We start from the raw sequence: 1,153,433 nt of genomic DNA, 5'->3' as shown, positions 1-1,153,433 counted from the left end.
ATGAACTGCTGATTTCTCTATCTCTGATGGGCCTTGTCCTGCTGAGTAGTGCTGCTCAGAGCTCACCAGCGCTTTAAATAGCCGACCAATAGCTGCTCAGCCACTCCTCTCCGATCTGCTGCTCGAAATGTTAGCGCTATAAAAAGTATGTGAGGCCTTTTATTTAGTTCGATGTATTGCTATCTACCTGAAGCCAGTATCCTGAGCAGAACATTGCTCACCTGTTTATAGACCTAACCCTTATTTGCTAGTACTGGTTCCCTGCACCCCTCTGCCTCTCCTCCTCCCTCTCTCTATCTTTCATCATCATGGGCAGTCCCTCGGAATTGAGGAAGACTTGGTTTCACTCTTAAAATGAATCCTTAGGTGGCTGAACAGTCCAATACGAGAGCCACAGTCCCTGCCACAGGTGGGATAGATAGTCGTTGAGGATAAGGGAGGGTGGGACAGATTTGCCGCACGCTCCTTCCACTGCCTGCGCTTGATTTCTGCACTCTCTCGGCGATGAGACTTGAGGTGCTCAGCGCCCTCCTGGATGCACTTCCTCCATTTAGGGCGGTCTTTGGCCAGGGACTCCCAGATGTCGGTGGGATGTTGCTCTTTATCAGGGAGTCTTTGAGGGTGTCCCTGTAACGTTTCTTTTGTCCACCTTTGGCTCGTTTGCCGTGAAGCAGTTCCGAGTGCTTGCTTTGGGAGTCTCGTGTCTGCCTTGCGGACAATGTGGCCCGCCCAGCGGAGCTGATCAAGTGTGGTCAGTGCTTCGATGCTGGGGATGTTGAACTGGTTGAGGACGCTAATGTTGGTGTGTCTGTCCTCCCAGGGGATTTGTAGGATCCTGCGGAGACATCGTTCGTGGTATTTCTTCAGTGACTTGAGCTGTCTGTTGTATATGGTCCATGTTTCTGATCCATTGTTAATTCCAGAGATGAGGGGGTTGACTTATGAGGAAAGGTTGAGTAGGTTGGGTCTCTACTCATTGGAGTTCAGAAGAATGAGAGGTGATCTTATCGAAACGTATAAGATTATGAGGGGGCCTGACAAGGTGGATGCAGAGAGGATGTTTCCACTGATGGGGGAGACTAGAACTATCTTAGAATAAGGGGCCACCCATTTAAAACAGAGATGAGGAGAAATTTCTTCTCTCGGAGGGTTGTAAATCTGGGAATTCGCTGCCTCAGAGAGCTGTGGAAGCTGGGACATTGAATAAATTTAAGACGGAAAAAGACAGTTTCTTAAATGATAAGGGAATAAGAGGTTATGGGCAGGAAAGTGGACCTGAGTCCATGATCAGATCAGCCATGATCCTATTAAAGGGCGGAGCAGGCTCGAGGGGCCGTATGGCCTACTGCTCCTATTTCTTATGTTATTAACAATTGAAGGGACTGTCCTTTCGCGACCAAACTGCACTGATCACTATAAATGATTGGAAGAACATATCAGATGGGACACAGTTTAGAAAAACATTCTAACTCCGTAGAACATGTACTGCAACAGATTTGACTTGAATAGAAATTAACATCAGGCAAGGTGCGAAGCAAGCGGCTTTCCCATCGGGCAAGTTGAGTTTAAAATTGCCCCCACAGTGTTTCATGCTTCAGCATCAGGCTGTCATGTTGTTGTTGGCCATTTGGGGGCGGTGGGGAGTAACTAGAAGGCAGTTCTGAGGAACTACTCTACCTTGCCCAGAACAGATTAGTTCCTGAAGGAAGTTTATACTTGAAGGGCCAGGATAAGAAGGGCCAAGTTAAAAAAGTTTGATTTGCAAAAAAAAACTTGCATTTAAATCCCAAAGCGCTTTAAAGCCAATGAAGTTTTTTTTGGAAATGTAGTCACTGTTGTAATGTAGTTGCTGAAGAGTTACCTGGTGCTATTTAAGTATATTTAAGGATTTTGCATGCCAAAATCCAAGGAGAATTAAATAAAAATGTCCTCCAGGAAGAATTGGGATGTCAGTCAGCTTTCCACTGGATGATGCCCCATAAAGAAGGAATGATCTTTGTTCTCCGGATGTCCCAAAGTGCTTCACAGCCAATTAAGTACTTTTGAATCGTTAGCCTAGCTGTAACATTGGCAAACGCAGCAGCTAATTTGCGCAAAGCAAGGTCCCGTAAACCGCAAAGAGATAAATGACCAGATAACCTGTTTTTTGTTGAGGTGAGGGATAAATATTGACCAGGAAACCAGGAGAACAACTCTTCTTCGGAATAATGCCTGGGGATCCTTTACGTCCACCTCAGACAGGGCCTCGGTCTAACGTCTCAACCAAAAGACGGCACCTTCAACAGTTCTGTTATCCTGCGGACTTTGTTGCCATTCTATAGTTTCTGAACTTTTCTGAGCCACACTAGGCTTGTTATGTCCTTTTCAGAATAAGCACTGTGTTTGCATTCGGGGCAAGAGCACAAAGGACACGGGGCATTAATCGAGCCATCTGATTACAATAAAAGTAACAATAACAAAGCAAAACCTAATAACTGGAATCTTTTTGATATTATTGGTGCAAAAAATAATGGAAACCACAAAGTGGTTTATAAAACTTTAATGAATGAGGATGCATGCATGACATCATAAGGGGATCTGTGTAGTTCTACAGTAGTATATTGGGTTGCAAGTAATTCTACAGGAATTCCGCTGGACAGTAACTGGACAGAGTGCACTCTGTGTAAGTATGATCAGTTATTGCTTCCAATTCACCTATATATTTGGGAGAAGTATTAAATGTGAAATACCTCAGCAGGCGGTTAAGAAAGCAAATGGCATGTTGGCCTTCATAGCGAGGGGATTTGAGTACAGGGGCAGGGAGGTGTTACTACAGTTGTACAGGGCCTTGGTGAGGCCACACCTGGAGTATTGTGTACAGTTTTGGTCTCCTAACCTGAGGAAGGACATTCTTGCTATTGAGGGAGTGCAGCGAAGGTTCACCAGACTGATTCCCGGGATAGCAGGACTGACATATCAAGAAAGACTGGATCAACTGGGCTTGTATTCACTGGAGTTCAGAAGAATGAGAGGGGATCTCATAAAAACGCTTAAAATTCTGACGGGTTTTGACAGGTTAGATGCAGGAAGAATGTTCCCAATGTTGGGGAAGTCCAGAACCAGGGGTCACAGTCTAAGGATAATGGTTAAGCCATTTAGGACCGAGATGAGGAGAAACTTCTTCACCCAGAGAGTGGTGAACCTGTGGAATTCTCTACCACAGAAAGTTGTTGAGGCCAATTCACTAAATATATCCAAAAAGGAGTTAGATGTAGTCCTTACTACTAGGGGGATCAAGGGGTATGGTGAGAAAGCAGGAATGGGATACTGAAGTTGCATGTTCAGCCATGAACTCATTGAATGGGGCGAATGGCCTACTCCTGTACCTATTTCCTATGTTTCCTATGTCACCTCCTCCTCCCCTCCCCCCTCCCCTAACATTATCGATTGCTTGCTGTTCTGACACTGCACCCTTCGAAGTGGAAGAGTCACCTGTTGCGACGCAGAGACATGTGTTTGGTATTCTACGATGCACGAACTGAAGAACTGCACCCAAAATCTTAAATATGAGCTGTTGACAATGCCGAACTCGTACAGTTGGCTCGAGAATCTGTTTTGAAGGACTTGGCCCGTGTTATTGCAGTGCCTATTGAATGCTCAGAGCTGAGACTGAAACAAATCATGTGTTTGATGTTTTGTTGTACTCATGAGAATGCTGGGGTGAGAGGTTACATGCTACAAAACAGAATATTACAGCCAATTAGCCTTTATGAAGTTCAAAGTGGATTTATTTATGGTGGAATGGAATTGAGATCTGTTAAAGAAAATCAAATAATTTATATAGTGCCTTTCATGACCTCAAAGTGCTATTACAGTGAATGAGGTACTTTTGAAGTTTAGTCACTGTTGTAATGTGGGAAATGTGGCAGCTAATTTGCGCAAAGCAAGCTCCCACAAACAGCAATGTGATAATGACCAGATAATCTGTTGATTTTGGTTGAGGAATAAATATTGGCCAGGACACCGGGGATAACTCCCCTGCTCTTCTTCCAAATAGTGCGGTGGGATCTTTTACATCCACCAGAGAGAGCAGGCAGAACCTCGGTTTAACGTCTCATCCGAAAGACGGCACCTCCGACAGTGCAGCACTCCCTCAGCACTGCACTGGAGTGTCAGCCTAGATTTATGTGCTCAAGTCCTCAGTGTGGGATTTGGACTCACAACACCTGACTCCGAGGCGAGGGTGCTAGCCACTGAGCCACAGCTGAATGGAGTTTTACTGAGGTATGGTTTTTACTTTCATAATACCCTATCGTTTTGGTCTATGATTTGTGCCATTCTATAAACATAAAACAAACTATAGTACCAAGGAAGGCAAGTTAAAATCAGTGAGGTCCAAGGGCTGGTCGAAACTGTTGGTTGGAGTGTTATTTAATTGCATTGCGAGAGGACAGGACAGGTAAAGCTGGTAAAGCTCACAATCTCATGGATTTGTTTGGTACAATCACCATATTAACTCAACCACGGTGCTCCCATGGTCATCCTGTGTGGTTACCTTTATCAGGGCCTCACTGTCAGTGAGAACTTATCCAGGAGCAATGCTTGGTGTAATGCATAAGAACTTGATCTGGTTCCACAGAATCATAGAATGACACAGCACAGAAGGAGGCCATTTGGCCCATCATGCCTGTGCCAGCTCTTTGGTAGACCTATCCAATGTCCCACTCATCCTGCTCTCCCCCCACCTCCCAAAGCCCTGTAATTTTTATTCCTTCAAGTATTTATCTATTTCCCTTTTGAAAGTTACTATTGAATCTTCTTCCTCCCCTCTTTCAGGCAGTGCATTCCAGTTAACATCTACAACTTGATTTATATAGCGCCTTTAACGTAGTGAATCATTCCAAGGTGCTTCACAGGAGCGTTATCAAACAAAATTTGACACTCGACCACATGAGATTTTAGGACAGGTGACCAAAAGCTTAGTCAAAGATGTAGGTTTAAAGGAGTGTTTTAAAGGAGGAGAGAGCGAGGCGGGGAGGTATAGGGAGGGAGTTCCAGAGCTTGGGGCCTAGGGGCAGCTGAAGGCACGGCCACCAATGGTGGGGCAGTTAAAATCAGCGATGCGCAATAGGCCAGAATTGGAGCATTGCAGAGGTCTCCAGGGGGGGTGGTGGGGGGGGGGGGGGGTTGTGGTGCTGGAAGAGATTACAGAGATAGGGGGCCCCTAAAACGGCGCCTAAAAAAAACCTTGCGATTCTGGAGCGTTCTGCAGCTCCTTGTCTGTTTGGCGCGGCGCCCAGGGGGGCGGAGCCTACACTCGCGCCGATTTTCTAAGTGGGAGGGGGCGGGTACTATTTAAATTAGTTTTTTTCCTGCCGGCAACGCTGCGCGTGCGCATTAGAGCGTTCGCACATGCTCAGTGTGAAAAAAACATTGGCACTCGGCCATTTTAGTAGTTCTTTGTAGCTGTTTAATTTTGAAATTTTTTTTAATAAAAGCACATTGCCATCAGCACATCAGCACTTGCAGCCTTCTCACTGTCTCCTTCCCCCCCCCCCCTGCGGGAAGAACAGGCGCCTCCTCTCCCCTCCCCCCCCCCCCCCCCGCGGGAAGAACGGGCGCCACACCCCCACCCCCCCCCAGGAAAGAACGGGCGCCTCCTCTCCCCTCCCCGCCCCCCCCCCCAAGGGAAAGAACGGGCGCTTTCTCCCCCCCGCCCCCGCGGGAAGAACAGGCGCCTCCCCCCCCCCCCCCGCCCCCGCGGGAAGAACGGGCGCCTCAGGCTGACTGCAGCATTCTCCCTGCCTGAAGCACTTTCACACAGGTAGGAAGATGGTTTATTTAATCTTTTCTTTGCTTATAAATGTTTATTCAGGTTGGATTTATTTGTATAATATTTGTAGAAGTATAAATAAGGATTTATTGTAGAATTTAATGAGTTCCCATCCCCCCCCCCCTCCCCCCCCACCTCTTTCTGGACGCCTAATTTGTAACCTGCGCCTGATTTTTTAATGTGTAGAACAGGTTTTTTCAGTTCTACAAAAATCTTCACTTGCTCCATTCTAACTTAGTTTGGAGTACGTTTTCACTGTGGAAACTTTTAAATCAGGCGTCAGTGGCCGGACACGCCCCCTTTTGAAGAAAAAATTCTGTTCCAAAGTAGAACTGTTCTACCTGACTAGAACTGCAGAAAAAAAAATGTGGAGAATTGCGATTTCTAAGATAGTCCGTTCTCCACCAGTTGCTCCTAAAAATCAGGCGCAAATCATGTGGAAACTTGGGCCCAGGGAGAGGTGAGGCCATGGAGGGATTTGAAAACAAGGATAAACAAGGATAAAAGCGACGCGTTACCAGACTAGGAACCGATTGTAGGTCAGGGTGCACAGGGGTGATGGGTGAACAGGACTAGGTGCAAGTTGGGATAAGGACAGCAGAGTTTTGGATGAGCTCAAGTTAATGGAAGGTGGAAGTTGGGAGGCTGGTCAGGAGTGCAACAGCAACAGATGAGCTGAGGCAGTGGTAGAGTTGGCGATGATAAGGAGATGAAACTGGGCACTCTTGGTGATGGTGTGGAAATGGGGACCAAGGCTCATCTCGGGGTCAAATATGACACCAAGGTTGCGAACGGCCTCAGTCAGAACGGTCGCTGTGCAAAATTAAATAGATAGGTAGATAAAGAATGGTTCCTCCTGTTGTCTCTGGTCCTTTTGACAGTCGGCTTTAAATCTGTGTTCTCTGGTTATTGACTGTATTGGGCACTTGTGCTAATCTTTAGAATTCTGGGCCTTTATTGGCTGAAAAACTAGCCTATGTAACTGGCTTTCAGCCAGTTCGAAGTAAATTCAAACAAAACGAAAACGATGCAAGAAGAAAAGGGAGAAAAAGCAACTTTTTATTTAAAAAAAAATATATTTAATCATGTATAGAGTTAATATTACAGCTATTGAACTATTTCTGTTAATATTAATTGCTGTAACATTAGTATTTGTTTTAGCATCCATATGAGCTAAAAAAATTTAAATGCCCACACTGGAGATTCTTGGTTTAACCATGAGAAAATATACATGCCTTTCAATTCACAAATTTTACAAAATAAATCTGAATGTTGCAAGTAAATGAAAACGATTTGGAAGATTCTGAGAAGGAACATTTCCTTTCGGAAGAATTACATAAGAAATAGGAGCAAATGTAGGCCATATGGCCCTTGAGCCTGCTCTGCCATTCAATAAAATCATGGCTGATCTCCTACTGCAACTCCACTTTCCCGCCTGATCCCCGCAGCTCTTGATTCATTTAGTGTTTAAAAATTTAATGCTCTCTCTCTGTCTTGACTCTCCTCAATAACTGAGCCTCCCACTGCCCTCTGGGGTAGAGAGTTCCAAAGATTCACCACCCTCTGAGTGAAGAAATTTGTCCTCATCTCAATCCTAAATGGCCGACCCCTTATTCTGAGACTGTGGCCCCTGGTTCTCGACTCTCCAGCCAGGGCAAACGGCCTCTCCGCATCTAACCTGTCGAGCCCTCTAAGGATTTTAGATGTTTCAGTGAGATCGCCTCTCATTCTTCTAAGAATACAGGCCCATTCTACTTACTCTCTCCTTACAAGACAGCCCTCTCATTCCAGACTAGTGTGATGTGAATGTTACTGTTGCAGCCAGCTCCATTACATAAACAGCTGAACAGGTCAAGGACTAACTCGGGCCTTGCTGGAGATGAGAGACATTTTGGAGGAAATATTCATCACCTTTGATGCCTTGGTGTCCAAGATGTGGAGCGTTCAGTCTAATGCTGGCTTTTTTAATCGTATGCCACACTTTAATCACAGGCTGAACTTTGACAGCACAGCTAAGCTCTGAAAACGCATTTGTAGTTTGCCAAAGAATTGAATGCGCTGATCAAAGTTGTGCTGACACCAGGATTTCTGTAGCCTGAATGAAAGAAGTCCAATTCACAATATCTGTACCTCATCCAATGTAATCATAGTTTTGGCACTGGAATCCAAATTAGTACAATGTATTTCGGCACTGTGTGTACCATTTAATGAGATAAATATATCTGTGGAGAGGACAAAGAACTAATCAGAATCTTACAAAAAAAAAGTACAGTTCTGGACTGTTTGTATTGCAAGAGTGTCATGTTCATGCTGGCTAAAGTATGTTAGATAAAACGTTCACACATCAGCCTTAGCAGTCAGAGGTGGAGGGTGTACAGGTACAACGGCCATCTTGGGACTGAGACCGTGTCGGTTTTTGGATTTTCCAGATTTCGGACAAGGAAAACAATATGTCTGAAATCCGGAAACCTCGAGACCAAGATCGTGCTGGTTTTCGGATTTTTCCGGAATTCGGACCTCGCTGTTGGCGCTCCTCGCCGATTCCCGCCGCCCCCAGCCCTCCGGCGCTGTGTTTTTAATTGTTTTTTTTACCGGTTTCCTCATCTTTCGCCGCCCGACGTCACCATCTTGGCCACCTCAAAAGTGTCTGATCTTCGGACAATTCCGGACATTTTACCTGTGGTAGATAATTATATGTTTCAGAGGAAGTTACCCATCTATATTTTTATGTGTATCCATCTCCCATTTCCCACAAGTGAGTCACTCTCCATTACGTGTTTTCTCTCTCTCTCTCTCTCTTTCTCATTCTCTTTTTCTCTCTCTCTCTCTCTCTCTCTTTCTCCCTCTCTCTCTCTTCCCCCCCCCCCCCCCATTTCATTCAAGGATAAGAACATAAGAAATAGGAGCAGGAGTCAGCCATTTGAGTTTGCTCCATCATTCAATAAGATCATGGCTGATCTGATCTTGGCCTCAACTCCCCATAACCCTTGACTCCCTTATCGCTCAAAAATCTGTCTATCTCCGCCTTAAATATATTCAATGACCCAGCCTTCACAGCTCTCTGGGGCAGAGAATTCCACAGATTTACAACCCTCTGAGAGAAGCAATTCCTCTGGATGCACCACTTACTTTAGGTTAAGGTAGACAGTGGGTGTAGGATCATGAGGCAGAATCAGTAACCTTAATGATGTCATGGAGGCCCGAAAATCAATCAGAACTTTGGTCAATGCTGGCAAAGCTGAGCCCAGGTAGAGCTCAGTGCGGGTCATTGCACTGAAACTCTGCATTGTCAAGCTGAGGAGCCAAAAATCAGCCAAGAGACCTGTTCTTGATCGTAGTCAACTGACCCCTGCTGCGTGCATGTTGGAGAGATTGCACTTGTCTGTGAAGCTTACTGTGGTGGGATAGCCTTCCAGTATTCCCTGCCTCAGACAGTTACGTGAGAGTGGTACTGGAAGGCTGCTGGTGCCTGTAGAACCATTTTCTTCGGGAGAGGAACTTTGCGTGTGAGTTATGGGGTGGCTCTTCTATAGACCGACAAAGCCCACAGTGCATGATGGTGCTGTTTTGTCACCCCATGAAGCGCAGAGGACATCCTCTGTAAACAAATAAAAGGATATGGGGATAGGACGGGAAAGTGGAGTTGAGTCCTCCACCTTTAATTTATCCCGGAGGGCTGTGGATGGGAATTCATTGAGTATATTCAAGACGGAGATCGATAGATTTTTGGGCACTAAGGGAATCAAGGGATGTGGGGATCAGGTGGGAAAGTGGAGTTGAGGTCAAAGATCAGCCATGATCTTATAGAATGGCGGAGTAGCTTCGAGGGGCCAAACGGACAACTCATGCTCCTATTTCTTATGCTCTCTTGTTCTTATGATCAATGTGTCACTAAATATTTATCTGTGCAAAGTTGGAGGCAAAAAGGCTGGTTATGAAATTTAGGCATGGATAGATGGATGGAATGTATTGGTCTTAAACCTTGTGGTTTATATCATTATGTAGAATGGGCCTACAGTATCTGAAGGTTAGAAGATTGAGAGGTGATCTAATTGAAGCATATAGTATTCTGAGGGGGATTGACAGAGTAAATTCTGAGAGGTTGGTTCCCTGGGCTGAAGATTCTAGAACTCGGGGGTCACAGTCTCAGGATAATGGGTCGGCTATTTAGGACTGAGATGAGGAGGAATTTCTTCACTCAGAGGGTTGTGACTCTTTGGAATACTCTATCCCAAAGGGCTGTATATGCTGAATCGTTGAGTATATTCAAGTTTGAAAAAGCTAGATTTTTGGACTCGAAAGGAAAGTGGAGTTGAGGTTGATGATCATCCATTATCTTATTGAATGGCAGAGCAGGCTCGAGAGGCCGTATGGCCTAATCCTAATTCTTATGTTCTTATGCTGGAGATAGCCAAGTTCTTGGACATTTATTGGGGTCTTTATCGTCATTTACTCATTGGCTTTGGGCAATCTAAATTTGAAACTTTAGAAACTCAAGGAACACTGGTGTCCACTCTAGTGGTGTATGTCTCCTTTGTTCGGATAATGTAGTTTTTATGCCTACACTGGGGTTCGCTCGTCTTATTGCAACACAATTTATTTTATTATTAAAATATTCTTAACCAGGCATACACTTGAGATGGGATTCAGATCAGGAAACATCAGTTGTGCACACAACAGTGTGGAGTGTCAACATGGGATCGAATGCAGATCTAGCATAATCTCAATTTACCATTATCTACTTGATACTCTAATCGACTTCACATTTAATTAATTGGATATAAGTTGGCAGTCTTATTCGGTGAGGCTGTGTGGCTGGATATGTCAGAAGTGAAAGTGTCACACATGTGGTGAGCATTTGAGTTTGTGGCTAAATCATATGGCTGGGCCTCGACTAAACACTTCAACTTGGCACTGTCATTGGGTACATAAAGGGATAAAAGAAATGCTCTATTCATTAGCACTGACATAATGGACCTGGATAAACACAGAGCTAACCAAATATATATCACTCTAATCTTTAAAATGCTCTTTTAAATCTCAGTTTGAATTACAGCCTCCCTATATCATGCACTCAACTGAGAGTAGGTGAAATATCTGCTTCTTGCCACAAGGCTAAATCAATCAAATAATCTTGTGCTACTTTTATTGCACTCTGAATACTGAAAGGTTGGGGGTAACACTTAGTTCCCACACTAAGTCAGCTGTATTTGATCTGTCATTCAGTGGGTAGGGTAACGAATTAATGTATAGCGCCATCTAGTTAGGAGGTATAGGGAATTGTATTGAGAAAGAGGGTCTGTGAAGGAACGTCATTTTAAAGCTCCACATGGCTGTCTGAGATCTCCCAAATAAATAGAGTTAAGTTGAACTAAGAGTGTTCAAGAGACTATAAAATACAGTTAGCACTCTCGCCTCTGAGTCAGAAGGTTGTGGGGTCAAAGTCCCACTCCAGAGACTTGAGTACATGCTCTAGGCTGACTCTCCAGTGCAATGCTGAGGGAGTGCTGCATTGTCGGAGGTGTCGTCTTTTCCAATGAAACGTTAAACCGAGGCCCCGTCTGCTCTCTCAGGTGGGCGTAAAAGATCCCATGGCATTATTTTGAAGAAGAGCAGGGGAGTTCTCCCCGGTGTCCTGGCCAAGATTTATCCCTCGACCAACATCATAAAAGACCTGGTCATGATGAAAGGCGCTATACAAATGCAAGTCTTTCTTTAGTGTGATTTTGTTTAACTTCAATTCCCCCTCCTTTTAAACCGAGTGGCGCTTAGTCCCCGTACTTATTGTCAAGATGTGTTGAGTGACATCTTTTGTTTCCATTCCTCATTCTTCATTCTACACCAAACAGGAGCCGCCACATTAGAAAATAATCTTTTCACATGGTTCTCATCTCTCAGACACTGCTTCTCGTGGTCATAACTTGCTTATTTTACACATTTAAACGTTTTTTTTACCATCTGAGAACACCTCTTAATATTTATAACACGTTTAGTACTGGTGTCACAAAATCGCAAGTACCCTAAATAGCTCCATGTGCCTGCTATTTAGACAACTGGCGATGTTGTGATGAAAATGTAATATATTGTTGGACACACGAGTGACCAGAACAATGGCCAAAGGGCAACAGCTGAAAAATGGAATAACTTTCAATAGATTTGGCCCTTGGCTAACCAGTCAGCACTTCTTAGGATGGTGATAAATGAGGCCATTATCAGGCAGTTGTAAAATTGGTGGCCATTTTGACTGCCTTCTGGAAAAATTGACTGTGATCATGTTATCATTCTACCCGCCCTACAGGTTATTATAGGATTGGTGGGGGGCAGGGGGTGAGGGGGGCAAAGGCAGGGCAATCTCCACACTCAGATTTGCCCTCCAGAAGATCAGCCATGATCTTACCGAATGGCAGAGTAGGCTCATATAAAATAAGACTTGGATTTATATAGCGCCTTTCACAACCACCGGACGTCTCAAAGCGCTTTACAGCCAATGAAGTACTTTTTGGAGTGTCGTCACTGCTGTAGTGTGGGAAACGCGGCAGCCAATTTGTGCACGAGCAAGCTCCCACAAATCGCAAGGTGATAATGATCAGATAACCTGTTTTTTGTCATGTTGATTGAGAGATAAATATTGGCCCAGGATACTGGGGAGAACTCCCCTGCTCTTCTTCAAAATAGTGCCACTGGGATCTTTTACGTCCACTTGAGATGGGGCCTCGATTTAACCTCTCATCCGAAAGACGACACCTCCGACAGTGCAGCACTCCCTCAGCACTGGAGTGTCAGTCTGGATTTTTTGTGCTCACAACCTTCTGACTCAGAGGTGAGTGTGTTACCCATTGGGCTGCAGCTGACTCCTATAATTCTTATGTTCTTGTGGTCGCCCCTTTGTCACTGACAGTATGAGGGCTGACCACATTCCCCTTCCACATATTAAAGAGAAAATCCTCCCAGAACCATTCCAGTTTTGCAGTGACAACCACGCTTTTATTTTCCCCAAACAAAATGATTGTGAATCATTTAGGGTGAGGCAAATTCAGAGAGTGATGCCTTAGATGACGAGGATATAGAATATTCTTCTCTCTGTCATCAATCTCCTTTCTTTCCATCATACCTCATATTTCAATAGCCCTCTCGTGCAATGATCCTCTTTGTCATCTTGGGACGGTTCCATAAATCTAATTCAAGCAGCTGCCAGCTTTCGGGAACTTTCTTTTTGAGCTGAGGGAAAAAAAAAATTTTAACGGCGAAATGATTGCAGTAAATTTAAAAATGAATGTGGGAGATAATGTAGGACATTTGAAGTACCATAACAATATTCGAGACCAGGGACCATGATCCCAATCTCACAAGTTCTGAAATGTGAAGGTGTGCCTTGTATTTATCTGAATGGCTCTTTTATGTGTTTAATATTCAAGTGTTTTGTCTTAAGTGGAAGATGTAATGACTGCTACATTGGAGATACTGTTTCTTCAAGTGGCTTGATGGTTTATTAATCAATCTATGTGTGTAGATCACTGCTGATCCGGAACAACCTCCTGCTCCGTCACTACAAAGTATTTTAATTAGTAATATAATGGTCAAATACCATATTTACATCCACACCGTTTTGACGTGTCGGCTTGCCGGATATCACGGTGGCTCAGTACCGGTGCAAGGATGGGCTCTGGTGCGAAAAGTACTCTTTCTGTGATTTGAAACGGTAGTAAATCATGGAATCATAGAAATTTACAGCATGGAAGGAGGCCATTTCGGCCCATCGTGTCCACGCTGTCCGCCCAAGAGTTATCCATTCTAATCCCACCTTCCAGCTCTTGGTCCGTAACTCTGTATGTTACGGCATTTCAAGTGCATATCCAAGTACTTTTTAAATGTGGGGAGGGTTTCTGCCTCTACCACCTTTTCAGGCAGTGAGTTCCAGACCCCCACCACCCTCTGGGTGAAAAAGTTTCCCCTCAAATCCCCTCTAAACCTCCTCCCAATTATTTTAAATCTACGCCCCCTGGTTGTTGACCCCTCTGCTATGGGAAATAGGTCCTTCCTATCCACTCTATCCAGGCCCCTCGTAGTTTTATGCACCTCAATAAAATCTCCCCTCAGCCCCCTCTCCCATTGAAAACAAACCCAACCTATGCAACCTTTCCTCATAGCTAAAATTCTCCAGTCCCAGCCACAGACGGGGTGACTGATTTTCTTGTGGTGGGTAGTGGGGGAGGGTTGGTTTAGGGGTGGGGGAGTGTAGAGTGTCTACCGAGGAGTATTTAGGATTCGAATATTGCAGCCGTGTTTCCACCATTCTTTCTCTCCCCTCTCCTTTTGAAATGTGCAACAAGGGAAGGAACATTATTTAAAAGATCTGAATCAAATCTCTTTGCATTGCACAATTTTCTAGAGCTAAAAAGCCTATTCTGATAACTAAGGCCCTTTAAAGGTGGTATCAATCTACTGGTCCTCCCTTGAACCATTTCCAGAGACTCTATCATCCAACATGTGAGAGGACCAAAATTGGACACAATATTATAGAATTATGGAATCTTGCAACACCGATGAAGGCCATTCAATCCAGTGTGCCTGTGCCAGTTCTTTGAAAGAGCAATCCAATTTAGTCCCACACCCCAACTTTTTCCACCGGTATTCTAAATGATGGCTAACCAAGGTCTTTTACAAGACAGAGTAGTATTTTTGATTTGTTTATTTAATTGCTCTGGCTGTACATCCTAGCACTCGATTTGCTTTTGCCATAGCCTCGCGAATGGAGGCGGTCCAATTTAAATGGGCAGTGCTTCATATGGAATGGATGTGAGGAGGCTGATCGGCGGAGTGGAGCCTGGAGGTGACTAAAGCATGAGTGAGGGTTTAAACAGCAGTGGAGGTGAGACAGTTAGGCCCAATTCACAACTCTGGGGAACCGAGGAAAATCCTGGGGCAACGCAGTGGGGTTGGGACCTGATGGAATGCGTCTCTGCCCCTTTTTTCTGGCCATTGTGTTTGGGAACTAACTATTCCCCAGGTGCAGCAAAGAACAATGATGAGTTCATTGGCATCTCCGTTCTATCGCCTTAATAGAGGGTCTCTTAACCGTTTCTATAGACAGTTTCTTAACCGATAAGGGGTTCTGGGGAGCGGGCAGGGAAGTGGATCCGAGTCCATGATTGGATCAGCCATGATCGTATTAAATGGCGGAGCAGGCTCCAGGGGCCAAATGGCCTGCTCCTGCTCCTATTTCTAATGTTCTTATAGAGTCAATCGAGTCACAACATACAACTCTCTGAATTCACCATTGTCACTCTACGCACATTCCCAGAGGGCAAAATTCCCAGGATTTATTTTAAAGATGCCTCCCTCCTGAAACTAAGAAACTCCATCAGGTTCTGGATTGAGTGGTGGGGGTTCACCAGTTTGCTTTATGATTGCCTGGCCATTCACAGAGTGTGTTGCGACTTGCTGTTTGGAAACCTTGCACCCCTGCCCTTTGCCCTCTCTGCCTGGCAATGGAAAAGGTTTGCCTTCAGCTGCCTGGACCCTAAGCTCTGAAACTCCCTCCCTAAACCTCGCCGCCCCTCTACCTCTCTTTCCTCCTTTCAGACGCTCCTTAAAACCTACCTTTTTGACCAAGCTTTTGGTCATCTGCCGAAATTACTTCTTATGTGGCTCGGTATCAAATTTTTGTCTTATAACACTCCTGTGAAGCGCCTTAGGACATTTTACTACATTAAAGGCGCTATATAAATACAAGTTGTTGTTGCTGTTTGCAATCGGGGAAACTATTATTGGGACCAGTGCATGCAAGAAGTCAACTGAATCTTTTTCCACTTGTATAAAAGGTTGCACTTCTGAATTTCATCGGAGTTGACTTTGACAGGAAAAACATTGTAACTAAATATATACGGGGGCTAAAAAGGCAGGACAAGACATCTGAAACAAACTTTGAAAATGTTCCAAATGCAGAGCAGATCAGTCAGCATCTGTGAGCATCAGCACCCAAAATGCCAACCGATCTATTCTCTGAGAGGTTGCTACTGCTGATCAAGTGCTTCATACAGGCAGTTAGCTATTCGATGTGTCAGTCCAACGCAATGTGCAGTATCATCAGACTGTGGGCAGCGCAAGTATGACTGAGCTGCTGCTGCAAAGCCGACTGATTGAAATCGAGTCTCGACATTGGCCCAGCAATTGCTGGAAAAGTAACGGTGGGTTCACGATGCCCGCCATTTAGTGCGTTTGAAAAGGAAAAGAATCCCAGCAATTTGTGGTGAGGTCTCTTGGCCCTGACTTGCGCCCTCCGGAAAAACCGAAAATAATTACCATCCGGCCTTGAGCCTCCCCATTGTGTGTCAAGAAATTGCTGCATTTACATTGTTTACACAAATTAATCTGGGCGCTGCTTGTGGGGCTGGTAATTCATGCCGTAAGGACTGTGTTGATGACATGATTTGTGGTCTTGACATGCCACTCAACCTTGGAGGCTCTGGAAGAGAACGAATGAAGCTGTGGGGTCTCACTCCTGCAAGTAGTGAATTGTTGTTTTTTTTTAATATTTTAAATTTAAAAAAAATCTCTCTTGCTTTCTATCTCTTTATTTTCTCTCTTAATCCACTCACTTTCTTGATTTCTTTTGCTGTCTCTAATTTGATTTTAATTCACCTCATTTCCTTTTCCGTCGCTTGCTCTACTACTTTCTCGACCACTAAATGTCATTGATTTAAGGAGAGACCCTTGGGTCCACTGTTCAGGAGGTCCTAGATGCCCCGTTACAGTAATGTATGCACTCAGGAGTGTGCTCTCAGGTTTGTAGAGCTGTTGTTGAAGGGGCATTTGATTTACAGTTGACACTAAAATAGTTGTAGAGCTGTTGAGTTGGGAGTGGCTGAGCCAGTCACGTGATGTTCACCAGACTCAATAAAACCCCAGCCAGTTGGGTTCAGGGGATCCATGATAAGGCAGGTAGTTGTGAGCCTAGTGGATGAACTGGTAATGTTTAGTGTGAGTGTTAAACCTTTGCTAATAAACCAACTAGTTCTTAATAGCAATGTGTCGCTATGAATTCTTAGGCAAAGAACCCATGAAGCAAATACATTACACATACAATCACTCCCCCATTGCATCACACAACAGTTGATCGTCCCTCTCGTGTACACACCATAGCCCTTGATTAATAAAACGTTCCCTCAGAATGAAAGTCAGGACATCCAAACTATCACGCTGGGATTGATGTCTTGGGTGTTTTCTTTGGGACCCTGTTTTCCCTCCTTTTTGCAATCTGTCCCAGCACCTCCCAAACCCGTGACCTCTACCACCTAGAAGGACAAGGGCAGCAGACACATGGGAACACCACCACCTCCACGTTTCCCTCCAAGTCACACACCGTCCTACCATGGAAATATATCGGCCGTTCCTTCATTATCGCTGGGTCAATATCCTGGAACTCCCTCCCTAACCTTCACCACACGAACTGCAGCGGTTCAAGAAGCCGGCTCACCACCACCTTCTCGAAGACAATTAAGGATGGGCAATAAATGCTGATGTTGCCGGGGACGCCCACATCCCAGGAACAAATTTTTCTTCATTGTAATATTGAGCTCCCCCTGAGTGGACTATTGCTCCACCTAGTGGAGTACTGTGGTAATACAACTACTGATGTAAATACAATAAAGGGTCATGTGACAACGTTTTCTGTAGCGCCATCTTATGTGTAGTGTGCTTAGTGATGTAAAGAAGATATCACATTCATAACCTCCTTTTCTGCCATTCTAGCTGGTGGAAAGCACTTGAGGTGGAACCTGTGCCCGTTTTATTTTTCCTCCATCCATTGGCTACGTATCAACATACATCGGCAGAAAATAAGCAGCGACTCCACATATTTATCAGCAAGCAATAAAAATGCTGGTTTCCCAACTAACCATGTGGTAATTTATTGCTGATGGAAAGTTAATTGAAATTATGTAAATCTAAAGCTCTTAACTGTTAATAGGCCACTTGACCTTTATAAATGAGTGTAGTTGATAACACACAGGTGGTAAACTGCAGAAAATAGTATTTAAACTCAGTTATAGAAATCAATAATGTGTTTCACAGAGAACTTTACTTGTTCGTTGAATCATTTATATTTATTAAAAAATAGACTCCAACCAAGGAAAACATTTTGCAGGGTTTCGGGATAAGGGTGGGGGCTGGCTGAAGTGCTCTTGCAGAGAGCCGGCATGGGCTCGATGGGCCGAATGGCCTCCTTCTGTGTTGTAACCATTCTCTGATTCAACCATCTCTAATTTCTCTCTCTCTGAGCACTCTGGATTTGGCCGGTGAGTAACTGAGATGTTCAGACTGAGAAGGTCTCTGGTTCCATTTCTGGCCTGGCCTGAGTCTGCAGGTTTCAGCCAAGGTGGGGGAAGTCAGGTGGTGCAAAATGGTAGCGGTGCCCCTGGGCTGGGAAAGGGAAAATTGGCCGTGATTCCTGGTCCTTGCTCACTTTTGCTGGAAATACAGGGGGATCTGAGATCTGGTGAGTCTCAGCCTGGGAGCCAAAGGACTACCTCTCACTAAGAAGCCTTTGGGGGAGTTTGGATGTGGAAGGGAAATTTAATTTAGAACAATCTGTAAGAATCGTAGCTGTCCACCCTACTCCAACAAAACTTTTCAAAGAAGAGCAGGGGATTTCTCCTCACTAAAAATAGCCGGTCGGAAGTTCTGGGTCAGGGTCTATTATCTATTCAAGGTGTGGGCTCCTGGTTTGATCTTCTACACCATTAGGTCCTCTCCCTCCATCCAGTGATCTAAGGGGCTTCCCGCTGTTAACTCAGGGACTATTATCACCCTTCTTCTGGTGATCTATGAGGTCAGTGCAGAACACGGTGGCAACAAGGGAAATTGAGCAAGGCCCAGGCACCGCCTCCCAGGCCCCGCCTCCCCACCAGCACTGACATGTGATTGGGCGATGAAGGTGCTGCTGGCGGGGTGAGCGGTGGAGGTAGAAATGCTGGGGCGATGAGGAAGCAATCACGCATTGTCTAATTTTCCTCTGGTTTCTACCGCTATCCAGCCGTGGCTCAGTGGGCAGCATACTTGCCTCTGAGTCAGAAGGTTTTGGGTTCACATCCCACTTCAGGGACTTGAACACAAAAAAATCTAGGCTGTTGCTCCAGTGCAGTGCTGAGGGAGTGCTGTACTGTCAGAGGTGCCATCTTTTGGATGAGCTGTTAAATTGAGGCCCCGTCTGCTCTCTTCGGTGGACGTAAAAGATCTCCTGGCTGTATTTCAAAGAAGAGCAGGGGGAGTTATCCCCAGGGTCCTGGCCAATATTTATTCCTCAATCAACATAACAAAAAACAGATTATCTGGTCATTATCACATCGCTGTTTGTGGGAGCTTGCTGTGGGTAAATTGGCTGCCGCGTTTCCCACATTATTACAACAGTGACTACATTTCAAAAGTACTTCATTGGCTGTAAAGCGCTTTGGGATGTCTGGTGTTTGTGAAAGGTGCTATATCAATGCAAGTTTTTTTTCCTTTTATCCTTCTCGATTTGGGACGGGAGAGATGAGGAGAAAGCTAGGCCAATATAAACCCACAACCTAAGGTTGTCTTTTTTCAGCTTTAAACAAAGTAAAGATTCACACGGAACAAAGGAAACCATTTTTTCAAGAGGAAGAACAGGTATTACCGTAAGCTGCAAAAGGATTAAACTGACCCCCTCCTCCTTTAGTATATGCACCATAATTGCATTAAGGTGGTATGGACCAGGAGTGGGATGTACCCATGTTACGCCTGAAGTTGTCTTATCTTCGCAAAGCACCAATAGAGTCTTCTGTTTCAGCACCTAATTGGTTGACAGTTTTATAATCTCTGAAGCAGGGGGTGATATATATAATTGAACATCTCTACCTCTGAAAGACTGCTACACCAGAACAAAGTCAATGAGAGAAAGGGAGGAGGCGAGTGATTCATTGATGTCCAGTGAACGTTGAGACGAGAGAAGTGGATTAAGTCCCAAAGGAGCTGAGTTAGTGGGATCGATACCAATAAGCACCTTCTTTTAAGTCATCTAAGCCTCCCTAGCAAGTCATGTAATATCAAAGGTAACTTTTTGGTTTCCATTTATTCTGAAGGATTTCAGTTACTGTGATGTAAAATTCATAGATAATAGGACCACGGGCTGTTTCAGTTGCTTCCAGTCTTGTAGTTACGTTAATTGCTCCAACGTTTCTACTGATTCTAAGGTAATGATGGTTAAAATGGTGGTGGACGTGCGTGAAACTGTGTTCTTTGTCTCAGGGTAAGTCTGAAAGGCCGAGCTCTGTCAAGCCCGTGTGGTGGCTGATGTGCAACGGTCACCACACGTTAAAAAAATCCACGCACAGGCATCTTCCCACCCCCCCCTTTCAACTGGAGTTCAGGACTGGAACATCGGCTCCTTCATTGAAACATCTTGAACTCATGTGGAAGCAAGTCATCCTCGTTCGAGGGACCGCTTATGATGATGATCTGGCTACAGTACATCTAATTGCAGATTGCCAAGTATGGTACATCTGATAATAGGTTGCAGTCCATGTATATCTGGTATTGGTTTTCCGTTCAGTTGTGACAGCTTCATATGCCACCCAGTGTCAGCTGTGGCCCAGTGGGTAGCACACTCGCCTCTGAGTCAGAAGGCTGTGGGTTCAAGTCCCGCTCCAGGGACTTGAACTCATAAATCTAGGCTGACACTCCCAGTGCAGTGCTGAGGGAGTGCTGCACTGTCGGAGGTGCCGTATTTGGGATGAGATTTTAAACTGAGGCCCTGTCTGCCCTCTCGGGTAGATGTAAAAGATCCCATGAAGAAGAGCAGGGGGGTTATCCCCAATGCCCTGGCCAATATTTATCCTTCAATCAACATAACAAAAAAAAAAAGTTTACCTGGTCATTATCACATCGCTGTTTGTGGGAGCTTGCTGTGTGCAATTGGCTGCCATGTTTTCCACATTACAACAGTGACTACACTCCAAAATACTTCCTTGGCTGTAAAGCGCTTTGAGATATCCAGTGGTCGAGATCGGCACTATATAAATGTAAGTCAGTCTTTCTTTCCATGGTATATCCGGTATGAAAACAGAAAATGTTGCAAACACTCAGCAGGTCAGGCAGCATGTGCGGAGAGAGAAACCGAGTTAACTTTCAGGTTATCATAACCAGATCATTGACCTGAAACATCAATGAAAAAAAGCAGCTTACGAACCAACCAAACCGTGTCTCCCTAGTGTTGACCATTGGAGGGGTTAAGGGAGTACACGTGCATCAGACACAGATCTGGTCCATATCATAAGGGAGTTTGATATGCTACCCACAGACCTGCTTTGTAAGGTGTGCCCAGTATAAGAACATAAGCCATGCGGCCCCTCAAGCCTGCTCCGCCATTCAATAAAGATCATGGCTGATCTGATCATGGACTCAGGTCCACTTCCCCGCCCGCTCCCCGTTACCCCTTCATCCCTTATCGTTTAAGAAACTCTCTATTTCTGCCTTAAATTTATTCAATGTCCCAGCTGAGGCAGCGAATTCCACAGATTTACAACCCTCTGAGAAGAAATTTCTCCTCAATTCACTTTTAAATGGGCGGCCCATTATGCTAAGATCATGCCCTCTAGTTCTAGTCTTCCCCATCAGTGGAAACATCCTCTCTGCATCACCTTGTCAAGCCCCCTCATAATCTTATACGTTTCGATAAGATCACCTCTCATTCTTCTGAATTCCAAGAGTAGAGGTCCAATCTACTCAACCTTTCCTCATAAGTCAACCCCCTCATCCCCGAAATCGACCGAGTGAACCTTCTCTGAACTGCCTTGATCTTGCACATCGATCTTGCACCGTGCTCGCAGATACAGGGCAGTGGGAGTTAACTTCCACAAAAAGGTGGAAACTCGAGATACGGCACCATCTCTTCGATGAGGCACTTTACAGCCTTCCGAACTCAACATCGAACTCAACATCGAGTTCAACAATTTCAGACCATAACTTCTGCTCCCATTGTTTTGGACAGCAGGTTACCCGTGTGGTGGCTGATGTGCAACGGTCACCACACGTTAAAAAAATTCCACGCACAGGCATCTTCCACCCCTTCAATTGGAGTTCAGGACTGGAACATCGGGTCCTTCATTGAAACATCTGTGAACTCATGTGGAAGCAAGTCATCCTCGTTCGAGGGACAGCAAGTCATCCTCGTTCGAGGGACAGCAGGTGCTGTTAATGATTCTGTTGCCATTTACAGCTCCACGAGACCCACCTTTTGTTTCTTAACTTGTCCTATTATCACCTCCTTTTGCCGTGCACCATCATCCCTTTTGTCAGTTAGGGGGCAAAATTGCCCTTTCTTTATAGCCCCATTAGCGCCTCTGGGGGGGCACTAATGGGGGACAGCGAGGTTATCGCCCGGAGGAACCTGTTGATAGCGCCTCTGGGGAAATTGGGGCCCGTTGCGTTGTTAGCGCCACACCCAGTGATTTGTGCAAGCAATGGTCCCACTAAGGTGCACGCGCGGCCGCGCAGTAGTTGCCACACAGGCCGCTCACCGACTTTCACATAGGGAACACTGATGCGCGGTGTTTAGTCATTTGTTTCTGGTGCCGAATGGCCCTTTCGAAGTACTGTGCCAGCTGCCCAGGATCCCTGGAGTGCTGCACAGCTTGCAGGGAACGTTGTCGCGCATGCGCAGAAATTTAAAGGGACCGCGCATTAAAAGAAACAGGCCACAATTTTTTTTTTTAGATTATGGAGAACATAGAGTACAAGATCAATATATATATAGTGTATACATCTTACAAAGCAGGGGGGTAGGGTGGGGAGGGGGGGGGTGTCTGTGGATGTGGTAACACACCATACAACAAGTTGCCCAGTTTACTTTATTGTCCGAGTGAATTAACGTCCTCCCGCCTTGTGCTTTTCTTCAGTTCCTGGAAGACATTTCCTTCAGTGAATGCCCCATCTCACTCACTGCATTGGGGAAAAAAACAGTCCCCGAATGCCTCCTTGCCAATATCTGAAATGCTGCTGTTCGCTGCAGTGCTGAAATGGTAACATAATTGGGTTTGAGATCCACGTGTGAAAACCCGATGTGCAACTGTTTATGGCTGTTTTTGGTCATTCTGCACTGCCTAGGTTTAATAAGGTCATTATCTTCATGCTATTTCATGCATAAGGTTTGCAGCAAGCAGACGATTCATATTCTGTTTCTGCGCATCTTAATCATTTATTGAGATTTGCCACTGAGTACTCTTTAAATAAATGAAGGGTCTTGCTGTTGTGTATGCGTGCCTGTTTACTGTGTGATGTCTGTAACACTGTTATGCAACACTGAATGTACCCTTACACTGTATATACCTTGCCTGTACACCAGAGGGTGCTGCTGCTGGAGACTTAAGGGTTGCCTGCACATGGCAGGCAACCCAGTATAAAAGGGAACTTACAGCTTCTTGTCGTCACTCAGGAGCTGCAAATAAAGGACTACAGGTCTACACAGTTTAAGTACCATACCCTGCCTCGTGGAGTCATTACTAAAGGTGCCTACATACACCATAACTGGCGACGGGAATACGAGGTCACGAACTACACGCTCAACATGTCTAACCTCAGCAACTTTCAGCAATTTACAGAGGGGGAAGATTGGGATGCTTTTGTGGAAAGATTGGAACACTACTTTATAGCCAACGACCTGGACGGGAACACACTGGCCACACTACCGAACAAACGCAGGGCCATCCTGCTTAGCAGTTGTGGGCCCACCATCTACAGTCTCGTCAGGGACTTACGAGCCTCGGAGAAGACAACCACCAAGAGCTATGAGCAACTTGTAACAATCATACAGGAACAACTAAAACCGAAAAAAAGCATCCTCACAGCCAGGCACCGGTTCTACACTTACCGGCGACCTGAGGGCCAAGAAATTGCCAAGAATGCTGCACACTTAAGGAGACGAGCTGCACCGTGTGATTTTGGCGACCACCTTAATGAAGCACTAAGGGAAATATTTGTCATTGGAATCGGCCACGAGGGCATCCTCCACAAATTGTTCTCGGCTGACATCACAGTCACCCTGCAGAAAGCAATTCAAGTGAGCCAGGCCTACATGGTTTCGGCCAGCGACTCCAGGCAAATACTGACCCAGGACTCTAAACTGGCGAGCACAGTGCACCACATGGACACTTCTAAAGGCAGAAATGCTGCCCTGAGTCCCGCAACCCTGAGTCTGCCAAATGGGGCAAACCGGATGGCCCCGTGCTGGCGCTGTGAAGGAAACCACAAGGCCCACCAGTGTTGCTACAAAGACTATGCATGCAAAGGCTGCAAAGAGAAAGGGCACCTTCAGAGAATGTGCAGAAAAGGCTGTACTTACTGTGTCTCTGAAGAGTTGGCTGATCACCGGGGCTCCGACACAAATGAAGATGAAGCTGTTCTAACCCTGGGAGAAGAGTATGGAATCTTTATTTGCTCCACCGGAAGTTCTCCGTGGATGATGGAAGTGGACATCAATGGGGTCCCAGTCTCCATGGAGATCGACACAGGGGCGAGCCAGTCTGTGATGAGCCAAATGACCTTTGAAAAAATTTGGATGAATCCTGCCACTCAACCAAAACTGTCTCCTGTCCAGGCAAAGCTGCTCACCTATACCAAAGGTAAAATCCAAATCGTTGGCAGTGTAGACGTCCAGGTCTCCCAGGGCGGCGTGTTGAACAAACTCCCCCTGTGGATTGTAGCCGGTGACGGTCCCACGCTGCTGGGCAGGAATTGGATGAACCGGGACAACATCAGGCGAAGTGGCCCTGTGGAAGAAAAGACCACGACAGCCCTCCTGCAGGAAAGCCAGGAAATGGCTGCAGCATCAGCAGCACAAGGAGAAACACTTGTAATCAAAATGGCTGCCATCATGCCACCAGTGAGCATGGAGGAGCATCACATGACACCGAGTGGCCAATCGGATTTGACGGCTCTCTTAAAGGAGATCGGTAACCAAAGAAATTTAAAGGGGAAGTTTCAACTATTTGAGTTCACGGACTTTAAAGCTAAAGATGCGATTAAAGGGTGCAAGTATGAAAATGTATGCAATGTAACAATGAATTGTGATGCTGGTTTAACTAATGTGACTAATGATATGAATGCAGGTGTCAGTAAGGTTAAGAACAAGTTTATTATGCTTAACAGTAATGGTAGAGATTGTGAAATGCCTAATGTAACCATGTCTGTTGAAACCAGGACACCCAAAAGTGATGCAAGTGCTAGAATGTATAATGCAGGCTCGACTATGTGTGATCAGAGCCAAGGTGACCGGTAGGACACTGCCAAAGGATATTGGGTCCGACAGGGACCATGCTGATGCCAATGGAATCCCCCTGTGGGAGACCCCCAGGTCCAGCAGGCTACCTGACCATGTAGCCTGGACCTTTGGAACGAATGTGATGCCCCTTGCAGGATACACACACAGGCAGTGGGAGCAGACCCACTACAGGAACAGTGGTCAATGGCAACCTGCACCAGACCAGCCCTACAGCCCCTGGCCACCAGGGCCAACACCAAGAGCATGAGGCCAATACCCTCCAGCTTCCCTGGCAAACCCTGGGATGACCTGACCCTCATCCCAATTGGTGGACAAGGAGCCCACCCAGTCTTCTGGCCCTGCCCGCCACCCCACAACTACCCACATCACAGTGTATACACACCACCCACTGCTGCTGTGGCTACCTCCCCGAGGGATCCCACAACAGTAACACCCACTTGGTCTGTGTGTGAGGGAGGGGAAACGTACGAGGCCAGCCTCAAGCACAGGGGTCACACCTGGCAACCACACACCCCTCACCACAACCTCCCATAGCCCACCACTGATCACCTCCCCTGGTCATGACAACTAGGATATGAAAAATGTTCAGGGGGGGCAGTATTGTTATGTATGCATGCCTGTTTACTGTGTGATGTCTGTAACACTGTTATGCAACACTGAATGTACCCTTACACTGCACACACCTTGCCTGTACACCAGAGGGTGCTGCTGCTGGAGACCTAAGGGTTACCTGCACACGGCAGGCAACCCAGTATAAAAGGGAACTCACAGCTTGTTGTCGTCACTCAGGAGCTGCAAATAAAGGACTACAGGCCTACACAGTTTAAGTATCATACCCTGTCTCGTGGAGTCATTACTAAAGATGCCTACATACACCTTACTTGCATTCCTTCTTTCCCCGTGGTATTTAAATGAGTCTGAATTTCTCTCTGAATATTTCAGCAACAATCTTATGCAGAGGTTCTTGTTCCCACTTCCCTCCCCCTTTTTCTGCTGGCTGCTGCTAAACATTCACAAAACGTAAAAGCCCCGAGTGAGATTATGGTCCACTGCTTCAGAGTTGCTGTGAGGCTCCCCACTGAATTGCTGCCTTTTACATTTGCAGAGATCGCCCCAGATTGCTGTTGAAACATCCTCTTGCTACACATCGTTATTCTGAATTTAAAACTAGTCTCATCCATCCGCTTCAGGGAGAGGCTGTTCTCTCGATGTAGACGATTACTCCTGCTTCCCCGTGACACGCCGCGTACACACCAGCTCACCGCACATCAATTTCACGGGGTTTTGGCTCGGGCTGCCTTTTGCCGGTAAAGTTCTGATTGAAAGTGACCCTTGGATTGAAATGCCAACAGCCAGTCAGTCACAACATTGTGCTGGAACACTGCTCGTGATGGGCGTGTTGGTATTTTTTTTTCCCTTTCTCCTATCTTGTGTTGTACAAGCATTATTCTTTTGTTCTATCTCTCTTTTATGCTCAACGTTTGACAGCCTCCATGCTCTGTCTCTCCACCATCTCTGCCACAAGCCCCCAAATACCTGTGCAAATATCACTGCCAACTGCCCATCCAACTGGGCCGGATTCAGGGCCTGATGGGCCCGGGGCAAACTGATCCCGATGGGCCGATAGTTATGTTTGTTCATGTTCATTACATTACATTTATGATTCTGATTCTGAGTATGGAAACATAGGCCGGTATATTCAACAATGAAATCATATATTCTGTATCAAGTAGGTATATATTCTGGTTCTGGTAACATTACAATACTAGATTCCTATACATATATGCAAATCTCTCTCAATAACATGTGAAATATAACAGGCTAGTACATATTCTGTTCTGTATATCGGTACTTCTGTATATAGGTACATTAGTGTATATAGGTACTTCTGTATATAGGTACTTCTGTATATCAGTACATTAGTGTATCTGGATACTTCTGTATATCAGTACATTAGTGTATAAAGGTACTTCTGTATACAGGTACATTAGTGTATATAGGTACTTCTGTATATAGGTACTTCTGTATATCAGTACATTAGTGTATATAGGTACATTAGTGTATATAGGTACTTCTGTATATCAGTACATTAGTGTATATATGTACTTCTGTATATAGGTACATTAGTATATATAGGTACTTCTGTATATCAGTACATTAGTGTATCTGGATACTTCTGTATATAGGTACATTAGTGTATATAGGTACATTAGTGTATATAGGTACTTCCGTATATAGGTAAAAACAAGTGAATCTATTTTCCTCGGTCTTGTTTTTCCTCTCTCATTGTCTATCCTATTCAGCCTATTTGGGAGGCCTTATACTTTTTTCCCTACATTTATTTGGTGAGCCTATGTCCTTTGGTGGGCTTGGAGCTGCAGCCCCATCCACCCGTGGTTAATCCGCCTCTGCCCGCCAATTTAAAACAAGCAAGATCTGATAACTGATTATATAATAGTTGCAATTTTCAGTCTCATTATTTACACCTTTGTTCATGTGATGTGGGCGACAGTTATTGCCCATCCCTAGTTGCCTTGAGGAGGTAGTGGTGGGCTTTCTCTTGAATGTCTGCGGTCTTTGGGGTGATGCTGCTCACAGGTGCATACATTGCAGTAGGGAATCCCAAGATATCGGTACAGTAATGGTGATGATCGAGGAGCAATGGAAATCCCATGATATTGCTGCTCCTACCCCTCTTGGTGTTAGAGTTCACACGGTTGGGAGATGCTGTTGCTGGAGTTAGACCTTTCACAATGTGTTCATTTCTTTTCCCTTTAATTGCTATCACTGGCCAACCGCTCTCATTATACATGGACCCTGTGAAGCCATATTTGGACATCACTGGGTGAGAAAGTGTCAATGATTTGACTGTAGATAGATCAAGCAATGAGGCCTGGTTTGTTTTTTGTTGTCTGTTTGATTGGACACCTTAATGAGAGAGTTTCTCCTCTCTTCCCTGCCCTGAAGTAGACATGAATGAATTTCCTCTTTTGACGAGAACACGAGAGTGGCTTTTACTTTCTCTGCAATTAACAAATAGAATTGGATTTTTAGAAATCTCACGTTCCAGAGCCACAAGTGCCCACAATTCTGTTAGCAGATCTTTAACACCTGGCCACTCTTCCTTTTTCCTTGAAGAATTATTGGGTCTAGATCTTTAGCTTTGGTTGCTTGGCTAATCTACTTGCCATTTAAGGTATCAGTTGGTTTTGATGATAAGGGGTAAGCTATTTAGGACCGAGATGAGGAGAAACTTCTTCACTCAGAGAGTTGTTAACCTGTGGAATTCCCTACCCCAGAGAGTTGTTGATGCCAGTTCATTGGATATATTCAAGAGGGAGTTAGATGTGGCCCTTATGGCTAAAGGGATCAAAGGGGTATGGAGAGAAGGCCGGAGTGGGGTACTGAAGTGCATGATCAACTATGATCATATTGAATGGTGATGCAGGCTCGAAGGGCCGAATGGCCTACTCCTGCACATATTTTCTATGTTTCTATGAATACTGATGTTTGGAATGTTTCCCAAACCATCCAAATCTGCTAATATTAGCGCTGAATTTGCAGCCCCGAAGGGCGTGTATGAGGTGCGCATATGCCTAAACCCAGAACTTGCAATCTGTCAAAAATCCTCTAGATAGATCGCATGCATTTGGAAGTAAAGTGCCTCTGCGGGTGCAAATAGCCCAACTGCTGCCCAGCGAATGTCCGTGAAATTCTTACAACTGATTAAAGCAGGCGCAAGGCGTAAGGTCTGCTTTTATCAGCGTAAGACTTTTAAAGAGCAGAAAAATAAAAATTTTTCAATAATTTAAACATTTAAATCCTGTTAAATAAGGTAAGGTTATATTTAGACACTTTAAAATATGTAAAATTATTTTTCAAATCATAACATTTTTGTTTTGAATAATTCATTAAATTCTATTTTGATTGATTTTAAATGTGATGTTTTTGAGAAAAAAAAATGTGAAGTGTTTTTGGGGGTTCATACTTCTGGTGATTCCATACATACGGAACTCACCACAAGTATGAAAGGGGATCCCCTGCTCTGATTGGTTGGGCTGGCCCACGTGATTCCAGGGATGTGTGCAAAGCACCTGCACTCCTGGGATTCATGGGCCTGTACACAGGCCTTCGTGCAGAGGCCCAGGACCAGAGGTTTCCGAACCTCCCGGGCCACCAGGTAAATTTGTAGAAATCTTTCAGGTCGGTGGCATCTGCCGTGGGAAGCCTCCGACCTCAATTTCTGGGCCACTGTCTTCTAATATGAAGTGCAAGCAAAGAGTCTGTTAGTCCTTCTCGTGTTCTTAACTTCAGTAAAGTCACTTTGGATTCTTGGACACTGTATTGTTCTTTGTTCTAGGGTATGCTACTTATTACCTTGGACCATATACAGTAGATACCTCAAATCGCTGGAGAAATACCACCAACGATGTCTCTGCAAGATCCTGCAAATCCCCTGGTAGGACAGGCGCACCAACATCAGTGTCCTTGATCAGGCTAACAGCCCCAGCATCGAAGCACTGACCACACTCGACCAGCTCTGTTGCCGGGCCACATTGTTCGCATGCCCGTCACAAGACTCCCAAAGTAAGCGCTCTACTCGGGAACTCCTACATGGCCAGCGAGCCCCAGGTGGGCAGAGGAAACGTTTCAAGGACACCCTCCAAGCCTCCTTGATAAAATGCAACATCCCCACCGATACCTGGGAGTCCCTGGCCAAAGACCGCCCTAAGTGAAGGAAGTGCATCCGGGAGGGCGCTGAGCACCTCGAGTCTCGTCGCCAAGAGCATGCAGAAACCAAGCGCAGGCAGCGGAAGGAGCGTGCAGCAAACCAGACTCCCCACCCACCCTTTCCTTCAACCACTGTCTGTCCCAACTGTGACAGAGACTGTAATTCCCGTATTGGACTGTTCAGTCACCTGAGAACTCACTTTTAGAGTGGAAGCAAGTCTTCCTCGATTCGAGGGACTGTCTATGATGATGGGGAGTGTGAAAACATGGTAATGGGCCTTTGCAATTTTCAACTGCCCATCCTCTCGGCTACGTTCCAATTATACGTCAGATTGCGCGTGGCCTGTAGCCACATCAAGGCCAGTTTTGCTCCGTCAGGCACTATGAGGTGTGTGAAAATTGCCTGTTGGGGATGTCCGCATTCGAGTCGAGATCAGCACTACAACTCTCTTTCCCCTGGCCATCGGCATTTGATCGCACAGGATTATTTTGTGAGTGTTTTGGTTGTTTCAGTTACTCCGAAAATAAAAGATCCATTGTGGCCAATCACCTACCGATCGCTCACATTATACAGGTTCCTGACTTGAGCATAAAATACCCTCGATTTTTACCTTTTTAATAGTGAAATAAATATACTCGCATCTCGCCAGCAGTTAGCGGCATATTTTAAGTAGCGAGTCAACTTTGCATACAATGTACTTTGTTTTATTTGGTTGAGTATTTTCTCTTGTTTCTGTTCGGGTCAAGTGGATTAAGTGGGATGTCTTATGTTCTTCGAAACCGATGATTCTTCGTTTGCAGATGTACTGTTCCAAAGGATCACTTAATGCTTCTTTGCAAACCAGATACATGTGTGCCCGGGTGCATCAGTAGCAGTGAGGTGGGACTAAGCTTCTAAACACTGTTGGGACGGGTTAATGTGATGCGGCTTGTCCTTGAGCCCCTTTCAGTGATACTGGCTACTGAGTGACCTGCAGTTAATGGTGGTGGTGCAGCACAAAAGTGTTTTTCTCCCCCGGTTATTGGTAAAAGCTGCGCTTCCAATCGCTGTATGAAGGCTTTGACTTTATTGGAATGAGGCTTCACACAATTCCCTATCTGGATGACAATATTTTCAAAAGAAAGTCTTGCTTTTTGTATAGTGCCTTTCACAACCTCAGGACGTCCCAAAGGGCTTTACTACAACAACAACAACTTGTATTTATATAGCGCCTTTAACGTAGTAAAATGTCCCAACGCGCTTCACAGGAGTATTATAAGGCGAAAAAAATCAATTTGACACCGAGTTAGATGAGAAGAAATTACGGCAGATGACCAAAAGCTTGGTCAAAGAGGTAGCTTTTAAGGAGCATTGTGAAGGAGGAGGAGAGGTTGAGGCAGGGAGTTTCAGAGCTTGGGAAGTGGAGATATCTCGGGGGAAGGAGTGGGGGTAGCAGGGGGTTGTGAGGTTGAAGGAGATTACAAAAATAAGGAGGGGCAAGGCCATGGAGGGATTTGTAAGCCAGGATGAGAAATTTTGCTTCATTGGGAGCCAATGCAGGTCAGTGAGCACAGAGGCGATGGGTGAACGGGACTTGGTGCAAGTTAGGGCACGGGCTGCCAAGTTTTGGATGACCTCTGTCATGTATGTAACCATCATGTAATGGTAATCTTCATGTAACTGTAACCTGCATGCTACTCCTGTACACTGTATTATACCCTAGAAATGCACACCCTGACCACAGGGGGTGAACTTGTGGGAGACACTCCTCACCTAGGTTTCTAGGTATAAAAGGGGAGGTCCCACCCAGGGTCAGCACTCCTTGATCCTGGGAATAAAGGTTAAGGTCACATAGTGACTGTGTCTGCAGTACATGCTTCGTGTGAATTTGTAGTAAGGTGCAGGGACACCACATTTGGCGACGAGAAACGGGAATCACCGAACCACGAGGATGGCCACTGGTAGCACAGAGGAACGTTACTGTGTGGGTGAGGACTGGGACGACTTCATGGAGAGACCCCAGCAGAGCTTTGTCATGAAGGACTGGCTGGGAGCGACAGCGGCTGACAAGCGGAGGGCGCATCTACTGACCAGTTGCGGACCACAGATGTATGCGCCGATGAAAGACCTGCTCGCACCCCAAAAGCCAGCGGCCAAGTCCTTTGAAGAGCTCAGCCAGCTGATTAGTGAGCATCTCAAGCCGGCGAGTAGCGTACACATGGCCCGGCACCGGTTCTACACACACCGGCGTCGGGAGGGACAAAACATCTCGGGCTTCGTTGCGGACCTGCGGCATTTGGCCAGTCTCTGTAAGTTCACAGACGCCTGCAGGGGGGCGATGTTAAGGAATTTCTTCATTGAGGGCATTAATCATGCTGGGATTTTCAGGAAGCTCATAGAGGCCAAGGACTTGATTTAGAAGGGGCAGCAGTGATAGCCCAGTGATGGCAGGGAAAGAGGAGACCAAGCTAATTTACACGCGCAGCCCTTGGTCCAACGTGTCGATGGACCAGGGAGTTAACATAGTGAACGCAGCTCGGGACCCCGCAGGCAGGCAAGGGCATTTCGAAACCGCCCAGGCAGCAACAGACTCGAGGTGAGCCCGCAACAGGGACAATGGAAAGGGGATCGGCAATTCATGCCATCACGAGGAACAATGCGTCCCGCGATGGGACCATTAACACCCACCATCAGAGTGCCTAGAAACAACCAAATGGGTAATCAGAGAGGAATGCCTGGTAACAGTCCTTTTGTTAACAACAATCTCAGCTCATGCTGGAGGTGCGGGGGTAGACATACTGCGAAAAGCTGACGGATTCAGCAATATACCAGTAGGATTTGTAACGTTAGTGGACACTTGGCCAGGATGTGCAAAAAGGCTGTAGCGAGACTAAACTGAGACAGAGGAACCAGACGAGGAGTCTGCAATGCAGGATGATGCCTGGGGAAAAGTTCAGCGGGTTCATGTGGCTGACGTCCACAGCTCATACACTAAAACGCCTCCCATGATGATGAAAGTTTTATTGAATGGCATCCCGATGCACATGGAGCTGGATACGGGAGCTAGCCAGTCCCTTATGAGCGCCCAACAATTTGAGAGACTATGGCCACACAGAGCTAGCAGCCCAAACTGGAACGCATTGACACGCAATTACGGACGTACACCAAAGAGATCACCCCAGTGCTGGGCAGTGCAAACTTGGTGGTAACACATAATGGATCACAGAACTGGCTGTCACTCTGGATCGTCCCGGGAAATAGCCTCGCACTTTTGGGGAGGAGTTGGCCAGCTGAGATGAATTGGAAATGGGGGGATGTGCACGCCATCTCATCTGTGGAGCGAAGTACATGCTCACAGGTCCTACAAAAATTCAGGTCACTGTTCCAACCCGGTGTCGGAACGTTCAAGGGCACCAAAGTAGTGATACGCATCACTCCGGACGCCAGACCAGTGCAACACAAAGCCAGAGCGGTGCCATATGTGATGCGTGAGAAAATTGAAAGTGAATTGGACAGGCTGCTCAGAGAGGGCATAATTTCGGCCGTTGAATTCAGCGACTGGGCAAGTCCCATCATTCCTGTCCTTAAAGCGGATGGCTCGGTCAGGATTTGTGGCGACTACAAAGCCACCATCAACCGCTGCAAGACCAATACCCGCTCCCGAGAGCGGAGAACCTTTTTGCCACGCTGGCAGGTGGCAAGTTGTTCACGAAGTTGGACCTCACTTCGGCCTACATGACTCAGGAACTGGCTGAAGAATCCAAGCTTCTGATCACCATCACGACGCACAAGGGATTATTTATCTACAGCAGGTGTCCGTTTGGCATTCATTCGGCAGCAGCTATCTTTCAGAGAAACATGGAAAGCTTGCTCAAACCCATTCCTGGAACGATCGTATTCCAAGACGACATCCTTATAAAGGGTCGAGACACCGAGCAACACCTCCACAACCTGGAGGAGATGCTACGCCGACTGGACCGGGTAGGCTTGCAGCTGAAAAAGGCCAAGTGTGTGTTTTTGGGCCCAGAGGTCGAGTTTTTGGGCAGGAGGGTTGCCACAGACGGGATTCGGCCCACTGAAGCTAAAACGGAGGTGCTCCGCCGGGCGCCCAGGCCCGGCAACACGTCGGAGTTGCGATCATTCCTGGGACTTTTGAACTATTTCGGGAAATTTCTGCCGAACTTGAGCACAATTTTGGAGCCGTTACACATACTCCTGCGTAAAGGTTGTGAATGGTTTTGGGGGGGCTATCAAGAACGGGCTTTCAATAAGGCGAGGAACCTGCTGTGTTCTAACAAACTGTTGACTTTGTATGACCCCTGTAAAAGAACTGGTTTTAACATGCGATGCATCATCCTACGGGGCTGGGTGTGTGTTGCAGCAGGGTAATGAGGACAGCCGACTCCAACCGGTGGCTTATGCCTCCAGGTCACTCTCCCAGGCAGAGCGTGGATATGACATGGTCGAAAAGGAAACATTCGCTTGTGTTTACGGTGTGAAAAAGATGCACCAGTAACTTTTCGGTAGACGGTTCGAGCTAGAAACGGACCACAAGCCGTTAACATCCCTGTTGTCCAACAGCAAGGCTGTCAACGCCAATGCGTCAGCTCGCATACAGCGATGGGCTCTCACGCTGGCTGCGTATGACTACACCATACGGCACCAGCCAGTCAACGAAAATTGCGCTGACACGCTCAGCAGGCTCCCACTGGCCACCACTGAGGGGGCGTCGGAGCAGAGCGATGTGATGGTCATGGCCATTGAGGTTTTTGACACCGCAGGCTCCCCCATCACAGCCCGCCAGATCAAACTCTGGACCCCCTCCTATCCATGATAAAGAAATGTGTTCTGACTGGGGATTAGGCGCCCGCACACGGGGCATGCCCCGAGGAGGTCAGACCATTTCACAGACGGATGGATGAGCTCTCCATCCAAGCCGACTGCCTGCTATGGGGCAGCCGGGTAGTCATGCCCCAGAAAGGAAGGGAAGCGTTCATCGGGGAACTCCACAGAGAGCACCCTGGCATTGTGTTAATGGAGGCCATTGCCCAGTCACACGTTTGGTGGCCGGGGATTGAATCAGACCTGGAACACTGGGTTAGCAGGTGCACGATGTGTGCCCAGCTGGGCAATGCCCCCAGGGAGGCCCCACTCAGCCCGTGGCCCTGGTCCACCAGGCCATGGTCACATTCACGTAGACTATGCGGGCCCGTTCATGGGGAAAATGTTCCTGATCGTTGTCGATGCATACTCGAAATGGATCGAGTGCATCATATTAAACTCGTGCACGACATCCATCACCGTGGAGAGTCTGCGTACGGTTTTCGCGACCCACGGCTTGCCAGACATCCTGGTCAGCGACAATGGCCCGTGTTTCACCAGCCATGAATTCCAGGAGTTTATGTCGGGCAATGGTATCAAACACGTACGGACAGCGCCGTTCAAGCCGGCTTCCAATGGCTAGGCGGAACGTGCGGTCCAAGTCATAGAACAGGGCAAGCTCCGTATCCAAGGACCCTCCCTTCAGTATCGCCTATCGCGCCTCCTGCTGGCCTATAGGTCCCGCCCGCACTCGCTCACGGGAGTCCCGCCAGCAGAACTCCTCATGAAACGCAGGCTTAAAATGCGACTGTCCCTCATTCACCCAGCCCTGGCAGACATTGTTGAGGGCAAGCGCCAGTTCCAAACCGAGTTCCATGATCGAAACTCAAGGGGGTGGTGTATAGAAATTGATGACTCGGTATTTGTTCTTAACCATGCTTTGGGACCCAAGTGGCTTGAGGGCACAGTAATTGGCAAAGAAGGGAATAGGGTCATAGTGGTCAGACTCAACAATGGGCAGATATGCCGCAAACACTTGGACCAAGTAAAGAAAAGGTTCAGCAGAGATACGGAGGAACCTGAAGAAGAGCATGAGATGTCACCCACACCACTGCCAGTGGATGAGCAACAAGGACAGTCCACAGCATGCACAGTCCCTGCGGCCAGCCCGGACAGGCCGGAATCACCTCAATGACAGAGACGCGTGCCAAGGCTCAGCCACCAGAGCCACAACTGCGGCGCTCCACGAGAGAGCGTCGACTACCTGAAAGACTTAATCTTTGAGACAAAAAGACGTAAGGGGGAGGTGATGTCATGTAACCATCATGCAACGGTAATCTTCATGTAACTGTAACCTCCATGCTACTCCTGTACACTGTACTTATACCCGAGAAATGCACACCCTGACCACGGGGGGTGAACTTGTGGGAGACACTCCTCACCTGGGTTTCCAGGTATAAAAGGGGAGGTCCCACCCAGGGTCAGCACTCCTTGGTCCTGGGAATAAAGGTTAAGGTTACGTAGTGACTGTCTGCAGTACATGCCTTGTGTGAATTTGTAGTGAGGTGTAGGGACACCACAACCTCAAGTTTACATAGGGTAGAATGTGCAAGGCCAGCCAAGAGTGCATTGGAATAGTCAGGTCTAAAGGTAACAAAGGCATGGATGAGGGTTTCAGCAGCAGATGAGCTGAGACAGGAGCAGAGACGGGCGATGTTACGGAGATGGAAATAGGCGGTTATAGTTATGCTGTGGATATGTGGCCAGATGCTCATTTCAGGGTCAAATATGACATCTAGGTTGCGAACGATCTGGTTCAGCCTCAGATAGATGCTAGGGAGAGGGATAGAAACATCGAAAATAGGTGTAGGAGTAGGCCATTCGGCCCTTCGAGCCTGCACCGCCATTCATTGAGTTCATGGCTGAACAATGGAGTTGGTGGCTAGGGAACACAGTTTGTGGCAGGGACCAAAGACAATGACTTCGGTCTTTCCAATATTTAACTGGAGAAAATTTCTGCTCCTCCAGAACAGGATGTCGGAGAAGCAGTCTGACAATTTAGAGACCGTGGAGGGGTTGAGAGAGGTGGTGGTGAGGTTGAGCTGGGTGTCAGCAACGTACATGTGGAAACTGACGCCGTGTTTTCGGATGATGTCGCTGAGGGGCAACAGGTAGATGAGAAATACGAGGGGTTCAAAGTATAGATCTTTGGCGGACACCAGAGGTAACGATGCAGGGGCGGAAAAAGAAGCCAATGCAGGAGATTTTCTGGCTACGCTTAGAGAGATAAGAATGGACCCAATGAAGTACCTTTTGGAGTGTAGCCATTGTTGTAATGTAGGCAACGCAACAGCTAATTTGCGCACAGCAAGCTCCCACAAACAGCAATGTGATAATGGCCAGATAATCTGTTTTAGTGCTGTTGGTTGAGTAATAAATGATGGCCAGGATACAAGGGATAACTCCCTTGCTTTTCTTCAAAATAGTGCCATGGGATCTTTTACATCCACCTCCGACATTTTTTTTAAAATTTCAAAATATACTTTATTCATATAAAAATTTGTACAGCACATTCAAAAGCAGTTCAGTACGTTTAGCTGCGGTCAGCAATCCCATACACTACATTTAGGTGCTGACGGCAGTTCCGTTCGATACATTTCCTTGCTTTTCAGTTCAAGTACAATTCGGTCCAATACGGGATACATTTTAGTACATTCAACAAATTACATTACATGTGTCACTATACAGTACACGGAATGGGTGACGGTACATTTACATTTTTCCTTTCCAATGTGCATTACGAAACAGACCTTGCATTGTACATGGCACTACATAGGTGTTTACAGATCATGGTGCTCCATGTATACAAAAAAGAAGTTACAAGTACGGCCCGAGAGGGTTTTGTACCGATTCCTGCCCCCGGGTTTACCATGGCAGAAGGGCTTTAAACTGTGGCCCTTCCCCACCGTGCCTTTGCAGCGACGGCACCAATTTTAAGTGCATCCCTCCGCACATAATCCTGGATCTTGGATTGCGCCAGTCTGCAACACGCAGACATGGACATCTCCTTGCTCTGGAAGACCAGCAAGTTTCGGCAAGACCAAAGAGCGTCTCTGACCGAGTTGATGGCCCTCCAGCAGCAGGTGATGTCTGTCTCGGTGTGTGTCCCTGGGAACAGCCCGTAGAGCACAGAGTCCTGTGTTACGGAGCTGCTCGGGATGAACCTCGACAGCAACCACTGCATCTCTTTCCAGACCTGCCTTGCGAAGGCGCAATCCTGAAGGAGATGGGTGACAGTCTCATCCGCCCCGCAGCCGACTCGGGGGCACCGTGCCGTGCTGCTGAGATGTCGGCTGTGCATGAACGCTCTGACGGGTAGGGCCCTCCTCACCGCCAACCAAGCTACATCTTGGTGCTTGTGTGAAAGCTCTGGCGATGAGACGTTCTGCCAAACAAGTTCGACAGTCTGCTCAGGGAACCACCCGACAGGGTCCACCCTCTCCTTCTTTCGTAGGGCGTCCAGGACGTTACGTGCTGACCACTGTTTTATGGCCTTGTGGTCAAATGGGCTTTTTGTGAAAAACTTTTCCACGAAGGACAGGTGGACAGGCCTAGTCCAGCTGGTGGGGCCGTTTCGTGGCAGCATGGCCAGGCCCATCCTTCGCAACAATGGGGACAGGTAGAACCTCAGCACGTAGTGACACTTGGTGTTTGCGTACCGGGGGGTCTGTGCACAGCTTGATGCAGCCGCACACAAAGCCTGAGCATCCTTTCCTCCACTATCCAGAGATTTGTGCATTGTGTCTCTGCGGACACGTTCCATTTTGGACCTCCAGACAAAGTGGAAGACGGCCCGGGTAACTGCCGCGGCACAGGAGCGAGAGATGGGCCAGACCTGTGCCACGTGTAGCAGCCCCGAGAGCACCTCACTCCTGATGACCAGGTTTTTTCCTGCCATGGAGAGGGAGCGCAGCTTCCACCATCCCAGTTTTTGCTTCACTTTGGCGATACGCTCTTCCCAGTTTTTGGCGCACGCCCCGTCTGCTCCGAACCATATTCCCAACACCTTCAGGTAATCCGGTTTAACGGTGAAGGGATCGGTCGCTCCAGTTGCCAAAAAGTATGGCCTCGCTTTTGCTGCGATTGACCTTTGCTCCCGAGGCCAGTTCAAACTGGTCGCAGATTGCTCGCAGATTGGACCGGCTGCGGATCCGAGCAAAAGACGGCGACGTCGTCCATGTACAGGGAGGTCTTGACCTGAGCGCCTCCGCTGCCTGGGATTGTCACCCATCCACCTCCGACATTGCAGCATTCCCTAAGCACTGCATTGCAGTGTCAGCCTGGATTGTGTGCACAAGTCTCTGGAGTGGGACTTAAACCCACAAGCTTCTGACTCAGAGTGTTATCACTGAGCCAAAGCTCTTTAACATTGTGTACAATACACCCTCTTGAGGTTTAAAGTACATCCTTTGTGTCATCATTTTGGCGTGACTGATGAACACTTGTGACTAACTTTGCTGTGACCAACTTTTCTTTTGTATGGAGTTAAGCAGAACAAGAAAGCCTGCACGTTGAGTAGTGATTGTGTAGACAATGTTGGCCAATGTTGGTTTCTTCTCAGGCCGTCCCCGGGTATCGAGGATGACTTGCTACCACACTAAAATGAATTCTAAGGTGACCGATGCCGGGTCCCGAACTTCATTTTAAAGGGTGGAAGAATTGGGTATCCCATGCCTGTATCGCTTAACATTCAGTACAGAGGATCGTTCCAAGGAGCTGATACCTCAGCTGTTAACGTGCATTTATTCTAAATTTGTCCTTTTGAAACCCAGTCAGTTTGATAGAATCATAGGATCGTTACAGCACAGGAGGACATTCAGCCCGTCGAGCTTGTGCCAGCGCTCTCCACTTCAGCTAGTCTCACTCCCCCGCCCTTTCCCCGTAGCCCTCTCCCTTTTGAAAGCCACGATTGAGTCTGCCTCCAGCACCCTTTCAGGCAGTGTATTCCAGATCCTAACCACTCGCTGTGTAAAAATAAGTTTTTCTTCTGCTAATCACCTTAAATCTGTGTCCCCTGGTTCTCGACCCTTCTGTCAACGGGAACAGTTTCTCTCTCTCTCTGCTCTGTCCCAGACCCCTCATGATTTTGAACACCTCTATCAAATCGCCTCTCAACTTTCTCTGCTCTAAGAAGAGAACAACCCCAGCTTCTCCAGTCTATCCACGTAACCGAAGTCCCTCCTCCCTGGAACCATTCTTGTCAATCTTTTCAGCACCCTCTCTAAAGCCTTCACATCCTTTCTATAGTGTGGTGCCCAGAATTGGACACAATACTCCAGTACCAGTTTATAAAAATTCATCATAGCTTCCTTGCTTTTGTGCTCTTTGCCTCTATTTATAAAGCTCATGATCCCGTGTGCTTTTTTAAAAAATCGCTTTCTCAAAGTGTCGTGCCACTTTCAACGATGTTCTGAAGGAGAAAAGTCATTTTAAATGAATGAAAACTAACTTAGTCATTAATGACCACACTCTATATATGGAGGTTGTTGGGCTGCTTTCTAGGATCAATATTTCCGATCTTGCAGTGTCACTGGTCCCTTTCAGTCCTCCTTGCATATGCTGGTGCTCCAAGTGATGCCCTTAACCTGACAGGAAGAACTTAAGAATAAGGAGCAGGAGTGGGCCCTATGGCCCCTCCAGCCTGCTCCGCCAGTCAATAAGATCATTGGCTGATCTTCTAGCTCAGCTTCACTTCCCTGCCCGCTCCCCATAACCCTTGACTCTCCCAACTGCCTACCTCAGCCTTGAATATCTGTGTCCTCTGGTTCTCGACCCTTCTGGGATAGAGAATTCCAAAGATTCGCAACTCTCTGAGAGAAGAAATTCCTCCTCATCTCCGTCTTAAAAGGGCGACCCCTTATTCTGAAACTATGCCCCCTTGTTCTTGATTCCCCCATGAGGGGAGACATCCTCTCAGCATTTACCCTGTCAAGTCCCCTCAGACTCATATATGTTTCAATACGATCATCTCTCATTCTTTTCAACTCCAATGAGTATAGGCCCAACCTGCTCAAATTTTCCTCATGAGACAACCCCTTCATCACTGGAATCAACCTAGTGAACCTTCTCTGAACTGCCTCCATTGCAAGTGTATCCCTCCTTAAATAAAGAGATCAAAACTGTACGCAGTATTCTAGGCGTGGTCTCACCAACACCCTGTACAGTTGTAGCAAGGCTTTCCTACTTTTATACTTCATCCCCCTTGCAATAAAGGCCAACATTCCATTTGCCTTCCTAATTACTTGCTGTACCTGCATTCTAACTTTTTGTGTTTCATGTACCAGGACACCCAGATCTCTCTGTACCGCAGCATTTTGTAATATCTCTCCATTTAAATAATATTTTGCTTTGCTATTTGGTACATTCATAATAAAGGATGAAACTGAGTAATGTGTACAATGAGCAAGTGTGACCTTAGCTCCTTCAATAAGACGCTAGAGTGCAGGTACCTCGTGGTTGGCCTGCTTATATACCGTGCCCCCAAAGGATGCTGAGATCCCTTGGGACTCCCAACGGGTCGGCCCTCTGGTGGTAGTGTAATACAAGTTACAAGGGGTTAAATACATAACATTATTCTTCCTACCAAAGTGGATAACCTCACATTTTCCCACATTATACTCCATCTGCCAAATTTTTGCCCACTCACAACTGTCTATATCCCTTTGCAGACTCTTGTATCCTCCTCACAATTTGCTTTCCCACCTATCTTTGAATTGTCAGCAAATGTGGCTACAATACACTCGGTCCCTTCATCCAAGTCATTAATATAGATTGTAAATAGTTGAGGCCACAACACTGATCCCTGTGGCGCCCCACTAGTTACAGTCTGCCAACCAGAAAATGACCCATTTATCCCGACTCTCTCTTTTCTCTTAGTTAGCCAATCCTCTCGGTCCATGCTAATATATTTATGCATAATATATATGCTAATATAGTACATTTCCATATATGTCAACATAGAGCTAATAACTGAACCCATAAAGAGGGTAACCAGTGCAATTTACAAAGGCCCATTCCTGAATTCTGAAGCTAATTTTTTTGTTGCGTGTGTAAATATGTGTTTCCTCACATTTACATTGTTTCAGTCATTGGCTGTACTTTTCTGTGGAAAACTGAGTGCTGATGGGTTCAATTTAAGGCTGAATATAAAGTTGTTTGTACATCCTGTATTATTAGCCTACATGCTATTGCAGTTCATTCTTTGAACCATTTCGAGCCCAATGTATTGCATCTGCCTGTAAATTGTATCTATTGAGCTAAGAAAATAGGTTCATATATCAGGCAATTGAGTAATTCTTTTAGAAATAGGACTAATTATTATCAGTGATAGATGTTCCCCATCCCACCCACCATTTCTCATTTAGTTCCCTGATCTCCTCTTAACCCCTTTGGGACGTGGCAAGGTTTCAGATATTAAGCCGTTGACCTTTCAGGCAAAGGATACCAACACTTTCTTCAGTTTTCTTGTATCGGAGTTTGCAAAATCTTGGTTCTGTATGCCTGCCCCTGATAGGTCACTTCTCATTCAGTGAAATTTCAAACTTAACTGGAATAAGAAGCTGAATTTACACCTCTCTGAGGTCTTTAAAATGATGAAAAGTTTTGAGAGTGTAGATACAGAGAGAGTGTTTCCACTTGTGGGGAAGAGCAAAACTAGAGGCCATCAATATAAGATAGTCACCAAGAAATCCAATCGGGAATTGAGAAGAAACTTCTTTACCCGGAGAGTGGTGAGAATGTGGAACTCGCTACCACAGGGAGTGGTTGAAGTGAATAGTATTGATACATTTAAGGAGAGGCTAGACAAGCATATGAGGGAGAAGGAAATAGAGGGTTATGCTGATAGAGTTAGATGAGGAAAGACAGGAGGAGGCTCGAGTGGAGCATATACGCTGGCATGGACTGGTTGGGCCGAATGGCCTGTTTCTGTGTCGTATATCCTGTGTAAACTCTACTCTCCTCCAATGCTGTTCTCTTCTGTATTCCCCATGTCCTTCGGTCCACTATTGCCGGCCGTGCATTCAGCTGTCGAGACCGGTTTCTGTGCTGTAAATTCTACGCAATGAGTTGGGGTGCCACTCAGAAATCAGACCGAGAAACAAGATTGTAAAGCTTGCTGGGGTTTGCTGCTTTCCATGTTGAGGATTGTTGCTGAGTGAGGACTTGTGTTGCTTTGTATCTGTAATTCTCCGAGCGCCTCGTGCAATTTGTTGAAGTGACGGCTGGGCGGGAGTTTCCCTTCAGGCTGGCACCCAGCTTTATTTTGGACGGTGCTCTTCCATTGGTAGCAAGAAAGCAAGTGCACGAATCTTTGTGTGTGTGTGTGTATGTGTGACCTTCACCCAATTGGATCATTCTTCTAAACCTAATGAGAAGGGTGGAGTCATCTAGCATTCTGTATTCTGGTTGCTAGCAACGAGATATTCTTGTGGAACAGCGCTGGATTTGGAAGTAGTGGGAAAAGATTGAGCATCTGATTTTAGATCTGAGCAGCTCTGACTTTTGTTATTAGCCTTCCAATCGATACGGTTACACCAGCTACTTTTGCAACTGAATGCTGAGAATGTTTCCAGCACTGAATGTGCCTCTTTGCTAAGATGCATGGCAGCTCCCAGGAGATATTGTATCGTCCTGGCCATGACACCAATTTCCTCGTGGCTGTGTTTGTATAGACACCTGCTACATATGTGAAGTGTGTGATGATGATAGACTCCTATCATCACAAATATAATTAGACCAACCGTACAAAGTCCCAGTGGGTTTGACTTAATGGGATCTCCGCGAGCGCAAGGCGTTCCATTACACTGCTGGGTTCTCTCTGGAGAGGTCTACCTTGTATTAACTCCCGTAGGTAACACGCTTGTTTGTTATAACATAAACCTTTTACATATGAATGTCACGTGTGACTTGCCAGGAGCAACATGAAGAATGATACATCAATGCAAAACATGCTACCTAAGCTATGAGAACCAACTTAAAATGTTTCGATCTTCCTGAATATTTGACTAGGTTTTTGTTTAAATAATGTGAAAATAATGGTGGACTGCTGTATTTTTAAATAGGCTGGTTTCTAAGGAGCTGTAGCTGTGATATTACTGTAGGTGGCATTTGAAGCTGTGCTGCATTGCATGGACATTTGTGATGTGCAAGTCAGTCTGAAGTACTTGATAAGTTGTCTTATTTCCCACTTGGGTTGTAATTGCCTTTGCAATGGAACATTTGTGAGAAAATGCAGTAAAGATATATCACTACACAGTGTAACATTAGACATGTATGCAGGAATCCCGGTGTGGGTAAATGTCTCTCAGACCTTTTTGCACGTGTGGGGCAGGGGTGGAAAGCTGATGACTTGTATTTCAGGCACCTACTATCAGGAGGATTGAGCATTGTCAGATCCACACACAACACAATTAAATGCAGGTTGAAGTTTCTCTCGAGCCCTAATTCAAAACCACTGAAGAATCTTCCAATTGAGGAGTGCAGCACTGAAAATAATTCATCTTCAGCGAATTAAATAAAGGCACGGACTCCATTTTTGACATGGTCATGGTGTTCTTTCTGAAGTGGAATTCTCCTTAGACTTCGGCTTTGAAACTTGAGGCGGGTGAAGAGTGCGCTGTGTTTCATTTACTGTTGGAATATATCTTGCCACAAATTACAACAGTGGAATTTCCGAGGCTTATTAACACACAACCTCAAATGTGCAAGTCTTGTGTGGCTTTCCGCTGCTCAAAGTAATTGTTTCCTTTGGTTTTAACTGGCCTGCCAGGCTGAATCTTGGTTCCCAAAAATGGGGTGGGTCGGGGGGGAGTGGGGAGGTCGTGTTAGAGGTTAAAATGGAAACAATCTGGAACAGGAACTGAACCCGCCTTTAAACTGCCCCCTTCTGGTTTTAAAGGAAGCGGGACGAGGGGCGGGTGACCAACCAATCAGCTCGCAGGAAGCGGGTTGGTCATTTAAATATTATAATGTGGCTGCCTGCCTTCACTTTAACAGTGATTCTAGTTTTAACCAGAGGCAGCTGAGTTTCTTGGGCTTTGGGAAATGTGGCAGCTGAAAGCAGGCCAGAAAGGCTGAATCCATTAGGTTAGTGCCTTTACAGTGCTGCTTGTGGGCCAGGAGGACAAGGAGTGTTTCCCCCCAGACAAAACAAGCTACCCAGTAAACTCCCCTCACCCCCACCCCCCTCCCCAACTGGTAACAGGGACCCCCCACCATTGGACCACACCCCATGATCTCTCTCACTCCCCCCAATGCACCTAACTGCTCTAGTAGGCTTCGGCCTTATGAAGCTGGCTTCCCACCGGAAAGGCCTCCAGCCTGTCCGAGTCATTAATATATATCAATAAAAGCAGTGGTCCTCGAACCGTCCCCTGGGGAATATCAGTGTATACTATTAATTTGTTACTAAAGCTGGATGTTATATCTGAAATTGAAAAAAGCGCTCTCCCTATTTCTAATGGAGTTGTTGGCTGTTCTGCTATTAAACCCTATGAACAGAAGCCATTGGTCTTGGAGCTAAATGGTCTATCATTTATGTACCATAACAAAACTTCTAACTGTGTTTATACTTTTAAAGAAGATTGCTATGTATGGGAGCTAAAGTCCATAGTACCCGAATATCTCGCTCTTTGCACGATCTGTGAGATAGCACATTCTGAGTTAAATTTCAAGTGGTAGGATGTGTTAGAGCCAATCAGCCATATTTGAATGTGCCGATTTAGTCACCTGTGTGCTACAGTAATACAATGCATGGCAAGAGTGGATTGTGACAATAAACCAATTTCAGGAGGTTGAGTGGCTGGTTGTTTAGTTTTGCCTTGCCATTCTATTAGCATTTGTATGTACCTTGGATGACCCATGATTTATTGATACATGGAATATAGCAATCAAAGGCAAAAAATTTGTACAAGAAATGTGAAGGGAACACTGTTTTAGCAGCATACACTGGAATTGTAACATGTGTGCCTCAAGAGCAGGTAGCATACACTGGTTTTGCGTCTCAGTAACTCATACTGGTTTTATTAGTATCAAGTTTCAATAAAGACCTGATCCTGCCATTACTACAACTGAGTGTGTGTGTGACCTGACGTTTAAAGCAACAAAATGAAAAGCAGTCCAACACTATGGAGAGAGGAAGTAGGGCGAATTCCTGGAGGAGCCAGATATGTGGCAAAGTGTTCTCCCTTTATTCAATTTGTAAAACTAACTCTGATGCAATAGGTGTTGTGGCCTGAGATTTGCTAAATCTGCTGGAATACAGTGTCTTCCCATTTGCTTTTAACAAAATATGTATCCTCGGCACAAATCATTGTTGCTATGATAGTGCACACCGGAGATTCCTTCATGAATACCATGTCTTGCAAGACGTTTCTTGTATATAAGCTGCCTCCTACAATGATGACTATACTTCAAAAGTACTTCACTGGCTATAAAGTGCATTGGGACATCCTGAGATCGTGATAGCCTCTTTCCTTCCTTCTTTTTAAAGACATGGAGCCTATTTATGGATTTCCTCAAATGCCTTGCAGGTGCTCCCAGTTGCTTGCGATTTCACCAGTGTGTTCTGCACAGAGAAAAAAGGAACATGTAAATGTGTATTTCAGTCAGGGAGCAATGTCCTGCCACTGCCTCAACAAGTGTTGTTCAAGAGAAGAATGCTAACCGAACACAAGCGCTTGGTGAATATTCCTGAAACTTACTTAGTACCTGTTGTCATATAAAATGACTGGCATACTTGAACATCAGAGTCCAATATTTAAAGAAAGACCTGCATTTATTTTCCTCCTTTCATAACCACCAGACATCTCAAAGCACTTTGCAGTCAATGAAGTACTTTGAGTGTAATCACTGTTGCAATCATTAGCGATAAAGTACTGGACAAACTAATGGGACTAAAGGTGGACCCCCTGGAACTGATGGCATGTATCCTAGGGTCTTGAAAGAAGTGGCTGCAGAGATAGTGGATGCATTGGTTGTAATCTACCAAAATTCCCTGAATTCTGGAGAGGTCCCAGCGGACTGGAAAACTGCAAATGTAACACCTCTAATTAAGAAAGGAGGGAGACAGAAAGCAGGAAACTATAGACCAATTAGCCTAACATCTGTCATTGGGAAAATGCTGGAGTCCATCATTAAGGAAGTAGTAGCAGGACATTTGGAAAATCATAATGCACTCAAGCAGAGTCAGCATGGTTTTATGAAAGGGAAATCATGTTTGACAAATCTGCTGGAGGTTTTTGAGGATGTAACAAGCAGAGTGGATAAAGGAGAACCCGTTGATGTCATATATTTGGATTTCCAGAAAACATTCAATAAGGTGCCACACAAAAAGTTACTGCGCAGGATAAGAGCTCATGGGATTGGGGGCAATATATTAGCCAGGATAGAGTATTGGCTAACTAACAAAAAAGAGAGAGATGGGATAAATGGGTCATTTTTAGGTTAGCAGACTGTAACTAGTGGGGTGCCACAGGGATCAGTGCTGGAGCCTCAACTATTTATAATGACTTGGATGAAGGGACCGAGTTTAATGTAGCCAAATTTGCTGATGATACAAAGATAAGTGGGAAAGCAAGTTGTGAGGGAGATGTAAAGAATCTACAAAGGGATATAGATAGGTTCAGTGAGTGGGCAAAAATTTGGCATATGGAGCATAATGTGGGAAAATGTGAGGTTATCCACTTTGGTAGGAAAAGTTAAAAAGCAAATTATTATTTAAATGGGGAGAGATTACAAAATGCTGTAGAACAGACGGATATGGGGTTTCTTGTGCATGAAACACAAAAAGTTAGCATACAGGTACAGCAAGTAATCAGGAAGGCAAATGGAATACTGGCCTTTATTGCAAAGGGGATGGAGTATAAAAACAGGGAAGTCCTGCTCCAACTGTACAGGGCGTTGGTAAGGCCACACCTGGAGTACTGCATACAGTTTTGGTCTCCTTATTTAAGGAACGATATACTTGCATTGGAGGCAGTTCAGAGAAGGTTTACGAAGTTTGATTCCTGGGATGAAGGGGCTGTAATGTGAAGAAAGGTTGAGCAGGGTGGGTCAGTACTCTTTGGCATTTAGAAGAATGTGAGGTTATCTTATTGAAACGTATAAGATCCTGAGGGGACTTGACAGGATAGATGCTGAGAGGATGCTCGTGGGGAATCTAGAACTAGGGGGCATAGTTTCAGAATAAGGGGTCGCCCATTTAAAACAGAAATACGGAGGACTTTCTTCCCTCAGAGGGTCGTGAATCTTTGGAATTCATTACCCCGGAGAGCTGTGGAGGCTGGGTTATTGAATATATTTAAGGTGGAGCTAGACAGATTTTTGAATGATAAGGGAGTCAAGGCTAATGGGGCGCGGGCAGAGAAGTGGAGTTGAGGTCAAGATCAGATCAGCCATGATCTTATTGAATGGCGGAGCAGGCTCGAGGGGCCAGATGGCCTACTCCTGCTCCTATTTCTTATGCTTTTGTGTTCGCATGTCCTCTTGATAGTGTCTCCCACATCCCAACAACAAATGGGTTTGGGGGTGGGGTAGGGGGCGCGGTGTCGAGTTGCCTCCGGCACACTAATTGGCATCCGGTGTGTGCCACTGTTCTGCCAGAAATTGTGATTAGATTTAGCCCCAGGTATGCAAAGGATGCTGCAGAAAAAGAGTTTGAATATATTGTTAATTCCATGAATGAGTTTTATAGGTCAGCTCCATGACTGGAATACAAAATCTGTTCAACTCTCTCGTGTAATGTTTCTTCTCCCTGTGTGGTGCGACTGCCTTTGCTTTTACTTGAGAAGTCTTGTCAAGATATGTTTGCCGAAGGTCCAAACTGCTGTTGCTGTTGAGCTGGAGCTGCTGGTTTTGGAGGATGTCGCGTGATGGGATGGGGCAGGTCGTTCTACTCTGCTATTTGGAGGGTGTAATGTATTTGCTTCATAGGTTCTTTGCTTAACAATTCATAGCAACACATTGCTATTAAGAACTGGTTGGGTTAACATTACCAGTTTATCCACTAGGCTCACAACTGCATACCTCATCGTGGATGACCTAGACTCAATTGACTGGGGTTTTATTGAGTCTTGTGAACATCACGTGACTGGCTAAGCCACTCACAATGCAACAGCTCTCCAACTATTTTGTTGTGAACAAAATAAAACATTAAATCAAGTGCCCCCTGATTAAAGTGGTGGGGGGGCACTCCAAACACTTTCAAACAAGTGCCCCCTTGTTTTATTTTTGGAGGGCACTAAAAACACAAATTATACAAGTGCCCCCTGGCTAAAAGGGGGGGGGGCACTAAAACGGCACAATAAACAAATTAAACTTTAGACATTTAAAATCAAACCTGTGAGCATACTCGCAGGTGCATACATTACGGAGGGGTTCCCTAGCCAATACACCAGTAACTTAAACAGTAACAGAAGTCTAGCCATGGCCATCTTGTATGTTAGCTCCATGTTGTACTGTGCTGCAGAATTTAGACGTTGTATATGAGGATATCGCGAAGAGGATTTTCCTGAAATGCTGCTCGGGTATTTCATATATGATGTATATATTACATAGGTCACTTTAACTCATGACTTTGTCCTGCTCAGTATCCTGTCTGAAAAGTGTGGAGCAACAAAAAGACTTATCTCCAAGTTCGAGAGGCCATACTTAGATTTACAGTAAAGTCTTTTGATTCAAGGGTTGCTATTGGTCATTTTGGTCACAAAGATAGGGCAAGTTTAGATAAAGGAAGCCATTTGGCTCACCAGGTTATCGTTCCGTAGAAATGTACACCTCCTCCAGCATCTCTGCATCTAACTGCTTCTTGGATGATCTCGAGAGTTTTAGTTTGTGCTGCTCTACCAGGTATTAATTGTTCTTTATGTGAAGAAGTGCTTCCTGATATTATCGGATATACGGCACAGAAACAAAACATTCGGCCCAACCAGTCCATTCCGGAGTTTATGCTCCACTCGAGTCTTCTCTCGTCTTTCCTCAATCTAAATCTAGCAGCATAACCCTCTATTCCCTTCTCCCTCATATGCTTGTCTAGCCTACCCTTAAATGTGTGTATACCATTCGCCTCAACCACTCCCTGTGGCAGCGAGTTCCACATTCTCACCACTCTCTGGGTAAAGAAGTTCCTTCTGAATTCCCTATTGGATTTCTTGGTGACTATCTTATAAAGACGGCCTCTAGTTTTGCTCTTCACTACAAGTGGAAACACTCTCACTGTATCCACTCTATCAAAACCCTTTCATAATTTTAAATATCTCTATTAGGTCACCCTTCAGCCTTCTCTTTTCAAGAGAAAAGAGATGCAGCCTGTTCATCCTTTCCTGATAGCGGGGAGTCGGAGGAGAAGGAGCGGCAGTGTCGGGAGGCCTGCAAAAGGCCCAACAGGCATCGGAGCGGCCAGCTGATGCAGCTGCAGGGAGAGAAAGCAAAAAAGTAGTAGAAAAAAATCGAAGGGTGACGTCACAGCCAAGGGGGTAAGTGATTGGCTGGTGATTGATGAGTAGTTTTTCTTTTTCTTTTCCTTTATCAGTAAGTAACCTTTATCATTGCTGTTGCCAAATTAAGTTAATCATGGCAGGAGAGCTCGGACACATGTCATGCTCATCCTGTGCTATGTGGGAAGTCAGGGACGCTCCCAGTGTTCCTGACAATTACATGTGCAGGAAGTGTATCCGGCTGCAGCTCCTGACAGACCGCATTGCGGCACTGAAGCTGCGGGTGGATTCACTCTGGAGCATCCACGATGCTGAGGATGTCGTGAATAGCACGTTTAATGAGTTGGCCACACTGCAGGTAAAGGTTACACAGCCAGATAGGGAATGGATGACCAACAGGAATAGCAGTGGAAGGAAGGTAGTGCAGGGTTCCCCTGCAAAATACTGGGTACTGTTGGGGGGGATGACTCATCAGGGGAGGGCAGCAGCAGTCAAGTTCATGGCACCGTGGCTGGCTCTGCTGCGCAGGAGGGCAGGAAAAAGAGTGAGAGAGCGATAGTGATAGGGGATTCTGTTGTAAGGGGAATAGATAGATGTTTTTGCGGCCGCAACCGAGACTCCAGGATGGTATGTTGCCACCCTGGTGCAAGGGTCAAGGATGTCTGAGTGGCTGCAGGACATTTTGAAGGGAGAGGGTGAACAGCCAGTTGTCGTGGTGCATATAGGTACCAACGATATAGGTAAAAAAATGGGATGATGTCCTTCAAGACAAATTTAGGGAGCTAGGAACTAAATTAAAAAGTAGGACCTCAAAGGTAGTAATCTCAGGATTGCTACCAGTGCCATGTGCTAGTCAGAGTAGGAATAGCAGGATAGCTCAGATGAATACGTGGCTTGAGCAGTGGTGCAGAAGGGAGGGATTTAAATTCCTGGGGCATTGGAACCAGTTCTGGGGGAGGTGGGACCAGTACAAACTGGACAGTCTGCACCTGGGCAGGGAGATGTCCTAGGCGGAGTGTTTGCTAATGCTGTTGGGGAGGGGTTAATCTAATATGACAGGGGGATTGTGTTCAGTTTTGGTCTCCTAATCTGAGGAAGGACGATCTTGCTTATTGAAGGGAGTGCAGCGAAAGTTCACCAGACTGATTCCAGGGATGGCTGGACTGACATATGAGGAGAGACGGCATCAACTTGGCCTTTATACACTGGAGTTGAGAAGGATGAGAGGGGATCTCATAGAAATGTATAAGATTCTGACGGGACTGAACAGGTTAGATGCGGGAAGAATGTTCCCGGTGTTGGGGAAGTCCAGAACCAGGGAACACAGTCTTAGGATAAGGGGTAGGCCATTTAGGACTGAGATGAGGAGAAACTTCTTCACGCAGAGAGTTGTTAACCTGTGGAATTTCCTGCCACAGAGAATTGCTGATGCCAGTTCATTGGATATATTCAAGAGGGAGTTAGATATGGCCCTTATGGCTAAAGCGATCAAGTTGTATGGAGAGAAAGCAGGAAAGGGGTATTGAGGGAATGATCAGCCATGATCTTATTTAATGGTGGTGCAGGCTCGAAGGGCCGAATGGCCTACTCCTGCACCTATTTTCTATGTTTCTATGTAAAGAGTTGATGGTGGATAGGCAATGTCAAACATTTAAAGATCACATGGATGAACTTCAACAATTGTACATCCCTGTCTGGAGTAAAAATAAAATGGGGAAGGTGGCTCAACCATGGCTAACAAGGGAAATTAAGGATAATCTTCAATCCAAGGAAGAGGCATATAAATTGGCCAGCAAAAGCAGCAAACCTGAGGACTGGGAGAATTTTAGAATTCAGTAGAGGAGGACAAAGTGTTTAATTAAGAGGGGGAGTATAGAGTATGAGAGGAAGTTTACTGGGAACATATAAAATGACTGCAAAAGCTTCTATAGATATGTGAAGAGAAAAAGATTCGTGAGGTCCCTTGCAATCAGCTTCAGGTGAATTTATAATGGGAACAAAGAAATGGCAGACCAGTTGAACATGAAGGAAGACACAAATAACCTTCTGGAAATATGGGGAACCGAGGATCTAATGAGAAGGAGGAGCTGAAGGAAATCCTTATTCGGCGGGGAATTGTGTTGGGGAAATTAATGGGATTGAAGGCCGATAAATCCCCGGGGCCTGATTATCTGTATCCCATAGTACTTAAGGAAGTGGCCCTAGAAATAGTGGATGCATTGGTGACCATTTTCCAACAGTCTATCGACTCTGGATCAGTTCCTATGGACTGGAGAGTAGCTAATGTAAAAAAGAAGGGAAAGAGAAAATGGGTAATTATAAACCGGTTAACCTGACATCAGTAGTGGGGAAAATGTTGGAAACATTTATTAAAGATGAAATAGCAGCACATTTGGAAAGCAGTGACAGGATCGGTCCAAGTCAACATAGATTTATTAAAGGGAAATTATGCTTGACAAAACTTCTAGAATTTTTTGAGGATGTAACTGGTAGAAGGGACACAGGAGAACCAGTGGATGTGGTGTATTTGGACTTTCAAAAGGCTTTTGGCAAGGTCCCACACAAGAGATTGGTGTGCAAAATTAAAACACATGGTATTGGGAGTAATGTACTGACGTGGATAAAGAACTGGTTGGCAGACAGGAAACAGAGAGTCGGGATAAACGGGTCCTTTTCAGAATGGCAGGCAGTGACTAGTAGGGTGCCGCAGGGCTTAGTGCTGGGACCCCAGCTCTTTACAATATACATTAACGATTTAGATGAAGGAATTGAGTGTAATATATTCAAGTTTGCAGATGACACTAAGCTGGGTGGCATGTGAGCTGTGAGGGGGAAGCTAAGAGGGTGACTTGGACAGGTTAGGTGAGTGGGCAAACGCATGGCAGGTGCAGTATAATGTGGATAAATGTGAGGTTATCCACTTTGGTGGCAAAAACATGAAGGCAGAATATTATCTGAATGGCGGCAGATTAGGAAAAGGGGAGGTGCAACGAGACCTGGGTGTCATGGTACATCAGTCATTGAAGGTTGACATGCAGGTACAGCAGGCGGTGAAGAAGGCAAATGCTATGTTGGCCTTCATAGCTAGGGAATTTGAGTATAGGAGCAGGGAGATCCTACTGCAGTTGTACAGGGCCTTGGTGAGGCCTCACCTGGAATATTATGCTCAGTTTTGGTCTCCTAATCTGAGGAAGGACGTTCTTGCTATTGAGGGAGTGCAGCGAATGTTCACCAGACTGATTCGTGGGATGGCAGGACTGACATATGAGGAGAGACTGGATCGACTGGGCCTGTATTCACTGGAGTTGAGAAGGATGTGAGGGGATCTCATAGAAACATATAAGATTCTGACGGGACTGGACAGGTTAGATGCAGGAAGAATGTTCCCGATGTTGGGGAAGTCCAGAACCAGGGGACATAGACTAAGGATAAGGGGTAAGCCAGTTAGGACTGAGATGAGGAGAAACTTCTTCACTCAGAGAGTTGTTAACCTATGGAATTCCCTACCGCAGGGAGTTGTTGATGCCACTCCGTTGGATATATTCAAGAGAGAGTTAGATATGGCCCTTACGGCTAAAGGGATCAAGGGGTATGGAGAGAGAGCAGGAAAGGGGTACTGAGGGAATGATCAGCCATGATCTAATTGAATGGTGGTGCAGGTTCAAAGGGCCGAATGGCCTACTCCTGCACCTGTTTTCTATGTTTCTATGTTTCTATGATATGTACACCCTTGCATTTCTGGTATCATCCTTGTGAATCTTCTCCGCACCCTCTCAAGTGCCTCCTACATCAGTCCTGAATTTTCCTTTTATCAGCTTGCATACATATCACCTTGCACTGCAGTCATAGCTTAACTTGGCGGTCTTAACATTAATCTTTTTTTTAATTCCATTTGGTGTCTTATATGCCATTATAGGGTATCCTCCAGTTCACTTTCTTTCAGAGCTGACTACTGACCAGATTAACACATCACATGTAAAATTCAGAAGTAATTATTCATGCTTGAGAACTAAGCCTTGATGGATAGAGCAGCCAGCAGTACAAGGTGTGTCAGAACACATTCAGACTTACTTATTACAGTTTGAAGAAACTTTCACAAGACTGCCGAGCACTGCACTTGTTGGTCGTTTCATGCAAGTAACAGCCCAGTCCACATTTTGTAAGTTCAGCCCTTCACCCATTTTTGGTCCGCCCGGATGAATGAGTGTGGTCATAAAACGCGTTGTGGACCATTTTTCCTGCTCAGTTACAACCTTGAACAGAAATCGAAGGGCGTGCAGCCGCGCTGGTTGGCCGTGAAAGCCGTTCAGCCACCACCCGTGGTCTGGCCAAACCCAGCCATGCGTCTTGTGAGTAATTTATAATTTGTCGAACTGTATTAAAAACAGTATTAAAAACTTAAGTATGTAAGTGATCTAATGTCCTGTAATTATAATGCAAAATGCAATATAATTGTAATGTGCTTATGATGTACTGATGATATAATGTCGTTTCATGCATGCATAAGAAGCAGGGCATATTAAGCAGGGATTGCAGCAGTTACAGCTTTCTGGGATAGTGAAAAGTATTGATATGTAACGTCTCTAGGTCATGTACAACGTTATGTTATAATAAGCTCTGTAAAAATGTCACCATTTGTGTTTTTAAGGTAAACCTGATACACTGGTACAGGTGCGGTCATCACCAGCACCTTCAACATCTCCATCGGTGAAGCAGGAGGAACTTGAGGAGTTGGGGCTCCTGCACGAGGCGACTGTTGATGTGGGGTGGGGGGGGGTGAACCTGCGGTCATCTCAATTGAGAACGATGAGGCACCGGGACAAGCGGTGTGCAGCTGGCAACGCTAATGCGCAACATATTCCACGCGCCGACCCCGCAGAGGTCGGGTCAGCGAGGTGAGCAATGGCCTACCTCGGAAGGGCAGACGGAGCGCTTGATCTCCATGTGCAGGGAGACGGTCGCGATAGGTCGCGAGCTTATCCAACGGTTCCCCGCGAACTGGAGCCCGTTCTCCACGCACTTCTCCAACTGGTCTGTCACGCAAACTGGGATCGCACGACAGACCTTGGAGTGGATCAGAGAGCAGACTGCCGCAACCAATGCACTTCGGCACGCGTTGCTGGCTGGACACGGCGCTGCACCCCAAGGTGTCGTGTTGGGCCCAGGTGCGACCCCAAGCACACAGGCGAGTACAGAGGATACAGTTCCTCCTGACTCGGAAGGTGAACAGCCAGCCTCGCCTTTCACTCCCACACCACCACCACGGCAGGAAGTCTTGTCGTTGCCCGCTGCACGCCAGCTTCGTCTCGGTCTGCGGAGTCCAAAACGGGCGGGTGGTGTTAAAACACGGAGGGAAACGTGGCCGCAGGTAGGGAGGGGGTTGGTTTTTCATATTAATTGTTCATTTTTTTTACAGCAGGCGGTGAAGAAGGCAAATGGCATATTGGCCTTCATAGCGAAAGGATTTGAGTATAGGAGCAGGGAGGTCTTACTACAATTGTACAGGGCCTTGGTGAGGCCACACCTAGAATATTGTGTACAGTTTTGGTCTCCTAATCTGAGGAAGGAAGTTCTTGCTATTGAGGGATTGCAGCGAAGGTTCACCAGACTGATTCCTGGGATGACAGGACTGAGATATGAGGAAAACTGGATCGACTAGACTTATATTCTGTGGAATTTGGAAGAATGAGAGGGGATCTTATAAAAACATCTAAAATTCTGACAGGATTGGACAGGTTAGATGCAGGAAGAATGTTCCCGATGTTGGGGAAGTCCAGAACCAGGGGTCACAGTCTAAGGATAAGGGGTAAGCCATTTAGGAACGAGATGAGGAGAAACTTCTTCATTCAGAGAATTGTGAACCTGTGGAATTCTCTATCACAGAAAGTTTTTGATATATTCAAAAGGGAGTTAGATGTGGCCCTTACGGCTAAAGGGATCAAGGGCTAACACTAGTTTTCACTTGGTATAAATACACTTTTCATTAAAAAATGCCTAATCCACTAGGCTACTATTATTAAGATTAAATATAATTAATTATCTGAGTATATCTGTCTATACAGCTCCCTTAAATAACTCTCAACTATCTAAGCACGATTTTTTAGCTGCCTCCACCCTTCCTCCGATTTTCAAAATGGCGTCCGTAGTGCCCATTTCTTTCTGTAAAGCCTAGGAAATGCAACTATTACCCAGCCTTGTTCTTGCCGAGCGATCAACCCGGCCTTGTGTGGGCGATCAGTTCGGCGAAGTGAGCTGAAACTTGGGGGCTTATTTTTCTGGCGATCTTTCTGGCCTAGTTGAGGCACTTTTTCCTCAAAATGGGTGATAGAGGTTTTGGGCGATGTGAAGTGGAAAGTCTAGCCAATATGTTTTTGTTATGTTAATTGAGGGATAAAATATTGGCCCGGGACAACTCTCCTTCGAAATAGTGCCATGGGACCTTTTACGTCCACCTGAGAGGGCAGACAGGGCCCTCGGTTTAACGTCTCATCCGAAAGGAGGCACCTCCGACAGTGCAGCACTCCAAGTGTCAGCTTAGATTTATGTGCTCAAGTCCCTGGAGTGGGACTTGAACCCACAATCTTCTGACTCAGAGGCAAGAGTGCTGCCCACTGAGCCACAGCTGACACTAACTTTTTGCAAGTTGTTGTTTCTAAAATGTTTTGGCTGCCACTAGAAAAATATTTATTATAACATGAACTCAAAAGTGCTTTTACTTTGCAAGTATCTTAATGTTGGCAGTGGCATGAAATCCTCTTTCTTTCTTTACATGATATATGAACTTGTATAAATTTAGTTACAGCTCCCTGTACCTGGTAAAAAAAAAGCACTGTTTTCTGCAGATACCTGAAGGAATCCCACTATAAAACAATCCAGGTACCAGACAGAATGACAGCACAGCAAGGCACCCGGGCAATGAAATGAATGCTTTTGCACAGGGTTGGATCCCAAATACTTATTGCCATAATTCCTGCCCGTCTCTGCGATTTACATAAAATGGTGCAGAAATAGAATATTCGGGAATAACAGCATAGTGGTTATCTTACTGGACTATTACCCAGAGACGTAACTTCAAATCTCACCACAGCAGCTGCAGAATTTTAATTCAATTAAATAAATCTGGAATAAAAAGCTAGTATCATTAATGATGACCATGAAACTATCGGATTGTCATAAATCTGGTTCACTAATGTCCTTTAGGGAAGGAAATCTGCCACCCTTACCCGGTCTGGGCCTATATGTGACTCCAGACCCACAGCAATGTGGTTGACTCTTAACTGCCTGTCTGAAATGGCCCAGCGCGCCACTCAATTGCAACAAACCGCTGCACGAAACACTATACGGACTGCAGCGGTTCAAGAAGGCAGCTCACCACCACTTTCTCGAGGGTAATTTGGGATGGGCCATAAATGCTGGCCTTTGCCAGCGATGCCCACATCCCGTGACTGAATTTAAAAAAAAAAACATTGGGTCTATAAAGCAGACTGTTTGCAGTAGTTGGGGACTATAGAATGAGGGACCATGGTTACAGAGTAAGTGCAAGAGATTTAGAACAGAGAGTAGGAGAAATTTCTCTAAATGGAGAGTTGTGAGGCTGTGGAATTCACTTCCAGGGTCAGGGGTTGAGGCAGAAATGATGTCAACATTTAAGATTAGATTGGTTAGGCAGATAAAGGAAAAGGGGGTGGAGGAATGGGGGAGCACGGTCAGTAAATGTGATTAGAATTATTTTCTCATGTGAAGATTTGACTATTCCAACACACCCCTGGCTGGCCTCCCACATTCTACTTTAAGAAAACTTGGTGACCCAAAATTCGGCTGCCCATGGCCTAACTCGCACCAAGTCCCACTCACCCATCATCCCCCTGTGCTCGCTGACCTACATTGGCTCCCGGTTAAGCAACGCCTCGATTTCAAAATTCTCATCCTTATTTTCAAATCCCTCAATGGCCTCGCCCCTCCCTATCTCTGTAATCTCCTCCAGCCCCACAACCCCCCGAGATGTCTGCGCTCCTCTAATTCTGCCCTCTTGAGCATCCCTGATTATAATTACTCAACCATCGGTGGCCGTGCCTTCTGTTGCCAGGGCCCCAAGCTCTGGAACTCCCTCCCTAAACCTCTCCGCCTCTCTAATTCTCTTTCCTCCTTCAAGACGCTCCTTAAAACCGACCTCTTTGACCAAGCTTTTGGTCCCCTGCGCTAATTTCTACTTACGCGGCTCGGTGTCAAATTTTTAGCTCATAACACTGCTGTGAAGCACCTTGGGACGTTTCACTATGTTGAAGGCTCTATATAAATACAAGTTGTTGTTGTTTAAGGGTAACTGCCGACACGGACTGGTTGGGCCAAATAGCATGTTTCTGTGTAGCAATTCCTACATACTTCTGTGCAGGGGAGGAGTGAAATTGTAGCAGTATAGTTTATCCTTAGGCTTACAAGATGGGACCAGGTTTGAAATTTGTTAAATAACTCTTGGTAGAATACTCTGCTTTCACTTCTGGGCCTTGTGCTTAAATCCAGGCCACGCGGACGGGATGAAAGTATCTCTTGGCAGTTATGAAGGATCCTAAATGAAATGTGTTTGGTCAGCGTCATCTGATGGAGTGTGATTGGTATGTCCCTGAGATTGCCACAGGCATAACTGATGTGGGTCTGTCACTGTGGTGCAACAATGAAGTTAAGGCACATCAGGAGGGTGAGGGGGGACAGTGTGGTGCAGTGGGAATTTGGCATTACATCGAAACGATGCCTTGCCTGACCTCGGAGTGCTCGATGCAAACATTGGATAAGTGTGTTTAAAAAAACTTCCAGTTCCCTTCAACTTACTCTTGATATAAGCATATGATACTGAAAAGGGCAATTTAAAGAAAGAAAGACTTACATTTATATAGCACCTTTCATGACCACCGGACGTCTCAAAGCACTTTACAGCCAATGAAGTACTTTTTGGAGCATAGTCACTGTTGTAATGTGGGAAACGCGGCAGCCAATTTGCGCACAGCAAGCTCCCACAAACAGCAATGTGATACTTACCAGATAATCTCTTTTTTTTGTTACGTTGATTGAGGAAAAATATTGGCCAGGACACCGGGGATAACTCCCCTGCTCTTCTTCAAAATAGTGCCGTGGGATCTTTTACATTCACCTGAGGGAGCAGACGGGGCCTCGGTTTAATGCCTCATCTGAAAGATGGCAGTGCAGCACTCTCTCGGCACTGTACTGGAGTGTCAGCCTAGATTTTTGTGCTCAAGTCTCTGGAGTGGGACTTGAACCCACAACCTTCTGAGACTCAGAGGCGAGGGTGCTGCCCACTGAGCCACAGCTGATACTAAGACAAATTTGTCGTGGTATATATGTGTTGGGGTTTTGACTCCCAATTGTTTTGATTTTAGATTAATGTTTCTCTGCGCTCCTTCTTCATATTTGTCGTGTGACTTCAATTGCTTGAGTACCCTTATCTGCCCATGGATTAGTATCTCTTTATCTGGGTAACCTCCTCCAGAACTGCAACCTCCCCCCCCCTCACCCCCGAGCTCTCCATTCCTCTAACTCCAGCCTTTTGTGCATCCCTCTCTCCCTTGGCCCCACCATTGGAAGCTGTGCTTTCAGCCGCGTCCGCCTCTTGCTCTGGAATCTTGTCCATTCTGCCTCTCCACCTCCATCCCTTTTTTTAAAAACGCTGCTTAAAACTCACCACTTCGCCCAAGTTTTTGTGTCGAACCTCCTCACATCATCTTTGCCTCAGCGTCCAATTTTATTTCCTTGCGAAAATTCTTGGGATGTTTTCCGAAGTTGAAGGAGCTATATAAATGAAATAAAAAAAAACACTCAGCAGGTCAGGCAGCATCTGTGGAGAGAGAAACCGAATTAACGTTTCAGGTCAGTGATCCTTCGTGAGAACTGGGAGAAGGTTAGAGATGGAACAGGTTTTAAGCAAGTGGAGAGGCAGGGAAAGGCTGGGAGGGGAGGAAAGAACAAAAGAGAAGGTCCGTGATAGGTTGGAAGGCAGGAGAGATTAAATGACAAAAGGGATGATGGGACAAATTATAAGGGGATGGTAATGAGACAAGTAAAGAAACAGAAGATGAGTGTTGATCATCATCATAGAGAAGTGGAAGATGCCTGTGCGTGATTTCTTTTAATGTGGGGTGATCGTTGCATGCCGGCTGCCACACGGGCTTAGCTGAGCGAGGTCTTGGTTGAGTCTAGATAAGGTGTAAATGGCAACAGCTCCTGTGCCTGAAATAATGGGAGCAGTAGTTATGATCTGAAATTGTTGAACTCGATGTCGAATCCGGAGCTGTTAACGGCCTCAAAATGACGTCCGTAGCCTCGGCAGAAACAAAAATTCGAATGCAAATCTTTTAGAGACTTTTGCTTGCCGCAGTATCGGAATCAATAATATAAATACTTTTACTATCAACTTGTGGGCTTGTTTCCTGCATCAGATGTATGTATGAGAGCCAGATTGATTCGAAAAGGATCATGATTGTGTTACCAATTGACTGGGGGTGGGGGGTGGGGGAAGAATCTGCTTCATTATATGTAAATCTGGCTGTTAAACTGCGTATGATAATAAACTGGCTCCCACTCCGCTGTATTTACCTCCTAAGCACATTTTTAGACCAGATGTTCGATGGTAAAATAATAGCTGTGCTGCTCGCCACAGCTGCCACCGTGCTGTGTGGGAGCAGATTGGTCTGAAACGGAAAGATTGAATCCAAGGACTAAATGTGCACTCCCTGAACAACTAAAAGTCTGTTACTGAGTGTTCCCGCATCAAAAGGAATGTCTGAGATCACTTGCCACAGTAAAGAGCCTCGTGGCAGAGCATAATAATTTAGTAACAATGTATTCCAGTGAGCGTTTTGAGCTGAACCGCACACTTTGCAAGAAGGACATCATTTTGTAACATTCAGGGCTAGATGAGTTTCCTTGTATGTGTCAGCCGCGTCAGTGGGGAGCACTCCCGCCTGAGTCAGAAGGTTGTGGGTTCAAATCCCACTCCAGATACTAAAGCACACAAATCTAAGCTGACACTCCCAGTGCAGTGCCAAGGGAGTGCTGCACTGTCGGAGGTGCCGTCATCTTTCAGATGCGACGTTAAACCAAGGCCCCGTCTGCCCTCTCTCAGCTGGAGGTTGTAATGTATGTGCCTCATGGGTTCTTTGCTTAAGAATTCATAGCAAGACATTGCTGTTAAGGAATGAGCTGGTTTATTGACAAAAGGTTTAACAATCGCACTACACATTATAGTTCATCCCCTCAGGCTCACAACCACCTGCATCGTCGTGGATCCCCTGAATCCAACTGGCTGGGGTTTTATTGAGTCTTGTGAACATCACGTGACTAGCTAAGCCACTCCCAACTTAACAGCTTTACAACAATTTTGGTAGAATGTAAAATCAAGTGCCCCCTTTTGGCAAAGGCACTAGAACCCACAAATAAAACTTTAACATCAACTTTAAATGGTCAAATTAAAATTTGGTTGCCGGGGGTGATGATGCACTCCAAACCCTCCGGCGCCCACCTCTCGCGGAAGGCCGCGATCGTACCGGTGGACACCGCATGCTCCATCTCCAGGGACACCCTGGCTCGGATGTAACCGCGGAAGAGAGGCAGGCAGTCGGCCTGAATGACCCCCTCGACCGCTCACTGCCTGGACCGGTTAATGGGCACCTTGGCCATGCCCAGGAGCAGGCCCACGAGGAGGCCCTGCCCGCTCCCCTCTGCACCGCGTGCCCAAAGATCAGGAGTGTGGGACTGAAGTGAACCAGAAATTGAGGAGCAGCCCCTTTAAATATTGAAAGAGGGCTGCAACCTCACACATTGAACATAGACATGGAACACGGACTCCTCCAGACCGCAGAAATTGCAAGCGGCCTAGGAGTCCATGAACTGACTTAAAAACCTATTGCAGGGGACTGCTCTGTGCAACACCCTCCAGGTAAAGTCCCCAATAAATGAAGGGAGGACTCCCACGTAGAGAGCAATCCATTGGGGACCCACGCCTCCTCCAGTCAACAGCTCTACAAACCTGTGAGCATACTCGCAGGTGCATACAGTACAGATGTAAAAGATCCCATGGCACTATTTGGAAGAAGAGCAGTGGAGTTATCCCTGGTGTCCTGGTCAATATTTATCCCTCAATGCAAATCTTTCTTTCTTTCATCCTTATAGCCAGCCTTCAGATCCACTTTGAGCCCTCTATCCCCCGATGTAATTGTATCTCTTAATGTTGCTGTCATGTATCCAGACATGTTTACTGCTTGTACTATTACATATGATGTGCCACCAGAGGGCACCACTATGGGAAACTTGTACACCAGCTGTATGGTCACTCAGGTGTGCCACCAGAGGGCATTGTAGTGGGAGACTTGTAGGTTACCTGTACAGGTGTGCAAGGCCTAGTATAAAAGGCAAGCCACCATGTGTGATCATCACTCTAGAGTTATATTAAATGGACTAAGGTCACTACAGTTCAAGTGCAATACATTGCCTCGTGGAGTCATTATCAGAGCATCCAAAGACATAACAGTTGCACAGTACATTGTCATCGCTGAATTGAACTTTGAGACGCAGGTTTGTAGTGAGCAGTCAAGATCATTCTTCTACTTTCGTATGGTAGTAGCAAAGCGAATCAAATGTCAATATCAAAGTTGGATATCCAGGCCAAAGCTTTCGGTGTAACAGCGTGAATATCTTGTAGGCTGGCTGTGAATTTCCTCTGAGGGCAGTGCTCAATGATATGCTCCAGGGTCGAGATCACTAAGAAAAAAAGACTTGCATTTATATAGCACCTTTCACGACCACCGGACGTCTCCAAGCGCTTTACAGCCAATGAAGTACTTTTGGAGTGTAGTCACTGTTGTAATGTGGGAAACGCAGCAGCCAATTTGTGCACAGCAAGCTCCCACAAACAGCAATGTGCTAATGACCAGATAATCAGTTTTCTGTTATGTTGATTGAGGGATAAATATTGGCCAGGACACCAGGGATAACTCCCCTGCTCTTCTTTGAAATAGTGCCACGGGATCTTTTACATCCACCTGAGAGGAGAAAGCAGACGGGGCCTCGGTTTAACGTCTCAATCGAAAGAAGGCACCTCCGACAGTGCAGCACCCCCTCAGTACTGCACTGGAGTGTCAGCCTAGATTTGTGTGCTCAAGTCTCTGGAATGGGACTTGAACCCACAACCTTCTGAGGCGAGTGTGCTGCCCACTGAGCCACAGCTGACACACAATAGAGGAAACAACACAAAAAAATCTGTATATAAACTCTATTACCATTTTTTGAACGTAAAGATTTATTACTAAACCTGGACTTGTGTGTGCATGTGTTTTCACACCACAGACACTACAGCGTGAACCTAGTCACAAATTTAATTGTTTAATTTTTAATCTTAAAATAGTTTATTTTAATAACAGAGTCAAAATCTTATTTTATAAAGTCAAGACAACTCATCTGAGGTTTTAATGGGCAGATAAAATATCAGTACAACTCCTGCAATCCTGTGTAATAAGAACAGAATTTGATTCACTAGGTTATAGAATACCTGTGGTCCTCATTAGAGTTTTGCATGCATAAAACAAAGTGAAAATGTCAGCTTTTAAAATGTGAAAGTATAATTATTATAAATACCAGAACATCACCCAGGGCAGTATTCATGGGCTAGAATGCTGCTGTGCTATTTAGCTGCGAATTGGAGTTGTGTTTAATCTGCCCTGGCTCTTTTGGGTCACTGTTCAAATATTTTGTGTGCGGCAGTGAATCCAAATCGTTAGTTAGTTCAAAATCATGAGGGGTCGAGACAGAATAGATAGAAACTGTTCCCATTGGTGGAAAGGTCGAGAAGCAGAGGACGCAGATTTAAGGTGATTGGCAGAAGAACCAAAGGCGACATGAGGAAAAACCTTTTTTACGCAGAAAGGGTGGTGGAGGCAGTTCAATCCTGGCTTTCAAAAGGGAGTTGGATAAGTCCCTGAAGGAAAACTAATTTCAGGGCTATGGGGAAAGGGTGGGGACGTGGGACTGGCTGAGGTGCTCTTGCAGGCAGCTGGCACGGGCTCAACGGGCCAAATGGCCTCCTTGTGCACTGTAAGCACTCTCTGATTGGTTAGACCCTCCTGTGCCAGGTGACACATGAAGTAACCTGTTTCTTCCACTGCTGTCTGTCCTGCGCAGGGCATTTGATTCCATCAGAGTATCATTTTGCCTCACGTCCAGCACAGTTCTGCACAGTCGATATTTATATTTGCTAGCCTGCAACAGATTATTCCTGTCTCTGGGCTATTTCCGTAACACAAGGCAACTTTACGTGGACAAGCCATCAGCCTGACTCCAATCCTCTACCAGGAGAAGCAATAACACTGCCTTTAGTCTGGCTCCTCGCTTTCAAACTGTCTTCTTGGTCATCCCTGCCAGGAGCACAAGCTCTCATGGTCATAGTTGTAATACTTTATAGAAAAATAAATCTGTTTCTTCTTTTCCACCTCCTTAAAAATAGTTTCATCCTCAGTAATTGTCTATCACTGGACCAGAGGCGAGAGATGAAGCTTACAAGTAACAACTTGCATTTATATAGCGCCTTTAATGCAGTAAATCATCCCAAGGCGCTTCACAGGAGTGTTATCAAACAAAATTTGGCACCGAGCCGCATAACGAAATATTAGGACAGGTGATCAAGAGCTTGGCCAAAGAGGTAGGTTTTAAGGAGCGTCTTAAAGTGGGATAGAGAGGCGGAGAGGTTTAGGGAGGGAATTCCGAGCCAGTCTTGCTGTCCATCATAAAAACAATTCTGGGAGCTACGGGCACTGTTGAATACTAAGAAGAGCTGTAGCCTGGCACTTTGCTGAATCTATCCTGCTGATCATGAAGTTGTGGGAAGCCTTTAAACTCAAGCCCGAGGCTTCTCCGAGACGCACAGCCTTTGGCAGAAACCAGATGAATTTTAAACACCAGCCGCTGCAGTATATGTAAGTTTAATGATTTTTCTTGTGATTGTTGTATTTTTTTAATGCCTTTACAAATCTTCTTGCCTCAATTGAGAATCCAAGATGGCGGCCAAAAGACGACTCGAAGCAACCTCATTGGCTCACCCCCATTTTGTGATTGGTAACTTTTCCTGACGACTCACTACGATGGGGTAAGCACATCTTTTTCGTAGTTTTTTTTTATTGCATGTTTATGCACTTGTCCTGATTTTGATTGGTTTGTTCTCTATTTGGTCAGTGGTCATTGGTTGGTGTTTTATGAATATGAAATTTTAGCCAATCATGCAAACATGATCTAAAAACGTGCATGTATGTGGCACTCGCATTATGATGCGCTACATATGACAGACAAAATATATTCCAGATATAAGATATATCTTATAAAATAATAGAGACTTGTTTTGTGTAATGATATTTTCTGATGGAACTAAAATGTTGTATGTATTCTGCTGCTGATGAAAGATATATGGTAGTTTGGATTTGTGATTTACGCACTATAGAATTATGGAACTGAACAAGCAAAACATGATCGATTTTGCAGTGGTTGTTTTCTGGCTCTGCTTGACTGCACGGATTTCTGCAGAATTTTCGAGGCATACAAAAAAACAAGCCCAACTTGTGCAGCATATGTGTGGTCAGCAAGAAACTAGGGCTGCCTTTCCCTCCTGGTAATTTTTGATTTAACCAGAAATTTCTGCTTGGCTGTTGAGCGATGCGATGAATAATTAATCTCCAGTCAAGATACCTGCAGGGTTGTCGGTTAGGAGGATGACTATTTGTGGCTGGACTAAATGAAGCGTGCATTGTTCGCTTCCAAGAGGCCTTTCTTATCACCAGCCGTTAACTCTTGAAAGCCGCGAGGTCGCAATCTGACAGAATTCAAGCTCTCTTTCAAGTCTGCTTCCATTGAAGTACTGAGGTAGTTATCCCAGGAGATTTGTTTTGATAGAAATAGATTTGGACAGTTTTTTTTTTGAGTCAAAGGTGGCCAACCAGAGATGTAAAGGATACTGGACCACTGAGGTGGACCAGATAGAATCATGCCTTGGCTTCGGTTGGAACCTCTATCGAGACCAAGGGCTTAAACCATGGCTGCTTAATCATTTCTAGGCCTGTAATGTGAGGTCATTCACTTTGGTAGGAAGAATAGAAAAACAGAATATTTTTTAAATGGTGAGAAAATTTTGAATGTTGGTATTCAGAGAGATCCTTGTGCAAGAAACACGGAAAGCTAACATGCAGGTATTGCAAGCAATAAGGAAGGCAAATGGCATGTTGGCCTTTATTACAAGGGGTTTGGAGTATAAGAGTAAGCAAGTCTTGCAACAATTGTACAGGCGTTGGTGAGACCACACCTGGAGCACTGCGCACAGTTTTGGTCTCCTTATCTAAGGAAGGATATACTTGCCTTGGAGGCGGTACAACAAAGGTTCACTAGATTGATTCCTGGGATGAGAGGGCTGTTTTAAGATGAGAGATTGTGTAGAATGGGCCCATACGCTCTGGAGTTTAGAAGAATGAGAGGTGATCGCATTGAAACATACAAGATTCTGAGGGGGATTGACAGGGTAGATGCTGAGAGGTTGTTTCCCTGGGCTGGAGTGTCTAGAACTGGGGGCACAGTCTCAGGATAAGGGGTCGGCCATGTAAGACTGAGATGAGGAGGAATTTCTTCACTCAGAGGGTGGTGAATCTTTGGAATTCTATGCCCCAGAGGGCTGTGAATGCTGAGTCTCTGAGTATATTCAAGGCTGAGATAGATTTTTGGAGTCTAGGGAAATCAGGGGACATGGAGATCAGGAGGGAAAGTGTTGAGGTCGACGATCAGCTATGATCTTATTGAATGGAGGAGCAGGCTCGAGGGGCCGTATAGCCGACTCCTGCTCCCAATTCTTAGATTAATAAAAAGCGTGCATCTCCTTTGCTCCAGTGAGGGGTTCACTGTGAAATTAAGGATAGAAAATAACTGGAAAAAAACACAGCTTATCCAAAGCAATAGCTGATTTCTATCTGTGTGATATTACTGCCATACCAACCTGATTGGGAACATTGGAGCAGGAGGAGGCCATTTAGCCCTCAAGCCTGTTCCGCCATTAAATTAGATCACGGCTGATCTCTGACCTAACTCCATGCAGCTGTCTTTGGCCCATATCCCTTAATACCTTTGGTTAACAACAATCTATCAATCTCAGATTTAAAATTAACAATTGACCCAGCATCAATTGCCATTTGCGGAAAAGAGTTCCAAACTTCTACCACCTTTTGTGTTTAGAAATGTTTCTTAACTTCGCTCCTAAAAGGCCTGGCTCTAAGTTTTAGACTCTGTTCCCTCATCCTAGACTCCCCAACCAGCAGAAATAGCTTTTCTCCATCTACCCTATCAATTCCCCTGTCAGTTGATCTCAGCCAGATCGGAGGTAAGAGTGCTATGATGCTCCTGGGTAAGGGAGGGAAGAATCAGCCAGGGTTCCCGCTCCTGAGCACTATACTGTGACCACCTCAGTCCCTATGTCTCTCGCTCCACCATGGGAATTCTCATCCATGTCACTGATGCCTCCAAGCACAGCCTCTCCAACACTCTCTCCTCGCCAGCCTCCTTATCTCCACCCTACACAAACTCCAACCTGTGCGGAACTGCGACGCTTCCTGTTCAACGACACGCCCACCTATCCATCATCATAATCATAGGCAGTACCTCGAAATCGAGGAAAACTTGCTTCCACTCTAAAAGTGAGTTCTCAGGTGACTGAACAGTCCAATATGGGAATTACAGTCACTGTCACAGGTGGAGATAGACAGTGGTTGGAGGAAAGGATGGGTGGTACTGGTTTGCCGCACGCTCTTTCCGCTGCCTGCGCTTGTTTTCTGCATGCTCTCGACGACAAGACTCGAGGTGCTCACCGCCCTCCGGATACTCTTCCTTCACTTGGGGCGGTCTTTGGCCAGGGACTCCCAGGTGTCGGTGGGGATGTTGCACTTTATCAGGGAGGCTTTGAGGGTATCCTTGAAACGTTTCCTCTGCCCATCTGGGGCTCGCTTGCCGCGTAGGAGTTCTGAGTAGAACGCTTGCTTTGGGAATCTTGCATCGGGCATGTGGACAATGTGACCCACACTTGACAGAGCTGGTCAAATTTGTTCAGTGCTTCGATGCTGGGGATGTTGGCCTGAGCGAAGACACTGATGTTGGTGCGTCTGTCCTCCCAGGGGATTATCCCCTCTGTCGTGACTGACTTCCACTGACTTGCCCAATGTATTGATTTAAAAATCCTTCCCCTCAAAATTCTTCCCCTCACAATCCTTCCCCTCACAATCCTTCCCCTCACAATCCTTCCCCTCACAATCCTTCCCCTCACAATCCTTCCCCTCACAATCCTTCCCCTCACAATCCTTCCCCTCACAATCCTTGCCCTCAAAATCCTTGCACTCAAAATCCTTCCACTGCAGTGCCCACAGCAGTGCCACACTGCACACCCAGCGTGTGGCTGGTTCACCATCTTCACACCTCGCTGAGCCAGCCCTTGCCCTGTTCCTTGCCCTCACCCTCAGCTTAAACCTCATTCTCTCCCAACCTGACATCAGCCTAGATTTTGTGCCCAAGCCTCCGGAGTGGGACTTGAGCCCGTGGCCGTCTGACTCCGAGGCGAGGGCGCTGCCCACTGAGCCGCAGCTCGGTGAAAAGGTGATGCCCCATTAACCGCGATGTCTGGTTGGCAGCGTACAACCATCTGCATTGACACCTTTCTGGGGATCAACTTACGTGAAATGGATGCATTATCAACTGGGAACATTATCAACATGTAGCGTACTGATCTGTAATTAACCGACACAGCAGCTGGACACAGTGTCATACTGAAGGTTACTGCCAACTCACAACAGTTTGGTCAACAAGCTAAAAAGCATTCAACCCAAATGAAATATCTTACAACATTTTGACGTAATTTAATATCCTATAGCACTCACCACGAGCTTGTGTCAAAAATAAATAATAGGATTACTTTCTTTTGCTACCTTAACACTGCCTGTTTATACATTTATTTTTGTTATGCCCTGACTAGCTCGTGGGCTTATGTGCCCTCGATAATGAAGTAAGCATAGATTTATAATGAGTTGATCCTAGGACAGGTTGCCTATTATTCTAATATTGCAGAAAGTCACTCTGCTCTTCTTAGCAAACACATTTATTTCTCAAACAATCTGCTAGTCTGCCAACCGATTTAGATTTATGCTTTATTAATTTGGTGCAAAAGCCAACTGCTGTCAAATTTTTGGATTTTTCTCTCACTGTTTGTTTTACCCATTCCTAAGTGTGCAGCTCCTGAGTGAAGCTTGAATTTGTACCATCTCTTAGATCTCATAGAAACATATAAAATTCTGACGGGATCGGCCAGGTTAGATGCAGGAAGAATGTTCCCAATGTTGGGGAAGTCCAGAACAAGGGGTAAGCCATTTAGGACCGAGGTGAGGAGAAACTTCTTCACTCAGAGAATTGTGAACCTGTGACATTCTCTACCACAGAAAGTTGTTGAGGCCAGTTCGTTAGAGATATTCAAAAAGGAGTTAGATGTGGCCCTTATGGCTAAAGGGATCAAGAGGTATGGAGAGAAAGCAGGAAATGGGGTACTGAAGTTGCATGATCAGTCATGATCATATTGAATGATGGTGCAGGCTCGAAGGGTCGAATGGCCTGCTCCTGCAACCATTTTCTATGACTGGGTCGTCCAGCTCCTTGGCACATTCCAAAGTGCTTCGCAGCCAATAAATTATGGTTGAAATATGGTCGCTGTTGTAATTGTAGGGGAGACACAGCAGCCGATTTGCACACCGCAAGGTCCCAACAGGCAGCGATGAGATCAATGACCAGATCATCTGTTTCAGGGATGCTGGTTGAACGATGAATGTTGGCTGGGAGAACTCCCCTGCTTCCATTCGAATAGAGCCACAGGAGCATTTCTGTCCACCTGAACAATCGGATGGGGCTTCGATTTGATGTCTCACTGGATAGACAACGGCTCCAATGCTGCAGCACTCCCTCAGTCCTGCACTGAAGGGTCATCCCAGGTCACGTGCTCAAGTCCCCGGAATGGGGCTTGAACCCACAACCCGCTGACTCAGGCAGGAGTGAAAGGAAGACTTGCCTTTACATGGCGCCTATCACGACCACTGTAGGTCTCAAAGTGCTTTATAGCCAATGAAATACTGTTTGAAGTGTAGTCACTGTTGTAATGTAGGAAACGTGGCAGCCAATTTGCGCACAGAAGCTCCCACAAACAGCGATGTAATAATGACCAGACTGTTTTTGTTATGTTGATTGAGGGATGAATATTGGCCAGGACACCGGAGATAGCTCCCCTGCTCTTCTTCGAAATAGTGCCTTGGGATCTTTTACCTCCACCTGAGGGTGCAGAGGGGGCCTCGGTTTAATGGCTCCTCTGATAGACGACATCTGCGACAGTGCAGTGCTCCTTCAGCACTGTACTGGAATGTCAGCCTAGATTTTTTTTTTGTGCTCAAGTCCCTGGAGTGGGACTTGAACCCGCAACCTTCTGACTCAGAGGCGAGGGTGCTGCCCACTGAGCCACAGCTGTCACTAAAATATGAGGACCATGACACTTCAAGGTCTGAGGGAATTTGAAGATACGAGGCCCTTGCCTGAATGTCAGATTTCTACGGACGCACATTAAAGAAACTCTCTGAATTATTACAATTATTGATTCATATTTTCAGGCTTTTCAGCAGATTTCCACTGCTTCATGAGGCAATGTCTTGCTACTGGCTATAACTCTGACAAATTTTCTTCCCTCTACAAGCCAAACGATTCAGTATCAGAACGAAATTAATGACTGGCATTGGCCAAATGTAGAGTGAAAGATTTCATATGGCAATGCTGAAGCACCGGGTGACAAAGTCCAACAGCACAATCTTCTCTGGGTTTGCAGTCTGACTAGTCCGACTGAATAAAATCACCAGCATTGTGCTGCTCTGTGGACCACATAGAGATCATAGAATGGTTACAGCATAGAAGGAGGCCATTCAGCCCGTCGAGCCCTCTGCAAGAGCAGCTCAGCCAGTCCCACTCCCCCGCCCTTTCCCTGTAAACCTGCAGATTTTTTTCCTTTAGGTATTTATCAAATTTCCTTTTGAAAGCCACGATTGAGTCTGCCTCCACAATCCTTTCAGGCAGTGCATTCCAGATCCTAACCACTCGCTGCGTAAAAAGGTTTTTCCTCATGTCGCCTTTGGTTCTTCTGCCAATCACCTTAAATCTGTGTCCTCTGGTTCTCGACCTTTCTGCCGATAGGAACAGTTTCTCTCTCTCTCTATTCTGTCTAGACCCCGATTTCTTAACAACAACTTGCATTTATATAGCGCCTTTAACGTCGTAAAATGTCCCAAATCACCTCAGAGGAGCGTTATCAGACCAAAATTGACACCAAGCCAGAGAAGGAGATGTTCGAACAGGTGAGGAGATAGGTTTTAAGAAGCATCTTAAGTTAGGAGAGAGAGCTGGAGGTATGCTCTACTTCTTTACGACCCTGCTACATGGACACAGGGGTTAAAACACTGCCCTTACAATCCTTGTGACTTGAATTTGAATCCAGTATAATAGGATGGTCAATTGCTTTCCTTCTGGGCTCTAAGGGTCCTAAAGAAATGAATTGTGATTGTCTCAGCTTATCCCGCAGTCTATCGCACAGGAAATACCAATCTCTCTCCGAGTGTCCACAGCGATGTCTGTGGGAAATGGAAAAGCCACACTCCTGCTACAGGCATGTTGAGTTGAGGTTGAGTTAGGAAGTTGGACCTCCTCTGGAGTTGTATGTTAGACATCTTGGAGAGTTAGGGGCTAGTGGTCAAAAGTCTTTGTATCTTGAAGGAACAGACATTCCAAGATTAACAGGATGGCTTTGAAGTCTCATGAAAGGAAAGCATGGCTTGTCTTCTGCTTTTAGTGTACTTTGAAAATTGCTTGTGGCTAGTGTAATAAGACGACTGGAGAACCGTGTGGTGGCTGGTGTGCAACGGCCACCACATGTTTAAAAAATCCACGCACAGGCATCTTCCACCCTTCAGGATGTAGTTCGGGACCTGGAATATTAGGTCCTTCATTGAAACACCTGTGAACTCATCACTTTTTGGCGTGGAAGCAAGTCATCCGCGATACGAGGGAGCGCCTATGAACTGAATAATGAAGTGTAATAAACATAGGTCATCATCATAGGCAGTCCCTCGGAATCGAGGAAGACTTGCTGCCACTCTAAGAATGAGTCCTTAGATGGCGGAACAGTCCAATACGAGAACCACAGTCCCTGTCACAGGTGGGACAGATAGTCGTTGAGAGAAGGTGGGTGGGACTGGTTTGCCGCACGCTCTTTCCGCTGCCTGCGCTTGATTTCTGCACGCTCTCGGCGATGAGACTCGAGGTGCTCAGCGTCCTCCTGGATGCACTTCCTCCACTTAGGGCAGTCTTTGGCCAGGGACTCCCAGGTGCCAGTGGGAATGTTGTACTTTATCAGGGAGGCTTTATAAACATAGGTATAGCACCGATAGACAGCGGCACAACCCATTGATGGGATGCAGGGGCTACAGGAGGCCTGTTGCTTGTATCTGCAGCTCAACCAAAAACCCGTGGAGCAGTGCAAAGGGTTTCCTTTGTCAGTGGCTGTGGGCTCATTGCCGTTGGAGGCAGGACCTGCTTTCATGATGTGGTTGTACAGACCTGATGATGTCTTGAGCGCTAAGACTTGGGCATTGCTGTACCACTGCACACAAACTATTGATGGACATCCCTTGATGAGTCCCAGCGATCTGACCTGCCCCAATGGACATCTCAGACTGCAATCCTTCTCCATGGTGATGTAAACTGTATGATGCTGCATCTTTGAATTTAGTCACCAAAGTCTTCATAGAAGTAGTGGAAGCACCAAATGGGCTTGAGCACATAAATCCAGGCTGACATTCCAGTGCAGTGCTGAGGGAACGCTGAAATGTTGGAGGTGCCGTCTTTCGGATGGGACGTAAAAGATCCCATGGCACTATTTTGAGGGAGTGCAGTGAAGGTTCACCAGACTGATTCCAGGGATGGCTGGACTGACATATGAGGAGAGATTGGATCAACTGGGCCTTTATACACTGGAGTTTAGAAGGATGAGAGAGGATCTCACAGGAACGCATAAGATTCTGACGGGACGGGACAGGTTAGATGCGGGAAGAATGTTCCCGATGTTGGGGAACCAGGGGACACAGTCTTAGGATAAGGGGTAGGCCATTTAGGACTGAGATGAGGAGGAACTTCTTCACTCGGAGAGTTGTTAACCTGTGGAATTTCCTGCCGCAGAGAGCCATTGATGTCAGTTCATTGGATATATTCAACAGGGAGTTAGATATGGCCCTTACGGCTAAAGGGATCAATGGGTATGGAGAGAAAGCGGGAAAGGTGAATGATCAGCCATGATCATATTGAATGGTGGTGCAGGCTTGAAGTGCCGAATGGCCTACTCCTGCACCTATTTTCTATGTTTCTATGTTTCTATGTTTCTATGTTTCTAATAACAGGGGAGTTATCCCTGGTGTCCTGGCCAATATTTATCCCTCAATCAACAAAAAAAAACAGATTATCTGGGTCATTATCACATTGCTGTTTGTGGGAGCTTGCTGTGCACAAATTGGCTGTTATGTTTCCCACATTACTACGCTCCAAAAGTACTTCATTGGCTGTAAAGCACTTTGAGACATCCGGTGGTCATGAAAGGCGCTATATAAATGCAAGTCTCTCTGTTTTTTTCTCTCTTTCAGTCGGGCATTGATCTATTGTGGATAAAAGCTGCACACTCTGCAGCTGGCCAGACAAACCTTCGGACAATTTATATCTATTAAGAGGCTTTTTTAAAAAAAAAATTCCTTAAGGATTATTAAAGGATCGTTATTGCAGGTACATGGTGATTAGCTGTTTGGTGTTTTGTTCCCATAAGTGGGATTGCCTATCTCCAAACCATCCCCTCCTGTGACATCATCAATGGGTTAAAGCGTTAATGAAAGGTCAACCGAGAACAATATAGCCCCGAACAAAAGGTCATGATCCTGAAACATTAACTCTGTTTCTCTCTCCACATAGGCTGCCTGCCCTGCTGAGTATTTCCAGCATTTTCTATTTATAAAATAGCCTCGTGATACGTACACCCTGTCTGGATCATTTACTGTGATTTTATTTTTATAATTGCAGTAGTTCTGCAAGAAAAATCATTTTGATTTACTAGCTCCCTATTGTTGTCACATCTGTCACTTTACAATTAGACTCTGTTCCCACCCTACAGTTGGCATGCCACTGTGCAAGCCATATTTAGATTCTAAAAGAAAACGATGAGATTCGTTTGTGGACTGAATGAGTAAATCCGCTGTGTAATCTGGTATTTGCGTTACAACAACAACTTGTATTTATATAGCGCCTTTAACGTAGTAAAACATCCCAAGGCGCCTCACAGGAATGTTGTTAGACAAAAAAACATTTGACACCAAGCTAGATAAGAAATACAAATTATGGCAGGTGACCAAAAGCTTGGTCAAAGAGGTAGGTTTTAAGGAGAGCCTTGAAGGAGGAAGGAGAGGTTTAGGGAGGGAGTTCCAGAATTTGGGGCCTAGGCAGCTGAAGGCACGGCCACCGATGGTTGAGCGATTATAATCAGGGATGCTCAAGTTACCACCATTCCAGTGTGACTAATCCATGGTCTGTCCTGAGAAGCTGCTATCCACCTTCTCTAAGGGAACTATACTGGTCTGGGCAGCACCGGGCTATAGAGGCAAAGAACTGGTCAGGTTCATGATGCTGCTTACTATCCAGCGTTCGCTGCTGGAGCTATGTCTACATGTATATGTGAGCTGAGAACACATATAGCATCGGCTACAATTCCTTTCACAACTGGATCCTTTTGCAAACGCTCGCTGTCCAAACTTACACAGGAATAATATCCGCCGTGGAATTCTAGCCCAGCTTGGGTCATTGCCATTAGAAAAGGATGGTTAGAGCAAGGAACATTGGAGGGTGAGGAGCACTTGAGGGAGATTATGTAATTTTTCTTCAAAGTGAATTCCACCTTGGGGAAACGCAACAGTTTAGTGATCTAAAGAAAAGAAAGACTTGCGTTTATATAGCACCTTTTACAACCACTGGATATCCCAAAGTGCTTTACAGTCAATTAAGTACTTTTTGTAGTGGTCACTGTTGTAATGTGCGAAACGCAGCAGCCAATTTGAGCACAGCAAGCTCCCATAAACAGCAATGTGCTGATGATCCAGATAATCTGTCTTAGTGATGTTGATTGAGGGATAAATATTGGCCAGGACACCGGGGAGAACGCCCCTTCAAAATAGTGTTGTGGTATCTTTTACATCCACCTGAGAGAGCAGACAGGGCCTCGGTTTAACGTCTCATCCGAAAGATCGATTGCTTTAAACCTGTAAATTTTCTTAAATCCATTATGTAATGTGTGCAAGTATGCTCACAGGTTTGTAGAGTTGTTGAGTTGTGAGTGGCTTAGCCAGTCACGTGATGTTCACAAGACTCAATAAAACCCCAGCCAGTTGGGTTCGGGAAATCCACGATGAGGCAGGTGGTTGTGAGCCTGGTGGATGAACTGGTAATGTGTAGTGTGATTGTTAAACCTTTTGCTAATAAACCAACTAGTTCTTAATAGCAAGGTGTTGCTATAAATTCTCAAGCGAAGAACCCATGAAGCAAATACATTACATATTACTTGTTTGATTAAATATATATATATATTTTTTAAATTCAGGTTTGTAATTTATTTAACTGGTAATAAACTGTTAATTTGCTCAAATAAACTATGCTGGAATGCTGTTTGGTACACCAAGCTGTGATGGACATGACAATGGCATTGATATAGCCTTTTGACGTAGAGAAACAATCCAAGGTGCTTCACAGAGCCATTGGGGAAAAAACATGGCTAAAGAAGGAAAGATTGGGAGGGTTCCCCACAAGCCTGGTCAATGAAATGGATTTGAAGGAGGATCTTCAGGGAGGGGAGGGCTGTGGAAAAGCAGAGGGAGCTTAAGGAAGGTGAGGGTGGGACCTAGACAACTGAAGGCACATCTTCCACATCTGGGGGCAAGGGGGCAAAGAAGATTGTTTAAACCTGAACTTGTTCCAAAGGCAGATTGGTTGTATCAGTGAATTGCACAAGTTGGCAGTAAACCGAAACAAAATATCTTTGATGGTGGAAATTCACCAGGGAGTTGTAGAATTGTTTACGTGTGACTTTGGATGAATGAATAATTTGCATTTTGTACGGTGTTGTTTAACGGGCGCAAAGCCATCCAACCATGCATGGAAACACAGATATCGATTGCACTGAGGTAGCTGTAATAAAGTGCTTCACTTGCTTTAATCTTTTCCTGGCCATCTTTAATTGATCCCGCGATCAATAAGTATTGTGATGTGTTTTATATTATGAGGTACAATCCACTCAGAACGCTCTCGCTCGTTGCACTATTTCTTTTGGCTTTTTGAAAATAAATTGGCAGCTGGATGCCAATCTGAAGTTTGCATTGTGCTGTGGAATTAATTAACAGTTAAATTACCTTGTCTGTGCTGGCAGCTTGTCTCCTTCAATACATCTCCGATTGTGTCTCGTCTGCAAAGAATTGCTCCACAGAAGCCACAGTCGTTGGATTAGTTCAGATTTTTCGGAAACTTACTGCAGAATCCTGTATCCTTCAATTTAATACTGTAACCACATTTAGATAGCAGAAAAGGGAAAATAAATTGGGTCAGATAAGTGTGCTTCTCTCCCAGCCTTCCGATGTTCAAAGGTTAATTGGATTCAGGAAAAATGAATCATCACAACCACTGCGTTTTGTTTGCGATTCTGCAGCTGCATTTGAGCCCCACACATCACTGACACAACTGCAGCGGCTTACTTTTGCAATCGTGGTACAAAAATCCAAGAACGAATTGATAAGACATTTACATACCTTCATACCTCTTCGTACAGTTGTTTTTTTTTTACTACTCTCGCTTTCTCAAAAAACTCAAGCGAATTCTAACTGTACAAAAAAGCAGTAAATACTGGAAATCTCAACAGGCCAGGCAGCATCTGTGGAGAGGAAGCAGAGTTAACATTTCGGGTCGATGACCCTTTGTCAGAACTGATGAAAGGTTATCGACCCGAAACATTAACTCTGCTTCCTCTCTCCAGAGATACTGCCCATGTTGAGATTTCCTGCATTTTCTGTTTTTATTCCAGATTCCAGCACCTGCAGTATTTTGCTTTTGTATAGAAGATGCTGTTCAGATTTACGTGATACTGCACATTATTTAAAAGATGCAGGTTCTAGTAAGGAGTACTACAGGCCACACACGTAGGCTTGAACTCTATCTTTTTGTGCTGCTCAGTTGTGCAACACTCGTGACTCTGCACCAAAGGGGCAGCAGTTTATTGTAGGTTATAATGACCTCCTTGTGACACATTAATAAAAGATGATGCTTACCTTGTCACTTCATGTATAATTAAATGTACTTTTTAAATTTATACTCATTATGTATCTGATATTTAATACAGGTCTAAACCTGGAATGCACTGTGGAGAGCAGTGGGAGACGGAGTTGATGGCAACTGTCTGGTTCTTCCGTCTCTTGCACACTGTATCCTTCTGGTCCTGCTGTGAGCGATCACTAAATTGGCGCTAATTAGTGCTCTACCTGATGCCTGTTTACTGCTCCATGTTCTTGTGCTTTGAGGCCACACAAACTCCTTTGCCAGAGAGAGAAAGAGAGAGAGAGAGAGTGTGAAGCATTTTCATCCCATTGTGTGGTCTCAATTCAAGCCCGAGAAATGAAAGCAATGATGAGTCCGTCTGCTTGCTTACTGCTTTTCCAAATCATAGTCAGAATAACACAAAAGCAAAATTCTGTGGATGCTGGAATCGGGAAGAAAAACAGACAATGCTGGAAATCTCAGCGGGTCAGGCAGTATCTGTGGAGAGAGAAACAGAGTTAACGTTTTGGGGCGATGTGCCCTGTAAAAAGTGTTCATATTAATTAAGAGCCTCTGCTTTAATCAACCATCGACCCGAAACGTTAACTCTGTTTTCTCTCCACAGATGCTGCCTGACCTGCTGAGATTCCCAGAATTTTCTGTTTTTATATATAGTCAGAATAAGGTGCAGCATTTTGTAAAGAGAATGAACTTTGCTTTTTTAATAAAATCATTCTGCTAATTAATGTTACTTGTTTTTGGCTGGCATGGCATTCACCACATAATGTGCAACTTGGAGTAACGTGTAGGTCACATGCAGGGGTGGCAGATGGCCCTCCTGCCAACAGGGTATCAGTGAACCAGTTGCTCATTTCCTGGTGCTGTTGCACAAGTTTGACTTCTTTTTAAAGTTCAATTTCACAACTTGCAGTGGCAGGATTTGAACTTGTTACCGCTGGGCGCTAGTTCAGTGCCACAACCACTAACCTATCTTGGCACACGCTGGAAAGGGTGCTGTAATTTGAATCCTTTTCCTAATTCGGTCATGGGAGATTCACAGAAAGAAAGATTCTGAGAAACATGCAGCACGGAAGGAGGCCATTCGGCCCGTCGGGCCTGTGCTGGTTCTTTGTAAATGCAGCCGTGCTCAGTCCCACATCCCCGCTTTATTGGCGTAACCCTGTAAGTTGCTCATCTTCAAATGCCCGTCCAACTCCCGCATAAAATCATTGATGGAATCAGCTTCCTCCATCTTTTTGAGGTCGAGCGATGCAGATCCCAACATCTCGCTAATGAAAAAATTCTCATCGCCCCTCTAGATCTTTTTCCAAAGATTTTGAACCTGTGACATCAACTATTGACCCCCTCGCCAGAGGGAATATTTTTTCACTGTTTACTCTATCAAAACCTCTCATCATCTTGAAAAAATTATGATGATTAATAAAGATATTCACATATGGAACCTGATCATCTCAGTTCGTTTCTCAATACCTCGAGCCTAATTTGGTTTTAAGATAAAAGTTAAACTTTGGTTTTGGTTTTGTTCTGAGTAAGCATATTATGAGCCTTGGTGCACCTAGCTCTATAATGTTGCCAGTAATGGATTAAGATTCAAATCTAATTGCGACTGGGGATTTCACAGTTGCATCTTCCAGTGGCAGGCTAGATCTGTTAATTTTGCCAAATTCATAGTCGTTTTGTGCTGTGGGCCGTTATTTACCAGGAACTGTATTGAGAATTTTATTTATTAGTTATTGGGACGTGGGCATCGCTGGCAAGGCTGGCATTTATTGCCCATCCCCTAATTGCCCTTGAGAAGATGGTGGTGAGACACCTTCTTTTTAATTCGCTGCAGTCCGTGTGGTGAAGGTGCTCCAACAGTGCTGTTAGGGAGGGAGTTCCAGGATTTTGACCCAGCCACAATGAAGAAATGGCAAAATATTTCTAAGTCAGGATGGTGTGAGACTGGGAGGGGAACGTGGAGGTGGTGGTGTTCCCATGCGCCTGCTGCCCTTGTCCTTCTAGGTGGTGGAGGTCGCGGGTTTGGGAGGTGCCGCCGAAGAAGCCTTGGCGAGTTGCTGCAGTACATCCTGTAGATGGTACACACTGCAGCCACAGTGCGCCGGTGGTGGAGGGAGTGAATGTTGAAGGTGGTGGATGGGGTGCCAGTCAAGTGGGCTGCTTTGTCCTGGATGGTGTTGAGCTTCTTGAATGTTGTTGGAGCTGCGCTTGTCCAGGCAAGTGGAGAGTAAATAATAATAATAATAATGATAACATTTATTTATGTAGCGCCTTTAACGTAGTAAAACATCCCAAGGTGCTTCACAACAGTGTTGCAAAACAAAACAGATAAATTTGACACCGAACCACAAAAGAAGAAATTAAGGCAGATGACCAAAAACTTGTCTTAAAGGAGGAAAGAAACGTAAGAGGTGGAGAGGTTTAGGGAGGGAGCTCCAGAGCTTAGGGCCCAGGCAGCTGAAGGCACGGCCACCGATGGTTAAGCAGTTATAACAAGGGATGTTCAAGAGGCCAGAATTTGAGGAACGCAGACATCTTGTGGGGTTGTGAGGCTTGAAATGTATTCCATCACACTTCTAACTTGTGCCTTGTAGATGGTGGAAAGACTTTGGGGTGTCAGGACGTGAGACACTTGCCACAGAATACCCAGCCTCTGACCCGCTCTTGTAGCCACAGTATTTATGTGGCTGGTCCAGTTAGGTGTCTGGTGAATGGTAACCGCTCGATGTTGATGGTGGGGGATTCGGCAATGGTAATACTATTGAATGTCATGAGGGGGTGGTTAGATGCTCTCTTGTTGGAGATAGTCATTGCCTGGCACTTGTGTGGCACGGATGTTACTTACCACTTATTAACCCAAGCCTGAATGTTGTCCAGGTCTTGCTGCATGCGGACATAGACAGCTCCATTACCTGAGGAGTTGGGAATGAAACTGAACACTGTGCAATCAGTGAACATCCCCACTTCTGACCTTATGATGGAGGGAAGGTCATTGATGAAGCTGCTGAAGGTGGTTGGGCCTAGGACACTGCCCTGAGGTACCCCTGCAGCGATGTTCTGGTGCTGAGATGATTGGCCTCCAACAACCATCTTCCTTTGTGCTGGGTATGACGCCAGCCAGTGGAGAGTTTTCCCCCTGATTCCCATTGACTTCAATTTTATTAGGGCTCCTTGATGCCACACTCGGTCAAATGCTGCCTTGATGTCAAGGGCAGTCACTCTCACCTCACCTCTGGAATTCAGCTCTTTTGTCCGTGTTTGGACCAAGGCTGTATTGAGGACTGGAGCCGAGTGATCCTGGCGGAACCCAAACTGGGCATCGGTGAGCAGGTTATTGGTGAGTAAGTGCCGCTTGATAGCACTTTCGACGCCACCTTCCATCACTTTGCTGGTGATTGAGAGTAGACTGATGGGGTGGTAATTGGACGGATTGGATTGGCCCTGCTTTTTCTGGAGATTGATCAAAGTCATTTCAAGTCGGTCCCTCAGCACCAGCAGAGAAACTTCCATTCTGTCAGGATGATCCAGGTCGTGTAGCAGTAGAATACACCACTAAATTAGCCTGTTATATTTTTTCAATCAAATTAATTGTGAAGCGTTTTTTCTAACTTGGAAGCTTTAGGGTTTTCAAGTGCTTTGTCTGGCTGTGATTTGAGGGTTAAAAGATCTCCTACTACTTTTACTTTATCAATATCTTTCGGTATAGGGTGAGTGCGGAAAGCTAGGCTGGAGCGGAGGAAGATGGTGGTTGGAAAACAGAGATAGCTAAAGAAATGCTGCATCCGTAAATGTAATTAGAGACAGTATCTGAGAGATGCACATGCTTCAGACACAATGAGGTGCAGGTCTCTGGGGTTAATGTACACGAGACGTTTTCAGTAAGCTGACAGTTTCAATTTCCCAACAGTTAAGACACCAGACAGCCCCTTGTGAGAGCAGAGACTCTATCTGTGGAGCAGAATCGTTGATTGGAAGTTTGTGGAGAGAAAGAAAGAGAGAGAAAATGAGCTCAGTTAGCACTAAGACGCTTAAGTGGACGAGAGGAATTGCAGCCAAGTTAAGGGAAATGGAGTCCCCAGATAGTGTAACTTAAAGCACAAGTGAATGACCCTTGAAGGTGATAATTTTTCCCACAATGTTATAGCCCAGATTAAGAGCTGGGTTTGTCTTTTTCTCCAGAGTGTGATGCATGCTGTGTTCTTGTGTATGGGACTACACACACATGCATATCATATCCATTCACTCTTGGTATGAGGCGTGCTTTGTCACTTTGTGTAGAATGGTAGTAGTAACCTTTAAGTAGGTTTAAAAAAACATCTCCCCAGGTAGTTTAATGAATTAATGTACTTCCTAGTTTTGTACTGAGCCATGCAGCCCAGGGTCCAATGTGATGGCTGTGATGTTCCCTGCAGTCAAATAGTCGCCTGCCACTTTTGGCTAGATTTTGCATGACCAATATTCATTTGGTTAAGATTCCTAAGGGAATCCATGCCCATGAAATAAGTCAGTGCGTTTGGGCGATTTTGAACATTTGTGAACTATAGACTAGTTTACCTTTCTTCACCTGAATACAGACATCGTGGCGGAGGTGCGGTGAATGTTTGTGGCGGAGGAGTGGCAAGAGATCGTGGCGGAGGTGCGGCGAATGAGGGTTCGGAGCCCAGAAGAGGCGAGGGCCCAGGGGCAGCATGGAGCCAGCCCACACTGCGATATGTGTGCGCACTAGGTCCATGCAGCAGAGCAGGTCTCCAGTCATTTTGATTAATCCTTGCCACTGGACCAAGACCTAGCTCTGTCAAGCCCGTGTGGTGGCTTTTGTGTAACGGTCACCACACGTTAAAAAAAGTCCACACACCGGCATCTTCCACCCCCTCAATTGGAGTTCAGGACTGGAACATCGGGTCCTTCATTGAAACATCTGTGAACTCTTGTGGAAGCAAGTCATCCTCGTTCGAGGGACCGCCTATGATGATGATAATGATGGAATGGCCTGCATAATGCTGTGCTCTGCTATTCTGGTGTGCTATGTTGGGCACCTATTGGATGCTAGTTTCAGAAATTTATTTGGGGTGGGGAGGTTGGGGAGTAGTTTTACAGAGCGAATATTCACACCACTTTGTCAGCCCATGATTGGGTAGGCTGGGATTGTTTTCTTTGGAACAGAGGAGGCTGAGGGGAGATTTAATTGAGGTGTACAAAATTATGAGAGGCCTAAATAAAGTGGAGAGGAAGGACCTATTTCCCCCAGAAGAGGTCAGTAACCAGGGGCATACATTTAAAGTAATTGGTAGAAGGATTAGAGGGGAGTTGAGAACTTTCTTCACCCAGAGGGCGGTGGGGGTCTGGAACTCACTGCCTGAAAGGGTGGTAGAGGCAGAAATGCTCATTGCATTTAAAAAATACTTGGTTGTGCACTTGAAGTGCTGTGGCCTGCAGGGCTACGGACCAAGATTAGGCTGGGTAGCTTTTCTTCGGCCGGCACGGACACAATGGACTGAATCGTCTCCTTCTGTGTCATAAAATTCTATGATTCTATAACCTTTAGAACTTCTCTAAAGATAGAATGAAGGTACATTCAAATGCTGGTGATACTAGAGGAGAGTGAAAATACACAACAGTTGAAAACACAAGTGCACACAACTGGATATATTTAGTAGCCTTATTAAAATTAACAGATTAACTTCAAACAAGTGTTAATGACCCACTCCCCCCACATCCCGCCCCCCCCCCCCGCCCCCTACTCCCTGCCCCCTCGGTGCTAGTTGCGAACAAGGCAGCAAAAAATGTTTTGAGGCCAAAATTGCCCCGTGCTGGATTTGCAACGCATAATCCAAACAAATATTTGGTTTAGTGCCAGCGTGGGAAACTCCGGAGCTGGCTTGGATCTGCTCTCATTTTGAAAAAGAAATGGCGGGGGGCGATAACCGTGTGTTCTCCCGCGCTCCCGGGGCACTCGCATGGCGCTGATGACATCAGTCCATCGCTAACGTGCCCTGCCGTGTCGCGACGTCCCTCTCTTTCTCTTAACAGAAAGGGTCGTTACGATCTGAGCAGCACCTTTAGCGCTGCCCACTGGGCCACTAAGGGAGGCTGGGCCAGCGGCCCGGCAACCAAGAGGAGGTGCTGAACTGCCTGTTGGCTGGACTGGCCCAACCGGCGGTCGCCATCGTCGGACCGACTGGGAAGTCGGCTGACACAATAAAGATGGTGGTGGCGGGCACCTCCCCTTTAAGAGCGGGCAGGGCACCTCAGCCACCGCGGCTTCTCGCACCGAGAAACTGTCGGTGGCATCGCCACGCCCAGACTTCATCGCCGTGGGGCAATTTCCCCCACGGGGCGCAAAGGGGTCGGCGCGCATGGCGATGACGTCGTCGCCGTGGTGCAGCGCAAACCCCTTTTCACCCGGCGACCCCCCGGGGGCAATTCAGGGGGGTGAGTGCTTTGTGCGCAGTGCTTGGGCAAAAACCCTTTAGCACCCCCATATCGCCTGCCGCCGGCGATAACTGACCCTGCGCAAAGGGGCAATTTCATCCCCTTTGTGTTTTGACATCACGAATAATAGAAATTGATTTTGTAGAATCAGTTGAAGTTAAAAGGATACAACGGGGATGTTAACATTGTGACATCGTTGCAAGTGAAATTCATGCTCAAAAAGGGACAGGTTGCAAACCAATTTAACAATATTGGGAGAACTTTTTTTGTAGATGGGGTTATGAATTTGTTATCCATGGCACACAGAGAAACCATCTCCCATCGAGGTGGTTTATATTTCAACATGAAATATGCTGAAATCAGAGGGTTTCTGAGCCAAAATAAATGTTTTGACAAGTCTGGGATGTGTACAGTTGAGTACAGCTATTACCTAATTACCCCGTCCAATTTGGGAAGCAGAATTTTATGACATTCAAGAGGCTTACAATTGAAAATGAGTGGAAGCAAAAGGGAAACTTAAACACTTAGGAACTAAGATACTGGAGAGGCTGACACAATGTAAAGTGGTATATTCGAAGCGGGAGAGCTAGATACAGAACACAATGAGTAAACCTAGCATTCATCCTCTGCTTGCTTAGGAAAACTGCCCCGATTAATCCAAATTCTGAGCAGCAGGCAGGATGCACGTGTCGTCTTTCAGATGAGTTGTCAAACTGAGGTCCCTTCTACCCCCTCAGGTGGACGTAAAAGACCCCGAGGTATTATTTTGAAGAAGCAAAAGGGGAGTTATCCCCGGTGTCCTGGCCAATATTTATAGTTCAACCAACATCACCAAAACAGATCTTCAGGTCATTATCTCATTGCTGTTTGTGGAACCTTGCTATTCGCAAATTGCCTGCCGCATTTCTTACATTGCAACAGTGTCCACACTTTGAAAGTAACATGCTTTGGGACGTCCTGAGGTTGTGAAATGCGCTATCTAAATGCAAGTTTGTTCTTTCCTTCCATCCATCCTTAAGTTTTTTTTTATTCATTCAGGAGATGTGGGCATCACTGGCAAGACCAGCATTTATTGCCCATCCCTAATTGCCCTTGAGAAGGTCGTCTTCTTGAACCGCTGCAGTCCGTGTGGTGAAGGTGCTCCCACAGTGCTGTTAGGGAGGGTGTTCCAGGATTTTGACCCAGCGATGATGAAGGAACGGCCGACATATTTCCAAGTCAGGATGGTGTGTGACTTGGAGGGGAACGTGGAGGTGATGGTGTTCCCATGTGCCTGCTGCCCTCGTCCTTCTGGGTGGTGGAGGTCACGGATTTGGCAGGTGTTGCCCAAGAGTTGCTGAGCTGTATCCAATTAAAGGTACATGGTTTTATATTAGAGAAAAGGTGTGTCTAGGCCCTCGCATGGCTTTGTGCACCTCTTGTTGGGGCACTGGGCCACAGACACCTGGAAGAGCTAATTCAATCCCTGGTCTGTGCTTGCTTTGTTGATCTCAAACTAGGGTATCGCTCAGGCCGGCACAATTGATCTTGGTGCATTGGATTAGGAAGGAGGTATCGAATTGGCCAGCGTGCCCATTCCTGACAGCCGTCCAGTGGCCCTTCCTGGAACGTGTACGTGTGTGGACACCGGATTGAAGTCGCGATCAAGTGCGGGTGTGATGACCACCATGTAGTTTGTTGCAGCTCATGGTCCTGGCTTGCATGTGGAGATGATCACTTGGATGAGCGTTTCTGACAGCTGTGGAACCATCGCCCAGGAAAAGTCATGGCCTTCAGGAGGAGAGAAAATTAGGGGCAGGGGCGGGGGCGGGCGGGACACGGAAGGTACTAGATTCCCCTTCTAGACCCTTAAAAAGAGATACTAAGGAGGAGAAATTCACTATTGTCCCATTTGGGGCACTAATTGTTAAAAATGTGAAAAGTTGGTGGCATGTGCTAATGATTTGAAACTTATAAAAGAATTCACGGTCGCGTTCCAAGAAGGAAGTGGAGCACAAAATCAAGCACCGGCAGGGCGGAGATTACAGCAGTGCTGCACACTGGGGAAGGGGCACCGCTGCAGGCTCTGCAATATAAAAGACACCTACTTGGACCACCAAGCTAGCGGCGACACGGCCCGACACGCGAGCAGAGCCGCGCTGAATGATCGCAGGCGGGAACCCGCGACAAAAACTACAGCAAGAAAGGTACGTTTTGTTTTACTTGCCTCCGCCGCCTCACCTTTCACTGTCGCCAGGTAGCGGCCAGCCGCCCAATCCATGCCTCCCGCAGCTGCCGGTGCTATCGCCTGCCGCCCGGCGCTGCTGCAGGAGGCGCGAGTCAATTTCAGGACCGGGGCGACGCGCACGCCGATGGCGTCACGATCTCCGGGCGCAGGAAATCGAAGCGCAGCGCCGCCGAACATGGCGGGAGTTGATGTCGGCGCCGCGAACGGTCGCAGTTGCCATTTGCGTCCGGTTCGGGGCTAAGGCACCCAATTTCTCCCCCCGAAATATCCAATGTTTCCGTTGTCTCGGATGAATTACAAGCACGTCAGTCTTGCAAGATTTTAAGAGGAGCGTGTGTTGGTGAAGCCAAAGCATAGACAGCACTCCAGGTAGCACTGAGTTGTTGATCAGATTGCCGGAGAGTGCCAGAGTTCACTGAATCAGATGAAAATCTAATGAGATTCCTCTTCATGGCTATTCAAGAGGAGAGGCACTCCAGGGGCGATAACCTTGTAGTATTAAATGGGCCCTATAATCAGGAACAGTTACACAGAAGTAAATAGAAAATGCAGTGTTGCTCAGGAATGCCATGGTATTGATTAGATGTAATTGACAAATGTGCATCCCTGTCTTGTCCTGAGCTAGTTTTTTTTTGCATGCCCTAAAACAAATCTAGTTTGTATGTTTAATTTTTATAGTCTCAATTAATCCATTTCCAGTGCCGTTGAAATCTGTTGTGACTCGATTGTTGTTTTTATTTTCTGTCTCTTTTTTTCTCCTTTGTGAGTGTTCACCCACACACAGCCTCCGTCATTTGGGAATACAGACAAATATGCCCAAGGCAAGATCCTGAAAAGCATCTGTGATCATTTTTTCCCCTCCTGCATGACAATTACTTCTCCCATTCACACCGATGATCACTTGCGTTGCGACCTTATTCTGAAAACTGTTGGTAATAATACAATGCTTCTCTTGTCAGTTAAGTGGTTTGAAGACCATTGGTAGTGAAGTATGGTTGGGCTTCTGAAACATACCCTGAGCAATTGTTTTATGAAAAATAAAATCAAAAAAAATCTCAAATGGGTGGTCGGACAAGTTGGGAAAAATACATATAAACCAATAGCACGAATTTTATCAGTTGCTTCCCGGAGGCTCTTTAAACTAACTACTCAATCATCATCATCATAGGCGGTCCCTCGTGTCGAGGATAACTTGCCATAAAAGGATGAGTTCACAGGTGTTTCAATGAAGGACCTAATATTCCAGGTCCAGAACTACATCCTGAAGGGTGGAAGATGCCTGTGCGTGGATTTTTTTATCGTGTGGTGGCCGTTGCACACCAGCCACCACACGGGCTTGACAGAGCCGGCATTGGTCCAGTGCAATGGTTATCCAAGATGATTGGAGACCAGCTCTGCTGCACGGACCTAGTACGCACACATATCGCAGTGTGGACTGCCCCTGGGCCCCTGGCCCCGAACTCACGCCTCTTCTGGGCCCCAATCACGTCCCTCTACAGTCTCTCGCCACTCCTGCTGTATCTGCTCACGCTCCAATCACCGACCTAGACCCTGATGATGTCCCTCTTCACTGCTGTCGCAATAGTTGCTCAATGTTGCCCTGTCGCAATATCTCCCACCCTGCGTTGGGTGTTGCATCCACTTGATGACAGCTACACATATGAGTCTAGTTATTCTGGGACCTAAGGCTTCGACTGCCCATGATCAAAATTCAATGCCAACTCTCCCACCCTCGACAAACGTTCACATCGCCCGACGACTTGGGCGGCATGGTCTGGGAATATCCACCACCGTCTCACCGCCACGATCAACTGCCCGGTTCAGCTCCGGCAGAGGGGATGCAGTTGTGTTCTTGCCGACGGCCGTTGAGAGTCTGGAGGACAAAAGCAAAATACCGCAGGTGCTGGAATCTGAAATAAAAATAGGAAATGCTGGAAATGCTCAGCTGGCCGGGCAGCATCTGTGGAGAGAGAAACGAGAGTTAATGTTACAGGTCGATGACCCTTCGTCAGAACAGGCGAATGTTCGAAATGAACAGATTCTGAATGGCATTGAAAGGGGGAGGGGAAGAAAGAACAAAAGGGAAGGTTTGTGATAGGAGAGATTAGAGAGACAAAAGGGAAGATGGGCCGACTTGCAATGGTAATGGCAGAAGTTAGATAGGGCCATTCACACCCTATCTAGACTAACCTTTTTCTAACTTCTTTATCCCCATCTTATTGTTTTGCATCCGGCTATCCAAAATAGCACCCATTTATCGTGTACATCTTTGGGGGTGAACTTTTGTCTGAGGCTGAACCAAACTGTTCGTAAACTTGGTGTCATACTTGATCCTGAAATGAGCTTTCGACAACATATCCGCAGCATAACGAAGACCGCCTATTTCCACCTCCATTACATTGCCCGTCTCCACCCCTGCCTCAGCTCATCCACTGACTATTAACGTACTCCTGGCTGGCCTCCCACATTCTACCCAACGTAAACTGGAGGTGATCCAAAACTCGGCAGCCCGTGTTCTAACTCGCACCAAGTCCCGCCCACCCATCACACCTGTGCTCGCTGACTTACATTGGCTTCCGGCAACGCCTCGATTTCAAAATTCTCATCCTTGTTTACAAATCCCTCCCTGGCTTCACCCCTCCCTATCTCTCTAATCTTCTCCAGCCCGCCCTCTAAATCTGCCCTCTTGAGCATGCCTGATTATAACCGCTCAACCATTGGCGACAGTGCCTTCTGTTTCCTTCTCTGCTCTTTAAAAGCTTGGTCAAAGAGGTAGGTTTTAGTCATCTCCGCTAATTTCTACTTGTGTGGCTCGGTGTCTCATAATACTCCTGCGATGCGCCTTGGGATGTTTCAGTAAGTTAAAGGCGCTATATAAATACAAGTTGCTGTTCAGCAGGATGGTAACCTGATGGTGCAGATTGCCCAGCCTTTGATTTCAATGGGATGAGAATTGGACGGGTTCTGGTACGGGCGGACTGCTCTGGCGATGAAGGTTGAAGATTTATTTCCATCCCTGTGTGGCCCCCATCGCCGTTCCGACAACAACAACAACTTGTGTTTATACAGCGCCTTTAATGTAGTAAAGCGTCCCAGGGAGCTTCACAGGAGCGTTATAAGACAACATTTGACATCGTGTCACGCAAGGAGAAATTAGGGCAGAGGACCAAACACTTGGTCAAAGAGGTAGGTCTTAAAGGAGGATAGTGAGGCGGAGAGGTTTAGGGAGGGAATTCCAGAGCTTGGGGCCTCGGCAGCTGAAGGCATGGCCACCTATTGTTGAGCGATTAAAATCGGGGATGCTCAAGAGGGCAGAATTAAAGTGCAAGTCCCGGAGGTACAGACTTGAGCTTATCTGACACACAACATGCTGAGTTTTCCATCACCAGATCTGACAGCACCAAATCAGGTTCTATCGGGCCTTGCTCTCTTCTGCCAAAACCACCACTACTCTAGCCTCATCCAGGAGAGCAAACATACCTCATAGATTCTTTTATCCACGGCCAGCTGTCTCCTTAATCCCCTCTCTAACAACAAATGCAAGAAGCTCATGGGTTTCTACATCAGCCAGATAGAGGTCACTTGTTCAGCTGTCACTGCTGTTTCCACCTTTCCCTTTGCCCGCCAAGCCAGGCCTGGTGCAGGGACGAATGATTATCAACCGTGGCTCAGTGGGTAGCACCCTCGCCTCTGAGTGAGAAGGTTGTGGGTTCAAGCCCCACTCCAGAGACTTGAGCGCGTAAACCTAGGCTGACACTCCAGTGCAGTGCTGAGGGACTGCTGCACTGTCGGAGGTGCCGTCTTTCAGGTGTGATGTTAAACCGAGGCCCCGTCTGCTCTGTCAGGTGGCCGTCAAAGATCCCACAGCACTATTTCAAAAAAGATCAGGGAGTTCTTCCCAGTGTCCTGCTCAATACTTATCCCTCAACCAACATCACTAAAACAGATTATCTGGTCATTATCACCGTTGCTGTTTGTGGGAGCTTGCTGTGCGCAAATTGGTTGCCGCGTTTGTCACATTACAACAGTGACTGCACTTCAAAAGTACTTCATTGGCTGTAAAGCGCTTTGGGATGTCGAGTGGTCGTGAAAGGTGCTATATAAATGCAAGTCTTTCTGGTGCCGGCTTCGAGCACAGATCTGCTGGGCTGTCCAATGGCTGTAGAAGGACAAAACTGGGGTGAGAGGTCACCCCCATTCAACAGTCCCCAGATGCAACCGCGATGAAATCCACCCAATAAATCTGTGCTTTAATCAATCATTCTGTTTATCTCACCCAGACTTGGTGATGCAATAATAGGTTTCTGTAAAGAGACAAGAGTCCTGTGTTTTATTTTTTTTAATAGCTTGTTGCTGGACCTTGCAATAATTGCATGATATGTTCATATCTTTTTCTTGAAAATTATATTTGCAAAAACCTTAATACAAATGCAAAATACTGCAGATGATGGAATCTGAAATAAAAGCAGAAAATAGAGCAGCTTCTGTTTTTATTTGCAAATCCTTTCCGGTAAATTTTGCGAATTGACCCAAAATAAACCTTTGCAGAACAGCAAACTCCTACTTAAATTCTGTGGGAGTGCAGAGCACAAAGCCTTGTCAAGCTGGGCTTACCTAGGCAAAGGGATTTATTCGGCCTCTGGATCGTTATCTGAACAATGACGGATGGTTCTGGTGTTAATGCAGCACAGAGAATATTTTCTGTACCAGACACATCCAGCACATTGCAGAGGTGGCTGTGTGGGCAAAGAAGGCTGTGTGTGCATTAGAGCCTGATTAGATCAGGCCAATTTGACCAGCGGAAAAAAAGCTGATGATATAAGGGACACAACTAAATAGAAACAAATTTATTGGGACATCAGTTTTAAAAAGAAAACGAAAGTTGACCTTAACTCAACCATTCAATTCATGGCTGAACAAAACGGTTACTTATCAAATAGCGGACAGGCAGAATGGAATACCGAGTCAGGAGTGCAATGGAAGTGGTTTAGGCGATGTCACCAATGGGAGTACAGGGTGAATTTGAAGTTGAGGCTGTAAGAATGCCGATACAAACTGCTTCAGAAGGCCAGTAACCTGCCCGACCAATCTCCTTGACTTTTTAGAGGAAACAACATCCCTTGAGGACTCTGAAAAGTTATTTCCAGACTTCCAAAAAAAAGCATTTGACAAAGTTGCACTGCTACTTAAGTTAAAGGTCACAGGAATTCAAGGCAAAATCTCGGAAGGTATAACTGCTCGAAGGGCAGGAAGCAACAGGTACTCGTCAGTGAATTGATGTTGGATTTGGTGGGGGAGATGTGCAGACTGGAGTTATCTGGTTTGATGTTGGAACCGTTACATTCGATACCTGGATTCGGAAACTCGATGGCAAGTGGTTAAACTTAAACACTCTACCAAACTGAAGGAGATGGAGATTCCAACTCAAAGTGGCAGCCAATGACCTGCCGAATGAGTTGGGTAAGACGTACAATGGGGAGATCAGTGACAGATATGTTCCGTTCCATTCGCAGTTTCTCGGATAGTGAAGCAGTCCGTGGACGACTTTCAGGCTTGGGCTGATCAGTGCCCAGTAACATTTTCACCACACAAATGCCAGGCAATGACTATCTCCAACAAGCTGCAACACCGCCCCTTGACATTCAACGGCTTTAACATTGCCGAATCCCCCAACATCAACATCCTGGGGGTCACCATTGACCAGAAACTTAACTGGACCAGCCACATAAATACTGTGGCAACAAGAGCAGCTCAGTGTCTCCCTCCTGACTCCCCAAAGCCTTTCCAGCATCTACAAGGCACAAGTCAGGAGTGTGATGGAATACTCTCTACTTGCCTGGATGAGTTCAGCTTCAACAACACTCAAGAAGCTCGACACCATCCAGGACAAAGCAGCCCGCTTGATTGGCAACCCATCCACCACCTTCAACATTCACTCCCTCCCCCACCGGCGCACCGTGGCTGCAGTGTGCACCATCTACAGGATGCACTGCAGCAACTCGCCAAGGCTTCTTCGGCAGCACCTCCCAAACCCGCGACCTCTACCACCGAGAAGGACAAGGGCAGCAGGCGCATGGGAACATCATCACCTCCTCCACGTTCCCCACCAAGTCACACACCATCCTGACTCGGAAATATATTGTCCGTTCCTTCATCGTCGCTGGGTCACAATCCTGGAACTCCCTCCCTAACGGCACTGTGGGAGCACCTTCACCACACGGACTGCAGCGGTTCAAGAAGGTGGCTCACCGCCACCTTCTCGAGGGGCAATTAGGGATGGGCAATAAATACCGGCCTTCGGCGACGCCCACATCCCAGGAACAAATTTTTAAAAATGGAACTCAAAGCAAACAAGTGTAATGTATTGCAAATAATAGGAAGAAAATAGCGAACAGCATAAAGAACCATAGAAATGTACAGCACAGAAGGAGGCCATTCGGCCCATCATCTCCGCGCCGGTATTGTGCAACATCTGGTCCAACAATTGAAGAGGTTGATTGAAGAAAAACACAGCATGTCTGACATGTTTGACTAGGATTGTCTAATGAATGCACTTACAATCTGTCCTGTAAACTGATTTAACACCTAAGGAACTGAATTTGGTACAGTCTAAGTGCCAAAGCTTTAAATTATGCACTTGAACATCAATAGAAAGAGCTAGCCAGCCTAATCCCACTTTCCAGCTCTTGATCCGTAGCCTTGTGGGTTAGGGCACTTTAAATGCAGATCCAAGTACTCTTTAAATGCTTGGAGGACTTCTGCCTCTCCCACCCTTTCAGGCAGTGAGTCTGGAGCTCCACCACCCTCTGGGTGAAAATAACATTTCATCAAGTACCCTCTAAACCTCCTACCAACTGCTTTAAATCTATGCCCCCGGTTATTGACCCCCTCTGCTAAGGGAAATAGGTCTGTACATGTACTGTCATGAATGGTGCTGAAATAGCTAGGGTTGAAATTGACCTGGTGTTGGTAGCATCTGTGCTGAACATACCAAGTCTTTGGTGAGCAGTACGCAGCAAATCAGTAGAGCCAGAGGAAGTCACACTAAGGTTACATTACTTTGGGTCAGACCATACCTTCAGTATTGTGTCTAGTTTTGGTCGTTGTAGCATTTTTAATTTTGGACTCTTCTAAAACAATGTACATTATAATATTGGCAGAATATGAGATTCAGCTTGTGACCGGTTAACTCCATATATCATGCCATAAAAACCACTAACAAAGGGATTGAATTTTGTCTCATACACCACTTTTCAACAAGAACGGGGCAGTAGCGAGACCAGAATCACTGTCCCGTGGGATGCCTTGTAGAGATGGCAGGTTCAAGAATAACCGCTACAGTGATGCTCATTACTCATGTGAATGTAAATATAAAGTAATAGTTAGTTATATTGTAGTGCGGCAGCTTGAAGCACCAAGTCAATGTATCTGAGTGGTGGGATGCAGGTTCACTGAGCAAAGCAGTCCTGCACTTATTGGTCTGCACACTTCCTTAGCCAGTGGCAAGGTACAGAATCAGAATTGCAAGCCATGACTTTAAAAAAAAACATCTGCACAACTTTTCTGATGGTAAGTGCACTGCACAGGTTGGAGTGAAGCTATGGAACCCAGGTAGATCACATGATGAGTTTGTGCCAAGTCAGCTGATATCTGTGGGGGTGATTGTAGAGATACTTTCGTTGGCTTTCGTGCTCAGGAGAGGGAAAGTATGTTAGGGTTCCTGATTTCAAACACTATTTAGTGACTTCAATCGAGTATCAGCCGTGGCTCAGTGGGTAGCACCCTTGCCTCTGAGTCAGAAAGTCATGAGTTCAAGTCCCACTCCAGAGACTGGAGCACAAAAATCTAGTGATTGAAAAATTAAGTGATTGAACGTTCCAATACGAGAACCACAGTTCCTGTCACAGGTGGGACAGATAGTTGTTGAGGGAAAGGGTGGGTGGGACTGGTTTGCCGTGTGCTCTTTGTGCTGCCTGTGCTTGGTTTCTGCATGCTCTCGGCGATGAGAGTTGAGGTGTTTAGCGCCCTCCCGGAAGCACTACCTCCACTTAGGGCGGTCTTTGGCCAGGGACTCCCAGGTGTCGGTGGGGATGTTGCATTTTATCAAGGAGGCTTTGAGGGTGTCCTTGAAACGTTTCCTCTGCCCACATTTGGCTCGTTTGCTGTGAAGGAGTTCCAAGTAGAGCGCTGTCTTTGGGAGTCTCGTGTCAGGCATGCGAACAATGTGGCCTGTTCAGCGGAGCTGATCGAGTGTGGTCAGTGTTTCAATGCTGGGGATGTTGGTCTGGTCAAGGACGCTAACGTTGGTGCGCCTGTCCTCCCAGGGGATTTGCAGGATCTTGCGGAGGCATCGTTGGTGGTATTACTCCAGCGACTTGAGGTGTCTACTGTACCTGGTCCATGTCTCTGAGCCATACAGGAGGGCGGGTATTATTACAGCCCTGTAGATCATGAGCTTGGTGGCAGATTTGAGGGCCTGGTCTTCGAACACACTTTTCTTCAGGCGGCCGAAGGCTGCACTGGCGCACTGCAGGCGGTGTTGAATCTTGTCGTTACTCCACCGCAATACTGAGGGAGTGCTGCGCTGTCGGAGGTGCTGTCTTTCGAATGAGCTGTTAAACAGAGATTCCATCTGCTCTCTCAGATGGATGTAAAAGATCTCATGGCACTATGTCGAAGAAGAGCAGGGGAGTTCTCCCCGGTATCCTGGCCAATATTTATCCCTCAATCAGCATCTCTTTAAAAAGAAAAAAGATTATCTGGTCATTATTACAGTTCTGTTTGTGGGAGCTTGCTGTGTGCAAATTGGCTGCTGTGTATCCTACATTACAAAAGTGACTACACTTCAAAAAGTACTTAATTGGCTGTAAATCGCTGTGAGATGTCCCATGGTCGTGAAAGATGCTATATAAATGTAAGTCATTCTCTTTTTCTCTCTCAAGACGCTCCTTGGCCAATTCACTAAATATATTCAAAAAGGAGTTAGATGAAGTCCTTACTACTAGGGGGATCAAGGGGTATGGCGAGAAAGCAGGAATGGGGTACTGAAGTTGCATGTTCAGCCATGAACTCATTGATAGGCGGTGCAGGCTCGAAGGGCCGAATGGCCTACTCCTGCACCTATTTTCTATGTTTCTATGTTAAAAGCTACCTCTTTGACCAAGCTTTTGGTCATCTGCGCTAATTTCTTCTTATGTGGCTCGGTGTCAAATTTTCTATCTCATAATACTCCTGTGAAGCACCTTGGGACGTTACAGGCGCGATATAAATACGATTTGTTCTTTCTCTCTTTCTTTCTCTTTCTCCCTTTCTTTCTCTTTCTCCCTCCCTTTCTCTCTTTTTCTCTTTCTTTCTCTCTTTCTCTCTCTCCCTTTCTTTCTCCCTTTCTCTCTTTCTCTCTCTCCCTTTCTTTCTCCCTTTCTCCCTTTTTCCTTTTCTTTCTTTTTATCTCTCTTTTTCTCTCACTCTCTCCCTCTCTTCCTCTCTTCTTCTTTCTAGAAGTAACTTTTAGGTAAGTGCTAGATTCAGATCAGCTGTGATGCCTTCGCCACACCATGGAGAACCAGCTTGCTAATTGATGACGAATGGTCTCTTGGACAATATACCTGCCAGGTTGTCTTCAGAGGAGGAGGGGAGTATGTTGGGTGGAATTTTATTAATGCCAATGTAAATTTTAACATTGCATCAGCGGGTGAAAGGACTTCAATAAGAACCTGTTTTGCTCTAGTAACCAATGGTCCAGTGCAGCTAAAATATGTTGTCTTTTTCTTCCTTCAACTGCTGTGGACCAAAGTGATACCTTTTAAGCGCACTGAGGGGGGAGAGATTCGGTTCATCTGCGCTTCCTATTGGGGGTGCTAAAGGGGCGCAAATGACTTTGTGACCGGGCACGGCGCTGCTAACTACTCCCGCTAAATTCGGTGGGAGCTTAGTGGTGGCAGTAACACAGAGCTGACGTCATCACCATGCGCAGCGCCCCCATTAATGAACTGGACCCTAAATTGGGTATTGCCCCTGTAGCTGCGCCAGGCGATGACAGCTTCAGGGGATGCGTACCCACCCAGCTGGACACTGGTGGGGCGAACGTTAAAGGGGAGGTGGGCGGCTGTTTGTAAAAATAAAAATGGCGGGTTTCCTTGTGCATCCCATGCCACTTTGGACGCGGCGTCTATGCTTGAGTGCCGGGCTGTCGACGCGACTCCCCGGTGGTCCAGGTAGAATTAAGGGTAGAGCCCATCCTACATGGCCCAGTACGTAGCGCTGCGCCCTGCCCCGCCCACTTGATTTAGCGCTCCACTTCCTTTCACGGGCGGTAACCCCAATTTCTCGCGGGAGGCGAGATTTCTACGCCTGGTGGAAAGTCTCGCGCCTGAATTGTTGGCCCTAAATGTCTTCAGAACAGGCCAGCTGAACCTAAGATGTTCTTCCTTTTCCAGGATCCAAGAAGGCAAAAAACATACATGAAGAACTGCTAGCTTGGTTAACCTCAGGCAGATGTCAAAACCTTAGCAAATAGTCTGCTTTCAAAATAAATCTTCGTCACCTTTCACAATACTTCAAGAAAATATAGTCTTATTATTTTACAGGGTGAAATATTGAAAATAAAACACTTGACTCAGTAGGGGTGGTTTGTTTAGCAGTTCATAGTTGAATTTGATTAATTGAGGAGCATCAAAAGATCTGGATTTGGCTCAGTTTGCATTCCACGCATTCCTGGAATTCGATCCCCACTCTGTGCACATAGCTTGTGCTATTCGACATTTCTGTGCATCTTTCCACTTCTACGTTTCCACTTCTTTTTAAATAAAATAGTTTGAATCACTTACGGTGCTACTTGAAGCTGAATCTTCATTCAGCCGATTTCCTCACAAGGTCCCTTCTGCCCTGTCAGTTGCGCGTCAAAGACGACAAGAACATAAGAATTAGGAGCAGGAGTAGGCCATGAGTCAGCTGTGACTCAGTGAGTAGCGCACTTGCCTCTGAGTCAGAAGGTTGTGGGTTCAAGTCCCACTCCAGGGACTTCAATGTAGAAAATCAAAGCGCTGACAGTTCAGTGCAGTGCTGAGGGAGTGCTGCACTGTCAGAGATGCCGTCTTTCAAATGAGATGTTAAACCGAGGCCCTGTTTGCTCTCTCAGGTGGATGTAAAAGATCCCGTGGCACTATTTCGAAGAAGAGCAGGGGAGATCCCCCTGGTGTCCTGGCCAATATTTATACCTCAATCAACATAACAAAAAAAAAGATTATCACACTGCTGTTTGTGGGAGCTTGCTGTGCACAAGTTGGCTGCCACGTTTCCCACATTACAACAGTGACTACACTTCAAAAGTACTTCATTGGCTGTAAAGTGCTTTGAGATGTCCGGTGGTCGTGAATGGTGCTATATAAATGCAAGTCTTTCTTTTTTCTTTCCTAAAATCTTACGCTTTTTGTAATGACTGCTGCTGCAGGTGTGTCGGGGCTTTCGTATCTGGGAAAGATCTAGAACAACCTGAACCTGCTACATGCAGCAGGCAAGTGATGGTGGAAAGTGTAAATCAGAAGAGGCAATAAATGTTCATTTTGTCCCTTCAGATTGTCTTTCCACCTAAATCGACTGTCAAATTACCGTAAGTGCGATGTGACAAATCAGATTTTGCAGCGATCAGTTCTTTCACAAATTGCCCTCAAATTATCTTACTGTGACAATAGCTGGTTGTCTAGAGTGTGCATGAGAATAGCATGCAAACATTGACTTACTTGCCAATTGATGCTATTTACACGATTCATGTGCAATGCATTAGGGATTTTGTGGCTTTTAGCTTGCTGGCAAAATATGATTGTGAGTTGATTCCAGCCCATGCTTGTAGTGAATTCCGTCGGGTAAAGTATGTTCAGTTTGCCGGGGAGAGAATAGTTTATTGCAAAATAGATTGCAGTTTCATTGTGATTTTTTGTTATTAAAGTCCCCAGGTGTTAATGTTGTAAAGTTATGCCAAAGGAACACACCGCTTCAAGGTACAGCGAGTGCTGGAGGACAACAGCTATGAAGAGGGTGACTAGTTTGGATCTCACCAAGGTCCAGGTCGGTGATTGGAGCGTGGACAGGTACAACAGGAGCAGCGAGTGATCGTGGAGGGATGTGATTGGGGCCCAGGAGAGGCGTGAGTTCGGGGCCCAGTTGAGGCGAAGGCCCAGCGACAGCACAGGCTAGCCCACACTGCGATATTTGTGCGCACTAGGTCTGTGCAGCAGAGCTGGTCTCCAGCCGTCTTGGTTAATCCATGCTACTGGACCAAGACCTAGCTCCGTCAATCCCGTGTGGTGGCTGGTGTGCAACGGCCACCCCACGTTATAAAAATCCACGCACGGGCACCTTCCACCCTTCAGGATATAGTTCAGGATCTGGAATATTAGGTCCTTCATTGAAACACCTGTGAACTCATCCCTTTTTGGAGTGGAAGCAAGTCATCCTTGCTTCGAGGGACCGCCTATGATGATGATAAGTCAAGAATGAGAATAGGCAATTTGGCCCGTCAACTCTCTCAACGCATGCGCCAAGGAGTTAGTGGATGTGGGTTCCTGAACTGCTGAGTAACCATTCACAGGTGCAGCCCTACACAAAGCACCAACCAGAACGCCTATGCTTTCCTGTGGAATGCGTTCTATAAGCTGGTGGGAAGCAACTTTTAGCAGCAAGTTTCAGACACAAGCTTGGGGGCAGATTGGTTACCCACCTACGCCCTCCTCCAAGGATTGTATATGGTGCAGGGGAATGCAAGAGAAGAGACGGAGGGGATTCTCCACTCTCGTGATAGCTGATCGGAGAAAAGAACCTGTTACGTATGCAATAAAGGTACAAACTGAGTACTGTTTAACTGAACAAGGTACATCCTTGGCTCTGCTTTATTACGGCCCAAAGTGCCTGACTCACAAAATGGCTGGCCTTTTATACCAGAGCAGCACCATGTGCGTGCTGCTCAGTGGCCTCCAATAATGACACCATCTGGTGGCTACAAACAGCATGTACATACATGACACTCTCGGCGATGAGACTCGAGGTGCACGGTAAACAGCATAGATGGCAGCAGAAAGTTGCAGAGGAACGTAAGTAGATTAAGTGTGTGGGTAAAAATTGGTTCAACGTGGGAAAGTGTGAGACCATCCACTCTGAACCTAAGAAAGATAGATCCAAAGTATTTTCTTCATGGTGAGAAGCTAGGAACTGTTGAGGAGCAGGGATTTAGCGGTCCATGCGCATAAATCACTGAAAACTAGTGGACAGGTACAAAAAGTAATTAATACGGCTAACGGAATGTTAGCCTTCATCTCAAATGGATACGAAGCAGTGGAAGTTCTGCTCCGGTTGTATAAAGCTCTGGTTAGACCACATCTGGAGCACTGCATTCAGTTCTAGGCACCGCACCGCAGGAATGATGTATTAGAAACATAGAAAATAGGTGCAGGGATACGCATTTGTCCCTTCGAGCCTGGACCACCATTCAATATGATCATGGCTGATCATGCACTTCAGTACCCCATTCCTGCTTTCTCTCCATACCCCTTGATCCCTTTAGCCTTAAGGGCCATATCTAACTCTCTTTTGAATATATACAACGAACTGGCCTCAACAACTTTCTGTGGTAGAGAATTCCACAGGTTCACAATTCTCTGGGTGAAAAAGTTTCTTCTCATCTCAATCCTATATGGCTTACCCCTTATCCTTACACTGTGACCCCTGGTTCTGGACTTCCCCAACATTGGGAACATTCTTCCTGCATCTAACACGTTCAATCCCGTCAGAATTTTATATGCTTCTATGAGATCCCCTCTCATTCTTCTAAATTCCAGTGAATATAAGCCTAGTCGATCCAGGCTTTCTTCATATGTCAGTCCTGCCATCCCGGGAATCAGTCTGGTGAACCTTCGCTGCACTCCCTCAATAGCAAGAATGTCCTTCCTCAGATTAGGAGACCAAAACTGCACACAATTGACCTTGGAGGGGATGCAGTGCAGATGCACCAGAATGATACCAGAGTTAAATTATAAGGACAGCTTGCATAGACTGGGCTTGTCTTCCCTCGAGTATAGAAGATTAAGAGGTGATCAGAGGTGTTATCGATGATTTAAATAATTTGATAGCGTAGGTAGAGAGAGAAACTATTTCCTTTGGTCGGGCAGCCAAGAACAAGGCGGCATAACTTTAAACTTCGAGGTCGGCTATTCAGGGGTGATGTCAGGAAGCAGTTCTTCACGCAAAGAGTGGTGGCTATCTGGAACTCTCTTCTCCCAAAAAGCTGTTGCGGCTGGGAGACAATTAGAAACTAAGATTAATAGATTTTTGTTGGGTAAGAGTATTAAGGGTTGCAAAACCAAAGCGGGGGGTGGGGGCCGTTCATGGAGTTAAGATACAGATCAGCCAGGATCTAATTGAATGGCGGAATTGGCTCGCGGGGCTGAATGGCCTCTTCCCGTTCCCCACATTCCTAAGTCACTATTTCCTACTTAATAAACTCTCCTGTTTGATATGAGCAGTGTTGGCAAGCACTGCTCCACACAAGGGGTAGCGTTGATCACTGATTCGGGCAATAAGGAGCCGCTCATTTAAAACTGAGATGAGGAGAAATTTATTCTATGAGGGTTGTAAATCTGTGGAATTCTCTGCCTCAGCGAGCTGTGGAGGCTGGGTCATTGAATATCATCATCATAGGCAGTCCCTCGGAATCGAGGAAGACTTACTTCCACTCCTGAAGTGAGTTGTTTTGGTGGCTGAACAGTCCAATACGAGAGCCACAGACTCTGTCACAGGTGGGACAGATAGTTGTTGAGGGAAGGGGTGGGTGGGACTGGTTTGCCGCACGCTCTTTCCGCTGTTTGCGCTTGATTTCTGCATGCTCTCGGCGTTGAGACTCGAGGTGCTCAGCGCCCTCTCGGATGCACTTCCTCCACTTAGGGCGGTCTTGGGCCAGGGACTCCCAGGTGTCAGTGGAGATGTTGCACTTTATCAGGGAGGCTTTGAGGGTGTCCTTGTAGCGTTCCGCTGCCCACCTTTGGCTTGTTTGCCGTGAAGGAACTTGGAGTAAAGCACTTGCTTTGGGAGTCTCGTGTCTGCATTTAAGGCGGAGATAGACAGATTTTTGAGCAAGAAGGGAGTAAAGGCTTATGGGGAGTGGGCGGGGAAGTGGAGTTGAGTCGATGATCAGATCAGCATGATCTTATTGAATGGCGGAGCAGGCTCGAGGGGCCATATGGACTTATCCTGCTCCTATTTCTTATGTTGTTATGTTGTTATGCTGCTTTGTGCCAGGAATGCACATGGAAAGAAGGAATCTGCATAAACATGGCATGCATTTCCTTTTATAATCACAAAGTGGGTCAGTTTAATTATGTACTGTCAAAGTGAAACCTTTCATGCAAATAAGACGGTTAGTCAATTAATGAATAATGCAGATTAACATCTGCACTGTCTTCACGCAATGCCAAGTTACCACGATAATTGGAAAAAAGTAAGAGTTTCTCAATTTGCAAAGGCTTTTGGAGGGTTGGTGAGACAGTGAAGAGTCTTGTGCTTAACTTGAATTTATAGCCCTTTATAATATCCTTTGTTCCAATCTTCTCATTACACACATACACTTGTATGCAGCACTGTAAGAAACCAAATTTGTTTCCTTGCTCTCCTCTGACTTTTTTCTATCTCCTTGGGTTCTTTCCTCCAGAAAGTGTTGAGCCTTGGGATCTGGCACCATGCCAACGTGGGCACTGTTCAGGTAGGAGCCTGTTCAGGGTGTTAACACGGCATTCACTCATGTGGGTCTTAAGCGTCAAGTACAAACATGGTTCTGGAAAAGCCCAATGGACAACCATCAGCTGCAGGAACACTGACCATCTTTTTTTTTAACCCCTCAATTCTTCAACCGGAGATACTGATTCCAGTTGGTGACATCTCACTGCTACACTGATTGAGGTCAATCAACCCAGCACAGACCAGGGATGCACATTTTGCGTATGCTCACAGGTTTGTAGAGCTGTTGGCTCCTGATCTTTGGGCACCCTTGCGGAGGGGAGCGAGGGCCTCCTCGTCAGACTGCTCCTGGGCCTGGCCAAGGAGGCCATCAACAGGTCCAGGCAGTGGGTGGTCGAAGGGGTCATTCAGCCTGACTGCCTGCCTCTCTTCCGCGGCTACATTCGCGCCAGGGTGTCCCTGGGGATGGAGCACTCGGTGTCCACCGGTACGCTCTCAGCCTTCCGCGAGAGATGGGCACCGGAGGAACTGGAGTGCATCATTTATTATCAACTATTTACAATCTATATTAACGACTTGGAAGATGTAACTGAGTGTAATGTAGCCAAGTTTGCTGACGATACAAAGATGGGAGGAAAAGCAATGTGTGAGAAGAAAACAAAAAATCTGCAAAAGGACATAGACAGGCTAAGTGAACAGGCAAAAATTTGGCAGATGGAGTATAATGTTAGAAAGTGTGAGGTCATGCACTTTGGCAGAAAAAAAATCAAAGAGCAAGTTATTATTGAAATGGAGAAAGATTGCAAAGTGCCGCAGTACAGGGGCACCTGGGGGGACTTGTGCATGAAACACTAAAGGATAGTATGCAGGTACAGCAAGTGATGAGGAAGGCCAATGGTATCTTGGCCTTTATTGCAAAGGGAATGGAGTATGTAAGCAGGGAAGTCTTGCTACAGCTATTGGTGAGGCCACACCTAGAATACTGCGTGCAGTTTTGGTTTCCATATTTACGAAAACTGCTTTGGAGGCAGTTCAGAGAAGGTTCACTCGGTTGATTCTGGGGATGAGTGGGTTGACTTATGAGGAAAGGTTGAGTAGGTTGGGCCTCTACTCATTGGAATTCAGAGGAATAAGAGGTGATCTTATCGAAACGTATAAGATTATGAGGGGGCTTGACAAGGTGAGGATGCAGAGAGGATGTTTCCACTGATGGGGGAGACTAGAACTAGAGGGCATGATCTTCGAATAAGGGGCCGCCCATTTAAAACAGAGATGAGGAGAAATTTCTTCTCTCAGAGGGTTGTAAATCTATGGAATTTGCTGCCTCAGAGAGCTGTGGAAGCTGGGACATTGAATAAATTTAAGACAGAAATAGACAGTTTCTTAAATGATAGGGGGTTATGGGGAGCGGGCAGGGAAGTGGAGCTGAGTCCATGATCAGATCAGCCATGATCTTATTGAATAGCGGAGCAGGTTCGAGGGGCCGTATGGCCTACTCCTGTTCCTATTTCTTATGTTCTTATTTAAATAGGGAACAGAATTTTACTTTGATTTGACAAGGTTTGCTTTAATGTTTATTTGATAATTTGTGGGTGTTCGTGCACTGACTAAATGGGACTTGATTTAAAGTTATACTAAAATAGTTATAAGAACATAAGAACATAAGAAATAGGAACAGGAGTAGACCATATGGCCCCTCGAGCCTGCTCCGCCATTCAATAAGATCATGGCTGATCTGATCATGGACTCAGCTCCACTTCCCTGCCCGCTCCCCATAACCCCTTATCCCCTTAACGTTTAAGAAACTGTCTATTTTTGTCTTAAATTTATTCAATGTCCCAGCTTCCACAGCTGTCTGAGGCAGCGAATTCCACAGATTTACAACCCTCTGAGAGATTAAATTTCTCCTCATCTCAGTTTTAAATGGAGGCCCCTTATTCTAAGATCATGCCCCCTAGTTCTAGTCTCCCTCATCAGTGAAAACATCCTCTCTGCATCCATCTTGTCGAGCCCCCTCATAATCTTATGCGTTTCGATAAGATCACCCCTCATTCTTCTGAATTCCAATGAGTAGAGGCCCAACCTACTCAACCTTTCCTTATAAGTCAAACCCCTCATCTCCAGAATCATCCTAGTGAACCTTCTCTGAACTGCCTCCAAAGCAAGTATATCCTTTCGTAAATATGGAAACCAAATATAGAGCTGTTGAGTTGGGAGTGGCTTAGCCAGTCACGTGATGTTCACAAGACTCAATAAAACCCCAGCCAGTTGGGTTCGGGGGATCCATGATAAGGCAGTTGGTTGTGCACCTGGTGGATGAACCGGTAATGTGTAGTGTGATTGTTAAACCTTTGCTAATAAACCAACTAGTTCTTAATAGCAAAGAACCCATGAAGCAAATACATTACACCAGAGAGCAATCTTGTTTTACCATTTGACTCAGTGCTATGACAGGTGGTGCATTTACCCCATAGTTATGGAGAGAAGTTTGGAGACCAATTGTTCTTCACATTTTGTTTCCAATATTTGATGCAGAGAAGCAAGTTTCATCCATTTTCCCCTTGAAATTGAGGCTCATCCATTAAAATGCCAATAGCTAACAAATGAAATGTAAAAGTTGCCAAAGCTATATTTACCAGTTATCTTTAATAGGTACTGAATGCTGCTTGTCTTTCTAGATAACTGCCACCTTTTCCCCAACCCAGGATAATTTGGAGTGTGTGCCCCCGATCAGAAGACTTCATTGCCATTCTCTGGCCCAATCACAACCACTGCAGTCATGGTGTAATCCTGCACATTACTGTAACACAGAAGCAAAATACTGCGTATGCTGGAATCTGAAAAAGGATTCCGGGATTGGGGGCGGTGGGGTGTTTAAAAAAAAAATTGTAGGAAAGGGAGCAAAATACGGGCAGAGGTTATGTTCTGAAATTGTTGAACTCGATATTGAGCCCAGTAGCATTACTGCTTTGTCCTGCACAGTACTGCTTTGAAGAGAAGTTCAGACACACTCTTTACGTCTCTTTTGCCTGCGTGCCAGGAGGATAAACGCTCTCAAGCTTGCAATGCTTTTTGTTGTGTTAGTGAACTCACCAACAAAGCAGCCATAAATCCAGCTGCTGTGGAGGTGATGGGACCGATGTCTAACTGTCTTGCTGATACAGTTGCTAGCTGTCGCAGCAACAACCGAGTGTGGGGGCAATCAGATGATGGGCAGATACTTCCAGGTAGCAATTTCCATAAGAATGTCAGTCTTTGGTCATATCTTCTGATAGTCGCACTTGTTCGTTGTTACAGTTGGTCAGTATTGTATACCAGTGGAAGGATCCTGCCCCATGTGCTATCTTATGCTTTATCTGAAGGCTCCATACTTTTATTATACCAGCGCGCTACACATTTACCCCTCTCACTTGATTCGTTGAGCCTGTCTATTAAAATCTCCTCTGTGGATTGGTTGGTGTAGAGGGTGAACATGCTGCTTTTTTCATCTCTGGTTCTTGCCAACTAGGAGGGCCCTTTATGCAATGAGTTTGGCCAATCTCAACAACAACTTGTATTTATATAGCACCTTTCACATAGTGAAATGTCCCAAGGTGCTTCACGGGACTATTGAGATTTAGAAAATTTGACACCGTGCCACATAAATAGAAATTAGCGCAGGTGACCCAAAAGCTTGGTCAAGGAGCTAGGTTTTAAGGAGCATCTTGAAGGAGGAAAGAGAGGTGGAGAGGTTTAGGCAGGGAGTTCCAGAGCTTGGGGCCCAGGCAGCTGAAGGCACAATCTCAATCTAGTAACCTGGACTACAGCCAAACACACTCTCTCAGGGTATAACCTGATATGGAGTAGGCGGGCAAATGGAGTTGAACCATGATTTAATAGAATGGCAGAACAGACTTCAGGGAGCCTACTCCGGTTCCTAGGTTCCTAATTTGGCACCAAATTGACAACCTCACTTGGAAAAGCCGCAAAGAAGATGGTTGTGGGAAATATAAATGTCGCACTGTTGGGAGGTTATAATCCCGATATTTACTGGGGCGGCATTTCCAAGTGGGGTAGGGGTGGGAGGGGGAGGGAGTTTTGGTTTCCCTGGACGCCGTGGAGTTTTAACAGCACAGATTGCGTTTTATTTAACCAGGTTCCCTATCCGGAAGCCAGCCTGATTGACAGGCTTGGCACCTTGTCGGGGGTGGGAGGGATGGGGGGAGAACGTTGCAGAAGAGGCCACAGCCCATGAGCAGGTTTCCTGCTGCTCTGGGTAATGATCGCGAGACGGGAAGGGTTGGGTACAGTGTGGTTTGTAGGGTCGGGGAGAGATTGGTGGCAGAGATGGGGCATCGGGAGGTGGGGTTTGGTTAATGATCGTGGGGGGGGGGGGGGGCGGGGAGAGATGGTGGCGATTGTTGGGCGGGGTCCATGAGCGCAAAATGTGGGGGTGGTGGGGGGGGGCAAGTTCAATCGCATTGAGCGGGAAAGAGGTCAGCTTGGGTGGGGAGCCAGGAGGAAGCACTCCTCGCCCTATGTGGGAGAGCAATTGCCTCTTCCACACAGCCGCCCTCGTCTCTCTTTAGCTGCCAAGGCCTGGGAAACCCTGTCAGCCAGTGTTGAACAACAAGAATAACTTGGGGTCGAAATTCAGTACTGCCGTTTTTTGAGGCAGTGTCACCCACCGCCTAAGTGTTTTTACACCCAAAGATGCCAAAAAGTGGCGTTGCACCATTATCCTCGGGCAGAAGCTCAGGAGGCCGACTGAATTCCCATCAGGAGGCTACCGCCATGCTGGGGAAAAGCGGCAAGAAAAGGGAAGAAAATAAATAACTAAAACTGCTCTGATCCACACACTCTTCCCCACTCTTAAAACTAATGAAAACATGCAGAAATAAAGAGAGAAAAACTTTCCTTCCTTTCTGGGTGATTCTGCCCGAGATCCGCTCTTTAACCAACACTTTTCTCAGGCTGTACAAACACCTGTCGGTACGGCATCCGTACAAAGCAAATGTTGCGACAGAGGCGTCAAAGAGGCTTTATACGCTGGATGGCATCGCCATGCGGGTGGTGTTAGCCGACGCAGTGTTGCCTTTTAGCGCCTCTGCCAAAGAGCTGACTGAGTTTGAGCCGAGGCGTTGACGCCGCCTACCGATGACGGAAGGCCTTTGCTGCCTGTTAGCCGTTGTTCTATCCTGGTTCGCTGCTTGAATACCATTGCTGTCTGATTTCATGAGATGGCCCATTATATCACTAATATGGACTTTCTCCTTCCCTTCTCCATCTCGATTGGAGGATGCACATTTGCTGCCCATATTTTGCGTGTGCCACAATTCAGAACTGCAGCATTTGTACAACCATTCGGGTTGGGTTTTAGGCGCTTTTGTTTTCGGGGCCAAAACGGAGCCGGGGGCGGGAAAGTTAGCGGCTGGGAATAGTCTGCGCTTTGGTAAGGAAGTTTGGGAATCTGAGCCTTGCGTCAGAGGGGCGCAGCACGAAGAGAGGCGTTGTACACCTTTCGTGGCGCAAGGATGGGAAACTGGCGAACTAAAGTCCAGAACCAGGGGTCACAGTCTCAGGGGTAAGCCATTTAGGACCGAGATGAGGAGAAACTTTTTCACTCAGAGAGTTGTGAACCTGTGGAATTCTCTACCACAGAAAGTTGTTGAGTCCAGTTCGTTAGATATATTCAAAAGGGAGTTAGATGCGGCCCTTACGGCTAAAGGGATCAAGGGGTATGGCGAGAAAGCAGGAGTGGGGTACTGAAGTTACATGATGAGCCATGATCACATTGAATGGCGGTGCAGGCTCGGAGGGCCGAATGGCCTACTCCTGCACCTATTTTCTATGTTTCTAAAGTGTCGGACTGTGTGCGCTCCGAGGGAGGGAGGGGGAGGGACGGAGGGGAACCTTGAAAACAAGTCACAAAAACATTCCCAAAATATTGCCCCCGCCACCACAACACAAATCGCTAAAGAAATTAAAAGAACAAACACTCGCACTTACCGTCGGAGTACTTTACCATCCTCCAAGCCACCGGCTATGCCGGACAGCACTGATTTCCCAGGCAGTCATTGCGGGGCGCATTTCCGGGCGGATGGATCGGGGTAAGGTCCAAAACTCACGCCGGTGTCGCAACCAGGGGCGTTGCACACACCGGCGCAGCTCTTCCCGGCGGTGCTGCTCCGTGCCACCGCAAAACCTGACCAGAGGATCTCGGTGGGGCGCTGGAGACCTGAACGCCGCCTTTCACAGCGCTCCGGGGCGAAACCCGCAGCGCAAAGGACCGAAAAATCCAGCCCAAGGTGTGTATAAACATGAACGGAAATGCACAGCGGGTGCAAACTTGGCTCACTTCCTGTTTGCGTGCCTATTCTGAAACATTCCCTCGGTCATTAAAGGGTTGAAAGCACATCCCGAGGTTAATATGGATTAAATTAACCTGGCATCTCTTCCACAGGGACTTCCTTTCACAAACCCAGCAGATCACATATTTCAAAGCGCAGATGACATTTATGTCTAAACCAGTCAGAACTTTTCAGTTCTAAGAACCTTTTCGGCAAATGTTTTACGTTCACTCATTTTACCCATTCGCGTTGCCAAGATTTGCCATTCGAATCGTGGCTAGGTAATGGTGCTCATTCCAGCACATCATTCCGAAGTGAGTAATGATCTTGCTGTCATAGTGAGCGGGCTTCGCAGAGGAATAAAGCGTTGTCAGTCCGATCGTTTACCCATAATCTCAAACATCATGTAAGCTGATACGTTTTCTGAATGGGACAAGATCAATTAGCTGAGGAAGGAGTCACAGTATTCAAACAAAGAGGAAAAAGGTTCAGTGCCACAAATAACTTTTTCTTCAGTCAGATTTAGTTCAAACGATTCAAATTAGGCTCTATCCACTTACCCCAGGGCACAAAGCCGCAGAAACGATTCTAGTGAGGTAAAGGCGCAATGCCCCCCCCCCTCCATTTTAATGGGGCTGTGAATACCAATCCCATTTACGTTCAGCCAAATACTTCCCAGTGCTACGAGTGTACAGCTTTGAGCATCCCCCTTATGTCGTCAACAACAACAACTTGTATTTATAAAGCGTCTTTAAAGTAGCAAAATGTCCCAAGGTGCTTCACAGGGTTATCATGAGATAAAAAATTTGACACCAAGCCACATAAGTAGAAATTAGCACAGGTGACCAAAAGCTTGGTCAAAGAGATAGGTTTTAAGGAGCGCCTTAATGGTTGAAAGAGAGATAGAGAGGCGGAGAGGTTTAGGAAGGGAGTCCCAGAGCTTGGGGCCTAGGCAACAGAAGGCACGGCCACCAATGGTTGAGTGATTATAATCAAGGATGCTCAAGAGGTCAAAAGAGATCAGTTGCGAGTAAGATCACAGTAGGGGCGATGTTGATGAGTGAAGCCTCTTTTGCCAAGCTAAATCAAGACAAGAAGAAAGATTAGTAAATCAAGCTCCATCGTCATCATAGGCAGTCCCTCGGAATCGAGGAAGACTTGCTTCCAATCTTAAAATGAGTTCTTAGGTGGCTGAACAGTCCAATAAGAGAACCATGTGGCTGAACTCCAGGACATAGGCGATGTATTTATTGAGGTGTATGAAAGCATGGACTTTACGCGCAACATCCGTAAGACAAAGGTCCTCCACCAGCCTGTCCTTACCGCACAGCACTGCCCCCCAGTCATCAAGATCCATGGTGCAGCCCTGGACAACATGGACCATTTCCCTTACCTCAGGGCCTCTTTTCAACAAGAGCAGGCATCGACGACAAGATCCGCCTCCAGTGCGCCAGTGCAGCCTTCGGCCGCCTAAGGAAAAGAGTGCTGGAAGACCAGACCCTCAAAACTGCCACCAAGCTCATGGTCTACAGGGCTGTAGTAATACCCGCCCTCCTGTATGGCTCAGAGACATGGACCATGTACAGTAAACTCAACATTGCTGATAGGATAGGAGTCCAGGAACCACATATTTATTACAATGGGCCTGAATTTGCGGTCAGAGGTCTCCCGTGGGGAAATGCCTCCGATCCACAAATATAACCCGCGCCCACCTTCGGGCTTGTGATCCATGCAGACGCGCATTCCTGGGCCTCTGTGCGCAGACACGAGTAGAGACCCACGCATCCCGGGCACAGGCGGTTCACAAGTGGCCCTGGAATCATGTGAGCCGGCCCAACCAATGAAAGAAGGGGAATCCCCATTCATGCTTATGGGGATTCCATTTGTACGGAATCCCTGGAAGCATGAATGGAGATCACATAAAAAGCACATTTACAGACCAAATAAATAAAAAAATATTACATATTTAAAATTAATTAAAATACAATTTAATTGAACATTTAAAACTAAAATTAAATTTTTTGTAAAATAACTTTAAATGTTTTAAAGGGGCAAAAAATAACCTTAACTTATTTTACAGGATTTTTAATGTTTAAATCATTGAAAAAAACATTATTTTTATATTCATTTAAACTCTTACGGTTTACCAGCGTAAGAATTTTACGGGCAATTGCTGGGCAAATAGTCCAACTCTCCACTCACGAAGGTCCATTTCCCGGTAATGGCTATGATCTGTTAAGAAGATTCTTGACAGATTGCAAGTTCTGGGTTTTCGCGCATACGCTTCGCACACGAAAACGCTGAACTTGCGAGGCCCTCACGAGCATGTACGCACCTCGTACGCACCAGAAGAAAATAGGGGCCAATGTCCACCCCAGACCACCTCTGGAGTACTGCGTTCAGTTCGGGGCACCGCACCTCAGGGAGAATATATTGGCCTCGGAGTGGGTACAGCACAGATTCACCAGAATAACACCTAAAAGAGTTTAATTATGAGGGGAGGTTGCATGGACTTGGCCTGAATTCTCTTCAGTATAGAAGATTAAAGGGTGATCTAACTGAGGTGTTTAATGATCAAAGAATTTGAGAGAGAAGATAGATAGAAACTTTTTCCTCTGGTGAGGAAAGTCTGGAACAAAGGGGGCTTAACCTTAAAATTAGAGCTAGGCCGTTCAAGGTTGATGTCAGGAAGTGCTTCTTTACAGAAAAGGTAGTGGAAATCTGGAATTCTCCCCCATAAAATCTGCTAAGGCTGGAGGTCAAATGAAAATTTGAAACCGATTGATCGATTTTTATTAGGCAAGAGTATTAAGGGTTATGGAACCCCCAGGCAGGTAGATGGAGTTAAGATGCAGATAAGCCATGATGTAATTGACTGGTGGAACAGGCTTGAGGGGCTGAATGGCCTCCTCTTCCTATGTTCCTCAATATGCATTCCTCAATGGTGCAGTGGTACCCGACTCCTGATAAAACGTCTAAAGCATGAACTTGTCATCACCAACGCCTTGTTCCGCCAGAGGGACAAATAGAAACATAGAAACATAGAAAATAGGTGCAGGAGTAGGCCATTCGGCCCTTCGAGCCTGCACCACCATTCAATGAGTTCATGGCTGAACATGCAACTTCAGTACCCCATTCCTGCTTTCTCACCATACCCCTTGACCCCACTACATCTAACTCCTTTTTGAATATATTTAGTGAATTGGCCTCAACTACTTTCTGTGGTAGAGAATTCCACAGGTTCACCACTCTCTGGGTCTTAAATGGCTTACCCTTTATCCTTAGACTGTGACCCCTGGTTCTGGACTTCCCCAACATTGGGAACATTCTTCCTGCATCTAACCTGTCTAAACCCGTCAGAATTTTAAACATTTCTATGAGATCCCCTCTCATTCTTCTGAACTCCAGTGAATACAAGCCCAATTGATCCAGTCTTTCTTGATATTTCAGTCCCGCCATCCCGGGAATCAGTCTGGTGAACCTTCGCTGCACTCCCTCAATAGCAAGAATGTCCTTCCTCAAGTTAGGAGACCAAAACTGTACACAATACAAGTAATCGTGGCAACACCCTTGTTCCAAACACTGGCACCTGCTCGACTATGTCATCGTCCAAGCCAGGGATTGGATGTGCGCATAACCCGCGCCATGACAGGAGCCGATGACTGCTGGACGGACCACCGCCTAATCTGATCCATCATCGACATCAACATAGCCCCAAAGTGGATGAGGCAGCAGAAGCAGTGCCACAAAAAAGTCAATGCCGGAGCACTTAAGGACCCAGCTAAGAGAGCCCTATACAGCCAGCTAACCTGGCATGCCTTAATGACCCCAAGACGCAGAATGCTCACAGCGCTTGGTCTGCTCTCCAGGCCTCCATAACCAGTGCCTGCAAAGAGACGCTCGGTTACTCAACCAGGAAACACCTGGACTGATTTGATGAAAATGATCAGGAGAACCAAGAGTTAATAGATCGCAAGCACAGGGCATTTCTGAGCCTTAAACAACAATCCAATTCAGCAGCAGCAAAGCAGCATCACAGGCGACTCAAGGCTGAGGTCTAACAAAAAACTCGGGACCTATAGAACAGGTAGTGGATGGAGAAAGCACAGGAGATACAGCAGCTGACCGACAACCATGATATGCGAGGATTCTTTATCGCAGTCAAGGCCACCTACGGGCCAAACACCAAAGGCCCCACCCCACTGCTGGCCAAGAACGGGGTAACACTCATCAAGGACACCATGCAGTCAGGACCCGCTGGAAGGAGCACTTCGAAGATCTCCTCAATCGAGACTCTGCCTTTGACTCGAGTGTTCTCGACTCCATCCCACAGCATGCTACCCGCCACCATCTCAGTGAGACCCCAACACTGCACGGGGTAGAAAAAGCCATAAGACAGCTTAAAAACATCAAGGCTACGGGTGCGGACGGAATCCATGTTGAGGCATTGAAGTATGGAGGGAGGAGAGCATGCCGGTAATCAGAGATGCAGTAATCGTGACCATCTTTAAAAAGGGGACATGTCCTGTTATGTATCTGTAAAGCATGCACTCCCATGTTCCGCCACCAGGGAATGTATCCCCTGAAGTCCCAAGGGATCCCAGCATCCTTTGGGAGCACTGTTTTCAGCCGGCCCCTAAGGCCTGTTACTCACTCTGGAGTGTCTTTATAAAGACTGAGGTCACTGTTACTTTAACCTCCCTGTGTGCAGTCTCATCTGTGTCAGGAACACAACAACTGGCGATGAGTATACGAATCCAACGCAAAGATGCAGCAAATTGTAGGCATTTTCTCGGAGGGTGAGGACTGGGAAGCCTATGTCGAACGGCTAGACCAGTACTTTGTAGCCAACAAGCTGGATGGAGAAGGAAGCACTGCAAAAAGGAGAGTGGTCCTCCTCACGGTTTGCGGGGCACCGACCTACAGCCTCATGAAGAATCTTCTGGCTCCGGTGAAACCCACAGATAAGTCGTATGAGGAGCTGTGTACACTGGTTCGGGAGCATCTTAACCTGAGGGAGAGCGTGCTGATGGCAAGGTATCGGTTCTACACGTGCCAGCGATCTGAAGGTCAGGAAGTGGCGAGCAACGTCGCCGAGCTAAGGCGACTTGCAGGACAATGTGAGTTTGATGGCTACCTGGAGCAAATGCTCAGAGACATTCTTGTACTGGGCTTTGGCCATGAGACCATCCTACGAAAACCTTTGAGTGTAGAGAAACTCACCCTCAGTAAGGCCATTGCGGTAGCACAGGCGTTTATGTCCACCAGTGATAACACCAAACAAATCTCTCAGCACACAAGTGCTAGCAATGTTCATAAATTAACTGGAACTGTGTTTGCGAGCAGACATGCACAGGGCAGAAACCACGAGTCTGCAACTGCCAGCAGGCCTCAGGTGACCCAGATGACTCAGAGTCCGCAACAAAGGATGAATGCAAGGCAATTCACACCTTGGTGGCGTTGGGGAGACTTCCATTCAGCCTATTCATGCCGCTTCAAAGGTTATGTTTGCAAGAGCTGTGGAACAATGGGGCACCTCCAACGAGCTTGCAGACGTGCTGCAAGACGAGCTGCAAGCTCTGCAAAACCTGCTTAACCACCACGTATCAAAGGAAGATTGGTCCATGTGGATCAAAGCAATTTCGAGCCTCAGAGAGAGGAGGAAGACGCTGAAGTACATGGGGTGCACACATTTTCAACGAAATGTCCACCTATAATGCTAAATGTAAAATTGAATGGCTTACCCGTAGCCATGGAACTGGACACTGGCGCTAGCCAATACATCATGAGTAAAAAGATGTTTGCGAGACTGTGGTGCAACAAAGCACTCAGACCAGCCCTAAGCCCCATCCACACGAAACTGAGAACATACACCAAAGAACTTATCACTGTCCTGGGCAGCGCCATGGTCAAGGTCACCTATGAGGGCACGGTGCACGAACTGCCACTCTGGATTGTCCCGCGCGATGGCTCCACACAGCTTGGAAGGAGCTGGCTAGGCAAAATCCACTGGAACTGGGATGACATCTGAGCGCTATCACATGTCGATGAGGCCTCGTGTACACAGGTTCTTAACAAACTTCCTTCCCTTTTTGAGCCAGGCATTGGAAACTTTCCGGGGTGAAGGTGCGGATCCACTTGGTCCCAGAGGCACGACCCATTCATCACAAGGCGTGAGCGGTACCTCACATGATGAGGGAGAGAGTGGAAATCGAGCTGGACAGGCTGCAACGCGAGGGCATCATCTCCCCAGTGGAATTCAGTGAGTGAGCCAGCCCGATTGTTCCAGTGCTCAAAAGTGATGGTACGGTCAGGATTTGCGGCGATTAGAAAGTAACTATTAATCGTTTCTCGCTACAGGACCAATATCTGCTACCTAAGGCAGACGGCCTATTTGCGACGCTGGCAGGAGGCAAGACATTCACCAAGCTCGACCTGACTTTGACCTACATGACGCAGGAACTGGAGGAGTCTTCAAAGGGCCTCACCTGCATCAACACGCACAAGGGACTGTTCATCTACAACAGATGTCCGTTTGGAATTTGGTCAGCTGCAGCGATCTTCCAGAGAAACATGGAGAGCCTACTCAAGTCGGTACCACACATGGTGGTTTTTCAGGATGACATATTGGTCACGGGTCGGGACACCGTTGAGCACCTACAAAACCTGGAGGAGGTCCTCCAGTGACTGGATTGCGCAGAGCTGCGACTGAAGAGGTCGAAATGCGTCTTCATGGCAACAGAAGTGGAGTTTTTGGGGAGAAAGAACGTGGCCGACGGCATTCGGCCCACAGACGCCAAGACAGAGGCTATCAGGAACGCGCCCAGGCCACAGAACATCACGGAGCTGCGGTCGTTCCTGGGACTCCTCAACTATTTTGGTAACTTCTTCCCGGGGTTAAGCACCCTCTTATAGCCCCTACATGTGTTATTGCTTAAAGGTGAGAACTGGGTATGGGGGGAAAAAAAGTAATTTTTTAAGAAAGCCAGAAACATTTATGCTCCAACAAGCTGTTTGTATTGTATAACACGTGTAAAAGACTTGTGCTAGCATGTGATGCGAGGTCGTACGGAGTCGGGTGTGTATTACAACAAGCTAATGTTGCGGGGAAGTTGCAACCTGTCGCCTATGCCTCCAGAGGCTTGCCTAAAGCCGAGAGGGCCTACAGCGTGATTGAGAAAGAGACATTAGCGTGTGTGTTCAGGGTAAAGAAAATGCATCAGTACCTGCTTGGCCTCAAATTTGAGCTGGAAACCGATCACAAGCCCCTCATATCCCTGTTCGCTGAAAACAAGGGGATAAATACTAATGCCTCAGCCCGCACACAAAGGTGGGCACTCGCGCTATCAGCGTATAACTATACCATCCACCACAGGCCAGGCACCGAGAACTTTGCGGATGCTCTCAGTCGGCTATCATTGCTCACCACGGGGGTGGAAATGGCGCAGCCTGAAAACTTGTTGATGGTGGCGCAGCCCGCAGACTTGTTGATGGTCATGGAAGCATTTGAAAATGATAAATCACCTGTCTCGGCCCGCCAGAATAGGACTTGGACCAGTCAAGATCCTCTGCTGTCCCGTGTAAAAAACTGTGTACTGCATGGGAACTGGACCAGCATCCCCGTTGAAATGCAAGAGCTAATCAATCCATTCCAGCGGCGAAAGGACGAGCTATCCATTCAGGCAGACTGCCTGTTGTGGGGTAACCGCGTAGTGCTACCCAAAAAGGGCAGGGAGACGTTCATCTCGGATCTCCACAGCACACACCCGGGTATAGTAATGATGAAAGCGATAGCCAGATCCCATGTGTGATGGCCCGGTATCGACTCTGACTTAGAGTCCTGTGTACGGCAATGCAGTGTATGTGCTCAGTTGAGCAACGCGCCCAAAGAGGCACCACTATGTTTGTGGTCCTGGCCCTCCAGACCATAGTGAAGGATTCATGTTGACTATGTGGGCCCGTTTCTCGGTAAAATGTTCCTGGTGTTCCCAGCGAGGGCATAGCCAACACACCAGAACAGACATTTGTACCGAGGCGGTCCACCAGGGAAAGAAAGGCTCCCGATCGCCTCACCTTGGAAATAGTTTTCACTTTGACTTTTGGGGGGAGTGATGTTGTGTATCTGTAAAGCATGCACTCCCATGTTCCGCCACCAGGGAGTGCATCCCCTGAAGTCCCAAGGGATCCCAGCATCCCTTGGGAGCACTGGATATAAGCCGGCCCCTAAGGTCTGTTACTCACTCTGGAGTGTCTTAATAAAGACTGAGGTCACTGTTACTTTAACCTCCCTGTATGCAGTCTCATCTGTGTCAGGAACACAAGTCCGACTGCGGCAACTACAGAGGAATCTCCCTGCTTTCAGCCACTGGGAAAGTTGTCGCTAGCGTCCTCCTCAACCGTTATCTTCCCGTGACCGAGGAGCTCCTCCCAGAGTCACAGTGCGGATTTCATCCCCTGCATGATTTTTGCAGTGTAACAGCTGCAGGAAAACTGCAGGGAGCAGTGTCAGCCCTTATACATGGCCGCCTTTGACCTTACAAAGGCCTTTGACACTGTCAACCGCGAGGGTCTATGGAGCGTTCTCCTCCATTTCGGATGTCCCCAAAAGTTCATCACCATCCTCCGCCTGCTCCACAACGACATGCAGGCCGTGATCCTTACCAACGGATCCATCACAGACCCAATCCACGTCCGGACTGGGGTCAAACAGGGCTGCGTCATCGCCCCAACCCTCTTCTCAATCTTTCTCGCCGCCATGTTCCACCTCACAGTCAACAAGCTCCCCGCTGGAGTGGAACTAAACTACAGAACCAGTGGGAAGCTGTTCAACCTTCGCCGTCTCCAGGCCAGATCCAAGACCACCCCAACCTCTGTCGTCGAGCTACAGTACGCGGACGACGCCTGCGTCTGCGCACATACAGAGGCTGAACTCCAGGACATAGTCGACGTATTTACTGAGGCATGCGAAAGCATGGGCCTTACGCTAAACATCTGTAAGACAAAGGCCCTCCACCAGCCTGTACTCGCCATACAGCACTGACCCCCAGACATCAAGATCCATGGCGTGGCCCTGGACAACGTGGACCATTTCCCTTATCTCTGGAGCCTCCTATCAACAAGGGCAGGCATCGACAAGATCAACACCACCTCCAGTGCGCCAGTGCAGCCTTCGGCCACCTGAGGAAAAGAGTGTTTGAAGACCAGTCCCTAAAAACTGCCACCAAGCTCATGGTCTACAGGACTGTAGTAATACCCGCCCTCCTGTTTGGCTCAGAGACATGGACCATGTACAGTAGACACACAAAGTTGCTAGAGAAATATCACCAATGATGTCTTCCGCAAGATTCTACAAATCCCCTGGGAGGACAGGTGCACCAACAACAGAGTCCTTGACCAGGCCAACATTGAAGCACTGACCACACTTGATCAACTCCGCTGGGCAGGCCACATAGTCTGCATGCCAGACACGAGACTCCCAAAGCAAGTGCTCTACTCGGAGCTTCCTCACGGCAAACAAGCCAAAGGTGGGCAGCGGAAATGCTACAGGGACACCCGCAAAGCCTCCCTGATAAAGTGCGACACCCCACTGACACCTGGGAGTCCCTGGCCCAAGACCGCTCTAAGTGGAGGAAGTGCATCCGAGAGGGCGCTGAGCATCATCATAGGCGGTCCCTCGAAATGCGGATGACCTGCTTCCACGCCAAAAAGGGATGCGTTCACAGGTGTTTCAATGAAGGACCTAATATTCCAGATCCCGAACTACATCTTGGAGGGTGGAAGATGCCTGTGCGTGGATTTTTTAATGTGGGGTGTCCTCTCCCACCAGCCACCACACGGGCTTGACAGAGCTAGGTCTTGGTCCAGTGGCAAGGGTTAACCAAGACGACTGGAGACCAGCTCTGCTGCACGGACCTAGTGTGTGCACATATCACAGTGCTGTCCCTGGGCCATTGCCTCTTCTGGGCCCCAGATTCACGCCTCTCTTGGGCCCCGGTCACTTCCTTCTACAAACCCTTGCCGCTCCTTCGCCCTTCCCGCTGTGCCTGCCCGCACTGCAATCAGCGACCTGGATTCGCAGCCGTCGCCCTCCTGCAGCAGCACCCGCTGCTCCCTGCAGTGGTTTGCCACCGCAAGCTGCTCCCTCGGATGGCCCCGGCCTGCTGATGGTCTCGCAGGCCGGGACCGCGCCAATTTCCTGGCTGGGCTGCCGCACACTGCTCCCTCTAATGCAGCCTTTCAATCACTGGCGCTGAGCACCTCGAGTCCCAACGCCGAGAGCATGCAGAAATCAAGCGCAGACAGCGGAAAGAGTGTGCGGCAAATGAGTCCCACCCACCCCTTCCCTCAACGACTATCTCTCCCACCTGTGACAGGGACTGTGGCTCTTGTATTGGACTGTTCAGCCACCAAAGAACTCACTTCAGGAGTGGAAGCAAGTCTTCCTCGATTCTGAGGGACTACCTGTGATGACGATGAGTCAGAAGCACATGCAAAGTGCACAGTGAAACGACTGACTCATTTTAATGCTTAATTGCAATTTTAGCACTCTACAGATGCAGGATAAGTGACTAATGTTTCACTCAGTGCTCCAAGAAAGGAAGGTATATTTTATTTTTATCTGGACATGCTTCATGGATATAAATAACTCTTACGTCCCTAAATTTTGCTTCTATGTTTTTTTTCCTTTGATTTGCTGCGATCTGTTCAAAACCACATTGGTATGTGGGCAAAAGTTTTAAGATTTCTGACTCATTGTTTAATATTTCTCACTGACGTTGTGGATCCACTTGTTGAAAAAGGTCTGTGTTGTTTTCGAGTTCCATATCTGAAGTAATTTGTGACAAATGTTCCAGTTTCTCAAGGTATGTATTTGGGATAATTATAAGGAATGTTTGGAGAAGTCGACCCTACATTACCAGGGCGGGGGGGGGGGGGTGGGGGGGGGGAGGTGCTCCCATTCTTCTGCCCTAACCTCAGCAAGAGAGTTGGGTGAATCACCAGGAAAATGGCAGCTTCGAGCCATTTGAAAGAAAGAAAGCAAGTTCCACATTCTCACCGTTCTCTGGGTAAAAGAAAGAAAGACTTGGATTTATATAGTGCCTTTCATGACCACCAGACGCCTCAAAGCGCCTTACAGCCAATGAAGTACTTTTGGAGTGTAGTCACTGTTGTAATGTGGGAAATGTGGCAACCAACTTGCGCACAGCAAGCTCCCACAAACAGCAATGTGAAAAATGACCCGGTTAATCTGCTTTTTGTTACGTTGATTAAGGGATAAATATTGGCCAGGACACCGGGGAGAACTCCCCTGCTCTTCTTCAAAATAGTGCCGCGGGATCATTTATGTCCACTTGAGAGGGCAGACAGGGTCTCGGTTTAACGTTTAATCCGAAAGACTGCAGTTTAAATGGAGACCGTCAAAAAGATTTGCAAATTGTTGAACAGCAACACACTGCCTCTTTCCTGGAAAGGTTGAGAGAATAAATGGAAATGGAACAAGCAAGACATTCCTGCAGGATATGTCATCAAACAAATAGGCGTATAGGGCTGATTCAAGTCAGGATTTCAATTGAATGGGCGGCCGACTTTAATTCCAGCGATAGAGCTTTGGATTGAAATACAAGCTCAAATACTTGAGGGTCATTTTTTTTAAATAAAAAGAGTAAACAATCAAAGGATAAATTCCATCTCCCTGTCCAGCAACCAATTTATTTTTCCTTAAAATGAATGCTAAAAATGGTTTATCCTGTGCCATTATTATTGGCTGTAAATACTCCAGTAGAATTTAACGATAGATGCAGAGATGATTGAAGAAATTGGCCCCTGTTTTAATTAGCTCTTTGTCCAGCTGATCCAGCATAAAATCTGCTACATCTTTCATTGTCGCCTTATTAACGAACATGTTATGAATTTCCATTTGCTCCTTAAGTAAGACCTGTGATCAGACACAGATACTTGCAACTTCAAGACCATAATAGACATTTTCTGGTTGATTATAATCGCTTTAGTAACAAAATGTGCTTTAATTACTTGAATAAATCAAACGAGCAAACAGAATTTTTCATAGAGAGCTGCTGAGTTCTCAGAAAATACCTCGTAACACAAGCAGATCTGCTCGACTAATACTTTCCTTCAAAGGTAATACGGCTAAATCAATCCATATGCTTTTCCCTGCTAGCTCAGCCATAAAAAGCTATGATTGAACAGGATAGCTATGCACAGGCTAACACCAAAGTGGAGGAGGCATAACAAGAAACTTATATAACGCTGCGCAAGAAGGAAAGCAACAAAAAGCATGTATGGAACGTGCGTGGCATGGCTGAGGTGACTTCAGGCTGTGTCTGCAGGGATGGTACATTGATGGTCATTCCACAATGCAATATCTGTCTCGTTCCCCCCCTGCCCCCACTCCCCCCCCAAACTGTTTAATGGAAAAAAAGAAAGACTTACATTCATAAAGCGCCTTTCACGAGCACTGGATGTCCCAAGGCACTTTACAGCCAATGAAGCACTTTTGGAGTGTAGTCACTGTTGTAATGTGGGAAATGCGTTAGCCAATTTGCACACAGCAAGCTCCCACAAACAGCAATGTGATAATGACCAGATAATCTGTTTTAGTGATGTTGATTGAAGGATAAATATTGGCCCAGGACACTGGGGATAGCTCCCCTGCTCTTCTACAAAATAGTGCCTTAGGGAATCTTTTACGTCCACCTGAGAGGGCAGACGGGGCCTCGGGTTAACGTCTCATCTGAAAGACGGCACCTCCGACAGTGCAGCACTCCCTCAGCACTGCACTGGAGTGTCAGCCTAGATTTATGTGCTCAAGTCTGACTCAGAGGTGAGTGTGCTACCCACTGAGCCATTGGCTGACACAAGCTCAATGATGACTTATGTCTGGCAAGTGAAAAGCAAATCCTGCTAACTTTCATTTGTTTTTGTGTGCTGTTATTGTCCTTTGGCTTCTCAATGATCCTTGCAGAATCTCAGTGGCCACCTCGAAATGATGATTTGTATTGTTCCTGCTTGCGCTGCCTGGGAAGCCTGTAGGTGAAGCAGAGAAAGGGTCACACATGAAGGGGGAGAGAGAGGCAGCAAAGTAATGGAGAAAAGATCCAGAGAGAGCAAGCAGAACAATGGAGTTAGGGCAGAGAGAGAAAGTTGGTTTGTGGGCAGGATGAGGAATTTGGCTGTAGCAACACGGGTCGGGATGACGATGACATCAGGGTCTTCCCCCTCATTGAATGCCAAGATTACCGAGACCCCCATTTGTTTCTGGTGGGAGCTCTGGCCGCCCAAATCAAGGTCTGCCCAAAAAATAGGAACAGGCGAGCAACCAGCGGCAAGTCAGCAGGTAAATCCTCTCCGCGGTTCTGGTCCTGCTTCCAACCAGCTTTTCAAGATAAACAGTGCTGTATTGAGATGGAACCCCATTATGTCCAATGATAAAAGCCGATGATACAGAAGCATTTTTTGCAGCTGTGGGATTGGGCCAGGTATATCTATACACTACTTGGGCATATTCTTCCTTACTGTAGGCTGGTTAACTGCACATACCACAGTTGCATAATAGATATGGTACAAGTTGGCTGGAAGGGTAATAAAGATGATTTAGCCTGTAGGTGCGTGACGTCCTATGATGTGCAGTGAGATATTGCTACGCTTTCTCAGCACCATTATTATTTACGCTGCTCAGTATATTTCTTACCATCCATGTCCACATGAATAATGCATCATTGCGCACGTTATTTTCTTATGTGAACTATTTGCCAGGAATCTGTAGATAACGTTCATTAACCTTTATCTCACCTCCCTCCTCACTGCCTTACGCTTTCTCCCTTTTCACAGGAGCTGCTGTTTGACTTTTTCATTCCCATGCTCCACTTTTATTCTGCTCTCAACCTTGGCGGATTGATTGCCGCGCCCGTATGAGTAAAACAACGGGAGAGATTCACGTTGTTTACACATCATGAGGGCGGGTTTAGACATCTCAGTTGTTGACTAGCTGGCATGATTACCGACCGGTTGACTAAGCGGTACGACAGGTCTCGTCGCCGAGAGCACGCAGAAAACAAGCACAGGTAGCGGAAGGAACGTGCGGCAAACCAGGCCCTGTCCCACCTGTGACAGAGACTGTAATTCCCGTATTGGACTGTTCAGTCACCTAAGAACCCATTTTTAGAGTGGAAGTAAATCTTCCTCGATTTCAAGGGACTGCCTATGATGATGATGATGATGATTATCTAAAGCAGACAGGATAGAAAACGTTCCCCTTTTAACAGGTGCAATGTCCACCACCTCTTTTGCCACAACTGAAGTTCCCCATTGCCATGTTGGTGAACTGTGTTTCACATGATTGACTCTAGTAGGCAGTGCTGTACTCAATGGCAGATGCTCAGTGCTCAATCAAATGATCATACTCTGTGTCGGTTTAATTGTGTGTTGACAAAGTCGAATCCTTCGTCTAATTACAAGAGTTAGTTTGCATTCTTTATTAATTGATTAACGTTTGCAGTACCCTTTGGCACAATAACCAGTAACAGTACATTCCTTGCTCTGATGGGCAACTCGTGTATGTGGTCCGGGAAGTGTGGAAATAAAAATGTTGGGTTCACACCCGTGATGTCAACACCCTGTTGTGTATATATAATATTAATATACTCCTTGTACACTCAATGTACAGTTACATAAGACCACTGAATGTACCTTCACACTGTATACACTATGCTTGTACCACCAGAGGGTGCAACTGGTGGAGACCTAGGGGTCACCTGTACACGACAGGTAACCAGGTATAAAAGGGAGCACACCATGCTGTACCTTCACTCAGGAGCTGTAATAAATGGACTAAGGTCAGCACAGTTCAAGTACAATACCTGGCCTCATTACTAGATTGCTTACAGACATAATACACCCCTTCTGGGTCAGGATCTGTAACACAGACAAGATTTGATTAGAAGATTTTTGTAAGTGAACAAAGGCCACTTGCCTTTACTATATCATAAAATTAAGGAACAATTCTTTAATGCCTTTAAACAATTTTTTAAAAAAATTGTTCATGGGATGTGGGTGTCGCTGGCATGTCCAGCATTTATCGCCCACCCCTAATTACCCTCGAGAAGGTGGTGGTGAGCCACCATTTCAGAGGGCAGTTACAAGTCAACCACATTGCTGTGGGTCTGGAGTCACATATAGGCCAGACCGGGTAAGAGGAGCAGATTTCCATCCCGAAAGGACATTAGTGAACCGGATGGGTTTTTATGGCAATCTGATAGTTTCACAGTCACCATTACTGCCACTAGCTTTTTATTCCAGAATTATTTAATTCACTGAATTTAAATTCACCAGCTGCCGTGGTGGGATTTGAACATCCGACGCTGGATTATTGGTCCAGACCAAATGGCTGTGCAACCATAGGCAGAGAGGCCATGCTAGTGTGGCCACAGTACTGGCTGAGCATCATGAAGTCATTTGGATGAATGACCAAGCGATACATTTTATTGTCAATGTGGACCGGCTCCTGAGATTGCCGGAAGGCATCTCATCCTCGGATCATAACCTGAGCTTCAGTGAGCAACATCAGCTGACACGGAAGATAATCAGCACTGATTGAACTGTGGCAGTCAGTAAATAACCGAGAAGTAAATTGTCCCAGTGAGATGTGCAGTTGACAGATTGTCGTTTACTAGTGTGAGAATGCCTGTTAAGGAATGCATGCCGTATAGAGACTGAGAATCATAAGAACATAAGAATTAGGAGCAGGAATGGGCCACACGGCCCCTCGAGCCTACTTCCCCATTCATTGAGATCATGGCTGATCTTTGACCTCAGCTCTATTTTCCCGCCCAATCCCCATATCCCTTATTTCCCTAGTGTGCAAAATTCTAACGATCTCAGCCTTGAATATACTCAACGGCTGAGCATCCACAGCCCTTTGGGGTAGAGAATTCCAAAGATTCACCACCCTCTGAGAGAAAAAAATTTCTCCTCGTCTCAGTCTTGATTGCAGTGGGGTAGGTGGCTTAAAAACCTCTTTGAATGCAGTTAACTGTCTTTGTAGCAATACAGAGCTCACCATTTAACTCCAGAATCGTATCCTGATCTTATTCAAAAGTACAATGGTATTGGACCCTCCTCCCAGGGTAGCCACCTTACGCTATTTGGGCTTGACACTATGTAGAGGATAGTTGAAGCATAGAATCATAGAATGGTACAGCACATTTTTTTTTCGTTCCTGGGATGTGGGTGTCTCTGGCAAGGCCGGTATTTATTGCCCATTCCTAATTGCCCCTTGAGAAGATGGTGGTGAGCCTGTCAAGCCTGTGCCGGCTCTCTGCAAGAGCACTTCAGCTAGTCCCACTCCCCTGCCCTTTCCCCATAGCCCGGCAAATTTGTTCATGGTTAACAGTGCTTGGCTGGAGCCTCCTGAGCACTTTATTAGGTTAAGCCATCTTTTTATGTTTTGAGAGTGTGCACAGACCTGCTTCTTCTCTCAAAACACGGGAACTGAGCTCAGTGCAGGTATGTAGGCTGTCTGGCTGTGACAGTAGGAATCCAGGCAAGGGATATAAATCAGGGGTCACCCGCCGTGAATCAATTCCACAGCCAACAGCCTCAGCCCATGACACAGTACAAGTACAGCTTTAGTTAAAAGCAGTTTTTGTTCAATTTATTGAAACATTTTGCGATTGCCCTATGAGCCGAGATTGAGTAGACTAGGCCTATATTCCCTAGAGTTTACAAGAATGAGAGGTGATCTCATTGAAACATACAAAATTCTTACAGGGCTTTAACAGAGTAGATGCAGGGAGGATGTTTTCTCTGGCTGGGGAGTCTAGAACCAGGAGTCACAGTCTCAGGATAAGGGGTCGGCCATTTAGGACGTAGATGAGGAGAGATTTCTTCACTCAGAGGGTGGCGAATGTTTGGAATTCTCTACCCCAGAGGACTGTCGAGGCTCAGTTGTTGAGTATATTCAAGATGATGGTTTGGAGTTCGACCTCCGAGTAGAAACAAGTCATCCTCAACTCCGGGATCTGCCGAAGAAGAACAAGAATATTCAAGACAGAGATTGATAGATTTTTGGATGTTAAGGGAATCAAGGGATACAGGGATAGTGCAGTTGAGGTAGAAGATCAGTCATGATCTTATTGAATGGTGGAACAGGCTCGAGGGGCCAAATGGCCTACTCCTGCTCCTAATTCTTCTGTTTCAATTTTTTTTAAGCATTGGGGGGGGATTTCAGACATGACACCCTCGTGAAAGTTCTGAACATTATATTACCACGCAGAAGTGGGGCTTAAAATCTTGGACTGTTTATGCCGTGTACTGGGTGAAGGAATGCATTAATTTGACAGGCTTGTGATATATAAGTGGACGATTAAAATTCTGTACATTAGCTATAAAACACTAAGTTATTGCACTGAAATTTAAAAAAATGTTTCCACAGCCACTGGGCTCTTCGAAGTTCTCTGCAAGGTTCTGCAGTACAATTCAGAGCACTGGTTAGCCGCAGTCATGTTGACCTTTCCCAAAGTGAGGAGCCATCGCAACCCTCTGGTGGTAAAAAAGGCAATGCTTATAGTGGGATTTTTTGCAAAGTGGTGCTCCCAGCGAGGGGCCCTACTTGACAGGAACACAGATCAACGAATCGGCTTAGAGGTCAGCGCACTAATATGTTGCACTCCCAATTTTCTGATGGGCTGGTCACAAGAAAAGCAATGAATTGAATGTAAAAAGAAAGACTTGCATTTATATAGCGCCTTTCTCGATCACCAGACATCTCAAAGCACTTTACAGCCAATTAAGTACTTTTGGAGTGTAGTCACTGTTGTAATGTGGGAAACGTGGCAGCCAATTTATGCACAGCAAGCTCCCACAAACAGCAATGTGATCATGACCAGATAATCTGTTTTTTTGATTGAGGGATAAATATTGGCTAGGACACCGGGGAGAACTCCCCTGCTCTTCTTCGAAAGAGTGCCGTGGGATCTTTTATGTCCACTTGAGAGAGCAGACGAGGCCTCAGTTTAACGTCTCAATGGAAAGTCGGAACCTCCGACAGTGTCAGCCTAGCTTGATGTGGGACTTGAACCCACAACCTTCTGACTCCGAGGCGAGTGCACTGCCCACTGAGCCACGGCTGACAGCCCTCTGTACTGCCCTCTGTGCCTGATACTCCATACAGAACTTACCTGGAGCTTAAATTATTGGATTTGTCGGCTGCTTTTTGTTCTACAAATGCCTTGTATTCTCAATTTTCCATATCGACCACAGAAATATCCTCCCTTCTTAATTTTGGCTGCAGAATGCGGGTTAACGCCACTGCGTGTTTAGCTTGGAGTTGCATTAACACAACAGAATCTCTTGTTACAATTGACAGCAATCCTGGCCATTCATTTAGCGTGCCAAGAGTTGCCTCATGCAAGTCCCACTCTCAGTGCCCTGCTTCTGTGGTGGAAAAAACATTGGGAGCCTGTGAAGTAATAGAGTTTATTTTGTCTTAAAACGTCAAAATAATGTAAGTGGTAAACTGTTCTAGAGAGAGGAAATGTGTGTAGATGAGAAAGGATGTTTCACTCTCCTCAGTCTCTCGGGTGTACTGCTTTAGTTTAATTTTTATTCCTGCTTTAATAATCTTCTTGAAATCCATCTCTTTAACCTCCTCCTCCTTCCTATGTGCTCTAAGCAAAGTTAGAGCACATGGGATTGGGGGTAGTGTGCTGACTTGGATTGAGAACTGGTTGTCAGACAGGAAGCAAAGAGTAGGAGTAAATGGGTACTTTTCAGAATGGCAGGCAGTGACTAGTGGGGTACCGCAAGGTTCTGTGCTGGGGCCCCAGCTGTTTACACTGTACATTAATGATTTAGACGAGGGGATTAAATGTAGTATCTCCAAATTTGCGGATGACACTAAGTTGGGTGGCAGTGTGAGCTGCGAGGAGGATGCTGTGAGGCTGCAGAGCGACTTGGATAGGTTAGGTGAGTGGGCAAATGCATGGCAGATGAAGTATAATGTGGATAAATGTGAGGTTATCCACTTTGGTGGTAAAAACAGAGAGACAGACTATTATCTGAATGGAGACAGATTAGGAAAAGGGGAGATGCAAAGAGACCTGGGTGTCGTGGTACATCAGTCATTGAAGGTTGGCATGCAGGTGCAGCAGGCGGTTAAGAAAGCAAATGGCATGTTGGCCTTCATAGCAAGGGGATTTGAGTACAGGGGCAGGGAGGTGTTGCTACAGTTGTACAGGGCATTGGTGAGGCCACACCTGGAGTATTGTGTACAGTTTTGGTCTCCTAACCTGAGGAAGGACATTCTTGCTATTGAGGGAGTGCAGCGAAGGTTCACCAGACTGATTCCCAGGATGGCGGGACTGACCTATCAAGAAAGACTGGATCAACTGGGCTTGTATTCACTGGAGTTCAGAAGAATGAGAGGGGACCTCATAGAAACATTTAAAATTCTGACGGGGTTAGACAGGTTAGATGCAGGAAGAATGTTCCCAATGTTGGGGAAGTCCAGAACCAGAGGTCACAGTCTAAGGATAAGGGGTAAGCCATTTAGGACCGAGATGCGGAGGAACTTCTTCACCCAGAGAGTGGTGAACCTGTGGAATTCTCTACCACAGAAAGTTGTTGAGGCCAATTCACTAAATATATTCAAAAAGGAGTTAGATGAGGTCCTTACTACTAGGGGGATCAAGGGGTATGGCGAGAAAGCAGGAATGGGGTACTGAAGTTGAATGTTCAGCCATGAACTCATTGAATGGCGGTGCAGGCTAGAAGGGCCGAATGGCCTACTCCTGCACCTATTTTCTATGTTTCTATGTTTCTATGTTTCCCTGCTTTCCCAGCTCAGCATCAATGTTCTATAATCTGTGAGGAACATTTGAATGTTATTTACTTTAAAGGTGCGATACAAATACAATTTGGTTTTCTTCCTCTTTCCTCCTCCTCCTTCTCCTCCTCCTCCTCCTCCTCTTCTCTCCTGCTCCTCTCTCCTCCTCTTCTTCCATATTTCAGCGGATCCCAGAGCCTGACCCTCTCTCTAGGGCACTCCTGGTTTTCCCAAACTGCCAAACTCATGAATTCCTTCAGGCTTCCCGTTGAGTGCTGCCAGCCAGTGACCCTTCCCACAGTAGTCACAAGCATTCCCACTCACCCCACAAGTGTTGGCATAGCCCAGCCACCCCTAACGTTTCGCAACTTTTATCTCCAGAGTTCTATAGTTCTATAAATCCTAGGGTTTGAGTTCATGGGGGTTCAGAGATATCGCTTGTTATGGTGAGGCAATGTAATCGATGCCAACGCCCAAGGTGTATTGATGAATGCAACGCCCAAATTTTTACAGTCAGTTTACAGAAATGCTAGGACTTGTTGTTTGCCTGGCCAACCTCTTATTCCCTAACCCCTGCACAACTGCAATGGAGAAGCAGTAGCAGCCAGGGGAAACTGTGTTTAGAAGAGGCAAAACTAATTCGAGTTCATATATTTTGTACAAAAACTTCAACACAAGATAAAACATTAATGTATCAACTTGTTCTAAGGTAACTGGAAAAAATGTAAATGACTATATTTTATGAATCAGACACTCTCTCGATAGTTTTTTTTCTATGCTCAGTATGAAGGATTATTTTGACAGGCAAGGAATGCTTTCTATGAACAAGAGCTGACATTATGCATGAAGTAACCTGAGTGAATAATAAATCTTTTACTGATAAACTCACTATGAATACCAAATCCAACTAATCTATCTGACACATGGACAAACACATCATGTATTTCAGGCTATAAATTATGAATCAAGTTTATTAAAACATATAAAATGAGCAGAAGGAATAATCAACTAACAATCCAAAGATTTAAAATAGAACGGTTGATGTAACTCACAAAATAGCTTAAGACTTCAGCTGTTTCTCACAACTTCTGACATTCTTTCCACATAAATACCATGGCAACAAGAGCAGGTCAGAGGCTGGGTATTCTGAGGCCAGTGTCTCACCTCCTGACTCCCCAAAGCCTTTCCACCATCTACAAGACACAAGTCAGGAGTATGATCGAATACTCTCCACTTGCCTGGATGAGTGCAGCTCCAACAACACCCAACAAGCTCGACACCATCCAGGATAAAGCAACCCGCTTGATCGGCACCCCATCCACCACCTTCAACATTCACTCCCTCCACCACTGGCGCACCGTGGCTGCAGTGTGTACCATCTACAAGATGCACTGCTGCAACTCACCAAGGCTTCTTCGGCAGCATCTCCCAAACCCGTGACCTCTACCACCTAGAAGGACAAGGTCAGCAGGCACATGGGAACACCTCCACCTCCACGTTCCCCTCCAAGTCACAAACCACCCTGACTTGGAAATATAAACCGGCCGTTCCTTCACCGTCGCTGGGTCAAAATCCTGGAACTCTCATCCTAACAGCACTGTGGGAGCACCTTCACCACACGGACTGCAGCGGTTCAAGAAGGCGGCTCACCACCACCTTCTCGAGGGCAATTAGCCCACATCCCAGGAACAAATATAAAAAAAACTTGGAACACATATCAGTGAGGAAAAGCTTATATGTGAAGTCCGACATTCATGAAATGTTTGCACAGCCTGCGATCGTTTAACTGTAAGATAAGTGAAGATTCACTCCTGCGCCCAGAATTAGGGCAACTGTTATGCCCACTCCCCTGCTCTGTAACCTGAAATGAGACAAAGGAATATCAAAAGGATGTTTTGCAGCAGTGAATACATCCGCCACTAATCGGATCAATCAAAAACGTCTGGGTGGATTTCCAGTAAGTAATTCCCAGCCACCAACCTGTTTCTCGATGAGGCCAAGCTGCAAGTACCTTGCAGGCTCGAGGGGCCGTATGGCCTACTCCTGCTCCTCATTCTTGCGTTCCTGATTCTTAGTCAGAACCCCTGATGGGACAAACTGATTAACTCTTTTTTTTTTGTTGCAGCCAACTAAACAATAAATAGTTTTGTTATCACCCTTGTTGATTTGGCAATCGGGATGCATCCTTTTGAAGTTATATTGGGATCTTCAGCAGAGTACAAGAACATAAGAAATAGGAGCAGGAGTAGGCCATACGGCCATTCGAGCCTGCTCCTCCATTCAATAATATCATGGCTGATCATCGACCTCAACTCCACTTTCCCGCCCAATCTCCTTGATTCCCTTAGAGTCCAAAAATCTATCCATTTCAGCCTTGAATATATGCAGAGGCTCCGCATCCACAGCCCTATGGGGCAGGGAATTCCAAAGATTCACCACCCTCTGAGTGAAGGCATTGCTCCTCATCTCAGTCCCCTTATCCTGAGACTGCCCCCTAGTTCTAGACACTCCAGCCCGGGGAAGACTGGAATATGCTTTAGGACTTCACCCGGTCAGTCTGCTGCTCACTGCGCTAAACAAATTAAGGTGGGGGTCTGGAACTCACTGCCTGAAAGGGTGGGAGAGGCAGAACCCCTTATCGCATTTAAAAAGTACTTGGATGTGCACTTAAAGTGCTGTGACCTACAGGGTTACGGACCAAGAGCTGGAAAGTGGGATTAGGCTGGATAGCTCTATAAACAGGAAATTCAGGAAATACGCAGAAGGTCCAGCAGCATCTGTGGAGAGAGAAACAGAGTTAACATTTCAATCATCGAATCACAGAAATTTATGGCACAGAAGGAGGCCATTCGGCCCATCGTGTCCACGCCAGCCAACAAAGAGCTATCCAGCCTAATCCCACTTTCCAGCTCTTGGTCCGTAACCCTGTAGGTCACAGCACTTTAAGTGCACATCCAAGTACTTTTTAAATGCGATAAGGGGTTCTGCCTCTCCCACCCTTTCAGGCAGTGAGTTCCAGACCCCCACACACCCAGTGGGTGAAAATGTCCTCCTCAACTCCCCTTACAGGTCGATGATATTTCGTCAGAACTGGAAAATGTTGAAGAACGAGCATTTCTTAAGCAAGTGAAGAGGCTGAGAATGGGGGAGGGAGGGAGGTTGATGGGAGGACAGAACAAAAGGAAAGGTCTGTGATGGGATGGAAGGAACGAGAGATTAAATGACAAAAGGGATGATGGTGCAAGGCAAAAGGGATGGTAATGGGACAAGTGAAGAAACAAAGGATTGGTCTAGAGGAGGTGTAAATGTCCACAGCAGCTGCTGTCTGAAAAATGGGGGCAGTGATTATAATCTGAAATGTTTGATTTTTCATTTTGTAATGCTGAAAATTCACCGACTTGAAACGTTAACTCTGTTTCTCCCTGCACAGATGCTGCCTGACCCGCTGAGTATTTCCAGCATCCGCAGCATTTTGCCTTGGTATTAAAGTGGTCGCTATCTGGGTAGTTGTCAAAATTCCAAAAAGAAATAAAATAAAACTGTAGCATCTTTTATGATTGTAGAGCAGTCAAATCCGTTATTTGTCTCGCTATATTCAAGGAGTTGTTTATTTAGCAAACGCATCTTGCATCTGCGTCAAACAGGGCTTTGCCCATTAAAATGTTGCCAAAGGGTTTTATTTGTTTCTTCGGTTACAGTGGCTGCAATTCTTTTATCCATGTGCATCTGAGAGAGAACTCAAAACAACTGGCAGAAACAGAACCGTTGCAGAGATATTTGGTGAAGAAGATGAGATGTAAATTAGTTGAATCTTTTCTTCATATATACATTTCCTTGGCCTCCACTGTAAAAGTTAAACACATGGGGCTCTTTGCCCCATTTGATGCCCTCCTATTAACTAAATATCGAAGCACTCTTTTTGTAAATATACAACAAACACAGAATTCACCGAAACACTGCATGTCACTGTGAGCTTCACATCGCTGCTCCCGGTTACAGTGGCAAACCTTTGAACTGATTGTAAGGTTTGCTGATACTTGAAGGCACTGCAGTAGATTTGGTGAAATGGTTCTAATTCCTGGCTGAAGTTAAGAGAGGCCTGATCAAGTATAGTGACACTGTGGAATGATAGCATTGGGGGGCCATGGGTCGCCTGAAGCCTTTTATTTGATCAGCAAAGACCAGGAATGTTGAACTATGAGTTCCGATTTCTCCCGAGTCCTCTGCTCCATTTGCTTAGAAGTGTTCTGAAGGCCAAGTTCTGCTTGTTCTTGAATATGCGAAATATCGTAGTTCACGATATTCTTCAGATGGTTGAGTGTTGAGCAGCCCTGGGACGGTGATTAAGAAAAAAGAAAGATGTCCAATGACCAGGGAACAGTAGCAAAGTGTGGTAATGAGGAGCCAGGCGACTGATTATACACTTTTCTCTGTACCTCAATTTCTGTCGTTCCTCTGTTTATAACAAAATATTTATTGTGCCAGAAAATTACTCATTCTGTGCTGTCCTTGAGGGACCTGCTAACTTCTCGCAGATGTTACATTCATCGTTACTGTTGTGTCTGTAATACTCTTATAAATGACTCCACGAGGTCTGGTATTGTACTTCAGCTGTTGTGACCTTAGTCCCATTTATTGTAACTCCAGAGTGAGGCCCAAGCATATACAGGTGACCCTCAGGTCTCCCACCGCAGTGCCCTCTGGTGGCACACCTTATGTGACTATACGGTTAGTACACGTGGTCTACATACATGACAGTTACCAAACTTATTGCAGTGGCTTTGAATCTTTCATTGGCCAGATCGCGAGGTTTGGCCACCTGCAATGGTCTTGTAAAGCCCGTGAGAACCAAATGTCAGGCAGTGCTTAGAGAAAGGTTCTGCGACAGATTAACCAGTCCGTTGCCCTCCGTTTTTCACCCCAGAGCGGCGGCAATGGCAGTGGTGAGGTTTTCTGGGCGGGCGGTCCGCCTCCAGCGCCCCACGGTAGTTTTCGGGGTCGGCGGAAGAGCTACGCCGTTGTGCAATGCCCCAGGTTGCGACACCGGAACGTGCTCTGACAACCGCCTGACCCGTCCGCCCCACAGCGTACACACAAGTTTGTGACCGCCGGGGAAATCGGGCGGCCCAAAAAGAGAGAGGGAAAGGCAGAGAGAGAGAGAGGAAGAGAGTGACAGAGAGAAAGAGAGAGACTGGCTGTAGTCCTCTAAGGTAAGTGTGATTGTTTTTCCTTATCATTTTGTTTGCGATTTATGTTGTGGTGGCGTGGGCTATGTATTGGGAATGTTATTTCTCCCCAGGCTTCTCTCGGAGCGCTCCCAGCCTGGCTCTTTAGCTTGGGATTTTCCCACGCTAACGCCCTAAGAGACGTGTGCAACGCCTCCCTTAGCGCTCCACCCCACACTCAGGGCCCAGCTGCCCAATTTTGCTGACTGGGGCGCAAACTGTTCCCGGACGCAAACTTGACCACCCCGCCGCCATTACCGCCCCAAAATCATCAAAGTTGAAAATCCAGTCCAATATTGGATCTAAAATTCCGATCAGGCCAGGGACTGATTGCCCGGCCAAGTAGCGGAAAATGGTCCTGAATTACCCATGGGTTTTCCGATGAAAGAGGCATGGGCAGATATCTGCCACCAATCTGTGTCAAGCGTGGAGGAGGGGTGTGTCAGGGGGTTCTTGGGCTACCCTGGGAATCCCACCGCTACATCCTTAAGAGGCTTAAGTGGAACTCTCACCAATGGAGAGCTGGTGTGAGTCAGCCTTGGAAAGACAGTAACCCTTGCCTGATATGCTTGTCTAGCCTCCCCTTAAATGCATCGATACTATTCCATTCAACCACTCCCTGTGGTAGCGAGTTCCACATTCTCACCACTCTCTAGGTAAAGAAGTTTATTCTGAATTCTTTATTTGATTTCCCTATCTTATATTGATGGCCTCTAGTTATGCTCTTCCCCACAAGTGGAAACATTCTCTCTGTGTCCACTCTATCAAATCGTTTCATCATTTTAAAGACCTCTATTAGGTCACCCCTCAGCCTTCTCTTTTCAAGCAAAAAGAGACCCAGCCTGTTCATCCTTCCCTGATATGTATACCTCATTTCTGGTATCATCCTTGTAAAAAAAAAATGTTGCACCCTCTCCAGTGCCTCTATATCCTTTTTAAAATATGGCGACCAGAACTGTACGCAGTATTCCAAGTGTGGTCTAACCAAGGTTCAATACAGGTTTACTATAACTTTGCTACTTTTCAATTCAATCCCTCTGGAAATAAACCCTAATGCTTGGTTTGCTTTTTTATTGCCTTATTGACCTGTGTCACTACTTTCAGTGATTTATGCATTTATATTCCAACATTCCTTTGTTCTTTCACTCCACTTGAACAGGTAAAATGTACAGGATTATGGGGAAAGAGCAGAGGAGTGGGACCAATTGGATAGCTGTTTCAAAGAGCCGGTACATCCACGATGGGCCGAATGGCCTCCTTCTGTGCTTCTATGAAATCGGGCAGATATAGCGAAGAGAGAAAGGATGAAACACTTGCATTTATATAGCGCCTTTCACGACCACCAGACGTCTCAAAGCGCTTTACAGCCAATGAAATACTTTTGGAGTGTAGTCACTGTTGTACTGTGGGAAACACGGCAGCCAACCCACGCACAGCAAGCTCCCACAAACAGCAATGTGATAATGACCCGTTAATCCGTTTTTGTTATGTTGATTGAGGGATAAATATTGGCCAGGACACCGGGGAGAACTCCCCTGCTCTTCTTCCAAATAGTGCCACGGGATCTTTTACGTCCACCTGAGAGAGCAGACGGGGCCTCGGTTTAACGTCTCATCCGAAAGACGGATAATAATTGAAAAATAATAGTGCTTCATTTTAAACCGAATGGAATGTGATGCCAAGGCAAGTGAAGGTATGTAGAAGCTTGAGGTGATTTATTTTTATTGATTATTGTATCTGAATTCTTTTGTTTATTGATTACAAAAGGACAAATGGTTCAAATATTTCATTCGGGAGGGATGGGGAAAGCAAGGGTCAGGAAAGGCATATGAAACAGCTGTGTTCTTGAAATGGTTTTAACATATACAGGGTAGTAGACAACCTTTACACTGATCAAAACTGACCACCATGCTTAGCAGCTCCATACCGAGAAGGCATTTCTCGTTGATCAACACACCGACCAAATGTACGTAAATTTAGTTAGCAAATGAAATAAACAGACAGAGAAAGCTCCCGAGCTCTCAGAAATTGAAGATATCTCGTAACGCAAACAGATTTGCCTGACTAATACTTTCCTGCAAAGGTAATGAGACTAAATCAATCCAGATGACTTTCACTGCTAACTCAACCGCAGAAAGCTATGATTGAACAGGATAGCTATGCACAGGCTGACAACAAAGTAGGGATCATTGCGAAAATACAGAAAATATAATGTAACCGCCTGCAACAAGAGAACGGGGGGAAAAAAGCAATGTTAAAGGGTGTGCGACGCGGTGATTGTGAGAGCAGATTATTTTGCAGCACCGATGGTATTTGTGAACCGAAAATTTAGCAGCGACACACCAGCTCTAGTTCATAACGGGCGTGATTACATTCAGACTCATAATAGAAGAAAGAAAGGCTTGTATTTCTATAGCGCCTTTCACGACCACCGGGCGTCTCAAAGCGCTTCACAGCCAATGAAGTACTTTTGGAGTGCAGTCACTGTTGTAATGTAGGAAGGTTGTACAGGTCGGGACCTCTCTCTGGTCCGGCACCCTCGGGACCTGACCGGTGCCAAAAGGGAGAGCTTCCCGAACCACGGGAGGTCACGCCGAGCCCAGGCTTACCGTTACCTGATAGCGTCCGGGTTCCTGAACGCCTCCGCCATATTCCGGCTCGGGATGCGAAACTTGCGCCTCGCTCTCTCTCTCTCTCCCTGCTGATTTGGCGTTCGTTTTTTTTTTAAACCCTCCTCTCTCTCAGGCACAGCTTCGGCCAGCTCAGTCAGCAGCCTGCCCTTCCCTTTCCTTGCCCGGCCCGCTTACCTCACTGAAGACTGAGAGCCAGGAAGCATGGGAAGCCGGGACACCACCCACACCGGGACTGATGCCGGACCACGGATGTTTCCGGATTAGAGAGTCCCGGACCGGAGAGGTACAACCCTGTAGTAATGTTCCGAACACAACTCTGACTCCGAAATGTGTTGACGGGGAGGATTTCTGTTAGCTTGATCCGTGCACACTAGAATTCTGAAGCCCTGGCACGAAACCACCAGAAAACTGAGCCAACAGCCGCCACTTAAGTGCCAGGGAATCAGATATGCGTCCACCACGCACGAAAGCTCACTGCGAGACCACCAAAGAAGTGGATGCATTTAACTTGCCAGCAGTCAGACGCATAATCAGTCGGCTGCCAATGACATGTATAACCAATCTCACCATGCAAAATTGAATCTGTAGCCACTAAACCACTATAGCGATGGAGAGCAGCCAAGAATACATTGGAAAATAGATGGAGCCATCTTTACAGCTGCTCACACCTCTTCCCCCTTTGCGATCAATAAAGGCAATGCAAGTCTGCAAAATGGTGCCTGGTATGTGCAAGGGACATAAAATATCAATCTCAGGGCTAGATTCACGGCTTTGCATATTTCGGGGCGGTAAAGTTTGTGCCCGGGTACAGTTTGCGCCTCAGTCAGCAGAATTGGGCAACTGGGCCCTGAGTGTGCGGCAGAGTGCTAAGGGAGGCATTTTACATCTCTCTTAGGTTGCTAGGCCGGCCGAGCATGCGAGGATCTCGAGCTAAACAGCCGGCCCGGGAGCGCTCCGAGAGAGGCCTGTGGAGAAAAAAAATACTGAAAAAAACCCTCCATCAAAAACATTTCCAATACATAGCCCACGTAACCACAGCAAAAATCGCAAAAAAAAATAAACATTTACACTTACGTGAGGTGGACATTACTTGCCTCACTGCAGCCGACCCAGCAGGGGGCGCTGTTGGGCGGATGGGTTGGGCAGGAGTCCAAAAGCAAGCCAGTGTTGCAACCAGGGACGTTCCACACCGGCTCAACTCTTCCGGGCCGTAGTGCTCCGCACCCCCGCAAACCCGGCCCCCAAACCCCTCCGGGGCGCTGGAAGCTGGCTGCCCATCCAGAAGAACTCACCAGCGCCATTGCCGCCTCTCCAGGGTGAAAATAGAGGCAGACAACACCGGAGAATCCAGTCCAAAATCTCTTGCAACAAGAGATCGAGGTAAAGCAGTGCTAAAGCACGCGTGACGTAGTCTGGCTCTGCATGTTAAATGCCATTTTATTTTTAAATGGACAAGCTACTGAAATGGTTTTCATCCCCACTCCGCTCCCACGCCATCGATTCCATCCTTCTCCCTAGCCACCGTCTCAGGCTGCTCGCAAACTCACCGTCCTATTGGACCACGAGCGTGCGTTTCCGACCCGCATTCTCTCTATCGCAAAGACCGCCTACTTCCGCCTACGTAACATCGCCAGCCTCGGCCTCTGCCTCACTTCATCCTCATAGGCAGTCCCTCGAAATCGAGGAAGACTTGCTTCCACTCTAAAAGTGAGTTCTCAGGTGACTGAACAGTCCAATACGGAAATTACAGTCTCTGTCACAGGTGGGACAGACAGACGTTGAAGGAAAGGGTGGGTGGGGAGTCTGGTTTGCCGCACGCTCCTTCCGCTGGCTGCGCTTGTTTTATGCATGCTCTCGGCGACGAGACAAGAGGTGCTCAGTGCCTTCCCGGATGCTCTTCCTTGACCTGGGGCGGTCTTTGGCCAGGGACTCCCAGGTGCCGGTGGGCGTGTTGAATTTTATCAAGGAGGCTTTGAGGGTGTCCTTGAAGCATTTCCTCTGCCCACCTGGGACTCGCTTGCTGTGTAGGAGTTCTGAGTAGAGCGCTTGCTTTGGGAGTCTCGTGTCTGGCATGCGGACAAAGTGGCCTGCCCAACGGAGCTGGTCAAGTGTGGTCAGTACTTCGATGCTGGGGATGTTGGCCTGGTCGAGGAAACTAATGTTGGTACGTCTTGAGGGCCTGGTCTTACAGCGCTGTAGTAATACCCACCCTCCTGCATGGATCAGAGACATGGACGATGTACAGAAGACACCTCAAATCGCTGAAGATGTATCACCAACGATGTCTCTACTAGATCCTGCTAATCCCCTGGGAGGACTGGCACACCAACATCAGTGTCCTCGACCAGGCTAACGTCCCCAGTATTGAAGCACTGACCACACTCGATCAGCTTCACGGCAAACGAGCCAAAGGTGGGCAGTGGAAACGTTACAAGGACACCCTCAAAGCCTCCCTGGTAAAGTGCGACATCCCCACTGACACCTGGGAGTGCCCGGCCGAAGACCGCCCTAGGTGGAGAAAGTGCATCCGAGAGGGGCGCTGAGCTCTTCGAATCCCAACGCCGAGAACGTGAAGAGGTCAAGCGCAGGCAGCAGAAGGAGTGTGCGGCAAACCAGCCCCACCCACCCCTTCCCTCGACGAATGTCTGTCACACCTGTGACAGAGTGTGTGGCTCTCGTATTGGACTGTTCAGCCACCAAAGAACTCACTTCAGGAGTGGAAGCAAGTCTTCCTCGATTCTGAGGGACTGCCTATGATGATGATGGTGCGTCTGCCCTCCCAGGGGAAAGCATGCCTCAGCTTAGCTGCTGCTGAAACCCTTGCGCTTGTTTTTTTTAGCACCAGAAAGCGACTATTCCAATGCTCCCCTGGCCGGCCTCCCATCTTCTACCCTCCATAAACATGAGCTCGTCCAGAACTCTGTACCAAGTCCTGTTCACCCATCACCCCTGAGCTCGCTGATCAAAATTGGCCTGCGATCTGACAACGCCTTGATTTTAAAATTCTTATTCTTGTTTTCAAATCCCTCTGTGGCCTCGCTCCCTCCCCATCTCTATAACCTTCTACAGCCAATGCTCCCCATAATTTTTTTTTTGGGGTGCTGGCTGGTTTTTTGCCATTAGAACGGCATGGGGCTGGCTGTGTGAGATCCACATATCACTGTTGCACAAGGGTCTCCGCACCTCCCAGCTAAACAAAAACCTGCAACCCTTCAAAATTTCTGCGCTCCTCCAACTCTTGAACATCCCCCACTTCCTTCTTCCCATTATTGGCGGCTGTGCCTTCAGTCATCTGGACTCTAAATTCTGGAATTCCCTCCCTAACCCTCTCCGCCTCTCTTTCCTCTTTTAATAAGCAGCGGATCGAACACAGCCAGGGTGATCTCCTGGACTAGTTTCAATCACGTGGCTGGGTTGGAGAGGAATTTTTCCAGCTTTTTTTCCCCCCAATTGGCCTGGGTTGGTTTTTAATCTGGTTTTTGCCTCTCCCAGGAGATCACATGGCTCCGGTTGGGGTGGAGTGTAGAATGTTTCCGTGTAAGGGGTGTCGCAGTTGTGTGGGGCGGACTGGTTGGGCCGGGTGCTCTTTACCTGTCCGCCATTGTTCATTGTTCATAGGTTTATAGGTCACCTTCAGGGCTGCTGACCCAGGGCCGTGCGGCTCTTTGTCGGCTGGTGCAGACACGATGGGCCGAAATGGCCTCCTTCTGCGAAGTAGATTTCTATGTTTCTAATACACGCCTTAAAACTTACTTCTTCGACCAAACTTTTACTCATCCATCCTAATATCTCCATCTTCGGTGGCTTGGTGTCCATTTTTTTCCGATAACGCTCCTGTGAAGCGGCTTGGGACGTTTTGCTTCGCTATATACAGGCAAGTTATTGTTGTTATTGAAAACGGGCACAAATATACTGCAATAGGTTTGGTTCGATGGTGTGTCACTTACGTGGGAGATGCAGTAATTGTTATGATGGATATTGGTTTTGGTGTTGAGTTACATTGGTGGAACGTGCCAATTAATTGTGGCCCTGAATTAGAATCTTTGCAGTCCCAACATGTTCATGTGACACTCGTGTTTGCCCTTGTGATTGAGTACTCGAAAGACCTTATTACAGACAATCTAAAACGGAGTGTAGTCAGTCTAGACAGAAGCAAGGAGAGTTGCTGGAAGTCTTGAGGCTAAAATCATTGTAGACCCAAACCGACAGTTAGACAATGAAGTGACTGTTCATTTTTTTTCATTTTACGCCCAACAGTGCAGATTTGATTCATTCTCTGCAGACCTTTTAAATTGAACTCTCAATATTTATTACACAAAGTGATGCAGTTTTGCACCAATCATTGCAACATTCAGTATGTTTCACTTTGAAAAAGAAAGACTTGCATTTCTTTGGCGCCTTTCACGACCACCGGACGTCTCAAAGTGCTTTGCAGCCAACGGAGTAATTTTGGAGTGTAGTCACAGTTGTAATGTGGGAATCACACAGTACTGTTTAATCACACAGTAAATAGAGATAACATTAATTTAGAATGCAAAGTTTCCTTTTCTGGGTGTTGACATGTTCACGACCCGTCACAAATTCCTTACTTTAAAGGAACCGATTGCATTGTATTGTGTTGTACCTGTCCCGTCTCTCCTTTAGTCTATATCGTGGAGCCAGGCCATTTAGGAGTGAAATCAGGAAGGTGGGTAATGGAAACTGGAATTCTCTCCCCCAAAACTCTGGATGCTGGGAGTCAATTGAAGCTTTTAGCACTGAGATTGATTGATTTTTCTTAGGTAAGGATATCAAGGGATATGGAGCAAGGACGGGTAAATGGGGTTAAGGTACAGATCGTCTGTCATCTAATTGCATGAAGGAACAGGCTCGAGGGCTGAATAGCCTCCTCCTGTTCCTACTTTTGCGTCGCTTCCTCGGACATGCGACCTGAAAGATACCTTTGGAAGATAAGCGGTGACCACAAGCATGCCCCAAATGCTAAGAAATTTTAGGGCAGGTTGAAGAGAACTTTGTTCCATGCAACACCTTCCTGGACTGTACCTGGGAGAGCTTGGTGGCTGCAAGACCTGGAGTGAGATCCAGCACCTTAGTACTGCCATCCCTCACCTTGATGAACACAAACTTCTATGCCGAAGTGTAGAGGTAAATTTTTTTTAAATCGAATTTTGTGAAAATATCTCATCAATATATTTTTTAAAAATGTCCAGACGCATGAATGAACACAAAGTATTTACAGCACAAGAACAGGCCCTTCGGCCCAACTGGTCTATGCCTGTGTTTATGCTCCACTCGAGCCGCCTCCCACTCTTCTTCATCTAACCCTATCACCATATCCTTCTAATCCTTTTGCCCTCATATGCTTATCTATGCTATTCGCCTCAATCACTCCCTGTGGTAGCAAGTTCCATATTCTCACCACTCTCTGGGTGAAGAAGTTTCTCCTGAATTCCTGATTGGATTTATTAGTGACTGTCTTATATTTATGCCGCGAGTTCTGGTCTCAAACACAAGTGCAAACATCTTCCCTGTGTCTACCCTATCAAACCCGTTCATAGTTCTTGAGGACCTCTATCGGGTCACCCCTTTGGTCTGCTCTTTTCTGGAGAAAAGGGCCCCAGCTGAACAATTGTGCCTCTCGAGAACAGCATTATCATCAGTCTCTTGTTTTCCACATCCCGACATCTCTCTTCAAATTCTGTGCAGTCAGCCGCAGCTTAAAATGAGCTGACAGGAATGGATTCTCTCACTGATACATTTGTGCTGTGAGGGAATGACGATTCCTGCTTCTGAAAATTGAGAACAAAGAAGCAGCTGTATGTCAAACAAAAAAAAAATGGTATCTTTTTCTGAAAAGAAAACTAACATCGCAGCAATCTGTTCCGATAATCTCGGTGCCAACAGCTACATCTCTGTAAGAGTCAGTCATTCTGAGCAGCTGTTTGTATTCTACAGTGTTAACAAGAATCAGCCCATGAAGCCACATACAGACAGGCAGAAATCAACTCCGTTTTATTCATGAGCCTTTATTGCAGGAACGGCAGGGAACACAAGGCACCGAGGTGGTCTCGGTGATTTACCAGAGGTGTCAAAGTCCCATTAAAACAGCTGCTTCTGCTGCATGAAGTGACAGCAGTGTGACAGTCGAGTCCCTGGCCTAAGTGGAGGGAAGTGCATCCGGGAGGGCGCTGAGCACCTCGACTCTCATCGCCGATAGCATGCAGAAATCAAGCGCAGGCAACGGAAGGAACGTGCGGCAAACCTGTCCCACCCACCCTTACCCTCAATGACTATCTGTCCCACCCGTGACAGGGACTGTGGTTCTCGTATTGGACTGTTCAGCCACCTAAGGACTGAATGGAAGCAAGTCTTCTTCCATTCCGAGGGACTGCCTATGATGATGATGAGTTGAGTCCACATGCGCAGAAAGCTGGTGCGAACAAGTCCAGTGGGGACCGACACAACAGGCAGCAATATCGGACCAATGGGCCTCCATAAAGGGAATCGGAACTGCTGTTACAAAAATGGCAAGAGGCAAAAGGCGATGACAATCCGCTGACAGAAGAAGACTGTACAAACTTTAAAAGGACTTCATAAATCAGAGGCCCGATTTTAACCCCTGCCCAATGGGTGGAAACTAAGCGGGCGGGGAGCTAAAATCGGGGCAAGTGGCTTACCGCCAAGATCCCGCTGCCTTCCCGCGAGATGTAATTATAACCTGCTGCTCAAAGCACACAGGAGGCCTGCCGCAAGGCAGTGAGGTCCTGCTCGAAGTATGTAGATCAGCTTTGGTAATGTCATGGAGGGCCGACGACAATTTTAGCCTGGGAGCGGTAGGACCGTGGTAATGTTACTGGACCAGTAATCCAGAGGCCTGGACTAATGATCTGGAGACACGAGTTCAAATCCCACCACGGCAGCTGGGGAATTTAAATTCCGTTCATTAAATAAACTGGAATTAAAAGTAAAGCTGGTATCATGTATAGCAGTCGGATGTGATCATGGTGTGGAGCTGAGAATGATTTATTTCAATGGTACGCCGGTGAGGTCTAACTTTACAGTATTGTGGACTATAAATAAAGCTTTCCGCCTCTCCTGTATCCTGTTGAGTGCCTGTAAACGATATCATAGGAACGCACGTAGCTCATCGAGGTAACCTTTCAACTTGGTTAAGCTTTTACCGTGTTATATTATCCCAGCTGCACTAGTTAGTAGATTTACTATGAAGCTAGTGGATTGTTGTACAGACCCATCTGATTCACTAATGTCCTTTAGGGAAGGAAATCTGCCGTCCTTACCTGATCTGGCCGCTATGTGACTCTAGACCCTCAGCAATGTGGTATACTCTTAGCTTCCCTCTTAAATAGCCTATCCAGCCACTCAGGATAGGGTCACCACCACCTTCTCGAGGGCAACTAGGGATGGGCAATAAATGCTGCCCTTGCCAGTGATGCCCACATCCAATGAATAAAGAATTTTTATAAAATGGTGTGGGGAAGCTCCTTTCTTTCTTTCCCCGGGCTTTCCTCACCTTCCCCCAACCAGGATGCCCTCCTGATTCCCGCCCCACCACCCTCCCCGCCCCCTCACCCCTGCCCGGCCCCCTCTCAACCACTTTCCTGGCTGTCGAGGACCGTCCTTGGTAGCGGCCGTTGAGGAAGACAGGGACAGGAGTAGGCCATTAGAGTAGTACCACCAGCGTTGCCCCCCGCAAGATCCTGTAAATCCATTGGCAGGACGGACGCACCGGTGTTCTTGCTCAGGCCTGCATCGAAGCACTGACCACACTCGACCAGCTCCATTGGGCGGGCCACATCGTCCGCATGCCCGACACGTGACTCCCAAAGCAAGCGCTCTATGCGGAGCTTCGACACGGCAAGCGAGCCCCAGGTGGGCAGAGGAAATGCTTAAGGACACCCTCAAAGCCTACTTGATAAAGTGCAACATCCCCACCGACACCTGGGAATCCCTGGCCAAAGAGCTCTCTAAGTGGAGGAAGAGCATCCGGGAGGGCGCTGAGCACCTCGGGTCTCGTCGCCGAGAGCATGCAGAAAACAAGCGCAGGCAGCGGAAGGAGCGGGCGGCAAACCAGACTCCCCACCCACCCTTTCCTTCAACTACTGTCTGCCCCATCTGTGACAGAGACTCCTCCGTCAGCTGAGAACTCATTTTTAGAGTGGAAGCAAGTCATCCTCGACTCCGAGGGACTGCCTATGATGATGATGATGAATAACCCCTCGAACCTGCTCCAGCTAGATCACGGCTGATCTTCCAAAATCCCACTCCCGCTAGCCAGCCCGGGCTGCCCACTGGGTTTGGCCGGGACTCTGACAGCCAGCTTGCAAATACGGCCCAGGACTTAAAATCTCAGTCTGCGGGGGTTTGGAGCGATTTGCCATACCTCCTCCCTGCACCACTCCCGCTGAGTGCTCAAATTTAGCTTCAAGTCTTTAAGCAGTATGGCAGTCGGGTGTGATCATGGTGTGGAGGTGAGAATGATTTATTTCAATGATACGTCGGTGAGGTCTAACTTTACAGTATTGTGGGCTCTCAATAAAGCCGTCAGCCTCTCCTGTATCCAATTTGAAATCCAGTTCTGTTGAGTGCATGTAAACGATATCATAAGACCGCACATAACTCATCGAGGTAACCCTTTAACTTGGTTAAGCTTTTAACCATGTTATATTATCCCAGCCACACTAGTTAGTAGATTTACTGCTGTTCAAATGTAATCGAGCCAAGTCTAAACAAGGTAGCACCTGAAGTCACGTTTAAATTGAATTTATCTGAGCAACTGAAATGGTGACGAGGTTAAGGAAGGCCAGGTCATAAACTGCACAGTGTCACCTTTTGGAGCCATGAGTAATTCTGAGATTGTAATGGGAGCTGGCTTGCCGAGAATTACTCTACGTTCATCGGGAAATGAGGCCAGCAATCAAGTTTGGATTTCTGTAGATGCCACGTGAAGGATTAATTTGCGATTTGTTACGTTTGTGCCACTGCCAAAGTAATTATTTATAGAACTGGATGGAATGTTTTTTTTTTGTTGAAAAAAGGACATCCTTCGTGGCCAGTTTTGAGACACTCGCTGGTGCCTGGTCACAGCAGTAGCTGGAGCAATGGTCCACCCCCACACTTGAGAAATGCAAGAATTGGTGGGGGGAGTAACATAACAGGAAGTGAAAAGGAATGAAGAACATTTAAAAACTTAAACATCTCAGCCGTTTACAAAAGGATAATCTGTTCGAACAATCTAACGTGTTGCTATCTGAATATCATTCAGCAATGGTCGGACAATAATGATGTGCGTCAAATGTATAAATCAGCAGAGACAGAATGTGTGGGTAGATCAGAATGATGCACGTTGCTGTTCCTGGTTGGAGGAGTGGATAAGGATATGATTGGTGTGCTGGAATCCTATGTTTTTGTAAGATCTAATCGCCTCGCTTGGCGGTTGAGAACAGTTCTGGTCAGCACACTTTAGGATCAATGTGAAGGTCATTAAGAGGGTGCAGAGATTTACCAGAATTGTTTCCGGGATGAGGGATTTTTAGCTCCAAGGTTAGGTTGGACAAGATGGGGTTATTCTCCTTGGAGCAAAGGAGATTGCGGAGAGATTTAACAGAGGTGTACAAGATTATGACAGCTTTGGATAAGGTAGACAGAGAAAGGCTGTTCCCATTAGCTGATGGTACAAGGACTAGGGACACAGATTTAAGGTTTTGGGCAAGAGATACAGGGGGGAGTGGTAATGACCTGGAACTCGCTGCTGACCAAGGTGGTGGAAGCGGAAATGATCAATGATTTCAAAAGGAAATTGGATGGGCACTTGAGGGAAATAAACTTGCAGGGCTACCGGGATAGAGCGAGGGAATGGGGCTGGCTGGATTGCTCTCCAGGACTCGATGGGTCGAATGGCCACCTCATGTGTGGTATGACTTACATGTGACTGAGCACTTTTATAAAAGGGGAACCACCTCGCTGAAATAATCTTGGACAAACCGCCGTTCCCTTTGTTTGTGACCACGGCGATGATTCAACTAATGTTAAATGGATTTATCTCTGTACTTGTATGTGGTGCCGTTGTGATGGAAATGGTGTTCAGCTCTGTCCTCTGGCTCTTCGACACAACAAATGTGCCGATTCTCTCATGAAAATACTGCTCTTCAACAACTATCTTAGTGGAGTGGGGCGGGGATGGGTGGTGATTTTCAGATATGTGGTTTTATTAGTGCTCAGACCGCACTGGCCCTCTCCACTGCACAGTTTTGCTGTGTGTCTTCACACTCACAGTGACTGCTTACTGCTAGTGCTTAGTGTACTGTGTCAACTCCAGATCCATGGTGATGTGGTTGACTCCTAACTGCCCTCTGAGGTTCAAGAAGGTGGCTCACCACCACCTCCTCGTGGGCAATTAGGGATGGGCAATAAATGCTGACCTTGCCAGCGACGCCCATATCCCGTGAATTAATTTTTTTTAAACTGGGGCAAGTAGACCCTGATTGCCAACCATTTCAATTTTCCAGTGTTAGAACAGTATGGTGATTATGTAACAGTTCTCTTCTCTTTACTGAGGTATAGATTTATATCTTTACAATGTCCTTCTGTTATCAATTAGTTGCTATAAATCTGTTTAATTCTACATTCTTCAAAGCTTCTCTGTTTCCAAGAGTACCCCTGTTTAATCATCTTCTGTTCTCTTCCCTTTTTAGTCCCGACCCTCCTATTCATCTCTTGCTGTATTCCCATTTTTTTTTTGGTTAACTTTATTGACTTTATTTCCAGCTAACCTCTCTTAAATTCTCGATTATTCAGAGGACTGGGTGTCGTGATGGGTTAGCACATTCCCCTTTCACCTCTTGGACCTGGGGTCTGAGTCCAAGCCAGACCGATAGGATGAAAGTTGCCTCACTGCTGACGGTTAACAGGCTGTCTCAACTGATGGATTGGATAAAACAAATCGCATGCAATGCACCTGAGATCTGTACCTGCCGATGGAGAAGATTCCTCACTGCTGGAAAATACTTGGGACATTGACCCCTGAGGGCTTGAAATGTGAATTATTCCCATTGTCTAGAGTAAACGTTCCTTGTCTTGATGAGATCGAAGATGCACTTGATTTTTTTAACTCTTCCTCTTCCTTCCTGGGCAACTTTGCCCCCTTCATTCAGAGGTCCCTGTTGTTTTGCATCTCAACATTTGAACATGGAGATTCTTTTACTTTCAGACTGTTCTTGTCACCAACTCTGCTGCTTGGCTCACCCAATCGGCTTGCCCATTTCTTCAACGGGAATGGTGGCATAGTGGTTCTGTAACTGGGCTAGTTATCCGGAGGCCTGGTCTAATGATCGGGAGACAAGAGTTCAAATCCCACCAGGTGGGATTAATTCAGTTCATTAATTAAATCTGGAATAAAAAGCTAGTATCAGTAATGGTGACCATGAAACTACCAGATTGTCATAAATATCCATTTGGTCACTTCATTAGGGAAATCTGCCGTCCTTACCCAGACTGGCCGATATGTGACTCCAAACCCACAGCAATGTCATCATCATCATAGGTGGTCCCTCGAACGAGGATGACTTGCTTCTACAAGAGTTCACAGATGTTTCAATGAAGAACCCGATGTTCCAGTCCTGAACTCCAATTGAGGTGCCTGTGTGTGGATTTTTTGAACGTGGTGACTGTTACACATCAGCCACCACACGGGCTGGACAGAGCTCGGCCTTTACCCAGTGGCAAGGGTTGAACCAGGACGACTGAAGACCTGCTCTGCTGCACGGACCTAGTGCGCACACACATCGCAGTGTGGGCTGGCCCGTGTTGCCCCTGGGCCCTCGGCTCTTCTGGACCCCGTACTCTCATTCGCCACACTTTCGCCCACAATGTTCCAGGGCCTGGCGCTCCAGCTCTATTTATAGCCCCGACCTGCGGTGGTGTTCTCACACAGCAATGTGGTTGACTCTTAACTGCCCTCTGAAATGGCCTAGCCACTGTGGGAGCACCGACTGCAGTGGTTCAACAAGGCGGCTCACCACCACCTTTTCAAGGGCAATTAGGGATGGGCAATAAATGCCGGCCTTGTCAGCAACGCCCACATCCCGTGAATGAATTAAAAAAGTATATTGGCCTTTGCCCTGGTGGCTTTATGTTGGTGTCATGATTCTCATTCCAATGTTGACCAGATATTCTCACCAATATTAGGCCCAGATGTTTATATGGAACCAGCTGTATGCCTGCACTGAAAACAGAAATGGATCCTGGGTTCTGTGCTCACTGAGACCTTTCCTATTTTCTGTAGATTACAAATTAATTCAAATAATTGCTGGCACAATAGTTTGACCAATGGTAACACTTGAAAAGCAAGTGTTAGGAATAGAAACAGCTATTTGGTCAGATTTGCTTAAAATATTTGGATATGCTTCAGTGTGTCAAACTTGTGAGCTATCTTACTGAGCCATTTGTCAAAGGGAAATAATATGGTATTGAATAGAGAGATGGAGTGTAATAGTCATCAGAAATGTTCAATTGTGTCTAAAGTAGTTGTTACAAAAGATACCATCACTCCTAGTGTGGTGCTAGAAACCCATCAGCAGACAAATAGTTATTTAGATACATCATTGAGTACTCAAGGCAAAAAGTATTAATGTACATCATTGTACATGTAATGTGTTATTTATAGTGGTGCTCCTGGCACTTGGTGTTCCTGTAGAAGTGAACAGTATAATTACAGAGATTGCAATCTATTTATAGCGCTATTCAATGTAATTTCATGTCTTCAAGCCACCTGTCTATTCAACATATGTAGCATTTGTATGCCATGAGTACAAAAATGTGCTTCTCATTGCTGTACACCTGCCTCCACTCAAAGAAAGTTTGAAAATGGAAGTTAGTGATCTGACTGTAATTAATGTGGCAAAGGTGGTTATAAATTCAGGCTTTATGGAGCTACTTTCCATTTCAACTGTTTCAGTTCAGTGCTCCTATGATTTGGAGGTGGACCTTTATTGATCATCTGCTCTTCAGTGTTGCATGACCCTAAGGATTAACTGTTAACCTCTTGCAATTATATTCTTATTGGATTAAGTAAAACCTTATACTTCCAGTCTTGCCCCGTGGTAGCACATATTGCGACTTGGGTAAATGATGCCTGTAATGTATGCATGTGTGAGTAGGCTCACAGGTTTGTAGAGCTGTTGAGGACTGCTCCAGGGGCCTGGCCAAGGTGGCTATTAATCGGTTCAGGCAGCGGGCGGTCGAGGGGGTCGTTCAGCCCGACTGCCTGCCTCTCTTCCGCGGTTACTTTTACCGTCAGGGTGTCCCTGGAGATGGAGCACGTGGTGTCCACCGGTACGCTGTCGGCCTTCCGCGAGAGGTGGGATTGGAGTGCATCATTTCAACAGGGAGCAATGTTTTCATTCAATTTGATTTGTCAAGGTTCCCTTTAATGTTAATTTAGTTAATTTGTGGGGGGTTTGTGCCCTTACAAAAGGGGGTACTTGAATTAACGTTCTACCAAAATAGTTGTAGAGCTGTTGAGTTGGGAGTGGCTTAGCCAGTCACGTGATGGTCACAAGACTCAAAAAAAACCCAGCCAGTTGGGTTCAGGGGATCCACGATGAGGCAGGTGGTTGTGAGCCTGGTGGATGAACTGGTAATGTGTCGTGTGATTGTTAAACGTTTTGCTAATAAAACAACCAGTTCTTAATAGCAACAGGTTGCTTTGAATTCTTAAGCAAAGAAGCCATGAAGCAAATACATTACAGATGCCCACTCTGTCACACTTGCATCAACAATTGCACTGGTGTGGAAAATCCCAATTTTCGACTACATGCAGTGGACAGGAATGTTCCTGAAACCCATGTACGATCATCAAGAAGCACACAAAAGATTGCTTCCTCCAAAGGTCTTGCCGGTTGTCAGATGTAAAAGATGCCCGTTTATTAGTTAGACCCTCGCCCTAACCTGCTCAGCTGCGAGCGAGTTGCTTTTCCTTGTACATTATAAGATGCGCAGGCCAATGTTACAGCCCCATTCCCTCAGTTTACTTGCTCAGTCAGTGCTATGGTTGTTGTGGTTAGTCAAAACCAGTAGCAACCCCACCCCCGGGGCAGCCAATTGATCTGAGGCAATTGAGGTGGAGTGTAATTGATGCCTTGGTTAGCATACGTTCTGATGGTTCAGTCGGCCAGGTATGGATTATCTGTAGCTAGTTTCTCCCCATCCATTCCCTCCTTACTCACTCATAAACCTATCCCTTCTCCAAAATGATTAATTAACTTTGGTGTCCCAACAAATCCCCCTGTGGTCAATAGTGGGAATGTTGCTGTTCTGCACCGTTCACTGTGACACCATGACATCTGTATGGTCATCAATGGTTGTCATACCTCAAGCACAAGCTTCTGAAAGTAGCAGACTAAAGACTGTGGGCTAGAAATTCGGTACCGCCCACTTTGAGGCGGTGACGCCTCCAGAGTACTACCTTTAGCGCCGGGCGCTTTCGACCGCCTCAAAGTGGGATATTCAGTTGTATCGCCCCCCAAGAGGAGAGTGCAGGACTAAGGGAAACGTTGCACAATCTTCTTGGGGCATGTGATATCTTCACAGAGCACAGCACACACAGCTTCCTAATATGGCAGGCAGCTCTCTCGGAAGTCTCCGGAATTGCCTGCTTCTGTTTAATGATTAACTCTGCAATTGCAGTACACAATACGTCCACATCCATAGTGTGGAGCTACAAACATTCCAAGCTTACAGACATTACAGGGCACTAAAGGCCCATCACGGGGCGGGAGCGCGGGAGCGCGAGGGTACCGACATCCTAGCGCCTAAAGTGCAGGTGAGGTCGACCATGTGAAATCGGCAAAAAAATTGAATGGGAGGCTACCAACTGCCATCCACAGGGAAGAGATGTAAGTACAAATGTGACTCTCAACACTTGCCTCTTCATTCCCAGTGATATCGCCCTGGGATTCTGTGCACCATCTGCTTCCTCCGTTGGGAGCAGCGGCAGACACTATGGCAGGTGAAAGTGGGCAATTGAGACAGTTAAACCGAGGCTCCGTCTGCCCTCTCGGGTAAAAGATCCCATGGCACTATTTTGAAGAAGATCAGGGAAGATATCCCCGGTGTCCTGGGCCAATGTTTATCCTTCAATCAACGTAACAAAAGCAGATTATCTGGTCATTATCACATTGCTGTTTTGTGGGAGCTTGCTGTGCGCAAATTGGCTGCCGCTTCCCACATTACAACAGTGACTACGCTTCAAAATAGTACTTCAATGGCAGAAAAGCGCTTTGGGTCGTCCTGAGATTGTGATAGACACTATATAAATGCAAGTCTGTCTTTCTCTTTCATAAATGAAGAGCAGCAACTTTGATTTAGATGCTGGAAGTAAAATAAAATAAAATTGCTGAGGCCTTGCCACAAGGTGGCCCTGCATTGTGGACTTGGACTTTTTTGAAGTGTTTTGGTCATTTTGTACTTCTATCCTCTGGTCTGGTTGCATTAAAATATGCTATAATAGATGGCAGGTTTGCTTGTGCTAGGGAAATAATAACTGCATGGGGTACAGTTTACATTTGATATTTTTTCCTGTCCTTTTAAATAAACTGCATATGTTGCTTACAGATCCTGTGTGATCGCATCACGGTTAGTTGTAAGTGTTGTATCACTTTCATATCCACATATTTAACAGATTTGTGACTACTTGTTCATGATGTAGCCAGAAGGTATTAAACTTCACTTCAAATGTGCCTTGTAGACTAGGCCTATATTCTCTAGAGTTTAGAAGAATGAGAGGTGATCTCTTTGAAACATACAAAATTCTTACTGGGATTGACAGGGTAAATGCAGGGAGGATGTTTCCTGTGGCTGGGGAGTCTAGAACCAGGGTGTCACAGTCTCAGGATAAGGGGTCGGCCATTTAGGTCTAAAATGAGGAGCGATTTCTTGACTCAGAGGGTGGTGAATCTTTGGAATTCTCTACCCCAGAGAGCTGTGGGCTCAGTCTTTGAGTATATTCAAGACAGAGATCAATAGATTTTTGGATATTAAGGTACTCGAGGGATATGGGGACACTGCAGGAAAGTGGAGTTGAGGTAGAAGATCAGCCATGATCTCACTGAATGGTGGAGCAGGCTCGAGGGGCCAAATGGCCGGCTCCTGCTCCTAATTCTTATGCTCTTTTGTTCTTCTGTAATGTTATCGGCACAATAAAAAAAAACACACAGAATCACTAGTTAGCTTATTCCAGTCAGATGCAATTTATTTTGTGCACACGGACTTCAGAAAAGCCTTTGATAAGGTGGCATAAGAGCTAGAGAAGATTATAAGAACATACCTCACAAGAGGTATGGAATATAAAAGCCAAGAGGTCATGATAAGCCTATATTAAACCTTAATAAGACCTAATTTAGAATACTTTGTGCAGGACCGGGCTCCACATTATAGGAAATATATTGAGGGTGCTGCCTAGTTCAAGGAAGTACAAATATGAAGAAAGCCTTAAAAAATGTACCTTTTTTGTTACAACACAGAGTATGGTGTGATATAATAGGAGTGTTTCAAATTATGAAAGGATGGGACAAGGGTAGATAGAAGAAGACTGTATCCAGCAGCTGATGGGTCAAGATTGAAGAGCCTCAGAAACGAGATTACATGCAAGAGATTTAAAACAGAGAGGGCAAGAGAAATCTCTTCACATAGAGTTGTGAGGAGTGGAATTCACTTCCAGACTTAATGGTTGAGCCAGAAGCTATGTCAATATTCAAGATTACATTGAAAGAAAGAACAGAAAGACATGTATTTATATAGCGCCTTTCACGGCCTCCGGACATCTTAAAGTGCTTTACAGCCAATTATGTATTTTTGGAGTGTAGTCACTGTTGTAATGTGGGAAACGCAGCAGTCAATTTGTGCACAGCAAGCTCCTACAAACAGCAAAGTGATAATGACCAGATAATCCGTTTTTGTTATGTCGATTGAGGGATAAATATTGGCCAGGACACCGCTCTTCTTCGAAATAGTGCCATGGGATCTTTTACATCCAGCTGAGAGAGCAGAAGGGGCCTTAGTTTAACGTCTCATCTGAAAGACGGCACCTCCGACAGTGCGGCACTCCCTCAGCACTGCACTGGGAGTGTCAGCCTAGAATTTATGTGCTCAATTCCCTGGAGTGGGACTTGAACCCACAATCGCGAGTATGCTACCCGCTGACACTCTTATATTGGATTGGATAGATGGATGTAGGAAAATGAGTTGATGGGATATGGGATCAGTGTGGGTAAATGTGATTCAAACTGCTTGCTCATGGATTAATGTTGAACTGGTTGGGCCAAGTGGCCTGTTTCCATGTATTTCTGTATATTATAATTGTTTTTCCCATCCAATTGTTTGCACTTGGCTCCTGTTGGCAATAATTTGCCCTCTAGTACCTCACCCAGCTGTCTATTCTTCACGTGATGCCAGTTGGTGACTGTCAGCGAGCTGATCTACACAGGGACCACCATATCTGAGCGTAATCCTCTCCTGCCAGACATGAGTCTCCCAAAGCAAGCGCTCTGCTTGGAACTCCTTCACGATAAACGAGCCAAAGGTGGGCAACGGAAACGTTACAAGGACATCCTCAAAGCCTCCCTGATAAAGGGCAACATCCCCACTGATACCTGGGAGTCCCTGGCCAAAGACCGCCCTAAGTGGAGGAAGTGCATCCGGGAGGGCGCTGAGCTGCTCGAGTCTCGTCGCCGAGAGCATGCAGAAATCAAGCGCAGGCAGCCTTTCTCTCAACGACTATCTGTCCCACCTGTGACAGAGACTGTGGTTCTCGTATTGGGCTTACAGCCACCTAAGAACTCATGTTAAGAGTGGAAGCAAGTCTTCCTCGATTCCGAGGGACTGCCTATGATGATGATGATGATGCTGCTCATATGTGCTAACCGTCCAACAGAGGTCACTTGTTAGTCCAATTCCCCAACCACCAGCCCAAATCCTCCGAGGCCATGTGTAGTTACCAACGTACGAACAATGATAGACAGGTAAAGACCCTCTTGTCCATCGAGCCTGTCCCACACAATTCCGATACCTTGTGTATCACAACATATACACTCCACCCCACCCGAAACCATGTGATGCCGTGGGAGAGGCAAAAAAAAAACAGATGAAAAAAACCCAGGCCTATTTGGGAAAACGAAATCTGGGAAATTCCTCTCCGATCTATCTAGGCAATCAAAACTAATCCAGGAGATCACTCCGGCCATTAAATTCCCTTCAGTACCTACCTTCTGTAAGAGTTGATCTCCACTTCAGCCAGAACCAAATCCAGTTTTCGCTTGAAGGAATTCAGCGAGTCTGCATCCACCACATGAAACAGCAGCTTGTTTCAGAGGTCTACTATTCTCTGGGAAAGGAACCATCCCCTGACGTCTAACCTCGATCTAGCCCTATGCAACTTCAATGTGTGATCCCCTGGTCCTGCCTAGCCTATTTAATTGAAATAAACTGTCAGCCGGAACACCGTTCCCTCACTGCCTTCCTGGGTAAGGTCAACTCACTCAGTCAGGTCATGGGTCAAATTTGAGACCATTCAGAGCAGTCTGCGCTGTCACCACAGTGCAAAGTTCATTGACCAACTGGGCCATTGGACGCATCGTATTTGATTTTATTCTTGATTTCCAACTTGGCAAATATGCATCAATCTGTGATTAATTAAATGCACAAAAATGTGCACTTATGGGGTCCAAGTTTCGGGCCGCGCCTAGAACGGCGCAGCCCCGACCTGGACGCCCGTTTTTCGCGCCACAAAGTGCGCCTAAAAAAAAACTTCCAAATTCTCCGGCTCCCTGCAGGTCCTCTGGCCCTCGGCGCAGTACGAGCTGTAGGGGGCGGAGCTAGGTCCCTGCGCTGAAAACAGTGCCGGGACCTCTGCACATGCGCGCTACAGTGGGCGCGCATGTGCAATAGCTCCAGGCACCCAAAACTGTGTGGGAGGGGCCCGAAGCACGCAGCCCCTAGCCCTGGCCCAATGGCCTCACTGGGGCTGCGAGAATAAGGCTGCCTCCCACGGCCAGCTCCTGCTTCTTCTGGACCGGACCGGACCCGACTTGACTCCCGCTCCCACCCCCCCACCGGACCGCCACCCCCCCCACCCCGTCCCCAACCTCCGCTTCCTCCGCTCCCGACCTTCCCCCCCCTCCCCGACCAACCTCCGCTCCCGACCGATCTCCGCCCCCCCCCCCCCCGACTGATCTCCGCCCCCGATCCGCGCTCCTGACCTCCCCGTACCGTACCCCGGACCCGACGCCACCTACCTGTCAATCCAGTAAATCTAAGCTCGAAGTCTTGGGCCCGGCTGGACCCGGCCCGTTCAGCCTCCCTCTCCTTTCTTTCTCTCTCTCTCTCTGCCTTCTCTCTCTCTCTCTCTCTCTCTCTCTCCCCCCTTCCCCTCCCTCCCTTCTCTTCCCCCTCCCCTCCCTCGCTCCCTTCTCTCACCCCCCCTCCCCTCCCTCCCTTCTCTCCCCCCTCCCCTCCCTCCTCCTACCTCTCCACCCCCGCTCCCCTCCCTCCTTTCTCACCCCCCCTCCCCTCCCTTCTCTCCCCCCCTCCCTTCTCTCCCTTCCCCTCCCTCCCTTCTCTCCCCCTTCCCCTCCATCCTCCTACCTCTCCTCCCCCCCTCCCCTCCCTCCTTTCTCATCCCCCCTCCCCTCCCTTCTCACCCCCCTCCCTTCTCACCCCCCCTCCCTCCCTTCTCACCCCCCTCCCCTCTCTCCCTTGTCACCCCCTCGCCCCCTGCCCCTCTCCCCCACTACACCACCCTCCTCCTCCACCCCCCCTCCCCATCCTCCCCCTCCCCTCCACCCCTCGCTGTCAGAAACACAGACACTGACAGACAGAGAGTGAGAGACACACACAGACAGACAGACAGAGAGATAGAGACACTGACAGAGACACACTGGGGGGCACCCCAGCACGCTGTTGGAGGGCTCCCGGTGCTGCAGTCGGTAAGTAGAAAATGTTTTATTTATTGATTTAAAAAAAAAATTATTTCTTATTAATTTTTTTTGATTTTATTGGTTGATTTATTGATGTTTTTATCATTTATTATTGATGACGGCTCTTTATTTGTAAAACTGAAGTGTTTAATGTTTGTAAACTTCCCTTTAAACCCCCCTCCCCCCATTCCCTACGCCTGATTTTCTAAAGTGTAGACAAGGTTTTTTCGAGCGTACAAAAATCTTCACTTACTCCATTCTGAGTTAGTTTGGAGTAAGTTTTCACTGACGAAACTTTGAAAACAGCCGTAAGTGGCTGGACACGCCCCCTTTTGAAAAAAAAATTCTGTTCCAAAGTGAAATTGTTCTAACTGACTAGAACTGGAGCAAACTAAATGCTGAGAATTTGAATTTCTAAGATACTCCGTTCTACACCAGTTGCTCCAAAAAATCAGGAGCAAATCATGTGGAAACTTGGGCTCATGGTAATTATGCCTAAGTAAGGTTAACACCAAAATAACCATTTTTCTGTAATCGCTGAATGGGCCCTCATGGCAGGGAAATTTCATTTTGTAATTTTAATAAACCATTTATCACTTGACAAAAATAACAATTTTGCTATTAAGAAATTGGATTGGGAATTCGCTTTAACAAAAACTCATTAATATTGATTAAAATGCATGGGGATCAAATGGGGGATTGTGTATATTTAAGACGGAGATCAATAGATTTTTGAATATTAAGGGAATCAAGGGATATGGGAATAATGCAGGAAAGTGGAGTTGAGGTCGCAGGTCAGCCGTGATCTTATTGAATGGCGGAGCAGGCTGGAATACTGTGTACAGTTCTGGTCTCCTTACCCAAGGAAAGACATACTTGCCTTAGAGGGAGTGCAATAAAAGTTATTTATGCTGGCTCCTGGGATGGGGGTATTATCCCATGAGGAGAGATTGAGTAGACTGGGCCTATATTCTCCAGAGCTTTGAAGAATGAGAGGTGATCTCACTGAAACATTAAATTCTTAAGGGGCTTGACAGGGTTAATGCTTGGAAAATGTTTCCCCGGCTGGGAATCTAGAACTCGGGGTCACAGTCTCAGAATAAGGGGTCGGCCATTTAAGACTGAGATGAGGAGAGATTTCTTCACTCAGAGGGTTGTGAGTCTTTAGAATTGTCTACCCCAGAGAGCTGCGGATATTCAGTCTTTTAGAGTATATTCAAGATATTGGGAATCAAGGAATGTGGGATCGGGCAGGAAGGTGGAGTTGAGGTAGAAGATCAGCCACAATCTTATTGAATGGCAGAGCAGGCTCGAGGGGCCAAATGGCCGACTCCAGCTCCTAATTCTTATGTTATGTTTGGAGAGCAGAATTTTAATGGTGACGGTTTATAGAAAGGTCAAACCAACTATTGGCTGCCAGCTCCTTACCGCAGGAAATCTCGAGAACAATATAGAGAAATAAAGCAGGAGCTGAGTGCCTGCATCTGTAGAATAACATGTTTCATGAAGCTGTTATAATGGGAGATTGGGTATTTAATATATTGGAAAATTGGATTGAATGCTAATAAGTCAGCGAATAAAAATCTGAATAAAATCATTGCTCATTTTGATGCATAGTCACTTTATCAGCAAGTCAAGTGTATTCATTGGTATCCTAGCTCGTAGAACTAGCCAGCCAACACTGCGAAATGTGTGCGCACTAGGTCCGTGCAGCAGAGCAGGTCTCCGGTCGTCCTGGTTAATCCTTGCCACTGGATAAAGGCCTAGCTCTGTCAAGCCCGTGTGGTGGCTGGTGTGCAACGGTCACCACACGTTAAAAAAATCTACGCACGGGCATCTTCCACCCCCTCAATTGGAGTTCAGGACTGGAACATCGGGTCCTTCAGTGAAACATCTGTGAAGTCATGTGAAAGCAAGTCATCCTCGTTCGAGGGACCGCCTATGATGATGAGCTCATAGAACATGATTCTGCCTACCTGTGAGAAGATAGTTCACTTCTGACCGGAATTTCATCCCAACAGGCGTTCAGTCTCAGCTTGGCTCAGTTGATGGAATTCCTGTTTGCAGGTTGTGGAATCGAAACCCTATCCCAGGACTTGACTAAATTAACGAGGTGAGCACGCCAGTGCAGTATTTGGATGTTAAGGGAATCGAGGAATATGGGAACAGTGCAGGAAAGTGGAGTTGAGGTAGAAGATCAGCCATGATCTCATTGAATGGCGGAGCAGGCTCGAGGGGCCGAATGGCCTGCTCCTGCTCCGAATTCGTATGTTTTTATGTTTTCGGGAAATGTTGCATTGTCAGAGTTGCTGTCCTTCAGATGAGGTGTTGAATTGAGTGCCCAGCTGCCTGTTCCTGGGAGTGAGATGTTCAACGAAGGCCCATCCAATGGTTCAAATGGCCTTTAAGGATCCCACGGCAGTGTCTGGAGGACAGCAAGGAGTTCGACTGGTGACCTAAGCCAAGAGAAATGAAAACCGATCATTATCTTTGTAAAGTCCTTACTCTACAGCATGAAACTACACAAGGCACATTCCAGGGACAAGGCCACTCCGTGACCTTAGCTCTTTAGTACAGGACTCCAGAAGTGATGACCCTGCATGGGACCTCCCTTTATATACCTGTGAGATCAGGTAAAGAGTGTCTCTCACAAGTTCACCCCCTGTGGTCAAGGTGTGCATCTAAGTTGAGTGTATACAGTAATACAGTGGTGTTACATTGTAGTTACAAACATGACATCACCTTCCCCCCCCCCAAAGTCTTACTGGGATCATAGGTTTAGTCTTTCAGGTGGTCTACGCTCCCTCGTGGAGCGCCGCAGTTGGGGCTCTGGTTGTTGGACGCTGATGTGAGTGTCTATCACCTGTGGTGATTCCAGCCTGTCCGGGCTGACCTCAGGACTGTGCATACTTCCGATTGCTCTTGTTTCACGTTTGCTGGTGTTAGTGTGAGCTCCATCTCATGGTCTTCTTCAGGTTCCTCCATGTCCATGCTGAACCTTTTTTTACTTGGTCCAGATGCTTACGGCATGTCTGCCCATTGTTGAGTTTTACCACGATGATCCTATTCCCCTCTTTGCAAATTACAGTACCCTCAAGCCATTTGGGCCCCATGGCGTGATTGAGGATGAATACATGATCATTTATTTCTATACATCTCCCCCATGAATTACGGTCATGGTACTCATTTTGTGACTTGCGCTTGCCCTCAACTATGTCGGTCAGGACTGGGTGGATGAGGGACAACCGAGTTTTGAGTGAGCGTTTCATGAGTAGCTCTGCAGGCGGGACCCCCGTGAGCGAATGCAGGCGGGATCTATAGGCCAGCAGGAGGCGCGATAGGCGGCATTGTAGGGAGGGTCCTTGGATCCTGAGCATACCTTGCTTAATGATTTGGACCGTACGTTCCGCCTGGCCATTGGAGGCCGGCTTGAACGGCGCAGGCCTGACGTGGTTGATGCCATTGCCCAACATGAACTCCCGGAATTCATAGCTTCTGAAACATGGGCCATTATCCTAAGCAGGATCTCCGGCAAGCCATGGGTTGCAAAGATCGCACGTAGGCTTTCCACGGTGGTGGATGACGTGCATGAATTCAGGATGATGCACTCGATCCATTTCGAGTACGCATCTACTACAGTGAGGAACATCTTCCCCATGAACGGGCCCGCGTAGTCTACATGAATGCGTGACCATGGCTTGGTGGGCCAGGGCCACGGGCTGAGCAGGGCCTCCCTGGGGCATTACCCAGTTGGGCACAGGTTGTGCACCTGCGAACACAGTGTTCCAGGTCTGAATCAATTCCAGGCCACTAAACGTGTGACCGGGCAATGGCCTTTATCATCACAATGCCTGAGTGCTCGCTGTGGAGTTCCCTGATGAATGCCTCCCTGCCCTTCTGGGGCATGACTATCCGTCTGCCCCATAGTAGGCAGTCGGCTTGGATGGAGAGCTCATCCATCCGCCTGTGGAACGGTCTGACCTCCTCAGGGCATGCTCCGTGTGCGGCGCCCAATCCCCAGTCAGGACACATTTATTAATCAAGGATAGGAGGGGATCTCTGTTTGTCCAGATTTTGATCTGGCGGGCTGTGATGGGGGAGCCTACACTGTCAAAGGCATCGACAGCCATGACCATCTCAGTGCTTTGCTCAGCTGCCCCCTCGGTGGTGGCCAGTGGGAGCCTGCTGAGTGCGTCAGTGCAGTTTTCAGTGCCGGGCCGGTGCCGGATGGAGTAGTCATAAGCAGCTAGCGTGAGGGCCCACCGATGTATGCGAGCTGATGCGTTGGCATTGACAACCTTGCTGTCTGACAACAAGGATGTGAGTGGCTTGTGGTCCGTATCTAATTCAAACTTCCTACCGAAGAGGTACTGATGCATTTTTTTTACACTAGACACATGCAAGCGCTTCCTTCTCGACCATGCCATATCCCCGTTCTGCTTGAGAGACCAACCTGGAGGCATAAGCCACAGGTTGCAGCTGACCCTCAGCATTACCCTGCTGCAACACGCACCCAACCCCATGCATCACAAGTCAGAACTAAACGTTTACAGGGGTCATACAGGGTCAACAACTTGTTTGAACAAAGTAGGTTTCACGCCTGATCAAAAGCCCGTTCCTGACAGTCCCCCCAAAACCAATCGCAACCCTTACGCAGGAGCACGTGTAGCAGCTCCAACAATGTGCTCAAATTCAGCAGAAAGTTCCCGAAATAGTTCAACAGTCCCAGGAATGAACGCAGCTCCGATGTGTTGCAGAGCCTGGGTGCTCGTCGAATCGCCTCTGTTTTGGATTCGGTGGGCCGAATCCCATCTGCAGCAACCCTCCTGCCCAGAAACTCAATCTCAGGAGCTAAGAACACACATTTAGATTTCTTGAGTCGCAGGCCTACCCGGTCCAGTCGGCGTAGCACCTCCTCCAGGTTGTGGAGGTGTTCCTCTGTATCATGACCCGTGATGAGGATACCGTCCGGGAATATGATTGTTCCCGGAATGGATTTAAGTAGGCTTTCCATGTTACGTTGAAAAATCGCAGCCGCTGATCGAATGCCAAATGGGCACCTGTTATAGCAAACAGTCCCTTGTGCGTGGTGATGGCGGTCAGTAGTTTGGATCCGTCGGCCAGTTCCTGGGTCATGTAGGCTGAGGTGAGGTCCAACTTGGTGAACAGCTTGCCGCCTGCCAGCGTGGTGAACAGGTCCTCCGCTCTCGGGAGCGGGTATTGATCTTGTAGGGACACCCGATTGATGGTGGCCTTGTAGTCGCCACAGATCCTGACAGAGCCATCCGCATTTAGAACGGGAACGATGGGGCTCTCCCAGTCGCTGAATTCAACAGGCGAGATGATGCCCTCTCTCAACAGCCGGTCCAATTCGCTCTCGATCTTTTTCCGCATCACATACAGCTTTGTGGTGCACTGGCCTGGCGTCCGGGGTGATGTGCATCACTACTTTAGTGCCTTTGAAAGTCCCAATGCCCGGTTGAAATAGTGACTCGAATTGTTGTAGGACTTGTGAGCACGAACTTCGCTCAACCGAGGACATTGCATGAACATCCCCCCATTTCCAGTTCATCTCGGCTAACCAGCTCCTCCCCAACAGTGCGGGACCATTGCCCGGGACAATCCAGAGTGGCAGCTGGTTCACTAACCCATTGTGTGACAGCCATCATTGCACTGCCTAGCACCGGAATGATTTCCTTGGTGTAAGTCCGTAATAGTGTCTAAATACATTCTAATTTGGGTCTACTGGCTTTGAGTGGCCATAGCTTCTCGAATTGCTGGACACCCATAAGTGACTGGCTGGCCCCAGTGTCCAGCTCCATGCGTACTGGGATACCGTTCAACAAAACCCTCATCATCATCGGTGACGTTTTGATGTATGAACTGTGAATAGTCACTGCATGGACCCGTTGAACCTCGGCATCCATCGATTTGCCCCAAAAGTCATCCTGCCTCACAGAACCCTCTTCAGTTCCATCTGTCTCATATATCAGTCTGGTTACAGGTTTTCTACACATTCGAGCTAAATGGCCACTGAGATTGCAGTTTCTGCAGACAAAATGTTGGAATCTGCAAGATCTGGCTGAGTGTTTTCTCCCACACCTCCAACATGAGTTAAAGTTTCCATTGTTGGGGACAAAGGGACTATGGCCAGGAATTCCGCGCTGACTGTCCCTTTGACTGCTCTTAAGTACCCTATTAGTGGGTGTCAATGGCCCCATCCCGGGCCGCATTGTCCACTGTGATGGCGTGAACGTCTGTTCAGCCTGCCATTGTCTCTGTTGAGATCCTGCTCTGAGATCTATTGCTGCCTGGTAAATGTCGGACTGCCCCAGCCTGCCTGCGGGGCTCTGAGTAGCATTTATGATGTTGACTCCCTGATCCACCGCCGTGTTAGAGGCAGAATTGCGCGCGTAAATCATTTTCGTCTCTTCCTCCCCCGCCATGAAAGTTTGAGCTAACAACGCCGCCGCTTCCAAGGTCAAGTCCTTGGTCTCAATTAACTTGCGAAAAATTCCCACATGACCGATATCCTCGATGAAGAAGTCCCTTAGCATCTCCCCCGTGCAGGCGTCTGTGAACTTACAGGGGCTGGCCAAACGCTGGTGGTCCACTACAAAGTCCGGTATGCTCTGCCCTTCACGATGTTGGTGGGTGTAGAATCTGTGTCGAGCCATGTGTATGCTGCTCGCCGGTTTGAGGTGCTCCCCGATTAATTTGCTGAGCCAGTAGGTCCTTCATGAGCGCATAAGTCTTTGGCCCGCAGCTGGTCAGGAGATGAGCCCGTCGCTTGTCGGCCGCTGCATCCCCCAGCCAGTCTTTAGTAACGAAGCTTTGCTGAAGCCTCTCGACAAAATCGTCCCAGTCTTCCCCAACACAGTGCCGTTCCTCTGTGCTACCGGTGGCCATTCTCGTGGGTCGTGAATTCCCGTTTCTCGTCGCCAATGTAAAGTCCTTACTCTACAGCATGAAACCACACGAGGCACATTCCAGGGACAAGGCCACTTCGTGACTTTAGCTCTTCATTACAGGACTCCAGAAGTGATGACCCTGTGTGGGACCTCTCTTTATATACCTGTGAGATCAGGTAAGGAGTGTCTCCCACATGTTCACCCCCTGTGGTCAAGGTGTGCATCTAAGTTGAGTGTATACAGTAATACAGTGGTGTTACATTGCAGTTACAAACATGACAGTCTATTTCTCTCATCGCTTGTGGAAGCTTGCTTGTGCAAAATAGCTGCTGCATTTGTCTACATCATAGCCACTTTACTTCAGAGTAATTCATTGTGTGCGGAGTACAGTACCATGAGATGTTCCTTAAGAGACGTGATGAAGTTTCATATAAAGGCTGCCCTTTCCTTTCTCGTTTGCTCTGGGTTTAACGATTAATGTGTAATAATGTTATGAGTCACCATTGCTGGAGAAAGTGCTGGCATTGGCCCATATTCCTCGCATTGATCCCTGGAGTAAACCAATCTAATTAATGTTCAAGCACACTCCCACCATTGGCAACGTTCGTGCTTATTTAAAAACAGTTGGCGTGTTTCTGCTTAGTGTGCTTTTCCATGGAAAAGATGTTGGCTGTTGTCCTGAGCTGGCAATACAGCAGCGGAAAACTCGGAAGCGAAAGAGGAACAATTCCTCCTGGGGTTACCCAGGTTTCTCCACATCGCTCCAATTGGTGGAGCAGGAAGGTCAGACGAGGCACTGCTCTGTCTGCTCCCTGTGCCTCAGTGCCACTTCTGGAATATTCAGCTGGAAGCAATGGACAATGGATACGTGCGATAGTGTAAAGCGGGTGATAGCGCATGGACAGCATGTTACACAGCTCTCTCGATTGTTTCCATTGTAAATAAAAATCGCAGACTGGCTGCTAATTCGCTATCGCCCGTTTTGACACTGTCGCGGAAAGTAAAAATTACTCCCACCCACCCTTAATATCGGCGGAAGTATTCAAATGACGCAATAATGACAGGAAAATATCATATGACGTATTTCCTGTCATTAACACTATTGTGATATTGAATGTTACCAATGCCAGTGCAGTTTGATGGAAAGAAAGACTTGCATTTATATAGCGCCTTTCATGACCACCAGACGTCTCAAAGCGCTTTAAAGCCAATGAAGTACTTTTGGAGTGTAGCCACTGTTGTAATGTGGGAAACGCGGCAGCCAACTTGCGCACAGCAAGCTCCCACAATGTGATAATGACCAGATAATCTGTATTTCTTATGTTATTGAGGGATGAATATTGGCCCCAGGACACCGGGGAGAGCTCCCCTACTCTTCTTGAAAATAGTGTCATGGGATCTTTTACGTCCACCTGAGAGAGCAGACGGGGCCTCGGTGTAACATCTCATTGGAAAGACGGCACCTCCAACAGTGCAGTGCTCACTGCATTGGAGAGTCAGCCTAGATTTTTTTTTTGTGTTCAAGTCCCTGGAGTGAGACTTGAATCCACAACCTTCTGACTCAGAGGCGAGGGTGCTACCTGTAGTGTCCTTAAACCTTACTATAGAATCACACGAGGCATGTACTGCAGACAAGGTCACTACGTGACCTGAACCTTTATTCCCAGGACCAAGGAATGCTGACCCTGCGTGGGACCTCCCTTTATATACCTGGATGACCAGGTGAGGAGTGTCTCCCACAAGTTCACCCCCTGTGGTCACGGTGTGCATTTCTCAGGTGTATCCAGTGTACAGTGTTGGTACATAAAGGTTACAGTTATGTGAAGGTTACAAACATGACACTACCCACTGAGCCATAGTACAGCGTTGCTGCAGCAAGCAGACGTGAAGCTCCCTCTGCTCGTGAAATGTTACAATTGAAGACAAAAAAAAAAATCTTTCGCCAGCCCCGTGCTCAAGACCTGTGGCAGGGATTTTTCCCCTCCCCGAAGCAGACCCGAATCCATCGCACAGTCCGGCAAAATTATCCAAAAGAGTCTTGATTCTAGAAAATTCATCGAGATTGGCAGAGGGCAAGCGGAGCACCCCGTCAACTTTATGGTCGATTTCTACCGAAGCAGAAACTCCCACCTAGCATCACCCGAAATGGGCAAATCCGGAATGTGGGATGGTGGGGAAAGGCGATTGCAGAGTGCTACGGGCTGTCCTGTTGGAAAAGTGATCTACATGCCGAAAACACCGACAGCATCTGTTATATATGTAATAACTCGATAAACTGAATACTGTAAACTAAACATAGAAACATAGAAAATAGATGCAGGAGTAGGCCATTCGGCCCTTCTAGCCTGCACCGCCATTCAATGAGTTCATGGCTGAACATGCAATTTCAGTACCCCATTCCTGCTTTCTCACCATACCCCTTGATCCCCCGAATAGTAAGGACTACATCTAACTCCTTTTTGAATATATTTAGCGAATTGGCCTCAACAACTTTCTGTGGCAGAGAATTCCACAGGTTCACCACTCTCTGGGTGAAGAAGTTTCTCCTCATCTCGGTCCCAAATGGCTTACCCCTTATCCTTAGACTGTGACCCCTGGTTCTGGACTTCCCTAACATTGGGAACATTCTTCCTGCATCTAACCTGTCTAAACCCGTCAGAATTTTAAACGTTTCTATGAGATCCCCTCTCATTCTTCTGAACTCCAGTGAATACAAGTCCAGTTTAGCCAGTCTTTCTTGATAGGTCAGTCCCGCCATCCCGGGAATCAGTCTGGTGAACCTTCGCTGCACTCCCTCAATAGCAAGAATGTCCTTTCTCAAGTTAAGAGACCAAAACTGTACACAATACTCCAGGTGTGGCCTCACCAAGGCCCTGTACAACTGTAGTAACACCTCTCTGCCCCTGTACTCAAATCCCCTTGCTATGAAGACAAACATGCCATTTGCTTTCTTAACTGCCTGCTGTACCTGCATGCCAACCTTCAATGACTGATGTATCATGACACCCAGGTCTCGTTGCACCTCCACTTTTCCTAATCTGTCACCATTCAGATAATAGTCTGTCTCTCTATTTTTAACCATCAAAGTGGATAACCTCACATTTATCCACATTATACTTCATCTGCCATGCATTTGCCCACTCATCTAACCTATCCAAGTCGCTCTGCAGCCTCATAGCATCCTCCTCGCAGCTCACACTGCCACCCAACTTAGTGTCATCCGCAAATTTGGAGATACTACATTTAATCCCCTCATCTAAATCATTAATGTACAGTGTAAACAGCTGGGGCCCCAGCACAGAACCTTGCGGTACCCCACTAGTCACTGCCTGCCATTCTGAAAAGTAACACAGGTACAAACCTGGCTCTGCTTTATTAGGGCCCAAAGTGATTACATTACATGATGACTTGCCTTTTATACCTGGGCCGCACACACGTGCGTACAGCCCAATGACCTCCGACAGTGGCACCACCTGGTGGCTAGTAACCCCAAGCATACATACATGACAGAGGCCATGGCCATCAGTCCCTCGCTGTGACACACTGGGTCCAAAATTCAGTACCGCTAGAAAGCTGGTGCTCCCCCCACCTTTTTGTGGACATTAGCGTCGCAATTTTTCATGGCTGGGCCACCCCATATTCAGCTCCAAAAGTGAACAAATGGGTTCAAGCGCTAATGAATCCTTCCAAAGTGGAGTTCTCAGCGATGTGGCTGTCTTAATTTGAGCGTTATCACCACTGAGAAATTTAACATGCAGGTAAGAGTTTCTGGCCTTTTTAAAGACCAGGGTTTGAGGTAAGGCCCTGAGGTGGGAAGGAGATTGGAAGGATGGCTGGTGTAAGAGGTGCAAGGAGAGCCAACATGTTCACTGATGTGGAGCTGGAGACACTGATGGACGGTGTGGAGGACAGAAGAAGAATACTGTTTCCTGACGTGGGAAAACCTGGCAGACAGACAGTACATAATGCATGTAGGGAGATTGCAGGGGAGGTGTCGGGCACCTCCATATATGTGAGGATGCACCCTCCTAGGAGGGTGCTGGCCAGTCTGCACCCGGCCCTTCCAGGGTGGCGATGGGTTGACGCCGCCTAGCTCTGGGGCGATGGGGATCCTCATCCTCCTCCTGAGCCTCCTCCTCCTCAGGTGGTACTGACACCTCGACCTCCAGTGGCTGTCCCCTCATCTTGGCCAGGTTGTGCAGCATGCAGCAGACCACGACAATTATGGAGACCCATTGAGAAGACTGCAAGGTGCCACCAAAGCAGACCAGGCACTGGAATCTCTGCTTAAGGATGCCTATGCACTGCTCGATGATGCATCTGGTGGCACAATGAGCGTCATTGTATGCATGATCTGGCACTGTCCTGGGGTTCTGCAGTGGAGTGAGCAACCAAGTGGACAGAGGATATCCCTTGTCCCCAAGCAGCCAACCGCAATCCTGATTCGGGCCAGTGAAGACGGCGGGCACGCTGGTCTGGCGCAGAATGAACGAATCGTGGCTGCTGCCTCCCTTGCCCGCTGCCCCTCTGCACGGTGCTGATGGCGACACCTTCTCCTGCTTGCCACCCTACTTCTGACCAGGTGTACCCAGTGTCGCCCTCCCAACACTCCTCCCATCCTCAGGGTGAACCCTGCCAAGCAGGTCTCTGCAGCCCACAGGCCTCCACTAAAGAGTCAGACCTGAAAGTTGTACAAAAATACAGCGGCATGTGCAAACCTCTGTGCAGCACTCAGCAGGTTTAATGGAGCCAAAACAATTAATAAAATTATATGAAAAGCTAAATACTCCGGACCATGGAAATTGAAATAAAAACACTAATAAGTAATAAAACTTTTTACCTACTAAAGAGCCCCAGTGGTGTCGCGTTTGAGCACCACATCGAACACCTCGCGGAGGCAATGCCAGGAAACGTCTTACCTTTCCCTCGGTGAATGTCGCTGTGGTAGTCCCTTTCCAATGGCCCGCACGCTGCAGAGCTCACCGCTGGAAACCTTCCTTTACAGCCGGCTTCACCGTGCCGTCTGCGGGCTCAAATCCCCCCACCCCCCCCCCCACCCCCGAGCTGAATATGGCTCGGAGAGGGAAAAGTACCCGACCGCGGTGGCCCATCGGTTTTTTCGATCGACCGCCCAAACTCCGCGGTAGCCATGGTGAATTTTTGGCCCACTATATCTGCGCTAAAGAAGGGCCTTTCAGTAGTGCCATTCACGACTTCAGGACATCCCAGATCGCTTTACAGCCAATTAAGTACTTTTGGAATGCAGTCACTGTTGTAATGTACGAAGCACAAACAGCAATGTGATATGACTAGACTTGAGGTGATTCAAAACTCGGCTGCCCGTATCCTACCTCCCACACCAAATCCCGCTCACCCATCACCTCTGTGCTCGCTGACCTACATTGGGCAATGCCTCAATTTTAAAATTCTCATCCTTATTTTCATGGACATTCCCTTCATGGCCTCGCCCCTCCCTATCTCTGTAATCTCCTCCCGCCCTACAACCCTCTGCGATCTCTGCGCTTCTCCAATTCTGGCTTCTTGCTCACCCCTGATTTGAATCGCCCCACCAGTGGCGGACATGCTTTTAACTCCCTGGGACCCGATCACATCCCTCCACAGTCTCTCTCAGTTCTTTCGTCCCGATTTCGCCGCTCCTGCTGCATCTGCCCACTCGCCAATCACCGACCTGGACCTTGCTGACGGCACTCTTCGCTGCCGTTGCCCTTCTGCACCAGCTCGCGCTGTAACTTGGAGTGGCATGCTTCCAAGCTGCCCATGGCCGCCGCTCGCTGCTCCTTTTATGGCCCCGACCTGCCGCTGATGGTTTATCGCAGGTCGGGGCCGTCACTCTGTCCAGGGGCTCCGACATCCCCTTGCTCAGTACCTGTACCATCCAATTTAACGTGACCACCCCTCGTCCGGGAAAATCCCTTATCCAGAACAGGCCAGGTCCCGAGGGTTCCGCATAAGGGAGATTCAACCTGTACAACGTTTAGAAACCAGACCGACTATCTCGTGGCAAAGACTTGTCTTATTTGCATGCACCTCAGAAGCTGCAGTGTTATACTATACTGAAATTCATTGCAAGAATCATTATGTAATGACCTTTTAGCTCAACAATTTAATGGCATAATTTAAATGAAATGAAATGTATTTTCTACTTGATGGTTCCATATTGATAGTTAAGTCATAGAGTGAATAACTATATGGAGCTTTGCACAGTTAATTACAATATGCTTTGTGTTACCTGCTCATGAGATTCTAGGTGTCTTTATTGGCAAGTTTTGTTTTTAATACAGAGACTAGATACCTGACTTTCTGTATGTACCTCTTCTCAAAGTGCTCTGCTTGGTAACAAACCTGGAGTCAACCATCCAGAAATCTCTCGCCGCTCTGACTGAGGTTTTTAAGTAGTGATCAAAGTAGTGATCAAAGTCAGAAAATTAATCATCAATTGTGCTTCATTTTTTTTTTGCGAGGATGATGAGAAAATTAGTTGGGGACTTTATCATTTAAAGGACACTGCCGTCTCCTTAAACTGAGCTGTGCCTTGACGGTGTGAAAGATTGAAGTTTACTTGGAGTCTGCTGCAAAGCAGAGCTATTTCTGTGTGGTGTGTATAGGGCTTATGAAGAGCTTCGAGAGCAGATTATTGCTGTCACAGGAATCTCGCCTGCCAGAAAATACTCCAAGGCAGCCACAAAGGTCCTTTCATGAGGCTCAGTGCTTTACTGAGAGCGATGTGCGATATTGGCACCCGTATAATGGCACAACTTTGCCCAGATCCATAAGCCAACAGAGGTTGCCGGAGAACAATCAGGAGCAGTGACCTTGGTTGATGATTCCCTACTATGCCGAAGAATATAGCGACTCATTTGGTGCAGCCATTTTTCTTAAATTCCAGATTTATGTAATTAAGGGGCATTTACATGCAGTTCATTAAATAAATCTGGAATTTCATCATCATCATAGGCAGTCCCTCGAAATCGAGGAAGACTTGCTTCCACTCTAAAAGTGAGTTCTCAGGTGACTGTGAACAGTCCAATATGGAAATTACAGTCTCTGTCACAGGTGGGACAGACAGTCGTTGAAGGAAAGGGTGGGTGGGGAGTCTGGTTTGCCACACGCTCCTTCCGCCTACCTGCGCTTGGTTTCTGCATGGTCTCGGCGACGAGACCCGAGGTGCTCAGCGCCCTCCTGGATGCTCTTCCTCTACTTAGGGCGGTCTTTGGCCAGGGACTCCCAGGTGTCGGTGGGGATGTTGCATTTTATCAGGGAGGCTTTGAGGGTATCCTTGTAACACTTCCTCTGCCCACCTGGGGCTTGCTTGCCGTGTAGGAGTTCCGAGTAGAGCGCTTGCTTTGGGAGTCTCGTGTCGGGCATGCGGACAATGTGGCCCACCCAAAGGAGCTGGTCGAGTGTGGTCAGTGCTTCGATGCTGGTGATGTTGGCCTGATCGAAGACACTGACGTTGGTGCGTCTGTCCCAGGAGATTTGTAGGATCTTGTGGAGACATCGTTGATGGTATTTCTCCAGCGATTTGAGGTGTCTACTGAATATGGAATTTTTTGAAAAGCTCGTATCAGTAATGGTGCATGTGAAACTACCAGATTGTTGTAAAAACCCATCTGGTTCACTCCTGTCCTTTAGAGACAGAAATCTGCCGCCCTTACGTGGTCTGACCTATATGTGACTCCTGACCCATAGCAACGTGGTTGACTCTTAACTGCCCTCTGAAATGGCGGCTCACCACCACCTTCTCGAGGGCAATTAGGGATGGGCAATAAATGCCGGCCTTGCCAGCGACGCCCACATCCTGTGAATGAATTTTTAAAGCCCTTGCTTGCTTTGGCTGAGTTCAGCAAACTGAGCACAAACTAAAGAAACTTTCTGGAACCTTCCTAATCTAAGTGATTCAGTATCTCAGCACATGGTGCATTTACCCATTTTGGTATCATTTGCTGGGAACCTTTTTAAAACAGTCCAACCATTAGTTGTAATAATTCTAAGTGGCGATTGTCTTGAGCTATTTTACCGATTGGAGAATGGGCGTTGTGTGTTTGAGCCACACCTCTTATTGTGGCAAGATGAATTTGGATTCGGATTTACAGACAATTAATAGGCTGGCCTGAATTACAGGGTTTAGATTTAATAACTGAAAGCAGTTTCCTTTGTATAAGGAATTAATCATCATCATCATCATCATAGGCAGTCCCTCGAAATCGAGAAAGACTTGCTTCCCTTCTAAACGTGAGTTCTCAGGTGGCTGTACAGTCCAATATGGGAATTACAGTCTCTGTCACAGGTGGGTCAGGCAGCGGTTGAAGGAAAGGGTGGGTAGGGAGTCTGGTTTGCCGCACGCTCCTTCCGCTGCCTGCGCTTGTTTTCTGCATGCTCTCGGCGACGAGACTCGAGGTGCTCAGCACCCTCCCGGATGCACTTCCTCCACTTAGGGCGGTCTTTGGCTAGAGACTCCCAGGTGTCGATGAGGATGTTGCACTTTATCAAGGGGAGGGTCAGGTCTATTCTTAATGATGTGCTGTTTGTGCCAGAGAATGTAATGATAATGCCCACCTTCTATGCTACCAGCACCTCTAAGACACCATTGGGCATCCACGGACATTATTAATTCAGTCATTCCAGTCCATATTCTTCGCTTAAATCACTTTCTTTCCTGAGGAAGACTTAATGCTACAGTAGCTTGCCACACCCTGCAGCAGCCATAAGGTGCTGAAGAGACAAAAATTGTGGCACTACCCATATTTTGGGTGCAGTCGATTCATCTGTCTGTGCCCCTGCGGAGAACGTCCATGTCCATCTTCAGAAAGAGAATCTTGTCCCCAGATGGGGAGAGGGAATGTGATGTTGGAAACATCACCACAGATGTGTGCGTGTTAGTTCCCTTGGCATCCCTGACAAGTCTTGAATGTTTACCAGCTCCAGACAAGCCAGCAGTTTATGGAAGTTATGGTAATCTTTAGATGTCTGCGGTTTGTGTTGGAAGAAAATAATGCAAACACAAAGAAAATATCATTCAGTTTGTCTAACTTACCCCATTATTTATGTCCTGTTGAGACCAGTTGCATCTTCCTCCTGCCTTGACATCAAGGTCGTATCATGTTGTTTCCTGCCGTCTGTGGAGTCAGTCCATTTCTTTGTGAAGTGATTCAACCAAAACCATATCCATTGCGTTAGTTGTTAAATAATTACTCCTTAAGTGACACTTGGTTCATATTAGTGTTCATATATAATTGTATCACTGACTGTCTCCAAGCAGAAGCTGTATGCAAGGGGCTGGATCACATCTGGAGTAACTGTGTCACAGACAGAGCCACAAATGGCAGTAATGAAGGCTTTATTATCCTAGGCAATTTGAGCAAGTTAGCTGAATTCATAATCTAAATTTTGGAATATCAATGAAATTATTTGTGTAATTGAGCTATTCCAACTGCCACCACAGTGTGGGCTGGATTTTTCGGTCTTCTGCATTCTGTTTTTCGCTCCGGAGCGGCGGCAATGGTGGCGGTGAAGTCTTCTGGGCAGGCGGTCATCCTCCAGCCCCCCGCAACGAATCTCGGGTCGGGTTTTGCGGCGGTGCGGAGCAGCACCGGGTGTGCGACGCCCCTGGTTGCGACACCAGCGCGAGTTTGAGCTCCTGCCCAACCCGTCCGCCCGGAAGCGCGCCGCGCACTGACCGCCGGGAAAATCAGGGCGGTCCAACCATCCCGGTGGTGAAGAGGTGAGCAATGGCCTCTGAAGGTAAGTGCGATCGTTTCTTATTTTTAATTTTTTTTTCCGTGATTTGCGTTGAGGTGGCGTGGGCAAAGTTTTGGGAATGTTTTTGTTCTTTTCTCCCGCCCCCCACCCCCTCCTGACATCTCTGGGAGCGCTCCCAGCCCGGCTCTTTAGCTCGGGAGTTTCCCATCCTAACACCTCCCTTAGCACTGCGTCCCCTGACGCAAGGCCCAGATGCCCAAACTTACCTACTGAGGCCACTAACTTTCCTGCCCCACCGCCATTATTGCCCCAAAAACATAAAGCCTAAAATCCAGCCCTGTAAATCCAGTCGATGAGCCTAGACTTTGCCGGTAGTTTAAAGAGGAGCTGTGGTACAGTACAGGCATCCCAATAGTCTTCTCCACAGTACTGCAAGTTACACACATCTGGCTTTTACCTTCAATGGGGTTCTCATCCTTGGAAAATGACCCACTTACACCCCAACATTCCCATTGTCCGTCCGACCGTTAGTGCACTGACACACACTGCGTTCGGAGGAAATTTCTTTATCTGTTGTTTTTTCTGCTAACTTATTTAAGGGTCCATCTGCAATCCAGCTGTGTGAAGCAGGAACTGTAGGATTAATGCCTTTGCTGACTGGCAGCCAGAGAAATCTCATACAGCTGTGCTCGCATGCTAATGTCTTAAAGTGCGATTTCACCCCAATCGTGTTTTGCTCATGTAATCGGACATATTCTTGCGCAGGTAAACCAAAGGCACTTTGTGCAGCACGAATACCGCTGGACTCCCCAAGTGCAGGTCTCCTGCAGCTGGCTGCAGGCCAAATGTAAAACTGTGGGGACTCACTGAGACCTGCATTCCAGAAGACGCCATAAAAATGAATCGTCTAAGCAGTCCTGGAAGGTTGACTTTTGGCTCGCAGCCAGCTGTGTAAGATCTGTGCTGAAAAAAACCGAGCAGCTCCAGCACGGGTCTTAGTGCACATACCCATCGCAACTGTGGGCTGGAGTCACTGGCTCTTCAGATGCCTCGAGGGATAGAAACATAGAAACATAGCAAATAGGTGCAGGAGTAGGCTGAACATGCAACTTCAGTACCCCATTCCTGTTTTCTCGCCATACCCCTTGAACCCCCCTGATAGCATGCATGTTTCTCAATTTGACGCTGAGATTTAGATGGTCACAATACCTTCCAGTGAAGGTTTGCAAATGCTTGGTCTCCTACTGCATCCTGTATAGTGTGGCATGGCTGATTGATATTACTGTCTACTCACTGAGCTGCAATGGCAGACAATGAAGGCGGGTGATCAAGGATTTGTGCTGGAATAAGTTCATGAGGGTTATCAGGGATGCCATCATTCATAAGCACTGGCACGATTGGTTAGGATTACTTTGTAAGGATAGAGGGATCAGTCTGTACACAGGTGTAATGTATGCACCTGTGAGTATGCTCGCAGGTTTGTAGAGCTGTTGCAGAAACATAGAAACATAGAAAATAGGTGCAGGAGTAGGCCATTCAGCCCTTCTAGCCTGCACCGCCATTCAATGAGTTCATGGCTGAACATGAAACTTCAGTACCCCCTTCCTGCTTTCTCGCCATACCCCTTGATCCCCCGAGTAGTAAGGACTTCATCTAACTCCCTTTTGAATATATTTAGTGAATTGGCCTCAACTACTTTCTGTGGGAGAGAATTCCACAGGTTCACCACTCTCTGGGTGAAGAAGTTTCTCCTCATCTCGGTCCTAAATGGCTTACCCCTTATCCTCAGACTGTGACCCCTGGTTCTGGACTTCCCCAACATTGGGAACATTCTTCCTGCATCTAACCTGTCTAAACCCGTCAGAATTTTAAACGTTTCTATGAGGTCCCCTCTCATTCTTCTGAACTCCAGTGAATACAAGCCCAGTTGATCCAGTCTTTTTTGATAGGTCAGTCCCGCCATCCCGGGAATCAGTCTGGTGAATCTTCGCTGCACTCCCTCAATAGCAAGAATGTCCTTCCTCAAGTTAGGAGACCAAAACTGTACACAATACTCCAGGTGTGGCCTCACCAAGGCCCTGTACAACTGTAGCAACACCTCCCTGCCCCTGTATTCAAATCCCCTCGCTATGAAGGCCAACATGCCATTTGCTTTCTTAACCGCCTGCTGTACCTGCATGTCAACCTTCAATGACTGATGTACCATGACACCCAGGTCTCGTTGCACCTTCCCTTTTCCTAATCTGTCACCATTCAGATAATAGTCTGTCTCTCTGTTTTTACCACCAAAGTGGATAACCTCACATTTATCCACATTATATTTCATCTGCCATGCATTTGCCCACTCACCTAACCTATCCAAGTCACTCTGCAGCCTAATAGCATCCTCCTCGAAGCTCACACTGCCACCCAACTTAGTGTCATCCGCAAATTTGGAGATACTGCATTTAATCCCTTCGTCTAAATCATTAATGTACAATGTAAACAGCTGGGGCCCCAGCACAGAACCTTGCGGCACCCCACTAGTCACTGCCTGCCATTCTGAAAAGTACCCGTTTACTCCTACTCTTTGCTTCCTGTCTGACAACCAGTTCTCAATCCACGTCAGCACACTACCCCCAATCCCATGTGCTTTAACTTTGCACATTAATCTCTTGTGTGGGACCTTGTCGAAAGCCTTCTGAAAGTCCAAATATACCACATCAACTGGTTCTCCTTTGTCCACTTTACTGGAAACATCCTCAAAAAATTCCAGAAGATTTGTCAAGCATGATTTCCCTTTCACAAATCCATGCTGACTTGGACCTATCATGTCACCATTTTCCAGATGCACTGCTATGACATCCTTAATAATTGATTCCATCATTTTACCCACTACTGAGGTCAGGCTGACCGGTCTATAATTCCCTGTTTTCTCTCTCCCTCCTTTTTTAAAAAGTGGGGTTACATTGGCTACCCTCCACTCCATAGGAACTGATCCAGAGTCAATGGAATGTTGGAAAATGACTGTCAATGCATCCGCTATTTCCAAGGCCACCTCCTTAAGTACTCTGGGATGCAGTCCATCAGGCCCTGGGGATTTATCGGCCTTCAATCCCATCAATTTCCCCAACACAATTTCCCGACTAATAAAGATTTCCCTCAGTTCCCCCTCCTTACTAGACCCTCTGACCCCTTTTATATCCGGAAGGTTGTTTGTATCCTCCTTAGTGAATACCGAACCAAAGTACTTGTTCAATTGGTCTGCCATTTCTTTGTTCCCCGTTATGACTTCCCCTGATTCTGAGTCCATGTTCCATGCTTTTACTGAATAGAAACATAGAAACATAGAAACATAGAAAATAGGTGCAGGAGCAGGCCATTCAGCCCTTCTAGCCTGCACCGCCATTCAACGAGTTCATGGCTGAACATGAAACTTCAGTACCCACTTCCTGCTTTCACGCCATACCCTTTGATCCCCCGAGTAGTAAGGACTTCATCTAACTCCCTTTTGAATATATTTAGTGAATTGGCCTCAACTACTTCCTGTGGTAGAGAATTCCACAGGTTCACCACTCTCTGGGTGAAGAAGTTTCTCCTTATCTCGGTCCTAAATGGCTTACCCCTTATCCTTAGACTGTGACCCCTGGTTCTGGACTTCCCCAACATTGGGAACATTCTTCCTGCATCCAACCTGTCCAAACCCGTCAGAATTTTAAACGTTTCTATGAGGTCCCCTCTCACTCTTCTGAACTCCAGTGAATACAAGCCCAGTTGATTCAGTCTTTCTTGATAGGTCAGTCCCACCATCCCGGGAATCAGTCTGGTGAATCTTCGCTGCACTCCCTCAACAGCAAGTATGTCCTTCCTCAAGTTAGGAGACCAAAACTGTACACAATACTCCAGGTGTGGCCTCACCAAGGCCCTGTACAACTGTAGCAACACCTCCCTGCCCCTGTATTCAAATCCCCTCGCTATGAAGGCCAACATGCCATTTGCTTTCTTAACCGCCTGCTGTACCTGCATGCCAACCTTCAATGACTGATGTACCATGACACCCAGGTCTCGTTGCACCTTCCCTTTTCCTAATCTGTCACCATTCAGATAATAGTCTGTCTCTCTGTTTTTACCACCAAAGTGGATAACCTCACATTTATCCACATTATACTTCATCTGCCACGCATTTGCCCACTCACCTAACCTATCCAAGTCACTCTGTAGCCTCATAGCATCCTCCTCGCAGCTCACACTGCCACCCAACTTAGTGTCATCCGCAAATTTGGAGATACTACATTTAATCCCCTCGTCTAAATCATTAATGTACAATGTAAACAGCTGGGGCCCCAGCACAGAACCCTGCGGTACCCCACTAGTCACTGCCTGCCATTCCGAAAAGTACCCATTTACTCCTACTCTTTGCTTCCTGTCTGACAACCAGTTCTCAATCCACGTCAGCACACTACCCCCAATCCCATGTGCTTTAACTTTGCACATTAATCTCCTGTGTGGGACCTTGTCGAAAGCTTTCTGAAAGTCCAAATATACCACATCAACTGGTACTCCTTTGTCCACTTTATTGGAAACATCCTCAAAAAATGTGCGAGGTTGCAGCCCCTCTTCCAATATTTAAAGGGGCTGCTCCTCAAATTCTGGCTGCACTTCAGTCCCACGCTCCTGATCTTTGGGCACCATGTGCGGAGGGGAGCGGGTAGGTCCGAAGGCCTCCTCGTAGGACTGCTCCTGGGCACGGCCCAAGGGTGCCATCAGCCAGTCCAGGCAGCGGGCGGTCGAGGGGGTCATTCAGCCCGACTGCCTGCCTCTCTTCTGCGGTTACATCCGAGCCAGGGTGTCCCTGGAGATGGAGCACGCAGTGTCCACCGGTACGCTCGCGGCCTTCCGCGAGAGGTGGGCGCCGGAGGGACTGGAGTGCATCATCACCCCCGGCAACCAAATTTTAATTTGATTTTACACGTTTTAAAGTTTAATTTGATTTATTGCCGGTTTTAGTGTCTCCGAGTCAGGGGGCACTTGTATAATTTGCCTATCGGTGCCCTAAAAAAACCCACAAAAAATCCACAAAAAAAAAAGGGCATTGAAAAGTGTTTGGCGTGTCCCCTTCCTTTAATCAGGGGGCACTTGAGTTAATGTTTATTTTTGTTCTCAACAAAAAGAGTTGTAGAGCTGTTGCGGAGTCCGTGTTCCATGTTTTTATTGAATGTACGAGGTTGCAGCCCCTCTTCCATTATTTGAAGGGGCTGCTCCTCAAATTCTGGTTGCACTTCAGTCCCACACTCCTGATCTTTGGGCACCCTGTGCCGAGGGGAGCGGGCAGGTTGGAAGGCCTCCTCGTAGGACTGCTCCTGGGCACGGCCAAGGGGGCCATCAACCGGTCCAGGCAGCGGGCGATCGAGGGGGTCGTTCAGCCTGACTGTCTGCCTCTCTTCCGCGGTTACAACCGAGCCAGTGTGTCCCTGGAGATGGAGCACGCGGTGTCCACCGGTACGCTCGCAGCCTTCCGCGAGAGGTGTGCACCGGAGGGACTGGAGTGCATCATCATCCCCGGCAATCAAATTTAAATTGATTTGTTTTACGTCCAAAGTTTAATTTGTTTAAATTGACGTTTTTAGTGCCCCTTTAATATTTTGATTTGCATTTGTTTTACAGATGCAACAAAATAGTTGTAGAGCTGTTGCATTGTGAGTGGTTTAGTCAGTCACATGATATTCACAAGACTCAATAAAACCCCAGTCAGTTGGGTCTAGGTCACCCATGATGAAGTATGCAGTTGTGAGTCTAGTGGATGAACTGGTAATGTGTAGTGTGATTGTTAAACCTTTGTTAATAAACCAACTAGTTCTTAATAGCAATGTGTTGCTATGAATTCTTAAGCAAAGAACCCATGAAGCAAATACATTACAACAGGTGAACAATCTCATTCATATTCCCAACTTGAGGAGATAAATCCTATCCATGGCATGATGGCTCTTTGGAAAAAGTGAGAGTGGGCTTAGATGGGTCGGAATCCAGAATTTAAGATCAGGATTTTAATGAAAATACCACACAGAATAATCTGATGATCTCAAAGAAATGACAACAAAATCTTTTTTTGTATGAACTAAGAAACTTTCTTTTTGTCTGCCTGTACTAGAAATAACATTTAAATAACATTGTTGGTACACAATCTAAGCTGTTACAAACTGAATATTTAGTTCATTGGATGAACGGACTGGTGACAATGACCTGCCTGTCTGTTAACCTCGGTTGCTTGTTCAGGAATACACAGCCAGCAGGATCATCTCTTAAAGCAGGTGTGACCTGTGACTGGAGGTTGAAGAGCGAGTGTGATTGCTGGTGTATTGCAGGAGTTTGTATCCTTATGCTGACATCTGCCTTGCCCTTTGTTTTCTACAAATTATTTACTGCTCCTTCTCATAGCCTCCAATATCCCAATTTTAACATTCTCACCAACCTCCATCTGACACCTTCAACCAACACTACTTTCTCCTCTGCTGTACTGCCCTGACCTCCCTTGTACTGTTCCCATTAGAATATCCTCATGCATACCGCAATACTGTACTTTCTCTCACCTATATGCTCTTTTCATCCATTTCTGTTTGTTTCATCTCTTGCAAGGTGTGATGTATGTAGCACTCAAATCACTGACTCCACACAGTATGGTGTTGTAGTAACTGCTGTGACCTTAGTCCTTTACTGTGTAACTCCAGAGTGCCTCTCGGGTGTGGTGGGCAGCCTTTTGTACTCTGTCTTGCAGGTACTTTCGGGTCTCCCACCACAGCGCCCTCTGTGGCGCACCATTGTAACTATACATTTAATGTACCTGGACAATACATAACATCTCACTCCCCCCGCAGTTCCAAAAGCACATTGCTGGTAACCTCGGCCTTGTTCGTCCTGATTGATTTGTGAGTGTGAGTCCATGACCATCCAGGGAAGTGGATGGTCATAGACACTCACACTCACTCACTCTCCGGAACCGACCTCTGCCAGCAGCCCATCGAAGCCCTTCTCTCTTCTCCAGCTCGGTCGGCGCTGCTGCTTGTGAACACGGGGGACAGTGGTCTGTGGAGGAATGAAGTCTTCCCAGCTCCCACGGACCTTTCCCATCCATCTCCTGCTGAGTAGCGTCGACCCATCGCCTGCAATGATCCACAAAGGTAAACCGTGCGTCTCGCCACCGTGAGATACCTGCACATCCGCTCTGTCAAAAACAGGTATCAGTTCCTTGGTGTAGGTGCGCAACTTCGCCGTGACCGGGACCAGCTTGAGTTGTGCAGCTGGGTTGATCCACAGTTTATCAAAAGTTTTCTGACTCATCAGTGACTGATCCGACCCCGTGTCCACTTCCATACTCACTGGGACTCTGTTAATCTTGACTTCCATAATCACTGGGGCCAAATCGTCAGTACAAGTATACAGTCCCAACGCATCATCTTCTTCTACCTGCTCCTCGCTGGATAGTAGATCATCTACCATCTCCTCAGCCACAGGGTGAGTCGTCTTTCTTTTGCACATACGCTGAAGGTGGCCTTTTGTGTGGCAGGTATTGCACGTATACTCCACTATCCTGCACTGGTGAGCCCCATGGCTTCCTCCGCAGCGCCAGCATGGTGCTATTCGATTAGCCCCCCTCGGCGGACCCTGAGTTCCAGGACCCTGAGGTCCGTGCTCTCTGCCCTGGGCAGAGCCACGTTCTGCAGTTTTGTCTGTGACGGGCACTATCCTGTGGATAGTACCTGCCGGGTTCGAGATCGTGTGGATCATCTGTTTGGTGCTGCAAGTCGAGGTCACAAATTCCCAGTTGATGCTGAGGGCTTGCTGTAGGTTCAGTAGATAGCAGCTTGTGACGGAGAACCTCATGGCCAATCCCCATAACAAAGACGTCTCGCAACGCCTCGTCAAGGTGTGTGCCAAAATCGCACGGCGCCGCAAGTCTCCTGATATCCGCAGCATATTTGGTGACATCCTGGCCCTCAGGTCTGCTGTGGTGTTAGAATTTGTGCCTGGCCGTGAGGATGCTCTCCTTCGGTTTCAGTTTGTCATGAATGAGTTCAATCAACTGCTCATATGACTTGTCCTTGGCGCTCGCGGGTGCCAGCAAATCCCTGACGAGACGGTAAACCTCATCGCCACAACTGGACAGCAATATCACCTTACGCTTCTCTCTCAGTGCGTTCGTGTTCCCTGTCAGGTCGTTTGCTCTAAAGTAGTATTCGAGCCTTTCCGTAAAGGCATCCCAGTCGTTACCCACTGTAAAATCATTTAGCGAGCCCAAAGTAGCTATGGTTGTGTGAAACTCGTCCGTGTCCTTGTCACCAATTTGTGATGTATGTCGCACTCAAATCACTGACTCCACACAGTATGGTGTTGTAGTAACTGCTGTGACCTCAGTCCTTTATTGTGAAACTCCAGAGTGCCTCTCGGGTGTGGTGAGCAGCCTTTTATACTCTGTCTTGCAGGTACTTTCGGGTCTCCCACCGCAGCGCCCTCTGTGGCGCACCATTGTAACTATACACTTAATGTACCTGGACAATACATAACACAAGATACCTCAGCTGCCTCCCCATATACCCCCGTCATCCATTTATCTTTGACATATCTTATTCTTGCAGGTTTCTGTCGAGGGATTACGGAGAAACAATATTATCCAAAGAACTGTCATCAAAGAGATAATTACAGATTTGTTGGGCTCCTCCCCTTATAACCATGAATTGGGGCTTGTTTTCTTGGCTTGCCACTAGTTGGCTGGACTTGTGATTCCGTGACTGCAAACAGGAGAGTTGATAAACTTTAAACTTTACCAAGTGAATGTTTGTTATCTCTGCTGGGAGAAAGGCCATAAGAAAGTAAGCGACATGTGGATACCTGCATGCATGCTTTCTTACATTGAAACCTGAACAAGTTGATTGCAGTGGTTGGAATATCAGGTACAGGTGTTAGCATGCTTTATGCTTTTGGAGTGTGTCCATGTTCAGCAGCGCAAACTAAAGTAAAGTATCTAATATGTGCCATCGGGGCTATACCTCTGCAGATTCAAATTAAAAATGTAATGTATTTGCTTCACGTTGCTATTAAGAACTAGTTGGTTTATTAACAAAGCTTTAACAATCACACTACATATTACCAGTTCATTCACTAGGCTCACAACTGCATACCGCATCGTGGATCCCCGAACCCAACGGACTGGGGTTTTATTGAGTCTTGTGAACATCATAAGCCACTCACAATGTAACAGCTCTACAAATCTGTAGAGTGCCTCCCAGTGTAAGACTTCAATATGCAAAGTGATGGAAGGTGTCGTCAACAGTGCTATCAAGCGGCACTTACTCACCAATAACCTGCTCACCGATGCCCAGTTTGGGTTCTGCCAGGACCACTCAGCTCCAGACCTCATTACAGCCTTGGTCCGAACATGGACAAAAGAGCTGAATTCCAGAGGTGAGGTGAGAGTGACTGCCCTCGACATCAAGGCAGCATTTGACCGAGTGTGGCATCAAGGAACCTGAGAAAAACTGAAGTCAATGGGAATCGGGGGGGGAAACTCTCCACTGGCTGGAGTCATACCTAACTCAAAGGAAAATGGTTGTTGTAGCTGGAGGTCAATCATCACAGGCCCAGGACGTCGATGCAGGGGTACCTCAGTGTCCTAGGCCTAACCACCTTTAGCTGCTTCATCAATGGCCGTCCCTGCATCATAAGGTCAGGAGTGGGGATGTTCGTTGATGACTGCACAGTGTTCAGTTCCATACGCAACTCCTCAAATAATGGAGCAGTCCATGCCCACATACAGCAAGACCTGGACGACATTCAGGCTTGGACTAATAAGTGGCAAGTAACATTTGCACCACACAAGTGCCAGGCAATGACTAGCTCCAACAAGTGAGAGTCTAACCACCGCCCCTTACCATTCAATGGCATTACCATCGCAGAATCTTCTACCATCAACATCCTGGGGGTCACCATTGACCAGAAACTTAACTGGACTAGCCACATAAATACTGTAGCAACAAGAGCAGGTAATAGGCTGGGTATTCTGCGGCGAGTGTCTCACCTCCTGACTCCCCAAAGCCTTTCCACCATCTACAAGGCACAAGTCAGGAGTGTGATGGAATACTCTCCACTTGCCTGGATGAGTGCAGCTCCAACAACACTCAAGAAGCTCGACACCATCCAGGACAAAACAGCCCACTTGATTGTCACCCCATCCACCACCTTCAACATTCACTCCCTCCACCACCGGCGCACCGTGGCTGCACTGCAGCAACTCACCAAAACTGAGACCTCTACCACCTAGAAGGACAAGGGCAGCAGGCGCATGACTACATCACCACCTCCACGTTCCCCTCCAAGTCACACACCATCCTGACTTGGAAGGATATCACCGTTCCTTCATTGTCGCTGGGTCAAAATCCTGGAACTCCCTCCATAACAGCCCTGTGGGAGTACCTTCACCACGCGGACTGCAGCAGTTCGATAAGGCGGCTCACCACCATCTTCACAAGGTCATGTAGAGATGGGCAATAAATGTTGGCCTTGCCAGCAATGCCCACATCCCATGAAAGAATTTTAAAAAATGTTATAAATGTACAATAACACTCTGATATTAGGGGAAACTTTCAGACCAATTACGTTCTTGAAAATATTTCTCGTAGTTGTTGATCTACCCCATGGTAGTGTAAATGGTACACTCCTTTTGGCAGGTCTGGGCTCAAAGTGTCACATGGCTTTGTATCTCTTGAGCTAATATGTCGATGGTGGGACAATTCATTCCTCCACAGTGCAAGAGTCCTGTTCATTTTGTGCTGCCGCTAAGTTTTAATCAGAGTGATTCTGGATTTTCAGTAGGCATTTGATAAACAGACCTATTAATAAAATAGAAGTACATGGTATCAAAGGGACAGTGGTAACTCGGGTACGTAATTGGCTATGGGATAAGGGGCAGAGAGTAGTGGGGAACAGATGTGTTTCTGACAGAGATCGGTATTAGGGCCATTGCTTTTCCTGTTATACATAAATGACCTGGACTTGGGTACCGTGAGTACAATTTCAAAGTTTGCAGATGATACACAACTTGGCAACATAGTAAATAATGAGCAGGATAGTAGCAGACCTTGGGAGGACAGAGACAGACTTGTGAAATGGGCAGGCACATGACAGGTGCAGTTTAACATAGGTAAGTGTGAAGTGATGTATTTGGGAGGAACAACATGGAGAGGCAGGATAATCTAAATGGTACTATTTTGGGGGGGGGTACAAGAGCTGGAGGTGCAGATTCACAAATCCTGAAAGGTGCCAGGGCAAATTGATAAGGCGGTTAAGAAAGTGTATGGGTGCTTTGCTTTGTACATTGGGGCATTTAATACAAAAACTGAGAATTGATACTAAACCTGTACAAAACACTGGTGAGGCCTCGACTGGAGTACTGTTTACAACTCTGGACACCACACTCTCGGAAGCATTGGAACCGGATCTGGGGGAGGTGGGACCAGTACAAACTGGACGGTCTGCACCTGGGCAGGACCGGAACCAATGTCCTAGGGGGAGTGTTTGCTAGTGCTGTTGGGGAGGAGTTAAACTAATATGGCAGGGGGATGGGAACCTATGCAGGGACATAGAGGGAAGTAGAATGGGGGCAGAAGCAAAAGATAGAAAGAAGAAAAGTAAAAGTGGAGGGCAGGGAAACCTAAAGCAAAAAGGGCCACATTACACCAAAGTTCTAAAAGAGCAACGTGTGTTAGAAAGACAAGCTTGAAGGCTCTGTACCTCACTGCGAGGAGTATTCGGAATAAGGTGGACGAATTAACTGCGCAGATAGCAGTTAACGGGTATGATGTAATTGGCATCACGGAGACATGGCTCCAGGGTGACCAAGGCTGGGAACTCAACATCCAGAGGTATTCAACATTTAGGAAGGATAGACAGAAAGGAAAAGGAGGTGGGGTGGCATTGCTGGTTAAAGAGGAGATTAATGCAATAGTAAGAAAGGACATTAGCTTGGATGATGTGGAATCGGTATGGGTGGAGATACGGAATACCAAGGGGCAGAAAACGCTAGTGGGAGTTGTGTACAGACCACCAAAAAGTAGTAGTAAGGTTGGGGACAGCAGCAAACAAGAAATTAGGGATGTGTGCAATAAAGGTACAGCAGTTATCATGGGTGACTTTAATCTACATATTGATTGGGCTAACCAATCTGGTAGCAATGCGGTGGAGGAGGATTTCCTGGAGTGTATTAGGGATGGTTTTCCAGACCAATATGTCGAGGAACCAACGAGGGAGCTGGCCATCCTAGACTGGGTGATGTGTAATGAGAAAGGATTAATTAGTAATCTTGTTGTGCGAGGCCCCTCGGGGAAGAGTGACCATAACATGGTAGAATTCTTTATTAAGATGGAGAGTGACACAGTTAATTCAGAAACTAGGGTCCTGAACTTAAGGAAAGGTAACTTCGATGGTTTGAGGCGTGAATTGGCTAGAATAGACTGGCAAATGATACTTAAAGAGTTGACGGTGGATAGGCAATGGTAAACATTCAAAGGTCACATGGATGAACTTCAGAAATTGTATGTCCCTGTCTGGAGTAAAAATAAAACGGAAAAGATAGCTCAACTGTGGCTAACAAGGGAAATTAAGGATAGTGTTAAATTCAAGGAAGAGGCATATAAATTGGCCAGAAAAAGCAACAAACCTGAGCTCGAGGAGAAATTTAGAATTCAGCAGAGGAGGACAAATTAAGAGGGGGAAAATAGAGTACGAGAAGAAGCTTGCCGGGATCATAAAAACTGACTGCAAAAGCTTCTATAGATACGTGAAGAGAAAAAGATTAGTGAAGACAAACATAGGCCCCTTGCAGTCGGATTCAGGTGAATTTATAATGGGGAACAAAGAAATGGCAGACCAATTGAACAAATACTTTGGTTCTGTCTTCAATAACCTTCTGGATGTACTAGGGGACCAAGTGTCTAGTGAGAAGGAGGAATTGAAGGATGTCCTTATTAGGCGGGAAATTGTGTTCGGGAAATTGATGGGATTGAAGGCCGATAAATCCCCGGGGCCTAATAGTCTGCATCCCAGAGTACTTAAGGAAGTGGCCCTAGAAATAGTGGATGCATTGGTGATCATTTTCCAACAGTCTATCGACTCTGGATCAGTTCCTATGGACTGGAAGGTAGCTAATGTAACACCACTTTTTAAAACGGGAGGGAGAGAGAAAGCGGGTAATTATAGACTGGTTAGCCTGACATCAGTAGTGGGGGAAATGTTGGAATCAATTATTAAGGATGAAATAGCAGCACATTTGAAAAGCAGTGACAGGATTGGTACAAGTCAGCATGGATTTATGAAAGGGAAATCATACTTGACAAATCTTCTGGAATTTTTTGAGGATGTAACTAGTAGAGTGGACAAGGGAGAACCAGTGGATGTGGTGTATATGGACTTTCAAAAGGCTTTTGACAAGGTCCCACACAAGAGATTGGTGTGCAAAATCAAAGCACATGGTATTGGGGGTAATATACTAATGTGGATAGAGAACTGTTTGGCAGACAGGAAGCAGAGAGTCGGGATAAACCCGTTCTTTTCAGAATGGCAGGCAGTGACTAGTGGAGTGCCGCAGGGCTCAGTGCTGAGACTCCAGCTCTTTACAATATACATCAATGATTTGGACGAAGGAATTGAGTGTAATATCTCCAAGTTTGCAGATGACTCTAAACTGGGTGGTGGTGTGAGCTGTAAGGAGGACGCTAGGAGGCTGCAGGGTGATTTGGACAGGTTAGGTGAGTGGGCAAATGCATGGCAGATGCAGTATAATGTGGATAAATGTGAGGTTATCCACTTTGGGGGCAAAAACGCAAAGACAGAATATTAGCTGAATGGCGGCAGATTAGGAAAAGGAGAGGTGCAACAAAACCTGGGTGTCATGGTTCATCAGTCATTGAAAGTTGGCATACAGGTACAGCAGGCGGTGAAGAAGGCAAATGATATGTTGGCCTTCATAGCTAGGGGATTTGAGTATAGGAGTAGGCAGGTCTTACTGCAGTTGTACAAGGCCTTGGTGAGGCCTCACCTGGAATATTGTGTTCCGTTTTGGTCTCCTAATCTGAGAAAGGACGTTCTTGCTATTGAGGGAGTGCAGCGAAGGTTCACCAGACTGATTCCCGGGATGGCAGGATTGACATATGAGGAGAGACTGGATCAACTGGGCCTTGATACATTGGAGTTTCGAAGGATGAGAGGCGATCTCATAGAAACATATAAGATTCTGACGGGACGGGACAGGTTAGATCCGGGTAGAATGTTCCCGATGTTGGGGAAGTCCAGAACCAAGGGACACAGTCTTAGGATAAGGGGTAGGCCATTTAGGACTGAGATGAGGAGAAACTTCTTCACTCAGAGAGTGTTAACCTGTGGAATTCCCAGCCGCAGAGAGTTGTTGATGCCAGTTCATTGGATGTATTCAAAAGGGAGTTAGATATGGCCCTTATGGCTAAGGGGATCAAGGGGTATGGAGAGAAAGCAGTAAAGAGGTACTGAGGGAATGATCAGCCATGATCTTATTGAATGATGGTGCAGGCTCGAAGGCCGAATGGCCTACTCCTGCACCTATTTTCTGTGTTTCTGTGTTAAGGCTCTGGAGAGGATGCAGGGGTGGTTTGCCAGGATGATACCAGCGATGACGGAATTCACTTATGTGGAGAGACTGGAGAAGCTGGAATTGCTCTCAAAGCAGAAAAGTTTAAGAGGTATTCAACATTTACAAGGGGTTTTGATAGAGCAATTAGGGAGAAACTGTTCCCTCTGGCAAATGGGTTGGTAACCGAATGTCACATGTTTAAAATAATTGGCAAAAGAACGAGAGGGGAAATAAGGAGGAATTATTTCACACTGAGGCTTATTATGATGTGGAACATGCACCTGAAAGGATGGTGAAAACAGATTCCAAAGGAACTTTCAAAAGGCAATTGGACATGTATTTGAAAGGGACGAATTTGCAGGGTTGTGGGGAGAAAGCTGGGGTGTGAGACTAAATTGGAAAGCTCGTTCATAGAGCCAGCATTGCCACAATGGGCTGAATGGCCCCCTTCTGCGCTATAAGATTCTGTGAGGCTGGGGAAGGGGCATGTCGAGTATGAAGAACACATTTGTGACCCAGAGTGCCCTCACAGGAATTTGTGTCTTTTGGTCCCTGTTTTTTATGAGGAGTTTAATCATGGAACAAATGGACTGAACATACTGCAGTGCAAGCAGTAAAAAGTGCGAGCATTTCCTCATTGATGACAGAAGTACAAAACTATGAGAAGTAAATTTAATGGTGGCTCTCCAGATCTCAGGAGTCACTAAATGGAACGCCATATTTTTGCCCTGACACAACCGATTACATTCCGTGTCAGTGCCAGTAACAACAATAGAATACTGGCTCCTGGATATGACCTTGCCAGTGATGCAGATAGTGTATAAAACGCATTCTCTGAAGAGGACACCTCATGATATACTTGCACTGGAGGCTGTTCAGAGAAGGTTCACGAGGCTGATTCCGGAGATGGGGGAGTTGACTTATGAAGATTGGTTGAGTAGGTTGGGCCTATACTCATTGGAGTTCAGAAGAATGAGAGGTGATCTTATTGAAACATATAAGATAATGAGGGGGCTTGACAAGGTGGTTGCAGAGAGGATATTTCCACTCATAGGGGAAACTAAAACCAGGGGACATAGTCTCAGAATAAGGGGCCGCCCATTTAAAACTGAGATGAGGAGGAATTTCTTCTCTCAGAGGGTTGTAAGGAATTCTCTGCCCCAGAGAGCTGTGGAGGCTGGGTCATTGAATATATTTAAGGTGGAGATAGCAGATTTTTGAGTGATAAGGGAGTGAAGGGTTATGGAGAGCGGGCAGGGAAGTGGAGCTGAGTCCATGATCAGATCTTATTGAATGACGGAGCAGGCTCGAGGGGCCAAATGACCGCCTCCTGCTCCTATTTCTTATGCCCTTATGATAGAGGCCAGCTGTATTGCATCCCAACAGCACAGGGCATGGTTTGCATCTGCAACCTTCCACGGCCCAATTTCTCAGTCTCGGTGCGTCACTGGGTGGCGGAGTCGGCAAGCGGAGGCAATATATTTCCCGACAGGAAGGAGGAGATTAGAGGGGGTATCATCACCTCAGGCCACTTCCCACCCAGGGTGTTTCAGAGTGCCATCGAGAGATTTGTGCCAACAACTCAACTGGCTGCCGCCCTGAATGAGACGGGTGCACGACATGTGAGACCAAAGAAAATTAGCCTTCCCCTATGTAGTTTTCATACTCGTCGCCAAGAGTATGCAGAAAACAAGCAGTGGAAGGAGGGTGCGGCAAACCTGTCCCACCCACCCTTTCCCTCAACCACTGTCTGTCCCACCTGTGACAGAGACTGTAATTCCCGTAATGGGCTGTACAGTCACCTGAGAACTCACTTTTAGAGTGGAAGCAAATCTTCCTCGATTTCGAGGGACTGCCTATGATGATGATGATGATTTTCATACTTGTTGCAAAGACAACGAGGGGCAGAATGTACTGAAATATATAAGAACATAAGAATTAGGAGCAGGAGTAGGCCATTCGGCCCCTCGAGCCTACTCCGACATTCTATAAGTTCATGGCTGATCTTCTACCTCAACTCCACTTTCCTGCACCATCCCCATATCCCTTGATTCCCTTAATATTCAAAAATCTATCGAAATGTTCCCTCTTGCCAGAAAAATAATTTGGATGAAATTATTATGAGCCTGAACTTGCGTTCGGAGGCTTCCCGCGGGCGGATGCCTCCGAACCGGAATAAAACTTCGCACTTGCCTGCTGGTCCTGGATCCACGAAGACTCTGCTCCTGGGCCTCTCCGCGTATGCCTGCGTAGAGGCCCACGTATCCCCAGGGGTGCAGGCGGTTCGCAAGTGCCCCTGGGATCACATGGGCTGGCCCAACCAATCAGAAAGGGGGATTCCATTTCCGTCCAAACTTCCCATAAGCATCAAAGGAATCACCCAAAAATCAAATTTTTACACCGCTGAAATAAAAAAAAAATTGCATGTTTATAAAATAAATTAAAATACAATTTAATTAAACATTTAAAACAAAAATGTAATTTTTGAAAAATTAGTGTTGCCATTTTTCAGGGGGCCTAAAATAACACACATTTATTTTATAGGTTTTTGAATATAAAAATGATTTGTAAAAGTTTACCTTTTACCCTTACGTTGGTAAAAGAAGGCCCCACACCAGCTTTTACCGGGTGTAAGAGTTTCACGGGCATTCGCTGGGCAGTATTGGGCAAATGTCCATTTTCCGGGGATGCCGACAGACCGCGAGTTCCAGGTTTTCACGTATTCACAGCGCACGCGGAAGCGCGGAACTTGTAGGGCGCTGACGGCTTTGTGCACACCTCAGAGAGATTAAAGAGGAGATTGTTACTTATTTTGACGATTTCCGTCAAAGTCTATGAATGACCTAATAGAAGGGATCAATAGGTAAATCCAGATGAGGGAGGCGTTAATACCCACAATAGCTCAATCCTTTTAAGGGACGCTCAAATTACATGCTGTCATTGAACTGAACCTTAAATAAATCAAAGGTGTGTCAGCTGTGGCTCAGTGGGCAGCACTCTCGCCTCAGAGTCAGAAGGTTGTGGGTTCAAGTCCCACTCCAGAGGCTTGAACACATATATCTAGGCTGACACTCCCACTGCAGTGCTGAGGGAGTGCTGCACTGTGGGAGGTACCGTCTTTTGAATGAGACGTTAAACCGAGGCCCCGTCTGCTCTCTCAGCTGGACGTAAAAACATCCCATGGCACTTTTCGAAGAAGAACAGGGAAGTTATCCCCGGTATCCTGGCCAATATTTATCCCTCAATCAACATAACAAAAAAACAGATTATCTGGTCATTATCACGTTGCTGTTTGTGGGATCTTGCTGTGCGCAAAATTGGCTGCTGCGTTTCCCACATTACAACAGTGACCGCACTCCAAAAGGATCTCCTTGGCTGTAAAGAACTTTGGAATGTCCAGTGGTCGTGAAAGGCGCTATATAAATGCAAGTCTTTTAACTCCACTGTCCCACCTGGTCGAGCATCTCGCGCGCGCACAATCTCACCCGCACTCACATAGAAATATAGAAAATAGGTGCAGGAGTAGGCCATTCGGCCCTTCTAGCCTGCACCGCCATTCAATGAGTTCATGGCTGAACATGCAACTTCAGTACCCCCTTCCTGCTTTCTCGCCATACCCCTTGATTCCCCTAGTAGTAAGGACTTCATCTAACTCCTTTTTGAATATATTTAGTGAATTGGCCTCAACAACTTTCTGTGGTAGAGAATTCCACAGGTTTACCACTCTCTGGGTGAAGAAATTCCTCCTCATCTCGGTCCTAAATGGCTTCCCCCTTATCCTTAGACTGTGTCCCCTGGTTCTGGACTTCCCCAACATTGGGAACATTCTTCCTGCATCTAACCTGTCTAACCCCGTCAGAATTTTAAACGTTTCTATGAGGTCCCCTCTCATTCTTCTGAACTCCAGTGAATATAAGCCCAGTTGATCCAGTCTTTCTTGATAGGTCAGTCCCGCCATCCCGGGAATCAGTCTGGTGAACCTTCGCTGCACTCCCTCAATAGCAAGAATGTCCTTCCTCAGGTTAGGAGACCAAAACTGTACACAATACTCCAGGTGTGGCCTCACCAAGGCCCTGTACAATTGTAGCAACACCTCCCTGCCCCTGTACTCAAATCCCCTCGCTATGAAGACCAACATGCCATTTGCTTTCTTACCCGCCTGCTGTACCTGCATGCCAACCTTCAATGACTGATGTACCATGACACCCAGGTCTCTTTGCACCTCCCCTTTTCCTAATCTGTCACCATTCAGATAATAGTCTGTCTCTCTGTTTTTACCACCAAAGTGGATAACCTCACATTTATCCACATTATACTTCATCTGCCATGCATTTGCCCACTCACCTAACCTATCCAAGTCGCTCTGCAGCCTCACAGCATCCTCCTCGCAGCTCACACTGCCACCCAACTTAGTGTCATCCGCAAATTTGGAGATACTGCATTTAATCCCCTCGTCTAAATCATTAATGTACAGTGTAAACAGCTGGGGCCCCAGCACAGAACCTTGCGGTACCCCACTAGTCACTGCCTGCCATTCTGAAAAGTCCCCATTTACTCCTACTCTTTGCTTCCTGTCTGACAACCAGTTCTCAATCCATGTCAGCACACTACCCCCAATCCCATGTGCTTTAACTTTGCACATTAATCTCTTGTGTGGGACCTTGTCGAAAGCCTTCTGAAAGTCCAAATATACCACATCAACTGGTTCTCCCTTGTCCACTCTACTGGAAACATCCTCAAAAAATTCCAGAAGATTTGTCAAGCATGATTTCCCTTTCATAAATCCATGCTGACTTGGACCTATCATATTACCTCTTTCCAAATGCACTGCTATGACATCCTTAACAATTGATTCCATCATTTTACCCACAACCGATGTCAGGCTGACCGGTCTATAATTCCCTGTTTTCTCTCTCCCTCCTTTTTTAAAAAGTGGGGTTACATTGGCTACCCTCCACTCCATCGGAACTGATCCAGAGTCAATGGAATGTTGGAAAATGACTGTCAATGCATCCACTATTTCCAAGGTCATCCTTCTCCTTTGTCTCCTAATTCGGGTAAAAGCCTCAGTTACCCCAGTCTCTCCGGATAGCAAAATTCTCTGATACTAAAGATTAGCCTCAGTGTCCTTCTCTGTGCTGCCTCAGTGACTGGATAGAATGCTTTTAAATAATTGAGCACAATAAATGGAAAAGATTCATGTTTGCATGAGCACATTCGATTGTCTGGTGAGAGTTGTCGCGACTCACCGGTCAAACCGCTTGGTGTTGCTCACTGATGGATTGGGACCGGCCTGTCCTTGGAGCGGGCAGCTGCAGTACCAGGGCAAACGAAATAGGATTGAAAACTTCAAACTCGTAAATCAGCTGCAGGTCTCTGGATAATTCTTAGAGTTAAAGGAGGACGCGTTTCAATTAGACAGGCTTACCCAAGCAGATCAGTTATGAAAACCCATAACAAAACTGAGCACCACGTTGAATTTGCACATATGCTCGTGCACGCACACACCATCTCACGCACACACAATTTCACACGCAGCACAATCTCACACACGCACAATCTTGCACGCACACAATCGCACGCACACTCTCACGGACACACACACATTCATGCACACACACACACACTCACTCACACACAATCACACAATCTTCCCTACACACAATCTCACTCACACACAATCACACCCACACACAATGTCACGTGCACACACAATGTCACACAATCCCACACGAAATGTCGTTTTCTTGAAGGAGATTGTGTGACATCTAACAGTTATATACATCGGACAATGAACCAAAATCTCCTCCTGTGTTGTTGTATCCTTGCAGCATTCTAAAGAGGTGACCTGATTTCTCTGCATAAGATGCACTTTGCTGGGTCTGGAAAACATGGAACATTGCATTGTCTGCAGACCATTCTTGGAGTATTTAATCTATTACTTGACTTTCTCTTGCACTGCTGTGCTTTTATTAGTGACACACAGGCGCATATCTAAGTACGACGGCTGGAGTGTCTAAATACTTCAATACACAATAAAATAAATCAGCGAGCCTCCATAGATTACGCGAGGAGTCTTTTATGATAGAGATTTATGTCCCTAGAAAATACAGAAGTGATTTTGAAAAACTATTGTAAATGTGACGACTGATTAATATATTAAAATTTTCATGTTGCTAATTCTGTTGCACTTCCCAGGATCAGTGAAATCAATGGGTAATATTATAATGGTAAAGACTGTTGTTTGTTATTTGTTCCAAAGGAGATGCTTTAAAAAAAAAAGCTGCATTTAGAAGGTCTGGTATACTTGCTTGTTCTGAGGTGGTGCTCCATCATCTTTTACAACAAACACGACTGAAAGATACCATTTCCTCCAACGAACTGAGAGCAATGCCACGGGGGATTCATTAGTGCCGTCAAAGCCTTTTTCAATAGAGTGAAAAGTGCCGTGGGATCTTTTACGCCCACCTGAGAGGACAGACAGGGCCTGGGTTTAGTGCGTTAACCATTTGTTAGCTGAGGCACAGCAAGAGAAAATGTACTGTCCAGCTTATCATAGAATCACAGAACAGCACAGAAGGAGGCCATTTGACCCATCAAGTCTGCATCCGGCCCTTCAGCAGAGCAATCCAGTCCGTCCCACTCCCCCGCTGTTTCCCCATGGCTTGTCAGTGTTGATCCGAGTAGGCCCGGTTTTCCACTATTCCAGCGGGATATCAGCCTCTCACCCCACTTGATAGCCAGTCCATGTGTGGGACTTGCATCTGCCTGAGTTAAACATCTCTCCCGACAGATCCGAATGAAGGCTGTACTGCTACCCCACGAAAGACAAATAACATTCAGGCCCGTGCCAAATCATTCCTGGTTTCTTGGCAGCTTCAGTATGAAAATTGTTTAGTATGCAGGATTTTTCATCAAGATGAGCCTGAATAAAGCCCCTTGCTTTCTGACAGAGCTGCTTATTTACTGTCACATTTCATACTAGGTGATAGGGAATCATATCACAACAGGAAATTGTATCATTTATATTACAGCAGAAACTAATTGTGAAATTATTCTTAGCGTGTCAAAGCAGCGGGTACTGTAACACATTAGATTTCAGTGCAGTCTCACAGTGTGGTTACATTACTGCATTCATTGTGATGGTAGCAAGAATTATTTTTCATGTAAAACCTGGGAAATTCAAAGCTCAAGCTGAATTTGGACGAAAGAGCATATTAAGGAAGACTTGCAGTTACATAGCGCCTTTCACCACCACCAAACGTCCCAAAGTGCTTTACAACCAATGAAGTACTTTTTGGAGTGTAGTCACTGCTCTAAAACAGGAAACGCGGCAGCCAATTTGTGCACAGCAAGCTCCCACAAACAGCAGTATGATAATGACCAGATAATCTGTTTTTAGTGATGTTGATTGAGGGATAAATATTAGCCAGGACACCGGGGAGAACTCCCCTGCTCTTCTTCAAAATAGTGCCATGGGATCTTATATGTCCACCTGGGAGGGCAGATGGGGCCTTGGTTTAACGTCTCATCCAAAAGATGGCACCTCCGACAGTGCAGCATTCCCTCAGCACTGCACTGGGAGTGTCAGCCTAGATTTTTGTGCTTAAGTCCCTAGAGTGGGACTTGAACCCACAACCTTCTGACTCAGAGGCGAGGGTGCTACCCACTGAACCATTGGCTGACCCAATTAAGAATTAAAATAATGTTCAACTAAACTACCCCCGTGGTTTGGGTGTCAAATTGGCTGCACACATTAATGGAGTTCGAGGAGATTGTTGCAACTTGTGTTTACTTAGAAGTGGAATTCTGAAAGGGAGTTTTCTTGTGTTCGTTTATTTGTTGAATAGAATCTGTACATCTGGAGCCTCTCTCTCTGTCCCTGTTTATCAATACCTGTTAATTTGATAGTCAATGCTATTCGCGTGTGTATAACTATATATGTTTAACTATATATACATATATATAGCATATCCTCTCTCGCTCTATATATATCAGGAGAGAGAGAGCGAGGATATGCTTTTTTATAACAATATTAGTTTTATCAACAAAGTGTTACTGTAAAGTCTTACAGGAAATAAAGCAGACACTTGCAGGAAGTGCATTCTGCACTCAAGATGTTTAATATATTCCAGATATATTTCTTTGTCCCTATTGATCTTATAAAACCATCCATCTGCCATTACAACATAGTGTTTGTGAATTATTACTGCAATTTCATGATCTTTAAGTAAATGCTGTATAAAGAAAAAAGTTTTAAAAAAACAATCGCTAAACTTTCGAGAAGTTCAGGTTTAAAGAACAAACAAGGAAGGCCCTCATTATGCACTTGTGAGGTAGTCACTTGTGAGTTATGACGTTTTCCCCGGGAAATCATTAAGCGGTGTATCGCACAGCTCACCATTCTTTCTCTCCTCGTTGTCGTGTCAGTGAAGTGACGCCCTGGTGTTTGTGCTGAGTTTGAGTTTCAGTCAGTTGCATCGTGGTTATGTTACTGGCCGAGTAATCCAGAGGTCTGGACTAATGATCCGAAGACATGAGTTCAGATCCCACCATGGCAACTGGGGAATTAAATTCAATTAAATAAATCTGGAATAAAAAGCTAGTGGCAGTAATGGTGACCATGAAACTACCGGATTGTCATAAAAACCCATCTGGTTCGCTAATGACCTTTAGGGAAGGAAATCTGCCGCCCTTACCCGGTCTGGGCCTATATGTGACTCCAGATCCACAGCAATGTGGTTACTCTTAACTGTCCTCTGAAATGACCAAGCAAGCCACTCTGTTGTATTCAACAAGGCAGCTCACCACCACCTTCTCACGCACAATTAGGGATGGGCAATAAATTCTGGCCTTGCCAGCGACACCCACATCCCGTGAATGAATAAAAAAAAATGTTGGCCTTCTGTCAGCAACCTTTAACAGTCTGTGGCTCCCCATCCTTCCGCATCGTGTATTAAAGTCTTGGAACAGTATGAATGTACTTTAACATTTTAATAATCTGTAGTCAATTGCAGAGAAATTCTATGTCCAATAAATATAAAATAATAACGGGTGTACAATCGCTAGGTCCACGGGACATGCATTAAACAACCAGCTTTCGCATTCTTGATTATATCTCAATCCTGCCCCTTAATTTGCGTTCTTAGCTTATAATGCCTGTTCAAGTTTAAATTACTCCATTATTTCAAGTTCTATGTTTGAGAGAAAAAGGGAACAAAATGCTGATGCTGGAAATCTGAAGGATAAACAGAAAATCCTTTCCTAGGTTCTTTCTTTCAGGTGTCAGCTAGTGGCTCAATAGGTAGCACTCTCGCCCCCTGAGTCAGCGGGTTGTGGTCGCTTCAATTTTGTTTGATTTCAACAAGTTTTCGATCAATCTCAGAATAAAGCACTATTAACATGAAATGCTGGAAGCTTTTGAAAAAGTTATTACAAACAGAGATTGCATCTTCCTGGAGATGATCTTAAACTGTCTTCATGAAAAAGTGCTTGGCGAATCCTATATTGTTTGGCCAGCAGATCCATGCATCATTGTGACTATGACAACCCACGCAAGAGATGCAAAAAATGAGTTTCAACAACATTTACGTAATGCAAGAGAAACCAAAGTGTTCAATTCTAAAGGGGTGCATGAACAGAGAGACCTGGGGTTACATGTGCACACATCATTGATGGTGGCAGGGCAGGTTGAGAAAACAATTACAAAAGCATACAGGATCCTGGGCTTTATAAGTAGAGGCAGAGAATACAAAAGCAAGGAAATTAAGATGAACCTTTATAAAACACTGGTTGGGCCTCAACTGGAGTATTGTGTCCAATTCTGGGCACTGCACTTTAGGAAGGATGTGAAGAATGGGGGTTCAGGAAAGATTTACAAGAATGGTTCCAGGGATGAGGGACTTCAGTTACGTGGATAGACTGGAGAAGCTGGGGTTGTTCTCCTTCGAGCAGGGAAGATTGAGAGTAGATTTGATCGAGGTGTTCAAAATCATGAGGGGTCTGGACAGAGTAGAGAGAGAGAGAAACTGTTCCCATTGGCGGAAGGGTCGAGAACCAGAGGACACAGATTTAAGGTGATTGGCAGAAGAACCAAAGGCGACACGAGGACAAACATTTTGACGCAGCGAGTGGTTGGGATCTGGAATGCGCTGCCTGAGAGGGTGGTGGAGGCAGACTCAATCGCGGCTTTCAAAAGGGAATTGGATAAGTACCTGAAGGAAAAAAAATTGCAGGGCTACGGGGAAAGGGCGGGGGAGTGGGACAAGCTGAAGTGCCCATGCAGAGAGCCGGCATGGGCTCAATGCTGCAACCGTTCTGTGATTCTATGCATTTATGGTTGCAAACAAAAAAAAGGCTAGACAATCCACTTTCATCATGGCAGTGTCCCTTGTCTTTCCAATGTGATCATTTGACTCACTTCCATCCAACAAAAATGGACCACAATCACAATCAGGGCTCCATTTTCCATCAATACGAGTGGGAAGCCGAGCTTGTGAATTCCAGGATGTTGACCAAAAGATGACACCAACACAGATAGGCTGTGGGACCAACGATGCTGAAAACCCCCGGTGATCTCAAATTAGAGAATTAGAGTGATCTAAACAAGACCATTTTACAGAGACTCGAGGGGGACGGGGGGACGGGGGGGGGGTTGCCGGGGGGTAATTTTCACCTGAAGCAGGCTGAAAGTTGCAATGTCCGCTGTGAGTTTGGAGCAAGGCCGAGAAGCAGGCCTCCTGCAGAAACTGGGCCGGAGCTTACAAAAGGATGCAAATTGGCCAGTGGCCAACCAGTGGACTGTAGAGGGACCACTGGAGGTCGCTCTGGAAAACACTGCAGGTCAGTTTACCCAATACTAATCCTGGCCTCACAGAAACTTTCCCTCCCGTGAGTACCTCCATGCCACCCCACCTCCTTATTTAAGGAGGGATATACTTGCATTGGAGGCAGTTCAGAGAAGGTTCACGAGATTGATTTCTGAGATGAAGGGGTTGTCTAATGAAGAAAGGTTGAGCAGTTTGGACCTATACTCATTGGAGTTTAGAAGAATGAGAGGTGATCTTATTGAAACGTATAAGATTCTGAGGGGGCTTGACAGGGTAGATGCAGAGAGGATGTTTCCCCTCGTGGGGGAATCTAGAACTAGGGGGGCATAGTTTCAGAATAAGGGGTCGCCCATTTAAAACGGAGATGAGGAGGAATTTCTTCTCTCAGATGGTCATAAATCTTTGGACTTCTCTGCACCAGAGAGCTGTGGCGGTTGGGTCACTGAATATATTTAAGGTGGAGATAGAGAGGTTTTTGAACCACAGGGGAGTCAAGGGTTATGGGGAGCGGGCGGGGAAGTGGAGCTGAGGCCAGGATCAGATCAGCCATGATCTTATTGAATGGCGGAGCAGGCTCGAGGGGCCGAATGGCCGACTCCTTCTTACGTTCTTATTTCTAGGCCTGGCTGGATTTTCTGCCCCTCCCCCCCCCCCCCCGCCCCCCACTCCGATCCGCGAGCTGCTTGCTGACACCACGTTCAGCACTGGCTGCTCGCCGAATGTACCTGAACGAGGCCCAACCATTACAATGGCTCAGACCTCTCATTCTGCTCACCACTCGCCCTGACCCGCTGCCAAAAACTGCCATCGAACCACGTGGCTCTGATTGCCCCGTGCAAAACACAGCGTGGCATTGTTGCTGCTTCACCTGTGAATGATTCTTGAAAAACCCGACTGACATTCCTGCTGCTTTTAAGCAGCCACCGTGGCTCATGTTCTGCCTTTGATTGGCAAGAAGCTATTAAAAGCACACTACACACGGTTACCCAGTATCCTACATTGTATTCTGGCTAACAAGGTGCAGCTCACCCAATGCGGCAGACTCTGCAAAACATTTCTGGCACTAGGGTCTGTTTAAGAGCCACATTTCTGTGAGATTAATAAAGTATTACGGATGATCACTGGAATGATTAAAACTGGACAGCTATATTCCAGATTTAATCGCACTTCATTTAGTTGTTACATCCGATTGTTAAAATCCGTGACAGTGTCAGCTGTGGCTCAGTGGGTAGCACACTCACCTCCGAGTCAGAAGGTTGTGGGTTCCAGTCCCACTCCAGGGACTTCAGCACTAAAATCTGGGCTGCCACTCCAGTGCAGTACCGAGGGAGTGCTGCACTGTCAGAGGTGCCATCTTTCGGATGAGATGTTGAGGCCCTGTCTGCCCTCTCAGGTGGGCATAAAAGATCCCGTGGCACTATTTCGAAGAGGAGCAGGGGGGTTATCTCCGGTGTCCTGGGGCCAATATTTATCCCTCAATCAACATAAGCAAAAACAGATTATCTGGGTCATTATCACATTGCTGTTTGTGGGAGCTTGCTGTGCGCAAGTTGGCTGCCGTGTTTCTCACATTTATAACAGTGATGACACTCCAAAAAGTACTTCATTGGCTTTAAACCGTTTTGTGACATCTGGTGGTCGTGAAAGGCGCTATATGAATGTAAGTCTTTCTTTGAAGGCACTTTTGATACCGGACTATCTCACAATGGTGTTGTGGTTTTGATGCAAGTCCAAGCACAGATACTATGGACTCGCTTCGTAAACAGTACAGTCCCAGCTTTATACAAATACCAAATAAAATGAGGTGTGCCAGAACAGCAGTAATGGTGCTTGAGGATTTAAAGAGCAGGGGAAGTAATTGAGAAGCAATCAATAAATATTTCTTCTACTGGCAGTAGTTATAAAACCTACTTCTTTGCAGCGGGAAATATAGGAAGTGTTATGTATTTAACCCCTTGTAACCTTGTAACCTGCATCACACCTGACCACCAGAGGGCCTACCTGTTGGAGTCCCAAGGGATCCCAGCATCCCTTGGGAGCAGGGTATATAAGCAGGCCACCCACGAGGTACCTGCACTCTGGAACTACAATAAAGGAGCTAAGGTCACACTTGCTCATTAACACAGTACTCGGTCTGACCATTTATTGTGAGTACAACAGGAACGGTGCCTGTAAATATGTCGTAATGCTTATTTCTGTTGATGCATGGCGATCAGAGACGATCTTGAAATTCACAATGTAACCTGCACCTCGCCCAGAAACTAACCCAGAAAGATCACTTTGGCTCCCCCTCGCGTATTGGGAGCGTGCACAGGACTGGAATTCCAGCGAAAGCAGTTCATTCAAGTCAGTTGACACGTTACAAGAAGATCGGGTCAATGTTTGATTGGGAATATTCTTTGAGGATATAACGAGCATGGTGGATAGAGGTGTACCGATGGATGTGGTGTATTTAGATTTTCAAAAGGCATTCGATAAGGTGCCACACAAAAGGTTACTGCAGAAGATAAAGGTGCGCAGAGTCAGAGGAAATGTATTAGCATGGATAGAGAATTGGCTGGCTAACAGAAAGCAGAGAGTCGGGATAAATGGGTCCTTTTCGGGTTGGAAATCGGTGGTTAGTGGTGTGCCACAGGGATCGGTGCTGGGACCACAACTGTTTACAATATACATAGATGACCTGGAAGAGGGGACAGAGTGTAGTGTAACCAAATTTGCAGATGACACAAAGATTAGTGGGAAAGCGGGTTGTGTAGAGGACACAGAAAGGCTGCAAAGAGATTTAGATAGGTTAAGCGAATGGCTAAGGTTTGGCAGATGGAATACAATGTCAGAAAGTGTGAGGTCATCCACCTTGGGAAACAAAACAGTAAAAGGGAATATTATTTGAATGGGGAGGAATTACAACATGCTATGGTGCAGAGGGACCTGGGGGTCCTTGTGCATGAATCCCAAAAAGTTAGTTTGCAGGTGCAGCAGGTAATCAGGAAGGCGAATGGAATGTTGGCCTTCATTGCGAGAGGGATGGAGTACAAAAGCAGGGAGGTCCTTCTGCAACTGTATAGGGTATTGGTGAGGCCGCACCTGGAGTACTGCGTGCAGTTTTGGTCACCTTACTTAAGGAAGGATATACTAGCTTTAGAGGGGGTACAGAGACGATTCACTAGACTAATTCCGGAGATAAGGGGGTTACCTTATGATGATAGATTGAGTAGACTGGGTCTTTACTCGTTGGAGTTCAGAAGGATGAGGGATGATCTTATAGAAACATTTAAAATAATGAAAGCGATAGACAAGATAGAGGCAGAGAGGTTGTTTCCACTGGTCAGGGAGACTAGAACTAGAGGGCACAGCCTCAAAATACGGGGGAGCCAATTTAAAACCGAGTTAAGAAGGAATTTCTTCTCCCAGAGGGTTGTGAATCTGTGGAATTCTCTGCCCAAGGAAGCATTTGAGGCTAGCTCATTGAATGTATTCAAATCACAGATAGATAGATTTTTAACCAATAAGGGAATTAAGGGTTACGGGGAGCGGGCGGGTAAGTGGAGCTGAGTCCACGGCCAGATCAGCCATGATCTTGTTGAATGGCGGAGCAGACTCGAGGGGCTAGATGGCCTACTCCTGTTCCTAATTCTTATGTTCTTATGAATGTGGTTGAAGATTTGAAGGATAAGTCAGGATAGCGAGAGAGAGAGAATCCAACACTCTGTGGCCACTTTTATATTTGGTCTAGTGGGATGCCGGCTGTCATGAACCTCAACTGGAGCATTGTGTCCAATTCTGGGCACCACACCTTGGGAAGGATGTGAAGGCCTCAGAGAGAGTACAGAAAAGATTTCCGGGAATGGTTCCAGCGATGAGGAACTTCAGTTACGTGGATACACTGGGGAAGCTGGGGTTGTTCTCCTTAGAGCAGAGAAGGTTGAGAGCAGATTTGATCGAGGTGTTCAAAATCATGAGGGGTCTGGACAGAGTAGGGAGAGAGAGAAACTGTTCCCATTGATGGAAGGGTCGAGAGCAGAGGACACAGATTTAAGGTGATTGGCAGAGGAACCAAAGGTGACATGAGGAATTATCTTTTTACGCAGCGAGTGGTTAGGATCTGGAATGCACTGCCTGAGAGGGTAGTGGAGGCAGATTCAATCGTGGCTTTTGAAAGAGAATTGGGTAAGTACGTGAAGGAAAAAAAATGTGCAGGGCTATGGGGAAAGGGCCGGGGAGTGGGACTAGCTGAGGTACTCTTGCAGAGAGCCGGCACGGGCTCGACGGGCCGAATGGCCTCCTTCTGTTCTATAACCGTTCTAAATGTGTTCACGTTTCTATGGACTGGAGGCAAGCCTGACGAGGGAGATTTTCTTGTTCTGTCACTTGGTCGTATTGAATTGCTTTGGTAGAGAGCATAGAGAAAGATCGGGCAAGCAGGATCACACACCTGGAAGGCATTCTGTCCGATTTTCTGTCCATTGATGGCTACACCAATCCTTCCCACCCAATTCTTCTCTCTGCACTGTGCCCAGGTGGTCCCGTACACATGCAAATTGGAAAATCTGCTCTATAGACCCAGATAATACTGGGACTGCAAGTCTGCTGGCACTCATGGAAACCAGGTTTATCTGTATAAACACTGGAACTTAGGCCGCAGAATTCAACTTAGAAAAGAACAATATACAAGTTCCTAAAGGAACACGCTGGCTCTCAAACTGCTGGAATCATTGAGATGTCATGTCAAAGAAGGCTACTTACTAAGGATGAATGACATTGGAGATGATGTTCGGCAGATATTCTGGAGCATTGCTTGATTTGATTTTAGGGAAAATAATCAGCTTTGTACAACATTTCCTCAGGAGATTAAATCAGTTGTGCAGAGTTCGATAACCATGCTTTGAACATTTAAACCTGTGCTGTTGTGTGGATAGTCTCTCATTGAAGCCATATGGCATATACTTGCCATAGAGGGAGTGCAACGAAGGTTCACCAGACTGATTCCTGGGATGAGGGGGATTGCCCTGAGGAGAGATTGAGTAGAACAGGCCTATATTCCCTAGAGTTTAGAAGAATGAGAGGTGATCTCATTGAAACATACAACATTCTTGAAGGGCTTGACAGGGTAGATGCAGTGAGGATGTTTCCCCTGGTGGGGGAGTCTAGAACCAGGGGTCACAGTCTCAGAATAAGGGGTCGGCCATTTAGGACTGAGATGAGGAGAAATTTCTCCACTCAGAGGGTGATGAATCTTTGGAATTCTTGACCCCAGAGGGCTGTGGAGGCTCAGTCTTTGAGGATATTCAAGACAGAGATCGATAGATTTTTGAATATTAAGGGAATCAAGGGATATGGGGACAGTGCAGGAAAGTGGAGTTGAGGTAGAAGATCAGCCATGATCTCATTGAATGGTGGAGCAGGCTCTTATGTTCTTATAATCTGGGCCAAATCTGATCCAAATCCAAATCAAGTTCCAGCCTTAAGACCGTTCTTTCACCTTGATGCTCAAAAGTAAATTGACAAGTTGATGGACTTGTAAATGATGTGAAAAGTTAAAGCTGAAGTTTTACCAGACTGAACCCAACAAAGCTCCCCCTTGGCTCCTTTCTGACTCACCACTCCAGTTTGGATAAGCCTGGATTTTGGAAGATGAGTTTTCACTTGGCTATCAGGTAAGTCATCCAATTGATCCCATTGTTGTTGTTGCAACACTAAGAGACCTCCAGATGAAGTCAGAGAAACCCACTACTTTCCTTTAAGCTTTACTTCCACCCCCGCCGTGTTATCCTGACGGCACTGACTGCACCACTGCGTCTCTCCCCCCCATACCCCCCCAGGTGGTCGTTCTTTCTGTGGGATCCCAAATCCCGATTGCCTGGCAGGCTGTTTGAACATGGAAGATTTAATGGCCACATCCGATTCTGTCCTCAACCAACACGTGCACACACACACACATTCTGCCAGAAGTCACAGAACAGCAGTCAGGATCAGGATCCCTGGCTGGTGCGTTGTTCTTGGTCAATTGTACCATTCCCAGTACTGTCAGTGCCTTCATTTTCAATAGGTCAGCACAAAGCTCAACTGTGATAGGTTTCTTTTAGCAGGGGAGGCAAGACCAGTTACTCTAGTTATATATTAATATCCGTACAAATTTTCTGTGTAGGGGTAACTAGCACATAGTGTGTTAGGGTAGCACACTAGGGGTATGGTAACATAGTGGTTATGTTGCTGGATAACCTCATCTCTCTCATCTGGAGGGAGGAGAGCATGCCGGGAGATCTGAGAGATGCAGTGATTGTGACCATTTTTAAAAAGGGGGACAAGTCCGACTGCGGCAACTACAGGGGCATCTCCCTGCTTTCAGCCACTGGGAAAGTTGTCGGCTCGAGTTCTCCCCAATCGTTTTCTCCCTGTGGCCGAGTAGCTCCTCCCGGAATCACAATGCGGATTTCATCCGCAGTATACTCACTGAGGCATATGAAAGCATGGGCCTTACGCTTAACATCCGTAAGACAAAGGTCCTCCACCAGCCTGTCACAGCCACACAGCACTGCCCTCCAATCATCAAGATCCACGGCGCGGCCCTGGACAACGTGGACCATTTCCCATATCTCGGGAGCCTCTTATCAACAAAGGCAGACATTGATGCGGAGGTGCAGCACTGCCTCCAGTGCCAGCGCAGCCTTCGGCCGTCTAAGGAAAAGAGTGTTTGAAGACCAGGCCCTCAAATCTACCATCAAACTCATGGTCTACAGTGTTGTAGCAATACCTGCCCTCCTGTATGGATCTGAGGCGTGGACGATGTATCGAAGGCATCTCAAGTCGCTGGAGATATATCACCAACGATGTCTCCGCAAGATCCTGCCAATCCCCTGGGAGGACAGGCGCACCAACATCAGTGTCCTCGACCAGGCCAACATCCCCAGTATTGAAGCACTGACCACACTCGATCAACTTCGCTGGGCAGGCCACATAGTACTCATGCCAGATACGAGACTCCCTAAGCAAATGTTTTATGCAGAGCTCCTTCGTGGTAAACGAGCCAAAGGAGGACAGTGGAAACGTTAAGGACACCCTCAAAGCCTCCCTCGTAAAGTGCGACATCACCACTGACACCTGGGAGACCCTGGCCGCAGATCGCCCGAAGTGGAGAAAGTCCATCCGGGAGGACGTTGAGCTCTTCGAGTCTCAACGCAAAGAGCATGAAGAGGCCAAGCGCAGACAGCGGAAGGAGCGCGCGGCAATCCAGCCCCACCCACCCCTTCCCTCGACGAATGTCTGTCCCACCTGTAACAGGGTCTGTGGCTCTCGTATCGGACTGTTCAGCCACCAAAGAACTCACTTTGGGAGTGGAAGCAAGTCCTCCTCGATTCCGAGGGACTGCCTATGATGATGGTTACTGGATTAATAATCCAGAGACATGAGTTCAAATCCGACCATAGCAGCTGCGGAAATTGAATTCAGCTAATTAAATAATTATCAGTATCGGTGACCATGAAACTACCAGATTGTCAGAAAAACCCAACTGTTTCACTAATATCCCTTTAGGGAAGGAAATCTGCCGTCCTTACCCGGTCTGGCCTATATGTGACTCCAGACCCACAGCAATGTGATTGACTCACAACTGCTCCCTGAAATGGCCTGGTAAGCCACTCAGTTGTAACAAACTTACGACAAAGTCAGCACTGTGGGAGCACCTTCACCACACGGACTGCGGCGGTTCAAGAATGCGGCTCACCGCCACCTTCTCCAGGGGCAATTAGGGATGGGCAATAAATGCCGGCCTTGCCAGCGACGCCCACATCCCAGGAACGAATAAGTAAAAAATGACTCTACAATTTACAAGACATTGCAAGACGATGTTCTATCTAACATTGATTATGTAAGGAGAATATCGATACATGTTGAAATGTAAGAATTTAAACACCCCGTGAGTGCAAAGGGGTAAATTGTGATTTGTGATATATGCTAATGCTCCCCTGAAATACAATTCAACACGTTTGATTTCCATGCTGGCCGCGGATATCGTGACACTGTAGTGAATTTATATTCACTGCGTACTTTACACCCATCTCTTAACCCATTCTCAAAAGGCGCTCCTGCAAAAACGAAAACCTTGTTTAGACAAATCCGTCACTGTGGAACACTGTACAGACACCAGCACTCATTTTCCAACCAGTTATGGTTCTCTTGCAACCTGCTGAGTTTGTGCATGAATTAAAGCAAGTGAGAATGAGAAATGCCGATTTTCCAAATGTGGGAAAATCGCAGTTAAGCAAATCTGCTTTGCCAATCAATAAGATGATGGCACGGTCAATATTTCTCTGCACTGAACTGCCATAAATGGCGAATTCCTTGAAACATGATGCCGAGGCCATTTAGGCTTGGAAACACTAACTAAAAAAGAAAAGCTATCAAAATGCATAAAGTCCTTTTTTTTTTAAAAACATGGATTGTGCTTGTTTCAGGAAAGGGGCCAGCTCACGAAAGATTGATTCAGTCTGGAACGGTGATATTTCTGCATTTCTGACCATCACTGATTGGTGGCGATTGGACTGTTGCCATTCTCTTACGAGGCTTCTCTGCAGTATTTTCCGGTCAGCTGGACTGAAGTGACATTGTTTGCCAATGGTGCCGAGTTTTCAAACTGTTCCAGAAGCCACGCTGCCCAAAATCTCCCCAAGTGCCCTTCGGAAGTGTCGTTCCTTTTGATTTCTTTCTACTGATGGGTCGAGGCCCATAGTGCATAACAGGACCAGTTACTCAGCAGAAGGCCAAGCTGTCTTTAGGTTATGCCAAGCTTGGCCTGTAGACTGTAGCATACTGAAGTTCTGGTGCCACCAGGTTCTCGATGCGTTGGTCTTGCATGGTCAACAACAAAGTTGGCCCAGTTACAGGCCCCGGCTAATCTGGCAAGTTTAAAGCAAATGTAAAGCAGGCCAATTTAGCGGGGGTATAGAATAGAATGGTTACAGTACAGAAGGAGACCAATTGGCCTGTCAAGCCTGTGCCAGCTCTCCGCAAGGGCACTTTAGCTAGTCCCACTCCCCTGAAAATTTTTTTCCTTCAGGTACTTATCCAATTCCCTTTTGAAAGCCACGATTGAGTCTGCCTCCACCCCGCTCTCAGGCAGCGCATTCCAGATCCTAACCACTCGCTCGCTGTGTTCAATGAGTACTGATGAAAGGTCGTCAACCTGAAACGTTAACTGTTGCCCTCTCCACAGATGCTTCCTGACCCGCTGAGTGTTTCCAGCATTCTCTGTTTTTATTCCATGTTCAAAATAGGTTGTTAAAGAACATTGTAACAAAACATTGTTTGAACCCCAACCCTTAAATATTATTCAATGCAGAAACCAACTGTTCCTACACGATGATTATTGCAAAGTTCATTTACAAGGGAACAGCTCAATATCTTCAAAACACGAATTCTGTATCACCTCAACAGGCATGTTATAATTATACTCTAGATGAGCAAAAGTTCAGATACAATCATGGAAGATTGATAGTCACTGTCCAATTAGTATCGTGTACACCTGCAGTACATATGGCCTGCGCCCAATCTGAATGGGCATTGGTCCCTCTGCTAAATTTGTCGGGCCTATTTTTTAGGCATCCCAGGTGGTCGCCTAAAACAGGCATTGAGTCTGCATTGAATATGTAAATAGAAATTTATTTTCAATGAGGGGGCAGGCTCCCCCACTGAGGAATCTTCAATGGCCTCTGGGCCCCACAAAAATAGTTCCAAGCTTACCTTGGCTCAGCTTTTTCGACTCCATCGCCTGTGGCTCGCAGTCCAACCAGCTCTGTGCCAAAATGCCAATCGGGGTCCCAGCACCCGTTAATGGGAAATAAAAATTCACTCTCCCCCTGTATACAATGCCTTTGGACACCAACTGGTATTAAATAAGAATTCACTATTTGGTAAATGTCCTCAGCAATAGTGAATATCTATGAGTGAATTTAGGTATTGATTCACCGATGGGAAACCACTTAACTACCACTCTCACAGTTCATAGTGTTGTGTATCTGTAAAGCATGCACTCCCATGTTCCACCACCAGGGAGTGCATCCCCTGAAGTCCCAAGGGATCCCAGCATCCCTTGGGAGCACTGTATATAAGTCGGCCCCTAAGGGCTGTTCCTCACTCTGGAGTGTCTTAATAAAGACTGAGGTCACTGTTACTTTAACCTCCCTGTGTGCAGTCTCATCTGTGTTAGGAACACAATAACTGGCTACGAGTATACGAATCCAACGCAAAGATGCAGCAAACTGTGGGCATCCTGGAGAAGTTCTCGGAGGTGAGGGCTGGGAAGCCTATGTCGAACGGCTAGACCAGTACTTTGTAGCCAACGAGCTGGACGGAGAAGGAAGCGCTGCAAAAAAGAGAGCGGTCCTCCTCACGGTCTGCGGGGCACCGACCTACAGCCTCATGAAGAATCTTCTGGCTCCGGTGAAATCCACAGATAAGTCACATGAGGAGCTGTGTACACTGGTTCGGGAGCATGCTGATGGCGAGGTATCGGTTCTACACATGCCAGTGATCTGAAGGTTAGGAAGTAGCGAGCTACGTCGCCGAGCTAAGGCGACTTTAAGGACAATGTGAGTTTGATGTCTACCTGGAGCAAATGCTCAGAGACTTTTTTGTACTGGGAATTGGCCACGAGACCATCCTACGAAAACTTTTGACTGTAGAGACACCGACCCTCAGTAAGGCCATTGCGATAGCACAGGCGTTTATGTCCACCAGTGATAACACCAAACAAATCTCTCAGCACACAAGTGCTAACAATGTTCATAAATTAACTGGAACTGTGTTTGCGAGCAGAAATGTACAGGGCAGAAACCACGAGTCTGCAACTGCCAGCAAGCCTCAGGTGACCCAGATGACTCGGAGTCCGCAACAAAGGATGAATGCAAGGCAATTCACACCTTGTTAGCGTTGTGGAGACTTCCTTTCAGCCTATTCATACCGCTTCAAAGGGTATGTTTGCAAGAGCTGTGGAACAATGGGGCGCCTCCAACGAGCTTGCAGATGAGCTGCAAGTTCTGCAAAACCTGCTAACCACTATGTGGCAGAGGAAGATCGGTCCATGGTGGATCAAAGCAATTTCGAGCCTCAGAGAGAGGAGACAGATGCTGAAGTACACGGGGTACACACATTTTCGAAGAAATGTCCACCTATAATGCTAAATGTAAAACTGAATGGCTTACTCGTAGCCATGGAACTGGACACTGGCGCTAGCCAATCCATCATGAGTAAAAAGATGTTTGAGAGGCTGTGATGCATCAAGGCACTCAGACCAGCTCTGAGCCCCATCCACACGAAACTGAGAACGTACACCAAAGAGCTTATCACTGTCCTGGGCAACGTCATGGTCACCTATGAGGGCACGGTGCATGAACTGCCACTCTGGATTGTCCCGGGCGATGGCCCCACACTGCTTGGAAGGAGCTGGCTGGGCAAAATGCGCTGGAACTGGGATGGCATCCGAGCGCTATCACATGTCGATGAGGCCTCATGTACTCAGGTTCTCAACAAATTTCCTTCCCTTTTTGAGCCAGCATTGGAAACTTTTCCAGGGCGAAGGTGCAGATCCACTTGGTCCCAGAGGCACAACCCATTCATCACAAGGCGCGAGCGGTACCTCACATGATGAGGGAGAGAGTGGAAATCGAGCTGGACAGGCTGCAACACGAGAGCATCATCTCCCCAGTGGAATTCAGCGAGTGGGCCAGCTCGATTGTTCCAGTACTCAAAAGTGATGGCACGGCCAGGATTTGCGGCGATTATAAAGTAACTATTAATCGTTTCTCGCTACAGGACCAATACCCGCTACCTAAGGCAGACGACCTATTTGCGCCGCTGGCAGGAGGCAAGACATTCACCAAGCTCGACCTGACTTCGGCCTACATGACGCAGGAGCTGGAGGAGTCTTTGAAGGGCCTCACCTGCATCAACACGCACAAAGGACTGTTCATCTACAACAGATGCCCGTTTGGAATTCGGTCAGCTGCAGCGATCTTCCAGAGAAACATGGAGCGCCTACTCAAGTCGGTATCATGCACGGTGGTTTTTCAGGACGACATATTGGTCACGGTTTTTCAGGATGACATATTGGTCACCGTTGAGCACCTACAAAACCTGGAGGAAGTTCTCCAGCGACTGAATCGCGTAGGGCTGCGGCTGAAGAGGTCGGAATGCGTCTTTATGGCAACAGAAGTGGAGTTTTTGGGGAGAAAGATCGCGGTGGATGGCATTCGGCCCACAGATGCCAAGACAGAGGCTATCAGGAACGCGCCCAGGCCACAGAACGTCACGGAGCTGCGGTCATTCCTGGGACTCCTCAACTATTTTGGTAACTTCTTCCCGGGGTTAAGCACCCTCTTAGAGCCCCTACATGTGTTATTGCGTAAAGGTGAGAACTGGGTATTGGGGAAAAAAACAAGTAATTGCTTTTGAGAAAACCAGAAACATTTTATGCTCCAACAAGCTGCTTGAATTGTCTTACCCGTGTAAAAGACTTGTGCTAGCATGTGATGCGTCGTCGTACGGAGTCAGGTGTGTATTACAACAAGCTAACGTTGCGGGGAAGTTGCAATCTGTCGCCTATGCCTGCAGGAGCTTGTCTAAGGCTGAGAGGGCCTACAGCATGATTGAGAAAGAGGCATCAGCGTGTGTGTTCGGGGTAAAGAAAATGCATCATTACCTGTTTGGCCTCAAATTTGAGCTGGAAACCGATCACAAGCCCCTCACATCCCTGTTCACTGAAAACAAGGGGTTAAATACTAATGCCTCAGCCCGCATACAAAGGTGGGTATTCGCGCTATCAGCGTATAACTATACCATCCACCACAGGCCAGGCACTGAGAACTGTGCGGATGCTCTCAGTCAGCTACCATTGCCCACCACGGGGGTGGAAATGGCACAGCCTGCAAACTTGTTGATGGTGGCGCAGCCCGCAGACTTGTTGATGGCCATGGAAGCGTTTGAAAATTATAAATCACCTGTCACGCCAAATTAGGACTTGGACCAGCCAAGATCCTCTGCTGTCCCTAGTAAAAAAACTGTGTACTGCATGGGAGCTGGACCAGCATCCCCGTTGAATGCAAGAGCTAATCTATCCATTCCAGCGGCAAAAGGACGAGCTGTCCATTCAGGCAGAGTACCTGTGGTGGGGTAACCGTGTAGTGCTACCCAAAAATGGCAGGGAGACATTCATCTCGGATCTCCACAGCACACACCCGGGTATAGTAATGATGAAAGCGATAGCCAGATCCCACGCGTGGTGGCCCAGTATCGACTCTGACTTAGAGTCCTGTGTACGGCAATGCAGCGTGTGTGCTCAGTTGAGCAACGCCCAGAGAGGTACCACTAAGTTTGTGGTCCTGGCTCTCCAGACCATGGTCGAGGATCCATGTCGACTATGCGGACCCGTTTCTTGGTAAAATGTTCCTGGTGGTGGTAGATGCTTTTTCAAAATGGATTGAATGTGAAATAATGTCGGGAAGCACCGCCACCGCCACCATTGAAAGCCTGAGGGCCATGTTTGCCACCCACGGCCTGCCTGACATACTGGTCAGTGACAACGGGCCATGTTTCACCAGTGCCGAATTTAAAGAATTCCTGACCCGCAATGGGATCAAACATGTCACCTTGGCCCCGTGTAAACCAGCCTCCAATGGGCAGGCAGAGCGGGCAGTACAAACAATTAAACAGAGCCTCAAACGAGTCACAGAAGGCTCACTCCAAACCCGCCTGTCCCGAGTACTGCTCAGCTACCGCACGAGACCCCAGTCGCTCACAGGGGTGCCCCCGGTTGAGCTACTCATGAAAAGGACACTTAAAACAGACTCTCGCTGGTTCACCCTAACCTGCATGGTCAGGTAGAGAGCAGGCGGCAGCAACAAAATGTAAACGATGGTCGCGCCACTGTGTCACGGGAAATTGATCTGAATGACCCTGTGTATGTGCTAAACTATGGACATGGTCCCAAGTGGATCGCGGGCATGATGATAGCTAAAGAAGGGAGTAGGGTGTTTGTAGTCAAACTAGACAATGGACAAATTTGCAGAAAGCACCTGGGCCAAGCGAGGCTGCGGTTCACAGACTGCCCTGAACAACCCACAGCAGACACGACCTTTTTCGAGCCCACAACACACACCCAAAGGATCAACGACACCACCCCGGACCAGGAAATCGAACCCATCACGCCCAACAGCCCAGCAAGGCCAGGCTAACCCAGCAGCCCTGCAGGGCCAACAACACGCCAGCCCAGCGAGGGCACAGCCAATACACCAGAACAGACATTTGTACCGAGGCGGTCCACCAGGGAAAGAAAGGCTCCTGACCGCCTCACCTTGTAAATAGTTTTCACTTTGACTTTGCGGGGAGTGATGTTGTGTATCTGTAAAGCATGCTCTCCCATGTTCTGCCACCAGGGAGCTCATCCCCCGAAGTCCCAAGGATCCCAGCATCCCTTGGGAGCACTGTATATAAGCCGGCCCCTAAGGTCTGTTCCTTACTCTGGAGTGTCTTAATAAAGACTGAGGTCACTGTTACTTTAACCTCCCTGTGTGCAGTCTCATCTGTGTTAGGAACACAATACATAGCATCATCTGACCACTTACTGTTGGATTCTTGCTTATGATTTGTTCATTAGTATCCTATAGTGTCCCTTCATTTTCACATGCAGAGCATTCTCACTCTGAGACATCTTGCCACACAAACTTTGGAACAGTCTACGCCTATTTGATTATGTACAATTGTAGATAAAGACATTGGGAGGTTAAGTATTATATCTATTCAACATAACAAAAAAACAGATTATCTGGTCATTATCGCATTGCTGTTTGTGGGAGCTTGCTTGTGCGCAAATTGGCTGCTGCGTTTCCTACATTATAATTGTAACTGCACTCCAAAAGTACTTCATTGGCTGTAAACCGCTTTTGAGACGTCCGGTGGTTGTGAAAGGCACTATATAAATCCAAATCTTTCTTTCTAATTTCATTCGAATAGTCAATAACTTAACGCAAATGTTGCTTTAAAAGGAAAGAGAGCAGCCAAAGCATGCACTCAATGAGCTAACTTTAGGTGGAACACTTAGCTGATCCATATAATGAGCACAGACAGAACTGCAATGTGAATTCAGGGAGAAATTCCAAATTTCTTGCTGTGAAGTCTCCAGAGATGTCAAAACAAAGACTGAGCCAAAATCTCACAAACAAGGATGCTGTCCTTTGATGGGGCTTGGACGAGACTCAGAGAGTCATGTATCAATGTCAATCACATATCCAAAACAGTGCTTATATGCACTATTCAAGTGTGAAGCTGCAATGATTCATCTTGCAGCTTTCTACTGCAAAGACCTCTGGTTAGGTCTAGCTAAATAGGTCACTTAACCAATTGGTTTCGATGATCAAATGCAAAATATTTAATTCCTCACCCTGTTCATGCTAATTTACCCACCACTCCTTGTCTACACCACAAACCGACAATAACAACAACATTCACAGCTCCTCTAACATCGCAAAATATTCCAGTGCATTTCACAAGGGTGGAGGAGCTTTGGATACTGAGCAGGAATTGGGAGAACAGTTTGAGGAAGTCATGAAAGGAGAGGTCCACGGGATAGACTTTGAGAAGTTTTTGAAAGTGAAGAGAGGTTGGGTGGGCTGAGGGATTTTAGGAAGAGAAGTCCAGAGAGCAGGGCCATGATAGCTAAAGGTTCTGCGACTGATGGTGGAGTGGGAAGGAAAAAAAAGAACGAAAGACTTGCATTTATATAGCGCCTTTCATGATCACTGGATGTCTCAAAGCGCTTTACAGCCAATGAAGAACTTTAGTAATCAAAATTCTAACTTTAGCCAATGAAAGTACAGCAGTCCAGAAAGAGCAACAGGAAGAGATGGGATGGAAGTGTTGGAGACGTAAGATTGGACCAAGATCATGGAAGGAATTGTAAAAGACCCAGTGTAGGGTGGAGGTGATAAATGTCTGGGATTTAGTCCTGGGTAGAATGAGGGCAGCAGAGTTCTTCATAAGTTGCAGATTCAGTAAAATGGAGCTCAGAATGTCAGTGAGGAGGGAACTGGAGAAGTGAAGACTGAATGTGACAAAGGATGAGTGAAGGTTTCACTGGCAGTGGGGGTGAGGTAGGGAAAGTGGCAAGCGACGGACAGAGCTGGAAATTTGTGCTCTTGGTGATAGACTGGATGAAAGGCTAAAACTCGGCGCAAGATTAAACAGCATACTGAGATCGCATGCTTTTGAATTTAGAAAAATACGTGCATTTATATCGTGCCTTTCATGACCACCGGATGTCTCAAAGCGCTTTACAGCCAATGAAGTACTTTTGGAGTGTAGTCACTGTTGTAACGTAGGAAACACGACAGCCAATTTGCGCACAGCAAGCTCCCACAAATAGCAATGTGATATGACTAGATAATCTGTCTTTTTTGTTATGTTGATTGAGGGATAAACATTGGCCAGAACACTGGGGATAACTCCCTTGCTCTTCTTCAAAATAATGCCATGGGATCTTTTACTTCCACCTGAGAGAGCAGACGGGGCCTCGGTTTAATGCCTCCTCCAAAAGAGGGCACTTCTGACAGTGCAGCACTCCCTCAGCGCTGCAATGGGAGTCGGACCGCGCTGGTTCCTGGCTCCTTTTATCCCCGACCCTCGCAGGTCGGGCGCAGGAGTGATGTGTTCGGGGTCTGGAAGAGGCGAGGGCCCAGGGGCAGCACGGGCCAGCCCACACTGCAATATGCGTGCGCACTAGGTCCGTGCAGCAGAGCTGGTCTCCATTCATCTTGATTAACCCTTGCCACTGGACCAAGACCTAGCTCTGTCAAGCCCGTGTGGTGGCTGGTGTGCAACGGTTATTAAAATAATCCATGCACAGGCATCTTCCACCCCTCAATAGGTAGTTCGGGACCCAGAATATTAAGTCCATTGTTGAACCACCTGTGAACTTATCCCTTTTTGGTGTGGAAGTGTGTCATCCTCAACACGAGGGACCGCCTAATACTATAATACTATTCTTAGAGTGTCAGCCTAGATATTTTTGGGCTCAAGTCCCTGGAGTGGGACATGAACCCACAACCTTCTGACTCAGAGGTGAGAGTGCTACCCACTGAGCCACGGCTGACACTGGGGATGGAATCAGAGGCAAGGATTTCTCATAATTTGTCAAAGTACCAAATGCAGAGAAGCCAAATTTCATTTTATGCAATCGAAGTCGTCAAGCTGAAGAGTGAGCTTTGAGCACAACAACCCTTTCATAAATCGAAACAATTCTCTTTTTTTAATAAATTTGCTTGCTTTTTGATTTTTTTCATTGTTATTGAGAAAGTGAGCGCTGATGTCATCTTTGGGGTGGAATCAACTTGGTCGACTTGTGAACTGAAAGCTGATGACAGTCGGTTGCAATGGCAAGATTGCTGAAATTAGCCTGAGTTAGTGACAGTCACCATTCATCGTAAACCCCCTCACACAGTTGGGTCACGAACTGCCCACTGCAGTTCTCATGGATGACACCACCAGCAATCACAAGATCAGAAGATAAATCTGGATGAGGAGAGCCAGATTTAGAAAAGCTAATTGGGTGAAGTCCACTGCCCATCTTCATTTATTCATCCAGAATGGCATTGCAATCTCCCCATTGCAGCATCCAGTTGCTCCAATTCCGGGGAATTTGCCTCCGCTATTTGACTCAGTTATCCACTCTCATGTGTTGTTCAGACACGAGACTCCCAAAGCAGGCGCTCTACTCGGAACTCCTACACGGCAAGCGAGCCCCAGGTGGGCAGAGGACAACCTCAAAGCCTACTTGATAAAGTGCAACATCCCCACCGACACCTGGGAGTCCCTGGCCCAAGACCACCCAAAGTGGAGAAAGAGTATCCGGGAGGGCGCTGAGCACCTCGAGTCTCGTCGCCGAGAGCATGCAGAAAATAAGCGCAGGCAGCGGAAGGAGCGTGCGGCAAACCAGACTCCCCTCCCACCCTTTCCTTCAACCACTGTCTGTTCCACCTGTGACAGAGACTGTAATTCCCGTATTGGACTGTACAGTCACCTGAGAACTCACTTTTAGAGTGGAAGCAAGTCTTCCTCGATTCCGAGGGATTGCCTATGATGATGAAGCATTTCCTGACATCAATGCTAAATTTGCCTTTTACTAATTCTGAAAATATGTTCCTTTGTCCTGCTGTTACAATTCATTATGTCATTTTCCAGATCTAATTTTCCCATACTATTTTCAATTTCATGTGCCAAAGTACAATTAAGAACATAAGAACATAAGATATAGGAGCAGGAGTAGGCCATACGGTTCCTTGAGCCTGCTTCAGTATTTAATACGATCATGGCTGATCTGATCATGGACTCGGGTCCACTTCCCCGCCCGCTCCCCATAACCCCTTATTCCCTTATCGTTTCGGAAACTGTCTATTTCTGTCTTAAATTTATTCAATGTCCCAATTTCCACAGCTCTCTGAGGCAGCGAATTCCACAGATTTACAACCCTCTGAGAGAAGAAATTCCTCCTCATCTCTGTTTTAAATGGACGGCCCCTTATTCTAAGATTATGCCCCCTAGTTCGAGTCTCTCCCATCAGTGGAAACATCCTCTCTGCATCCACCTTGTCAAGGGGAAGATGGATAAGTACAGGAGGGAGAAATGTTTAAAAGGATATGGTGACCGGGTGAGATGAAGTAAGGTGGGAGGAGGCTCGTGTGGAGCACGAACCTATTGGGCCGCATAGCCTGTTTCTGGGCTTTTGTTACAATTCTATAAACAAGTGTCTCTTTTTCAGGCGTTACATATCAGACCTCTGATACTAGCGATCATCAATGTGGCTCGTCTCTGAACTGCCTCCTGTACTTGAATGCCTTCCTTGTATCTCAGTGTTCAGAAATGGACGCAATGCTCAAGCTGTGGTCTAACCTAAGCGTTATGCATTCTGAGCATTATTACATCTGCCTTGTCCTCCAGGGTTTGGGTTAAATAATGCCGCATGCTATTTATTTTGTTGATTGCCATTCTGCAATGGTTGGGAATGTTGAGCGCCCAGTCTACCAGGATCACTGGACGTCTTTCAACTTTATCCTGAGTTATTTAGACACAATTGTTTCCATGTGCATTATAGTATTACATTTCATCTGCCATTCTTCTAACCACTTATCGATTTTGCTCAACTTTTTTGTTGTAGTTCACAAGCTGCATCTTCAGAAATAACTGCCCATTCCAGTTTGGTATTGATTTGCTGAATCCAAGTCATTGATGTAAATTAGCAACTGTAGTGGAATCTGAGAAGGGTTACAACGCAGAAGGAGGCCATTCTGTCCGTCGAGCCTGTGCCGGCTCTCTGCAAGAGAACTTTAGCTAGTCCCACTCCGCCGCTCTTTCCCCGTAGCCCTGCAATTTTTTTTCCTTTATCCAACTCCCTTTTGAAAGCCACGATTGAGTCTGCCTCCACCACCCTCTCGGGCAGCGCATTCCAGATCCTAACCACTCGCTGCGTAAAAAAGTTTTCCCTCATGTCGCCTTTGGTTCTTCTGCCAATCACCTTAAATCTGTGTCCTCTGGTTCTTGACCCTTCCGCCAATGGGAACAGTTTCTCTCTCTCTACTCTGTCCAGACCCCTCATGACTTTGAACACCTCGATCAAATCTCCTCTCAATCTTCTCTGCTCTAAGGAGAACAACCCCAGCTTCTCCAGTCTATCCGCGTAACTGAAGTCCCTTATTCCTGGAACCATTCTCGTAAATCTTTTCCGCACTGTCTCGAAGGCCTTCACATCCTTCCCAAAGTGCGGTGCCCAGAATTGGACACAATACTCCAATCTGAGGCCGAACCAGTGTTTTATACAAGTTCATCTTAACTTCCTTGCTTTTGTACTCTATTCCTCTATTTATGAAGCCCAGGATCTCGTATGGCCCCAATAATTATCCCTAGGGCCCCAATAGTAATCTCTGGGGCATTCCAGTCAGCACTTGCCCAACCCAGACACACCTCCTCTAACCAGTACCTCCTGTTTTCTACCTTTATCCCATTCTCAAGGTTCATCATTAATCTTCGCTGCTTGGAATTTAGTTAGTCGGCCTTTAGTGCAGAACTTTGTCAAATGCTCCTTTGTAAATCTAAGTACACATTGTTACAGGAGCAGTCTACTTAAAGATGGGTAGATTTTCATCTTCATCCTGAATACAGTGCATAGAGGAAGATTGGTTGGAGAGGATTACACACCTTAACAGAGCTCGTCTTAATTTTCTTATATTCCTTTAAATGGAAGCAAAAGTGAGTGGGCTCCATTTTCAGCTTGCAATGGCTGGCACCCAATTGTCCTCTCTGCAGTCTGCCCAGGAGGCAGATTGGAAAACTGCAAATGTAGCTCCGCTATTTAGAAAAGGAGGCAGACAAAAAGCAGGAAACTATTGACCCGTTAGCCTAACATCTATGGTTAGGAAGATGTTGGAGTCCATTATTAAAGAAGCAGTAGCAGGACATTTGGAAAAGCAAAATTCAGTCAGGCAGGGTCAGCATGGATTTATGAAAGGGAAATCATGTTTGACAAATTTGCTGGAGTTCTTTGAGGATGTAATGAACAGGGTGGATAAAGGGGGGCCAATGGATGTGGTGTATTTGGACTGGTGCCACATAAAAGATTACTGCACAAAATAAAAGTTCATGGGGTTGGGTGTAATATATTAGCATGGATAGAGGATTGGCTAATGAACAGGAATAAATGGTTTATTCTCGGGTTGGCAATCAGTAACTAGTGGGGTGCCGCAGGGATCTGTGCTGGGACCCAACTATTTACAATCTATATTAACAACTTGGAAGAAGGGACTGAGTATAACGTAGCCAAGTTTTCTGACGATACAAAGATGGGAGGAAAAGCAATGTGTGAGGAGGGCACAAAAAATCTGCAAAAGGACATAGACAGGCTAAGTGAGTGGGCAAAAATTTGGCAGATGGAGTATAATGTTGGAAAGTGTAAGGTCATACACTTTGGCAGGAAAAATCAAAGAGCAAGTTATTATTGAAATGGAGAAAGATTGCAAAGTGCTGCAGTACAGCGGGACCTGGGGATACTTGTGCATGAAAGACAAAAGGTTAGTATGCAGGTACAGCAAGTGATCAGGAAGGCAATTGAATCTTGGCCTTTATTGCAAAGGGGATGGAGTATAAAAGCAGGGAATTCTTGCTACAGTTGTACAGGGTATTGGTGAGGCCACACCTGGAATACTGCGTGCAGTTTTGGTTTCCATATTTACGAAAGGATATACTTGCTTTGGAGGCAGTTCAGAGAAGGTTCACAAGGTTGATTCCGGGGATGAGGGGGTTGACTTATGAGGAAAGGTTGAGTAGATTGGGCCTCTACTCTTGGAATTCAGAAGAATGAGAGGTGATCTTATCGAAACGTATAAGATTATGAGGGAGCTTGACAAGGTGGATGCAGAGAGGATGTTTCCACTGATAGAGGAGACGAGAACTAGGGGGCATAATCTTAGAATTAGGAGCCGCCCATTTAAAACAGAGATGAGGAGAAATGTTTTCTTCTCGGAGGATTGTGAATCTGTGGAATTCACTGCCTTGGAGAGCTGTGGAAGCTGGGACATTGAATAAATTTAAGACAGAAATAGACAGTTTCTTAAACAGTAGGAGAATAAGGGGTTATGGAGAGCGAGCAGGGAAATGAACCTGAGTCCATGATTGGATCAGCCACGATCTTATTGAATGGCGGAGCAGGCTCAAGGGGCCATATGGCCTACTCCTGCTCCTATTTCTTATGTTCTTATGTTATGTGTCATTGTAATAAATACACCTATGAACATGCTCACAGGCTTGTGGAGCCGTTGCACTGTGAGTGGCTTAGCCAGTCGCGTGATGTTCACATGACTCAATAAAACCCCAGTTACTTGAGTTCAGGTTCTCCACGATGAGGCGTGCAGTTGTGAGCCTGGTGGATGAACTGGTAGGGTTCAGTTTGATTGTTAAATCTTTGCTCACAAACCAGCTAGTTCTTTACAGCAAATGTGTAGCTGTGAATTCTTAAGCAAAGAACCCATGAAGCAAGTACACTACAGTCATGCCCAGGGCCATGAAGACAACCATCTACCTCAGAATGTCACTTACTCAAAAACAAAATTCAACAACGCTGATCAGGCAGGAATTCTCCTTTCTGAATCCATGTTATTTGTTATTACCAAATTATTACAGTGTAGAAAATCCTCAAGTTCACTTTTTATAATTGATGCCATTATTTCTCACCAATGCGAAGTAAGACAAATGGGTCTATGGTTGCCTCCAACTGCTTGGCCTCCCTTTTTGAAAATGGCCATCAATTTGAATGTTTCAAATCTACTGGTTCCTCTGCAGTGTTCCTCAGTTCCTTCATAGAGACCGTCACTGCTTCACAAACCTCTCCCTTGTCCCAGGAACTTGAACTCATAAATCCAGGCTGACACTCCAGTGCAGTGCTGAGGGAGTGCTGCACTGTCGGAGTGCCGTCTTTTGGATGAGACGTTAAACCGAGGCCCCGTCTGCTCTCTCAGGTGGACATAAAAGATCCCAGGGCACTATTTCGAAGAAGAGCAGGGGAGTTATCCCAGTGTCCTGGGCTAATATTTATCACTCAATGGCCGTATATCCAAAGTAATCTCCATCTTGAAAGCAGCAATTGTCTTCGCATCCAATCGGTTTTCTCAATTTATTTAAATATGTTTTGAAAGGTAGAAAGTGTTGCAGTGTGAAATTACAGAAAGGTGCAGAAACGCAAATCATTCATTAGTTCGCAATTTTCTTTGAAGAAACTAAACAACATTAGAATTGTGTTACAATCAGGGTTTGGACCCAAGAACACAAAAGGATAGTATGCATACAGCAAGTGATCAGGAAGACTAATGGTATCTTGGCCTTTACTGCAAAGAGGATGGAGTATAAAAGCAGGGACGTCTTGCTACAGCTATATAAGGTATTAGTGAGGCCACACCTGGAATACTGCATGCAGTTTTGGTTTCCATATTTACAAGAGGATATACTTGCTTTGGAGGCAGTTCAGAGAAGGTTCACTAGGTTGATTCCGGGGATGAGGGAGTTGACTTATGAGGAAAGGTTGAGTAGGTTGGGCCTCTACTCATTGGAATTCAGAAGAATATCGAGATGTATGAGATTATGAGGGGGCTTGACAAGGTGGATGCAGAGAAGATGTTTCCACTGATGGGGGAAGACTAGAACTAGGGGGCATAATCTTAGAATAAAGGGCCACCCATTTAAAACAGAGACGAGGAGAAATTTCTTCTCTCAGAGGGTTGTATATCTGTGGAATTTGCTGCTTCAGAGAGCTGTGGAAGCTGGGACAGTGAATAAATTTAAGACAGAAATAGACAGTTTCTTAAAATAAGGGAATAAGGGGTTATGGAGAGCGAGCAGGGGAGTGAACCTGAGTCCATGATCAGATCAGCCATGATCTTATTGAATGGCGGAGAAGGCCCAAGGGGCCGTATGGCCTACTCCTGCTCCTATTTCTTATGTTCTTATGTGACTGCAGTCACCAAAGAGTTAAGCGGAGGCACAGCTGCAACGATCAAGAACTTTGTGACTGAAGTGTTAGAATTCCTAAATGGTACAGAGCCAATGATGTGTTGCAGGCTCAATGCCAGGAGGTTCTTTGATGTGATATGCAGCCTCCTCCCCTCAGCTTTTTAAAAATAAATACTGTTTTGATTTTGTTTCCAAGGCGATAAAAAAAAATACTGACTAAACAAGAGAAAGTTACATTATCTGCACAAGTGCCATACTGTCGCATCTTTCACAACCTCAGGATGTCCCAAAGTGCTTTACAGCCGATGAAGTACTTTAGAAGTGTAGTCACTGTTGTAATGTAGGCAACGCGGCAGCCAAGTTGTTGATGTTGGTTGTGGGATAGATGTTGGCCAGGACACCGGTGAGAACACCCCTGTTCTTCCTCGAATAGCACCGTGGGATCGTTTACATCCGGCTGAGAGGACAGATGGGGCTCATCTGAAATGTTAAAAAATCTTATACTTCTTGTCGACTTTTCCAATTATAAATCCCTATGTACACATTTAAAATGGGAACCTCCCAGGACCACTTGTCATGCTGCAATTGCACCTCCCTCCCAGTGGAGGTGCTGTGGCACCACCAGTGTCAATGGGAATAATTGTAGCACAACCAGTTTTCATTGTAAATGTGGGCATAGCAATTTATTACAGAAATATATAAATAAAAACAAAATGAATGACTTTGAAACGGGGACTGAATGACATCTGTGCCTGCTGGTTCATTTATTCCCCTGGCCTCTAATCATAGAATCATAGAAGTTTACAGCACGGAAGGAGGCCATTTCGGCCCAGCGAGTCCACGTCGGCCAACAAAGAGCTATCCAGCCTAATCCCACTTTCCAGCTCTTGGTCCATAGCCCTGTCGGTTACGGCACTTCAAGTGCACTTCCAGGTACTTTTTAAATGTGGTGAGGGTTTCTGCCTCTACCACTGTTTCAGGCAGTGAGTTCCAGACCCCCACCACCCTCTGGGTGAAGCAATTTCCCCTCAAATCCCCTCTAAACCTCCAACCAATTACTTTAAAGCTATGCTCCCTGGTTGTTGACCCCTCTGCTAAGAGAAATAGGACCTTCCTATCCACTCTATCTTTATACACCTCAATAAGTTCTCGCCTCAGCCTCCTCTGTTCCAAAGAAAACAACCCCAGCCTACCCAATCTTTCCTCACAGCTAAAATTCTCCTGTCCAAGCAACATCCTCGTAAATCTCCTCTGTAACCTCTCTCGTGCCATCATATCTTTGATTTGTTTGATTCGCTGTCTACAACATCAAAGGAGACCAACATTGTTAATGTTAGAAATGTTCTTCTGCTTCTCAGCACTGAACATGTTTAAAAGTGAATTACTGGCGGTCGCCTTTACTGAGAAACTTGGAAACGCTAAAATCTAAGCCAGTCTTCTCACTCCCCCACCCCCCACATTCACCAGTCTGGCAAAATGCAGTTTTCTGCAAATGTTTTTCAGGTATGCATTATTCATAACATGATAACGATTGCACCCATATTGGAATCTTTGCTGACTAAAAGCTTTAACAGAACCAAGTGGAGGTGTTTCCATTCTGAGTGATAAAGTAAACCTGGCTGATCTGCTAAATTCCACACCGTGGAGAATTGAATTACTGGAGCTTCAAGCTCCCATTAATTGCCCAAAGCACTCTAAATGCCGCATTGCATTGCTATTAATTACACTTCGTCCAACATGATTCTCCCTTCCTAAATGCCCACACAGCAAGGTGGGAAACTGCACTCCTACAGAATGGAGTGTCCCATCCCAGTGTTCATTATGCATTGACCAGATGAACACTGGAGTGGTCACTGTGCCATGCGTTCAGGAGGGACCTTGAATCTGATCAGAGGTCACGACCTGCAACTCTGCTTTCCCGCAAGGTCTCACAACAGCATTAACCTTTGCTTCAGGCTCCCTGATTTTATATACAGCCATGAAATCACATCATTCACTCATCCAGCAAACGTTGTATCTTTCATATGTAGAGAGATTGGATGTGGTCTTGCTATTTATGACTGAGTGTTGCTGGAAGGTAGCCTTGCTTATGTTGCCACATGAAAGAAAGATAGACTTACATTTATATAGCGTCTTTCGCGACCACCAGACGTCTTAAAGCGCTTTACAGCCAATGAAGTATTTTTGGAGTGTAGTCACTGTGGTAATGTGGGAAACGTGGCAGCCAATTTGCGCACAGCAAGCTCCCACAAAACAGCAATGTGATGATGACCAGATAATCTATTTTAGTGATATTGATTGAGGGATAAATATTGGCCAGGATACCGGGGAGAACTCCCCTGCTCTTCTTCAAAATAATGCCATGGGATCATTTTAACATCTCATCCGAAAGACAGCAGTGCAGCACTCCACTGGAGTGTCAGCCTAGATTTATGCACTCAAGTCCCTGGAGTGGGACTTGAACCCACAACCTTCTGACTTAGAGGCAAGACTGCTACCCACTGAGCCACAGTTGACACAGCAGTCTTACATGTAGTGGTGTGGAGCAAGAGATAGCCAGCTATTCATTTATTTTGAAAATTCTACAATTGTGCTTTTTAAGCAAAAAAAATTGTAAATACTCTTACACTTTGTGATATCTTGGCAAACCTTTGAATAGCTCCAGCATTGGATTATCTGGGACTGGTTCGCATCCAAACAGAACCCAAGAGGTTTTTGACGACCATTCTTGATGGGATCTACCACTCTGTAAAATAATATTGGCATCGATATCAAGATAGTCAACGACACACATGGTGCTGGGGTGTGCAATAAATGGTATAGCATTATATAGAACTTAAGCACAGAAACAGGCCATTTGGCCCAACTGGTCTATGCTGATGTTTATGTTCCTTATGAGCTTCCTCCCTCCTCACCTCATCTCACCCCATCACCATATCCTTCTCTTCCTTTCTCCCTCATGTGTTTATCCAGCTTCCCCTTGAATGCATCTGTGCTAATCACCTCAACTACTCCTTGTGGTAGCGAGTTCCACATTCTCGCCACTCTCTGAGTTGATGACATGACATGGAACTTTGATGTCAAATTCTTTATCTCATAACACTCCTGTGCAGTGCCTTGGGAAGTCTCACTATATTAAAGGCGCTACATAAATATAAGTTGTTGTTGTAGAAACAACTTAACCAGAACCTGAGCACTAGAGTGGCTGTGGTCTTCACATCACGATGTGATAACATGGTTGCATTCTCCTTTCTACAGCAGTCAATGTTTGACTTCCAAGTTGCACACTGTAACCTTTTGCGCCTTTTCAGGGCCTCCTGTTGTCGGTCATTAAATTGGACCAACCTTCTCTGGTAATTGAGTCAACGCCTCTTTGATGTATGACAAGGATTTTTGGGTTACCTACTGCACGCAGCTTCAATGGTCAGAAGTTGAGGTTGTTTTATCGGGCGCGGAGTCTTTTATACATTTATTGATATCGCATTGAATCGTATCATATCCAAACATCGTGCACCTTCTCTACAATAAATTGTGGAATTAATACATGCTGTTCTTTCTCCATAAAACACAGTATCACTATAGCTTCAGGGGGTGAATGCTATTTTCCGCACTTTACTGCCTGTTAGCTATATGTTACACTCATTAACAAAGGTCAAGTGGTTCATTAAGGTTGTTAAGGTGATAAATTAGCATAATTCAATTTTACTTGCCTTTGGATGATTTAATGTGCACTTGCTACATGAAGTGTTTAACAAACCTTTTTATTTCGAGGAGTGAAAAGAGTATTGTTTTTGACGCTGGATTATCGCATACCAGATGCTGCTGTGATTTGTGTTGTCTGGACATGTGTTTGGAAACAAATGCACTTGGACCAGGAGCTCGGGCCTGCAGATCTCAGTCCCATCATTCCAACATCAATGTGTTTCTGCACATTCTTCAGATAAAGCTTTCTGGAAAATGATTGGACAGTATTTAGCAAACGAAGTTGCTAAAAACCATTAACTGACGTTGAGTTAAGCGTTTGAGAAACATAGAAACATGGAAAATAGGAACAGTAGTTGGTCATAATAGGCCCTTCGAGTCTGCACCGCCATTCAATATGATCATGGCTGATCCTCTATCTCAACACCATATTCCCGCTTTCTCCCCATACCCCTTGATGTCTTTTGTGTCTAGAAATCTATCTGTCTCCCTCTTAAATATATTCAGTAACTTGGCCTCCACAGCCTTCTGTGGTAGAGAATTCCACAGGTTCACCACCCTCTGAGTGAAAAAATTTCTCCCCATCTCGGTCCTAAATTTCCTACCCCGTATCTTGAGACTGTGACCCTTTGTTCTAGACAAAGTGCCACATAATAAGCTTGCCAGCAAAGTTGAAGCCCATGGAATAAACCAGACAGTGGATGCATGGATATGAAATTGGCTAAGTGACAGGAAGCAGAGAGTAGATGAGAACTGTTGTTTCTTGCCCTGGAGGAGGGTACACAGTGGTGTTCCCCGGGGGGTCGGTACTCGGACCACTGCTTTTCTTGATGTATACTAAAGATTTAGGTGTACAGGGCACAATTTCAAAATTTGAAAATGACACATCACTTGGACGTATAGTAAACAGTGAGGAAGATAGTGATAGATTTCAAGGAAGACATACACAGGCGGGTGAAATGGGCGGACACGTGGCAGATGAAATTTAACACCGAAAAGTGCGAAGTGATACATTTTGACAGGAAGAACAAGGAAAGGCCTGGGAGGGCGGTGGGGTGTATATGTGGACAAATCGTTGGCAGGGCAGGTTGAGAAAGCAGTTAACAAAGCATACGGGATAATGGGCTTCATAAATAGAGACATGGGGGAGAAATTCGGGTCCGCTAGCGGGGCGCAAACGAATTTTCACCTGGGCGCGGCACTGTGCGAAATTCCGCGGGAGTTTAGCGGCGGCGCTAACCGGTAGCGCCCCACTCCTGCCGGTAGCACCCCGGGCTGCTACACCGGCGGTGACGATGGCATCACTGTGCACAGCGACCTGTTTTCGTCCTGCAGCGAAAGTTCGGGAACGCCCCGTGAGGCTGCCGCTGAACATTTTTTTAAATTGCTGACTTGCCAGTCGCAGTCTTCTCATCTTCATAGCGGGGGGTCCGTTGCAGCGATGTTGCAGCCTGGCACTCCACTTCCGTGCCGGGCTGCTGCCACTCTGCCCGTGATCCACATCCCCCTCGGGGACGGTAAGCCCAATTTAGCTGGTGGGGCGGGACTTCTGTGCTTGGCACAGGAAGCCTCACCTCGCAGCAGTGACCGCCCCCAACCGGGGCGGTAAGCAATTTCACGCTCAGAGTACAAGAGCAAGGAAGTTATGATGAACCTGTATAAAACACTGGTCCGGCCTCAAATGGAGTACTGTGTTCAATTCTGGGCACCGCACTTTAGGAAGGATGTGAAGGCCTTAGAGAGGGTGCAGAAAAGATTTACGAGAATGGTACCACGGATGAGGGACTTCATTTACGTGGATAGACTGGAGAAGCTGGGGTTGTTCTCCTTCGAGTAGAGAAGGTTGAGAGGAGATTTGACAGAGGGGTTCAAAATCATGAGAGGTCTGGACAGAGTAGAGAGAGAGAAACTGTTCCCATTGGTGGAAGGGTCGAGAACCAGAGGACACAGATTTAAGGTGTTTGGCTGAAGAACCAAAGGCGACATGAGGAAAAACGTTTTTTACGCAGCGAGTGGTTAGGATCTGGAATGCGCTGCCTGAAAGGGTGGTGGAGGCAGACTCAATCGTGGCCTTCAAAAGGGAGTTGGATAAGTAAACATAGAGACATAGAAACATAGAAAATAGGTGCAGGAGTAGGCCATTCGGCCCTTCGAGCCTGCACCGCCATTCAACAAGATCATGGCTGATCACCCACCCAAGCAATCCCCCCCCCCCACGCTTCCTCCACACCCCCCGACCTCCCCCAGCCGCAAGGACCACATCCAACTCCCTCCTGAACACATCCAATGAACTGGCATCAAAGACTCTCCGCGGCAGGGAACCCCACAGGCCAACAACTCCCCGAGTGAAGTCGTCTCTCCCCATCCCAGCCCCAAACAGCCCACCACCCATCCCAAGACCATGCCCCCACCCCCCCCCCCCCCCCCCCCGGCTCTGGACCCACCCAACACCGGGAACACTCCCCCCGCACCCAACCCGCCCCATCCTGTCAGAATCCTTCCCAAATGCCGAACACCCCCGGATGTCGAGCCCCCAGCCCCGGCCACCCCGGAGCCACGCCCCCGCGACACCAACCACACCACATCCACCAACCGGCATCTGCGCAGTCAACCCGTCCACCCCACTCTGAACACTCCCCGCACCGAGGCACAGAGCCCCCAGGCCCGCCCCTCCAACACACTTCGCCCCCCCCACCCCAGACCTCCGCTGCAATGTGGCCCCTCCCATCCCCCGCCCTGGGTTTCTCCACTCCCCACCTCTACCACTCTCCCCTCCATCCCCCGCCCCCGTCTCCCCTCCACTTCCCTCTGCCTCCCCGCACAGGCTCCCATCTTGGGGGCGGTAACCTTCTGGGGCAGGGAATTTTAGCCCCCAGCGTGGAAGTCCTGCTCCTGCTGCAGAATTGGCCTTACCACCCCTCAATGGAAGCGGAGTGCAATTTCCCACACTCCACTTCCTTTGGGGGCAGTTACCGGGGCATGACTGGATGCTCCTGTGACAGTTTGAACTGGTGCTCTCCACTCTCCCGTCCCGCGACAGTTTGAACTGGTGCTCTCCACTCTCCCGTCCCGCGACAGTTTGAACTGGTGCTCTCCACTCTCCCGTCCCGCGACAGTTTGAACTGGTGCTCTCCACTCTCCCGTCCTGTGACAGTGGGAACTGGTGCTCTCCACTCTCTGTCCTGTGACAGTGGGAACTGGTGCTCTCCACTCTCTCTCCTGTGACAGTGGGAACTGGTGCTATCCACTCTCCCGTCCTGTGACAGTGGGAACTGGTGCTCTCCACTCTCCCGTCCTGTGACAGTGGGAACTGGTGCTCTCCACTCTCTGTCCTGTGACAGTGGGAACTGGTGCTATCCACTCTCCCGTCCTGTGACAGTGGGAACTGGTGCTCTCCACTCTCCCGTCCTGTGACAGTGGGAACTGGTGCTCTCCACTCTCTGTCCTGTGACAGTGGGAACTGGTGCTATCCACTCTCCCGTCCTGTGACAGTGGGAACTGGTGCTCTCCACTCTCTGTCCTGTGACAGTGGGAACTGGTGCTCTCCACTCTCTCTCCTGTGACAGTGGGAACTGGTGCTCTCCACTCTCCCGTCCTGTGACAGTGGGAACTGGTGCTCTCCACTCTCTGTCCTGTGACAGTGGGAACTGGTGCTATCCACTCTCCCGTCCTGTGACAGTGGGAACTGGTGCTCTCCACTCTCTGTCCTGTGACAGTTTGAACTGGTGCTCTCCACTCTCCCGTCCTGTGACAGTTTGAACTGGTGCTCTCCACTCTCCTGTCCCGCGACAGTTTGAACTGGTGCTCTCCACTCTCCCGTCCCGCGACAGTTTGAACTGGTGCTCTCCACTCTCCTGTCCCGCGACAGTTTGAACTGGTGCTCTCCTCTCTCCCGTCCTGTGACAGTGGGAACTGGTGCTCTCCACTCTCCCGTCCCGCGACAGTTTGAACTGGTGCTCTCCACTCTCCCGTCCTGTGACAGTGGGAACTGGTGCTCTCCACTCTCCCGTCCTGTGACAGTGGGAACTGGTGCTCTCCACTCTCTGTCCTGTGACAGTGGGAACTGGTGCTATCCACTCTCCCGTCCTGTGACAGTGGGAACTGGTGCTCTCCACTCTCTGTCCTGTGACAGTTTGAACTGGTGCTCTCCACTCTCCCGTCCTGTGACAGTTTGAACCGATGCTCACCACTCTCTGTCCTGTGACAGTTTGAACTAGTGCTCTCCACTCTCCCATCCTGTGACAGTTTGAACTGGTGCTCTCCACTCTCTGTCCTGTGACAGTGCGAACTGGTGCTCTCCACTCTCGTCCTGTGACAGTGGGAACTGGTGCTCTCCACTCTCTGTCCTGTGACAGTGGGAACTGGTGCTCTCCACTCTCTCTCCTGTGACAGTTTGAACTGGTGCTCTCCACTCTCTCTCCTGTGACAGTGGGAACAGGTGCTCTCCACTCTCTGTCCTGTGACAGTGGGAACTGGTGCTCTCCACTCTCTCTCCTGTGACAGTTTGAACTGGTGCTCTCCACTCTCTGTCCTGTGACAGTGGGAACTGGTGCTCTCCACTCTCTCTCCTGTGACAGTTTGAACTGGTGCTCTCCACTCTCTCTCCTGTGACAGTGGGAACAGGTGCTCTCCACTCTCTGTCCTGTGACAGTGGGAACTGGTGCTCTCCACTCTCTGGCCTGTGACAGTGGGAACTGGTGCTCTCCACTCCCTCTCCTGTGACAGTTTGAACTGGTGCTCTCCACTCTCTGTCCTGTGACAGTGAGAACTAGTGCTTTCCACTCTCTCTCCTGTGACAGTTTGAACTGGTGCTCCCCACTCTCTGTCCTGTGACAGTGGGAACTGGTGCTCCCCACTCTCCCGTCCTGTGATAGTTGGAACTCTAATGTACCTGAAGGAAAACATATTGCAAGGCTACGGGGAAAGGGCGGGGGAGTGGGACTGGGTGAGGTGCTCTTGCAGAGAGTCGGTACGGGCTCGACGGGCCGAATGGCGTCCTTCTGTGCTGTAACCATCCTGTGATTCTAAGCCTTAAGCTCTCTTACAGTTTTTAAACTGATTAGAAACAGCTCTTCTACACAAGTAAAGTGAAGGGAACAAAATCTTGCATTCACATAGCGCCTTTCACGACCTCAGGATGTCCCAAAGCACTTTACAGCCAATGAAGTACTTTTGAAGCGTAGTCACTGTTGTAATGTAGGAAACGCGGCAGCCAATTTGTGCACAGCAAGCTCCCACAAACAGCAATGAAATAAATGAATAGATAATCTGTTTTAGATGTGGGATGAATATTGGCCAGGATATCGGGACAACGTTCGTTTTTGAATCTTTTACGTTTACTTGAGAGGGCAGAGAGGGTTTTGGTTTAACTTCTCATCTGAAGTGTTAAAAATCTTATGCCTGCATGCACTTCTTATCAACCTTTCCAAATATAAATTTCTCAGTCCACTTTTAAAATGTCAACTTGCTATGCTTGCCAACCTACATTGGCTTCTCATTAAGCAATGCCTCAATTTCAAAATTCTCACCCTTGTTTTCAAATCCCTCCAAGGCCTCACCCCTCCCAATCTCTGTAATATCCTCCAGCCCCAAAATCCCCCCCCCCACCCCCGAAAAGTCTGCACTCCTCAAATTCTGCCCACCTGAACATCCCTGATTACAATCGCTCAACCATTGGTGGCCGTGCCTTCTGTTGCCTAGGCCCCAAGCCCAGGAACTCCCTGTCTAAACCTTTCCACCTCTCTACCTCTCTTTCCTCCTTCAAGACGCTCCTGAAAACCTACCTCTTTGACCAAGCTTTTGGTCACCTGCCCTAATTTCTCCTTATGTGGCTCGATGTCAAATCTTTGTCTTGTAACACTCCTGTGAAGCGCCTTGAGGAGTTTTATTAGGTGAAAGGCGCTATATAAATATAGGTTGTTGTTGTTGAAACTGCACCTTCCCCCCAGTGGAGGCAGTGCAGCACCACCAGTGTCAGTGGGAATCATAGCACAATCCGTTTACTTCCACAGTCAGTTTCCATGATAAATGTGGGCATAGGAATTTATTACAGGGATATAAACTTAACAACATTTATATATTTAACTGCTCAGTATTGGTGCACTTTCCGAAGTGTGCAGCCCTGAAGTTACATTGTGGTTTATTAACACATGATCATTGCAGGATATTAACACTTGGGCATGTAACGTCTGGAAATTTCTCTCTCCCCTATATAGGTTGGATGCAGAGAGGATGTTTCCCCTCGTGGGGAATCCAGAACTAGGGGGACATAGTTTCAGAATAAGGGGTTGCCCATTTAAAATGAAAATGAAGAAAGAATTTCTTCTCTCAGAGGGTCGTGAATCTTTGGCATTCTCTACCCCAGAGAGCTGTGGAGGCTGGGTCATTGAATATATTTAAGGTGGAGATAGGTAGACTTTTGAAGGAGGAGGGAGTCGAGGGTTTTGGGGAGAGGGCAGGGAAGTGTTGAGGCCAAGATCAGATCAGCCGTGATCTTATTGCATGGCGGAGCAGGCTCGAGGGGCCAGATGGCTGACTCCTGCTCCTATTTCTTATGTTCTTATTTTAGCACAGTGTCAAAGTCTTCATTTTAAAGGGGTGAATGCTTCCAATAAAATAGTGGGGAAATTATTTGTAGTACAAAGTCATTCAGCATTTGTACGCAGTGCGGGCAGGCACAGCGGGAGGGGCGAAGGAGCGGCAAAAGTCCGTAGAGGGAAGTGACCGTGGCCCAGGAGAGGCTGAATCTGGGGCCCAAAAGAGACGAGGGCCCAGGGGCAACACGGGCCAGCCCACACTGCGATATGTGTGCGCGCTCGGTCTGTGCAGCAGAGCTGGTCTCCAGTTAGCCTTGGGTAATCCTCGCCACTGGCCCAAGACCTAGCTCTGTCAAACCCATGTGGTGGCTGGTGTGCAACGGCCACCCCACGTTAAACAAAATCCAAGAACAGGCATCTTCCACCCTGCACGATGCATTTCGGGATCTGGAATATTAGGTCCTTCATTGAAACACCTGTGAACTCATCCCTTTTTGGCATGGAAGCAAGTCATCCTCGCTTCAAGGGACCGCCTATGATGGTGATTGATATCCCAGGAGCTGAACATTTAGTCCCACTTCCACCCGGTTTCCACCTGATCATGCCCTTTCTAGTTTGCTGATTTTTTAAACTCTGTTAGATATACTAAGGCAATGCACTGTTAGACAGAAGTGCTTTTCTTTCGAATGGGGCCCACTGCCACAAAAAGCCTACTATTTGTGTACTGCGAGTAGGGTGGAGAGTTGGGAGGAGGTAGGTATTAGTTTGTCGCTGTAATGTATTTGCTTCATGGGTTCTTTGCTTAAGTTTTCTTAGCAACACATTGCTATTAAGAACTGGTTGGTTATTTGGCAAAGGTTTAACAATCACACTACACGTTACCAGTTCAGCCACCAGGCTCACAACCACCAGCCTCATCGTGGATCCCCCGAACCCAACTGGCTGGGGTTTTATTGAGTCTTGTGAACATTATGTGACTAGCTAAGCCACTCCGAACTCAACAGCTCTACAACTATTTTGGTAAAACAATAAATCAATCACCCGCTTATTAAAGGGGCACTAAAACCATCAAATTAACTTTTTATAATAATGGTTCAAATTAAAATTTGGATGCCGGGGATGATGCTGCATTCCAGTCCCTCCGGCGCCCACCTCTCACGGAAGGTGGGCACTGTGTGCTCCGTCTCCAGGGACACCCTGGCGCGAGCGTTAGCCACAGAAGAGAGGCAGGCAGTTGGGCTGAACGACCCCCTCGATCGCCAGGCCCAGGAGCCGTCCTACGAGGAGGCCTTCCGACCTGCCTGCTCCCCTCCGCACAGGATGCCCAACGATCGTGGGACTGAAGTGCAACCAGAATTTGAGGAGCAGCCCCTTCAACTATTGGAACAGGGGCTGCAACCTCGCACACTCAACATACACATGGAACACGGACTCTTCCAGACTGCAGAAATTACACTCTAATCTCCTTCAGCCTCTGAGATAGCTGTGCTCTTCAAATTCCGCCATCTTTAGCACCCCTGATTATAATTGGTGGCCATGCCTTCAGCTGCCAAGGCCCTAAACTGTGGAACTCCCTCCCGAAACCTCTCACCTCTCTACCTCTCTCTTCTCCTTTAAGACGCTCCTTAAAATCTACCTCTTTGACCAAGTTTTTGGTTATCTGCCGTAATTTCTTCTTATGTGGCTCGGTGTCAAATTTATTTGTTTTGTCTCATAACATTGCGCCTTGGGATGTTTCACTACGTTAAAGGCGCTATATAAATACACGTTGCTGTAACATAAGAGCCTATGGGAATGAACTGCCGTGAAAGGTTTCCGTACAGATTCATCGCAATGAGTTGAATTCACATGGCGGTGTCAAAGGTTCTGTGGGGAGCTTAAAGGACACATGAAAATCCCATGTGACACACACACACACACACACACACACCCTGAAGTTTTTAACAGCTCTGCCAACCCCTGCACCTTTCCTTCCCAAAGTGTTTCCAAACAAGTCGACAATACATCTGCCATAGCGAGCCCTTTTGCTCTTGGAAGTGCTACCTGCATTTGCATACCCTGATTGAATGCGCCTGCAAGACATTATTATTCATAATCTTTGCAAGATGCCGCGGTCAACAACATGGCATAACCTGATCTGCAGCGTTGCTGGTGTAAGATTGATTAACGCTGTATCTAATTGACCTCCTTTAGACTTGCCCTTATTCAGTTTCAATTATATCCCAAGGATTCAATGCAGTTGTTCATGTCTGCAGTGTCGAAAGCATCGTCCCGTTGATTGGGACAGTGTGGGCTACACGAGTGGCATGAAACCATTCCATTCCAGACATAAAGTTTCAAGTTATTTCTAAAGTCAAAATTGATATTAGACCAACAACTAGTTGGGATGCCCTTGCCTCTGGTTCACTAGTTTAACAAATGCTGAGTTCCTAGCTTAGAAAATGCTGGGTGTTTCTTGCCTGACTTCTGACATTTTAAGGTAACTGTAGTAAATGCAAGCACTCTGAAGTAATGACTCCACGAGGTAAAGGTGTAGTACTTGAACTGTATTGACCTTAGTCCTTTATTGCAGCTCCTAGAGTGAGGACACCAAGAGGTGAGCTCCCTTTTATACTGGGTTACCTGCAGTGTACAGGTGACCATTCGGTCTCCAGCAGCAGCACCCCCTGGTGTACAGGTATGGTGTATACAGGGTGAAGGTACATTCAGTGGACTAGTGTTACAGTACATACATTAACATGCATACATAACAGTAATAATAAACCATTGTCATGACAATTAACCAGAGCATAATTTACAACAACAACAACATGTATTTATATAGCGCCTTTAACATAGGTAAACGTTCCAAGGTGCTTCACAGGAGTATTACGCAATAAAAATTTGAAGGGTAAACTGTGCAGGGTTTAAGTCATCATTTTTCTTTGCCACCTTGACTAGAAATGAAAGCAGCATTATTTGTTCTTTTATAGTGAACTCTAGTTTTGTGCCACTTGTGTCAGCTGGGGCTCAGTGGGTAGCGCCCTCACCTCTGAATCAGAAGGTCATTGGTTCAAGTCCCACTCCATGGACTGGAGCACATGAATCTAAACTGACACTCCCAGTGCGGTGCTGAGGGAGTGTTGCACTGTCGGAGGTGCCGTCTTTCGGATGAGACGTTAAACCACCCTCTCAGGTGGACGTAAAAGATCCCATGGCACTATTTCATAAGAAATAGGAGCAGGAGTAGGCCATCTGGCCCCTCGAGCCCGCTCCGCCATTTAATAAGATCATGGCTGATCCGATCATGGATTCAGCTCCACTTCCCTGCCCGCTCCCCATAACCCTTTACTCCCTTATCGCTCAAAAATCTGTCTATCTCCGACTTAAATATATTCAATGACCCAGTCTCCACAGCTCTCTGGAGCAGAGAATTCCATAGAGTTACAACCCTCTGAGAGGAGAAATTCCTCCACATCTCAGTTTTAAATGAGCAGCCCCTTATTCTGAGACTATGTCCACTAGTTTTAGTTTCCCCTCTAAGTGGAAATATCCTCTCTTCATCCACCTTGTCGAGCCCCCTCATTATTTTATCCGTTTCGATAAGATCACCTCTCATTCTTCTGAATTCCAATGAGTAGAGACCCAACCTACTCAACCTATCTTCATAAGTCAACCCCCTCATCTCTGAAATCAACCTAGTGAACCTGCTCTGAACAGCCTCCAATGCAAGTATACCCTTTCTTAAATACGGAGACCAAAATTGCACGCAGTACTCCAGGTGTTGCCTCACCAATACCCTGTACAGTTATAACAGGACTCCTCTGCTTTTATACTCTATCCCCCTTGCAATAAAGGCCAACTTTCCATTTGCCTCCCTGATTACTTGCTGTACCTGCATACTCACTTTTTGTGCTTCATTCACAAGGACCCCTAGGTCCCTCTGTACTGCAACACTTTGCAATTTTTCTCCATTTAAATTATAATTTGCTCATCGTTTTTTTCTGCCAAAGTGGATAATCTCAAATTTTCCCACATTATACTCCATCTACCAAATTTTTGCCCACTCACTTAGCCTGTCTATATCCCTTTGCAGGTTTTTGTGTCCTCCTCACAATTTGCTTTCCCACCCATCTTTGTATCAATAGCAAACTTGGCTACATTACACTTGGTCCCTTCATCCAAGTCATTAATATAGATTGTAAATAGTTGAGGCTCTAGCATAGATCCCTGCGGCACCTCCCCCAGTTACTGTTTGCCAACCGGAAAATGACCTATTTATCCCGACTCTCTGTTTTCTGTTAGTTAGCCAATCCTCTATTCATGCTAATATATTACCCCCAACCCCGTGAACTTTTATCTTGTGCAGTAATCTTTTATGTGGCACCTTATCGAATGCCTTCTGGAAATCCAAGTACACCACATCCACTGGTTCCCCCTTATCCACCCTGCTCGTTACGTCTTCAAAGAACTCCAGCAAGTTTGTCCAACGTGATTTCCCTTTCATAAAACCATGCTGACTCTGCTTGATTGAATTATGCTTTTCCAAATGTCCCGCTATTGGTTCCTTAATAATAAATAACATCCAGCAGATGTTAGGCTAACTGGTCTATAGTTTCCTGCTTTTTGTCTGCCTCCTTTTTTAAATAGGGGCATTACATTTGCAGTTTTCCAATGCGCTAGGACCGCCCCAGAATCCAGGGAATTTTGGTAGATTACAACCAATGCATCCACTATCTCTACAGCCACTTCTTTTTAAGACCCTAGGATGGAAGCCATCAGGTCCAGGGGTCTTGTCTGCCTTTAGTCCTATTATTTTACCAAGTACTACTTCTTTAGTGATAGTGATTTTATTTAGTTCCTCCCACCTATAGCCCCTTGATCAGCCACTATTGGGATGCTTTTAGTGTCTTCTGCTGTGAAGACCGATGCAAAATATTTGTTCAACGTCTCTGCCATTTCCCTGTTCTCCATTATTAAATTCCCAGTCTCATTCTCGAGGGACCAACATTTACTTTAGCCACTCTTTTCCTTTTTATCTACCATAGAAACTTTTACCATCTGTTTTTATTTTCCGTGCTAGTTTACTTTTATAATCTATCTTCCCTCTCTTTATCATTTTTTTGTCGTTCTTTGCTGGTTTTTAAAAGTTTCCCAATCCTCTGGCCTCCCACTAGTCTTGGCCACATTGTATGCCCTTGTTTACAATTTGATATCATCCCTTATTTCCTTAGTTAGCCACGGATGGTTATCCCTTCTCTTACAATCTTTCCTTCTCATTGGGATAACTTTTTGTTGCGAGTTATGAAATACGCAATAAAGGTACAGCAGTTATCATGGGCGACTTTAATCTACATATTAACTGGGCTAACCAAACTGGTAGCAATGCAGTGGAGGAGGATTTCCTGGAGTGTATTAGGGATGGTTTTCTGGACCAATATGTCGAGGAACCAACCATCCTGGACTGGGTGATGTGTAATGAGAAAGGACTAATTAGCAATCTTGTTTTGCGAGGCCCCTTGGGGAAGAGTGTCCATAATATGGTAGAATTCTTTATTAAGATGGAGAGTGACACAGTTAATTCAGAGACTAGGGTCCTGAACTTAAGGAAAGGTAACTTCGATGGTATGAGACGTGAATTGGCTAGAATAGACTGGCAAATGATACTTAAAGGGTTGGTGGTCACATGGATGAACTACAACAATTGTACATCCCTGTCTGGAGTAAAAATAAAACGGTGAAGGTGGCTCAACCGTGGCTAAGTGGCTAACAAGGGAAATTAAGGATAGTGTTAAATCCAAGGAAGAGGCATATAAACTGGCCAGAAAAAGCAGCAAACCTGAGGACTGGGAGAATTTTGTAATACAGCAGATGAGGACAAAGGGTTTAATTAGGAGGGGGGAAATAGAGTATGAGAGGAAGCTTGCTGGGAACATAAAAACTGACTGCAAAAGCTTCTATAGCTATGTGAAGAGAAAAAGATTAGTGAAAACAAACATAGGTCTCTTGCAGTCAGATTCAGGTGAATTTATAATGGGGAACAAAGAAATGGCAGACCAGTTAAACAAATACTTTGGTTCTGTCTTCCCGAAGAAAGACACAAATAACCTTCCGGAAATACTAGGGAACCGAGGGTCTAGTGAGAAGGAGGAACTGAAGAAAATCCTTATTAGGCGGGAAATTATGTTAGGGAAATTGATGGAATTGAAGACCGATAAATCCGCGGGACCTGATAGTCTGCATCCCAGAGTACTTAAGGAAGTGGCCCTAGAAATAGTGGATGCATTGGTGATCATTTTCCAACAGTCTATCGACTCTGGATCGGTTCCTATGGACTGGAGGGTAGCTAATGCAACACCACTTTTTAAGAAGGGAGGGAGAGAGTAAACAGGTAATTATAGACCGGTTAGCCTGACATCAGTAGTGGGGAAAATGTTGGAATCAATTATTAAAGATGAAAAAGCAGCACATTTGGAAAGCAGTGACGGGATCGATCCAAGTCAGCACAGATTTATGAAAGGGAAATCATGCTTAACAAAACTTCCAGAATTTTTTGAGGATGTAACTAGTAGAGTGGACAAGGGAGAATCAGTGGATGTGGTGTATTTGGACTTTGAAAAGGCTTTTGACAAGGTCCCACATAAGAGATTAGTGTGCAAAATTAAAGCACATGGTATTGGGGATAATGTACTGACGTGTATAGAGAACTGGTTGGCAGACAAGAAACTGAGAGTCAGGATAAACGGGTCCTTTTCAGAATGGCAGGCAGTGACTATTGGGCTCAGTACTGGGACCCCAGCTATTTACAATATACAAGATAAATGTAAGGTTATCCACTTTCAGGGCAAAAACACGAAGGCCGAATATTGTCTGAATGGCAGCAGATTAGGAAAAGGGGAGGTGCAGCGAGACCTGGGTGTCATATTACATCAGTCATTGAAAGTTGGTATGCAGGTTCAGGTGAAGAAGGCAAATGGTATGTTGGCCTTCATAGCTAGGGGATTTGAGTATAGGAGCAGGGAGGTCTTACTGCAGTTGTACAGGGCCTTAGTTAGGCCTCACCTGGAATATTATGTTCAGTTTTGGTCTCCTAATCTGAGGAAGGATGTTCTTGCTATTGAGGGAGTGAAGGTTCACCAGACTGATTCCCGGATGGCAGGACTGACATATGAGGAGAGACTGGATCGACTGGGCCTGTATTCACTAGAGTTTAGAAGGTTGAGAGGGGATCTCATAGAAACATATAAAATTCTGACGGGACTGGACAGGTTAGATGCAGGAAGAATGTTCCCGATGTTGGGGAAGTTCAGAACCAGGGGACATAGTCTAAAGATAAGGGGTAAGCCATTTAGGACTGAGATGAGGAGAAACTTCTTCACACAGAGAGTTGTTAACCTGTGGAATTCTCTGCTGCAGAGAGTTGTTGATGCCAGTTGACTGGATATGTTCAAGAGGGAGGTAGATATGGCTCTTACGGTTAAGGGAATCAAGGGATATGGAGAGAAAGCAGGAAAGGAGTACTGAAGGAATGATCAGCCATGATCTTATTGAATGGCGGTGCAGGCTCGAAGGGCCGAATGACCTACTCCTGCACCTATTTTTCTATGTTTCTAAACTTCTTCACTCAGAGAGCTGTTAACCTGTGGAATTCCCTACCGCAGAGAGTTGTAGGTGCCAGTTCATTGGATATATTTAAGAGGGAGTTAGATATGGCCCTTACAGCTAAAGGGATCAAGGGATATGGAGAGAAAGCAGGAAAGAGGTACTGAGGTGAATGATCAGCCATGATCTTATTGAATGGTGGTGCAGGCTCAAAAGACCGAATGGCCTACTCCTGCACCTATTTTCTATGTTTCTATATTTCTATGTTACTAAATGTCTGCCACTGCTCATCAACTGTCCAATACTTTATCTATTTTCCCAGTCCACGTTAGCCAACTCTGCCTTCATACCTTTGTAGTCTCTTTTATTTAAACTTGGGACACTGTTTTGAGATCCAACTTTCTCACTCTCCAACTGAATTTGAAATTCTGAATTTCGAAGAAAAGCAGGGTAGTTAACCCCGGTGCTCGGGCTAATATTTATCCCTCAATCAACATAATATAAGAAACGAGGCAGACAAAATGCAGGAAACTATAGACCAGTTAGCCTAACATCTGTGGTTGGGAAGATGTTGGAGTCCATTATTAAAGAAGCAGAAGCAGGACATTTGGAAAAGCAAAATTCGGTCAGGCAGAGTCAGCCTGGATTTATGAAGGGGAAGTTATGTTTCACAAATTTGCTAGAATTCTTTGAGGATGTAACGAACAGGATGGATAAAGGGGAACCAGTGGATGTGATGTATTTGGACTTCCGGAAGGCATTTAACAAGGTGCCACATAAAAGGTTACTGCACAAGATAAAGGTTCATGGGATTGGGGTTAATATATTAGCATGGATACAGGATTGGCTAACGAACAGATAACAGAGAGTAGGGATAAATGGTTCATTCTCGGGTTGGCAATCAGTAACCAGTGGAGTGCCGCAGGGATCAGTGCTGGGACCCCAACTATTTACAATCTATATTAATAACTTGGAGGAAGGGATCGAGTGTAATGTAGCCAAGTTTGCTGATGATACAAAGATGAGAGGAAAAAGCAATGTATGAGGAGGACACAAACAATCTATCACTAGGGAGGTAGTGCTGGACAGACTAATGGAACTGAAGGTAGACAAGTCCCCTGGTCCTGATGAAATGCATCCCAGGGTATTAAAAGAGATGGCAGAAGTTATAGCAGATGCATTTGTTATAATCTACCAAAATTCTCTGGACTCTGGGGAGGTACCAGCGGATTGGAGAGCAGCTAATGTAACGCCTCTGTTTAAAAAAGGGGGCAGGCAAAAGGCAGATAACTATAGGCCGGTTAGTTTAACATCTGTAGTGGGGAAAATGCTTGAAACTATCATTAAGGAAGAAATAGCGGGACATCTGGATAGGAATAGTGCAATCAAGCAGACGCAGCATGGATTCATGAAAGGGAAATCATGTTTAACTAACTAACTGGAATTCTTTGAGGATATAACGAGCATGGTGGATAGAGGTGTACCGATGGATGTGGTGTATTTAGATTTCCAAAAGGCATTCGATAAGGTGCGACACAAAAGGTTACTGCAGAAGATAAAGGTACGCGGAGTCAGAGGAAATGTATTAGCATGGATAGAGAATTGGCTGGCGAACAGAAAGCAGAGAGTCGGGATAAATGGGTCCTTTTCCGGTTGGAAATCAGTGGTTAGTGGTGTGCCACAGGGATCAGTACTGGGACCACAACTGTTTACAATATACATAGATGACCTAGAAGAGGGGACAGAGTGTAGTGCAACAAAATTTGCAGATGACACTAAGATTAGTGGGAAAGCGGGTTGTGTAGAGGACTCAGAAAGGCTGCAAGGAGATTTGGATAGGTTAAGCGAATGGGCTAAGGTTTGGCAGATGGAATACAATGTCGGAAAGTGTGAGGTCATCCACCTTGGGGAAAAAAACAGTAAAAGGGAATATTATTTGAATGGGGAGAAAGTACAACATGCTGTGGTGCAGAGGGACCTGGGGGTCCTTGTGCATGAATCCCAAAAGGTTAGTTTGCAGGTGCAGCAGGTAATCAGGAAGGCGAATGGAATGTTGGCCTTCATTGCGAGAGGGATGGAGTACAAAAGCAGGGAGGTCCTGCTGCAACTGTATAGGGTATTGGTGAGGCTGCACCTGGAGTACTGTGTGCAGTTTTGGTCATCTTACTTAAGGAAGGATATACTAGCTTTGGAAGGGGTACAGAGACGATTCACTAGGCTGTTTCGAGAAATGAGGGGGTTAACTTATAATGATAGATTGAGTAGACTGGGTCTTTACTCCTTGGAGTTCAGAAGGATGAGGGGTGATCTTATAGAAACATTTAAAATCATGAAAGGGATAGACAAGATAGAGGCAGAGAGGTTGTTTCCATTGGTGGGGGAGACTAGAACTAGGGGGCACAGCCTCAAAATACGGAGGAGCCAATTTAAAACCGAGTTGAGAAAGAATTTCTTCTCCCAGAGGGTTGTGAATCTGTGGAATTCTCTGCCCAAGGAAGCAGTTGAGGCTGGCTCATTGAATGTTTTCAAGTCAAAGATAGATAGATTTTTAACCAATAAGGGAATTAAGGGTTACGGGGAGAGGGCGGGTAAGTGGAGCTGAGTCCACGACCAGATCAGCCATGATCTTATTGAATGGTGGAGCAGGCTCGAGGGGCTAGATGGCCTACTCCTGTTCCTAATTCTTATGTTCTTATGTTCTTAATCTACAAAAGGACATAGACAGATTAAGTGAGTGGGCAAAAATTTGGCAGATGGTGTATAATGTTGGAAACCGTGAGGTCATGCACTTTGGCAGAAAAAAATCAAAGAGCAAGTTATTATTTAAATGGAGAAAGATTGCAAAGTGCTGCAGTACAGCGGGACCTGGGGGTACTTGTGCATGAAACACAAAAGGTTAGTATGCAGGTACAGCAAGTGATCAGGAAGGCCAATGGAATCTTGGTCTTTATTGCAAAGAGGATGGAGTATAAAAGCAGGGAAGTCTTGCTGCAGTTGTACAGGGTATTGGTGAGGTCACACCTGGAATACTGCGTGCAGCTTTGGTTTCCATATTCACGAAAGGATATACTTGCTTTGGAGGCAGGTCAAAGAAGGTTGATTCCGGAGATGAGGGGGTTGACTTATGAGGAAAGGTTGAGTAGGTTGGGCCTTTACTGATCAGAATTCAGAAGAATGAGAGGTGATCTTATCAAAACGTATAAGATTATGAGGGGACTTGATAGGGTGGATGCAGAGAGGATGTTTCCACTGATAGGGGAGACTAGAACTAGGGGGCATAATCTTAGAATAAGGGACCGCCCATTTAAAACTGAGATGAGAGGAAAGAGGGTTGTGGATCTGTGAAATTCGCTGCCTCAGAGAGCTGTGGAAGCTGGGATATTGAATAAATTTAAGACGGAAATAGACAGGGAATAAGGGATTATGAAGAGCGGGCGGGAAAGTGGACCTGAGTCCATGATCGGATCAGCCATGATCGTATTAAATGGCGGAGCAGGCTCGAGGGGCCGTATGGCCTACTCCTGCTCCTATTTCTTATGTTCTTATGTGAAAACAAATTATCTGGTCATTATCACATTGCTATTTGTGGGGGCTTGCTGTGCGTAAATTTGCTGCTGTGTTTTTTTGCATTACAATCGTGACTACACTCCAAAAAGTACTTCATTGGCTGTAAAGCGCTTTGAGACGTCCAGTGCTCGTGAAAGGCGCTATATAAATCCAAGTCTGTCTTTCTTTCTTTTACTTGTTCAAATCCCACCTTTGACTGATACGTTTTGGATTTCGTAACAGAAGGAAGGGGAAGGGATTGGTTCTGGATTTGCAGATTGTCCTTTCTCTTGGAGTCTTGGGTCCAAACCCGGCCAAGACTGACTGGATCACATTTCCCCGTCACTCCTGGCTTTAAGAGTGATAATTGTAGCATAAACATGGAATGCATGCACGCACTCACAATTCATGGACCCGATGTGCAAAACGATCCCTCATTTGGCCCTCTCAAGTGGACAGGCCGTAGAGATGGATCGTGTGGATAGTGAGATGCCGGTCCAGGTCGCGGGTGCTCTACTGAGGCTGGAGCAGAGCCACGGGATCTTCAGCTTGGAGCTGGCTTTGCGATACCTCGCCTGCGACGTCCCTGATCCTGCATTGGGAAAGTGTCCCATTCTCCGCTGCTGGGGCTTCTCACTTTGATAAACACTCGGGTTTCCACAGTCTGTTTGTTTTTTTTGTTGCTATTGTATTCAAAACGCAGACCGGACAGCAAACGTCTGGCTTTCGTCCAGCTTTCCACATCACCCGGTGTTTCAGCACTTACGTTATGTGGGAGCGTTGCATCTCGCCGGAGTCACAAAGAGAAATGTACCTGCTGTGGCGAGCCAGGGGCCCACTAAGGTCCAGTTAGCTCCGTGAGACAACCAACGGCCTTGCCGGTGGATAAAAAGAAAGACCTGCATTTATATAGCGCTCTTCACGACCACTGGACATCTCAAAGCGCTCTGCAGCCAATGAAGTACATTTCGGAGCGTAGTCACTGTTGTAATGTGGGAAACGCGGCAGCCAATTTGCGCACAGCAAGCTCCCACAAAACAGCAATGTGATAAATGACCAGGTAGTCTGTTTTAGTGATGTTGATTGAGGGATACATATTAGCTGCCGATAGTGGACACCACAAGTCCCGGCCAGAATGGAGACGATTGGGTAATTCCCCCATCAATCACTGCTGTAAGTGGCTGGGATTGAGTTTAGGCACATCCTTTATGTTGTGTAACTATCCTGCACTCACTGTATTGTGCTGTTATCGGGAGACTTTGCTGTAGTTCCGGTCATGAGTTCTGTTTGCTGTCGTTCGTAGAGACTCTGTTTAAATAGACACTGTTTGCTGTAACATAGACTGTTGTAAGTCCCGCCCTGCCTTTAACCTATTACCTGGCACAGTGGTGTCAATACTTACTTCATTTTAACATTACAGATTATTTAAAAATGATCATTGTGGTATCACAGAGGATACATAGTTGAAACCTTAAACAGGCTGAGGGAAATCTTGAGATATCTATTCGCACCCAGTACAATTTTGTCAAAGATTTAGATAATGTACGTTGATATTGGTTTTAGATATTTTTCCGAGCTCATTTGTTGCCTTTGACAGAAAAGCCGACAGCTCCCATGATGCATGCACACACAGTGACCCCAAACTCTGCAGTCTTAATGCCTGCACGCATGCATAGCTTATTCCTGGGCCAAACATGCCTAGGCTCTTACTGATTTGGTTATAAAATTGAACTGTCCCATTATCACAATGAGCTTCTCTTGTTATAAAGAAAGACTCGCATTTATGTAGCGCCTTTCATGACCACCCAACGTCCCAAAGCGCTTTACAACCAATGAAGTACTTTTGGAGTGTAGTCACTGTTGTAATGTAAAGAAACATGGCAGCCAATTTGCGCACAGCAAGCTCCCACAAACTGTAGTGTGATAATGACCAGTTAATCTGTTTTTTTGTGATATTGATTGAGGGATAAATATTGGCCAGGACACTGGAGATAACTGGCCTGTTCTTCAAAGTAGTGCCATGGGATCTTTTACAGCCACCTGAGAGGGCAGACGGGGCCTCGGTTTAACATCTCATCCGAAACGTCACGGTTTTGAACTGATAACTGGAGACATGACAAATGAGGCCAAGCCTTTATGCGAGGCTAGGTCTTTTCTCCGTGCATTTAAATGTCTGCTGACGAGGTTCTGATTAATGGGGAAAACCTACAAAACAGGAAGTGTGTTATTTCTAACCAACTCCTATTCCTTGTACTGTTGCTGTCGATCATCTCAGGTCCCGTTCCTGTCCGAAGTTGCACCACCCCCGATCTGCATTTTATCTGTTGGTGGAAACCCTAACGTACATGAGAAGTAGCCAGAAATAAGTAAACTGTGTGGTGCATGTTTAACTACACAGAGGGTGAAAGATTGCTGGGTGCCTTGCCAAATATGGTGACAAATCAGAATTAGCCACGAGACAGGGACCTGTCCTGGGGAGGGGGCTGTGCTTTTGTTATTTGCTCACGGGATGTGGGCGTCGCTGGCAAGTCCAGCGTTTATTGCCCAATCCTAATCGCCCCTCGAGAAGGTGGTGGTGAGTCGCCATCTTGAACCGCTGCAGTCCGTGTGGTGCAGGTGCTCCCACAGTGCTGTTAGGGAGGGAGTGCCAGGATCTTGACCCAGTGACGACGAAGGAACGGCCGATATATTTCCAAGTCAGGATGGTGCTGTACAATCCCCTCAAGCTTCTGCTGCTCTATGGTGCGTATCAATGTCTCCCCCATATCAGCAACTTGTTAAAATCCAAATATTGCAAACTGCAGACATCGCTGTAACCTTCATTCTGTTGCTTATTTTTTTTCTTTTGCAACTGCTTTGTGATTTTAGTCATTATTTCGCCACTCCCTCATCCCTCCCCGTTTTCTCCAGCCAATGGATCCGTCCTGTTGGTTGTGATGTTAAATTGCTATCTTGAAGCACCACGAGACGGTCAAGTAGAAATTTAACAGAACTTTATCTTCATCTCCCACAAGAGATTAAATACGTTGGGTGGAGTAAATTGTATGTAGTCAGTGGAAGCAATAAGCTTAAAATGTCCTTTTCCTCTTTACATATTTTATTACCGCCTACTTGGTACTTAATAGGCCCGATATTAACTTTCAACGACAGAAGCGAACTGACGGTAATGGGTCAGCTGCCTGTTCTCCCCCCACCCTGGCACTGTTTTTTCTTAAACAAAGGCTTGCATTTATATAGCGCCTTTCATGACCACTGGACGTCTCAAAGCACTTTACAGCCAATGTAATGTGGGAAATGCTGCAGCCAATTTGCGCAAAGCAAGCTCCCACAAACAGCAATGTGATAATGACCAGATAATCTGTTTTAGTCATGTTGCTGGAGGGATAACTATTGGCCCAGGACACCAGGGAGAACTCCCCTGCTCTTCTTTGAAATGGTGCCATGGAATCTTTTATGACCACCTGAGAGGGCAGACGTGCTTCGGGTTAACGTCTCATCTGAAAGACAGCACCTCTGACAGTGCAACACTCCCTCAGCACTGCACTGGGAGTGTCAGCCTAGATTTTTTTGTGCTGTAGTGTCAGGAGTGGGACTTGAACCCACAGCCTTTTGACTCAGCGGCGAGAGTGCTGCCCACTGAGCCACTAGCTGGCACTCAGTGCCCATGTTCAATGTCGACGGTTGATTTGTCTGTGAGGCACTAGGGCCTCCACCTTCGGCTTCTCACCCAGCACCTTTATTTTCTTGTATTTTTATCTTGGAGGAGACTGTGCAAACCTGCCCAATCTAATTGTGGCGAGATGAAATTAAAACAAGGAGCCATCTGGAGTGTGTTTTGTCTTTGTCGCTGCATTCAGTACTAACCACAACATCTAGTCCTTTAGGGGAAAACAAGGCAAAAAATAGCAGCAGCAAATTCATCTCTGTCAGCTCCAATCATGACAGTTCGGTCAAACCTTCTGCAGTAGCAAAGGCAATATTCACAGCATTTAAGCAACGTATTATTTGATCTGCAATTTATCCAAATGTTTATTGACATAGGAAAATTGATGGAAATTTATATCAGCTTTTATATAATTTATATAACTGACATTTTCCACATTCGCACTGTTTATACAATGCTTTGACTTGGGTTCAGATATTAGCCACGTAGAGTATATTTGACACTGGAGATAAAAGGAAGACTGCAAATGCTGGAAAGCTGAAACAAAAATAGAAAATGCTGTTTATATTAAGAAAGAATGAACAAACTTGCTGCGATATACTTGCTTTCATGTCCTCGGGAAGCCCCCCAAGCACTTCCCAGTGAATTAGTGTTGTCAAGTGCTGTTATTGGTGTTTTGCCGGCAAATGAAGGGATGGTCCCATGTGGGATCCTGTTCAGCAGCCAAACTGGAGCGGTGAGCAGCGCACGGCAACTCTCTCAGTGTCCACAGGGGAAATGGAGAAGGTCAGTGGCTGGGTCTCTCACTCCCGATTATCAGGGAATCATAGAAATTTACAGCACGGAAGGAGGCCATTTCGGTCCATCGAGTCCGTGCCGGCCGACAAAGAGCTACCCAGCCTAATCCCACTCTCCAGCTCTCAGTCCGTAGTCCTGCAGGTTACGGCACTTCACGTGCACATCCAAGCAATCTTTAAATGTGGCGAGGTTTTCTGTCTCTACCGCCCTTTCAGGCAGTGAGTTCCAGATCTCCACCACCCTCTGGGTGAAGACATTTCCCTTCAAATCCCCTCTAAACCTCCTACCAATTGCTTTAAATCTATGCCCCCTGGTTGTTGACCCCTCTGCCAAAGGAAATAAGTCCTTCCCATCCACTCTCTCTCGGCTCCTCATCATAAGGTCTCCCCTCAGCTGCCTCTGTTCCAAAGAAAACAAACCCAGCCTATCCAATCTTTCTTCATAGCTAAAATTCTCCAGTCCAGGCAACATCCTCGTAAATCTCCTCTGTACCCTCTCTAGTGCAATCACATCTTTCCTGTAATGTGGTGACCAGAACTGCATGCAGCTGTGGCCTAACTAGCGTTTTATGCAGTTCAAGCATAACCTTTCTGCTCTTGTATTCCATGCCTCGGCTAATAAAGGCAAGTATGCCTTCTTAACCACCTTATCTACCTGTCTTGCTACCTTCAGGGATCTGTGGACATGCACTCCAAGATCTACACTTCTCAGTGTCCTACCATTTAATGTGTATCCCCTTGCCTTGTTAGTCCTTCCCAAATGCATTACCTCACACATAAGAAATAGAAGCAGGAGTAGGCCACTTGACCCCTCGAGCCTGCTCTGCCATTTAATAAGATAATGGCTGATCTGATTGTGGACTCAGCTCCACTTCCCTGCCCGCTCCCCATAATCATTTACTCTCTTATCGCTCAAAAATCTGTCTGTCTCCTCCTTAAATATATTCAATGACACAGCCTCTGGGGCAGAGAATTCCATGGATTTACAACTCTCTGAGAGAAGAAATTCCTCCTCATTTCAGTTTTAAATGGGTGGCCCCTTATTCTGAGTCTATGTCTCCTGGTTTTAGTTTCCTCTATGAGTAGAAATATCCTCTCTGCATCCACCTTGTCGAGCCCCCTCATTATCTTATATGTTTCAATAAGATCACCTCTTATTCTTCTGAACTCCAATGTGTATAGACCCAACCTACTCAACCTATCCTCATAAGTCAACCCCCTCATCTCCGGAATCAACCTAGTGAACCTTCTCTGAACAGCCTCCAATGCAAGTATCTCCTTCCTTAAATACGGAGACCAAAACCGTACACAGTACTCCAGGTGTGGCCTCACCAATACCCTGTATAGCTGTAGCAAGACTTCCCTGTGTTTATGCTCTATCCCCTTTGTAATAAATATCAAGATTCATTGGCCATCCTGATCACTTACTGTACCTGCATGCTATCCTTTTGTGTTTCATGCACAAGTACCCCCAGGTCCCACTGTACTGCAGCACTTTGCAATCTCGCTCCATTTAAATAATAACTTGCTCTTTGATTTTTTTCAGCCGAAGTGCATGACCTCACACTTTCCAACATTCCATTTGCCTTCCTGATCACTTGCTGTACCTTCTCCAGTTTGAATTCCATTTGCCACTGTTCAGCAGCCAGACTTTGCTGATCTCAGACTGGAGCAGTGAGTATGGCACCCGCAACTCCTTCAGTGTCCAAGGGGAAAATGGAACGGGTAAGTGGCTGGGCCTCTCACTCCTCCGATTGCTGTCGGTGCACCTGGGCAGATGGCAGGTGACCACCAGACCAGGCCCAGCTGAGACCCTCCACAGTTGGAACGCTCAGCAAACCTCCGTCTCCGCTCATGTGTGAAGAGCAGACACTTGGAGCCAGGCCGCCGGGACCTCCTTCAGGGGAGGTAGTGCACGGGATGAAGATGAAAGCACACCCCTGGGTAACCAGAGAAATCTGAACTTGAAAGCCCTTGCTGAATCTTCAAGCTCCACTGGTATGTTCCGAGCTGCACTTGTGAAGTATTTGTGGAGGAAATTACAGTGAGCTATTCATTAACACCTCTGATCACAGAGGATAGCGAGCATGTAAGCCTGTTGGAAGGTGTAAGTCGTTTCCCCGAGTGAAGAAAATGTGGACTTTATAAATTCTGGGGATGGGTAAACCTGCACTTTAACTCGAGCGCTAGTTTTCAATGGACGATGATGACACCTGATTTTAATTTTCATAAGAGAGTTATGTTCGGTCCCATAAGTGGGAATAAAAATTATTTTTCACGGCCCTCCAAAGTGTATTATTTATCAGAGCACTCTTGGGGGTTTTATCATTAAATCATCTTGGAATAAAATGTTATTTATGTTTTATGTTGTTCTAATGAGGGCAATTACAAACTCGGAAAGCACTGCAGTACTTCCTATTGTGACTTGCTCACCTCACCCATCCTTAAAAAGAAAGAGAGACTTGCATATATAAAGCGCCTTTCACAACCACCGGACATCCCAAAGTGCTTTACAGTCAATGCAGTACTTTTGAAGTGTAGTCACTGTGTTGTTATATATGCAGACTATATATATATATACTCTCTGTCTAGTCACTCTATAGTTGCATAAGATGGAGACTTGTTTACCTGATGGACTATCAATGAGGTATACACTGTGTATATACTATGCTGGCACCACTAGAGGGTGCAACTGGTGGAGACCGGGGGTTTCCTGCCCTGGTGGCAGGGGCTGTAAAAAGGGAAGCCACCATGATTGTGCCTCACTCTGGAGTTACGAATAAATGACCAAGGTCATGACAGTTTGAGTACAACACATTGCCTCGTGGAGTCATTCATAAGTATATTACAGACATAACAGTTGTAATGTGGGAAATGCAGCAGTCAATTTGCGCACAGCAAGCTCCCATAAAAGCAATGTGATAATGACCAGGTAATCTGTTTTTTGTCATGTTGATTGAGCAATAAATATTGGCTCAGGACACTGAGGATAACTCACCTGCTCTTCTTTGAAATAATGCCATGGGATCTTTTATGTCCTCCTGGGAGGGCAGACGGGGCCTCGGTTTACACCTCATCTGAAAGACGACACCTCTGACAATGCAGCACTCCCTGAGCACTGCACAGCCTCGGGGAGCAATGCTTGTGGGTCGGAAGGAGCAGGAGCGCTTCCCCACCATCAGCCTGGCCCTCCTCGGGATTGGGGATCCAACCCCTCCCGGGAATCAGAACCCCCAGTCCCTCCCTCCGCCAGGCCTGGAACATCCCCTCCATCCCCCCACCCTTCCCCATCACGGATCAGAGCCTGCTGACCCCACCCCCATCCTGGGCCAGCTCCTACCTTGTTCTCCAGCCTCCATCTCCGAGTTCCCCCGCACGACTGGAAGCCAGCCTGTCAATCAGTCAGACCCTCCGGGCGAGGAACCCGGCCCTGGATATCACACGCACGCTGTGCAGTTAAAATTCCACTTCATGCCGGGACATCCGACCAAGTTAAATATGTAAAATATTTCTCTCCTCTTCCCTAATTATTTGATCTATCTTTTCATAACACACAGATAACAAAACGAGGATTGGAAATCAGACACTGGAAGATATTACAATTTGTCGGTCTCATTCTGGCCAATAATTATTCCTCAAGCAACATAACAAAAGCAGATTATCTGGTCATTACCAGGTTGCTGTCTGTGGGAGCTTGCTGTGCGCAGGTTGGCTGCTGAGTGTCGTACATTACAACAGTGACTACACTCCGAAAGTACTTCATTGGCTGTAAAGCGCTTTGAGATGTCCGGTGGTTTGGGAAAGGCGCTATATAAATGCAAGTCTGTCTTCTTTCTGTCTTCCATTCCTGCTTTTCCAAACTGGAGTCGGTGGGCCCTCGGGGATTCTGAGGCGGTCTGTGTAGGGCCTGAATACTGCGGGACGGAGTTTGAGGAATTCTATATTCTATATTTCCTTCTGACTACTTCTGTATCGCTTCTTAGCATGTTATTTCTGTCACTGTGCACTAATAGAACATGTGCGTGATGGTAACACTCCTTTCCTTTGGGCAGCTCATACATTCCTTCGCAAATTAGGGTCCCAGGTGTGTGTTTGTATTCGCAGGAGGGGTTCCCCACACAGAAGCATTTGAAAGCCACACCTCTGGTTCAGCAGTACCAATGCTGGTATATTAGGCTGATCCTCATTCAGCATTGCTTCCTTCAAATGATCTAACACTTCAAATTTACTTTGCTCTTAGTTCCTACTTTGCTGTGTTATTTACACTGTTTAATTCAAGTTATTGGATGACTCATGGAAAAAGCAACCTTAAGTTATCAGGAGCAAAAGCAGAAATTGCTGGAAACGCTCAGCAGGTCAGGCAGCATCTGTGGAGAGAGAATTAATCGGCTATAAAAGGCAAGCAATCTGTTGGCCTTCTTAAACACCTTATCTACCTGGCCTGCTACCTTCAGGGATCTGTGGACATGCACTCCAAGGTCCCTTTGTTCCTCTACACCTCTCAGCGTCCTACCTTTGAATGTGTATTCCTTTGCCTTGTTAGCCCTTCCCAAATTACCTCACACATAAGAACATAAGGCAGAGGAGCAGCAGCAGATCGCTCAGCCCCTTGAGCTTGCTCCGCCATTCAATAAGACCACAGCTGATCTTCAAACACAACTCCACCGTCCCACACTATCCTCACCCCTTGTGTTCCCTTAGTATCCAAGAATCTATTGTTCTCAGACTTGAATATACTCAACCAATGAGTCTCCACAGTCCACCGGGGTAGAGAATTCCAAAGTTTCAACAGAGTTAACGCTTCAGGTCGATGACATTTCATCGGGTCATCGCTGACATCATCCAGCTCTGACGAAGGGCCATCGACCTGAAATGTTAACTCTGTTTCTCTCTCCACAGATGCTGCCTGACCGTTGAGTGTCTCCAGCATCTTCTGTGTTTAATTTCAGATTTCCAGCGCCCGCATATTTTGCTGGCGTTTAGATTATCAGCAGTAGTTTGTCGGTGTCAAAAGGGGAGCAGAAAAAACTGAGAATCAATGAGCCACAGATTAAATAAATTCAAATAAATGATCGGTAGAGCTGTTGAGGGGCAGACTAAGTGCACAGAGCTTTCTCCACTTGTTTTGTATGACGGGCAAAGACTTACAATGGGATGTCTACAAAAGAACATAAGAAATAGGAGCAGGACTAGGCCATACCGCCCCTCAAGTCTGCTCCGCCATTCAATGAGATCATGGCTGATCTGATCTTGGCCTCAACTCCACTTCCCCGCCCGCTCCCCATAACACTCGACACCCCTATAGGTCAAGAAAATATTTCCCATTCTTGATGTCTCTCTGTTCCATTACCAACCCTTCAGTGACGGGTAAATAATCTCAGCGCAAGTCGTTCAGTTCGCCAATCGGATCAGAAAGAAACTCAACTCAAAACAGCCGAAACCCGGGATTGAACCAGGGACCTTGAAATCTTCAGTCTAGCCTTCTCCTAACTGAGCTATTTCAGCTTCACTCTAGTCTGGCTCTCCATACGATGGCCTCCTGAGAGGTCGAGTGGTGGCAGTTCAGAGAAGGTTCACTAGGTTGATTCCGGGGATGAGGGGGTTGACTTATGAGGAAAAGTTGAGTAGGTTGGGCCTCTACACATTGGAATTCAGAAGAATGAGAGGTGATCTTATCAAAAGGTATAAAATTATGAGGGGGCTTGACAAGGTGGATGCAGAGAGGATGTTTTCACTGATGGGGGAGACTAGAACGAGAGGGCATGATCTTAGGATAAGGGGCCGCCCATTTAAAACTGAGAAGAGGAGAAATGTCTTCTCTTAGAGAGTTGTAAATCTGTGGAATTCGCTGCCTCGGAGAGCTGTGGAAGCTGGGACATTGAATAAATTAAAGACAGAAATAGACAGTTTCTTAAACGATAAGGGAATAAGGGGTTATGGGGAGCGGGCATGGAAGTGGAGCTGAGTCCATGATCAGATCAGGTCATGATCGTATTAAATGGCGGAGCAGGCTCGAGGGTCCGTGTGGCCTACTCCTGCTCCTATTTCTTATGTTCTTATGATGAAATAAGGTGCTTCCCGCTGCAGATCTCAGTGGGCAGCTTGATGTGACGTGTTCCAGGATCTGAGACCCATGGCCACAGTCGCATCTCGGGCCGTCTCTCACCTTCCACATGTGGAGCAGGTGGCCGCATGCAGATTGGGTCGAGCGCTGCCCACCGTCTTCGAGTGAGGTCGAAGCCAGGGGCCTCTGCTGTTGGGTCAATGATGAGGTGTTGGTTCTTGCAATTCAGCGCTGATGGTAATTCTCCAGCGTTTAGGTGCCTGCTGTACATAGTCCATGTCTCTGAATCATATAGGAGGGTGGGTGTCGCTACTGCACTGTAGTCCATGAGCTCGGTGCCGGGTTTGAGGTCTGTAAGTCCTGCCAATCCATTGGCAGAATAGACGCACCAACGTCGGTGTTCTCGCTCAGGCCAACATAAGAACATAAGAATTAGGAACAGGAGTAGGCCATCTAGCCCCTCGAGCCTGCTCCGCCATTCAATAAGATCATGGCTAATCTGGCCGTGGACTCAGCTCCACTTACCCGCCCACTCCCCGTAACCCTTAATTCCCTTATTGGTTAAAAATCTATCTATCTGTGACTTGAATACATTCAATGAGCCAGCCTCAACTGCTTCCTTGGGCAGAGAATTCCACAGATTCACAACCCTCTGGGAGAAGAAATTCCTTCTCAACTTGGTTTTAAATTGGCTCCCCTGTATTTTGAGGCTGTGCCCCCTAGTTCTAGTCTCCCCGACCAGTGGAAACAACCTCTCCGCCTCTATCTTGTCTATTCCTTTCATTATTTTAAATGTTTCTATAAGATCACCCCTCATCCTTCTGAACTCCAACGAGTAAAGACCCAGTCTACTCAATCTATCATCATAAGGTAACCCCCTCATCTCCGGAATCAGCCTAGTGAATCGTCTCTTTACCCTCTCCAAAGCCAGTATATCCTTCCTTAAGTAAGGTGACCAAAACTGCACGCAGTACTCCAGGTGCGGCCTTACCAATACCCTATACAGTTGCAGCAGGACCTCCCTGCTTTTGTACTCCATCCCTCTCGCAATGAAGGCCAACATTCCATTCGCCTTCCTGATTACCTGCTGCACCTGCAAACTAACTTTTTGGGATTCATGCACAAGGACCCCCAGGTCCCTCTGCACCTCAGCATGTTGTAATTTCTCCCCATTCAAATAATATTCCCTTTTACTGTTTTTTTTTCCCAAGGTGGATGACATCACACTTTCCGACATTGTATTCCATCTGCCAAACCTTAGCCCATTCGCTTAACCTATCCAAATCTCCTTGCAGCCTCTCTGTGTCCTCTACACAACCCGCTTTCCCACTAATCTTTGTGTCATCTGCAAATTTTGTTACACTACACTCTGTCCCCTCTTCCAGATCATCTATGTATATTGTAAACAGTTGTGGTCCCAGCACCGATCCCTGTGGCACACCACTAACCACCGATTTCCAACCCGAAAAGGACCCATTTATCCCGACTCTCTGCTTTCTGTTCGCCAGCCAATTCTCTATCCATGCTAATACATTTCCTCTGACTCCGCGTACCTCTATCTTCTGCAGTAACCTTTTGTGTGGCACCTTATCGAATGCCTTTTGGAAATCTAAATACACCACATCCATCGGTACACCTTTATCCACCATGCTCGTTATATCCTCAAAGAATTCCAGTAAATTAGTTAAACATGATTTCCCCTTCATGAATCCATGCTGCGTCTGCTTGATTGCACTATTCCTGTCTAGATGTCCCGCTATTTCTTCCTTAATGATAGTTTCAAGCATTTTCCCCACTACAGATGTTAAACTAACTAGCCTATAGTTACCTGCCTTTTGTCTGCCCCCTTTTTAAACAGAGGCGTTACATTAGCTGCTTTCCAATCCGCTGGTACCTCCCCAGAATCCAGAGAATTTTGGTAGATTATAACGAATGCATCTACTATAACTTCCGCCATCTCTTTTAATACCCTGGCATGCATTTCATCAGGACCAGGGACTTGTCTACCTTGAGTCCCATTAGCCTGTCCAGCACTACCCCCCTAGTGATAGTGATTGTCTCAAGGTCCTCCCTTCCCACATTCCTGTGACCAGCAATTTTTGGCATGGTTTTTGTGTCTTCCACTGTGAAGACGGAAGCAAAATAATTGTTTAAGGTCTCAGCCATTTCCACATTTCCCATTATTAAATCCCCCTTCTCATCTTCTAAGGGACCAACATTTACTTTAGTCACTCTTTTCCATTTTATATATCTGTAAAAGCTTTTACTATTTGTTTTTATGTTTTGCGCAAGTTTACCTTCGTAATCTATCTTTCCTTTCTTTATTGCTTTTTTTAGTCATTCTTTGCTGTTGTTTAAAATTTTCCCAATCTTCTCGTTTCCCACTAACCTTGGCCACCTTATACGCATTGGTCTTTGATTTGATACTCTCCTTTATTTCCTTGGTTATCCATGGCTGGTTATCCCTTCTCTTACCACCCTTCTTTTTCACTGGAATATATTTTTGCTGCGCACTATGAAAGAGCTCCTTAAAAGTCCTCCACTGTTCCTCAATTGTGCCACCGTTTAGTCTGTGTTTCCAGTCTACTTTAGCCAACTCTGCCCTCATCCCACTGTAGTCCCCTTTGTTTAAGCATAGTACGCTAGTTTCTGACACAACTTCCTCACTCTCAATCTGTATAACAAATTCAACCATACTGTGATCACTCATTCCGAGAGGATCTTTTACTCAGAGCATCCCCAGCATCGAAGCACTGACCACGCTCGATCAGCTCCGTTGGGCGGGCCACATCGTCCACATGCCCAACACGAGACTCCCAAAGCAAGCGCTCTACTCGGAGCTTCGACACAGCAAGCGAGTCCCAGGTGGGCAGAGAAAATGCTTCAAGGACATCCTCAAGGCCTCCTTGGAAAAGTGCAACATCCTCACCGACACCTGGAAATCCCTGGCCCAAGACCGCTCCAAAGTGGAGGAAAAGCATCAAGGAAGACGCCAAACATCTCGAATCTCATCGCCGAGAATACGCTGAAGCCAAGCGTAGACAGCGGAAGGAGCGTGCGACAACCCAGGGTCCCCAGTCACCTGTTCTTTCAACCACTGTCTGCCCCACCTGTGACAGAGACTGTAGGTCCCGCATCGGACTCTTCAGTCACCTGAGAACACATTTTTAGTGAGGAAGCAAGTCATCCTCGACTGCGTAAGAAGAAGAGAAGCTGGTTCTGTATGTTACACGCATCCTACGATTCTGTCCATCTGGATAGTTGGTCGATACCAGCTCCAGGATGGCCAGCGCCAGAATGGCCAGCGCCATTTTAAGCGCTTTCATGTTGGGTCAATCATTGATGGCTGTGCCTTCAGCTGCCTGGGCCCCAAGCTCTGGAACTTCCTGCCTAAACCTCTCCACCTCTCTATCTCTCTTTCCTCCTTCAAGACACTCCTTAAAATATACCTCTTTGACCAAGCTTTTGGTCACTTGTGATAATTTCTACTAATGTGGCTCGGAGTCAAATTTTTATTGTGTAATACTCCTGTGAAGCGCCTTGGGATGTTTCATTTCATTAAAGGTGCTATATAAATATAAGTTGTTGTTGTTGTTTTTCAAGTCTTCGTGAATGGGAAGATCAGTGTTGCTCATGATTGTTTTCCATCTCACGGAGGACGGTGAATTGTTAAACGGTGACACAGCGCACTGTTGTATCCTCAGTCCTCTCAGGGAGTGGATTCCTGATTGAGCTACGCAGTTAGGAGAGATGTCGAGCAGACTGTCGGCACCTCACGGCACAGAGAATTGGCCCCACCGTAAGTAGCTTCTGTTGCTCACCTCTCACCAACTGGAAACAAAATGGCGTTGGTGGAGGGTGGAGAGTGGGTCATCTGCCTGTCCTCTCAGGAGAGCTGTGTGGCCTGGCAGTTAAGGCCATCTGCCTTAAATGAGAAAAATAATGACTTGGAAAGAAAGACTTACATTTATATAGCGCCTTTCACAACTACTAGATGTCTCAAAGCACTTTACAGCCAATGAAATACTTTTGGCGTGTAGTCACTGTTGTAATATGGGAAACGAGGCAGCCAATTTGCGCACAGCAAGCTCCCACAAACAGCAATAATGACCAGATAATCTGTTTTTGTGATGTTGATTGAGGGATAAATATTGGCCAGGACACAGGGGAGAACTCCCCTGCTCTTCTTCAAAATAGTGCCATGGGATCTTTTACGTCCACCTGAGAGAGCAGACGGGGCCTCGGTTTAACGTCTCATCATAAAGACGGCACCTCCGACAGTGCGCTGCTCCATCGACACGGCACTGGATTGTCAGCCGAGAATTATGTGCTCAAGTCTCTGGAGTGGGACTTAAAGCCACAACCTTCTGACTCCGAGACAAGTGTGCGGCCCACTGAGCCACAGCTGGCACAGGACATGGGAAAGGGGGAAAAAGATGGAACAATAAAGAATGTTGAGGATGTTTTGTCCGAAGAAAGACCCTTTGATGTGATAATAACTAGCTGCATTTATTTCCAGACCCTCCAGAATATCTCCGTCAAAGAATAACAAGAGAGGCCTTTGGAGTGTCGCTACTACAATGTGCTTACTCCCAGCAGGGCAGCATCTAGTATTCAATCGACAATATGCAAGTACCAAGCACGTCAAAAACTGCTTGAACAAGCTTGGCTCTCCCACAAATCGGCCGCAGTCTAAAACCACAGGGAGCCATCTTTCCAGGCTCTGGGTTAGTAAAGATACAGAGCAGTGTCATCTGCTACAATAACACCTGAGGTTAATATGCTGGAATAGCCAGTGAAAATTAAAGTCAGCTGCAGTACTGTGTACAGTTTAGGTCTCCTTATCTAAGGAAGGATATACCTGTCTCAGAGACGGAGCAATGAAGGTTCACTACATTGATTCCTGGGATGAGAGGGTTGTCCTATGAGGAGAGGTTGAGTAGATTGGGCCTATACTCTCTGGAGTTTAGACGTATGAGAGATGATCTCATTGAAACATATAAGCTTCTGAGGGGGATTGACAAGGTACATGCTGAGAGGCTGTTTACCCCTGGCTGGAGAGTCTAGAACTCGGGGTCACAGTTTCAGGAGAAGGGGTCGCCATTTAAAGCTGAGATGAGGAGGAATTTCTTCACTCAGAGGGTCGTGAATCTTTGGAATACTCTGCTCCAGAGGGTTGTGGATGATGAATCGTTGCGTATATTCAACAACAACAACAACTTTCATTTATATAGCACCTTTAACGTAGTGAACCATCCCAAGGTACTTTACAGGAGTATTATGAGATAAAAATTTGACACCAAGCCGCATAAGTAGAAATTAGCGCAAATGAACAAAAACTTGGTTAAAGAGATAGATTTTAGGGAGCGTCTTGAAGGAGGTAGAGAGGCCGAGAGGTTTAGGGAAGGAGTTCCAGAGCTTGGGGCCGAGGTAACAGAAGGCACGGCCACCAATGGTGGTGCGATTATAATCAGGCATGCTCAAGAGGGCAGAATTAGAGGAGAGCAGATATTCCGGGGGGGGTGGGGGGTCGGGGGGTGGGGTGAGGCTGAAGGAGATTATAAAGATAGGGAGGGGTGAGGCCGTGGAGGGATTTGAAAATAAGGAGGAGAATTTTGAAATCAAGAATTCAAGGCTGAGATCGATAGATTTTTGGACTCATGGGGAACAGGCGGGAAAGTGGAGTTGAGGTCAAAGATCAGCCACGATCTTCTTGAATGGTGCAGCAGGCTCGAGGGGCCGTATAGCCTACTCCTGCTCCTATTTCTTATGTTCTTATGTCAGAAATGCTGCAGAGTTGACCTGGGGGGGCTGGAGTGCAAACAGAGTCATCCTCCTCGCAACAACGCATTCATCACCACCTCCTCTCCAGCAACAAGTCCAGCCCTTCCAAAGGTTGCAAGAAATGTTGTCCCCCTCCCTGCATTTTGCCACTTACTTTTATTTGTCTGCATCCCTTTACTTTCACCCACATGCAATTTTACTCACACACCACTAGTATGCTCCCTGCTTGTGGTCAAATCCACACTTGGAGCTGTGATCAGAATGCAGATAGGTAGTCCATGTTGTTTGAATGCTCATAGGATATCTACTGAAAAGCGCACAGGTTCTTAAACCATTTAGCAATAACTAATATTAGCACGCAAACATGTTATGGTTTCTACTGCATTCTCAGCTGAGGTATTCACTTGGTCAGCCGTGGCTCAGTGGGTAGCCTCTGAGATAGAAGGTTGTGGGTTCAGGTCCCACTCCAGAGACTTGAGCAGAACAATCCAGGCTGACACTCCAGTGCAGTGCTGAGGGAGTGCTGCACTGTCGGAGGTGCCGTCTTTTGGATGAGACGTTGAACCGAGGCTTCTTCTGCTCTCTCAGGTGGACGCAAAAGATCCCGTGGCACTATTTCGAAGAAGAGCAGGGGAGTTCTCCCCAGTGTCCTGGACAATATTTATCCCTCAGTCAACATTACCAAAATGGATTATCTGGTCATTATCACATTGCTGTTTGTGGGAGCTTACAGTGGACCAAATGACGCGTTACAACAGTGACTGCACTTCCAAAGGTACTTAATTGGCTGTAAAGCGCTTTGGGATGTCCTGAGGACGTGAAAGTCGCTATATAAATGCGCTCTTTGGAGGGCCGTAAAATCTGCAATCAGATCTTTGAATATCATTGTTAAAGAAGCACTGATGTTTTGACTGAAGCTGATGGATCATACTTTAGACCAAGGGCAGATGGTGGGGAATTTGGGAGACTTGAGAAAAGTAATTCACTGCCACAGGTCAACTCCTGAAGCCTTTGAGCTACTGCACTAAAATATTCATGAGGAGGAGACACTGCATTTTCTGGATTATTGATGTTTTCCAGCCACACTGAAATAGACGCAAACATTCACAATGCCTCTTCACCTACTTCAGTTCTCACTGGGATTCCGGCGGTGGAACCTGTGAAGACAGCGTGGTAACCGGCAATAATTAGTACGCTTTCTATGCTGTTCTTCACCGGTGTCATCGTCACTGAGCCCCGCAGGTAAGATGGAAGGAGATAAACTAATGCGGTCGCATTCTGCGGGGGGGAAAAAACGGCTATTTACAACCCCTGGGAATCATGAGAGTTGTAGGAGAGACTGCTGAGTGCAGTAATTGATCACGTGCTCAGTCCCATGAGTTGAAACCAGCCCTGTTGTTTATGGTTATGCTTCGACTAGATCCTCCTGGAAATATAAAATATTTGCCATTTTAGCTTGGTGACGGCACTTAAGTTTTTGATGTTTATGTTCAATCATTCAAACTCCTGGGTGGACTATGAGGGAGGTCGAAATTCTAGATCTTTTTTCTTCATTTGACTCAAGAACCACATGATTCTCAAGTGGCTTCAAATGTGATCTCATCTCACCACTCCCCGCCCCTCCGCCCCACACACACACCTCCTTAGTTTGACAGTCTTCCTCCCTTGTTTTTTTGTTATTCGCTCCTGGGATGTGGGCGTTGTTGGCAAGGCCGGCATTTATTGCCCATCCCTAACCGCCCTTGAGAAGGTGGTGGTGAGCCACCTTCTTGAACCGCGGCAGTCCGCGTGGTGAAGGTGCTCCCACAGTGCTGTTAGGGAGGGAGTTCCAGGATTTTGACCCAGCGACGATGAAGGAACGACCGATATATTTCCAAGTCAGGATGGTGTGTGACTGGGAGGGGAACGTGGAGGTGGTGGTGTTCCCATGCACCTGCTGCCCTCGTCCTTCTAGGTGGTAGAGGTCGGGGGTTCGGAGAAGCCTTGGCGTGTTGCTGCAGTGCATCCTGTAGATGGTACACACTGCAGCCACGGTGCACCAGTGTTGGAAGGTTTGAATGTTTAAGATGGTGGATGGGGTGTTGATCAAACGGGCTGCTTTGTCCTTGAATGGTGTCGAGCTTCTTGAGTGTTGTTGGAGCTGCACTCATTCAGGCAACTGGAGAGTATTCCATCACACTCCTGACTTGTGCCTTGTAGATGGTGGAAAGGCTTTGGGTGAGTCAGGCATTGAGACACTCGCCACAGAATACCCAGCCTCTGACCCGCTCTTGTAGCCACACTATTTATGTGGCTGGTCCAGTTAGGTTTGTGGTCAATAGTGACCCCTGGGATGTTGATGGTGAGGGATTATTGAAATTCCTTTCACCAACTAGAGAAATCAAGCAATTAAAAAGATACAGTGGCAAATAGAAATTCAATAGTAGCCTCCAAAAGCAATTTGCATAAATCATAGAATCATGGAAATGTACAGCACAGAAGGAGGCCTTTCGGCCCATCATATCTGTGCTGGCCGAATAAGTACGCATGAGCCTAATCCCAGTTTGCAGCTCTTGGTCCGTAGCCTTGTAGGTCACGGCACTTCAAGTGCATGTCCAAGTAAATGCGAAGGAGAAAGCATTGCAGGGATATGGGGAGGGAGTGGGACTAACTGGCTTACTCTTCGAAAGCACGGGCGCAGACTCGATGGGCCGTGTGGCCTCATTCTGTACTGAACCATTTATAGCATTGGGTTTTTTTCCCTCCACCATTTTACCTCACAGTTTTCTTCTATTCTTTGTCTGCCCCCGAAGATTGACATTCACACTGCAGTAGCGTAACTGCGATGTGACTGGTTTCTCACTGGCCACTCGTACGTTTGTTTGAGCAGCGATTGTGAGCAGGGCATTTGACTGCAGGGAGAATTAAAGATGAAGCTGACAGTAATAATAAGGTTCACGAGATTGATTCCTGAGATGAAGGGGTTGTCATATGAAGACAGGTTGAGCAGGTTGGGTCTGTACTCATTGGAGTTTAGAAGAATGAGAGGTGATCTTATCGAAATGTATATGATTCTGAGGGGACTTGACAGGGTAGATGCAGAGAGGATGTTTCCCCTTGTGGGGGAATCTAGAACTAGGGGGCAGAATAAGTTTTAGAATAAGGGGTCGTCCATTTAATGGCGGAGCAGGCTCGAGGGGCCGAATGGCTTACTCCCGCTCCTATTTCTTATGTTCTTATCCACATCTTCTACGAGGAGTCTCTGGATAATGATCAGTGGGAGGCCCTAGACTTGAAATACTGAGGTTTATTGTAGCCTCCACACTGCCTCCCAAGGTGAGATCAGTTCGCTCACTGCACAACAGTGGTTGGATCAAGGATCCAATGTCTGGCTGCATGGCTCAACCCACAGGAAGTCTTAGGGAAAGGAAAAGATTATTAGGTCTCAGCAGATCAAGGTTTAATTGTCCTTTTTGCCATGGGGCTTCATTGAATTTTCTCATTGCAGTTTTGTACATGCACCCAGCTCCCTCTCACTGTCAGGCTCATTGGCTCCTCCCGGTCAGTTTTGTGGTGATATCACCAACTTTAAACAAATACTCACCAGAAATAGATAGTCGCGGAAAGAAAGAAAGATTTACATTTATATAGCGCCTTTCACAACCACCGGATGTCACAAAGTGCTTTACAGCCAATTAAGTACTTTTGGAGTGTAGTCACTGTTGTAATGTGGGAAACATGGCAGCCAATTTGCGCACAGCAAGCTCCCACAAATAGCAATGTGAAAATGACCAGATAATCTTTTTTTATTATATTGATTGAGGAATAAACATGCCCAGGACACCAGGGAGAACTGCTGTTCTTCGAAATAGTGCCACGTTTTTCTTTACGTCCACCTGAGTGAGCAGACTTAACGTCTCATCCAAAAGACGGCACCTCTGACAGTGCAGCACTCCCTCAGCACTGCACTGGGAGTGTCAGCTGAGATTTTTGTGCTCACGTCCCCGGAAACCTACAACTTTCTGACCCAGAGGTGGATGTGCTACTCACTGAGCCACGGCTGATACTGGGAGCGGTGGAGGGTGGGAGGTCTTGGGGTATTATCTTTGATCGACTTGCTTTGTAGCCATATATTGTAACCATTGGTTTGTGTAAATAATTTTTTTCAAAACCACCTTCTCAAGAGCAATTAGGGATGGGCAATAAATGGTGGCCTTGCTGGCCACGCCCATCTCCCCGGAACAAACAACAAAAAGCAGGAAACTGTCCCATTGAGGTCGGAAAGCAAGGCAATCATGATGTTGTGTAAAATAAGGCGTGCTATTAATGGGATGTGAGGGTTTCAGAATCCAGTCGCAGATTCTGACCAATCTCACAAACAAGTTGAAGCAATTTGACAAAGTTCCAGGTGAAAGATTTCTAATTAAACTAAAAACAACACGAGTTCGGGGTAGAACGTGGGTCTGGATGTGCTGGTGAGATAATAGGAAACACCGAGTACTTGTGAACCGTGTCATATCCATCTGGGGAATGGTGTTGAGTGCTGCAGCACAGAGGTCAGTACATGAACGCCTATTGCTTCTAATCTACATACAAGGCCTGGATATCAAAAAAAAACAACTGCAACCTTGTCAAAATTGCTGACGAACTTAAGATAGGGGGAGCAGTAGAGACACAGGATATAGCAGACGATTTGCAGAAGAATTTAGGTCAGTTACACAATTGACAGACATTGATCAATGTAAATTATTCCACATCGGTTGCAACCATGTGCATACGTTTTAATCCATCACTTTCAAAGTCCAGACATTAGAGGAAAACATTTAAAAAAGCAAAGCGAATGAGAAGGCTGAGTATTCAAATGGTAAAACACAAGTCCACTGTCGTGCTACGGCTTTGGGATGAGATGTTAAACCGAGGCGCCGTCTGCTCTCGTAGGTGGACTATTTCGAAGAAGAGCAGGGCAGTTAGCCCCGGTGTCCTGGCCAATCATTATCCCTCAATCAATATCTAAAACTGATTATCTGATCGTTATCACATTGCTGTTTGTGGGAGCTTGCTGTGTGCAAATCGGCTGCCATGTTTCCTACATTACAACAGCGACTTCAAAAAGTACTTCATTGGCTGAAAAGCACTTTGGGACATCCGCTGGTTGTGAAAGGTGCTATATAAATGCAAGTCTTTCTTTTCCTTATGGCACTCGGCAAACAGCCTCTTGTCATATTTGATTGAAATTGTTTAAAAACAGAACCATAGATGAAATCTAGACTTGCGGTAGGATACGATTGTGAACGGCGCTATATAAATGCAAGTCTTTTTCAATGCGTAACCGTTTTCGGTGCTTATAGGCGATAGCATAACTCTGAAATCAGGTTCTGATCTGACTCCAGTGTGCACTGGAATCAAATAGGGTGAGTTCCCCTCAGGAAGGCCATTTCTCAGCACAGTGTCAAGTTGGGCTAAAGTTGGTTCAGGCAGTGTGTTGGCCACTGTTCTGAGCACTTTATAAACTGCAAAGTCTCTCTTGATATCACGAGGGTGAAACTACCCTGAAGTGCTCTCCGCTGTGTTCGTGTAAATAACTGACAAACTGAGCCAGGTGAAAAGTAACTTAACTTAACTGTGCTTTTATACAACCCAAAATGGTGTCTCCAAACCGGCATGAACCAGTATGAGTACAGCAACTGTGAATAGCTCCCGCAGGGTCCTAATGCCCGCCCTGTGAGCTGTAACAAACAAATAGAGTATGCATACAACACTCTCGAAGCATTAAAAATGTATTGGCTGAGGAGCAGGCTTCCATGTACGTATATAAGCTGCCTGAGGAAAAGAGTGTTTGAAGACCAGGCCCTCAAATCTGCCACCAAGCTCATGGTCTACAAGGCTGTAGTAATACCCGCCCTCCTGTATGGCTCAGAGACATGGACCGTGTACAATAGACACCTCAAGTCGCTGGAGAAATATCACCAACAATGTCTCCGCAAAATCCTACAAATCCCCTGGGAGGACAGACGCACCAATATTAGCGTCCACAACCAGACCAACATCCCCAGCATTGAAGCACTGACCACACTTGATCAGCTCCACTGGGCAGGCCACATTGTTCATATGCCAGACACGAGACTCCCAAAGCAAGAGCTCTACTCGGAACTCCTTCACGGCAAACGAGCCAGAGGTGGGCAGAGGAAACGTTGCAAGAACATCCCCACTGACACCTGGGAGTCCCTGGCCAAAGACCGCCCTAAGTGGAGGAAGTGCATCCGGGAGATCGCTGAGCACCTCGAGTCTCAACGCCGAGAGCATGCAGAAATCAAGCGCAGGCAGCGGAAAGAGTGTGCGGCAAACCTGACCCACCCACCCCTTCCCTCAACGACTATCTGTCCCACCTGTGACAGGGACTGTGGTTCTCGTATTGGACTGTTCAGCCACCTAAGGACTCATTTTTAGAATAGAAGCAAGTCTTCCTCGATTCCGAGGGACTGCCTATGATGATAAACCCCATACTGGCAAACAGTGCAGTTTGCATCCCACAGTATAACTTGGGTTTCACCGCACTGTACAAGTCAGACTCAGACTAGTAGCTTACTGTGACTGCATCCCCTGAATATTTTGCTGAACTTTTATCACCAAGGCGCAAAAAGTACAGGCCATTGGCACGGGTACAAAGAGCTACTGTTCCCAGGTGTAAAGAGGACGATGTGTGAGGAACAATTCACCAAGCCTTGCAGTCTAGAAAGAGGCCAGTTAAGGGGAAACCTCATCAAAGTAAAGGTAAATTCAGGAATTCAATTCACACCGAGAGTACTAATTACAGAAAGGACTGAAAGGTCCCGATATTAATCTGAAGGGAGCTTTCATATGAGGGGTGGGGAATGATTGAAATAAGCCAGGAATGTCAGTCTGGAGGAAATTAAGAACATAAGAAATAGGAACAGGAGTCGGCCATTTGGCCCCTCGAGCCTGCTCCGCCATTCAATAAGATCATGGCTGATCTGATCATGGACTCAGCTCCACTTCCCTGCCCGTTCCCCATAACCCTTGACTCCCTTATCGTTCAAATTAGGTGAATTAAGAACAGATATCTGGAAGAACTTTACATGGGCAGTGTTAAATGTTTGGAATAATCTGCCAAACTAGATAACTGAGGAAAAAATATTGAAGATGGTCATAATGTAGTTGGATGTTAAAGTGGGAGAGTTAGTGAGGGGTGGTAAGGCCAATTCTGCGGCGGGAGCAGGATTTCCACGCTGGGGGCTAAAATTCCCTGCCCCAGAAGGTTACCGCCCCCAAGATGGGAGCCTGTGGGGGGGAGACAGAGAGAAGATGAGGGGATACGGGGGCGGGGGATGGAGGGGAGAGTGGTGGAGGGGCGGGCCTGGGGGCTCTGTGCCTCGGTGCGGGGAGTTTCAGAGTGGGGTGGACGGGTTGACTGCGCAGATGGCGGTTGGTGGATGTGGTGTGGTTGGCATCGCACGGACGTGGCTCCGGGGTGGCCGGGGCTGGGGGCCCGACATCCGGAGGTGTTCGTCATTTGGGAAGGATTCTGACGGGACGGGGCGGGTTGGGTGCGGGGGGAGTGTTCCCGGTGTTGGGTGGGTCCGCAGCCGGGGGGTGGCACGCTCTTGGGATGGGGGGGTGGGCTGTTTGGGGCTGGGATTGGGAGAGACGACTTCACTCGGGGAGTTGTTGGCCTGTGGGGTTCCCTGCCACGGAGAGTTGTTGATGCCAGTTCATTGGATGTGTTCGGGAGGAAGTTGGATGTGGTCCTTGAGGCTGGGGGGGTTGGGGGCTGGGGGGGTGTGGAGGAGGCGTGGGGGGGAGATGCTGGGGTGGGTGATCAGCCATGATCTTGTTGAATGGCGATGCAGGCTCGAAGGCTGGGGGGTTGGGGGTGGGGGGGTGTGGAGGAGGCGTGGGGGGGAGATGCTGGGGTGGGTGATCAGCCATGATCTTGTTGAATGGCGGTGCAGGCTCGAAGGGCTGAATGGCCTACTCCTGCACCTATTTTCTATGTTTCTATGTTATGAGGTGAGCTTTGCTAAATCAAACATTATTTTTGTGTCCCTGACTCTTCTTATAGTCTCAGGCCAGTGGAACCTTCCGGAATTTGGCCTTTACGGAGAGGGTATGAGCACAGTTAGCCGGCATAATGATTGGAATGCTGAAGATGTCCATCATGCTCCCTCAAGACCAATCAGCAATTGCAGTATTACAGTCCGTGCGTGCTTATTGGTGACCTTTTAAATACAGACCATGCATTATGCAGAATGAGCACTGCAGCCTTCCCGTGTACCCATATACACACTTGTAATGAAATGTCACAATGATAATGCAACCGTGTCAGATTAAGCTGTGCTGCTGTGCATTGTTTATTCCCTCGCAAGCTTAATGTGCATCTCCCCATTTTGTTTCGGAGAAAAAAAGAAGACACCACCATTAAAAGGTCTAGATCTCCGTCCCTCATTCCAACCTCAAACTGGGGGCTTTTCAGATTTTCCAGTCAATTATGTTCCATCCTTGTAAGAAGCCTTGTGTTTATTGGGTTAGGTTTTTAAAGTTAAAAATATGTGTGGATTTGCATAGTCCAATTAAGGGCACATGCCTTAAATTGTTGCTGAAGAATCGTGTGACACAGATCATTAGAATATGGTGCTTCAACCTTTGGGAATCAACCCAGGTCAGACAGACAGCAGACTTATATTCTATATTTAATTGAAATATATAAATATATATAATATATATATATTAAAAATATATATATTTGGGAAGTCCAACACATAAATATGTATATGTGTAGGTGTGTGTAACTGTACCTCCATTTTTCATCATTGCTCACATCGATAGTACTCGGTACAGAAAGGACTGAAAGGCCCCGATATTAATCTGAAGGGTGCTTGCTGGGATGAACGGATTGTCCTATGAGGAGAGATTGAGTAGACTAGGCCTATATTCTCTAGAGTTTAGAAGAATGAGAGATTTTTCATTGAAACATACAAAATTCTTACAGAGCTTGACAGGGTAGATGCAAGGAGGATGTTTCCCTGGCTGGGGAGTCTAGAACCAGGGGTCACAGTCTCAGAATAAGGGGGCAGCCATTTAGGACTGAGATGAGAAGAAACTTCTTCACTCGAAGGGTGGTGAATCTTTGGAATTCTCTGCCCCGGAGGGCAGGGGAGGCTCAGTCTTTGAATATATTCAAGACAGAGATCGATAGATTTTTGGAGATTAAGGGAGTGAAGGGATAGGGGGACAGTGCTTGAAAGTGGAGTTGAGGTTGAAGATCAGCTATGGTCTTATTGAATGGTGGAGCAGGCTTGAGGGGCAGAATGGCCCACTCCTGCTCCTAATTCTTATGCTCTTATGTTCCATGCGAGGCTTGGGGAGGTGTTGGAATTGTGTGGGGGGGAACCCGGAAGTCAACAGAGCGTGGAAAGTCCACATCAGGGGGCGCAATCATCTCCAAGCTCTGCTCCACTGGACAGAGATGCTAAACCCTGGGAAGGAGAATGTTGGAGGAGCATCAGCAACTTAGCCAGACACTGAGAGGCATGTCTTGCACACTCCCCGCAGTGGCGGACAAGATGGAGGAGTCCAGCTTGAATCTTTTTTATTATTCGTTCCTGGAATGTGGACGTCGCTGGCAAGGCCAGCATTTATTGCCCGTCCCTAATTGCCCCTTGAGAAGGTGGTGGTGAACCGCCTACTTGAACCGCTGCAGTCCGTGTGGGGAAGGTGCTCCCGCAGTGCTGTTAGGGAGGGAGTTCCAGGATTTTGACCCAGCGACGATGAAGGAACACCCGAGATATTTCCGAGTCAGGATGGTGTGTGACTTGGAGGGGAACGTGGAGGTGGTGGTGTTCCTATGCGCCTGCTGCCCTTGTCCTTCTCGGCGGTAGAAGTCGCGGGTTTGGGAGGTGCTGCCGAAGAAGCCTTGGCGAGTTGCTGGTTCAGGGAATTCCGAGAATGTCTGCCGTGGAGAGAGAGTCCACCTCCATGGTCATTCAAGCAAGGCTCTCAAACGAGTCGAAGAAAGGCAATCCAAGTCCATCTGAGGCGCCTCCCATCCCGATCGTGTCCATTTGTCTCAAGGGTTGGAAAAAGCTGTATCCACACAAGCACTCTTTGCCAGATGGAACAGAGCGGATTTGGGAGATGCTGCCGAAGAAGCCTCGGCAAGTTGCTGGTGATAGCAATAGGTGAGCTTTTATTCAGATGGGACAATGACAAGTTTAAATACGTTAAACCGAGGCCCCGTCTGCTCTCAGGTGGGCGTAAAAAATCCCATGGCACTATTTCGAAGAAGAGCAGGGGAGTTACCCCGGTGTCCTGGCCCAATATTTATTCCTCAATCAACATCACAAAAAAACAGATGATCTGGTCATTATCACATGGCTGTTTGTGAAAGTTTTCTGTGTGCAAGTAGGCTGCCGCGTTTCATACATTGCAACAGTGACTACTCTCCAAAACTACTTCATTGGCTGTAAAGCGCTTTGGGATGTCGGGTGGCTATATAAATGCAAATCTTTTTTCTTTCATTCTCCTGCTGAGTTAATGGGTTAGGAAAATATCAGCCCCTCCCCCCCCCCTCCCACCCCCGCTCCATTGAATCTAAACAAGTAACGTTAGGCTATACAATAACCAATATTGCTTAATTTGTTATAAGCGTGTGCATTCGGGCGTCAGCTTTGGCTGAAGATGTGCTGGACCCACCTTGACTTCGCTTGCCGTCCAGGCCAACAGTCCTCTATTTCTAGCCTTGCCTCTTTACCCTGCAGTAACTCCTTTCCACCAGTGTGTCAGCTTTTCATCGCAGCTGTGCAAGTTATCATCAACAATAGCAACAACTTGTATTTATATAGCGCCTCTAACGTAGTGAAACTTCCCAAGGCGCTTCACAGGGGTGTTACGAGATTTAAAAATTTGACACCGAGCCGCACAAGTAGAAATTAGCGCAGGTGGCCAAAAGCTTGGTCAAAAAGGTAGGTTTTAAGGAGCGTCTTGAAGGAAGAAAGAGAGGTAGAGAGAGGCGGAGAGGTTTAGGGAGTTCCGGAGCTTTGGGCCCAGGCAACAGAAGGCATGGCTTCCAATGGTTGAGCAATTATAATCTTATGAAGATAGGTTGAGTAGGTTGGGCCGATACTCATTAGAGTTCAGAAGAATGAGAGGTGATCTTATTAAAATGTATAAGATAATGAGGGGGCTCGACATGGTGGATGCAGGGAGGATATTTCCACTCATAGGGGAAACTAAAACTAGGGGACATAGTCTCAGAATAAGGGCCCGCCCATTTCAAACGGAGATGAGGAGAAATTTCTGTGGAATTCTCTGCCTCAGAGAGCTGTGGAGGCTGGGTCATTGAATATATTTAAGGCAGAGTTAGACAGATTTTTGAGGGATGAGGAAGTAAAGGGTTATGGGGAGCAGGCAAGGAAGTGGAGCTGAGCCCATGATCAGATCAGCCATGATCTTATTGAATGACGGAGCAGGCCCGAGGGGCCAGGTGGCCTACTTCTGCTCCTATTTCTTATGTTCTTATGTTCTTAATCAGGGATGCTCAAGAGGGCAGAATTAGAGGAGCGCAGATATCTCGGGGGTTGTTGGGGCTGGAGGAGATTACAGAGATAGGGAGGGGCGAGGCAGTGCATGGACAGAGAAGCAATTTAAAATGGTGCTTCTATCTTATGAGCTCGTGACTCGAGCTGAATGCAGTGAGAGTTCTCCACACAAAGGGAGCTGGAGTCATGCCCTGGGCAGGGAAGGGTAGAGACAGATTGATCTATGTATTTCTCCCTATGGTGGAGTGACAGTGCGTGAGTGATGTTGACAGCTAGTCATTTTTTTCTTTCAGAAGGAGAATTCTTCAGTGAATACTGCAGGTGTAGCATCTTTTCCCAGACTTCCGATTACAGAACTTGAGAAAGGAGAAGCTAAAATTATGAGGCATGACTGGAGTCGAACACAAAGAAATGCCCTTGGGTGCCGTGGGCACCCATTGAATACAACAAATAAGGTCAAAAACATTCATCAATAAGCATTCCAGTTGACTGCCTTTGAACTCCTTTGATCTGCTTCACCCAGTACGGTGTGTTGAGCCTACCATAGCACATCAAAACCTTCAAATAGGTGAGGTACAAAATTGAACAAAACTTCAAATGAATCGCACATTTCTGAGGGGCGGTAGTGGAGATTCAGTAGAGCTTTGTGCAGTATATCTCACTGCAGCTGGAGGTTACAGATCATCATGATAGGCAGTTCCTCGAAACGAGGATGACTTGCTTCCACGCCGAAAAGGGATGAGTTCACAGGTGTTTCAATGAAGGGCCTAATATTCCAGGTCCTGAACTACATGTTGAAGGGTGGACGATGCCTGTGCGTGGATTTTTTTAACGTGGGGTGGCCGTTGCACACCAGCCACCACACGGGCTTGACAGAGCGAGGTCTTGGTCCAGTGGCAAGTGTTGACCAGGACGAGTGGAGACCAGCTCTGCTGCACGGACCTAGTGCGCGCACACATATCGCACAGTGTGGGCTGGGCCCGTGCTGCCCCTGGGCCCTCGCCTCTTCTGGGCCCCGAACTCTCGCCTCTCCTGGGCCCCGATCACATCCCTCTACGAACTCTCGCCGCTCCTTCGCCCCGACCTCGCCGCTCCTGCTGTACCTGCCCGCGCTGCAGTCAGCCGCTGCCCTCCTGTAGCAGCACGCGCTGCTCCCTGCAGTGTTATACCGCCGCACACTGCTCCCTCTAATGGCCCCGGCCTGCTGATGCAGATAACTTGGCGTTGGGAATCTTTTGTCAATTTTGCGGACGATAACAGCCAAGGCCCGCTGAACAGGTTGGTTTTTACGAGGCAAGTAAATCCAGAGACCAACCAACACTGCCGCAACTTTTAATTTTATGGAAAGAAAACACAGCACTCGCAAAGCAATACTTAAAAATATAACCTGTGAGCTTACTTTACCTCGGGGAAGACGACCCATAGATCTAGTGGTCTCAATATTTGCATTCGGCACAGACACGATGAGTCGAATGGCCGTAGAATTCTATAATTCCCATCAGCTGCCAGCTCCAGTGACATCATATTTATGACGGTTGATATCTTCGCTTTGATGGTTTTATTTTCTATTTTCACTGTGGCAAACATCAGTGAAGAGATTTATTCCAACATTGATCAAATACATTTCTGTTGTTGTAGGAGGATAAAGCGCTTGCATTTATATATCCCCTTTCACATCCCCAGGATGTCCCAAAGCGCTTCGCAACCAACGAATTACCTTCTGCAGTGACGTCACTTGCGTAAACAAACGCAACGGCCAATTTCCACACGGCAAAGTCCCAGCAATAGCAAATGAGACAAATGAGCAGCGTATCTGTGTTGGTGGTGTTGGTTGGGGATGAATATTGACTAAGCCACCACAAGAACTCCCTGCTCTTCTTCAACATCCACCAGAACAAGCAGACTCGACCACTGTTTAAGACTCATCCTAAAGCCGACACCTCCAACAATGCAGCACTCCTTTAATACTGCAGTGAATTGCTAGTCTAAACTATGTACTCAGATCCTGGAGTGGATAATTCTTTATAACAGTGGCCATTGAAATCAATGAGAATATTTCTTCCCCACCTCATACCCCCCCACCATGAACCTATAATATTTTTCTGTTCAGCCACCAAAGAACTCACTTTAGGAGTGGAAGCAAGTCTTCCTCGATTCCGAGGGACTGCCTATGATGATGCGGCAGTGAGATATATAAGAAAGAAAGAAGACTTGCATTTATATAGTGCCTTTCACAACCACCAGACGTCTCAAAGCGCTTTACAGCCAATGAAGTACTTTTGGAGTGTAGTCACTGTTGTAATGTGAGAAACGCGGCAGCCAATTTGCGCACAGCAAGCTCCCACAAACAGCAATGTGATAATGACCCAGATAATCTGTATTTTGTATTGTTGAATGAGCAATAAATATTGGCCAGGACACTGGGGGGAACTCCTCTGCTCTTCTGCAAAATAATGCCATGGGTTCTTTAATGTCCACCTGAGAGGGCAGACGGGGCCTCGGTTTTAACGTCTCATCTGAAAGACGGCCTCCCCGACAGTGCAGCGCTCCCTCAGCACTGCACTGGGAGTGTCAGCCTAGATTTCTTTTAGTGCTCAAGTCCTTGGAGTGGCCCACATTTCCATCTCTGAGTTAGCCAGAAGGACAACAGTAGCCAAACCTCAATTAGTCACAGTGTCACAATTGCTCACACTGAGCAGCTCACGTCTCGCCACCGAGAGCATGCAAAAAACAAGCGCAGGCAGCGGAAGGAGCGTGCGGCAAACCAGACTCCCCACCCACTCTTTCCTCCAACCACTATATGTCCCACCTGTGACAGAGACTGTAATTCCCATATTGGACTGTACAGTCACCTGAGAACTCACTTTTAGAGTGGAAGCAAGTCTTCCTCGATTTCGAGGGACTGCCTATGATCAGTCACAGTGTGTTTTGAGCTCACGAGAGAAACATTTAGCCAAGGTTTATTTTCCTGGTTGCTATCTGGTGACTCCTGATGGAGATGTTTAGTGAAAGCAAAACTGAGCTCCACTTTAACGGCCTCGATAGCAGGATGGACCACTAACACTCACCATCCAAACTGGTTTATGAGGATGAGTTTTCAAATACCTGCTCCTGGTGCAAAGCATTGTCCGCCGTGTGCTCCGTGTGACGATATATATAATTTGAACTCCATCCTATTGAGACCTGTGCCAGACGATGCTCCACGGGAAAGATTTTTGGGCCTCCCTCCACTGACCTCTGACCCTGCGCATGTGGTCCGAGCTGATATTCCTTGCCGCCAAAGCTGAGAAATAATCCGCTCCAGGAGGACCTGGGCATGTAATCCAGGCTGACACTCAAGTGCAGTACTGAGGGAGTGCTCCACTGTCGGGGGGGTGCTATCCTGCAGATGAGGCGTTAAACCGAGGTCCCATCTGTTCTCTCAGATGAACGTTAAAGATCCCAGGGCACTATTCGAACAAGAGGAGGAGTGTCCTCGCAGTGCGTAGGTTTGTAGCTGGCACTAAATGACATGGGCCTGACAAATTACAAACTTGCCTCATCAACGTCAATTAATTTCGAGTTGACGAGAGATGCTTACAACAATGATACTTTGAGGTCTTAAAGGTACTGGCCGGATTAAAGACAGCTCAGGGTAGAAATTCTGCAACAAAACTGAATATCAGGCACTGTGTATAATGGACGGGTGATCTGACACCGCCCGTTCTGAGCCAGCCCCCAACCGCCCCCCCACCCACCGAGACGAATTTCTAGGCCCTCTTGAGCAGCAGAGTACTACACTGTATTTCATGGTACAGTGTCCCTGTTGTTATAAATCCATGGGCATTTAGCAGAAGAGTGGTGATTTAAATAAAGAAAGACTTGCATTTATATAGCGCCTTTCACGACCACTGGACGTCCCAAAGCGCTTTGCAGCCAATGAAATACTTTTGAGGTGCAGTCACTGTTGTAATGTGGGAAACGTGGCAGCCAATTTTTGCACAGCAAGCTCCCACAAACAGCAATGTGATAATGACCAAATAATCTGTTTTTAGTGATGTTGATTGAGGGATAAATATTGGCCAGAACACAGGGGATAACTCCCCTGCTCTTCTTTGAAATAGTAGCCACGGGATCTTTTACCAAAGAGAGTAGACGGGGCCCTCGTTTTAACGTCTCATCCAAAAGACAGCACCTCCGACAGTGCAGCACTCCCTCAGCACTGCACTGGGAGTGTCAGCTTAGATTTATGTGCTCAGGTCCCTGGAGTAGGACTTGAACCCACAACCTTCTGACTCAGAAGCGAGAGAGTGCTATCCACTGAGCCACAGCTCTCAAAATCAAGCTGTGAAACAAATACTTTCAAGGTTTCTGGAGTGACCTTGCAATAACCTGAACAGCAAAGTGGTTAACACAATGAATCATCTCCAAAATATCACACCTTGCACATCAGTGTCACAATAAAAACAAATTCAATCACTTACTTATTTGGAAATACGCTGTGTTTGAAATTGATTTTCCACATTAATGCACAGTGTCTGATTTTATTTTTTAACAGAAAAAGAATGGCCTTCGATTGTGGGAATGAACTGGACATTGAGAGAGTTGGTGTCGGTGGTGGGATCATTGAAACAAGCACATATGGTCAAGTGGGCACAATCTATGACTCCTGGGAGCTTGGGATATTGTGCCACTCTGTAAAATGACAGTGCTCTGCCCTGTGGCTCTCAGTTGCCCTCAAGAGGAATCGGATGAACTGGCTTGCTTGAGCAAGCAGTGTAGTTGTGCACGGTCCATTGGCCCGTGTTTCTGATGTCCCCAGTGGCAGACTGAAATTACCCTGAGGCACAAAAGGTTGTGGCCTTTCCAAGCCGTTGGCAATGCAGTGCCTGTGGTGGAGGTCGGCTGTGGTTCAGGTTGAGCCATGTGGCTTCCTTTGCCAAGTGCACCTCCGCAAACACCGCTCCTGTGGTTGTTTTCCCTGTGTAATGTATTCACCTGTGCGTATGCTCACAGGTTTGTAGAGCTGTTGAATTCCTGCAGTACAGAGGAGACTGTGTTCCATGTGTATGTTGTATCTTTTCCACTATTTGAAGGGGCTGCTCCTCAAATTCTGGTTACACTTCAGTCCCACACTTTGGGAACCCTGTGCGGAGGGGGGCGGGCAGGGTTGGAAGGCGTCCTCATAGGACTGCTCCTGGGCCTGGCCAAGGTGGCTATCATCCGGTCCAGGCTGCAGGTGGTTGAGTGGGTCGAACAGCCCGGCTGCCTGCCTCTCTTTCGCGGGTACATTCCAGCCAGGGTGTCCCTGGAGATGGAGCAAGCGGTGTCCAGCGGTACGCTCGCGGCCTTCTGTGAGAGGTGTGCGCCGGAGGGACTGGAGTGCATCATCACCCCCGGCAACCAGATTTTAATTTGATGTAAGTTGATGGTCAGCGTTAATTTGTTTATTTGTCGGTTTTAGTGCCCCTTTAATAAGGGGGCATTTGTTTTACAGATCAATTAAAAATAGTTGTGGAGCTGTTGAGTTGGGAGTGGCTTAGCCAGTCACGTGATGTTCACAAGACCCAATAAAACCCCGGCCAGTTGGGTTCAGGGGATCCACGATGAGGCAGGTGGTTGTGGGCCTGGTGGATGAACCGGTAATGTGTAGTGTGATTGTAAAACCTTTTGCTAATAAACCAACTAGTTCTTAATAGCAATGTGTTGGTATGAATTCTTAAGCAAAGAACCCATGAAGCAAATACATTTATCCTGTGCTGTCTGACCAGCATCCCTCCTTTGCTACTCTGCTTCTTACTCCAAACCACAGGGGCATTCCCAATGAGAAACAAACCTATTGCGTTTTTTATAACAGGGGGAGTGGGGAAATCGGAGCCCTACAGCAGTATGTACATAGGTAGATGATAAAAATCAGGAGCCAGCAGTGAAAATTAATGATACAATACAGAAGGAGGACATTTGGCCCATCTTGCCTGTGCTGACTCCTTGGTAAAGCTATCCAATCACTCCGCTGCTCATTCCCCATAGAACAAAGAAACGAGAAATAAACTTTTAATAACTCTTCTAAAATTACCCTTAAATCAATTTTCGGTCAGGGCCTAACAATGCGTTTTACACGAGCACATTTCCATTTAGCGGGAAAGAGCCAGAAATCATGGAAGATGGAATGTACAGTGTCACCTCATCGATATTACCTCATTGAAGTGTGCCTGGCCAAGTTACATAACATAAGAATTAGGAACAGGAGTAGGCCATTCGGCCCCTCCGCTGGCAGATGTTTGGGGGGGGAGGTTGGTGTGAAGCAAGTGGATCAAAGCCTTCAGTTAACAGCAAATTTGAAAATTTTTCTTTGTCAACCACAGCGATATCATAGAATCGTAGAATGGTTACAGCATTGAAGAAGGCCATTCGGCCCATCGAGCCTGTGCCGACTCTCAGCTTGTCCCACTCCCCCGCCCTTTCCCCCTAACCCTGCAATTTTTTTCCTTCAGATACTTATCCAACTCCCCTTTGAAAGATAAAATTGAGTCTGCCTCCACCACTCTTTCAGGCCGTGCATTCCAGATCTTAACCACTCGCTGCGTAAAAAACTTTTTTCTTACATTGCCTTTAGTTCTTCTGCAATCAGCTTAAATCCATCTCCTCTGGTTCTCGATCCTTCTGCCGATGGGAACAGTCTCTCCCTATCTGCTCTGTCCAGACCCGCTCATGATCTTGAACACCTCTATCAAATCTCCTCTCAAACTTCTCTGTTCCAAGGAGAACAACTCCAGCTTCTCCATTGTATCAACGTAACTGAAGTCCCTCATTGCTGGAATCATTCTCGGAATTCTTTTCTGCACCCTCTCCAAGGCCTTCACATCCTTCCTAAAGTGCGGTGTCCAGAATTGGACACAATACTCCAGTTGGGGCTGAAGCAGTGTTTTATACATGTTCATCGTCATTTCTACACTCTTGTACTCTATATGCTACAGGGCTCTGGCCATTTCAGGTGCAAGAGTCCATTATCAACTTAATGACTTAATTTTGGGAACTACAGTAACAGCCGACTTCGCTGCTTGATGTTCTCGGTACCTTGGAATGACTTGGAGATGATCACCACCACAGAAACTGGCAGCAACACCTCTGTGTACCACACGATTAACCCTGGCTCCTTGTTTTAAAAAAAATGTATTCAAAGGATATGGGTGTCGCTGGCAAGGCCGGCATTTATTACCTGTCCCTAATTGCCCTCGAGAAGATGGCGGTGAGCCGCCTTCTTGAACCGCTGCAGTCCGTGTGAAGGTGCTCCCACAATGCTGACCTTTGTTGCAAGCGGTTTGATACGACTGAGCAGCTCGCTGGGCCATTTCAGAGGGCAGGTAAGAGTCAACCACATTGCTGTGGGTCTGGAGTCACATATAGGCCAGACCGGGTAAGGGCGGCAGATTTCCTTCCCTAAAGGACATTAGTGAACCAGATGGGTTTTTACGACAATCTGGTAGTATCATGGTCACCATTATTGGCACTAGCTTATTTTTAAAATTCCAGATTTATTTAATTAGCTGAATTTAAATTCCCCGGCTGACGTGATGGGATTTGAACTCACATCTCTGGATTAGTAGTCCAGGCCTCTCGATTACTAGTCCAAATACCTTTGCCTCAGCGGGTGGTCTGAATAGTTGGATTGTGCCAGGACAAAGGCCATAGGTGGTTGTGCTTGCCGCTGATTGCATGTAGGCAATAAACTGGAACAATTTGGAAGGTCAGAATTCAGTCTGAAGAGCTAGTGGGCCTCAAGTTTGTGGTTCCGGCAAATCAGAAAGCTCCCTTCCCTCAGGCGGGCAAAGTCATTTTCGAGCCTGGCCTTTAAGAGGCTTCTCTTTTACGTAAGGTGTCATGGTCACTGAAAGACCAAAGTGCCATGGTTCTAAATTAAAGTGACCCCGGGGGAGTGAAGACCATGGGGCATAACGTCAAAATTAGAAAGAAAGACTTGGATTTATGTAGCGCCTTTCACGACCCCCGGATGTCTCAAAGCGCTTTACAGCCAATGAAGTACTTTTGGAGTGTGGTCACTGTTGTAATGTAGTAGATTAGAGCTAGATTATTGAGGGGTGATGACGGACACAAAGGGCAGTGGAAATCTGGAACTCTCTTCCCCCAAAAGCTGTTGAGGCTGGGGGCCAATTGAAAGTTTCAAAACTGAGATTGATAAATTTTTCTTGGGCAAGGGTATTAAGGGTTAAGGGACCAAGGCGGGTAGATGTTCAGATACAGATCAGTCATGATCTAATTGAATGGCGGAACAGGTTTAAGGGGCTAAATGGCCTGCTCCTATGTTCCTTCTGAAATCATCTTTCCAAAAATAATGCCTGTTAAGGAATTTTTCATTCTATTATCTGAGTCAGAAGGTTGTGGGTTCAAGTCACATTCCAGGGACTTTAGGACAAAAAATTCTAGGCTGACACTCCCAGTGCAGTGCTGAGGGAGTGCTGCACTGTCGGAGGTGCCGTCTTTCGGATGAGACGTTAAACCGAGGCCCCGTCTGCCCTCTCAGGTGGACGTAAAAGATCCCATGGCACTATTTCAAAAAAGAGCAGGGGAGTTCTCCCCAGTGTCCTGGGGCCAATATTTATCCCTCAATCAACACAACACAAGTAAACAGGTTATCTGGTCATTATCGCATTGCTGTTTGTGAGAGCTTGCTGTGTGTAAATTGGCTGCTGTGTTTCCCACATTACAACAGTGACTACACTTCAAAATTACGTCATTGACTGTAAAGCACTTTGAGACGTTCAGTGGTTGTGAAAGGCGCTATATAAATCCAAGTCTTTCTTTTCTTTCAAGGCACGTAGATAGAGTTAAGGTACAGATCAGCCATGGTGTAATTGAGTGGCGGAACAGGTTTCAGGGGTTAAATGGCCTACTCCTATTCTTATGTTCCTACTTTCACCATCTTTCCAAAAATAATGCTTGTTAAGGAATTTTTTATTCCAATATCGAATCTTTGCGCAATTCTGGGCTGCAGAGATGACATGTGGCCGGGGAGTGCTATTAGGGCTGGTTAGACAACAGATATTTCAAATATTCAATGAATAATTCAGCAGATCATGAAGATGATGACACACCCAGCAAGGAAGTGGTTTTGTCTTTTGGCTGCCTGTGTCTGGCAGCTGAACAAAACTTCCCCAAATAATTCCGCAGGTTCTCCTGCTCCATGATACATGTGTGCAACATCTGCTTTTGGAATGAGAGCCCTTTTGGCTAACTCTCCTCCAGTGGCCAATCAGAACTTTGGATTGGCCCTGCGAACCATGATCCTCCCTAAAGCTGAACTCTCTCGATGAAAAACCGACAGGTCATTAATACTCTTGAAGTATTCTGTGGGAGGGGCCTGGGGATTTATTTACAACAAAACCTGCAAAAAGGAAGTAATTGTAACTGCCAGCTCATCATTTTGTTTTTCAATCACTAAAAATGGTTGTCACTTAATCACGTAATCTCAGGGGAAGAGGCAGAAAACCCGGGGCCAACAAGAGGAGGTAAAATAGAAACGAAAAGTGCTGTAAATGCTCAGCAGGTCAGGCGGAGTAAGGGCAGGGATTAATCTTTTCTGCCTTCCACCCTATCACAAATCTGGTCAGTTCAGTTTTGGTCTCCTAATCTGAGGAAGCTATTGAGAGAGTGCAGCGAAGGTTCACCAGACTGATTCCTGGGATGGCAGGACTGACATATGAGGAGAGACTGGATCGACTGGACCTGTATTCACTGGAGTTTAGAAGGATGAGAGGGGATCTCATAGAAATATATAAAATTCTGACGGGATTGGACAGGTTAAATGCAGGAAGAATGTTCCCGATGTTGTGGAAGTCCAGAATCAGGGGACATAAGGATAAGGGGTAAGCCATTTAGGACTGAGATGAGGAGAAACTTCTTCACCCAGAGAATTGTTAACCTGTGGAATTCCCTACCGCAGAGAGTTGTAGATACCAGTTCATTGGATATATTCAAGAGGGAGTTAGATATGGCCCTTACGGCTAAAGGGATCAAGGGGTATGGAGAGAAAGCAGGAATGAGGTACTGAGGTGAATGATCAGCCATGATCTTATTGAATGGTGGTGCAGGCTCGAAGGGCCGAATAGCCTACTCCTGCACCTATTTTCTATGTTTCTATGTCTATGTTTCTAACACATTGCTGTTTGTGGGAATTTGCTGTGCGCAAATTGGCTGCCACGTTTCCCACATTATAACAGTGACTACGCTCCAAAAGTACTTCATTGGCTGTAAAGCGCTTTTGAGGCATCCGGTGGTCAGGAAAGGCCCTATATAAATGCACGTCTTTCTTTCTCCCCATGTGGCTGGGGCTTGTGATTTGTGAAGCAAGTAATGTGCTGTCATTCACAGACAGACATGCCCCAGAAACATCTTCGGTGCTAAATGAAAAGTTTTGAGAAGCTGAATTGTAGCAGCTCATTAATTATCCGTAACTTCTTTGAGATGAGGGTGGGTGGGGGAGATGCTAAATAGGCGCGCCTGTAAATGTGACTCTCAAAAACCATCAGCTTGTTTTCGAATGTTTTCTGCCTCAAGTTCATGTGCTGACACCAGTGAGAGAACGTAACGTTTGATTGATTGTTTCCGATATCCTTTAGTCTCGCCCTCCAACTGACCTGATTGGTACTGACAGTCTCTCCGCCCTGCTTTCCAAATGATCTAATTGGCTGCGTTGATTCGCAGTGAAAAAGCCGATTTCTCTTGTGAAACACTGACAAGCTGATACTTGACTTAAAAAGACTGGCTAAACGCTTAAAAAGTTTTTAGCTGACTTGTATGAAATCTTTTTTTTTCAATTCGTTCACAGGATGTCATTTATTGCCCTTTGAGAAGCTGGTGTTGAGCAGCCTTCTTGAAGTCAAGTGAGTGGCAGAGGGGCATTTCAGAGTCATTCACATTGCTGTGGGTCTGGAGTCACATGGAGGCCAGATGGCAGATTTCCTCCCCTAAAAGACAGTAGTGAACCAGATGGGTTTTTACGACAATCCAATAGTTTCATGGAGATCATTACTAGCGCTTTATTCCAGATTTATTTAATTAACTGAATTTAAATTCCCCAACTGCCACGGTGGGATTTGAACTCAAGTCTGCAGACCATTAGTCCAGGCCTCTGGATTACTAGTCCAGTGGCATAAGCATTAAGCGACCGGCCCAGTACTACATGCGGCAAGCGTACAAACGCCTTGGATTTTGTGCTGTGCTAAAACAGTTGCCATTTTCTATAATATTTCCCACATTACAAAAGTGACTACATTCCAAAAGTACTTAATTTACTGCAAAGCGCTTTGGGACATCCGGTGGTCATGAAAGGCGCTATATAAATGTAAGTTTTTTTTCTTTCTGTAGCTCAGCAGATAATTGCATTGTGTAGTGCATTGCAGAGCCATTTATTCCTTGGCCTGTGCTGAGTTTTGTTGATTCATTCACAGGACTGGGCGCTGCTGGCAAAAAAAAATCAAAATTTTCCATTCTGTGTATTAAATCAATCTTCCTGGTTCTTGGCATCGAAATGCCTGCGCTCCTCCAATTCTGGCCTCTCGAGCATTCCCCGATTTTAATTGCTCCACCATTGGCGGCCGTGCCATCCTAATTGTCCTTGAGTGGGCATTTCAGAGGGGCAATTAAGAGTCAGCCACACTGCTGTGGGTCTGGAGTCACACATAGGCCAGACCGGGTAAGGACAGCAGATTTCCTTCCCCGAAGGACATGACTGAACCAGATGGGGTTTTATGACATTCCAGTAACATAGAAACATAGAAAATAGGAGCAGTAGTAGGCCATTCGGCCCTTCGAATCTGCACCGCCATTCAATATGATCATGGCTGATCCTCTATCTCAACACCATATTCCCGTTTTTTCCCCATACCCCTTGATGCCTTTTGTTTCTAGAAATCTATCTATCTCCCTCTTAAATATATTCAGTGACTTGGCCTCTACAACCTTCTGTGGTCGAGAATTCCACACGTTCACCACCCTCCGAGTGAAAACATTTCTCCTCATCTCGGTCCTAAATTTCCTACCCCGTATCCTGAGACTGTGACCCCTTGTTCTAGACTTCCCAGCCAGGGGAAACATCCTCCCCGCATCCAGTCTATCCAACCCAGTCAGAATTTTATACCTTTCAATGAGATCCCCTCTCATTCCTCTAAACTCTAGTGGATACAGGCCTAAGTCGACCCAATCTCTCCTCATACAACAGTCCTGCCATCCCAGGAATCAGTCTGGTGAACCTTCGCTGCACTCCCTCTATGACATGTAGTTACATGGTCACCATTACTGACACTTTCTTTAATTCCAGATTTTATTTCACAGAATTTAAATTCCCCAGCTGCCACAGTGCGGTTTGAACTCTTGTCTCTGGAATATTAGCCCAGGCCTCTGGTTTAACTCGCAAACTTAAACAGTCCAAATCAAAATGAATGTATTGAAATCCTTTAGTTCTGTCGATGTTGATCAATTGTCACAATATTTTGTATCAATTCTAATTGCTTGTGTTATTTTTCTGGGCTCGAGTGGCGAATGTCACCTGAGACTGCTGGTGGGGGGCACTGTGAATGCTGATTCACCTTGGGTGTGAGGACTGTTCCCAATAGTGTTAACGCAGCTCTCTCACATTCGGACACTGTAACTCGTCTGAGTCACACTCTTGATGCTGTCGTGCACACTCACTGCCTAAACAAAAGCAAATCAAACATTGAAAGGGAAAAGGACAGAGCAAAGCAAAGTAAGTAATCAGTGGTTATCGTATGTTACGTCGCTAATTTTTTTTACAACAACCACAGCAACGTTTCTTTATATAGCGCCTTTAACCTAATAAAACGGCCCAAGTCGCTACGCAGGGGCTTCAGCAAACAAACATTTGGCACCGAGCCACAGAAGGAGATATTAAGACAGGTTACCAAAAGAGGCTTTGGTCAAAGAGGTAGGTTTTAAGGCATGTCTTAAAGGGGGAGGGGGAGGTTTAGGGAGATAAATGCAGAGCTTGGGAGTTAGGCAGCTGAAGCCACAGCCACCAGTGGTGGAGCGATGAAAATCAAGGATGCTCAAGAGGCCAGAATTGGGGGAATGCAGAAGCCTCAGGGTGTGTGGCGGGGGGGAGGGAGGGTGCGGGATTGAGGTGTATAAAATGATGAGGGACCTAGATAGAATGGATAGGAAGGACCTGTTTCCCTTAGCAGAGGGGTCAGTAACCAGGGGGCATAGATTTGAAGTAATTGGTAGGAGGTTTAGAGGGGATTTGAGGAGGATTTTCTCCACCCAGAGGGTGGTGGGGGTCTGGAACTCACTGCCTGAAAGGGTGATCAAGGCAGAAACCCTCACCTCATGTAAAAACTACCTGGATGAGCACTTGAAGCGCCGTGACCTACAGGGCTACGGACCAAGAGCTGAAAAGTGGGATTAGCCTGGATAGCTCTTTGAAGACCAGCGCGGACACGAGGGGCTGAAATGGCCTCCTTCCGTGCTGTTAATTTCTATGGTTTCGATGGCTGAAATACGTTTTAAAAAAGACTTGCATTTATATAGCGGCTTTACGAGACATCTCAAAGCACTTTACAACCTGTTATATATGTATACTTGTATTTACTCTGTACAGGCACCAGAAGGCTCATCCCCTGGGAGTCCCAAAATCCCTTGGGAACACAGGTATTTAAGGAGGCTTCACAGGTTGGAGAGGCACTCTGGAGACCTGCAATAAAAGACCAAGGACACACGTTACTTTGAGCTCACAGTGCTCAGTCTGTCTCTTTCTCCATACACAACACAACCAATGAAGTATTTTTAGAGTGTACTCACTGTTGTAATGTGGGAAACGCGGCAGCCAATTTGCACATGACAAGCTCCCACAAACAGCTATGTGATAATGACCAGATAATCTGTTTTTGTGATGTTGATTGAGGGATAAATATTTGCCAGGACACTGGGGATAACTCACCTGCTCTTCTTCGAAATAGTATCGTGGGATCTTTTACGTCCACCTGAGAGGGCAGACAGGGCCTCGGTTTAACGTCTCATTCGAAAGACGGAACCTCCGACAGCACAGTGCTCTCTCAGCACTGCACTGGGAGCGTCGGCCTAGATGTTTGTGCTTAAGTCCCTGGAGTGGGACTTGAACCCACAACTTTCTGACTCAGAGGCAAGGGTGCTGCCCACTGAGCCACAGCTGACACTAAAATAGTTACAGAGATAGAGAGGAATTTAAAATCAAGGCGTTACTTACTTTACTCAATTCAAAATTCCTTAACTCCAATCATCCATGAATTTGAATTAAAATCAAGAACAAAAATTCCTGTGCTGTTGAATTAGAATTAATGAATTCAGACCATCTTATAATTTGCTACTTTTCAAGCAACAAAATGACTTTGATTTTCCAGGAGGTGACTGTGTGACAAAAATATAAATAAACTTCCGACCCATGGCCGCACTGGTAACGTGGATGAACTCTACTCTTCAGTCACCATGTGACGGAAGGCTCCTCGCTCTTACTGGCACTTAGTGCGAAGGCTGTGATTTCAACACTTATTTATAGTGCCGAATTTTCACACCCTGAATCACAAAGCTGAAAGTTTAACCGAGATTCATGACAAATTAATGCCACGGCAGCCACATCAGGCACTCATTTCTACATTTCATCTCCTCTTTCACAATGTTGAAGAAAGGATTCTGTTGGAAACTGCTTCACCCCAGGCAAAGGTTAGAATTAACGTGCAGTGCTTAGAACTGCCCCTATTGGAATAGTATGCAACAGTTGCATTGGTCTAATTCATACTCGTAGGATAAACCTAACATTTTCTTCAGCAGGAAAGATGATGCCTGATCTTTCAGGAGATAATATGATGGGGCGGGGGGAGGTGAAGATGAGAACATAAGAACATAATTGGAGCAGGAGTCGGCCATCTGGCCCCTCGAGCCTGCTCCACCATTCAATAAGATAATGGCTGATCTGATCTTGGCCTCAACTCCACTTCCCTGCCCGCTCCCCATAACTCCCTTATCTCCCTTATCTCTCAAAAATCCATCTATCTCCATCTTAAATATATTCAAAGACCCAGCCTCCACAGCTCCCTGAGGTAGAGAATTCCAAAGGTTCACGACTCTCTGAGAGAAGAAATTCCTCCTCATTTCAGTTTTAAATGAGCAATGATCCCAGCCCAATTTAGCCTTCCAAGTTTTTGCACCCATTCAGCCACTTGCTCATCGGTTGTTAAAAAATCTGCAGCCACAGATCCAGACTAGGATACGGAATTACAGAAAGCAAATAACAGAAAGACTTGCATTTATATAGCACCTTTCACGTCCTCAGGACATCCCAAGGCCCTTTACAGCCAATGAAGTACTTTTGAAGTGCAGTCACTGGTGTAATGTGGGAAACGCAGCAGCAATATGCGCACAGCAAGCTCCCACAAACTGCAACGTGATTGCTGCAAAGGGTGGAACGATGGGGAAAGATCAACCAGCAAAGTGAAGTTTATTGCTTCAGGATTCGGTTTATCTGGGATGTAAAGCTGTCTATCATTGACGCCAGCTTCCTGACACGGTTCATGCAGAGTCAGCATCGATTTATGAAAGGGAAGTCATGTTTGACAAATTTGCTGGAATTCTTTGAGGATGTAATGAACAGGGTGGATAAAGGGGAACCAGTGGATGTGGTGTATTTGGACTTCCAGAAGGCATTTGACAAGGTGCCACATAAAAGATCACTGCACAGGATAAAAGTTCACGGGGTTGGGGGTAATATATTAGCATGGATCGAGGATTGGCTAACTAACAGAGAACAGAGAGTCGGGATAAATGGTTCATTCTCCGGTTGGCAATCAGTAACTAGTGGGGTGCCGCAGGGATCAGTGCTGAGACCCCAACTATTTACAATCTATATTAACGACTTGGAAGAAGGGACCGAGTGCAATATAGCCAAGTTTGCTGACGATACAAAGATGGGAGGAAAAGCAATGTTTGAGGAGGACACAAAAAATCTGCAAAAGGACATTGACAGGCTAAGTGAGTGGGCAAAAATTTGGCAGATGGGGCATAATGTTGGAAAGTGTGAGGTCATGCACTTCAGCAGAAAAAAATCAAAAAGCAAGTTATTATTTAAATGGAGAAAGATTGCAAAGTGCTGCAGTACAGCAGGGCCTGGGGGTACTTGTGTATGAAACACAAAAGGTACAGCAAGTGATCAGGAAGGCCAATGGAATCCTGGCCTCTATTGCAAAGAGGATGGAGTATAAAAGCAGGGATGTCTTGCTACAGTTATACAGGGTATTGGTGAGGTCAGACCTGGAATACTGCGTGCAGTTTTGGTTTCCATATTCACGAAAGGATGCACTTGCTTTGGAGGCAGTTCAGAGAAGGTTCACTCGGTTGATTCCGGGGATGAGGGGGTTGACTTATGAGAAAAGGTTGAGTAGGTTGGGCCTCTACTCATTGGAATTCAGAAGAATGAGAGGTGATCTTATTGAAACGAAGATTATGAGGGGGCTTGACAAGGTGGATGCAGAGAGGATGTTTCCACTGATGGGGGAGACTAGAACTAGATGGCATGATCTTAGAATAAGGGGCCGCCCATTTAAAACTGAGATGAGGAGAAATTTCTTCTCTGAGGGTTGTAAATCTGTGGAATTCGCTGCCTCAGAGAGCTGTGGAAGCTGGGACATTAAATAAGTTTAAGACAGAAATAGACAGTTTCTTAAACGATAAAGGAATAAGAGGTTATGGGGAGCGGGCGGGGAAGTGGACCTGAGCCCATGATCAGATCAGCCATTATCTTATTAAATGGCGGAGCAGGCTCGAGGGGCCGCATGGCCTACTCCTGCTCCTATTTCTTATGTTCTTATGTTCTTATGCTTCTGAACTCTCCCCCATCACGGTACATATCTTCCTCCTTCAACCTTGGATTTCGTCTGATCAGAAGTTTAGATAAGAGGAGATAGAAAATAAATTGGATCAACCACAACAACTTGTATTTATATAGCGCCCTTAACGTAGTAAAATTACCCAAGGCGCTTCACAGGAGCATTATGAAACAAAATTTGTCACCTCGCCACATATGGAGATATTCGGCCAGGTGACCAAAAGCTTGCTCAAAGAGGTAGGTTTTAAGGAGCATCTTAAAGGAGGAGAGAGAGGTAGAGATGCTTAAGGAGCGAATTCCAGAGCCTAGGGTCCAGGCAGCTGAAGGCTCGGCTGCCATTGGTGGAATGGGAATGGGCAAGAGGCCAGAATTGGAGGAGCACAGAGATCTCGCAGGGTTGTAGGGCTGGAGAAGGTTACAGAGATAGGGAGGGGTGAGACCATCAGTGTCCGGATCCCTGTTGTACTCGGTGTGTAAATGGGCCATGTTTTGTTTTATTCATTCATGGGATGTGGGCGTCACTGGCAAGGCCGGCATTTATTGCCCATCCCTAATTGCCCGTGAGAAGGTGGTGGTGAGCCGCCTTCTTGAACCGCTGCAGTACGTGTGGTGAAGGTGCCCTTGTCCTTCTAGGTGGTAGAGGCCGCGGGTTTGGGAGGTGCTGCCGAAGAAGCTTTGGCTACTGACCAATGCGGAAGGTCCCAGGTCTGTGCTTGCGTTAGCTGGTTTAAGTAGGGGTGGAGATAGATATACTGCAGTAAGTTTCAACAGCCCTGAGCTAACTGCCCGCCCTGAGAGAAAAACCTACAGGGTGATTTCCCGTGAGTCTGGCTACAAAGTGGATGTGTGAGGACAGAGTGCTGATTGAATGTCGAACCCACCCACACTGCCCGCCTCCAGAGTGACTGGCTTGCCTGCTTAAAATCACCACCGAGGATCACACACGAAGAATAGGCACTTGGGGAAAAGAACTAGATTGGTTGCTGGAACTATTCCAACAGGAGTCACTGCTTTCAGGAACGATGAAACAAAGATAGGAAAATGTTTTCTCTCTGCTAGTCTGTGTGGTCCTAAGGGACGAGAAAAAAGAAGTACAAAATAAATTGGATCCATTGAGGACGGCACTGCCTCAGTGGTGGAATGGAATGTGGTGGTCATCCATTCCGAGGTCCCAGATGTATGTCCTAGTCTATGATGAGGTAGTCCACCTCGGCTGGAGTGGGGGTGGGGGGGGGCGTTGGGAGGCAGGGAGGGGGGTGTGTGCACCACTGAGCATTTCACCACCACTGGGTCAAAACTTCCTCTGCATTATCTCAAATGGGAATTATTTGCCGCTTAAATTTTTTAATTCTCATCCTTGTTTTCAAATCCCTCTATGGCCTCGCCCCTCCTTATCTCCTCCAGCCCTATAATCCCGTTAGACTTCTGTGCTCCGCCTTCTCTGGCCTTTTGAACATCCCCCGATTTTAATCGCTCCACCATTGGTGGCCGTGCCTTCAGCTGCCTGGGCCCCAAGCTCTGGAACTCCCTCCCTAAACCTCTCCGCCTCTCTACCTCTCTTTCCTCCTTTAAGTCGCTTCATTGGTAAGTATTGGTGAGGCCACACCTGGAATACTGCGTGCAGTTTTGGTTTCCATATTTACGAAAGGATATACTTGCTTTGGAGGCAGATCAGAGAAGGTTCACTAGGTTGATTCAGGGGATAAGGGCTTGACTTATGAAGAAAGGTTGAGTCCGTTGGGCCTCTACTCATTGGAATTCAGAAGAATGAGAGGTGATCTTATCGAAACGTATAAGATTATGAGGGGGCTTGACAAGGTGGATGCAAAGAGGATGTTTCCACTGATGGGGGATACTAGAACTAGAGGGCACGATCTTAGAATAAGGGGCCGCCCATTTAAAACAGAGATGAGGAGAAATTTCTTCTCTCTGAGGGTTGTAAATCTGTGGAATTCGCTGCCTCGGAGAGCTGTGGAAGCTGGGACACTGAATAAATTAAAGACGGAAATAGACAGTTTCTTAAATGATAAGGGGATAAGGGGTTATGAGGAGCGAGCGGGGAAGTGGACCTGAGTCCATGATCAGATCAGCTATGATCTTATTAAATGGCGGAGTAGGTTTGAGGGGCCGTATGGCCTACTCCTGTTCCTATTTCATATGTTCTTATAAAACCTACCTCTTCGACCAAGCTTTTGGTCACCTGTCCTAACATCTCCTTATATATGGCTTGGTGTCTTTTTAAAAATATAACGCTCCTGTGAACCGCCTGCGGACGTTTTATTACGTTAAAGGTGCTATATAAATATAAGTTGTTGTTGTTGAAATGACTATCTGTGCCTTGCATCGAATGTTGTTCTCCCCCTCTGATCTTGATATATTAATTCCAGAGAAGTGGTATTTATTTTTCTGCTGCTGGGGAACAAAGCGTGTCTTTGACTTGTTGTATGGAGAGGGTCGGGTGAGAGTGTAAAAAGGACCCATTTTATCACTGTTATATATAAGACATAAATAGTCTGCGCAGGTCTGATAAGGAGAAGACATCTGATTGATCATGGCCCTTTTGAAATTAGCCAGTGACACATCCAGCAGTTGCCTTCAGTGTTCAGCAAGATAATGGGCCTTCAGTTCTTTATATCCATATGGGAACCTTCTAATAGAACAAAATAATTAGCTTTTCCTTATTTGGATGGGCAGCGTCTAGTTCATGGCAAAGTTTATCTAAAAACGATTGTTAAAAATTAAAGAAATGCAGCCAAACATCCTTATTAAAGCTTTTTGCAAAAAGTAAGGCCATCGGGGAATTTCTGATTTACACCGACCTTGCCCCTTTAAGCTAAAGGCAAATATTTTACTGTTATTTTTTTCCTGGGCTGTCACCAGAATTGTAATTAAATCTTGTAATATGAATGTATCAGTATCTCCGCATAAGTAGGTGTATAAATATCTTTTCTTGTTTGGACAGCGCCAATGTGATGGAAAATGCACTTCAGCGTTGCCATGGGTTCGGGAGTACTTTCAGAGAGCATGTTTGCTACGAGCTGACCCGGGCCTGTCTTATTCTCAGACATTTGCTACTGAGATTGCTGGAAAATCTAGACATGTTGCTGTTGCATCATCAAGGTGCAATCATGTAACATTGAAAAGATTTTTGCAATAATCTTCTAGAGACCAAGAATTATATATTACTGTTTTCTCTTGTTGTCATTCCCTGTTCATTAATACTGTTTCCTACCGACCCTTTTAGGTTCAAGGACTTCCATTCATATTTACATAGTTACATCCGATGACCAGCTCAGAAACAGGCCATTCAACCCAATCCATTCCGGTCCGTGCCAGTGTTTATGCTCCACACGAGCCTCCTCCAACCCCCTCTTCCTCTCACCCTATCAGCATATCCCTCTATTCCTTTCTCCCTCATGTGCTCAGCCAGCTTCCCCTTAAGTGCATCTATTCTACTCCCTCAACCACTCCCTGTGGCAGCGAGTTCCACATTCTCACCATTCTTTGAGTAAAGAAGCTTTCTTGAAGTCCCAGTTGGATTTATTAGTGACTACCTTATATTTATGGCCCCTAGATTTGGACTTCCCCACAAGTGGAAAGATCTTCTCTGCATTTACCCTATCAAACACCATCATAATTTTAACGGCCTCTATTAGGCCACCCGCAAGGCTGGCGTATGCGGATGTCGATGTTGGACATCCGCTCTCAGGGCGATGATTAAAGGGGAGGTGCCCTAGCGTGGTCTGGGCCGCCATCGTGCAGCCCGGCACTCTGTCTTGGGTGCCAGGCTGCTGGCTCGGTCGCACGCTTTCCCGGTGACCTAGTGCAGGCCATCGGAGTGCGCAACAGCCCTCCCCTTTAACTGAAAGTGAGGGATGTTGAAGTTTGTCAGCGCTATGTGGAGCATCTGCATAGCGCTGCAGTCCTTGGCCCAGTAGCGCCCCGGGATCCGTCCCGAAAAGGAAATGGAGCGCGGGAGATTGCAATTCTGCATCGAGGCATGAACTTCCGCGCCAGACGCTAGAAGTCCTGGTTCTGGACGATTACCGACCCCAATCAGCGCGCGGGGCAATTTTGCCCCCTCGGTGTGTTACTGAATACCATTGTCCATGTGTGCAGACCAAAGAAGGCCTCCACACATCGGGGTCTATTTTGAATTTTTGGTCAGCCACCAAGTCGGGAAGCAAAGTGGCCCCTGTGACACTCGCCAAGCAGGCCTCCTGACGCAGTTCGCAAAGGAAAGCGGGCTGGAGCTGCCGCCAGGAAGTGGGCTGAGATTTTTTTCTTGTGGGCTCCAACAGAGTACTCCTGCTCCTCGGGCCCAGAAAAATAATTGAAGACTTATCGTTGCCGGGTCTCTTCTTCATCGCCCGTGGAACTGGTCGCAGCCTGCACTGCGCAGGTTCCAATCAGGTTATATTGCAACAACAACTTTTATTTATATAGCACCTTTAAAGTAGTAAAATCAAATAGGATTACATCGGATATACGGCACAGAAACAGGCCATTCGGCCTAGCCAGTCCGTGCCGGCGTTTATGCTCCACTCGAGCCTCCTCTAAATCTATCAGCATAACCCTCTATTCCCTTCTCCCTCATATGCTTGTCTAGCCTCCCCTTAAATGCATCGATACTATTCACTTCAACCACTCCCTGTGGCAGCGAGTTCCACATTCTCACCACTCTCTGGGTAAAGAAGTTTCTCCTGAATTCCCGATTGGATTTCTTGGTGACTATCTTATATTGATGGCCTCTAGTTATGCTCTTCCCCACAAGTGGAAACATTCTCTCTGTATCCACTCTATCAAAACCTTTCATCATTTTAAAGATCTTTATTAGGTCACTCCTCAGCCTTTTTTTAAGTGAAAAGTGACCCAGCATGCTCATCCTTTGCTGATAGGCATACCCTCGCATTTCTGGTATCATCCTTGTAAATCTTCTCGGCACCCTCTCCAAGTGCCTCGAAATCCTTTTTATAATATGGTGACCAGAACTGTACGCAGTACTCTAAGCATGGTCTAACCAAGGTTTGAAACAGGTTTAGCATAACTTTCATACTTTTAAATTCTATACCTCTAGAAATAAACCCGAGAGCTTGGTTTGCTTTTTTTATGGCCTTGCTAACGTTTAGTGATTTATGTATTTGTACTCTGAGATCCCTTTGTTCCTCTACTCCACCCAGACTTGCACACTCCAGGTAATAAGTAACCTCCCTATTCTTCTGACCAAAATATAATACCTCACATTTATCTGTGTTGAGCTTCATTTGCCAATTATATACCCATTCTGCAAGTTTATTAAATTCCTCCTGTAATTTGTTGCAGTCCTCAGTATTGACCCCACCCCCAATTTGGTGTCATCTGCATATTTGGAAATTGTGTTTTTGATTCCAAAGTTTAAATCGTTAATATAAATTGTGAACGACACGGGTCCCAGCATTGATCCTTGTGGAACACCAGTACGCACCTTCTGCCACGGTGAATAGCTACCCTTTTACCCCTACTCTCTGCTTTCTGTCTTGAAGCCAGCTAGCTATCCATTCTGCTACTTGTCCCCTGACTCTGCATTCTCTGACCTTGTTCATCAGTCTATTATGGGGTACGTTATCAAAGGCCTTTTGAAAATCTGGAAAAATTACATCTACAGCATTACCATTGAAGGTAATGTTACTGTGCAGGAACCAAACTAAGGGGTTCATTTTGACTTCCTTCACTTGGCGTTAACAGGGCGGTGAAGGCCTCAAAATGGGGTCGGTATCCTTGCCGCCCCGTTACCACCGGCGATGTGGCCACCGCCATTTTAAAAGGACTCCACCTCTGGGTGTCTGAAGCACCTGCCTGATTCAGGCCAATGGCCCCTTTTATTACGGAACTCGGGGTTCTATGATGCAAATAGGATTCCAATTGCCATTTTAGGCCAGAGTAGGATTCCAATTGCCATTTTAGGCTAGTTATCAGAGGCCTCCTTTGATTGTTTTTTGGTCAGCCATGGCTCAGTAGGTAGCACCCTCGCCTCTGGGTCAGAAAGTTGTGGGTTCAAGCCCCACTCATTACCTTCATTTTTACTCAGTAGAATTTTGTCATGATTATGTCCAGTAAAAATAGCAGCATAACCGAGTGTGCATGCTCATGGTTGTGTGATGCGGGCTCCCACATTTGAAGTGGTAGCCGAACCAGAGCGAGTCTTGCAGGGCAAAATCATTGTTACACCCGCAGTAATGGAGTGTCAGATTGGGTCAGTTGATAGCAATGTTTGTGAATCAGAAATTTGAGAGTTCAAGACTCATTCCAGGACTTAAGTATAGAGTCTAGGCTGACACTTTAAGGGCGTGCATTAAAAAAGAAGACTCTCATTTCTATAGAGCCTTTCATGGCCTCAGGACATCCCAAAGCGCTTTACAGCCAATGAAGTACTTTTGAAGTGTAGTCACTGTTGTAATGTAGGAAATGCAGCAGCCAATTTGCGCACAGCAAGCTCCTACAAACAGCAATGTGATAATGACCCGATAATGCTGGTTGAAGGATAAATATTGGCCAGGACATTGGGGAGAAATCCCCTGCTCTTTTGAAAAGTGCCATGGGATCTTTTACGTTTAACGTCTCTTAAGTTTAACATCTCATCCGAAAGGCGGCACCTCCAACAGTGCAGCACTCCCTCAGTACTGCACTGAAGTGTCTGCCTAGATCTATGTGCTCAAGTCTCTGGAGTGAGGCTTGAATCCACAACTTTCTGACTCAGAGGCGAGAGTGCTGCCCACTGAGCCTCGGCTGACAAAAAAAAAAGCAGAGGGGGCCTCTGATAACTTGACCAATATTTATCCCTCAACCAATGCAACTGGAAGACATCCCATTGCTGTTTGTGGAATCTTGTTTTTCACAAAATGATTCTATGTTTCTCAAATAAGAGCTGTCATAAATAGGTGATGTTTCAGAGAGATACGATAAAGTGCTATATAAATCAAAGTCTTTATATCGAGGGATTGTTCTAGTTTATTGATTGTCTTCAGGCCAGTTAGGCTTGTAAGAACCTCTAATTACTAATAGTGGCCTATTTAAAACAATATATACTGGACGTAGAATTTCCTGGCACCGCAGTAATGATGATAATGATCATTAATCTTCGCATGCATCCAAACTATGGAGCACTGTGACAGTTAACGTCCAAACTGACCACTAACAGAATAAACCCCTGATCAAATGTAAACAACTTCAATCTCCGGGATCAGTCAATGCTTATTAACTGCTGAAGTGTTGCTGTTATGGCCTTTAAAGTTATCTTCATGTGATGACAGCCTTGTAAACACTCCCAGGTATCCATTACTCGGTGCACAACAAATCCCAGTGTGCGTGCTATCTTTGTATTTCCTCTCGAGTTCGAATTGGGGCAGCGTATCGAACAAAGCACCTTTAACGTAGTAAAGCGTCCCAGGGCTTGCCTCTGTATCCTGAGCTCTTTTGCAGCTGAACTAGACCGGTGGAGATGTTGACGGAACAAAGAAACCAAATCTTCACAGATCTGAAGTAACGGTCTTGATAAAAAGTATCTACCTTACTTCATTGCGTGTGCTTCATTGTGAGTGTTTCTGAGACGACGGATGTCATAGGAGAGTCAAGCTCTGTTATCACTTCATGATTCAAAATAACAACAACAACTTATATTTATATAGCGCCTGTAACGTAGTGAAACGTCCTAAGGCACTTCACAGGAGTGTTATGAGATAAAAAATTTGACACTGAGCCACATTAGTAGAAATTAGCGGAGGTGACCAAAAGCTTGGTCAAAGAGGTAGGTTTTAACGAGCATCTTGAAGGAGGGTAGAGAGGTAGAGAGGCGGAGAGGTTTTAGGCAGGGAGTTCCAGAGCTTAGGGCCCAGGCAACAGAAGGCACGGCCACCGATGGTTGAGCGATTATAATCAGGGATGCTCAAGAGGGCAGAATTAGAGGAGTGCAGACATCTCGGGGGGTTGTGGGGCTGGAGGAGATTACAGAGATAGGGAGGGGTGAGGCCATGGAGGGATTTGAAAATAAGGATGAGAAACCGAGGTGTTGCTTAACTAGAAGCTAATGTAGGTCAGCGAGCACAGGGGTGATGGGTGAGCGGTATTTGATGCGAGTTAGGACACGGGCAGCCGAGCTTTGGATCACCTCTAGTTTACATATGGGGAGGCCAAGCAGGAGTGCGTTTAAATAGTCAAGTCTAGGGTTAACAAAGGTTTGGATGAGGGCTTCAACAGCGGATGAGCATATGCAAGGCCGGAGACGGGCGATGTTACGGATGTGGAAATAGGCGGTCTGAGTTATGCTGCGGATATCTGGTCAATAGCTCATTTCAGGGTCAAGTATGACACCAAGATTGCGAACAATCTGGTTTGCCAGGCAAAAGTTCAAAAAGCCAAAAGGTACAGGACATAAAGGCCTCTACTGTGTCTGGTTTCTGCAATTCCTTGGGGATTGAGAGATTACTCACTGTTGTCCCCTGCTGTCATGTTTCTTGCCCATTAGGAGCTCCCACTTAGTCTCCTATAACTGCCATTTGATCACTGTTCACTCTGGTCTATAATCAGCCAATTATAAGAACATAAGAAATAGGAGCAGGAGCCATACTGCCCCTCGCGCCGGCTCCACCATTCACTAAGATCACGGCTAATCTTCGACCTCAACACAACTTTCCCACCCAATCTCCATATCCTTTGATTCCCCGAGAGTCAAATAAATCTATCGATCTCAGCCTTGAACACACTCAACGACTGAACATCCGCAACCCTCTGGGGTAGAGAATTCCAAAGATTCACGACCCTCTGCGTGAAGACATTGGTGCACTTGCGTCGGTGTCAAAATCTTGGCTGTTAATGCTCCTGTGAAGCGCCCTGGAAGGATTTACTATGTTAAAGGTGCTATATATAAATGCAAGTTGTTGTTGTAACCCGTCCGTCAGTACCCGTCCGTCCCCCGGAACACCCCATTATTGGAACACTTCACCTCGGAGCCCAGATAAAGGCTTTGCTCCGGCTAGCTAACGCAATGGGCTGCCCCAGGACTCAATCCATCTGGCTGAGACACTGCTGCTCCATGAGTCACAATAGCTTTCCGACCAAAACAACACCCTTTCATAAAAGACCTGCATCTGAGCCAAGGAGGCTGCCATTATTTCTCAGCACTATGAGTTCAGCCATGGAGCTGGCAAAACCTGGCTTCTTTATGAAAGACTCAAATTGGACTTTAGAAACCAAAGTCGCAATCTGATTTATGGTAATTGCACAGTTGGCGTTTTATTTCTTATTAATGATAAACTTGTGTTTGGTGTATTCATTCATAGGATGTCGCTGGCAAGGCCGGCATTTATTGCCCGTCCCTAATTGCCCCTCGAGAAGGAGGTGGTGAGCCGCCTTCTTGAACCGCTGCAGTCCGTGTGGTGAAGGTGCGCCCACAACGTTGACATTGTCGTAGCGGTTTGGTACAACTGAGTGGCTCGCTGGGCCATTTCAGAGTCAACCATGTTGCAGTGGGTCTGGAGTTACATAGAGGTCAGAGCCGGTAAGGGCGGCATGTTTCTTTCCCGAAAGGACATTCGTGAACCAGATGGGTTTTTCCTGACAGTTTCATGGTTTCCATTACCGATGCTAGCTTTTTATTCCAGATTTATTTAATTAACTGAATTTAAATCCCCCCAGCTGCCGTTCTGGGAGTTGAACTCATGTTGCTGGATTATTAGTCCAGTAACATAACCACTATGCTACCGTACCCATTACAGCAGTGACTACACTCCAAAAGTACTTCACTGGCTGTAAACGCTTTGAGATGTCCAATGGTCGTGAAAGGCGCTATATAAATCCAAATCTTTCTTTACATAAAATCATTTTTGCGTATGACGACTTCTTTTTCCGCATTATGACAGCTTTCAATGACAATCGTCCTTGATACATGCATCCACTCAATTTTGTTTTAAAAGAGTAATTGAGGAGAAAATGGATGTTGAATTGATTTTCTAAAAAGAGGGAAAAAGTACATTACAGATAGTTGGGATGTAAAAGGGAATTTGGCTACAGCCTCGTGTAAGTTGTCGACCATCTAAAGTGCACAGAATACTATAAAGAGTTTCACAGAGAGAATTCCAAACACATGCTGTTTTAACCACTTCCTCTTGTCGTGAAAATCGTTTCCTTGGGGTGGGGGCGGGGGGCGTTAGGGATAGCTTTTTTTTTGTTTCGTCCAAAGAAACAGCTAAAGTGAAGAGCGAGCATTAATGAGACACAGTCCTCAGCAGTTCAGGCCCCCTCTATCAACAGGAAGCCGCTCTTTGTTTACATGAGGCTAATTGGTAACATCAAAGATGGTGGTGGATAGGAATGAAAGACACAGCCGGCTTCCGAGATTCAGATCACGTTGACTTTCCGCAGGCACCGGGATCAAAGTCCAGACGGAGAACTTCAGAGATTTAAAAGGGCACTGCCTTCAAGGCGGGATGGAGAGAAAGAGAAGCCTTTCGCATACATTTTGGATTTGGGAAAACGAGGAGGAGATGAGTGTCATCTGCTAATTATAATGACTCGAGTGCCCCGATGGTTTGTTTGGACATGATTCATGCCGTGCTGTGTGTTTTAATTAACAAACAGGAAGAGATTTGCCCAGCACTTTTTCATCACGTCACTGCTCCTTTAAGTCTAATAAGAAAGAATGAAAGAAAAATTTGGGTTTATACAGCGCCTTTCATGATCACCGGACGTCTCAAAGCGCTTTACAGCCAATGAAGTACTTTTTGGAGTGTAGTTACTGTTGTAACGTGGGAAACACGGCAGCCAATTTGCGCACAGCAAGCTCCCACAAATGGCAATGTTACAATAACCAGATAATCTGTTTTTTTTGTTTTGATATGCCTTCAGCTGCCTGGGCCCCAAGCTCTGGAACTCCCTCTCTAAATCTCTCCACCTCTCTACCTCTCTTTCCTCCTTCAAAATGCTCCTTAAAACCTACTTCTTTGACCAAGCTTTTAGTCATGTGCCATAATTTCTTCTTATGTGGCTCGGCATCAATTTTATTTTGCCTTATAAGACTGCGCCTTGGGTCATTTTACTACATTAAAGGTGCTATATAAACCCAAGTTGTTGTTGTTGTCAGTAAGCTAGGAATGCCACCTTCTGGTGCATTGATTGGATTGATTATTTCGTTCAGTTCCAAACTTTTACAAAATATTTTCTCTCCCCTCCAAAGGTGCTATCTCCTTAATGGGGCACAGTTTGCCAGTCAGCAGTTGTGCTCCAGGGTTGATCTGTCATTATTTGTGCCTGAACCCTGATAGTGAGTGCCAGCAGCCTATCCAACGAGGCAGGGTCAAGCCCTGCCCTATCCTCACCTGTCCTCCATACACACATACCTCAGTAGGAGTCACTGATCAGGAGTGAGAACCTGGGCAATTTTCCCTTTCCCAACTTAGGAATGCCTGAGATTAGGTAACTTGGCACAGCCCTGAACAGGAACTGTGCCTTCCCCGGTCTGTATGGTTCTGTCGGTAGTGACTTTACCTTGCGCTAATTAGAGAGGAGTAGCTTGGAGCACTCTACTCCAATCTCCGTCACGGCAGGCGAGCCCCAGGAGGGCAGAAAAAATGCTTTAAGGATGTCCTCAAAGCTTCCTTGAAAAAATGTAACCTCCCCACCGACTCTTGGGAATCCCTGGCCCAAGACCGCTCAAAGTGGAGGAGAATTTTCCGGGAAGGTGCCGAACACGTCGAGTCTCTTCACCGGGAGCACGGGGAAGCCAAGCTCAAACAGCGGAAGGAGCGCACGACAAACCAAGCACCCCACCCACTCGTCCCCCCAACCACCGTCTGCCCCACCTGTGACAGAGACTGTCGGTCCCGCATTGGTTTCATCAGTCACCTGAGAACTCATTTTAGTGTGGAAACCATGTCATAGGCAGTCCCTCGAAATCGAGGAAGACTTGCTTCCACTCTAAAAGTGAGTTCTCAGGTGACTGAACAGTGCAACACGGGAATTACAGTCTCTGTCACAGGTGGGACAGACAGTGGTTGAAGGAAGGGGTGGGTGGGACTGGTTTGCCGCACGCTCCTTCCGCTGCCTGCGCTTGTTTTCGGCATGCTCTCGGCGACGAGACTCGCGGTGCTCAACGCCCTCCCGGATGCTCTTCCTCCACTTAGGGCAGTCTTGGGCCAGAGATTCCCAGGTGCCGGTAGGGATGTTGCATTTTATCAAGGAGGCTTTGAGGGTGTCCTTGAAATGTTTCCTCTGCCCATCTGGGGCTCGCTTGCCATGCAGGAGCTCCGAGTAGAGCGCTTGCTTTGGGAGTCTCGTGTCAGGAATGCGAACAATGTGGCCCACCCAGTGGAGCTGGTCGATTGTGGGCGCTGAAGTTTTCTTGTACGACCTGCAGCGCATGTGTCAATGGATTGTGTCACATAGTAGTAACATCACATGGTTTCTTCGTCGCTATACTGTGTGTAGTGCTGCAGCGTAGACATAACCACGCGCAGGGCTGTAATTTGCATTAAAAGCACAAGCCTCACATTTGCTGTCTCCTTTGAGGTGGTGCGGGTAAGATTATCTAAATGAAGTCCTTCCGCTTGGGGAAAACTTTTCTCAAAGCTCTGGGAAAGAGCGAGTCTTGTTAAAATGGAGGAAGTGATCCAGGCAATACAATTGAGATGGTTTTCGTAAAGGAATGCCAGGAAAATGGATTAAATCCGTGTCAGCTTTACATGCCGACATGCAGTGGAGTCAGGAAATGACAGCTCTCACAGTTAATGAAGTCCAGAAGCTGAAAGATTAGGTATTTCTTTCATCCCAACTTAGTTTTTAAACAACTGAGGGGCAATTCCCGCTAGTTTGTTTGCTAGTAAAATGTGCCTGCTCCAGGTTCAGAGTGAGTTCAAGGATTCCTTTGTAGCCGACGAGAGGCTGATCTGCCCCCCTTAGTTCCACGCCAGTGACGGGTTTGTCTTTGTTGTTGGAGGTCAAACAGAGACTGAACCAACACGTTGATGTGCCTGCAAACCTGACTGGGGGTAGGCAGAACAGACCACCAGACTCCCATTGATGCAACAATGAGCACTGTGTGCCGATGCCCCTCATTTGCAACACAGCTTTCTCGAGGGACATTCCAGGCAAGCACTGCCGCACAATGCTCTTTTTGTTCTGGAGAATGGCACTCCCTTACTTCTGCTATCATTAGCCAACATTCCACTTGTGTTACCTACACGTCTCAGTCAAACACCGATGCAATAGGTGGAAACAGCATCAAATAGTCAACTCCGAGACACTCCCGCACAGTGGTTGCAGGGATGCAGACTTGCAAGTTGAACACAGCCTGATATTCTTTTGCTGCACGAACCATGAACTACTCTCGGTGTCGATATCGTCTTGTCTTTTTCTCGTTGAGACAAGTTTCCTTCAAAGTCAGAGCCTGACTGCTACTGCAATACGAAAGGGGTGGGGTTGATTCATTGAAAGCGAGGGAAAGTGCTCACAATTAAATGTGGCAAAGCAAAAAGAACAGGAGCAAAATAGAGATGGGGAAATAATGAGATGGTGCTCGAAGATTCCCTCCCTGTGCAGGGAGTAGCAAAATAGTAAACCAGTTCTTTATAAACAGGTTTGTGATAGTTCACTTGGCACGCAGATGAAATCTTACCCAAGGAGGGAACAGTAAGATATGTAGGGTGTAACAGAGACTTGGTTACTTTGATATTGACTGGGAGATTAACATGCCAAGGTATAGAACCTACAGAGGGAACAGGTACAACAAGGTAAGTGATATTCAGGCACCATCACCTCCACGTTCCTCTCCAAGTCACACACCTTCCTGACTTGGAAATATATCGGCCGTTCCTTCATCGTCACTGGGTCAAAATCCTGGAACTCCCTCCCTAACAGCACTGTGGGGAGCACCTTCACCACACAGACTGCAGCGGTTCAAGGCGGCGGCTCACCACCACCTTCTCCAGGGGCAATTAGGGACGGGCAATAAATGCTGGCCTTGCCAGCGACGCCCACATCCCAGGACCGAGTAAAGAAAATGAAAAGGGGGGCGATTAGAAAGAAAGGATGTGAGTCAGTGCATTGGCTGCAGCAGCCAAGATACATAGAATTACATATTGCATCGAGTCTACGGCACAGAACCAGGCCATTCGGCCCATCTGGTCTCTGCTGCCGTTTATGCTCGACATGTTGCTGAGTGTCGGGAGACAATCTTACCCCATCAATGGGAACACATGCTCTTTAGCTTTCTCTCTGCTGTAGTCATGTGCCATAGCTGGGTAATTTCCACTGACACCAAAAATGATGCACTTTTACACACCTTCCTGATCTGCAGAACAGCTCCCTGTCTATCCAGTCCAGGAGATCTAGAGGAGCAACCCATAATTTTCTTCCGTGCACTGCCCTCGAGCTCAAGGCATACTATGAGGTGCGTCTGCTGTTGCAGTGCAGTGCAATCTCCCACCCCTCTTCATCTCACCCCATCAGCATAGCCCTCTATTCCTTTCTCCCTCATGTGTTTATCTAGCCTCCCCGTAAATGCACCTCTCCTATTTGCCTCAACTACTCCCCGGGGCAGCCCGTTCCACATTCTCATCCACTCTTTGGGTAAAGAAGTTTCTTCTGAATTCCCTATTGCATTCATTAGTTTATCTTATATTTATGACCCACCCCCCCCTCTCCTAGTTTTGGTCTCCCGCCACAAGTGGAAACAGCTTCTCTGATTCTACAACCTGATTGGCCAAGGGTAACTCGACAGTACTACTTCACCCCCACGAACATTTACAAAGACCCCAAGGCCTCGAACACTATGTAGATTTGCACCCACATCGTCATTTATTTTTATTAAGAAAGAAAGACTTACATTTCTACAGCGCTTTTCACGACCACCAGATGTCTCAAAGGACTTTACAGCCAATGAAGTACTTTTGAAGTGTAATCACTGTTGTAACGTGGGAAACGCGGCAGCCAGTTTGCGCACAGCAAGCTCCCACAAACAGCAATGTGATAATGACTAGATAGACTGTTTTTGGTATGTTGATTGAGCGATAAATATTGGCCAGAACACTGGGGATAACTCCCCTGCTCTTCGTCGAAATAGTGCAGATGCATCTTTTACGTCCAACTGAGAAGGCAGACAAAAGACGGCATCTCCGACAGTGCAGCACTCCCTTTGGCGTGTCAGCCTAGATTTATGTGCTCAAGTCCCTGGAGTGGGACTTGAACCCACAACCTTCTGACTCAGAGGCATTTTTAAAACAAAAACAATTGCACTGGGCACCCAACTACCTCATAGTAGGCCTTGAGGTCATGGACAGAAGACGAAAGAAGGTTATTAGTTGCTCTCCTAGATCTGCTGGTCTGAATCAGATCAGGAACGTGTGTAAAAGGGACAGTGTGTAAAAGGGTCAATGCAAATTACCCAGAAGAGAAAGAGTTAAAGAGCATGTGTTTCCAGAGATCAGGCTATTGATGAGTCAAGGTGTTCAGCACCGATTCTGGATCTAATCTTCAGTAATGCCCGAAGTCGTTGTCTTCTTCTTCGGCAGTCCCTCAGAGTCGAGGATGACTTGCTTCCACACTAAAACGAGTTCTCGGTGACTGAAGAGTCCAATGCAGGACCTACAGTCTCCGTCACAGGTGGGGGAAGCAGTGGTTGGAGGGACGGGTGGGTGGGGTGCTTGGTTTGCGTGCGCTCCTTCCGATGTTTGTACTTGGCTTCCGCGTGCTCCCGACGAAGAGACTCCAGCTGTCTGGCGACTTCCCGGATATTCTTCCTCCACTTTGGGTCAGGGACTCCTAGGTGTCGGTGGGGATGTTGCACTTTTTCAAGGAGGCTTTGAGGGTGTCCTTGAAGTGTTTCCTCTGCCCACCTGGGCCTCGCTTGCCATGTCGGAACTCCGAGCAGAGCGCTTGTTTTGGGAGTCTCGTATCGGTAATGACCAAAATATGGAACATAAGATAGAAGTAGGTGATTCACTGAACATTGCATCGCTAGAACTCAAAGTTTATAAGCACGCAAAGAAAAGATATTGGACTTTAACAGAGCAGATCTTGAGAGAATGTAAAATGAGTGTTGAAGGATTTTGTACTTGTTTTAAAGAGGACTAAAATAATGAAACCCTTGCTTCCTTGGTAACGAAAACAGCTGTCAGCTTGACCAAAGTCAAGAAGCATTTTGTCCAGGATGCTGAGAGAGAGAAACATATGTGTTAGCCAGACGAAATGGAGCCTTCCTAAGGTTATATCTGAATTAAGTCATCAGAAGAAACAATGCGGACAGTTGCAGGAAACAAGTTCTTTGATGTCTGATAGTTAAACAGCAGAATTTGGAAAAGAAACCATATAAGAAACTAACTCATACTACCAGTGTCTTGAGAAGAACCACAGACAACATCAGAACAAGATGCCATCGTTTTCTCTCCAATGCAAAGAATCTGATCAATTCTTTGTCCTGAGTTGTACTTGCTAGAGAGACAAAGATTGTATGAAAACTTCCTACTTCTTTCTGGTACACACTGTCGCGTTGGTTGTCAAAATAAATTGCTCAAAGTTAGAAACCAATTACAGTGCCTTGCTTGATGTCTTAGCCTTTTGTACTCTGAACGAGAAAAGTAATCAAACAATTTAAAAAAGATTAATTGGTATACAATAAAGATAGGCGATTTACAATGGAAAAAAATCGGAAATATTTAAGAAAGTTTTGAAAAGGCTTGTATTTACATAATACTTTTCATGACCACTGGACGTCTCAAAGCACTTTACAGCCAATGAAGTACTTTTGGAGTGTAGTCACTGTTGTAATGTGGGAAACGCGGCACAGCAAGCTCCCACAAACAGCAATGTGATAATGACCAGATAAACTGTTTTGTTATGTTGATTGAGAGAAAATATTGGCCGGGACACCGGGGATAACTCCCCTGGTCTTCTTCGAAATAGTGCCATGGGAACTTTTATGCCCACCTGAGAGAACAGACGGGGCCTCGGTTTAACGTCTCATCCGAAAGACGGCACCTCCGACAGTGCAGCACTCCCTCAGCACTGCACTGGGAGTGTCGGCCTAGATTTTTGTGCTCAAGTCCCCGGAGTGGGATTTGAACCACAACTTTCTGACTTAGAGCCAGAGCTGAAAAGGCTACAATTAAAAGTTCATTCTGGGCAAATCAACACGAATTACAGAGTCGCAGAGGCCAATCTGATTAAATAGTAATGCAATGAGCGGTATTAAGGATGAAGAGCAGCTGGGTTTCAAAACATACAAGGAATCTGGTAGACAGGAGGATTGGAACGATTATAATGACAAGTAAAAGCAAGTTAAAAGAAAAGTAACAAGCAGAACCAAACATAACCCAACAAACTCTCTTGTAGACTGATTGATAGTGATTGATTGCAATGATTAGTGAGATACTCCATTATCATGGTATCGTGCGACTGGGTATCATGAGAGGGAGCAACGTGCGGTGGCTCGGCCTGGAAATCGGCGCGGTCCCGGCCTGCGAGACCATCAGCAGGCCGAGGCCATCAGAGGGAGCAGCGTGCGGTGGCATACCACTGCAGGGAGCAGCGCGTGCTGCTGCAGGAGGGCGACGGCTGCGAGGTCAGGTCGCTGATCGCAGTGCGGGCGGGCACAGCAGGAGGGGCGAAGGAGCGGCAAGAGTCCGTAGAGGGAAGTGACCGGGGCCCAGGAGAGGCGAGAATTCAGGGCCCAGAAGAGGCGAGGACCCAGAGGCAGCACGTGCCCAGCCCACACTGCAATATGTGTGCGCTAGGTCCGTGCAGCAGTTGTCTTGGTTAATCCTTGCCACTGGACCAAGACCTAGCTCTGTCAAGCCCGTGTGGTGGCTGGTGTGCAACGGCCACCCCACGTTAAAAATATCCACGCACAGGCATCTTCCACCCTTCAGGATGTAGTTCGGGATCTGGAATATTAGGTCCTTCATTGAAACACCTGTGAACTCATCCCTTTTTGGCGTGTAAGCAAGTCATCCTCGTTTCAAGGGACTGCCTATGATGATGATGATGTGACTATCAGGATGGTAGAAGACGAACTAGCTAGATCTCGGTCTTTTTTTCCTCTATGTTCCTATAAGATTGCTGAGAAGATCTAAGCTGCTGGCACAAACACGATGGGTCGAATGGTCTACTGTGCCGTAATATTCTATGGAGCCGAAATTGCTTCATGTCCCGATAACCCTCCGGGCCGGAACTTTTATCGCCTGGCACGGAGTTCCCGCCCCTTCCGATGCGGAATTGGGACGTGCGCCCCTCCAAGGAAGCAGAGCACTGTCTTCGACGCTCTGCTTCCATGGACGGGCGCTGTCGGGGCGCTACCGGGGCTATAAAAAGGGGCAATTTCGGCCCCTATCATTCTAACAATCGAGGATTTTTAAACTATGTGCACAACAAACAAAGGCTAAATGAAAATGGTGCTGCACTTCTACATGACAGTTGGGATCTGAAGCTGAAGAAGTTGAGAGTTTAGTAATTGCTTCACGATGTCTTTACCCAGGAAGAGGAGGAGAAGTTGTCCAAGTTAAACATCATGCTTACGGGGACATCTAAAGAAGAACTAAACAGTTTATAAACATCAAAAGATACAATTATAAAGAGGTTAGACAAAATACGTGATCCCGACTACTGGTACTCAACCGCCTTAAAGAAGATATGTACTGAAAATGGTGAAACTTAAACTGACATTTATGTAAGTTCACTAAACTTAGGAGAAAGTTTTGAAGATTGGAAACCCTAACTCCATTATTTAAACTCAGGGTCAAGGGACATACTTGGAAATGATAGACTACTAACTTCAACATCTGGTGTACAAAAGGGCTTGAAATAATCTTCAGAGATCAGATAGATGATCACTTGGAAAGGCATAACCTGTTAAGGATGCATGGTTAGCATGGAACCAGGAAAGCAAGGTCATATTTAACTAACCTTCTAGATTTATTTATACAGACATGCCGCAAATGCAGACATTTTTTTATCAGTTCCGGGATGTAGGCATTGCTGACAAGGCCGGCATTTATTGCCCATCCCTGATTGCCCTCGAGAAGGTGGTGGTGAGTTGCCTTCTTGAACTGCTGCAGTCCGTGTGGTGAAGGTGCTCCCACAGTGCTGTTAGGGAGGGAGTTCCAGGATTTTTACTCAGCGACGATGAAGTGACGGCCAATATGTTTCTAAGTCAGGAAGGTATGTGACTTGGAGGGGAACTTGCAGGGCATGGTGTTCCCGTGCGCCTGCTGCCCTTGTTCTTCTAGGTGGTCGAGGTCGCGGGTTTGGGAGATGCTGCCGAAGAAGCCTTGTCGAGTTGCTGCAGTGCATCTTGTAGATGGTACACACTGCAGCCACGGTGCGCCGGTGGTGGAGGGAGTGAATGTTGAAGGTGGTGGATGGGGTGCTCTCCACTTTCAATGTGATTTTGGCAAGGTTCCATGGTAGCAATTAATGGTTCAGATAAAAAGTCATTGGGCTGTGGTCTCCTGCATGGTACCAACCAGATCTGGGCAGCACCAAGGCAGGCGGGAACCAGTAATTGGCTGAGAAACCATTTGGCTGGGTATCCATTGTTCACCACCACTTAGGGGATTTTCTGTTGCAAATGATGGCGATTGTTGAATGAGTTGTCTAAATATGGGCTGGTGTATTCAAATTTCACATTAATGGAGTGTAATGTTATACATTGCATTTTTCATCATTATTGCCATGGCAACACTGGATATTGGGAATGCTAGTGCATTCCTGGTGTCCCACGTTGCTGTGGGGATGGCAAACCTGTCCCACCCACCTCTTCCCTCAATGACTATCTGTCCCACCTGTGACAGAGACTGTGGTTCTCATATTGGACTGTTCAGTCACCTAAGGACTCATTTTTAGAGTGGAAGTAAGTCTTCCTCGATTCCGAGGGATTGCCTATGATGATGGGGATGGGAGAAGAGAATGGAGGCTAAATGTTTAATGGTCCGGATATTAAGTGCAATCAATTACAGTGTGATCGATTGGACTCGTCCAGTGGGCCAATTTTAGCATTTTTACACCTTGCGCATCACTTTTCCAGCTGTCCCAGAAGTAATTGTCATGCTCCGCTACTGAACGCCCCTGAGATCTACAGCAGGTTATCCTTCATGTCCCCCCCCCCCCCATGACTCCCCCACCCCAAGCCGCCACCTTGCTGCCAGTGGAAGTTCTGCCAGGGGCTTGTCAAAAACCGGAGTGTCTATTGACATCACTGTGTTCGCCATTGAGTTGGAGGTTGGATGGTACTTATATAAGAACATAAGAAATAGGAGCAGGAGTAGGCCATACGGCCCCTCGATTCTGCTCCACCATTTAATACAATTGTGGCTGATCCGATCATGGACTCAGGTCCACCTCCCTGCCCGTTCCCCATAACCCCTTATTCCCTTATTGTTTAAGAAACTGCCTATTTCTGTCTTAAATTTATTCAATGACCCAGCTTCCACAGCTCTCTGAGGCAGCAAATTCAACAGATTTACAACCCTCTGAGAGAAGAAATTTCTCCACATCTCTGTTTTAAACCTTATTCTAAGATTATGCCCCCTAGTTCTAGTCTCCCCCATCAGTGGAAACATCCTCTCTGCATCCACCTTGTCAAGCCCCCTCATAATCTTATACGGTTCGATAAGATCACCTCTCATTCTTCTAAATTCCAATGAGTACTTATGGCACACAGTCTATTTACTCAGTAAACAGAGTCTAGTTAAACAGCGCGCTACAGCAAACCGTCTACAGAGTCTATTTAAAACGAGTTTCTGTGAACTACAGAAAAGATAACTCCTAACCGAACCTGCCGCTAAGTCTCCCGATAAAAGCAGGGTGATTCCTCCAGCACAGTACAGCGGGTGGAGGCTTGTTACACAATACAAATGCAGTGCGTAAAATCAATCCCAGCCACTTACAGCAGTGCCGTCTGCAAGCGTGATTGACGGGGGAATTACCCAATCGTCTCTGTCCTGGCCGGGTTTAGTGATGTCACCTACGGACAGCCATCAAAAAACATGCAAATGGGCCTCACCTCCACAGTTCCAGCCTGCCCTATCACAGTTCAGGTAGGGGAGAGGAAACTCTACGCAATGGAATGAATGGCATTGGATGGAAAACTGGCTTAAAAAGCAATAAAACGAAGACGTAAATGGAAACTTAGCAAGTTGGAAAGAGATTACCGGCCAGGGATCCAAAGGTCACCATTTCACTCTTCTTATTTTCACTGTACGTTAATGGCTTGGGCAAGGATCGCATAAGCAAAACCTCCCAGTTTGTGGGTGGCACCAAAGTAGGAGGCTATAATCAAGAAAAGTGCAACCAGATTCAGAAGGACATAACCTCAGGCAAATAGGTGGCAGATGTAATTCAATCTGCTCAGTGCAAAGTAATTAGTATGGAAACAAGAAGCCAAAAGAGGGAATATGTGTTAACTGAAACTACGGTACAGTATGCTGATCACAAAGAAGATCTCAGGGATAAAGCGGATAGTTCCATGAAAACTCTCAACACACTGTTCAGCTGCAGTTTAACAAAAAAAGGAGTGGGTTGCATTAGCAGAAAGACCGAGAACAGATCTAGAGTTAGTATTAAAACAGAAAATTCTGGAAATCTCCGTGGGATCTGTGGAGAGAAAAACAGAGTTAACGTTTTGGGCCAATGACCCTTTGTCAGAACTGGAGAGTGTTCGGAAAGAACACATCAAGGAGCACTGAAAGGGGGAGGGGAAGAAAGAACAAAAGGGAAGGTTGGTGATAGGGTGGAAGGCAGGAGAGATTAGAGAGACAAAAGGGATGATGGGCCAAATTGAAATGATGATGCCAGGAGTTAGAAAAACATTAGTCAAGACAAGGTGTGAATGGCATGATAATGACCAGCTGCCATTGGAGACAAGGAGAAAAAAAGAAACAGACCTCACCCCTTCCCCTCCCTTTCAGAACCATGACAGGGTTCCCCTTGTCCTCACCTTTCACCCCACCAGTCTCCACGTTCAATGGATCATCCTCCACCATTTCCGCCACCTCCGGCATGATCCCACCACCAATCACATCTTCCCCTCTCAGCATTCCGAGTGGACCGCTCCCTCCGTGACACCCTGGTCCATTCCGCAGATCCCCCAGCACTCCCTCCCCTTCCCACAGCACCTTCCCGTGCAAGCGCAGGAGATGCAACACCTGCCCTTTTACCTCCTCCCTTCCCACTGTCCAGGGCCCCAAACACTCCTTCCAGGTGAAACAGCGATTTACTTGTACTTCGTTCAATTTAGTATACTGTATTCGCTGTTCACAGAGGGGTCTCCTCTACACTGGGGAGACCAAGCGTAGATTGGGCGACCGCTTTGCTGAACACCTCCATTCAGTCCGTAAATGTGACCCCGAGCTTCCGGTCGCCTGTCACTTTAATTCTCTGCTCCACTCCCACTCTGATATCTCTGTCCTCGGACTCCTACACTGTTCCAATGAAGCTCAATGCAAGCTCGAGGAACAGCACCTCGTCTTTTGTTTAGGCACTTTACAGCCTCCTGGACTCAACATCGAGTTCAACAATTTCAGAGATTAACCGCTGCCCATATTTGGCTCCCTTCGCCCCCCCGCACCCCCCCCCCCGAATCTGTTTCTTTTTTCCTCCTTGTCTCTAGTGGCAGATGGTCATTATCATGCCATTCACACCCTATCTTGTTTTTCTAACTCCTGGCATCACCATTTCAATTTGTCCCATCATCCCTTTTCTCTCTAATCTCTCCTGTCTTCCACTCTCTCACAGACCTTTCCTTTTGTTCTTTCTTCCCCTCCCCCTTTCAGTGCTCCTTGATGTGTTCTTTCCGAACACTCTCCAGTTCTGACCAAGGGTCATTGACCCGAAACGTTAACTCTGCTTCCTCTCCACAGATGCTGCCTGACCCGCTGAGATTTCCAGCATTTTCTGTTTTTATTCCAGATTCCAGCATCCGCAGTATTTTACTGTTGTATTAGAGCTAGCATTGTTGCTTAATATGCTGCTCATCAGATGCCATGTAGAGTACCTCATGCACTTCTGCTTGTCTACTCCTCGAAAGGGTGATTGTGATCAGTGGTGGTCGATCTTAATTTTGTAATCGCGTAATTGTTATAATTTTGGGGGAGTCCAGAACTAGGGGGCCATAAATATAAGAGAGTCACTAATTAATTCAATACGGAATTTAGGAGCAACTTCTTTGCCCAGAGAGTGGTAAGGATGTAGAACTCGCTACCAAGGGGAGTAGGTGAGGCGAATAGTTGAGATGCATTTAAGGGGAAGCTGGATAAACACACGAGGGAGAAAGGAATAGAAGGATATGCTGATGGGATGAGATGAAGAGGGGTGGGAGGAGACTCGTGTGGAGCATAAACACCGGCATAGACCAGTTGGCCCAAATGACCTGTTCCTGTGCTGTCGACCTTATGGCGTTCTATGTTGCATGCACTGTTCATAACTTGTTGTAAAGCACCTTTGATCTTAAGAATGGACAGGGATATTGTGCCCTTGTGATTGCCATACTGTGCCTGTAATTTCCTGATGACACACTGACAATCATTGGAGCTGTTTAATGTACCGATATTTGTCCTTCAGTTTTACGGAGGTAATTAGACAGGAGTATGTAATACATGATGTAGACAAGCATCTGTCAAAGGGGTATGTGTATGTGATGTGCCGCGTTTCATACTGGTGAGACAGATTCAGTATTATTGCCACTAAACTCTTTTAACAATGACACCAAATCATCTTCCTCGGGCTTGCATAATTTGTCCTCATCCGTAACCAGGTTACAGATCCACCCTTTGATGATGTCACAGGGGAATAACCCTATGGGTAGATCGGTAATCTACTGTACAGCAGAGTCAGAAATGCTTGGATTCGACATGATACAGAGGCGCACCATGCCAATCAACAAAACAGAATCACTGCTCGGCATCTCTACAAGACCAACTCGCATCTAAATAGCTCCTTTAACGTGGTAAAATGTTCCAAGGTGCTTCACAGGAGCATTATCAGACAATTTGACACCGAACCACAGTAGGAGTTATTAGGACAGGTGACCTAAAGCTTGGTCAAAGAGGTAGCTATTAAGAAGCATCTTGAAGAAGGAGTGAGAGGTAGAGAGGCTTAGGGAGGGAATGACAGCGCTTAGGGCTCAGAGAGCTGGAGGCCCATCCGCCAATGGTGGGACGAGGGAAATCGGGACGCGCAAGATGCCGGAATTGGAGGAATGCAGAGTTCCCTGAAGGTTGTAGGGATGGAGGAGTTTACAGAGAGGGGAGGAGCCGTGGAGAGATTTAAACACAAGGATGAGAATTTTACGTTTGAGGAATTACTGGACTGAAAGCCAATGTAGGTCAGCGAGCACAGAGCTGATGGGCGAACAGGACTTGGTGCAAGTTATGCTCCAGGGAGCAGAGTTTTGGATGAGCTCAAGTTTACGAAGTTTGGAAGATGAGAGGCCGACCAACAGAGCTTTAGAATAGTCGAGAGATCTTGTGCACGCGTGTACTAGATGATACTTAGTTGGCACTTGTAGTGTTACAAAGGAGTACGGTAACCTAATGGTTATGTGACTGGACTAGTAATGCTGAGGCCTGGACTAATGGTCTGGCACTATGAGTTCAAATCCCACCGCGGCAGCTGGGGAATTTAAATTCAGTTAATTAAATAAATCTGGAATAAAAAGCAAGTATCAGTGATGGTGACCATGAAACTGCCGGATTGTCATAAAACCCATCTGGTTCACTAATGAACTTTAGGGAAGGAAATCTGCTGCCCTTAACCGGTCTGGCCTATATGTGACCCCAGACCCACAGCAATGTGATTGACTCTTAATCTTAACTGCCCTCTGAAATGGCCTAGCGGGACACTCAGTTGTTACCAAACAGCCTGCCTTCTTCAAGAACCATCTTCACACGCCCACATCCCAGAAAAAAAAAGATGATCAATCATATCCCCGGTCTTGCAAATTTAGTCCTAGTATCTGGTTATCATTAGCAAATAATCCAGGCGTCTGAGAGCAAATAAGCATGCAGTCATCTGGAACATCGCGTTCTGGCCATGGCCAGACCATCTCATGTTGAGGGAATGGAAACCTTGCAGTGATGTGTGCCAGCAGGAGGATTGATTTTTTGATGTCGATTCAGTCCATCATCGGCAGTATTCTTGAGGGCATGATAATCGACTAAAAATGTTTGCCAATGGGTTGCTTCTCTGCACTTGACAAAATATAAATGTAGGTACCACCCCCACCCGCCCCACCGCTCACCCCCCCCCCCAGTTCTTCGAACAGTCCCTCTGTCACCTTGTAAAGTCAGACGCGCTCAGATTTGGTACCTTGAGCAATGCAACCGTGGTCTCCAGGTACCTGGTATTACCCTATACCAAAACATCACAAAGATGTTTACAGCGACTGACAGAAAGCAATAGAAACATAGAAACATAGAAAATAGGTGCAGGAATAGGCCATTCGGCCCTTCTAGCCTGCACCGCCATTCAATGAGTTCATGGCTGAACATGCAACTTCAGTACCCCATTCCTGCTTTCTCGCCATACCCCTTGATCCCCCGAGTAGTAAGGACCTCATCTAACTCCTTTTTGAATATATTTAGTGAATTGGCCTCAACAACTTTCTGTGGTAGAGAATTCCACAGGTTCACCACTCTCTGGGTGAAGAAGTTTCTCCTCATCTCAGTCCTAAATGGCTTACCCCTTATCCTTAGACTGTGTCCCCTGGTTCTGGACTTCCCCAACATTGGGAACATTCTTCCTGCATCTAACCTGTCTAACCCCGTCAGAATTTTAAACGTTTCTATGAGGTCCCCTCTCATTCTTCTGAACTCCAGTGAATACAAGCCCAGTTGATCCAGTCTTTCTTGATAGGTCAGTCCCACCACCCTCTAAATCTGGAATGAATATGCGACAAAACTCAACAGCTACGTCCCTGCTGAATACGGCGTTAGAGTTTGGGCTTGTTCCGCGCACCTCTATTGAATCTTCTCTTAGTGTAGAAAGAAAGAAAGGCTGTCATTTATATAGCACCTTTCGCAACCTCAGGAAGTCCCATAGCGCTTTACAGCCAATGAAATACTTTTGGAGTGTAGTCACTGTTGTAATGTCGGAAATGCAGCGCAATATGCGCACAGCAAGCTCCCACAAATAGCAATGTAATAAAGACCAGATAATCTGTTTCAGTGATGTTGGTTGAGGAATGAATATTGGCCCAGGACACCGGGGAGAACTCCCCTGCTCTTTTTCGAAATAGTGCCATGGATCTTTTTTCCACCTGAGAGAGCAGGCAGGGCGTCGGTTGAACGTCTCATTCAAAGGACAGATTTTACTCCTTCGGCACTGCACTGCAGTGTCAGCCTAGATTTTTGTGCTCAAGTCTCTGGAGTGGGACTTGAACCCACAACCCTCGGACTCAGAGGCGAGGTGAGGTGAGCTGACACTGTGATGTAATCATGGTTTTTCACAATTACAAAGAGTTTTGATAGAGTGAGTAGGGAATAAGTTCTTGCTGTGTTGGAGAGACAGTAACAAACAAGGAAGGCTTTCAAATTTTAATTAAAACAGATTAGGAGAAATGTCTTCACTTAAAGGGTTGTTGGAACAAGGATTGCTTTGACACAAGGAGTGATTGAGGCAGAGATCATATAATCGTTGATAGGAGAAATTGGAGAAATATTTGGCCCTGAGGGAGATACAGGACAGTGGTAGGCATGGTGGTAGTGGCAATGGGCTGGTAGGTCATTGCCCATCATTTTCGGGGCACAACCATCACTTTTTCTGCCAGTTGAGAGGACTGAATATTCATCGTGTGGAGTTTTAAATAGATTGGGTATCAATTGATGGTGAGAAGAAATATCAGCCATAAAGAAATGTTCAATTAGCTGACATCGACTGCAACGTATTTGGCAGTCAAGGCCTTGAAGTTCTTTTTGATCATCTAAGCTAGGTTTGTTGGTAAAATGAACTCTGTTGTTTCATTGATATAGCAATGGCTGGCAATATTTTATCAAAAGTTTTGTTTGCACACATAAATACAAATCACCTTGACGACATAACGTAATATTCCCAACACAAATCTCATTAAATGCTACGAGTGACTTTCCTCTCGGTCGATTTCATTCATGCCTTTAAATATTATAGACCATGAGACACTCAGAGTGATGGTGCCTGAAATTACCTTCTCCTGAGGTGCTAACCTGCTTAAAATAAACAGGTGATGCTGTCGCTAGAAAGCTAAGCGTTTCATATCAACTCATCAAGTGTTCGTTGACTGGTACCCATTGTGTAATTTCAAAATCTGTACTTTTTTTTGAGGGGGTCTGTATAATCACTTTGTGCTCACTAGAATTCGGGATGTCAGTGGGCATGAAAGAAATAAATTGCATTTATACAGCACCTTCTATGACCACCGGATGTCTCAAAGCAATTTACAGCCAATGAAGTACTTTTGGGGTGTAGTCACTGTTGTAATGTGGGAAACGCGGCAGCCAATTTGCGCACAGCAAGCTCCCACAAACAGTAATGTGGTAATGACCAGATAATCTGTTTTTTGATATGTTGATTGAGGGATAAATATTGGCCAGGACACCGGGGATAATTCCCCCTGCTCTTCTTCGAAATAGTGCCATGGGATCTTTTACATCCATTTGAGAGAGCAGATGGGGCCTCGGTTTAACATCTCATCCAAAAGACGGCACCTCTGACAGTGCAGCACTCCCTCAGCACTGCACTGGGAGTGTCAGCCTAGTTATTTTTGTGCTCAAGTCCTTGGAGTGGGACTTGAACCTGTTTTGTCTGTAATGTACTTATGAATAACTCCACGACGCCATGTGTTGTACTCAAACTGTAATGACCTTGGTCCTTTATTCGTAACTCCAGAGTGAGGCACAAGCATGGTGAGCAGCCTTTTATACTGGGCCCTGCACACCTATGCAGGTGACCCTCAGGTCACTGCCGTGCCCTCTGGTGGACAGCCTCTGCCACAGGGGCAGGAAATCCCAGTCTCCACCAGTTGCACCCTCTAGTGGTGCCAGCATAGTATATACACAGTGTAAACTTTATTGATAGTACATCAGGTAACAAATCTCCATCTTATGCACTATACAGTGACTACACAGAGAGTATATCTATAGTCTGCATATATAACAGAACCCACAACCTTCTGATTCAGAGGTGAGTATGCTGCCCACTGAGCCACAGCTGGCACTGGAATGGAATAGTTTGTTGTCAACATCAAGCACTCCAGTGTAAGGTGTCGTGTAGGTCAGGCACAGAGTGAAGCTTCCTCTACTCTGCTGCAACAATGCACCTTAACTCCAAGCTCTGAAGTGCATCCCAATTGGGCCAGGATAACATTTCCACCTCCTACAGGAGCAATCCTGAGATCTGGCCAAATCAGACTGCCGACTTGGTGCCAATTAGTGCAAAATATAAACAATTTGATGCTGTGGCCTCACATACATTAAGAAAGAAAGACTTGCATTTCTATAGCGCCTTTCATGACCTCAGGATATCCCATAGCACTTTACAGCCAATGACGCACTTTTGAAGTGTAGTCACTGTTGTGATGTAGAAAACACAGCAACCGATTTGATAATGACCAAATAAGCTGGTTTTGTGATGTTGATTGAGGGATAAATATTGGCCAGGACACCGGGACTGAACTCCCTGCTCTTCTTCGCAATAGTGCCGTGGGATCTTTTATGCCCACTGAGAAATGGCTGCGGAAAGCACCATTTTGTTTCATTTTAGATCTTTACAGCTGCCACATTGTGGACTGGACTGAAACCCAGGCCTGGAGAGAGTGAATAATCTCCTTTTCAACTGTACCACCAACTATGGCTTGCAAAAACTGTATGTCGAAAGGTGACTAATCTGGTTACATTTCAATATAAACTCACTGAGGTTATAGGAACCATAGGAAGGTCTGTCACCTTGTGGTGCTAAAGATGTGAGAGTGGAGTTTCATCCAGTAAATTACCTGCCAGCATATTCGAATGTTTTTGTGAGTTATTCAGGTGCAATTTCACGTCAGTTATGCCCCACAAATAGGCACAATTATAGCAGTTTTATTTTGCCACAGCCAATTTATTTCTGCTCTAGTCCTTAAGATGCGCAAGGGTACAGCTTCAGCATCTCATCCAAGCGGTACAGGGCTTGTAGTTCTTCGTGTGATCCACGGGGCTTCAGACTGTTCAGTGTTGAGGGGAGGAGCGTATTGCAGCCAACGTTCCCTCGAATGTTTTGTGTTTTTGTGCGCGGTCCCATTAACTTTGCCGCGTCCCCGCGCATGTGCGGCATCATCCAGCGGCAACAGCGTGTGAGCGACCTGCGCGGTGCCTCCCGATTGATGCACCCACGCACCCTCGGGGCAACGTCGATCATGACTCCAAATTCCGCCCCACCCAGTGTCGAAATGCGCCCAATTTTCAGGAAAAGTCACTGCTTAGCGATCAGGAGTGGGGACGTGGGCTGACCTTTTTCCTCAGTCGGCCAATTGCGTCACTTAACTCCGGGGTAACCCTCTCTACCTCTCTCTCCTCCTTTAAGACGCTCCTTAAAACCTTCCTCTTTGACCAAGCTTTTGGTCACCTGCCCTAATTTCTCCACATGCGGTTCGGTGTCAAATTTTTTGACTTATAACACTCCTGTGAAGCGCCTTGGGATGTTTCACTATGTTAGAGGCGCTATATAAATACAAGTTGTTGTTGTTGTCAAACATTGTACCTTCCTCGTCTTTCTACTGCCTCATATTTAACAGTCACTGATGCTCCTCTTGTGTATTTTCTTTTAAATAAAAGGAGCGGAAATACGGCGGCCCGCGAGCAGCGTGGTGGTGTACCACTTCAGGGAGCAGCGCGAGCTGGTGCAGGAGGGCGACGGCAGCGAAGAGTGATGTCATCAAGGTCCAGGTCGGTGATTGGAGCGCGGGGAGATACAGCAGGAGCGGCGAGCTCGGGGCGAAGGAGCAGCGAGAGACTGTAGAGGGACGTGAAGGGGGCCCTGGAGAGGCGTGAGTTCGGGGCCCAGGAGAGGCGAGGGCCCAGGGGCAGCACGGGACCAGCCCACACTGTGCGATGTGTGTGCGCACTAGGTCCATGCAGCAGAGCTGGTCTCCAGTCGTCTTGGTTAACCCTTGCCACTGGACCAAGACCTCGCTCTGTCAAGCCCGTGCAGTGGCTGGTGTGCAACGGCCACCCCACGTTAAAAAAATCCACGCCCAGGCATCTTCCACCCTTCAGGATGTAGTTCGGGGCCTGGAATATTAGATCCTTCATTGAAACACCTGTGAACTCTTCCTTTTTTGGTGTGGAAACAAGTCATCCTCGATTTGAGGGACTGCCTATGATGATAATGATGATGATGTGAGTTACTTCTCGTGGACAAGGGCTGTTTCGGTTTGATGAAAGAATTGCCCAGGGAGAGGTGATTTATTTTTTTGAAGGCTTTCAGCACACCATTTCAGACAAACGCACTGAGTGAGGGCAAGCTGAACGCTATCACAAAACCCCACATATGATTTTCCTGACGCGCAAGATGCTGAAGTTGATTGCTCTGCCTCTTGGGTCACACATCTTCCTGGAAGCAATCGGTCAGATCGCCTCGAACACGAGGCAAATCGTACTTCAACATAAGAGGGAGAGGGTCAGGGAGTACTGATGGCCACATAAAAGGGATGGAGTGAGAAGGTAAAAAGTGTCATCATCTACCGATATCAGTGAGGAGAAAATAAAGAGGGATCAGTCAAGCAGGCAGCTTAACTTGACTGGGCTTTCCATCTTGCCTGCTGATCCTACCTTTGATGGAAGACAATTTCATAGAATCCTAGAAGTTTACAGCATGGAAGGAGGCCATTTCAGCCATTCGTGTCCACGCCAGCCCACAAAGAGCTGTCCAGCCTAATCCCAGTCTCCAGCTCTTGGTCCGTAGCCCTGTCGGTTACGGCACTTCAAGTGCACACCCAAGCACTTTTTAAATGTGGTGAGGGTTTCTGCCTCTACCACCCTTTCAGGCAGCAGTGAGTTCCAAACCCCCACCACCCTCTGGGTGAAGACATTTCCCCTCAACTTCCCTCTAAACCTACGACCAATTACTTTAAATCTATACCTGCTGGTTGTTGACCCCTCTGCTAAGGGAAACAGGTCCTTCCTATCCACCCTATCTGGGCCCCTCATCATTTTATACACCTCAATAAGGTCCCCTCTGTTCCAAAGAAAATAAAGCGAGCCTATCCAATCATTCCTCATAGCCAAAAAACTCCAGCCCAGGCAAGATCATCGTAAATCTCCTTTGTACCCTCTCTAGTGCAATCACATCTTTCCTGTAATGTGGTGACCAGAACTGCATGCAGTAATGTAGCTGTGATTTTTTTTTTATGTACTGCAGCTCCAAAGCCTTTCATTTACACACACTTTCAATGAAGCGGTTTGATTCTTCGGAGACTGGTCCGATAGCTCTTAGAAGGCAAGGCATGAACACCCTGTATGTATGTGAACGGGTGATAAGCCTATAATGAGCCAGGCTCTATTCCAGCCAGGCACTGAATTCTGAAAAAAGGTGTGTATTTGTATTGATTTATTGTACGTATAATTTACTTTTGTATATAAGAAATCAGTTTATTTTATCTCCCAACTCTATGGCACAAGCCATGTCCCTCCTTTGGGATTTCAATGAGCTCCCTATGAAATGGAAAAGCATTTCATAGCCACCTTTATTCTGCTGCCGCTCTACTCGGCTTTTCAACAAATGGAATTTCAGATTACTTGTTCCAGGTTGATAAAGATGAGCTTTTTTTAACCAATTTATAAGGCTGTAATAAGTTTCTCGCTCGGTTGTGCCTGAATCTGGAGGATCTAGCCCCTGTTGGGAGCCAATCTTCACGCTACCCTCTTCCCAACACACTGAAGGACTCCTGATCGACTCTTGCTGTCGGTGGCAGATTTGGCCTGAATTGAAATGGTGTTGGATCAATCTGGCGTAAGCTGTGAGACGAGAAGTTGGGATTTTAGGATCGTAGCAAGTGCAGCTATTAGCACTATTAAAGGCGCTCTGTTGTCAGGATTTCTTTCATGTAGAACAGAATCTCTGATCACACAAACAAAAAGAGGCAGCAGTCACAATAGTGGTGAACCTTAAATCACTGTGATCTTTTCAACAGCTTTGATGAGCTTAAATAGAAGCCGCGATACCAAGCTTTGGTACAAGCTCTTCAAAGCTACTAATCACTTGGGCCCCTTTTTATTCAATAAGCACTTCCTGTTCTAATTAACAACAGCAGTCTGTTTTATCCAAGGCTTTTCATGCTAGTTTAAGCCTAAGGAGTAAATTTGGTGTGGAAAAAAACCCAAAGGGAGGCCGGGAAATCAGAGGTGAGTTATCACTGGGATGCCTTTGCGTGCTTCCTCGCGGCAGGCCAGGTTCAAGAGCGGTATTGCTTCTGCCTGGGGTCAGATCTTCTGCCCGTCCAGTCAGTCACAAGGTCAGGGCGGTCAGAGGTCATTTTTGCCCCAGCATCGAAGCACTGACCACACTCGACCATCTCTGTTGGGCGGGCCATATTGTTCGCATGTCTGACGCAAGACTCCTAAAGCAAGCGCTCTACTCGGAACTTCTACACGGCAAGCGAGCCGCAGGTGGGCAGAGGAAACATTTCAAGGACACCCTCAAAGCCTCCCTGATAAAATGCAACATCCCCAACAACACCTGGGAGTCCCTGGCCAAAGACCACCCGAAGTGAAAGAAGAGCATCCAGGAGGGCGCTGAGCACCTTGAGTCTCGTCGCCAAGAGCATGCAGAAAACAAGCACAGGCAGCGGAAGGAGCGTGCGGCAAGCCAGACTCCCCACCCACCCTTTCCTTCAACGACTGTCTGTCTGTCCCACCTGTGGCAAAGACTGTAATTCCCATATTGGACTGTTCAGTCACCTAAGAATTCACTTTCTGAGTGGAAGCACGTCTTCCTCGATTTCGAGGGACTGCCTATGATGATGATGAAGAGGAAAGGTTGGATGGGCTGGGATTGTTTTCTTTGGTACAGCGGAGACTGAGGGGAGACTTAATTGTGGTGTATAAAATTATGAGGGACCTAGATAGAGTGGATAGAATGGATAGGAAGGACCCATTTCCCTTAGCAGGGAGGTCAATAACCAGGGGGTGTAGATATAAAAGTAATTGGTTGAAGGATTAGAGGGGTGTTGAGGAGAACCTTTGTCACCCACAGGGTGGTGGGAGCCTGGAACTCAGTTTCTGAAATGATGGTAAAGACAGAAACCCTCATCACATTTAAAAATTACTTGGATGTGCACTAAGTGCCGTAACCTACAGGGCTATGGACCAAGAGCTGGAAAGTGGCATTAGGCTGGGTGGCTCTTTGTGAGCCAGTGCGGACACGATGGGCCGAAATGACCTCCTTCCATTCTGTACTTCTACTGAAGGTGTGGATTGCTCTAACTGGCACACAGCAGGTTGCAGGATGGCTCAGGGACCGAAGGAGGGGGCTGCCACAGCTTGTCGGACGCAGCACTGGAGGTCCTGTTGGAGCAGATCCAGAGGAGGAGGGACGTCCTGTGCCCACAAGGGGGATGGACACCACGTTGCTCTCCTTGCCCTCCGGTCGCTCGCTCCTGCAGCAGCCGGTGCTGCTTTGCCTGGCCTCGTGTCCTCCTCCCATTCCTCGTGCAGACCGAGGAGGACCCCTTGCGAGATGCCCATGACCGAGGCCTCTCTTTCTGCTGGTGACCCCTATAAGGTATCCGACAAGGTGGAGCAGCACAGCACTCACTCTTTTTAGGTGATGTCCTCAGAGAATTTCCAGTATAAATGTCGCTCGAGTGTTGGTGAAGTCTTGACCGGAAAGTCCCACAAGGTCGTCTTCACAGCTCCAGCGGCAAGTGAACATGAAGTGGTGAGTGCAAAAGCAAAATACTGCGGATGCTGGAATCTGAAATAAAAACAGAAAATGCTGGAAATACTCAGTGGGTCAGGCAGCATCTGTGGAGAGAGAAACAGAGTTAACGTTTCGGGTCTGTCACCCTTCGTCGGAACTGGAAAAAGTTAGAGATGTAACAGGTTTTTAAGCACGTCATCATCACCACCATCATCATCATAGGCAGTCCCTCGAAATCAAGGAAGACTTGCTTAGGTGGCTGAACAGTCCAATACGAGAGCCACAGTCCCTGTCACAGGTGGGACAGATAAGGAAAGGGAGGGTGGGACAGGTTTGCCGCACACTCTTTCCGCTGCCTGTGCTTGGTTCCTGCATGCTCTCGGCGATGAGACTCGAGGTGCTCAGCGCTCTCCACCCAGGGCGGTCTTTGGCCAGGGACTCCCAGGTGTCAGTGGGGCTGTTGCACTTTTTCAGGGAGGCTTTGAGGGTGTCCTTGTAATGTTTCCTCTGCCCATCTCTGGCTCGTTTGGGGCAGGGAAAGGGTGGGGGGGGGGGCGGGGCGGGCGGGGGGGGGGGGGTGAGGAGGAAAGAACAAAAGGGAAGATCTGTGATAAGATGGAAGGCAGAAAAGATTCAGAGACAGAAGGGATGATGGTGCAAGATGAAAGGAGATGGTAATCATCTTACCAGCTTTCTAGGTTGAGATGTTTGCAGGAGAAATAACAGTGGATTGTAAACATGCTAAATACCTAATTTTTGGATTTTTTTTTTCAGCAGAGACAACATGTCAATATACTGGCCAACATCAGGCTCAGACTGGATGTGTTTCCTTTCATCATAGGCGGTCCCTCGAACGAGGGTGACTTGCTTCCACATGAGTTCACAGATGTTCCAATGAAGGACCCGATGTTCCAGTCCTGAACTCCAATTGAAGGGGTGGAAGATGCCTGTGCGTGGATTTTTTTAACATGTGGTGACCGTTGCACATCAGCCACCACACGGGCTTGAGAGAGCTCGGCCTTTATCCAGTGGCAAGGGTTGAACCAGGATAACTGGAGACCTGCTCTGCTGCACGGACCTTGTGCGTACACATATCGCAGTGTGTTTCCTTTATTGAAACAGTGACTACACTTCAAAAAGTACTTCATTGGCTCGAAAGCACTTTGGGACGTCCGGTGATTGTGACAGGCGCTGTATAAATGCAAGTTTTCCTTTTTTGTTTCTTTCCTGGTATTTAACATTCACCGCATGAGTTGACAATCAATAAATGCCCAGGGATGATAAACTAAAGCCAGGGTACCGAGAGAGACAACTACGGAGATTTGTGAGGCGTTGATGTTCAAATTGAGAGAGTAATTGAACACTGATAGACTGGAAAAAGGCAATTGTAGTTCCCATATTGAAGATGGTGTTCAACACCTGGGACGGATTGACAGGAAGGATGGTTGAGGCCAGGTTCTGGGTTCATTCTAAAAACAGCTGGATGATGTAATAGGAAATCAGTGGAGCTGGTACTCTGCAAGGATGAGATTAAGTAGACGGAAGGTTCCTTTTAATTCAAACCTATCTTATGGTAGGGTTACAGAAAGTATATACACACAGAACTTCAGATTCTGTGTTATCTGAGCAATTTACATGTTAAAAGGTTGCTGTTTGAGATCTTGCTTGCTTCCACATCTTTTGTGGAATTCAGATAAAGGCAAAGAACTTAAGAAGTTTTTTAAAAATATCGCACACAGTGTGTTATCGGTGTGGTGTTTTTATATTGCATCCCTCCCTATCTCTGTAACCTCCTCCAGCTCCACATCCCCCCCCCCCCGCTCTCTTCTCCCTCCTCCCCGAGATATCCGTGCTCCTCTAATTCTACCCTCTTGAGCAACTTGTATTTATATAGCGTCTTTAACGTAGTGAAACGTTCTAAGGCGCTTCACAGGAGTATTATGTGATAACAATTTGACACCAAGCTGCATAAGTAAAATTTAGCGCAGCTGACCAAAAGGTTGATCAAAGAGATAAGTTTTAAGGAGCGTCTTGAAGGAGGAAAGAGAAGCGGAGAGGTTTAGGCAGGGAGTTCCAGAGCTTAGGGCCTAGGCAACAGAAGGCACGACCACCGATGGTTGAGCGATTATACTCAGGGATGCTCAGGAGGGCAGAATTAGAGGAGCGCAGACGTCTCGGTGGGGCGAGGGGGAGGTTGTGGGGCTGGAGGAGATTGTAGAGATAGGGAGGGGCGAGGCCATAGAGGGATTTGAAAATAAGGATGAGACACCAAGTGTAGGCTCTTCATGGCTGCCCCACTTTCTGAGGTCAGCTGACCCAGCAAGGTCTGCGAAGTAAAGCTGGCGTCTTCTGGTTTGCGCTGTACCACGTACCACATCTGTCGATGACCCCATCGGGCATCCAGGTAATGAATTCGTCAGCGTCTCTACCAAACCCGCAACCTCTACCCTCTCCAACTTCTCCTCCAAGTCACACACCATCCCGACTCGGAAATATATCGTCCGTTCCTTCATTGTCGCCGGGTCACAATCCTGGAACTCCCTCTAACAGCACTGTGGGAGCACCTTCAAAACACGGACTGCAGCGGTTCAAGAAGGTGGCTCACCACCTTCTCAAGCGCCGTTAGGGACGTGCAATAAATGCTGGCCTTGCCGGCGAAGCCCACATCCCCATGAATGAGTAAAAAAAAACTGTTGCACTTTTATTTCTGACAGTAGTTGATTTTATTTTGTGAGGCAGAATCCCGTATGAAGTTCTGTAGTGCGACAGACCTTAGGTTTATCGCTGTGACATCTTCTTACCTCGAATAGACTGAGTGAATCTGAAGTAATATAGTCCACTATCTAGGTAGTGAAAATGCAATGTCATAGCTCACAGGACACCCATTACATCTCTGTGCAGCTCTACCGATATAAGTTAATAATGAAGTGGACGGTTTGGATTGGAGCACTGTTTGTGTTCGCGCTTTTGACCACAATACCTGGTTTTGTGCTTCAGTCGCAGTGCTGAGGTTTTCATTTAACGGTGTCCTTGAGTTGGTGATCCCAAAACCAAGCGCTGTGTAATAACCTATTACTATACCCTCCACGCTGCCGGTGATGTATTTCTTCTGTAGCATTCAAATGCATTTTCAGATTCTCGGCAGTCTAAAGATTGAACAAAGAGCACTGACACTGCTGAAGGTAATGCATTTAAAATAGTGGAATTATTTACTGAAGGATGGAATTGATTTGCAAATAATCTGCACCACACCAAGCTTCCTCTATCTCGACAAATATGCTGTGACCGTCGCAGTCCATGGATCACTGATCTCACATTCTGAAGTGATAGAAGCGCTCCTCTGAAATGTTATCCAAGTTGTCACTGAAGGACGCAAGACAAAGTGCTTGAATCTTTATAAGACCATATCCAGTGGAACAAAACTCATTTGTTTTCATTTTGTGTCAAAGGGGGGGAACCTCTACCTTATTTTAAATAGAAAAAAATAAATTGAAACAACTCTCTCGCAAACAAAATAGTCGTTGCCGGCTCAGACAAAAATAATAATAGGTAATTGATTTTATTTATGAGGCAAGAGGCAGAATTCTGTGGTAAGTTACGGAACATTGCTCCAGACCACACGTTCATCGCAATGAGGTCATCTTACCCAGAACATACTGCAGCGCGATGAAGTGACTGCATTTCCCTCTCCTTGAGGCGAGAAGTATAAAGACAATGTCACAAATTACGTTTCTCCACAACACGCAGCTACACATCGGCCAAGTGCTTGCGAGAAAAGCATTTCACATAGCTTGTGTGAAATCAAAGTTGCATTCCCGTTTAATTTAAGAACATACGAAATAGAAGCAGGAGTCAGTCATTTGGCCCCTCGAGCCTGCTCCGCCATTCAATAAGATAGTGGCTGATCTGATCATGGCCTCAACTCCACTGGCCTGCCCATAACTCTTCACTCCTTGAGCTCAAAAATCTAGGCTGACACTCTAGTGCAGTGCTGAGGGAGAGCTGCACTGTCAGAGGTGCTGTCTTTTGGATGAGATGTTAAACCGAGGCCCCGTCTGCCCTCTCAGGTGGATGTAAACAATCCCATGGCACTATTTCGAAGAAGAGCAGGGGAGTTATCCCCGGTGCCCTGGCAAATATTTATCCTTCAATCAACATGATAAAAACAGTTTATCTGGTCATTACAACATTGCTGTTTGTGGGAGCTTGCTGTGCACAAATTGGCTGCAATGTTTCCTACATTACAACAGTGACTACACTTCAAAAAGTACTTCATTGGCTGTAAAGCACTTTTGGATGTCTGGTATTTGTGAAAGGCGCTACATAAATGCAAGTCTTTCTTTCTTATCGTTCAAAAATCAGTCTATCTCCACTTGAAATATATTTAATGACCCAGACTCCACAGCTCTGTGGGGTAGAGAATTCCAAAGATATGCTTCTCCATCTACACTCACAATTGGTTTATACTTACACTTCCCTGCACATTGCTCTCTGTAGTGAAGTAAGCGTAAAGATTCGTTCCATATTTTTACTTTAGAGTTGTCCATGGCATGAATCCATAACTTGAGCGGGAATAACAAGTGACACACGTTCTCAAAGGTTTAGTATTCATTTGCCTGCTCATATGCAGCTGAGAACATGGCCCTGACATTTTTCATTGGCAGATATCCAGAATTACAATATAAAAAATATTGTTGTTAATGGCTCCACTGATATATTTTATGAGCTAACATAAGCCAGTTTATTTGTAAAGGTTAACTTGTGTCTTCCAGTGTCCATCAGTACCAAGGTGATTGGGGAGGTAATAGATCACAAGGAAACTCTTCAATAAATGCCTGAATGAATTGAGATTCCCATGGAACCCAAGGCCAAAGCAGGCCTAATTCAAATGACTAAACACTGTTGTTCCTCTCTGTTGCTTCAAGTTTCCACTTCAGTAGTGAATAATTGTATCTGAGTCTGAGCTCCCCATGTCCAAACTCGCACCAAGTCCCGCTCACCCATCACCCCCTGCGCTCGCTGACCTACATTGGCTTCCGGTTAAGCGACGCCTCGATTTCAAAATTCTCATCCTTATTTTCAAATCCCCCTCCATGGCCTCGTCCCTCCCTATCTCTGTAATCTCCTCCAGCCCCACAACCCCTCGAGATGTCTGCACTCCTCTAATTCTGCCCTCTTGAGCATCCCTGATTGTAATCGCTCAACCATTGGTGGCCGTGCCTTCTGTTGCCCAGGTCCAAGCTCTGGAACTCCCTACCCAAACCTCTCCACCACTCTACCGCTCTTTCCTCCATCAGGGCGCGCCTCAAAACCTACCTCATTGACCAAGCTTTTGGTCACCTGCCCTAATTTCTCCTATGCGGCTCGGTGTCAAATGTTTTGTGTCCTAATTCTCCCGAGAAGCGCCTTGGGACGTTTCTGAACATCAAAGGCGCTACATAAATACAAGTTGTTGTTGTTTTCTGCACTTGGTCCTATTCTAAGGCCATTGTAAGTGGGCTTATAGGTGTTCCAGGTGATGAGCAATGCAGGTAAGTAAACGTAAAGGTGACATAACAAAGTGTTTTGCTGTTGAGAGGCCATTTCTGCTCCGTTTCTTGTTTTTGTATTTTTTTTTCCTCACGGCACATCGATTTTCATGAGTTTCCTTGCCAAGTGTTTTTGCCTGTTTATTATTCCCCACAGCACCATTCCAACCAACAATGGGTTTCCTGAGGAGAGCCACTGATGGGAGATGCTGGGACGACCAGGAAGATGGTCGATGGCAAGGCAAGCAGAGCCATGATGTGCGACAGCTGCTCTGTGCCTGCACTCTGCTACCTTCAACCCACATCCGCAGAGAGAGAGACAAGCAGACCTCTCTTTGGCAGATGATGTAGTTGGAGACTCCAATTCTCATGGCATGCTGTGCCTGCAGACCCTGTGACACAGATATGTTATGTATTGATGTGTGTATCGTCCTGGTACCTTAAATGTAATGTAAGCACAATGCTACACCACAGAGGGCGCTGTGGTGGGAAACCTGGAAGTACCTGCAAAAGGCACTATAAAAGGCTGACCACCACACCTGAGAGGCACTCTGGAGCTGAACAATAAAGGACGAAGGTCTCAGCAGTTAGATTTACACCAGACCGTGTGGAGTCAGTGATTTGTGTGCTACATACACCACAGATATGTGTGAAGGCATAACTGCTATTGTAGTTAGCCGTGGCTCAGTGAGTAGCACACTTGCCTCTGAGCCAGAAGGTTGTGGGTTCACAATCCTACTCCAGAGACTTGAGCACGCAAATCTAGGCTAACACTCCCAGTGCCGTGCTGAGGGAGTGCTGCACTGTAGGAGGTGCCATCTTTTGAATGAGATGTTAAACTGAGGCCCTGTCTGCCTTCTTGGGTGGACATAAGAGATCCCATGGCACTATTTCGAAGAAGAGCAGGAGAATTATCCCCGGTGTCCTGGCTAATATTTGTTCCTCAATCAACGTAACAAAAACAGATTATCTGGTCATTATCATATTGCTGTTTGTGGGAGCTTGCTGTGGGCAAATTGGCTGCCACGTTACCCACATTGCAACAGTGACTGCATTCCAAAATAACTTCATTGGCTGTAAAGCGCTTTGAGACATCTGGTGGTTGTGAAAGGCGCTATATAAATGCAAGTGTTTCTTTCTAATCTGGATAGTTGTTCAGCAGCATTCCGACGTGGTACTGCACGGAACAAGGTGTGCCGAAGTGACCATCGGCCCCTGAGGCTCGATGGGCAACATCCATCAAAATGCCCCCAACCATATTTGCAAGCGTTGCCGCGCCCAACTGGAACTAGCTGTTGGAAAGGGTCCTCACCGGGCGAGGGTCAGCACAGAGCTGTGCCATCTGGCTGGCAGGGCATATGCTGCTGGTATGCACCGTAGTGTTGGCACAACCTTCGAATCATACAGCAAGCGGGAGAACTGGTCAGCTGTGGTCACAAGCCTTTGTTTGCCTTGCTTTATGTCGTTCACTATTTAGTCACTTCCCCCTTCAGTCTTGGCAAAGGCTGTTAATGAGTTGAGATGCCTTTTAAAAGCTTTCAACATTTATGTCCCACTACTTTTCTAGTTCTCTCCATCCCTTTCAATGCTGCCTCTACACTCCTACTGCTGTACTACTCGGTGTTTAGTTATTTATTGCTGCTATTTATTTCATCAGAATCATTCTTCATTTTGACCATCTCCATCAGGTCCATCCTTCAACTTCTCTCGCCGGAGTGAAAATAAAACTCCTCGAGTCTCTCCACAACTGTAAACCCCCCCCCCCGCCCCCGTGCCCTGGTAACATCCTCGGGAATTAAAACCGCTCCTTTCCAATTGCTTTTCTAACCTTTTGATAATGAGATGTTGAAAGCTTTACACAATGGTCCAACTGCAGCAGTGCTAAGGTCTTGTCCAAGTTCAACATCGCCTCCCTGCCTTTGTATTCTATGCCTCTCGCTACAAACAAAAATTCCATTTGTGCTGCCACCTTTAATGACTTGTATATTTGCACACCAGGAACACTCTGCTCCTCTACGCCATTTACATTTGTATCATTTAAGGTTTCTTTCCCTTTTCTTATTTCCAAAATGTATTCATTCTCATTTTTCCACATTGAACTGCTGTCTTTGAACATATGAAACTTCCACCCCCTGCACTTTATTGTCATGAGAAAAGTTGGGCGTACTTTTCTCCTTTCTCAACTGCAGATTGTTGATATGATAGTAAGAGCAGGCCCTGCATGGACTCATGTGGAATTTACTTTGCCTTTCCAAGAAACATCCGTCTCATGGATTTATGCTCCTCCGTCCATCTCTTTATCCATCATGGCTACATTCTCCATAATTTCAGGTGCCATCATCTGTGCATGTGTCTTTTATGTGGTACCTCATCAAATGCTTTTTGAAAATCTATATAAACCACATCACTGCATTTCCTTTATTTATCCTCCCTGTTATTCTTGGAGGGCTTGACAGGATAGATGCTGAGAGGTTGTTTCTCCCTGTCTGGAAAGTCTAGAACCAGGGTTCACAGTCTCAGGATAAGGGGTCAGCCATTTAAGACCGAGAAGAGGAGAAATTTCTTCACTCAGTAGGTTGTGCATCTTTGGAATTCTCTACCCCAGAAGGCTGTGGCTGCTCAGTCATTCAGTATATTCAATCAGCGATCGCTAGATTTTTGGACATTAAGAGAATCAAGGCGGTGTTGGGCAGGAAAGTGGAGTTGAGGTTGAAGATCAGCCATGACCTCATTGAATGGCGGAGCAGGCTCGAGGGGCCAGGTGGCCTACTCCTGCTCCTATTTTATATGTTCTTATGTTATCTCTACAACAATTCTATTTGGTTTGTCAAGGACCCACTGCCTACCCTTTAGCAATCCAAGCTGACAGAACCTGATTACCTCATGGTTCTCCAAGTTCATAGTCTCTAGGGCCTCAAAATTCTGTAGGGCAGCAGACCTCAGCATAAGTGTCAAGGTGCACCCACCCAGGACCTCCATCACTGATCCAGCCAAAATAAGGCCCCACAAATAACTTATCCTCAATAGACAGGCCAAGGAATATGACCAAAGAGTCCCAGGCTTGGCAGTTGATCCCCAGAAGTAAAATCGAGGTGCCCCCGCTACCCCCCTTACAAAAGGGGCCTCTTTACAACTTTTAAAAATAGGTGGGCATATATTTAGGACTCTAGGCCCCAATTGCAGCCTGGACCCCCAGCCGAGCCGCTACAACCATGATTAGATCGGGTGGTTATATATTGGCTAACCGTCTGTCACATCCCAAAGACGGCCTGGAGTATGGTGTAATGTCTGCACCTGTGAGTATGCTCACAGGTTTGTAGTTGGAAGTGTATATGTTTTAAAGTTTAATTTGTTTTAATTGCTAGTTTTAGTGTCCCCTTCCCCTTTTATAGGGGGCACTTGTAAAATATATGATTTTAATGCCCAGAAAAATCACAAAAAGAAACACACCAAAAAAAAACAAAAAAACAAAAAAATAAAAAAAAGGGCAGTTGAAAAGTGTCTGGAGTGTCCCCCCAGATCGGGGGGCACTTGATCTAACTGTTTATTTTGTCCCTCCAAAAGCTGGGAGTGTATATGTTTTAAAGTTTAATTTGTTTTATTGCTGGGTTTTAGTGTCCCCCTCCCCTTATATAGGGGGCACGTGTATAATTTATGGTTTTAGTGCCCAAAAAACCCCCCAAAAAAACATTTTAAAAAGCCCCCAAGAAAACAAAAAAGGGCCTTGATGAGTGTTGGTGGAGTGTCCCCCAGATCAGGGGGCACTTGATTTAATTGTTCAATTTTGTTTTTTACAAAAAGAGTTGTAGAGCTGTTGGAAAAAAGGGCACCTGAAAAGTGTTTGGAGTTTAATCCAAATGCCCCACCCCCCCCTTTAATAAGGGGGCATTTGGATTACCGTTTTTGTTTTGCAACAAAAGAGTTGTAGCTGGGAGTGACCCTGGAGATGGAGCATGAGGTGTTCAATGGTACGCTCGCGGCCTTCCACAAGAGGTGGGCACCGGAGGAACTGGAGTGCATCATCACCCCCGGGACCAGAATTTTCATTTAATTTGGTAAAAGTTCTCATTTAATTTGGAAATTTGTGAGTTCTAGTGCCCTTACTAAAAGGGAGGACTTGCTTTAAAAGTTCTATCCAAAATAGTTGTAGAGCTGGGAGTGGCTTAGCCAGTCACATGATGTTCGCAAGACTCAATAAAACCCCAGCCAGTTGAGTTCGAGGATCCATGATGAGGTATGCAGTTGAGAGCCTGGTGGATGAAGTGGTAATGTGTAGTGTGATTGTTAAACCTTTGCTAATAAACCAACTAATTCTTAATAGCAATGTGTTGCTATGAATTCTTAAGCCAAGAACCCATGAAGCAAATACATTAAACATGGGAACTCCAACATTCACTGACCCTTCCCTTCACATCAATGGTCTCATAAGGACCAGGTAAAGAATCCATCCGCACTAGACCATCTTGGACACTTTCGTGTTAGGCTGAGACCAAACATAACAGGGCGGCAACTTTATTACCGTTGGAACCGTGGTGGATTTTCGAGACCAAGTTGTTTACCAAAAGTGAAATGATGCTAACTGACCTATCATTTCTTGGCTTATTACAGTCTCCATCTTTGAAGATGGATGGCCCATTTGTCACCGCTCAGTCTTCTGGCACATAATTTTGCAAAATTATAAAACCACCACTATTTCTTCCCCAACTTCCTTCAGGAACCTCAAATGTGAAATATCGGATCCTGGAGATTTTTCTACTTTAAGTTTCAGTAACTTCTTTACTAATATCTCTTAATATTGACCTCCAGTAATTGTTTCACACCCACCTCCGGTGATTCCACCATTCCAATACCCACCTCCTTTGTCAAAAAGGGAGACAAAGTTCTTTCTTTCTGTCCATTCCACATTCTCCCCCAAAAATCTTGCATTTATTTAGCGCCTTTCACGACCTCAGGATGTCCCAAAGCACTTTACGTCCAATGAAATGCTTTGAAGTGTAGTCACTGCTGTAATGTAGAAAATGCGGCAGCAGCCAATTTGCGCACAGCAAGCTCCCACAAACAACGTTGACCAGATTTAGTGACGTTGATTGAGGGATAAATATTGGCCAGGACACTGGAGACAACTCCCCTGCTCTTCTTCGAAATAGTGCCACGGGATCTTTTACATCCATCTGAGAGGGCAGACGGGACCTCGGTTTAACGCCTCAACTGAAAGACGGTACTTCCGACAGTGCGGCACTCCCTCAGCACTGCACTGGGAGTGTCAGTCTGGATTTTGTGCTTGAGTCTCTGTAGTGGGACTTGGGCCCACAACTTTCTGACTCAGAGACAAGAGTGCTGCCCACTGAGCCACGGCTGACACCGCAGACTTGTCTCCTGAAGTTTACTTGCCAGCTTTTCCAACCCCAATTCACAATTTTCTTACTGGTAATGCCACTGAGAAACATGGGAAAATCGATCCTTTACATTGTCTTGGGTATTGTGGTTCTATGCCCAGCCACCAAATATTGTTCTTCCATCACCACACATTGCACCCTACAGTGGGTAGCATCAGCGTGAGTGAGGGATAACAGCGGAGGTATACTGTATCCAATTATAGCTCTTACTCCACTCCGATAAGAAAACAAATTCAGATGCTTCACATCAGAGTGGGATTCCATTTTAAATCTGCTTCTCTTCTGAGCGAAATGGTCCTAATTGGGATTGGTATGGATGGTGTGAGGAACCACATTGGACTGAACCAAATAAGCTGTTGGGCATCATGCCACCACCTACCAAATTGTTGCTCTCAAAGCTGGCTCAGAAAGGTCCACTGATATCTCGCAAATGTTGGCAAATTGATCTAATACAGTACACAGGATAGATATGTCAAATCAATTTTGAGTTATCCTGCAACGGTTCCTGTAATTTTCCTTTCGTGCCTTTAAATGTGCTCCGCGATATCTCTTTCGGTGGCATCAGCTGGTGAGCAACCGGCGCGGGCCCTTGCGATTGGCACCTTAGCGGGTACATAGCCCACAACCCACCAACATATCTGCGCTCCTCTAATTCTGGACTCTGGAGCATCCCTGATCTTCATCGCTCCACCATTGGCAGCCGTGCCTTCTGTTGCCTCGGCCCGAAGCTCTGGAACACCCTCCCTAAACCCCTGCTCCTCTCCTCTTTAAAACCTGCCTCTTTGACCAAGCTTTTTGGCCACCTGTTCCAATATCCATTGGCCATATGTAGTTGAAATGAAATTGTCCAACGTTCCATTATGCAACGCCAAACTTCTGCATTTATTTTCTCCCCTATAAATCAAAATTATCTGATGATTTTAAGAAATGAATCCATTATCCTTTATGCAGCTACGGTATGAAAATCTTTATTGGCCACATATTGCATGGATGGTGTCGACAGTGGCCTCATACCTTTCAGTTGCAGTACATGATGCCATTCATCTTCTGAATCCATACCTCATCAATAACACAATTGTATTTTAATTGAGCGAGTTCATTTTGGACGACTTGCAGCAGCACGGATTATGAGCTTGCAACACTGAGTTGCGGTTATACCAAACTTAGATCAGTGAATGGTAGCGAGATGATTAGTACACTCGGAGCTTCGACATGGCAAGCAAGCCCCAGGTGGGCAGAGGAAATGCTTCAAGGACACCCTCAAAGCCTCCTTGATAAAGTGCAACACCCCCACTGACACCAGGGAATCCCTGGCCCACGACCGCCCAAAGTGGAGGAAGTGCATCCAAGAAGGCGCTGAACACCTTGAGTCTCATCACCGAGAGTAAGCTGAAGCCAATCGTTGACAGCGGAAGGAGCCGCCCACCCACCCATTCCTTCAACCACCGTCTGCCCCACCTGTGACAGAGTCTGCAGAGCCCGCATTGGACTCTTCAGTCACCTGAGAACTCATTTTTCGAGTGGAAGCAAGTCATCCTCGACCCCGAGGGAAGGCCTCTGATGATGATGGTGACAGAGGGCACAAGAGTGTCAGTTTGGTGCACCTTTGGCATTTTAAAAGTTGGACTACTCACGGCTGACACACCGAGATCTTTTTGACTCTCGCAGTTGACACTGAAGAACTCAAATTTTAACATCGTAATGTCCAAAAGGCTCCAAATATTTCAGACTTGTTTTCGTTTTTTTAAAACAAAAAGCATAGCAACATGCAAGACATGGCCAGCAGCTCCTGGTCGAAGAATATTTTATTTCCGCTCAAGCGTGCAAGTATTCAAGCAGAGGGGAGACGGAATATTTGACCTTCTCCAGCATTAAAAAAATATGTTGCTCTCTCGGATAGCCCAAGGACTGCCCATATGCTTGGCAGATGGTATTTTTAAATGTATTCAAAAGGTTTCTGTGCTATTCATGAGCATAAATTCCTGACACAATACTGAAGGGTAAAGCTCTCTCTGAGTAGTTAATGTGCCATATGGTGAGAGGTTGAGCCACACCGGCTAGGTTTGAAGCAGGAGCAGGAGTAGGAGTAGGCCGTACTCCAGATCCAATCCCAGATCCATGTTGAGTTAATTGATCCTGGCTGGACAAGCAGTACGGGTGCTCAATTTTGCCTCATCCTTCCTGAGGTGGGACGAGGTCTAAAAAAATCAGTCAGAGTTCCTTCTGCTGATAACTATGCAGTAAACCCGGACTGTAGAGTGTGTGTGGGTGTGTGTGTGTGTCTGGCCTCCTGAGCAGCCCGATTTCCTTCACTCCACCTTCGGTGGCCGTGCCTTCAGCAACCAAAGCTCCAAGCTCTGGAACTCCCTCTCTAAACCTCTTTGCCTCTCTACTCCTTTAAGAGGCTCCTTAAAACCTACCTCTTTGATCAAGCTTTTGGTCTCCTGCACTAATCGCTCCTTATTTGTCTCGGTGTCAAATTTTGTCTGATAATTCTCATCCTTATTATCAAATCTCTCCATATCCTCGCCCCTCCCTATCTCAGTAATCTCCTCCAGCTCCACAACGCCCCGAGATGTCTGCGCTCCTCTAATTCTGCCCTCTTGAGCATCCTTGATTATAATCGCGCAGCCATTGGTGGCCATGCCTTTTGTTGCCTAGACCCCAAGTTCTGGAACTCCCTCCCTAAATATTTACTGTTAAATAAACAATAAGACCATGTCTTCAGCTTCCAGGGTCCTAAGCTCTGGAACTCCCTCCCTCCCTGAACCTCTCCGCCTCTCTACCTCTTTCCTCCTTCAAGATGCTCCTTAAAACCTACCTCTTTGACCAAGCTTTTGGTCACCTATGCTAGTTTCTACTTATGGGGCTCGGTGTCAAATTTTTATCGCATAATACTCCTGTGAAGCGCCTTGGGACCTTTTTCTACGTTAAAGGAGCTATATAAATACAAGTTGTTCGATATTGTGTCGGTTGACGAGAATAGACTGAGCTCCACAGTTGCCATAACAACTTGCATTTATAAGAACATAAGAACATAAGAAATAGGAACAGGAGTAGGCCATACAGCCCCTCGAGCCTGCTCCGCCATTCAATTAGATCATGGCTGATCTGATCATGGACTCAGGTCCACTTCGCTGCCCGCTCCCCATAACCTCTTATCCCCTTATCGTTTAAGAAACTGTTTATTTCTGTCTTAAATTTATTCACTGTCCTAGCTTCCACAGCTCTCTGAGGCAGCGAATTCCACAGATTTACAACCCTCTGAAAGAAGAAATTTCTTCTCATCTCAGTTTTAAATGGACGGCCCCTTATTCTAAGATCATGCCCTCTAGTTCTAGTCTCCCCCATCAGTGGAAATATCCTCTGCATCCACCTTGTCAAGCCCCCTCATAATCCTATATATTTCGATAAGACCTCCTCTCATTCTTCTGAATTCCAATGAGTAGAGGCCCAACCTACTCAACCTTTCCTCATAAGTCAACTCCCTCATCCCTGGAATCAACCTAGTAAACCTTCTTTGAACTGCCTCCAAAGTAAGTATATCCTTTCGTAAATATGGAAACCAAAACTGCACGCAGTATTCTAGGTGTGGCCTCACCAATACCTTATATAGCTGTCGCAAGACTTCTCTGCTTTTATACTCCATCCCCTTTGCAATAAAGGCCCAGATACCATTGGCCTTCCTGATCACTTGCTGTAGCTGCATACTAACCTTTTGTGTTTCATGCACAGGTACCCCCAGGTCCCACTGTACTGTGGCACTTTGCAATCTTTCTCCATTTAATTAATAACTTGCTCTTTGATTTTTGATTTTTGATGTAGAAAAACGTTCCAAGGCATTTCACGGAGACCTAATCTAAAAATTGGAGTGACCAATCATATTAAGAGTTTATAGAAAGGTCTTAAAGGAGGAGAGGAAGAGGAAGCTGGGGTTAGGAATGGAACTCCAGGGTGTGTGGCCTTGTGAGCAAAAGTCACATTACTGGTGGGGCCAAGGGAGAGGGGATGTGGGTGGCAGGTAATTGCACAAGTGGCCAGAGTTATAGGAACAGAAACTTCGGAGAAAAGCGTGTTGGACCGTTGGATGTTAGGAATTGAAAATTTTAGGCTTTGAAAGGGCTGGGATCTCAGAATCCACAGAATCTCAGTCTAGGGCGAGTGTAGGATGGGAGGCCAGCCAGAAAAGCATTGGAATAGTCAAGTCTGGTGAGGATCAAGGCACGGATGAGGATTTCAGTGACTGAGATAGGGGCAGAGGTGGGCAGTGTTATGGAGGTGGATGTAGACAGTTTTTGTGATGGTGAGGATATGGGGTTGGAAACCCAGCTCGGGAGTCAACTAGGGTATCGAGGTTGTGTACAGACGGGTCCAGCCTCGAACATTGTGGTCTCAAACAGCTCCCATCCCTTGTGAAGTGGAGCTTTCTTACATTCAATCTTGGCAGCAGCCAAATTCAAGCATGTTATGCACCAGCAAAACATTGAAGCAAAATTATTTTTTCCCTCGTTTTCTTTGTTTCATGGAGGATATTCCTCAGATATGCGTCGAATGCAATTTTTTTCTCAGGAGTGTTAAATTTGAATGGTATATTTTCCAATTACCGAAGCAATTTGAGCTTTTGTGCCTGAACTTCATTAATTGGAAAATATACCTTAGTCCAACCCTGTGAATGAGAAGCATGGGCTATTGGCAGATTAAAGGTGCGAATACACTGAAATTTACGCGATACCCTAAAATGATCATTTCAAATGTCTCCCAACATTATCTTTTCTTACCACAACTGGACCCTCGCCTTAGTGTTATATACCTTATGGGGGCATAAAATTGCAGCTAGGCTGTTCAGGGGTAATGTCAGAAAACCCTTCTTCACACAAAGGGCAGAGGGAATCTGAAACTCTGGCCCCCAAAATGTTGTTGAGGTTGGAGATCAATTGAAAATGTCAAAACTGAGGTTGATAGATTTTTGTTAAGGGTTACGGAACCAAGGCGGGTGTATGGAGTTGACTCGATTTGAATGGCAGAACAGGCTCATGGGGCTGAATGGCCTCCTCCTGTTCCTATGTTCCGATCTCAAAACAGGCTCCCACACAAACTACAAGAATTTCATTGAATCGCATCTCTTTTCAGTTCAAATTTTAGAAATACTCATTATCCTGCCAGATTCAGTGCATAAATTTTATCAGTTTCTCTCTCCGCCACTTTAATAAAGGTCAAGTCTCATACATTTTAAGCAGGTGGAAAAGCCCATTAAAATAGCCAAGATAGGAATTCGATGCAAGCACAGTAAGCATTGTATGATAACATTGCCAAGGTTCTCCCAGCCCCCGCGCTTAATTTATATTGCGATGGACGGTGCTGAAGGCACAAGGTTCTGTGTAATGTCTTTTGTCTTCAGATTCCACTTCACTGCCGGTTTATGCTGCCATCTGGATCATCTCACTTCTTTTGTCTTGTAGGTTGCTCATAAGTCAGAAATAAGCTTTCGGGGGGACGATAAACCCTTCAAAGACTGTGTATCTTGCCAACATCCCCAGCATCGAAGCACTGACCACACTCCACCAGCTCCGTTGGGCAGGCCACATCGCCCACATGCCCGACACAAGTCTCCAAGCAACTACTTTCCTTCAGAGAGGAGAAGGGCTGAAGCAGGTGCCGTCTTGAAATAAACCATATTTTGTGCAATGCAATCACATGCCTCGGCACAATTTTTGTTTGCATTGTCACATTGCATACTGTCAGCCGTGGTTCAGTGGATAGCACACTTGCCTCTGAGCCAAGAGGTTTGTGGGTTCAAGTCCCACCCCAGACACTTGAGCGCATAAATCTAGGTTGACACTCCAGTGCAGTGCTGAGGGAGTGCTGCCCTGTCGGAGGTGCCGTCTTTCCGATGAAACGTAAAACCAAGGCTCCGTCTGCTCTCTCAGGTGGACGTAAAAGATCCCATGGCACTATTTCGAAGACGAGCAGGGGAGTTATCCCCGGTGTCCTGGTCAATATTTATCCCTCAATCAACATAACAAAGACAGATTATCTGGTCATTATCACATTGCTGTTTATGGGAGCTTGCTGTGCGAAAATTGGCTGCCCCGTTTCCCATATTACAACAGTGACTACACTCCAAAACTACTTCATTGGCTGTAAAGCACTTTGAGACGTCCGGTGGTCATGAAAGGCGCTATATAAATACAAGTCTTTCTTTCATTGCTAAAATGTGCTTTTTTAAATGGCTTTGAAACCAATGTTTTTTTTAATTCTAGGAACAGTCTTGCAAAGGAACTTTCATTTCAACAGGACAGCACCTTAAACTGAATTTGTTTAAGAGATAAGTGCTGTTGCTGGAGGTTAAGGTGAACAGCAACATTTTGAGATTGACAGTTTTAGGGTCTCGGAAATTGTTAATTTAAGCTCGTAAACACTCAGTTTTGAATTTCAACCCATAACATTACAAATTATTGAAGTTACAAAATGTTTCCATGCAGTACATTCACACAGCCTGTGAGGACATTAATATTGATTTCAACATCACCAGACTTGGGAGGATATTTCTTCATGAGAAGCGCTTATTATGGGTAATTGACCCACCACAGACTTCTCCTGTTGCATGAATATTTGTGGTATATGGTCGGTATTCATTGCGTGCTGAGCTTCATGCTGCTACTTAATTTGTAAGAGAAATATTCGCTGTAATGGTTCATCCGAGTGTCACACCCACCATTTCTGCACCGAGAGTGATAGTGTTTTAAAAAAATCTCATAACACTACTGTGAAGCGCCCTGGGACATTTCACTACTTTAAAGGCATTATATAAATAAAAGTTGTTGTTGTTGTGTAGCAAAAGACTATGTTCAATCCTGTCGGATGATTACTGCAAGCGTGGTAACTATTAATCGATTCACACAATTCTGCAATTGCTGAAAAGGTATAACTTCCAGCTGCTGGGGCCAAAGTTCACTTGCAAGAAATTGTTTGATAGAGAACTGGTTCCAGCAAATCGCAGAATTGTAACAACCTCTCTCACATGGTTGGACAGTTTTCCAGTAAAGATTTTATCAAGTGATGAGCATTGCTTCTCTTACCTCTTGCCTGCATCCTTCCTTTCCATCACAATCTTTACCTTGGCCTGGATTTTAAGTCCGGGCAGGAGTTGCGTGGGCAGGAGGCCTATTCTGGCCCAGAATTGTGCTTTCCGGCAGGTTTTATCGGAAGGCCATCATTGTGCGTGACTACTGCGATCGGCAGTTAAAATGGTATTGAGGTCCTAATTGCATCAGTCCGCCCTGGCATTTAAATATCGACGAGGGCCCCCGCTTGCCTGTGATGGGAGGCCTCGCTGCTGCCGAAAACCTGACAGTTAAAATGGTGGTGTGGCAGGAATGCATCGGGTACTGTAATGTATGTATGCCCCTGGGAGTATGCTCACAGGTTTGTAGAGCTGTTGCATTGTGAGTGGCCAAGCCAGACAGTGATGATCACAAGACTCAATAAAACCCCAGCCAGTTGGGCTTAGGTCATCCAAAATGAGGTATGCCGTTATGAGCCTCGTGAATGAACTGCAGTGCCTGGTCTCCAGTCATCTTGGACCCCCTTGCCACTGGACCAAGACCTTGCTCAGCTAAGCCCATGTGGTAGTCAGTGTGTAATGGCAACATGATCCTTACCAACGGATCCATTACAGACCCAATCCATGTCCGGACCAGGGTCAAACAGGGTTGCGTCATCGCCCCAACCCTCTTCTCAATCTTCCTCGCTGCCATGCTCCACCTCACAGTCAACAAGTTCCCCGCTGGAGTGGAACTAAACTACAGAACCAGTGGGAACCTGTTTAACCTTCGCCGTCTCCAGGCCAGGTCCAAGACCACCCCAACCTCTGTCGTCGAGCTACAGTATGTGGACAATGCCTGCATCTGCACACATTGAGGGACATAGTTGACGTATTTACAGAGGGGTACGAAAGCATAGGCCTTAAGCTAAATATCCGTAAGACAAAGGTCCTCCACCAGCCTGTCCTCGCCGCACAGCACTGCCCCCCAGTCATCAAGATCCACGGCGCAGCCCTGGACAAAATGGGCCATTTCCCATATCTCGGGAGCCTCTTATCAACAAAAGCAGACATTGATGCAGAGATTCAACACCGCCTCCAGTGCGCCAGTGCAGCCTTCGGCTGCCTGAGGAAAAGAGTGTTCAAAGACCAGGCCCTCAAATCTGCCACCAAGCTCATGGTCTATAGTGCTGTAGTAATACCCGCCCTCCTGTATGGCTCAGACATATGGACCATATACAGTAGACACCTCAAGTCGCTGGAGAAATACCACCAACGATGTCTCCGCAAGATCCTGCAAATCCCCTGGGAGGACAGACGCACCAACATTAGTGTCCTCATCCAGACCAACATCCCCAGCATTGACGCACTGACCACACTTGATCAGCTCCGCTGGGCAGGCCATATCGTCTGCATGCCAGACTCGAGACTCCCAAAGTAAGAGCTCTACTTGGAACTTCTTCATGGCAAACGAGCCAAAGGTGGACAGAGGAAACATTACAAGGACACCTTCAAAGCCTCACTGATAAAGTGCAACATCCCCACTGACACCTGGGAGTCCCTGGCCAAAGATCGCCCTAAGTGGAGGAAGTGCATCCGGGAGGGCGCTGAGCACCTCGAGTCTCATCACCGAGAGCATGCAGAAACCAAGTGCGGGCAGCGGCAAGAAGGTGTGGCAAACCAGTCCTACCATCCCTTAACCCCAACGACTATCTGTCCCATCTGTGGTAGGGACTGTGGCTCTCGTATTGGACTGTTCAGCCACATAAGGACTCATTCTAAGAGTGGAAGTAAGTCTTCCTCGATTCCGAGGGACTGCCTATGATGATGAGTAGATGACCTTTGGTTAACAAACCAACTAGTTCTTAATAGCCATGTGTTGCTCTGAATTCTGAAGCAAAGAACCCATGAAGCAAATACATTACAGGTGCAGAGAGCACAGCGAGGGGCAGCCATTTTAACCAGCTGCCCCCCCTGTTCCCATTGGGAAGGCAGGGTTAAAGCCAACCTTTGTATCCCTACATTTCATTGATACTACGGACTAGCTGTCATCTCTACTTTCAAAAGGACTTCATTGGCTGTGAAGCACTTTGTGGCATACTGAGGTTGTGAAAGACGCACAAGAAATACATGTTCTTTCATTTCTAGGTCTAACCAATACGTACATGAAGGAGAAAGGAATAGAAGGTTATTCTGATAGGGTGAGATGTAGCAGGATGGGAGGAGGCTCACGAGGAGCTTAATAACAACAACCTTGCATTTATATATAATTGCCTTTAGCAGTAAAACGTCTCAAGGTGCTTCTTAGGAGCATTATCCATCAATGTTTGACACTGAGCTATGTAGGAGGTATTAGGAAGAGAAGGTAGGTTTTAAGGAGCGTTTTTAAGAAGGAAAGAGAGGCGGGGAGGTTTGGGGAGGGAATTCGAGAGCTCAGGTCCTTGGCAGCAGAAGGCATGGCCACCAATAGTGGAGCGTTTAAAATCATAGATTCTCCAGAGGTCAGATTTGGAGGAGCCAGGTTTTTTTTTAAATTTGTTCCTGGGATGTGGGCGTCGCTGGCAAGGCCAGCATTTATAGCCCATCCCTAATTGCCCTTGAGAAGGGTGCCTTGAACCGCTGCAGTCCGTGTGGTGAAGGTACCCTCATGGTGCACTGGTGGTGGAGGGAGTGAATGTTTAAGGTGGTGGAAGGGGTGCCAATGAAGTGAGCTGCTTTGTCCTGAATGGTTGTCAAGCTTCTTGAGTGTTGTTGGAGCCGCACTCATCCAGTCAAGTGGACAGTATTCCATCACACTCCTGACTTGTGCCTTGTAGATGGCGGAAGGGCTTTGGGGAGTCAGGAGGAGGTATTTTGGAGGATTGTATGGCTGGAGGAGATTACAGGGATGGGCGAGGCCATGGAAGGATTTGAAAACAAGGATATGTTTTTTTGTTAAATGAGGCATTGCTTAAGCGAAAGCCAATGATTCCCAATATTTAGTTGGAGGAAATTTCTGCTCATTCATTATTGTCATAAACACCAGCCAAATGGCCTGTTGCTCTGATGGAAATTCGATGTCTATGTCTGCCACTTCTCCTCAGCTACAAATATATCAGCCGACATCATTTTCCCCCTCCCTAATTTCTTGCTCTATCGAAACCACGAGTCACCACACTGTCTCCTTCTCTAACACATTTTTTACTAGCTCAATAGTGAGCAAGTCCTCACCTGCCTCATTCTTTCCATCCTTGTACAATTGCACATTTTCAGAAGACTGAGGAAGAACTTGCATTTATATAGCATCTTACGCAACTTCAGGACATCCCAAAGTGTTCACGGGCAATTAAGTACAGAAGTGTAGTCATTGTTGCAGTAGTGTATGAAATTGCAGAAGCCTATTTGCGAATAGCAGGTTCCCACAACAGTAATGAGATAAAATGACCAGGTAATCTGCTTTGGTGGTGTTGGCTGAGGTATAAATGTTGGCCAGGACAACTTTCTACTTTGTAAAGTAATCTCCTCTATTGTGCGATATCAATAGATTTTCTAAAGTCATGGGGGGAAAAATTCGGCATGTTAGCGCCCCTAGTTAGCACCTGGCGGGGGCGCTAATGGGGCGCTCAGGCAGTAGTGCCACGGCGGGGCAAATCCCACGCCACACGGAATATTTGCCGGCCCCATAGCGTCAGCAAAAACAGGTAGCGCCTCAGCATCTTTCGCCATGCAGATCATGACGTCAGTGAATGTGCAACGCTCGCTGGACGCCCGATCTACAAACTTCAGTAGCGCCCCCCACCGCATTACCGCCTCATGCCAACAGTGCCAGAGAGTGGAGGCGTGAACCAGCTGGATGGCGGGCCGCTGCTTAAAGGGATGAGCCCCAGCTGTCAAGGGACTTCCGTTCCAAAGGTAAGTTACGAGTGCCAGAGAGCGCAGGATGTATCTGCAGCCAAATAAAGGCAGCTTAGTTCCTGGAGTGTTGCGGGCCGTCAAGCAACTTTGCATTTCATCCCACAGCTTATCACTGTTCTGCACTCCCTGAACCATTGGGGGCAGGTGTGCAGACTCCAGTGACCCTCCCCTTTAATGGCTGGGAGGTGCCTTCGCCAATGCCCACTCCCGATTACACAACACCTCATATTTATTACCGCTTGGAGCCTAAACCACTCACCCAAGTCATTAGCGCCTGATTTAGTGCTCTCCTGCATTCTTTGGGCGCTGAGATTGAATTTAGCTGGCAACGAGATTAATTAGCGTCTGGTGCTAAACTTCCAACTTCTCAAAAGCTAATGCCCCAGCCGCACGTTTAATAAATCTACTGAATTCCCATTGTCAACTAGTAATGTTGTATCCTCAAAGAACTCGAGCAGATTTTTCAAGCATGATCTACCACCTGTGGTTGACTGCTTCTTATACTCAGTTTCTGCTGATCCCTCATTACTGTCTTTCAAGATGCTTCCTATTATTTTACCTCTACAATGTCTGTAGTTCACTAGATTATCCTTCCTTCCTTTTTATACATTAGAACCACGTGCACCTCAGACTTTGCACATCAACCCCATCGACGATTTAGAAAAAAAATTGGTTCATATCGTCTATGCATTTCTTTTTAATGAGAACAGATTTGTGTTATGATCTCTCTTAAGTCCCATTTGTGTTGGTGTTTGGAGAATACATTGAACCCAAAATTGGTTCTAATCCAACTTCCAGTAGGTGATATGAATAAGGGGGTTCCATTTGCTGCTGCTCATAAGGCGATCTGTCTCGTGGGTGGGTTTTATGCCAGTTCCCATTCAGACACTTGTCAATGTAATCTGCAGGCAGACTCATCGATGAATCATCCCATTCTCTCAGCCGGCATTTTTCCCAGCCAACTTCAGCAGATAAATGCACATTCAGCAGAAACAAAAACCATCAAAACTCAGCAGCTTGGAAAAATCTAACATTGTAGATTCAAGATTTAAACCCAGAGTATGTCACTGAATCTCACTGTAAAAACAGTATGTACCTCACCATAGCTCATTGGTTTAATGTTTAGAATACAGTGCATGTGATTTAATGTTTTCGAATACAGAGCATGTCCCTGAAAGGGAGAGAGTAGAACAGTATTTTACTAGAACGGGGGAGGTCACTGGAGATCTTTATGTTTGCTCATTATCCTGCCAATCACACTCTATTTGATTGTTTTTCTAACTCCTGCCATTACCACCCCTTTTGTCTCTCTAATCTCTCCTGTCTTCCATCCTATCGCAGACCTTCCCTTTTGTTCTTTCTTCCCCTCCCCCTTTCAGTTCTTGTTAAGAATCCGTTCTTAACACTCTCCAGTTCTGACGAAGGGTCATTGACCTGAAACGTTAACTCTGCTTCCTCTCCACAGATGCTGCCTGACCCGCTGAGATTTCCAGCATTTTCTGTTTTTATTCCAGATTCCCGCATCCGTAGTATTTTGCTTTTGTATCTTTATGTTCTTAACTTCTAGTGACAACCTCAACCAAATACTCTACTTATCAGTTCAAAGCACTGTTGTACAATTTAATTCCTACCCCAGATAAAATGTAATAGAATTGTATAGCACAGAAGGAAGCCATTCGGCCCATCATGCCTGTGCCTCCACTTTGGTAGAGCTATCCAATTAGTCCCACTCCCCTGCTCTTTCCCCAAAACCCATGCAGTTTGTTCCCGTTCCAGTAGTTTTCCAATTCGCTTTTGAAAGTTACAATTGAATCTGCTTCCACCGCCCTTTCGGGCAGTGCGTTCCAGATCACCACAACTCGCTGTGTAATAAAAATTCTCCTTGTCTCTCCTCTAGATCGTTTGCCAATTATGTTTAATCTGTGACCTCTGCTTACCGACCCACCTGCAACTGGAAACAGTTTACATCATTTTCAATGGTGAGGTGGGAGAGGTGGGGGGGTTGAATTCCTGACCGCTGGGGTGCTCGTTCAGGAAAATATTCTACTCTAGCATGCCCTATATCTATTACACAATGGCTCAGAGACATGGACCATGTACAGTAGACACCTCAAGTCGCTGGAGAAATACCAGCAACGATGTCTCCGCAAGATCCTGCAAATCCCCTGAGAGGACATTCGCACCAACATTAGCGTCCTCGACCAGGTCAACATCCCCAGCATTGAAGCACTGACCACACTTGATCAGCTCCGCTGGGCAAGCCACATCGTTCAGACACGAGACTCCCAAAGCAAGCGCTCTACTCGGAACTCCTGCACGGCAAACGAGCCAAAGGTGGGCAGTGGAAACGCTACAGGGATATCCTCAAAGCCTCCCTGATAAAGTGCAACATCCCCACTGATACCTGGGAGTCCATGGCCAAAGATCACCCTAAGTGGAGGAAGTTCATCCGGGAGGGCGCTGAGCTCCTCGAGTCTCGTCCCCGAGAGCATGCAGAAATCAAGCGCAGGCAGCGGAAAGAACGTGCGGCAAACCAGTCCTACCCCCCCCCCCCCCCTTCCCTCAACGACTATTTGTCCCACCTGTGACAGAGACTGTGTTTCTTGTATTGGACTGTTCATCCACCTAAGAACTCATGTTAAGAGTGGAAGCAAGTCTTCCTTGACTCCGAGGGACTGCCTATGATGATGACACTCCCACCCATCTTCCCTCTAAATTGTCTTTGTTGTGTGCAGCCTGTTTATTTCAATGTGCGGTCCCTTTAAATCTCTGCAGCAGCCGGCAACGGAGCTTGAAGATTACTGCTCAGCTGTATCAGCTGTGGCTCAGTGGGTAGCAAACTCGCGTCTGAGTCAGAAGGTTGTGGGTTCAAGTCCCACTTCAGGAACTTGAGCACATTTTTTTTTTAAATCTAGGCAGACATTCCAGTGCAGTGCTGAGGGAGTGCCGCGTTGTCGGAGGTGCCGTCGTTTGGATGAGACGTTAAACCGAGGCCCCGTCTGCCCTCTCAGGTGGATGCAAAAGATCCCCTGCCACTATTTCAAAGAAGAGCAGGGGAGTTATCCCCGGTGTCCTGGCCAATATTTATCCCTCAATCAAAATGACTAAAACAGACTATCTGGTCATTATCACATTGCTGTGTGTGGGAGCTTGCTGTGTGCAAGTTGGCTGCTGCATTTCCGACATTACAACAGTGACTGCACTCCAAAAGTACTTCATTGGCTGTAAAGCGCTTTGGGACATCCGGTGGTCGTGAAAGGCGCTATATAAATCCAAGTCTTTCTTACATTGAGCTTTACAAAAACGTGTTTATGACATTGCAACCAGAGCAGTTCTCCACCCTTGCGATCTTCACCTTTGTGAGTACCTAATTAATATTCCTGTTCATAAGAAGTGTTAGCAGGCCACATGACAGCAGAGTTAAAGCCCTATTCTGTCCACGCATCTCCCACATTCCAGCCACACGCAATTCAAGCAGGGGCCACTGCATGGTAATCAGGAGCTGGAACCATGGCCAGTTTATCTCTCCCTACCTCGGGTGCTGAGGCCAACTGCAGTATCCCCATTGTGCCATACCTCGGACACTGAAGCTAATTTGAACATCCTGGGCGAATATCAACTAACTGAGCACAAGCTGGGGATTGAACCAAGGATTTCCTGTTATTTATGGCTCTGCTGCTGACTGGGAAACACTTGCTGAGCCATCAGGGGAGCTCGTCAAGAGACAGTTTGTGCAAAAGCAGAAAAGTACTGAGGGACATGATTAGAAGCCCTTGAAACCTTTGGCTAAATTTCAGCTTCGGCGGTAATTACTTCAAACGTTGCTGTTGACTTATAGATTAAATGTTGTGAATATATACTCTAGCACCCGTTCGTTAACGAGTTGAACTGATTCCTAACTGCTCACCACCAAGGGAAGAGGGAGTACAAAATGACCACTACTAGTTGCGAAAAGCTGCATTAAAATTGGCACACTTTTCATTTGGATTGACTTGCGTATCCCATTGGCAGACTGGTAGGCTTAGTATTTGTGAGTCTACAAAGCCTGCCAACAGGATAAAGCAGTGTAAAAACTGGAAGATGGATTTGGCAGTGAACCTGCCTTTATATACAACCTATCACAAACTTAGGATGTCCCAAAGTGCTTTACAGCCAAGGAAGTACTTTTGAAATATAGTCGCTGTTGTAATGTAGGAAACACAGAAGCCAATTTGCGCACAGCAAGCTCCCACACACAGCAATGAGATAATAACCAGATAATCATGGCCTACTTCTGCTCCTATTTCTTATGTTCTAATCAGCTTTTTTGTGAATGTTGGTTGAGGGATAAACATTGGCCACGGCACCAAAGAGAACTCCCCTGACATTCTTCGAACGATGCCATGGGATCTTTTACATGCACTTAGGAGGGCAAACAGGACTTTGGTTTAACGGCCCATCCGACAGTTCAGCACTCCCGCAAAGCCTCCCTGATAAAGTGCAACATCCCCACTGACACCTGGGACTCCCTGACTAAAGACCGCCCTAAGTGGAGGAAGTGCATCCAGGAGGGCGCTGAGCACCTCAAGTCTCGTCGCCGAGAGCATGTAGAAATCAAGTGCAGGCAGCAGAAGGAGCGTGCGGCAAACCTGTCACACCCACCCCTTCTCTCAACGACTGTCTGTCCTACCCGTGACAGGGACTGTGGTTCCCCTATTGGACTCTTCAGCCACCTAAGGACTCATTTTTAAAGCGGAAGCAAGTCTGCCTCGATCCCGAGGGACTGCCTATGATGATAATGAGTACAGCGCTCCCTCGGTACTGCACTGGAAGTGTTCGCCTTGATGATGTACTCAAGTCTCTGGAGTAAGACTTGAACCTATAACCTTCTGACTGAGCCAACCCGAACCCTAACCCTAATCCTAAATGCCCTTTCTCCCATATTACCAAACTGAAACATCACCAGTATGAAAGCAACTAATGAGTGCATCACTGTGATGAACTAAACAGTTGTTCCCTTTCCTCATCATCTATACTTAATTATACATGTTAAAGAAATGGTTCAATTGAATTGGAGTAGCTTCTCTGGGCAACACGCTTTGTTGTGCCAAAATATGAATGTTCTCCGACATTTTATGTGAAAAGACAAGGGTGATAGTTGGTCAAAGCCTCAGGCACATTCAATTGCTTTTATGCTTAAACTCCTCTATTCCAGCATAAAACATACTGGAACATTAATTCGCATTAGCTGATATGATTAAAGTGTGTTGTAACTATTAGGTAACCCAATTTGATTCCCTTTGTATTTCAGCCTTGTATCTTAGTTCCAATATCCAGGTATTTGCAAAATGGAATTTAAACTTGATAGCCAAACACAAACCCTGCAGAATGGAACAAAAATTCAGAACGTAATAACCAATGATCCTGCTAATATTTTTTTCGGGGTGCGTGGCCCCATTCAATTACACAAGAACATAAAAACATAAGAACATAAGAATTAGGAACAGGAGTAGGCCATCTAGCCCCTCGAGCCTGCTCCGCCATTCAACAAGATCATGGCTGATCTGGCCGTGGACTCAGCTCCACTTACCCGCCCGCTCCCCGTAACCCTTAATTCCCTTATTGGTTAAAAATCTATCTATCTGTGCGCACGGGCGGTTTTGGCAATTGTGGAGCCGTTGAGCGGCCTGCAGGGGACCTCCAGAACGCTGCATGGCCGCACGACTTAATGGGAATATTGATAGTAGCATAGGAAGAGGAGTAGGCCATTCAGTCCCTCGATCCTGTCCCACCATTCAATGACATCATGGCTGATCTGATCTTAACTCCATCTACCTGCCTTGGTTCCATATCCCTTAATATCCTTACCTAACGAAAATCTATCAAGCTCAGGTTTGAAAGTTTCAATTGACTCCCCCCCAGATCAACAGCTTTTCAAAGGAGAGAGTTCCAGATTTCCACGACCCTTTGTGTGAAGAAGTGTTCCCTGACATCACCCATGAACGGCCCAGCTCTAAAGTTTAAGGTTACACCCCCTTGTTCTGGGCTCCCCCGGCAGAGGAAGTCGTTTCTCTCTATCCACCCTATCTGTGATTTATTTGCAGCCATGCTCTGTAACATGCAGTGTACCACGTAATTACATGTAACAGCCAAAAGATGGGGAAAGCCCGGGAGGCACACATTACTGCACCTCGTGCTGCCTCCCTATATAAAGCAGGCTCCTCCTGCAGATCTCACTTTTGGAGTTTACATTAAGCCAAAATGGCCACAAGGTGATCAGCTCCAGCAATGGGCCACGTGTAAATTATTATAGTGATCAGCATATGTATCGCTATCAAATCCTTTAATCATCTAAAACACCTCAGTTAGATTACCCTTGAATCTTCCATATGCAAGGGAATACAAGCCTAGGCCCCGGTTTCCGTGAGTTGCAAGGTCCACCCATTTGCTGCCCAAAGGCCCGCCGATGGCCACCAAGAGACCGGGCGGTACTTTGCCTGAAAGATTCCTCTAAAAGGGGTGGTAGTACCGCCTGGCGGCAAATTAACGGCTTACGCCGTCAATCTGGGCGGCAGCGGGCGGGAGCTCCCAATCTCAGCGGCAAATGAGCTTCCCGCCCAAGTGCCGCCGAGGATGGAGTCGGGCCCAGGGAGGGGGGAACCCCGAAAAGTAAAAAAACATTACCAAAAAAAAAACACCGGAACACCTTCAGGGGACCCCATCCAGGTAAGTCACTGTCGTACATTTTTTTTAAAGATGTTCGCTAACATTTTATTGCAGATCTTCCATCGGGGCTAGACTAGCCTCCATGCAGTGGTCCTCCCCCCTGCCTTGCTCGATGGGTGTGTGGGTCGGAGAATCCGTGTGCCTGTGTTGTAGCCCTATCTCCAATTGGCTCTCCCGTCAAGTGACTGGGAACGCAAGATTGCTGCATTGACCATTCATTGATGCCAGTTTCTTCATCCAGTCAGGTTATTCCTTTACAGTCTCTCCAATAATGTGGGGATTTTTTGAAAAACCATTGTACAAAAATATACTTAAAACCATAGCGTTAAATAATTAAAGTTTGCGACATTTTTAGAAACACTGACTGTCCCTATAAAACGCTTTTATCTGCTCTTATCTCTGGGAGCATAATTACATGGACAAATTACTTTATGGCCCTGTCATAAAATGTTAATTTATGTAGCTTTTAGTAGCTGCAGCTACAAAATGTAGGGCCTAGGCTTAGGCTAAGCGGCTGCTACTTTTTACTGTGAAACCAAGCTTAGGGCCCAAGAACCATGCTCCAAGTGGTCACCAGTGTACGGAGAGAATCCCAAATGAATCAACAAGTAGTAATTATGTTCAGAGAAGAGAAGGCTGAGGGGTGACCTGACAGAGGTCTTCAAGATTATGAAAGTGCTTGATACAATAGGCATGGAGAAGATGTTTCCACTTCTGGGGGAGCTCTGGGCCATCAATATAATATAAGATAGTCACTATTAAATCCAATAGGGAATTCAGGAGAAACTTCTTTACCCAGAGAGTGGTGCGAATGTGGAACCTGCTACCACAAGGACTGGTTGGGATGAATAGTATAGATGCATTTCATCATCATAGGTAGTCCTTCGGAATCGAGGAAGACATGCTCCCACTCTAAAAGTGAGTTCTCAGGTGACTGTACAGTCCAATACAGGAATTACAGTCTCTGTCACAGGCGGGACAGACAGTGGTTGAAGGAAAGGGTGGGTGGGGAGTCTGGTTTGCAGCATGCTCCTTCCGCTGCCTGCACTTGATTTCTGCATGCTCTCGGCGACAAGACTTGAGGTGCTCAGCGCCCTCCACTTAGGACAGTTTATGGCCAGGGATTCCCAGGTGTCGGTGGGGATGTTGCACTTTATCAAGGAGGCTTTGAGGGTGTCCTTGTAATGTTTCCTCTGCCCACCTGGGGATCGCCTGCCGTGTAGGAGTTCCGAGTAGAGCGCTTGCTTTGGGAGTCTTGTGTCGGGCATGCGGACAATGTGGCCCGCCCAGCAGAGCTGGTCAAGTGTAGTCAGTGCTTCGATGCTGGGGATGTTGGCCTGATCGAGAACACTGACGTTGGTGTGTCTATCCGCCCAGGGGAAGCTAGATAAGCAAATGAGGGAGAAAGAAATCGTAGGTTATGCTGTAGATGAAGTAGAGTGGATTGAGGCTCGTGTAGTTCTATGTATGTGGCACCAAGTCTGGTATTTTAAAAGGCTTAAGATTGTAGAAGGAATGGTAGACTAAGGAAGATAAAGACCTCCACCATTTGAGATCCTACGACAGTATAGTGGGAAACTTTCAGTTTTGATTTCAAAACAGTGAGGATAGAGAGAGGAGGAAGATGATCATGTACAACAGCGTACTTGGAGCTTTGGCATGACAACAACAACTTGCATTTGTAGCGCCCCTTTAATGCTTCACAGGAGCGATCATCAGAAGCAAAATTTGACACCGAGCCACATAAGCAGATATTAAGATAGGTGACCAAAAGCGTGGTGAAAGAGGTAGGTTTTAAGGAGTGTCTTAAAGGGGAGAAACGGAGAGGACAAGAGAGTTCTGTGAAAATGAATGTGGGAGTGAGGTTTTGCAAATAGATATTTAGAATACAAAAGTATTGAGGTAATGTTACACCTGTACCAATCATTGTTTAGGCTGTCTTTAAACTATTGCGTATTTGGATACCTTACTTTGGGTAAGATGTCAACACCATGGAGAGAGTGCAGAAGAGATTCACCAAATGGTATCAGAGTTGAGAGGCTTTTGAGGTAAAGCTAGAGAAATGGGGCATGTCGTCAGAACAATGATGATTAAGTGAGGATCTAATAAAGGTATTCAACATTTTGAGAGGGTTTAGTGAAGAAAGTTGAGGAATATTATTTTCACTGGTTGGTGAGTCAGTAACTGGAGGGCATCAATTTAAAGATAATTGCAACAGAACACACAGAGAGATTAAGAGAATGTTTTTATGCAGAAGGACTCCCGAAATAGTAGTGGAGCAGAATTCAGAATAGCTTTTAAAAGGAAGTGGATAAATATTTGAAAAAAAAACAAAAAATTAAAAGGGAATGGGGAATGGGAATAAATGGATAGCTGTTTCAGAGATAGATGTGTTGGGCTGAATGGCCTCTTTCTTTGCTATAAAAGTCTATGGTCCCAAATTTCCTGGAGCCAGAGAGACTGCTTGGAGGCTGTCAAGTTTGAGGCTGAACATAATTACACTTGGATTCCACCCCTTTTGGATTCTGGTAGAAGGGCCCATGAACAGGCCCCCCAAGTCAAAGGGGCATGTCAGGGGGAGTTCCATGCCATTTGCAGGAAATTCTGTTCTTTAAGTCCGTGAAAGGCTTCATTTGGCCCTTTAAGGCCTTCTGAGAGGCCCCAAACTTTTACTAGACCAGTTATTCCCATAGAAGATTGACTACCTTGTGTGGAAGGTAGATAGCTCCCTTTTAAGGTGAGAACTGAAGAAAATTCATTGTTTCCTTCAGTCACGTTGTACTTTGGGAGGGGAATGGGGAGCAACTGAGGTGTGCAGAACGCACAGGGCTGGCACAGTCGGCAACGACCCACCCTGGCCGTGCGCGTGACCACGGCCTCGGGGTTTTAGATGGGTTCTCCAGCCTGGGGCTAGAGTGGACAGGGGTTTCCCTCTGCCGCTCTCCCCCACAATCCTCAGGGACTATGATTCCAGGAGCAATGGCCATGGTAGTGCAGGTTGAGCATCCAAAATACAGAGTTCCAAAATTCGGAACGTTCCGGAATCCGGACTCCCCCCGCCTCGGTGGCCCGACTTCGCCCGTCCCGACTTCGCCCCAGCCCTTGGCGACCCTACCTCGCCCCGGCCCTCGGCAGCCCGACCTCTCCCTGGCCCTCGGCTGCCCAGCCCTCAGTGTCCCGACCTCTGCCCCGACTTCGCCCCAGCCCTGGCTCCCCCCCCCCCCCCCCCCTACCTCTTACCTCAGTTGCCAGACCCCTCCTACCTCGGCCCAGGCAAAGACGTTCCAAAATCCGGAAATACCCAGAATCCGGAAATACGTGGAATCCAGAACGGCCTCGGTCCCGAGGTTTCCGGATTTCGGACGCTCAACCTGTATTTGATAATGTGGAGGAAAAAAAGTTCAAGGAATGTGACTGAGAGAAAGTTGGAAATGATTTCCAGTTTTCTCCAGGAGCTTGGTGGGTTTACCTGGAGAGGTCCCGGTTTCAATCCCTGGTTTTCTGCTGAGCTGAGCGGGGTAGATTGTAGCTGCACTGCGAATGGCCAAAATACCTTCTTGATTAAAGAGAAGCGAATCAGCTAAGGGTCCCTTTGCCTGCTCACTATTGATTGGACCACACCCCCGTCCTGTGCATGTGTGAACCTTTGGCGAACATAAAAATTAGGAACAGCTGGAGGCCATTCGGCCCCTCGAGCCTGCTCCGCCATTCAATAAGGTCATGGCTGATCATCGACCTCAACTCCACCTTCCCGCCCGATCCCCATATCCCTTGATTCCCTTAACACCCAAAAATTTATTGATCTCTGTCTTGAATATACTCAACAACTGAGCTTCCACAGTCCTCTGGGGTAGAGAGTTCCAGAGATTCACCACCCTATGAATGAAGAAATTTCTCCTCATCTCAATCCTAAATGGCCAACCTCTTATTTTGAGACTGTGCCCCTCGTTCTAGATACTCCAGCCAGGGGAAACATCCTCCCTGCATCTACCCTGTCAAGCCCTGAAAGAATTTTGTATGTTTCAATGAGATCACCTCTCATTCTTCTAAGCTCTAGGGAATATAGGCCTAGTCTACTCAATCTCTCTTCATCCCAGGAACCTGTCTGGTGAGCACAGGATCGCAGTCGCCAGTGTAACCCCTCATGGTCGAGTAGCCCACCAACAATTACCCTCAAAGCCACCTGGACACAGTACTGGAGGATGACCAGTTCCTGTGGAACCATACCCTGGCAAGGAGTGTGCAGCTTGGAGGGAGGAGGGGAAGGGAGGCAGGGGGTTTCAATGCTTGGCACGCTGTTGCATATTTCTTCAGCTAAAAATTAAGCTGCCAATCAGACAACGATAAAGGTACAGCTGTGGCTCAGTGGGCAGCATCCTCGCCTCTGAGTCAGAAGGTTGTGGGTTCAAATCCCACTCCAGGGACTTGAGCTGACACTCCAGTGCAGTGCTGAGGAAGCGCTGCGCTGTCAGAGATGCCTTCTTTCGGATGAGACGTTACATCAACGTCTGCTCTCTCAGGTGGACGTAAAAGATCCCATGGCACTATTTCGAAGAAGAGCAGGGAGGGTTATCCCCGGTGTCCTGGCCAATAGTTATCCCTCAATCAACATAACAAAAAGCAGATTATCAAATCATTATCACATTGCTGTTTGTGGGAGCTTGCTGTGCGCAAATTGTCTGCTGCGTTTCCCACATTACAACAGTGTCTACACTCCAAAAGTACTTTATTGGCTGTAAAGCGCTTTGAGACGTCCAGTGGTCGTGAAAGGTGCTATATAAATGCAAGTCTTCTTTCTTTTACAGATCATGTCCACTTGAATGGATCTTCAACCTCCCTTTGGTATGACGCCAGACTTCTCCAGTCTGCATACAGGGCACCTAGCGATGCCAGAAATATTGTACCACTGAATTATCTCTGTTGTTGGTTGTTACGATCTCACAGAGAGCTCCGACTTTCAGGGGTAGAAGAAAACAAGGTAACAATCTCTCAGGAGTACTCCAGCAGCCAACACTCATTTGGATCTTATTATTTTTCCCTGAATCACACTGCGAATGGTAATTTTACTGCATACTGTGATCCACTGACAGTAATGTAATACTTCTGGTAATTACTGCACATCCACATTTTCCGCACTCCCAACTTTAATTAATTAGTGCACATTGACTAAAACATCAATTAAACCAATTATTAGGGAGTGGACAGGACGAAAATCAGCCAGATGGTATTTTTCTGTTCTTCAAGAACGCATTAGACTTGTGTGAGCCTGGAAATTCCATCACATTGCTCCTGTTTTACGGGCGGCTAAGAGCCCACTGTGGTGGGCACTGCTCATTTTGCACTGTCAGTGTGCCACCATAGGTGTTCAGAGCAGGCACCAGAATCATTTTTTTAAAAACTCATTTTCATATTTAATAAGTGTTCTACGATTGTAGGACGCCCTTTGTGAAATTAATCTACCCCAACGCCGAACTCGTAACGTGAATAAAACCCGCTCAGCAACTCGTGGCGCTAACAAGCAGCAAGGACCCTTCAGCACCGCTACCTAACAGGGCGCAACCACTATATAGAGTTTAGTTGCTGGTTTGTTCTTTAGGCTGCTGGTTAACATCTGCATGTTTTTTGGACTATTTTTGTTTATTGATTCATTCATGGGATGTGAGCGTAGCTGGCAAGGCCGACATTTATTATCCATCCCTAATTGCCCTTGAGAAGGTGGTGGTGAGTGTTATGTCTGCAATTACCATCAAATAACCTCACGGGGCCTTGTTCTGTGAGTAAGAGCTGTGTGACTTCAATCTATTTAATACAACTGTAAAGTGAGGGGCAGCATGGCTCAACGCCTTTTATATGCCCCTGCACACCTGGGCAGGTAACCCCTGGGGCCTCCAACAGCAGCGCCCTCAGGTGGTACATCGTACATAGTTACATAGTGAATACAAAGAGTTTGCAGACATGACAATGAGCCGCCTTCTTGAACCGCTGCAGTCCGTGTAGTGAAGGTGCTCCCACAGAGGGAGTTCCAGGATTTTGACCCAGCGGCGATGAAGGAACGGACGATATATTTCCCAGCCAGGAGAGTGTGTGACTTGCATGCTACAACTGATTTGTGAATTCTGCTGAGAAGTTACTGCTGGTGCTAGACTGACTTTGTCTGTTGTCTGAACAGTTTCACCGCAGTCATGCGTGGTCTGGTCGGCCTGCCTGTGGGGGTGTGGTACAAGGGGGAGCCGCCAAGACGACAGGAGAGAGCAGGAGACGAGCGAAGAGCAGTGCACTGCGCAGGAGACCATACCCACAGAGGCTCTTCGGGGAGCACATCAACTTCAGTGAGGAGAAATGCGTGAGGCATCTTCACTGCACCAGGTTATCACCAAAACATGTCACCCACTACATCATCATCATCATCATCATCATAGGCAGTCCCTCAGAATCGAGGAAGACTTGCTTCCATGCTTAAAATGAGTCCTTAGGTGGCTGAACAGGCCAATGCGAGAACCACAGTCCCTGTCACAGATGGGGCAGGGAAAGGGTGGGGGGGACTGGTTTGCCGCACGCTCTTTCCGCTGCCTGCGCTTGGTTTCTGCACGGTCTCGACGATGAGACTCCAGGTGCTCAGCGCCCTCCCGGATGCACTTCCTCCACTTAGGGCGGTCTTTGGCCGGGGACTCCCAGGTGTCAGTGGGGATGTTGCACTTTATCAGGAAGGCTTTGAGGGTGCCCAAGTAACGCTTCCTCTGTCCACCTTTGGCTCGTTTGCCTTCTTTGGTAGCTGTGTGCCCTCGAAGTCTGCAGCCTCTGAGTCCTCTGCAGCAGAGCTGGTATATGATCTTGCACACACCTCCCAGCCCCCTCCACCCCACTGAACGCACGATTTGTGGGCGTGAGTGACTTTCTCGGCCGTGATAGCCACGCTTCAGTTGAAGTTGGATTCTGAGAGCTCGCTCTCTGTTGTTGATACCATTTCACAAACATCCCATTCTCCTGCTGTTAATAATTGTGAATCAGACAGCCATTGAGATGCATCATCCTCCGCTGTGATGCTCTTACGCACCGGGGTTGTTCTCCTTAGAGCAGAGAAGGTTGAGAGGAGATTTGATCGAGGTGTTCAAAACCATGAGGGGTCTGGACAGAGTAGAGAGAGAGAAACTGTTCCCATTGGCAGAGGGGTCGAGGGCCAGAGGACACAGATTTAAGGTGATCGGCAGAAGAATCAAATGAGGGAAAACTTTTTTGCGCAGCGAGTGGTTAGGATCTGGAATGCGTTGCCTGAAAGGGTGATGGAGACAGACTCAATCACGGCTTTCAAAGGGGGAATTGGATAAGTATCTGAAAGAAAAAGCTTTTCCGAGCTTGGGGGATTGGGTGAGGGAGTGGCACTTGCAGAGAGCTGGCACAGCTCGACGGGCCGAATGGGCTGCTTCTGTGCTGTAACCGTTCTGTGATTTGATGATGTAGTCCAAAAATAACCTGCCATTTTGAAAACCAGTAATTCCCCAACGATCTTATTTTCTGTGTAGCTTAGAGCGGCACCGTCAGACTTGACATCAATTGAAACTATACACTCCACAACATTTTAAAAATTTCACAAATAAAAGGCACAGGGAAAGCCAAGATACATATATTAAGAAATCCGGGCCTGGAGGATGAGTGTAACATGTGACTAAAAACTCCCGGAAGTGGTAACAGTAACTGGCCCACCATTGTCACGGTTTCTTACACTCTTCTCCTTGAACAGTAGTATCAGTAGTGGAAGGATCCACAGGTTGATAAACAGTCTGGCATTTAGCAACATTGAAGCTCCTTCCGTTGCCGCAACCATCTTTATACCAGCCGATAAGGTGATTACTCCTGCAGGATGGGAAAGAAAGACTTACATTTATATAGCGCCTTTCCAGAACACCGGACGTCTCAAAGCGCTTTACAGCCAATGAAGAACTTTTGGAGTGTTGTCACTGTTGAAACGCAGCAGCCAAATTGCGCACAGCAAGCTCCCACAAACAGCAATGTAATAATGACCAGATAAACTGATTTATTTTTGTTATGCTGATTGAGGAATAAATATTGACCAGTGCATCCGAGATAACTCCCCTGTTCTTCTTCGAATAGTGCCACGGGATCTTTTACGTCCACCTGAGAGAGCAGACGGGACCTCCGTTTAACGTCTCATCCGAAAGGCGGCACCTCCGACAGTGCAGCACTCCCTCAGCACTGCACTGGGAGTGTCAGCCGAGATTTATAAGAAAATAAGAACTTAAGAAATAACAACAGGAGTTCCCACTCCCCATAACTCCTTATCCACTTATTGTTTAAGAAACTGTCTATTTCTGTCTTCAATTTTTTCAATGACCCAGCTTCCACAACTCTCTGAGGCAGCGAATTCCAGAGAAGAAATTTCTCCTCATCTCTGTTTTAAATGGGCGGCCCCTTATTCTAAGATCATGCCCCCTAGTTCTAGTCTCCCCCATCAGTGGAAACATCCCCTCTGCATCCACCTTGTCAAGCCCCCTCATAATCTTATATGTTTCGATAAGATCACCTCTCATTCTTCTGAATTCCAATGAGTAGAGGCCCAACCTCCTCAACCTTTCCTCATAAGTCAACCCCCTCATCCCCGGATTCAACCTAGTGAACCTTCTCTGAACTGCCTCCAAAGCAAGTATATCCTTTTGTAAATATCGAAACCAAAACTGCACGCAGTATTCCAGGTGTGGCCTTGTATAGCTGTAGCAAGACTTCCTCCACTTTTATACTCGATCCCCTTTGCAATAAAGGCCAAGATATCATTGGCCTTCCTGATCACTTGCTGTACCTGCATACATATTGTGTTCCATGCACAAGTACCCCCAGGTCACGCTGTACTGCAGCAATTTGCAATCTTTCTCCATTTAATTAATAACTTGCTCTTTGATTTTTTCTGCCAAGGTGCATGACCTCACACTTTCCAACATTATACTCCATCTGCCAAATTTTTGCCCACTCACTTAGCCTGTCTATGTCTTTTTGCAGATTTTTTGTGTCCTCCTCACGCATTGCTTTTCCTCCCATCTTTGTATCATCAGCAAACTTGACTATGTTATACTCAGTCCCTTCTTCCAAGTCGTTAATATAGATTGTAAATAGTTGGGGTCCCAGCACCGATCCCTGCGGCACCCCACTAGTTACTGGTTGCCAATCAGAGAATGAACCATTTATCCCGACTCTCTGTTCTCTGTTAGTTAGCCAGTGCTCAAGTCTCTGGAGTGAGACTTGAACTCTCAATCTTCTGGGGCTTTTATGGGCTCTCGATACCAAAATGATGAGAGGAGGACCATCCATACCCACTGGACACGAGTATCATGGCTGACTCCAAACCAATGTCATCAGCAGACTTATTGACGAGTTACCCAACTTGTTATGTTACAGTTGCTTTGAAGCATATTCCATAATGCCCAGAGTATAATCTCTGCCATGTTTCCTGCTGGGTCTGGGTATGGCGGCATTGCCAGCAATAACTTGTATTTATATAGCAACTTTAACGTAGCAAAATGTCCCAAGGCGCTTCCCAGGAGTATAATGAGACAAAGAAATTTGACACCGAGCGCATAAAGAGAAATTAGGGCAGGCGACCGAAAGCTTGGTCAAAGAGGTAGGTTTTAAGGAGCCTCTTACAGGAGGAAAGGGAGGTAGAGAGGCAGAGAGGTTTACGCAGGGAATTCCAGAGCTTGGGGCCCAGGCAACAGAAGGCACGACCACCAATGGTTGAGTGATTATAATCAGGGTGCTGAAGAGGGAAGAATTAGAGGAGCTCAGACATCTCGGGGGGTTGTGGGGCTGGAGTAGATTACGGAGATAGGGAGGGGGCGAGGCCATGGAGGGATTTGAAAACAAGGATGAGAATTTTGAAATCGAGGCATTGCTTAACCGGGAGCCGATGTAGGTCAGCGAGCACCGGGGTTGGTAAGTCCCTTTATTTAATATCAGTGCCTCCTTCCATGCCTTTCAGGCTTTTGCATAATGGTTCTTGTGTTAGATCCTGGAATGGAGATGCCATGCTCTCTGCATTTCCTCCTAAGTATATTTGTGCTCCTCAGATCTCAAACATTGGAATCGGAGAGCCTGATCTCAAATTTGTGACTTATCCAAAAAGCCACAATGGGTTAAAATGGAACTGATGGAACTATGAAGCAATGCACTGTGTCCCAGGTCAGAACATCAAGTCCTAGCCCGATAGTCATCGCCTGGCAAGTTTGCAATTGTGGGCAGGTTGTAAGCCAAAGCATGATTTGAAAGCCGACAGTTCTTGATCAGGAATGATTGATTGGAACAGCGGAAGATGGAGTCAAATCAGAAAAACTTCAAAGATATTCATTGAAAAAAAATAATTTGCCTTACACGCAATGTATAATAAAAATTGCACACTTCCTGTAAATGTAACACTTACTTCCTGTCACACTTGAGCTGTCACACTTGAGCTGTGAGCAATGTCACGGGAGCGCTGCTTGTTTTTGTGCTGTTGAATGTTGAACGAAAGTGCTCTGTAATGAAGTGGTGCGTAGGTTTGCGAAAATAACTTTTCTAAAAGTTTCAAAGTGAACACTGCGGATTGGAAAATAATCATCGGCCTTCTGATAATTACTGGATAGCTGCAACGTTTAATATCACCACGGATAAAACTATTTTGTTTTAATTGCTATGTTGCTTCCTTTTCATATTTTGCATTTCAATCAATTAAGCAGAAAAAATAATCTTGTCCTACAAATTAAAACCTTCTTAACAATGCTTACCTCAGCTTAATAGAATTAATCCATGGTGTTTCTGTACTAGTGTGCAGCAGTGTAACATCAGCAAATTACATTATGCATAGTAAAAAAAAACATACACTGTTCTCACAAATTATTAGCTGCTACTGATAATTAAAAGGATGATTCATAGCCCACACAATCTGGCAGGCACAGGCCTGTTATTTAATACCTTAACTATTTTGAAATGTTCTTTTAAATGAAACATGGTTTGATATCGCTCCTGTGAAGCGCCTTGGGGCATTTTACTACATTAAAGGCGCTATATAAATACAAGTTGTTGTTGGAAAGGGGTTCTATTTTCAAAGAGCAGTTAGTGGCAGCGTGTTGACTAACACACTTCATAGCCCACTAGCAGACCTTCCTTGGCCTTGCTCATAGTAGGTTAGACAATATGCAGTATTGCATTGAGTATTATTCTACTATTAATCAAACTTGTCTCCTTTGAGACCAATTGATGTTCCAGATGTCAGTTCCAGGCGAGTTGCTGTTCGTGACAATGTTCATAGAAAAATGGTGGAAAAAAAGCAACAACATTTTTTTGATGTCCCGATGATGTCTGCGTGCTGCTTGAAGCTGTGCCCTGGAAAGAAAGAAATACCTGAATTTATATAGCGCCTTTCACGGCCACTGGACATCTCAAAGCGCTTTACAGCCAATTAAGTACTTTTTGGAGTGTAGTCACTGTTGTAATGTGGGAAACGTGACAGCCAACTTGCGCACAGCAAGCTCCCACAAATAGCAATGTGATAATAACCAGGTAATCTGTTTTTGTTATGAATTTTTGAGATGAATCTTCATCTCCAGGACAATCCTGGGAGGTTGGGAAACCCAACACATGGAGTTCCGCCCACGCATGATGCGTTACTGGATCAACTAGGACAAGATCGACTAGGTTTATATTCACTGGAATTTAGAAGGATGAGAGGGGATCTCATAGAAACATATAAAATTCTGACGGGATGGGACAGGTTAGATGCAGGAAGAATGTTCCCGATGTTGGGGAAGTCCAGAACCAGGGGTCACAGTCTAAGGATAAGGGGTAAGCCATTTAGGACCGACATGAGGAGAAACTTCTTCACTCAGAGAATTGCGAACCTGTGGAATTCTCTGCCACAGAAAGTTGTTGAGGCCAGTGCATTAGATATATTCAAAAGGGAGTTAGATGTGGCCCTTACAGTTAAAGGGATCAAGGGATATGGAGAGAAAGCAGGAATGGGGTACTGAAGTGCATGATCAGCCATGATCATAATGAATGGGTGGGGCAGGCTCGAAGGGACAAATAGCCTACTGCTGCACCTATTTTCTATGTTTCTATGTTACTGATCTCGGCCTATACCATCGGCTGCGGGGGGGGGGGGAGGTGTCAGGGCCTTCTGCACAGGATGGGGGGTGGGTGAGGAAGCAATGGTCCCCCGAAGGGGCGTGGGTGCTCGGCCGCGCATCAATCGGGAGGAAAGTAGCACGGGCGAAGGTAAACCGCTGGAAGCGTGCATGGAAAAATAAATTATAGGGAAGGGAGAAAGAGATAAAGAATCAAAGTGGGAGAGACCTATGACCTCTTTACAGACCTTTTAATGCCGGGTCAAAGATTGTCGGTGTGCATTCCGTTTAATGGAAAGAAAGACCTGCATTTATATAGCGCTTTTCACGACCACCGGACGTCTCAAAGTGCCTTACAGCCAATTAAGTATCTTTTGGAGTGATGTCACTGTTGTAATATTGGAAACCTCCAGAGAGCCACCAATCATTGTTTTGTTATCATTTTATTGATTTTGCACTTGGCCAAGATAGAAGGGCGAGAGAGCGCGAGAGAGATGTTTTGTGAGGGTGGTGGTGGGTAGGGTGTTGGGTTTCATTTTCATTGCGGACATTAGAACAATAGCATAAACCCAATGAATCATTCATGGCGCTGGGAGTGTTGCTTACACTGCTTTCCACTCACAGAAGCTTTGCTCCGTGAACCATTATAACAAATCCTGCCCCAGTTTTATGTGCAGAACACTAAATACCCGCTAAGATTGAGCGATCTCACTTAGAAGTATTTACTTTTTGGCTGCAAGGTACCTCACTGATCTCCTTGCACCTTTTCCTCCTGTAGCTCAAGTCATTAATTATTCAACTCAATTTAATTGGATTGTTATTTGAATAATTGATCAGATTGGCTTCTACCTACGCTCGCTCGACTGGATCATTTAATTGATTCCTGCCCTTCAAAGTCCGCTTTGAGTTATATCCTGGTGTCCTTTGGGTCAGTTGGTGCTTTTGAGATTTGCAAGTTGCTTATGCACTGCTCACTTGTGGAATTTATTCTCATCTGGTCTTTTTGCCTGGACTTAGTGTATTTTTATTCAGCTCATTAACTGACATCTCCCAACTCGCTCACATATTTATTCATGTGCTTTATTTAAATGGACCGGTGATCTTATGCTCATTATCCAGGCGCCTTATCTTGCTATCCGCTGCGGATATGCAGATGAGAAAGAACCTTCAGCGCCCCCACTCCAGTCTCCTGCTGTACTTACAGTCGGAAATGGGAGGTGAGAGGAGGCGAAGACACCCTTTTATAACAGCTATACCTCACATCGTCCGTATGCCCGATACTAGACTCCCAAAGCAAGCGCTCTACTTGGAGCTCCAACATGGCAAGCGGGCACCCTCAAAGCCTCCTTGGAAAAAGTGCAACACCTAGGAATCCCTGGCCCCAAGACCACCCTAAATGGAGGAGAAGCACGCGGAAGCCAAGCGCAAACAGCGGAAGGAGCGTACGACAACCCAAGCACCCCACCCACCCGTCCCTCCGACCACCATCTGCCCCACCTGTGACAGAGACTAGGTCCCGCATTGGACTCATCGGTCATCTGAGAAGTTGTATTAGTGTGGAAGCAAGTCATCCTCAACTCTGAGGGACTGCCTAAGAAGAAGAAGAAGAACACTTCGGAATTCCAACTCTCCAGGATTGTCCCGGAGTTTCCAGGAATTAAAGATTAATCTCCTGGACACTGCAGTGAGAAACCCGGGAGTGCAATCATTCAAAAAACAAATGTCCATTTTTCTCATTTTCTTTGCACACTTCTTCATTAGTTATAAAATTGTTGGAGATGGGGTTAAAATGGCTGATTGAGAAGGTGGGGCATTTGGAGTTGGGAGGTCCATGTGCTGAAACCTCCAGGAATATGTCCAAACCCAATTAGTAATCTCGTATAAACCCCGTAAATGTCGCTCATTTTTAGAGTAAAAATTAATTTGGTGTTTAACACTTTGACCTCATTCTATATTATTTGAGTGCTGGAGTGTTCCATAATTTGGTTCTCTTGGTCACTGTGTTATGGTGATCACTTGAAATCGTAGCATTTTACAGCATTGAAGGAGGCTATTCAGCTCCGATTGGGGGGATGTAGAATGTTTCAGTGTAAGGGGTGTCGCAGTTGTGTGGGGCGGACTGGTTGGGCTGGGTGCTCTTTACCTTTCCGCCATTGTTCATTGTTCATAGGTTTATATGTAACCTTCAGGGCTGCTGACCGAGGGCCGTGCGGCTCTTTGTCGGCCGGCACGGACACGATGGGCCGAAATGGCCTCCTCCTGCGCTGTAAATTTCTATGTTTCTATCACGGCCATGTCAACTCTTTGAAAGAGCTATCCACTTTATAGAATCATAGAAGGGCTACAGCACAGAATGAGGCCATTCGGCCCGTCGAGCCCGAGCCGGCTCTCTGCAAGAGCACCTCAGCCAGTCCCACACCCCGCCCCTTCACTTCCCTGCAATTTTTTTTTTCATTCAGGTACTTATCCAACTCCTTTTTGAAAGCCGTGACTGAATCTGCCCTTCCCCCACCCTTTCCGGCAGCGCATTCCAGATCACTCGCTGCGTAAAAAAGTTTTTCTCATGTCGCCTTTGGTTCTTTTGCCAATCACCTTCACTCTGTGCCCTCTGGTTCTCGGCCCTTCTGCCAATGGGAACAGTTTCTCTCTATCTACTCTGTCCAGACCCCTCATAATTTTGAACACCTCTATCAAATCTCCTCACCTAGTCCAATTCCCCTGCACTTTCCCTACATGGAGTGAAAAATCAAATGTAGGGAAGGTTTACCCGACCCACTCCTGAAGGTTCTGATTTGTGCCTGGGTGCAGTTGCACAAGTTGTGGCACCAACGTTCCCTCGCAACAGTGGGAAAGGTTCCATGCTGGCTGCTCCCTGGCTTTTGCATTGTCGATATTGCACGTGCACAGAAATTTAAAGGGCCCGCGCATTAAAAGAGACAGGCAGCGCAGAACAAAGTGTAGCTTAGTGGGAACATTGCCTGGCACCCCTCCTCCAAATACCTACTCTTCACAATGGGAGAAGGATGGCGAGTGTTGGTGGCCGTCTACCCATTTTAAGAACATAAGAAATAGGAGCAGGAGTAGGCCATACGGCCCCTCGAGCCTGCTCCGCATTTAATACGATCATGGCTGATCCGATCATGGACTCGGGTCCACTTCCCCGCCCGCTCCCCATAACCCCTTATTCCCTTATCGGTTAAGAAACTGTCTATCTCTGTCTTAAATTTATTCAATGACCCAGCTTCCACAGCTCTGTGAGGCAGCGAATTACACAGATTTACAAACCTCTGAGAGAAGAAATTCCTCCTCATCTCAATTTTAAATGGGCAGCCCCTTATTCTAAGATTATGCCCCCTAGTTCTAGTCTCCCCCATCAGTGGAAACATCCTCTCTGCATCCACCTTGTCAAGCCCCCTCATAATCTTATACGTTTCTATAAGATCACCTCTCATTCTTCTGAACTCCAATGAGTAGAGGCCCAACCTCCTCAACCTTTCCTCATAAGTCAACCCCCTCATCTCCGGCATCAACCTAGTGAACCTTCTCTGAACTGCCTCCAAAGCAAGTAAATAACAAGAACTTGCATTCAAAAAAATTTGCACAGCTATTCGTCGACAGGAAAAGGGATGCTGCATCATCGATTAGCAGGGGTGACCAAAGGTCTAGATGAATAGGTGAGTTTTGAGGATGTTTTGCAGGTCAAAGGTGGCTGAAGGCTCAGACACCGACGATGGGGTGAAAGGAAGGGTGGCAAAGAAAACAAGGCCTGAGTTAGAAGATGTAAGGGTACAGAGGGAAGGACTGTAAAGCTGGAGGAGGTTACAGAGGTAGGGTGGGACAGGGACACGCCCATGGCGGGATTTGAAGACAGGTGCGGGAGGCGTAACATGTTCTAATACAGATCAGCAAGGGGCAGGCTGTAGGTGGCTGTGGTTTAGACAAGGTGACATTTGTGGAAGGTGAAAGATGGTGCTGGGGGGAGGGGGGGCGGCACTGGAATAATCGAGTCAAAAACAAGGATAAGTTTACCACAGCAGAGGGGCTGAGGCTGGAGCCAGGCAAGCCATGTTGTGTAAGGGGGAAAACACGTTCTTGGTGCTGAATGATGTGTGGGATTTAAAGCTTAGCTTGGGGTCGAACAGAAGCTCACACACAGTCTGGTTCTGTCTCAGCAAATGGCTGAGGGATGAAATCGAAGGCGTGGGAACCGAGTCGATGGTTAGGACCAATAACAATGGCTTGAGTCTTCCTAGTGCGAAAAAGGGCCATGGTGCGGCTCATCTGTGGTTTGATGTGGCCAGGAGATCTGTCAGATCTGAACTCTGCCTCCATTTGTTGTTGCCAAGTGACCACTTGCAGATGAGAAAGAGTTTGGGGCAAGAAGAGAGCCTTGGGGGACCCTGGAAAGATGTGCCTTTCACAACCACCGAATGTCTCAAAGCGTATTACAGCCAATGAAGTACTTTTGGAGTGTAGTCACTGTTGTAATGTAGGAAACGCGGCAGCCAATTTGCGCACAGCAAGCTCCCACAAACATCATCATCATCATAGGCAGTCCCTTGGAATCGAGGAAGACTTGCTTCCACTCCTGAAGTGAGTTCTTTGGTGGCTGAACAGTCCAATACGAGAGCCACAGACGAGACAGATAGTCGTTGAGGGAAGGGGTGGATGGGACAGGTTTGCTGCACGCTCTTTCCGCTGCCTGCGCTGGATTTCTGCGTGCTCTCGGCGACGAGACTCGAGGTGCTCAGCGCCTTCTCGGATGCACTTCCTCTACTTAGGGCGGTCTTGGGCCAGGGACTCCCAGGTATCAGTGGGGATGTTGCACTTTACAGCAATGTGGTAATGACCAAATAATATTGTTTTCATTATATTGATTGAGGGATAAATATTGGCCAGAACACCGGGGATAACTCCCCTACTCTTTAAAATAGTGCCATGGGATCATTTATATCCACATGAGAGAGCAAACAGGGCCTCGGTTTAATGCCCCATCTGAAAAACAGCACCTCCCTCAGCACTGCACTGGAGTGTCAGCCTAGATTTTTGTGCTCACCCCTGGAGTGGGACTTGAACCCACAACATTTTGACTCAGAGGTGAGAGTGCTACCCACTGAGCCACAGCTGACACTGGAGATACAATTCAGGACAAGAAGGAAGCAGTTTGACGAAAAGATACTTTGGCCAGCTTGGTGCTGTAAGCAGGGTGAAAACATGACTGAAGGGATATTAACAGAGAGTTTAAATTTGTAATTTTCTAATATAGCCACTTTAAAAAAAAACTTGTATTTATCAGAATGACTATTTGCACCGTCATTTTTTCTGTGCCTGCGTCCTCTGGACTCCGCCTCCGATGCCTCTCGCACATGCGCAGACTCCCTGGACCCAGAACCGGAAGTGGGCCCCGACCTTCCGACGAGTCCGCTTGGAGTGTGCTGCTGAAACATTTGCTGCCGCTGAAATTGAAACATTTTTGCAGTCTTCTGTGGGAGAGAAAACAGCAGAGGTGGGAGAGAGAGAGAGGTGGTGGGCGGGTGGGGAGCGGCAGGGGGCGAGAGAGAGACACGGAGGGGGTAGAGAGGTGTCACGACACTGTCACTATTCACTTCATCCCCAATAAACCTGTTAACAATCCGTGACCCACACATAATGCCATGGTCGGGGGGGGGGGGCGTGCGGGCGGGGGACGCACGGTAAAGTCAGGAACTTGGGCTGGGGAGGGGTAAGGAACTTGGGAGGCTTTTGCTCGGTTGGTGGAGCTCCAACCTCTCTGGGGTCTGAAGTCAGAATGGCTCGAATTACACTTTGCAAAGTCACCCAGAACTTGGGCTGGGCAGTTCCAATTACACATTCCAGAGAAACTTCTGGGTGTGGCTTATCCTCCAAGGGAACCAGTCAGCAATCAGGTCATATGATAATGGAGAGCCAATCAGACCATTTTCACGGTGCAAATAACTACACCCTGCATTTATATAGCTGTCGCACCTGTAATGTAGTGGAACGTCCAAAGGCATTTCATCGGAGTATTATGAGACAATGAGCCACATAAGTAGAAATGAGTGCAGGTGACTAAAAGCTTGGTCAAAGAGGTAGGTTTTAAGGAGCGTCTTGAAGGAGGAAAGCGAGGAATAGAGGTGGAGAGAGTTAGGCAGGGAATTCCAAAACTTGGGGCCTAGGCAACAGAAGGCACGGCCACCAATGGTTGAGTGATTATAATCAGGGATGCTCAGGAGGGCAGAATTAGAGGAGCGCAGACATCTCGGGGTGAGGGTGGGTTGTGGGGCTGAAGGAGATTACAGAGATAGGGTGGTGAGGCCATGGAGGGATTTGAAAATAAGGATGAGAATTTTGAAATCGAGGCGTTACTGAACCGGAAGCCAATGTAGGTCAGTGAGCACAGGGGTGATGGGTGAGCGGGACGTAGTGCGAGTTAGGACACGGGCAGCCGAGATTTGGATGATCTCAAGTATACGTAGGGTAGAATGTGGGAGGCCAGCCAGGAGTGCGTTGGAATTGCCAAGTCTAGAGGTAACAGGCGTGGATGAGGGCTTCATCAGCGGATGAGCTGAGGCAGGGGCGGAGGTGGGCGACGTTAATGATTAGGATTAAGAATTGGGTGCAGCACTGGAAGATAGAGTCTTTCTGGATGCAGCAAGTTTTACGGGCCGAATGGCACTTTGTCATATGGAAGGATCTTGGAATGAGATATAGCCACTCCCAGTCAGAGCTTCAAGCAGCTGCCAGCCAATAAGGAAATGAAGACAATTAGGAAAATGAGCTTGCTGTAATATGGGAGAGAGAAGTGTGGCAGGAAGCTTACTTTAAAGTGCTATTGTAAAGTATTCAGGATTAAAGTTGGTTGAGGTTATCCCTGGCTTGATCCGAATCTATCCTAAAATGCTCAGCTAGCCTTTGTATCGTAAGCTGCCCGTCTGACTTCACGGGAACTGTCCTGGGAAATCTGCTGAGAAACTGCTTATTGTATTCTTCCATAGTAGGCAGTTCTAATTGCAAAGTAATTAAACCAATCTAGTGAAACAAAAATCTTTAGTTAATTGCATCCATTAAAAGACGCTGTTAACAGTTTTTGAACAGATGAAACTTATTGTAAAATGACGGCCCCTAATCATCGGTTGCTGTTGGGCAGCAGTTTCGCTGATACACATTTCGTTGTTTCTCTTTTCTCCCCGTTTTGTGAAAGTGTTGAATCTTAGAATCAGAAATTTACAGCACGGAAGAAAGCCATTTCTGCCCATCATGTCCGCGCCAACCGACAAACAATCCCAGACTAATCCCACTTTCCAGCTCTTGTGATCCAGCGAGTAATCCAGAGACCTGGACTGATAATCCGGGGACGTGAGTTCAAATCCCACCACGGCCGCTGGGGAATTTTAATTCAATTAATTAAATAAATCTGGAATTTGAAAAAAAGCTAGTATCTGCAATGGGTTTGTCGTTAAAAACCCATTTGGTTCACTGATGTCCTTCAGGAATGGAAATCTGCCGCCCTTACCCGGTCTGGCCTATATGTGACTCCAGACCCACAGCAATGTGGTTGACTCTTAACTGCCCTCTGAAATGGCCACTCGATTGTACCAAACCGTTGGGACAAAGTCAGCACTGTGGGAGTACCTTCACCACACGAGCTGCTTCGGTTCAAGAAGGCAGCTCACCACCACCTTCCCGAGGGCAATTAGGGATGGGTACAAAATGTCGGCCTTGCCGGCGACGTCCACATCCCGTGAATGAATAAATTTAGAAAAAATTTCTCTTTCTAACCGCTCGATCAATCAAACAGAATTGTCTGAGTAACCTGCTGAGGAAGGGTACATATTAGACCCATCCGGCCACCGGGGTATCAGTAACCTCCTGCACCCCGTTAAATTGGATGGACATATTTGCCTATAAAGTTGATTGGACAATGGGTACTCATTAAACTGTGAGGGGAACAAGGCGACAAAAAACGGGCACGCCTACCTGGCAAGGCAGGCCCTTGCAGATATGACAACAGACACAAGCAGGCTTCGGCACATTATCAATAGCCTTGCGCATGCATTCTGTGAAAGAAACGTACCAAATGACCCCACTGCACACGTAAAGTAAGTTTTAGTATCAGCTGTGGCTTAGTGGGTAGCATTCTCGCCTCTGAGTCAGAAAGTTGTGGGTTCAAGTCCCACTTCAGGGACTTGAGCACTAAAATCTAGGCTGACACTCCAGTGGTGCTGGGGGAGTGCCGCATTGTCGGAGGTGCCGTCTTTCGGATGAGGCCCCATCTGCTCTCTCAGGTGGATGTAAGAGATCCATCCCATGGCACTATTTAGAAAAAGAGCAGGGGAGTTCTCCCCGGTGTCCTGTGCCAATATTTATCCCTCAATCAATACAACTGTTGTGTATTGGAGAAAGAGTCAGACTGAAACTGTGAGCTCAAAGTAAAGTGTGACCTTAGTCTTTTATTGCAGGTCTCCAGAGTGTCTCTCCAACCTGTGAAGCCTCCTTAAATACCTGTGTTCCCAAGGGATTATGGGATCCCTTGGGACTCCAGGGGATGAGCCACTGGTGGCTGTACAGAGTAAATACAAGTATACGTATATAACAGCACTCCCCCCCCCCCCAAAGTCAATAGTGTAACTATTTACAATGTGTGTCGATCTGGGGCCCTTCTTGCCCTGGTTGATCGTCTCGGTGTGAAAGCTGGTGTTGTTGAATCATTTGTTGGGCCCTCGCTGGGCTGCTATGCAGCTGGCCTTGCTGGGCTGCCTGGTGTGTTGGGCCCTGCTGGGCTGCTGTGGATGATGGGTTCTGCTTCGTGGTCAACCGTGGTGCCGGTTGCCACTGGTGTGTATGTTGGGGGATCAAAAAAGGTAGGGTCCAAAGTGGGTTGCTCAGGATAGACCGTGAATCTGAGTTTGATTTGGTCCAAGTGTTTCCGGTGAATGAGTCCATTTGAAATTTTGACCAGAAATAACCTGCTCCCCTCTTTGGCCACAACAGTTTTGGGAAGCCACTTGGGACCTTGTCCATAATTCAATACAAATACAGGATCATTGATATCAATCTCGCGTGACACATTTGTCATCGTATGCACTTTGTAGAAGCCGCCTGCTCACTATCTGTTTATGTAGATCAGGGTGAACTAACGAGAGCCTTGTCTTAAGTGCTCTTTTCATGAGCAGTTCAGCAGATGGGATTCCAGTGAATGAGTGTGGTCTCATGTGGTAGCTAAACAGGACTCGGGGTAGGCGAGTCTGCAGTGAGCCTTCAGTTACCCTCTTCAAGCCTTGCTTGATGGTTTGCACTGCTCTCTCTGCCTGACCATTGGATGCTGGTTTAAATGGGGCAGATGTGACATGTTTGATCCCGTTACAGGTCATGAATTCTGTGAACTCAGCACTGGTAAAACATGGCCCGTTGTCGCTCAGCAGAACATTGGGTAGGCCTTGTGTGGCAAACATGGCCCGCAGGCTTTCAATAGTGGCAGCGAACATGCTAGCCGACATTATCTCACATTCAATCCATTTGGAGTACACGTCTACAACCACAAGGAACATTTTACCCAAGAGCAGGCCTGCATAGTCGACTTGTACCCTAGACCACGGTTTGGAGGGCCAAGACCATAAACTTAGCGGCGCCTCCCTGGATATATTGCTTTACTGCGAGCATATATTACATCTGTGAACGCAGGACTCTAAGTCCGCATCGATACCGGGCCATCACACGTGGGATCTGGCTATCGCTTTCATCATTACGATGCCTGGGTGGGTACTGTGGAGGTCATTGATGAAGGTATCTCTGCCCTTCTTGGGGAGCACTACTTGATTGCCCCACAGAAGGCAGTCTGCCCGTATAGATATTTCATCTTTGTGCCGCTGGAATGGCTTTATCACTTCCTGCATTTCCACTGGGACACTGGACCAACTCCCGTGAAGCACACAGCTTTTGACTAAAGATAATAAGGGGTCCTGGCTTGTCCAGGTTTTGATCTGCCGGGCAGTGACGGTGATTGCTCACTCTCAAATGCTTCCATAATCATGGCTAGATCTGCGGGTTGCGCCATTTCCACCCCCGTGGTGGGCAATGGCAGCCTACTGAGAGCATCGGCGTAGTTTTCTGTTTGCGGACAACGGATGCGGGCCGATGCATTGGTATTTATCCCTTTACTCTCGGAAAACAGGGATATGAGTGGCTTATGGTCAGTTTCCAATTCAAATTTAGCCCAAACAGGTATTGATCCATTTTCTTTACCCCATAGACTCACACTAACATTTCTTTCTCAATCATGCTGTAGGCTCTCTCAGACTTAGGAAGACACCTGGATGCATAAGCAACCGGTTGCAGTTTCCCGAAATCATTAGCTTGTTGCAATACACATCCAATGCCATATGACGACGCATCACATGCTAGTACCAAATGCTTACATGGATCATACAACACAAGCAATTTGTTTGAGCATAACAATTTTCTCTCTTTTACAAAGGCATTTTCTTGGCTTTTGCCCCACACTCATTCGTCTCCTTTTCATAGTAAAACATGCAGTGGTTCTAACAGTGTGCTGAGACCCGGTAAGAAGTTACCAAAGTAGTTCAGGAGTCCCAGAAACGATCGTAGCTCCGTCACGTTCTGTGGCCTCGGTGCGTTCTCGATTGCCTCCGTCTTTGCATTGGTGGGCCTGATGCTGTCCGCCGCAATCCTCCTTCCCAGGAACTCCACTTCAGGCGCCAGAAAATCGCACTTCGAGCGTTTTAACCTGAGCCCCACGCGGTTGAGTCGACTAAGAACCTCCTCCAGGTTCTGCAGATGCTCGACTGTGTTCCGACCTGTGACTAAGATGTCGTCCTGGAAGACCACGGTGTGCGGGACCGACTTCAGTAAGCTTTCCATGTTTCTCTGGAATATCGCCACCGCCGATCAAATTCCAAACGGGCATCTGTTATAAACAAAAAGATCTTTGTTTGTGTTGATGCAGGTGAGGGCCTTCGATGATTCCTCCAGTTCCTGCATCATGTAGGCTGAAGTCTGATCCAACTTCGTCTTTCCTCCTGCCAGTGTTGCAAAGAGGTCGTCTGCCTTTGGTAGTGGGTATTGGTCCTGCAGGGAGAAACGATTGATAGTTACTTTGTAATTGCCACAGATTCTGACGGTGTCGTCTCCCTTGAGGACTGGGACGATAGGACTGGCCCATTCATTGATCTCGATCGGGGAAATGATGCCCTCTCTTTGCAGCCATCTAGCTCGATCTCTACCCTTTCTCTCATCATGTACGGTACCTCTCTCGCCTTGTGATGGATGGGTCACGCCCTGGAATTAGGTGGATCTGCACTTTTGCTCCTTGGAATTTCCCGATGCCTGACTTGAACAGCGAAGGAAATTTTTTTCAGACCTGGGCACATGAAGTGTCGTCAGCGGGCGATAGTGCTCGGACGTCGTCCCAGTTCCAGCGTACCTTTCCCAGCCAGCTCCTGCCGAGCAGCGTGGGACCATCGCCCGGTACCACCCAGAGTGGTAGCTTGTGCACCGCTCCACCGTAGGAGAGTTTTACGGGAGCACTGCCGATTACAGGAATCAGTTCTTTCGTGTAAGTTCTTAGTTTTGTGCGAACTGGAGTTAAGACTGGCCTTGAGGCCTTGTTGCACCACAACCTTTCGAAAGTCTTTTTGCCCATGATGGACTGGCTCATGCCCATGTCCAGCTCCATTGACACCGGGAGTCCATTTAGTTCAACATTCAGCATTATCGGGGGGACAATTCATGGTGAATGCGTGCACCCCATGTACCTCTGCCTCCTCAATCTGAGGCTCTGGTTCATCGTGATCCTCCTTCAATCTGTCCTCCTCTGCAACATAGTGGTTTGCAGGTTTAACAGGCTTTGCAGCTCGCCTGCACACTCATTGGAGGCATTCCATTGTTTCACGGCCCTTGCAAACGTACTCTTTGAATCGGCATGAATGGAAACGATGATCACCCCCGCAGCGCCAACAAGGTGTTAATGGCCTTGCATTCATCACCCTTGATGGTGGACTCTGAGACATCTGCAGACGTGTAGCTGCAGGTATGTGTGACCTGCCCTGTACGTTACGATTCGAAAATAACATCACTTTGTTCACAGTACTTGTAGCAGCACTTGTATGCTGAGAGATTTGCTTCATATTGTCACTGGTGGCAATGAACGCCTGGGCTATTGCTATGGCCTTACTCAAGGTTGGGGTCGCTACAGTCAAAGGTTTGCGAAATATGGTTTTGTGGCCAATGTCAAGTACAAAATAGTCTTTGAGCATGTGCTCCAAATGTCCTTCAAATTCGCAATGTCCTGCAAGGCATCTTAACCCGGCGACATAACTCACCACTTCCTGGCCTTCAGATCTTTTGTAGGTGTAGAACCAGTACCTCACCATCAGAACATTTTCCTTTGGGTTCAAATGCTCTTGGACCAGTGTGCACAAATCATGGTACGATTTCTCCGTGGGTTTCGCTGGAGTGAGCAGATTCTTCATGAGGCCATACGTTGGTGCCCCACAGATGGTGAGGAGGATCGCCCTTCGTTTATCAGCGCTCTCTTCCGCATCTGGCTCGTTGGCCACGAATTATTGGTCGAGTCGCTCCACAAAACTTTCCCAATCATCTCCCTCCGAGAACTTCTCCAGGATGCCCACTGTTCTCTGCATCTTTAGGTTCGCTATCTGTATCTCGTCGACAGTTGTTGTGTATGGAGAAAGAGTCAGACTGAACGCTGTGAGCTCAAAGTAAAGTGTGACCTTAGTCTTTTATTGCAGGCCTCCAGAGTGCCTCTCCAACCTGTGATGCCTTCTTAAATACCTGTGCTCCCATGGGATTATGGGACCCCTTGGGACTCCAAGGGATGAGCCCTCTGGTGGCTGGACAAAGTAAATACAAGTATACATATATAACAATAACAAAAACAGATTATCTGGTCATTATCACATTGCTGTTTGTGGGAGCTTGCTGTGTGCAAATTGGTTGCCCCGTTTCCTACATTAGAACAGTGACTACCTTTCAAAATTACTTCATTGGCTGTAAAGCGCTTTGAGATGTTTGGTGGTCGTGAAAGGCGCTATATAAATCCAAGTCTTTTAAAGGGGGGGTAGGGGGGGGAGTGGGGTGGTACATCAGAAGGCAATGGATTTAACTAGAATTTAGATACTTCAAAATATTCGAACATTAATTGAAACAAATGCAGTTTGGATGGACTCTACATACAGCCCCAGCCCTACATTCACAAATCCATTTCAAAGTTACATGGAACTGAGCTCTTCTGGATCATGTTGAAGATATGGAGAATAAATTGCAGGATTTCCTGATTTATACTCGCATCTAAATTTTTTTCATCAAGGTTAGCAAACAAAGGAAAATGAGGACCAGGATCTCATGACAACCTTGTACCGATCTCCAAAGGCTGTTGCTTGCACCAGCTGATCTACATTTATAATCATGCTGCGCCTATACTGGCGAGCTTTTCATTCGTGAGCCTGAAAGGCGAGAAGTTCACAACCATCAATGCTTTTGTAATATATATAGCTCCACCCAGTGGACTACTGTGGCATTGCAGCCATTGCTGTGTACAACAATAAAGAGGGAACAAGTCACGTGACTGGCTTCCTGAAGTTATCAGCCATCTTAGAGCCGGTGTGTTTGTAAGGTCGTACCGAAAACATAACATTGGCGACAAGGATGGGATCAGCGGATAACCTAGCTGAAATTTTTGTTGGTGGACCGCAAACATAATAGCTTTCCTTTCGCACTATAGAATTAAAAACTGATTACACCCATCATGCCTACTTTATCAATATTTTGTTTTGTTTTACAGCTCAGAGTTCGCTTAAAAATTGCCTGTTTATTTATTATAACGTGCCTCTGTGATTCTGCCAATCCAGGGATACTCTGTTAGTGGCTCCTAGAATATGATGCTTGATACCACCAGATAAGTGGCACCTACCTCCAGTGATGATACAAAATAATAGCTACTCGTAGGTAGTTAGCACATTATAAACCAACCACCTATGTAATTAATAATTAGCACACTCTTCTCCCTTCGGTAGAACCTGCACAATAAAAATGTTGCATTTACAATGGATGTCTCCTATTGACATTCCATGCAACTTCCAACACTCAAATTAAGGCCGGCATCACCCCTTGGTGATTAATTTTTCTTTCCTGTCAAACATCTGACGTTGCACGATGGCTTGAACTTTCGATCATGTTCAGCTGACATTACTAATACGTTTAAAACAATTTGGGCTCCATTGATGAAATGAAATCATCCAACGCGCAACAGGTTCACAGATAACGACATCACGGTACTATCACAATTACCCTGAGCTAGGTATTCATTCCCCACTAGAGCACAATCAATTAATTGAAGAGTACACTGAATAATTACTACCAACGAGAAGAAGCAAGAATTATAAATAGAACACACTACAGGAGGCAAATAAATAAAGGACTTGTATTAGCATAGCACTTTCCACATCTCAGGATATCTCAAAGCACTTTACAGCTAATGAATGATTACTTTTGAAGAGTAGTCACTGTTGTTTGGTCGGCTAATACAACGGCTAATGTGTACACAGCAAGGTGCCACAAACAGCAATGAGATAACTGACACTTAATTTGTTTTAGTGGTATTAGTTGTGGGATAATATGCTGGCCAAGACACTGGGAGAATGCCAGTGCTGCGGGATTCCAATATCCCTCTGAACAGGCAGGCAGCGCCTCGGTTTAAAGTCTCATTCTAAAGATGGCACCTCTGACAAAGCAGCATTCCCTCAGTGCCAGCTGTGGCTCATTGGGTAGCACACTTGCCTCCAAGTCAAAAGGCTGTGAGTTCAAGTCCCACTTCAGGGACTTGAACAAGCAAAATCTAGGCTGACATGACACTGCAGTGCTGAGGGAGTGCTGCACTGTTTTTCGGTTGAGATGTTAAACTGAGAAAATAAGAATTAGGAACAGGAGCAGGCCATCTAGCCCCTCTAGCCTGCTCCACCATTCAACAAGATCATGGCTGATCTGGCTGTGGACTCAGCTCCACTTACCTGCCCGCTCCCCGTAACTTTTAATTCCCTTATTGGTTAAAAATCTATCTATCTGTGACTTGAATACATGCCTCAACTGCTTCCTTGGGCAGAGAATTCTACAGATTCACAACCCTCTGGGAGAAGAAATTCCTTTTCAACTCGGTTTTAAATTGGCTCCCCCGTATTTTGAGGCTGTGCCCCCTAGTTCTAGTCTCCCGGACCAGTGGAAACAACCTCTCTGCCTCTATCTTGTCTATCCCTTTCATTATTTTAAATGTTTCCATAAGATCACCCCTCATCCTTCTGAACTCCAACGAGTAAAGACCCAGTCTACTCAATCTATCATCATAAGGTAACCCCCTCATCTCCGGAATCAGCCTAGTGAATCGTCTCTGTACCCCCTCCAAAGCTAGTATATCCTTCCTTAAGTAAGGTGATCAAAACTGCACGCAGTACTCCAGGTGCGGCCTCACCAATACCCTATACAGTTGCAGCAGGACCTCCCTGCTTTTGTACTCCATCCCTCTCGCAATGAAGGCCAACATTCCATTCACCTTCCTGATTACCTGCTGCACCTAACTTTTTGTGATTCATGCACAAGGACCCCCAGGTCCCGCTGCACCGCAGCATGTTGTAATTTCTCCCCATTCAAATAATATTCCCTTTTACTGCTTTTTTTCCCCAAGGTGGATGACCTCACACTTTCCGACATTGTATTCCATCTGTCAAACCTATCTAAATCTCTTTGCAGCCTCTCTGTGTCCTCTACACAACCCGCTTTCCCACTAATCTTTGTGTCATCTGCAAATCTTCCAGGTCATCTATGTATATTGCAAACAGTTGTGGTCCCAGCATTGATCCCTGTGGCACACCACTAACCACCGATTTCCAACCCGAAAAGGACCCATTTATCCCGACTCTCTGCTTTCTGTTCGCCAGCCAATTCTCTATCCATGCTAATGCATTTCCTCTGACTCCGCATACCTTTATCTTCTGCAGTAACCTTTTGTGTGGCACCTTATCGAATGCCTTTTGGAAATCTAAATGCACCACATCCATCGGTACACCTCCATCCACCATGCTCGTTATATCCTCAAAGAATTTCAGTAATTAATTAAACATGATTTCCCCTTCATGAATCCATGTTGCGTCTGTTTGATTGCACTATTCCTATCTAGATATCCTGCTATTTCTTCCTTAATGATAGTTTCAAGCATTTTCCCCACTACAGATGTTAAACTAACCGGCCTACAGTTACCTGCCTTTTGTCTGCTCTCTCAATTGGATGTAAACGATCCCATGGCACTATTTCGAAGAAGAGCAGGGGAGATAACCCTGGTGTCCTGGCCAATATTTATCCCTCAATCAAGATAACAAGAACAGATTATCCGGTCATTATCACATTGCTGTTTGTGCCATGATTGGCTGCCACGTTTCCTACATTACAACAGTGACTACACTTCAAAAAGTACTTCATTGGCTGTAAAATGCTTTGAGACGTCCAGTGGTGGTGAAAGGTGCTATATAAATGCAGGTGTTAAGAAGTCAGTGCGGAGCAGTGAGGGGTCACCGTGAAGGCCGATGGTGTCATTGCCGATTGCGTGGTGGCCTGGGATGTTAACCACGGTCTGTGGTGCAACCTCCCGGGCAATTTCCCTGGAGACAGTAGCGCCCCCCCCCCCCCGCCTCTCCTGGGTGAAACCTGCCCCCCCCCCGCCCCCCGGCCCCTCATGTCTGGGCAGTGTTTGTCACAGAGCACACAAATATACATGTACTGCTAGGAATGTAATTTGGTGCCAAAATTGTTAAGATGCATTTTCAAAACTTTTAAAGGCACAGAAACTGTTTATTTTTGGACTCACAGTGACTTTCAAAATGAATCAGAAGATTGTTCATTTTGATATGTCTTTATTTTCTAATTCCCACAGATTATGTGTGAGATTAATTTAATCAAATCAATTTCTCATGGAGGAATTTGTTTTGTTTTTAGTTTGCAATCTTCTTGTGACATTTTTGCAAACTCTACAGTTGCTACTTAAAGCTGTTGGTGCACCGGAGCAGTAAGACTGAAGCTGTGGCTCCTGCCAGGGAATCTGCATTCTAGCCTCTGATCTTCACTCCTCAGTCAGACTGAACCCTGCAGTACAACAGTGACTACATCTCAAAAGTACTTCAGTGCCTGTAAAGTGCTTCGGGATGTCTGGAGATAGTGAAAGGCCCTATATAAATGCCCAAAGTGTTTCAAAGCCCATACCCTATCCATCTCAAACTCATCCCTGATTATAATCGCTCAGCCATCGGTGGCTGTGCCTTCTGTTGCCTGGGCCCTAAGCTCTGGAACTCCCTCCTTAAACCTCTCCGCCTCTCTACCTCCCTTTCCTCCTTTAAGACGCTCCTTAAAACCAACCACTTTGACCAAGCTTTAGTTCACATGCCCTAATTTCTCCTTATGTGGCTCGGAGGCAAATTTTTTTATCTCATAACACTCCTGTGAAGCCCCTTGGGGCGTTTCACTACGTTAAAGGTGCTATATAAATACAAGTTGTTGTTGTTGTTTAACTCTCTGTTCCTATGACTCCAACCTCATGTCCATCCCCCATCCCTTCATCCCTCTAATGGCACCATGCCTTCAGCTATCTAGGCCCACATTCTGGAATTCCCTCCCTAAATCCCTCGGCCTCTGCAGCTCCCTCTCCGCCAATATGACCCTCTGTAAAACCTACCCATTCAAACAAGATTTTTGTCACTCCACCCCCTCCAAATATCCAGGCTGACACTCCAGTGCAGTGCTGAGGGAGCGCTGCACTGTCGGAGCTGCCATCTTTCGGATGAGACTTTAAACCGAGGCCCCGTCTGCTCTCTCAGGTGGACGTAAAAGATCCCACTGCACTATTTCGAGGAAGAGCAGGGGAGTTATCCCCGGTGTCCTGGCCAATATTTATCCCTCAATCAACATAACAAGAGCAGATTATCTGGTCATTATCGCATTGCTTTTTGTGGGAGCTTGCTGTGCGCAAATTGGCTGCCATGTTTCCCACATTACTACAGTGACTACACTCCAAAAGTACTTAATTGGCTGTAAAGCGCTTTGAGGCGTTCAGTGGTCGTGAAAGACGCTATATAAATGCAGGTCTTTCTTTCCTTTTGCGATCCATCACTTTTTTGCTTTATGCCTCGATGAAGTGCCTTAGCACATTTGTCTATATTAAAGGTGCTATATAAATGCACATTCTAATTGTAGCTGTCCATCCCTCTTCCCCTCCCTTTTAGTTGAGTGGTTGAATCAAGGGAATAGGCCGAGGAATGGGAGCACTAAGAGCCAATAAGTCATTATTAGAACTGTGAAGGTAGCTATTTTTTTTAATAGAAGGAAAAGCTTTAATTTCTCAATTTTAACTCTGGTAACGTTGACAGGAAAAAAACAGTCTAAGTAATTGTATTTAAGGAGTTGGTTATTTGTGCGATGACAGCACCTCACACGCACAGACTGATTGATATAATTATATAACTGCAGAAGGTTAGGGGAATAAATGAGTTTGCTTACCTGCTGGCATTGGACAAGGCAAGCACTATTTCTTCATTTCCCAGCGACTATTGAAAGCACTGTCTCTCAGCAGATCTCTCACAATTTGTTTGCAAATTCTTTCAGTGCATACCTTCCCCAGCCTCACACCCCATCATTGAAACAGCAACATTCTCAACTCACTGTGAGTAATGCTGTGAAGAGGTCTCGGAATACATATTATCAGTAATATTGTGTACCTCGCCGTGAATTTAAGAATGCAATTTATTGCCATGATTTTGATCATGGTTATGCTTACCACTTCCTTTGCTCATTGCTCAGTGGGTAGCACTCTTGCCTCTGAGTCAGAAGGCTGTGGGTTCAAAGTCCCACTCCAGTGACTTGAAGTCTCGGCTGACACTCCCAGTGCAGTGCTGAGGGAGTCCTACACTGTCAGAGATACCGTTTTTAGAATGAGATGTTAAACCGAGGCCCCGTCTGCTCTCTCAGGTGGACGTAAAAGTTATCCTGACATTGTTTATGCAAATATTGGCCCAGATTAAAATGATTAAAATTAAAATTTTAATGGCCCTGAAATTCCGATGTTCCAGGTCCGTACGAAGTTTCTACGGACCCGGGAAGGCATCGGAAAAGCTGGGTTTCAGCGCGCAATAAGCATGCACTGAAAACTGGCTTTTCCGATCTGACAAATTTCTGGCTTAACAGATCCCGCACATATCGGGAGAGAGGACACTTGGGGGGCAAGATTTGTGATATTTACGAATATCTTGCCCAGCAAATGTCCTTTAAAATCTTGTGCTTGAAAAAGCAGGCGTATAGTCTACTTTTACAGGTGCAAGTGTTTAAAAATACATAAAAACATTAAAATTAAATTAAACAAACATGTATGAAAACATAGTTTATTGTTAAAAACCTCCCCACTACAGTAAGTTAATTTTAAGGCATCTTTAAAAAAAGTTGGGAAAATATTATTTTTTATAAGAACTTTAATTTAAATGATTCTTAAATATGTCGTGTATTTTTCTATTTTTTTATTGATTTTTTTGTGTGTTTGGCGGGGGGGTTTCATTCATAATAATGGGAACTCCAACTTACAGAGTTCCCATTAATTATGAATGAGAAAATATTGTACCTTGATTGGCAGCCCAGAGCCATGTGACTGCAGCTCCAACCCGGGCACATCCTGACGTGCACGTGCTCCGATGCGTAGGAGTAAAGGTCTCAGGCTCGGAAGTTCGAGTGGGCACAGCAGCAACAGGTAAGAGCGCAGTTTTTTACTTTTTTTCTTTAGTTTACCCGCGGGAAGACCTCTATCGGAATTTCAAGCCCATTGTATTTGGTGTATTTAAGGGACTATTAATTAAATTTGAAAACCAGAACATTAACATTTATTGATTTGTCTAAATTGTTTAATTTGGGGGGGATTCCGTTCGGAAATGACTGCAATGGAATTCTCCTTTCTCATTGGAGGACCTGGCTTACATGATCCCAGGGACACTTCTGAACGGCCTGTGTCCCTGGGATCCGTGGGCCTTTACACAGGCATACGCCTGGAGGCCCAGGGCCTGAACTCTTCATAGCTGTGGAGCCAGGAGGTAATTTGCAGATGTTTCACGTGTCGGAGGCGTACTCCGGAGATAAGCCCCGACCGCAAATTCATAGAATCATTGAATGGTTACAGCACAGAAGGAGGCCATTTGGCCCGTCGAGCCTGTGCCGGCTCTCTGCAAGAGCACCTCAGCTAGTCTCACTCCCACGCCCTTTCCCCGTAGCCCAGCAAAAACATTTTCTTTCAGGTACTTATCCAACTTCCTTTTGAAAGCCGTGATTGAGTCTGCCTCCACCATCCTTCCAAGCAACGCATTCCAGATCCTAACCAGTCGCTGTGTAAAAAAGTTTTTTCTTATGTTGCCTTTGGTTCTATTATGTCTGTAATGTACTTGTGAGTGACTCCACAAGGCAATGTGTTGCACTCAAACTGTAGTGACCTTGGTCCTTTATACGTAACTCCAGAGTGAGGCAGCCGCATGGTGGCTCCCCTTTTATCCAGCCCCTGTCACCAGGGCAGGAAACCCCAGTCTCCACCAGTTGCACCCTCTAGTGGTGCCAGCATAGTATATACACAATGTAAACCTTATTGACAGTACATCAGATAAACAAGTCTCCATCTTATACAACCATACAGTGACTACACAGAGAGTATATCTATAGTCTGCATATATAACAGGTTCTTTTGCCAATGACCTTAAACCTGTGTCCTCTGGTTCTCGACCCTTCCACCAATAGGAACAGTTTCTCTCTAGGGCCATTGTCTGTCCATTTTCACATTGCCGTTTGTAGGCGTTTGCTGTATGAAAATTGGCTCGCGCGTTTCCTGCCTTACAACGCTTCAAAAATACTTCATTGTCCGTAAAGCGCTTTGGGAAAATATAAATGCAAGTCTTTCTTTTCATTCTTTTTGATTATTTATTTAACAAACAACCATTATCTTTAGTCAAAATGTTGCAGTCCAGCCTCCAACCAAATAAGCTGTCCAGCACAATCACGTGTTAATGTGACCATACTTGAGCCCACACTGCCAACTGCACTTTCCCGAAAGCAATGGACGTGCTTCCTCCTGCCACAACTGACAGGCTGTATTATTTGCAATGAGCTAATAAGTCCAGTTACAACGAACAAACAGATCATTTATCACAGAGCCAACAGGAAAAAGGTTTCCTCCACTATGACTTTTAACACTTGTACTCTGCCTATTTAATAATGGTCTACAGGGCTGTAGTGATACCCGCCCTCCTGTTTGGCTCAGAGATGTGGACCATATACAGTAGACACCGCAAATCGCTGGAGAAATACCACCAACGATGTCTCCGCAAGATCCTGCAAATCCACTGGGAGGACAGACGCACCAACGTTAGCGTCCTTGATCAGGCCAACATTCCCAGCAGCGAAGCACTGACCACACTCAACCAGCTCCGTTGGGCGGGCCACATTGTTCGCATGCCTGACACAAGACTCCCAAAGCAAGCGCTCTGCTCGGAACTCCTACAGAGCAAGCGAGCCCCAGGTGGGCAGAGGAAACGTTTCAAGAACACCCTCAAAGTCTCCCTGATAAAATGCAACATTCTCACCGACACCTGGGAGTCCCTGGCCAAAGACCGCCCTAGGTGGAGGAGGTGCATCCGGGAGGGCACTGAGCACCTCGAGTCTCGCCGCCGAAGAGCATGCTGAAATCAAGCGCAGGCAGCGGAAGGAGCGTGCGGAAAACCAGACTCCCCACCCATCCTTTCCTTCAACGACTATCTGTCCCACCTGTGACAGAGACTGTGGTTCTCGTATTGGACTGTTCAGCCACGGAAGGACTCACTTTTAGAGTGGACTGCCGATGATTTAATAAAAAATTACTGAAAACAGAAGCAACTCCCTTGCTGCATTGCCACAATACGATCCTTGCCTTTTGGTTGGTGGAAAGAAATGTGCACCCATGGATTTCTCAACCTGCAAAAGGCAGTTTCTTGCATTACAACAATGACTACACTCCAAAAGTACTTCATTGGGTGTAAAGCGCTTTGAGACGTCCAGTAGTGTCAAAGGCGCTATATAAATCCAAGTCTTTCTTTTTTCTTTCTTTAAATATGCATTCAAGTATTTTTTTTACATGTCGATTTGAAAGCTTGAACCTCTTAAACGTAAAATGTAATGGCTATAATTTAAATTGGAGACAATCCCCAAATCATTTCCTCAGTAAATGCGTTCACTAAATCAGTTGCAGAAAACTGGCATTGTCATATTTTGAAATCATGATGAAATACCGCTGGGGATTTAAAGGATTGAATCTGTATGACTCTGAATGTGACGTGCCTCCAATATCTCTTTGTATTCTCCTTGAACAAAGCGTGGTGTGTAGGTAATCTCGCCGGGATTGAATACATTGATCTCAGCTGTTATGAAGCTGCAAAGGATATAGTCAGCAACATAACTCTGCTGTAAAGATTCAAAACCAATCTTTGAGAAATACAAGTAATGGGACATAGGGGCAGTGTGATTTGAAATATATATGAACGGGATGGTGCCGTAATGATTTATCCGCCCATTGATTAATTGATCTGTGAGGCTGCGGCAAGGGAAAAAATGGATAACCTTAGACGCAGACTGGGTTTAACATGAGATCTAATCAAATAGTTCAACAGAGGCTACATTAGTGAGGTATTCACCCATCGTTCCCCAAACATGAACCTTGTACTGACAGAAACATGTTGAGAGTTGAATTGACAAGGGCTCTGAGGGCGATAGGAGGAAGAAGCGTGCACGCCCACCTCCTGCAAAATACAATTTATTGGGAGCTTGACAGGTCTACAATAAAGTAAACAGCCATTAACAGTGCCAATCTGGGCTATAAATGGATACCTGACACACGAGCAAACCCGTGCAGCATCCTTTCCCGTTGCAATGAATGGTGGCAATGGATAGGACAGACTTCCTTTAAACATCCCCTCTTATTTAAACAGCCTGACACCCTCCTTTGGAATACAAGTGGCACTTTGGTGTCCCTGTCAATGTCTTAGTTGAGTAGAATATAAGGCCCTTGCAGTTTAGCAGCGGTTAGCGTCCAACGCCACAGCTCACATCTGACCCAACAAGGTCAGCAGAAAATGCTACCGAGTGGGAGAATCAGTGAGCTTGGTAGAAACGATTCGTTCTGGGGAATGAAGTGTTCGGTGAAGCTGAGATTAACCGTCACTTTCTTCAACAAGCATTCTTCCGCCATTCCCATCGAACCTTGACAACAGACTCCCTCGCAAAATAAATGCGGCCATGATCTTGGGCAAGCCCAGGCTCGCCGCAAGAAAGAGCAAGTGTTCCAGTTGGCTGGCAATGCCCTACCTGAACACGCCAGCAGCCTGTGGGTCTGCGGTCACCTCCGCAACATCGCGTTTGTGTCAGCAACAACAACAACTTGCATTTCTATAGCGCCTTTGGCTCAGTGGGCAGCACATTCGCCTCTGAGTTGGAAAGTTGTGGGTTCGAGTCCCATGCCAGGAACGTGAGCACACAAAATCTAGGCTGACACTCCCAGTGCAGTGCTTTGGGAGTGCTGCACTGTCGGAGGTGCTGTCTTTCGGATGAGACGTTAAACCGAGGCCCCGTCTGCTCTCTCAGGTGGACGTAAAAGATCCCACGGGCACTATTTCGAAAAAGAGCAGTGGAGTTATCCCCGGTGACCAATATTTATCCCTCAATCAACATAACAGAAAGAGATTATCTGGTCATTATCACATTGCTGTTTGTGGGAGCTTGCTGTGTGCCAATTGGCTGCTGTGTTTCCCACATTACAACAGTGACCACACTCCAAAAGTACTTCATTGAAGCGCTTTGAGACGTCCAGTGGACGTGAAAGGTGCTATATAAATGCAAGTCTTTCTTTTATAGTAAAAAGTCCCAAGGCGCTTCAATATCTGTTTCATCAGCAAAGCTTATGGTAAGGCCCACTCTCTGTTGTGTGTTGTGATAGTGTTCAACGTAACTGAATAGGATGGGTTATGAGACTCTTAGGAACTAGGATGGACTGTAAATGGTTCAGGCGAACTTTCAGAAACAAGGTCACGAGAAAGTATATGCACTGCCATTTTCCTTCATGTTTTATATTGTTCAACAACAACCTGTATTTATATAGCACCTTTAATGCAGTTAGATGTCCCAAGGCGTTTCACAGGAGCGTTATAAAGCAAAATTTGACACCGAACCACATAAGGAGAAATTAAGACAGGTGACCAAAACCATGGTCAAAGAGGTAGGTTTTAAGCAGCGAATTAAAGAAAGAAAAAAGTATTTATATAGCACCTTTCATGACCACCGGACGTCTCAAAGCACTTTACAGCCAATGAAGTACTTTTGAAGTGTAGTCACTGTTGTAATGTAGGAAATGTGGCAGCCAATTTGCGCACAGCAAGCTCCCACAAACATCAAAGTGATAATGGTTGATTCCGGGCATGAGGGGGTTGTCTTATGAGGAAAGGTTGAGGAAGTTGGGCCTCTACTCATTGGAATTCAGAAGAATAAGAGGTGATCTTATCGAAACGTATAAGATTATGAGGGGGCTTGACAAGGTGGATGCAGAGAGGATGTTTCCACTGATGGGGGAGACTAGAACTAGAGGGCATGATCTTAGAATAAGGGGCGGCCCATTTAAAACAGAGATGAGGAAAAAATGTTTCTCTCAGAGGGTTGTAAATCTGTGGAATTCGCTGCCCCAGAGAGCTGTGGAAGCTGGGACATTGAATACATTTAAGATAGAAATAGACAGTTTCTTAAACGATAAGGGGATAAGGGGTTATGGGGAGTGGGAGGGGAAGTGGAGCTGAGTCCATGATCAGATCAGCCATGATCTTATTGAATGGCGGAGCAGGCTCGAGGGGCCGTATGGCCTACTCCTGTTCCTATTTCTTATGTTCTTATGTTCTTATGACCAGATAATCTGTTTTTGTTTTGTTGATTGAGGGATAAATTTTGGCCAGAACATAAGAGAGGTAAAGAGGCGGAGAGGTTTAGAGGGGGAATTCAAGGGGCCTCGGCAGCTGAAGGCACGGCCGCCAGTGGTTGAGTGATTAAAATCGGGGATGCTCGAGAGGGCAGAATTAGAGGAGCGCAGAGATCTCGGAGGATTGTGGGGCTGGAGGAGGTTGCAGAGGTAGGGAGGGACGAGGCCATGGAGGGATTTGAAAACAAGGATGAGACTATTGAAATCAGGTGAGATCCTGCAGAATGGTTCTCAACAGTGGGATTCCTGATAATGTTCATTCCCAAGTGGATCGGGCCCAAGGATCCAGTCATTTGTGTCCCACTGACTATGAATAAGGGGAAATTCTCAAACTAACACCTGAAATATAGAATAACAGAAGTTAGATCACGGAACGATTTGGTCCCTGGCACCTGTGGCAGTGGTCGCTCTGTGACTGGCGGTAGCTACAATAACAAATTGTATTTACATAGCGCCTTCAACATAGTCAAATGTCCCAAGGCACTTCACAGAAGTGTTATGAGATAGAAATTTGACACTGAGCCGCATAAGTAGAAATTATGACCAAAGGCTTGGCCAAAGAGGTGTGTTTTAAGGAGCGTCTTGAAGGAGGAAAGAGAGGTAGAGAGGTGGAGAGGTTTAGGCCGGGAGTTCCAGAGCTCAGGGCCCAGGTAACAGAAGGCACGGCCACCGATGGTTGAGCGATTATAATCAAGGATACTCAAGAGGGCAGAATCATATCATTTCATATCATTTCCTTGCCCTTTCAAATATTTATCCGGTGCCCTTTTATAATGATGTTATAATCGCTCCCTTAGTAGAGCATTCAGTCTGTGAAAATGTGCGAAAACATTCCTTCCGCTTCTAATTATTCGAATACGGAATGACTTATCCCAACCAGATTAAAGCTGAATCAACCGGGATATTCAAGAGGGAATTAAATTAATACGTGACTAAGAAAAATATTAAGTGGTACGGAGAAATAAGATTAAAGTAGGCTGTTTCAATTTGGAGTTAGGCTTGATCACGGGCATGATCTGTGCTGTACTTTCTCTGAATTTGAAGAACCAATATACGACTACGGGAAAGGCAGACTACTCTCGCTAAAATATTCTACACAATATTCAATTCATGAAATCCTGTAGGGTATATAGGAATTTTGCAGATTTTGAAACTAATCAAATGAGCTTTGATAGTGAAGATGGTAGATGATTATTTTTTCTAACCTAAGGTTATTACATTATACCTCGAGCTCCCTGCGCGAGCAGAAGGTTAACATACCAGGGGATGGTGTGGAACACGAGGGAACATTGCCGATGGATGTTTCCTTGCTAATCTTTTTATCATTCCGTCACATCTATTTTTTTCTCTCTCTCTCTCTCTCTCTCGTTTGCTGAATCTCTTGTGGGCGGGGGGGGGGCAAAATCAGTACTTGAACGTCAGTCACACCTCATTGTGCTCAACCCAGTCCTGCATGTCGGTATTCTGCACACACTGCCACTCACCTTCAACACAGCCAAGCTGTGATCAGTCCCTTTTCAATAGGGAAGCTGAATAATGCAGACTGAGGTGGTTTCTGAGCAAACACGAGTGTTAAAATATTGCACAATATTGATTTAAATTTAATAGCGGTGATAAGTTCTAAATATAGCTGGGTTTTCTCTCAGAATCCCGTGTCAGAACATTACAGTGAGAGGAATGCAGCTTATAATTAAACTGTCAGTCCCTCTTGGAGAATCATTTGATTTGTATTTAGTGATAAAGTCATCGATGTCTGCCTCAAACAGAGAAGTATTTCATTAAGACCACACATGTTTCAATATTCTACTTTATTCTGTGGACAAGACTGATTCGTTTTAGCATAACAATGATCATAAGCAGAGACCGTTGCTCCATAGAATCATAGAACGGTAACAGCACAGAAGGAGGCCATTCGGCCCCTCGAGCCTGTGCCGGCTCTCTGCAAGAGTACCTCACAGCCAGTCCCACTCCCCTGCCCTTTCCCCATAACCCTGCAATATGTTTTCCTTCAGGTACTTATCCAATTCCCTTTTGAAAGCCACGATTGAGTCTGCCTCCACCACCCTTTCAGGCAGCGCATTCCAGATCCTAACCACTCGCTGCGTAAAAAAGATTTTCCTCAAGTTGCCTTTGGTTCTTTTGCCAATCACCTTAACTCTGTGTCCTCTGGTTCTCAACCCTTCTGCCAATGGGAACAGTTTCTCTCTCTCTACTCTGTCCAGACCCCTCATGATTTTGAACACCCCTATCAAATCTCCTCTCAACCTTCTCTGCTCTAAGGAGAACAACCCCAGCTTCTCCAGTCTATCCACGTAACTGAAGTCCCTCATCGCTGGAACCATTCTTGTAAATCCATAATTGAGTTTACAAACATCCTTCAGCAACCGGAACACCAGCAGCAATGAAACAACTGGGCTCTGTGTCCTGGACATAGGCAGGAATAAAATCATTAGGAGTTCTTGCGCCTGATTGCTATCCAGTGACCCCTGACTCCGGCTACACAATACATATTGGTGTTCTGGCTTGTCCAATCTCAATGTCAAGAAGGTAGATGGAGTGCACAGCAACAGTATTACTGATTATATCAACAGCAATTTGAGATTAGAGAATGGAGTTCCTTCAACACAAAATGCATAAGAACGAGAAAGTATACACTCATATCTCAGGCCATTGGGGATATTTCTTTTTAAAAAATGTGTTCATGGGATGTGGGCTTCGCTGACGAGGCCAGCATTTAATGCCCATCCCTAATTGCCATCGAGAAGGTGGTGGTGAGCAGCTTGCTAGGACATGTCAGATGGCAGTTAAGAGTCAACCGCATTACTGTGGGTCTGGAGTCACATATAGGCCAGACCGGGTAAGGACGGCAGATTTCCTTCCCTAAAAGACATTAGTGAACCGGGTGGGTTTTTACACCAATCTGGTAGTTCCATGGTCACCATTACTAATACTAGCTTTTTATTCAAGATTTATTTAAGTAACTAAATTTAAAGTCACCGGCTGTCGTGGAGGGATTTGCATTCCTGTCACCGGACCATTAATTCAGACATCTGACTTTCATGTTTCATTCTGAAACTTATAGCAACATCCCAAAGCGCTTTACAGCCAATGAAGTACGTTTGAAGTGTTGTCACTGTAGGAAATGCGACAGCCAATTTGCGCACAGCAAGCTCCCACAAATATCGATGTGATAATGACCAGATAATCGTCATTTTTTAAATATTGATGTTGATTGAGGGATAAACACTGGCTAGGACAGCGAGGATAACTCCGCTGTTCTTCTTCGAAACAGTGACATGGGATTTTTACATCCAACTGAGCCTCGCATTTAACGTCTCATCCGAAAGACGGCACCTCCGACAGTGCAGCACTCCCTCAGTACTGTACTGGAGTGTCAGCCTAGATTTTTGTGCTCAAGTCTCTCGTGTGACCTTCTGATTCAGAGGCAAGTGTGCTGCCCACTGACCATTGCTCTTCAACTTTTGTTTCTGTTCTTTGAGGCAATTTTTACCTTGTGTTGCCGAGAGCATGCAGAAACCATGCGCAGGCAGTGGAAGGATCTTTTACGTCCACCTGAGAGAGCAGACGGGGCCTCGGTTTAACGTTTCATCCCAAAGACAGCAATTCCAGTAATTCCAACAGTGAAGCACTCCCTCAGCACTGCACTAGAGTGTCAGCCTAGATTTTTGTGCTCAAGTCCCTTGGAGTGGGACTTGAACCCACAACCTTTTGACTCAGATGCAAGAGTGCTACCCACTGAGCCACAGCTGACAACATTCCTTGGCTCCACAGGCGTTGAATGCCCACTGATTTCATTTTTTTATTCAGTTAACAAAAAGAGAATCTAGGAGTAGCATAGACAGTCCAGCAGATATCGTGGCTTTGTGTGTTTAAGATTAATACATATTTCACCTCAGAGTTATCCAGGAAAGAGATAGACTTCTTTCACAGGTCTTTACGAACATGTTTGATGCACAGCAGTATTGCTGCTGGCAATGCATGTTTGGGACGATGACCTCTGTATGTCAGTTTTGAATCATAGGGGGCTGAAATTCAGCTCCACAATAAGGCCCGTTACCGCCTGTTTGCGGCGGCCATGCGCTAAATTCAGCTCAAGGGGTTTTCTGGCGGTCCCCAATTCCGCCCCACCACTGCCAACCGGCCGTGCGTGCATCATCAGTGCGCGGGACCCCCCCACCTCCTGCGACATTTAGCGAGCAAAATCTTATTGCCGCCGAGCTCTGCCTCTGCCCTGGCGGTTCGGTGGACATTAAAGGCGAGGGCCCAATGCCATGGCCGCCCATTTTTTTTTTTGGTCGGCCGGACTATTGTGCCCCCCCCCCCCCGGGTTCGGCTGGGCCGCCAACAGGCACCCCCTTCTTGGGTGCCAGGCCACTGGCCCGGTAGAAACCCTCCCTAGTGGCCCAGTGTCCGGTCGCGACCGATGGCCGCTTCTCTCACCTTTAACGGAGGAGAGATACGTGGTGATGCAGGCGCGCAATGACATCACCATCGCTCCGCCCCCACTTCCGCCCCTCACCAGCACTTACCGCTGCACTTCCGGTCCAATTATGACCGACTTCATTGCCGATTAAAAAAAAAGGCAGAGCTGAATTTCGCGAAAGAGGGAACTCTTGGTACAAAGCCTTGTAGTTCACGGCACTTCAAGTGCACATCCAAGTATTGTTTGGTCCTGCCAATGGTGTGTAAGGAAAGACGTGACAACTGTGCAATGTGCAAGCCCGTGTCAAATGTTGAAAAAAATAACATTTAAATGAGATGATGGAAGTGTAACAAATAACGAATCTGCCGAGATATGACCCCTTCTCAGGCTGTGCACAGGCTGCCTTGGCTCATGTGTGTAACTAACCCTGAGCCATCCCAAGATGAGACGTTAAACCGAGGCCCCGTCTGCCCTCTCAGGTGGACGTAAAAGATCCCATGGCACTATTTCGAAGAAGAGCAGGGGAATTCTCCCGATGTCCTGAGCCAATATTGATCACCCAAGCCAACATCACTAAAACAGATTATCAGGCCATTATCACATTGCTGTTCGAGGGAGCTTTCTGTGTGCAAATTGGCTGCTGCGTTTACTACAATTACAACAGTGACTAAGAACATAACACTACACTTCAAAAAAGTACTTAATTGGCTGTAAAGCGCTTTGGGCCATCCTGAGGTCATGAAAGGCGCTATGTGAATGCGAAGAAGAAACTTAAGAAGAAACTTAAGTGACAGATGTATTTTTCTATTGTGAAGTTAACTGTGTTTTGTACAATGTACAATTCATTAATAGTATCTTTGCATAAGACTGGCAAATCACATGTGAGATTCTTTATTATCCCAGTGCTATCGGGCGTTACCCACATGGAATATGATATGAAACAAAATGATTCATCGGAGTACCTGAATCAGGCCGTGATCAGTTAACAAACAACAAGATTGAACAGTTGGTGATTACTGAGAAAGGTATCTGATGTTTTTGCACCACCTGAAAGGCCAATGTAATTCTACCCTTTGAAGAATTGCCAATCATTTATTAGGCACAACAGCCCTCAACAAATGTTGCTGACATCATGTTGTCAGGGAAACATTAAATAATTGATCAACATTTTTTTTATATTCGTTCCTGGGATGTGGGCGTCGCTGGCAAGGCCGGCATTTATTGCCCATCCCTAATTGCCCCTTGAGAAGGTGGTGGTGAGCCGCCTTCTTGAACTGCTGCAGTCCGTGTGGTGAAGATGCTCCCACAGTGCTGTTAGGGAGGGAGTTCCAAGATTTTGACCGAGCGACGATGAAGGAACGGCCGATATATTTCCAAGTCAGGATGATGTGTGACTTGGAGGGGTGTTCCCATGTACCTGCTGCCCTTGTCCTTCTAGGTAGTAGAGGTCGTGGGTTTGGGAGGTGCTACCAAAGAAGCCTTGGCGAGTTGCTGCAGTGCATCTTGTAGATGGTGCACACTGCAGCCACGGTGCGCCGGTGGTGGAGGGAGTGAATGTTGAAGGTGGTGGATGGGGTGCCGATCAAGCGGGCTGCTTTGCCCTGGATGGTGTCGAGCTTGTTGAGTGTTGTGGGAGCTGCGCTCATCCAGGCAAGTGGAGAGCATTCCATCACACTCCTGACTTGTGCCTTGGAGATGGTGGAAAGACTTTGGGAGTCAGGAGGTGAGACACTCGCCGCAGAATACCCAGCCTCTGACCCGCTCTTGTCGCCATGGTATTTATGTGGCTGGTCCAGTTAAGTTTCTGTACAAAGCTTAACTGGACATATTTTGCATCGTGACATCATAGAGTTTGCCATGCAGCCATTTTTAATTGCCGGGCAGATTTTTGGGGGAGGGTTGTCTGTTTTCTTATGTATTTAAACCAGTCAGTATAACTCTGATTTTGTCCCAGTTTTCAAATGATCTTTTGGGCCACACTCAAACTGTCTGATGCACCTTACCTTGAGTTTGAAGACTTTCTTGAAGCAACTCGAGTTTTGCCAACTTGAAATTGTGTAGATGCATCTTTTTGGGATTTGGAGAAAGGTGAAAACTCTACTTGTGTCAGCTGTGGCTCAGCGGGTAGCACCCTTGTCTCTGAGTCAGGTGGTTGTGGGTTCAAGTCCAACTCCTGAAACTTGAGCACAAAAATCTAGGCTGATACTCCAGGGTAGTGCTGAGGGAGTGCCGCACTGTCGGAGGTGCCGTCTTTCGGATGAGACATTAAAACAAGGCCCCGTCTGCTCTCTCAAGTGGATGTAAAAGATCTCGTGTCACTATTTTGAAGAAGAGCAGCGGAGTTCTCCCTGGTATCCTGGCCAAATATTTATCCCACAACCGAGATCATTAAACATAGAAACATAGAAAATAGGTGCAGGAGTAGGCCATTCGGCCCTTCTAGCCTGCACCGCCATTCAATGAGTTCATGGCTGAACATGCAACTTCAGTACCCCATTCCTGCTTTTTCGCCATACCCCTTGATCCCCCTAGTAGTAAGGACTTCATCTAACTCCTTTTTGAATATCTTTAGTGAATTAGCCTCAATAACTTTCTGTGGTAGAGAATTCCACAGGTTCACCACTCTCTGGGTGAAGAAGTTTCTCCTCATCTCGGTCCTAAATGGCTTACCCCTTATCCTTAGACTGTGACCCCTGGTTCTGGACTTCCCCAACATTGGGAACATTCTTCCTGCATCTAACCTGTCTAAACCCATCAGAATTTTAAACGATTCTATGAGGTCCCCTCTCATTCTTCTGAACTCCAGTGAATATAAGCCCAGTTGATCCAGTCTTTCTTGATAGGTCAGTCCCGCCATCCCAGGAATCAGTCTGGTGAACCTTCGCTGTACTCCCTCAATAGCAAAAATGTCCTTCCTCAAGTTAGGAGACCAAAACTGTACACAATACTCCAGGTGTGGCCTCACCAAGGCCCTGTACAACTATAGCAACACCTCCCTGCCCCTGTACTCAAATCCCCTTGCTATGAAGGCAAACATGCCATTTGCTTTCTTAACCGCCTGCTGTACCTGCATGTCAACCTTCAATGACTAATGTACCATGACACCCAGGTCTCGTTGCACCTCCCCTTTTCCTAATCTGTCACCATTCAGATAATAGTCTGTCTCTCTGTTTTTACCATCAAAGTGGATAACCTCACATTTATCCACATTATACTTCATCTGCCATGCATTTGCCCACTCACCTAACCTATCCAAGTCACTCTGCAGCCTCATAGCATCCTCCTCGCAGCTCACACTGCCACACAACTTAGTGTCATCCGCAAATTTGGAAATACTACATTTAATCCCCTCATCTAAATCATTAATGTACAGTGTAAACAGCTGGGGCCCCAGCACAGAACCTTGCGGTACCCCACTAGTCACTGCCTCCCATTTACTCCTACTCTTTGCTTCCTGTCTGACAACCAGTTCTCAATCCACGTCAGCACACTACCCCCAATCCCATGTGCTTTAACTTTGCACATTAATCTCTTGTGTGGGACCTTGTCGAAAGCCTTCTGAAAGTCCAAATATACCACATCAACTGGTTCTCCTTTGTCCACTCTACTGGAAACATCCTCAAAAAATTCCAGAAAATTTGTCAAGCATGATTTCCCTTTCACAAATCCATGCTGACTTGGACCTATCATGTCACCTCTTTCCAAATGCGCTGCTATGACATCCTTAATAATTGATTCCATCATTTTACCCACTACCGATGTCAGGCTGACCGGTCGATAATTCCCTGTTTTCTCTCTCCCTCCTTTTTTAAAAAGTGGGGTAACATTGGCTACCCTCCACTCGATAGGAACTGATCCAGAGTCAATGGAATGTTGGAAAATGACTGTCAATGCATCCGCTATTTCCAAGGCTACCTCCTTAAGTACTCTGGGATGCAGTCCATCAAGCCCTGGGGATTTATCGGCCTTCAATCCCATCAATTTCCCCAACACAATTTCCCGACTAATAAGGATTTCCTTCAGTTCCTCCTCCTTACTAGACCCTCTGACCCCTTTTATATCCGGAAGGTTGTTTGCGTCCTCCTTAGTGAATACCGAACCAAAGTACTTGTTCAATTGGTCTGCCATTTCTTTGTTCCCAGTTATGACTTCCCCTGATTCTGACTGCAGGGGACCTACATTTGTCTTTACTAACATTTATCTCTTTACATATCTATAGAAACTTTTGCAATCCGTCTTAATGTTCCCTGCAAGCTTCTTCTCGTACTCCATTTTCCCTGCCCTAATCAAACCCTTTGTCCTCCTCTGCTGAGTTCTAAATTTCTCCCAGTCCCTGGGTTCTCTGCTATTTACATAGAAACATAGAAAATAGGTGCAGGAGCAGGCCATTCAGCCCTTCTAGCCTGCACCGCCATTCAATGAGTTCATGGCTGAACATGAAACTTCAGTACCCCCTTCCTGCTTTCTCGCCATAACCCTTGATCCCCCGAGTAGTAAGGACTTCATCTAACTCCCTTTTGAATATATTTAGTGAATTGGCCTCAACTACTTTCTGTGGTAGAGAATTCCACAGGTTCACCACTCTCTGGGTGAAGAAGTTTCTCCTCATCTCGGTCCTAAATGGCTTACCCCTTATCCTCAGACTGTGACCCCTGGTTCTGGACTTCCCCAACATTGGGAACATTCTTTCTGCATCTAACCTGTCTAAACCCGTCAGAATTTTAAACGTTTCTATGAGGTCCCCTCTCATTCTTCTGAACTCCAATGAATACAAGCCCAGTTGATCCAATCTTTCTTGATAGGTCAGTCCCGCCATCCCGGGAATCAGTCTGGTGAACCTTCGCTGCACTCCCTCAATAGCAAGAATGTCCTTCCTCAAATTTCTGGCCAATTTGTATGCCACTTCCTTAGCTTTAATACTATCCTTGAGTTCCCTTGATAGCCACGGTTGAGCCACCTTCCCTTTTTTATTTTTATGCCAGACAGGAATGTACAATTGTTGTAGTTCATCCATGCGGTCTCTAAATGTCTGCCATTGCCCATCCACAGTCAACCCCTTAAGTATCATTCGCAAATCTATCCTAGCCAATTCACGCCTCATACCTTCAAAGTTACCCTCCTTTAAGTTCTGGACCATGGTCTCTGAATTTTCTGTTTCATTCTCCATCCTAATGCAGAATTCCACTATATTATGGTCACTCTTCCCCAAGGGGCCTCGCACAACGAGATTGCTAATTAATCCTCTCTCATTACACAACACCCAGTCGAAGATGGCCTCCCCCCTAGTTGGTTCCTCGACATATTGGTCAAGAAAACCATCCCTTATGCACTCCAGGAAGTCCTCCTCCGCCGTATTGCTTCCAGTTTGGTTAGCCCAATCTATGTGCATATTAAAGTCACTCATTATAACTGCTGCACCTTGATTGCATGCACCCCTGATTTCCTGTTTGATGCCCTCCCCAACATCACTACTACTGTTTGGAGGTCTGTACACCACTCCCACTAACGTTTTTTGCCCTTTGGTGTTCTGCAGCTCTACCCATATAGATTCCACATCATCCAAGCTAATGTCCTTCCGAACTATTGCATTAATCTCCTCTTTAACCCGCAATGCTACCCCACCTCCTTTTCCTTTTATTCTATCCTTCCTGAATGTTGAATACCCCTGGATGTTGAGTTCCCAGCCCTGATCATCCTGGAGCCACGTCTCTGTAATCCCAATCACTTCATATTTGTTAACATCTATTTGCACAGTTAATTCATCCACCTTATTACGGATACTCCTTGCATTAAGACACAAAGCCTTCAGGCTTGTTTTTTTAATACCCTTTTTTAACATCTGTTTTCTTAAAACAGATTATTTGGTCATTATCACATTGCTGCTTCCCACATTACACCACAAAAGAACTTTGTTGGCTGTAAAGCACTTTGGGACGTCTGGATAGTTGTAAAAGGTGCTATATAAATGCAGGTTCCTTCTTTCTTATGTCGGCAGGAATAATTAATAACTCTTGCGTTATAATATAATAATTATGTTTACTTCACTGAGAAAAAATTCATGTAAACAGTCAAGAGCAGGGATAAACCACAAACTCAGGGATTGTGTCTGAATAATCCCCAACAAGCATCTTTATTTGTTTAAGTAACATCGAACTTGCGGGTAACTTGCCGTTACCAAATCCTGTGTGGCACCAAGCTGAAAATCAATAACAGTTGTTACTTGGAAGAGCACCATTGTTTAGAAGTTTGACATTTTCCCATTAAACTGTGTTCCAGCAACCATCGTGTCAGAAATTCATGTTGCTTGTGGTTTCCCTCCGTTTTAATAAAACCACACATATCACTCTCACTGACACAATAAAGAGAATTCGAGCAAGCACGTTTCTGAAAGGTGTAGATATTTATTTACTCTCTCGCTTGCGTGCTTGGGTCTTCAGTGGACCAATTGGATAAGAGGTGCCACTGCACTGCTGCATAGATGAAATAATTGCTTCAAAGTTAGTGATGATTATGTACTGTGTTGTGGTAAGGTCTCTTTATCAGTAAACAGATAAAGTATCCATGTAACACAAAAGCAAAATGTTGCGGATGCTGGAATCTGGAACAAAACAGAAAATGCTGGAAATCTCAGCGGGTCAGGCAGCATCTGTGAAAACAGAGTTAACGTCATCAGAACTGAAAGAACGGATTCTTAACGAGAACTGAAAGGGGGAGCGGAAGAAAGAACAAACGGGAAGGTCTGAGATAGGTTGGAAGACAGGAGAGATTAGAGAGACAAAAAGGGATAATGGCCCACATTCAAATGGCAATGACAGGAGTTAGAAAAACATTAGTCAAGATAAGGTGTGAATGGTGGGATAATGACCAGCTGCCATTAGAGACAAAGAGAAAAAAAGAAAGAAAGAAACAGGCTCTGGGGGGAACGATGCCAAATATGGGCAGCGGTTAATCTCTGAAATTGTTGAACTCGACGTTGAGTCCAGGAGGCTGTAAAGTGCCTAAACAAAAGAGGAGGCGCTGTTCCTCGAGCTTGCGTTGAGCTTCATTGGAATAGTGGAGGAGCCGGAGGATGGAGATATCAGAGTGGGAGTGGAGTGGAGAATTAAAGTGACAGGCGACCGGAAGCTCGGGGTCACATTTACGGACTGAATGGAGGTGTTCAGCAAAGCGGTCACCCAATCTACACTTGATCTCCCCAATGTAGAGGAGACCACATCATGAGCAGCGAATACAGTATACTAAATTGAAAGAAGTACAAGTAAATCGCTGTTTCACCTGGAAGGAGTATTTGGGGCCCTACATAGTGGGAAGGGAGGAGGTAAAAGGGCAGGTGTTGCATCTCCTGCGCTTGGACGGGAAGGTGCGATGGGAAGGGAAGGGGGTGCTGGGGGTTACTGCAAAATGGATCAGGGTGTCGCGGAGGGAGCGGTCCCTTCGGGAGGGGAGGGGAGGGGAAGATGTGTTTGGTGGTGGGATCACGCTGGAGGTGGCGGAAATGGCGGAGGACGATCCGTTGAACGTGGAGGCTGGTGGGGTGAAAGGTGAGGACAGGGGGAACCCTGCCATGGTTCTGAGAGGGAGGGGAAGGGGTGAGAGCAGAGGTGTGGGAAATAGAACGGACACGGTCGAGGGCCATGTTAACCACGGCGGAGGGGAATCTTCGGTTGAGGAAAAAGGAAGACATGTCAGAGGCACTAGTGTGAAAGGTGGTGTCGTCAGAGCAGATGCGGCGGAGACGGAGAAACTGGGAGAATGGAATGGAGTCCTTGCAGGATGCGGGGTGGGAGGAAGTATAGTCCAGGTAGCTGTGGGAGTCCGTGGGCTTATAGTGGATACTGGTTGAAAGCCTATCCCCGGAAATGGAGACGGAGAAGTCGAGGAAGGGAAAGGAAGAGTCGGAGATGGACCATGTGAAGGTGAGGGAAGGGTGGACATTGGATGCAAAGTGAATGAAATTTTCAAGTTTAGGGCGAGAGCAGGAAATGGCACCGATAGTCATCAATGTACCGGAAAAAGAGGTGAGGGAGGGGACCCGAGTAGGACTGGAACAAAGAATGTTTCACATATCCCACGAAAAGGCAGGCATAGCTAGACCCCATGTGGATTCCCATAGCAATGCCTTTAATTTGGAGGAAGTGAGTGGAGTTAAAGGAGAAGTTGTTCAATGTGAGGAAATATCTATGTGGTCATTCTTATCTTGATTGACACGAGATGCCTGCTCTTGAGGGAGTTATCTTCCCATTCTCTTCATTGTGTTTGATGCAGTTTGTCTGCAGGATATAGGTATCTGGCAACCTGAATGGCCATTGTTAATCAGCTGTTACCCTCTCTTGCTCCAGATGCACAGACTGCATCTACCAGTTGTGGAAATCTTTCTGACCTATTGGAGAGGGAGGGAGGTGGGTCTTCCTGCACAGTTGATGGAGCGGACACAGCCGGGAGACAAGGCACTGTGGTACAACGAGGACCATTGACATGGACAGGAAGGTTTACAAACACCGTTGGCAATGTTGGCACAGTGCAGTTGGCAAAATGTGCCCTGCTATATAGCAGAGTGGGCACAGTCAGTGATAAGGCACAATGGATAGCATCGCTGCTACAGCTGGAACGTAAGAATCAGGAGCAGGAGTCGGCCAATGTGTGAGGAGGACACAAAAAATCTGCAAAAGGATATAGACAGGCTAAGTGAGTGGGCAAAAATTTGGCAGATAGAGTATAATGTTGGAAAGTGTGAGTTATGCACTTTGGCAGAAAAAATCAAAGAGCAAGTTATTATTTAAACGGACTCTTTATTTCTACTCTCTATTTTCTGTCCGTTAACCAATCCTCAACCCATGTTAGTATATTACCCCCATCCCTAATTTATTTTAATAGCCTCTTGTGTAGCTTCTTATCGAATGCCTTGTGAAAATCCAAACACACCACATCTCCAACCATCTGCAAATCAAACGTCTGATATAAATTTTGATTTCTCCTGATATAGAAAGATATACCAAGCGTAGCTGACTGAGACTGTGCTGCAAGGCTGTGAGGCACTTCATGAGCCATGACCTTACGGCATGTCAAACTCAGCTGAACTATTAGCTTGTGGTCGGAGTTGTACAGTCCGAGGCATCTGTTATTTTAGAACATTGTAGAAACAGTCCCGTCACATCATCCACAGACATGGGGTCAGCTTCCACACGTACACTAACAACTCCCATTGCCTGCCACTGCCTCTGTGTTTTCAGATAGCCTGTCCGAAATCCAATCTTGAATGAGCTACAATTTTTTTTAGTTAAACTTTGGAAAATTTAAGATACCATCTTTGGCACCCACAACAAAATCCATACCCTTGCTATTGACTCCATCTCATAAGAACATAAGAAATAACAGCAGGAGTTGGCCATTGGCCCCTCGAGCCAGCTCCACCATTTAATAAGATCATGGCTGATCTGATCTTGGGCTCAATACTTCCCTGCCTGCTCTCCTTATCGTTCAAAAATCTATCTACCGCCACCTTAAATATATTCAATGACTCAGCGTCCACAGCTCTCCGCGGCAAAGAATTCCAAAGATTCACGACCCTCTGAGAGAAGAAATTTCTCTTTATCTCAGTTCTAAATGGGCGATCACTTATTCTGAAACTATGCCCCCTAGTTCTCGATTCCCCCACATCCTCTCTGCGTCTACCATCAAGCCCCTGGTCACTTTTTCAGGCTCAACCAGATTGTTTGACATCATATTCAACCCTAAGCTAAGCTTTTGACCCTCTGTCCTCTTCATTGCAAGGACCACCTACCTCTACATCCAAATATTGCCCACCTCCTGCCCTACCTCAGCCCATCTGCTGCTGAAATCCTCAACCATACCTTTGTCACCTCCAGACTCAACTATTCCATTGCTTTCTTGGACGGCCTCCCATCCTCTACCCTCCATAAACTTCAGCTCATCCAGCGTTCTGGCCAAATCCTATCCCATCCCAAGGCCCCCTCACCCATCATCCCTATCCTTGCTGGCTGACATTGACTCCAAGTCCCCCCAATGCCTCATCCAAGCCTTGCCCGTTCCTATCTCTGTGATCTCCACCAGTCCTGCAGCCCTGTCACCAACTCTCCGTTCCTCTGATTCTGGCCTCTTGTGCCTCCACGCCCCCTTCACCCCACCATTGGTGGCCATGTAGGTCCCTGGAAATCTCGCAGGATTCAGGCTTCTCATCCCTGTCGAGCAACCACTTCTGGAAATGGAAAGGTGCGGATGTCAGGTGAGGACATAAGCAAACTCAGCCATGATGCTTCCACAGTCCAGAATCCAAACTGCACTCCACTTCCAACCTCTCACGTGAAGAATGGTTGCTTGGGTGAGGAACTGTGGGTTGTCATTATTCCCAGAATCACAGGCCAACATCAGTTGCTGCCTTCAGGGATGGAGGGGCAACAAATTAGAATTGAAGAGAAAAGCAACATTTGTGGAAAAGTTGTAGTCCATAGAATCATAGAAATTTACAGCACGGAAGGAGGCCATTCGGCCCATCATGTCCTCGCTGGCCGACAAAGAGCTATCCAGCCTAATCCCACTTTCCAGCTCTTGGTCCGTCGCCCTGTAGGTTGCGGCGCTTCAAGTGCACATCCAAGTACTTTTTAAATGTGGTGAGGGTTCCTGCCTCTACCACCCTTTCAGGCCGTGAGTTCCTCCCCAGACCCCCACCACCCTCTGGGTGAAAACGTTTCCAAGCAAATGTAGCACCCCCTGCACTACAAACTTTTCCAAATGGTCAGTATGGCAATGATGAAAGTCTTCTCAGCAAGGACTGACCCCATACCCAAATCTGTCTGTGGAGGTTATATATATATTTTAAACCTACAGGTGGGTCACAGGTAAACTCAGTAAATATAGCGTCAGTGCATGGCACGAACTGAGGTCAGGCTAAATTTCAACCGAATGGTTTCTCTTTGACCTCATCAGCCAACAGTACTAGATACTGCTCTATTTCCATGACACATTAAAAATGGGTGAAAATGCATTCAACAGTATTTCCATGCACAAGAATGCAGGAATACGATTTAACACCTTTCCAGTGCAGTGCTGAGGGAGTGTTGCACTGTCGGAGGTGCCGTCTTTCACATGAGGCGTTAAACCGAGGCCCCTTCCGCGCTCTCAGGTGGACGTAAAAGATTACATGGCACTATTTTGAAGAAGAGCAGGGGAGTTATCCTCGGTGTCCTGGCCATTATTTATCCCTCAATCAATATCACTAAAAAACAGATTATCTGGTCATAATCACATTGCTGTTTGTGGAAGCTTGCTGTGAACAAATTGGTTGTCGCGTTTCCCACATTACAACAGTGACTACACTTCAAAAAGTACTTCATTGTCTGTAAAGTGCTTTGGGATGTCTAATGGTTGTGAAAGGCACTATATAAATGCAAGTCTTTATAACTTATCTCGCTCAGTCCCTCATCCAGGTGTGGCTTCAAGGTCCTTTCTTCTTTAGTCAAGAGACCGATGTCCCTGCACTCTCTGCTGACTTGGGAGATCAGTCCAACACTGCATAAAGTGGCGATCAGTGCTGTAAGGCAAAGACTTATGAGGAAAGGTTGAGTAGGTTGGGCCTCTACTCATTGGAGTTCAGAAGAATGAGAGGTGATCTTATCAAAACGTATAAAATTATGAGGGGGCTTGACAAGGTGGATGCAGAGAGGATGTTTCCACTGATGGGGGAGACTAGAACTAGAGGGCACGATCTTAGAATAAGGGGCCGCCCATTTAAAACAGATGAGGATGAATTTCTTCTCTCAGAGGGTTGTAAATCTGTGGAATTTGCTGCTTCAGAGAGCTGTGGAAGCTGGGTCATTGAATAAATTTAAGACGTGGATAGACAGTTTCTTAACCGATAAGGGAATAAGGGGGTTATGGGGAGCGGGCGGGGAAGTGGAGCTGAGCCCATGATCGGATCAGCCATGGTCGTATTAAATGGCGGAGCAGGCTCGAGGCGCCGTATGATCTATCCTGCTCCTATTTCTTATGTTCTTATGACTATCAGTATGAGGTTATTTTTTATGTTGAGCTCAATTTTTCCCTGATGCCACAATTCCGATGCCTGTTTGATGCTGTTGGCAGCTCCCCCACTGGGGGCAAACTGCCAATGCCAATGAAGTGGTGGTGGTGCCACTGCCATGTATGCCAACCAGAAGAGCTTCTGTCAGCCAGTGCCCTTGGCAGCAGCACTGCCTCTATTGGCAAGATGAACAAAGATGGGATTTGTGATGGGGGCAGCCTTCTTTTTGTTGTTTGCCTGTGGGCTGAAGGGCAGCAAAGTGGTTTTGTAATCTAATGGAATGGAGAAGATACTGCCTCCAGCTTAAATTGAAATGAATAGCAATACAATCAAGGCAATTTCGACAATACCACGACCTGCAGCCAGTATTGTACAACCACTCCTGGATCTGGGCTGTGCAACACAAATGTACTGTTAGATTAGAATTGAGTCCCTTTCATTCTATTCTGCTTTTCCATCTTCCGCCGCTCTCTATCCACATTATTGAACCCCTTCATCATGTGCGAAACTCGGGTCACACCCTTCTCTTTATCTTCTTGTGCTAAGTGGAATATGCTGTGGTCGTTGAATGTCAAAAACGTTAGAATGCGGACCCATCCACCATAACGCTTGCAACATGGTTGTGCATAATTTCAATCAAATCATTTGTTGACGATCTTCAAAGAAAGAAAGTCTTGTATTTATATAGCTCCTTTCGCGACCACCGGATGTCCCAAAGCGCTTTACAGCCAATGAAGTACTTTTGGAGTGTAGACACTGTTGTAATGTAGGAAACGCGGCAGCCGATTTGCGCACAGCAAGCCCCCACAAACAGCCATGTGATAATGACCGGATATTATGTGATGTTGAAAGAGGGAAAAATAATAGCCAGGACCCCGGGGATAACTCCCCTGCTCTTCTTTGAAATAGTGCCGTAGGATCTTTCACGTCCACCTGAGAGGGCAGACGGGGCCTCGGTTTAACATCTCATTCTAAAGACGACACCTCCGACAGTGCAGCACTCCCTCAGCACTGCACTGGAGTGTCAGCCTAGATTTGTGTGCTCAAGTCTCTGGTGTGGGACTATGAACCCACAGCCTTCTGATGCAGAGGCGAGGGTGCTGCCTACTCAGTCACAGCTGACACAATACTGTAACTATACTCAAAGGCCCAGCAACTTCTGTTTCACGCATGGTTCCCCTTTGACCTCTGGGATTTCTTTCCTTCTGGCACACAGGAGAAGTTGTGGAAAACAATTGGGAGGGGGGAAAGAAATAGTGATTTCTGAAAGGGCTCTCGGTTTAATTTGAAATCTCTCACACTTAACAGGCAACCATTTTTTTTGCTTTTGTATGTGTTTTAACAAAATATGGATTGAATTTTCAGCCACAGCAGGAGAATGGGCTGAATCAATAGCTCTCTGCATTGGGATTGAATTTTCAGCTTCAGTGGAAGAATGGGCAGGATCAATACTGTAACTATATAGACAGGAATAATATGTGGTGGTTGTGCAGGTGTCACTTTGTGGTTTATCTGATTATGATGTTTATCTTAAATGGTGAAATGAGTTTCAGTTCAACAAAGCCTGTGTAGTTTTTGGATCCAACTTGTCTTCTGTTTATAAGGGATTGCCCTGAACAAATAAAAGAAGATGCTATGCAGTTGTTCCCAATCCAATTTTCGCTTCTGATTAAATAAGGCCTCGAAAAATCCCATGGGGGATTTAGGCGGTTGAGCGAGTCAGAGGCTGGCCTTTCACCTCTGGGATCTGGGTTCAAAGCCATCCCACACTTTTGGAAGTTATTATCGAATCTGCTTCCCTTTTAACTTATATTTGAAGTTGCTCACCCTTTGCAAAAATAGTTTTGTGGCTATGAACCAACTAGTTGTATTCTCAATGAATTGTGTCTGTAAATAATCCCAGTCTTTGGCTAAATGCCTGTCCCGTGGATATATCACCTTACTGACAAATGAGAGAAACAGGCCAAAAGGCACTCCAAAGGGCATTGTTCTAAAGGCTTGATATCGGCTCATTATTTAACAGGCAACAAAGGGATTCTGTGTGTGTCAAATGCCAATGCAATTCTCTCCTTGATACGCTGCACTGTCGTCAGGTGTAAAATAAATATTTACTGTAAAATAAACAATGAGGCCGTGCCTTCAGCTGCCTGGGCCCTAGGCTCTGGAACTCCCTGCCTAAACCTCTGCGCCTTTCTATCTCTTTTCCTCCTTTAAGATGCTCCTTAAAACCTACCTCTTTGACCAAGCTTTTGGTAACCTGCGCTAATTTCTTCTTATGTGGCTCAGTGTCGAATTTTTGTCTTATAACAGCTCCTGTGAAGCGCCTTGGGACCTTTTACTACGTTAAAGGGGAGTTATCCCTGGTGTCCTGGCCAAAATTTACTCCTTAATCAACTGAACAAAAAAAGAGATTATCTGGTGATTATCACATTGCTGTTTGTGGGAGCTTGCTGTGCACAAATTGGCTGCTGCGTTTCCCACATTATAACAGTGTCTACACTCCAAAAGTACATCATTGGCTGCAAAACGCTTTGAGACGTCCGGTGGTCATGAAAGACGCTATATAAATCCAAGTCTTTCTACCTTTTTTCTAAAGGCGCTATATAAATGCAAGTTGTTGATGTGGTTAGCTCTGGTAGATGCTGCAGTGTGGCTTGGAATCTTTTTCCCCCAAGTGTGATTTATTGGACGCACAGGTCAGCTCACGTGAGGGACGCAGTGAGGCGGCACTGGCTTCTCCCACCGTCCTCCTCCACCTCGTCCGTGTGCACAGAATGAAGGCCGGGGGCCTTGTGTGTGCACATTCCTCGGGGTGGGGGATGGTGGGGGGGATACATGCACTAAATTAGGCTGCTCAGTAGGTGCCAACATGCCTTTTGTTCTCGATAAAGAGCAGTGTGTCGGGCTGCCCTTGCCCGGGAGCAGGGCTAGGGCAGACTGGAACCAGCCCTTTTTCAGTCTTGGTCAAATTTTTGTCACCTCATAACACTCTTGTGGAGCGCCTTGGGACATTTCGCTACGTTAAAGGCACTATACAAATGCAAGTTCATTTTCGGCAGACTGGCTGCTGTGCGGGGGTTCTGCAAAGACACGGTTGCCGACGTTAATAAATGTGTTCCGCTGTTCAAATGTCGCCTTGTTTAGCAGCCGAGCTGTTCGCCTGCCTTGTGTGCTCGCAGCCACCTTAACGCTCCTGTGAAGTGCCTTGGGGACGTTACAGGCGCTATTTAAATACAAGTTGTTGCTGTTTAATCGGAGCGGAGCTGGTGGCTTTATTTTTTTTTTTGTAATTTATCCCAGAGATTTACCATTAGGTCAGCGCAGGTAGAGCGAGAGAAAAAAAAACGACTTGATCAATTGGAGCTTGAGATAAAAGGAGAGGAGGAGAAGGGAAGGTGGAGAGCTGCTGCTGCATTCTGAGCACGCTCAGCTTCTGTTCTGCTCTTTGTGTCGGAGCACATGCCTCTCTGTGCTGGCTGTGCCTCTTGTCTCTAGGGGTGTTCCCAGAATCAGATAATGAATGGCATATCAGCCCGAAAAAAAGATGCATTATTCCTTCACTTTCAAAACAAAACAAAATCATTGAACTGTCAGGGTTGTTAAGGACCTGCGGGTTGCCGTGGAGATGACCTTTGGGGGTGGTGGGAGGAGAGTGGGGGGGGGGAGTTTATAACTGTTAATGCATGAGTGACTGTATATATTATGCGAGTGGAAGAGGTCAGGCTTTCGGAGAAGCTGGACTGGCTGTACTGGCTTGACGAGCATTTTGCTAAAAGAACAGGCCGTTTTTTTCACAAAAAAAAAGAAGTCAAGAGCTACTCTGCAAATATTTTCTACTAATATTTAATTAATTGCACGGCATCAATAAAATAAATATGCGTGTGCTGCTAATATTTAATTAACTGCACAGTAATCACCTTGTGTGAGTTAAACAGGACTATCAATGGTGCCAACATACAGACACCTCTTATTCTGCCACACAGAGATTTCAGAAATAGCAACCTGATCTTCATGGAATGAATCCCAATCACTGTGCGTTCCCTAAAAATGAGCCGCTTTTCAGTAATCCTTATTCCTCCCCGCGCCCCCCCACCCCCCCCCCCCCCGCCCCGTATATAATCAGTTTGCATTTTCACTGGAATGACCTACAGTGGGTAAAATGTATATTGCAGCCCAGGTATTTACAGCCCATATTATTCAGCGAACAATCAGTTGCTGCCTTTTGATACACTGAGTTCTGTGTGACTGCGGTGCTGAAGATAGATGGGAGGAAGATGTTGGTGGGTATAGATTATTTCATATTACCAATGCTCACACCCAGGCAATCATGAGACTGGTTTAAAATCTATAATGCCCACAGCACTGGACAGTAAACCCATCGGAAAGGACACAAATAACCTGAAGATTGCTATCGATTTTTTGATTTAAAAACAACAAAATAATACGGTATAATATAATGGTGCAATAATAGCATGGCTGTTCTTTAACAAGTATTATGGGAACAGTAGCATAGTGGTTATGTTGCTGGACTAGTTATCCAGGGGCCTGGACTAATGATCCAGAGTCGTGAGTTCAAATCGCACGACGGCAGCTGGGGGGGATTTCAATTCAGTTAATTAAATAAACCTGGAATAAAAAGCTTGTGTCGGTAATGGTGACTATGAAACTACCGGATTGTTGTAAAAACCCAGATGGTTCACTGATGCTTTTTCGGGAAGGTCTGGCCTATATGTGACTTCTGACCCTCAACAATGTGGTTGACTCTTAATTGCGGTCTGAAATGGCCCAGCAAGCCACTCGGTTAGCAAGAAGCTGGCTCTCCATCACCTTCTCAAGGCCAATATTTATCCCTCAATCAACATAATAAAAAAACAGATTATCTGGTCATTATCACATTGCTGTGTGTGGGAGCTTGCTGTGCGCAAATTGGCAGCCACGTTTCCCGCATTACAACTGTGGCGACACTGCAAAAGTACTTCATTGGCTGCAAAGCGCTTTGAGACCCGGTGGTCGTGAAAGGCGCTATGTAAAGCCAAGTCTCTCTTTTTTTCCTTTATGGGCAATAAGTGCTGGCTTTCCCAGTGACACCCATATCCCGTGATCAAATTTTTTAAAAATGATAAATATCGAAAAATTGGGAGGGTGCAGATTACAACAGGAGATAGTGTTGCTTCTGTTTGACACACACATTAGGAAGGCATCCTCTCATTGGGAACTTTCCCATTGAGGGAGTGCCGCTGCCAACAGTTGGACTGGGTCCTCTGCTAACGCCAACACTCTTTAATATAGAACAACAACAACTTTCATTCATATCGCGCCTTTAACACAGGAAAACGTCCCAAGGCACCTCACAGGTGCGTAATCAGACAAGAACTGCACTGAGCCAAAGAAGGAGATATTAGGACAAGTTGGTCCAAGAGGGCGGTTTTAAGGAGCATCCTAAAGGAGAGAGAGAGATAGAGAGGCTTAGGGAGGGAATTATAGCACTTAGGACCGAGAAAACTGAAGGCACTGCCACCAATGGTGGACGACAGATGTCAGTTGTGCACAAGAGGCCAGTGTTGGAGAAACACAGAGTTCTTGAAGGGTTGTAGGGATGGAGGAGGTGACAGAGATAAGGAGGAGCGAGGCCATGGAGGGATTTGAACACATGGATGAGAATTTTACATTTGAATTATTGATAGACCCCCATCTCCTGACTCCTATTTCTCCTGCCTAGGCTAAGTTCGTATTCCCAGTCCAACATGCCTGCCTTTTCACCAGCCTTGTTCTCTCATCCGTCCTTGGGAAGTCCATCAGAGGCTCCAGGAATATCCTTACCAACTGGATCACCTCCTCTGCACTCTCCGAAAATAACTCCCCGCACATCACCTGTCCTCAAAGGAGGAGCCATACTCCAAATCCAGCACGTGTCACGGTATTCCTGGTGAGTGCTGGGCTGATGGGTACAGTAGTGTAGTAGTTATGTTACTGCACTAGTAATCCAGAGAAGGTGAGTTCAAAACCCTCCATGGCCTCGCCCCTCCCCATCTCTGTAACCTCCTCCAACCCTACAACCTTTCAAGAACTCTGTGTCCCTCCAATTCTGGCCTCTCACGCATTTTGAGAATTTGAATTCAGTTTAAATTAAATAAAAACTCTACCAGTAAAAATTATCATGAAGCTGTAGGATTGCCATAAAAACCCCAACTAATCCACTAATGTCCTTCACCCGTGTAATGTATGCACCCAATGTATGCACCCGTGAGCATGCTCACAGGTTTGTTGAGCTGTTGAGTTGTGAGTGGCTTAGCCAGTCACGTGATGTTCACAAGACTCAATAAAACCCCAGCCAGTGGGGTTCGGGGGATGAGGCAGGTGGTTGTGAGTCTGGTGGATGAACTGGTAATGTGTGGTGTGATTATTAAATATTTGCTAATAAACCAACTAGTTCTTAATGGTAATGTGTTGCTATGCATTCTTAAGCAAAGAACTCTTGAAGCAAATACTTTACAACCCGGTCTGGCATTTATGTGATTCGAGATTCACACTGTCATCATCGTCATAGGCAGTCCCTCGGAATCGGGGAAGACTTGCTTCCACTCTTAGAATGAGTCCTTAGGTGGCTGAACCGTCGAAGGCGAGTGCCACAGTCCCTGCCACAGGTGGGACAGACAGTCGTTGAGGGTAAGAGAGGGAGGGACAGGTTTGCCGCACGTTCCTTCCGCTGCCTGCGCTTGTCTTCTGCATGCACTCATCGACGAGTCTCGAGGCGCTTATCACCCTCCCGGATCCACCTCCTCCACCCAGGGCGACCTTCAGCCAGGGACTCCCAGGTGTCAGTGGGGATGTTGCACTCTATCAGGGAGGTTTTGAGGGTGTCCTGTAACATTTCCTCTGTCCACCTTTGGCTCGTTTGCCATGAAGGAGTTCCGAGTAGAGCGCTTGTTTCAGGAGTCTCGTGTCTGGCATGCGAACGACGTGGCCACCTAGCAGAGCTGATCAAGTGTAGTCAGTGCTTCAATGCTGGGGATGTTGGCATGGTCGAGGACGCTAATGTTAGTACGTCTGTTCTGCCAGGGAATTTGTAGGATCTTTCAGAGGCATCTTTGCTGGTATTTCTCCTATACATGTGTCTACTATACATGGTCCATGTCTCTGAGCCATACAGGAGGGCAGGTATTACTACCACCCTGTAGACCATGAGCTTGGTGGTAAATTTGAGGGCCTTGTCATCGAATACTCTTTTCCTCAGGCAGCCGAAGGCTGAACTGGCGCACAGGAGGCAGTGTTGAATCTCGTTATCAATGTCTGCTTTTGTTGATAAGAGGCTCCCGAGATATGGGAAATGGTCCACGTTGTCCAGGGCCGCGCCGTGGATCTTGACGACTGGGGGGCAGTGCTGCGCGGTGAGGACAGGCTGGTGAAGGACCTTTGTCTTACGGATGTTTAGGTTAAGGCCAGTGCTTTCATATGCTTCAGTAAATACGTCGACTATACCCTGGAGTTCAGCCTCTGAATGTGCGCAGACTCAGGTGTTGTCCGCGTACTGTAGCTCGACGACAGAGGTTGGGGTGGTCTTGGACCTGGCCTGGAGGCGCCGAGCTTCCCACTGGTTCTGTAGTTTAGTTCCATTCCAGCGAGGAGCTTGTTGACTGTGAGGTGGAGCATGGCAGTGAGGAAGATTGAGAAGAGGATTGGAGCGATGACACAGCCCCGATAGACCCCGGTCCGGATGTGAATTGGGTCTGTAATGGATCCGATGGTAAGGATCACGGCCTGCATGTCATCGTGGAGCAGACGTAGGATGTTCATGAACTTTTGGGGGAATCCGAAACGGAGGAAGACGCTCCATAGACCCTCGCGGTTGACAGTGTCAAAGGCCTTTGTAAGGTCGAAGAAGGCCATGTATAAGGGCTGGCGCTGCTCCCTGCATTTTTCCTGCAGCTGTCGCGCTGCAAAAACCATGTCCGTTGTGCCCCGTATGGGGACGGAATCCGCACTGTGACTCCGGGAGGAGCTCCTCGGCCACAGGGAGAAGGCGGTTGAGGAGGACTCTAGCGACAACTTTCCCAGTGGCTGATAGCAGGGAGATTCCCCTGTAGTTGCCGCAGTCGGACTTGTCCCCTTTTTTGAAGATGGTCACAATCACTGCTTCGCTGAGATCTCCCGGCATGCTCTCCTCCCTCCAGATGAGCGAGATGAGGTCATGTATCTGCGCCAACAGCGCCTCTCCGCCATATTTTAGTGCCTCAGCAGGGATTCCATCCGCTCCCGTAGCCTTGTTGTTTTTGAGTTGTCGTATGTCTTTTCCCACCTCGTGCAACGTTGGGGTTTCACTGAGATGGTGGCGGGTTGCATGCTGTGGGATGGAGTTGAGAACACTTGTTGACTTTTAACAGCCCTCAGTTGTATTGTCACCTTCTTAGGGCAATTAGGAATGGGCAATAAATGGGCGAGACACTCAGTTGTATCAAACTGCTCCTGCAGTAGTTAAAGAAGATGGCCTACAACCAGCTTCTCAGGGCAACTAAGGAAGTGCAACACATGTTGGCCTTGCCAGCGATGCTCGCATCCTGCAAATGAATAAGCTCGCCAAGCACAGAAATCCAGGACGGAATGGTGGTACTGAACATCAGCACACGCAATTGTTTGGATCAGTGTGGTGTTTTTAACCAGGAACAGAGAACCGTGTCAAAGTTCATTCAGTTGTGTAACAGAAAGCAAAGTGTTGCTTGACATCTGTGACAGAAACCTGGCACTCAAACAGTTGACAATTGGCTGATTGATGATGAACACAAATCGGTTTGGTGCTTTTCTATGCTTAGATTCAAGAAGCAGTTCTGCTCAAAATGTCAGTTTGGTCCAGTAAAGAAGACCTGCTCAAACCAGTTTGTTTACTGAATTGATGACACGTTGAATGCAAGGGTCCAAATAAATGAACCTTGAGAAATAAGGACAAGATCGTGATCTGAGCACCTTGGCAGATGCAATGCATGTACCTGTGAGTGCGCGCACAGATTTGTGGAGTGTTGAGTGGGAGTGGCTTAGCCAGTCACGTGATGTTCACACGACTCAATAAAACCCCAGCCAGTTGGGTTCGGGGAATCCATGATGAAGCAGGTGGTTGTGAGCCTGGTGGATGAACTGGTAAAGTGTAGTGTGATTGTTAAACCTTTGCTGATAAACCAAATAGTTTTTCATAGCCATGTGTTGCTATGAATTCTGAAGCAAAGGACCTCTGAAGAAAATACTTTACAGCAGACTTTATACAAAACATTTCTTTCCCCCTCCCATTCCGTCTCCCTTATCTTTGGTCTCTGCACTGGTGCCAGCCAATCGAGGGGAGAACAGGATCCCCCAAAAAGCTGCCGACTGGAAGATGTGTCCAAGCTGACCCAGGTTGGCTCTCCCTCCAATTTTCCCACATTTTCTGCGGGCAAAGGATTGGTCTCTCCACTGAGATCAGTAAATCACCAGGCAGCGAATTCTCAGTGCAAATGAGCATCCAACCATGCCTTGGCATGGTATGTTGGAACTCCAAGATGGTGTCATAGATTTGCCTCTCACACTATGGCTTCTTCATATCGTAACTTTTTCCAAAATAGAAGTTGCCGTGTTCCAGGCACGAGACCTGACCAATATCGTTGAACAAATTGCAGCTCGAAGCTTTGAGCCAGAAGCTCATCTTTTGAGATGGTACAAAACTTGAGTTTTACATTGTCAAAATGATGGATGGGGACCATGTCAGAGAGGACCTTACTGGAGGACACCTTTCAAAATTCTGTTTGAAGCTGTGACAATATAATAAGTATCACTCTACTAGGTGGGGGGGGGGGGGGGGGAGCAGTGGTGAGTGACTGTCTTCTGCTTCAGCCACATCAGGTTTGGTTGAGCAACTATGTGAAGCTTCATCCTACCCCTTCATCGGTCTTTACTGTCGGTTCGCTGTTACTTATGTAATTGTGTCACGTGACAAGATAGAATAGAGACCCATGGTGAGGGCTGAGATATGGCTGCTTGCAGTGCTGAGGGTGTGCCACACTGTCAGAGGTGCCGTCTTTCAGATGAGATGTTACACCAAGACTCCGTCTGCTCTCTCAGCTGATCGTAAAAGATCCCATGGCACTATTTTGAAGAAGAGCAGGGGAGTTATCCCCGGTGTCCTGGCTAATATTTAGAAACATAGAAACATAGAAAATAGGTGCAGGAGTCGGTCCTTCGAGCCTGCACCGCCATTCAATAAGATCATGGCTGATCATTCCCTCAGTACCCCTTTCCTGCTTTCTCTCCATACCCTTTGATCTCCTTCGCCGCAAGGGCCATATCTAACTCCCTCTTGAATATATCCTTCAATCAACATCGCGAAAAAAAGACAGATTATCTGGTCATTATCACCTTTTTGTTTGTGGGAATTTGCTGTGCACATATTGGCTGGTGCATTTCCGACATTGCAACAGTGACTACACTTCGAAAGTGCTTCATTGGCTGTAAAGCGCTTTGGGACGTCCTGAGGTCACGAAAGGCGTTATATAAATGCAAAACTTTCTTTATGGAGTTGAGGAAGCTTTGCTTTTCCTGTACTGTGGCCCAGCATGAGTCACTGGCTTCAGGAGAGGAGAGAAAATTGGAAGAAACGATTATTAGCATTGGCTTCATTTGTGGCCACAAATTTGAGCCAAGGTTCACTCAGTCCTGAGACATGTTTTTTAAACATCATGGAGCCTTGCTACCCGATGACACTCTCGTCTGTTGGGTATTTTACAGTTATTTGCTCTCTATGTGTGTTTTCCTCTCAATTATCCAGCACTAATCCCTTGTGTTAATTAAACCAAATTTCATCTACTCTTAATTCAGCCAGGCTTTACAAAAGCAGATAATTGAACAGTCACAATTAACTCCAGAGAACGGTTGAAGAGGGCTTGCAGTTCCGAATGCCAGCTGCTTGGATTGAAAAATTAGACTTCAAAAATTACTTTGACATGATTCTTTATTCAGTGCATAGTTTATTTTTTTAAGTGTTTGCAACCAAAGTTATCTAGAACCAACACCCAGATTTCAACAAAAAATAATCACAACCTTTCTTGTTATTTTCTGTTTCAGCAATGTTCCCCTGCCTTTTGGCTTTCTTCTCTTGTTCCGACCAGGCTTCATGCCTGGTGACGTGTATCTTACATTATTATATATAACTGTATCCTAACATGCTATACATGACTGTAAAAAGATATGACCTGTAACCACCAGCATACCTTACCACCAGGGGTGCACTTGCAAGAGACAGGTATATAAGGACATGTCTCAGGCAAGTGCAGCATTCCAGAGCTGTGAAATAAAGGTGCAGGTCCAGAGTGACCTTGACTTCACTACATGCCTCGTGTGAATCTGTACTGAGGGGACAGGACTTTACAGTGGCGACGAGTTACGAGGTTACAGAATCCACAGAATGGCGAACAACGGATCAGATGAAAAGTACAATGCGGGAGACAATTGGGAGGACTTTATAGAAAGGCTCCAGCAAAGCTTTGTAACCAAAGACTGGTTAGGCGATGATAAGGCAGACAAGAGAAGAGCCCATTTCTTGACCAGCTGTGGCTTGAAAACATACGTTTTAATGAAGGATCTGTTGGCACCCGAGAAACCAGCAAGCAAGTCGTTTGAAGAATTGAGCACACTGGTAAGAGACCACCTGAAGCCAGTGAGCAGCCTATACATGGCCAGACACAGGTTCTACAACTACAGACGCTGTGTGGGTCAGAGCATACCCGACTTCGTGGCGGAACTTCGGAGGTTGGCTAGCTTATGTGAGTTCTCCGATGAACTGAGGAGAGAAATGCTGAGAGACTTTTTCATTGAAGGAACAGGCCACGCAGGCATATTCCGAAAGCTCATAGAGACCAAGAACCTGACCTTAGAGGCAGCAGCACTGGTTGCACAGACATTCTTGGTAGGGGAAGAAGAAACGAGGTTGATTTACAATTCAGGTACGACAACTAACAAAATATCGGAACAAGAAGTTCACAGCACTAAACAAGCTGCTACCCCCACACATAGACAAAACCGGGAGAACAGGCTCTCGACAGCAGGCAGAAGCCATCAAGGGCCACAGGAACGGCCAATCACACCTCATCAACGCACAACGTGAGCAATCAACTACAAACTAAGAGAAGCTCAAGAGAGATCAGCCAGACGCAGCTCATCCTTTGGGAACACTTTGAACAATGGAACAGGTCTGTGCTGGAGGTGTGGGGGTGGGCACGCGTCAAGAGGATGTCGATTTCAGCAGGCTGTTTGCAGAAATTGTGAAAATACAGGGCATTTAGCCCGCATGTGCAAAAAAACGGCAGCTCGGCTGGTATATGAATGGGATGGGTCGGAAAGTGGACCAGAAGATGGTAGGGACAGTACCCGGGACACCGATGTACAGCGGGTCAACACGATCAATGGCCGCTGCTCCTACAACAGGACGCCTCCTATAATGATGAGGGTCCTACTCAACGGGATATCTGTCAACATGGAGTGGATACGGGAGCGAGTCAATCTCTCATGGGCGCTCAACAATTTGAACAACTGTGGCCGCATAAAAGAAACAGACCAAAACTCACAAGGGTCGACACCAAACGAAGGACCTATACCAAAGAAATCGCACCAGTCCGCGGCAGCGCCATGCTCTCTGTCACACACAAAGGGACCGTGAACCGATTTCCCCTGTGGATTGTCCCCGGAGACCCCCCAGCACTGCTGGGGAGAAGCTGGCTGGCAAATGTAAACTGGAAATGGGATGATGTCCATGCCATGTCATTAGAGGAACGGACCTCCTGCTCAACAGTTATGAAGCGATTTGAACATCTCTTTCAGCCAGGTGTGGGCACTTTCAAAGGGGCCAAAGTCAAAATCTCTACATCACACAGGATGCTAGACCAGTCCATCACAAGGCCAGAGCTGTATCCTATGTGATGAGGGAAAAGAGTGAACACGAACTAGACAGGCTTCTGCGGGAAGGCATTATATCACATGTGGAATTTAGCAACTGGGCAAGTCCCATCGTCCCAGTCATGAAGCCTGATGGATCCGTACGAATCTGTGGGGACTACAAATCTACCATAAACAGAGTCTCCCTACAAGACCAGTACCCGCTGCCCAGAGCGGAGGACTTATTTGCCACATTGGCTGGAGGCAAACTTTTCTCAAAATTAGACCTCACATCTGCGTATATGACGCAAGAATTGACCGAGGAATCCAAGCAACTCACCACCATCAACACACATCGAGGCCTTTTCATGTACAATCGATGCCCATTTGGCATCAGGTCGGCAGCTGCCATATTCCAGCGCAACATGGAGAGTCTGCTCAAGTCCATCCCGGGGACGGTTGTATTTCAAGACGACATACTTATCACGGGCAGGGACACCGACTCCCATCTCCGTAATTTGGAGGAAGTACTAAAGCGGTTGGATCAGGTAGGCCTACAAGTCAAGAAATCCAAGTGCCTGTTTCTTGCACCCGAGGTTGAATATTTGGGCAGAAGGATTGCCGCAAATGGAATCCGCCCAACAGAGTCCAAAACAAGCAATTCGCCTGGCACCCAGGCCCCGGAATGTCTCAGAACTGCGCGCCTTTCTCGGGCTACTCAATTACTTTGGGAACTTTATGCAGAACTTAAGCACGCTGCTGGAGCCTCTCCACGTACTACTCAGGAAGGGGTGCGATTGGTTTTGGGGGGACGCCCAGGAACGCGCCTTCAATAAGGCACGAAACCTTCTGTGTTCCAACAGTGTTTTGACTTTCTTTGATCCAGGTAAAAAGCTAGTTCTCACATGCGATGCGTCAGTGTATGGGGTCGGGTGCGTTTTGCAACATGTCAATAGTGCAGACAAATTACAACCCATAGCTTATGCCTCCAGGTCACTTTCGCGGGCGGAGCGCGGGTACGGAATGGTAGAGAAGGAGGCGCTCGCGTGCGTGTACGGTGTCAAAAAGATGCACCAATACCTTTTCGGGGCCAAGTTCGCATTAGAAACCGACCACAAGCCCCTCCACGTCCCTCCTATCTGAGAGCAAGGCAATAAACGCCAACGCCTCGGCGCAAATGCAACGATGGGCACTCATGCTGGCGTCCTACGACTATACCATAAGGCACAGACCAGGCACAGACAACTGTGCCGACGCGCTCAGAAGGCTACCCCTGGCGACCACGGAAGGGTCTGACAAACAGGACTGTGAAATAGTTATGGCAATCAATGCCTTTGAGTACACAGGTTCACCCATGACGGCTCGCCAAATCAGAGCCTGGACGGCCAGCGACCCCACGTTATCCTTAGTAAACAGATGTGTCCTAATCGGTGACTGGGCAGAGGCTTGTAATGCCTGCCCCGAGGAATTAAAACCCTTTCACAGGCGCATGCATGAGCTATCACTACAAAACAGACTGCCTGATATGGGGCAACCGAGTAGTCATGCCTCTGCGAGGCAGAGAGGCATTTGTCCGGGAGCTCCACCGCGAGCACCCGGGGATTGTTCTCATGAAGGCCATAGCCAGATCCCACATCTGGTGGCCTGGTATTGGCGCAGACTTGGAGCTCTGCGTCTGAAGGTGCACCATTTGTGCCCAACTCAGCAATGCCCCTAGGGATGCTCAACTGAGCCCCTGGCCCTGGCCTACCAAACCGTGGTCGCGGGTGCACGTAGACTATGCGGGCCCATTCATGGGCAAAATGTTCCTCGTAGTTGTACATGCATTTTCAAAGTGTATCGAATGCACCATTTTAAACTCGAGCACAACCTCCACCATTGTGGAGAGCCTCGCAACCATGTTTGCAACGCACGGAATTCCTGACATATTGGTCAGTGACAATGGTCCGTGCTTCACCAGCACAGAATTCCAAGACTTTATAATTGACCACGGCATAAATCACGTCAAGACGTCACCGTTCAAGCCGGCCTCCAACGGCCAGGCAGAGAGAGCAGTGCAAGTCATTAAACAAGGCATGCTTAAAATCCAAGGTCCCACGCTGCAGGGTCACCTGTCGCGACTCCTGCTGGCATACAGATCTCGTCCGCATTCACTAACTGGGATTCCACCCCCCGCGCAACTGTTGATGAAAAGGACTTTAAAAACAAGGCTCTCATTAATCCTCTCAGACATGCATGAAATCGTTGAGACAAAGCTGACTGAGTACCATGACAGAAATTCGAGGGGGAGATGGAATGAGATAGGGGACAAAGTGTTTGTACTGAACTATGGCAGGGGTCCCAAATGGCTTGCAGGGACAGTAACGGGCAAGGAAGGAAACAGGCTACTGGTAGTACAAATGGACAATGGCAAAACCTGCCGGAAGCATTTAGACCAAGTCAAAAGCAGATTTACCAACAACACTGCGGAACCAGAGGCAGACTACAATGTGGAACTCGCACCTCACCTGGTGGACAGACAGAGGGAACAACCTGAGGAAAGGGCAATCCCAACAGATGTTCCCAGGCGAGTCAACAACAATCACACCAATTGAAACAGACAGCCCAGGCGAGATACCAGCAACCACACCCAAAGAAAAACAGACACCAAGGCAAACAACTGAACCACAACTCAGACGCTCCACGTGAGAGCGTAGACCACCCGAGAGACTGAACCTATAAAGACAATAAGACCTTGGGGGAGGTTGATGTCATGTATTTTACATTATTATATATAACTGTATCCTAACATGCTATACATGACTGTAATAAGATATGACTTGTAACCACCAGCATACCTTACCACCAGGGGTGCACTTGCAAGAGACAGGTATATAAGGACAGGTCTCAGGCAAGTGCAGCATTCCAGAGCTGTGAAATAAAGGTGCAGGTCCAGAGTGACCTTGACTTCACTACATGCCTTGTGTGAGTATGCTCACAGGTTTGTAGAGCTGTTGAGCGCATGGCCATATGAGCCTGAAAAAGCCCAATCTCTTTTGATCTCACATACTAAGTCAGAGTCATCCTGGTTAGTATTTTGATGGCAGACCGCCTGGGAGTGCCAGGTGCTGTAAGCTAGTTGCACTTCAGTCCCACGCTCCTGATCTTTGGGCGCCCTGTGCAGAGGGGAGCGGGTAGGTCCGAGGGCCTCCTCGTAGGACTGCTCTTGGGCACGGCCAAGGGTGCCATCAGCCAGTCCAGGCAGCGGGCGGTTGAGGGGGTCGTTCAGCCTGACTGCCTGCCTCTCTTCCGCGCGTGCATCCGAGCCAGGGTGTCCTTGGAGATGGAGCACGTGGTGTCCACCGGTACGCTCGCGGCCTTCTGCGAGAAGTGGGCGCCGGAGGGACTGGAGTGCATCATCACCCCCGGCAACCAAATTTTAATTTGAACCACAAATGTAAAAGTTAATTTGTTTAATTTGTTGGTTTTAGTGCCCTCTAGTAGGGGGCACTTGATTTATAGTTTTACACAAAATAGTTCTGGAGCTGTTGATGACGCTCTATCTTGCCATCCGGAGGAGGCGGGGGTCCCCAGTGGAGGCTCTCTACGCAGGAGTCCTCTCTTTATTTATTGGGGACTTGGCCTGGAGGGTGTTACATGGAGCAGTCCCGTGCAATAGGTTTTTAAGTCGGTCCACGGACTCCCAGGCCGTCTGTAATTTCTGCCGTCTGGAGGATTCCGTGTTCCATGTCTATGTTTTATGTGCGAGGTTGCAGCCACTCTTCCATTATTTGAAGGGGCTACTCCTAAGATTCTGATTGCACTTCAGTCCCACGCTCCTGATCTTTGGGCATCTTGTGCGGAGGCCAGCAGGCAGGTCGGAAAGCCTCCTCATGGGCCTGCTCCTGGGCATGGCCACGGGGGCCATCAACAGGTCCAGGCAGCGGGCGGTCGAGGGGGTCTTCCAGCCTGACTGCCTGCCTTTCTTCCGTGGTTACATCCGAGCCAGGGTGTCCCTGGAGATGGAGCACGCGTTGTCCACCGGTACGCTCACGACCTTCCGCGAGAGGTTGGCGCCGGAGGCACTGGAGTGCATCATCACCCCCGGCAACCAAATTTTTAATTTGATTTAAGTTTTATTAAAGTTTAAATTGGGAATTTGTGGGTTATAGTGCTCTTGCCAAAAGAGGGTACTTGATTTTACGTTCTCACCAAAATATTTGTCGAGCTGTAAGATGGGAGTGTCTTAGCCAGTCACGTGATGTTCACAAGACTCAATAAAACCCCAGCCAGTTGGGTTCGGGGGATCCACGATGAGGCAGGTGGTTGTGAGCCTAGTGGATGAACTGGTAATGTGTAGTGTGATTGTTAAACCCTTTGCTAATAAACCAACTAGTTCTTAATAGCAATGTGTTGCTATGAATTCTTAAGCAAAGAACCCATGAAGCACATACATTACACTGCCCAAAATGCTCTTCCTCCTCAAAATACCAACTTGCTGAATTCCCACCTTCTATTCATTTCAGTAGGAAGGAGATCTTCGTAAAAGGTGAGCCGACGCCATTCCTTGTTTAACTATCGGGGAAGCAGAGTTGTGAAAGTTTCAGTGGGCTTGTGGCACGAAGTTGTCCACAGTTTGCAAAATGCATACTGATACGCCGGGTGCCCACAATCAGTGAACTCCAAACCAGATTACTTCCTGCAAATGTTGAACATTGCGGGGTAAGAGGGAAGCGTTATCAATGCAGCCAAGTTTTATATAAGTAATTTTCTCGAGAGCCTTTGTAAATAAGCACAAGATACACTTGTGGGCCAGATGTTGCTGGTAAAATAATGGTGAATTAAGTGCATTCGTCATTATAAGTTCGTTAAAACTTCCCAGCAGTTTGCAGTGCAGAAGAGATGATCTTGGAGTTCTGATATTCCACAAATCGCTCAATGCCGCAACTATAAAATTCTCATCCTTGTTTTCAAATTCCTACATGGCCCTCTCCCCTCCCTATCTCTGCAATCTCCTCTAGCCCCACAACCCCCCGAGATATCTGTGCTCCTCTAGTTCTGCCCTCTTGCGCAACTCTGAATTTAATCGCTCCACCATTGGTGACCGTGCCTTCTGTTGCCTAGGCCCTAAGTGCTTCCAAAGATTCCAAAGATTCACAACCCTTTGAATGTAGAAATTTCTCCTCATCTCAGTCCTAAATGGCCAACTCCTTATTCTGAGACTGTGACCACGTGTTGTAGATTCCCCAGCCAGGGGAAACATTTTCTCAGCATTAACCCTGTCAAGCCCCTTGAGAATTTTATATGTTTCAATTAGATCATCTCTTGTTCTTCTAAACTCTAGGGATTATAGGCCTAGTCTACTCAATGTCTCCTCATAGGGCAATCCCCTCAACCCAGGAACCAGTCTAGTGAACCTTTGTTGCACTCCCTCTAAGACAAGGATATCCTTCCTTGGGTAAGGAGACCCAAACTGCACACAGTACTCCAGGTGTGGCCTCACCAATGCCCTATATAATTATAGTAAGACTTCTTTCCTTCTTCTTCTTTGGCAGTCCCCCGGAGTCGAGGATGACTTGCTTCCACACTAAAATTAGTTTTCAGGTGACTGATGAGACCAATGCAGGATCTACAGTCTCCGTCACAGGTGGGGCAGATGGTGGTTGGAGGGACGGGTGGGTGGGGTGCTTGGGTTGTCGTACACTGCTTCTGCTGTTTGCACTTGGCTTCCGCGTGCTCCCGGCGAAGAGACTCGAGACTTTGGCGCCTTCTTGGATGCTTCTCCTCCACTTTGAGCGGTCTTGGGCCAGGGATTCCCAAGAGTCAGTGAGGATGTTCCATTTTTTACAGGGAGGCTTTGAGCGTGTCCTTAAAGTGTTTTCTCTGCCTTCCTGGGGCTCGCCTGCCGTGACCTAGCTTGGAATAGAGCGCTTGTTTTGGGAGTCTAGTATCGGGCATGTGGACAATGTGGCCAGTCCATCGGACTTGATGGAACGTGGTCAATGCCTCGATGCTGTGGATATTGGCCTGAGAGAGTAAGCTGTCTTTTTTATTATACTCTAATCCCTTTGTAACAAAAGCAAGGAACCTTACCAGCTGTATATATTGGGAATCACTGGCATTGCATGTTCTGTCCATTTTCATGAACGTTTTGCCTCCCATCCATGTCCAAATTCACCCGCTATGTATCGAGAAACATACAACAAAGTGTGGTCCTGATTCAGTGCTGTGGCCTGTGCTAGTTGCAGCTGAGCTCTATCTTTGTTCCTTCTATTGCCAGCAAGGAAACGTTCAACTGATTAGAGAATCGGTTTGAATTTGCAGCGTGGCCAAGCTTTCTGCCATTAATTGAGCATTTTAATTGGCCAACTTAGTTCCAGTTTGGTCCAGACTGTGTGGTTCACCATAAGACCAAACTGGAGTTTGGATCTCTGCCTGACTCACACAATACCACAATTATTTCAATCCTTTATCTGTCCGTCCAGATCAATTCCTTGCAATATTTCTGGACTGTTTCTACAATTAACTTTTACAGAGCATTACTCTGTGACTTTCTTGGACTGCCATTGATTGTCGAAAAGATGCCATTCCCCACAAACCAGACGGACTTTGGATGGGTGGTAAGTGGGATTTGCAGGCTCGTGAAATAAAAGGAACAGAAGTCCACTTTTAATTTATCTATTTGTGCGATGCTCTGGCGTGTATTGTACTTTGCTAGTTTGATGTATTGTCAGTGCTTCTATCATCGACAGAGTCTCCAAAACTCTGCCAACTATATTCTCTTCTGCACTAAATCCCACTCACCCTTCATCACCTTCCCCACTGATCAACACTGGCTCCCTGTCTTCCCTCCGTCCGCCCCCCTGCCCTCACCCCACACACCCAGTGCATCCGATTTATAATTCTCATCCCCATCTACAAATCTCTTCCCACCCTATCCCTCACACCCAATCTCCATCAGCGGTATACCTTCTTTCCAAAGCTCCCTTTCTCTGCTCCCTTGCCTTTGTACACAGTCGCTGCCAGAGCCCTTCGGCAGCCTCAGCCCTGCTCTCTGAAACTCCCTCCCCACAACCTTCCCTCTCCCCTGGACCTTCAAAAACCTTCCAAAACCGTCAACCTTCCTAATTGCCCCCCTCGTCTCGGCATCCATTTGTTTATTTGTGAAAGCACCTCGGGACGTTTCGTTAGGCTAAAAGCAACAATTTAAATGTTTTTTGTTATTTAGTCGTTCACGGGTTGTGGCCGTCGCCGGCAAGGTCAGCATTTATTGCCTATTCCTAATTGCCCTCGAAAAGGAGGGGGTGAGCCGCCATTTCAGAGGACAGTTAAGAGTCAACCACATTGCTGTGGATCTGGAGTCACATATAGGCCAGACCGGGTAAGGGCAGCAGATTTCCTTCCCTGAAGGACATTAGTGAACAAGATGGATTTTTAACGACAATCCGGTAGTTTCATGGTCCCCATTACTGATAGAAGCTTTTTATTTCAGATTTATTTATTAAAGAAAGACTTGCATTTCTATAACACCTTTCTCGACCACCAGATGTCTCAAAGCACTTTACAGCCAATTTTGGAGTGTAGTCACTGTTGTGAATGTGGGAAACGCAGCAGCCAATTTGCACACAGCAAATTCCCACAAACAGTAATGTGATAATGACCAGATAATCTGTTTTTGTTATGTTGATTGAGGGATCAATATTGGCCAGGACACCAGGCATAACTCCTGTTCTTCTTTGAAATAGTGCCATGGGATCTTTTACATCCACTTGAGAGAGCAGACTGGGCCTCAGTTTAATGTCTCATCTGAAAGACAGCACCTCCGCCAGTGTGACACTCCCTTAGCACTGCACTGGAGTGTCAGCCTAGATTTTGTGCCTGAAGTGGGAGTTGAACCCATAACCTCCTGACTCAGAGGCGAGTGTGCTGCCCACTGAGCCACAGCTGACGCAATAAGCTATGAAGGACGTTCCCCATTTTGTGTTTTGAACCTTAAAGCTTCAACCACAGGAAAGACTTGTTGATGCCTTAATGGAATTCTCTTTTGGCAATCAAAGCAAGGTTTAATCCTTGACTTGTGTCATTAGTAATTACCAATTGCCCAAACCCTTCCTTCCAAACTTCCTCTTGATTCCAAACAGCGCTAATGATGCTCTGTTGCAGAACAGCCCTGCAAGCTGCAACTTGTACCAAATACTCAAGGGTTTAAGGACTGGAGCACATAAAGCTGTTAGGAATTCTCAGTCCTCGGAGATTTCAGAATGAAAGGAAATACCATTAAAAAAGTTAAGCATGCATTTCTGATGCATTGGGTGCAGAATCAAGATGTCTCAAGTGAATTAAAAAGATGAATACAAAAACACAATACTGTGGATGCTGGAAATCTGAAATGAAAACAGAAGGTGCTGGAGACACTCAGCGGGCCAGGCAGCATCTGTGCAGAGAGAAACAGTTAACGTTTCAGGTCGATGACTTTTCAAGCTAACTCGGGGGCCCTGATCTGTGCTATTTGACTCCATATAAGTTTACCTCTAGACACCGTCCCAAACAGTATTGCAGTCCATGTGATGAAGGTGCTCCCACAGTGCTGTTAGGGAGGGAGGTCCAGTATTTTGACCCAGCAATGATGAAGGAACGGATGATATATTTCCAAGTCAGGATGGTGTGTGACTTGGAGGGGAACGTGGAGGTGGTGGTGTTCCCATGCGCCTGCTGCCCTCGTCTTTCTAGGTGGTAGAGTTCACGGGTTTGGGAAGTGCTGCCGTAGACGCCTTGGCGAGTTGCTGCAGTGCATCCTGTAGATGGTACACACTGCAGCCACAGTGCGCCGGTGGTGGAGGGAGTGAATGTTGAAGGTGGTGGATGGGGTGACAATCAAGTGATCTGCTTTGTCCTGGATGGTGTCAAGCCTTTTGAGTGTTGTTGGAGCTGCACTCATCCAGGCAAGTGGAGAATATTCCATCACACTCCTGACTTGTGCCTTGTAGATGATGGAAAGGCTTTGGGGAGTCAGGAGGTGAGACACTCGCCTAGGATGTTGATGGTGAGGGATTTGGCAATGGTAATGCCATTGAATGTCAAGGGTTTGTTAGTGATTATTAAACCTTTGTTAATAAACTAACCAGTTCTTAACTGCAATGTGTTGCTATGATTTCTTAAGCAAAGAACCCATGAAGTAAATACATTAGACCTGGGATTTTCTTGGTGTGTGTGTCTCAGTTCCACTCTGGGCAGTAAGTTTAATACACCAGTCATTTGGAGCTTTCTGCATTTTAAACAGTTAATACTCGAGTATTAGTGGGATTTGTCATGTGTGTAGGAGGGATTTTATCCGTTATTGCAAATAGAGGAATGTTGCTTCAGCCCCAAAAGGTGGCCTTCCTCAATGGATTTTTCACATATTTCTGAGTGTTTCACAAATTGCCTCCACCTTCTCTGGAGGCACTGGCTCACGATGGGGAATTTGCCCATGAGCATCAGCACAGTCTGTAACTCACCTTTCTTCACACCTGAGCTGGGGTTGTGAAGGTCGGCAGGTCATTTAACCGTGAGGCAGGGGTCATCACACCCCACAGGCACACACACACATGGGGCTGCATTTTCGGCTTGTTGACGCCTCTGTTTGCGCTCCGGAGCGGCGGTAATGGCGGCGGTTAGCATTTCCAGGCGGGAGGCCAGCTTCCAGCGATCCACCAGGACATTCGATGCCGGTTTTGAGGGGGCGCGGAGCAGTACCGCCTGGGAGAGACGAGCCAGTGTGCAACGCCCCTGGTTGAGACACCGTCTCGATATTTGGTTTGCGCCCGATCTGTAGCGCCCCCTGGTGGGACTGCCGGAGAAAGCAGTGAGGGAAGTAAGGTAGACCTGAGCTAAGTGTGGTTGTTTATTATGTTTTATTTTTGCGATTACTGTTGATGTGGCGTCAGTAATGTATTGGGAATGATTTTTGTTGGGTTTATTTTCAGATTTTTCTTCCCCAGGGAAGCCTCAGGATTTTCAGTCACTCAGCCAGCCTAGCGCCCTAGGTGTCGAACGCCTCCCTTCGTGCTCCACCCCACACTCAGGGCCCAGCTGCTGAATTTTGCGGCTGGAGACGCAAACCATCTCCCGGTGCAAAATTTACTGCCCCGCCCGGGTTAACGCCGCAATAGAGGCGCGACCAAATTTCCCCCAAACACTTTGCAGCCAAGGTCATTGGACTGCCTTCCTGACTTTTGCCCGTCTTATCATCAATTTTCCCAGCCTTGATGTCGGCCCAGCCGGGGACAGCTAAAGGGAGCACAGCTCGGGAATCTAGCCAGGGACTTTCCCAGTTCCACACTGGGCTGTACGATTAGCACACAGGCCATCAGGGCTTCCTGCATTTTAAACAATGTTTCATTTGTGTTATAAAAGATTTATACGGAATGATAGTCATCATCATCATCATCATCATCATAGGCAGTCCCTCGGAATCGAGGAAGACTTGCTTCCAGTCCTGAAGTGAGTATTTTGGTGGTTGAACAGTCCAATATGAGAACCACAGACTCTGTCACAGGTGGGACAGACATTCGTCGAGGGAAGGGGTGGGTGGGACTGGTTTTCCGCACACTCCTTCCGCTGCCTGCTCTTGACCTCTTCACGGTCCCGGCTTTGAGATAATATAAACATTATTTAAACTTACTGTTTATATAATGTTGGTTGGACTTTTAGCACAATGCACATGAGCATAAAGAAATGTATCTGTTTCAATGCAGGTAATTGTGTACAGTAACTGTACCTATTATTTTAAATATTTGTTCATGGGATATGAGTGTTGCAGGCAAGGCTGGCATTTATTGCCCTTCCCCAATTGTCCTTGAGAAGGTGGCGATGAGCCGCCTTCTTGTACCCCTGCAGTCCGTGTGGTGAAGGTGCTCCCACAGTGCTGTTAGGAAGGGATTTTGACCCAGTGACGATGAAGGAATGGCCGATATATTTCCAAGTCAGGATGGTGGGTGACTTGGAGGGGAACTTGGAGTTGGTGATGTTCCCATGTGCCTGCTGCCTGCTGCGTGGTAGAGGTCACGGGTTTGGAAGGAATTTATCTGAATTGTGAATATTTATCTGAATTGTGTCCACATTTATCAGCAAAATACATGCAGAATCCATGTCCTAGTTATTGATCTTCTGTGTTGGATAATAACTTATCACACTCCACAAAGTTAGGTTCTAAGTATTACCTGTGGCAAGAACTTAAAAAGAAATATATAATTTCTGTTCCCAGTGTACAGTAAAAGTCTCATAATTGGAACGCCCACATTGCAAACAAAAGAATCTATTTTATTCAATCGTTTCCGTTATGCAAACACTGTCGAATACAAAAGGAATGGATTAATGTCTGGAAAAATTTTCTGATTAACCAGTGACACACTGGAGTTGGTTTCAATCAAATCAGTAAAGAATCATAGAACGGTTACAGGACAGAAGGAGGCCATTCGGCCCGTCGAACCCATGCTGGGTCTCTGCAACAGCAGCTTGGCTAGTCTCGCTACCCCGCCCTTTCCCCGTAGGAAAGATTTGCATTTATATTGCCCTGGATGACATCTTTCAGGAACATCTCAAAGTGCTTCACATACAATGGACTGTTGTTATGTACACAGATGCAGCAGCCAATTTGCACACAGCAAGATGCCAGGAATGTCACTGAGGTCATTGACCTGTTGGCACTGTAACATTTTTGCTTCATGGGTTCTTTGCTTAAGAATTCATAGCAACACATTGCTATTAAGAACTAGTTGGTTTATCAGCAAAAAGTTTAACAATCACACCACACATTACCAGTTCATCCACCAGGCTCACAACCACCTGCCTCATTGTGGATCCCCTGAACCCAACTGGCTGGGTTTTTTTTGACTCTTGTGAACATCATGTGACAGACTAAGCCACTCCCAACTCAACAGCTCTACAACTATTTTAGTTGCACCTGTAAATCAAGTGCCCCCTGACTAAAGGGGTGGGGCACTAAAACCAACACATTAATCAAATTAAACTTTTGCCAGTAACTTAAATCAAATTCGAATTTGGTTGCCGGGGGTGATGATGCACTCCAGTCCCTCCGGCACCCACCTCTCACAGAAGGCCGCGAGCGTACCGGTGGACACCGCGTGCTCCATCTCCAGGGACACCCTGGCTCGGACGTAACCGCGGAAGATAGGCAGGCAGTCGGGCTGAACGACCCCCTCGACCGCCCGCTGCCTGGACCGGCTGATGGTCACCTTGGCCATGCCCAGGAGCAGTCCTACGAGGAGGGCTTCTGACCTGCCCGCTCCCCTCTGCACAGGGTGCCCAAAGATCAGGAGTGTGGGACTGAAGTGCAACCAGAATTTGAGGAGCAGCCCCTTCAAATATTGGAACAGGGACTGCAACCTCGTACATTCAACGTAAATGTGGAACACGGACACCTCCAGACCACAGAAATTACAGGTGGCCTGGGAGCCCGTGAACCGACTTAATAACTTATTGCACGGGACTGCTCCGTGCACCACCCTCCAGGCCAAGTCCCCGATAAATAGAGGGAGGACTCCCACGCAGAGAGCACTCCATTGAGGACCCCCGCCTCCTCCGTAAGGCAAGATGGTGCGCCATGGCGTGTTCGGCAGGCAGACAAGGATGACAAGGTGGAGAGTGTGCAGGAGCAGCCATACAGGAAACCCCTCCACGCAGAACTAAAAGGCACGGAGGGGATTTTCAACAGCTCCACAACTATTTTGTTGTAAGATGATTAGATCTTTAAAACAAGTGCCCCCTGATTAAAGTTGGGAGACACTCCAAACACTTTCAAACAAGTGCCCCCTAGTTTTTTGTTTTTTGGGGGGTTTTTTTGAGGGCACTAAAAGCACAAATTATACAAGTGCCCCCTGGCTAAAAGGAGGGCACTAAAACCGGCACAATAAACAAATTAAACTTTAGACAAAAAAACATCAAATTAAAATTTGGTTGCCGGGGTGATGATGCACTCCAGTCTCTCCGGCGCCCACCTCTCACAGAAGGCCGCGAGCGTACCGGTGGACACCGCGTGCTTCATCTCCAGGGACACCCTGGCTCCAATGTAACCGCGGAAGAGAGGCAGGCATTCGGGTTGAACGACCCCCTCGACTGCCGGCTGCCTGGACCGGCTGATGGCCCCCCCTTGGCCATGCCCAGGAGCAGTCCTTCGAGGAGGCCTTCCGACCTACCCGCTCCCCTCCGCACAGAGTGCCCAAAGGTCAAGAGTGTGGGACTGAAGTGTAACCAGAATTTCTCACCTCCTGACTCCCCAAAGCCTTTCCACCATCTACAAGGCACAAGTCAGGAGTGTGCTGGAATACTCTCCACTTGCCTGGATGAGTGCAGCTCCAACAACACTCAAGCAGCTCAACACCATCCAGGACAAAGCAGCCCACTTGATTGTCACCCTATCCACCACCTTCAACATTCACTCCCTCCACCACCGGCGCACCGTGGCTGCAGTGTGTACCATCTACAGGATGCACTGCAGCAACTCGCCAAGGCTTCTTCAGCAGCACCTCCCAAACCCGCGACCTCTACCACCTAGAAGGACAAGGGCAGCAGGCGCATGGGAACACCACCTCCTCCACGTTCCCCTCCAAGTCACACCCCATCCTGACTTGGAAATATATCGGCCGTTCCTTCATCGTCGCTGGGTCAAAATCCTGGAACTCCCTACTTAACAGCACTGTGGGAGCACCTTCACCACACGGACTGCAGCGGTTCAAGAAGGCGGCTCACCACCACCTTCTCAAGGGGCAATTAGGGATGGGAAATAGATTGCCACAACTAAAAAAAATAATTTTACTCTTCACATTTCAGTACTTGCTGCGAGGCACGCAAAGAGTAAAATCCGTTACGTCTGAACTCGGAGGCACTGGAAGTCTGATATGTAAGTAAACAATTACAAGAGTGTGCCATGGATTTAGATGGTTGCTTTGAGCGCTATCCCTGCAGTTCAGTCTATTCCGTTGAGGAGCTGTGGCAGATGCTGCATTCCCCCACTGATGACCTTCAGGGTTATCGCAGGAAATGAGCTGTGAAATTCTGAGCTTAGTCTGCACTCGATTCGCGTCATCGGTTCAAATAACGCTATCGAGGTTAAAAGACCATTTTTGAGCTTTCAAAATGGAGTCCAAGCTTTCTTATTTTCAAGGAGCCCCAACAGCATTACTTGTCTGTAAGCTTTCAACGAGGAACTCCATAAAGTGCAGAACCACAGACTGACAGCACGTTTGCACGCAAACAATAAAGAGGAATCTTGTTAAATTTAGTGACAATATTGGACCGAAGATTGCAGCCTCTCTGGGTCTGTACGATGTGCGCGCGCGCCCGAAAAGTCCTCGCAAATGCTGGTTCTCCGCGCGATGTGCATGCGCCCAGAATCGGCTTTACGCATCCCCGGGAGAAGGGCCTTCGCGGGCAGAGATTTGAGCTATTTTCCCAACTCATGCCTAGTGAATGTCCTTCAAACTCTTACGCCCGGTAAAAGCACGTGTATGGCCTACTTTTACCAGCGAAAGAGTTTTAAAACATAGAAAAATTAAATGTTATTACTTATTTTTATATTAAAAACCCTGTCTATGAAGATAAGTTTATTTTTAACACTATTAAAACATTTTTTTTTTAATTTCAAAAAAATTTTTTTTCTCAAACATTTCATTTAATGCAATTTCTATTAATTTATAAAAAGTGAAGTGTTTTTTTACATTTATGGTGGTGTTTTATTTAATATTAGGGGTACTCTCATTGATAGTAATCTGAGCGCGGAGCTCCCATTGCTATGAATGAGAATACTACACTGTGATTGGTGGTTCAGGTCCACGTGATCCCAGGATATGCATACGATTCTGGAAGACATGTTACCCTACGCTGAACTGCGAATCTAGGCTTCAGAGTGCAATCTTACCTTCCTCCGGGACTACCAGGTATTTCCGTTAAAAAAAAATTCAGTTGGAGGCGTTCGCCCGCGGGAAGCCTCCGACCGCCATTTCCCCCCAACGTTTCTTGTTTTTAGTCGAATTTTTTGGCAAACTCCTCAGCTTCCTGCAACTCCCTCGCAAACCCCTCGACCTTGCTGCCTTTAAAAACCTCCTCGCGATCTAAAATACAAACAGAAAATGCAGGGAACACTCAGCAGGTCAGGCGACATCTGCGGAGAGAGAAACAGAGTTAACGTTTCAGGTCGATGACCCTTCGTCAGAACTGGAAAATGTTAGAGATGTAATAGGTTTTTAAACAAGTGTCGGACAGGGAAAGTGGGGGAAGGGGAGGACCGAACAAAGGGGAAGGTCCGTGATAGGGTGGAAGACAGGAGAGATTAAATGACAAGAGGGACGATGATGCGAGGCAGAAAGAGATGGTAATGGGCTTGAAATGTATCCTTTCAACCATGCTATCAATCATCTCCCCGAACTCTCCCACACTGCTCAGTGTCCATTTCCCCTCCGAGAGGTGCCACAGGATGTTTGCGACATTCAAAGCACTATAGAAATGCATATTGTTGTTGTGTGTCGCTGGCATCACCTGTCACATGATTTACCTGAGGCATTTCAGCCAAACTGTTGCTACATACTTCCCCAGCGTCAGAACAACCAACACACCCTTCACAAGAAAAAGAAAGGCTTGCATTCGCCATCAAAAACGAGCTGGTCGACCGCCTCAAAGACTCCCGCTGCAGGGTTAACCAAAGCCTCATGACTCTTCGACTCACCCTATCCCGGAACCAATGTGTCATGTATCTCACATTACCGTACATAACTGTATCTTACCATGCCACACATGACTGTAACTGGATATGACCTGTAACAATAAGCATACCTTACCACCAGGGGTGCACTTGCAGGAGACACTCCATACCTGTCCCACTGAGGTATAGAAAGGGAGGTCTCAGGCAAGTGCAGCACTGGAGAGCTGGAATTAAAGGTGCAGGTCCTGAGTGACCTTGACTTCAGCATCTGTCTCGTGTGAGTCAGTACATTAGAGTCAGGTCTTAACACAATGCGCCACAGTCATCAGTGTGTACGCCACAACACTCGATGCAACAGATGAGACCAAAGAGGGTTTTTACTCCAGCCTCGAAAAATCCCTGTACCGCGTCCCCGCGGACGACAAGCTGATCCTCCTCGGTGACTTCGATGCCAGGGTCAGCAAGACACAGCCCTCTGGGGAGGCGTGATTGGCAGAGAGGGGGTAGGGAAAGCATCTCCAGCAGTACCCTACTCCTGACAAAATGTCGAGATCATGAACTCCTCATCACCAACACCTTGTTCCGCCAGAGGGACAAATGCAAGGCATCGTGGCAACACCCTCGCTCCAGCTCAACTATGTCATCGTTCTAGCCAGGGATCGCAAGGATGTGTGCATCACCCGCGCCATGACAGGAACCGATGACTGCTGGACGGACCACCGCCTAATCCGATCCATCATTGACATTACTTATTTAGCGCCTTTCACAACCACTGGATCTCTCAAAGCACTTTACAGCCAATGAAGTACTTTTGAAGTGTAGTCACTGTTGTAATGTGGGAAACACGGCGGCCAATTTGCACACAGCAAGCTCCATCAAACAGCGATGTGATAATGACCAGATAATCTGGGGGGGGGGGGGGGTTTCTTTTGTTGATTGAGGTATAAATATTGGCCCAGGGACACCACCACTGCTCTTCTTTGAAATAGTGCCATGGGATCTTTTAAGTCCACTTGAGAGAGCAGACAGAGCCTCAGTTTAATGTCTCATCCGAAAGACGGCACCTCTGCCAGTGCAGCACTCCCTCAGCACTGCACTGGGAGTGTCAGCCTGGATTCTTGTGCTCAAGTACCTGGAGTGGGTCTTGAACCCACAACCTTCTGACTGAGAGGCGAGAGTGCTGCCCACTGAGCCACGGCTGACACACAATGGCTCTTTTCCAGAACATGGTGGGGTCCACGTCCACCGTTGACTTTCCAATGCTGCATGCACTTGCAGATAACAAAATTAACCGACCGACTACATTCGTAACTGCTGTCGATCTGAAACTGTTCACCAGCTAGCTGCTGGCACAGTTGATGATATCATGTTTGTCCTTGCTGAGTTACACCCTCCATCCCAACGGTTCCTCTCAATCGAATTTCAGTGCAGACATATTTCTGCAACTCTCGGAATTCCTTCTGAAATGTTAGACGTGAGGCCGGAGGTTGAATATATGGAAAGAAAAGGCTTGCATTTATATAGCGCCCATCACGTCCTCGGGACGTCCCAAAGCGCTTTACAGCCAATGAAGTACTTTTTGAAGTGTGGTCGTTGCTATAATGTGGGAAACGCAGCAGCTAATTGTGCACCAAGTGTCTTCTGTTGCCTGGGCCCCAAGCTCTGCAACTCCCTCCCTGAACCTCTCTGTCTCTTGACCTCTTTTTCCTCGTTCAAGACGCTTCTCAAAGCCAACTCATTGACCAAGCTTTTGGCCACCTGCCCTAATTTCCCCTTCTCGGTGGCTCGGTGTCAAATTTTTTGTCTCATAATACTCCTGCGAAGCGCCTTGGGAGGTTTCACTACGTTAAAGGCGCTATATAAATACAAGTTATTTGTTGTTGTTGAAAGTCCCATCGTAGGCAGTCCCTCGAAACGAGGATGACTTGCTTCCACGCCAAAAAAAAAAGGCTGAGTTCACAGGTGTTTCGAATGAAGAACCTGAACTACATGTTGAAGGGTGGAAGATGCCTGTGCGTGGATTTCTTTTAACGTGGGGTGGCCGTTGCACACCAGCCACCACACGGGGCTTGACAGAGCGAGGTCTTGGTCCAATGGCAAGGATTACCCAAGACAACTGGAGACCTGCTCTGCTGCACGGACCCAGTGCGCACATGTACCGCAGTGTGGGCTGGCCCCGTGCTGCCCCGGGCCCCTGGCCCCAAACTCACGCCTCCCCTGGGCCTCGATCACATCCCTCCACAATCTAAGCGTTCAGTCTACGCTTGAATGGCACGATTCATAACATTCCTTTCTCGTGTGACTAAACAATGACAGGAACCTTGCAGAAATAAGAGGAATCATGCTCGGTCAGCATCTAGGAGCTAAAACTGCAGTGTGAAGCCCTTCCATAGAGTTCTTGCGTTTGTCTGGTCCACGACGAGGCAGAGCTCCTTAATATGGCAATCCTTACTGATCTAACTCACTGATACTTCAAAAGCATTGAAGGGGACACAATGTGACTGGACTAGTTTCGATCGCCTGGATGGGTCGGAGAGGACTTTTCCCAGATTTTTTCTCCCTAAGTTGGCCTGGGTTTTTATCTGTTTTTTCGCCTCTCCCAGGAGATCACATGGCTCCGGTTGGGGTGGAGTGTAGATGAGGCTGGATAGCTCTTTTTTGGCTGACACAGACACGCTGGGCCGCAAATGTCTATGATTACTCGTTTTCTCACTGGGAATCGAGTGCTTGAGTTCACAAACCAGGCTCTGCCCTAGCCTGTGTTTCCTGGCACTGGATACGCTTCTGTGACTGACGGAGTTTGTGTCGGGGTTGTGTTGCTGTTTGATTTCTGATCTACGGCCGGAATAAAAATGAGCGAAAGCTCGACTGCTTCTTCTGCCCCTGCGTGTTCATATCCCGCGAACAAAATTGTTTCTTATTTTCATAGTGTCCCGACAATCTAATGAAATTGTTAACAAGCGTTTGAAACAATACAATAGGCTCACAATTGTTAGCAATTTTTTTTAAATCCTGGCAAGGCCGGCAATTTATTCTTTTCTTCAGCTTACTTGATTTGCAGTAATTACAATACAGAGATAAGCAGATGAATTCTTTAATGAAATTCTCTCATCTGTAACTTTTAGTGGGAAAGGAACACAGAAGATGCTGTTGATCGCGAAGTTGATAAATATTTGTAAAGAATGTTAATAGATTCTTTAAAAAGACACTTGAATCAATAGATTTCAACAATTAGCCTTTGATGCACACACTTCATTCTCTAACAGGCAGAGTGGGTGCAACAAGGCATCGCTGGTTAACCCTTTGCTGATCACTGCTCTGTACAGGATAGTGAGACTGTGTATACCATAGTGAGATACTGTGTACATCATAGTGAGACTGTACAAGATAATGAGACTGTGTACCCCATAGTGAGACTGTGTACACCATAGTGAGATACTATGTACACCATAGTGAGATACTGTGTACACCATAGTGAGACTGTGTGCACCATAGTGAGATACTGTGTACACCATAATGAGACTGTGTACACCATAGTGAGACTGTGTGCACCATAGTGAGATTGTGTACACCATAATGAGACTGTGTACACCATAGTGAGACTGTGTACACCATAGTGAGATACTGTGTACACCATAGTGAGACTGTGTACACCATAATGAAATACTGTGCACACCATAGTGAGACTGTGTACATGATAGTGAGACATTGTGTAAAAGATAGTGAGACACTGTGTACAGGATAGTGAGACAATGGAGAATGATTTCCCCTGTGGGCTGTGTGTAACAAAATCATTAACTAGCTCTTTATAACCGTATCATTTTTTTACACATAGCACACTGATGATTTACCCCCACAGTCCAGTTGGCAAATGATCGCTGAGAAGGCATGCGAATGTCGTAGGTTTCAGTGTATCAGACATGCAGCTGAAGGTGAAATGGAAGCACTTGGTGCTACAGAACCCACAATAAATGCCCATCGGTGAGTTTGTCAACACCATAAGGCCGCAGCCTCCGTATTGAAAGAGAAAGAAAGACTTGCATTTCTATAGCACCTTTCAGGACCACCAGATGTCTCAAAGCGCTTCACAGTCAATGAAGTACTTTTGGAGTGCAGTCACTGTTGTAATGTGGGAAACGGAGCAGCCAATTTGTGCACAGCAAGCTCCCACAAACAGCAATGTGATAATGACCAGATAATCTATTTTCTTGTTATGTCGATTGAGGGATAAACATTGGCCCCAGGACACCGGGGATAACTCCCCTGTTCTTCATCGAAAAAGATAGCAGACATTTAGCATCTCATCTGAAAGACAGTGCAGCACTCCCTCAGCCGAGATCTATGTGCTCCAGTCCCTGGGGTGGGACTTGAACCCACAACCTTCTGACCCAGAGGCGAGAGTGCTGCCCACAGAGCCACAGCTGACACTTTTGATCGACTAATTGATTGAAACCATCAGTTCTGGAAAGAAGGGTTGTTGAGTTTTCCGCTGGCTGGGTCCATTCTGTGAGGTAGCACTGAGGCACGCGGGTCAGGAGGCGTTGGACCCCTGGACTGTGCTGAGTTGTGGCTGGGCTGCTGGCTGGATGTGGTGTGTTTTCCTGCTGTGGTTCTGGAGGTGATGGCCAAGCGCTCAGACATTTTGCTCACCGCGGCATGTCTGGGTTTCTACATACTTCCTGACCACTTGGCAAGGTTCAAGTCCATGCCCATCGGTGACTGTCCACTTTAACATCACTAAAACTGGTTATCTGGTCATTATCACATTGCTGTTTGTGGGAGCTTGCTGTGCACAAATTGGTTACCGTGTTTCCCACATTACAACAGTGACTACACTCCAAAAGTACTTCACTGGCTGTAAAGTGCTTTGAGACATCTGGTGGTCGTGTAAGGGACTGTATAAATGCAACTCTTTCTTTAACTGAGAGGGCAGATATATCATCTGAAAGAGTGCTCAGGTGTGTCAGACTAGATGTTATGCTCAAGTCTCTGGAAGCAGATTTGAACCCACAACCTTCTGACTTGGAGGTGTGAGTGCTGCCCACTGAGCCACGGCTGACACCAGCTCCAGATAACTCTGCAAACCAACCAAGTTATGAGTAGGATAGTCCTGCACTTCAGTGTTCTGGACTTGGGTAAACAGGGGTTGTCCCAATGGGGGGAGAATGTGCACTCCAAATCAGGCAATTTCTCAGAAGCTTGCTTTGGAGACTCTGAAGTGTAGTGTTGGCCGCTCAAAGTGGCATCCGGGAAGGCGCCGAACACCTCCAATCTCTTCGCCGGGAGCACGCGGAGGCCAAGCGCAAACAGCGGAAGGAGCGCACGACAACCCAAGCACCCCACCCACCCATCCCTTCCACCAACATCCCTTCGACCACTGTCTGCCCCACCTCTACAGAGACTGTAGGTCCCGCATTGGACGCATCAGTCACCTGAGAACTCACTTTTAGTGTGGAAGCAAGTCATCTTTGACTCCGAGGGACTGCCGAAGAAGAGAAGATGGTCTTGTGCAATGTGTCAGGCACCCAGAATACAGCCCCTTCCCCCCACCCCTCTCTCCCCCGCCCCACAGAAAAAACATGGCATCCTTGGGATAGAAAAGCGAAAAGTAGGCCAGCGTTCCTGTTCCTATTCAGTATCCAGTGAACCTTGCTGGAAGTGCTGTTGGCATGACAGAATGGGCTGGGGATTCCCCTCATGGTTGATGTGCCTCCTAACACCCCCTAACTGGGCTTGTACGTGAAACCCAGGCTCTTAGGAAAGGTCCCAGAGGGCTGAGACCTACGGAATGATAACCCGACAAGGGTCACCACCTGCGGGAGCAGAGGAAGTATAATCCAAGAGGGAATTCAGGAGAAACCCTCAGCTCGAACGTGCTGAGAATGTGGCACACTCTAGCACAACAACAACTTGTATTTATAGAGCGCCTTTAATGTAGTGAAACGTCCCAAGGCGCTTCACAGGAGTGTTATGGGATTAAAAATTTGACACCGAGCCGCATAAGGAGGTATCAGCGCAGGTGACCAAAAGCTTGGTCAAAGAGGTAGGTTTTAAGGAGCGTCTTGAAGGAAGAAAGAGAGGGAGAGAGGCGGAGAGGTTTAGGCAGGGAATTCCAGAGCTTGGGGCCTAGGCAACAGAAGGCACGGCCACCAATGGTTGAGCGATTATAATCAGGAATGCTGAAGAGGGCAGAATTAGAGGAGCGCAGACATCTCGGGGGGTTGTGGGGCTGGAGGAGATTACAGAGATAGGGGGTGATTGAGGCGAATAACACAGATGCAGTCAAAGGAAGCTGGATAAACACACAAGGGAGAAAGGAATAAAGGATAGGTTGATGGGGAGAGATGAAGAAGGGTGGGAGAGGGCTCGGGTGGAGCATAAATACCAGCACAGACCTGATGGGCCGAATGGCCTGTTTCTGTGCTATAAATATTATGTAATCCATGTAACTGATAGCCACCATGTTACAGCATTTACAACAGAGAGAGCTGGGTAGTGGGATGGAGTTTCTGTCCTGAATTTTGAGATTGAAAATGCCTAGGTAGGAAATGCAATATGCCAAGAATCGCAGCTGTTTGCACAGATGTCTCACAATCACAAGCTATTGCTCTGGGGTGGCTGATGATTTTTTTTAATGCAGATGTTGCGTGCACGGTGAGAAGAGAAAGTGACCCAGGATGGCTGGTGAATGTCGGGGCGGCGGGGAGAGGGTTTGAACGTGTCCGAGATCGTCACATTCCGACAGATTAGGAACAGTCTGCTTTTCCACTTTTAATTTATTTTCTGTTGCTCCCTGCGCTTCACGGCGAAGCCTCCGACACAGAACCAAGCGACGTTCTGAGTCTCGGCAAAAGATGTGCATCTGTCACCCACTCTGTCAGCAGTTATCAGCCAATTGGAGGCTTCTTTAGCACCTGCCCGTAATCTAACGTGTCAATTTTATGTAGTGTCTCTCGGATAGATTAGAAGCTAACGTCTGCGTGAAATCTGCTCCCTTTGGTTTATTGATTAAGGACGTGTTTTCAGAGAAGTGGGAGGTGGTTGTAAGAAACTGGGATGAACACAGGTCCCAACCCAGATCAGGCACAGGACTGGGATGGAATTTCCTGCAGTTCGTTGCCTGTTGGTTTGAGACGCTGCCAAAGATGAAGCTGAAACATTGAAACCAGTTTTATTTGTGTTGCTGCGAATTGAGCATTGCGCATAAAAAATTAACATGTGACTCTGTGTGTGTGAGGGTGCAAGACCATCAGTAGGCCGAGGCCATCCGAGGGAGCAGCGTGCGGTGGCATACCACTGCAGGGAGCAGCGCGTGCTGCTGCAGGAGGACGACGGCTGCGAGGCCAGGTCGCTGATCGTAGTGCGGGGCAGGCACAGCGGGAGGGGCGAAGGAGCGGCAAGAGTCCGTAGAGGGAAGTGACCGGGGCCCAGGAGAGGCAAGGGCCCAGGGGCAGTACGGGCCCAGCCCACACTGTGCGATGTGTGCGCGCACTAGGTCCGTGCAGCAGAGCTGGTCGGCAGTCGTCTTGGTTAACACTTGCCACTGGACCGAGACCTAGCTCTGTCAAGCCCGTGTGGTGGCTGGTGTGCAACGGCCACCCCATGTTAAAAAGATCCACGTACAGGCATCTTCCACCCTTCAACATGTAGTTCGGGATCTGGAATATTATGTCCTTCAATGAAACACCTGTGAACTCATTCCTTTTTTGGCTTGGAAGCAAGTCATCCTCGATACGAAGGACTGTCTATGATGATGTGTGAAGGTGTGTGCGCCTTTGTGTGTGTGTGTCAGTGTGTATGTGTGTGTGTGTGGGTGTGTGTGTGAGGGTGTGTGTTTCTGTGTGTTTGCATCTGTGTGTGTGCGTCTGTGTGTTTCTGTGTGTGTGTGTGGGGGGGTGCGGTGTGGGGGTGTGTGTGTGTGTGTGAGGTTGTGTGTGTGTGTCGTATTTACTGAGGCTTACGAAAGAATGGGCCTTACGCTAAACATCCGTAAGTCAAAGGTCCCCCACCAGGCTGTCCTCACCGCACAGCACTGTCCCCCAGTCATCAAGATCCACGGCGCGGTCCTGGACACCGTGGACCACTTCCCATATCTGGGGAGCCTCCTATCAACAAGAGCAGGCATCGACGACGAGATCCAACACCGCCTCCAGTGTGCCAGTGCAGCCTTCGGTCCACTGAGGAAAAGAGTGTTTGAAGACCAGGCCCTCCAAAACTGCCACCAAGCTCATGGTCTACAGGGCTGTAGTAATACCAGCCCTCCTGTATGGCTCAGAGATATGGACCATGTACAGCAGACACCTCAAGTTGCTGGAGAAGTATCACCAACGATGTCTCCGCAAGATCCTACAAATCCCCTGGGAGGACAGGCACACGAACATCAGCGTCCTCATTCAGGCTAACATCCCCAGCATTGAAGCACTGACCACACTCGATCAGCTCTGCTGGGCAGGCCACATAGTTCGCATGCCAGATACAAGACTCCCAAAGCAAGTGCTCTACTCGCAACTCCTTCATGGCAAACGAGCCGAAGGTGGGCAGCGACAGTACACCCTCAAAGCCTCCCTGATAAAGTACGACATCCCCACTGACACTTGGGAGTCCCTGGCCAAAGACCGCCCTAAGTGGAGGAAGTGCATCCAAGAGGGTGCTGAGCACCTCAAGTCTCATCGCCGAGAGCACGCAGAAACCAAGCGCAGGCAGCGGAAGGAGCGTGCGGCAAACCTGTCCCACCCTCCCCTTCCCTCAATGACTATCTGTCCCACCTGTGACAGAGTCTGTGCTATTGGACTGTTCAGCCACCAAAGAACTCACTTCAGTAGTGGAAGCAAGTCTTCCTTGATTCCAAGGGACTGCCTATGATGATGATGGTGTTTGTATATGTGTGTGTGTGTGTGTGTGTGTATGTGTGAGGGGATGTGTGTGAGGGTGTGTGTGCCTGTCTGTGTGTGTTCGTATATGTGTGTCTGTGTGTGTGAGGGTGTATGTGTCTGTGTATGTTTGTGTGTGTGAGGGTGTGAGGGTGTGTGTGAGGGCGTGTGTGTGAGCCTGTGTGTGTGAGGGTGTGAGGGTGTGTGTGAGGGCGTGTGTGTGAGCCTGTGTGTGTGAGGGTGTGTGAGGGCGTGTGTGTGAGTCTGTGAGTGTGAGTTTGTGTGAGTTTGTGTGAGTGTAAGTGTTTGCACATATAAATGGTATCTGTGTAACCTATGTAAATTAACAGAACGACTTTTAATTATGTGCTGTTATATCACAGCTCTCAAAAATCTCAAAGCACTTAATATCCAATTATTTTGAAGTGACTGCTATAATGTTGGCAGATGCCTTCAAAGGGGAATTGAATAAATACTTGAAGGAGATACTATTGCCGGGATATGGGGAGCTCCAGCAGAGTGCCGGGCTAAGCGATCGCAGCCCCGACCCAGCGAAGAAACCGTATCCGGAGCGGCAACGAAAAGGTGAGGTTTTTTTTCAGCAGCCGGTCACCTCCCCTTTAATGTTCGCCGCGGTATCGGCCAGCCGCCCGGTACGCGTCTCCCGAAGCTAGCGCTGTTATCGCCCGGCGTGGCTGCAGGGGGGGGGGGAGAAACGCAACTTCGGGTCCGGGGCGATGCGCACGGCGATGGCATCACGAGCCCCGGGCGCAGGGGATCGGGGTGAAATGCCACAGCGCCAGCACTAAACGCACGCCCAATTCGGCGGGAGTCGTTAACAGCGCCGCGCACGGTCGCAGACACAACTGCGCCCCGTTAACGTGAGGTGCAAAGTAGCCCAATTTCTCCCCCTAAGTAGCACACCAGGGGGCCCCTCCAATCTGAAATTCGGGCTGGTTTTCATATGGAGCAGAAAGACCGGTGGATCACAGTTCCATCCCAAATTGCGGGCGCCCCACAGGCGATACGACCGACTCCTGTCGCGTAAAATCAGGGCCTTTTGTTTTTTTTAGCACCCCCCCCCCCACTCCCCCCATCACTCCCGTGTATTTGAATACAGAAACGAGGTTGATAATTCCAGTCAGCAATGGGAAGTGCATTCAATGCATTATCGGAAGCTGTGTCCTACAAGTAAGACATTAAACCAATGCCCCGTCTGATTGTTCAAGTGGATTATGCAAAGGACAGAGAATTCCCCTGATGTGTTCCAGCATAATAGTTTTCCATCAACCAATACCTCCAACAGCAGTCGTCAATGGAAGAGGTAGGTCAGTAAATTGCTGTTTGTGGCACCGTGCTGTGTACAAAATAGCCGCTGTATTAGCCGACCGAACAACTCCCCTGGCAGCTTCGGGTGACACTTAGCCATGCAAGCTTCACCATCCTATAATTTTTATACTGTTGTGCACCTCGAAAGACTTGCATTTCTATAGCACCTTTCACGACCACCGGACATTTGAAAGCGCTTTACAGCCAATGAAGTGCTTTTGGAGTGTGGTCACTGTTGTAATGTGGGAAACCGGAAGCCAATTTGCTCACAGCAAGCTCCCACAAACAGCAATGTGATAATAAACAGATAATCTGTTTTTGTTATGTTGATTGAGGGATAAATATTGGCCCCAGGACACCGGGGAGAACTCCCCTGCTCTTCTTCGAAATAGTGCCTTAGGGATCTTTTACGCCCACCTGAGAGAGCAGACGGGGCCTCGGTTTAACGTCTCATCCGAAGGACAGGGTGTAAAACGGGACGCCCAGTCGCTTTCACCTGTTTTACACAATCGCACAAAGTCAAGCTCTTCCCTCTTGTCTCTGCAAGGCAGCAGGATAACTCCACGACAGACTTTGTCAGGGTCTTTAACTGTGAACCAAATGTACCAAACAATGAAAGAATAAGTTAGCAGCAACACAACAGATGTGACAGTCTCTGCTAAACTTTGCTCGCTCCTCATGCAGTCAAAGATAATAAGGACTGCTCTGCCAAACTGGGATATAAATAATATTTTGACATTTGCTGAAGGGATCTGGCCTGACTCTGTCCTTTGCAAGTTCGCTGATTTGAATAGGTTTTGTAAACATGCCTTGAAAGCTGCTAACCTGGACTTTCCAAACCGATTCCGAAGTGAAATCTCGCCTGACACTCCCAGTGCAGTGCTGAGGGAGTGCTGCACTGTCGGAGGTGCCGTCTTTCAGATGAGATGTTAAACTGAGGTCCCGTCTGCTCTCTCAGGTGGACACAAAAGATCCCACGGCACTATTTCGAAGAAGAGCAGCGGAGTTCAGCCCGGTGTCCTGGGGCCAATATTTATCCCTCAATCAACATAACAAAAAAACAGACTATCTGGTCATTATCACTTTTGCTGTTTGTGGGAGCTTGCTGTGCGCAAATTGGCTGCCATGTTTCCCACATTACATCAGTGACTACACTCTAAAAATGTACTTCATTGGCTGTAAAGCGCTTTGAGACGTCCAGTGGCCGTTATATAAATGCAAGTCTTTCTCTACTTTTCTTCATGGATTCTTTTGCAGTGAAAGCTCATAAGCAGTTGTCCAGGAAAATGACATCATCACAGCACTCTATAAGGTGGCACAGCGTGCGGCGGTATAACACTGCAGGGAGCAGTGCTTGCTCCTGCATCAGGGCGATGGCTGACTGCAGCGTGGGCAGGTACATCAGGAGCGGCGAGGTCGGGGCGAAGGAGCGGCGAGAGTTTGCAGAGCGATGTGATCGGGGCCCAGGAGAGGTGAGACTTCGGGACACACAAGAGGCGTGAACCCAGGGGCAGCACGGGCCCAGCCCACACGGTGCGATATGTGTGTGCGCACTAGGTCCGTGCAGCAGAGCTGGCCTCCAGTCGTCTTGGTGAACCCTTGCCACTGGACCAAGACCTCGCTCCGTCAAGCCCGTGTGGTGGCTGGTGTGCAACGGCCACCCCAGGTTGAAAAAATCCACGCACAGGCATCTCCCACCCTTCAGGATGTAGTTTGAGATCCAGAACATTAGGTCCTTCACCTGTGAACTCATCCCTTTTCGGCGTGGAAGCAAGTCATCCTCGTTTCGAGGGACCGCCTATGATGACTATAAGGTTAGCGCTCTGCTGACCCAAGACCCCGCGAGCGCGAAGGGAGTCAGGGCTCGCGGAATGTTACAAGCTGTGCCTCCATCTTCAAAAGGAAAGTGGTGGGCGAGGTACCGAATAGAAGGAGCATGTCTTACAGCCGACAGCGCAGGCTCTGTGGGCTTGGAAAGCCTCTGGGAAAGATTACATGATTGAGGCAGAGCTCGAGTGTTGCTCACAATTCCCGTGTGACGAACCTACACCGCCAACACATGAGCTGCTGTAACTGCACTTCTCCACACTTGCTTTGATCTTACCCCGTCACATTGAACGCTGAAAAACTGACATGTTGTCTTACTCGAGAATGGTTCAATATATCAAAGAGAAGGGAGTAACTTTAAAAATTTCATCGATGAATGTTTAATGAGGGAGGTTGTAAGCTGTCATGTATAATTTTGTCGTCAGTCCAACTTCCTTTCCGATGTTTCTTCTCTTCGATATTCTCGCCTCCTCTTCTCAAGGCAGCAGCTCCTGCTGAGGTACAGTTGCACAGGCACCTGCAGACCTTTGCTACCTCGTCCCAGTGACCGTTCTTCGTGTGTGAGCTTCAGCAGTGAACACAAGAAGGATAGGCAGTAAGATGCAGGAGCCAGAAGGAAGCAGAAAGAACAAGAACAACTTGCATTTATATAGCGCCTTTAACGTAGTAAAACGTCCCATGGTGCTTCACAGGAGTGTTATAAGACAACAAATTTGGCACCGAGCCACATAAGGAGAAATTAGGACAGGTGACCAAAAGCTTGGTCGGTTTTAAGGAGCATCATAAAGAAGGGAAGAGAGGTAGAGAGGCGGAGAGGTTTAGCGAGGGAGTTCCAGAGCTTGGGGCCTAGGCAACAGAAGGCACGGCCACCAATGGTTGAGTGATTAGACTCAGAAATGCTCAAGAGGGCAGAATTAGAGGAGCACAGATGTCTCGAGGGGTTGGGGGGCTGGAGGAGCTTACAGAGATAGAGAGGGGATTTGAAAATAAGGATTAGAATTTTGAAATTGAGGCGTTGCTTAACCAGGAGCCAATGTAGTTCAGGGGGAGTTGTAACATTGGTGGAGGCTTCAGAGATAGGTTGGAGCCAAGGAGAGATTTAAACATGAGGATGAAAATGATCATTTTGAGGTGTTGGGGAACCAGGAACCAATGGGGTTTGAAAACAGGGGTGAAAATTTTGAAATCGAGGTGTTGCTTAACCAGGAACTCATGTAGGTCAGCGAGCACAGGGGTGATGGGTGAGTGGGACTTGGTGCGAATTAGGACACGGGCTGCCAAATTTGGATCACCTCTAGTTTACGTAGAGTAGAAGGTGCGAGGCCAGCCAGGAGCGCGTTGTATAAAGAGTTCTAGAGTCACGAGGAGGAAGGAACAAGTTGTATAAAGGGTTCGAGAGCCACGAGAAAGTGGCGTAGAGTCCATTCACTGCAAACAGAAGTCAGGGAAGCAGGACTGTATCTCCAAGCAGCATTCTGCTTCACGTCTCATCAGAAAAGCGGCAGTTCTGGCAGTGCAGCACTCCCACAGCACTGTCGTGGGATTTGATTGAATTGTGCATGCTCTCATATCCTTATAGAAGGACCACAGCTGCCACCAGCTGAGTAAAGTTGGCAGGTTTGGGCTGCAATGGGGAGCAGGCACACATTACAGAGACGGAAGGATACAAGGGTTCCTCCATATCCTGGATAGTCACCTCATAGCTACAACAACAATTCCAAATGATTCTTTGTCTCAGGAGTGCATCTGCCCAGAGAACAAATCCAGCCGGATAGGTGGCCGCCCGTATATATGAAGAGGCAACCACTGTTGTTGCTACACGAGGTTCGCTGTCACTGCCTCGCAAGCTGACTCTTGGCACCGCTGCAGACTATGGTGTCGCCTCATTCCACGTAATAGGTGTCAGCCGTGGCTCAGGGGACAGCATTCTCCCCCTCTGAGTCAGAAGGTCATGGGTTCAAGTCCCACTCCAGAGACTTGAGCACATAAATCTAGCCTGGCACGCCAGTGTAGTGCTGAGGGAGTGCCGCACTGTTAGAGGTGTCACCTTTTGAGTTAGACGTTAAACCGAGGCCCCGTCTGCCCTCTCACTATTTGGTCAGAAAGGCCACAAGACTGACCAGTGCGGGAAATGGAAAAGTTGCATTGCTGCTATTCTGAGGTTGACTCAAGTCATGCTGTTGGTTTGGAATTGGTAGTGCTCTCACCTCTGAGTCAGAAGTTTGTGGGTTCAAGTCCCACTCCAGGCTGACACTCCAGTGCGGTGCTGAGGGAGCGCTGCACTGTCGGAGGTGCTGTCTTTTGGATGAGACGTTATGTGAAGGAATTCTACCTTATAACTTCTTTAATAACAAGACACTAGTTACAACTTCTTCAAACATTCTACATTGTAACTTCTTTAAAAATAGGGCAGATTGAACTTGACAATCATAGCCATAGAAGCATTCCAACCTTCAAGGAGTAGCCTTGAATAAGATAATGTATTAAACCTTTTAAGAGAGGATAACTGTTGGCATAAGTGGTCAGCTTGAATGGCCCGACAGATGACAACCCGAACATGGTTTGCTCAGTTAGTTCAGCAAGTACCTGACACAAACAAGACTAAGGTCCCAGGACCATAAAGACATTATGTGGATAACCTCGTGAGAATAACACAACATGAGCAAAACATCTCAAGTGCCCAGCGCACAAGCAAATGACATGCGCTCTTTAAACATAATGGGGGGGGGGAAATTCCGGTCGGAGGCTTTCTTCGGATGAACGCCTCTGCCCGAAAAAATGTTGCGGAAGTACCTAGTGGTCGCGGAGGCGCCTTCGATTGCAGTCGGAGGCCTTCAGTCGATGAGCCTCCGGGACTTCAGTCGCAAGGACTTCCTTGTATGTCATCATCATCATCATCATAGGCAGTCCCTCAGAATCGAGGAAGACTTGCTTGGAAGAACTAAAATTGAGTTCTCAGGTGACTGAGCAGTCCAACACAAGAACCACAGTCCCTGACACAGGTGGGACAGATAGCCATTGAGGGAAGGGGTGGGTGGGACAGGTTTGCCGCATGCTCTTTGTGCAGAAATACTGGAGTCACGTGGGCCTGGACCACCAATCACGCTGCAGTATTCTCATTGATAATAATGGAAACTCCACTTGAAACATAGAAACATAGAAACATAGAAAATAGGTGCAGGAGTAGGCCATTCGGCCCTTCGAGCCTGCACCGCCATTCAATAAGATCATGGCTGATCATTCCCTCAGTACCCCTTTCCTGCTTTCTCTCCATACCCCTTGATCCCCTTAGCCGTAAGGGCCATATCTTTGTCCGAGTTCCCATGACTATCAATGAGAAGAACCCCTTAAAACACAGAAACACAACATAATAAATTAAAAAAACACCTCACATATTTAAAATTAATTGAAATGAAAGTTAAATGTTTTAGAAAAAATATATATTTTTGGGATTTTTTTTTCATGTGTTTTAATAAGGTTTAAAATAAACTTACCTTAATGGACAGGGTTTGTAACATAAAAATGTATGATTAACTTTAATTTATGTTTGTTTTAAAACTCTCACGCTGGCAAAAATAAGCTATGTGCCTACTTTTACCAGGCGTCAAAGTTTGAAGGACATCCTTGGGCATGAGTTGGGCAAATAGCCCAATCTTTCCGGGAGGATCTATACGGAGAAATCTTGACAGATCGGAAAAGCCAATTTTCGGCGCATGCGCATTGCGCCCCAAAACCCGTTTTGTGAGGCCTTGCTGGATCCGTGCGCACTTTGTACGCACCCGGCGACGACGGAATTTTCGGCACCTTAAGTAAACTCACGATAGCCACGTATTGACAAGAAAGTCAGGCAGCAAGAAGATAACAAATAATAATTAACTTAAAGATCTTATGAAACAGGGCAGAAAATGGAATAAATATTGAAGACTCGGGTCAGAAGTTAGACACTCTTCAACGGGCTAAAGCGTGTCTCGGCTACAGAGCAAAGCAGGAGGCAAAGTGTTTTTTACTCTGTGGTCTCCGACTCTTGGGGACTGAAGGTAACTGCTACCTTGATAATTGATGGATATCCAGCTTAAACAATTTTAAGAACTGCAATTAAGTTTAGATTTATAAGTAAGATTCTCTATTAGAAATAAGATTGTATTTTTCATCCCTTTCTTGGAATTGTTAATCTTGCGATTGACTGACTCACCAACGGTAAATTGCATGTCGGTTCTTTGAATAAATCTCTTTATATTTTTGAATAGTCTCTCATAACCTTCTGTATCAATAACTCGCGATGCACGTCTCAAGTACACTCTTTTGATGAAGAGGTGTATTACTGAGGGCAGACCTCTCCGGACCCTTATAATATCCGGGACATTACAATCTGGCTAAAACTTGCTACAAAGTGCTATCTGGAATACGGTAACATTCTCAAGTTGTTCCTTTCCTTTAGGGAGAGATAGTCCAGACCTTTCGCCCTTTAGGATTCGGCTACCTCAACCTTAAGTTGAGAGTGGATTCTTGAGGAGTAAGCCTGATCTGGGATAGCCCCAAAGGGGCGAGAATATGTAACATTTCCTTTTGGTTAAACCGAGGCCCTCTCAGGTGGACGTAAAAGATCCTGTGGCACTATTTCGAAGAAGAGCAGGGGAGTTTTCCCCGGCATCCTGGCCAATATTTTTCCCTCAATCAACCTCACTAAAACAGATTATCCGGTCATTATCACATCGCTGTTTGTGGGAGCTTGCTGTGCGCAAATTGGCTGCCGCGTTTCCTACATTACAACAGTGACTACACTTCAAAAAGTACTTCATTAGCTGTAAAGTGCTGTGGGACGTCCGGTGGTCGTGAAAGGTGCTATTTAAATGCAAGTCTTTCTTTTCTCAATAACAGGAGCAGTGCTGCAGCATAAATAACCCAATGGCAGCTCTGCAGCACGGTCAAATTCTCCCCGTACTGCATAGTGGCTTCAGGAAGAGGCAGCTCTGAAGTACTGGTGCTCTGTAACTTAATAACAGTTCAAGCTGTACATTGAGTGGAAAAATAATGAGAAAATATGGCACAAAATTAGCCAGAAACCAAAGAAAAAAAGAAATACTTGCATTTATATAGCGCCTTTGACAACCACCAGACATCCCAAAGTACTTTTGGAGTGTAGTCACTGTTGTAATGTGGGAAACATGGCAACCAATTTGCGCACAGCAAGCTCCCACAAACAGCACTGGGATAGCTATCAGATAATCTGCTTCTGTTTTGTTGATTGAAAGATAAATATTGGCCAGGACACCGGGGATAACTCGCCTGCTCTTCTTTGAAATAGTGCCATGGGATCTTTTACGTCCAACTGAGAGGGCAGACCGGGCCTCGGTTTAACCTCTCGTCCGACAGTGCAGCGCTCCCTCAGCACTGCACTGGGAGTGTCAGCCTAGGTTTTTGTGCTCAACTCCCTGGAGTGGGACTCGAACCCACAACCTTCTGACGGTGAGAGTGCTACCCACTGAGTCACAGCTGAGACAAAGCCTGATTTGCCTGCTGTGATATCTTCACAGAGCACAGCACACACAGCTTCCTAACATGGCAGGCAGCTTTCCCGGAAGTCTCCGGAAATCTGCCTAGCTCTGTTTATTATGAACCCTGCACTAGCAGTACACAATACGTCCACATCCACAGTGTGGAGCTACAAACATTACAAGCTTACAGACATTACGCTTCTCCCTCCTTAATGAAGAAGCCATCATAACCAACATCATACATAACTTTCATGTTTATACATAACACAGGATATAAACGTAATTTTTTTTTCCATATTTACAAATTTAACTTTACCACTTGTTTTCTGTTTCGAAGAGGATACCTTCGCTCTCGAACAGAACCTTCCAAACATGGTGTCGAATCAAAACTCATTCGAGGCTCATCCTGAGGAACGTTTTCCTCCACGGAATTTCCTTGATTTTCATTTGAATTCACTCTAACTTCACCTTTGACATCACTGGGTCATGTTTGGTGGCTCTACCAATCTCTTCAGCTGTGACTGGCAGTTCATCAATGTATGAAAAATAAAATACTTCTTCCCTATTGGGTGTAACTTGTGATGGGGAAGGCAATCTAGACATTGCATCAGCATTACTGTGATCAGCTGATCGTCTGTATTCAATATCATATGTATATGCTGACAAAATCAAAGCCCATCTCTGCATTCGGGCTGCAGCTAATGTTGGAACTGGGGACTTTGGATGGAGGATTGCTGTTAGGGGCTTATGGTCCATAATGATGATAAACTTACAACCATACAAGTATTTGTGAAACTTCTTGACCCCAAAAATTAATGCCAGAGCTTCCCTTTCAATTTGCGCATAATTACGCTCACTGGCACTGAGAATGCGTGAAGCAAAAGCAATTGGTCTCTCCTCCCCACTACTTAATACATGAGAGATTACTGCCCCAGCTCCATATGGAGAGGCATCACATGCTAGCTTAATCTCCTTAGATATGTCATAGTGAACTAACATGGTGCTCTCTTACCAATTTGAATTTACACTCCTTGAATGCTATATCGCATTCTTTTGACCACTTCCAATGGACCTGTTTTTTCAAAAGTTCATCCAGTGGATGTAATACTGTAGCCAAATTTGGTAGGAACTTCCCATAATAGTTCAAAAGACCCAAGAATGAACGAAGTTCAGTGACATTCCTGGGAGTGGGTGCATTTCTAATTGCATCCAATTTTTCCATGGTTGGATGTAAACCATCTTTGTCTACTCTGTACCCTAAGTACTCCACTGAGTTTTTAAATAACTCACACTTACGAGCAGACACTCATACTCTGTGCTTCTCTAGCCGTTTGAGGACTTCATTCAATATGTTGTTATGAATTTGCCTATTTGGTGCTGAAATTAGTATGTCATCCAAATAACATACTACCCCTTCAATACCTTGCAAAATCTGGTTCATCACCCCTTGGAATATGGCATGGGCAGAAGACACTCCAAACGGTAGCCTATTAAATTGATATAGGCCTAGATGAGTATTTATAGTCAAACATGACTTGGACTCCTCATCTAGTTCAAGCTGTAAGTAGGCATTCGTAAGATGCAGTTTTGAGAAGATCTGACCACCTGTCAGTGTTGTGAAGAAATCTTCTATATTCGGCAATGTACTGGGGATATTACCCTCCAGAACCTGGTTTACGGTTACTTTATAATCACCACACAATCTTACCTTACCATCAGACTTAGGTACAACAACAATGGTTGTAGCCCAATTACATCGATCTATCTTACAAATAATGTTCTCAGTCTCTAGTCTTTTGAGTTCTTGCTCAACTTTCTCCTTGAGTGAATATGGTACGGAACGTGGCTTGTAGTAAACCGATTTAGTGTCCTTCTGTACCCTGACACTCGCCTTGAAGCCTTGGATCGGACTGCCCGTTGCACAGAACATCTTCGGATACTTCTTGATAACCTCATCCGTTGATGAAAATCTCGCTTCCACACAGAAAATCTTACTCGAATCCAGCTTCAGTGAGCTCAACCAATTTCTCACTAGTAAGGCAGACTTGTCTCCTTTCACTACTATTAGAGGAAAGTTCTGAAATTGATCTTTATATTTCACCAGTACGGTAATACGACCTACCACAGGAATTTTCTCTCCCAAGTAGCCTCGCAGCTCTATCTTGGATTTCCCCAGTTGGAAATCACGCAATTTGTCGAGGTACAGCGACTCCAGTACTACACTCACGGATTCACCAGTGTCAATTTCCACAACATCTATGTGGATTTTGATGCTTTCCGAATCACTGTCCATTAACCTCGTGCTCCTGATGACGTGTAACTCTAACATCTCCTCATCCTGTTGTTGTTCTTCCAAGCTATGCAGTCTCTTTGGATTTCTACTCATAGCTTTGAATGCTGGACTCATAGCTTTGAAAGCTGATTTACCCTTCAGTCGACATGCCTTCGCAAGATACCCAGTCTTCCTGCAGAAGAAACACTCTGCCTTCATATATGGACAACTTTGAGCAAAGTGTTGTCCCAGGCACCTATAGCATGACTTCGATGCTCTGGTAGAATTTCCAGTTTCTGAGACTTTCGGCCATGGCCGTCTTTTGCTTTGAACCTGCAGGTGATTTACCTCGGTTGACTGACGACAGTAATCATTATTTAATTCTCGGGAATATTGTTCAGCCATGCCCATCGACCTCGCTGCCTGACAAGCAATCTCAAAAGTCAAGTCATCTGTCATCAATAACTTCCTTCTGATCGCATCATTTTTCACCCCACAAACAAAATGATCCCGTAATGCTCGGTTTTGAAAGTTTCCAAAATTACAGTGCATCGATAGCTTTTTTAATGCTACGATGTAATCACTAATACTTTAATCAGTCTTTTGATTCCGAATCCCGAAATGATAGCTTTCAGCAATTTCTAACGGTTTGGGGTTATAGTGCTGCTCCAGCTTCGTTAAAATCTCGTTAAGCGTTGTGTCCTTTGGCTCATCAGGCACAAGCAGATTTACAAGGGTTTCATATAATGCTGGACCCGCCTCCGATAAGAAGATCGCTTTCTTACGTTCCAACACAGCCCGGTTCTGGACTGCATTGTCTGGAACTTCGATTATGTTACTTGCAATGAAATACATTTCTAGCCGATCCACATACGCTTTAAAACGTTCCCGGTCGTGTCTATATTCCCCCAAATGTCCGATTACAACTGCCATTTTAATCTCTAGCGGTTCACACCGTGTGCTGTATTGTGCCTCGGATTTTGTAGCTTTTTTCCAAAGACAGAAACTTCCAAAGTCTCTCTATCGGCTGGCTGAATCCTTCACCAACAAAATTTTAGCTTTAAATCATCCAAAAAATCCCATCTTCCGTCGCCAAATGTGATATCTTCACAGAGCACAGCACACACAGCTTCCTAACATGGCAGGCAGCTCTCCCGAAAGTCTCCGGAAATCTGCCTAGTTCTGTTTATTATTAACCCTGCACTTGCAGTACACAATACGTCCACATCCACAGTGTGGCGCTACAAACATTACAAGCTTCCAGACATTACACCTGCATTACCTACATTACCAACATCCGTTCAGTTCAAATCAAGGTGAGGTTAAAATCAAAATAATCTCAACCGAAATGCAAAAGCAAAATACTGCGGACATGAGAGATCAGAAATAAAAACAGATAATGCTGGAAATGCTCAGCGGGTCAGGCAGCATCTGTGGAGAGAGAAACAGTTAACGTTTCAGGTCAACGACCTGTCGTCAGCGGGTTTTTAATCTGAACTGAAAATACTCTTGCAGTATTTACACTGTCCTCTTCCACAGCTCAACCGCTGCACTGGGCAGCATTTTACGTCCCGAATCCGGACTTCCGGAGACCGGAATTGTCGGCGGGCGGCGAGGAGAGCCAACAGCGCGGTCCGAAACCCGGCAAAATCTGAAAACCAGCATGGCCTTGGTCCCGAGATTTCAGACATGGAACCGGTCGAAGGATATGCTGATAGTGGGAGGTGGGAGGAGGCTCACTTGAAGCATAAATACCCCATGGACCCTTTGGGCCAACTGGCCTGTTTCTGTGCTGTAAATTCGATGCATTCACTAAATGTAATGCATCCTCATTTTATTCTCAATGGTTCTTTGCAAGGTACAAGTTTTTTTTTTGGGGGGGGGGTTAATCCCTTCTGCGCTTACTGTTGATTTATTCCTATTTTTTTCCTACTTTTGTTTTATAACTTTCTCGTTTCTTTGGCCTAAGTGTCTGCAGTCTGTTGTGTTTTCCTGTCCTGTTTAACCTACTTCCATTTTGTCTAATCTGTCAGTGTTGTGGACAAGCGAGGCAAGTCAGTCAGTGAGGCCAGCAGAAGCTGGGCCTTAGGCCGAAGGTAAAATGAACAGTGCAAGTGGGAGTGCAACCGTTCTGTTTCCGGGGCCTCTTTGCTTTCAAGACACTTCCATCAATAAATAAAAACTGTTGGCACCGCAGAAACTTCAGACTCTCGGATAATTCGGAAGTAAACATCCAACTTCTCCGGGAGATAGCCCAGCTGCACAATCACTGTAGCACTCGCTTCCTGAGCAGAGGGTTGCCATAGTGACGTGCCTCATGCGGGCGAGGTTAAGGCTGTTCTTGTTCTGCCCGTACAATGGGGTGACATGAAACAGCCATTCTGAGCGGTGAAGCTAAAAAGCACTTCAGCACACCCAAATGAACTTGATCCCCGGTGAGCTGACCACGGAACGAGAATAACTTTGTGTTTTGTAGGGACTTTATAGACACGCTAGAAACAAATGGGAAACAATAGGGGCCTCGATATTCGTCTCGGGCGGTGGTGCAAACCATTCATTGTACGCAGCACCCGATAACAGTCCCATTGCAGTGAATATCAGGCACTGCGTACAATGGGTGTCCGTTCTGTGCCACCACCCGGGACAGGTATCTTCATCATGAAATTTCCCTCCATTGGCAGCACACTCACCTCTGAGTCAGAAGGTTGTGGGTTCAAGTCCCACTCCAGGGACTAGAGCACAAAAATCTAGGCTGACATTCCAGTGCATTGCTCAGGAAGCACTGCACTGTCAGAGATGCCGTCTTTCGTATGAGACGTTAAACCGAGGACACTGTCTGCCCTCTCAGGTGGACGTAAGAGATCCCACGGCACTATTTCGAAGAGGAGCAGGGGAGTTATCCCCGGTGTCCTGGCCAATATTTATCCCTCAATCAACATAATAAAAACAGATTATCTAGTGATTATCACTTTGCTGTTTGTGGGAGTTTGCTGTGCGCAAATTGGCTGCTGCGTTTCCCACATTACAACAGTGACTACACTTCAAAAGTACTTCAACGGCTGTAAAACGTTTTGAGACGTCCATTGCTCATGAAAGGCGCTATATAAATGCAAGTCTTTCATTCTTGATGTCACTCGTAGAAAAAGTCTATTTCCTGGACTAATCCCATTGCAGGAGTTGTTGGCGAATGACCTGCAAGAAGAGAAAGTGGAAAAAGAATGGTTAAACTTTGAAATCCCCCGCCCCCTCTCCCACTCCCCCGCTGCTGAAGGAAATGAGAATGGATTAGCCCATACTGCCCTAAAATGTGGGCCATATCCATTCAAGGAAAGGGGAACCTAGGCACCGACACCATGTTGAGATGCTAATCTTTGGGGGGGTTTTGCTGTGCTGTTCGACAGAGCAAAGCTTCTAAAAAAAAATCTTCTCACAAAACTGGCACAGACCAGTTGGGCCGAATGGCGCTGTCAGTCCTATGTAACGTAGTTCTATGCAACTCCAGTGATGCAAATGCACATGGAGTCCCTCCACATGACTGAGTTTGTTGAACATTGTGATCAGCACTGGAGCCAGGCATTTGTGAGCCTGGGGTTGCGTTGGCCAGAGAGATCAATAACTCCGCGAGAGTCGATCCTCGAGTACGAAAATTAACTGCGCGGTCACTTTGTGACCCCAATCAGATTTGGATTCCAAGCACTTTCTGGGTGGTAGGTTGCCCTTGGAGTGATTAGAGCTGGGAAAGGAACTTCTCGCGATAATCGCAAGCTCTCCTCACTTCTTGGTCTGACTGACACAAAAGATGAGACTGGGATCAGGGGAAACCGACCAAAGCGGACTGAACAATGCCAGCTCGGAATGGACCAAGGGCACCACAGGTCAAGTTCACTGACTTAAAGGCCGGTGAGTAATACTCACTATTGGGGGGATAATCCCACACTGACTCCTAGTGGTGGGGGGGGGGGGGGTAATTTTCACCCCCAAATACTGTTGGGTTTGGTTCAGGTGAGATGTGAAACTTTGAAAAAGAACTTCAAACACAACCTTAACCCAAGTCCAACTCGCCCACTTCTGATTTCACTGGAGGCGGGACGAGAGGGCGGGGAAGGGCGACCAATCTGCTCTCAGGATCAGTTGGTAAAAGCATTTAAGGAGATTGTGTGCCTCCATTTTTATTTTTATCCCCTTTTGTTCGGGTGCCCCAGGCCTCAGGAAACCCGGTAGGTAAAAGGAAATGAGAAGGGCTGGATCAGTGAGGTAAGTGCCTTCACAGCACTGCTTGTGGGAAACATACAGGAAACGTTTCAAAGACGTCCAGCAGTTCATTTGGGAAACCCATACCTCTGGGTTTCCCGTCCAGAACTCCTTCCCCTCCCCCTCCATAAATATCAGGAAGCTTTGTTCTGGAAATATAGAAAGAACTTACATTTATATAGCACCATAACATCTCAAAGTGCTTCACATTAGAGTCACTGTTGCAATTTCACGCAGCAAGATCCCACAAACAGCAAATAAGGCGATGGACCGGTTAATCTGGATTTTTATTTGGTGGGTTAGGTAGACGACGAATTGTTTGTGACGACATTAGGAAAACACCCTCTCATCTTTGTCCAGTGCCACAAGATATTGGACGTTCATTTGGGCAGGCAGAGAGGGTCCCCATTTAATGTCAGGAAGGGATGGAGTAAACGAATTAAGTTTAACATAGAGTCAGGTAAGCTGAACACCATCGCAAGGAAAGCCTGGAACCCAAGCGGAGAAGAGGAACCGCAGAATAAAATGCAATAAAAGAGAGGGGAGGGGACTGGGCAACGATGGTAGGTCAGCCAAGATCTCATTGAATGATCCCACCCACGACTATCTTCCCTCAACGACTATCTGTCCCACCTGTGACAGGGACTGTGGTTCTCGTATCGGACTGTTCAGCCACCTAAGAACTCATGTTAAGAGTGGAAGCCAATCTTCCTCGATTCCGAGGGACTGCCTATGATGGTGATGAATGATGGAGCAGGCTCAAGGGGCTGAATGGCCTCCCCCTGTTCCTAGAGAACTATGTTGTTGACTCTCAATCAACAGGAAAGCTCACCTGACCCAGTCTGGTCATTGTTAGCAGTTCTCCGTGGGCTTGTGAGCTGAAGCCCTCAACTGACGTGCACCTGGAGAGGCGTGAGGGGTGAGGGTACTAAAACTGGTAAAACCAGTTTGGGCTGCACATCAATTAATCACACTGCTGGTATTGACTTGACCATGGAGAAGGCTGTGCTCTTTCCATCCCCCTTCCCAAGTGAAGGAGTAAAATGGAATCACAGCAGGCAGCTGTGAAGGATATCCTGATGTGAAAAAAATATGAGAGTGGAGGATTCTGTGGTACCTCGCTTGAACTCAGGTCACCAGGGGTCACAAGTACCAGCACCATTTTAATTATATTGATCATTGCTGCTTTTGTGCCAGATCCAGTGGGGAGCGAAAGGCCTGGTGGTTGGGAAGTCGATCTGGGAGGTAAGTCCAATGCTCAGTGATGGAGGTGAGCAGGCATGGTTGGGGGATGGACAGTGGGCCCAGGTAGCTGCCCTTGCAGCAGGGATGCCCGACACAAGACTCCCAGAGCAAGCGCTCTGCTCGGAACTCCTACACAGCAAGCGATCCCCAGGGTGGGCAGAGGAGACATTTCAAGGACACCCTCAAAGCCTCCCTGATAAAATGCAACATCCCCACCGGCACCTGGGAATCCCTGGTCCAAGTCCGCCCTAAGTGGAGGGAGAACATCCGGGAGGGCGCTGAGCACCTCGAGTCTCGTCGCCAAGAGCATGCAGAAATCAAGCGCAGGCAGCGGAAGGAGCGTGCGGCAAACCAGTCCCACCCACCCCTTTCCTCCAACCACTGTCTGTCCCACCTGTGGCAGAGTCTGTAATTCCTATATTGGACTGGTCGGTCACCTGAGAACTCACTTTTGGAGTAGATGCAAGTCTTCCTCGATTTCGAGAGACTGCCTATGATGATGAAAGAAAATCTCTTGTCATTTATATTCTTTTTCTCATGACTGGTCGGGGAGCTGTCTGACGTGATGACCCAGAGCTATTCCTCTTTCACCTCGGGTCAAATGTAGGCATGCTGGATGAAGGGAAGGTTGACTCTCTGATGTATTCGAAAGTTTCTACATTAAAATAAGCTCAATAGGCGCAGATCCAGTTCCAATCACCTCAGAGACATTGGCTGCTAACTGATACAAACGCAGCAACCCCAGCCCAAGAGGTTCGGAAATGGAAATGTCCCACTGTGAGAATTGAAGCTCATGGCCCCTCATTATACTGAGCAACTTCCAAGTCAAACCATTTATGCTGTGCAACAGATTCAGCAACCAAGTGGACAATCTGGATGTGACTTTAAAACCTACTGTACATTTGCTGTTTTCTTAGAAAGAAAGAAAGACTTGCATTTATATAGCACCTCTCACGACCACCGGACACCCCAAAGCGCTTTACAGCCAATGAAGTACTTTTGAAATGTGGCCACTGTTGTAATGTAAGAAACGGGGCAGCCAATTTGCGCACAGCAAGCTCCCACAAACAGCAATGTGATAATGACCAGATAATCTGCTTTTTTTGTTATGTTGATTGAGGGATAGATATTGGCCCCAGGACACTGGGGATAACTCCCTTGTTCTTCTTCTAAGTGGTGGAAGTGCATCCGGGAGGGCGCTGAGCACCTCGAGTCTCGTTGCCAAGAGCATGCAGAAAACAAGCGCAGGCAGCGGAAGGAGTGTGCAGCAAACCTGTCCCATCCACCCTTTCCTTCAAAGACTGTCTGTCCCACCTGTGACAGAGACTGTAATTCCTGTATTGGACTGTTCAGTCACCTGAGAACTCACTTTTAGAGTGGAAGCAAGTCTTCCTCGGTTTCGAGGGACTGCCTATGATGATGATCTTCTTCGAGATAGTGCCGTGGAATCTTTTATGTCCACCTGAGAGAGCAGACGCGGCCCGGTTTAATGTCTCATCCGAAAGACGGCACCTCCTTAATGGATGAGCAGTGTACAGTTGGATCACAGACCTTTCATGGTGTTTGGGGAAGGCTTGTACAAGCCAGCAATGGTCAAATGCTTTGGTAATTTGACCTGACTGCCAGTAGTCAGGTCATCCACAGCTCGGGCTGGCAGCTCTGGTTGAAAGTATTCCTGGAGTTTTAGTGCGATGGCCCCCCAGCTCCAACCGCCCTGGCCAAACAGACTTTTTCCCCCCATTTCCAATATTTTCATAACTAATAAACAAAAGCGAGCCAAGAAAATGAAAAAGCACACTATTTGTTTTTCTAATTCTCCTATGATTTCTGTCCTGGGTTTGCTCACAGCAGGGTCCAGGAGGTTAATTCCTGGAGACTCCTGGACAACCCGACCTGCAGCCAGACCTAAACTGCCAAGCTCATGGGGGCTGCTTAACTTTAACACCAGCAGCATTTCGATTCAGAGATAGAGGGTAAAAGTCTTCCTGTGGGAGGGTGACTTGCACTGCAGTGTTCTTTACAACCATCAGAGCTACCCTATAATATGAAAGAAAGACTTGCATTTCTATAGCGCCTTTCACAACCACCAGACATCCCAAGGCGCTTTACAGCCAGTGAAGTACTTTTTTGAGTGTCGTCACTGTTGTAATGTAGGAAACATGGCAGCCAATTTGCGCTCAGCAAGCTTCCACAAACAGCAATGTGATAATGACCAGTTTTTGTTATGTTGATTGAAGGATAAATATTAGCCAGGACACCAGGGAGAACTCCCCTGCTCTTCTTCAAAATAGCACTGCAGGATCTTTTACATCCACCTGAGAGAGCAGACGAGGGCCCGGTTTAACGTCTTATCCGAAAGACAGTGCAGCGCTCCCTCAGCACCGCACTGGCATGTCAGCCTGGATTTATGTGCTCAAATCCCTGGAGTGGGACTTGAACCCACAACCTTCTGACTTAAAGGCGGGTGTGCTGCCCACTGAGCCACAGCTGACAGGGGGGGGGGGCACAAAGAGGAGGGAGGTGAGCTGATAAGATCGGGCGAGTGATTGCCCAGGGTGCAGATTTGAGAAGTAATTCACATTGGAGCAGGGAAAGCTAAGCGGAGATTTGATGGAGGTGTTTAAAATCAGGAAGGGTTTAGATAGGGTAACTAAAGAGAACTGCTTACGATGGCTGAAGGGTCGATAACCAGAGGGCACAGATTTAAGATGATTGTCAAAAGAACCAGAGGCAACATGAGGAAAATCTTTTTACGCAACGAGTGGTTAGGATTTGGAATGCACTGCCTGATAGAGTGCTGGATACAGATTCAATAGTATCCATCAAAGGGAATTAGATAAATACTTGAAGGCTAAAAATTGCAGGGATATGGGGAAAGAGCAGAGGAGTGTGATCAATGTTCAATGTTCCCCCTAATGTGAGCTGGGGAACGTGACCAATGCTCCCCCTAAATTTTTGGGGGGTACGTGGTCCCTTTAATGGGCTGCTCAGCCCATTCGAATTTCACGCAGCGGTTGCAAAGCTGGTAAGCTGCTGCATTTCTCACTTTACAACAGTGACTTCTTCTCAGGCGATCCCTCGTGTCAAGAATGGCGCTATATAAATGTAAGTGTGGTCAGTGCTTCAGTGCTGGAGATGTTGGCCTGGTCGAAGACATTGGTGCGTCTGTCCTCCCAGGGGATTTGCAGGATCTTGCGGAGACATCGTTGTTGGTATTTCTCCAGCGACTTGAGGTGTGTTCTGTACATGGTCCATGTCTCTGAGCCATACAGGAGGGCGGGTATTACTACAGCCCTGTACACCATAAGCTTGGTGGCAGATTTGAGGGCCTGGTCTTCTTCGAACACTCTTTTCCTCAGGTGGCCGAAGGCTGCACTGGCGCACTGGAGGCGGTGTTGAATCTCATCATCAACATTGTTCACATGCCAGACACGAGACTCCCAAAGCAAGCGCTCTACTCGGAACTCCTTCACGGCAAACGAGCCAAAGGCAGGCAGCGGAAACATTACAAGCCTCAAAGCCTCCCTGATAAAGTGCAACATTCCCACTGACACCTGGGAGTCCCTGGCCAAAGACCGCCCTAAGTGGAGGAAGAGCTTCCGGGAGGGCGTTGAGCACCTTGAGTCTCATCGCCGAGAGCATGCAGAAATTAAGCGCAGGCAGCGGAAGGAGCCTGCGGCAAACCTGTCCCACCCACCCCGCCCCTCAACGACTATCTGTCTCACCTATGACAGGGACTGTGGCTCTCGTATTGGACTGTTCAGTCACCTAAGGACTCATTTTTAGTCTTCCTCGATTCCAAGGGACTGCCTATGATGATGATATAAATGCAAGTCTTTCTGCCTTTCTATCAAACCAACACCACCTTTAAATGTATAAGCAGCAGATTAGTTGCATTGTCAGTCGCGGCCTGGGCAGGACCTCCAGGCAACCACACGGCCACGCAGCATAGCGGGAACTTTGAGTGGGAGTAACTGGATTGCTCTTCGAAGGAACTGGCACAGATCCGATGGGCCGAATGGCCTCCTTCTGTGCTGTACTCGCCTATCATTCTATACTTACTGAATTTTTGCAATTAGCAAAAATGTTGCAAAAATATAGTAGACTTGTATATCTGCCACTCTGTATGAAACCATAAATTGAGAAAATTGTGCTGTGCGCAAATTGGCTGCTGCATTTCCTGCATTACAACAGTGATTGCACTTTTTTAAAAAGTACTTCATTGGCTGTAAAGTGCTTTGGGACGTCTCGTGATCATGAAAGGCGCTATATAAATGCAAGTCTTTCTTTCTCTTCCTGCCCAAGAAGCAGCAGTGACGTCCATTATCAAAATTAAAGGGGAAAAAAGCCCAAACAATTAAAATTTGCACTTTATAAATAGGCTACTTAACGTTCATCATTATAAATTCATCTTATGTTATTCTATTCCCCAGTTCAATCCTGTAGATGCTGCCTGAACTGTAGACAGCCGCGGTAAAATATTGATTGGTGCCTACAAATATTCAATCCCTGTGTTAATTCATACAATGGCCCAAAACATTAGAATTAGCTCAAGTATTCCCTGAGTTCGCCCTGTAACCAGAAGCTTCAGTGGAGGTCTGTGTGTTGTCAGTTGCATTGTGTGAACATTGAGAGAGGATATCCCTCAAGATTTTAGTCATCTGGGAAATCATTGGTTATTTACAACTCCAGAATACCACCAAGGGTGGGTCTGCAACCATCGGGCTGAGAAACAGGAGTGCTGTTAAAAGGCTGACACTTGAGGGTTAGCAATTAAAACATTCCTTTCTCCCCCACCACCCCCTCCCCCTCCACTGGCACTTCACAGGAATCCTCAGGAGGACAATATACAGTATTGTCTGCTGAAAATGAATGGTGCCGTTTAATTTATGTGATAGGTCTAAATATGCACAGAGCCGGTGAGTTTAGTCTGCATTGGGCAATCCAGGGCCTCGAAACCAATTGTCAGCTCCAACTGACACCCACTGGGTCTGGCCTCAAATGAAAGGATTGATGAATGGCTCCCGAGTCGCAAAACCATAATCCCTCAAGCCCAAATTCCCTTTTAGACACACACACACACTCACAAAACTTGCCTCAATCCATCTGGTATCTCTTCCCTCCTCTGAGAATCAAAGGGGCAGCCATGCGACTTAAATTGCAAATAATCCGCTCTTATACCTTCCAAATAGCAGATAGAGGGGTGGTGTTGTTTTGAAAGAAAGAAAGACTTGCATTTATATAGCGCCTTTCACAATCACCGGATGTCTCGAAGCGCTTCACAGCCAATGAAGTACCTGTGGAGTGTCGTCACTGTTGTAATGTGGGAAATGCGGCAGCCAATTTGCGCACAGCAAGCTCCCACAAACAGCAATGTGATAATTACAGGATAATCTGTTTTTGCTATGTTGATTAAGAGATAAATATTGGCCAGGACACCGGGCATAACTCACCTGCTCTTCTTCGAAATCGTGCCATGGGATCTTTTACGTCCACCTGAGAGGGCAGACCGGGCCTCAGTTTAATGTCTCATCCGTTAAAGACATTACTCCGACTGTGCAGCGCTCCCTCAGCACTGCACTGGGAGTGTCAGCCTAGATTTTTGTGCTCAAGTCCCTGGAGTGGGACTTGAACCCACAACCTTCTGACTCGGAGGCGAGTGTGCTTTGCAGAATTGTGTCAACACATTACACGACAAATCAGAGGCACCAAACAGTGTGGAAATCGTGGAGTTTGTGATTGCAGAAGAGAATGAATCGTCGAATCATAGAATCTTACAGCACAGAAGGAGGCCGTTCGGCCCATCGTGCCTGTGCTGGCTCTTTGAACAAGCGAGCCAATTAGTCCCACACCCCCCGCTCTTTCCCCATCGCCCTGCAAATTTGTTGCCTCTTTTCAATAAAGTAGCTTAAGTAAAACAACAAACTCCTGGTGATAACATTCGGAATATCTCACAGTACTCAAAAGAACTGTGGATCGTGTTATGGATTGTGTATACTTGAGATGGTCACGGTGAAAAATATAATCTTCCCATATTTTTTCTCTAAGAATATTTTTCTAATATTTCTGATCATTTTGTCTGTTTTCCTCTAATTCTGCCCTCTTGGGCATCACTAATTATAATCGCTCAACCATCGGTGGCCGTGCCTTCTGTTGCCTGGGCCCCAAACTCTGAGTCTCCCTGCCTAAACCTCTCCATCTCTCTTTCCTCCATCAAGACCCTCCTTAAAACTTACATCTTTGACAAAGCTTTTGGTCACCAGCACTAATTTCTATTTATGCGGCTCGGGTGTCAAACTTATGACCTCATAATACTCCTGTGAAGCACCTTGGGAAGTTTCACTACGTTAAAGGCACTATATAAAGGGAGTCAAGGGTTATGGGGAGCGGGCAGGGAAGTGGAGTTGAGGCCAAGATCAGATCAGCCATGATCTTATTGAATGGTGGAGCAGGCTCGAGGAGCCAGATGGCCAACTCCTGCTCCTATTCCTTATATTCTTATGTATAGAAATACAAGTTGTTGTTGTAACAACACCTTTCCGGCTCTTTCTTGTCTGAAGGCACTGATCTTTTTTGGGATATCGTTTCACAGATATTGGCAGCCCTCCCGTGTCTCATTCCCAATCATTAATTCTACTACCATGTGTCGGGGCCATCACAGGCAGCTTTGATCCTGTTACTCCCACCACATCCTCACTCCCACCCATTGCATTGGCTGCGTGCATGGTTTTCCGCAGGGGTCACTGGATACGAAACAGAAAGAGGGAAAACCTGACTGACGTTTCAGGGCTGATTTTCCTCTGCGCTCCTCCCAAACAGCAATTGAGAAATGGCAGCAACGCAGAGGGAAAATAGGAGCGAGATCTTTTCTCCCAACCTGCCCCTGACTGTCACTGCATCTGAACTTCCCCTATGGCTTCTCTGGTGCCTTCTCCTGACTGCAGCATTACGAGGGTGCAGCAAGGTAAATGGCATACAATTGAACATCGGAAGGCTTTATGCTGAGATTTCCTTTCAATGCCCCCATGGAAATGATGGAGACTTTTTCTTGACACAGCGAGTTGTTATGATCTGGAATGCACTGCCTGAAAGGGTGGTGAGAGCAGATTCAATAGTGACTTCCAAAATGAGATACATACTTGAAACGGACATTCTCCATCCCTTGGTCCCACCGTGATGAGTGAGCTTCAGCTAAATTGTTTGCATTTGGCCTAAAGTTTGCGTGTGGGCTGTGGCTCAGTGGGCAGCACCCTCACCTCTGAACCATTAGGTTGTGAGTTTGAGTCCCACTCCAGAGACTTGAGCACAAAAATCTAGGCTGACACTCCAGTGCAGTGCTGAGGGAGTGCCGCACTGTCGGAGGTGCCGTTTTTTGGATGAGATGTTAAACCGAGGCCCCGTCTGCCCTCTCAGGTGGACGTAAAAGATCCCATGGCACTATTTCGAAGAAGAGCAGGGGAGTTATCCCCGGTGTCCTGGCCAATGTTTATCCCTCAATCAACAGAACAAAAACAGATTATCTGGTCATTATCTCATTGCTGTGTGTGGGAGCTTGCTGTGCGCAAATCAGCTGCCGGGTTTCCTACATTACAACAGTGACGTTACTTCACAAGTACTTCATTGGCTGTAAAGCGCTTTGGGACTGCCTGAGGTCGTAAGAGGCGCTATATGAATGCAAGTCTTTAAAGCTAAGCCTGGGTGGACTTGCGTTGCCATTTGCACCTGTCTGCATTGTAACCATAGGTTTGATCCCAGCCATGCTTGCTGCTTAAGTCCGCCAGTCAGTCATGACATGAGTTTGGTTTCAACTGAAGAGGCCAGTTTGCTCCTTGGTGAATTCACCTCTCACCCGATAATCACACAGTGGATGTTACGGAACCAACAATGGCATAAATATTGCTGCTAACCCAGGAGAGGGAGGCTGCAAGAGCTGCTCATAACTCATTGGGGAATGAGCCAGACATTTGGTGGTGAGTACCTACGTGAACCCAATCTCCTTGACTCTGGAGGCTGAAGCCCATCAGCTGGAGATTTTGCACGGTTTCAAACAAAACTTCTCTTTATGGCCATTTGTAAGGTCTTAGAGTGACCACAGCCTGGTTCCTAATTGGGACTGGCTGGGATTGGTCCTCTCCTGGTCTCATGCACAATTCTACATGTCCTTGAGGTTAATACAAATTCTGGGCACTCGGTGATAATACACGGAGGTGTCCACACTTCAGCCCTGGGCCACATGCAGTCGCCACCCACGACGCTCCGAATATAATACAGATTCATCGTCCTGGATCCGGAATTCCACAATCCGGACATTTTTGAGGCAGCCAAGATGGCGACATCGGGCAGCGAGGGACGAGGAAACCGATAAAAATTGCCGCGCCGGGGGGCTGCAGGTGGCGAGGAGCGGAGGATTGGCGGGAATCGGTGAGCAGAGGAGCGACAGGAATGGGGTGCTATAGGGATCAGTGCTGGGGCCGCACCTATTTACAATCTATGTTAATGACTTGGATGAAAGGAACGAGTGTTATGTTGCCAAATTTGCTGATGATACAAAGATAGGTGGGAAAGCAAATTGTGAGGAGGATGCAAAGGGATATAGACAGGCTAATGAGTGGGCAAAGATTTGGCAGATGGAGTATAATGTGAGAAAATGTGAGCTTATCCACTTTGTTAGGAAGAATAAAAAAGCAAATTATTATTTAAATGTAGAGACACTACAAAATGCTGCAGTACAGAGGGATCTGGGGGTCCTTGTACATGAAACACAAAAAGTTAGCATGCAGGTACAGCAAGTAATTAGGAAGGCAAATGGAATGTTGGCCTTTATTGCAAGGGGGATGAATGATCAACGTAAGGAGGTTTTGCTACAACTGCACAGGGTATTGTTGAGGCTACACCTGGAGTATTGTATACAGTGTTGGTCTCCTTATTTAAGGGGGGATATAGTTGCTTTGGAGGCAGTTCAGAGAAAGCTCACTAGGTTGATTCCTGAGATGAAGGGGTAGTCTTATGAAGAAAGGTTGAGCAAGTTGGGCCTATACTCATTGGAGTCTTAAAGAATGAGAGGTGATCTTATTGAAACATATAAGATTCTGAGGGGGCTGGACAGGTTAGATGCAGAGAGGATGTTTCACCTCATGGGGGAATCTAGAACTAGGGGGCATAGTTTCAGAATAAGGGGTTGCCCATTTACAAGAGTTGAGGAGGAATTTCTTCTCTTCGAGGGTCGTGAATCTTTGGGATTCTCTACCTCAGAGAGCTGTGGAAGCTGGGTCATTGAATATATTTTAAGGTAGAGATAGACAGATTTTTGAATGATAAGGGAATCAAATTTTTTGGGGAGCGGGCGGTAAAGTGGAGTTGAGGCCAAAATCAGATCAGCCATGATCTCATTGAATTGCGGAGCAGGCTCGAGGGGCCAAATGGCCTACTCCTGCTCCTACTTCTTATGTTCTTATGTTTCCAATGTTATTTTTGCGTATGCGCCAAACTGTGAATGGGCTGCACAGTCCCTTAAAGGTGCCATGCATCCCAAAAAATAGGGGGATCATTGAACAGGAGGAACCCATTCAGGCCCTTGAGACTGTTCTGCCATTCAATGAGATTGTGGCTGATCAGTAACTTAACTTCAGTGACCCGCCTTGGTTCCCTAACATTTAATAGCCTTGCCTAACAAAAATCTGTCAATCTGAGTTTCGTAATTTTCAATTGGCCCCCAGCCACAGCAGCATTTTGGAGGAGTGAGTTCCAGATTTCCACGACCATTTGTGTGAAAAAATGCTTCCTGACATTGTTGTGTATCTGTAAAGCATGCACTTCCATGTTCCGCCACCAGGGAGCTCATCCCCTGAAGTCCCAAGGGATCCCAGCATCCATTGGGAGCACTGTATATAAGCCGGCCCCTGAGGCCTGTTCCTCACTCGGGAGTGTCTTATTAAAGACTGAGGTCACTGTTACTTTAACCTCTCTGTGTGCAGCCTCATCTGTGTTAAGAACACAATAACTGCCGACGAGTATACGAATCCAACGCAAAGATGCAGCAAACTGTGGGCATCCTGGAGAAGTTCTCGGAGGGTGAGGACTGGGAAGCCTATGCCGAACGGCTAGACCAATACTTTGCAGCCAACAAGCTGGACAGAAAAGGAAGCGCTGCAAAAAGGAGAGCGGTCCTCCTCACGGTTTGCAGGGCACCGACCTACAGCCTCATAAAGAATCTTCTGGCTCCGGTGAAACCCACAGATAAGTCATACGAGGAGCTGTGCACACTGGTTCGGGAGCATCTTAATCCAAGGGAGAGCGTGCTGATGGCGAGGTATCGGTTCTACACGTGCCAGCGATCTGAAGGTCAGAAAGTGGCGAGCTATGTCGCCGAGCTAAGGCAACTTGCAGGACAATGTGAGTTTGATGGCTACCTGGAGAAAATGCTCAGAGACTTTTTTCCATTGGGCATTCGCCACGAGACCATCCTACGAAAACTTTTGACTTTAGAGACAGCAACCCTCAGTAAAGCCATTGCAATAGCACAGGCGTTTATGTCCACCAGTGATAACACCAAACAAGTGCTAACAATGTTCATAAATTAACTGGAAATGTGTTTGCGAGCAGAAATGTACAGGGCAGAACCCATGTGTCTGCAACTGCCAGCAGGCTTCAGGTGACCTAGAAGACTCAGAGTCCCCAACAAAAGATGAATGCAAGGCAATTCTTACCTTGTTGGCGTTGTAGAGGCTTCCATTCAGCCTATTCGTGCCGCTTCAAAGGGTATGTTTGCAAGAGCTGTGGAACAATAGGGCACCTCCAACGAGCTTGCAAACAAAGCTGCAAGCTCTGCAAAACCTGCTAACCATCATGTGGCAGAGGAAGATCGGTCCATGGTGGATCAAAGCAATTTCGAGCCTCAGAGAGAGGAGACAGATGCTGAAGTACACGGGGTGCACACGTTTTCGATGAAATGTCCACCTATAATGCTAAACTTAAAATTGAATGGCTTACCCGTAGCCATGGAACTGAACACTGGTGCTAGCCAATACATCATAAGTAAAAAGATGTTTGAGAAACTGTGGGGCAACATGGCATTCAGACCAGCCCTGAGCCCCATCCACACGAAACTGAGAACGAATACCAAAGAGCTTATTACTGTCCTGGGCAGTGCCATGGTCAAGGTCACCTACGAGGACACGGTGCACAAACTGCCACTCTGGATTGTCCCGGGCGATGGCCCCACACTGCTTGGAAGGAGCTGGCTGGGCAAAATCCGCTGGAACTGGGATGACATCTGAGCGCTGTCACATGTCGATGAGGCCTCATGTACCCAGGTTCTTAACAAATTTTCTTCCCTTTTGAGCCAGGCATTGAAAACTTTTCCGGGGCAAAGGTGCGGATCCACTTGGTCCCAGAGGCACGACCCATTCACCACAAGGCGCGAGCGGTACCTCATATGATGAGGGAGAGAGTGGAAATCGAGCTGGACAGGCTGTAACGTGAGGGCATCTTCTCTCCAGCGGAATTCAGCGAGTGGACCAGCCCGATTGTTCCAGTACTTAAAAGTGATGGCACGGTCAGGATTTGCGCCGATTATAAAGTAACTATTAATCGTTTCTCGCTACAGGACCAATACCCGCTACCTAAGGCAGACGACCTATTTGCGACACTGGCAGGAGGCAAGACGTTCACCAAGCTCGGCCTGACTTCGGCCTACATGACGCAGGAGCTGGAGGAGTCTTCGAAGGGCCTCACCTGCATCAACACGCACAAGGGACTGTTCATCTACAACAGATGCCCGTTTGGAATTCGGTCGGCTGCAGCGATCTTCCAGAGAAAATGGTGAGCCTACTCAAGTCGGTACCACACACGGTGGTTTTTCAGGACGACATATTGGTCACGGGTCGGGACACTGCCGAGCATCTACAAAACCTGGAGGAGGACTGGATCGCGTAGGGCTGCGGCTGAAGAGGTCGAATTGCATCTTCATGGCAACAGAAGTGGAGTTTTTGGAGAGAAAGATCGCGGCGGACGGCATTCGGCCCACAGACGCCAGACAGAGGCTATCGGGAACGCGCCCAGGCCACAGAACGTCATGGAGCTGCGGTCGTTCCTGGGACTCCTCAACTATTTTGGTAACTTCCTACCGGGGTTAAGCATCCTTTTAGAGCCCCTACATGTGTTATTGCGCAAAGCTGAGAACTGGGTATGGGGAAAAAACCAAGTAATATCTTTTGAGAAAGCAAGAAACATTTTATGCTCCAACAAGCTGCTTGTATTGTATAACCCGTCTAAAAAACTTGTCGTACGGAGTCCAGTGTGTATTACATCAAGCTAACGTTGCGGGGAAGTTGCAACCTGTTGCCTATGCTTCCAGGAGCTTGTCTAAGGCCAAGAGGGCCTACAGCATGATTGAGAAAGAGGCATTAGCATGTGTTTTTGGTGTAAAGAAAATGCATCAGTACCTGTTTGGCCTCAAATTTGAGCTGGAAACCGATCACAAGCCCCTCACATCCCTGTTCGCTGAAAACAAGGGGATAAATACTAATGCCTCAGCCCGCATACAAAGGTGGGCACTCGCGCTATCAGCGTATAACTATACCATCCGCCACAGGCCAGGCACAGAGAACTGTGCGGATGCTCTCAGTCGGCTACCATTGCCCACCACAGGGGTGGAAATGGCGCAGCCTGCAAACTTGTTGATGGTGGCGCAGCTCGCAGACTTGTTGATGGTCACGGAAGCGTTTGAAAATGATAAATCACCTGTCACGACCCGCCAGATTAGGACTTGGACCAGCCAAAATCCTCTGCTGTCCCTGGTAAAAAACTGTGTACTACATGGGAGCTGGACCAGCATCCCTGTTGAAATGCAAGAGCCAATCAAGCCGTTCCAGCGGCAAAAGGACGAGCTGTCCATTCAGGCAGACTGCCTGTTGTGGGGTAACTGCGTAGTGCTACCTAAAAAGGGCAAGGAGACGTTCATCTCGGATCTCCACAGCACACACCCGGGTATAGTAATGATGAAAGCAATAGCCAGATCCCACGTGTGGTGGCCTGGTATCGACTCTGACTTAGAGTCCTGTGTACGGCAATGCAGCACATGTGCTCGGTTGAGCAACGCGCCCAGAGAGGCACCACTAAGTTTGTGGTCCTGACCCTCCAGACTGTGGTCGAGGATACATGTCGACTATGCGGGCCCGTTTCTCGGTAAAATATTCCTGGTGGTGGTGGATGCTTTTTCAAAATGGATTGAATGTGAAATAATTATTGGGAAACACCACCACCGCCACCATTGAAAGCCTGACATACTGGTCAGTGACAACGGGCCAAGTTTCACCAGTGTCGAATTTAAATAATTCATGACCCGCAATGGGATCAAACATGTCACCTCGGCCCCGTTTAAACCAGCCTCCAATGGGCAGGCAGAGCGGGCAGTATCAAACTATCAAACAGAGCCTTAAACAAGTCACAGAAGGCTCACTCCAAACCCACCTGTCCCGAGTACTGCTCAGCTACCGCACAAGACCCAACTCGCTCACAGGGGTGCCCCCGGTTGAGCTACTCATGACACTTAAAACCAGATTCTCGCTGGTTCACCCCAACCGGCATGATTAGGTAGAGAGCAGGCGGCAGCAACAAAATGTCAACGATGGTCGCGCCACTGTTTCATGAGAAATTGATCTGAATGACCCTGTGTATGTGTTAAACTATGGACATGGTCCCAAGTGGATCGCAGCCACGGTGATAGCTAAAGAAGGGAATAGGGTGTTTGTAGTCCAACTAGACAATGGACAAATTTGTAGAAAGCACCTGGACCAAACAAGGCTGCGGTTCACTAACTGCCCTGAACAACCCACAACCTCCTTTTTCGAGCCCACAACACACACCCAAAGGATCAACGACACCACGCCGGACCAGGAAATCGAACCCATCACGCCCAACAGCTCAGCAAGGCCAGGCTCACCCAGCAGCCCTGCAGGGCCAATAACACGCCAGCCCAGCCCAGCCCAGCCCACACGAGGGCACAGCCAATACACCAGAACAGACATTTGTACCGAAGCAGTACACCAGGGAAAGAAAGGCTCCCAACAGCCTCACCTTGTAAATAGTTTTAACTTTGACTTTGGGGGGGTGAGTGATGTTGTGTATCTGTAAAGCATGCACTCCCATATTATGCCACCAGGGAGCTCATCCCCTGAAGTCCCAAGGGAATCCCAGTATCCCTTGCGAGCACTGTATATAAGCCGGCCCCTAAGGCCTGTTCCTCACTCTGGAGTGTCTTGTTAAAGACTGAGGTCACTGTTGCTTTAACCTCCCTGTGTGCAGTCTCATCTGTGTTAGGAACACAATAGACATCATCCCAGTAGTGTTTTTATACTTCTGTTTATTTTTTCCTCCAAATAATTCAGCGATGGGAGATGCGGTTTATCCTAACCTGAACGTAGATGAAACGATTTATTTGAAGTGTGCGTGTGTGTGTGTGTTGGTGAGCGTGTGAGCTTTCTGCCTTGCACTCAATTAAAAAAAACACAGCTTGCCCACATGTTTTTCGTGCATTCTTCAAGGTTGTCTATCGCTCAGCTCTCCCCTGCTTTACACCGGGGGTGATCTGCACCTCACGAAGGAATACCGAGGATTTTTTAACAGGTTTCGACAAACTGCAGCTGACCTTAGTCTTGGCAATTTCAGAACATTAGATCATTCTGATCCCCATGAGTAACTGCATCCTATGTCCAAACAGCATCTAGCTGTGCAATCTATTCCTGTCAAGGGGAATCAAATTCATATGACACACTGTCCAAAATGTTGGAAAGATAGCTGTGTACTTGATAATGTGATTGTTATTCTTCATTTTAATTTTTTATGTTTTAGATGTCCTGGTTAGATACTCTGGTAATAGAAAGAATCAGAGAATGGTTACAGCACAGAAGGAGGCCATTTGGCCCGTCGAGCCCATGCCGGCTCTCTGCAAGAGCCCTTCAGCCAGTCCCACTCCCCCGCCCTTTCCCCATAGCCCTACAATATTTTTCATTCAGGTACTTATCCAACTCCCTTTTGAAAGCCACAGTTGAACCTGCCTCCACCACCCTTTCAGGCAGCGCATTCCAGATCCTAACCACTCGCTGCGTAAAAAGGTTTTTTCTCGTGTCGCCTTCGGTTCTTGTGACAATCACCTTAAATCTGTGACCTCTGGTTCTCGACCCTTCCGCCAATGGGAACAGTTTCTCTCTATCGACTCTGTCCAGACCCCTCATGATTTTGAACACCTCGATCAAATCTCCTCTCCACCTTCTCATGCCCAGCTTCTCCAGTCTATCCAATTAGCTGAAGTCCTTTATCCCAAGAACCATTCTTGTAAATCTTTTCTGCACCCTCTCTAAGGCCTTCACATCCTAATGCAAGAAAGACTTGCACTTATATAGCACCTTTCACAACCTCAGGATGTTCCAAAGCACTTTAGAGCCAATGAAGTACTTTTGGAGTGTAGTCACTGTTATAATAGGAAACACATATATAGGAAGAGTGACGTCAGCAAGGTCCAGGTTGGTGATTGGAGCGTGGGCAGATACAGAAGGAGCGGCCAGATCGGGGCGAAGGAGCTGTGAGAGACAGTGGAGGGACGTGATCGGGGCCCATGGGAAGCGCGAGTTCGGGGCCAGGGGCCCAGGGGCAGCACGGGCCAGCCCACACTGCGATACATGTGCGATACTCGATCTGTGCAGCAGAGCAGGTCTCCAGTCGTCTTGGGTAATCCTTGCCACTGGACCAAGACCGAGTTCTGTTAAGCCCGTGTGGTGACTGGTGTGCAACGACCACCACACGTTAAAAAAATCCACGCACAGGCATCTTCCACCCTTTAGGGTGTAGTTCGGGTTCTTCATTTGAAACACATGTGAACTCAATCTTTTTTTTGGTGTGTAAGCAAGTCATCCTCATTTCGAGGGACTGCCTATGATGATGATGATGACAGGAAACTCAGCAGCCAAATTTGTGCACAGCAAGCTCCCACAAACAGCAATGTGATAATGACCAGCTAATCGGTTTTAGTAATGTTGGTTTAGAGATAAATATTGGCCAGCACACCAGGGATAACGCCCCTGTTCTTCTTCTAAATTGTGAATAGGATCTTTTGCGTCCACCTGAGAGAGCAGATGGGGCTTCGGTTTAAAGTTTCATCCAAAAGACAGCACCTCCGACAGTGCAGCACTCCCTCAACACGCTTCCCTCTCCACACTAATGAGTTCTCAGGTGACTGATGAGACCAATGCGGGACCTACAGTCTCTGTCACAGGTGGGGCAGATGTTGATTGGAGGGTTGGGGTGCTTGATTTGTCGTGCGCTCCTTCCGCTGTTTGCGCTTGGCTTCCACGTGCTCCCGGTGAAGAGACTCAAAGTGTTCGGCGCCTTCTCGGATGCTTCTCCTCCACTTTGAGTGGTCTTGGGCCAGGGATTCCCAAGAGTCGGTGGGGGATGTTACATTTTTTCAAGGAGGGTTTGAGTACGTCCTTGAAGCGTTTTCTCTGGCCTCCTGGGGCTCACTAGCCATGTCGGAGCTCGGAGTAGAGTGCTTTTTTCAGGAGTCTAATGTCAGGCATGTGGACAATGTGGCCCGACCATCGGAGCTGGTCGAACGCAGCCAATTAATTATTTCTGAAGTGTAGTCACTGTTGTCATGTGGGGAAATGTGGCAGCCAGTTTGTGCACAGCAAGCTCCTACAAACCACCATGAGATAAATGAGCTGAGACTTGGCCAGGACACCTGGAAGAATTTCCCCTCCCTTCCTACATTAGTAGCATGGGATCTTTCACCGGAGAGAGCAGACACGGCCTCGGTTTAATGTCTCGTCCAAAAATCGGCACAGCAGTGCTCCCTCAGTACTGCACTGAAGTCTCTGGAATGGGACTTGAACCTATTACCTTCCGGCACTAGCATGGCCTCATCCCTAGCTACCCTGAGAAGGTGGTGGTGAACACCTTCTGAAACCACTGCAGCTTTGGTGACGTTGATGCTCCCGAGATGGTGTCAAGTTGTAGATTCCAGTATCTTGACCCAGGGTGGATGATGGAAGGCAAGATGCTGTCTGATTTAGAGGGCAAGTTGAAGGTGATGGTGTTCTTGTGACATTCCTGCTCTTGTTCTTCTTGCCGGTTGTGATGAATGCACCGGTGAGGATGCTCACAGCTTTGTAGAGCTGTTGAGGTGGGAGTGGCTTAGCCAGTCACGTGATGTTCACAAGACTCAATAAAACCCCAGCCAGTTGGGTTCGGGGGATCCACGATGAGGCAGGTGGTTGTGAGCCTGGTGGATGAACTGGTAATGTGTCGTGTGATTGTTAAACCTTTGCTAATAAACCAACTAGTTCTTATCAGCAATGTGTTGCTATTAATTCTTAAGCAAAGAACCCATGAAGCAAATACATTACAACAGTATGGTTTGCAGGGCTGGGAGGCACTGTTGAAGCTGTGCGTTGCTGGAGTGGATTCCGTCGATTGTACAAGCTATTTTCACAACCTTAGAGAGTGAAACCTTCCTGATAACGGTGCCGGCAACATTCGACATAACAGATCGCACACTGACTGCAGCTAATGTTTTGAATAGTTTCCAGAATACTAGTACATAATCTGCCTTATTGAGTGGGAGGTTCAGTTATATGAGGAGTAGGGTAGGTGAAAGTATTATAGCCGTCTGGCTTTATAACCCAGGTTCTGTCATCGTGGCTGTGTTATCAGCTGTGCATAGCTCGAAAAACGGCAAGGGCACAGTTGGAGCTTATCTCCTATTTGCAATACCAGGATCTATTTGCACTGGGCAACAACGGAATGAATCAAGGGTAGACTCAGTCTGGGCAGTAGTTGAACCCATTTGCTCAAAGATGATACCAGAAATGCAAGGGTATACCTATCAGGGAAGGATGAACAGGCTGGGTCTCTTTTCGCTTGAAAAGAAAAGGCTGAGGGGTGACCTAACAGAGGTCTTTAAAATGATGAAAGTTTTTGATGGAGAGGATACAGAGAAAATGTTTCCACTTATGGGGAAGAGCAAAACTAGAGGCCATCAATATAAGTTAGTCAGCAACAAATCAAATAAGGAATTCAGAAGAAACTTCTTTACCCAGAGAGTGGTGAGAATGTAGAACTCGCTGCCACAGGGAGTGGTTGAAGCAAATAGCATCGATGCATTTAAGGGGAGTCGAGATAAGCATATGAGATCGAGGGTTATGCTGATAGATTTAGATGAGGAAAGACAGGGTCGGCTCAAGTGGAGCATAAATGCCGGCATGAACTGGTTGGGCCGAATGGCCTGTTTCTGTGCCGTATGGCCTGTTTCTGTGCCGTATATCCGATGTAATCCTAAAGAAAGAAAGACTTGCATTTCTACAGCGCCTTTCATGACCACCAGATGTGGTACTTTTGGAGAGTAGTCACGTTGTAATGTAGGAAACGCGGCAGCCAATTTGCGCACAGCAAACTCCCACAAACAGCAATGTGATAATGACCAGATAATCTGTTTTTTTGGTGATCTTGGTTGAGCAATAAATATTAGCCAGGACACCGGGATAACTCCCCTGCTCTTCTTCAAAATAGTGCCATGGGATCTTTTATGTCCATGTGAGAGAGCAGACGGGGCCTCGGTTTTACATCTCATCTGAAAGGCGGCACCTCCGACAGTGCAGCACTCCACTGGGAGTGTCAGCCTGGATTTACGTGCTCAAGTTCCTGGAGTGGGACTTGAACCCACAACCTTCTGACTCAGAGGCGAGAATGTTACCCACTGATCTACGGCTGACACCCGTTATAGGACAATATTACAGCAGCAAGCATTTCAGCTGACAACAGGCCCTGGTTTACTGCACAGCATGTCATCATAGAATCATAGAAGTTTACAGCACGGAATGAGGCCATTTCGGCCCATCGTGTCCATGCCGGCCGACAAAGAGCTATCCAGCCTAATCCCACTTTCCAGCTCTAGGTCCGTAACCCTGCAGGTTACGGCACTTCAAGTGCACATCCAAGTACTTTTTAAATGTGGTGAGGGTTTCTGCCTCTACCACCCTTTCAGGCAGCGAGTTCCAGACCCCCCACAGCCCTCTGCATGAAGAAATTTAATGTCAGATAGTTTTAGGGAATTTGTAAAATGCTTATACAGTAAGCTTGCTGCACTGCTTAGCATTGAGCATGCACGGATTTCATATATTTCTGATTGATTTAACTCACTAAATACTAGTGGGCTCCCCACGATGTTGCCCATGCAAAGTCAGGACAATGTGCACAGTTAAGGTCACCATACGATAAAAAGGACTTGGAATCCCTGGAGAAGGTGTAAAAAAAATTTGCAAGGATGGTACCAGAACTGAGAGATTACAGCGATCGGGAAAGTTTGAACAGTTTGGGGCTTTCTTCTTTGAAAGGGTGAGGACTTCGAGGTGAGCTGATGGAGATCTTTAACATTGTGAATGGGTGGGACAGGGTCGATGTGGAGAGAATGATTCCACTTGTGAGAGAATCCAAAGCGAGAGGCCATGAATACAAGACAGTTACCAACAGGGAAATAAGGAGAAATGGCTTTACTCAGAGAGTGGTTAGAATGTGGAACTCACGACCACAGGAAGTGGTTGATGCGAATAGCTTAGTTGTTTTCGAGAGGTGACGAGATGAGTACATGAGAAAAAAAATGAAAGACTTGTATTTATATAGCGCCTTTCACGACCACCAGATATCTCAAAACGCTTTACAGCCAATTACGTACTTCTTTTTTGAAGTGCAGTCACTGTTGTAATGTAGGAAACGCGGCCGCCAATTTGCGCACAGCAAGCTCCCACAAACAGCAATGTGATAATGACCAGATAATGTATATTTTTTTTGGTGATGTTGATTGAGGAATAAATATTGGCCAGCACACCGGGGAGAACTCTCCTGCTCTTCGTCAAAATAGTGCCATGGGATCATTTACGTCCACCTGAGAGAGCAGATGGGGCCTCGGTTTAACATCTCATCTGAAAGACGGCACCTCCCACAGTGCGGCACTCCCTCAGCACTGCACTGGGAGTGTCAGCCTAGATAAGGCCCTGGAGTGGGACTTGAGCACAAAAGGTATGCTGAAAGGCTGAGATGGGGTAGATAGAATGGGTGGAGACTTGTGTGAGGTATAAACTCCAGTATAGTCTAGTTGGGCCGAATGGCCAGTTTCTGTGCTGTATATTCTATGTAATGTTGCAGGAAAAGGTCTGGGAACCTGCAGCTTCAGGACCTTGCAACGCTCCATCTAGTGGTGGAAGTGTGCCCCTGCAGGCGTGACTGCGTGACGAGTAGCAGAAGAACCCTGGCAAGACTCAGAGACACAAAGGAATGGCGATGCCCAAATAAGGGATGCGTGACGGGCACAGCACTTTAATATATTGTAGGTACATTGAACAAGGTTCAGCGCTCTAGTGCTAGCTTTTCAAGTATTGCTGCATTAGGCATAGTGTATTCCTGTTTTCTGCAGCAAGGTACGGTTATTTCCAAGTCGTGCAACACAGATCTCGGAGCATGGACATTCTCTTCCACCACAGTGCTGCACTTTCCACTAGTGCAGACATTAAGGTGTCTTTGTTCTCAATTTTCTCACACAGGCATCTTCCACCTTTCAATTGGTGTGGAAGCGGTTCATCCTCGACATGAGGGACTGCCTAATACTATTCTATACTATACTATACAATCTGCCATTTAATAAACCCTGGCTCCCAATCCAGTAACGCCTCTCATCCTTGTTTTCAAATCCCTCCATGGCCTCATCCCTCCCTATCTCTGTAACCTCCTCCAGCCCTACAACCCTTCAAGATCCCTGCACTCCTCCAATTCTGGCCTCTTGAGCAGCCCTGATTATAATCGCTCCACAATTGGTGGCCGTGCCTTCTGTTGCCTAGGCCCCAAGCTCTGGAATTCCCTGCCTAAACCTCTCTGCCTCTCTACCTCTCATTTCTCCTTTAAGACGCTCCTTAAAAACCTACCTCTTTGACCGAGCTTTTGATTATCTGTCCTAATATCTCCTTGTGTGGTTCGGTATCCAACTGTGTTTGATGATATTCAAGACAGAGGTCGATCAATCTTTGGGAAGGAAGGGAATTAAGGAATATGGGGATAGTGCGGGAAGGTGGAGTTGAGCTAGGGGTTCATCCATAATCATGCTGAATGGTGGAGCAGGCTCGAGGGACCAAATGGCCTACTCCAGTTCCTATTTCTCACGTTCTTATAATTGCACCTGTAACCTGCCTTGGGATCTCTTACGACGTTACAGGCGCTGGATAAATGCAAGTTGTTGTTGTCTGTCAGGATTTGCTGGGGATGGATAGAGGAGGATTGGCAGATAACTAGGGTCATGCCCTGTCCCATTCTGGGCAGAGATACAAACATCACAAATCAGTATGTTACGGATAAATGCATTTTTGTAATGAAGTGCTTTGTACTGATCGGAATGTGAATTTCGGAGCCAAAATGGAGCAGTCCCTTCCGCAACTTTAATACAATTGATCTTTTCAACGATCTGGAGCGTTTTCCTTAAAACTGCTTCCTGACTGAACCTTGCCCTGCCCAACAGTCACTGAGCATACATCTCTCGTCGCTGGGTCCTGCTCTGCTCATTTGCATACATGGCTCCATCAGCCTTGCTCTGGAATCAGGCAGTAAAAGACATGGAACCCAAACCAAGAATTCAAATGGAAGAGGAAAAAAAAACAAAGCAACGTTAACAATATGGGACTCAGAGTTAACCCTTTGTCAGTTAATAGTATCAGCTGTGGTTCAGTGAGCAGCACACTCGCCTCTGAGTCAGAGGATCATGAGCTGAAGTCCCACTGCAGAGACTAGAGCACAAAAATCCAGGCTGACACTCCAGTGCAGTGCTGAGGGAGTCATCATCATAGGCAGTCCCTCGGAATCGAGGAAGACTTACCTCCACTCTTAGAATGAGTCCTGAGGGAGTGCTGCAGTCGGAGGTGTCGTCTTTCAGATGAGATGTTAAACCGAGGCCCACTCTGTTCTCGCAGGTCGATGTATCCCACAACACTATTTTGAAGAAGAGCAAGGGAGTTATCCCCGGTGTCCTGGCCAATATTTATCCCTCAATCAACATCACTAAAACAGATTATCAGGTCATTATCACATTGCTGTTTATGGGAGTATGCTATGGACCAATTGGCTGCCACGTTTCCTACATTACAACAGTGACTACACTTCAAATAAAGTCGTTAATTGGTTGCAAAGTGTTTTTGGGATGTCCGATGGTCGTGAAAAGCACTATAGAAATGCAAGTCTTTCTTGCTTTGAGCACTGAAGTGATTGAATGCTCATGAAAAACTTGCATTGGAGGGTGTTCAGAGAAGGTTGACGAGGTTGATTCCGGTGATGAGGGGGTTGACTTATGAAGATAGGTTGAGTAGGTTGGGCCTATTATCATTGGAGTTCAGAAGAATGAGAGGTGATCTTATTAAAACTTATAAGATAATGAGGGAGCTTGGCTAGGTGGATGCAGAGCGGATATTTCCACTCATAGGGGAAACTAAAACTAGGGGACGTAGTCTCAGAATAAGGGGCCGCCCATTTAAAACTGAGATGAGGAGCAATTTCTTCTCTCTGAGGGTTGTAAATCTATGGAATTCTCTGCAACCGAGAGCTGTGGGGGCTGGGTCATTGAATATATTTAAGGCAGATTTTTGAGGATAAGAGAATAAAGGGTTATGGGGAGTGGGCAGGGAAGTGGAGCTGAGTCCATGATCAGATCAGCCATGATCTTATTGAATGGCGGAGCAGGCTCAAGGGGCCGTATGGCCTACTCCTGCTCCTATTTCATATGTTGTTATGTTCTTATGATAACGAGAACACTGGGGTAGAATTTCACCTTGCAATTGAAACGTTAGGATGCCTCAGCTGCTGAAAGCTTCATCCATGCCTTTGTTACCTCTAGACTCGACTATGTAGAGTGTGTGTTTTTCACTCTACTCTGATTCTTAGGCCTTGGAACTTATAGTGGGAACGGATAACACGTGGCACAAAATTTAGGCTTAACCCAGTGTCAGTTTTATTACGCAACGAAAACCAACTAAAACTACAGGACTAGACTGTTGAGAGAAATTTGACTTTAGACACCAGAGATTCATGGTCGTTGATTCCGTGACCTGTTGGTTCGTATTCTGGCCGTTCTCTGCAACTTCTGTTCCTTTCCTTCCGTGTCTGCTTTCTGTTTCTTCCTGTGTAACCTGCGTGTGTGTCTGTGTCCGTATATTTATATCCAGGTTTTGAATCAGTTTCCTGCTGGGACGAAATTCGATTATCGATTTGATGCTCTGTTTAACTGGCTGTGGTGATGAGTATGAATGGCTACTAATTTGCACACGGAGCCGACAATGCAAAAGATATTTCCTTATGCTGAATGCTGTTATCCAAAAATTTGCATTCCGTGGGGGGTCCTTTGTTGTCCGGTCTTATTACAGACTCGATGTCTCCAGTGGCTGTTTTCCCCACCCTGGTCAATCAAGTTCAAAGCTACACGCAACAACTCCATTGTTGTTAGGCATGAAGTCGGTTTTATGTCCTTGACAGAATGTTCTGAATTATCCAGCTTAATTCAAAGAGCTTGGCTCAATCAATTTTTAATTCATGGTATGTGTTTTTCTGAAGATTACACCTATTCCCATGATCTTCTGGGCTGACCTCCCACCATGCACCCTCCGAAAACTTGAGCTCATCTCAAACCCTGCACTCGCCAACCTACATTGGTTCCTGCTCCTTAAATCCTAACTTTTTGACCAAGCCTTTGGTTTCCTATCCTAATATCTCTTCTGCGGCTCCAGTGTCAATTTTGTTTGGTGGAGCTCAGGTAAAATAATTCACGTTTGTTAAAGGTGCTACACCAACAACATTGTCTGCAAAGCAGGGGAGTTCTCCTGATCAATATTCATCCCTCCGTCCACATCACCAAAACTGATTATCTGGCCATTATCACAATGATGTTTTGTGAGACCTGGCTGTGGGCAAAATTGGCTGTTTGCAACAGCGACTACGCTCAGCGGCAGGTCGGCGCCATAAAAGGAGCAGCGAGCGGTGACCACTGGAATAGCATGGCGGAGTACCACTTCAAGGTCCAGCGCGAGCTGGTGCAGGAGGGCGAGGGCTGCAAAGAGGGACGTCATCAAGGTCCAGGTCGGTGCTTGGAGCGTGGGCAGGTGCAGCAGGAGCGGCGAGGTCAGGGCGAAGGAGCGGCGAGAGATTGTAGAGGGACGTGATCGGGGCCCCGGGAGAGGCGCGAGTTCAGGGCCAGAGGGGGCGAGGGCCCAGTGGCAGCATGGGCCAGCCCACACTGTGTGCGCACTAGGCCCGTGCGGCAGAGCAGTTGTCTTGGTTAACCCTTGCCACTGGACCAAGACCTCGCTCTGTCAAGCCCGTGTGGTGGCTGGTGTGCAACGGCCACCCCACATTAAAAAAATCCACCCACAGGCATCTTCCACCCTTCAGGATGTAGTTCGGGATCTGGAATATTAGGTCCTTCATTGAAACATCATCCCTTTTTGGCATGGAAGCAAGTCATCCTCGTTTCGAGGGACTGCCTATGATAATGATGACACTTCCAAAGTATTTCATTGGCTGCAAATCGCTTTAGGGTGCATCCTGACGTCCCGAAAGGCACTATATAAATACAAGTTCTTTGTTTCTTTAGCAGCGTGAGCTTGGCAGTCTGAATCAACTCCTATGACAGAAGGCTTCCTGCTGACAAGAGCTTAGCTGCAGCACAGCATGAGCACTGGAGGAAGCCAAAGGGTTGCTTGATCTCAGCGTGTCCCTTGACTGGTGGGCAATTGCTGATTCCTGCGGTTTAAAGGCAACGCCTACCTTGTAAATATATAACGAGGCTGGGTTTAAACGGGAGAGTGCTCCATCTGTGGTTGAATTCTGCGCTGAAGGCTCGTCTATTGAATTGTCTTGCTGGGTTGCCATTATCGTTTTGCAGGAATTAAATTTACTCACATTTTCTAACATGCACACAGGAGATTCAGAAGTTAGCACATTATTCTCCTACCTCTGGGGCTTGACTTTCAATCCAACCCAGATTACTGGGGTGCTCTTTGTATGGTCCCTTAGTGAAATGAATTTGAAGCAGAATTACCTCGGTTCCTTGTGATCAGACGACCATAAAGAAAAGAAGGAAAGACTTGCATTTATATAGCGCCTTTCACGACCACCAGACGTCTCAAAGCGCTTTACTTTTGGAGTGTGGTCACTGTTGGAATGTGGGAAACGTGGCAGCCAATTTGCACACAGCAAGCTCCCACAAACAGCAATGTGATAATGACCCAGATGATCATTTTTAATGATGTTGATTGAAGGATAAATATTGGCCAAGAAAACCAGGGAGAACTCCCCTGCTCTTCTTCGCAATAGTGCCTTGGGATCTTTTACGTCCACCTGAGAGAGCAGACAGGGCCTCGGTTTAACATCCGAAAGACGGCACCCCCTCAGCACTGCCCTGGAGAGTCAGCCTAAATTTATGTGCTCAAGTCTCTGGAGTGGGACTTGTGTTTTTAATTTCAAAATATATACTTTATTCATATAAAAATTTGCACGATACATTGGAAGGCAGTTCAGTACATTTGGATGTGGTCAGCAATTCCATACAATACATTTGTATGCTGACGGCAGTTCCGTTCAATACATTTGCTTTACATTTCAGAGTACAATTCAGGATAAATTGTAATACAGTCATCAAATTACATTACATGTGGCACTATACAGTACACGGAACAGGTGCGGGTTCTTTACAACATACATTACTAAACAGTTGCTGAACTTGCATCATACATGGCACTTCATAGGTGTTTCAGACTTGAACCCACAACCTTTTGACTTGGAGGCGCGTGTGCTGCCCACTGAGCCACAGCTGACACACTGTCAGCGCAAAACCGTCCAACGTTTGGGCGAGTCTCCTTCAGGTCATGCCAATGATTGTTGTGGAACAGTGCAGAGGGAGGTATTTATCCGAGGTTGGGGGCGTGGTGGGGCGGGGAGGGGAAGGGGGTTCAATACACATTGTTTGAGACAGGACAGAAGGAGCTTCAACAAATACAAAATACCGATGATGCTGCAAACCTGAAGGAAGACTCAGAAAACGCTGTGAAAGCAATCAGTAGCTCAGGCGAGACGTTTCAGGTCGATGACCTAGCATCGGGGGCTTGAGTCTGTCTCCAGCCCTTGGTTTAGCCGGCCTGCGAGTTCTTGGTGCTCGCACTGGATGCGTGATAGTGGATTAATGCCCCAGTCTCCCGCTCATCAAATCCCTCACTTTAAAGAGCATAAAAATTCACTCCCAAGAAAATTGCAGCGATAAACAAGCACATGTCAAGGCTCTGTGTGTGTGCTGGCTGTCTTGGCAGTCCTATCGGTGTTACAAAAAGGCTGGTTGGGAGGTACAGCGTGTCCCGGGCCATTCTTCAAGAATTTGAGCAGACAAAGCAGAGTCTCAGTATCACATTACAGAGAAAATAACAGCCCAAATGCAATATTAACCGGAGGAGTGTGCTGAGGAGATTTATGTAAATTGTCAGAGCTGCGAGGTTTCAGTGGATAACTCACTCCAGGCTCTGTATTCTTTTCTGTAGCATGTATAAGTAGCTACACAATATAATTTTTTCCCTCCCTCCTTGTTGAGGCTGGGGGGATCAATTGAAAATTTCAAGACTGAGATTGGTAGATTTGTGTTAGGTAAGGGTCTCAAGGGATATGGAACTAAGATGGGTAAATGGAGTTGAGATACAGATCAGCCATGATCTAATTGAATGGCGGAACAGGCTGAATGGCCTACTCCTGTTCCTATGAGTCAACAATGAAATGGCAAATGTCTGTGGTAACCAAAGCAAACGTACCGGAGTAGGTTCCGTTCAGTTATTTTTTAAATTCCTTCAAAGAATAGATTAATAACTTGCGCGGGGCATGATACATTTCAGTAGTTATTGATGAGTCACTTCGAAGTGTCGGCCCCGACCTGCGAGAGACCATCAGCGGCGAGCTGGTGCAGGAGGGCAACGGCAGCGAAGAGGGACGTCATCAAGGTCCGGGTCGGTGATTGGAGCGTGGGCAGGTACAGCAGGAGCGGCGAGGTCGGGGCGAAGGAGCGGCGAGATATTGTAGAGGGATGTGATCGGGGCCCAGGAGAGGTGCGAGTTTGGGGCCGGGGCCCAGGGGCAGCACGGGCCCAGCCCATACTGCGATATATGTGCGCACTAGGTCCGTGCAGCAGAGCAGGTCTCCAGTCGTCCTGGTTAACCCTTGCCACTGGACCAAGACCTAGCTCTGTCAAGCCCATGTGGTGGCTGGTGTACAACGGCCACCACACGTTAAAAAAATCCATGCACAGGCATCTTCCACCCTTCAACATTGTTAGATCTCTTAATTTCCAATGAAATACGAACTCCGATTGTAGTTTTAACTTTTTAATCTTGGCAGAGAGCAATAACAAGTTCTTGGCTTTAAGCCAGGTCTTTGTTCTTCTGGCACCACATGGTCAAAATGGCTGTACTTATACCTGAATCAATTTACAGAAAAGAACTCGCCTTCTTTGACCTTATTGGCTCAATTAATAGTCTTTTAATCTTTTAATTGGCTCGCTACCCAAGGGTCCTAAAATGTCAAGTTAATTGATGCCTTAATGCAACATGCTACCACTCACGTAGCATCTCTGACTTGTTGTCTGTGAATTTTCACAGCCTGTCTAAATGCAGCCTGTTTGAATTCTCTATCAATCCCCCCTTTGATTCTTTCACAAACTGAATCATAAAACATCAGGTATCACTGGTTAAACATTCTACAAAATAATTTCATACATGTTAATAGAGTTTCCTTCTAAAATTTGTTGATGTGTTTTGCCACATGTCCGGACTAGCAGCTTCCACACAAATTTACACCAACCCGAGTTCCATCGTGGCCACAATGGAAGTCTGGTTTTAGTAGGTTAATTAACCTTATTCCAATTTAATCTAAATCAATATCTTAATTCAACCAGTAAACAACCTTTCCTTAAGCATAACATACCCCTGTGCCACGTACAGACGGTCTGCTGGGACCTGCAAGGTGTCTCACCTGCGGGACAGCAGCTACAGCCGCCTGGTCGCAACAACATTTAATCAACATAAACAAACAATATAAAAGTAAAACAATTACAACAAATAGAATTAAAACCTTCCACCAATGAAGTTCCTATTGAACCTAGCCATTCAGTGGCTCCACTCCACAAAGTGAATGATGGGGGTTGCTTAAGTTTTTCTACCTCCTTTTGGATATGCTCCGCTAAGTGGGTAATTTCTTCAGAGCTATCTGGGATATATGTGCAACACTCAGTTCCGAGTAGGGTGCAAGTACCTCCCTTTTCAGCCAGGATGTAATCAAGGGCCAGTCTATTCTGTAGGGCTACTGTGCGGATTGCTACCATTTCTGCATTGATTTTAACTAGGGCCTCTGAGGTATCATTGGCTACTCGTTCCACAACGGATGCCATTAATGGATTCCCTTGCCAGTTTGGCAGTCCCATACCCAGGGATCAGAATGGCAAAGAACCTCTCTGTTTCTGTGATAGCTCTCTTAGGACGGTGTAAATGTTCCAACAGTGACTGTATATGATACACATAAGGCACAATGTAGGCTAAATAGCAGGATCCCATCCAATTCTGGGGCAGCCAAGGGTAGGCCTTGTGGCCACACACCCAATAGGTGCCATTATAGGCAATGAAGGTTAGCTGTTTCTTTGTCAGCAACACTCCGGGGCCTGTCCAGGCTTTTCCATCTGTTTTATTCAGAATCCCCATTACGTTAAAAATTCCCACATCGGCCCAGTTTGGACGGTTCTGTGGCTTGATTATATTATAATTCCGGGAGCAGTTACCATACCCCAAATTTTGGCCTCCTTTGATGTTTCTAATCAGACAGACCGATTCCCCGGTCTTCCTATTCCCGTTGTATCAGTGATAACAAAAGATGGGGGCCGTTTGGAATTATTGTAGCACGGTTGGTATCCCCCTTCAAAGGTAGTCAGATTGTAACCTGCTGACTTCCATTTACGTGCCCAGTTTTCCGTTTCCTGAAACGCATTGCCTGTTTTGTTTTGATTAATTATCCACTCAGCCATTTCCGAGATATTCAAGGGAACTGGCCTCAAGGGAATCCCTCCCTTTGAGTGAATAGGAATATGCGCACACACCCAACAACTAGAAATGTTACCTTGTTTGGCATAAATGTATGACATATATAAAAAGGTATTTACATGTAATTCCCTTGCTACCCTACTATTTCCCTTTGGTGCAGAAGGTCGGCTAGTAAGAAGTAGGCCTATGCCTAGGATACCTACAATCAATAATACAGTAAATTTATACATTTTCGCAAAAAGTAATTGTCCTTATTAGATTCCAGCTTCAGTTACGGGTGCTCGTTTAACGTGTGAAGCGTGGATCCAGGCTTTCTTTCCTTGGACTTTAACAGCTGCCTGGGTGGTCAATAACACTTGATAAGGTCCCTCCCATTTGGCACCCAAAGGTTCTTTATGCAACTTTTTCACATACACCCAGACTCCCGGGATGATGTCGTGTCCTCCTTCGGGTGGATTAACCCAAGTTGCAGATACCTGTCGGGAAACAGAACTAATAGCATTGGTTAAGTTCTGACAGTATGATAACAAAGTGTCACTCATTAAGTGAACATCAGCTTTCCGTAAATCGATAGTTCCTGGCAGCGACATGGGTCTTCCTGTTATAATTTCAAATGGGCTTAGACCTGTAGTTCTGTTTGGGGTTGCCCTAATGCTACATAGCACTATTGGTAGTGCCTGGGGCCATGGTGTTCCTTCTTGGTGATATTTGGCAAGCTGTTGTTTCAGAGTTCGATTCATTCGCTCTACTTGTCCTGATGATTATGGATGATAAGGACAGTGTAAATCCCACGTAATGTTCAGTAACCTACAGACTTCTTGGCAGACAGCACCTGTGAAGTGTGTTCCCTGATCTGAGTCAATGCTACTCGGGACTCCCCATCGGGGAATGTAATCCTTACACAAGACCTTTGCAGTGTGATTGGCTATGGCTCTTTTAGTTGGGACAGCTTCTGTCGACCATGACAAGAATGTTAGTGTATCCTTGGCATGAAGGAAGAGATATATAATCAACCTGCAGATGCTGGAATGGTCCGACAGGGGCAGGGGGCCTCAGTTGGGGCATTACCGTGATGGGTCTAGAATTATTTTTCTGGCAGACCACACAGCGGTCTGTTACCAGCTGGGCATGTTTTTTAAATCCCCGACCCCACCAGCTTTTCTGGAACCATGCCGTCATCTGTTGTGAGGCCAAGTGTCCCCACGAGTGGATCTGTTGGGCTAAAAAAGGCATAAGCGCTTGTGGCGCAACTGGCTTGTCGGTAACTCTTTGTCTCCAGACACCATCTTCACATAGCTTAATTCCTGCCTCAATCCTTGTCCATTTTTCCTCTCGGGAGCACTCGCCTTGCATTGTTTGAAGGTCTCGTGTCAGAGTCCTGAGTGCTTTCAATCTGCACATCTGTGTTGGTTCTTCTGGAGGAACACCCTGTGAGGCGGCATCTTTAGCTGCCTGGTCGGCTAGGGCATTTCCCTGAGCTTCTGTGGTATTTTCCTTGGTATGGGCCTTACACTTCAGGATGGACACTTCCTGAGGTAATTGTATGGCCTCCAGTAAGTCTCTGACTTCTTTTCCATTTCGGATAGGTGTACCAGCAGCAGTGAGGAATCCTCTTTTCCGCCATAACAGACCAAAGTCGTGAGCGACTCCAAAAGCATAACGCGAATCTGTGTAGACATTAGCTGTCTGTCCTTCTGCTATTCGACATGCTTCTGACAGGGCCCGTAACTCGGCCTGTTGTGCTGACGTTCCTGAGGGTAAACATCCTTCTGCCACTACCTCATTGTCAACAAAGGAGGAACCATCTGTAAACAGGATGAGGTCTGGGTTGTGCAGAGGCTCCTCTGCTGTTAAGGCTGCTTCTTCTGTTTCTTTTAAAATCTCCACGCAGTCATGCTCTTCACATTCTCCCCCCTCTTGATCCCTCGATTCTGACATCGAGAGCATAGTTGCGGGATTAACCGGGCTGGCCCGGACGATATGGAGATTAAGAGCTTTCAAAACTGCTGTCCAGCGGGTCCATCTTGCTGCCGTCACCTGAGACATTCTATTCATAGATAGCAAAGCGTGTACGGTGTGGGGACACTTGACAATCAGCTTTTGGTCGAGGACTAGACCCGCAGTGATCATTACCGCTCGACATGTAGCTTCCATGGCCCTTAGGCAACTTCCCCATCCGAGGGCTACCGCATCCAGTTTTGCCGAATAATAGCCAATAGGTCTTTGCCGATCCCCATGTTCTTGTGTCAGTATAGCTGTCATATATCCTTCTTTCTCATGGACAAACAGGATAAATGGCTTACCACTGTCAGGGATTCCCAGAGCCGGTACCGAACACAAAGCCTTTTTCAAACTCAGGAAGGCCTCTTGCTGTTCCTTAGTGAGGGTGATGGCTTCTTTAGAGGCACGTTTCCCCTTTAAAATGGCTGAGCAAGCTGTGTGAAGGAGTCAATCCAATTTCTGTTAAAGTTACACAATCCCAAAAAATACCTTCGTTCCTGAATAGTGGTGGGTTTTTTAGCAGCCCGAATGGCTGCAGTTCTATCCTGGGTAAGTTCTCTCTTTCCTTGTGAAATCTTTTGTCCCAGGTATACAACCTCTTCTTGGGATATTTGTGCTTTGTCGATGCTGGCTTTATGTCCTTTCAGCCGAAGGTGGTCCAGCAAAGCTCGTAAATCTTGTTCATGCTGTTCTTCCGTGTTTGAAGCTAGCAGGATATCGTCTACATATTGGATGACTGTGGATGACAGGGGAGGTAATTCTCGCAAATGGCTTTGTAAAGCCATGTGGAATACCGTAGGGCTGTTGTGGAAACCCTGCGGTAACCGGGTCCAAGTATACTGTTGTCCTTGGACAGTGAAAGCAAACCACTGTCGAACCTCCGGTGCCAGAGGCACCGACCAAAATCCGTTGGCCATATCTATAACCGAGAAATATTTATGTTCCGGTTTGAGGGCATTAAAAATGGTGGAGGGATCTGCGACCAAAGGAGCTTTTTGATCAATACACTGGTTAGCTTTCCTATAATCGACAGTCAAACGCCAAGTCTCATTAGATTTCTGTACCGGCCACACGGGGCTATTGGAGGAGCTATGCGTTTTAATAAGCACCCCTTGTTTCTCCAATTGCTGAATAACCGGTAAGATTCCCGCAATGGCAGTTGGACTGATGGGATACTGTTTAGTGCATGGAGGCTTGGTCCCTGTAAATGACGCAGGCTCCATCTGGAGTAGGCCACAATCGTTCTTATCTTTAGCCCATATCGGGTGTTCCTTCAATTCTTCTTTCTTCAAAGTTCTAATTGACCATGTCATAGAAACATAGAAAATAGGTGCAGGAGTAGGCCATTCGGCCCTTCTAGCCTGCACCGCCATTCAATGAGTTCATGGCTGAACATGCAACTTCAGTACCCCATTCCTGCTTTCTCACCATACCCCTTGATTTACCCTAGTAGTAAGGACTTCATCTAACTCCTTTTTGAATATATTTAGTGAATTGGCCTCAACAACTTTCTGTGGTAGAGAATTCCACAGGTTCACCACTCTCTGGGTGAAGAAATTCCTCCTCATCTCGGTCCTAAATGGCTTCCCCCTTATCCTTAGACTGTGTCCACTGGTTCTGGACTTCCCCAACATTGGGAACATTCTTCCTGCATCTAACCTGTCTAACCCCGTCAGAATTTTAAACGTTTCTATGAGGTCCCCTCTCATTCTTCTGAACTCCAGTGAATACAAGCCCAGTTGATCCAGTCTTTCTTGATAGGTCAGTCCCGCCATCCCGGGAATCAGTCTGGTGAACCTTCGCTGCACTCCCTCAATAGCAAGAATGTCCTTCCTCAGGTTAGGAGACCAAAACTGTACACAATACTCCAGGTGTGGCCTCACCAAGGCCCTGTACAATTGTAGCAACACCTCCCTGCCCCTGTACTCAAATCCCCTCGCTATGAAGGCCAACATGCCATTTGTTTTCTTAACCGCCTGCTGTATCTGCATGCCAACCTTCAATGACTGATGTACCATGACACCCAGGTCTCTTTGCACCTCCCCTTTTCCTAATCTGTCACCATTCAGATAATAGTCTGTCTCTCTGTTTTTACCACCAAAGTGGATAACCTCACATTTATCCACATTATACCCGACCATCCTCGAAATGCAGCGATGAATCTACTTGGATTAGAACGTCCATTCCCAAAAGGGGTTGATCTACTGGGCCTATCCAGACCGGCGTAGTTAGTTCATGTGGACCCAGCCCTATAAGTACCAGTGTTGTCCTTTTAATTTCCATTTTATGGCCCCCAACTCCATAGGCTGTACGTGCCCTACCATCCAACGGCAAAAAGTCTCCATATTGTAGGGGTAAGCATGTTAATTCCACCCCTGTGTCTAAAAGACAGTCCACATCCTTATCGCCCACCCTCACAGTTATATATAGCCCATCTCCCCTTTGTTGTATTAGTGCGAGGAGGGGGGCCAGGGTGGGCTCTAATCGTTATTTGCTATCCCAAGTAACTCCTTCTGTTGTTGTATTGTCAGTCGCTTAAATGCTTCTATGAGGTCGTTATCTTGTGACAAGCCTGGCTTGTTGGCTGAATTGTATCCCTGGCTGCGTCCTCTTCCCCAGCCACGACCTTTCTGTTTTGCCCTGCACGTCTTGGCCCAGTGACCTTCTTTCCCACAATAATGAAATTTTCCGGGTAATTTTCCTAATAACTGTTTATCGGAATCCTGGGATTTCCATCCCATAGCCTGTACAGCTCGGACTTTAGCTCCCATATCCCGATCTAATTGGTTACATCGATCCACCAATGTTGTAAAGGTAGTTCCTCTACCTTCCCAGTCCGGTAACACTACCTTAAGCATTTTGGACAGTTCTGGCTTTAGACCTGCCACGAAAGCTGCTTTGAGGGGTCCAAACACTTGTTCATCCATTTCCTCATCCGTATTATTCATACCCGAATGTTCTAGCCACGTGCATCTAAACTGCTCGTCATACTCCAGGACCTCCTCTGTTCCATTCTGTTGGCAGGCTGCAATTTTTCCCCAGTCTGTCTTAACTGGACTGAAGGCTTGCAGCCAGTGTTTAATCGCCTCCCATCCTGCGTCTAATTCTTGCTCATTCTGCCCCAAAGCTTCTTCTACCTTGTCGTGCAATTTTCTTCCCTGTGTTTTTGGCACCATTATGGTCAAAATTTGCACTCCGACCCAGGGATGAAGTTGATATATATTTCTTAAGCGGTCCAATTGGTCCCACGTTTTTACTCCCCCTTTCTTTGGATTGGGCAATTCCTTGGACCATTTATCAATTTTCTCTGGGTCTGCCGGATCATGAATTAAGTATTTTTCATACGCCCTTTTCTTCGTTTTTTTGGTTCCGCCCTCATCCGCAGTCTCTTCTGATTTGATTACAATTTGTTTTTTTAAACAGGGCAAAGCGCACCCCTAATTCTTCATCATCCTCCGACACTGTATTGTCGGAGTATTCAGAATCCGTATCTATTCCTCGGTCGTGTCTTCGGGTTTGCGCTTTTAATTTATCGAAACATGGGTACCCTGGGAATTGACCAATACATTTTCCTTTTCCTATTACTGTCTCTTGACCTAATGATTTTTTCCATTCTTTAATTTCACCTTTAAGATCTTTAACTTCCGCTTCCAGCTTTCCAAGTTCAAGCTTTTTCTGTCGCAGCTGTGCACAAACAGCTTGCAATTGATCCTTTGTACTGGTCAGTTCTCGATCATGTTGGGAACGCATTATAATTTCATTCCGCTTTCGAATCTGGCCCATAACCACTAGGGACCATCAAGTTCGCTCTTTATTTTTCATACGGGTCGTTTTTCCCCAGACCCTTTTAATCTCGTCCAGGGACCATTGTCCTTTGGAGGTTCCGTACTTTTGTTCGATCTTAATACAGGTTTTAGATAAGTTGAATTGTTGCTCTATGTATTCTTTCAACTGTTCGAGAATTAAATCTAGCGAAACTTCAGGTGGTGCCTGCCCACCTTTAACAGTTGTAGGCAATTCTTTGCTCTTATCTCCTGCTGCCATAATTTCTTTACTGGGGTCTCGAGTCGTAGGCTTTCTAGCCGATCAATAGGTCGGTGATTAATTAACTAACACACCGCCGAAGTTTAGACGTCTATGGGATCTCGAGCCGACTACCAACCGGAGGGTTTGCAAACCGGAGGCTTTCGGAATCGCGTAGAAGGAGAGGCGAATTTAGACTTTTGACCGAGGACTTTTAAAAAGAAGTGTCCTTACCTCAATATGTAGGTCCGATGTCCAAAATTCAGTTTCTTTCCTCAGCGATCCTGTTCGTGATGCCAAAATTGTTAGATCTCTTAATTTCCAATGAAATACGAACTCCGATTGCAGTTTTAACTTTTTAATCTTGGCAGAGAGCAATAACAAGTTCTTGGCTTTAAGCCAGGTCTTTGTTCTTCTGGCACCACATGGTCAAAATGGCTGTACTTATACCTGGATCAATTTACAGAAAAGAACTCGCCTTCTTTGACCTTATTGGCTCAATTAATAGTCTTTTAACCTTTTAATTGGCTCGCTACCCAAGGGTCCTAAAATGTCAAGATGATTGATACCTTAATGCAACATGCTACCACTCACGTAGCATCTGTGACTTGTTGTCTGTGAATTTTCACAGCCTGTCTAAATGCAGCCTGTTTGAATTCTCTATCAAACATGTAGTTCAGGATCTGGAATATTAGGTCCTTCATTGAAACACCTTTGAACTCATCCTTTTTTGGCATGGAAGCAAGTCATCCTCGTTTTGAGGGACTGCCTATGATGATGATTTCGAAGTGTAGTCACTGTTGTAGCACGGCAGCCAATTTGCACACAGCAAGCTCCCACAAATAGCAATGTGATAATGACCAGATAATCTGTTTTATTGATGTTGGTTGGGGGATAAAAATTGGCCAGGACACCGGGGATAACTCCCCTGCTCTTCTTCAAAATAGTACCATGGGATCCTCTCACGCCCACCTGAGAGAGCAGACGGAGCCTCGGTTTAACGTCTCATCCAAAAGACGGCACCTCCGACAGTGCAGCGCTCCCTCAGCACTGCACTGGAGTGTGTGCTGAAGTCTCCAGTCCACCGGGAAGTGTTTGAGCGGTATATTGAGAAAGGATACAGTTTACTAGTGTATCATTTTGGTGCAAAGCAAGGACGATGGGATTCTTGCCAACGCTAAACTAAACAATACTTTCTACCTGGGATAGTTTTTGCAGCAATTTCCAACCAATAGTTCGTGGCAACGTTGCAATGGAACTGCTCTGCACTGATTAGAAAACATAATTAAACATGACACAGTAATACCCAGAAATCTCTGAGTATTCTTGGAGTTAATCTTTTCATTAAAAAGAATCAATTGATTGACTTGGTGCTGTGGGAGAGGACCACTTCTTGCATTCAGTTATATGGTGGAGTCCTCTCTTGTTTAGCTTTGCAATTTGCAAACTGAATTAACGGAGACTTAAGCATCGCACCAGTGGGGATATTTGTATTTGGATAATGTGAAATCCGATAAAATATCAGGACAGGAGTTCCTCCAGTGTCTCAGCGAGTTTACCCAGTGAGTACTCAAAATCTTGAGAATGGGAAGGTCCCATACTTGATCCTGGTTACTGTTGAGTGACGGTGTCTGGACTGGGGCTGGGTGCTCCTCAAATTGGCCTCAGTGCCTTTGGGTTTGAGCAGGAAGAACTGGTCACAGTTGGCACCTCTCACCCCGCCACCGCTGCTGGAGGAGCGCCTGTGAAGCCTTTTGGATAAGGGTGATTCACCCTGCAGTTCAATAGCCCTGACTCTCACCATCAACGCCCACGCATGAATACGGCCATTTGGTGAGATACTGGAGGGAGAGCAACACCCATAAAATTCTATCGCGGTTAGGAGTCAGTATCATGAAGAGGAGGCAGCAAAAATATTATCTGAGGGATCGATAACTGGCTTTCCAAACTAGGAGAAATTATGTTGAATTTTGAGTCCGCCTATTGTCATCGAGAGGAGCAAAGCTGGACACGTTTCATAAATTTGGATGTGGGTTGAAAAACCAATGTGGTTGAAGATCCATCTTTGACTCATTCAAGAATGTACCCTGATAAGTCAACTTAGGATTGGATTGGGGCAGACAGACGATATACAGTAGACACCTCAAAGTGCTGGAGAAGTACCACCAGCACTGCCTCCGTAAGATCCTGCAAATCCCCTGGGAGGATAGACGCACCAACGTCTGTGTTCTCGCTCAGGCCAACATCCCCAGCAGTGACCAGCTCTGTTGGGCGGGCCACATCGTCTGCATGCCTAACACAAGACTTCCTAAGCAAGCGCTCTACTCGGAATTCCTACAGGCCACCAATAAAGATTCTGCCTCCATTCCAGCAAAAGAAAGTCTGAGATGCAGCTATCGTGATTGTTTAAGCCTCCCTTGATAAAATGCAACATCCCCACCGACACTGGGAGTCCATGGCCAAAGACCGCCCAAAGTGGAGGAAGAGCATCCAGGAGGGCGCTGAGCACCTCGAGTCTCGTCACCGCGAGCATGCAGAAAACAAGCGCAGGCAGCGGAAGGAGCGTGTGGCAAACCAGTCCCACCCACCCTTTCCTCCAACCACCTGTGACAGAGACTGTAATTCCCATATTAGACTGTACAGCCATCTGAGAACTCACTTTTAGAGTGGAAGCAAGTCTTCCTCGATTTTGAGGGACTGCCTATGATGATGAGGATGGCTCGGGGCTGTGATGTAGACCTCTGTGCGTGTGAGGTGATTGAGGAGACCAGAATCAATAATCGGAAGGGCAAACTTGGAGGGAGGGTAGACAGACCCATGAACTCCGAATTAGATATTTGATTGTCTCCAAAATGTAATTGCATTTGTACATCTAAAGTTCATGGTTCCAATTTCAATGAGATGACTGGCACTCCTGGCTGGCCTCCCACATTCTACCCCACATAAACTAGAGGTGATCCAAAACTCGGCTACCCATGTCCCAACTCGCACCAAGTCCCGCTCACCCATCACCCCTGTGCTCGCTGACCTACATTGGCTTCCGGTTAAGCAATGCCTCGATTTCAAAATTCTCATCCTTGTTTTCAAATCCCTCCACAGCCTCGCCCCTCCCTATCCCTGTAATCTCCTCCGGCCCCACAAGCTCACAAGATGTCTGCATTCCTCTAATTCTGCCTTCCTGAGCATCTCTGATTGTAATCGCTCAACCATTGGTGACCATACCTTCTGTTGCCTAGGCCCCTAGCTCTGCCTAAACCTCTCCGCCTCTCTATCTCTCTCTCCTTCTTCAGCCATGATCATATTGAATGGCGGTGCAGGCTCGAATGGCCTGCTCCTGCACCTATTTTCTATGTTTCTATGTTTCTAAGACGCTCCTTAAAACCTACCTCTTTGACCAAGCTTTTGATCACCTGTGCTAATTTCGACTTATGCGGAATTGGTGTCAAATTTCTTTTTGCCCTTGTGATGTTTCACTACGTTAAAGGCGCTATATAAATGCAAGTTTTTGTTGGTGGTGGTGCCTCCCGGTTGACCTGAGGCAGGGGGCTGTACTCATTGGTTGGAATGCAGGGACAGTGTAACGCACTCCAGGGATGGCGACTGCTCTTTTTCACACATCTGTACAATCGTTGTTATTCTCGCTCTGGTGCGAGAGCGATCACGTTCCCAGGGGTCACGTCGGTGTGATGGCTAATGGTATTTGACAAGCCAGGAGCAGTCTGCTTTCAAACCGACAATGGACTTACAAGCAAACATTGTATAACTTCATGCTGCCTGAGTGGGGTCTTCCTGGAAAACCATGCACCCGAATCTCGGCTATGTATCTCTCTGATCACAAGGCTCCTCGCCCCCTCCCCACCTACTTCTCCAAACCCCCTTCCCACCCCCTTCTCGCCCCAGCTCCCCGTCCTCCTTTCCACCCACCCAGTTCTCATCCCTCCTCCCACCTCCCCAACCCCCTTCTCACCCTCACCCCCACCCCACCCTCCTTCGCACCCCCTTCCCACCCTAGCTTCCCCACCCCTTTCTCACCCTCTTTCCCACCCACCCCCACCCCGTCCCACCCATTCCCCTCACGGGAACGGTAGCATAGTGGTCATGTTGCTGGACTAATAATCCAGCGATCCTGGACTAATAAGCCAGAGCCGTGAGTTCAAATCCCACCAAGGCAGCTGGGAAATTTAAATTCAGTTAATGAAATAAATCTAGAATATAAAGCTAGTGTCAGTAATGGTAGCCATTAAACCATTGGATTGTTGTAAGAACCCATCTGGTTCACTAATTAATATCCTTTAGGGAAGGAAATCTGCTGTCCTTACCCGGTCTGGCCTATATGTGACTCCAGACCCACAGCAATGTGGATGACTCTTAACTGCCCACCAAAAATAGCCTAGCGAGCCACTCGGTTATACCAAACGGGTACAAAGAATAGCGGCTCACCACCACCTTCTCGAGGGCAATTAGGGATGGGCAATAAATGCTGCAGTGATGCCCACATCCCATGAATTAATACATGTTTTAAAACCCGCTCCCCTACGCCCCCGACCCCCGCCAAATCTGGAACAGCCTATTCTGAGTCCCTTTCCCTGTACCCTTAAATATCTTCTTCAACTATTTTTTTCTTCTTCAGTGTTGTCATTGCCTTATTTTCAATAGTTACTCGTAGTACAGTTTTCCATTAGAGGAAAAAAAAATCTCCTTAGTCTCCCTCTTTGTGCCTTGAATATCAATCCTGAGTCTTTGCCTTCTAGTTACCAATTCACTGACCAGGTATCTGTGGCATTGTACAGCACGGAGGCAGACCATTCAGCCCATCACCTCTGCACCGATTCTCTGAAAGAACCATCCACTGAGTCACATTACATTGCCCTTGCCCCATAACCGTACAAAAAATGTTTTGCTTTCAATAGTCATCCACTTCTGTTTTTAAAACCGATGGTGGGCTCACCATAGGTTTTAGAAACGGAAGTGGATGACTGGGCGTGACATGACCTGACAACTCACGACCTAGAGAGCGAGGAGAATGGTGAAGAGAAAACCCTCTCGGCAGCAAGTTGGTGGAGAATGGAACGTCTTGCCGTAGGGAGCAGTCGAGTCGTCTTCTATTGATCAGTGCTTGAAGCCGAGGAAGATACAGGGTTAGATACATAGAAACATAGAAATATAGAAAATAGGTGCAGCAGTAGGCCATTCGGCCCTTCGAGCCTGCACCGCCATTCAATGAGTTCATGGCTGAACATGCAACTTCAGTACCCCCTTCCTGCTTTCTCACCATACCCGTTGATCCCCCTAGTAGTAATAAAATATCAGGCAGCGAGCTAATTGACCGCGGCAGGACTTAGGGTTGTGGGCTTAGAGCACGCCAGTGAGATAAAATAGCAGAGCAGGTCTCCAGTCGTCCTGGTTAACCCTTGCCACGGGACCCAGACCGAGCTCTGCCAAGCCCGTGTGGTGGCTGGTGTGCAACGGCCACCCCACGTTAAAAAAATCCCACGCACAGGCATCTTCCACCCTTCAGGATGTAGTTCGGGATCTGGAATATTAGGCCCTTCATTGAAACACCTGTGAACTCATCCCTTTTTGACGTGGAAGCAAGTCATCCGCGACACGAGGGACCGCCTATGATGATGATGAGATAAAGAAAATGGAATTGTGTTCTAAAGCGCTGTCCGATTGCGTTGGCTCATGGCAGATTTCACGTTCGGCGATCGGCAAATGAATTTGAGTGGAAACTCAAAGCAGCCAGGACTTTGGGCACAGTTTGTGCCCGCATCACTGAAGCGGGAAAAGGAGATAGGTTGCTGCTGCTCTTAAATGTTGGCAATTGTCAATTAACAGTCAAACATGTGCCCCAAAGACAATAAATTATCAACTGAAAATTAAAAACAACATTTTGAAGCAACCGTAACAAATTAAATTAAAATACTGCTCCCCGCTGTGATGACGCACTCCAGTCCCTGCATTGCCCGCCGCTCGCGGAAGGCCTTGAGCGTGCCGGTGGAGTGAGTTTAAATTCCCCAGCTGCCGTGGTGTGAGTTGAACTCTTGTCTCTGGATCATTACTCCAGGCCTCGGGATTACTCATCCAGTAACAGAAGCAGTAACAGTAACAGAGGTCAGGGCCATAAAAGGAGCGGCGGCCCCTGGACAGTGTGGCGGCGTACCACGGCATGGTACAGCGCGAGCTGGTGCAGGAGGGCGATGGCAGCGGAGAGTGACGTCATCAAGGTCCAGGTCGGTGATTGGAGCGTGGGCAGGTACAGCAGGAGCGGCGAGGTCGGGGGGAAGGAGCTGCGAGAGATTGTAGAGGGACGTGATCGGGGCCCGGGAGAGGCGCGAGTTCGGGGCCCAGAAGAGGCGAGGGCCCTGGGGCAGCACGGGCCCAGCCCACACTACGATATGTGCGCGCACTAGGTCCGTGCAGCAGAGCTGGTCTCCAGTCGTCTTGGTTAACCCTTGCCACTGGACCAAGACCTCGCTCTGTCAAGCCCGTGTGGTGGCTGGTGTGCAACGGCCACCCCACGTTAAAAAAATCCACGCACAGGCATCTCCCACCCTTCAGGATGTAGTTCGGGACCTGGAATATTAGATTCTTCATTGAAACACCCGTAAACTCATCCCTTTTTGGCGTGGAAACGGGTCATCCTCGTTTCGCGGGACCGCCTATGATGAACAGATGCACTATACCCCGCATTCCAGACTGCTGCTCAGCATCTCCAAGAGTGAGAATAACGAGCCGGCTATTCACCCCATTCAGGAGAAACAAAGAAAATGGCAGACGCCATCTCTTGTACTCCGAGGGGTTAATTGCACAAAAAGTGAGGACCAGCCAAAGTCACTTGGCATCATTTCCCCTGAAACAGTACCATGCAGCACTTTAACTTATGGTGTCGATCCATCACAGAGTTATAGCCACAGAAATGTACCATTGAGAAGGAGGTTGTTCTGGCCGTTGTGTCTGTGCCAACTGTTTGTTCAGGCAATCACAAAATTAATCTCACTTGCGGTCTCTAACCCCATAACAATAACAACAGCTTGTATTTATATAGCGCCTTAAACGTCCCAAGGCGCTTCACAGGAGTATTATGAGACAAAAAAATTGACACCGAGCCACATAAGGAGATCTTCGGGCAGATGACCAAAAGTTTGGTCAAAGAGGTCTGTATTAAGGAGCTTCTCAAAGATGGAAAGAGAGGCGGAGAGGTTTAGGGAGGGAGTTCCAGAGCTTGGGGCCCAGGCAGCTGAAGGCACGGCCACCAAATTGTTGAGCGATTATAATCAGGGATGCTCAAGAGGCCAGAATTAGAGGAGCGCAGAGATCTCGGGAGGGTGTGAGGCTGGAGGAGATTACAGAGATAGGGAGGGGGCGAGGGCCATGGAGGGTTTTGAAAACAAGGATGAGAATTTTAAAATCCGATTTTAAATAACTGAAAATAACTTTAATAAATGAGTTATATTGTTGTACAGTGGTCAGTTTCTCAGTAAATTAAAATTGAAAATCTCTTAAAACGTACATATTAGTGTCCTTGAGACCCCCAAAAGGTTTAATTTTAATTGCCTCCTGGAAGTCCCGTAAATGGATGCAACTAGCTGCCACTCCCAATGGTGAGTCATTGGATCTGGGGGCGGGGCCTGTTTTGTGGGCGGGGCCGGCTTCCAGCACGATGGCGTTTTTAAACACGTGCAAAAAAGATCGCGGAAACTCGGTTTGCGCTGGACGTACTTTGCGCTTGAAATTCCGCGATCTTTTGCGCAGGTTTGGTCGATACCAGGAAAAATTTGTTGAAAAAAACCAGCTCAACCTATCGGAAACTCCAGGCCCTTGGCTTGGCCTCCTCCTCGTGCTCGGCCATGATCAGGCAATCGCTACATGGAAAACAGCAGGCATGAGGCCCACAGGCCTAGTGACACAATTGGCCCCGATTTTAACTCCAGCTGGATTCCCATCTCAGGCCAGAGTTAAAATTACAGTCGGGGCTCAATGATGTCATACGTGCATATGTAAAGAAGGACCCTGTTGGCTCCGGGCGGGTGTCCTTGCTGCCTGCTCGGGAGGAGCAAGTTAAAATTGCAGATGTCACGATCATGGCGGCTTTCGGCCAGGTAAGAGCCAGGGGCGATTTTAACTGCCCACCCGCCAGATTTCTGCTGAGCGAATAGGGTTAAAATCGTCCTCAATGAGTTGGTGTACCTATGCTCTCTGCCACCAGTCTGCCCGTCACTTTATTATCTCATTATCATCATATCATCATTATCATAGGTAGTCGCTCGAGATCGAGGAAGACTTGCTTCCACTCTAAAAGTGAGTTCTCAGGTGGCTGTACAGTCCAATACAGGAATCACAGGTGGGACACACAATGGTTGAAGGAAAGGGAGGGTGGGACTGGTTTGCCGCACGATCCTTCCGCTGCCTGCGCTTGATTTCTGCATGCTCTCGGCGACGAGACTCGAGGTGCTCAGCACCCTCCCGGATGCACTTCCTCCACTTAGGGCGGCCTTTGGCCAGAGACTCCCAGGTGCCGGTGGGGTTGTTACACTTTATCAGGGAGGCTTTGAGGGTGCCCTTGAAACGTTTCCTCTTCCCACCTGGGGCCCTATTGCGGTGTGGGAGTTCCGAGTAGAGCGCTTACTTTGGGAGTCTTGTCTCGGTCATGCGGACAATGTGGCCCGCCCAGCGGAGCTGGTCGAGTGTGGTCAGTGCTTCGATGCTGGGGATGTTGGCCTAGTCGAGAACACTGTGTGAGTGGAAGGCGTGAAAAATGTGGAAATATGTAAACACGTACGATCAGGTTTTCTGTGGAAAGAATTTCCTTTTACTGATATTGACTCTGCCAGCAATGCCTGGAGAACATTCTGCTAAAGATCAGTTAAAATGGATCCTTTAACGTCTGGTAAGAGGGCTAAGATACTTCATGTCGTTCCTGGATTCACTGAGTGTTTTTTGGAGCTGTGTCTGGTTTACCTGAACACAGACTGGATCGTAGCAGCTACAAACACCATTGCTACTTCCTTTGTTAGCGGTTCGCAACTTTCTCTGGCGAGCCTTCTGGTTCTCTCGTTTCAACAACTGTCAGTCTTCACCCCAGCGAGGGGGTGCGAGGGTGGGCAGGCAGCAGGCCGCACACTTACTTACGGCAACACTCAGCCTTGGAACAGTCTATCGCTGTTCTGGTGTCCAGCCCAGCCCAATCATGGGCGGAGGCAATATGCAAGCTCATCTCGACCTTTGCCGCTCAAGTGTTTCAAGATATGATCTTAATTTTAAAACTGTTAGGAGGTCACACTTTGACAAGACTTCAAGAGCTTTGTCTTTCTGAAGAACGTGTCCATGTTCCAAACTGATTCCAAACCGCAGTTTTGTTTTAGTTTTATCTCCGCTGCTTCTCTCACCCTCTCCCGATGAGGACCCACGGGCCCTGCTAGCCTCACGTCTCGCCCCCAACTGAATGTGGCAGCCTTTCCACCACCAGGAGCATCTCAACCAAGTGCACATACATTCACACACTCATTCACACACACACACACATTCACACACACTCGCACACACACACTCATTCACACACACACTCGCATTCACACACGCACACACACATACTCGCACACACACACTCATTCACACACACACTCGCATTCACACACGCACACACACACACACACATACTCGCACACACACACACTCGCACACACACTCACACACTCATTCACACACACATACTCACACACGTACTCACACACACACTCGCATTCACACACACATTCGCGCACACTTGCATTCACACACACACACACACTCACATACACACTCTCACACACACACTCGCACACACACTCACACGCTCATTCACACACACACACACTCGCACACATACACATGTATTCACACACACTCGCATTCACACACACACTCGCATTCACACACACATACTCGCACACACACACACTCGCACACACACTCACACACTCATTCACACACACATTCGCACACACGTACTCACACACACACTCGCATTCACACACACATTCGCGCACACTTGCATTCACACACACACACACACTCACATACACACTCTCACACACACACTCGCACACACACTCACACGCTCATTCACACACACACATACACATGTATTCACACACACTCGCATTCACACACACACTCGCATTCACATACACACTCGCAGCCTTTATGTTTCTATCTATTGATGAGGCTCATAATTACACACACTCGCACAAACACTCACACGCTCATTCACACACATACACTCGCACACATACACATGTATTCACACACACTCGCATTCACACATACACTCGCATACACACACACTCGCACACACACACTCACAAATACACACACTTGCACACACTCACACACACACTCACAGACACACACACACTCTCACACACACACTCACAAACAGACACACATGCATTCACACACACTCGCATACACACACACACATTCACACACACTCGTACACACACACACTCACATTCACATACATTCGCACACACACACACATTCACACACACTCGCGCATACACACTCGCACACACACACACTCGCACACACTCACACACACACTCACACACACTCACACACGCATTCTCACACACACACTCACAAACACATACACTTGCCCTCACACATGTGCTCATACACACACGCACTCACACGCAGACGTGCTCACACATAGACACATGCTCACACATGCACACACACACACATGCTCACACCCACACACACGCACATGTGCTCACACATATGCATATGTTCACACACACATACACACTCGCTCACACACACGCACATACATACACACGCTCATACACATACACACATACTCACACAGACACATGTGCTCACACATATGCACATGTTCACAAACACACATGTGCTCACACATATGCACATTTTCACACACACATACACACTCGCTCACACACACACACGCACACACACACACACACACATGTTCACACACGCACACACACATGTGCTCACACATATGCACATGTTCACACACACACTCGTGCTCACACACATGCTCACATACACACACACACTCGTGCTCACACATATGCAGATGTTCACACACATGCACAAGCACACTTGCTCACACATACACACATGCTCATACACACACACACGTGCTCACACATATGCACATGTTCACACACACAAAAACATGTGCTCACACATATGCACATGTTCACACACACACACACACATACACACTTGCTCACACTCGCTCACACACAAATGCTCACAAACACACAAGGGTGTTAGCACCGTCCCTTTAAGCGAAGTTGTGATATGAATTATATTTCTCAGAAACATCTTCACCCAATTAAAATATGGGAACTAGAAGTGTCATTGTTGAGTAGAGCGTGCTGTTGTGGAGTTGGAGCTGTAACTAATATGTACCCCCACCCTGCCTAACAAGGAAGAAATGCAGCTGTCATCTTCCGTGTGGTCATCCGGACCTTGAGTACAAACGTTAAACAAAATTGGCGGTGGAGAGGGAGCTAATAGATGGTGGGCCTGTTCTTTGATATCTGTAACAGCACGTGATATCCTTGGCTCAGCCATATGGAGATATCGGCTGCAGATTTGCAGAAGCGGTGTCAAGACGCATGTTATTGGCAAAGTCGCCAATGGGTTTTCGAACAAAGAATGCCTTTTTCACAGCTGAGGGAGGCGGCGTACCACAATGCACGGGAGGCTTGGCGTGAGCGCGGTTTGAGTGTGTCACAAGCCCCACGCTGTGGCAGGGGATGTCCTCCCCAGCGAGCGGGCGATGGGTTGTGCGATACGCAGGACTTCTGCTGCAAAATGGATGCTCGTGGTGCTGGCGACAGGCCCCTGCAAATTCTCCTGAATGTCAACAGACCCTCGGCGTGAACAGGCTGACAGCGATGCGAGGGACCAAATCCTTTTGACAAGCATTTGGGAGCGTCGGTCTTTAATTTGCAAGCGTTTCATTTCCAAGCTTTTAAGCAGCAGAAGTTGCTCTGACAATCTCTCAGTTCCTCTGCATGTTGTGCAGCCTAATTAGTTGCTGCAGGGTGAGACTTGTGATTCTATTGCTGATGTAATGCCGCCCGCCATGCAGTATAAATAGACCAATGGATACCTGGGAGGGAGTTACAAGGCTCGGTGCTAAGAGTGAAAGAACTTGCCTTTATATAGCGCCTTTCGTGACTTCTGAAGTATTTTAGCAGTGTCATCGCTGTTGTACTGGAGGGAAACGCGGCAGTCAATGTTGCACAGCAAGATCCAACAAACAAGATAAATGACCAGATAATCTGTTTTTAGTGATTTTAGCAGTAAAAGAAAAAGAAAGAAAGACCTGCATTTATATAGCGACTCTCACAACCACTGGACATCTCAAAGCGCGTTACAGACAATTAAGTTTTTTGGAGTGCAGTCACTATTGTAATGTGGGAAACGCGGCAGCCAATTTGCACACAACAAGCTCCCACAAACAGTAATGTGATAATGACCAGATCATCTGTTTCTGTGATGTTGATTGAGGGATAAATATCAGCCCGAACACTGGGTATAACTCCCCTGCTCTTCTTCAAAATATTGCCATGAGATCTTTTACATTCACTTGAGAGAGCAGACGGGTCCTCGGTTTAACGGCTCATCTGAAAAACAGCACCTCCGACAGTGCAGCACTCCCTCAGCACTGCACTGGGAGTGTCAGCCTAGATTTTTGTGCTCAAGTCCCTGGAGTGGGACTTGAACCTGCAACCTTCTGATTCAGAGGTGAATGTGCTGCCCACTGAGCCACACTACTTCATTATTCAAAAATACTTCATTGGCTGTAAAGTGCTTTGGGACATTGTGAAAGGTGCTATATAAATGCAATTCTTTCAACATTGACCAGGATGCCGAGCGAACGTCCCTACTGGTTACATAGTGCCATGGGATAATTTATGACAACTGGACAGGTTTAACGTCTCATCTGAAAGATAGCGCAACAGTCCCTCAGCACTGCACTGAGGTGGCAGCCTGAATTACGTGCTCAAGTCTCTGGAGCGGGTTTGGTCCCACGACCGTCTGACTCCGAGGTGAGGGTGCTACTGCTGGGCCATTGGCTAATCAGAGCGGGTCTCCGTGTGAACACTGAGGTTACAGCCTTAAACTTCCTTACGGGTATCTGCTTGCTCAGAATAGGCACGGCGTGTAATGATTAGCAAAGTGAAATTATTAAAACAGCTTGTACTGGTGCTAGTTCACTGTGTTCACAATCTGCTGGTGTGGTTACCGAACCATGTCCCAGATTGGATAGTATGACCGCCCATTGTGGCACAACACTGAAGGATTGCGTCACTGAGTCACAGATTGTTAAACTTAGATTTGTCAATTGGCGTTATGCTAATGCCAGCAGTAACCCATTTATTTAAAAGTAAATCCAGGCTTTGTTTCCGAACAGATGCGACAGTCATTTCCGCCTTTATTTCTTGGTTCAGCTCCCAGTTTTCTCCCCTTCTCTCCTAAGGGTGCTGTGGAACAGTTCCACGAGCACCGGCTGCCCTCCAGTGCCCTGCACAACATAGAAACATAGAAATTTACAGCGCAGAAGGAGGCCATTTCGGCCCATCGTGTCCGCGCCGGCCGACAAAGAGCCGCACGGCCCTCGGTCAGAAGGTTACATATAAACCCATGAACAATGAACAATGGCGGAAAGGCAAAGAGCACCTGGTCTAACCAGTCCGCCCCACACAACTGCGACACCCCTTACACTGAAACATTCTCCACTCCACCCCAACCGGAGCCATGTGATCGCTTGGGAGAGGCGAAAACCTGATAAAAACCCAGGCCAAGTTAGGGAGAAAAAATTCTGGGACAAGGGGATCATTCTTCATCCATGCATTCAGGCAAAGGCTATTCAACTGCAGGATGCACCATAACCAAGCTCAATCCTGCCCCGACCTGATGACTACCGAGAGCAGGGATTCATTGCACTGGATTGGGGAGAGGAAGCCTCTTCCTGTTAGCCCAGGAGCACTGACACCAGATGCAACGTTCCTGCTAGGCCCCATGTTAGAGACCAGCCAACTCCGCTCATACCAGAGATATTCCTGGTTTATGTGGCAGCATTCACTGGGCAGGGCAGTGAAGCTACCAACTGGCCAGAAATGCGAAGGTACACGTATCAGGAAAGGATGGACAGGCTTGAAAAAAGGCTGAGGGGTGACCTAATAGAGGTCTTTAAAATGATGAACGGTTTTGATAGAGTGGATACAGAGAGAATGTTTCCACTTGTGGGGAAGAGCATAACTAGAGGCCATCAATATAAGATAGTCACCAAGAAATCCAAGAGGAAATTCAAAAGAAACTTCTTTACCCAGAGAGTGGTGAGAATGTGGAACTCGCTGCCACAGGGAGGGGTTGAAGTGAATAGTATCGATGCATTTAAGGGGAGGCTAGACAAGCGTATGGGGGAGAAGGGAATAGAGGGTTATGCTGATAGATTTAGATGAGGAAAGACGGCAGGAGGTTCGAGCGGAGCATAAACCCCGGCATGGACTGGTTGGGCCGAATGGCCTGTTTCTGTGCTGCATATCCGGTGTATTCCTACTGACACATGAGGGGCTAACACAGTTCAAATTCCAGAACACAATGTACTGAGATTGCCTCTCGGGACCACTAGGGAAGCACTGATCCATTTCTGTAACCAACGCGCCCACCACTCATCTCCCCAAAACTGGACGAGAGGGGAACTTGGACGTACCATATTGGTACTGCTGCATTGGCCAGTGGACTCCTCCCCCTTCCCCCACCTGTGTCACCCCCTGACATAGAATTCAGCCAGCGCACTGGGGCAAAAATAAACAGTTATCTTTAAGGTGATGGTGGTGCTAACACCCACTAATTATAAATACTTTTGGCACAGATCCACTGTCGGTTGAAGCCCAACAAACAGACAGAGATGTAGCCGACAACAAAGGCATCCTCCACATACGCCACAGACACTCTGATTCCCCTGTGGCGGGCAGGCCTTACAGCCAGGTTACTGCACCGTCAGTGCGTTTGCTGGAGTTTACCATCGGCTAGAAGCAGCAGCCCTCTCTTGGCTATCGGTTCAGCGACAGATTTGGAAACCATCTTCACTGGCACTGAGTTAGTGACTCCCTCAGTATAGAATTAAGGGAGATGTTGTGCAGTTGTTAAGAGAGCCACTGAACAGATTTTGAATCAAGAGCACGTGAAGAGTGATCTGGAAGGAAAAAAAGACTTACTTAGAATTATGTAGGGCCCTGGTCGCCGGAGGGACTGGAGCGCATCATCACCCCCGGCAACCAAATTTTAATTTGATCCACGTAATGTCTAAAGTTTAACTTGTTTGTCGGTTTTAGTACCCACCCTTTAATCAGTGGGCACTTGATTTCATGATTTATTGTTTACAGATACAACAATATCGTTGTCGGGCCCTGGTGTTTCTTGCGCTGGCGATCTCGGCACACTTCGCCCCATTTCGGCACAAACGAGCGCGGAATTCTTAGTGCAAATTGCGTTCAGCGCGACTCGCGTTTTTGCCGATCTTTTGAGCTAGTTTTAAAAAAGCAGGCCCCGCCCACATAACTGGTCACCCCCCGGGTGAATTCATCACCATTGGGAGTTTCCACTAATTACATTCGGTTGCGGGACTTCGAGGAAGCTTTAAAAATAAAGCTGGTTCTTCGGGGCGCAAGGACACTAATAGGTGTGTTTTGAATTATTTCTTAAAATTTACTAAGAAACTGACGACTGTACCCCAATCTAACCAGAAAATAGTTTTGTATATTTTTTTTAATTCATTTTCAGTCATTTAAAATGGGTATGGTATCATGGTGGTTATTTACTGGACTAGTAATCCAGAGGCCTGCACTACAAATCCAGAGTCATGAGTTCAAATCCCACCACGGCAGCTGGGGAATTTAATTTCAATTAAATAAACCTGGAATAAAAAGCTAGCATTAGTAATGGTGACCATGAAACTACCGGACTGTCTTAAAACCCCATCTGGTTCACTAATGTCCTTTAGGGAAGGAAATCTGCCGTCCTTACCCGGTCTGGGCCTATATGTGACTCCAGACCCACAGCAGTGTGGTTGACTCTTAGCTGCCCTCCGAAATGTACCAAACCGTTACAGCGAAGTACACTCACTGTGGGAGCATCTTCACCACACGGACTGCAGCGGTTCATGAAGACAGCTCACCAGCACCTTCTCGAGGGCAATTAGGGATGGGCAATAAATGCCAGCCACATCCCGTGAATGAATTTATTTTAATCGGATTACTCGCAGGTGGGGCACTGGGATTTAAAATGCTTAATTTTTGTGACAAACCCATTTTCAGTTGTATTAATCAAACAACTCTTAAATATAGCAAGGAATTTTTTTTTAAGTTACATTACTTTTAAATTACCTTTTAAAACACTCCCCATTTATCATGTAAATGCAATACCCTTGTGGAGTAATAAATGCAGCATTAGATGAATTATGCATTCCCTTTGGGCCAGCCACAGATTAAATCGCAATATTAAATTGAGGAATTGTTGTAAAATTCCAACTGGCTCACTAATGTCCTTTCGGGAAGGAAGCCCTGTCAGGCCCCGTCTGGCCTATATGTGACTCCATTTCCACACCAATGTGGTTGACTGTGAACTGCCCCTCTGCAGTGGCCTGGCAAGCCACTCAGTTGTATCAGACCACGAGGCAGCAGTTCAAAAAGAGGCCACAGAGCTGGGGCATCGAGGGAAGGGTAATCGATATCAGCCTTGTCTAGCAACACCCACATCCCGAGAATCGATTAAAAATAATTTTAAAGAAAGAGAAACTTGCATTTATATTGCGCCTTTCATGACCTCTGGACATCCCAAAGCCCTTTACAGCCAATGATGTACTTTTGAGGTGCAGTCACTGTCGGAAACCATTTTGAAATGTTCCCAATCAAAGAGTTCAAATCCCACCACGTCAGCTGGGGAATTTAATTTCAATGAATTAAATAAATCTGCAATAAAAAGCTCGTGTCAGTAATGGTGACCGTGAGACCATCGGATTGTCGTTAAAAACCCATCCGGTTCACTAATGTCCTTCAGGGAAGGAAACCTGCCGCCCTTACCCGGTCTGGCCTACATGTGACTCCAGACCCTCACCATCATCATAGGCAGTCCCTCGGAGTCGAGGAAGACTTGCTTCCACTCTTAAAATGAGGCCTTAGGTGGCTGAACAGTCCAATACGAGAGCCACAGTCCCCGCCGTAGGTGGGACAGACAGTTGTTGTGGGAAAGGGAGGGTGGGACAGGTTTGCCGCATGCTCTTTCCGCTGCCAACGCTTGGTTTCTGCATGCTCTCGCCGATGAGACGCGAGGCGCTCAGCCCAACAATGTGGTTGACTCTTAACTGCTGCTCTGAAATGGCCTAACAAGCCACTCAGTTATGTTCAAGAAAGCGGCTCACCACCTTCTCCAGGGCAATTAGGGACGGGCAATAAATGCTGGCCTTGCCCACATCCCAGCTTTGGCTGGTCAGAATTGACCCACTGGGGAGTTATTGCTCCTGTGTTTTGACACTTCCATGGCCACACGGAGAGTCTTTTAGCAGCTTTGAAACAGGGAGTTATAGCATAGCTGGCTAAAACTCCCCATTGCTTTTTGTATATTTCCAGAATAGTATTTACTGTGTAATTACAATATCATGCTTGTATTTTTATTTAAATAAACTTGGAGTCAAAGCGACGGTTCGGAGTTGAGATCGGGATTCAGTATCTCAACAGCGTATCCTGCACAGTGACAATGTGCCAGCGTTTGTAATGCAAATGCAGCGTATCCCGATTGGAGTCAATCTTTGTGTGTGCGAGTGGGTGACAAATGAAAGTGAGGAAAGTTAATTTGGAACTAATTGATGGAAGTATACTCCAACTGTCTGCAGTAAATGGGAACTCGCGTCCGAGTGTTTACATGCGACACTTCCACAAACAATGCTGCTCGTGAACAGTTGTGCACTTCCTTCATGCTTATCACTCTCGGATAAGACGTTAAACCGAGGCCCCGTCTGCCCGCTCAGGTGGACGTAAAAGACCCCACGGCCACTATTTCGAGAACGAGCAGGGGGAGTTACCATCAGCGGGGGTGCTGCCTCAATCCGTGCAAAATTCAGCTATGCCGCTCAAAGATGAGCGAGCAGAGCTAAAAGTGGCGTCACACACTCACCCCCGGGCACCCACGGAGCGGGAGCTCAGGAGGCCCACCGAATTTCCCCACGGTCGGCTGCCGGCATGCGAGTTCAAAAAAAAAAATGAAAAACAAAAGTTCCCGACTCTTTCCCTCACCCACTGATCCCATTAATATCTAAATGCTAAAAAAGAAAGCACAAACACTAACCTTGCTCCCTGGACGTTCCCGCCCGGGAACCCCAATGTCCCGCCATCTTTCCCGGGCTGTACGGGCACCTGCCGGGAAGGTCACCATACTCACTGAATATCGCAGCCGCGGCGGCAAAGGGGGCGTTGCACGCGCGATGATGTCACCACGTGGGTGGCGGCCGAGCGCGCAGCGGTACATCTTGCCGCTGCCCCCACCAGCCAACAAAATTTGCCGAAAGACCAGGAACCCGGTCGCCGCTGACGGTAAGTACTTAGCCGCCCCTGCCCGGCAGTAACAGGCAGCGCAAGAAACCGGACTTCGACCCCGAAATGTTCTGAAGCTCAAAGTTCTCCTGTTTGAGGATGGTTTCTAAACGATGCCAGCCTTCCTCATTTTCTATCCCGTTCCTCTCTTGAAGTCTGAAATCGGCAACACTTCTAGTGGCCAGCGGTTCAGCAAAGCAACCATTGCGTCCTCCTGGGATCCCATTATATACCTGTGCGCTGTCAGAACTGGTTCTCCTAATGCCGAGAATCAGTTATTGGAGATGTATAGCCTGAAGGGCCTTTAGGCAAAGTCTGCAGATCTCACCAAAAGCAGTGACCAGACAAACGCTCCTAAAACAATTCCCCTTCGCACCATCACCCCTCCATGCTGGCCTGCACCTTGAAACTCCTCACTTGTCTTGATGTGCAACAGTGCTGCTTCATCATTTTAAACTGAAGGCAGGCATTACAAGTGGTCTATCACATCCTGGAGGCCCAGGAGCTGGCTGGCGGCCCCGACCTGCTAGAGACTATCAGTGGCAGGTCGGGGCCATAAAAGGAACGGTGAGCGGTGGCCACGGGCAGCGTTGAGGCATACCACGGCAAGATACAGCGCGAGCTGGTGCAAGAGGGAAACGGCAGCGGAGAGTGATGTCAGCAAGGTCCAGGTCAGTGATTGGAACGTGGGCAGCTACAGCAGGAGTGGCCAGATCGGGGCAAAGGAGCTGTGAGAGACAGTGGAGTGAGGTGATCGGGGCCCAGGGGAGGCGCGAGTTCGGGGCCAGGGGTTCAGGGCCCAGAGGCAGCACGGACCAGCCCACACTGCGATATGTGTGTGCGCACTAGGTCCGTGCAGCAGAGCAGGTCTCCAGTTGTCTTGGTTAACCCTTGCCACTGGACCAAGACCTCGCTCTGTCAAGTCCGTGTGGTGGCTGGTGTGCAACGGCCACCACACGTTAAAAAAATCCACGCACAGGCATCTTCCACCCTTCAGGATGTAGTTTGGGTTCTTCATTCGAAACACCTGTGTACTCATCCATTTTTTTGGCGTGGAAGCAAGTCATCCTCGTTTCGAGGGACCACCTATGATGATGACATCCTTCATCAAATGTGTCATCACCTTTTCCCACATTACAACAGTCATATGTAATTAATTGGCTGTAAAGCGCTTTGGGACGGCCTGAGGTTGTGAAAGGTACTATATAAATGCAAATCTGTTTTTATTTTCTTTCTTTCCTTCCTTCCTTCCTTCCTTTCCTTCCTTCCTTTCTTCTCCACTCTCAGTTCCTTGTCTCACTCCCGTACCACATCTGAGATGCCCTGTGCCTGCTTTGTCAAGTATTTTTGCCACCTTGATCGAAAATATTGCCCTTTGCATTAGATTAATGTAATGTCTCAGTGAACAGTTTCCCCTCTTATTGTTACACACCACTCCTCTAATCTGAAAGGAAGTCGCTTGGTTCACCGAAGCCTCATGTGTACTTCTGAAAAAGACCAGAAAGCAGAAAACCTAGACTGCAATACAGATCTGCAATTTCATTAAAACTATTCCATCTCAACCAGGTTTCCATTTTCTCCAGACAGATCTTTTCTCTCCAGTCTTAGCAAGATTACTATTCTGTAACTGCAGTCAGGCACAATGCACGTTTATTTACTTCAGAATTTCACAGAAGTGCTGTGAAAATTAGGCTTCCCAATATAATGAACACTAAGAAGGTTACAATTGCAGGTGTCACTTCCTCAAAGTCCTTCTCAATGCTTCATCTCTCTTGTGTGATTAAGATCAGTTTCTTTAATTTGCTCTCAGCGGGGTTGAGTACTGGATTCTAGGACTGGGCAGGAAAACCTATTTGCTGGTATTATTGGGTCAGTTGGTAAACTTAGCCTTAGCCACATCGATCAAGAAGGACCCAGGCGAGGCAATTTAAACTGCGGAGATGTTTTATTTTCTCTTTGTTCTGTTCCTGTCAGTTCTTTCTCTTGCCACATCTTCTCCTGAAGACTCGTTGCAGTGTTACAGACTTCTCCTGTAGACCCCTTGTGACACCTGGGGGTCCTTGTGCATGAAACACAAAAAGTGAGTATGCAGGTATACAGCAAGTGACCAGGAAGGCAAATGGAATGTTGTCCTTTATTGCAAGGGGGATGGAGTATAAAAGCAGAGAAATCCTGCTACAACTGTACAGTGTATTGTTGAGGCCACACCTGGAGTACTGCGTACAATTATGGTCTCCTTATTTAAGGAAGGATATACTTGCATTGGAGGCTGTTCAGAGAAGGTTCACAAGGTTGATTCCGGAGATGAGAGGGTTGAATAATGAGGAAAGGTTGAGTAGGTTGGGCATTTACTCATTGGAGTTTAGAAGAATGAGAGATTATCTTATCGAAATGTATAAGATAATGAGGGGGCTCGACAAGATGGATGCAGAGAGGATATTTCCACTCATAGGGGAAACTAAAACTAGGGGACATAGTCTTAGAATAAGGGGCTGCCGGAGAAATTTCTTCTCTCAGAGGGTTGTAAAACTATGGAATTCTCTGCCCCAGAGAGCAGTGGAGGTTGGGTCATTGAATATATTTAAGGCGGATATAGACAGATTTTTGAGTGATAAGGGAGTAAAGGGTTATGGGGAGCAGGCAGGGAAGTGGAGCTGAGCCCAAGATCAGATCAGCCATGATCTTATTGAATGGCGGAGCAGGCTCGAGGGGCCACATGGCCTACTCCTGCTCCTATTTCTTATGTTCTTATGTTCTTAACACCTTATAATGTTACAGTCCACAGTTGCCATAGTCCATTGGTACCTTCACTAAATGACTATTCTTCATACAAGGGACAAAACAATAAGTGTTGGAAGGATCATCAACCTGAAGCATTAACTCTGTTTCTCTCTCCACAGATGCTGCCTGACCTGCTGAGATTTCCAGCATTTTCTGCTTTTATTCCAGATTCCAGCATCCGCAGTATTTTGCTTTTGTGTTAGTGTTGGAAGGATATTTGGCAACCCTGGAAAACACGACTTGTCACATCACACCGATCAGAGTGTGTCATCTTTATCCTGTTTCCCCTGGCTGGAGAGTCTAGAATCAGGGGTCGCAGGCTCAGAGTAAGGGGTCAGCCATTTAGGACAGAGATGAGGAGAAATTTCTTTACTCAGAGAGTGGTGAATCTTTGGAATTCTCTATCCCAGAGGGCTGTGGACTCTTTGAGGATATTCAAGACAGAGATCGACAGATTTTTGGATTTTAAGGGAATCAAGAGATATGGGGACAGTGCAGGAAAGTGGAGTTGAGGTAGATCAGCTGTGATCTTATTAAATGGCAGAGCAGGTTCAAGGGGCCGAATGGCTTTCTCCTGCTATTTCTTATCCCTACTCCCTCTCTCCTACATCCCAACCAATTTCCAACCCATGTGGCTAGGATGCCTCTAATTCTATGCACTTTCATTTTTGCTCATGATCTCTTGTGCAGAACTTTATCAAATGTCTTCTGGAAGTCCACATAGATAACATCCATTGACATTCCCTTACCCACCATGTTAGTGATTGCCTCCAAAAATTCAACCAGATTCATCTCCCTTCATTCACCTTTCTAACCGTCTCAGAAAGGCTGACGACCCATTTCTTTCTTCCCTTGTGAAGTGCATTGAGAAGGGTTTCCCACATTAATGGCAGCATGTAAATGGAAGTTGTCCTTTATATCTCAGCAACTAGTTGCCTTAGCCGAATGAGCGATTGGGTTGGGAGGAAGTGGGGAGTTATAGAACCCTTAACACTTTGGTTTGAAGAAGCTCTGATTGAAGAATTCATCATCAAACTTAATGAAGTACTTACTGAGGCTTATATTATAAAAAGTTGTTAAAACATTACTACAGATTGCTGTTGAATTTCATGTTAATTGAATATATCCTCTTGCATCTACCCTAATTCCTCATGGAGAGTACTTTTAAAATATTTTAAGGATTATTTTACTTTGCAATCATCGCCTAATCCAGTCCAATCTCCCTCCAGGAGAGCTGGATTGACAGAACTGACCGATGCTGGGGTCAAGTTCACATTTAAAATGTTGATCCTGCTGAGGAAGTTCAAATTCACTCACTTTCATTTCGTTAATTCAAGTGTTTTGATTATTGGTTGGTAATCGGAATAGAAGAAGGGCTTGCATTTATATAGCGCCTTTCATGACCGCTGGTCATCTCAAAGCACTTTGCAGCCAATTAAGTGCTTTTTGAAGTGTAATAGCTGTTGTAGTGTTGGAAACACAGCAGCCAATTTGCGCTCAGCAAGCTCCCACAAACAGCAACGTGATAATGACCAGATAATCGTTTTTGTTACGTTGACTGAAGGATAAATATTGGCAAGGATACCAGAGACAACTCTCCTGCTCTTCTTCGAAATAGTGCCATGGGATCTTTTCCGTCCATCTGAGAGGGCAGACGGGACCTCAGTTTAACATCTTATCTGAAAGACGGCCCCTCCGACAGTGCGGCACTCTCTCAGCACTGCACTGGAGTGTCAGCCGAGATTTTTGTGCTCAATTCCCTGGCTTGTGTCTTGAACCCACAACCTTCTGACCCAGAGACGAGAGTGCTACCCACTGAGCTACAGCTGAATATTAGTCTTAATGTCGATTACGACTTATATCTCATTAAAATGATTTCTGATCAATATCATGGTTGATCTTAAGTGCAGATTTTTTTAGAGTTCATCTTAGCCACGGTATTTTGCATTAGTGTGTGGAAAAGGTTTCTATGTGGACAGGTTTTAAATAAGGGTGATGTGAGATCTTAGAAACATTTCTATTAACTAATCACCATTGTACTGTACAGCCTCTGATATAATGCACTGTCTATGGTGACCGAACTAATAGAGAAACTGCATAAAACACTACTTCTATAACATGGCTGACTCTATAATGCATCCCTTGTCCGGCCGTCGAAGGCACCATAACAGAGCGGGTCTACTATATTCCACAATGCTTTTCCTTTATTGAATCAAAATCAATGCAATTTTGTTTCCCCCTCACCCACTGCAATGCTTACTACACTGATTAAAAAAATAAATGCCCCATGGCTGGCAAGCTGGCAACTGAGAACATGGAAGGCGGTGCCAAGTATAAGTCTATATTGCTGACATTTGGTCGACTGCAGCATTCCAAAGGCACCCAAAACAAAGCTGCCATCTTCAGTGTTCAGTCCCAGATGTCTGGACAGCTTGCAAGGGGAACTGATACAGCGAGCCACTGGATCTGCTGGGCAGGGGGGGAGGGAATGAAGAGCAGCTCAAGGCAGCCGAGCTGAATGGGGGATGTTGTTCCAAGTGAGCTTTCTGTATGAGAGTGTGTGTGTGTGTGTGTGTGTGTGTGTTTTAGGTTGCAGAACACGTGGCGCTGCCGGTTACAGTGTGAGTGCGTGTTTTATTTCTCCTGTCGCGATGTGTAGCTCCGAGGGGAGAGGTATTGAGACATTGCTGACTCCCCATCACTGCGGTGATCCTGGCGTTTAGCTTTCGCTGCTAATGAGGAGACAACAAGAATGTGACTAATAAAACTACAATTACTGGAGCGGTGAAGCGTGCATTTGTGATTAGACATGTTAATTTGCAAGGCTGGGCATTTCACATTAGGTTTGCAAACAGTTTAAGGATTGTTACTGTCTTTATCCTGCTAATCTAATTTTAATGACTGCAGTCCGGACAAAAGAGGAAATATATTTATTGTCATCTTCTTCATTTTTTTGGTTGTTAACACAGCCATTATCAAAGGAAAGCTATAATTTTGCAATATTAGGAACATAAATCTGGTGTTGTGTGCAATAATGGGCCAACATTTCGTTCAGCCTCAGCTTCATTTGTTTATCAATAGCTCGCTGGTCTTGTAAATCAGTTCCATAAATATACAATCTGTCAACCATCAATCTCGGCGTGCTTGGGCTGATTTAGCAGCGAGGCAGCCGCTAACTTGATTGATTAGGGCGCAGTCTCTTTGCGAGAAAGAAAGACATCAGGATGAGCTGAAGACGCACAGTTCAACAAGGGAACAATGGCCTGTGTATTGCAATCACTGCAGCAACACAATCAATATGGTGGCAGTAAGGACCAATATGGCCATCTCTCTCCCTCCGCCAAAATAAGCACTATTTCAAATGCGCTCTCGTTCAAGGCCAAGTGTCAGCTGTGGCTCAGTGGGTAGCACACTCGCCTCTGAGTCAGATGGTTGTCCCACTCCAGGAACTTGAGCACATAAATCTAGGCTGACACTCCCAGTGCAGTGCTGAGGGAGTGCTGCACTGTTGAAGGTGCCGTCTTTCGGATGAGACGTTAAACCGAGGCCTCAGCTGCTCTCTCAGGTGGACGTAAAACATCCGAAGGCACTATTTCGAAGAAGAGCAGGGGAGTTATCCCCGGTGTCCTGGCCAATATTTATCCCTCAATCAACATAACAAAAACAGATTATCTGGTCATTATCACTTTGCTTTTGTAGGAGCTTGCTGAGCGCATGTTGGCTGCTGCATTTCCTACATTACAACAGTGACGAGACTCCAAAAGTACTTCATTATCTGTAAAGCGCTTTGAGACATCCGGTGCTTGTGAAAGGCGCTATAGAAATGCAAGTCTCTCTAGGTGCACAATGGTATAAACACTATAGGATGGTGAAGCTTGCATGGCTGAATGTCACCCGAAGCGGCCTTTTTGGCTTTTCCCTGGAATGGAGTGGTCACGTACTGCTGGGTTGGGCGCTCTGAACAATTCTCCCACCACAGAGTCATGGGTTTCATTGTTTCTTTCCCCAAGCAACCCCCCCGCCGCCTCCCCGATAATCTTATTTTTAAAATGACATCATAATATTTTTCGGACTCTGAAATCATTTTCTCTTTTTCTTTTAAAGCACACAGAAACTGAGGTGATGCATCATATTTTCTACGAATCCCTAACCCAAAGGTTTCGATAGATATTGGCATTCTTCACAATAACAATGCTCGCAAATAATATAGTGTCTTTAAGATCGAAGAATGTCCCAATGTGCCTCCTCGGCAAGAACAATTGCTGAGCCAAAGACGGTGAAATTAGGAGTGGCGGCTAAAAGCTTAGCCAAAAAGATGTGTTTTAAGGAGGGTCTTAAACAACAAAAACAACTTGTATTTATATAGCACCTTTAATGTAGTGAAACGTTCCAAGGCGCTTCACAGGGGCATTGTGAGACAAAAGAATTGACACCAAGCTACATAAGGAGAAATTAGGGCAGGTGACCAAAAGCTTGGTCAAAGAGGTAGGTTTTAAGGAGCGTCTTGAAGGAGGAAAGAGAGGCGGAGAGGTTTAGGCAGGGAGTTCTAGAGCTTAGGGCCTAGGCAACAGAAGGCACGGCCACCAATGGTTGAGCGATTATAATCAGGGATGCTCACGAGGGCAGAATTAGAGGAGCACAGACATCTCGGGGCAGGTGGGGGGCTGGAGGGGATTACAGAGATAGGGAGGGGCGAGGCCATGGAGGGATTTGAAAACAAGGACGAGAATTTTGAAAGGAATAGAGGGAGAGACAAAGGGGATTAGGGATGAAATCGCAGGGTGATTTGTAGATTACAGAATTCCACCTGTCAAATCACAAGATTGATAGATGAAGAAGGTTATTTAGCCCATCACAGCTCATCTGTCCAGGAAGAACCAGTGCTCCCTCCATCACAGCATCCAGCTGTTTCTTAACTGGCTATGGGCTTTCTTTTGTTTCCATTAGCCTGGCTACAAGTTTTTTCTCTGTGTGTTGATAACTCCTTCATAAAGGAGACCTTACTGACAATTTGTCATTTGTCAGTTTGAACCTGTCTGTCTCTCACTTGAAGCCTGGGTTTACCTTTTCAGTGCTGTTTACTATCTCCGATACCTCCTGATCGCTAGATCAGTCAGTGGTGTAAAAGGCTCATCAGCTCATTAACTCGTACACCTCCAACCTACCAGCCTCACTGTCCTTCCGTTACAGCATCTCATCACTCTCCCTGGCAACCTTTTCCCAATGCTAATCATCCATGTTTGAAGAAATACTTCTTAATGTCTCTCTAAATTTTCCCCTCACAACCGTGAACCTGTGCTCTCATATTCTCTTGCCCTCATCATACCTTAAGTATTGTTCCTGAGTTGCTTTCTCTTATCCATTAAGTGTCCTCTTATACGAGTGCTCTGACAGGTCTCTTTTCAATGCTGCAGAGTTTCATCACACTATTTGACAATGTCTCTGACTACCACAACAACAACAACTAGTATTGATATAGCGCCTTTAACGTAGTGCAGCATCCCAAGGTACTTCATAGGATTAAAATGAGATAAAGATTTGACACTGAGCCGCATAAGTTGAAATTAGGGCAGAAGAGGCAGGTTTTAAGGAGTGTCTTGAAGGAGGAAAGAGAGGTAGAGAGGCGGAGAGGTTTAGGCAGGGAGTTCAAGAGTTTGGGGCTCAGGCAACAGAAGGCAAGGCCACCAATGGGTGAGCGATTAAAATCAGGGATGCTCAAGAGGGCAGAATTAAAGGAGCGCAGATATCTCGGGGGGGATTGTGGGGCTGGAGGAGATTAGGGAGGGGCAAAGCCATGGAGGGATTTGAAAGCAAGGGTGAGAATTTTCAAATCGAGATGTTGCTTAACCAGGAGCCAATGTTCGTCGGCGAGCACAGGGGTGATGGGTGGGCGGGACTTGGTGCGAGTTAGGATACGGGCAGCCAGTTTTGGATCACCTCTAGGTTACGTAGGGTGGAATGTGGGAGGCCAGCCAGGATAATCAATTCGAATGGTAACAAAGGCATGGATGAGGGCTTCAGCAGCGGATGAGCTGAGGCAAGGGCGGAGACAGGCGATGTTACGGAGGTAAAAATAGGCGGTCTTAGTTATGCTGCGGATATGTGGTCAGAAGCTGATTTTAGGGTCAAATATGACACCAAGGTTGCGAACCCTGGTTCAGCCTCAGTCAGGAGTTGAGTTCCCATCTTAGCTTTTCAAAGCCAACAAGCCCAATCTTTTCCAGATTTTCCTCCTAACTCCGGCCCCTGGTTACTAGAAATCAGCCTCACGGTCTTTCTCTGCAACATCATTAAGGTTTGGATGTCTCTCTTATTTTGCAGTGGCCAAACTGGCCATGGTCTACAAGGTATGGCTGACCAGAGCAGAATTTTAAGGTGGCATCTTTGGCAGATCTCAGCAGTGAGAAAGGACACTCCCAGTGCAGTGCTGAGGGAGTGCTGCACTGTCGGAGGTGCCGCCTTTCGGATGAGACGTTAAACCGAGGCCCCGTCTGCTCTCTCAAGTGGACGTAAAAGATCCCATGGCACAATTCAAAGAAGAGCAGGGGGAGTTACCCCCGGTGTCCTGACCAATCATCATCATCATAGGCGGTCCCTCGAATCGAGGATGACTTGCTTCCACGTCAAAAAGTTCACAGGTGTTTCAATGAGGACCTAAAATTCCAGGTCCCACACTAAATCTTGAAGGGTGGACGATGCCTGTGCGTGGATTTTTTTAATGTGTGGTGACCGTTGCACACCAGCCACCACACGGCCAATATTTATCCCTCAATCAACATAAGAAAAAAACAGATTATCTGGTCATTATCACATTGCTGTGTGTGTGGGAGCTTGCTGTGCGCAAGTTGGCTGCCGCGTTTCCCACATTACAACAGTGACTAGACTCATAAAGTACTTCACTGGCTGTAAAGCGCTTTGAGGCGTCCAGTGGTTGTGAAAGGCGCTATATAAATGCACTGTCGGAGGTGCCGCCTTTCGGATGAGACGTTAAACCGAGGCCCCGTCTGCTCTCTCAAGTGGACGTAAAAGATCCCATGGCACAATTCTTCTATTCTAAATTCATGATGCATATTTCTAAAAATAGTAATTTAGGTAAAAGAACTCAAATGGGTCGATTTTAACTATTGAGCGTTCCACCTGCGAATAACAAGAAGGACAACTTGCATTTATATAGCGCCTTTAACACAGATAAACATCCCAAGGCACCTCACAGGTGCAAAGTCCGCCGGAGGCCCCAGTGAAAGCGGCAGTGAGACGATCATTGGCGTTTACCAGGCGGTATGTCCCAAGCCCGTTCCCACCCCATCACCATCGACTTCGGCAAGTTAAAAGCAGCCCCCAAACATGTGTTCATCATCATCATGTTACAGCCAGAACAAAGAGACCATTTGAGAGAAATAAATAAAACAAAACATCTCAATTATTTTTAATGATTTCTTATTAAAAATCAAACACAGTCCAGATGGGGTAACCACTCCCGTGCTCCGTGTCTCTGGGTTTTCGATCTGAAGCATGAATGAAGCGTTTATTATTGTTTAAATCTGAAATGTCGCCTGAAAAAAAAAGGACTTTTCAGATTGATTTGTCAGCTTGTTTTCAAATCAGTCGGAAAAACAAAGAAACTCAGAAGTCTTGACACAGCAGAAAAAAAATCCCCACTTGAACTTGGACTGCGGGAGTGATCTTGCACCAGTTTAAAATGAGTTGCGCTGGGAGTTTCAGGCAAAAACAAATGTAGCTGGCAATTAGTTGGTTGAGGGACTTCAGTTACGTGGATAGACTGGGGAAGCTGGGGTTGTTCTCTCCTTAGAGCATAGAAGATTGAAAACATGAACCATTTTCCATATGTCGGGATCGGACTATCAACAAGGCAGACATCGATGACAAAGTCCAACACCACCTTCAGTGCGCCAGTGCGGCCTTCGGTCGCCTGAGGAAGAGTGTGTTTGAAGACCAGAACCTCAACCCGGCACCAAATACCCGCCCTCCGATATGCTTCAGAGACATGGACTATGTACAGCAGGCTCCTCAAAACACTGGAGAAATACCACCAACGCTGTCTCCGCAAGATCCTGCAAATTCATTGGCAGAATAGACGCACCAACGTCAGTGTTCTCGCTCAGGCCCAAATCCCCAGCATCAAAGCATTGACCACGCTCAATCATCTCTGATGGATGGGCCACCTCGTCTGCATGCTCGATACGAGTTATGTTAATTGAGAGATAAATATTGGCCCCAGGACACCAGGGATAACTCCCCTGCACTTCTTTGGAATAGTGCCATGGGATCTTTTACGTCCACCTGAGAGAGCAGACAGGGCCTCGGTGTAACGTCTCATCCGAAAATCAGCACCTCCGACAGTGTAGCACTCCCTCAGCACTGCACTGGGAGTGTCAGCCTAGATTTATGTGCTCAAGTCTCTGGAGTGGGACTTGAACCCACAACCTTCTGACTTTGCGGCGAATGTGCTACCCACTGAGCCACAGCTGACACTTAGTCAAGCTCCCCTCGCCACCCCCCATTGCTTTCCAGTGATTGTTTTCCTGATTAAGCCTCGATTTTAAAACTCTCACCTTCGTTTTCAAATCCTTCCATGACCTCACCCTTCCCTATCTCTGTAACCTGCTCCAGCATCACAACCCCCTCCCCCCCTCCCCCCCCTTTCCCCCGAGATGTCTGTGCTCCTCTAATTCTGGCCTCTTGAGCGTCCCTGATTATAATCGCTCAACCATTGGCGGCCGTGCCTTCTGTTGCCTGGGCCCCAAGCTCTGGAATTCCCTCCCTAAACCTCTCCGCCTCTCTACCTCTCTTTCCTTCTTTAAGACTCTCCTTAAAACCTACCTCTTTGACCGAGCTTTTGATCACCTGGCCCCAATATCTCCTTATGTAGCTCAGTGTCAAATTTTGTTTTGATAATACTCCTGTGAAGCGCCTTGGGACGTTCTGCTATGTTGCAGGCGCTATATAAAGGCAAGTTGTTGTTGTTGTTGTTGTGATTCCAGCTGTAAACCCTGCATGCATGGATATTGGGCAAGAACAGCATTGGGCTTGATTGTAACGTTGCTCCATTGACAAATGGCCTGCACACGCTCAATCTTTCATTCATCCATGAACCTTGGGTAGATGGTGCCATGAAACCTCATCCCAACCGGAGTCAGCGACTTCACGAGAGGAGGTGGGGGCAAGGGCAGTCTTCCTGCCAACTTAAACTGGGACATTCAAGTATTTGCTCACTTGTTCAAAACGTACAACCACCACATGAACTGGTACACTCAGGAAAAAATGTTAAACATCTGTTCAAGGGATGAGGCATCACTGGCAAGACCAGCATTTATTGCCCATCCCTAATTGCCCTCAAGAAGATGGTCGTGAGCCGCCTTCTTGAACCGCTGCAGTCCATGTGCTGAAGGTACTCCTACAGCGCTGTTAGGGAGGGAGTTCCAGGATTTTGACCCAGCGACGATGAAGGAGCAGCCGATATATTTCTCAGTCAGGGTGGTGTATGACTAATAGGGGAAACGTGTCTGCTGCCCTTGTCCTTTTCGGTGATAGAGGTTGCGGGTTTGGGAGGTGCTGTCGAAGAAGCCGTGGCAAGTTGCTGCAATGCATCTTGTAGATGGTACACACTGCAGCCACGGTGCGCCGGTGGTGGAGGGAGTGAATGTTGAAGGTGGTGGATGGGGTCCCAATCAAGTGGGCTACTTTGTCCTGGAATGTGTTGAGCTTCTTGAGTGTTTACCTGGACTAACAGAATTCAGGTAAATAAATCATTGGAGCATTCCAATATTCCGAACTATAGAACACTGCACCTTATAACACATACTAAAACCAGCCCTGAAACACTGCGGTGCTGGCAATCTGAAATAAACACTCAGTGGGTCAGGCAGCATCGCGGGAAAGAGAAAGTGAGTTAACATTTCAGGTCCGTGACCCTTAGTCCGAACTGGGAATATCGAAAGTGTTTGGTTGTAATTATTGCTTCCAGAAATATTTACTTCTGCAGCTAGCTATTTCACAGTTCTGACCAGAGGTCATGGACCTGAAACATTAACTCTGTTTCACTCTCCACAGAAGCTGCCCGCAGTACTCCAGGTGTGGTCTTATCAACGCCCTGTACAGTTGTAGCAGGGCTTCCTTACTTTTGTACTCCATCCCCCTTGCAATAAAGGCCAGCATTCCATTTGCCTTCCTGATTACTTGCTGTACCTGCATAAGGAGCATCTTGCAGCCCAGGGAGCAGCGTGGAGGCATGCCACGACAAGATACAGCGCGAGCTGGTGCACGGGGACAACGGCAGTGAAGAGTGATGTCAGCAAGGTCCAAGTCGGTGATTGGAGCGTGGGCAGATGCAGCAGGAGCGGCAAGAGACTGTGGAGGGATGTGATAGAAACATAGAACATAGAAACATAGAAACATAAACATAGAAACATAGAAAATAGGTACAGGAGTAGGCCATTCGGACCTTCTAGCCTACACCGCCATTCAATGAGTTCATGGCTGAACATGCAACTTCAGTACCCCATTCCTGCTTTCTCGCCATACCCCTTGATCCCCCTAGTAGTAAGGACCTCATCTAACTCCTTTTTGAATATATTTAGTGAATTGGCCTCAACAACTTTGTGTGGTAGAGAATTCCACAGGTTCACCACTCTCTGGGTGAAGAAGTTTCTCCTCATCTCAGTCCTAAATGGCTTACCCTTTATCCTTAGACTGTGACCCCTGGTTCTGGACTTCCCCAACATTGGGAACATTCTTCCTGCATCCAACCTGTCTAAACCCATCAGAATTTTAAACGCTTCTATGAGGTCCCCTCTCATTCTTCTGAACTCCAGTGAATACAAGCCCAGTTGATCCAGTCTTTCTTGATAGGTCAGTCCCACCATCCCGGGAATCAGTCTGGTGAACCTTCGCTGCACTCCCTCAATAGCAAGAATGTCCTTCCTCAGGTTAGGAGACCAAAACTGTACACAATACTCCAGGTGTAGCCTCACCAAGGCCCTGTACAACTGTAGCAACAACTCCCTGCCCCTGTACTCAAATCCCCTCGCTATGAAGGCCAACATGCCATTTGCTTTCTTAACCGCCTGCTGTACCTGCATGCCAACCTTCAATGACTGATGTACCATGACACCCAGGTCTCGTTGCACCTCCCCTTTTCCTAATCTGTCACCATTCAGATAATAGTCTGTCTCTCTGTTTTTACCACCAAAGTGGATAACCTCACATTTATCCACATTATACTTCATCTGCCATGCATTTGCCCACTCACCTAACCTATCCAAGTCGCTCTGCAGCCTCATAGCATCCTCCTCGCAGCTCACACTGCCACCCAACTTAGTGTCATCCGCAAATTTGGAGATACTACATTTAATCCCCTCGTCTAAATCATTAATGTACAGTGTAAACAGCTGGGGCCCCAGCACAGAACCTTGCGGTACCCCATAATCTCTTAGGGGAGGCGTGAGTTCGGGGCCAGGGGCCCAGGGCAGCATGGGCCAGCCCACACTGCGATATGTGTGCGCGCACTAGGTCCGTGCAGCAGAGCTGGTCTCCAGTTGTCTTGGTTAATCCGTGCCAGTGGACCAAGACCTCGCTCTGTCAAGGCCGTGTGGTGGCTGGTGTGCAACAGCCACCACACATTAAAAAAAATCCACGCACAGGCACCTTCCGCCCCTTGAGGATGTAGTTCGGGTTCTTCATTCGAAACACCTGCGAACTCATCCTTTTTTTTTGGCGTGGAAGCAAGTCATCCTCGTTTCGAGGGACTGCCTGTGATGATGCTGCCCGACCTGCTGAGTACTTCCAGCATTTGCTGCCTTTATTTCTGATAATACCCAGGTTTGCTGCAGAACTGTGCTATGTGAGAAATGGCTTCTGCTATTTCCTTTGATTCTATTTTTACAAATCGCCTTGAAAGGGAAGAGCGCGTTCCTTTAGAATTTTACATGGGCCGCCCCTGCAATCAAATTTTAAAAAAAACATCTATTCAAAGAACAAAACTGTTGGGAACTGAAGAGAAATGCGTTGCTTATAGATCACTCTCAGGATTCTGCAGTTTGTAAAATCATGCACATCGCCACACAGGGTCAATGAATACTGCATATTCCTCTCAGTTCAATAACCATTAGGTACAAAAATGTGCTGAGAAGCTTGAGTACTGGATAAGTGCTAAGGCAGTCGAGTGTGTACATTCTCTAAACAGCGACATTATCGCAATTTCACTGTAACGTGGCAGTTAAGAGGGCAACTTTTAAGATTTTTAAGTTCCCCGAGTTTTGCACTTTCTAAATATTGACACATGAAAGCATAATATGAATATTGACACAGAGAAAGTCGATCCTGTGGTTGTGATTGTAATGCTTATTGTCTACCCTGCAATGCAGACTTAATTGCGGCTTCTTGCTCAATATTGACTCCCACGTTCTGAGCCACAATAGTTGAAACGGAGGTTTGATTGCCCCGCGTTGCTGAATGGTGACTTCTCTGGCACACTGCTTTGGGGAAGAGGCTAAGCAGAGACCAGATGTCTCGGCACAGCTGGAAGCAAGTCACGTTTGGATCCCGTGTCACTTACTTCCGACTGGCCGGTTGAAAGGGGCTTTGAAGGAGTCCCGAGAGAAGAAAGATGTGATTTAGTTAAGGATGAAAGAGGGTGGTGGTGGGGGGGAAAGAAAGACTTGCATTTCTATAGCGCCTTTCACGGACATCCCAAAGTACTTCGCAGCCAATGAGGCACTTTTGAAGTGCAGTCACTGTTGGAATGAGAAAGTTGCTGGAAGTGGGCTGGTGTCTTGGATCAACGAGAGAAAAATAGACGGAGAATAGCAACTTCATGAGAATGTTGAAAAAAATAAAGAGTTGATTATTTCCTTGAGTAATGGCGTTTTTACAGCTTATCCCTTCCCCCTCGGAAGGTAGCGCTGCCGCACACATCTGCAGCTGGCAGCAGCTCGCCAATATCTCACCTAATTTTGCCACTCTTCACAACTAAGCTTTGACAGTGTGTGACAGTCGGCTATTCAGCTGCATGAGGAGCGTCACAGCCAAGCCTGAGCCTGCCCTCAGCCAACATTCACAGCTTCCAGCCTTCCAGCAAGATTCACTGCATAATCATCACGGGTGGGAACCCTGTCGATGTTGTTTACCCTTCACTGCCCTAGTAATATTGAGGCTAACAGGATGACTCTCCTCCCTGCATCCAGGCTGAAGTCACCTAACAAAGTACCGACCAGACATCAAGTCTGGGAGCTTCCTGGATTGTATTGCTGAGTATCATCATCATAGGCATACCCTGAAATCGAGGAAGACTTGCTTCCACTCTAAAAGTGAGTGCTCAGGTGAATGTACAGTGGAAATTACAGTCTCAAGGGCTCAATCTTCCCCAGTGATTTGCACCATTTATTTTGGAGCAGGCTGCTTTTTCTGGCCCAACTTAAAAATCCCGTTTCCCCAATCAATTTGCACCAGCGTAACTCATTTAGTTACGTATATTTTAAGATACGTTTTTTTTTTCACCCAAAGGGGGCATAACCAGCCACCTACGCCAATTCTGGCCATTTAGTGAGCTTTGGCCAGCTGATAGTTACTCCATTTCTGCTTAGGCCAGCGTCTGTGGCATCCCCAGAAAACCCTTGCAGAGAGTTAAAGAAATCGGCACAGGTGAGTAAATCGGAGGCCCTTCGGCCTGGGCTAGGGGCGGGGAGCGGAGCGGACTGGGAAGGCACTCGGGGCCAAGAGAAGGTCAGCGGGGGAGGGAGCGGACTGACCGGCATGCCCTTCGGCCAGAGTGCCAGAGAGGTTTAAGGCTTGCCACACCGTTAAAAGGATACTTAAGACTCTAATGGACAAACCCTAACATTTTGCAGTGAGTTTAGTCCGCATCTACAACGTTAATACAGGAACTTCACGCCGTTCAATACGATTCAATAGGTGAGATGCCATTTTTAGGATGCCTCACTTGGCCCCGACTGCCTCCCCGGTCTGCTCCACTTCCTACCCTTAGCCCAGGCCGAAGGGCTTGCCAGTCAGTCTGCTCCCTCCCCCGCCGACCCTCTCCGGGCCCCGAGTGCCTTCCCGGTCCGCTCCGCTTCCTACCCTTAGCCCAGGCCGAAGGGCTTGCCAGTCAGTCTGCTCCCTCCCCCGCCGACCCTCTCCGGGCCCCGAGTGCCTTCCCGGTCCGCTCCGCTTCCTACCCTTAGCCCAGGCCGAATGGCCTCCGATTTACTTACCTGGGCTAGGGGCAGGGAGCGGAGTGGACCGGAAAGGCACACGGGGCCAGGGTCCGCGGGGGAGGGAGTGCTTCTCTGTAAACCCTGTAGAATAGAAATTTAAAAATGCGCACTTACCTTAAGCTGCTGCGCCCACTTGAGATCCGGGTCCTGGTCTGGAGGCCGATCGATTGCCAACTCGGAGCTGCACTGCACATGCGCATCCATTGCAGCGATGTCAAAAACCTTACGTTTTTTTCCCTGCGCATGCGCAAAAGGCCCGGCTGCGATTTTCGGCGCAGAGAGCAGGCGCCACCCCCCCCAAGGCGACTGGCCACGCTGCGCAGCTCCGGATTGCAGTATAAAGATCGGGGAAAGTTTGAACATGTTTTTCTGGCGCATTTCTGGACCTAAAAACCCGGCGTAACTCTGGCAATACGCCAGAAAACGGGCTCGGGCAAAATTGAGCCCTCTGTCACAGGTGGGACAGACTGTCATTGAAGGAAAGGGTGGGTGGGGAGTCTGGTTTGCCGCACGCTCCTTCCACTGTCCGCGCCTGATTTCTGCACGCTCTCGGTGATGAGACTCGAGGTGTTCAGCGCCCTCCCGGATGCTCTTCCTCCACTTCGGGAAGTCTTTGGCCAGTCAACAACTGAGCTGTCACAGGATGTCCGCTGTCCGTTTACTTCTAAATCTTGTTGTAATCTTCCCTCGTCCTTCTGGATGGCCAGAATTTCTCCACTATTCTTCTTATTGAGTTTTCAAGAGTTTACAAGAACTTGCATTTTATATAGCACTTTTAATGTAGTAAAATGTCCCAAGGCATTACCAGACGCAATTTGACTGAGCCACAGAAACAGAGATATTGGGATGGATGACCAAAAGCTTGGTCAAAGAGGTCGGTTTTAAGGAGAATCTTAAAGGAAGAGAGAGGTAGCGAGATTTAGGGAGGGAAAACCAGAGCTTGGGGCCTAGGCAGCTGAAGGCATGACCGACAATGTTAGAGCGAGTAAGGTCGAGGATGGTCAAGAGGGCAGAATTGCAGCAACGCGGAGATCTCGGAGGGTTGTAGTTTTAAAATCAGGGTGCGTTGCTGGATTGCAAGAATTGTTCCATTATTCATTTCATTGTGTTTTCGAGAGTTTACATTTAAAAAATAGATACTGAGGCCACATTTTGATTGCACGGTGCTCCTGGGAGGAAAACATTCCCACACACAGGTTTCTTCAAGTGACAGCCAAGTTGACCCTGCCCTCATCCAGATGTTCCAGTGATTAGAACTTCAAGCTCCTTTCTCTTGAAAAGAGAGAAGGCTGAGGGGTGACCCTAATAGAGGTCTTTGAAATTATGAAAGGTTTTGATAAGGGCGGATACAGAAAAAAAATTTCCACTTGTGGGGAAGAGCGTAACTAGAGGCCATCAATGTAAGATAGTCACCAAGAAATCCAATCGGGAATTCAGAAGAAACTTCTTTATCCAGGGAGAGGCGAGAATGTGGAACTCGCTACCACAGGGAGTGGTTAAGGCAAATAGTATCGATGCATTTAAGGGGAGGCTAGACAAGTATTTGAAGGAGAAGGGAACAGAGGGTTATGCCGATAGATTTAGATGAGGAAAGACGGGAGGAGGCTCGAGTGGAGCATAAACGCCGGCACGGACTGGCTGGACCAAATGGCCTGTTTCTGTGCCGTATACCCGATGTAATCCTGTGTATAACTGTAACCTCATCATATCTGCCATTCATCCACAGGCTGCCTGTGAAATAAGGTCCAAATAAGTGAATACTTGCAGGCCTCTCCAGTCACCTACATTTTTTTATTGATAGCCTTGCTGTGCCAATAGGATATGTTTGAAGTCAATCTCAAAGGTACTTTTTGTATTTTTAATAACCAAGTTGTCAATAGTTCAATCGTTGATATTAGTGATTCAGTTGAGAATGTGAACGAGAGTTTGCATTTGCAACAATGGGAACAGTAGCATGGTTGTTATGTCACTGGTCTCATAATCCAGAGGCCTGGACTAATGAGCCAGAGACACAAGTTCAAATCCCACCACGGCAGCTGGGGAATTTAAATTCAGTTAATTAAATAAATCTGGGATAAAAAGCTAGTATCAGTAATGGTGACCATGAAACTACTGGATTGCAGTAAAAACCCATCTGTGTGCTAATGTTCTTTAGGGAAGGAAATCTGCCGTCCTTACCCGGTCTGGGCCTACATGGGATGCCAGGCCCACAGCAAGGTGGTTGACTCTTAACTACCTTCTAAAATGGCCGCGTTGTAACAAATCACCGCGACAAAGTCACTGTGGGAGTACCTTCACCACACGGACTGCAGCGGTTCAAGAAGGCAATTAGGGGTGGGCAATAAATGTTGGCCTTGTCAGCGATGCCCACATCTCGAGAATGAATTAAAAAAAAAGGAGAAAGTTCTACTGGTGGCTAACCAGATACATACTCTACATGCTCTTGGTTCTATCTTATGCAGACCAGAAGATCTAGGTTAGACATCTAGACTGCATTGTGTTAACTGTGGCTCAGTGGCAAAGGTTCTGGGTTCAAGACCCACTCCAGAGATTTTGAGCATAAAAATCTAGGCTGACACTCCAGTAGTGCAGTGCTGAGGGAGCGCTGCACTGTCGGAAGGTGCCGTCTTTCGGATGAGACGTAAACCGAGGCCCCGTCTGCTTTCTCAAGTGGACGTAAAAGATCCTATGGCATTGGATTTTTGTGGGGTACTGAAGTTGCATGTTCAGCCATGAACTCATTGAATGGCGGTGCAGGCTCGAAGGGCCGAATGGCCTACTCCTGCACCTATTTTCTATGTTTCTATATTTCTATTATTTCGAAGAAGAGCAAGGGAGTTATCCCTGGTGTCCTGGCCAATAATAATTGCTCAATAAACATCCCGAAAACAGATTATCTGGTCATTATCACATTGCTGTTTGTGGGAGCTTGCTATGCACAAATTGGCGGCCACGTTTCCTACATTACAACAGTGACTACTCTTCAATCAGTACTTCGTTGGCTGTAAAGCACTTTGGGATGTCCATTGGCCATGAACGGTGCGATATAAATGCAAGTCTTTCTTTCATTAGGATTGCTACAATTAGGTTCCCTGCCCTTGGGTCAAGGTTAGGGTTTCCAGTTCTGATTGGACATATTCCTGGAGGTTTCGTCACATGACCTCCTGACCCCCAACCACTTCGCCACCACACTCCTGCCATTGGTCACCCAAACTTGCAGTGCCCCTTCTTCCCACATCAATCGAAAAGCAAACAGACTCTTCATTACCCGATTAGATAACGCTTGACTGGTTTTTTATTTGTTTCTGGGATGTGGGCGTCACTGGCAAGGCCGGCATTTATTGCCCGTCCTAATTGCCCTTGAGAAGGTGGTGGTGAGCCGCCATCTTGAACCGCTGCAGTCTGTGTGGTGAAGGTGCTCCCACAGTGCTGTTAGGGAGGGAGTTCCAGAATACTGACCCAACGCCGATATATTTCCAAGTCAGGATGGTGTGTGACTTGGAGGGGAACGTGGAGGTGGTGGTGTTCCCATGCATCTGCTGCCCTTGTCATTCAAGGTGGTAAAGGTTGTGGGTTTGGGAGATGCTGTTGAAAAAACCTTGGTGAGTTGATGCAGAGCATCTTGTAGATGGTACACACTGTCAGTCAAACAGGCTTTTTCCTACATGTCTGTTATTTTTATAACTAATAAAAGAAAGAAAGACTTGCATTTATATAGCGCCTTTCACGACCACCAGACGTCTCAAAGCGCTTTACAGCCAATGAAGTACTTTTGAGTGTAGTCACTGTTGTAATGTGGGAAACACAGCAGCCAATTTGCGCACAGCAAGCTCCCACAAACAGCAATGTGATAATGAGCGGATAATCTGGGTTTTTTTGTTGATTGAGAGATAAATATTAGCCAGGACACCGGGGAGAATTCCCCCTACTCTTCTTTGAAATAGTGCCATGGGATCTTTTACATGCACCCGAGAGAGCAGACGGGGCCTCGGTTTAACATCTCATCCGAAAGATGGCACCTCCGACAGTGCAGCTCTCCCTCAGCACTGCACTGGGAGTGTCAGCCTAGATTTATGTGCTCAAGTATCTGGAGTGGGGCTTAAATCCACAACCTTCTGACTCAGAGGCGAGGGCACTACCCACTGAGCCACAGCTAACTGTAAACAAAAGTGTTCAAAGAATAAGGCTTACAAGCCACCATTTTTTTCATGTTCCTGTTTTTTCTCTCCCAGATTGCTCATAGCGGTGTCCAGGAGATTAGCCTTCAATTCCCGGAGACTCCAGGGCTATCCTCAAGAGTTGGAAACCTTCTCCAAGGACAAGAACAACCGTCCAGGAATCCTGTTCCTCGTTGCTATCCAGTGACCCCTGCTGGACGGTGCCGGGGTATGGATATCAGGTAACATGCACGCTTGGCTCTGAAGCTGACCAAAGATAGTCACAGCTTCGAAATAAATGTGTGTGTGACACCGTGTTCATACATGGAAGCTCCTACCACGCTGCAGAAACCATTCTTCAATATACACAGCACCGCACCCCACGGTCAGTACTGGAGATGCTTTATTAGCTGTCATCATCACAGCCAGTCCCTCGAAATCGAGGAAGACTTGCTTCCACTCTAAAAGCGAGTTCTCAGGTGACTGAACAGTTCAATACGGGAATTACAGTCTCTGTCACAGGTGGGACAGACAGTGGTTGGAGGAAAGGGAGGGTAGGGAGTCTGGTTTGCCGCACGCTCCTTCCGCTGCCTGCGCTTGATTTCTGCATGCTCTCGGCGACGATACTCGAGGTGCTCAGCGCCCTCCCGGATGCACTTCCTCCACTTAGGGCGGTCTTTGGCTCCACTAGGGCATCAATCTCACACTCCCAGCAGGGAGCCTTGGCAAGGGGATTTGCAGGCCAGAGACAGAGCTACAACATTAATGCTCCAACCTGCACTCCCATCGAGAGCAGCTGCCCACTGGGACCTTGAAATCGATGACTTTACACCGATGCATGGTATATTCAAGAGCGCTACAATGATGGCAACATTATATTGAGTACACTACTATAGTGAGTACACTTTTATAGAGAATACACTTCCCCACATGTGTTTCCACTTGTGGGGAAGAGCATAACTAGAGGCCATCAATATTAGATAGCCACCAAGAGATCAAGTAGGGAATTCAGAAGAAACTTCTTTACCCAGAGAGTGGTGAGAATGTGGAACTCGCTGCCACAGGGAATGGTTGAGACAAATAGTGCAATGGGACATTGAATAAATCTGAGACAGAAATAGGCAGTTTCTTAAACGTTAAGGGGATAAGGGGATATGGGGAACGGGCGGGGAAGTGGAGCTGAGTCCATGATCAGATCAGCCATGATCGTATTGAATGGCGGAGCAGGCTCCAGGGGCCGTATCGGCCTACTCCTGCTCCTAAATCTTATGTTCTTATGTTCTTATGTATAAATGCATTTAATTGGCGATTAGATACACAAATAAGGGAGAAGGGAATAAAGGGTTATGCTGATAGAGTTAGATGAGGAAAGATGGAAGGAGGCTCTGGTTGGGCCAAATGGCCTGTTTCTGTGCTGTATCAAGGATTATGGGGAGCGGGCAGGGAAGTGGAGTTGAGACCAGGATCAGACTAGCCATGATCTTATTGAATGGTGGATCAGGCTTGAGGTGCCAATTGGCCGACTCCTGCTCATATTTCTTATGCTCTTATGTTCTTATATCCTATGTAATCCTAAGTACACTATCGTAGTGAATATCACAATTTTGTAAACAGAACATTATAGTGAATATAATACTATGGTGACTATAACACTATAGTCAGGACATCTTCTGGATGAAATGTTAAACTGAGGCCACATCAATCTCTTCAGGTGGAGGTAAAAGATCCCATGGACTATTCAAAGAAGAGCAGTGGCGTTTTCCTGGTGTTCTGGCCATCATTTATCCCTCAACCAACTGATCAACTGATCATTCACCTTATTTGCTGTTTGTGGGACCTTGCTGTGTGCCCATTGACTGCTGTGTTTTCCTACGAAACTACAGTGACTGCACATCAAAAGTGACCTGTTGGTTTTAGAGTGCTTTGAGATGCATGACGAGTTGCGATATAAATGCAAGTCTTGCTCCAGGTGGCATTAGCACCAACACTGCCCCAAGTTAGCCTGATTTAAGACAATCGGGTGGTCCACGTGAGAACCTTCTTGAACACTCACGTGGCCCTTGACTTCAATCTTTTGGAGATTAGGGTCAGCAGGTCCAAATTTCATATTCATTCATGTCTCTCGTTTCTGAGAGATCGATCCCGCCAACATGGGAAATTCCCTGTCATTCCCAAAATGGAGGATAACCACAAGGAAAACAGTGGTGTTTGAAATCTCATAACCGTAGCAGGAAATAAAACACAATCAGAATTTCTGGTGTCCTTGTAATATCTATGAAATGGCCAAATCTTAATGCTCGTTAATGAATATCATCTCTTGTTCAAATTCAACAGCTTAACTATTTATAGATAATATTAATCAGCCTTTCCACATACTAATGTAATCTTCCACACATGATTTATTTTGCTCCCAGTAATATAGTTCTCCGTTACAAAACAAATCTATGCAGCACTTAATGTCGATAGTGAAAACGCACTGTACTTGATTGTGCTGGTCCTCTATAAACTAAAAAAGTACCACTTCCTATTCCCAGCAGAACCAAATTGTAATGTATTTGCTACAAGGCTTCTTTGCTCAACAATTCATAGCAACACATTGCTATTAAGAACTAGTTGGTTTATTAGCAAAGGTTTAACAATCACACGGCACATTACCGGTTCATCCACCAGGCTCACAACCACCTGCCTCATCGTGGATCCCCTGAACCCAACTGGCTGGGGTTTTATTGAGTCTTGTGAACATCACGTGACTGGCTGAGCCACTCACAACTCTACCAGCCTGTGAGCATACTCTCAGGTGCATACATTACACAAACCTGCCGGTATCAGATTATAGGAGCTGCTCTTAGATTTTCCGGTGCTAAGTTGAAGCCGTTTAGTCTCTTTTCCTCAGAGTTTTGCTCGAAGATTGAGCTGCAGCACCTCCTGAAGTGACGATACTGTTGCAGTTTGCTGTCTTTATCTCATAAATCATACATTTAACCAAAAATGATTGCTCTCTCTTTTAATCTTTTCTTGGTTATGCTCAAAACATGAAATAACGCAAAGGAACTTTCCTGGGAAGAACTCTGGTGACCTGTAACTTTAGAGGGCGGGTCAACCAGGGTCATTCTCACTTCACTCACAGGTCCACCGATGTGTCCCATCAGGTCCCGGTACTTTGTCCTCCTTCGGCTTAACTCATTTCCCCAATACTTACCCTGTCTCCGCAAGATTCGACAAGTCCCCTGGGAGGACAGACGCACCAACGTTAGCGCCCTCGACCAGGCCAACATCTCCAGCATTGAAGCACTGACCACACTTGATCAGCTCCGCTGGGGCAGGTCACATCGTTCGCATGCCAGACACGAGACTCCCAAAGCAAGCGCTCTACTTGGAACTCCTTCACGGCAAAGGTGGGCAGAGGAAATGTTACAAGGACACCCTCTAAGCCTCCCTGATAGAGTGCGACATCCCCACTAACACCTGGGAGCCCCTGGCCAAAGAACGCCCTAAGTGGAGGAAGTGCATCTGGGAGGGCGCTGAGCACCTCGAGTCTCGTCATTGAGAGCATGCAGAAATCAAGCACAGGCAGCGGAAAGAGCGTGCGGCAAACCTGTCCCACCCTCCCTTTCCCTCAACGACTATCTGTCCCACCTGTGACAGGGACTGTGGTTCGCATATTGGACTGTACAGCCACCTAAGGACTCACTTTTAGAGTGGAAGCAAGTCTTCCTCGATTCCGAGGGACTGCCTATGATGATGATGATGATGATGATGATGATGAATAGCTCTCATCTCACTTTCACCAATTCAGAATTTCAATCTCCTTCCCGCTATCCTTCTCTTTTGTAAACACTGAAGTGAAGTGCTTGTTAGGTGTCTTAGGAGATGAGGAGATGAGAGGGTTGACTTATGAGGAAAGGTTGAGTAGGTTGGGCCTCTATTCATTGGAGTTCAGAAGAATGAGAGGTGATCTTATCGAAACTTATAAGATAATGAGGGGGCTCGACAAGGTGGATGCAGAGAGGATGTTTCCACTCATAGGGGAAACTAAAACTAGGGGACATAGTCTCAGAATAAGGGGCCACCCATTTAAAACTGAGATGAGGAGCAATTTCTTCTCTCAGAGGGTCATTGGATATTGAATCTTTGGAATTCTCTGCCCCAGAGAGTTGTGGAGGCTGGGTCATTGAATATATTTAAGGTAGAGATAGACAGATTTTTGAGTGATAAGAGAGTGAAGGGTTATGGTGAGCGGGGAGGGAAGTGGAGCTGAGCCCATGATCAGATCAGCCATAATCTTACTGAATGGCGGAGCAGGCTCGAGGGGCCAAATGACCTACTCCTGCTCCTATTTCTTATGTTCTTATCTCTACCGATTTCTGCTGATCCTCCACACGTATTGTACCATCGGCATAGTCCTAATGCCAACACATACGCCAACATGGTGGGCGGCACGCTTCCAGCTTGTAGTGAGTGTGCGCTTCCTGCCAGCCATATTGGAAGGTTAGGAGACCTTTCAGTGCCTAAAAAATGGGCATTATGCGACCGAATTTCTAGGCAAATCCACGCGGCAGGTTTAGATCATAAGAACATAAGAATTAGGAGCAGGAGTCGACCTTTTGGCCCCTCGAGCCTGCTCCAACATTCAATAAGATTATGGCTGATCTTCTACATCAACTCCACTTTCCTGCACTATCCCCATAATCCCTTGATTCCCTTAATATCTAAAAATCTATCAATCTCCGTCTGGAATATACTCAACGACCTCTGGGGTAGAGAGTTGTAAAGATCCCCCATCCTCTGAGTGAAGACATTTCTCCTCATCTCAGTCCTAAATGGCTGACCCCTTATTCTGAGACCGTGACTCCTGGTTCGAGGTTCCAATCCAATTAATGTTATTTTTGTTACATCTCTCCGCTTTCTTTCTTACATAACCTTAGCTTTAGGAGCACCCGCTGTTACGATGTTGGTTTTATGGTGCAGATTCTTGTACAGTTTTGAAGGACTGTTCGGACACAAAAACCTTGGGTTTGCTGGAGAGAAATGTTCTGAGCAGAGGTTACATGGGAAGTTACAGAGCAGCGTGGGAATAGGTCACCCAGCCTGCTCCAGCAATTGTGGACTGCTACGCACGAAGGCCTAAAGTGCGCTCACAAGGAAAATATTGCTGTGCCCTCCGGTGCAGTAATTTGCCCCGCACTGTTGGGGGTGTGCTCTGCATTGCACTACCCCAAGGTGCCGTCACCCTCACTGGTGTTCAGCGCTGAAAACCAGTTTGAGAGTGCCACACTCCCGGAAGAAATGGGAGCAGGAGTAGGCCATACGGCCCCTCGAGCCTGCTCCGCCATTTAATACGATCATGGCTGATCCGATAATGCACTCAGGTCCACTTCCCTGCCAGCTCCCCATAACCCCTTATTCCCTTATCGGTTAAGAAACTGTCTATTTCTGTCTTAAATTTATTCCATGTCCCGGCTGCCACAGCTCTCTGAGGCAGCGAATTCCACAGATTTACAACCCTCAGAGAGAAGAAATTCCTCCTCATCTGTTTTAAATGAGCCGCCCTTTATTCTAAGATTATGCCCCCTAGTTCTAGCCTCCACTATCACTGCATCCACCTTGTCAAGCCCCCTCATAATCTTATACGTTTCAATAAGATCACTTCTCTGCCTTGTGCCGCCTGTCTCGTCCTACCTTGTTGGATGGCCACCCACTTACTATTCTCCTGAACCCTCTGTGGCTACGGGGTCACCACCTCCTGGAACGTGTGTTCCAGGAAATTCTCAGCCTCCCGTCTGCCCTGCAATTACTCCAGTCGCTCCACAAGCTCAGTAATTACATAAATAAGCAGCGTAATTAATTCGGTCCAAAGCAATTATTTTTAAGCAAGATGTTGGGACAGAGAGAGATCCGTTGCCGGCAATTCCTGTGCTGTGTGGGAACTGCAGGACGCTTCACGTGTCCTGGATAACCACGGATGCAGGAAGTGCCTCCAGTCACTCCAACTCGAGCGATCACAATGAAAAACGATGCTCTCCACAGGCATATCTTTGCAGTGGTGGCTAGACTTGACTATTCCAATGCACTCCCAGTTGGCCTCCCACATTCCACCCTACGTAAAGTTGAGGCCATCCAAAACTCGGCTGCCCGTGTCCTAACTCGCACCAAGTCCCGCTCACCCATCACCCCCTGTGCTCGCTGACCAACATTGGTTCCCGGTTGAGCAATGCCTCGATTTCAAAGTTCCCATCCTTGTTTTCAAATCCCTCCTTGTCCCTCGCTCCTCCCTAGCTCTGCAATCTCCTCCAGCCCCACAACCCCACCGAGATATCTGCGCTCCTCTAATTCTGCCCTCTTGAGCATCCCTGATTATAATCGCTTAACCATTGGTGGCCGTGTCTTCTATTGCCCGGGCCTCAAGCTCTGGAATTCCCGGCCTAAACCTCTCCGCCTCTCTACCTCTCTTTCCTCCTTCAAGACGCTCCTTAAAACCTACCTCTGACCAAGCTTCTTGTCACCTGCGCTAATTTCTCCGTATGCAGCTCGGTGTCAAATCTTTTGTCTTATTTCGCTCCTGTGAAGCGCCTCGGGATGTTTAGCTACGTTGAAAGTTCTATAGTTGTTGTTGTTGGTGTAGTCGGTATATGATACAGCGTCCCATCAGCTAGGGGAATTCAGACTAAGTCGCGGGCGGGGGAGGGGAAAACTGAAGGAACTGAATCAAACGTTGCACCGAGGGCGACCCAAACATTTCCGCCGGAAACATCGAGGTGGAGTTTTGTCAATAGTTGTGCCAGAAACTGAAAAGGAGCCCCAGGTGAGGTCAGAGTGTCAGCTGTGGCTCAGTGGGCAGCACTCTCACCTCTAAGTCAGAAGGTCGTGGGTTCAAGTCCCACTCCAGGGACTTGAGCACAGAAATCGAGGCTGACATTCCAGTGCAGTGCTGAGGGAGTGCTGCACTGTCGGAGGTGCCATCTTTCGGATAAGACGTTAAACCGAGGCCCTGTCTGCTCGCTCAGGTGGACGTAAAGGATCCCGCGGCACTATTTCGAAGAAGGTCAGGACAATTATCCCTGGTATCCTGGTCAATATTTATCCCTCAATCAACATAACAAAAAAAACAGATTATCTGGTCATTATCACATTGCTGTTTGTGGGAGCTTGCTGTGTGCAAATTGGCTGCCGCGTTTCCTACGTTACAACAGTGACTACACTTCAAAAGGTACTTCATTGACTGCAAAGCGCTTTGAGGCGTCCGGTGGTCGTGAAAGGCGCTATACAAATGCAAGTCTTTCTTTTCCCAAACCTGCCAATGCAGCTGTTCCATTTTTATTTTCATTAAATGAAGACTTGGTTTCTGCTTTATATAATTATAACACTTCATTGCTGCAATAATTACTGGAAGGAACGAGATCAAGCTTCATCCTTCAAATTGCAATATCATCTTATTAAAAAGAATAGAGTGGTCATTCACGATTTCTCACGGAGCATAACTCTATTCTTCGAGAACAATGTGATAAATAGCTTGTTTATATAGATTTTTCATTATCCACCTTGTATTTTTTAATTACGTGCTTGCAGATTACATTCAGTGCCATGTCAGTGGGGCCAGGTTTACACAATCACCACAGGCTAAATGCAAAGCAGCACAAACAGCAGATAACAAAGTGTCAACAGCAAGATTTAATTAAAACTCAGGAAACATTTGGCATTGGGTGGAAGAGGAGGAGTCCGTGCACAGAGGCAGGGAGCCCTCACTATCAGCTACTGCTGCTGCATCATATTCTATCGGTTGCAATTTAACGGATGAGGGGGTTGTGGATTTATGACTGCCTTTTATTCAAAGCTTCATGCAGAGCCTGTGATTCAGAGCACAAATGTACAGAGAACTATATTTTTTTTCTGAACAGCACCTGTTTCTTCTGTTAGTCAAATTTGGGTGTAATTGCCAACTTAATAACGATATTGTTACGGTAAGATTTAATCTGTGGCCCTTGGCAGAAAGCAAAAAGTAACTGAGTTAATGTGCACAGCATTTCAGTAGAGATGAATTCCCCAGCGAGGGCAATTGTCGAAGAGGTACTCAGGTGAAACCTGCTGATTGCCTTCCTATAATTTGCCAAATATAATTACGCAATCAGGGGTTTTTCAGGAGCCGGGCTGCGTTCCGATATTGAGCAGGTGTGCTCCAAAATGCAACAGTTTCTTCACCGCACGCGTTACTGAGCTGCCAGGAGCAGCCGCTCTCGTTGAACACACCGCCAGTGTGCAACAAGTGACAGCCAAGCTGCCGCATTGTGTGGGAAGCACGTCACTCGACCTCCTGTGGCGCTGCTCATTGTCAAGGCGGTCAGCCAGAGTTTAATTGCTGTCTGGTTCGGGAGGTTTGCAACTGGAGAGGGGCTTTTTAGATTTCCAGCATCCAAAAAGAGCGCGCTGTGACTGCCCTTTGTACAACAGGTACGACGCCTGAAATCCGGAATCTTCGGGACGGAGTCCATGCTGGGGTTTGGGTTTTTTCCGGACTTCAGACAAGAAAATCAATAGTCTGAACTCTGGAACCCTCAGGACCAAATCGGGTTTTGCTAGATTTCGGACTTTGCCGCGGCCCGAATCCGTGCTGGGTTTCGGGTTTTGCCGGATTTCGGAACTCGCCGCCCGCCGATCCTCCGCTCTTCGCCAAAATGTCCGGGTTTTGGACCATGCTGGTTTTCGGAGTTCCGGATTCAGAACGTTGCACCTGTAGTAACACTTCATACCATCACTCCTGTGCTCGTTGATCTACATTGGCTCCTGGTTTCGCCACACCTCGATTGTAAGGTTCTCATCCTTGTGATCAAGTCCCTTTATAACCTCGCCCCTCCCCATCTCTATAACCCCCTCCAGCCCTACAACCCCCCGAGATGTCTGTGCTCCTCAAATTCTGACCTCGGTGGCCGTGCCTTCAGCTGCCTAGACCCCAAGATCTGGAATTCCTTCCCTAAACCTCTCCGCCTTTCTACCTCTCTCATCCTTTAAAGCGCTCCTTAACAATAACAATTTGTATTTAGATAGTGCCTTTAACATAGTGAAAGATCCCAAGATGCTTCAGAGGAGTATTATGAGATTTTTTTAAATTTGACACCAAGTCGCATAAGTAGAGATTGCACAGGTGACCAAAAGCTTGGTCAAAGAGGTAGGTTTTAAGGAGCGGCTTGCTGTGGTGTACCAACAAGGCAACTTACATGGACATGAATCAGATGCATTATTTCATTGGCTGATTTGGCTATGAGGAGGGAGGTAAAGACACTCAGCCAGTGAAAGCCATGTCTGATGTAACCCTGTGTTTTTGATGTTGGCCTTGGCTGAGTGGGTCGCTCTCTCACCTCCGAGTCAGAAGTTCAAGGTTTCAAGTCTCACTCCAAGGCTTGAGCACATACATTACGCTGACACTCCCAGTGCAGTGCTGAGGGAGCGCCGCACTGTCGGAGGTGCCGCCCTTCCGATGAGACGTTAAACCTCCCAGGTCTCGCAGTTGTGTGAGGCGGACTGATTGGGCTGGGCGCTTTTTGCCTTTCCGTCATTGTTCATAGCTTTATATGTAACCTTTTGGGCTGCTGACCAAGGGCCATGTGGCACTTTGTTGGCCGGCGCGGACACAAAGGGCCGGAATGGCCTCCTTCTGCGCTGTAAATTTCTATGTTGCTATGTTTCTGAAAGATCCCACGGCACTATTTGAAGAAGAGCAGGGGGGGTTATCCCCGTTTTCCTAGCCAATCCCTCATCACTAAAAATACAGACTATCTCGTCATTATCTCATTACTGTTTGTGGGAGCTTGCTGCGTGCAAATTGGTTGTCCCGTTCCCGACATTACAACAGTGACTACACTCCAAAAGGTCTTCATTGGCTGTAAAGCGCTTTGGGACATCCTTAGGGTGGGAAAGGCGCTATAGAAATGCAAGTTCTTTCTTTACATTTAGTGAAATGCAATTGCTGGACTGAACCTAAGTCGCCGTGCAGTCTTCCAACCTTACAGTAAGAACACAGAACATTGCAAATGGATCCTTCCACTCGAGCTGGTATAGTTCACTTCCAAAAAGGGTCCGTGTGTTTCTGAATGATCCTTGCAAACAGCCACACACAATGGAAGTGTGGCTTGACAGCACTTCCCACGTTAGGGGATTCACTTGATAATACGCATCTTGTACAGCAATGTAGGAGTGCTGATAGCATAGACAGTTATCGTCAACCATGCAACAATACCACTGGGAGTTTCACTGCTCGCTTCACTCACCCACAGCACAACCAGACAAAAAAAACTCACTTTCCATTTACAGAGGCAGAACCAGTTGCCACTAATCAACTCCCAGGACCGAGATTTTCAGCCTCAGCCTCGAGGCATGACGGTTTCGCCTGTGGGGAGCTTGTTTGGATGGAAAATCGTGGGCAGTCAGTGCCTGGTTTTTCCTCCACGCACATCCTGTGGATGCAGCTTCTCTGCCTGGACTCAACAACAGCAAAAGCTTGCATTTATACAGCACCTTTAGCGTAGTCAAATATTCCAAGGCGCTTCACAGTAGTGGTATCAAGCAAAATTTGATACCGGAGTCACATATGAAGTTATTAGGACAGGTGGCCAAATGCTTAGAAGTTATTAAGGAGCGTCTTGAAGCAGATAGAACATAAGAAATAGGAGCAGGAGTCGGCCATTTGGCCCTTCGAGCATGCAGGTAGATCTGCCTCCAATTCTGGTCACTTGAGCATCCCTGATTATAATCGCTCCACCATTGGTGGCTGTGCCTTCAGCTGCCTGGGCCCCAAGCTCTGGAACTCCCTCCCTAAACCTCTCCACCTCTCTTTCCTCCTTCCTTTAAGATGCTCCTTAAAACCTACCTCCTTGACCAATCTTTTGGTCACCTGCCCTAATTTCTCTTTTTGTGGCTCGGTGTCAAATTTTGTTTTATGACACTCCTGAAAAGCGCCTTGGAACGTTTTACTACGTTAAAGGCGCTATATAAGTACAAGTTGTTGTTGCTGTAGAGAAGCGGAGAGGTTTAGGGAGGGAATTCCAGAGCTTGGGGCCTCGGCAGCTGAAGGCACGGCCGCCAATGGTGGGACGATTAAAATTGGAGGAGTGCAGAGATCTCAGGGTGTTGTGGGGCTGGAGGAGGTTACAGAGATAGGGAGGGGCGAGGCCATGGAGGGATTTGAAAACAAGGATAAGAATTTCTAAATGACAATGAATATCCTGAGTCTTTCGGATGAGACGTTAAACCGAGGCCCCGTCTGCTCTCTCAGGTGGACGTAAAAGATCCCATGGCAGTATTTCAAAGAAGAGTTCTCCCTGGTGTCCTGGCCAATATTTATTCCTCAATCAACATAACAAAAAAAAACCCAGATGATCTGGTCATTATCACATTGCTGTTTGTGGGAGCTTGCTGTGTGCAAATTAGCGTTTCCCACATTACAATAGTAACTACACTTCAAAAGTACTTCATTGGCCGTAAAGTGCTTTGAGATGTCCGGTAGCCGTGAAAGGCGCTATATAAATCCAAGTCTTTCTCTTTTGCCTTTTTTAACGTTGCCGGAGTTTTAACGCTCGTTCCCATCTGTTGTCACTAAGTTGCACGATATATTCCAGGCAAAGATGCGCCTCACCCTCATTTTCTTGTCACACCAGTGTTTGTATCGTGACTCCCCACAAAATTGCAACCACGCTCACTGCCAAATGGGAGTCTCATTCTTGGGTCTGTGTTGGAAAGTGGGTCAGTTTTGTCTGAGATACGCCACAGCTCACTGCAGCAAAAGTGTGTTGTCAATTCATGGTTTCAATTGATCGCGTGATTGAATGCAGCTCAGTGCCCTGTCCTCACATTCCACTCGCAGTGCTTTCATACAACCACTGAAAGGTTTCGCCTGCAAAATTTTATCCTGTTTACTTGTTTTTTACGCTTAATATTTATAGATTTTGTGGAGGGGGGAGAGTTTATAGAAATCATCCCCGGCAGCTGAGCTTGTCATGTTTAGTATTCCTGTGCTGTTCACTAAACATTGCTGAACAGCAAATAGCCTCTTTGAAGAGAACTAAAGGCAATGCCGTTACTCAGGAACGGTTGAAGTGCCTTGATCCACTGTTGTCGATGTACTTACTAAAAATGTAGTTCTCCCAATACTGCGGGAAGGACGGGAGGATTGAAGGATTGATTGATTGATATAGCACCTCAGGGCATCCCAAAGTGCTTTACAGCCAATGAACTTCTTTTGAAGTGTAGTCACTGTTGTAATGTGGGAAACGCAGCAGCCAATTTGCGCACAGCAAGTTCCCACAAACAGCAATGCGATAATGACCAGATAATCTGTTTTTGGTGATGTTGGTTGAGGGATAAATATTGGTCAGGACACCGGGATTAACTCTCCTGCGTTTCTTCGAAATGGTGCCTCGAAATCTTTTACGTTCACCTGAGAGAGCAGACGGGGCCTTGGTTTAAAATCATATCCGAAAAACGTCATTTCCAACAATGCAGCACTCCCTCAGCACTGCACTGGAGTGTCAGTTGGGATTGTGGGCTGGAATAGGAGTTCAACCCACACAACGGTATCCAATTTCGCCCTAGGTTTTTTCAACGAAACGACCCTTTAGTGACCACACAACAGTAAGCTCAGGGTGGGGGCATCAGCTATGCCTCTGCCCTCCCCACACCTCATTCCCTCCAAGATTGTTCTACACCAAATGGAGACCTAGTCATAGAAACATAGAAACATAGAAAATAGGTGCAGGAGTAGGCCATTCGGCCCTTCGAGCCTGCACCGCCATTCAATGAGTTCATGGCTGAACATGCAACTTCAGTATCCCATTCCTGCTTTCTCGCCATACCCCTTGATCCCCCTAGTAGTAAGGACTACATCTAACTCCTTTTTGAATATATTTAGTGAATTGGCCTCAACAATTTTCTGTGGTAGAGAATTCCACAGGTTCACCACTCTCTGGGTGAATAAGTTTCTTCTCATCTCGGTCCTAAATGGCTTACCCCTTATCCTTAGACTGTGACCCCTGGTTCTGGACTTCCCCAACATTGGGAACATTCTTCCTGCATCTAACCTGCCTAAACCCGTCAGAATTTTTAACGTTTCTATGAGGTCCCCTCTCATTCTTCTGAACTCCAGTGAATACAAGCCCAGTTGATCCAGTCTTTCTTGATATGTCAGTCCCGCCATCCCAGGAATCAGTCATAAAGAGACATTAGTTGTACAATCACGAACATGTGAAAAAGAACGGAAAAAGAGCTAGTATGCCTTCAAACCTGTCTCATCCAAACAGGGTATAGTCTACACGCACCATTAACAGCATCACACAATCGCCTGTGAAATGCCAAATAAACCTTGGGCCAATTCATCAAAAAGCTCTGGGAAATTCCCCTCCAACCACTCCCCCCTGCCCCCAAAGCAAACTCTCGGACACTGCAGTAGCAGCTATCTGCCACCCACCTTCTATAACGTGGCATGTCCTTGACCCTCAGGAACTCACCCAGCTACCTCCTGTCGGGCCGCAGTGAATCCATCCTGACCACTGACTCTGGTAATCGACTCCAGAGGTCAATGGCTTTCTGTGAAAAGGAATGCTTCCTGATAGCTGACCTAACGCTATGTTTTCATAACTTGTACCGGTGGCCCCAGGCTCACCCATCCCTATCCATCTCAGGTAACCTATCCACTCAAACACAATCCACTCCATTTATCATTTTTAAAACTTCGGTCACGTCACCTTAAAGTCCATACCTCTCCGATGAAACAGATCCCCATTGTGAGGAGATCAAGGTGATCTTGATTGCACATCTGCATAAGTCGGTGAAAGTCGGTGAAATATGTTCTCCTAATTTTTTTGTACTCATTTTGAGGAATACCAATGCTCTCGAGTGGTTCAGTTTTTGCCTTGTTGGACCTCTGAAGTCAGCTTCACACACCCCCCGAACTGCCGACCCTAGCAATATCTCATCGCCGAGAGCGTGCAGAAACCAAGCGTAGGCAGCGGAAAGAGCGTGCGGAAAACCAGTCCCAGTCACCCTTTCCCTCAACGACTATCTGTCCCACCTGTGACAGGGACTGTGGTTCTCGTATTGGACTGTTCAGCCACCTAAGGACTCATTTTTAGAGTGGAAGCAAGTCTTCCTCAATTCCGAGGGACTGCCTATGATGATGATGATAATACTTTAGCCACAATTACTGAAAAGTGCTTCGAATTTCACTGACATTAGATTTTGATTTCCTTCATAGAATCATAGAATACTACAGCACAGAGGAAGGCCATTCGGCCCATTGAGTCTGTGCTGGTTCTTTCAAAGAGCAATCAAGAAAGTCTCACTCCCCCGCATTTTCCCATAACCCCGTAATTTTTTCTCCTTCGAGTATTTATCCAATTCCATTTTGAAGATGACTATTGAATCTGTATCCACCTCCCTATCAAGCAGTGCATTCCAGATCCTAACTACTTGCTGCGCAAAACATTTTTCCTCATGTCGCCTCTGGTTCTTTTGTCAATCACCTTAAACCTGTGCCCTCTGATTATCGACCCTTCAGCCATTGGAAACTGTTTATCTTTATTTACTCTGTCTAAACCCTTCATGATTTTAAACACCACCATCAAAACTCCGCTTAGCCTTCTCTGCTTCAAGGAGAGGTGCCATGGGATCTTTTATATCCACTTGAGAGGGCAGATGGGGGCTCAGGTTAATGTCCTATCCGAACAACGGCACCTCCAAAACTGCAGCACTCCCTCAGCGCTGCACTGGCGTGTCGGCCTAGATTTTTGTGCTCAAATCTCTGGAGTGGGACTTGAATCCACAACCTTCTGTCTCGGAGGTGAGATTACTACCCATTCATAGACGGTCCCTCGAAACGAGGATGACTTGCTTCCACGCCAGAAAGAGATGAGTTCACAGGTGTTTCAATGAAGGACCTAATATTCCAGGTCCCGAACTACATCGTGAAGGGTGGAAGATGCCTGTGCGTGGATTTTGTTAACGTGGGGTGGCCGTTGCACACCAGCCACCACACGGGCTTGACAGAGCTGGGTCTTGGTCCAGTGGCAAGGATTAACCAAGACGACTGGAGACCAGCTCTGCTGCACGGACCTAGTGCGCACACACATATCGCGGTGTGGGCTGGTCCGTGCTGCCCCTGGGCCCTCGCTTCTTCTGGCCCCAAGCTCACGCCTCTCCTAGGCCCCGATCACATCCCTCTACAATTCCTCGCTGCTCCTTCGCCCCGACCCCGCCGCTCCTGTTGTACCTGCCCACGCTCCAATCACCAACCTGGACCTTGATGACATCCAATCCAGTCACACATTTCGCTGCCGTCACCCTCCCACACCAACTCGCGCTGAACCTTGCAGTGGTAAGCCGCCACACTGCTCCTGGCTGCCGCTTACCGCTCCTACCCAGTATCATCATCATCATAGGCAGTCCCTCGGAATCGAGGAAGACTTGCTTCCACTCTTAAAATGAGTCCTTACGTGGCTGAACAGTCCAATACGAGAACCACAGTCTCTGTCATGGGTAGGACAGATAGTCTTTGAGGGAAAGGGTGGGTGGGAATGGTTTGCCGCACGCTCCTTCCGCTGCCTGCGCTTGGTTTCTGCATGCTCTCGGCGATGAGACTCAAGGTGCTCAGCACCCTCCCAGATGTATTTCCTCCATTTAGGGCAGGGACTCCCAGGTGTCAGTGGGGATGTTGCACTTTTTCCGGGAGGCTTTGAGGGTGTCCTTGTAACGTTTCCTCTGCCCACCTTTGGCTCGTTTGCCGTGAAGGAGTTTTAAGTAGAGCGTTGGCTTTGGGAGTCTCGTGTCTGGCATGCGGACAATGTGGCCTGCCCAGTGGAGCTGATCGATTGTGGTCAGTGCTTCAATGCTGGGCCACTGGCTGACAGACTAATCTGGAACCACTTTTCAAATTTACGCTTCAATCATCCATTACTGGACGGGTTCTAAATGTTTCTTTGGTTTAAACTTTCAGCTACACTGAAGAGAACTTGCGCTCATCCAGAAACGCTCCATTCATCCTTATACAGCTGAGAAGAAAGGGGGGTTTGTCCTTTTCCCATGAGGCTCCAGTCCCAAGCGAACTGCGGCTCCAGCTATAAAGAGGGCATGTTTTTTCCTGGTGAGGGAAGGGTTAAACATCTTTACAGCCTTGGCTCCTAATGAAATATTTAGCAATCTGCAGGCTGTTGAGGACATAGAATGGAAGCTAAAAATGGCCGCTCATTAGCGCAGAGTGACCTAAGCTCATTAAAAGCGATTTGTTAAAGAGATTATTAACATGTTTAAGATATCTGGTGGGGAATAAACAAGGAAGGTAGTGCTCTCTGTTACTAGCTTTCAATTAGATTCTACCACAAATATCTGATTCTTTTCCCCCCCCCCCACTCCTTTCTGCCGCCGTGGACTGTCTTTGATATCTTTTTGCTTTTCAAATCCCCAGTGCATTAATTCTAAACTGTTACTTGATATTCCAGTCTGCATAAAGCACTTGGTCCCACCTTCCCATTGCAAGGATGACAGAAAATCCATATCGTTTCCAAGAATAGGAATGCCATTATGTAATAAATTTGAAATCCATTTTGATTTGAGAGTCCGTTGTGTTCCATTTTGCTTTAAGGAATGTTTTTTTTTTCAAATCAATTAAGAAGCTTTTTCTGTACCGCTTACAATAGCACTGAGCAAGGTGGCAGATTAAAGCACCGCTGATGGATAATCTGACAGTGCCAACACTTGGTGTCATTATTGATATGGTGGTGGATGTTAAATATGTGTCAAGTATTGAGGATGTCAGCGTGCAGAAAGAAAATATCAATATTGCTGGAGGTTCTCCTCTTTGTGTATGTTCACTGGTAAAGGTGGAATGGAATAGGCTGGTTGTGTTTAAGTATTTCTGTCAGATTGATCGCTCTGAGGCACATTCAGTCGCACTTTGTACAAGAGTTCTCGTGGTCTCGGGCAGTTCCCCTGTGTACGCTGGTCGGCAGTGCAAAAAAAAAATGGTTGGAAATTGGAAGCTGGAATTAGAAAACCGCGTCCCAAGACCTGTTCACAGGAATGCGGTTCATTCACTTGTGAGCGGCAGGAGCTGTCAGTGATCCAGCCATTTGACCTGTGGAGGTTGGGAAGGAGGGAGGGCGAAGGAGAGGGAAGCGACCGGTTTCGACATGTTTGTTTTTTACCGTCAGTTGAAATTCTTTTGATTGAGGCTTCTGTTTCTCAAGCTGTGTAGTGGGTTGTCCTTGAGAAAAAAGGTTATTAAAATGATCACTGTTTTACAGTGATCATTGTCTGTGTGTCACAGTGCTCAGGGAAGTAGGCCCATTTACTGTCAGCATGGTCCAACCTTGTGAACAAATGCTACAGATCGGAATGATCGCACACTTGATTTGTGGACATTTTACTGCATTTCGACTCGGGTATGAACCCAGGCTGGTAGCAGGCTTGTAAAATTCACCAAATTGTCCATTTACTTCATGTTTCACATGTCAGCCGAGGCTCAGTGACTCGCACTCTCACCTCTGAGTCAGAAGGTCATGGGTTCAAGTCCCACTCCAGAGACTTGAGCACAGAAATGTAGGCTGACACTCCCAGTGCAGTGCTGAGGGAGCGCTGCACTATTGAAGGTGCCGTCTTTCGGATGAGACGTTAAATCGAGGCTCCCGTCTGCCGTCTTGAGTGGACGTAAAAGATGCCATGGCACAATTTCGAAGAAGAGCAGGGGAGTTATCCCCAGTGTCCTGGCCACTATTTATCCCTCAACCAACATCACTAAAAAAACAGATTATCTGGTCATGATCTCATTGCTGTTTGTGGGAGCTTGCTGTGCGCAGATCGGCGGCCGAGTTTTTTTTTTACATTACAACAGGTGACTACACTCCAAAAGTACTTCATTGGCTGTAAAGCGCTTTGGGACATACTGAGGTTGTGAAAGGTGCTATATAAATGCAAGTCGTTACATGTAAGTCTGGAACTGTTGAGTGCGAGCTGGATATTCAAGCACGGGGGTATTACAATGGAGCCAAGCACAGCTACCAGCAGGGGGCACTGAGTAGCACCCACTACAGAAACGGCAGCTGATCTCCCTTCACCACACCCCCTCTTTCCTCGCTTGAGGGCACTGAGCTTAATTGTAATCGCCAATTAGAATTCCTTCAGGGCAAGCCCGGGCAGAGCTCATCTGCAACAACAACAACTTACAGCGCACCCAACATAAATAAACATCTCGGAACAAGCAGGAGAGATGGAGACCAGGCAAGAGGCAAAGGAATCGAAGGGAGAGGGATCAAAGGTTAAAAAGATGGGTTTGTAGCAGATTTTGAAGGCATAGAATGGCAAGGTGGTTTGGGGGGTGAATTCCACTGACCAGTGCACAATGGCTGGAAGACCAGACACCAGTAGTGGAGTAGACGGAGCAGTGTATGGTTGGAGAGGAATTGCCACGTACATTGGGGCAAGGCTGTGGAGGGGTTTAGGAATCAGGACCGTGATTTTGAAATCATGTTCACTGGGTGACAGCAGGCCGATCGAGTTGGCCGAGGAAGTGGTGTGCAGGGCTTTGTGCAGGAGAGGATCTGGGATTTGGGCATTGTGTTCGCAGCGGAGACCAGGGATTGAACCGTGAGCCTTCCTAGTTTGTCACAGACAGTACCACTCTTTCTAGTGCACTTACACACTATGAGATCATCCTTAACATAGAAACATAGAAAATAGGTGCAGGAGTAGGCCATTCGGCCCTTCGAGCCTGCACCACCATTCAATAAGATCCTGGCTGATCATTCCTTCAGTACCCCTTTCCTGCTTTCTCTCCATACCCCTTGATCCCCTTAGCCGTAAGGGCATATCTAACTCCCTCTTGAATATATCCAATAAACTGGCCTCAACAACTCTCTGCGGCAGGGAATTCCACAGGTCAACAACTCTCTGAGTGAAGAAGTTTCTCCTCATCTCAATCCTAAATGGCCTATCTGCTTATCCTAAGACTATGTCCCCTGGTTCTGGACTTCCCCAACATCGAGAACATTCTTCCCGCATCTAACCTGTCCAGTCCAGTCAGAATCTTATATGTTTCTATGAGATCCCCTCTCATCCTTCTAAACGCCAGTGAATAAAGGTCCAGTTTATCCAGTCTCTCCTAATATGACAGCCTAGCCATCCCTGGAATCAGTTTGGTGAACCTTTGCTGTACTCTCTCAATAGCAAGAACGTCTTTCCTCAGACTAGGAGACCAAAACTGAACACAATATTCTAGGTGAGGCCTCACCAAGGCCCTGTACAACTGCAGTAAGACCTCCCTGCTCCTATATTCAAATCCCCTAGCTATGAAGGCCAACATACCATTTGCCTTCTTTACCGCCTGCTGTACCTGCGTGCCCACTTTCAGTGACTGATGAACCATGACACCCAGGTCTCGTTGTACCTCCCCTTTTTCTAGTCTGCCGCCATTCAGATAATATTCTGCCTTCGTGTTTTTGCCACCAAAATGGATAACCTCACATTTATCCACATTATACTGCATCTGCCATGTATTTGCCCACTCACCTAATCTGTCCAAGTCACCCTGCAGCCTCCTAGCGTCCTCCTCACAGCTCACACTGTCACCCAGTTTAGTGTCATCTGCAAACTTGGAGATATTACACTCTATTCCTTCATCCAAATCGTTAATATATAATGTAAAGAGCTGGGGTCCCAGCACTGAGCCCTGCGGCACCCCACTAGTAACTGCCTGCCATTCTCTAAAGGACCCGTTTATCCCGACTCTCTGCTTCCTGTCTGCCAACCAGTTCTCTATTAACATCAGTACATTACCCCCAATACCATGTGCTTTGATTTTGTACAACAATCTCTTGTGCGGGACCTTGTCAAAAGCCTTTTGAAAGTCCAAATACACCACATCCACTGGTTCTCCCTTGTCCATTCTACTAGTTACATCCTCAAAAAATTCCAGAAGATTCGTCAAGCGTGATTTCCCTTTCATAAATCCATGCTGACTCAGTCCGATCCTGTCACTGTTTTCCAAATGGGCTGCTATTTCATCCTTAATGATTGATTCCAACATTTTCCCCACTACTGATGTCAGGCTAACCGGTCTATAATTACCTGCTTTCTCTCTCCCTCCTTTTTTAAAAAGTGCCGTTGCATTACCTACCCTCCAGTCCATAGGAACTGATCCAGAGTCGATAGATTGTTGGAAAATGATCACCAATGCATCCACTAAGTACTCTGGGATGCAGACTATCAGGACCCGGGGATTTATCGGCCTTTAATCCCATCAATTTCCCTAACACAATTTCCCGCCTAATAAGGATATCTTTCAGTTCCTCATTCTCATTAGACCCACTGTCTCCTAGTACATTCGGAAGGTTATTTGTATCTTCCTTTATGAAGACAGAACCGAAGTATTGGTTCAATTGGTCTGCCATTTCTTTGTTCCCCATTATAAATTCACCTGAATCCGACTGCAAGAGACCTACGTTTGTCTTCACTAATATTTTTCTCTTCACATATTTATAGAAGCTTTTGCAGTCAGTTTTTATGTTCCCTGCAAGCTTCCTCTCGTATTCTATTTTCCCCTCATAATTAAACCCTTAGTCCACCTCTGTTGAATTCTAAATTTCTCCCAGTCCTCAGGTTTGTTGCTTTTTCTAGCCAATTTATATGCCTCTTCCTTGATTTTAACACTATCCTTAATTTCCCTTGTTAGCCACGGTTGAGCCACCTTCCCCGTTTTATTTTTACTCCAGACAGGGATGTACAATTGCTGAAGTTCATCCATGTGATCTTTAAATGTTTGCCATTGCCTATCCACCGTCTACTCTTTAAGTATCATTTGCCAGTCTATTCTAGCCAATTCATGCCTCAAACCATCGAAGTTACTTTTCCTTAAGTTCAGGACCCTAGTTTCTGAATTAACTGTGTCACTCTCCATCTTAATAAAGAATTCGACCATGTTATGGTTACTCTTCCCCAAGGGGCCTCGCACAACAAGATTTCTAATTAGTCCTTTCTCATTACACATCACCCAGTCTAGGATGGCCAGCTCCCTAGTTGGTTCCTCGACATATTGGTCTAGAAAACCATCCCTAATACACCCCAGGAAATCCTCCTCCACCGCATTGCTACCAGTTTGGTTAGCCCAATCAATATGTAGATTAAAGTCACCCATGATAACTGCTGTACCTTTATTGCATGCATCCCTAATTTCTTGTTTGATGCTGTCCCCAACCTTACTACTACTATTTGGTGGTCTATACACAACTCCCACTAGCGTTTTCTGCCCTTTGGAATTCCGCAGCTCCACCCATACCGATTCCACATCATCCAGGCTAATGTCCTTCCTTACAATTGCATTGATTTCCTCTTTAACCAGCAATGCCACCCCGCCTCCTTTTCCTTTCTGGCTTTCCTTCCTAAATGCTGAATACCCTTGGATGTTGAGTTCCAAGCCTTGGTCACCCTGGAGCCATGTCTCCATGATGCCAATCACATCGTATCCGTTAACTGCTATCTGCGCAGTTAATTCATCCACCTTAATCCGAATACTCCTCGCATTGAGGCACAAAGCCTTCAGGCTTGTCTTTTTAACACACTTTGCCCCTTTTGAATCTTGTTGTAATGTGGCCCTTTTTGCTTTTTGCCTTGGGTTTCTCTGCACTAGCAAACACTCTCCCCAGGACATTGGTTCCGATCCTGCCCAGGTGCAGACCGTCCGGTTTATACTGGTCCCACCTCCCCCAGAACCAGTTCCTATGTCCCAGAAATTTGAATCCCTCCCTTCTGCACCATTTCTCAAGCCACGTATTCATCTGAGCTATCCTGCGATTCCTACTCTGACTAGCACGTGGCACTGGTAGCAATCCTGAGATTGCTACTTTTGAGGTCCTACTTTTTAATTTAACTCCTAACTCCCTAAATTCATCTCGTAAGACCTCATCCCGTTTTTTACCTATATCGTTGGTACCTATATGCATCACGAGAACTGGCTGTTCACCCTCCCCGCTCAGAATGTCCTGCACCTGCTCCGAGACATCCTTGATCCTTGCACCAGGGATGCAACATACCATCCTGGAGTCTCGGTTGCGGCCGCAGAAACGCCTATCTATTCCCCTTACAATTGAATCCCCTATCACTATCGCTCGCCCACTCTTTTTCCTGCCCTCCTGTGCAGCAGAGCCAGCCACAGTGCCATGAACTTGGCTGCTGCTGTTCTCCCCTGATGAGTCATCCCCCTCAACAGTACCCAAAGCAGTGTATCTGTTTTGCAGGGGCATGACCACAGGAGACCCCTGCACAACCTCCTTGCACTGCTCTTCCTGTTGCTCACCCATCCCCTATCTGGCTGTGGACCCTTTACCTGTGGTAAGACCAACTCACTAAAAGTGCTATTCACGTCATTCTCAGCATCGTGCATGCACCAAAGTGAATCCACCCGCAGCTCCAGCTCCGCAACGCAGTCCGTCAGGAGCTGGAGGCGGACATACTTCCCGCACACGTAGTCGTCCGGGACACCGGAAGTGTTCCTGACTTCCCACATAGTACAGGAGGTGCATAACACGTGTCCGAGCTCTCCTGCCATGATTTAACCGTTAGATGCACTTAAATTGGCAACAACAATGCTAAAAGTTAATTACAGACATATATATAGGGAGAGTGGAGAGCACCAGTTCCAACTGTCACAGGAGAACCCAGCCAATGCTCTTTCTTCTGAGTCTTCGATCCAAGGTGACCAATGGCGACTGTGTTTTCCAAACCCCATATACAGTGGACACATCAAAGCGCTGGAGAAATACCACCAGCGCTGCCTCCGCAAGATCCTGCAAATCCCCTGGGAGGACAGATGCACCAACTCAGCGATCTCGCACAGGCCAACATCCCCAGCACTGAAGCACTGACCACATTGGATCAGCTCCGCTGGGCAGGCCACATTGTCCGCATGCCCGACACGAGACTCCCAAGGCAAGCGCTCTACTCAGAACCCCTTCACGGCAAGCGAGCTCAAGGTGGGCAGAGGAAACATTACAAGGGCACCCTCACAAAGCCTCCCTGATAAAGTGCAACATCCCCACCAGCACCTGGGAGACCCTGGACAAAGACCGCCCTAAGTGGAGGAAGAGCATCCGAGAGGGCGCTGAGCTCCTCGAGTCTCATCGTCGAGAGCATGCAGAAACCAAGCGCAGGCAGCAGAAAGAGCATGCAGCAAACCAGTCCCACCCACCCTTTCCTTCAACCACTGTCTGTCCCACCTGTGACAGAGACTGTAATTCCCGTATTGGACTGTACAATCACCTGAGAACTCACTTTTAGAGTGGAAGCAAGTCTTCCTCGATTCCGAGGGACTGCCTATGATGATGATGATGGTTAAATTTGTTTTGCGTGGATCTGGAACTGTCAATCAACCCATGATGGAAGCCACGCCTGGGCCTGAGTGGACTGAACACTGTGGCCTCTTTTCCTTGTGACTCTGTCACCACCGTCCTCCAGTGACACGGGGTTGGACTTCGGGAGAGGCCGCAAGGCCGAAGAAAGCTACTTTGGGGGAAGAACGATCACGACAGGATTTAATTGGCATTAATTCTAAATTGGAGTTTTGAAACTTTTGCCAAGTCTTTGGACTGAATTTTTTTCTCTCCCTCTCTGTCTCAAAAACATTTTCAAAAAGTATTTGTATTTAATTGGTTCTCCTGCTCCTCCTTTCATTTGTTTTATTGCGAGCTGGTTGGTAGGATTAGTACCTGCTTCCTACTTTTTCTGGTCAATCCCCTACGGGGAGCGGGCGGGTAAGTGGAGCTGAGTCCATGGCCAGATCAGCCATGATCTTGTTGAATGGCGGAGCAGGCTCGAGGGGCTAGATGGCCTACTCCTGTTCCTAATTCTTATGTTCTTATGTTTTACCTGGTCAGTAATAGCTTCACTCAGAAAGAAAGAAAGACTTGTATTTGCATAGCGCCTTTTACGACCTCAGAATGTCCCAAAGCGCTTCACAGCCAATGAATTACTTTTGAGGTGTAGTCACTGTTGTAATGTAGTCCCACTCACCTATCACCCCCGGTGCTCGCTGACCTACATTGGCTCCGGTTAAGCAATGCCTTGATTTCAAAATTCTCATCCTTCTTTTCAAATCCCTCCATGGCCTCGCCCCTCCCTATCTCTGTAATCTCCTCCACCCCACAACCCCCCCAAGATGTCTGCGCTCCTCTAATTCTGCCCTCTTGAGCATCCCTGATTATAATCGCTCAACCATTGGTGGCCGTGCCTTCTGTTGCCTCGGCTCCAAGCTCTGGAACTCCCTCCCTAAACCTCTCCGCCTCTCTACCTCTCTTTCCTCCTTCAAGACGCTCCTGAAAACCTGCATCTTTGACCAAGCTTTTGGTCACCTGCCCTAATTTTTCCTTGTATGGCTTGAGGTTAAATTCTTTGTCTTATATCTCTTCTGTGAAGTGTTTTACTACGTTAAAGGTGCTATAGAAATACAAGTTGTTGTTGTTGTTGTTTAAATTTGCGCACAGCAAGCTCCCACAAACAGCAGTGTGATGATGACCAGATAATCTGTTTTTCTGATGTTGGTTGACGAATAAATGTTGGTCCGATATAATATGTAGATATTCAGAACTCCAGGAATTACCATAAATAAAGGAAATTCAGCTGATCTAAATCTGTTTTAACTGTTTACTCTTTCAGGGGGATATTTTTGGTAAAGCTCTTGTCATAATGAAAAGTTTAGGGTTAGGCACATCTGTGCGTGATTACTAAGTGGACTTCATTTCATGATGTTTTAATGAGGTTGGGGGAGGATGACATAAGGGAACAAATGAAAAATTTGATAAAATACCACAGAGCACTTCTATGTATGCAGGAATCAACAGGAAGAGGCAGAAACAAGCCGGCAGTTAATGTTACTTAAGGAGAATGTGTGGCCAACCATTTTGAGTGCGTGTGTGTGCGTATCTTCAAAACCCTGCTCCAGACACAATCTCCTGTGTGAACTTCGAATTGATCACCAACCTTATACCAACAACTTTATTTAGCTGTCCATGATTATATTGTGATGCTGAGGACGAAATCGTAGGTTCAGTAGCTCCTTTGCTGGCTTCAATCTTAAGGCCTAGTACACTTTTCCATAAGATCATAAGAACATAAGAAATAGGAGCAGGAGTAGGCCATATGGCCCCTCGAGCCTGCTCCGCCATTTAATACGATCATGGCTGATTTGATCATGGACTCAGCTCCACTTCCCTGCCCGCTCCCCATAACCCCTTATCCGTTTATTGTTTAAGAAACTGTCTATCTAGGTCTTAAATTTATTCAATGTCCCAGCTTCCACAGCTCTCTGAGGCAGCGAATTCCACAAATTTACAACCTTCTGAGAGAAGAAATTCCTCCTCATCTCAGTTTTAAATGGGCAGCCCCTTATTCTAAGAGTATGCCCCCTAGTTCTAGTCTCCCCTTCATTTTGACTTGCAGCGACCAGCTGAATGAACTGATTTCAGCCAGTGGAGCTGCAATGGGTCAACGTGCCATTTGAGTACAAAGAGAAGAATCAGCCACCACTGACAGTTCTCTACGGTATATGGGGTAAAGGCAGGATCAGACCAACCACAGTTGAGTAATCCATGGACATTCACTGACGAGGTTCACGCATGAAGGACACGTGCCACTGGAGCGAGACACTTGGGGTGGTTGGGCGACACCCATCGAGACAGAGCCCAGCAAAAGTTACTGCCTTCGGCAGAGCATTGTTGATGGGGTGGGAGGGGAGGGGAGGGCAGGGACAAATACATGTGAACCACCTCTCTGTTCATCCACGTTCTTGCTGTCAAAAGAAATCAGACACCTGAGAGTGAGTTACAACCAATGTTCCAATCGGTATAAGGGGAAGGAAGTCTTGCTACAATTGTACAGGGCCTTGGTGAGACCACACCTGGAGCACTGCGCACAGTTTGGGTCTCCTTATCTGAGGAAGGATATATTTGCCTTGGAGGCGGTACAACGGAGGTTCACCAGATTGATTCCTGGGATGAGAGGGCTGTCTTATGATGAGAGATTGTGTAGAATGGGCCTATACTCTCTGGAGTTTAGAAGAATGAGAGGTGATCTCATTGAAACATATGATTCTGAAGGGGATTGACAGGGTAGATGCTGAGAGGTTGTTTCCCCTGGCTGGGGAGTCTAGAACGGGGACACTGTCTCAGGATAAGGGATCGGCCATTTAAGACTGAGATGAGGTGGAATTTCTTCACTCAGAGGGTGGTGAATCTCTGGAATTCTCTGCCCCAGAGGGCTGTGGATGCTGAGTCTCTGAATATATTTAAGACTGAGATGGACAGATTTTTGACGTCAAGGGGAATCAAGGGATATGGGGAGCGGGCGGGAAAGTGGAGTTGAGGTCGATGATCAGCCGTGATCATATTGAATGGCGGAGCAGGCTCGAGGGGACATATGGTCTCCTCCTGCTCCTATTTCTTATGTTCTTATGTTCCCTTTAATTTTTGGTGGGGTGCATAGCCCCTTTAACGGGCTGCGTGGCTCATTCATATTTCTGCGCATGTGCATTTTTTTCCATTCTATTCAAAAGCCGCTTAAAGAGAACAGTGGTTACAATGCACTAAATTAATTGAGCAGTGCAAATAAAATCGCAAAATACACTTTTTAACACGATATTCCGGAGATGGTACGATCACATTGTGTGTGTTGCAGCGTCTCACCACGGGTGCACCACTCTCCGGAGGGCCTGAGCTCAGCCACATTGCGCTGAGAACTACAGAGTGAGGGCCAGGCACCTCCTGCAAGCGGAAGTGAATATCTGATGGGCAGCCTCCACTCTTGCGTGCCTTCAGGAAGCCAGCCAAAAATAGCATGCGTCTCGAAGCAGGCTACCAGGAGAGTTCGAAGGTCAATCTGCACTGTGTGTGATATTTGTGGCTCAGTGGGCAGCACGCTTGCCTCTGACATCAGAAGGTCATGGGTTCAAGTCCCACTCCAGAGACTTAGCACAAAAATATCAGCTGACAATCCCAGTGCAGTGCCGAGGGTGCCCCGCACTGTTGGAGGTGCTGTTTTTCGGACAAGACGCCGAACCCTGACCTCGTCTGCTCTCTCAGATGGGTGTAAAAGATCACGCGGCACTATTTCAAAGAATAGCAGTGGACTTCTCCCCGGTGTCCTGACCAATATTTATCCCTCAATCAACATCACATAAAAAACAGATGATCTGGTCAGTATCACATTGCTGTTTGTGGGAGCTTGCTGTGCGCAAATTGGCTGCCGCGTTTCCCACATTACAACTGTGACTACACACCAAAAAGTATTTCTTTGGCTGTAAAGCACGTTGGGGCGTCCGGTAGTCATGAAGGGTGCTATATAAATGCAAGTCTTTCTTTCTTATAGCATGGTTACAGCACGGTAGAAGTATTTTTTGAGTTGTGGTCACTGTTGTAATGTAGGAAACGTGTAGGAAATGTGTAGGAAAAGGCAGGTTGTGCTGTTTTGAGTGTGTACCCTTCAGTTCTGATTTACTAAAATTCGGGGTCAATTGAATAAACCTGGGCTGTGTTAGCCCAGACATAGCAGAGAGTTAAGGTGCTCGTCTCAGCTCATAAGACAGTTGTTTCAAGAAACTGCAGAAAAAGGCCAGACTGAAAATCTAACAACACTGCATTATTACCAACGTTCATTCAACATCTGTTCAATGGGATTTACTGCCTTCAAGTTTACGTTTCCATATAATTAAGTTTTTTTGATATGGCCGCAATAGGCAGCATGCATTGGAGGATCTCCTGCATTTCTGGGTCTTCATCCGAAAATAGACTCTCGATATTTATTCCAATGTTCAGCTATTTTTAGACTTGATTTAAGTGTTTGCAGATCTAAGCCTATGTTTTGTCATGGCGATGTCTTGCAGCTGCCTCAGTGACGCTCCCAGTCATGTCCTTGAGTGTGTGTGCGTTGCAAACCGCACTGATGATCCACCGCTTCCCTCCTGCAACGTTTCGAGATCAGGGAACGAGATAAATCACGTATTTCCTCGTATAAAGCAAACCCCGTGCTCGAGCCCTGCCATAAATTGGAGGAGAGTGTAGCTTGCGACGTCGGAATTCTGGAGCGGGATCAAGCTTTCTTTTGGCATCGCGTCTTTGCTCATCTGTACACACTGCGCGTTGTCACCTTGGCATCAATTTCGCTGCTGGCAAGTCGGAAAATAAGCAGCGTACGTTGCTGGAGGTGCTCACTTGACTGGAGGGCTGCTCTTGACATTCATGTAGGCCCAGCCAGTCAGGTATTCAGCGCAATCGCAGCAGAAAGTATAGTGACACCCCCACCCTCATTTAAGGAGGGTTATACTTGCATTGGAGGCTGTTCAAAGAAGGTTCACTCGGTTGATTCCGGAGATGAGGGGGGTTGACTTATGAGGAAAGGTTGAGTAGGTTGGGTCTCTACTCATTGGAATTCAGAAGAATGAGAGGTGATTTTATTGAAACGTATAAGATTATGAGGGGGCTTGACAAGGTGATGCAGAGAGATGTTTCCACTGATGGGGGAGACTAGAACTAGAGGGCATTATCTTAGATTAAGGGGCCGCCTATTTAAAACTGAGGAGGAATTTCTTTTCTCAGAGGGTTGTAAATCTGTAGAATTCGCTGCCTCAGAGAGCTGTGGAAGCTGGATCATTGAATATATTTAAGACAGAGATAGACAGTTTCTTAACCGATAAGGGAATAAGGGGTTATGGGGAGCGGGCGGGGAAGTGGACCTGAGTCCATGATCAGCTCAGCCATGATCGTATGAAATGGCAGAGCAGGCTCGAGGGGCCGTATGGCCTACTCCTGTTCCTATTTCTTATGTTCTTATGAATCTGTGGAATTCTCTGCCCCAGAGAGCTGCAGAGGCTCGCTCATTGAATATATTTAAGGTGGAGATAGATTTTTGAATGATAAGGGAGTCGAGGATTATGGGGAGCGGGCAGGGAAGTGGAGCTGAGGCCAAGATCAGATCAGCCATGATCTTATTGAATGAGAGGTGATCTTATTGCCGAGGGGCCAAATAGCTTGACGAAGGGTCATCGACCCGAAACGTTAACTCTGTTTCTCTCTCCACAGAAGCTGCCTGACCCGCTGAAATTTCCAGCATTTTCTGTTTTTATTTCAGATTCCAGCATCCGCAGTATTTTGCTTTTGTGTTGGCCTACTCCTGCTCCTATTTCTTATGTTCATATGTTCACTCAAAATGAATGAAGGAGCAACATATTGGAGGTGTGGGGTGGGGGGGGTGGGGAGGGAAGCGGGGGGGATGATTCCGCACTATAAATCCAATTTAAAATTGTCCTGTATTGGGTGAGTTTGAACTTGACCAAGCTTGATTTCCAGCCAGCTTCGCCGCTCCTGTGATTTGCATGTCTCCGTCGCATTTCAAGCAAATTCTGCAGGCATTTACATGCATTAACCCTTGGCCCTCACCGTCCTAATTACCGCTTCAAACATCAGTCTTCTCCGAGGTGTGAACTAAGGCTTTCACCCTTCAGTGTCCTTCGCAGCCCTCACAACACCAACAATGTTTTCCACCCTGCTGTGTGCCAAAGTGTTTCTCTCCCACTGATAGTATAAAACCCCCGAGACAGAGTTGTGTGGAAAGAGAGCCTTGTGGTGCAGGGCACTCCATGATTTAGTTTGAAGTGGAGCAACTTATGGAGGCGAGTGTACCTGCGACTTTGTGCAGGGCACGATCCCACAAACAGCAACAACAACTTGTAGAGCGCCTGCAACATAAAACGTTCCAAGGCACTTCGCGGAAGCGTTATCAAACAAAATTTGACACACATAAGGAGATATTAGGACAGGTGACCAAAAGCTTGCTCAAAGAGGTACGTTTAAAGGAGTGCCTTAAGGAGGCAGCGAGGCGGAGAGGTTTAGGGAGATAATTCCAGAGCATAGGGCCCAAGCAACTGAAAGCACAGCCACTGATGGTGGAGCGATTAAAGAAAGAAAGAAAAGAAAGACTTGCATTTATATCGCGCCGTTCACAGCCATCGGACGTCTCAAAGCGCTTTACAGCCAATGAAGTGCTTTTGGAGTGTAGTCACTGTTGTAATGTAGGAAATACGGCAGCCAATTTGCGCACAGTTCCCACAAACGGCAATGTGATAATGACCTGATCATCTGTTTTGTTTTTATTATGTTGATTGGGGAATAAATATTGGCCAGGACACCGGGTATAAACTCCCCTGCTCTTCTTTGAAATAGTGCCATGGGATCTTTTACGTCCACCTGAGAGAGCAGATGGGGCCTCGGTTTAACATCTCATCCGAAAGACGGCACCTCCGACAGTGCAGCACTCCCTCAGCACTGCGCTGGGTTGTCAGCTTAGATTTTTTGTGCACAAGAGGCCAGAATTGGAGGAGCTCAGAGATCTCGGAGGGTTGTGGGGCTGGAGGAAGTTGGAGAGATCGGGAGGGGGCAAGGCCATGCAGGAATTTGGAAACGAGAATTTTAAAATTGAGGCAACGAGATGGATGATCAGTTCATCTATTTTTGGCGCAATATGTCGAAGGAGGAATGTTGACCGAGAGCATCCTGTTCTTCCGTTGGTATCCCGGGATCTTTAACATTGAGCGGAGCAATGAGCACATGCAGGCGTGACCTCCAGCTAAAATCTCTGAACGACAGAGCCTCTGACAATGTGGCACTCCAGGCTCCGGGCTGTACTGGAGCACCAATCCAGCGACTGAATCTTCCCTTTATTCCAATCTCCTGATGCAACGGGCAACAAACATGGGGTGTCGAAATTCAGGGACACCAGAAAGCTGGTGCACCTGTGAGTTTTTGCCCGGTTTTACCGCTGGGATCCCTGATCGATTTTCAGGACTTTGACATTTTTTTCAAAGTCCCCCCGGGAGTCGGTCGTAGTGGGGCCGGGAAATGGACAGGAAAGCAGGAGGAGGAGGGGCTGAATTTGGGTCGGGTCGGCCAGTTGACCCCAAAGCGGTGGGCACGGGACCCTGAAATTCGGCCCCATGGAGTTATCAATAAAGTGTAATAGCTAACAGTTTGGCGTTTTTTGAATTTTGAAGGCTTGGGATAGACAACCGCAAGGAAATAAATATGTTCACATGAGTGTCCTGTAATGCCTGGGTTTACCTGCCACCAGGGGGAGCGACCGTCGGAGGTCATTAGGCCAAAGACACACACGTGCAGCCCTTGTATATAACGAAAGCCTCCATGTTTAATCCTGACTTTGAGAGCTAATGAAGTAGAGTCAGGTTGCACCTGATTGATTTCACGGTACTAAGCCTATTGAGTTATTGCACACGCAACATTTGGCAATGAGACACAACACGAACTTTCACGCACAAAAAATAAAATGAACACCGTTGGAATCCTGGAACGATTCGTGGAGGGTGAAGACTGGGAGGATTCTACAGATCGCCTCGACCAGTACTTTGTGGCCAACAAGATGGATGAAGACGTTGACGCAGTTCGACGCAGTTCGGCGCAGGGCGGTTTTCTTCACGGTTTGTGGTCCAAAAATCTATGGCCTCATAAAGAATCTGTTCTCACCTGCACGTCCAATGGAAAAGACCTATGAGGAATTGTGCGTTCTGATTCGGAACTATCTCAAACCTAAAGAAGGCATCATTATCTCGAGATATTGCTTTTACAAGTATGTTCGTTCTGAGAGCCGGGACGTGGTGGAATTTGTTGCCGACTTGAGACGTCTCGCTGGGCCGTGTAAGTTTGGAACCGCGTTGGAAGACATGCTGCATGACGTCTTTGTAATAGGCATAAACCACGAGGTGATCCTGCAGAAGCTGCTGGCTGCTGGATCTGAACAGGGCCATCACGATCGCCCAGGCTTGCCTGACCACGGTCGATAGTACAAAGCAGATATCCTTGCAGAGTTGGAACTCCACGATAAGTACTGTGCACCAGATTGTGTCGTCGGTTGGCAGAGCTGCACCTGGCAGGGCCTACCTGACCGTGTTTGCGAAACCTGTAGCTGCTCGAAGTCCGCCATTGGGCACAAATCCGATTTCACCCCGTTGGTGTTGTGGGGGCAATCATCGGCCTCATCAGTGCCGTATTGCTCAGCTACCGCACGAGAACCCACTCGCTCACAGGGGTGGCCCCCGGCTGAGCTACTCATGAAAAGGACACTTAAAACCAGACTCTCGCTGGTTCACCCCAACCTGCATGATCAGGTAGAGAGCAGACGCAGCAACAAAATGTAAACGATGGTCGCGCCACTGTGTCACGGGAAATTGATCTGAATGACCCTGTGTATGTGCTAAACTATGGACATGGTCCCAAGTAGATCGCGGGCACGATGATAGCTAAAGAAGGGAGTAGGGTGTTTGTCGTCAAACTAGACAATGGACAAATTTGCAGAAAGTAACTGGACCAAACGAGGCTGAGGTTCACAGACTGCCCTGAACAACCCACAGCAGACACCACCTTTCGAGCCCACAACACACACCCAAAGGATCAACGACACCACCCCGGACCAGGAAATCGAACCCATCACGCCCAGCAGCCCAGCAAGGCCAGGCTCACCCAGCAGTCCTGCAGAGCCAACAACACGCCAGCCCAGCGAGGGCACAGCCAACACATGAGAACAGACATTTGTACCGAGGCGGTCCACCAGGGAAAGAAAGGCTCCCAACCGCCTCACCTTGTAAATAGTTTTCACTTTGACTTTGATGTTGTGTATCTGTAAAGCATGCACTCCCATGTTCCTCCACCAGGGAGCACATCCCCTGAAGTCCCAAGGGATCCCAGCATCCCTTGGGAGCACTGTATATAAGCCGGCCCCTAAGGCCTGTTCCTCACTCTGGAGTGTCTTAATAAAGACTGAGGTCACTGTTACTTTAACCTTTCCCTGTGTGCAGCCTCATCTGTGTTAGGAACACAATAGATAGAATGTGTAATCATGTCATCCAGCACATCCACAGCCACCATTGAGAGCCTTCGTGCCATGTTCGCCACTCATAGTCTGCCCAACATCATTGTGAGCGACAACGGATCGTGCTTCACGAGTTTGGAGTTTCAAGAGTTTATGAGACAATGGTATCAAATACGTAAGGTCAGCACCATTCAAACCCGCGTCCAATGGTCAAGCAGAGTGGGCCGTCCAAACCATCTAGAAGAGCCTGAAACGCGTAACTCACGGTTCTTTGCAGACTCGCTTGTCACACATACTGCTTAGTTACAGGACGAGACCCCACACACTTACCGGGGTCCCTCCTGCTGAACTGTTGATGAAGAGAGGTCTCAAGACCAGGCTCTCGCTTGTCCACCCTGATCTTAACGATCACGTCGAAAACAGACATCAACATCAGCAGTGGTATCATGATCGCACTGCCATGTCACACGACATCTCTATTAATGATCCTGTGTATGTGCTAAATTATGATCAAGGCCCCAAGTGAGCCACTGGCACTGTTGCGGCAAAGGAGGATAACAGGGTGCTTACTGTCAGGCTCACTAATGGGCAAACATGCAGGAGGCACATTGATCAGACAAAATTGTGGCACACAGACGAACCGGAACAGCTTGAAGAAGACACCATCAATGACCAACCGATTCATATTCAGCCATCAGACGATTTTGTTGTTGTCAATGAACCTTCAATCTCCGACATGGACACTGCCACTCCCATTAGATCGACTACCCAGCCTCAAGTCATGAATGACTCGGAGAGCTCACCCAGATCTAGAATTGAACTGAGACGATCAACTAGGGAGCGGAAAGCCCCGCACTGTCTCAATTTGTAAATGGGACTGATACCAAGATCTTGGGGGGGAATGATGTCATGTATGTTTGGTGGGTTTACCTGCCACCAGGGGGAGTGACCGTCGGAGTCATTGGGCCACAGACGCACACGTGCAGCCCTTGTATATAACGAAAGCCTCCATGTTAAATCCTCACTTTGAGAGCTAATAAAGTAGAGTCAGGTCAGTACTAAGCCTATTGAGTTATTGCATACGCAACATGTCCCTTCTTAACAAATTCCAGTGAGAAGAACAGATAGGATTTGACTCAAGACACGTGTGCAGTGCTGAAGAAAAACATACATTCCACCGTTCAAATCCTGAGTACTCAGAGGATGTTGTCGAGGTTTCCCAGGAAGAGCTCATTGGAAAGTGTGCGAGACCCACCGGCATTGCACTCAGCAACAGAAAGTGCACAAATGTAAATCCTGTGTCAGAATGACTTGCAAATGGATTGTGACAAGCATACAAAGTTAAGCGTTTCTCATTCCGTGGTTATCTCTGCTGGCTGCTTTTCACAGTTATCACCTTCTCTTTTGTTCAAAACCAGACGAAGGGCAGGATATGGGTGTGGGATGCGAGACTGGATTCTGAGCCTTGCAACGCCGCGAATGAAAATGAATTGATAACCTTGGCAACAGATGCCTCTACATCCTTATACACAAATACGTTGGGGGGGAAATAAACTTAACTTAAAAAAACATTAAACTTTTGGTGCCCTGTTTACTAAGTTTAATCAATTTCGCAGATAGCCCCGGTCAAAACTGATCTAAAATCTAGCCCTAATTTTTCTGGATTTTATAATTAAAAAAAAGAAATGAAAGGCACTTAAATCCCAAAGTGCCAATGAAGTACCTTTTTGAAGTACAGTCGCTGTTGTAATGTGGGAAACGCGGCAGCCAATTTGTGCACAGCAAGCTCCCACAAACAGCAATGTGATAATGACCAGATACTCTGTTTTAGTGATGTTGATTGAGGGATAAATATTGGCCCAGGACACCGGGGAGAACTCCCCTGCTCTTCTTCAAAATAGTGCCATGGGATTTTTTATGTCCACCTGAGAGGGCAGACGGGGCCTCGGTTTAACGTCTCATCCAAAAGACGGCCCCTCCGACAGTGCAGCACTCCCTCAGCACTGCACTGGGAGTGTCAGCCCAGATTCTTTGTACTTGAGTCCCTAGAATGGGACTTGAACCCACGACCTTCTGACTCGGAGGCGAGGGTGCTGCCCACTGAGCCACTGGTTGAGGGAACTAAGCACAATTATAGAAGCACAGCCACCTCCAACAGCTAACTCAGCGCCAACCAGGAGTCAAGAACCTTGGGATCGCCCGTGCTTACTTTCACAGTAGACAGTGTATTTGCCTGCCAATCAGTAGGAAAGCTCTTATTAAGAGGAAGGTGCTTTAAATCGTTTTTTGCAAAGGAGACTTCAACAGCTGTGCACCTCAGTGGCCTGAAGTTGCCTTACACCCATTTGTTCTGCGTCCTTCACCACGAATCACCCATTCGCAGCTCGCAGCCTGTAATAAAAGCCGCCAAAGATGTCAATCGTCCATTCACACCGCTGAGCATCAGCCGGCCGAGGGTTTTACTTCAATAGAACAGATTATTAATAATTTTCCAAATGGGGTTTCTGACTGTCAAATGAGAATCCTTCAGAATCGTCGGCGCTGCCAATTACAGGTCCATCCCACTGAAGCACGAGCAACGTCCCGGCAATCTCCCAACCTGTACCTGCATCCGTCCGGGAACAGTCAGCTCTTCCTCAGAGCACTTTGGATGAAGAGCATTTCTTGTATTTTTTTCGGTTATGGGGAAGCTCGGCCTTGAGGAAAAACCAGGGGGGAAAAAATGAATCACAAAGGAAAGACGTTCAGTCAAGTCTGGAATTAATAGCTGAGGCTTTTAAAAAAAGAAAAACTGCTTTACCCCAGTGTACTTGGTCTGAATTAAGGGTCAACGCTGCTCTGATAATTACGGGGCGCACTTTAAGACAGTTATTAGTCATTTTTTTATCCCGCCATTTTTCTTCCCTTATTTTACGACGGTCTTAATTCGTATTCGGTGCTGTTCAACGAGTGCCAGCAACTTCTCTCAATGGCCCTGGAGGGTGAGTACTGGCAGCAATGTTCCCCGTCATTCTTTTTGGGGGGGCAGGGGGGCAGTGGGAGCATGGCCCCTTTAAGGGGCTGCTCGGCCCATTCACAGTTAAATAGCCGGTCCCACGCAGCTTCGAGGGAATGTCGACTGGCGGGCTACTCGACCACGGGGGGCCACACTGCTGAGCCCAATTGGGTCGTCTCCAGGTGTCCGCCCATGTGCACTTTGTAACAGGGGGGGTCATTGAATATCAGTAAAAGCAGTACCTAGAAGTTTATTTTCTTTCCCGAGCACAGGGGAAGGTTAGACTGAGAGAGATGTATGCCAGGCGGGCGAATCAATAGCACCATTTTAACTCTAACGCCCAAAGTCAAAATGATCTCCCACCCCCCCACCACTCCCTTCCCACCTCCATGTATTTAGTGGAGGTGTCGGATCAATTAGCAAATCACTAGACCCAGGAAAATCTCAGTCTGCACTGCTGTCAGTAAACGCAGATAGGGCCATTTCCACTGGTGGCTACAGCCAATGGGGAAAGAGCAGCGTGTTTGTTTTCATGTGCTTCTTTGCTAAAATATTTAAACTCAGGGCGTGTCATTGCTCTGTTACACACTGACTCCTCCCACTGAACCATTAGCGATGGACTCTTTTCCCCAGCATGGCGGCTTCCTCCTGCGGCACATCGCATCGGTCAAGTCATTGCCAGGGCCGTACTCAGCCATTGCCAGGTCTGTACACAGCCATTGCCAGGTCTGTACACAGCCATTGCCAGGTCCGTACACAGCCATTGCCAGGTCTGTATACAGCCATTGCCAGGGCCATACACAGCCATTGCCAGGTTCGTACACAGCCATTGCCAGGTCCGTACACAGCCATTGCCAGGTCCGTATACAGCCATTGCCAGATCCGTACACAGCCATTGCCAGGCCTGTACACAGCCATTGCCAGGCCTGTACACAGCCATTGCCAGGTCCGTACACAGTCATTGCCAGGTCCGTACACAGCCATTGCCAGGCCTGTACACAGCCATTGCCAGGCCTGTACACAGCCATTGCCAGGGCCGTACACAGCCCTTGCCAGGTCCGTACACAGCCATTGCCAGGCCCGTACACAGCCATTGCCAGATCCGTATACAGCCATTGCCAGATCCGTACACAGCCATTGCCAGGCCTGTACACAGTCATTGCCAGGTCTGTACACAGCCATTGCCAGGTCTGTACACAGCCTGTGTGCCATGCTGTGTAGACTCAGGTCCTGGTCTCCACACTTCAGGCTGAGATAGTATAAGCTTTGACACGGGCTGACATCGCTGTTGACACCCCGTCATCCTGCGCAGCCTCGTTGATCAGGGCCATGTTTGCCTTTAGCAGCATCCCAACACCCCAGCCCCCACCCCGTCCGTCCGTCCAGCCCTATCGCATCCATCCACCCCCACCCAGTCCGGCCACCCCCTCCCCCGTCCGGCCACCCCCTCCCCCGTCTGTCCACCCCCTCCCCCTTACGTCCGCCCCCATCCCCTCCGTCCATCCCATCCCTGGCCGTTCACCCCCAGCCCCGCCCCAGCTAGCACCTCCCAAATATTCCCGACACGCACGGTTTAAGCCGAGAACCGCCCTGCTGAAACCTTATGCCAACTCGGGTTGTGAGCAGTCCTACTCCAGCTGAACATATTCTGCTGAAGCTTCGCTGAGCCCTGTTTCCTTTTTAAAAAGTGTGGCAAGAAGCTCATTTACAGTGCTAGCCGTGGCTCAGTGGGCAGCACCCTCGCCTCTGAGTCAGAAGGTTGTGGGTTCAAGTCCCACTCAAGAGACTTGAGCACAAAAATCCAGGCTGACACTCCCAGTGCAGTGCTGAGGGAGCGCTGCACTGTCGGAGGTGCCGTCTCTCGGATGAGACGTTAAACCGAGGCCCTGCCTGCTCTCTCAGGTGGACATAAAAGATCCCATGGCACTATTTTGAAGAAGAGCAGGGGAGTTCTCCCTGGTGTCCTGGGCCAATAGTTATCCCTCAATCAACATAACAAAAACAGATGATCTGGTCATTATCACATTGCTGTTCGTGGGAGCTTGCTGTGCGCAAATTGGCTGCTGCGTTTCCCACATTACAACAGTGACTACACTCCAAAAGTACTTCATTGGCTGTAAAGCACCTTGAGACATCCGGTGGTCATAAAATGCATGATATAAATAAATGCAAGTCTTTTCTTTCTTTAAAGGAGCAGGGTCATCGGGGATTGGTGCCGCACCGGGTCTCGGAATTCCTGAAACCTGTTGCCCTTTGAGGGAGTTGGCTGCTGCAATAGAAAATCACTTTGAATGCAGAAGAGGAGGTTTTGTGGATCGGGCAGACTCATTTAAGTGCTGATACTTTGGATTGCTATTTATAAACATGGTTGAAATATATATCCGTTCTGTGCTCCAGGCATTCAGTCTCTGCTGCATCCAGCGCTGCTGATAAGAAATGTCACCCACGAGACCAGCCCACATTTGCTTCAGCACAAGGCTGTGAAGGAGAAGAATGGAAGGAAAAAGGGCCACGCAGTTAACGATGCCCTTTTTAATGAGATCAAACGCGCGGAGGAGACGATCGGGAGCCTCTTTCGCAAAGCAATTTTGTGGTGGTGGGGTGCGGGGGTGGGGGGGGGGGAGGGGGAAGGAGGGGAAGGAGGCGTACTAAGAACCTGCTATCTGTGCGTCAGCTAACAGCTCCCTATGCGGCACGTGGCAGGCTGCCTTGACACCTGCCACTGTCAGCAGCAAGGGAGCCGAGGGGGCGAGGAACATATATAGAGCTTCAGCGTGAAGCATTTACTTTGCTAAGCTCACTCAGATGGATGATGTGTCAGTACTCTCTCGCTGACACCCACCCAGGAGAAGTCGGCAGTGTCATCCCAAGTCTTGATCAAACAATATGTGTGGGGGAGCGGGGGGGGGCGGGGGTGGGGGGGAAGAGAAAAGTTGCAGAAGCCCAAACCAAAGGAGTTTTTCTTTTTGTGTCAGCCCTGGCTCAGTGGGCAGAGCACACTTGCCGACTTTGGACAAGGGGCAGATGATTCTCAGTGGGAGTCGGGCTAGCGAAGCCAGCTCATCCGCAACAACAACAACTTGTATTCATATAGCGCCTTTAACGTATGTTTATCCCCCCAATCAACATTACAAAAACAAAAACAGATTATCGGGTCATTAGCACGTTGCTGTTTGTGGGAGCTTGCTGTGCGCAAATTGGCTGCCGCGTTTCCCACATTACCACCGTGACTACACTTCAAAAGTACTTCATTGGCTGTAAAGCGCCTTGAGACGTCCGGAGGTTGTGAAATGCTATAGAAATGCTATAGAAATGCAAGTCGTTCTTTCTTTGAACGAGCAGTGTCATCAGGGACTTGCTGCCATACCGGACGCGGGAATTTCTTAAACCTATTGCCCTTTTAAGGAGGCGGCCACCGCAATATAAAATCACTTTGAAAGCAGAAGAGTAGTAAAACTTGGTAAAATGTAGTCCCAAGGCCCTTCACAGGAGTGTTATAATACAAAACAAATAAATTTGACACCGAGCCACATAAGAAGAAAAAGCTTGGTCAACAAGGTCGGTTTTAAGGAGCATCTTGAAGGAGGAAAAGAGAGGCGGAGAGGTTTAGGCAGCGAGTTACAGAGTTTGGGGCCCAGGCAACAGAAGGCACGGCCACCAATGGTGGAGCGATTATAATCAGGGATGCTCAAGAGGGCAGAATTAGCGGGGCGCAGACATCTCGGGGGCTATGTGAGGCTGGAGGAGATTACAGAGATAGGGAGGGGTGAGGCCATGGAGGGATTTGTAAACAAGAGTGAGAATTTTGAAATCGAGGCGTTGCTTAACCGGGAGCCAATGTAGGTCAGCGAGCACAGGGGGTGATGGGTGAGCGGGACTTGGTGCACGTTAGGACACGGGGCAGCCGAGTTTTGGATCACCTCTAGTTTACGTAGGGTAGAATGTCAGAGGCTTGGGCCTGTCGATCGACACCAGTTTGTGTGTGTGTGTGTGTGTGTGTGCATGAGTCAAGCTTTTAACTTTTAATGTGCAGAAGTTTCCTGTTTGCAACTGCCAGGTGCACTGTTTGTTCAAGCTGTTGCCTGGTTACGAGTCCAAACTGTGGCACAGTGAAGAGGGCAGTGAAGGTGTGGTGTTAGAAAACAGAGACTGCTGCTGCCCTCCCTGGGGCTATTTACGCTGTTACAGTGCTTTCGACATTAGACAGGTTTCGTGACATTGTATCTGACTGAATATGTAACCTGGACAGACACGACATCCCACCTCAGGCAGCTGTCTCCTGCAAGCAACAATCCCAAGTCTTGATCAAACAATATGTGTGGGGGGGCGGGGAAAGAGAAAAGTTGCAGAAGCCCAAACCAAAGGAGTTTTTCTTTTTGTGTCAGCCCTGGCTCAGTGGGCAGAGCACACTTGCCTCTAGAGTCAGAAGGTTGTGGGTTCAAGTCCCACTCCAGAGCCTTGAGCACAAAAATCTCGGCTGACATTCCATTGGAGTGCTGCACTGTCGGAGATGCCGTCTTTCGGATGAGACGTTAAACCATGGACCCGTCTGCTCTCTCAGGTGGACGTAAAAAGATCCCGTGGCACTATTTCGAAGAAGAGCAGGAGACTTATCCCCGATGCCCTGGTTAATATTTCACCCTCAATCAACATCACTAAAACAGATTATCTGGTCATTATCACATTGCTGTTTGTGGGAGCTTGCTGTGTGCAAATTGGCTGCCGCGTTTCCTACATTACAACAGGTGACTACACTCCAAAAATACTTTGTTCGCTGTAAAGTGCTGTGAGACGTCCGGTGCCCGTGAAAGGCGCTATATAAATACAAGTCTTTCTTTCTATGATTCGATGAACTCCAGCCCTCCGATGGGACGTCCGGTGGTTGTGATAGGCATAGCGGTCCACCAGAGAAATTCGTGGGCGCCAACCAGTCGGTGACACATTAGCGCCGTCCTGGAAGCACTAACGGGAGGCGCAAAGGAGGCCAATTTCTCCCCCATTATCTTTGCGGCCAAACACAGCGTAATTGCAAACATCAAATTGGATTTGCGATTGCACCACAAATCTCTGATGCGCAGACCCATTTTATTCACAAGGTGGATTTTATTTTGGCTTATAAGCAGGAAATCTCTGCACACAAAGGCCTGTGAGCGGTTGACTGAAGAGGAGAATAAGAAATTGTAAACTGGCGGCCTGTCACTGAGGTGATGCTTAGCAGAGGCGAGGAGCGTTTCCAGCAGGTGAGGGCCATTGGACTGCAGAAGGGCATCATCCCTGCAACCAGCGGGACTGAGAAATGTAAAGCCGAGGAACTCTGGAGACCCGACTGGCTTTTGACAAGGTTCTGCATCAAAGCTTTCCAATTAAGCTGAAGGCTATGGGAATCCAGCTTAGAGTACAGGACTGGAAATGAAGTTTGCTAAAGGATGGGAAACAAGAGTGGGGTGTACTGAAGGGCTGGGGGGAAGGTGTTGCCTAGAGTTCTGCAGGGGTCAGTGCTTGGACCCCGGACATTTCTCAATCAATCAATCATAGACAGTCCCTCGAAATCGAGGAAGACTTTCTTCCACTCTAAAAGTGAGTTCTCAGGTGGCTGTACAGTCCAATACAGGAATTACAGACTCTGTCACAGATGGGGCAGGCAGTCGTCGAGGGAAAGGGTGGGTGGGGAGTCTGGTTTGCCGCACGCTCCTTCCGCTGCCTGTGCTTGGTTTTTGCGAGCTCTCTGCGACGAGACTCAAGGTGCTCAGGACCCTCCTGGATGCACTTCCTCCACTTTGGGCGGTCTTTAGCGAGGGACTCCCAGGTGCCGGTGGGGATGTTGCACTTTATCAAGGAGGCTTTGAGGGTGTCCTTGTAATGTTTCCTCTGCCCACCTTGGGGCTCGCTTGTCGTGTAGGAGTTCCGAGTAGAGCGCTTGCTTTGGGAGTCTCGTGTCGGGCATGCGGACAATGTGGACCACCCAATGGAGTTGATTGAGCGTGGTCACTGCTTTGATGCTGGATGCATTTCTATATGCTCTGAATATCAAAACGAAAGGCAAGATTGATGTATTTCCAGGGAAAGCAATAGAGACCGAGGGGGCAGCTAAGGATTTAGAGAAGGATTTATGCAAATAGGCAGGCAGAAGGCAGATAAAATTAAATAAGGACAAATGCAAAATATTACACATAAATAAACATATAAACAGAAGATGCTTGGAACACTGTAGTCCATGTGGTGAAGATTCTTCCACGGGGCTGTTAGGGAGGGAGTTCCAGGATTGTGATCCAGTGACGATGAAGGAACGGCCGATATATTTGTGACTTGGTGTGTGACTTGGAGGGGAACGTGGAGGTGGTGGTGTTCCCATGCACCTGCTGCCCTTGTCCTTCTAGGTGGTAGAGGTCGCGGGTTTGGGAGGTGCTGCCGAAGAAGCCTTGACATGTTGCTGCAGTGCATCCTGTAGATGGTACACACTGCAGCCACGGTGCGCCGGTGGTGGAGGGAGTGAATGTTGAAGGTGGTGGATGGGGTGCCAATCAAGCGGGCTGCTTTGTCCTGGATGGTGTCGAGCTTCTTGTTTGTGGTCTATGGACTATGTTGTGTTTGCAGCTGGAGTAATAGAGTTGGTCTCCCAGCCCCTGGGCCAGAAATGAGGCAAAAAGAAACAGCTAGAATGTCCACCCTGCTCACTGAACAATGATTCCTAGTGTAAAGTGTGTGTGTGTGTGTATGCTTGTGTGTGGACATGGAGGAATGCTTGGATAGGCTGGGTTTATTTTCTTTGGAACAGAGGAGACTAAGGGGAGATTTAATTGAGGTGTATAAAATTATGAGGGGCCTAGATAGAGTGGATAGAAAGGACCAATTTCCCTTAGCAGAGGGGTCAACAACCACGAGGCAGAGATTTAAAGTAATTGGTAGGAGATTTAGAGGGGATTTGAGGGGAAATGTCTTCACCCAGAGGGTGGTGGGGCAAAACCCTTCACCACATTTAAAAAGTACTTTGATGCATACTTGAAGTCCCGTAACCTACAGGGCTACGGACCAAGAGCTGGAAAGTGGGATTAGACTGGACAGCTCTTTGTTGGCCCGCGCAGACACGATGGGCCGAAATCTCTGTAAATTTTTGTGATTCTACAATTGATTGAGGGCAGGACCAGGCCCCTAAATGGGGTTATTCTGCCAACACTTAGGAATGAAGGATGGGCATTTAGCTGAGGTACCTGCGCCTTTTGGAACTCACCTCAGGGAATCCAAAGGAAAGTTACAACCTTTCGCTCTGACTTTGAAAACCAACAGAGGTGAACATTTTTTAGCTTGGCCAGAATCTGAAAAGGCATCACTGCGAGCCTTGAAGAGTTGGTTATATTTATGTAAACGCTCCATTAAATGTCAGAACATGTTATGCAAAGCCCCGTTATCATGAGTAGACATCTGTGTTTCTGCTGATTCTCTTCGGGGGGGAAAAGAAAATGAAGAAAAAAAAATTTGTTTCCATTCATTTTTCCTGTGTAATGACTGTAGTGACACGTGTACACATGGGCTGAGGTGGCACAGGTTAACTCCCAGATGTTTCTCGTGTGCGGTTGAATTCCTCCCTCCCCCCCGACAAAATATTCATGGCATCAATGAATCCAAATCTATTTTACACCAGAATATAGTCATAACTTTCATTATATGACCAGACTTTTGCCTGTTCTTTTTAAAGGATACTCTTCAAATCACTCCATCAATCAATGCCCAAAAATGTGAGGTGAGGCTATGATATTAAGCAGTGATAAAGAGGTTTTGTTTAAAGCAACAATAGGCCCATTCAGTGACAGCTAACTATATAGCTTGGAGTAGGCGCATGGAACATTCACAGAGGTGTTGGTGACAAAAACTTTCTGTATTCAGTGAACCGGATCCATTGTAGGAGTATTTTTACATAAGAACATAAGAATTAGGAGCAGGAGTGGGCCATTCGGCCCCTCGAGCCTACTCCGCCATTCAATAAGATCATGGCTGATCTTCTACCTCAACTCCACTTTCCTGCACTATCCCCATATCCCTTGATTCCCTTAATATCCAAAAATCTCTGTCTTAAATATAATCAACGACTGAGCCTCTGCAGCCCTCTAGGTTAGAGACTGCCAAAGATTCACCACCCTCTGAGTGAAGAAATTCGCCTCATCTCAGTCCTAAATGGCCGACCCCTTATTCTGAGACTGTGACCCCTGGTTCTAGACCCTCCAGCCAGAGGAAACATCCTCCCTGCATCTACCCTGTCAAAGTCAGAATTTTTTATGTTTCAATGAGATCACCTCTCATTCTTCTAAACTCGAGGGAATATCAGCCTAGTCTACTCAATCTCTCCTCAATGAGTACTTCATTGGTTATAAAGCGCTTTGAGGTGATCATGAAAGGCGCTATAGAAATTGAAGTCTTTCTTTCTTTCATAGTTGATCCCTCCCCCATCCCAGGTATCAGTCGAGAGAACCTTCATTTTAGTTTTCCCCGATTTTCGCTCATCTCTTCAAGATGGTGATTCTTGTCAAGGTGCCTGTAGTACTTTACCCAGATCACCATTGTGTGTGTGAGCGAGCCTCGACAGTGTCATGTAGGGCATGATAGCTGATCCCAGTCCTGGTCCCTCCCACTTCCCACACACGTAGATTTTCCAGCATTAGGTCCCCTGAATTGCGATCAGGAACGGCTTCATTCTTTTTAATTATTCGTTCATAGAAACATAGAAACATAGAAAATAAGTGCAGGAGCAGCAGGTCATTCAACCCTTTGAGCCTGCACCACCATTCAATATGATCATGGCTGATCATGCAACTTCAGTACCCCATTCCTGCTTTCTCTCCATACCCCCTGATTCCTTTAGCTGTAAGGGCCACATCTAACTCCATTTTGAATATATCCAACAAACTGCCCTCAACAACTTTTTGTGGTAGAGAATTCCACAGGTTCACAATTTTTGGGTGAAAAAGTTTCTCCTCATCTCGGTCCTAGATGGCTTACCCCTTATCCTTATTGGGCATAGCTAGCAAGGCCGGCAATTATTGCCCATCCTTAACTGCCCTCGAGAAGGTAGTGGTGAGCCGCCTTCGTGATCCACTACAATCCGTGACACTTCTTTGTAGCAGTTTGGTACAACTGAGTGGCTAGGCCATTTCAGAGGGGCATTTAAGAATCAAACATATTGCTGTGGGTCTGGAGTCACGTATAGGCCACACCACATAACAATAGCAGATTTCCTTCTCTAAAGGGCATTAGTGAATCAGATGGGTTTTTACAGCAATCCGGCAGTTTCATGGTCACCATTATCGATACTAGCTTTTTATTCCAGGTGTATTTTATTCATTGAATTTAAATTCCCCAGCTGCAGTTGTGGGATTTGAACACGTGTCTCTGGATCATTAGTCCAGGCCTCTGCATAACAAGCCCAGTAACATAACTGTAATATATGTGTTTCATGGGTTCTGAAGAATTCATAGCAACACATTGCTATTAGGAACTAGTTGGTTTATTAGAAAAAGGTTTAACAATCACACTACACATTACCAGTTCTTCCACTTGGCTCATAACCACCTGCCTCATCATGGATCCCCCGAACCCAACTGGCTGGAGTTTTATTGAGTCTTGTGAACATCACATGACAGGCTAAGCCACTCCCAACTCAACAGCTCTACAAACCTCACAGGTGCATACATTACAATAACCATCATCATCATAGGCAGTCCCTTGAAATCGAGGAAGACTTGCTTCCACTCTAAAGTGAGTTCTCAGGTGACTGAACAGTCCAATACAGGAATTACATTCTCTGTCACAGGTGGGACAGACAGTAATTGGGGGAAAGGGTGGGTGAGGAGTCTGATTTGCCGCACGCTCCTTCTGCTGCCTGCACTTGATTTCTGCATGCTCTCGGCAATGAGACTCGAGGTGCTCAGCATCCTCCCGGATGCACTTCCTCCGCTTAGGGTGGTCTTGGTCCAGGGACTCCCAGGTGTCAGTGGAGATGTTGCATTTTATCCAGGAGGCATTGAGGGTGTCCTTGAAATGTTTCCGCTGCCCATATTGCTGTGTAGGACTTCCGAGTAGAGCGCTTGCTTTGGGAGTCTTGTGTCAGGCATGCGAACAATGTGGCCCGCCCAACAGAGCTGGTCGAGTGTGGTCAGTGCTTCGATGCTGGGGATGTTGGCCTGGTCGAGGACGCTAACGTTGGTGCATCTGTCCTTCCAGGAGCACTAAGGTCAATCATACTGTCCAACTACTGCTCCAGATAACTAAACACAGACCATGGGTCAAACCTGAGAATTCCTGCTCTATACTTGGACAGGTTAGGTGAGTGGGAAATGCATGGCAGATGCAGTATAATGTAGATAAATGTGAGGTTATCCACTTTGGTGGCAAATGCAGGAAGGCAGAATATTATCTGACTGGTGACAGATTAGGAAAAGGGGAGGTGCAACGAGACCTGGGTGTCATGGTGCATCAGTCTTTGAAGGCATGCAGATACAGCAGGCGGTGAGGAAGGCAAATGGCATGTTGGCCTTCATAGCGAGAGGATTTAAGTATAGGAGCAGGGAGGTCTTACTGCTGTTGTACAGGGCCTTGGTGAGGCCACACCTTGAATATTGTGTACAGTTTGGTCTCCTAATCTGAGGAAGGATGTTCTTGCTATTGAGGGAGTGCAGCAAAGGTTCACCAGACTGATTCCCGGGATGGCAGGACTGACATATGAAGAAAGACTGGATTGACTAGGCTTATATTCACTGGAATTTAGAAGAATGAGAGGGGATCTCATACAAACATATAAAATTCTGACTGGATTGGACAGGTCAGAGGCAGGAAGAATGTTCCCGATGTTGGGGAAGTCCAGAACCAGGGGTCACAGTCTAAGGATAAGGGGTAAGCCATTTAGGACTGTGATGAGGAGAAACTGTTTCACTCGGAGAATTGTGAACCTGTGGAATTCTCTACCATCGAAAGTTGTTGAGACCAGTTCATCAGATATATTCAAAAGGGAGTTAGTTGTGACCCTTACGGTTAAAGGGATCAAGGGGTATGGAGAGAAAGCAGGAATGGGGTACTGAAGTTGCATGATCAGCCATGATCATATTGAATGGTGGTACAGGCTCGAAGGGCCGAATGGCTACTCCTGCACCTATTTTCTATGTTGCTATGTTTCTATGTACCTTTACCCACTGGAGCTTGGGAGAACTGAACCCATTATACAAAAGTTATTGGCCTGTTTTAGCTATTCTTTTCCCCCACATCTCTCCTGAAGGCACTGATTCCTCTTGGCCTACTTTTCCATGGGTGTCTGCCCCTCTACATCGCCCAGACCCCCAATGGCCATTCATAATGTGTGAGCCTAGACAAAGTGTGCCGGCAAGCTATTCAGCCATGGCCATGCCACCGAGGAAAGCCTTTTCCTCCACCCGGCTATACGGTCCAGCCGAAAACACTGTAGAGCAGCAAGGAGCAGGAAACCTGAAAGAGAAGAAAACAACTTACATTTGAATAGCGTCTTGCAAGACCTCAGGACGTCCCAAAGCACTTTGCAGCCAATGAAGCACTCTTGAAGTGTAGTTACTGGTGCAATGTAGGAAACGTGCCAGCCAATTTGCGTACAGCAAGGTGCCACAAACAGCAATAGGCTCGTGAGGAACATAAACACTGGCATGGACCAGTTGGACCGATTGTTTCTGTGCTGTACGCTCTATGTATTGACCAGATAATCTGTTTTAGTGATGTTAGTATGTTAGTTGAAAGCTAAATATTAGCCGAGTACTTTTGAAGTGCAGACACTGTTGTAATGTGGGAAACGCACAACCAATTTGTGCACAGCAAGCTCCCACAAATAGCAATGAGATAATGACCAGATAATCTGTTTTCTTTTTTTAGTGATGAGGGATAACTATTGGCCAGGACTGGGGATAACTCCTTTGCTCTTCTTCGAAATAGTACCATGGGATCTTTTACGTCCACCTGAGACTGCACTGCATTGCAGCATCAGCCTTTGGGCCAGACTTTCCATAAAGGCCCTCAACGCCTGATTGCACACCGAGAAGGATCGCTAACATTCGGCAAAAAAAGCTGGCGAGAATTTCCATTTTGAAGGTAAAAGTAAGTAGAACTGATCGCCTGGTGAGAAAATGGGCCTTGCACACTCATTCTCGGCAGTTTTCTCAGCAGGTAAGTGCAAAGTTAGACAAATGGGCTGTCATTACTGGACCGGAATAGACGGTAAGTAGTGAAATTTAGTCCGAGGCTGCGGTTGGGCCTAGGGAGGGGGGAAATCTTTTTTTTAAATTTCATTAAAAAAAATAAACACTTACAAAGCATCGTTCCCAAGACAGTTTTTACCCGAATCGCCATGATAAAATTAACAAAAAATAATGAAGTAGCCTTTAACTTACCTTTCTTTGCAGGGTCACCCCTTACTGCCCTGTTTAAGCAGCTTTTACAGGGCGGGTCTCTCACCAATCTGGACGCCAGTGGTTGAGGCCAAACTTACGCCCCCTGGCGGTTGTTCTCGGCGTTGCACGTGGCCGGTTTGGTCCCGGCGGGCAACTTCAGATGTGGGCAATGACGTTCAAAAACTTACGTGGAGACTCTCGCCGGATGGGACACCAGCTGTGCCACCGAGAGAATCGGCGACAATGAAGCCAAAAGTCTCGCCCCAAGTCTCCGGAGTGGGATTTTTTTTTCCCCCAGTCTCAGGATCACTAAAGAAATTGCAGGTCCCTTACCATGCCGCTCTCTCTGGTGTGTGTGGCTCAGTTGACGCGTGTGGAGAATATACGTGCCAACTAAGCAATTGGAAAGGTTTTAGCATGATGTAAGCGCACTGTGCCCGAGTCAGGTTGGGGGAACGATGAACGAGTGGGATTGGCACCTCCTGTTTTGATCAATCGAGCAGTGGAATTTTCGCTGACCTGTCGGAAACCAGGAGCAATCCAAGCTATGTCAACATCTTGGCTTGATGAGGATCCACGCCCTCCGTTGCAGCATGTTGGGGCTGCACCTGTAGCCACATGGTCAGTTTTTGATCCTCACCCAAGAGTACCGCCAAGTGCGGGTGAATCACTTGCCACGGGGCAGAGAAGGGTATGCAAATTAAGGTCAAGTGGTGCCCAAATCATCTGACCCACTTCTGGTGGTCAGTTAGAAGAGCATTGGCAGAGGCTTGGCAGATGATCCTCCAATCCCAAAAAATTGCAGGGCTACAGGAGCAGGGGGGTGGGGGTGCAGTGGGACTAGCTGAATGGCTCTTGCAGAGAGGTGGCACGGGCTCAACGGGCTGAATGGCCTCCTACTCTGCTGTCACAATTCTATGAATTCTATGAACTCAGTGGGCAGCACACTTGCCTCGGAGTCAGAAGGTTGTGGGTTCGAGTCCCACTCCAGGGACTTGAGCACATAAATCTCGGCTGACACTCCAGTGCAGTGCTGAGGGAGTGCTGCACTGTCGGAGGTGCCGTCTTTCGGATGAGACGTTAAACCGAGGCCCCGTCTGCTCTCTCAGGTGGATGTAAAAGATCCCATGGCACTATTTCGAAGAAGAGCAAGGGAGTTCTCCCCCCGGTAGTCCTGGGGCCAATATTTGTCCCTCAGTCAACATAACAAAAACAGATTATCTGCTCATGATCACATTGCTGTTTGTGGGAGCTTGCTGTGCGCAAATTGGCTGCCGCGTTTCCCACATTACAACAGTGACTACACTCCAAAAGTACTTCATTGGCTGTAAAGCGCTTTGAGACGTCCGGTGGTCATGAAAGGCGCTATATAAATGCAAATCTTTCTATGATTCTATGAACCCCAGCTCTCTCAAACATGGATGAGCAAAACTAACAAAGGATTTATGCTTCCCTGGTGTCTCAGCTGACAAATGCATGCCAAATGTGGTACTGAACAGAACAGGTCAGAAGCCCAGTCCTCGCCTGACTTCGATTAAATCCATTCGATTTGTCTTCATTTAGGGAGGCTTCGCTAATTTCAGTTTTAACACATTTTATATTTAAGTCTTGATCACTGCTTAATGTCAGAGCCACACCAGACTGCTGCCTTTAGGGGGTCAATGCTGCATCTATGCTCACAAATCCAGGTACCTTTATCTTCAATAGTGTTACCGCTAAGCAGGAGCTCACCATTGAGAATTAGCAGCACCAATGTGACTTAAAAGCACTTGTAACCTCTCAGTCGTGATCCTCGTTGCTGTTTTTACATCGAGTGTGTGAGGAGGTGATAAGACCCTGAAGCTCAAGGCAGCTGCTGCTATCCATGGTTTGACGTTGGACTCAGCCAACTGCGTCTGCCCTCACGCTGAGGACGGATTCCGATCTGGTGACGCTCCACCTGATAGTCGCCCGACAGTGCGGTTGTATCACCAACTCTTTTTGCCGTCAATGCGATAAGGGGCCGCTGGACTGAGGTGCCACAGGGCTGGTCCCGCTTGGCGGAGCGCTTTCAGTCCAGCTCACCTCGGAATGTGGAAAGCGAAAGACAGCCAGCCAAAGATGGACACGTTTCCAGCACACATTCCACAGCAGTGCGAACATACTAGTGCAGAACCTGCACGGAACTTCAAGTCTGGCACGATTTCACCACACTGAGCATGTTGCACAACAGGCCTGACAGGAAAGCTTGGTGATTTACCCTGCATTTAGACCGGGTCACAAAGCTAACACTACATTTTGTACACAGGCTGCTCCTGGATGACCATCAATATTGGCTTTTCAGCACCGTAGAGCAGACATGAGCTGATCTTACAAACGCTCGCAGCCATTGTGGAGCCTTGCCCATCGACTGAGCATGTCGGGCTACCCCGGGCATCTTGCCCATGACTTTCCATCTAATAGTTCTGGTGGACCGTGTAATGTATGTACATAAAGTCTGCCCACCACCAGGGGGCACTACCATCGGAGGTCCTAGGGTCACAGGTACATTCGTGCTGGGCCCTCACAGTATGGAATTCATTGCATCATTTCATACACTACAGTCCGGACATGCTTGGCAGCCTATCGGTGATTTCCATATATGTGCGACCAGGTCCTAGGTTTGATCTTCCATTTCTCGCGGCACAGATGCTGAATATTCCCGGCATTTTGTGTTTTCATTTTAGAAAGACCCGTAAAGTGCTGAGATGGAAAGCAGGAGATGGTTAAGTAAGAACATAAAGGAGTAGGCCATACGGCCCCTCGAGCCTGCTCCACCATTCAATAAGATTATGGCTGATCTTCTACTTCAACTCCACTTTCCTGCACTGTCCCCATATCTCTTGATACCCTTAACAACAAAAAACCTATTGATTTCTGTCTTGAATATTCTCAAAGACTGAGCCTCCACAGCTCTCTGGGGTAGAGAATTCCAAAGATTTTCTGAGTGATGAAGTTTCTCCTCATCTCAGTCCTAAATGGCCAACCCCTTATTCTGAGTCTGTGACCCCTGGTTCTAGACTTCCCAGACAGGGGAAACATCCTCCCTGCATCTACCCTGTCAAGCCCTGTCAGAATTTTGTATGTTTCAATGAGATCACCGCTCATTCTTCTAAACTCTAGAGAATATAGGCCTAGTCTACTCAATCTCTCCTCATAGGACAATCTCCCCATCCCAGGAATCAGTCTGGTGAACCTTTGTTGCCAAGTATATCCTTCCTTAGGTAAGGAGACCAAAACTGAACACAAAACTCCAGGTGTGATCTCCCCAGGGCCCTATATAATTGCAGTAAGATGTCTTTACTCTTATACCCAAATCCAAAGGCCAACAAAGCATTTGCTTTCTTAATTGCTTGATGTACCTGCAGTGATTCGTGTACAAGGACACCCAGGTCCCTCTGAACACCAACATTTCACAGTCCCTCATCATTTAAAAAATACTCTGCTTTTCCATTTTTCCGACCAAAGTGGATAACCTCACATTTCTCCTCATTATATTCCAGAATATAAATGGCGGAGGTAATACAAGCATAAGACAACAGGAGGCGTAATGAGAGAAATCAGAAAAATAAAAGGCTTATCTGATAAATTGAGAATGTGTGACTCGCTGAAGGGTGGGGACAGGCATGTGGAAAGGAGGCTACTGTTTTGTAACAGTGTTACTGCTGGAATTTTTACAGGCTATTTTCGGAGAAGATTTTCCAATGGCAGCCACCCAATAAACTTGTTAATAAAATAATACCAGAAAGGAATCCCAATCAGTAATCAGCACTGTCAGAGGTAGAGGAAAGTCTTCAAAGAGGACTTTCAGAATAAGGGGTCGTCCATTTAAAATGGAGATGAAGAGGAATTTCTTCTCTCAGAGAGTCGTGAATCTTTGGAATTCTCTACCCCAGAGAGTTGTCGAGGTCGACCAGCTCCGTTGGGTGGGCCACATTGTTCGCATGACAGACACAAGACTCCCAAATCAAGCGCTCTACTCGGAACTCCTTCACGGCAAACGAGCCAAAGGTGGGCAGAGGAAACGTTACAAGAACACCCTCAAAGCCTCCCTGATAAAGTGCAACATCCCCACCGACACCTGGGAGTCCCTGGCCAAAGACCGCCCTAAGTGGAGGAAGAGCATCCAGGAGGGCGCTGAGCACCTCGAGTCTCGTCGCCGAGAGCATGCAGAAATCAAGTGCAGGCAGCGGAAGGAGCGTGCGGCAAACCAGATTCCCCACCCACCCCTTCCTTCAACCACTGTGACAGAGACTGTAATTCCCGTATTGGACTGTTCAGTCACCTGAAAACTCACTTTTGGAGTGGAAGTAAGTCTTCTTCGATTTCGAGGGACTGCCTATGACGATTTAAGGTGGAGATAGACAGATTTTTGAACGATAGGGGAGTAAGGGTTGTGGGGAGCGGGCGGGGAAATGGAGCTGAGGCCAAATCAGATCAGCCATGATCTCATTGAATGGCGGAGCAGGCTCGAAAGGCCAAATGGCCGATTCCTGTTCCTATTTCTTATGTTCTTATGTGAGGAAGTTCACTGATTTACAAATTCCATCTTTGTGACTAACAGAAGTCAAATCCCATTTTGAATATTAGGAATTCCGGGATTTTTACTAACGTTTTGTGGGTCGAATTTAATGATTCCATCCATTTTGCTGTCAAACATTGTCCCTGCTCAGAAGTACCGACTCCTCGCTGCAGTCCACCCAATGGATTGTCTCTACTTGAGGTAAAGGATTGTCCTCGGTTCAACCCCTGGTCCGTGCTGAATAAATAGATCTGAACCTGTGGATCAATAGAGCATTCTAATTGGCCTCAGCAATCCTGTGCTTAGACGGGAGAAAAGTCATTTAGCCAGGGTTTCCAATCTTAATGGCCATCCTTCCTGGAAAGTGAACTCGTGAGAATTGAGTATGCCAGGAATGGGCCCAATGGTTAGATGACACTCACTGTTCTGAAACTGGGTGGGATAATGGGGATCACACCCTTGTATGTCATCATCTGCTGGAGACAGTGCTCATTATGCAGCATCCCGGCTATCGGAGTAATGCTTGACTGAGTTCATTTGCTTTAGCTTTCTGCACCAGTATTGAGGCAACTATTTCATGGCACATTTTTTCTTTTCCAGTCTTTTCTCTTCCATCTTTTCCCCTTCCCCCATTTCGAGAAGAGCAGGGGAGTTATCCCCGGTCTCCTGACCAATATTTATCCCTCAATCCAACGTTCACTAAAAACAGATCAGCTAGGTCATTATCACATTGCTGTTTGTGGGAGCTTGCTGTGCACAAATTGGTTGCCGCGTTTCCTGCATTACAACAGCGACTGCACCTCCAAAAGTACTTTGTTGGCTGAACAGCACTTGGGGATGTCCCGAGGTTGTGAAAGGCACTACATAAACGCAAGTCTGACTTTCTTTCTTTCTTTTCTCTGAGCATCTGAGAAAACTGACGGCAGTGTACATGGTACAGGGGCCTGAGACATGACGTTAGGCCCACAATTAGCACATGCAACAGGCCTAGTGGCGGTTTCAGGCGCATGCCCCGGACGCCTACTGAGTGGCTCTAACACCGGGCCGGGATGAGTGTACCACCCACCTTATTGGACCCTGAGGTGTCCATTTTACTGCCTGTAAACTAAGTGCAGCGCAATTCCATTCCTAGGCCTACATGTTTTGCCACTAACCAATAGCAACAGCTTGAGAGGACAACACAATAAGGAAATCTTGAAGCAGCTCTTCAGTTGCTTGGAGAGATCAGGGAGCTCATTACAGTAGCATATCCTCCCCCACCCCACACAGGGCTCCAAGGTCATTGCCGTCTGCTGCACACTCTGTAACTTAGCTCTGCAAAGAAGCCTAATCACAGAGTAAGAAGAACAGAATGTAGAAGACGAGACAGCACAGGAGGGAGAAGCAGGAAGTAGCTCCAGGCAGTAATATAAAATATATTCAGCTCTGTGCCTGGGTTTCCCCTTTCATCATCATAGGCAGTCCCTCGGAATCGAGGAAGACTTACTTCCACTCCAAAAGTGAGTTCACAGGTGGCTGTATAGTCCAATACGGGAATTACAGTCTCTGTCACAGGTGGGGCAGACAGTGGTTGAGGGAAAGGGGTGGGTGGGGAGTCTGGTTTGCCGCACGCTCCTTCCGCTGCCTGTGTTTAGTTTCTGCACGCTCCCGGCGACGAGACTCGAGGTGCTCAGCACCCTCCCGGATGCACTTCCTCCATTTAGGGCGGTCTTTGGCCAGGGACTCCCAGGTGTCGGTGGGGATGTTGCATTTTATCAGGGAGGCTTTGAGGGTGTCCTTGTAACGTTTCCTCTGCCCACCTTTGGCTCGTTTGCCGGGTAGGAGTTCCGAGTAGAGCGCTTGCTTTTGGAGTCTTGTGTCGGGCATGCGGACAATGTGGCCCGCCCAACGGAACTGGTCGAGTGTGGTCAGTGCTTCGATGCTGGGGATGTTGGCCTGATCGAGAACACTAACGGTGCATCTGTCCTCCCAGGGGATTTGCAGGATATTGCGGAGACATCGTTGGTGGTATTCCCCTTTAAGGAACTCTGCACATACTAAAGAAATTGGCCCAAAACAGCTTTTTAAAAATATTCGTTATGGGATGTGGGTGTCGCTGGCAAGGCCGGTATTTATTGCTCATCCCTAATTGTCCTCGAGAAGGTGGTGGTGAGCCGCCTTCTTAAACCGCTGCAGTCCGTGTGGTGAAGGTGCTCCCACAGTGCTGTTAGGGAGGGAGTTCCAGGATTTTGATCCAGCGACGATGAAGGAACAGCCGATACATTTCCAAGTCGGGATGGTGTGCGTGACTTGGAGGGGAACGTGAAGGTGGTGGTGTTCCCATGCGCCTGCTGCCCTTGACCTTCTAGGTGGTAGAGGTCGCGACCTTCAGTAACACTACCCTCAGATCTTCCTCTATCGCCAGTGCCCATCTATTGATGTGGTGCTGCGTCATTCTGTACAATCAGTGAGAGGCTCTCAGGAGAACATACAGATTTACTGCATAAAATGTACAAATAAATTGAGTGACGTATGAATTAATTCCGTACTGCCCCTGGTGTGTGTGCTTTCTTTCAGATGTGTGACATCTTGCTGACCACTCTTTCCTTTGTGGAAGAAAGGCAGACAGACTTGCATTTATATAGCGCCTTTCACCACCACCGGACGTCTCAAAGCGCTTCACGGCAAATGAAGTACTTTTTGGAGTGCAGTCACTGTTGTAATGTGGGAAACGCAGCAGCCAATTTGCGCACAGCAAGCTCCCACAAATAGCAATGTGATAATGACCCGATCATCTGGTTTTGTTCTGTTTTGATTGAGGGATAAATATTGGCCAGGACGTTGGAAGACAGAAGGCTGATGGCTGGCTGCAGGACTTCATTAACTGCCAGCGGGGATTCCATTGTCCCTGGACCTACATGTAAGCTGCACAAGGGCCCTACATGTAAGGTGGCCATATATCTGGGATTGTAGTGGCCCACTGGTTTACGCTATTTGCTCCCTTGTCCAGTGCACCAAAGGTATCTGAGGGTAATCATCAGTCTCTTAAATCATTGCGTTCTCTCCCTCTGTCCTTGCAAAAGGGTTTGTGGCGACATAACATGTCAGACTGGTTTTCACTCAGCGATGCCCAATTTGTTGTGTAATTAGTTTGCGCTTTCAAGATGTTCAACCAGTTCCTAATTGCAGTTAACAGATGATTTTCAGGGTTGGTGCTGATCTCTTTTCATTGTAAGGAAAAAAATAGACAAGAGTTTGCATTTATATCGCACCTTTCATGACCTCAGGATGTTCCAAAGCGCTTTACAGCCAATGAAGTACTTTTGGAGTGGAGTCACTGTTCTAGGAAATTTGCGCACAGCAAGCTCCCACAAACAGCAATGTAATAATGAGCAGATAATCTGTTTTTTTGTGATGTAGATTGAGGGATAAATATGAGGACGCTAATGTTGGTGTGTCTGTCCTCCCAGGGGATTTGTAGGATCTTGTGGAGACATCGTTGGTGATATTTCTCCAGCGACTTGAGGTGTCCACTGTACATGGCACACCCCCACCGACACCTGGGTTCCCTGGCCAAAGACCGCCCAAAGTGGAGGAAGTGCATCCGAGAGGGCGCTGAACTCCTCGAGTCTCATCGCCGAGAGCATGCAGAAACCAAGTGCAGGCAGCGGAAAGAGCGAGAGGCAAACCAGTCCCACCCACCCTCTCCCTCAATGACTATCTGTCCCACCTGTGACAGAGACTGTGGTTCTCATATTGGACTGTTCAGACACCTAAGGACTCATTTTAAGAGTGGAAGCAAGTCTTCCTCAATTCCGAGGGACTGCCTATGATGATGATTGGCCCAGGAAACCAGGCAGAACTCTCCTGCTCTTCTTCAAAATAGTGTCATGTGATCTTTTACGTCCACCTGAGAGAGCAGGCGGGGCCTCGGTTTTAACGTCTCATCCAAAAGATGGCACCTCTAGCAGTGCAACACTCCCTCAGCACTGCGCTGGAGTCTCAGCCTAGATTTTGTGCTCATGTCCCCGGGGTGGGACTTGAACCCACAACCTTCTGACTCAGAGGTGAGAGTGCTGCCCACTGAGCCACGGCTGACTGTGGAGCAGGGAAATCCCACAGACTGAAAGCGGCAAAGACATGGTTAAACCAACAGCACGCAAACTCTCCTGAAGACTTTTAGTGACTAAGAGATAGCTCATGGTTCATCATAGGCGGTCCTTCGAACGAGGATGGCTTGCTTCCACATGAGTTCACAGATGTTTCAATGAAGGATCCGATATTCCAGTCCTGAACTCCAATTGAGGGGGTGGAAGATGACTGTGCGTGGATTTTTTTAATGTAGGGTGGCCGTTGCACATCAGCCACCACACAGGCTTGACAGAGCTAGGCCTTTATCCAGTGGCAAGGGTTAACCAGGACGACTGGAGACCTGCTCTGCTGCATGCACCTAGTGCACACACATAATCGTAGTGTGGGCAGGCCCGTGGTGTCCCTGGGCCCTCAGCTCTCCTGGGACCTGAACCCTCTATCGCCTCACCTCCGCCACGACTGTCCAACACTGTCCAACACATGCACACGTGGCTCAGTCAAGATTCAGGTCTTCCTCTCCCTCTCATTCTGCTGGAAATAGTTTCCCCATCTCTTCGGGCGGCTCTATTTACAACAGACATCCACCCATGATTAGCAGCACGTTAACAGCAGTGCCCAGGTTGTTATCTGTTGAAGGCAACTCTGCTCACAAGACAATGTCAAACGGGAACTACAAACAATTCTTTGAGTAGCCACAACAGTCACACCTTGGTACGACATTCCTGTGTCTGCTATTTTCATTGAACCATTTAAAGGAGACAGGTTAACATCTGCATTAAAATAGCAAAGGAATGTTATCTAAATGATCTAAGCATCTGTCCGCTGATATCACCCGCAGTCACTTCTAGACTCATTGGTAAAGGTGACATTCTGAAAGTCATGGGTTGTTGTCAATGTCAATTATCATTCTCGGTCGCTCACTGTCTGCGTTCATTTTTTTAATATTTAGAGAGTCCTAGAAATGCCATTTGCTGCCTGACCTTCTCACTGAGTCTGTAACTGAGGCTCAAAGCACTGCAACACATCAGCGGGGTGACGGAAATGCGACAGATTGATGAATGAACGACTGAACATAAATACACCAGAGTTCTGAAGTAAAAACAAAAAATGTTGTAAAACACGCGGAACCAGTGGAGAGAGAAACAGAGTTAACGTTTCAGTCCGCTGACATTTCATCAGAGTTCTGAAGTTGGGAACAGATGAAGAATGGCTATATGGGTGGAGTTCCTGGTCCATGGATTGAGACCCAGCTTGAGTTGGCCCTTATGGTGCTAAAAGTGTATACAACTTTGGTAGGAAGAATAGGGAGGTTATTTATTACTTGGACGGTGCAAGTTTAGGTGGGGTAGAGGAACACAGGGATCTTAGAGTACAACTATATAAATCTCTGAAAGTTGCGACACAGGTGAGTAAGATCATTTAAAAAAAAGCAAACCAAGCACTAGGGTTTATTTCTAGAGCTATAGAATTGAAATGCTAAACCTATATCGAACCTTGGTTAGACCATACTTACAGAGCACTGCGTACAGTTCTGCTCGCCACATTATAAAAAGGATATAGAGGCATTGGAGAGGGTGCAGAGAAGATTTACAAGGATGATATCAGAAATACGAGGGTGTACCTAGCAGGAAAGGATGAACAGGCTGGGTCACTTTTTGCTTGAAACGAGAAGGCTGAGGGGTGCCCTAACAGAGGTCTGTAAAATTATGAAAGGTTTTGATAGAGCGGATACAGAGAGAATGTTCCCACTTGTGGGGAAGAGCATAAACAGAGGTCGTCAATATAAGATAGTCGCCAAGAAATCCAATAGAAACTTCTTTACCCAGAGCGTGGCGAGAATGTGGAACTCGCTGCCACAGGCAGTGGTTGAAGAGAATAGTGTAAGTAGTTTCCCTTAAGTGCTTTCGACGCACCCCCACATTACAATAGTTCTAGACCTGGGAGTGATTACTGTACTGAACAGATGAATGAGTCACGGACAAATACCTCGGTCTCAACCGTCAATGCTTTATTAAAGCTATCTCAACACAGCAAAACTACAAGTAAACACAATGACGATGTAGTACAGTGCAATACCCTGGTGTGTCTAAACTGCCCCTATCGCGAAGTACCCACCGTGTAAAGCCTCTGCTCGGATCCACAGTGTACCCCCAAATCTGTACCGACCGGCTAGGCGTACCCCTATGGTCCTTCTAGCAAAACCTCCCCGCTAAAACCCTTCTAAGGCTTGGTTCGGAGAATGCACGACACCTCCTCACACAGTGACTGTGATCTTAAGGATGCGTGGGTAGGGATAATGCTCACCCATTCGTTGGTTTACTCGCTGCTTCTCCTAGTGAAAACGTGTCTCTTCTGGTTCCGTACTGTCTATGGTTTCTTCCCTCCGTCTCAGATGGAGTGCTCGGTCCTTGTAGAGGTGAAGCAAGCGAGAGCAAAGAGAGAGAGAGATGGACACACGGCCATCTTTTATATCCAAAGTCTGATTGCTTCTTCTGGCCCATTCGAGTTTTCCTTGTTTCGAGGCTTCTGTCTGAGTGGCCCATGTGTATTCCAGTGATGGCTGGGGACGGGTTTTCGCTTCCAACTGGTCTGGGCTTAATGGCTTTCCTTTGTTCTGGTTTCCTGCCTCTCAGGGTTATCTCAGCCAGGTAATGGCTCTCTGACAAATTCACATTGCTTAACAATGGACCCTCCATCTTTGCCTGTTACCTGTGATGAGTTGCCTTCTCCTGGCCGTGGCCACGTGTCCCAGACCACCTCCGCCCATCAGATGTGGATTTTTCATGTACAACATGGAAAAATACCCAGGCCTCTCCCACAACAGGGGCTACCAGCTCTATTCTGCAGTGAGAAATACTAAAATGTAATGTCCAGATATCCAACAATCCTTGGGGAGCCGATGCTTACAATAGTATAGATGCATTTAAGGGGAGGCTAGACAAGTAAATGAAGGAGAAGGGAATAGAGGGTTATGCTGATTGATTTAGATGAGGAAATATGGGAGGAGGCTCGAGTGGAGCATAAACGCCGGCATGGACTGGTTGGGTCGAATAGCCTGTTTCTGTGCCGTATATTCCATGTGATCCGATGTGACATGAAGGGTCCTATCATTAAATAAGATGCAGCAAGAGAGAGATTTGAATGTAAAAATAGAAAAGGCTGGAAATTTCAGCATCTGTGGAGATAAAAACAGAGTTAACGTTTCAGGTCGATGACCCTTCATCAGATTTTAATGTCATAGGCGGTCCCTCGGAATCGAGGAGGACTTGCTTCCACTCCTGTAGTGAGTTCTTTGGTGGCTGAACAGTCCAATACGGGAGCCACAGACTCTGTCACAGGTGGGACAGATAGTCGTTGAGGGAAGGGGTGGGTGGGACTGGTTTGCCGCACGCTCTTTCCGCTGCCTGCGCTTGTTTTCTGCATGCTCTCGGCGTTGAGACTCGAGGTGCTCAGCGCCCTCTCGGATGCACTTCCTCCATTTAGGGCGGTCTTGGGCCAGGGACTCCCAGGTGTCGGTGGGGATGTCGCACTTTATCAGGGAGGCTTTGAGGGAGTCCTTGTGGCGTTTCCGCTGCCCACCTTTGGCTCGTTTGCCGTGAAGGAGTTGCGAGTAGAGCACTTGCTTTGGGAGTCTCGTGTCTGGCATGCGAACAATGTGGCCTGCCCAGTGGAGCTGATCGAGTGTGGTCAGTGCTTCAATGCTGGGGATGTTAGCCTGAGTGAGGACGCTGATGTTGGTGCGCCTGTCCTCCCAGGGGATTTGTAGGATCTTGTGGAGACATCGTTGGTGATATTTCTCCAGCAACTTGAGGTGTCTGCTGTACATGTTCCATGTCTCTGTCCATGTATTGGTTGATCAAACAATGAAATTCAGCATATTGTATGGTCACTCCCAAAGAAAATCCCATATTGGAGCAGATGGAAAAATCCTGCATTTACATCTCTCAAATACCCCAAAATTATGCAAGCAGAACAAAGTACTTTGTGAGGTGAAGTGACTGTTATTATGTAGACAAACATTTTGTGCATAGCGAGGCAGTCAAAGGATGAATGAACTGTAAATCTATTTTTAATGGTGTTGGTTGAGGGAAAACTGTTGGCTCGGACATCAGGAAAGTTCTCTGCTCTTATGCAAATAGTGCCACGGGATCGTTTAATGCCTGCATCAACTGGCTTTACTGGCACCTCTGTTTAAAATGCACTAAAGTGCCAAGCTACATCACACGCTTAAATTCTGGAGTGGGATTGAACTTCCAACCTCAGAAGCAACGCGCCACCAACTGAACCAAGCTGGGCACAAGCCCCAGCCAATGCTACTGATGCTAAGAAGCAACAAAAAACAAATGAACTGGTCATTCATCTCATTGTTGGTGGTGGGACAGAGTTCTATTGTTGAATTGGCTGGCCGCGTTTGCCTAAAGACAAAGAAAAGAAAGACTTGCATTTATATAGCGCCTTTCACAACCACCGGATGTCCCCAAATGCTTTACAGTCAATTAAGTGCTTCTTTTTTTGGAATGTAGTCACTGTTGTAATGTGGGAAACGCGGCAGCCATTTTGCACACAGCAAGCTCCCACAAACAGCAATGTGATAATGATCAGATAATCTGTTTTTTTTGTTATGTGGATTGAGGGATAAATATTGGCCCCAGGACACCAGGGATAACTCCCCCTGCTCTTCTTCAAAATAGTGCCGCGGGATATTTTACATTCCACCTGAGAGAGCAGACGGGGCCTCGGTTTAACGTCTCATCTGAAAGACGGCACCTCTGACAGTGCAGCACTCCCTCAGCACTGCACTGGGAGGGTCAGCCTAGATTTATGTGCTCAAGTCTCCGGAGTGGGACTTGAACCCACAACCTTCCGAAAGACGAAATAACTGTGATTACAGTTCAAAAGTAATTCATTGGCTCTGAAATGCTTTTGGATGTCCTGAGGATGTGAAAGGTTCTATATAAACACAAGTTATGTATTTCCTTCTATGAAGCATTAGTAAGACGCACTTCAACCGCAGTATTATGTCTAGTTTTGATTACCATAGCCACTAAAAGAGGTATTGGAAAGAGTTCAAAGGAGGGAAAGAGGACTGATACAGGATTTTAAATCAATGACCTGTGAAGATTGGCTGAGACGGCTCGGTCTACTCTCATTCAATGACAGAATAATGGGATGAAATGAGATCCAAGTGGCTGTAATCGGGAACAGAATCAGTGAGGTTAATGGCGAGAATTTTATTTCGACTGAAGTAAATGAAGAGAACTCACTAAGAACTAGATTATAAGCTTACACTTCAGATCACACTTCAGCTCAAGAAGTGAACGCTTAACAGTCAGTTATTAAAATGAGGAATTAACTGCTGTTTGGCAAAACGAAGGCCGGCTTGGGGAAGGCATTCATCCATAAAAGGGAATGGGATATGCTTTGGAATTAATGAGAAGCAGTGGATTGATCCCAAGGGAGGAAGGGGGAGGAATATTTTTATATTTGTTCTTGGAATGTGGCCGACATTTGTGTTCGGTCCCCACAGAAGGTTACACTGGAACCGTTAACTTGCCTTTCCTCTCTACAGAGGCTGACTGACCTGCTGTGTAGTTCCCCCACTTTCTGTTTTTACATCAGATTTCCAGTTTTTATGTTTTTTTTATTGTCTGTGGCTCAGTGGGCAGCACACTCACCTCTGGGTCAGAAGGTTGTGGGTTCAAATCCCACTCCAGGGACTGCAGCACATAAATCGAGGCTGATACTCCAGTGCAGTGCTGAGGGAGTGCCGCACTATCGGAGGTGCAGTCTTTTGGATGAGACATTAAACCGAGGTCCCGTCAGCCCCCTCAGTTGGACGTAAAAGATCCCATGGCACGATTTCAAAGAAGAGCAGGAGTTATCCCTGGTGTAATGGGGCCAATATTTATCCCTCAATCAACATAACATTATTTGGTCATTACCATGTTGCTGTTTGTGGGAGCTTGCTTTGCGCATATTGTCTGCCATGTTTCTCACATTACAACAGTGACTACACTTCAAAAGTACTCCATTGGCTGTAAAGCACATTGGGACGTCCGGTGGTCATGAAAGGCGCTATATAAATCCAAGTCTTTCTTTCTTTTATGTACAGATGTGGTTAGCGGGATGCGCTGTAATTCTATGATTCTATGAAGTCTTTCTTTTATAACCTTCAAATTAGAGCCTGGCCGTTCAGGGGTGAAGTCAGGAAGCACTTCTTCACACAAAGGGTAGTGAGAATCTGGAATTTTCTTCCCCAAAGAGCTGTTGAGGCTGGGAGTCAATTGAAAATGTCAAAACTGAATTGGTTAGAGTTTTTTTAACAAGAGTATTAAAGAGTTACGGAACCAAGGTGGGTAGATGGAGTTAAGATACAGATCAGCCATGGTCTAATTGAATGGCAGGACAGGCTCGAGGAGCTGAATGTCCAACTCCTGTTCCTATGCTATTTAACCCAGACCATGTAAATAAGAATTTCGTGCTCTATCACAGGACCGACCAAATTGTCAGTTAGAATGGATTGGAAAAGTCTGCAGCAAAGTTCTTTTTTATTCGTTCACAGGATTTGGGCATCACTGGCAAGGTTGGCATTTAGTGCTCATTCCTAATTGCCCTCGAGCGCCTTGAATGTCAGAGGGGCAGTTTTAAGAGTCAACCACGCTGCTGTGGGTCTGGAGTCACATATAGGCCAGACTGCGTAAGGACTGCAGATTTCCTTCCCTAAAGGACATTAGTCAACCAGATGGGCTTTTAACGATAACCATAGTCACCATTACTGTCACTAGCTTTTTATTCCAGATTTATTTAATTAACAGAATTTAAATTCCCCAGCTGCCGTAGTGGGATTTGAACTCACATCTCCGCATCATTACTCCAGGCCTCTGGAATACTAATCCATTAATATAACCACTGTGCTACTGTTCTCTCAAGTGAGGTGATGTTCCACAACAGCTTATGAACTAATTCAGACGATGGACTGAAGTGAGGTGCATGAGTACACAATCAAACTGATGCCGTTTTGTATTTGCAATAAAGCAACTCTGTAGGATCACATAAATATGTCCAAAATATGACACCGGGGTAAACTCTCGTACCTAATGAATAATGAGGGTGTTCAAACATCCATTTAGAGGAACAATGAACAGTTTAGCATTTGCAAAGGTGAACACGGAGAGAAATTAATCATCTGCTTAGGTGCGCACTGTGTGCAAGGATTGCAAAGCTGTATGCTTAAATAAAATTACTATTATTATTGTATATTCAACATTTCAACTCCCCAGAGGAAAGAATGGCTGCAGCAAAGGGGAGTTAAAGATTCCGATGAGTTTGAAAGTCCTCACTTTAATTCTTTTGAAACAAACTTATTAAAACCATAAATCCAGGCTGACACTCCAGAGCAGTGCTGAGGGAGTGCTGCAATGTCGGAGGTGCCGTCTTTCGGATGAGACGTTAAACCGAGGCTCCGTCTGCTCCCTCAGGTGGACGTAAAAGATCCCATGGCACTATTTCAAAGAAGAGCAGGGGAGTTATCCCTCAATCAACACCACTAAAACAGATTATCTGGTCATTGTCACATTGCTGTTTGTGGGAGCTTGCTGTGCGCAAATTGCATGCCGCGTTTCCCACGTTACAACAGTGACTACATTCCAAAAGTATCCCATTGGCTGTAAAGCACTTTGAGATGTCCGGTGGTCGTGAAAGGCGCTATATAAATCCAAGTCTTGGATCGTTTAACTACGATAAAGACGCTATATAAATATAAGTTATTGTTGAAGTCGATCAATGATTATTTCCATTACTGTGTCACCAAACAGCTACGTTAGAAACATAGAAACGTAGAAAATAGGTGCAGGAGTAGGCCATTCGGCCCTTCGAGCCTGCACCACCATTCAATAAGATATTGGCTGATCATTCAACCTCAGTACCCCTTTCCTGCTTTCTCTCCATACCCCTTGATCCCTTTGGCCATAAGGGCCACATCTAACTCCCTTTTGAATATATCTAATGAACTGGCCTCAACAACTTTCTGTGGTAGAGAATTCCACAGGTTAACCACTCTCTGAGTGAAGAAGTTTTTCCTCATCTGGGACCTAAATGGCTTACCCCTTATTCTTAGACTGTGACCCCTAGTTCTGGAACTCCGCAGCAACGGGAACATTCTTCCTGCCTCTAACCTGTCCAATCCCGTCAAAATTTTACATGTTTCTATGAGATTCCCTCTCATTCTTCTAAGCTCCAGTGGATACAAGCCCATTGATCCAGTCTCTTCTCATATGTCAGTCCTGCCATCCCAGGAATCAATCTGGTGAATCTTCGCTGTACTCCCTCAATAGCAACAACGCCCTTCCTCAGATTAGGAGACCAAAAACTGAACACAATATTCCAGGTGTGGCCTCATCAAGGCTCTGTACAACTGCAGTAAGACCTCCCTGCTCCTATACTCAAATCCTCTAGCTATGAAGGCCAACATGCCATTTGCCTTCTTCACCGCCTGCTGTACCTGCATACCAAACTTCAATGACTGATGTACCATGAGACCCAGGTCTCGTTGCACCTCCCCTTTTCCTAATCTGTCGCCATTCAGATAATATTCTGTCTTCCTGTTTTTGCCACCAAAGTGGATAACCTCACATTTATCCACATTATACTGCATCTGCCATGCATTTGCCCACTCACCTAACCTATCCAAGTCACCCTGCAGCCTCTTAGAATCCTCCTCACAGCTCACACCACCACCCAGCTTAGTGTCATCTGCAAACTTGGAGATATTACATTCAATTCCTTCATCTAAATCATTGATGTATATTGTAAATAGCTGGGGTCCCAGCACTGAACCCTGCGGCACCCCACTGGTCACTGCCTGCCATTCTGAAAAGGACCCGTTTATTCCAACTCTCTGCTTCCTGTCTGCCAACCAATTCTCTATCGACGTCAATACATTACCCCCAATAACATGTGCTTTAATTTTGCACACCAATCTCTTGTGTGGGGCCTTGTCAAAAGCCTTTTGAAAGTCCAAATACACCACATCCACTAGTTCTCCCTTGTCTACTCTACTAGTTACATCCTCAAAAAATTCTAGAAGATTTGTCAAGCATGATTTCCTTTTCAGAAATCCATGCTGACTTGGACCGATCCTGTCACTGCTTTCCAAATGCGCTGCTATTTCATCTTTAATAATTGATTCCAACATTTTACCCACCACCGATGTCAGGCTAACTGGTCTATAATTCACTGTTTTCTCTCTCCCTCCTTTTTTAAAAAGTGGTGTTACATTAGCTACCCTGCAGTCCATAGGAACTGATCCAGAGTCAATAGAATGTTGGAAAATGTTCACCATTGCATCCACTATTTCGAGGGTCACTTCCTTAAGTACTCTGGGATGCAGCCTATCAGGCCCTGGGGATTTATCGGCCTTCAATCCCATCAATTTCCCTAACGCAATTTCCTGACTAATAAGGATTTCCTTTAGTTCCTCCTTTTCGCTAGACCCTCGAACCCCTAGTATTTCCGGAAGGTTATTTGTGTCCTTCTTAGTGAAGACAGATCCAAAGTATTTGTTCAATTGGTCCCCCATTTCTTTGTTCCCCATTATAAATTCACCTGATTCTGACTGCAAATGACCTACGTTGGTCTTCACTAATCTTTTTCTCTTCACTTATCTATAGAAGCTTTTGCAGTCAGTTTTTATGTTCCCTGCAAGCTCCCTCTCATACTCTATTTTCCCCCTCCTAATTAGACCCTTTGTTCTCCTCTGCTGAATTCTAAATTTCTCCCAGTCCTCAGGTTTGCTGCTTTTTCTCGCCAATTTATATGCCTCTTCCTTGGATTTAACACTATCCCGAATTTCCCTTGTTAGCCACGGTTGAGCTACCTTCCCCTTTTTATTTTTACTCCAGTCAGGGATGTACAGTTGTTGAAGTTCATCCACGTAATCTATAAATGTCTGCCATTGCCTATCCACCATCAACCCTTTAAGTATCATTTGCATGTGCCTCGATCTCTTCTGGATTACTCCAGAGTCAGTTATTACTGGTCACAAACATCATCATAGGCAGTCCCTCGAAATCGAGGAAGACTTGCTTCCACTCTAAAAGTGAGTTCTCGGGTGGCTGTACAGTCCAATATGAGAATTACAGTCTCTGTCACAAGTGGGACAGACAGCCGTTGAAGGAAAGGGTGGATGGGGAGTCTGGTTTGCCGCACGTTCCTTCCGCTGTCTGCGCTTGTTTTCTGCAGGCTCTCGGCAACGAGACTCGAGGTGCTCAGCGCCCTCCCGAACGCTGTTCATCCATTTTGGGCGGACTTGGGCCAGGTGCTGGTGGGGTCGTTGCACTTTATCAGGGAGGCTTCGAGGATGTCCTTGAAATGTTTCCTCTGCCCACCTGGGGCTCGCTTGCCGTGTCGGAGTTCCGAGTCGAGCGCTAGCTTTGGGAGTCTTGTGTCACAAACATCAGAATGGTGGCAGCAAAATAAAAGCCCCATTAGAATCTAAATCGGGAACTGAATCGATGTAGAATTATGAATCCCACCCTCTCCTAAATATATCCAAACAGGCTGTGTTCAAATTGATTTCAATCTAAGATTTAATTTGGAGCTTATCTCTTCACTCCTGCAGCAGTTCAAAAAGGTGGTTCACCACCTACATTACAACAGTGACTACACCCCAGAAGTACTTCATTGGCTGTAAAGCGCTTTGAGAAGTCCAGAGGTCGTGAAAGGCGCTATATAAATCCAAATCTTTTTTTCTTTCTCAACGGCAATGAGGGATGGGCGATAAATGCCGGCCTTGCCAGCGATGCCCACATGCCAGGAACACATTTTTTTTTTTAAATTCTATCTCACTCTACCATCTGGTTACAACAGTGACTACACTTCAAAAAGTACTTCATTGGCAGCAAAGCACGTTGGGACATCCGGTGGTCGTGAAAAGCGCCAAATAAATGCAAGGCTTTGCAGGGGCCGAAATTGCCCCTTCCCTTCAGGCTCGTTGGCCGCCGATTTTTCGTGGCATTACCGCCATTTTGAAAATTCCGCTCCTGCGGTATCCCGGCAGTGATCCGCGCTCCCTCCCCCCCACCCCCCCCCCCCACTACCGCTCCGCTGCTGCCGACCCGCCCTAAGTGCGTCGTCAGAGAGCTCACTGGCGATTTCCCCCCCCCCCCCCCCCCCCAACCCCCGAACGCGAAATTCCCCACTGAGAATGTTGCTGCTGCCGCTCGGTGCCACCAACAGCATTTTGTGCCGGTGCGACTGTGCTTGGAGTGCTTGTAAAATGGCAGTGCGGCTGCCGTTAAAGGAAAGGGCGCACTGCCGCGGCCGCCATCTTACTTTTTTTTTGTGTCAGCCGAATGCCATGCCCCCGTGTGCGGCCGGGCTGCCAACAGGCAGCCTGGCACCGCCTCTTGGGTCCTTGGCCTCCCTGGTGGCCCAGTGGACCTAACTTTAAGTGAAGGGGAGCGACGTGGTGATGCGCCAACGTGATGATGTCACCAGTGCTACACTGATGAGTGACAGCGGCGGACACTCTGCCTGCCCACCTCCCCCCCCACCCCGCCCCCCTCCCCGCCCCTCTCGTGTGGAAACCTTCGCTCACTGCTGCACCTTCCGCTGCCAATGTGACCGACTTCCGGGCCGCTCAAAAAAAAAAGCCAAAGAGCGGAATTTCATGCAAGAAGCCTCCACATCTACTGTTGCAGTAAAACAGTCAAAACACGGTAGATGCGCCGCATTTACGGCGGGGGGGGGGGGAGAGCAAGCGGGGGTGGGGGGGGCAATTTCGGCCCCACGTATAAATGTTACTTACTCTTGAACAAGATGATGGCGGAAGTTCCAGTGAACACTGAGCTGGGGATTGCTCTAAGCTCACTGAGAGTGCCTCACATGAGGGTTAAACATTCCTCGGCCCCTTTTTTTTCTTTGCTGCTTTGGCGGGAACTGGCACTCTGCGCGCTTTGGGCCGACTTTCTGAGTTTGTGCCACAGGCCCGGAGCATCGGGGTCCGTCTGCAGATATCGGGGATTGTTGGGCTGGGGAGGGGAGGAGGTGGGGGGGAGGGGGGAGGGGGAGGAGAGGTGGGGAGGCGGGTTGGGGGAGCGGTGGGAGGGGTGGTGGGGAGAGGTGGGGAGGGGGTTGGGGGTAGGGGAGGGGGGGAGGGGTGGGGGGGGAGAGATGGGGAGGGGAGGGTGGGGAGGGTGGTTTGTTGGGCTAGGGATGGGGGGGAGGGTGGGGGGGGGGGGTGGGAGGGAAGGGGGAGGGAGAGGGATGGGGAGGGGGAAGGGGGGAGAGGTGGGGAGGGGGATTATGGGGGGGGAGGAGGAGTGGGGAGGGGGAGTGGGAGATGGAAGGAGCGATTGTTGGGCTGGTGAGGGGGGAGGGGAGGGGTGGGGGGGGAGAGGTGGGGAGGGGGGTTGGGGGTAGGGGAGGGGTGGGGGGGAAGGATGGGGTGGGGAGGGTGGTTTGTTGGGCTGGGGATGGGGGGAGGGCTGGGGGGAGTGGGAGGGAAGGGGGAGGGATGGGGAGGGGGAAGGGGGGAGAGCTTGGGAGGGGGATTGGGGGAGGGGATGAGGAGTGGGGAGGGGGAATGGGAGATGGGAGGAGCGGTTGTTGGGCTGGGGAGGGGGGAGGGGAGGGGTAGGGGAGGGGAGGGATGGGGGGGAGAGCTGGGGAGAGGGGGGTTGGGGGAGGGGAGAGGGGAGGTGGGGGGCGGCAGGGGAAGAGAGGGGGAGGGGGGTTGCCACACACCCGCGATTCCCCAATGGATGTGGCCGGCCAAGGCAGTGATCCCTGCTGGGGTGGGAGCGCTCTCTGTCAAATGCCCCCCACTGTGCTTTCTGTGAGCTGGGATGAATTACGGCTTGCTCTCGACTGAAGAGCTTGTTGGAAACGCACCTGCAGCGATGCGATTGAGCCCATTTGTTAAGCTGTTAACCATCCACTTAATGAGCTGGAAAGCACCACTCATACTGCTCCACTGTGCACTTGTCTCCAGTGCTTTTTTTTTTTCTGTCCAATTCCGCAGAGAGTGTGGGAAACCATATATAGCCAGTGGGTTCTCTGTTCGCTGGACGACCCCTCTTGCTTTCTTGCAAATGGAGAGAAAAAAAATCGCAGCCAGTGTTCAGGTTATTGTTAGCAGGAGTGGGTCCTTGCCGTGTGTTTGTGGACCGTTCTGATTGACACAGCCACCGAGGCCTGGAACAGGTTAGCGCTTGTTTAGAACGGTTTGGGAGCAAGCCCTGGTCCCATCGTGTGTTCACAGGGGAAGTTCTCACACTGCCATTTCGGGAAAATGTCGTTCAGTCGCGAGCGGCAGTATTGTGCTTATGTTACCGGACCGGTAATCCGGAGGCCTCGACTAATAATCCAGAGACATGAGTTCAAATCCCACCACGGCAGCTGGGGAATTTAAATTCAATTAAAATAAATCTAGAATCATCATCATCATAGGCAGTCCCTCGAAGTCGAGAAAGACTTGCTTCCACTCTTAAAATGAGTCCTTAGGTGGCTGAACAGTCCAATACGAGAACCACAGTCCCTGTCACAGGTGGACAGATAGTCGTTGAGGGAAAGGGTTGGTGGGACAGGTTTGCTGTACACTCTTTCCGCTGCCTGCGCTTGGTATCTGCATGCTCTTCGGTGATAAAAGCTAGTGTCAGTAATGCTGACCGTAAAACTAGTAGATTGTTGTAAAAATCCAGCCGGTTCACTGATGTCCTTTCGGGAAGGAAATCTGCCGCCCTTACCCGGACTGGCCTGTATGTGACACCCGACCCACAACAATGTGGTTGACTCTGAACTGCCCTCCGAAATGTACCAAACCGCGACAAAGAAGTCTATTCACTGTGGGAGCACCTTCACCACACGGACTGCAGCGGTTCAAGATGGCGGCTCATCACCACCTTCTTCAATAAATGCTGGCCTTGCCGGCGACGCCCACATCCTGAGAGCGAATGGACAAAAAAAGTTGCGCCTCTGAGATTGGGACTGTTTTCACAAACTCGGTAGCATTTTCACCGATCGGTTAACAGCGTTCGTTACTTCGCACTATTCAGAACTAAAAGTGACAGAGCAGGCAAGTGAAACGGTATTGTTGGATTTTCCACGGCATCTCTGCCGGTTTCTCGGCATAATCGGTCGGTTTAGGCAGGAAAACCACGAGGCGAAAATTTCGGAACGCAGTTCCACCGGCAGTTTTGAAATATCACTGGGGAGCAGACCGCCGGAGCGCACCGTCCAAAAAACCGGCAACGCCCAACTTTTGTCCCAGCGGTGACCTGTAGGTAAGTAAAAATAAACCACCCACGAGAAACCAATACGGAGCTGGGCGGTAGGTATGAAGCCCTGCCAAGAAAAGGTAAGTTGAAGTTCTCTTTTACTTTCTATTTCTGCAATTATATGTAAAAGGGCCCTGAGAATGTATTGTTATTATTTATTTTTTGTACTTTGAAACAATTAATCCCCCCCATCCTAGGCCCAACCCGCAGCCTCAGTCTAAATTTAGGAGGTCCCGCCCAATTAGATTAAGTTCCGCCCAATCGGCCCAGGATCGAGTTCTCTGCCCAGAATCGGGAATGTAAGGTCCATTTATTCCTTTTTTGTGGAATTTTTTGCTCGCGGTGATTTTAAAATCGTAGTGGTATTTTGGACGGTAATCCGGCACTGACGTGGAATTTTTGGAAATTCTCGCCCACGGTCCTTGATGGAGCACGCAATGTAAAATTAATAATCGTACTTTTGCTTTCCCTTTTGCCAAAATTTTGTGCCATCGCATGGATTCAACGTGTGGGTATAGAATTGAAAAGTAGGGAAGTTATGCCAAACCTGTATCGAACCTTGGTTAGACCAGACTTGGAGCACCGTGTACACTTCTGGTCGCCATATTGTAAAAAGGATATAGAGGCACTGGAGAGGGTGCAGAGAAGATTTACGGGATGATACCAGAAATGCGAGGGTATACATATCAGGAAAGGATGAAAAGGCTGGGTCTCTTTTCACTTGAAAAAAGAAGCCTGAGGGAAGACCAAATAGAGACCTTTAAAATTATGAAAGGTTTTGATAGAGCGGATACAGAGAGAATGCTTCCACTTGTGGAGAAGAGCAAAACTAGAGGCCATCAATACAAGATAGTCACCAAGAAATCCAATAGGGAATTCAAAAGAAACTTCTTTATCCAGAGAGTGGTGAGAATGTGGACCTCGCTACCACAGGGAGTGGTTGAGGTGAATAGTATCGATGTATTTAAGGGGAGGCTAGACAAGCATATGAGGGAGAAGGGAATAGAGGGTTATGCTGATAGATTTAGATGAGGAAAGACGGGAGGAGGCTCGAGTGGAGCATAAACGCCGGCATGGACTGGTTGGGCCGAATGCCTGTTTTTGTGCCGTATATCCGATGTAATCCTGTGTATAACAGGATAGGAAAGAGAAGAATAACTAAATAAACTTGTAACTAGACATTGTAAATTGTGGATCATTATGCTGCATGACATTTCACCAATTAGTGCCTCAGTATCAGCGCACAGCTACCTTACAATGCAGAGGTTTGTATTATTGAAGTCTTCAGACTTAATTGCGCACACATCTCATAATAATGATACCAATGAAGGTTAAAAAAAGCTGCCATTTCTACAGGACATTGTTAATGCTGCTCAACGCTTTACTGCTCTATTTGCTGGTGCAAGGCCTGTTATTGTAGCAGCATCCAATTCCTGAGTAATTTTGACTTTTTACAATCTCTAATACATCGGACGCCTGGGAATCCTTTTGCCGGCTCCAACACAATCTAGAGTATTGTCACCATATGAAGATAGGAAGAGGCAGAAGTAGCTTTGTATGTAAACATAATTTTTTTAAATTTGTTCCTAGGATGTGAGCGTTGCTGGCAAGGACATCACTAATTGTCCTTGAGAAGGTGATGGTGAGCCGCCTTCTTGAACTGCTACAGTCCGTGAGGTGAAGGTGCTCCCACAGTGCTGTTAGGGAGGGAGTTCCAGGATTTTGACCCAGCGACGATGAAGGAACGGCCGATATATTTCCAAGTCAGGATGGTGTGTGACTGGGAGGGGAACGTGGAGGTGGTGATGTTCCCATGTGCCGGCTGCCCTTGTCCTTCTAGGTGGTAGAGGTCGCGGGTTTAGGAGGTGCTGCCGAAGAAGCCTTGGCGAGTTGCTGCAGTGCATCTTGTAGATGGTACACACTACAGCCACGGTGCGCCGGTGGTGGAGGGAGTGAATGTTGAAGGTGGTGGACAGGGTGCCAATCAAGCGGGCTGCTTTGTCCTGGACGGTGTCAAGCTTCTTGAGTGTTGTTGGAGCTGCACTCATCCAGGCAAGTGGAGAGTATTCCATCACACTCCTGACTTGTGCCTTGTAGATGGTGGGAAGGCTTTGGGGAGTCAGGAGGTGACACACTCGCTGCAGAATATCCAGCCTCTGACCCGCTCTTGTAGCCACAGTATTTATAAGTACATAAGAACATAAGAATTAGGAACAGGAGTAGGCCATCTAGCCCCTCGAGCCTGCTCCGCCATTCAACAAGATCATGGCTGATCTAGCCGTGGACTCAGCTCCACTTACCCGCCCGCTCCCCGTAACCCTGAATTCCCTTATTGGTTAAAAATCTATCTATCTGTGACTTAAATACATTCAATGAGCTAGCCTCAACTGCTTCCTTGGGCAGAGAATTCCACAGATTCACAACCCTCTGGGAGAAGAAATTCCTTCTCAACTCGGTTTTAAATTGGCTCCCCCATATTTTGAGGCTGTGCCCCCTAGTTCTAGTCTCCTCGACCAGTGGAAACAACCTCTCTGCCTCTATCTTGTCTATCCCTTTCATTATTTTAAATGTTTCTATAAAATCACCCCTCATCCTTCTGAACTCCAACGAGTAAAGACCCAGTCTACTCAATCTATCATCATAAGGTAACCCCCTCATCTCCGGAATCAGCCTAGTGAATCGTCTCTGTACCCCCTCCAAAGCCAGTATATCTTTCCTTAAGTAAGGTGACCAAAACTGCACGCAGTACTCCAGGTGCGGCCTTACCAATACCCTATACAGTTGCAGCAGGACCTCCCTGCTTTTGTACTCCATCCCTCTCACAATGAAGGCCAACATTCCATTCGCCTTCCTGATTACCTGCTGCACCTGCAAACTAACTTTTTGGGATTCATGCACAAGGACCCCCAGGTCCCTCTGCACCTCAGCATGTTGTAATTTCTCCCCATTCAAATAATATTCCCTTTTACTGTTTTTTTTCCCAAGGTGGATGACCTCACACTTTCCGACATTGTATTCCATCTGCCAAACCTTAGCCCATTCGCTTAACCTATCTAAATCCCTTTGCAGCCTCTCTGTGTCCTCTACACAACCCGCTTTCCCACTAATCTTTATGTCATCTGCAAATTTTGTTACACTACACTCTGTCCCCTCTTCCAGGTCATCTATGTATATTGTAAACAGTTGTGGTCCCAGCACCGATCCCTGTGGCACACCACTAACCACCGATTTCCAACCCGAAAAGGACCCATTTATCCCGACTCTCTGCTTTCTGTTCGCCAGCCAATTCTCTATCCATGCTAATACATTTCCTCTGACTGCGCGTACCTCTATCTTCTGCAGTAACCTTTTGTGTGGCACCTTATCGAATGCCTTTTGGAAATCTAAATACTCCACATCCATCAGTACACCTCTATCCACCATGCTCGTTATATGCTCAAAGAATTCAGTAAATTAGTTAAACAGGATTTCCCCTTCATGAATCCATGCTGCGTCTGCTTGATTGCACTATTCCTATCCAGATGTCCCGCCGCTATTTCTTCCTTAATGATAGTTTCAAGCATTTTCAGATGTTAAACTAACCGGCCTATAGTTACCTGCCTTTTGTCTGCCCCCCTTTTTAAACAGAGGCGTTACATTAGCTGCTTTCCAATCCGCTGGTACCTCCCCAGAATCCAAAGAATTTTGGTAGATTATAACGAATGCATCTACTATAACTTCCGCCATCTCTTTTAATACCCTGGGATGCATTTCATCAGGACCAGGGGACTTGTCTACCTTGAGTCCCATTAGCCTGTCCAGCACTACCCCCCTAGTGATAGTGATTGTCTCAAGGTCCTCCCTTCCCACATTCCTGTGACCAGCAATTTTTGGCATGGTTTTAGTGTCTTCCACTGTGAAGACCGAAGCAAAATAATTGTTTAAGGTCTCAGCCATTTCCACATTTCCCATTATTAAATCCCGCTTCTTTTCTTCTAAGGGACCAACATTTACTTTAGTCACTCTTTTCCGTTTTATATATCTGTAAAAGCTTTTACTATCTGTTTTTATGTTTTGCGCAAGTTTACCTTCGTAATCTATCTTTCCTTTTTTTATTGCTTTTTTTAGTCATTCTTTGCTGTTGTTTAAAATTTTCCCAATCTTCTAGTTTCCCACTAACCTTGGCCACCTTTTATGCATTGGTCTTTAATTTGATACTCTCCTTTATTTCCTTGGTTATCCACGGCTGGTTATCCCTTCTCTTACCGCCCTTCTTTTTCACTGGAATATATTTTTGTTGCGCACTATGAAAGAGCTCCTTAAAAGTCCTCCACTGTTCCTCAATTGTGCCACCGTTTAGTCTGTGTTTCCAGTCTACTTTAGCCAACTCTGCCCTCATCCCACTGTAGTCCCCTTTGTTCAAGCATAATACGCTCTTTTCTGACACAACTTCCTCACCCTCAATCTGTATTACAAATTCAACCATACTGTGATCACTCATTCTGAGAGGATCTTTTACTAGGAGATCGTTTATTTTTCCTGTCTCATTACACAAGACCAGATCTAAGATAGCTTGCTCCCTTGTAGGTTCTGTAACATACTGTTCTAAGAAACAATCCCATATGCATTCTATGAATTCCTCCTCCCGGCTACCCCGTGCGATTTGATTTGACCAATCGATATGTAGGTTAAAATATGTGGGTGGTCCAGTTAAGTTTCTGGTCAATGGGGGGATTTGGCGATGGTAATGCTATTGAATGTCATGGGGCGGTGGTTAGACTCTCACTTGTTGGAGATAGTCATTGCCTGGTACTTGTGTGGCGCAAATGTCGCTTGCCACTTATCAGCCCAAGCCTGAATGCCGTCCAAGTCATGCGTGCATGGGCTGCTTCATTGTCTGAGGAGAAAATGAATATAGTGTGCCCTGTTTAAGGCTGGGTAAGATCAAATATGGCTGCTCGGTGTGTCTCATTTCCAGGTCATCCTTGTTTTGAAATCCCTCCAAGACCTCGCCCCCTCCCTGTTTCCGTAACCTCCTCCAGCCCTACAATCCTCCGAGATCTCTGCGTTCCTCCAATTCTGGCCTCTTGCGCATCCTCGATTTTCTCTGTCCCACCATTGGCGGCCTTGCCTGAGCTCTGGAATTCCTTCCCTAATCGCCTTCGCATCGCCACCTCTCTCTCTCCTCTTTTGATGCTATAAAACCTACCTCTTTGGCCAAGCTTTTGGTCACCTGCCCTCATATCTCCTTGTGAGGCTCAGTGTCAAATTGTGTTTGTTGAAGTGTCTTGTGACGTTAAAGGCACTATATAAATACAAGTTGTTAAAGTAGCTTAGTCTTCGACTTCTACACAATGTCCATATGTTAATTAACCCAGAAAGATATTGTTTGGCTGCTATAGACAGCAACCCCTGTAAATAAATAACTTCAGAATAGGCAGGATTTGTTTTCAAATGACCAAGACAATGGGGAAGCTTAATACCGCTGTTGAACTATCATTGTTTCCCATTCCCGTACTATGGGTTGGATTTCCCACTGATTGATAGCTGAGGGGAGAAAACCTATATCCTTTAACACAATGAAATCCTTTATTGCACTCTTTGGTGCTTTATGGTGCTCTTTAGTTTGCTCACTGACAGAGCCGCTGTATAAAGGTTTATTCATGAGGCAAATCCTCCCTTATTGCAGTTTCTTCGTGGCTCCAAATGGAAATATTGTGGAGGCTGAGGTGCCACTGTATTTTTTTAACTTGTTTGCTATGGTTCTGCCTTTGGTCGAGTGTAGTGTGTGACACCCTCAAGGTATTTTAAAGCACTCTACTCGGAACTCCTACACGGCAAGCGAGCCCCAGGTGGGCAGAGGAAACGTTTCAAGGACACCCTCAAAGCTTCCCTGATAAAGTGCAACATCCCCACCGACACCTGGGAATCCCTGGCCCAAGACCGCCCTAAGTGGAGGAAGAGCATCCGGGAGGGCACTGAGCACCTCGAGTCTCATCGCCGAGAGCGTGCGGAAAGCAAGTGCAGGCAGCGGAAGGAGCGTGCGGCAAACCAGTCCCACCCACCCCTTCCTCTCAACCACTGTCTGTCCCACCTGTGACAGAGACTGTAATTCCCGTATTGGACTGTTCAGCCATCTGAGAACTCACTTTTGGAGTAGAAGCAAGTCTTCCTCGATTTCGAGAGACTGCCTATGATGATGAAAGAAAATCTCTTGTCATTTATATTCTTTTTCTCATGACTGGTCGGGGAGCTGTCTGACGTGATGACCCAGAGCTATTCCTCTTTCACCTCGGGTCAAATGTAGGCATGATGGATGAAGGGAAGGTTGACTCTCTGATGTATTCGAAGGTTTCTACATTAAAATAAGCTCAATAGGCGCAGATCCAGTTCCAATCACCTCAGAGACATTGGCTGCTAATTGATACAAACGCAGCAACCCCAGCCCAAGAGGTTCGGAAATGGAAATGTCCCACTGTGAGAATTGAAGCTCATTGCCCCTCATTATACTGAGCAACTTCCAAGTCAAACCATTTATGCTGTGCAACAGATTCAGCAACCAAGTGGACAATCTGGATGTGACTTTAAAACCTACTGTACATTTGCAGTTCTCTTAGAAAGAAAGAAAGACTTGCATTTATATAGCACCTCTCACGACCACCAGACACCCCAAAGCGCTTTACAGCCAATGAAGTACTTTTGAAGTGTAGTCACTGTTGTAATGTGGGAAACACGGCAGCCAATTTGCGCACAGCAAGCTCCCACAAACAGCAATGTGATAATGACCAGATCATCTGTTTTTTTGTTATGTTGATTGAGGGATAAATATTGGCCCCAGAAATTGCGGTCGGAGGCTTCCCGCGGGCGGATGCCTCCGACCTGAAAAATTTCTATGAATTTACCTGGTGGTCCGAGAAGTTCGGAGACTTGTGTCCTGGGGCTCAATGCGAAGGCCTGGGTAGGGGCCCATGTACCCCAGGAGTGCAGGTGCTTCGCAAGCGTCCCTGGGATCACATGGGCCAGCCCAACCAATCAGTGCAGGGGTATTCCGTGGTGAGTTCCGTATGTAACGAATCACCAGAAGTATGAATGAGAATACCCCCAAAAAGACACAAACACTTAAAATAAATTTATTTAAAAAATCACATATTTAAAATTAATCAAAATCGAATTTAATTAATTAATTATTTAAAACAAAAACAAAATTAAAAAAAAATAAATGTACTTATTTTAAAGGATCTAAAAATAAACTTACCTTATTTAACAGGATTCTAAATGTTTCAATTATTGTAAAAAATTTATTTTTCTTTTTCTGCTTTTATCAGTCGTAGGAATTTCAAGGGCTTTCGCTGGACAGCAGTTGGGCAAATAGATCAACCTTCCGCCCGCGGAGTTCCTTTACTTCTGGATGCGGTGTATCGGTCAAGAGAATTCTTGGCAGATCACAAGTTCCAGGTTTAGGTGTGTGCGCTTCGCGTACTGAAACGCGGAACTTGCGGGGGCCCTATGGGCGCATGTTCACCTCGAACACGATCTTCGGGCCATTATGATTGGGGACTGGGTGTGTAGTGGATTAGCACACTGACCTTTCACCTCGAGGATCTGGGTTCAAGTCTAGCCTGGTGAGAGGGTTTGAAAATTACACAGGATTACACAGGATATACGGCTCAGAAACAGGCCATTCAGCCCAATCAGTCCAGCCCAGCATTTATGTTTCACTCCAGCCTCCTCCCGTCTTTCCTCGTCTAAATCTATCAGTATAACCCTATATTCTTTTCTCCCTGATATGCTTGTCTAGACTCCCCTTAAAATCTCCTTTCCCTTCAAGCTGTACAGCTTCAGTGTGGATGAGTTTGGGTATTCCCAATCCCAACCCTTATTGGCAAGCTCTCCACAAATTGGCAGTCTCACCCAGTGTTCCCACAGAGGTGGTTTGTGTATGGAATGATACTGGAGAAGGGCCAACTACAAGATGCATTGCAGCAACTCGCTAAGGCTTCTTCGGCAGCACTTTCCAAACCCGCGACCTCTAGCCACCTCGAAGGACAAGGGCAGCAGGCACATAGGAGCACCACCACCTCCACGTTCCCCTCCAAGTCACACACCATCCTGCCTTGGAAATATATCGGCCGTTTCTTCATCGTCGCTGGGTCAAAATCCTGGAACTCCCGACCAATATTGGCAGCCCCTTTAACAGGGCGATACAAATTCCTGTGCATGCGCGTTTGTTTCAATATAAAAGCCAGTGCGTGGCTGTGCAGCTTAACAGGAACATTGCTCCCTCCCTAACAGCACTGTGAGAGCACCTTCACCACACGGACTGCAGCGGTTCAAGATGGCGGCTCACTACCTCCTTCTTGAGGGCAGTTAGGGATGGGCAATAAATGCCGGCCTTGCCAGTGATGCTCACATCCCGTGATTGAATCAATAAGAAAAAAAATGTAGGTGTAGGTTTAAATAAAGACACATGGAGTGGAAGGAACATTACTCTGCCGCTGCACTTGGTCTGGATGTTGTTGATGTAGACATTGGTTGCTCGAAATGCGAAGGTATTTCACTCCCAGAGACATTACATTTGATAAGCATTAAAATTCCCATCAAAAACAAAATGAACACCCGTTCTGAAACCGGATAACTCTGCAGCACAGTGTGGTGGGATGCAGGATTGTATCTTGGATTCCCCACGCTGTATATCTCACTTAAGGAATAAGGAGCAGATCTGGGGGTGTCCCTCATAACGTGTTCAAAGGGGTGGAATGTATTATATAGGTAATCCTGTAAATACCTTGTTTAACCACCAGAGAGCTCATCCCCTGGAGTCCCAAGGGATCCCACAATCCCTTGGGAGCACCTGTACTTAAAGAGGCCTCACAGGCTGGAGAAGCACTCTGGAGACCTGTAATAAAAGACAAAGGTCACACTTTACTTTAAGCTCACAGTATCTGATCAGACTCTTTATTCATACATAACAACTGGCAACGAGATACAGATGACGAACCCCACCGTAACGATGCAGAGAACAGTGGGCATCCTGGAGAAATTTTCGGAGGGGGATGATTGGGAAACCTTCGTGGAGCGACTCAACCAATACTTCATGGCCAATGAGCTGGAAGGAGAAGCGAACGCTGCCAAATGAACGGCAATTCTCCTCACCGTTTGCAGGGCACCAACGTATGGCCTCATGAAAAATCTGCTTGCTCCAGCGAAACCCACAGAGAAATTGTATGATGATTTATGCACACTGGTCCGGGAGCATCTTAACCCAAAGGAAAGCGTTCTGATAGCAAGGTACCGGTTCTATACGTACAAAAGGTCTGAAGGCCAGGAAGTGGCGAGCTATGTAGCCAAGCTAAGACGCCTTGCAGGACATTGCGAATTTGAAGGACATTTGGAGCACATGCTCAGGGATTTCTTTGTACTTGGCACTGGCCATGAAATGATACTTTGCAAACTTTTGACTGTAGAGACCCCAACCTTGAGTAATGCCATAGCGATAGCCCAGGCGCTCATTGCCACGAGTGACAATACCAAGCAAATCTCTCAGCACACGAGTGCTGCTACAAGTACTGTGAACAAAGTCATGTTGTTTTCGAATCGCAACGTACAGGGCAGGCCTCACATGCCTGCAGCTGCACGTCCGCCAATGTCTCAGAGTCCATCATCAAGGGAGTACTAGGCCATTGTTGGCGCTGCGGGGGTGATCATCGTTTCCATTCATGCTGCTTCAAAGGATATGTTTGCAAGGGCTGTGGAACAATGGGACACTTCCAACATATGTGCAGGCGAGCTGCAAACCCTGTTAATCTTGAAAGCCACTATGTTGCAGAGGAGGACAGATCCATGGTGGATCAAGGTGAACCAGAGCCTCAGACCGAGGAGGCAGAGGTATATGGGGTGCACACATTCACCACAAAGTGTCCCCCAATAATGCTGAAGGTTGAATTAAATGGAATGCCTGTGTCAATGGAGCTGGACACAGGCGCGAGCCAGTCCATTATGAGCAAAAATTCTTTTGATAAATTGTGGTGCAGCAAGGCTTCAAGGCCAGTCCTGACTCCCAGTCGCACTAAACTGCGAACGTACACAAAGGAACTGATTCCCGTAATCGGCAATGCTACCATAAAGGTCTCCTACAATGGAGCGGTGCACAAACTACCACTCTGGGTGGTACCGGGCGATGGCCCCATGCTGCTCGGCAGGAGCTGGCTGGGGAAGATACGCTGGAACTGGGACGACGTCCGAGCACTTTCGTCCATCGACGACACCTCGTGTGCCCAGGCCTTAAACAAGTTCCCCTCGCTGTTCGAACCAGGCATCGGGAAGTTCCAAGGAGCAAAAGTGCAGATCCACCTAATTCCGGGGGCATGACCCATCCATCACAAAGCGAGAGCAGTACCGTACATGATGAGAGAGAGGATGGAGATCGAGCTGGACTAGCTGCAACGAGAGGGCATCATTTCGCTGATTGAATTCAACGAGTGGGCCAGTCCGATTGTTCCAGTCCTCAAAGGAGATGGCACCGTCAAAATCTGTGATGATTACAAAGTAACTATCAATCGTTTCTCCCTGCAGGATCAATACCCATACCAAAAGCAGACGACCTTTTTGCGACTCTGGCGGGAGGAAAGATGTTCACGAAGCTGGACTTAACCTCGGCCTACATGAAGCAGGAGCTGGAGGAATCATCGAAGGGCCTCACCCGCATCAACACGCACAAAGGTCTCTTCATTTACCACAGATGCCCGTTTGGGATTCGATCAGTTGCGGCGATATTCCAGAGAAACATGGAAAGCTTACTGAAGTCAGTCCCACACACCGTGGTCTTCTAGGACGACATCTTGGTTACAGGTCGGGACAGAGTCAAGCATCTGCAGAACCCGGAGGAGGTACTTAGTCGGCTCAACCGTGTGAGGCTCAGGTTAAAACACTCGAAGTGCATTTTCCTGGCGCCTGAAGTGGAGTTCCTGGGGAGAAGAATCGCAGCGGACAGCATCATGTCCATCAATTCGAAGATGGAGGCAATCGAGAAAGCACCGAGGCCACAGAACGTGACGGAGCTGTGGTCGTTTCTAGGACTCCTGAAAGACTTTGGTAACTTCTTACCGAGTCTCAGTACACTGTTAGAACCACTGCATGCTTCACTGCATAAAGGAGACGAATGGGTATGGGGTAAAAGCCAAGAAAATGCCTTTGTAAAAGCTAGAAAACTGTTATGCTCAAACAAATTGCTTGTATTGTATGATCCATGTAAGCGTTTGGTACTAGCATGTGATGCATTGTCATACAGTGTCGGGTGTGTATTTCAACAAGCTAAGTGTAAAGTCCTGTCCCCTCAGTACAGATTCACACGAGGCAGATAGTGAAGTCAAGGTCACTCTGGACCTGCACCTTTATTTCATAGCTCTCAAATGCTGCACTTGCCTAGACCTGTCCTTATATACCTGTCTCTTGCAAGTGCACCCCTGGTGGTAAGGTATGCTGGTGGTTACAAGTCATATCTTATTACAGTCATGTATAGCATGTTAGGATACAGTTATATATAATAATGTAAGATACATGACATCACCCTCCCCCAAGGTCTTATTGTCATTATAGGTTCAGTCTCTTAGGTGATCTCTGCTCTCGCGTGGAGCATCTGAGTTGTGGTTCAGTTGTTTGCCTTGGTGTCTGTTTTTCTTTGGGTGTGGTTGCTGGTATCTCACCTGGGCTGTCTGTTTCGATTGGTGTGATTGTTGTTGACTCGCCTGGGCTGTCTGTTGGGATTGCCCTTTCCTCAGGTTGTTCCCTCTGTCTGTCCACCAGGTGTGGTGCGAGTTCCACATTGTAGTCTGCCTCTGGTTCCGCAATGTTGTTGGTAAATCTGCTTTTGACTTGGTCTACATGCCTCCGGCAGGTTTTGCCATTGTCCATTTGTACTACCAGTAGCCTGTTTCCTTCCTTGCCCGTTACTGTCCCTGCAAGCCATTTGGGACCCCTGCCATAGTTTAGTACAAACACTTTGTCCCCTATCTCATTCCATCTCCCCCTCGAATTTGGTACTCAGTCAGCTTACGGCGCTTTGCCTCAACGATTTCATGCATGTCTGGGAGGATTAATGAGAGCCTTGTTTTTAAAGTCCTTTTCATCAACAGTTGCGCGGGGGGGATCCCAGTCAGTGAGTGCGGACGAGATCTGTATGCCAGCAGCAGTCGTGACAGGCGACCCTGCAGCGTGGGACTTTGGATTTTAAGTAAGCCTTGTTTAATGATTTGCACTGCTCTCTCCGCCTGGCCATTGGAGGTCGGCTTGAACGGTGCCGTCTTGACGTGATTTATGCCGTGGTCAATTATAAAGTCTTGGAATTCTGCGCTGGTGAAGCATTGACCATTGTCACTGACCAATATGTCAAGGATTCCGTGCGTTGCAAACATGGTTGCGAGGCTCTCCACAGTGGTGGAGGTTGTGCTCGAGTTTAAAATGGTGCATTCGATCCACTTTGAAAATGCATCTACAACTACGAGGAACATTTTGCCTATGAATGGGCCCGCATAGTCTACGTGCACCCGCGACCACGGTTTGGTAGGCCAGGGCCAGGGGCTCAGTGGAGCCTCCCTGGGGGCATTGCTGAGTTGGGCACAAATGGTGCACCTTCAGACGCAGAGCTCCAAGTCCGCGTCAATACCAGGCCACCAGATGTGGGATCTGGCTATGGCCTTCATGAGAACGATCCCCGGGTGCTCGCGGTGGAGCTCCCGGGCGAATGCCTCTCTGCCTCGCAGAGGCATGACTACTCGGCTGCCCCACATCAGGCAGTCTGCTTGTAGTAATAGCTCATGCATGCGCCTGTGAAAGGGTTTTAATTCCTCGGGGCAGGCATCGCGAGCCTCTGCCCAGTCATCGGTTAGGACACATCTTTTTACTAAGGATAACGTGGGGTCGCTGGCCGTCCAGGCTCTGATTTGGCGAGCCGTCATGGGCGAACCTGTGGACTCAAATGCATTGATTGCCATGACTATCTCACAGTCCTGTTCGTCAGACCCTTCCGTGGTCGCCAGGGGTAGCCTGCTGAGCGCGTCGGCACAGTTATCTGTGCCTGGTCTGTGCTTTATGGTATAGGACGCCAGCATGAGTGCCCACCGTTGAATTTGCGCCGCGGCATTGGCGTTTATTGCCTTGCTCTCGGATAGGAGGGACGTGAGAGGCCTGTGGTCAGTTTCTAACGCGAACTTGGCCCCGAAAAGGTATTGGTGCATCTTTTTGACACCGTACACGCACGCGAGCGCCTCCTTCTCTACCATTCCGTACCCGCGCTCCGCCCGCGAAAGTGACCTGGAGGCATAAGCTATGGGTTGTAATTTGCCCGCACTATTGACATGTTGCAAAACGCACCCGACCCCATATACTGACGCATCGCATGTGAGAACTAGCTTTTTACCTGGATCAAAGAAAGTCAAAACACTGTTGGAACACAGAAGGTTGCGTGCCTTATTGAAGGCGCGTTCCTGGGCGTCCCCCCAAAACCAATCGCACCCCTTCCTGAGTAGCACGTGGAGAGGCTCCAGCAGCGTGCTTAAGTTCGGCATAAAGTTCCCAAAGTAATTGTGTAGCCCGAGAAAGGCGCGCAGTTCTGAGACATTCCGGGGCCTGGGTGCCAGGCGGATTGCTTCTGTTTTGGACTCTGTTGGGCGGATTCCATCAGCGGCAATCCTTCTGCCCAAAAATTCAACCTCAGGTGCAAGAAACAGACACTTGGATTTCTTGACTTGTAGGCCTACCCGATCCAACCGCTTTAGTACTTCCTCCAAATTACGGAGATGGGAGTCGGTGTCCCTGTCGTGTCGTCTTGAAATACAACCATTCCTGGGATGGACTTGAGCAGACTCTCCATGTTGCGCTGGAATATGGCAGCTGCCAACCTGATGCCGAATGGCATTGATTGTACATGAAAAGGCCTCGATGTGTGTTGATGGTGGTGAGTAGCTTGGATTCCTCGGTCAATTCTTGCGTCATATACGCAGATGTGAGGTCTAATTTTGAGAAAAGTTTGCCTCCAGCCAATGTGGCAAATAAGTCCTCCGCTCTGGGCAGTGGGTACTGGTCCTGTAGGGAGACTCTGTTTATGGTAGATTTGTAGTCCCCACAGATTTGTATAGATCCATCAGGCTTCATGACTGGGACGATGGGACTTGCCCAGTCGCTAAATTCCACAGGTGATATAATGCTTTCCCGCAGAAGCCTGTCTAGTTCGTGTTCAATCTTTACCATCATCACATACGGTACAGCTCTGGCCTTGTGATGGACCAGTCTAGCATCCTGTGTGATGTAGATTTTGACTTTGGCCCCTTTGAAAGTGCCCACACCTGGCTGAAAGAGATGTTCAAACCGCTTTATAACTGTTGAGCAGGAGGTCTGTTCCTCTAATGACATGGCATGGACATCATCCCATTTCCAGTTTAGTTTTTCCAGCCAGCTTCTCCCCAGCAGTGCTGGGGGGGTCTCTGAGGACAATCCACAGGGGAAGTCGGTTCACTGTCCCTTTGTGTGTGACAGAGAGCATGGCGCTGCTGAGGACTGGTACGATTTCTTTGGTATAGGTCCTTAGTTTGGTGTCGACCCTTATGAGTTTTGGTCTGTCTCTTTTATGCGGCCACAGTTGTTCAAATTGTTGAGCGCCCATGAGAGATTGACTCGCTCCCGTATCCAGCTCCATGTTGACAGATATCCCGTTGAGTAGGACTCTCATCATTATAGGAGAGGTCCTGTTGTAGGAGCAGCGGCCATTGATCGTGTTGACCCGCTGTACATTGGTGTCCCGGGTACTGTCCCCACTATCTTCTGGTCCGCTTTCTGACCCATCCGATTCGTATACCAGCCGAGCTGCCGTTTTTTTGCACATGCGGGCCAAATGCCCTGTATATTCACAATTTCTGCAAACAGCCTGCTGAAATCGACAACCCCTTGACGAGTGCCCACCCCCACACCTCCAGCACAGTCCTGTTCCATTGGTCAAAGTGTTTCCAAAGAATGAGCTGCGTCTGGCTGATCTCTCTTGAGCTTCTCTCAATTTGTAGTTGATTGCTCGCATTGTGGGTTGATGAGGTGTGAACGGCCATTCCTGTGGCCTTTGATGGCTTCTGTCTGCCGTCGAGAGCCTGTTCTCCCGGTTTTGTCTGTGTGTGGGAGTAGCAGCTTGTTTAGTGCTGTGAACTTCTTGTTCCGATATTTCGTTAGTTGTTGTACCTGCATTGTAAATCAACCTTGTTTCTTCTTCCCCTACCAAGAATGTCTGTGCAACCAGTGCTGCTGCCTCTAAGGTCAGGTTCTTGGTCTCTATGAGCTTTCAGAATATGCCTACGTGGCCTATTCCTTCAATGAAAAAGTCTCTCAGCATTTCTCTCCTCAGTTCATCGGAGAACTCACATAAACTAGCCAACCTCCAAAGTTCCGCCACGAAGTCGGGTAAGCTCTGGCCCACACAGCGTCTGTAGTTGTAGAACCTGTGTCTGGCCGTGTGTAGGCTGCTCGCTGGCTTCAGGTGGTCTCTTACCAGTGTGCTCAATTTTTCAAACGACTTGCTTGCTGGTTTCTCAGGTGCCAACAGATCCTTCATTAAAGCTTATGTTTTTGAGCCACAGCGGGTCAAGAGATGGGCTCTTCTCTTGTCTGCCTTATCGTTGCCTAACCAGTCTTTGGTTACAAAGCTTTTCTGGAGCCTTTCTATAAAGTCCTCCCAATTGTCTCCCACATTGTACTTTTCATCTGATCCGTTGTTTGCCATTCTGTGGATTCTGTAATCCCGTAACTCGTCGCCACTGTAAAGTCCTGTCCCCTCAGTACAGATTCACACGAGGCATGTAGTGAAGTCAAGGTCACTCTGGACCTGCACCTTTATTTCACAGCTCTGGAATGCTGCACTTGCCTGAGACCTGTCCTTATATACCTGTCTCTTGCAAGTGCACCCCTGGTGGTAAGGTATGTTGGTAGTTACAGGTCATATCTTATTACAGTCATGTATAGCATACATTAGGATACAGTTATATATAATAATGTAAGATACATGACACTAATGAATCTGGGAAATTGTAACCGGTTGCTTATGCATCCAGAAGTCTGTCTAAGGCTGAGAGGGCCTAAAGTATGATTGAAAAAGAAGCGTTAGCGTGTGTTTATGGGGTAAAGAAAATATCTGTTTGGGCTCAAATTTGAATTGGAAACTGACCATAAGCCACTGATATCCCTCTTTTCTGAAAGTTAAGGGATAAATACGAATGCATCGGCCTTCATCCAGAGATGGGTGCTCACGTTGTCCGCATACAATTACGCCATCCGCCATAGGCCAGGCACAGAAAACTGTGCCGATTCTCTCAGTAGGCTGCCATTGCCCACCACGGGTGTGGAAATGGTGCAGCCCGCAGATTTAGTCATGGTAATGGAAGCATTCAAGAGTGGTTCTGCAGATGCTCGACTGTGTCCCGACCTGTTACCGCCCGATAGATTAGAACTTGGACGAGCCAGGACCTCTTACTGTCCTTAGTAAAAAAACTGTGTGCTTCACGGGAGCTGGTCCAGTGTCCTATTAGAAATGCAGGAAGGGCTAAAGCCGTACCAGCGGCACAAAGATGAATTGTCTATACTGACAGACTGCCTCCAATCGGGTAGTGGTACCCAAAAAGGGCAGGGCCACTTTCATTAGTGATCTCCACAGTACCCACCCAGGCATTGTAATGATGAAAGCGATAGCCAGATCCCACATGTGTCCCGGTATCGATGCGGACTTAGAGACCTGCATGCACAAATGTAACACATGTTCACAGTTAAGCAATGCACCCAGGGAGGCGCCACTAAGTTTATGGTCTTGGCCCTCCAAACTGTGGCCTAGGGTCCATGTCGACTATGCAGGCCCGTTCTTGGGGTAAAATGTTCCTAGTGGTTGTCGATGCATACTCCAAATGGATTGAATGTGAGATAATGTCGGCAAGCACCTCCGCTGCCACCACTGAAAGCCTGCGGGCCATGTTTGCCAGGCACGGCCTGCCTGATGTCCTTGTGAGCGACAACGGGCCACGTTTCACCAGTGCCGAGTTCATGACCCGTAACGGATCAAACATGTTACATCTGCCCCGTTCAAACCAGCATCCAATGGTCAGGCAGAGAGAGCAGTGCAAACAATCAAGCAGAGCTTGAAGAGGGTAACTGAAGGCTCACTGCAGATCGCTTATCCCAAGGCCTGCTTAGTTACCGCACAAGACCCCACTCGCTCACTGGGATTCCACCCGCTGAACTGTTCATGAAAAGGGCATTTTAGACAAGGCTCTCGTTAGTCCACCCTGATCTACACGAACAGGTAGAGAGCAGGCGACTTCAACAAAGTTCATATCATGATAGCACAAATGTGTCACATGAAATTGAAATTAATGATCCTGTATTTGTGTTGAACTATGGACAAGGTCCAAAGTGGCTTCCCGGCCAAAGAGGGGAGTAGGTTGTTTCGGGTTAAACTTTCAAATGGACTCATCTACAGGAAACACTTGGACCAAACCAAACTCAGATTCACAGACTATCCAGAACAACCCACAATAGACCCTACCTTTTTTGACCCCCCAACATACACACCAGTGGCAACCGACACAGTGGTTGACCACGAAGCAGAACCCATCACCCGCAGCAGCCCAGCAGGACTCACCACACCAGGCAGCCCAGCAAGGCCAGCTGCACAGCAGCCCAGCGAGGGCCCAACAAACGATTCACCAAAACCAGCATTTGCACTGAGACGATCAACCAGGGAACGAAAGGCCCCAGATCGACTCACCTTGAAAATAGTTACACTATTGACTTTGGTGGGGGAGTGTTGTTATATATGTAAACCTGTAAATGCCTTGTTTAACCACCAGAGGGCTCATCCCCAGGAGTCCCTTGGGAGCACATGTACTTAAGGAGGCCTCACAGGCTGGAAAGGCACTCTGGAGACTTGTAGTAAAAGACTACGGTCACACTTTACTTTGAGCTCACAGTATCTGGTCAGACTCTTTATTCATACATAACAGAATGCAGATGAGGACTTGGGCAGGAGTCAGATTTTTCATCCAAGTGGCAAATGAGTTGATCTGATCGACTTGCAAACTGCTGCTCTTTTTCTCAGTGTGGCTATTCAACATCTGGGTAAAAACCAGGCAGTTGAGACTGATGATGGGGGAGTGGGGCATTTGATTTAGGGCAGCAAGCTTGGGCTTTTCAGGAAAATACCTGACCAAAGATAAAGTAACAATTCAAAAACTCCTTTCAATTAGGTTTCAGTATTCAAATCAAATGTGCTCAAACGCAGTGATGAGATATTCTTCTCATACTGGCTAAATCTCAACTGATTGAACAGGCTGGAGTTCTTTTCTCTAGGGCGGAGTGGTGTGACCTGATAAAGGTCTTTAAAATTATGAAGCGGTTTAATAGGGTAGATAGAATCATCGAAATTTACAGCCCTGAAGAAGGCCATTTCAGCCCATCGTGTCCATGCCAGCCGACAAAGAGCTATCCCACTTTCCAACTCTTGGTCCGTAGCCCTGTAGTTTACGGAACTTCAAGTGCACATCCAAGTACTTTTTAAATGTGGTAAGGGTTTCTGCCTCTACTACCCTTTCAGGCAGTGAGTTCCAGACCCCCACTGCCCTCTGGGTGAAACAATTCCCCTCAAATCCCCTCAAAACTTCCTACCAATTACTTTAAATCTATGCCCTCTCTCCTAAAGGAAATAGGTCCTTCCTATCCACTCTATCCAGGCCCCTCATTATTTTATACACCTCAATAAGGTCTCCCCTCAGCCTCCTCTGCTCCAAAGAAAACAGCCCCAGCCTATCCAATCTTTTCTCATTGCTAAAATTCTCCAGTCCAGGCAACTACCTCGTAAATCTCCTCTGTACCCTCTCTAGTGCAGTCACATCTTTCCTGTAATGTGATGACCAGAATTGCAAACAGTATTCTAGCCGAACTCGTGCTTTATACAGTTCAAGCATAATGTTGTGTACTCAAATAAACAGACTAACTGAAACAGGAGTAAGGTAACTTAACTGTGCCCTTTATAGCAACTCCCCAAAATGGTGCGCCAAAACCAGCATGAACCAGTATGTTTACATCAACTATGAATAGCTCCCTCAGGGTCCTAATGCCTGTGTCCTGTAACAAACAAATAGAGTATGAACACAACACAAAACCTCCCTGCTCTTGTATTCTATGCCTCGGCTAACAAAGGCAAGTATTCCGTAGGCCTTCTTAACCAGCTTATCTACCTGGCCTGCTACCTTCAGGGATCTGTGGACATGCCCTCCAAGGTCCCTTTGTTCCTCTACACTTCTCAGTATTCTACCATTTATTGTAGGGGTGTCCAAAACTAGAGGCCTTCAATTTAAGATAGGCACTAATAAATACAATAAGGAATTCAAGAGAAACTTCTTTACCCAGAGAGTGGTTAAAATGTGGAACTCGCTACCATATAAAATAGTTGCGATGAATAGATTACATGCATTTAAGGGGAAGACAGATAAGTACATGAGGGAGAAAGGAGCAGAAGGTTATGCTGATAGGGTGAGGGTGGGAGGAAGCTCATGTGGAGCATAATCACCAGGCCGGATCAGTTGGGCCGAATGACCTGTTTCTGTGCTGTACATTCTCATCATCATCATAGGCAGTCCCTCGGATTCGAGGAAGACTTACTTCCACTCTTAACATGAGTTCTTAGGTGGCTGTACAGTCCAATACGAGAACTACAGTCTCTGTCACAGGTGGGACAGACAGTCATTGAGGGTAAGGGGTGGGTGGGATAGATTTGCTGCACGCTCTTTCCGCTGCCTGCGCTTGATTTCTGTATGCTCTCAGCGACGAGACTCGAGGTGCTCAGCGCCCTCCCGGATGCACTTCCTCCACTTAGGGCGGTCTTTGTCCAGGGACTCCCAGGTGTCGGTGGGGATGTTGCACTTTATCAAGGAGGCTTTGAGGGTGTCCTTGTAATGTTTCCGCTGCCCACCTAGGGCTCGATTGCCGTGAAGGAGTTCCGAGTAGAGCGCTTGCTTTGTGAATCTCGTGTCTGGCATGCGAACAATGTGGCCGGCCCAGCGGAGCTGATCAAGTGTGATCAGTGCTTCAGTGCTGGGGATGTTGGCCTGGTCGAGGACGCTAACGCTGGTGCGTCTGTCCTCCCAGGGGATTTGCAGGATCTTGCGGAGACACCGTTGGTCAATTCTATGTAATGGGCAACGTGTTTTCGGAGTTTCCTCAGGTTAATAGCTGGCCTCACAGCAGCAAATAGCCACAGCTCGTGAGACACTGAGTGCAGGTAAACAAACCTGCGTGCCACATCTTTGATGATTAATTTAGATGCTGCACTGTGCAGATTGTCAAAGGCGTCTCAGCAGATCCTCCTTGCCAATGAATGCAGCCGTTCACCAAGCGGCTGTGAGTGGGTGCATATATTGGTTAATTAAGTTGCTGCAAAGAGATCGTTAAAAATGCAACACGGGTGCTCGACTGAATTGGGCGTAGGAGAGCGAGGGGTGTGGAGCAGGTTGTACTCAAGGACAAATCAGTGTAAGCAGAGCTCACTGGAACATCTCATCGTATATCAAAAACCACCGAGATAATTTTTTACCGTCATTATCCCCCCGCTTTGAAAAGGTAGCTTGGCAGAAATGTAATTTAGTTGATAATTATCAGCCTCCTGAATGCTGCAGCACTCTTGTAAGCTGCTGTTTTATTTGTTGGGTAACATAATCCTGATTTGTTATCAGATGCTATTTAGTGGCCTGATTTACTTACTGTATCACACTGAGAATGAGTTGAATTTATATGACTCATGTGGAGCCTAAACTGTGCAAATAGAAATTGTATTCCCAATGCAGCACCATTAATCTTGCAATTAAAACCATAGTGCCATGATTCCTGTTGAGGGCGGCATCAACAGAGGATGCAATCCCAGAAATCTTTGCATGGAGCTACTTGGCATGTTCTCTGCAGCTCCCTCATTGGCTGCATGAGTAAAGGTGCGATGCTGAGTCTGAGTTTCAATCCCGCACCTCCCCTCCCCCCCTCCAAGTCTGAGTTCCCCGTCAGCCACGGTTCAATGGGCGACACTCTTGCCTCTGAGTCCAGGTAACTGGGCAATCCCGATGCAAAGTCTAACCCCATGCCTTTGTTACCTCCAGACTTGACTATTCCAACACACTCCAGGCTGGCCTCCCACATTCTACCCGACGTAAACTAGAGGTGATCCAAAACTCAGCTGCTCATGTCCTAACTCGCACCAAGTCCCGCTCACCCATCACCCCTGTGCTCGCTGACCTACATTGGCTTCCAGTTAAGCAACACCTCGATTTCAAAATTCTCCTCATTTCCAAATCCCTCCATGGCCTTGCCCCTCCCTATCTTTATAATCTTCTTCAACCCACAATACCCCCGGGATGTCTGCGCTCCGCTAATTCTGCTCTCCAGAGCATCCCTGATTATAATCACTCAACCATTGGTGGCTGTGCCTTCTGTTGCCTGGGCCCCAAGTTCGGGAACTCCCTCCCTAAACCTCTCTACCTCTCTTTCCTCTTTCAAGACGTTCCTTAAAACTGACCTCTTTGACCAAGCTTTTGGTCACCTGCGCTAATTTCTACTTATGCAGCTCGGTGTTAAATTGTTATCGCAAAGTACTCCTGTGAAGCGCCTTGGGACATTTCACCATGTTATAGGCGCTATATAAATACACGTTGTTGTTGTTATTGAGTCAGAAAATTCAAATCCCACTACAGAGACTCGAGCACAAAATCTAGGCTGGCACTCCATTGCAGTGCTGAGGGAGTGCTGCGGTGTCGGAGGTGCCGTCTTTTTGATGAGACGTTAACCTGGCCTCTCAGGTAGATATAAAAAATATCTCAAGGCACTATTTCGAAGTGTCCTGGCCAATATTTATCCCTCAACTAACATCGCTAAAACTCTGGTCATTATCACAGTGCTGTTTGTGGGAGCTTGCTGTGCGCAAATTGGCTGCTGTGTTTCTTACATTACAACAGTGACTACACTTCAAAAGTATTTCATTGGCTGTAAAGCGCTTTGGGACATCCTGAGGCCGTGAAAGGCACTATATAAATGCAAGTTCTTTTTTTAGCGGCTCTCAATGTGTGTGATTGGTCTTAGTGGACCTGGATCGTAGGGAGGAGTAAATGAAATCAGAGAGGGTTTCCATTGCCGATCACTGCCCAGTGACCCCAGCAGAGACATGTGAATAAGGACACGATGATGGTTGGTTGTGATGGACCCCTGGCCTAATAACCCACCAACACTCGCAGTCGAGGTTTATGTGTGAAGAATGTGATCAATGCAATCCAGCTGAGAATGACTGCACCCTGAATGTGCCAGCACTCCTGCAAGCTGCTTTTTATTTGTTCGGTAACACAATCCTGATTGGGCCAGGTATCAAGGATTGGCCAACACCCGTGTAACCCTACCCCAGCGTAACACACACTCCGTGAACGATGTTGAAATAGCTAAGGACATGGGGACACAGGTTCAAACTAGTAGCAGGCGAATATCGGGAAGTCTTTCGCAGCAATATATAGTTCTGTATTCCCAAGGCTGTTCAAATAGCTCGTGCAAGCCTCATTGTACATAATCATTTAACATAAAATGTACCTCACTGGTTCTTGCAACTTTCTCACCAGTGTAGATATCCTGCCTTGTAAGAGCAGGCTTCTTAAAGAGGAGTAACACTTTTTAATAATAGATATTTTTGCTTATTATGTTGTTTTATCTACATTTTTATTGATGTATTGCAGTGTCAGTTGTGGCTCAGGAATTTGTAGGTTCACGTCCCACTCAGGGACTTGAGCAGGACACCGGGGTTAACTCCCCTGCTCTTCTTCAAAATAGTGCCATGGGATCTTTTACATCCCATGAGAGCAGACAGGGCCTCAGTTTAACATCTCATCCGAAAAGACAGCACCTCCGACAGTGCAGCGCTCCCTCAGCACTGCATTGAGAGTGTCGCCCTAGATTTTTTTGTGCTGCACTAAGAGTGTCACCCTAGATTCTTTTGTGCTAAAGTCTCTGGAGTGGGACTTGAACTCACAATCTTCTGACTCGGAGGCGAGGGTGCTGCCCACTGAGCCACAACTGGCACTCTCAAATGTCAGAGTGTATAAAGGCGAATTGTTCATCACTTGTGGAATGGACACATCCACCTAGCGGGACGCAGAACATTCCCCAGGTGCTAGGCTTCTCAGCGAGCAGAGCACTGTGGATGGCATCAATCTACTGTACACACTATTGAGCCTGGTAGCCACACCCTTACAGGCAAAATACACCGCTGTCTTCTGGGGATATTGTCCTGATGTGGGTGGGCTGGAGTGCCAAACAGGGCAACCCATACCCCCCAACCCCCCTCACACCGCACCGCGTGCAGCAGCACAGCCACTTTGCCAGCCCACATACAGGGCCAGGCATTGCACTGTTCCATCACTCTCCTGGAGTTCCATCACTCTCCTACTGTAATGTATGCATTCTCACAGGTTTGTAGAGCTGTTGCATTGTGAGTGGCTTAGCCAGTCATGTGATGTTCACAAGACTCAATAAAACCCCAGTCAGTTGCGTCTAGGTCAACCACGATGCAGTATGTGAGGTATGCAGTTGTGAGCCTAGTGGATTAACTGGTAATGTGTCGTGTGATTGTTAAACCTTTATTAATAAACCAATTAGTTCTTAATAGCAATGTGTTGCTATGAATTCTTAAAGAAAGAACCCATGAAGCAAATACATTACACCTACCAACTGCAATTCATTGGTTCCCCATTGGGTATCTTTTCACATCATTTTTGACTGGCCCTTTGGCGATGCAAATCGGGAGCCTTACACCTGGAAGAAGCCCCCTTTGTAAAATCAGGCTGCCCCGAGTGCAGCCAGTGCTGGGCCGCCTGTATTCAGGAAAATGTGTTCCACCTGCGGCCTATCCAACAGTCCATAAAGGGACCACTGGAAGGCACTAATAAAAAGTTACAGTTTGCAAAAAATACTTCCCTGAATACCTATTTCGGACTCACACATCAAATATAGTTAGGGCTCACTGTACTTTATTTCTCTGCAAGCCACTCTGGAAAACAGTATTATTGACATGCTACACTTGAACTGGGCTCAGAAGCTTAATTAACTAATTGGATTTATTTATAGTAATTAAACAAGTAGGACAGATACTGCACAGCACAAGCTTACGTATAGTGAACACAGTGAAAGGTCTGGGGGGGGTGGGGAAATTCGCATTGTTTGCGCCTCCCGTTAGCACTAACGGGGTGCAAATGATTTCTCACCAGGGGTGGGGGGAGGTACTATGGCATCCCACAAGAGTTAATGGAGGCGCAAACCGGCAGCGCCCAACACCCGCTGCGAGCAATGATGATACACCACAACCCGTTTTCACCTCAGAGCTCAAGTAGGCCAGCGCCCTGTGATACCGTCGTGGGCGATGTCAGCACCAGCCTTGTGGCTCGCAAACCGTGCCACACTCCGCTCGCGGGGCGACAATTAAAGGGGTGGGGGAGGGCGGTGCGTGCCGGCATTTTGATCAAAATGGCCGACTTACCAGTCGCGGCCTTGCCTTTTCCAATTCGCGGGGTCCGTGCCGCGATGTTGCGGCCCGACACTCCGCTGCTGTGCCGGGCTGTTGCCACGGCACCCCGCTCCCCTGGTGGTGAGGTGGTGGCCCCTTTCTTCCCCCATGTAGTGTCCACAGCATGCCTGCCCCTTTAACAGAAGGGGAGGGCCCTGTGCTCCCGCCAGCGCTGGAAAATTCCCGCGGTCAGCGCCCCGGACCCGTCCCCGGGAAAAAGTGGAGCGTGCGACATTGCGCTCCACTTCCTCTCGGGGCGGTAACCCCAATTTCGAGGCCGGGGGGGGGGGGGGGGGGAGGACGTCCCCCGCCGGGCCTGGGCGGTCCCGCTCACAGTGATTACCGCTCCCAAACTGAGCGCGCCGAATTTCGCCCCCACCCCGTGATCTTTTCAAACTACACTCTGTTCTTAACAGCAATGGCTGTGGTGAGTCTTTTTGCTGACAGTTTATAGCACCCTCAGAGCCTCCTTGATAAAGTGCAACATCCCCACCGACACCTGGGAATCCCTGGCCAAAGACCGCCCTAAGTGGAGGAAGTGCGCTGGAGGGCGCTGAGCATCTCGAGTCTCATCGCCGAGAGCATGCAGAAATCAAGCGCAGGCAGTGGAAGGAGCGAGCGGCAAACCAGTCCCACCCTCCCTTTCCCTCAAAGACTATCTGTCCCACCTGTGACAGGGACTGTGGTTCTCGTATTGGACTGTTCAGCCACCTAAGGACTCATTTTTAGAGTGGAAGCAAGTCTTCCTCGATTCTGAGGGACTGCCTATGATGATGATAGCACACTCCAGGACCATGCCTTGTTCCCATGGTTACATGGTTAGACTTTCTCTCAGTCCCAAATGGTTCTTTGAACTGCCGGGAATGGAGATTTTAGCTTAAAACTTCCTCTGACCGTTCCATTTCCAGGTTGAACAATCCACAGGTGGATATCATTGACATCATTCAAATGAAGTCCTCTTAACCTAATTAATGCATTAATGTTGTGTGGAAATCGAAGACATAAACCATCTTCTGGAAACCAGACAAGGCGGAGTGAGCCGTTATCTGAAGCCTTCCCGAGCCACCTTAGACCAACCCAACTTTGATTACCCAACAGTTATACAGAGAGCACAAGGTATAACTTTATATTTGTGGACAATGCCAGTTCTGCCTCCATCCACCGAAACCAATTGATAATATCTTACAGTTTGTCACAAATTAAAGAATGCAAATGGATTGAAAGTACCTGGACCACAAATAGGGAAGTAGCAATCCCCTTCACTGCGAGAGATGTAAACTAGTGTATTGAGGTGTTAAGTGTATAATAGCAGTTTGTCAATGGCCATCATGGCCGCACTTTAGTGAAGCCTACTCCTATTTGCCTTTATGAATCACAATGTCAGTCAAAGCCCATCATGCATATTTGAATGATCTAAGCCACCCTATACGCTATAGAGAATATCATCATCATTGACTCTATATAGGAGCACCCTCTTCAGTTGGTGCTAGACTACTCATGGTAAAAAAATACATGTAAACCCCCATAGAAATATTTTTAAAACAAACTAGAAATTCACCTAATTAAATTGAGAACAATACTGTTTAATACTGATTTTCTGTGAAACCTGGTCGATGTGTTCTTTTGAGATGCAGATCAGCGTCAGAGTATTATTGAATGTAAAAAAACTTATTATGGGCAGTATTAAAGTAACCCATCCATACTGGGCTCGGGGAAAGGGAAAATATTTTACAACTAAAATACTGACCTCGCAAAATATTTTGTTTTACAGATGGATTTTCGAACAGTCACTTCCACTTCTCTCCCCATTCTTTCGTGACAGCCGTGGCTCAGTGGGCAGCACCCTTGCCTCTGGGTCCGAAGGTTTGTAGGTTCAAGTCCCACTCCAGGGTCTTGAGCACCAAAATCCAGGCTGATCCTCCAATGCAGTGCTGAGGAGGTGCTGCACTGTCGGAGGTGCCGTCTTTTGGATGAGATGTTAAACTGAGGTCCTGTCTACTCTCTCAGGTGGATGTAAAAGATCCCGTGGTACTATTTCAAAAATGAGCAGGGGAGTTCTACCCAGGTGTCCTGGTCAACATCACAAAAACAGACTATCTGGTCATTATCACATTGCTGTTTGTGGGAGCTTGCTGTGCACAAATTGGCTGCTGCGTTCAGCAGTAACTGTACTTCATTGGCTGTAAACTGCTTTGGGATGTCCTGAGGTCATGAAAGGTGCTATATAAACGCAAGTCTTTTTCTCTTTTCGCTTTTCTAGTTGCTTATAGAATTGAATCGGAAGACTGAAACTCTTCCATGACCTACTCCTTGAGTTACACTTTGAGGAATGCGAGCAGCAAAAGGCAAAAGCCAATATTCGAAGCAAGCAATCTCTACAGTTATAGACCACAGTGTATGGAATACTATTAGAACTAATTTTATATTTCCTCCCTTTTTTTCACTCATCCACTCTTACCCCCTTGGTTGGGAAGGCACATGGTCCAGTCCTCCATTGGAGACATATCCTTGGTAAGTGTTAGTACCTACAAGTGTCTCAAAATATTTTGATGGTTCCTGCAAGAAAGTTAGAACAAGGTTGTAGAGTTGTCTGCAAGGATCGTTGTTGACTTTGATCAGGTGGCTGGAAGTTGCTTGCTACGCAGGCTAAGTTTGGGATCTTTCTGCTGTCTAACACCTTTAGCATTCCGGCAAAGATGGCCCTAGTACACAAATTGGTAGGAAATAGGTTTGAGTTTGATCTTGAGATGATCCTGGTTCAACACGGTTAGGGTGAAGTGTCAAGCTATCAAGGAAGTAAATCAGAGGGAAAGTAAGGCAAAAGATGCTTCAGAACATCATTTTACATAGGATTCCACAGGATATATGGCACAAAAACAGGCTAATTGGCCTAGCCAGTCCATGCCGGCGTTTATGCTCCACTCGAGCCTCCTCATGTCTTTCCTCATCTAAATCTATCAGCATAACTCTCTATTCCCTTCTCCCTCATATTCTTGTCTAGCCTCCCCTTAAATGCATCGATACTATTCGCTTCAACCATTCCCTGTGGTAGCGAGTTCCACATTCTCACCACTCTCTGAGTAAAGTAAGTTTTTTCTGAATTCCTTATTGGATTTCTTGGTGACCATCTTGTACTGAGGGCCTCTAGTTATGCTCTTCCCCACAAGTGGAAACATTCTCTCTGCATCCACTCTAACAAAACCAGATCCAACCTATTCATCCTTTCCTGATAGGTATACCCTCGCATTTCTGGTATCATCCTTGTAAATCTTCTCTGCACCCTCTCCAGAGTGTCTCTCTATCCTTTTTATAATATGGCGACCAGAACTGTACGCAGTACTCCAAATGTGATCTAACCAAGGCTCGATACAGGTTTAGCATAACTTCCTTACTTTTAAATTCCATACCTCTAAAAATAAACCCTAGCTCTTGGTTTGCTTTTTTTATGGACAGCTTGAATGGGGATGTCTGACGCCAGCTAGCAGGATCCCCATGGACAAAAAATTAGCAATTCTGCGCAAGATTTAGTGTAACATTGAATTCTTTCATTCTGTCGCTGTACATAAGGGATTAAAAACCAACTGTGCCTAGAAATTGTGCCCCAGCTTAACTTCATATTATTACAGAATTAAATATGCTGCGATTGGTGTCCAGGGGATGAGCCAAACCACTCAATTCAAATACAAACATCTTGTCAGATGTGTTAAAATAATTGTTTAATTGGCCGCTTTTGTTTGAACTCACTGGACAGTCTGTTTTGCCCTGGATATTTATTATCAGCCTGTCTTGTTCAAATCACAAAGCCTGCCTGATGCCTTCGAACAGAGATAAGTCAGGGCAGATAGCTTAAAAAGATAGCGAGGAAAAGAACTAAGTACAGAACCACGACATAAGAATATAAATTATGTCATTTTGGCACAGCAGTCGTGAACTATTCATTACTCAAGGAGATAGTTAAACTTAATAAGTACTGTAAATATCTATACTGTGTTGCTGCTGCCATTTGCTTCTTCTTTTGCTGTTTAATAAATTTGTTTGGCAGTTGAAGTCTAAGTCAAGGTAATTATTCAGTTGCCTTGTAAAGATAAGAAGGATCTTTGTGAGATGACATGATAAAGCCAGTAGCTGAAATAAACTGAAAAATGTTCACTGTTGTCTCGACATGTTCTGAATTTACATGGATATCAAGGTAAGCGAGAGCACTCCCTCTGGTACATGGGGAACCGGGACTCACCTTTGAGTGTTCCGAAACACGGACGGCAAAAATATCTCGAGTAAAAAAAGAAGTTACGAAACTCCCAAAAACCTAATCCTTGCGTGGAAATGTCAAATGATGCGTTTCGGTGGAAACAACAACAACTTGTATTTATATAGCACCTTTCACGTAGTGAAACATCCCAAGGTGCTTCACAGGAGTATCATAAGACACAACTCATTTGACAACAAGCCACATAAGAAGACATTAGGGCAGGTGACCAAAAGCTTGGTCAAGGAGGTAGGTTTTAAGGAGGAAAGAAGTGGAGAGGTTTAGGCAGGGAGTTCCAGAGCTTGGCAACAGAAGGCACGGCCACCAATGCTTGAGTGATTATAATCAGAGATGCTCAGGAGGGCAGAATTAGAGGAGCGCAGACATCTCGGAGGGCGGGGGGTGGTGGGGCTGGTGGCGATTACAGAGGTAGGGAGGGACAGAAGAGTAAAGAATAATTTAAACCAGAAACAGAAGAGTAAAGAATAATTTAAAGTTAGATTTATAGAAGAATTAAAGCACTAAATTAAAAAATGTAAGTACTGTAATTGTCTTCCATCTCAAGCTGCAACTTACCCGCAATTCCATGGCATTTATTTTCTCCCACACAAAGTCCTGCACCTCCAACACACCCATCCACACCAATCTTCACTGGCTTCCTGTACTCCAACTGATTACAAGAAACTTGTCCTCTTGTTCCAATCTTTCTATGCCTTGAGCCAAGGCAGCTAAGTTATCTCCGCAAACCATACCTCCCTGAACATACTCTTTGCTCATCCTTCCTGTTCTCTGCTCTACCATGTTTCAGCCACGATACCCCCTCCCACAATCACTTTGCCTCACCATCCTTCTGACTTTCTAAAATTTCTTGAAAACACCTCTTTCAACTCTCCTTTCAGTCTTTCTTCCAAACCCTGTTTCCTTTTCCCCTTTTTACTGACAGTCGTGGCTCTGTGGGCAGCACACTCGCCTCTGAGTCAGAAGGTTGTGGGTTCAAGTCCCACTCCAGAGATTCTGAGCACATAAATCTAGGCTGACACTCCCAGTGCAGTGCTGAGGGAGTGCTGCACTGTCGGAGGTACCGTCTTTCGGATGAGACGTTAAACTGAGGCCCCGTCTGCTCTCTCAGGTGGACGTAGAAGATCCCATGGCACTTTTCGAAGACGAGCAGGCGAGTTATCTCCGGTGTCCGGGCCAATATTTATCCCTCAATCAATTTAACAAAAACAAATTATCTGGTCATTATCACATTTGCTGTTTGTGGGAGCTTGCTGTGTGCAAGTTGGCTGCCACGTTTCTCACACTACAACAGAGACTACACTCCAAAAATACTTCATTGGCTGTAAAGCACTTTGAGACGTCCGCTGGTTGTGAAAGGCGAGTTTTTCTTCCTGCATGGTGTCCACCTTTGCTGCAAAGCACTGTGAGATGTGGTTCTCTAAGTCCGGAGTGCTGCTTAAATCTTAGCTGTTGTTGTCCAATCACTTTAAATGTAAAAGCAATATTTTTACATCTCTGGTTTTAGTTTTCAAAAGAGACTCCTCCATGCAATGAGCCTGTGGCATTTCCCCATATAACATCGTGCTCACCTCGGCAATGCAGCGGTTAGTTCCTAGTAGTCTGCACCGAGAGCATTTATGTTAGAATGGAGCTTACGGATACCATCAGCTATATTCGCTTTGAAAACACTGTACGTGGATTGGAGGGGGCGGCGGGGTGGGGGGGATTAATGCCCAAAAATTCATTCCAGTCTTTTCTGCCGGAGCCCATCTTGTTAGGGTCATTTTTGAAGTGTCAAGTTATATTGTCTGCACACACAAAGTAACCTTAAGTAGTCGATTTATAGCCCCAATTTTCACTTCAGCAAATGCTAATCTAGCGCTGATCTAAATTCCCAGTCACTTTAAGACCTCATTATTCACCAGCGAGCAGCGTTTGGCTGGTCTTGTGCTGTATTTATGCCGTGGCGATGCCGCCAGAGGGAGCCTTGCCTCGGCAGCCAAGCTGTAGTGTAAATGAGATGCCATGGAAGCCCAACATAGGAAGCGCTTTCTACCCATGGAGGCAGGGACAATGTACCAGTGGTACGAAACCGTGTTACCCTCCACCTGTACTATAGTACTGGTTCTGGTTCTGGCCAGGCTGAGCTGCCAGCCTGACCCAAGAGGACCAACATTGTGACGTTTCCATCATTGGCCCCTACAGATGTAATGTAATTGTTTCGTGGGTTCTTTGCTTAAGAATTCATCACAACACATTGCTATTAAGAACTGGTTGGTTTATCAACCGAGGTTTAACAATCACAGTACACATTACCAGTTCATCCACTAGACTCACAACTGCATGCCTCATCGTGGATGACCTAGACCTAACTGGCTGCAGTTTTATTTAGTTTTGTGACCATCACGTGACTGGCTAAGCCACTCACAATGCAACAGCTCTACAAACTTGTGAGCATTCTGACAGGTACATACATTACTATGGACATCACATGGCTCTGGTTGGGGTGGAGTGTATAATTTTTCAGTGTAAGGGGTGTCGCAGTTGTGTGGGGCGGACTGGTTGGGCTGGATGCTCTTTACCTTTCTGCCATTGTTCATTGTTCAAGGTTATATGTAACCTTCAGGACTGCTGACCAAAGGCCTTGCGGCTCTTTGTCGGCCGGCACGGACACGATGGGGCGAAATGGCCTCCTTCTGCGCTGTAAATTTCTATGTTTCTATGTTTCTATGACCCTGACAGCAAAGAAGGCGCATGTCCCGAAACCTAGTCACGATAAAGAAAGTAAAGTGCCTTTCATGACCTCAAGATGTCCCATAGCACTTTGACAGAGTAGATGCTGAAAGGTTGTCTCCTCTGGCTGGAGAGTCTAGACCTTGGGGTCACAGTTTCAGGGAAAGGGGTCGGCCATTTAAGATGGTGATAAAGAGGAATTTCTTCACTCAAAGGGTCGTGAATCTTTGGAATTCTCTACCCCAAAGAGCTGTGGATGCTCAGTCTCTGAATATATTCAAGGCTGAGATCGATAAATTTTGAGGCTGTGCCCCCTAGTTCTAGTCTCCCCGACCAGTGGAAACAACCTCTCCGCCTCTATCTTGTCTATCCCTTTCATTATTTTAAATGTTTCTATAAGATCACCCCTCATCCTTCTGAACTCCAACGAGTAAAGACCCAGTCTACTCAATCTATCATCATAAGGTAACCACCTCATCTCCGGAATCAGCCTAGTGAATCGTCTCTGTATCCGCTCCAAAGCCAGTATATCCTTCCTTAAGTAAGGTGACCAAAACTGCACACAGTACTCCAGGTGCGGCCTTACCAATACCCTATACAGTTGCAGCAGGACCTCCCTGCTTTTGTACTCCATCCCTCTCGCAATGAAGGCCAACATTCCATTCGCCTTCCTGATTACCTGCTGCACCTGCAAACTAACTTTTTGGGATTCATGCACAAGGACCCCCAGGTCCCTCTGCACCTCAGCATGTTGTAATTTCTCCCCATTCAAATAATATTCCCTTTTACAGTTTTTTTTCCCAAGGTGGATGACCTCACACTTTCCGACATTGTATTCCATCTGCTAAACCTTAGCCCATTCGCTTAACTTATCTAAATCTCTTTGCAGCCTCTCTGTGTCCTCTACACAACCCGCTTTCCCACTAATCTTTGTGTCATCTGCAAATTTTGTTACACTACACTCTGTCCCCTCTTCCAGGTCATCTATGTATATTGTAAACAGTTGTGGTCCCAGCACCGATCCCTGTGGCACACCACTAACCACCGATTTCCAACCCGAAAAGGACCCATTTATCCCGATTCTCTGCTTTCTGTTCGCCAGCCAATTCTCTATCCATGCTAATACATTTCCTCTGACTGCGCGTAATCTTCTGCAGTAACCTTTTGTGTGGCACCTTATCGAATGCCTTTTGGAAATCTAAATACTCCACATCCATCAGTATACCTCTATCCACCATGCTCGTTATATGCTCAAAGAATTCAGTAAATTAGTTAAACATGATTTCCCCTTCAAGAATCCATGCTGCGTCTGCTTGATTGCACTATTCCTATCTAGATGTCCCGCTATTTCTTCCTTAATGATAGTTTCAAGCATTTTCCCCACTACAGATGTTAAACTAACCGGCCTATAGTTACCTGCCTTTTGTCTGCCCCCTTTTTTAAACAGAGGCGTTACATTAGCTGCTTTCCAATCCGCTGGTACCTCCCCAGCGTCCAGAGAATTTTGGTAGATTATAACGAATGCATCTGCTATAACTTCCGCCATCTCTTTTAATACCCTGGGATGCATTTCATCAGGACCAGGGGACTTGTCTACCTTGAGTCCCATTAGCCTGTCCAGCACTACCCCCCTAGTGGTAGTGATTGTCTCAAGGTCCTCCCTTCCCACATTCCTATGACCAGCAATTTTTGGCATGGTTTTTGTGTCTTCCACTGTGAAGACCGAAGCAAAATAATTGTTTAAAGTCTCAGCCATTTCCACACTTCCCATTATTAAATCCCCCTTCTCATCTTCTAAGGGACCAAAATTTACTTTAGTCACTCTTTTCCGTTTTATATATCTGTAAAAGCTTTTGCTATCTGTTTTTATGTTTTGCGCAAGTTTACCTTCGTAATCTATCTTTCCTTTCTTTATTGCTTTTTTAGTCATTCTTTGCTGTTGTTGTCTGGAGCGGGCAGAGAACTGGAGTTGAGGTCGAAGATCAGTCATGATCCTATTGAATGGCGGAGCAGGCTCAAGGGATGTGTATGGCCTACTCCTGCTCCTAATTCTTATGTTCTTAAATTTCTTCACAGCCCAGAAGGCTGTGGATGCTCAGTCGTTGAGTCTGGGATCGATAGATTTTTGGACAAGCTGAACATGCTTGTGCTAAAGACTTCTCTCTGCCCTTTTAACAAAGAAACTACTCCATTTATTTTAAACAGATTAACACTAAAGTAAGGGAAGAATTTGGTACACATGTGTTAAATGTTCAAAAGATAACATCGTCGGTGTTATTTTCCACTCTGCTATGCTTGATTTGAATTTTTCCTCCACCAGTTGGTTGTAATTTGTATCTTTCTTCAATGTTCAGTGCCAAGGAAAACAGCATTGCTGGTTGTTTTATGATATTAATTGCACAATATGGTGACCAAAGGTTTAAATGCAATGAATGGGTTATGCAATTGAGCAATCTCTATTGAAACAAATGACAGATTAGGCTCACATCGCACTCACTTACTGCAAACATTTACACATCTACATCTGTGCTGATTTTCCTTTTGTTTTCTTTAATTTCGCCCCACCCCCCACCTCGCTTTCCCTGTCTTCATGGCAGTACAGGGCTTAGAATCATACAATGGTTACAGCATGGAGGAAAGCCATTCGGCCCGTCGAGCCTGTGCCGGCTCTCTGCAAGAGCACCTCACCTAGTCCCCCTCCCCCGATATATTTCCATAGGCAGCGGTAGACCTCCAATACCTTGCCCCAAAGGCCATTCCTCGGGTACGAGAATACGCAGTGACCTATCAATTTGAATATTCAAGTATGGCACCATCATGGACAAAGCCAATCTTGTCCACAACCAACTCTCTCCACACAAACACACACATAAACACTTCCAAACAAGATCACTAGATACCAACCTCCTTGCCTGGAAGCCATTTGGAGTGCTCTACTACCTCCTGAGCTGAGTAACTCTGTATTTAGTTACTGAGCCACTGATTGTGTGTGTGAGGGGTTGGCGGGGACGGGGGGGTGGGGTTGGTGATATGCTTGGACCACTATTACCAAAAGAGTTACCATAAAACCAGCACAGAATGCAAATAGTTAAATATTTCAATTCAAATTTGAATTCAGTATTTGGATGTGACACACAACAGCAGAAGGTTCCACTTGAAATCATCGGCAGTCACTCAAATCGAGGATGACTTGCTTCCACGCCAAAAAGTTCACAGGTGTTTCAATGAAGAACCTAATGTACCAGATCCCGAACTAAATCTTGAAGGGTGGAAGATGCCTGTGCGTGGATTTTTTTAACATGTGGTGGCCGTTGCACACCAGTCACCACACGGGCTTGACAGAGCTGGGTCTTGGTCCAGTGGCAAGATTTACCCAAGACGACTGGAGACCTGCTCTGCTGCACGGACCTAGTGCTCACACATATTGCAGTGTGGGCTGGGCTCGTGCTGCCCCTAGGCCCTCGGCTCTCCTGGGCCCCAAACCCAGGGCCTCTCCAGGCCTCCGATCACGTCCCTCTACAATCTCTCGCCACTCCTTCGCCCTGACCTCGCCGCTCCTGCAGTACCTGCCCACGCTCCAATCAGCGACCTGGATCTTGGTGACGTCCAATCCAGTCGCCCTCTTCGCTGCCGTTGCTCTCCTGCTCCAGCACGTCCTGCTCCTGGAGTGCTATGCCGCCACGCTGCTCCTTCCGCTCCCCGACCTGCTCCAATGGTGCTTGAAATAGAACCTTGGATAGAAGAAGGCCATTTGATCCATACCTGCCATACATGTCATACCTGCGCTGGTGTTCACTCGAACAATTCAAAACGAATCCTAACTTTTCTCACTCAAATATTGATGAATTTGTCGTGAGCTTCCAACATTTTTGCTTCTATTTCAGATTGCCAGCGTGCAGTTTTTTCCAACTTACGTGTCAGCTTGGCTCAGTTGGTAGCACTGTCAGCTCGGAGACAGAAGGCAGTGGGTTCAGAGTTAGACCTCCGCAAAATCCTGCAAATCCATTGGCAGGATAGGCGCACCAATGTCAGCGTTCTCTTTCAGGCCAACATCCCCAGCATCGAAGCATTGACCACCCTCGGTCAGCTCCGATGGGCGGGCCACATTGTCCACATGCCCGATACTAGACTCCCGAAACAAGCGCTCTACTCCGAGCTCTGACATGGCTAGCGAGCCCCAGGAGGGCAGAGGGTTCGCTTCAAGGACCGCCCTCAAAGCCTCCTTGAAAAAATGTAACATCCTCACCGACTCTTGGGAATCCCTGGCCCAAGACCGCTCAAAGTGGAGGAGAAACATCCGGGAAGGCACCGAACACTTCGAGTCTCTCCGCCGGGAGCACGTGGAAGCCAAGATCAGCGGAAAGAGCGCACGACAATTCAAGCACCCCATCCACCCGTCCCTCCAACCACCGTCTGCCCCACCTGTGACAGAGACTGTAGATCCCGCATTGGTCTCATCAGTCACCTGAGAACTCATTTTGGTGTGGAAGCAAGTCACCCTGGACTCCGGGGACTGCTTAAGAGAAGAGATCGCATAATCTAATCTGACACTTAAGTGCAATAGTGAGGGAGTACTGTATTGTTGAAGATACTTATCCTTCAGATGTTGAATTACACCAAAGGACACCAAAGGCCTGTCAAAGGACCCACAGCACTATTTGAAGAAGAATAATCTCCCCTTGCCCAGTTACATATTTATTTGATGCTCAATTGTGGGATCTTTCTGTGCACTAAATAATTGCTGCTTTTGCTGAAATAGCAATAGTGCTTTCACTTCGAAGCAGTTCATTATGCGCAAAGAATTTGGTTTGTTTTGATATTTGATATAATAAGTACATGTTTTATCTGTCTGGAACCCTGCGGTCCTCCAACTCTGGCCTCTTGTGCATCCCCCATTCCCTTCGCCCCAGCATTGGCGGCCGTGTCCTCAGTCGCATAGGCCCTATGCTCTGGAATTCCCTCACTGACCCTCTCTGCTTCTCTCCTCCTTTCGGACGCTGCTTGAAACCTGTTTCTTTGACCAAGCTTTTAGTCACCTGACCTAATATCACCTTTGCTCTCGGTGTCAGTTTTTGTCTGATTAGGTTCCTGTATCGTGCCTTGGGATGTTTTACCACGTTAGAGGTGCTATATAAATGCAAGTCATTGTTGTACTTCTGCTGTGATTTGTCTGTTGCTTTCATCATCATCATAGGCAGTCCCTCGGAATCGAGGAAGACTTGCTTCCACTCTTAAAATGAGTCCTTAGGTGGCTGAACAATGCAATACGAGAACCACAGTCCCTGTCACAGGTGGGACAGATAGTCATTGAGGGTAAGGGAGGGTGGGACAGATTTGCCGCACACTCTTTCCGCGACCTGCGCTTGATTTCTGCATGCTCTCGGCGATGATCAGCGAGGGTTTGAGTGCTGCAGCAACTGAAATTCTGTTGAAATGTTCGAACAGGCAAAACTTGATCTGAAGGCCAAACTTTTATGCAAATAGTAATGTATGCACATGGATTACTTAGTCAGCTGATTATATTTAAATCAGAGAGATTAATTGAGACTGTTGTGCAATAATGTATAATAGCCCATAATGTGCCATGACAGGGTATCTAGCGCGTCTGTTGTTGGTTGGACTTGCCATCGCACGTTTAGGCTTTTTACATTTTTGCGTAGCAAGTTACTGGAAAGTACAAGTTGATAACATCGCAGCGAGGCAAACCAGGCATCTGGGACCTGAGTGAACAGGGTTCGCAACTGTGTATCTCCATAGCCAATCAGATTGAAGAATTGCGAAATTAACAGCGCAAGGACTGAGAAGGAAGTGTAGATTGGAGTGGGCGAATTCAATGTCAAATCAGGAACAGAAAGAGAGTGAAAGAAAGACTGGATTATGAGAGAGAGAGAGAGAGAAAAAGAGACCGAAAGGAAAAGTAAAAAAAAACATTTAATTTTAAGTTTTACATTTCCAACAATTAAAACCTGAAGGAGCAGGACTCCACACTAGTAATAGTTAATTTTCAGTGCCAGAAAGGTTGACTGGCAGTCATTAAAGAAAGAAAGACTTGCATTTCCACCAGACATCCCAAAATGCTTTAAAGCTAATGAAGCACTTTTTGGAGTGTAGTCACTGTTGTAATGTGGGAAATGCCTCAGCTAATTTGCTCACAGCAAGCTCCGACGCACAGCAATTGGATGATGACCAGATAATCTGAGGAGTTTTTTTTAGTGATGTTGGTCGTGTTAAAAGGGTACTTTTAACATTACAACAGTGACTGCCCTTTGAAAGTACTTCATCGGCTGTAAAGCGCTTTGGGACGTCTGCTGGTGGTGAAAGGCGCTATATAAATGCAAGTCTTTCTTTCTTTACTTGGACTTGAAATGACATGACTTCACTTCCTTTGATGAGTTTAGTTAATATCTACCGCGCAAGTACAGCAGTCATACGCTGTTCAATGCGTTTCAACAGTGAGACAGATAGCAGAACGCTGACTTCACAAAGCTAAACGCGGAGCGGCACATCTGGGACTGCAGCGTTTGGATTTTCGCATTTAACCATGCATCTGCCCTTGCCTGAAGTTGCCGTAGCATTTGCGTATAAATAACGGCAAGCGCCATTCAGCTCACCATTACTTTGACGGCAAGTTATGGGCCAATATGTCTATCTAATGATTCCGGCTTAACCCAGATACCTCTATACTTGTGCCCAACGCAAGGCGTTTACTCCCATGGGTAAGCTCTTGCTCCCTCAAACAGGGGTCCCTTTTACCGTTACCGGATAACATGTAGGAATTTCATTCAGCCTCATGTCACTTCAGAAGATGGATAATATCAGCCAAACCAGACACTTTATGTAGCAAGCTCAACTATTAAACAGATTTAGTCACAAATAAAGTTATTTACAGAAGCAGTAGCATAAGTGGGATATTGATTCGGTTCAAATACAGCAGTCTAAAGGCGTTTCAGAAAAAGTTGAACAGACAAACCAGTCAAATGAGATCTGTTAAGAATCTCTGGCTGAAACTAGCTACTGAAATAGCAGTCTGTGAGGGAATTGTGTGAATTCGCACCCACAGAGTTCCATTCCATCCCTGTGCCTCACAGCAAGACATAATAAAACAAACATTGATATAGGAACAGAAAATGCTGGAAATCTCAGCGGGTCAGGCAGCATCTGTGGAGAGAAACAGAGTTAGCATTTCAGGTCTGTGGCCCTTGGTCACTTCAGGTTCTGACGAAGGGTCACAGATCTGAAACATTAACTCTGTTTCTCTCTCCACAGATGCTGCCTGACCCTCTGAGATTTCCAGCACTTTCTGTTTTTATTTCAGATTCCAGCATCCGCAGTATTTTGCTTTTGTGTTGATATATGAAATGAAGTGGATTTTTATAACCATAGGACTCTTTGAAAATTAGTTTCTGCATTTAAGGTCAGTCCATAATGGTCAACAATCTTCACAATTTAAAAACACAAAGGTATCATAATAAATTGTACAGGGCCTTGGTGAGACCACGCCTGGGGTACTGTGCACAGTTTTGGTTTCTTTATCTAAAGAAGGATATACTTGCCTTGGAGGCGGTACAACAGAGGTTCACTAGATTGAATCCTGGGATGAGAGGGCTGTCCTATGATGAGAGGTTGAGTAAATTGGGCCTATACTCTCTGGAGTTTAGAAGAATGAGAGGTGATCTCATTGAAATGTATAAGGTTCTGAGGGGGATTGACAGAGTAGATGCTGAGAGGTTGTTTCCCCTGGTTGGAGAGTCTAGAACTAGGGGGCACAGTCTCAGGAGAAGGGGTCGGCCATTTAAGGCAGAGATGAGGAGGAATTTCTTCTCTCAGAGGGTTGTGAATCTTTGGAATTCTCCGCCCCAGAGAACTGTGGATGCTGAGTATACTCAAGACCGAGGTCGATAGATTTTTGGAGTCTAGGGGAGTCAAGGAATATGGAGATAGGCGGCAAAGTGGAGTTGAGGTAGATCAGCCATGATCTTATTGAATGGCGGAACAAGCTCGAGGGGCCGTATGGCCGACTTCTGCTCCTAATTCTTATGTTCTTACGTTCTTATGACAGCCTGTCTATTTTTGGGCTGTTTCAATACAGCCCATTGACACCTGGTTCAAAGCACTAATAGCTCAATTGACCCTCATTGGATTAGAATAAAAGTACCTCTTTGGTGGCATTATAGTGAATGTTTCTCGTGGTACATTCACACTTAGCAAGTTTTACAATCAAAATATTAATGCATATTAAGGGTACTCTACACCCTTAAAGTGTCATTTTATAGGGTTAGTCCACAATACAGTATCAGCCGTGGCTAAGTGGGTAGCACCCTCGCCTCTGAGTTAAAAGGTTGTGGGTTGAGCACAAAAATCTAGGCTGACACTTCAGTGCAGTACTGAGGGAGCGCTGCATTGTCGGAGGTGCTGTCTTTTGGATGAGACGTTGAACGGAGGCCCCGTTTGCTCGCCCAGGTGGATGTAAAAGATCCCAGGGCACTATTTTGAAGAAGAGCAGAGGGAGTTATCCCCAGTGTCCTGGGAAATATTTATCCCTCAAACAACATCACGAAAAAAAAACGATTATCTGGTCATTATCACACTGCTGTTTGTGGGAGCTTGCTGTGCGCAAATTGACTGCGCGTTTCCAACATTATAACAGTGACTCCAACAGTACTTCATTGGCTATAAAGTGCTTTGGGACGTCCGGTGGTCGTGAAAGACGCCTCATAAATGCAGCCCTTTCTTTACATGGGCTTTTAAATGAATGCATAACTTCCATTTTGAGTACGATGTTTAAAATTAAATTAAAGAAAAGCTCCTTTTATCGAAAGAAAAATCTTGCATTTTTCTTGTGTCTTTACTGACCCCAGGACATCCCGGAGAGATTCCTGCCAGTGATGTACTGTTGAAGTGTAATCAGTTGTAATGTGGGGACATGTAGCAGCTAATTTGCACACAGCAAGATCCCACAAATAGCAACGGGACAAAGACCGGGCCAATTGTTTTCGATGGTACAAATATGATCCTGGTTTTCTTCAAATAGTGCCATAGGATCTTTTACACCAACTGAGAGGGCAGTGCAGGATTTAACCAGCACCTCCAAACCTGCAGCTCTACTTGTACTCCACTAAAGTGTCAACATAGATTACGTGTTCAAGTCTCTGCAGTGAGGCTTGAACCCGTGACTTTATGACTTGGAGTTGAGAGTGCTACCCACTATGCCAAGGGTGACACATTACAACATCACCAATTTGCATTTATATATTGTTTTTAATGAAACAAATCTCAAGGCACTTCACAGAGCAGAAGCAGACTCCAGAGCCAAGTGAGGGAGTTGAGTAATTAGGGATTGAGTGGAGAGGGGAGAAAGAGTTGGATCTCAGGGAGGAAATGAGCCTTGAAAGGGCCAGGTGAGGAAGAAACTGCAAAATGACAAGATTCAGAGCTAGAGTGGGGAGAACAGAAAGACTTGCATTTATATAGCACCTTTCACGACCACTGGACGTTTCAAAGCACTTTATAGCCAATGAGGTACTTTTAGGAGTGTAGTCACTTTTGTAATGTGGGGAACGCGGTAGCTGATTTGCGCACAGCAAGCTCCCACAAACAGCAATGTCATAATGATCAAATAATCTGTTTTCATTATGTTGATTGAGGAATACATATTGGGCAGGACACCAGGGATAACTCCCCTGCTCTTTTCCGAAACAATGTCATGGGATCTTTTACGTCCACCCAAGAGGGTTTGACATCTCATCTGAAAGACAGCACCTCCGACACTGCAGCACTCCCTGAGCACTGCACTGGAGTGTCGGCCTAGATTTATGTGCTCAAGTTCTTGGAGTGGGACTTGAACCCACAACCTTCTGACTCAGAAACACATGCGCTACCCACTGAGCCACGGCTGACATGAGAAGTTGGCGTAGTGGAGGCTTGGGGAGTTTCGGAGTGCCTTGAGATTACTGAGGATGCGAGTTCCTTGGTGCAAAAGCTAAAGAAGGAGAAAAGGTGGGACATCTTAGTGAGGAAGTTAGCATGGGGCTTGGGAGGGTGACAAATTATAACGATTTTGAATGAGCGGTATGGGGTATGGAAGAGATGAGGTGCTCAACGGCGAAGGCACTGGAGGTGTAGGGAAGAGGCCAATGTATAACTTGTCATAAGGGCCAGACCACCGCCATGCGGTTCGGGTGGACTCTATAGCCAGGTGGGAAGGTTCTCCACCTGGGCTGGGGTTCTGGCTTATACCGTCCAAGATCTGAGCTAATGACACCGGGTACCCAAAGTGCAAAACTGCTGGGACCCGGATTGGCTGCCGAACAGAGCCACAAGGTTACTGGTTTTTAGCGACATTAGACAATTTTACCGTAACCTTGCAGCCCTGCACAGAGCACAAACTGGGGGCGACGTTAGCGCAAAATAAAAGCACCTTAAGTGATGCAGTAAAAAAAACATAAGCAAAGCAATCTATTTTTTGTCACAATCTGATTAAGTATAGTATACAATTAAACAGTTCTGATAAAAGGTCATCGACCTGCAATGTTAACTCTGTTTCCCTCTCCACAGATGCTGCCTGACCTGCTGAGTATTTCCAGCATTTTCTGCTTTTAATTCAGATTTCCATAATGTTTTGTGTTGTGTTGACAGATTATCATTACTTTGTATTTCTTATTTCCCCCCTTTTCCAATTTCTGATTTCCAAGTCAAGTATCTCTTTCTGGTCATTATGTTTAATTTTCTTTCCACCCTTACTCTGTCCAACATTACAACAGTGACTACACTCCAAAAGTACTTCATTGGTTGTCTAATGGTCGTGAAAGGGGCTATATAAATCTAAGCCTTTCTTTTTCTTTATCTTCAATCGCTTAAATAAAAGATTTTGTTAAAAAAAAGTTCACCTGTCACATGTGGAATTGTAGTATTTCTTTGGAACATAAATCTACCACCAAATGATGGTGGCGAAGATTTCCTGGTAATAGCAGAAAGTCTTAAACCCTCGAACAAGAGCAGAACAGGAATACTGCAGCGCTGAGGCAGTGCTGCACTGTCGGAGGTGCCGTCTTTTGGATGAGACATTAAACCGAGGCCCCGTCTGCCCTCTCAAGTGGACGTTACAATGTATGCACCTGTGAGTATGCCCACAGGTTTACTGAAATAGTTGTAGAGGTGTTGCATTGTGCGTGACTTAGCCAGTTATGTGATGTTCACAAGGCTCAATAAAACCCCAGTCCATTGGGTCGAGGTCATCCACAATGAGGTATGCAATTGTAAGCCTAATGGATGAACTGGTAATGTGTAGTGTGATTGTTAAACCTTTGATAATAAACCAACTAGTTCTTAATAGCAATGTATTGCTATGAATTCTTAAGCAAAGAACCCATGAAACAAATACATTACAGACGTAAAGCTTCCCATGGCAATATTTTGAAGAAGAGCAAGTGAGTTATCCCCTGTGTCCTGGCCAATAGTTATCCCTCAACCAACAACACTATAACTGGTTATTACATTCCTGTTTGTGGGAGCTTGCTGTGCGCAAATTGGCTACCGCGTTTCCCACATTACAACAGTGATTCCACTTCCAAAAGTGCTTCATTGGCTGTAAAGCGCTTTGGGACATCCTGTGGTCATGAAAGGCACTATATAAATGCATAGAAACATAGAAACATAGAAATTTACAGCGCAGAAGGAGGCCATTTCGGCCCATCGTGTCCACGCCGGCTGACAAAGAGCAGCACGGCCCTCGGTCAGCAGCCCTAAAGGTTACATACAAACCTATGAACAATAACGGAAAGGCAAAGAGCACCAGCCCAACCCGTCCGCAACACACCACTGCGACATCCCTTATACTAAAAACATCTACACTCCACCCCAACTGGAGCCATGCGATCTCCTGGGAGAGGCAAAAACCAGATAAAAACCCAGGCCAATTTAGGGAGAAAAAATCTGGGAAAATTCCTCTCTGACCCATCCAAGCGATTGAAATTAGTCCAGGAGATCACCCTGGCCGTATTCTATTCCTTGCAGTACTTACCATTATATCTGCGCCGACCAACAAAAGGTCGTCTAGTCTAATCCCAATTACCAGCTCTAGGTCCGTAACCCTGCAGGTTACTGCACTTTAAGTGCCCATCCAACCATCTCTTAAAAGTGGTGAGGGTTTCTGCATCCACCACTCTTCCAGGCAATGTTTTTCTCTTTTCCCCCCCTCCTGCATTTACCCTTGGTCGCTGCAAATACTGGCAGAGGTTTCAGTTCACAGTTAAAAAGTATCGGTTTCGAGAGACAAGTGACTCGCATGCTCAGACAGACTAGTCACGTTTTGTTTACACATATACTGGTGTCAACTGGGCAGTGCTGAGACAGATGTGGTGTTGAGGGGAAAAAAAATCAATAGGAACTATAAAAATAAAGTTTGTGTTTCTGCTTCCGTCAAAAAAACTTGGGCAAGTGCAGTTGGAGGAGGTTCTAGGCAACAGAACAGAGCTCCCGAGAGCTGGCTGCACTTGCACCTCATCGACATACCATCTCCAAACAGCAACAATCTATTCCCTTGCTTGGAAACAAAAACAAAGAGGAAGCCTGGTTGGGGGAGGGGTGAGAACAATTTAATCTTAATTTCTGATCAACAGTTATCACCGCAGGCCTTATTATTTTCTCTAACCGCTTGCATCGTTCTCGCTCTTCCCCAACCCCCCCCCGCCGCCCCCAGTAAAGATCATTGCCCCATTTGCTGGCCAGCCATGCTCTGCCTCATTTGCCCTGCTACTAAAAGGCTGTTGCCTCTCCGCGCATGGTCACTAAGTAACTAACTGCGAGCAGGCAGCAAGAGTTCACACCACGACCACTGGATCAGATGGAGGTACAAATACACTGGAGCTCAGCAAAATACTGCTTTAGATTAGTCCCCGAAAGGAATAATACTTGAAATTCCAACTTTCCACGACATATAATCTTGTGCAAAAGGCGATCTCCATTCTATTTATGTGTTGTGCTTTCTAAAAAAAAAACTGTTAAGAAGTTCTCACCAGAATTTTAAGAAAGTGGTGACTGATGGTCAATTTGTAAAAACTCAAAGGCTGGGCAGTATTTCTGCATAGGCAGATCCCTGGAAGTGCAGACTCTGTCTCACGACCAGCTCTCACAAACCTCAAATCCCTGCTGGCAAACACCAGTGTCATTTGTTAAGTGCGATCCTTCTGTGTCTGCGAAGCATAATGAATCATGGCATGATACAGCACAGAAGGAGGCCTTTCGGCCCATCGCATCTGTGCCGGCTATCCAATGAGTCCCACACCCCAGTGTCAGTGGGTAGCACCCTTCGCCTCTGAGTCAGAAGGTGGTGGGTTCAAGTCCCACTCCAGGGAGTTGGGCACAAAAAAAAATCTAGGCTGACGCTCCCAGTGCAGTGCTGAGGGAGTGCTGCACTGTCAGAGGTGCCGTCTTTTGGATGAGATGTTAAACTGAGGCCTTGTCTGCTTTCTCAAGTGGACATAAAAGATCCCATGGCCAATATTTATCCCGCAATCAACATAACAAAAAAACAAATGATCTGGTCATTATCATATTATACTTGTGGGAGCTTGCTGTGCACACATTGACAGCCGCGTTTCCTACATTACAACAGTGACTACACTCCAAAAGTACTTCATTGGCTGTAAAGTGTTTTGAGACGTCCGGTGGTCAGGAAAGGTGCTATAGAAATGCAAGTCTTTCTCTTTTCCCCATAGCCCTGCAAATGTTCTCTCCTTCAAGGATTTATACAGTTTCCTTTGTAAAGTTACTATTGAATCTGCTTCTACCATCCTTTCAGGCAGTGCATTACAGATCACAACAGTCAGGTATGAATTTGTCTTTAGCCGCAGGGCAGAGGCGATTGCCTGGAGCTTAATGGAGCTTAGTAAAACCTACGACCACCCATAGAGAGAGAGAGAAAGAGAGAGAGACCACTTAACATCAGCACCAGCCTTAAAACCTATTCTAAAACCTAGGTTTTGGAAGTTACATTAGATAGCAAAGAAAAATGGAAATCAATAACCACATACAACGCCCTACTGCCAGTGCGTTATGGACACCAGAAACAATATTATAATTTAGTTTTATACGCTTTTAACCATGTTGACTGTGGCTCAGTGGGCAGCACCCTTGTCTCTGAGTCAGAAGCTTGTGGGTTCAAGTCCCACTCCAGAGACTTAAGCACAAGCAATTAAGGTTGACCCTCCAGTGCAGTGCTGAGGGAGTGCTGCACTGTTGGAGGTGCTGTCTTTCAGATGAGACATTTAACTGAGGCCATGTCTGCTCTCTCAGAACATTGTAAAAGATCCCAGGGCACTATTCCTAAGAAGACCAGGGGAGTTATCCCTGGTATCTTTGCCAATATTTATCCCTCAATCAACATCACTAAAACAGATCATCTGGTCATTATCACATTGCTGTTTGTGGGAGCTTGCTGTGCGCAAAATGGCTTTTACGTTTCCTACATTACAACAGTGACTACACTCCAAAAAGTACTTCATGGCTGTAAAGCACTTTGGGACGTCCGGTGGTCAAGAATGGCACCATATAAATGCAAGTCTTTCTTTTCTGTCTGGGTTATATGCAGGATGAATTGATTATAAAAAGACTCCATGTTTAAGATTTAAGTACCTCCATAAAATGTTTTTAAAAATAAATTATGTGAATCTCCTACTGAAATGTTCCCATCAACGACACGCTGTGTTTGGCATCAAAACACTGGTGGCTTTGAGTCTATATTTAGGCTGAGTCGTACCTGGACTCAGGTGCTAACACTGCAAACAACTCCCAGCAACTAAACAGAAACACTGCTGTTCAGGTCTGGGAAGAGTGTGTGTGTTTCAGTGCAATCAACCCTCCCTGCAAATCAGACCAGTTGTCTGACTGAACTGGTTTTAGTTTGCAACAATGTGAATGGATTGGAGTGGAAATCTCAGTCAGATTTAATGACTCTGCAACAATCTCAGGTTTGCAGACTGCAAACGTCAATGTTTTTTTCCCCCAGACAGTTTAGCAAGAAACCTTTTTGGAAATGGCCTGTCTCACCGAACTCACTCATATTCGTTGGGTTTCCGGACTGGAATGTGTAAACCTAGTGAGAAAGATAACTTTGCAGCTTTTAAAAAACTAGATTGGTAATTTAAAGAGGCTCGGTTGTTGTTGAAAGATTCTCGTTCGCCCTTTCCTTGTGGGAATGTGTCTAGAATCGGTTGTTGTCCCCAGCCCAAACGCACTTCCCCAGTCTGTTGGTATTTACAATGCAGCGACCTTGCTGCTGACTTTGCACCCTTTCCCTAATTTGAAGTTGTTGGATCCAAAATGCTCCCTTTGAACCCCTGAGAAATGACATGCTGTGCACATTGCCCCCCCCCTGCTCGAAAGTTATGAATTCAAGCCCCACTCCAGGGACTCGAGCACATAAATCTAGGCTGACAATCCCAGTGCAGTGCTGAGGGAGTGCTGCACTGTCAGAGGTGCCGTCTTTCGGATGAGACATTAAACCGAGGCCCCGTCTGCTCTCTCGGGTGGACCTAAAAAATCCCATGGCACTATTTCGAAGAACAGGGGAATTCTCCCCGGTGTCCTGGCCAATATTTATCCCTGAATCAAAATTTTAAATAAAATGATGTGGTTATTATCACATTGCTGTTTGTGGGAGCTTGCTGTGAGCAAATTGGCTGCCGTGTTTCCCACAATTGCAACAGTATTGTAATACAGTATTGCAATGGGGACAACAGTGGCTACACTTCAAAAGTACTTCATTGGCTGTAAAGCGCATTGAGACGTCCGGTGGTCGTATAAAGGCACTATATAAATGCAAGTATTTCGGTGCCAAAACACCCTACTCGCGTGTTAATATTTGCTCAGCTCTGAAAAAATCTGCACTGCTCGACGAAGTGCATCACTGGATGGCGAGAATGGCTTTTAAGCTCCCGTGTCTTCATCTCTTGATTCCCTTTCTTTCTGTAGCCCGGGGGGAAGAGAATGGTTTGCCTCTGTGCATGCACTTCCCCTCTTCCCTCTGCGAGCAAACCAACATGCGATTGTGGCAGTAACCCCCTCACCAGCTCGCTTTCCCGCCCCTCTCCTCCCCCTGTTATCAAAAAAACAAGGAACAAATCGAGATGCCTTTGCCCAACACTGCTGCACAAATCCCCAAAGGCGCTCAGCAACCACAGCGCGCCCGCCTTGTGTGTGCAATGCAGCCTGAACTCAGTTTATTCATTCCCTTGTTGTCTATTTCTCTCTCAGCCTCTAATGGTGCGCTGCCGCCTTCAGTCTTTTTTTCTATCAGTCTGCCGATCCCTGCTCCTCCCTCCTCTTCTATGTGTGTGTGTGTGTGCAGCCAAAGCCAGGGAGAGAAACATTTGTTTAGCTGTATGTTTAGCACAAGTGTTGTGGCTGGGAAGAGGTGTGCGAACGATTACTGCTGCTCCCCCCCCTATTATACCACGAATACACTTTCTCTCTCTCGCTCTCTGGCAATGAATCCACGAGGACAGGAAAAATATAAGTCCTCGGCGAGACAGGAGGCAGGATCTGGTCTTGGGAGGCAGTCCCGTGATCAGATCCATCATGAAAAATGTCAGGCAGACTGTGAGTCAGCCTGTGTGCAACTTTAGTGGTCGGCTGTACGGTGGAGGCAGAATGGAAATCAAAGAACACAGCCCTTCACATCACATGTAAACATGCCCGCTCCAACTTGGCATTGCAAGTCCCAATGTTACACAGACGATTACTGACTGCTTCTGCTGTTTCTGAAAGTGAAGTCGGTGTTTTTAGAGATCTGTTGCAATCTCAACAGAGGAGAAAAAAAACGGGGGGGGGGGGGTTGAATGTTAAGTTTGGGGCCGCCTCTCGGTAAACATCCCCACTCCGGAACCCGAATCTGAATGTGTGGGCCCCGCCCCATACATTCTCTGGGAAGTACTGACCTGCCAATCAGGGCTTCACTCCAGTACAAAAACCTGGCAGCGTTTTACAACTGGAACAACAGCATTAGAAAATAAGACGCTGCTCGCCGAGTCCACGCCCCCGCCCAAATTGTAAACTCACCCTGTAAATAAAAAGATAACTTTGGGAGCAGGCTGACACCTCCCGATTGAAAATCCCATTAAAACATAAAGGCACAGGCCTCTTTAAATGAAACAAAGCAACAGACTCGTGTGCAATTGCTAAAATATAACACTTAAGGTCTCCAGTGAATTATTTAAAAAGAAATGATTTTTGAGGTTGCCCGTCGAATTTTGCAATATTGTTTCAAATGAAAACACCCCAGATTGTCGTACGCAATGATGGCCTGTGACTCAATTGCATGAGTTTTAAATTCTGGTCCCACTGTCCCAATTTATTCTTTGCAACATTCTTGAGTCCCAACAACACCGAATCAGCCCAAATACTCTGTGAGGGGGACGGGGGGACGGGACCACTCCGCTTGTTGCACTGTACCATTTTTACCCGGTTTGAGGGTACCGGGGTAATAATCTTAGTTTCGAGGGAAAAAAATGCTCCTTTTGCATTTTAACATAATTCCACGTCCCTAAACATAGATGATCCATCTCTGATTTTTTTTTCCAGGATTATTAAATAAAGACCACAGCATTATATGAATGGAAAACTTTTATGCACACACATACACAAAATGTTTGATCTCCGGTGGCATTGCTCACAGGTAGTTTTGGTGTGCAATTGTGCTGTTGAGCTAATGGAATGGTGCTGTGTTGCACTGGCCTGTCCCTTTAAGACGCCGCTTAAGTGCTTTTAGACGCAAGCTGAGGTTATCTGGAGTCCTGACGGAGGTTCATCGACTCTGCTTTCTCTCCACAGATGCTGCCTGACCTGCTGTGATTTCCAGCATTTGCTGTTTTAATTCCAGATTCTAACACCCGCAGTATTTTGCCTTTATGTCATCTGGAATCTAATCGTTGCTTGTGAATGCTGGCTCCTGCACTTGCAGAGAGGCTGCTATCCAGGTTAGAAAAAAAATAATAGCGAGATATATGTGCATCTGCACTTGTCCTTGACTCGTTCTTTGGAGTGCATGATAGGTCTTATTGAGTTCAAAGCTTGAAAGTGCCAACAGTGACAGATCTATGGGTTATTACATTTTTTTAAAGTACTTTACACACACACTGAATGGCGTTCGAATTGATCTGCACTACAAGAATGGGGCTTGTGGAGGGGCTGTCCTTCAACCTGTATTCACTATGAAATGTCGCTTGTAATTGAGTCCAAATATCAAGCGACAAAAACATGCATTATTAAAAAAAAATGTATACCCTCTATTGCAACTGGCATGAGTGGCAAGTCAGGTACCCGACTTGGGTTTTTTTTGCAACGGGCGGGAGGAGACTTGTTTAACAGTTGCCTTTCGGTGGGCAAGGACTGTGGAATGATGGTGCAAGTGAACCTGGATATTGTATGTGTTTGCACACATCATGGATACAAACGTGTTCTTTGCAATTTGTTTTTCATTGCAGTGGGTTATGAACTGCACTTCAGAGAATGCGTGCAGAATGGGGCTGCAAAGTGAGCCCTCCTCTCTCCCCCCCCCAAAAAAGCCCTCTTTCCCCCAAAAGCCCTTCTCTTCCTCCCCCAAAAAGCCCTTCTCTTCCCCCCAAGAAAGCCCTCTCTTCCCCCCAATAAAAAACCCTCCTCTTCCCCCCAAAAGCCCTCTCTCCCCCAATAAAAACCCTACTCTCTCCCTCAAGCCCTCTCCCCCTTATAAAAACGCTACTCTTTCCCCCCCAAAAATCCCTCCTCTCTCCCCCCAAAAAGCCTCCTCCCCTCTCCCCCCCCCAAAAACTTCCTCTCCCCAAAAAAAACCCTCCTCTCTCCCCCCACCAAAAAAAGCCCTCCTCTCTCCCCCCACCAAAAAAAGCCCCCCCCCCAAAAAAAAAGCCTTCCCCTCAAAAAAGTCCTCCCAAAAACCCTCCTCTCTTCCCCCCCCAAAATAAAATCCCTCCTATCTCCCCCCTCCCCGGAAATGAGAGTAACCTTCTCAAACAGCAGCAGCAGTTGTGAACAGGAGCATAAGCACCATTGCTGGCACCGTCATTGTTCCTTGACGTCACGCAGCCAGCCCTGCTCTCAAACATGTCTTTGTTATTCAGACGCTTGCCATCTGAGGAAAGAGCAGCCTGCAAAAGCCGGATCAGACTCACGATGGAGCTGGTCACAGCATTTTCGGTACGGCGATCCCAACACCAGCGAATTGGACCTCCATTCCTTATTTATTCTGCACAATGCATTGCTTAGAAATCCCTTTAAAAGAAACGTTCTGGGAGGATTTTGAAAAAGCCCATGTGAATATACACACCACTGCAAAGTTTAAAAAAAAATAAGTTATTTATAAGAGTTTCGTGTTCTCTCTCTATAAATGTTGCTCAATTTCATTCCGTCGTGATTTTTTTTGTGATCTTTCAGCCTGCAATACATTGTCGCGCCGTTGGATTTTCAACCAGGTTTTAATTCCCCCATCGCCTGTGTGCCCCTAAAAAGAGAACAAGATGCACAGAACAGACTCCGGAGCACTCGTGCTCTCCAAATTGATTGTGTAACCCCCGCCTGATGACTAAAGGAGAGAGAAAAAGGGGGAGAGAGAAAAAATCCCAGCTTCGCCGTTCTGACTCCGCTTCCCCGCGCCTGGCAGTGTGCTGGAGATCTGGGACACATTTTGCAACCAGCCACTAAGCATGGCCCTTTGGTAATAGAATAGCCAATGTAATTTGACACTTCAACTTGCCCCGCTGTATGTTAGTTGACTCACTTACTCACGCACTAACATTAAGTCGGTCCTTTCTCTCTGTCTCTTTTTTTTAAATATAAAAAAAATTACTGGGGACACACGAAGCACAGAAATACCGAGGCCTCCGCAAGGGATTTCTCATTCCGGGCTGTTCTATTCCGTAAGTAAGTTTCATGTCAATTTCTTGGGGGAATTTCACACCTTTTTTGTCTCCTGCGCTGGCTGGAGGAGCCGTAGCTGCCTGTGATTGGGATTGCTACTGTCTCCCACTATTGGAACAATGGGGGTCGCAGATAGAGAGACCAGTTAAGGAGTCGTACCGCCAACCCCCCTCTTTTTTTTTGCAGCCGCTGGATGTGGTGATCTGTGTACTTCACGCTGGATTCCCGACTCGTTTTTTTTTTGTTGGCACGGAAAGGGACAGACAGGAATCGGGTACAAGCTTTTCCTTTTAGGCTAAGTCCCTCCCTTGTGCTGGAGAGCTTTGGGGAGTAAAGAGAACGCGAGAAAAGTCCTTGGTTGTGGGTTTAGGCCACTTTTGTATGTGTGTGTTGGGATATCTGCGAGTGGGGATTTATCCAGCCAAGCAAGTTCGTATCTGATGGGTAATTGCGAGTTAAGCTTAGTTTTTCTAAAAAAAAATGGTTAGGGAAGTGAGCGTGTGTGTGTGTCTCTCTCTGTGTGTGGTGTCTGTGCATAGGAAAGCCAATTGGGACTAGGGCCTCTTAACAGGGCAGGAGGAAAGGAGCTCCCCTGTACATCTGTCCAGGAAGCAAGAGCAGGGGAACAGCTAAGGGAGAGAGAGAGAGAGAGAGAGAGAGAGAGAAAAGGAGGCAAATTGAAACTAGCCAGTTCTAGGTTCTCACCATTGTCAGGATAAAAGGGCAGGGGATACTCTCCAGATGACTGTTGAAAGGGGGAGATGGAGAGGAAAACCATTATTTTTGCTGTCAACTAGACACCAAAGGAATGTAAAATCTTAAGAATGTGTTAAGATAATTTAAAAAAAAATAGCTGAAGCAGAGATGTTATTGAGCTCAGTTATGAAGCAGTGAGAATGATGTACTTGTAATTTTGAAATCAATGTATCTTAAACATTTTAATGTTAACCATATTTTCTGACCGTTACCGAAATGAGTTTAACTATTCATTTCAAATGATGATGTGATCGTAGAGGGCAACATGTACTGCTTTTAAAACTATGGAGTTTCTGAGATTATTGTCCACTATTGTCTTTTTTGGTTTATATACACCGATATCTTAGTTAATTTGTGGTGTCCCAATAGTTGAATGAATATTAAGTGTCAAGAGAAATTGATCTCCCATTTAACACCGTAGGCATGTGAATCCGATGCACTGGCTGCCTTTTGAATTCATTGACATGAGAAAGAAGGATTTAACTTGGCAGGTCTAACAAATGCTCCATCAAAGGTTTCCTATGAGACGTGAGAGAGAGAGAGAGAGAGGGTTGTATGACCTGGGGTATTTTCTGGGCGCTGCCTATATGAGCTTGTTTTTGTGAATTGTCCATTAGGGCCCTGAATAGAGATCATTGTGAATCAGACAGAGTAGACTGTGAAGTACTCGGCTGAAACAATCATAGGGGGGCTCTGAAGACTGGTGGTGAAGGGCACAGATTATGGCAGCTATCGTCTTAAACTGCCCTGATTTGTTAGCATGAATACTAGGTGTTGGAAGCACTGCTTTGACCTTAACTCTGTTCAAGTCGAGGATGTTGAAACACCACATGTTAAACAAAAGACACAACGCAACTGGAATCTGCAACAGAGCACGTGCAAGTCTGTGTCTCAGACAGTGTTGTACAACACGAAGAGGAACTTGTTTTTAACTGAAATGTAATTTCACAGCGCAAGGATCATAACCACAGTACTAGGGGCTGTGCTGCCCCAGGTGATCAATGCCATTACAATGGGTTACATCGTTGTCAGGACAGGAGTGGGAGGGGCCAGATCTAGTATTTATATTCAGAAGTCAGTGCTTAAGTTTTTTTGTTTTAAACAAAAGCTAACTATCAACCCTCTGTGTGATGAATTTGGCTTGTGGTTTTTAAAACCGATGTATCTTTTATTGCGTTACATGAGTAGCTGAAGAATCATCATCATCATCATAGGCAGTCCCTTGGAACCGAGGAAGACTTGCTTCCACTTCTGAAGTGAGTTCTTTGGTGTCTGAACAGTCCAATACGAGAGCCACAGACTCTGTCACAGGTGGGACAGATAGTCGTTGAGGGAAGGGGTGGGCGGGACTAGTTTGCCGCACGCTCTTTCTGCTGCCTGCGCTTGATTTCTGCATGCTCTCGGCGTTGAGACTCGAGGTGCTCAGCGCCCCCTCTGATGCTCTTCCTCCACTTAGGGAGGTCTTGGGCCAGGGACTCCCGGGTGTCAGTGGGGATGTCGCATTATATCAGGGAGGCTTTGAGGGTGTCCATGTAGCGTTTCCTCTGCCTACCCTTGGCTCGTTTGCCATGAAGGAGCTCCGAGTAGAGCACTTACTTTGGGAGTCTCGTGTCTGGCATGCGAACTTGTGGCCGGCCCAGTGGAGCTGATCGAGTGTGGTCAGTGCTGAAGAATAATGGATGGTTGGCAGGAGTTAAAATGTGGTCCTGGATTGACTTTGGAGCCATTCATGTTCATGGAAAGCCCAAGCCAATGATTCTTGCTGATTATTGTCCAGTTACTTTCTAAAATGTACACACAGTGAGTGTCTACTTGTCCCAAATGAAAGCTGTTGAGCAAACGATTTCCTGATTGGGTTAGATGAAGAGGGGTGGGAGGAGGCTTGGGCAAAGCATAAACACTGGTATAGACCAGTTGGGCCGAATGGCCTGTGTATGTGCTGTCAATTCTATGTAAAGGTGAAATGACTACATGAATGAGCAGGTCACTGAGGGATGACGAGCAATGGATGTATGGTGATGTTGGTGTGGTATGTTATGATGCGATGCCTGTAATGTAGTATGTCAATGGATGGTCACGCTATATGGATGATGATGGTGGGCTTTGCATCAAAATGGATGGACAGATGATCAAAAGTGGAAAGGCATTACGTCAATAAATGGTGTATATTGGTGCTTTAATATTGGGGTGCATGTGTAATTTGTGATGGATACTGGTACGTGTAAGATTATAATGAATGGACAATGTTGGAAGAGCAAAATCTGAAATTGCAGGGGAATAACAGATGGTTGCAGGTCAGGTACAGATGTGTGCGTGTCCCAAGTTGGTTTGGGGTCAATACAAATGATAAAATCACGAGCATGCACTTAAGATCCAACCTGATGAAGGACTGACACATCGGTGCCTGTAATTTATCCTCTGACCATCTGGTATTTTGTATAATACACTTTATGTATTCAAGGTACTATCTACCACCTCCCTGCTGCCCCCTCCCCAGTTTTTGTTCTGACAATGATGGCCTGTGACGTTTGAGTGAGTTGACTGCACAGGTAAAGGACAATGTATGTGTGCCATCATGGGTTGGAGCAAAGTCTCGTCTGGCTGAGACGTAAATCCATACATTCTAACATATAGATTGCAGGAGTAATTATTAGGAGATATGACGAATAAGGCAGTTTGTGTATATACTCTGATTTTTGGCATGAAACATGACTGAACAAAGTTGAAGTACTAAAGATTATAATTATTTTTGAACAGTAATATTTGAAACATTTAAGTTCAAGCTTTCCCCCCCCCCCCCCCCCCCAATGTCCCGGGGGATAGATGGACCATGTGGTGTAGCACTGAGTTCTATTAAGTACCTATGATTTGTCCCTGGTATATTGATCTTAGCCAAGTTGATATTGGGGCTCCACAGCTGACTTCATTGTAAAAGAAAGACTTGCGTTTTATATGGTGTCTTTCATGACCTCAGGACATCCCGAAGTATTTTACAGCCAATGAATTACTTTTTGATGTGTAGTCACTGTTGTAATATAGGAAGTGCGGCAGCCAATATGGGCACAGCAAGGTCCCACAAGCAGAAATGTGATAATCAGAGAATCTGTTTTGTTGATGTTGGCTGAGGGGTAAATATTGGCCAGGATACCTGGTTGTCTTCAAAGTAGTGCCATGGGATATTTACGTCCACCTGAGGGGGACGATGAGGTCTCGGTTTAATGTCTCGTCCAAAAGATGACCCCTCCCACAGTGCAAGCATTCCCTCAGTACTGGAAAGTGGGCCGAGATTATGGGTTCAAATCTCTGGAGTGGGATTTGAACCCACAACCTTCTGATTCAGAGGCGAGGAGTGCTACCCACTGAGCCACGGCTGTACTTGAGAAGATAGGTGAAAATCATCCACTTCTGATGCCCAGCCGAGTTCACTGGATAACCATGGGCTTATGCTGCATGAGAGCAGGTTTGGGTTCAAGCAAAATTGGTTCTGCTCTCCCCTCTGGTCTGTCAAATAGCCTGTCAACAGGCTGTTTGCTCTTTGGGCACACATGACAAGCATGACCATGGTGCTGCCAGGTGTGGAATGGTACATCCCCAGGACAGGAGAAAATAATTGTCGCCTTATGGCTCCAACAATATTCTCCAATCCCCCTGAAGTGCGTACAATAGCACAGTGTCGTTTTTATTTTCGCTTATGGGCACTTTCCTGTAGAGGTTGTTGGCTAGGTATGAATTATGGAATGGTTACAGCACAGAATGAGACTATTCGGCCTGTCGAGCCCGTGCCGGCTCTCTGCAAGAAAACCTCAGCCAGTCCCACTCCCTCTGCCCTTTCCCCTACAATTTTTTTTCTTTCAGGTACTTATCCAATTTTGAAAGCCCTGATTGAATCTGCCCCCATGACCCTTTCAGGCAGTGCGTTCCAGATCCTAACCACTCGCTGCGTAACAAAAGTTTTTCCTTGTATGGAGAGCATACAACGTGGAGGATTTTCTTTTCGATCAATGCAGTGCACCTGCCAATGCCCAGGTTGACATTGGCCACCTCTGCAGAAAGGGGGTTGAATTGAGATGCTGCTTTCAGTGATTAAACTGTCAAATCACTTTCCACAACCTTCAATCGCACCAAGTAGTAGTCCCATGCCACAAGAGGCACCTGACTGCTATCTCAAAACTGACCACGGCGAAGTTCAACATGATAGGTGTGGTAAAGACTGGGCCTTTCGCTGGAGGCCAGATTTGGCTTTTTCAAAGAGTAAGTTATCAACGTTCAGCTCATTAATACTCAGATGTGCCAACTGACATTTTCTTGAAAGTGAAAAGATGTCGCACATTGGTAGTTGCATGGCACGGTGCCACGCAGTGAAATACGTTCGCCCACTGGGCCATTTGTGGGACACTCTCTCGAAGCTGTACCATTAATTGAACAGTAAGTTGTTCCTGTATTATACTGGGGCAACGAGGCCAAGCCAGCTGGTTTCCTCTGCTGCTTGCCACAGTCTAGGCAAAAACGCACCACTGCTAATCTGTGAGATCTTTTCATTTTCATGAAAATATCAGTTGACACATCTGAGTATTAATAGTTGAAAGTTGACACTTCCTCTTCGAAAAGGCCAATGGGGCCTCCCAACATGCAAAGAGCCCAGCTTTTTAACTACACCTAATCATATCGTGCTGAATGGTCACGTTTGAAATAGCAGGCAGGAGTACCTCGTGACATGGGATTCCTTGGGTGTGATTGAATTTCATGAAAAGTGATTTGACAGTCTGACCACTGAGTCGAGGCTTTCGCAGTATCTTGACATGTTGTACAGTACTTGGAATTGTTGTACTGGAGGTCTTTTCTGATTTTTACACATCTTGAGAGATTATGGTGATCTTTATCTGGTTGGGACAGTCAAATGTACCACATGGCTGTTGCACGCAACGAACCCCGAGATATTTTGCAGGTTGTGTTAATCCAAAATAGTCCCTTCATACATCGAGAGCCATGTTTGTTTGTGTTTTCTTCAAACTCTTCCAGTCAAGGTCATAATTGTTAGAAACGTGGGAACAGAGAATTGGAATTGATTGGAAGGAGTCGAGGCAGCTCTAGCCAGTCCTCACTCACACTGTCCTTGTAGCGTGACGTCCTGGCTGGAGTGATAACATTACACGACTCACACTGGGAAATGGAAAGGCGCACATTGAAGATTCTGAATAGCTCTGCATTGTATTGCAATTAGCTGCACTTTCCAATAAGATATGGATTGTGTGTTTAACACTGGGCTTTGCCAAAATCTATTTCAACATTCAGTAAATACACATCTTTCTTTCACTGCCTGCTTAAATTGGGTTTTATGAGGTGACTGATTTCCATACATTTGGTGTCGCGCGGTAATATAATCTAGGCTGCCCTCCCTATAAGGTTTCTGGTTCACCAGTTCTTGAGGCTGTGGAGCTGGAGGAGTGCTTAAAAAATGATCATTCTTTCTAGGGTTAGACCTAAGTGGTTTATTTCTGGGTCGCCCCCGCCTAAACCGACAAAACTGGTCTGTTTTTGACTGCGAGTGAGACAGGTTCACGAGCGCTGGATTTCAGTCAGTCAATTTCGTGGTGAAACGCCAGCGCTGATGGTTGATAAATATCTCTTTGTGAGACAAGCTGGGGGCCTTTCTGCAGTTCTTGCTGAACCAGGGCTCTCTGCTCTTTAAAATGGCAAGCAAGAGAAGGTGCCCCAACCTTGTTCACTCGGCTGACCCTTCACCTCCTGAATGTTGAAAGCTTTGTAATGATCTGCTTGTCTGTTTCAGGTCAATTTCATAAATTCACATTCAGCCAACCCGTACGCTTGGACTGTTCCCCTTTTTAAATTTAATTTTAAAACCACGACTACTAGCGAGTAGATGGCAGGGATATGATTTACACGCCACATCTTTCTGAAGGTGCGCTGCCCATAATTAAGTCGAGGACTGCATTTATTGCTTAAAGCGTTCCTAATGAGGTTGATTTACTGAATGGGGTGTCTGCTTATGAAGCTGTTTGAGTGAGCCGTGTCCCACGTGTGCCTGTTTGTTTTGAAGGTGAGCGCTGTTGTGGTCCAGTGCAGAGGTGCTGTGCTAATTTGCCTGTATTTTGGGGGATTCTCCAGTCTTTGAGGTCACTGTATTGTCCACTAACCAAGAGATGACACACTGACCGTTTCCTACACGCACATCAGAAGATTGTAGCTAAAGGCTTTTCCTTTCGTGTTTATTTTTTTTCTCCTCTTCCTCAGGAGCTCTTTAAATGGCAAGTAAACCAGATACCAACATGCTTTTCATTTCGTGTGGTACAAGACAGAAATTGACATTTAGAACGGGTGTAACCCGAGGCAGCATTGATTGGCGGGGCATGGGTTCAGTTTCTGTTTCTTTTCTAACTGTCTGGTGTGATCCCATCCGTGCCTGTGTTGTTGCCGGGAGAGCTCTTCCATCTGTTTTCCCATTTTCCCAAGGGGAGGAAGGCAATCCGCAGGGAGAGGGGACCCCAGGTCACTGCCATTCGTTTCCAGCCGTCTTGAAGAGCAGCACTGGCAGAAGACTGGGTGGGAATATGTTGCTACGGGGGTGGGGGGTATGTCCCGATGAGACTTGTACAAGGAAGAAAGGGGATAGGGGGAAATCAAGTTATTTTATATCCCTATTGATTTCCACCACCCCCGCCAATTTTCTCTGCTTCCCTCGGTGTTGACTCTTGGCTAGTGTACGTAGGAACAGGAGGAGGCCATTCAATGAGATCATGGCTGATCTGTGACTGTGCTCCATATACCCATATCCCTTAATACCTTTGGTTACCAAAAAGCTATCAATCTCCGATTTAGTGTTAGTGGGTAGCACAGTCACCTCCGAGTCAGAAGGTTGTGGGTTCAAGTCCCATTCCAAGGACTTGTGCACAAAAAAAAATCTAGGTTGACACTCCAGTGCAGGGAGCACTGCATTGTTGGAGGTGCCTTTCAGATGAGATGTTAAAACAAGATGCCTGCTCTTTCAAGTGGACGTAAAAGATCCCATGGCACTATTTCGAAGAAGAGCAGGGGAGTTACCCCTGGTGCCCTGGCCAATATTTATCCCTCAATCAACGTAACAAAAAAAAAAGATTATCTGGTCATTATCACATGGCTGTTTGTGGGAACTTGATTGTGCGCAAATTGGCTGCTGTGTTTTCCATATTACAACAGTGACTACACTCCAAAAATACTTAATTGGCTGTAAAGCACTTTGAGACATCCAGTGGTCATGAATGGCACTATATAAATCCAAGTCTTTTTTAAAAAAAAATTAACAACTGATCTAGCATCAATTGTCGTTTGCTGAAGAGAGTTCCAAACTTCTACCATCCTTTGCACGTAGAAGTGTTTCCTGACCTACAGTTTTCATTGTTGCCGTTGAATACCGTGCTTCATTGACCACTCTTCAAGTGTGAATCTTGTCTGTAAGTGTCAGGAGGTTATATGGTGATGGAGCCGATCCTCTCCTCACAGAAAATCCACACAGGCACAGCCAGGAGCACGAAGGCTTGTAGCACTTGTATTGTTGTCCTGGCTGACAGTTGATTCAACTGAGTTTGAACTTGAGACCTTCCAGGCCTTTGCAGCGTCGCTACTTGCTGGATATATTACTGGGGCAACTCAGTGAGCCATTGCAGGGACACACAACATAATATTTTATTGGTTGCAGTTTAGCCTGGACAACAAAAAAAAATGACTGGTGATAACGGAATTCAGAGCAGAGAGAGAAATAAAGATGAGAGAGGAATCGAGAGCAGGGAAAGTTGCTCCAAGCGTGGAGATAAAGGCACCACTTTCAGATCACCATGTCGTTCAGGAAGATCCCAGTTTTGGTCCCTGATCTGTGATCCGTTGGTGGAATCTCAGCCTGGGTCCTGGTCATAATATTAAAACTGGCCGGACTGTCCCTGGGTTTGGGTGAAGGGGAAATTGGCATGGGTTTGTATCTTTGATCCACAGGGAGGAGGAAGATAGGAATCGGCATAAAAACAGAAAATGCTCGAAATACTCAGCGGGTCCGGCCGCATCTGTGGAGAGAGAAACAGAATTAACGCTTCAGGTCGATGACCCTTCGTCAGAACTGGCAAAAGTTAAGAGATGTAACGGGCTTTTAAGCAAGGGTAGGAGTAGGGAAAGGGGGGCAGGGGAGGTAAGAATGAAAGGGAAGGTCTGTGATAGGGTGGAAGGCAGGAGAGATTAAATGACAAAAGGGATGATGGTGCGAGGCAAAAGGAGATGGTAATGGGACAAGTTAAGAAGCAAAAATTGAGTCTAGATAGGGTGTAAATGGAGATGGCAGAAGCATCAACAGCTGCCATGCTTTTGCCTTGTACCATCATCTGCAGTATTTTGCTATTGACATAGGAACAGGAGGAGGCTATTTAGCCCCTCGAGCCTGTTCCGCTATTCAGTGAGATCATGGCTGATCTGCAATCTAACTCCATATACCCACCTTTGCCCCATATCCATGAATACCTTTGGTTGACAAAAATCTATCAATCTCAGATTTAAAGTTAACAATTGACACAGCATCACTTGCCGTTTGCGAAAGAGAGTTCCAAACTTCCAGCACCCTTTGTGTGTAATGGTGTTTCCTAATTTCACACCTGTAAGGTCAAGCTCTAATTCTTAGACTATGTCCCCTAACCCCCCCAACCAGCGGAGTTTCTCTCTATCTACCTTACGCATTCCCCTTAATGCCTTGAAAACTATTGCTGGGAATATATGTGAGCGTCCGATGAGGGCAGGATCATTATCATAGGCAGTCCCTCGGAATCGAGGAAGACTTGCTTCCACTCTTAAAAAATGAGTCCTTAGGTGGCTGAACAGTCCAATACGAGAGCCACAGTCCCTGTCACAGGTGGGACAGATAGTCTTTGAGGGGTAGGGGAGGTGGGACAGGTTTGCCGCACGCTCTTTCCGCTGCCTGCGCTTGGTTTTTGCATGCTCTCGGCGACGAGACTCGAGGTGCTCAGCGCCCTCCCGGATGCACTTCCCCCACTTGGGGTGGTCTTTGGCCAGGGACTCCCAGGTGTCAGTGGGGATGTTGCACTTTATCAAGAAGGCTTTGAGGGTGTCCTTGTAACATTTCCTCTGTCCACCGTTGGCTCATTTGCCGTGAAGGAGTTCCGAGTAGAGCGCTTGCTTTGGGAGTCTCGTGCCTGGCATGCGAACGACGTGACCTGCCCAGCGGAGCTGATCAAGTGTGGTCAGTGCTTCGATACTGGGGATGTTGGCCTGGTCGAGGACGCTAATGTTGGTGCATCTGTCCTCCCAGGGGATTTGTGGAATCTTGCGGAGGGCTGGGCTGTGATTCTCCTCCCAGAGTCGGGTGGCTTGTTGGCATTGCTGAGACTCACTGGTGACGCAGTTGTGGCACTGGAGGATGGTGACCACCGCTCATGGAACCAGCCCCCGGAGAGGGAATTGATAGCTTCAGGAAAAGGGAGAGGAAGAGGCAAAATAATAAATGAAAGTAAAGGGACTGAAGCTCTAAGAAGTTGTTTTCTGCTGAGTGTATCTGGCAACAGCGTCAGATTTTCAGCACGAGTAAGCAAGAGAAAGAAAGCCAGTGACTTGTGATAAATTGTCCTCCTGTCCCTGGACATGAAAATCACAAACTTTTTTGCATCACAAAAACAATCTGACCTACAATAGTTAATTTGGGGTTGAACAGTGCACGGATATAATTAACTTGACAGTAGCTGCCTGCTACCAACAGCATGAGAATGTTGCACTCCCAAGTACATTCAGGCTTTAAAAAAAAAGACTCGCATTTATGTAGCGATTCTCGTGACCTTAGGACATCCCAATGAAGTACTTTTGGAGTGTAGTCACTGTTGTAATGTAGGAAATGCAGCGGCCAATTTGCGCACAGCAAGCTCCCACAAACAGCAATGTGATAATGACCAGATTATCTGTTTTAGCGATGTTGAGGGATCAGGATTGGCCTAGGACACCAGGGATAACTCCCCTGCTCTTCTTAAAATAGTGCCATGGGATCTTTTACATCCATCTGAGAGAGCAGACGGGGCCTCGGTTTAATGTTTCATCCGAAAGACGCCACCTCCGACAGTGCAGCACTCCCTCAGCACTGCACTGGGAGTGTCAGCCTGGATTTTTGTACTCAAGTCCCTGGAGTGGGACTTGAACCCACGACCTTCTGACTCGGGCAAGAGTGCTACCACTGAGCCACAGCTGATGCTCAAACTCATCCAGTTGTTGAATTTGGGGCGGTTTGGCTGGCTGGGAGATGGAGTAGAGTGCAGTGGTTGGTTTTCAGTGTGACATAAGAACATAAGAATTAGGAACAGGAGTAGGCCATCTAGCCCCTCGAGCCTGCTCCGCCATTCAACAAGATCATGGCTGATCTGGCCGTGGACTCGGCTCCACTTACCCGAGAAGCTGACTAGACCGATTCTGTCCTGCACTGACCAGTTAGTTATCTATGAATGGGAGATGAAGGGGGAAGTGGAACACTTGGCTACTTTAATGTTTGGAGGAACAAGCCCAGTAAAAGGAGAGTTGGGATGAGGGAGCACAAAGAATATAAAAAATGTTGAGGGTGGTGGGGGAAGGGGGCGAATGAAAGACTTGCATTTCACCGTTCACGAGCACCGGGTCTCAAAGCGCTTTACAGCCAATTAAGTACTTTTGGAGTGTAGTCACTGTTGTAATGTGGGAAACGCGGCAGCCAATTTGTGCACAGCAAGCTCCCACAAACAGCAATATGATCATGACCAGATAATCTGTTTTTTTGTTATGTTGATTGAGGGATAAATATTGACACCGGGGATAACTCCCCTGCTCTTCTTCCAAATAGTGACGTGGGATATTTTACCTGAGAGAGCAGACGGGGCCTCGGTTTAACATCTCGGCACCTCCGACATTGCAGCGCTCCTTCAGTATTGCACTGGGGTGTCAGTCTGGATTTTTATGCTCAAGTCTCTGGAGCAGGATTTGAACCCACAACCTTCTGACTCAGAGGCGAGTGTGTTGCCCGCTGAGTCACTGGCTAACACTGAGAAACTCTAAAGTATAAATTGCCAGTGTCAAACTGGAGCAAAGGCGTCGGGAAAGCAACACGAAAGTAGCAGATCACTTTTAGCCAGACTCGACCAACGGTAATGTGTTGTGATGGGAGTGTTTCGAGAAAGAGAAAAAAAAGTTCAACAAAGAAGTTCTTTCACTGCTTGGTCCTTTTGCTTGAAAGAGGGGCCGGTCTTCTCACTGTCCGGTGTTGTGGAAACGTGTCCTACATGCAGTCCGCCTGTTTGTTTTAATGCTGCTGTAGTCCCGGCCTGACAATGGGGCCATGGGAGGAAAGCGAGCGACTTGTTTACAACAGGTGCTGAGCCCATTCTGGTTGCCCACTCGGAGCCGCTGCGCATTCACAAAGTTGGCTTCAAGACAAGAAGCGCTCTCCTAGCTCCCCCCCAACCCTCCCCCTTCTCGGTCGCAGCTTTACGCATGTTTGATATGCAACCAGCTTTTATAGCAAAGTGTGAATTGGGCTGCACAGTCGGCGAGGTTTAGCTCCTGCTGGCTGCTAACTGTTTACAGTCCAGCAAAAGCGGGTTACCAGTGAGAGAAGCTACCACTTTCTTCCTTCAAACACCATTTATTTCATTTTTAGTGAGCACGGTTATTATAGGAGCTGCTGTAATCCCACCTGTGCCTCTTGACAAAACCACTTCAATGACCCCCCCGTGAACTGGTGCTGTATGGAGTCAGAACACGTGTGTGTGTGGAGGTTTGAATGAGGAATGGGGGCTTGCCCTGTCCTGTGCATGTGCAAGTGCCCCTGGAGTGGTATTGTTCAAAATCCTGGGCGACTGGCTAAATGGCAACCACGAGGCTTGAATCCAAAGAGTGCTCGTTGTATTATAAATGTGATTTTATTTTCCTTTGTTCTATAAAATGTCTCATGTGGATTGGGGCAGCTTCTGGTTTCCATTCACTGCTGCGTTTTAGAAAGCTTTGTCATCCTGCCTAGTTATTTAACATTTTGATTCTGACTCCAGGTGGTGTCCACATTGTAGTGTTGCACCTCCGAACTACTGAAATCCGTGATTTGGCTAGATTAAATCTACGCCCCCTCCCAAAAATTCAGTGGCGTCACAAGGAACCTTTGCCACCTCTGGGTTTGCCATAGAAACATAGAAACATAGAAATTAGGTGCAGGAGCAGGCCATTTGGCCCTTCGAGCCTGCACCATCATTCAATATGATCATGGCTTATCATGCAACTTCAGTACCCCATTCCTGCTTTCTCTCCCCATCCCTTGATCCCTTTAGCTGTAAGGGCCACATCTAACTCCCTTTTGAATATACCTAACGCACTGGCTTCAACAACTTTCTGTGGTAGAGAATTCCACAGGTTCACAATTCTCTGAGTGAAGAAGTTTTTCCTCAACTCGGTCCTAAATGGCTTATCCCTTATCCTTAGACTGTGACCCCTGGTTCTGGACTTCCCCAACATCGGGAACATTCTTCCTGCATCTAACCTGTCCAATCCGTCAGAATTTTATATGTTTCTATGAGATCCCCTCTCATTCTTTTAAATTCCAGTGAATATAAGCCTAGTCAATCCAGTCTTTCTTCATATGTCAGTCCTGCCATCCCGGGAATCAGTCTGGTGAACCTTCGCTGCACTCCCTCAATAGCAAGAATGTCCTTCCTCAGATTAGGAGACCAAAACTGTACACAATATTCAAGGTGTGGCCTCACCAAGGCCCTGTACAACTGCAGTAAGACCTCCCTGCTCCTATACTCAAATCCTCTCGCTATGAAGGCCAGCATGCCATTTACCGCCTTCCTTCCACACATACATGTTCTGATTCTATACAGCACCAGTGTGCGGGGCATTGAAGTGGTTTTGTCAAGAGGCATGGGTGGGATTACAGCAGCTCCTGTAATAACCGCGATCTCCAAAAATACAATAAATGGTGTTTGAAGGAAGAAAGTGGTAGCTTCTCTCATTGGTAATCCATCAGCACGCAGTTCCTACATTTCAACAGTGGTGACACTTCAAAAGTACTTCATTGGCTGTAAAGCATTTTGAGACGTCCGTTGGTCATGAAAGGCTCTATATAAATGCAAGTCTTTAAGTTTGCCATTATAAATTCACATGGCCACATTTATAATAGACGCTGCAGCGCCACAGCTGGTCGGAGGATGTAATTACAGCGTGACTATTTACATAGGCATTTAACATATGTGTAGACATCAGAATTTACAAATGCAGTTTCCATTATAATTGAGGACTTGAGAAATTCTAATGGAAATATTTAAAAGCAAGGACTGAATCAATTCCTTTAAAATGGGGACTGAATAACATCTGTGCAATTCTCCTGCATCCTCTAACTCTGCTCCACTTGAAGATTACCCTTGTTCTTGAGTCTCACTGTACCAGACCAGGGGAGATTGACTAACAATATCAAAACAGTTCTTGTGTGGCATGCATGTCCATCATATGTCAGCAACACTTCAAAGCATCAAAAGTATTAAGAGCCAGTCATTTTTGTTTTTTCTGACCTTGAGACCTGTCTCTTTTCAAGGTCGGCACATTTATTGAAAGTCTTGTGTCTGCGTGTATTCCCTGTTATCTTTTCCCCCCTATGAGGTTCTATGTCCGCGATGGAATTGGCAGTTGAGGAGCTCCAGTGCCATCTCTGTCCAGAGGATGTAATTACAACAGCAACAACTTGTATTTATATGGCTCCTTTAACATCGTAAAACATCCCAAGGCGCTTCATGTGTGTGAACAAAATTTGACACCGAGTCACATAAGGAGGAATTCGGGCAAATGGCCAAAAACTTGGTCAAAGAGGTAGGTTTTAAGGATGGTCTTGAAGGAGGAAGGAGGTAGCGAGGTGAACGGGTTGAGGGAGAGAATTCCAGAGCTTGGGGCCTTGGCAGCTGAAGGCATGGCCACCATTGGTTGAGCGATTTTAAAATCAGGGATGCTCAAGAGGCCAGAATTAGAGGAGCGCAGAGATCTTTGGGGGGCGGGAAGGGGAGGTGTTGTAGAGTTGGAGGAAGTTTATGAGATAGGGAGGGGCGAGGCCTTGAAGGGATTTGAAAACAAGGATAAGAAATTTTAAATTGAGGCGTAGTGTGACACATTTACTGAGGCAGTGAATGTGGATATAGGGATTTATAATGGAAATACTAAAATAACAGAATGTATGACTCTAAAGTGGGAACTAAATTATGCCTTGTGTGCCCAGTTCCAATGATCCCCTGCCTTCTAATTTTGCTTCACCTGGAGATTGCACTTGGGGTCTTGACTCCCTGTGTGTAACACTGTGGCAGATTGACATGATATATACTTATATATTTATATACTAAATATATATATATATATATATATATTTTTTTTTATATATATAATATATATGTGGAGATTGCGACTGTACTTTGTCATTTAATCAACGGGTGTCGTGGATTGTGACAATGGTAAAATTTAGACAAAAGTGAACGCTCGGCTTGGGAAGCAATAGGACTTTTTTGTAATGCGTTGTGTCGATGTAATGGTTATGGGGATTTAAAAAAAGAAAAGTGGTATTCAAGCTGTTAAATTTTATTGAATGTTAACATGCTTAAATGAGAACTGTATTCATTTTCTTTTTGCAATTGTGGAAGTGATATCTGATTTTTAAACTGACTGTACAGTAGCTTAGGTGTTGTGCATGCGACAGAAATGATATCATTGGCAGATGTGGGCGATGAATGAAGATAGTAATGGCAGGCTCAATGTTAGATGGAGTGTCGTAAATCAAGCTGTGTGCAAGTTCCTGTCTAACTCACACCGCAGGTCAGAACGTGGGGCAAATGCAAAGCTTCCAATGGCGGCGCAGGGCAGGCACCCATTATCGCTCCTTCTTCTTCTTAGGCAGTCCCCCAGAGTCGAGGATGACTTGCTTCCACACTAAAATGAGTTTGAAGGTGACTGATGAGACAAGTGTGGGATCCACAGTCTCTGTCGCAGGTGGGGCAGACGACGGTTGGAGGGACGGGTGGGTGGGGTGCCTGATTTGTCGTACGCTGCTTCCGCTGTTTGTGCTTGGCTTCGGCCTGCTCCCGGCGAAGAGACTCGAGGTGTTTGGCGTCTTCCTGCATGCTTCTCCACTTTGAGTGGCCTTGGGCCAGGGATTCCCAAGAGTCGGTGGGGATGTTCCATTTTTTTTTTTACACGGAGGCTTTGAGGGTGTCCTTGAAGCGTTTTCTCTAGCCTCCTGGGGCTTGTCTGCCGTGACCCCTACCACCTCCCCTCCCTCCCCCCCACCCCCCCCCGCCTCCCACTGGTCGGTTGTGGCACGCGTACCCAACTACTGCAGCAGGTCCTTGGCGGGTTTGGAGAAAGGACCTCGGTATCTGAGCCCAGCTGTTGTACTTTCTCCCCGAGTCACTCTGGCCAAGACTTTGATGTTGTGTGCTATTTTTGCATGGCTATTAGATTATCAGTACTGTACTGTGCACATGGGAGGCCACTGCTGACAAGTGAGATGTGCTATTATGTCCTTGGAGACTCTCTGCTCATAAACGCTGCCGGAGCCCCAGTGAGTTGGGATCAGCTGAATCGGATTTTAAAAAATTCGACTTGAATCACGATCCGTTTGAAATGACGGCTGATTTGGGTCAGCAACAATGACCCCACATGCGTGCCCTCTAATGTGTGCACTGCTGCTCCAGAAGTGCACAGTTAACTTTGGAATGCTTTCAGATGCAATTTTCTTTTAATGCACATACAAGGCAACGGCCAGTATACTGGTCTGCCATCCATTTCCTTTTGGTTTGTCAAATGCCCCTTTCTTCTTCGCTCCCCCATTCTCCCGAAGGCACTGATTTGTATCGGGATACAGTCTAGTAGGTTACACCAGTCTGCCCAGCACCTCACCCAAGTGACCGCTCTATCAGCCCAAGACTTTGAGAGGGGTGGGGGGATATGGGGGGGTTGGGGGGGGGGGGGGAGGAGGAGGAGGAGGAGTGGAGAATGGGGGATACTCCAGCCCTTTTCAGCAGGCGCCACTGAATAGTCACCAGGAGTGGGAACCCTGGTTGGCAGTGGGTAGCACTCTTGCCTCCAAGTCAGAAGATTGTGGGTTCAAACCCCACTACTGGGCACGGAAATCTCGGCTGACACTCCCAATGCAATACTAAGGGAGTGCTGCACTGTCAAAGGTGCCATCTTTCAGATGGGACGTTAAACCGTGGCCCCTTCTGCTCTCAGGTGTGCGTAAAAGATCCCATGGCACTATTTTGAAGAAGAGCAGGGGAGTTATCCCCGGTGTCCTGGCCAATATTTATCCCTCAACCAACATCACTAAAACAGATTATCTGGTCATTTATCTCTCTGCCGCTGTGGGACCTTGGTATGTGCAAATTGTACTTAAATTCAAAAGTACTTAATTGGCAGTAAAGCGCTTTGGGATGTCCTGTGGTCGTGAAAAGGCGCTGTTTGTTCGACTGCCACTAACACAGCACAGACCAGGAACTAAACGTGGAACCACCAAGGCCTGTATGAAGCGATGTTACACTGGATAATTATTGTACAAACTGAGCCATTGTGTCTCGAGTGTTTAACATGTTTCAGATCAGCACAGCACAGCCTCAGGCTGAACAATTCATGGTGTGCTGGTCTCAGTAGCGCATTCTAACTGAGCAATATGTAACCTTCCAACCTTCCTTAAATGAGGAACCCGAAGTCCGAGATTTGTTTACCTCCATGAAGGCTTATTCCAAGTGAAAATGTCGGTAACCGAAAGTGAAGCACCAGCATGTGGAGACTGTGAATGGTGGACCAAACCTCCACACTGTTGAGTTCCCCTGCAGGCACCAGAGGGTAAACGTAAGGGACTAGCACTCGCCTTCAAGCAACCAGTTTCAGCCGCGGCTCAGTGGGCAGCACCCTCGCCTCTGAGTCAGAAGGTTGTGGGTTCAAGTCCCACTCCAGAGACTTGAGCATAAAAATCCAGGCTGATACTCCCAGTGCAGTGCTGCGGGAGCGCCGCACTGTCGGAGGTGCCATCTTTCGGATGAAACGATAAACCGAGGTCCTGTCTGCTCTCTCAGGTGGACGTAAATGATCCCAGGGCACGATTTCAGAGAAGAGCAGGGGAGTTATCTCCGGTTTCCTGGGCCAATATTTATCCCTCAATCAACATTGCTAAAACAAATTATCACATTGCTGTTTGTGGGAGCTTGCTGTGCGCAAATTGGCTGCCGCGTTTCCTAAATTACAACAGTGACTACACTTCAAAAAGCACTTCATTGTCTGTAAATCGCTTTGAGACGTCCTGAGGTTGTGAAAGGCGCTATAGAAATGCAAGTCTTTCTTGCCATCCTTAACATTGGCGAAGGCCAGGAAGAAGGGCCGCTGCCAGCCTATCATCTCAGCTGTTGTTGGTGGGTGGTTAATGGGGGGTCATCGCGAGCAGTGTGGGCAGAAAAATGTGAGCGGACTGATCAGACATTGAGGGATACTGTAATTATTGATCATTCTATTGAAAGGGTCACTTTCGTTTGTAAGGTACCTCATGATCTACAGTGGAAGACCTTTCATTTTGATTGGTTGTGACGAGATGATGTGTTTTGGACTGAATTACACTCAGTGTGGTTGGGGTACACCGCGCTTTTCAATGGCGATAAAAACCATTCATTTACTTTCTCAATGAAGCGCCTCTATCCAAATGGGGCTTTTGCAAGTAGACTATTGATTCGCCCAGTGTAGTCCTGTGCTTGGGGGAAACTAGTCACCGGGCACCGTTAGATTTTAGTATTACACCGACGACTCCTCGAGTTTGCCATGTTAACCGCTGTCCAGATTAACAATCTATGCGAACCTTAAGAGCCGGGCTTTGCTGTGTTTGTTTTGTGGAGACTTCACTGGTGCCGTATCTTTGGAAAGAATATTAAATATGGTCAGTGAACCACTTTGAGACGTGCTTCGAGTTCCAGAGCTGCTGCTTCTTGGTCAGCCCCTCGGAGTCGAGGATAACTTGCTTCCACACAAAAAATGAATTCTCGGGTGACTGATGAGTCCGACGCGGGACCTGCAGTCTCTGCCCATGAGGGTCCTGACGTTCCGGGTCTCGAAATTCATTTAAAACGGTGGAAGATGCCTGTGCGTGGATTCTTTTACGTCGGGTGGCCACACGGGCTTAACGGAGCACGGTCTTGGTCCAGTGGCAAGGGGGATCCAAGATGACTGAAGGCCAGGCTCTCTTGTCTCGAGCTCATCATCATAGGCAATCCCTCGGAATCGAGAAAGACTTGCTTCCAGTCTAAAAATGAGTCCTTAGGTGGCTGAACAGTCCAATACGAGAACCAGTCCCTGTCACAGGTGGGACAGATAGTCGTTGAGGGTAAGGTTGGATGGGACTACTGTTGAACTCACAACAGTTGCACACGAATCAGAAATGAAGCAAGATTATTTTCTTCGCATGGTTGGCAGTAGAATCCCCATAACAGCTTAATCTTTTACTCCTTCCAGTCCCAGAGAATTTTGTCTTCATTTGATAGTACGGCTTTTTGGAGATCCAGTGTAGAGGAGGTTAATATATCCTCCTTGATTACCTGATCCAAGCCATGCAGTAAGGAGGCTGGCAATTAATTCAGTGCTCTGAATGGCACTGCAGGAAGTAGCCCAATGGCAGGCGTGTTCCACTGCAACCCGTGGGGATATTGTGGTGTTGATGGATAGTTCTATTGTGCAGGGTCACTTTAATTAATTTATAAGGTACCTCCTGATCTACAGTGAAAGAATATTGCACAGCAGTTTTCTTCTGGTTTGCTTGTGACGAGGACCCTGATGTGTTTTGTTGCCGTCGGGGGAACGTTGGGAGTCGGGAGTTCTGATCCAAAGCCACTCCGTGCCCATTTGGGCATTGGGAGCTTGTGTTTAGTTTTAGGCGTCTGATCAATATATTTCGGCTAAATCTGCAGACCAAAATGAGGGAGGCCCATTCTAAATAATTGCAACTTGACCAGTCTATCGATAGCCACCTTTTTAAAAAAAAAAAGATTAAACCTATTGGGGTTTAGTATATAATCTATCTTTTTTTTTCTAATGTATTAAAAATTGTACATTTAGTGCATGCAGATGTCGTACTACAGACACCGCGCTTTAGTAGAGGCGAAACAATCTTGAGCTGTTTGCTTCTGATCTGCAGCCTGAAAATGACTCGTGCATTCCAATGTTCAAAGTTCCCTGACTAAACCGCAATCAAACTGAATGGCCTGAGCCACTGTTTACTTAGCCGTTAGACTTTGTGGCCCATAAAGGAACAAAGTTCCACCTAAACTGAATAATACATTGTGCAGTACTGAGAATAACATTCTTGTCTTTCCAAACCATGTAGTGTCCAACTTGCTGTGAGTTATGGGAGTTCTGCTCATATGTGTATCTCTGTAGCTTACGGAGACCTTGTATCTTCCTGTCTAAGAAACCGTACTTCCTGCACTTGAAAGTTGTCACACATGCAATCGCACTCTCCATCCAGTAGTGGCAGTGTACTGCCGCCTTTGGCACTGTCACTGCTCTTCAAGTATTGAAGAGAAACTCCTATTGTCCAACTAATTCTACTGCTCTGCTTCCAAGGCTTGTTACTTCTTTCTAAACAATATAAAATCAAGGCACAATCTCTGACTTTAAAAGGGAGGCTGGATATGTACTTCCTGCCTGCACCACTTGGCACCCTGTTGTCCATATTTTTGCCATCCATCTTGTTAACATTTTCTTGTTAACAATTCCCATGCCCACATATTTAAAATGGGATCTTCCTGCGCAAACTTTATTAGAAGTATTTTGTCTGTGACCCTTGGTTCAGTTATCCCCTGCCCGCTAACCCAGTGTCACCCTGAAGACGACATTTGGTCTCAACTCCCCGAGTGCGTGTCTAGTGCGTAGCAAATGTCTGAAGTCAAAGCCAAACCATTCCCACTCGTGACCCCTTGATAACCTGGCATCTTGCCCGGGAGCAGAATCCATGGATTTACAAGGATCTGCCAGTGCCCAGAAGCTACCTTTCCCAATTGAGCTCCGCCTGACTTCATGGTTTGTTTATTTAGACCACCTTTCCAGGGAAATCACCTGAGCAGTGGGCTTAATGGCACACAGCAGGTTAACTGGAACCTCCCAAATGTACCTCGAACAACTCCATGGGAGATCCGCTCGTACTTTCTGAAAGCCAATTGCTCACCAGTTTATTAGCTGTCCTGACTGGTAATTTCCAGATTCAGTGGCCTATTATTAATCGTTTTTCAATGCAGCAGCCTTGGTGTTCTCATATTTTCAGGTATTTGGGCCGGTTTTTATGTAACTTTGACATCACCTGATAGAAACTGCCTGCAGCAAAATATACTGTAAATCTATTACTGAGTCATGACTTTAAATGTGAGACACCCGCTAATTTAAGGAATTTGTACTATGTTGTGTTTTGCAAATATTTTTTTTTCAAGTTGATTTTTTTACCACAGTGTTGGGGAACGGAATGTTTTCCATTTCAGGCATCCATTGTCTGCATCGAGCGCTGTCATACCAGGTATATCACAGATATATGCAGAATACAACTCCCTCTACTTGGCCTCAATAATGTGCTTTGCACCCACTACTGCACCCGTGTCGAATTGTTCCCACCTCGCACACCCACCAGGCCTATCTTGAAGGACGTTGTCAATAAGTGGCGAATATGGAAGAGTTCACAGTTTATAGAGCTATGTCTAATTGGAACTCATTTCAAGTAGGACCCGCAACAGCAGAATGTTTTTTATTGTGTTGGTCTGGATAAGGACATAAGAACATAAGAACATAAGAAATAGGAGCACGAGTCGGCCATATGGACCCTCGAGCCTGCGCCGCCATTCCATAAGATCACAGCTGATCTGATCTTGGCCTCAACTCCACTTTCCAGCCTGTTCCCCATAACCCTTGAAGCCAGTTTCAGAGGTGCAAAGCCATCATCTAACCCACTGTGCCACCAAGCTCCCTTGGTATATTTTTTGTTGCCTGGGAGCCTGTGTTTGAACTGTTGTGATGCAACGCATGTTGGTCACGGTATGTTAACCAAATGAAACCACACTGTGGTGTCGGGTTGCAAGGCTCGAGTACCACAGGCACAGTCAGTGCCACTCTGTGCCATGCTCTGGTAATTTTGCCGCCCGCCACAGGTGTGCGCTCTGTTTAATGCCTCGTGCGCACGGTTTCAGGGCATGCATACCCTGTGCACAAACCATTGTCGCACGTGCCGTTTCATGCCCTGCACGACCCCCGGCCTCCGAGCACCATCGGAGCAGGCCGGGGAGCGGAAGGAGCAGTGTGGCAGAGCAGGAGAGCAACGGCAGCAAAGCGGGCGACTGGATTGGACGTCACCAAGATCCAGGTCGCTGATTGGACCGTGGGCAGGTACAGCAGGAGCGGCGAGGTCGGGGCAAAGGAGCGGTGTGAGACTGTAGAGCGATGTGATTGTGGCCCAGGAGAGGCGTGAGTTCGGGGCCCAGAAAAGGCGAGGGCCCAGGGGCAGCACGGGCCAGCCCACACTGCGATATGTGCGCGCACTAGGCCCGTACAGCAGAGCAGGTTTTCAGTTGTCTTGGTTAACCCTTGCCACTAGACCAAGACCTCGCTCTGTCAAGCCCGTGTGGTGGCTGGTGTGCAACGGCCACCCCACGCTAAAAAAATCCACGCACAGGCATCTTCCACCCATCAGGATGTAGTTCGGGATCTGGAATATTAGGTTCTTCATTGAAACACCTGTGAACTTTTTTGGCATGGAAGCAAGTCATCCTCGACTCGAGAGACTGCCTATGATTCATGCCCTGATTGATCTCGGGCACAGAAGGTCCCGTTGTTTGACCTCCAATCCCGTACGGTCCGTATGTGTAGCTGGTGTTGAATTGGAACTGCCGTAAATAAAACCACGGCAGATTGCTTTCCCACTGGCGTAGATTCTGATGCTTGGCAGTGGACGTGATGCTGAATTAGACCCCTACTGAATTTGGCTGCCACGTCCCCTCCCCAGACACTGCCCTGTTTATACTGCAGCTACCAGCCCAGGGTTCAGCCGGCCCTTTGTGATTATTTGTATTTTCAGTGGCGTGCTGCAGGCACACTGGCTAAAACCAGGTCACTGGTGTTCAGTCGAGCTGTGTGTGGAGTTCTGGGTGGCTGTATCTGTTGAATATATTCAAGGCTGCGATAGCTGGAGTTTTAGACTCTAGGGAAATCAAGGGATGAGGGGATCGGGCGAGAGAGTGGAGGTGAGGTCAAAGATCAGCCATGATCTCATTGAATGGCAGAGCAGGAGCCGAATGGCCCACTCCTGCTCCTAATTCTTATACCTTCAACTGCCTAGACCCTAAGCTCTGGAATTCCCTCACTAAACCTCTCTGCCTCTCTTTCCTCCTTTTAAGACGCTCTTTAAAACCTACCTCACCTGCCGTAATTACTTCTTATGCGGCTCGCTGTCAAATTTTATCTCTAAATACTCCTGTGAAGCGCCTTGGGACGTTTCACTACGTTAAAGGTGCTATATAAATATAAGTTGTTGCAGTTGTTGTTCAGTGTGATTGCTTACCTTGGTATGGAATCTTGGTTGTGGCTTGAATCTTCCCTGCTGCAATTCAGCCGAGCTCGTTCATAATGGACGCTGTAAATCAGTCCAATGCAAACACACAATAGAATATTTGAATTCGGACGTATTTAATTAAAAAAAAATTCATTCTCTGGACATGGCCATGACTGGCAAAGCGAGAGGTTTGCTAGGCCGTGTCACAGGGCAGTTAGAACTCAATCAACATTGGTGTGGCACTGCACTCACGTGTCGGCCAGACCGGGCACGGGCGGCAGATTTCCCTCCCTGGAGGACATTCTAAAGCCCATTGGGATTTTCACGACAATCTCTGAGCGCTTTCCATTTCCATATTTTCTTTGAACTGAGTTCAAATTCTCAACACTGCCATGGTGGAATTTGAACTCGCCTTCTCTCTGGATTAACCAGCCCAGTAACCTAGCCACTACGCCACTGCATGCCTCCAGGAACCTCCCGATGAGGTAACGTCGGCATGTCGCTGGCCCCTATTTTCCTGAAGACGGGGAGATCAAAGGCGCCAACACAGCAACCAGATGTGAAGTAGTCTTTTTATTGTGCAAACAGGGGCCGTTTAATAGGACTTGGCCCCCACATGCTGGGGGAGCCGTGCACTCCGAACCCTTGCTCGCTTCCACCTGACAGAGCTCAGTGCCACGCAGCAACGATTGGCTCTCCCTCGTGATGCCTGAGACGGTCATTTCTTTGCTTCCTCCAGCCCCTCTCCTGTTGGCAGAGGCTGTCTTTGGCAATCGCATTCAGTACGACGATGCGACTGTGAGCTGGTTACGCTCGTGGACAGCACAGGTCCCATTGTGCATTCCAGCTAAGCACGGGTCATGTGACTAGTCATTTTATTTATGTGTCTTTGCTTTCAATCGGTTAAGATAAATCTGTTTTGCTTGTCACTTTGCAAATCATTACACCGGATTAAAGCAGTTACTGGCTTCAAGACTCGGGGCTTTTTTCCTGTCCCTTATTTCTTTCTTTTCCTGCTGTCTGTGTGTCAGAGCCAGAAATGGAAGATATTGAGTTTCATGTTTGCTTTTTTCCCTTGTTTCAGTTAATAGCCAGTAAACAGTAGTCGAAAGTGGGTACCTTTTGAAAACACTGGCAAAACCCATCAAAAGCCCTTCCAGGGATTGAAGGTTGCTTTACAAAGGCGAAGTATAGCCGTGAAACCACAGAACCATGTTGATAACATTGCTCTCTCCTGCATGAGAACTCGACCATGCAGGAGCTGATGGAATGTCCTGCCATAGAGCCGTCCCACATAACCGTTGGGTGGTCTGTCTTGCATCGGTAAAGACGTGGTCTGCCTCAACACTGGCGCTCTCCTGTTAGGGGGCCTCCCAAGTGAAGGGCTGTGTTCTCCCTCTGCCTCTCGACATCTCAAAGCACTCCCAACAGGCAACGTAGTGCTTTTTCGAGTGCGGTTGCTGCTGTTCTAGACCCGACTATTCCAACACACTCCTGGCTGGCCTCCCGCATTCTACCCGGCGTAAACCAGAGGTGATCCACAACTCGGCTGTCCGTGTCCTATCTCGCGCCAAGTCCCGCTCACCCATCACCCCTGTGCCCGCCTACATACATTGGTTTCTGCCTTGATTTTCAAAATTCTCATCCTTATTTTCAAATCCCTCCACATGGCCTCGCTCCTCCCTATCTCTGTAATCTCCTCCAGCCCCACAACCCCCTGAGATGTCTGCGCTCCTCTAATTCTGCCCTCCCTGAGCATCACTGATTGTAATCGCTCAACTATCGGTTGGTTGCCGTGCCTTCTGTTGCCTAGGCCCCAAGCTCTGGAACTCCCTGCCTAAACCTCTCCGCCTCTACCTCTCTTTCCTCCTTCAAGGCTCTCCTTAAAACGTACCTCTTTGACCAAGCTTTTGGTCACCTGCGCTAATTTCTACTTGTGTGGCTCGGTGTCAAATTTTTATCTCATAATACTCCTGTGAAGTACCTTGGGACATTTCACTGCGTTAAAGGCGCTATATCAATCCAAGTTGTGGTTGTTTGTTCTGTCGGCAGACGCAGCAACTGATTTGCACTCAGCCACGTCCCACAAACAGCACCGAGATGAAGTGAGTGGTCGATCTGTTGATGATGGTGGTGCTTGTCGGCCAAAACACCAGGGAAATCTCCCCCACTCCTCCTCACCATAGGGCCGCAGGATCGTTTATGTCCGCCTGCACAGGCCGACGGGGGCCCTGGTTTAACATCTTATCCAAAAGGACTGCATCTTCGACAGTGCAGCACTCCTTCAGTACTGCACTGCTGTGTCGACAGAGGTTACGAGCTCAAGTTGCTGGAGTGGGGCTTGAACCCACAATATTCTGACTCTGAGGCAAGAGTGGCTTCACTGGACCGAAAGTATTGCCGTATTGCTTTTGAATATTGTCCCCCGCTGCTGCTCTTCTGCAGGCAGTCCCTCCTTGCTGCTCTACAGTTCCATGGGGGTCGAGTCTCCCTCCAGCATCCACAGTGACCATGCGTGACCCTAGACGGTGAATGTCGGCAGGCTATTAGATTGTACAGGCCATCCTGGATAAGCTCTACCTTGTCCTCCCCCGACAGCGATCAGGAACAAATAAAGACTGGCTGACATCTTTTCTTCCTAACGCAGGGGTGCTGAGCCCCACTGTAGCACTCCTGCAGTTGCCCAGAATGTGATCAGCTCCTTCAACACAGATTGGCGGTGCAACTTGACGCCTTCCTTGTCTGTTTTTCTCAACTATTCACTGCAGCAACTCACTGAGCTAGCAATGGGAACCTCCCATCCCCTCCCCATTATAGTCAACATTCAGCCCAGCCTACCTCCTGCCCTCTCCTTCCGTGTCTTACACTGTCGGGGAAACTCCGTGGGCGATCCACTGTGGTTTTTGTTAATCCTTTGCCTAACAGCGTCCCCCGGCGACTGGTGCTTCTCTGGTTCCCAGTTCATTTCCTTATTGGATTTGGCACCCAGCAAAGACTGCCCGAATCTCTGGGTTTACCAATCATGTATGCAAAGCAGCAATGTAAATGTAAAATGGCAGAGTCATGTGAAGGTGGATGATGTAACCATTCACTGTTTTCTTGTAAACAAGCACACAAATCTAACAAACCTTAAGGTCCTATCTCAACATTTTGGCCACTGAAAATAACATTTGATTGTGCAAATAACACAGATGCAGTTAAGGGGAAGCTGGATAAACACATGAGGGAGAAAGGAATAGAAGAATATGTTGATGGGGTGAGATGAAGAGAGGTGGGAGGAGGCTCGAGTGGAGCATGGACCAGCTTGGGCTGAATGTGTTATAAATTCTATGTAATTCTTCAGTGATGATGGGAAAATGCATGAGTTTGAGTTAAATTTAATAAATTCAGACCATGCACCATCCCATTGCCATTGGAATTACAAGATGGCCACCTAGATTATTTTTGATTGGAGATGACTAAGCTGCGTTGTCCAACTATCACTACCTTTTGCTTCTGACCTTCACTGTCCCCTTTAGTTGTACTAGAACCTTGCGGAGGCAGTGCTGGTGGTATTTCTCCAGCGTTTTGAGGTGCCTGCTGTATATAGTCCATGTCTCTGAGCCATATAGGAGGGCAGGTATCACTACTGTCCTGTAGACCATAAGCTTGGTGCCAGATTTGAGGTCCTGGCCTTCAAACACTCTCTTCCTCAGGCGACCGAAGGATGCGCTGGCACACTGGAGGCGGTGTTGGACCTTGTCATCGATGTCTTCCCTTGCTGATAGTAGGCTGCCGAATAGTCCACGTTGTCCAAGACCAAGCCATGGATTTTGATGACTGGGGGGGCGGGGCAATGCTGTGTGGCGGGGTCAAGTTGGTGGAGGACCTTTGTCTTACGGATGTTTAGCGTAAGGCCCATGCTTTCTTATGCCTCGGTGAAGGTATACCTTGATAAAGTGTAACATCCCCACCGACACCTGGGAGTCCCTGACCCAAGACCAGTCAAAGTGGAGGAAGTGCATCCGGGAGGGCGCTGAGCACCTCGAGTCTCGTCGCCGAGAGCATGCAGAAACCATGCGCAGGCAGCGGAAGGAGCGCGCGGCAAACCTGTCCCACCCACCCTTTCCTTCGACCACTGTCTGTCCCACCTGTGATAGAGACTGTAATTCCCGTATTGGACTGTTCAGTCACCTGAGAACACACTTTTTGAGTGGAAGCAAGTCTTCCTCGATTTTTGAGGGACTGCCTTTGATGATGATAGGTAGACTGGTTTCTGGTGATTTGTTGCAGTATATGCCCTGGTATTTAAGGTGAGACAGTGACGTGACAAAGTAAAATAGAGAGTTACATTTTCAAGAGTCAGCTTTGGCTCAGTGATGGTTCTCTTGCCTCAGAGTCAGAAAGTTGTGGGTTCACATCCAGCTCCAGGACCTGAGGGTATAATCTTGGCTGACACTTGAATGCTGCATTGTCAGATGTGCTGTCTTTTGAATAAGATGTGCAGGCAGACGTAAAAGATCCCATGACACAATTCAAAGAAGACTCCAGGTCAACATATGAGTCGACCATCACTTCCAAAAACAGATTACCCCGTCATTTTATCTCATTGCTGTTTGTGGGACCTTCTTGTGGGCCAATTGGCATTGGCCAACAGGTTTGCCTACAAAGCAACAGCGGCTACACTTCAATAGTCAATTATTTTATGTTGAGCGTTTTGGGATGTCCTGAAGACATGAAATGTGCAAGATAAATGGAAGGCCTTCCTTTCTTAAAGGTTCTCCATTGTCTCATTATAAAACTGAGTGACTCCTGCCAACGAACGGGAAGCTGTGCAGAAGCATTCTGCACATAACTGTCGGGTCCTAAATTTAAAACAATAGCGCTCACAACAGACGGAGGTCTGCGTCAATGCCAACTCTAGCAGCTTTTTCCTTTGTTGGAAATAATTTTATTGCAAAAAAAAATGCAAATAAAATTTTGAATGTGCATCATTTTCCCATTAGAAATGATTTATAAACACTAGCAGGATAATGCTCTCAGCCTTTTCTGCCCGACTGCCTTTTTGAGTTAGAGTCGGTTCCACATTGAAAGTAGCTGAGATTCCTCCACCAAAAGCTCCAGGCTCAACTTTATCTCTCAAGTTTTATGTTTCTCTCTTTTTTTTAAAGATCTTTCATAAGAACATAATGAAGAACATAAGAAATAGGAGCAGGAGTCGGCAATTTGGCCCCTCGATCCTGCTCTGCCAGTCAATAAGATCATGGCTGATCTGATCTTGTCCTCAACCCCACTTCTCCACCTCCTCCCCATTACCCTTGACTCCCTTATCCTATCATCTAACCAGGGCTCAACTTCGCCTTTAAACCTGCGCAGTCTTCCCGTCCAAATATTGACATCGAATCTTGGTCAGTAGCATTTTACACCCATTTGCATTTTCTGAACCGTTACTGTCCTTTCCTAAACCTTTGGGGACTGTGGGCACATTTGAGAAGCAGGGCTGTGAATGATTCCAGTGACCGTCAAAACAAACACACTTTCCATTCTATCACAATGACTGCTGACTACGAAGTCCAGCAAGGACAACGGCGAGACCATTGGAACTACGCACACGCAACGACGTTACATCATTGGCAGCAGTCATGTCCATTTCTTTTCTTGGATTTGAAAATGGAGTGCGCCAAGATCCATTTGCTTACATTGTGATGTCACTAGTGTCCCTATCTCTGTAATCTCCACCCCCCCCCCCCCCATCTGCCAGATGTCTGCGCTCCTCTAATTCTGCCCTCTTGAGCATCCCTGATTATAATCGTTCAACCATTGGTGGCCGTGCCTTCAGCTGCCTGGGCCCCAAGCTCTGGAACTCCCTGTGTCAACCTCTCCGCCTCTCTACCTCTCTTTCCTCCCTCAAACCGCTCCTTAAAACCTATCTCTTTGACCAAGCTTTTGATCACCTGCGCTAATTTCTACTTTGTGCAGCTCAGCGTCAAGTTTTTATTGCTTAATACTCCTGTGAAGCACCTTGGGACATTTCACTATGTTAAAGGCGCTATATAAATACAAGTTGTTGGATCTGCTAAAAACCTGGCATGATTTCTGTTCCTCAGTCCATCTAGTCTGTCATGTATTCTACTTAAGTTGCACTTATTTCTAAAAAAGGTCATGATATTAAGTATTTTTTTATATTGAAAATCCCATTTGGGAATTGCTGGGTTTGGCAGACTTAAGTTCTGCCTCCTGGTGCCTGTTACATCCCAGCAAATGGTCCCAAGGGCAGCTACTGGGTACAAGTGTTGAAATTTAGCTCGCGGGAGGTCCAGCACTCTGAGAACTCGGTGAATGAAGTATCAAGACGGAGTTTAAAATTAAAAGTACCAACGTTCAGAACTATCAGTCTATCCAGCAGAACGTTTATGTATTTAAAAAAATCCTTTTGCGATTGGAATGCTTATTGACCAATAGAATGCAGTTTGGTCTCGTGGATGTCTTCGGTTGACTGAAATTAGTCATCCTTGCGTGATGAAGGGGGAGGGGAAGTTCAATATTATTGTGGCAGCAATTTGAAGTTCTTTTGCATTAAAACGTAATCCTCAAGATGTCAACTGGCCTCTTGTGCATACCCGATTTTCCATGCCCCACCATTGGCGACCGTGCCTTCAGTTGTCGAGGCCCCAAGTTCAGAAATTCGCTCCTTAAACCTCTCCATCTCGCTCTCCTTGTTTAAGATCCTCCTTAAAATCTACCTCTTGGACCAAGTTTTTGGTATCTCCTCCTTTGGCTCGGTGTCATTTTTTGTCTGATTGTGCTCCTGTGAGGTTCCTTGGGATGCTTTCATAGAATCATAGAATATTACGGCACAGAAGGAGGTCATTCAGCCCATCGAGTCAACGCCAACTCTTTTGACGAGCACTAGGTTGAAGGTGCTGCTTAAATGTAAGTTGCTATTGAGGGAATTCTTGTTCCTCTCCTGGCGTAAGGTAGGCTGAACTTTAAGTTATCCAAGCTATGGCCTACAAGCCATGCCCATCCAGGCTGTGAGGCCCCAGCATGTCATGTTATTCATGCTTAAATTTATTAAAGTGCTGCTTTCTCCTGGTTGGAGCACATGCCCCTGGGCGCCTGTTGAAGAATTGTTCTCCATGATGAATAAAAAACTAGCATCTGTTGCTACTGGTTAATGGGAGAACTCTTAAACGTCTATGTGGCATCTATCTCCATGGTACGTATCCAAGTGGCCCACGGAAACACAAAGTTTGGGCACTTCTGTATTCAACCAATTGCTCTTCAGAACCCAGCACTGTCATTAATACTGTTGTGTGTTTCTTTTTCATGGTAGACCCATCGAGTCTCACTGCTGGAAAGAAAGTGACTCAGTTTAGCCTAAAAATGTAACCCATTTTACTCTTTATTAAAAAAAAAATCCATATACTTAAATAACTTCAACCTCGATCTTTTCTGTTTGGATCATAGGAACATAGAAACATAGAAAATAGGTGCAGGAGTAGGCCATTCGGCCCTTCGAGTTTGTACCACCATTCAATATGATCATGGCTGATCAGTCACCTCAGTACCCCATCCCTGCTTTCTCACCATACCCCTTGATCCCTTTAGCCGTATGGGCCACATCTAACTCCCTTTTGAATATATCTAACGAACTAGCCTCAACAATTCTCTGCTTTAGAGAATTCCATAGGTTAACAACTCTCTGAGTGAAGAAGTTTCTCCTCATCTCGGTCCTAAATGGCTTACCCCTTATCCTTAGATTGTGACCCCTGGTTCTGGTCTTCCCCAATATCGGGAACATTCTTCCTGCATCTAACCTGTCCAATCCCGTCAGAATTTTATATGTTTCTATGAGATCCCCTCTCATTCTTCTAAATTCCAGTGAATATAAGCCTAGTCAATCCAGTCTTGTCAGTCCTGCAATCCCGGGAATCAGTCTGGTGAACCTTCGCTGCACTCCCTCAATAGCAAGAATGTCCTTCCTCAGATTAGGAGACCAAAACTGTACACAATATTCAAGGTGTGGCCTCACCAAGGCCCTTTACAACTGCAGCAAGACCTCCCTGCCCCTATATTCAAATCCTCTCGCTATGAAGGCCAACATGCCATTTGCCGCCTTCACCGCCTGCTGTACCTGCATGCCAACTTTCAATGACTGAAATACCATGACACCCAGGTCTCGTTGCACCTCCCCTTTTCCTAATCTGTCACCTTTCAGATAATCTGCCTTCCTGTTTTTTTCCATCAAAGTGGATAACCTCACATTTATCTACATTATACTGCATCTGCCATGCATTTGCCCACTCACCTAACCTGTCCAAGTCACCCTGCAGCCTCTTAGCAACCTCCTCACAGCTCACACTGCCACCCAGCTTAGTGTCATCTGCAAACTTGGAGATATTGCACTCAACTCCTTCGTCTAAATCATTAATGTATATTGTAAATAACTGGGGTCCCAGCACTGAACCTTGTGGCACCCCACTAGTCAGTGCCTGCCATTCTGAAAAGGACCCGTTTATTCCTACTCTTTGCATCCAGTCTGCCAACCAGTTCTCTATCCACGTCAGTACATTACCCCCAATACCATGTGCTTTAATTTTGCACACTAATCTGTTGTGTGGGACCTTGTTAAAAGCCTTTTGAAAGTCCAAATACACCACATCCACTGGTTCTCCCTTGTCCACTCTACTAGTTACTCCTCAAAAAATTCAGGAAGATTTGTCAAGCATAATTTCCCTTTCATAAATCCATGCTGACTTGGACCAATCCATTCAGCCCCTCGAGCCTGCTCCGTCATTCAATTAGATCATGGCTGATCTGTATCTTAACTCCATCTGCCCACCTTGGTTCCGTAGCCCGTAATACCCTTGCTTAACAAAAATCCATCGGTCTCAGTATTGAGCTGTTTAATTGCTCCCATCTTTAGAGAAAAAAATTGGTCCAGGATGTGGGTGTCGCTGGCACGGCGAGCATTTATTGCCCTCGAGGTGGTGATGGTCCGTGTGGTGAGCTGTTCCCACTGTGCTGTTAGTGAGGGAGTTCCAGGAATTTGACCCAGCGATGGGGAAGGAACAGCGATGGTGTGTAACTTGGAGAGGAACTTGGAGGTGGTGGCGTTCCCATGCGCCTACTGCCCTGTAGGTGCATGGAAAGGATCCTTGGCTCTATGGAAGAAGACTAAGGGAGGACTGGCATCTTGGCCAACATTTATCTCTCAACCAGTATCTGAAAAAGATTATCTGATCATTTATCTCATTGCCTTTTGTGAGACGTAGCTGTGCAGAAATTGGCTGCTGTATCTCCCTACATTACACCAGTCACGACACTGCAATGCCTTTGGTTGGTCGTGAAGCACTTTGAGATGTCCTGATGTTGTGAAAGGTGCTATATAAATGCCAGTTCTTACTTTTACTGTGGCCCTATGTCTCGCCAATACTGGTTACATTAGAAACGTCACAGATTTCACTGAGGAGTTCCAGGTTAGTACTGAACAACATCACAAGACCATAAGAAATAGGAGCAGGAGTAGACAGTGGCCCCTCGAGACTGCGCCGCCATTTAATAAGATCATGGCTGATCTGATCTTGGGCTCAGCTCCACTTCCCCGCCTGCTTCCCATAACCCTTCACTCTAAGCCCCATTACTGTCGGAGGGCAGTTGTTCTCCACGCATTCCCCGGGATATGCTGAAGCACAACAGCCAGACAATGCTGCACTGGACCAAAGAGTCGGACCTTCTACCATACCGCCACACACTCAATCTCCTCTTTCGTGTCACGGCTTTCCATTGCCATGAAGGTGCCTCCTGCTTTCATCGTTCCCCTATCCGCTGCCATTCTCCCACACAAATTGGCATCAAAAATATTGTACAGGTAGCAGGGACTCCCTCATCCGGCACCACCCCTCGTCCGGCATGATTCTGGTGGCCGGCGGTGTACGCGCAGAAGGCGGCCGACCTCCACCCCGACTTTGGGGCCTGCCGACACTCGGCCCGCTGGGGGCCGGCCGGCACTTCGCGGCCCGCTGACTCAGCCTGCCGACACTGCGTGCGCCGACCTCCTTCACCGCCCCCCCCCCCTCCTTGGGCAGACCTCCCTTTATCCGGCAAAATCCCTTATTCGGCACAGGCCAGGTCCCGAGGGTGGGGTTGCCGATAAGGGAGCTTCAACCTGTACAACGTCTCAAATCCAGCAACCTCGAGACCGAGACCGTGCCGGTTTTCGGACAACTCCAATTTTCGGACAGCCGGATGTGAGACATTGTACCTGCAGTAACAAATCTCTTGTTCGTGATGATTCATTAAACACGAATCACTAAATAATACAGAAATGAGGCATTCTTGTATCCCCCGAACAAAATTTTGAATCCGAAAACTGGTCGCAAAGGTGTGTCAGTAAGTTTTTAAAAAGGTCTATGAATAACCCTTAGCTGACGGGTTATTATCTTTATTTCTGTCGCTTTCGGCTGTTGCCGTAAATACCCGTTGGCTAGATCGTTTTCTCTTCAGTGTTCGTCCCAGGAGCAAAGCAGCCAAGTACACTCACACAGCATCATGGGAGTTGTAGGCCATGGGTTCAATCCCTGGAATTCTCCACAGGGACGGCATCCAGCTCTCCGATGGTGGAATCATGGGGAGGGAAGGGCAAGGGCCGAGAACAGAGGGCGAAGCCAACTCCCCCGGAGGGAAAGAAGGAGAAGTGGAGAAAGATGCGCAAAGGCTCAATCTGCAGCCCCGATTACCCTTTCCCACACAATGATTCACAAGCTACAAATTACACCAGGCAGGGCAGGGAATTGAGTCTCCAATAACCACAGTCTTAACTGTATAAACACAGACGCTAACATTCAATGGGTTTGAGTGTTGCAGGGTGAAATTAAACAGGAAATTGTACAATGAACTGAACTGGCTATGTGCGCGCAAGCTTTACAGCAAAGCAGTTTTCTTTAGAAAGAAAGATTTACATTTATATAGTGCCTTTCATGACCACCAGACGTCCCAAAGTGCTTTACAGCCAATGAAGTACTTTTGGAGTGTAGTCACTGTTGTAATGTAGAAAACACAGCAACCAACTTGTGCACAGCAAGCTCCCACAAACAGCAATGTGATAATGACCAGATAATCTGTTTTTGTTATGTTGATTGAGGGATAAGTATTGGCCAGAACACTGGGGATAACTCCCCTGCTCTTTGAAATGGTGCCGGGGATCTTTTACGTCCACCTGAGAGAGCAGACGGTGCCTCGGTTTAACGTCTCATCTGAAAGACGGCACCTCCGACAGTGCGGCGCTCCCTCAGCACTGCTCTGGGAGTGTCAGCCTAGATTTTTATGCTCAAGTCCCTAGAGTGGGACTTGAACCCACAACCTTCTGACTCCGAGATGAGAGTGCTGCCCACTGAGCCACAGCTGACACTTGTAAAAGCCCGTGTAAAGAAAGACTTGCATTTATGTAGCGCCTTTCAGGACCTCAGGATGTCCGAAAGCGCTTTACAGCCAATGAAGTACTTTTGGAGTGTAGCCACTGTTGTAATGTGGGAAACGGGGCAGCCAATTTGCACACAGCAGGAGAGAGTAGACGGGGCCTCAGTTTAACGTCTCATTTGAAAGAAGCTGCCTCCAATAGTGCAGCACTCCCTCAGCACTGCACTGGGAGTGTCGGCCTAGATAATTGTGCTCCAGCCTCTGAAGAGGGCGGATGAAATGAAATGTGAGCAACCCTGTGTATACTAAAAAAAATCAATTCGACTGTTTTCCTTGTAATCCAAGAGACTGATGCATGGTTAATGTTGGTAATACAGTGTCCGTCCAATCACGCGTTTCTCAATAAATATGGCCTGGCAGGGTCTGATGGAATTCTGAGGCGCGCATAGAAAGAGATTTAATACTTTGATTGATGCGCTGTCAGCCTCCTGATGAAGTTTTTATCAATTTCTGTCAAGCTTCTTTTGTGTTTTCCATATGTGTTGTCTTCATCTGTTGTAATCCTGCCATCGCACTGTGGTTAATTCTGCACCATTGATGCTGTGCAAGCCCTGCCGCAGTATTTAACACAGCTATCCACGTTTTAGCTATCGTTGTGAACAGCAGCCTGAGCCAACTGAGCAGGCTCAGCTGCCGCATGGAATTGTGGGACAGTTTCTCCTCCATGGCAACAGACAAAATGGAGAAGGGAAGATGGCTGCCATTATTCGCCAGAACGCAGTCCATTTTATACCTGCCGGTGGAGTGGGCGTTGGTCTAAAACAGGACAGAGACAACCGAGGTACTAGAATTTATCTTTTGCCGCTGATGCTCAGTTTTCAATCCCACAATGATTTCAAATTCTCTTCTTTCCAACTCCCGCTACCTTTCTTCTTGTCCTTATCTTCAGAAAATTTGTGAGCAATTTTTGTTGGAATGCTTTTTAAAAAAATTATTCATTCCTGGGATGTGGACGTGGCTGGGAAGCCCATCCCTAATTGCCCCTGGAGAAGGTGGTGGTGAGCCGCCGCCTTGAACCGCTGCAGTCCGTGTGGTGAAGGTGCTCCCACAGCGCTGTTGGGGAGGGTGTTCCAGGATTGTGACCCAACGGCCGATATATTTCCAAGTCTGGATGGTGAGTGTGACTGGGAGGGGAATGTGGAGGTGATGGCGTTCCCATGCGCCTGCTGCCCTTGTCCTTCTAGGTGGTAGAGGTCGCGGGTTTGGGAGGTGCTGCACTGGTACATGTGGTCACTCCAGACAGAGGTTCTGCTGCTATATGTGACCGCCCCTTATGGTATAAACGCAGTTGCCCATTCTTGTTACCTTTATTTCTGATGGATTTAAAAAGACACAACTGAAAACACCGTGACCGCAGAACTGGTTCAAACCCGTTATGGCACTTGTACCCTTTGGATAACCAATTTATCAACCAGACGGATCATAACGACACCTCGTCTCTGTTCATACAATTCGGCCAACATCACAACAGGCTTTCCCTCTAAATGTAGTTCTCTGGCCTCCTTTTCGGCCATTGAGAATCTCCCTCCGCCGAATCCGGCAAGACTGAGACATATTCCCAATTCACAGAGACTCCCTTCGTGTTGAAAGAAAAGAAAGACAGACTTGAATTTAAGAGCGCCTTTCACGGCCACCGGACGTCCCAAAGCGCTTCAATGACGGACTTTTGGAGTTTATGGGAGCTTGCTACAACCGAGCCAGGGTGTCCCTGGAGATGGAGCACGCGGTGTCCACCGGTACGCTCGCGGCCTTCCGCGAGAGGTGGGCGCCGGAGGGACTGCAGTGCATCATCACCCCCGGCAACCAAATTCTAATTTGATTTATTTAACGCCAAAGTTTAATTTGTGGTCGGTTTAGTGCCCCTTTATTAATGTTCAACTAAAATAGTTGTGGGAGCTTGCCTGTGCGCAAATTGGCTGTCGCGTTTCCCACATTACAACAGTGACTACTCTTCAAAAAGTACTTCATTGGCTGTAAACGCTTTGAGACGTCCGGTGGTTGTGAAAGGTGCTATATAAATGCAAGTCTTTTGAAGGCTTTTCGCCACACAGGCCACTGGCATTAACCTTGCAGAGGGGAGAGGTTTGCTCTGTGGAGAGAAGTTAAACTGTTAAAGTGATCTCTTAACTTGTGAGTCATACAGAGGACATCTGGTTTACATTGTTGTGGGGGGGGGGGGGGAATAAATTCCAGCCTCCTTCGGATTGTGTCAGCTGCAGAGAATGTCTGTGCCCTGTCAGTTTATGGTGCTTTGAATGGATTCAGGTGTTTTCGACCGCTGACTGGAAACCCATGCATGTACTCATTTGTTGCTGGCAGATTTATTCTTTCCCGAGCTGTCAGGACGGCCGAGATAGAGCCTTTGACTTGGAGCTATCATTGGGCTTATCAAGCTTTGCTGAGAGCTAAACGCGTCAAGGTGGCAGCATGAATATTTTATTAACCCGCTACAATTGGAGAGGAATAGGCGCAAACATGGGCTTCAATGGACAGAAGAGGCTGAGGTTGCTTCGGTATTCGATAATGTCACCCACAGTGAACATCGCCTGCTCAAGACAACACTGTCGCTGCGATTGTGGTGATCAGCCAGGATCTCATTGAATGGTGGGACAGGCTCGAGGGGCCAAATGGCCGCCTCCTGTTCCAATGTGATGATTTAAAACCATTTTGTGGTGGGGTGGGGTGGGTCATTGGATCGCCCGCTTGGCTTTCCCCTGTCCCGTTGCGACGCCGCTCAGTCATGATGGGATTGGGTCCGAAATGGCGGCTGGACGTGCAATGGCTGCTCCCACGCTTTGCTCACTAGCCATTGGATAGCTGGTGGGCAAAGTGGGCTTTTCAGCCACGGGGAGCATCGTAGTTGAGCCCCGATCCCGGGGTTCACGAACGGCGTGTTTTCCAGAGCGGATGCTCGATGGTGATTGGGAACGCCCTGATTTGCCTGCCCCACCCCATTTCTCTCCTTCCCAAGCCCAGGGGCCCATGAGCCAGCTGTATAGTGCCTGCACCACAGACCCAGCTGGGTCTGTTAACTGGGGGGATTGAACCTATCGCCTTCCTGGTGCAAGTGTGGCCCACTCCCATACCCGGCATTATGTTTACCAGCTGGGGGCAGTAAAGCAGAGAATGTTAGAGAGATTCAATAAGAGGTGTTCAAAATTATGAAGGGTTTTGAGAGAGTGAATAAGGAGAAACTATTTCCACCAGCAGGACCGTCGACAGCCAAAGGACTTAGATTTAAGGTGATTGGCAAAAGAAGTAAAGGGGCGATGAGAATTTTTTTAATGCCGCGAGTTGCTGTGATCTGGAACACGTGGCCTGAAAGGGCATTGGAAACAGATTCAATCGTGTCTTTCAAAAATGGAGTTGGATAAATACTTAAAGGGGAAAATTTTGCAGGGCTATGGGGAAAGAGAGGGAGAGTGGGACTAATGGGATCGCTCTTTCAAAGAGCCGGCATAGGCACGATGGGCCGAATGGCCTCTTACTGTGCTCTTATCATTCTACAATCTTAATTTACCTTCAACTGGTTGCAGTTGGCATTAGGCCTGAATAGACCAGAGACAGGAGAAAATATAATATTTATACGGCACTGTTCCTCTGAGAGGCCTGTGACGCTGCTGTAATATAAATGAGGTATGGTGGAACCGCTTATAATGTACAGTGTATTTGCTTCATGAGTTCTTTACTTAAGAATTCATAGCAACACATTGCTATTACGAACTAGTTGGTTTATTAGCAAAGGTTTAACAATTACACTACACATCACCAGTTCATCCACCAGGCTCACAATCACCTGCCTCATCGTGGATCTCCCGAACCCAACTGGCTGGGGTTTTATTGAGTCTTGTGAACATCACGTGACTGGCTAAGCCACTCCCAACACAACAGCTCTACAACTATTTTAGTTGAACCAATAATCAAGTGCCCCTTGATTAAAGGGGGGCACAAAAACCGACAAATTAAACATTTAGCATTAAAGTATCAAATTAAAATTTGGTTGCTGGGGGTGATGATGCACTCCAGTCCCTCTGGCGCCCATCTCTCGCGGAAGGCCGCGAGCGTACTCCATCTTCAGGCCACCCTGGCTTGAATGTAACCATGGAAGAGAGGCAGGCAGTCGGGCTGAGCGACTGCCAGCTGTCCAGACCGGTTAATTGTCCCCTTGGCCATGCCCAGGAGCAGTCCTATGAGGAGGCCTTCTGGCCGCACAGCTCCAAAAACCTGTGAGCATACTCACTGGTGCATACATTACACCACTGGTGACGGAAGGCTTGAATCGAGTTGGTTTCCCAGACGCTGTCCGATGCAGTGTCGCACAGTTTTTGATCTGACTGATTGCACGGACCTTCCTCAACATTGAGGCGAGTCCTCAACATTGAGGCGAGTCAGCAACGTAAAGTCAGGAATCGAATTATGAGGTGCCTGCCTGTTCCACGGTGCCTGGTGTGTGCCGTTGTTTGTGTCTCGGTGCCGATGGCTCCACAATGTGAACCTGTTTCATCTTCGGCGCGCGTGTGCTTCAGATTGAAGGGCTGACTGCCCCCATGCTGCGCAGCCAGCACTGCCGCGCGTCCTTATCCCAGACTGACTGCGTGGGTAACTAGCCCCGGATAGGCAGAGGCCTGCGGAGCAAACCGTACCTTGTATCTTCTGCCACGACGGGCACCACGTGGTGGCCAGAGCTTCGGGGAACCCGCTTCCCTGCTCAGCTGTTGGTCCGGGAAGGCGCTGGGACTTCTGGCGCTTCAGGAGCCTCGGGCTTTTCAACCGCTTACAACAACATCAACTTGCATTTATATAGCGCCTGTAATGTAATAAACCGTCCCAAGGCGCTGCTTCACGGGAACATTATCAAATAAAATTTGACACCAAACCACATAAGGAGAAATTACGACAGGTGACTGAAAGCTTGGTCAAAGAGGTAGGCTTTAAGGAGCATCTTAAAGGAGGAAAGAGAGGTAGAGAGGCGCAGAGGTTTAGGCAGGGAGTTCCAGAGCTTGGGGCCCAGGCAACTGAAGGCACGGCCACCGATGGTTGAGCGATTATAATCAGGGATGCTCAAGAGGGCAGAATTGGCGGTCAGCATATATCTCTGAGGGTTGTGGGGCCGGAGGTGATTACAGAGATAGGGAGGGGCGAGGCCGCGGAGGGATTTGAAAAGAAGGGTGAGAATTTTAAAATCGAGGCGTGGTTGAACCAACATACGTTCCCCACAAATGAGGCTCACAACAAAAAGCCCTGTCTCTTGCCAGGCTCCATCCCGTCCGTGTGTTTGCAATTTTGTGGGTGCGTGATCCCGTCAGTTTGGGAGGGGTTTTTAAGCAGTGGGGAGGCGGCGAGCCAGCGCACAGATGCAGGTTCCTCCTGTCAGCCCAGCTGCGGAAGAAGCGCCAAGTGTGCGAGCTTGTAAACATGACGTTGGGTGTGTCGGGAGAGCGGGCGTTCCATTTACACCCGGGCGGGCCTCGCGCTGAAAGGACTACAGTCAGCAGCTTCATCGGAACGCACCCGTCGTATCACTGCAGATCCTAAAAAATAAATATTCTGGTCGGTATTGGTTGTGCAGCTGCGAAACGTGGCAACTTGAGTTCGTGTATAAAATTAAAAAAAAAAAAAAACAGCATCTTGAACCGTGCAGAGACACCAAAACAAACAGGAGGCGACTGGTCTGACGAGGCCCACATCCAGCCCATCGTGAAAGGTTTTTCCGCTACGAGGAACTGATTTGAATGGAATCTGCCTGCTTCCATGTGTTTACTTTTGCATTAGTTGGTTGTCTGACTGAAAGTGGTGTTCAGTGCCAAGTGTAGCTGGCAAACTGCTCCCCCCTCCCCCCCCCCCCAATCCCCGGGTAGAAACCAATTCCGTGCAGATAAAATCACCCCCGCCCCCTTTTCCCCGTGTCGTACTCTGAGGGGACTCCTTCCCGCTTCGGGCCGGGGCTGGGGGAAAAAAAAAACAAGAATAAATCCTCGCTCGCTTGTTTTCAGGAGCTGTCTATTTAAATCTGAAGTAAAAATAATAAATCCTGTGGTGGTGGTGCAGCCTTCGTTTCCATTCAGGTGTCCAAGGCTGCCAGTGGGGTTTTGAACAGACGGGCTTGTTGCAGCCTGATGGGGAGGAGAAGGGCAGGCCGGGCCGGTTAGAGGAGGTGGAGGCGCCTGTCGGCCCAGGCTTCTTCACCGAACCTTTCCCGCTCAATTCCCGGGCGGAGAATCTTTCTTTGAATCTCTCGACGCCATGTTGGGACCATCCCTCATCACAAAGGGAGGAGGTTATACAGGGTACCAGGCAAGGATCTCCCTATCTCTGTCATCTCCTCCAGCCCCCCCCCCCCCCCCCCCTCCCAGATGTCTGCGCTCCTCTAATTCTGCCCTCTTGAGCATCCCTGATTATAATCGCTCAACCATCGGTGGCTGTGCCTTCTGTTGCCTGGGCCCCAAGCTCTGGAACTCCCTGCCTAAACCTCTCCGCCTCTCTTTCCTCCTGCCAGGTGCTCCTTAAAACCGACCTCTTAGACCAAGTTTTTGGTCCCTTGCGCTAATTTCTTCTTATGCGGCTCGGTGTCAAATTTTGTATCTCATAACACTCCTGTGTAGCGCCTTGGGACGTTTCACTACAGTAAAGGCGCTATATAAATACAAGTTGTTGTTGTTGGGCAGGCTGGGTCTCTTTTCTCTTGAAAAAAGGAGGCTGAGGTGTGACCTAATAAAGAGCTTTAAAATCATGAAAGATTGTGATAGAGCGGATACAGGGAGAATGTTTCCACTTGTGGGGAAGAGCAAAACTAGAGGCCATCAATATAAGATAGTCACAAAGAAATCCAATTGGGAATTCAGAAGAAACCTCTTTACCCAGAGAGTGGTGAGAATGTGGAACTCGCTACCACAGGGAGTGGTTGAAGCGAATGGTATCGATGCATTTAAGGGGAGGCTAGACAAGCATATGTGGGAGAAGGGAATAGAGGGTTATGCTGATAGATTTAGATGAGGAAAGACGGGAGGAGGCTCAAGTGGAGCATAAACACCGGCTTGGACTGGTTGGGCCGAATGGCCTGTTCCTCCTCTCTGTATCCTATGTGCTGTTTGTCAGGACCACCTTACATACCATATTGTCACCTAGTCAGTTAATGCAGCAGTTAACTTAGCATCGCTGGGTGGCAGACATAGGCACTAGCGTGAGGAAGGGTAAAGCTAGCCGGTGTTTCTGTTCCGATTACTGCCTTGTGGCCCCCTCAGCTGGGAAATGCCCTTTTACGGCAGCTGATTGAGGACCGGAGATGGCTTGGCTGTGATGCCCCCAAAGGTGGAATAGCCTCAAGTTATAGCCCAGGCTGACGTTAAGTTCTGTTGGCACGAATGGCCCAGCAGTGCTTGAGACTTGGGTAAGGCACTGGAGGTTCCTGGCACCTGTCGGGCTGGTATCCCAGCGTGAATTGGAACCTTGAGGCGATGAAGGAAGCAAATTGGTTGGAATAAAGCTTGAACACGCAATTTTTAGGAGGACACTATAAAAGACAGACTCCAAATATGTGTTGCTGGTAGCGAGAAGAAATTGGGAGTGGTGTGGAGATGATTTTGTGGTTTGGTCAGGATGCCAATGGAATGTTGTAGTCTGGGAGTCTTTCCCAGTCAGGGTTTGTGTTTACAGAGAGTTCAGGGTATTTGTGAGGCTGATAGTTCGCGTCCGGCTTGATTGACCGACTGAAAACAAGATGGAGGTCAGCCTGATGCAGATTTTTTTTCCCCATTTTAAGTCACTGGCCTCCCATTGAGTGCTTTGCTCTATCGCAATGTTTTCACTCCACGGGGGTGCGGTGAGGTCCAAACTGATTGCAGTTTCCCACTCCCAGGGAGTAATGGAGAGGACTCTTTAAAATTATTCATTCACAGGATGTGGGTGTCGCTGGCGAGGCTGGCATTTATTGCCCATCCCTAATCGCCCTCGAGAAGGTGGTGGTGAGCCGCCGCCTTGAACCGCTGCAGTCCGTGTGGTGAAGATGCTCCCACAGTGCTGTTAGGGAGGGAGTTCCAGGATTTTGACCCAGCGACGATGAAGGAACGGCCGATATATTTCCAAGTCAGGATGGTGTGTGACTGGGAGGGGAACGTGGAGGTGGTGGTGTTCCCATGCACCTGCTGCCCTTGTCCTTCTAGGTGGTAGAGATCGGCAGGTTTGGGAGGTGCTGCCGAAGAAGCCTTGGCGAGTTGCTGCAGTGCATCTTGTAGATGGCTCTTCCACTTCATGAGTTGAGAGTTCTCAGAATTCCTGATCATGCAATTACTGCCTGTTGACTCATTGTTTCAGTGTGGAGAGGGTTTGCATTGCTTTTGACAAAAGAAAAGCTGGTTTGACTTCTGACACTGTTGGGTGTCTTTCACCCAGGGTTGTTGTGTTTATCACACACGATGTCTCTCTGAAGAGCAAGAGAAGGGTTGTTGCGGTTTATGGGCGAGTGAAAGGAACCTTGTTTGCATCCATGCAGTGCGCTGTGCTGCACCCTTCCCATTCCCCCTCTCCTTTCCCGAAAACCCTCACTCGTGCTCACACTTGGGGTAGTGGCCCTGGCCCTTCTCTGCTGCTGTGTCCAAGTGTCCGTCCTTCAACGTGTGAGCCGAGACCGGGCACGTTGGCAGGCTATTCTCCAACGGGAACATCAAAGCTAATTGCCATCCTTACCTTGCTCGAAGTCCAGTGCGCGGGCACTTTCCTGCCGAGCTCATGGGGCACCTAACCACGAATGGGTCACCTGGTTCAGCAGTGTTTTGCGACGAGGCATCTGGCAATATTCCCCGTGAGCTGCGCTTTGTCCCGCGGGGCCTGCTTCTTTTAATGCGCGGTCCCTTTAAATTTCTGCGCATGCGCGGCATTTACAGCGCAAGAACTGGTGAGCGGCCTGCGCGGGACCTTTGGAGGTGACTGCGCAGCCGTGCGCCTGAGCAGGAACATTGGAGTCACGTGCCCAAACCTCCAGGAATATGTCCAGCCGGGGTTGGCAACCTTAGTGTGATGGGTTTATCGGGCCGAGAAGATCTTTACTGGGGTGGGGGGGAGCGGGTGGGGTCTAGCTGGAATATCTTTGAGTTTCAGGTACACGCGAGTCAGGATTTAAGGAATCTTTAATAGAACATGAAATGATGAGCATACGAGCCTGTGCCCCCCCTGTATTCGTACATAGCGGGGAAAACACTCAAAGGCCAAGCGGACTGGCCTCGGACAAACAACAGTTCCGTCGAGAGGTAGGCACCGGAGGGACTGGAGTGCATCATCACCCCCGGCAACCAAATTTTAATTTGATTTTTATATCTAAAGTTTAATTTGTTTAATTTGCCAGTTTTAGTGCCCCCCCCATCCAGCCTTTTAGCCAGGGGGCACTTGTATAATTTCTGTTTTTAGTGCCCTAAACACCCCCCCCCCCCCCCCCCCCAAAAGGGGGCACTGGAAAAAAATATATATTTTGGAGTGTGAGCCCCCACTTTGCAGGGGGCATTTGTTTAAAGTGCACAACTAAAATAGTTGAACTGATAATGTGTCGTGTGATTGTTAAAACTTTTGCTAATAAACCAACTAGTTCTTAATAATAAAAAAAAACAACAGTCTGCCTGTTTTGCAGCCAGGCTCCTGACTGCTGGCAAACCCAGACAGGGTTGGTTGTCAGAAGTGGCCAGAAGCCTCCCTTCTTTCACCCAACCACCCCTCCAAACCCCTCTTGCTGATTGATGGGCAGGAATGCAGCTCATTTTGCAAGCAGTAAGGGAGGAAATATTAGGTGATGTGATCCCTCGGGGTTTTCAGTGGAATTCCATGGGATATGCAGCTCAGAAAGGGCCCATTCGGGCCCGGCCAGTCCATGCCGGCGTTTATGCTCCACTCGAGCCTCCTCCCCCTCCTTCCTCATCCAACTCTTGTCAGCATAACCCTGAATATGTCGAGGATATGAAATACTCCGATCTTAATCGCCCACTGCTGGATTTTCACAGCTTGCTAAAGTGAGACCAATGTATTTAATTGTGCATTTTAAGCGGACGACTTTTCCTGCAGCTTGTGAAGTCGTGTCGCAGAAATTAAAGAGAGTTATTCATGAGCCCTGTGAGCAAGTTTCACGGGTGAGCAAATATTTAGTGAACAAATGTTTGGTGGATTACTTGGCAGGGGAAGGCAACAAGGAATGGAAATTAATGGCTTTGGATTCCAAAGCTTGTGCTGTGTGAAGCTCGAAAATAGAGTCTGAAATTGAACCAAGACCCAGGTTAAGCCCGGCTAACAGAGCAATGCTGCCAGGAGATGGATTTAAACACTCCTGATTTCTCGCAAGGTGCCAGGCCGTTGATTAGTATTGATTTCAGAATGAATTGGCCACTTGACTAGGAGCTGAATCAAGTAATCCCCTCATTCTTGCCTCGCCAAACCATTGTAGTGCAACAGTGAATTAAAGGTGAAAAGCACACCCAGAAATGCTTTCAACAGACATGGTCCTTGCAGAGAATGTATCTGCTTGTGACATTCGTGCTGATGGCTGCTCTTGGTATTTATTGTTCGAGCAGCTTGAGCTCGCCATGAAATGCCAGTAAATTGACAAGTTTCTGGTGACACCCCGATGTCTTCAGGTCCTGCACAGTAGCACAGGCCTAATGTTGTGTGACTGACTGCCCAGAAATTACCAACATTCAGATAGACGTGAGAAAACCGTTTCTCTTGCAATTGGATTTTCCACTCACCCATGTTGTTACTTGGAAGCAAGATGTGCATGTCCAAAATGTACTTTTATTCAGATACCAAGCGAACATCTAATCATCTCCGATCCCTTCTTCTGCTATGCCACAGACAATTCCTCCATGGCGATCCACCACTCAACAGTTGTATCGGGACCTTTCCCCCCCCCCCCCCCCCTCTTTAATCAGGGGGCACTTGATATTAGTTTACAACAAAGTAGTTGTATCGGGACCCTCCAGGCCCATCAGGGTTAAATGATTCTTCGATGCTCGAAGACGACAGACGCACTGATTACCAGAGTGGAAGTCAAGGCTCGAATCACGTTGACTGTATGTGCGTGGGGCACTTAAGAAATGAAGGTGATTCGTCGCAATGTTTGGTTCCAAAAGATCACCAGATATTATCTTCTTCACTTCGGGTACGGTAGTACATGGTTGAGTTACTGGAACCAGTAATCCAGAGGCTTGGACCAAAGATCCAGATACCCAAGTTCAAATCCCACCACGGCAGCTGGGGAATTTAAATTCAATTAAACAAATCTGGAATTAAAAAGCTAGTATAAGTAATGGTGACCATCAAACTATGGATTGTTATAAAAAAAATCCATCTAATTCACTAATGTCCTTTTTAGGGAAGGAAATCTGCCGTCCTTACCCGGTCTGCCCTATATGTGACTCCAGACCCACAGCAGAGTGGTTGACTCTTAACTGCCCTCTGAAATGGTCATCCATTGTATTCAAGAAGGCGCTCACCACCACCTTCTCATAGGCAATTCGGGATGGACAATAAATGCTGGTCTTGACGACGTCCACATCCTGTGAATGATTTTTTTTTTAAACTTCACAAAAAATACTAAAGCTGCTCATTACAGGTATCTGAATGGCTTATTGAGTAAGTACCCAGTCTGGTGTGGCACTGAGTGATACAGATCTAAAAACTGCTGCTGTTTGTGCGGAGATAGACTATCTCAACCAACCAGCAGTTGGACCATTGCAATGAGCTTCACCGCCTCTGCTTTAGCAAGGGGAAATTCGACCAAGATTCCGGCCCTTGATCAGCATCTATTGACCACCGCCGCCTTTCCACCAGAAACGTGTTGTGTGTGGACAGCATCAGACTTGTGGAATCCTCCACGGTTGAGTACTCTGTTGGTGCTCTCTTGTCTCTATAGGTGAAGAATAGCCACTTGGGTGGGATACCATAGGGCCATGATTACCCGTGGAGCTGTAGACCACCACTTGGGCGGGATACCATAGGCCATGATTACCTGTGGAGCTGTAGACCCTCATGTGGGTGGGATACCATAGGGCCATGATTACCCGTGGAGCTGTAGACCACCACTTGGATGGGGTACCATAGGCCATGATTACCCATGGAACTGTGGACCACCACGTGGGTGGGGTACCATAGGGCCATGATTACCAGTGGAACTGAAGACCAGCAGGAATTGGGCACCTTCGAGGGAGGGTCAGTTGGGGGAGAAATGAAAGCTCTCATCAAACTGACCCCGAGAGTGGGAGGCAGAAGCATTGCATGAATTGTTCCTATCGCGAGCTGCATTTGATTGGGCCTGTCCAATGTGGTTCGAAGCCAGTTCAGACACAGTCCTTTTGGTAATCCTTTGTCTGAAGCATTGTGCAATCTGCTGTATTTTCTTGCCGTCAATTTGTTTTGCTTTCCTTTACTCCCCCAGAGCCATTTCACTCCCCCACTCCCCTATAGTCCCACAGGTGCCAGTACATTGGGCTGTTATTTATGTCTGTGATTCGACAGTGAGCACTGCCAGGCGATTTGCGCACACGCGTATTTCAACTGGGTATTCACTTTGGGAGTGGAGACCTTGGCTCAATACCCCAGGGTATGTACCCTGTGTGTGTGTGTGTGTGTGTGTGTGTGTGTGTGTGTGTGTATATATATACCCTGTGTATGTGGATATACTTAAAAGCAACTCGTTTAGTCCAATTGTAGCACCTCTACTGCTGCCCTGGCTGAGATCAGTGAGGACAGTCGCTGTCAGTGACTGGTGGGTGGGCGCAGAAGGAAATGGAGTTGGAAGGGGAAGCGTGAATGGAGACGCCACAATGAAGTGCTCAGAGTTGGCCTTGTGTTGGAGCAGAGGTGCCACTTACGCCATTCTTTTAAGATGAATGAAAAATACATGTTTCCTGGGAAACCAAATTAGCCACCACTGAGTAAATGGGGTCAAAGTATACTCTCTTCTTCGACATAATGGCTGGTGTAAAATATCATTAAAAAATACAAATGATTCTTGGTTATCCACGGAGTTAAGCTCAGCAATTTTATTCTAAAATCTCTGCCGGCAATCAGGGAGCAGAGTAGCTCGATTTTCTCGGACTGCATTAAGATGTAATGAGTTGTACAGATAAGGTTGGAACATCCTTCAGTGTTACATTTCAAACTATGGGCTGCCTATAGCGTTCTGACATTCCTGGTGTCCTGTGATAGCTAATGACAACAGAATGATTGCTTGAGAAACCAAGCACGTTCCGAAAGATTGTCCTGTTTCCCTCCTATCAATAATTCAGTAACTTTCTGTATCTATAACTTAAGTGTTCACCAATTATTAGGACTGTTAACTTTAGCCACTTAAATAAATTCTGTGCATGCATTGGCTGGTGGTAGTGTCCAAGAACCTTATATCTGTATTTCAGTTCGCCTTTTTTTACCAAGTACAATGTGTGTGTGTATCCTGTGTGTGTACCCTATGTGTGTACCGTGTGTGTATCTGGTACCAGTGTGTGTGTACCGTGTGTGTGTACCCTGTGTTGTGTACCCTGTGTGTATGTGTACCCTGTGTGTGTGTGTATCCGGTACCGGTGTATGTGTACCCTGTGTGTGTGTGTGTGTGTGTGTGTGTTTGTGTGTGTGTGTGTGTGTGTGTGTGTGTGTGTGTGTGTGTATCCGGTACCGGTGTATGTGTACCATGTGTGTTTGTGTGTGACGAGGGGACATAGTTTCAGAATAAGGGGCCACCCATTTAGAACTGAGATAAGGAGGAATTTCTTCTCACAGAGGGTCATTAATCTATGGCGTTCTCTGCCCCAAAGAGCTGTGGAGGCTGGGTCATTGAATATATTTGTGGAGATAGATAGATTTTTGAGTGAAGGGTTATGAGGAGCGGGCAGGGAAGTGGAGCTGAGCCCAAGATCAGATCAGCCACAGTCTTATTAAATGGCGGAGCAGGCTCGAGGGGCCAAATGGCCTACTCCTGCTCCAAATTCTTATGTTATGCTCACCTGATGTATGAGAAACCTACTGTAATATTTCAGGAAAGCTAAAAGATGTATGGAGGCAGGGTGCAGTGGGGCGGTGGGGCCTGGGATCGTTCTGTGCGATAGCCCGCACACCGGGTTTGCAAGCAAAAGCTGGGCACTTCCTCCATGGGAAGGAAACAGAAACTGGGCTTCAAGTAACCACAGGCTGGTCTTGCAGGCCTCCCAGTGTGTAGGCTCAAGCGTGGTTGGCACGTTCTAGAGGCTGGCTCATCTCCTTGTGCTTACGCCTGGGCAATAGCGATACGATGGCTTCCAAAGGAAAGGTGAGAGAGAAAATAATCCGTGTAGATACTGTATGTACAAGCAAATCAGCTTGCACGTACAGCTCATTTAATCAAGTAATATTCTTGATGTGAACAAATTTTTGACCAAATTCTGAGGTGTTTGCATCTTGTACCTTCAGGTTTGGAAGTCAAATCATCGCTCTAATTGGCTCCTATTCAACACTGGATGCTCAGTACAAGGCACATGATTTGCTGGTGCTTTGTAAACCAATCCCATAGCGGAGCTATGGATTATTTTTGTTTAATTTATTCACCGGACGTGGGTGTGGCTGGCAAGGCCGGCATTTATTGCCCATCTCTAATCGCCCTCGAGACCACCTTCTTGAACCGCTGCAGTTCATCATTGCAGTTTTTATTTAATACGACAGATTAACCATTTCAGAAGGCAGTTAAGAGTCAACCACATTGCTGTGGGTCTTCCTTCCCTAAAGCGACATTAGTGAACCAGATGGGTTTTTACAACAATCCGGTAGTTTCATGGTCACCATTACTGATACTAGCTTTTTATTTATCTCAGATTTATTTAATAAATGAATTGAAATTCCCCAACTGCCATGGTGGGATTTTAACTCATAAGAAAGAAAGACTGACGTGCATTTATATAGCGCCTTTCACGACCACCGGACGTCTCGAAGCGCTTTTCAGCCAATGAAGTACTTTTGGAGTGTAGTCACTGTTGTAATGTGGGAAATGGCATGTCTCCGGAACATTGGTCTAAGCCTCAGGAGAACTGGTCCAGTAACATAACCACTATGCTACCATACACGTATAACGACAGTAATTCGAGTAATCGGTTAGATACTGCATGTATCTCCTCCTCTTTCTTTATTTTCGACATGTTGCCCATGTAACCCACCTTCCCCCCCCCCCCCCCCCCCCCCCCAGCCCTGCCCAACTTCTGCACGCCCTCTTTTTAAATGTATCACCTCAGAAAGCTCTAAAAGTCACCTGCCCATCCACACAGCGATTTTTCTATCATGGAGCTCTGGCAGTGAATTCCCTGCCCATCGGCCCACACACAACTCATTCGGGATGAGGCCCAGTCATTTTGGCTTAAAGATGTCACCAGCTTTGACACATCCCACTCTTTATATCACCACCCCCCACCACACACACACACACACACACACACAGCTTCCCGATTTTATAAATAGGTTTGCAATCCTTAATAAATCTCACTCGTAACATTTGGCCACGGTTGGCAGTCCTGCTTGTACAACACGTGGTGAAGGTCCATCGAGAACTCCTTAATGTTTCCGTGCAGTGTACCTGGAGACTATGCTGCTCAATTAACATTGGGCTGGAGAATGAAAATCCCTTGAACGCTGTGTAGAGAGTCTAAGAGGCACAGCCCCCTTGTTCTAATGCAGTGTTTTCCAGGAGACCGACCGGTCATTGCCAGAATGGGTGTCGTCGATTATTAGCAGTGTCTCGAGATGGACACGTGTCAAAAACCTGTTTACAAGAGGTCATTTTTCTTCCTGTTGTAGCTTGGGCTTTCTCCCGCTTCCTGTCCTTTTACCCTCTTCCACCTTCCCCCCCCCCCCGCCTTCTTTGCCGATTGATGGGCTTTAAGGTTGCTTTCTGCTCGGTCGTTGTCAAGTGGCCTCGTTTCTCAGTCTCTGTGTAATTGCCCTTCTAATTCCAGTGCTGTTCTGCCCCTTCATGTAAAAAGGAGTGCAATGCATCCTCCACTCCTTTAACATGAAGTTCAGGACCTGGAACGTCAGGACCCTCATGGACAACTCCAACAGCGACAGGCCAGAACGCCGCACCGCCATAGTTGCCCGGGAACTTAGATGCTTCGATGTCGACATCGCCGCCCGAAGCGAGACCCAGCAGGCAGGGGAAGGCCAGCTCAAGGAACAAGGTGGAGGTTACACCATCTTCTGGAAAGGGACAGGGACTGTGGTTCTCGTATTGAACTGTTCAGTCACCCAAGGACTCATTTTTGGAGTGGAAGCAAGTCTTCCTCGATTACGAGGGACTGCCTATGATGATGAAGTTCCGCTCATGGTGTTTGAGGCTTACACTAAACTTCAGTTTCCTATTCGGGATATCGGTATCCCCAAGCTCAGCCATTGAGCAAGCAGTTCTTTTCATAGTTAATTGGATTTGCTCGGAGTCCCCATTAAATTGACAGTGGCTGGCTGTATGGGAGCCTTAACGAGCTTCATTGTGAGAGAAGGTGATCTCGCTGTTTATGTGCCTCATTTATTTTATATTTCAGGTGAGTGTTATCTTGGGTTTACTATAAATGCAGCACACCCTTTGTGTTCTCTTTCTTCTTATAGACAAGAAACCTAATATCTTTCATTGCTGCTGATTAATGCTACACTTCAACTGCTTTCTTTGGCATTTGCAAATGATCCAACTGTATCATTTATTTGCGTGTGCTTGTGTATTTGTTTCGCGTTGGGACCTGGTATAAATCTCGGGTTTAATATTGACATAAATTGCTGGATCTACTCGAGCAAACTCAAACCAGACCCATCAGGTCTCACTGAAGCTTCTGAGAGAATGAGAGGTGGTCACATTGAAACATACCAAATTCTTACAGGGCTTTGACAGGGTGGATGCAGGGAGGATGTTTCCCCCTCGCTGGGGAGTCTAGAACCAGGGGTCACAGTCGCAGAATAAGGGGTCGGCCATTTAGGACTGAAATGAGGAGAAACTATTTCACTCAGAGGGTGGTGAATCTCTGGAAAACTCTACCCCAGAGAGCTGTGGAGGCTCAGTCGTTGATTATATTTAAGACCGAGATCGACAGATTAAGGGAATCAAGGGATATGGGATAGTGCAGGAAAGTGGAGTTGAAGTAGAAGATCAGCCATGAGCTTATTGAATGGCAGATCAGGCTCAAGGGGCCCAATGGCCAACTGCTGCTCCTAATTCTTATATTCTTATGTTATATGCTTCATTGTCTTTAGAGCATATTGTACAGGTTTCTGAAAACATTCTGAATCTTTGCTTTGTAGGAACCTGTGAGATTGAAATTCATTTCCCAAGCTTGGCGACACTGTACTGGTCTTTCTAGATCCGTCTATGAGGGTATTGTTGTACAAACTAGCTAAGATGAAAGAAGTAATGAGCTTGCCGGCTTTTAGTACGCTCAATAATTTATAAAGAACGCAGTCAGCAGTTATTTTTAGCATTCTGACTCCTCCCATTACCAGAGGTGATCTTCAGTGTCAGCTGTGGCTCAGTGGGTATCACATTGCTGTTTGTGGGATCTTGCTGTGCACAAATTGGCTGCCGCGTTTCCCACATTACAATAGTGACTACACTTCAAAAGCATTTTGTTGGCTGTAAAGCTCTTTGGGATGCCCTGAAGCCATGAAAGACATTGTATAAAGGCAAATTCTTTCTTCAATATGTCAACATTTGGGTATGTCACCTTTCTGTCCACAAGAGTAGAATGAAGTCAGGAGGCTATTGCCTTCATTGGTTTGATCTGTAATATTCCACCATGGTTATTGCATGAGGGAAGAATTACCAACCTTTCTAGTCACTGAAGATTTAGTTGAATTAAAATGAGAAGTTTCAGCATTCTTGTGTGCTGTCCAGTAATGCCTCACAGAACATGGAGATCCCAAGTTGGATTTGATGGGTGTCAATGCTAAGGTGTTAAAGTTGCTCTCAGGGCCAGGGAGAGGAAGAATCAGACCAGGACCCCTGCTCCTAAATACTGCTTAGTGAGCTTTGCTGCAATGTGTGTGCGTACGTTTGTTTATCAGATAGCGCCAGGACCATCCTATAGTCTACACGGCAGGTGCAAGGCCAAGTATGAGGTGCCGGGTGGAATGGTCCCCGGCACGGAATAATGCCTCTGGGAGGAGAAAAGCAAAATTAGAACAGGGCATCTACAAACACTTTATGGAGCGCTATTGACGTGTCCTAACGAAGGAATGGTGCTCAGCCTCTCCTTCAGTACTAATTTGATCAAGCTTTCTTTTAATGTTTGTTTTGTGTTGAACAACTTGTGCGGAGGCACCAGCAAGGGTTTCATACAGTCTTCTTGCACGCCAGGTGCCCTGTTTGGCTTTCCCACTTCGCAAATCAATTGATGCATTGAACAGTTCTGAAGTGAAGTGACATTCCCTCCTGGATTGACAGCTCTGGGAGGATGGTACAAGTCTGCAAAGGCTGCAGGATACAACGGGCCCTGTCACTTCTCGCACCTGCCCTGATCGTTCCCATTTAAAACATTTTAGTTTTTCTTTTGTGGAAGTTCAAACTACAGTAGCTATAAAGATTTGTTTTTGAAGAACTTCAGAGGCTGAAAATCGATCTGGAAATAACAAAAGGTTCATCATCTGATAAGCAAAAGATAGGCTAACGTTTCAAGAGATATAAAGATTATCTGTCATCAGATATTAAGCCTGCTGCTGTGAAGGCTGCTTCCTTGTGGCTAACATAATGGTTTTTCCAAACTGGCGATTCCAGGAACTGAGCTTCCCAGAAAGATGTCCAAAGATGAGGGCAAAGTGTGTCAGCTGTGGTCCAGTGAGTAGCACCCTTGCCTCTGAATCAGAAGGTTTATGGGTCCGAGTCCCACTCCAGAGACTTGAGCACATAAATCTAGGCTGACACTCCCAGTGCAGTGCTGAGGGAGTGCCGCACTGTCGGAGGGTACCGTCTTATGGATGAGACGTTAAACTGAGGCCCCGTCTGCTCTCAGATGGACGTAACAGATCACTAAATGGCACTATTTTGTGAAAGAGCAGGGGAGTTATCCCCGGTGTCCTGGCCAATATTTATCACTCAATCAATGTCACAAAAGCAGATTATCTGGTCACTATCACATTGCTGTTTGTGGGAGCTTGCTGTGCGCAAATTGGCTGCCGCGTTTCCTACATTACAACAATGACTACGCTCCAAATGTACTTCATTGGCTGTAAAGCGCTTTGAGATATCCGGTGGTCATGAAAGGAGCTATATATAAATGTAAGTCTGTCTTTCTTTCCAAGGCCCTTTAAGATTTAGACCCCAGTATTTAATACCTGCATTTCATGAAGTCCTACAGATTTTGCTAAACACTAATAAAATCTCTAATAACACGTCGAATGAGGCTGAAGTTAGAATGCCAGGATTCTTTGGTGAGTTCCACCCACTATGATTCAGCTCCTTTTTCATGTATTGTCGATTTGACTTCAGATGGCAAACTCTGCAGAACTCTTGTACCTGCGTCTCCAGTGCATACAATACCAACCATTATCTGCTGTGCGGAGCCAGTAAGGTTATGACTCTGACAGCATTGGGTGAATCGTGGGTTAATCCTCTCACAATATCCGTAAGCCAACTGTTGGTAATTTCCTGGCTCCCATGTGTCCTTTGGAGGAATTCCAAGTAACAATAGTTGGAATTCAAGGGATTCTGAGACTTGTGTGATCTGATCGGAGTGTGCTGCGATTGGAACCCGTGCTCTTGGCCCGATGGGAACGCTGACCTGGCTCACTGCTGATCCCTAGTTGTCCGAAGACGGCTGAGTGGGCCGTCTTCTTCAACCTTGTGTTGATGGTGCTCCCACAATGGTGGACTATGCGAATGTCATCAACTTATTATTAATGTGCAGTAAATAAGCCTTTCTCCTCGGTGACATTCAGTTGCTGCAGCATAGTGTGTCTGAGCATGGCGGGATGGATCTGTGATCTGTTCCTTCTCTGCTTCGGGAGTTTCCAATGTTGGCCGTGCCATCAGAGGGCAATAATGATTTCTATGTTTAGATTCCGGATTCCCGGAGGGCACAGTGTACTACTGGGATACAGAGGCCCTGTGAACTCGTCTGCAACCGAGTCCCAGTGGCTCCCAAGCAAATGGGGCGAGAGTTTAATGAAGGCTTAATTAGCAAAATCTTTGTTGTGGTTCAAACCTATTGGAAGGCTTACCAGTGCTGTGACCGAGACAGAATGACTCCGATAATCTCAGCAGCTTGAAAAGTTTTAAGCCTGGGATAGCGGTCTGGGGGCTGGGGGGGGGGTGGGGGGTGCCTGGGGGGGGCGGAAACGCACTTCCCCATCCCTAATTGGCTGATTTTGGATTATGACCAAATGGAGCTGACATAAAATACAGTCAGTCGCCTGAGAAGAAACCACTGCGTCTACTCTGCTGTTCTTGTTGAGTCACTGCAGAGATAAAGCTGATGTCAGTCAGACCAGCCCATAATGTCGGCCAGTCGGTTCCACAGCGAACATTGTCAACTGACATAAGAATTAGGAGCAGGCGTAGGCCATTTGGCCCCTCGAGCCTGCTGCCCCATTCAATAAGGTCATGGCTGATCTGCTACCTCAACTCCACTTTCCCGCCCGATCCCCATATCCCTTGATTCCCTTAATATTCAAAAATCTATCGATCTCTGTCTTGAATATACTCAAAAGACTCAGCCTCCTCAGTCCTCTGGGGTAGGGAATTCCAAAGATTCACCACTCTCTGAGTGAAGAAGTTTCTCCTCATCTCAGTCCCAAATGGCTGACCTCTTATCCTGAGACTGTGGCCCCTGGTTCTAGACTCCCCAGCCAGGGGGAAACACCTTTCCTTTATCTACCCTGTCAAGCCCTCAACAGATGATCATCGGACAATTGCATTTTGAGTACAGAATATCCTAAAAGGCAACATGCTTGGAAAGCCAGTAGCCTGATTGCCCACTCACATTATGGGCCATGTTGAGGCCAGAAAGCATCGTTTGGAGTGGGGGGGAGGCGAGGGGGCTGGTGTCGCTATAAACGCTAATCTTCATGTCGGGTGTGCCATCTGCTGCTGTATTGTGTGGAGGAAGATTATATAAAAACGGTGTCATTAAAATGCAAATAATATTGTGTACATAATCTGCTTTTTCATTCTAGGGTAGTGACAGGTTTGCAATAAATTTGCCAAGTATGTTAGCGAGGGAGGGGAGGGAGAAATTTTTTTCCCCCCAGGTTAGGACCAGACTTCAAGCTTTAAAAACTGCTGAGATTATCTGAGTCACTGCTGGCTGGCCACAGGGCTGGTAGGCCGTCATATAGCTTTTAACCACAACAAAGATTTTTTAACTAATTACGCCTAAATCATTTGGCTAATGGTTTGTGTGTCTTCCTTCCTTTCTCCCACATTAACTATTTATGTACAAGAATCTTCTCGTTCCCCCGGCCCCCCCCACCTTACCCTTTCGCTTTAAAAAAAAAAAAAAAAAAATCTCCCAAATTGACGTTTTCGGTGAAAGAGTATCCATCCCACGCCCTGTCTCCCTTCTTCCCTCTTGTATGTTCTTCTTGTGGCTCAGTGGGCAGCACCCTCGTCTGAGTCAGAAGGTTGTGGGTTCAAATCCCACTCCAGAGACTTGAGCACAAAAAAATCTAAGCTGACACTCCAGTGCAGTGCTGAGGGAGTGCCGCACTGTCGGAGGTGCCGTCTTTCGGATGAGACCATAAACCGAGGCCCCGTCTGCTCTCTCAGGTGGACGTTAAAAGATCCCATGGCACTATTTCAAAGGAGAGCAGGGGAGTTATCTCCGGTGTCCTGGGGCCAATATTTATCCCTCAAATCAACATAAAAACCGATTAACTGGCTATTATCACATTGCCGTTTGTGGGAGCTTGCTGTGTGCAAATTGGTTACCGCGTTTCACTCATTACAACAGTGACTACACTTCAAAAATAAAAAGTGCTTCATTGGCTGTAAAGCGCTTTGGGACGTCTGGTGGTCGTGAAAGTCCTCTATATAAATCTAAATAACTGACTTTCCTTCCTCTTTTCCGCCCACTCCCAAATAAGCCCCTAGTTTTTTTTTTAATGGGAGGTGGGCATTCAACCCGAAACGAATCTCCCAATACCACGGCCCCTTTAAGCTCATCGCGATGCCGTGCACTTGCTTGCACCAGTGTGTGTGATCTTTGAAGTTGAACCATGGGGATTTCTTAAGCGAAAAGGGCTGTTCTTGGAAAGCAACAAGCTGTGCAGAGCCTGCAGTGTATTAATATTTGTGGAGCTCAATTTTCTATTTAAATGCTCTTCTTCCTGGGTAAAAGAGAATAATACTTTTGCGAGCGCATTTTGCAGGAAGGTGAATCAATATTGAATATCGAGTTGGCAGTGGGGGAAAGCACCACTCTCTGCTTCAGAAACATCTCCATTGGTGATGGAGACACATTATTTCACGATGGTGCACTACATTTGGCAGTTACCAAATGACGTTAGTCTTTCAAAGGGTGGAAGATAATGGGCAGCTGTACTATTCAATCAGCAGTGCAGCTGCAGGATGAATCCGTCCAAAAAAAAAAAGAAAAATTTTGTTTCATATAAAAAAAAAAATCTTTTTTTTTCCAAGCGCAATAATGAAGTTAATTTGTGTAAAATATTTTGGAAGGGGAGAATCAAACCGGTTGGCCGAAAGCCACGCTCAGCATTATGAGAGGATTTGCGTGCAATCTCTTGAAAGGAGGCCTGTTGCAAGACGAGTGCTGAGGAGCACGGTGCCGCGGACTGGCGACATGGCTGGCTCTCACCTTTCGATGAACGAGCCTGGTCTGAAGACTTTCCGGGATACGCAGTGATGGGCGCAGTGCATGGAAGGTCTGGATTCTTCCTGGGGGGGGGGGGGGGGAAGAAAAATAGAAGCGGGGTTGGAGTGGAAAACGAAACAAAGACTTACATTTATATAGCACCTTTCACCACCACCGGATGCCTCGAAGTGCTTTACAGCCAATGAAGTACTTTTTAGAGTGTAGTCACTGTTTTAATGTCGGCAGCCCATTTGCGCACAGCAAGCTCCCACAAACAGCAATGTGATAATGACCAGATAAACCGTTTTTGTTATGTTGATTGAGGAGGGATAAATCTTGGCCAGGACACCGGGGATAACTTCCCTTGTTTTTCTTCGAAATAGTGCCGCGGGATTTTTTTTACGTCCACCTGAGGGCAGACGGGGCCTTGGTTTAACGTCTCATCCGAAAGACGGCACCTCTGACAGTGAAGCACTCCCTCAGCACTGCCCTGGAGTGTCAACCTGGATTTATGTGCTCAAGTTTCTGGTGTGGGACCTGAACCCACAGCAGAGTGAGGGGAGGAACATAAAATATTGGATCAGAGAAGATCATCCAACCCATCGAGCCCTTTCTATCCACAGACCATGTACAACCTGCCTTGTCATGGACTCTGAACCAGACACTGTTTACCTGAAGGGTGAGATGACTAGTCACAAGGGAAGCATGCAAAAGGCTGAAGCCTGGGGTACTTGGAAGCACTCCAATGTTTCCTGGAGATGTGATGGTGACATATAAGTCTTCTACCTTGATCTCCAAGCTGTAAACATAAATGTACACTCACCGAACCTTGCAACCTGCATTATTCAAGCAGACCGACTGTATTCTAGGCTGGGGAGTCTAGAACTACGGGGCACAGTTTCAGAATAGGGGTCGGCCAGTTAGGACTGAGAGGAGGAGAAATTTCTTCACTCAGAGGGTGGTGAATCTTTGGAATTCTCTGCCCCAGAGGGCTGTGGATGCTCAGTCGTTAAGTATATTCAAGACATAGATTGATAGATTTTTCAGTATTGAAGGAATTGAGGGATATGGGGATAGCGCAGGAAAGTCATCATCATCATAGGCAGTCCCTCGGAATCGAGGAGGACTTGCTTCCACTCCCAAAGTGAGTTCTTTGATGGCTGAACAGTCCGATACGAGAGCCACAGACCCTGTTACATGTGGGACAGACATTCGTCGAGGGAAGGGGTGGGTAGGGCTGGTTTGCCGCGCGCTCCTTCCGCTGCCTGCGCCTGACCTCTTCATGCTCCTTGCGTCGAGCCTCGAAGAGCTCAATGCCCTCCCGGATGCACTTTCTCCACCTCAGGCGGTCTGTGGCCAGGGTCTCCCAGGTGTCAGTGGTGATGTCGCACTTTACCAGGGAGGCTTTGAGGGTGTCCCTATAATGTTTCCACGGTCCTCCTTTGGCTCGTTTACCGTGAAGGAGCTCCGCATAAAGCATTTGCTTAGGGAGTCTCGTATCTGGCATGCGTACTATGTGGCCTGCCCAGCGAAGCTGATCGAGTGTGGTCAGTGCTTCAATACTGGGGACGTTAGCCTGGTCGAGGACACTGATGTTGGTGCGCCTGTCCTCCCAGGGGATTTGCAGGATCTTGCAGAGACGTCGTTGGTGATATCTTCAGTGACATGAGGTGCCTTCTGTACATCATCCGTACCTCAGACCCATACAGGAGGGCGGGTATTACTATAGCCCTGTAGACCATGAGTTTGATGGTAGATTTGAGGGCTTGGTCTTCAAACACTCTTTTCCGCAGGCGGCCGAAGGCTGCGCTGGTGCACTGAAGGCGATGCTGAATCTCCGCATCAATGTCTCCCTTTGTTGATAAGAGGCCCCCAAGATATGGGAAATGGTCTACTTTGTCCAGGGCCATGCCATGGATCTTGATGATTGGAGGACAGTGATGTACGGCGATGACAGGCTGGTGAAGGACCTTTGTCTTACAGATGTTAAGCGTAAGGCCCATGCTTTCATATGCCTCAGTGAAAGTGGAGTTGAGGTAGAAGATCAGTCATGATCTTATTGAATGGTGGAGCAGGCTCGAGGGGCCGAATGGCCTACTCCTGCTCCTAATTCTTATATTCCTATTTCACAGATGACTTCCATTGTCCCTGCAGCACATTTTCCTCAAGCATTTGATCCTCTGTAACCCTCCCACTAATCTTCAATCTTGTCTGTTTTACTCTTTTAAAGGAGTTGCTTGACACAATTGTTGTGTTTTCTGGGAGTCTATTCCACATATTGATCTTAAATAAAATTCTTCCAATCGTCTTTTTGTAAAATTGGTACATTTTATTTTTCCTGTTCTCTTCGTGCTCTTCAGTTGGTAGATGGAATTGTCCGGATAGATGTGATAGTTTGGAGGTCGAGCAGCTTTGGTTGACTATTGACGAGAAGCTGAACTGAATCAGCCATATCAATAAAGTTGCTACAAGAGCAGGGCTAGAGGCTGGGTACTCTACGATGAGTGGCTCACTTCCATGCCTCTCCATCATCTACAAGACTCATGTCTGGTTTGCCGTGGAATACTCGCTATTGATCTGGATGGATGCAGCTGACACAATGCTCAAGAAACCCGACACCATCCAGAACTCAGCGGTTCACTCGATCACCCCCCGCCCCACTCCCCACGACTGTACGCAATATCCATTTCTCCACACTCTCTGGCTGCAGTATGTACTATCTACAGGATGCAGTTCAGCAACTGGACAGGAGAATTGTAGCTATGAGGAAAGATTGGATAGGCTGGGGCTGCTTTCTTTATTATTAATAATAATAACTTTTATTTATATAGCGCCTTTAACAGAGTAAAACGTCCCAAGGCGCATCACAACAATTTTACAACCCGTTGGATATTGACCATTGAGGGAAAGAGAGACAAAGCGTGAGAAGGAAGTGTAAAAAGAGGTTAAAGGTTCGGGTCCGAAGTGGCAGCACGCAGATAGACAAAGGCGAAAAAACTTTATAAAAAAAAAGGAATTCAAATTACATTGTAAATAATACAATAAGGAGTATACAATAGTAAAATCAGTATAATAAAGATTAATTATAATTAAACAAAATTAAATAATATGTACCATAATTATAAATTAAGTTTAAAATTAGAAAATCAGCAATTGAATCAGATTAAATCAGATATTTGCTGTCTTTAAAATTCATTCCCTGTCCAGTGATTCAATTAATCTGGAAGAATCATGGATTCCCTGTCCTCCATCCTTGTGATGTCATAATTTTATAACTTTTTATTTAGCATTTTGTCTTCTTGACCGGACCTGTAATAGCTTATGTTTCAACCCCCTTCAGCTGCTACAGGCTCGAGCTGCCTCCGTTGTCAGCGAGACCTGTAATAGTTTATGTTTCAAACCCCCTCCAGCTGCTCCAGGCTCAAGCTACCTCCGTTGTCAGGGAGACGGGTGCGTTTCAAACCCCCTCCAGCTGCTCCAGGCTCGAGCTGCCTCTGTTGTCAGGGAGACGTTTTGGGACAGAGGAGGCTGAAGGGAGGTTTAATTGAGGTGTATAAAATTATGAGGGGCCTCGATAGAGTGGATAGGAAATTCCTGTTTCCTTTAGCAGAGGGGTCAACAGTCAGGGGCATAGATTTAAAGTAATTGGTAGAAGGTTTAGAGGGGAAATTTCTTCACCTAGAGGGTGGTGGGGGTCTAGAAGTCACTGCCTGAAAGGGTGGTAGAGACAGAAACCCTCACCACATTTTTTAAAATTCTTGGATGTGCGCTTGCAGTGCTGGAACCTACAGGGCTAAGGACCTAGTGGATTAGGCAGGGTAGCTCTTTGTTGGCCGGCACGCACATGATGGGCCGAAATGGCCTCCTTCCATGCTGTAAACTTCCATGATTCTATGAACTCACGAAACCTGCTTCAACAACACGTCACAACCTTTGAAGCTCTGTCCCCAAGGACACGAGCAGCAAGGCACATCCAAGGCACACGCCAGCCTGACTTGGACCTGCATTGTAGGAGCACTGTCACCGCAAGAACTGCAGCAATTCGAGGAGAAGGTCCACCACTACCTTGAGCCAACCGGCGATGGGCAACACATCCTGGAACAAATTTTAAAGAGACACTCCAGAAAGCACAACACCTCAATGGGGCCGGATGCTTTTAATATAAGAACATAAGAAATAGGAGCAGGAGTCGGCCATTCGGCCCCTCGAGCCTGCTCCGCCATTCAATAAGATCATGGCTGATCTGATCTTGGCCTCAACTCCACTTCCCTGCCCGTTCCCATTAACCCTTGACTTCCTTACCATTCAAAAATCTGTCTATCTCCACCTGCATGTCTTGGGCTGGTCTTTCCTGGTATTACCGTAAGCTCCACTTTACACCATTTCAGAATTTATCTAACATGGACATAAGTTCTCAACACTGGGGCTCCACCAACAGTGGAGGGCATTGTGATGTCAGTCAGATTTACTATATTATTTGAGATGGGCTAACTCTTAAGCCTCTATCTCTCATTCATTTTGAGTGCAAGAGTTTTCTAGCAAACAAACTGATTTGTGTAAGTCCACCAGTTATGTTTACTGACAAAGACAGCAGGCCCAGAGATGGAGATTTACTGAGCAGGATTACTGAGTGGTGACGAATGGAAGCAGAATGGGAACACCCAAGAAATCTTCACCGCAGAAATACCAAATTAATAACATCCGGAACTCAATTCAGTGGTTCCTTCACTTAGCCAAAGGTTAATTAATCACACCAGAGTAGATAAAACTGATAAGCTGGTTTTAATGAACTCTTTCGCAGTAAGCAAAATAGAAAAAATATTTTTTCACGCACATATGGTTTTGATCAGGCCCTTGCTCTGTGCACCGTTAACTGTATATATTTTCAATCCATTGCTGGTTTCTGCAGTGCCGTGTCCTCTATCTTTGTATATATGACTCTTCCTAGATTGACGGTAAGAAAAAAATAGCAAGCCTTGGACAGAGAAGCAATGACCAGTTTACAGCTGATCATTTCACCCTCCCAACGCAACACGCTCACCATGCAAATTTGACGGGTGGCACAGCCCTTCAGTACCTGGCTCAAATGACCATTCTTGATGTGTGAGCCTCGACTGCCAGCTACTCTTTGACTGTTGGGGCATCACAGTCAAGCTCGATCTTTTCCTTGCTCGATGTTTACTCGTGCTTCTTTATAATTCGCATCCTCTCCGCCTCTCTACCTCTCTCTCCTTTAAGACGCTCCTTAAAACCTACCTCTTTGACCAAGCTTTTGGTCACCTGCCCTAATTTCTCCTTATGTGGCTCGCTGTCAGTTTATTTGTTTTGTTTTATAACGCTCCTGTGAAGTGCCCTTGGGACGTTTTACTATGTTAAAGGCGCCATATAAATACAAGTTGTTGTGTGTTTTCCAGCAAGGGGCCACCACACCGTGATCAGGATTGGGAAAATCTGTTTGTTTGCCTAATCTGTTTCGAGCTGTAAACTTTCTTAGGACTTGCTTCGGATTTTCTTGAAACTAATTGGTCAGCTTTTGCCGAAGTTTGCGTGACCTCCTTACCTGCTGACCTTGCCCCTCCCTAACTCTGTAACCCCCTCCAGCCACTACCCACCCCCCCCCCCCCCGGAGATGTCTGCACTCCGCTAATTCCTCCCAATTGAGCATCCCTGATTATAATCGCTCAACCATTGGTGGCTGTGCCTTCTGTTGCCTGGGCCCCAAGCTCTGGAACTCCCTGCCTAAACCCCTCTGCCTCTCTACCTCTCCTCCTTTAAGATGCTCCTTAAAACCTTCCTCTTTGACCAACCTGCCCTAATTTCTCCGTATGAGCCTGAGTGCCAAATTTAGTTTCATTATGCCCCTGTGAAGCGCCTTGGCATGTTTTACTATGTTAAAGGTGCTATATAAATACAAGTTTTTGCTTTTGTTGGTTTGAGTTCAAAAAGCAAGAATTTCATGATTGCAATTTTGTGTCAAATAAGTTAAGTTAAGGAATATTTATTGCATGAAAGAATTGTGTTTATGGACAATGGATTAAAGGTTCAGGGTTGTTGAGCATTTGTAACGATAATAGAAAAGGTAACTTGTTTAAGCTGCATTAATTTTTAATAATTTTTTTTTGTATCCTAGCAACACAATGAAACAGTTTGATAGGGTAGATGTGGAGAAGATGTTTCTGCTTGCGGGCGAGACTAGAACTCGGAGTGTCAGCCGTGGCTCAGTGGTAGCACTCTTGCCTCTGAGGCAGAAGGTTGTGGGTTCAAGTCCCACACTGGAGACTTAAACACAAAATTCTAGGCTGATACTCCAGTGCACTGCTGAGGGAGTGCCGCACTGTCGGAGATGCCGTCGTTCGGAAGAGACATTAACTGAGGCCCCCTCAGGTGGACGTAGAAGATCCCACGGCACTTTTTTGAAGAGGAGCAGGGGAGTTATTCCCGGTGTCCTGGCCAATATTTATCCCTCAATCAACATAACAAAAACAGATTATCTGGTCATGATCACATTGCTGTTTGAGAGCTTGCTGTGCGCAAATTGGCTGCCGCGTTTCCTACGTTACGGCAGTGGCTACACTTCTAAAAGTACTTAATTGGCTTAAAGTGCTTTGAGACATCCAGTGATCATAAAAGAAGCTATAGAAATGCAAGTCTTTTTCTTTCATAAATATAAGAAAATCCCTGATAAATTCAAAAGGGAATTCAGGAGAAACCGCTTTATCCAGAGAGTAGTGAGAATGTGGAACTCGCTACCACAGGGAGTGGTTGAGGCGAATAGCATAGACACATTCAAGGTGAGCCTTGATAAATACATGAGGGAGAAAGGAATAGAAGGATATGTCGATAGGGTGAGATGCCAATGAGTAGGAGGAGACTCATATGGAGAATAACAACGGCACAGGCCTGTTGGGCCCAATGGCCAGTTTCTGTGCTGTAAATGCTTTGTAACGGGCCCTTTATCTGATTTTGAAGTAAATAACTTTCATATGAAGCGCCAGTGGTGATGACAATAATGGCAAAAATGCTTATCGAAATCTCTCTCTTCCTGGCTTGGGAGAGGGTAGGAAATCGGGAGTTAATGGGTTTGCCTGTTGACTGTGATATTGCAGTTCAAGTTCAGTGCTATTTTCACCATTAGGTGTCACTAGCGCTACCTTCATGACATGGTACATTAGTGGCACCTAGTGGTGGAAGACCATTGCACGGTGTTTCTGCAATCCAGAGTTTCTGGGATGTCCAGTCTGATGGAGTGTTTTTAAAAAAAGGTTGGGGTGGAGTGTCGAATGTTTCAGTGTAAGGGGTGTCGCAGTTGTGTGGGGCGGACTGGTTGGGCTGGGTGCTCTTTACCTTTCCGCCATTGTTCATTTTTACATAGTTTTATATGTAACCTTCAGAGCTGCTGACCGAGGGCCGTGCGGCTCTTTGTCGGCCGGTGCGGACACGATGGGCCGAAATGGCCTCCTTGCACGCTGTAAATTTCTATGTTTCTATTGTAGAGATGCAAGGACAGTGAGAAGCACAACCCTCTTGAGCTTCTGAATTAGGCTGTTTAATTGCACAAGCAGCCTTGATGTCACCATCCTCATTAGGTGCGCTGCTTATTCGGTGAGCTCCCGGTAAAACCTCAACCTTTAGCAAAGCTTTTATGCTTGAAGGTGTTGGAAAGATGTCTCAATTGTTGATCAGACTCACCCCCTAATTGGCATACATGGAATTTGCCTCTCGCCACTACCAGGACAGGACAACTTTAGCTATGAGAAAAGATTGGATAGGCTGTGGTTGTTTTTTTTTGGAACAGAGGAGGCTGAGAGGAGATTTAATTGAGGTGTATAAAATTATGAGGGGCCCAGATAGAGTGGATAAGAAGGACCTCTTTCCCCAAGCACAAAGGTCAATAACCAGGGGGCATAGATTTAAAGTAATTGGTAGAAGGTTCAGAGGGGAGTTGAAGAGAACTTTTTCACCCAGAGGGTGGTGAGGGTCTGGAACTCACTGCCTGAAAGGGTGGTAGGGGCATAAACCCTAATCACATTTTAAAAAGTACTTGGATGTGCACTTGAAGTGCTGTAACCTACAGGACTACGGACCAAGAGCGGGAAAGTGGGATTAGACTGGATAGCTCTTTGTCGGCCAGCGTGGACACGATGGGCCGAATGGCCTCCTTCTACATAAGAACATAAGAGATAGGAGCTGGAGTAGGCCATTCGGCCCCTCGAGCCTGCTCCGCGATTCAGTAAGATCATGACTGATCTTCTACCTCAACTCCACCTTCCTGCACTATCCCCATATCCCTTAATTCCCTTCGTTCCCCCAAATTTAACGACCTCTGTCTGAATATACTCACCGACTGAGTCTCCACAGCCCTCTGGGCTGGAGAATTTCAAAGTTTCACCATCCTCTGAGTGAAGAAATTTCTCCTCCTCCACCATCCTAAATGGCCCTCTGTGCCATAAATTTCTAAGATTCTCTAACTGATGAGTTGATCAGCCGATATTTTAGTCAGTTGAAAAATTTGTTGGAAAATATTGAGCTGCTGCTTAAGCTTGTGAAATGGTCTAGGCCACTGTGTCCAATTAGCAACGGCCAGTTCCATGGGAAACTAGCTGATGTGATGCAGCCCCCACACAAGCCTTCATTCATCATACCATTTGCATGCATTCCTCATAACCCCGAATAATTTCATTGACTGGCCCAGTTTAGTTCTCCTGAAATGTTGAGTGAAGTTGCAGATTTTACGACGAGGTATTGATTAATCCTGCGGGTCCTGTTACGTGGTTACACGTTTGCTCACTTGTGTGTTAAAGCTGTGGATAGAATACAAGAGCAGGGAAAGTTATGCTAGAACTGTGTGCAACTATTTACAATATACATTAATGATTTAGACAAAGGAATTGAATGAAATATCTCCAACTTTGCAGATGACACTAAGCTGGGTGGCAGTGTGAGCTGTGAGGAGGATGCTAAGAGGCTACAGGATGACTTGGACAGGTTAGGTGAGTGAGCAAATGGATGGCAGATGCAGTATAATGTCGGTAAATGTGAGGTTATCCACTTTGGTGGCAAAAACAGGAAGGCAGAATATTATCTGAATGGTGACAGATTAGGAAAAGGGGAGGTGCAACGAGACCAAACAGTAATAGTGATGTTGGGGAGGGCATCAAACAGGAAATTAGGAGTGCATGCAATAAAGGTGCAGCAGTTATAATGGGTGATTTTAATATGCACATAGATTGGGCTAGCCAAACTGGAAGCAATACGGTGGAGGAGGATTTCCTGGAGTGCATAAGGGATGGTTTTCTAGACCAATATGTCGAGGAACCAACTAGGGGGGAGGCCATCTTAGACTGGGTGTTGTGTAATGAGAGAGGATTAATTAACAATCTCATTGTGCGAGGCCCCTTGGGGAAGAGTGACCATAATATGGTGGAATTCTGCATTAGGATGGAGAATGAAACAGTTAATTCAGAGACCATGGTCCAGAACTTAAAGAAGGGTAACTTTGAAGGTATGAGGCGTGAATTGGCTAAGATAGATTGGCGAATGATACTTAAGGGGTTGAATGTGGATGGGCAATGGCAGACATTTAGAGACCGCATGGATGAATTACAACAATTGGACATTCCTGTCTGGCGTAAAAATAAAAAAGGGAAGGTGGCTCAACCGTGGCTATCTAGGGAAATCAGGGATAGTATTAAAGCCAAGGAAATGGCATACAAATTGGCCAGAAATAGCAGCGAATCTGGGGACTGGGAGAAATTTAGAACTCAGCAGAGAAGGACAAAGGGTTTGATTAGGGCAGGGAAAATGGAGTACGAGAAGAAGCTTGCAGGGAACATTAAGGCGGATTGCAAAAGTTTCTATAGGTATGTAAAGAGAAAAAGGTTAGTAAAGACAAACGTAGGTCCCCTGCAGTCAGAATCAGGGGAAGTCATAACGGGGAACAAAGAAATGGCAGACCAATTGAACAAGTACTTTGGTTCAGTATTCACTAAGGAGGACACAAACAACCTTCCGGATATAAAAGGGGTCAGAGGGTCTAGTAAGGAGGAGGAACTGAGGGAAATCTTTATTAGTCGGGAAATTGTGTTGGGGAAATTGATGGGATTGAAGGCCGATAAACCCCCAGGGCCTGATGGACTGCATCCCAGAGTACTTAAGGAGGTGGCCTTGGAAATAGCGGATGCATTGACAGTCATTTTCCAACATTCCATTGACTCTGGATCAGTTCCTATCGAGTGGAGGGTAGCCAATGTAACCCCACTTTTTAAAAAAGGAGAGAGAGAGAAAGCAGGGAATTATAGACCGGTCAGCCTGACCTCAGTAGTGGGTAAAATGATGGAATCAATTATTAAGGATGTCATAGCAGCGCATTTGGAAAATGGTGACATGATAGGTCCAAGTCAGCATGGATTTGTGAAAGGGAGATCATGCTTGACAAATCTTCTGGAATTTTTTGAGAATGTTTCCAGTAAAGTGGACAAAGGAGAACCAGTTGATGTGGTATATTTGGACTTTCAGAAGGCTTTCGACAAGGTCCCACACAAGAGATTAATGTGCAAAGTTAAAGCACATGGGATTGGGGGTAGTGTGCTGACGTGGATTGAGAACTGGTTGTCAGACAGGAAGCAAAGAGTAGGAGTAAATGGGTACTTTTCAGAATGGCAGGCAGTGACTAGTGGGGTACCGCAAGGTTCTGTGCTGGGGCCCCAGCTGTTTACATTGTACATTAATGATTTAGACGAGGGGATTAAATGTAGTATCTCCAAATTTGCGGATGACACTAAGTTGGGTGGCAATGTGAGCTGCGAGGAGGATGCTATGAGGCTGCAGAGTGACTTGGATAGGTTAGGTGAGTGGGCAAATGCGTGGCAGATGAAGTATAATGTGGATAAATGTTGAGGTTATCCACTTTGGTGGTAAAAACAGAGAGACAGACTATTATCTGAATGGTGACAGATTAGGAAGGGGGAAGGTGCAGCGAGACCTGGGTGTCATGGTACATCAGTCATTGAAGGTTGGCATGCAGGTACAGCAGGCGGTTAAGAAAGCAAATGGCATGTTGGCCTTCATAGCGAGGGAATTTGAGTACAGGGGCAGGGAGGTGTTGCTACAGTTGTATAGGGCCTTGGTGAGGCCACACCTGGAGTATTGTGTACAGTTTTGGTCTCCTAACTTGAGGAAGGACGTTCTTGCTATTCAGGGAGTGCAGCGAAGATTCACCAGACTGATTCCTGGGATGGTGGGACTGACCTATCAAGAAAGACTGGATCAACTGGGCTTGTATTCACTGGAGTTCAGAAGAGTGAGAGGGGATCTCATAGAAACGTTTAAAATTCTGACGGGTTTGGACAGGTTGGATGCAGGAAGAATGTTCCCAATGTTGGGGAAGTCCAGAACCAGGGGTCACAGTCTAAGGATAAGGGGTAAGCCATTTAGGACCGAGATGAGGAGAAACTTCTTCACCCAGAGAGTGGTGAACCTGTGGAATTCTCTACCACAGAAAGTAGTTGAGGCCAATTCACTAAATATATTCAAAAGGGAGTTAGATGAAGTCCTTACTACTCGGGGGATCAAGGAGTATGGCGAGAAAGCAGGAAGGGGGTACTGAAGTTTCATGTTCAGCCATGAACTCATTGAATGGCGGTGCAGGCTAGAAGGGCTGAATGGCCTGCTCCTGCACCTATTTTCTATGTTTCTATGATACATCAATCATTGAAAGTTGGCATGCAGATACAGCAGGCGGTGAAGAAGGCAAATGGTATGTTGGCCTTCATAGCGAGAGGAATTGAGTATAGGACGGAGGTCTTACTGCAGTTGTACAGGGCCTTGGTGAGGCCAGACCTTGAATATTGTGTTCAGTTTTCGTCTCCTAATCTGAGGAAGGACATTCTTGCTATTGAGGAAGTGCAGCAAAGATTCACCAGACTGATTCCCGGGATGGCAGGACTGACATATGAAGAAAGACTGGATCGACTAGGCTTATATTTACTGGAATTTAGAAGAATGCGAGGGGATCTCATAGAAACATATAAAATTCTGAAGGGATTGGACAGGTTAGATGCAGGAAGAATGTTCCCGATGTTGGGGAAGTCCAGAACCAGGGGGGGTCACAGTCTAAGGATAAGGGGTAAGCCATTTAGGACCGAGATGAGGAGAAACTTTTTCACTGAGAATTGTGAACCTTTTAAATTCTCTACCACAGAAAGTTGTTGAGGCCAGTTCGTTAGAAATATTCAAAAGGGAGTTAGATGTGGCCCTTACAGCTAAAGGGATCAAGGTATGGAGAGAAAGCAGGAATGGGGTACTGAAGTTGCATGATCAGCCATGATCATATTAAATGGTGGTGCAGGCTCGAAGGGCCAAATGGCCTACTCCTGCAACTATTTTCTATGTTTCTGTGTAACACTAGTTAGGCCACAGCTTGAGTACTGCGTGCAGTTCTGGTCACCACTTTACAGGAAGGATGTGGTTGCACTAGAAAGGGTGCGGAGGAGATTTACAAGGATGTTACCAGGACTGGAAAACTTTCGCCGTGAGGAAAAGATTGGATAGGCTGGGGTTGTTTTCCTTGGAACAGAGGAGGCTGAGGGGCGATTTAATTGAGGTGCATAAAATTGAGGGCCTAGATAGAGTGGATGGGAAGGACGTATTTCCCTTAGCAGAGGGGTCAATAATCAGGGGGCATAGATTTAAAGTAGAGGGGAGATGAGAAACCATTTCTTCACCCAGAGGGCAGTGGGGATCTGGAACTCACTGCCTAAAAGGGTGGTAGAGGCAGAAACCCTCATCACATTTGAAAAGGTACTTGGATATGCACTTGAAGAACCGTAATCTACAAGGCTACTGACCGAGTGCAGGAAGGTGGGATTAGCCTGAGTCGTCGTCATCATCATAGGTAGTCCCTTGAAATCGAGGAAGACTTGCTTCCACTCTAAAAGTGAGTTCTCAGGTGGCTGAACATTCCAATACGAGAATTGCAGTCTCTGTCACAGGTGGGACAGACAGTGGTTGAAGGAATGGGTGGGTGGGACTGATTTGCCGCACGCTCCTTCCGCTGCCTGCGCTTGGTTTCTGCATGCTCTTGGCGACGAGACTCGAGGTGCTCAGCGCCTTCCCGGATGCACTTCCTCCACTCCGGGCGGTCTTTGACCAGAGACTCCCAGGTGTCGATGGGGATGTCGCACTTTATCAGGGAGGCTTTGAGGGTGTCCTTGAAACATTTCCTCTGGCCACCCTTGGGCTCGCTTGCCGTGTAGGAGTTCCGAGGCTGGGTAGCTTTTTTTTTCGACCGGCTTGTAATTTTCTGTGAACTGCAGGGAGGTTTCTGTGGGTGGAGTCAGTGTGTGTGTGTATACATCGCAGAGTTTCAATGGCCACATACCTACTTGCAAATCCCCGTCGTTTACTGAAAGCACGCTGAACAAAGGGAAGGTTAAGTGCACCTTTTTAATAAACAGCTTGCAGTACACCAGGCATTGCTTCTGACCATTGTGTTCCTTCAGCAGCATGGATGATTTTAGGTTTTTCCACAAGTGTTGAAGCCTCAACGCTCTTGCCAACAAAATTGAGCAATAATGGACAAGTGAGAGTACAGTAGGTTGTAATTGAAGAGACGCAGTTTGATTAAGCACGAGGTCACAGGTCAATTCCTTCAATCAAGCTGGCTCTGCTGAAACGCAGTCTGGTATGTCACTGTGTGTGCGTCTATTGGTCTTCTGCAACACTTAAAAGCCAGTCTTGTTTTATACTGTGTGAAGATATAGGGGCAGATTTTGATAGGGTAGATATGGCGAAATGAATTCCTCTGGTGGGGGGAATCAAGAACAAGTGGACACAATCTTAAAATTCAAGCTAGTCAACTCAGGAGCAAAATTAGGAAGCACTGTTTCATAGATTCATAGAATGGTTACAGCACAGAATGAGGCCATTCGGCTCGTCGAACCTGTGCCGGCTCTCTGAAAGAGCACCTCAGCTAGTCCATAGAATGGTGTGATTGAAAGGCTGCATTGGAGGGAGCAGTGTGCAGCAGCCCGGCCCAAAAATCGGCCCGGTCCCGGCCTGCGAGACCATCATCAGGGCGGGGCGATCAGAGGGAGCAGCGTACAGCGGCATACCGCTGCAGGAGGGCGGCGGCTGCGAGGTCAGGTCGCTGATTGCAGTGCGGGCAGGCACAGCAGGAGGGGCGAAGGAGCGGCAAGGGTTTGTAGAAGGAAGTGACCGGGGCCCAGGAGAGGCGTGAGCCTGGGGCCCAGCAGAGGTGTGGGCCCAGGGGCAGCACGGGCCCAGCCCACACTGCGATATGTGCGCGCTTGGTCCGTGCAGCAGGGCTGGTCTCCAGTCATCTTGGGTAATCCTTGCCACTGGACCAAGACCTAGCTCTGTCAAGCCCGTGTGGTGGCTGGTGTGCAACGGCCACCCCACGTTAACAAAATCCACGCACAGGCATCTTCCACCCTTCAATAGTTAGTTCAGGATCTGGAATGTCAGGTCCATCATTGAAACACCTGTGAACTCATTCCTTTTGGCATGGAAGCAAGTCTTCCTCGACATGAGGGACCGCCTATGATGATGAAGAGAATGGTTACTCAGTGGGTAGTAGAAATCCAGAACGCCTCTTTGGCCCCCTCACCCCCATCCCCCCCCCCCCCCAAAAAGCTGTGGATGCTGGGTCAATTGGAGCTTGCAAGATTGAGATAGATAGATGGATTTTTGTTAGTTCAGGGTATTGAGGTATATGGAGCAAAGGCGAGTACACAGAGTCGAGGTAGAGATCAGCCGTGATCTAATTGAACAATGGAATAGCCTTGAGGGGTTGAATGGCCTCCTCCTGTTCCTAGTTTCCTGTTATTGGATTGTTTGGGATCAGCATGTAGAGGAGGATCACAGGGTTTGTAATAGCGATCCTCCGATCGTTGCCTCCATTAGTTTAAATGGATGTAAAATGTGGATGGGCCCAGTTAAAGACGTACAACCCTCCCCACACAGTTATCGTCACTCGCTGTGCTCGAGCGATCCAATACAAGGAGTGGAAATTCTCCCCTTGTTTGCTGGTTGCCGACAGGATTTTCCACTCCTGCCTGCAGGCTTCCGGCCAAGTGCAGGCGTGGAAAATCCCAACCCCATCCCTTCCGTTCTCCCAAATGCCCAGCTCCGCGTGAGCAAATCCAACACGGCTCCAAAGTGCCAGCATAACGCCCAAGATCACCGGTCTGAGGCTTTCCGAGAAAAATAGTCGAATTCGCAGAATGTGTCCCCCCCCCCGCCCCCCAAATCCCTGAATCCCACATCCTTCCACTCATCACCCGGTTAGGATTTGGAATCCGCTGCCTGATTGGGTGTTGGATACTGTAGTGTATTTGCTTCATGGGTTCTTTGCTTAAGAATTCATAGCAACACGTTGCCATTGAGAACTAGTTGGTTTATTAGGAAAGGTTTAACAATCACACTACATATTACCAGTTCATCCACCAGGCTCACAACCACCTGCCTCATTGTGGATCCCCCGAACCCAACTGGCTGGGGTTTTATTGAGTCTTGTGAATATCACGTGACTGGCTAAGCCACTCCCAGCTCAACAGCTCAACCAACCTATGAGGATCCTCACCGGTGCATATATTACAGATTCATTCGTAGCCTGCAAAAGGAAATTGGATAAATAGCTGAAGGAGAACAAATTTCAGCGGTACGTCCTAAGAGTGGGACTAACTGAATCGTTCTTCGAAAGAGCCGGGGCGGACTCGATGGGCCGAATGGCCTCCTTCTGTGCTGTAATTTTCTCTGATTCTCATAAACCAGTGGCCCTCACGATGGGTGCTCATTCAAATCAAAATACATGCCTTAATTGCCGCTCACGTGGAAAGAATCGATTTTCAACCGCTGCTGATTGCAAACACTGCAGTTGGGGTGAAATACAAAATCCTGACAAATGTCCTAAATTGAGAGAAGGAGCAGGTGTGTATATAATATATATTTTTTTTATAACAAAAGTACAAACTGCTGCTCTTTAAATATTTTATATGCCTCCTCTTTGCTTGAGCACCCTCCCTTGACCCCAATATATCAGGTTAATGTGTCCTTAAGAAAGCCTGCATGAAGCACTTTACACCGTGAGTGGTGGTGCTGATTTCTATTTGATAGCTGCTGCTGCAACGTTTCGCTCAGCGAGCAAAGGGAGGTAAGAGCTCATGTCATGTGGTAGTGCACCAGTGTGAACTGGGTTGAGCATAATTATTCGAGCAAGGTTACAGGCATCCAGTGGGGGGGGGCACGGAGGGGAGGGTAACCTAATAAATAGAGATGAGAAGGCCCGTGACTCTGGTTCGTGACACTGCATGCTTGCCTGCCTTCTCGCGTCTGGTCGAGGGGATTGTGGGGCGTCATGCAAATATGGACCTTCGGCCAATGTCTGAGCCAAAATGCAGCCTTGTCTGCTTTCTTCCTCTTTCAATTATTACCCAGCCAGGTGCGCCCATTGCCGCTAGCTTGATTCTGCTGGCGGCTGACCAAATCTCGAGTTTGGGGATAGGTGAGGGGTGGGGGGGGGGAAGGCCATGATTGGCGTGAAAGAACACGAGGCACAAACCCTTGAAACAGCAGCTCGCGTTCCCCCGTCTGGCGCGGCACCGCGGAAGGGAAGCTGCTCGCGCCAGCGGCTGTTAAACGGCGGTAGCGTGTGCGTCTGCGAGAGCGTGCGAGGTCCCCGTAAGCCCCTCCTCGCGGCCTAATCCGGGTTAGTTGGTCATCAGTTAACTGAGCTGACCCAATATTTACTCACAGTTTCACCGCTGTTTGCGGTTGCCGCTCGCTGGTCCAGGTGCGAGATTGAGGTGGCAGCCACTGCACCCAGTGAGCCCACTGATGTACCACGGCGCACCATCCCATTGCATCTACGGCGTGCAGAGCATTACTCATTCCTTGCTGCTTGTTTGACTCTGTCCAAATGCAGGTTAAAGGGGTCAATGTTGCCTGTTAACTAGCTTGCAGGGTGCTTTACTGGGCTGGCAGATGCAGGCCACGGCACAATTAATAGCGCTGTCAAATTTCTGGCGATGGATAATTATTTTTTTTACGCGTAGTTTTTTTGGTTTCAGCAGAGAGGAAAATGGAAAGTCTCTGACCCGTGCTGGGGTATGATTCCACGGGCGATCGCCAATGATGCCCCCTGTCATTTTTTTGGGGGTGTGGGAGTGCGTTGCCTCTTTTTAAGGGGCTGAGCGGGCCTTTCAGAAAACCGCGCGTGCGCCGTTTGCTATTTAAAAGCCACTGCGCGGGAGCGCGGTGCAGCCGCGCAGTGTAACGGGAACATTATAGCTCTCCACCCAAGTGGCCATTTTGGTCCAAACCTACATCGTGATTGCGGCCAGGCTATTGGACCACCGGGAGGAACCGGCCATCAAGTGCGACCCTATTTTCAATATTGAAACCACATGGCCTAAGCTCTTCAGTAGCCCGGCCATTGGGAACAGTACCCAGGCTGCTTCACCCCCGCCCCCTATCTCCACCCCCACACTCGTCTCCCACCTGCCCGGCAGGCCCACACAAGAATCCGCTCTTGCGCTCCATCCCAAATGCAGGAAAGATCGTCGAGAATAGTTCCAGGAATGAGGGACTTCAGCCACGTCAATAGACTGGAGAAGTTGGGGTTGTTCGCCTTAGAGCAGAGAAGGTTGAGAGGAGATGTGATCGAGGTGACCAAAATCATGAGGGGTCTGGACAGAGTAGATCGAGAGAAAATGTTCCCATTGGCGGAAGGGTCGGGAACCAGAGGACACAGACTTAAGGTGATTGGCAGAAGAACCAAAGGCGACATGAGGAAAAACTATTTTACGCAGCGAGTGGTTGGGATCTGGAATGCGCTGCCTGAGAGGGTGGTGGAGGCAGATTCAATCGTGGCTTTCAAAAGGGAGTTGGATAAGTACCTGAAGGAAAACATATTGCAGGGCTACGGGGAAAGGGCGGGGGAGTGGGACTGGCTGAGGTGCTCTTGCAGAGAGCCGGCACGGGCTCGACGGGCCGAATGGCCTCCTTCCGTGCTGAAACCACCCTGTGATTCTATGATCACTCGCCACGCCAGAGATTGAACCTCAGATCGACATGGTGTCTGTGGCTCAGGACCACACAAGGTGGTGCAATTACCAACCCCGCCATCGGGGGAGCTGCAAATCACATTCTAGGGAAGATTGTCTTGACCAAGTTTGTGATGAACTGTTGCGCTTTTGATGTTATACAGGCCTCTCCATTCTGTGTGGGAACCCCCCCCGCCCCTGCGGCACTAGCTCCTTCCTCCCCTCGGCTGCGATCGCACCTGAAATTGGACTCGGGATCTTCCCTGGCTGTCGGGATGAACTTTTCACTTTCTCTTCGTTTACTCGAGAGCTGTAAATCCGGATTAAATGTCCCTGAGCCCAGATCTGCAGCTTTTGCATCTCGGCTGCCAAGGAGGACATTTTCTCATTCCTCGCTCTCTCTCTCTCTCTCTCTCTCTGTCTCTCTCGCACACCCCTTTGGTCTAAACAGGGGAGTCGCTCAGGAAACTTGGAGCAGTGAACTCTGTCTCTAGCAAGGTAAGATTGCAGGAGGTCAACCGTCCACCTCTGTCCCGGCACAAGTTTGCACTTTTCCGTGGTCTATCATTGCATGGCCTCACCCCCTCCCTATCTCTAACCTCCTCCAGCCCTACAACCCTCCGAGATCTCTGCACTCTTCCAATTCTGGCCTCGCATTCAACGCTTGTAATCACTGCACCATTGTCGGCCGTGCCTTCAGCTGGCGAGGCCATAAGCACTGGAATTCCCTCCCTAAACCTCTCTGCCTCTCTACCTCTTTTTCCTCCTCAAAACCGGCTTCCTCTGCCCTAATATGGCTCGGTGTCAAATTTGGTTTGAGAACACTCCTGTGAAGCGCCATGTGATGTTTTACTATGTTAAAGGTGCTATATAAATACAAGTTGTTGTTAAACCAATTCCCAGAATTCTTTGTATTCTTATCTCTCAGAACATTGATCGTGGCATCTGCACTGCAGAGGTCTTGATCAACAAGGCCATCTCTGACCAGTTCTTTGTGTCCCTTGCAACGTAACTTCCTCACCATTCTCCAACCATATTACCCATCGCCCATCTGTGGAGAAAACAAACTTTCCTCCGTGTCTTCACCAAATCGCTCGCCAATGCCCCTCTCTCTGCCCTCATCCATCATGACAACCTTTGCCACAACTAACGGCTTCAACTGCTCCCTTGCCTCAGCCACCAATTCCTTTGTCCCCAGCACGTCATGTAACATCTGCCACTCCTGACGGTCTCCATCTTTGCTCTGTAAAGTCAGGGGGCCAGAAATTCGAGGGCATTTGGTGCACAACTTGTCGAGTTACCGATCGTCAGAATTATCTCTCTCCGGCCAAATCATCCGACAACTTCAGGATCACCTTCGAAGTCTCGGACAACGGAAGGCTCCTTTTCTCCCTGACAAACCGCTTCCTCAAACTCCTTTTCCTCTTTCCCCTCAATGGACTTCCTTGTCTGTTAAGATTGAGACCACCCATGCAGCTGGCTCTGCTGCTGCTTCCATTTCCTCTCCCCTGTTCCTGAATTCTCCCCATTCTTCCACCCACACTGCCAGCGTTTCCTTTAACAGCTCTTTCCCGCGCCCCCCCCCCTCCCCCCCCATCTATGGTTTTCAACCCTCCTTTTCTTGTTGCTGATTAGTTATAAAAAATATTGGCATTGGGGGCAGGAGGTCTTTCGATGAAACCCCAAGAGTACCCCCACCAGAGTTGGAAGCACTGCTCCTATCGCTGTCTCCAAGCTCATATCTTTCCCCTTCTTGCTCTCTCCATCTCCTTTCCACTCAGTTCCTGATGGCGTAATAGCTCCTCTCGGCTCCCATGCTTGTCAACACTATTACTAGCCCGCTTTGCTCAGGCATTGGCCTACTCTATCTCTCATTGACCACCATGATCCCGTTCTCTCCCACTACCGTCCCATCTCTAACCTTTCCTTTTTTTTTTAACATTCTTAAACCCCACCTTCCCCCTCTTCCCATCTCGCCCAAAGGTCCCTGTTCAAATCTCTTCCGCCTGACTTCGACCCCGCGCACAGCCTGGCCATAGATGGCAACCTCCGTGACTTTCGATACTAGGCTCCCAAAACATGATGCTGGACTCCCAAAGCAAGCGTTCTACTCAGTGCTCCGACACGGCTAGCAAGTCCCAGGTGGCAGAGGACGCGCTTCAAGGACACCCTCAAAGCCTCCTTGGAAAAACATAGAAACGTAGAAAATAGGTGCAGGAGCAGGCCATTCGGCCCTTCGAGCCTGCACCACCATTCAATATGATCATGGTTGATCATGCAACTTCAGTACCCCATTCCTGCTTTCTCTCCATACCCCTTGATCCCTTTAGCCATAAGGACCACATCTAACTCCCTTTTGAATATATCTAACGAACTGGCCTCAACAACTTTCTGTGGTAGAGAATTCCACAGGTTCACAACTCTGAGTGAAGAGATTTCTCCTCATCTCGGTCCTAAATGGCTTACCCCTTATCCTTCGACTGTCCCCCCTAGTTCTGGACTTCCCCAACATTGGGAACATTCTTCTTGCATCTAACCTGTCCAATCCCGTCAGACTTTTGTATGTTTCTATGAGATTCCCCCTCATTCTTCTGAATCCCATTAAATACAAGTCTAGTCGATCCAGTCTTTCTTCGTATGTCAGTCCTGCCATCCCGGGAATCAGTCTGGTGAACCTTCGCCGCAACATCCCCACCTTCACCTGGGAATCCCCGGCCCAAGTCCGCTCAAAATGGAGGAGAAGCACCCGGGGAGGTGCCGAATCCCTCGAATCTCTTTGCCGGGAGCAGGCACAAACAGCGGAAGGAGCGCATGACAACCCAATCACCCCACCCACCCATCCCTCCAACCACCGTCTGCCCCACCTGTGACAGAGTCTGTAGGTCCCGCATTGGACTCATCAGTCACCTGAGAACTTGTATTAGTGTGGAAGCAAGTCGACTCCGAAGGACTGCCTTAGCCCTCCTTGTCCTCCTTAATATCTCCTCAGGATTTGATACAGTCGGAAAAATCAGCCCTCGAACAGGTTTTGGGCAGAGATGTGTTCACAGTTAATTGGCACAATAATAATCAGTTGGTTTTAAAAACCTGGTCTAACAACTGTTAGTGCAACACAGGTACTATATGCGGAGTGTTAAATGAATGCTCCAGGCCTATAAACAACTAATTTAATGTGGTGTAACTTGTAAGTAAGTAGTAGGTTGCTAACAGGGCCACAGTAAATCCAAGAAGCTCAATTAATTGCCACAATAATAGTCATTTTTAATGCAAATTAGTTTATCCTGCAGCACTGTTAAACAGGGAAGGCCTGTCAGATATGGTCAGGTTGAGCGGCTGTGTGAATAAATGGGTGTTTGTTCAAGAGCTGTAGCTGGATATATTCAAAACTAATTTGCGAGGAAATGCTTGGGAGGGGATTCCTGTTAGGTGGGAGTGCACGGTAATGATATTTGGGAGTTCTGTGCTTTGAAAGTGCTCCCGTGGTTCTTGTCTGGATGTTATGGAGTCTCACTATGTCTTGCATGTAGGGGCGTGTGAAAGAAACCTGCAAATGAACGCCTGAAATAACCCCAGTTAATTAACGCACTTTGCAAAGCCCTGCTGTTACCAACACACAAATTTTATTTCCCTCGAACTGTAAGTGGGAATAAAAAATCAAGAAAAACCTACTCTGAATGCCACTGATCAATGTAGTTCTAGTTCATGATCCCATTCTATGGACGTGTGCTACATCCAGATCTTTATGATCTGAGGTAACGCCAATAGTATCAGCCGTGCCTCAGTGAGTAGCACACTCGCTTCTGAGTCAGAAGGTTGTGGGCCTGCAGAGACTTGAGCAGTCCCTCGGAATCGAGGAAGACTTGCTTCCACTCTTAAAATGCGTCCTTAGGCGGCTGAACAGTCCAATACGAGAACCACAGTCCCTGTCGCAGGTGGGACAGTTAGTCGTTGAGGGAAGGGTTAGATGGGACTGGTTTGCCGCACGCTCTTTCCGCAGCCTGCGCTTGGTTTCTGCGTGCTCTCGGCGATGAGACTCGAGGTACTCAGTGCCCTCCCGGATGCACTTCCTCCACTTAGGGTGGTCTTTGACCAGGGACTCCCAGGTGTCGGGGGGATGTTGCACTTTATCAGGGAGGCTTTGAGGGTGTCCTTGTAACGTTTCCTCTGCCCACCTTTGGCTCGTTTGCCGTGAAGGAGTTCAGAGTGGAGCGCTCGCTTTGGGAGTCTCGTGTCAGGCATGCGAACAATGTGGCCCACTCAACAGAGCTGATCAAGTGTGGTCAGTGCTTCGATGCTGGGGATGTTGGCCTGGTTGAGGACGCTAACGTTGGTGCCTCTGTCCTCCCAGGGGATTTGTAGAATCTTGCGGAGACATCATTGGTGATATTTCTCCAGCGACTTGAGGTGCGGACTGTTCATGGTCCATGTCTCTGCAGAGACTTGAGCACAGAAATCTAGGCTGACACTCCAGTGCAGTACTCGGAATGTCTTTCGGATGAGACGTTAAACCGAGGCCCCGTCTGCTGCCTCAGGTGGACGGAACAGATTGCATGGCAGTATTTCAAAGAGCAGGGGAGTTACCCCTGTGTCCTGGCCAATATTTACCCCCTCAATCAACATAACAAAAAAACCAGATTATCTGGTCATTATCACATTGCTGTCTGTGGGAGCTTGCTGTGTGCACATTGGCTGCCGCGTTTCCTACATTACAACAGTGACTACACTCCAAATGTACTTCGGTGACTTTGAAATGTCCAGTGGTCGTGAAAGGCGCTATCGAAATGCAAGTCTTTTTGTTTGTGTCTGTGGTCCTCGTAACTTTCCTCACAAGCTTCCACACTGAATGACTGACTCACAGGTTAATAGTGACGAGTATTTGCAGTAATCTGGAAGATATTACCTTTCAGTTTTCCATGGAAGAGTTTCAAAATACAAGGGAAACATTTTTCAGCCGGAGATCGCCAACAGTCAGCAAATAAAGCCGAAACACACTGAAAGGCAGCTGAGTCTGCAGCAGAGAAGTCTGACGAGCAGCAGGCAAAGAGGGAACAAGTTCCCATTTCAGATTTCTCCCCGAGATGGACTTCTGCAAGTCAGAGTAAGCTACTTTTATATTGCAGACCGGGGTCTCGGGGGAGCGAGCAAAGTGTGCTGGTCTCTCCCACATTATGGGGGGGCGGCGAGTCTCACCCTACTCGCTCAGCAGAAACCGGGCAGGTGGCCAGTTAAAATCGCCCCGGGCTCTTACCTGTCCGAAAGCCGCCGAGCTCATAACATCTGCGATTTTAAGCTGCTCTCCTGAGCAGGCAGCAAGGACACCCGCCCAGAGCCAACCGAGTCCTTCTTTACGTTGGCATGTCGCGGCCCGATGACATTATTGAGACCCGACTGTAATTTTAACTCGGGCCTAGCGGGGAATCCAGCTGGAGTTAAAATTGGTCCTATGTCCTCGTATTGCAGCCATTCGCCCCGTAAACTGGCCACAGAGAGCAGACCAGCTGTGACGGTTTGGCCCACATGACTTGATAAAGAAAGAAAGACTCGTATTTCTGTGGTGCGTTTTAGGATTGCGGGATTTCCCGAAGCGCTTCGTAGCCAGTGAAGTATGCGCGAAGTGCCGACACGGTTGCCAGCAACGATCGACTGCAGGGAATGGCCACGTGTATCCGGGATGACATGCCATGACTTCACGACTGGCTCGGGCTGCTGCCCCTGGCACTGTGTGTTCACCAGCCCCGAGAAGGCCAGCGGCAGGCGCAGTTAGAAGAAGCCCTGTCTTCCAGGCTGCCATTCTTCTGGTGTGCTTGGCTTCCAGCTGCAAGAGAGCAGGGCGATCGCAGTCCGCAATGCAGCGACACAAAACCAACTTCATAACAACAGGAGCAGAATTAGGAGCAGGAGTCGGCCATTCATTGGATATATTCAAGAGGGAGTTAGATGTGGCCCTTACGGCTAAAGGGATCAAGGGGTATGGAGAGAAAGCAGGAATGGGGTACTGAGAGAATGATCAGCCATGATCTTATTGAATGGTGGTGCAGGCTCGAAGGGCCGAATGGCCTACTCCTGCACCTATTTTCTATATTTCTATTCGGCCCCTCGAGCCTGTTCCGCCATTCAATAAGATCATGGCTGATGATCTACCTCAACTCCACTTTCCTGCATTATCCCCATATCCCTTAATATTCAAAAATCCATCGATCTCTGTATTGAATATACTCAACGACTGAGCCTCCACAGCCCTCTGGGGTAGGGAATTACAAAGATTCACCACCCTCCTGAGTGAAGAAATTTCTCCTCATCTCAGTCCTAAATGGCCGATCGCTTATTCTGAGACTGTGACCCCTGGTTCTAGACTCTCCAGCCAGGGGAAACATCCTCCCTGCATCTACCCTGTAAGAATTTTGTATGTTTCAATGAGATCACACCTCATTCTTCTAAACTCTAGGGAATATAGGCAAGTTTGCAGATGACACTAAACTGGGTGGCGGTGTGAGCTGTGAGGAGGACGCCAAGCAGCTGCAGGGTGACTTGGACAGGTTAGGTGAATGGGCAAATGAGGATAAATGTGAGGTTATCCATTTTAGGGGCAAAAATACAAAGGCATAATATTATCTGAATGGTAGAAGATTAGGAAAAGGGGAGGTGCAGCGAGACCTGGTGTCATGGTTCATTAGTCATTGAAAGTTGGTGTGCAGGTACAGCAGGCGGTGAAGAAGGCAAATGGTATGTTGGCCTTCATAGCTGGGGATTTGAGTATAGGAGCAGGGAGGTCTTACTGCAGTTGTACAGGGTCTTGGTGAGGTCTCACCTGGAATATTGTGTTCAGTTTTGGTCTCCTAATCTGAGGAAGGACGTTCTTGCTATTGAGGGAGTGCAGCGAAGGTTCACCAGACTGATTCCAGGGATGGCTGAACTGTCATATGAGGAGAGACTGGATCAACTGGGCCTTTATTCACTGGAGTTTAGAAGGATGAGAGGGGATCTCATAGAAACGTATAAGATTCTGACAGGACGGGACAGGTTAGATGCGGGAAGAATGTTCCCGATGTTGGGGAAGTCCAGAACCAGGGGACATAGTCTTAGGATAAGGGGTAGGCCATTTAGGACTGAGATGAGGAGAAACTTCTTCACTCAGCGTTGTTAACCTGTGGAATTCCCTGCCGCAGAGAGTTGTTGATGCCAGTTCATTGGATATATTCAAGCGGGAGTTAGATATGGCCCTTACGGCTAAAGGGATCAAGGGGTATGGAGAGAAAGCAGGAAAGGGGTACTGAGGGAATGATCAGTCATGATTTTATTGAATGGCGGTGCAGGCTCGAAGGGCCGAATGGCCTACGCCTGCACCTATTTTCTATGTTTCTATGTTTAGTCTACTCAATCTTTCCTCGGAGGACAATCACCCTATCCCAGGAATCAGTCTGGTGAACCTTCGCTGTACTCCCTCTCTGGCAAGAATATCCTTCCTTAGGTAAGGAGACCAAAACTGTACATAATACTCCGCGTGTGGTCTCACCAGATAATTGCAGTAAGACGTCTTTACTCTTCCACTCAAATCCTCTTGTTTTTAAAAAAAAAGACCAACATACCATTTGCTTTCTTAACTGCTTGCTGTACCTGCATGTTAACTTTCAGTGATTGTACAAGGACACACGGGTCCCCTTGAACACCAACATCTGTGCTCGACGCTGTCCTCTCGTACCCCTCACAGTCCTGGAATTTCAGCCACTCGTGTGCTTAATGCCAGCTCTGATGCCACGGAGCTCCGCCTTTTGATGTGGTCCAGCTTTCAAAGGAACTGAAGGACTGCACCAAGCGTTCAACTCTCTCTTGCCCTTTTCAAATTTCCTTTTGAAGTGGAAGATTCAGAGCCAAATGTAACCAAGTTGCATTCCAAAGATACAATGAACAATGGAAAAACCCATTTGACGTCGGACGAATAATGAATATCTCAGCAGATGTATATAATGAAAGAGAAAAAACCCACAAACGGTTGTTTGGCGCACAAAGCCTGGACACAAATCGCACCTTGTTACAGAGGGACATTACTTGTACCTACCGAGCACTGTAGACTCCTCCCCAGCAACTCAGTCATCCATCAGTGAGCCAAATGATCCACAATTATTCTGGGGGAAGAGAACACCACGGTTAACTCTTGAGCAACATTCCCAAATGTCATTAGGGCGATCTCCTGGACTAGTGTCGATCGCTTGGATGGGTCGGAGAGGAATTTTCCCAGATTTTTTTTCTCCCTAAATTGGCCTGGGTTTTTATTTGTTTTTTGCCTCTCCCAGGAGATCACATGGCTCCAGTTGGGGTGGTGTGTCGAATGTTTCAGTGTAAGGGGGTGTGGAGCGGGCTGGTTGGGCTGGATGTTCTTTGCCTTTCCGTCACTGTTCATTGTTCATCGGTTTATATGTAACCTTCAGGGCTGCTGACCGAGGGCCTTGCAGCTCTTTGTCGGCGGGTGCGGACACAATGGGCCAGAATGGCCTCCTCCTGCGCTGTAAATTTCTATGTTTCTATATTCCATCTTCGTCACTGCTGTATCTACACGTTCAACTGCATTGTCTTTGAGGAACTGTGTTTTATTGCTCCAATGACTGATTTTCACCCACTAATCTATGCAAATTGCAGTGTCGATGTTGGAACTAATAAGCAGTGTGGGGTTGTCTCTTCTCCATAATTCCAATTATCCTCTCCCACACTGCAGTCCTGCTCTGTCTGATAATCTCTTTCAGGAATATACGCAAGTATTCTAATGAAGTATTGGTTAGCTGATATTTTGCTGAATGCATTCGCTTCATGGGTTCTTTACTTAAGAATTCACAGCAACACATTGCTATTAAGACCAAGTTGGTTTGTTTGCAACAGGTTTAACAATCACACGACACATTACCAGTTCATCCACCAGGCTCACAACCACCTGCCTCATCGTGGATCCCCCAAAACCCAACTGGCTGGGGTTTTATTGAGTCTTGTGAACATCACGTGACTGGCTAAGCCACTCCCAACTCAACAGCTCTACAACTCTTTTTTAGTTGTAAAACAAAATAAACAGTTAAATCAAGTGCCCCCTGATCTGGGGGACACTGCAAACATTTTTCAAGGCCCTTTTTTGTGTTTTTTTTTGTGTTTTTTGGGCACTAAAATCATATTTTTTCAAGCGCCCCCTATAAAAGGGAAGGGGGCACTAAAACCAGCATTTAAAATAAATTAGACTTTAAACCATATAAAATCAAATTAAAATTTGGTTGACGGGGGTAATAATGCACTCCAGTCCCTCCGGCGTCCACCTCTCGTTAACAGCTCTACAAACCTGTGAGCATCCTCGCAGGTGCATATATTACAGATGTACTGTCTCCTTTACACGTGCCGTGTCGATTCCACAGTCCATGTAAAGCTGCCTGTACATTGGGTTTGATGGGGCACCAGGGCTGCAGTCCCCTAATGCTCAGGTCTTGTGCTGGATTTTCTGAGGCGACCATTGAGAAGACCGATATCATTTGCATTTATCCTTCTTTTTAAGCGGTTCCTCGAATCGAGGATGACTTGCTTCCACTCCAAAAAGGGATGTGCTCAATGAGTTCACAAGTATTTCAATGAAGGACCTAATATTTCAGGTCCCGAACTGCATATTGAAGTGTGGAAGATGCCTGTGGATTTTTTTTCACGCGGGGTGGCCGTTGCACACCAGCCACCACACGGGCTTGACAGAGCTAGGTCTTGGTCCAGTGGCAAGGGTTAACCAGGACGACTAGAGACCTGCTCTGCTGCACGGACCTAGTGCGCACACACATCGCAGTGTGGGCTGGGCCCGTGCTGCCCCCTGGGCCCTCGCCTCTCCTGGGCCCCGATCACAATCGTTCTGCAATCTCTGGCCGTTCCTTCGCCCCAACATTACCGCTCCTGCTGTACCTGCCTGCGCTCCAATCAAGGACCTGCATTTATATAATGCTTCTAACACAGGAAAACATTTCAAACTCCACAAGACACGAAGCACTAATTAAGTTAGGAGAGATGACCAAAAATCGGGGCTGGCAGGAGGTGACCGAGATGGGAAGAGGTGAGGCCATGGAGGGATTTGCAAACCAGGATGAGAATATTAAAATCGAGGCGTTGCTTAACCGGGAGCCAATGTAGGGCAGCGAGCAAAGGGGTGATCGACAATGTTCTCTCTAATTTTAGCAAAATACTGCGGATGTTGGAATCCGAAACAAGACCAGAAAATGTTGGAAACACTCATCAGGCCAGGCAGCATCCGCAGAGAGAGAAACGGTTAACGTTTCAGGTCGATGACTTTTGGTTAGTACGGTGAAAGTGTGTCCATATGATATGCCATATACAGTCTATATACATATAATTCTACTTCAGGACAGATTTTGGATTGACAAGCCATTAAGCATCAGTAGTTACAGGGTTAAACTCCTCTCAGTTGCCTGCATTCTGTTTCCATATGGTACGGGGCAGCAGCAAAAAATTATTTCATCTCCCAGAATTTGGTTCTGTGAGGATAACTGAAATCGTTCCAAATGTGCTGCGATATTCTCTGATTTCTGTCTTCTTTTAATTCTGTACGTGCGTAAGCCAGAGCACTTGGACTCTGTGTGCGGCAGAATGTTATTAGGATTACAGTTAGCTGTTCAGAATTGAAAATTAGCATAGTGACTGCAGGGGAGTAATTTTAAAGAGCCACCAGCAAATGTCATTTGTAACGGCCAGAGCTGTGACTTCAAAGCGAAGATTGTTTTCATTGAAATTCCCGCTCGTTATTATTTAACATGGTCCTCGATTCATTATTAACTGCACCACTATTCAGTCCCTCGACCCTACCCCGGCTCCGCCCCTTGATCTCACCCCTGATTCTCCATTCTTGCCCCTCCACCCCTGCCCCTCGACCCCAGCACCGTCCCTCAATCCTACCTCGACTCCGGCGCCGCCCCTCGACCCCAGTGCCGCCCTTTGACCCTGCCCCTCGACCCCAGCACCGTCCCTCGATCTCCCCTCGACCCCGGCGCCGCCCCTCGACCCCAGCGCCGCCCCTCGACCCCAGCACCGTCCCGATCCCACCCCTGCCCCTCGACTCCAGCGCCGCCCCTCGATCCCAACGCTGCCCTTTGACCCTGCACCTCGACCCCGCGCCGCCCTTCGACCCTGCACCTCGACCCCAGCGCCATCCCGATCCCACCCCTGCCCCTCGACTCTGGCGCCGCCCCTCGATCCCAACGCTGACCTTTGACCCTGCACCTCGACCCCACGCCGCCCTTCGACCCTGCATCTCGACCCCGCGCCGCCCCTCGACCCCAGTGCTGCCTCTCGGCATCACCGCGGCACCTAACAGGAACCCTACAGTGTTTGGGGGTGGGCGCAGGTGGAGGGTAGAAAGAAGATACAAACTATATCCCATTGCTTCTACGCACTGTCAGGTGACCTCCGCTCAATGGAAAAAGCAAGAAACCAAACCAGAGACTTTACGTGGTTGAGGAACAATAAATCAAGACAGCGTTATCTCAATGGGAGGACCGGTGGGGTGGCCCTGACTACTCTTGCATTCCACCGGCAGGCTGCAAGGAACGAGAAGTGAGCTCCCGGATGAAATGTAACGGTGTGCAGAAGGAGCGATGGAGATCACTCTTTTCTCTTAATTCCCCCACTTCACCGATAGACTCTCCAGCAGCTCGCATGTTCCATTCCTTGGGCCAAAGGAATGTGTTTGTAGACGTTTACTGCACAAAATACCTTGGGTGCTGGAGTTTAACACCTGTGGTATTTGAGTAATGCAAATGTTTTAGAATAGCGAAGGATTACTAACATTCCAAAATGCTATTGCTGCAATCATGTTGTCTTTGAACGTTTGCAGAAACTAAACAACCCGGGTTAAGGATGGGATTCAGGAAGAGGATCCAGGTTAAGGGCTTTAAACTCCCATTTTGTAGTGATATGTTTACCCTTGGGATCTTGCTTAAGCTGTAGCTGTGTCAGCGTGGCTCAGTGGGCAGCACCCGGTCAGAAGGTTGTGGTTTCAAGTCCCACTCCAGGGAGTTTGAGCACAAAAATCTAGGCTGACATTCCAAAATGCAGTGCTGAGGGAGTGCTGCACTGTCGGAGGTGCCGTCATTCAGATGAGACGTTAAACTGATGCCCCATCTGCCCTCTCTCTGGTGGACGTAAAAGATCCCATAGCACTATTTCGAAGAGGAGCAGGGGAGTTATCCCCGAAGTCCTGGGGCCAATATTTATTCCTCAATCAACATAACAAAAAAACAGCTTATCTGGTCATTGTCACGTTGCAGTTTGTGGGAGCTTGCTGTGCACAAATTGGCATTTCCCACATTACAACAGTGACTACATTCCGAAAGTACTTTGATGGCTGTAAATGTTTTGAAATGTCTGGTGGTCGTGAAAGGCGCTATATAAATCCAAGTCTTTCTTTTCTTCTTTCTCTGTTTTAACGCTCTGCGTTAATTTCCCCACGCTGTAATTTCAGGGTCATAGGTTGAATTATCCCTGAGAACTGAATTAACGTTTACATATATACTGGCAAATGTCCTATGGTGGTGCTGATGATGTCTTCAGTTAACAATGTTTCAAAGCAATAGGGGTGTTATTGACAAAGTATGAGAGGGTAAATGATATAAGAAGTAAATAAGTGCGCTATCTGAGAGACTTGTAATATACTCGTAGGAGGGTTAGCAACCAGAGGACAAAGATTTAAGGTAATTGGCAAAAAAGCCAGAGGTGGTGATAAATATTTTTAACGCAGCTGGTTGCTACGATCTAAATGCACGGCCTGAAAGGGCGATAGAAGCAGATTCAACAGTAATTTTCGAAAGGGAATTAGATAAATACTTTAAAAGGAAAAATTTTCAGGGTTATGGGGAAAGAGCAGGGAAGTGGGACTAATTGGAAAACTCTTTCAGAGCCGGCACAGGCACAATGGGCCGAATGGCCTCCTGTTATGCTGCGTGATTTCTCTCGAGTTTAGAAGATTGAGAGGTGATGATCTCATTGAAACATACACAATTCTAACGGGGCTTGACAGGGTAGATGCAGGGAGGATGTTTCCCCCTGGCTGGGGAGTCCAGAACCAGGGGTCACAGTCTCCGGATAAGGGACTGAGCCACAGAGAAACTTCTTCATTCAGAGGGTGGTGAATCTTTGGAATTCTCTACCCCAGAGGGCTGTGGAAGCTCAGTGGTTGAGTATATTCAAGGCTGCGATCAATAGATTTTTGGATATTAAGGGAATCGAGGGATACGGGGACAGTGCGGGAAAGTGGAGTTGAGCTTGATGATCAGCCATGATCTCATTAAATGGCGGAGCAGGCTCGAGGGGCCGAACGGCCGACTAATTCTTATGTTCTTACGTTATGATTTGAATAGATATGGGTCATTTTGCAAGGTTCCGTCCCCAGCCTGGAGCCTTGCTCACTGGGAATCTGCCCGGGGTCTCCGAATCAGCTCCACCCACGGTTTTCCGACCCTCAATCCGATCCCTGTCTCCAACCCCTCCGGTTGTGGCACTGCCTCACCTTTTCACGTCTGCAAATAATTATCAAGCCGAGCAGAGCAAGATTCAGCTTGAATGTCAAACCCGGTTGAGTGACAGTATTGTCATTTTTGAAAAAAAAACCCATCTCCTTTCATTATACACGGTTCTGTCCTTCACTCCGACTTTGAGACTCACAGGGAATCATCATCTTTCGCAATTTTATTGTGCGCTGATGAGCATGGAGGCAGTTGAGTAATCAGTCTGTGGTAGATAGATTACATTTCGTGTTATTTTTAAGTAAACTGTATTTCTGAGCTGTGGCAGTGTTGTCACTAGAATTTCAGTAAATCGCATAGAATTGCATTAAATCATAATGTTTGATGTGTGAAATTTTCGTACTGTCTCCACTTGGGCTGTGGAAACTACCCAGCAGTACAGCAATATATTCTGCCCGTCCAATGTGGCTTGTGCCTGGGGAGTATTTTGCTCTCTTTAAGACGTGGGTGAAGTCGTGGTGATTGTTGGACTGCTGCATAATAGTGGTGAAGGTGGGAGCGATTACAGATGATGGATTAAAGCCTGCTCTAGACCAGAAAGGGTGCCTTTAACGGTAAGGCACAGACCTGCAGTCTAAACGACCGTATGCTCTTGCTGTTAGGAGTTTGAGAACCCCTTTCTGCAGCAGAAAGTTTGCTCCCTGCCTCTTGATTTGTAAGTGCCGGAGATCGCGTTGTTGAAACCAGCCCCTGTGCACTGGTCCCTCCAGACCATTGGGATGTTGGAGGGGGCCACAGAGTCGGGCTTGTGATGCCGCACTAACTGTGCAAGCACAAGCTGTGTGTTCGTCACGCACATCCGTGTGCAGTATAACTGGGGGCTGACTGTGTGTCTGCCTTGGCTCAGTGGGCAGCCCCCTCGCCTCGGAGTCAGAAGGTTGTGGGTTCAAGTCCCACTCCAGCCACTTGAGCACAAAAATCTAGGCTGACACCCCAGTGCAGTGCTGAGGGAGTGCTGCACTGTCGGAGGTGCCGACTTTCGGATGAGCCGTTAAACCCAAGGCCCCGTCTGCTCTCGGGTGGACGTGAAAGATCCCATGGCACTATTTGGAAGAAGAGCAGCGGAGTTATCCTCGATGTCCTGACCAATATTTATTCCTCAATCAGCATAACTAAAAACAGATTATCTGGCCATTATCACATTGATGTTTATGGGAGCTTGCTGTGTGCAAATTGTTTGTCGTATTTCCTAGATTACAACAGTGACTACACTCCCAAACTACTTCATTGGCTGTAAAGTGCTTTGGGATGTCCTGAGGTTGTGAAAGGCACTATATAAATGCATGTCTTTTTTTTCCTATTTGACCCAATGCGGGGACTGATACAACTGCTGAACTATTTCAACTGGGCTGATACAAGAGATGAATTGGAGAACTACAGAAAAAGCATTTTGGCACAGTGTTGAAACCACTGTGTGTGTGTGTGTGTGTGTGTGTGTGAGGGAAGGGAAGTCACGTTAATACCTTTTCCTTTGTGAAGGCCTCGAATCGTTTTTTGTGGGAACTGATTCATGCAGTCTGCCCCCGGGGCGAGCACATTGTGGGTTTCTTGCTGTGACGAACAAGGGTGGGGTGAAAACCTGGAGAGAGAAAAATAGAAAGACTTGCATTTATATAGCGCCTTTCGTGACCTCTGGATGTCCCGAGGCGCTTTGCGGCCAATGGCATACTTTTGAAGTACAGTCTCGCTGTTGTAATGTGGGAAACGCGGCAGGTTCTCACATAGAGCGATGTGATAATGATCTGAGAGTGCTACCAACCGAGCCACGGTTGAAGATGAATGGAGCCATTGTCTTCCCTTTCAGAAGCGTGGTGGCATGAGTGGCCTTCAGATTAGGCTGCTAAAGTGGGGGAGGAGATTAAAACCCACGCCATGAGGGAAAACTTTTTCACACCAGGAGTGGTTAGGACTTGGAATGGACGGCCTGATAGGGCGGTGGATACAGATTCAACAGCAGCCTTCAAAAGGAGAACTGGATAAATACTTGGAGAAAAATTGCCGGGATATGGGGAAAGAGCGGGGGTGGGGAAGTGGGGCTGACTGGATTGCTCTTTGACTCGATGGGCCGAATGGCCTCCTTCTGTGCCATACTATTGTATGAATCTATGATTACTCATGGTGGATGGAATTGTTCCCTGATCAATATGTGGCACCAAATTGGCACACCGGGGGGGAAACAAAAAATTCATTGCAAAAACCGAAGTGTCCTGAAGCAGTGTGGTTTTTATCGCGCTTTCAGTGTATAAAGAAAGCAATTATAAGAATATGTGGAGCAGCTCCCCACCAAAGCCGCTTGTGTCTCGAGCTGATCCCTCATCAGCAAGGTGACAAATGTCTGCATCTGAGGGACAGGAAGAGCAGCACCTGCCCAGGGATTCACTCGTGCTGAATGATCGATCGCGCCTTGAATGTAGTAAACACATTCCGAGCTGCTGTCAGGCAGAATTTGACACCGAGCCACATATTAGGACAGGTGACCGAAAGCTTGGTCACAGAGGTGGGTTTCAAGGAGCGTCTTAAAGGTGGGGAGCGAGAGGCGGAGAGGTTTCGGGAGGGAGTTCCAGAGCTCAGGGCCGAGACGACAGAAGGCATGGCCGCCAATGGTGGAGTGAATAGGAGACGTACAAGAGGCCAGAATTGGAGGAGCACAGATATCTCGGAGGGTTGAAGGTCTGGAGGCAGTTGGAGAATCGGAGGGGTGAGGCCATAGAGGGATTTGAAAACAACTGCTCCCATGAAAGAATGTCAGAAATGCATTTTTCTGACTTGCAAAACACGCACTTATTTTCCAAATCACCAGACTGCTGTTGTTCTCTTGCAGAACATAATTCAAAATGATGCACTCTAGTCAATCTTAAATACTTCCTTGCTTTATATCACGGATACATTTTTAATCCCAAAGAAGGGGGCGGGGGGGAAAACAAGTGACATTTGAATTTTCAAAAGACCACAAAAGTTAGATCAAAATTCAGTTTCCCAACTTCCCCTGTCCCAGTTCACAGGGACAGTGTACTCCCCTGAAACTTCCCTCTCCTCTCTGAGACTCGTACTCATACAGTCCTCCCAATTCACACTGGCACTCATTCCCTCCCCTAATTTAACCCAGCACTCCATCTCCTCCAAGCCAGTTCGAGCTGGGACTCTTCTTCCACTTGCATCATTCGAGTGCCTCTCCAATCAACTTGATGCTCTACTTTTGCAACCCTCCCCCTCCCACCCCCAATCAAGCAGGTAATCTTTGCTTCCTCTCCTTCACTATGTTCATGCTGGCACTCTCCCTCCCCCACCCCAGAGGCGCTATTCCTATCTTTTGTCCCCTTTTCCCTACATTGCAATCCATTTCCCCCCCAAACTTCCTCTCCGCTCAGCGTCGCTCCTACCCAGGTCCGACGGAAGCGAAAGGAAGGGGATTCTGGATTCTGGCCTCTGCAGGTGGGAACTGGTATTGTCATAGGAATTGCCGCCTGCAGTAGGCAACAGGAACAGCCTATCGATTAGCAAAGTTCTCTCGAAGTAGTGCTCGGGGGAGAGGACCCGAGCACTACTGTTCTGACCTTAGTTTGCAAGTGCTGGTTGGGGTGTCTATTATATCAGATGGATGACATAATGTATTTGGTTCATGGGTTCTTTGCTTAAGAATTCATAGCATCACATTGCTATTGAGAACTAGTTGGTTTATTAACAAAGGTTTAACAATCACTCTACGCATTACCAGTTCATCCACTAGGCTCATAACTGCATACCTCGTTGTGGTTGACCTAGACGCCAACTGGCTGGGGTTTTATTGAGTCTTGTGATCGTCCCGTGACTGGCTAAGCCACTCCCAATGCAACAGCAACACAACTCTTTTGGGGAAAACATAAATTAAATCAAGTGCCCCCCAATTTCTGGGGGACACTCCAAACACTTTTCACGTGCCCTTTTTTTTTTGTATTTTTTTTTTTGGTGATTTTTGTGGGGTTTTTTTGTTTTTTTGGGCACTAAAATCATAATTTTTCAAGTGCCCCCTATAAAAGGGGAGGGGACACTAAAAACCCGGCAATTAAAACAAATTAAACTTTAAAACATGTAAAATCAAATTAAAATTTGATTGCCGGGGGTGATAATGCACTCCAGTCCAACAGCTCCACAAACCTGTGAGCATACGCACAGGTGCATACATTACAGATGGCGCCTACGGGAAAGATCAGCCAGGACACCTGTTCTTGATCATTGCTCTGAGAGACTCCCTGCCGGAAAGTGCTTGCGGAGATCAGGATCAGGATCTGGCCATGATACCTCCTGTGGTTGCCTATCCTGCTAACACTCACGACCTCAGTTCACCCCTGCAAGTGGATCAGTTGAGAGAGGATCTGGGGGACCTTGGCCTCGCCCCAGTCTGGATTGGTGATTTCGAGACGGCACGAGAGACCAGTCCCACCAGATTTCTGTGTTGGCTGGACATTGGGTGGCTTCTCTTATCCCACTTGCACCCAGTGACCCAAGTAACTTGCCATCGGGCCGGGACTGCAGGGCAGAGATTGGGCTGGCTGCCACGTCTCTGAACGAAGGTCGTTAATGGGATACTAAACGTTCTGGGATGCTGCTTGTTTGATAGCACCGTCGTATATCTTTAGCGAGAATATTAAAAAAGAAAAGGACAGGCCGCCTCGATCACCCTTTGCGAGAGCTGTCAACACTAAGCGCTCGAAATCCAACAGGATCATTGCAGGGCGGCCGAGTTGAAGTTCCAAAACTATAATAAATTGCGGCTTGCAGCCGTGTTTAAGCGAGGTCGTGCGGGCCAAGGGGGCGGGGGGAGAGGGCCACCATTTACATCCGCTCCCTCGCTGGGTGGCACTGCTGGTGGGCTGCAGCGAGTTGTGCAGACTTGGGAAGTAGCAAGCAAGGCTGTTCTTGTTTTGCCAACGCGCTTCTGTTATTGCTTAACTTGGAACTGGGTGCCTCGTCCTGCTGAACAACACAGTGTCGAAACACATCTTGATGGTCTGCAGATGTTACTGAACTGACAAACTGTTGCCATGGTGTAAAACACGCACTTTCTCATGACACATGCACCACACTCTTTCTTGTCTTAATTCTCTCTCTCTTGCCTGCTATCTCTATCTCTGATTTTCGAACACACTCTCATAACTCTCTTTCTAAATTTCTCCCTCCCAATAGCACTTTCTCATTGTTCTTTCCCACATTACCGCAGTGACTACACTTCAAAATGCTTCATTGGCAGTAAAGCGCTTTGGGTGGTCGTGAAAGGTGCTATATAAATGCAAGTGTTCCTTTTCTTTTTCCATCACGCACGCTCTCTAACTCTCATGCATTCCGTATAACATACCATCTCTAATGCACTCTATCTCTGACATTCTTCCGAACTTACACATTCTCTCTTTTCTCTCTTTCTCTCTCCATGCTAGCTGATTCCCTAGATGGTTCCCTTTACCTCGGGTACTGATCCCACCGCCCCCCCCCCCCCCCCACAGCCTTTAAAACCACCGTTATCACCCTCCCACGCAAAAAGAATCTCACCCTTGACCTCTCTGTCCTTGCAAACTACCGCCCCATCTCCAACCTCCATCTTCAAAGTCCTCGAATATATTGTCGCCTTCCAAACCCATGCCCATCCTTCCAGCAACTCCGTGTTTGAATCTCTCCAATTAGGTTTCCTCCTTTGCCCGAAACCATTAAACAACGAACGGCGCTATATAAATGCAAGTTCATTCTTTCCTTCATGTTTTCTTTCTCTGACCCGCTCCCCCCCGTCCATCGTGGAGGCAGTGGCACGTTAAATGTTCCACATATATACAAGTTGTCGTGGCAATGGATTTGACTTCTTCAGTCTGAGCGAACCTGTCCTTGCTCACAACGTCAATGGCCAACATGCAAGGCCCCCCCCCCCCCCCATACCATGTGGTTTAGTCACCGTGGGGTTTGAGGGCCGCAGCCTCCCCTCCGACGGTGTTAAATTGTATTATTAAAACAAATCAATTTTGTTGCAGAGTCTTTCTGTCACTATGAACAGTTTTCAGCGTGGAGCTCATTGATTTTTCAATGGTGGAATCAGTTGATGAATAGCATTCAGACGTCTCAGGAGAGATGTGTTCGTAGCCGTTAGAGAGAAAGCCTTTACCAGACCCTCCGCATTCAGCCTCGTACTGCACAGCTCTTGGGAGCTTGAGCTGCTTCATGCCTTTTAGCTCAAAACATTTTTACTGGCAACTTTTCACTTGTGTGTGCTCTCTGAGGAGTTCTTGTTCTCTGTTTTCCTTTCTCCCTCCTTTCTCTCTTTCTCTCTCTCTTTCTCCCCATTTCTTTCTCTCTCCTTTCTCTCTGTCTCTTCTCTCTTTCTCTTTGTCTCTTCACTCCCCTTCTCTGCCTCCCCTTCTCTGTCTCTCTCTTTTCTCTCTGTCTCTCTCTTTTCTCCCTGTCTCTCTCTTTTCTCCCTGTCTCTCTCTTTTCTCCCTGTCTCTCTCTTTTCTCCCTGTCTCTCTCTTTTCTCCCTGTCTCTCTCTTTTCTCCCTGTCTCTCTCTTTTCTCCCTGTCTCTCTCTTTTCTCCCTCCTTGTCTCTCTCTCCTCTCTCTCTCCTCTATCTTTCTCCTTTCTCGCTCTCTCTCTCGCTCTCTCTCGCTCTCTCTCTCACACACGCTCTCCATGTTTTCTCTCTCCCTCCTCTGATGATGCTACTCATGCTGAAGTATCGTTCCCGAGGTAGTGCTGAGGGAGAGCCGCACTATCGGAGGTGCCGTCTTTCAGATGAGACCTTTAAACCGATGCACTGTCTGCTCTTTCAGGTGGATGTAAAAGATCCCATGGAACTATTTCAAAGAAGAGCAGGGAAGTTATCCCTGGTGTCCTGGCCAATATTTATCTCTCAATCAACATAACAAACAATATCTGGTCATTATCACGTTGCTGTTTGTGGGAGCTTGCTTTGCGCAAGTTGGCTGCCGCGTTTCCCACATTACAACAGCGACTACACTTCAAAAAGTACTTCAGCTTTGCGATGTCCAGTGGTTGTGAAAGGCGCTATAGAAATGCAAGTCTTTCTTTATGGCGGGATTTTTCCCCTCTATAGCCCAGAGATTTCGTGGGGGTCTCGCTGCCTCGGTGGCTGAGATCAGCAAGTACAAACCGATCTTCTGATTGGCTCAAAGTAGTGAATTTACCAAATGGGGAGCCATTTAGTTAAAAGATGATTTTAGAATTATCACAACTGATCACCCATTTTATGGTTGATTTTTGTCTCTCAACCACATGTTGGTGCAAGTCCTAGATTGGTCGTCATCATCATCATAGGCAGTCCCTCGGAATCCAGGAAAACTTGCTTCCACTCTTAAAATGCGTCCTTAGGCGGCTGAACAGTCCAATATGAGAACCACAGTCTTTGTCACAGGTGGGGCAGATAGTCGTTGAGGGAAAGGGAGGGTGGGTCTGGTTTGCCGCACACTCTTTCCGCTGCCTGCGCTTGGTTTCTGCACGCTCTCGGCGACGAGACTCGAGGTGCTCAGCGCCCTCCCGGATGCACTTCCTCCACTTGGGGCGGTCTTGGGCCAGGGACTCCCAGGTGTCGGTGGGGATGTTGCATTTTATCAGGAAGGCTTTGAGGGTGTCCCTGTAACGTTTCCTCTGCCCATCTTTGGCTTGTTTGCCGTGAAGGAGCTCCGAGTAGAGCCCTTGCTCTGGGCGCCTCGTGTCTGGCATGCAAAGTCCTAGATTGGTAAATGCAACATCTCGGCATCCGAATTGACTCTAGCCTCAGTCCATCATCCGTCCCCGTTCTCCAAACCTGACTCTGGACAGGGAATGCATCCTGAATGTATAGAGAAAACCCGGCCAATTTCCGACCTGCAGTGGGTCTCTTGTTGAAATGATAATGATCAAAGATTTAAATCCTGAATATATTTCCTTCACTTATACTGTTGCTTCTCTCCTTGTACTGGGCTGCTCCTCTTCTGCTGTGGCATCGAACCTCAGCCATGCTCTGAATGAGCCTGCCCAAAGCCTTGACACCATTCAGCGCATCGCTCCATATTAACAGAAGGTGATGTAAAACTGAAGCTGTAGGTTGTGGGCGTGGAGATTTCAAACTCCGGCTTTTGTAAAAGAGGCCTGCTGCTTGCCGTAACTCCCACTGCACGCTGTTAAATTGCCGATTTATTTTCAAATGCTGAGGAGCGTTTATTGTTTGAGCTCTTCCTTCGTCGTCTGCCGCTGGGGAGCATGCAGGGAGTGGAGCAGAGGGGGGAGGGGGGGCTATTCAACAACGCTACTTGATGGGCTCTTTTGTTGGTCCACCTCTTTGTTCGTTACTCTCTCTCTGTTCGGTCCCTCTTTTTTTTGTTTTTTCAACCTCCCACCCTGCTCCCCTGAGGAAATGCCTCTTCTTGTGGGGGGGGGGGGTGGGGGGGACTCACGGACACTCTTGCCCAAGTATCCATTCTTCACGCCACAGGCCTGCACAGTGAAAGATAACAACCACTTGTATTTATATAGCGCCTTTAACATAGTGAAACGTCCCATAGCGCTTCACAGGAGTATTATACGATAAAAAAAATTGGCGGCGAGCTGCATAAGTAGAAATTAGCGCAGGTGACAGGTCACTGAATAGGTTATAAAGAGGACAGAGAGATTCCAGATCCAACCCTCCAGGATTGCCTTGGAATCTCCAGGAATTAATGAACGCTCTCTCGGACAAGCTAAGTTGTAGGGGCATTAAAAAAAAAAAGCTGTTTTTTTCATTGAACACGAAGTTTACATTCTAAAAATATTCGAGGTGGTGTGGGGGGAGGGGGTGCGAAATGGCCATTCAACTGGGGGCGGGGGGGTGGGGTGCACGCATGGGGGCAAGAGTTGCCAGCTCTGATTATGGCCAACCAGAGCTGGCAACCCTCCTCTTGTGGGCCACTGGGTCTGTTCGGCTGGCTTTGGTCAGCACGAAGTAGAATGTTTCCTTTTGAAATGGGAAGTATGCAGACCATTTGACCAGCTTGGAACACGCTGACAATAGGAACCTATATTCTACCCGCTGTGAACTTTGTTCGCTGTTTTGCACCTTCTTTCCTGGGTTTGGGGATGAATTTCATGGCCCACATATTTGTACGGTCCGCCCAATCCCCAGACCTTACTGGTCGGTTTATATTTCAAAAGGTCCTTCAGTAAAATTGGTTCCCTGAGACATTCCCTTTAAGTGGGCGCAGTTGCGTGGGTCAGTTTATTTATTTTTCCGCAATGTAAATGGGCTACGAGGTAGATGATTAAAGAATGGAACACAGTGTCTGATTATTTCTGGTCGGGGATTTTACGCCTGAGAGACATTTGCTGCAGAGCAATACTCTGGCTGGCTGAGCAGTTAGAAGTTCCCGATTGGTGAACACCTCTCTCTCTCTTTCTCTCCCCTCCCCCCCCAACGGAGACCAGAATGGCGGGGGAAGAAGAAAGATTCAAGTCCACGAAGAGCTTGGTCATTTGCAGTCCCGGGTCAGGGCCGGATTCAGGGCCTGATGGGCCTGGGGCAAACTGATCCCAATGGGTCTATATTATGTTTGTTCATGTTCATTACATTCTGTGTATGATTCTGCTTCTGAGTCTGAAAACAAGGGCCGGTATGTTTAACAGTGAAAGCATATATTCTGTATCAAGTAGGTATATATTCTGGTTCTGGTAACATTGCAATACTAGATTCACAAAGATAGTTCCTCTCTTATTGTCTGTTTAGCCTATTTGGGAGGCCTTATATATTTTTTTCCTTCATTTATTTGGTGGGTCTACGTTCTTTGGTGGGTCTGAGGCTGCAGCCCCATCCGCCCCGTGGTTAATCCGCCCCTGTCCTGGGGTCAAGCTGTGTCCTGTCAACCTGTTATCATTTCCACACCGCTGTTCCTGTGTGGGTTTTTTTTGTTGAAGATTATTTGCACGCAGCCATGTTCGACAGTCTGACCTCTCTGCGTACGACTTTAAACAATCCACATAGTTGGCACATGATGCCGATTCTCTGTGTAAGGGTTCGCTGCAGGACTGTGTGTGCAGGAGGCACTGGAGGGAAGTGGGTGGGAACAAAGAGGCGGGGTTTTATAAAGGAGTTTAAAGCACTCCATTAATTTACATTGATTCCTAATCTGAGCAGATTAGGTTTGGCAGGGCTCCAACCCTCCCATCCACCGTTCTGTGCTTGTGGTGAAGGCACTGTTTGAATTCCGATCGTTTCATTGCATACCTGTAGTGCATGCGCCCTTTAAAGTGTTCCACTTTATCATCATCATAGGCAGTCCCTCGGAATCGAGGAAGACTTGCGGACTGGACAGGTTAGATGCAGGAAGAATGTTCCCGGTGTTGGGGAAGTCCAGAACCAGGGGTCACAGTCTAAGGATGAGGGGTAAGCCATTTAGGACCGAGATGAGGAGAAACTTTTTCACTCAGAGAATTGTGAACCTGTGGAATTCTCTACCACAGAAAGTTGTTGAGTCCAGTTCTTTGGATATATTCAAAAAGGGAGTTAGATATGGCCCTTATGGCTAAAGGGATCAGGGAGTATGGAGAGAAGGCAGGAGTGGGGTACTGAAGTTGCATGATCAGCCATGATCATATTGAATGGTGGTGCAGGCTCGAAGGGCCGAATGGCCTGCTCCTGCACCTATTTTCTGTGTTTCTATGTTTCCACTATAAAAATGAGTCCTTAGGTGACTGAACAGTCTAATACTGGAATTACAGTCTCTGTCACAGGTGGGACAGACAGTGGTTGAAGAAAAGGGTGGGTGGGACTGGTTTGCCGCACGCTCCTTCCGCTGCCTGCGGTTGCTTTCTACATGCTCTCGGCGATGAGACTCAAGGTGCTCAGCACCCTCCTGGATGCTCTTCCACTACATGGGGTGGTCTTTGGCCACGGACTCCCAGGTGTCGGTGGGGATGTTGCATTTTATCAAGGAGGCTTTGAGGGTGCCCTTGAAATGTTTCTCCTGCCCACCTGGGGCTCGCTTGTCGTGTAAGAGTTCCGAGTAGAGCGCTTGCTTTGGGAGTCTTGTGTCAGCATGCGAACAGTGTAGCCCGCCCAACGGAGCTGGTCGAGTGTTGTCAGTGATCCACTTCATCAACAGTTTGGTGACGACCTTGTTTGAGATGAAGGCGTGAATGCGCATTCTGTCATATCGCCCCACTGCCAACTATCAGAGTGAAGTGTTGGTGGAAGAAGCTGTTTGAGGGGAGCCCTGGAATCGTTCCAAAACTTCCCTTTCAAACTTCCCAAAGTAATTCCGAGATAGTGAGGATCTGTTCAGTAGGGTTCCTTGTTTAAATCTTTATTGTATCAGGGCGTAGCACTCTCGCCTCTGAGTCAGAAGGTTGTGGGTTCAAGCCCCACTCCAGAAACGTGAGCACATAATCTAGGCTGGCACTCCCAATACAGTACTGACGGAGTGCTGCACTGTCGGAGGGGCCATCTTTTGGTTAACATGTTAAACCAAGACCCTGTCTCAGCTGGAGGTAAAAGGTCCACAACGCTGTTTGAAGAAGAGCAGGGGAGTTCTCCTGGGGTCCTGGCCAATATTTATCCCTCAGCCAACTCCTAAAAACAGATGATCTGGTCATTTACTTGATTGTTGTTTGTGGGGGCTTGCTGTGCACATATTGGCTGCCACGTTTCCTACATTAGAACAGTTCAAAAAGTACTTCATTGGCTGTAAAGTGGTTTGGGACTTCCTGAGGTTGTGAAAGGCACTTTATTAAATGCAAGTTCTTTCTTAAGATGCACTAATCGATAAAGTAGTTAAAAAGGCATACGGAATGCTTTCCTTTATTAGCCGAGGCACAGAATACAAGAGCAGGGAAGGAATGCTTGAACTGTACACGACACTAGTTGGGCCACAGCTAGAGTACTACATACTGTTCTAATTCTGGTCACCACATTACAGGAAAGATGTGATTGCACTAGAGAAGGTGCAGAGGAGATTTACGAGGATGTTGCCAGGACTGAAAAATTTTGGCTATGAGGAAAACTTGGATAGGTTGGGGTGCTTTTTCTTTGGGAGGCTGAGGGGAGATTTACTTGAGGTGTATAAAATTCTGAGAGGCCTAGATAGAGTAGATAGGAAGGACTTATTTCCCTTAGCAGAGGGGTCAATAACCAAGGGCATCGATTTAAAGTAATTGCTCGAAGGATTTGAGGGGAGATGAGGAAAATAATTTTCACCGAAGCTAATGGAGGTCTGGAACTCAGTGCCTGAAAGGGCAATAGAGGCAGAAACTCTCATTGCATTTAAAGAGTACTTGGATGTGCACTTAAAGAGCCGTGACCTACAGGGCTACGGACCTAGTGCTGGAAGGTAGGATTAGGCTGGGTAGCTCTTTTTCAACCGGCACGGACACGATGGGCCGAATGGGCTCCTTCTTGCTGTAAATTTCTTTGATCAGCAATAGTTGGCTGACCACAGGTAATTAACTTATGACGAGTGGGGCAGAGATGAGGGCTCCTCGGCAACCCAAGGGAGGGAAAATGTGCGCAGGGTTCCCGATCGCGAACAGTATCCAGCACCTTTGCTGGAAGTGTGTGTGTGCGCGCGTGGATCGCGCCTCTGATCCCCTTGCAATCACGCAGCCGGCACTCGGTGAGAATGATAGCCATTTGGCTGAGGAGCTCGAGGGCAACTGAGCACCCGGCAAGGAGTTTATCGCCTTTGGGAGACGGGCGGGAGAGAATTGGCGAAGAAAGGTTACCCACCACTCACTCCTCCACTCTTGATGTGTGAGCCCGCACATTGAATGTTGGCAGAGTCGCAGAAAAGCCCGAAGCTTACCTTGCCCATTGTTCACACAGGCCGATTTCCAGGTGGGGTTGCGCCACTGGAGCAGGGTACGAGGTTTTATTTCGGGCCCCTCGCCAAGGAAATGCTGAGGTCGGTTGTAACGACCGCCACGGACAGAGCCAGGTTTGCTGTTGGTGTGCCACCATGACTGTCTGGCCTGCTGACCCTCAACAGCACCTTTGGTCGAAAAATACAGGAGAGACAAATCATCATGGTCCACATGGGAGTTTGGCAATGTCAGCAATCAATTCTCGTGGGAGCCCATCTATATCACCCATGAGCCCCTCCCTGCTTTACTCTCAACCTATCAGCGCGGGTTCCCCCTCAGTGGGTGTACAGAGCACTCACTTCGAAATTTGCAGATGACATCAAAACATGGATGTAGAGAGAACAGCGAGGAGGACAGTCATAGACTTCAACAGGACATAGACAGGCTGGTGGGATGGGCAGACATGTGGCAGATGAAATGTTGTCCTTGATTGCAAGGGGGTTGGAGTACAAGAGTAAGGAAGTCTTGCTACAATTGTACAGGGCCTTGGTGAGACCACACCTGGAGTACTGTGCACAGTTTTGGTGGTCTCATCTAAGGAAGGATATACTTGCCTTGGAGGAGGTACAACGGAGGTTCACATGATTGATTCCTGGGATGGGAGGGTTGTCTTATGAGAGATTGTGTAGACTGGGCCTATAATCTGCCGTTTAGAAGAATTAGGTGATTTCATTGAAACATTCAAGATTCTGAAGGGGATTGACAGGGTAGATGCTGAGAGGTTGTTTCCCCGGGCTGGAGTGTCTAGAACTAGGGGGCACAGTCTCAGGATAAGGGGTAGGCCATTTAGGACAGAAATGAGGATGTATTTCTTCACTCAGAAGGTTGTGAATCTTTGGAATTCTCTGCCCCAGAGGGACAACCCCTGCACCCTCACCCCCCACCCCCACCCTGCCCCCCAAGCCTTTATGGGCAGTATTTATGGGCAGTTTGCTGTGGACCACGACAGCTACTTTCTTACTGATAGGACCTTCCTCTCGAGCTTTCGACTGCTCCTGCCTGACTGACTTAACTCCCACGTATCTGCTATGATGACCAGATTATGTCATGGGGTCAGGTTCAGGCCATGAAATGCAACACAAGTGCTTTGCCACCTCGGCAGCTGGTGAATCGCTGTTACTTCCGGTCTGTGTTTAGCTCCTTATATGTGCCCGTCACATCCTGGAAAATTATATATAACAAAATGCTGGATGGTTACCTAAACCACCCCAATCATTTTTCATTTTTTGTAACGAGGTATTCCTTTTAAACACTGCTGCTGTTGCAAATAAGATTGCTTTGATGGAGATAGAGAGTGAAAAGTTGAAATCTTCAGATTTTGAGACCCAAATGCACTGTCCCAGTCAGCATTGTACAGTTGCACTACTCCATTGCTACCAGTAGGGAGTGCTACTAAGCCATGTGGATACGATAGTGACCCCAACTGGCCAAAGGCCTGGTACTGTAATGGTGCAGTGAGGTAAGGCTAATTGTAATCAGTCCGCTGATAGCATGTTAAATCCCTGATAATCTTGCTGTTTTGTTCCCCCATCCATTACTGTCCATGGGATAAGATGTCAAAATATGGCTGTAATGTATGCACATGTGAGCATGCTCACAGGTTTGTAGAGCTGTTGCATTGGGAGTGACTTAGCCAGTCATGTGATGTTCACAAGGCTCAATAAAACCCCAGCCAGTTAGGTCTAGGTAGTCCACGATGAGGTATGCAGTTGTGAGCCTAGTGGGTGAACTGGTAATGTGTATTGCGATTGTTAAACCCTTGCTAATAAACCAACGAGTTCTTAATAGCAATGTGTTGCTATGAATTCTTAAGCAAAGAACCCACGAAGCAAATACATTACAAAGGCCATCCTTCAGGTGGGATCTTAAAGCAAAGTCCTGCCTGTCTGCTCAGGTGGATGTTGAAGATCCCACAGCACTATTCAAACAGGGAGTAATCCCAAAGTCCTGGCCCATGGGACTTTGTGCCGACCTGTATCAAACAAGAAATACATTTCCAATTGGTAGTATCCCCCAGTGCCCTATGGTTTTAGAATGTTCCCGTTACTCCTTCATCGGGACTTGGGTGATTAATGTGCCAGGCACTGGTGATTTGTTGATGTCTCCCAGGGAATTGAGTTGGTACTGGGGTTCGTTCTTTACTCTCAGCCACCCAGCTATAAGGGTTTTGGGAGTGTTGGTTGGTGCCGTGTTGGGTTTGGCGTGAGGTTTGGCGAACAGCACACGTGTGGTTCCACGTGTACTGTTCCGCTATCACCTTGTGCCCTTCACCAGCTTCCACCAGTGCCACTCGGTAACAGGCTGCCAAGAGATGCCAAGACCATTTGATTGCCCCCGAATCCCTGCTTGGGGAGGTAGACTGACCAGCTCGGAGGCGGACTTCTGTCGAGCTTCAGAAGTGGGAAATGCATAGTGTGTGAAAGAGGGTGGTCTCCTGTGAGGCAAATTAGTCCAATAATACCAAGATGTTACATCCCTTGGTTTTCTTAAGGCAGCGCATTTTCAGAGTGCACAACGAATCTGACACCAGGGCTTCCTCAGGCAGGTGACGTGTTTGCGTGCTGAGCTCGAGTTGCCTGCGGCCGGTCCTTGGCACTCGGCTAGCTGGCGGCAATCAGTTTAGGAAAGGAAGGCCTTCCCGGCCTCTGCTGTTGGTGAATCTGGCAAGCCTTCCTTTGGCACCATTGCTGCACGAGGCCGACAGAAGAGCTGCTTTAAATAGAATTCTCTCTCGTGGAGCCCTGTGATGTTCAGTGCAAATCTGCCAACCCATTGCAGGAGCCCCAGAGGTACTTGGCAAGTGTTAACCTGTGATTCACTTGACAGTGCTGCAGTTGTGACCCTTGTTGAAGAACACATTCTGCACTTCGCCGGCGACAGATGTTTACAGAGGTTCTGTGTTTGGAGCTGCTCCTGACATTCCAGCAGGTCCACAGCCAAGCCCTCGGCAGGGTGGCGAATTGAGCAATGGATTAGTTTGGAAATGTTCAAAAAGATGCAGAATCGCTGAGGGGCGGGGTGGGGGTGGGGGGGAGGGGGAAGTCCTGAGAATTGGTGGGGGCAGGGGAAGAGAGTCCTGGGAATTGGGGGGGGGGGTGAGAGGAGAGAGCCCTGGGAATGGGGGTTGAGGGGAGAGAGTCCTGGGAATTGGGGGGGTGAGGGGGGAGAGCCCTGGGAATTGGGGGGGGGGGGTGAGGGGAGAGAGTCCTGAGAATTGGTGGAGGCAGGGGAAGAGAGTCCTGGGAATTTAGGGGGGTGAAGGGAGAGAGTCCTGGGAATTGGGGGTGAGGGGAGAGAGTCCTGGGAATTGGGGGGGTGAGGGGAGAGGGCCCTGGGAATTGGGGGGTGAGGGGAGAGAGTCCTGGGAATTGGGGGGTGAGGGGAGAGAGTCCTGAGAATTGGTGGGGGCAGGGGAAGAGAGTCCTGGGAATTGGGGGGGGTGAGAGCAGAGAGCCCTGGGAATGAGGGTTGAGGGGAGAGAGTCCTGGGAATTGGGGGGGTGAGGGGGGAGAGCCCTGGGAATTGGGGGGGGGGTGAGGGGAGAGAGTCCTGAGAATTGGTGGGGGCAGGGGAAGAGAGTCCTGGGAATTTAGGGGGGTGAGGGGAGAGAGCCCTGGGAATTGGGGGTGAGGGGAGAGAGTTCTGGGAATTGGGGGGGTGAGGGGAGAGAGCCCTGGGAATTGGGGGGTGAGGGGAGAGAGTCCTGGGAATTGGGGGGGGGGGGTGAGGGGAGAGAACCCTGGGAATTGGGGGGTGAGGGGAGAGAGTCCTGAGAATTGGTGGGGGCAAGGGAAGAGAGTCCTGGGAATTGAGGGTGAGGGGAGAGAGTCCTGGGAATTGGGAGTTGAGGGGAGAGAGTCCTGAGAATTGGTGGGGGCAGGGGAAGAGAGTCCTGGGAATTGGGGGGGTGAGGGGGGAGAGCCCTGGGAATTGGGGGGTGAGGGGAGAGAGTCCTGGGAATTGGGGGGGTGAGGGGAGAGAGTCCTGGGAATTGGTGGGGGCAGGGGAAGAGAGTCCTGGGAATTTAGGGGGTTGAGGGGGGAGAGCCCTGGGAATTGGGGGGGGGTGAGGGGAGAGAGTCCTGAGAATTGGGGGGTGAGGGGAGAGAGCCCTGGGAATTGGGGGGTGAGGGGAGAGAGCCCTGGGAATTGGGGGGGTGAGGGGAGAGAGCCCTGGGAATTGGGGGGTGAGGGGAGAGAGCCCTGGGAATTGGGGGGGTGAGGGGAGAGAGTCCTGGGAATTGGGGGGTGAGGGGAGAGAGCCCTGGGAATTGGGGGGTGAGGGGAGAGAGTCCTGGGAATTGGGGGGTGAGGGGAGAGAGTCCTGAGAATTGGTGGGGGCAAGGGAAGAGAGTCCTGGGAATTGGGGGGTGAGGGGAGAGAGTCCTGGGAATTGGGGGGTGAGGGAAAGAGTCCTGGGAATTGGTGGGGGCAGGGGAAGAGAGTCCTGGGAATTGGAAGGGTGAGGGGAGAGAGTTCCAGGAAGTGAGGGAAGAGAGTCCTGGGAATTGGGGGGGGAGGGGGTGGCGGGGGGTCCTGGGAATTTGTCGAGACCCACTGAAGCCGACAACCGCAAGCTGTTTGAACATGGCGCTGTCTGGGTAAGACTGGAACTGCTGCCCTCTCTGCAGCTGCTTTGCTGGGCTGGTTGAACACTCGCCTCGGAGTCGCAGGATGGTGGGTTCAAGGCCCCCTCCAGGCCTTGGCATGAACTGGGCTGAGCCCCCGGCACAGTGCTGCGGGAATGCTGCCGGCACTATCCGTTGGGTAAGACATTAAAACAAATGTAGCTGCTGTGTAGAATCCAACAGCGCCATTGGGGTAGGCCGGCCAGTATTCCTCCAGTAGCCCAGCAAGAGAGATCTGGTCATCCACTTGCTGATTGTGGGATCGTACTTTGTGCAACTTGGTTGCGGTGTTTACCTACACGTTGGGAGAGATGTGATGAGGTTTTCTTCAGAGTTTTAGAAGCCAAATGGCCACCATACAGTGCTGTTAGAGTCTACGATTCCTAGGTCTATGCTTGAACTGGAAACTGTCCATGTAAACTTCTCTCACTGTCATTACATCGTTTGCCAGTGGTGACGCAGTACAGCAGGATTTTTTGATTGTTATAACAACTTGCATTTATATAGCGCCTTTAACCTAAAACAACCCAAGGTGCTTCACAGGAAGGTCATCAAACAAAATTTGACATCGAGCCACATAAGGGACTATTAGGGCAGGTGACCAGAGGTAGGTTTCAAGGAGTGTCTTAAAGGAGTAGAGAGGCGGAGAGGTTTAGGCAGAGAATTCCAGAGCTTAGGACCCACCAATGGTTGAGCGATTAAAATGGGGGCTATGCAAGAGGCCAGAATTGAAGGAGCGCAGATATCTGAGGGTTGCGAGGCTGGAGGAAATTACAGAGATGGGGAGGGGGTGAGGCCATGGAGAGAATTTTGAGAAAAACAAGATTGAGAATTTTGAAATCGAGGCGTTGCCAGAATGGGAACCGATGTAGGTTAGCGAGCACTGGGGTGATGGGTGAGCAGGACTTGATGCGGGTTGGGACACAGGCATATAGGATAGATAGGTTTCAATGGATGGGATAACCTGGGCAGCACACCCATTACTGCCCAATATCCATGTCCATCAGCACATTCCGAGGAGTATATATTTTCCCTTTGGTTGCAAATTCACTCACATTAGTGAGCACAGAAGAATATATTTCTCGGAGTCGTGGCCACACTCTCGCTCCGCAGACTTGAGCACAAATTTCGGCCTGATACCCCAGTGCAGTGCTGAGGGAGCGCTGCACTGTCGGAGGTGCCGTCTTTCAGATGAGACGTTAAACCGAGGCCCCGTCTGCTCTCCCAGGTGGACGTAAAAGATCCCGCGGCAGTATTTTGAAGAAGAGCAGGGGAGTTCTCCCCGGTACCCTGGCCAATATTTAGACCTCGAGTAACATCACGGAATCAGATTACCTGGCCAACATCACACTGCTGCTTGTTGGAAAACTGACGCTTTTTAAAAACAAAAGGAAGATTTGCATTTATATCGAGCCTTTCCCAACCTCAGGGCATCCCAAAACACTTTACAGCTATTACAGTCACTGTTGGAATGTAGGAAACGCAGCAGCCAATATGCGCACAGCAAGCTCCCACAGGCAGCAATGAAATAATGACCAGATCATCTGTTTTTTAGTGGTGTTGGTTGAGCGATAAATGCAAGGTGAGGTTAAGTGGCAGCAATCGCTTTCCTGTGTCTATTTTTTAATCAACGTGTGTTAAAATGTAAGTGTATTGTTCCTGTTTAAATTGCTGCAATTATTTCAGCCTAATCATTACTGATGGCCTTGCTGCTGTACGTTTCATTAGGTTTTGATGCGGCCTGCTCGGCGAGTGAGCAGGTGCAGGGCTCTGTGTCATCGTACCACGTGTCTGCGGGTGACTGAGACATTGTCAGTGAGTGCTGGAAGTCCGACTTCAACGCTGGAGGAGACCATTCTAAAAAATGTATTCATCTCCCTTGCTTTGTCCCTTCTCCTCCTGCTGTAGACACTAAGCCAAGATCGCCTGATTCTCATTGCTGGCTGGAGCAAATAAGCTTTTATATTTATCCTTTTTTGGTCACTTTCCCCCCCGTCCCAGAGGCTCTCGCCATGCTTCAGTACGTCTAATCGTGAGCCAAAGCAGTCAGCATCAGCAGGCAGCTTGACCACAGCTGAACCCAGTCACCCTCCCTGACACGGATCATGTGAGCGTGTGATTATATATACACACAACTTGCGTTTATTTTTCTTTCCTTCTCTATCCATCCTCCATTCTTTAATTTATTCACTTAAAAAAAAAAATCTCTCACCCCTCCCTTATCTCTCTCTCTCTCTCCACCTCTCTCTCCCCCTCAAACTCCCCCCCCCTCCACCCTCTCTCACACACTCTCTCTCGAACCCCCTTTCTCACTCACCCCCCTCCCCTGCACTCACCCCTTCTCTCTCTCTTTCACACACCCTCTCACTCACCCCCTCTCTCTCACTCTCACTCACCCCACCCCACCCCCCCGGCACTCACCCTCTCTCTCTCTGACCCTCCCTCTCTCTCTCTCTCTCTCTCTCTCTCTCTCTGACACACACCCTCTCACTCACGCCTTTGCTCTCTTAACCCCCTCTCTCTCTCTCACCCGCCCTTCACTCTTTGCCCCTCTCTATCTCGCGCCCCCCGCCTAGCCCCCCCTCGTCCCCACCTCCCTCTCGCTCCCTCTCGACCCCCCCTTCTCCCTCTTGCCCCCCTCTCACTTCCTCTCGCCCCCTCTCTCTCCTTCTCACCCCCACTCTCTCTCTCTCTCTCTCTCTCTCTCTCTCTCTCTCCCTCTTCCCTCTCTCTCTCTCTCCTCTCTCTCTCTCTCTCTCTCTCTCTCTCTCTCTCCCTCCCCCCTACCCCCTCTCTCTCTCTCTCCCTCTCGCCCCACCCCCTCTCTCTCTCCCTCTCGCCGCCCCCCCTCCCCTCTCGCCCCCGCCCCCTTCTCGCCGCGCCCCCTCTCTCTCCCTCTCTCCCCCGCCCCAGGGCAGTACAGTGCGGACTTCGCTGATCTGAGCGTATCACCTCTTGACCAAGTCCAGCTAACCCTGACTGACTGCGGATTCAACCTTTGACCTGTTCTTTCTGGCTCGGCCACAGACCATTTCTATTGATCCTTTGACTGTCCTCCTCTGCTCTCCATGGGGAGATCCGAAACAAATCTGCCTGACTTACGCAGACAGGGGAGGAGCAACGTTCGGGTACATACTAGTTTGTCAGCTGTGGTTCAGTGGGTAGCACTCTCGCCTCTTGTGTCAGAAGGTTGTGGGTTCAAGTCCCACTCCAGGGACCCGAGCACAAAATCTCGGTTGACACTCCCACTGCAGTGCTGAGGGAGTGCTGCACTGTCGGAGGTGGCGTCTTTCAGATGAGATGTTAAACCGAGGCCCTGTCTGCTCTCAGGTGGATGTAAAAGATCCCATGGCACTGTTTCAAAGAAGAGCAGGGGAGTTATCCCCGGTATCCTGGCCAATATTTATCCCTCAATCAGCATAACAAAAAAACAGATTATCTGGATCAATATCACATTGCTGTTTGTGGGAGCTTGCTGTGCGCAAATTGGCTGCCGCGTTTCCCACATTACAACAGTGACTACACGCCAAAAAAGTCCTTAATTGGTTGTAAAGCGCTTTGGGATATCTGGTGGTCGTACAAGGTGCTATAGGAATGCAAGTCTTTTCTTTCTCTGACCTTATTAATTCAATTGAATTGGATATTAAGGTAATCGAGGGATTATGGGGTTATTGCAGGAAAGTGGAGTTGAGGTTGAAGATCTGCCATGATCTCACTGAATGGTGGAGCAGGCTCGAGGAGCCCAATGACCGACTCCTGCTCCTAATTCTTACGTTCTTATGCAACTTGGCAATTAGTGACTGATGTGGGAGAGGGTGCAAAGACATACTAGTGTTGTGACGTGTGTCTGGATGGGCACGGGTTCCCAGTTAGCACAGAGCTCCTGTGCTGAGAGAGTTCAGGGCCAGAGCTGTAAGTGGATTGAAGAATCACAAAATAGTTTGGTCATGTTCGAAAAACCGAATAGACACTTGCTACATGGAGTACCGCAGCTCTGGGAGCCTGGGATTTGCTCTCCGCTAAACTGCTCGAGCGTTATTGTTACTTGTGAAATATTTATCGAAATACAGCAACGAGGAGTTACGTTTTATGTAAATAATACCTTCATTGCTCTTGGCAGGGACGCACTGTGTATTTGTACAGCACTTAGCCTGAAATATACCCATAGGTTGTTGCGTTAGCCTGGCTATTGGTTAGAGGCCTTGCTGCAGATTTGCTACAAAGCGAGGAATTTAAGCGAGGGGAGGGTCAAGGGTCAGGGTTCACAGTTGGCGCCTGCTACCTGTGCAATGATAGTCCGGCCAATCTCTTACAACAACAACTTGTATTTATATAGCGCCTTTAACGTAGTAAAACGTCCCAAGGCGCTTCACAAGGAGCATTATCAGACAAAAACAAATTGACACCGAGCCGCCTACGGAGAAATTAGAGGTGGGTTTTAAGGAGCCTCTTAAAAGAGGAAGGGGAGGCGGAGAGGTTTAGGGAGGGAGTTCCAGAACTTGGGGCCCAGGCAACAGAAGGCAAAGGAGCCAGCTAGTAGCTCTAGCGGGCTGAGCCAGACTCCAGCCTGCCTGTCACACACACCCTGGTAGTGATTGGTCCCCTCTCCTTCCCAATGATAGGCAGGGCTGGTCAACATGCTCTTCACAGAGAGCTTGTTGAAGAACCTCCGCATACTTAGCAATGACTGCCAAGTCTAAGGTCTTATATTTTTATTCAAAAAAACATGAAGTGCTTCTTTGGCTGCACACAATGTTATTTGAAGAGGTGGTGTGTGTTCTACCTTGCCCATATTTTTCAATTATTCTGCAGACTTCTGTCCAATAATCCTTGCTGACGCACACCAGCTGTCTCGGGAAGGTGGGTATTATTTTCCTTATTCCACAATTGCAGTAATTGCATTTGCCGGCCGACCCGACACTCCGAGGACAGTGCGGAAGTTTCCAGCTTGGGATGGAGGGGAGGAGAGGGACGAGGTTGGCTGGTGGACAGCACGTTGAGGCGCTCGTGTTTCTGGTCGATTGGTTCGGAGTGCAGCGGGTGAGCTATTTTTGTACAGAATTAAGGGACGCTGGTGTGAAAAATCTTCACTGCTCTCCCCATGCTCACCTCGCAACAGGTTTATCCTCGAGTGATCGCAACTGTGACGGGGAATTAATAAGAACATAAGGAATAGGAGCAGGAGTCGGCCATTTCTCCCCTCGAGCCTGCTCCGCCATTCAATGAGATCATGGCTGATCTGATCTTGGCCTCAACTCCACTTTTCTCATAACCCTTTACTCCCTTATTGTTCAAAAATCTGTCCATCTCCACCTTAAATATATTCAATGACCCAGCCGTCACAGCTCTCTGGGACAGAGAATTCCACAGATTCGCGACCCTCTGAGAGAAGAAATTCCTCCTCATTTCCGTTTTAAACGGGCGACCCCTTATTCTGAAACTATGCCCCCTAGTTCTAGATTTCCCCACGAGGGGAAACATCCTCTCTGCATCAACCCTGTCCAGCCCCCTCAGAATCTTATACGTTTCAATAAGATCACCTCTCATTCTTCTATACAGGAAATGCTTTTAGTTCAGCAAGGATTATTGGAATCTCCATTCACTTCCTAACCCTAGCACCCCACTGACACACACACACACCCCGACACCGACACACACACACACCCCGACACACACACACACACCCCGACACACACACACACACACCCCGACACACACACACACACACCGACACACACACACACACCCCGACACACAAACACACACCCCGACACACACACACACACACACCCCGACACACACACACACACCCCGACACACACACACACACCCCGACACACACACACACACCCCGACACACACACACACACCCCGACACACACACACACACACCCCGACACACACACACACACACACACACACCCCGACACACACACACACACACACACACACCCCGACACACACACACACACACACACACCCCGACACACACACACACACACACACACACACCCCGACACACACACACATACACACCCCGACACGCACGCACACACACACACACACACCCCGACACACACACACACACACCCCGACACACACACACACACACACACACACACACACACCCCCACACACACACACCCCGACACACACACACACACACACACACACACACCCACACACACACACCCCGACACACACACACACACACCCCGACACACACACACACACACACCCCGACACACACACACACACACACCCCGACACACACACCCCGACACACACACCCCCACACACACACACCCCGACACACACACACACACATACCCCGACACACACACACACACACACCCCGACACACACACACACACACACCCCGACACACACACACACACACCCCGACACACACACACACACACCCCGACACACACACACACACACACACCCCCACACACACACACCCCGACACACACACACACACATACCCCGACACACACACACACACACCCCGACACACACACACACACACCCCGACACACACACCCCGACACACACACCCCCACACACACACATCCCGACACACACACACACACATACCCCGACACACACACACACACATACCCCGACACACACACACACACACACCCCGACACACACACACACACACACACCCCGACACACACACACACACACACACCCCGACACACACACACACACCCCGACACACACACACACACCCCGACACACACACACACACCCCGACACACACACACACACTCCGACACACACACACACACCCCCCGACACACACACACACACACACACACCCCCCGACACACACACACACACACACACACCCCCCGACACACACACACACACACACACACACCCCGACACACACACACACACCCCGACACACACACACACCGACACACACACACACACACCCCGACACACACACACACACCCCGACACACACACACACACCCCGACACACACACACACACCCCGACACACACACCCCGACACACACACACACACCCCGACACACACACACACACCCCGACACACACACACACTCCGACACACACACACACACTCCGACACACACACACACACTCCGACACACACACACACACTCCGACACACACACACACACTCCGACACACACACACACACACCCCGACACACACACACACACACCCCGACACACACACACACACACCCCCCGACACACACACACACCCCGACACACACACACACACACACCCCGACACACACACACACACACCCCGACACACACACACACACACCCCGACACACACCCCGACACACACCCCGACACACACCCCGACACACACACACCCCGACACACACCCCGACACACACACACCCCGACACACACCCCGACACACACACACCCCGACACACACACACACACACACACACACACACACACACCGACACACACACACACACATACCGACACACACACACACACACCGACACACACTGGCACACCCCCCCTGACACAAGCACACATTCACCGATATACCCCCCGACACACTGGCACACATGCACCCACACGCATCGACACACACGCACCGACACACACACACCGACACACACACATGCACACACTCACCGATACACCCCCCGACACACACACGCACGCACTGACTGATGTGTTGTGGTGCTCGAGATCCTCATCCATAGGATAAGAATTTTACAGCACAGAAACAGGCCATTCGGCCCGCCTGGTTTATGCTGGTGTTTTTATCTCTACACGAGCCTCCTCCCACCTCCCACCTCATCAGCATGACCTTCTATTCCTCCTTCATATACTTATCTGGAGTCCCTTTAACTGCATCTCAGCTCTTTGCTTCAACTCCCTGTTGTAGTGCGTTCCACATTCGAACCACTCTCTGGGTGAAGAAGTTTCTGCTGAATTCCTTATTGGATTTATTAATGACTCTCATGTTTATGGCCCCGTGTTCTGGTCTCACTAACAAATGGAAACATTTGTTCAGCCATGAACTCATTGAATGGCGGTGCAGACTCGAAGGGCCGAATGGCCTACTCCTGCACCTATTTTCTATGTTTCTATGTTTCTATTTTCTCAACGTCTACCCCTATCAAACTTAATCTTAAAGAACTCCATCAGGTCTCCCGTCAGTTTTCCCTTTTCTAGAGAAAAGTGCCCCGGTCTGTTCATTAATTCCCGATCGTTGTACCCTCACAGTGCTGGTATCATCCTCATTTTGCACTTTCTCCGGTGTCTCTATGTCCTTTTTGCAATGTGCCGACCAGAACTGTGCACACAACTCCCAAGTGTGAGCGTGTGGCCATTCCTCGTGTGTTTTTGCTCGGCTGGTCGGAGTGAGGACATCACGAGTGACACTGACCAACTCCGCATTTTCCAGCAAGGGGGTTGCTGGCGCATGACCAGGAAAAGGAATTCTCCTGACTTTATCTGTGTATTCCCCTCACTAGCCCAGGGATGGAGTGATTCGGATGGGCACCTTCAGCAAGGGAGAGGAGAAACCAAATGGAATGGACCAGCCTTTAGCTCAAAGTTTTGTGTCTTTAGTTTCTTTGTTTGAAACTTGTTGAGTTTGTGTGTTGAAGTTGTTGGCTGTTTTGATTAGCGGACGATCTTGGCCGGGCAGCCCGGTGCTTCAGTGAGTTAGCAGCTGTTTGTGTAAAGGGACTTTAGACAGCTGGGCAACACACTCATTCTTTCCCCTCCCGCCCTACTACATAGATTAGTTGAAAATGTTTTAACCTCCTCAGAAAAGCAGACTTCCTGTCCTCCTGCCGGATGTAATTCAAAATGGCCGACCATCTGTCCTGGTTCCTCGGACTAGCGCCGGCCTTGGATGAGGCACTTTGAGCGAGCAAAACAAACCGGAGCAGGTGAATGGTTGCACCAGCCATTCTCCAACAATTTCTGGTAGAACGTAAAATCAAATGGCCCCCTTTTGGCAAGAGCACTATAACCCACAAATTAACAATTTAAACTTTTAACTGCAACTTCAGTCAAATTCAAATTTGGTTGCCGGGGTTATGATGCACTGCAGTCCCTCCGGCGCCCACCTCTCGCGGAAGGCCACAAGCATGCTCCATCTCAGCCACTCTACAACAACCCACCCCTGAACGCAACCTTGGGAGTTTATAACTTCAAAAAGATGTGGGGAGGAAAAGTGATTATTTGTCGTGCACCACAAATGGGCACGGGCCTTGTTTAAATGGCCATTCCTGCAATTCAGCCTTTAGGTGGTGGATGCAATAAGTTAGGGGACTGTATTCCTTCTGTCGCTCCTTTACCAGTTTATTAGACTGCTCTGTCGGGCATCCTTAGAACAATTACCTCCATTTCTCATCCTAACTGTTGCAAACCTTAAACACAAATGGTGTGTGATAGAGTGCGAATGTGTGCGGGCTTGAGATAATGTTTAACCGCTGCACCTTAATAAAAAAAAAAAGAATTGCTAAATCCTCAAAGCCTTTAACCATTTCCTTGCCGTTGTTTGGCTTGCTTGGAGTGCATTTTCTCAGTTAACGGTTGCAAGTGAGATATGTTCGTGCACCGCAATGGGGAGGCCTCGCTGCGACTATGAAGGCCAGTTTGTGCCAGACTATAACTCGCTTCAAACTTTTGGATCACACCCACACAAATGAATCTTGATTGAGTATTCCTCTATCACGACGCTCCTTAAAATCTACCTCTTTGACCGAGATTTCGGTCACCTGCCCTAATTTCTCCTTGTGAGGCTCGGTGTCAAATTTTTTGTCTCGTAACACTCCTGTGAAGCGCCTTGGGGCGTTTCACTACGTTAAAGGCGCTGAATAAATACAAGTTGTTGTTGTTGTATTAAATTTAGTAGAAATAGAAAAATCTGCACAAAAATGTCGGGAAGTTCTCTGACATTGTCAATTAACAATCACCGATTGAGGAGATTTTACTGAAGTAGGCTTCTGGTGTCAGCTTGGTTCAGTAGCCGCGCCCTTCCCTTCTCAATCGGATGGTTTTGTGGGTTCAAGGCCTGCTCCAGGACTTGGCCATATAATCTGGGCTGACACTGCAGTGCAGCATTGTGGGAGAGGCGCTGCATTGTCAGCGGTGTCTCCGTCCACCAACCGGGAAAGAGTCCCTTGCACTTTTTCCCGAAGGATTGCCGGATACGTTCTCGGTGCCCTGGCCAATTTTAATCCTTCAATCAGCAGGTTAATCATTCACCTTGTTGCTTTGTGCGCAAATTGGTTGCACATCTGCCTGCACAACAGCAGCAACTGCACGTCATAAAGTCATTCATTGGCCGCGAAGTACCTTAGGCCCTCCGGAGGACACCAAATGCGCCAAGATCAGATCAGCCATGATCTTATTGAATGGCGGAGCAGGCTCGAGGGACCAGGTGGCCGACTCCTGCTCCTATTTCTTATGTTCTCAATACAACTCTCTTAGAATTCTCCTTTTTCTGCTCCCCCGATCACTCTGTTGCTTTCCAGTTACTACGCAGTTGAGCTACACAGGATCAGAAAGTTCAATTTCTGGTCTGGACGGTGATAGCCAGAGCAACTGTTCGCAGGCTAGCATTGGCGCCCATTCCAGGACTTGGGCTGATATTCCAGTGCAGTACTGAGGGAGCGTTGCACTGTCGGGGGCAGGGAGGCAGGGGGGGGTTCCCGTCCTTCGGACGAGAAGCTAAACCGAGGTGTCGTCTGCCCTTTGGGCTGGATGTAAAAGATCCCATGGCTCTCTTTTGAAGAAGGGCAGGGAAGTATTCCTGGTGGGTTTCCAGAGCTTTTTAAAGCATTTTTCCCTCCACTGCCAAAGGCATTCGCTCCTCCTGGTCCTTGAGATGTAACTGGTCTTCCTGTCCCTGGCCCCAAGTGGTTATTCTTCATGTGTTGGAAGATTATTTGACTGTGGAGTTAAACATTACAGCTTAGCGCAGTTTTGTTTGCACGCAGTGTGGACAGTAAAAAAAAAGTACTTGCATTTATATAGCGCCTTTCGCGACCTTGGGACCTCCCAAAGCGCCTGACAACAAATCAAGTACTTTTTTGAAGTGTGGTCACTGTTGTAATGCAGGAAACACGGTAGCCAATTTGCGCACAGCAAGCTCCCACAAACCGCAATGAAATGATTAATGAGATCATTTGTTTTAATGATGTTGGTTGAAGATATTTGCCCAGGACACCAGGAGTCCACCCTAAACCTCTCCGCCTCTCTCTCTCCTCCTTTGAGATGCTCCTTAAAACTTGGCTCTTTGACCAAGCTTTTGGTCACCTGTCCTAATATCTCCTTATGTGGCTCGGGTGTCCAATTCTGTTTGACAACGCTCCTGTGAAGCGCCTGTGAGACGAGGGCCCTGGGGCAGCATGGGCCAGCCCACACTGCGATGTGTGTATGCGCGCTCGGTCTGTGCAGCAGAGCTGGTCTCCAGTCGTCCTGGTTAACCCTTGCCACTGGACCAAGACCTAGCTCTGTCAAGCCCGTGTGGTGGCTGGTGTGCAACGGCCAGCCCACGTTAAAAAAATCCACGCACAGGCATCTTCCACCCCTCAGGATGTAGTTCGGGTCTTTCACTGAAACACCTGTGATCTCATTCTTTGTTGGCGTGGAAGCAAGTCAGCCTCGTCTTGAGGGACCGCCTATGATGATGAAGCACCTTTTGAACGTTTAAGGTGCTGTATAAAAATAAGTTGATAATTTACTACATATTTCCTTCAACTGGTGCAGCAGCAGATTTGAAATGTGCTTTTGCATAGCTCTGGGTGACTCGACTCGATTTGTCCTGCCCAGTGCAAATCACTGCACTTCCCCTTTCTCCGGCAGCAATGGAGGCCCACTGTGTCAGAGCTCAGTTCCGTCCTGGATCCGAGCGCTGGGCGGCAAACTCTGAGCGGGGGAGCAGCACGGGACGGGGGGAGAGAGATGGTGTTCGGTGTGGCTGTGTGGTGGTGAAGCTGCAATTGAAAAGTGTCCTGAAAAGAGTCTTCCCATATTATCAGGAGCTTAGCAACAATGAGTCAGACATTATCCACTTAGCAACAGGCCCCGTTGCAGACTGCCTCTCGCAAAACTTGTTTGCTGTGGTTATTTTAAGCACACATGTGCAATATTACATCAGTGGTTAATGTTGTAGCACACAAACTGCGGTATGGATTTGTTCTGCACTTTGCGTGACCTAACTCCCTTTAGATTTGTCTGTTCTTTCCATGCATTAGTCAGAGTTTGCTTTGGGTTGCCGCCTGTAATTAAGCCAAAGGCAAGTGCTGGGTTTAAACAGCGGTTTTTGGGGGTTAAAAAGCAGCAAAATAACGTTTTTTAAACGACGTGCACGAGTTCAGTGGAGTTTGGGGAGAAGATGCCAACCAGGGACATTACCCTTGGGCAGTGCCCTTGGCTCTTGACGTCACTCAGTCACGCAACTGGTCACACTTCTGGAGTTCCCATGGCATCGGGAGACCTCTCGAGCTGCCATGGGATCAGCTGGTTCACTATGATCGGGGCCCAGGAGAGGCGTGGGTTCGGGGCCCAGAAGCGGCGAGGGCCCAGGGGCAGCACGGGCCCAGCCCACTCTGCGATGTGGTGGCTGGGTGTGCAAAGGTTACCACACGTTAAAAAAAATTCACGCACAGGCATCATCCACCCCTTCAAGACTTAGTTCCGGGGCCTGGAATTTTAGTTCCTTCATTGAAACACCTGTGAACTTTTTGACGTGGAAGCAAGTCATCCTCGATTCGAGGGACCGCCTCTGATGATGATGATGATGATGATGAGGTCCGTGCAGCAGAGTTGGTCTCCAGTCGTCCTGGTTAACCCTTGCCACTGGACCAAGACCTCGCTCTGTCAAGCCCGTGTGGTGGCTGGTGTGCAACGGCCACCACACGTTAAAAAAGTCCATGCACAGGCACCTTCCACCCTTCAGGATGTAGTTCGGGATCTGGAATATGAGGTCCTTCATTGAAACACCTGTGAACTTTTTGGCGTGGAAGTAAGTCACTCCTCGACTCGAGGGACTGCCTATGATGATGATGATGATGCTGTGCCGGTAAACACAGTGAGCCAGCCTGCCCATCTCTCTGCTTTGAAATGCCCACAACGCCTGGTCCATCAGTATAAATTTGAGTTGAATGCTGCATGAATGTGGTCTTATTGATGCTTTTCCCCCAGACTGGATAACCATCTGATCTGCGATCGCTAGATTTTTGTTAGGTATCCAAGGTGGGTAGGTGGAGTTAAGATACCGGTCAGCCGTGATCTCATTGAATGGCGGAATAGGTTGGAGGGGCTGAATGGCCTCCTCCTGTTCCTGTGTAAGTGGGGAATCCGATGCTTAAACCAACCAGCTCCAGTGTGGTATATTTACACATCTAGTTACTAAAGATCCCTCTCTCTGCCCCCGCCCTGTTCAGCACGCAGGAGGCTGGTTTTAAGTGTCTCTCAGGTAGAAGGTCATTTAATGGGTGGGGAGTTGCAGTCTGTGTCTTTTAATGCCCTGCAGCAGAATGACGTGGACCTTCTTTGCTGGTGTAAATGATTTCCATGTCAGTGTAACACGTTGCGAGTTGCTAACTGCAGCATTTGCAAATAGCATCGTTTTAAAATCCCTTAAAGGGAGATTGTCTCTGAATGGTGGACAGGCTCAGTTGAAAGAAATAAGGCGGGATGATACTGAATTCTTCCTCGAATTGTGTCAAATCTTTATCTCACAATACTCCTGCGAAGCGTGTTAAAGGCGTTATATAAATACGAGAGAAGAGAGAACCCTCTATACTGAAAATTCTCTGCGCCTTTGAGCAATGTGATATTAAGTCCCTTTCCTTGTTGCCAATCAGCCAAAGAGTAGACTGAACCAACTCTGGAATTCCCTCCCTAAACCTCTCTGCCTCCCTACATCGTTCTTTTCCTTTAAAACGCTCCCTAAAACCTTCCTCTTTGACCACCTGTCCATTTTCTCCTTATGTGGCTCGGTGTCGAATTTTTTTTGTTTGACACTCCTGTGAAGCGCCCTGGGACGGTTTACTTCATGAAAGGCGCTATATAAATGCAAGTTGTTGTTGCTGCGATGGAGTCGGTGGCAAGAGAACATAGCTTGTGGTGGGGATCGGAGACAATGGCATCGAACTTCCCACTATTTAACGGGATGACGTTTTCTGCTCGTATGGATGCCGGGACAGGCAACGTGACATTCCCGAGGCAGAGGTGGAGGGGTCGGGCGAGGTGGTGGCGAGGTACACGTGGAACCTGACGTCTTTGGCTGCTGTCGCCGAGGGGCAGCATGCAGATAAAAGAGTCACAGCAACTTGTTTGTCAGTGCGGGAGGGGGTGGGGGGGGGGGGGGAGGAGAGGCGGGGTGGGGTTAAACCACTTTGTCGAAGCTACTGGGTGGAATTTTCCTGTTGGGAGTTGCTGGTGCAGACGTCATGTCACCGTCACTGAAACAAGGTGCGGGCACCTTTGCAGCACCCTGACCAGCCTCCACAAGTGTCGCCCGGTTTGAGGCGGTGACGCCGCCCGGTCGCTAGCTTTCGCGCCGGGCCATCTTTACCGCCTCCACCCGGGACATTCGATTTTGGCGCCCCAAGAGGGGAGGGGAGCGCCAAGGGAACCGTCCCACACTGCACTTTGGGCACTAACCCTGGGGCGGTCGCGGGGCATCGCAACTGACGATTTGGCGCCCGATGGATGACGTGAAGACTGGGGTTAAAAATGGACCGGAGCTCCTTTGCAGACTGTTGCACACCAATCAAGTGCTCAATAACGATATGGAAATTAAAAAACCGCAACTTGTGGACACTCTTCCCCCCTCAGCCGTCTCCTTATCGCCCCCCCCGGAGGTTGGGGAACACCTGCTTTCCGTCGCGATTCGGGGCGCGAAGGCAGGCCAACCCGATGAAGTTTGCGACCGCGGCGGTAACGGGGGTGGGGGGGGGAGGCGCTGCACGTGCGTTGCCGTCACCAAGCGGGCGGTGCCAGGGTGCGCAGTGCTGACGGTGAACCAAGTTCCTGGGAGGTGCTGCCAGCGCGGCGCTCGGCTAGTAGGAGCTTAGCGGCCCGTTAGCTTCCCTCTCGGGTGCTAACGGCTGCTGCTAAGCCGCCGAATTTCGGCCCCAGTGCGTTGCTGGCCTCGTCACCGGTCTCGAAGAAAAACCCAGCGAGCTTAACGGTAATCTGGCAGCAGCAATGTTAGGCTTACAGGGGCCGGAGCCGGCCGCCAAGGAGGACCATTTACAACACAGCATCAACACTACCTCGTAAATCAGGGTCCAAGGCCAACTCTTTCAAAAAAAAAGGACCTTCAGCGGCTAATGCCTGGATTGAAGGGGCAGTGAGGAAAATGAAACACTCTGTACATATTAACCACACTCTGACATGCTGTTTGATCTTAACCATCGATATCCATTACGTATTCAGTGTAGACTCCCTTACTAGTCGAGAAACTCCTCTCTGTAATGCTCCCCTCACTGGTGCACGCTTGTTATTTGTTCCTGGGATGTGGTCGTCGCTGGCAAGGCCGGCATTTATTGCCCAACCCTAATTGCCCCTCGAGAGGTGCTGGTGAGCCGCCGCCTTGAACCGCTGCAGTCCGCGTGGTGAAGGTTGTTCCCACAGCGCTGTTAGGGAGGGAGTTCCAGGATTTCGACCCAGCGACGATGCAGGAATGGCCAATATATTTCCAAGTCAGGTTGGTGTGTGGATGTGGAGGGGAACTTGGTGGTGTTCCCATGCGCCGGCTGCCCTTGTCCTTCTCGGTGGTAGAGGTCGCGGGTTTGGGAGGTGCTGCCGAAGAAGCCTTGGCGAGTTGCTGCAGTGCATCTTGTTGATAGTGCACACTGCAGCCACGGTGCGCCGGTGGTGGAGGGAGAGAATGTGTACGGTGATGGACAGGGTGCCGATCAAGTGGGCTGCTTTGTCCTGGGTGGTGTCGAGCTTCATGAGTGTTGTTGGAGCTGCGCTCATCCAGGAAAGAGCATTCCAGATCATCGGTCCACATAATTTGCCTCTGTTTATCCCATCGGAGATCTCCATTCATGGATCTGCCTTCTCCCCAAAGTAGTGTGTTGTAATTGGCTGCCTAAGTGTCCGGCATGTTGCTGGGGAGACTTACACTCAATTCACTCCAGGTGTTTCCAGATTCTCGCTGGCAAAATGCATTCATTCCACACCTGGAAGTGTCCGAGCTACTTCTGCAGACCAAACTCCCCAATGGTTACTTGGTGTTGGCGAGCATTTCACCATCAGGAAAGGCTCCGACGGTTTCAAACTGTTGTTTTTCTGTGCTGAGTAATTACAAAGGATACACATTTGAATTCGATCAGTGTTGATGAATGTCCAGTGGCTCAGTTCTTAAAGGCACAGTTCCAGTGTCTCAGTTCTTAAAGGCACAGCCTAGTGTTGAATTAAGCCCAACAGACCAGGAAGCATCCAAGTAAAAAAAGAAAATGCTGGAATTACTCAACAGGTCAGGCAGCATCAGTAGAGAGAGAAACGGTGTTAACATTTCAGGTCAATGACCCTTTGTCAGAATGAAGGATCCAAGTGTCCACTCTGCTCTCTCTGGTTTATGCAACACCTCGATTTCAAAATTCTCATCCTTATTTTCAAATCCCTCCATGGTCTCGCCCCTCTCTATCTCTGTAATCTCCTTCAGCCCCACAACCGTCACCCCCTCCCGAGATGTCTGCGCTCCTCTAATTCTGCCCTCCTGAGTATCCCTGATTATAATCGCTCAACCATTGGTGGCCGTGCCTTCTGTTGACTGGGCCCCAAGCTCTGGAACTCCCTGCCTAAACCTCTCCGCCTCGCTACCTCTCTTTCCTCCTTCAAGACGCTCCTTAAAACCTGCCTCTTTGACCAAGCTTTTGGTGACCCGCGCTAATTTCTCCTTGTGTGGCTCAGTGTCAAAAATGTTTTCTCATAATACTCCTGTGAAGCGCCTTGGGACATTTCACTACGTTAAAGGCGCTATATAAATACAGGTTTCAGTCGGCTAATTTCAGTCGGAACAGCAGTAGAGTGATTTCCTCTCTCACCCCCACCCCATGGTCAAATAGTCTTATTGACCCTCGCATTACAGGCTTGCAGCTAGAGAACGTCGGGACTCAGCACCAGAGAGTGGTCATTTTATGTGAGCTACGAATCAGTGCTTTCGGGGGAGGAGGAAAGAATTCAAGGGGGAGGGTTTGGGGTGGGGCTGTAGGGGGGGGAAAGAGGGGATGGCAAAGGAAAGCCTTCAGTTGAGTTTTAGGAGAGTAATTTGCAGCAATTTTCACAGTCTAGTTTGAAATAAGAGAGCCCTGAGTTGCTATGGATTTTTTTTTTAAATGCCCCTGTGGAACCTTTAATGGGCTCCAGATTGGATCTGAGCTAGTTATGGCTCGCTTTGTTTATAAGACCATCGAGCATCAGAGACTTCAATTTTTCCGAAGTGGATTTCACATTTCCAGGTGTGTAACTGTGATGTGTTTTCAAGTGAATGTTCCTGCACTCTGGCTTTGACATATCTAGACACTGAGGTTCACAACGTCTCAGGGAATCTCCGGATCTCCGCCTGGTCTAATCCCACCCTCCTGTTCGATCTGCAAACTCTTTATTATTCCTCTTTTTCAAGCATCTGTCTGCCTCCCACCAAAAAGAATTGATGGATTTCCTTCAAGAGTTTGGTGGTACACAATTCTATTCTGTTCAGAGAGAGAAAGAAGAAAAAGACTTGCATTTATATAGCGCCTTTCACGACCACCGGACGTCTCAAAGCGCTTTACAGCCGATGAAGTACTTTTGGAGTGTAGTCATTGTTGTAATGTGGGAAACGCGGCTGGCAATTTGCGCACAGCAAGCTCCCACAAACAGCAACGTGATAACGACCAGATCATCTGTTTTTGTTACGTTGATGGAGGGATAAACATTGGCCAAGAAACCGGGATAACCTCCCCTGTTCTTCTGCGAAATAGTGCCATGGGATCTTTTACGTCCACTTGAGAGAGCAGATGGGGCCTCAGTTTAACATCTCTCCCTCAGCATTGCACTGGGAGTGTCAGTCTAGACTTATGTGCTCAAGTCCCTGGAGTAGTACTTGAACCCATGACCTTCCAACTCAGAGGTGAGAGTGCTACCCACTGAGCCATAGCTGACACGGCAATGGTTTTGTTGTAACATCTCCTTTAATTCCGATTTGAAATTGGTGCCTACTTGTCCTTGTTTTGACAATGAAAGCACTCTATCGCCATTTCCCGTCCCATAACCTTTCGTAATTGCTGCTCGGTCGTGTTCTCTAGTTAACCTTCTCTGGTCCAGTGACGAAAACCCTAGCTCCTCAAATTTCTCTTTGTAACTTTAAGCCCACATCCTGGGCAACCTTCGAGTGACTGCAATGTACCTTTTGTGCATTGCTTTTACACCCTTCCTATAAACAAGGTACCTAAAACTAGGCACAGCACTCCAACCGTGGTTTGGATGAGACGTTAAACCGAGGTCCCGTCTGCCCTCTCGGGTGAACGGACGGGATCTCCTGAACGGGACCCAGCCGTGAGTAGAAGCCGATGGTGGTTAGCCACTCCAGACAGGGCCAACGTTCAGTTATTAATTCCGTGGAAGTCGGGTTGCCAACTGGTTGGACGTGTTCCTGGAGGTTTCATGACATGACTTCCTGCCTCCAATTGCCCCGCTCCGCCCAACTTGCTTTTTAAAAAAATAATCAGCTCCAATATTTTTTAACTAATAAACAAAAGTGTTCCAAGAAAATGGGGGAGAAAAGAAACACGATATTGCATTTACTTCGTGGGTTCTTTGCTTAGAAATTCATGGCAACACATTGCTATGAAGAACTAGTTGGTTTATTAGCAAAGATTTAACAATCACACTACACATCACCAGTTCATCCACCAGGCTCACAACCACCTGCCTCATCGTGGATCCCCTGAACCCAACTGGCTGGGGTTTTATTGAGTCACATCACGTGACTGGCTAAGCCACTCACTGCTCCATAGCCCTGTGAGCCTACTCACGGGTGCATACATTACACCCAATCGCTGCGATTTTTCCTCCCGGATTGTTGGCACTGTGTCCAGTTTAATCGCCAATTCCTGGAGACTGCGGGGCAACCCTGGAAGAAGGTTAGCAAACCGTGGTCACGAGGTGTTTTAAATGTGGCATGTTTTTTTGATGAATTCCCCAAACAAACAGTCAATGGCGTTAGCAACATCTGGTCATTCAGGGGACATCAATTGCCGCGGTGACACTAACTCAGACTGGGGAGTAAGCTCGGTGGGGTGGGGGGGGGTGTCTTGATCATACAGTTTAACTCCACACTGCAAGGAGGCACATTGACCAGCGGAGCTATTCGGGCTACAGGTCCAATGACGCTCCCCATTCTTTTTCTTTATTTGTTCATGGAATGTGAACATCGCTGGCATGGCTGGCATTTATTGCCCATCCCTAATTGCCCTTGAGAAGGTGGTGGTGAGGCTTGTCAGAGGGCAGTTAAGAGTCAACCACATTGCTGTGGGTCTGGAGTCACATATAAGCCAGACTGGGTAAAGACAGCAGATTTCCTTCCCTAAAGGTCCAGATTTTACAGCAATCCAGCAGTTTCATGGTCACCATTACTCCGAAACTAGCGGTATATTCCAGATTGATTGAATTAACTGAATTTAAATTGGCATGGTAGGATTTGAACTCATGTCCCTGGATCATTAGTCTAGGCCTCTGGATTACCAGTGCCGTAACATAACCACTGTGCTACCGGTTCGGTTAACCCTCTGCCGCTTGTTGGCCAAGCAGGTTGAGCGACGTACTGGAAGAAGGAGATACTCTCTCGCTCAACCTTTCTCTCCCCCCCCCCCCCCCCCCCCCTCAGCCCACCCCCATCGGAACCGGGTCAGGTGTTTTTGAGCAACTTGCGATCCCCTTCGGATGATGGGAGCTTCAAGCTGCTTTGCAATCAGCAATAATGTTTAGCCAACGTGAAGTACACAACGGCTGGAAGCTGTTTTGCTACCACTTTGGGAATTATGTTATGGCTCTTTTACAGCTGTTTTGAGTGGGAGAGGATTAAATAGATCAGAGTATTTTGAAACAAAATTAGAGAACAAGTTTGGAACGATGTAGACAGGCTGTACGTCTTTTTTTTGCACTTGCGTATCAGATGGAAGGAATACAGAGTTTTAATACCAAATACAGGAAAAATGTTTTATCCAAGAGATGTTTTTTGATATGCTGCCAGTGTCTTTTAGTTGTGTTTGAGCTTCTGTAACTAGTTGAGCAGTGAGGGATGGAAATGTGTGTGTGGATGTGAGAGAGGGCGAGAGCCACTGTCAATGGCAGAAGGAGCAATATGTGGACAGCTGCACGTATGGGGTAATGCTCGCCTCCACCGTCGCACATCGCTTTTCCATCTCCACTCTTGGCTTCTCCAGCAGAATCCTGCGAGCGCAAAGATCTGTCTGCCTCCTCCGGTCCGCCGCAGATCACTTTGTTGGACCCGATTGCGCGTCCCTGATCAGCCCCCAGCGCTGCCATTCCCACTCTGGACTTCGCTTCTGACTCACCGTTCACTGAAAGAAAGAAATGAGGCCATTCAGCCCATTGTGCCTGTGCCAGCTCTTTGAACCATCGATCCAATTAGTCCCACTCCCGTGCTCTTTCTCCACAGCCCTGCAAATTTTCCGATACAGCCAGGGTGATCTGGACTAGTTTTGATCGCCTGCATGGGTTGGAGAAGAGTTTTCCCAGATTTTTTTTCCCGAAATTGGTCTGGGTTTTTCATCTGGTTTTTGCCTCTCCCAGGAGATCACATGGCTGCGGTTGGGGTGAAGTGTATAATGTTTCAGTGTAAGGGTGTCGCAATTGTGTGAGGCGGACTGGTTGGATCGATGCTCTTTGCCTTTCCGCCATTGTTCATTGTTCATAGGTTTATATGTAACCTTCAGGGCTGCTGACCGAGGGCCGTGCGGCTCTTTGTCGGCCGGCGCGGACATGATGGGCCGAAATGGCCTCCTTCTGTGCTGTAAATTGCTATGTTTCTATAATGCAATTCCCTTTTGAAAGTTACTATTGAATCTGCTTCCACCACCCTTGGAGACACTGCATTCCAGATCATAGCAACTCGCTCCCTGGTTCTTTTGCTAATTATCTTATATCTGTGTCCTCTGGTTACCGACCCTCCTGCCATTAGAAACAGTTTCTCCTGATCTACTCTTATCAAACCCCTTCCTAATTTTCAACACCTCTACAGATAGATATTCAAACATTGTAACCTGGACATGGTAGTAACATGGACACTTTTTTAATTAATTCTTATGATGTGGGCGTCATTGGCATTTATTGCTCATCCCTAGTTACCCCCGAGAAAGAAAGACTTGGATTTATATAGCGCTTTTCTCAACCACCGGACGTCTCAAAGCGCTTTACAGCCAATGAAGTACTTTTGGAGTGTAGTCACTGTTGTAATGTTGGGAAACGTGGCAACCAACTTGCGCACAGCAAGCTCCCACAAACAGCCATGTGATAACGACCCAGATCCTCTGTTTTTGTTATGATTTGAGGGATAAATATTGGCCCAGGACACCGGGGATAACTCCCCCCTGCTCTTCTTCGAAATAGTGCCGCGGGATCTTTTACGTCCACCTGAGAGAGCGGACGTGGCCTTATCCGAAAGGGACAGTTGGACTGCAGGGCCTTTCTCGATAAGCTCTGACATTCGTCACTGGCCTGCCGTCAATGCAGCACTCGAGATTCTAATAACAGCTGGTCCCAGACCAGTGTCGCCTTCAGCAAAGACTTTTAAGGCAGTCCCTCTGCCTGCAACAGAAAGTTCCAGGGGTTTTCTCCCGGGGCATGGCTGTTGCAGAATCCTTGGCTATGAGGAAAGGTTGGATAGGCTCTTTGGAACAGAGAAGGCTGAGGAGAGACCTTATTGAGGTGTATAAAATTATGAGGAGCCTAGATAGAATGCATAGGAAGGACCTATTTCCCTTAGCAGAGGGATCAACAACCAGGGGGAAAAGATTTAAAGTAATTGGTAGGAGGTTTAGAGGGGATTTGAGGGGAATTTCTTCACCCAGAGGGTGGTGGGGGTCTGGAACTCACTGCCTGAAAGGGAGGTAGAGGCAGAAACCCTCACCACACATTTAAAAAGTAATTGGATGTGCACTTGACGTGCCGTAACCGACAGGGCTACGGACCAAGAGCTGGAAAGTAGAGTTAGGCTGGATAGCTCTTTGACGGCCGCCGCGGACACGATGGGCCGAAATAGCCTCCTTCTGTGCTGTAAACATTTATGATTCTATCAACTGCAGTCCGCTGCATTCTAGCACGCGTCTCTCCCTCTGCACAGCTGCCGTGTTGGATGAAGTGGGCAAGGTGATTGTATCGCCATGGTGAGCCCACCCTCCTGTAACAGACTTGCTGTCCCATCCCATTCCCTGTTTGTGGCCAGGTATTAAAGGAAGGGGCTTAAGACATGTTCACAACACGTTTCCCTCTTCCCTTCCTCCCCAATAGTTCCTGTGGCGCCTGTAATCTTTGATGTATTTGCGCAACATGCTGTTGATTTCAACACATCAATGCAAATGTGGGTGGAATTCTTTTTTTGATGTGGTCTGTGTTGAGAGTTCGTTCACCTTCAGTAAAACGTTCCTGTGGCTTTCCCCACCCACTTTGTGTAAGTGTGTTGATAGAGCACATTTCTTCTACAGTGTGATGACACGTAAGTCTGCAATGGCAGCTGCACTCATTCTCTCTCAAGCACGAATCGGCACGCACCCCCCTTGCCCGCTCATTCTCGACCCCTCCTCCCCTCGCCTGCACTCCCCTCGCCCTTACCTGCACTGTCCTCCTCCCCTCGCCCTCGTCCGCTCACCCCTCGCCCTCACCCGCGCACCCCTTTCCCCCCCTCCCCTGCTCACTCGCGCCCACGCTCCCCACCTCACCCACCCTCTCCAAGCCCCCCCTTGCCCGCTCATTCTCGCCCCCTCCCCTCACCTGCTCTCCCCTCACTCGTGCCCGACTCCTCCCCTCGCTCCCCTCCTCCGCTCACTTGCGCCCCCCCCCCTCCTCCCCTCGCCTCCCCCACTCCTCTCACTCGCGCCCACGCTCCCCTTCTTGCCCACTCTCGCTTGCGTTCTCATTCGCTCGCGCCCACTCCCGCCCGCGCTTCCCTTCCCCGCTCTCTCTCCCCTTTTCTGCTGCCCGTGGGTTCCTTGCCCAGGTGCCCATTCTTCAACTGTGTGGCTAAAACAGTGCACATTATTCAGGCACGGTGGGCATCACAATCAGGCCTGACCCTGCCCACATGCACACGGCCCTGCCTGGGTCAATGGCCAGTGCTATGGAGCAGGGCGCCTCTCTCCCCCCCTCCACCCCCGGCCTTTGCGAGGGACGGGAGATAAATATACTGACTGCTGATATGTCTGAGTGCAGATTGCTCAGTCCAGACCTGGGTTGTTCCAGGTTTATGTAGCTCAGTACCACTCCTGGTGGTGAACTTACCCAGTGTTCAGTGGAGGAACCTGACCAGGCCAAACACTTCCCAAGGTCAAACCGCTCGCAGTGAAGAAACCCCGGTAGAAATGAGTGGAAGCACTTGGACATTGACCTGGAAAAGCAGTTGCCCATAGTTACAAACGAGGAGGGGATGATTTGTGGTTTTTTCTGTGTGACGGCTAACCTTCTCTCTCCTTGTTGATCAGATATTCAGCTGGAGCCCAGTGGCGAGCACTGAGGCGGACATCGATGGTGGTGGCTAGCAGTCCAAACCAGTGCCAGCTGGGGAGCCGTTAACGTAGAGGAGTCGTCTCGGGTTTCAGCAGAGCGCGAGGACCTCCCTCCTGCCCGTCGCCCCGACAACGCGGTTGAGTGCCCGTCAGGAGCTGCGTGTCCGTGCGAACTGCCCGCCTCCTCGTGCCACGTGCGTGCCCTTGGTAAGTGCCCCTTTTTATCTTCGTCGGTGGTTCAGTGCGGGACCTCCTCGACGCGTCCTCCCGACTGGTTCTTTTCCCAAACTCGCCCACTCCTTACCTCCCAAAGCACGAGGAAACATAGAAACATGGAAACTAGGAGCTGTAGAAGGTCATTCGGTCCTTCGAGTCTGCACCGCCATTCACTATGATCATGGCTGATCCTCTATCTCGACACCATATTCCCGCTTTTCCCCCCATACCCCTTGATGCCTTTTGTTATCGAATTGTTATAGATGAGGTGTATCTTTGAAGCCTCGTTTGCCGCGAGTAATTCCACGGGCTTGTCCAGAGCCTTGGATTCCCGCTGTTCGGCCCACAAGGAAAAAGTAACCAAAGATGTGCCATTTGATGGAAAGTCTTGCCTGCGTCTCCTCTCCCCTCCCCCAAAGTACGTTCTTTGCTGCTGGGATCAGCAGCTCAGATTTACCTCCGTGGAGGGCAGGTAGCTGCCATTTGCAGCGGGTGCTTGGAATGGCTGTGTTGCAGTGACCCTAGCCATGGCTGAGGGGCATCCTGTAATGAAATGGTGTCACCGATGAATCCTGTGGCGCGAGAATGTAAATTGTGTGACAAGTCTGGGGTTGGAGCGCATCCCATTATGATGAAGGCTTTTAGATGCCCTTTTCAAATTGTTTTTTAAGCACTGTTTGAGGAAAAAAAAAACTGTTTATGTTTGCAAATATCAGGCATTTTGAACCAGTTTTAAAACTGTTTGTAGTGCTCGATCTCTCACGGTTACCATTTCATAACTGGTGTTCTCTGCAGTGTTTCACCTGCCCAGGTGAGTTAGCTCGGTCTTAAGGTGAAGCTGGTTAAACTGGTGGACTCTTTTTTTTTTGTTTGAAGTTCAGGCGTTTCTTAGTTTGGTGAGAGCGGGCATCGGCTCGATGGGCCGAATGGCCCGAGAATTCGCAGTACTGACCGAACTCCGATTTACTGTTTCAAATCCACGGTTTTCAATTCCAACGTTGTGCCAATCGGAAATGTTGCTAATGGGCTGGTGTAATGTTGAACAGCATACTCTCAGCTCACTGGCACATTAAGCCAAAGTATTGATGTAATATGTTGTTGACATTCTGACTGGGGAGAACAGCTAATGCTGAGGGCCATGGTCACCATCCCAGTGCTACAACTGGGAAATACCAGAAGGGTGCACCTTTAAATGGACATGTACTTGAAGGGGACTAATTTGCGAGGCTATGGAGAAAAAGCAGGGATTAATTGGATCGCTCTTTCAAAGAGTGGGCAAGGGCATGATGGGCCGAATGGCCTGCTCCTGTGTTGTAAGATTCTAGATTGTGCTGATTTTAGATTGGTTTGGCGGGCTGTTCATGCCCTCATCTTCTGACGTACCAGTCACGTGCAGTTGGCAGCCTTTGCCCAATCGGCTTCTGGGGAATGAAGGAGAACGAAAGTTGTCCATTTACATAGCGCCTTTCATGACCACCGGATATCCCAAAGTGCTTTACAGTCAATGCAGTACTTTTGGAGTATAGTCACTGTTGTAATGTGGGAAACACGGCAGCCAATTTGCGCACAGCAAGCTCCCACAAACAGCAACGTGATAATGACCCAGATAATCTGTTTGTTAGTGATGTTGATTGAGGGATAAATATTGGCCAGGATTCCGGGGATAACTCTCCTGCTCTTATCATAGAATCATAGGAAAAATTACAACACAGAAGGATGCCATTCAGCTCATCGTGTCCGTGCCGGTCGAAATCAAAATAATGCCATGGGATCATTTACGTCCACCTGAGCGAGCAGACAGGGCCTCGGTTTAACGTCTCATCCGAAAGGCGGCACCTCTGACAGTGCGGCACTCCCTCAGCGCTGCACTGGGGTGTCAGCCTAGATTTTTATGGTAAAGCCCCTGGAGTGGGACTTCAGCCCACAAGCTTCGGACTCCGAGGCGAGGGTGCTCCCCACTGAGCAACGGCTGAGCCATTTATAATGGGTATTCCTGAGGGCCAGCCTCAGTAAATGGAGCAAGTTCACTCTCAGGTGGCTTACCAACTGTGCAAGTCCTGCACAATAGGAGCCAACAGCACTAAAGCCCCAATATAAAAGCCCCTCCAAAGTGGTAAAGGCAAGGTAGAGCATCAGAGGCTGAACCCCTGTAAAACTAGATAATGAGGAGCTGGGAAAAGCGGAGTTAGATCATTTGAGTGGCCTGATTCAATAGGTGATTGGCAACAAGTTTTAAAATGGTCTCTCCTTATTAGATGGACAGCGTTTTGTTCAAGGAGGGAAGAGACCAGGACCCAATTCTTAACCTTCTGTTGTTACTTACTTTCTATTGGTTTTTTTTTGAACGATAAGGGAGTCGAGGGTTATGGGGAGGGGGCAGGGAAGTGGAGTTGAGGCCAAGATCAGATCAGCCATGACCTTAATGAATGGCAGAGCAGGCTCGAGGGGCCAAATGGCTGACTCCTGCTCCTATTTCTTACGTTACATCGCTGTGTCTTGTGTTGGACATCCGATCACATTCGGCCCATCTTTGTTCATGCAACCATAATGGCACTAAATCTCCTTCATTGCTGTATCTAATTGTCTCTTAAATGAATTCTTTTGCCTCCACTGTTTAGCTCTTGGAATGGATTACCAGATAGATCACTATTGGGTGAAGAACTACCTTCGATCAGTCCTTCATGTACCTTTCACTGGTGTGAACCTGTGATCCCTTGTCCTGTTGTGTTTACATTTTCCAGACCATTTGGTGTCTTCCATCCCAAGGTCACCTTCTGACGTTCCTTGCGCAGGTTGGAAAATCGCCAAGTCTCTCCTGTCTATTCTCACAACTCAAGACGTCTGAATAAAAGCTCTTTTTTCACAAAGGCGCCGTTCCTTTACAAACGGTGTATTTTTAGTGTTTAACAGAGCCGCTCTTGTGGGATTTCCTCTGCCATTTTCTGAAGTGCTATGAGGCCTTTTAACAGCAGAAAATGTATTCGAGGAAGAGTTTCAGTTTTGCATTATCCCATGTGCTCGGGTAGCCTTAACTGAAATAGGTGTTGGTTGTGAAAATGTGGCTGTGGTACCTCTTCAGTTTGTTTATTCACTAGTGCGTTCACGTAATGAGTGGCATAGTATGCTAGCAGATGGGATTCACAGAGTTGGCTATCCATGGGCTTTCTTGCCCCTGGCTTAACTGACTATGCCCTCTTTCACTCATTCGTAATAAAAACAGAAGATGCTGGGAATGCAAGAGCATCTGGAAAGAGAAAGGACTGGGTTAACATTTTGAGCGTAGACCCTTTGTCAGAACACCTTCGTTATTAGTCTTTGCACTGTCCACTTGCCCTGTCTGCCCTCTCAGCTGGACCTAAAAGATCCCATGACTCTTTTTCGAAGAAGAGCAGGGGCGTTCTCTCCCGTGTCCTGGGCCAATATTTATCTTTCAATCAACAGCATTAAAACAGGTGATCTGGTCATTATCACATTGCTGTTTGTGGGAGCTTGCCTGTGTGCAAATTGGCTGCCACGTTTCCCACATTACAACAGTGACTACACTTCAAAAGTGCTTCATTGGCTGTAAAGTGCTTTGGGATGTCCGGTGGTCGTGAAAGGCGCTATATAAATGCAAGTCTTTCTTCAGGTGAAGTCGGGTTAGAGGGTGAGGGAGAATTGTGCCAATGTAATCCAGTACATAACTCATTGCATTTTATTTTCCATTATAGGAACATAAGAAATAGGAGCAGGAGGAGGCCATACGGCCCCCTTGAGCTCAAACAGTCAATAAGATCATGACTGACCTGATCTTGGCCTCAACTCCACTTTCCTGCCTGGTCTCCTTAACCCTTGACTCCCCTGTAGTTCAAGAATCTGTCTATCTCCGCCTTGAATATATTCAATGACCCAGCCTCCACTGCTCTCTGGGGTAGAGAATTCCAAAGATTCACGACCCTCTGATTCACGATCCTGGAGTCACCTTTGTCATGGAAACGGCCGATTGTGATCGGACTGTAGTTGCAGCCCCACCACTGGTGGGAGGGTGTCATTTCAATGTCACCAGTTTCCATGGACAGCTGCCATTATAAATGTGGGCTGAGGAACACACAATTGAAGATGTCCTATTTTTAATTTATTAATAGATTATGAGGGTGCAGGGCAGGATGTGGCGGTTTACAGAAAAAAATAAAGTGCTGAAAGATGTTGGCCTGTGACCGTGTAACCGAGTTCTCCTGCCTGAACTGGCACGGCCCACTGGCAGTTCAGCTTTCGATGAGCTGTGGCGTCCGGTCATGTTTCTTGTTTGCACTGCGAGCTGTATGGAAATTAGGTGTTTTGAAAGGGAGTTCTGTTGATTTTCATGTTCCAATAACGAGGCACTGTTTTGGAAGTGGACCAAGAGTGCAGCGCTTTTGTGCGAGGTGTGTGATCAGGGAGGTCTGACCTGCGGCGCACTGCATGCCCGCGGAGCTTGCATCTGAGGAGCGTTTGGAGAGAGATGCATTGTGGTAAGGAGGCGGGAAGATGACTGACTGGGACTGTGAAGTATTAACGCAGGGGCGCCGGACTTGTTTTGTCTTGATGTCATCAAACGTAATCTTTGAACTGAATTGTATCTGCTTCTCTTCCTCACTGGCATGAGAGCTTCATGAGTAGGAAGTATGTAACCATCTGATTATTGATCCTGGGAGACTCCTGTTCCTCCCAAAAGAATCTCCACAAATTACTACGAGAAGGATATTGTGATGTATGCAACTGTGAGTATGCTCACAGGCTGCTACAGCTGTTGAGTTGTGAGGAGCTTAGCCAGTCACGTGATGTTCATAAGACTCAATAAAACCCCAGCCAGTTGGGTTCAGGGAATCCACGATGAGGCAGGTGGTTGTGAGCCTGGTGGATGAACTGGTAATGTGGTACTGGAGGGACTGAAGTGCATCATCACCCCCAGCAACCAAATTTGAATTTGATCATTTAAGTTTAAAGTTTAATTTGTTTAATTTGCCAATTTTAATGCGCCCCCCTTTAGCCAGGGGGGGTAATTGTATCATTTCTCTTTTTAGTGCCCTAAAAAACTCCCCCCGCCCACCCCACCGCAAAAAGGGGCACTGGAAAAAAAATTTATTTTGGAGTGTGACCCCCCCTTGCAGGGGGCATTTGTTTAAAGTGCACAACTAAAATAATTGAACCGGCAATGTGTAATGTGATTGTTAAACCTTTTGCTAATAAACCGACTAGTTCTTAATAGCAATGTGTTGACATGAATTCTTAGCAAAGAACCCACGAAGCAAATACATTACAGATATGTTAATGGGGTTAGATAAAGAGAGATGAGATGAGGCTCATATGGAGCATAAACACCAGTATGGACCTGTTGGGCCAAATGACCTGTTTCTGTGCTGTAAATATTTTGTAATACTTTCCATTGGTATATAAACCCATAGGCCCTGAAATTCCTGGGCTTCAGGAAGGATGGAAAAGAAGACATCCACCCAGGGATGGGTTGCGGGGAGGTGGGGTGGGTGGTGTCGAGGACTTGGGGACAGAACCCAGTTACTCAGGAGTTCCACCCCAGTTACATTGGCCCTTCCACTCTCTGTTGGGAAGCCATGGGGCGAGTTCCTGAGCTGTGTTGGAAAATGTTGCCCTTTCTGAAGCTTATGGGGAACTCCTGTCACTTAGAAGCTGGCATGAGTCCCACTGAGGGCCTTAAGAAGGCCTTAGACCTTTACTAGGTGCCGACAATTGATTGTGGAGGAAATGGAATGCCTTCCCTGAGATGTCCGCTTGCGCCATTGGGAGCAGAAGATCGCTCCAGGGAAGTCCTTGAGTGGGGCCCTTGCCAGGCCATCTCGGTGCTATCGGAGCAGCAGGGCACCACTCTGTCATTCTGCCAGCTATTTGGGGTGGGCATGGATGAGGCTCCTTTGCAGATGCCATGTGCCCACCCCCACCATTCAAACAAGCCCTTGCCCACGATTTGGGTGGGAATTTTCAGGCATGAGCAAACAAGGGTTCCAGTCTGCCACACTTGCTCCAGTCCAGTGGACCTCTGGAAATTTCAGGGCCTTTATCTGAAAAATGGTCTTCATCATCATCATCATCATCATCATTTGAGGAAGACTTGCTTCCACTCTTAAAATGAGTCCTTAGGTGGCTGAACAGTCCAACACGAGAACCACAGTCCCTGTCACAGGTGGAGCAGATAGTCGTTGAGGGTAAGAGTGGGTGGGACAGGTTTGCGGCACACTCTTTCCGCTGCCTGCGCTTGGTTTCTGCATGCTATCGGCGACGAGGCGCGAGGTGCTCAGAGCCCTCCCAGATGCACTTCGTCCACTTAGTGCAACATCCCCACTGACACCAGGGACTCCCAGGTGTCAGTGGGAATGTTGCACTTTATCAGGGAGGCTTTGAGGGTGTCCTTCAAACGTTTCCTCTGCTCACCTTTGGCTCGTTTGCCTTGAAGGAGCTCCGAGTAGAGCGCTTGCTTTGGGACTTAATGGTCTTAAACATTTGTTTAATATGTAACCTAGGAGACTGAAGTTCCCCTTCCCTCCCCTCTCCTCCTCGCTCACAAGTACATCCTTCCTTCTTTACACAGTTATCCTCCAGTCCAGTTCTGCAGGAATTACTTGGCTCGGCTGATGTCGGAGGGGTTGGTTGAGTTTCAGCTCAATAAACTTGTTTGCTTACAGGAAAATGGCTGTGGTTTTAAATAGTTCGATCTGTTCCCAAAAAGGCGAGGGAGTGAACACCATCGAATCTTACAGCTCAGCAGGAGGCCATTGTGCCTACGCCAGCTCTCTGAATGTCCCACACCCCAACCGTTTCTCTCTCGTCCTGCAAATTTAGTCCTCTTCAAGTACCATCTTAAAACATCCTTTCTATTGCTTTATCTACGCCAGTGTTAAATCTGTAAGCCAGCTGCATTTGCAGCTCAACAGCTCAGTTGCTTAAAACGAATGAGAAACTCCAGAAACTGAGAGACATTTGCGTGGAAAGCTTCTGAAGTCAGAATGCATGGCCGGGTTGTGGAGGAGTGGGCCGGTAGCTGGTGGGGGCAGTCGAGCGCAGTAATGCCCATTAACAATGGGCTGTAATCTGTAATCTCCTGCAGCCGCAACCCCCCCCCCCCGAGATCTCTGTGCTCCTCTAATTCTGCCCTCCTGTGCATCCCTGATTATAATTGCTCAACCATTGGTGGCCGTGCCTTCTGTTGCCTAGGACCCAAGCTCTGGAATTCCCTGCCTAAACCTCTCCGCCTCTCTTTCCTCCTTCAAGACGCTCCTGAAAACCTACCCCTGTGACCAAGCCCCTGCGCTAACTTCTACTTAGGCTGCTCAGTGTCAATTTTTTTTTTTATCGTATATCACTCCTGTGAAGCACCTTGGGGCGTTTCACCCCGTTAAATGCAAGTTGTTGTTGTGATTGGGGACGTTTACTCCGATTGTTTGTGTTGGTGCTCGTCGGCCGAGACTCGGTGCCACTGAACAGAGAGAGTGCCACGCTCTGAGGTACTGAATGCAGCCAGCCAGCTAACCCATGTTACGTAACACTGTTAATGTGCTGCCAGTTATTTTGATGACCGATCCCAGACACTTCCATTGCGAAAACAACACGGACCGAGCAGCGAGACTGTGAAGGAAGGGGGCCATGCTCGGAAAGACAAGAGGCCTATTTTGTTCTTCTCGTCGTTACTTAGCTCCTGCTTTGGATGGTTCGGAACCACCCCCCCCGCCCAAATAAAGCACTCCTGAGAGAGAATAAACTTCTGTTCCGCGTTAATCCCGGAGCTCCGTAATCCTGCAGCAAGCTAGCGTCGAGCAGTTGGAAAGAAGTGTCAGTCATTGGCAAAGGCCTTCAAGCCTGAGTGCCGGTTAGGATAAAGAGCCCTTGTAAAATTCAATATAAGCATGGAAGGGAGAGAACTTAGTGTTCTAAAGCAACCTGAATCCCAGTTCTTCTCCTCTCTTTCCCCACCCCCCCCCCGCGCCTCTCGCCCCCTCTCTTCAGAAACTATTTCCACCATGAGAAGAGTTTGGAAAGAGACAGCGTTGCTTTTGTTTTACTTGTACAGACTGGCTTTCAGCCCTCTGCAAGATGATATCTGGTACTTTGTAACAAAAGCAAGCTGTCTCTTCAAGTGTCCACCTAACGTCCTTTAAAACATCAACAATTTTTTTTGTTGGGTTCTGGGCCTGGTAAATATGCATGCTGTGTGTTCAGTGCATATATTTAGAAGAGGCAGTGTTGGGGGAGGGCTGGGGTCCTCTTGGCAGACGGGTCAAAGTTCACATCTCGGCCGTCGGCCATCTTGCAGAGGTTGACGTTTTTGTTCCACTGTGCACCGGACCAGTCCGCGGAGCACCAATGCTGGCGCACACCAACTTTCGAAGTGCAGCCACCGTTGTCATACTGGAAAGGCAGCGGCCAATATGCGCACAGCAAGCTCCCACAGTTTAAAAAAAAACCCAATGTGATAATGACCGGATAAGCTGCTTTTAGTGATGTTGGTTAAGGGATAACCATCGACCTCAGCTCCCCTGCTCTTCTTCGAAGGTAGTGCTAAGGGATCTTTTACGCCCACCTGAGAGGGCAGACTGAATCCATCTCGCGAAGGTGGAGTTTGGAAGCTTCGAGTCCACCCCACCCCCATCTTTTATTTGGCCCCCATCACACCCGCCCCCCCCGCCATTTCTTTTTTCTAACCCTTTCGTGTGATGACTCAAGAGGCCCGAGGCTGTCCTATAGAACATTGGAGGAATCCCAGTCTGAACAATGGGGCCTTTGAACGACTGAATGTAGATTTAGATTCAACCAAGCGTTTCTGTCCTCGCGTTTCAAAGCAAGACTGTGGTGCTGTGGTGCCTATTCAAAAGGGATTTACTTCACATTTCGCAATCCCTTTACATCTTTCCACCCAGCATCGAAAGCCATTGATATGTGTGAGCCCAGCTGGCTTTGTGAAAAGTGGTAGATGTAAAATGTTGTGTGCTCCAGTCACACAACCCTTGTTGTCGCGGGCTTCCCACTACCTGTTGGTTCCTACGGTTTGCCGTCGGTTATTGTGGCACCCAATCCTGACCGTGCGCTCGCAACTGGGAGCTTGCCGTGCGCAGGTTGGCTGCCGCGTTTCCCACATTGCAACAGCGACCACACTCCAAAAGTACTGGTTGAATCTCCCTTATCCGGAACCCTCGGGACCTGGCCTGTTCTGGATAAGGGATTTTTTTTCCGGACGAGGGGTGGTCACGTTAAATTGGATGGTACAGGAACTGAGCAAGGGGATATTGGGGCTGGCTGGCTTGGGGCTGGGTGTGCGGCAGAGAGATCATAGCGGGGGGTCGGGGGGGGGGGGGTGGATCGCGGGGTCAGGCCGGCGATTGCGGGAGTCGGCAGCAAGGAAGGTCTTCAGTTTGTTCATGTCGGAGTTCTGTGCGCGCGCCACCCGGTGGCCGGGAATGGTTCTGGACGAGAGGTGGTTCCGGATGAGGGCGTTCTGGACAAGGGAGGTTCAACCTGTACTTCATTGGCTGTAAAGCGCTTTGAGACGTCCGGTGGTCGCGAAAGGCGCTATATAAATGCAAGTCTTTCTTCTTTCTGTCCCGGTGTCACTGTCGTTTTGGAAAGGAAATGAATCCGTCCCGGCCAATCCCAGTTTGCTGCATCAAGTTCCCCTACCTATCGAATCGAAGCTGTTCAGTCCACCAGAAACTGCTCTTTTCCACTTGTGTCAAATCTTTTGGTTTAATTTTTTTCCTTCCTCCCCCCCGCCGCATAGAATGCACACGTCATGGTGTTTACCTGCCAGATTGCCCACGCTTGTGTTCTGCATCAGGGGCTCGTCAAGCTGTCGTGGCTGGTGGTGTTTGAACACCATGCGCTCGAGATAAGATAACAAATTGGAATGGCTCCCTTTTTAAGTGGACAAAGCGGGGTGGCAAATAGCTGGTTTGTTTACCCAGTGCCTCGGAGCGCCTCAGATTCAACAGAAAATGAAAAATTCTTGGGATTTAAGCGCGGGCTAATTAATTGGCTAATTTAATGCGTTGCAGGCAGAAGCTCTGTGAGAAAAGTTTTATGTGCCGCCTCCGACACTGGAATCTTGGGAACGGTGGGGAGGGGAGCAGGTTCACTCCTTTCTTCTCCGCGGACTACCCTTCCCTGCTTCTGGCCCCCACCTCCCCCACAAAGCTCTAAGATTACATCCGATTGGGTGCTATTTGTGAGATGATGTTCCTTTCATGCTCTCTCCCTGCAGGCTGTAAGTTAGTGGCAGCCTGTTGTGGAGGCCTGGCATTGATCTGCACAAGAGCAACCTTGTCTGCTAAGTGATACGGCTGTAATCATATCCCAGCCCCAGAGATAAATATACCATTGATTTACTGGTGTGCTTTGTTTCCTAGAATCCCTCTTGTGCACAGAGGCTGCTGTTGAATGCAAGGAGGACAGAGTCTTCTCCTGCCCGGGCTAATTAGTTGGATAATTTAATGCGTTGCAGGCAGAAGCTGTGTTTCCGTGCCACAGCAGTGAGTGTGATACTGGGCTGTGTGAGATGACGAGAAGCTTCAGTCCACCAGTGTGAGTTTGTCGGCTAACGCACGTCACATTAGCAGCCAGCATATGGACCAGCCCATCAGTTGGTTTGGCACACTGAGCACGACTCCTTTCCGAAGTGATCGTCTGTTCAAACCACCGGGCAGTTCAAAGAGCAGGAAGTGCTCACTGCAGAGCCTTTGGGTTAAAGGATTGAGGACTGGGTCAGCAAATTGACGCTGTCAGTAATTAATCAACTTGCGGTTAACGTGAAATTTCATAAAATGGTCTTTTTTAACAAAAAAAGATATGCCAGTCCAACAGGCCCCAGGGTCACATTCTGTAGTTAAAAAGAAAGACTTGCATTTATATAGTGCTTTTCACGACCACCGGACGTCCCAAAGCGCCTTACAGCCAACGAAGTACTTTTGGAGTGCAGGCGCTGTTGTATTGTGGGGAACGCGGCAGCCAATTTGCGCACAGCAAGCTCCCACGAAACAGCAAGTGATAATGACCAGATAAAATGACTTTGTTATTTTGATTGAGGAATAAATATTGGCCCCAGGACACCAACGAAGTGCTTTTGAAGTGTCGCGGCTGTAGTAATGTCGGAAACGCGGCAGCCGATTTACGCACAGCAAGCTCCCAAATGCAGCAATGAGATAAATTGGCAGGTAATCGTCTTCAGTGGCATTGGTTGAGAGGATAAGTGTTGGCGCGGACATCAGAGAAAATAGGTGCAGGAGCAGGCCATTCGGCCCTTCGAGCCTGCACCACCATTCAATAAGATCATGGCTGATCATGCAACTTCAGTACCCCATTCCTGCTTTCTCTCCATACCCCTTGATCCCTTTAGCCGTAAGGGCCACATCTAACTTCCTTTTGAATGTATCTAATGAACTGGCCTCAACAACCTTCTGTGGTAGAGAATTCCACAGGTTCACAATTCTCTGAGAGAATTCCCTGGGTTTGTTTGCGTAGTGCCCGTGGGGTCTTTTACCCCGACGGGGCAAATGGGGCATCGGTTTAATATCTCATCTGGAAACATAGAGGCGAGAGTGTTACCACTGAGCCAAGGATCACACTAAACCTTTATTGTGATCGTTTTAATATACCTTCCGTGTAGCCCAGCTTTAAATCTAACGATATTTGGCCTAACGCACTTGGCCTTGGGGACAAGTAGTAATGGGCTTCGGTATTTATTCCTTTGGCTTTACCTGGACAGCTCCCTTTTTTTCATACTGTTAAATTGGTCTCGGGTGGATGAGGGTGGGGAGTTCCTCATTAATCTGTGTTTAGTGTCATGGACTTGGCTCCCTCTGATTTGCACTTTCCTCTGTGGATGACCTTGAATATCACACTGATGTAACCTGTGCAAGTCTCAGCATGTCTTGCTGATGAATTGGTCACCATACAGCTTATGCAGACCTCCTTTCATGCTCTGGTTGAACTACATTTTTATTTGCATATATAGAATTCTACTTTTTTTATAAGCAGCATGACAATCTATTGCCAAAATTCATAAACCCGGGCTTTGCTCCAATCTAAATCTACAACCTCCTCAGTTCCGATAGTCAACCTCCACTTGAATATTAAGGGAATCGAGGGATATGGGGATAGTGCAGGAAAGTGGAGTTGAGGTCGAAGATCAACCATGATCTTATTGAATGGCGGAGCAGGCTCGAGGGACCAAATGGTGGTCTACTGCTCCTAATTCTTATGTTCTTATAATGCTTTCACTCTTATGAGGACAGACTATTGAAGGCCCCATCCCCTCCGCGTCCCACTTCACCACTGGATGCCGTCCATAATGTCCCTGCACGCTCAACGTCTCTTCCAAAACCCCTCCTCCTTGCATCCTCAGTCCGCGCCTTCAAAAACCTGCTCAAAACCGACTTCCTCCCTTGTTCTTCTCCTATTTCCTGCTGCCGGTTTGTCCTCTCTTGTGAAGTACCTTAGAACATCTCTTGCATTTACCAGTGCTTATTCTCAGTTGCTAAGTGTCCCTCGTGCTCTCTCTCCGCCCCCCCCTTTTCATGCTGTCCTTTCTTGATTCTTGAAGCAGAATGGTTCCACGGAGGAGTTAGGCCCTGCCATAGTCCATCTGTTAAGCATTCAGCAAAAGATGCACGCTCTTCTCTATTTTCTGTCTGCTCTTGCCCAGTTATGAGGAACCAAACTGGGGAACAATTGACAAACTTAAACTGAAATCCACGTCTATTCAAAAGTTGTGCTTGTCTCCCAAGATGGACGGTGGTACCAGGGAGAGTGCAGAGAGGCAGATATCGAGGTACCAACTCTCAAGTATTACCCTGGAGTCTCCAGGAATCAACAACCAATGTCCAAGACACAGCTGCAAGCAAACCCAGGAGAAAAATCGTAGGGCCAGTAAAAAATGGTGTTTTACATAAGAAATAGGCCATTTGGCTCCTCGAGCCTGCTCCGCCATTCAATAAGATCATGGCTGATCTGATCTTGGCCTCAACTCCACTTTGCTGCCCGCCCGATAAGGTTACGCGAATGGGCTAAGGTTTGGCAGATGGAATACAATGTCGGAAAATGTGAGGTCATCCACCTTGGGGGGGAAAAAAACCAGTAAAAGGGGATATTATTTGAATGGGGAGAAATTACAACATGCTGCAGTGCAGAGGGACCTGGGGGTCCTTGTGCATAAATCCCAAAAAGTTAGTTTGCAGGTGCAGCAGGTAATCAGGAAGGCGAATGGAATGTTGGCCTTCATTGCGAGAGGGATGGAGTACAAAAGCAGGGAGGTCCTGCTGCAACTGTAGAGGGTATTGGTGAGGCCGCACCTGGAGTACTGCGTGCAGTTTTGGTCACCTTACTTAAGGAAGGATATACTAGCTTTGGAGGGGGTACAGAGACGATTCACTAGGCTGATTCCGGAGATGAGGGGGTTACCTTATGATGATAGATTGAGTAGACTGGGTCTTTACTCGTTGGAGTTCAGAAGGATGAGGGGTGATCTTATAGAAACATTTAAAATAATGAAAGGGATAGACAAGATAGAGGCCGAGAGGTTGTTTCCACTGGTCGGGGAGACTAGAACTAGCGGGCACAGCCTCAAAATACGGGGGAGCCAATTTAGGACCGAGTTGAGAAGGAATTTCTTCTCCCAGAGGGTTGTGAATCTGTGGAATTCTCTGTCCAGGGAAGCAGTTGAGGCTAGCTCATTGAATGTTTTCAAATCACAGATAGATAGATTAACCATTAAGGGAATTAAGGGTTATGGGGAGCGGGCGGGTAAGTGGAGCTGAGTCCATGGCCAGATCAGCCATGATCTTGTTGAGTGGCGGAGCAGGCTTGAGGGGCTAGATGGCCTACTCCTGTTCCTAATTCTTATGTTCTTATGTTCTCCGTCACCCTTGACACCCTTTTTAAAAAAAAAAACATTATTTGAACACTTTTGTTCACCAGTAATAAAAATATTGAATTGCTGTTTGACTGAATCATCAATCGGGTAATGAGTCTATTCACTTTCCGATTGGCAGAGGATGGACATGTCAGGCAACCAATGGCGAGAGTGTGGGGGCAGGGCGATTGTCGGTAGGAAGTCTTTTTTTTGTTCCGGAATGTGGGCATCGCTGGCAAGGCTGGCATTTATTGCCCATCCCTAACTGCTCTTGAGAAGGTGATGGTGAACCTCCTTGAACCGTTGCAGTCCGTGCGGTGAAGGTGCTCCCACAGTGCCGTTAGGGAGGGAGCTCCAGGTTGACCCAGTGACGATGAAGGAACGGCCGATATATTTCCAAGTCAGGATGGTGTGTGACTCGGAGGGGAACGTGGAGGTGGTGGTGTTCCCATGCGCCTGCAGCCCTTGTCCTTCTAGGCGGTAGAGGTCGCGGGTTTGGGAGGTGCTGCCGAAGAAGCCTTGGCGAGTTGCTGCAGTGCGTCTTGTAGATGGTGCACACTGCAGCCACGATGCGCCGGTGGTAGAGGGAGTGAATGTTGATCTGATGAAACCGCCAGGAATACATCCAACCAGGGTTGATACCCCTCGGCCAATGAATCAGCTTGAAGAGCAGGGCTTGGGCATGCTGAACCAAAGCAGCCATCTCCAGGGTTACATTCCCACAACTGGAGAAGAGTATTGCAGACCAGGGCTATTATACAGTATCTGTAATCTGTAAGGACGACAGTTTGGTCTTTTCTGCTGGCTGAATTTACACAAGCACTGCGCAGTTGGCTACAATGTCACTACAGGACTAGCTCTGTGTTGGTAAAGATTCTGTCAAGCAGCATAAAAGATACATAACTCGCTAACGTGTCAGCATTTCAAGTGTCAGTTTTGAAGAGGGAAACGTTCTATTTTCACAAGCACGTTTTCATTTTCAAAGCGTGGCTCGTGGTTTAAATTGCTGTTCATATTTGTCGAGTGTGTCTCTGACAGTAAGCCATAGATTACTGTCAAAATGTTAGAAACCAGCTTTTCCGTTTTTCAAAGTGCAGAGCCTATTTCGGAAGTAGTTTAGAAGAGAATTCGAGAGAGATTTTGCCATCTAATTGACAACGCTGGAGTCAGTAACGGTGCCATTTCCAGTCGGCCATTTTGTTTTTATCTCTTCCTTTGTATTTATTTGGGGCAATTGACCCAAGCGGCCTCCCTTAGGGCAGAGGGGAGATCTGCGAGATTCGACACGACCAGCCTTTCAGCTTTATTTTTTTTGTTGGTGAGTTTTGCCCCTCACCCAACTCCACCCCCTGATTTGAGGATAAGAGTAAAGACGTCTTGCTGCAATTATATAGGGCCCTGGTGAGACCACACCTGGCGTATTGTGTACAGTTTTCGCCTCCTTACCCAAGGAAGGATATACTTGCCATAGAGGAAATGCAACGAAGGTTCACTAGACAGATTCCTGGGATGGGTGGGTTTGTCCTATGAGGAGAGATTGAGTAGACTAGGCCTATATTCTCTAGAGTTTGGAAGAATGAGAGGTAATCTCATTGAAACATACAACATTCAGGGGTTTGACATGGTTAATGCTGAGAAAATGTTTCCCCTGGCTGGGGAATCTACAACACGAAATCACAGTCTCAGGATAAGGGGTCGGCCATTTAGGACTGAGATGAGGAGAAAGTTCTTCACTCAAAGGGTGGTGAATCTTTGGAATTCTCTACCCATGAGGGCTGTGGAGGCTCAGTCATTGAGTACATTTGAGACAGATGTCAATAAATTTGGGGGAATTAAGGGATATGGGGATCTAGCGGGAAGATGGAGATGAGGTAGAAGATCAGCCATGATCTGATTGAATGGCGGAGCAGGCTCGAGGGGCCGAATGGCCGACCCCTGCTCCTAATTTTTCAGTTATTAGAACTGAATTATTGCCCAATCCACAGTGCAAATGAAAGGCAGTGGAATCATTTTTTTGTGGAGAGGAGCACTTTTGCAGATCATATGGATGGCGGGGTATATTTTTTGTCTTCTCTTGGGCTTGGGTATAAAGGTTCGTGTGGGTGCAGTACGTAGAGAAGTCAGCTGGAGAGAATTGCATACCTGTCATGGAACCTGCTACAATTTCCGCCCATCAATTTAAATGCTGGGGAAAATGGGCAGGTTCCATTGTGCGCGAAATCCTCACCGAAACACTTGCCCTCCGTGCTCAGCTCCCTGCAGGCCCTCAATGCTAAAGCCCAGTGGAGGAAAATCTGCACCATTGCATTAAATTTGTAATGTTAAATTTTTAATCCTCGGTTTATGGGCATCGATTTGTATGGCAACGCTAGCATCTACTGCACTTGCCTAGTTGGCCTGGACACGGCGGTGGTGAGCCGCCGCCTTGAAGTGTTACATAGGATTACCGAGGATATACATCACAGAAACAGGCCATTTGGCCAAAACCAGTCCATGCCACTCAGTTTTATTCACGACGGCCTTCTCAAGGGCGGTTCAGGATGGGCAATAAATGCCGAATTCCTGGCATGCCCACATCCCGTGAATGACTAAAAGCAGACCAGCAGAAACCCTAGAGTGAGCAGGAAGGGTCGCTGGTGAGACAAGGTTAAGGAAATGGCACCCTCCACCGATCAGGACATCGATGCTTTGAAGAGGGGGTTGGGGGACGAGTGATGAGAGTTGGTCAACCCGGCAAGTTTACTTACGGGTTTGCCGTCGCTAGTTGAGGCACGGCCACGGCGTGGGGCAAGGCAGGGATCCGCAAATCCGGGTGGAAGAGTGGCGATGCACAGGATGGAGAGATAGTTTGGAGTTTCGCTCGATCGCCTCTGAAAGTCGGGGCGCATTTGCACACCACTTGTGTTCGGGGGGATTAAATGGTGACATCCGTGATGGGGTAGTTTGGACGTGATGTGTGGGAGGGGCAATAATTGGGCGCATGGACCTCCTTTTCCTGCCTTCCCAAGCTTGTTCTTTTCCGGCTGACTCCATCCCGAAATGTGGAAAGCAAAAGGGGAAATGTAATCTGCTCGATATCTGCTGCTCCATTGGGGGTGTGCCTGTGACACAGACCGAAACAGTAATTAATAATAATCCTACTCCTAAATTAACAATTTACGCCTTAATATCTAATCAGCTGGGCTACCTGGAGGCTCAGTCCCAGATATCTTCCCCACTTGGACGACTTGATGTTTTGTATTTCTTGAAATGAGACAAGATGAATCGATCATTTATTTATTCTCCCTCCACCACCCCACTTTGTTCTCTGAGGAGCTTAAGGGAAAATGGAACAATTTATGAGATACATGTTTAAAAATTCATAAACTCGAAGGAGAGGAGGACAGGGAGGGGGTCGTCGGACGACTTCCTCTTGCGTGTTGGTGACTAAGTCATAAACCCGTTCGTTATGAATGGGTTTACAGTTTAGTTACACACAGGATACTTTGCCTCGATGGGTGTTGAGATTTGAAAAATAATTTTTTTTTTTAAAGATAAGGTCGTTCAAACAGTGAGACATTTAATATAGACGGCGAGGTAATGTGTGAGAGATTAAAGAGATCCCACGCTATTTCCCGCTTCTCCACAAATAAGCAGAAGCCATCTCCCCTTCCCCCTCACCACATTTGTTTATTCCAAGAAATTGTTCTGGAATTGACGGCTGGGACCGTTCTTTCTGATCTATAAGAATATTGTTGAATTTGGGTTGTTGTGTAGCACACATCACCATGTTCCTACGTGGAGTGATGCTGCAGTGGGTGTGGAAATCCCATTGAGTCCTAACAACATAAGAATTAGGAGCAGGTGTAGGCCATTGGGCCCCTCGAGCCTGCTCCACCATTCAATAAGATCATGGCTGATCTTCGACCTCAACTCCACTTTCCTTCACTATCCCCATATCCCTCGATTTCCTTAATATCCAACAATGTATCGATCTCTGTCTTGAATATACTCAACGACTGAGCCTCCACAGCCCTCTAGGGTAGAGAATTGCAAAGATTCACCACCCTCCGAGTGAGGAAATTCCTCCTCATCTCTGTCCTAAATGGCCGACCCTTTATTCTGAGACTGTGACCCTGGTTCTAAACTCTTCCAGCCAGGGGAAACATCCTCCCTGCATCTACCCTGTCAAGCCCCTGAAGAATTTTATACATTTCAATGAGATCACCTCTCATTTTTTTCAAACTCTAGGGAATATCGGCCTAGTTTACTCAATCTCTCCTCATAGGACAACCTCTCATCCCAGGGAATCAGTCCGGTGAACCTTCACTGCGCTCCCTCTAAGGCTGCAGCAGAACCCGTCTCATCATAACTTGGACTTTCACCAGTTTGGTCGAGTTTTGAGCGGTCATTTTGAGAAAGCTGAAAGAAACAAAGAACTTGCATTTATCTAGCGCCTATCAAGACCTCCAGGCATCCGAAAGTGCTTTACAGCCAATGAATACTTTTTCGAGTGCAGTCACTGTTGTAATGCAGGAAACGGGGCAGCCGATATGCGCACAGCAAGCTCCCACAAACAGCAATGAGGTAATGACCAGATCATCAGTTTTTGATGTTGGGGTTGAGGGATAAATATTGGCCAGAACACTCCTGCTCTGCAAAATCATGCCGTGGATTCTTTTACTTCCACTTGAGGGGGCAGACAGAGCCTGGGTTTAACGTCTCATCCGAAAGATGGCTCCTCCGACAGAGCAGGCTCCCTCAGCGCTGCACCGATACTGTCTGGAATCGTACCTTTGTCAAAAAAGAACCCCCTCATCCCTTTAAACAAATAGCTTTAGAATCGCGTGGAAAAAGGCAGCTAGTGCTGCTCAGGAATGTTGAGTTGTTTCTGGCAGAGCCACGCGGTAGAAAATGTTTTAAAAAAAAAAACAATTTTGAGGGGGCACGAACGGAGTTGTTTATTTTGGCACAGGTTGTGGGGTGGGGGGGGGGGGGCCCAACTGGATGATGTAATCTCGAGTGCTGGGTAACCAGTTGGTAAAGCTGACGGGCGAGGGCTAGGGTTTGGGTGGGTGGTGGGGAGGGTGTCTCTCTCTGCCCATTGCTGCTTGGCTCAGCAGCGAAGGAGCGAACTGAGAGGTGGCCATCACAGAGCAGAGACAGGGCAAGTCACGGGGTGTGCAGTGAGAGCTGGGGAGCTGGAATGTTTGTCGTGGTATTTCCTGAGTCTCGGCAGACGGAAGTGGAATGCAGTGTGTGCAGCCTTTCACTCGGGGGCTGCAAAAAAAAACACAAAAAAAAAAAGATCACGGCGGACCTGCTGGGAGAGCAGCTTCTTTGGCCTGTCGCTAATTGTCTGCATTGTCTAGGCCCTTGCTAGTAATTAAAATGGGACGGGCGCGAGTCACAATATGAACTTTATCCCCGTGCAATGTGTTGAAAATTGGTGATTTGCGAATGTAATTGGTTTCTGCATTACAGCGTCGGTTAATTAGATTCAGTACTGTTGGGAGTGCTTGTTTTTAAAGAGTGCCAACAAACTTAATAAATGCCATAAATGTTTACCAGTCACAGTAATGCAGTGCTGGAGTTGACTGGTGGAAATTATTAATGCAGAGCTGACAACGTTATTATTACTATTCGTCAGCGAGGCAGTGGCAGGTCTGCTGTGTGACACAATATTGTCACTTCTGTAAATCTGCCACTTTTCTCCCCTGAGCTGTTGACACTCAGTCCAACAATGCAGTAGACCTATTATTATACTTGCGTTCCTGTCGAGGCTTTTCACACACTGACTTGTCCCAAAAAGCTGTTCACGTTTTACTCACCCGCCGCTGAGTTACTGGGGGCTCTCCCAGTGTGCAGCCACAACCAGCGGGCGGGCAGGCCTGGTCACCATCATCGTCATGGGCAGTCCCTCGGAATCGAGGAAGACTTGCTTCCACTCTTAAAGTGAGTCCTTGGGTGGCTGAACAGTCCAATACGAGAACCACAGTCCCTGTCACAGGTGGGCCAGATAGTCGTTGAGGGAAAGGGTGGGTGGGACAGGTTTGCCGCACGCTCCTTCCGCTGCCTGCTCTTGGTTTCTGCACGCTCTCGGCGACGAGACTCGAGGTGCTCAGTGCCCTCTCGGATGCACTTCCTCCACTTAGGGCGGTCTTTGGCCAGGGACTCCCAGGTGTCGGTGGGGATGTCGCACTTTTTCTGAGGGTGTCTCTGTAACGTTTCCTCTGCCCACCTTTGGCTCGCTCGCCGTGAAGGAGTTCCGAGTAGAGCGCTTGCTTTGGGAGTCTCATGTCTGGCATGCGGACAATGTGGCCTGCCCCAGCGGAGCTGGTCGAGTGTGGTCAGTGCTTCAATGCTGGGAAGGTTGGCCTGGTCGAGGGCGCTAATGTTGGTGCGTCTGACCTCCCAGGGGATTTGTAGGATCTTGCGGAAGCACCGTTGGTGGTATTTCTAGGCGGGCCTGGTAACCGATGCTGGCCGTGGTGGGGTGAGCAGGTTTATCTTGGGTTTACCACTGGGTGCTCGACACCTGCTCATCGGGAGCTGGCATCGCTGACCGGCCTCTGCTGCCAGTGCATAAGCTGCGTCTGAAGTGCTGTCGCCTCAGCCAAATGTAAACCAGCCGTGGCTCAGTGAGTAGTACTCTCGCCTCTAGAGTCAGAATGTTGTTGCTTCAAGTTCCACTCCAGAGACTCTGGCACAAAAACCTAGGCTGACACTCCCAGTGCAGTGCTGAGGGAGTGCCGCACTGTTGGAGGTGCCATCTTTCAGATGAGGCGTTAAACCGAGGCCCCGTCTGCCCACTCAGGTGGACGTAAAAATCCCATGGCACTGTATTGGCACTGGCCAATACTTATCCCTCAATCAACACAACAAAAACCGATTATCTGGTCATTATCACATTGCTGCCTGTGGGAGCTTGCTGTGCGCAAATTTATACCACATTTCCTAAATTACAACCATGACTACACTTCAAAAAATACTTCATTAAAGTACTTTGGAAAGGCGCTATATAAATGAACATTTTTTTCTTTCTTTCTGTAAAACAAGCATTAGATTACGATGACGGACTCCCTCCCAGAGACTTTGTGCACTGGTCTTGTGGCTCTGAGGGATGCAAACCAGGAAGGTCCCACCTTTGACCCTCACAGTGAGCTCGAGTTGGATGATCTCCATCAGGATCGTCATAGAAGCTAGGGCTCCAGCTCCTGGTCACGTTCGAGTGACCAATGCAGGAAAATGTGGGTGTATATGTATGGTGGGTTGAGCATGATTTCACATGTATGTATGTGTGTATATATGTGTAGGTTAAGTATAGGATTATACACATAAGAACATAAGAAATAAGAGCAGGAGTAGGCCATTTGGCTCCTTTGAGCCTGCTCCACCACTTAATGAGATCATGGCTGATCTGATCTTGGCCTCAGCTCCACTTCCCCGCCCGCTCCCCATAACCCTCAACTCCCTTATCGTTCAAAAATCTGTCTATCTCCACCTATATTCAATATTCAATGATCCAGCCTCCACAGCTCTCTGGGGCAGAGAATTCCAAAGATTCACGAGTGAAGAAATTCCTCCTCATCTCCGTTTTAAATGGGCGACCCCTTATTCTGAAACTATGGCTCCTAGTTCTAGATTCCCCCACAAGGGGAAACACAGGGACCGGGGGAAATGAGTGTGTGTGTCTACACGTGGGTTGAGGAGAGAAGTGCACCCGTTACCGGTTGAGGCTAGAATCCATATTGGCCGCAACGCGCTGTTGAACAACGCGCCGAAACTCTCTGCTGAATAAAGGCGCTTGCGAGAAGCCCGCCAGCTCAGAGAAAGACTGGGGCAGTGGAAGGTGAGAGGAGCGAAACTCATCGAGACCCTTCAGATTTTGACCTGTCTTGGCACTTTAGAAGCCAAGACCCATCAGAAACAACAGGTCTGCAATCCCACCATGTGTATTATATAAACACCTAGTCCTTCCAACAAGGCTGCATGAAGAGATTGTGGCCGGCCAATAGACACCTCATCTGCCTCCACTTTGGTTATTGGCAAGCACAGGTTGCAGCTTCTTGCATTTAGAAAATGCTCCTCATGCAGGAAGAATGTCTCAGAATATTTTACAGTGCAGAGAAGGAGAAAATAAAGACCGAGTGCTAGGAGGGAAGGACAGGTCGATGAAATTGGGGGATTCACCACCCCCCCCACCCACACCCCGCCCCCCAAAAAAACAACCTGTACCTCCGTACCATCGCCCGACAACCCCCCACCCCCGAGATGTCTACGCTCCTCTAATTCTGCCCTCTTGAGCATCCCTGATTATAATCGCTCAACCATTGGTGGCCGTGCCTTCTGTTGCCTGGGTCCCAAGCTCGGGAACTCCCTGCCTAAACCTCTCCGCCTCTCTACCTCTCTTTCCTCCTTTAAGATGCTCCTTTAAACCGACCTCTTTGACCATTGGTCACCTGCGCTAATTTCTACATATGCAGCTTGGTGTCAATTTTTATCTCCTAATAGCCCTGTGAAGCGCCTTGGGACATTTCACTACGTTAAAGGCACTATATAAATACAAGTTGTTGTTGATGGGGGGGGGTGTGGGGAGGGGAGTTCCAGAGCCCAGGAAGAGTGACTACCAGTGGTGAGGTGATGATAGGCCCATTGTTAGAGGAGTGAAGGGTGGGAGCTAGAACTGGAGCTGAAGGAGGTCACTTTACAATTCTCTACCCCAGAAGGCTGTTGGAGGCTCAGTTGTTGCAGGGATTCAAGACAGGGATCAACAGATTATTAGATATTGAGGGAATCCAGGGATTTGAGGTTAGTGTAGGAAGGTGGAGTTGTGTTGGAAGATCGCTGTGGTCTTATTGAATGGCGGAGCAGGCTCTAAGAGGCTCCTGCACTTATTTCTTATGTTCTTCCCGGTTTCTCATTTGCCCACAGTCTCAGTGCAGTAAGCAGTGCAGAAAAAGGACATGAGGTGGCCAGAGGCACCACCGTTTCATTCTCGGTCTGTTCTGAGTTAGCTGAGTGGGGAAATTGCAGATGCTTTCAGTGCCCCTGAGGTGAGGAAGAAGTAACATATCAGACAGTGTTGCGGCTTCCTGATTGCTATCGAGTGACTCCCGCTGGCAAGGGTGTTTGCGTAGGCAAAGTGCGCGGGCACACTTGAACTTGGCTGTGATGCCCTCCCTTGATGAATAGCCTGCCAGCGCCAAAATTAGATCGAGGTACCGTTGGATAGCTAGTGCCTGTGAAATTGTAACTTAGCACAGGCCAGTGCTTTCAAAGGAAGGGCTTAAAATAGGTTTGATTAAAGAAAGCAATGATCTGATTTTGTGTCCAATTCGAAGCAAAACCTAAGCCCCTTTCTATTGTGCCAGAGCTGTTGACTCCTGCCTTGCAGCCTTTTGTAATCGGCGGCAGCGCCAAGGTAAACTCGACGTACTCAGATTGGCCGACAGGCTTAGCAAGTACATTATGTTCTTTGGCTCTTGTAGAGATGGCAGGACATAGATTAGTAAAAGTAACTTACTGGACTGTTTGTAGTACTGGAAAATGGACTGTTCCGAGAACTCTTTTTTTTTTTAAGGTGTTACCTGTTATCATTATTTGGAAGAAATCTTCTCCTCAGACAGTCTCCCGGAGTCGAGGATGACTTGCTTCCACACTAATATGAGTTCTCAGGTGACTGATGAGACCAATGCTGGACCTGCAGTCTCTGTCGCAGGTGGGGCAGACGGTGGTTGAAGAGACGGGTGGGTGGGGTGCTTGTTTTGTTGTACGCTCCTTCCGCTGTTTGTACTTGGCTTCCGCGTGCCCCCGGAGAAGAGACTCGAGGTGTTTGGCACCTTCCCGGTTGCTTTGAGCGGCCTTGGGCCAGGGATTCCCAAGAGTCGGTGGGGGATGTTACATTATTTACAGGGAGGCTTTGAGGACGTCCTTGAAGCGTTTTCTCTGACCTCCTGGGACTCGCTCGCCATGACGTAGCTCAGAGTAGAACGTTTGTTTCGGGAGTCTAGTGTGTGGCATGCGGACAATGTGGCCCGTCCATCGAAGCTGATCGAGTGTGGTCAATGCCTCGATGCTGGGGATGTTGGCCTGAGCGAGACTTGGAAGAATTATTCAGTTGCTAATTAGGTTAGTTTGTACTGTGTGAGTCCATGGCCTCACTCTGCCCTAGCTCTGTAACCTCCTCCAGCCCTACAGCCCTCCGAGATCTCTGCGCTCCCCCAATTCTGCCCTATTCTGCATTCCCAATTTTAATTACTCCACCATTGGTGGCCGTGCCTTCATCTGCCTGGGCCCCAAGCTCTGGAATTCCCTCCCTAAATCCTCTCCGCCTCGCTACCTCCTTTATCATCATCATCATTTGCAGTCCCTCGGAATCGAGGAAGGCTTGCTTACACTCTTAACGTGAGTTCTTTAAGATGCTCTTTAAGACCCTATAAGCATTGGATCATCTGTCCCAATATCTCCTCATGTGGCTCGGTGTCAAATTATGTTTGATTTTGCTCCTGGGGATGTTTTACCTCGTTAAAGGCGCTATATAAATGCTCAATGATGCTGTTTGGTATTTTGAGTCTGCAAGATTGTCAGACGATCTAAATAAATTGTAGCCAGCAACTTACCATGATGGGGTTCGTTGTTGGACATGAGCTATGCTTACTCTGTATGTCCCAAAGGCACATAATGAACTTCTTGTTGGGCTGTTTGTGTGAAAGAATGGTATTACCAGAGCAATATTGGAGCTTTCTCTACAAGGATTTGAAAAACATAAAATTAGAATCGCAGGCTTTGACTTGTCCTTTGATTACTGTCCCCGACGATGATTTTATTCCGAACTAATAGTGCAAGGTCTGGCTGGAGAAGCACAAATGAAAACCCCATACTCCGGATGATAGAGTATCAGCTGATGATGATAATTCCTCTAACTGCTCTTCCATTAATTGCTGCTGGTCCTTTAGAAAATGTAGCTCAGCCATCTGAAACCACTCACTGTTTGTTTATTGGTTGTCATTCTCACAGATGAAATGAATTCCATTGCCAATGCCTTTTCTAACGGCCAATTAATCTGCTCTAATTGTACGGCTCGGGTGAGTCCCAACCTCAAGTCTCGCAGTTTTCATAACGCTGTCCCAACAAATCCGCACCTTTCAGACTCGGAGCAGAGAGTGCAAACACTCATTTTACATTATTAAAAAAAGTCTTGCATTTCTATAGCGCCTTTCACAACCTCAGGACGTTCCAAAGCAATTTACAGCCAATGAAATACTTACAACCTATAGCCACTGTTGTAATGTAGGAAATGCGGCAGTCAATTTGTGCACAGCAAGCTCCCACAAACAGCAAAGACGAGATAATTTGTTTTTTTAGTGATATCGGTTGAAGGATAAATATTGGCCAGGACACCGGGGAGAACTCCCCTGCTCCTCTTCGAAATCATGCCACGGGATCTTTTACGACCATCTGAAAGGGCAGATGGGACCTCGGTTTAACGTCTCATCCCAAAGATAGCACCTCCGACAGTGCAGCACTCCCTCAGCACTGTACTGGAAACGTTAGCCTGGACTTTTGTGCTCGAGTCCCTGGAGTGGGACTTGAACCCACAGCCTTCTGACTCAGGCGAGGCGCGAGTGCTACCCACTGAGCCACAGCGACGCCATACTTGTTTTTGATAACTCCAATCCAGTGATCCTTTGTTGCATGATGTTTTGCTTTCAAATTGACCCTCCTGCGCTGGTGTTTGAGAACTAAGTAACTCCTCGTGGTCCCAAAGGTGTCCATTAAATGGTTGATCGGGATATCATAAAGACACAGTCATGGCTGCAGATGGAGAGAATACCTATCGGAAGTTATCATTGCTTCATATTGTGTGGCAATCTTTTAAGGGTGTCAGGTGAGATATCACATATATCTGTAATGCCTGTAATTGGAGGTGGGCTGGGCGAATTTGTACAAGTGTGCTCCCGTTGCAGTTCAGGAAGTGCCAATAATCAAAGGAAAAAAAAATCTGAATTTCAAAGGGGCCCAGCAGACTTTCAGAGCCTCACATTCTGCCATTTTATTCCAATGCTTTGATGAGCCTTTCCTCCATCTATCCTCGAGCCTGCCGACTGAGTTGCAGTAGAATGTCAGTCGCGGAGTTGATTAACATTTTGAACTCTGCGTGACTTGAGTGTTTGGGAGCACTGGCTTAGTTCATGTGGTTGGACGGTGGGGTGAGAACGGATTCATCTCATTCCCAGAATCCACTCCCAGAAAATACATCTCATTGGCTGATGAGTGAAACTTCGAGTGACCAAGACGCATTTAAAGTAATTGGTCGAAGGTTTAGAAGGGATTTGAGGAGAATTTTCTTCACCCAGAGGGTGGTGGGGATCTGGAACTCAGTGCCTGAAAGGGTGTTCGAGGCAGAAACCCTCACCACATTTTTAAAAAGTACCTGGATGTGCACTTGAAGTGCCGTAACCTACAGGACTACGGACCAAGAGCTGGAAAGTGGGATTAGGCCGGATAGCTCTTTGCCGGCCGGTGCGGATACGATGGACCGAAATGGCCTCCTTCCGTGCTATAAATTTGTATGATTCTCAGGCCATCCCGAGGTTGTTACTCGACTGAAGACAGGATGTGTAGGTGGGACTGTCCCAGGAAGGGGAAGGAGCATGAGGGAGAGAGGGGGGGGGGGAGTTATGCCCGAGTTAACATCAGGCAAAGCCTGGGCCCTTCCTTCAGTAGCTCAGAGGGGGGAAATGCGACAGTGAGCCACACCGGTCAAGAAGGTTGAAGCTTGACCCGGCCATCCTCCGTACCGCTGAACTTGTGATTTGGAGGGGCGTGCCTACTGTTGGCCTCAGTATGCCTTGGCAAAGAAGGGGGACATAGCCAGCTCAAGATGCTCCTGATCACCCCCAGTGACTGTGACTGAGAAATGTACATTTCTGGATTTTGAGGCTCAGTTGTAATGCCTCCCACAGTTGGATGGCCCATCAATGCACACACATGGCCAGTGACTGAATGAGTGGAGAGTTGCTGGACAGCGCCTGACTTCAGAAGAGAGGGTGGTGGGTGGGAGGGCAGACAAAGGAAACTCTTTCTTTCCAGAGGAGTTCCAATGTTCCATCAATAGATCTCTTCCAATCCGGTCGTTTGTTTGATAGTGCCATTAGCTCAGACTTTCGCCCCGTCCCCATTTCTCTCTCGATGCTTTATGTGTCTGATTGATTGGGAAAGTGGTGACACTTTTACTCATCTCTGACGCAGTTCCCATTAAGTGGCCTGTGCCGTGTTGCGACTTGGTGCAATATTCTTCTGGTGGACGTCAGAAAAATGACCTTGCGAGAATTTCCCTGCCTGGGGAGGAAAACTCAGGACACCTGATCGATCGAGAACCACTCCCCGCGCCCGCTCCCCCCCCCCCCCCCCGGTATAATAGGACCTCTACCGACTGCAGACAATGAATCCCACCCCTGGAGGGCCCAACATAAATACTGCACGACAAGGTTCCGATTGTGGTTATTCATCAACTAGTGGTTCTGGGCCCTTTCCCCTAATTGGTGGGTTAGAATATTCAACATGAAGAATGAGCGATGGGATCAGTACAGTTGAAGCTGATGTGACAGGAAAGAAAGCCAATGTGCATCCTGTACTGTCAGCGCAGCATGTGTGCATGTCTCGGCCTCCGAACAGGATTGATTGGCGACCAGGGCTGTTTTGGCACTGCGTTGAATTGTAAAGCTCGAGTTTTGCATGAGATGATGAGATACGACACAGCTCTGCTCTCTTTCTCTCTCTCTCGCTCGCTCTCTCCTCCTCTTACAACAGGAATAGGTAACGACAAGAATTCGCCTCAATCTCAAAATAAGCAGAACACAAACTAAATCTAGTCCTTTTGCACATTCCTGTAGATACAGACAGCTCACCCTGCAGTGTGCTGCTTGCTGAGTGCTCCACCGCATTCCCCCCTTCCCCCTCTCCCTCCCGCCCGCCCTATTATTCATTTGTAAATCTTGGTTGGCATGTCTGCGAAAGACAGAAAAACATGAGCTGTGTATGTGCTGGGGCAGCGCTGTGTGTTGCCAGACTGGGAGGAGTCTGTCTACAAGGTATGAAAACAAGCTGTCCACATATGCAGTGAAAAACCACACAATGCTGATGTGTTGCTGGCTGGTGAACACTTGAGGAAAGGGAGGATTTGGGGTGAGGGTTACGGTGGGGACAGTTTATCCCTCCCCCCACCCCCAACCGCACTTCTCTCTTTCCCCCCCTTCCATTACACAAAAATTTATTATTATGCCTTTGGGTGTTTGGTTATCGCAGTTCTCCCTTTGGCAAAGCCTTTGGCTCTATCATTAACTAGAATCGCGGATTCATACAGCGCAGAAGGAGGCCATTCGGCCCATCGGGCCTGTGCCGGCTCTTTCAAAGAGTGATCCAATTAGTCCCACTCCCCTCTCCCCCCCCCCCCTCTTCGTTTCCCACATTACAACAGTGACTACACTCCAAAAGTACTTCATTGGCTGTAAAGTGCTTTGAGACGTCCGGTGGTCATGAAAGGCGCTATAGAAATGCAACTCTTTCTGATGACACTAACATAGCTGGACTGTGGCTCCTCCGAGCACGTGCCCCAAGTGACCATTCTTTATGGGTGAGCCTACAACAACAACTAGTGTTTATATAGCGCCTTTAACATGCTAAAATGTCCTAATGTTATTAGATAAAAGCAATAAATTTGTCACTGAGCCACATCAGAAGAAATTAGCGCAGGTGACAAAAAGCTTAGTCAAAGAGAGAAGTTTTAAGAACATAAGAAATAGGAACAGGAGTCGGCCATTTGGCCCCTCGAGCCTGCTCCACCATTCAATAAGATCATGGCTGGTCTGATCATGGACTCCGCTCCACTTCCCTGCCCACTCCCAATAACCCTTTACTCACTTAAGGAGTGTCTTGAAGGAGGAAAGAGAGGCGGAGAGATTTTAGGCAGCGAGTTCCAGAGCTTTGGGGCCTAGGCAACAGAAGGCACGGCCACCAATGGTTGAGCGATTATAATCAGGGATGCTCAAGAGGGCAGAATTAGCGGAGCGCAGGCATCTTGGGATGGGGTGGGGGGTGTTATAAGGCTGAAGGAGACTAGAGGTTAGACAATTTTAGATTGGGTTTGATGGGGGGCTTGTACCTCTGGCATGTGCATAGCCAGGGTGAGTAACCGACGTTGGGTTTGGTATGGCCACTTGCTGGGACATCCCGAGAAGGAATGGGACCTTCGTGGCCGGTCGGCCCCGATGAATCTGCTGAGTTTAGTGTCGGGCTGTCGCCGGCTACGCGGGTCCCACGTGTCGGGTGCCGGCGGTGTGGACAGCCCACCAAATGTGAGCAGGCCCCGAGAGTTGGCAAGCTATTTGGCCATGGGAGGGTGTCACTCCTTGCAGCTGAGCTCAATCCTGTCCTGATGGCCACACCTGCACACACACACACACAAACACACACACACGAGAACATTTGATCTCAGTCAGGAACAGGAAGCCTCGCTGATTTCTTTTCTTCTGCTCTTTCTACCCTGAGGCCAGTTGTAGAATTCAGCACAGACTGGGACTGATCCTGGGGGGCAGAGGCGGGAGTGGGGGATTCCTAATCTGTTTGTTTCAACCTCTGGCTAGAAACATTAACTGAACCATCTGAGAATGCTTTTGTGTTCATTTAGATCACGTCTGCATTCAGACGCTGAAACCTTGCGTCGTGGCTGTTGGGTGGCACGTCTGGCCCCATTCCCCATTCCCTGCTTCCCTCTCCCTGGGTTCTCCCTGGTTTCTTCTGTTCTCTGCTGAAGGCACCAGCTTTCAGCGAAGCGGCGGTAAATATCGGCTTTCATCCTGGAGCCGAACCCGATTTGGTCATCGTTTTCCATTAGGTTTGGGGAGGGGGGCAATGTTCCCTCACATTTTTTTTGTGGGGGGGGGGGGGTGGGGGGTGTGTGCTGCCCCTTTAACAGGCTTCGCGGCCCGTTTAGATTTTCGCGCAGGCGCGTATTTCTTTTCCATTTTAAAAGCCGGCGAGCGGGATCTCCAGACCGCCGCCGGGCAGCCGCGTAGCTTAACGGGGGCGTCGCAGGAACCGGCGACGGTTTTTCCCGGCCGAGCCTCGCGGCTCTGACACAAAGTGTTCGCCTCAGCGAGGACCGGCATTGAACCGCTGACCTTTCGGCCAGCGCGGATTAGTGGCGCGCGACATTGCGCATTCTTCCCTGCAACCGTTCCCTGAGCAGCAGTCCAGCGAACGTTGGGTTATGTCAACATGCACGACGACAGCCGGGGGAATAAAATGGTCTTTTCACCAGGAGGATTGGGTGGGCGGTTTCTTCTGCTTGGAAAATATTTCCACAGCTGACAATTCAAGAGAAAGTCTTTGGCAGGACAATTAAACACGTGCTGCAGATTCGGGTCAGGTTGGGGGCTGACCCCTTCCACAACCGGGCCTATTCAGTTGCATCTGTTTCACATAACGCCGTATTTACAGAAGGGGCGCAGAGGTGAAACTTTGATTTTGGGTCTAGGCAGCTGGCAGTGCAGGAGGTGAATGGGGGTCAACGGCAGGTTTCAGCGTTCGAACCTCCACCAGTGTTCCCTCGGGTCAGCATCGTTACTTCTTTAACATTTAAGGCAATGGCCAACAATGGGAGGAGCTCTGCCATTTTTATTTTGTTGCTATCAATCTGGAGACCATCTATATAGGATTGTCCTGCGAGGAGAGATTGAGTAGACTAGGCCCATAGAAGAATGAGAGATGATCTCATTGAAGCCTACACAATTCTTACAGGGCTTGGCAGGGTAGATGCCTGAGAGGATGTTTCCCCCTGGCTGGGGAGTCTAGAACCAGGGGGGGGCGGTCACAGTCTCAGAATAAGGGGTCGGCCATTTAGGACTGAGATGAAGAGAAATTTCTCCACTCAGAAGGTGATGAATCTTTGCAATTCTCTACACCTTTGGTAATCAGTATGGCAGACATTTAACTCACCTGCAGCCAGGTACAATGGCAGCTTACTGGAGGCAGCCATTTGCTATTGGTGTTGCAGCAAGTTAAATCTCGAGGTGGGGCCTCCGTTGACTTTGGAACTGTGTGTTATTTATGACTCAGCACTGCTGCAAAAGTCAAGCTCGGCCACTGTTGGCTCTGCTGGACTATATCGATAATACATTTTTTTAAAAATCTTGTAACTGCTTGCACTTCCTGTCTATAAAATCTTACTTCCTGCTGTCATGTTATTGTCACAAGCTTTTCCACCATAAATTCCTATCTCCACTTTTCGAAGAGGAACTGGCCATGGAAAGGTGTAATGCTGTAGTTACACCCTCCGGCCAATGGTGGTGCTGTAGAGCCTTGGTTTGGTGTCTCTCAGCTCCTCGGCCTATACTGCAGAGAAACTCCCAGCCTCCACCTCCACTTCCCCACTTCCCAAACTGCCCTAAGTTCTGCATTATAGCATAGAATTATATAAAAATAAAAACAGGACACAAAATTACATTGCCTGCTCTTGGCTGATTGACTCTTCTCCCCATGCCCCTCCTCCGGCCTGGTAATTGTACAGCATCTGAAGACTACAATTGGTCTTAACTGCCCATGTGTACTGCCATGAGACACAGCCTGGTACAGATCGGACACGGTAGCATAGTGGTTATGTTACTGGACTAGTAATCCAGAGGCCTGTATTAATGATCCGCAGAAGTGAGCTCAAATCCTACCACGGCAGCTGGGGAATTTAATTTCAGTTAATTAAATAAATCTGGAATAAAAATAGCTAATATCAGTAATGGTGACCGTGAAATTACTGGGTTGTCATAAATATCCATTTGGCTTACTTCAAGGGGGAAATCTGCTGCCCTTTACCCGGTCTGGCCTATATGTGATTCCAGACCCACAGCAATGTGGTTGACCCTTAACTGCTGACTGCTGCATATAAGTATCACCACATGGACTGCAGCGGTTCAAGAAGGTGGGGCTCACCATCGCCACCTCCAGGGCAATTAGAGATGGCCGATAAATGCCGACCTTGCCGGCGACACTCACATCCTGTGAACAAATAAAAAAAATATATTTATACAGTATGGTTGATCTCTCTTAAAACGATCTTGTGACAATTCCACATCTTTAACAATTCCTACACAGGATATTGGGCATAAGCCAATCATGTAATGCCATCATGGGGAGGACATGAATTGCAGAACCTGACCATTGTTGGCAGCTGCCAGCTTTGTTGGGTGTGTGGTCAACTTTAGCGTGTGGGTTTAAATTCTGAGGCTATCTACCCTGCAAGCACCATCTTTATTAATGCAGCTGTTTCAATTTTTCGTTTTGAAAAGCGCAGCTGAGCTGGGAAAATGTTGGGAGTGCAAAGAAATGGTGCTAGTACGTGGGAACGATCCCCTCGGACTGAAGGCTGTCGAGTTGAGCTGTGCTCCTCAAACACGCAACCTTAACATCCATTCGGAAAGATCCCACACCTTTTAAAGAAAGAGTTGCATTCATATAGCAGCTTTCATGACCACCGGACGTCTCAAAACTCTTTACAGCCAATGAAGTACTTTTGGAGTGCAGTCACTGTTGTAATTTAAACAAGGGTACTACATTAGCAATCCTCCAATCCTCCGGCACCATGCCCAGATCCAAAGAGGACTGGAAAATGATGGTCAAGGCGTCTGCTATTTCCTCTTTTACTTTGCTCAACAGCCTGGGATGTATTCCATCCGGGCCTGGGGACTTATCTACTTTCAAAGCTGCTAAACCTCTTAATACTTCCTCTCTCGCTATATTTATTTCATCCAGAATATCACACTCCTCCTCGATAACAGTATCTGCAATGCTCCTTTCCTTTGTATAGACAGATGCAAAGTATTCGTTAAGAACCCTCCCAACATCTTCTGCCTCCACATAAAGATTACCCTCATGGTCTCTAATAGGCCCTACCCTTTCTTTAGATACCCTCTTACTCTTAATATATTTATAGAACATCTTAGGGTTTTCCTTAATTTTACTGGCCAAGAATTTCTGTGCTCTTTCTTAGCATTCCTAATATCCTTTTTAATTTTGCCTCTTAACTTTCTATATTCCTCAAGATTCTATAGTATTTAGCCATTGATATATGACGTAAGCATCCCTTTTTTTCTTAATCCTCCCCTGTAAGTCCCTCGACATCCAGGGGGCTCTAGAATTATTTTTCCCAGCCTTTTTTTTTAAGGGCACATATTTGGCCTGGACCTTCCGGATCTCCTCCTTGAATGCCTCCCACTGTTCCGATACTGATTTACCCACAAGTAGCTGTTTCCAGTCCACCATGGCCAAATCACTCCTTAACTTAGCAAAATTAGCTTTTCCCCAATTCGGAACTTTTATTTCAGGCCTATTCTTGTCCTTATCCATAACCAACTTGAATCTGACTGAATTATGGTCACTGGTACCCAAGTGCTCTCCCACTAATACCCCTTCAACCTGCCCAGCTTCATTCCCCAAAACTAAATCCAAGACCGCCCCCTTTCGTGTTGGGCTTGCTACATACTGATTTAAAAAGTTCTCTTGAATGCATTTCAAGAATTTCGCACCCTCTATACCCTTCCCGCTAAATTTGTCCCAATCAGTATTTGGATAGTTAAAATCCCTGACTATTACTGCCCTATGGTTTTTGGACTTCACAGCAATTTGCCGACATATTTGCTCCTCTATCTCCCTCCCACTGTTTGGGGGTCTATAATACACGCCCAGCAGTGTGATCGCCTCTTTTTTTTATTTTTTAGTTCGACCCATATGCCCTCATTTGATGATCCCTCTAACATATCATCCCTCCTCACCACTGTAATATTTTCTTTAATCAGTACCGCAACCCCCCCTTTTACCCCCCTCTCTATCTTGTCTAAAAATCCTGTAGCCAAGAATATTGATCTGCCAAACCTGCCCCTCTTTCAGCCATGTTTCTACCTGTGCTCTTAGCTCATCCGCCTTATTCGCTATACTCCTTTCATTAAAGTATATACCATTCAGCACAGGAAGACCTCCTTGCTTACTACATACTAAGCCCTGTTCCCTCTGTCTTACAGATTCGCTTTCTAGATTCTTGCTATCCAATTTCTGCTTTACTTCCTTCCCTTTTGAATTAGTTCTCAGGTTCCCATCCTCCTGCCAAGCTAGTTTAAACTCTCCCCAACAGCACTAGCAAAACTCCCCACGAGGATATTGGTCCCGGCGCTGTTGAGTTGCAACCCGTCCGGTTTGTCCCGGTCCATTCTCCCCCAGAAGCGGTCCCAATGCCTCAAGAATTTAAAGCCCTCCCTCCTACACCAGCTTTCCAGCCACGTGTTCATCCTCTCTATCCTTCTATTCTTATACTCTTTAGCACGTGGCACTGGTAGTAACCCGGAGATTACTACCTTTTGAGGTCCTGTGTGTTCGGCTCGTGTCATTTTGTGCAGCTCTGTATGAGGTGGAGATTACAACCTGCGGTAAGAGTGCCAAACCGCTCATTTTGGGAAGAGGGGCGTGTGTGTGTGTCTCTTCACCAAAGTGTTATTATCTGCACTAAAAGGATTGAATCTACACTTTGTGTTACTGAGATCCATTTCTCTCATCTACGCTGTTCTATTCTGGAACAGTCGTCAGCACCCAGACCTCGAATGGTATAAACTGATGCTGTTAACTCTACAGTCATTCTGAAGGAGCCGAATACCATAGGCACCCAGGGGAAACACATTCCTACGCACCACCCCTACAGCGCAAATTGCAAACTTGGGCATTCCAGCCGGCAGCTCTGTGCCCCATTAAATTCGAGGCCCGTTCCAATCGAATGGCGGGGCAGGCTCTAGAGGCCCGATGGCCTACTCCTGCTCCTGTGTCTTGTGCTTTTGTGTTGAGCTCACAATCTCGGCTGGCCGCAGTATCGGGGGAGTGCGGCACTGTCGGAGGTGCCGTCTTTCTGATGAGATGCTCGAGCGAGGTCCCTTCTGCCTGTTGAGGTGGGCACACACAATCTGAAGACAAGCAGGAGAGTTTCCCCGGATGCCCTGGCCAACGTGCTTGGATCGGCACTGCTAAAACAGATGAACTGCTCATTATCCAGTTGCTGTTTATGAGACCTTGCTGTGCACAAATTGACTTGTCACGTTTGCTTACACTACCACAGTGGCTACACTTCGACAGTAATACGTTGCTCGGGAAGCACTCTGGGACATTCGTAGGACATGAAAGGCGCTATCTAAATGCACGTTATTCTTCTGTCCTTTTATAAGCACTTGCAGCCCTGGCCAGGAGGGGCGTGGTGTAATTTTTCCTGCAGTACAACCGTCACTCCACTCCAAAAGTACTTAATTGGCTGCAAAGCGCTTTTGAGACGTTCGGTGGTCGTGAAAGGCGCTATATAAATGCAAGTCTTTCTTTCTCTGTATCTGTCTGAAATGGACAGGAGCTGGATTTAGAATTTTTTCCCAGCACACTTCAGGAAAGGTGTAAAGGCCTTCGAAGGGGTACAAGGGAGGTTGACCAGGATGTTACCGGGGATGAGGGATTTCAATCATGGGGAGAGGTTGGTAAAGGTGGGGCTGTTCTCCTTGGAACAGAGTGGGTTCAGAGGCTGCCCAATAGAGGCTTTCAAGACGATAAGAGTAGATAGAGTGAAAATATTCCCTCTGGAGAGCAGGTCTATAACCAGGGTTTCGTAGATTCAAAATCACTGGCAAGAGGTCGAGAGGGGAGATGAGGAGAAATGTTTTCACTCAGTTGTCGGGATCAGGAAGGCTCTACCTGAGAAGATGATGCAAGCTGGTTCCATCAATCATTTTACGCAGGAGTTGGACAAGTACATGAGGATGAGGCACTTACAGGGTTACGGACATAAAGCGGGGGTGTGGGACTAAACACGACTGTTCTTCCAAAGTGCCAGTGCAGCCACGATGGGCCGAATGGCCTCCTTCTGTGCTGCCATTTTCCACAATACACCCCAGTACCCACAGTTGCGCGCACACAGTGTTGCCAGTCGATGGTGATGTGCTGCTGCAAGACCCAGCACCTGATGCTGGTTCAGATCCAGGGGAAGGATTAATAACTGTCACTTATCATTGGACTAGACAGGTGTAAAATTACATTGCTGTCGCCCCGTCTCACAGCGGTTGTCAACAGCTTCCGTTAAAAGCCACGATGAGTTGTTGGAGCAGCCATGGTATTATCGATTACCATTTTTTGTTTCAGCACAGACCCTTCCAGTTCCTTTAGAGTTCTTGTAGACATTTCTCGCGGAAGCAGCATTGCTGGTTGCTGCTGGTCATAGGAGCGCAGGGTAAAACCCAAGACCACGACAGTAGATATATTGCTCAAGCACACTGACAGATTTTTGAATGATAGGGGAGTCAATGGTAACAGGAGAACATAAGAAATAGGAGCAGGAGTAGGCCGTTGGGCCTCTCGAGCCTGCTCCACCATTCAATAAGATCATGGCCGAACTGATCTTGGCTTCAACTCCACATGGGGAGCGGGCAGGAAAGTGGAGTTCAGCCATGACCGTATTGAGCGGTCAAATGGCCGATTCCAGCTCCTATTTCTTATGTTCTTCTGGGCCCGAATTTGATGAAGGCGCCCGCCCACCGAAGTGCCGTCCAAAGGACCGCCGATGGCCGCCGAGGTCCCTGATTGAACTTTGGGCGGGGTTTTCATCAGAGAGGTCCCTCGAAGGTCGGCAGCCGGCAAATAAGCGACTCACACCGCCAATCTGGGTGGCAGCCAGCGGTTGCTCTCATTCTCGGCAAAGGCGCTTGCCGCCCAAGTGCCGCCGAGGATGGAGTCGGGCCCACGGAGGGTCGAAGAGCTGAAAAGCAAAAGCATTAAAAAAAAAAAAACACCTGAAGACCTTCAGGGGACCCTATCCAGGCTTTTTCAGAATCTTCCTAACCGACCGTCGGGGACAGACCCCGGCCTCCAGCCAGCGGTCCGCCCGCGTTCTGACGCCGACTCCCACCCGCGCCAATCTGGTGGCAGCTCGGCAGGCGGGAGGTCAGTTGCGCGACTCGGCCGTCCGCTGACGTCAGCGGACGGTTCCCGGGGGGCTCTCCCCTCCCGCCCGCACCGGAAGTGGCACAGGGCGGATCTTCACGAGGAATGTCAGCGGCAGTGGGCGGTAAGGTGATCAAATTGGGGCCCCATGTTCTGAAGTCATGTGATAAAGGATCGACACTGGCAGTGTCACAGGTTGGATGATGCTCTGGTGACGGAGGACTGGCTCGGACAGGGGATGTTACTACATCTGACAGTTTCACATAACTGTGTGTGTGAATGGTACAGAGAACACTTGGGAGCCAGTGTAATATTAGCTGCTATGTTTTGGTTCCCTGTGACGAGATCACTGTTCAAAACTAGCAACCCGGTTTGCCCAATAGCGCCTCCTCGTCATGCATCAATGCACCACCCCATGCATCGTAACACTTCAGCGAGGCATCGTACAGAAAGGCCATACACGGCTGGAGCTGAAGTATTTTCTTCATTGGGAAGGTAAACTGTATGATACTGCAGAATTATATTGAGAGAAAGAAAGATGTGCTTTTATATAGCGCCTTTCACGACCACCGGGCGCCACAAAGCGCTTTGCAACCAATGAAGTACTTTTTGAATTGTAGTCACTGTTGTAATGTGGCAGCCAATTTGCGCACAGCAAGCTCCCACAAACAGCAATGTGATAACGATCAGGTAATCTGTTTTTATGATGTTGATTTGAGGGATAAATATTGACCAGGACACCGGGGATAATTCCCCCTGCTCTTCTTTGAAATAGAAGGGCCATTCGGCCCTTCGAGCCTGCACCACCATTCAATATAATCATGGCTGATCATGCAACTTCAGTACCCCATTCCTGCTTTCTCTCCTTACCCCTTGATCCCTTTAGGTTACAGAGTTAGGTCACAGATCCCGCCACGGGATCTTTAACATCCACTTGAGAGAGCGCAGACGGGGCCTTGGTTTAATGTCTCATGCGAAAGACGGCACCTCCGACAGTGCAGCGCTCCCTCAGCACCGCACTGGAGTGTCCGCCTAGATTTCTGTGCTCAAGTCTCTGGAGTGGGACTTGAACCCACAACCTTCGACTTCGAGCTGAGGGTGCTACCCTCTGAGCCACAGCTAGCACTATGGTACTGAGGCACAGTGGAGCTTTTTTGTTATTTTTAGGGGTGGGGGGGAGTTTTTCCACAATCCCATGTCCAAGACATCGAGGGACAGAAGAACCATTATCCTATTCAGTCCAACAACCTCGGGTTGGTAAGCTGCATGCGTGAGGTAGCGGAGAGATCTTCTGTGGGCTCCAACGTTGGTCTCGGATAAGCTACCACTGCCACACCCATTTCGCCTTTCCACTCGCTGACATCCCACTGACCCCTCTTGAGTCGGACTGTCCAGTTAGTAGATAGAAAATAGGTGCAGGAGTAGGCCATTCGGCCCTTCGAGCCTGCACCACCATTCAATATGATCATGGCTGATCATGCAACTTCAGTACCCCATTCCTGCTTTCTCTCCTTACCCCTTGATCCCTTTAGGTCACAGAGTTAGGTCACAGATCAGCCATGATCTCATTGAATGGCGCAAAAGGCTCGAGGGGCTGAATGGCCTCCTCCTGGTTCCTGTGTTCCCAGTGTTCTGTGCTGCAGAGTCAGCTGTGTCACCACTTAGCAAATTCATTTCAGTTAAGACCAGCAACTGCTCCCAGAGGGAGGCCCTCAGCCCGACCAGTGAATGTATTCCACTTTTAAAAAAAAAACCTATTTTTTTTATATGAAAGAAAAATCCCATTGAGAATAAATCTGTTTCCTGTGAACACTCTGGGATAAGAGCTACACGCTTCTGAACAGGGGAGACAGTGCTGCGTGTGCATGCACATGTATGCAATTGCGATTTAAGATTTACGAGCCAACTTTGGTTCTGCCCCTGCTTTGTTTAAGACTGAGCCAAGTGTTTAAATTGTCAGGACGAAAACAATTTGCCATTAAACTCGAAGGCATTTTGACACGGTGAGCCTTGCTTAAAATCGTTTAAATGATGGGTTTGGTTTCCGTGTGTGTGTGTACAGTCCCATCAATCAGTGCCCTGTGGGTGCTGCGTATTGGCCCTGTCCCTCGGGGTGGCGGGCGTGAGGGGGGGCTGCTGGTGGAGAGGTGCTGAATATGGGCCACCTTGGGGCCCTCCCCCCGCCCCGGCAGCCTGTCAATCCACACTCAATGTCGCGTGCTATCATCTTGTGGCTCAGATCACACGCACACACACACACACGCCCACACACAAAAACAGCAAACGCATTTTGTGAGAAGTCTGGTTAAATAATGTCAGAGCAACCTTTCCTCCACAAACCTTGACAGCCTGTAATATAAAGCCTTGGCTGTGATCGCACGGATCGCTTCCTTGACCCTGGTTCCAGCATTTTATCGCGATGAGAACATCCAGATTGGACCGAGCGGGCGTCAAAAAGCTCTCGGGAGACGGTCAGCTCGGCGCCATTATTAACGCCAGTTTGTGACGTTCCACGACCTTCAGTTTGGGCCGGCGGGGGCAAGGGGTGGGGGAATTGATGGTAACAAAACACAAGGCCGAAATCCAAGACGTACTCTCGCCAAGGTTCCCTCACACCGAAGCCTAGCCTTGTGGTCGTGTCTGCAGTGAACGTTTTGTGGGCTGCCAGAGTTCAGCTTGAAGCTGGCTGTGGTTCAGCTTGCTGATTTTAGTCCTGAAAGATGCCCATTGAGGTGCCTTTTATGTTTAGAGGATTGTAGTTGACGGGAGATGTGAACAGGCGCCGCTCACTGGTCGAAACCTTCTGTGCTCGATGTACCACAGTGGCGTCAAAGGCCCACGGAACGGGAGTCGGTGCAATAAACAGGGCTTTACAGCCAATGAAGTACATTTTGGAGTGTGGCCACTGTGGGAAACGCAGCAGCCATTTTGCGCACAGCAAGCTCCCACAAACAGCAATGAGATAATGACCAGATAATTTGTCTTTGTATTGATTGAGGGATAAATATTGGCCAGGACATCGGGGATAATTCCCCTGCTCTTCTTCGAAATAGTACCACGGGATCTTTAACATTTACCTGAGAGAGCAGACGGGGCCTCGGTTTAACGTCTCATCTGAAAGACGACACCTCTGGCAGTGCAGCACTCCATCAGCACTGCACTGGAGTGTCAGCCTAGATTAATGTGCTCAAGTCTCTGGAGTGAGACTTGAACCCACAACCTTCTCACTCAGACAAGAGTGCTACCCACTGAGCCACAGCTGACTGCTACTACGTTAAAGGCCCTATATAAATGCAAGTTATTGAAGCTAAGCCTAGTGGGCGTGTGCAGTGTTGCAGTGTTAGTGTGTGCAGTGTTAATGCATGCAGTGTTGCAGTGTTAGTGTGTGCCGTGTTAGTGTGTGCAGTGTTAATGCGTGCAGTGTTGCAGTGTTAATGTGTGCAGTGTTATTGTTGCAGTGTTAATGTGTGCAGTGTTAATGCGTGCAGTGTTAGTGTGTGCAGTGTTGCAGTGTTAATGTGTGCAGTGTTAGTGTGTGCAGTGGGTGTGTGCAGTGTTAATGCGTGCAGTGGGTGTGTGCAGTGTTGCAGTGGGCATGTGCAGTGTTAATGCGTGCAGTGTTGCAGTGGGCGTATGCAGTGTTGCAGTGGGCATGTGCAGTGTTACAGTGGGCATGTGCAGTGTTAATGCGTGCAGTGTTAATGTGTGCAGTGTTGCAATGGGCGTATGCAGTGTTGCAGTGGGTGTGTGCAGTGTTGCAGTGGGCATGTGCAGTGTTAATGCGTGCAGTGTTGCAGTGGACGTATGCAGTGTTGCAGTGGGCGTGTGCAGTGTTACAGTGGGCGTGGGCTTCACAGCCCCTTCACCCCTTCGATTACAACGAACCCAATGCCTAATCATTGCTCGTGAACACGTCCCTCTCCCCATATCCCGTGTGGCTCTTGTTTTCCGCTTTATCGAGGCCTTCCCAACCTCTCCCCATGCTTGAGTCTGGTGGAGCTGGGAGCCAAAACAACCTGTTTAGGGCGTGCTGCCCTAAATACTTTTCATTTCTGAATCCGAAAGATAATCGGGAGATGTAACCAAGTGATACTGGAAGGGCAAAGTCCCCGTCTCTTTTCCCTCAGCAACAGCTCATTTCTCTCTCCCTGCCGCCTTCTGCAGGCTGCAGATGTAGAAATTCTGTTTGTTTTTTAACAGGATCTCTTTATTTTTAAAAAAACTTGATCATCCCCTTCCACCACCCTGGAAGATCCACGCTCTCCTCAAGAAAGCTGATGTGAGCAGGAGATGTTGGGAGACAATTTGATATGTCCTTACTATGCAGTATAAATGCACACGAGGCCCATACTTGAGAGAAGGTCACTCTGTGACCAGTTACCTCTATTACCAAGACCTCAAGTGATGAAGGTGGGTGGAGCTTCCCCTTTTATACCTGAAAGGCCAAGTTAGGAGTGTCTCCCACAAGTTCACCCCCTTGTGGTCAATGTTTTCAAGGTGTACAACTTAGGTCAGCTTATACATGGGTTACACTAATAGTTGAATACATGACACAATTGTTCCACAGCTACAGTGTCGCGAGGTCAAGTGTGGGACAGAGTGCTGCAAGTGTTTGAGTGTGCTGGTGCAGTGTGACAGCAGCCCTGCGGTTGTGAGTTGCTCCACTTGCTGATAAAGCAGTGACAATAAGCGGGTCACTGAGAGGCAGTGGCACTGTTGCTAAATTCACTCCATTTAGTGTAGCTTGTGTATGTGTGATGAAAGTAGGTCAGTGATTTGGAACGCATGCAATTATTGTGCACTGGCCTAGAATAAAGCTGGTAATCAGAGTCTGATCAAACCTTTTTAACTCTTCTCTCTACTCCAGTTCTGGGAGTTGAAGCGAAGGTCACGCTGCAATGACCGTTTTTTAAAAATCCCTTGTTCTGAGCATCGGATGCACATCGCCAGTTCATCCCTTCAGCGCTGGGAGTGTTTTCAGCTCGTGAAATGCTGCGAATGCTTCAGAACATATTGTGGGAGCATTGTGTAATTACATGCGTCCTGCTTAAAGAGGTCTGGTATTTATTGCAGAGAGGGTGGGGAGGGGGGCGAGAGATGGGGAGAGAGAAAGAGAAAGAGAGAGAGAAAGAGAGAGAGGGTGGGTGGGGGGGAGGAGATGGAGGGAGAGAGAGAGACACGGAGGGATGGGGAGGGAGATGGAGAGAGAGATAGAGAGAGACAGGTGGGGGGGGGGCAGAGAGAGACTGGGAGATGGAGGGAGGGAGAGAGAGCGACGGGTGGGGAGGAAGATGGAGAGAGAGAGACAGGTGCCGAGGGTGGGGGGAGGGGGAGAGACTGGGAGATGGAGGGAGGGCCTGGGAGATGGATGGATGGAGGGGAGGGAGGGAGGGAAAGAGAGAGAGAGAGAGAGACAGGGAGGGTTGGGGAGGAAGATGGAGAGAGAGACAGGTGGCGGTGTGGGTGTGGGGGGAGAGAGACTGGGCGATGGAGGGAAAAAGAGAGAGAGAGAGAGAGAGACAGGGAGGGGTGGGGTGGGGGAAGAGAGAGAGAGAGAGAGAGAGATGGGAAGACAGAGAGAGGGGCTAAATAGAGAGAGAGAGAGAGCGGGGGTGGGTCGGGTTGGGGAGAGAGAGAGAGATACACACACATTGGGAGAGAGATGGGGATGAAGAGACTGGGAGGGAGAGAGAGAGACACACACACTGGGACAGAGATAGAGACGGGGGAGAGAGAGACAGACACAAACGGGAGGAGAGAGAGAGAGATAGAAACAGACAGAGAATAAAAAAACACCGGTTTGTCAACGAGAGCTTACCTGGCACTTTAGATAGCAGAAGAAGCTTTCCCATTGTGCCGGTGTCTATATTTCTAAGCCTAGTAATCGCTGTTGGTGATATTGGCGAATCAATGCTTAATGTGTTTGCGAGAGTTTCACTATCTGCTATCTCGGTGTTTAAAGGGCAAACGCCTCTGTTACAATAGTGGGGAATGGAAAGTTGGAAGAATGTGTTCATCTAATAAGGCAAACAGTAACATCGAGACTAAATGTTCTCCCAGGGTTTCCCACTTGGACCCCATTTACATTGTGGAACATAATGCGTATTGAAGTTGCCTGCTGAAGATCGGTCATTCTGTCCGTAGATTGTTCCCGACTTCAGGAGAAGGCCTTCACTAGGCAGCAATGTTCACATCCGGGGGCCATTGAGACCGAGCGGCTGGATTAGTGGCGATCTCGGGTCCCAGCCTGATGCAGCTGGAGTAGCCACATGTCCCAGTCCCCACTCTCAGCGGGAGAATTACTAATGTTGGCATTGTCGCTTTTCTCCTCCTGGATGTCTTCCCCCAATGGGATCGTCCTGTGCACATGGCCGGCAGTGTGAGCAGCCAGTCTCTTTCCCCCCCCCCCCCCCAGTCCTCTGCTCGTGCTGCTTCACACCAACCCATGGCTGTGGGGGCTTCATAAGGTCAGATCCACACCTCTCCACCCATCCGTTCACCTCAGCAACCTCCTCCCCCATTGCTGCCAGGGCCACCTGTATTCTTCTGGGTTTCCCCAGCACCCTACCGTCATAGCACAGTCTTCAGCCATCTCCGAAACTCTTCCCTTAAAAACCTTACTAACCCTCTCAGCTGCATATGGTGACACTGCTATTCCTGGCCAGAATGGCGATGATTGGATAATTCCTCCGTCAATCTCCCTGCTGTAAGTGTCCAGGATTGATGTTAGGCCTATTATTTGTATTATGTGACTGGCCTGCATTCCTGACTGCGTATAGTGTCACCACTATTCCAAGCCTGCATGGAGATGATTGGAGAACTCTTCCCCATTGTCAGGAGCCTCTTCAGAAAGCCAATCTCTCCAGCTCTTCTCTTACCATCGCTTTTTTTTATTATTCGTTCAGAGGATGTGGGCATTGCTGGCAAGGCCAACATTTATTGCCCATCCCTAATTGCCCTCAGCAAGGCGGTGGCGAGCCGCCACCTTAAACTGTTGCAGTCCGTGTGGTGAAGATGCTCCCATACTGGTGGCTCACTGGGCCATTTCAGAGGGCAATTAAGAGCCAACCACATTGCTGTGGGTCTGGAGTCACATATAGGCCCAGACCGAGTAAGGGCGGCAGATTTCCTTCCCTAAAGGACATTGGTGAACCAGATGGGTTTTTACCACAATCCAGTAGTTTCATGCTTACCATTACTGATACTAGCTTTTTATTCCAGATTTATTTAACTGTATTTAAATTCCCCGGCTGCTGTGGTGGGATTTGAACTCTTGTCTCCTGATTATTAGTCCAGGCCTCCGGATTCCGAGTACAGTGACTTAACATTGTGCTACTGTACCCAGTTCTCCTCTGTTGAGCACCTTGGGGCCTTAAGTACATTTAAAAAGGTCGACGGTTGCAAACCCTGTGTCGTTGATGCTTGAGATGCTATTGCTCTACATTGCGAGAGATGCATCCAGATTCACTGAGCCAACTGCAGCTGCGCACGCGCAGACTTACTGCACTGACACACACGCTAAAGTTCACTTACAGCCTTGCAGGTGATTTGCGGGGAAGATGGGGCCAGTTCTTGTTGCGCAAATCTGATTCATAATCTTCAAAGAGCCAACACCAACCTACTTTCCCAATCACTGTTGCATCGTCAGATGTGGATTCGAGATTGCAATGCACTTTAATTGTGTTCACTGCAGAGGGAACCCTTCCAACAGTAAGTGCGCACACGCACACAGACTCTCTTTCTCTCTCTCTCTCACACACACACACTCACACAGACTCTCTTTCTCTCTCTCTCTCACACACACACACGCACACAGACTCTCTTTCTCTCTCTCTCTCACACACACACACGCACACAGACTCTCTTTCTCTCTCTCTCTCACACACACACACTCACACAGACTCTCTCTCTCTCTCTCTCTCTCTCACACACTCACACACGCACACAGACTACCTCTCTCTCACACACACACACGCACACAGACTCTCTTTCTCTCTCTCTCACACACACACACACGCACACAGACTCTCTTTCTCTCTCTCTCTCACACACTCACACACGCACACAGACTATCTCTCTCTCTCTTTCTCTCTCACGCGCACACAGACTATCTCTCTCTCTTTCTCTCTCTCTCACACACTCACACGCACACACAGACTCTCTCTCTCTCTCTTTCACACAGACTCTCTCTCAAACACACTCACTCTCTCTCACTCACTCACACACACACTCACTCCACACACACCCCCACACCACTCATAAAGACACACTCACATTCATGCACCACCCACGCGCACACAGACTCACTCACAGACACAGACTCACACTCACACCCCCGCCCCCCCAACACACACACACACAAGCAGGATAAAAGGTGATCTGATTGGTCCAGCTGTAAAACTAATTTGCATCTGTAATGGCCGCACAGATTAGCAGGGTAATTGGATCACATTTAAAGTAAGTTGGACTCAATTATCCTGCTTATTTTCCACTCGTAACATCGTTTGAGACAAAGCAGAGATAGGGCTTGCTGTCCATTTAGCACGTCGCAGGCATTTGCATGAGTCGCTGCCCAGTTTATGTTGGTAACATCGTCTGCAGCGTGAATCACCGAGTGCATCTGTAAAGGGACACTAATCATAAGAGGCAGTCACTGGTTTGGGTGCAAAGGCTGCAAATGCTTCGACACATTGTCGAACTGAGCTCCACAAACTCCAACCCATAGAAACATAGAAAATAGGTGCAGGAGTAGGCCATTCGGCCCTTCGAGCCTGCACCACCATTCAATGAGTTCATGGCTGAACATGCAACTTCAGTACCCCCTTCCTGCTTTCTCGCCATACCCCTTGATCCCCCTAGTAGTAAGGACTACATCTAACTCCTTTTTCAATATATTTAGTGAATTGGCCTCAACAACTTTCTGTGGCAGAGAATTCCACAGGTTCACCACTCTCTGGGTGAAGAAGTTTCTCCTCATCTCGGTCCTAAATGGCTTACCCCTTATCCTTAGACTGTGACCCCTGGTTCTGGACTTCCCCAACATTAATAAGAACATAAGAATTAGGAACAGGAGTAGGCCATCTAGCTCCTCGAGCCTGCTCCGCCATTCAACACGATCCTGGTTCCCCCCTGGGCCGTGCTGGATGAGTTGGAGTTTGGCCAGTCAGGATTCTACACTTGGCTACAGTTCCTGGGCACCCTGAACATTGGCTCCCAGTCCAGCAATGCCTCGATTTTCCAAATTCTCATCCTCGTGTTCAAATCCCTCCGGGGCCTCGACCCTCCTGATCTCTGTAACCTCCTCCAGCATCCCCCCACTTCCCCCGCCAGATAGACCCTAAGCTCCGGAATTTCCTCCTTAAACCTCTCCTGCTCTCTCTCCTCATTTTAAGGCGATCCTTAAAACCTACCTCGCCTGTCCCTGTATCTCCTTTGGCTCCGTGTCAGTTCTGTTCGATAATGCTCCCGTGAAGCACCGTTTTCGGACGTTTTACTCGCTTAAAGGTGCTATATAAATGCAAGTTGTTATTGAAGGAGGCAGAAAATCCGCTGGGGTTCCTGCTTCAGGTCGTTATTGGTGGCTTCTGCTGGGATGTACTTGGGAAAAGACTGAATTACTTTGGGCTGTGAAGCCCTCAGCAGCAACTTGCATTTATATTGCGCCTTTAACGTAGTAAAATGTCCCAAGGCGCGTCACGAGTGTTATCAGACCGAATTTGACACCGAGCCACATAAAGCGATAGTCAGACAGGTGACCAAAACTTTGGTCAATTCAAGGAACAGCTTAAAGGAGGAGAGAGAGGTAAAAGGGGCTTAATGAGGGAATTCCAGAGCTTAGGGCCTGGGCAGCTGAAGGCACGGCCACCAATGGCAGAGCAACGGAAATCGAGGGGGCGCAAGAGGTGAGAATTGGAGGATTGCCGTGATCGCCGGGGTTTGAGGGGCTGGAGAAGGTTAGAGAGCTGGGGAGGAGCGAAGCCATGCAGGGATTTGAAGACGAGGATGAAAATGTGAAAATCAAAGCATTGCCAGAGCAGGCGCCGATGTAGGTCAGCGAGCACAGGGGATGATGAGTGATCAGGACTTGGTGCGAGTTAGGACACGGGCAGCCGAGTTTTGCCTGCTGACACACGCACGCACACACAGAGTGGCCACTTCAGCTCCGCTGGGGCAGGCCACATTGTCCGCATGCCTGACACGAGGCTCCCAAAGCAAGTGCTCTACTCGGAACTCCTACACGGAAAACGAGCCAAAGGTGGGCAGAGAAAACGTTACAAGGACACCCTCAAAGCCTCCCTGATAAAGTGCAACATCCCCACCGACACCTGGGAGTCCCTGGGCAAAGACCGCCCTAAGTGGAAGAAGGGCATCCGGGAGGGCGCTGAGCACCTTGAGTCTCTTTGCCGAGAGCATGCAGAAACCAAGCGCAGGCAGCGGAAAGAGCGTGCGGCAAACCAGACTCCCTACCCACCCTTTCCCTCAACAACTGTCTGTTCCACCTATGGCAGGGATTGTGGTTCTCGTATCGGACTGTTCAGCCACCTAAGGACTCATTTCAAGAGTGGAAGCAAGTCTTCCTCGATTCCGAGGGACTGCCTATGATGAGGTCACGGGCAGCCGAGTGATGCCTGCTGACACCCACACAGAGCGGCCACTTCAACAGCAACAACAAATTGTATTTATATAGCGCCTTTAAACATAGTAAAACGTCCCAAGGCAAATTAACTTTGGCAAGCTATCGAAGAGAAGCCTGTGAGATTCTTCTCCAGTGTGAGTCACAAAGAGCGGAGGAGGGAGAAAGAACAAATAATGGTGAGTGGGATCGATCCCCATGTCTTTTATAGTTACTCATTCACTCGAGATCACTATCAGATAGAGGCCGTTTGTACTTTGAATTCCCTGTGGTTAGCGGCAAGTAGCAGTATCGCATGTTTTCACAAGTTAACGAAGCTTGAGCATTTCTTGGTGCTCCTGTAGGTGTGTCTGAGAATCTTTTTATAATCAATATATGTGTATAATATGTGTGAATATATTATCTTGTTTTAACAAATTGCGCTTCAGTTATTGGTGATTTCTATTCCAGCCCCCACCCCCCCCACCCAAAAGCACTGAGTGATTGTCATCATCATCATAGGCAGTCCCTCGGAATTGAGGAAGACTTGCTTCCACTCTTAAAAATGAGTTCTTAGGTGGCTGAACAGTCCAATACGAGAGCCACAGTCCCTGTCACAGGTGGGACAGACAGTCGTTGAGGAAAGGGAGGGTGGGACAGGTTTGCCGCACGCTCCTTCCGCTGCCTGCGCTCGATTTCTGCATGCTCTCGGCGATGAGACTCGAGGTGCTCAGCGCCCTCCCGGATGCACTTCCTCCACTTAGGGCGGTCTTTGCCCAGGGACTCCCAGGTGTCGGTGGGAATGTTGCACTTTATCAGAGAGGCTTTGAGGGTGTCCCTGTAACGTTTGGTCTGCCCACCTTTGGCCATGAAGGAGTTCCGAATTGAGCGCTTATTTTAACAAAGCGTGCTTCAGTTATTGGTGATTTTTCTCCCAGCAGCACCCCCGCCCTGCCCTCAAAGCGATGACTGATTGTAAAGGCCGTTCCTGATTCCATTCTCTGAGTCACACACGAGAGGGAGTCTGCCCTGTGGAAATACTGGCGTCCCCTGGCCTGGTTCAGTGACTCTAACACCAGAGTCAGGTGGAAACTAAGGAAGTAAACCGAGACCTCCCAAAAAGAAAAATACATTCCTTGTTTAGTGAATATTCCAGGTCTGGTTCAAAGCCACCAGTGTTCTGTTTTATACCATTTTTTTCTTTTTAATTTAAGGGAAATTTAATAAAACAACAGGAGTTTAAAACACCTACTTCCACAGCCTAGGTATAGGAGTCTGTCACAAGCTGATATTTTTTTGAAGTGTGACGATGGCACATTCTCTCTGAACGCTTCTGGCTATGAAAATAGGCCGATTGGCTCTCGGCATGAAATAGTGGTTTGCAAACCCTGACTCACCACACCCTGTCACTCAATCCCCCCGCCCCATCCCCTCAACCTTCCCTCCTGAAGGTGCTGCCTTACTCTGGGGTATTGTCCCACAGGCAATGACTGGCACGGACCCAACACACAACTTTAGCGATGCTGCACAGGGGCGAAAGCCGTACTCACACGGGCAGACCAATCGGCAGCTCTGTGAGTGGGCCGTTCCCAATGCCAGGAGAGGGTTCCTGCATGTCAACAATTCTTACAGCACTTTTATTGATCTGCCCAAAGCAAGGAAGTTATGATAAGCCTGAATAAAACACTGGTTCGGCCTCAGATTGGAGTATTGTGTCCAATTCTGGGCACCGCACTTTAGGAAGGATGTGAAGGCCTTCGAGACGTTGCAGAAAAGATTTACGAGCATGGTTCCAGGAATGAGGGACTTCAGTTACGCGGATAGACTGGAGAGGCTGGGGTTGTTCTCCTTGGAGCAGAGAAGATTGAGAGGACATTTGATCGAGGTGTTCAAAATCAAGAGGGGTCTGGACAGAGTAGAGAGAGAGAAACTGTTCCCATTGGCGGAAGGGTCGAGAACCAGAGGGCACAGATTTAAGGCGATTGGCAGAAGAACCAAAGGCGACATGAGGAAAAACTTTTTTATACAGCGAGTGGTTGGGAAATGGAATGCGCTGCCTGAAAGGGTGGTGGAGGCAGACTCAACGGCTGCTTTCAAAAGGAGTTGGATAAGTACCTGAAACACAAAAATTGCAGGGCTACGGGGAAAATGCGGGGGAGTGGGACTAGCTGAGGTGCTCTTGCAGAGAGCCGGCACGGGCTCGATGGGCCGAATGACCTTTTTCCATGCTGTAACCATTCTCTGATTCAAGCCCTTTCACCCCACCCTCTCCTGAAGACATTGACACTTTGCTGAGACCCATGGGCACTGGGCTTCCCACTGTGCCTCAGTCATGGTGGGCAGTATTCATACGTGAGCCTTGATGAAGTCATCTGGTTATTCCACTGGCCGATGCATCACCGCCAAGTTCTCATTTCAGAGCTTCACCTGATGACCATTCCTACATTAATCCATCTCTCGGTAGTGATCCAGTGAAACATATTCCTCCCTAACATGGGGATGCTGATTAATGTGGGCACCCCTCCCACTACTTTGGCCAAGATAAACAAACTCAACACAGACCTGGGACCTTTTCGGTCGGTACGGCGTCGCTCGCTCCACAGATAAGCGTACAGAGGGCGAGTCCTCCCTGCGCAATATCAGTGTCTTCAGGAGAGGGTGAGGGTAGAACAGTAAAAGTGCTGTAAGAATTGCTGACAATGCACGAACCTTTTCCTGGCATTGGGGAAGGTTTCACCCTCAGACCTGCCGATTGCTCTGACTGTGCGAGAGTGTGTTTTGCACCCGTGCAGAGTCGCTAAAGTTGTGCGTTTCTCTTGCTGCCAGTGATGTCCACCCTTGGGTGTAGAATTTAGTAGACACCTCAAACTGCTGGAGAAATACCACCAATGATGTCTCCACAAAAATCCTGCAAATCTCCTGGGAGGACAGATGCACCAACTTTAGTGTCCTCGATCAGGCCAACATCCCCAGCATCGAAGCACTGACCACACTCAACCAGCTCCATTGGGTGGACCACATTGTTCGCATGCCTGACACAAGACTCCCAAAGTGAGCGCTCTACTCGGAACTCCTACACGGCAGGCGATCCCCAGGTGGGCAGAGGAAACGTTTCAAGGACACCCTCAAAGCCTCCTTGATAAAATTCAACACCCCCACCGACCCCTGGCCAAAGACCGCCCTAAGTGGAGGAAGAGCATCCGGGAGGGCACTGAGCACCTCGAGTCTTGTCGCCGAGAGCATGCAGAAACCAAGCGCAGGCAGCGGAAAGAGCGTGCGGCAAACCAGACTCCCCACCCACCCTTTCCTTCAACCTGTGACAGAGGCAGTAATTCCTGTATTTGATTATTCACTCACCTGAGAACTCACTTTCAGAGTGGAAGCAAGTCTTCCTCGATTACAAGGGACTACCTATGATGATTAGACTGGGGTTGAAAGGCGTTCGACTATGGCAAAGGAAATCTGGCTTTGTCGGCCAACGAGAGCAAGTGCAAGGCAGAGCCGTTTCCACAGGCAAAGCTCTCGAGCAGCATTGAAGTGGGTTTTTGTTCTACGAAAACAATCATCATCATCATAGGCAGTCCCTTGGAATCGAGGAAGACTTGCTTCCACTCCTGTAGTGAGTTCTTTGGTGGCTGAACAGTCCAATACGAGAGCCACAGACTCTGTCACAGGTGGGACAGATAGTCGTTGAGGAAAGGGGTGGGTGGGACTGGTTTGCCACACGCGCTTTCCACTGCCTGCGCTTGATTTCTGCGTGCTCTCGGCGTTGAGACTCGAGGTGCTCAGCGCCCTCTCGGATGCACTTCCTCCACTTAGGGCGGTCTTGGGCCAGGGACTCCCAGGTGTCGGTGGGGATGTCGCACTTTATCAGGGAGGCCTTGAGGATGTCCCTGTAGCGTTTTCGCTGCCCACCTTTGGCTCGTTTGCCGTGAAGGAGCTCCGAGTAGAGCGCTTGCTTTGGGAGTCTCGTGTATGTGGCCTAACCAGCGGAACTGATTAAGTGTGGTCAGTGCTTCAATGCTGGGGATGTTAGCCTGAATGAGGACGCTGATGTTGGTGCGACTGTCCTCCCAGGGGATTTGTAGGATCTTGCGGAGACATCATTGGTGATATTTCTCCAGCAACCTGAGGTGTCTACTGTAAAAACCACCCTTGGGGAAGGCCTGCTGTGTAAATGGGCTTGGGAGAGAATGTGTCTGCCCGAGTAGTTTGTATATGTGCACATGGAAATACTCCCAGTGTTTGTGTCACCTTCACTTCCTGTTGCTTCATTGAAGAAAACGCTGGCGTCTTCACGGAGCAAAGAGTAATACTTCTAATTTTGAGCGGAAGTGCGAGTCCAAAATTGCCGTACAGAGACTGATTCTCTGTCGCCTCGGCCAATTTGTTTGTGTTAATGGGTTTGGCACTGCATTGATTAATCTTCCATTTGTAAGCTATTCGTGTCCTCTTCGTACTGCCAGTGAAATCTACACAAAGGCACACAACCCAACAGGGCTGGTATGTAACAGTTATTGACGGAAGCCCTTTGAAGTCGCTTTTTCATTTCAACATTGTTCATGCTCTACATTCTGTGTTTACAGCAACGGCCCCTCCCCCCACCCAATTCCCATTTCTCTCCCTCTCTCTCCTAACGGCACCAACTCACCCGTGTGGTGCGAGTCGCCAAATGTCAATCGCGCCCGGCATTCCGTGCGAGTGGCCGCTCTTAGCATTCATAGATCAAAGTGCCAGCTGTGGCTGAATGGGTAGCACCCTCGCCTCTGAATCAGCGGGTTGTGGGTTTAAGTTCCACTCCAGGGACTTGAGCAAACAAATCTATTCTGCCACTCCCAGTGCAGTGTTGAGGGAGCGCCGCACTGTCGGAGGTGCCGTCTTTCGGATGAGACGTTAAACCGAGGCGCCATCTGCTCTCTCAGGTGGACGTAAAAGATCCCGTGATACTATTTCGAAGAAGAGCAGGGGAATATTTATCCTTCAATCAACATAACAAAAAAAACAGATTATCCAGTCATCATCACATTGCTGTTTGTGGGAGCTTGCTGTGCGCAAATTGCCTGCTGCGTTTCCCACATTACAACAGTGACTACACTTCAAAAAGTACTTAATTGGTTGCAAAGCGCTTGGACATGGCTGGTGGTCGTGAAAGGCGCTATATAAATATATATAAAGGCCCTCCTGTGTGGATCAGAGGCATGGATGATGTATAGAAGACACCTCAAGTCACTGGAGATATATCACCAATGATGCCTCCGCAAGATCCTGCAAATCCCCTGGGAGGACAGGCGCACCAACATCAGTGTCCTCGACCAGGCCAACATCCCCAGCATTGAAGCACTGACCACACCCGATCAGCTTCGCTGGGCAGGCCACATCGTCCGCATGCCAGATACGAAATTTCCTAAGCTAAAGCTTTATGCGGAGCTCCTTCATGGTAAACGAGCCAAAGGTGGGCAGCGGAAACGTTACAAGGACACCCTCAAAGCCTCCCTGGTAAAGTGCGACATCACCACTGACACCTGGGAGACCCTGGCCGAAGACCTCCCGAGGTGGAGAAAGTCCATCCGGGAGGGCGTTGAGCTCTTCGCGTCTCAATGCAAAGAGCATGAAGAGGCCAAGCGCAAGCAGCGGAAGGAGCACGCGGCAAACCAGCCCCACCCACCCCTTCCCTCGACGAATGTCTGTCCCACCTGTGACAAGGACTGTGGCTCTCGTATCGGACTGTTCAGTCATCAAAGAACTCACCTTAGGAGTGGAAGCAAGTCCTCCTCGATTCCGAGGGACTGCCTATGATGATGATGATAAATGCAAGTCTTTCTTTAAAATGTCTGCGCATGCACGGTATTTACAATGTAAAAGCCGGTGAGTGGCCTGCGGGGGACGTTAGTGATCGCTGTGCGGCCACGCAGCACACGGGGAACATTGACATGGCGTTCAGTCTGGTCCAGTCTTTCTAAATAAGCCACTTGTTTTCCTATGGCTGCGCAGGGCTCGGGTCAGAATCCTTTTGAAGTTGGTGGTGCGAGGCCTGTGACTCCTATTTATGCGGAACAAAAAAAATCATTTCTGCTTTTCGAGCGGGGATAAAATAACAAACCTCCTGCTCCTTCGACATGTTGTATGTGTGTGTGTATATTTATTTATATATATATATATATATACAAGCGAACGTGCAGATGCTATCCATTAAAAACTGCTTCCACTTGTCAGCCAGTTCAATCGAAACAGGTTCGAATGAAAGAAGGTAAGAAAAAGAAAACCCGCTGATTGCTTTCCGCTGAAGTGCTGTGTTGTTCTCCAGTCAGTTTCCCTCTCTGATTGAAAGATGAATTCTCCCAGAGACTCTGATCCTTTAGCAACCCACCCTGTGTGTGCCTTTGTTCGTCGTGCACTCTGCAACTAGCACTCATTCTCCCAACCGAAGGGCCAGTAACTTTTCCACGGCTGCAGGCGTCTCTCAATCGCCAACATTCTGTGCCCCTTTTTTTTAAAAATAAATTTCCTTTTACAGTCCGTCGCGACTCGCGAACTTTCGGGAAAGCAGTGGGCAGCTTAATGAAAATAAAACATTTGTTTATATAAAAAAAGAAAGGAGTTGTGGCTCAGTGGGCAGCACTCTCGCCTCTGAGTCATGAAGGTCATGGGTTCAAGTCCCGCTCCAGGGACTTGAGCACATAAATCCAGGCTGACACTCCCAGTGCAGTGCTGAGGGAGTGCTACACTGTTGGAGGTGCCGTCTTTTGGATGGGACGTTAAACCGAGGCCCCGTCTGCTCACTCACGTGGACGTAAAAGATCCCATGGCACTATTTTGAAGAAGAGCAGGGGAGTTATTCCCGGTGTCCTGGCCAATATTTATCCCTCAATCAACATCACAAAAACAGATGATCTGGTAATTATCACATGTGGGAGCTTGCTGTGCCCAAATTGGCTGCCGCGTTTCCTACATTACAGTGACCACGCTTCAAAAGTACTTCATTGGCAGTAAAGCGCTTTGAGACGTCCGGTGGTCGTGAAAGGCGCTATATAAATGCAAATCGTTTTTTTTTTCTTTTTCTCTTTGGCTCCACACAGGCAGGGCCTGTTTTAAAGATGTCTCGCTGATCTGACACTCCACCACCACCCCCCCCCCCCCCCCCTCAGCAGCGATATTGACTTCTCTGTGGTGTCTGTCCCTGCCGCAGAGGTCATCGAAGTCGTGAAATGGTGAAGCCACAGCCTCCCCTTTGCAAGTGAGCTGCTTTGTCAATTTCAACCGCTGGAAATTGATCTGATTTGAAGAAGTGGGCCTTCCGTAACCCGATTACTCTAATAAAATATCGGAGCCCCTTTCCGAGAGGCAGCAAGAGGAAGAATGACAAAACACAGATGTACTTATTTTTATTGCGGCTTCGCATGAGGAGCCTGGTTCTGGTCTTAGAACACCGGCTGTAAAACTCTGTGTATAAGCCGCATCAGTGTATAATATGCACCCCATTTTTTTCATGCATTAACCGCACGTAGAGTCAAAGTTGCACTTGTAGGAAGAGGAGGAGGCTGTTCAGTCCCTCGAGCCGGACCAGCCTTTGAGGAATGGTAATGTAACCAGGAGGTTGCTTTGGGGATGTCTTGCTGCTATTATGGTGACTACCTCCACCAGGACTTTGGGAAAGAATGCGGTTGTGGCACAACATAGCACAGCTTGAAAATTAGCAATTTGTGCGCAGTGTAATTCAGTGGAAATAATTGATGCACCGAATCTTGGAATGCGGGCGGCCACTGAAGCTTATAGCGGGTCCCATGCTGGCTGGTCATCATAGAATCATAGACATTTATAGCACAGAAGGAGGCCATTTCAGCCCATCGTGTCCGCGCCAGCCGACAAAGAGCTACCCAGCCTAATCGCACTTTCCAGCTCTTGGTCCGTAAACCTGTACGTTACAACACTTCAGGTGAACATCCAGGTACTTTTTAAATGCGATGAGGGTTTCTGCCTCTACCGCCCTTTCAGGCAGTGAGTTCCAGACCCCCACCATACTCTGGGTGAAGACATTTCCCCTCAAATCCCCTCTAAACCTCCTACCAGTTACTTTAAATCTATGTCCCCTGGTTGTTGACCCCTCTGCCAAGGGAAACAGGTCCTTCCTATCCAATCTATCTCGGCCCCTCATAATTTTATACACCTCAATAAGGTCTCCCCTCAGCCTCCTCTGTTCCAAAGAAAACAAAGCCAGCCTATCCAATCGGATTATTCCATCGGATTATGATAGGGGTCTTGTGGGTGTGCGAGGACCTGGAAAGGGGAGAAAATGAAGAAGTGCCTTCCAAAAAAAAAGGGCTAACTTTGTGCCAGTTGAGTTGTACTGAATCTTGTGTCACAGAAGGAGGCCATTCGGCCCATCATGCCTGTGCCAGCTCTTTGAAAGAACCACCACATGGGCTTGACAGAGCTCGGTCTTGGTCCAGTGGCAAGGGTTGAACCAGGATGACTGGAGACCTGCTCTGCTGCCCGGACCTAGTGCGCATACATATCGCAGTGGAGCGAGACTGAGTTCTGTCAAGCCCGTGTGGTGGCTGGTGTACAATGGCCACCATCATCATCATAGGCAGTCCCTCGGAATCGAGGAGGTCCGGCAAGTGTTTGTGGCGGAGGAGCAGTGAGAGATCGTGGCGGAGGTGTGGGGAATGAGAGGGTTTGGGGTCCAGAAGAGACGAGGGCCCAGGGGCAGCACGGGCCAGCCCACACTGCGATATGTGTGCGCACTAGGTCCCTGCAGCAGAGCTGGTCTCCAGTCGTCTTGGTTAACCCTTGCCACTGGACCAAGACCGAGCTCTGTCAAGCCCGTGTGGTGGCTGGTGTGCAACGGCCACCACACGTTAAATAAAACCACGCACAGGCATCTTCCACCCTTCAACATGTAGTTCAGGATCTGTAATATTAAGTCCTTTTATTGAAACACCTGTGAACTCATCCCTTTTCTGCGTGGAAGCAAGTCATCCTCGTTTCGAGGGACCGTCTATGATGATGAAAGAACAAGCCAATTAGTCCCACTGTTCCTGCTCTTCCCATTGCCCTGCAAAGCCTTTCCTTTTCAATCATAAAGAATTACAAGACTTTTATCTTGAGAACGAAGCCAGCTCCAGCAGGCTACAACGCAAAGCCGTTTATTTAATCCGGCACAGGCAAAAACAGTAATGGCCCTTCAACGCAATCTCTACAGCTACATGAGGGAGTGTACACCATCAGGTTGAGGAGCAATGCTAGCTCGTGCTGCAATACCCTTTCTTACTGTAATATTGTCATACACCTCCCAATGTCCTTGGGGACAGAGTGATCTGACTCATTTCCTGCACCTTGTTTTCAGTGGAAACCGAGAGCAGGAGAGTTTCACCAACACCACCCTTTGGGTTTGACACAATTTTCCTGTTATTGTGCTTTGCCCGTGTATTCCTTTTTTGTTTCTCTCTCTCTCTCTCTTTTTTCCTGCTGTCTTTATAGCCCATCTGGCGCCCTGTTGAAAGTTTCCTCGCACATCGGCATTCAAACAGGGATTTCAGCTCCTCCAACCAGAACCTACACTGGGCAAATGAAAGCAAGCACTTTATTACTCCATGAAGAAACGTCTGAGATTAGGAAAGGTTATTGCTGTATTAAATAATTAGGCTCTCCAGTATCACATTCGCAATTTATATCCACGTTAAGTTGCGAATTGAGTAGAAGGAGGATCATTGCATGGATTTGGCTCTTGACTTTGGACAGTTTGTGAATGTATTTATATTGGTGCCCGGGATAAGCTGCCTTGCTTCTGCTCTGTGAAATGCTGTGTTATCGGTGTGCAACCGGAAGCTGTTTTATATTCATCGAGACCCAGGACCCCACTCGTAGAGCCGTTACTGAACATTCCCTCTCGGCACTTCCCATTAGCTGTCTGTGAGAGGGTTATGGAAGTACAAGTGCTTTGTGGGCCTGCAGGATTCAAGTTTCGGCTCCCCATAGCGACACCACAAGTCCCGGCCAGAATGGAGACGATTGGGTAATTCCTCCATCAATCACCCCTGGAGACTGCACTGCTGCAAGTGGCTGGGATTGAGTTTACGCACACAATTTGTATTGTGTAACTGTCCTCCACTCTCTGTATTCTGCTGGAGAAAATAATCCTGCCACTATCGGGAGACTTTGCTGTTCCAAGCTCTGGTTTATTTCCAGAGTGATAGATTTGAAAAGCAGGACAGTTATGTTGAACCTGTATCGAACCTTGGTTAGACCACACTTGGAGTACTGTGTACAGTTCTGGTCGCCATATTATCAAAAGGATATACAGACACTGGAGAGGGAGCAGAGAAGATTTACAAGGATGATACCAGAAATGCGAGGTATACATATCAGGAAAGGATGAACAGGCTGGTTCTCTTTTCTCTTGAAAAAAGAAGGCTGAGGGGTGACCTAATAGAGGTCTTTAAAATTATGAAAGGTTTTGATAGAGTGGATACAGAGAGAATGTTTCCACTTGTGGGGAAGAGCAAAACTAGAGGCCATCAATATAAGATAGTCACCAAGAAATCAAATTCTGGAGAAAACCTCTTTACCCAGAGAGTGGTGAGAATGTAAGCGAATAGTATCGATGCATTTAAGGAGAGGCTAGACAAGAGGGAGAAGGGAATAGAGGGTTATGCTGATAGATTTAGATGGGAGGAGGCTCGAGTGGAGCATAAACGCCGGCATGGACTGGTTGGGCCGAATGGCCTGTTTCTGTGCGATATATCTGATGGAATCTTTTGCAGTTCCGGTCAGGAGTTCTATTTGCTGTAGTTCGGAGAGCACCTGTTGAAATAGACTCTGCTTACTAAGGAAATAGACCGTTTCTGAAAGTCCCGCCCTGCCTCGCACTCATTGGCTGAAAAGTGATGCCAATACCCACATTTCTTGGTCCTTTTTTAGGCTGAAGGAAATAGTTTGCCCCCCCCAACCTGCGAGTTATTTTTGAAGAGAGGGGGAGCTGATGGGGATATCAGTCCAACTTGCCCATGTTCTGCACTGATCAAATGACGCCTCAGTTTGGAGAAGTGGACTGCCAGAGAGAGACACTCTGGGACAACGTGTGAGGTATTTCCGTTGGCTTTAACTGAGACACGGCATGTAAAGTTAAGGCCGTTTTACATTGTGGCTGTGTGCAGCCAAGGCCCTTTAAATCTGGAGATCCGTGATAAAAGTATGAAAATAAAGTAGCACTTGTTTTCAGATGTGAGAGATCGGGGATAGAAGAGTTTGGCTGTAGTTAATAAAGTTTGTATTGACTGAGCCCTATTAGTAATGTGCCTATTCCAATTCACCTACAGCACAATACGTGGGAGGCAGTTAGAATTGATGGAATTGGCGAGGGTATGAAATAGCAAGACGTTGGAATATTCTGGTCATTTGTATTTTTACACATTGCCGTGTGGACGTTTTGTTGCATTCCCTTGTGTTTTTTATATTAATTCTTCCTCAGAATGGCAAATACAGGTCACCAGCCGTTTCATTTTAAATATATTATGTTTATAAATCTTTACATTTTCTCCTCGCCCCAACTCCTCCCCATCCCCCCGCCCCCCCCCCCCCCAAAACTGGGACAGCCTATTCAAGATGTGCAAAATTACAGCAGAGCAGGTCTCCAGTCGTCTTGGTTAACCCTTGCCACTGGACCAAGACCTCGCTCTGTCAAGCCCGTGTGGTGGCTGGTGTGCAACGGCCACCCCACGTTAAAAAAATCCACGCACAGGCATCTTCCACCCTTCAGGATGTAGTTCAGGACCTGGAATATTAGGTCCTTCATTGAAACACCTTTGAGCTCATCCTTTTTGGCCTGGAGGCGGGTCATCTTTGTTTCGAGGGACTGCCTATGATGATGATATATACAGAAGTAAACAGGAGCGATGCCTCAAAACTCATGGACAGAGAAATCCACTTCATCATCGCCCCTGCCACAGGACTCAATATCCATCCCCTCCACCACTGTTGCACTGTGTCTGCGATATGTGTGCGTACTAGGTCCGTGCAGCAGAGCTGGTCTCCAGTCGTCCTGGTTAACCCTTGCCACTGGACCAAGACCGAGCTCTGTCAAGCCCGTGTGGTGGCTGATGTGCAACGGCCACCCCACGTTAAAAAAATCCACGCACAGGCATTTTCCACTCTTCAACATGTAGTTCAGGACCTGGAATATTAGGTCCTTCATTGAACACCTGTGAACTCATCCCTTTTTGGCGTGGAAGCAAGTCATCCTCATTTTGAGGGACTGCCTTAGAAGAATACAGAAATACCTATATACACTAATGTACCTATATACAGAAATACCTATATACACTAATGTACCTATATACAGAAATACCTATATACACTAATGTACCTATATACAGAACAGAATATGTACTAGCCTGTTTCATTTCACATGTTATTAAGAGAAATTTGCATATATGTATAGGAATCTAGTATTGCAATGTTACCAGAACCAGACTATCTATCTACTTGTTACAGAATATATGATTTCATTGTTGAATACACTGGTCTCTGTTTTCAGACTCAGAATCAGAATCATATACGTGACGTAATGAACATGAACAAACTATCAGCCCATTAGGATCAGTTTGCCCCCGCCTCATCAGGCCCTGGAGGTTGTCCACCAGGAGTGTGGGCTGGACAGATTGCTGCTGCATTCCTTGTCCGCACCTCTCCTCCATTCTCTAAATAGATTGTGGAGAGGGCATTGTGAGCCAGCGGGGTTCTGTCAGTTTGCACAGGGCTGTGTGTTTGGCATGCTGTGTGCTGCTACTTTTCTAGTCTAAACTACTGACTAACCAGATTAATATTGTTATGCAAATCAGGTACAGGTGGGGCAAGAAGAGACGACATTTGTGGAATGACAAACAAGAATGAGAGAGCGCCTTTCACAACCACTGATGTTTCAAAGCGTTTACAGCCAATGAAGTACTTTTGGAGTGCAGTCACTGTTGTAATGTAGCACAATATTCAGATATGCGAGACTTCACTCCACTGAGTCTGTCCTTTGCCCAGATTCGGAGCTCAGTGCATCCAGCTCATATTCAGACAGGTCTTCACTTTTTTCACTCTTCCTGCAGTCAGATCTAACAGACGAACTCTCGCTCGCTCCGCTCGCTCTCCCTCTCTCCTCCTCTCTTTCACCTCCCTCTCTCTCCCCCCCTCCCCCCCTCTCTCTTCACCCTCTCTCCCACCCTCTTTCTTTCTCCCCCCTCTCTCTTTCTCCCCCCTCTCTCTTTCTCACCCCCTCTCTCTTTCTCACCCCCTCACTTTCTCACCACCCCTCTCTCTTTCTCACTCCCTCTCTCTCTTTCTCACTCCCTCTCCCTCTCTCTCATCCCCTCTCTTTTTCACCCCCTCTCTCTCTTTTTCACCCCCTCTCTTTCTTTCTCACCCCCTCTCTCTCTCTCTCTCTCTCACCCCCTCTCTCTCTCTCTCACCCTCTCTCTCTTCTTCTCTCTCTCACCCTCTCTCCTTCTCTCTCATCCTCTCTCTCTCTCTCTCACCCTCTCTTACCCCCGCTCTCTCTCTCTCTCCCTCTCACCCTCTCTCGCCTCCAGTTTCTCTGGCTATCTGTCTAAAACCATGAACTCTGTATGTTGGGAACTACAAACTGGGGTTCGATGTCGCTCCTCTGCAAGATTTTGGTTTAACTGATTGTGACACTTCACTCCTCCCTCCCCACCTGTTTCAAACTTGTCATAAATATTCAGCTGTAAAGAAATAACAGCTCACCGAGGGTAATTAACTGTAAGTCAGTCTAAAGATAGTGAATTGTTCTGGATATGCTGTTAAGGATGTGACTGCCTTGAAGTGTGCTTCCATGTATTATTATTATTTATGACACTAATATTAGATCAGTTTGCGGAGTATATGAACACAAAGGAGCAAGTGTGATTGGTCTCGAACTGCACTGCTGTAACGTGTTAATGCAAAATAACATTATCCGCTTGAGTAAAATGTTGATGAGAAACTGGAAGGATGATTGACAGGTTGGTGGTTCAAACCCAAGTTTCTTTCCCCAAGATGGCCACCTGTTCAATGGCACCAGTCCTTTCCGTGGATGGCCAACCTACACACTGATGGACAATAACCACCCCCTCCAGTTATCGCCTCTCCTCTCCACAAAGTGGTGATTTGTGGTTAAGGTCTTAATCCGGACACCAGCTGCAATCCCTTCATAATGTGAGGTTTTTAAAATTCGTTCCTGGGATGTGGGCGTCGCTGGCAAGGCCGGCATTTATTGCCCATCCCTAATTGCCCCTTGAGAAGGTGGTGGTGAGCTGCCTTCTTGAACCGCTGCAGTCCGTGTGGTGAAGGTGCTCCCATAGCGCTGTTGGGGAGGGAGTTCCAGGATCTTTGACCCAGCGACAATAAAGGAATGGCCGATATGTTGATGGCTGTTCCCACATGAAGGGCATTGCAGTGAGCCTGACCCTATTCTCCTCCAGCAATCGCTTTGCAGCAGGCTCGCTGGATAATGGGAGGCCTTGCCTGATTTGTATATTCCTTACCCACAGCCCACGAGCACTGAGGAAAGTTATAGCGCAATCACCCGGCTGAGGTCTGCAGACCAGGGATTGAACCTTATCTGGAGAGCTGTTGACAGAGTCAAAGAAAATGGAACAAATGACTGCTCCACAGAGTTGCGTGTAGTGTAGCTGGTATTATTTAAACACTCCTGCCAAAATACAAGTGCGGTTCTATGTCATTTGGTGCCAAAATAAGAGTCCACTGGGTTTTCAGGGGCTCAGGAGGGACATGTCTGATTAAAACTGGAGTCTTCCCGGGTTTGTTTGGGAATAGTTTAAAACGCAATCATGGGATCGGTTTGTTTTTACTGTGACGAGTGCGTAACCCTTGCTCTCTCGCTTATAAAACAATGCTGCCTTCGCCAAGCAAGCCCCCCCCCAGATGTCTTCAAATGGATTGACACACTTTTTGACACCGGTTGCAGGAGCTGCTCCCAGTTTCCCCCCCCGCCGCCGCCGACACTCCGAGCATGCAGCGCTGAACCGAGTGATTTTTCGTCTCCATTCGGTACACTGGAGTTGTTGCCTCTGCAAGGCTGGAGTGCCCCAACAAGCTGAGCCCAGGGCTACAGGGGGAAAATAGTTAACGGGTCAGGGAGACTGAAGTGCAGTTGGAGCTGCAGGGAACACCAGCAAACCATCCCTGCACTTTCCTGTCGGGAGTCGGTGCCAAGTCTTCTTTGAAATGCACTCCGCTGGAAATGGAATACGTAGCATTTCCAACTCACACCGTGCTCCGAGATGGCCAGCGCCAGCAGTTGTGTCAAAAATATATATAGATATATGTGCCACAAAGTGACCTTTGGGTTTTTCAATTTTCAAGTCTTTATGCAATGATTCATTTTTGGACTTTTTCAAAACAAAATTGCCACAAGACGTCTCCTTGTGAAAGAAAGAAACTTGCATTTATATAGCGCCTTTCACGACCACCAAAAGGCCCAAAGCACTTTTTTGAAGTGTAGTCACTGTTGTGGGTACACAGCAAGCTCTCACAAACAGCAATGTGATCACAACCAGATAATCTTTTTTTTTCTGTTCTGTTGATTGAGGGATAAATATTGGCCCCAGGACACCTCCCTTGTTCTTCTTCTAAGTGGAGGAAGTGCATCCGGCAGGGCGCTGAGCAGCCAATGAAATACATTTGAAGTGTAGTCGCTGTTGTAATGTGGGAAACACAGCAGCCAATTTGCGCACAGCAAGCTCCCACAAACAGCAATGTGATAATGACCCAGATAAATTTTTTTTTGGTTATGTTGTTAAACATAGAAAATAGGTGCAGGAGTAGGCCATTCAATGAGTTCATGGCCAAACATGCAACTTCAGTACCCCATTCCTGCTTTCGCGCTATACCCCTTGATCCCCCTAGTAGTAAGGACTACATCTAACTCCTTTTTGAATATATTTATTGAATTAGCCTCAACAACTTTCTGTGGTAGAGAATTCCACAGGTTCACCACTCTCTGGGTGAAGAAGTTTCTCCTCATCTCGGTTCTAAATGGCTTACCCCTCATCCTTAGACTGTGACCCCTGGTTCTGGACTTCCCCAACATTGGGAACATTCTTCCTGCATCTAACCTGTCCAAACCCGTCAGGATTTTAAATGTTTCTATGAGATCTCCTCTCATTCTTCTGAACTCCAGTGAATACAAGCCCAGTTGATCCAGTCTTTCTTGATATGTCAGTCCCACCATCCCGGGAATCAGTCTGGTGAACCTTCGCTGCACTCCCTCAATAGCAAGAATGTCTTTGGGATAAATATTGGCCAAGACACCAGGGATAACTCCCCTGCTCTTCTTCGAAATAGTGCTGCAGGATCTTTTACGTCCACCTGAGAGAACAGACGGGGCCTCGGTTTAACCTCTCATCCCAGGACGGCACCTCTGACAGTGCAGCGCTCCCTCAGCACTGCACTGGGAGCGTCAGCCTAGATTTATATGCTCGAGTTCCTGGCGTGGGACTTGAACCCACAACCTTCTTGACTCGGAGGCGAGCGTGCTGCCCACTGAGCCACAGCTGACACTGCGAAGAGGCTTGGTGGGGAGAGGAGGGGTTAGTGGTTACACATATGGACCCACGCGACGCACAACGCGCGCTCGGTGTCTTATTTAAGAGATCTCTCCACATCCTATTTCCTGGATCTTGGTCACCAGCAGAAAGAAGAAGTAGCTGCAGGTGTAGCTGTTAAATAAAATTCATCACGCTGACCCGGGAATTTTTTTCGTTCGCTGATTTAATAATTACAAGCCTCTAATTGCATAGGCGCTCATTTTTTTGGTCACATAAGTTTTCACATTCCTCTAAGATGTACCCCCATGGGCTGAAAGACATGATAAAGCTGGGCTTGAAACCGCGATTAAATTGAATCAGTTCCATCTAATGCTGAAATTATACAGGAATCGCTCAAGCCCGGTGCTGTCCCAGTGTAGGTGTTTAAATGCTAATCGCGATTGAAATCTGAGGGGAAGAGAAACAAAATTATCCGGGGTTGCAGCATGAAATTAAGTCAGTCTTATTACTTAAAAATATTATTATTCCACCGACTATGAAAATGTTAATATAAAACTAATGGGAGGAATATGACACTCTGAGGCATGAGCTTACTTTCGGATTCACTTCCCCATTTTTGCTATTATCACCATCCCTGTTTAAATAAGCTTTCTGCCGCTGCCAGAGCAAAAGCTACAGTAACATAATTACCCATTACCCCAGCAATGAAGGTGTCTCCATCTCTTCCCACCTCGCTTCTGGTTTTCTCTCCCGAAGTTACACTAGTGTATATGTATGACTGCTGCCTGGTATCTGGCACAGCAGGTCTCCAGTCGTCTTGGTTCAACCCTTGCCGCTGGATCATGGCCGACCTCTGTCCAGTCCGTGTGGTGGCTAATGTCAACGGTCACCACACGTTAAAAAAATCCACGCACAGGCATCTTCCACCCCCTCAATTGGAGTTCAGGACTGAAACAGAGAAACATCGAAACATAGAAAATAGGTGCAGGAGTAGGCCATTCGGCCCTTCGAGCCTGCACCATCATTCAATAAGATCATGGCTGATCATTCCCTCAGTACCTCTTTCCTGCTTTCTCTCCATACTCCTTGGTCCCTTTGGCCGTAAGGGCCACATCTAACTCCCTCTTGAATATATCCAAAGAACAGGCATCAACAACTCTCTGTGGCAGGGAATTCCACAGGTTAACAACTCTCTGAGTGAAGAAGTTTCTCCTCATCTCAGTCCTAAATGGCCTACCCCTTATCCTAAGACTGTGTCCCCTGGTTCTGGACTTCCCCAACATCGGGAACATTCTTCCCACATCTAACCTGTCCAGTCCCGTCAGAATTTTATATGTTTCTATGAGATCCCCTCTCATCCTTCTAAACTCCAGTGTATAAAGGTCCAGTCGATCCAGTCTCTCCACATATGTCAGTCCAGGCCGGGTCCTTCATTGAAACATCTGTGAACTCTTGTGGAAGCAAGTCATCCTCGTTCGAGGGACCGTCTGTGATGATGATATGATGGTATCTGAAGTTAAATTCTCATCCTCGAATTTAAACCCCCCCCCCCCCATCTCTGTAACCTTCTCCAGCCCCACAACCCTCCAAGAACCCTGCATTCCTCCAACCCTGGCCTCTTGTGCATACCTCACTCCCTTTGCCACACGACTGGTGACCATGAACTGAGATTCCCTCCTTTATCTCTCTGCCTCTCCATTCCCCACCTCCTTTGAGATGTTTCTTAAAATCTCTTTGACCAAACTTTTAGTCACCCGTCCTGCTATCTCCTTGTTTGGGCTCAGTATTGATTTTTGTCTGATTGCGCTCCTGTGAAGGGACGTTAAAGGCGCTATATAAATTCAGGTTGGTGTTGTTGGTGCGTGAGTTTAGACAGCGAGTCTTGGCGTTTATTGGATGGTGAGGGGCCTTGCAGCGGAGTCCAAGCATGTCCTGGCTCGGTATTCCTGCAGGTACTTTTAATCACCAAGCAGCAGTAAGGAGCGATGGATGGCTTCCCCTTCCTCCCAAGACGAGGGACCAACCAGCTCCCCACACCAGCAGTTAGCTCAGAGTAGAGACCGAGAATCTAAAGGGAGACTTGTGGCTCAGTCCCACATTGGGGGGTACATTTATCGACCGAGCCATCTGAGGAGCAAAGTCGACTTCCTTCAGGTGTAGCCTCAAGTTCCATGTTTTTTATCCATTATATTTTGTTCCCTAGTTCCTCATTGCCCTCTTGTCAGCTTGGCCTTTCAGTCACATGCAGCAGCTCTGGCCAAGGAAAGGCATCTTGCTCACTGCTTTCCGAGAATGCTGCAAGCCAATCATTGCAGGGCGACTCATCCAGTATTTCTTGTGGGCAGCTCTCCACTTCTGCCACGTGGGGGCTGCAGGACATGGGAGGGGGCGGTGTGGTGCGGTGGTTGGGAGAGTGTGGGGGGAACGGGTGTTTGGGAGAAGGTGGTTGGGAGAAGGGGGAGGGGTGTTGGAGGGGAGAGGATGGTTGGAGGGGAGCGGGTGGTTGGGAGAGGCGGAGGTTGGAGGGGAGAGGGTGGTTGGGCGAGGGCGGGGGGGGGGGGAGAGCGGGTGTTTGGGGGAGAGGGTGGTTGAGCGAGGGTGGGGAGGGGAAGAGCAGGTGTTTGGGAGAGGGGGGTTGGGGGGGAGAGGGGGTTGGAGGGGAGAGAGTGGTTGGAAGAGAAGGTACTTGTACTATCATTCGTAGAACTAGGCAGTTCCACGTGGTCTTTTGTTTTAAAGTGAGGGCCACAAGTTCCGGACTGGGAGAAAGTGGACATGGCCCTTTATTGGAGGGATGTATTCAATAGCCAGTTTATATTGCTACGATCCTTCCTCCATATATTGCCGGCGTACCAAATTCTCCCCATTTATACCACGCACAGCAGATTCGGAAATTAGTGCTAATGGAGCTGTGCAAGTGGCTTAAACAAATGACGAAAGAAATTTTGCTCGTCGGTGATCTTATACACACAGGACGACATAAGCACCTTAACAATGAACTCGCCCAAATGTGGGGCGAAAGTCGATGCAGAGTGGTACTGAAGGCTTTCCTGACGAGTCTTGGCAGTCTTGCCCCAGTTGCTGCTCGAAGGACTTTGTGTGCACCTCCCTTTTTATATCACCGCACGGCCCACAGGAGGCAAGATTGTAATTGGTGTGACTGTGATGCATGTCACTCTGAATTATTTCTTGTGGAATCTTTGTTTTTAATAAAACACGAACAGGAATAATATTAAAAACTGGAATATTATTTTTGTTGGGACGGATAAGCCAGTATGGGTGCAAGGGACTGGCTCCTGCAAGGCCTCAACCTCCCCCGTGTTTTCCCCATTGTACGGCTCAAACTCCTTGATCCCTCTCGAACGCAGCAAGGCCAGAACAGCAGTCACCAACTTTTCCCCCACTGGAACATCTGGAAATATTTAGGAAGTGTAACGTGTGGGCCGGAATGTGTCCAAAGCCAGGCGGCAGATTAGTGCTGTCTGGATGTCATGCTAGTCGCTGCCCACACGCTCCCCTCCGAATTTCAGAGCTAATTTAAATATGTTCCTAAAACTCGGCGTGGGGTAAGAATGCAACAACCCAAGCACAAGTAGGAGTGCTGCAGTGGGACCGCAGGCATTGAAGAGCAGAATCCAGAATCAGCCCACAGCACAGGGCGAATGTTAACTAATGGGTTCGAAATGAGAATTGAGGCGATGGAAAAACAAAATGGTTGCAGTTGCGTTTCGGAAACTCACCCCTCTCTACCACTCTCCGCTGCTGGGATCTCATACCTGGAAGATTGTAAGGCTGCCAAAGACTTACAATCTATAGTGAAGCTTTGTGTGTGTGTGTGTGTGTGTGTGTGTGTGTGTGTGTGTGTGTAGCTTTGAGAAAGCAATCACCCTGTAGCCAGTGTGACGAGCTGGTCCAGAAAGGCCAATATGTTTCTAATTATAGATGTTACCCCACCCTCTGAAGCCTCCCGAATCCCGGACTTGTTTGACTGGGAATTTGGACTGTACACGTCTGGGGCTGCCATTTTTTCCACATTCAAACAAACACCACTAATAAAACAATTATAGAAGGCAGATAATTTATAATGTGCCAAGCCAGCTTGTAAATTATGAATAAATGTAAACACTCCATAATTTTAGTGAATTGAGCCAGGTGACTTTGGTAATTATTTAGCGTCTATCATAATAAATTCTTCGAGCTTGCCGTACAGTATTAAGAATTATGGATTCAAGGATTTAAATGCTTTGTTTACCACTATAAAACAAAAACAATTATCGAGTAAAAAGGCTCCATTAATATGTAAATGCAGCGCTAGTCTCTTGAGCATAAGATACCAAATCAAGCTGCCGGGTTCCTTCTGCTTTGTTACAGTATTTATCTCTGCCAGGCAGTCACTGAGAAGTTTGCTGAAAGTTATCAGCACAGTTTCCGCTGTGCGAGAGTTGCAGTCCTCTGTAAGCTGCTCTCTGGGTATTGTGTTTCATAATGCGTTCTCCCCTTACTCCCTCTCCGGAAACAATGGCGGATGTTCTGGTTCCACAAGGTTCCTTTCTGCTGGTCCTCCCAATCGACCATTCCTCGTTTGTGAACTTAAGACACTGGAAGTGAGGGTGGGCTAGGCAATTCATCACAGCTTTTTTTTTTCGTCGTTTCTGGGATGTGGGCATCAGTGTGAAGGCCAACGTTTATTGCCCATCCCTAATTGCCCTCGAGAAGGTGGTGGTGAGCCGCTGCCTTGAACCGCTGCAGTCCGTGTGGCGAAGGTGCTCCCACTTTGTGGTAGCAGTTTGGTAGAACTGAGTGGCGCCCTCGGCCATTTCAGAGGGACAGTTCAGAGTCAACCACATTGCTGTGGGTCTGGAGTCACATATAGGCCAGACCGGGTAAGGGCGGCAGATTTCCCTCCCTAAAGGACATGAGTGAACCGGATGGGCTTTTACAACAATCTGGTAGTTTCATAGTCACCATTACCGATACTGGCTTTTTAGAAACCTAGAAATTTACAGTGCAGAAGGAGGCCATTTCAGCCCATCGAGTCCGCACCGGCCGACAAAGAGCCGCACGGCCCTCGGTCAGCAGCCCTGAAGGTTACATGTAAACCTATGAACAATGGCGGAAAGGCAACGAGCACCCAGCCCAACCAGTCTGCCCCACACAACTGCGACACCCCTTATACAGAAACATTCGACACTCCACCCCAACCAGAGCCATTTAGTCCAGATTTTTATTGAATGAACTGAATTTGAACTCCTGTCTCGGGATCATGAGTTCAGGTCTCTGAATTACTATTCCAATAACAGAACCACTATGCTATCATACCTGGTCCTCAACTTGCATCCACACAGGGGGACCTTCCAGCAGGTATCTAGGCAGCTGCTGGGCATTGCTGAGGTATAGTGGTCGCTCTCTTGAAGTTCTCTCCTTCACCCCGTCCCCCTCCGCTGCCGTCAGTTAACACCACAGTGCGGTGACCTCCCTGGTTTATGTGGCCGAGCATCACAAAAAGCCATTGAGGGAGCTGTCAGGTGTATTCCTGACATGTTTCCACTGCTCACACAGCATTCCTGGCTGCATTACCGGTGAACTCAACGGATGTAGCTTGAGTCTTATTTCCGGCGTGATCTGACTGGAAAAGGTAATCCTGGTTGTCGAGGTGTATCACAAACGTTGGAAATCAGAAATAAAAACAGGAAATACTGGAGAAATCCTGCTGTTGATCAGCTAAAAGGGACAGCGTCATGTTTCAGGTGTAGCCAAGTGCCGTAAACATTAACCTACCTTACTTATCTTTTCCATTGCTTACCATAGAATGGTTGCAGCACAGAAGGAGGCCATTCGGCCCGTCGAGCCCGTGCCGGCTCGCTGCAAGAGCACCTCAGCCAGTCCCACTCCCCCGCCCTTTCCCTGTAGCCCTGCAATTTTTTTTTACTTCAGTTACTTATCCAACTCCCTTTTGAAAGCCACGATCGAGTCTGCCTCCCGGGCAGCGCATTCCAGATCCCAACCACTCGCTGCGTAAAAAGGTTTTTCCTCATGTCGCCTTTGGTTCTTTTGCCAATCACCTTAAATCTGTGTCCTCTGGTTCTTGACCCTTCCGCCAATGGGAACAGTTTCTCTCTAGCTCCTCTGTCTAGACCCCTCATGATTTTGAAATCACTGATTATTGACTGATATACAGAGCCTTTTGAATCCATTGTGTTTACCGGTTTATGTGTGGGCCTCTGCCCCCTTTCTCCCTCAACTATGTTCCTTTGTGCTTCTTCCTTTTCCCCCAAAGGTTAGGCCTTGCAGTTATCAACCAGAGCCCACCTTCCCACACCTGAGTGAAGTCAGCATCTACCCCATAGGTCAGAATCTGGAGGTTTGCACTTGGAATCATAGCTGAAAAGTCCTTAAACATCATCTCACCACGACAGGAGCTCAAATCCTCCTTGGAAAAAGTGCAACAGCCCCACCGACACCTGGGAATCCCTGGCCCAAGACCGCTCAAAGCGGAGGAGAAGTGTCCGGGGAAGGCGCCGAACACCTCCAGTCTCTTCGCCCGGAGCACGCGGAAGCCAAGCACAAACAGCGGAAGGAGCGCACGACAAATAAAAGCACCCCACCCACCCGTCCCTCCAACCACCATCTGCCCCACCTGTGACAGAGACTGTAGATCCTGCATTGGTCTCATCGGTCACCTGAGAACTCATTAGTGTGGAAGCAAGTCATCCTCGACTCCGAGGGACTGCCTAAGAGAGATGACAGGACTAGAATGCCAAGCTGCCTCCATAAGAAGATGGGTAATATGCATCAATGTTGAACGTTTTTTTTTAAAAAGGTCTTCCCTTTGTTGCATTTAAGGGGAAGCTTAAGTCCATGCAGGAGAAAGAAATGGAACTGTATGTTGATAGGGTGAGATGAAGCAGGGTGGGAGGAGGCTCGTGTGGAGCATAAATACCGGCATGGACCAGATGAGCCGAATGGCCTGTTTCTGTGCTGTAATTTCTATGTCGTTCCCTTCATCACCCGTCACTGCTTCAGGATTTGGTGGAGTCGGTTGTCGTCAAGCTCCTCATTCGACAGTCATTGCGCATTATTAGTATTATTTTTTTTCCCGATTGGCGTGGATACCAGATGGCAAGATGTACACGTTTGCTTGGGGCCTCGGGAAAGGGCAGCACGGTCTGCGTCGCGGATGGCTGCACAATTGCTGTCAATAACCGGCTGTGATCAGCCAGCGGGAGCTGTGCTGCTGCAGGTCGGGCCAGATGAGGCTCGTGTTTTATCCTTTGGAGATTAAACCCCTCTCTGCCCCTTTGCCGCACCGTCTATTGTCCTGGCCGGGAAGTTGTGCGTTTGATTGACAGACCGGTTTGGGCGCAAGATTTCTCACCTGGCCGTTGGGGGGGATCTGACCTCTCGGACTACTTGAGTTACATTCTTTAAAATCATCGCCTCTCTGCTCTCCTCTGAATGGCAGATTGTTGCATCTGGGACACTCGAGACCCAAACACCATCTGATAATGATTTCATCCCAAGGTTGCCATTCATTGAGCTTTCTCCCCTCCTATTGGCTGGGATGTTTTAACCCACTGCTCGTAAGCAAGATTTTAGAAGAGAAGTCACCATCATTGCCCATCTCGCCCCTTTTCAGACGCTCGTTCTCTGACCAAGGGAAGGAGAATTCTTTCTGTCTTGTTCAGTTTGAAGGTTCACCAAGGCAGAGCAAAGCTTGTGGGGTGAGGGGGCTAGTTCAATGGGCCAAATGGCCTAGTCTTGTTCCTATATCCCCCAAGATTTGAATCCTAGGAGGGAATTCTAATGTAGTGGTCTTTTCAGAAAGATTACCTCTTGCAAACGAAATGGAAGCAATTCGTTGACTGAAAGCTGTCTGCTTTCTTGAAATCACCAGATTTAAGGTCAGTCACCTTGCACATGAGGGATTATCTCATCTGTATCGTTGACAGGAATGTTTTGTGGTCATTTTACAGTTCTCACTTTGAGGGTTTGACTCCTGGAAGCCAGTAAGTGCTCAACTCATTGACGGCACAGGTCATGTGACGAGTTTTGTATTGTCAGCCGTGGCTCAGTGGGCAACACCCTCGCGTCTGAGTCAGAAGGTTGTGGCTTCAAGTCCCGCTCCAGGGACTTGAGCACATAAATCTAGGCTGACACTCCCAGTGCTGAGGGAGTGCTGCACTGTCGGAGGTGCCGTCTTTCAGATAAGACGTTAAACCGACACCCTGCCTGCTCTCTCAGTTGGACATAAAAGATCCCATGGCACTATTTTGAAGAAGAGCAGGAGAGTTATAGCCGGTGTCCTGGCCAATATTTATCCCTCAATCAACAACAGATTATCTGGTCATTATCACATTGATATTTGTGGGAGCTTGCTGTGCACCCATTGGCTGCCGCGTTTCCCACATTATAACAGTGACTACACGCCAAAGAGTACTTCATTGGCTGTGAAGCGCTTTGAGACATCCGGTGGTTGTGAAAGGCGCTATATTAATGCAAATCTTTCTTTCTTTGACCGCAGGACATCCCAAAACACTTCACAACCATGAAGTATTCAGAAGCAGTCACTGTTTGCAGTGTAGCGAAATGTGGGGTTCAGTTTGTGCCCAGCAAGGTCTCACAAACAGCAATGAGATCATCTGTTTTTGGTGATAATAATTGAGAGATTATTGTAGACCAGGACACCGGGAACTCTCCCCCGCCCCCCCACTCCCCCACATACACTTCATCCAACCATGCTGTGGGACCTTTTACTTCCACGTGCAACCTGTGGGATGCTGACCTGTCTGATCTGAGAGACGGCATCTCCAGCAGTGCTGCACTCCCCCAATACTGCACCGATGTGTCAGCCTGGATCCTGTGCTCAAATCTGAGAGTGAGGCTTGAACTCTCAACCTTCGGCCTCGAAGGCGAAAGTGAGCCACGGCGGATAGGAATAAACAAACATCGGGGTCTTCTGGCCTTCGTCTGTTTTGCTTGAAGGAAGCAGTCAGAAACCTCCAAGAGAACTTCTGGCTTGATGAGATGAGACAGTTTGTGCATCCTTCCAGGGTTGGCAGTCTTTTCAAAGTGACCACATCAAGTCTTTGTTTGTGTTTGGATTGTGTTTTCATTCAGTCCCATCAAACACCCTCTGAGATCACGGACAACACACCTGCTCAGATCACTGCGGCTTTTTGTTTCCTTCGACTCCGCCGGCAAGTGAAGGAGTTTTGTTAGCTGTCGCTGCTAATGAACAGGCTGAGGAGCGCTGACAGCAATCGCCTCCAGTGCTCTTGCTCCCCGCGAGGTTTCATGGAACGAATGCAAGATTCATTTCTCGCATCGCCGGTTTGGATGCTTAAAGAAAGAAAGACAGACTTGCATTTCCATAGCGTCTTTCACCACCACCGGACGCCTCGAAGCGCTTTACAGCCACTGAAGTACTTTTCGGAGTGTAGTCACTGTTGCCATGTGGGAGACGCGGCGGCCAATTTGCGCACAGCAAGCTCCCACAAACAGCAATGTGATAATGACCAGATAATCTGTTATTTTTGTTTTGTGGATTGAGGGATAAATATTGGCCCCAGGACACCGGGGATAACTCCCCTGCTCCTCTTCGAAATAGCGCAATGGGATCTTTTACGTCCACCTGAGAGAGCGGAAGGGGCCACGGTTTAACGTCTCATCCGAAAGACGGCACCTCCGACAGTGCGGCACTCCCTCAGTACTGCAATGGAGTGTCAGGATAAGAATCAGCAAGGACGGTATTGGTTGGGGGTGGGGGGGGATGATAACGAGAACCATAGAAAGCAGCAAGTCTGAAATAAGTACAGGCTGAAGCAGTCAGAGATAATTACAACTTCACTTTTCTGCGTACTGTCGGCTGGTGATAAAGCCTAATAGTATCCTCCTCGCTTTCGGTTCCCTTTCGGGGTTTGCCATTTGCGAAGCGTCCTGTTGTACCACCTTCCGAGATACTTCCTCCACGTTTGGGGATCGAGGCGGAGCTGAGCGGATAGAGGATGGAGTGTACTCTAGTGGCGTGTCTGGCGTAGAACTCTGATCTCAGCAGCTTTGTGTGTGTAGGTAGGTGGCATCTTTCTCCTCTTTATGGCTGAGCATCGATAGCTAGCAGTGAGTTACAAGGCAGTAATCCAATCGAGCGTCTGATATGCGATTAAACACTTGAACAAACTACGATTGGCAGCAGATCCCCAAGATTTTATTACTGTCTTAAACTTGCTGCTACTGATGGTATTCGCTTTGTGTGTGTGTGTGTGTGTGTGTGTATAATACATAGAGAATAGTGATATAAATATAGCGCGTGCAGATTCTGTAATGTATTTGCTTCAAGAGTTCTTTGCTTAAGAATTCATAGCAACACATTGCTATTTAGAACTAGTTGGTTAATTAGCAAAAGGTTTAACACTCATACTATACATTACCAGTATAGCCACCAGGCTCTCAACCACCTGCCTCATTGTGGATCCCCTGAACCCAACTGGCTGGGGTTTTATTGAGTCGTGTGAACATCACGTGACTGGCTAAGCCACTCCCAACTCAACAGCTCCACAACTATTTTGGTAGAACTAAAATCAAGCGCCCCCTTTTGGCAAGGGCACTAGAACCCACATATTGACAAATGAAACTTTAAAACGGTCAAATTAAAATCTGGTTGCTGGGGTTGATGATGCACTCCAGTCCCTCCGGCATCCACCTCTTGTGGAAGGCTGCGAGCGTACCGGTGGATATAAGGAATGTGGGATTTGAACCAGAGGAGACTGCGACCTGAACACAGCACCTTAGACCGCTCGGCCATCCTGACTGTTCAACAGCTCTACAAACCTGTGAGCATACTCACCAGTACATATATTAGTTTCTTTTATAACTTTCCTCACCGAGGTGGCCCGAAGAGAAAGACAGACTGTCTCGTTATGTGTCTCAGGAGTGACCCAGAGTGCTTCACCTGCAATGAATTAAGTGCAGTGACTGTTGTTCTGTAGGCAAATACGGCAACCATGTTGCGTATAGCGGATTTCCAGATGTGCAATGAGAGGAATAACCAGTTAGAGCAGATTAACTGGTTATTCCTCTCATTGTAGATCTGGAATGCCACTATATGCAACATGGCTGCCGCGTGTGACTCCAGAACAACAGAAACTGTAATGTCTGTACCTGTGATGTTGGTTGAAGGAAGGTCGTTGACCATGTTACCGAGAGAATCCCTGCTCTTCTTCCAATTGCGCTGCAAAACCGTTGACGGAAGCGGAACAACGGGGTATTGATTTAACGCCACATCCAAAGGTCTGCACCTCCAACGATGCAGTGCTCCCTCGGTACTAACGGTTGACGTGCACTCCGAAAGCAATTCCTTGTGCACAAAGCACTCGGGGAATATTTCGAGACGGGGTGGCTGCAATTTTTAAATGCAAGTTCTTTCTGTACTGCAGTGGAGATTATGCGCTCGGGTCCTGTCGTGTGGCTTGAATCCATAAGTGACTGACTCAGAGCCAGCTGACTGCACACGTGTTGCGAAAGGGGTAACAAAAGGAGTACAAGCATAGGTTGAACCTCCCTTATCCAGAACTCCCTTATCCGGAACCACCCCTCGTCCAGAACCATTCCCGGCCACCGGGTGGCGCATGCGCAGAACTCCGCCATAAACAAATTGAAGTCCTTCATTGCCTCTGAATCCCGAAATCGCTGGCCTGACCCCCACAATCCACCACCCCCCCACCTCGCCCCGCCATGTTCGCTCTGCCGCACTCCCAGCCCCACACCAGCCAGCCCCGATATCCCCTTGCTCAGTACCTGAACCATCCAATTTAATGTGACCACCCGTCGTCCAGAAAAATCCCTTATCCAGAACAGGCCAGGTCCCGAGGGTTCCGGATAAGGAAGGTTCAACCTATATAGGGCCCGAAGAGATGTAAAACGGTGCGACTCATCATCATAGGCAGTCCCTTGAAATCGAGGAAGACTTTCTTCCAATCTAAAAGAGAGTTCTCAGGTGGCTGTACAGTCCAATACGGGAATTACAGCCTCTGTCACAGGTGGGACAGACAGTGGTTGAAGGAACGGGTGGGTGGGGAGTCTGGTTTGCTGCACGCTCTTTCCGCTGCCTGCGCTTGTTTTCTGCACGCTCTCGGCGATGAGACTCGAGGTGTTCAGCGCCCTCCCGGATGCTCTTCCTCCACTTAAGGTGGTCTTGGGCCAGGGACTCCCAGGTCTCGGTGGGGATGTTGCACTTTATCAAGGAGGCTTTGAGGGTGTCCTTGAAACGTTTCCTCTGCTCACCTGGGGCTCGCTTGCCGAGTAGGAGTTCCGAGTAGAGCGCTGGCTTTGGGAGTCTCATGTCGGGCATGCGGACAGTGTGGCCCGCCCAACGGAGCTGGTCGAGTGTGGTCAGTGCTTCGATGCTGGGGATGTTGGCCTGATAGCTAGCTGACTGCACAGGTGTTGTGGCGTTGAGAAAAGGGTAACAAAAGAGAGTACAAGTATGGGGCCCAAAGAGGTGTAACACAGTGTGACTGGTTACCCATTGTATACAGTTTGTTTTCCAATAATGAGTCGGGGTAGGAATCTGTGAACTGTGTTTTTTCAGTGTGAACGTTCGGTGTGTTTGCACACACGACCACAATCTCTGCCACCACCAATGGCGATTACCACTGCAATGGCAGGCCGCACTTTACCTCGGCTGGCAGTGGGAGAAGTCGCTTGCGGTTTCAGCCTTTGTTGCAGGCCGTACTTCTTAACAGGTACTGATACAAACTGATAGCATTATCCCTGCGGACAAGGCGAGTTGTTAAGTGCGGGACTCCTTCATATGCACTGAACTCATCTAAATGGAAAACACATTGTCTTCATTATTTGCAAGTATTGAATGAACACGGTTGCCGTGGTAACCGCCATCTGAGGCCAGGCTTATTTCAGGGCAGTGAATGGGTTAGATGAACAAAGTAGGCTTAGAATCAACAAAGAACAATCACCACTCAGTAAGATCAGCAAACCCAGCATTTTTAGTTTCTTTTTTCATATAAAACCAAATCTATATTTTTTTTCAAATACAAGTGCAATAGGCGATGTTTTTAAAAAAAATTATTTGCCTTGTGGAAAAGATTCTGTTCTGGCTGCAGTGTTTTTGCAGAGTAGCTGATAAAAGAACAGTAAAAGCCAGCCGGTGCGTTTGAAAGAAAATAGTGAGGTTGTCAAGATTTTCAGTTTGTCCAACATTCACTGCGACGACAATTAACTTGCATTTATGTTACACGCAAAACATTTTACAGAGAAATAACCAAAGCCGATCCAGGGAAAAGCGAGTTAAAGAGGGATGAGGGAGGATAGCGGCGTGAAGGTGTTTTAAAGGAGGGAGGGAGGTGGAGGGGTTTAGGGATGGACTTCCAGTGAACAGGGACGACATGGCTGAATACTGTGTCACCACTAGTGGGGCAAAGAGAGAGAGAGAGAGACACTCCTTAAAACCTACCTCTAACCAAGCTTTTGTTCCTCTGCCTTAATTTCTTCTTTAGTGGCTCGGTGTCAAATTTATCTGTTTTGTCTTGTAACACTGCTGTAAAGCGCCTTGGGATGTTTTACTACGTTAAAGGCGCTATATAAATAAAAGTTGTTGCTGATAAATTCTCAAAAACCAGCGTCTCAGTAGGGGCTTTGGAGAGGTACACGTGATGCTTGGTAAATTCGGAAAATTATTTCACATGCGCAACAACAACTTGTAATTATATAGCGCCTTTAACGTAGTGAAGGGTTATGGGGAGCGGGCAGGGAAGTGGAGTTGAGGCCAAGCTCAGATCAGCCATGATCTTATTGAATGGCGGAGCAGGCTCGAGGGGCCGAATGGCCGACTCCTGCTCCTATTTCTTATGCTCTTATGAAATGTCCCAAGGCGTTTCGCAGGAGTATTATGAGATAAAATATTTGACACCGAGCCGCATAGGAAGAAATTAGCGCAGGTGACCAAAAGCTTGGTCAAAGAGGTAGGTTTTAAGGAAAGAGAGGTGGAGAGGTTTTAGGCAGGGAGTTCCAGAGTTTGGGGCCCAGGCAACAAAAGGCATGTCCACCGATGGTTGAGCAATTATAATCAGGGATGCTCAAGAGGACAGAATTAGAGGAGCACAGATATCTCGGGAGGTTGTGGGGCTGGAAGAGATTACAGAGAAAGGGAGGGGCAATAACGATGAGAATTTTTAAATCGAGGCAGGGAAGAGGAAAGGGGTACTGAGGTGAAGGATCAGCCATGATATTGAATGGTGGTACGGGCTCGAAGGGCCAAATGGCCTACTCCTGCACCTATTTTCTATGTTTTCTATGAGGCGTTGCTTACCTGGGAACCAATGTAGGTCAGCGAGCACAAGGGTGATGTGTGAGTGGGATGTGGTGCGAGTTAGGACACGGGGCAGCCGAGGTTTGGATCACAAGGGCAGCAGGACGTGAGAGCACCAGTTCGGGATTGTGGAGGGCAAAACTAGGACAGAGATCATGAGGTATTTCTTCGCACACAGCGAGTTTAACAGCGGGAATGGGTTGTCTCGAAGAGTGTTTGAGGCCGGGACACGGGACTTGTTGGAGGAACAGCTCAATGCTGAAATGGGAAGATAATGGGGTTGTTATTCTAGAAGGATGAGATCAAATGGGCTGAAAGGTTTTCCTCATCCATGTCCATTTTAGGATTTGGTGACTGGCACACGAATGAGGTTTGCCCCAAATAGAAGGAGTATTTCACCACCAGAGTGCTGAGACTCAACCAATCGGTCGGCAGCTTTTAATCTAATTTGCAGAGTCGGAATTTAGCATGGCACTTCACACTGCATGTTGGCGACGTGTTCACCGTCCTATCAATCCGTGCTCGGTAGCTCGGCCCTTTGTGAGCTGGAGTTGGAGTCAAGAGTTTACTGCAAACAACACTCTGTCTCTGGGCTGCAGCTCCATTCAGTCACTTATATACATCTTCCCTTTTCTCTTCCAGTGTTCGGCTCCTTTCTCCCCCTTTTCCACTGCAGACAGTTTGCTTTACAGGAGTACGGTTCAAATCCCACCACGGCAGCTGGGGCCATTGCAATTCAGTTCATTTAAATAAATCAGAAATAAAAAGCTAGTGGCAGTAATGGTGACCATGAAACTACCGGATCGCTGTAAAACCCATCTGGTTCACTGATGTCGCTTTAGGGAAGGAAATCTGCCGTCCTTACCCGGTCCGGCCTATATGTGACTCCAGACCCACAGCAATGTGGTTGACTCTTAACTGCCCTCTGAAATGGCCCAGCGAGCCACTCGGTTGTACCAAACCACTACTAAGAATCAAAATCCTGGAACTCCCTCCCTAACAGCACTGTGGGAGCACCTTCCCCACACGGATTGCAGCAGTTCAAGAAGGCGGCTCACCACCGCCTACTCAAGGGGCAATTATTGTTGTCAAAACAACAAGAAAGCAGAGCTGCTGATCTACTCTGAGGTGCGCTGGGGGGATGGGGCAACTTTCAGTAACTGCACAACAAAAATATGTCCAAGTGTAGAGCTGGAAAGGTGATTCAAGTCGCCAAGCTTGTGCTTTCATTGGCTCTAATTTGGAGCACCGAATTGTTCGTTTAACATGCACTGTTGCCACTGGCCACGGCCCCAACTTTGGCCCTGGGAAGCTGATCAGGCAATGTGGTGTCCCACCTCCAAAGTTTTTTTTGACAATCCCCAAGGTGCCAGCAGAGGCAGTGTCGTCACATCAACGCCCTCCACCGTTCTTCCCGGCTGTGGGCAGGCTTCACTCTTGGCCAGAAATGCGTTTGTTGCACTGGATTGGGCCTGTGAAAACCAACCCTCCTCCCCCTCCCCATCCAACCAGCGATTTGGGGGCAGTTCCCAGGCCAGTAGTGAAAATCACTTTTATTCATTTAAAGTGTAAATCACAATTGTGACATTCAGGCAACTATTTATGTGGGAGGGAGCGTGGAATTCAGAAGGCGGATGGCTCAGACATTTCTTTAAGCAGGGTAAAGATAGAGTGGTAACATCCGACTCCATTTGTTAGTGTGCTGTGGCTGGCTGTCAGAAGTCAGATTGTGTCGTCTGTTGTCGGGAATCTCACATCTTCCAGTGGTCTAACACTGGTTGCAATTTATGTGTGGACATTTCTTTGTGTCAGTTCAAACAGTTTCTCATTTTCACAAATGCGCATTCATCTCTTTTATGTTTTTCTCCTCCTCTTGAGTGTTGTTTGGCCCTCTTGCCTCTGAGTCATAGGTTGTGAGTTCAACTCCACTCCAGAGACTTGAGCACATAATCTAGGCTGACACTTTAATGCTGAGAGAGCGCCGACTAGTTTGACATTTAAAACCAAGTTTCTGTTGGCCTGCGGTTGAGGTGGATGGTGAAGATCCAATGACACTATTTGAAGAAGAAAGCTCATAAATTCATAACAATGGCCATTGAGCCCATCAAATCTGTGGTGGTGATTTTCACCTCATGAGCCACCCAGTCTAATCCCATTCTCCTGCTCACTCCCCGTGCCCTTTTAATATCCCACCCAGTCTAATCCCACTCTCCTCACTCTCCATACCCTTTAATATCCCACCCAGTCTAATCCCACTCTCCTCACTCTCCATACCCTTTAATATCCCGCCCAGTCGAATCCCATTCTCCCCCTCACTCCACGAACCCTTTAATATCCCACCCAGTCCAACCCCACTCTCCTCACTCTCCCCGAACCCTTTAATATCCCACCCAGTCTAATCCCATTCTCCCCCTCACTCCCCGAACCCTTTAATATCCCACCCAGTCCAATCCCATTCTCCCCCTCACTCCCTGAACCCTTTAATATCCCACCCAGTCTAATCCCACTCTCCTCACTCTCCATACCCTTTAATATCCCGCCCAGTCGAATCCCATTCTCCCCCTCACTCCACGAACCCTTTAATATCCCACCCAGTCCAACCCCACTCTCCTCACTCTCCCCGAACCCTTTAATATCCCACCCAGTCTAATCCCATTCTCCCCCTCACTCCCTGAACCCTTTAATATCCCACCCAGTCGAATCCCATTCTCCCACTCTCTCTCCATACTATTCCTCTTTTTCAAGCAATGATCAAACTCCCTTTTAAAATAATTTTTAGACTGAGCTTCAAGGACAGTTTGTGACAGAGAATTGCACACTGTAATTACCCTCCATGTAAAGAGTTTTTCTCTGGCTTCCCACTTTAATTGATTTTGCGATTATCTTAGTGTTACCGGCCCGCTGATGAGTGAAAACAATCTATCACTATTTAGCTTATCATAATCCTTTGTAACATTGAAAACCTCTATCAGGTCACCTCTTAACCTTCTCGGCTTCAGGGATAAAAGGCCACGGTTCTCAAGTCTCTCTTTTTGTAACTGTAGTCTTTGGCCTTGGTTGCATCGTTGTGCTCTGTGTCCTGGCCAACGTCCTTGCCTCACACAACCAAAGAGAGATTAGTTGGCCTAATGCTGTGTGTGGAGTCCTGCTGCATGCAATGCGGCGGTCTGGCTTGCTCAAGCAACTGTCGCTGCACTTCAAAGAAATTCACTGTATGTGAAGCACTCCGAGACCTTTTTGAAAGACGTGATAAGGCAAGTTTCTTTTCTTTCTCTCTTTGAAAAATGCTCTTAGTGGTTGGGAGACTCCCACATCAAGCATTTTTCTATTGAGAATAAAGTTATCATGGTGTGGAGATTACACCTTGTTGTGCCGTGGTGGTGGTTTCACATCGAACTAACCCAGAACAAACACCCTGGAGTTGGGAAGGGCCAAGAAGTGGTGACCTGTTGTCTGACTACAATACAAATCAATTGCATTTAAATAAATTTAAATTCTTCAAAGACACAGTTTCTTTATGTCCCTCAATAAATCTCGCCTCTCCTTTGGTTCCACCCATAAATCATTCTTCATCTATGGGTATCTTGGCCTCACCTTATCCTCTGACTTCAAATTGGCCTCCCACATCCCCTCCATTGCGAAAGTTGCCTTTGTGATGCCTTGCTTAACACTCTTCGCCGAAGGCACTGTATAAGCGTCCGTTAATCCCTAAATCCCATCAAGAGATGAATCTTGTTGCTGCATGGTATCAGCCATGTCTCAGTGGGTAGCACCCTCGCCTCTGAGTCAGAAGGTTGTGGGTTCAAGTCCCACTCCGGAGTCTTGAGCACAAAATCTAGGCCGACACTCCCAGTGCAGCGCTGAGGGAGTGCCGCACCGTTGGAGGTGCCAGCTTTCGGATGAGACGTTAAACCGAGGCCCCGTCTGCCCTCTCGGGTGGATGTAAAAGATCCCATGGCATTATTTTGAAGAGGAGCAGGGGAGTTATCCCCAGTGTCCTGGCCAATATTTATCCCTCAATCAACATAAGAAAAATAGATTATCCGGTCATTATCACATTGTTGTTTGTGGGAGCTTACTTGTGTGCAAATTGGTTGCCACGTTTCCCACATTACAACAGTGACTGCACTCCAAAAGTACTTCATTGTCTGTAAAGTGCTTTGAGATGTCCGGTGGTCGTGAAAGGCTCTATATAAATTTTCTTTATGTCTTGCGTTGTGCACAGGAAACAAGGGAAGGTTTGTCATTCAATGGATGACTCCGCCCTCACCTTTAACCTCCAACGCTCCCTTGTTAGAAGTGTGAGAAGCCCATGGTCATTTGTGTCACTAAGATTAAGATCACTCAATGAGATCTCTCCAAGTTCCCCTTTATTCTAGTGCTGAACGTGCATCTCTTTCCTTTCTCTCCCATCTCCGCTCATGTCCTTTTCTATCTCATCTTGCTTATAAGGCCCCCCACCAGCCCCTAGACGCCATTCCCACTAAACTACTGGCCACCTCCCTCCCTCCCTCCTTGGCCCCCATGCTCGGAGATGTCGTAAATGGTTCCCTTTGGAAACTACTGTCATCACCTCCCTTTTCTCAAAAAAACCCCATCCTCGAACTGCCTCTGTCATTGCAAACTCCCTCCCCATCACCAACATTCCTTTTCCTCCCCAAAGTCCTTCAACGTGTTGCCTCCCAAATCCGTGTCCATCCTTTCCACAACATCATAGTGCAATGGAATACTCTCCCCTTGCCTGGATAAGTGCAGCTCCAACAACATTCAAGAAGTTCGACACCATCCAAAGCAGCCCGCTTGACTGGCCCCCCATCCACCACTTTAAACATTCACTCCCTCCACCACCGGCGCACCGTGGCTGCAGTGTGCACCATCTACAAGATGCACTGCAGCAACTCCCCAAGGCTTCTTCGGCAGCACCTCCCAAACCCGTGACCTCTACCACCTAGAAGGACAAGGGCAGCAGGCGCATGGGAACACCACCACCTCCAAGTCACATACCATCTGACTTGGAAATATATCGGCCGTTCCTTCATCGTCGCTGGGTCAAAATCCTGGAACTCCCTCCCTAACAGCACTGTGGGAGTACCTTCACCACACGGACTTCAGCGGTTCAAGGCGGCGGCTCACCACCACCTTCTCACGGGGCAATTAGGGATGGGCAATAAATGCCGGCCTTGCCAGCGACGCCCACATCCCAGGAACGAACATATAAAAAATATATTGGAATCCCTCCACTCAACTATCTGACACAGCACCAAAATGGGCCGAGCCACAGTGACCATGACCGTGATACGTTATCCCTACTGACCTTCCTCGCTATCTCTGCAGCCTTTGACACAGTCCCACGTTACAACAGTGATCACACTACAAAAGTACTTCATTGGTTGTAAAGCGCATTGGGTCACCCTGAGGTCCTGGAAGGAGCTGTATAAAATACAAGGTCTTTCTTTCCTCTCTCGGGTTGGTTTATGCTTAAAACAGGTTGGATTGTGTCGCCGCACTGTGACTCACAGGTCCGCTGGCCTAGATTACAGCCTTTACCACACTTTGCAAAATCTATATATTTTTTAATTCTGAAGAGTTTTTGAGAAGTGGCGTCCTCGTTCCGTTTTATTTTTCTGGGATCCGCACAGTGCGAGGATTCCCTTCGGATGTTATGCTCAGTACTTGTCCCTTTGAAGTTGGCAGTGGGTGTTATTTTTGTGCGGTGACAGGAAGAGAGGGTTTTGCTAGATTGTGACAGCAGGGGCAGGTTTCGAATAGCATGTGCTGACAGCAATGGGTGTGTTCTGAAAAATAACACGCACTGCGTTGCACAGAGAACAAACCCAGGCTGAAAGCAAGTTAGAGCCTTCATTCCCCCAGGTTTCATTTATTTCTCAGAATATTATTCACAACATCCTGCTTATTTTGGTTTTTTTTTGTTGGAGCTCTCCTATCTTGTATTTTCTTATTGCCGCCGGCCTTCTGGAGACCCATGTTTGTGCCGGGGTTTCTGTGCCACATGACAGGATGAGAAGCCTATTTTACAGCCTGATGTTGGAGCAAGAGATCAGAACAGGGTCAGGGCAGCTGTGCTGACAACTGAAACGCTCGAGTACATCCGTGGCGTGCAAATATCTTTTGAATAGATTTTTTTTTTAATTCTCCAAGTGTTGGCCAGTGGCTCAGTGGGTAGCAAGGTCGTGGGTTCAAGTCGTACTCCGGGGAATTGAGCACACAAATCCAGGCTGACACTCCCAGTGCAGTGCTGAGGGAGTGCTGCACTGTCGGAGGTGCCGCCTTTCGGATGAGAAGTTAAACCGAGGCCCCGTCTGCCCTCTAAGGTGGACGTAAAAGATCCCGTGGCACTATTTCGAAGACATAAGAACATAAGAATTAGGAACAGCAGTAGGCCATTTAGCCCCTCGAGCCTGCTCCGCCATTCAACAAGATCATGACTGATCGGGCCGTGGACTCAGCTCCACTTACCCGCCCGCTCCCCGTAACCCTTAATTCCCTTATTGGTTAAAAATCTATCTATCTGTGACTTGAATACATTCAATGAGCTAGCCTCGACTGCTTCCTTGGGCAGAGAATTCCACAGATTCACAACCCTCTGGGAGAAGAAATTCCTTCTCAACTCGGTTTTAAATTGGCTCCCCCGTATTTTGAGGCTGTGCCCTCTAGTTCTAGTCTCCCCGACCAGTGGAAACAACCTCTCTGCTTCTATCTTGTCTATCCCTTTCATTATTTTAAATGTTTCTATAAGATCACCCCTCATCCTTCTGAACTCCCAACGAGTAAAGACCCAGTCTACTCAATCTATCATCATAAGGTTAACCCCCTCATCTCCGGAATCAGCCTAGTGAATCGTCTCTGTACCCCCTCCAAAGCTAGTATATCCTTCCTTAAGTAAGGTGACCAAAACTGCACGCAGTACTCCAGGTGCGGCCTCACCAATACCCTGTACAATTGTAGAGCAGGGGAGTTGTCCTGGTCAATATTTCATCATCATCATCATCATCATCATAGGCAGTCCCTCGAAACGAGGATGACTTGCTCCCACGCCAAAAAGGGATGAGTTCACAGGTGTTTCAAATGAAGGACCTAATATTTCACGTCCTGAACTACATCCTGAAGGGTGGAATTGCCTGTGCGTGGATTTTTTTAATGTGTGGTGGCCATTGCACACCAGCCACCACACGGGCTTGACAGAGCTAGGTCTTGGTTCACTGGCAAGGATTACCCAAGACTAACTGGAGACCAGCTCTGCTGCACAGACCGAGCGCGCATACACACATCGCAGTGTGGGCTGGCCCGTGCTGCCCCTGGGCCCTCGCCTCTCCTGGGCCCCGGTCACTTCCCTCCACGGACTCTTGCCGCTCCTTCGCCCCTCCCGCTGTCCCTGCCCGCATTGCGATCAGCGACCTGGCTTCGTAGCCGTCGCCCTCCTGCAGCAGCACGCTCTGCTCCCTGCAGTGGTTTGCAGCCACACGCTGCTCCCTCCAATGGCCCCGGCCTGCTGATGGTCTTGCAGGCCGGGACCACTCTCAGTCAACATAACAAAAACACAGATTATCTGCTCATCATCACATTGCTGTTTGTGTACAAATCGGCTGCTCGATCATTTCAGAGGACACCGGGAATCAGCCATGTAGTGTGGATGTGCTGTCATGTGCAGGTCAAGCCAGCTCAAGTAGGCAGCCAGCCATTGCCTTTGTTGAAGGTCATCGGTGAACCTGTTGGGTTTGTGCAACAATGCGACAGCGTCCATGGTCATTATTTTTGCTTGTGCCAGCCCATAAATAACCAAATTTACTGAATTCAGTTTTACAGTTTTGCCATGGTGGGCCTTGACCTCTTGACCTCTGGGTTGCTCGCCCAGTAACATAAGAATTAGGAGCAGGAGCGTGGACCATTCGGCCCCTCGAGCCTGCTCCGCCATTCAATAAGATCATGGCTGATCTTCGACCTCAACTTCACTTTCCTGCACTGTCTATCCCCAGGTGGGCAGAGGAAACATTTCAAGGACACCCTCAAAGCCTCCTTGATAAAGTGCAACATCCCCACCGACACCTGGGAATTCCTGGCCAAAGACCCTCCTGAGTGGAGGAAGAGCATCCGGGAGGGCGCTGAGCACCTCGAGTCTCGTCGCTGAGAGCATGCAGAAATCAAGCGCAGGCAGCGGAAGGAGCATGCGGCAAACCTGCCCCACCCACCCTTTCCTTCAAATTCCCATATTGGACTGTACAGTCACCTGAGAACTCACTTTTAGAGTGGAAGCAAGTCTTCCTCGATTTTGAGGGACTGCCTATGAGTGAGATTCCTTGATTCCCTTAATATTCAAAAACCTATCGATCTCTGTCTTGAATATAGTCAACGACTGAGCCTCCACAGCCCTCTGGGGTAGAGAATTCCAAAGATTCACCACCCTCCGAGTGAAAAAGTTTCTCCTCATCTCAGTCCTAAATGGCCGACCCCTTATTCTGAGACTGTGACCCCTGGTTCTAGACTCCCCAGCCGGAGAAAATATCTCCCTGCATCTACCCTGCCAAGCATAATCTGTTCGCAGCATAATCTGTAATATATTACAAGTTTTTCCTGTATGTCGCACTTACTTTCTATACGTCAACATTGTCTCCTCTAGGCATTTGTCGGATATCACGCTTTTCTCTTTTTTGTCACGCCAGGATAACCCCTGCGTTTTAAAGTGCCCAGTTATATTAAGCTGAGGTACTTGCGTTTTAGGCCTCTGAACGTTAGCTGCCGCTATTGTGGCTGAAATCTCCATCTCTGCACATGCTCCCGGTGGACACGCCAGAATCGTGCCACAAACCTAGTCAGGAATTCCCCACTGCTTTTTCTTGTTCCATTCCAGGCCTGCTGTCTGCTGCGCTCCATTTTCCTCCCTCTCTCGCAGTCCCTCCTGCCCTTCCTCATTCCAGCCACTCCTACTTCCCAAGGCCCAATCCCGGACTCGACATTGGACTCAGTCGGCCATTTTCCTTCCCTGCGCACCCCTACCCCTTCCTACCCCTGTCCTGACCAATGGGATTCTCTCACTGCTGGCTTCCAGCACTGACTCGGGAACTGGCAATATCTCTCACGACACCCATCCACGCCCTCCCTCAACAACCAAAGTGAGAGAAGACAAACCAAAGGGGAAAACATAACACTAAAAATAGGAGATGGAGTAGGCCATTTGGCCCCTCGAGCCTGATCTAATCCTGGCTTCAGCTCCCCATTACCGTTGGCTCCTTTATTGTTCAAAAATCTGTCTATCTCCACCTTAAATACATTCAATGACCCAGCCTCCAAGCTCTCTGGGGCAGAGAATTCCACAGAATTACAACCCTCAGAGAGAAGAAATTCCTCCTTGTCTCCGTTTTAAATGGGCGACCCCTTATTCTGAAACTATGCCCCTAGTTCTAGATTCCCCCACGAGGGGAAACATCCTCTCTGCATCGATCCTGTCCAGCCCCCTCAGAATCTTGTCTATTTCAATAAGATCACCTCTCATTCTTCTAAATTCCAATGGGTATAGGCCCAACCTGCTTATCCTTTGCCGGGGCAGAAGAAATCAGAACCAAAATCAAAAAAGAGACGAAAGAAATGGCAAGGGCAAGAGAAAAAGGCCCATGCAATACACGTGAGAAATACAGAGAACAATATGTAACATAGACAGTTTCCTCTGACCTTCCATGAGCAGTGCCATCGGTAATTTGCTAGTACAGGTTGTACCTCTCCAGTCCGGGACGCTCTAATCCAGAAACATCCGTGGTTCGGCATTAGTTGGGCCTGAGGGAGAGGAGGGTTTATTTAAAAAAAAAAGGTTTGATTGGCTAGAGCGGCTGTCAGTCAGTGAGTATGTTCGGCGATTGGTTAAGGGAACCGCCCACAGGCTGCCAGCGCGCGCACACACACACACTCACACACACTGTTGACAGGTACCGGTAAGCGTAACCTCCTGTGGTTCGGGATATTCACTGATCTGGCACCAGCCAGGTCCCAAGAGGTCCAACTGTAATATGTTAAAGGTCCTGCATATATCTCCCATTGCCTGACAGCATCACATTTACTTCCCTGTGCACAATCCCCGTCTCAGTTTGTTGGCAGCATTCCTCTTGTTCGGAAAGATTGTATCCTTCCACTGATTGTGAGCAATGCCACGGGAGATCTGTTAGTTTGTATTAACAGTGGTGCAATGCACATTTCCTGTAACTGTCACATACTTCGGTCACGTTTTGTGACCTTATAAAACGTGTGTGTGTGTCAGGGGGACTTGTGTGTGTGTGTCAGGGGGACTTTGTGTGTGTGTGTGTGTGTGTGTGTCAGGGGGACTTGTGTGTGTGTGTGTGGGGGACTGTTTGTGTGTGTGTGTGTGTCAGGGGGACTTGTGTGTGTGTGTGTGTTTGTGTGTCAGGGGGACTTGTGTGTGTGTGTGTGTGTCTGTTTGTGTGTCAGGGGGACTGTGTGTGTATCTTGCGTCCAGTGCATGCCTTCAGAGGAAAAAGATAGTTATAAAGCAGAAAGAAACACAGTCATTCCATGCTGGTTTATCTGACCGGGAGCTGGGTCTATTCAAGCTACGAACCTTCCTCACTACTCACCGTGAGCAATGCCACGGGAGATGGACTAGAGAGGTGTATATTGTGGAAAAGATACCCACTTGCCCGATACATCAACTTTTGTTGCTTTGCCTTGCGATGATTTTAATCCCATTTTTAGAAAGGATTTTTATTTTGAAGTCTTATTCCTTGACCGATTGGTCCTTCGCGCCCTTCCTGTGATTCTGCAGTGTGGTTACTCGGTTTCTCTCGTGCACTGGAACCAATGAGCTACAGGCAGAATGGTGCTTATTCCACTGCACCTTAATGGCTGATGAATGTGACACTCTTAATCTATTATCTCAAATTGCTTCCACTATTGCCATGAGCGGTGGCCGACCTTTGACCCCTCAATACTTCACCCTCGTGTTATATCTCTCACATTGCTGTGTCCAAGAATAGCGAGTGGGAGAATCCTTCCTGCTTGCTGCTTTTCCCAGGTCAAGTGGACATAATTTGAAAATCTCGCTCGCCCCCAAAATGAGGCTTTGACTGAAATTCCGCCCAGGCTCTGGTGACCAATGTGACCTGACGTGGTGTGATTATTCCGAGAGTCGCTCGCACAATAGGCGGGTGAGGAGGGGGGGGGGGTGCTTTTATAGCGTTTCCTATTTTGCCAGCACTGATCAATGATAAACCATTTTTCGAAAGCTTGTTGGTGTCTCCCGAGCAGACTCGCTGACAGTATATTGACAGTGCTGTCAGCATGTTGTACAGCTACATCGACGATCTGGTTTGAAGTAAAATAGCGGCTGTTAGTAAAATTACAGTGGCAAAGACCGAGACATAATGTGATGAATTTGTACTGTGCACGGCGGATTACTGTCGCAGCCCACTTACTGCTTAAGAAAATGTCAATCACTGCTTTCATGAGAGGTTTTCAATTTGAAAGGCAATAGGAAACCCATTTGTTTAAATGGGGAATACGGTGGAGCTTGAAGCTAACAGGCACTGTAGTCCTAACCTCCAATTTGAAGCAATACAATATTTGCTCCTTTTTTTTGGTTTAATGGACAACAAGTGACAGAATAACCGTGGAAATGATCAATAAAAAGATAATCGGGAGGGTATGGAATTTCTTCACAACGAGCAGCAGAGCGCTCGCTTTTAAAGCATTCCTCGTTTTATAGCAGGCGTTTTACCTTTGGTAAACTCTTGATGTCCGAGCCCAAAGTACAAAGGAATTTCAGAACAGATGTTGTTGGACCAGAATCTGCCGCTTCAGGGGCTGAAAGATGGTGGCCAAAGATTCTGGAAGGGAGGTGAAAATCGACTCGCATTAAATCGCACGGCACATTTAAAGCACCAGTTTTCAACTTATACACGAATCGAACATATTCAGTCCGTAACCCCAGGGAGGTCGCGTTTTTCAGGTTGGTGGTTGTGACCCATGGGGCTCAAAGGTCCTTCTTACTCGTAGAATAAACGTGGCGCTCTCCAGGTACCAGCAGTGCACCCCTGCCTCACAGTGGACAATGGACTTCCTCTGCTTGACCCCTCTCAATAGCACAAACCATTCTCATCCCCGTGTCCGGACGGGTATCTCTCAGTGAGCACGCGAACCAATGAGCAGCCATCTTCGACCCGAAACAGCCTGAGCTTCAAATTTATACACCACACGATAAACTCATGCACACGTCAAACCACTTCTCCATTTATAGAAACAAAGAAAACAGGTGCAGGAGCAGGCCATTCGGCCCTTCGAGCCTGCACCACCATTCAATAAGATCATGGCTGATCATGCACTTCAGTACCCCACTCCTGCTTTCTCTCCATACCCCCTGATCCCTTTAGCCGTAAGGGCCGCATCTAACTTCCTTTTGAATATATCCAACGAACTGGCCTCAACAACTTTCTGGGTAGAGGATTCCACAGGTTCACAATTCTCTTGAGTGAAGAAGCTTCTTCTCATCTCGGTCCTAAATGGCTTACCCCTTATCCTTCGACTGTGACCCCTGGTTATGGACTTCCCCAACATCGGGAACATTCTTCCTGCATCTAACCTGTCCAAGCCCGTCAGAATTTTATATGTTTCTATGAGATCCCCTCTCATTCTTCTAAATTCCAGTGGATATAAGCCTAGTCGATCCAGTCTTTCTTCATATGTCATTCCTGCCATCCCGGGAATCAGTCTGGTGAACCTTTGCTGCACTCCCTCAATAGCAAGAATGTCCTTCCTCAGATTAGGAGACCAAAACTGCACATAATATTCAAGGTGTGGTCTCACCAAGGCCCTGTACAACTGCAGCAAGACCTCCCTGCCCCTGTACTCAAATCCTTTCGCTTTGAAGGCCAACATGCCATTTGCCACCTTTACTGCCTGCTGTACCTGCATGTTACTTTCAGTGACTGATGTACCATGACACCCAGGTCTCATTGCACCTCCCCTTTTACTAATCTGTCACCATTCAGATAATAATCTGCCTTCCTATTTTTGCCAGCAAAGTGGATAACCTCACACTTATCCACATTATACTGCATCTGCCATGCATGTGCCCACTCACCTAACCTGTCCACAGCGACAGTACCCTGCAATTTGTCACCATTTCTATGCGAAATAATTCAAGCTCCCATTTTCCCCAGGAGCATGTTAATCTTTGCAACGGGTGTAGGAGAGGATATCAATATTTCCAGGGAGTCCCCGGGCACTGTCAGTATTTCCAGGACGTCCCCGGGAGTGTTGGGATTTACAAGGGGATCCCCGCAGTGTGTCAATATTTCCAGGGAGTCCCCGGGAGCAATGTTCGCTCTCTTTTTTTGTTTCTTCCTGAGCGGCCCCTTTACGGTATCTCTTCCAGCGACGGCAGCTGGTGAACAGCCTACGCGGGACCTCTTGCACACAGCTGCGCACCTTGGGGGGGGGGAACATTGCGCAGGTGGGCTGAGATTTACAAGAGGATCCCTGCAATGTTCCCGTTAATTTCTTGGGGGCGCGGGGCCCCTTTTAAGGGGTTAGGCGGCCCATTCAAATGACCACGCATGCGCAGATTTTCCTAGTTATGAGCCGGTTCTGCGGGAGTTGCACAGCGATGCATGGCCGCGTAGCGTAAAGCGAATATTAATCCCTGGCAGTGCATCCGTGTTTACGGGGAGTACTCGGGAAAGGTGACATCTGCAATGGGATCACTAGGAGTGTATCTCCATCTTTCTTGCTATCTCTTTCTGCATCTCTCTGCACCCTGATTTACAAGCATCAGTCTGAGTCAGACGGGTGCCCCTGCCTTCTTTCAAAGATCCAGGGCTTCAGAAATAGAGGCAAAGAGTACAAAAGCAAGGGCGCTGTGTTTAACCTTTATAAAACACTGGTTCGGACTCAACTGGCATATTGTGTCCAATCCTGGGCTTCACACTTTAGGAAGGATGAGAAGGCCTTAAGCGACGGTGCAGAAACGATTTACAAGAATGGTTCCAGGGATGAGGGACTTCAGTTTAGGGGGATACACTGGAGAAGCTGGGGTTGTTCTCCTTGGAGCAGAGAAGGTTGAGAGGAGATTTGATCGAGGTCTTCAAAATCATGAGGGGTCTGGACAGAGTAGAGAGAGAGAAACTGTTCCCATTGGCAGAAGGATCGAGAACCAGAGGACACAGATTTAAGGTGATTGGCAGAAGAACCAAAGGCGACATGAGGAAAAACATTTTGACCAGCGAGTGGTTAGGATCTGGAATGCGCTGCCCAAGAGGGTGGTGGAGGCAGACTCAATCGTGGCTTTCAAAGGGGAATTGGATCAGTGCCTGAAGGAAAACATATTGCAGGGCTACGGGGAAAGGGCGGGGGGAGTGGGACTAGCTGAGGTGCTCTTGCAGAGAGCCGGCACGAGCTCGATGGGCCGAATGGCCTCCTGCACTGTAATCGTTCTCTGATTCTGTGATAAGGCCCAGTTAAAGTGGTGGCGGGTGTGAATGGATTGGGAACAGGACGATTTTAACTGTGCAGCTCCCAGTTCCCGCTGTGTGGGTGGCTGAAAGGAGACCACACTTGTCTTCTCGAAATACCAAATTACGAATCCTCCCCGATGCCTCATTGGAGATTATCCAGTGGGCACCTGAGCAAGCTGATCTCGGTTTGGATGGAGGTATTCCAGTTGGCTTCAACTCCTGAGTGATGGAGGGGATAATCACCCAAGGTTACGCCCTGATCACACTTCCCCAAGATCTCCTGGAGTGCATCATAATTTCCACCTTTCACTGAGGTTCTCAATTCAAATCTTCAGCGGTCACTAGTTTAAAACTGAATCAGACCTCCCTCCTTAGCAAATCAAGGCTAAAGGCTAGCGTTACTACAATATAAAGAAAGATCAATAGCAGTATTACACGTGCAGACTTCAAACCAGTTCTGATTAACCCAGAGGCTTCACGAGGATATAAACCAGTTCAGTGAGTGGGCAAGAACATGGCAAATGGAATATAATGTGGAGAAATGTGAAGTTATCTATCCACTTTGGTAGCCTCCCTATCTCTGTAATCTCCTTCAGACTCACAACTGTCTGCGCTCCTCCAATTCTGCCTCTTCCAATTTTGCCCTCTTGACCAGCCCTGGTGATAATCGCTCAACCATTGGTGGCCGTGCCTTCTGGCCCTATGCTCTGGAATTCCCTGCCTAAACCTCTCCTCCTCTCTACCTCTCTTCCCTCCGTCAAGACGTTCTTTAAAACCTACCTCTTTGACCAAGCTTTTGGTCACCTGCGCTAATTTCTCCGTATGTGTCTGGGTATCAAATGTATTTGTTTTGTCTGATAACGCCCCTGTGAAGCGCCTTGGGACGTTTTACTACGTTAAAGGTGCTATATAAATACTTGTTGTTGAACCGTCCAAAATGGGAAGGTCCCCCAGGAGAGTTCCTGATCTGTGAGGAGTTCACTGATTTCAGCTGAAGCATTGGTGGTGCTATGGTTGACCTTGGCAGCCATGGGATGGGGAGGGGGATTTTTGAGCCAGAGTTCCCACTCCTGATTGCTAACTTGTTGAGTCCCTATCTGGAAGGTCTGAGAGTGAGGGTATGATAGTCAGGCTCAGCTACGGTGTCCTCAAGCATCACACAGCCTGCCAGTACTCAGCGTCTAGGCTCAAAAATGAAAAGTGACCTGTTGGGTATCCATGAAACCATACCCCAGTAGGAGTCACCATCTTCAGGAGAGGAGAGAGAGGGAGAGGTGAGGGGGTGGGTGGTGACAGGAGCAGGAAACCCTAAAATGTGAGCTTAATCATTGAAAGATATCAGTCGTGGCTCAGTGGGCAGCACTCTCGCCTCTTAGTCAACAGGTTGTGGGTTCAAGTCCCACTCCAGAGGCTTAAGCACATAAATCTAGGCTGACACTCCAGTGCAATGCTGAAGGAATGCTGCACTGTCAGAGGTGCCGTCTTTCAGATGAGACGTTAAACCGAGGCCCCGTCTGCTCTCTCAAGTGGACCTAAAGGATCGAAGAGAGAGTTCTCCCTGGTATCCTGGCCAAGATCTATTTCTCAACCAACACAACTTTTTAAAAAAAAACCCAGATGATCTGGCCATTATCACATTGCTGTTTGAGAGATCTTGCTGCGGGCAAATTGGTTCCTCCGTTACAACAGTGACTACATATCGAAAGTACTTCATTGGCTGTAAAGCGCATTGGGACGTCCGGTGGTCGTAAACCAACAATTTGTATTTATATAGCGCCTTTAACATAGTGAAATGTCCCAAGGCGCTTCACAGGAGTATTATGTGATTAAAAATTTGACACCGAGCCGCATAAGTAGATGTCACCGCAGCTTGGTCAAAGAAGTCGGTTTTAAGGAGCGTCTTGACGGAGGAATGTGAGGCGGAGAGGTTTAGGGAGGGAGTTCCAGAGCTTGGGGCCCAGGCAACAGAAGGCACGGCCACCAATGGCTGAGCGATTATAAAAGGGAAGGGGTGGGTGGGACAGGTTTGCCGCACGCTCTTTCCGCTGCCTGCACTTGATTTCTGCACGCTCGCGGCGATGAGGTGCTCAGCGTCCTCCCAGATGCACTTCCTCCACTGGGGGGCGGTCTTGGGCCAGGGACTCCCAGGTGTCGGTGGGGATGTTGCACTTTATCAGGGAGGCCTTGAGGGTGTCCTTGTAACGTTTCTGGGCAACGATTATCTGTCCCACCTGTGACAGAGACTGTGGCTCTCGTATTGGACTGTACAGCCACCTAAGAACTCGCGTTAAGAGTGGAAGCAAGTCTTCCTCGATTCCGAGGGACTGCCTATGATGATGATGATAAAAGGCACGATATAAATGCAAGTTCTTGCTGTATAAAGATTTTTCTATTGCCCCCCCCCATCCCTTTTTGTTTCTGCTGAAATGCTCTCGCCTGCACGCTTGCAGCTGCTGTGCATTGAATGGAGGGGTGTTCACAGCTGAAGAGTGGTGCTGAGGAAGCTGAAACAGCACCAACCAGCTCAGCAAACAGACCAGGTGTTAGCTTAAGGGTTAGTTGTAATCGGTCCGGGTTAATCTGATTAGCTGATTTGGTGCGTCGAATGTCGGGCACCGAAGATCACGCAGGCAGTTGAGCAGGTTTTTATTAAAATACGTTTAAAAAAACAAAATCAGATTAATTCCCTGAGCTAAAATCACTTGCAATCGTATCTGCCCCCGAAGAAGAAAAAAACAGTATCACCGTCTGTTGTAGTCTCTGGAATTCGATGAAGGATCGGTGCTTGCAAGACACTGCAGCAACAGGGAAAACATTATTTCCGTCACAATTTTCGATTAATAAAAATCGTATTAAAGCAATCTTCGGTGTATTAAAATATAGTTGTAAGATTAATGAATTGAAATATGTATTTGTGGGTCGATTGCAAAGCTGGTTTAGTAGTTTAGTAATCGTATACTCAACTGGCTTTAGGAAGTTGCTTAAACCGAATTAAGACAAATTGAAATCAGAAAAAGGCCTTCACGTAGCCTTTTATTACAAATGCTTAATTTGTCCTGGATAATTCAAATTGTTTTTCAGCAGGAAAATTGCTTTGAATGAGCAGGAGTAGCCGACATGAGCAGGGTTTAGGTTAAGATGTCACCTTCAGGGCTGCTGACCGAGGGCCATGCGGCTCTTTGTCGGCCGGTTCGGACACGATGGGCCGAAATGGCCTCCTTCTGCGCTGTAAATTTCTATGTTTCTATGTTTTCTGGTATTAAATTATGTGGGTTTAGCGGATAGATGAGAAATCAGGCTGCGTGGGATGGTGGGGGGGGGGGGAAGGGAAGAGTGCAGACCCCCGGTACGGAGAGACTACTTCTGCAGTCCACTTGTGATCAGGAACGGGAAAATCTGTCCCAGTGTGTGTGGTGGAACTATCCACCGAGACTACCTCGAGGGGACATTTTAATCTCGACCTCTTCCCGAAGAGCTCTCCGATAATGCCCAGTTAATGGCATTTATTTCCAATTTTGTGCGACTCAAAAGGGGGAATGGCTTTCCTTTGCTAGTGAGGCCAGTTTGCGCATTTGATCTCCAGGCAGTGCATTGTGTCGAGACTCGGGCACTGCATGTCATGCCATGGAGACGGCAGACTGTGTGAGATTGGCTTTTAATGGTTTTTGAAATAGGGCCTTTGACAAGAGCTGCAGACCAGAGTGCTGCCTCTTTAACAAAGCAGCCCTGGGAAAGGTATTGGAGGGGAGGTGGGGGGGGGGGGGAACGGGGGAGGGGTGGAGAGGCTCAAATTGCGAGTGGCCTTGCTATGTGCCGGGTACGAGTCATGATGCGAGCGAGTGTGTAATTGTTGATGGATCAGCAGATTCAGTGGCTGAAACAGGAGGACAAGGAATTTCTCAGCTTACCTATTCAGCAATTGAAACAGTTGCGCGAGCAGTTCTTATTGATGGATCTGGAAGTGCTTGGGTTCCCTTCCCCAGCGCATTGCGCGAGCCAGGTTTTCTGAGTCCCAAATTAAACCTCATTAAGTCAGATTGAATCGGAATCACCATAATTTAGCAAGCTGTGATCGGATCGCCTCTTCAGCAGTGCTCCCTCTACAGGTGAGTTGTGGTCATGTTCGTCTTTCAAAATGAAACCACTTCCGAGTGAGAAATTATTTTTCTCAAAAGAGGTTGCAGTATTTAACTTTTTTTTTACAATTGTGGAGCGTCTGATCTTTGACCTCCTGCCAGCAGATCGCCCGTGGAGTTGCTCATGGCGGGCCACTCGATCCGCCGTCTTACGGAGGGCAGGTGTGCTCCGATGACTCGCACGGTGGCGATCTGCGGTTAACGTGGAGCTTCGGTTACCTGGCCTGCCCTCCTGAGGCCGTAAAAGGGGGGGGGGGTGGTGGGGGCAGTTCAGTGGGGTAAATAGGCACAACCTGAGGTCAAACCAGGGCCTGCAGATGCTTGTAAATTCCTGGCTCCGGGTCGACCTGAAATGACTGCTGTTCTTTGTCTGTGATAGCTGGAACTGAGCCGGAGAAATGAGCAGACACAGGACTTTGTGTCCACATACGGGCACACCTCCCCGCCGCCTTGCGCCACCCGCTGTTTTAGAACGTGCGCGCGCAGCGGAATGCTTTACTCTGCTGCCGTTAAGTAAACACTGGGTGAAGTCGGCGTTTGATGGCCCTTCAAGGTCGCAGTTCACAATGGCTGCGTTCCTTTTCTTGTTGAGCGCGTGTTTGGTAACGTCACTCGGTGGCTTTGGACATTCTGCGTGAAATTGCGGTCGGGGTTTATATTTTTCCGAAGCATGCCGCAATAATTTTGAACGTGCCCAGGTGTGATCGGCAGGCATCCAAACCAGGCGTACCTTTTTACAATATTACCGCCAGTGGCTGCACACAGTAAGCCTTTGACGCCATGCTGGTTTGTAAGGACAATGGTGTACAATACGGGTTGCACGCTGTTGTATATTCAGCTGCCATGATAAGAAAGCACTGGGTATATTCATTCAAAGTCTAATTGCTCTTCTGGCTGCAAATTAGAACCGTGGCTATGTTTATCTGTTTCCTTGTTTGTGATTTACGGTCGGAGGCTGCAGATATTCTGACTCTGGTATTTTCTATTCCTGGAGAGTTGCACTGTCCATTTCGAATGATTTGCACATGTCCCTCTGCAAAACGTGTGAGACAGATGTTACCGAGAGCACGACAGAGAAGTTTGTTGTACAGGAAATGCATCTGCGGTGCTTGTATATTATGCAGGATATGCAGATATGCTAATTGATGGCAGGATTATTTATGTCATCGTGATAAATAGATTAAAACCAGTTCTGCGGTTCTAGTTGGAGGTTTATGTAAGATATCAAGAATAATTGAGAAGGCAAATATTTTAATCTCTGACACTTTGAAGAGGAAGCTATTACAATAGGCCCATGTTGCTCATCTGGGTGTGTCACATTCCTATCCCACAAGGACGCCAGTTCAAACTCCTTTGTCGCCTTTCATTGATTTAATTGAATATATTTAAGGTGGACATCGAGTTTTTGAATGATGGAGTCCAGGGTTATGGGGAGCAGGCAGGGAAGTGGATCAGCCATGATCTTATTGAATGGCGGAGCAGGCTTGAGGGGCCAAATGGCTGACTCTTGCCACTATTTCTTGTGTTCTTTTATTCAAAGTCGGTGGGTGTGTTCTACCAGCTCGCGTCCACCTGACTGTGCAGACTGTCCATCCGAAAGATGAAACGTTCCATCCAGGAGAGACCAGGAGGAATGGAAACACCACACGATGCGATGACTCTCCTGTTGTCCAATAGCAGACTTTGCTTCAACTCGATCAGTCGTATGGCCCAGACCATCACCTGACTGAATTTGCAAGTGGCGGTGCTAAATTTTAAAGTAGGAAAACAGGAAACGATGCTTCATCCAACCTGACAGAAAAGTGACCAGTTGCCATGCAGGGCATCAAGAGATGTAGTGAGGTGTGTCCGAAGTTTCCTTCACACCCCCTGTCACCATGTGCCTGAACCTCAATGCTTGATCTTTCTCTCTTTGGACCTCGCGCTTGAGAGCAAGCTGGTTCCTGTTGGCGTGTGAGGCGGGATCTTCTCCACTCAGGACTTGAACCAGTGCAGTCATTGTGGGCACGACACAAAATAAGTGATAAATACATGCAACGGTGATATTACTGTGCAAGTATCAGTGCTTATAGAAAAGGGATGTAGACAGTGTTGCCTTGAGCAGGTACAGCTGCAGGAGGTTGAGATTCAGTGGTGCTGGAAATCTGGCCCAACTAACTGAGAACTAACTGTACCCAATAGGCATACGTACAGAAATGACAGACAGGAAATGACTAGCCAGTCCAGCTCGCCTCTTGCCAATACAAAGAAAGAAGGACTTGCATTTATATAGCGCCTTTCATGACCACCGGATGTCTCAAAGCGCTTTACAGCCAATTAAATACTTTTGGAGTGTAGTCCCCGTTGTAATGTGGGAAACGCGGCACAGCCGACTTACGCACAGCAAGCTCCCAGAAACAGGAATGTGATACTGACCAGATAATCTGTTTTTGTTATGTTGGTTGAGGGATAACTCCACTGCTCTGCTTCGAAATAGTGCCATGGGATCGTTTACATGCACCTGAGAGAGCAGACAAGGGCCTCAGTTTAACGTCTCATCCGAAAGGCGGCACCTCCGACAGTGTAGCACTTCCCTCAGCACTGCACTGGAGTGTTATAATTGTGATGCCTTGTACATCACATTACAGGCAGTCCCACTTGAAGGTGCGGGCCCCCATTTTCCTGTCGTACTGGAGGATGTGTCAGCACCTAATGTTCTGTACAAATCCCTTTTCTCTAAGCGCTGATACTTGCACAGTAATATCACCGTTGCATGTATTTATCACTTATTTTATGTTGCGCCCACAACGACTGCACTGGTTCAAGTCGGAGACCCACACATCGCCCTCGCACGGGCAACTGGGGATGAGCAATAAATGCTGGCCTTGCCAACGATGCCCACATCACAAGAATGAATAAAAAAAGTGTCCATGTTACTACCATGTCCAGGTTACAATGTTGGAATATCTATCTGTAGAGATGTTGACAATTTGGAAAGGGATTGATAGCGTAGATGAAGAGAAACTGTTCCTAATGGCAGGGTCGGTAACCAGAGGACACAGATATGAGATCATTAGCAAAAGAACCAGGAAGCGAGTTGCTATGATCTGGAATGCAGTGTCTCCAAGGGTGGTGGAAGCAGATTCAATAGTAACTTTCTAAAGGGAATTGGATTATATATTTGAAAATTTGCAGGGCTGTGGAGAAAGAGCGGGGGAGTGGGACTAATTGGATCGATTTTTCGAAGAGCTGGCACAGGCATGATGGGCCGAAAGGCCTCCTTATGTGCTGTATGATACCAGGTAGTGCATTCTGCCTACTGTAAAGCCGCTTTGCCCTTAACCTGGGCGAATACCCTTGTATACTCTCCCAGCAACGTGTTTAGGCTTCCCCGTGCTCTTGAACCATGATCACGACTTCAATTTTCCGGCTGGGACAAGTTTGCTGATGTTTCGGAGCAGTTCCAGAATGAGCAACAATGCAGAATCCGCAAAGGCGGCTACGTGGGCATGGAGAAAGGCAACATCTGTGGTGGTGGCACTCCATGCCCCCTGAGGCTCCATGGCCAGAGTTTCTGTGTCCATCACGGCCACCCAAGGTGGACCTGTTTCGAGCGGCAGAACCTTCACCAAAAAAGAAAGACTTGCATTTATATAGCGCCTTTCACCACCACCAGACATCTCAAAGTGCTTTGCAGCCGATGAAGTACTTTTGGAGTGTAGTCACTGTTGTAATGTGGGAAATGCGGCAGCCAATTTGCGCACAGCAAGCTCCCACACACAGCAATGTGATCATGGCCCAGATAATCGTTTTTTTTTGTTATGTTGATTAAGGGATAAATATTGGCCAGAACACCGGGGAGAACTCCCCTGCTCTTCTTCGAAATAGTGCCACGGGATCTTTTATGTCCACCTGATAAACCGAGGCCCCGCCTGCCCCCTCAACGTCTCATCCGAAAGACGGCGCCTCCGACAATGCAGCACTCCCTCAGCACTGCACTGAGAGTGTCAGCCTAGATTTATGTGCTCGAGTCCCTGGAGTGGGGCTTGAACCCACGACCTTCTGACTCAGAGGCGAGGGTGCTGCCCACTGAGCCATGGCTGACATTAGGGGCGTTACATCGTTGTTTCCGAGTGTAAACATTTGGTGGGTTGTGCGCTTTTGTTGAGCAAAGCGTCTCGCTCGGTAGCTGTGCGTCTGTTACACTCCAGTTTGAGACACCAAGTCTTGATAAAGAATGGCTCTCCCCCCCCCCCCCTTTTAATGCTAATTGTTGTGCTTTGAGCAAGACATGCCCGTGTCTGACACCACACATGCACAAGGACAATCTAAACATGGCAGCCAGCAATCTCCAGCAAATTAGAGGTGTAAGTGTTATGTTTGTGTAGGTGAGGAAAGGTTGTGGCCTGTCTGTTCTCATGAATTCATTACAAGCCCTGTGTGTCCCACAGTGGCGATAAGGAAGATTTGTGAGCAAGATTTGCAATTGTGTTTACTTCAAAGTTATAAATCAAATTTAGCTGCTAAAGTAAGAGTTTGCCTTTTTCGCTAACATTACCTGCTTTGTGTGGGATTCAGATGCAGCAGTGGGAGACTGGTTGCAGGTCTGTGTCTCGGGCCTGCTAGGGCTGCAGTGAAGAAGCCATTTTTGGTCGCAGATCTGTCTTGCTGCACAATCTCCCCCCATGCCTTCTAAGTCAGGCAATTATGTCACCTCTGACCCCGAGATACTTTCCCTCCAAATAGTTCCAGCAATAGGCCCCCCACCCCATTAGACGAAGGTTTCTCATTGATCATGTTTGACAAGAGAGGTTTTCGTGTTTCATTTGTTTGAATCATGAGGCGGAGGTTATAGGTCATCTCTATTGTGCAGCATGTGACTGCTGCAGGGTTGGGAAAACGCACAACACTTTAACCACACTAAGCCATGGGGATTCTTTTAAATATACCGTTCATATTTTATATTTATACTCCCACCTCTTCCCCCCGCCCCCCAATTTAAGATCAGGCTGCTGAAACTTCTTGCCGAACCGTCCCCAATCTAACCACCTCGCCAGCAAACTTTCGCCTTCTGTGTGATCAGTCTGATGCAGCAGGGACAGAGGGGCATCAGATGGCCAGTGAAGCTGAAGGCAGAGGGAGGAGACTGTGGAAAGCGATTGTCTGCCTGCATTTTTGTTGTTGTTGTTGTTGCTTTCCTGTCGTGTCCTTTTCTGGAGTGCGTTCTGTTCGGCCCGGTTTCCTCTCCTCTTCCCCCTGCCCCCCCACCCCCCTCATCCTAAACCTTCCCCTCTTCTCCCAAATGAAAATCTCACAATGGTTACTCTTGGGCAAGAGGCGATGTCAGTGCGAAGTTTGCTGCCGAGATTAAATGTGGTATGTCGAAAATGAGCAGCCACTCACAATAGGAGCCAGGCTCCTGAGCTGAATACGTAATGAAGTGGGTGGGGGGAGGGGAGAGGAGAGCGAGAGTATGTGTGTGTGAGAGAGACACAGAACCATTTATTATCTAAAAAGGAGCTGCTTTTGAAAACCCATCGCTAGTTAAACTGAACAATACCAGGAATAACATCCAATACACCCATGGATTAATGTCTAGTTTATTATCGTCTTATGAACGTTAACCCCACCAGACATTACTTCTAATAGCCCCATTCCCTGCTTGTTGAGTGGTGCTTGGCTTTGCTCTGGCTCTTTGTTGTTTGACTGACGAGCGTTTTTTGGGGAAGGGTGGGAGTGGGGGAGGGAGGTGAGTTTATTTAAACCTGAACTGAATCACTTCTGTTTCTTGGACGCTTCAATCGGCCACTGCCTCAGAGATGTGGGATACCAGAACTGGCACAATGGTCACAAGACAACAGCAACAAAGAGAGGTGCCTGCTAACGCTGTCCGGGGCACATTTCCAATGCACACACTGATCTAGGTCCGTGCCAAGGGAATAGGTTTGACACGCAAGACTTTTGTTTACGTCAAGGTTCCTCAGCCCAAACTGTTTCTGAAGGTGATTTTCCTGCAGGCCTCGGTATCATCAGATGATCTGGAGTCACCCTTTTCCCCCACTTAGATTCTGCCGGAGTTTGACTTCTCTTTCGCAATCCTCGGTTTTTCTTTCCGACGCAGGCAGGCAGAACCTTTATTTACCTCAGGATAAACGAGAGCAGAAGCTTGCCAAAACAATCGGAGGGAAATGGGAAAAAAAAAGTTGGGTGATTTAAAAAAAAAATCAAACAAGCCTTGCCAGAAGTGGCTTTAGTTTGAACTCTAATGTGTAAGATCTTTAATCGCGACGGTGTCAGAGTTTGGGCCTAAAAGGTGGCAGAAACCAGGGCACGGTTAGAAACAGCTGGCTAGGCAGAGGAGGGGGCGGGTGGCCATCTTTGTTCGTCCCACACCTCTGAGTGGCCTTTGCCTACGTAACAGCAGTGGCTAAACTCCAAAAGTAATTCATTGGCTGTGAAGTGCTTTGGGATGCCCTGAGGATGTGATATAGCGCTGCGTAAAATGTGAGTTTGTTTGTTCGTTTCTCAGGAGGGCCACGGCAGCTATTGTACAGGCTGGAGTTAGTCGGCTGCGCGAGGGGGTGGCGAGTGAGGCCAACTAGCCCCCTGACACACGTCAGGATCATTTTCCTGTACAGCCAGCCTTCCAGTCCACCACCTTTCTATGTATTTTTTTTTTGGTCTGCGCCTTGCCCTGGCTTTGAGGAGCAGGCTGGGCACTGGGCGGACAGTGTGGCCCGTGAGTGAGTGAGTGAGCGGTTCACGCACATTGGGCGCTGCACCGGCCCTACCCCTCCCTCCCCTACCCCTCCCCCGTGGCGCTCATTGGTTGTGGGCTGTCCAGGAGACGCGGTGCATACACATGCCCTGCCGCCAGTCAGCACCGCTTGCGCCTGACTTGCAGAAGCCATCCTCCATAACTCAGTGCCAGTGACCACTAATATCTGGAGATTGATATCACATTAAAGGGAACGTGAAGCAATTAAGTAGGACCCAACTCAGAGAGTGTGTACGTGTGTGCGCGCGCGTGTGTGTGTGTGTGCGCGCGTGCGTGTGTGTGTGCGCATGTGTGTGTGCGCGTGTGTGTGTGTGTGTGTGCGCGCGTGTGTGTGTGTGTGTGTGTGCGTGCGTGTGTGTGTGCGCATGTGTGTGTGCGCGTGTGTGTGTGTGTGCGCGCGCGTGTGTGTGTGTGTGTTTGCGCATGTGCGCGCGTGTGTATGTGTACACACACTAACAACATGTATTTATATTGTGCCTCTAATGTAGTAAAACGTCCCAAGGCGCTTCATGGGAGTGTTATAAGACAAAAATATTGACACCGAGCCACATGAGGAGGAATTAGCGCAGGTGATCAAAAACTTGAGCAAAGAGGTAGGTTTGAAGCAGCATCATGAAGGAGTAAGAAGAAGGCAGGGAGTTCCAGAGGCCTAGGCAACAGAAGGCACAACCACCAATGTTTGAGTGATTATAATCAGGGATACTCAAGAGGGCAGAATTAGAGGAGCGCAGTTATCTTGGGGGGGGGGGGGGCGGGGCATTGTGGGGCTGGAGGAGATTACAGAGATAGGGAGGGGCGAGGCCATGGAGGGATTTGAAAACCAGACTGAGAATTGTGAAAGTGAGGCGTTGCTTAACCGGGAGCCAATCTAGGTTAGTGAGCCCAGGGGCGATGGGCGAGCAGAACTTAGTGCGAGCTAGGATCACCTTAACTTTACGTAGGGTAGAATGTGAGAGGCCAGCCAGGAATGCGTTGGAATAGTCATGTCCAGAGGTAACAAGGGCACGGATGAGGGTTTCCCCAGCGGATGAGCTGAGGCAGGGGCGGAGAGGGGCGATGTTCCGGAGGTAAACACGCACATGCACACGTCTGCCATGTGCGGCTCGCGAGGGTGTCAGTCTGTTCGTGATTCCTTGCACGTTCGAAGGGGAACAATGGGGGAGCGATGCTGTGTTATAGGGCAATAGACACATCTCGAACCCCCCTGCACTCGGCCAGACCTCCCTTTGTCTGACACCGCCTTCCACAAAGGGCAGCCAGGCAGCTGTGGTCCATTTTACAGTGTCGACCGAAAGGAGGTTTATTAAAGAGAATTTCCTTTCCCGAAGTGTTTAATGATTAAATTAACCTTTCACCTCTGCCCCCTCCACCTTCGAAGGGCTTTGTTTATTCCGTGGCCATAGCAGCAGTTACCCCGGCAGCGGCTTAGCCATGTCGCAAATCTTGTTAATCAGTAACCGGGCGGTGCAAGACTTGCCGAATGGCAAGATTTTCCATTTAACATTTTTAAAGCATTTCTTCAGCCTTTTTCTCAACCCAAACAAAACGGGGAGAAGTCCTGCCAATTGGCAGCGTGCGCCGTGAGGGAGGCAGTCCTTTGCTGGGTTCGGGGAGCTGCATCCATTGCCGTGCCGCTGCGGGAGGGGGAAGAATGGGCAAGAACGGCGAGATAGTTAATCAATGACTGCAAGGTCAGACAGGCAGTGTCAGTTTTAGTGCACCCTGTTAGGAATCAGTGGTGGAGGATTTGTACAGCATGTAACAGCTTAAAAGAAACAGATCTGTGCTATCTGTAAAGCTTCCTTTGCAGCTTCTGCAGCGAGCAGAGTCACCTGGTGGTGGAGAAAGATGTGAGGCTCGAACGGCCGTCCCCACGCATGTCCTGGCTGATATTGAAGTCACCACCACATGTCATTTAATCAGACATACGGCTTTTCATTCCCTGTATCCCTACAAGATATTACATTTACTGACTTGGAAAAAGATTGCTTTGACATTTCCCCAAGTCTTCCCTCCCACATAATATTTGTAATGTGCAAACATTGCTTACACATTCAGATGCGTTGCAATGTCTTGTCCGCATCAGCAAGGCAAGAACCGAGTGGCCCCAGAAGATCAGACGGTGTGAGATTTCAGTCCCCGTTTACCGCAGCGAGCGCCGCACGTTGAAGTTGCCCACCAAGACGCGCCTTCGCGTTGAGCTTAAACCCCCCCCCCCCCTCCTCAGCACCCCCACCTGGTGTCGGCAGGGCCTGATGGGCCGGGGGAAAACTGACCCAAATGGGGCCAATAGTTAATGTTTGTTCATGTTCATTATATCACGTATATGATTCTGATTCTGAGTATGAAGACATAGGCCAGTATATTCAACAAAGAAAGCATATATATATATATATATTATATATATATATATATAGTATTAGGCAATCCCTCGTGGCGAGGATGATCTGACTCCACACCAAAAAGGGATGAGTTCACAGGTGTTTCAATGAGGGGCCTGACATTCGAGGTCCCGAACTACATACTGAAAGGTGGAAGATGTCTGTGCCGTTGCACACCAGCCACCACACGGGCTTGACCGAGTCAAATGCATAAATATAACAAATTACTACGTGGACTTATAGTATAACACATTAACATAATTTATTATATATTAACATATTTTATATATTATATAATACAGTTAAATAATAACACAAATAAATAGTAAAGATCTTGTCTCTGCAAAAATAGGTATGTACACGTTCGGCCAATAAACAATATTTTCCTCGGTCTTGTTTTTCCTCTTATTGTCAATTCTATTCAGCCTATATGGGTGGATTTATATTTTTTTGCCTACCTTTATTTGGTGGGCCTCTGTTCTTTGGTGGACCTTCCCCAAAGTCTGAGGTCTATCTTGCCCACCCCATGCTGTGGGATCAAGCTACAATATCTTTTACCACCCATATATTCTCTCCTCTCCTGGAGGTGCTGTCTTGTGCTGGGCCACAGTTCCAGAGGTACAACAGCCCTCTGGCACTTTGGTATCAAGCCCATCGTTTTTTTTTCCCCTGCTGTGAACCCAGAAGTGCTGGGTGACACAATTTGCATTTCGGGCGGGTAATTGAATTGGCCGCTGCCTGCCTTGCCAACATCCTGGCAGCAACAACAAACAGAATCACCATTCACCGGCGGCAGTACGGGTGGGCTCGCAGCATGCCGATCGCACACTTCCCCATCAGGAATACTCAGCACAGGCCCCTGTGTGTCATTGTCCTCATGCTGACTTCAAAAAGAGACGGAAAGAATCGCATTTCTATGGCGCCTTTCATGACCCCAGGACGTCCTAAAGCGCTTCGCAGCCAATGAAGTACTTTTGGAGTGTAGTCACTGCTGTAGGAAACGCGGCAGCCAGTTTGCGCACAGCAAGCTCCCACAGACAGCAGTGAGTTAGAAGGTTGTGGGTTCCAGTCTTACTCCAGGGAATTGAGCACATAAACCCGGGCTGACACTGCGTTCTCCACTCCTCTTTCAGTTTCTTAACCGATAATGGAATAAGGGGTTATGGGGAGTGGGCAGGGAAGTAGATCTGAGTCCATGATCGTATTAAATGGTGGAGCAGGCTCGAGGGGCCATATGGCCTACTCCTGTTCCTATTTCTTATGTTCTTATGCAGTGCTGAGGGAGCGTTGCACTGTCGGAGATGCAGTCTTTCGGATGAGACGTTAAACCGAGGCCCCGTCTGCTCTCTCAGGTGGACGTAAAAGATCCCGTGGAACTATTTCAAAGAAGAGCAGGGGAGTTATCTGTTATGTATGTAACTATGTAATCCTTGCCACCAGAGGGCGCGACTGTTGGAGTCCTAATGGTCACCTGCACACATGTGCAGGGCCAGTATAAAAGGTTGGCTGCCATGTTGTTTCGGCACTCTGGAGTTGTAATAAAGAAGACTACGGTCACACTAAGTTTAACTCACAGTACTCAGCCTCGTGGAGTTCTTCACTACACAACATTATCCCTGGTGACCTGGCCAATATTTATCCCTCAATCAACATCACAAAAACAGATTATCTGGTCATTATCACATTGCTGTTTGTGCGAGTTTGCTGTGTGTAAATTGGCTGCCGCGTTTCCCACATTACAACAGTGACTACACTTCAGAAGTACTTCATTGGCTGTAAAGCGCTTTTGGATGTCGGGTAGTTGTGAAAGGCGCTATATAAATGCAAGTCGTTCTTTCCTTCTGCCACTGCGGCAACTTCAACTTGACCCAGAAGACAATGGCACGGTGGGAATTTCAAGGCAGCCTCTCTTTGTGTTTTCCCAAACAATTCCATTAAGACAGGGCCTCCTTAAGCTTGGGTTGCAGGAAGTGTTGAGAGAGGTGAGTTGCCTCATACAGCGGTTTGGCCTGTAACGTTCCCGCTTGGTGTGATACTGTTCTGTATGGACCAGGAAGAGCTCGGGTTCACAGTGGGGGAAACAACGATGGGCTTGACCAAGGGGGGCCAGAGGGCTGTGGTACCTCTGGAACTGTGGCCCAGCACAAGACAGCACCTCCAGGAGAGGAGAGAATATATGGGTGGTAAAAGATATTGTAGCTTGATCCCACAGCATGGGGTGGGCAAGAAAGACCTCGGACTTTGGGGAGGGGACAGCCAAGGTTTAATCCCTCCTGCTGGGGAAATACCGGCAGCATTAGGGGAATTTTACTGACGGAAGGTTGAGCATAAGCAAGGTATAATGGTGACGAGTTTAGATATGTTCCATATTAGATTTATCTTTATACAGCTTCGGCAGAGAGTCATTTAGCTGAGATAAACCCGTTTGATCAGATTCCATAGTGATAAGAATGTATTACACTCGTTAATTTTCTCGTTAATAACAAGCAGGAGTTTGATTTACTGCGACTGTGGCAGTTTCTGTGTGCTCCACAACCTGGATCTGCCCAACAGTGAAATATTTCCTTTTATTTTATTGTGCTGCCAATTTTCTCCACACCCCTTCCTTCGGGAAGGTGATGACTCCTTTATGGGCACAGTTCAGCAGCATCGGGGCCTTGGGTCTGAAGCAAAATGCTGCAAATCTTCTTGGGCAGTCCCTCGGGTTCGAGGATGACTTGCTTCCACACCAACAATGAGTTCTCCTGTGGCTGATGAGTCCTATGCGGGACCTACAGTCTCTGTCACAGGTGGGGCAGACGGTGGTTGGAGGGACGGGTGGGTGGGGGGCTTGGGGGTTGTCGTACGTTCCTTCCGCTGCTTATGCTTGGTCTCCCCGTGCTCCCGGCGAAGAAACACGAGGTGTTCGGCGCCTTCTCGGATGCTCCCCCTCCACTTTGGGCGGTCCTGGGCCAGGGACGCCCAGGTGCTGGTGGGGACGTTGCACTTTTTCAAGGAGGCTTTGAGGGTGTCCCTGAAACGTTTCCCCTGCCCACCTGGGGTTCGCTTGCCGCGTTGGGGGTCCGAGTCGAGAGCGCTTGCTTTGGGAGTCTCGTGTCGGGCACGTGGATGATGTGACCCGCCCAACGGAGTTGATCAAGGTTGTTCAGTGCTGCGATGCTGGGGATGTCGGCCTGAGCGAGAACACTGACGTTGGTTGCGCCTATCCTGCCTGTGGATTTGCAGGATCTTACGGCGGCAGCGTTGGTGGTACTTCTCCAGTGCTTAGAGGTGCCTGCTGTACGTAGCTTTCACCAATTTCAGGCCCATGGACTAAGTTCCGCCCAACTCGCGTCCAAGGACCGCTGAGATCCTGACGGTACTTTGGGCGGAAGTTTCATGAAAAAAATGGGAAAGACCGCCCGGCGGCAAAAAATGGGCCTTGCACGCCGATTCTGGGGCTGCAGTGGTCGGGAGCTCCCAATCTCGGCGGCAAATGCGATCCTCGGCAAAGTGCCGCCGAGGATTGAGTCGTGCCCAGGGAGGGGGGAACTGATCAAATAAAAAAATGTTCAAAACATTAAAAAAAAACACGAGAAGTCCTTCAGGGGACATCATCCACCTAAATCCCTGCAAAGAAAATTTTAACAAGTGGACTAACCTTTGCAGGTCTTCATACTTTCCGTTGAGGTCAGACCTGGCACCACGCGGCAGCTGGCGGTTCCCAGCGGTCTTCCCTCCCCGCCGGCGGGAGGCCTCCACCAAACTCGCTCGGAGGGCAGACCGCCCAGAAAACCCAGTGGCAGCGAGTGGTAATTCCACCAATTTCGGGCCCCGTGTCTCTGAGCCATACAGGAGGGCGGGTATCACCACTGCTCAGTAGACCGTGAGCTTGGTGCCAGGTTTGAGGTCCTGGTCTTCAAAACACTCTCTTTCTCAGGCGATCGAAGGCGCACTGGAGGCGGTGTTGGACTTTGTCATCGATGTGTGCCCTTGTTTGACCGTAGGCTCCCGAGGTATGGAAAATGGTCCAAGGCCTTGTCGTGCTCCACTCCCTTTCCTTTCTGACTCCTTGCCCGGGTTACAGTGCAACAGCATCAGGGCCTTGGGTCAAAAGCAGAATACTGCGGATGCTGGAAATCTGAAATAAAAAGGGAAGATGCTGGAAATACCCGGCAGGTCAGGCAGCATCTGTGGAGAGAGAAACCGAGTTAACGTTTCGGGTCAATGGCCCTTCGTCAGAACTCGTCACGAAGGGTCATCGACAACAACACAACTTGCATTTATATAGCGCCTGAAACATCCCAAGATGCTTCACAGGAGTATTATGAGATTAAAAAAATTTGACACCAAGCCGCATAAATAGAAATTAGCGCAGGTGACCAAACGCTTGGTCAAAGAGGTAGGTTTTAAGGAGCATCTTGAAGGAGGAGAGAGAGGTAGAGAGGCGGAGAGGTTTAGGCAGGGAGTTCCAGAGCTTTGGGGCCCAGGCAAACAGAAGGCACAGCTACCGATGGTTGAGCGATTATAATCAGGGATGTTCAAGAGGGCAGCATTAGAGGAGCGCAGACATGTGGGGGGGGCGGGGGGGGGTGCAGTTGTGAGGCTGGAGGAGATTACAGAGATAGGGAGGGGAGGCCATGGAGGGATTTGAAAATAAGGATGAGAATTTTGAAATCGAGGCGTTGCTTAACCAAAAGGCGATGTCGGTCAGCGAGCACAGAGGTGATGCCACAGCGAGCATTGGCCTGAAACATTAACTCCGACTGCCATACCGTGTCTCTCTCACCCTGCTACATATGGCAATTTAGTTGTGGGTTTGACAAATTCCCAAATCATGTCAAATATACTGAGGCACCCTTGACCCAAAACACATTCTGGCTCTGCAGAGAGTGTGGCGCCAATGTTTACATGCATCGCGTCTTTTTCGTTCGTCTGGCTCATTCATGCTCAAGTTTAAAATACATCTTTTTATATTTGCCATCTGCTATCCAGGGACATGAGCACATAAATCTAGGCTGGCCTCCTAGTGCAGTGCTGAGGGAGTGCTGCACTGTCGGACGTGTGCCGTCTTTCGGTTGAGACGTCAAACCGAGGCCCCGTCTGCTCTCTCAGGCGGACGTAAAAAGATCCCACGGCACTATTCCGAAGAAGAACAGGGGAGTTATCCCCAGTGTCCTGCGCCAATATTAATCCCTCAATCAACATAATCAGAACACATTATCTCACTGCTGTTTGTGGGAGCTTGCTGTGCACAAATTAGCTGCTGCTTTTCCCACATTATAACAGTGACTACACTCCAAAAGTACTTGTACTAAAGCAAAATACAGCGGATGCTAGAATCTGAAATAAAAACAGAAAATGCTGGAAATCTCAGCGGGTCCATACTTCATTGCCTGTAAAGCACTTTGAGGAGTCCGGTGGTCGTGAAAGGCGCTATATAAATCCACGTATTTTTATTCAGAAATAAAACTCTTGCTTACGTTTCAAGAGTGCAGCAGCTAGATGGTTTATGGCACCACTCTCAGAAAAGCATCAAATAACACGGTTATTCCACTCTGGCCCACAGCCTCACTGGATTGTCGCAACAAGTTGCTACTTTCCTTTTCAGCATTTGGGATGTCTGCCGATACCCAGTGGGAAGAACCTCCGGAACAGACCTGTCATTTGGGCAAATTGGTTTGAAGTGCACACTGTCTGCAGGAACCTTCGCGCTGGTAGTGACTTGCCTTCGCTGCTGTTTGCTCGAATTCTCACGTGGCAAAACCTTGTGCAAAATGTCACCTGCTTGCAGGGCCCCTGTTAACACCAACCTCCTCCTGTCCGATGTTAATCCACCTCCCCACCCAAGCAAGATTCAATGTCGTTTAATGCTATTTGTATTAGTTCCTGTACCAAGGGTATTGTCGGGCCAGAAGTGCCTTGGGGGAGTCTCAACGGTCCAGCAGTTTCCATTATCCAACAGGACAGTGCCTTCCATTATAAGAAAGAAAAAATGAATGTGCATTTATATTGTGTCCTTCTTTGCCTCAGGAGAAATGTAGGGCTCAATTTTCCCCGGTGATTTGTGACGTTTCTTTTGAGCAGGTTGCTTTTTTTGGCCTAAGTTGAAAAGCCACAGTTTCCCCGATCAATTTGCACCAGTGTAACTCAGTTAGTTACGATTTTTTAGGCCAGTTTTTTTCCAGCCAAAGGGGGCGTAACCAGCCACCCACGCCAATTCTGGCCATTTCGGGAAGTTTGGCCAGCTGAGAGTTACTCCTGTTGTGCTTCAGCCAGCGTATGTGACCTCTGCAGAAAAGCCTTCCCTAGAGGTAAGGAAATCGGCGCAGGTAAGGAAATCGGCGCAGCAGATACCCGGACACAGTGAAAGAATTGAAAAACACATACCAGCAACTTACCTCCAACCCTGCCCGAAGGCTGTCCGGTCCCATTCTTGGTCCCCATTCACCCAGTCCGGTCCCATTCTCGGTCCCCGGTTCACACAGTGAGAGAGAAAGGAAAATTGAGCCGTAGTTACTGTTGTACAAACATGGCAGTCACGTCGCACACAGCAAGATCCCACAAGCAGCACTGAGATCAATGACCAGGCAATGTGTTTCTGTGGTATTGGTTGAGGGATAAATATTGGCCAGAACACCAAGGCGGGGGTGAGGTGTGACACACCTGCTCTTCTTCGAATAGTACCACGGCACCTTTTATATCCACCCGAGAGGGCAGGCGAGGTCTGGGTTTAATGTTTCATCCAACAGAAAGCACCTCTGACAGTGCAGCTCTCTCTCGGCACTGCACTGGGAGTGTCGGCATAGATTATGCGCTCAAGTCTCTGGAGTGGGACTTGAACACAAATGTTGCCTGGACTGGAGAATTTTAGCTGTGAGGAACGATTGGAAATGCTGGGTCTGTTTTCTTTGGAAGAGAGGCGGCTGAGGGGAGACTTGATTGAGGTGTATAAAAATTATGAGGGCCCTGGATAGAGTGGATAGGAAGGACCTGTTTCCCTTGGCAGAGGGGTCAACAACCAAGGGGCATAGATTTAAAGTAATGGCGGTGGGGGGGAGGTTTAGAGAAAATATATGGGGAAATGGTTTCATCCAGAGGGTGGTGGGGGTCTGGAACTCACTGCCTGAAAGGGTGGTAGAGGCAGAAACCCTCGCCACATTTAAAAGGTACTTAGATGTGCACTTGAAGTACCGTAACCTACAGGGCTACGGACCTAGAGCTGGAAAGTGGGAATCGGCTGGTTAGCTCTTGGTCGGCCGGCGCGGACATGATGGACCAAAATGGCTTCCTTCTATGCTGTAAATTTCTATGATTCTATGACCACCTGACTTGGAGAATGTGCTGTCCACTGAGCCAAGGCTGACCAATTACAGCAGATAATGGAGTTTCCATGGTGTGCGTTAGTTATTTCTATAGTTCTGGCCAGCTGCATATATTTAGGGGACAGAATACCAGGTGGCCCTAACTGTACCGCAAATAGAGAGATGGTGCTCACGGAGTGTGGTCTTATTTCTGTAATGGGGGGTCACTGCTCAAATTAAAGCCATACTTTAATTTATATTAATATCGTGGATCGTGGATCGGGACTGTTCCACCTCCAAGAGCTTGTGTGGATCCAAGTTGTATTTAGAGCTGGAGTGACCCTGTGAACGTCATAGTTAATCCCCACTTTGTGGATATTGATGGTAATACTTTAGTCATTTCTGGTGAGATGAGAGGCTTCTCATACAGCGTATTCCTGTCTCCTAATAATCCCTATTCAGTGTTGTCACTTGACTAATTTTAGCATATTGATATCAGTATATCGGAGGAAACAAATCGCACTTAAGCCAACTTGCTTTTTACCGTGTGCCAATATACTTGTGATGCTCTTAATTCATCACCTCAGATTGCTCCCTCGCTTCCACCCCCGCCCCACCCCCCTCCCCCAGACATAAACCTTGTAACTACTTGTACTTTGCCCTATTGTTGCAGAGCCCAAGCTGATCTCTCCAGCCACAATCCGAGAGTGTGGTGATTAAGTCTGTAGTGGTACACTTTGGGTGATCTTCGTGAACAAGTTACAACAGGCTGGATTTTTAGGCTTTTCTGTTTTCGGGGCGAAAACAGAGGCGGGACGGGAACGTTAGCGGCCGGGAATAGTTTGCGTTTGGTAAGGGAGTTTGGGCATCTGGGCCCTGCGTCAGGGGGCACAACACAGCGCGAAGGGAGGCGTTGTACACCTCTCGTGGCGCAAGGATGGGAAACTCTCGAGCTAAAGTGCCGGGCCTTGTGCGCTCCGAGGGTGTGGGGGGGGGGGGGCCTTAAAAAAAAAAAAAATCACCCAAAGATTCCCCAAGACTTTGCCCACGCCACCACAACACACATCGCACAAAAATTAAAAGAACAAAGACTCGCACTTACCTGCAGAGTACTTTGCCGTCCTTGACGCCGTCGGCTATGCCGGGCCGCCCCGATTTCCCGGGCGGACGGGTCGGGCAAGAGCCAAAATCGCGCCGGTGTCACACCCGGGGGCGTCGCACACCCGGCGCAGCTCTTTTCGCCGGTGCTGCTCAGCGCCGCCGCGAAACCCGACCGGAGGATCGCGGCAGGGCGCTGCAGACCTCACCGCCGCCGTTCACGCCATTCCGCGGCGAAACCTCGAGCGCAAAGGGCCGGAAAATCAAGCCCAGTAAATTTGCCCAGCCGACACGCTTTTCTGGAATTCTAGTGGTAGAGCTGTACTTGAACGAATTAATGAGTCTATGAACAATACTTAAAATCTCGTTAATATATGAACAGGAGAATGGGAAAATGCTGGGCAGATCAGCACTGAGAACGCATATTGTACCACTCGGGCTCTCTCCGGCTTGGTTCAGCGATGGCACCCATCCATGACTTCAGCACGTAATCCAGGCTGACTCTTTTTGAGACCACACCTGGAGTACTGTGCACAGATTTGGTCTCCTTACCTGAGGAAGGATGCACTTGCCATGGAGGGAGTGCAGCGAAGGTTCACCAGACTGATTCCTGGGTTGGGGGGATTGTCCTATGAGGAGAGATTGAGTAGACTGGGCCTAAATTCCCTAGAGTTTAGAAGAATGGGAGGTGATCTCATTGAAACAGACAACATTCTTAAAGGGCTCGACAGAGTGGATGTAGGGAGGATATTTCCCCCTGGCTGGGGAGTCTAGAACCAGGGGTCACAGTCTCAGAACAAGGGGTCGGCCATTTAGGACTGAGACAAGGAGAAACCTCTTCACTCAGAGGGGGGTGAATCTTTGAAATTCTCTGCCCCAGAGGGCTGTGGAGGCTCAGTCTTGAGTATATTCAAGACAGAGCGCGATAGATTTTTGAATATTAAGGGAATCAAGGGAGATGGGGATAGTGCAGGGAAGTGGAGTTGAGGTACTGATCAGCCATGATCTTATTGAATGTCGGAGCAGGCTCGAGGGGCCAGATGGCCTACTCCTGCTACTATTTCTTATGGTCTTAGTACTTCGGGGGTGATCTTCAGTTTGCCCACCAGGCAGAAATGGGGCAATAGCGTGCCCAAAATGGTGGGGTGTGATTTAGCGGCCCTCGCTGTTCCCGGCCTCCCGGTACCACTATCAGGCAGCCAGCTGGCTGCTCATGAATTGCACGGAGGGAAAATCTATCCGCTCGTTGCCGTAGCGGCGAAGTGCCACATTGTCAGGGGCACCGCTTTTTGGATAAAGGGTTAAACCGAGGCTCCGCATGCCCTCTCGGCTGGAAGTTTTTAAAAAAAAAAGAATTCCCATGGCACTATTCGAACATGATCACGGAGTTCTGCCAGTTCATCTCTTCTTTAATATTTGTAGGGCAGGATTCACCTCTAGAGTGGAGTAGCCACTAAAGTGGGATTCCTGCTCATTTTTCCTGGGTTAGGGCTCATTCGGCATGCAGAGGAGGCCCCCAGTGGGATTCCCACCACCAAGAGGGAGCCCATGAGTGCTGAAGAGGCGAATGAAGTGGTGCTGCACTATAAAAGGTAGCGAGGGAGCCTGAAGGGGCGCAAGATCCTCTGACACGATGGAGGCACCCCCCTCCCCCTCCCCCCCCCCCCCCCCACACTCCCGTCCTGGCTATGTCGGCCTTGGCAGAGACCAAGCATTACAAAGCAAAGTGCAGGGAGACAGTATTTTCTTCCGGAGTAGGCCCGTCCAAAATCCAGGGCCTTACTGCCACTGCACTGGGCCTACTTCCACCGTTTACCAGGTGAAACCAGGGGAATGTTGCAAAGACGGGGTGAACAGGAGCAAAACTGACTGGGAAAGTCCAGTGGGCAAGAGGTGGTCTATCAGGGATGGAGGGAGGGAATTGGAGTGCCAGGCCGTTAAGTCAGGCCCTAATTTGGCCTGGGTTTCTGACTCGCAGCCAGCATATAATCTCAGAATTGAAGTAAAAATCTAATTTTCACACTTACAACAACAACAACTTAGCACATTTAACGTAGTAAAACGTCCTAAGGTGCTTCACAGGAGTGCTATGATTTAGAAACATAGAAAATAGGTGCAGGAGTAGGCCATTCGGCCCCTCGAGCCTGAACCACCACCCAACAAGATCATGGCAGATCACTCCCCCAGCACCCCCCGCCCCCCTCCACACCCCTCTATCCCCTCCGCCGTAAGGGCCACATCCAACTCCCTCTTGAATACATCCAATGAACTGGCATCAACAACTCTCTGCAGCAGGGAATTCCACAGGCCAACAACTCCAAGTCGAGAAGTTTCTCCTCATCTCAGTCCCAAAGGCCCACCTCCCATCCCAAGACCGCCTTCCCTGGCCCCGGACCTCCCCACCATCGGGGACACTCCCCCCGCATCCAACGTGTCCAGTCCCGTCAGAATCCTGTTTCCATGAGATCCCCTCTCATCCCCCAAAACTCCAGTGTATAAAGGCCCAGTCGATCCAGCCTCTCCCCACATGCCAGTCCCGCCATCCCGGGAATCAGTCTGGTGAACCTTCGCTGCACTCCCTCAACAGCAAGAACGTCCCCCCTCAGACCAGGAGACCAAAACCGAACACAACATTCCAGGCGAGGCCCCACCAAGGCCATGCACAACTGCAGCAAGACCTCCCCGCTCCCAAACCCAAATCCCCCAGCCATGAAGGCCAACATGCCACCTGCCCTCTTCAGCGCCCGCTTCACCCGCACGCCAATCCCCAACGACCGATGAACCACGACACCCAGGTGCCTCCGCACCCCCCACCCTCCCAATCTGCCGTCATTCAGACAAGATTCTGCCCTCGTGTTCCTGCCCCCAAAGTGGACAACCTCACATTCATCCACACTACACCGCATCTGTCATGCATTTGCCCACTGACCTAAGCCATCCAAGTCACCCTGCAGCGTCCCCCAGCGTCCCCCCCACAGCCCACACCGCCACCCAGTCCAACGCCATCCGCAAAGTTGGAGACAGTACACTCAACTCCTTCATCTAAATCATCAATATACATTGTAAAGGGGTCCCAGCACTGAGCCCCGCGGCACCCCATCAGCCACTGCCCGCCACCCTGAAAAGGACCCGTCCATCCCGACTCTCTGCCTCCTGCCCGCCAACCAGCCCTCCATCCACGCCATTACCCCCAACACCGTATGCCTTGACCCTGCACACCAATCTCTTGTTTGGGAACTTGTCAAAAGCCTTTTGAAAGTCCAAATACACCACATCCACTGGTTCTCCCTCCCGTCCCCTCTCTATTAGCTACATCCTCAAAAAAATTCCAGAAAATTTGTCAAGCATGATTTCCCCTCCACAAATCCACGCCGACTCTGACCGATCCCGTCACTGCCCTCCAAGTGCGCCGCTACTCCATCTCCAATAATTGACTCCAACATTTTCGCCACCACCGACGTCAGGCCAACCGGTCCACAATTACCCGTTTTCTCTCTCCCTCCCCCTCCAAACAGTGGCGCTACACTAGCTACTCCCCAGTCCACAGGAACTGATCCAGAGTCGACAGACTGCCGGAAAACTACCACCAATGCATCCACCACCTCTATGGCCACTTCCCTAAGTACTCTGGGACGCAGACCACCAGGCCCCGGGGATCCATCGGCCCTCAATCCAATCAATCTCCCCAACACAATCTCCCGCCCTATAAGGATATCCTTCAGTTCCTCCCTCTCACTAGACCCCCGGTCCCCCTGTCCTCCTTCGTGAAAACAAAACCAAAGCATTTGTTCAACTGGTCCGCCATTTCTTTGTTCCCCACTATAAATCCACCCGAATCCGACTGCAAGGGACCCACGCCTGTCCTCACCAATCTCCTTCTCTTTACATATCTATGGAATCCTTTGCAGTCAGCCTCCATGTTCCAAACAAGCCTCCTCTCAATCTATTTTCCCCCTCCTAACCAAACCCTTCTTCATCCTCTGCTGTATTAAAAAACTCTCCCAGTCCTCAGGCTTGCCGCCCCCTCCGGCCAGTCTACACACCTCTTCCCCGGACCCAACACTATCCCTAACTTCCCCTGCTAGCCACGGCCGAACTACCCTCCCAGTTCTATTTTTACTCCAGACAGGGACGCACAACCGTTGAAGTTCATTCTTGCGATCCCCAAATGTCTGCCATTGCCCATCCACCGTCAACCCTCCAAGCATCACTCGCCAGTCTATTCCAGCCAATCCACGCCTCATACCATTGAAGTTAGCTTTCCCCAAGTTCAGGACCCTAGTCTCCGAACCAACCGTGTCACTCTCCATCCCAACAAAGAACTCCACCATATTATGGTCACTCTTCCCCAAGGGGCCTATGACACACAAATTTGACACCGAGCCACATGAGACATTAGGACAGGAGACCAAAAGCTTGGCCAAAGGGGTAGGTTTTAAGGAGCATCTTAAAGGAGGAAAATGAGGTAGAGAGGCGGAGAGGTTTAGGCAGGGAGGCAACAGAAGGCATGACCACCAATGGTGGAGCGATTATAATCAGGGATGCTCAAGAGAGCAGAATTGGAGAGGAGCGCAGATATCTCAGGGGGGTTGTGGGGCTGGAGGAGATTACAGAGGTAGGGAGGGGCGAGGCCATGGAGGGATTTGAAAACCAGGATGGGAACTTTGAAATCAAGACCTTGCTTAACCGGAAGCTAATATAGGTCGGCGAGCACAGGGATGATGGGTGAGTGGGACTTGGTGCGAGTTAGGATATGGACAACCGAGTTTTGGATGACATTAAGTAGAATGTTGGTTCATTACAGCTTCCCAAAGAAGGAGTGTGTGTACTCTGGTACTGCCCTACCTTCCAAAATAATTTGTTTCAAATTTAATGTCATACACGGAATTTTGTGTGGTGTCTATTTTTTTTTTAAATGATTGTGAGACAGACTTACAACTGTCCTGCGACTGTGCCATCTGCATCACACCTGCACGGTATGAGGCAGGCCAGGTATACTATTTCATCTCGTTACTTGTCGCGGAAATATGAGCTCCCTTCGAATGAGAAGGTTTTACTCTCGGCTGCTTAATCCGTGATCTGTGGATCTCTCCGTGTAATCACTGGGATAATCACAGTATCAGGAAAGCGGGGGGGGGGGGGGGCGGGCAGGATCACATACATCAGGATCTCATGATAGCATGATCTCGCCATTTCTGAGCCTCTTTTTCCCCTTCCGCACTTGATGCCACTCTGAGTTTCGACTGGCCACATGCATACGCTTTCACATCTGTGAAATGTGAAAGCGTAGACATGTGCGTCAACTCTACCACAGTAAGGACAGCACGCCCTGAGCCACGTTCAGCCCCTGCCTTTTTTTACATTCTCATTTTTGTTCCCAACTCCCTCGCCCCTCCCTACAACCCTCCAGGATCGCTGCACGCCTCGTGCACATCCCCAATTTTCATCGCTGCACCATCGGTGGCTGAACTTTCAGCTGCCTGGGCCCCCGAGCTCTGGAATTCCCTAAACCTCTCCGCCTCTCCACCGCGCTCTCTCCTCTGAGATAAGAACATAAGAAATAGGAGCAGGAGTCAGCCATTCGGCCCCTCGAGCCTGCTCCGCCATTCAATAAGATCATGGCTGATCATCGACCTCAACTCCACTTTCCCGCCCAATCCCCATAGCCCTGGATTCCCCTAGACTCCAAAAATCTATCGATCACAGCCTTGAATATATTCAATGACTCAGCATCCACAAAGATTCACAACCCTCTGAGCGAAGAAATTCCTCCTCATCTCTGTTTTGATTTGCGTAACTCTTTCCCTAAGACTGTGCCCCCTAGTTCTAGACTCTCCAGCCGGGGGAAACAACCTCTCAGCATCTACCCTGTCAACCCCTTTCAGAATCTTGTTTGTTTCAATGAGATCACCTCTCATCCTTCTAAACTCCAAAGAGTATAGGCCCAATCTACACAATCTCTCATCATGAGACCGCCCTCTCATCCCAGGAATCAACCTAGTGAACCTCCGTTGTACCGCCTCCAAGGCAAGTATATCCTTCCTTAGTTAAGGAGACCCAAACTGTGCGCAGTGCTCCAGGTGTGGTCTCACCTTAAAGATGCTCCTTATTACCCACCTCTTCCACCAAGCTTTGGTTCACCTGTCCTAATATCTCCCTATGTGGCTCGGTATCAAACGTTGGCAGATAACGCTCCTGTGAAGTGCCTGTGGACGTTTTACTATATTAGCGGCGCTATATAAATGCAATTTGCTGTTGTTGCCTGATGTTCATGCACGTGCTCTTTCCAGCAAGGGTCACTATGTAACGATGGAAGAATAGGTATCCGGGCTGGTATTTTTATTCACTTCCTGGCTCAGGGTTGCTGGGTTTAATGACCTTGCCCCCAACTGCTGTTTTGACTCTCATCAGTCAAATCGGCTCCGATTGGAGCCCGAACCTGGGATCCTCCTGGCTCAGTATTGCAATGAGATATGGGTGGGTTGTCCCTTTAAGAAATGTTTGTTTTCTTTTTGAAAGATGTCATTTAATTGGATTGCCATGAGCATGATGAAAATGAAACTGGTTTCACATAAAAGTTGGATTGATGCTAAAAGGTGTCAGCTGTGGCTCAGTGGGTAGCACTCTCGCCTCTGAGTCAGAAGGTTGTGGGTTCATGTCCCACTCCAGGGACTTGAGCACAAGAATCTAGGTTGACACTCCCAGTACAGTGCTGAGGGAGCACTGCACTGTCGGAGGTGCCGTCTTTCGGATGAGATGTTAAACCGAGGCCCTGTCTGCTCTCTAAGGTGGACGTACAAGATCCCATGGCACTATTCTGAAGACGAGCAGGGGAGTTATCCCCGGTGTCCTGGGCTAATATTTATCCCTTAATCAACATAACAAAAAAAACAGATTATCTGGGTCAGTATCACATTGCTGTTTGTGGGAGCTTGCTGTGCGCAAATTGGCTGCCGTGTTTCCTACATTTCAACAGTGACTACACTCCAAAAGTAATTCATTTGCTGTGAAGTGCTTTTGGCACGTCCAGTGGTCGTGAAAGGCGCTATACAAATCCAAGACTTTCTAAAACCCCATCTGGTTCACCACTGCCTTCAGGGAAGGAAGCGCCGTCCTTACCTGGTCTGGGCCTATATGTGACTCCAGTCCCACACTAACAACGTGGCTGACACTTCGCTGTCCTCGGAAGTGGTCTGGCGAGCTCGACAATTATCAAACCGCTAGTGGTTGAACAAGGCGGCCCACCATCACCTTACTACCTTCTCAGGACAACCAGGGATGGACAATACATTTCGGACTTGCCAGCGACGTCCAGTGAATGAATTCTTTTAAAAATGACGGTTAAGGGTTAACTTCAAATGTCCCAGCTCACCCACGCGTCCGGGAGCATTTAAGGGCATTTGAGAAATACTCGTTGGGCTGGCTTGCTGGATTGTAGTGAGTGTGGTTTCTAAGAACTGACAGTAAAATTAATTGGCTTGTTTTATCGGCGTGCAAGATGTTTTCTTTCAGTTTGTGAAGTTTTGCCGTCCATTGGGAGAAATGCGGCTGATGAGATTCCTGCCAGTGTTTCAGTGCTTCGACTGAGTGATTGTTGTTGGGACGACCGAGCTGTTGAGTGTGTGTGAATTGCTGAATTCCTGTCGTGCATATAATGCTTTATTCGGAGAGACTAATTTAAAATTAAATACAGTGGCACCTCCATGTGTTGGAGCCAAGGGGATTGGCCAGAAATATCCCGACTTCACCATTAGGAGAAAATTGCTTTCTTGGGAATTTGGATATTTACTTAAAAAGGAAAAATTTGCAGGGCCATGGGGAGAGGGACGAATTAGATTGCTCTTTCAAAGAGCCTGTACAGGCACGATGAGCCGAATGGCCTCCTTCCATGCTGTGTGTAAACAATGAATGTAGTTGCATTTATTTAACGCCTTTCGCAATCACAGGATGTCCCAAAGTGCTTTACAGCTAGTTAAATGCTTTGAACTGTTGCAAGGTAGGAAATGCAGCAGCCAATTTGTGCACAGCAAGCTCCCACAAACAGCAGTGTGATGAGGACCAGATAGTCTGTTTTAGTTGAGGGATAAATATTGACACCAGGCCAATGGAGATAACTCCTCTCTGCTTGTCTTTGAAATATTGGCCGTAGGATCTTTTACGTCCGAAAAACGGCACCTCCGACAGTGCAGCGCTCCCTCGGTCAGCCTAGATTTATGTGCTCAAGCCTCAGGAGTGGGACTCGAACCCACGGTGTTGTGACTCAGAGGTGAGAGTGCTGCCCACTGAGCCACAGCTGACACTATGATTTTAAAGCTGCGCAATATTCATCTTGTTGCGTCTGATTTTTTTTTTTATTGATTTACTAATTTTTTTGTTTTGCGCCTTTTAATTTGCTGTTGAAATGAAGACCCGTAGGGCAGCTAGTGTGCCAGCTCTCCTCTGTAATTAGAAACAGCAGGAGAGCGCGTGTGGAACTCCAGTTTTGCCCGCCTTCTCGTACTCCTGCCACAGTGGGAACGTGTGTCGGCATGCCAGGAGAGATAAATCTGTTTTTCTTTGAACGTTTGATTTGAGTGAAGGTAGTGCGTCCGCATTTGGTGTGGTGGCTGCATTTGAACATGGGCGTGTTGCTGATTCCGAGTTTAATCGAGTAATGAGTAGCCATTCCGTTTTGGCTCGGAGTTATCGGAATTTTGCTGTGGAGCTGGGAAAGTGGCTCGGTGGCGTGACAACATGGTGGCACTGGGATATTTGCCAGTGCCCCTGCCCCTGAATTTCAAAGCTAAGCCCTGTTGTGGTTGGAGGGAGGGAGGGGGTGGGGGGCAGCCAGCCAGCGGAAGGGGGGATGCACATGGGAGGGAGCGAGATTGCCAGGCTGCTGTGCAACACCTCGTAGTGACTGCTTCAGGTGGACACTGCCAGAGAGCTGGAAACCAAAGCAGCTTTCCGCCGCTCCTGGCCGCAGGTAGGGCGCGGGACCAGGGAAGCTGGGAGGGGAAAACCGACAGGGATTTGCTAAGCCTCCACAAAACATCACGCTGCCGCTCCGATTCCATTAACCACGCGCGCTTCACTGCAACCACGACCTGTGAGGCAGCTGCTTTCATCCATGCGAATGTTTGCGTGCGAGCTGGCACATCTCTGCTGTGCAGCAGGACACGTGTGCCTGTCACCATCGCTTGGCATCGCAGCTTAACAGCTCGCAAGCTGCACATGCTGCTCAGAGTGAGAGCACGGTTCACACACACACACACAGACATACCCGCACAGACAGAGGCACACACACACATATACACACACACCCGCACACACTCGCAAACTGACACACACAGACACACACACACACACATCCGCAAACTGACACACAAACACAAACACACACACAGACATACCCGCACAGACAGAGACACACAAACCCCCCCCCCACACACACACACACACACACACACACACACCCCCGCACAGACACACACACACACATACACACACACCCCCGCAAACTGACACACACGCACACACCCGCAAACTGACACACACACACACACACCCGCAAACTGACACACAAACACACAGAGACACACACACACACACACACCCGCACAGAGACACACACATAGGCACGCACACACACACCCACAAACTGACACATACAATCACACAGAGACACACAGAGACACACACACACGCGCACACCCGCGCACACACACAGACTCTCTCACACAGACAGACTCAATCACTCGCACACACACAGACACACACACCCGCACAGAGCCACACAGACAGGCACACCCAGACGCACACACAGACACACAGAGAGACAGATACACACACATCCGCACAGAGATACGCACATACACACAGATGCACAGACACACACACACACACACACACACACACACACACACCCGCAAACTGACACACAAACACACAGAGACACACACACACACCCGCACAGAGACACACACAGACACGCACACACACACACCCACAAACTGACACATACAATCACACAGAGACACACACACGCACACTCGCACGCACACCCGCGCACACACACAGACTCTCACACACAGATAGACTCACTCACTCGCGCACACACAGACACACACAACACACCCGCACAGACAGAGACACACACACACATAGACACGATGAGTTTGATGACTGCTTTAATGTGAATTTTGGTTGATTGGGCGAGGGGGGGGGGACAAAGATTTTTTTTCCTGAAGTAATTATTTTGAACAAAACCAGCGTGGAGATTTGCCACTTGTTCTCGCCATTTCCCCTTTAAACTAATAAAAGACAATGGCCTTAAACTCCCTGAAAAACCTCTGCGCCTCTCTACCTCTCTCTCCTCCTTCAAGACGCTCCTTAAAACCTACCTCCACCTGCGCTAATTTCTACTTATGCAGCTCGGTGTCAAATTTTAATCTCCTGTGAAATGCTACGTTAAAGGTGCTATATAAATACAGGTGGTTGTTGTTGTAAGCACTAAAGAATTGAAGCACAACTTGATGCGTTGTGTTTCTGGCAGCAAGTGGTTCTTCCAGGAGGAATAAAAGTCTTGCTTTTAGATCGCGTCTCTCAGTCGCCTCTCGGAATGAGCCACTTTGAAGGGCAGTGATTGTCGTTCAGTGGGCCCACGCAGCAGCCATTCTGCGCACAGCAAGCTCCCACGCTCAGCCACGAGCGGATCACCACGGCAGCCGCTCGCACTCCTGGAAGCTGTTACAACTATCACGCTGCCCACCCGGCCTTTGTGAGATGACGAGCCCTTGAAGACTATCTGTGATCAAGGCACGAACAAGCAGCGCAGAACATATTTCTAGATTTAATTAATCCCCTTTAAATTTTAATTAAACAATCTTGCGTTCAGTCGCGCGCAGCTTATTTGGAGGCCTTTCTGGAGGTTGGCATTTATTCCGCTGGGTTCCGCATCCCTCGCCAGATTACATTGTTTATGCTGTGATTTGCGTGGACGTTCGAGGCCATTAGATTTAACATCAGCTGAGTAGCTGTGATAAAATGCCGATCTTTGTGTGGCATTTTCTGCTGGTGTTGGGAGATGGAGTGTGTCTCTGTGTTGGGTCTCCACCCAGTGGCAGCCACTGCCGGCTCCCTGTCACCATTCAGGGTTAGGGTTGTACAGTGGGCATTGATTCTCTTGAGATTCCACTTCTCTAATCTCTTGTTGCCCTCCTTGTCCTGAAAGAGCCGACTGTCGCCGTTCCTTCATCGTCGCTGGGTCAAAATCCTGGAACTCCCTCCCGAACAGCACTGTGGGAGCACCTTCACCACACGGACTGCAGCGGTTCAAGAAGGCGGCTCACCACCACCTTCTCGAGGGTCAACTAGGGATGGGCAATAAATGCCGGCCTTGCCAACGACACCCCCATCCCAGGAATGAATTTAAAAAACCACCATTCTATCAAATGTTCACCAAGTCATTAAAACCCATTTGGTTCACCAATGCCCTTTAGGGAAGGAAATCTGCCGCCCTTACCCGGTCTGGCCTATATGTGACTCCAGACCCACAGCAATGTGGTTGACTCTTAACTGCCTTCACAAGCCACGCACTTGTACACAACCGCTACGAAAAACAATCACCACACGGACTGCAGCGGTTCAAGAAGGCAGCTCACCACTCAAGGGCAATTCGGGATGGGCAATAAATGCCGGCTTTGCTAAAGATGCCCGTATCCCATGAACAATTTTTTTTTTTTAAGTGCCCTATCTGCGTGTGCTATCGCTTGTGGTCAGTATCAGCAGGCCATTTGAATCTAGAAGGTGACAAATATGGAGTTAGGTCACAGATCATCCATGATCTCATTGAATGGCGGAACAGGCTCGAGGGGCTCAATGGCTTCCTCCTGTTCCTATATTCCTATGTTTGAGCTTGTTCTCGCCTGACACCTGCGCAGGCATGCTTTCCCACAATCTCGGGCGGTGGAGGAGAAGCCGTAAGCAGCCGAGGTATCTTCTGACCCGTGCTGGAAAGCAGACATGTTGTGGGGGGAATGGCTGGTGGAGATGGGCTTGGGGTTGGTGACAATGTCCCTGATGGTAAACTTATCCACCTGCCCTCACTGATGAGGCTTGTACATGAATAATGGCCGCTTGGGTGAAGCATCAGAGGGTAACTGTCGCTCGTGAAATGGCACGTCGACCCTAGTCCGAGTCGGTGCTTTCAGAAGAGAAGAAAGTCTTGCCTTTATATAGCGCCTTTCACAACCTCCGGATGCTCCAAAGCACTTCACAGCCAGCAAAGTACTTTTGAAGTGTAGGAGAGGAAGGAAAACAAGAGAGGACACTGACCAGAGAAGTCTGTGTTTGTTTTGAAGCAACCTGATTGACCCTGTTCCCAGGCCTCGTGCGTTATGCATTTTTACCAAGTAGCTGCATTAAAATTGATGCCATGGATTCATTCCCCTTTCAGGCCTCCATCAGAGGACAACTCTCTACGTGCTGCTCGGAGATGTCCTGTATGAGGAACTTAGTGTAAGTTGTTAATCCTCGTAGATGGCTCAACTGACACAGGGATCACTTGCCTTTATTGTCGGTCGAAGGGGAGCGCTTCCAGTCTGCCAATCTGCGGCACAGTTTATCGGTCCATCGATGCACCGCACGGAGAGAAAGGCTCGGGTTTCCTTAGCACCTCACCTTTCAAACATTTTGCATCCAAAAAATTGCTTTGAAATCCAGTGATTATTGTTCAGTCGGCAAACGGAGCAGCCATGTTGTGCATGTCAAGATCCCACAAACAGCAACCAACGATTGACCGGTTGATCTGTTGGTTGAGGGAAGAATGTTGGTCAGGCTACCAGCAGAACTCAGTTATTGTCTTCTTCAAATAGTGGCCTGGGATCGTTGGCATCCTCCTAAACAGGCAGAAGTCTTCGTAAAGATAGCGCCATTGACAATGCACCACTCTCCGCCTGCTCTGGTGTGTCAGCCTAAATGATGGGCCCATCTCGTTTGGGGCCTCCCTTTTATTTAATTCATAAATGTGCAAGGCAATGAAACAGGGAATTAAAATATGTTTTACCGACTGCTTCATGGGTATTTGCTTCATGGGTTCTTTGCTTAAGAATTCATAGCAATACATTGCTGTTAAGAACTAGTTAGTTTATTAACGAAAGGTTTAGTAATCACACCAGACATTACCAGTTCATCCACTAGGCTCACACCCACCTGCCTCATCCCCTAACCCCAACTGACTGGGGTTTTATTGAGTCTTGTGAACATCACGTGACTGGCTAAGCCACGCACAGTTCAACAGTTCTACAAACTTGTGAGCATGTTCGCAGGTGCATACATCACACCTACAGACATTTGCAGCATTAGCGAATGTTACAGGATGGGCATTCGGCAGTAGGTGATGCCATGTGGCCTGATCAGATCACTACGTGATGAGCAGTGGGAGTAAGTGAGAGTGACTATGCTGTGCGGAGCTGCAAAGCACCTTGTGTATAAAGGTTGGATTCATTGCAGGCAGAGTACCTGACGTCTTGTAATGTAAGGCTGTGAGAGCTGCTGACATCATGTGCTTTTTTTATACAACCCGGACATCCTGCAACAATAACATTGAAATAGTGCTTTAAGAAAGTGTCCTGAGACACTTTGTAAATAGTTGTAAGGAGAATCGGCATCGAGCTGGAAGAAGAAGGGTTGACTAAAAGGTTGGCCAAAGTGATGGATCTTGAGGTTATTGAAAGTGGAGAGGCTAAGATCGTGAGTTTTTTTTTCCTCGTTCACGGGATGTGGGCGTCGATGGCAAGGCCAGCATTTATTGCCCATCCCTAATTGCCCTTGAGAAGGTGGTGGTGAGCCGCCTTCTTGAACTGCTGCAGTCCGTGTGGTGAAGGTGCTCCTACAGCGCTGACTTTGTCGCAGCGGTTTGGTACAACTAAGTGTCTCGCTGGGCCATTTCAGAGTACAGTTAAGAGTCAACCACATTGCTGTGGGTCTGGAGTCACATATCGGCCAGACCAGATAAGGGCGGCAGATTTCCTTCTGTACAGGACATTAGTGAACCAGATGGGTTTTTCCGACAATCCAGTAGTTTCATGGTCAGATTTATTTAATTAACTGAATTTAAATTCCCCAGCTGCCGTGGTGGGATTTGAACTTGAGTCTCTGGTTTATTAGTCCAGGCCTCTGTATTACTAGTCCAATAACATAACCGCTATGCTACTGTCCCCAGAGGAGTGTGATTGATGAGGCTGAACACACTCGCAGCAGTGGTGGGGAGAAGGGGAGGGTGAATGCAAAGTCTTCACACTTAGTGAGAACTCAGCAAGTGTGGTTCTCAATCATTTAGAATGTTGGAAGATCAGATTCAGCCCCTTGAGCATGCACCACCATTCATTTAGATCATGGCTTGATCGGTACCTCTACTCTATTTATCTGCCTTTGCTCCATACCTGAGATCAACAGCGTGAAGGCCCCGACCTGTTAGAGACCCTCAGCGGCAGATCGGGGCCATGAAAGGAGCAGCAGCCTGGGAGCGGCGTGGAGGTGTACCACGGCAAGGTACAGCGCGAGCTGGTGCAGGAGGGCAACGGCAGCGAAAAGTGAAATCAGCAAGGTCCAGGTCGGTGATTGGAGCGTGGGCAGATACAGCAGGAGCGGTGAGGTCGGGGCGAAGGAGCGGCGCGAGACAGTGGAGGGACGTGATCGGGGCCCAGGGGGGAGGTGTGAGTTTGGGGCCAGGGGCCCAGGGGCAGCACGGGCCAACCCACGCTGTGTTATGTGTGCGCACCGGGACCATGCAGCAGAACAGGTCTCCAGTTGTCTTGGGTAACCCGTGCCACTGGACCAAGCCCTGGCTCTGTCAAGCCCGTGTAGTGGCTGGTCACCACACGTTAAAAAAAAAATCCACGCACAGATATCTTCCACCTTTCAGGATGTGTTCGGGTCCTTCATTCGAAACGCCAGTGAACTCGTCCTTTTTTGGCGTGGAAGCAAGCCATCCTCGTTTCGAGGGATTGCCTATGATGATGATGATGAGATCAACATTTGACGCAGAAGAACAAAAGGACATAAGACACAGGAGCAAGAGTTGGCCATCTGGGCCCTCGAGCCTGCTCCACCATTCAATAAGATCATGACTGATCTTGCATGCTTGGTGAGGAATGAAAGGCGTTGTCTGCCATGAATGTGGTTAATGTGCTATTGCATAAACACTCGGGCACACTCGCAGTCACGGGTTAATGAGTCAATGTGCCGAAGATTTCGGCATGTCATACCATGTATCTGGGCTAGAGCCTCATTAGCATGCGTGCAGCCAGTGAAGTGCAAAATCACTAACTCAAAATATTTTCGGTGTTCTTGATGAGATGTGTAATCTGTGTGTGTGTGTGTGTGCTGTAAATGGTTCCAAGCCACAGTACGTCAGATAGGTCATAACTGAGCCAGCAGTTTTGCCATCTGTTTAATAGTTCAGCTTGTTTTATTGGCCCACAAAAATTTATTATTGTTACGCCATGAGAGTCTGGAATTGGGAGGTTAGGGGTGTGCGCATTTGGACAGTTCCGGAAATGCCTGTTTAGACGTTGGGCTCTTGCAGTGTGGCTGAAGACAAAGCTGAGCTTTATCCATCCGACACAGACGTCTCGGATGGCTGCAAGCGTGGGACTTGCACGAGCAGTGTGCCTTCAAGTCTGTCATTGTTCGCATTGTGCTTTATTCTTCGACAGAAGCAAATGTGTTGCGGTGGGATTCAGACGATCGCACGCTTTCTGTTTCTGTGTAAAGACGGCACGGACGTTTTAGGGCTTGTGAATAATAATGTTTTTAAGGAGAACAATTTGTTTCTGTCATCTCCTACGCCAGCATTTCCGATCTGTTAATTGCCTCAGAAATGTAAACACCAAACTCCGGATGAATTTGTGCGCTCAGCGCGCCCCCCATCCCCCCAACGCTGCTGTGTGTCATACAATGGCGACTTGCTTTTTTCGCATAGATGAAGCTGCCTCAGAGTGCTTTAGATTGAGGGAGGATAACGGGCAGGAAGGAGCAGGGAGGGTTGGGTGAGGGAGACCAGTGCACAGAGGCACATGTTTGACAGCAGGGGGCAAGGTTGCAACACCATGGGATCCTGGGGCTTTAGGGGACAAAGAGTTCCAGAGGACCAAGGACTTAGTGGCTGCAAGAGCGGCCAACGGTGGTGGATCTGAGGGGGCCGATGTAACTGTCCTTCTTTCCCAGTTGTCCCTTCCTCTTCCTGAAGGCTCTGCCTGTTGCTGATGTTGGATGCCACAGGTGCCTGTAGTCCTCTGCTACCTCTCCTAGGTGAACACTCTTCCTGCCTGAGCTTAGACACTGAGTACGGGCAACATGCCACTCATTCAATGTCTGCCCATCAACACTTTCCAGGAGCAGTCACTGGGCAAGGTGCAGGATAGTGGCAGGCATCTTGTTTAGCTCCCTCTCCCTGGCCCGAGTTTGCCGAGGCTGTGACCTTTGCCACAGGGCAGGGTGAGCTAACCCAGCACAAACTAGCGATAGAAGCTGGAACTTTGCTGGTCTGCATGGCTTAGTACCACACCTTACATCTCATTCACCCACAGAGAGCTACAAGTGTAACAGCCTCTGCTACTGGCTAACTAAATAGAAAATAGAAGCACAAATTCTTCAAAAGGAATGAATGGATTTAACTTAATTGCATGAGAATTTAACGAAATAACCTTGTGTGACTGAAGTAAATATAGAGCATCACTTCACAGTAAACCAGGATAACAGACAGTGCCCAATATGGGGGTGAGGCCTATTTAGGACTGATTTCAGGAAGAGTGCATCGACCAGGCTTATATTCACTGGAATTTAGAAGAATGAGAGGGGATCTCATTGAAACAGATAAAATTCTGACGGGATTGGACACGTTAGATGCAGGAAGAATGTTCCCGATGTTGGGGAAGTCCAGAACAAGGGGTCACAGTCTAAGGGTAAGGGCTAAGCCATTTAGGACTGAGATGAGGAGAAACTTCTTCACTCAGAGAGTGGTGAACCTGTGGAATTCTCTACCACAGAAAGTTGTTGAGGCCAGTTCGTTAGATATATTCAAAAGAGAGTTAGCTGTGGCCCTTATGGCTAAAGGGATCAAGGGGTAAGGAGAGAAAGCAGGAATGGGATACTGAAGTTGCATGATCAGCCATGATTATATTGAATGGCGGTGCAGGCTCGAAGGGACGAATGGCCTAGTCCTGCACCTATTTTCTAAGTTTCTATGTTTCATACAGAGCGACCAACAAACAGAATGGTCCTCGGGATAGGAGAATGGGGGCGAAAAGCACACATTCATTCAAAATCCAGTTAGGCCATGGCTTTCAAAAGTTCCTGCGCAGAAAATATTGACAACATTTCCAGGGATCTCCCCACCCAACCCCCCGCCCCCTCCTCCCAACTTCTAAAGATGGCGCAACTGTCCATTGGAAAACAAAGGGTTGCTCGCTTATACTGACATAAAATGTGCCAGCAAGTCAATAAATGTAGAAATCTTACGGCTGTGCAGACTCCCAAATGGTCTCGAATCCCAATTTGGAAACCATACGGGTTGGACGATGTGTCAGAGCGACTGTACATTTTTTTTTCTAAAGGGGTGGGAGTTAAATTAGTCAGAATTTCCTCCCCGTCCTTCATCTGTATCATCATCATAGGCAGTCCCTCGAAATCGAGGAAGACTTGCTTCCACTCTAAAAGTGAGTTCTCAGGTGACTGTACAGTCCAATACGGGAATTACAGTCTCTGTCACAGGTGGGACAGACAGTGGTTGAAGGAAAGGTGGGAGTCTGGTTTGCCGCAAGCTCCTTCTGCTGCCTGCGCTTGTTTTCTGCATGCACTCGGCAACAAGACTCGAGGTGCTCATCGCCCTCCCGGATGCTCTTCCTCTACTTAGGGCGGTCTGTGGCCAGGGACTCCCAGGTGCCAGTGGGGATGTTGCACTTTAAGGAGGCTCTGTATTATATGAAACATACGGACAACCACGGACGGGTAAAGACCCTTTGGTCCATCCAGCCTGTCCCACACAATTGTGATACTTCGTGTATCACAACATATACACTCCAGCCCACTGAAACCAAGTGATCTCTTGGGAGAAGCAAAACAAACCGATTTAAAATTCCAGGCCAATTTGGAGGGGAAAAACTTGGGAAATTCCTTTCCGACCCATGGAGGCGATCGAAACTAGTCCAGGAGATCACTGTGTCCCGAATTCCCTGAGGTACCTATCCTTCTGTAAGAGGTGATCTCCGCCCCAGCCAGAAACCGGTTCAGCTCTCGCTTGAAGGAATTCAGCATCCAGCATACGAGGGGGCAGCCCGTTCCAGAGGCCCACTATACTCACATTATGGTCTTGAAAATATTTTTAATTCTTAATATTTGGTGGTGTTTCCTAAAGTGAACCAGAGTCTTGTGTATTCAGGCCCTGGGCATGTGTCGGAACATTTGGGCTGAGCACACTTCAGATACGGGTTTGGTTTGGATTTCTCATGGCTGTTGAGTTATTTTAGCTTGCACAGACGGCTTTAGTTCCGACTTGAATTGGCCGAGTAAAGTTCACCTCAACAATGTTTGAAATTAGATTGTGACTTAGTGCAAATTGGTAGCCATAGGTCAGGATTAAAGGCAGTAGGTTGGTAAAGTTAATATAGGAGCAATTGGTGGAAAATCTCATTACATTTTTACAGCTGCTGTGAAAACCATTTGAAATATGCAGAGATAATGCGATAGTCCCTGGCTCTCCTCTGCCTTCAACGTTCATTGTTCTAGTTCTGTGCTGTACTTTGTGGAGACATCTTTCTCCGGCATTCAGAGTGAATACTTGGACAGAGACCAATATTGATTTACGCCGCATTGTGAATTTATATTCCGCCTTGTCACATCTTTTGAGAAATGTCCCAAAGCGCCTTTGCAGCCCTGATCCCAGATCCACCTTCAAACACAGAAGCTTCAGCTGTCCTGGCACCTGGCTCTGGAACATGCTCCCTGAATCTTTCTACTTGCTCGCGCTCTCACTTCCTTCAGATGCCTCTCCTAAACCTATTTCCCTGAACCTGCCTTCAGTCGCCAACCCAAATCCTTCTCCTAGCGCTGTGCTATGTAAAAATAACCTGTGCTCTGGGGTGTTTTATTACATTAAAGGAGTTTAAGTTCTTATTAGTCTGTTAACTGTTAAACAAGCCTCTTACCTGAAGCTCCCCCCGCCCCCATCTCCTTTATTTAACCTAATTTTATAGAAATCAAATTTTAAATGCAGCTGTTATAGCCACCGCAGGCAAATGTGATCCTTCCACCCGGCAACCAAATTTTAATTTGATTTTGTGTCTAAAGTTTAATTTGTTTAATTTGTCGGTTTTAGTGCCCCCCTTTTAGCCAGGGGGCACTTGTATAATTTCTTTTTTTAGTGCCTTAAAACCCCTCCTTCCCCCCCCCACCCCCCCCAAAAAAAGGGCACTGGAAAAAAAATTATTTTGGAGTGTGCCCCCCCCTTGCAGAGGGCATATGTTTAAAGTGCACAACTAAAATAGTTGAACTGGTAATGTGCAGTGTCATTGTTAAACCTTTGCTAATACCGCTAAATAGAAATGTGATCCTTCCATAGCGTCCTCTGGGAAAACTCTGCCGACTAGCTTAGTTTCCACACCCCCACCTCTCAGTTTTTCTCCCCTTGCCCTCCCGGCTCTCCTGAAGTCACTGACTCTCTCTTGGTGTACAGTTCCATGAGTTCTGACCTCCCATTGATCCTTCGCCCAAATGTTCTTTCTTCGTGTGTCTGAGCCTTCAGTGTCACCGTCAGCTATTGGGCCGGGAGGGGAATCACTGCGGCACCAACTCGTGTCCACAGGTGTGTGCTTTCCAGCGCAGGGGACGTGGTTAGTCGTCAGGACCCGAACCGGCACAGAGCAGTTGGGCCCAATGGCCTGTTGGGGTGCTGTGAATTGTCTGGCGTGAATCGCGATTGTGCTTGGGAAAGCGGGCAGGGCAGTGGATTAGACACTGGTTCCGCTCCAGGACCTGGGTTGAAATCTAGCCCAGATTGACTGGCTGGAAGTCCCTTCTCCCACCCCAGCCCCCCAGTCCGTTGGGATATGAGTTTCAGGGGGTCACATTCCAGTTCCAGTCGGCACGAAACTGTCCATATCGCCGTTTGGCAATCTCACCCAGGGTGAGGACATAGAACAACTGGTACAGCAGGACTGCTCATCTGAAGTGGGACTGATGTGAACTGTGGGAACTTTACTCTACACCAGGAATGCTTGGTGCTGACACTGAGAGCCTGAAAGAAGGATTTGCATTTACGTTGCGCCTTTCACAACCACCGGGTGTCACAACCAATAAATTACTTTTGGAGTGTAGTCACTGTTGTAATGTAAGAAACACGGCAGCCAGTTTGCGCACAGTAAGTTCCCACAAACAGCAGTGTGATGATGACCAGATAGTCTGTTTTTGTTATGTTGACTGAGGGATAAATATTGGCCATGATACCGGGTATTTTTTCGAAATAGTGCCATGGGATCTTTTACGTCCACCTGAGAGGGCAGACGGGGCCTCGGTTTAACATCTCATCCGAAAGAATGCACCTCCGACAGTGCGGCACTCCCTCAGCACTGCACTGGAGTGTCAGCCTGGATTTATGTGCTCAAAAGTCCCTGAACCCACAACCTTCTGACTCAGAGGCGAGGGTGCTGCCCACTGAGCCATGGCTGACAAAACGGGAAGAGTTCATTTCCAAGGACTGCCATCCCTTGCCATGAAAAATAAAATGACACGTGTTTTCTTTTTAGAAACACCCACTTGGGTTGGCTTGGAGCCGAAGTGATTTGGGATTTAGTCTGGAGTAAAGTTGATGTACAAAAGGAGCAGTGCCCTCGGCTTGACTGTTGCTCAATTGCCCCGGGGCATATTGTCCTCCTCCTGTCAGAGATATATTGAGGCTGAGGTGCTGACTCAGACGCACATACCTCTGAATGTAGCGATACAATTGGTAAAGGTTCCCCAGTGCCACCATTTTTGAGTTGGGGTTTTGGTGCTGGTTCGGCTATCGCGGACAGGAAACTGGCTTTCTGGCCAGGTGTCGCTGGGTGACACATGGCGTTGGAATGCAGTGCCTTACACGCTCAGTCACTGCAATCTCTTTGTCACCTGTGAAGACAAATCGCTCACTGCCATCTATGATCTGTTTGAGTGGATTGGCTGTGCTCACAAATTCCCGATCAATGATTGGCTGTGCTCGTAAATCCCCGATCAATGATTCAGTTTTCTGTTTACCTTGCAGACTGGACAAGTTTAATGGCTTTCAGGTAGAAGCCAGGAAGAGACAATAAAGATGAACACAGTAACGTCCATGGACAGACACATTCAGCAGACGAACGATCGGCTGCAGTGTATAAAACAGGTAAGGTTACAGAATTCCCGGCTCTGTGGCTGTGCACTTGGCTGATACAGATTCCCTCTCCGCAAACCACTGATTAAAGGTTAATAGTAAACTCTGAGGATCAAGTTGGGACTGAATACAAAGTGCAGCCACACATCCTCCATAGACTCGAACGGCTGGTTATCAGTTTAATCAAAATTTGCCCTTTTTAATACGACACCTCTACCCTTGAAAGGACTTATTGTAAATACATTGTTTTGTAAACACAGCAAGAAAATGACACCACTCATTTCTTTAAAAAGAATGTCTTATCTGCCTCTCCCAACGGCTCACTGGTTAAATGTACTGCTTAGCCTGGAGCCGAGCCATTAAGCTGTTTTTATATTTGGCTTGTCTTTGGTGTGGGTCACAGGACAGCCATCTCTGTGCCATGTCTCCTCGCCGAGAGCATGCAGAAACCAAGCGCAGGCAGCGGAAGGAGCGTGCGGCAAACCAGTCCCACCCTCCCTTTCCCTCAACGACTATTTGTCCCACCTGTGACAGTGACTGTAATTCCCGTATTGGACTGTTCAGTCACCTAAGGACTCATTTTAAGAGTGGAAGCAAGTCTTCCTCAATTTCGAGTGACTGCATATGATGATGACTCCCTCAGGCTCGCACTGCTGAAACCAGCTCCTCTCTCCCGAATCCCAAACGTAGGCCCGCATTTGTGATGCTGTTGGGATAATGAAGCCAGCTCGGCTTGAACACACAGCGAGCATGTGGACAGCTGCGCTTACAAAGTGTGAAAACACCAATGGTCCAAGGTTTCATCCCTGGTCTGTGTTGAGTTGCCTGCCAGACAGTTGTCTCAATCTGCCAGGGTTCATGTTCCTGCTCAGCATCTGGTGACTCCCGATGGATAGTGCAGGTCCACAGATCCCTGAAGGTAGCAGGGCATGTAGATAAGGTGGTTAAGAAGGCATACGGAATGCTTGCCTTTATTAGCCGAGGCATAGAATACAAGAGCAGGGAGGTTCTGCTTGAACTGTATAAAACACTCATCATCACAGGCAGTCCCTCGAAATCGAGGAAGACTTGCTTCCACTCTAAAAGTAAGTTCTCAGTTTGACTGTACAGTCCAATACAGGAATTATAAAACACTAGTTAGGCCACAGCTGGAGTACTGCATACCAGATTTGGTCACTACATTACAGGAAAGATGTGATTGCACTAGAGAGGGTGCAGAGGAGATTTATGAGGATGTTGCCAGGACTGGAGAATGTTGGCTATGAGGAAAGATTGGATAGGTTGGGTTTGTTTTCCTTCGAACAGAGGAGGCTGAAGGGAGACCTTAATGAGGTATAGAAAATTATGAGGGGCCTAGATAGAGTGGCTTGGAAGGACCTATTTCCCTTAGCAGAGAGGTCAATAACCAGGGGGCATAGATTTGGTAGGAGGTTTAGAGGGGATATGAAGAGAAATGTTTTCACCCAGAGGGTGGTGGGGGTCTGGAACTCACTGCCTGAAAGGGTGGTAGAGGCAGAAACCCTCACCACATTTAAAAAGTACCTGGATGTAACCCTCAGAGCTACGGACCAAGAGCTGGAAAGTGGAATTAGACTGGATAGCTCTTGGTCGGCTGGCGTGAACACGATGGGCCGAAATGGCCTCCTTCCCTGCTGTAAATTTCTATGATAGCCCATGAGTGCAACATTGGGTGAGGAGTGGCTGAGCTCACATGTTATGCCCTCCCTGCTCGCTGTCCTGTCTCACACATGAAGAGCGGCTGTTTGGGCAATGTTCAGTGGGCAGTCGCACCTGTGGTATCAAGCCGCAGGAAAGCATCCATCAGGAGAGGGTGCCGATCTTCAACTCATTCGGTCTCCGCTGGCTGAAACACATTCCGAGGTCTGTATTGGAGATGGACTTACACCTCAAATGGCCACTAGCACCTGGGAGATAAAGCAAACCAGGTTAAAGCATTGAAAAGCTCATTTCTCTTTCAATGAAAACAGCCCGAAACCTTCTCCAGGGTTAGTGTCAGCTTGCCCAGCTAGACTTCGATTCACAGTGAGATCGCTTTTAAGATGGCGCTTTCCTCTCTCCCTCTCTCCCTCCTTCCTCATTCCCTCCTTCCCTCTCTCTCTCTCTTCCTCTTTCACACTCACTCACACTCACACACTCTCTCACACACTCACATTCTCACTCACCTCACTCTCTCTCACACACACTCTCATTCCCACCTCACTCCCTCACACTCTCACTCTCACCTCACTCCCTCACACTCTCACTCTCACCTCACTCACTCTCACACTCACTCACCTCACTCACTCTCTCTCACTCTCTCTCACTCTCACTCTCACTCACTCTCACTCACACACTCTCTCACTCTCTCTCTCTCTCTTTTTCACTCACACTCACACTCACTTTCACTCTCACTCACCTCATTCTCACTCACTCACCTCACTCTCTTAGTCTCTCTCTCACTCACTCTTACTCACTCTTATTCTCTCTCGTTCTCTCTTCATTCTCACCTCTCTCTCACTCTCATCTCTGTGTCTCTGTCTGTCTCTCCATCTCATTCTCTCTCTCACTCTGTGGCCCACAAAGTTACGGTGGTTACTGGCAGACTATCTGCCAGTGGAAACAGTTGGCTTTGAGTGATGGACGAGCCAAGAGATGGAGGCGCACCAACATCTGGTGGGCAGAGCCTTACTGCAGAGTTACCAGTCCTGAGCCCTATTGCACGGAATCCGTGTTCATCTGGAGTGAATCTCTATTGGGATTAATTGCAGAAGTCTCGGGTGGAAGTATCCTATATTACCACCATTATGAACTCGGCTTTACTTAAAATCTACAAATAGTTGATTGAAAATAGACTTATGGGCTTTGCTGCCCAGGCCAGCATTTATTGCCCACCCCTAATTACCGTTGAATGTCTCGCTGGGCCTTTTTCAGAGGGCAGTTAAGAGTCAACCACATAGCTGTGGGTCTGGAGTCACACATAGGCCAGACCGGGTAAGGGCGGCAGATTTCCTTCCTTAAAGGGCATTACTGACGCTAGCTTTTTATTCCAGATTTATTTAATTAACTGAATTTAAATTGGGATTTGAACTCCTGTTTCCGGACCATTAGTCCAGGACTCTGGAGTACTGTGTACAGTTCTGGTCACCATATTATAAAAAGGATATAGAGGCACTGGAGAGGGTGCAGAGAAGATTTACAAGGATAATACCAGAAATGCAGGGTATACATATCAGGAAAGGATGAACAGGCTGGGTCACTTTTCTCTTGGTAAAAAGAAGGATGAGAGGTGACCTAATAGAGGTCTTTAAAATTATGAAAGATTTTGTTAGAGTGGATACAGAGAGAATGTTTCCATTTGTGGGGAAGAGCATAACTAGAGGCCGTCAATATAAGATCGTCACCAAGAAATCCAATAGGGAATTTTTGATAGATTTTTGGATATTAAGGGAATAGAGGGATGTGGGGATAGTGCAGGAAAGTGGAGTTGAGGTCAATGATCAGCCATGAACTTATTGAATGGCGGAGCAGGCTCGAGGGGCCGAATGGCCTACTCCTGCTCCTAATTTTTATGTTCTTATGAATTCAGGAGAAACTTCTTTACCCAGAGAGTGGTGAGAATGTGGAACTCGCTACCACAGGGAGTGGTTGAAGCGAATAGTATCGATGCATTTAAGGGGAGGCTGGATAAGTATATGAGGGAGAAGGGAATAGAGGGTCATCTGATAGAGTTAAATGAGGAAAGACGGGAGGAGGCTCGAGTGGAGCATAAACGCCGGCACGGACTGGTTGGGCCGAATGGCCTGTTTCTGTGCCGTATATCCTGTGTAATCCTATGTAACACTAGTCCAGTATCAGAGTCACTACAACCATACCTCTCTAATCTGGCAGCAAATGGGAACACTCTGACTCGGTTAAAACTCGGCCAGTCCCATGGATAAAGCAGCTGTGTTTGATGCTCCGCTTCAGGAGGCTATGAGTTGAAGTTCCAGAGCTGGCGATTTAAAAAGCAAAATAGCCCAAGAATGGGGTAAAATGGCCATTTGTACTGCAGGCACCTGAGTTAATTAAGCTCTTGAACTGGGGCTAAAAGGGTTAAATTATGAGGACGGTTACAGAGGCTTGTATTCCATTAAATATCAAAGGTTAAGGGGTGATCTAATTGGGGTGTTTAAGATGATGAAGGGATTTGGTGGAAAGAAACTATTTGCTCAGGTGGCAGAGCCCAGAGCAAGGGGCAAGCACCTTAACATTAGAACCAGGGCTGATGTCAGGAAGCATTTATTCACACAAAGGGCAGTGTAAATCTGGAACTCTCGCCCCCAAGCTGTTGAGGCTGGGGGTGGGGGGGTCAGTTGAACAATTCAAAACTGAGATGGTCAGATTGTTGTTAGGTTTCCAGGGTTTGGGAACCAAGGCGGGTAGATGGAGTTAAGATTCAGATCAGCCATGATCTGACTGCATGGTGCAACAGGTCCGTGGGGCTGGCTGGCCTCCTCCTTTTCCAATGTTCCTAAACTAAACACCTGAGTTCAGGGCCCAGACAGCTGAAGGCACGATCTCCGATGGTGGAGCGATGGAAATTGGGGGGATGCTCAAGAGGCCAGGCCCCTTGCTAGGGCATCCCAGTAAGCAGAGCTGGTGTCCAGTCATCCTGGTTAACTATTGCCACTGGACCAAGACCCAGCTCTGTCAAGCCCGTGTGGTGGCTGGTGTGCAACGGCCACCCCACGTTAACAAAATCCACGCACAGGCATCTTCCACCCTTCAAGATGTAGCTCGGGACCTGGAATATTAGTTCTGGATCTGGAACATTGAAACACCTATCAACTCATCCCTTTTTGGTGTGGAAGCAAGTCATCCTCGCTTCGAGGGACGGCCTATGATGATGATGATGAAACTAAACACCCAAGAGGACCACAAGCCAAGATTTGGAAGTTTTGGATGTGGCAATAATTGGCACAGCAGAGCGGGAAGGCATTATTGGCTGGTAGATCAACGGACCAACAGTGGACTGTTTTCAAATCAATTACAAAACAAACACATACCCCCCGGAAGTCAAAAGGGGTCGTTCTGAGGTGATGGTTCGAATAAGCATGTACTGTACCAGTGTGAGGAGAAGGCTTATGAAAAGGTGGAGGACAGTGGGGAGAATGAACACTGGGCAGATTGCAGACCGAACGGTTCACTTGGTTTCAAATTGCAAACGGGCTCTGCAATGTAACCAGTGAGCCCCCATTCCCCAGTCTCTCTCTCTCTCTCTCTTCCCCCACCCCCGCCCCCAGCCTCTATTCCCCAGTCTCTCCCTCTCTCTTTCTCTTTCCCCCCCCCTATTCCCCAGTCTCTCTCCCCCTCCCCCATTCCCCAATCTCCCCCCATTCCCCAGTCTCTCTCTCTCTCTCTCTCTCTCTCTCTCTCTCTCTCCTCCCAGCCCCCATTCCCCCCCTCTCCTTCCAGCCCCCATTCTCCCCCTCTCCTCCCAGCCCCCATTCCCCTCTCTCTCACCCCCCCATTCCCCTCTCTCTTCCCCCCCATTCCCCAGTCTCTCTCTCTTTCCCCCCCCCCAGACCCCATTCCCCAGTCTCTCTTTCTCTCTCTTTCCTCTCCTCTCTCTCTCTCTCTCTCTCTCCCCCACCCCATTCCCCAATCTCTCTCTCCCCAGTCCCCATTCCCCAGTCTCTCTCTTTCCCCCCCCGCCCCAGACCCCATTCCCAGTCTCTCTCTCTCTCTCCCCTCCCAACCCCCATTCCCAGTCTCTCTCTCTCTCCCCTCCCAAACCCCATTCCCCAGTCTCGCTCTCTCTCTCTCTTTCCCCCCCCCCCCCCACAGTCCCCATTCCCCAGTCTCTCTCTCTTTCTCCCCCATCCCATTCCCCAGTCTCGCTCTCTCTCTCTCTTTCCCCCCCCCCCGCAGTCCCCATTCCCCAGTCTCTCTCTCTTTCCCCCCCCCTCCCCATTCTCCAGTCTCCATCTCTCTCTCCCCACCAGCCCCCATTCCCCAGTCTCTCTCTCTCTCTCTCTCTCTCTCTCTCTCTCTCTCTCCCAGCCCCCAACCCCAGTCTCTCTCTCTCTATCTCTCTCTCTCTCTCTCTCTCTCTCTCTCCCCCAGCCCCTATTCCCCAGACTCTCCAGACTCTTCCCCCCCCCCCCCCACTCCGCGCCCCCCCTTCCCCTCAGCCTGGCTATAATTTGAGAAAAGTCAATCCTGGCAGGCAGTTTGGAGTGATGGACAGGCCTGGAACTTGAACCAGTGTCACCCGGTCAGATTATCGACAGGCCTAGTGGGTCAGTTCATGTTTGTAGCCTCGTGTCCATTCAGCCCACGGTTTCTCAGCATCGCGAACCACCTTGATGGCGAAATTATAATTTGAGGTCACAGGCTAAATTTGCCGGGGTATGAACGAGTGAGGGGAGATCGAGGAAAACTGGAACTTGGAGGTAGAAAAGGCCACCTTGAGGTAACTGGCTCTCCCTGTGGGCAGGTGCCTCCAGCTTCCTCTTGGTGTCTTACCCTGATATCGCAGCATCAATTTGGTAACTTAGCAAGTGGAGAATTCTGTCGGAAGTACAAATTTAAAAGGAAAGTTGTTTATATGCTATTCAGCCATAATGTGTCTCAAACCCAGCCTAATGAGAGCAAACCTCTTTGCACAGAGTGGTGAGAATGTGACACTCGCATTTAAGGGGAAGCTGGATAAGCACATGAGTGCGAAAGGAATAGAGGGATATGTTGATGGGGTGAGATGAAGAGGAGGCTCATGTGGAGCATAAATACTGGCAAGGGCCAAATGGGCTGTTTCTATGCTGTAAATTTTCATTTATTCGTTCATGGGATGTGGGTGTCATTGGCAAGGACGGCTATTGCCCATCCCTAATTGCCCTTGAGAAGGTGGTGGTGAGCCGCCTTCTTGAACCGCTGCAGTCCGTGTGGTGAAGATGCTCCCACAGTGCTGTTAGGGAGGGTGTTAGGATGTTGACCCAGCGATGATGAAGGAACGACCGATATATTTCCAAGCCAGGGTGGTGTGTGACTGGGAGGGGAACGTGGAGGTGGTGGTGTTCCCATGTGCTTGCTGCCCTTGTCCTTCTAGGTGGTAGAGGTCGCGGGTTTGGGAGGTGCTGCCGAAGAAGCCTTGGCGAGTTGCTGCAGTGCATCCTGCAGATGGTACACACTGCAGCCACGGTGCGCCGGTGGTGGAGGGAGTGAATGTTTAAGGTGGTGGATGGGGTACCAAACAAGGGGGCTGCTTTGTCCTGGATGGTGTCGAGCTTCTTGAGTGTTGTTGGAGCTGCACTCATCCAAGTAAGTGGCGAGTGTTCCATCACACTCCTGATTTGTGCCTCGTAGATGGTGGAAAGGCTTTGGGGAGTCAGGAGGTGAGATACTCATCTCAGAATACCCAGCCTCTGACCTGCTCTTGTGGCCACAGTATTTATGTGGCTGGTCCAGTTAAGTTTGTGGTCAATGGTGACCCCAGGATGTTGATGGGGATTTGTTGATGGTAATGCCGTTGAATGTCAAGGGGCGGTGGTTAAACTCTCGCTTGTGGGAGATAGTCATTGCCTGGCATTTGTGTGGTGCGAATGTTACTTGCCAGTTATCGCCCCAAGCCTGAATGTGGTCCAGGTTTTGCTGCACGCGGGCACAGACGGCTCCATTTTCTGAGGAATTGCAAATGGCACTGACATTGTGCTGAACATCCCTGCTTCTGACCTTATGTTGGAGGGAAGGTCATTGATGAAACAGCTGAGGATCATTGGGCCTCGGACACTGCCCTGAGGAACTCCTGCAGCGATGTCCTGAGGCTGCGATTATTGACCTCCAACTACCACAACCAGACAGCCGCATGGGAACACCATCACCTGCAAGTTCCCCTCTAAGTTACACACCATCCTGACTTGGAAATATATCGACGTTCCTTCATCGTCACGAGGCCAAAATCCTGGAACTCCCTCCCTAACAGCACTGTGGGAGCACCTTCACCACACCGAACTATGAAACACTGTGGAACTATTACCCTTACTGCACCACTGCAACATTGGACCTACTGCACCAGTCATGGTGTGCTCTCTGAGTGAGATTGCGTACTTTGGGGCAGTTTGTTGCTGTGGATGTTCACTATCTAAGAGTGGTATTGTTACTGCCCAAACTCACGTCACATGGAACCTTTACAGGTCGTAAAGGACTTTTTCCAATGGCCTGGGCTTGCTGCAGACCCAGGCCTGAGGTTATGGAGAGCAGCATTGCAGAGCACATTGCCACCCAGTGCCCTGTAATGTTGTTTTTTTATTTGGCTCCAGTGAAGGGAGTTGTATTTACGTTGATGTACAAGCAATGGCCCAGGTTCACTGTGAGTGAAGTGATGTAGTCATGCAAAGTAAACAGGCTTGAGGAGAATTAATGGAGAATCTTTCTCTGGCCTCCTGCAATATTGCTGAGTGTTGGCTGGAAGGTCCAGCCAGCGGACAAGGCTGTGTGCGTTCTTGCTTCATACATCGATATTTTGCCGTTCATTGGGTCGTGTTAACCAGCTCAGACTGAGTAGCAATTCACATCTTGCACTCTGCGGCAACACACGGAGCTGTTGCCGTTGAACCTGGGAATAACATGTGCATAATATTACCCGAGGATTGTCTCTCGCTCGGAACACCCAAGTCACATGCAACCGCTGCTTATCCATTTGTTCGCATTAGGCAAACCATGCAGAATGTATGGAGTGTGACCTTGCTCGCTGATTAAATGTTCTTCCAAACAGACCGCCTCATTACCGCGAAGCATCCGCGGTATCTGTGGATGCTTGTGGATAATTCTTTATTTGAATTTTTGTTTTTGCACTCGAGACGGCTGGCGTGGTTGCAGGATTTTTATTTGCACTCGGCTTTGCTGATCCAAAGGAATTAGCCATGCTACAGAAGCTCCACTATGTCATTGCTGGAGAGGCAGCAGGCAGCTGACATTAATTTTAGCTGGTCCCCAAGAGAGGGAATTGTCTCTGTATAAAGCTCCAGCCCTGTTAAGATGCAGCAGCCTGAAAACGAGCGAGGGGAGGAAGGGAGGGGAGGTGGAGATTCAAAATCAAGCATTAGGATTAAAATTCAGGAGCAAATTCCCCACCTTGACCAACAGGGATAATTTAGTCAATTTTGTTGAGTCGGAGCAACTCAAAGTACATTTAATCTTAAATTTCAACCTGCCCCTGCTTATCTTATTTGTTGTTGTGAATGTAGCAGATGCTGCATAGATGGAAGGTCAGCTAAACACACAGCGTGCAATGTCGATTAGACCACACCGATCCCAAGCTGTGCCAGAAATGCTGCAGCTTCAGTTGTGCTGAACTCATTATTTTTTTTCGCCTCTCACAACATAAACATGTTAATGCAATTTAAAAAAAAAAAAATAACAAATTGGCACGCGTCAATTTTTGGAATTGGATGAGCCAGCTTGGGTTCGAATCCTCGCGCTGGAATCAGGCATTTGTGTTCATTATAACTCCCCTGCCCTGCTGCTGGTTTGCTTTGCTGTTGGGAGGGATTGTTGGGTGACAAACAAACGCTAATTGCCTGTGTGCAGCAGGTATAGAATTCGAGACTGCAGCCTCTTCATTATATCAGGGTTACGTCATGTCCCAGTCTTGCAGCAGCAATAATCTAGCAATGTCACTGGGGCCCCTCTGGTCGTGTGGCATGATAACAGCCGGGCACCACTTCACAACGCCTGCCATACGTGCCATAACTGATGCCATCTTCAGTGTGGGACGGTGCCAAATTCCACAAGCACACGGATTACTGTACTGTAACCACTTATAATCCTTTAAGATAAACACAATATACTAACGTCGTTCGTCCAAAGAAGACAGCCAGATAATTATCTCATCTTCTGCAGAGTTCTTTGGTGACCACCTTCACTCAGGGTGGTGAATCTTTGCAGTTCTCTACCCCAGAGGGCTGTGCATGCTTAGTCATTGAGTATATTCAAGACTGAGATAGATTTTTTGCACATTAAGGGAATCGAGGGATGTGGGGATCGGGCGGGAAAGTGGAGTTGAGGTAGAAGATCAGCCATGATATTGAATGGCGGAGCAGGCTCGATGGGCTGAATGGCCTACTCATAAGAACATAAGAAATAGGAGCAGGAGTTGGCCATTTGGCCCCTCGAGCCTGCTCCACCATTCAATAAGATCATGGCTGATCTGATCATGGACTCAGCTCCACTTCCCTGCCCGCTCCCCAGAACCCTTTACTCCCTTATCGTTCAAAAATCTGTCTATCTCCACCTTAAATATATTCAGTGACACAGCCTCCATAGCTCTCTGGGGTAGAGAATTCCACTGATTTGCAACCCTCAGAGAAGAAATTCCTCCTCATCTCAGTTTAAAATGGACGGCCCCTTATTCTGAGACTATGTCCCCTAGTTTTAGTTTCCCCTATGAGTGGAAATATCCTCTCTGCATCCACCTTGTTGAGCCCCCTCATTGTCTTATATGTTTCAATGAGATCACCTCTCATTCTTCTGAACTTCAGTGAGTATAGGCCCAACCTGCTCAACCTTTCTTCATAAGTCAACCCCTTCACCTCTGGAATCAACCGAGTGAACCTTCTCTGAGCAGCCTCCAATGCAAGTATATTCCTGCTCCTAATTCTCATGACTGATGAGGCCGATTGTTGGTCGGAATGAGCGACCGGTAGCTCCCAGTCACAGCAGGTTGGGGATCTTGACCTTTCAGGTGTGACCTCCCCAACCGGCGATAACACACAGCATCAGCAATATGACAGGCCTCACAGTAGGAGGCATCTACGTGGATGGTTCTTCAGCATGCATTCGTATCTTGAGCAAGTTGTTCCCGCTTATGGACATCTGTTTGGCACTGTTTCGCTGACCACTGCTGAGGGAGTGCTGCACTGTCGGAGGTGCAGTCTTTCAGATGAGACGTTAAACCGAGGCCCAGTCTGCGCTCTCAGGTGGGCGTAAAAGATCTCACAACACTATTTTGAAGAAGAGCAGGAGGAATTATCCCCGGTGTCCTGGCCAATATTTATCCCTCAATCAACATAACAAAAACAGATTGTCTGGTCATTATCATATTGCTGTTTGTGGGAGCTTGCTGTGCGCAAATTGACTGCCACGTTTCCCACATTACAACAGTGACTACTCTCCAAAAGTACTTCATTGGTGTGAAGCGCTTTGAGACGTCCGGTGGTCGTGAAAGGCTCTATATAAATGCAAGTCTTTCTTTTAAATACTACCCAGTTGTCAACGTGCCATAAAAGATCTGCTTCGGGACACGCTTCACATTTTCGACCATATATAAAATATTAATCTCCCCTGATGTCTCCCTTGGTCAGTACATTGCCCATGCTGGACGTGAGACAGACTGACCAGAAAGGAACCAAATTCAGTCTCTGACGTCCTTTCAAGGACTGTGCTACTTCAGCGGTGGCCAGGTGGGTGGGTGTTGTAGTGTGTTGAAAACCCAACACATTGTGCAATTGGCCGGTAGCAGATCAGTTCATCCCGACAGTCCCTCACACATTCCAAGCTCCGAATCTCAGCTGTGCCACTGTGGGGAGGCCCCAAGTCGGGGCCAGCATCTTCCTCCCTAGAAAAAGAAAAAAAAGATTTGCATTTATATAGCGCCCTTCACGACCACCGGATGTTTCAAAGCGCTTTACAGCCAATGAAGTACTTTCGGAGTGTAGTCACTGTTGTACTATGGGAAACGCAGTAGCCAGTTTACGCACAGTAAGCTCCCACCAACAGCAACGTGATAATGACCAGATTGAGGGATAAATATTGGCCCAGGACATCGGGGAGAACTCCCCCTGGTCTTTTTCAAAATAGTGCCATGGGATCTTTTACATCCACCTGAGAGAGCAGAAGGAGCCTCGGTTTAACGTCTCATCCAAAAGACGGCACCTCCGACAGTGCAGCGCTCCCTCAGCACTGCACTGGAGTGTCAGCAGCAAATATAGTCAGGATTAGATTCAGTGAGAAGGCTGTGTAACCTTAGCCTTGAGGTCAGAGACCTTGGTTGGCGGTGCGATGAAGGTGAGTGCTCGGGTGTTTGTCAAGACATCGCCGTAGGTTACAAGAATAATCTTCAGAGGGACGAGCGGGCGGCCTCGGATGGGCGAGAGGGGAGGATTAAAGAGAAGAGCAGTGCATCAAAACAGACAGTTGTTTTAAAAAGGATAGTTATCTGCGGCACACAGCAAGAAATAATAAAAGGTTCGAAGCCAGAAGGGGAACCCAATCCATCAGCTAGCTGCGGTTATTGAAGTGCTTCGCTCAGATATCTAACCTCATTGGAACCAAACAGAACAAAGTGATGAAATAATAATATCATACTTCAATCTGCTCTACAGCTTCCAAAATAAATGCTAAGTTTTACCACATAACGTCTAGAAAACGGTTTTTAAAAAATTATAAATGTTCTCAGTGCAACCATGGAACATTTGACGTTGGCCATGCTCAGTCGATGAACGCCATTTATTTATATTTATATATAATAATATTATACTCAAGATTGTAAACGTTCACACACACACTTTCCATTCTAAATATTTACCCGGGCAGCTTCAATATTGAAGATTGGTACCAAAGCGTTACCAAGATCCGTGATAACCGGAAAGTGCATGCATATACAAGGAGTACACAGAGTATGCTGCTCAGAAACTGTCCATTCGACCCAACCAGTCCATGCCCGCATCTGTGTTCCACTCGAGCCTTACATATCAATATTGTTCTCTGGGGAAAATTAAGAAATCCAGAAAGAATAAGATGTGCTCTGCACTGTGTAATGAAATCAGAAACCCATTCATCACTCAGAAAGCACAGAGGAACTCGCCCCCCCCCCCCCTCTCCCCCGAATATGTTTTGCATTTGAGTATAAGCCGGGAATCATACCATAGAAGAAGGCCATTCAGGCCATCATGCCTGTGCCGGTTCTTTGAAAGAGTGATCCAATTAGTCCCACTCCCCCTGCTGCTCATTCCTTAACCTTGCAATTTCTTTCCTTTTCAAGTATTCATCCAGTTCCCTTTTGAAAGTTACTATTGAATCTGCTTCCACCACACTTTCAGGCAGTGTATTACAGATCATCTTGTGTTCAAAAAAAATCGTTCTCACCTTCCCTCTGGTTCTTTTGCCAATTATTTTAAATCTGCGTCCTCTGGTTACCGACCCTTCAGCCACTCGAAACAGTTTCTCCTTATTTACTCTGTCAAAACCCCTCATAATTTTGAACACATCTATTAAAATCTCTCCTTAACCTTCTCTGCTCTAAGGAGAGCAACCCCAGCTTCTCCAGTCTATCCACGTAACTGAAGTCCCTCATCCCTGGAACCATTCTGGTCAAAATTTTCTGCATCCTCTCTAAGACCTTCACATCCTTCCTAAAGTGTGGTGCCCAGAATTGGACATAATACTCCAGCATGGGGTATGACCAAGTTTATAAAGGCTTAGCATAACTTTCTTGCTTTTGAACTCTGTGCCTCTATTTATAAAACCACGGCTTCCTTATGTTTTTATTAATGGCCTTCTCAATTTGTCCTGTCACCTTCAACCTGCTTCTATTAATTTTCAGTAGGTCGAGAGTTTAATTTTGAACAGAAATGCAGGGCCACGGGGCACACACTGCATTTCAGGAGGTTTGGTCCCACACCCCTTCATGTTCAATCGCAGAATCATAGAAACTTACAGCACAGAAGGAGGCCATTCGGCCCATTGTGTCTGTGCCGGCCGACCAAGAGTTATCCAACCTAATCCCACTTTCCAGCTCTTTGTCCGTAGCCCTGTAGGTTACGGCAAGTGTACATCCAAGTACTTTTTAAATGCGAGGAGGGTTTCTGCTTCAAACACCCTTTCAGTCAGTGAGTTCCAGACCCCCAACACACTCTGGGTGAAAGAAATTCCCCTCAAATCCCCTCTAAACCCCCTACCAATTAAATCTATGCCCCCTGGTCGTTGACCCCTCTGCTAAGGGAAATAGGTCCTTCCTATCCACTCTATCCAGGCCCCTCATAATTTTATACACCTCAATAAGTTCTCCCCTCAACCTCCTCTGTTCCAAAGAAAACAACCCCAGCCTACCCAATCTTTCCTCATAGCTAAAATTGTCCAGTCCAGGCAATATCCTTGTAAATCTCCTCTGTACCCTCTCCAGTGCAATCACATCTTTCCTGTGATGTGTATGTTAAGTTCTTTTTCCAATGGAAAAACTTTTGGGGCAGTCATTGGGAATCCTCTTCTTCCCAACGTCGGATTTTGGCGTGGTAAACCTACAGCGATACTGATTTCCCTGCCCCTTATCTGTAAGGAACACCGTGTTCTCAGAATCACGATGGAGGTTAATGTTCCATTGTAGTCATCAGTAAGCTGATCGCACAAAGGAGCCTTTATCTCAATCCACTTGTTGGAAAACCTAACAATCTTTGCCAACTGCAGGGCATTGGACGGGGCAGCCAGAACGCTCTGTGTTTACTGCGGGTAACGGGTACACGTGACATTTTAGAACGGTACAATTACGGGTTTTAACATAACTTGTCACAGAAACTTTGAAGATAGCTCTGAATTAGATGTTGAGATTGCAAACTTGCCGATTGGGGCTGGGCAGAGATTCGTGCATCCTGTGTTAGTGCAATGATTGACCAGCCCTGCAGGGTTTCATTGTGTAACGACAAGGAAAAAGTTAGCGTTTTATTTTGTCAGTTTTTCTCGTGCCCTTCTATTCTCGTGTTACGAGGGTTTGGTGTCACGCTCCCAGGTTCTGTGTGTGTGTTTATGTGTGTGTGTGTGTGTATGTGTGTGTGTGTGTGTGTGTGTGTTTATGTGTGTGTGTGTGTGTTTATATGCCTGTGTGTGTGCACACATACATACACACACATATAATATATATATATATATATATGCACACACTCATACATATATACATTCACACACACACACACACACACACACTCACGCTCGCGTATACCCACACACATATACATGCACGCACGCACACCCTTTCCAAAAGTTGTGACCAGATAACAACCTGGCTGATTTTGCTGCTCCAATCTGCAGGTGCAAAGGCTGATTGTAGCAAAACCCAGAAGAAATGTTCAGCAGAGGGCAGGCACTACATTTAAAATGTCACCATTCCTGCCTGCCGGGAATCTTTGCCCTCCTCGAGCTCTCACCTGCTCACGATGTAAGCTGGGGACTGAGATGGCACAACCACCTTGAGGGACCGTAAAGTTTCCAATGGGCTGCATGGCGGCTCGCTGGAGCTGTGCGGCGGTGCGCTTCTGATTGATCTGGCATGGACTACTGTTGTAAACGTTATTTTCACTCTCCACCCGGTAAACTGAATTTCTCTCTCTCTCCTTGTTGCAGCACTTACAGAACCCTGCAAACTTCCAGACGGCTGCCACCGAGCTCCTTGACTGGTGTGGGGATCCGCGCGCATTTCAACGCCCTTTTGAGCAGAGTCTGATGGGCTGTTTGACGGTATGTTGGCGCAGTGTGACAGATATCTTCTTGCTGTTGTTGTGTAACAAGGCTCCTGTCGTTTCCCCCCCCACCCCACCCCACCCCCCCGACGATAACAGGTTAAAGCAACATCCAGGGCACCGTGCATTGTGCTTCTTTTGATAGCTGGCTGTTTCAACTCCCCGACTAGAGTACACTGCAAAGGTCACTGATCCTTGCCAGTTCATGGGTCATCGTCATTAGACAGAAGTGACCCCTTTTCACCTGTTGTGGTCACCAACGATCACTGCCGCGATTGCCAAACAGGAAGTTGTGAGCAGTAACACCCATTACCAGAGGCTTGCTTGCTTCCAGTAAATTAGTAGATAGGTTACAGTATGAAAGTGAGATAGAAAATGCAGTGTCTTAAATCTTAAATGTTTATCTTCAAGGCGGTGATACTTTAACTTCTTGAAAGCGAGGATTATTTACAAGGTACTGCTCGTGTTTTTATTATTGATGTGTCTCACTTGAAGACCAGCTACATTTTATTCCCCTCATTATAAACACCTAGGAACCAGGAGCAGGAGTCGGCCATTCGGCCCCTCGAGCCTGCTCCGCCATTTAATGAGATCATGGCTGATCTTTTGCCTCAACTCCACCTTCCCGCACTATAAAGAAAACAAAGACTGCCATTTATTTAGCGCCTTTCACAACCACCAGAGGTCTCAAAGCGCTTCACCGCCAATGAAGTACTTTGAGTGTAGTAACTGTTGTAATGTGGGAAACGTAGCCAGCTGACTTGTGCACAGCAAGCTCCCACAAACAGCAATGTGATAATGACCCGATAATTTTTTTTAATGTTGATTGAGGAATAAATAATGGAACGGATGGAGGCCATTCAGCTCCTCGAGCCTGTTCTGCCATTCAGTTAGACCCAAGCTGAACTATCCCCTTATCCCTTGATTCCCTTCATGTCCAATATATTATATTGCCATCTGTATTGCAATCCGTGGACTTAAGGATGCCGTAGCAGCATTCAAAGAAAAGCAGGACGTTCTGATACCCAGGCCAACTATCGTCTCTCAACCAAAACTCCAAAAAAGTACAGATTTATTGGTATTTCATCTCAGTGATGTTTGTGTGGCCTTGCTGTGTGTACAGTGGCTGCTGTGTTTGCCTACATAACAGACACTGTAGTTCATCATAATTCATTGTGTGTGTAAAGCAATTTGAAATGTTTCTGAGAGATGTGATAAGGAGCCGGGTAATCTATTTCTGCCGCTGCACACACCGTCTGTCGTTGAGGTGTTTACACCAGCAACATAGAGGCGGTTCCGTTTTTAAACGTCTCTCGTTTCCGCTGCCAAAGTCTTGCGGGGGAGACAGCTGCTGCCTGACAGTGCACTGAATGGTAAGTTATTCTGCCGCGAAGGATGAGGGAATGTCCCGCTTAACTCCTTCGGCGTGTGGTGGGTTTTCTGACTCAAACCTGGGACAAAACTAGACTCTGACTTTTCCTCCTGGCTCCGTTGCACCTCGTTCCTTGACAGCTGCACCTTTCGAGCAATGTATTTATGAGGTGCAGACTCCACTGAAGCGTTGGACTGTATTGCAGGGTCAGTTACAGGTGCAGCGTCGAAAATCCGGAGTTACGGAATCTGGAATCCGTAAAATGTTCCGGAATCCGGACCCACCGACCTCGGGCCTCACCTCACCGCCCCTCACCTCACTCCGCTCGCCACCGCTGCCCTTACCTCGGGACTTCCTCGCCAGCCCGCCTGAACACCACCTCAGCGACGGGGCCCACCCGGCGACCTCATCGACGACAACTCGGCGGGGACCGGATCCCCCCCCCCCCCACCCACCCATTTCTGACGTTCCGAAATTCGGAAATACCCGAGTGTTTCTGGATTCATGACGTCAGAAAGATGATCAAAAGTCCGTATTCCGGAATGGCCTCGGTCCCGAGGGTTCCGGATTCTCGACGCTGTACCTGTATTCGCTGCCGGGAGCCACGTTTCTTTGCCTTTTAATGCGTGGAGAGTTAACGGTAACGAGGGGGCTGCAAGCCCCTTGAGGGATTTGAGAATGCTGCACTTCCAAGAATGAGGCCCGAGTGCTTGATCAACGATATCGGAACCCTTTACTCATGCCAATCACCAGTCCAATCCACTCAGGCCGTTTTGTGCAGCCAATGCATGCCCACTAGATGTGTCTCACTTGAAAACCAGCTACATTTTATTCCCCTCATTATAAAAACTTAGGAACCAGGAGCAGGAGCCGGCCATTCGGCCCCTCGAGCCTGCTCCGCCATTTAACGAGATCTTTTGCCTCAGCTCCACCTTCCCGCACTGATAAAGAAAACAAAGACTGGCATTTATTTAACGCCTTTCACAACCACCGCACATCTCGAAGCGCTTCACCGCCAATGAAGTACTTTTTTGGAGTGTAGTCGCTGTTGTAATGGGAAACCCGGCAGCCGACTTGTGCACAGCAAGCTCCCACAAACAGCTATGTGATAATGACCAGATAATTGTTTTTTTCTTCTTGTTGTTGATTGAGGGATTAAATAATTGAACGGGAGGAGGTCATTCAGCTCCTCGAGCCTGTTCCGCCATTCAGTTAGATCCTAGCTGATCTATATCTTAACTCCATCAACCCACCTTGGTTCCGTGACCCTTAATACCCTTGCCTAACAAAAATCTTATCAATCTCAGTTTTGACATTTTCAATTGACCTCCTCCAACCTCAACAACTTTTTAGGGGCGAGAGTTCCAGAATTCCACGACCCTTTGTGTGAAGAAGTGCTTCCTGACATCAGCCCTGAACGGCCTGGCTCTAATTTTAAGGTGATGTCCCCTTGTTCTGGACTCCCCCCACCCAGAGACAATAGTTTCTCTCTGTCAACCCTATCATATAGCCTTAATCATCATAAACACCACAATTACATCACCCCTTAATCTTCTATATTCAATGGACCACCAGCCTAATCTGTGCAACCTCATAATTTAACCCTTGTAGCTCTGGACCAGGATTGAGTGTGACCAAACCCATTTCACATAGGATGGTTGCAGCCACCAGCCAGAGAACTTGCTCAACCCACCAGTCGAGGCTGGATATGAACCTAACATGAAATGTATAAGATTCTGAGGGGGCTTTACAGGGTCGATGCAGAGAGGATGATTCCCCTCGTGGGGGAAACTAGAACCAGGGGGCATAGTTTGAGAATAAGGGGTCGCCCATTTAAGACGGAAATGAGGAGGAATTTCTTTTGTGAGGGTTGTGAATCTTTGGAATTCTCCACCCCAGAGAGCTGTGGAGGCTGGGTCATTGAATATATTTAAAGTGGTGATGGACAGATTTTTGAATGATTAGGGAGTCAAGGGTTATGGGGAGCAGGCAGGGAAGTGGAGTTGAGGCCAGGATCAGATCAGCCATGATATTGAATGGCGGAGCAGGCTCGAGGGGCCAAATGGTCTACTCCTGCTCATAATTCTTCTGTTCTCATGACTTTAGAAGTAGTTAACTAGTTGTAACATACTTTGGGACATCACGAGAACACGAAAGGTCCTATATAAATACAAGTCCTTTTCTTCCCTCCTTCGATTCTTCTGTTCCTTTCTCCCTCCCTCACTCCCTCAACCCTTCCATCTCTCAGCCAATAGAAGCTTCTTCAACCAAGCCTTCACTCGCCCCTTCATGACTCTGTATGTGTTCCCTCAACTCTTGTCTGAAATAATTGGGACATTTTCTACATTAAAGGCGCGATATAAATGCAAGTTGTTGTTGTGATCATGGGACAGTAGTATTTCGTGGAAAAAAATGGCAACTCTCGTTATTTTACACTAAAACTGAGCGTGAGGCTTCAGATGGTACAAAGATTGTAAGTCACCCACCCAATGCCAGGGTATTTTAATTACAGATTCCGTACCCTTTTATTTCCTCTGACCCTCTCCGCAGCCCTTGGAAACAGATTAGTTTTGAGCTTTATTGCGTTTGGGAGGCAAATTAAAACCCATTTAGCCTCTTGGCATCATTATGACATTAGCACTGTAAAAGGTCTCCGTGCAGTTCACTATTAATGAGTGGGATAAGAGAATGGTGCAGAACATGTAAATATTTAAAAGCACTGCAGCATGCATTGCAAATATATGTATCTTAGAGAAATTAATTAAGCTTCTACTCTTCTGTATTTTACACAGCGCTGTGGTGACTGGTGTTTACAGCTGTATTAGGGTGTTCTGAATACTGGTGAAGGCTTCTGATCTCCTTTTGCTTTTTAGTCACCATCTCCTTAAGCTCCCACCCACTTTCCCAATGTCCTTTGCATTGGGTTAAGGCCTGTTTACAATATTGGTGTAAGTCTGATTTTTTTTAATGTTCTCTCCTATTTCACCCTCTGCTGAAGGCAGTGCCAGGTTAGATGCTACCCTGTCAAGTTGGGCGATCTTCACTATTCATGAGTGAAAAGAAAGACTTGCATTTATATAGCGCCTTTCACAACCACCGGACGTCCCAAAGTGCTTTACAGCCAATAAAGTACTTTTGGAGTGTAGTCACTGTTGTAATGTAGGAAACACGGCAGCCAATTTACGCGCAAGCAAGCTCCCACAAACAGCAATGTGATAATGACCAGATAATCTGTTTTTGTTATTATGTTGATTGAGGGATAAATATTGGCCCAGGACACCAGGGATAACTCCCCCTGCTCTTCTTCGAAATAGTGCCACGGGATCTTTTACATCCACCTGAGAGCTGACGGGGCCTCGGTCTCATCCGAAAGACGGCACCTCCGACAGTGCAGCACTCCCTCAGCACTGTACTGGGAGTGTCAGCCTAGATTTATGTACTCAAGTCTCTGGAGTGGGACTTGAACCCACAACCTTCTGACTCAGAGGCGAGGCAAAGAAGTTTCTCCTGATTTCTTTCTTGGATTTATTAGTGACTTGTTATTATGACCCCTAGTTTTGTACTCTTTCCCCCCCCCCCCCCTCCACAAGTGGAAACATTTTCTTTACATCTACCCTGTCAAACTCTAATGGGAACTGTAAAGCATGGTACATTAAAGTTTTGCACAATTCAGACTGTCCCGAGACCAGAAACCGAAAACCGAATCGAAAGCGTGAGCACTGCTGGATGTGAAGTCCGAGCCATGCTTCCTTGTTCTTGTTCTACACTTGCTCAGAATGCATTTAAATGGAAAGCGGCTGGGATGCATGCATCTGACTAAGGTATATGTGCTTCCCTTTCACTGAGCCTCTGCACAGAAAGCCCTTTTCAATCACGGAAGCAAGCAGATCTGCCCCCTTGTGGCAAATGTAGGTTAATGTTGGGCCGCTGCAGAGTGTGTGCTGGGTGCTGTAACCACACACCCTCGACTGATGACAGGGCCTCGCTCTGGTCGGCATTTTGGGACCATCTTGCAGTTGATATTTTGTGCACAGAACCCATCATTTGATAGTTCCCCCTAGGTTACTGAACAATGTGTTGGATCTCAGCAGTGACATTGAACTGTTACTATAGTGTAGTAAATAGAACGCAAAAGTAGAAATGCTGTAATTTATAAGATAAGCCATTGATTTACCGAAAATGGGCAGTGCTGGCTGAGAGCGCCAACATCCAGATTGATCCCAGTTTCTTTTCCCTTTCACACGTGGTCACTGACACGTCTCTGACTTGTCAAAGCAAGGTAGCCCGTGAGCACGGCAGCCAGACGGAGCAAAATGCTGCTTCGTGTCATGTTCCCAGACAGTCGGCAACGATGATGTATAATGCTTTTTGGCAAACAAGTTAATACAGCCTTCTCTGAGAATCTGAGCAGGAGACTCGAGGGCTATCAAAAAGATATTAACCTTCGTGTTAAAGTGTATCTAGCCACTGTAGCACTGCGATGTGCACATGCTCACTAATTTTAATTGTGCGCCATTCACTGTATAAGAGAAATGGTTAACCCTTGCCACTGGACCAAGACCTCGCTCTGTCAAGCCCGTGTGGTGGCTGATGTGCAACGGCCACCCCACGTTAAAAAAATCCACGCACAGGCACCTTCCACCCCAGGACTGGAACATCGGGTCCTTCATTGTAACATCTGTGAACTCATCCCTTTTGGTGTGGAAGCAAGTCAGTCTCGTTCGAGGGGCTGCCTATGACGATGATGATAAAGCATTTATATCGCAACTTTCACAACGTCAGGATGAGCCAATGCGTAATTTTTTTGAAGTGTAGTCACTGTTATAACATCGGAAACGCACTATACAATTGCAGACCGCGAACTCCCACCAACAGCAATGCTTTAGTGACCAGACCATCTGATTTTGATTGAGGAATAAATATTGGCCAGGACACCAAGGATAACTCCTCGAGCTAATGCCGTGGGATCTTTTACTTCCATCTGAGAGAGCAGACGGGGCCTTGGTTTTAATGAAAGATGGCTCCTCCGACAGTGCAGCGCTCCCTCAGCACTGCGCTGCAGTGTCAGCTTAGATTTATGTCCTCAAGTCCCTGGGGTGAGACTTGAACCCACAACCTTCTGACTCCGAGGCGAGGGTGCTGCCCACTGAACCACGGCTGTAGCATTACAAGCTGCACTCCTCCCCCTTTTATTGTGCGCCATTCTTCCCAGTAAGGTAGTGCTCAATTTGTACAACAGCAGCAGTGGGAAAAGGCTGCTGAGAATTAACTGATAAGAGAATAGGGGTTATGGGGAGCGGGCAGGGAAGTGGACCTGAGCCCATGATCAGATCAGCCATGATCGTATTAAATGGCGGAGCAGGCTCGAGGGGCCGTACGGCCTACTCCTGTTCCTCTTTCTTATGTTCTTATGAGGAAACATTTTTTTATGCAGCGAGGTGTGACCTGGAATGCACTGCCTGAAAGGGTGGTGGCAGCAGATTCAATTCAAAAGAGAGTTGTACAAATACATGAAGGGGGGAAATTTACAGGACTACGGGGAAAGAGCAGGGCAGTGGGATTAATCGGATAGCTCTACCAAAGAGACAGCACAAGCAGGATGGGCCGAATGGCCTCCTTCTGTGCTGTGCTGTTTATTGATTCTAGGTTTGAGAGTTTTTAAGCAAGGTGCGGAGCCAGGCGGAGGCAAGAACAAAGGGAAAGGTCTGTGATAGAGTGGAGGCAGGAGAGATTAGAGAGACAAAAATGATGATGGGCCGAATTGAAATGGTAATGATAGTGGTTAGATAAAGGTTAATCTGGATAGGGTGTGAATGGCGTGGTAATGACCAGCTGCCATTATAGACAAAGAGAAAAATAAAAAGAGAAGGAAGAAGAAAAAAATCCTAAGCTGGGGGGGGGAGGGAAAGGGAGCCAAAGATGGCCAGAGGTTATGCTCTGAAATTGTTGAACTCGATGTTGAGTCCAGAAGGCTGTAAAGTACCTAAACGAAATATGAGGTACTGTTCCTCGAGCCTGCATTGAGCTTCATTGGAACAGTGGAGGAGACCAAGGATGGAGATATCAGAGTGGGAATGGAACGGGGAATTAAAGTGACAAGTGACTGGAAGCTCAGGGTCACACTTACGGACTGAATGGAGGTATTCAGCAAAGCGGTCACCCAATCTATGCTTGGTCTCCTCTACAGTATCCTAAATTGAAAGAAATACAAGTAAATCGCTGTTTCACCTGGAAGGAGTGTTTGGGGCCCTAGACGGTGAGGATGGAGGAGGTAAAAGGACAGGTTTTGCATCTCCTGCGCTTGCACAGAAAGGTGCCGTGGGAAGGGAGGGGCTGCTGGGGGTGACTGCGGAATGGACCAGGGGTTCTCGGAGGGAGCGGTCCCTTCGGGAGGGGAGAGGAGGGGAAGATGTGTTTGGTGGTGGGATCACGCTGGAGGTGGCGGAAATGGCGGAGGGTGATCCGTTGAACGTGGAGGCTGGTGGGGTGAAATGTGAGGACAGGGGGAACCCTGCCATGGTTCTGAGAGGGAGGGGAAGGGGTGAGAGCAGAGGTGTGGGAAATAGAACGCACACGGTCGAGGGCCGTGTTAACCACGGCGGAGGGGAATCCTCGGTTGAGGAAAAATGAAGACTTATCAGAGGCACTAGTGTGAAAGGTGGTGTCGTCAGAGCAGATGCGATGGAGATGGAGAAACTGGGAGAATGGAATGGAGTCCTTGCAGGATGCGGGGTGGGAGGAAGTGTAGTCCAGGGAGCTGTGGGAGTCAGTGGGCTTATAGTGGATACTGGTCGAAAGTCTATCTCCAGAGATGGAGACGGAGAAGTCGAGGAAGGGAAGGGAAGAGTCGGAGATGGACCATGTGAAGGTGAGGGAAGGGTGGACATTGGATGCAAAGTGAATGAAATTTTCTAGTTCAGGGCGAGAGCAGGAAACGGCACCGATAGTCATCAATGTACCAGAAAAAGAGGTGAGAGAGGGGTCCCGAGTAGGACTGGAACAAAGAATGTTCCACATATCCCACGAAAAGGCAGGCATAGCAATGTGCGCAAATTGGCTGACACATTTCCCACAGTGTTGACTGACTACACTCCAAAAGTACTTCATTGGCTATAAAGTGCTTTGAGGCATCCTGAGGTTGTGAAATGCGTTATATAAATGCAAGTTTTTCTTTTTTTTTCTTGTGAAAATTCAAGAATCTTATTAATTAAATAATTAGGAACAGAAGGAAGGCCATTCAGCCCCTCGGACCTGTTCTGCCATTCAGTTAGATCATGGCTGATCTGCCATCATCATGGGCAGTCCTTTGGAATCGAGGAAGACTTGCTTCCAATCTTAAAATGAGTCCTTAGGTGGCTGAACAGTCTAATACGAGAACCACAGTCCCTGTCACAGGTGGGACAGATAGTCGTTGAGGGTAAGGGGTGGGTGGGTCAGGATTGCCGCACTCTCTACGCTGCCTGCGTTTGATTTCTGCATGCTCTCGGCGATGAGACTCGAGTAGCTCAGCGCCCTCCCGGATGCACTTCCTCCACTTAAGGTGGTCTTTGGCCAAGGACTCCCAGGTATCGGTGGGGATGTTGCACTTTATCAGGGAGGCTTTGAGGGTGCCCCTGAATCGTTTCCTCTGCCCACCTTTGGCTCGTTTTTTATAAAGGAGTTCCGAGTAGAGCGCTTGCTTTGGGAGTCTCATGTCTGACATGCAGACAATGTGGCCCGCCCAGCAGAGCTGGTCAAGTGTGGTCAGTACTTCAATGCTGGGGATGTTGGCCTGGCCGAGAACGCTAATGTTGGTGCGTCTGTCCTCCCAGAGGATTTGTAGGATCTTGCGGATACATCGTTGATGGTATTTCCCCAGCGACTTGAGGTGTCTACTGTACATGGTCCATGTCTCTGAGCCATACAGGAGGGCGGGTATTACATGATCTACAAGCCCTGTAGATCATGAGCTTGGTGGCAGATTTGAGGGTCTGGTCTGTATCATAACTCCATCTACCCGCCTTGGTTCCGTGATCCTTACTACCTTTGCTGAACATATAATCTATTAATCTCAGTTTGGACATTTCCAATTGACCCCAACCTTGAAAGCTTCTGGGTGATGTGAGTTCTAGATTTGTGTGACAAAGTGCTTCCTGACATTCTATCCCAAAGCAGGAAAACTGACATTTCTGCAGGAGTCGCCCAAGTGTTGCCCAGCCTGGAAATATCGCCCTCCCTGATTTCTCTGGAAACCACAAATGGGGTGGGATCGTGTATCAGTGTGGACACTATCGGGGTGAAAGTGGTCTTTGCCAGTAGCATGCGGAGAATCAGCTGCCCATTCCACACCCCGCCCGATCGTTCCCATTGACTTCAATCGGCACGGGGTAACACGGGCTGCCAACTGGCATTGTGCTCATCTCGCGCGACTAGTGGTGATCAGTTTCACCCCCGAAAACTCTCTTCTTTTACCTTAAACTTGCCACTGAACCTTTAGGGCTAGATTTTCGGCTTTTTTGTTTTTCGGGGTGAAAACTTGAGGCGGGGCGGGAAAGTTACCGGTGGGGAATAGTGTGCGCTTTTGTAAGGAATTTTCGCAATCTGGGCCCTGCAAAGGGAGGCGTACACCTCTCGTGGTGCAAGGATGGGAAACTCACGAACTAAAGTGCCGGGCTTTGTGTGCGCTCCGAGAGAGGCCTTGGGTGGGGGGGGGGGGGAGGGGGAGACCTTAAAAAACCCACAAAAACATCCCCAAAATATTGCCCCGGCCACCACATCACAAATCGCTAAAGAAATTAAAAGAACAAACACTCGCACTTACCGTCGGAGTACTTTACCATCCTCCACGCCGCCGGCTATGCCGGACCGCACTGATTTCCCAGGCGGTCACTGCGGGGCGCGTTTCCGGGCAGGCGGATCGGGCAAGAGTCCAAACTCGCGCCGGCGTCGCAACCAGAGGCGTTGCACACACCGGCGCAGCTCTTCCCGTCGGTGCTGATGCGCGGCGCGACACGGCAAAACCGGCCCAGAGGATCGCGGCAGGGCGCTGGAGACCTCACTGCCACCTTTCACACCGCTCCGGGGTCAAACCCGCAGCGCAAAGGGCCGGAAAATCCAGCCCACTCTCTCTACTGAGTTCTTGATTTAAGTTAGCTCTTTTTTTATCTGACCCGTGTCGTTCACTGGAGGGAGATTGCCCCAGCGCACTATGTGACGCGAATTCATCAACTGTTTTTCTATAAAATAAACCTCTCTTATTGCACAGAGGGTGCAAAGGAAATTCCCCCTTTACTTGTCTCTGACCAGGAGACCAGAGTCACTTACTGATGATGATGGGGAGAAGGCATTGACGTAATCAGCTCCTTACCTCTGCACCATCTCCAGTTTCTTCCTGGAGACGTGATACCAGAAGGATCATGCAGCAAGTAATCAGGAAGGCCAATGGAATGTTGGCCTTTATTGCAAAGGGCATGGAGTATAAAAGTCGAGAAATCCTGCTGCTACTGTACAGGGTATTGGTGAGACCACACCTGGAGTTTTGCGTACAGTTCTGGTCTCCTTCTTTAAGGAAGGATATACTTGCATTAGAAGCAGTTCAGAGAAGGTTCACTCGGTTGATTCCTGAGATGAAGGGGTTGACTTATGAAGAAAGGTTGAGCAGGTTAGGCCTACACTCATTGGAGTTTAGAAGAGTGAGAGATGATCTGATTGAAATGTATAAGATTTTGAGGGAGCGCGACACGGTAGATGCTGAGAGGATGTTTCCCCTCGTGAGGGAATCCACAACTAGGGGGTCATAGTTTCAGAATAAGGGGTCGCCCATTTAAAACGGAAATGAGGAGGAATTTCTTCTCCGAGGGCCGTGAATCTTTGGAATGTCCTTGTTTACGCCAAGTTGATACGTCGCCTGCTCCATGGCCAATAATCTGCCACGAGTTGGCAAAAAACAGAACGAATTGTCGCGAGAGGCTGGTCAGCAAAAGGCTCAGTGACACCTCCGAGGTTACTGACTCATTCCGCAATTTCCCGGCACCAGGTGCAGTCATGGAGCTGTCAATAAATGTCAATCACGGAACTCTTTGTCAGAGACTACCATCCAAGATTTATTGATACCATGTAAAAGCAAGCGGCTGTGTTTCTTTTATTGACGCACTTGTAACAAGCACTCCATCTGCCAGTTTGCAGAAGATCATTTCCCTGAGGATATTGTTGTTCTTTGATGAGGTTTCCCCCCCCTTCCCCTGCGCTGTGACGGCACGGATGACTCGTGTCTGTGAGGGGTGCTGATGGACTGGTCCTGTTTTGCCCAACCCACGGGCAAGCTCAGACATGGGAGTTTTCGCCGGCTACTCAACTGTGCAGTTGGGCAGAATGTGTTAGGCCAGAGCTCAGTCTCATCGTTGGCCCAGGTTTGCACATGTGCAGTGCCCAGTGAGGGTAATTGGATAGCAATGAACTCCGCCTGAGTTTTCTTTCTCTTACACCCACCCAGCACCCCCCACACACCTTTCCCAAGTCCTAATGTTTGGTTACTACAAGCCTGTGCGTGACAATATTGAGCCACACATTTTTTTATTCGTTCCTGGGATGTGGGCATTGCTGGCAAGGCCGGCATTTATTGCCCATCCCCAGTTGCACCTTGAGAAGGTGGTGGTGAGCCGCCTTCTTGAACCGCTGAACTGGGCGTAGGAACAGGAACAGGAGTAGGCCACTCAGCTCCTCGAGCCTGAGCCACCATCCAATTAGAACATCGCTTACTCGTACTGCCACTCCACTTAACTTGCCTTTTTCCATCTCCTCCCAAACCCACGACCTCTACCCCCGAGAAGGACGTGGGCAGCAGGCGCTGCAATCCATGAGGTGAAGGTGCTCCCACAGCGTTGTTAGAAAGGGAGTTACAGGATTTTAACCCATGGAGGAACGGCCGATATATTTCCAAGTCAGGATGGTGTGTGACTTGGAGGGGAACGTGGAGGGAGTGGTGTTCCCATGCGCCTGCTGCGCTCCTGGGTCCAAGAGCAGAGGTTGCTGGTCGGAGTGCATTTAGTGAATTGCTTTGCACTGTGAAGACATGGACTGATATTGTCAGAAGGAACAGTCTCCGGTTCTGAACCCAAGCAGGAGGAAGGGTTAATGCGACAATCATAGTCCAGCATTGCCACTTGACAAGAGGTCCAACCTCCGCTGACACGCTGTAGTAAATTTGTCCCCACAAAACTTGAGCACCTCCTCGAGGGGTGAACTTCCCTCCATTTCTCCTGGCTGTAGGTAGGTTCGGCATTCAGACCAGCAATCTAGGCGTGGAGGCTGTGAGAGTGCTAGGATTGACGTGGGTTTGTGGGAGAAGACAAATCGAGCCACAATGTCTCCACCGGATTGCTATCCAGTGATCCTCGCTGCAAGTCTACCTGCTTGAAGGCAGAAGTGCCAAGAAAGCATTGGGCCCTCAAATAACCTGCTGGCGCTCGCTGTTGGGGCTTGCAATTGGGTGGGAGACAGAGGCCACCTTTTGTTACCATACCCCAGCAGTGGAGCCCATGCCTTCAGCAGAGGAGGGAAGAAAATTAACCTAGGTGTCGGCTGTGGCTCAGAGGGTAGCACACTCGCCTCTGGGTCAGAAGGTTGTGGGTTCAAATCCCACTCCAGGGACTGGAGCACCAAAACCTAGGCTGACACTCCAATACTGAGGGAGTGCTGAATTGTCTTTCGGATGAGACATTAAACCGAGGCCCCGTCTACATCTCTCAAGTGGATGTAAAAGATTCCACGGCACTATTTTGAAGAAGAGCAGGGAAGTTATCCTCGGTGTCCTGGGGCCAATATTTATCCCTCGATCAACATCACAATTATCTGGTCATTATCACATTGCTGTTTGTGGGAGCTTGCTGTGCGCAAATTAGCTGTCCGCCTTTCCCACATTACAACGGTGACTGCACTCCAAAAGTACTTCATTGGCTGTAAAACGCTTTGGGACGTCCGGTGAAAGGCGCTATCGAAATGGAAGCCTATTTCTTAAAGAAAGACTTCCATTTATATAGCGCCTTTCACAACCATCGGACGTTTCAAAGCGCTTTACAGCCAATGACGTGCTTTTGGAGTGTAGTCACTGTTGTAATGTGGGAAACATGGCAGCTAATTTGCGCACAGCAAGCTCCCACAAACAGCAACGTGATAATGACCCAGATAATCTGTTTTTGTTATGTTGATTGAGGGATAAATATTGGCCCAGAACACCGGGGATAACTCCCCTGCTCTTCTTCGAAATAGTGCCATGGGATCTTTTACATCCATCTGAGAGAGCAGACGGGGCCTCGGTTTAATGTCTCATCCAAAAGACGGCACCTCCGACAGTGCAGCACTGCTCTGGGAGCATCAGCCCAGATTTATGTGCTCAAGTCCCTGGAGTGGGACTCGAACCCACAACCTTCTGACTCGGAGGCGAGAGTGCTGCCCACTGAGCCACAGCTGATATGTCTCGTATTGGATGGCATACGATTGATGTTCCTCGCTCACTGAGGCCATACATCAGTAAATTGCGGGTGATTTCCCCGCTGGATTGGCAACATTGTAAGCCTGCTCGGTATGGTTTGCCGTCCACAATGGGGTGGAAGTCATGGGGAACAAGCCTGCAGGCTCGTGCTGTGCATTAGTAGCCGGTCGAATTCCGTGCTGGGAGTCTGCGCTCTAAAACCAGCAATATCGACGTGACAAAACCATGTTACTTAAAATTACAGGGTTGCAAGCGAGGAATTTGTGTTTACAGAAACACGTTACATGTGGAGGGTTACGTTGACAGAACAGACTGATTAGAGAATGAGTGATGCTGGACAGATTGAGTCCACTGTGATTGTCCAAGGTCGTGCTCAGTGTTGCAATCTCATAAGTGGGATTGCCATGAAAACCCATTTATATATAGACCCTGCCCTTGAGGCTGTCCAAACGATGTCTAATGTAAAAATCACAGAGCACTAAATCTGTCCGCTGCCATCTTCCATATTTCTGCACTAATCTGGCTGCTCTGACAGCAGCAAGCGTCCCCATGGAGCAGATGTTTGGTAAAGAGGGAGTTTATGGGACATTAGGGTCTGGCAAGCCAGAAGCGCTTCAGGCATTGAGTGAAGGGGCACCTCAAAGAGGGAGGGTAAGTTGGCAGAGAAGGAGGAAAGAACTCGCATTTATCTCTGTAATCGCCTCCAGCTCCACAAACCTCCCCCCCACCCCGCGAGATGTCTACACTCCTCTAATTCTGCCCTCCTGAGCATCCCTGATTATAATCGCTCAACCATTGGTGGCCGTGCCTTCTGTTGCCTGGGCCCTAAGCTCTGGTACTCCCTCCCTAAACCTCTCCGCCTCTCTTTCCTCCTTCAAGACGCTCCTTGAGACCCACCTCTTTGACAAGTCACCTGCGCTAATTTCTACTTGTGCAGTTCGGTGTCACATTTTTATCGCACAGTACTCCTCCGAAGCGTCTTGGGACGTTTCACTAAGTTAAAGGCGCTATATAAATACAAGTTGTTGTTGTTTCACAGTGCCTTTCTGTTTCCTCTGGCCAGCCAATTAATTACTTTGTGAAGTGTCATTACTGGTGGTATACAGGTAACCTCGTACGTCGTTGGCTGTAAAGCGCTTTCGGATGGGTACGGTAGCGTAGTGGTTATGTTACGGGACCAGTAATCCAGAGGCCTCGACTAAAGATCTGGAGTCGTGAGTTCAAATCTCACCACAGCAGCTGGGAGAATTTAAATTCAGTTCATTGAATAAAGCTGGAATAAAAAGCTAGTGTCAGTAATAGTGACCATGAAACTACCCGATTGTTGTAAAAACCCATCTGGTTCACTCATGCCCTTTAGGGAAGGAAATCTGCTGCCCTTACCCAGTCTGGCCTACATGTGACTCCAGACCCACAGCAATGTTGTTGACTCTTAACTGCCTTCCTAAGTGCTCTAGCGAGCCGCTTAGTTGTACCAAACAGCTACAAGGAAGTATAACAGCACTGTGGGAGCACCTTCACCACATGGACTGCAGCGGTTCAAGAAGGCGGCTCACCACCACCTTCTCGAGGGCAATTTGGGATGGGCAATAAATGCCGGCCTTGCCAGTGATGCCCACATCCCATGAATTAATTAAAAAAAACATAGCAGCCAATTTAAGCACAAGCTAAAAGTGGGAACCCCACTAAATATCTCCATAATATAGAAAAAATTAGCACAATCCTGCCGCAGTGTGTGAACATTCCGCAGGGTCATTTCTTCATGTATTTTACTGCGCATTTATGTTTTAAGTGTCAGCCGTGGCTCAGTGGGCAGCCCATTCGCCTCTGGGTTCAAGTCCCACTCCAGGGACTTGAGCACAAAAATCTAGGCTGCCATTCCCAGTGCAGTGCTGAGGGAGTGCTGCACTGTCGGAGGTGCCGTCTTTCAGATGAGATGTTAAACCGAGGCCCCGTCTGCCCTCTCAGGCGGACGTATAAGTTCCCACGGCACTATTTCGAAGAAGAGTTATTCCCGGTGTCCAGCCCAATATTTATTCTTCAATCAACATAACAAAAACAGATTACGTGGTCATTATCACATTGCTGTGTGTGGGAGCTTGCTGTGCGCAAATTGGCTGCTGCGTTTCCCACATTACAACAGTGGCTACACTCCAAAAGTACTTCATTGGCTGTAAACGGCTTGAGACGCATGGTGGTCATGAAAGACGCTATATAAATGTACGTCTTTTTCTTTTTAATGGATCGACGATGGGGGGGAACGGGAGTTGCGTGGGGGCTGCGGAGAGACTCTCGAATGTTCTTGGTGCCAGGGCCCTATGAATTCTTAATCCAGGATGGGTGATTGCAATCAGTAATGCCATGGTTGATGATGTCAAACAAGCTAAGCTTGAAATGTTGATTGTTATCTGACCACCTGATCATATTATTTCCTCTGCAATCAACCTCTCCTATCTTTTTTTTTAAGTAACGTTTACTGTGCAACGTGTAAAGGTGTTCTATTTGACTTTGTTTCCCATCTGTTTTGTTTAATTCTGTACAAACATCGATGGCCAGACCCTTTCATGTGATGTGTGATCATGTCAACAAAATGTGATCTAACCATTTGCAAGGCAATCAGCAGATAGACCGTGGAACAAGACATTACACACACACACACACACACACACACACACACACACACACAGCTCTCTCTGCTCATTTTCCCCTTCTTAAAAGAGAAAATGATCCTTGCTCTCTGAGCTTCTGTGGCAATTTACTAAGTAGTACATTGCTTGGTGTGGTGTTGAATTTCTCGGACCAGGGCTGGTCTTGGGGAAAATGGCACTGTGGGCGAGCTTGTATTGTGGTGCCCTTTCAGAGTTTAATATGTAGTAGTATTAGCGAAAGTTTCAGAAATAAAGCTAATCTCAAAAGTTTTTTTATAATTTAAATAATACACGCTATAAGTCATAAAAAAATAACTTTTTCATTTAGTGACAAATAAACAAAACATTAAATTAAACACTAAACTAATAAATAACTAAGATATTTTGAGCCACATCATTCTCGATAGGGTGGCCAGCGAGGATAGCCTGTCGTATCCCATGGCCGATCGCAAATATGTTCAACTTCGAGAAGTTCCGTTCGCTGATCGCCCTCGATATGGGCACGAGTAACGGTACTGAGCGCTATCCATCGCCCTCGATACGGGCACAGTTAACGGGGTACTGTGCGCTATCCATTGCCACCGATACCGGCACGGTTCACGGGATCCTGAGTGCTATCCATCACCATCGATACGAGCATGAGTAACAGGATCCTGAGTGCTATCCATCACCATCGATACGAGCATGAGTAACAGGATCCTGAGTGCTATCCATTGCCACCAATACAGGCACCATACTGCAGGCCCAATGTTCCGGGCAAACCAATTTCCGATTTGCATCCTAAAAAAGGTGCTAGGCTCCGTATTAGCATTTGGAGGGGGCGTTGCACACCGGCTCGACTCTCCCCGGCGCCTCACAAAACTGGCAACTAACTTCCCGGCGGGGAGCTGGCCGCCTGCCTGGAAACCATTGCTGCCGCCATTACCGACCCTCCGGGGTATGAACAGAGGCAGCAACATAGGGAAAATCCAGCTCCTAATATATATTTTTTTGAAATCCTCAGTGGCAGGGACAGAGTCGCGCAATCACTTGTTTTTTTTTTCCATCAGTGTTTTGATGCCTCGGAACAAGAAAATGTGCTCCTTTGATGCTGATTTCCCTCCACCATGGCCTGTTGGAGCAGGCTGCTCCTGGGCCTCAGCCAGAGACTCGTCATCAGCCACTGGGAGCTGCTTGGTTTCCTCTCCCATTGTGTCGTTTTTTTCCTCCTCGCTATTCCCGAAGGAGCTGACTCATGCTGGATCTATTTAATTTATCTCTGTGACCTCTCACCCTGCGGGGACATATCTCGTTCTTTCGACTCACCAGGCCCATCCTTAAAGCGTGCAGACCAAAAAAGTCCAAAAGTCGCGATGCTGCCTCTCCTCCTTCCCTGTCGCCCCCTCACACAATGTTAGAGTCCCCCCCCCACCCCCCCAAAAACACCACAAAATAAACTTTTCTAAATTTTCTCAGTCACATTCAGAAGCATTGGCCCTTAAAATACTGGCCCTAGGAGGGTGGGATGAGGACCCGAGTCAGGCAGGAGGAGAACAGAGTTTGAGGTGGGATCTGGTTCTGCACAGTCTCCACCCTTTTCCCACGTTGGGAGTTCTGACAGGATGTGTGTGGGTGCTTCTAGCTCCAGCCCTGCCCTTCTATTCTGACATCATGCTAAAAGTTGGGACTAGCAGGATAAAATTACCCTCTTCCTCCAAACCCTCTCCTCTGTGTAGATACCCTCGTTGACCAAGCTTTTGGTCACCACTCCTTTCGAATGAGACATTAAACCGAGGCCCCGTCTGCCCTCTCAGGAGGACGTAAAAGATCCCACGACGCTATTTCAAAGAAGAGCAGGGGACGGTGTCCTGGACAATATTTATCCCTCAACCAACATCACTAGAATAAATTATCTGGTCATGATCATGTTGCTGTTTGTGGGAGCTTGCTGTGCGCAAATTGGCTGCCGCGTTTCCTACATTCATCATCATCATAGGCAGACCCTCGGAATCGAGGAAGACTTGCTTCCACTCCTGAAGTGAGTTCTTTGGTGGCTGAACAGTCCAATACGAGAACCATAGACTCTGTCACGGGTGGGACAGATAGTCGTTGAGGGAAGGGGTGGGTGAGACAGGTTTGCCGCACACTCTTTCCGCTGTCTGCGCTTGGTTTCTGCATGTTCTCGGCGTTGAGACTCGAGGTGCTCAGCGCCCTCTCGGATGCACTTCCTCCACTTCGGGCGGTCTTGGGCCAGGGACTCCCAGGTGTCAGTGGGGATGTCGCACTTTATCAGGGAGGCTTTGAGGTTGTCCTTGTGGCGTTTCCGCTGCCCACCTTTGGCTCGTTTGCCGTGAAGGAGTTCCGAGTAGGGCGCTTGCTTTGGGAGCCTCGAGTCTGGCATGCGGACAATGTGGCCTGCCCAGCAGAGCTGATCGAGTGTGGTCCTACATTACAACATTGACAACACTTTAAAAAGTACTTAGTTGGCTGTAAAGTGCTTTAGACGTCTGGTGATCATGAAAAGCAAGTCTTTTTTTCCCTCTTTTGCTCTTAAATAATCCTTCCTCAAACCTCTTTCCTTTGCTCAACATTCTTTGACATCCCCAAGGTACGTCTGTAATCTGCACTCGGCTTTGTTGTACCAGCACATTGCTTTACATAGAATGATATAGAATATACAGCACAACATGAGATTTCACCCAACTTGTCTATATCGCTATTTATGCTCCACATGAGCCATCTCTCGCTCTACTTCACCTAACCCTATTAAGATAACCTTCTATTCCTTTCTCCCTCATGTACTAATCTAACTATCTCCATTAGGCATTTGTCGTTTTATTGCAACAGCCCCACGGGGAACTTTCTGTGACCTGATGGATGTCATCAAACATGATGATCTCTTCACTCATAACATTGCAGTCTACAGGATGGCTGATTTCCTAACTGAAAGACAAATGAGCAAATTAGCACTGGCACAGATAGAATTATTCAGTGAGCAGATGAATGGTGTGGCTCTCAGCATTGAGAAGATCAAGTCAGGATCTGCTGGAAAAGATTGGCTGTGGTCTTAGCTCCTCATGTGTACAGTCGAAGGTTTGCAAACTCTGATCAGCTAAATACACTCATGGGGCTAAAATTGCTCTCCGCCCCAAACGGCGCACACTTACCGATTTTTAAAATGTTTGTCTCTGCCCCAATCCATGGGGTGGAGATTCGATCGATATTGGCCACTTTAGTTAAAGGGGAGGGCCGCTGCGAATTCTGCATATATTTTAGTTGGGTCCACTGAGCCGCCAGGGAGTGGTTTGGCCGGGCCAGCGGCCTGGCACCCAAGAGGGGGTTCCGGGGTTGTCTGTTGGTGGCCCGGCCGAACCCGTGGCCGCCATTGCCGGGCCGACCTCAGAAGTCGGCCGACAATTAAAATTAAATGGAGGCGCCGGCGGCGCACCTTCCCTTTAAGGGCGGACGTGCCGTCCAGGCACACACACACAGCTTCCCGCCAGGGGAAAGGTGTCGGGGATATCAACTGGCGCTGGCGTTCCCGCGGGGGTCGGACAGGGGGTCACCGGCGGTCAGTGTGGGGACGGCGCGCGCCTGACGGGGCGGGAACGCGAGCGGTGCAGCTCCTGACTCAAGGGCAATTGAGGACGGCTCGTCCAAATGCTCCCTGGTTGGTCGCTAAGGCCTCTCCACTCCGTTCCTTCGAGGCGGTAATCGCGCTTATAGAGGGGGCAATTTTGGCCCCTCAATTCCTTCACTTGATAATCCCGCCTTAATGTACACTGAGGCCAGCAAACAGCGACAGCGGCTAGAAAAGGGCAAGAAAGCTCGGCCCCACAGCTGTTTGTGGCTGGATTCTGGACTCCGTCCAGTCCAAAGCCTTAAAGACCATTGATCTGGGCGAGGGTTCTGCCTCTCTGCCAGAGTCCAGCTCCGACAGCATTGAAGCGATATGGCCGAGGTGTCGGTGCTATTTACGATGGTCAGCCCAATATACGAGATTATGATCAGGGCCTTGCCTTATGGTGACTGAATAAGACAGATTTGTTTTTTATTACACGGGATCCCTGGAGTTTTACTGGTGTTTTGGGATCACTTTCTAACATTAAAACCATTTTATAATTAAGGCCACGGATATAGTGTGACTAAAAAAAAAAAAATTGGGATTATGGGATTTTTACTGGTGTTCAAGGAATCGTATTCCATAATTCTATCGATTTTTCCATGAAAACTGCATTACAGTCGCGTCATTATGATTGGAGAGGTGTCAATTGTTTTTGCTGTGGGGGCATTGGCTCCATACCAATATGATTGGCAATTCTTTTTTTAACGTTTCCCACTGAACTTCTGTCATTTTACCCATTAACAGTTTAAACTTGTATCGAACCTTAGTTAGATCACACTTGCAACACTGTGAACAGTTCTGGTCTCCATATTATAAAAAGGATATCGAGGCACTGGAGAGGGTGCACAAAAGATTTACAAGGATGATACCAGCAAGTTTGAGTTACCTTTGTTTAAAAAGGGAGAAAGGGATAGACCGAGTAATTATAGGCCAGTCAGCCTAACCTCGGGGGCCCAGAAGAGGCGAGAGCCCAGCGGCAGCACGGGCCAGCCCTTGTGTGCGATATGTGTGCGCGCGAGATCCGTGCAGCAGAGCAGGTCTCCAGTTAGTCTTGGGTAATCCTTGCCACTGGACCAAGACCGAGCTCTGTCAAGCCCATGTGGTGGCTGGTGTACAACGGCCACCCCACGTTAAAAAAATCCACGCACAGGCATCGTCCACCGTTTAAAATGAGTTAATTAGTCACCGGAGAACTCATTTTTAGTGTGGAAGCAAGTCACCCTCGACCCCGAGGGACTGCCTATAATTAATGATGACTCTTCTCCTCTGAAATTTCTCTGACGTCACTGGCCCTCCGCTGGCCTCTCAGGCCCACGTGGCCATTATCTGTGTGTGATCTTCGATGCTGAGTATCAAAGGGCTGTGATGCCACAGAGGATATTGTGGGACCCCAATTCTGTGCTCACCTGACACGCAGCCCCAGTGGGAGGGCGGTGCTGGGTCGCAGAATTAGAGAACAGAAGTACTGACCCATTTTTCCCCCTCCCTGCACCCACAGGCACCAAGGCCAATTAACCACCCTGAGACCAACTATCTCAACTCCGATCGGGGATTAATCCCGAGACCTCCCGGCCTATATCGCTCAGTAATGCACCGCATCAAATTACTCCACTGTCGTGCTTTGAGTTTATTGAAAGATCATCAACATTTGCTGTGAGGTATGATCCACAAATGAAACACTCAATACAGAGCAAAAAGGGCAAACACTGCACACACCATTACTGTGCAGACTGACTGTTTTAAAAATGGCGGAGAGCTGAGACTCTCTGACAGACCGAGCAACCGTTGTGATTGGCGCTGGGCAATGAGCATGAAAGATGGCGCCGTCTTTCTATCCCATCCCTCCAACCCCACAACTCTAGACTTCTAATATACTCAAAGCTGTACCACTCCCCACATTTGAACGTGAAACGTGCTGCTACAAGCACTCGCGATCAAGCCGCTTGTGTATTTGCGTGTTTGACCCCTGCCCTTTGACCTTGGGCTCAGGCTCTGTGATTGACTACGCTCCTGGGTCCAAGAGCAGAGGTCGCTGGTCGGAGTGCATTTAGTGAATTGCTTTGCACTGTGAAGACATGGACTGATATTGTCAGAAGGAACAGTCTCCGGTTCTGAACCCAAGCAGGAAGAAGGGTTAATGCGACAATCATAGTCCAGCATTGCCACGTGACAAGAGGTCCAACCTCCGCTGACACGCTGTAGTAAATTTGTCCCCACAAAACTTGAGCACCTCCTCGAGGGGTGAACTTCCCTCCATTTCTCCTGGCTGTAGGTAGGTTCGGCATTCAGACCAGCAATCTAGGCGTGGAGGCTGTGAGAGCGCTAGGATTGACGTGGGTTTGTGGGAGAAGACAAATCGAGCCACAATGTCTCCACCGGATTGCTATCCAGTGATCCTCGCTGCAAGTCTACCTGCTTGAAGGCAGAAGTGCCAAGAAAGCATTGGGCCCTCAAATAACCTGCTGGCGCTCGCTGTTGGGGCTTGCAATTGGGTGGGAGACAGAGGCCACCTTTTGTTACCATACCCCAGCAGTGGACCCATGCCTTCAGCAGAAGAGGGAAGAAAATTAACCTAGGTGTCGGCTGTGGCTCAGTGGGTAGCACACTCGCCTCTGGGTCAGAAGGTTGTGGGTTCAAATCCCACTCCAGGGACTTGGGCACCAAAACCTAGGCTGACACTCCAATACTGAGGGAGTGCTGAATTGTCTTTCGGATGAGACATTAAACCGAGGCCCCGTCTACATCTCTCAAGTGGATGTAAAAGATCCCACGGCACTATTTTGAAGAAGAGCAGGGAAGTTATCCCCAGTGTCCTGGGGCCAATATTTATCCCTCGATCAACATCACAATTATCTGGTCATTACCACATTGCTGTTTGTGGGAGCTTGCTGTGCGCAAATTAGCTGTCCGCCTTTCCCACATTACAACAGTGACTGCACTCCAAAAGTACTTCATTGGCTGTAAAACGCTTTGGGACGTCCGGTGAAAGGCGCTATCGAAATGGAAGTCTATTTCTTAAAGAAAGACTTCCATTTATATAGCGCCTTTCACAACCATCGGACGTTTCAAAGCGCTTTACAGCCAATGACGTGCTTTTGGAGTGTAGTCACTGTTGTAATGTGGGAAACATGGCAGCTAATTTGCGCACAGCAAGCTCCCACAAACAGCAATGTGATAATGACCCAGATAATCTGTTTTAGCGATGTTGATTGAGGGATAAATATTGGCCCAGGACACCGGGGATAACTCCCCTGCTCTTCTTCGAAATAGTGTCATGGGATCTTTTACATCCACCTGAGAGAGCAGACGGGGCCTCGGTTTAATGTCTCATCCAAAAGACAGCACCTCCGACAGTGCAGCACTCCCTCAGCACTGCTCTGGGAGCGTCAGCCTAGATTTAGGTGCTCAAGTCCCTGGAGTGGGACTCAAACCCACAACCTTCTGACTCAGAGGCGAGAGTGCTACCCACTGAACCACTGCTGAGGAGCGCAGACAACTCGGCAGGGTGGGGGGTTGTGAGGCTGAAGGAGATTACATAGATAAGGAGGTGCGTACAATATACAAGCAGCTATTTTCTAATTGACGTTGCACTAAAGGATATGACTTGTGCTGCACTGTTTGAGCAGATCATGGTATTATCTTACCCGGAATCGTGTAGTGCAGTAGAGAGCTTAAATAATTGCTGAATGAATTGGAGTTGGTCACAATGTTCTTCATGTCAGTATAATCATCTTTCAGATTGTGGGCAATGTATATTCTGATAAATTTCTTTATAGGTAGGTAAATTGCATTTAAAATACAAAGGGATTTCACTGGCAGACTCCCTTACCTTCCAATTATTACAATTTATCTTTTGTGTGAGAAGGTTATTGTTAAGTGCATTGAAGAATTAGTTGAACAGTTCCTCGCCCTAGGGGGTGGGGAAATGCATTTATTGCCTTTATCTCTAAACTTATGACGATTTATGTCCATGTATGACAATGTATTACCTAAAGGGCGTTTATGGAACTGATGCTTATTGCAGATTAACACAGTGTATGTGTACAGTGATCCCTCAATCCATCATCTCACCATTTCAGAGTTATAAGCCATCTTATTCTACAATCTTTATGCATCCTCATTGGAATCAATGATAAAATAATGGATAGAATTTCACCTCGCATGAATATTATCGATGGTCCTGGCCTCGTCATTTTTTTTCCCTTTAGGCAGCGAGCATTGAATCTAAATTTACGTTTCTGTAGCGCCTTTCACAACCTCAGGACGTCCCAAAGCACTTTACAACCAATGAAAGTCGTTTTTGAAGTGGAGCCACTGTTGTAATGTATATCTAGTTGTTGAGAGTCCCAGCCCTACGTTAGACCATCAAGCTCCATTTAAGAACATAAGAAATAGGAGCAGGAGTCGGCCATTTGGCCCCTCGAGCCTGCTCCGCCATTCAATAAGATCATGGCTGATCTGATCTTGGCCTCAACTCTACTTCCCTGTCTATCTCCACCTTAAATATATTCAATGACCCAGCCTCCACAGCTCTCTAGGGCAGAGAATTCCACAGATTTACAACCCTCTGAGAGAAGAAATTTCTCCTCATCTCAGTTTTAAATGGATGGCCCCTTCTGAGACAATGTCCCTCAGTTTTAGTTTCCCCTATGAGTGGAAATATCCTCTCTACATCTACCTTGTCGAGCCCCCTCATATCTTATAAGATCACCTCTCATTCTTCTGAACTCCAATGTGTATAGACCCAACCTACTCAACCTATCCTCATAAGTCAACCCCCTCATCTCCGGAATCAACCGAGTGAACCTTCTCTGAACAGCCTCCAATGCAAGTATATCCTTTCTTAAATACGGAGACCAAAGCTGAACGCAGTACTCCAGGTGTGGCCTCACCAATACCCTGTACAGTTGTAGCAGGACTTCTCTGCTTTTATACTCTATCCCCCTTGCAATAAATGCCAACATTCCATTTGCCTTACTGCTTACTTGCTGTACCTGCATACTAACTTTTTGTGTTTCATACATTTAAAATTGAAATTGAGATGAATCTGACATGAGGCCTATTGAGTTTTATTCACGGGCGCAAAGTTGAGAGGATTGGGTGGGGCCATTACAGAGCCTGAAGCCACACTGCTGCCTTCTGAGCTGTGGAGGTCTTAATTCTGCTGCTGTTACTGAGGTGGTCTATGGTGCCCAAAGGTACATCTTTGCCGGGCATGGCCAAGAGTGTCTTCTGGTGTAAAGTAGAAAAAGAAGCAAGGATGTACAACAATGCAATAAATGTTGAGGAAATGTTTTCAGAACCAATGATTTCAATTTGATCTTCCTTCACTTCACAAAACATTAGTACAGGTTGAACCTCCCTGATCCAGAACTCCCTGATCCGGCACTCCCTGATCTGGAACCACCCCTCGTCCAGAACCATTCCCGGCCACCGGGTGGCGCATGCACAGAACTCCGACACGAACAAATTGAAGTCCTCGCTGCCGACTGCCGCAGTCACTGGTCTGACTCTTCGATCCACCGCCCTACACCCCCCATGATCTCCCTGCCTCACTCTCAGCCCCAAGCCAGCCAGCCCCGATATCTCCTTGCTCAGTACCTGGACCATCCACTTTAACATCACCACCCCTCATCCAGAAAAATCTCTTATCCAGAACAGGCCAGATCCAAAGTGTTCCAGATAAGGAAGGTTCAACCTGTGTAGATGGTTCTGATAGCAGAGGGAGCAATCCTGAATTCAGAGGTGCAGGGGGAAGGCAAGGGCTTAACAGCTAACTCTCGGCGTCTCCCAATTATCCAACAGTCTGGTCTTTTCAACCCACAAACACTTAATTCTAAGAGCGCGATCCAGTTTCAATGATCTCCGATAGTTTTCCAAACAATACAGGCGTCAGAAACTGGACTGTCGGATGGGAGAGCAGTTGGAGTTCCGGAGAGAGTTGACAGAAAGAAGCTGCATTTGTATAGTGCTTTCCATTTCCTCGGGATGTCACAAAGTACTTCGCAGCCAAAGAATTAACTTTTTAAAGTGTGGTTCCTGTCGTTATGTAAACAGGAGAAAAGAGATGGCTGAGGGGTGACCTAATAAAGGTCGTTAAAATTATGCAGGGGTTTGATAGGGTAGATGTGGAGACGATGTTTCCGCTGGAGGGGGAAGTCCAAAACTAGGGGCCATAAATATAAGAGAGTCACTAATAAGGAATTCAGGAGCAACTTCTTTACGCAGAGATTGGTGAGAATGTGGAACTCACTACTACAGGGAGTGGTTGAGGCGAATTGCCTAGATGCATTTAAGGGAAAGCTGGAAAGGCACATGTGGGAGAAAGGAATAGAGGGATATGTTGATAGTTGAAGTAAGGTGGGAGGAGCCTTGAGTGGAACATAAATACCGACACAGACCAGTTGGGCCGAATGGACTGTTTCTGTCCTGTAAAATTCTGTATAATTCTTTGTAACCATGGCAGTCAATATCTGCACAGTAAGATCCCATGAGCAGCCAATGAGGTAAGTGACTGGTTAATCTATTTTTGGTGGTGTTGGTTAATGGATAAATGTTGCCCAGGACACCAAGAGAACTCTTTTGGTATTCTTTGAATAGTGCCTTGGGATCTTTTACATACACATCGACCTCAGTTTAATGGTCTCATCAGAAATACGGTACCTTCAACAATGTAGCACTCCCTCAGTACTGAGCAGTCGGGGGCAGCCTAGATTATATGCACAAGTCCCGGAATGGGGCTTGAAATCACAACCTTCTGGCCCGCAGGCAAGAGTGCTACCAATTGACGAGCTCAGTTTAAGTAGCATCATTACACAGAATTCGAGAATTTTCAGCACAGCAGTGGCCATTTGGCACAACTGGTCTAATCCGATCAGCACATCATTGTGGTATCTAGTTACAGGAAATAGGTTTTGCGTGCGTGTTCTGTCAAACCAGCCTGCTCAAATGTCGGAGTAAGTTGCAAAACAAATCCATTATTAACTTGTAACAATATTCTGCGTTGCAGGCAGTTGCTAGTAACTCTATGAAAAGTTAAATTCACCACCCTCCTCTCAGCTAAACATTTCCTACATTACAACAGTGACTACACTTCAAAAGCATATCATTGGCTGTAAAGCGCTTTGGAACATCCTGAGGCCGTGAAAGGCACTATATAAATCTAAGTTATTTCTTAAACTTTGCTTAAAATAATGATTCTCCAAGGTGAAGACAGCAAAACTGTTTCCATGTTATGCCATGCCAGTGAAACACTGCTCAATTGTTCGAACTTCTGGCTAAAACTGAGAACTGGTGCCTCATCTATCCAAGTCAGCACATACGGTGAGGGTGCAAGTAAGCAAACAAATGCAGTGGAATGCGCAGGCTCGATGGGCCGAATGGCCTCCTTCTGTGCTGTACTATGCTGTGACTCTAAGAATAATTGATTGCTGTGACTGAGCTTGAATGTAATATACTGTCTGCAAACAAAATCTGCATGACATAATCCGCCATTACGACAGTGACTGCACTTCGAAAGTACTTCATTGGCTGTAAAACGCTTTAGGACACCCTGAGGTCGTGAAGCACGCGATATAAATGCAAGTCTGTCTTTACTTTTTTATAATCACCTCCTCTCAACATATATATGACTCAATAAGTGAAAAATTCGAAGGGGTCCTGATCCTGTTGTAAATCTGAAGAACACATTTCTGTCAGCCTGTACAGTCCCCATCCCCCTTAGCCTTAGAATGTGAGAGATGTTATCATTTTAATCCGCTAGGAAGGGGTATAACTAAAAGAAGATGGTGCAAATCAGTACCGTTAATGAAAACAGATGGCTATTGGACCAGACCCACGGAATTGTTGGAACAATTATTTTTCCACAAAAATGTCCACAGATAGTTTCACAGAGTGAATTAAGTTGACAGAAGGTAATTCTGACCATTTGCGCATCCCCACTTTTCATCACTAGCATCATTGCCTCGGCCTTAAGCTCTGGAATTCCCTCCCAAACCTCTCTGCCTCTCCATCTCGCTCTCTCTCCATCTTGCTCTCTCTCCTCCTTTAAGTCGCTCCTAAATACATATCTCGCCTGTCGTAATATCTCCTTCTGTGACTCTGTGTCAACGTGTGACTGATGAAGCACCCTGGGACGTTTTCACTACGTTAAAGGTGCTATATAAATGTAAGTTGTTGTTTATATTGGGTTTAAAAAAAGAAAAAGAAAGACTTGCATTTATATAGCGCCTTTCATGACCTCAGAACGTCCCAATGCACTTTACAGACAATGAAGTACTTTTGAAGTGCAGTCACTGTTGTAATGTGGGAAATGCGGCAGCCAATTTGTGCACAGCAAACTCTCTCAAACAGCAATGTGATAATGACCCGATAATCTGTTTCAGTGATGTTGATTGAGGGATAAATATTGACCAGGACACCGGGGATAACTCCCCTGCTCTTCTTCAAAATAGTGCCATGGGATCTTTTCACGTCCCCCTGAGAGAGCAGACGGGGCCTCGGTTTAACGTCTCATCTGAAAGACGGCCCCTCCGACAGTGCAGCACTCCCTCAGCACTGCACTGGGAGTGTTAGCTGAGATTTTTGCGCTCAAGTCCCTGGAGTGGGACCCGAACCCACAACCTTCTGACTCAGAGGCGAGGGTGCTGCCCACTGAGCCACTGGCTGAAACTAATGGGACACTAGTCCCATCGGTTCCTGATGTACAAATCTCACACAGTCGGTAGCAACCCAAGCACAAACTTAGTAAATTTGCTAAGTCATTAAAAATACACCGTTTCTCCCCATTCCCCCACTTGCACCTGGATCTTCCCAATGTTAACAAATCCGACAAATTCTTCCGGCTTCGCATGACGGGGGTGCCAGGAACAGGCAGTCCATCATTCCACGGCTACCCAATGTAAGCACAGCTAACGAAAGCCTCCGAGAGTATGAAGGGGGGTGTTTTTTAAAAAAAATTCAATACTGCAGTCGATATCAAATGGAATAAAAACAGCATGGAGGAGGGAGTGGCAGCAGAGAAGTGCTGATTCCTTTACCAGCAGTGGCAGGAGACCCAGGGCACAGTAGAAAGTTCCTAATCACTTGATTTAGTTTTAGTTGGACCTCGAGGATAACTGTGACGACACAATGGGTACTGCAGTGAAACTGCTGATTTGTTTCTGCTGCAGTTTTCAATCCCCTGTGGTCTATATTCTAGCAAGGTTGTGCAAACAGTGCTATTTCCTTCCCCCCCCAGCATTCCACCACCCCCATTCAAAAGTTTTTAAAACTTTGTTCTGCTGAATTCTTCACTCCTCCAACATGCTGAGTAATTGCTTATGCCATGGCCGCCATTTTCTTCACTCTTTTCCCACCCAAGCAGGTCTTTTAGCGACAGTTGGCTAGTTTTGTTGACTGAAACGTTCAGTGATTTAGCAAACTGCAGACACGAGGACAGTGAGATACGACATGAACTGTTTCGGGCTCCAGCCTCGAGAGCCCAGGACTCCGTTGAGTTGGAAGGTGCTGTCGATGGTATAAGGAGCGAGTGTATTAACGGTCTGAGAGCTGATTGAGTTCTGCAGCTTAAAGAATCAGAGAGTGGTCACAGCACAGAAGGAGGCCATTCGGCCCGTCGAGCCCGTGCCTGCTCGCTGCAAGAGCTAGTCCCACTCCCTCGCCCTTTCCGCGTAGCCCTGCAATGTACAGTATAGAAACAGGCCATTCGGCCCAACAGGGCTGTGCTGGTGTTTATGCCCCACACGAGCCTCCTCCCACCTTACTTCATCTCACCCTGTGTACGCATAACCTTCTACTCCTTTCTCCCCAATGGACTTATCTAACTTCCCCTTTAATGCTAGTCGCCTTAATCACTCTATGTGGCAGCAAGTTCCACATTCTCACCGCTTCTTATGTACGATAAGATGGAAATCTATCTACATTACTACCCTATAGTATAGGAGCAGGGAGGTCTTACTGCAGTTGTTCAGGGCCTTGGTGAGGCCACACCTTGAATATTGTGTACAGTTTTGGTCTCCTAATCTGAGGAAGGACGTTCTTGCTATTGAGGGAGTGCAGCGAAGGTTCACCAGACTGATTCCCGGGATGGCAGGACTGACATATGAAAAAAGACTGGATCGACTCGGCTTATATTCTCTGGAATTTAGAAGAATGAGAGGGGATTTCATAGAAACATAAAATTCTGATGGGATTGGACAGGTTAGATGCAGGAAGAATGTTCCCGATGTTGGGGAAGTCCAGAACCAGGGGTCACAGTCTAAGGATAAGGGGTAAGCCATTTAGGACCGAGATGAGGAGAAACTTCTTCACTCAGAGAATTGTTAACTTGTGGAATTCCCTACCACAAAAAGTTGTTGAGGCCAATTCGTTAGATATATTCAAAATGGAGTTAGATGTGGCCCTTACGGCTAAAGGGATCAAGGTATGGAGAGAAAGCAGGAATAGGGTACTGAAGTTGTATGATTAGTCATGATCATATTGAATGATGGTTCAGGCTCGAAGGGCCGAATGGCCTACTCCAGCACCTATTTTCTATGTTTTTCTAACCCAAGAAAAAACAACCAAGGATCTCAAAGATGCTGAATTCACAATTTTAGTCGTTGGAAATATTCAACATCAATTCAGATTTCTCCCCAGTCTTCCCCTGGTGGCCTTTAGAACATGAAGGTCTCCTACATCCTGTTCAGGCAGAGTGACTTCCTCATAATGGGGTGAGGGAGGAGCCTGCCCAGGAATGCGTCATTACAGAAAATATTATTATTCAAACCTCAGTCTGAAGAATTCTGGCATCATCCACAGCTCGCAGTCAGGGCAGCTATCAATCCATTTATATAAGATCAACGTACATTCAAAATCCTGGAACTTCCTCCCTAACAGCATCGTGGGAGAACCTTCATCACACGGACTGCAGCGGTCCAAGAAGGCGGTTCACCACCATCTTCTCAAGGGCAATTAGGGACGGGCAATAAATGCCGACCTTGCCAGCGACGCCCACATCCCGAAATGAATAATTTTAAAAAATGAATATGCCTTTAACATAGCAGAAACATCCAAATATGATTCATGGTGTGTGTGTGTGTGTGTGTGTGTGTCTGAAATCAGAGACTTTCAAGCACATTAGCACACAGATAAGTGAAGATATTATCGCTGGCCATTCCTGATCTGAACAGTACGTGATTTTGTGCAAATGTCACTGAAGGGAGATGCTGACGGTCTGTGAGCAGCAGGTCATGTGATTTGTTCTCGGGGTTAAGCTCTTGGGATAAATGAAAGTGCTTACTTTAAATAGTCACTCAAAATCAATCCAATCCATATCACTGAAGAACATCCCTGAGGGTTTAAGGCAAAGTACTCCATTTTGGAGTAAGTCCTCTAAAAGAAAAAAAGACTTGATTTTTAAAAATTGCACCTTGCATGACCTCAATGTCCCTAAACACTTTTCAGCAATGAAGTATTTTTTTTTGAAGTGCAGTCACTGTTGTAATGCTGCAGGAAACGTGGCAGCGAATTTGCACACAGCAAGCTCCCACATACAGCAATCTGATTAATGATCTGATGATCTGTTTTCAGTGATGTTGGTTAAGAGATATTTATTGGCCAGGACACTGAGGGTAACTCCCCTGCTCTCTTCGAAATAGTGCCAAAGGGTCTTTTACGTCCACCTCAGAGGGGATGTGGAGCTTCGGTTTAACGTCTCATCCGAAAGACGGCACCTCCGACAGTGCAGCACTCCCTCCGCACTGCACTGGGAGTGTCAGCCCGGATTTATGTGCCAAGGTCTCTGGAGTGGGACTTGAACCCACAACCTTCTAAATGGGCCGTGTTGGCTTTACACCATCAGTTAATGGATATTGTCCTATGCCAGCAGTGGCTCAGTGGGTAATACTCTCACCTCTGAGGCAGAAGGTTGTGGGTTCAAGTCCCACTCCAGGGACTTGAGCACAAAAAAAAATCTAGGCTGACTTTCCAGTACAGTGCTGAGGGAGCGCTGCACTGTCGGAGGTGCCGGCTTTCGGATGAGACGTTAAACCGAGGCCCCGTCTGCTCTCTCAGGTGGACTTAAAAGATCCCATGCCACTATTTCGAAGAAGAGCAGGGAAGTTATCCCCGGTGTCCTGGCCAATATTTATCCCTCAATCAACATCACTAAAACAGATTATCTGGTCATTATCACACTGCTGCTTGTGGGAGCTTGCTGTGCACAAATTGGCTGCTGTGTTTCCTAAATTACAACAGTGACTACACTTCAAATGTACATCATTGGCTGTAAAGCACTTTGAGATGTCCAGTGTATGAGGGGAGACTTGAATCAGGTGTATAAAATTATGAGGGGCTTGGATACAGTAGATAGGAAGGACCTATTTCCTTTAGCAGAGAGGTTAGCATGGACACAATGAGCTTAATGGCTTCTTTCTGTACCGTAAATTTTTATGAATCTATGAAAGGCGCTATATAAATATAACTCTTTCTTTAAAGCACCAGAGAGGTGGGGCGCTCAAACAGAGACCTGTAACCTCCAGGCATTTTTCCCCTTTATTTATTTATCCTCCTGCCAGCTGTGTAAGCAAGTCCCGTTGGAGGCCCATGATTTCCTCAGCTAAAAGTTTGGGAATCCGACTCCTTGCACTTTGCCGTAAGATCCTAGCCCAAGGTGGAATCCCGTCTAAAGGTGGGTCTTCTGCGATGCCAGGTCTCCACAAATCAGGTCCTTTGCACGGCTGCTGGGAGCACTGTGTGCCTGCCCTCAACGCCACTCCTTCGATGCAGAAAGTGCCTGTAGACATTGGTACCTGAGCCCTTGAAGCGGTCAGCGTCAAGCAGGATGTGTTAATGATGAACCCGCTGAATGTGGCCTGCCAAGAGAAAATGAGGGAGTGTTCACTCTGACTTGGCTGCCAGCCCAGTTTATGTGAGTTACAGAGCCTGCAGCTTACTTAGAGTATTTCTGTACTGCTGTGAAACAAAGCCATAGTCAGTGTCAGCTTAAGACACAAAATAGCCCAGGCGAAGGAAAGGTGTGAGGAATGTGTAAAAATATCCAGCTTTATCGGCTTGCTTGCTTTCTCCCATCAGTTTTTGGACTTCACCAAAGTCCAATGGTTGCAATGAGACGGACACAATTGGCTCTTTCTCCCACCGCGTTCCCTGTTGTTTGTGCATTACACTGTGCTCTGTGTATCTCAGACATTGACTGCCGTGCTCTGTTTTCTCTCCCCTTTGGCCTAGGTGGTCAGCCGGGTAGCTGCACAACAAGGTTTTGACTTGGATCTCGGATATCGGCTGCTGGCTGTATGTGCTGCAAACAGAGACAAGTTTACTCCAAAATCAGCAGGTAGGAAAAAAGCTTTTTGTGTTTCCGGCAATTGTCCCCTGCCCCCCCCCCCCACCCCTCCTCTTCCAACCACCTTAAAAAAAAAAAGCAAATGTTGCCTTTTGTAAAATGACTGAGTTTATTTAAATCGTGGCCATTTTCCTGGCTCCTGTGTGTCACTTGGAATCATTCCAACTCTCCACGTATCAAATTCGTGACATTCTGGACAAGTCCCTCAGTGCTGGTTGCTCAGTGGAGGTTGCTCAGGTCCTCTGGCAGCTTACCAAGCCGGGCGTTCAAGGATCGCGGTACAGTGCAGAAAGAATTGCTAGTTAATGTTGCTCGTTACGCCAGCCATTTGTTGAGTGGCATAGAGTGTTGTTCTCCCCTCGTGGGCTGTGAACGTGCACACTTGTGCTGCTGCTTAAAGCGCTCTTTGCGTTGGGGCCTGTTGGGTTTGGATCGCCATGTTGATTGTGCGCAAACTCTCTCCCGATGGGAGACCTGCTGTCAGGTTTCAGCACTGTCAGTGTGGAGGGACATCAAGGGAATCGTCCCTTTGTAAAGTCAGCAATTTTCCAAAAGAAAAAAAAACTGCTTGTTTTACCTGGCTGAGAAATGTTTAATCTGCCTCTCTAAGAAGACTTTGCTGTTGAATCAATTGATTTATATAAGGTAAAGGGTGTCTCCTGAAGGTCCAAACTGATTACACTGGCAACACATGCACCAAGCCTTTCGGGATTGATCTAAACCACATCAACCCCACTATCTTCTGTGGACCTTGAGACGTAGCCTTACAGTCTATCACTAGTGGAGAAGTTACTGGTCAATTTAAGCTTCCTTCCCCATTGCCCACAAAGCAAAGAGAGCAAGTCGCTGGACACTTACCATCTATGTCAGTCATCACTCACTACAACTCGTCCGCAATGATTGACCAGCCTGTAAGTGAACAAAGCTCTGGGGGCAGAACGAGAGTTGATTGATTGATTGAACAGGATGAAGCTCGCATTGACTCTCATCTCAAAAGGTCTGCTGGTCTGGGAACCTTTCTCCTGTGTGGCTTTTGATTGCTGCTCTTTGCAATGCCAGCTTGAGCCCTAACTTCACCTGGTAGTTAGCAGAAGCCCAACTGGTGCAAAGGATCACCTGCTGGTCAACTCTGGTAAAGTCAGTCATGTTAGCCAAGCATTGTGGTGCTTGTAATGTATTTGCTTCATGGGTTATCAAACATATAAAATTCTGACGGGATTGGACAGGTTAGATGCAGGAAGAATGTTCCCGATGTTGGGGAAGTCCAGAACCAGGGGTCACAGTCTAAGGATAAGGGGTAAGCCATTTAGGATCGAGATGAGGAGAGACTTCTTCACTCAGACAATTGTGAACCTGTGGAATCCTCTACCACAAAGTTGTTGAGGCCAGTTCGTTAGATATATTCAAAATGGAGTTAGATGTGGCCCTTATGGCTAAAGGGATCAAGGGTTATGGAGAGAAAGCAGGAATGGGGTACTGAAGTTGCATGATCAGCCATGATCATATTGAATGGTGGTGCAGACTCGAAGGGCCGAATGTCCTATTCCTGCACCTATTTTCTATGTTTCTATGTTCTCTGCTTAAGAATTCATAGCAACATATTGCTATTCGAACTAGTTCGTTAATTAGCAAAAGGTTTAGCAATCACACTACACATTGCCGGTTCTTCCACCAGGCTCGCAACCACCTGCCTCATCGTGGATCCCCCGAACCCAACTGGATGGAGTTTTATTGAGTCTTGTGAACATCACGTGACTGGCTAAGCCACTCCCAACTAACAGCTCTACAACTATTTTTGTAAAACCATAAATCAAGTGCCCCCTTATTAACGGGGGGGCACTAAAACCGACAAATAAACAAATTCACTTTTTACCATAGATTTAAATCAAATTAAAATTTGGTTTCAACAGTTCTGCAAACCTGTGAGCATACTCACGGGTGCATACATTACAGTGTTTCTGTACATCAGCAAATCCTGGTGCCAGTCACACTGTCCACTAACTTCAGCAATTCGATCGGAATAAAGTTGGCCACCGAGGTGTCATTAATATCACCATTCCTCTTAGATATAATGTTCTTCTTAAAGCAAGTCCATTTTTCCGAAGGATCGGCAAAATTCCTTTATTTTCTGCTGTTTGTGCTTCGGAGTTACTCCGACCAGGATGGTCTCGGGGTTGGTCCTTAGTCTGCACTGAGTTTGCTGATCTCAACCGAGGTGTTAGTTGGCCACGTCCATTGGCCTCAGCTGCCCGCGGGGCAAGCCAGGATTAAACGTTACATAAGTACATAAGAAATAGGAGCAGGAGGTGGCCATACGGCCCCTCGAGCCTGCTCCGCCATTTAATAAGATCATGGCTGATCTGATTATGGACTCAGCTCCACTTCCCCGCCCGCTCCCCGTAACCCTTTGACTCCCTTATCGTTCAAAAATCTGTCTATCTCCACCTTAAATATATTCAATGACTCAGCCTGCACAGCTCTGTGGGGTAGAGAATTCCAAAGACTCACGACCCTCTGAGAAGAAATTCTTCCTCATTTCCATTTTAAATGGGCGACCCCTTATTCTGAAACTATGCCCCCTAGTTCTAGATTCCCCACGAGGGGAAACATCCTCTCTGCATCTACCCTGTCAAGCCCCCTCAGAATCTTTTATGTTTCAATAAGATCACCTCTCATTCTTCGAAACTCCACAATGAGTACAGCCCCAACCTGCTCAACCTTTCTTCATATGACAACTCCTTCATCTCAGGAATCAACTCGTTGAGATTCCTGCTGCTGATCACTATCCAGTGACCCTTGCTAGTAGGTATGTCTGGATGTTGGGCGAGGAGGGGATTGTACTCTCTGCGATGACGCCTTCCACAGCTTACCAACACTCACGTCCAGCCTCATGCTCACAACGGAGCTGACCGAGCATTACAGAGAGACGAGTGCTGTTCTAGTGAAGGGTCTGAAGCTAAGGGTCATAGGGCTGGATTTTTGGTTCTGCTTATTTTGGGGCGGTAATGGTGGCTCGGCGGTAAAGTTTACGCCTCACTCAGCAAACTTCACCAGCTGGGCCCTGAGTGTGGGCCGCAGCGTTAAGGGAGGCGCTAGGCCGGCTGAGCAAGCGAAAATCCCGAGCTAAACAGCCGGCCTCGGGGCGCTGTAATTGAGGTGGGGGGGAACCTGAAAAAACCCCTCCAAAAACATTCTCAATAAATAACTCCGCCACCACAGCATAAATCGCAAAAAAAAAATCAAAACAATAAGCAATCACACTTGCCCGAGGCTGGTGTTACTTGCCTCGCTGAGGCTGCTACAGCTCAGTCCGCCCGCTTTCACAGGCGCTCCCAGCTCGGCGCTCTACGGGTCGGGCGGCAGCCAAAAATCAAGCCGCTGTCGCCAGCGGGGACGTTGTACACCGGCTCGCCTATCCCGGGCAGTGTAGCTCCGCGCCCCCCCCCCCCCCCCCCCCCCGCCGAAACCGGCACCGAGTGTCCCGGCCGGGCGCTGGAAACTGGCCACGCTCCCGAAAGAGCTTACCGCCGCCACTCCGTGGCACTAACCAGGACGGCAGAAGACCGAAAATCCAGCCCATAGTCTTAAACGCTGTTCCCTGTAAGCTTGCCCTATCTTGTGCGCAGCCTGTTTATTTCAGTGCGCAGTCCCTTTACATTTCTGGGCCTGCGCGGGACCTTGCGGATTATTGCGAGGTTGCACACGTGCAGTTTAGTGGGGGACACAGGTCTCGGGATAAGGGGTCGGCCATTTCGGACGGAGGTGAGGAGAAATTTCTTCACTCAGGATGGTGAATCTTTGGAATTCTCTACCCCAAAGGGCTGTGGGTGCTCAATCGTTGAGTATATGCATCCGAGAGGGCGCTGAGCACCTCGAGTCTCAACGCCGAGAGCATGCAGAAAACAAGCGCAGGCAGCGGAAAGAGCGTGCGGCAAACCAGTCCCACCCACCCCTTCCCTCAACGACTATCTGTCCCACTTGTGACAGATTCTGTGGCTCTCCTATTGGACTGTTCAGCCATCAAAGAACTCACTTCAGGAGTGGAAGCAAGTCTTCCTCGATTCATCATATCGAATGGCGGAGCAGGCTCAAGGGGCCGTGTGGCCTACTCCTGCTCCTAGTTTCTATATTCTTATGCCCATCAACCACACTCTTTGATATAAATGACCCATCGGAGGAGGACTTGCTGGGTTTGAATCCTACGAGCTTCAGTCAGGATTTAGGTTAAAACTGAAAGCACAGAGGCACACACTCCCTCCCATTTAGTAGTGGGAATTGGAAAGTCTCTGGCCTTGACTGACAGCGGCAGAAGGAAAAGTCAACAGGGGAGTGCGCCACATAAAATTCACCCCTCCCCTGGCCCCACTTGTTACAGTACAATAGGTCACCAACCTCCAGGAGTAAGCGGAAGAAGCTATTGTGCAAAAAATCCTTTACTGTCCTTTTTTATTAATTTCTACACAAGCCTGTTCCACAAAGTGTGCAATAGCGAACGTCATTGGCAAGAGAATAGGCCGGCTGTGTAATCTCGTTGGCACAGTTTGTGCTGCACATATCCAGCATCTTTCCTTGTGATTGGTCCTACTGGCACTGTTCACGCAACAACAACCTGTATTTTCACAGAGCTGCTCATGTAAATGAAACCCTCCCGTACCACACCGTTCTATTGAATGGATGGTAGGATTTGTACCCCACTAAACCGACGCTATCCAGTCACAGACTGCACAGCCGTGGGTCGGAGCACATCAGCCACCTGAGATGCTGCCGTACATGCTCTTTGGCTGCTCCGCCCCGTCGCCTCATTCCCCCCCCCCACCCCCCCAGACACCTTGGGCCGAGCTGACCCCGATGCCACTCACCCTGCCCCACCCCCACCCCTATCACCCCGATCCCCCACCCCTCTCACCCCGACCCCCAACGCCTCACCCCTCCCACCCCGCAGCCCCTTCCCCCGAATGCCTCCCACCCCGCCCCCCCATCGCCTCTCACCCCGCCCCCCCCATCGCCTCTCACCCTGCCCCCCCCCCCTGAACACCTCTCACCCCGCCCCCCCCCCAAGGCCTCTCACCCCTCCCACCCCGCAGTCCCTTCCCCCGAATGCCTCCCACCCCGCTCCCCAACGCCTCTCACCCTGCCCCCCCCATCGCCTCTCACCCTGCCCCCCCCCCCGAACACCTCTCACCCCGCCCCCATCCATGGCGTCTCTCACCCTGCCCCTCCCCAAATGCCTCTCACCCCGCCCCCCTCAACCCACGCCTCTCCCACCGCCTCTCGCCTCATGCATTGGGGTTTATTTGCAACACAACGTGTGCTGATCCCGTGCACATCAGCCATCAGTGCCCATGTAGCTGGGTGACCGATTTACAAGCCAAGGGTCATACTTGACCTGTGAGCCCAGGCAATCTGGCCCTAGAAGCTCAGACATCTCCGTGTCTACGTACACTTCACCGTCAAACAACACCATCATCTGGACTGGCCATTCCTCTCAATGTTATTTCTGCGACCTTGCGTTCACCCACATACTCCTCGGTGAAGCACTTTGAGACACCCTGTGATACGGTGCTATACAAATGCAAATTGTTTCTTTCACATTTTCTCCCTTTCCTTCCTGGAGGTTTGCAATGAGCGGCTTTTAGTGTTGTACCTCCATGGTGGGTTAGTTTGAAAGAACGCTCACAGGTTTGCATAGCTGTTGCATTGTGAGTGGCTTAGCCAGTCACGTGATGTTCACAAGACGCAATAAAACCCCAGTCAGTTGGGTCTAGGCCATCCACGATGAGGTATGCAGTTGTGAGCCTAGTGGATGAACTGGTAATGTGTCGTGTGATTGTTAAACTTTTGTTAATAAACCAACTAGTTCTTAATAGCAATGTGTTGCTATGAATTCTTAAGCAAAGAACCCATGAAGAAAATACATTACACCCACAAGTGGAAACACACACACTATTATAAAAGGGAAATCATGTTTGACAAATTTGCTGGAGTTCTTTGAGGATGTAACGAGCAGGGTGGATAAGGGGGAACCAGTGGATGTGGTGTATTTAGATTTCCAGAAGGCATTCAATAAGGTGCCACATAAAAGGTTTCTGCACAAGATAAAAGTTCACAGGGTTGGGGGTAATATATTAGCATGGATAGTGGATTGGCTAACTAACAGAGAACAGAGAGTCGGGATAAATGGTTCATTTTCCAGTTGGCAAATAATAACTAGTGGGGTGCCGCAGGGATCGGTGCTGGGGCCTCAATGATTTACAATCTATATTAATGACTTGGATGAAGGGACCGAGTGTAATGTAGCCAAGTTTGCTGATGATACAAAGATGGGTGGGAAAGCAAATTGTGAGGAGGACACAAAAAATCTGCAAAGGGACATAGACAGGCTAAGTGAGTGGGAAAACATTTGACAGATGGAGTATAATGTGGGAACATGTGAGGTTATCCACTTTGGCAGAAAAAATAGAAAAGCAAATAATAATTTAAATGGAAAAAAATTGACAAGTGCTGCAGTACAGAGAGACCTGGGTGTCCTTGTGCATGAAACACAAGAAGGTAGTATGTAGGTACAGCAAGTGATCAGGAAAGCAAATGGAATGTTTGCCTTTATTGCAAGGGGGATAGAGTATAAAAGCAGAGAAGTCCTGCTACAACTGTACAGGGTATTGGTGAGGCCACACCTTGAGTACTGCGTATAGTTTTAGTCTCCATATTTAAGGAAGGGTATATTTGCTTTGGAGGCTGTTCACAGAAGGTTCACTAGGTTGATTCCGGAGATGAGGGATTGACTTATGAAGATAGGTTGAGTAGGTAGAGCCTATATACATTGGAGTTCAGAAGAATGAGAGGTCATCTTATCGAAACATATAAGATAATGAGGGGGCTCGTCAAGGTGGATGCAGAGAGGATATTTCCACTCACAGGGGAAACTAAAACTAGGGGACATAGTCTCAGAATAAGGGGCCGCCCATTTAAAACTCAGATGAGGAGGAATTTATTTTCTCAGAGGGTTATAAATCTGTGGAATTCTCTGTCCCAGAGAGCTGTGGAGTCTGGGTCATTGAATATATTTAAGGTGGAGATAGACAGATTTTTGAGTGATGAAGAAATAAAGGATTATGGGGAACGGGCAGGGAAGTGGAGCTGAGTCCATGATCAGATCAGCCATGATCCTATTAAATGGCGGAGCAGGCTCAAGGAGCCAGGTGGCCTACTCCTGCTCCTATTTCTTATGTTCTTATGTATCCACTCGTATCAAAACCTTTCATAATATTAAAGACCTCCATTAAGTCACCTTGTTCTTGGAACCAATTTAATGTGAGTATGTTATAAGTGAATATTTGCTGCTTGGGTCAGGCACTGGGCAGCTGTTACTGTCAGTGAATTGTCTGTCACCACGATTTGTCACCATCAGTAGAAATGTCAGGATGGCCAACAGCTGTGTGGAGACGGGATGGATCGTGATTTTGCAATAGATTTAAATACTACTGCTTCAGAATGAGTGAAATAAAAACAGATCATTTAGCACAACGTGGTCACATCTGATTTTTATAAACGTTGGTTATGTTGGTGGGTGCTGTGCATGAATTCTTTAATATGTTTGATTGCTATATTACGTGTAATAAGATGTTGATCCATTTGATTGCTATGTTGAGCATATTAGAAGGGCTGGCACTTGTCAGTCAATAGGCGCTCAGGATGGCTTCACCAGCGAGGCAATGAAGAAATAGACCTGGTACATTAAATAATAATATTGCTTCTCAGGCATTTCACAGCATTTAACCCTACTGGTAGCTAGATGTTGAAGTTGTGAGTCAGCTGTGGCTCAGTGGGCAGCACCCTTGCTTCTTGAGTCAGAAGGTTGTGGGTTCAAATCCCACTCCAGGGACTTGAGCACAAAAATCTAACTTGAAACTCTAGTGCAGTGCTGAGGGAGTGCGGTGCTGTCTTTCGGAAGAGATGTTAAACCGAGGCTCCGTCTGCTCTCTCAGGTGGACGTACAAGATCCCATGGCACTATTTCGAAGAAGAGCAGGGGAGTTCATCCTGGCCAATATTTATCCCTCAATCAACATAACAAAAACAGATTATCTGGTCACTATCACATTGCTGTTTGTGGGAGCTTGCTGTGTGCAAATTGACTGCCGCGTTTCCTGCATTACAACAGTGACTACACGTCAAAAGTACTTCATTGAAAGTTTGGCTCAGTGGTGGTACTCTTGCTTTTGAGCCAGGAAGTTGCGGGTTCAAGCCCCTCTCTGCGACTTGAGCATACAACCTCGGCTGACATTTCAGTACAGTACTGAGGGAGTGCCGCAGTGTCTGAGGTGCTGTGTTTCAAATCTGTCTGCCTGTGGCACTATTTGAAGAAGAGCCTGAAGGTCCCACGGTGCCTTGCCCAACAGTTGTTGTTGTTTGTAAGAGTCATTTGGGTCGAAGCTCATCTTGGGTAGTGGTGACAAATGTTCGGTATCAGCTAGGCTGCCCGTTATAGGCCCCGCCTGATATTTATCTCCGTTGAGGTCAGTGGAACAAACTTATCGGGCGGGATATATAACAGCCAATGCAATCCCGCCCGTTTTGCCCGACGGCCCAAGACAGCTTTCTACTCTGTGGAGTCCTTGTTTCCTGCAGAACCAGTTGTTCACCACTTAGTCCCTTTATGACCAACCCGCCACTTCACTCCCCAAAGTATGCCTCGATTTTGGCTACGCTGGTGAACTTGGCTCATTAGTGGGCAGCCCTGTGAGATTTCCAGTATCTGTTGAAGGTGATGAGGCAAATCAAATAATGCTGTCCTCTCTTTAGATGCCACATCTGTTCTGTACGCGGAATTTTACAGCACAGAGAGACAGGCCATTGGGCCCAATGGGTCCATGTCGGTGTTTATGCTCCGCACGAGTCTCCACCCACCCTACTTCATCTCACCATATCGGCAATGTTCCCTCTAATTTTTGTTTTGGATGCACTGCCCTTTTAACATAAGAACATAAGAAATAGGAGCAGGAGTTGGCCCATCAAGCCTGCTCCGCCATTCAACGAGATTATGACTGATCATCGACCCCCAATTCCACTTTCCCACCCGATCTCCAGATCCCTTGAATCCCCTCGAGTCCAAAAATCTATCTATCTCGGCCTTGAATATGTTCAGAGACTCAGCATCCACAGCGCTCTGGGGCAGAGAATTCCAAAGATTCACAACCCTTTGAGTGAAGAAATTCCTCCTCATCTCTGTCTTAAATGGCCTTCCCCTTATCCTGTGCCCCCCTAGTTCTAGACACAACCTCTCAGCATCTACCCTGTCAATCCCCTTAACAGACTGTGCGGTCTGTTCAAATTTCCACGCGTGCACGGTTTTTCCATTTAAAAGCCAGTGACTAGCCTGCGCGGGACCTCCAGACTGCTGCACGGCCGCACAACTTAACGGGAACGTTGTCAATCTGCATCCCCTTCTTTGGCGCCCAGTTTTTTAATGTTTAGGACAGTCTGTGATTTGCGTCTTCTCCAGCTAATGCGATTCCTCCACATCATTTGTAAACTCCGCAGTGGCATTCCTAGTCCTGGTGCTCTATTCCGATTCTGGGACAGAAAGCACTAACCACCATCAACAGATGTACTTTAAATTGCGAGTCCTGTTTTTCATTAAATTGAACAGCGTTCCAGCCTGCTGCTTGCATCACGAGGTCACCATTACACGGAGACCACGGCCAGAGGTTGCCCCGGGAAACGAGCGTCGGCCGTTGTGGCTTCGTAGCCGAGGGCAGGTCATGGGTTACTGAGTCACTGCCAACACAGCACCGGCCAGAAGGGAGTTGAAATAGTTAATGGGATTTCTGTGGTCGTTCCAGCAAGGCACTGAACTCGCACTGCCAAGAATGTTTAAAAAAAAAAAAATTCCAGGCTCCTTGTCTTTGTTAGGGGCCAGAACGGGGCAGTCGGGAGATGAGGAGGCCAGAGTTAGGGAAGTGCCGGTTCAAACCAGTCCTGACATATGGTTTTGCTAACACAAAAACACACGCGTGCCTCAATTGCTGTTGTCAATATTCAGGGGAAGGCCTTGAGGGCAGGATTGCTTAGTGAAGTTGAGGCTCCACGGTTGCTGGGAGACTGCTGAACCAATCACGTGATCCGATGGATCGCAATGAAGCTCTCAGCCATTTGAAACAACAGATGGTGGTGCAGGGTCTGTGATACTGTAACCTGCTGGATCAAACTCAAATGCTTAGGTCACCGACTCTGATGGACCTAGATTTGTCGCGGGGAGATAATAACTCCCAAAACATCCGGTCAAAAGGCTGAATAGAGCAGCTTGGTGGCCACTGGCTGCTGTATTTTTTATTTTAAAAGAACATACGCAGTTCACTGCTAATTTGAATTATTCAGTCGTCCAAATTATGCAATATAAATAAAACCACAAAGGAGGCCTTAATTTCTTTTGCTCAAAATAATGAACAGTTCAAATTAAGCAACAGAATTAAGAGTAGAGTGTGGTGCCAGCAGAAAAGTAAGAATTCAAATGAGATGCAATGCAGGTGGATAAAAAGCAGACCTCCCTGGATTCATTTTGAAGGAATCTCTGGGTTGTCATTGACAATAAATCAGCCCAAAGCAACAGAACCTCGAGCCTGATGCAGAGGCCCAAGTTAGGGTGTAGGTCTCAGTAGACCCATCAGCCCGTGGCTTCCTCAGGCAAGGTTTTAACCATTTCCTCGCAACGACAGGAGGACATTTTAGATTTCCTTCCCGCCTCCTTGGCAATGTTCCAAGCCAGGAAAGCAACGATGTTCCTGATGCACTGCGTTGCTAGGGTGCTGATGGCGACATGCCAAGTTTGCCGTCGCTACAAAGATGGGAGGAGAAGCAATGTGTGAGGAGGACACACAAAATCTGCAAAAGGACATAGACAGGCTAAGTGAGTGGGCAAAAATTTGGCAGATGGAGTATAATGTTGGAAAGTGTGAGGTCGTGCACTTTGGCAGAAAAAAAAATCAAAGAGCAAGTTATTATTTAAATGGAGAAAGATTGCAAAGTGCCGCAGTACAGCAGGACCTGGGGGTACTTGTGCATGAAACACAAAAGGATAGTATGCAACTACAGCAAGTGATCAGGAAGTCAATGGAATCTTGGCCTTTATTGCAAAGGGGATGGAGTATAAAAGCAGGGAAGTCTTGCTACAATTGCACAGGGTATTGGTGAGGTCGCACCTGGAATACTACATGCAGTTTTGGGTTCCATATTTATGAAAGGATATACTTGCTTTGGAGGCAGTTCAGAGAAGGTTCACTAGGTTGATTCCGGGGATGAGGGGGTTGACTTATGAGGAAAGGTTGAGTAGGTTGGGCCTCTACTCATTGGAATTCACAAGAATGAGAGGTGATCTTATCGAAACGTATAAGATTATGAGGGGGCTTGACAAGGTGGATGCAGAGAGGATGTTTCCACTGATGGGGGAGACTAGAACTAGCGGGCATGAGCTTAGAATAAGGGGCCACCCATTTAAAACTGAGATGAGGAGAAATTTCTTCTCTGAGGGTTGTGGATCTGTGGAATTCGCTGCCTCAGAGAGCTGTGGAAGCTGGGACATTGAATAAATTTAACACAGAAATAGACAGTTTCTTAAACGATAAGGAAATAAGGGGTTATGGAGAGCGGGCAGGGAAGTGGAGCTGAGTCCATGATCAGATCAGCCATGATTGTATTAAATGGCGGAGCAGGCTCGAGGGGCCATATGGCCTTCCCCTGCTCATATTTCTTATGTTCTTATGTATGTTCTTATGATGTGTTCCCATCATTGCTGGGCAAATTGCGTATGCCCACCCAAAGAAACGCCCGCTATTGGTTCCACAAGTGGTGGCGGAGGTTAGGGGGCTCGCGAGGAATGGCTTCTAGTGCCTGTCTGTGCACTCAGAAACGGCCCAAAAGGTTTGCTGCTTCAAAAGGGGGAAAATTAGCGGGAATGATTCCGGTCTCTCATCTCTAGCTAGTGAGTTCAGCTGGAAAACTTATTTTTGTGGATGCTGGGGGAGGACAAAAGTGGGCCCAACTTGGTTGCATAGCGTGCTGGCACTCAATGTCTAGTTCCAAAGAAGAAGGACCACTTGGGTGAGATAGCAAAGTGGTTGGATAGGGTAGATAGAGAAGAACTACTTCCTTTGGTGGGGGAGTCTGTCTGGATAGACTGGAGAAGCTGGGGTTGTTTTCCTTCGAGCAACAAGGTTGAGAGGAGATTTGATAGAGGTGTTCAAAATCATGAGGGGTCTAGACAGAGTAGAGAGAGAGAAACTGTTCCCATTGGTGGCAGGGTCGAGAACCAGAGGTCACAGATTTAAGGTGATTGGCAGAAGAACCAAAGGCGACATGAGGAAAAACCTTTTTACGCAGCGAGTGGTTAGGATCTGGAATGCGCTGCCTGAGCGGGTGGTGGAGGCAGACTCAATCGTGGCTTTCAAAAGGGAGTTGGATAAGTACTTGAATGAAAAAAAATTGCAGGGCTACGGGGAAAGGGTGGGGGAGTGGGACTGGCTGAAGTGCTCTTGCAGAGAGCCGGCACGGGCTCGACGGGCCGAACGGTTGACTTTCTATGCTGTAACCACTCTATGATTCTAACAAGGGGACATAACCTTAAAATTAAGAGCTCGGCCGTTCAGGGGAGCTGTGAAGAAGCACTTCTTCACACAAAGGGTCGTGGAAATCTGGAACTCTCTTTCCCCCCCCCACAAAAGCTGTTGGGCTGGGGGTTGACTGAAAAATTCCAAACTGAGACAAAAGATTTTTGTTCGGGTAAGGGTGTTACATAGAAACATAGAAAATAGGTGCAGGAGTAGGCCATTCAGCCCTTCGAGCCTGCACCACCATTCAATATGATCCTGGCTGACCCATTCCTGCTTCCTCTCCATACCCCCTGATCCCTTTAGCCGCCAGGGCCACAGCTAACTCCCTTTTGAATATATCTAACGAACTGGCCTCAACAACTTTCTGTGGTAGAGAATTCCACAGGTTCACAATTCTCTGAGTGAAGAGGGATGTGGAGCAATGGTGGGCAAATGGAGTTGGCACAGATTAGCTACGATCTCATTGAATGGCGGAACAGGCTCGAGGGACTGAATGGCCGCCTACTGCTCCTATGTATGGACCCATGGAACTGTATCTTGGGACTTAATTCTCGCCTTTCAGGAAAGGGAAGGGATATTTAGGACATAGAAACTGAGGCACCACCTAGAATGTTCTGACCGATTTGGTTATAGTATACTCGTGGTTTTTTTTTAAAGCCTCAATAATTTGTTACAACAACAGATATTGGAGCCTCTGCTGGTGTTGTCCCACTGAGGGCTCTGGAGAAGCCCTTGCAAATACTGTTTGGTTGCTATATTTTTAAACCCTAGGCCTGGGACCTAAGCTCGTGAATTCCTTCCCCAAACCTCTCCACCTCTCTCCCCTGCTTTAAGATGCTCCTTAAAACCGACTTCTTTGGACCAAGCTTTTGGTCACCTGTCCTAATATGTGGCTCGGTGTCGATGTTTGTTTGATGATCGCTCCTGTGAGGCATTTTGCGATGTTAAAGGCGCTATATAAATGCAAGTAGTTGTTGTTGCTTGCTCTCCTGCCCATCAGCTTCTGACGGGTCTGTAATCATAGAATCATAGAAATTTACAGCGCGGAAGGAGGCCATTTTGGCCCATCGTGTCCGCACCGGCCAACAAAGAGCTATCCAGCCTAATCCCACTTTCCAGCTCTCGGTCCGTAGCCCTGTAGGTTATGGCACTTCAGGTGCACATTCAAATACTTTTTAAATGTGGTGAGGGTTTCTGCCTCTACCATGCTTTCAGGCAGTGAGTTCCAGACCCCCACCACTCTCTGGGTGAAGAAATTTCCCCTCAAATCCCGTATAAACCTCCCCACAATGACCATAAATCTATGCCCCCTGTTTGTTGACCCCCTCTGCTAAGGGAAATAGGTCCTTCCTATCCACTCTATTTTAAGACCCTCATAATTTTATATACCTCAATTGGGTCTCCCCTCAGCCTCTTTTGCAAAGAAAAGAACCCAGCCTATCCGATCTTGAAGGAAAAAAAATGTCTTGCTTCTGAAGCTGAAGCTGATGGTATCTGCAAGGAGGAATTCAGCAGCACGCAGACTCCATTAAAAGACTACTACTGTCTGTGGGGGAAAACCGCACGGTGTTGTGTCAGCCTGCGCTGTCCTTGCTGTTTCCTGTCGGGGGCCTTACTTCATTCAGTGGATCCCACGGACGGCAGATTTATCTGTCGGAGGAGTCCAGGACTGAAAGGTTTGCAAGACATTTTTATCCTTCTTCGACCAAAAAAAAATAAGGTTTGAATATAAATGTTTTATAAAATGTTATATTTTAAAGTTTAAGGGAGAAAAAAGCGCGCGAGGGTTGTTGATCTGTGGGTGATTGGCTGTTGAGTTTAGAGAAATTACTTTTGTGTCGCTACGCGCTGCGTACCTGGAATTAGCTGCTGAGCGTTGGTAAGTGAAAATTTGAGGGTTGTGCTAATGTTGCAGGTCGGTTAATGTCCACGCATTTGGGAGTTACAGAGGTCGTCCATTATGTTTTTAGATTTTTTGCGGCATGGGCCACAGTTTGAGTCCTTTGGTAGATTCCAGTTACCATTAAAGTATTAAACCGTTGACACGAAAACTATTTTGAATATACCTACACATTTGTGGTTTTGTAAGTCATGCAGAAAGTCACTACTGCTCGATTTGCCCGGTAGGACTGCTGTTGGAGGTGATGTGAACCTTGACCGAGAGCTGCATGAACCCTGTGCGGAGTTGTGCCGGCCAGGGACCGTCACACATCCAGGCAACAGGGAGGCCATTAGAATGGTATGATCCTGTGGAAACCTTTTAGCCAGGCAGTGTTCTCCCCCCACACCCCTAATCCCTTACTCCCCTATCCATCACTTGTTTCCACCATCATCCTCACCTCAGTCCCACTAACAATTAAACTCTTATACACTTCTTATCCAATTCTGTTACTTCCAAACTTGAGTTCTCCGAACTCCCAAATACCGCCTTGCACAAATGTCAACCCCTCCTCCAAAACTCTACCACCCACATCCTGTCTTGCACTAGGCTGTATCAACCCTGTTCTCACTGGTTTCTTCTCTGCTACCTTGGATTCACATTCCTTATTCTCACTGACAAATCTCTCCATGACTTGACCCCCCCACTGTGCTTCGGCTACCTCCTCTAACCCTATGTTGCAGCCACTGGCCCTTGCTCATCAGATTCTAGCCTCTTGTGCATCCTTCCCCTCCCCCTCCTTCCTCTCCGCCATCGGTGACAGAGCCTTCAGCTGCCTCAACAACAACCTTAGAATCGTACAGCACAGAAGGAGGCCATTGGGCCCAACATGTCTATACTGGCTCTTTGAAAGAGCGATCCCAATCGTCTTACTCCCCTGCTCTTTCCCTACAACCTGCAACTATTTCCCTTGCAACCACAACAACAACTTGCATTTATATAGCACCTTTAATGTTGAACAGAAACATCCCACAGATCCTTAAAGGGTGGCCTTTCTTCATGTACACTAACATTTTTCCATTTTTATGGCCTTTTCTACCTGCACCCCATCCTTTAAAGATCTGGTCCTCTGTACTACAACACAAATTGACTAAATTGAAATACTTCGAAGCACGAATATTTTTAAGCATTCAACCAATCAACTCTCACCAATTCTGATCCTTCTGTCCTGAAGGGGATGTATGGCTGTGTAGGGGCCTGCATCGCTTCTGTATTTCACCCAGAAAGCCCATCTAGAGGAATAGAATTGAAATCTAGAGGAATGGAACTGAAAAGCAGAGGGGTTATTTTGAACTTGTACAGAACCTTGGTGAGACCACACTTGGGAGTACTGTGCACAGTTCTGTTTTCCATATTACAAAAAGGATATAAAGGCACTGGATAAGCTGCAACAAAGAATTACAAGGATTATTATAGAATAGAATCATAGAAGGGTTCATCGTCATCATCATCATAGGCAGTCCCTCAGAATCGAGGAAGACTTGCTTCCACTCCTAAAGTGAGTTTTTTGGTGGCTGAACAGTCCATTACGAGAGCCACAGACCCTGTCACAGGTGGGACAGACATTCGTCGGGGGAAGGGGGTGGGTGGGACTGATTTGCCGCATGCTCCTCCGCTGCCTGTGCCTGACCTCTTCACGCTGGCAGCGTTGAGATTCGAAGAGCTCAACGTCCTCCCGGATGCACTTTCCCCACCTCGGGCGGTCTTCGGCCAGGGACTCCCAGCTGTCAGTGGTGATGTCGCACTTCACCAGGGAGGCTTTGAGGGTGCCCTTGTAACGTTTCCACTGCCCATCTTTGGCTCATTTGCCGTGAAGGAGCTCCGCATAGATCACTTGCTTATGGAGTCTCTTGTCTGGCATGCAAACTATGTGGCCTGCCCAACGAAGCTGATCGAGTGTGGTCAGTGCTTCAATACTTGGGGTTGTTAGCCTGGGCAAGGACACTGATGTTGGTGCGCCTGACCACCCAGGGGACCACTTCCCATACCTTGGGAGCCTCTTATCATAGAAAGGTTACAGCACAGGAGGCCATTTGGCCCATCGAACCCATTCCGGCTCTCTGCAAGAGCACTTCAGCCAGTCCCACGCCCCTGCCCTTTCCCCGTAGCCCTGCACATTTTTTTCCTTCGGGTACTTATCCAACTCCCTCTTGAAAGGCATAATTGAATCTGCCTCCATACCCTTTCAGGCAGTGAATTCCAGATCCTAACCACTCTCTACGTAAAAATGTTTTTCCTCGTGTTGTCTTTGGTTCTTCTGCCAGAACTGAGAGGTTATAACTACCAAGAAAGACTGACCAAGCTGGAGTTCTTTGCTCTGGAAAAGAAAAAGAATGAGGGGTGATCTAACGGAGATCTTTGAAATGATGAGGGGGTTTGATAGGATAGATTTAGAGAAGATGTGTCCACCTGCGGGGGTGTTATATATGCAGACTATAGATATACTCTCTGTGTAGTCACTGTATAGTTGCATAAGATGGAGACTTGTTTACCTGATGTACTGTCAATAAGGTTTACACTGTGTATATACTACGCTGGCACCACTAGAGGGTGCAACCCTGGTGGAGACCGGGGTTTCCTGCCCTGGTGATAGGGGCTATATAAAAGGGGAGTCACCATGCCGCTGCCTCACTCTGGAGTTAGGAATAAAGGATCGAGGTCACTACAGTTTGAGTACAAAACATTGCCTCATGGAGTCATTCATAGGTACATTACAGACATAACAAGGGGTGTCTAAAACTAGGGGCCATAAATAGAAGATAGTCACAAATAAATCCAATAAGGAATTCAGAAGAAACTTCTTTACCCAGAGAGTAGTTAGAATGTGAAACTTTCTACCACAGGGAGTAGTTGAGGCGAATAGCAGAGATGCTTTTAATGGGTAGCTGGATAAGCTCATGAGAGACAGGAATAGAAGGATCTGCAGATAGGATTAGATGATGGAGGCTAGTATGGAGCATAAACACTGGCACGCACCTGTTGGGCTGAATGGCCTGTTTCTGTGCTGTAAATTCCACCTAATTCTTGATGTGAGTGTCCATACACTGTTAAACGGGGGAGATGGTGGGGTGGGAGGAGGGCAGTTGTCCACTCTGGTACAGTTGGACGTACCGAGACTTGGCCAATGCAGACCCCCTTGTTTCTGCAACACCCCAGTTGAAACAGTCCTGACTGAGGATTGAACGCCAGACCCACTGTACAACTATTTTGATATAACAATAAATCAAGCACCCCCTACTAGAGGGCCACTAAAACTGACAAATTAATCAAATTAACTTTTAAATTAGTGGCTCAAATTACAATTTGGTTAGACCCACTGTACAAGGCTGAGTTCCATACTGCATTTACCAACTGAGCCACCCAGCCTTTGAAAGAAGGGCTTAACAATTTTTCCAATTCTGAAAATTTAAAGAAACCCCCTTTTTCGAGGCTTAATTTCTAATCCTGAAAGCAAGAGCTGGTGATGAAAACTGATCGATACAGCCTTGCAGCGTTGAGCCAGTGAATGGGTTAAAACGGAACTTCCATTTCCAAAAAGGAAAAAAAAAATCACTCAGGAATCTTTGAGCCTGGCGAGTGCTGTGTATCAGACCTGGTGGAGTGCTTGTATCAGAAATGGGTTCGGCAGAAAATCGTTGCTGTGGCCGGGCCAGTATGTGATGGGAACAAGGTGAGGCATTTTTGCTGTTTGTGGACGCATGACCTCATGCGGGAGGGATTAGATTGTTTTATTAATCTGTGTGATTATCTGAAGTCTGCGCCTGCTTGCAAGCAGCGAGTGGTTCAGGCAAGATGGGGGCCCCCAGTGTGAGCAGTCACTGTGGCTGAGCTGCACACAGTCGTGTCCCAATGTGCCAGCTTAATATCACAGAGCAGTGTCCGTGTGGGCTTGGCGTTTCTCTCGCTTTTGTTAGGGCGAGAGTGTTGCATGCACATGCCTTTCCCCCTTCCTCGGCTGAGCAATGGTATCTTCCTTTTGGCAACATTGCGAAGGCAAACTGCTTAATCATGGCTCTCCCAGTGCAGGTCACAGTGCTGTGTATTCTGCAGCCTCTTGCTTCAACAGGCACAAGGAATTCCTGAAAGGAGGTGGGGGAGGGGATAATGTGCCTTAAATTTGTGTTTTTTTTGAGAAATGCAAGAATTTCAAACAATCTGTGCCCTGAGCTGCGTTGGAAGTTTAAAATATACTAAGCGTTGCCCTAATATGGCACAGCATGTTAGATCCTCTTGACTGCAGGCTTCACGGAGTTTGTATTTTACTGATCTTCCTGTCTTGTCTCAGCCTGAATTTAACTGGTTATTAAAACCAAAAAAGGGAGTGGGGGAGGTGGAGAGAGACGGTGACGTTTGGTTGGTGTTGTACAGCGGTTTTTGACAGACATTTTGCCCTCCTGTGCCGCTGTTGTGAATTACCACGCCTATTTCAGTGTCTATTGCAGAACGTGTAGCAGTATTCAGGAAGGACATGCAAGGGACATCACTGTCAGTGGTGAATGGCACGGTGTTGAATTCCAGTGCCATGTTGTTGTTGGATTTGCTGTGCAAGTGTAAGCAGTGTGGATGATGAGACTGCCTTGTGTTGCAGCCTGTGAGCTAGAAATTCCAACTCGGCGAGGTTGATGTGCCGGCACTTTAGTGCGCTTATACTTCGCTGGTTTTGCACGTGTCCGTTATGCGTTCGTAAAAATAGTGCAACGGTGAATATGGTTAAAAAAGACTTGCATTTACATAGCGCCTTTCACAACCACCATCATCATAGGCAGTCCCTCAGAATCGAGGAAGACTTGCTTCCACTCTAAAAGTGAGTTTCTCAGGTGACTGTACAGTCCAATACGGGAATTACAGTCTCAGTCACAGGTGGGGCAGACAGTGGTTGAAGGAAAGGGTGGGTGGGACAGGTTTGCCGCACGCTCCTTCCGCTGCCTGCGCTTGGCTTCTGCATGCTCTCGGCGACGAGACTCAAGTTGCTCAGCGCCCTCCTGGATGCTCTTCCTCCACTTAGGACGGTCTTTGGCCAGGAACTCCCAGGTGTCGGTGGGGATGAAAACAATTCACAACCACCGGACGTCCCAAAGCGCTTTACAGCCAACGAAGTACTTTTTGCAGTGTAGTCACTGTTGTAATGTAGGAAACGCGGCAGCCAATTTGCGCACAATCAAGCTCCCACAAATGTCAATGTGACAATGACCAGATGAGCTGTTTTTATGATGTTGATTGAGGGATAAATATTAGCTGGGACACTGGGGAGAATGCCCCTGCTTCTTCAAAATAGCGCTGTGGGATCTTTTACAGAGAGCAGACTGGGGCCTCGGTTTAATGTTTCATACGAAAGGCGGCACCTCCGACAGTGCAGTACTCCCTCAGCACTGCACTGGAGTGTCGGCCTAGATCGTCGTGCTCGAGTCTCCGAGTGGGACTTGAACCACGACCTTCTGACTCGGAGGCGAGGGTGCTGCCCACTGAGCCATGGCTAAAATACATTAGGCGTGTTCATTTGTATCCTGTGTCTACCGGACTCGAGTTCCAGGTGAAAATACTCATGATAGGTGGTCAGGGGAGGGGAGAACAATCAGAATTATTTTGCTTAATAGAATCATCAAGCTGCTGGCAAGCGGTTTGTCCAAGTTGGAAGATGTCAGTTTTGCTGCCTTTCACTGCTTTTCCAGGGAGAGCATCAACAACAAATAACACTTGTATAAAAGCCTCTAATGTAGAAAATTGTCCCATGTTGCTTCACGGGAGGCAGGGACAATTTCAAACTGGAATTGAGGGAAGAGTTAAGGGTGGTGGCCACAAGTATGGTTGAAGAGGAAAGCCTTAAATGGGTTTTTGAAGGTGTGGGGAGAGATAATGAAGCTCCCTTGCATCTGCGTGGATCGAAGTAACTGGGAAAATCTGGAATGGGTCAGGTTCTTGCGCCCAGTTTCTGCCCAAATTACAGTGAAGCAGTTCGACATTGTGCGCTGATCATTGCTGGGGCCACTAGGTTTCCTGAAGCGCGGGTTTTAGAGAGCTGGCTGGAATCCAAATGTATAACTGCTGGAAATTTGCTATGGCTTCCCGGTAACCAATCTTGGCAAGTCCCAGCAGTTTTGCGTTTGCCTTGTAGCCAGATACCCGGCGCCCCCGTGTTTGGGGGAATCTGGCCTTGAGTTACACAGTGAGATTTGCTTTTGGCTGTTTGGTTAGTCTCGTCCGACACTTGACCAGAACAGACCAACGAATGCTCCTCTGAAACACTCGTGACGAATAAGGGGCAGTGTTTGCAGAGCTTCTCCTCGCTGGTTAACACTTTAACTCCTTGCGTTCTGCAGAAGCAGTTTTGCAGCACAATCATAAGCTTCCACCAAGGTTTGGAGCAGTGTATTTCTCTGACTTTTTATTCTGTCATTTTTGGATGTTTGGTAGAGAAATCCGTTTTGCAGAGAAGAGACGAAACAAAAATACTTGAATTTAGATAGTGCCTTTCACGACCACCGGATGTCTCAAAGCGCTTTACGGCCAATGAAGTACTATTTGGAGTGTAGTCACTGTTGTAATGAAGGAATAAGCAGTGTCTATTTTGGAGGACAATGAAACAGTCAGAGTTGATGGTGAGTAATCCCCACACCGTTGCCATCCTGCTCGCATACATTTTGTGTGTGAACTTTGCAACATGCCACTGATTGGCTTAGTCATATATTGATGCTATGCTCACAGTTTTCTTATCAACCTCCTGTCTTCTCAAACCATACCACTTGGACCACCTACGTACTGGTGTGATTAACCCCCCCCCCCCCAAATACTCATTCCACCAACACCTCCTCCTCACCACCCCCTCCCTCCTCCTCCACAGCCCTCCCCCCCCCCCCCCCCCACCGCCCCGAGTTAGTTCCGATTCAAACAAAAAGTGATCTCTTGACATTTACACAAACCTCTGCCCCAGCCAGCGCCATGCATGAGGAAGCGGAGCCTCAAGTGGGTGAATTCTGTGCAGTAGCCTTGTCTATGTAAAAGCCTGATTCGTGGGCGTGGAGCTTTTGCTCATGTCCGAAAGGGACCAGGAGTTAAAATGCAACTGTTTAGTGCCAGCTCACATTGTCACTAATGCCTTAATTTAGTTTTGAAATTGGGTGTCTCTTTTTTTTTTTGTCTTTGTATTCGACATTCTTATGCCTGCCAGCACCAGAAAGCACCCGTTTATGTGGTGAGTCCAGCATGACCAGTGCTTCTGTGTGAATTGTGTTTTTTTTTGTTAAAAGATTGTTCTTGGTTTCTTCTGGCCCTAGCCCAATGCCCGGGGCAGGTCAGGGGTGTGTGAACCAATCAGCAGAGAGATGGTGGCGGCCATGATTCAGCCATGCAGGGATTCAGAAGTGAATCCTATTCGTCTACTGAGCTTACCAGCTCAAAGAGCTGTTTCAGGATGCGAGACTTTGGCACTCTTGACTCATGTACAAGTTCGTGACAAGAGGAAAACTTTCGCCAGTCTGAAGTAAATCAGTAAAATGCCAAATACATTGCAAAAATAGTTTGTGAAACCTTTTCTTTTCACGAATGTAAGTTTGATTCCCTTACTTGGACTTTGCCAGGTACCCGAGTTTATTTTGCGAGTGGTTGAAGCGTACTGGGCAGGAAGGTCTGAGGTTTCATTCCCACATAGTACTGATCTTAGTCATGACATAGGCCATGGGGATGCTAAAAATGGAAAAGAAAGATGGGCACTGTTTAAAACTGACTGTCGAGTTACAATGAGCTCATTTACATAAGAACATAAGAATTAGGAGCAGGAGTCGGCCATCTGGCCCCTCAAGCTTGCTCCGCCATTTAATAAGGTCATGGCTGATCTGATCTTGGGCTTAGCTCCACTTCCCCGCCCTCTCCCCATAACCCTTCACTCCCTTATCGTTCAAAAATCTGTCTATCTCTGCCTTCAATGTATTCAATGACCCAGCCTCCACAGCTCTCTGGGGCAGAGAATTCCACAGATTTACAACCCTCTGAGAGAAGAAATTCCTCCTCATCTCGGTTCTAAATGGGCGGCCCCCTTATTCTGAAACTATGCCCCCCTAGTTCCAGATTCCCCCACGAGGGACGTTAATGAAGACCAATTTCACCCTTGTGAGTCAACCGGGACACTTTAAATCTTGACTCAACTTAATTCTGAGCTATTTCACCACCATTCTCAAAATAGAAAGCATGCGTCATCTGGTGAGTCAGACAAATTTGCGAAGTTATCGGCGGCTTACCAAATGAGAGGTGATATTTTCATCTGGGAAGAAAAAGTGGGAGAGGAAAACATTTATTTAATTTGTTTTCTACCTGATAATGAAAGCATGGGAAGGAATGCGTCGTTTTGACATGGCCGCAGCCTTACAATGCAATTTTAGTAGGTGCTGCTGAGATATGTCACCATGGCGCCAGGTACCCATTGGCCCTGTGCAAATGAAGTGCCCACTCATTGACCCATTGGACAATTTTATCCTTCATGCAGCATTTTACACTTGTCCATATTCCAGCTGCCGTTGACCTGTCCTAGCACCACAGAAAGTTACAGCACAGAAAAGCCCATATCAGCCGTGGCTCAGTGGGTCGCACTCCCCCCTCCTGAGTCAGAAGGTTGTGGGTTCAAGTCCCAGGGAGTGCCGCACTGTCAAACATGCCGTCTTTTGGATGAGATGCTAAACCGAGACCCTGTCTGCCCTCTCGGGAGGATGTAAAAGATCCCATGGCACTATTTCGAAGAAGAGCAGGGGAATTGTCCCTGGTGTCCTGGCCAATATTTATTCCTCAATCAATAAAGCAAAAAAAAAACAGATTATCTGGTCATTTATCACATTGCTGTTTGTGGGAGCTTGCTGTGCGCAAATTGGCTGCCACGTTTTCCTACATTACAACAGTGACTACACGTCAAAAATTGGCTGTAAAGCGCTTTGAGACGTCCAGTGGTCGTGAAAGGCGCTATATAAATGCAAGTCTTTCTTTGGCTCCTAGTGCCAGCTCTTTAATAGAACAATCCAAACCAATTTCACTATCCCACTCTGTCTGCCCGCTTGCATATTTTGTCCAACTCGTTTGTAATTCCCAAGCTGCAAACATCATGTGCAATTTTTCACAATTTGCGTCGGAGTTTCTGGATGCGAGTTGCTGTAAATTGGAAGCAGATAAGGTTCCTGTTGGCTGTTTCCATGTGTGTCAGCCCGTTTAAACCCCTGGATCGAGCTGCAGTTTGTCTGACCTGCAAAGGAGCATCCATACCCGTTGTGGCACGTCTTGGAGGGCTACTTTTTTCTTCAGTGTTTTTGTTCCCGGCTGAGAGCGTGTTGACTCAAAGGACGGGACCACTTGGCTTCAGGTAATCTATCACACTTAATCCTATTCAAAAGGGGCATGACACACTGCACGTGCCAAGTGTTTGAATATATACAGTACTTGTTAAACACTCAGCCTGAACAAAGTCAGCCACCATACATGGTCAGAGAATGCAAGGTGGACGAACGCCGGAGAAATGTTTGATGTGGCTCGATTCAGGAAAGAGCAGGACTGCTGCCTGAACTCTTTCACACAAACATGGCAGCCTCGGGTTTGCTCCTCAACACTGCGCACTAACAGATATTCTATATCATGGAATCCTACTGAACCGTGTTCATTCTGTTAATTGCTGTTTGTTTCTGCTGATAACCCTTCAACTAGGCTGGAGTTTAATAGTTTGATATTTCAAATAACTGTCAATATTTGATGTCTCCAAGATAAGAGGAGACTAATTGATGTCCTGTTTCTGACTGCTCCATTTTTGATCGGGGCGAAGGTGTGGTGAGAGATCGGGACCCAGGAGCGTCGTGATTGGTGCCCAGGAGAGGAGAGGCGAGGGCCCAGGGGCAGCACGGGCCAGCCCACACTGCGATATGTGTGTGTGCACTAGGGCCCGTGCAGCAGAGCAGGTCTCCAGTCGTCTTGGTTAACCCGTGCCAGTGGATCAAGACCTCGCTCTGTCAAGCCCGTGTGGTGGCTGGTGTGCAACGACCACCCCACGTTAAAAAAAATCCACGTACAGGCATCTTCCACTTTTCGATATATAGTTCGGGACCTGGAATGTTAGGTCCTTCATTGAAACGCCTGTGAAATCATCCCTTTTTGGTGTGGAAGTGGGTCATCCTCAATAGGAGGGACCGCCTAATACTATACTACATAATGGAGCTGGTTTGAAGTTTTTCCCCTTGTTTCGAAGTCAGATCACAGTCCCGATAATCGGAACAGTGTGAGCTGGCCATTGCTCAGTTGACTCCGCAAGCTTGGGTCTGATCAGCAGTGCGCCGGAGTGAAAGAAAACGGTGGAACCGCGTCAATGAACCGGAAACACAGCAGGAGGGCAGTGGGTTAAGCAGCCTTCGCAAAGAGGTTTCATGCTGTGGGCGTAGCCCCTGACACTTGGGTGTAACTCGTGACATCTGGGTGTCGCCCGCCGTCAGAAAGCAGTGAATGAATGGTTACACCCAGCACATTAATGACTCGTTCCCTTTCAGATGCTGATCGACCTGCTTTGCATTTCTAGCATTTATTGTTGTTAATTCAGCCTCGTGTTTATGGTTTTACATCAAGAAAGGGAATGCTACGGAACTAGAGAAACACGTGCGCTGCCCAGCCTCTGTCAGAACCCACAAAAGACAGACAGAAGTCTACATAATTGAATGGCCCTGCACCTTGCCCGAGAATATACCTTTAGAAACGTAGCTGGGATAGTGATGAATTCTTCACTTCACTACCCACATTGACACAGTACTCTCAAAGGACACCCTCAAAGCCGCCCTGATAAAGTGCAACATCCCCACTGACACCTGGGAGTCCCTGGCCAAAGACCGCCCTAAGTGGAGGAAGTGCATCCGGGAGGGCGCTGAGCCCTCATCGAGTCTCATCGCCGAGAGTATGCAGAAATCAAGCGCAGGCAGCAGAAGGAGCATGCGGCAAACCAGTCCCACCCACCCCTTCCCCTCAACGACAAGCTGTCCCACCTGTGACAGGCAGGGACTGTGGTTCTCGTATTGGACTGTTCAGCCACCTAAGGACTCATTTTAAGAGTGGAAGCAAGTCTTCCTCAATTCCGAGGGACTGCCTGTGATGATGATGATCTACTGTAATGTAACAGCATGTCTGGCACACATGCTGAAGCTTTTCCCAATCTGTTTCTCCCTCAGAATCATAGAATCATGCAGATTTACAGCACGGAAGGAGGCCATTTCAGCCCATCGTGTCTGCGCCGGCCGACAGAGAGCTATCCAGCCTAATCCCACTTTCCAGCTCTGGGTCCGTAGCCCTGTAGATTACGGCACTTCAACTGCACATCCAAGTACTTTTTTAAATGCGGTGAGGATTTCAGCCTCTACCACCCTTTCAGGCAGTGAGTTCCAGACCCCTACCATCCTCTAGGTGAAAAGAAATTCCCCTCAAATCCCCTCTAAACCGCCTACCAATTACTTTAAATCTGTCCCCTGGTTGTTGACCCTTCTGCTAAGGGAAATACATCCGTTCTGTCCACTCTATCTACGGCCTTCATAACTAGAGTGGATACCAGCCTGATGGGTACCTCAGGACACCAGATTACCAACTGTATAGATTCCAGGGCTATGGGGAAAGAGATGGGAGATGGACCTAATTGGAGAGCTCTTTTAAAGAGCTGGCACAAGTTACGATGGGCCGAATGGCCTCCTTCTGCACTGTCAGTTTCTTTAAAAAAAAGGAAATGATGACATTTTAAAAACAAGAACTGTTCCCCAATTTCATTTCTTATTCTCCTTAGAGTGGGATTCAATGCTGAGGGGCAGTGCCACAAGTGCCTTCTGGCATCTCGCCCAAGTGGTCATTCTTCCCAATGGAAAAATTCAGGTGGTTAGGCCAACTGGGGACTGGTAGCACAGTGGTTATGTTACTAGACCAGTAATCCAGAAGCCTAGACCAATGACCCAGAGACAAGAGTTCAAATCCCACCACGGCAGCTGGGGAATTTAAATTCAGTTAATTAAATAACTGGAATCTAGCTGGAAAAAAATAAAACTAGCCTCAGTCATGGTGACCATGAAACTACTGGATTGATCCTAAAGACCCATCTGGTTTACTCATCCGCCACCCTTACCCTGTATGGCCGAGCAAGTTACAAAGAAAAGGCCTTCACCGCACAGTTCAAGAAGGCAGCTCAGCTCCACCTTCTCGAGGGCAATTAGGGATGGGCAATAAATGCTGGCCTTGCCACACATCCCGTGAATTAATTTTTTTTTTTAAAAGGCCTCCTGCCCAGCCCCTCATCCTGAAATTAAGCAAAGTCTTGTGACGTGGCTTTGTCAAGGCTGCTCTGTACCTTTGCAAGATTGTGGCTCAGTGGGCAGCACACTCGCCTCTTGAGTTCGAAGGTTGTGGGTTCAAGTCCCACTCCAGGCACTTGAGCACATAAAATATAGGCTGACACTCCAGTGTAGTACCGAGGGAGTGCTGCACTGTTGGAGGTGCCGTCTTTTGGATGAGACATTAAACCGAGGCCCCATCTGCCCCCTCAGGTGGATGTAAAAGATCCCATGGAACTATTTTGAAGAAGAGCAGGGGAATTATCACTGGTGTCCTGGCCAATATTTAACAAAAACAGATTATGTGGTCATTATCACATTGCTGTTTGTGGGAGCTTGCTGTGCGCAAGTAGGCTGCCGTGTTTCCTACATTACAACAGTGACTACTCTCCAAAAGTACTTCATTGGCTGTAGAGCACTTTGAGACATCCAGTGGCGATGAAAGGCGCTATATAAATGTAATCTTTTTTCTTTAAGGCTACCCCAAAAACTAAGAAAGGACAAATACTGTATTACCGTTAAAAAAAGAGTCATGCGTATTAGAAAGTGCAACGTAATCTCAAGGCTTATTGTGTGAGCTGTTTAATTATAGCTGGGTCTATGGTTTTACCAAGGCAAATATGGCCAGTCCAAACAACAACCACCGTTGGTATTTTACATTGTAACATTATCTGTCCATTTTGTTTTTTTGTGATGAAGAAAGTATTTGCATTTGTCTAATGCTTCATCAAGCGCTCAAGAAATCCCCAAAACATTTCACAGTCGGATGAGTTACTTTGGAAATGCAGTAGGTGTTATGTAGCTGAAATACAGCAACCAGTGTGCGTACAGCAAGGTTCCCTGTACAGCAAGTACGATGAGTAACCACTTCATCTGTTTCTGATGGTGCTCTTTGAAGGCGAAATATTGGCCATGGCATCTGGAGCAGTCATCTGTTCTAATTTGAATGGAGCCTCTGGATATTTTATCTCCACCCAAGCTGGCAAGCAAGCCTTTGGCTTAAACTCTCTTAAAATCGACACCTCCAACATTCTCTCAGTACTGCAAAGGATGTAGCCAACAACCACCTAGTCTATGTTCCAAGTCCTGGAGCTGAAAGTCACTTGACTCTGAGGTGAGAGTACCACCAACTGAGTCAAGTTGACAAGTGCAAAGCCTGGCAGAGGAGGCCGGATGGAGGGGATGGTGGTTGGAGTCATGGTTTCAGTTCTGATATTTGCTTTGCTGATGATGAAGAGTCATCCAAAAATACTTACAATAAGTATATGATGGTTCCACACCACCAGCTCCAGGTGTAAGTGGGGGAGGGGCAATTGACTCATGTTCATTAAAAATACATTTGGTGTCCTGTTTGTCACTTGGGGAGATTCAGACACTGAACTATCAAGTCTGAAACATGACTGATGCTATCTCACCCCATGATATATCATAATTTCCTCCACATCTGTATCCTATCCCAAATACTGCGTTCCTTTGACTCTGCATCTGTGAATACCTCTTTTCAACCACTGCACCTTTGGTGGTAGGACCTCCAGTCACCTCAGTTGTACTCTCTGGACCTCCCTCCCTGACTGCCTCTGCATTTCCACCTCCTTCCCCACCTTTAAACACTTGCTTTAAAACTCATTTCTAACCTTCCCTTATCCCTCTTAATCTCTCGCTTCCTGTCTCCGTGTCCTCGTCCTTACACCTATTTGTGAAGTCCCTTAGGACTGTCCTTGGGGTTAAAGGCCATATATAAACACAAGCTTGTCACGGTAAAAATTGCACGAGAGTATCACAAACAAAAACCAGGACGCGAGTTGTATGAATGTGTTACTTAAACACAGGGACGGGTGTCACCCTACACCAGTGTCAGTTGCGGCTCAGTAGCACCCTCACCTCTTGAGTCAGAAGGTTGTGGGTTCAAGTCCCACTCCAGGAACTTGAGCACAAAAATCCAGGCTGACACTCCAGTGCAGTGCTGAGGGAGTGCTGCACTGTCAGAGGTACCGTCTTTCGGATGAGACGTTAAACCGAGGCCCCGTCTGCCCTCTCAGGTGGACGTAAAAGATCCCATGGCACTATTTCGAAGAAGAGCAGGGGAGTTATCCCCAGTGTCCTGGGGCCAATATTTAACTCTCAATCAACATAACAAAAACAGGTTATTTGGTCATTATCACATTGCTGTTTGTGGGACCTTGCTGTGCGCAAATTCGCTGCCGTATTACAACAGTAACTACACACCAAAAGTATTTCATTGGCTGTAAAGTCCTTTGAGACATCCGGTGGTCGTGAAAGGCGCTATATAAATGCAAGTATCATTCGAATATTCCTCCTTGCCCATCCTCATCCTGGGTGGTCTCATTTTCTTCAAATGCATGTCTTCTGCTCCATTGTGAGGAAGGGTTTAATATTTCACCTGTAGCGATTGGTTGAGCCCGAATCCGCCCTTTGGGGTTCAAGTATGGACAGCGTGTGATTCTGTTCAGTTGCAGGCGCAGAGTTGCAATAGATTACATACCTCTCCATCCAAGGGCTGTGGCCCCCTGGTGGGTATGTTTCCATGCCGACGTAATTGCTCTGTTCGCGTAAACTTTAATTATCCTGGGGAAAGAAATCAGACAGCTGTTACTTTGGAGGCTTGTCTCCGTGTCTTGCACACTCCCAGAAATAGCCAGCCAACACGTGTGCCTGCAGCCAAACCTGAATGCTGTCTGTGGGGCGGGCGGGGGGGGGAACAAGCTTTACTTTTAAAAATGAATTTGTAAAATAATACGGTGCTATATAAATGCAAGTATTATCAGGTTGAAGCGGGACGAAATACTTGATCGCACTTTTGCATTGCAGTGCAAAAGTGTATAAAACACTAGTTAGGCCACAGCTGGAGTACTGCGTGCAGTTCTGGGCACCACATTACAGGAAAGATGTGATTGCACTAGAGAGGGTACAGAGGAAATGAAGAGGATGTTGCCTGGACTGGAGGATTTTAGCCATGAGGAAAGATTGGATAGGCCGGGTTTGTTTTCTTTTGAACAGAGGAGGTGGGGGAGACCTTATTGAGGTGTATAACTAGATAGAGTGGATAGGAAGGATCTAGTTCCCTTAGCAGAGGGGTCAACAACCAGGGGGCATAGATTTAAAGTAATTGGTAGGAGGTTTAGAGGGGATTTGTTTACATCCAGAGGGTGGTGGGGGTCTGGAACTCACTGCCTGAAAGGGTGGTAGAGGCAGAAACCCTCACCACATTTAAAAAGTACTTGGATGTGCACTTGAAGTGGTGTAACCTACAGGACTACGGACCAAGAGCTGGAAAGTGGGATTAGCTGGATAGCTCTTTGTCGGCCGGCGCGGACACGATGGACCAAAATGGCCTCCTTCCGTGCTGTACATTTCTATGATTCTATGACTATTGTTATTTGGTTAAACGTAGAAGTTATTTGATGCCAGCAATGTCCCGTAAACAGCAGTGGGGTGACGACCAGCTAACCGTTGCTTTTAGTAGCTGTGATTTGTGGACAGAATGTCGCTCAGGACATTGGTCAGAGCTCCCTGCTCATTTTTGAATCGAAATGGGATCTTTAATAACATCCCCTGTACAGACGGACATCTGAAGACTAACATCTCCAACAATGCAGGAGGGGCTGAATGGCCCAATCCTGCGCATTTTCTTTGTTCTTATTGAAGTATCAGCTTGGATCAATGGTCGTACTTTTGCCTTTTGAGTCAGAAGGCTGCAAATTCAAACCTTTACTTCAGAATCTATGCTGCCACGCCAGTGCAGTACTGAGGGAGTGCTGCAGTGTCAGATGTGCTGTCCTTCAGATAATGCGTTGAACAAAGGCCCTGTCCATCCCTTTATTTAGCTGCGTTGGATCCCTTGGTGGGGAGTTCTCCTCGTGTCTTGGCCAACATTCCTCCCTTAAAGAAACAACACCACCACAAAAGATTAACTGAGCATTTATCTTATTTTCTGTGTGCCTGCTCCACTTCCTGACCAAATAACAGTGATTAACTTCAAAAGTAACTCCGACGCCTCGGGATGTGGAAGGCGCCACGTAAATGCAAACGCACGGCGTTCTTGCAGAGGCGTGTCAAGCCTAGATCACGTGACGAGACTCGCGATGTGCAGACTCCAACTTATAACTTTCGGTCACAGGGGTGAGCGAGCGAGCGACCAGCTGAGCCAAGCTGACACCTGAAACATACCTTGCGTTTCTTGACCCGTGTGGTGGTCTGCGGGGAGTGGCTCTCCTGACACAAGGCGAATTCTATGCTCCTCGCGGGTGGCCACACTTGCGGGAATGGTGGGTCAAGAGAATCACAGCCCTGTCTCTGGCCTTTATTCCCTTCAAGCGTAACTTTCCCGTCCGGGCACAGCCTTGCAAAGTTTGCCCTTGTATTTCCACTGACTTTAGAATATTTTTAGCATCACTTTGTATTTTTATGATGAAATACTAACGGTGAACTTCCCGGTTGTTGAATTGGATTACAATGCTGTTCCTTCAGCTTCACCAGTACTTGGGTCTGAATCCAGCCCAGACGGATTGGATGAAAGAACTTGCATTAAGATAGCGCTGTTCATGTTCTCAAGATGGCACAAAGTGGTGCACAGCCAATCAAATACTTTTTACATAGCATGTACAGCACAGAAGCAGGCCATTCGGCCCAACGGGTCTATGCTGGTGTTTATGTTCCACACCAGCCTCCTCTCTTCTTCTCACCCTATCCGTATATCCTTCTATTCCTTTCTCCCTCATGTGTTTAACCAGCTTCCCCTTTTGAATGGCAGTCGCTATTATTGTGAAGACTCTTTTCTGCTGGCTGTCGGGGTTTGAACTGCAAAGCGCCTGGTGCTGCCTTAATCCCTTTCTGATGGGTGCAGCTACCTATAATTAAACACAAATTGGCACCGCCCTGTCTCTCTCACTCGGAGGGCTGATGCGGGAAGTCGAGTCGCCAGACTCTTGTTGTAGACCTACTCTTCCGAGGTTGTGAGTAAGGCACGGTGTTGGGGCAATGCAGAGGGAGGTACGTGGGATGATCCCATACTCCCAGTGGGGAGCCAGGATTACGGGTCGGAGAATGTGGGCTACAATGTTGTAATCGTATCTCTGACCTGTGTGTGAGTCTTTCCCATTGGGACCAAACAATCTTGGGTTGAAATGCCCCTTTTTCTGTATCTATGTTACTCTGAGTGACTTGGTATTGCTTGTCGCAAGACATTCCACTGTTGAGCGGATCGCTCCAGACGCTGATGAGCACAAAACTGACTCCAAAAATCAAGAGGTCACATCATTGTAGTTAATTTCGAAGGCACTGGCCTTGATGCAGTTTGTTTGAACTGAAATTCAGATTTGCACCAGGAAAGAATTATTCTCAGTATCATAATCCACTAGATGTCAGGACGAAAGGCGGACCAACTATGTGGAAAGCTGTGAGCCAACCCTACTTTCTGTCATCCTTGGAAAAGCATGATAGCGCACCATGCAGGCCACAGAAGCATTGGGTTCCTGCAAAAGTAGAACATTTTTTTGCCTCCGGTGCAGTACTGAGGGAGTGCTGCACTGTCGGAGGTGCCGTCTTTCAGATGAGACGTTAAACCGAGGCTCCGCCTGCTCTCTCAATTTCCATGGCACTATTTCAAAGAGCAGGGGGAGTTATCCCCGGTATCCTGGCCAATATTTATCCCTCAATCACCATAACTAAAACAGATTATCTGCTCATTATCACATTGCTGTTTGTGGGAGCTTGCTGTGCGCAAATTGGCCACTGCATTTCCCACATTACAACAGTGACTACACTCCAAAATGTATTTCATTGGCTGTAAAGCGCTTTGGGTTGTCTGGTGGTCGTGAAAGGCGCTATAGAAATGCACGTCTTTTCTCCTGGCATGGTGGCTCAGGCAACCGACCATTGAACCAGACGGGAGTGGCTGGGGCAGATCCCACCCTCGGGTTGCCACTGGTGAGGAAATGTGAGCCATGATGTAAAATGGAAGTCAGTTGCAAGAAGAACGTGCTATAACACGAGCATCACCTCCCATCGCAGGAGTTGGTGAATTGTAGAAGTTGGTCATCAAACTGCAGTTAAAGAGTGTGGTTTCTTTATAAAGAAAGCAAGACTTGCACTTATATAGCGCCTTTCACAACCATTGGGTGTCTCAAAGTGCTTCACAGCCAATTAAGTACTTTCTTGACATGTAGTCACTGTTGTAATGTAGGAAACGCGGCAGCCAATTTGCACACAGCAAGCTCCCACAAACAGCAATGTGATAATGACCAGATAATTTTTGTGTTGTGTTGATTGAGGGATAAATATTGGCCAGGATACCAGGAATAACTCCCCTCCTCTTCTTCGAAATAGTGCCATGGGATCTTTTGGGTCCACCCGACAGAGCAGACGGGGGGGCCTCGGTTTAATGTCTCATCCAAAAGAAGGCACCTCCGACAGTGCAGCACTCCACTGGAGTGTCAGCCTAGATTTCTGCGCTCAAGTCTCTGGAGTGGGACTTGAACCCGTAACCTTCTGACTCCGAGGCGAGAGTGACACCCGCTGAGCCACAGCTGACACTGCTGCCTAGCTGGTCCAATATCACAGTACCAAAGTCTGCTGGACAGCAGAGCTTGGATAATACATAAATAATACATTTTAGAAGGGAGCAGTTGCCATGGTCCGTATACGGTGCAGCTAGAAAGTCATGTGATTTGTTGCCCTTGAAGAAAGATCTGTTGGAAGAGCAGGCCATGAACAGGTGTGCAGAGTCACTAAATCTTTCCACACCCTTTTACTCCCTGCTGTTGAAAATCTGAGAATACAGCACTGTTTTGAAATAATAGACTGTAGGAAAATGATGTCATGTTCTTTGACTAAATATCTAGGAGACAGAGTCCCTGGAGGAAAGATTCATCCAGGCAGCCAGATGACCCTTAGTGGGATGCCTTGTCTTACACACATATATATATATATATATGTAGATATACACAATATGTTATCTATCACCAGCGCAAAGAATAATGGGGGTTTCGGTGAACTCCCAATTACAGGCATGTTAAAAGCTAAATGGAGATCATGCAGATATTATACCACCAGCAAGCTTGAACCCCCTGTGGGCTGCCTTCTGGAGAGAAATGAACAACTGCATTTAGAATCATAGAAGGGTTGCAGCATGGAAGAAGGCCATTCGGCCCATTGAGCCTGTGCCAGCCCTCTGCAAGTCCCGCCTCGCCTCCAACTCAATGGGTGACGCAGTGGTGTCAATCGAACCAGTTTGCGCCTCTGTGTACATATACCAGTGAGCCACACAATGGCGTTTTTTTTTAATTGTGTAGAGTATTCGAGTTTACGACGCCGCTCTCTGATGGCTCATTGTCAGATATAGCAGCTGCATCAACGGAGCAGCAAGGTCCAAGTTTCAGTCTTTGGTCCATGCTGTCTTATCCAGTCTCTGCTGGGGTAGCTGCCTATTGGTCCTTATTATAGACCTGGGCCTGAGAAGCAGGATAATGTCAGGAGGGATCCTTCCTCATCATTATCCGACGACTCCTCTGACAAGAGGCCGCAGGGGCAAGGGCAGGGGTTTGGCTCAACTGTGATGGATTCCACAGTTGAGTAGCCTGTCCCGACCTCTGTGAGAACACCACTGCAGGTCGGGGCTATAAATAGAGCTGGAGCATCAGGCCCCTCGAGCCTGCTCCGCCATTCAATAAGATCATGGCTGATCTGATCATGGACTCAGCTCCACTTCCCTGCCCGTTCCCCATAACCCCTTAATCCCTTAACGTTTAAAAAACTGTCTCTTTCTTTCTTAAATATATTCAATGACCCAGCTTCTACAGCTCTCTGAGGCAGCGAATTCCACAGATTTACAATCCTCTGAGAGAAGAAATTTCACCTCACCTCAATTTTAAATGGCAGCCTCTTATTCTAAGATCATGCCCTGTAGTTCTAGTTTCCCCCATCAGTGGAAACATCCTCTCTGCATCCACCTTGTCAAGCCCCCTCATAATCTTATACTTTTCGATAAGATCACCTCTCATTCTTCTGAATTCCAATGAGTAGAGGCCCAACATACTCAACCTTTCCTCATAAGTCAACCCCCTCACCTCCGGAATCAATCAAGTGAACCTTCTCTGAACTGTCTCCAAAGCAAGTATCCTTTCGTAAATATGGAAACCAAAACTGCACACAGTATTCCAGGTGTGGCCTCACCAATACCCTGCATAGCTGTAGCAAGACTTCCCTGCTTTTATACTCCATCCCCTTTGCGATAAATGCCAAGATTCCATTGACCTTCCTGATCACGTGCTGTACCTGCATACTATCCTTTTGTGTTCCATGCACACGTACCCCCAGGTCCCACTGTACTGCAGCACTTTACAATCTTTCTCCATTTAAATAATAACTTGCTCTTGATTTTTTTCTCCCAAAATGCATGACCTCACACTTTCTAACATTATACTCCATGTGCCAAATTTTTGTCCACTCACTTAGCCTGTCTATGTTCTTTTGCAGATTTTTTGTGTCCTCCTCACACATTGCTTTTCCTCCCATCTTTGTATCGTCAGCAAACTTGGCTACGTTACACTCAGTCCCTTCTTCCAAGTCGTTAATATAGATTGTAAATAGTTGGGGTCCCAGCACTGATCCCTGCAGCACCCCACTGGTTAATGTTTGCCAATCAGAGAATGAACCATTTATCCTGACTCTCTGTTTTCTGTTAGTTAGCCAATCCTCTATCCATGCTAATATATTACCCCCAATCCCGTGAACTTTTATCTTGTGCAGTAATTTTTTATGTGGCACCTTGTCAAATGCCTTCTGGAAGTCCAAATACACCACATCCACTGGTTCCCCTTTATCCACCCTGTTCGTTACATCCTGGGCGAAAGTGCGGCGAATGAGGGTACGGGCCCAGAAGAGCCGAGGGCTCAGGGGCAGCACGGGCCAGCCGACACTGCGATATGTGTGCGCACTAGGTCTGTGCAGCAGAGCAGGTCTCCAGTCGTCCTGGTTAACCCTTGCCACTGGATAAAGACCTAGCTCTGTCGAGCTGGCCTTCATAGTGAGGAGATTTGAGTATAGGAGCAGGGAGGTCTTACTGCAGTTGTACAGGGCCTTGGTGAGACCACACCTTGAGTATTGTGTGCAGTTTTGGTCTCCTAATCTGAGGAAGGACGTGCTTGCTATTGAGTGAGTGCAGCGAAGGTTCACCAGACTGATTCCCGGGATGGCAGGACTGACATATGAGAAAAGACTGGATTGGCTAGGCTTATACTCACTGGAATTTAGAAGAATGAGAGGGGATCTCATAGAAACGTATAAAATTCTGATGGGACTAGACAGGTTAGATGCAGGAAGAATGTTCCCGATGTTGGGGAAGTCCAGAACCAGGGGACACAATCTAAGGATAAGGGGTAAGCCATATAGGACCGAGATGAGGAGAAACTTTTTCACTCAGAGAGTTGTGAACCTGTGGAATTCTCTACCACAGAAAATTGTTGAGTACAGTTCCTTTGGGAGTTAGATGTGGCCCTTACAGCTAAAGGGATCAGGGGGTATGGAGAGAAGGCAGGAGTGGGGTACTGAGGTTGCATGATCAGCCATGATCATATTGAATGGCAGTGCAGGCTCGAAGGGCCGAATGGCCTGCTCCTGCACCTATTTTCTATGTTTCTATGTGTGGTGGCTGATGTGCAACGGTCACCACACATTAAAAAAAATCCACGTACAGACATCTTCCACCGCCTCAATTGGAGTTCAGGACTGGAACATCAGGTCCTTCATTGAAACATCTGTGAACTCATCCTCGTTCGAGGGGTTGCCTATGATGATGGGCCTGCTGAGTTTCACACATGGGGAGCAGCGATTTGTGTGAGGGACTGAATGGCCAGTGCTGCCTGCGGAAACACTGCAAAATGATCCACTGCCTTCAGGGGTGGAATAAGTGGAGAAAACAAATGACTCTGCGGGCCCTATATTCATGTGCTTAATCTAGCTTCCCCCTTAAATGCACCTATGCTATTCGCCTCAACTACTGCTTGTGGTAGCGTGTTCCTCATTCTCTGGGTAAAGAAGTTTCTCCTGAAGGGTGAGTCATGGTGGAAGCGTTGGGGTAGGTGACTGAAAGCTTGGTGGAAAAAGTTAGACTTTGAGAAGATATTTGAAGGAGGAGAGAGGCGGAGCGGTTTAAGGAGGGAAAGATAACAGACGGGTGCTGAGCCCGCTTGAGGCTCTGCCTGTAAATGTTGGGGCGAAATGAAAGGAGGGACGTGTCACAGATCAGAGGCAGGGGGACTGAAGGATTTGGGAGGGAATGTAAAGCTGGAGAAGGTTGCTGAGGTCAGGTGAGATGAGGCCGTGAGGGACTTGAAGCCGAGAGTTCTAAATGTCCCCAAAGGTTCGGCCGGGCTCCCACCACGAGTCCGGCAAAACCCATCGGAAAATGACATGCGCTCGGGAATGCCAGGATTCCGCTGACTGTGGGTTGGCCTGGTAGGAGGAGGTATCTCCGCCCAGCCCTAACACGGCCAGTCATACTAAGGGGACGGGGCCGGGAGTCCATATGTTGAGATTTCCCACTTTTTCTAGCAAGTGATACAATTTTAAAGGGGGTGAAGGAACAGAGAGACCTGGGGTGGGGGTACGGGGGAGGGGTGTGGGGCGGGGGGGGGGGCACGTGGGAGGCGGGGGGGGGGGGGTGGGGCGTGGGAGGCGGGGCGCGGGGGAGAGTGCGGGGATGTGCGTAGGCAAATCTTTGAAGGTGACCAGACAAGTTGAGAAGGCTGTTAAAAAGCATAAGGGATCCTTGGCTTTCTTACTAGAAAGCAATGATGTTATGCTAAACCTTTATAAAACACTGGGTAGGCCCCAGCTTGGAGTACTGTGTTCAATTCTGGGCACCACACTTTAGGAAGGATGTCATGGCCTTCGAAAGGGTTCTGAAGAGATTTAATGGAATGATACCGGGGATGAGGAATTTCAGTTATGTGAAGTGACTGGAGAAGCTGGGGTTGTTCACCTTAGAGCAGAGAAGGTTAAGAAGAGATTTGACACAGCCGTTCAAAATCATGATTAGTTTTGATCGAGTAAATAAGGAGAAACTATTAGCAGTGGCAGAAGGGTCGATAACCAGAGGGCTCAGATTTAAAGTGTTTGGCAAAGAACCAGAGGCGACATGAGGAAACATTTTTTTACGCAGCGAGTGGTTAGGATCTGGAATGCGCTGCCTGAAAGGGCGGTGGGAGCAGATTCAATCGTAACTTTCAAAAGGGAATTGGATAAATACTTGAAGGGAAGTAATTTACAGGGCTACGGGGAAAGAGCAGAAGAGTGGGACTAATTGGATAGCTCTACCAAAGAGGTACAATGCGACGAATGGCCTCCTTCTGTGTTGTAGGACAAATGTTACTGAAAGGCTGTCATGCCAAGATAGAGGATACCAGGCTCCAGGTGGGCACAAGTGTACCTACTGTGTGGGGGAAACAAGGTGACCAAAGTAACCCGAACCCCAACTTTTCTGCCTTGGCTTTTATTTCATTGATTCCTTGGTGAGGCGTTATGTGCTCCACTTGAATATAATTATCCTTGCTTTGAGGATGTCCTTGAACTGTTTCCTCTACCTACCTGGGGCTCACTTGCCGTGTAGGAGTTCCGAGTAGAGCGCTTGCTCGTGTCAGGCATGTTGTATGATGTGGCGTGCCCAACGGAGCTGGTCAAGTGTGGTCAATGCTTCGATTCTGGGGATGTTGGCCTGAGCGAGAACACTGACATTGGTGTGTCCATCCTCCCAGTGGATTTGCAGGATTTTGTGGAGGCAACGCTGGTGGTACTTCAATATAATGTGGATAAATTTGAGGTTATCCCCTTTGGTGGCAAAAACACAAAGGCAGAATATTATCTGAATGGTGGCAGATTATGAAAAGGGGAGGTGCAACGAGACCTGGGTGTTCATGGTACATCAGTCATTGAAAGTTGGCATGCAGGTACAGCAGACGGTGAAGAAGGCAAATGGTATGTTGGCCTTCATAGCTAGGGGATTTGAGTATAGGGGCAGGGAGGTCTTACTGCAGTTGTACAGGGCCTTAGTGAGGCCTCACCTGGAATATTGTGTTCAGTTTTGGTCTCCTAATCTGAGGAAGGACATTCTTGCTATTGAGGGAGTGCAGCTAAGGTTCACCAGTTTGATTCCCGGGATAGCAGGGCTGACCTATGAGGAGAGACTGGATCGACTGGGTCTGTATTCACTGGAGTTTAGAAGGATGAGAGGGGATCTCATAGAAACATATAAAATTCTGATGGGACTGGACAGGTTAGATGCAGGAAGAATGTTCCCGATGTTGGGGAACTCCAGAACCAGGGGTTATAGTCTAAGGATAAGGGGTAAGCCATTTAGGACTGAGATGAGGAGAAACTTCTTCACTCAGAGTTGTTAACCTCTGGAATTCCCTACCGCAGAAAGTTGTTGAGGCCAGTTCATTAGATATATTCAAAAGGGAGTTAGATGTGGCCCTTACGGCTAAAGGGATCAAGGGGTATGGAGAGAAAGCAGGAATGGGGTACTGAAGTTGCATGATCAGCCATGATTATATTGAATGGTAGTGCAGGCTCGAAAGGCCGAATGGCCTACTCCTGCACCTATTTTCTATGTTTCTATGTTTCTCCAGCGCTTTGAGATGTCTGCTGTATATGGTCCACGTCTCTGAGCCATATAGGAGGGTGGGTATCACTACTGCCCTGTAGACCATAAGCTTGGTGTCAGATTTGAGGTCCTGCTCTTCAAACACTCTCTTCCTCAGGTGACCGAAGGCTGTGCTGGTGCATTGGAGGCAGTGTTGGACCTCATCATCAATGTCTGCCCTTGCCGATAGTCGGCTCCTGAGGTATGTAAAATGGTCCACATTGTCCAAAGACTCCTTGGTAAAGTGCAACATCCCCACCAGCACCTGGGAGTCCCTGGCCCAAAACCGTCCAAAGTGGAGGAAGAGCATCTGGGATGGCGCTGAGCACCTCGAGTCTCGTCGCTGAGAGCATGCAGAAATCAAATGCAGACAGCAGAAAGAGCGTGCGGTAAACCAGACTCCCCACCCACCCTTTCCTTCAATGACTGTGTCCCACCTGTGACAGAGACTGTAATTTCCACATTGGGCTATACAGCCACCTGAGAACTCACTTTTAGAGTGGAAGCAAGTCTTCCTCGATTTTGAGGGACTGTCTATGATGATGATGAATTATCCTTGCAGATTGATTAGAGCTTAATGTTAGTTTACAACAGACTTCAAGCTTGGACTTTCCGACCGGTATTCAATAGATTCACTGAGAACCATTCTGAGAGGGCATTATTGTCAGGTTTGCAATCTGAATTTCTACCAACGCTGTAGAACATCTGCAATCTACTTTGCTACAAACACAGCATGGTTTGGTCAGCGCTTGAGGGGTCTATTTCTGGCTATTCCACAAATCTAGCTTGCTGGTAGAATTCTAAAGGCAGAAATCATGCCATTTCAGTTTTTGATTACATCAGATTGTCGAGCTGGTGGGTGGGCATGTTTTTTACTCCTTGTGAAAACTTGCAAATGAATCATTGGGATTCTCAGAAAGCCACTTTGCTGTGTTCCCTATTTCATCATCCCCTCACCTTTGCACTTTAACCCTTTTACTCCTTTCATGAAGGAGCTGCTGTGATTTTGTAGGTTACATAAGAAATAGGAGCAAGAGTTGGCCATTCGGCCCCTCGAGCCTGCTCCGTCATTTAATAAGATCATGGCTTATCATCGACCCCAACTCCACTCTCCAGGTTCCACAGGGAATGGAAACCATGAGGTACTTTACCCAAAGGACCAGCCATTCTTTTTGGGCAAGTGCCAGACATAAGAGCAAGTAGCCCATGGTTGAGCCCGATCTGCCCTCGCCCAGTGTCTGCATACACTTTCAGCAAGGGTTGCTGGATAACAATCGTAAGCAAAATCTGATTAAAGAGTAAAGACGTCTTCCTGCAATTATATCATCATAGGCAGTCCCTCGGAAGACTTGCTTCCACTCTAAAAATGAGTCCTTAGGTGACTGAACAGTCCAATACGAGAGCCACAGTCCCTGTCACACGTGGGACAGATAGTTGTTGAGGGAAGTGGGTGGGTGGGACAGATTTGCCGCACGCTCCTTCCGCTGCCTGCGCTTGGTTTCTGCACTCTCTCGGCGACGAGACTCGAGGTGCTCAGCGCCCTCCCGATGCACTTCCTCCACTTAGGGCGGTCCTTGGCCAGGGGAACTCCCAGGTGTCAGTGGGGATGTTGCACTTTATCAGGGCGGCTTTCAGGGTGTCCTTGTAACGTTTCCTCTGCCCACCTTTGGCTCGTTTGCCGTGAAGGAGTTCCGAGTAGAGCGCTTGCTTTGGGAGTCTCGTGTCTGGCATGCGAACAATGTGGCCTGCCCAGCGGAGCTGATCAAGTGTGGTCACTGCTTCAATGCTGGGATTATATAGGGCCCTGGTGAGACCACACCTGGAGTACTGTGTACAGTTTTGGTTTCCTTAACTAAGGAAAGATATATTTGCCATAGAGGGAGTGCAACAAGGGTTCACCAGACTGATTCCTGGTATGGGGGGGGGATTGTCCTATGAGGAGAGATTGTGTAGGCTAGGCCTATATTCCCTAGAGTTTAGAAGAATGAGAGGTGATCTCATTGAAACATCCAAAATTCTTATAGGGCTTGACAGGGTAGATACAGAGAGGATGTTTCCCCGGGCTGGGGAGTCTAGAACCAGCGGTCACAGTCTCAGAAAAAAGGCTCGGCCACTGAGATGAGGTGAATCTTTGAAATTCTCTACCCCAGAGGGCTGTGGAGGCTCAGCCATTGAGTATATTCAAGACCGAGATCGATAGGTTTTTGAATATTAAGGAAACGAAGGGATATGGGGATAGTGCAGGAAAGTGGAGTTTTGGTACAAGATCAGCCATGATCTTACTGAATGGCGGAACAGGCTCGAGGGACCAAATGGCTGACTCCTGCTCCTAATGCTTATATTCTCTGGCCAGTGTATTTTTTTTACCTCCTTCCTTATCCCAGGTATGCTGAACCCAATTGTAACTGCCTGCTGTTACTTCCGGTGGCTAATTCAGAATAGAGCAGAGATGGTGCGTTAGGACTTGCCTTCCTGATTCGCGTGGCTGGGTCTAATATACAGTGCTTGATTTATTTTGCTTCTCCATTGGTATTGACTGGTATCTTGCCCAAGAGCCAGTTCATTGTGTACGCGTTCAGTTCGTTTCTGCAAGACAATTCCACCGTGGGCACACCACATCTGACTCCTGTCCCCCAAACAGGGATCAAGTCATGGATGAGTTTTGCCCTCTGAAATGCTGAGGTCAACTGTAGCACTGTTCCCAAAGCCCTGGCTGACTCAGCACAACGCAGGGAACTTGCAAGGAAAGGTTGGGCCTATACCTGTTGCAGTTTAGGAGAATGAGAGGTGATCTTATTGAAGCATGTAACGTTCTGAGGGGACTTGACAGGGTAGATGCTGAGAGGTTGTTTCCCCTCTCGGGGGAATCTAGAACTAGGGGGGCATTGTTTCAGAATAAGGGGTCGCTCATTTAAGATGGAGATGAGGAGGAATTTCTTCTCTGAGGGTCGTGAATCAGAGAGCTGTGGAGGCTGGGTCATTAAATATATTTAAGGTGGAGATGGATATATTTTTGAATGATAAGGGAGTCAAGGGTTATGGGGAGCGGACAGGAAATTGGAGTTGAGGCCAAGATCAGATCCGCCATGATCTTATTGAATGGCGGAGCAGGCTCGAGGGGCCGAATGGCCGACTCCTGCCTATATTTCTTATGTTCCTATGAACGCTGGACCACCTTAGTCTCTGTGGCTCAGTGCTACACAATGCAATTTCCAACTGAGCCAATGCGGGAACACGTCCCCAAGAATGTTTTATTTTCCTTGGCTCCTGGCACCTAACTAGAGCTGTCCATCCAAGGCCCCTCAACGAGACTTGCATCCCACTTCATAAAAGTCAAATATTTTCACAGCGACAACTGGAAGGTGCGTGCTTATACTCTAGTAGATGATCTCTGGCGGTGTGGCTGGTGGCTATGCCGTTGAAGAGAGACAGAGTCGGAGGAGAACTTGGAGGGTGATACAGAAATAGAGAAGTTTGTGAGATGTGTGTTCTGAGATGGCGCAGTAAACAGTGAAGTGTTTTTTTGATTGCTTCTTGGGAAATTGGAACCACTGTGGCAATTGGGATTTTATTTTGTGGTGTAATGGATGCACACAGACTGGAAGAAAGGATTGGCATTCCGGAGTTAATATTTAATTCAGTACTTCTAATTTTTGGGGGCTTTTTTGACAAAAATGTATTTCTTTGTTGGTCCCTTCTTCCAGTTCCTTGATTTACCTGCTAAACTTAGCACCCTTCTAAGAGTTACATTTGGAGTTGTGAGGATCGAGAAGCTTTATGCTTCCTACGCTGTGGCTCAGTGGGCAGCACCCTCGCCTCTGAGTCAGAAGGTTGTGGGTTCAAGTCCCACTCCAGAGACTTGAGCACATAAATCTAGGCTGACACTCCCAGTGCAGTGCTGAGGGAGTGCTGCACTGTCGGAGGGTGCTGTCTTTCAGATGAGACCTTAAACCGAGGCCCCGTCTGCTCTCTCAGGTGGACGTAAAAGATTCGATGGCACTATTTTTGAAGAAGAACAGGGGGAGTTATCCCCGGTGTCCTGGGCCAATATTTATCCCTCAATCAACCTCACCAAAAAAACAGATTATCTGGTTCATTGCTGTTTGTGGGAGCTTGCTGTGCGCAAATTGGCTGCCGCATTTCCCACAGACATTACAACAGTGACTACACTCCAAAAGTACTTCATTGGCTGTCTAGCGCTTTGAGACATCCGGTGGTCGTGAAAGGGGCTATATAAATGCAAGTCTTTCTGCGTGCTTGTTTGCCCTGGCTCTGGCTACCTGAGTTGCTTGCCTGTCGATCACAGCCTCGCCTCTTTTAACTTCACTCAGAGAGAATAATCTCGAGTGTGTGGGTGAGGGTCAGTCAAGTTAAACCAAACAGCTAATCTTCAGCAATGGCGGCCTCTCTCTCTATATTTGTATGTGTGTGTGTGTATGTGGAGCTTGATTCTGTGAAGGGAAGTTGTGGTAAGCAGAGGATGCAGTGTCAGGAGCAGACTGCCACAACTCAACTGTATAGTCAGCTTGCAAATGGTTTCTTTATATTTAAAACAAAACACGAATTTCTCACAGAGCAGCAATTAACAGCGATTTAAAAAAAAAACGTACACAACAGTGGAGCTCTTTACCCACGCCTTTGATAATATTCAGTGTTGTACAAGGTTTCTTTTTTGAGAGAGACCGTGTAGTTGACAAGGGCTGCTTAAGCCCTCCTCCCACCCCCAGAATCCAGGCAACACAGAGAGAGGAAAAAAAACTGCTTCTAACTCCGCACATCAGAAAGCCACCAGCATTGCCTAAATGCAGAGCCTTCTCTATACCCTAATTAGCATGACTAGTTTGATGGATTTAGACAACAGCACTCTGAAGGGGGAAGCACGGCGTTAGGGGTTTTTTCTCTCTCTCTCTGTCTCAATGCCCAGGCGTTTCCTGCCTTTTTTTTCTCTCTCGCTGCCTCGGTAATTTACTGCGCGCACTTGTGGCCGTCTGCTGTCGAATTAATTGATCAGCTTTTGGCGACGTTGGCCGCAGTCCAAGAGAGTGTCTGTTTGTTCTGTGAAGTGCGCCACCCCTGCAAGAGTTTGAAATGTAAGCTGCCTGGATTTTTTTTTCTCTCTTTCTCCCCTCCTCTCCCCTTCTGGCAAAGTGCTGTGGCTTGCTTGTGTGATGTGTGCATTGGGGAGAGAGAGAGAGAGAAATGGATCACTAGAGAACAGGAATATCATCAATAACAGCATTACACCAGTGAGTCTGACAGATAAGTGACTGCTTTTTTTGTTTGGAGAGGGAGGGAGGGGAGCTTATTCTTTCACCCTCATTAGTACCTGACTACTATCCTTGATCTAATTTTGAACCAGCCTAGAGAATCCCTTCTCAAGTGTAGCAAGATTTCTGCTGGGCTGTGTGCGCTGCAATCAATGCCTGTGAAGTTTATTTGGCTCGAGCTGCAAAGGGGTCTTGCTAGACTTCATTCTGCCCCTCCATTGTCTCAGGGGTGTTGTAGCCCGTTGGCAACTACGGCATGGTTCCATTACTGGGCTCCATCTGTGATTGGTTTTGCCTGCAAACCAGGAGGCTGGGGATGAATAATTGATGTGTATTGTGCAGTGGCTGGACATGCTGAGAGCAGAATGCCCTGAGAGAGCTGGGAAATTGCTGCTGGCTGCCTGTTACTGAGATTACGGCAGCCCCCTTTGGCTGCCTTTGTTCTGCAGTACTTGATTCCTGTGTTTTTTTTAAAAAAAGAAGTGGGCACAGGCATATGTGGCCTTTTAGTGCAACTGAAGAGAGAGAGAGAGAGAGGGAAAACACACACACACACACACACACATATAGGGAAGGGACGAGCCAAGTCAGGCTTTGGTTGGTAAGTTGGTTTTGCATTGGCTGGGAGAGGAGGAGGGATGAGCGAGTTCTCAAGCCTTTTACTTATGTAAAAAAAAAAGCATTCTGGGTAAGATTGTGCGCTAGGTACGTTGTCAAATGGAGCAGGCAGCATTGAGGATAAAAACCTGACTTCAGCTGAAAAGTGGGACACATTTGCATACAGTGGCTGTTCATTGTGCTGCCTGAAGGCACAGATCTGGGGGAGGGGAAGGAGGATGTAAGGGGCCCTGCTAATTTATAAGGCACTTTTATATTTGCCAAAAGCGTCCCACAGGACTGGTGCGGAGCCACGCACTCTCCACGCTCCCTCTGTTTATTTTACCTGATCCAAAGCTGACACACCGCTACATTGCCGAAAAGAAAAGGGAATCTGGGACTCGGCAATTTCCATTCGCAGGACCCAGGAAAGGTCTCTGGCCTCTCCTGCCAACCAGGCAGTGCAGGCCCGTTTTTGGTCTCCGTGCACACTGCCGCCAATGGCGGAAGAGGCACGTGCTTGCACCTTTCTGGCGTAAACGCTCCCGCGGGACACTTGGTTGTTGGGGCACGTTGGGAAGGTGGCGTCACCGCAGACTACGCAAGTGCGAGTTGCTCTGGCGGGGGGAGTGGGGTGGGGGAGAGGCCATGCGGATGGGTTGGCCTGTCGGGACCAGTGAATAGTACAAGGAGGATGGTCAAGGCTGGGAAGGCACAGCAGGCCGGTCGGCCTCTGAGAAGACAGACTAATGTTTGGTCAGAGGTTGCTTGCAATTCCTGGCGGGGGAGGAGAGGCCTTTTGACGTGCAGCTCAGTTACTGGTTTCACTTTGGGCCTACGCAAACCTTGGTGCGTGGGCGGTTCAGCGTGATCGATATTGTTTCTGCCTGAGCTCTAAAGATGTCCAGGTCATGTGCGACATCCAGGTTTAAGGCTGGGCGTAGTGCTGAGGAACTATCATTTCTGATTGCACTTAGACCGTTGGTTACGGTGTACATTGAAAGTTGCTAACTCCGGGTTGACTGCCTTTGGGCCATTTGAATTGAATCAAAACGCTACTGTGTTTATTTCTAGAACAAGTTTGGTGTTTGTCATCCAGTACTGTTCATCTTTTGCTTTGTGTTGGTTATTTTAAAGGATGTCTTAAGTGTTCCCCTGTGAGCTTTGCGCCTTCATATTGATCCTAGGCCATCAGTTCCCATGACGTGGTTCTTGCACGGCTGACTGCCGCCTCAAAATGAACCTCGTGGAATTCTTAAGACAGATCTGTTTCTTTACTGGATTCCCACTTTTAAAAAAACATCGTTCTCATGAAGTGCACAGCACTGGCCAGGTTTTCACCTAAGGAAGGGTATACTGGCCATAGAGGGAGTGCAATGAAGGTTCTCCAGACTGATTCCTGGGATGGGGGGATTGTCCTATGAGGAGAGATTGAGGCCTATATCCTCTCGAGTTTAGAAGAATGAGAGGTGATCTCATTGAAAAGTACAAAATTCTCACAGGGCTCAACAGGGTAGATGCAGAGAAGATATGGGGATAGTGCAAGCAAGTGGAGTTGAGATAGAAGATCAGCTGTGATCTTATTGAATGACGGAGCAGGCTCGAGGGGCCGAATGGCTGACTCCTGCTCCTAATTCTTTTGTTTTTATTTATTGCCCATCCCTAGATGTTCTGAGAAGGTGGTGGGCACCAAATATACTCTGACTTTAGGAATTATATAACTGAGGGACTCGCTAAGCCACTTCACATATGCACATAGTGTGGACCAGGACTACATGTTGGCCAGACTGGGTAGGTGTACGCACTGGCCGGAGGGTCAGCAACCAGAGGACACACAGACTTAAGGCAATTGGCAAGAGAGCCGGAGGAGAGATGAGAATGTCCTTCTTCCGCAGCGAGTTGTTACGATCGGGAACGCGCTGCCTGAAAGGACGGTGGAAGCAACTTCAGTCGTAACTTTCAACAGGGAGTTGGATGGATACGTGAAAAGGAAACAGTTTAAAGGCTGTGGGGAAAGAGCGGGGGAGTGGGACTAATTGGGTCGTTTTTCAAAGAGCTGGCACAGGGGTGATGGGCCGAATGGCCTCCTTCTGTGCTGTATGGTTCTATGAGTGGCAGCTTCCCTTACCTGATGGGTCTTAGTGAAGTACTTGGCTTTTACAGCAATCCTGCAGCTTCTCTGCTTATTTGTTTCTTCGTGTCAACCTACAAGTGATCAGGTTTGTTGAATTTATTTTCACAAGTTGCCATGGTGGGAATGGAACTCGCGATGGTTGGGGTGCTGGTCAGCACCACAACCGCTGCACGGGCACAGCTATATTTCCTGGTGGCAGTGAATGCCCTGGCACTGAGGCAGCAGTACCAGGATTTAGTGGTGCCATTGTTGGGTATGTCACTTCTCTCCCCGCAGTGATGAGGCACAAGCCATAAGAACATAAGAAATAGGAGCAGGAGTAGGCCATACGGCCCCTCGAGCCTGCTCCGCCATTTAATACGATCATGGCTGATCTGGTCATGGACTCAGCTCCACTTCCCCACCCGCTCTCCATAACCCCTTATTCCCTTATCGGTTAAGAAACTGTCTATTTCCATCTTAAATTTATTCAATGATGTGACTGCTTTAAGCTTGCTCACTGGTCCAAAATGTCAATCTGTGCATTATCTGACTGGCTGCCCACTTTGCAACCAGCGTACGCGAAGACTGGCGACATGCTACGGAGTTAACTGAGGGAGTGTGGAGCGAGCAAGTTCACTCTCCCAACACGTGGGCGACAACACCTTGGCCACAGCTGGAGTACTGCGTGCAGTCCTGACCACCGCATTACAGGAAGGATGTGATTGCACTAGAGAGGGTGCAGAGGGGATTTACGAGGATGTTACCAGGACTGGAAAACTTTAGCTATTAGGAAAGATTGGATAGGCTGGGGTTGTTTTCCTTGGAACAGAGGAGGCTGAGGGGAGATTTAATTGAGGTGTCATCATATTTCTCTGACTCTATACCCTCTCTCCACCAAAAGAGTGATACAATTGACTTCAACACCTTTGGATAAAAGAAAGATGTGCACAACCTCAGGACGGCCCAAAGCTAATGAAGCACTTTTTGAAGTGCAGTCACTGTTGTAATGTAGGAAACGCGGCAGCCAATCAGCGCACAGTAAGGTCCCACAAACTGCAATGAGGTCATCTGTTTTTTGGTGTTAATTGAGAGATAAATATTGGCCAGGACACCTGGGAGAACGCCCCTGCTCTTTGAAATAGTACAGTGGGACCTGAACGAGCAGACTGGGCCTCGGTTTAACATCTCATCCAAAAGATGGCACCTCCGACAGTGCAGCATTCTCTCCGAACTGCACTGGAGTGTCACCCTACCTGGCCTCTTCCCTTCTCTATGTCTGTAACCCCCGAGATCTTTGCGCTCCCCCAATTCTGGCCTCTTGGCACAGCCCCAATTTTAATCGCTCCACCATTGGTGGCCATGCCTTCTACTGCCTAGGCCCCAAGCCCTGGAACTACCTCGGAGGCCTAACCCTCTCCGCCTCGCTACCACTCCTCCTTTAAGACGTTCCTTAAAGCCAATTTCTGTGCCCAAGACCTGTCCTAATATCTCCTTCTGTGGCTCAGCAACCCTCCTGTGAAGCACCAATATTTTACTGTGTTAAAGGCGCTGTTTCAATGCAGGATGTTGCATCTGGCTGTATCTTTTTGTTTGCAATGTGTGAAAAGGGGGATGGAGGGAGGGGATGAAGCAAAAAGGCATTGTTTGTTGTTGTGCAATAATAGTGTTGCCCTCAGTGATGTTGAAACCATGGCAACTTAGGATTTACACTCTCTGATTTGAGTGCAATTGAACCGATTTTGGTCCTCACCTTGTCGAGTTACATTGCCTCTTTTTGATTTAGTTGGGACTTTGAACAAAACTTCTAAGTATTAAAGATGCTGACTTACTCCATTGCCCCTCCCCAAACATCAGTCTTTGAACCTTGATGATGTGTTAATTGCCGCCTCTCATGTAGGAGAGCAGTTATTTCATTGAAGGAACGACACTGTCTCCCCCCACCCCCAGGAATGAAAGTCGCCATTTGGTAAGAGTCCAGGGGTCTGTCACCATCATCCATCAACCAAGGTGACAAAAGCTCAGGAACTGGAGGCACTCAGCCAAAACGTGTAAAGCAAGAGAAAATGTGGTGTTGTACATGAGGGTTACTTGGTGAAGGGTGGGGGGCAAGATTGCGGGGGTGGGGAAACTGCTGATCACATGGAGCTGAGATGAGATGGGGAGTAAGGTGCATGTTGGCTTCCATTTCCTTTGTTTGAAAAGGGCTTGCAGATTGCGTTCAACACCTTTGGCCCATATTCCCAGCAGTTAGTTTGACAAACCTCTCCACGAGCGGTGGAGGATATTCGAGTGCTTGTGACCATCACTTGCTGTTCGAATCCTGCACGGTCAGATCTCGCTGAAATTAACAGTGTGAAGGGAAACTGGCTGCCGGAGTTAAAGCAGTGCAGGTTTGAATTTTCTTCTTGTGCTGTTGTCTCCATTCAGCTTGCTTACTATCTGAAAAAAAAATCCATTTTAGCCGTTAATCCTCTCTCGCTATCTCTCCTTTTATCTGTTGCTGAATTCTGCCTCTCTGAAATCTGGGTCAAGCAGTGGGACATGTGAACTGTTCTGAAGACTTGTGTGGACTGAAGCAAATCTTTTGAAAATAAACAGATCTTTCTCATGAGCCGAATTCACGTCAGAATAGACAAAGTTGAATTTTGTTTTGTCGATTGGGGAGGGAGAGTCATTCTGAAATGTGGCTTACGGGCTGTGGTACAGCAACAGGTACATTGCACTACAAGTGTTCGCTGGCTAGTTAGCAGTTGGAACTCTGCGCACATGGTCTGGTTTGTGGGTCGAAGGCATTCGAGGTAGATAAGCAGTGCCGAGTGATTTGGAGCACTGTCGTGTTTAAAATGGAATGCTAATCGGGGGCTCGAGCACGCTGCCTGTCGCGAGGGAGTGCGGCATTGTCGGGAGATGCTGTCCTTCACGTGAGACATTAAACCAAGGCCTTGTCTGTCTGTCTGGCTCTAACTCGATGGGGAACAGGGCCCCATGGCAACACTCCTCCGTCAGCCAACACCACCAAAACAGACTAACTAGTCATTTGAACTCTCGCTGCGGCGTCTGGGATCTTGCTCTGTGTTAAATGGCTGCTGCATTTGCTGCTGTAAACTACTTCACTGCCTGTGAAGTGCTCTTGCAGACCGAGTGAGATTCTGCACAATGCTAATTTTTCTCTTGCATACTGTGAAGACTGCATTTACTTAACTCAGTTAGTACTGCAGTCCATCTGGTGTGGGGTACCCTATGGGATGAACTTTAATGTCTGATTTTGGCCATTGAGTTCCTAAAAACACAATCATGGCCTTGAGGCTGGGAGGAACTTTATCGACAACATGCAGGGAACATGTAGGTTGATTCCGGGAATGAGGGGCTTGTCTTATGAGGAAAGGTTGTGTATGTTGGTCCTCTACTCATTGGAATTCACAAGAATGAGAGGTGATCTTATCGAAACATATAAGATTATGAGGGGGCTTGACAAGGTGGATGCAGAGAGGATGTTTCCACTGATGGGGGAGACTAGAACTAGGGGGCATGATCTTAGAATAACGGGCCGCCCATTTAAAACAGAGATGAGGAGAAATTTCTTCTCTCAGAGGGTTGTAAATCTGTGGAATTCGCTACCCCAGAGAGCTGTGGAAGCTGGGACATTGAATAAATTTAAGACAGAAATAGACAGTTTCTTAAACGATAAAGGGATAAGGAGTTATGGGGAGCGGGCAGGGAAGTGGAGCTGAGTCCATGATCAGATCAGCCATTATCTTATTGAATGGCGGAGCAGGCTCGAGGGGCTGTATGGCCTACTCCTATTTCTTATGTTCTTATAACCGGGATATCACTCAGATATCTCGATATCACTGCGCTGCCATTTTGTTCTCCGCTTGCACAGTTGGGTTTAAATGGTTTGAGGTATGAGCTTTCACTGAGCTTCTCCTCAGACTCCATTACTAAAGTGATTTGCTTGTGTGCTTGGCCTATTTCTTGAAGTGGAGCTTGTCTTCAAGTAGTTTGGATGAGAGCAGAATCTGCAATAAAATATCATGTACCCCATGGGGAGCAGGCAGGGAAGTGGACCTGAGTCCATGATCGGATCAGCCATGATCTTATTGAATGGCGGAGCAGGCTCGAGAGGACGTATGGCCTACTCCTGCTCCTATTTCTTCTGTTCTTATTTAACCTCTGGGACCTGGGTTCAAACCCAACTCAAATTAATGGGATCTTTTTAAAAATTTGTTCCTGGGATGTGGGCGTTGCTGACAAGGCTGGCATTTATTGCCCGTCCCTAATTGCACTCGAGAAGGTGGTGGTGAGCCGCCGCCTTGAACCGCTGCAGTCCGTGTGGTGAAGGTGCTCCCACAGTGCTGTTGGGGAGGGAGTTCCAGGGTTTTGACCCAGCGATGATGAAGGAACGGCCGATATATTTCCAAGTCTGGATGGTGTGTGTGACTTGGAGGGGAACGTGGAGATGGTGGTGTTCCCATGCGCCCTGCTGCCCTTGTCCTTCTAGGTGGTAGAGGTCACGGGTTTGGGAGGTGCTGCCGAAGATCTAATCTGGTGAGATTCCTTGATCAGTATTCTCTGCGAAATGCGTTGAGATCTCAGCCAAGTGACTAGTGAGGAACATAGCACAAAATTGCCCCGAATGTGGCACTAATTGGTAATGTCAGTCAAAGACTGCAGGAAGCCGGCGTGAGAAATATCAGAGTGGGGAAAGGCGGGTGTCCAAGAAACAGATCCTGAGGCAAATCTGGCCCGCAAGCTCATTTTATTCAGTGCACTTGGTCCTTGCAGTATTTAAAACCTGTCCCCTTGTCCAAAAGATGGGAAGAGGTGCTGTACTGAGGTTGGAACAGAATGAAGCATGTTATTGAGAAAGAGTAAAGGAAGTCTTACTCTGCATCTAACTGTTGAACGTTGGATTAACTGAAGCTGTGCCCCATATTAACACCCCCGCCTTTATAAGCACAAAGGAAATGTCGACTGGATAGCACTGTGCTTGTTTGTAACTCTTCAAATCATGTTTCACTGAGCCAGCACGGCAGTTCTTAATCTCATAGTCTAGGTCCTATATTGGTCCAGTTCCAACCCACGTTGGATTGAAGTCTCTGAGATAAATGCCCTAATTCAACAACAACAACAACTTGTATTTATCATCATCATAGGCAGTCCCTCGGAATCGAGGAAGACTTGCTTCCACTCTAAAAGTGAGTTCTCAGGTGACAGAACACTCCAATACGGGAATTACAGTCTCTGTCACAGGTGGGACAGACAGTGGTTGAAGGAAAGGATGGGTGGGACTGGTTTGCCGCACGCTCCTTCCGCTGCCTGCATTTGTTTTCTGCATGCTCTCGGTGACGAGACTCGAGGTGCTTAGTGCCCTCCCGGATGCTCTTCCTTCACTTATTCGTAACTCCTACATGGCAAACGAGCCCCAAGTGGGCAGAGGAAATGTTTCAAGGACACCCTCAAAGCCTCCTTGATAAAATACAACATCCCCACCGACACCTGGAAATCCCTGGATAAGACCGCCCTAAGTTGTATTTATATCGCACCTTTAACGTAGCGAAACGTCCCAAGGCGCTTCTCGGCAGTATTATAAGACAAAAATTTGACACCAAGCCACATAAGGAGAAATTAGGGCAGGTGACCAAAAGCTTGGTCAAAGAGGTAGGCTTTAAGGAGCGTCTTAAAGGGGGAAAGAGAGCTCGAGAGGTTTCGGCACGGAGTTCCAGAGCTTGGGGCCCAGGCAGCTGAAGGCACGGCCACCAATGGTTGAGCGATTATAATCAGGGATGTTCAAGAGGGCAGAATTAGAGGAGCGCAGACATCTCGAGGGTGGGTTGTGAGGCTGTAGGAGATTAGAGATAGGGAGAGGCGAAGCCATGGAGGGATTTGCAAGCAAGGGTGAGAATTTCTCACCCAGTTAGAGTAAAAGCTGAAAATATGGGTAACATTCAAAAGTTCAGGGCAGTGACTTCTTACAATTTGAACTTGGGACATATTTTCAGGATAGAATGTGTTGCCATGGGTAACTATACCTTGCGTGGACCACACAAACTGATGAGAGGGTACTGGGTAGAGAGGAGAAAAATGCTCTATTTCCTTGTTCTCATTCCTCACACTGCCGACCGTTCCCCTGAGAACTGCAAGGTCCATGTTGACAAAGAAGTAAATGAACAGTGTTAAAAATAGAATTCTGTGACTGAGTGGTTTATGGTCAATGCTTTTCTCAGCAAGTAACGTTTCCCACACTACAACAGTGACTACACTTCAAAAGTACTTCATTGGCTTGCAAAGCACTTTGGGACATCCTGAGGTCGTGAAAGGCGCTACATAAAATGCAAGACTTTCTTTCGAAGCAAAACAATCAAACAGAAAGCATATTGAGTATTTTCACAAGTTCAAAATGAGGCTGAGGAGTTTTTTTTAGCTTTTAAAAGGCTTGAGAGTGTCAACAAGGCCTTGAATGCTCTATTTGTGCGTGAAGAAACTGGTTTTAACAGACGTAACATTGAAGTATGCAACACTGCCTGCCCTTGGAAAGAGGAAGTATTGTATGCTTCTGCTAAATATCAGTACAGTGCACTGACCCCAGTGAAGTGGTTGCCCGGCCACAAAGACTCGGTCAGCAAGTTAGCAGAATTATCACTTGCTCTGGAAACTGTGTAGAAATAGTAAAGTCTTGTGCAAAGCGGCAGAGGTAGCTTTTGTTCGACTCCCGGCCAGACAGCGGTTGCTGATGCCCGTGAGTCATCTGACATTTGTTTGTGGCCAGGGAAAGGTCTTCCATTAGTGAAGCGGATGTAATATACGGAACACACGAGGCTCAACGAAAGAGGCAGCAGGATGAAAACTCCCAACGGACCAACGGCCTTGCTCGATGTGGTCAAGTCCACTGTAATTTCCACGGTGTATGCATTACGTAAACCCTCAAGGATAATGTGGGAATAACACTGGACACCAGAACCACCGTTATGTTAGGTGGTCTCATGGAGTTTGAATTTTCCAAGACAAATGTTACCCCTTTTGTTATTACATCGGCTCCCGGTTAAGCAACTCCTCGATTTCAAAATTCTCATCCTTGTTTACAAATCCCTCCACAGCCTCGCCCCTCCCTATCTCTGTAATCTCCTCCAGCCCCGCAACCCCCCTGAGTAGCTGCGCTTCTCTAATTCCGTTCTCTTGAGCATCCCTGATTATAATCGCTCCACCATTAGTGGCTGTGCCTTCTGCTGCTCTGGAACTCCCTCCCGAAACCTCTCCGCCTCTCTATCTCTCTTTCCTCCTTCAAGGCGCTCCTTAAAACCTACCTCTCATCTGCCGTAATTTCTTCTTATGTGGCTCGGTGTCAGATTTATTTTTTTGTCTTATAACAGCATATAAATACAAGTTGTTAAGTTAGAAATTTCTGTTTCCTTGTGGGTGAGGCAGTGTTGTGAGATCCAATATTGGACATTCATCTCTGGGTGCGAATCAGTCCCAAGGTGATGGCTCGGATGTCTTGACTCATTCTAAAAGAAACGTTTTACTTGTTGTATGTGCAATAACTGTTAGACTGAGTACTGTTTAACTCCAAGAGGCATAACCTACGCTCTGCTTTATATAGGCCCAAAGCGACTCATATACAAAATGGCTGGCCTTTTATACTTGGGCTGCACACCAGTGCGTGTAGCCCAATGGGCTCCAACAGTGACGCCACCTCGTGGCTAGTGATCTCAAAAGTACACACATGACATTACTGATCAAGGGTTACGGTGTGTGCACGAGTGGGGAGATCAATTCTTGTGTGACGCACTGGGGATGTGAGTGTGTGTGTTCAAATATCCTTGATCCCACAGCAAAGTCATTGATGTATTTAAGAGGAAGCTAGATAAGTGCATGAGAGAGAAAGCAATAGAAGGATATGTTGATAGGGTGAGATAAAGATATAAGAAAGAAAGACTTGCATTTATATAGCGCCTTTCACCACTGCCGCACGTCTCAAAGCGCTTTACAGCCAATGAAGTACTTTTGGAGTGTAGTCACTGTTGAAATGTGGGAAACGCGGCAGCCAATTTGCACACAGCAAGCTCCCACAAACAGCAATGTGATAATCACCAGTTCATCTGCTTTTTTGTTATGTTGATTGAGGGATAACTATTGGCCAGGACACCGGGGATAACTCCCCTGCTCCTCTTTGAAATAGTGCCATGGGATCTTTAACGCCCACCTGAGAGAGCAGACGGGGCCTCGGTTTAACGTCTCATCCAAAAAGATGGCACCTCCGACAGTGCAGCACTCCCTCAGCACTGCACTGGGAGTGTCAGCATAGATTTTTTTTGTGGGACTTGAACCCACGACCTTCTGACTCAGAGGCAAGAGTGTTACCCACTGAGCCATGGCTGATGTTCAGGTGGGAGGAGGCTTGTGTGGAGCATAAACGTCGGCATGGAGCAGTTGGACCAAATGGCCTGTTTCTGTGCTATCAATTCTATTTAATTCTCTGCGTTGTCTTGCTCATGGCACTGTGCACATGCGATTTCATCCAATTCTTAATTGCACCTGGAATGATTCATTGGGCCTGCCCCCATTGCACTATTTTCGAATTGCTGCAAGCTTTGGTGTGCAGTGCCGAACCCGTTTCCCAGCAACCAAGCGTGGTGAGAAGCCAGCACATGACATGCCGCCCAGAATGACTCTTTGCAATGTCATTCCTCCACTGGCAGGCCTCCTTCAATCAGGGACGATTTAAGTAACTCTTGAGAGTAACTCCGGGCACAAGGTAAAATGGCATTTTCTGATACTGGCTTTTTTTGGGGGGTCACGAACTGTTTTATTTGGGTCGTAATTAGGCAAAAGAAAACCCTCCTCCTGGATTTAATCCACTGGTTAATGACTTCACATGTGGCTAATAGATTTTGTACTTCAAGGCGTTAACTTACTACATAAAGTCATGATCTTATTGAATGGCGGAGCAGGCTCAAGGGGCCTTATGGCCTATTCCTGCTCCTATTTCTTATGTTCTTATAAATGCAAGTTGTTGTATTGTCTTTCCTCTGGTGTCTACTGTACATGGTCCATGTCTCTGAACCATACAGGAGGGCGAGTATTACTACAGCCCTGTAGACCATGAGCTTGGTGGCTGTTTTGAGTGCCTGGTCTTCAAACACTCTTTCCAAGGCCTCCGCTTGATTTCTGCACACTTTCGGCGATGAGACTCGAGGTGCTCAGCGCCCTCCCGGATGCACTTCCTCCACTTAGGGTTGTCCAATTGGCCTCCCGTGTTCTGAAGTGAAAGATGGAGATGATAATCCACCAGCCTGTGGATTTGGTGTAACCTTTCCCCTCGGTGTTAACTTTGCTTATTGCCCAAGCTATTTGTCAACTTTAGCTATCATTTTGGACCCTTCATTCTTTCATCTCTCGACCAGAATGTGCAGCCCCCCCTCACTGCGACACGGCAGGTCATTTTTGATGGGAAGTTTTTGAAAAGCATGCATTGCTACCACTTTTCACAGAACCTATTATGGGTGAGGCAGTGTTTATAGGGGTTTGATTGTACCAAGCGTGCCAGACTGAGCCCAAGGGGGTGTGAGTGGGAGGGGGGTGCACTCTCCTAGTCAGGCAGGTTTTTAAACGGGACATGTTGAAGGATAAGAGTTTTCATATTTCTTTCTGATGAGTGCTCTTGGGGGGAGGGGGGGAAGGGCGTGTGGGGAGAGAGGCGGAACTTGCTATCTTCTTCCTACTGTGGAGCGAGCTGGCCGGGATAGACTGAATGTGAAAGCGATCCTGCACAGTTAGAAATATGAGTGGGCTGGCGCTCGAAACTTGTGGCTGCTTCGGAGGCCATGCGTGAAGCCAGGGTGGGGCCAGGGAGCCAAACAAAAGGGGAAGCGGCCCAGAAGCAGCGAACAACCGAAGTGCAGACCAACCAACAAAAGGACGTTCCAAGTTCAGCCGAGTGTAGCTACAGAGAAGGGACAGTGTCTGCAATTGTTTGTCTTATCTAAAGGAATGAAATATAAATGATGTTGAAAGGGACAAGGCCGTTCTATTAAAGCTTGCATTCTCTTTGTGTGTGATTGTGAGGCATCTTAAGTTTTTTTTTAATCGAATAGAGTGACATCCGATAGCGTACAACAACAACAACTTGTATTTATGTAGCATCTTTAAAGTAGTGAAACGTCCCAAGGCGCTTCACAGCAGTGTTATGCGATTTAAAAATTTGACACCGAGCCGTAAGTAGAAATTAGTGCAGGTGACCAAAAGCTTGGTCAAAGAGGTAGGCTTTAAGGAGCGTCTTGAAGGAGGAAAGTGAGGCAGAGAGGTGGAGGGATTAAGGCACGGAGTTCTAGAGCTTGGGGCCCAGGCTACAGAAGGCACGGCCACCAATGGTTGAGCGATTATAATCAGGGATGCTCAAGAGGGCAGAATTAGAGGAGTGCAGACATCTGGGGGTGGTTGTGGGGCCGGAGGAGATTACAGAGATAGGGAGGGTTGTGGAGAGTTTTGAAAACGAGGATGAGAATTTTAAAATCGAGGCATGTGTGTAACCGGAAGCCAATGTAGGTCAGCGAGCACAGGGGTGAGCGGGACTTGGTGCGAGATAGGACACGGGCAACTGAGTGTTGGATCCCCTCTAGTTTACGTCGGGTAGAATGTGGGAGACCAGCCGGGAGTGCGTTGGAATAGTCAAGTCAAGTCTGACTGAGGCGGCTTTAATTACACACTGGGACCGGTGCCGCCAGCGTAGGACCTCCCACAGCCCATATGCAACATCAGGTGCACTTTTGGAGGACGAGTAGGTTGACTCTGAGGTTAGCGCTGACTGCGCGAGGCGGTGGCACTGGCATGAGTCTTGGCGCATGATGAAAGCAGCTTAACGTGTCACGGGCATCATTAGATTGCAACGTCTTTCACAAACCCGTTACTGACCATAGAAAGACAGCGTCGTGTGTAAAGATTGCATATATATTCCGTATTGCCTACGAGCTCATTGTATATCGAGTCGGAGGATACAATGGAAGTTTGAGATTGATGTGGTGAGCTCAGCGAATTAGGTGGATGGTAAAAAAAAGAATGCTTTTGATTGGTACATCAGACAAGTGTGGCATTTTCAGACTTACCGACACACACTTAAAGGCTGATGCAAACTACATATGCGCATAGGAACAGGAGGAGGCCATATAGCCCCTCGAGCCTGTTCCGCCATTCAGTGAGATCATGGCAACCTAACTCCATATACCCACCTTTGCTCCACATCTCTTAATGCCCAGGGGCAGCACGGGGCCAGCCCACACTGCGATATGTGTGCGCACTAGGTCCGTGCAGCAGAGCTGGTCTCCAGTCGTCTTGGTTAACCCTTGCCACTGGACCAAGACCTCGCTCTGTCAAGCCCGTGTGGTGGCTGGTGTGCAACGGCCATCCCACGTCAAAAAAATCCACGCACAGGCATCTTCCACCCTTCAGGATGGAGTTCGGGATCTGGAATATTAGGTCCTTCATTGAAACACCTGTGAACTCATCCCCTTTTTGGTGTGGAAGCGGGACATCCTCGACACGAGGGACTGCCTAAGAGAAGAATACCTTTGGTTAACAAAAATCTTATCGAGCTCAGATTTAAAATGAACCATTGATCAATTGCCGATTGCGGAAGAGAGTTCCAAACTTCTGTCTCCCGTTGCGTCTAGAAGTGTTTCGTAACTTCACTAACTACACAAGGTTTTCAATATATTGTGGATCGATCCAATTCAGTGTCAATCGTGGCTCAGTGGTCAGCACTCTGAGTCAGAAGGTTGTGGGTTCAAGTCCCACTCCAGGGACATGAGCACAAAAATCTAAGCTAACACGGCGCTGCACTGTCGGAGGTGCTGTCTTTCAGATGAGACGTTAAACGGAGACTCTGTCCGCTCTCTCAGGTGGATGTAAAAGATCCCATGGCGCTATTTCGAAGACAAGCAGGGGAGTTATCCCCGATGTCCTGGCCAATATTTATCCCTCAATCAAAAAAACAGATTATCTGGTCATTATTACATTGCTGTTTGTGGGAGCTTGCTGTGCGCCAATTGACTGCACTTTTTAAAAAGTACTTCATTGGCTGTAAAGTGCTATGGGACGTCCGGTGGTCGTGAAAAGCGCTATATAAATGCAAGTCTTTCTTTGTTTTAGATCTTGTGTCGGTGCTGATATTGATTCAGCACTCTTTTTCTGAACTTCTCATGGGGTTAGCCAAAATACATTTGAGCTATCTTGTTTGTCTTGCTGTGGTAAATGTAACTCCACGGGTGTTAAATGTTTGAACTTGGGGCCTCCACAAGGTGAAGGACAACAATGGACGACCCTTCATCATGCAAGTGCAGCCACAGTATTATAAAACGAAATGGTGCCATTTCAAAGTCTTTCTCTGAATTTTTTAATGTATTGTGTATAATCTATTATGCAAACGAGGTCCCTGTCGGTCGTGCTGCATCAAATTTTGTATTAGTTGCAATGCATTCTTTACCAAGGCAACATCTGGAGAACATGGATTACATTACAGCACAGAAACAGGCCATTCGGCCCACAAGTCCATGCCAGTGTTTATGCTCCACACGAGCCTCCTCCCACCACTCTTCATCTCGCCCCATCAACATAACCTTCTATTCCTTTTCTTCCTCAAGTGTTTATCCAACTTCCCCTTAAATGCATCTATGCGATTCACCTCAACCATTGCACGTGGCAGCGAGTTCCACATTATCACCACTGTCTGAGTGTTCAGTTCCGGGCTCTGCACCTCAGGAAGGCTATGTTTGCCTCGGAGGGGAAGCAGCATAGATTCACCAGAACGATAGCGGGGCCCAAAGGGTTAAATTACGAGGACAAGTTTCACAGACTAGGATTGTACTCCCTGTGAGTCTGGACATTAAGGGGTGTCCTAATTGAGGTGTTTAAACTGATTAAAGGACTTGATCGGGTCGATAGAGTTCCCACTCCTGATTGCTGTCTGGAAGCGTGAGAGTGGCATCGGCTGATTGTGGACATCACATTCGCATTCAGTTGTGATGATACCTGCAGTCGAATAGCTTGCTGTCACATTGGTCTGGGTTGCCCTCCCAGTGATGGTTTTCCGATGGGGCAAGATGTCCGCCCACCACGCATGACATCACCTGCTTTCCTGGGTTGGGATTCCCACCAGAAACAGGAAACCTGCCATTGTCGGTGGCCCCGGCAGTAAGTGAGGCAAATCTTTTGGGCATACCTTTTGCCTTCGCCCGGTGGGTCCCACAGGCAGCCCCAGCAGGGGCAGGGAAATCCTGGTCGAGGGCACAGAGGTGGCATTTTGATTTTATTCATTCACGGGATATGGGCGTCGCCAGCAAGGCCAGCATTTATTGCCCATCACTAATTGCCCTCGGGAAGGTGGTGGTGAGCCGCCGCCTTGAAACAGCTGAGTGGCGCGCTGGGCCATTTCAGAGGGCAATTAAGAGTCAACCACATTGCTGTGGGTCTGGAGTCACATATAGGCCCAGACCGGGTAAGGACGGCAGATTTCCTTCCCTAAAGCGACATCAGTGAACCAGATGGGTTTTACAGCGATCCAGTAGTTTCATGGTCACCATTACTGCCACTAACTTTTTATTTCTGATTTATTTAAATGAACTGAATTGCAATGGCCCCAGCTGCCGTGGTGGGATTTGAACCGTACTCCTGTAAAGCAAACTGTCTGCAGTGGAAAAGGGGGAGAAAGGAGCCGAACACTGGAAGAGAAAAGGGAAGATGTATATAAGTGACTGAATGGAGCTGCAGCCCAGAGACAGAGTGTTGTTTGCAGTAAACTCTTGACTCCAACTTCAACTCCAGCTCACATGGTCACCATTACTGATACTAGCTTTTTATTCCAATTATTTAATTAACTGAATTTAAATTCCCCAGCTGCCGCGGTGGGATTTGAACTGATGTCTCCGGATCATTAGTCCAGGACTCTGGATTACTGGTCCGGTAACATAACCACTGTGCTACCAGTCCCCAGTTGGCCTGATTGCCTGAATCTTTCCGTTGGGAAGAATGACCACTTGGGCGAGATGCCAGAAGGCACTTGTGGCAACTGCCCTGCAGCATTGAATCCCACTCTGAGGAGAAGAAGAATGAACTTGGGGAACAGTTCTTATTTTTAAAAAGTAATTATTTGCTTTGCAAATTTTTTCCCCCAAAACTTTTCCTGGCGGAGGCCATTCGGCCCATCGTTACTTGTGCCAGCTCTTTAAAAGAGCTCTCCAATTAGTTGGCCCACTCCCCATCTCTTTCCCCATAGTCCTGGAATCTATACAGTTTGCAATCTGATGTCTTGAGATTCCCATCAGACTGGTAGAAACAGATTGGGAAAAGCTTCTACATGTGTGCCAGATAGGTGATTTATAGGCTCCCTTGTGACAGAACTGATGTGGGGCGAGTCTTTAGTATCAACCCCCAAGAGAGTACATTCTGTTTAGGTTGTACTGACACACACTGAGGGTGATCATACAAGGCTGACAGTTTAAATGGAGAATTGGTTTAATGCTATCTTTTTTCCGTAACATTGTGTACTACCGCAGGTTCAAACAACACACCCAGGTCAGAGCACCCAGGCTTCCAATACTATCATCGTACACTGGGATACTGTTCGTTGTGTTTGATATAGAGTTAAAAACAATACGTTCCTTATCAGGCTCGTGGGAACAGGAGTAGGCCATTCAGACCCTTGAGCCTGTTCCACCATTTAATTAGACTTTTGCTGATCTGTTTCTTAACTCCATCTATCCGCATTGCTTCCGTAACCTTTAATACCCTTGCCGGACAAAAATCTTTCCATCTCAGTTTTGAAATTTTCAGTTGACCTTTAGCTTCAGCAGCTTTTTTTTGGGTGGGGGAAGAGAGTTCCAAATTTCCTGCTTCTCGTTTGCTTTGTTCCACCTCATGTCGGCTGAATAAAGGATGGTCCACTTGCAATCTATGGAATTGGAAGAGTTTATACCTTAATAGGAATTGAAATGGGGAGTTCTCCTTGCTGCCCTGGCCAATATTTAGCACTCAACAAACAACAGATTACCTGGTCATTATCACATTGCTTGTTTGTGGGAGCTTGCTGTGCACAAATTGGCTGCCGCGCTTCCCACATTACAACAGTGACTACACTTCAAAAAGTACTTCATTGGCTGTAAAGTGCCTTGGGACTTCCTGAGGTCAGGAGGGATGCTAAATAAGTTCAAGTCCTTCTTCATAAATCTCTCAAAAGGAAATAGAATTTTGAACCTGACTTGATAGCCAAGAATTTCAATGTGTTGGAGGGTGTGCTTGAACTTTGCCTGCTGCTGTTGTCCACAGACTCCCGCAAGGTTTACTCATCCAACGTTGTACCTGTGTTGCTGGTGTTTCCCAGTAGATCATATGATCCATCTATCGCTCTTTGCTAACCCTGAACTGGCTCGGACTGATCTCAGGAATGACGAGAGGGCCACTGTAAATCTGCTACATGTAGTTCTGTGTTTCCCGCGTGCGACATGTGTGCTGTGTGTCAATAGGAGGGACCAAATGACTGCTGTGAACAAGGGTAGAAATGTCAGTGGGTAAAACATCATTTGCAGCCCCCCAAAGCACCAGGCAGAAGGGTCGAGGGCCAGAGGACGCAGATTTAAGGCGACATGAGGCAAAACGTTTATGCACTGAAACATAGAAACATAGAAAATAGGTGCAGGAGTAGGCCATTCGGCCCTTCGAGTCTGCACCACCATTCAATATGATCATGGCTGATCATGCAACTTCAGTACCCCACTCCTGCTTTCTCTCCATACCCCCTGATCCCTTTAGCCATAAGGGCCACATCTAACTCCCTTTTGAATATATCTAACGAACCGGCCTCAACAACTTTCTGTGGTAGAGAATTCCACAGGTTCACAATTCTCTGGGTGAAGAAGTTTCTCCTCATCTTGGTCCTAAATGGCTTACCCTTATCCTTAGACTGTGACCCCTGGTTCTGGACTTCCCCAACATCGGGAACATTCTCCCTGCATCTAACCTGTCCAAACCCGTCAAAATTTTAGGATCTGGAATGCGCTGCCTGAGAGGGTGGTGGAGGCAGACTCAATCGTGGCTTTCAAAAGGCAGTTGGATAAGTACCTGAAGGAAAAAAAATTACAGGGCTACGGGGAAAGGGCCGGGGAGTGGGACTAGCTGAGGTGCTCTTGCATGGGCTCGACGGGCCGAATGACGTCCCTCTATGCTGTCACCATTCTATGATTCTAATTTTGGACCCAGTCTCTCTCCTTCCTGCCTGATGCGCCTCTCCAGATATGTCTGCTTTCTCACACTGATGTCCGTTGAGTACTGACAGGAAGCAGATCTCTCCTCGAAACTGAGTTGTTCCCTAAAGTGAGCGCAGACTGGTTTTGCTTTGCAGAGGAAGTGGGAACGGGAACCGAAGGCAGAGCGGACGCGAAGAGAGTGGGCGCGGGAGAGAATTGGGCGTTGGAGGATGGGGCGTGCGGGGGATGGAATGGCGAAGTAAGCTTGGACCGACAATTATTTCGCAGTCTGGGGCGGTGGGCATTGAGGAAAAAGGGAGGGAAGAAACGAAACAGGAAATGGCCAAGCAGGAGAAGAAGCTCAAGTAGAAGCGTGCAGCGACGGTCGGGAACAGGAGAGGTAATGTGATTCAGCAGCAAGTTATGAAGCCCCAGCTCCATTTTTGAAGTGTATATGAAGGGTGCTCTCAAGGCACTAGTGATTCAATGGACTTGCCCAGTCTCTGGATCCACACCCCAGTGTGAGGGAGGGTCTCCGGAGTAGAGAGGAAGGGAATATAAAAGCAAAATACTGCGGATGCTGGAATCTGGAATAAAAACAGAAAATGCTGGAAATACTCAGCGGGTCAGGCAGCATCTGTGGAGAGAGAAACAGAGTTAATGTTTCGGGTCGATGACCCTTCGTCCAAACTGGAAGGGTCACTGGGACATTAACTCTGTTTCTCTCTCCACAGATGCTGCCAGACCCACTGAGGTTTCCAGCATTTTCTGTTTTTATTAGAGAGGACGGGAAAGGGAAATTCTTTCTGTAATAGAGAAAGGAATAAGTAGAAGGAACAATCTAATTGCCTCAATGCAACTTTTTTGGTCGATTCATACTTGTGCACAAACAGGGAGGCGGCAGCCATTTCCAGATTTGTCCATGAGCCTAACTGTCTCTGCCCCCTCGGATCTTTTCACCGTTGTCTCACGTTGAACAATGAAAAATCGGAACACATCCTAGTTGTTTCCATGTTCCGGGTAGGAGGAGGTTTACGACCCCCTTGCTGGTTTTGATGTGATCCCACAACTCTGGCCACTGGAGATGTCACTCACCATTTTTCTGGTCTTGACCACTCTCTGCATTGATCTTGACCGCTGCTCAGTCAGGTTATTCAGTTGAGCGCGACACAGAAGCAAGTGTTTCAGTCTCGGGAGAATGGCGGGAGGTGGGGGGTTGGGGGGGGGGGGGGCAACACTTGCTTGAGTGGCATCTCTTTTTGGACATGGAGCCTTTTATTTTTGATGGTGACACAATTCGTCTCTCTCCTGGCTGAAGGATGTATGGGAGCGAGCACTGGACACTCTGGCAGAATTTTGGCCCTGATGCAGGGTCATGATCAATCTCTGCAGTGCCCTGGTAAGACCACACCTTGAGTGCTGTGTCGAGTACTGGTTACTGAGAGACGAGGATGAAATTCAAACACTGGAGGCAGTGTATCGAAGAGGCAGGAGGTTGACCCTTGTTGTCGAGGGTCTGAGTTTCAAGGAAAGGCTGGACAGACTTGAGCTCTTTAGCCTGGAAAGAAGGCGTCTGAGAGATGATCTTCTAGAGGTGTATCAGGTAGAAAATGATATGTTAACGATTAATCTGGGACACTACTTTAAATGAAACTGTGGGAATAGGACAAGGGGACAAGTTCTCACTAGTAATAGGTAACTTTAGGAATTATCTCTCCACACAGAGAGTCATTAACACTTGGAATGGAATGGAATAGTGATGGAGATCAAAACTCTGGGATCGTTTAAGAAACAATTGAATGCAACAATGGGGGAAGGCTTGTCCATGTCCTGGGTGGATGAATTAAGGTGGGCTGAATGGTCGCCTTCATCCATGAGGTTCCTGCAAAAGAAATAAAGGGGGTGAAATTGCCCTGCGCCCCGATTGGGGGCAGTAACCTTCTGGGGCCAGGAACTCGGTTTAACGTCTCATCCGAAAGACGGCACCTCCAACAGTGCAGCGCTTCCTCAGCACTGCACTGGGACTGTCAGTATAGATTTTTCGGTGCTGTGGGAATTGAACCCACAACCTTCTGACTCAAAGGCAAGAGTGCTACCCACGGAGCCACACTATACATGCAAATGTTCCAGAGTTTTGATATTTTCTTTCAGAATGGCTTATTTTTAGGTTACAATGTAACTCGGTAACTATAAGTACCTCACGGAAGATGTGCGCAGTTCAGAGTGCTTCATTGACAATTGGTCTCACTGCCGAAGTCCTGGTACTGTGGTTGGCCTTAATACGGAACAACGGCAATAATATTATTGCGAGGCCAAGGTAACACACTGAAGTACATTACATAATCATGGTGTGCCCCTGCTTTGTAATCCTTTGGTGCAGTAGTGCTTCAGTCAACTGTAACCCTGAAGAGCGACCAGAATTCTAAAGAGCAATGCTGCTAAAATGGTGCATTGTTTCTTTCATATATAAAAAATGACAAGCCCTCTTTCTACTTCAAAATCGATCATTTAAATCTGTGTAATTGTGATTTTTATAGTGGTGTTTTCTTGCAAACTGTTGAAGTCTTTTGGGGTGATATTACTTTTATGCTTAAACACTGGGCCCTAAGGTTCTGTCTGTGTTGCTCGTATCCAAGTCAGGAACCAATCTGCATTGTTAATACCCAGAGGAAGATGTGCAGTATCATTTTTTACTTTGCTGAGAGCCGTTTTGATAAGAAAGAAAGACTTGCATTTATATAGCGCCTTTCGCGGCCACCGGATGCCTCAAAGCACTGTTAAAATACATCCCAGCGATACAGTTACACTGGGAATCTGCTGGGCCAGGGGTTGTGATACCAGGAGAGATTGAGTAGACTAGGTCTATATTCTCTAGAGTTTAGAAGAATGGGAGGTGATCTCATTAAAACACACACAATTCTTACAGGGCTTGACAGAGTAGATGCAGGGAGGATATTTCCCCGGGCTGGGGAGTCTAGAACCAGGGGTCACAGTCTCAGAATGAGGGGTTGGCCATTTAGGACTGAGATGAGGAGGAATTTCATCACAGAGGGTGGTGAATCTTTGGAATTCTCTGCCCCAGAGGGCTGTGGAGGCTCAGTCGTTGAGTATATTCAAGACAGAAATCGTGAGGTTTTTGAATATTAAGTAAATCGAGGGATATGGGGATAGTGAGGGAAAGTGGAGTTGAGGTAGAAGATCAGCCATGATCTCATTGAATGGCGGAGCAGGCTCGAGGGGCCGAATGGCCGACTCCTGCTCCTAATTCGATGAAAGTTCCTTTCCCATGTGCATTGTGTGTTTCACCTTTCCCCAATTTTGACTTGGCGGGGTGCCAAAAGAAAACCCTGAATTTGGGTGAGCCTGAGAACAAGAAGTCGCTTAAAATGAACACTGGAAAGGGGAACGCCTGGTAGACAGGCTTATTTCAAACCTTTTCTTAGAGCGTGATGGCGGGTGGGCTTATTAGGAACTTGCAAGATACTGTTCCTGATCTGATAACATAAACTTTCAACGTGAATTAGGTCTGGCTCAGTTGCTTCATCGCCTCTCGGAAGCTGCTGTTATATTGGTCTTTGGCCGCTGGTTGCGCTGGCAATGAAGCTTGGTGTGGCAGGTTTTATTCGGCTAGAGACCAGGCAGACACACTTTTTCCCGGGTCTTGGCAGCAGTCTAAACTGCACCTCGTAAAAGCACCGCAGTAGCGGCAGCGATCTAGGTACAACCCCTCTGAGGTCGTGGTGACATCACTCACATGCCCCCCTGTTCCGTACACACATTACTGCGTGAAGACATCAGGAGCTGATGCCACAGGCTCCTGGGAGCATAGCGGTGCCATTTAAAAGCAAGTTAAGGGCAAGCTGTTCCCCCAAAAGTCCAATCTACGATGTAAAAAAGGCTGTTATATACGCTATTTACGGCTGCAGATAGTGACATCACTATTCCCGGCCAGAGTGGAGATGATTGGGTCATTCCCCCGCCAATCACGCCTGAGTAACTGGGATTGATTTCAGGCACAGAATTTGTATTGTGTAACTCTCCTCCAGTCACTGCGTTGTGCTGGGGAAATAATCCTGCTGTTATCGGGAGAGGGTGCTGTAGTTAACATAGAGGCTCTTTTTAAATAGACTTTGTTCGCTGTAAAATAGACTCTGTTCGCTGTAAAATAGACTCTCTGTAAAATAGACTCTGTTCGCTGTAAAATAGACTCTCTGTAAAATAGATTGTCGTAAGTCCCACCCCACCTTCAACTCATTGGCGGACACAGTGGTGTTAGTGGACACTGGTTATTAACATGGGCAATTATGAATCCTTTCATTTCAATCAGATCTTCTTTGTAAGATTAGTGGTCTGACTGATGTGGTGATTGATGGGGGAATTACCTCCACTCTGACCAGGACTAGTGGTGTCACTAAATGCAGCCGTTTTTTTTATATAAGCAAAATATATTTCATGTAAAAAACGCACATTGTACGCAGACAATTGACTTTGGTTACGCAACATAATCGATGTTTTTGTGCGCAATTCTTCATTACATCATCCAGCACCATGCATTTACAATACTCAAACGTGCTTTCAAAGCGAGAGTGTCAGACCTTGCTTTAGTATTGGTACACGTTACGTGGCGTGGTGCCCCGGTTTTCTGGTGATGCTCCAGGCTGTAGCCCCAGGGACCAGATTGGCCCAAGAAAGTGAGCGGGAGAGCTGAACTGAGTTTGAACAGTGATGGCAGTTTCCAGTCGCCTGCCCGTAAAATCTATTCGATCCCGTGGTCTTCCTCTCGTGGGCTCCCAAGCCGCGATTTTGCTGCCTGTTAAAGTGAGTGTTGGGGGGAGGGGGAGGGGGGTAGTGGGGGGGGGGGAGTGCGTGTGAGGAATAGTGTGGGGGGGAGGGGCGGAGTGTGGGGGAGGAATCTGATGGGTTGACAAGCACATGAGCAGACAGCCCCAGCCCAAAGCTTAGGACACTGAATCATTTGGGCTGAAATGCTTTTGTTTCGATCGAGTTGCTGAATAGCTGGAGTGAAGTCATAGAATCATGCAGCCACAGAAGGAGGCCATTCGGCCCATCGTGCCTGTGCTGGCTCTTTAACAAGAGCGATCCAGTTAGTCCCACCACTGCTCTTTCCCCACAGCCCTGCAAATTTCTCCTTTTTAAGTGTATGCAGGGTCATCACAGACAGTCCCTTGGAATCGAGGAAGACTTGCTTCCACTCCCAAAGTGAGTTCTCTGGTGGCTGAACAGTCCAATATGAGAACCCCAGACCCTGTCACAGGTGGGACAGACATTCGTCGAGGGAGGGAGGGAGGGGGTGGGTGGGGCTGGTTTGCCGCGCGCTCCTTCCGCTGTCTGCGCCTGACCTCTTCACGCTCTTTGCGTTGAGACTCGAAGAACTTGACGCCCTCCTGGTTGCACTTTCTCCACCTCGGGCGGTCTTTGGCCAGGGTCTTCCAGGTGTCAGTGGTGATGTCGCACTTTACCAGGGAGGCTTTGAGGGTGTCCTTGTAACGTTTCCGCTGCCCACCTTTTGACTCGTTTACCATGATGGAGCTCCACATAAAGCATTTCCCTATCAAAAGTTAGTATTGAATCAGCTTCCACCATCCTTTCAAGCAATGCTTCCCAGCGTGTCGTACTGAAGCAAACTGATGTTTTTTTATCTGCAGTCTAAAGAAGTCCCGATTCGAACTCCAGCACAGCCTTTTCAAGCAGACTAAATGTACATTTGTCACGATTCACTTGTACCAAGCGGATCAAATGCTTCCTCGCTGGAAAGCGCAGAATAAGCCATGTTGTCTCCTTTTGCAAAAATGCAGGTTTAAACGTCCCTATCACAGAATCAGTTAAGGAAGAACCAGAGGCAGAAAAAGGGGTCTTTTTTAACGTGAGCTGAGGCTGCACCAAATGTTGGCGACAAACACAGAGTCAGGAGATGGCTGCCACAGTCATACTGCTGAGTTGAGAAACATTAACAGGAAATAAAATGATCAGACCATGACAGAATCTCGTGGGTAGTGATTCAGCTCTGTGGGATTCTCAATACTTCTTAAATGTCATATATATTCAAATCCGAACACACTTTAATTTTGTAAGCCACTGGGCTGGAGACACCCTGGATGGTGGTGGCTGCATTATTTTCTCCCAGTTATGAGCCAATCTAAGGGGAAGGCAATCGGGCTGAATATTGAGGATATTTCGAGTAAGGCTGCGTTCTGAGCTTTCTGCCATTGCGAAGGACATATCACCACCTCGCTATCACCTAAGGACATCACCAAGGCTTAAAAGAATATGGGAGGAGATGATGCATGTAATGGTTAGTTGATGCCAAGGTTGTTTTTAAAAAAAAAAAGAAATGTTTTAGCAAGAGGGTTTTACAATTCTGAAGACCTAGGAAGGAATAAGACAAAATAGGAGAAGGTGCAATGAGCCTCGATATCAACATAGCAAGAATGCTGGAAAGAGCGCAGTCTATCTGGAACCTACGAGGATCAGGAAAGGTAAGTTCAGAGGAGGACTCAGCATAGTAGTATTAATAAGAAATAGGAGCAGGAGTCGGCCATTCGGCCCCTCGAGCCTGCTCCGCCATTCAATAAGATCATGGCTGATCTACCTCAACTCCACTTTCCCGCCCGATCCCCATATCCCTTGATTCCCTTAACATTCAAAAATCTCTGTCTTGAATATACTCAAGGACTGAGCATCCACAACCCTCTGTGGTAGAGAATTCAAAAGATTCACCACCCTCTGAGTGAAGAAGTTTCTCATCATCTCAGTCCTAAATGGCCACCTTCTTATTCTGAGACTGTGACCTCTGGTTCTAGACTCCCCAGCCGGGGTAAACATCCCCCTTGCGTCTACCCTGTCAAGAGCTGTAAGAATTTTGTGTGTTTCAATGACATCACCTCTCATTCTTCTAAACTCTAGAGAAGATAGGCCTAGCCTACTCAATCTCTCCTCATAGGACAATCCCACATCCCAGGAATCAGCCTGGTGAACCTTTGTTGCACTACCTCTCTGGCAAGTATATCCTTCCTTGGGTAAGGAGACCAAAACTGTACACAGTACTCCAGGTGTAAAAAGAGACATTAATAAAATGGAGACATGAAAGTTTGCCACAGAGAGAGGGCTTGAAGGCTGGAGGTGAAAAGACGGATGGCCAATCAGCTTTTTCTTCCAAACTGCATTTCTCCCCAACCTCAGACCCAATGAAAACACCAGGAAAAACCAACTGCTATTTACACTAGAGGGGCAGGAATTGTCAAATCCAACATGGCGCATTTGGTGGTTCTTCAGAAATGAACCCACAGCAGCCAAATTAGGATTACTTTGGGTTTTATAATTTGACATGGTGGCTATCCTAATTGGTATCCCTCAGTCCCTTGAGCATCAATAAACCTGGTCGCATCTCAGTGCACCAGATAGTCCTGTATGTTGTTCTAGATTTAGAGGGGCTGTGATATGGCTTTCTCTGCTTGAACAGAGCAAGCAGTCCACACGTTTCTGACACTCGGCGGTTTGGAGGTGTAGCGCTGGTATCGTGTTCGCTTAACGACGTTTAGATGTCTGTCTGCTGCCAGAGGAGTGGGAAAGAGGAAGATGATGTGTTGTTTGCTAGTTGATCCACTGTGTCTGACCTTCAATTGTCCTTTCCGTTTCTAACTGCCTCCAGACTGCTAGACACTCTCCATTAATTACTGAATGCTTGTAAAATTACTGGCTGTGATCTGCAGCAGCTTTTTAGGAAGTAAACCAATTATACTTGAACAGGGTGGAGGAGGGGAGGGTAGACAACATCAGCAGGTTACTTGAGTGGTAAACTTATACGTTCGGATTTTCCTGCTACCCTCGTATCTTGCTGGAAACAGGTTAAGCAGTTTTCCGATTCCTCCACAAGTACTCAGTTTTAAAGCCTTTGTTTCATTGGCGGATAACTTATTGTGTGACAGACTGAGCGTTGTGTGGGATAATGTGGGCAGCACTTTGCAATTGCCCCAGCCACTGAGTGTTGGGATTTGAAAGGAAAAGAAAGACTTGCATTTATATAGCACCTTTCATGGCCACTGGATGTCCCAAAGCGCTTTACAGCCAATGATGTACCTTTTGAAGTGTAGTCACTGGTGTAATGTGGGAAATGCGGCAGCCAATTTGCACACAGCAAGCTCCCACAAACAGCAATGTGATAATGACCAGATAATCTGTGATTTTGATTTGATTGACCATGACACCAAAGATCACTCCTCTCTTCTTCGAAATAGTACCATGGGATCTTTTACGTCCACCTGAGAGGGCAGACGGGGGGGTCTCTGTTCAACGTCTCATCCAAAAGGGGGCCCCTCCGACAGTGCGGCGCTCCCTCAGCACTGCACTGGGAGCGTCAGCCTGGATTTTTGTGCTCAAGTGCCTGGAGTGGGATTTGAATCCACAACCTTCTGACCCAGGGGCGAGTGTGCTGCCCACTGAGCCACGCTGACACTGAGAGCTTCTGGCTGTAGCTCTTTACACAACAAGTTCCCAATTGAAATGGTGCAGCGTGGTGGAGTGGAGTGAGAAAAATCACATTGTGCCGTACTAGTCAATCACTTGTGGCAGTGACCACAGAGAGCGCAGATCAAGTGTAGATTCAGGTGAAAGGGGATGAACAAGGACAGGAACATTAAACCAGAGCGTCCAGACATAATTCAGTCTCCACTTTAAAGTCATAATTCTGTCCTCATTGTTAAATTATTTATGATAAAACGTTTAGCAATTTTGCAAGCAGAGAAGGAATGTTGGTTGTGTCTGCAGTGCAGACTGGGGAGCGGTGAGATGCAGAACTGGAGTGTTTCAGTGTTGCAACTGATCGCTGTGGCCAGTTTAAATGGGCAGTTTTCATTATAAAGGACACACAAAAATGTATAATGGCATCGGAAGTGCGATCGGCACAAGATTGTTAATACATAGATGGTGAAGGAATATTGGGTGTAATCACAGTCCTCATCGGTTTGAAGACCATGAGTATTTGAAGAGTGAATCTTTAAGTTGCTGATTATATTACTGTTGAACCAGTTGGTGAATGAATTTTGTGCAGAAATTTCCGTTTATGGAAAAACCCAAAATGCTCGCCAATAGATTCGGTCCCACCTGCGGTCTCTACATGGTGTGTACGTCTGGGAGGGAATGTCCGTCTCTTCTCCTGCCCAGCAGCCCATCTTATGTTTGCTTCATTTTTGTGCGTGGTGTGAGAAGCTCGCTCCCAACCGGCTAATACTACTGTAATACAACAGTATTTCCTACATTACAGCAGTGACTACACTCCAAAGGTACTTCATTGGCTATAAAGCGCTTTGAGACGTCCGGTGGTCACGGCACTAAGTTGTAGTCTGGTTGCAATGCTTAGTGGCTGCATTTTGGGGTTTACAGACGGTAAATTGAATGACCTCTCCCCTTCTGCTTCCTCTGCCCCTCACTCACTGAGCGGTTCAGAGATAAACTGGAAATTCTCAGGAGCTTCATCGACATCTGTAAAATGAAACGACATTCTGGGCTGTGAACTCTTCATTAGAACTGGGCAGATGCTTGAGGCCTTCCGTGACCTGTAGGTACCGGAGGGACTGGAAGGGCGTCGTCGACACGGCCAACCACATCTTACTTTCATTTCTTCAGTTTTTGTCTCACTGATAATTTTCCCGTTTGTTGTTTGGGGCTCTTGGTTAACTCTCACTGATGACGACATTCATCATCTGAATTGGCATTTGCATAAAAAGAGTTTGGAACGGGGCAAAGTTATAGTAACTGGTCTGCACCCAAAATATTAACCTGCTTTCTCTTCAGAACTGGTAATGGTCGCTCAGTGCATTCAGGCCTCTCTGGAGATAGCCCTGGACCCACTGTCTCTCCAGCAGTGTTCACAGGCAGTCTAGTTGAGATCAGGAGTTCAGAAAGAAAGAAAGACTTGCATTTATATAGCGCCTTTCAACACCACCGGACATCCCAAAGCGCTTTACAGTCAATGAAGTACTTTTGGAGTGTAGTCACTGTTGTAATGTGGGAAATGCGGCAGCCAATTTGCGCTCAGCAAGCTCCCACAAACAGCAATGTGATAAATGACCAGATAATCTGTTTTTTTTTGTTATGTTGATCGAGGGATAAATATTGGCCCAGGACACCGGGGATAACTCCCCCTGCTCTTCTTCAAAAATAGTGCTATGGGATCTTTTACATCCACCTGAGAGAGCAGGCGGGGCCTCGGTTTAACGTCTCATCTGAAAGAAGGCACCTCTGACAGTGCGGTGCTCCCTCAGCACTGCACTGGGAGTGTCAGCCGAGATTTATGTGCTCAAGTTCCTGGAGTGGGAGTTGAACCCACAACCTTTTGTCTCAGAAGCGTGTGTGCTGCCCACTGAGCTGACAGCAAGTACCCCTCAAGCTGTGCAGAGTCTCCCACCCTGCCACTGGGAATGAAAGCACGATTGAAGGAATGATGTCACTGAAGTGTTAGCACGATTGCAAGAAAGAACTTGTATTTAAATAACGTCTTTTACCAGGACGTCCCACAGCAGTTCACAACCAACGAATACTATTTTTTTTGATGTGTCGGCACTTGTTGCAAGGTACAGAAATGCAACAGTCAATTAGTACACAGCAAGATCCCACAAACAGCGCTGAGATAAATGACTATTTAATCCATCGCTGTTCCAGGCCATATAAGGAGACCTCAGGACACGCCTGCCCCTGGCTTCTCTCCTGACCCCATCCAGATTTCCGGGGTCCTTTTCCTTCGGGTTATCCAGCTGCCCAACATCCCGCTCCCGGCACACTAGCGCTTCCCGCCAGGTTCGTGCGGGAGACTGGCGGGGCCCACGCAGATCAGGCCCGGGAGTTAAAATCTCCCGGTCCTCTCCGCTGCCGCCCACATGACCCATGCCAATCGTCCAACCAGAGTGAAGGCCATGTCAGCACTATTTGCTGCTGCTGGGCTTGGTCTTTGTACAAGTTCAGTCTCTTGAAATACGTCCGTACGACAGCGTGAATAAACACCAACAACGTGTATTGAAATAGCGCCTTTAGTGTAGTAAAAACGTCCCAAGGCGTAAAACTCACAGGAGTGCGATAAGACAAAAACAAATACATTTAAATAAATCCAAAAGGCCAGTCTGGTTGAGGTTTAATTTGAAATTCAGTGCTGCCATCTCCAGCCTGCACAGAATTTGCATGTCACTGTGTGCCTGCGACGAGAGCGCACCCAATGAGCTCCGGTTCGCCGTGGCAGTCAGTCAGACGCACCATATGCTGCATTTGGCGAAGAGGCAGGTGTGAGCAAGCCCGGCCAGATGTGGTGGCTGTGCAAGCGGAAAGGACGAGGGCGGGTAATGGAAAGTTTGAGCACGTTTAAATGGGAACCAGATACAATAATTAGGGCTTCGGATTGGAGCCATGTTTCGCCTTATTGTCATGGACACTCAGTCACAAATGCACCGTGGACGACGCGCTTTACAATTGCATGGCTCCTTTGTGATGGAAAGTACAGACTGATCAGGAAGCATGCATGTTCTACCTCCCCAGAGTGCACTGTCCACCTTCCCAATACTGCTTGTGTTTTTCATATACATTCCTGGGATGTGGGCGTCGCTGGCAAGGCCGGCATTTATTGCCCATCCCTAATTGCCCCTTGAGAAGGTGGTGGTGAGCCGCCGCCTTGAACCGCTGCAGTCCGTGTGGTGAAGGTGCTCCCACAGTGCTGTTAGGAAGGGAGTTCCAGGATTTTGACCCAGCGACGATGAAGGAACTGCCGATATATTTCCAAGTCAGGATGGTGTGTGACTTGGAGGGGAACGTGGAGGTGGTGGTGTTCCCATGCGCCTGCTGCCCTTGTCCTTCTAAGCGGTAGAGGTCGCGGGTTTTGGAGGTGCTGCCGAAGAAGCCTTGGCGAGTTGCTGCAGTGCATCTTGTAGATGGTACACACGGCAGCATTTTGTCGTTTGAACGATTATGGTGGTGAGCTGCCCTGGTAGCTCCATTCGAGTAATCAGACTCCTGACCGAGAGACCAGAGTCCTCGGGCGCATGCTTCCTCTGGAGGGTAGATGTGTTTGTCTTGGCTGGGCTCACATGTGGGTTGGAGAGAAGATCCGGCTGAGGGAAACTTTGCTCAAGCATGCCTCCCTGTGGACCCAGTCAAGGAGCAGCCACAGCAACACTCCGCTCGGTGTAGTATTTATTGTTTCTTCCGACAAGGAAAGGAAAAGCAGTTTGTGCAGCTTAGATCTGCAAATTACTTGATTCATGGTGCAGTGTTTGGTCATATTTTTCCCTGACTATTGTGTTCAGTATTTGATTGATTTTCCAGTCAAAAATCCTGCAAATGATTTTATTTCTTGCCACTTTCCCCGGCTCCCCCCACGGATTTGTTGATTCCTGGCTGAAAGGTGGTTCCACGCGTGCCGAGTGCCCCCCGTGGTATCTCTCCGAACCGGCCATTATTCACACGTGAGCTTTAACGGGGTCGGTCATCGGGCTGGTGACCAACGCTGGCATCACAGCCCAGCCTGACCGTTTCCCTGCCTCCTGTCTGCCGGTCAGCACCTCGCGTCTCTGCTGGATGGCATTCAGCAACAGGGGCACACTGCAACCTCCCCTTTAACCCAGGGCCAAATCAATTGTTTATACAAGAGCACAGCTAGTCAAGGGCTAAACATGAAAATCACCTCGATTTGCAAGTTCTCATTAAAGGGGAATCAAGGATTATGGGAAAGTGGAGTTGAGGCTAAGATCAGATCAGCCTTGATTTTATTGAATGGAGGAGCAGGCTCGAGGGGCCAACTGGCCGACTGCTGCTCCTATTTCTTATGTTCTCATCCCTATCTCTGTAACCTCCGACACCCAATGTTCCCTCTTAATTTTTTTTCTGTGAGCGGTTCCTTTAAATTTTCTGTGAGGTCGCTGTGCCATATCTCTCCCAGCAGCAGGAGCTGGTGAGTGGCCTGCGTGGGATCTCGCCATTGGTGAGCGGCCTTCACGGGATCTCGCCATTGGTGAGCGGCCTTCACGGGATCTCGCCATTGGTGAGCGGCCTTCACGGGATCTCGCCATTGGTGAGCGGCCTTCACGGGATCTCGCCATTGGTGAGTGGCCTGCGTGGGATCTCGCCATTGGTGAGTGGCCTGCGTGGGATCTCGCCATTGGTGAGCGGCCTTCACGGGATCTCGCCATTGGTGAGCGGCCTTCACGGGATCTCGCCATTGGTGCACCGCCTGCGTGGGATCTCGCCATTGGTGAGCGGCCTTCACGGGATCTCGCCATTGGTGCATGGCCTAGCACCCCAGGAGAACATTGCCTACAATCCTCTGAAATCTCTGTGCTCCTCCAATTCTGCCCTCTTGCGCATCCCTGGCTTCTCATCGCTCTACCATTGGTGGCTGTGCTGGCTGGGCTCCGGAACTCCCAGCCTAAACCTTTCTAGCTCTCTCCTCTCCTTTACGACGCTCCTTAAAACCTACCTCTTTGACCAGGCTTTTGGACACTTGTCCTAATATCTCCTTATGTGGCTCGATGTCAAAAGTTTGTTTGATGACGCTCCTGTAAAATACCATGAGACGTTTTACTACATTAAAGACACAATGCAAGTTGTTGATGTTGGAGAGGGCTTTATGATTGGCTGCCAGTTTTTCTAGGTTAGATTGTGCCTTTGAATAGTTCAAAAAACATTTTTGGTCTGAAATCTAATTCACATCACTCGAGTTTGAAAGACAGGACAGCTCTCCAACAGTGTGAAACCTGGTGTCTTTTTATGCTTAAGGTACTTGCAAGATTTACCATCATTTTACTTTAAAAAAGATATTGTATTTGTATGTAACATGCTGAGCGATATCGTGGGAGCTTCCCATCGATGAATGATCCTAACACATTAATCTTAAATGCAACCATTGTTGACATCTTTATGAAGGTTTGTTGAAATCTCGCTTCCGAGAAGTTTCGGTAATCAGTTCTGTTTCTCTGTTGCCGAGTACTTGCTGGGTTTTCTGACCCTGAGCTCCAGCAAACATGTTCTGGATTTCATGTAAAACACCATGAGGCATGAATCTGATCCCAGAATTTACATGAGCAAACTGACCGGTTCACAGTTCACTCCACTGCAGCTAGGGCTCTGTTAATTTTATGGTGGTACTATTTCTGCTCCAGGAGGCATGAGGGCCCTTAACTCCTGGAATTACCCTTCATGTTGTATCATTTGAATCTTGCCTCTGTGGTACTTGTCTACAACAACAACAACTTGTATTTATATAGCACCTTTAACGTAGTAAAATGTCCCAAGGCACCTCACAGGAGTGTTTTAAGACAAAACAAATAAATTTGACACGGAGCCACACAAGAAGAAATTAGGGCAGGTGACCAAAATCTTGACCAAAAGAGGTAGATTTTATGGACCTTCCTAAAGGAGGAAAAAGAGGCAGAGAGGTTTCGGGAGGGTGTTCCAGAGCTTGGGGCCTAGGCAGCTGAAAGCACGGCAACCAATGGCGGAGCGATTATAATCAATGATGCTCAAGAGGGCAGAATTTGAAGGGCGCAGACATCTAGGGAGGGGGCGGGAGGGATTGTGAGGCTAAAGGAGATTACAGAGCTAGGGAGGGGTGAGGCCGTAGAGGGATTTGTAAATAAGGATGGGAATTTTGAAATCGAGTCTAACCTCAATTCACTTTCTTATGCTTCTGTGTGCTCTTTAAATTGCAAATAAATATGGTAATTGCTCTTGGCCTGTAAAAAGCTCCATTCTGATTAATGGTTTAAGAAATGGTTCCTGTTTCACTCGTAACACTAGGGGGTGAATCATAACTCAAACCCGGGGCCTTCCCGATGTCTATGGTCCATCTATTCACTGGACCAGCTTGGTGAAGAGTCAGATGTTAAAACATATTCATTGCATCTTGCGCATAGTCACTTGGGGAGAAGGAGTGGGGGCCCGACACATTTTCTTGGCATGGGTTATGTCTTTCCCGCTCCATGGAAATCCCTCCTCTCCACTCTATACCCAGATTTGCAAGTAAGATCGCTTATCAGAAGAGAGGTTACAATTTCTTCAATTCACTAAAAGCGTAAGAAGGTAAAACGTGGATGATCGCTCTTTCCTCTGTGTTTAATCTGAGGGGTAGAGTTCTATTATTCTCCTGTTTAGTAATGCATCCAAGATTCCAGGTGAGCATCCTGCTGGGTCCTCCACCGATGTTGCTGTGAGGTGGTTGCTGGGTGGTGTCTGAGAGCAGTAACTATCCTGCCCATTTCCCCTCCCTACCGATGGGGAAACCACCTGATCTGCACATGGCCGTTTCTTTCTGCGCATTGACACGGCAGAGGTCAGGACCTGAATCGACTGGCCGTTTTGAGCCGTGTCTCTGCACTGTGTGACCCAACTTGGCCCGCCCTTAATTCCCGAGGCGCTCGCTGTGGATTAGTGTCAGTGACCTTTCAACCCTGTGCCACAGGTAAAAATGGTTTTCTTCTAAGGATAGTTAAGAACATAAGAAATAGGAGCAGGAGTCGACCCCCGGGCCCCTGTTCCACCATTCAATAAGATCACGGTTGATCATCGACCCCAACTCCACGTTCTCGTCCGATCCCCATATCCCTTGATTCCCCTCAACTCCAAACATTTCCTGATGAAATGTTGTGAATGGGACGCAAGATTGACTACTTTTGTGTAAAGGGAAACCATCTTGTGTTGTAGGGATGGGTTTTCTGAGTTTTTCTCCCATTTCTCTCCAAGGAGATATTGGATATATCGTCCCATGGAGGCAGATTGACCCCGACGTTGTCAGCATGGATGAGCTTTTTGCCCTTTTGTTGTTCTCTTTTTAATGTTTAGCCGCAGTCCAGAAAGTTCTGTTTGTTTCCTTATTTAGTCTTGGCCTCCATAAGGGAACATTCTTCCTCAGTAAAGTAAACAGGATTTGCGTAGCTCCCTGGAAATGGTGCTCCCCTTTGCTTTGTGCCAAACTGAATGTAAAAAGTTCAAATTTGTTGTTCACACTTGGAAAAACAGGATTAGCTTAATTTGCTGAATAACTTAATGATTTTTTTCTCCTGACTAAAAATATACTTTCACTATTTACCAAGTTGATATACGGTTTCATAGAGTATTAATGATGAGGCAGTAAGATAGAATCCACGACCTCTACCACTGAGAAGGACAAGGGCAGCAGGCGCATGGGAACACCATCACCTCCAAGTTCCCCTTCAAGTCACACACCATCCTGACTTGGAAATATATCGGCCGTTCCTTCATCGTCACTGGGTCAAAATCCTGGAACTCCCTCCCTAACAGCACTGTGGGGAGCACCTTCACCACACGGACTGCAGCGGTTCAAGAAGGCGGCTCACCACCACATTCTCGAGGGGAAATTAGGGACAGGCATGCCAACGACGCGACTAAGGAAGATCCCGCGCTCACGCGCTCTATCTCTATCTCTCACTCTCTCCCTCAAACTCTCTCTGCAATGCTCCCATGCTTTGCTTGTTCACTCACTCACACATTTCAATCAGTGCAGTCAGTTGTTGCAGAAATCCTCACAAAGTCTCTTCTTTCTGTGCCCTCAAAAAGGTGGACAGGTTTTCTCCCAGCCAGGCAGTTGCACTCTGACAATGTAGCAGTGGGGCAGGTAGCCAGTTAGCACGATCCACTGTGCCGCAGAATATGCGCGAGAAGTGTCTCGAACGGGGCGTTCCTGATCTCGGGCACTTTGTTTGAGGGGGAGGGCAAGGGAAGAGGCCGAGGACAGAAGGCTCGAAGGAGGGATAATCAACAGGTGAAGCAACTCGCGCACCATTTCGTTTTCTTTTTCTCCTTTTGTCTTCTCTCCTGAAGGCAGCGACTTGTACTGAGGCAGAGCTTCACATATCTTCCCACGACGCAGCCAAGTACTTGTTCTTTATCTAAAGTGCTTTGGGACGTCTGGTGGTCGTGAAAGGTGCTATATAAATACAAGTCTTTTCTCTCCTTTTTTTCTCTCTCTTTCTCTCTTTTCCTCTCTCTTTTTCTCTCTCTTTCTCTTTCTCTCTTTCTTTCAACTGTGACATTAATTGGTGGTGGGATGTTTGACTGTAGGAGACCTCACACCTGGCCTGTATGCTAGCGCACTATGAGCAGAGGTCGCTGGATAGCGGTCCGGACCAGGAAACATTGCCCTACTGCTGTCCTGGCTGGAGTCTGACAGGGAATTCAACCTGGGACCTTCTGATCTGTACGAGTCTGCAGTATGTGTAGCCAGTATGGCCAGTTGCAGCTACTTCAGTGGGGCCTTAAAGAGGGGATAAATATAAAAAAATCTATCTTTAATATTATACTATATGTGTGCACTTCCTATCGGTCACACTTCAGGTGTCTTACACTGTTTAATGCAAATTTCTGCCGTCACATTTGAAAGCACATTTTTTTAAAATAAAGGCAAGTCATTTACAATGTGCAGAAAAATCTCTCCAGATTACTGGAGCAAGTGACTATCTTGAAACAAAGTTGAGGAGCCGATCTCCAGCCTGAACAGCGATCAGATTTTGACTGAGCTCGCCCAATAGTTACTTGATATCATTGGATTTTGTTATCTTTAAAGGACACACAGCTACACTTCTGCACCAGAATAATACAAAAGCAAACTACTGCGCATGCTGCAATCTGAAATAAAAACCGAGAACACTGGGAATCTCAGCGGGTCAGGCAGCTTCTGTGGAGAGAGAAACAGAGTTAACGTTTTGGGTCGATGACCCTTCGTCAGAATAATACACCTTTGTTTCACACAATATAACGTTTCTGCCTTGTAATGCACCACGTTCCTCCGACTCTCTGAGCAACACCACTGGAGGTGAGTCAGTTTTATGTCGGGCAGGTGTCACACTTTAGACGTCGGGTTTCATAGTGCTAAAAAGAATGGATAGTTCAGCAGTTATTGGATGCTGGTTTCTTTGGCCCCAAGTTTCCACATGATTTGCTCCTGATTTTTAGGAGCAAGTGGTGTAGAACGGAGTATCTTAGAAATCGGAATTCTCCACATTTAGTTTGCTCCAGTTCTAGTCAGTTAGAACAGTTTCACTTTGGAACAGAATTTTTTTTTTCAAAAGGGGGTGTGTCCGGCCACTTATGCCTGATTTCAAAGTTTCGTGAGTGAAAACTTACTCCAAACTAACTTAGAATGGAGTAAGTGAAGATTTTTGTATGCTCGAAAAAACCTTGTCTACACTTTAGAAAATCAGGCGTAGGTTACAAATTAGGTGTAGGGAATGGGGGGGGAAGGGAAGTCATTAAATTCTACAATCAATCCTTATTTATACTTATACAAATATTATACAAATAAATCCAACCTGAATAAAAATTTATAAGCAAGGAAAAGATTAAATAAACCATGTTCCTACCTGTGTGAAAGTGCTTCAGGCAGGCCTTTCATGTTGGAGACCGGCAGCGGTGTGGCGTCAGTGTTTCGACGGCAGCGGCAGCAAACTTCGAGCTGAGCTGCAGTGCTTGAGGCAGGCCTTCATTCTCTTCGTGGCTGGCCGCGAAGAAGCAGCACCGGATGGACCCGAGGCCATTCGGCCATGAGATATCAGCGGCGTCAGTGGCTGGCCGGCAGCCGAAGAATCAGCAGCGGACGGACGTGAGGCCATTCGGCCATAGGATATCAGCGGCGTCAGTAGCTGGCCGGCAGCCGAAGATACAGCAGCAGCCTTCGAGCTGTGAGGGGGACTGAGGCCATTTGGACAGGGAGAGGCAGTTTTATATTTAAATTTGCAGAATGGGTGCTGCATTGTCAACACCACGTATTATTGCAAAGTTGATTTGGCACTCTTATTTCTCCAAACACACAGTCCTTAATTTGCATGCACCAATGCAGCACCGGTTCTGCAAGTTTAGCAGTGAAAAGCTGAACTCACTGATTTCAGCAGGTGATTTATTCAGCAGTGCTGCTAAAAGCACTCCCTCTCACACAGAAATATCAAAAAAAATTAAATTACAAGCCTTTGCAGGGGTCCAAGAAACAAATCTTCACTTTTTCTGCAGTATTTTTAAAAATGGCCGAGTGCCAATGTTTGTGTGAGACTGCGCGTGCACGCACGCTCCAACGCGCACGCGCAGGGTTGCCGGCACCACGAAGGCTAATTTAAATTGTACTCGCCCCCTGCTACTTAGAAAATCGGCACGAGTGTTAGGTTCCGCCCCCTGCTGCGAAGAGCGCGCCGCGCCAAGCAGACATCGAGCTCCAAGGAGCTCGAGAATATCGGACTTTTTTTTTAGGCGCAGTTTTTGGCGCGAAAAACAGGCGCCCAGCTCGGAGGTGCGCCGTTTTCGCTGCGGCACGAAACTTGAGGCCTTTGGAGCCAGGAGATTTACAAGCATCTGCCACCCAATATCATTAACTTATTGTCCTCCGGGTGAGCCAGTTTACAGCGACCAGACTTGGTGACTTTGATGAGAAAGGCCAGATTGCATACGGCACTTTTGTAGCTGAACGGTGGCCAACCGTTACAGGGTACAGAACCTCCTCTGTTACACACTCCAGAGACCTGAGCGCACAAATCTAAGCCGACACTCCAGTGCAGTGCTGAGGGGGTGCTGCACTGTCGGAGGTGCCATCTTTCAGATGAGATGCTAAACCAAGGCCCCCCTGTCTGCTCTCTCGGGCGGGTGTGAAATATCCCATGGGACTATTTCGAAGAAGAGCAAGGGAGTTCTCCCCGGTATCCTGGCCAATATTTATCCCTCGCCCAGCAGATGATCTGGGTCCATTATCACATTGCTGTTTGTGGGAGCTTGCTGTGCGCAAATTGGCTGCTGCAATTCCCACATTACAACAGTGACTACAGTTTTTCTTAAAAGTGCATCATTGGCTGCAAGGCGCTTTGGGGAAATCTAGTGGTCGTGAAAGGCGCTATAGAAATGCAAGTCTTTTTACAACAGCGTAGCATCCAACTTATGAGCGACGGCACGGGGGATCTGCAAATAGATTGAGAAAGCAAAGTGCTGGGTTTGTTTGTGAAACTCCAAACGTGACATTAAGGGCAATGCCTTTTTAATTAGACCACAGTGGAAGGGAGGGGGATTTCTTGCATTTTCCGATGATCCTTCTCTGTCAAACCATCTTGGGGATTATTCAGTAGCCGTCCACAAAGCATTATTCAGTTGAAGTGTTCTAACCCCCCTGACTCCAAAGTTAATGATGTGCTAAACCCAGCGGCCAAATAGTGATGTCACAGTGCTGCTGGACTGACCTGGCACTGGATGCACGCCAAAGATTTATTACCAGAATCGGCACTGTAAATGGCCGGGAGAGATGAAGCGGAAATACAACCGCGTCCTCATAAACCTCCAGCTCATTTGCCAGGACGTTCGATGCTCGGAGCAGAATTAACCTGCAATTATACCCCGGGAATCTTTGGTGGGATCCCTTGTCCAGAATCTATTGTAGCCCATTTCCTGGTCCTTCCTTTGTTCCTTTCGAAATTGGCTTGGGTTTAAACTCCAGTCAGTTGAGGATCGTTGCAAACGCAAGTCTGGAATGTGTTTTTTTACATTTTTCTCAACACGTTCTCGCCCCCCCCCCCCCCCCCCTCTCCATTTCTAACACTGCGCCCACAGCAGGATTTTAATTTCATAGAATCATAGAAATTTACAGCACGGAAGGAGGCCGTTTCAGCCCATCGTGTCCGTGCCGGCCGACAAAGAACTATCCAGCCTAATCCCACTTTCCAGCTCTTGGTCCGTAGCCCTGTAGGTTACACCACTTCAAGTGCACCGCCAGGTACTTTTTAAATGTGGTGAGGGTTTCTGCCTCTACCACCCTTTCAGGCAGTGAGTTCCAGACCCCCAGCACCCTCTGGGTGAAGAAATTTCCCCTCATATCTTTTCTATACCTCCCCCTGATTACTTTAAATCTATGCCCCCCTGGTTGTTGACCCCTCTGCCAACGGAAACCGGTCCTTCCTACCTACTCTATCCAGGCCACTCATAACTTTATACACCTCAATTTGCTGGTCTTCTCTCGATCAGTCCTTTCAGGGAAACTCCTCGGTCAATGTCTGCTAACTTCTAGCACACTGCCGCAAAATCCTGCAGATCCATTGGCAGGATAGACGCACGAACATCGGCGTTCTTGCTCAGGCCAACATCCCCAGCATCGAGCCATTGACCACGATCGATCAGCTCCGATGGACGGGCCACATTGTCTGCATGTCTGATACTAGACTCCCGAAACAAGCGTTCTACTCCGAGCTACGTCACGGCAGGCGAGTCCCAGGTGAGCAGAGAAAACACTTCAAGGACACCGACAAATCCTCCTTGGAAAAAGTGCAACAGTCCCACCGACACCTGTGAATCCCTGGCCCAAGACCGCTCAAAGCGGAGGAGAAGCGTTCAAGAAGGCGCCGAACACTTTGAGTCTCTTTGCCAGGAGCACGCGGAAGCCAAGCGCAAACAGCGGAAGGAGCGTACCCACCCACCCGTCCCTCCAACTATCATCTGCCCCACCTGTGACAGAGACTGTAGGTCCCGCATTGGACTCATCAGTCACCTGAGAACTCATGTTAGTGTGGAAGCAAGTCATCCTCGACTCCCGGGACTGCCGAAGATGAAGAGCAAGGAATGAAATGTGAATCCCCGTTCCGAATTTAGCTTCCCCCTTCCCCCTTCCCCATTCCCACTGTCCTTTTTGTTTAGGAGCAGGGCCAATCTGCAGTCTGCCGTACATTTACTCAAATGTAACCCAGACTCTGTTCTTCTGTTATTTAATCGGTGCTTTCAAGAACGCTTGTTCTTGATCAGAAGTCTTGTCTGAACCGCGAGCATTGAACTGCCCCCCTGGGGGGAAGATGGACGTTTAAATATCGGCTGGCAATAGATTCACATTCAGGTCTCCTAACCAGGAAATCCATCAGAGTATAGATTTTAAAAGCGGATGCTGGAATCTGAAACAAAAACAGAAAATGCTGGAAATCTCAGCGGGTCGGGAAGCATCTGTGGAGAGAGAAACAGAGTTAATGTTTCGGGTCGGTGACTCTTCATCAGAACTGGAAAAGTTGCCGATGTTTTCAGGACACCTCCCATCAAAGGGAGGGAGTGGAGTTTGGTTGCTCACTCCAATTATTGAGTGTTAGCCGCGACGCATTATTCTGGAAGCTTCCCTCTTTTTTTTCCTGCAGTTTTTGACGTATGGGGACACAAATGGTACAAACCCACATTCTCTTTCCCTTCTGTGGAGTGCAGTGGGGTGATTCTTTTCTAAAAGGCGCCATTTCAATACAATATGCTGAATAATAAGGTTGTAAAACACAGTGATACAGTAATCCCTCCCCTCCGCCTCCCCATAGCTGTTCGCCGCTGAAAATAAATTGCAGTTGAAACGCATTTTAAGCAGCAGTTCGTCTCACAGTTGCCAGGAAATAATACTTTACATCCCCGATGTAAATTAGGCTTATGAGGCCTTTCTGCACCTGAGCAGTGCTTACACCTTGTTACTCCCCTTTGAAGAGAAATAACTTGTGTTTTAAGTAGTTTCTTATCACGTCCTCGTACTACTGTGAAATGCCTCGGGACCCTATCTGCTCCATTCAAGGCGCCATAAACAGAGAATTTGTTTTTGTCCCAAAGCACTTTACAACTAGTGAATTACTTGTGAAGTGTTCGCATGACGCGACTACAGCAGGGTGAATGGATACATTTCCCTTTTACAGATAAATGAAAGGGTGAGATTAAATGAAACGGGTTGAGGTGTGGTCTCCTCCTAGATGGCAACAGTAGCAATGATATTTGAGTCATTTTCAATCATTGGTAATCACTCCTGATATACAAGGGTTTGCCCACACTGCGATATGTGCGCGCACTAGGTCCATGCAGCAGGGCAGGTCTCCAGTCGTCTTGGTTAACCCTTGCCACTGGACCAAGACCTAGTTCTGTCAAGCCCTTGTGGTGGCTGGTGTGTAACGGTCACCACATGTTAAAAAAAAATCCAAGCACAGGCATCTTCCACCCTTCACGATGTAATTCGGGATCTGGAATATTAGGTCCTTCGTTGAAACACCTGTTAACTTTTGGAAGTGGAAGCAAGTCATCCTCAATTCGAGGGACTGCCTATAATGACATGAGTTTGAAGGATATACTTGCCATAAGAGGGAGTGCAACAAAGCTTCACCAGACTGATTCCTGGGATGGGGGGATTGTCCTATGAGGAGAGATTGAGTAGACTGGGCCTATATTCCCTAGAGTTTAGAAGAATGAGAGGTAATCTGATTGAAACTAACAACATTCTTACAGGGCTTGACAGAGTGGATGCAGGGAGGAAATTTCCCCCTGGGCTGGGGAGTCTAGAACCAGGGGTCACAGTCTCAGAATAAGGGGGTAGCCATTTAGGACTGAGCTGAGGAGAAACTTCTTCACTCAGAGGGTGGTGAATCTTTGGAATTCTCTACCCCAGAGGGCTGTGGAGGCTCAGTCGTTGAGTGTATTCAAGGCAGAGATCGATAGATTTTTGGATGTGAACAGAAAACCGGACCAGTATTGCTGTGTGGTACGTGGAGGTCAAATTAATTCAGGCAACAGAGCAAGAGCTTTTTTCCCCCGCTGCAAGAAGTCAGAATTAATCGTGGAACAAAGCTTCCATCTTTCTGCTGGAATTCGTTGCTCGATATAAAGAACGAAGGGAAAGAAATATAATTCTTCCACTCTGGCGCTCCGGACACGAAACAGCATCAACCCTGTCAAGCCCTGTAAAAATTTTGTATGTATCAATGAGATCATCTCTCTGTCTTGAATATATTCAATGACTGAGCCTCCACAGTCCTCTGGGGTAGAGAATTCCAAAGATTCACTGCCCTCTGAGTGAAGAAGTTTCTCCTCATCTCAGTCCCAAATGGCTGATATTGGAGTCATTTTCAACCATTGGTAACCACTCCTGATGTACAAGGGTTTGAAGGATATACTTTCCATAGAGGTTGTGCCATCGTGACCACAAAGCTGTTGAATTGTCGTAACAGCCCAAATGGTTCACCAATGTGCTTTTTATGAAGCGAACCTGCCGTCCTTACCCATGTCTGGCCTACATATGACTCCAGTCCCACATCAGTGCCCTCTGAAGTGGTCCACCACCACCTTCCCAGAACAACGGGCAATAAATGCCCGCCTTACCAGCGACGCCAACATCCCGAGAATGAATTTTACAAATAGCGCAGCTTGTGAATTTCCATCCACTAAACGCTGTCGCGGGCACTTACGTATTGATAGCATTTCTCGTTCAGTGGCAGCATTTTAGGAGCAAACATCTTCTGGGGGGAGGTGGGAAGAATTTCTGGAGATGACAACTAGGAAAGAAAGAAATTGTTTTTCAGTAGCGCCATTCAAAGCCTCAGGATGTCCCTTGTGTTTCACAGTTCATGGGGTTCTCCAGAAGTGTAGTCGCTGTTGCAATGTCTGCAACATGTAGCAGAAAGAACAAAGAGAAGTTGTCACTGGGGACATGGATTATCGCATGAAGTATGTGGAGTATGTTGCACCTGAGGGGAGCGCCTCTGAGTAGATCTGTAAAGCCAAGACTAATCACAGTGCTAATACCTAGGTGTGGCTTGTACCTGCTGCGGTTTCTGTGAATTGGTTGGGATGTTCTTTGTCAGGGCAAGACGTGACATTTACAACTCGTCAGCCCACAATGGTTTTGGAGCCTTCGCTTCTCCGTGCAATACAAGCCCCTTCTTCTGCCTCCATCTTTCAACGGTGAGGCTGAGGTCGGACCTCGGTGTGTGAGGCCTCTCCGATACAAACCCGCGTCCTGCCACAGCTTGGCACAGGACACCCACCGCTCTGGGAACAACATTACTGTCAGAACAACAATGGTGCGTGGGACTGTCAGTTGATCCACTGTGATCTCCAAGGTATGGCTGGTTGCTGTTGTGGTTTCTGTGGAAGTAGGTGAATCGTTCCATACACGCTCAATGCCTTCGACCGTTTGTTGAGCTGCATTGGTTCTGCAGCAATCACTCCCATCAGCGGAATGTAAAACCTTAGATCCCCAACCTGAATATTAAGGGAATCAAGGGATATGGGGATAGTGCAGGAAAGTGGAGTTGGGGTAGAAAATCAGCCATGATCTCATTGAATGGCAGAGCAAGCTCAAGGGGCCGAATGACAGTTCCTAATTCTTATGTTCTTCCGTTGACACTATCTGCTGTCTCTGGTTTGCTGGCCTATTTTTTCGGCAGGACTAGGTGAGAAAAGAGAAGGCGATTTGAAGATCGTACAGAATAAGGGGTCGGCCATTTAGGACTGGGATGAGGAGAAATGTCTTCACTCAGAGGGTGGTGAATCTTTGGAATTCTCTGCCCCAGAGGGCTGGGGAGGCTCAGTTGTTGAGTATATTTAAGACAGAAATCGATAGATTTGTTGGATATTAAGGGAATCAAGGGATATGGGGTTAGTGCAGAAAAGTGGAGTTGAGGTTGAAGATCATGTTGAATGGTGGAGCAGGCTCGGGGGGCCGAATGGCCGACCCTCCTGCTCCTGTTTCTTATGCTCTTATGATCCCATTCAATGGTTAAGCAACAATGAGGAGGAGAAAGAATTTCCATCAAAAATTGTTGAGAGACACACACTGGCTCAGATCAATTGAGATGTTTTCAGAAGGAGAGAGATGGCGTGTGGGAAGTATATGGCAGCATGTGACCTTAATAAAGGATGACTAAAGGGTACAGCAGACTCGAGGGGCTGAATGGCCTGTTGCTGCTCTGTAAAATTGACTTCATCAAGCAGTGTAACTAAGTGCCAGAGTGTAGATCTCCGATAGGCAGACTTTCATTTGGAATTAATGCTGGCATCTTTGCTGCGTTTTACCTCATTACATTTTCACAATTAGCTCCTGACATTTAATGCAGAACTTAATTTATTTTCAGCCAAGAAGTGTAAAAGGGCCCCAAGCAACAAATGCGAGGCAGTACTTGGAACTGCTTGGTACTTCAAAAAAAAAGTTTCTTTTCTTTCAGTTCTGACATGTTCGGGCCTGGGGATGATTCAGGGGGTAGTGCCTTATTTGGAAAACACTTGTTTGCTAGTAAACACGGATGTACCACAGACGCTGGGGCAGAGTCAGAAGGTTGTGGGTTCAAGTCCCACTCCAGGGACTTGAGCACATAAATCTAGGCTGACACTGCACTGTCGGAGGTGCCGTCTTTCTTAGATGGACATATATATATAAGATACCATGGCGCTATTTTGAAGAAGAGCAGGAGGAGTTATCCCCAGTGTCCTGGGGCCAATATTTATCCCTCAATCAACATAATAAAAACAGATTATATGGTCATTATCACATTGCTGTTTGTGGGAGCTTGCTGTGCGCAAATTGGCTGCCACGTTTCCCACATTACAACAGTGACTACACTCCAAGAGTCATTGGCTGTAAAGCATTTTGAGACGTCCAGTGGTCATGAAAGGCGATATATAAATGCAAGTCTTCCTTTCTTCTTAAAGTTCTTTGGACGCACTCCCACTCGCTGGCTTGTCTCAGGCCGGATTTTCTATGTCTGTTTTTCTTGAGAGTAAATATTTAGTAGCGATGTCTGGAGTGCCTGTAAACACTTCAAAAGCAGCATCATGCAGAGAGTGCGGGACATTACTAGAATCTGACCCGGTCATCCTTTATGGAGCATACCCATTCTCAAAGACTCCCGCTGCTCATCTTGATTTGGTGAAAGACATTTATTGCAATATTGGCAGTTGTGCTATTTTCTTCTCTTTTTGGTAAAATAAATTATCTTCTCTGACAGAAATTTTGCTCCGGTGCGGGGGGAGGGAGAGTGCAACAGTGTTGCAGGCGCTCCCAGCAGTGCCAAGGAAGCACTGCATCTGCATGTCTGTATCTGCAAGGCCCCACACCGTGCCTTCAGGGGGCAGGGTGTGGGAGAGAGGGGGCGGGTTGATTGGGCAGGGAGAGGGGGCGGGGTACGGGGGAAGAGGGGTGGCGGGATGTAGGGGAGGGGGGCGGGGTGTGGGTTAGAGGGGGGGAGAGGGGGGGCGGGGAGGGGGGGAGAGGGGGCGGGGTGTGGGGGAGAGGGGGCGGGGTGCGGGGGAGAGGGGTGGCGGGGTGTGGGGGAGGGGGGTGTGGGGGAGAGGGGTGCGGGGAGGGGGGCGGGGTGTGGGGGAGAGGGGGGCAGGGTGTGGGGGAGAAGGGGCGGAGGAGAGGGGGGTGCGGGGTGTGGGGCGGAGGAGAGGGTGCGGGGTAGAGTGGGCGGGGTGTGGGGGAGAGGGGGGCGGAGGAGAGGGAGGTGGGGTGTGGGGGAGAGGGGGGCGGAGGAGGGGCGGGGTGTGGGGGAGAGGGTGGCGGAGGAGGGGGGGGCGGGGTGTGGGAGAGGGGGGCGGAGGAGGGGCGGGGTGTGGGGGAGAGGGGGGCGGAGGAGAGGGAGGTGGGGTGTGGGGGAGAGGGGGGCGGAGGAGGGGCGGGGTGTGGGGGAGAGGGGGGCGGAGGAGGGGGGGGCGGGGTGTGTGGGAGAGGGGGGCGGAGGAGGGGGGGGCGGGGTGTGGGGGAGAGTGGGCGGGGTGCGGAGGAGAGGGGGCGGGGTGCGGGGGGGCGGAGGAGAGGGGGTGGGGTGCGGAGGAGAGTGGGCGGGGTGTGGGGGAGAGGGGGGCAGAGGAGAGGGGGTGGGGTGCGGGGGAGAGTGGGCGGGGTGTGGGGGAGAGGGGGGCGGGGAGAGGGGGGGCGGGGTGCGAGGGAGAGGGGGGGGCGGGGTGCGGGGGAGAGGGGCGGGGTGTGGGGGAGAGGGAGAGGGGGCGGGGTGCAGAGATGCGGGTGAGATGACCAAGCAGAAGCCAGAAGTATCTCTGTCCAGTGGCCCACCTCCTGGTGACCACTTACAGAGCAATGCCAAAGGGGCTTCATTGTGAGGGAGTGGAGATCTAAAGAGACTTAAGTTGAGAAAGTACAAAACAGCTTTGGAGAGAAAAAGCATCTGTTACATTTTACAGTCGTGTTTATTTGCGCATATTTTGAATTCCATCCTTCCATGACACTCATACTCTTGGAGGCATCTCCTGTGTTTTTATTCACTTTTTTTTTGTCTCACAAATTCCACCCTCTCCTCCCTCACCTTGCTGATCGCAGGTGTGGAGTTCCACCGGTACGGCCCCATATCTCCCCCAAGTCACCAATATTTGTCCCTGAGCCGCGACATTGCGCGTCCAACACTCACGGCCTTTGAGGTTGTCATTTCTTGTTGTTGAAATTTTTTTATTCTGGACCTGTTACTTTGAATCCGAGGAAAGTGCTTCAAGCGCGAGAACAATTGTCGGCTATTTGGATTGTCGAGCTTGCTCTAGTCCGTCATGGCATGTGTCTTTTAAATCCCAATCCCCTGTCCCTTTACTGTATCCCTTACTCCCTAAGTGCATAGCAACAAGAGTAGGCCATTCAGCAACTTCACGTCGTTGAATTAGATTACAGCTGATCTGCACCTCGCCCCCATTTACCTGCCTGTGCTCCATATCCCTGGACACCATTACCTAACAAAACATCTATCGATCTCACAGCCTCTTAAGCATCAATTGACTTCCAGTGTCCACAGCCGTTTGGGAGAGAGAGTTCCAGATTTCTGTGGCCCTCTGTGCGAAGAAGTGCTGCAGAATAAGATGTGCTGTGAAAGTAGTATCTTTCTCCCTTTTAAACACCTCAATTGATTTTGCATCTATGGTCTTTTGGGACCGTGTGTGCCACATTCCCACAAGCCTTTGTGCGAAGACATTCTTCCTGAATTCATTTTGAGCGAGGCTTAGCTCTGTTCCGAGCTCGTGCCCTCTTGTTCTGGATTCCCCGACTAGAGGGAAGAGCAGTTCCTGTCTACCCTGTTGATTCCTTTTTATTATTTTTAATCACCTCGAGCACAATCGATGTGCCGCCTTTTGTTCTAACCTTTGTCTTGACAAATCTCTTGATCAGACAGTGGTGGAGTTCAGCTCCTACACATACATAAAAATAAATGTAAGGTGTAGAATGAGATCCGTTACGAGTTTTTTTTATGTCCATCTAAGTGCTCATTTGTAGGCATTTATTCAGTTATTCATTCTTTGTGATGCAGCGGAGTTTATGCTGGCTGCCGTGTTCTCTCTTTAACAGCCTTGTTTTTAAAATTTCCAAATGCTTGCTTTCATCTCTGCGCCCTTTTTCCCGCTGCCCCTCCCTAGTCCAAGGGCTGGCGAAGCTAATTTAGCACCCTGTCTGCTAGCCCAGCTAACCATCTGGGCCGCAAATCCAACTTGATCTGGTCTGGCTTAATACCGGAAGAAAATTCCGTGTTTAACTGGCCTCTTGCTTTCGGGGGGGTGCAAAGAAATAAGGTTGCTCAAACACAACATCCTGACGTGGTCATCGATCGGCCGTTCCTTCATCGTCGCTGGGTCAAAATCCTGGAACGCCCTCCACAACAACACTGTGGGAGCACCTTCACCACACGGACTGCAGCGGTTCAAGAAGGTGGCTCACCACCACCTTCTCGAGGGGCAATTAGGGATGGGCAATAAATGCCGGCCTTTCCAGCGACAGCCACATCCCAAGAATGAATTTTTAAAAAACTATTTATGGTTGTTATATTCCAGTTTTACATTAGGATAGCACACATTGGATGCGAATATAACATGTTAAAAGATCACTGCTTAAGAACAAGCAACAGAAAGGGATTTGTAACGCTTGCAGTGATGGGTTTTCAAGCTGTGGTCCACGAGAGGGTCTCGGGGTCAGTGGAGTGATCAGATATCGGTCTGTCTAATGGCTGGACAGACCACCTGAGCACGTAGTCTCAAATTCATACTTGATACAGCACAGAAGGATGCCATTCGACCCATTATGCCTGTACCAGCTCTTTGGTAGATCTATTCAATTAGTCACACTCCCCTGTCTGTTTTGTCTTTTTAAAAATTTGATTATTTAATTAGAGGTAGTATTTGGTCTCTCTGATCTCCTGGGCTGGCTTTTATCTCCTGAGGGGGGTCGGATGCGGAATTTTCCAGAGTATTTTTCTCCTCTGCACTGACGGAGGTGCCGTCTTTTGGATGATATGTTAAGCCAAGTCTGCTCTCTCAGGTGGACGTAAAAGATCCCATGGCACTATTTCGAAGGAGAGCAGGGGAGTCCTGGTGTCCTGGGCCAATATTTATCCCTCAATCAACATCACTTAAATCAGATTATCTGGTCATTATCACATTGCTGTTTGTGGGAGCTTGCTGTGCGCAAATTGGCTGCCGTGTTTCCCACATTACAACAGTGACTACACTCCAAAAGTACTTAATTGGCTCTAAAGCACTTTGAGACGTCCAGTGGTCGTGAAAGGCGCTATATAAATGCAAGTGTTTCTCTTTGGCCCTGGAATTCCCTCTTATTTTGCCTCTCCCAGGAGAGTTACATGGGGGGTGGGCATATTACTCCGGCCAGCATGAGTGTGGGGCAGGGTTGATGGACCCAGCTGGTCTTTCCCTGCCCGTCAATGTTATATGTTCGTGCCAGTGGGCAACATTCCCGGTACGCTGCGCTTTGTTCTGCGCGGTCCCTTTAAATTTCTGTTAATGTGCGGTCCCTTTAAATTTCTGCGCATGCGCAGTATTGGCAATGTGAAAAGCCAGGGAGTGGCCGGCTCGGGACCTTTCCCATTACTGTGTGGCCGCACGCTGGTACGCACACACACCTTAGCGGAACATTGCCGGTGGGTTATTTTTGTTTCTGTATACTGTATTAATAAAAAACCTTGCTTCAACGCCGGTTTGCCTTTTTAAAGAGCCTGACACGGACGTTCAGCAGCCCGAGACGCACACGTTGAGAATCCATGTCAAAAGAAACGAGAGAAACTGCAGTGTCTGTGCAGACAGGGCTAGGCGAAGATAGGACTCCTGTAACTGCTGGATGGACGTGTCGTGAGGCGCGGAGGGGGGAGAGGCAGGAATTTGGCTGCCCAGGTTACGAACCGTTGGGTGTAGGGTAGGGTGGCGGCTCAGTAAAAGGATGCGTGAGTGGAGGAGATTTGCCCCTCTCGTTCTGGGAATAGTCCGTGTCGTCTGTAGTCAGGCAAAAGGCACTGGTGAAAGAAGGACAGATCACGCAATTTATATGTAAATGTGTTTCATGGTTCATTTTGTATCTTGCACGATTCAGTACTAGTCCCAGCAGTGACCCTGCTCGAGATTCCAACAGTGAGATTCTCCAAAGGGCAGACAAGGTTGTACAAAGTCTCGTTTCACTTCCACAATGATGCACTGCGCCCAAAACCAAATCGAGGGTTGGATGTTTCTGAAATGGTTACATATTTTAAATCCATGTATTGGGCCATACATTGCGGCCTCTCCGGCTGCGTACAATGTGCGCATGTGCCTAAAACCGGCATTTGCGAACTGTCGTCATTTATTTTGCCGTGGCTCAGTGGGCAGCACTCTCTCGCCTCCGCGTCAGAAGGTTGTGGGTTCAAGTCTCACTCATGGGTCTTGAGCACATAAATCTAGGCTGACACTCTCAGTGCAGTGCGGAGGGAGTGCTGCACTGTCGGAGGTGCTGCCTTTTGGTTGAGACGTTAAACCGAGGCCCCGTCTGCTCTCTCAGGTGGATGTAAAAGATCCCATGGCACTATTTCGAAGAGCAGGGGACCCGGCCAATATTTATCCCTTAATGCACATAACAAAAACAGATTATCTGATCATTATCCTATTGCTGTTTGTGGGAGCTTGCTGTGCGCAAATTGGCTGCCGCGTTTCCCACATTACAACAGTGACTACACTTCAAAAAGTAATTCACTGGCTGTAAAGCGCTTTGAGACGTCCGGTGGTGGTGGGGAAAGGCGCTATATAAATGCAAGTCTTTTTTCTTTAAGGAGCGTCTTAAAAGAGGAGAGTTAGAGAGGCAGAGAGGTTTAGGGAGGGAATTCCAGAGCTTAGGACCCAGGCAGCTGAAGGCACGGATGTTGAGCATTTATTGTAAACGATATGTGTAATATATAAATTTTGAAAATACACGTATTATAAAAGTATCTGTGTGTGTGTGTGTGTGTGTGTGTGTGAGACTGTGACACAAAAAAAAGACTGAGTCTAGCCTTTTAAGTAGAGAGTGAGCCATTTTGTTTTAACAGCCTGGATGCTTAGGAGGGCGTCAGTTTGCAGTCATTCTGTTCCTCGATGAATGTCGATTCAGTCTGCTGCTGCCAGCCCTGTGACAGAGAGAATTACAAGTGACTATGAATAATTTATTGCAGTTTCAACTTAAGAGCACAGTGCGTATCTGAGCTAGTTTCACACATGTATGTCGTGGCGGGGGTGGGGGGAGAACGAGAGAGAGAGAGTGTTAAATTGTCCTTTCAGGGAATTTTTGTGACTCCGACCTAACTCTTGTGTTCAATGCCAGCCAGCTGCATCTGGCAGAACCTTTGCAGTGGAATCTGAAAACAAGAAGCTTTTCAAAAGGGAAATTGCCGTGCCTTTGTGCCACGGTGAGGATTGGGTCCTTTTTAATTGTCATTCATGATTGAGGCATTCCAAACAAACAGACACCGTCAGGTGGTGGTGTGTGCACACAACTGGTGCTGTGTTTCTCTCTCAAAATGGCCGGTTTCTATTGCACAGAGCAGTCAGGAGGCCCTGTGAGCTGTTGAGGCTGCAGTGTGTGTGTGTGTGTGTGTGTGTGTGGGTTTTGACATGGCTGTCTGTTGCCTGGACGTTCACTTTGTGTTCCTCAGTAGCGCTGGGTAACGGGTGCTTGCTGCAAAGAGGCTTGCAGCCGAACGACATCTGCAGTGCAGTGATAGTGTCTGGTGGGTAAAAAAAAAAGGACAAGGGTATGCTTGTCGCCGACGCATTCGCAGTGATCCATCTGATCTGATCAAATGCTTATTGGTAAATTCCTCCTCCCCTAATGGTGAGGCTTTGTGATGCGGCGCTGGTGGTTTAAAGGCTTGGAAGCACTGCCACCTTGTGGCTATCCATTGTATCAGCAGTGATACTGAGGGAGATACTGAAGAATATTTAATGTAGCTTCAAACTTCAGTATCAAATGCTGTTGTTCACAATTGCAACCTCCTGAATTCCGCCTAAGCATTTTGGAAGAAATGTTGCAAAACTAGTAATCTTTTATTCAGCCCCTCGAGCCTGTTCTGCATTTCAGTGAGATCACGGCTGGTCTACGACCGAACTCCATCTACTCGTCTTTGGCCCATATCCCTTAATACCTTTGGTTATCAAGATGTCAGTCTCAAATTTAAAATTAACAATTGCCGTTTGCGGAAGGGAGTTCCAAACTTCTACCGCTCTTTGTGTATTGAAGTGTTTCCTAATTTCATTCCTGAAAGGCCTGGCTCTAATTATTACACCATGCCCCCTAGTCCTAGACGCTCCAACCAGTGTAAATAGTTTCTCTCTATCTACCCTATCTGTTCCCTTAATATCCCAAAAACTTGGATCAGATCACCCCTTTCTAAATTCCAGAGAATTTAACCTTAACTTGTGTAATATGACACAAAGAACTAATAAAGGCAATATTTTAAATTAGAAACATTTTTTTTAAGATTTCCTTCCCCACCTCCTGTCTCTTCTCTCCGCCCCATTTTCTGCCCTTTTTCCCCTGGGGGGAACTATTCCACAGGACTGCAGAATTTAACCGCTGTCCAGCTCCTTGCTCAGGGTATTTGCAGGAAATCGGGCCGAATGCAAGAATTCCATCGAAATTACAGCACAGAAACAGGCCATTGGGCCCAACTGGTCCGTGCTGGTGTTTATGCTCCACTCGAGCCCCCTCCCACCCCTCTTTCTCTCACCCCATCAACATATCCTTCTATTCCTTCCTCCCTCATGTGTTTATCCAGCTTCTCCTTAAATGCATCGATACTATTCACCTCAACCACTCCCTGTGGTAGCAAGTTCCACATTCTCACCGCTCTCTGGGTAAAGAGGTTTCTCCTGAATTCCCCATTGGATTTATTGGTGACAATCTTATATTGATGGCCCCTAGTTCTGGACTCCCCCACACAAGAGAGGAAGCATTTTCTCTAGTCTATCCTATTGAACCCCGACACAATTTTAAAGACCTCGATTAAGTCACCCCTCAGCCTCCTCTTTACTAGAGAAAAACGCCCTAGCCTGTTCATCCTTTCCTGATAGTTATAACCTCCCAGTTCTGGTATCATCCTTGTCAATTTCTGTCGCTGGATGCTCATTGTCGGCAAACGATGGTTTTGCCGGGCATCTCCGTCGTAACTGATCCCACCTCTCGTCCGACAAACGCACGCATGAACGTTTAGTTGGAAGTCACTAGACCGTGAGCAGGAACTGCGGCTGAAGCCCCTCCCCCCCCCCCCCCCCCTCACGTGGGGGGCTGCCGAGACTCTCGCCATTCCAGCTGCGTCAGCGATCCCAGCGCTCGCTGCGGGTGGAGCTCGAGGTGCCCCTTCTACCCGGGGCACTTGGCAATGTATCTGAGAGATGTGATGAAGCGGCAGGTAAAGACGAGTCCCTCTCACATTTTCCAAGCTTCATATTTAACCGAAAAGAGCATTGGCTTCTTCACTGCACAGTCTGAAATAGTCGCCCCCCCCCCTATTCATCCACCAGTGGACAAATGAGGTTGTCCATTGCCGGGAACATCTCTCCAAATTCCCGTGGAATTACGATGCCCGAGGAGAGAACAGAGCTTGTTACAAACAGCTAATTCTCTTGCTGAGCTCCCTCTCAAGACATTAGTACTTTAGTTAAATGTTTTGAATCTATGACCCTTCTTATTAGGCACTTGTGTTGAATGGGCTGCAATAAATAAAACCCCAGACAAGTGCAGAGCAAAGCCACTCGAGCCACCAATAAATCCTCCAGCTTCACCTCAGAAATGTTTAATGGGCTTAACAGGATTGTCGCAAGTGCACCCCAGATGGGTATAAATTACTACAATCACACCGCCAGCTGAAGAATTAGCAACTGCATATGCAAGGTGGTATAATGACAGATCAATACGATGGGGCAGGTCTACAGAGACGGAGGCCATTGAGTCGAGTCAGATCACTGCAGAAGCAAAAACTTCCAAAGAGGAGGCCTCCATTTTGTCTCCTTCACTGCTTTGAGCTTTGAATTACGCAGGAGGGTCGTGGGTGTGAGGGTTGTGTGTGCGCCTGTGTGGGGATGTGCCGGTGTGTGTGTGTGAGGGTTGTGTGTGGGTCGGGGTGTGTGTGTGTGCCTGTATGTGTGAGGGCTGTGTGTGCACATGTGTGTGAGTGTTGTGTGTGTACATCTGTGTGTGTGTGTGTGAGGGTTTTGTGTGGGTCGGGGTGTGTGTGTGCGTGTGTGTGCGTGCGCCTGTATGTGTGAGGGCTGTGTGTGCACATGTGTGTGAGTGTTGTGTGTGTGCGCATCTGTGTGTGTGTGTGTGTGTGTGTGTGTGTGTGTGTGTGTGTGCGCGTGTGTGTGTCTGTGTATGTGTATGCCTGTGTGTCTGTGTGTGTGAGGGTTTTGTGTGTGTGTTTGTGGGTCGGGGTGTGTGTGGATGATGACGTGTTTGAACAGTAACTGCCTGCCCCATTGCAACCACTAAACTTAAGCCCAGCTGATCTTCATAATTTTAAAGATTTAAAAGTGTCTGGTTTTTTATAAACTTGTTGTCAGCAATTCTGTTTGAAGGCTCGGGTTCTATAATGGGTCTTTTCTCTCTGCACAGCTCTCCTGTCATCGTGGTGCGAGGACTTAGGGCGACTCTTGCTACTTCGCCACCAGAAGAGCCGGCAGAACGACACCCCTGGTAAACTGCCCATGCAGCCGCCCATGAACCCTATGAACTCCATGAAACCAACACTCCCCCCTGGGCCCCACAGGTCAGTTACTCCAAGATCACCTTGTATACAGCCCCCTCCCCTAGCTGCAGAGACCGTCTGCTGCCTGAAGCTGGAGGGCTGGTGTATTCATTGGGAATAAAACTATAGAGTCAAATGTCCATAAAAGGAGATGCAGCAGTAAGATACTCCGTGGTAACTTGGCACAACGGAATGCTGTGACCGGAGCTTTAAGGGTTAATACTTTGTTAACACAAGGATGTGAGCAACTTATTGCATGGACCGTTAGTGATCCACTGGTCTCCGGAACCGTTAGTGATCCACTAATCTCCGAGGCCGATGGTAATCCACTGATCTCAGAGACTGCTGGTGATCAAACGCAGGCAGCAGAAAGAGCGTGCGGCAAACCAGTCCCACCCCTTTCCCCCACCTGTGACCTGGACTGTGGCTCTCGTATTGGACTGTTCAGCCACCTAAGGCTCAATTTTCCCCCAAGTATTTTTTTAGCGTACTTGAAGAATTATGCCCGATCTTTTTGGGGGACCCAAGTACGGAAAAAAAAGTGTTGTAAGTTTCCCTGTTGGATCTCTACATTTTGCATGGCCTAACCCGAGTGGGGTGGAGCCTTGATCTGCGCCAAAAAGATCAGGCTGCCATGGTGACCAGGGACACAATGCGAGCGGAGGCCGCAGTGAAGCATACAGCCAGCTCCCAACACATTAAAAGAATCGAAAAATACATAGCAGCAACTTACCTCCAACCCCACCCAAAGGCTGTCCGGTCCCCCCTCTCTATCTATCTCTCTATCTCTCTCTCTCTCTCTCTCTTTCCCCCCCCTCTCCACCCCCGACCCATTCCGTGGAACCGGACAGCCTTGCTGTGTGTGTGAACCGAGAATGGGACTGGACCGCCTTCAGGCAGAGTTGGAGGTAAGTTGTTGCTATGTGTTCTTCAATTCCTTCAGTGTGTCCGGGCATCAGCTGCGCCGATTTCCTTAACTCTAGGGAAGGTTTTTCAGGACAGGCCACATACGCTGGCCTAATCAGAACTGGAGTAACTCTCAGCTGGCCAAACTTCCAGAAGTGGCGCAGGTGGCTGGTTATGGCCCCTTTGGCTGAAAAAAAACTGACAAATTCGTAACTAACTGAGTTACGCTGGTGCAAATTGATTGGGGAAACTGGGGATTTTAAGTTAGGCCAGAAAAGGCAGCCTGCTCCAAAATTTTCTCCAGTATTTGATCCCTAAGAGTGGAAGCAAGTCTTCCTCAATTCTGAGGGACTGCCTATGATGATAATAAAGATCCCCATAACTGTTGTTGACCCACTGATGCCCAGGACTGTTTGTGATCTGCTGATTGCTGTGACTATCTTGTTCCTCATGAATAGAATACAAGTAAGAGGAAATTAAGAACATAAGAATTAGGAGCAGGAGTCGGCCATTCGGCCCCTCGAGCCTGCTCCGCCATTCAATGAGATCATGGCTGATCATCGACCTCAACTCCACTTTCCTGCACTGTCCCCATGTCCCTTGATTCCCTTAATATCCAAAAATCTATCGATCTCTGCCTTGAATATTCTGAATGACTGAGCATCCACAGCCCTGTTGTGACCGAACTGCACAGGGCTCTGGCCAGACCACACCTTGAGTAAGGTGCCCATTTCTCATCAACGAGGTGCAAGGGAGACATTCGAGCATTGGAGACAATGCAGAGAAGGGCCATACGGCCTGATCCCTAGTGTCAACAGTCAGACTTGTGAGGAAAGACTGGAGAAACCTGGGCTTTCAGCCTGGAAGGTGGCGTCTGAGAGATGATCTTCTAGAGGTGACTGAGATAGCTAAGACAATGGAAACGGTGAATGCGGGATATTGCTTGCGAAAGGAGGACATGCTCAAACTAGTGAAAGGGAAATTTTGGACAGATGTCAGGAAATTTTTCATCACGCAGTAATTAACATATGGGATGGATTTCCTGGAAGAGGAGTGAAGACCAAGACTGTGGAATCTTTCAAGAACCAATTGGATGATGCAATGGGGGACTTCAGGGTCATTCTGGGTTCCTGAACTAAGATGGCCTGATTAGTCTTCCTCATCCATAACCATCGTGAACTTGTGAACCATTTTAACTGCAACTGTATTTAACCATTACTTATGAACAGATATGTCCTTAATAAGTTAATAATAAAGTTCTTCATATTAGCTGTCTCTTTGCTGCTCTAAATATCCCTACTACCTTAAATGCAGCCCCTACCATTCAACATACCGTGAAGATTGCCATGGGAGATCTGCGAGTATGTATCTTGCTCATGTGTCGGTCCATCAAACTTCAAAGTTTCAAAAGTATTTAGAAGCGAGAGGAAGAAAGCCAGTCAGTTCCTACTGCAATGCCTTGATTTCAAAATTCTCATCCTCGCCCCTCCCTATCTCTGTAATCTCCTGGAGTTCAGGACTGGAACATCGGGTCCTTACTTGAAACATCTGTGAACTCATGTGGAAGCAAGTCATCCCCGTTCGAGAGACCTCCTATGATGATGAATCTCCTCCAGCCCCACAACCCCCCGAGATGTCTGCGCTCCTCAAATTCTGCCCTCTTGAGCATTCCTGATTATAATCGCTCAACCATTGGTGGCCGTGCCATCAGTTGCCCAGGCCCCAAGCTCTGGAACTCCCTCCCTAAACCTCTCTGTCTCACTATCCTCCTTCAAGACCTACCTCTTTGACCAAGCTTTTGGTCACCTGCCCTAATTTCTTATGTGCCTCAGTGTCAAAAAAATGTTTTTGTCTTCTCATCATCATAGGCAGTCCTTCGAAGCAAGGATGACTTGCTTCCATGCCAAAAAGGGATGAGTTCACAGGTGTTTCAATGAAGGACCTAATATTCCAGGTCCCGAACTACATCGTGAAGGGTGGAAGATGCCTGTGCTTGGATTTTTTTTAATGTGTGGTGACCGTTGCACACCAGCCACCACACGGGCTTGACAGAGCTAGGCCTTGGTCCAGTGGCAAGTGTTAACCAAGATTAACTGGAGACCAGCTCTGCTGCAATCCTGTGAAAAGCGCCTTGGGAATATTTTACAACATTAAAGGCGCTATATAAATGCAAGTTGTTTATTTTTAACCTGGATGACCAGGCCTCTCCCTCGGGGTAGGAGTGAGGGATTTCCAAGCATCTGCCAATGTGAGGAAACTGGCCTCCGCAATGGATCTCCAGTTGACCGAGAGTTGTTCCAGTCCAATATGGGCTCGGCAAGGCTTGTTCACGCCACTTGGGACATCCGTTCATTTTCAGGACCGTTTTTTGAGGAGGCTCAGAATTCTGAGCCTTGGAGTATGATTGCAGGGAAATGGTTTACAGGGATGAGCGGAGAAGATTGTCCTGTGGTAATTGTTTCTCTCTCTTCCGCAGCGATGGGTCATTCACCTACGACCCTGTTCCTTGGCAACAAAACACAAGTCAACCACCAGGGTCGTTGTCTGTAGTTACGACTGTGTGGGGAGTCACAAACACATCACAGAGCCAGGTAATGTCAGATCTATAATGTTGCTCTGCTGTTAACTTTTAAAGTACGGATTTGGATTGTTTTCATCCACCACACAATCGGACAATCTTTCATGCAGATAATAAATAAAAGGATGTGAAAGTAATCTTGTCTTTTACAGCAACACAGAAGCAAAATACTGCGGATGCTGGAATCTGAAATAAAAACATAAAATGCTGAAAATCTCATCTGTGGAGAGAAAAACAGAGTTACCGTTTCGGGTCGGGACGAGATTTCCAGCATTTTAGGATTTTATTGTCTTTTACAGCAACTTTTTCAATGCAGTTGCATTAGGTATCGTCAGCCCACTACCCTAAAACACCTGAAAACCAGCCGCTAGCCTCTACCAATGGCCCAGTTGGTGAATGCAGAACAACCCACGTCGACCCACAAGGTCTTACGCTACACCTTCCTCTGTGCCGAGTGAGCTAACCTTCGTCAGGATGGCAGCATCAATTGGTTTCCCTGCCCCATAAAAACCAACCAAGGTTGCCACGACATGCAATTGCAAAATATGCGTCTTACGAATGTTTTTTTAAAATTATTCCTTCATGGTAGAATTTACAGCACGGAAGGGGGCCGTTCGGCCCATCATGTCTGTACTGGTCAACAAACAGCGATCCAGCCTAATCCCACTTTCCAGCTCTTGTTCCGTAGCCCCGTGCAATACGGCACTTCAAGTGCACATCCAAGTATTTTTTACGGCTCCGGTTGGGGTGGAGTGTAGAATGTTTCAGTATAAGTGCAGTTGTCGCAGTTGTGTGAGGCGGACTGGTTGGGCTGGGTGCTCTTTGCTTTTCCGTCATTGTTCATCGGTTTATATGTAACCTTTAGGGCTGCTGACCAAGGGCCGTGGGGCTCTTTGTCGGACGGCGCGGACACTGTGGGCCGAAATGGCCCCTTTCTGCGCTGTAAATTTCTATGTTTCTAAATGCGATGAGGGTTTCTGCCTCTACCACCCATCCTTTCAGGCAGTGAGTTCCAGACCCCCCCCCCCCCCCCACCAGCCTCTGGGTGAAAAGTATTTCTCCTCAACTCCCCTCTAAACCTCCGACCAATTAGTTGAAACCTATGACCCCTGCTTATCAACCTCAGTTTCATTTTCCATGTACCTCTCAATGCATTTACTGTTCTTTTCCTGCAAGCAGGTGCTGGGAAATCCGATGGCAAACGCAAGCAACCCCATGACTCCAGGAGGCAACCCGATGGGTTCCGGGATGTCGGCCAACAATCCCGGGATAAACTCGCCTCAGTTCGCCAGCCAGCAGCAGCAGTTCTCGGCGGGCAAGGGCGGCTCCAACCAAGCGTACATGCAGCAGGGCATGTATGGTCGGCCTAACTACCCCGGAAGCGGCAACTTTGGGAGCAGGTAAGGCGCGCTGTTTTGACGGGAGGGAAAGTACTTTCAGGATTCCCGAGGAACACCCGCGGTGCCGGCTAAACCCCAAAACAAATGGTCATTATTCAAACTCCAGCAATGGAGGAGTGTGGAGAGGGCTGAAAATAACTCCGTCGGTGACACTGCGAGAATTTGTGCTCGTGTTTCTCAGCTTTCCAGCTTGAATAATTTTCGCACATCCTTTTTTGACCTCCTCTTCGGGCATTTTGGTGAAAGCGCTCCCAACAATTTATCAGCTTCTTTGTCCATCTGCCTGGACAATCTTCTCCAGCCAAGAGGCCAACATGTGGCCATCTCCCAAACCGCCATTCCTGCCCCTGGTCCAGGAGCCTCCTTGGCATATAACATTAGAAATCGGAGTAGGAGTCAGCCATTCGGCCCCTCGAGTCTGCTCCACCATTCAATAAGATCATGGCTGATTTGATCTTGGCCTCAACTCCACTTCCCTGCCCGCTTCCCATAACCCTCAACTCCCTTATCATTCAAAAATCTGTTTATCACGACTCGTGGCTTCCATCTACTAGATGATGCCAAAGGTCTTCACTCACTGCTCCCACTGATATAGAGCTGAGTTGATTATGTTACTTAAAAGAATCTTCTCTTCCCCGCCCCTCCACCAGCAACATAGCGTTCTTTAGCCGAGGGGGCAAGGAGACAACCCACATGTAAACAGGTCCTGGAAAGTGCAGAGGTTGGCTGGATTCTTCACATCCTCCTTCTGAGGTTGAGGTTGATCTTCACTCATCATCTTCTCAAATAAGTGGGAATATTGGAGCACGAACCTCTGCTCTTTCACTTTGTGCTTAGCACGGTGCATCCCCAATACGTTGTGCAGTGCCTATGCACTCTGAGGGGGATTGACAGAGTAAATGCTGAGAGGTTGTTTCCCCTGGGCTGGAGAGTCTAGAACAAGGGGTCACAGTTTCGGGATAAGGGGTCGGCCATTTAGATCTGAAATGAGGAGGAATTTCTTCACTCAGAGGGTTGTGAATCTTTGGAATTCTCTGCCCCAGAAGGCTGTGGATGCTCAGTCGTTGAGTATATTCAAGGCTGAGATCGAAAGATTTTTGGAGTCTAGGGGAATCGAGGGATATGGGGATCGGGCAGGAAAGTGGAGTTGAGGTCGATGATCAGCCGTGATCTTATTGAATGGCGGAGCAGGCTCGAGGGGCCGTATGGCCGATTCCTGCTCCTATTTCTTACATTCTTATGCTCTTCAGCAAGGAGGCTTAAGCCAGATCTCTCATCCCTGTGAAACTGCGGAAAGAAGTGTAACTATAAATGCTTCAGTGGCTTCAGTTGTGCTTTATTTTTTTTGCTGTTAAGAGGAACGATGACCTAATTGGGCATTGTTTGTTTTGCGTTCTCTTCCAGTTACCCCGGAGGTCCCAATGCCCCCGGCTCCATGGGGATCCCTCCGCACAGCCGGCCGCCGACAGACTTTACCCAGCCGGCGGCGGCGGCGGCAGCAGCGGCAGTTGCTGCCGCGGCGGCAACAGCAACAGCCACGGCAACTGCTACGGTGGCTGCACTGCAAGAGAAGCAGAACCAGGAGATGAACCAGTACGGACCGGTAAGGCGCCGTCTTTGTTGGAAGAGGACGGCTCTTGTTCGCAACGCGTGGCTCTGTTAGTCGAGTGCCTGAAGGCCGTGGTACAGCCACGTGTTGCCAGGAAGGTGCCCTTGGCAGCTTGAGGTAGCAGCTCTGGTTGTGTTAAAGAAAGAAAGATTATGCATTTGTGTAGCGCCTTTCACAACCTCAGGGCGTCCCATAAGCGCTTTACAGACAATGAAGTACTTTTGAAGTTTAGTCACTTCAGGAGAAATCTCTCTACCCAGAGAGTAGTTAGAATGTGGAACTTACTACCACAGGGAGTAGTTAAGTCGAATAACGTAGATAAGGAATCGATGGATATGTTGATGGGGTGAGATTAAGAGGGCTGGGAGGAGGCTCGTGTGGAGCATAAGCACCGGCATAAACCATTTGGGACGAATGGCCTGTGTCTGTGCTGTAAATACTTTGTAATACAGGAAATGCAGCAGTCAATTTGCGCACCGCAAGCTCCAACAAACAGCAATGTGATAAATCACTAGATAATCTGATTTTTTTCCCCTAATATTGAGGGATAAATATTGGCCAGGGCACCGGGGAGAACTCCCCTGCTCTTCTTCGAAATAGTGCCACGGGATCTTTTACGTCCAGCCAAGAGAGCAGACAGGACCTCGGTTTAATGTCTCATCCAAAAGACGGCACCTCCGACAGTGCAGCTCTCCCTCAGTACTGCACTGGAGTGTTAGCCTACATTCTCTGGAGTAGAATTTGAACCCACAACCTTCTGACTCGGAGGCGGGAGTGCTGCCCACTGAGCCACTGGCTGGCGCGGATTAGATCGCAGCTTGTACATTAGTTCTAACCAAAGTATTTCCCCTGCCCCCCGCCCCCGGTGTTTCTTGTTAAAGCTCCTTTCTCAAGGTATGTTCATCTATTTCAGATGGGTCCAGCGCAGGCTTACAACAGTCAGTTCATGAACCAACAGGGTGCCCGGGGCCCTTCCTCCATGCAAGGCAGCATGAACCCAGGGGGCATGGGCGGTGGCATGACCCCATCCAGCATGAGCGGGCCACCCATACCAATCAGCCAGACCAGACCGCCAGGGATGAACCCGGTGTTTGCATCCCACAGCCAGCGAGTGGCACAGCAGGGGTACCCAGGCCCAAGACCATCGCAGCAGATGCCTATGCAGGGAGTGAAGAGGCCATACCCAGGCGAGGTGAGCAGAACTAAGGTAGAGATCTGATGAGTAGCAGGCATCAGCGGCGATGCAGTATTCCAGAACACCGCTGATAGATTAACCAACTTGCAGTCATTCAAGTTTAACAATGCGTGCATCATTTAGTGTGACCTTCTCAATCATTGAAATGTCCCACAAGCAGATGAACATAAGAAATAGGAGCAGGAGTTGGGTTATTTGGCCCCTCGAGCCTGCTCCGCCATTCAATAAGATCATGGCTGTTCTGATCTTGGCCTCAACTCCACTTCCCTGCCCGCTCCCCATAACCCTTCACTCCCTTATCGCTCAAAAATCTGTCTATCTCCACCTTAAATATATTCAATGACCCAGCCTCCACAGCTCTCTGGGGCAGAGAATTCCAAAGATTCATGACCCACCGAGAAAAGAAATTCTTCCTCATCTCAGTTTTAAATGGGCGACCCCTTATTCTGAAACTATGCCCCCTAGTTCAAGATTCCCCCACGAGGAGAAACATCCTGTCTGCATCTACCCTGACAAGCCCTCTCAGAATCTTATACATTTCAGTAAGATCACCTCTCATTCTTGGTTTAATTTTGGCTCTTGAGTACAACTTTTAGATATTCACATTTTTCCGTCTTTTCCCCTCTGCTATTTGGAAGTATTTTTAATTTCTTGCCCACCCCATTCTCTGTGTGTGTCGGCGGCTGCTCTCCCTTTTACAGGTACGGTAGCATAGTGGAGTAATGTTACTGGACCAGTAATAATCCAGAGACACGAGTTCAAATCCCACCACGGCAGCTGGGGAATTTAAATTCAGTTAATTAAATAAATCTGTAATAAAAAGCTCGTGTCAGTAATGGTGCCCATGTAACTACCGGATTGTCGCAAAAACCCAACTGGTTCACTAATGTCCCTTAGGGAAAGAAATCTGCCGTCCTTACCCGGTCTGGCCTATGTCTGACTCCAGACCCACAGCAATGTGGTTGACTCTTAACTGCCCTCTAAAATGGCCCAGCGAGCCACTCGAGGGCAATTCGGAATGGGCAATAAATGTTGGCCTTGCCAGCGACGCCCACAACCCGTGAATGAATTTTTTACAAAGAACTTGGCCCCATTCGAACCTCACCTTCCCGACTAAATTTCGGCGCTCTCGAGTCATTCCGACGCTGTGCACTCAGCAGCCAGTGTCAACACACCATCGCGTCTGCGAGAGTGGTGCCGCAAGGGTGTTCTTCAATCTGCTTTAGACAGCCGCTTCTCCCTTAACGCTGACTTCATATCTGGGACTTCTCAACAAATAGCTTTATCACATTTTGTACATTTTTTTTGCAGCCGAGTTATGCAGCACAGCAGTACGGACCAAGCAGCCAGTTTGCCAGTCAGCCTGGGCAATATCAGACGGCCAACCCCCAAAGGCCCATCACGTCGCCCAGTTACCCTGGTCAGAGGCTGCCTGGACAGCAAAACACAGGCCAGTACCCTCCGCCTCCAGTCAACATGGCTCAGTATTACAAGGTAAAGGCATGATTGGCTGATTTGCGTCTGGCGTATCTCGGTGTTTGATCTGGTGTTGAATTAAATGCTGACCGCTAATTTTTTGTTTCACCCTCCCTTCCCTAACTCCCAACAGGCAGAGCAATTCAATGGACAGAACAACAGTTTTGCTGGAAGCGGATACACCTACAGTCAGAGCAGTCTGAATGGGGTAAGTTCTCGATGGAGGATAGGTGCTCCTCCGTCTCTTGTCAGCACTCTAGTGCCTAACACTCTTGTAGCTGCTTTTTCTTTCGCCTCTTTCAAAACAGGAGGACGATTCTCACTGCTTAATTTCTGTAAGAGCTTATTGCAGAGCAGTCTGAGCATTGGGAAGGGGGGGCGGTGGGGGGGTTGGGGCGCTAATGGTCACACGGTAAACGACACAGGTTCAGGTGGGGCGTAATATTTTAGTTGTTTGCACATCACTGATGGCCAACGGCTAGATTGCCCGCACAGATTATTTATTTGGCCAACACCTGACAAGGCTAGCCCCCCAACTGTTGCATCCAATGTCATCTGGGAGCAGCAGCTGGTTGGTGGGGTGGGGGCTGCAATTGGCTTCAGCACCACACTCTTTTCCCCCCCACCCCCAGCTACCGGATTCGGGAGGGGCCGCTATCGGTGGGGATCTCCCCTCGCTTGCCATTGAATGGTCCTTGCTGGAAGGCTCACTGGTATGGGACAGGTGAGGACAGGATCGCCAGATCCCTATCCGTCACAACCAGCCTTTGCATGCCCCAATTTTAACTCTTCCCATTCGCCGGAAGCCACGGTTGGGATGGGGCAAAGAGGGGAAGGATGTACCTTCCCACCCCACCACTGCCCTATTTATTCCACTGCCTTCCCGCCCGGAGCTGGACACCAGAAGGACAGCAGTAGCGGGATCCTATGCACATGCAGATGGGGTAACTTGAGTCCGTGGCCCGAGCAGAGGCAGATTTCCCTTGAGGCCAGCTGTGTTGGGCGAGGGATCGTGGGCCAGAAGAGGCCCAGGCAAGTTTATAATTTTAGGTTTTCCTGTGGCGGCCAGGAGGGGCAGGAGTGCTCGTCAGGGCCCTGTAAGCCGTCAGGCCTCCCTTACACTGGGATCCCCCACGCCCCTGCCCAAACCCTGATTTCCCTCCGACCTCCCTTACCTGACCGCCGGGGACCAATCCCGCGGGTCTCTGCCCACCTGCGACCTTCCTCTCCTGCCCGCCGGCTGGATTAGTGAGCCTGGCCGCGTTCGGGTGGGACTCCGCGCTGGTTGCGATAATGAGGCTGGACCAGGCCTCCACATCCCCGGACTCCCCCTTCCGGGTGCACCGCCCAATTCGAGGCTCGCACGCACCGTCCTCCCCTCCCTCCCCACCCCCCAAATTAAAATCTAGCCTAGCTGTCTATCTCACAGCTGAAGAATGGTCACTTGGATGAGGTACAAGGGCGGCTGGGAAACTGTAGTCCAGCAATCAGTAAGCCCTTCCAGCAGAGAAAGGGGGTAGAAAATTTTAACAGGTGTGCGTTGGGGAGGGGGAAATGTCATCTCGCTAAAGATTAAAGGCTTTTTCCCCCCTTTTGTTAGAAGCGATTGAGAGTCTTTTTCCTGCAACCTAATACTTTAAAAACATTGGTTACAAGAACAGTTGGAAGGCCGTCTATAAGTTCAAAAACAGCTGCAAAAATGCTGAACGCTTCAGTTCTTTTTTTTGCACATTTGGTGCATTCCGACTGCCATTTTTCTGGAGCCGACAACGAGAGCAATTTCCAACGTCTCTCCTCAATTTTCATCCTAAATTGGACAGACGGACGGCCCAGTTCACCTGGGATATTCCCAATTGGAATCTTGATGAAGAGTTGCGAAATGCTGGCCACTGAAAATTGCAGTAAACAGCAAGCTGTGTCAGTCCAGCCTCTCTCTCTCCCCCATTCCCCCCCCCCCCCCCCCATTCTTTATAGGTCCCATCACACATCACCACGACTCCCATTTAAACGCATGTTAACGTGCATATAAATGACACCAGTCGTGATGGTTCAAACTCACTATTTCTTTTCTCATTGCAGTTTTATTTTTATTTGGTCTGGTAGGGTTGCATGATCACACGAGAGAGAACTAACAGTTTTCAATGAATGCAATCTGAGAGTATTTTGAGTGAGCCCTTGCATGTTTATGTGAGCATCTATCTCATTGCATCACTGGGGGACGTTTTTGTCCCGTGGTCTGTGAAAGCCCGCAGGTAGGTACAAAGTGTCTCTCTCCTGGATCTTCTACTTGTAATATTTCCTGCTGATCACTCTTGATGGTGTTTTTCTTTTTGTTTTTGACGTTTTGCATGCTGTTGCTGCATCTGTCTTCTGGCATGTTTCATTCATTAATAGCTAATACTTTACTGGAGTTCCACTGTGGGGACCAACCCTGTAAATGAATCCATCACTTAAAATGGCATCACTGTTCTCCAGTGATCTAGACAATGGTTGGAACGATTGTGAAATCAGAAACGCACAGTAAACCATTTGAGAGGGGAAGGATAGAATTGAAAGAGGGGTACAGATAAAGTTGTATCTGTTCTGTAATGTTGGTCTATCATCTTTAATTGCTCTGTATATGTTGGACGTTTATTCCCAGATATGTGTCATTGGTAATAAAATTGTCTTCGTTTGTGCTTAGTTCACAGTATTTTGGACATTTATTTGAGTCTAGTTGTGTTACTGGTACTTTTTGCACCACTGCTAAAATTCTCTGAATTTAATCCTTTCCTTCTGTCTTGGTGGGCCCTATAGTTCAGATGCCAGATTCATAGTCATCCCTTTTTCCAATTGACGCACAGTTTTCTCTTTGCACCCAATTCCAGCATTTCTGGTTTCCAAACTCCCACATTTTTTTGTTGTTACTGCCCAGCGATGGCCGCACCCTTTGGAAAGTAAACCAAACTTCCAAATAAGCACAATTCTAAAACAACTCTCTTTCTCTCTCTCGACTTTAATATGTGGGAATGCACCAATGACTATGTAAGCTCTTGGCAGAACAACACGTTAGGCCTCCCTGATGCTATATGGTTATCGGTGCCTTCTCAATGATGCGACATATATTTCTAAGGTTATGTCACATACCGAAAGCAATGCTTTTGCTTTTAACTATGGAATAACAATGTTGAGCTAGCAAATTTTTACAGTACAGTAAAACTGCCAATTCTGTTTTTCATTACTAATCAACACAATAATTGGAAACGTCCCATCCTCTTCTGATCGCTGACTGCCTGAGTAGTGTCCTCTCTGTCTCTCCATCACAAATGCTGGGAGTGGAAAAGAAACTAAAGTAAGATTACATTGTTCTTACTGATTCTACTCCACACATTTAAAAAAAAAAATACATTGCTAAAAAAAAACAAGCATTTTTTTTGTTAATTAAGCAAATTGACAGCTGATATCTGTTCAGTTACATAGCTGACATTTTACAAGACCACAGGGTATCTGAGTACTAATATCTCCAGGAGAATGTAATGAGAGTTGTCTTCTCAGATGTGAAGCTTTTTTTTTTATAAAAAAAAGAAAAAGTTGGGAAATGTACCTTTTGAAGGGCCAAAGCTCGTCCGGTATACTTGAGTAGGGATGACCAGGAGGGAAATCGAGAGATCGCAGCTCGGGGGTTGGGTTTCAGAAGTTTGGAGATGGTACACGAAAGGGAAGATTAAGCAGATGGTACATGAAAGGAAGATTAAGGGGAGGCTTCAGCGATCATGGGAAAGAATGAGTTGGAGTGGGAGATGTCATGACAAGGTCTCGAGGATATAGTGAAAGAAAAAGAAAGACTTGCATTTATATCGCGCCTTCCACAACCACCGGACGTCTCAAAAGTGCTTTACAGACAATGAAGTGTAGTCGCTGTTGTAAAGAGGAGGACGAGCTAGCAGGACAGCATGTATGGAGCTCAGGAGGAACAAACGGAAGTAAAATTCAGCAAGACAGAAAAGTCAAGAAAAAACCCAACTTGCTACCTAAAGGATAGTGCAATAATGTGAGACAGTCAGTTTAAAAATGATTGCTTTTTAAATAGAAAAAAAAAATGTCTTTAATCTCCTTTCCCCTCCAAATGTCACGAAGGTGAAACTATTCAGCTGAGACAAAGCCTAAACACTTCTGGTACCTGGAAATTGCACGGTCAATACAGAAATAGTTCAAATCCAATTTTTGAGAGCTGCCAACTGCACTTTGGAACCTGTTCATCGCTCTGTCCTGTGCCCAGGCGCTGGGAATTTTCTCAGTCTGAAATGTTTCTTCATTACAGCTGACAGGTTATAAGAGGAATGTGATTAATGGGGATGGGCCCCTTTCAATAACAGATTGTGTCATTAGATACCAGTTGGTTCTCAGTGTATGTAGGTCAGTTCTGATGGCTTTTGTTCAAAGGGAGAGGGTTCTCTGTGATAAAGGGACGGTTTAATTTCCACCAGATTGCCCCAACTGTAGCAGCTTTCTCTGAAAAGTGAATAAAATCAACCGTTGACAAGATTTTGGAAACGGTGCAAAAATTCTACCATAGTTTCGGTGGATGAATAGTTGTTAAATTCTGCATGATACAGTAATTGAGGAATGTAGGATCACCGTGGATCTGATGCATGACAGTACACATGATTCCTGCAAAGTTCTCAGTACAGTCATCACGCCTTTCTTCTTTCTTTTAGCCGCCGAGGTCTGTGGCAAGCTATCCTCATTCTCCTGTACCGGGAAATCCCACTCCGCCTATGACTCCAGGAAGCAGTATTCCACCGTACCTGTCTCCCAACCAGGACGTGAAGCCGCCGTTCCCACCTGATATCAAACCCAATCTGAGCTCCTTGCCTCCACCACCTCCAAGTGAGTTAGGTGACACGGACAAAGCGAAATGTGTGGGTTTTTTTAAACTGGGATTGTGATGTGATGAAACACAGGACCCAACTCTTCAGTTTTCCGCTTCTTACTTTGTAGGCCTGAATAATGTAATGGTCAGCTGCTCCAGAAGGGGCTTGGTACTTCAGTACGTAAAATGGTCATAAATATTGCTTTGATTATGCCCCACAGAGTGGCCGAGAACCATTGCAGAGTCCATTATCAGACACTTGAAGGTAGCGTTTCCACAGCGGGTGCCCCGATCTCCCTCGGTCGCTTTGGCCGAAAAACCCGATGGAAACGGCCATTTCTGCCTTTACTCCGGTGTTTCGGCTGAAGTTACGACGACCAGGAGAATGCCCCCAGAGGTCACTGGCGTTGATCTCGGGAGATTTCCCCCTCGGAACACTAGTAGACCATTTGGTCTGTTGATGTTTGTAAGCCATGCCGCCTAATTCACAATTCCAAATCTGTTCTCCATTTCCCCTTAATAGCCTCAATTCCCATGCAAGTATCAAATCACCCTTTGAACCCCTCGCTTGACTTAAGCATCTGTGCGGGGGACGGGGCGGGGGGTGAGTTCCCTTGAGGCTTCTCTCGCTGTAGGCCGAGATCTCCGCGGAAGTTACAGAAGTGGAGCAGAAGCTGCAAGGAAATGGAACCCCCACAATCGTCCTGCGAAGCGCATTCCACATTCTCGCCTCCCTTTGTGTGCAGGTGTTTTTGCCGGGTTTGCTTTTAATGGACTTAGCTCTAATTTTAAAATTATGCCCGGTGTTCTGTGTCAGTGTGTGAATCGAGGACCATTCGAGACTGCACAGGAAAAACAGTGACATTATAATAGAAAGGTGTCCATAAATCTAACGGCAAATCTGACTGAGTTGTTTTAATCCGTTTGTACGGAACTCCCCATGAGTATGAACGGAGATCACTTAAGAAAATTAGTGGGGTTATTTTCATAACATATTTTTCCAACCTGAAACATGCACAAATCTTCTGTGTGCAAGTCAGGCATCTGAGCCGATCGCGGAGTGCAGTTAAAGAGTGAAGTTTAAACTTCACTCTTTAACTGCACTCCGCGATCGGCTCAGGTGCTTGACTTGCACACAGAAGATTTGTGGATACCCTCTGGCTTGGGTTTGTTAGTTTCACAATCCACAAAGGCCCTGAACAGCTCGATCTGCCTGGCCTTAGTGTCAGTTCAATGGGAAGGAGAAAAGAATGGCAGTCATGGCAAATGGCTGCCGGTTGGTTCTTCCGGAGTCCCGACTTCGAAGGTGTAGAATTTATTTGTAACACTGCCACCTGTGAAGCAACCAAACCAGCTTGCCTCGATCGGGTGACGTTGGTCAGTTGTTAACCATGTGGAGGTGGTGTTTCTTATCTCTGGGATGAGGTTGCAAGGGAGGGGGCAGTGGAAGGAAAAAAAAAATTTTTTCCGCCTTTGCCAATTTAAATTCTATCTTCTGTAGGACATTCGTGGAGTAGAGTTAGTGGCGGCCCTGGTGAATTCCACGGCCCAGGCTGTTCCACTCTCCCAGATAGGAGAAGGTGTACAGCAGCAAGCTGTCGGTGGGTGGGATGGAGAGAAATGTTTCCATTAACGTGACACTCTTGTGATGATATGAAAACTACGTTTTTACTGTACTGCAGATGCAAAAGGGAAAGTTGACACTTTCTCTCCCTCTTTGGTCTCAGCCAACGATGAGCTCCGGCTGACGTTCCCGGTAAGAGACGGCGTCGTTTTGGAGCCCTTCCGACTGGAGCACAATCTGGCTGTCAGCAACCACGTCTTCCATCTGCGGCAGTCTGTGCACCAGACATTAATGTGGAGGTGAGAGCGCAGAAGGGAAGGACTTGCATTTACGTGGCGCCGCTCACATCCTCGGAAATGATCTGGTTACGCAGTGTAGCCACTATTGGTTTGCACGCAAAACCTGTAACCAGTTTGTGCACAGCAAGATCCCACAGAACAGCAATGAGAGAAAGGACCAGTGAATCTGTTCGGATGATGTTGGTTTAGGGATAAATGTTGGCCAGACACCAGGACGAATTCCCCTGCAATGATCCCCCTAATTTTGCCGGGGGGAGGGGTGCGAGGTTCCTTCAACAGGCGTGCGGCCCATTCAAATTTCCATGCGTGCACGAAATCTCCCATTGGAAAGCCGCACAGCTTAGCAGGAATGTTGCTCCACTACTCTTATTCCAATAATGCCATGGGTTTTTCTACAGCCATCTGAACAGGCAGATGGGGGTCGCAATCTGGGCCTGAAATGACATGTTTACTCCTGTCCCTGACTGTACAGCGCACCATTCATGTCGGACTTGGTGCAGACAATCACGACTGCTGTCCGAATTGCGCTGCCAAATGCCTGTTTCCGCCCATGCTGCTAGATTGTTAGCACCTGCTGTGCAGGGACTTTGACTCCAAATCAAAGAGACAACCCAAAATTGCTGGCAACTGAGTAACAGGGTGGTCGCCTTCAGTCCCCACTACACATTGCCGCATCTCCAATCCGTCCAATTCATTCGAAGGCTGGAACTAGGATATTTCTGGGTAAAACCAGAGGTCCCTTCAACGCCAAATGTCGCAGCATGTCCTCGAGCTGGGTTTTGTATTCAAATGTTGGTGTCAACAGCGGGCAGGAGATTCTGCCTGCACCCGCCGCGCTCAGATCTACAATGGCAACAACGCTCCGCACTTTCAAGGGTTCTCCGAGCTGCCGTCAGATCTCCGCCAGCAATCCCATTAAGCTATGCGGCCGAGGAGCGATCTGGAGGTCCCACACCGGCTTTTAAATGGAAAAACCGCGCATGCGCACAAATTTGAATGGGTTGTGCAGCCTGTTAAAGGGGTAGCACACCCAAAAACAAATTAGAGGGAACAATTGGTCTCCCGTTACATCTTGATGGCTGCGTTATTTTCACCATCATAAACAGGGAAAGCAGCATTTGGAGGTTGTGGCTCTCCATTGTAACGCTGCAGGACCCCATAGATCCAATATGAAAGTACTAAAACAAGACGGATAGTTTTTAGTCTGATACCCTGTTCTGTCTAACATGGGTTTGCGTTTCAGAACCAGTTTTGCTTGCTAAATGTACAGCAGGAGGGCTCTCATTGATTCCTGGGATGAGAGGGTTGTCCTATGAGGACAGATTGAGTAGATTGGGCCTATATTCTCTGGAGTTTAGAAGAATGAGAGGTGATCTCATCGAAACATATAAGATTCTGAGGGTACACTGACAGGGTAGATGTTGAGAGGTTGCTTCCCCAGGCTGGAGAGTCGAGAACTAGAGGGGCACGGTCTCATGATAAAGGGTCGGCAATTTAAGATTGAGATGAGGAGGAATTTCTTCATTTAGAGGATTGTGAATCTTTGTAATTCTCTACCCTAGAGGGCTGCGGATGCTGAGTCATTGAGTAATTCAAGGCTGAGATGGAGAGACTTTTGCACTCGAGGGGAATCAAGTGATATGGAGATAGGCGGGAAAGTGGAGTTGAGGTTGAAGATCAGCCATGATATTAAGTGGCGGAGCAGGTTCAAGGGGCCATATGACCTACTCCTGCTCTTAATTCTTATGTTCTTATTGACCCGGGGAAGAGGAAGGAATTCCTCCCATTCTCTGTTATCCACATTCTTATGCTCACAAGGCTGCTGTGAACAAGGCACATTAAACAACACTGACACAGGTCAGACTGATGGCTCCGCGAGTTTATCTGGCGAGCAGCTGAGGCGCAGAGTCCTGGAAGCGGATAGGTTGAACCCCCAGTCTGCGTTGAGTTAGCTGATTGTAGGCGGGGTGTTGGTCAGGATTCAACCATTGGCCTCAACGTCCCTGACTTAGGCAAGAGAAGATTAATTGGGCCCCCATAGCTTACGATCGCCATCCAGTGGCCCCTGCTAGAAGTGCACGTGTGGTTGTTGGGCAGGATTGGACTCCATGGTCACGTACTCACCAATGGGCATCTGAGCAATACACTGGAGCGTGTCTGGCATCTGTGGGACTCGGGAAGGAGTTAAAGGCTTCAGGAAAGGTCGGACAGAAATGGTGACAATACATTGCTGGTCGCCTTACAGCAGGCTGCAGACAGTGATGTTCCAGTTTCCTTCAAAGCGCAAGTGTCACTCCACAGACGGGGGAGGTTTTGAAGGAAGCTGGAATATCTTGTGTGGACGATCTATTTCAGCAAGCTACAAACACAATGGACTCGTGTATTGGCTCCAAAGCAAGGCGGGCTCCAGTTTCTTCAGTGGAGCTGGGTTGAGTCTCTGTGGGGGCAAAGCGGCCAAATCGCAATGCTGAATATATGCGGCTCTGGTCTAACATTTTGTGTTACCAATGCTAACGCGCATAACCTCTGAAGTGAGAATATACATGCAATCTGTTCCAGGTCTGACTTGGAGCTTCAGTTTAAATGTTACCACCATGAAGACCGGCAGATGAACACAAACTGGCCGGCATCTGTCCAGGTCAGTGTGAATGCAACACCCCTCACCATCGAGCGAGGTGACAACAAGACTTCTCACAAGCCCTTGCATCTGAAGCATGTCTGTCAGCCAGGAAGGAACACCATCCAGATCACAGTCACTGCTTGTTGCTGTGTAAGTATGACGACCTCTGTGACTTTGTCTTAGTTTGTATATCTGTATAAAATCCCTTTTTTTTTTGGTTCGTCCTTCTTTAAACTCTCTGCTCTGTGTGCTGCCTGAGAGGGCAAGGAGATGATCTGCTCCAAGGCCTCTACAAATTCTGCCAGGGCACACAAAACAGCCACAGGATCGCTCCCACTCGAAGATCCTTTCCCTCTTTGTGATGGTGCTTGTGGACTTGGAAAGGAGCTGGAGTTAGGGCAAGGGAGCCTGCATGCCCATCACTGTGATGGCACACTGCTGCAGCATCCCCTCAGACTGTGCCAACCAGTGGCATTCTTCACAGAAACAAACAATAAATACATTTTGAATTCTTGAGAATCATGGCAACCATTTAAAAAAGACATTTATTTAAAAATGACTGCAGTCAGAATAAAGTCTGTCACATTTTCCCTACAATGTGAGTATTTCTGCACGAGTGAGTGATTATCTCAGTTCTCAATCTATTGGTAATGGCACGCTTGTGCAAGGAGGAATTTCCTGCTGTCTTATTTACTCAGCTGTTTAGTACCACCCTGGCTGCCAGCCTCAGCCATCTGCCGATACATTCAACAGAACAAATGTCAATTGTTCGATTGACACGTTTTTTTCTTTTCCTGCATTGCACTGCCACACAATGCTCCCACTTAGTCACAGCGGCCTGGAATTTCCTGCTGGGAGGCAGCAGGGTGTAATCGGCAAGTGACACAGAAATTTATGAGCGTTGTGATGCCCATTTTGTCGATGGCAATGTACGCCAAAACCTCCTGCATTATTAGCATTGACGGACCGTAAAAACGGGCATGAACAAGCGGAATCAGCATAAACAATCATGGGCCTGAAGAAAACACAGAACTCACACCTCCTTTAAGTATGATCATTAAAGTTTGAAGCCATCTAGCCGTCGTTCATGCACATTAAACACAGCAGTTTTAAGAAAATGGATTCATGGAAGCTTTCCAAATTTTAATGAAACTCACACTGATGCCATTAAAAATGCATTCAGAAAAATAGAAGATACAGTGCAGATCACAGTGAAGATAAATAAGGAAGATCGCTTCAAAAATTCTTTCCTGCTGCGCCTAAAATTCGGGAGGTAATTTCACACCTGTTTTGAACCAGCTTAATTGCAGGAAACTCGCGTTTACAATAGGGACGGAGCCATTATAATGAGCCATGACTGACGTGTTCGGTCACAGGACTTGATGAATGGGCATAAAAGATCGGGTGTGTTGCGTTGTACGTGTTAGTATGTACGCTTACGGCTGAAAGGAAATTCGGGTATGTCGCGTTAGTACATGTGCAACACGCTTACGGCTGAATTTTCTCGAGCTTTTTATGCCGGAAATTGGCTTTGTGCCCTGATTGCGTGTGTCTTTGGGCGCAGTTTCACAGGAAATTCTGGCCCGGCGTGTTTGCAGTACAAAGGGCAAGAGTGGTTCTCCCATTGTGATGGCGAGTTGCAGGAAGCATTAAGTTCCGTATATGTTATGCATAGAAAGGAAGAGAAATCAGAGATAGCAAACGGATTTGGAAAGTGTTTTGTGAGATGTGCCGGGAGACTATAAAGGAAGTGTGTGTGTTTTTTGGTGTGGTTCTTGGGACATTTTCAAATTGTGACGTGCACTGTACACAAGACTTATTAATTCCTTACAAATTTCCCATGGTTAGTCAGATGTGGCCGTCGCTGGCAAGGCCAGCATTTATGGCCCATCCCTAATTGCCCCTTGAGAAGCTGGTGGTGAGCCGCCTTCTTGGACCACTGCAGTCCGTGTGGTGAAAGTGCTCCCACAGTGTTGTTTGGGAGGGAGTGCCAGGAATTTGACCCAGCAACTATGAAGGAACGTTGTAGGAAAAATGGCAATATATTTCCAAGTCAGGATAGTGTGTGACTTGGGTGGGGAACTTGGAGATGATGGTGCTCCTATACGCCTGCTGCCCTTGTCCTTCTAGGTGGTAGAGGTCGCGGGTTTGGGAGGTGCTGCCGAAGAAGCCTTGTTGTGTTGCAGCAGTGCAGCATATGCTGTTTTATAATGAAAGGAGCATTATTATCATAGAGTGCAAAGTATTTAGATTTCAGCATGGAGTTTCTTTTTTGTCATTTGATGTATCCACAATGTATTTACAGCATTCAAAGAACTATAGAGGCTGCCATTCTGTACACGATACACTTCTACATATATCACAGTTTCATTGCTACCTGGGGAATAACATGATACTGTTGTTACCAATTCCTTGTGGTTTCTGACACGGTACTGATCCCGTGTGCGTTCTCTCTCTCCTTTCAGTCGCACTTGTTTGTACTGCAGTTGGTGCACAGACCGTCAGTCCGATCGGTGCTGCAAGGCTTGCTGAAGAAAAGGCTCCTTCCTGCTGAACATTGCATCACCAAAAGTAGGTGTACAGAGATGGTGTTTTACAGAATGTGTGTGAATTTTTGTTCAGCTTTTGAGGAGCTCTTGCCTCACACACTGAGAAGGGGTTGCAACCGATTCGACACCATGCCTTCGGGAGCGAACAATTCGATTTCCGTAACGCAAGTGATGTACTTTGATACTAATTATGCTGCAGTATGCTTTTTTGGTGCTCTTGCAAATAATCTCACCAAAAGTCACAGGGCGGATAATTGGGAGGGGAGGGGCAGTGGAGACCTTGTTGCTGTCCTGCTACAGAAGAAATCAAGCCCTTTGCATGTTAACATACAAACAGATACACCGTTTTGGGTACTGTTGAGGGGGATGACTCATCAGGAGAGAGCAGCAGCAGCCAAGTTAATGGCACCGTGGGTGGCTCTGCTGCACAGGAGGACAGAAAAAAAGAGTGGGAGAGCTATAGTGATAGGGGATTCGATTGTAAGGGGAATAGATAGGCGTTTCTGCGGCCGCAACCGAGACTCCAGGATGGTATGTTGCCTCCCTGGTGCAAGGGTCAAGGATGTCTCGGAGTGGGTGCAAGACATTCTGAAAAGGGAGGGTGAACAGCCAGTTGTCATGGTGCATATAGGTACCAACAATATAGGTAAAAAATGGGATGAGGTCCTACGAGACAAATTTAGGGAGCGAGGAGCTACATTAAAAAGTAGGACATCAAAAGTAGTAATCTCAGGATTGCTACCAGTGCCACGTGCTAGTCAGAGTAGGAATCACAGGATAGCTCAGATGAATATGTGGCTTGAGGAGTGGTGCACAAGGGAGGGATTCAAATTCCTGGGACATTGGAACCGGTTCTGGGGAAGGTGGGACCAGTACAAACCAGACGGTCTGCACCTGGGCAGGACCGGAACCAGTGTCCTAGGGGGAGTGCTTGCTAGTGCTGTTGGGGAGGAGTTAAACTAACATGGCAGGGGATGGGAACCTATGCAGGGAGACAGAGGGAAATAAAATGAAGGCAGAAGCAAAAGGTAGAAAGGAGAATAGTAAAAGTGGAGGGCAGAGAAACCCAAGACAAAAGCAAAAAGGGCTACATTACAGCAAAATTCTAAAGGGGCAAAGTGTGTTAAAAAGACAAGCCTGAAGGCTCTGTGCCTCAATACGAGGAGTATTCGGAATAAGGTGGATGAATTAACTGCGCAGACAGCAGTTAATGGATATGATGTAATTGGCATCACGTAGACATGGCTCCAGGGTGACCAAGGCTGGGAACTCAACATCCAGGGGTATTCAACATTTAGGAAGGATAGGCAGAGAGGAAAAGGAGGCGGGATGGCGTTGCTGGTTAAAGAAGAAACTAATGCAATAATAAGGAGGGACATTAGCCTGGATGATGTGGAATCGGTATGAGTGGTGCTGCGGAATACCAAAGGGCAGAAAACGCTAACAGACCACTAAACAGAAGTAGTGAGGTTGGAGACAGCATCAAACAAGAAATAAGGGATGTGTGCAATAAAGGTCCAGCAGTTATCATGGGCGACTTTAATCTACATATTGATTGGGCTAACCAAACTGGTAGCAATGCGGTGGAGGAGGATTTCCTGGAGTGTATTATGGATGGTTTTCTAGACCAATATGTCGAGGAACCAATTAGAGAGCTGGCCATCCTAGACTGGGTGATGTGTAATGAGAAGGGACTAATTAGCAATCTTGTTGTGTGAGGCCCCTTGGGAAAGAGTGACCATAATATGGTAGAATTCTTTATTAAGATGGAGAGTGATACAGTTAATTCGGAAACTAGGGTCCTGAACTAAGGAAAGGTAACTTCGACAGTATGAGGTGTGAATTGGCTAGAATAGACTGGCAAAGGATACTTAAAGGGTTGACGGTGGATAAGCAATGGCAAAGATTTAAAGTTCACATGGATGAACTTCAGCAATTGTACATCCCTGTCTGGAGTAAATATAAAACGGGGAAGGTGGCTCAACCGTGGCTAACAAGGGAAATTAAGGATAGTGTTAAAACCAAGAAAGAGGCATATAAATTGGCCAGAAAAAGCAACAAACCTGAGGATTGGGAGAAATTTAGAATTCAACAGAGGAGGACTAAGGATTTAATTAAGAGGGGGAAAATAGAGTACAAGAGGAAGCTTGCAAGGAACATAAAAACTAACTGCATAAGCTTCAATAAATATGTGAAGAGAAAAAGATTAGTGAAGACAGACGTAGGTCCCTTGTAGTCGGATTCAGGTGAATTAATAATGGGGAACAAAGAAATGGCAGACCAATTGAACAAATACTTCGGTTCTGTCTTCACGAAGGAAGACACAAATAACCTTCCGAATGTACGAGGGGACAGTGGGTCTAGTGAGAAGGAGGAACTGAAGGATATCCTTATTAGGCGAAAAATTGTGTTAGGGAAGTTGATGGGATTGAAGGCTGATAAATCCCCAGGGTCTGATAATCTGCATCCCAGAGTACTTAAGGAAGTGGCCCTAGAAATAGTGGATGCATTGGTGATCATTTTCCAACAGTCTTATCGACTCTGGATCAGTTCCTATGGACTGGAGGATAGCTAATATAACACCACTTTTTAAAAAAGGAGGGAGAGAGAAAACGGGTAATTATAGACCGGTTAGCCTGACATCAGTAGTGGGGAAAATGTTGGAATCAATCATTAAGGATGAAATAGCAGCGCATTTGGAAAGCAGTGACAGGATCAGTCCAAGTCAGCGTGGATTTATGAAAGGGAAATCATGCTTGTCGAATCTTCAGGAATTTTTTGAGGATGTAACTAGCAGAGTGGACAAGGGAGAACCAGTGGATGTGGTGTATTTGGACTTTCAAAAGGCTTTTGACAAGGTCCCGCACAAGAGATTGGTGTGCAAAATCAAAGCGCATGGTATTGGGGGTAATCTACTGACTTGGATAGAGAACTGGTTGGCAGACAGGAAGCAGAGAGTCGGGATAAACGGGTCCTTTTCAGAATGGCAGGCAGTGACTAGTGGGGTGCCGCAGGGCTCAGTGCTGGGACCCCAGCTCTTCACAATATACATTAACGATTTAGATGAAGGAATTGAGTGTAATATCTTCAAGTTTGTGGATGACACTAAACTGGGTGGCGGTGTGAGCTGTGAGGAGGACGCTAAGAGGCTGAAGGGTGACTTGGACAGGTTAGGTGAGTGGGCAAATGCATGGCAGATGCAGTATAATGTGGATAAATGTGAGGTTATCCATTTTGGGGGCAAAAACACGAAGGCAGAATATTATCTGAATGGCGGCAGATTAGGAAAAGGGGAGGTGCAACGAGACCTGGGTGTCATGGTTCATTAGTCATTGAAAGTTGGCATGCAGGTACAGCAGGTGGTGAAAAAGGCAAATGGTATGTTGGCCTTCATAGCTAGGGGATTTGAGTATAGGAGCAGGGAGGTCTTACTGCAGTTATACAGGGCCTTAGTGAGGCCTCACCTGGAATATTGTGTTCAGTTTCTGGTCTCCTAATCTGAGGAATGACATTCTTGCTATTGAGGGAGTGCAGCGAAGGTTCACCAGACTGATTCCAGGGATGGCTGGACTGACATATGAGGAGAGACTGGATCAACTGGGCCTTTATTCACTGGAGTTTAGAAGGATGAGAGGTGATCTCATAGAAACGTATAAGATTCTGACGGGACTGGACAGGTTAGATGCAGAAAGAATGTTGGGGAATTCCAGAACCAGGGGACATGGTCTTAGGATAAGGGGTAGGCTATTTAGGATTGAGATGAGAAGAAACTTCTTCACTCAGTGAGTTGTTAACCTGTGAAATTCCCTGCCGCAGAGAGTTGTTGATGCCAGCTCATTGGATATATTCAAGAGGGAGTTAGATATGGCCCTTACGGCTAAGGGGATCAAGGGGGATGGAGAGCAAGCAGGAAAAGGGTACTGAGGGCATGATCAGCCATGATCTTATTGAATGGTGGTGCAGGCGCGAAGGGCCGAATGGCCTACTCCTGCACCTATTTTCTATGTTTCTATGAAATGTCTTTATCCGCTGTTTGAAGCGAGGCATTAACCCGATGGCACTTCTGTCAGAATAGACAAAGGAGTTGTATACAAAGCCGTCATGCGTTCATGTATTATTTTTTTGAGGCATTAGGATGACCTGGTGGCTACAGCACAGGTTCACTGTAGCGCTCAAGTAGAGAAAAGCTCTCCCATCAGTTTACAAGGTAAAAAAAAAATGAAAGCTTCTGCATTAACAACTGTCATTGGGTAACATAATTAGCTTGTGAATAATAAATCAGAGAGATTTATTACTTACAGTTGACCTTAGACCCAGCTCACTTGGGAACAATCCAAACAGCCCCCCATGACTGAATAGCCCACTGATGTCCACTCTCTAATGAATAAAGCTCAATTGGATGAGGTATTGGAGGATGGCTAGTACTGAGCTGTATGAGCCGCTGTCTTCGGGAGCGGAGAAATTCAAAAATAATTTATTAAGGACCTACTTTTCAGGGGGAACTAATCCAGTGGGGAAAATGCACGCCATCTGAATTGGCCAAAGCCAATGGTGGAAAATTTCTCTCTGTCCTTACATACAGGAAAGGTGTTCCAGAGACAGCAAGGAGTGAGTCATCAGCTCTGACATCAATTTAATCCCTTTACAAAAAAAAAATTCTCTCCAATTCTTTCCATTCCCGTCCTGAAAGCATTGACTACTAGGCTAGCCTGTGGCTTGATGGCATCAATGGCCCATGTGTGAGTCCTACCTGTGGAGGGTGTCACACCTGAGCCCTCACCTGGTATCCACAAATAAGCTGTGCAATGGTCAGGATCAGGAATCTTTACCAAGTTTTTTTTTCTCATCTTTGACCCAAAAAGCCCATATCAGACTTGGGATCGTCCTGTTCTGTGTGGCTCTGTGACAGAAACTTAGACCCTGAAATTCCTTGGGGGTTCTCCGTCATACCTTCTTTGGGAGACCAATGAAAGACCCAGAGAATCGACACGGCCTACAATGGCCATTCACGCCGTTTCTCGGAGGGTAACCCACCAAAGTTGCGCTTTAAAACAATTGTATGCAATTGAAAAATCATTACGGAATTATTCAAGTACACTGGCAGATGGAATACTGAAGTATTCCTCCAGAGCTTCAGTTGATTAGTTTTCATGAATAAAGGGCGAGTTTGGTATGAGGGGATGTTGTATGTGCGTCTGTGCTGATGGCACTGTTGATAAATTCCTATTCCCTCTTGCTAACCAGTAAAAAGGAACTTCAGCAGTGTGGCAGCTTCTTCAGGTGGTGCCACATTAAATGGAGAAGATGGAGTCGAGCAGACGGCAATCAAGGTGTCCCTGAAGTGTCCAATCACCTTCAGGCGGATTCAGCTTCCAGCGAGAGGCCATGATTGTAAACACGTACAGGTAAACGTCCCCTCCATCCTGGGTTTCAAAGTCTATGATGGCCTGTGTATTGAAAGGATATTATGGCCGGGAATTGTCTTTCAGTGACGTCCATTTGGTGCTAAAATGATTGTTTAATGAGTGTAAGCAATGTGTGGCGATTTTAACCCTACTCGCTCAGCAGAAACCTTGCAGGTGGACAGTTAAAATCACCCCTGGCTCTTACCTGTCCGATAGCTGCCATGATCGCAACAGCTGCAATTTTAACCTGCTCTCCTGAGCAGGCAGCAAGGACACCCAACCGGAGCCAACAGGGTCCTTCTTTAGATCTGCATGCTGCGGCCCGATGACATCATTGAGACCCGACTGTCATTTTAGCTCGGGCCTAAGCGGGGAATTCACTTGGAGTTAAAATCGGGGTCACATTGAATCTGAAAGCGAGTTTCATCAGCTTCAAGCTAAAGCTAGAAAGCTGACTAAATCCATGAGGAAACATTAGTGCAGAAACATAGAAAATAGGTGCAGGAGCAGGCCATTTGGCCCTTCGAGCCTGCACCGTCATTCAATATGATCATGGCTGGCAGACTAATCATGATTAATGTTCCGGAGACTGTATGTAATAAGTATTAATCGGATCGTCCGTGTCTGTTCTCCTGTTACTGCAGTGTTTTGATTTGGAATCATACTTGCAACTGAACTGTGAAAGAGGAACATGGCGATGTCCTGTATGCAAGTAAGTAAAGAAATTGAGCTTCGAGAGAGAATTGTGCAAGTTTGCCCGTGAGGTGCCTTGTCGTCTGGTTGCTGCTTTAGGATGCTTTTAGTTAAAATACTGCTTTTTATATATGTACAGCTTAACAACAACTTGCATTTATATAGCTTCACTGGAGCAGATTTGGACGAAACCTAAAATTGCAGATGCCCCTTGGAAGTTGTATTTGTTTGTGAGAATTAGCCGAGGATTGGGATATTGAACCAGTGTCTGCTGGTTCAGAGCAATGTTCAAGATTCCATTACCACAGGGAATTCTCCCAGAGTCGTAGCCACAATTCCACCCTTCAACATCACTAAATACAGATTAATTAGTTATTTATCTTGTAGTGTTTGCCTACATGACAACAAAGTAACTTATAAGTGTGGTGGGAGGTTGCTGAAGGACAAACCAAAGTGCTGTATAAATGCAAGTATCTTTTTACATTGAAAAGAATGGGAGCAACATCTTGCTCCTAGTACTCACAGATGGAACAAAAAAGTACTCCGGGCAATGTTCCCTCTCATTTTTACTTTGGGTGCACAGTCCCTATAATTTAGCTGGTGAGTGCCGGCGCGGGACCTCCCAATCGCTGCCCGACCACGCAGCTCATGGGAATTCTCAGTTGAACGTAGCGATGTTTTTTCCCTCATCAGTCATTAGTTTTAGTGAATAAGTAGATGTGCGTAACACACAGTGGAAGTAGTTTTGTACTTGCGTCTATTTTCTTTTTGGGCTAAAATTCGTGAACAGCGGAACTTTGTAACAAAAATACCTGTTTTGTTTCTGGAAGCATTTTCTACCATGTTTGCTCTGTATGTTGTTTGTCCTTTGGTGGACAATAAAGTGACCTATTGAATTCCACCCAAAGTCTGCTCCGTGCAGCCTCGTCCCAATGCCTTTTGTAGTGTAAACCAAACATTTATTTGTTTGATCTTGAGAAGATTGAAAATGAAAAAACCTCCTGTCATCTTCGAAGAATTAGCTTTAAATTTTTCTCCTTTCATCAGGAATAGCATGATACAGCACAGAAGGAGGCCATCCAACCTATTGTGTCTGTGTCGGCTCTTTGAAAGAGCGATCCAATTAGTCTCACTCCCTCCTGCTCTTTCCCCGTAGCCCTGCAAATTTCATCTTTTCTCAAATATTTATCCAAGTCCCCTGTGGAAAGTTACTCTTGAATCTGCTTCCACCACCCTTTCAGGCAGCGCGTTCCAGATCACAACAACTCGCTGTGTAAAAAAAAATCTCCCCATTTCCCCCTGAGGTTTTTTCCAATTATCTTCAATCTGTGCCCTCTGGTTATCGACCCTCCTGACAATGGAAACAATTTCTCCCTATCTACTCTATCAAAACCCTCAGTTTTATTTCCAAAGTAAAGCTTTACTGATTGTTGCACTTTATTCTGAAATTATGTTGGCTTTTTTATTGTACGAAAGTTATTGCCAATATTGTTTTCACTCAATGACAGTAAAACGGCACTCCTGGAAGGCCTTGAAGTTGACCAGTACATGTGGAGCATCCTATCCAACATTCAAAAGTAGGTTTAATCAAGCTTCTCCATATTTCACATGCTGAGTTTGTTGTTAGTTGGCTTGCAGGCTGTGTTTGTTTAGATGTGTATAACTAGACTTGCGCATTAAAGTAAAAAGTGACTTCTATAAGTCGTGAACTCCGTTTCCAATTTCAAATAGCCCTTGTATTCGCCTGCCTGTACTTCATAATTGAAATCTAGCTGAAGCACTGTCTCAGCAAGGCCCTGTTAAGTTGGCATGGAATGATGTTGCCTCCGGACAAGCCAGTCCATTCGGGAAACTCTAAAGTGACACTCCTCGAAAGTTCTGCCTCACACAACCTCAGTCCCATTTTTCTCTGCTGCCTTCTGTCTGGACATTTCCAGTTCTCAAAAGCATGTTTTGAGTGCGCCCAGTGGAACACAATCTCTTAATTGGTGCGTGAAATATTGTATTAATTGTTTCTTTGGCAGAATAAAAATTCCGTGAAGAATCCTTGAGTCCAAAAAAAATAACTTATTGGAGATCCATCAGCTCAGCTTTAGCTCAATGGATAGCACACCCGCCTCTGAGTCAGAGGGTCATAAGTTCAAGTCCCACTCTAGAGACTTCAGCACGTAATCCAGGCTGACACTCCAGTGCAGTACTGAGGAAATGTTGAACTGTCCGAGGTACCATCTTTTGGATGAGACATTAAACCAAAGTCCCATCTTCCCTCTCAGGAGAACGTAAAAGATCCCACGGCACTATTCAAAGAAGTCCAAGAATGGTCTCCCGGTGTCCTGGCCAACCTTTATCTCTCAAACAACATCCATAAAAAGCACAGATTATCTGGTAATTTACCTCCTGGCTCTTTGTGGAATTTTGCTGTGCACAGAATTGGCTGCTGTGTTTTCAACAGTGGGTATGAAGTGCTTTGTGATGCCCTGAGGACATGAAAGGTGCCATGTGAATGCACTTTCACTCTTTCAAAAACAAATCACCTAATTTCTGTGCCAATCCCCACAGTCATTCTTCCCATCTATTTAAATTACATTGTGTTTGAATAAGAAGTTACACATATAAATCCTGATCTCATGGCGTTGCTGACGGGTAATCCAGAGGACACTTGGGATGTTTAGCTAGAGTTGGAGCTGAGTGTGACCTGGGCTGCCCTTTAAATAGTCGCTGTGCAGAAGTGGTCTAAATAGTGCACACTCCTAAGGGCAATTAGAGGCTAGTTGTCACTGTTTGTAAATTTCTGATTCCAGGTCAGAAGAACCCAGCACGGACTATCTACCCTTTTTTTAATGAACATCATTTTTCAGTCAAAGTGTGCACTGCTAGACACAAGACATTTTTCAACGATCAAGTAATAGATATCTGCAGGAAATATGAGATGACTTTTAATATTTAGGGATTGAAGTAGCTTCTTGTATTCAGTTAAATCTTCTTTGTATCACCGCAGCTCTGAGTTTGAAGAGGTCACCATTGATCCAACGTGCAGCTGGAGACCAGTTCCACTGAAGTCTGACATTCACATTAAAGATGATCCAGATGGTCCTCTGTCCAAGCGGTTTAAGACCATGAGCCCCAGCCAGATGATTATGCCAAATGTCATGGAGATGATTGCAGCCCTTGGGCCAGGCCCGTCGCCGTACCCATCCCTACCTCCACCACCAGGGGGCAACAGTGGCAATGAATATGGCAACCCGGGTAGGTTTCCCAATGAATTTAGAATTTCCTTATCCAGGCCGACATGTCATCAACACTGCGTTTATCCAGCTTGATGGGGTACTGAATGAAGCTGTTGTCAATAAGTTTTTCTCAAATGTGATATTTGTACAGATTATTATTTTTCATTATCCAGGTCTTTTGTATGTGTCAAAAACATTAGTATGAGTGTATTTTGATTATTGGCATCTTGCATCCCTAGTCCCAATGTATCTGATGCAGAAATCAACATTATAATCTGGCCCAATGAAGAGCGACTGTCATTTTCCAGTTCTTTACGTTACATACAGTATAGTTCATGCAGGAATGGGATGCTAGATGCACTGATCTACTAGTTTCTGTTTCTCTTTCTTTGGGTAGATTTCAAGCTACTATAAAAAGCAATGTAAAGGTGTAAAATCAAACTCTGGAGTAATCACACCCAAGTTTGTAGACTATAAATGTGTGAAGGTGGTGCACATGTTTAATTCCCAGAAGAAAACATTTGAAGCTGAGATTCCCTTTAAAAAAAGAGTTGGATAAATAGCTATTTGTAAATGGAATTGGTGGTTGTGGTGGTAGGGGTAGGTTGAAGGGGATCAACTATTTGTTTGAAATATAATTCCTTTGCTGTGGGCAGGGGTTTGCCTGGAGAACAGCAGGCAAGAATTAAACAGTGGGAGTGTGAGGCTGGCTGAATATGTTGAAGTTTTACTTGATTGGAGTGAGTTTTTATGTAAACTTATGCGTCAGATGATTAAATGGGTGGGTGGAGTCCCCAATAGAATACGCTGTATACGATTTGTGGATGGAGCAGCCTTGACTGGTCCTGTGGCCTTCACCCATCTCATGCTTTTCTTGTGTTCCAATTACCATTGTGAATATGTTATATGTTGAGGAGGGCTATCCTCACTTTACAAAGAATGATCACCAGCAGGCTGATTGATTTGTGGAAGGGTTTCACAGCTAAGCTTAGCCCTGTCCTCACTCAACCTCCATGTTTTGCAGCCGAAGAAGAGCAGGAACCAATGTTCCCTCTAACACTGCGCAATAATGGGAAAGATCCTGCGCAGGACACACACCAGCTTCCCCATTGCAAATACCGCGCACGCGGGGAATTTAAAGGGACCGCGTACTAAAAGAAACAGGCTGCGCAGCTCACAGGCAGCATTGGTGGGAACCCTAGCTGTTAAGTTTTCCGTTCACGAGCTTAGGGACACTTGAGGCCAGTTGTAGTGCTGCCTCGGTTGCGCGCAACGGAATATAAGCTGGGAAATGAACCGAGGCCCTACTGGCCTATAGTGGATATACTACAGAGTATTGCGTTAACACACTAGGCCATGGCGAAGCCAAATTCTGGCTCAGACAACAGATGTGGTAGCTGACGAAGGAAGGGTCACTGTCAACCCTGACAGATAGTATATGTGTATGAAAAAGGATGCATAACCACGAGGTAAAACTAGAGCATTTAACTGCCAAGCATGGGTTGACCACATAGACTTGTGGTATTGAGCCCTACAGAACGGCCAGAAACTGAGATATAAATATATCTAAAAGATCGTAATGCAAAGTGTCCAGTTGTCGTTCACTGTTCAGGACTGTAGATCAAAAGGCAGTGATAACAGATTCTGGCAGGTCACACTCTGAATCCACTGATGGAAGGTGGAGAAGAATGATTACAATGACTTTTAAAAAAAATAAAAGATTATGTCTTAAGTTTTTTCAAGTCGATTGTGAATTGAGATACGTTTCATTATCCTGTGAATTTCCATCGCCCTCTTGAAATTGCTCATTTTTGAAGCTGGTAAAACAACGGTAGCGAGTTACAATGGGCAAACTAACTTGGAGATGACATTTTGTGTAGGATGCTCCAATTTCTCTGAACCTGCTTCAGCCCTGACAGGATATAGATTGTTTGAGAAGGCAGACTTGTATAATAACACTGTCATAATCCTCCCAAAAGGTAACACTTACCCCAGCCACGGGAACTTCGATTTCCCGCATGGCAACCCTGCCGGTACTTCAATGAACGATTTCATGCACGGGCCCCAGTTGTCGCACCCTCCAGACATGCCCAACAGCCTTATGACTCCTGACAAGCCTCTCAGCCACTCCATGCCTGATCAGGTAAGTGATGCCATTTGTGTGCGTCTCTCCCTTTTGTTTCAAACAATGACCTTTTTGCCTTTGCACTTGGGATACATTCAGCCTAAGAGATGTCGAGGGAGAGGGACCTGTGTTTGTGACAGTATTTCAGAGTGCTAACTTTGCCAACATATGGCAGGATAGGGAGCACAGATAAGAATTATGTTAACGGGACAGAGTGAGATGCAGTAAAGATCAAGTCGTTGTTGATCGCACAGAGAGTTGGGAGTAACTTAGTGAATCCAGCGTCCTTTTAACTAATGCTCTGCAAATAATCCTGTCTGATTGTGTTTCTGAGTGTGTAATGCAGCTTGGAATGTTTCTATACAGCACTGGCATTTTTCATCTGCCTTGTTTTTATTTCCTCTCTCCATACAAATCTGGTCTGCTTTTATATGTGCTTATTTCACTGTTATTTCACACAAATGGAATACAAGGGCAATTAGCACTTTATGTTGTCAAAGTTGCCACAAGCATCCCATTGTTTTGTCACTCACTGGTAGACACTAAGGCAGGGGACGTCAGAGGGTTACATGAGTTGCCTTAACATGTTGACGGTTTTTTACATGGAATGTGTAAAAGTAAAACCCAAGTGGTTCAAGAAAAAAAATCTCTCCCGCCTGGTTTAAATATGAAGAAGCCCAACCCAGACATACTAAGCTTTTGGTATTGTTGGATAGGCATCTTCTTCCCCCTCCCTGCCCCCAAAACAAATCTGTGTTATATCCTGCATTAGAAAAAGTCTTGTACGTTAACCAGAAAATTCTGCCGTGCAGCAGATTATTCCTGGAAATATTTATGATCGTACTGAGCTGAAGTACGCGGGTTTGCTGCAAACTTTCATTCCTCTCCGCCACATCAAAGGTGGATGTGTGTTTGCTTGGCTGAACTCAGATGTTGGAAACTTCTGTTGTCCTTATCCAGCTTTCCCAGAGACCTAACGTGTTTCTGCCTCCACACACACACACACACACACACACACACACACACACACACATCACACACGCACACACATCACACACGCACACACATCACACACGCACACACATATACACAAATCAGGAGTGGTTTTTTTGGGGGGGAGGGGGAAATGTCTTCAACTCTGCAGTATTCAGCTGACAGTAAATCTGTTGTTGGTAGGAGTCAGGGCGGGAAAATGATAGTTAGGAGGTTTGTTCCGTTACACGCAAGAAGTTACTAACCAAAGACTCCAGAGCATGTACCAAGACGTCTTCACTGTATCAGTACGTATAGCTAACGTGTGTTAGAGACAGTATCTCTTTCTGTAAGCCTACCCACAATGACTGAATACCAGAAACTGCACAGAGCAGCTTTTGAACCACTTTATTAAAACCTCCACACCATTGTTAACATGGTATTCGCTAAATTTTATTTCCAAAGATAGATCACCATTAATATTTCTAGCATGTTCCCTTTATAAATTTTTTTTAACATGGTTCAGGAAGGGATCTGGTTGCTTTTTGTTCAGGGGGAGTGGTTTTATTTGGTAGTATATTTCAGCCCAAGTAGGCCAACAAAAAGGATACTTTCTCTTTAAAATTACGTTGGCCCAATATGAGCTAATGTGAGTGCCCTTGATGGTGAGTGAAAGAGCTTTAGCGTCTCGAGCTTTATAGGTAATATTTGAAATGTTTAAAAAGAATTGTTAGTCTTGAGTTGATGTTCTCTCTAAATGTGGGTAGATTTTCTTAGTTACTCGAAATTTTGATAGTGGTTAGGTGTTGCAAGTTAATGCTGCAGAGTTGATTTCCTTCTAAGTCTCCAGTGAGATTTGACATTTCTTAAGTGGGGATTGGCTTTCTCTCCTGTCTAATGGCTGGGTTTGGTATTAACATTCTTCAGGCATCTTGAGCACTGTACCTTGTAGCCTCACTCTCTCCTGCTTCCTCCTTCGCAGATGCCTCATCCTGGCAGTACTGACCAATCCCATAGTTCCATGCAGCAAGGTTTGCACGCACCTCACCCCAGCAGCCAGTCAGGGCAGCCATTACATCACAGTGGTCCCAGCCAGCAGTCCCGGCAGCCCCACCAGGCTGGTTCTAGCAACCATCCGCACAGTGATCTGACCTTTCACCCGTCCTCCACCTTGGAAGGTCAGGCTGGTGGTCAGGGAACGTCCGACATGCCGGAACCCTCACTGGATGTAAGTGTGCCTCATGCTCTCATTTGCCTGCCTATCCACTGCTAGCAAATTCTGGGCACAGCAAAGCGCCTCATGTCACATCATTGTTTCATACATTTTTCACGTGTTACTTTGTACTGCAGCAGTCTAGAAAGAGAGTAGTTTGCTTGGCTGCCATGTTCACCTGTCTGTTTTCAAGAAATGGCTGTATTTACTATATAATATATCAAAATGACTAGACAACAAAAGAAAAAGTGAAAGGGATTGGGGTTACAATTGGTTCACTTAATTAGGAAAATAGCCCGTCAAATTGTATTAAGAGCGACAGTGGCCCAAAAATACATCAAGACAGTTGTGAAGTATAGAATTGAAAGGCTGACTGTACCACAAATGCGTTCTTAACGTGATCTGTTTTTGGTAGCAGGTATTTATAAAACTGTGCAGAGGTCAGGTGTCAAACACTGATTCCTGGCACTGTGTCATAAACTAACAACGGAATCAGTTGGTCCAGTTTTTATTACATTATGCCCCTCGAGGAGCTGGATGATGCATTGAGGTAGAATACTGCCAACTAACTGCTGAGACCTGGGCCTGAATTCAGCTCAAACTGAGGGATGACAGTCTCCTCGCACTGATGTGAGTGAGTTTGAGCCGTTGCTGGTCGGCACAGGGTCACAGCACTAAACTGCCCGTAATTCAGCACTGTGTGGTTGTCTCACGCAGAGCGGCCAATAAGGGTGGCTGGTGTGAGAAAGGGAAACTTCACTGTGTAATAGAGCAGGGCTGTCCAATCTCTGGGGGCAGGGTGCCCGATACATGTGGCACAACCAGTGAGTGGGGTGCATGTGATTAGAAAGAAATCGGACTCCACCCCCACCCCCCCCCTAGACATAGAAATTACCGGACTCGCCCATACACCCTACGGCAAGACTCTCCTACACAAAAAAAATGTAATCCCTGTACATGAAAAATTATACCTCCCCCAACCCCCCATATGCAAAACCTCCCTTTCAAAAATTGGCTGGCTGCCTATAGTTCGCTTATCCTTTTTCTCTTCAGTTAGTCCATCGGTCTGGTCGGCTGTCCCCTTTTTTTTCTACCTGCCTGGTCATCATCAACCATTCCTGCCTTGTTTTCCACTACTGTCACATCTGCTGGTCAAAATGTGAAAACGTGTAAGCTCCAGCCTCAGCTCTTTAAACTTTCCTGGTCTGGGGGACCTGATTGGTGCAAAAGGAGTTGCTCCCTTCTGGTAGGAATCTCCACCCATCGGGAAGCAACCTTCCTAGTCCTCCAAGTCCAGGAAGTGACGACAGCTGAGGCTCAGCAGAAGTTACAATTGAGACTGCGCACGTGTTCCAGGAAGGGAGAGGCAAGACTTGGTGGGCTGGCTAAAAGGAACTTGCGAGCTGGACTTTGCCATGACTTGGCCATCCGCACAGTTGAGAGTTCCCTTCTGAGGTTGGTCTCGACACTTTGGCCACCTAACCGATGCTGTAACTGCATTTGGTACAGACCCTGAACAAAGTATTCCGTTTCCCATCACTAACAACCCTCGCATTAATAAGTACAAAAATTCACCTCCCCAAAGTCTGCATCTAATATTGCGAAAATAAGTTCAAATGGTTTGAAAACCAAACATGTTACTGAAACAAACCATTTTGTGGATAGTACAAGTCTTTCAGTTTTAAACTTTACAGTTTCTCAGTGCATTGGATGAGCTGAACCCCCAACTGAATTTCCCAAAGACAATGGGGTAAATCTTAATTTGATGCTTGGGCCTATCATAGAAATCGCCAATTTTCACTTCCACAATAGAAATGAAGATTGGGCACTTTCTATAACATGTGGCTGCTTCATGCCATCGGGTTTTACACACGGGGAGGTGGGGGGTGGGGGGGGAGGGGAGGGGAGGGGGGTGTTTAACTTGAGGACCTCACCCAACAAATCTGCACTGATATATTCAGTAAACAGTTCATTTAAAGGTGCAGTGTCCAATGCCAAACATGCCAATTTGAAAGTGACTGCTAAAATTAGTGTTTGCATTACAATCTATTTCCAAAGTCTCTTTTCCCCACATTGATTTGCGATTGCGTGCGTGTACTTGCGACGTTTTACTACGTTAAAGGCGCTTTTGTTAGAAAAGCAGATTTTCACGATATGACTATTACCCCGAGATGGTGCAAGATCCCATTTATCACTGTTTGTTCCTGCTCATATCAAACCCAAGGACGGGCTGTGTAGAGAGAGGGACCAGCACTATCAACAGACTGAGGACACGCATCTTGATTTCCCGTCCAGTAAAAACAAAAATATCTGAAATGGATTATGTTGGAAGCGCATATATTCTCAATAAGCAGCCTCTTTTTAGTAATCACATAAGGCATGTTTCATTTGTGAGATTTGCAGCTTTAAATTTATTATTGTAAATGCACTTAAAAGAGTATTTGTTAAATTGTTTGTAGCAATTTCTAACTTCAAACATCCTTTTACAACAAAATGTGACTAAAATATCCCAGTTTGTTCGGATATGATGTGAATATATTGGTCACTGTTACTGAGTTGCCCAGTGTAAATGCCTGGCAGTCACATGGAGAATTCTTACACACCACAATACAAAAAGCTCCTGCAAAACAATAGAATTCAGTAATAAAGGATGAAACACTCAGCAGGTCAGGCAGCATTTGTGGAGAGAGAAAAAGAGTTAACGTTTCAAGTCGATTACCTTTCGTCAGAACACACACACACTCTCACATAAAGTTAACCCATTTGCAGGGTTTGCAATAAATATATTGCACCATAAATATGTGAGGACCTTGAAATAGCTGCTGTTAATAATAAAAACTAAACATAAAATTATCTAAAGTTTCGTGAGAGCTGTACAAAAGCAAGCGTACTTTGGAATTTTAGTGAACATTCAATCATGAATTTACTAGCATGTACTCAATAGTTACATAGAAACATAGAGAATAGGTGCAGAAGTAGGTCATTCAGCCCTTCGAGCCTGCACCACCATTCAATATAATCATGGCTGATCATGCAACTTCACTACCCCATTCCTGCTTTCTCTCCGTACCCTTTGGTCCCTTTAGTCGTAAGGGCCACATCTAACTCCCTCTTGAATATATCTAACGAACTGGCCTCAACAACTTTCTGTGGTAGAGATTTCCACAGGTTCACAATTCTCTGAGTGAAGAAGTTTCTCCTCATCTCGATCCTAAATGGCTTACCCCTTATCCTTAGACTATGACCCCTGGTTCTGGACTTCCCCAACATCGGGAACATTCTTCCTGCATCTAACCTGTCCAATCCCGTCAGAATTTTATATGTTTCTATGAGATCCCCTCTCATTCTTCTAAATTCCAGTGAATATAAGCCGAGTCGATCCACTCGTTCTTCATATGTCAGCCCTGCCATCCCGAGAATCAGTCTCGTGAACTTTCGTTGCACTCCCTCAATAGCAAGAATGTCCTTCCTCAGATTAGGAGATCAAAACTGTACACAATATTTAAGGTGTGGCGTCACCAAGGCTCTGTACCTATACTCAAATCCTCTCGCTATGAAGGCCAACATGCCATTTGCCTTTTTCACCGCCAACTTTCAATGACTGATGTACCATGACACCCAGGTCTCGTTGCACCTCCCCTTTTCCTAATCTGTCACCATTCAGATAATATTCTGCCTCCCTGTTTTTGCCACCAAAGTGGATAACCTCACATTTATCTACATTATACTGCATCTGCCATGCATTTGCCCACTCACCTAACCTGTCCAAGACACCCTGCAGCCTCTTAGCATCCTCCTCACAGCTCACACTGCCACCCAATGAGGTTTTGACACATAACCATATGCACACCACCAAAAAAAAACAAAAGTCAAGGCAAAACCAGGTCCTGCTTGTTGCCATTCACCTTTGCACTTCCAGTTCCAATCTTTCTTCCCAGCTATTCTGTGATTGGATGGCAGGTGGTAGATGCTTTGCTGCACACAGTGGCGCCACCTAATGCAGGCTCCAAATTGAAAAATTGAAAAAAGCTAGCCAATGAAAGAAGTCAACTTTTATATGTGGTTTGAGGTGATGGAAGTCGAATGGCCCACTGATCGAGCCATCAGGCCATCTCGAATAGTCCTTGGATTATGTCGGTTGGTCTGCCTCTTTGCCCACCCAACAGCTGCCAGATATGCTAACGTGATCAGAATAAATTATACTCCGCCCCAAAGATTAACATCCTGTTTTTAAAATGATGGTGAGGGGGGGGAGTGGGGGAGAATAATATATATTCTAGAGTGTTAATAGTGCACCAAATCCTTGCTAACTTGCTGGATTAGTCATATTACTGTCCTTAATGTGTCAGCCTCAGTTGTCCTCCTATCAGACATACCTTACAAGCCTTGTTTTTCAGTGAGACGATTTCAGACAATATACACAATGAGCTCACAAATTATGGTTTACAGCATAACTCACCTGCCTGTTGCTGCAGTATGATGGGAGCAAATTGTTCATTTCTTTTTCAAAATTAATAAAAATGTACGATTTTGATGACTTTGGTAGAAAACTGCATTAGAAATGTAAGAGTGTACAATGTACAACAGCCTTGCTATTCCAACAATAAGATTATTTGATAATGTTTTAATGTTGTGTTATGACTACGTATTTTAATATTGATGAGAAAGTATTGTACCTGGGGGTTAGACTTGATAACATTGTATGTTTGTCTTTGGTTCCTTGCAGCTTATTCCAGAATTCACAAATCCAGATGAGCTCCTGTCCTACCTTGGTCCTCCTGACTTGCCCAGCAATAGCAACGATGACCTTCTCTCTCTTTTTGAGACCAACTGAAAGCCCGTCCCTTCACACGTCCTCACCATGTAGCCGCACAGGAAGTCAAAACACCTTTTTTCTGCAAGAGTTCATACACTAGATGAAATGGTGCACTCCAGGCTCCTCTTCCTTCCGAGATGGTCTTGCACACTTGCGTTGACTGAAAGCAAATGTGGGCGGCGGGGGGAGGAAGCTTGTTAGGTGCCGCTGCAGGTTCACTGAAAACATCACTCATGATCATTAAAAATACCTTGTAGCTTTATCAAATCGGTTTTGTGAACAAATAGGAAGAATTCCATTGCGTAAAGTGTCCGGGCGCTAAATTTGAGAAAACCAACAAAGAAAAGCAGAAAGAATTTCCCTTGTAGGCCAGTCCCCGCCATGCTCTCCTCCACCTCCAACCACCCCCTCTCCCCGTCTCTCATCCAGTATACTAGAAACAGAGCTCCTCCACACAGCAGCTCCCAGGAGAATAGCAGAAGATGGACTAACAGGAGGGACGGACGTAAAAAGTATTTAGGTCAGAATGCAACTAGAAAGCACAACGTGGTTGACCTGAATGTCAAATTGGGAATACGTGTACAAAAACAGTGAAGGAAAGTTGTGGCTTCCACATCTGAAGAATATTCTGTGCACCATCTGATTCAGCACATGTGCAGAGATTTTTCCCGTTTGCTTTTTTTCTCCTTTGTTCTGCAATGCAAGGGACAGTTGGTGGCCTGCAAGTCGAATGCAAATATATCCTTTTCTTGCAGTCTTTTACTGCGAACCGCAGGTGTCTCGCTGGCACGTTCTGCCGAACTCACATTCTACCCGTAGTGGGAGAATCGCTGAAAGATCTCGATGTTTGCGGCTCAGTCTTAAAAGCAGAGCTAAGTCTCGTCGGTCTTATGATAACGTGCACCCGCGCACCAGAAGCAGCAATCCAACGGACAACTTGCTGCAACAAACAGATTGCTGAGCTGGGATTAGATCCACTGCTTGAATAGCTGGGAGCCGTAACAGTCAGTGGCTGAAGGCATCTGCAACATTTTCCTGGTTTGTGTTTTCCCTTAAAGACTGTTACACGTGGTCTTCTCCTTACCCGTCGGGATTCTTAATAAAAAGATATTTGAATCCTGTTGTCACTGTGGCAGATCCTCGGCCTGGGAGCCCCAACCACTGCCTTGCACCAGTGTCGTTTTTTTCTTTTGCCACACCAACACCTCTTTAGCTGCAGGAACACCACGTCTCTTTGCTCCGCATTCTGTGCTGATGTACCTTTCTCGAAACCATGTTGTACAATAGGGAGGGGAAACAATACCTGCATGCGTGCGCGACAACCACCCTGCACCTGTGCAGTCCAAACACAGACTGACTGTACCGTTTAATATCTCCACCATTGAACTGGATATTCTGCGCCTCCCTAAAACCATGTACATTTTAAATCTGCGACACTAACTGTGCTCCACAATTGCAAGTGCCAGAGGGATTTGTTGCATTTCCAATTAGTTTTTATTATATTTTTTTAATTATTACTATTAAGCGGATCCATTTTTTTTTTTCAATGTACAACAACATGATCTGAACTAAGCTTGCCACTGGAAGCTTGAGCAATGCTTTCATCACCAAAGTCACTTTTTTGTTTTTCTTTCCCTCCATTTTGCTCCTTCTCGAAGAAGACAAACTCTGATCCGTCACTGCTGTATGTGCATAGTCATGTATGCTAGTTACCAGTGCTCAGCTGTAGATATTAAAATGAATGGCTCTTTGCCTTTGCTAGTAGCAGTATTGAATCTGTAATCGTCACGTAGAAAGTTGCCAAGTAATTGAATACATTTGAGGTTCTTTTTCCCTGTCTTCAAGTAAAAGGCGATGTTCAGTATGCAAATTGATTATTTTGAAATGCTATTGTAAATACCTTTGTGAATATTTTAGTAACGTCTTTGATAATATTCAACATTTTCCATGATCAGATTGGTTGTCTTTTCCTGTGGTTTTTAAATCGTGGTCCCGCCTTCAAAGAGGGTTCTTCTACAGAGCAGAGGGGCACTCTCCACCCCTACCCGAAAATAGAATTAGTAAAAATTTCAAAAAGAAAGTGTTTCCTCCTTTTCTAACCCTCTAAACTCTCAAGTGCGTCCGTTAAGCGGAGGCAAGAACGTGAGTCGCTAGTACAGTACAGTTCATTTCTGTTAAGTGAATGATGTGTTTCACTTGCTAGGAATATTAGCCGTTTAATAAGTTTTGTTATTCAGTTCTTAGCATTCTTTTAACTGTAAGGGAAATTTCTAATTGTAATCTCTCCGACTGCTGTTGCTTTTAAATGTCAAACCCGTTTGACAGGAGGTGGGCTATAAACAAAGTATAATATGTATAATTAAAGGTACCCACTGGCAGGAATTTATAACTAAAGTATGTTAATGGGAAAGGTATAGAGAGAGAGGGAAGAAAGGAAAAATGAGTTTAGGATTCTCGCTTAACAGAAATATGGGCAGTCATATAAGTGGATTTGAGTGTATTTTATCTCTGGACAGGAAGGTCGGATAGTTCATGGGATGTTGCATTAAAAAAATGTTGACCTGTGTCGCATTCTTCTGATTTGGGACCTCAATGTGATTGGCCCCTACATTTAAGCTACATCAGCTTTAGAGGGTTACATACATCAGCAAATCACCAAATTTGGCTGTACGTGTAAGCTGACACTCTGAGGATCACCCCCTTGGTGGGGGTGGGGGTGGGGGGGGGGTTGGAGGGCCGGGGGTGGTTGAGTTGACCTGGCGGCAAGTGGCCATTTTCTGCTTCACTGCTCTAGTCCTGGCTTCTGCTTGTGTGCATATCAGGAGGCTACTTTCTGTAACCCCTTTTTAGTTTCTTCCCATTTTAAGAGCAGCCGGTCCCTTGGTCTGGCAAGGTACTGGTTCATAACTGGGAACTTGTTTGTTTGAAACAGCTTCGACAAAATACATAGGATAAGTGAAGAGTATCCAATGACAGACAATGCACTGCCAATGTATTTTTCCGGAAAAAAAAGTTCTAACATGTTATAATGTTATTTTAAAACAAAAAAAAAAAATCTGCTGGTGAGTCAGCACTGGCATGTTTGGTGTTGATTTTTTTTTAAAAGAGCTGTTTCACACGTCTAGTCCCCATGGTTTTATAACAGTCACTGTGGAAGCCTGGCTGGGAAGGAACCTCAGTGATCTTTGGGTCCCTGCTTGGACTTTGTAAGGACAAAGCAAACAGACATACAGGCGGATACCATCGTCCATAGCAGAGACTAAGGGACATGTGTACATATGTAAATGACAAAGGGAGACATGTTCAATGTAAAGAGAAGTGCGTTCATTTTCCTCAAATGTGCATTGTCTCAACAAGCTTGCAATCCATCAGAAGTGACTGTGGAAAATGAATACTGTTTGTTATCTTTCGTGAAGTCTCAGCATTCATTCACCTCTGTAATATACTCTGATCCTTCAGAAGAAACCTTTGTTTTACCTACGTGTAATATTTAGCTTCAGTGTATTATCTAGTAGATCACCTGCGTATTTTTAAGGTGCTACAAAATTAATGAAGAAAATGAGGGGGTTAAAAAAAAGATTGTAACCAAATTCATAGTTTGTACAATTTTTGATATCATGATCATTCAAGAATTCAAAAAGGGTACAATCTCCTGTGTCACATGCAAAAATGGCCATTTTTTTTTCCGTTTGTACATTGTATGTACAATGCAATCATTTCATACTTTAAACTGGTCAGAAAACTAATTGTGATTTTTAGTCTTGCAAACTGTATGTAGTTAGATGATGTGACAACCTAATATTTATCTAATAAATATGTATTCAGATGAAAAGGTGTGCAGCTTTTTAATTTTATTTAACGGCAACTAATGAGAGTGCATGGAAGTTTTGATGCAAGCTGTTCTGATTGTCAAAAATGAAATTCAAATAGACACACACACACACACATTCTTTCCTCGGTGAAAATAAGCAGGAGAATTGGGGGCACCGTAGTCCAAACATCCTGGCTAATATTTATCCCTCAATGAATATCACAAAAGCAGATTAGCTGGTCATTATCACATTCATGTTTGTGGGAGCTTGCTGTGCGCAAATTGACTGCCAAGTTTCCTACATCACAACATTGACTACACTTAAATGTACTTCACGGGTTGTAAAGCGCTTTGGGATGTCCTGATGTCGTGAAAGGCGCTATATAAATGCATGTCTTGTTTTTCTTTCACTCCTGGAATCGGGACTTGAATCTAATCCAGGTTAATGGGATGAAGACGACTTCAGTCTGGCTGTAAGTGCAGTAACACCCCATGGTAGGACCACAGCACTAAGATGATCATAATTCATAATATGGCACTGATTTGTTAATCCTGCTCAAAGGAAGTAACGAGAATTGGAATAGCTGGGGCAGTGAATGAAATGCCACAGTGGACCAGTTGAGGGTGTAAGATGTAATGCAGATTACTTTGATAGTGCAGAGTGAGTTTGATAACTGTCATTGGGTGCAAAAGGTAAAAAATGTTCAATTTTCCATCAATATGATTCCTCAATTTGTGAAGCACAAATTCACTTCCTTAGGAAGTTGAGAAGTGAAGAGGACAAAATTAATTGCAATTAATTTTGTCCAACAATCATCCAGCCTATTCTTAATTTGACAAGATGGTGCATGTCAATTCTAGATAATGTATCATTCAGTCGCAGACTGAATTTGCCCAGATGTTGGACTGTTTGTACAGCACCCATCCCAGGAGATTTCTATTACAACATAATGAATGTAAAACTCAGGGCACATTTGAATCAATCATATTTCAGTTGTCAAATAAGGTCCCATTGAACCTGGTTTGATGCTACAGCACCTTTTTATTAATGGTACCAAACAATGTTACACCGTCAGTAACAATCCCCTGCTTTGTTCTTTGTATTTTGTATTCACGGGATGTGGGCGTCACTGGCAAGGATGGCATTTATTGCCCATCCCCAATTGCCCTTGAGAGGCTTGTGGTGAGACACCTTCTTGAACTGTTGCATTTCATGTGGTGAAGGTACTCTCGCAGTGCTGTTAGGGAGGGAGTTCCAGGAATTTTGACCCGGCGACGATAAAGGAACGGCGATATAGTGTGACTTGGTAGTGGTGGTGTTCCCATGCACCTGCTGCCCTTGTACTTCTAGGTGGTAGAAGAGGTCCTGAGTTTGAAGCAGAATCTTAAATACTGTATTGTCCTTCACTGCAATAAAAGTTATATAACCAGGTGGTATAGTCATCATTGACCTTTAAATTCTCTTTAAAATCCAGTCCACAGATGAGTGAGATGAAAGATTCAACTGTAGTGCTTCTGGGACTCGAGTAGTTCCATGTGAGGATGAAACTCAACGGAGAATCAATAGGTGCAGGGTTCAAATTCAGCCCACAAAGATGTGATGGAACTGTCTGGCCATAAGGGTCATATGTGAAAATGTGTTTGAACAGTTCCACCCCAGTTGCTTATGATCAAGGAGCCACAGCACATTTCAGAAATAATGCTAAAATTTCAGTCCTTTTGCAATCTTCATTTCACAGACTTAAAATTTTTAGATCAGAGATGTTTTTGCACTGTTTGGGGGTGTTATTTTCATTTTCCATTTTCCATATTAAAGTTACCACGTCCTGATGTTCATTGCCAGTCATCTAAACCTGTTGTAAATATCCGTGCGAATCTTTGGTACAGACATGTTAATAAAGAAACAGCACAGTGGTCACAAGTCATGGACGTTGGATATTTTACTCTGGTTTCATTGTAGAACTGGTTTAAACATGTTTCTGCTGGTTATGTATTTAAGCTAATTAGGTACATTACCTAGTAATATCGAGTCATGCTGCAACAATGCCAAACATACTTAAAGCAGCACTACCGATATGCATTGAACAATACACCTACCTACCATTTGGAATCAGTGACATGTAAATAAGGCATTCCGGGCCTCCGGACACTTTTTTCCACAATTCTCACATGGGCCACCCCAAAGGCTCAAGTTGGATTTGCCAAAAATACATTTCCAGTCTCCAGACCAAAGCAAACAGGAGCTTCAAGGTAAGTTTAAAAATATATATATCTTGCTTACCAAGAAATGAAATACCAATGCTGCTTGGTTTGGATAGGTATCAGGAAAATCTGCTCCAAACTATTTCATTATCTGCTGTCCACATATCTTTTATATTTTTTTATTCATTTTCGGGATATGGGCATTGCGGTTAAGGTGGCATTTATTGCCCATCCATAGTTGCCCCCGAGAAGGTGGTGGTGGGCCTTCTTGAGCCGTTGCATTCTGTGTTGTGACGATGCTCCTACAATGCTTTTTGGGAGGGAGTTCCAGGATATTGACCCAGCGACAATGAAGTAACAGCGATATATTTCCAAGTTAGGATGATGTGTAATTTGGAGGCGATGGTGTTCCCATGGACCTGCTGCTCTTGTCCTTGTAGGTGGTAGAGGTTGTGGGTTAGGAGATGCTGCCGAAGAAGCCGTGGCGACTTGCTGCAGTGCATCCTGTACATAGTATACACTGCAGCCACGATATGTCAGTAGTGGAGGGAGTGGATGTTTAAGAAGTGGCTTGGGCCTCAGCTATTTACAATCTATATTAATGATTTAGATGAAAGGACTGATGAAACAAAGTTAAGTGGGAAAGTGAGGTGGACGCAAAGATGCTGCAGAGAGATATAGACATGTTGCCTGAGTGGGCAAGAACATAGCAAATGGAATACAATGTGGGGAAGTGTGAAGTTATCCACTTTGGTAGGAAAAGCAAAAAAACTAATTTTTTGAATGGTGAGAGACTGGGAAATGTTTGCACTCAGGGACCTGGGGGTCCTTGTACATGAATCACAAAGTTAACATGGAGGTATAGCAAGTGATTAGGAAAGCAAATTAGCATTTGTTACAAAGGGATTAGAGTATAAAAGTAAATAAATCTTGCTACAATTATACAGGGCAATTGGTGAGTCCACACCTGGAAGACTGTGTTCAGTTCTGGTCTCCTTACCCAAGGAAAGACATACTTGCCTTGAAGGGAGTGCAGCGAAGGTTTACTAGACTGGTTTCTGGGATTAGGAGATTGTCCTATGAGTAGATTGAGTAGACTAGGCCTATATTCCCTAGAGTTGAGAAGAATGAGAGGTGATCTAATTGAAACCTATAAAATTCTTAAGGGACTTGAGAAAATGCTAGGAAAATGTTTCTCCTGGCTGGGGAATCTAGAACAAGAAATCACAGTCACAGAGTAAGGGGAAGGCCATTTAGGACTGAGAAATTTCTTCATTCAAAGTCAGAAGCCTTCCACCCACCACTGTTGTAACACTTTGTTGGAGCATTAGGTCAGGCAAAGGTGCACAAACGACAGGCCCTAAGGAAATGCACGAGGCTGATTAGTTTATTTTTGTATGCAATATGGCATGATTTAATTTATAAACTTAGATTGGAATGTGTTTTTGCATTGTGTGCTACAAGGACCATGTGATGGTCAGTGACAGAGGGAAGTAGGAGTGTGGGACTGTTGGTGATTGGGATTTGGGGTTGATGTTCCTGGTATCGCACTTCAGTTAGCAATTCACGTACAGTCCAAGTGAAAAGGTGCTATCTAGGTTGTAGCTTCTCTTCTTCTTCCACCTCTTCCTCATCTCTCTTCCTCCTCCTTCCTCTTCTGGAAGCTTGTCCTGCTCTGCGTGGCCTCTGCTCATTCTCCTGATCATACCCGATTCCAAGAGGAAGGCCTACTAGTACACCCATGTCTGGAAGCCTTGAAGTCATCAAAAAGGCTCTTTAACACCTGCCACAACACTCCCTGTAGACTTGAAACTTGAAACAACTATGGAAAGCACCAGAAACATGTAGAATTTTAGCAATAGCCAGAAGAAATAAATCAGCAACTAACCTGTAAGTAGATAATGATCCCTTTAAATAGCGCTGGTGGGGTGTCCTTCATGCTACTTAATGTTGTATTCAGCTGTATGAGGTTAAGACAGGGTAGGCTGGGGCGTGGAGCTCCAAAATAACAGGGCTGGCATCAAATCATTGACATCATAATCTGCTTGCTCTTCATGCTTCCTGTGAATGTTGGGTGTGCACATGCTAACCCCTTTAACAAGAAAAGAGAAAAAATTATTTAAAATTTGACAGTTTTAAAATCTCCTAAAACAATTCACAACCTGAAGGAATGAGACTCCACATTTATAATTGTTTACTTTCTGAGCAAGGTAGTTTGATTGGCAGCCATTAATAATTATCATGATGCTTAGACTGATAATTATAAGAGTTAACTTTCTGTGGTGAATTTCATGGCCAAATCCAGTAATGGCCCAGTATATGAAATACCAACGCTGCTGAGTCTGGACAGTTACAAGGAAAATCTGTTTCAAACTATTTCATTGTCTGCTGTCTACATATCTCCATACTTTCTATTCATTCTTGGGATATGGGCATTGCTGGTAAAGGTGGCATTTATTGCCCATCCATTGTCCTCTTGAACCGCTGCAGTCAGTGTTGTGAAGATGCTCCCACAATGCTTTTTGGTAGGAAGTTCCAGGATTTTGAACCAGCGACAATGAAGTAACAGCGATATATTTCCAAGTCAGGATAATGTGTAATTTGGAAGCGATGGTGTTCCCATGGACCTGCACCTCTTGGTGGTGTAGGTCGTGGGTTTGAGAAGTACTGCTGAAGAAGCATTGGTGACTTGCTGGTGTATCCTGTAGATAGAACACTCTGTAGCCATGGTACACCAGAAGTAGAGGGAGTGGATGTTTAAGCTGGTGGATGGTGTGTCGATCAAGCGGATCGCTTTGTCTTGGATGGAGCTTCTTGAGTGCTGTTGCAATTGCACCCATCCAAGCAAGTGAAGAGTATTCCATTAAGCTCCTGACTTATGCTTGTAGTCGGTTGGTTGCCCGGGTTACAGAGGCCGCGCTCTGTGACTGAGGGAACTCGGCTCTATTCAGCACACGGCCTGATAGCGTGGCTGCTCAGCCCCAGAATTCTCTAACACGGAGGGGCTGGGAAGGGCAACAGTGACGGGTTGCAACTCAGCACAGAAAATGGCACAGGAGTGGAAAAGCGGAAGTCTCAGTTCTGATGTTTTATATCACAGGTAGGGACTTTAAAATGTAAAAGAAACGGCTGGTATTTGAGCAAAGAAACAGGGCAGATTACTGTCAACATCAGAACCCGGGGAATGTGCTGACCCGGGTCACAATACATGAGACGGTCTGGGGATGGAGGTGGGGTGGGTTAATCTGCAGTTTGGAGAGAAAATGCCGCTTTTCCGTCTACATAAGTGAAAATGCAGAAGTCTTAGGCAGCCGGAATTTTACTGTGAAGAGAAACACCAAGCTTGAAACAGCTGGAAATATTTATCTGGTCATTATCACATTGCTGTTTTTCTTTCCATTGGTGGAGAGGCCTTGGGGGTTTAGGAGGTAAACCATGCATCGCAGAATGCCCAGACTCTGACCTGCTCTAGTAACCATGACATATATGTGGCTTGTCCAGTTAAGTTTCTGGTCAATAGTGACCCCCACGCGATTCTAATGCCAATGAATGTTGAGGGTAGGTAGTTAGGCTCTCACTTGCTGGAGATAGTCATTGTCTGCCACTTGTGTGGTGCGAATGTTACTTGCCACTTATCAGTCCAAGACTGGATGTTGTCCAGGTCTGCTGCAGGAGGACGTGAACTGATTCATTATCTGAGAAGTTGTGAATGGAACTGAACACAGAGCAATCATTTCAAATCTGACATTATGCTGAAGGGAAGGTTCATGGATGAAGCAGTAGAAGATAGTTTGGCCTAGGACGCTGCCCTGAGGAAATCCCACAGCGACGTTCTGGGGCTGAGATGAAAGACCTTCAAAAACCACAACCATTATCCTTTGTGCTTGATATGACTCCAAGCACTGAAGAATTTTCCCCCTCATCCCAGATCTAGGGAGGGATGAGGGCATGGAGGAATTTGAAAACAAGGGTGAGAATTTTAAACACCAGTTTACACATCATACCTTACATACTTCTATGTGGGCAGTGGAGGAGTGTTTAAATTATTAGCAAGCAAAAAAATTGCAACCCGAGACTTTCTTCATTGTTGAGCAGACTGCCGCTCGTAATTGACGAGGAGCTGAGAAGCTGCAGCTCGATGGCTGGGAAGATGCCACGGATTTATATGAACATCTCTATTAAGGCAAGACCTTCGGCAGGATCAAAATGGAGGTGCATTATGGTTCCTGGAGACTTTGGACTTGACACGCTGACGGACCAGTCACTGGTCACTTCTGTCCTGCGCTGTGAAGGCAAATGGAGTGAACAATTTTTATGCAATGAATCTGTCAGTTTGTTTGAAACTCTGGGAGAAGTCATTGCAAAATCAGATAGAATATACCTGATTCCAGTTAATAGTGAATTGATGGTGAATGTGAACTTTGGGGAAAATCTGTACAGCAATTATGGTCAATCAGTACACTTGTTTCTAACACTTGACTTTGTTAAAGGCGCTCTATAAATCAAGTTGTTGTTGTTGTAATGTGGAACCAAAAGGGATTCCCAGTCATTTTTCAATTATTTTATTTACCATAAGATTTGGAACTCTGCGCTCTAGCATTCATGTTTTCAGCATCTCTCTCCTCTCAACTGTTGGATTTTGGAGTTCCTTTAGAGCCCCGTGTACAATCTTAAACCCAAAAAGCCAATGAAGTCGCGAAGTTGATGGGAGTAGTGAAGGTTTGCTCTGTTACATACTTACCATGTTTTACACATACTTAATGTAGTACATATACTAACAATGTCCAGTTGTTGCACCAACATTTATTTTTGTGCCATTAGGCTTTACAATTTGGACATTCGTGCCACCATTTGTTTGAAGACCAACAATTCTTTGACCTGTAGCTTGTAAATGGGCCTGGGGTCATTTCATAAATGACCGATGCTGAAATGGATGGACTGTAGGGGCTTTGTAGATGGGTGAATTAGGATTTACTGAATGGCCTTCCCATCCAGAATTGTCTTGTGACTAAAGCACTTGATGACTGAACTGACGTCAGTCTTTGTACAGGACTTGAATGGCACGTTTTAATGGTGCATTTTAGAACCAGTATAGAAAGTTTGCCATTTGGGGATTTATTCCGGGTCAACTATAATGTGATTAAATGCAATTTTAAAGCTTTATATCTGGTGGTAGGACATAGGATAAAGTATTTTCACAGGATTGAGGCCATAACTTCCACTATCATCCCTGGCATTGATGGCAGGTGAATTGAGGAGGAGTGATTTATATTGTAGATCTTGCAAGCGTTGTCTCAATGTCGTCAAACAAAAGTGCCCCCTGTTTAAAGGGGCACAACTAATAGAAAACAAAGTTGTAAAATAAAGGAAATTTATATAACTTAAATAATATTATTGCCCGTGTCCACCAAACATGCTGCTTTGTGACTTTATACCATGAGATTGTAGCTTTAGAATTCACATGGTGTACATTGAGGCTAGGGAATGTCTGCATGTGCTTTATCTCCATCACATCAACCAAACTGACAAAGTTCACTGATTCCATTTTGAGTTCCTGAAATTGAGTGTGTCTCCATTAAGAAAATCTAAATTTTCCATGTGAGTAGCATTTGTAATGTCACTGCTGCTGTCCATGTTAACTATGGTAGCGTAAACCAGATTCAAAGTGAATTGGCCGCAAACTCCATTCTCTAGCTACTGGCTCCAACCCGCTCCCTGATACTGGTTAAACCAGACCTTTCGCAACCTTGGCATCCTATTTGACCCTGAGATGAGCTTCCAACCACAAAGCCGCTCCATCACCAAGACTGCCGACTTCCACCTCCTACTTCCATCAACCATCTCCACCGCTGCCTCAGCTTATCTGCTGCTGAAACTCTGATCCATGCCTCTGTTATCTTTGGACTTAACTATTGCAATGCTCTCTTGGGAAAACTCCCATCTTCCACTCTCCATAAACTAGAACTCAACCAAACCTCTACTGCCCGTGTCGTAACTCAAACCTGTTATGTTCATAATAAAGTAATGTAACTGAGTACTGTAGACATGAGTACGTGTGACCTTAGCTCCTTTATTCAAACTCCAGAGTGCTGGTACAGCATGGGAGGCCTGCTTATATACAGTGCTCCCAAGGGATGCTGGGATCCCTTGGGACTCCAACAGGTATGCCCTCTGGTGGCGGTATGATACAGGTTACATAGGGTTGCATACATAACATCACTCCCTCCCAAAGTCAATAGTACACTTATTTACTGGGTGAGACAATCTGGGACTTTTCGCTCCCTTGTCAATCGGCTTGGTACAAATGCAGGTGTGGGTGAGTTGGTTGGTTCTTCGCTGGGCTGCTGGGCAGTTAGCTTTACTGGACTGCTGGGGATGGTGAGTTCAGCTTCATGGTCAACAATCTGCTGTTTTCTTCCACTTTACTGAGTTTGAAGCAGTCTGAAGAAACCAAAGACCTTGATTCAGCAATCACATTTAGATCTTGTGATGACCCGCCCAGGCCAGCGTTTGATTCTGCGGTGTCGAGGGACATGGCAGGATACATGCCAGCACGAGCAGACTTTGTTGAGGAATTTGACAATTATGCAGAATGGGACTTTATTGATTTTGTGTGTGTGTTGGAGGGTCGAAGTTGGTGGTGTCCTCTTTGGGTTGCTCGTGGCAGTTTGCAGTTTGGTTTGGTCCAAATGCTTTCTACAAGTTAGTCTATTAACACACTACTCCTGACCTGAAACACCCTACTTCCTTCTTTGGCTATGACAGTGCCAGCAAGCCATTTGGGACCATGTCCATAGTTGAGTACAAATACAGGGTCATTGACTTCAATATCGCGTGACAAGTTTGCGTGATCATGGTACATGCTTTGTTGATATCGTCTGTCCTCGACGTGATCATGGTGGACAAGAGAGAGCCTTGTTTTGAGCGCCCTTTTCATGAGTAGCTCGGCTAGGAGAAACCCGGTGAGCAAGTGTGGTCTGGTGCGGTAGCTGAGCAGGACTTGGGACAGGCGGGTTTGCAGGGGGCCTCCCGACATGTGTTTCAAGCTAGCTTGATGGTTTGGACTGCCCGTTCTGCCTGGCCGTTGGATGCAGGCATGACCAGGGCAGATGTGACGTGCTTGATCCCATTGCGGGTCATGAGTACCTTGAATCCAGCACTGGTGAAGCACGGCCCATTGTCGCTGACAAGGATATCAGGCAGGCTGTGCATGGTAAACATGGCTCGTAGGCTTTCGATGGTGGCAGTGAACGTGCTTACAGACATTATTACACACTCAATCCATTTTGAATAAGCATCCACAACTAGCAAACACATTTTGCCTAGAAACGGGCCCACAAAGTCAACGTGGATCCTAGACCATGGTTTGGAGGGCCATGACCACAAATTTAGCGGTGCCTCCCTGGGTGCATTGCTCAGTTGAGAGCAAGTGTTGCATTGGCGCACACATGACTCCAAATCTGAGTCGATGCTGGGCCACCACACATGGGATCTGGCTATAGCTTTCATCATTACTATGCCTGGGTGGGTGCTGTATAGGTCACTTATGAACGTTTCCCTGCCTTTCTTCGGCAAAACCACGCGATTGCCCCACAAAAGACAGTCCGCCTGTATGGACATTTTGTCTTTGTGTCGCTGGAACGGCTTGATCTCTTCATGCTATCTCCGATGGGACGCTGGACCAGTTCCCATGGAGGACATACTCTTTTACAAGGGACAGTAAAGGATCCTGACTGGTCCAGGTCACGATCTGGCAGGCTGTAATGGATGACTTTTCATTTTCAAATGCATCCAAGTCTGCAGGCTGTGCCCGGTGGTGGGCAATGATAGCCGACTGAGAGCATCAGTGCAGTTCTCTGTGCCTGGTCTGTGGCAGATTACATAGTTATATGCAGACAGTGTAAGCGCCCATCTTTGGATGCAGGCAGAGGCATTGGTATTAATCCCTTTACTTTCTGAGAATAGCGATATGAGCAGCTTATGGTCAGTTTCTAACTCAAACTTGAGACCAAGCAGATACTGGTGCATTTTTTTCATCCCGTAAACGCATGCAAGAGCTTCTTTTTCAATCATGCTGTAGGCCCTTTAGGCCTTGGACAAACTCCTGGACGCATAGTTTATAGGCCCCCAAATAATAACTTCATGGGCAATAATCAAGGTAATAATGGAGGCATGTGAAAAAGGAAAGGCAGTAGTTATGGGGGATTTTAACCTACATATCGATTGGTCAAATCAAATCGCAGGGGGTAGCCTGGAGGAGGAATTCATAGAATGCATACGGGATTGTTTCTTAGAACAGTATGTAACAGAGCCTACAAGGGAGCAAGCCATTTTGGATCTGGTCCTGTGTAACGAGACAGGAAAAATAAACAATCTCCTCGTAAAAGATCCTCTCGGAATGAGTGATCACAATATGGTTGAATTTGTAATACAGATTGAGGATGAGGAAGTTGTGTCAGAAACGAGAGTACTATGCTTAAACAAAGGGGATTACAGTGGGATGAGGGCAGAGTTGGCTAAAGTAGACTGGAAACAAGGACTAAACGGTGGCACTTAGAAGATGAAAAAGGGGATTTAATAATGGGAAATGTGGAAATGGCTGAGACCTTAAACAATTATTTTGCTTCCGTCTTCACAGTGGAAGACACAAAAACCATGCCAAAAATTGCCGGTCATAGGAATGTGGGAAGGGAGGACCTTGAGATGATCACTATCACGAGGGAGGTAGTGCTGGACAGACTAATGGGATTGAAGGTAGACAAGTCCCCTGGTCCTGATGAAATGCATCCCAGGGTATTAAAAGAGATGGCGGAAGTTATAGCAGATGCATTTGTTATAATCTACCAAAATTCTCTGGACTCTGGGGAGGTACCAGCGGATTGGAGAGCAGCTAATGTAACGCCTCTATTTAAAAAAGGGGGCAGGCAAAAGGCAGGTAATTATAGGCCGGTTAGTTTAACATCTGTAGTGGGGGAAATGCTTGAAACTATCATTAAGGAAGAAATAGCGGGACATCTGGATAGGAATAGTGCAATCAAGCAGACGCAGCATGGATTCATGAAAGGGAAATCATGTTTAACTAACTTACTGGAATTCTTTGAGGATATAACGAGCATGGTGAATAGAGGTGTACCGATGGATGTGATGTATTTAGATTTCCAAAAGGCATTCGATAAGGTGCCACACAAAAGGTTACTGCAGAAGATAAAGGTACGCGGAGTCAGAGGAGGGATAGAGAATTGGCTGGCGAACAGAAAGCAGAGAGTCGGGATAAATGGGTCCTTTTCCGGTTGGAAATCAGTGGTTAGTGGTGTGCCACAGGAATCAGTGCTGGGACCACAACTGTTTACAATATACATAGATGACCTAGAGGAGGGGACAGAGTGTAGTGCAACAAAATTTGCAGATGACACTAAGATTAGTGGGAAAGCGGGTTGTGTAGAGGACTCAGAGAGGCTACAAGGAGATTTGGATAGGTTAAGCGAATGGGCTAAGGTTTGGCAGATGGAATACAATGTCGGAAAGTGTGAGGTCATCCACCTTGGGAAAAAAAACAGTAAAAGGGAATATTATTTGAATGGGGAGAAATTACAACATGCTGTGGTGCAGAGGGACCTGGGGCTCCTTGTGCATGAATCCCAAAAGGTTAGTTTGCAGGTGCAGCAGGTAATCAGAAAGGCAAATGGAATGTTGGCCTTCATTGCGAAAGGGATGGAGTACAAAAGCAGGGAGGTGTTGCTGCAACTGTATAAGGTATTGGTAAGGCCGCACCTGGAGTACTGCGTGCAGTTTTGGTCACCTTACTTAAGGAAGGATATACTAGCTTTGGAAGGGGTACAGAGACGATTCACTAGGCTGATTCGAGAAATGAGGGGGTTAACTTATGGTGATAGATTGAGTAGACTGGGTCTTTACTCCTTGGAGTTCAGAAGGATGAGAGGTGATCTTATAGAAACATTTAAAATCATGAAAGGGATAGACAAGATAGAGGCAGAGAGGTTGTTTCCATTGGTGGGGGAGACTAGAACTAGGGGGCACAGCCTCAAAATACGGAGGAGCCAATTTAAAACCGAGTTGAGAAAGAATTTCTTCTCCCAGAGGGTTGTGAATCTGTGGAATTCTCTGCCCAAGGAAGCAGTTGAGGCTGGCTCATTGAATGTTTTCAAGTCAAAGATAGATAGATTTTTAAGCAATAAGGGAATTAAGGGTTACGGGGAGAGGGCGGGTAAGTGGAGTTGAGTCCACGACCAGATTAGCCATGATCTTATTGAATGGCGGAGCAGGCTCGAGGGGCTACATGGCCTACTCCTGTTCCTAATTCTTATGTTCTTATAAGCAACCAATTGCAATGTTCCCGATTCGTTTGCTTGTTGTAACACACATCCGACCCCGTACGAAGATGCATCGCAAGCTAGCACTAAACATTTACATGGATTATTCAGAATAAGCAGTTTGTTGGAACATAACAAATTTCTGGCTTTCTCAAAAGCAGCCTCTTGTGATTTCCCCCATACCCAGTCATCTCCCTTACAAAGCAGCACATGTAGGAGTTCTAGCAAGGTGCTTAACCTGGGTAGGAAATTACCAAAATAGTTGAGGAGTCCCTGGAACGACCGCAGCTCCGTCACGTTCTGCAGTCTCAGCGCATTCTTGATGGCCTCTGTCTTGGCATCGGTGGGTCTGATGCTGTCTGCCGCGATTCTTCTCCCTAAGAACAACTTCTCCCTAAGAACTCAATCTCTGTCACCAGGACAACACACTTCGAGCGTTTCAACCCGAGTCCCACGCGATCTAGCCGACTTAGAACCTCTTCCAGGTTCTTCAAGTGTTCGATGGTGTCCCGACCTGTGACGGGTATGTCGTCCTGGAAAACCACGGTGCGCGGAACCGATTTTAGCAGGCTCTCCATGTTCCTTTGAAAAATTGCCGCGACCGATCGAATCCCAAACGGGCATCTATTGTAGATGAACAGACCTTTGTGCGTGTTGATGCAGGTGAGGCCTTTCAAAGTTTCCGCCAGCTCCTGGGTCATGTAGGCCAAGGTCAGGTCCAACTTGGTGAACATCTTTCCTCCAACCAGAGTCGCAAATAGGTCGTCTGCCTTGAGTAGCGGGTACTGGTCCTATAGCGAAAAACGGTTAATCGTTACTTTACAGTCTCCACAAATTCTGACCGTGCCATCGCCTTTGAGAACCGGAACAATCGGACTGGCCCACTTGTTGAACTCCACCGGCACGATGATGCCTTCTCGCTGCAGCCTGTCCAGCTTAATTTCCACTTTCTCTCGCATCATATATGGCACCGCCCGTGCCTTGTGGTGGATGGGTCGTGTACCGGGCACCAAGTGGATCTGCAACTTCACCCCCAAGAAACTTCCGATGCCTGGCTCAAACAACGACGGGAACTTGCTCAGAACCTGGGCGGAGGTGGGAGGTGGGTGGGGTGGCTTGACCCATCCACCTCCACGGAGGTGTGTGGGGGACCTGACCCATCCACCTCCATGGCACGAACCTGGTATTGCAGTACTTCCAGGAACGGTGCAGTGGCTCTAGGCCTTTTGGCTAAGAGCATTGGCGCAGAGTGATCCTTGGCGTGTGCAAGGTGACCTCTGGCGTTTGTGATTTGACAAAGAATTGGAACGATTGGCTACGAATTTCAAAAAAAAAAAAAAAAACTTGCTCAGAACCTGGGCACATGAGGCATCGTCGACGGACGAGAACACTCGGATGTCGTCTCAGTTCCAGAGGACTTTTCCCAGCCAGCTTCTGCTGAGCAATGTGGGGCCATCTCCTGGTACAATCCATAGTGGGAGTTCGTCACTGCTCTAAGCTTGGCCCTGTGTGCCTTGTTGCACCACAGCCTGTCAAAGGCCTTTTTGCTCATGATAGACTGACTCGCACCCGTGTCCAGTTCCATGGATACTGGAATTGCATCCAGTTTGACTTTTAGCATGATCGGTGGACATTTCATGGTGAAGGTGTGTACCCCTTACCCTTCTGCCTCCTCGGTTCGAGTCTCTAGTTCAGCCTGATCCGCCATGGATCAATCCTCCTCTGCAAAATGGTGGTTTGCAGGGTTTGCAGCTTGTCTGCACATTCGCTGGAGGTGTCCCATTGTTCCACAGCCTTTGCACAGTGTTTGAAGTGGCATTGATGAGCTCGATGATCACCTCCACAGCGCCAACAAGGTGTTAACTGCCTCGCATTAACGTTTGATGGCGGACTCTGGGTCATCTGAGGTCGTGCAGCTGCAGGCGTGTACGTTCTGCCATATGCATTCCTGCCTGAAAACGATGTTACTTTGTGTACAGTACTTGCCAAAACCTCTTTATGCTGCGAAATTTGTTTGGTGTTATCGCTGGTGGACATAAATGCCTGGGCTATCGTTATGGCTTTGCTCAGGTTCGGTGTTGCAAAAGATAACCTCATGGCCAATGCCAAGCAAAAAGAAGTCTCTTAGCATTTGCTCAAGGAATCCATTGAATTCGCAATGTCCTGCAAGGCGCCTTAGTTCAGTGACGTAGCTCGCCATTTCCTGGCCTTCAGACCGTTGACATGTGTAAAATCGATACGTTGCCATCAGAACGCTTTCCTTCGGATTTAGGTGCTCCCGGACCAGCATACACAGTTCTTCATTCGATTTGGTTGATGGTTTCACTGGAGCTAGAAAATTCTTCATGAGGCTATAGGTTGTTGCCCCACAGACGGTGAGGAGGATCGCCTTTCGTTTGGCAGCATTCTCATCCCCTTCCAGCTCGTTGGCCACGAAGTATTGGTTGAGTCGGTCCACGAAGGCCTCCCAATTGTCCTCTTCTGAGAATTTCTCCAGGGTACCAACAGTTCTCTGCATTTTCGCGTGATTGTTCGTTATCTCGTCGCCAGTTGTTATGTTCATAATAAAGTAATGTAATTGAGTACTGTAGACATGAGTAAGTGTGACCTTAGCTCCTTTATTCAAACTCCAGTGTTGGTACAGCATGGGAGGCCTGCTCATATACAGTGCTCCCAAGAGATGCTGGGATCCCTTGGGACTCCAACAGGTATGCGCTATGGTGGCGGTATGATACAGGTTACATAGGGTTGTATACATAACAAAACCAGGTCCCGTTCACCCATCACTCCTGAGCTTGCTGACCTACATTGGTTCCTGGTCCAGCAGTGCCTCAATTTTAAAATTGTCATCATTGTTTTCAAATCCCTCTCTCCTCCCTATCTCTATAATCCCCTCTAGTTCTATAACTCTGAGATCTATGTGCTCCTCCTATTCTGGCCTTTTGTGTATCCATGATTTTAATCACTCCACCACTGCCGTCCGAGGCTTCTGCTGCCTGGGCCGTGAGCGCTGGAATTTACTCCCTAAACCTCTCGGCCTCCTTATGTGGCCCAATCACAGTTTTGCGCATGAAAAAGCCGGTCCCAGGCCACACAGCCTCACAGCTTATAGGCAACATTGTGCGTGGTCCCTTTAACTGGCTGCCCAGCCCATTAAAATGTTCGTGCATGCACGGTTTCTTCCATTGAGAAGCCAGTGAGCGACCTGCGCTGGACCTACAGATCGCTCTTGGCGGAAACATTGCTCACTACCTCCTTTAAGAAGCTCCTTAAAACCTACCTCTTTGACCCAGCTTTTGGTCACCTGTCCTAATATCTCCTTATGTGGCTTGGTGTCAAATTTTGTCTGATAATGCTCCTGTGAAAAGTCTTAAGATGTTTTACTACGTTAAAGGCGCTACGTAAATGCAAGTTGTTCTTTTACACCTTGCACGACTGTCCTTTCCATTGATGAGTCAGTGCTTTGGGCGGGGGCAGTGTTAATTTATTTAAACTTGTATAGCTGTTTATTGCACAGGATCATTCATCAAATAGGCTAGATTTTAACATTAAAATGACCGATATCGCTAAACATATTTCCACGAGGTGCAGTTTGACTTCCACTCTGATTCAGGAAATATGGAGACCCGGAAGGGGGACAGTTGTGCTGTTTATGGTCTTGCCATACTCTGCGATTGCCAGCCGGTCTCGGATCCTTCCGGCTGCTCAGATCCACCCCACTCTGTGATTGACAGCCCGGTCCAGCTCCTTTTCGACTGGCGGCGTGAGCGCTTTGCGGCGGATTCGCTAGTACAATGTTTCCTCGCGTAGCCCGGTGCTTTCTGCACTGCACCAACGCGCTGCACAAACGGCCACTCGCAATGATCGCGGAGCTGAGGTGCTGCAGCTCGATGGCTGGGAAGAAGCCGCAGGTTTACATGGAGATTTCTGCGGACGGCGAGTCCTTGGGCCGGATCACAATGGAGGTGAGTTGCGGATCCTGGAAACTTTTGACCGGACAGGCACCCGGGCCAGTTTAAATTGTCACTTCTGTCTTGCACTCTGAAGGTATACGCGCCCCCAAATGGAGTGGTCGACTTTTATGCAATTGATCTGTTATTTTATTGAAAACTCTGGTGAAGGAAATTCATGTCTTGCCATTGCAAAATCTAATGGATTATATTTGAATCCAGTTGATAGTGAACTTTTGGTGAAATCTCAGCAGCCATGGTGATCAATTGGTGCATATTATTTCTAAAATAAAAACAGTAATATGAATATTAATTTTCAATTGGAGCTTTGGAGGACCTAAAGCCAATGTAGATCAGTGAGCACGGGGGTGAAGTGTGAGCAGGACTTGGGTGTGGGTTCGGATACAGACAGATAGTTTTAGATAATCTTAACTTAATGGATGGTGAAGATGAGCGGCCGGCGAGGTCTTGCTGCAGGAGGGTACAGACGGCTTCATTATTTGAGGGATTGTAAATGGAACTGAACACTATGCAATCAGCGAACATCCCCACGTCTGACCTTATGATGGAGGGAAGATCATTGATGAAGCAGCTAAAGATGGTTGGGCCTAGGACACTGCCTTGGGGATCTCTTGCAGCAATGTCCTGGGGCTGAGATGATTGACCTCCAACAACCACAACCATCTTCCTTTGTGCTAGGTATAACTCCAGCCAGTGGAGAGTTTTCCTCTTGATTCCCATTGACTTCAATTTTACTAAAGCTCCTTGATGCCACACTCGGTCAAATTCTGTCTTGATGTCAAGGGCAGTCACTCTCACCTCTGGAATTCAGCTCTTTTGTCCATGTTTGGACCAAGGCTATAATGAGGTCTGGAGCCGAGTGGTCCTGGCAGAACCCAAACTGAACATCGGTGAGCAGGATATTGCTAAGTGCCGCTTGATAGCACTGTCAATGACACCTTCCATCACTTTGCTGCTGAATGAGTAGACCGATGGGGCAGTAATTGGCCGGATTGGATTTGTCCTGCTTTTTTGTGGATGGGACATTACTGGACAATTTTCCACATTGTTGTAGCTATATTGGAACAGCTTGGCTCGAGCTGAATGGTTCTGGAGCACAAGACTTCAGCACGACAGCCGTGATTTTGTTGGGGCCCATAACCTTTGCTGTATCCACTGCACTCAGCCGTTTCTTTATATCACATAGAGTGAATTAAATTGGCTAAAGACTGGCTTCTGTAATGGTGGGGACCTCAGGAGGAGGTTAGGGTGGATCATCCACTTAGCACTTCAGGCTAAAGACAGTTGCGAACGTTTCAGTCTTGTCTTTTGCACTCAGGTGCTGGGCTGTGCCATCATTGAGGATGTGGATGTTGATGGAGCCTCTTTCTCCTCCCATTAGTTGTTTAATTGTCCATTATTCATGTGGATGTGGCAGGACTGCAGAGCTTTGATCTGATCCATTGGTTATGGGATTGCTTAGCTGTCTATAGCATACTGTTTAGTATGTACGTAGTCGTGTGTTGTAGTTTCATCAGGTTGGCACTTCATTTTTAGTGCTGCTCCTGGCATGCTCTTCTACACTTCTGACTGAACCAGGGTTCATCCCCATCCCCTGGCTTGATGGTAATGGTAGTGAGAGACATGCTGAGCCTCGAGGTTACAGAATGTGGTGGAGTACAGTTCTGCTGCTGCTGATGGTACACAGTCCAGTTTTGAGCTGTTGTATCTGTTCTGAATCTATCCCATTTAGCATGGTGGTTGAGTTGAGAGGGAATTTCTTCTCCCAGAAGGTTGTGAATCTGTGGAATTCTCTGCCCAAGGAAGCAGTTGAGGCTAGCTCATTGAATGTATTCAAATCACAGATAGATAGATTTTTAACCAATAAGGGATTTAAGGGTTAAGGGGAGCGGGCGGGTAAGTGGAGCTGAGTCCACGGCCAGATCAGCCATGATCTTGTTGAATGGCGGAGCAGGCTCGAGGGGCTAGATGGCCTACTCCTGTTCCTAATTCTTATGTTCTTATGTTCATATGTTCAATACAATGTTTGAATAGTGATTACAACTGTAAAGCTGCAGTGTTTTATTATTGTACATGGTCGATATACTGAAGCTGTGCACTGTTGTCTCTTTCAGCTCAGGGCTGATGTGGTCCCAAAGACTGCAGGTAAGTTCCATAAACGAACTGTTGAGTTGAAGAAAGTCATAGTCTTTTAGATCGGTGGTCTTACTCTGAATGGCTTTGTTGCAGAAAACTTCCGTGCATTGTGCACCGGGGAGAAGGGTTTTGGTTACAAGGGCTCCATATTCCACAGAATCATTCCTGACTTCATGTGTCAGGTGAGGAGCAATATTATATTGGGAATAGTTTGGGAACATCTCAGTTCTTTCTTCAGTAAATGGCTAATTACATATTCAACTTTCAATTATACAGGGTGGTGACTTCACAGCGCACAACGGCACTGGTGGAAAGTCCATCTACGGTCGCAAGTTTAAGGATGAGAACTTCCAACTGAAACACATAGGGCCTGGTAAGTAGGATGCTTGCTCTGTTTGTATTGATGCTTTTCAGAGGGTGCGTAGAGTGGAGTGGGGTTGGGTTCAAATGAAGAGTGGAGGAAAAAGAGAAGGGGGGGGCGAAGTAAAGAGGAATGTGGGTTAGGTGGGGAGAAGAAAATGAGAAGGGGGGGGTGGGGGGGAGCAGTTGGAGAGTGTGGGAAGCTGAGGGAGAGATTGGCTTCTGTCAACTGTATGTGGGAATTGTGCTCCGGTGAGGAGGCTGGCTCGTATCACCAATACACCATGCTCAGTCGGTTGAGAGGGTTGTTTGATTGAGAGGGTCTAGATTCTGATCACTTAATGAGAGCCAGTGTGGGTGGTGGACAAATGTACTTAGGCAAGGTCTGTAGGCTCTGATCACCAATGTGGTGTGGAGATACTTGGCTGTAGAGGGGAGGGATTCAGTGCATGCCTAGCTTGGGGTGGAGAAATCAAATGGTGTTTATTTTTGTTCGGTACAAAGGATGATTTCATCTGGGTTTCTTGTCTAAAACCCAGTTTCTTTTATGTGTGAGATGGGTGTCCAAAAGAGTGGGTTATTTTTAGATGCACAAATTTGGGTTTGGTTGGTATTTTAGTTTGGGGGGGGGGGGTTAATAAAGCTGCTGCACTCAAAATCTCAGTGTGTAAAGTAGTAATAACTTCAGCTGGAGGGTGAGATTTAATTGAATTCCTCTTTAGATTTATTGCACAAGTCTACAAACAACGTAAGTAAGTTGACCTGCCAGGATTGTCCTGCTATTTCCAAACTTCCTATTAGAGGAAGGAAAGTGCCTTGTCTACCAGATGTTCCTTAGCTGTCACTCATGTTCCACTCAGCATCTACCTGGTAGTGCAGCTGAAATGGCGAATTCAGGATATAATTGTACCATCCTCTGCTAACTGCAATATTTAATGTGGGTGCATCCAACACTTGCACTGCAACTACTCCCAGCCTTGACAAGAGTTTATAATTGTGGCAGTAAACCTGGGAGTAACCACTAGGTGGGGTAAGAGTACGGAAAATATAACAAGTTGGACACATTTTACTCTAAGGTGCAGACCAAAATTGTTGTGTCCTGGGATATTTCATGTTTGCTGAAGTGTTCTAGCCTTCTGTTCCAGCGCACACACTCCACCTACTGTGTCCTGCCACTCTCCTCCCCACAATCAGCAGCAGTACGTTTAGCCATTATGCACCGGCACTCTAGAATTTCCTGCTGAAGCCCATACTATATTTCTGCCCCCTTTCAGAATCCTCCTGGAAACCTACCAAACCTTCAAGCATCTCTGATAATTCACTCTCTCTTCCCCACCCGTCCCCCAACTTTAGCTCAGTGTCTCACCCAGTTCATTCTCCTAGGCCCAGAAATGTATCTTAACATTTCATTACCTCCAAGGCACCATCTAAGTGCAAGTTGCACAGGAGAGGAAGCTGAACACATTTATGGAATGCTTACTTTTTGTCATCTTACTGTTGCAGGTATCCTGTCCATGGCCAATGCTGGGCCAAATACGAATGGATCCCAGTTTTTTATATGCACTGCAAAAACTTCGTGGTAAGTGTATGGTGACTTAGTATTCTCTCTGCAACTATTCACTATGGGATTCAGTAATCACTAATGTGTGTTGTTGAATTTTTCAGGTTGGATGATCGCCATGTTGTATTTGGTTCTGTGACAGAGGGCATGGATGTTGTAAACCAGATGGAAAAGTTAGGCAGCCACAGTGGTGATATCTCCAAGAAAATTACAATCACTGATTGCGGACAGCTGACCTAATTTTAGTTGCAAATGAAATTATACAATTTAAATAAACTTGATCACTTGCATTTCTCGTCTTGTTTCAGACTGTAGAATTATGTATTTTTTCTTTTAAAAAAACCAATTTATCCACGTTTATTGTATTGCCCCAGCTGAAGTGCCATAAGCTGGCAATCTGACCTGGGAACTTCCCTCAAGAAAATGTTAGTCTCTCGTTGCCATGAATGGTACAGATTCAGTGTGTGGACTATATCGTGCGTGTCCCTGCTCTAACGTTCAGATTCCAGGTGTGTTTCACCAAAGTGACATCACTTCCCAGTGGCTTTAATCAATATCAGAAAATGTCATTACATTTGGACCAAAGAACCGTTCAGCCCTCGATGTCTGTCTTTACATCATTTAAAAAAAACATTTTTATAGCCACTGTGAAGGATGTTAGAACTAGCTATAGAAAGCTTGCTGTTTTAGGATTCTTCTGGTATTAGAATCTAGGACAAAATATTTTCTCAGGATTGAGGTTGTAATGTCCACAATCATCCCTGGCATTGATTAATGGGTTGAATTGAGGGGGAGTGGCCTACATTGGGTGTGCCCAGTATGCTGTGAAACTAGCTAGAAGCTTGTGCTGTACAGTTCTATTCTGAGAGTCAGTGCCTTCACAAGAGGGGGAGAATTGGAACAAAAGAGACGGAGCAGAACAGAATGTGAACTGATTCAAGCATATTAGAGCTATATTAATTATACAGGATTATGTATCAACCCTGGTTCCTTTTTAAATTAAATCGAGTCAATCTCCCATGGTGAGAAGCGAATAGAGTTGCCAACTCTGGTCAGGCATATTCCTGGAGGTTTCATCACATGACCTTCAACCTCCCTGTTAATGGACAGAAAACAGAGAATAGGGATAAATGGGTCATTTTTTGGTTGCCAGGCTGTAACTAGTGGGGTGCCACATGGGTTAGTGGTTGGCCTCGGCTTTTTATAATCTATATCATTGACTCTGAGTGTGATGCATCCAAGTTTGCTGACGATACAAAGTTAGGTGGGAAAGTAAGCTGTGAGAAGTTCACAAAGAGTCTGCAAAGGGCTATAAACAGGTTCAGTGAGTGGGCAAAGATGTGGCAGATGGAATATAATGTGGAAAAGTGAAGTTGGTAGGAAAAATAGGAAAGCAGAATATTTTTTTAAATGGTGAGAAACTGGGAAATGTTGGTAATCAGAGGGACCTGGGTATAAGAACGTAAGAAATAGGAGCAGGAGTAGGCCATACGGCACCTCGAGCCTGCTCTGCCATTTAATAAGACCACGGCTGATCCGATCATGGACTCAGGTCCACTTCCCTGCCTACTCCCTTGCACAAATCACAGAAAGTTAACATGCAGGAACAGCAAGCAATTAGGAAGGCGAATGGCATGTTGGCAAGAGTAAGGAAGTCTTACAACAATTGTACAGAGCTTTGGTAAGACCACAGCTGGCATACTGTGCACAGTTTTGGTCTCCTTATCTAAGGAAGGATATACTTGCCTTGGAGGCAGTGCAACAAAGGTTCACTAGCTTGATTCCTGGATTGAGAGGGCTGTCTTATGATGAGAGATTGTGCAGTAGGGGCCTATACTCTGCAGTTTAGAAGACTGAGAGGTGATCTCATTGAAACATTTGATTCTGAAGGGGATTGGCAGGGTAGATGCGGAGATGTTGTTTCCCTGGGCTGGATAGTCTAGAACTAGGGGGCACAGTCTCCGGATAAGGGGTCGGCCTGTGGTGGTGAATCTTCTCTCAGAGGGTCGTACATTTGTGGAATTCTCTGCCCCAGAGAGCTGTGGAGGCTGGGTCACTGAATATATTTAAGGCGGAGAGAAGACAGATTTTTGAACGATAAGGGAGTAGAGGGTTATGGGGAGCGGGCGGGGAAGTGGAGCCGAGCCCATGATCGGATCAGCCATGATCTTATTGAATGGCGGAGCAGGCTCGAGGGGCCGTATGGCCTACTCCTGCTCCTAATCTTCCCCACCTGGTCAAACAGCTTTTTTATAAATCCAGCTCCAATATTTTTTAAACCAATAAATGAAAATGTTCCTCCCCCAAAAAAGGAGAAAAATTACTTTTTCTTCAATGCCTCTGATTTTTCGACCAGGAGATTAATCTTTATTGTTGGGAGATCCCATGACAGTCCTAAAGTGTGGGCATCATCGGGCCGGCTGTAATTCAGCAGCCCGTCTTTCAGCAGCCATATTGTGCATTTAGTCACATTTGTAAATTAAAGTCTCAGTTACCGGAGGCGGTGCGATCAAGATGGCGCTCGCGTCGTGCCGCAGCAACGTCTCGAAGGTTCTGGCCCCGCCCTGCTCCGTGACTGACAGCAAACGTTATTCACAGCCCTGACTGACAGCGGGAGCTGCTCACGGCCCCGCCCAGCATTCATGTGACCATGTGGACCCGCCCCTGATCTGTCACTGACAGCTCGAACCTGCTGCTCGTCCCGCCCAACATTCACGTGACCTTACGGCCCCGCCCCTGATCTGTCACTGACAGCGAGTGCTGCTCACGGCGGCGCCCAGCAATCCCTGTATCCCTCTGGCCCCGCCTTGATGCCCGACTGACAGCCAGTGCTGCTCACGGCCCCGCCCAGCAAACATGTCACCATGTGAACCCGCCCTGATCTGTGATTGACAGCTCGTCCTGCTTCTGGTCCCGCCCTGCACACGTCACCCTCTGGCCCCGCCCTGATGCCCCAAGGACAGCCAGGGCTGCTCACGGCCCCGCCCAGCACACGTCACCCTCAGGCCCCGCCCTGATGCCCCAAGGACAGCCAGAGCTGCTTACGGCCCCGCCCAGCATCACGTCACCCTCAGGCCCCGCCCTGATGCCCCAAGGACAGCCAGAGCTGCTTACGGCCCCGCCTAGCATTACGTCACCCTCTGGCCCCGCCCTGATGCCCCAAGGACAGCCAGAGCAGCTCACGGCCCCGCCCATAATCACGTCACCCTCTGGCCCCGCCCTGATGCCCCACTGACAGCCAGTGTAGTCAGACAATGAGGCCTGTGTGGTATTTTGTAGCCTGCAGCATTTCGAGCTTAGTCATCCTACAGACTTGTGTTTTGTGAGGAGCAGCTGAAGGAGACACATCCTAGAATGCCTGAATGCTTTTTGCGCAAGAGTCCTCAACGATTGAGGGTGTTGAGCGGGATTGGCAGGAGGATTTTTGCTTGTTTTCAAATCCCAGCGCAGCCTTGCCCATCCCTATCTCCGTAACCTCCTCCAGTGGCACACCCCGCCGAGATACCTGTGGCCTCTTGCGCATAGAAACATAGAAACATAGAAAATAGGTGCAGGAGCAGGCCATTCAGCCCTTCTAGCCTGCACCGCCATTCAATGAGTTCATGGCTGAACATGAAACTTCAGTACCCCCTTCCTGCTTTCTCGCCATAACCCTTGATCCCCCGAGTAGTAAGGACTTCATCTAACTCCCTTTTGAATATATTTAGTGAATTGGCCTCAACTACTTTCTGTGGTAGAGAATTCCACAGGTTCACCACTCTCTGGGTGAAGAAGTTTCTCCTCATCTCGGTCCTAAATGGCTTACCCCTTATCCTCAGACTGTGACCCCTGGTTCTGGACTTCCCCAACATTGGGAACATTCTTTCTGCATCTAACCTGTCTAAACCCGTCAGAATTTTAAACGTTTCTATGAGGTCCCCTCTCATTCTTCTGAACTCCAGTGAATACAAGCCCAATTGATCCAATCTTTCTTGATAGGTCAGTCCCGCCATCCCGGGAATCAGTCTGGTGAACCTTCGCTGCACTCCCTCAATAGCAAGAATGTCCTTCCTCAAGTTAGGAGACCAAAACTGTACACAATACTCCAGGTGTGGCCTCACCAAGGCCCTGTACAACTGTAGCAACACCTCCCTGCCCCTGTATTCAAATCCCCTCGCTATGAAGGCCAACATGCCATTTGCTTTCTTAACCGCCTGCTGTACCTGCATGCCAACCTTCAATGACTGATGTACCATGACACCCAGGTCTCGTTGCACCTTCCCTTTTCCTAATCTGTCACCATTCAGATAATAGTCTGTCTCTCTGTTTTTACCACCAAAGTGGATAACCTCACATTTATCCACATTATACTTCATCTGCCATGCATTTGCCCACTCACCTAACCTATCCAAGTCACTCTGCAGCCTAATAGCATCCTCCTCGCAGCTCACACTGCCACCCAACTTAGTATCATCCGCAAATTTGGAGATACTGCATTTAATCCCCTCGTCTAAATCATTAATGTACAATGTAAACAGCTGGGGCCCCAGCACAGAACCTTGCGGCACTCCACTAGTCACTGCCTGCCATTCTGAAAAGTACCCGTTTACTCCTACTCTTTGCTTCCTGTCTGACAACCAGTTCTCAATCCACGTCAGCACACTACCCCCAATCCCATGTGCTTTAACTTTGCACATTAATCTCTTGTGTGGGACCTTGTCGAAAGCCTTCTGAAAGTCCAAATATACCACATCAACTGGTTCTCCTTTGTCCACTTTACTGGAAACATCCTCAAAAAATTCCAGAAGATTTGTCAAGCATGATTTCCCTTTCACAAATCCATGCTGACTTGGACCTATCATGTCACCATTTTCCAGATGCACTGCTATGACATCCTTAATAATTGATTCCATCATTTTACCCACTACTGAGGTCAGGCTGACCGGTCTATAATTCCCTGTTTTCTCTCTCCCTCCTTTTTTAAAAAGTGGGGTTACATTGGCTACCCTCCACTCCATAGGAACTGATCCAGAGTCAATGGAATGTTGGAAAATGACTGTCAATGCATCCGCTATTTCCAAGGCCACCTCCTTAAGTACTCTAGGATGCAGGCCATCAGGCCCTGGGGATTTATCTGCCTTCAATCCCATCAATTTCCCCAACACAATTTCCCGACTAATAAAGATTTCCCTCAGTTCCTCTTCCTTACTAGACCCTCTGACCCCTTTTATATCCGGAAGGTTGTTTGTATCCTCCTTAGTGAATACCGAACCAAAGTACTTGTTCAATTGATCCGCCATTTCTTTGTTCCCCGTTATGACTTCCCCTGATTCTGACTGCAGGGGACCTACGTTTGTCTTCACCAACCTTTTTCTCTTTACATACCTATAGAAACTTTTGCAATCCGCCTTAATGTTCCCTGCAAGCTTCTTCTCGTACTCCATTTTCCCTGTCCTAATCAAACCCTTTGTCCTCCTCTGCTGAGTTCTAAATTTCTCCCAGTCCCCAGGTTCGCTGCTATTTCTGGCCAATTTGTATGCCACTTCCTTGGCTTTAATACTATCCCTGATTTCCCTAGATAGCCACGGTTGAGCCACCTTCCCCTTTTTATTTTTACGCCAGACAGGAATGTACAATTGTTGTACTTCATCCATGCGGTCTCTAAATGTCTGCCATTGCCCATCCACAGTCAACCCCCTAAGTATCATTCGCCAATCTATCCTAGCCAATTCTCGCCTCATACCTTCAAAGTTACCCTTCTTTAAGTTCTGGACCATGGTCTCTGAATTTACTGTTTCATTCTCCATCCTAATGCAGAATTCCACCATATTATGGTCACTCTTCCCCAAGGGGCCTCGCACAATGAGATTGCTAATTAATCCTCTCTCATTACACAACACCCAGTCTAAGATGGCCTCCCCCCTAGTTGGTTCCTCAACATATTGGTCTAGAAAACCATCCCTTATGCACTCCAGGAAATCCTCCTCCACCGTATTGCTTCCAGTTTGGCTAGCCCAATCTATGTGCATATTAAAGTCACCCATTATAACTGCTACACCTTTATTGCATGCACCCCTAATTTCCTGTTTGATGCCCTCCCCAACATCCCTATTACTGTTTGGAGGTCTGTACACAACTCCTACTAACGTTTTTTGCCCTTTGGTGTTCTGCAGCTCTACCCATATAGATTCCACATCATCCAAGCTAATGTCTTTCCTAACTATTGCATTAATCTCCTCTTTAACCAGCAATGCTACCCCACCTCCTTTTCCTTTTATTCTATCCTTCCTGAATGTTGAATACCCCTGAATGTTGAGTTCCCAGCCCTGATCATCCTGGAGCCACGTCTCCGTAATCCCAATCACATCATATTTGTTAACATCTATTTGCACAATTAATTCATCCACCTTATTGCGGATACTCCTTGCATTAAGACACAAAGCCTTCAGGCTTGTTTTATTAACACCCTTTGTCCTTTTAGAATTTTGCTGTACAGTGGCCCTTTTTGTTCTTTGCCTTGGGTTTCTCTGCCCTACACTTTTCCTCATCTCCTTTCTGTCTTTTGCTTTTGGCTCCTTTTTGTTTCCCTCTGTCTCCCTGCATTGGTTCCCATCCCCCTGCCATATTAGTTTAAATCCTCCCTTCCTGCCTTCAGCTGCCTCGACTCTAAGCTCGAATTCCCTCCCTAAACCGAGAATGTTTTGTGTCTCTGGACCCCTCCGCTGTCTCTCATTTGTCACACTGCTTAGAATCATAGAAAATTACAACACAGAAGGAGGCCATTCGGCCCATCGTGTCCATGCCGGTCGAAAAAGAGCTACCCAGCCTAATCCAGCACTAGGTCCGTAGCCCTGTAGGTTACGGCTCTTTAAGTGCACATCCAAGTACTTTTTAAATGCGATGAGGGTTTCTGCCCTTTCAGACAGTGAGTTCCAGACCCCCACCACCCTCTGGGTGAATTTCATTTTCCTCATCTCCCCTCTAATCCTTATACCAACTACTTTAAATCTATGGTCCCTGGTTATCTGCTCAGGGAAACAGGTCCTTCCTATTCACTCCATCTATGCCCCTCATAATTTTATACATCTCAATTAAATCTCCTCTTAGCCTCCTCTGTTCCAAAGAAAACAACCTCAGCCTTTCCTGATAGCTAAAATTTTCCTGGCAACATTCTCGTAAATCTCCTCTGCACCCTCTCTAGTGCAACCACATTCTTCCTGTAATCATCATGATAGGCGGTCAGTCCCTTGTGTTGAGGATGTCCCGCTTTCATGCCAATAAGGGATGAGTACACAGGTGTTTCAATGAAGGACCTAATAATCCAGGTCCCGAACTACATCCTGAAGGGTGGAAGATGCCTGTGCATGGATTATTTTTAAACTGTGGTGGCCGTTGCAGTGTGGGCTGGCCCATGCTGCCCCTGGGCCCTCGCCTCTTCAGGGCCCCGATCACGTAGCTCCATGATCACTCGCCATTCCTGTGATGTGAAATGTGATGACTTGCTTTGGGAGTCTCATGTCGGGCATGCAGACGATGTGGTCCGCCCAAAGGAGCTGGTCAAGTGTGGTCAGTGCTTCGATGCTGGAGATGTTGGCCTGATCAAGAACACTGACGTTGGTTTATCTATCTTCCCACTGGATTTGCAGGATCTTGTGGAGGCAGTGCTGGTGGTACTTCTCCAGCGCTTTGAGGTGTCTACTTTATACGGTCCACGTCTCTGAGCCATACAGGAGGGCGGGTATCACTACTGCCCTGTAGACCATAAACTTGGTGCCAGATTTAGCCAACATCCCCAGCACACTGACCACACTCGACCAGCTCCATTGGGTGGGCCACATTGCATGCCTGACACTAGATTCCCAAAGCAAGCGCTCTACTCGGACTCCCACACGGCAAGTGATCCCCACGTGGGCAGAGGAAATGTTTCAAGGGCACCCTCAAAGCCTCCTTGATAAAGTGCAACATCCCCACCGGCACCTGGGAATCCCTGGCCAAAACCACCATAAGTGGAGGAAAAGCATCCGGGAGGGCGCTGAGCACAGGCATCTTCCATCCTTGGCCAAGCAGAAACTAAACACAGACAGTGGAAGGAGCGTGCGGAAAACCAGACTACCCACCCACCCTTTCCTTCTCTGTCCCACCTGTGACAGAGGCTGTAATTCCCATATTGGACTGTACAGTCACCTGAGAACTCACTTTTAGAGTGAAAGCAAGTCTTCCTCGATTTCGAGGGACTGCCTATGATGATGATGATGAAGATGAATGTGGTGACCAGAACTGTATGTAGTCTTCTTCTTACCAGTACCCCGGAGTCGAGGATGACTTGATTCCACACTAATATGAGTTCTAAGGTGACTAATGAGTCCAATGCGGGATCTACAGACACTGTCACAGATGGAGCAGATGGTGGTTAAAGGATCAGGTGGGTGGGTGATTGGTTTGTCGTACGCTCCTTCCGCTGCTTGTACTTGACTGACATGTGCTCCCGACAAAGAGACTCAAAGTGCTTGGCACCTTCTTGAAGGCTACTCCTTCACTTTGAGCGGTCTTGGGCCAGGGATTCCGAAAAGTCAGTGGAGATGTTACATTTTTTCAAGGAGGCTATGAGGGTGTCCTTGAAGTGTTTTCTCTGCCCTCCTGGGACTCGCTTGCCATGACGGAGCCCGGAGTAGAGTGCTTGTTTCGGGAGTCTAGTATCAGTCTTGCAATGTGGCCCATCCATTGGAGATAATTGCGGAGGCATCGTTGGTAGTACTTTGAGGAACTACTGTATGTTGTCCTGTACCCTTGATACCCTAGCTGTGGCCTAACTAATGTTGTATACAGTGCTAGCTTAACTTCCTTGGTCTTATAATCTATGCCTCGGCTAGAAAACATAGAAAAGAGGAAATAGGTGCAGGAGTAGGCCATTCGGCCCTTCGAGCCTGCACCACCATTCAATATGATCATGGCTGATCATTCACCTCAGTACCCCTTTCCCGCTTTTGCTCTATACCCCTTGATCACTTTAGCCATAAGGGCCATATCTAACTCCCTCTTGAATATATCCAATGAATTGGCATCAACGACTCTTTGCGGCAGGGAATTCCACAGGTTAGCAACTCTCTGAGTGAAGAAGTTTCTCCTCATCTCAGTCCTAAATGGCCTACCCCTTATCCTAAGACTGTGTCCCCTGGTTCTGGACTTCCCCAACATCAGTAACATTCTTCCCGCAACTAACCTGTCCCGTCCCGTCAAAATCTTATACGTTTCTACGAGATCCCCTCTCATCCTTCTAAACTCCAGTGTATAAAGGCCCAGTTGATCCAGTCTCTCCTCATATGTCAGTCCAGCCATCCCTGGAATCAATCTGGTGAACCTTCGCTGCACTCCCTCAATAGCAAGAACGTCCTTCCTCAGATTAGGAGACCAAAACTGAACACAATATTCCAGGTGAGGCCTCACCAAGGCCCTGTACAACTGCAGTAAGACCTCCCTGCTCCTATACTCAAATCCCCTAGCTATGAAGGCCAACATACCATTTGCCTTCTTCACCACCTGCTGTACCTGCATGCCAATTTTCAATGACTGATGAACCATGACACCCAGGTCTCGTTGCACCTCCCCTTTTCCTAATCTGCCACCATCCAGATAATATTCTGCCTTCGTATTTTTGCCACCAAAGTGGATAACCTCACATTTATCCACATTATACTGCATCTGCTATGCATTTGCCAACTCACCTAACCTGTCCAAATCACCCTGCAGCCTCTTAGCAACCTCCTCACAGCTCACACCGCCACCCAGTTTAGTGTCATCTGCAAACTTCCTAATAAAGGAAAACATTCCGTATGCCTTTTTGACTACCTTATCGACCTGTCCTGCTACCTTTAAGGATCTGTGGACATGCACTCCTCTCAGCATTCTCCCATTTATTGTGTATTCCCTTGCCTTGTTGCCCCTCTCCAAATGCATTACCTCACTTTTCCAGATTGAATTCCATTTTTCACTTTTCTGCCCAACTGACCAGTTCATCGATATCTTCCTGCAGTCTACAACTTTGTTCCTCAACCACACGGCCAATTCTTGTATTATCTGCAAATTTCTTTATCATGCCTTCTACATTTGTCTAAATCATTAATATATACTACAAAAAGCAAGGGACCGAGTACTGAGCCCTGTGGACCTCCACTAGAAACAGCCTTCCAGTCGCAAAAACACCCGTCAACCATTACCCTTTGCTTACTGCCACTGAGTCCATTTTAGATCCAATTTGCCACACTCCCTTGGATCCAATGGGCTTTTATTTTTTTGATCGGCCTGCCCTGTGGGACCTTGTCAAAAGCCTTGCTAAAATCCATCAAATGCACTGCCCTCAACGACCCTTGTCTGACATCCAGTACTGGATGAGCAGAAATTTCCACCAACTAACTGTTGGGAAGACCGAAGCCATTGTTTTCGGTCCCCGAGGCAACAAAGTGATTGCTTGCACTCATTGTTTGAGCGTCCTTCTGTGCCTATGCGCCCGAGACTCCGCCCCCACACCTCGCATGCGCACCACCATCCCCTAAAATCCGCCCCCACACCTCGCATGCGCACCACCATCCCCTCGACTCCGCCCCCACACCTCGCATGCGCACCACCATCCCCTGGACTACCGCCCCATCCTCCTGCGCATGCGCAGACTCCTCGAACCCGAAACCGGAAGTAGGGCCTGTATCATGAGGAGCTCTGCCGCGTGTGTCTAGCTTTAGGATTATCTTCAGGACTTTTGCCGAGAATATCGCTGTGATTATCTGTACAAACATTTTCACGGCCTTCTGTGGGAGAGAAAACATCGGAGGTGGGAGAGAGAGAGAGAGAGAGAGAGACTGAGGGGGTGGGGGAGAGAGAGAGACTGGGGGGGAGAGAGAGAGAGTGGGGGTGGGAGGGAAGAGAGGCTGGAAGGAGAGTGAGAGAGACTGGGGGAGAAAGAGACGGGGGGGGGGGGGGGGAGAAAGAGACGGGGGGGGGGGGGAGGAGAAAGAGACGGGGGGGGGGGGGAGGAGAAAGAGACGGGGGGGGGAGGAGAAAGAGACGGGGGGGGGGGGGGAGGAGAAAGAGACGGGGGGGGGGGGGGGAGGAGAAAGAGACGGGGGGGGGGGGGGGGAGAAAGAGACGGGGGGGGGGGGGGGAGAAAGAGACGGGGGGGGGGGGAGAAAGAGACGGGGGGGGGGGGGGGGAGGAGAAAGAGACGGGGGGGGGGGGGGAGAAAGAGACGGGGGGGGGGGAGAAAGAGACGGGGGGGGGGGGAGAAAGAGAGACGGGGGGGAAGAAGGCTGGAGTGAGAGAGACTGAGACAGAGAGTCTGGGGGGAGAGTGAGATGCACTGGGGGAGAGAGAGGGGATGAGGGAGAAGGGATCGGAGCGGAGATAGGGAACTCAGGGAAGACGGATCACGTTTTTCCAACCCCCTTTACACCCATACCCAATTTCTTAGAACGCTTGGTGCATGTGTTACAAGGGACATCATTGGAGTGAATGAAATCCGAAAGGCACGACTGTCACTATTCACTTCAAACCTAATAAGCCTGTTAACAATCCGTGACCCACACAAAATGCCCCAGCTATGGTGTGGTGGGGGAAGAGGTAAGGTCAGGCTGGGATGGGGCGGGAACTTGGGCTGGGGGGGGGGGTTCAAAAACTTGAAACTTGGGCTGGGAGGATCAAGAACTTGGGCAGAGTGGGGTGAGCTCTCCTGTCTAGAGTCGGTAGTCATAATGGGTCGAATTACACTTTACAAAGTCACTGAGAAATGGGGCTGGGCGGTTCTAATTACACATTTCAGCGAAACTGCTGGGTGTGTCTTATCCCCCAATCAGCAATCAGGTCATGTGATCATAGAGACCCAATTAGAGCATTTCTCTAGTGCAAATAACTATATCTCCGACACAAACTCCCTGACAACTGTCTGAGGCCGAACCAGACATTCACAACCGTGGTGGTAATTCTTACCCCGAGGTGAGCTTCCGACCACTTCACTGGGTCCACCTATTTTATCTCCGTATCGCCCGACTGCGTCCCTCCCTCAGCTCATCTGCAGCTGGAGCCCTCACCCATGCCTTTGTTACTTCTAGACTTGACTATTCCAATATTCTTCTGGCCAGCCTCCCATCTTCCACTCCCCATAAACTTGAGTTCATCCAAATCTCTCTTGTCCGTATCCTAATTCGTATCAAGTCTGGACCTGCATGTTTCATGTTCAGCCATGAACTCATTGAATGGCGGTGCAGGCTAGAAGGGCTGAATGGCCTGCTCCTGCACCTGTTTTCTATGTTTCTATGCTGTCCCAGATAATGGGCACGGTGGTTATAATCTGAAGTTGTTGGACTCAGTGTTGAGGTCGGAAGACTGTAAAATGCCTAATTGAAAGATGAGGTAATGGTTTTGCTGTAAACATTTACACCTCCTCTGGATTGATCTTTTGTTTCTTTATTGTGCCATTACTATCCCCATTTGTCTTGCGTCATCATTCCTTTTGCCATTTAATCACGCCTGCCCTCCGTGCTATCACAAACATTCCCTTTTTTTCGTTCCTACCCAGCCAATCTTTTACCTGGCTCTGTACTTGCTTATAAACTATTAAAAACTCTAACTTCATAGAACTGGAAACAGTTTGTCCTTAAAACAGTTCATGATTTTGAACGCCTCCATCAAATCGCCTCTTGACCTTTTCTGCTCTAAGAACAACCCCAGCTTCTCCAGTCTCTCCATGTAACTGAAGTCTGCATCTTTGTTAAAGCCTGAAAATCCTGCTTAAAGTGTGGTGCCCAGAATTGAAAACAATACTCCAGCTGAAGCCTAACTTGTGTTTCATAAACATTTAGCCCTCTCAGGAGAATATAAACGATCCCATGGCACTATATCAAAGCAGAGTAGGGCAGTTCTCCCCAGTGTCCTGGCTGATATTTATACCTCAATCAACATCACAAAAACAGATTACCTAGTTGTTATCGTGTTGCTGTTTGTGGGAGCTTGCTGTGCTCAAGTTGGCTGCCGCATTTTCCACATTACAACAGTGACTGCATTGACTGTAAAGCGCTTTGGGACGTCCGGTGCTCATGAAGGCGCTATATAAATGCAAATATTTCTTTTTATAAGGTTGGCGAGCTATAGGCACAAGTCACCACATTGTGCTGAATCAGTCCATGATTATAGCCCCCCTGTCTCTGTGATTGACAGCCAGTGAGGACTATAGCCCCGTCCTCCGCCTGATTGACAGCCAATGGGGAGCGTGGCTCCGCCCTCCATGTGATTGACAGGTAACACTACTTAAGTCTCTGCCCAGCCCCACCCCGCTTTCGGAGCGACTTCCCCTCAGAGCCACCACTGTTCTCTTCTTCTTAGGCAGTTCTTCAGATTCGTGGTTCACTTGATTCCAAACCAAAAATGAGTTCTCATGTGACTGATGAGTCAGTCCTATGCGGGTCCTCCAGTCTCTGCCACAGGTGGGGCAGACAGAGGTTGGTGTCATGTATCCTACATGGTTACTGCTTGTACTATTACAAGCTGTACCACCAGAGGGCACTGCAGTGGGAGTCTTGTAGGTTACCTGTATAAAAAGCAGGCCACCATGAGTAATCCTCACTCTGGAGTTACATTAAATGGACTAAGGTCACTACAGTTCAAGCACAACACATTGTCTTGTGGAGTCATTATCAGAGCATCTGAAGACATAACAATTGGCGACGAGATTACAGTCCTACACGCGAAAATGGCTAACTTTGGTACGTTGCAGCAGTTTGTCGATGGTGATGATTGAGATGCCTTTGTGGAGAGGCTCGACCATTTCTTCACAGCAATCAACCTGGCAGGCGATAACCCGGCCACACTGGCTGATAAGCGCAGAGCTCTCCTGCTAACCAGTTGTGGGTCCACCGTCTATGGCCTCGGTAGGGACTTGCTGGCACCAGCGAAGACAACAACCAAGACATACGAGGAGCTTGTAATTCTGATCCAAGAACAACTCAAGCCCAAAGAGAGCATCCTCACAGCCCAGACACCAGTTTTATACCCACCGATGGCCCAAAGACCAGGAAATCACAAAATATGCTGCAGACCTCAGGAGGCTGGCGGCACCGTGTGATTTCAGCGACCAGCTCACCGAAGCGCTGCGGGATATCTTTGTCATCGGAATCAGCCATGAGGGCCTTCTTCATAAGCTACTATCTGCGGATACCACAGTCACACTGCAGAAGGCCATCTCCGTGAGCCAGGCATTCATGACCTCGACCTGCGGCTCTAGGCGGATGACTCATCCTCAGGACTCGAACCCGGCAACTACTGTGCACAGAATGGCGCCTTTTAGAGGCTGGACTGTAGAAAATGAATCTTCTCAGGGGAGAGAGAACAGGCCTCCGAGTCGCTTAACGCCGAGGGGGGCTAATCGAGTAGCACCATGCTGCCGTTGCGGAGGGAATCACAGGGCTCACCAGTGCCATTTGAAAGACTGTGTATAAAGGCTGCAGCACAAAGGGCCAGCGAATATATAAAAGAAATATGACTCATTGTGTTGATGAAGAATCTGCAGTTGGCCATGAATCCAGCGTGGATTATAAAGCGATAGTCAGAGATGCAGCTCAGCCCCACGATGAGGTATATGGCATGTTTACCTGCACCACCGAATGTTCACCGTTGAGGATGGAAGTCGAGATAAATGGTGTTCCAGTCTTCGTGGAAGTGGACACTGGGGAGAGCCAGTCAGTAATGAATCAAGAAGCCTTTGAGAGGCTATGGGACAATCAGGCTGAACGACCGAAGTCGCTCCCGGTTCAGGCAAAGCTGCGCACCTATACCAATGAACTTATCCCAGTCATTGGTAGTGCGGATGTAAAGGTACTCCATGATGGCGCGGTGCACAAGTTACCCTTGTGGATTGTTGCAAGTGATGGACCAACGCTATTCGGAAGAAGGTGGATGGAGAAGATCCATTGGAGCTGAGAAGATTTAATCCCTCCAGCTATCGATGTCCTCCGCGCTCAGAGGCAAAACAAGCCCTCACCTAAGGTTGGATCCGGCACCGGAGAGCAGGCCAGCACAGCACGGAGGCACAGACCGCTCAGCACGACTGCGTGGAGGTGATCCAGCTGAGATGACCCGACCGCACCTTCCGGGCTCCAGTGGCAGGACTCCGGAGGAAGAAAATCGGATCCAGAGGTGACTTCCCAGCCTCGGTGGCAGAACCCGAGGAGAAGAGGATCAATCAGTCGACATCATAGATGGAAGAAAGATGGCACCCAAACCACGAGGTGAGGCGCTGAAGAAAAAGATGGCAGTGGCCAGACCATCACCTGCAGCGCTGATGGAGCATCACGTGGCACCAAGCGAAGAAGAGGATTGGGGTAAAGATAGCAAGACTCTCTTATAGGAGGCCAGCAACTCAACACACTTAAAGGGACAGTTCCACACTCTCAATCAATGCAATAGCAACTGTGAGTTAGATGTAAAATGTGTAATTGATGATCAGAGTTGTGTACATGCAATAAGCAAGGAAAAGTCGCGCGATTGCGATCGGAGCTACAGGTTATTTACAATGAGTAATGAAGCATTGTGCAATGTAGGATTTCAACTGCATATAGTCAATACAACGGGCAAACACCCATCGGGAGCACACAGATCCAGCGAGCTACCCAATGCTGTGGCCTGTGTCCCTGGGACCAGAGTGATGCACCATGGAGTGTGGCCACATGCAAATAATATATACAAGCTGCAGAGCAAGCGATCTCAGGAGAGCAACAGCACCGGTATCGATACCATGTCCTCAATCGGCTCCACCTCTCAAGCACCCGATGGCACCAACCGCCATGAGCCTGAAAGAGCAAACCGCGCTAAGGCGCAGCCCCCAGACCCCATCGCCACCAAGGCCACACCCGGGAACGAAGGGTCACCCGCAACGGTTCTCCCAAATGGGACTGGGACCAGCTAGGACTCCAAACCAAAGAACGCCCAGGCAAGCGAGTCAGCAGTTCACTGCGCACTGCTAGATGACTGCTCCTCAGGGAGCAGCAGCGACCCGGGGCGCAAGGAGAGGACAGGGAGGTCACAGGCATCTGTGAACCTGCCCGACGCTAGGAGCAACGGCAAAAGTCCTAAGAGCAGGCAACTTGAGCCAACTGGGTTCCCACTGCCAGCATTGGGCACCACACCACCACCAGACGACCTGGACACCATCCAGCAGTTCTGGCACTAGTTTGTCCTCACGTACCGGTGCTGACCCCAGCACTGATTTCAAGTATATTCCAAGTATGTACCTCATCATTCAAATGTACTTGCCTCTCTACGGTACCACGAATGTAATACTGTAAATGCAAATTATTTTTTGGACTTGAATGTATTTGAATATAATGAGCCAATGGCACAATCTGTACGTGGGGGGTTGGGGGGAGGAGAGGGGGTGGGGGGGAGAGAATGGAGTGGTCATGGACGCACAAACAGAAATCACCAGCACCTCTACTACCAACGAAACACCAGATGGAAACGACCCTCCAAGGGTCAACCAGATAGAGTTAAGCCCAGAGCACAGTCAATGCAAAGGCGATTTGCACTAAGGACTTGGGGAGAGTGATGTCATGTATCCTACATGGTTACTGCTTGTACTATTACAAGGTGTGCCACCAGAGGGCACTGCAGTGGGAGACTTGTAGGTTACCTGTACAGGTGTGCCAGGCCTAGTATAAAAGGCAGGCCACGATGTGTGATCCTCACTCTGGAGTTACATTAAATGAACTAAGGTCACTACAGTTCAAGCACAACACATTGTCTCGTGGTGTCATTATCAGAGCATCTGAAGACATAAAGGTTGGAGGAAAGGGTGGGTGGGGAGCCTGGTTTGCCATAAGCTCCTTCCGCTGTCTGCGCTTGCTTTCTGCAGGCTCTCAGCGACAAGACTTGAGGTGCTCAGCGCCTTCCCGGATGCTCTTTTTCTACTCTGGGCAGTCTTGGGCCAGCGATTCCCAGGTGTCGGTGAGGATGTTGCACTTTTCAAGGAGGCTTTGAGGGTGTCCGTGAAGCGTTTCCTCTGCCCACCTGGGGCTCGTTTGATGTGTTGAAGCTCCGAGTAGAGCGCTTGCTTTGGGAGTCTCGTGTCTGGCATGCGGATGATGTGGCCCGCCCAACGGAGCTGGTCGAGTGTGATCAGTGCTTCGATGCTGGGGATGTTGGCCTGAGCGAGAAAACTGACGTTGGTGCGCCTATCCTGCCAGTGGATTTGCAAGATCTTGCGGAGACAGCGTTGGTGGTACTTCCAGCACTTTGAGGTGTCTGCTGTACACTGTCCACGCCTCTGAGCCATATAGGAGGGTGGGTATCACTATTGCCCTGTAGGCCATAAGCTTGATGCCGGGTTTGAGGTCCTGGTCTTCAAACACTCTCTTCCTCAGGCAACCGAAGGCTGCACTGGCACACTGAAGGCAGTGTTGGACGTCGTCGTCGATGTCTACCCTTGTTGAAGTAGGCTCCCGAGGTATGGAAAATGATCCACGTTGTCCAAGGCCTCGTCGTGGATTTTGATAACCTGGGGGGCAGTGCTGTATAGTAGGGTCAGGTTGGTAGAGGATCTTTGACCTGCGGATGTTTAGTGTAAGGGTCATACTCTCGTACGCCTCGGTGAAGGTGTTGACGATGGCTTGGAGTTCGGCCTCCGAGTGTGCACAGATGCAAGTGTCATCGGCGAACTGTAGTTCAATGACAGAGAATGGGACAACCTTGGATCTGGCCTGGAGGCAGCAGAGGTTGAACAGATTCCCATTTGTTCTATAATTTAGCTCCACTCCAGCGGGGAGCTGGCTGAGGGTGAGACGTAGCATTGCAGCAAGGAAGATCGAGAAGAGCGTTGGTGCGATGACACAGCCTTGCTTAACCCTGGTCTGGACATGAATTGGGTCTGTGGTGGATGCGTTGGTCAGGATCACGGCTTGCATGTCATCGTGGAGCAGGTGGAGGATGAACATAAGAACATAAGAAATAGGAGCAGGAGTAGGCCATTTGGCCCCTCGACCCTGCTCCGCTATTTAATAAGATCATGGCTGATCTGATCATGGACTCGGCTCCACTTCCCTGCCTGCTCCCCATAACCCTTTATTCCCTTATCACTCAAAAATCTCTTTATCTCCGCCTTAAATATATTCAATAAACCAGCCTCCCCAGCTCTCTGGGGCAGAGAATTCCACAGATTTATAACCCTCTGAGAGAAGATATTTCTCCTCATTAAAGTTTTAAATGGGCGGCCCCTTATTCTGAGACTATGCCCCTGAGTTTTAGTTTCCACTATGAGTTAAAATATCTTCTCTGCATCCACCTTGTTGAGCCCCCTCATTATCTTTTATGTTTCGATAAGATCACCTCTCATTCTTCTGAACACCAATGAGTAAAAATGGTGACAAACTTTTGAGGGCAGCCGAAACGGAGGAGGACGCTCCATAATCCCTCATGGTTGACAGTGTCAAAGGTCTTAGTGAGGTCAAAGAAGGCCATGTAAAAGGGTTGGTGCTGTTCCCTGCATTTCTCTTGTAATTGCCGCGTGGTGAATATCACGTCTGTTGTGTCCCTTAGTGGGCGGAATCTGCATTGCAACTCTGGGAGGAGCTCATTAGCCACAGGGAGAAGACGATTGAGGAGGATTCTTGCAATGACTTTCCCTGTGGCCGACAGCAGGGAAACTCCTCTGTAATTACCGCAATCGGACTTGTCTCCTTTCTTGAAGCTGGTCACGATTACGGCATCTCTCAGATCTCCTGGCATGCTCTCCTCCTTCCAGATAAGAGAAATTAGGTCATGTATTCATGCTAGTAGTGCTTCTCCGCCATGATTTAGTGCTTTGGCGGAGATTCCATCTGCTCCTGATGCCTTGTTGTTCTTCAGCTGTTGGATGGCCTTTTCTACCTCGTGCTGGTCTGGGGTTTTGCTCAGATGGTGGCGGGTAGCATGCTGTAGGATGGAGTCATGGACACTCGCGTTGAGAACAGAGTCTCGGTTAAGGAGATCTTCGAAGTGCTCTTTCCAACGGGCACTGATTGCCTCTGTCCTTGATGAGTACTTCTCCATTCTTGGCCAGCAGTGGAGTAGGGCCTTGGGTGCTTGAGCCGTAGGTGGTCTTGACTGCGCTGAAGAATCCTCACACGTCATGGTTGTCAGCTAACTGCTGGATCTCCTGCACTTTCCCCACCCACCATCTGTTCTTTACGTCATGGGTTTTTTTGTTGGACGTCGGCCTTCAGCTGTCTGTAGAGCTGTTGTTTTGCTCTCGAGTTGGGTTGCTGTTTCAAGTTCAGAAATGCCTTGCGCTTGTGGTTTATTAGCTCCTGGATCTCCTGGTCGTTCTTGTCGAACCAGTCTTGGTGTTTCCTGGACGAGTGACCGAGTATCTCTTCGCAGGCACTAATTATGGAGGCCTTGAGGGCAG

At 47.3% G+C, this 1,153,433-nt stretch overlaps 2 protein-coding genes and 2 long non-coding RNA genes across 14 annotated transcripts in view; 3 read left to right on the top strand and 1 right to left on the bottom strand.

Moving 5' to 3' along the window:
- Positions 1–17,708, top strand: part of LOC139234681 (uncharacterized) — a 22,847-nt gene extending 5,139 nt beyond the window's left edge. The window contains exon 2 of the long non-coding RNA XR_011588324.1: positions 17,564–17,708. This is a non-coding gene — a long non-coding RNA (uncharacterized lncRNA). The remainder of the gene's footprint in view (positions 1–17,563) is intronic.
- A 637,436-nt stretch (positions 17,709–655,144) lies between these two features.
- zmiz1a (zinc finger, MIZ-type containing 1a) lies at positions 655,145–1,112,375 on the top strand. 11 transcript variants are annotated; one of them, XM_070865640.1, is made up of 24 exons: positions 655,145–655,278; positions 766,745–766,792; positions 785,636–785,866; positions 921,638–921,757; positions 937,115–937,228; positions 970,551–970,656; positions 1,070,034–1,070,187; positions 1,073,549–1,073,663; positions 1,074,830–1,075,050; positions 1,076,455–1,076,653; positions 1,077,573–1,077,851; positions 1,079,166–1,079,348; positions 1,079,464–1,079,538; positions 1,082,611–1,082,661; positions 1,084,028–1,084,199; positions 1,085,865–1,086,045; positions 1,088,605–1,088,815; positions 1,091,131–1,091,236; positions 1,096,459–1,096,619; positions 1,097,264–1,097,331; positions 1,098,821–1,098,889; positions 1,100,311–1,100,558; positions 1,102,519–1,102,682; positions 1,109,576–1,112,375. In XM_070865640.1, exons 4-24 carry the CDS (start codon positions 921,689–921,691, stop codon positions 1,109,681–1,109,683), a joined length of 3,054 nt encoding a protein of 1,017 aa, XP_070721741.1. In that variant the 5' UTR covers positions 655,145–655,278; positions 766,745–766,792; positions 785,636–785,866; positions 921,638–921,688; the 3' UTR covers positions 1,109,684–1,112,375. The 11 variants fall into 11 exon arrangements, with proteins under 11 accessions (XP_070721741.1, XP_070721742.1, XP_070721740.1 ...); XM_070865641.1 differs by lacking the exon at positions 766,745–766,792 and adding an exon at positions 655,466–655,553; XM_070865639.1 differs by having other exon boundaries at positions 655,145–655,282.
- LOC139234864 (uncharacterized) lies at positions 1,081,391–1,136,612 on the bottom strand. Its single transcript, XR_011588353.1, has 3 exons — positions 1,136,533–1,136,612; positions 1,117,567–1,117,770; positions 1,081,391–1,082,638 (listed from the first exon to the last, which is right to left on the bottom strand). It is a non-coding gene; the product is annotated as an uncharacterized lncRNA (long non-coding RNA).
- LOC139234680 (peptidyl-prolyl cis-trans isomerase-like) lies at positions 1,129,736–1,134,327 on the top strand. Its single transcript, XM_070865358.1, has 6 exons — positions 1,129,736–1,129,974; positions 1,132,095–1,132,125; positions 1,132,210–1,132,298; positions 1,132,393–1,132,489; positions 1,133,980–1,134,055; positions 1,134,142–1,134,327. Exons 1-6 carry the CDS (start codon positions 1,129,804–1,129,806, stop codon positions 1,134,275–1,134,277), a joined length of 600 nt encoding a protein of 199 aa, XP_070721459.1. The 5' UTR covers positions 1,129,736–1,129,803; the 3' UTR covers positions 1,134,278–1,134,327.
- Positions 1,136,613–1,153,433: the final 16,821 nt, after the last annotated feature.

This window comes from Pristiophorus japonicus, chromosome 22 (assembly GCF_044704955.1).
Source record: "Pristiophorus japonicus isolate sPriJap1 chromosome 22, sPriJap1.hap1, whole genome shotgun sequence".
NCBI lineage: Eukaryota > Metazoa > Chordata > Chondrichthyes > Pristiophoridae > Pristiophorus > Pristiophorus japonicus.
This window is presented reverse-complemented; position numbering and strand designations above follow the sequence as displayed.

Bases quoted from the DNA above. Each gene is read 5' to 3' on its own strand.
- LOC139234680 (XM_070865358.1), top strand. From the start codon at position 1,129,804: ATGTTTCCTCGCGTAGCCCGGTGCTTTCTGCACTGCACCAACGCGCTG. The intron at 1,129,975-1,132,094 runs GTGAGTTGCGGA...TGTCTCTTTCAG, and splicing joins TGGGCCGGATCACAATGGAG to CTCAGGGCTGATGTGGTCCC. The intron at 1,132,490-1,133,979 runs GTAAGTAGGATG...TTACTGTTGCAG, and splicing joins ACTGAAACACATAGGGCCTG to GTATCCTGTCCATGGCCAAT.
- zmiz1a (XM_070865646.1), top strand. From the start codon at position 921,689: ATGAACACAGTAACGTCCATGGACAGACACATTCAGCAGACGAACGAT. The intron at 1,075,051-1,076,454 runs GTAAGGCGCGCT...GTTCTCTTCCAG, and splicing joins AGCGGCAACTTTGGGAGCAG to TTACCCCGGAGGTCCCAATG. The intron at 1,104,865-1,109,575 runs GTAAGTGTGCCT...GGTTCCTTGCAG, and splicing joins TGCCGGAACCCTCACTGGAT to CTTATTCCAGAATTCACAAA.